Here is a 967,073-nt window from a genome sequence, read left to right on the forward strand (position 1 = left end):
GTGGTTGTGAATCCGTGCTGCTTTGAGGTAGGAGCTGCTGGAAGAATAGAAACTTGCAGGAAAAAAAAGGGGTGGGGTGGAGGGAGGGGCAGTGAAGCGAACTCCTTGACTTCCTATGTTACCTTTGTCGTTTATACTGTCTCAAACCAGGAGCGTAAGGATTACCTCTGTTACACTGTCTCAAACCAGGAGGGTAAGGGTTACCTTTGTCGTTACACTGTCTTAAGCCGGGAGCATAAACTGGGATGTGTGACTTGGTCACCATGTTTTCCAGTCTATAGGAAAAAGTAGGGGAATGCATGCTGTTCCCATTATATAGAAACAGACACTGAAGCCCAGAAGAACACGGAACTGGGTATAGGTCCTCCGGATTCTCTGTTGTGCCAGAAAGAGATAAGATGATGAACCTCCCTGAGAGGAAGGCGGGCAGTCTCCACTCATATGTTACTACCCCATTTCCCCAAACTCACATCTCTGGGTCTCACATCTTCCCCAACAGTCTGGGCCTTATCCCAACTCTTCACTGAGGAAAAAGGCCATTTTCAGTTGTGCAGCATTTTAGAGTTAGAGGTTCACACACAGTTCCTTATTTTTCAACAGCACCGTGAGATAAGAAAATGTGTACTCTTATTCCAATTTTTACAGATGCAGAGCCTGAGAAACTGGGCTCAGGCTGGCGAAGGCAGCTTCAGGGCACAACATTTCAGTGTTGCATCCGGGATTCTGACTCAGGCTCTTTATCATCCCGGACTTCAGGATCTGAGAGAGGTTTAAAATGCAGATGATGTCTACCTCCCTGGATTCTTTTTTATTGAAGTGAAATTCACATGATACACAATTAATCATTTTAAATGGAACAATTTGCGGCCTTTAGTACATTCACGATGTTGTGCAACCATCACTTCTATTTTCAAAGATTTTCCCTTTACCCCCACCCTGGGCTTTTGTGCAGAATAAAAGAGACCATCTGTGGAAGGCCTCCAGCGCGGGGCCTCGCCCCTAGCAGGGGCTCAGTGAATGCAGCCTATATTTTCAGACTCTCTCTAGCTTTCTCTCAGAAACCTGGGCATATAGAAATAGGAATTTTTTCCTAAATTTAGAATCTTGAGAAAATCAGGTTGAGAATATAGGAGGTATTTGTGTCCCAATCATTTTTTTTTTCCTTTTCCCAAAATGACATGTGAAGGTTGCTCTCCCCCGAGAAACTTTCCCCGAAGAACCCTTTCTATTCTTTAAAACAATCAGACACATTTACCTACTGATGCCCTAGTAGTTACACATCATCACGTGGCTTCTTGGTTGTTGAAGGAGTTTGACCTCTCGGCCAGGCTGTGACATGCACAGCCTAGGAGGCACCGCAGTGCTCCTCATTGTCCTGGATACAAAACAGTTGCTTAATAGGTATGCGTTGGATTGGACTGAATGGCAGCCAGCCAGCTCCAAAATTCCAGCCACCACCTGGTGACCAGCATTTTTTCTGCCTTTGAAATAGTGGGTTTGGTGACTTGAGGATATGCTCCTGGAGGCAGGCAGTTTGGGCTCTGGTTGGCCGTGGCTTGGGCAGCCCTGCCTGAGGCAGGCCACGAAAAGCGGCAGCTCCCACACCTGGGCTGCACAAGAGCTGGAAGATGAGTGCTTCACGCAGGCAAACCAAGGAATAAAACAGCTTTGGACTTTATTTAAATGTATCCATTCCAGGAGCATAGGCCTGGAAGAAGCCCAGGCCCCGAGAAGTTGTGACTGTCCCCTGGGCTTCCTGTGGCACCAGGCAGTGAAGCGCATGTCTTGGTGGCCGTGAGTGGCTGGGGCGGAGGGCAGTGAGGAGAGTGGCTATAGGGAGTTTAGGGTGAGGACCCACCCCCGGGCCTAGAGGGCCACAGTGCGCAGGTTCATTGGAGGATCTTCCCTCCGGCCACCTCTCCTGCACCTCCAGACCACTGTCCCGATGACGCCCACCACAAGGCCGACTCCCGCCGCCACTGGCACAGCCCAGTAGAGCACCTCGGGGGCTTCTTCAGCCTGGTCTGGGAGCAGTCGGCTATTCCGCAGGGTGTAGAGGTAAGGGCTCTCCTGTGGAGGAGGAGCAGGGGTCAGCGGAAAGGATCTCCGTGAACCATCCATAACCAAGCCAAGACTTGCCTAGTCCCCATTCCTGAGACGCTGTGATAACCCTGCACGTTTTCACCTCTGCTTCCCTTTTGTAAAGCTCCCTCACTTAGGTTGTGCCCAAACCCTCTTTAGCACGATGGGCCTCTAAAGAGGTCAACACCCAGCTAGAACCTTCTTTTGGTTTCTCACCAGCGTTTCCTTGGCCGTCAAACCTGATTTTGAAAGATTGGGAACTGATAGGTGACCAATGGCAGAGAGCCCTGGGGGGCCTGTAGAACTCCCACCTCTGCTTCCTCGTGGACACAAGTGTCCCCATTCTCCCATCCCAGGAGTAGGCAGAAATCAGGGAAGGGCAGCATGGAAGGACAGCTGGTTTTGTAGTAGATGAAAGATCCGCAAATCAGAAGGGTCGGGAGGGGAGGCATGTGGGTAGATCGTGTGCATCCTTGCCTTCCTACACCCCTCTCCACTCTCCTTTCTCTCAGTGAATGTGAATTGGGCACCTGCTGTGTTGAGCCCCCTTGCTGGAAGCTGTGATGAGACCGGAGGGTTAAGATGTGACATCTTTTCTTGTGGCCCAGGAGGAAGGTGAGACGTGCAGAAACAATCACACCATAAAGGAGACTGGGTCAGTGTCTTATGAGAGCTACACATAGAAAAGGAGACCCACACGGGTGAGTGTCTGGAGACAGGAATGGTAGGCAAGAGAAGGTGAAACCGTCGCTTCGCGAAGGCAACATCTGGGCCTGGAGGGAGGTGGATGTTCTCATAGCAGATGGAAGATGAAACTCCAGAAGCAGATGGCAAAAGGAAAGGCCTGGATGCGGGCAGTCGTGGGGCTTCCTGGGAGATGGATCCACCGGCCAAGAGTGCAGTGTGTGTATAATGGAGGGAGGTGACCCTTCCTCCGGACTCTGGTCAATGGGCAGTAGGGATCAGGCAAGGATTTCAAGCAGCCTTGATGGGGCAAGTTATTTCCAGGAAGGTCTATCTGTGTCTGGCAGCAAGTGTAGGGTGGATGGAGAAGAGGGAGAAGAGAGCTGGGGAGACAAGTCATAGGCTTCGATGGTGGGTCAGGCGAGGGCAGTGGGTGTGGCGAGGGAGGAAGACCATTGCAGGCTCCAGGAACAGACACTGAGTCTATTTTATCTTTGCCTCCCGATCCCCAGATCCTAGTATACTGCCTGGCATGGGACAGCTGCTTGATGCACTTTATTTTTGAGACAGTCTCACTCTGTCACTCAGTCTGGAGTGCAGTGGCACGATCTCAGCTCACTGCAACCTCTGCCTCCCGGGGTCAAGTGATTCTCCTGCCTCAGCCTCCCGAGTAGCGGGGATTACAGGCATCCGCCACCATGCCCGGCTAACTTTTATATTTTTAGTAGAGACAGGGTTTCACTATGTTGGCCAGGCTGGTCTTGTACTCCAGACCTCAGGTGATCTGCCCGCCTCGGCCTCCCAAAGTGCTGGGATTATAGGCGTGAGCCACCACGCCTAGCCTTGATGCACTTTTAAGACTGAGGATACATCAGAGCTTTCGGAAGGAATGGGTAACCCGAGACACCCGCCAGTGCTCATCTGCCTCCCTGAGTGACTGTCCTCACTTCAGTTGGAGTTGTTGAATGTTCTCTCCCCTCACTCACTCCATGGCTGCCCACACACTGAGAAGTTTGCATGGCATTGGGGACAGGTAGGATTTGAGAAGATGGCAGTGAGTGAAGCCACATTTGAGGGAGCCTCCCCAGGGACTCCTCTGTGCTTCCAGGGGACAGGACAACCCCCACCCCAGGCATCTGTTCTACCTGGGGCAGGCAGGATGTTTACTCACAGGAGAGGGGCACTTGAGTTTGGCTCGGCTGTGGGTGAAGTTGTTGGAGGTAGTCTTGCGGCCCACTGGTTCCAGCTGGAGAGAGAGAAAGGACACGTTGATTCTCTCCAAAGCTGGGAGACACTTTCCTCTCTGAGGGGGTGTCTCACACCAGAGCCCCTCCCTCGGGAAGTGGGTGGGGGATAGAAACCAGCAAAGTGGCTGGCTTTTGGCCCACAGCAGACACCCAGCAACCTGGGGCTGAGCGGGAGCTGACTTATGACGCACAGAAGGACTAGGCAGCATCTGTCAGCAGGGCAGGACCCTGAGTCCGTGCCGCTGGATTTGCCGGGTACAGCAAGGCCCAGGAGAGACCACCGGTCCTGAGTCCACAGGAAGTCTGTGGAGGGGCTGGGACCATCTCTGGCTTCCTTTGTGAGTGGCTGTGATTGCAAGACACTGTGTTTTCAATTTTATAAAACAATGACAATCCTATTTACCAATTTCTCAAAGTGCATGGGGCTAGTCAACCTCAGGAATCTTTGGAAACATATGGGTTACCATGACATCATTACTGCACTTGACTTGTCAACCTTAGGAAATCGGAGTTTCTCACTTGTGCCACTTTGTATGTTTTCCACATCGATGAAAAGATTTATCTGAAATATCCCTGGGTGTAAATACCTTTGATCCCAGGACCCTCTGAGGATGAGCTGGGAGCTGCTGTATTCCCCTCCCCAGCATCTTTTAGCCAGTAGCCAGGCCCAACTTGTGGCCAGCACTGAGCAGAATGAGGCCCTGGCACTGTCACCTATTCAGAGTCTGTTTGGAACATCTAGCCTCCACTCTTTGTGTAATCTGCCTGCTCCTGACCGCAGGGTATTGCCAGGGAGGGGGGTGAAAGTCCACTATCTGAGCTCATGACCACACCTGGCCCATCATCGCACTTTCTGTTGTCTGAAGGCCTTTTACACCTGCTCCTTAGTAACACAATTGGAGGAGGGAGGGCAGTTCTGTTCCTGGGAGAGATGCCAGGGTGACTAGACTGAGCATGATGGGCAGATGGCTGGGATCCAGGCTCTGCTGGTAACGAGCTGTGCAGTGCTGGGCTGGCTACTTCTCTGAGGTTAGGGACAGGCATGACATCCTGTCCTGACACCTTGGTTTGTTGTGAGCATCAAATGAGAAGATGGCATGAAAGCACATGTGATTGGGGTGGCTTACATACATAAGGTAGTATTATTTCCACTTTCTTAAGAACTGAGGAGACTCAAGCCTATCGTAACAGTGACAGAATAAATGCTAAAGGTCAGGGCGGCTGATTCTCGATGCTATTCCAGGAACCCAGAACTAATTCACACAGAAGATGATCGTGATTACAAGGGTTTGATGAGTACGTCAATTTCTCCCTTTCTACTGGTTCCTTCTTGTCAGTACACAACCTGCTCCGACATCTCCCCCCCTTCACCTGCCCTTTCTTTGATCCATGTCCCCTCCGGTGACCGTGGCTGTTACTTCTCATAACTTCTGGAAAGAGCTGTCTATAGGTGCTGGCAGCACTTCCTAACCTCTCCTTCTCTCTGCTGCTCACTCCAGCCAGTCTGCAGTCTCCATCGCTGGATGGAAGCTCTGGCCCTGGCCACCAATGATCTCCATATGGGCAGAGCCAAAGGTCTTTTTTTTTTTTTGTCTTCATCTTTCTTGGCTTCTCAGGAGCATTCATCAAAGTTGACAGCTCTCTCTCTCTTGAAACACTGACTTCTTTTGGCTCTCTGGACACAGCATTGTTCTCATTTCCCGTCTACCTCCACACACTCCTTCTCGTCTCTCACTGGAGTTGAAAGCAGGAATGAATGCCCAGGACTGGGTAGTTGGCCTTACACTCTTTTCTACCTTTTCTTTCTCTAGGAGCTCTTAGTTGATCCTGTAGTGGCTTTTTTTTTTTTTTTTTTAAAGACAGAATCTTGCCCTGTCACCCAGGCTGGAGTGCAATGGCACGATCTCAGCTTACTGCAACCTCTGCCCCATCTCTGGGTTCAAGCAATTCTCCTGCCTCAGCCTTCCTGAGTAGCTGGGATTACAGGTGCATGCCACCACGCCTGGATAATTTTTGTATTTTCAGTAGAGACAGGGTTGCACCATATTGGCCCTCTATGCTAATAACCCCACTTTTTTTTTTTTTTTCAATCTCCAGCCTTGACTTCCTCTGTGAGTTCCAGACTTCTGTATCCCGATACCTCTATGTGGATGTCTGGAAGGCAGTTCACACCATGTCCAAAACAGAAGTCTTGATTTTTTTTCCTCCCACGCTGATTTTTCTCTACCTGCTCAACCATCCACCCAGTTTCTTAGACCCCAAACCAAAAAGTCATCCTTTGTTCCTCTTCCCCATCATGCATCCGCCAGCCCACGACAGCTTCTCTCCTCCTCTGCCCTGACCCTAGTCTCAGCCCCCTTCCTCTCTCACCCATCACCAGCAGCCTCCTAGTGGTCTTTCCAGGTCCACCCTTGCTTTCTTCCAGTCCAGGGTACACGGACCCAGGGGTAAGCCAGAGCATATCACTCTCCTGCTTAGAAGCATCTAGGGACCTGGCCCCTGCCCAACTCTTTGACCTTGTTCACTTCCCTCTGGTCACATTGGCCTTTAAGTTCCTCAGACACTTCAAGCTCATTCCTGACTCTAGGCCCATGTGGGTCCTATTTCCTCTGCCTGGCAACCTCTTGACATGCGCTTCTCAATTCACTGTCACTTCTTCAGGGAGGCCTCCCTCTCCCCCACCATTACTCTGTATCACATCACTCTGCTTGACTTTTTCTTAAGACACAGATGTGGTCGGAAAGTACCTTGTTGATTATCTGTCTTTTCCCTACTATACTGTATGTCCCATGAGACCAGGAGTCATCTTTTTTTCACTGCTGAGTCCTCAGCACCTAGAGCAGTACCTAGCACATAGCAGTGCTCAGTAAATACTTGTTGGATGGATGGATGAATTATTTAAAGTCACAGAGACCTGAATGGAGAAGCTTGGTGGGGGAAGGCTTGGAGCTGGCCACAGGGAATGAAATTGTTTTTCCTAGAACCAATCTTTCCTAAGCCAGGCGCTGTGGCTACCAACCACGTAGCAAATGACAGGACTGGGCAGGGTGTGATGGACCTGGGTGGGCCACTGGCCTGTCCTGGAGATTCAGAGGTAGCTTCCCACAGGAGGTGGCACCTCAGTTGAGTGGTGGAGTAGGCAAGGAGGTGAGAAGGGCAATCCAGGAGAAGGAGGAGAGCAAGAGTGAGCAGAGGTGTGGAACACCATGGGTGGTGCAGGACGCTGCTGGAGTCACCAGACTGCAACATGCGAGGCAGATGCTGGTGGAAATGGTAGCCAGAGAGGTTAATCAGGTGAACCAGGCCAAGCCCCAGAGGCCTAGTGTGCTGTGCTATGGGGCCTGGCCTGCCTCCTTCAGAGGTGGGAGGCTTTGGAAGTTTGAAAGCAGGGGAGTGACTGGGTCAGGTTTTCTTTTATACAGATTACTTGATTTCTCTGTGGGGACCAGATCTAAGGCAGTGGTTCATAAACCCTGCACATTAAAATAATCTCAGGAGTTTTCACAAAGTACTGAATCCAGCTCGCACTCCAGACCAATTAAGTCAGAATCTCTGGGGATAAGCCCGGTCAGGCACTGATATTGTTTTTCAAGTAAACTTTTTTTTTTTTTTTTTAATTTGAGACAGAGTTTTTCTCTTGTCACCCAGGCTGGAGTGCAATGATGTGATCTTGGCTCACTGCAACCCCCGCCTCCTGGGTTCAAGCGATTTTCCTGTCTCAGCCTCCCAAGTAGCTGGAATTATGGGTGTGTGCCAGCACGCTTGGCTAATTTTGTATTTTTAGTAGAGATGGGGTTTCACCATGTTGGCTAGGTTGGTCTTGAACTCCTGACCTCAGATGATCTGCCTGCCTCAGCCTCCCAAAGTGCTGGGATTACAGGTGTGAACCACTGCACCGGGCCTCAAGTAAACTTTTAATTGAAGCTAGCATACACATAGAAACTAGTACAAATCGTAAGTGAGCAACAGATAAGTTTTGATAAAATGAACATACCAGCATCTAGTCAGGCAAATAGACTATTACAGTCCTCAGAAGCCCCTTTCCACCTTCTTCCAGGACTATTCATCCTCCAGTAAGTCTCTACACCATCACGCTGACTTCTAACCCCATATGCCAAGCTGCTTGCTTTTGAACTTTATAGATATTGTTGGATGTTGTTGAAGTTTGTTCAAGCCTTCAGTGAGGCTTCCCTCTTCCCGGCCATTACTCTGTGTCACATCACCCTGCTTGATTTTTTTTTAAAGCTGCAGATGCGGTCAAACCTGTATGGTATTCCTTAGTATGAATGTGCCACAGTTGATTCATCCATCCTACTGTCAGTGGACATTTGGGGAGTTTCTAGTTTGGGGCTGTTTATAAATAGTGCTGCTGTGAATATTCTTGTGTGTATCTTTTGGTGGACACACGTATACCTTTCTTTTGGGGATATACCTAGGAGTGAAATCCTTGGATCACAGGAAATACATGTGTTCAGCATTATTAAATATACCAAAGAATTTTCCAAAGTGGCTGTAGGCACTAATTGTTTTAAAAGTCCCTGGATGGCCCAGCATTGTGGCTCACACCTATAATCCCAGCACTTTGGGAGGCCGAGGTGGGTGGATCTCCTGAGGTCACGAGTTAAAGACCAGCCTGGCCAACATGGTGAAACCTTGTCTCTACTAAAAATACAAAAATTAGCTGGGTACGGTGGCATGCACCTGTAATCCCAGCTACTTGGGAGACTGAGGCAGGAGAATCACTTGAATCCAGGAGACGGAGGTTGCAGTGAGCTGAGATTGCGCCATTGCTCTCCAACCTGGGCAACAGAGTGAGACTCTGTCATACATACATACAGACATGTCCCTGAATGATTCTAATATGCAGCCAGAGCTGAGAGTCGCGATTCTAAGAGCTCTAAGTCTGAAGACAGGGATGTCAGTTAGAAGGCTGGAGCTGTCACCCAGCACCTGGGGAGATACAAACACTGGCTGAGAGCAGGATTTCCACAGAAGAGGGTGCAGGCAGCAGTAGAGGACTAGGCCTCAGGAAAGAGAAACTCTTGAGATAAGACAAAAGAAGGCAGAGGAAGAGGAAAACATCCCCTGGTGCTGCTGGAGCTTCTGGCTTTGCCTTTGCAAAAGTCTCGAGCAGGACGTGAGAGGAGGGGTGGGAGATGAAATAGTTTAAGGTGCTTTTTGTTTCCTAGTAGGGAACCCTGGGAACATCAGCCAAAGCCTGCAGACACTATGTCACAGGACTCTAACTGTGAGACATGAATTCACCGGGTATATATGTGCTTATCAGGTTGGGAGCAGTGGGGAGGGTGGTGGCGTGGCCAGGTCACCAGGAAAGGACTAGAAAAACCTGTGCTCTAATCCCCCTTGTGCCATGAACAGTCTGTGTTATGTTGGGCAAACTGCTTCATGTCTCTATGCTTTAGTTACAGAATGTTCTGGCTAGATGACCTCTCAGTCTGTTCCAGCTCTAATGGTCTATTATTTATTTTTTGTTACTCCAGGGGTGAAATTCCAGCCAGAAGCCGATCTGAAAAGTTGGCATGATGCTACAGCTTTATGTCTAAGATTGGCTTTCGATGAAAACATTAGACTGTATAATTATTTCCCCAAATTATAGAGCCTAGGATAAGAAACCCCTGGATGGCTTTAGTTTTGTTTTTGTTATTTTGAAATTCGGGGTATGGCTGAGATAATAATGGCTGGGGAACCATGGACAGTCTTGTTTTGTTTCCACAATAGCTCCAGTGCAGTGTTTACATTTTGTTTTCATATCTAAACTCCTCCCACTTATCTTTATGAAATAAAGGCCTCTTACCTGAGTGAATGGGAAGAGCTACTGAACTGCTTTGGAAGAGAAGGCCAGAGCTACATAGATTTTTTTTTTTTTTTCGAGATAGGGTCTCGGTCTATTGCCCAGGCTGGAGTGCAGTGGTGCCATCTCGGCTCACTGCAGCCTTGACCTCCCATGCTCAACTGATCTTCTCACGTCAGCCTTCTGAGCAGCTGGGACTACAGGCATGCACCACCACACCTGGCTAATATTTTGATTGTTTTTGTAGAGACAGGATCTCCCCTGTGTTGCCCAGGTTGGTGTTTAATTCCTGGGCTCCAGCGATCCACCTGCCTCGGCCTCCCAAAGTGCTGGGATTACAGGCATGAGCCACTGTGCCTAGCCAGAGCTACATTGTTAATTCACAAGAAAAGAAACCAATGGACTCTTCTTCATGTTCCAGCTGTCACTATGGCTATCCAGCCCCAGGAGATTCCTGGAGGGTCCCAGATTTAAGCAGACTTGGAGTGCCACCTGGTAGGAAGGCCATACCTTGATGAAAAAACTGGGAAGGAAGGGCCAAGGGCATCTGTGGATTCCCCTGAGGTCTCAGGGGAAAAGGAACAGGGAATAGGTACCCTTTCTTTGGGAGGATTTTTACAAAGGAATAAAGTCACATGATTCAGCCACTGAAGGACAACTGCCTTCAAAACAAAATCCACAAAAGAAACAGGAATTATACCATATAAACTGATCTAAAAATTGTGGGGCAAACTCAAAGATATTTTGGTTACAATCCAGAGTCTTGGGCTGAAAGAGTACAACAGAAGTTCTTGGAGTGGGCAGGTACGTGATGTCCACAGCAGGAAAACCCCCTGACAATGGAAGTCGACATTAGCTGAGTCTGTCATTAACTAGGCCAAGGATAAAGCCAGTTTACATGCTGTTCTTAAAAGAAGAGGTTGTTAGAGAGGAAGAGATGATATAGCTAAGGAGAAAGTCAATATTGTGAGTCAGCTGAGTGAGATGCTGGACATACTGGATGAGCTGACAGGGGTGGGAATGTTTGCACAGCGGTGGTAGGCAGAGACACTATGGGCCTGAAACTGTGATAAAAGGAGCTGGAATGTAGCTTGTTTAGTTGTCATAGGACAAAGAAGGGAACATACAGGTTGGGGTGGGGATTGTGTTACCCACTGAGCCTGGATTAAAAGAAACCATTGGGTTGGGAAGGCATTTCATTTGCTCCGTGCAAGAGGATCCAGTTGTTGGGGGTGACAGGTCAAGTGCTGTGCAGAAACCGTTCAGTTGTTGGTGGCCAGCCACAGAAGGCAGAGTGGAAGCACCAGCCAGGTGTCCCTGAAAGACCCCTGGACTGTATGTTCATTTCATAAGGTCCCTTCTCCCCAACAGAAAGGACTGGAATAGGTATCAGCTTGGGAAAACAGGCTGTGTGGATCTCCACTTTTCGATGTTTAAAGAAATGAGTTGGGTATGAGTTGAGCCCGGAGTGCTTGGAAGGCTGATGGTGCTGACATTTGCTGAGTGATAACTATTGTGCTGGGTGCCATGTACACATGATCTCAATGCATTTTCTGAGACCTGTCTTGTTTTCACTGTTTTATAGATGTTGCTACAGGTGGCCGGAGAGATCGTTTGCCCAAGGTCACACAGTAAGAGGTAGAAGTTGGTATTTTCATCCAGCCAACCTATCTGATTACAAAGGGATGCCCTCGCAGTACCTGGGCATTGCTGAAGGAACAAAGAATAAAGTTGTGTGTGTGTGTGTGTGTGTGTGTGTGTGTTTGTATAACTTTCAAAGGGTGTTGGATAAATATAGGGTATTTTCCCTTTGGAATTAATCTATCAGGACCAATAAGGTGTGCTGCCATTTTGGGCTTTGGGGAGAAAGGAGCCATGTCTCCAGTAGGTTTGCCATTGTGAGACGGAGAGTCAATATCCTTGGATTCCCGCTTGACAAGGCCCACCAGGCCCTTGGCTGCTCACCATGTTGTTCCAGAGTGCGATGGCCATCTCGGCATGCCCACGGTCTGAGAAGTGAAAACAGTCCTCAGAGAAGAAGGTGAGGTCAGTGTCCCCTCTCTGCAACCAAAGGCAAGGAGGTTATCATCCTGGGAAAGGGCTCTGCTACCTGAGCCCTGCTCCCTCTCCCAGCAGGTGCCCTGGGCATGTCTCCTTTCATTCTTTCAACTTTCCTGCCAACTGGCTCAGATACTGATGGAAAAACTCCCAGAATTTGGAATTTTCTTTTTTTCTTGAGACGGAGTTTCACACTGTCAGCCAGGCTGGAGTGCAGTGGCACAATCTCAGCTCACTGCAACTTCTGCCTCCCGAGTACCTGGGATTACAGGTGCCTGCCACCACGCCCAACTAACTTTTTGTATTTTTAGTAGAAACGGGGTTTCATCATGTTGGCCAGACTGGTCTCAAACTCCTAACCTCGTGATTCAACCACCTTGGCCTCCCAAAGGCTGAGATTACAGGCGTGAGCCACTGCACCTGGCCGGAATTTTCTTTTTAAACAGACATGAATTGGACCCACCCATGGTCTCTCCCTTTTCTTTCAGCACCCCTATCCTAAGAGTTGAAAAGAGTAACATTTTTAGGAAGCTTTTCATTCTATCCCAATCCAGAAAACATCGGGGCCAGGCCTGGGAGCTTAGTCACTATTGATTTCCTTTCCAAGTACATCTGAGTTCCAATCACAGCCCAGCCCCCACAAAAAGGAGGTAATGTGGAAAAAGCCACCCTCAGGAGCCCTCTTGGAGAGAGATGGTTAAAAAAAAAATGCCCACTTAGAGAAGGAAATACATCCGTCGTCTGTGATAAGGCCCCCATATGTGAGCCTCCCTAAAATACCCGCAGCTCACCTCGTTCAGTGGGGTGAGTGTGTTTTGGAAGAAAGGCTGCACCACAACTGCAAAGTCCTCACGCTGTGTGTATTGGTGCCAGTAGGAGAAACTGGAGATGCCATTCTGGGGATGGAGAGAGAAGCTACTCAACCCTCCTGGCAAGGCTGCACAGACAGGGTCCAGTCCTGCTGCCTTGGATTGGTTGTGATGGGAGTCAACTCACCCTAAAGGACAGTGACTTTAAGGGGCGACTCTAGTGGGATGCAAACCTGCTTTTATTCTCCACCCATTCATGGGCACGGACAATTCAAAGCCCTATGCTGGTTCTCAGGATCAGAGATGAGTTGAACCCAGTGGCTCCTGGTGGGAGAAGCTCCCTATCTGCACAGCTCCACCCAGTCCCATTCCAAAGCCTCTGCCTGAAAGGCTGGATCTGAGCCACTGACCACATTGCCTAGGCCAAAGGCCTCCCCTCCTCTCACTGCATGAAGAGGTCAATTACAACATGGGGCTGCAGGTCAGATGGTGAGCATCTCAACACCAGCTCCCTTGCGGGAGGAAGAGTCCATGGTGGCTGGATTTAAGTACCCAGGCATGGAATGTAAAAGGAACAGACTAGATGTACTTATCTTCAAGGAGTTTATCATCCATCTGGGAAAATGAACCAAGATGTGAAAACATGAGAACCCTTTGGGGCTTTTAGGGCCCATCAAGTACAGACTGAATGTGATATGGGGAGATGTCCGCGGGTGAAGTTCAGGCAGGGGAAGCTCCTTAGAGGAGGGAAGCAGACTTGCCTTGTGAATGAAGGGGGGTCAGTTTGCAGAATGGAAATGCTACCTGGGCCAGAGAGGGAACAATAGAGGCAGAGACATAAGCAGGAGTGGAGGTGGGGAGATGGAAGGGGGCAGAGAGAAGGCAAGGAGAATTTCAGGTAGAGGTAAATAGGGCAGGGCTAAGCCTTTTTCTTTCTTTTTTTTTTTTGAGATAGGGTCTCACGCTGTTGTCTAGGCAGAGTACAACAGCATGATCATAGCTAACGGCAGCCTCCAACTCCTGGGCTCAAGCTGTCCTCCCATCTCAGCCTCCTGAGTAGCTGGGACACCAGACGTGAGCCATTGTGCCGGGCCTAAGCCTTTTGTTTTTAATGAAGGGAGGGGAGGAAGTGAGTAGTAATTATTACACATGGTTCTGGGTGGGGAATGGGCCCTACCGCAAGGAGTCTACTCCGGGAGTCTCTTGCTGCCTACCTGCTGGGAGGAGGGGATTTTCTCAGCTTCCACTTTGGGGTCTCTCACTCCCTTCCCCGGCCTTGGTGTTCAGTTTGCAGGGATAAGTATTTCAGGGGCTGCGATCTGCTTTTAGGGAGTGGCTTGCTCTTGGCCATATCCTGCTGAGCATTCAATTTTCGAGTCCTTGGAGTACAGGGGGCACCCCAACTGGGTCAGTAAGAGAAGGGCTGCAGGGCTTACCTGGAGGTTCCAGTTCACTTTCTTCAGTTCTTGCTTCTCCAGGGAGCTTTGCGAGTGTCTGAGGCAAGTGCAGTTGTTCCTGTGAGACAGGGAGTCTTGTATTGAGGCTCCCTGGGGCACTGTGGCTCTGTCCTCCTGGGAGGCTGGCTCTGACACACAGAGCAGGCCACTACCCCAGGGGCCTGCAGCCTGTGCTGCCTTACCTAGGGCAGGGGGTGACACACAAGTATCCCCAAGATACACCTTTGGCTGACTCTTGGACCCAGGTTACAGAATGCTAACTCAGGAGCCCTGAGGTCCAGAGGATGCTTGTTCATAGAGAAAGAGGGAGAGGTGGCCCCTGGCGCCTGGACCTTCCTGTGGACAGAACGCCTATTCCCCTTCCTCCTTCCCGAGCCTGTGGTCCCTGGGATTTCTCCAGAGCAGGACTGGGTAGACAGGAGACTGGAGTTTAGGCAACCAGCCATGATGGCTCTGTCCCTGGGTTTGGAATTGCTCCTCAAGTTCCTGGGGCCTCTCAGCTCTTCCTGCAACTGCTTAGGACCCTCCCTCGGGGCTCCAGTGTGGGAAGTCTGTGGGAAAGCTGGGGAGGGCCAACCGGCTGGAAGCAACCCTGACAACACGGAACACGATACAGACAGACTCTGGAGGAGCCGTTCCCTGCAAGAGAGCAGCGTTCCCTGCAAGAATGGGAACCAGCTGGTCACCTTTGCAGCAAATCCATTTGAGCTCAGGTGTAGGACTCCTCAGCTCCCTGGAGAACCTCCTCTCTCATAGCAATGATCACTCAAGCTGTGGGAGGCCCTCTGCCCTCAGAACATGGCAACTTCCTACCAGGGTTCAAGAGCTTTAATGACTTCCAGCCCCTGACAGGAGTGCTTGTCTTGCCCATCAGCGCCTTGCCTCCAAGCCCAGCTTTCAAGGACAGGCCCCATCAAGGATGGAATAAGAGCTATTTCCTAAGACCCTGCTCTCAGTAGGCCAAGTACCTTGTTTCCTCTTGACCTCACATCTACCTTGCAGGGAAGGTGTCATCACCCCCACTTTACAGATGAGGAGCATAGAGGCTCATAGAGATTATGTGGTTTGTTCAAGGTCCCACAGCTCCTAAATGGCAGAACAGTCAAGGCTGGATGTAGCAGCCTTGAAAGCTCATGGCCCCATGCTGCTTCTCAACAGGGAGTAGCGTGCCAAGGTTTGCCTTGGCAATCACTGACAATGTCAGGGAGCCTTAAGGATCATTTGGTCTGTCTCCTTTTACAGAAAAGCAAAAAGGGGGTCCAGAGAAATGAGGCACCTTGCATACAGTAGGCATTCACAAATGTAGAGGTACTTCCTGATGTTGTCCAAGCCCCTGAGCCATGTCTAACCTCTGGCAGGCCTGCCTGGCTCTGCCTCAGCTGGTCTCCTCCTTTGGCACCTGCAAGCCCTCCTCACCCCAGGTGCCCTTGCCTTGGGACAGTGACCTGTCCACTTACTGAGCTGCCAGCATGGCACATTTCCCGCCTTGGCCCTGGTACAGGCTGGCCAGTTCCATGACCTCCACCAAGTTGACGAAAGCCCTTGGGAGCTGCAGGGAGTGGAGGGTGGCTTCGTTAGGGCACTGGCTACTGCTGGGAGGAACCTGGGGGTCATCTACAATCCAATTCCCACTCCCCCCAGTTTTACCAATGAAGAAACTGAGGCCCAGAGAGGGGATACGACTTGTACTATCTCACGGAATCTTCTTGAGTGGCCCCGCTTTATAGGTTGAGAAACTGAGACACAGAGAAGTCACTTGCCCGAAGCCACAGTGCTGGGTGCAAACCTGGGCCAGCTGGTTCAGAGGCAAGCTCATTGCTACCACGCAACCCTGTCTCTGGCCAAGTGAGAATTTTCCCTGCAGAGGAGCTTGACAGCCACCTCCCTCCCTGCCATCCAGGTGCCCACTCATGGCAGGTCTCTGCTCAGTGAGCATCTCACTGAACACAGCCTGCCTAGATGTATCCCAGGGAGGCAGCTGGTGGGACCCAGGAACACGCAACCCCTCTCCTACCTCCTCAGAGAGGATGTCCAGGGCCTGTTCGATGTGCTGAACATACTCCGTGGCCAAGTGGGCCTCCTGTAAGGAAAAAAGGGTACTCTCTTTAGCCCCTGGTGCCCGCTCTGAGAGAGTGGCAAGAGCATAGGAGGGCTCTGGGGCCTGGGCTAATGACTGAGTGGGTACAGAGGGGCTTCGGTGGTCCTGGTGAGACTGAGCAGCCCAGTTCTTGTTGCTGCTGAGTCTCTGTAAGAAATCATCCCTTGTCCCCTACTAGACACAATGAACAATCCCAACCCCCACCCTGCTCTACATAATCTCAGACCCAATAGTGGACTCTGCCAGTGCTGGGTCCTGCCACTTTTCAGCCTTGGCTCTTGGCAGTCCCATCCGTCATCTGACCTCAGCCTTCTCCAGCCCCTTGTCGTGCCCTGGGTGGCCACACTTCCTTTGACCTCAGCCTTCTCCAGCCCCTTGCCATGCCCTGGGTGGCCACACTTCCTTTTTCCTTTGGGCTTTGGTCCATGCTGGTCCCACTGCCTGAAATGTTTTGCTCTCCTGTGAGCCCCTAACTTCTATCCCCTGTGACTCAGTGTAAGGTTCTCTTCCTCTGAACCATCTCCCCAGTAGGAGGCTGATTTAGAGGTGTGCCCACAGCATCCTGGGTGATGCATACGAGGTACATAGTAGGTGCTCAGTAAGTCCTTGCAGGCTGAATCTCAGGGCTTTGCTTTATAGCAGAGGGAGATGGGCCTATATTTTTAGATGTGGCTCTGGGCTCCTTAGAAGGTGTCACAGGCTGATACCAGTGGGGGTGTGGGTGGTGACTTGAAGCTCTTATACTCATGGAAGAAAGCATGTCTGCAGGAAGTGGGAGTTGAGGCACCCACGAAGCAGCACCACTCAGGCAGGAGGGGAGAGGTCAGGCAGCCCATTAGTTTTTCTGGAGACAAAGAGCTGAGGCCAGGTGAGATACCGTGCACTCAATTCCAGCACACTGATGGGCACAGAACAAGTGCTGTTCGCTGAGTTCCCGCCCACAGCTACCAGAAGGGGTACTGGGGAGTTGGGAAGAAGGGGAAAGGAACCAGAAGATAGACAATCCACGCCGAAGAGTTAAAATAGAGGAGGGGGGACCTTGTGTCTCACAGAGTTTCTGCCTTTCCCCCTTTCCTTCTTTTTAAAACAGTCTGAGTTAATCCTAGTGGTGGCATCCCAGCCCTTTCAAGTAAACTACACTCTCAGGAGTATAAACCCGACTGTTCCCATGAAGAACACACATTCTGGGACTAGTAGAGGGCATTTCCCTACGCCAGCATCCACAGTGTCCACGCAGCTCTGGGGTCCAGGTATCCCCGGAGTCTAGGACACAGCAATACTTAAATCCCTATGAGGTAGGGTCACTTCTGCCTCTAGAGTGTGGGCGGTCAGGGAGAGAACTGAGGGGAAGAGGTTTGGAAAACCAACTCCTGTGTGTGGGAGGATACTTCTCATCAAGCCTCTGGTAGTTGGCCTCTGTGAGCCATAAGGAGTGATAAATGCCTTTTCCCCCCCCTCCACCATCTTTGACTGTCAAACATTCGACCACAACCTCTGAGGCTGGGCAGCTGCCTTTTCCCGGCCAAATAAAATACAGAATGTCCCCAACTTAGAACAAGATGTATTCCAAAATAAAAACTTTTGGAAGTTACAACTTCCAGAAGTTTGTGAGTCTGGACATATTTCCCCATGGAAACATCAGGAACAGGTTTGGGCTCCCAGGGCCACCGCTGAGGTTTGGTTAACTCGTGATGGCCCATCCAACCCCATCTAGAACATTGTTTTGCCCTTCCTCAAAATGAAACAGGGCAGGGATGGGGTGAGGGTGGCTAGTCTGCTATCTGGTACCAGAGGTCATATTTGTGTGGATAAGAGAGGCCTCGCCTCAGCAGTGCCTACAGTGGGTCCACCTAGACCTTACTTCTGGAATTGGGGAACCAATGTACCTGCTCTTCCAGGGGCCACTCAGGCAGTAGAAAAGGCTGGGCCTCGCCCGGCATGTGTAAACCAGGGAGGGCCTGGGGCAGCAGGCAAATGTGGCTCCCATCAGCGAGGAGCTTGGGGCAGGCCAGGGATGGATGGGCAAGGATGTTGCCAGAGGTCAGCAACTTCCTTCTCAGGTCCCCACGGGGTTGGTCGGGGGCCTACCGGATTCTCACAGTAATGACACAAGTCGTTGCCCCCAATGAAGAGTGTGACCAGCTTCCAGTCTTTTTCCAGGTTGATGTCCTGAGGGGACAGAAGATCCTGCGTTGAGGCCTTGGTGAGAGGCACATGAAAATGTTGCTACTGGGCCAGCCCGACCGCCCTCCAAGTGACTTTTGTCTTCTTTATATTGTAACAGAGAAAAGCAGCAAAGTGGGCCAGGCACGGTGGCTCATACCTGTAATCCCAGCACTTCGGGAGGCTGAGGCAGGTGGATCACCTGAGGTCAGGAGTTCGAGACCAGCCTGGCCAACATGGTGAAACCCCGTCTCCACTAAAAATACAAAAATTAGCTGGGCCTGGTGGCAGATGCCTGTAATCCCAGCTACTTGGGAGGCTGAGGCAGGAGAATCACTTGAACCCGGGAGGCGGATGCTGCAGTGAGCTGAGATTGCGCCACTGCACTCCAGCCTGGGTGACAGAGCGAGACTCCGTCTAAAAAAAAAAAAAAAAAAAGAAAAGCAACAAACTGGGGCTCCCCAGCCCTCAGTTGGTGCTGGGATAAGGTGCTCCACAGACAGGATTTTTTTTTTTCGGCGGTGGGGGGTGGAGAGGGGCGGGGTTCTGCTTACACAAGGGAGGGCTATTTTCCCCTTGAAATCTTAAGAAAGTTGTATACCTGGAGAAGTAGAATGTGGATGTGTCCCACATATCCTTGGCCCATTAAATGCCGAGGGGATTACCACATCCCCCCAAATGAAGGCCTTCCAGGGAGCTGCGGGCAAAGGATGCAGCTAGAAGCAAAGGCCCTGAGTTGCCCCTGGGATGAGTTCTTAGAGTCGGGGAAAGGAGACTGGAGGAAGAGCCCAGTGTGGACTGAGAAGCGGGGCTGGGGCTGGGAGGCCCTCTAAGGAGTTGGCTTTCCACTTGGCCATAATAGGAATCCCACCGGGAGCTGAATTCCTAGGCATAAACACTGAACAGCAAAAAAAAAAAAGTGCTAGTGAGAGGTTTCAGAGGGCAGGGTGAGGGGAAGGAGGCAGAACTGGATTGGAATGAGAAGCCTATTTTTAGAACCTTGCATTTACATAATAGGGCTCTGGGAAGCCACCTCTTGGTTAAAGCAGGAAGCTGTCAGAGGCCAAGGCCACCACCTCAGCCAACTCACTGTTCCACCTTGCCCTCCCGCAGCCGGCCCTGGGGTGAGGGGTGCCAGAGCCTGCGTCTAGGAGTGTGGCCAGAGCAGGCGCCTCCTTGGTAAGGTCTGCTTCTGCGGGGATCTTTTGGCCAGCCCAGAGCAGGAAGTGCTGTGGTGAGAGGGACCCTTATGGGGCTGTCCCCTCCCCAGCCAGCAGGAGATGGGCACCTTTCAGGGGTGGCCTGGGGGCCTGTACTCACGGGGCTGTTTTTCATTCGCTCTACCAGGTCCCGGGCCTGGGCTGGCATGTCCCTAGGTAGGGGGTGGAGAGAGGGCCGTTAGTGCTGGCTCAGGGTCAAGGACTCAAGACATGGGATTCTGGCCTAGGAAGAGAGGTGTTTCAAGAAGAATGATGTTACCTGTACAAAGCTCATTCCATTCTCAAGAAATCTCAGCTTAGTGACAATCACAGGGCTGCCATGGACCCTGGAGCCACATTGATCTAGCCCCTGCCACCCAATAGTCTCATCGGCCACTCGGGTTGGGATCCTGTCAATCCTCCCCTCAGGGAATTCCCCTTATATTTCCTCAAGCTCTTTCTTTGTCAGCCAAATCTGTTCATTTCTTCTTCAGTTGCCTGTTTTAAAAATAACCTTTTGTATATTTGAGAAAAGTCACAGCTCTCAATTATCCCTCAGTTTTCTCCTTTCCAGGCTTAATGACTCCTCTAACCTTTACTTCTAAGCCTTGCTCTCTGCTCCTGTAATCCTTTTGTTTTTCTTTTCTGTGGTTACTTAGATTTCCGCACCATTCCCCATCTCCTCACTTTTTTTTTTCCTCCCTCTCCAATAAACCAGGATGGACAGGATTAGTTCTCCCTTCATCCCCTGATGTCTGCCATAAATAAAACAATGCCATTTGGTGTTCTGGATGAGCGATATGAATGCCAATGGAACACTACTCAGCCATAAAAAGGGATGAACTATTGGTATACCCAATAACATGGATGCATCGCAAAATCATTTTGCTAAATAAGTCAGATAAAAAGTACATACTCTTTGATCCCATTTATATAAAATTTTTTAAAATGCAAACTAATCTATTGTGATGGAAAGAAGGTTAGTGGTTGCCTGGGGTGTGAGGTAGGGACAGGAAGGAGCAGGAGGGAGAGAGAGATTACCAAGGGGCCTGAGAAAACTCCTGTGGGTGATGGACACGTTTTTCATCTTGATTGTGGTGATGATTTCACAGGTACAAAAATTGTATCCTTTTCGAGACAGGGTCTTGCTCTGTTGCCCAGGCTGGAGTGTAGTGGTGTGATCATGGCTCACTGCAGCCTCAACGCCTCTGAGCTCAAGTGATCCTCCCATCTCAGCCTTCCGAGTAGCTGGGACTACAGGTACATGCCACTATGCCCGGCTAATTTTTTGTATTTTTGGTAGAGACAGGGTTTCACCATGTTGCTCAGGCTGGTCTCCAACTCCTGGGCAATCCGCCTACCTTGGCCTCCCAAAGTGCTGGGATTAGACGCGTGAGCCACCACACCCAGCCAGATTGTATCCTTTTAACATGTGATGTTTATTGCATGTCATTTATACCTCAATAAAGCTGTGTTTAAAGAAATGTCTGTGAGAAGTTAGGTCAGCAAAGGGGATATAGGCAATGAAAGCGTCCATGGAAGAAGCCATAAAAGCAGCAACCAGTGCGAGCTGGCCACTGAAAATCTTTGGGTGTCCACGGTAAGCTAGGTATGTGGCCAAACACACATGGTACCATCCCTACCCTTGTTTCTCATTAAGGAGAATTTACAGATCTAGGATTGTATTCCATACATTATTGCTATTGATGAGTATACCAGAAAGCTATAAAGAAAGACTTTTCTGGTCAAAGGTGACCACAGAAGTGCCTTTAACCTTTTAACAGGTTCAAGATGTGAGTAAGAGAATCCATGGGCAATAAGCCCTCGTGGGTAGGAGGGGAAGTTACAAATGCCGCTTCTTCCCCTCTTCCTAGCCATCTTCTTCCCATCCTTCAGGCCCAGACCAAGTCCTGCTTTCCCTTGAGCCTCCCCTCTGGGCTCACTGATCCACACATCTTGCATTTCCTTTTTTACCCCAGGGACCAGTGGTTCTACTTTCAGCTCTGCTACCGACTTGCTGTGTGAGCTTGTACAAATTGCTGAATCTTGCTAGAATTGACTTTTTCCATCTTTTAAAGGAAGAGGTTGGACTGGATGATTTCAGGGGTCCCTTCTGGGTCTGCATCTGTCTTTAAACAGTGCAGTTCATACTGTGTGCTCTCCTGTTCTCTTAATTGCACTCCATGATGAAGCACCGCATTGTTGCCATACCCAGCATTGTCTTTTTCGGGAAGTTATTTCCCATTTGTTTAGCCTCCTTACCTAGAGTGCAAGCTCTTTGTGGGCAGGGAGTTCATCTTTTGATTCCTTTGTGTCTTTATTTTTAATTATTATTATTTTTGGAGATGGAGATTCATTCTTGTCATCCAGGCTGGAGTGCAATGGCACGATCTTGGCTCACTGCAGCCTCCACTTCCTGGGTTTAAGTGATTCTCCTGCCTTAGCCTCCCGAGTAGCTGGGATTACAGGCATGTACCATCATACCCAACTAATTTTTGATTTTAGTGGAGACGGGGTTTCACCATGTTGGCCGAGCTGGTCTTGAACTCCTGACCTCAGGTGATCCACCCACCTTGGCCCTCAATGTGCTGGGATTACAGGTGTGAGCCACCATGCCTGGCCCTTTGTATCTTTTAGTAACCACCTTAGGGTTCAGTCTTTTGCAGGTGTTGAATGAATTCTTATTGATTGATGGAAGGAAAGTTAGACGAAAAAAACTTTGAAACTGAAGATCCATTATTAAATGGCAAACTTTTGGTACACTTGTACTGTACTGCTTTTTTGGTGGGTATTATGTGTGGTACTACATTCTTTTCATGGAATGTATCTCATTTAATTCTTATGACAGCCCTGATGAGTACTATTATTATCCCTATTTATTGCTGAAGAAACTAAGACTCAGAGATGCTAGGCAACTTGCCCAAGGTCACACAGCTAGCAAGTCTTGGAGCTGGAATGTAGACACGAATGATCTGACCCCACACCCTATGATATTAGGTGTTCTGCTATGGTGTGTATGTTTCTCTTTAGGTGAACTCATCTGTATCTATGCTAATAACAGAATAGAAATAAAGGAAAGTTATAGAGCAATTATCCAACCTTCCTTTCTTAAGTCAATGGATTACTTTCCTTTCCCCTAACATTGGACATCAGAGATACCCACAAGGAGCCACATGTTCTCAACTACTTCCCTGGCCACTGACTTCATCTGGCAGAGGGGCTGAGCAGTGGTAAAATAGAAAAGGCAATAAGAGAAGTGAAGTGAGAAAGGAAGAAGGGGCTTGATTGTCAACAGAGTGAGAAATCAACCCCTGGAAAATGAAGCCTGTACTGTACAAGAACAATAAAATGATGATAATAACAATGATGATAGCAATCATAATAACAGTAATTAGATGTTGCTATAATGACCTCATGAAGCCCAATTTTTGCGGAAAAATAAGTTCTTCCTGCTCGTGACGTTGAGGAACTGACATCGCTTCCTGTGGCTTAGAGACTCAGAGCATGGGGCCCACGTTACCACTTCTGAAAGGAACATTCCCTGTAAACAGAGTGAGTCAAGCCAGTGTCGTTTCCCTGGTGATCGGAGCATAGTGATCCTTCTACAAAGCATACACCCAGCACGCTCCATGCAGAAAATCAATGAGCCTGGTCAGGCATTTCAGCTTTAATTATCTGAGTTGTTGTCAACAACAGAAATCCCAGTGAAAACAAACAGCCACCATGCTGTTTTGGGGGCCCTGACATCTAACTCCCTAGTGTCAGAATATAGCTTTTTCAGAGCCAAAGACTGAAGTGAGGTGGGGAGAGAGAAAGGGCAGCTATCCCCCGGGTCATGCACTCAGTTCTCAGGTGCTGAGAGCCACCCTGCACGTTTGACCTGCTGGGCAGGAGGTGGAGCTGGAGCCAGCAGGGACAGCACCCAGCTCCAGGGCAGATGTGCGCCTCCTGCTGCCCTGGAGAGGCGGTAATAGCACAGTGGTCAGAGCAAAGGCTCCTGATTCAGGCACGTCTGATCCTGCCTCCTCTGATAACTTGCTGGATAATCTTGGTGGTTCTGGAAAGCGTATAAGCCTCAGTGCCCCTGTCCGAGGGTGTGAGGATCTCAGGAGATAATTCACATAGAAAGTCCTGCACAGCTGCTATTGCCCCTGGGACCAGGCTTCTGGACACCACCCTCCTTTCCTCCGGTTTCCCACCCTGATGTCTCAGCCTTGCCTTCCATTCGCCCTCCTGTACGGCATCTACTCACCTAGCTCTGGCCCCTTCCGCTGCCACATTTAGTCCTGCTGTCCCCTTCCAGGTGCTGGTAGAGAAGCCAAGGAGGTAAGGGTTGAACTTCTTCAGAATGTCTAGAGGAGGAGGAGGAGGAGAGCACAGGTGAGAGCCTGCAGGACCCTCACAGTAACTGAGATGAGCATGCACGGTGGGGACATGGGTGGGACACAGGAGTTCTGGGGCTTTTCAGGGCTGGCTGACTTCCCTTCTTGCAGATAACCTCCTCTTCCCCTCCTCCAGCAGGAAGGCCCTGGCCCCAGGGAGGATGGCCACAGTGATGGTGCCTCTCCCGGCTGCTACTTACTGGGCAGCGTGGTGTGAGTCTCCAAGTTCCCATCCCCTCCGATGCTGGGGAGGAGAAAGCATATTTGTTAAAATCACACCAACGTGCTGCTCCCTGTGTCAACATATGCATAAGTCAGAACCAGAACCGGGTTCTGGGCCCCTGGGCCGCTGGGGCATCTCTCCCATCACCCTCAGGGGTAACGCAAGCATCATCGAGTCTCCTGTCTCAGCGCTGGGCCCTGGGGACCCAACTGCATCCCTGAAGGGGTGACAGGGGAAACACACTACTCACACCTCTCTGAGAGAGCATCATCAATAGAGCACGCATCAAGAACATCCTCACCTCCAAGAGAGTCCCCTCCAAGATGTGGGTAGGTCACTGGAGTTGTTTGGTCGAGCTCCCACTGCTGTCTGTAAAAAGCAAAAAGCAAGTTCAGGGCTGGGCTGGGGTATAGGCTGAGGGCATTGGAAGAGACAGCCTCCTCTGGCCCTGGGGTAGCAGCTAGGACCTGGATTTGCCTTTTCTAAAAATAGTACCGGCTTTTCTCCAGGCCACCTTAAACTTGGAGTGGTCTCGATACATTCTTCTCCCCAGTTCTTTACCTACAACCAGTAACCAAGCCCTGTTGGTTCCTCCTTTCCACCCTCCCTAGTACCCGCCCCTTTCTTTTTGTCCCCTTTGCCGTGTTCCTAATTGAGACCCTCACTTCCTTGCCACTGGCAATACTCTGACCTCCTGCCTGAGCGAACTGACTCCAGTTTCTGTTACTCCTGCACATGCCTCTTTCTTCATGTTCCCCAACCCCAGCCCTGACCCTTCAATAAGTCTCCCTTACCTTCAAGATTAAAGCCAAATCGCATCAATCTTCTGAGGTCACCATAATCTGGTTTCTACTTTCCTTCCTCTTGTTTGCTGCCTCCTTCCCAGTCCACACAAATCTTCAGGGCTAAGCTAATTACCTGCCATTATTTTGGAAGCCTGAGGGCCTTGAGCTGGTCTACCCCATTACCACCCACTCCCGTCCCCTCCTAGAATGCTGAACTCCCTCCTTTCCAGCAGCTTACATTTCCAAATTCGTTCTCTAAGACCCTCATCAGTTCCTATCTCCTCTATAAAGCCTTCTCTAAATGCCCTGTCTTAAAAAAATTAAATAAATAAATAAATAAATAAAACCCTTGAAATGTACAAAAGTAACAGATGTGAAATGATACAAATATTTAAACAAATGAATAATCTACCCCTACCTTAAGAATCCTGCCCCTTGCCACAGATTCCACACTGCCTCCTCACCCACATGAAAATACCACCAGCGCTCATTAGTGGTGAACAGACTAGTATGTGCCTTTCCACATCTTTTTCCATGTTCATGCAAAAATGGAAACACATTCACACACATGTGGGGCTGGTGTTTGTTTCTACCGAAATAAATACCCTATTTTAAAAGTTCTACGTGGAGGGGAACAACGCACACGGGGGCCTATCAGACAGTGGAGGGTGGGAGGAGGGAGAGGATGAGGAAACATAACTCATGGGTACCAGGCTTAATACCTGGATGATTAAATAATCTGTGCAACAAACCCCGTGCCACAAGTTTACCTGTGTAACAAACCTGCACATGCACCCCGAACTTAGAAGTTAGAAAATAAAAATAAAACATCCAAGTCCTATATGTCATCTATGTGATTATGCATTTCTTTCTGTGTACGTTTCTTGTTTTTCTAGCCAGACAGGTTGCTGGGGGGCTATGACTGTGTTTCATACCTCATTTCCCTTAGAATTGCTAATAGAATGTTGGTGTACACAACAATGGCTAAGTAATTGGCGAACACAATTCACTTAGCAAGACTGTGCTATGTGTGAGGAACTGGGCTCCCTCTGCTCCAAAGCACATGTCCTTAAATGGACTAGGGAGCACGGTGCAGTGTGTGTGTAAGATCTGCCACTCTGATTCTGGGTAGATGGAGATGAGTCCCCAGATGAAGTCAGGCAGACTTGAATGAGTGCCATCACATACCAACAAAACGCCTGTGAACAGTGGGGAAGGCGGGGATTGCTTCTCCCTGGGGAGTTGAGGGGAGGCCTCATGGACAACGGGGCTTTGAGCAGAACTGGGAAGGTGGCGAGACAGGGCATTCTACATCTCCTGGCTGTGTTTCAGTGCCTGACGTGGGTAGGCCCTCAGTAACATGGGCTCAGCACTGAAAGCAGAGCCAATGCTGGGGAAGAAGGGATTCTGCACGGGGCCTGGCTGGACTCTGAGCTGCCCATCCTGGTTCACGGCTCACTACTTACAGTCAGAGAGTCACCCAGGGCGGCCACCACTTTGATGTCTGCTGGTCGGAGCTGGTGGACTAGGCAAGACAAGCAGAGAGGTGGTTGTGGGGGCTGGGAGTGTCTACCTCTCAAAGTACACATTTTACCAGAAGTCTATAACTCTGTCCCAGTGCTCCCCATTGTACTTATTTTCAGCTTAAGGCTTTAGCAGTTTTGCCCCTTCCATTCATTCAGACCAGCCAAGGCACTGAAGGGAATGGGTTTCATGGCTATCGTCCACCCTCAGAAGAGCCTGATTGACACTGGGGTGGTCCAGGAAAGTTCCAGCTGCAGGGTCATATAGCACAGGCAGGTAGAATCCCAATCCCTGACTCTACCTGCCTCACTGGGCAGGGAGGCCTAAGGGACTGCCACTGGGACTATAAGGAGACAAGAAGTAGCATTCAGTGGAGAGCTCTGTGCACCTCCACATGGAAGCCCAGCTGTGGCAGCAGGCAGGATCTAGGTCTGCACTGCATGGGAATTAGCAAGTCCTGCTTAAAGCTCCAGGGTATGTTTGCAGGGTCTCCCCCCAACCTGATATTCGGCAAGGCCCTTAATTCAAGGGGATGATGATGTTTTCACTCACCAGAGGTTGGAACGCTATTGGAAGCCTTCCACTCCGTACACAGGAAGTCACTGCCCCAGTTCTAAATCAACAGGAGAAAAGATTCAGTGCCCAACACTCATTGTGCAGGGAGATAAGCTTCAGACCAAGAAGAACCAGCTAAGGGATTTTTGATGGAGGCTAGAAATGACTCACCATACAGGACCATGTGAGGGAAAGAACTGTGAGTTATAGGTGGGCTAGGAGGGAAATTAGAGGGGGAGAAATGGGTGTGTCTAGCTACCCCTATGCACAACCCATAGTGCATGTCTCCACATGTGCACCCACACACAACCTTTCTTATCCCAACATATCTATGCTTTGAATGGAGCCAGTGGCTGCCCCAAAGCAGGGAAGAAAACCATGAAGTCCTATACAAGTGGGTCTCCCAAAGGAACACAGCATTTGGATGCCTACCATGAGATTACAGGTGTGTGTGTTTTATAAAATTAAGCTAATTGACACTAATTATAATGCTAGAACCTAGACAATAATTTAAATATTTTTAGAATAATAACAGAAAATATTTTAAAATTGTAAAGCTCCTGGTTTCTGCCTGTCTTTTCTGGATACCTGTATGTCTTTTTGCATATTTAACTTAACAGCCTTATTCCTTATATGTTTTTAAATTAATGTAAGCAACCCTGGATGCTTTTAGTCAATTTTCTTTGTCTCTAATACAGAGCATATTTTCCAGGTGCTGGGGGAAGGAGTGGGATGGGAAGCAGAGGGCACAGAAATGATTAGTACCAGAAATCTGGGGGATAATTGAGTATCTTCCCAAAGTCTCAAATATATGCATGCTGAGCACGGAGTAGGGCTTGACCAGCAGGTTGACTGATTGTCCAGGAGTCTGACTGCCAGATGCTATGAAAGCTTATCTCATCTGTTCAGTCAGATGATGAAGACAAGACTTGTTGAAATATTCCTATCATGAGGGTGCAAAAATGGAACTTCTTTTAAATCTTATTTGCTTAATCCAATGGAATTTAGCTTTTTTCCAAGGGATTGCTCAATTCATCATACTGATGGATTTCTTCTGTTTAAAGGTTTAATGAAATCAAGAACATGCTTATGTGCAGATGACAAACAGAGAAAATGCAACATAAAAAGTTATTCAGCCATCAGCACATGAGATATATCTCAGATAGTTGGTGAACCAGAGATAAGCATATTCCATGTAGATTAACAGACCCTGGTTGGAATTGAAACGTGCTCATCCGTCACAAGGGAAGAACCATGCACCACATCCAAAATCAGTGCATCCAAATCCCCTGAAGATCTTAAGCTGCAGATTCTGATTCAGCCGGTTTGGGGTGGTGCCCAGGACTCTGCATTTCTAAAAAACTCCCAGGTAAAGCCTCTTTGTGACTACTTTATTAGTTTTGCTTTTATTATTTTTAATTGACATGTAAGTGTACATATTTATGAGGCATAGTGTGATATTTTGATACATCTCTACAATGTGCAATGATCAAATCAGGGTAATTAGCATATCCCTCACTTCAAATATTTATCATTTCTTTGTATTGGGAACATTCAAAATCAGCTGTTTTAGCTATTTGAAAATATATGGTAAACTGTTAACTATACTCACCCTACTGTGCTATAGAACACTAGAAATTCTCCTTCCTATCTAGCTGTAATTTTCTGTTAATCAATCTCTGCTATCCCTACTCCCCAACCACCATCCACCCTTCCCAGCCTCTAATAACCACTATTTATACTCTACTTCTGTGAAGTCAACTTCTTAAGCTTCTGCATATGGTGAGAACATGTAGTATTTGTCTTTCTGTGCCTGACTTATTTCACTTAACGTAATGTCCTCTAGGCTCATCCACGTTACCTCAGATGACAGAATTTTGTTTCTGTGGTTACTTTGAGTAGAAAGCTGTTAAAACAAACACACGCCCTTCTAGCTCTGGGATTTTTAGCTCTTCCAGCAGCAAAAGCAAAGATGCATGAGACTGAAGAACCAAGAGGGCAGATCCAGACCGATTCGGCTCACCATTGTCTACCCAGCACTTAGTGCAGTGCCCACTCTACGTAGGCATCCAATAGGTAAGTGTTGAATAGATGAAGAAATGCCTGATTCACAAGATGCAGCTGACGTTTCAATTCTCAGGGAATTTGGTCACTGGTTCAATGAGGACAAGCCTCCACTGGGCTAACATGAGCCTGAGAAAATTCAGAGAGTCTGGACACAGCATAACCCGCAGCCAGCAATCTGGTATTGCTTGCACCCCAGAGCTTAGCATCCAATAGTTCTTAATAATTTCATATGGGTTAGTTTCTTCAGCTGGCTTATAAAATGTCTTTCCCCAATCACTCCTGCTGATGGCCAACCCCTTCTACACATAGCAGTCAGGGAGATCTTTGAAAGACGTGAACCAGATCATGTCACTCTCTCCTGAGACCGCCAATGGCTTCCCATCTTTCTCCACTTGAAATCCAATGTTTTTACTCAGTAATTCAGGCTTTGTGTGATCTGGCTCCTTGTCACTCCTGATCTCATTTCCCCCACTTTCCACCTCATTCTCGTGCCCCCAGCCACTCTGACCTTCTTTCTCTTCCCCAAATACACCCAACACAGCCCCACTTCTGAGCCTGTGTGGTCCATGGTCCTTCTGCCTGGGACTGTGTTCCTGGCTCCCTGTATAGCAAGTATCTCTTCATTATGCATGTCTCAGTTCAAATCTCACCTCAGGAAGGCCTGGCCTGCATGGTGCACCTGAATTTGCCTCCCTTGCCCCAGCCCCATCACCCTCCTCAGAGCTGTCATCACTATCTGAAATGACCATGCCTAGCCATGTATGTAAGACATCTTTCTCAGTAGATTGTAAGCTACGTGAGGGCCGGGATCCATCTGTCTGGTTAACACTTCTATCTTCCTGGAATAGTGTCTGGCACATAGTATGTGCTCAATAATTGTGAAATTCTACTGGGCTCTCACTTCCCTTGGTCCGGACCATGTTCGATACTTCTCTGCATGCCTTCTAGCCCCTAACATGAGACTGGATATAATATAGGTGTGAAACTGAAACTGCTGGTCGAACTCCATCCTGGTGACCAACAGACCTGATCCGGACCAGGCCTGACTGCCAGTCATGGTGTAGTCCGGGGTCCTCCAGGCCGTCTTTGCAGTGGCCGTCCTACGCTCACAGACATGGTTAATCCAATGGAATTAACCATGGGCTCTGAATTCTCAGCACTAGAATGATTGACTTGAACAAAACAAGGCCTAGGGGCCCACAGGAACATGAACATGAACATGCCTCCACTTCCTTTTGGGCCCCATCCCCGGAATTGTAGTTCCCTCCCACTCAGCCTCCACCTTCCAAGAAGTCAACGCCACATCACACCCGCTGCCTCTCCCTCTTGAGAGGCTGAGCTGCCTAAGCAAGTAATCATGTCTGTGAGCCCAGGATTGCCAAGGTCAACGAAAATCGATCCACAGGCACTTCCTCTGCTTGGGGGCTGACGTCAGGTAAGCAACTTGAGAACATGTTAGGGCAATCCTGGGGCTTCGTGGTCCGGGAGCCTTTTCTGTACATTCCAATTCCCAGTATGTAAGAAGTACATTTCTGCTTCAGTGAATACTCTGAAACCTGTACCACACCCGAGCCCCTGGCAGGTGGAAACGGTTTGTGTCTGAGAGAGGCAGATGTGAGTCAGAGGTTACCTCAATGGCTGGCTTGGTGGGGTACGTGTAGTTACTATTCCGAGGGGTTCTCAGGAAGGGCTCATTCTAAGAGAAAAGAAACCACATGGAGAGGTTTTCTGGCAGCATTGAAGTTTGCTTGAGGAGGAGAAAAACTAACAATCCTGCCCTGTAGATTTATTTAACATGATTCTTCTGCACTTATATAGAAAGAACTGTATAAACATAATTTCATTAATTCCCCCGGAGGGCTTTACATAACAGCTTTGGCAAGGGATGGACAACAAAAGGCGTGCAGAGGGTTTCATACCCATTGTAGTCTGGGGTCTGCGCTTTTGTGTTCCTCCTAGCAACTGAACAGCTCCCTAATCCTCAGACCTATCTATTTTCTTGGCTTTGTAATTTCTCTAGCAAGGGATTCATATTTCAGCATTTTTTTTAATCTTCCAAAAAGTGTTATGATTATCAACATATTTGAATATCTGTTATGTTTTTCTTTCTGCCTCCTTTGAACTATATGTCTTACCCTCTTTAGGTTGGGTTCCTGTATCTTGGTCATTTTTTTTTCTTGTAAAACATCCTCCTCATTCCCTACTTACCTGTTTCACAATCAGTTTTCACACAAGCCCAGTCAAGAATCCAAGTCCCCCCAGTTGCAGGTGAGGAGTTAATTAAAGAAGGAAGAAGGAAGCAGACAAAGGAGAAATGGGGAGAAAGCTAATGAGAAAATGTACACATGACAGCGAAGCAAGATCAAGTTGATAAGACAGAGATCAGGAAACAGCAACTGGGCCCAGGGCTGTGAACACTCTCACAAAATGTGCTCAGTGGAGTAGTAAGCCCATGGTCTGAAAATGTGAGAATAAAATGGGAACAAGAAGAAAAAACCAGGCTGGCACAGTGGCCCATGCCTGTATTCCCAGCGTTTTGGGAGGCCAGGGTAGGAGGACTGCTTGGGGCCAAGAGTTTAATACCAGCTTGGGAAGCATAGCAAGACCCCGTCTCTACAACAAATTAAAAAAATAAATTAGCTCAACATGGTGGCATGTGCCTGTAGTCCTAGCTACTCAAGAGGCTGAGGCAGAAGGATTGCTTGAACCCAGGAGTTTGTGGTTACAGTGAGCTATAATTGTGCCAGTGCACTCCAGCCTGGGCAACAGAGTGAGACTCTGTTTCAATAAAAAAAAAAAAATTAATCTGGGCTCAGTGGCTCACACCTGTAACCCCAGCACTTTGGAAGGCCAAGGGGGGTTGATCACATGAGGCCAGGAGTTCAAGACCAGCCTGTACAACATGGTGAAACCCTGTCTCTACTAAAAATACAAAAAAAAAAAAAATTATCCAGGTATAGTGGTACACATCTGTAATCCCAGCTACTTGAGAGGTTGAGGCATGAGAATTGTTTGAACCTGGGAGGCAGGGGTTGCAGTAAGATGAGATCGTGCCAGTGCACTCCAGTCTGGGTAATAGAGCAAGACTCTGTTTCAAAAAAAAAAAAAAAAAAAAAAAAACAGGGAAAACCAGGATGTTGGAAAAGTGATCTTGTCTCATACCTGACCACATGTACACAACCATGTTCTTGCCTGGCATTGTAGATGACCGACTTTGCAACCCCCAAATGTCCCACTTTATAGATGAGCAGCTGCTGAGCCCCAGAATGAGGAAGGGACTGGTTCCAGGTTAGGGAACAAGTGATGAATGCCGAACTGGGGCCAGAGCTGACCAGACAGGCCTCTTGCCTGGTTCTATTCCGCACACTGGAGGTCAGGCCAACAAAAACCCTGTTGGTCAGACAGCAGAAAAGGAAGAGAGGGACTCAGCAGCGACTGGGAGGACAGAGTCCACCCACACAGAGCTCTCAGCCCCTAGCTCAGATCCTGGTTCCCTGAGGCACCTGACAAGTCTCCCCTTTCCTCTGGTCTCAGCATTCCTGTCTGAAACAGGGGCTGGTAACCAATATCCTTTCTTTCTTTCTTTCTTTCTTTTTTGAGACAGAGTCTTGCTCTGTCGCCTAGGCTGGAGTGCAGTGGCGCGATCTCGGCTCACTGCAAGCTCTGCCTCCTGGGTTCACATCATTCTCCTGTCTCACCCTCCCAAGTAGCTGGGACTACAGGCACCCGCCACCACACCTGGCTATTTTTTTGGGTTTTTTTTGTATTTTTAGTAGAGACGGGGGTTTCGCCGTGTTAGCCAGGATGGTCTCGATCTCCTGACTTCGTGATCCGCCCGCCTCAGCCTCCCAAAGTGCTGGGATTACAGATGTGAACCACCGCGCCCAGCCCCTGACATCCTTTCAAGGAGAGGTACTCAGGGCCAAGTGGGAGAAGTGAGCCCTGGACCCTCTACAACAGCGTAAGACAGAAGAGGGCTGATGGTGGCAGGTCCATGTAGCTACTTGGGCTTGTCTCGGGTTAACAGTAAGCATTCCCTGAGCATTCACCAACAGAGAGGGCGATCTGGGAGCATTCTATAAATAAGTGACCCACGCTGGTTGAGCATCTGAAGCGTTAGAGAGCATTTCTAGGTGCCAGGATGAGGGGAGGAGAGAAAGAAACTCACAATTGGCTCAGGTAGGGAGACAGACTTGAGAAGCTGAGGCAGTGAAGCATCAGAGAATGGCGTGGCCAGTCAGTGCAGCACCTGCTGAGGAACTGAGGCAAGATTTGGAGATGGAGGGTCCTCAGAGACAAGACTCAGTGGCATTCTTCCTGCACTTCAAAGAAGCCCAGACTAGGCTTAGGGTCCAGGGGCTGGAGCCAGTCCTACCGTGACCAGCATGGGAGGCACTGAGGGAAGGACAAACCTGACCTTTTTGGAAGTGCTGCGAGTGCAACTGGACAATGTGTTTCATTGAATCTATTTGATCACAAGATCTACAGGTTGGGGAAAGGGAGGCAGAGCTAAAGGGCCAGAGGTCAAGGAGACACTAGAATGTGTTGCAGACTGAGGCCACGGCAAGAACAATTACAGCCCAGGGTTGTGGCAGACAGGCAGCCGGGGTGCCTCAGCGCTTTCTCCCCCACTTCCCCTTCTTTACTTTTTTTTCCCCCAACTTCTATGTTCTTGTCTAATGGGCTTTTATTGGGTTTTACTGGGCTTGTTTTTAGCTGGGTTTATTGACCATTCACCATTTGGTGCATGCATGAGTCAGAGTGGTTTAAAGGCCTGGAGCCAAGCAGATGACATGAAAGAGGGGTCGATTGAGCCTGACTGGCTCTTGAAAGCTAGGTTGGGAGCCCCCGTGAGTAGAAAGGGGGGGCCGACTGAATGGTAGAACAAGGAACCGGTCTAGTAGTTCCAGCCATGCAAAGACGGTGTGGGCTGCCTGGGGAGGCAGAGCCCAGACAGCCTCCTGATGTGAGTCAGCAACGTGAGTCAGTGGCTGTGGGACAAGGCCATCAATATTCTGGTTGCATTACCAGGTGTAGTTTCACGGGGAAGGAGGAGTGATTTTCTTCTCTGGTTGTGCTGGTTGGATCAAACCAGATGTACAGTCACCACCTTACAAGGGGCCACATTCCAAGGAGAAACACCCATATGAGGCAGGGGTTGGCAGCCATGTGTGCAATGAGTGGCTGGAACTGAGAAGACTCTCAGCTGGGTGGTGGCAGTCAGAGGCAGGAGGACATAATGGTATTTCACGGGATGTCCTATGAGGTTTTCTATCCCATTCCATTCAAAAAGTGCTAGTTCCAGCCGAGTGTGGTGGTTCACACCTGTAATCCCAGCACTTTGGGAGGCCAATGTGGGAAGATTGCTTGAGCTCAGGAGTTTGAGACCAGCCTGGGCAATAGAGTGAGACCCCATCACTATTAATTTAAAAAAAAAAAAGTGCTGGTTCTTTACCTACACTGATTTCAGGTGGTAAGAAAGTGTGAACATTTGGGGACAGAGAGCATTAGGACAAATACCTAATGCATGCACGGCTTAAAATCTAGATGACTGGTTGATAGGTACAGCAAACCACCATGGCACATGTATACCTTGTAACAAACCTGCACCTTCTGCACATGTATCCTGGCACTTAAAGTAAAATAAATAAATAAATAAATAAATAAATAAAGTGTGAACATTTAAGCAGAGGCCATAGGGTGTCTTGGGAGGGATGTGGTAGAAGAATTCCATTATTCTATGAGAGACTGCATCCACAGAAGTCTAAGGCCCTCCCCACTGAGAACCTAAGATTACATAAGTCTATTGTTTCACGGTGGGAAGGTGGGACTAGTTAGTTTTTAACGTACAAAGTGATGAGGATCTGAGCCCCTGCAGTGGCAGTGGGAATGGGAAGAGGGACAGGTGGGAAGAATCCTATTAGATTCTGGAGGACTGGTAAGAATCCGATTAGATAGGGTCCCTGACATTTCATGCCTGTAGAGCTTGAAAACCCCAATGACATTGACAGAAATAGAGAACTCCTAAGGAACAGAGAGTTTGGGAAGACAAAGAATTAGGTCCTATTTAGACATTCCTTGCTCAGAAAATTATTTTTTGAATGAATGTTAAGCTTGAGATGGTGGTGGGGTCATGGCAGGATTGGATTTAGAAGCTCTGAGCATCAAAAAGATAACAATGTCACTTATATGTAATTCAATATAGAAACACTGCTAAACAACAAACTAAGTTTAAGGGAATTTGATAAACTTCGGCTTTTTCTCATAAGAAAAGATAGGATACAATACATGAACTGATTTCAGCCCGCTTCCTGCTTGATCATACATTAATCTGCCTTTTGGGTAACCTTATACCAGATAGAGCATCCAAGGGGAAATGTATTTTAAAGGTCAGAAATAGAGGATTGGGGTTCGGGAAAGGAGAAATGAAGACACAGATTGAGAGACTGAGGAATCCAGCACAAAGAAATTTTACAGGAAATTCTGGAAATGGATGAGTCTCAGAGTGAGAGGATGTGGAGAGAGAGAAAAGAAAACAGAGGCCGGGCACAGCTGCTCACACTTGTAATCCCAGCTCTTTGGAAGGCCGAGGCTGGTGGATCACTTGAGTCCAGAGTTCAAAACCAGCCTGAGCAACATGGCAAGACCCCACCTCTACCAAAACAAATAAACCAAAATTAGCTGGGCATGGTGGTGCATGCCTGCAGTCCCAGCTACTCAGGAGGCTGAGGTGGGAGGATGGCTTGAGCCCAGGAGTTGAAGGCTGCAGACAGCTGTGATTGCGCCACTGCACTTCCAGCCTGGGAGACAGAGCAAGACTCTGTTTCAAAAAGCGAGTGAAAAAGGAAAGAAAATAGAATGGAGACATGAAAATTGGAGAATATCTACATTTTCAAGACTGGGGAAAGGGAGGAAGAGGGTCATTAAAGGCAAGCAAACAGAAGACCAGAAAAATCAAGGCAATTTAGTGTCCACAAACCCAGGAAGGAGTGAATTTCAAGGGGGAGGTGGTGACCTTTGACAAGGGCTTCAGAGAGGTCAAAAAGAACGAAAGCTAAAAAAAGGACCAGGCATTCAGCCAGCTGCCCTGGGGTTAGGAAAGGAGTGGGCAGAGAGCCCATTAGGCAGAGTATAGGCTCAGTCCACAGAATGGCTAGTCAAAAGTTGTCTGTAAAAAAATTTGTCCAACTTGAAAGTACAACAGAAATCCACGGTGTGCTGTTAAGTCACCCTACCTGGCACGCAGAATGTATGAGCAGTTAGACTGCGGATGGGAGGAGAAGGGAGGAGGCTGAGAAAGCTCATGCTCACAGCCATCTCGGCCTCCTGCCTCCCGCCCCCCACTGCGTCTTGCCTGTCGCCTGTTGCCTCTATGTTTAGACACATCTAGGACAAAAATACATGCTGCCTGGCCCCTGTCAGCTCACACTGAGATGCTGGTGGACTTTTATATCACTCCAAGGCACATGGGAGGGAGCAGATGGGACCCGAGGAATGCAGAATGCTCAGAACACAGTGAAGTTGGGCTGGCCAACAGATGGACCCTTTCAGAATGGGCTCCAAGGTTGCTTAGCAACAGCTTCACCCGGGCTGGGCTTCTACTGGTTCCACGAGGCTGGATATGCTCACCTCTGCAAATCAGTGCAGTGGCTCCATCGGGCTCTGTCTAGAAGGGAGGCACTGAGCCCACTCAGCTTAAGATGCTGCTGGGTGGGGCAGCCTCCTTTTGGGGGTCTCTGCCTGATCTGGGGTAGAGCCTGGAAGTGGTTGCCTCGAAGCCCAGGGTGACAGGGCTCTCCCTGACCCAGTGCTTAGGTTCCAACTCAGTACTCAATACATGTTTGAGCAAAGGATGGCTGCTTTGTTATGTAATGGAAGGGGAGTAGACAGTTTGGAAAGGGCCCTCCATGGCTGATATTCAGTATGGCTATAGGGTTGGTAAAATATTGAAATATCTACAGTATGGCTTATTGTGGGTATTTTCTGAGTCCACAAATGCCCCCACTATCCACGTTCCCTGGCTTCTCCCCTAGAAACTGCAGGCATCCTTAGGAAAGCAGTTAAAGAGTTTACACTTGGCACAGTAGGGGCCTCTAAGGTTTTGCTCCAGGCCTTTGGCCAGCATCTGACCATCTGGACTGGAGGCACCTGTGTTGCACTAGCTGTTGCAGAATCTGACAGTCTCCTTAGCTCCAAGCACAAGACCCAGCAACTGAGCCCTCTGCTACGACTATCTTCACTTTCCATCCCTTCTTCCTGCCACTCTTGCTCTCCTGATGGGGGTGATGGCACACAAGACTGAGCCTGAGCCCAGACTGGGGTGGGGCAGGCAGCAGACAGGGAGCAGGCATGTGAACAGGGGCGCCCACTCTCTCAGGATTCCCAGCAGACACATGGGGGAGCTGCAGGTCCATTCCCCAGCAGGGAGCGTGGGAGAGGGTGGTGTGGCCGACCTAGGAGGGAAACCCAGCCTCCCAGATTGGGTCAGGCCTTCTTGCTTTTATTGCTGCTGAGGGCTTTCTGGCCTTGGCCTTATTTGGTTAAAAAGCCATAAGACAGGGCTTAGAAACAGGAGCTGAAGACAATGAGAACCTGCCCCCACCCCAGGCCTGAAGTCAAGCTTAACAACCACTTACGGATTCCTCCTTAAAAGGAGCCTGGAGCTGCTGTGTCCTTGTAGGCCCATCCTCGTCCCTCCTCCATACAGCTCTGGGCTCTGCCCTTTGCTGCTGTCCTCTGTGATCCTTTCCTTGTGGAATCTCCCCAATCCAGGCTCTCCTGTCTCCAACCACAGCTCCTGAGCCTGCCTGGCTCCTGCCTCGGCTGTCTAACCTGCAGTCAGACTTTTTCATCTGCCCCAAACACCACTGCTAAAAGAAGCCTTCCTGCCATTTTCCTGGCATCCTGATTTCCTCTCTCAGGAGCCCACTTTTCTCACCAGGATCCTCTCCCTGTGCTGGGGCCCAGGCCTCCTCTCCCTGCTGCATCTCCCATTCCCAATGGCAGCTGCACTCTTGTCTCCCCTCTCACCTCCCCTGTCCATTCTCATGGACTCCCCTCCATCCTCCAAATCTCTCAGGCCTCAGTAAGGGGGCGAGATGGGTACTGAGGAAGCTGTGGTGGAGGACGAAGTGGGTAGGGCGAGCTGTGTGCCCTGGTTTGTGGAGAGGAGCCAGGCAGGTCCTCCCCTATTACCTGAGTGGGACAGGTGATGGGCATCTCTGCTCTCAGGTCCAGGGTCTCTGTTTTGCTTCCAAGTGGTTCAAGCTGATCAGGGAAGAAAAGAGAGACACGGGTGTAGTAGTTTGTTTCATTGGAAGTGAACATTCCCTGGCAGAATCCTGCAGTGGGGAAAGCTCAGAACTCGATTTCAGGGGGCTTGGCTCCCACTTCTGGCTCTGCTTGTTGCCAGCCGTGGGGTTTTGGGCCAGTCGCTTTGCTTCTCTGGGAGTAGCTTCCTTGGAGACTCGTCATGCTTCTCTAGCAGGGATATGCAGAGCCTTAAATGAGATAACATGGCTTAAACTGCCTAACATGGTGGCTGGCACATAGGGAAAGTTGAATGAATGTGGGGTTTTTGGCTTGCATTTCTGTAGAGAGGTCCCTCCTCAGAGTTCAAAGCTCTGAGGAGAGGGTGCAGTCGAGCTCAGGCTGAGCCGACTCTTAAGGACTCCACATTTCCAACTGCATAGATGTTTACAGATGTGCCAGCCACTGCCCCCTCAGCCTCACTTGCAAGGCTCCATTCTATAGGGGCTGGTGCTCTGCCCTAGACTAGAACCCCAGAGAACAAGGGACACCCCACTTATTTTACCATATTGGTCCAAAGGGCTCTGGCCAGCTGGGAGTGGAATTTCTGATTTGGGTGGATGCAGTCTGGGGCGAAGAAGGACGTATCTGGGAGCCCATCCTGAAAGAGACCAATATACCCCCTCAAGATCCTATTGGTTCAGAGGGAGCCACCACCAGCGGACCTGGCCCCTGGGACCGTCCACTCAACACCTTCCTTCCCCTGGAGTGCTCCAGGTCACCAGCCCCCACAGGGCCCACTCACCTTGAGAGATCAGAGCGATCCCACAAAGAATAGTTTTGGGTGACCCCAACCCCCAACCTTCCTTTTGGACCCTACAAGTGCCCCTTATTCAATTAGAAAAGTGTCGTATTTATTTTTGGGCATATTCATGTAATGCCCAAGGCCACGCCATGGATGACGGAGTGGGATCCTGGTCCCACGGAGAGTCTTAGCCAGCCAGCTGGGAAAAGCTACTTCCCAGCTTTTGGTCTGCTGGTCCTGGCGGTTTTGGTGGGGAGAATGGAACAAAGCCTTGGGGAAGGCCTGGGTAGCTGGGTCCCCTGACTCCAGCCTCTTCATTTGGAGGTGCTGGGGGTGCATGGAGCTGCTCTCCTTCCTGCTTCCCTCCGGTTAGGCGAGGCTCTTGGGATGGCAGCCCAGGGGGACAGACCTCATTCCTCACCTGGTCCACTCACAGATCTCTTCTGTTCAGAGTGGAAGTGCCAGGCAAAGGGCATGGCCTGGGTGGAAACACAGAACCCCCAGAATGCTCCCTTACAACCGCAGTGTTGCACACGAGAGACACCACGTGCGTGGCAGAAAGCTAGTCATCTGGAGCTGGCTGTGTTCATGTTGGCCTCCCTGTCCCTTATTTCCTAAATGATCTTAGGAAGGACGCTTCACATCTCTGCACCTGTGTTCCATGCGGATGATCACACTCATTTCCAAAGGCAGATGTGACAGTTTTATCTTGGGAAGCACAGTGCCTGGCACTAGTAGGTGCTCAACACAATGGAGGCTGTTACAGGGGTCATGGGAGCCTCGCACATACGGATGCAGCTCAGGCGTTCAGGGAGCCTGCACCTGCCAGCACAGTGTCTGGAGAGCTGTGTCTTTCCCATTTTATGCACATGCTCATGGAAGCAACTGGCATTTCTGCCTTGAATTTCTTCCTCTAAAAGAGCACCATGGGTGAGGGCAGGGGACATACCGCCAGGACAGGGAGCTGGATGTTCTGGAAGAAGGGCTGCAGCACCACAGAGAAGTCCTCCCGCGTGTCATAGCGGCCTGACTCCACCAGCTCGCGCATGCTGCTCTGGGGACACAGGCACAGGGTCTTCAGCACAGGCTCTGGGTGGGCCCAGGACCCAGTGAGGCAAGAGCAGGGGTGGTGGGCAGCCCATCTCCCTGGATGGAGGGGCCGACTCAGCCTTTCCCGTGAGAACACAAACGCACCTGATGGCAAGTCCCTTTCCAGAGAATTTGGAAACTGGTTGGGTCACCTTTTTGTTTTAATTGTAAGTAGACTACTCTCTCTGAAGGGCTAGGCAGGAAGTCCCAAAAGGGATAAAAACCTGGGAAGAACCTCCAGAGGCTCAGCAACTGCCTTTGGAGTGGGAGTGTGTGGGAGGGAAAGGTGGTCTCATGAGGCATCCAGGGCTACGGGCCAGGAGTTGGGGTTAAGCCCTCAAGGGTAGCCGGGCCATGAGGGCTTTTCCACCTGGATCCTACTGGGATGATTCCAACCAGAGCACCTGAGACACCACAGTCACGTGAGACAGACGAAGGGACCCAGGCTGCTCCCTGTCTCCCTGCAAGCCCTGACCAGCTCTTCCTTCCCTGCGTGCCTCCTCTAGGGGCTCTGGGCTGTGTGTTAGAGTGAACGTAGGGCAGAGGACACAGGATGGTGCCCTTCTTGGTCTTACCTGGTAGGCTCGGCTGAAGGCCTCCAGCCTGGCTAGCTCTTGGGAGTTCTCCCGCAGGGTCAGAACGCAGTTACACAAAACGCTGCACAAAGAGGGGGAGGCAGGAGACCCCAGAGCTCAGGCTTCCATCAGGGGCTGGTTCTGATTGCCCAGGTTCAGGGGAGGGGTGGAGAGGCTCCCTCCCGCCCTGGTTTAGGAGCACTCAAGCCTTGAGGCTCTGGCGCACACGCTCAGGGGCAGGCTTCAGGCCCGGCAGGGGCACTGGAGAAAGACCAAGGGAGGGAGCCGGTGTGGGAATGAGCACCCTCTCATACCAACAGAGCACACGTGTTGGACTGCAGGTGCTGGGCCTGCAACCGACTATTCAGCTGAGAAAATGAATTAGGGCAGTGAAAATTTAGTGTTTAATTAAAAAGAAAATGCATCCTCTGGTATTGGAGCTGATATTTTGAGGCCTCTGATGCTATGCCTTAGACCTCTCCTTCTTTTACATGAGTGCCCTACTGTGTCCCCTTTGGTGTCATCATGAATTATTTCACACCCATCACATCTACTTAAAAGAGAGGTTTCTAAAGCACGTGAAACAATGCCTGGTACACAGGAAATTCTGTAAGATTTGCTGAGTAAATAGATGTGTAAGATATAAAGAACAATAAAACACACACCCATGTACTTATGGCCCAGTTTAAGAAACAAAACATTCCCAGTTTGAAGCTCCCTGTGTCCCTCCTAATTCTCTTATTCCCCTGAAGGTAACTGAGTTGCTAGTACCTTTTCCTTGCTTTCTGTTACAGTTTGACCACATATGTTTACATCCCTAACCACTGCCCATGTTCACAGTCTAGGCTATCCTGTCTCTCAAACACAAGCCTCTGTCCCAACTTCGATCCCTCCCCTCTGTGGCTGCCTGGTATCATAGAAGTTCCTGCCAGGCACCTTGAAGTTGGGTAACAGGGGAGTCATGGCTCCAGCCTCCGGAAGGGGACATTCTGGCAGAAGTCCTCCTTTACAGACTTGGACACATGGATAGACCAAGTCACAAAGACCCTGAGGCATCGCCGCTGCATGTGGGCCAGACCAGGAGGTGAGGGCATCTCCAGTGTGGGGACAGCCAGGACCTGCCTACCTGGCCTGCTGCACTGGGCACTTGTCCGGGTTTCCCAGGAACACCTGCCGCATGACACTGGGGTTCAGGAAGTCCACGAGGTTGACCAGGACTCTGGGCACCTAAGGGAAAAGCTGCAGATGAGAGGGGGGCTCCGGGCGCTTCTTCCTGGGGCTGTCTCAGGGCCCCGAGGAATGGGTTCCTTTAGCAATCCAGCTTGGTCTTTCTGCAGTTGAGTTCTGGGGAGGAGTCTATACAGGGCTACCTCGTAGGGCCTTACAGGCCGTACATCACACAACTCCATGGGTGCCACCCAAAGGGGCTGCAGCGGCAATGGCACCTCCTGGATGGGACAATAAAGACTAAAAGATCATCTCTGTTTAGCCATCACGTAGTGAGCCCAGATACATTAGAATTACCTTCGGTGAGATAGGCGACCTGTTCCCTCCAGCCCAACCTGGCCTAACTCTGCTGAGTAGGCACGCGGACTCAACCCCCCAGGGGAGCATCTGGTGGTCAGACCGCCCTGTCTCAGGCAGCCAGGGCAGCTTGTCCTTGCCAGAAGATGGTGGTGGTGGAGGGGGAATGTGCTGCTGGGTGCAGGACCAGACAGGGGCTTGCTCTAGACACATCCTGTGGCTCAGAAGGCAGTGCCCAGCCTGCGGGCCACCTGGCTGCTACCACCAAAAAATGTCCCAGATAGTAGTGGGGAGACATTAGACAATTCCACCAAGGAGTGTCTCAGGTAGTGGTGGGGGAACAGCCTTCCCTTCTTCAGACCTGAGACCCTTCTGGGCTGATTCCATATAAAATAAGGTTCCCTTGGGGTTAGACCCCAACCTCTGAAAAGGGAAGGAGCCCATGCCCCTGGCTGTCTCCTTGAGAGAAGGGGGTTCTTCTCCCATTCTTTCCCCCCATCCACCTTCACCCTCACCATGCTTGAGCTGTTACCAGCTTGTGGAAGCCCCTCACCCACCTCTCCATGCAGGACGTCCAAGGCATTGCGGAGATGGTCAACAAAGTTGGCTGCAGAATACAGATTCTAGAAAGAGACAGGAAGGAGGAAAAGGAGGAATTGGTTAGGGTGGGAGGGCAGTGGGGCAGTTCTCAACTTCCCTTCTGGCTCCAGCCCTGAGGACTTGTTCCCCCTCTAGCCTCCAGCTGTGGCCAGCTCACCATGTCAAAATCTGAGATGAACAGTTGACTACTTGCTGTTGTCAAAGATGGGCCAGTGGGAAGACTGGAACCTTCAGCCAGAGCTTTGGTTCAGGAGCAGAAAGTGGAGACTCCTCCTTCCAATTGCTTGCTACAGTTTCCTCTTTCTGAATTCTCAGGAGTTATGAGAGAGAGGAGTAGAAATACCATACATCTGCCACCTGCTACCTCACCACCTAGGACATGGAGATGGTGCCAAGAACCTGGAGGGTGGTGGGGTAAGAAGTGTGTGTGTGTGTGTGTGTGTGTGTGTGTGTTGTATGTGTATATGTGCAGAAATAGGTGTAGTTGGATAATTCTAGGATTGGTTTTAGGAACTGTTCTCAGGGAAGATCTCCAATGCCTACTGGGCAAAGTTAGGAACAACAAGTAGGCCTGGACCTGGCCCCATTTACCGAATCCGTGCAGTAGTCACATAAATCGCTGCCTCCAATCAGCACTGTGATGACCTTCCAGTCTTCATGGAAATTTACTCTCTATATGGAGGGAGGAAAATGCTTGATAATTTCCAACAAGGAAATGAAAATATCCCTGCCCTAGGAAATTCATTCAACCCTCTATAACATCCTTGCCCACTTGAAATAATGGAATCAGCATCTCTGAACTGAAGGAATTTTAGAGGTTTATTTATAGACTGCAAAATCTTAGCATCAAGAGGGATTTTCAGTGTCACTGTACCCAGCAGCAAAGCTCTACCCATTGACATAACCTCCTCCATAGGACCTCTGTCAGGGGGCTGTCCGACCACTGCTTGAATGCCTCTAATAACATGGGGCTCACTGCTTTTCAGGGCAGACCACTCCGTTTGGAGACAACTTTAGTGGGTTAGAAAATTTAGAAATAAAGGTAAATCTGACTCACATGATCATCTTTCATCTTCTGCACCAGAGTTTGGACTTGGCTTATAAGATCCCTGAGAAAAAGAGAAAACCCATCCTTCTGTTGAGGAACAGTGCCCATAGTTTTCCTCCTAGAGGGCCTGAACCAGAGGCTTCTACAGTATCATCCCCACTGCATGAGCTGGCAGAGATCCCGAGGCTCAGAGACCAGGAGCGACTTGCCTCTTCTGGAAAGTTATTACAACAGATAATCGTTTGAAAAGCCAATGATGTGTTTGTCCTACAGCTGTAGTCAAAGTACTGCCAATTATATCTGTTGCTCATGGTCTCCTTTCTGGGACTCCACATGCAAAAGGGCCTTTAGGATTCCATGCTAAGAGACCATTCATCTCTTTTGGAAGACTAGTTTAGATCCTAAAATTAGACCTATGAAACTTTTAGCATGCTTCTTCTTTTCACTCTGGCTGCCAGGAAGCTGAGTTTGATGCTCAAACATAATAACCATAAAAATGTCCATATCGACACACATGCTTCCTCTTTATTTCCTCCAATGGCTGTGATTTTTCTCTTACATATATGTTATTTTTTTTTGTAAACTTATCTAAATGCTTCTTTCAGAAAGAGGTAGGGAATCATATGTGCTCTACACATGCTTGGGTTTATAATTTATGGAAGGTGGCAGGCCTGGTGGCTCACGCCTGTAATCCCAGCATTTTGGGAGGCTGAGGTGGGTGGATTGCTTGAGTCCAGGAGGTTGAGATCAACCTGGGCAACATGGTAAAACCCCATCTCTACAAAAATTACCAAAAAATTAGCCAGGTATAGTGGTACATGCCTGTAGTCCCAGCTACCAGGGAGGCTGAGGTGGGATGATTGCTTGAGCCTGGGAGGTGAAGGTTGCAGTGAACTGAGATCATGCCACGGCACTCAGCCTAGGTGACAGAGTGAAACCCCATCTTAAAAAAAAAAAAGTAGGCCAGGTGCAGTGGCTCATGCCTGTAATCCAAGTACTTTGGGAGGCAAGGTGGGTGGATCACTTGAGGTCAGGAGTTTGAGACCAGCCTGGCCAACATGGTGAAATCCTATCTCTACTAAAAATACAAAAATTAGCCAGGCGTGATGGTAGAAGCCTGTAATCCCAGCTACTCAGGAGGCTGAGGCACAAGAATCACTTGAACCTGGGAGGTGGAGGTTACACTGAGCAGAGATTGTGCCACTGCACTCCAGTCTGAGTGATGGAATGAGACTCTATCTAAAAAAAAGCCAAAATTATAATTTATGGAAGGAATAGATTTCAGGCATCTGAGCTCCCTACTTCCACTTGTTCAGGGCCCTGTTATAGACCTGGGTGGGATGGATCCATAGCAAGGTGATCTTCCAGGACATGGTGATGGGACCATCTGTCCTCAGCTGTTTCTATTACCAAGAGTCTTTCCAGGCTGAGGGAGTGGGTCTGGGGGCCACACCCCTCAACCAGAAGGTGTGGGCCTGAGCAAGAAGATGACATGTGACAGAGGCTCAGATGGCTGAACCAGGAGCTGCACAGAGCAAGAAGACCTAGGCTGCTGGGGCCTCTAGGAGCAGGGTGGGGGCCCCTTTGGAGCCCACCCCAGGAGGCTGGGCAGTTGCTCTTCTTTGGGTACCTCTGGGCTTCTCCATTCCATTTCTTGTTAGCTCCATAATGGGGCTAGGGAGGGGACATGACTCTTTGCTCCAGACGCCTCTAGGGCCAGAAGGCTTGCCCCATCCATTTGGTTGGCCCTCTCTGATCTTTTTGGGAAATTGCCACTTGTGAGGTTCTGGGGGGAGTGGATCTCTCTAGCACTGTTGTGCCTTGGTGAGTTGTAAACATTGGATAAGGTTAGTCGATTCGTCCAATTACGAGAACAGGCTGCACATGAAGGCAAGGTCAGGCGTTGAACCTGCAGGGGCATCACATCTCTCCAAGGCCACAGCCTCTCTGGCCTGTTACAACCTTCATCACAGGAGCAGCAGGGAAGAGGGCGGCCTGAGCCTCACAAGTGGCTAAGTGCCCCTTTGCACATAGAGGCCAGCACCATGATCTTAAAGGGTACTATCCACATTCCACTCCCTACTCTGCAGGCTCCCTCCCTCCCCAAATGCCATACTCAGCCTTTGCTCCAGGAACAGCTTGATTGAGGAATGCATTCGTGTCATTGGCGTCACCCGTGCCCACGGCGTAGCCTGTGAGGTTTCTGTTAAACTCCCGAAGGATATCTGGAAGAGAAGGTGAACGGGATGCAGATGGCTCAGAACAAAAAGCCAGAATAGCTTCTCTGGTACCATGGGACCTAGGTCCCCAAAGTGGACTGTGTTGTCATCCTCATGCTTCCTGGACAGAGGCAGGGAGGCAGTGTGTGTCCTGGACATAAGCTGGGGCCACCCTAAGTTGAAATGACCTGATGACTAGGTGGGCCACGGTGGCAAGAGCCTCTCACTCTTGTATTAAATTGTATTAATACAATTCACAATGCATTGAAGGGTCACTACCTAATTTGTCTCCGTACCTCCTGGGCCTGTTGGAAAAGCCTGAGACTAAGAATAGAGGGTAACTTGCCCTAGGTCACCTGACAAGCACATCAGAGATTGAACCCAGCACCAGGGACTGAAGCACCAGGGATTGAACTCAGATCTTCAGGCTCTAAATCCGGTGTTTATTTTACTTGCCTCGGCTCCTTTTTGATAGCCTCCTGTCTCCTACTTAAATGCTGGGCCATAAGGCAGATGTCATTTGTTCCTTAGCTGGGAGGCACTCTCGGGAAGCCAAGGGGCCAGATGGATGGAACAGTAGACAGATTCAAGCCCCTGATGGTTACTTACTAGGTAAGGTGGTCACATTCTCCAGGGAGCCGTCCCCTCCTGCACTGTAGGGAGTGAGCAAGCCAGTGAATGAGAGGGAGAGACAGATTGGTTGAATCAGTCTAGAAACTTCACACAAGAGCAGCCCCCACCCTTCTTAGTGCCCATCGGCACCTTTGAGATGGGCCAGACTCATCTCTTTGCGTTTGAGGAATTCTGAGAAAATTTTGAATCCCCTAACATATTGGTTCCCTACCGAATCCAGGATTTGAAGATGAGAGAGCTGTTTCTTTACCAAATCAGGAGGGAGAATGCTTAGCTGAGTATATACTATGGGCCCAGACATGCACTAGATTCTATCTGTTATTTCACATCTCCCAGCAAGCCAATGATGTAGATGTGACTATGTCCATTTTACAGAGTAAGAAAATGAGGTGCACAGAGGTTAATTAACTTGCTAAAGGTCATTGAAACCCAATTTGAGCTGGAAGCCTTTGGAAAATAGATAAGCTCTTCTCTGCTCAGTAGTCAGGTAAATTCCAATAGAAGGTTCAGAAGTGTGGCCGCTCACTACCTTTCAATGCCCCATCTAATTTTCATTTAATCTAACTTCAAGGTACACCCTATTTTGTTTCCTTTTATGCATTTATTAATAAATTGAGTAGGACACACAGAAGACAAGTAGTATTTCTATTTTAACAAAATCTGATGTTCATATATATGGTATTTACTGTTCTTTTCCTTCTGTGTCTCTTTTTTGAATCCTAGCATGTTATTCCAGGCCAATGGGATTTTTTTTTTTTTTTTTAGATGGAGTCTCGCTCTGTCGCCCAGGCTGGAGTGCAGTGGCGTGATCTCTGCTCAATGCAAGCTCCGCCTCCCAGGTTCACGCCATTCTCCTGCCTCAGCCTCCCGAGTAGCTGGGACTACGGGCACCCGCCACCACGCCCAGCTAATTTTTTCTGTTTTTTAGTAGAGACAGGGTTTCACCGTGTTAGCCAGGATGGTCTCGATCTCCTGACCTCGTGATCCGCCCGCTTTGGCCTCCCAAAGTGCTGGGATTACAGGCGTGAGCCACCACGCCCGGCCCAGGCCAATGGATTTTAAGAACATGGCCTTAGCTTCCAGCCCACCAGCAAAGACTTCTAAGGGGCAGGCCATGAGTCATAGTTGTTCTTCATTCAAGGAATGCTTGGAATGAAGTGGACTATTGCATGCCAGAGTGGTCAAGGACTTAAGTCAGAGGCTCTGCAAGCAATTCAGGTGGTAGAGAGAAGGCAGATGCCGTAAATCTTTCCCTTCTCCTTCACTCAGTTCTCGCTCCCCACCTTTCCATTAGATGTCTGAGCTTAACTTGCTCAGTGGATGGGCGTTTGTTTAAGCATCTGATTCTTTTCCAGCTCTGCATGAGGCTGTTGCTTTCTGATCCTTCTTTTTCTGGACTAAAGGCACCCAATCAGAATGTTTTACATTTGAAAAGAAGTATAATTTATATACCTCTGCCAATCACTTGTGTTCTAATTCTGCCTCCTTTTCTCCTTCAATAAAGATATAAACAGACATACAAACACAAATGCATCAAGTATTTCCTACTGTAATTTCTTGTTTAAAGGTATCTTCGTTTTAAAACAAGTATGGTGGCTAATCAAGACCAACAGGCTATGAAAATCTCTCCCTGACTTCATTTTAAAGTGAAAACTTCCAGAAGAAAAGGATTATGACAAATAAACACAAAAGCGCAAAAATATTCAAACTCTCATTTTGATCAGAACTATGTGAAACGTGAAAGGAAGTAGACCCATATCAAACAGCTAGTCCACCTTAGACCCTTCAGATGGATATCATTTATGTTACACTAAGCTCAATGGCTGGGCTCTGGTCATCTGTTGTCACCTAAAGTGTACAGATAAATAGAGTAGGTGCTCAATAACATTTGTTGAAGGAGTTTCAGTCATGTGAGATTGAACCCCTAGTTAATAAAACAAAGGCAATTTTTTTGGTAAGTAAATTTTATTTTGATCCTTTGAATGGTCCCAAACAAGCAAACTTATTTCAATGGAAGAAAAGGCAATGCTCTCAAGACCTTGGGGCCCGGCACATTGTTAAGCTGGCCAAAGCTAGAACCGTTCACTACAGAATCTCACAGGTCAAGGGGCCTTGGAAATATTCACAGCCAAGCCTCTTCTGCAGGTCCTGTTCACGGCCACCCACCCCCCATGAATTCTGGGTCTACTTCTCCTCTAATTCCATGAGATCCACTCTTTTCACTTTGTTTCCTAGGGGGAAGAGGCTCAAATTGCATTCCGAATTGATCTAGTATCAATTCCTAGTTTTTCCAATCTAGAAGCTTTAATGGCTCAAAAATTGCTTTTCTCAGATGAGTCTACTACATGAATACTTTCAGGAGGTGTTAACAGGTGTTATGAACAAAGAAAATGTTCTAGAATTAAGGGAGACATTGGGTTAAACAGATAAAACTTAAACAGATTTCTGCACTGCAGGCCTTATGAGAGCCTTAATATGCTAATACACACATGAATTCCCCAAAGGAAGGTTATAGTAATGTTTCCCCTCAAATACAAAGGTTTTTCTCTTCTCCAGGAACAGGTCTGGAGTTAATGTTCCATGGAACACACTTTGAGACACAGTAGTCTATGTATTCTACCAAGTGTCAAGCTGTCTCTCAGACCCTGACCTAGAGCTTCCATCTTTAACACACGTGCATTTGGGAGCAGCTATTTGAAACATTTAGGACAAATGAAGGGTTTAAAGGGATAGCAGACATTGAACCTGAGGCCTTGGAGCTAGAACTAGAAGATTGAGACATTAGGCTGTAATGGATTTCACTTGCTGGAAGAAACACAGCAATGGCTGAATTTTCCCATTGCTGCAGAAAGAAACTTTTAGTAGAGGATTGCTGGTTCATATCTGAATCCCAAGAGCCCAGCTGGTCGATCTGTTTGTCAAGTTGGGCACATCACCTCACTTCCCCAGGTTGCCCCACCAGGTGCACATCGCGTATCTATCACCTGCAATGTGGTTTGTCTACTTGATTTTTTTTTCCCCATGCTATCGTATGAGGTCATTGCCTTCTTTAGCTGAGACCAAGTGCAGCTGCCACAACCTCATGCTCTTTCCTGATTGTAATAAGCTCTGCTTTCTCTCCTCTGTTTTTTTTTCTTGTAGCCTCATTAGGAGCAGAGTGGTGAGTCAGTGAGGCTCTGATTTGTTCCATGGCAGCCTGTTAGGACCAGGTACCTGACCAAGGACTTGTGGAAACACAGGGACCTTGGCACAGGAAGGCACTGACCTCTGTTCTTGAGAGGTTGATATCCTCGTGCTAAGGACACCCTAGGTCCTCATTGTGGGTGGTACAGGCTGAGTGATGGCGCCTCCCTCTCGCCCTGGAAACCCATCCTCTCTGGGACTCTGCTCAGGTCTGGCCAGAGAACCGTCACAGTCCTGATCACCCCCTCCCTGCTCCCTGTCACTTCCCCAGGAAGCAAACTGACTCAGAAGAAAAGGGAGGCGGCAGCAAAGGTGTCCTGACTCCGCCACTCATTAGCACGCTGCCCCCTTGTGGCCAGCTTCGTTCTAGTTGTTTTCCCAGGTAAATTCTGAGCTACTCGCCGCTTACTTTGAAGCCTACAGGAGAACTTTATTAGGAAAGAAAGAAACTTGAGAATATCCACACGCAACCGCTCGCCTGAGCTTCTCCACTTCCGTGTTCGGGATGCCCTTTCTCACCCTTTCCTCTTGTCGAATTGCTAATCTTTCAAGACATGGCTGATTGTGATTGTGTCTTGGTTATGCCCTCTCGAAGTGTGCGGTGGGTTTCAGAGGTTTTCTGTGCAGATGCGTACATATATGTAAAGGCAGCTGTGTGACTACAAGACAACATGAATAAACACATAAAGACAGTAAACAGAGACGTAGGTACACCACGTGAACACGTATACATGCAAGCAGGGAGGTGAAGATTCAGGGATTTGGTGCTTTTCTGGTGCATTTCCTGTTGGATTTGCTGACCCAGGAGTCTGATAAGAACCCTGGTTTACTTTCTCTGCACAATCAAAAAAAAAAAAAAAGATTATCAACAGTAAAATATCCTCTCCACTCACCAAATGTTCACATTTTGCAGAAATATATAGCTTTTTCTTTCTGAAAGCCCCTTCCAGACCAAGTCTTCGACCTCTGGGATTTACATATTTACAGGAGACAAAGCCACACCCAATCTCTGTTGTAGGGGGAGCCTTGGGAGAGGTCAAAGGTTAACATTACCTGTATGACAGTCCCCGATACTGTGTGGTGACATCGGGGAGGTCGTCTGGTTTGGAGCCAATTCCATTGCCAGCCTTTGAAAATATACCAGTGTCCATAGGAAAATTAGCAAGTCAGAGAACAGGGAGGCTGTGAATGTGCAGGGCTTCCAAAGAGGGGGTTCCCAATGCACTCGTGGTGGCAGGAGCAGACATGGGACCAGGAGTCCCTGGCTCTAAGTCTGCCATCCTCCTCTCCAGCTGTGTGCCTTCCCCAACTCTTAGCTGCCTCCTCGCTGAGCTGAGGACATGCCCTGCTCATCTCACAGGGAGGGTTTTGGGGATCAAATTGGATTACAGTTGTAAAAACCGCTTTGAAAACTCTCAAGTGCTTTACAAACGTGAGAGAGTGTTAATAATGTTGTTCCCAGCGTTATGCCCCTAAGTTCTTTATGAGCATGAAGAGAGAGCTCATTGGCTTAAGTGACTGCAGTGGACAGATTTCTCCTAAGTCTCGCATTTCTCCTCTTTCCCTCTGGGGCATTCTGTAAGGTATTCTCAAGTCCCTGGATATGCTCCTGGAAAGTGATGATCTGGGATAGTAAAATAGCCCCATTTCTTGGAAGTTAGGAGCAGAGCTTCATCCACAACTAAGGAGTCCTTGCTCCTTTTCCATGCAGATGCAAAGAAGAAACAGATGTGAGGGTCTCAGCTGATTATAAAGCATAATCCAAAGGAACCCGCACAGGGAGGTTTAGGAGAATTTTGAGTCAGAATGACATATTTTTACATATATTAAAAAAGTGTTATTGGGTGTTCAAAATCTCTGCCCTCTGAGACAATTCAGTTCACTCCCGAAAAAGATTTCCTCTGCGTATCTGTTCGAGAAAGCGGCCACAAATCAAATAATCGGCATGCTCTTGGATTGACAGAGCCAGGTAGAGGGGCAACATAAGGCAGAGGACAGGCACGCAGGCCCTTAAGTTAAGAGGACTGGGATCTGGAGCTGGCCTAGTTATCCCCAAACCACCCAGGGCCCAAGAGTCCTTACGGTCAGAGAATCCCCCAGAGCAGCCACAACTTGGATGTCTGCAGGTCTCAGGGCATGCACTGGAAAGACAAGTGGACACACTTAGGGCTGCAGGAGGGAAGCCACAGTCACACTCTAGTGCCTCTGGCTTCAAGCAAGATCCAAAACACAATCTGCATGAGCACTGGGCCATGCAGGGCTGGGGGTGCACAGTGCCACAGAGGCAAAGTTAGATGAGGACAGTTTTCCCGTAAGACACAACTAATCCTGGACCTACAGGGAAAGAGAGGTGCAGAGAGGGAGAAAGAGGGAAAAGAAGAAAAGTGGGGAAAGGGAGAAGGAGAGGTGGAGGGAAGGGAGAAGGAGAGGTGGAGGGAAGGGAGAAGGAGAGGTGGAGGGAAGGGAGAAGGAGAGGTGGAGGGAAGGGAGAAGGAGAGGTGGAGGGAAGGGAGAAGGAGAGGTGGAGGGAAGGGAGAAGGAGAGGTGGAGGGAAGGGAGAAGGAGAGGTGGAGGGAAGGGAGAAGGAGAGGTGGAGGGAAGGGAGAAGGAGAGGTGGAGGGAAGGGAGAAGGAGAGGTGGAGGGAAGGGAGAAGGAGAGGTGGAGGGAAGGGAGAAGGAGAGGTGGAGGGAAGGGAGAAGGAGAGGTGGAGGGAAGGGAGAAGGAGAGGTGGAGGGAAGGGAGAAGGAGAGGTGGAGGGAAGGGAGAAGGAGAGGTGGAGGGAAGGGAGAAGGGAAAGGTGGGAGGGAGGGCAGGGCAGAGTAGGAGCCCATTTTAGTGCCAGTGGTCATGGGAGATGCCAGCCATGGCCTGAGTGCACAACTAGATGGGCATCAAACCACATTAAGACGAGGTACAGGACCTGACATGCAGCCCATTTAAAGGTAGGTTCTGAATTTCCACTAAGAGTCTGAGAATAGTCATGTTGGGCCTTTCCCTGCCCCCACATCTCTTCTGAACAGCTCAGGGAAACTTCCAGGCCCTACTGTAGGCGGCAGTGATTGCAGAGCCTAGGGCCACGGAGCCAGCTTCCTCTTGGGACTGGGGCCCACCTCTGGGCTGAGCCACCAAGGGTGTGCTCACAGGGCTCCTCTGCTTGGGCTCCCTCTAAGAGGCGCAGGTGGGCAGGAGACAGCTCCTGGTCCTAGGTGCCTTGGTGCCTGCCGGGCATGGTGTCACCACCAGCCAGAGTGGTGCGAAACAGGGACTCGTCCCAGGTGACCACCCAGGCAGACAGCAGGCACTGGCTGTCACTGTGCCATTTAGTGAGTGTGAAAGTCAGGTCAGAGGACTCACTGGCATAGCAGCCCCTGTGGAGGGGCCCTGGGTCCTGCTGTGCCATAGGGGGCTTACCTGAGGTAGGGGGCAAGGCAGAAGGGGCTCTTTCCCTGCATGGCAGCCAGGTCCCATGACCCTAAGGGCATAGAACAAATCCCAGAATCTCAGGGTTGAAAGGGACCAGAAAAACTGGCTATCAGATGTACCCCAAGAGCTTTGAAAAATACAGATTCCTGGGGAGGGGCCTCAAAAGGGCCTTTAAAGAAGGCTCCCTAGGTGATTTTGCATATCGGCCACAGGTAAGGTCCACTCATCTAGTTCAGACCCCTCCACCATCCAATGCAAGAATCAGGGCAGCAACAAATGACCCCACCCCACACCTGCCCCTGCTTCTGCACCAGCTCTACAAGGAAGGGGATTTCTCTTCACTTATGTCTCAGTGAAGCTGTGATTGGGTTGGCTGGATGCCTTCCAGCTGTTATCCACGGCGTTTACTCTGCCCACTACCCCAGCTGAAGGTCGGGTGGGTGGCCCTTATGCCCATCTAGAACTCTTGCCCGCTTTCCCACCCTGTCCTGTTGGGCCTGTCTCAGCCCAGGGGTTGCCCATTGCATTGCCTGGTGAGTCAAGAGGAGGCAAGAGGCAGGTACCTGCACGCTGTTCTTGTAGGTCCTGAGAAATGGCTGGACCTGTGAGGAGAAGGGGGTGAGCAATGGCAGCAAATTCTGCTCACTTCTCTGCTTATCAGCACTCAATAAGTGTTGGCCTGGCACAAACAGCTGCAGCCTCCCTGCCCTGTGTCCCAAGCCCAGCCTCTACCAGGCTGACTCCCTCCCAAGATGCAGGGGGCCATCTCTGCAACCTGAACCCAGCACAAAGAATGAGCATCAATTCATGCTTCACGGGAACGCGCCTGTCTTCCTTCAACCTCCCGCGCAGCTGGCTGAGGATGGCTGTGCTGCCTCTCTTTCTCCACCCTCCTCTCTTCCAACCATGCACCTCTTTCTGCTGGAAAAAGCCCTTGTCTCCACTCCCCAGGCTCCTTTACCACTCCATGTCTACCCCACCCTGCAGTGACCAGGGCCCCTTCCTGCCCAGGCAAGATAAGTCAGATGATTTTGGTCCTGCCTCACATAAACCCCATACAGTGGTTCCCAGTGTCAGCCTAGGAGCCCTCTGGGTATACAGAGGGATTCTTGGGGATGAGGGCAGCTGCTGCAGAGCTCCAAGAATCTTTCTGAGAACTTGTGAGTAAAAATGGGGGCTTGTTCTGCTTTTCTTTCCCTAGCTCCAGCTTCCAATTTACTCCCCCCCACCCAACTAGAGATCCTTCTAGGTCTTGATTCCTCGCTCTACCCATATTGTCATGGAGGCAGGGGCTATATGAAGACAAGGGATCCTTCTGCCCCATCTGCCCTTGAAGTTCTCTGCTGCCCTCAGCTTTCAGAATGACAGGTAGATGTGGCTGCCATGCTCATCTTGCCTGCCCCAAAGAGTTGTCTCCAGCCCAGACATGTGTGAGGGCTCCCAGCCATGCAGGGATCAAGCGCTCCCAGGCCTCTGGGTCACTGGGGGTGGCTGTCCCTCTCAGTACAACCAGATGGGGCATTTGGGGCAGTTAACCCTGGAGCATAAAATGGGGTGGGTGGGCATGCAGAGCTGGGGTGAGGGTGAGGGCCTAGGATGAAATGAACCAAGAAGCCCAATGGAGCCGGAGCCTGGAAGGACGTGCTTTCCACTCTACCTGGTTCGGACATGTGATATTGATCTCGTTTTCAAACTTATGACGTGTCATCTTCTGGCCAACAGGCTCCAGCTAAACAAAGAAGCAGGGAGATGGGGAGTGAGGAAGAGGTGGCCAGAATGGAAAGCTCAGGACGCAGGTCAGGGGTGCGGGAGGCAGGGAGGGATGAAGGAGATGGGGTTTATCATTGCCGTGCATAGAATCACACAGCCTGCACGTGGGCCTCCGACTTCCTCCAAAGGCTTTGTGGAGTCTTTTTCTTACCAGAGGGAGGATGCATTTTCCTACCGCAGCCACCTTACCATATTGTTCCAGAGGGCGCTGGCTGCTCGGGAGTGAGACTTGCTGCTGAAGTGGAAACAGTCAGGAGCGAAGAAAGAGTTGTCAGGCAATCCTTCCTGGTCCCCGGGCAGAAAAAGAGAGGCAGTTATAGACACACTGGATCATATAAGTGACACTCAGAAACAGCCACACACTATCTGTGGATTCTATTTATCTACGATGCTTGCTTTCTTTACCGAGGTCTTTGGCATGTCCACGTTTTCAAAGAACGGCTGCACAACCACTGTAAAATCTTCCCTTGTGTCATATTGCCCACTCTCAATCAGTTGGTGGGTCTTCTCCTGCAGGAGGAAAAGGGGACAGATGTCAGGCAGCCCTCTCTTCATCTGCTCGGTCCTTGATCGATCTCTTTCTCCAACACAGAATTAAACAGAATCTGACTGTTGAGTGAAATCAACCTGGTGCAAAATCTCAACTGAGATTTTACATTTTAGATCATTTACATTTTAGATCAGCCTTTATCTCAACCCCTGGCCCCAAACTCTACTGCAATTGCATATGTTTGAGCTAGTCTGTGAAAAGGGAAAGGTAAGAAAAGTCTATCAGCTTGACTTTTTTTTTTTTTTTTTTTTTTGAGACAGAGTCTCACTCTGTCGCCTAGGCTGGAGTGCAATGGCATGATCTTGGCTCACTGCAACCTCCGCCTCCCAGGTTCAAGCGATTCCCTTGCCTCAGCCCCTGGAGTAGCTGGGATTACAGGCACCTGCCACCACGCCTGGCTAATTTTTTGTATTTTTAGCAGAGACGGGTTTTCACTATGTTGGCCAGGCTGGTCTTGAACTCCTGACCTCATGATCCGCCTGCCTCGGCCTCCCAAAGTGCTGGGATTACAGGCACGAGCCACTGCGCCTGGCCATCTTGACTTCTTTTAAAGCTATTCTAGTTAAAGACGTGAGGGGTGGTTTTTGGTTAAATGACATTTTGAATAATCCTAACAATTTATTTCTGTCCTACATTTGTTCAGAAAAATCAAAGGTGAATCAAAATTTAATGTATATTTATATTGCCTGTGCATGGTGTGTGTGCACTTCTTTGAAGCTCTCAGATCTGTGTAACCCTCACAGCTTTTGCTTGGGGTCACTGCTAGGAAAATCTGTTACCCCAGTTCCAGCTCCCACTCTAGCCTGACTCAGCCATTCCACTGCTCACCAGGGTTTCTGCCACCTCGGGGTTACTGGCTGGAGAGGGAAGTCAGGCTTACATACCTGGGAATGTGAATGGGGTCACTTCAGAAGATACCACACACTGTCTTTTCCCAGGGTCAATTCCCAGGCCAGGAATGTCTCATGTTTGACCTCCCAAGCCAGTGTCAGCCTTGAGTAAGGCATGAGGGAAGGAGAGAAGGTCGTCTCTCAGAAGAGGGGACGGAAGTGAGGTGCTGCGATCTAGCAGGGTGACTTCCAGCATGCTGCTTCCCTTTTAGTAAATGGAGGATGTTGGCTGAGTCCTGGGCCATCTCTTAAGTCCCTTCCAATGCTACTGGTTACTCGGGGGATAGCCAGATGGGCTCACAGTGGAAACATACACCTTTTGGCAGTGGAAACAAATAGTGTGTAGAGTCCCTGGCACATGGCAAGTGGTAAGTGAGTGACTGTGGTTATTAATAGGAATGATCATCTCCAGGGAGAGTGATGAGAGCCGTAGCTTTTGTGGGAAGTAGGGTGTGAGATGATTCTGAGAGAGGGCGTGATGGCCACACACAGCTGACACATGGGCATCTCCAAAACACTAGATCAGGGCCTCAGTGACAACCAGGATCAGCCCTGGGAACATCTGGCCTGTCTGCAGAGGCCAGGAGGGCAATGTTGGTGAATCTTTCTACTGCTTTGCAGCTGCTCAGCATCTGAACCCACTTCCAAGTTTGAAGACCCCACTGCATAGAGAGCAGCTTGCCTCCCACTGTGGAGACTAAAAAAGACGAGAGAATGCCTGCTTTCCTAACCCCTCTTGTAGCCAGGCGTGGGTATGTGACTGAGGCTTCAGCAATCATTGCCTGTGTCAGGGATGGCAAAACATCCATTCTACTGAAGGTGGCAGCTGCATCCAGTTCCTAGAAGCAGCAGTGACAGTGGAGTCTGTGATGTCTTCCCTGAACCAGGTCTGTGGCCTGATTTTGATTTTTTTTTTTTTTTTGAGGCAGTCTCACTGTATCACCCAGGCTGGAGTGCAATGGTGCAATCTCAGCTCACTGCAACCTCCGCCTCCTGGGCTCAAGTGATCCTCCCACCTCAGCCTCCCGAGTAGCTGAGGCTACAGGCGTGTGCTACCACGTCCGGCTAATTTTGGTATTTTTTGCAGGGTTTCACTATGTTGGCCAGGCTGGTCTTGAACTCCTAAACTCAAGTGATCCTCCCGCCTTGGTCTCCCAAAGTGCTGGGATTATAGGCGTGAGTCACCGCACCCAGCCCTGATTTTGATTCTTATGGCTTGGCCCCTAGAATTCCATGATTCCATGATTCCTGATGGCTTAGCTCCTGACCCTAGCTCTCTAGCTCTGTCAGAGATTCTGTGTAAATATTAAATCTGCTTAAATTAGCCAGAAACTGCATGAACTTTAGTTGCGTGCACCCAGTAACCCCAATTGAAACAGGGTTGCTCTCACGGCCATAACCTCAGCTGCCTTCCTTCTTCTGATGTGGGCCAGGGACTTCCTCCCCAGAGTCACAGGTGCCTGCTCACAGCAGAAGGAAGTATGGCTTGGCGCGGTGGCTCATGCCTGCAATCCCAGCACTTTGGGAGGCTGAGGCGGGTGGATTGCTTGTGTGCAGGAGTCCAAGACCAGCCTGGGCAACATAGTGAAACCCAATCTCTACTAAAAATACAAAAAGTAGCCGGGTGTGGTGGCACAAACCCGTAGTCCCAGCTACTTGGGGGACTGAGGCGGGAGGATCACTTGAGGCTTGGAGGTCAAGGCTGCAGTGAGCCGAGATTGTGCCACTGTGATCCAGCCTGGATGACAAAGTGAGATCCTGTCTCATAAATACATAAATAAATAAATAAATAAATAAATAAATAAATAAATATAAATACATAAAATAAAGGAAGTCCAGCTGGGGAGTCATCCCGAGTGCTAGGTAGTGGTCACAAAGGATAAGAAATACAGGTTCATTTCCCTGAGCCCTGATATACCTGGCAGGTCTAGCTGCCCCCAAAATGGGCTGCAGGGAAGTGGTGCTGCCCCCAAGGAGTCCATGGACTCCTGGAAGGATGGATCCACTCTGGCAGCTGTTTGCAGCCTAGTCTAGAAGAAAGGCCTACGATTGTCCTCTTCAAGTTTGTTGGGGAGAAACTTTTTGTTGGGGAGAAACTTGACTGTTAAGGGAGTCAGCTGTTCTGGTCAAAGATGTGGTAGAGAAAGAACTAAAACGAACAGCTCACAAGATGGAGATCATCTCCTGACTTTCTTTCTCCTTGTGCTCCCCCAAGAACATCCATTCTATAGGAGCGGAGGGCAGAGGGAATGCACCCTATCTCACTGAACCCTGGAGAGCCTCAAGGGAGGGAAGACTTTCAGCCTCCATTTCCCACCCAGGAGCTGGAAGTTCAGGGAACTTTCATTGCCCATGTGTCTAATGTTCCACAACCAGTGAGCAGAGTCGAGGTTTGGATCTGGATAGATCCACTCGGAAACTTCTTTCCATGATCCATGCTTGCCCATGGACAAGTGGAAACGTTCGTTTCATGTAACGACCGGGAACTGAGATTCAGTGGCTCATGTTCAGGGACTTGGTTCTGTGGTGCAATTCAAACAAACCAAATAGCAGGCCCTGCTGTGTCTCAGGGTGTTTTAAAATCAGTAAACTAGTCAGTGGTCATCACCCACACGGGGTCAAAATTACCTAAGCACTGACTTGTTCTCTAGACAGAGCAATCAAATCACATAGCAGTTCTGGGAAGTCTTAGAACTCCTTCCCGGCTTACCTGAAACTTCTTGTTGAATTCGATGAGGGTGGCAAGTTCTGTTGAGTTATCATCAAACTTCAGGACACAGGGACACAGAGACCTGCAGACCAAACCAAACAGAAACCCTCATCCCACCAAGATCACCATCCTGAATAAGTGATGCAGAAACGTTGGCTTGAGACTCAATGTCTTTCTTTTAACTTAGAGTTCAGAGATCTGTGCTAATGAGGAGCCTGGCTGGCTGACCTGCTGACCATACCAAACGAAGCTAAAGAAGATTTCCAGGCCAGGCGCAGCGGCTCACGCCTGTAATCCCAGCACTTTGGTGGGCCGAGGTGGGTGGATCACTTGAGGTCAGGAGTTCGAGACCAGGCTGGCTGACATGGCAAAACTCCGTCTCTACTAAAAATACAAAATATTAGCCGGGGGTGGTGCTGCATGCCTGTGGTCCCAGCTACTCGGGAGGCTGAGGCATGAGAATCGCTTGAATCCGGGAGGTGGAGGTTGCAGTGAGCTGAGATTGTGCCACTGCACTCCAGCCTGGGCGACAGAGTGAGACTGTCTCAAAAGAAAAAAAAAAAGAAAAAAGAAAAATTGCCTAACCTGGATTTGCTCTTGAAAATGAAATAGACTTCTTCCGATTTCTGTAGGAGTGACTTTTACAGAGACGAGTCACCTTGGGGCTGTCTGAGGAAAGTGCTGTGCCATTGAGGCATACTGCAGCGACAACAATAATAATTGCTAAGATACATTGACTTGAGTGTATCTTAGCAATTATTATTGAATAATTAACATTGAACACTGTACCAAGCACTGCAATAATAACTTTATGGGTATTAACCTGTTTAATCCTCCCAGCCATTCTAGAAGTGGTATTCTCATTATCCCTGTTTTAGAGATGAGGAAACCCAGGCTCAGCGTGGTTGAGTAACTTTCTCAAGGCTGCATGGGTGCTGAGTGTGGGAGCTAGGACTTGAACTCAAGTCTGCCTGGCTCTGAACCTGAGCTCTGAATCTCTATATTAAACTGCTTCCATCCAGTCTGCAGCTCTGACCTGGCCAGCTATCTGGCACATCTGGGCTTTTGGTCCAGGGGGATGAGGTGATAACAGCAGGGATGGCTCTGTGTAGACTCAGCACTGCAGAGGAAAGCACAGCCACCTAATGAAACAATGGAGAGGTGGGGAGTGCCGGGCACTGCAGAGGTGGCAGGAGAAGGTGACCTGAGTCTATCCAACCTTGACATTCAGTGACTTGGCCATCTCAGATCTGTGAATGTGCCTGGCAAATGCCTATTCTGAACTTTTAGTTTGAATGGTCTAAAAAACCCTGCCAAGATGGGTAGCAAGAGGCTTTCTGGTAAGCTGCTCTCAAATGGAGTGAAGACACTGATCCCCTGTGTGGCCCAGTGACTGGAGAAAGTGGGAGCCAGGGGATGAGTCAGCAGTTGGAAATAGCATGCCTGACACCAGCTGTGTTCATAGGCACATGTCACCCAGCAGCCATCCTGTCTCTGCTCACAGCACCGTGAGGCCTTCTCCAGGGGACCTGTGCAGTTTGGGTCCCCCAGGTGAGGCATGGCATGGATCTACAGAGGAGCAGGAAAGGTACCCCTTAACTTCCAAGAGCAAGTCTGGCCCTTGTGAATTATTCATTCAGCAAACAGCAGCTGAGCCCCTACACCACGCTAGCAGTGACTCAGGCTGAGTTCGCAGGCTGTGGGGGAGGGAGGCACATGAGTAATTACCATGTGATGTGCTCAGGGCTGGGGTGGGGATCTGTACCGAGTAACAGAGCTGGGGGCAGGGTAGGGGAGCACAGTCTCAGTGACCTTGGCTAACAGTACAGAGGAGAACCTGCAGGAAGGAAGGCTGCGGAAAACGTTCATGCTTCACTTAGAGCAACGTCTTATTCCTGACGGTCCTGGAGATGTGTGATACAGGCTGGGTCTCCCTTATCTGAAATGCTTTGAGCCAGAAGCATTTCAGATTTCAGATTTTTCTTTTTTTTTTTTGGAATATTTGCATTACCCTATGGCTATTGTTTTAAGCCACATCTTTACAACACAGAGAATGAGCAAAAACTAGGTGAGTAATGCACGCAGGTCTTAGCCCCACATGAGCTATTATGGGGAACCTGTTGTTGGAGCATCCGGCCTGCACATGTGCCATTTTGCTACCCTTTGTGGGCATGCTTGAGCCGCAGGATCTGGGCATGCCCAGAGAAGATAGTGTATCGCAGCTGAAGGGGGCTTTTTGGGGATGCTGAATAAACTGCGTGCTGTGCACCTGTGTTTTGACTACAACCTGTCACATGAGGTCAGGTGTGGAATCTTCCCCTTGTGGTGTCATGTCAGCACTTTAAAAGTTTTGGATTCTGGGCCAGGCATGGTGGCTCACGCCTGTAATCCCAGCACTTTGGGAGGCCGAGGAGGGTGGATCACCTGAGGTCAGCAGTTCAGGACCAGCTTGGCCAACATGGTAAAACCCTGTCTCTCCTAAAAATACAAAAATTAGCTGGGTGTGGTGGTGTGCCTGTAATCCCAGCTACTCAGGAGGCTGAGGTGGGAGAATTGCTTGAACCTGGGAGGTGGAGGCTGCAGTGAGCCGAGATCATGCCATTGCACTCCAGCCTAGGCAACAGAGCGAGACCCCGTCTCAAAAAAAAAAAAAAAAAAAAAAAAAAAAGTTTTGGATTTTGGAGCATTTCAGATTTCAGATTTTCAGATGAGGGATGCTCAGCCTGTATTAGAGGGGGAAGCCAGCTCTGTCTGGCTCTGGAGGCTGAGGGGTGAAGACGTCCTCTCAGGCACCTTCTCGACCAGGGCTCTCTACTCTCTGGGGAGGACTCTGTCCTCTGGACCCTGCTGATTCTGGTTTGACTTCCTTCTCTGGCAGGTGACAGTGGCCCTATATCTGTGAAGGCTTTACATGGAACACCCATACCAACCAGAGGCACCCATGTCCTAGAGATGGGCCTCTAGGAGGGGGCAGATCAGCTCTGGACACACTTGGAAGCAGGTCCTGGCAGTGGCCTGGGTGGTCCCCAGGCCTCAGCCACACAGCTTGACTCCATTCCTAGTGTTTTACTCTTCCCTCTGGAGGCCTGAAGGGTGCCTTGTGGTTGCCATGGCAACAGAGGCGGGGTGCAGGGGTAGTTCCCCATGCACACCCTGAGGTGGGCTGAGGCCTACACCAGGGTGGAAAAATCCTGGGATATCCTCCCCTTAGGCCTTTCCAGGTTAGAAGATGGGGTGGTCGCAGCCCTTTCACGCTTCGGCCCTTGGTTTTTCTAAGGAATTTGCTAAGGGTGCCACTGCCCTTAGCAGTGAGGATTCTTAGCAGAATCAGGGAGAAGCATCTGTCTGACCTGAGGATCATCCTTGGGCAGTAGACTTTTTTCTCCTGGTACAGCTCCCTCAGGTTGACGATCTCAAGCACCGTCACCAGGTTCACAAATGCCCGAGGAACCTGAGAAAAGGCAAAATCAGTCACCAAGAGGATGAGGCTGGGCAGCTCCAGGCTTTCACCTGGGTTTGGGGCCTGCTCTTCCTGCTGAAGTTTCAGATCTAGGGACTTCCATCTGCCCCCATCCACTTCCTCCACCCGTCCCTGCTCCCCATCTAAGCATTTGGGCTAGGATCCACAACAAAGGTGACCTGTGGGGAGGTCTCAGCAGGATGCTAGAGCTTCCTCTAGGCTAGGTCTGAGGTCTAAGATACAGGCCTCATGGCCTAGCCTCCGTACCTCGGCATGGAGGATGTCCAGGGCCTTCCCAATGTTGTCTGTGAAGTTCTGGGGAGAATAGTGAACCTGCCGGAAGAGGAAGTGTCCCTTGAACACCATTTGTCACCTCATCTCTCTACAGAACAGGGCTACTTTCTCTCTTGGGTCCCCTTCTTTTTTTTTTTTTGAGACAGGATCTCACTCTGTCTCCTGGGCTGGAGTGCAGTGGCGTGATCACGGCTCACTGCAACCTTCGCCTCCTGGGCTCAAGCAATCCTCCCACCTCAGCCTCCCAAGTAGCTGGGACCACAGGTGCATGCCACCACACCTAGCCATTTTTGTATTTTTTGGTAGAGATGGGGTTTCACCGTGTTGCCCAGGCTGGTCCTGGGCTCAAATGATCCATCCACCTCAGCCTCCCAAAGTGCTGGGATTACAGCTGGCCGGAGTCCCCTTCTTTCTGTATTCAGTCACAGCAGGCAATATTGAAATATAGTGTTTGTCTTTGGGGCCCCAGCCTCGACACCAGCCCCATGATCCTCAGGTTTGTCATGGCTGTGGCCCTCAGGGAAATGCCTTTTTTTTTTTTTTTTTTTTTTTTTTTTTTTTTGCATGAGCTCTGGATCTACTCCGTATCCACTAACTGTAGAGCCAGAGCATCACATCTCTGGGCCCCTCTAACATGGGGATGTCCAAGCAGATGACTTCTAAGATCTCCTGCAACCTGAGCAGCCTCTGTCCTATGGCCCGATCTCTTTTGCTTGGAGCCTCAGTGTCTGGGGCTACTGAGCACACCCTACATAAATCAAGGCAATAATGGGAGGGGAAGAGGGAAGAGGGTCTTGTGAAACACCTGCCACACCAAGCCTAAACACATTTTAACTGTTTCTCCTGATATCGATATTTGTGGTTTTAAAGCTTTCTCAGCAGTGGAACTCTTTCTCTGATTGAAATCTAACCAAAAGCCCTGCTGTACGGAACATATCAAAGCTGTGTCACTTAACATGAGCAAGAGAGGGGCCCAGGGTCCCACCTCCTCATGGGCTGCCAGCAGCCCCAAGGCTCCCCTCTGGGCCCTTCAGATCACAGCTTGAAAACTCCTGACTCCTGGTGACTTTGATGCCAGGAAAGTGGGGTTGTGAGGGGCCTGGGGGCCGGGGCATCCCTCTAGGTAGGTGCTCACAGGCCAGAACAAGACCACTACTTCCTAAATCTCACTCTGCTGGTCCCCTTTCTGCCTGACAAACCTCCTCATCTTCAAGCCTGAGCTGGAAAGTCTCCTGCTCTGTGTAAATCTCTCCAACAACCCTCTTTCCCACACACCAGGGTCCCACAGTAACTTTGCTTTTTTTTTTTTTGAGACGGAGTCTTGCTTTGTCACCCAGGCTGGAGTGCAGTGGTGTGATCTCAGCTCACTGCAACCTCTGCCACCTGGGTTCAAGCGATTCTTCCACCTCAGCCTCCCAAGTAGCTGGGACTACAGGCACTCGCCATCATGACGGGCTAATTTTTGTATTTTTGTAGAGACAGGGTTTCACCATGTTGGCCACGCTGATCTCGAACTCCTGACCTCAGGTAATCTGCCTGCCTTGGCTTCCCAAAGTGCTGGGATTACTGGTGTGAGCCACCACACCCAGCCAACTTTGCTTTTAGACCTCCCTTCTGCATGTATCCCTACAACCACATCCTGATGTCTGCATTGTGCTGTGATGAATTGCCTGTGTCTCTCTCCACTGGCAGTGCAAGTTCCTGAGGACAGGGCCTGTGTTTCCTTCACCACTGCTTTGCTCCTAGTACATTTCTGGCATAGGTGTGGGTGGGAGACTAGTGGGTATGCCCTGTCAGGCTTCTATCAGCTCAGAGACTGAGGCTCCAGGAGGATATGCAGCATCCATGGAGCAGTAGTCTTGATCTTGGGTTCCCCACCAGCCCAGAATGACTTGGCTCTGAAGCTTGCCCAAATGCCTGCAGGAAATCGACCTTCCCACACAAGTGACAGCACAAAGGTGGAAAGGGCAAGGCTGCTGGAGACTGGGGAAGGGAGCTAACCTGTGACTCTCTGTGAACATGGGAAAGATTTTTCTAGTCATTGGGTGTTATCTTGCTTTCTAGAATGATATGATCAAGCTCCCTTGATAGGAAACTTAATCAGGATCAATCTTATAACTAATCCTGCTTGCCCAGGTGAATGGCTCCCTGGAAGTGAATGCCTTCTCAGTCTCAGGGTTCATCCCAGGCTGGATCCAAGACAAACCACAAGCCTGAGTCCCAACTTAGCTCTACTGCTCCCGGGCAGAGCAAGTGACCGGGCTGTGAAAATCCTTCTCTGGGCACCGTGAGTCTTGAGTAAAGGGCCTGGAGACCTACCAGATCATTGCAGAAATCACAGAGGTCATTGCCACCTATAAACAGGGTTATTATCTTCCAGTCTTCCTGAAAGTGTATCCTCTGAAATGAATAAGAAACACACAAGTAAGCACCTTGTCCCAGAGTCAAGTCAAGGAAAACACAAAATGCTTGACACTAGAAGAGATGAGTCCTCACACACCAGAGTGTCTCACGGACTTTTGAATGTTTTGTTCCTTGGTTTTAGGGTCCTGAGACTATACGTGCTAAATGGTTCATTTATTTTAGGTGGAATCGCTGAACTTCGATGTGGCTCTGTCCACACACAAAAGCACACACATCAGTTTCCACGTGTCCTGGTGGGAGTGGATACAGATGCCCTCTGAGCTCTGTTCCTCCATCTCCAGCATAGCAAGGAAGTGGGGAAGGGATAAGGAAGCTGGTCTTGGCCATGGGAAAGGAATGTTTGTTCCAGAATCTTCTAGAAATCCTGAATTCTAATTGTGCCTTAAGGGAGAAAGGACCACCTTTCATTACGAGGGAGCTCTCCAAATTTGGAATACTCACACTGGTGACTAGTTCTGCCCATGAACTAGTCAAGCCAGAGAGGCTGAGTAGGGTAAGGTGGCAGCTCTAAGCACAAGCTCTGAAAAGATTTTGCCACCTCTGGGATCTGTCTCCTCCAAGGAGGACCTGGAGAAGTATATGAAGTCACAGGGCTGTGTGGAGAGGGTGCAGCCATACACATTCCATAAACTGTGGCCCCAGGGCAGCCCCGGCCGTGCAAGCCTCTTATATTGCCCCAGGCCTACATAGCTTTGCTTCTCTGATCTACACCTTCCAAAAGAGGGTGGAAAGAGGAAGGTGAGAACAAGATCCAGGAAAGTTTGACATTAAGGGTAGAAATACCTTGAGAACCTCCCAATAATAGACTTTGGTGTACATTAAATTATATATAACATAACTCATCCTAATCTTCCTTTTTATTTTCCACCTAGAAACCCCTGCAAAAAGCCTCTGAATTGAGACCCTGCTTTCATTTGAGGGAGAGCCTCATATTCATCTTTCAGAACCCGGCTCAAACATCTCCTCTACTTTTATTTTTTGGTACTGCTCCTTGCAGACCAGGGCTCTCCCATAAGCCATGTGCCCAGAATAACAGCCAAAATCTCCTTTTCAAGCCTTCCCTGACTGTCCTAAGCAGAGGCACCGGTCCCTTCTGCACCCCACCCTGTCTTATACAGAGTCCTTTCGATGGAGCATGTGGCAACTGTTTTATAATTTGATTCTTCACATTGATCTCCCCTTCCAAGCTCCTTGAGGACAGGACTGTGTTGTATTCTTTTGTGCATCTCCAGCCCCAGCCTGATGCCTGACTCACAGTAGATGTTTAATTTCAACAGCCAGCTGACGGAACAAATAGGAATCCCCTTTCCAGAGGAGCAGTGTTTTAGGCTTCAGATGTGTCTGCTAGAAACCCAAGCCGGGCTCCCAACCACCCCTCAATCCACAGCTGATTTTCTGTGTCCAGGGATTTTTCCTGCCTACTTCCCATCCCAGGGACCCACCGTGTCATTCTTCATCAGGTCCACCAGCCTCCTGGCCTGGACAGGTAAATCCCTGCGGAAACATACCAGAGGAAGTGCTGTGAGGAGTGGGGACTGGCAGGGGCCCTTAGCAGAGAGAACAGCAATCAAATGTACGGTGGAGGAAGGCCCAGGGTGGGCCTCCTGCAGGAAAATGGACTGAAGGCCGTGTCACAGAGCTTCTTCCCCATTCAGGCTCCACTGCGGGGGTATGGGGTGGTGACTGTGCTTGGGAAGGCCAGAGCACTGCATGTAGGAGGGGGTGACTCTCAGTGTGACTATTTTCCTTTTTTTTTTTTTTTTCCCTGAGATGGAGTCTTTCTCTGCCACCCAGGCTGGAGTGCAGTGGCACGATCTCAGCTTACTGCAACCTCTGCCTCCTGGGTTCAAGCAATTCTCCTGATTCAGCCTCCCAAGTAGCTGAAATTATAGCTGTGTGTCACCACACCCAGCTAATTTTTGTATTTTTAGTAGAGATGGGGTTTCACCATGTTGGCCAGGCTGGTCTCAAACTCCTGACCTCACGATCCATCTGCCTCAGCCTCCCAAAGTGCTGGGATTACAGGCGTGAGCCACCATGCCCGGCCAGTGTGACTATTTTCTGATTGGCATATTTGATGGTGTACTTTTCTTTTCCTTCCAAGCCAGGCTTGTTCAGGGCAAACAGAAGGTTTGCCTGTGAGTATTTCACATCATGCACATGTCATGGCACCTCCCATTTTGGCAGGTGCACCTGGGTTGGACACTTAGGTGCCTCTTGCTAACTGTGTGAACGTGACTTAAATTCTCAGTTCAAAAAGACTGCAAAATGGAAACAAGCTCACTGATCTTGGAGGGTCATTGGGAGCAGTAGATGGGAGCCACTGCTGGTGCCAGACAGCCAGGGTTTGAATCCTGGTTCTACAAATGACCAGCTCTGAGACCTTGGCCGACTACTTGATCCTGCAAACTCTCAATTTTTCCCTTTGGGAAATGGGGATGGTAACATACCTTCTTTACAGAGTTGTTGGGGAAATTAAATAAGGTGCCATATAAAGAATTTACAACAGTGCTTGGCATGTAATATGCAACCACTGAATTATTTCTGCCATCATTACCACCATCATCATTGACAAAGTCCCTGGCACAGGGCTTAGCAGGAAACATTAGTGGTCATCCTCTTCCCCTCTTATCTATTAGCCCTACTGGCCTGATGTGAGTCATAGTACACTAGGTATTCGATTACCTGGATGGGGACTTCAGGTAAGTCACTTAACCTTTTAGAGCCTTGATTTCCTCATCTGTAAATCTGAAGTTATCAGAGTAGCTGCTCTGTTGATGGAACAGAGTTTGAGGATGATTACTCAACCACTCTGAAACTCTTTTTTTTTTTTTTTTGAGACTGAGTCTCGCGCTGTTGCCCAGGTTGTAGTGCAATGGCATGATCTCAGTTCACTGCAACCACCACCTCCCAGGTTCAAGCGATTCTCGTGCCTCAGCCTCCCAAGTAACTGGAATTACAGGCACCCGCCACCACACCCGGCTAATTTTTGTACTTTTAGTAGAGATAGGATTTCACCATGTTGGCCAGGCTGATCTCGAACTCCTGACCTCAAGTAATCTGCCAATCTTGGCCTCCCAAAGTGCTGGGATTACAGACGTGAGCCACTGTGCCTGGCCTAAGCTCAATTTTATCATCGGTAAAACATGGGAGTCTGACGTTTTGCTCTGTTCATCTCATGGTTATTGTGCAGACTACAGGGATGATAAATGTGAGGGTGCCTTGTAAATGGCGCACTACTATATCTGCACGACAGCTATTGTAGACCTGGAATAAAGCTTGCAGGGCACAAGGCCAGACTATGTGGTCAAGTCAATGCATCTGTTCAGGCCATGTGGCCTCTTTGTGCCATAGTTTCCTCGACTGTAATACAGGAATAATAACCCTCAACTTTTCCCTGCCACCCAGGATGTGCTTGGATTGCTTGCATGAAAGAGCCCCAAGGCCTCTGGCAATGCAAGGACAGAAACCCAGGGCCATATGAATCACACTCATTTTCGTTACTTGTATGCTCTTGACTCTAAGGTTTCATTCTTGGATGCCTCCCTGACCTAATCATGCTTACAACTGTCTTTCCTCTTATACTACCAGCCCACATATGCTTGGAAAAAGCAAGATTATGGTACTATTAAAGCAGTAAACCTGTAGCCTTTTAACCCTATCCCCATCAAAAGGAAAAGAAAGCCCCAGAATTCATCATAAAACCTATTGGGCCTGCTGGGCACGGTGGCTCACACCTGTAATCCCAGCAGTTTGGGAGGCCGAGGCAGGCAGATCATGAGGTCAGGAGCTCGAGACCATCCTGGCTAACACAGTGAAACCCTGTCTCTACTAAAATACAAAAAAAATGCTCTCGTAGTCCCAGCTACTCAGGAGGGTGAGGCAGGAGAATCTCTTGAATCTGGGAGGCGGAGGTTGCAGGGAGCCGAGATTGCGCCACTGCACTCCAGCCTGGGCAACAGAATGAGACTCTGTCTCAAACAAACAAACAAAACCTATTGGGGTTTGTGTTAGCCATTACTTTGGATACTCTGTCACCTTTCCCACTGGCAATGAATAAGCAAGCTACTTAGGTGGCTCATGGTCTCAGGATGGTGCTGAGAGCTGGAAGGATGTCAGGAAATCTAGGAACCAAACCACATGAGTCCTAGGAACCACATGGTAGTGTGATGTTTGTGATTAAAAATAGGATCTAAAAAATCCAAATAATCCCATCAAAAAGTGGGCAAAGGGCATGAATGGTCAATTCTCAAAAGAAGATATACAACCAGCCAACAAACATTAAAAAATGCTCAACATAACCAAAAGTGCCAGGGAAATGCAAATTAAAACAATGAGATACCACTTTACTCCTGCAAGAACAGCCATAATTAAAAAGTCAAAAAATAATAGATGTTGGCCTGGATATGGTGAAAGGGAACACTTTTACACTGCTGGCGGGAATGTAAACTAGCACAACCACCATGGAAAACAGTGTGGAGATTCCTTAAAGACTGAAAGTAGAATTACCCTTCGATCCAGCCATTCCACTTCTGGGTATCTACCCAAAGGAAAATAAGTCATTACATGAAAAAGACACATGCACATGCATGTTTATTGCAGCACAATTTGCAATTGCAAAGATATGGAACCAACCTAAGTGCTCATCAACCAATAAGTGGATAAAAAAATGTGGTATATATACACATGGAATACTACTCAGCCATAAAAAGGAATGAAATAATGTCATTTGCAGTAACTTGGATGGAGCTGGAAGCCATTATTCTAAGTGAAGTAACTCAGGAATGGAAAACCACATATTGTATGTTCTCACTTCTAAGTGGGAGGGCAAAGCTATGAGGACGCAAAGGCATAAGAATGATATAATGGGCCAGGCATGGTGGCTCACGCCTGTAATCCCAACACTTTGGGAGGCCTAGGCGGGCAGATCACTCGAGGTCAGGAGTTCAAGACCAGCCTGGCCAACATGGTGAAACCCTGTCTCTACCGAAAAATACAACAACAACAAAAAAAATTAGCCGGGAATGGTGATGTGTGCCTGTGATCCCAGCTACTTGGGAGGCTGAGATGGGAAAATCCCTTGAACCTGGGAGGTGGAGGTTGCAGTGAGCTGAGATCACACTACTGTACTCCAGCCTGGGCAACAGAGCAAGACTCTGTCTCAAAAAAAAAAAAAAAAAAAAGAATGATATAATGGACTTTGGGGACTCAGAGAGGAAGGGTGGGGGGGTGGTGAGGGATTAAAGATTACATATTGAGTACAGTGTACACTGCTCAGGTGACAGGTACACCAAAATCTCAGAAATCACCACTAAACAACTTACTCATGTAACCAAAAACTACCTGTACCCCAAAAAGTGTTGAAATAAAAATTAAAAATAAATACAAATAGTACAGGAAAGAAAGGATCATCCAATTTTATTTTTCATTGATTAGGTATGGCATTCACTTGCTCTCTGACCAGGCAGCAAACCTCAAGCAGCACTCAAGGCCCTGGAATCTTGGAATGCAGTGGAGGGATGGGACCTAGGAAAGCTGACCTGCCCACTCTTGAGGACCGGCCTGGCCGTGCCCAGGGACTATGACAGTGATGGCTGTGCTCACTGATGTTTCCCCTAGGTGGGCCTGCCACCTTGCTGCATTACTGCCAGGACCACCATTTTGACCAACATGTGTCACATGTACACTATTTACAGCTCACCAGAACTTTCATATCCAATAGGCATTTGAGCTTCATGACCGCCCTGTGGGACAGGTTCCTAACCAGCCCCACCTCTCAGAGTCTGAGGCTTAGAGAGGCCAGGGAGGAAACCGGGCTCGTACTCAGGTCCTCCCCTCCCAGGGCTGGTGCTCTTCCCAGGACACTGGAAGGATGCAGAGTTTAGAGCCCGAAAGGCACAGCTGAGGAAGGGAGGGAGAGCAGGACTCTGAAACAGCAGTGACATAGCAGTGACAACTGGGACGCAGAGTGAGCCTGCTTATAACCTATGTCTTAAGTGAGATTAACAGACAGGCAAAGTAATCTGCGCAGAGCATATGCCTGGCATCAGAGTCCATTGTGACTAGTTTCTGGAGGTGGGTGTTAGGGTAGGCTCACAGATTTCTTGACACCTCCAAGAGAGCTCTGTCCAGGCTTTGGCCCTGAAACCCTTTCCCCTGACAAAGCCCTTCAACCTTCAGCCATAAAGCCAGTTTAGGCCAAGCCCACCCCTGGTCCCTAGAGGACCTGTGCTGTTCACCGCCCCGGTCACCCCCGCTTACTCAGCTCGGCCTCCTGCCACAGCCTGGTTTAAGAAGGCATTAGGACTGGTTTCTTTCCCAGTGCCAACAGAGAAGCCCTTCAGGGAAGGGTTGAATTCCCGGAGGATGTCTGCAAATACAAGGAAAAGACACGCTTAGTGACTACCGCAAAGCAATCTTCAAATTCCTTTGATAAGCACCAGTGGGTGTTAGGGAGCAGAGTCCCCACTCCACAGCCCCTACTCTTACCCCAACCTTCACTCAGCGTGGGAAGAAAATGTTCAGCAGGATGGCGCTTAACGACAGGGCAGCACACGACAGATGTTTCAATTATTGTTGAAGAAATGTGAGTCTGGGTTACAGGCTTTTCTCATGTATTTTTCTTTTTTTCTAACCATAGACTAACTTTACTGAGATATAACTCACTTACCATAAAATTTACCAATTGAAAGTATACAGTTCAATAACTTTTAGCATATTCACACAGTTGTACAATCATCACCATGTAATCAACTTTAGAACATTTTTATCACCCCAGAAAGAAACCCAGTACCCACTAGCAGTCACTCCCCATTCCCTGCAACCTTGTGGCAATCATGGATCTACTCTGTCTCTGTAGTTTTGCTTATTCAGGCCATTTCATATGAATGAAATCATATACCCCAACATACCTTTTGTGACTGGCCTCTTTCCCTTAGCGTACGGTTGTCAACATTCACCCATATTGTAGCATGCAACTGTACTGCATTCATTTTTATTGTTGAATGATATTCCACTGGATGGATACACCACATTTTATTTATCCATTCTTCAGTTGATGGGGCTTTGGAGTTACTTCCACATTTTGGGTATTATGAAAAATGCTGCTATGAACATTTGTGTATAAGTTTTTGTGTGGATTTCTCTTGGATATATATCTAAGAGTGGAAAAGGTTAAACTCTGTTTAACCCTAACCCTAACCCTGTTTAACCTTTTGAGGAACTGCCAGGACTTTTCCCAAAGCAGCTGCACCATTTTTACATTCCCACCAGCAGTTTATGAGGGCTTCCATTTTTCCACCTCCTTGTCAACACTTATCATGTCTTCCTATTATAACCATGCTAGTGGATGTGAACTGGTATCTCATGGTGGTTTTGATTTGCACTGATGGCTACTGATGTTGAGCATATTTTCAAGTGTTTGCTAGCCATTTGCATATCTTCTGTGCAAAAATGTCTATTCAGATCCTTTGCCCAATTTTAACTGGGTTATCTTTTTATTATTGAGTTCTAAGAGTTATTTATAATTTCTAGACATAAGTTTCTTATTAGATATAGGATTGGCAAGTGTTTTCTTCCACTCTTTGGGTTGTCTTTACTTTCTTTGATATACGATATGATATCCTTTGAAGCGCAAAATATCGATTTTTTTTTCTTTTTTCACTTGTGCTCTTAGTGGCATATCTAAGAAGACTTTGTTTAGCTCAAGATCATAAAGATTTGCTCCTATATTTTCTTCCTAGAGTTAGTTTTAGCTCTTACATTTAGGTCTATGATTCATTTTGAGTGAATTTTTGCATAAAGTGTGAGGTAGGAGTTCAACCTCATTTTTCTGTGTGTAACTATCTAGTTGTCTCAGCACAGTTTATTGAAGACTATTCTTTCCCCCATTGGTTCTGGCATCCTTGCTGAAAATGAGTTAACCACGAATATGAGAGTTTAATTTCTGACTCTCAATCTTAGTCCATTGTTCGATATGTCTATCCTTATGCTAGTACCACATGTCTTGATTACTATAGCTTTATAGTAAGTTTTGAAATTGGTAAGTATGAATCCTATGAATTTGTTCTTTTCTAGATTTCTTGGGATATTCTGGGTCCCTTGAATTTCCACGTGAATTTTAGGGTCAGCCTGCAAATATCTGCAAAGGAGCTAGCCGGAATTTTGATAGGGATCACATTGAATCCGTAGATTGATTTGGGGAGTATTATCAAGAATATTAAATCTTCTCATCCATGAGTGTCAGATGTTTTTCTACTTATTTAGGTCTTTAATTTCTTTCAGCAATGTTTTGTGATCTTAAGAGTAAAAGAGATGCTCTTTTTTGGTTAAATTTGGTTAAATTTATTCCTTTTATTATTTTTGATGCTATTGTAAATAGAATTAATTTCATTTTCACATTAATTGCTAGTATAAAGAATTATACTTGATTTTTGTATATTGGTTTGTACCTTGCAATCACTGAACTCATTTATTAGCTCTAATAATTTTTAGTGGATTTCTTGGGATAGTCTCTATATAATATCATGTCACCTTTAAATAGAAGTGGTTTTATTTCTTTATTTCCAATCTTGGTACTTGTTCTGTCATTTTCTTGCCTCACTGCCATGGGCAGTGTGATGTTGAATAAAAGTGGCAAGAGCATGCATCCTTGTCTTACTCCTGATATCAGAGAGAGGGGGCAGCATTCCATCTGTCACCATTGCCTATGATGTCAGCTGTGGGCTCTTAAAAGATACCCTTTATCAGAGTGAGGAATTTTCCTTCTATCCCTAATTTGTTCAGTGTTCTTTTTACTTTATTTATTTAGAGACAGTCTTACTCTGTCACTCAGGCTGGAGTGAAGTGGCACAATATCAGCTCACTGCAACCTCTGCCTCCCAGGCTCAAGCTATTCTTATGCCTCAGCCTACCAAGCAGCTGGGATTACAGGCACCCGCCACCACACCCAACTAATTTTCGTGTTTTTAGTGGAGACAGGGTTTCACCATGTTGGCCAGGCTAGTCTCTAACTCCTGACTTCAAGCGATCCACCTACCTAGGCCTCCCAAAGTGCTGGTAGTACAGGCGTGAGCCACTGCGCCCGGCCTTTATTGAGTGTTTCTATCATGAAGTGGTGTTAGATTTTTGTTAAACGCTTTTTCTGATCCATTGAGATGATCATCATGTGTGGTTTTGGTCTTTTATCCTATTGACATAGAATATTACATTAATTGATTTTGAGGTTGAAAACTAACCTTGTATTCCTGGGCTAATTCCACTTAGTCATGAGGTATACTCTTCTTTTTTTATATTGCTGGATTTTGTTTGCTAGCATTTTGCATAGGATTTCTGGGTCTACATTCATAATACTTACTGGTCATACTTTTCTTCCCTTGTGATGTCCTTGTCTTATTTTGCTATCAGGGTAAAACTCATAGAATGAGTTGTGAAGCATTCCTTCCTCCTCTGTTTTTGGGAGGAGTTTGTGAAGAACTGGTAATTGATACTAATGTTTGATAGAATTCACCAGCGAAGTCAGAGACAGTCTGGGCTTTTTTTGGTGGGAAGTTTTAAAATTATTAATTCAATCTCTTTGCTTATTATAAATCTATTCAGATTTTCTATTATTATTATTTTTTTTGAGATGGAGTCTCTCTCTGTTGCCTGGGCTGGAGTGCAGTGGCGCGATCTCGGCTCACTGCAAGCTCTGCCTCCAGGGTTCATGCCATTCTCCTGCCTCAGCCTCCCGAGTAGCTGGGACTACAGGCGCCCGCCACCATGCCTGGCTAATTTTTTATATTTTTAGTAGAGACAGGGTTTCGCCATGTTAGCTAGGATGGTCTCGATCTCCTGACCTCGTGATCTGCCTGCCTCAGCCTCCCAAAGTGCTGGGATTACAGGCGTGAGCCACCGCGCCCAGCCTCAGATTTTCTACTTTTTATGGAGTCAATTTCAGTAGTTTGTGCCTTTCTAGGAATTTGTCCATTTCATCCAAGTTTTCTGATTTATTGGCATACAATTTGTTCATGGTATTCTCTAAGAATCCTTTTTATTTCTGTAAGGTTGGTAGTATCTCCTCTTTCATTCTTGATTTTCATTCCCCCTTCCTTTTGCCAGTCTAAAGTTTTGTCAGTTTTGTTGAACTCTGCAATCTCATGCATTCTAATTGCCTTTACTAATATGGATCCACACTTTTCACTTTTTCATCTTTCCAACTTGGCTGAGCATCCTGAGAGCAGGGTCTATATATACCCTAGGGCCTCACATAATGCTTAATACATGATTATGGACTGAATTAGAAATAAAACGAAGTTCAGACAAGCTTGGAGATTTGTTCAAAGACATGTAGCTGCTGAGAATGGCTGGTCTCTCAGCTCCAACACAAGGGCACTTGCCCCCGCTGTCTCACAATCTGTTAGGATGTGAGAAAGAAACTGGCCGGGTAGCAGCCAGGACTTTAGGGCCCCATTCAGCAGAGTGCTTGCTAGAACCCAGCACTGCTGCAGGTTTACTCAGCACAGATGGACTGGACTCATTCCTTGAGGTTTGGGGATATTACACTAATAAATGGAAATTGCTCTGATTTCTATTCAAGAGAAGAAAGGACTATGAAATCACCTGAGCGATTTGAAAGTGGAATGGTTTGTCCTAGGAGGTGGCAGGTTCCCTAGGAGGTAGAAGTAACTCAGCCCAGCCTACCCAGCTACTTAGCAAGCATATCATAGGGAGGAACCGCACATTGGATAGGGCAACGACTTGCTGGTGCAGGCAGTTCTCTCTGCCAGGAACATTGTCTCCCCTTTCCTTACCTGACGAATTCTAATTTTTGACGCTCCTTTTCAGAAGACAGGGTTAACAGCCTCTATGTTTATTTTCCCCTAAGCTTTGTACACATCTATAAATATTAGTCATGTGTCTGTCTTTAGGAAGACATGCTGCCAAAGAGACTTCGGTGATGTCATCGGAGCACTGTTCTCCTATTTTCCAAGCCCTCAGCACTGGAATATTTGCTGGATTAAATTGAACAGGGGGTTGAACGGGGATTCTGTTCTACCCTTACATTCTTATGAGTTTTCTAACACATTTCCATATAGTTACTTCCCCCTGGATTATCTAGCCCCTACAATCAAATAGTCTTCACATCTGTAGCAAGAAGAGTCTAAATAGCGGATAATCCATTTCTGGGCTAAGTGTGTCAGGGGAGTCATCCACCTGCGGGGTGACATTGTCTCAATCCTTTGTAAATTACTTTGGTGAAAGAGGTGAAGCCAAATATTATCCAATTATCTTGTCCATAATACGAGGATGGGAAGTAGAGAGCCCAGAAAGCTTTTGCATACATTGGGCCATCCCACAGCCAAGTTCATCACACTCACAAAAGCACCCTGAACCATCTCCTAGCAATAGAGGAACTGATTTATAGCTCATGTGTGTAGACCTAGATATAAAGAAGGCAGGGAGTGCTTGTGGCACAGAACCCTGTCTACCTAAATTCAACAGGATTTACAAATAACCAAAACAGATAACGCGAAGTCTGCTCAGCTCTGCTCTGCCTATGTAGAGATTAAGCTACGATGTCCTCCTCATCCAAGTCTTGGTGGCTTCAAGTTGTTAGCTTCTAAAGATATATTACAAAAGGCTATGTACCAGGAAAGTAAACGAGAATGGGACCAATTAAATTCCTCCCAGGCAAAATTATCAGCCAGAAGATTCCAGGGGAAGAATTCAATTTAAACATGTATCGCCTGCATACTTTAAGAACAAGCAGGGAGATGTGTATGCACTGGGGAGAATTTTAAAAAGATAAGATCAGACCCTTCAGAGAATATAATCAGGCTTTAAAAAAATCATTCCGCCTGTAATCCCAGCACCTTGGGAGGCCGAGGCGGGCGGATCACGAAGTCAGGAGATCAAGACCATCCTGGCCAACATGATGAAACCCTGTCTCTACTAAAAATACAAAAATTAGCTGGATGTGGTGGCGGGGGCCAGTAGTCCCAGCTACTCAGGAGGCTGAGGCTGGAGAAACGTTTGAACCCGGGAGGCGGAGGTTGCAGTGAGCCGAGATGGCGCCACTGCACTCCAGCCTGGCAACAGAGGGAGACTCCATCTCAAAAAAAAAAAAAAAAAAAAAAGAAAGAAAGAAATCATTCCGAGAAGGTTGGTGGGAAGTAAATTAAGGAAAGTGTTGAGTCCCAAAATGGCTGTGTCTGCACAGCCTGCACAAGGTAACTTCATCTCCTCCTGCGGCAATAGCAGCGGTTCCTACAGCAACCCCGCAATTCAATATCTGTGCGCAGCTGTGCCTGCGCCCCAGGTGCCTGGATCGATGCCTCTCGCGGGGGTGATTTGCTTGGAAAGGCACACCCGGGTTTCCTTTTCTTCTTTCTTGAATCACTTTTCTTTATTCTCTCTAATCTCATGCCAGGTTATTGAATCACTTTTTAATGACTTGCACTAAGATGTGATCTTTTTCCCCGCTTTACTTTCTTCCTTCCTTGGTCAAAGACAATTTCTTTTTGACACCTCCCCGCTCCCGGCCCCCAAGCCCCGAACCCCGCTCCACCAACTCTAAGGCTTTCGTCACTGTCGGAAGCGGAGCTAGGCGGCAGTCTCGGGAGGCAGCGCCCCCTGGTGAATTTAGCGGGCTCCTGCAGCCGGGGCTCCTCCCGAGGCTCGCGCCATCTGCAGGGGGAGCGGGAAGCGTGCAGGGGCCGCCCCAAACCAAACAGCCCGGCCGCCGCCGCGTACTCACTCGCCAGGGTGGTAACGGTGCCGATGCTCTCATCTCCGCCGACGCTGTATCGTGGGTCCAAGAAAGAAAATGAAGGGTTAAAATGCCAGCCACGCCGAGACCCTTCAGACACTAGCCAGAAACGCCCGTCTCCCGAGAAACAGCCCGGGGGCTTGGAGCTTGCCCTTTCCCCATCACTTCAGTAGAAAAACGGAAAAAGCAAACCAGAATACGACTCCTCTCCCCATAGGCCAGCACATGCAAACAAAACGCCAGCTTTAAACTGGCGGCTGATTTTCGCTGATGTTGGGGCAGGGGAGGTAAGTTGGTTCCTTGCACCCCTGCTTTCAAAGGGGACGTAGTCCCTCGTCTGCCAGCCCCTTTCCAACTAGCCACTGCAGCGTGCGTTAATATTATTGGTGTAAACGTAGTTTTTAAAAAGTTGGCCCTATTTTTTCTCTTTTCTCTTCCTGCTTGGCTTGGAAAAGCCGTTTTTAAAAGGTGTCTTCTAGAGAGTCAGCCATCTTCCAAGCCAATAATAAAATTCCAAGGTGATCAAAGTTAGAAGGGTTTCTAGGCATGCAAATATGCAGCATTCCAGAGTGGATTGGATTCCCTGCTTTTCCACACCCCGCACCCCATTCTGTGCCAAGGGTGTCTAGGAGCATCTAAAAGGTTCCCCAAATGTTTGGGTTTAACTGTGCTGCAACGTGAGGAAGGATGCCAGAGACTCGGCACTCAGGTTAAAGCAGGTGTCAGATAGAGATGCCAGATTCCAGCTGAGGAAACACCAAACCTGCCCGGGCTTGCAGCAGAGGTTTGATCACATACAGAGCAGAAATAAGCCTGCCCAAAGTGATACATGATAAGGGAATGCACTGGTAGGGGCCAGGAAGCATCTGCTCTGCTTCCTGATCTTTTACCTTCTGGCTGTGTGATCTTGGTCAGGTTACTTGCCCTCTCTGAGCCTTGTTTCCTCATCTGCAAAATAAAGGCCCTATAATAACAATGCCAACTACCAGATACTTAGCGTCAAGCACTGTGCTGGACACTTAAATTCTTTCTAGTCCTCAGACAGTGCTCAGGTAGTAGCATTATTTCCACATCAGAGATGAGGAGAGAAGCTCAGAGAGGTTAGGGAACTTGCCCAAGGTTACATCCAACTGGGCAGCTAGGGCTCAGCTACAAATCTGGTTCCAAAGGCAATGATCTGTGCATCACTCAGGCCACTGCCTCCTTCTGAGATCATATCACAGAGGGAGAAATGGAAGCCAGAGAAGCATTTCCAACCCAAACATTTATGTAGTTTCTCTTCTAGACTCCTGGCTCAAGGCTCAGCTACTGTTTTGGGCAATGTAGTGGTTTGAGGAGGCTGGTGAATACCTTTTTCAAATTAAACCTAGAAGTTGGTCATAGAAAAGAACAAAGTGGCCCACCCTTCGCTTAAGGCGTTGTTTTCTAGAACGCTCAGGGCGTTTTCCTTGCTCTGCAATGAAGGGGTTTTTGGGGCCTTGCCACACCCTCACTCACCTCCAGGACAGGCCTCGGTACTGAGTCAAGACGTCCAAGACATTCCCAGGTGTGGACCCGGCCCCATTGCCTGCCTGAGAGGAAACAATGAAGGGGTGAGTTTCTCTGCTTTCCCCAGTGGTCCTCCTCTGCCTGCCTGCCAAAAGGTCTATGTTCTTATGCTGGCCAGGACCACCTGGGCACTCTCTGGGATCTAGGGTCTAGATGGCACCATGTCTCCATATGCGCCCTGCCTTTTCAGAGATGAGTGAGAGCGCCCACTGGGAATGCCTGGTGCTGTTCACAGCTCTGCTTCATTCTAAGAAACCCAGCCTAGGCCAAGACCAAGTGAAACTTGTCTAGCAAAAGTGCTCTTGAAATTAGACTGTACCTTTTCAAAAGGATACATTTCAGGGTCCTGGTTTTCTCATTTTTTTAAAGTTGTGAAGTATATTATAAAAGGAAATATAGCATTATCCTTTTATACCAATATATCTCACCTATGCACAGTTTAAAATGTAGTAATAAAATGAAATCCCACATAGCCATCGTCAGCTGAAGAAAGCACAACGTGGACACTCTCCAGGTGCATGTCCCTTGCCTAAAGCACGTTGTTTCTGAGCATTTTGAAGGGCATGCTGAGACTGGCCTCCCAGGCAGTTGGGGGTGAAGGCTGGCCTCCACGAGAGGCCCCCCCACGTGTCATCCCTGCTCTCTGGTGCCCAGTTCCTTTGCTACCTGCCAGGCAGGTTCACACCCAAAGTGCTGCCTCCCTAGGAACCCCTGATCAGCTGTGCCAAGATGTGATGACCCCTTGTCCTAAGAGTATCTTCAAGGAGACCAAGGAATTGGGAGCAGGTGATGTCAGGCCCTGCCGGGCAGGAAGAGGTTGGGATAAGCAGTGTATGAAGCTGCTAAGGCCCAGCCTGCCAGTCCTTCCTGGGAGGTTATGAGCAGTCAGGCCTTTGGGGTAAAGAGTGGCTGAGGGGCCATGGAGGAGGCTGCCACAGCACAGGGATAGGGCCCTGGACTTAGGGTCAGGATCCTTGAATTTTGATCCTGGCTCGAGCACTTACAAGCTGTGTGACCTTAGGCACTTCACCTTGCCCAGCTTCATTCACCTTCTTATTGATTTAGAGGCAGGGCCTTGCTCTGTTGTCTAGCCTGGAGTGTAGTTGCACCATTGTAGCTCATTGCAGCCTTGAAATCCTGAGCTCAAGTGATCTTCCAGCCCCAGCCTTTCAAGTAGCTGGGACTATAGGCATGTGCCACCATGCTTAATTTTTTTTCTTTTTTTTTTTTTGTAGAGATTGGGTCTTGCTTTGTTGCCCAGGCTCACCTTGACCCCCTGGCCTCAAGTGATCCTTCTGCCCTGGCCTCCTAAAGTGCTGGGATTACAGATGTAAGCCACTGTGCCCAGCTATTTCTTTTTTTTTTTTTTTTTTTTTTTCCATTTTTGTAGAGATGGAGTCTTGCTGTGTTGCCCAGGCTGGTCTCAACCTCTTGGCCTCAAGTGATCCTCCCACCCTGGCCTCCTAAAGTGCTGGGATTATAGATGTGAGCCACTGGGCCCAGCCTTTATTGGTTGAATCTAAAGAAAGTCATACCTCGCAGGCTTTTGTCATGAAGATACATCCCACTGAGTGGAATGATATCACCGTGATAGACCATAGACATGAGAGGTGTCTGCTTGTTCTTGGGGAGGATTCAGCTGGAGACCCTGTATTCTATTGGCCCAGAGAATAGCAGCTGGACTCTGATGAGAGGCTGCTGAATGGAAGCTGTGTCTAGGACCCCCAGCCCCCAGGCTCTCAAGGGCCTGATTCTGCTTTTCATGGATAGTGCTTTGCAGGGTCTGGGGTGTCACCCGGGGGTAGATGCAGAAGTGGGTTTGGAACATCTCTGGCCTATCTGCCTCTTCCACAGACTCCCGTCTTCCCACCCTCCCCCACCTCCCTGCCCCCATTAGCACTTGCCCTGTCTCATCATCTCTTCACCCCTCTTTCTGGTACCTTCCCTTAGCTTTTCTACATGGACAAAACAAAGCACTGGATCCTTGGAGGAGTTCTACACCATGGTCTGGAGATCTTGTCCAATCCTGCCCCACCGCTGACCAGCTGTGTGACTTGGGGTAGGTCACTCCTGTCACCCACAATCCCTCTGGCATCCCTCCACTTCCTGCTCTCTCCTTCATCTCAGCATTGGGGGAGGAAGATGAGACCAGAATGGAGGTGGGAAACCATGATGGGAAGGGAATGCTGTTGAATGCCAGGGTGGGTTGGACAATGGAGAGATGGAGATCAGGACCCGAGATGGCAGCATCTAAGAGCCAGGCGTGAGACCTTCTCTCTCCATTTTCCTCTCCAGGTTCTCATATTAGTCAAAATCTTTTCCTCTCCTGCCCCCTTCTGCATCAGGGTCACTTACTGTGAGAGAGTCACCCAGGGCTCCAATTACGTTGATGTCAGCCGGCTTCAGCCTATGAACTAAGAATATAAGCAGGAGTGAGTGGAAAATGGGGCTTCCAGGAAAGCACTGGACCCATCTACTCTGAAACAAAGGAACAACTTCCATTATAACAAAGAAAAAACTCAGTTTTTACCACCAAGACACCTTGGATAAAAGATAGGAAAAACCCATGCTTGTCAATGGGCTCTGCAATGCCAGCTGTGGAGTCTGAGTGCTGGCTTCCTCTCTGGGGCACCTGGACACAGGAACAGGAAGCTGAAAAGTGGATCCTGCTTTAAGTGGGGAGCTGTGCTCGCATTTGGTGAGACCAGATGCTACAAGGCGAGTGGTGGCAGGCCCTTGGCAAGGTGATTTGGGAGGAGGGAAGAAATTGCCATGGAAATGCAACCAATACTTAATCTATTCTAGGATCTGATATTTGGGATAAAATATTACATCATCCTATAAAAATCAGTTCAGTTTCTCTAAAGTGAAAAAGGAATACTTTTATGCCACTGACTTTTTTTTTTTTTTTTTTTTTTTAAGACAGAGTCTCGCTCTGTCGCCAGGCTGGAGTGCAGTGGCGCAATTTTGGCTCACTACAACCTCCACCTCCCAGGTTCAAGCTGTTCTCCTGCCTCAGCCTCCTGGGTAGCTGGGAATACAGGTGCACATCACCACACCTGGCTAATTTTTGTATTTTTAGTAGAGACAGGGTTTCACCACATTGGCCAGGATGGTCTCGATCTCCTGACCTCGTGATCCACTCGGCTTGGCCTCCCAAAGTGCTGGGATTACAGGCGAGAGCCAATGCGCCCGGCGGACTGTTTTTTAATTGAGATGAAATTCATATAACTAAAATTAACCATTTAAAGGTGAACAGTTCAGTGGCATTTAGTATATTCACAATGTTGTGCAACTATCACCTCTATCTAGCTTTGAAACATTTTCATTACCCCAAAATGAGACCCTATAACCCATTAAGTGGTCACTCCCATTTCTCCCTCCTCCCAGTCCCTAGTAACCAATAACCTGCTTTCTGCCTCTATGGATTTATCTATTCTGGAAATTTCATGTACATAGAATCATATAATATGTGACTTTTTATGTTTGGCTTTTATTTTGCATAATGTTTTCAAGGTTCAATTATGTTATAGCATGTATCAATGCATTCGTTTTATTTTTATCTTTTGAGACAAAGTCTCACTGTGCCATCTGGGCTGGAGTGCAGTGGCTCGTGATCATGGCTCACTGCAGCCTCGACCTCCTGGGCTCAAGTGATCCTCCCACCTCAGCCTCCAGAGTAGCTGGGATTATAGGTGTGTACCACCATGCCCAGCCAATTTTTTATTTTTTTGCAGAGAGAGAGTCTTCCTATGTTGCCAGGCTGGTCTTGAACTCCTGGCCTCAAGTGATGCTCCCACCTCAGCCTCCCAAAATGCTGGGATTACAGGCATGAGCTACAAAGCCCAGCCACTTCATTCCTTTTTATTGTTGAATGATATTACATTGTATGGATATACCATACTTTTGTTTATCCATTCATCCATTGATAGGCATTTGGGTTATTTCCACTTTTGGGCTATTGTGACTAGTATTGCTATAAATATCTGTGTACAAGTGTTTGTTTGAATGCCTGTTTTCAATTATTTTGGTATACACCTGAGAGTGGAATTGGTGGGTTATATGGTAATCCTATGCTTATCTTTTTGAGGAAGCATCAAGCTGTTTTCCACAGCTTGACTATACATATTTTTTTATCTTTTGAGTTTGAGCATTCCATGTGATGTGGCAGCTATTAACTCACAGGATAAACATGTTGAACACCAAGCAGTGGCTGGGTGCTTTGGAGACCACACAGTGATCAGAAACAGAGAATGCCCTCAAAAAGCTCACAAGCTAAGGAGAAAATGAGAAATAGCCATACTTATTATAGTGTAAGACTGATAAACACTAAGAGAGGTGTGAAGTGATGTGAGGCTATAGAGCTGGAGGGATGATCTCCCCCTGGGGGGGCCTGAGGAGGGGGTCACAGCAGGCTTCATGGAGAAGGTCGCATTTGAATTAAGCCTCAGGAATAACAGGAGGTTGAGGGAGAGCGAGATCGGGTGATGGAGGTGAGAGCGAGATCGGGTGATGGAGGGAAAAGCGTGATGGATGGATGTGGTAGGGTCGAGCTTGGATGTCTCGAAAGCCCAGCTAGTCACAGTTTGGCTTGCATGAAGCATATATGAAAGAGCAAAGAGAAAACCACCTTGGAAAGGTAGGTTAGGGCCACAGAGCCTAACCAATATCTGGTAACCAATAATCTGCTTTCTGCCTCTATGAATTTATCTATTCTGGATATTTCATGTAAATAGAATAATATAATATGTGACTCTTTGTGTCTGGCTTCTTCTACTTTGCATAATGTTTTCAAGGTTCAATTATGTTATAGCATCTATCAATATATTCGTTTTATTTTTTGAGACAAGGTCTCACTCTGTCACCTAGGCTGTGGCGTGTGATCATGGCTCACTGCAGCCTCGACCTCCTGGGCTCAAGTGATCCTCCCACCTCAGCCTCCTGAGTAGCTGGGATTATAGGCTTTTATGCCTGGCTAACAAGTTAGGAGTTTAACATAGATATTGCTATATATGTAATTACTCACATACACACACAGGTACCACATCTACCTACCCCTTTACCTTATACACATAAGAATGTGAATCCTAGTGTATTGGGGGACCACCCCTAGAATTTCTTAAGCCATATATAGCTTGGTCTCTCAGGTCACAAGCTCACCTCCCACTCCCCCAATTACCTCACCCCCAAGGTCACCCTGACTTGGCCACAGCTCTACCTTTGCTGATGTGCTTCTGTTGTGTCTAGTGGTGCAATGCTGCACTAAATTATTGAAATAGCTCTTGTGGTTTGGAAGAAGCCTAGTACAGAGTTTGTACCAGGGAGTGGCCCACCCTGGTACATTTCAGTGGGCCATTGCTTAAGAAGGATAAACTGAAAGTTGTCTGCAGGAGGCTTTCTCAACAGCCTTCTTTGCCAAAGACAGCTTATAAAGCCTGTAGCGTGACCAGATTACAATCCCAGCACTTTGGGAGGCTGACACGGGCAGATCACCTGAGGTCAGGAGTTTCAGACCAGCCTGTCCAAAATGATGAAATTCCGTCTCTACTAAAAATACAAAAATTAGCCAGGCTTGGAGGTGTGTGTTTGTAGTCCCAGCTACTTGGGAGGCTGAGGCATGAGAATTGCTTGAACCTGGAAGGAGGAGGCTGCAGTGAGCCGAGATCGCGCCACTGCAATCCAGCCTGAGATAGAGCAAGACTCTGTCTCAAAAAAAAAAAAAAAAAAGGCTTGCAGGCCTGCAGTGAAACACAGGATGACATGATTTTGACACAGCTGTTCTATATACAACCCACAGCACCCATCAACATCCAAATCACAGCTGTGGAATTATACCTGTGCAGGAAGCCGGATTAACATTGAGTGGAAAACATACTCAAGGGACTTCCAGGTCTCATCTCCTTCCATGGAGACATCTTGTCTACCTTCTTTCATGCTGTCTGCCAATGGGGACAGCCACTCCCAATGAGGATTTGCTCTCATTGGAAAAGTAAAAGTTCTTGCCTCTTCCTATGAAAGGATACAAACTCACACATACATAGTTGTAAATATATGTGTGCAAAATATATAGAGCAGCAGTCCTCCAACTTGAGCCTACATGGGAATCACCTGGAGAGTCTGTGAAAACACAGATGGCTGGGCCCTGCCTTCAGAATTTTTGACTCAATAGGTCTGGGGTGGGCCCAAGGATTTGCATTTCCAACAAGTTTCAAGGTAATGCTGACGCTGCCAGTCCAGTCTGGGTACCACATTTTCAGAACCACTGATAGAGACACTTGATTATCAAAGCCATTGACTGCAGTCAAGTACTGTGCTTGGACCTGAAAAACCTGGAATCAAGCCCAGGAGGCAGAGGCTGCAGTGAGCTACTGCACTCCAGCCTGGGCAACAAAGTGAGCCCATCTGCAAAAAAATAAATAAATATTTGGCTGCGTGTGATGGCTCATGCCTATAATCCCAGCACTTAGGGAGGCCAAGTTGGGAGGATCACTTGAGCCCAGAAGTTTGAGACCAGCCTGGGCAATATAGTGAGACCCCTTCACTAAAAAAGAAAAAAAGACTACAGTTGTTTCTCCTGTGTGTATGTATAAATTGTCTTGTGGCCCTCACAACTGTAGCTGCCATCGCACAGCCTGATGACAGCTCTGCCGCTTAGATTCAAGAGCTGCTGAGTATCTTTCTTCAGTGTTCTTTCTCCTCCCCTCTGCCATGCCTTGAATCCACCCTTATACGCACACACACACACACCATGCACACACACACCAGGCACACATGCACCCTTCCACATGATTACAGCCTGCTTGGCTCTTCCCAGCCATCCACAGCTACACCATGTGGTTAGAAAAGCAATATCAAATCACAAAGCCAGCTGCACACATTAGCGCATGTCCACCAGGCTGTGCAGGAGAACTTTAAAATGACCTCTTCTCAAAGAATCAGGCAATGGGGTTAAAAAGGCAACAAAACAAAAAATAAGACCTTTTCCTTCCAACTCTAGAGTGGTTTATTTTAGCTTCTGGTGATAACAGTCAAACACTGTATTCTTACTGCCATAATGCATCATACAGTGAATCCTGTGAACACTAGCTAGTATGCAAATGTTAGGGGAAATCCTTGGGGCTGGGTAAAATATGGCAGAGATAGATAAATTTGCTTCAAAAATATTATCATTACAGTTTGCTAAAGAGGCAGCTGAAACCTACCATTCCTGTCCCCTAAATTTGTAGCAGGCAGAAAACACATAGACACAGACACCCCCCTATATTTATGTCTATGTGTACGTACATATGTATAGATAGACTGATTGGTCTACGGCCATACCACCCTGAACGTGCCTGATGTCATCTGATAGATTGGTTGATTGTGGTGGGGGTGGTTCTCCAGTTGGCCATTCTGAAGGAGTCTCAGCAAGAGATACAGTAATAAACCAGATGAAGCAAACCTGGGTGGGAGGAGTTGACTTAATCTGTGATCTTATTGTTAAGATAGAGCACATCACATTTCACTGGCCTAATTTTCCGTAGACCTTGATTTGAGGTTTGTTAATGTCATCATTAATGACAAACACAGCTTAGAAATACAGTAAAGCACTTTAGCAGTTGCTCTCCCTGGAAAAAGAACTATTTAGTGATAAGATTAAATTTGTGTGGGCTGATTAGCTAAACATTATCTGGTACAAATTGTCCACCACCTTGAGAGAAGCTGATAAACACATCATTAACTCATCACGATTTCTACAGAGGGGGCCTCTTATCAGAAGGCCATCCAAGCCATGATGAAGCATGACAAATAGCAAGGAAATTGCACACTAGACTGTAGAACGGGGACACTGCCCACTGTACACGGAAGGTTATACCCAGGAGAAAGGCTTGGCATGATGGGGCTTTGTCTTGTGTAACCCAGCAACTTAAACCACCTGGGGCCCTAATCTGAAAAACATGCTTTCTCTCAATTGTCACCAAGCATTGCCCAACCTATTTGCCGTCTGATTTTAGGGACTTACATTAAGACTTCCACAATGGCAGTAAGCAGCTGCCTCAAGATTGGAACCATGTGTTGCCTTTGGAGTCTTCGGTGTGAGTTTCCATGAACCAATGCATGCCTTCCACAGGAGAGCTCAAGAAATGTGTTAACTGGAATTAAAGGCTAAGTGACTCTGTGACAGGGGCTTTACAGATCTCGAAGTTTTAGATGATGAAAACCATAGGGCAGGGAAACACTTACTCCTCTACGTGTCTTGGGGGAGTTTGAACTCGCTCAGTAGGCTGGTTGTTCAGGGACAAGCAGGCTGTTATTTCCCACAGGGCATCATTCCTTCCTGATGACAGGGTAGGTCAAGTCACAAGACCCTTGAGTAGATGGTGACCACAGAAATGGCCTTGTGACCTACACTGAACATTGCACTGCTGGCTCACGATGAGATGATGCCCGTGGTGAATGACCACCCAGTGCTGTAACCTGGCCATTTTTCATATTGGCTTTTGAAGAGCTAATTTTAGCCAAATGGGTCAAATCAATGACATCAGGGACTTAGCAAGGAATTGATGGCTTAAAATAAATGAATGAACTGTTCTGGTTTATACTATTGGTGACAGCAGCATGTAATTAGCTTTGTGGATCCCTATTTGCAAAAGCTCTGAATTTTTCCCACTGTGTGGAATTTGCCATCAAGATAGCCACCTTCATCAGAAAGTCAATAAGCCATGTCCCCTATGACTCCTCATTGTCACTCTTTTATTTTCAAAAAGTGACTCCTTTTCTCGCTGGGAAAATCCTAAGCCCACTAGTAGGCCCAATATGTTTTTCTTGGTTATGCTAACTATGTTAGGGAGAGGGTCATCTAGCAATGGAGCATGATGTGAGTGTTTACAAAGTTATAAAGTCCATAGGAGAGAGCACTTGGCAAATTGCATCTATGTGCTGACTAGGAGGAAAAAGTTGCAAGTTTTTAGTTTTTACTGGCTACCCAATACCAACTGGTTATAAAAAATCACTTACATTAACTCTATGTATCTCATCCTAGGGCCCCGTAAGTCAGTGGATAAAGCGCATCACTCATGAGCTCTGAAGTGTACTCAGAATGAGGCACCCAAGTTGCCAGGGCCATGGCCTGTTGATGACAGGTTACATCTCATTTTGAAACATCACTTTTAATGATGTTTAGATGCATGTATCTGTGGTCAGTTTGGAGAAGCACTAGAAAATGGGACTATAAAGAAGGTTTTTGAAAATAACTTTGGATCAGCATGGTAGCTTATGCCTATAATCCCAGCACTTTGAGAGGCTGAGGTAGGAGGATCATTTGAGCCCAGGAGTTGGAGCCCAGCCTGGGCAACAGAGTGAGACCTTGTCTGTACAAAAAATAAAATTAGCTGGACATGGTGGCATGGACCTATAGTACCAGCTACTTGGGAGGCTAAAGTGGGAGGATCTCGAGCCAGGGAGGTCAAAGCTGCAGTGAGGTGAGATCGCACCACACCACACTACACTCCAGCCTGGGTGTGACAGACTGAGACCATCTCAAAAAAGAAAAAAAAAAAAAAAAAAAAAAAAAGGAAAGTAACTTTGAAGGCAAAATTCAAAACAGTTATTTTAAAAGATATTCTTAGGGAAAAATTGTTTTAATGAAAGGCATTTTGGTCTAGTTGATTTTTCAATACCTTTTTCAATCCTAGGGATTGTTGATCTGATGATTTAGAAATGCTCATTCAGATTAGTTCAGCAAACATTTATTGGGCTCCTACCATGTGCTTGAGTCACTGGAGGTATAAAGATAAGATGGTCTCCTAAGACATATATCACATTATTTTGATTAGAAATTGCAAACATGATCTCCAGAAGAGTGTGTGACCTCAGCAGAAATATATGATTAATATCAAAGGAAAATAATAATATGCACCTGTGCTGTCTTTTTACCTACCCCATAAGTCGCAAGAACGTTCAGTCAAGATCACTGGCACATGGCTGGATGCAGTAACTCATGCCTGTAATCCCAGCACTTTGGGAGGCCAAAGCGGGTGGATCACCTGAGGTCAGGAGTTCAAGACCAGCCTGGCCAACATGGCAAAACCCTGTCTCTACTAAAAATACAAAAATTAGCCGGGCATGGCGGCAGGCACTTATAATCCCAGCTACTTGGGAGGCTGAGGCAGAAGAATCGCTTGAACCTGGCGGGTGGAGGTTGCAGTGAGCAGAAATCACGCCACTTCACTCCAGCCTGGGTGACAGAATGAAACTGTCTCAAAAAAAAAAAAAAAAAAAAAAAAAAAAGATCATTGGCACAACAACAAAATGTATTTTTCATTATTGGCCAGTTAACTGTGACCATTTTTCTGAATGACACTTTCCAGGTGAGACTCAGAAGTGCAGGCCCAACACTCATCTATGAGTGCTGATTCCAGGTGGAGAGCGAGTGTTTGGGTCCCATGCTCACCTTGGTCCGATTGGGGAGCCTAAATCTACCCATCTTGTTATTATATAAATGGCTCCTGTCACCAGAGGATCTCAGATCTTAAGGCCTTGAGATTTCTTGATCTTTAATCTTCAAGTGCTGATAAACACACTAATCTTCAGGGTCAGGGAATAAGGAAGAGGTTTACATTTTACCCAGCTTTTAGATGTTGAGATATGCTCTAGTGAGACTGGCTGGTTATCACTTTCATGACAGAAACATCATCTAGACAGATTACAAAATGCTTGAGAGAGCATTCTTTCAGAGTAAGATTAAAAAGGGAATGGATATTACTTTGCTGTAAATGTGTGTGGCTATTAAAACATTCAGATGTTCTCTCTAGACCAGGTGAGCTGGTTTATGCCTGTAATCCCAGCGCTGGAGGATCGCCTGAGCCTGGGAGTTCAAGACCAGCCCTGGCAACAGTAAGACCCCATCTCTTAAAATAAAAAAAAAAAAAGGCAGGTGTGGTGGTAATGCCTATAGTCCTAGCTACTTGGAGGCTGAGGCAGGAGGATCACTTGACCCCAGGAGGTTGAGGCTGCAGTGAGCTACAATCATGCCACTGTACTCCACCCTGGGCAACAGAGTGAGACCCTGTCTCAAAAAAAATTTCTCTCTATATATATATATTATAGACATATATATACACACATCTATCTATCTATATAGACACACATCTATCTATCTGTATCTATAGCTAATCTATCTATTTTTGAGTAAGGGTGTTTATTATAGGAGGGTCTACATATGAAGCTGATAATTTATTTCTGCTAATAAAGTCCTGCTAGTTAACTAATACGAATGAGTTGGCACCATGTATGAGGGGAAATAAAGACTAAATGTGTATATGTAAGATCTATATCCCCTATTCCATTCTTCTGCAACTTAGAACAAGAGTCAGTTATGTACCGAGGTTTTGGTTAGAATATTTTTAACTTCCCTGCCAGCCATGTGGCTTAGTTGGAGTGTGGAGGGCTACGGCATGTGTGAAGGGCAGCCAAGCATTTATTTGCTCTCCTGATGCTCAGCACAAGGAGACAATCTGACTACAAAGATTTGCATCCCCGGAAGATTCTTGCTAGGCACTGTGACATCTCCAAACTTAACTTTCTGTTTTTTTATAATCCTGAGGCCATGAGAAGCAATAGATCAATTAGAATGTAAACTCCTGAAGGCAAGGAGGCACTCAACAATCCTCTAACACAAAAATGAGTAAATAAACGAACAAATAAATGGACACGTGAGTCCCCCGCCTTTAGGACCAAGCATGGGAATCTATAACACTGCTACAGATGCTCCTAGGCTGATGTTTTGAGTCACTCAGGTCACCAGATGGCCATGACTTCCCAAGGTTACATGCCCATAGCTATCACCCCCAGGCTGCCTTGCCTGGAGGCAAAGGTACAACAGCCCTCAGGCAGATCGTCTTTGGGAAGATTGCTGATGACTGCCTAGAACACCCCATTTTATGGCCCAGCAACAGACATTTTAGAAATACTGAGAGGCAGTGAAGATGGCGTGTTCATAAGATGACGTGCTTTCCTGCTCTGCGTGGTGTTTTAGTGCACTGTGTGTGTGAGTGAATCTGCACGCAACTCAGACAGGGACTACGGACTGGCTATTTTTGCTTTCTGCTTAAAGGTAGTTTTGCTCTTTTGGAGAACAAATCCACCCATCAAGGTGTCAAGGCAGGGACGATGACAACCCACACAACTAACATTGGGTTCTTTGCAGAACATGGCCTGGTACAGGGTTACTGCTCAATAAATGCTTTCTGATAATGATATCACATTTTAGTTAAAGAATAGTCAGACGCAGACATGGCCTTACAAATATACATACAGAGTTATTTCCGTTGTCCCTGAGAAACCACTTGGGAGTATTTCAGGTTATGTGGAAAGCCCTTACTTGGATGATTTCAGGTCTCGAATGAATTTAAAAATCACTGGGTGCAAGCTGTGTACCTGAGGTGGGAACCGTATCGGAGGGGTCTTTGTCAGGACATCTGATTTCTGCTCCTTCTCTTACCTGAAATGAGACACACAGGGAAATAAGGAAAATGGATTTTGCTAAATTAGAAATGGGTGAGAAGTGGGGCCTCTATTTTGGAAAACATCATTTAAGATAAAGTAAAACTTTGATGTCGTTTAAGATTTCTCCCTCTCCTTCAACACTCATATTCAATTGTCCACATCTTTTCCAAGTGCTCCCAAATCTGTTCCCTCTGCTCCAGTGCCTCTGCCTCCACCTAAGTTCAGGCCTTTGTTATTTCTTGCCAGGATATTGCAATGATTCACCAGCATCATGGCCGTCTGTCCCACAGACTTGCTCCTCACCCTCTGAATCTATCCAGAGTGGTTGTTCTCAACGTGATCTGATGTGTCACTCCTCTGCCCAAGTTCTCAATGAAGGCAGGGATTTTTATCCATGTTGTTGATTATTGTGTCCCCAGAGCCTAGAACAGTGCCTGGCATAGTAGATGCTCAACAAATATTTGATAGTTGAACAAATAAATTACTACTCTGTATTAACTTCAGCAAAGAGTCCAATCTCCCTGGCATGGCCTAAGGGGCCTCTAAATGTTCTAAACCACCAGCCCTTGACCTGAGTCTCCATATTTCCCTGCATCCAGGCCTTTGCCCAAGTAGTTACCCTCTCCCCTTTCCCTTTCCTTCCTTCTATTTGCTCACCCTCCCATCGATCTGCCTCAGCCTTAGTCACCCTTCAAGACTGAGGTCACGGGTATCCTTTGGAAAGCCTTCTTCAACTTTCTCCTGTCTGGTTTAGTTTCTCTTCCTCTGTGTTCCCAGAATACCCCATGAAAACATGCATTACAGTACCTATTATAGTACCATTGTGCTATAATTGCCTAGTTGTCTATTTCTCTACCAGACTGAGTTCCTTGGGACAAGTCCTATTTTTTACTTACATTTTAACCTCTCATACCTGGTATCCATCCATCCACCTATCCATCCATGTTTTCATTCAACAAATAGTTATTGCTACCTACCCTGAGTTCCTGCCTCACTGAGCTTGCATTCTAGTGGTACACAGCAGATAGTCAATAAATGTGTCCTGAAGAAATGTATCACTGCTTTTATCCAATGATAATGATAGCAATACTTATACAGAACTCATGGTATGCTAGATTCTAAGTGCTTTATACTTATTGACTTATGACATTAATAACTCCGCAAGTTATGACTATTACTGTCCTTATTTCCCAGGTTAAAAAACTAAGGCACAGAGAGGTTAAGTATCTTGCTCATTGACACAGAGCCCATAAGTGAAAGAGTCTGGATTTGAACCCAGAGCTGGTTACTTTACCTCATTGTGCCATGCTGCGTCTCAGGTGTATACTCATTGCTATACTGATTAGTGTGAGTCAAGTTGATAAATCGAGTCTCTCACACTGTGTCTGTTGGGGTGGAAGCCCAGGCCATCAACTCTGCCTCCACTATTTGGAGTAAATCTCACCCTTTTCCATAAAATAGGGAGGGAAGGATGTCACTAGGACCAAATTTGTCTCAGCCCACCTCAGTCCCCGCTTCTCTGGGAAAAAAGACATCAACCCTTGAGTGTTCCTTGCTTTCCCAGAGGAGTGCAGGGTGCCCTGCCTAATCTCCACAGGAAGTCTCAGGGGGAGACTCCTGAGAAAAGCAGTGAGCAAAGCATGAGCGCCCGTCAGGGGCCCCCTACCAGTGTGGACCCACTCAAGGGCTTTTGAGTTCCACACGATCTGGGTTCAGACCTCACCACAATTCTCTGCTCCTTCTTAATTTTCTCTTCAGATGAAGTTCTCAGATGATTTTAGAATTTGTCAGAGATTTGGGAAGGGTCAGAAGAATCTGTCTTACATCAAAACAGATTGGGAACAGGAGGTGCTGGGCAGTGCGGACACTCTGTCAAGCCCCCCATGCTGGTTGTGGAGGCAGCTCTGAAGATGAACTGTGGGGGAGACCTGCTTCCAGGCACCCAGGGGACGGCCACATGCTGGATCCTTCTCCCTCCCCCAACCTGTCCTGACTGAACATCAGCAGTCAGTGGCAGACCTCCATGTGCCTAGAGGCAGCGGGAGTTCCAGGATGTTAAAAGAACCACATGGAATGGCTGGGCGTAGTGGCTCACATCTGTCATCTCAGCACTTTGGGAGGCTGAGTTGGGTGGATCATGAGGTCAGGAGTTCGAGACCAGCCTGGCCAACATGATGAAACCCTGTCTCTACTAAAAATACAAAAATTAGCTGGACGTGGTGCTGCGCGCCTATAATCCCAGCTACTCAGGAGGCTGAGGCAGGAGAATCACTTGAACCTAGGAGGCTAAGGTTACAGTGAGCTGAGATCATACCATTGCACTCCAGCCTGGATGACATAGCAAGATTCTGTCCTCGCCCTCCTCCCGCCAAAAAAAAAAAAATTGTATTGAGGTTGCAAATCTGGCCAGTTGATCTGCTTTAAAATAATCCAGGCTGGGCGCAGGGGCTCACATCTGTAATCCCAGCACTTTGGGAGGCTGAGGCAGGCAGATTGCTTGAGGTCAGGATTTCAAGACCAGCCTGGCTAACATGGTGAAACCCCGTCTCTACTAAAAAAATACAAAAATTAGCCAGGCGTGGTGGTGCGCGCCTATAGCCCCAGCTACTCAGGAGGCTGAGGCAGGAGAACTGCTTGAACCCAGGAGGTGAAAGTGGCAGTGAGCCGAGATGGCACCACTGAACTCCAGCCTGGGCAACAGAGCGAGACTCCATCTCAAAAAACAAACAAACAAAAAACCAGGTGGAAGGTTCCAAAGATTCAGCAAGAAATACAGCCCCTGGTTCATCTGCATGTTTGTCAATTACAGAAAACCTTTCCTTACCTCAGGCTTATCTCGGGGTTTCTGCAGTCTGGTCAGGTAGTTGCTGTTCCTGTAGCTGAACAGATAGGGGCTCTCCTGCAGGGAAAGGTGACATGTCGGAATCGTGACCCAGAAGTCTGTATCCCTTAATCATCAGGCTTGAGCATCCAGTGATGCTTTTGGCCAACCAGGAACATTCACATCACGCTTCCAGTGAGGACCAAACCATTCTCTGCCTCTTCTCTCTGGTCCCTGAAGGACTCATGAATGCGTTGACATTTCCCATTTGTGATAGTAAGTCTCTCTTGCTCTTTACCCTGGGGGTTCATGCTACCAGGCTAAGTATATATATTTTGATGAGAAGGGAATCTAATTTTAAGCTTCTTGGCAGCCAAAGCAAAAAGGGAAACAAGGTGAATTGTATACTTCTTATTGCATAGTAACAAAAAACTTACCAATTCATCAAGAAAGCCAAATACTTGACTAGCATTAAATGATAGAAAGACTAAAAATACAAAAAAATTAGCTAGGTGTGGTGGCACGTGCCTGTAGTCCCAGCCACTTGGGAGGCTGAGGCAGGAGAATCGCTTGAACCTGGGAGGTGGAGGTTGCAGTGAGCCAAGATTGTGCCACTGCACTCCAGCCTGGCAACAGGGCGAGACTCCGTCTCAAAAAAAAAAGAAAAAAAAAGATAGAATCTCATTCATTTATGTCCAGTTATTTTCTCATCCACTTATTTGGAAACATTAATTATAAGCCTAATACATACTAGACACATATTTAAGATGTAGTCAAAATGATCCACCTTTCAGGCACTTAGATGCTCAGCATCCCTCCCTTCTTTGCCACTCTGTGGTAGAAGAAGGTCTGGAAATGGCATCTGGGGCAGAGGGCCCGGATCCAGAGGAGATATGTGGGGGCAGCATTTGGGGCCAGGTGAGCTGTGGTGTTTCACAGGCATGGAGGGGGCTGCAGTTTTGCTAAAACAGCTTTCAGGGCCCACAGCTGTAAACATTAGGGCTGCTATGTATGCAAAACTGTGTGCAGGCCCAGAAGAACAGAGCCAGGACTCATATCTCAGTTAAGACCCACTTCACAGCAAAGCCCACTTGCCCACCCTACCTGTGCCCTCAATTCAATAAGAGTCCCTCCTCTGCCCAGTCCCTCCTACCTGAGAGGGACACTTCATTGGCCTCCTGTGTTTTGCACTCAATGGCTCATCTTTCTCTCCTGCTGGCTCCATCTAGAAAGGAACGTGGGCTTTAGAACAGGGAAGTTTTGTGCAGGTAGCAGCCTGCCAAGTCACCAGTGAGAAAGAGTCATTAGTCCAGCAGCAGCACCAGGGAACGCATTAGAAATGCACGTGTCCAGCCCCCATCCCCAGCCTACTGAGTCTGAGACTCTGGGGCTGGGGCAGCAGTCTGTGTTGTAAGCAGCTCTCCAGGCGATTCTGATGCACACCCGAGTCTGAGAACCACAGCATGAGAAGCAGCATCAGTTTTATATATATATATATATATATCTATCTCGAAGGGACTTCCTAGTCTACCTCTCCTAGAAGGAGAAGCTGCACAGCAGAGGTTGAGGTGGGGCCCAGCCAGCCAGGGCAGAGCTGGGACTCCAACATTGGTGTCCTGCATCCAACCAAACATCTCGCAATGGGTCATGCAGCTTTCTGATCACGTGGGGGCCGGTTATCCAGCTTGGCTTCTTGTCCCCTCCTTGCTGCCCAGCTACTTTCTGGCTCATTGATTCAAGTTCCCTTAGACAGGAGAGCCGGTATGGGAAGGAAGGGCAAATGCATTGCTTTTGCATAAAGCATGTATTCTTTCCCAAGTCCTCCCTGCAGCCTGTGTCCACAACCCAAATGTAGGTAAATCTGCACACAATACAGAATGGAAACCCTCCGTTCCTCGAGAACTGCTTTCACAGCTTTGAGTGAAGCAAGTTATGGGGCCTGGGTCAAGTCTCCTGTCTTTCACGGGGTCACAAATACAGTGACATGGAACACAGCACAGCCAACACTCACAAACCGCTAGAGTATCTAGTGAGCCAGGAGTGGGTGGTGTGGTATCCGCCCTGAAATAGGCAGCTACTTAAATGACAACCACGAAGGCCATCAAATGACATCTAATAACATAGATAAAACATTTATGGTATAACAGCAGGAGAAAGCAGCAGATTATCAACTTAGTAAAAGCATTAGACATAGGGAAGCAAAGGCCGTTTAAGAATTAGAGGGAGGGAGGGATTTTTTAAAAAAGTTGTTTTTGTTATTTTTAAATGTTCATTATACACATATAAACACTTACAAAGAGAAATGCAATGGCTTGGAGGGACTGCAGATTTTCTTCTGCATGTGCTATTTCCTACTGTTTGAGAACCAGTTTTACTGTCATCTGGCTTCCCACAGCTGCTGGGCTCTGGTGGTAACTCTGGCCCTCACCTCCTCTTCCAATGACTCTGCTAAGGGACGTGGGAAGCTACTGGATGGGGCAGCCTGTCTGATTCAGTCACAGCTTCTACCAACCTCCATGAGGATTTCAGATTCCTCAGCAGTATCTTACCCCAGCATCTATGCCCCAGTAAGCAAGAAACAAGAAAAGAACTTTACCCTTAGTGGAACTGGCTCTTCAGCCAGACCGAAAGAGAATCAGATAAGGAGGTACAATTAGCTGAACATTTGGAAAAGGAGTGGCAACTCTCTAGTTCAAGGCCTAGGGGAGGAAATGGACTCCACACTTCTTTCTGTTTTATTCTGATGGTGGCTGCTCCTAGAAACAAGGTCCCACCTGAAACATTCAAGACGGCTGTCAAAGGAAGTACTGAGCAGGCCTGGGTGAGGGCCAGGTGCTGATCTGTCTTGCCACCTTCTCTTCCCCAATATTTTTTTTTTTTTTTTTTTTTTTGGAGACAGGGTCTCACTCTCATTGCTCAGACTGGAGTGCAGTGGTGCGATCACAGTTCACTGCAGCCTCGACTTCCTGAGCTCCAGTGATTCTCCCACCTCAGCTTCCTTAGTAGCTGGGACTATAGGTGTGTGCCACCATACCCAGCTAATTTCTTGTATTGTAGTAGAGGCGGGGTTTTTGCCATGTTGCCCAGGCTGTTCTCAAACTCCTGGGTTTAAGCATTCCTCCTGCCTCGGACTCCCAAAGTGCTGGGATTACAAGCATGAGCCACCACGCCCACCTTTCCCCAACCTTTCAAGAATTTAATCCGTAATGGAATCTGGAAAGAAACCTTGAAAGAGCCATATCTAAATGATTCTGATAAAGTGAATAAAGCAGAGTCTATTTTTTTTTTAAAGGGCCTCAAAGAAGGAAAATTCATCGGTTTTCCCAAGAAACCCATTTCCGTTGAGAACTTTGTCCTAAATGTCTCTTTAGGAGTCCCCTCCATCCTCCTTGCTTCCGTTCATTCCCTTTACAATGGCTCTGACCCTTTCTTCTCCTGCATCCCCAATCCCCAGAGAGGATGGAAACGACACAATTACTTCAAATAATTCCTCGTGTGTGCCTCTTTCTCCTGCCACGCTGTGGGGCCCATAAATGCACATGCGCTGCTATTTACTCCAGGGACAACCAGGGCCAGTCTGGGCTTCCACTCCACTCTGCACATCTCCCCAGCACGGCTTCCCTGCCACCGAGGAATGAACTGCAGTGTGGGAGGGGTGAGGGTGATGACCTTAAAAATCCTCTCCGAGCAGCAGAACCCTTCCTGGACTGTGAGCAATCCCCAAGTTCCTTATTCTGCCCGTGGCTTGGGCACCTGGTGTAGACTTGGCATAAGGTGGGGTCAGTGATTACTGAGAGGGCCAGGGACATCAGTTCCCTAAAGGTGGGTCCCTTCAAAATGACTGATGTACAAGCATTACCAGAAATTATTGAGGCAGCAGCAGAAAGGGCCTAGGGAATGAACTGTGTCCCAGACACAAAATCCTCCTCGGCTTGGCACCAGGAGTGCAAGCTTCAGCCTGGAGGCCTCACTCAGCCAGGACGGTTCCAGGCATGTTTAGATGGGGCTGCTGTCACCTCCCATGCTGGTGTGTGGAGCTTTTCCTTTGCTGGTCCTCAATGCTCACCTATGCGAGGGCTTGGAGGATGAGGGAGGGAGAGAGGATGCTGATGTGGTCTGGGTATGCAGCTTTGTGGGCGGCAGAGCTGAGAGCTATCCTCCTTCCCTACAGCTGTGTCCGGGGGTGGTTGAGGACAGAGTAATGGACCTGGACTCCCTGTGGTCATGGGGATTCTGCCAGTCCCTCTCTGCTCCCCACACAGAGGGCAGCCCTCACCTGGGCTCTGTGTCTGCAAGGGTAGACACAGAACAGGCACACCTGCCTTTCACCTTGATGTCCCAGTCCAGCCCAGCAAAGAATGACAGATGTGGTGGCAGAGACTCCTGCCCTCCCCACACCTGGAGGACGCAATTAGCGAAACCAAGGGTAGGAAGGAGCCCAATTCCCTCCCATATTTTCACAAACCCTCGGGTGCTGGCTAAGGGTGCTTAGACCTTTTTGGCAGGTAGAGAAAATGGATACCCCGAAAGACCATGTGACTTGCCTCAAGAAACCACCGAAAGTGGGACTGAAATCAGAGCCCGGGTTTTCTGGCTCCCGTCCAGTGCCCTTTGCCCTAACCTGTTAAACCCGTCACTTCTCATGGCTGAATTCGGGTCTGCAGGAGCTTCTGATGTGTTCCAGCAGCTGTGCTGGATCCGGGAACTGTGGGATGGTCTGGCATTTTGCTTGTGAGGAAACTAGGGACTGGGGATGCTTGGAGAACCCCCTCCAAGCACTGGGTTTGCACTGGGAAACTGGACTTGTTGTATGGGTGTGGAGAGAGTGAGGTCACTGCTTACCTAGGAAAGCCACATCCTCCTCCTCTTCTAAGCCCTTGTGACACTCTCTGTGTCGCAGGCCTTTGGCCTTGAGGGTGAGACCTTCCATTCCTGTGTACATGCTCATCCTGACCCTCGAGTAGTTTTAAGAGACCGTACGTAAGGTGTACCTTATTTTTATGCATGGGACCACCACCCGGCAGCTCTGTAAAGGTGGTTACTATTGCTATTGCCACAAACATCAAGGACAAATAGCATGATGAAAGGAGAAAGGGATAGGAATCCAGCCCTCTCCCTGGACCTGCCCTCCCCAGCTTCTCTGTCTGGTGCTCAAGGGCTCCTTTCACGCTCGGAGCCTTATCTCCGTATCTCTTCTCTTATCAGACAGGCCTCTTCCTGCCCTTGCTGCTGCATCTGACGCATTCTTCTCTCCATGCCCTTTGCTCACAAAGGTCCCTTTGCCTGGGAACGCCCTCCCTGACCTCCTCCAACACATTTCACAAAGCCCATTCAAATCTCTTCATGGGCTCTCCTGGCCTCATTGCTTCTTGGTGCATGGCCCAGCACATCACTGCTGGCTGAGTCCCTGTTGACTCTTGTTCCTCTGGGCTGTCTGGCCCTTCCCAGCTACACCTGAAGCCTGGTGAGCACAGAAGCCACATTCGGTGGGTCTCTTGTATCCCCCTTGGAACCATGGAGGGTACAAGGGCAGGGTACAAGGTGGTATGGCACCTCCAAGGGCAAGCCATGTCACAAGTGTCCTTTTGTTGGTTGGGAGAAAGATGGCAGGAGAGGAGAGGTTTGGCTGAGCTAGAATCATCAGCCCTCCTCTCCCTGAGAGAGAGCTTGGGAGAGCAGTCCCTGCTGGAGGGGCCAGGTTCCTCTTCTCTGCCCATCACAGGAGATCAGCAGCAAAGTGGATTTCTGGGGACATATTCCCTGCAAGTGCCAGGCACACGGAGAAACGTCCCTGTTCAGAGAACTCAAATGCCTTCTTCAAAGGACAAACAGTACGTTTCCAGTGTCAGGGACTGTCGGAGGCTGTGCCCCTTCCCTCCCTACACTCTGTTTCACACTGGCTCATGTGTGCTGAAATGCAGCTGTCCCTGGTACTCAACACAGTATGTCAGTTGTGGAGATGGATCCACAAAAGAAGAAAAATGAATTTCCGTCACTAGAATTCTAAAAATAAGGCAGCTTGGGTGGGAAGAAAATAAATGGCAAATTCAGGTCTCTCTGTCTGATGCCCTGAAAAGATTCAAAGCCTTGACATCACACTCCATCCCCTGACTAATCCCAGATATCCCTGGGAGCCCTTTGGCATCTGGGGAAATCCTGTTACAGTTACAGTAAAAAGGCCAACCCATGTGGAGTGCTTACTACAGGCCAGGAGCGAGCTGCACACTAGATATGTTGGGCCAGGGGCTGACCTGGATTTTGCAGAAAGAGCATTGAGACCTGAGTTCACAGAGCTTGTGAGTGGTGGGCCACTCACATTCCAACCCAGGCCTTCATCACGCTGAAGTCCACGCTTGTCCCAGGCACCACCTTGGGCCTTGACAACCGCACAACACTGCCCAAGTGTGAGGGCAGGCTGGACAGGAATGGTGAGGGGAGCAGATTCCCCAGTGCTTGACTCAAGCAGGTCTTCCACACAGACTCTGAGAAATGGCCCTGCCTCTGGGAAACCAGGGCTGAGGCTCCTGTGAGACCCTTGCTGCTCACTGGCCTGGCTGCAGCGCAGCACCTGTGGCGAGGCAAACTCTCAGGCAGTCAGAGAGGGGCATCACCGGGAGATAGAAGCATCCCTGGTGGCCCAGAACCATTGTCCTGGGATCCTGGGGCGCCCTGCAGCCCCTCCTCAGCACGGTGGGCTCAGTGGTGGTGGAGACCCTGCCCCTTCTCTGTGGGCCCCACCCCAGGCCCCATCTACTCACCATCCTATTCCAGAGATGCCAGGCCAATGTGGTAGAATCCTGGAGTGGGGGGTCCTCCTAAAAAAGAACCGGTTGACAGCGGGACCTTTTGTCTCCCCAGGAATGCAACGGACCTGCTGCACACTTTGAAGCTCTCTCTGGCATAGAGTTGGGGTGGCCTGATCTGTCTAGGCCCTTTCTCTCAGCCGCTCGTCAATAACAGGGGCACTTATGAGACCACCATCTGGGGTCAGGGCCTTGAGGTCAGGGCCTGCAGGAGCAGGTGGCGCGTCAGGCAGCTCCATGTCATCATGGGGTTCTCTGTCACTGAACTAAACAGTGGAAGGAGGGGGTGGCAGGGAAATGATTCAGGTGTGATCTGAGTAGGAGGATGAAGGAAGGGAACGTGAGCTAATATTTCTCCTCACCCTCTTAAACCATCACTTTAAACACTGTTTATGGCGTGGAGATGGCACAAGGATTCCAACAGGCAGGAGCCAGGAGCCTGGAGGGAGGGACTGTTCCCAGACACAGGACTGAGGCTGCGGAGACCTCGGTCAGCAAGTGTGGACCAAGTGCTACATGGTCTGGGTGGCCCCTTGCCCAGTGTCCTGGGGGAGGGGGCAAGGGCAAGGGCAACTCAGATTCCCCTCCCTTCCAGAGATGGATGGAGAGGAGCATGCTGGGGGAGGGACAAGAGTTGGCATCCCTGGAGATTCTCTTTGGAATAACCACAATGGCCAAGAGGTGCACTTCCCCAGCACTGGATGCCACTCTACATCCCCCCAAGTATTAACTCATGTGGCCCTGATGGCCACCGAGAGGGAGAACATGTTACTAAATGGCCCTGATTTTACGGAACAGAGTTCAACACCTTGTCCAAGATCACACAGCTGGTCACCCCAGAGCCAGGAGGGGAAGCTAGGGCATTCACCCTGGGCTGCCCTGTCTCTAACAGTCCATTTCATGGGGGCTATTCAACCCTGTGAGGAAATTGTACAGGAAAGTATAATATGGGGGTATTTCCCCTAAGACTATGCATCCTGGGGTCAGGAGAGCTGAATTGGGCTGAGGCTTATTGGGGTAAGGGTGGGAGGGGGGCAGGAACAGATGTATGGCCCGGGCCTCCTCCCCACCACACTCTTCACACTTTTTTTTTTTTTTGAGACTGAGTCTCGTTCTATTGCCCAGGCTGGAGTGCAGTGGCAGGATCTCAGCTCACTGAAGCCTCTGCCTCCCAGGTTCAAGCGATTCTCATGCCTCAGCCTCCCGAGTAGCTGGGATTACAGGCGCCCACCATCATGCCTGGCTAATTTTTGTATTTTTAGTAGAGACAGGGTTTCACCATGTTGGCCAGGTTGGTCTTCAACTCCTGATCTCAAGTAATCCACCCACCTCGGCCTCCCAAAGTGCTGGGATTACAGGAGTGAGCCACCATGCCCGGCCCCTACCACACTCTTGATACGCCATGCAGCCCCCACTTACCGAGGGTAGAGACGGGGTGGTCTCATAGAAGAAAGGCTGGAAAACCACGGTGAAGGACTCCTGCTCACTGTACCTGCTGGAGGCCAGGAGGCTGTTCCAGGCTTCCTGGAGAAGGGAGCAGAGAGGTGCCCATCCAGGAACATGAGCGAGGCAGAGCCATCCCCAGCCCTGACCAAATCATTCTCGGCAGCCCTGGGACAGGATCTGCCCCTTGCGTTGTTCTCAAGTGCTATTCTGAAGCTCCCTCTTGTCTCACCCTTCAGGGCTCTTTGATAGCTAAGCTGAGTTTTCATTTGTCTCTGAAGTACCAGCATTAGGTAATACCAGAGACAGACCTAAAATATATTCTCTGGAAGCTTAGGAACGACAAGACAGCCCAGCGTGTGGCAGGGCCCCCTGCTCTCTTCAAGAGCTAAGTTCGGTAGAGTCAGGTGCCTTAACCACTCAAAAAATGTTGTCATTTCCAGAGCGAGAGAGGTGCCATGCAAATTCAAATGCAATTTTCTTCTTAAGCAAAAGTCATCATGTTAACACATGCTAACAGAAACTGTGCTTTGAGCTGTTTGCTAAGAGGGATGGTGGCTTTCATTGAGCCCTTCACCCTTATTTATTTATTTATTTATTTATTTATTTATTTATTTATTTATGAGACGGAGTCTTGCTTCTTGCCCAGGCTGGAGTGCAGTGGTGCGATCTCGGCTCACTGCAACCTCTACCTCCCAAGCTCAAACGACTTCTCCTGCCTCAGCCTCCCAAGTAGCTGGGACTATAGGCACATGCTACCATGCCTAGCTAATTTTTGTATTTTTAGTAGAGATGAGGTTTCACCATGTTGCCCAGAACTCCTGACCTCAAGTGATCTGCCCGCCTCAGCCTTCCAAAATACTGGGATTACAGGTGTGAGCCACCACGCCCAACTCCTTCACCCTCTCTTGGTGTCTCTTCTGTGAACTGGAATGTGTATCTTCAGGAGCCCTGGTTTGCCTTTGGGCTGTAAGCTAGGGACAGGCACACTGGGCAAAACCAGCTCACCCGCTCCAGATGTGGTACTACAAGTGGATGACCAAAAGCATTCCAGAATGAATCTTCGAAGTTCCTCACTATCTTTTGCCTCAAGTACCCCCACTGTCCCCCAACTCACACCCCTATGAGTACTGCAGGCCCCATTTTACATGCAGGAATACTGAAATCACCACCACGACGTGAAGCAAGAGTAGCTCTCTTTGCTCTTGACTTAGTCCTGAATTCAGCTGGAGAAGTCCTAACATTAGCAAACTCAACTAATTGTCCCTATCATTCCTGTTCTCCTTGGTTACCACCCCACCCCGGTGAGCCAGCAGCCTGGGATCCCAGAGTGGGCTCACCTGATAAGACCACTGCATCACCACCTTGGCCAGCCGGGAGGTCTCCTCTGAGCAATTACAGGGCTCGGGTGCAGGGCTGCAGGTTAAAACACACCAGGAATGAGAGAGGGGAGGCAGTGTGGGGGAAGGGGGTGCATCCAGCCCGCCTCTTATGGAAGAAGGGGCCTGGGAGTTGCTTAAAGAGTAGGGACGAAGAAGCTTAAGTCTTAGAGGACACAAATGTTGAGAAGAATAGAGGGTGGGTGATCCCTTCTTGGGGGGTGGGTATGGGATGGAGGGAAGCTGTTCCTGGGGAGTGGGTATTGGATGGAGGGACATTCTTCCTAGGGGGTCGATATGGGATGGAGGGAAGCTCTCCCTAGGGGGTGGGTATGGGTTACAGGGTGAGTATGGGATGGAGGGGAGCTCTCCCTGGGGGGTGGATATGGGATGGAGGAGAGCTCTTCCTGGGCGGTGAGTATGGGATAGAGGGAAGCTCTTTCTCCCCCTTCATCTCTCAGTCCTCCTCCTCCCGGCTCATTGCTCTTCAAACCAGACACCCACATCCCATTCTCCTTTCCCTCCCCTGTACCTTCTCTGTCTTGCGTCCTCTTCAGAGCCCTCCTTTCCCTCGGCAACCCCCTTCTCTCCCTTCCAGCACCCTCTTTTCTCCACCGCCCGTGCCCTGACTTTTTCCACATGAACTTCTTTTCTAGGTCCAGAGCCAGAATTCTTAGGATTTGGCTCCAAAAAGTTTAAAGTCTACGAACATTTTCAGAAATATATAGGAATCAAGTTCTGTGAAGTTAAACTACATTTAGGCTACGTTTTTCTATCCAATTTCCAGAAGTAACACTTCTTAGCTTATGGATGTTTTGCCAAGGCGAACTCTCAGATCACTCTGGCACGGAGGAGAGCCTCTGGCACGACATCAACCAGACCGAGTATTTTATTCTTTGACTCAGTCCCCAAAACAATGCTTGGCAGAGGGCCCGCCCCACCCCGACTCTGCCACTCGCTCGGGTGTGAGCTCGCACGTGTTTCTCGGCCTCCGTTGGCCTCTGTTCTTTAGGGCTCCCTCATAGATTAAGGCACATGAAGGACCCCCACAGGCCACACACGTGACAGCCATGTCACGGATGCGAGTCTCATTCCACTTCCCCTTTTACCTGAGCCAAGTGCCGTGATACTGACGAGAGACCTCTGCAACCTCAGAGAGGTCCACCAGGTTTACAAACGCTCTGGGGACCTAGGAGGACACACAGAGAGGGAGGTGAGTATTTGCCAAGTCGCCATGGCTGCCGGGCTTTCTGGAACTCCTGCTTGGGCCCCGTTGGGGTGTGGTTGAGTGTGATGGGCCTCCCCTTGGTTAATTGGGCATGATCCTTTGGGAGATGTTTGGGGTCAGTCCGCGCTGCCAGTCCTGCATCTGTGCCATCCAGAAACAGGACTCTGTCCCTCACGGTGGGCGGGGCACCTCCCACCAGTGTCCACAGGGGAGGGAGACCACTGGGGCTATGGGCCTGCAGCCTCCTCCAGCAGAAAGCTGCCCTCCAGGGGAGCAAAGCGGAAGGCAGAGCCACAGCAACCCCCAGCCGATTCTCAGACCCTGCAGCAGCATCACGGTCACTGAGCAGAAAGGTCTTGAAGGTCCTCAGGCTCCCTCCATCTCATCCTCGCCCCAGACTCAGGTAGAGAGAGGCCTTAGGGAAGAGCAGGGCCACCGAGGACTCAAGGAAGAGCCGAGTTTCTCTCAGAAGTTTCCTTTGCAGGAGTGGAGTGTGCTCTCCTGGGCCATGTTCTCATTTGAAAGGATGGGAAGATGGGGTTCTCTAAAGTTTCCCCTTTCCCGAGGGTCCCAGTCTCCCTCACAGGGGTCCATTTCCCCACCCCGGTGGAGGCCACATGAGGGTAAATTGGCCCCACCGCCCTTGGGGAAGCCCTAGGCCCGCGGCCTCACCTCCTGCTGCAGGTAGTCCAGCACCCCCATCAGCTTGTCCACACCGCCCGCCGCAAGCCCGTTCTGTGAGAGAAGAACCGTGCTAAGTGAGGGTGCCTGCAGGAGGACCACGAGGTGAGGCCACCCAGACTCACAACAGGCCCATCCCTGCCAGGCAAGACCACAGGCAAAGGTACCATCTAGACCTGGCATTCCACAAACGAGGATAGAGTTCCCAGAGCTTCCTAGTTTTGTTGTCATTTTGTTCATCCATTTTCTCCCCAACCCATCATCCACCTGGGAAAAACCAAACTCCCCATAGGTGACAAGTTCCATCAGGAAAGGGCAAACTCAAAGTCAGAGCAAGATCAGAAATACCTAGTGTGATTCTGAAGCTCACACTGAGGGAGGGGAGACTTACTCCCAAAGACTTGAGGAATCGCTTTTCCCCAAAGAAAATCAGGTCCAACAGGGAAATACAATTAACCCTGTATTTAAGGCCCCAGATGGGCCTCGGAACTTTCATGTGATCCTATTTTATCAGCCTTTCTCTTGCTGTGTTTGCCCTAAGATAAGGGTTCCTAGAGAAAGAGTATGAGTGGGTCCTGCCACCTGAGTATTTAAAGACATCTCCCACCCACCCAACACACACACCACTCCCCTTCCTGCAGGTCATGAAAATCAACAAATGAAGGACCTCAAAAATGGACCCTGCTTTTTTTTTTTTTTTTTTTTTGAGATGGAGTCTCACTCTTTTGCCCAGGTTGGAGTGCAGTGGTGTGATTTCGGCTCAGTGCAACCTCCACCTCCTGAGTAGCTGGGATTACAGGTGCCCGCCACCATGCCCAGCTAATTTTTGTATTTTTAGTAGAGACAGGGTTTCACCATGTTGGCCAGGCTGGTCTCAAACTCCTGACCTCAAATGATCCACCTATCTCGGCCTCCCAAAGTGCTGGATTACAGGCTGGGTGCAGTGGCTCATGCCTGCTTTACCTTTTCAATGTGAAAAATAATAAAAATTACAAGACAAACTTCTAAGTTGCCTGTAGACTGGCTGTCCCCTAAGGCAACTTGGCTCAGACAGGAGGACAAGGAAGGCCAAGGAGCTGTTCTGTTTCCCGGAGGGGACACAGGCAGTGACTCTGGAGACAGCTGTCAATCACCCGGGCTGGCACCGCACAGGAGGAAATGCAGTGTCCCTATCTCTCTGCCCCTTCACCGGCTGTCCCTGCTTTGGTGTGAGGCTGGCTTCTGGGAGGCCAGGTCAGCCAGGTTTGTTACCGTAAAGCCTTCTGTCTAGTTTTCTCCTAAGTGAGCTGCTCCCTGACCGTGACATCAAACATCACTCTCTCTTTCCTGAAGAGCCCAGGGGAACTCTGTCTAGAGGCATCTGAACCATACCCACTGTCCCTGGAGAGGCGGGGGACCCTGCGTGGCTCTCCCTAAAGTGTGAATCTTGCTGTAGAAACCCCTGGTCAAGGTGTTCACTTGCAGCTGCAGAGGGAATCGGGGCCCACCCAGTCATTCCAGGCACTGCATAGTTGTCGCTCGGGACACCAACTGTCCCCGTTTCTCAGTAAAAGATATTATGCTCGTATAAGATGTCCCTCCTCTATAAGGCCATACATAATAAACTCCTAGAACCCAAAGTCAGGAAAAAGCTGATTTCTTCAAATGAACTTGTACATTTCCATTTGTATCATTTGCCCCCTGGTTTGGAAGAATGTCTATTATCAAACATGTGCCTGAGACCCGACTTAACTCTTTCTAATAAATTATTTTCTTGGGATTTATACCCAGAAATGGGATATTATTCAGTCAAAAACTAGAAACACGTTTAGGTTTCTTGAATCACACACCAGTGTACCCTCCAAAAGGCTGCCACCTGTAGCTAGAGACATTTACAAGGGATAAATGTGTCTGTTTTCTTGTAATCAGCAATTTTTTTTTCATTTTTTTCTTCTGATTTTTAAAATCTTACTCATTAATAAAGCAAATTTAACTAGAGAGCAGTAAGCAAGTGTCCAGATCCAAAAAGCATCCACAGGTCACTGCTGTGAGCCAGCTCATCATTTACCTCTGAAGCACCTGCCTTCAGAGTCATTGTCACACCTAATGGATAGTTGCTGACTTGACTCTCTGACTTTGGTCATAAGAAACTCCTAAAGAACAACTGTGGACACAGGCCCTTGTTTATTTCCCATTAAATGAGCCCAAAGGTCTCCACAGGGGAAGAGAATTCAGGTCCTAAGTTGGGGCAGGACAGTAGCTCAACATTTCCTCTTAAGGGTAAAACATGTTTTTCTTGTGTGAACTTTTAGGAAACCCTTGACACTTGCTCTGTAAGGTCAGGTGGCAGCTGGTGCCCACCTTCTCAACATTTGCCCACAGAGGGATCTCCAGTGGCCCCTGGGTCTCTACAGAGCATTTGTTTTGTCTTGTTTTGTTTTTAAAGACAGAGTCTCACTCTGTTGCTCAGGCTAGAGTGCAGTGACATGATCTCGGCTCACTGCAGCTTCCACTTCCTGGGTTCAGTGATTCTCCTGCCTCAGCCTCCCGAGTAGCTGGGACTACAGGCATGCACCACCACACCCAGCTAATTTTTGTATTTTTGGTAGAGATGGGGTTTCCCCACGTTGGCCAGGCTGGTCTCGAACTCCTAACCTCAAGTGATCCACCTGCCTTGGCCTCCCAAAGTTCTGAGATTACAGGCATGAGCCACCATGCCCGGCCATCTACAGAGCACATTTTTACAACCACCGAGGGAGAGCTTATACCTGAGATGTGCTTTCAGAAAAATAAAAATGCCACGTAAGAACTTCTCAAATGAGGATGCTAAGCTACACCACAGGATTAGCTTAAACAGGGAGGTGTGGCCAGAGGTACCACTAGGAGGTGAGTGTGGGTCTGGGCTGTGAGAAGGGCAACACCAGCGGGCCTGGCCAGGAGGCCAAAGGAGCCAGGCCTAGGAGCCACAGGGCCTCTGGGGTAAGTGGAAGTGGAGGTTAGATTTATTCCAGGCATCAAAGCCTTGGTGGTTTTTGTGCAACAGGAAAAATCAAGATGGAAGAAGAAATAAAATAAAGAGGGAATTTGAGTGGATGCTAGCGGGTGTTGCTATAATTAGCTAAATTTATGGACATCATCTTATTGGTTTACAGCTGTTTAAAAATGAGGGGGCATGATTACTTTTGTCATATGTTTTGAACCAATTAATAGTGTGAGCTTCTAAGTGTGAATAAACTCAATTCATACGTCATCAACATGACTAGATCTTGCAGGAATTTCTCATGTTGACAAAAATCATTAAGTCTGAGAACAAGTGTTGGGAAGGTTGTAGAAAATAGGTGCTCACTGCCACTGGTGGAAATATGAGAGTTCAGCCACTTTGGAGGGCAATTAGGAGGCAGAGCCTATTAAAACCCAAAGTGTGCACACCTAAAGACTGGTATAGGAATCTACTCCAGGCGCTTTTCTTGAGACTGTTTTTTTCTTTTCTTTTTATTTTCTTTTGAGACAGAGTCTCTCTCTGTCGCCCAGGCTGGAGTGCAGTGGCATGATCTTGGCTCACTGCAACCTCTGCCTCCTGGGTTCAAGTGATTCTCCTGCCTCAGCCTCCTGAGTAGCTGGGACTACAGGTGCCTGCCACCAAGCCCGGCTAATTTTTGTATTTTTAGTAGAGACGGGGTTTCACCATATTGGCCAGACTGGTCTCAAACTCCTAACCTTGTGATCCACCCGCCTCGGCCTCCTAAAGTGCTGGGATTACAGGCGTGAGCCACCGCGCCCAGCTCTTGAGACTGTTTTTATCTTGACCCACAGTGTGAGATGTGTTTCACATCCCAATCCAATACAAGTATCCATATAGAAATGATGCAAAAATCTCATGAACCAATACTTACCTTACTACATGCAATGAACTCCAAGATATTAGAATTTATTCTGTTCTCTTTATTTTTTTTTACAATGTTGGTTGCAATCCTTTAAACTGATTTTTTGACTCAACTAATGTACTTCAGTCCACAATTTGAAAATCACTGTATCTAGGAAAACTCTCCCACATAGTCAAGTAAATGAGCAAGACTGTTCATTGTAGCATTGTTTATAATAGTGAAAAACTAGAAATACCTACATGGCCATCAGTATAGGAAAATGGTGAAATAAAATGTAGTAAATTTACACAGCAAAATACTCATGGAAGAGAAATAAACTCATTCCATATGTATCAACATGACTAGATCTCAACAACACTTGGTTAGTGTAAAAAACTTTTCAGTAGTACACACAATATAACACCATATTAAATCTCTCATGCATACAAGCACGCAAAATAAGGCTTGGATTTACAGATATGTAAGAGGTTTGCAAAGAAAAAGAGACAGAGGATTAGGGAGGTGGCCAAAAGGATACATATTTTAGCTTTAACTGATGTTTTAGTTTTTAGAAGGAAAATATTTGTGTATTGCTTGCATAACTAAAAATACAAATAATATGTAGATGAATACATGTGCACAATACAACATGTATTCAAGAACGCTTGAAGGCATAAATACATGAAAGCATGCAAGAATTTATGTAGGAATGTTTAAATACAAGACAAAGTATATGGAAAAATCATCAATGAGTCTAAGTATTCATAAATGCATTCATACATTTTAAAAAATCATATGCTATCATGAACAAACTGATCACAAATACAATAGCATATGTCTGCATGTAAAATTAGAAAATGAATTTATACATGAATATAACTTATGGATGAATGATTCTATTAGTGAATACATAGAAGAATGCAGCAATGTCTAAATGCTTGAACACTTCAGTGTGTGACTGCATAAATGCATGGGTTAATGTCATGGATTAATGAGTATAGAGAGGAATGAACCAATGTCTAAATGCTTGAGCATGTCAATGCATGAATGCATACATTCATGAAGTAATGCATAATGACCAAAAAGGGGGGCTGTGCAGAGAACAAACGAGGCATGTAAATTTCACTGGGCACTGGAGAAAACAGAGGGTAAACTGGAACAATAAATCTTCATTATCTATATGCTAAAAACCCAGGAAGGCTACAGGAATATTAGCCAATGAGAGCTAGTCAGGAAGGTGGATTTCCATCAATGTTCTCCCAAGGCTTGACATCACTAAAGGAAGGGGAGTTTTGGTGGTGAGCCTGGAGTCAGTGGGAGTGTGGGGCACTTGAAGGAAGGCAAGAGTATCTATTGTAGGAGAGGGGCACAGAAAAGAAACCACTACCTCCAGAAGCTCCACCATGCCTGTGCCCTGGCCTGGAGGGTGGCGAAGAGGACAAGCTGGTCCCACAGGTGGCAGGGCCAGCGTGGTAGCAGCCAGTCTTCAGGGTCCTGAAGAAGAGTCCAGGTGCCATTTATTTCACCATGGCTTAGATTTCTAAACCACCCCTTACACTTTCAACTTATCCTAATCTGAATGATCTTCAGTAAAGACTTAAGTCATAGATATTCACCTACATAAATAATAAATGAGACCACATGCTTCATGTCCTGTTTCCAGAAAAGCCAAAGCACTTGGAAGATACAGTCTACTTCAATAAACAGCAGCTTTCCCACTACAAATAGAATTCATGGGCCAAGGGGTGAGGATGGTATGCACCTTGCTGTATTTCCTAAATTCAGAACTTACATGAAATCAGAATTAAGAGGCAAGATAGTTTTTAACCAACTAGGATGCTAATTTTCTCAGTTGCGGAATGACTGTTGACTCAGCTTATCTATGCCTCTATTTCCTTTTCCTGATATGAGGGATGGTAAGTAAAAAACACCTGTTCCTTGTGACAGTGATGAATGCATGTCATATGTACAACATTATGAATTATCTAATGTCACTGAACTGTACACTTAAAATGATGAAGATGGCCAAGTTTATGTGTATTTTATCACAATAAAAAAACTGAAGCAATAAAACCCACAAAACGCCTGTTCAAGTGTATGTTTCTTTGAGTATGTGACTGTCTGTCTGTCTGCCCATCCATCCATCCATCCATCCACCCATCCATCCATGTTCTAAAATCAGTGGCATCAGCCCCATCCTGACAGCTGGGGATCGGGTAATCAGGCAGGTTTAGTTCTCCCTCTCCACCCCAGCATCTATAATCCCTTGGTCCCCGAGGCTGCCATTTACCTGTTGAGCAGAGGGGCACAGGTAACACTGGCTTGCGTTACTGAAGAATACATTGATGAGCTTCCAGTCAAATTGAAAGTCAAGTTGCTGAAGAAAAGGGCAAGAGCATGAGAAGGAGATTGTGGTAAGACCTTGAGCCAAAATTATGTCTTTGTTTTCACGTCTTTGCATTTCATACACCCATCCCTGAAAAACTCATGTATGAATTTTTTTCAATAGTAGTATATGGCAGGAGTTTAAAGTGGTATAACTGCTCTGGATTGACAAAATATATCCAAAACTTTTTTTTTAATTAAAAGACACACATTTTGATCTAATTATTTCATTTCCCCAAATATAGTTTAAGGAAACAAGGATACGTGAATGATTCAGCTACAATGATGAAGCCTTATGCATAAGAAGGAAAAACTGGAAACAACATAAATGTCCAAAACAGGGGATTGCTGTGTAAACTGTGGAATACTCATGAGATGAAACACTACGTAGCTTTTAAAATGATGCTGAAAAATGTAATTATCATGGGAACTAATCTGTTGAGAAAATCTGTTTGAGGTTATAAAAAGTATCTCTGGCTGGGTGCAGTGGTTCACGCCTGTAATCCCAGCACTTTGGGAGGCCGAGTTGGGCGGATCACCTGAGGTTGGGAGTTCGAGACCAGCCTGACCAACATGGAGAAACCCCATCTCTATTAAAAATACAAAATTAGCCGGGCATGGTGGCACATGCCTGTAATCCCAGCCACTTGGGAGGCTAAGGCAGGACAATCGCTTGAACCCGGGAGGTGGAAGTTGCGGTGAGCCGAGATCGCACCATTGCACTCCAGCCTGGGCAATAAGAGCGAAACTCTGTCTCAAAAAAACAAAACAAAACAAAACAAAAAACAACATCTTTATCCAGTAACATCCCTGTTTTATAAAATATATAAAGATATATATGCTAGGAAAAAATATGGAAGGTAATGTACGCCAAGTTATTAACCATAATTATCTTTGGGTTATTAGGATTAAGGATGATTTTACTTTTTGCTCATCTGTGTTTTCTGACTTTTTCAGTTATGAACATGCATTTCTTGTGTAACCAGAAAACAAACTTTGGTTTTTTAAGAGGCAGCACGATGTAGTTGAGGAACACTGGACTGTGAAGCAGGCACTTTAGATTTTGGCTCTAACTAGCTGTCTGAACTTGCACAGGTCACATGACTTCTGGGAACTTCAGTTTCCACATCTGGAAAATTACAGGGTTAGACGCAGGATCTCTTCTCTATTTTATAGAATAATCATTATTTCAGAAATTCTGGAATTCTCCCGTTCAAGGAAAACAAACTTTATGGTGTAGCTGCTGCTCTAGTCCCTGTCCTTATATGCCTTAGAATGACCTTCACTTCACTTCCTGAACTCTTTAATGTATGCATGGCTGGCTGAAACAGCAGCTTCCCTTGGTTCCAGCAGTCCAGGCTCAGTGCTTAGTTAGACACAGTTTGCTAGTAAGGCTTGCCTCGGTTTGATACTTGCCCATAAGGGCAGCACAAAAGATCGAAGGATGCTTATTACAAACTTATATAGGTTATCGAGTAAATAGTATACGAACTGTTAGGAGAGTGGCACCAAGGCACCCAGCATGTATGTGACAGAGGCCTCCACACTCATAACTAAAATTAATATGGTAATTATTAATAACAGCAATTGCCACTACAATAACAATGCAAGCTACAGGCTTTTATATTATGTATTGAGTCTGTGCCAGGCATATCCAATACCTCATTTAATGCTCCCAAAACCCTTTGCTGCAGCTCTTTTATCACCCCATTTCATAAAAAGAAAAACTGAGGTTTAGGGAGGTAAGTGCCTTACCCAACATCATATAGCTAATAGATGGAGAATTCAAGATTCAAACTCAAACCAGTCTCACCTGGAACTGAAGCTCTCCACCACCTCCCTTTGGGAGAAGTCATTTAGTCCATCTGTTGACTTTCAGCAGGACCACACGGAAAACCATTCTGAAGAGGATGGGTCCTTTTGGCTGAGCATTATGACTCATCCTGCAATTTCAGCAGTTTAGGAGGCCGAGGCGGGCAGATTGCTTGAGCCCAGGAGTTTGAGACCAGCCTGGGCAACATGGCAAAACCCCGTCTCTACCAAAAATTAGCCAGTCTCATAACTGGTCTCAAAATAAATAAATAAATAAATCTATAAAAATTAACAACAACAAAAAAGAATTGGTCCTTTCCTTTAATGACCACCAGAGAATGGCAAAGACATTTTTTAAAGAACCCAGGCCACACTAGTTGCCAAGTTCATGGTAAAATGGTACCAGGGCCATCATCACTTTGGTCTGCCCGCCTTGCAGCAAAGCCAGGCAGCCCAGCCATGCCAGAGCTGGATGGATGCTTACCGGGTTCTCTTTCATGTTTCTCACCAGTTCTTGAGCCTGAATCCACAAGTCTCTGTGCAGAGGGAGGGAAACAGAGAAAAATCAGCTAAATGCTATTTTGTCAAGAGCTGGAAGCTTGCCCCTTGTCATAGCTCAGATGCCAGTCTCTGAGCTTTACCCATCCCTGGCTTCTGAAGGGTGGGCATTGACCAGCTTTTCAAAATGAGGCTCATCAGGCAGACTGAAATCAGCTTGAGGGGGCATTTGGGCTTTGACTTAAATACTTCTATTTTTAAGCCTCTTTGACTTTGCCAGCCCCCCAGATCCTCCTACCTATATGTTGAGGACCAGTAGGAACACATAACCCCAGAGAGAGAGAAAGGGAACTTACTCAGCACCGTCACGGGGTATGACTCTCTTTCCAGTGTGGCACACAGGCATTGGAACAGAAGGACTGAAATGTCTGATGATGTCTGAAAGGACTAAAGAGAGAACTGGTTTGAGGCCCTGGCCTTCACCAGCTGAAGGTCACCTCTAAAGACTGACCTACCTACTGCCGGGAGTGGTGGCTCATGCCTATAATCTCAGTACCTTGGGAGGCTGAGGCGGGAGGATCACTTGAGCCCAAGAGTTTGAGACCAGTCAGGGCAACATAGCAAAACCCTATCTCCATGAAAACAAAAATTAGCTGGGTGTGGTGGTGCTCACTTGTGGTCATAGCTACTTGGGTGGCTGAGGCAGGAGGATGGCTTGAGCCCAGGAGGTCAAGACTGCAGTGAGCTGTGTTTGTGCCACTGCACGCCAGCCTGGGCAACAGAGCAAGACCCCGTTTCAAAAAAAAAGACTGACTCCCTTCCTCTAGGGTGAGCTGCCGGGGTCGCCGCCCCTATTCCAAGGCACGGTCCTTCCTCACACCCTGCCTGGGGTTGTGAGGTCACCCCTGTAGCCTCTGTGAGGCTATCTGTACCTCTGGAGCAGGACTCTGGAAGTGAAGGAGCTAAAAATGAACATCTGTGAAGTGCTAGGCCAGGCCCAGTGCTAAGCACTTTACATGCGTTATCTCACTTAATCCTCAGTAACAAACACATGGCAATATGATCTCCAAGTTAGAGAAAGGGAAACTGAGACTGAGAAAAATCAAGCGAGCTGCCCAGGGTCTCACAGCTAACTGAGGTTTCTGGGGTTTGAACCAGAGTTCTAGGACACCAAGGCTTTTCATTGTCAAGTGCTACTGCCTCATTAGAGAAAGTGATGCTGGGACAGGGACTTGGGCTGCCTTCCAGCCCCCCTCCCTCCTCCTGAGAGTGACAGCAGGGTGGGAAAGCTCCAGGGAACATGCAGAGAACATGTCCCAGAGCTGACAGCCAGAGGACCGCTAAAAATAGTGCTGTCAGGAGCAGTTAAGTTGTGTCTTGCTCCTGAGAGGGAAGAGGGCAGAGCGGGGAGAGAGTGTCATGGGAGGGAGATGCCTCCACTCCTCCCATCAACTCCCTTTTCTTTTTGTCCCATCCAGAAGTGCCTCAGGGCTTCATGGGAGGAGGATCCAGAAGGTGGCTTTAAAGGGGCTCCCTGTGAAGGAGGCTGACACTGTGCAGGCAGCAGGCAGCAGGCAGGGTGCGGGTGGGAGAGCTGGCCTGGAAGTCAGGGGACTGGTCACTTGGCTTTGCAACCTTGGGCAGCCTCCTAACTCATGTGTGATTGCATTTTCCCCATCCTTAACCCAAAATAATGAACTTCATTCTCTAACCCCTGATTGGCTTGCAAAGAAACCCATTTCCACCTGTAGTGGGAAAGCAGGGAAAGTTCTGAGCTGGGTTCAGGTTTATCGGGACAGCATGAACGTGTGCATGGGTGAGGGGTACTCTTGCTCCCTCATCTGAAGATAGTCTGTAAGGATCAATGACAAAATACAAATATTTGGTGATAGGTCTGAAAGAGATTGCTTTCTGAATGAAAGGTACCTGTGTCAGTGCTTTGTGATCAAACATTACGTTGGATCTTTTCACGTAAATTTGCCAGTCATTTTGTTTTAAGTCTGCTGTGTACTTGGTCTGTCCTCACGGCCTCCAAGTTCCCTGGCAGCAGTGGGGTGAGAACAAAGGGCACAGCCTGTGGGGCTGGACACCTGGGTTCACAGGGACCGTGCCACTTACTGAGCACATAGCCTCAGGAAAGTCCATTTACCTCCCTGACACTCGGCTTTGCCACCCGCAAAATGGCCATGGTGGGCGAGGGCATGGCTACGTTTGGAGATCTCAAAGATCAGGACGCCTCTAAAGTTCTGAGATTGATGGTCAGGTGGGCTGAGCCCAAGCCAGCCCCATCCCATGCTGCACAGCACAGGCCTGGATGTCCCTAGAGTACTTTCTTCTGGGAAGACCTGCTCCTCCTGCTGGCTCAGCTACCCAGCTGAGCTTGCAGCTGTGGTCTCCGCTCCTCCCTCCTTCCCCATTGGGTATGCTGGAGTAACGCCTGCCTCGGAGGGCTTCAGAAGCGAGATCTGCCCTCACACCTGCTTTCTGCGGGACCTCTGGCCAGCTGGGACTCCTGGCCGCTCTGCTTAGAGAGGAGCACTCAGACTTGTAACAGGGCAAATTGGGAGGAAAAATTGAGATGAATTGAGAAATTAGGCAAAGAGGCATCTGCATTTGTGGCTTCAGGGTCTAAACTATATCCCGTCTTCCCAGACACCCCCCAAACAAGCCGCTTCTTTCTTCCTACCACGTCAAGACAAACAGGGCCAGCCAAGCCTAGGCACAGCTGCCACGGAGTTGGTGATGGGCCTCCCCTTTCAGAACCCTTTGATTCTCTCCAAGGGGACCCTCCTGCCTACCGCTTTGGCCACCGACATCCTCTCACCTGTCAATCAGATCGAGGAGGGCTGAACTGCCAGGCTCAACCTTCCCTGCTAGACCATGAGTTCTGAAGGCAGGGCCAGCATCCTGTTCATTCCTGTGCTTTCCAGGGAACCTAACAATTCATGAGCCCCTCCTTTCAATTCACTGGCTGAATTGACAGGGCACTAGCTGCCTCACTTGTTCATTACTCCCGGGGAGCATCAGCTCAGCAGAGCGCTTGCACTGTAATCTACGTCTTCTCGCTCTAATATGGACGGCAAAGTGGTTTCCCTTCTTCTTGATTTATGAGCACCAAGCATAGGAGACTAACATCCCGCTAGGCTGACCCAGCTGCCGTTAAGGGACTTAACTTCAGGGTGACTTAATAGAATTATAAGGAATCTCTGATATTACATTTAAAAAAAACTAAATTATGCTAGTATATTTGCAAGCACATTTGTAAATCAAAAGGCCAAAATGCTAACAATAATTATCTCTAGATAGTGGGATTATAGTTGACTTTTATTTTTTTCATTTCATTTGCCTGAACCCAATTAATGCCTTGTATTTTACAAGCAAGGGCAATATTACAGGATAAAATAGACTGAAAATTCGGCTGGGTCCTCCACTTGGGTGGGAGGAGTGAACCACGGGCATTTTCCCTGGATGAAGTCTAGCCCTGGGTCTGGGTGGGTAGGAAACTCAGGACTCTGGCCCAGACACCCATTCCACCTGGCCCCTAACCCCTCTCCCAGGTTCCCCAATCTTAACCCAATGCCCACTGGCTTCTGTTTGCCCAGAGACCCTGGATACATTTCGCACACCCCCATTCAGGGTTTGTGATTTTTCATATCCTGGCTTCCTTATCTGTCCTCTCAGAACACCGTCCCCTACCTCCTGGGCTCCAGTGATAAAGTGGCTGGTGGAGTCCATTCTCTTTATTAGAGAGGATGCTGCTGTGTTGGGAGGGAGAGGGACACTCTGAAATCTGGCTGTGAAAACCAGAACTCACCTGTCATCACTCCCATGCACACCTGCTGTGGCCTTTCTTCAGTCCTGCAGGTAGAAGCAGGCATGAGTGTCAGGCTGCATTTGTCACCTGCCAATAGCCCTTCCCCGTGGCTGTGGTCTATTTCATAGTAGTCTTTGGCCTAGCCTTGCTCTGGTTCTGGGATTATCCTCCCAGGGGTTATAGGCATACCTCAAGTGGCCATGGAGTAGCCAAAATGGGGAAAACAGCTCTCTCTGGACCCCCCTCCGCTCCTCCAACCCGCTCTCATCTGGCCCAAAGCTGGAAGGGGAAGCTGACCCCAGGGTAGAATGAGACTGAGCCTGGCCCCAGCCCTGCATGGTTCGCCAAGAGCAGAGCAAGGAGAGCTTGTGGGGAGAAACAAGAACTCCCTCTATTAGCCTTTCCCACTTCTCCTCATTCACCCCAAGGACCACCGGGGTTCTCAGGCAGAGGAAGGGTTTGACGAGGAGGCAGGAGGCTGGGTTCTGGGAGCTTCTCTGCCACCTTCTCAGAGGGTAGCCTTGAGCAAGGCACTGAGCCTCCCTGACCTCCAGTCTTTCCCATCAATAAGGCAAGAAGATTAGATGGGAGCATCTCCGGGCTCCTTTCTGTTTTCTGTGTTTTCAGGATAGTTACCATTCTTGCTTCTCCGGATCGCCCATCCCTGGGTCTGGAGGCTGGAATAGATACTCAGTGTTAACACCCAGCCAGGGGAGGCAGCAGAGCCTCTTCTAGTTAGACCGCAAGCTGCCTGTCAGAACTCCCTCCCTCCTGCCAGTAAGAGGGAACCTACAAACCCAGGCTCGGTGGCTCACACCTGTAATCCCAGCACTTTGGGAGGCTGAGCACAAGGAGGATCACGTGAGATCAGGAGTTCAAGACCAGCCTGGCCAATATGACAAAACCCCATCTCTATTAAAAAATGCAAAAATTAGCCAGGTGTGGTGGCACATGCCTGTAATCCCAGCTACTTGGGAGGCTGAGGCAGGAGAATCGCTTGAACCCAGGAGGCAGAGGTTGCAGCGAGCCAAGATGGTGCCACTGCACTCCAGCCTGGGCCATAGAATGAGACCCTGTCTCAAAAAAAAGAAAAAAAGAAAAGAGAGAGAGAGCCTAAGGAGAAAGATGAAGCCTCCTTCTGCAGGGAGGAAAAATTCTTGACTTCCTCTGCAGCATGTTTGTCAGACCTTGGAGCGATAGAAGGTGTGGGATGTTTTCCTCCACATAGATTTCAATGCCCCCTAAAGTCATTAACTTTCTCCATAGAAACAAAGGATTGTTCTATTATGACCCTCCAAAATCTAGAATGTATTTAACTCTCCCCCCTACTAGACATAAGAGGCATGAAGGCAGGAATGTGTCCATTTTGTACTTGACTATGTTCCTTGGACCTAGAACAGTGCCTGGGCATGTTATAAGTATTCAACAAATATATGTTGAATCCATATTTTTGGAATGAACAAGATAAGTTTCTGATTTCCCCCTTGGTAAAATGCTGGGCAACACAGCACTTGAGCTCTCTGCTGAAGTTCCTAAGTCTAGGACTAGACTTGAGACCACGGTAACTTGCCTGGGAATCACGTCCTTTTGCAAGCTCCCAGAAAACTTGGAATTGTGCCCAGGACATATAAAATACTCAGCAAATCTTAGCTCTCCTTGGTTGTATTATTTTCAGTTTCTGATGTGAATTTTCTCTCTCAAAATTCCTAGAAGACAGTATCTCCGGGTGTGGTGGTGACAGGCAGACAGCTACACTGCATCACCTACTCCAGCCTGCACCATTTCCCCTTTAAAGGGCCCATCTGTCCTGACCACCCAGCCACAACGAGCACCCGCCTATAGACCTGGGTCACGTCTCTGCAGCTCTCCAGGTAGGACAGGCTGACTGGGAAATCTCACTAATTGGAGACAGCGTCCTTTGCTCCTCAATAAGAGACAGAAGCTAAATCTCCCAGGGAGACAAACAAAAATCACACTAAGATGCAAGTCAGGGATTATTTAAAAAGACACCCGACAGGCTAGATAATGAGGGGAGCAGGCCTCCTGGGGCTGTGGCAAATTGGACAGCCTGGGCCCAAGCAAAGGGGGTACCCCCCACAGTCATTTTTCAAGAGGAGCTGGAAATGTGAACACTTACTTGAAGTCTGATTTCAATGTTGGCAGCTGATTCAATTAAAGACAAAGCGTCACTTAGGACCATCAATTTGCTTCTGGTAATTAATTGATAGATCACCCCTCCCCGCCAAATGAACTTGATTGGAGGAGAGGGTGGTAAAGAGAGAAGTTGGGAGGAAAGAGGAGAGAATAAGAGGAACGAGGCCAGGAAAGGGGGATGGGGGAAGGGCTCAGAGGGCAGCCACAGAGAGGAGAGGCTGCAGCTAACCCAGCAAACTCCACATCCCCATTGTGCCCACTCCCAGCCACTTTCCCTTCACACTCTCTGCTTGCTGAATGCCTGCCTTATGGCAGATACTGTGACCGTGGGGCTGCAAAGCTAAGTAAGACACAGGCTCTACCCTCAAGGAATTTGATAGAGTGAACTGTAACCTCCTTGGCAAGGAAAAATATCTATGACACTTAGAAAAAAAAAAAAAAAACCTCACAGATAGGATATTGCAGTATGATCCTATTTAGGTTTTATATATACACCCTGTTTCCCTATGTATTGCTATACATTGGAGAATGAATGAGAATGTATATATATGTGTGCACATGTGTGTATGTTTGTTGAGGTAGAGGAATAAAAGATGTGAATAGGGTCTTCTATTGTGCATACATCTGTTTTTTCTTATATTGAACATGTGTCACAAGTGTTATTTGCAGAACTTCTACAAACATTTACATAACTGATTTTTGAAGTTCTACAAGGAAAAGGGGGTCTATAGCAATTAAACAAATGCTAGTTGTAGTTCCAAAGAAGTGCTTATACCTTGGTTACAGAACGCTCCAGGCACGAGGCAGAGGTGTCAGCACTATGGACTTTTTTCTTTTTAAATTCACTGTCTTCCATTATTTTGCCCTGGTCTAGCTTTTAAAATACACACCCCAGGTAAGTTCATGGTGGCCCTCTCTCTCTTAGGACAGACAGCGGAAGAAGGCTTGCAAGTAATTGTGCTTTCAGGTTTTTATCCTGAAGATACAGGTACCTGTCGGTGCACAGACAATGATCTTGGGGCTGGGAGGTCATCCTGATGGAGTCGTGTTCCCGAGAAGGGGGAGACGAGCGACAGCAGGAACTGTCAGCCCTGAATAATTCATGAACAAAGAGCTCTTTCCAAGATGAGACCAATGAGTGCAAGTCGCTGATGGGCTTAAAGTTAGAGACCGATGCTGGGCGGAGATTTCCCCGCCCCAGGCAGAAGGACCCAAGAGTCCTGCAGCAAGTGTGTCCCACATCCTGGGCTCTGGGATGTAAATATCGGTGTGCACAGACACACAGGTGTAGCAAAGTCAGCCTGCTATCTGGGACACGAAACCTCTTTTCTCACTTATTTCCATCCAATTTCACCTCTCTTATCACGGGTAACCCTCCACCCTCACCCTGACCAATACCACAGTCACAAGTGCAATTTAAAAACCATCAGCATCAATAAGAGAGAACGCAGGTGGGGAGCTCTGCCTGCTTTCAGTGGGCCTAAGGTTGGTTTCCTAAGGTTCAATCTATACCTCTACACACCACCATCTCCTCACCCTTCTTTCTGTTATACCCATTTCCCCCATTTACAATTGTGATCAGGGTAAAGTTCTGGGTCTGGCCAGCTTCATCCAGTGCTCAAGCAGAGGTGGCATTGATAAATGTGGTAAGGCCAACACTGTCTAGGCAGGGAGTCCAAGCCAAGTTCCAGAGAGGTAGAAACTGGTTATTTGAGACGAGGAGCAGGTAGAAGACGGGTCCAGGGTCTCTGGGACATTGAGTGGACTGGCATTGTGCATGGAGTGGTGGGCTGGGGCTTGCAGCTGCAAGAGGAAGGGGCTGAGGTTGCAGGGAGTGCAGGCTGCTGCAGGGATGGGGGAGGATTCTGGGAAGGAATCATGGGAGGTAGAGTGGGGAGGGAGACTCTGGGGGAGCAAGGAGAGTATCCTGGTTCAGGCATGGGAGGTGCAGTAGGGCTCTGGACAGGCTGGAGACTGATAAGGAAGTGTTCTATCCAGCTGGGGCTGCTGAGATTGGGGGCAGCAAGGCTGTGGAGCTTTGCTAAGACCAGGAGAGGGGCTGTGGGGAAATGCTGACATTCTCCTTTGCTCTCCAACCTTCTTCTCTCCAGATCCCTCTTTCTCTGTTCGTCCCTTTCTCTTTTTGTCTTTTTCTTTCTTTCTCTCTTATTTGACCATATAAAATATACCACTTAGAATTTATTAACAAGCATATGAAAAGATGCTCAACATACTAATCATCAGGGAAATGCAAATCAAAACCACCATGAGACATCACCTCATACCCATTAGGATGCCTACTATTAAAAACCAACCAACCACAACCAACCAACCCCAGAAAACAGGCATTGGTGAGGATGTGGAGAAATTAGAACGCTTGTGCACTGTTGGTGGGAATGTAAAATAGTGCAGTCACTATGGAAAATAGTGTGGTGATTTCTCAAAGAGTTTTAAAAATAGAATTACTATATGGTCCAGCAATCCCACGTCTGGGTCTGCGTTTCGGATATATCCAAAAGAAATGAAAGCAGGGACTTGAACAGATATTTGTACACCCAAGTTCATGGCAGCATTGTTTGCAATAGCCAAGAGGTGGAGGCAACCCAAGTGTCCATTGACGGGTGAATGAATAAATGAAATCTGATATAGATATACAAGGAAAGAGCATTCATCCTGAAGAAAGGAAGGGAAATCTGGCATATGGATGAACCCTGAGGACATTATGCTAAGTGAAGTCAGTCACAAAAAGACAAATACTGTATGATTTCACTTATATGAAACATTAAGTGTATGATTTCTTTTTTGTTTTTGTTTTTTTAAGATGGAGTTTTGCTCTTGTTGCCCAGGCTGGAGTGCAATGGCATGATCTCAGCTCGCTGCAACCTCTGCCTCCTGGGTTCAAGTGATTCTCCTGCCTCAGCCTCCTGAGTAGCTGGGATTACAGGTGCCCACCACCATGCCCAGCTAATTTGTTTGTATTTTTAGTAAAGATGGGGTTTCACCATGTTGGCCAGGCTGTTCCCAAACTCCTGACCTCAAGTGATCTTCCCACTTCAGCCTCCCAAAGTGCTGGGATTACAGGTGTGAGCCACCACACCTGGCCAATTTCACTTATATGAGGTACCTAGAGCTGCCAAAACAGAGAGGGAAAGTAGAATGGTAGTTGCCAGGGGCTGTGAGAAGAGGAGAATGAGATGTTATTTCATGGGTAGAGTGTTTCAGTTTTGCTAAATGAAAAAGTTCTGGAGATCAGTTGCACAATAACGTGAATATATTTAACACTAGTGAACTATACACTTACAGATGGTAAATTTTGTGTTCTATGTATTTACCACAATTGCAAACAAAATTTAAAAAGTTATTTACAAAGATCGGCATATTTTTAGAAATTTACAAAGCAGGTAAGAAAATTTATCTTAAAAAATTTTAAAGATTACTTTTAAAATTCTGTGTGATCTTTGATTTAATGTATTACTGGATTTAATTTATTAATGGGAAACTCCAAAAGTTTCCTCACCTTGATGTAAAGAGAGGCATTCATTTGATTTAAAAATAAAAATAAAAAGATTCGGCTGGGCACAGTGGCTCACATGTGTAATCCCAGCACTTTGGGAGGCCAAGGCAGGCAGATTACCTGAGGTCGGGAGTTTTAGACCAGCCTGACCAACATGGAGAAACCCCGTCTCTACTAAAAATACAAAACTAGCCAGGCATGGTGGCGCATGCCTGTAATCCCAGCTACTCGGGAGGCTGAGGCAGGAGAATCACTTGAACCCGGGAGACAGAGGTTGTGGTCAGCCAAGGTTGCGCCATTACACTCCAGCCTGGGTGACAGAGTGAGACTGTCTCAAAAAATAAATAAATAAATAAATAAATAATAAAATAAAATAAAAATAAAACAATTCAACCTCCTGGATTTATCTAGTTCACATGATGTTCTCTCCCAAAATGAAACGTTCTGCCCAGTTACCAGGAGCCCATTCAGAGGATCATCAGTACCAAACTCTGTCTCCTGCCCCAAGCTACTTCAAATACTCACAATTTCCAGATTGCCAATGGCTGCCACAAATTTAATATCAGAAGGCTTCAGAGAGTGAACTGTGGAGACAAGAACCCATATAGGAAAGTCAGATCTACATTCCCCATGATGTCGGCCAAGGATACCGTATGAGAGAGGAGACTCACATTCCCCAGCCCCTGGACAGCTGCGGAGGTCCAGTCTGTTGGCCGTGGAAGTGGAATGCCAAAGACCAGGCAGTGCCTGGGAACCCTAGGAATCCTGCCAGAAAGACACTCGCTCCCCTCTGGGAGCCACACTGTTAACTGGACTTGAGCTGTCCAAACAGGTGACCCATGGAAGGTCACTCATGGCCCTCATTTTCCCCTTACCTGGACCCCATTCTGCCTCTCACTTCCTTCTGTCCCATAGTCCTGCATTTCTGGGCCACCATGAATGAGAGGACAACACATTAAGATTAAAACCAACTGGTTACCAAAAGGATCACTTTAGCTTGAAGATTGCCAGAGAATAGCATTCAAAGCCTGTGAACACATATCCACACCAGATGCAAGCCGTATGCAAATGCCACACAAGCAGGTCTCCTGGACCCACTTGAGTCATTGGCATTTTTAGCAACGAAGTCTCCCTAGAAATCACTGATCATACTCCCTGGTCATGTTATGGATCATTTACATGTAAGCCACCTAAAGAAGACATTTCCTTAAAAGTGCATCGATTTCTTTTTCAACCTAAAGTCCTTATATAACAGTAAGAATAGCATGCTTAACTGGAAACCCCAGTCAAGTCAGAATAGTACAAACATAAATCTATTAAATACGGTCTAGTCTGCAATGCAGCCTCTCAATATGAGAAAGTCAGGGAAGAAGGCCCACTCAAGAGAATTCGTAGCATCCGGGTCATTAGACAAACCCAGCCCATTGTGGGGAAAAAGGTCCAGAGCTGCCATTGTGCTACATTACAAGAATGGGGAAGCCACATGAGTGGCCAAGCTCTAACTCACAGTTCCCACAACACCATCCACCCACAGGAAGGCAAGATCCTGGAGATTACCCTCATCCAAGCACGCCACTGTGGAAATATGACAGATGACTGGGAAATCATCTGTCACACTGAGGGACTGAGGATAAGGAAGAGGAGGACTCGAAGGGGCAACAGGTCCAAGAGGAACAGGGTTAGAGCCTCTGCTGGCCACTTCAGAGAGAAGACGCCAGGCTTTTCCTGCTCATGGCCAAGGGTCACATACCTGATTTGGAAGGCATATTCACTCCTAATTTATTTGGGTTGCAAGGGAATGGAGAATTCTTCAGGGTCTGCAACTGAAAACGAACATCAGAAACATCAACTGCCTTGCATAGAAATATTGCAGGTCCTGAAAATTTGGTGTAGAAATGATCATGTATTCATTCTATCTAGGCTCAAAATCTAGAAACAACAATTGCCCATAGTCATTTTCTCCTAACCCCATACCCGGTTCATCTGGTAAAAGCGGACATAAGTCTATTGACAATGACTTTAACAGGTGGCAAGAATGCCTCAGAACAGTGGAGTAGAGAGGGAAGAAAGATGAAGAAGAATGAGAAAGTTCTAGAAATGGGGCTGGCACGGTGGCTCATGCCTATAATCCCAACAGTTTGGCAGGCTGAGGTAGGAGGGTCACTTGAGATCAGGAGTTTGAGACCAGCCTGGCTAACATGGCGAAATCTTATCTCTACTAAAAATACAAAATACAAAAATACAGAAATTAGTGGTGGCATGTGCCTGTAATCCCAGTTACTTGGGAGGCTGAGGCACGAGAATCACTTGAACCCGGGAGGCGAAGGCTGCCGTGAGCTGAGATCATGCCACTGCCCTGCAGCCTGGGCAACAAACAGAGCAAGACTCTCTCTCAAAAAAAAAAAAAAAAAAAGAGAAAGTTCTAGAAATGGATGGCAGTGATGGTTGCACAGTAATGTAAAGTACTTAATGCTACTGAATTGTGCACTCAAACATGGTTAAAATGATAACTTTTGTGTATATTTACCAGTGAAAAGAAGTAATTAAGACTCAGGAAAAGAAGTAATTAAGACTCAAGATACCTTGACTAAAACAAGAAAAAATAATCAATCGCATGCTATATTTATTTTATATTCCATGCTATATTTACCTACTTTCCATCTTTTAATTTGATAACTTATACAAAATTAAGTATATGAGGCATTATGTTTATTTGTTGCCAAAAACTGGGTACACTTGAAACTGAGAGACTCTCATGTCCCCCCTACCAGAGTGTCCTGAGCCTGGAGGAAGGACTTGGTGACTAGTACTCAGGTCCTCAAGACCACTTGGACCTCCTCAGTTGCTGGTACTGAGTCCGGGGCAGCTTCTGCTTTTGTGAATACCATGGAAGGCTCTGGGAAGGGAGATTGTGTCTTTTCCCCCAAAAATTGAGAGTGGAAGGGGGGAAATACTCCAATAGGGAAAAACATGCAGTAAATGAGGTGATTGAAGACATCTCACATCACAAGAAGACACAGTTTCTCTTGAAGTACTGATTATAGTAAGAAACCACAGCATTTACTCTCAGCTCTTATCTTATGGATGTTCTGGGAAGACCTCACCCAGATTCCTTCAGATAACTCCCAACATCTGCTTCAAGGTTCACGGAGATAACAAGCCCATTTATAACTCCTTCTGGACACTTCTGGGAACCGCCCGTTCAGTCTGCAGGGATGATGAGCTCCAAATTCCAGGACACACACTCTGCCGGACAGCCCGGCTGTCCATGGGGGAAGCAGTTCATCCAGCCCATTCCCTCAAGGCCTCAGGAAGGGGCCTGTCAACTTGCACCAAAACTTGGGTTTACCCACTACAAGGAAAATCCTCCCTCTCCCCTCCACACATACGCACCTCTCACGAGGCAAAGCCCTTACCTCTGGCCATAGCTGCCCTTCCAATGTATTCTTTCTAGGAGAGGTATGGATCTGAGGGGTCCCTGAAAGAAAGCAGAAATAGTTCAAGTTATTTAGCTGGAATTAACTCCCACCCAAATTTGTAGCTTTCATGCCCTTCCTCCCAGCCATATCTATGTGCCCAGCTCAGTAATGTCCGCTGTGTTTGGGAAGACCAGATTCTATTTGTCCAGCTATCCCCTCCATTGTGTGGGACACTGTGCTTCCATTAACACAACCCATTAGGGCAGAATCCCCAGGTTAAAAAGCAAAAGTGTTATCTGGGAGGGGTCAGCAATAACCTTATATCATGCACAAGCACATTATCACAGATTGCTTTTTGGGCTCCTTGGCAAAGGGCAGAACCCACAAAGAAGGTAATGTCAGACAAACAGTTACTGTTGTTGCAGATCCAAGACAAAGCAGGGAAGGCAAAGGACATTATAAAATAGTTTGAAGGGTAATGTGATCTTAGGAGAAGAGCTAATCACAGGATTCCTAGCAGCCATGACTGTACTAAGTACCTGGACAGGGGCTGTATCAAGGGGTCTTGCTGAACGTGAGGAGTAAGGGGAAGAAAAGGCAGGTAGGGAGATGGCAAAGACACTGTCCTTGTCCCAGCTTACTTTTGGTCAGTCTTTAAAAACATTTATTATTTTTTACTTTTTAAAAGTATAATTGACTTACAATAAATTAAATTCATTTTAAGTGTACACGTAGATAAGTTTTTCCATGTTTTTTATCTACACAAATTATAGTATTTTTAAATTAACAGCACCCTAAATTTAAAAAGCGGAAAAAAACACCCACAATGCTATGCCTCTTACAATCAAAAGTGATTTCGTTTGTTCATTTTTTCATGACCATAATCAGGCACATGTTTTATTCAGTTATAATCTGTATGCATGCAAATTTGTATCCTGCAAACTTCCTTTGACGTATCATAAGCATTTTAAATGTTGTTACATAATTTTGATGTTTATTTCAATAGCTACATGATACATTAATGATACTGAGATTTAATCAGAGGTCAGGGTACCTTACTTCCTCTGACTTCTCCCCACCCAATGCCTGCCCAGGGTACATCCTCCTTATAAGTGCATGCGATACAAGAACCCCCAAACAACATTAGCAATGCCAAAAGGAAGCCTGACTTGGGCGAGAGGGCTTGATTTCTTTTCCACCACAGCCTTCTTCTGCAGCTTTACTTTTCGACCCTGAAAATAATTTATCTAGAGTTTCATGAGGAACAACAGTATATTTCCATTTTATGCCCACTGTGAGATCGGGCACTGATTTCCACATTAGAGCTTGCACAAGGAATGATGACTGGAATCCACCTCCAGATCGCAGCGATTCCTTTGAAATTCCCAGAAGCAAGCTTTCTGGGCAGAAAGGGCCACATGACGGGAAGGCATGGGGTGTGGACAAGCACAAAGTGCTGGAAAAGGCTGGCATAGGGGTTTGTAACTGGAGGCCAGGGAAATGGTGGGCAGGGGGGATGAGGCTGCACAGACAGATGGTAGCTGGGCTGGGGAGCCACAAATGCCAGGCTAGTCCATGAGCAACAGAGAGCTGTGACCAGTCTCTGAAGAGATGATTTTAAGGTGATCATCACTCCAGGGGGAGTGGAATAGAGGAGTTAGCAGGGCAGAGATTTGAGACTATTTTGGTAATTTTCTTTCTAAGCCAGGATAAAAATGTAAATGGTAGCCAACACAAATACAGCTTCTATGTGCCAGGCACTGTTCTAAGCACTTATGTGAACTAATTCATTTAATCCTCATGACAACTTTATGAGATAAATATCATCATCCCCACTTTACAGACAGAAAACTGAGGCCCCAAAAGGTTAAATGGCCTTTTAAAGGTGGCAAGGCATGGTGGCTCATGCCTGTAATCCCAGCACTTTGGGAAGTGGAGATGGAATGATTGCTTGATCTCAGGAATTTGAGACCAGCCTGGGCAACATAATGAGAACCTGTCTCTAAGAAAATAAAAAAATAAAAATAGAAAAAGATGACATTGTTAGCAAATGGTGATGGTGGTGTTTGAAAACAGGCAGTCTGGCTCATCTGACTCCATGAGCCATGCTTGTAACCAAGAAGCTAAGTGTAAGCCACATGCCCAAGGTCTAGACCAGGGCCAGCAGACTTTTTCTGTATAGGGCCAGATAGTCAATATTTTAGATTTTACTCACCATATGGTCTCTATTGAAACTACTCAACTCTGCTGCTATAGTGTGAAAGCAGCCACTGACAATAGGTAAATGAATTAAATTTATTTATAGTGACTGAAGTTTGAATTCCATATAATTTTCATGCATCACAAAATATTCTTTTTATTTTTTTGGAACCATTAAAAAATGTAGAAACCTTTGTGGATATCAAGAAACTGATTCTAAAATTTATATTAAGAGGGAAACGACCTAGAAGAGCCAACACAATATTGAAGAAGAACAAAGTTAGAAGACTGATACTATCTGACTCCAGGATTGAAGATAAAGCTACTGTGATCAAGACAATGTGACTGGCAAAAGAATAAACAACTAGATCAATGAGACAGAATACAGAGCCCAGAAATAAACCCATATAAATAGAGTCAACAGATCTTTAACTAAGGAGCAAAGGCAATATTACAGAAAAGAGACAGTCTTTTCAACAAATGGTGCTGGAACAACAATTTTTTAATTAAAAGAAAACCACTCCTCAAAAGCTTTTGGACCCCTTCTTTAAATAGTAGCATTCTAAAACAAATTTTATGACAGCTAATATACTCAGCACTCTATTGTACAGTTTTAAAAAATGAATTAAATAAGCAGAAGATCTAACCCAGTGCCTGTACAAAGTATATGTTGAAATACGTTAATTATAATGAAAGATGCTCTCATTTGATTATCAAAACAATCCAGGGAAATAGATGGCATTATTAGTATAATTTTATAGCAGCAAGAGTTTTAAATGTTGTTTAGAGGGTTGGGGCTGGGTCCAGAGTTTACTGCTGACTCCGGAATTCAAAGATTTTAATGGGGCTCAAAAGAGGATGTTTCTGAAGACAACAGGTGGAGCCCCACATCTTTTCCTAAAACTGTAATGGAATCTTCTAGGTCTTTTATTTTTTCTGCTGCACTCTCGCATTCTGTTAGGCACTCCCACACTCTCTGTGTGGTGTGTGTGTGTGTGCCTGCGTGCGAGTGTCTGTTCAAAATTATAAAAGTAGCAAGAATTTGAAAAGTCAGGACCCCAAGGAGAAAATAAGTACAGAGAGTGGGCTCAGCATTTGATACCAGTTTTATCCTTGAAGGATTTGTCAAATCATGAGCAACAGAAATCAGCAGCCGAGAGGCTAAGATACTGCACAGAGCTTCAGGCAGTTTAATGGAACTGGGGGAAAACACTGAGTTCGGCACCCATTGAGGAGGGGAGACCCTGATGAATATCCCAGGCTTTCAAGTGGGCCTTAAAACAGACCTTTGGAGTAGGGATAAACTAGAAATGCACTGATCTGTAAAAAGTCTAAAGACCAGACTTGAATAAGTTTGATTCCTGATTAGATAAAAGTGATCTGTTCCTCCCTAACTGCCTACCAAAAGCAAAAGGAAAACCTTTATGGATGAAAATACTACCAGCCAGAGCATGAAAATTATCTAATTTTTTATATACAATGCCTGGCTTTCCATTAAAAAATTACCAGGAGACAACATTAAATAAACCAAAGCCAAGAGAAAATTTAAAAACACAACAGACAACAGATTAGTGAAAAGCAGTGGACTAATATGGAAATAAATAAAGGAAATCCATAATCTTTCCAGCTCATGTTTTGTACCCAGTTACAGCAAGAGGTGGTCCAATCAGAAATTTAATGGGGCAATCTAGGAAATAAGAAGTACTGAGATATGCTCCTCACATATCCCTGAGTAACTGGAAATTGATGTATGTGCCAGAAAGACTGGAAGAGCCACATGTAAATCTAAAACCAAGAGAGACTTAAGAATTGGCTACAACTTCATGCTCTTTCCCTAACATGCATACACAGCAAGCAACAGAACCTTATGGTCTCAAGGTGTTTGAGCACAACCTCTGTGCAAATCATTGACTGACCACTAAACCATGCAGACTCAAGCGTGACTCCTAGGATGCCAGGCCAAAAAAAAAAAAAAAAAAAGAGAAAGAAAAAAGAAAGAAAGAAAAAAAAAACTGAGCAAAGACATCAGTGGTTAGCTGCACACAATTAGAGACAGATTTCACAGTTTAAGTCCAGGCAAGTTATTAAAAAACAAATTGACGACCCTCAGAAAAATAAAACAGAATCCAGAATTGCTACGTTTGATCAAACATGTCTAGTCTTCAAACAAAACTTACCAGGCATGGCTTGACATGAAACACCAGTCCCAGATGAAGAAAAAAAGCAATCAATGGAAACTAAGTTGACACAGATGTTGGATTTCACAGGCAAAGTCTTCAAAGCAGCTATTATATGTATTTGAAGAATTAAATACAGCCATGAAGACAATGGCAACAAATAGAAGTGATATAAAATGGAAATTCTGGAGTTGAGAAGTACACTAACTGAAATGAAAGATTCACTAGGTGGGCTCAGTAGCAGGCTTGAGATGACAGAATAAAAGATCAGTAAATTACCTTGGGCAGTATGGCCATTTTCACGATATTGATTCTTCCTACCCATGAGCATGGAATGTTCTTCCACTTGTTTGTATCCTCTTTTATTTCCTTGAGCAGTGGTTTGTAGTTCTCCTTGAAGAAGTCCTTCACGTCCCTTGTAAGTTGGATTCCTAGGTATTTTATTCTCTTTGAAGCAATTGTGAATGGGAGTTCACTCATGATTTGGCTCTCTATTTGTCTGTTATTGGTGTATAAGAATGCTTGTGATTTTTGTACATTGATTTTGTATCCTGAGACTTTGCTAAAGTTGCGTATCAGCTTAAGGAGATTTTTGGGCTGAGACAATGGGGTTTTCTAGATATACAATCATGTCGTCTGCAAACAGGGACAATTTGACTTCCTCTTTTCCTAATTGAATACCCTTTATTTCCTTCTCCTGCCTAACTGCCCTGGCCAGAACTTCCAACACTATGTTGAATAGGAGTGGTGAGAGAGGGCATCCCTGTCTTGTGCCAGTTTTCAAAGGGAATGCTTCCAGTTTTTGCCCATTCAGTATGATATTGGCTGTGGGTTTGTCATAGGTAGCTCTTATTATTTTGAGATACGTCCCATCAATACCTAATTTATTGAGAGTTTTTAGCATGAAGGGTTGTTGAATTTTGTCAAAGGCCTTTTCTGCATCTATTGAGATAATCATGCCCAAGGTAATTTACAGATTCGATGCCATCCCCATCAAGCTACCAATGACTTTCCTCACAGAATTGGAAAAAACTACTTAAAAGTTCATATGGAACCAAAAAAGAGCCCACATTGCCAAGTCAATCCTAAGCCAAAAGAACAAAGCTGGAGGCATCACACTACCTGACTTCAAACTATACTACAAGGCTACAGTAACCAAAACAGCATAGTACTGGTACCAAAACAGAGATATAGATCAATGGAACAGAACAGAGTCCTCAGAAATAATGCCGCATATCCACAACTATCTGATCTTTGACAAACCTGAGAAAAACAAGCAATGGGGAAAGGATTCCCTATTTAATAAATGGTGCTGGGAAAACTGGCTAGCCATATGTAGAAAGCTGAAACTGGATCCCTTCCTTACACCTTATACAAAAATCAATTCAAGATGGATTAAAGACTTAAACGTTAGACCTAAACCCATAAAAACCCTAGAAGAAAACCTAGGCATTACCATTCAGGACATAGGCATGGGCAAGGACTTCATGTCTAAAACACCAAAAGCAATGGTAACAAAAGCCAAAATTGACAAATGGGATCTAATTAAACTAAAGAGCTTCTGCACAGCAAAAGAAACTACCATCAGAGTGAATAGGCAACCTACAAAATTGGAGAAAATTTTCACAATCTACTCATCTGACAAAGGGCTAATATCCAGAATCTACAATCAACTCAAACAAATTTACAAGAAAAAAACAAACAACCCCATCAAAAAGTGGGCAAAGGATATGAACAGACACTTCTCAAAAGAAGACATTTATGCAGCCAAAAAACACATGAAAAAATGCTCACCATCACTGGCCATCAGAGAAATGCAAATCAAAACCACAATGAGATACCATCTCACACCAGTTAGAATGGTGATCATTAAAAAGTCAGGAAACAACAGGTGCTGGAGAGGATGTGGAGAAATAGGAACACTTTTACACTGTTGGTGGGACTGTAAACTAGTTCAACCATTGTGGAAGTCAGTGTGGCGATTCCTCAGGGATCTAGAACTAGAAATTCCATTTGACCCAGCCATCCCATTACTGGGTATATGCCCAAAGGACTATAAATCATGCTGCTATAAAGACACATGCGCACGTATGTTTATTGCGGCAGTATTCACAATAGCAAAGACTTGAAACCAACCCAAATGTCCAACAATGACAGACTGGATTAAGAAAATGTGGCACATATACACCATGGAATACTATGCAGCCATAAAAAAGGATGAGTTCATGTCCTTTGTAGGGACATGGATGAAATTGGAAATCATCATTCTCAGTAAACTATCTCAAGAACAAAAAACCAAACACCGCATATTCTCACTCATAGGTGGGAATTGAACAGTGAGAACACATGGACACAGGAAGGGGAACATCACACTCTGGGGACTGTTGTGGGGTTGGGGGAGGGGGGAGGGATAGCATTGGGAGATATACTTAATGCTAGATGACGAGTTAGTGGGTGCAGTGCACCAGCATGGCACATGTATACATATGTAACTAACCTGCACATTGCGCACATGTACCCTAAAACCTAATGTATAATAATGATAAATAAATAAATTAATTAATTAAAAAAAAAGATCAGTAAACTTAAAGATAGTAAGTATATTTCTAAAAAATACAGAGGAAAAAAGATTGAAGAAGAACAGAACCTCAGAGATCTGTGGACAGTTTCAAACATAAAAACATACATGTAATATGAGCCCCAGAAGAAGAAGAAAGAGAGAGATGGGGGGGGTGCAGGAAATGATTTAAAGATAAAATGGCTAGGCTGAGGTGGGTGGATCACCTGAGGTAAGGAGTTTGAGACAGCCTGGCCAACGTGGTGAAACCTCATCTCTACTAAAAAAAAAAAAAAAAAAAAAAAAGTTAGCCAGGCATGGTGGTAGGTGCCTGTAATCCCAGCTACTTGGGAGGCTGAAGCAGGAGAATTACTTGAACCCAGGAGGCAGAGATTGCAGTGAGCCAAGATCACGCCATTGCACTCCAGCCTGAGCAACAGAGCAAAACTCCATCTCAAAAAAAAAAAAAAAAAAGATAAAATGGCTGACAACTTCCCAAACCTCCCACATTTGATGAAAAATATTAAACCACAGATTCAACAAGCTGAAAGAAGGTTAAGTAGGATAAGCACAGGGAATCTTACTTAGACACATCAACTATAATAGTCTATGTATCTAGGTGTAGGTCTAAAACCAAAGAAAAAATTTTGAAAGCAGCAGGAGTAAAACTCTTCGAGTACAGGAGACCAATATTAAGATCAGCCTGACTTCTCATCAGAAACAATGGAAGCCAAAAGGCAGTGGAAAAGGAAAATGATCCCAGTTGGGACGTTGGTGATGTAAAAAGGAATGAAGTACAGAAAGAATAAATATGTAGGTAAACCTAAAATAATATTTACTGTACAAACTGGAGACCAGCCAACTATGGCCCAAAAGTCAAATCTGCCCACAGCCTATTTTTATATGTCCCTCTAGATAAGAATCATTCTTAAATTTTTAAAGTGTCATTAGAAAAAAAACACAAAGAATGTGATAGAAAATATATGTGACTCATAAAATCTCAAATATTTACAACCTTTTCAGAAAAAGTTTGCCAACCCTAATATAAATAAAAATAATATATTTTGGAGTTTAAAAGACATGAAACAAATTGCTTTGTGGGCAGATTTGGATGGAATAAATGGAGTTAAACTGTTATAAGATTTTCCCCTTATCAAGTGGTAAAAGTACTGATTTATATTAGACTTTAATAAGTCAAGGGTGCATGTTATCACTTTAAACACCAAAATAATGATAAAAATTGTATAATCCACAAGCTAGTGTTGGGCAGGATGGGGTGGTGAAACCTAAACAATAAAAATACTTAATCCTAAAGGAGGAAAGATATCAGGGGAAGGCCAGGCACAGTGGCTTATGCTTGTAATCTCAATGCTTTGGGAGACCGAGGTGGAAGGATTACTTCAGCCCAGGAATTCAAGACCAGCCTAAGCAACATGGTGAAACCCTTTCTCTACCAAAACAACAACAACAACAACAACAACAAAATACACACACACACACACACACAATTATCTGAGTGTGGTGGTGCATGCCTGTAGTCCCAGCTACTCAGGAAGATCACTTGAGCCCAGGAGTTTGAGGTTTCAGTGAGCTGTGATCACATCACTGCACTCTAGCCTGGGTGATAAAGTGAAACTCCATCTCAAAAAACAAACAAACAAACAAACAAACAAAAAACAGAGAAAAGGAAAAAAAAATCAGGAGTAAATAACACAAAACAGGTAGGGTGCATTGAAACATAGATATTTTATTTAAACAGAAGCTGAGGAGGGTGTATGAGAACTTCCTTCAGGATCTGACAGGTCGGATGCCAAGTGGGTTGGCCTTGTTCCATGTGGCTCTCAAACCAGGACTAGACCAGTGGAAGCAAGTTGCCCCTTGGCAGAATAGCTGGAGCTACCCAAACAAGAATGGGCTGCCAGGGCACTGGTCCAAGAAGAGAGTGGTGATCGTGAACATGTGGCACATACACCAAGCAGAGGTTAAGAGCTTGGAAATCCTTAGTCTGATCAACTTCTCCAAGCCTTACTTTCCTCACCTATAAGGTAAGGTTGATAATACCTGCCCCATGGAGTTGCGTGAGGATTAAATGCATGTAAACATCCAGCACAGTGTCTGACTCATGGAAAGAACTCAGTAATTGTTAGTTATAATTTCAGCATCTGAGAGGTGGTTGGCATAGACCATCTTTTAGATCCTTTCAGCCTCAATGTTCTGGGATTTCTTCACATAACTAAATGCTCAGGAGTTCATGTTTTTACCTTGATGATGTGAGTCATCCATGATAACTGCTCTGGGGTGTCACAATAAACCGTTCCTGGGATCTAAATGTTAAGCGTCCAGACCTGAAGATTCAAAGGGAAACTTGGTGCCTCTCAGTTCTGGCCCCACTAAACCTTGGAGCAACATGGGCCCTCACTCTACTTCTCTGCTTTCACCAGGTACAGTGCCTGTTCCCACAGTACCCCAAGGCACTGTGGAAGAAATTACTGAAGCACTGTGGCATCATCAAACCCCAATCATGGAATCCCAAGGGAACTTTCCCTTTTGAAAGGTTGTTTTGACATCAAGCCCATGGATATATGAAGGGCTTTGAGCTCTTTGAAAAATTCCCACTGGAGTCAGGGCAGTCAGGGGAAGAAAACAAGTACTTTTCCATCCTGATGGGAATGCAAGAGAAAAACACTTGTGTATGCTCTGAGAAACAGGTTTGGCCGAGATCAGTCATCCAAGTTGGACAGAGCTGTGACCACTGGGGTCTGGAACCAACAAAGCACCATGGAGACATCAGGCCTTGGCAAGGTAAAACCACATGTGCTTGTCCCTTAGCGGGGTACCTTCTAAAGCAGTGGCTCTCAGCCCATCACCTGCTGCCTAGCCCCCAAATGCAGAGACTCAGATTTGACCAGCCTGGTGGGGCATGGGTATGCTGGGCACCACAGTTTTTAAAAGCCCCTCCAGTAATGTTCACGTGCTTCCAAGGTTAACAGCCTGACTCTACAAGGAAACCCAACGTGTGTTAGTCCAACAGCTGGCCACATATGGGTGGGGTGATTTCAAAAGCAAAATTAAAGCAGGGCATGCTCTCTTAATTTACAGATTTCCTTGATGTTTGTATACTTATGATGTGTCTGGAGTGCAATTTTCTAGCCCCTGTCCCTTCCTTGAGGGAGTACAGCCATTTCATGACCTTGATTAAGCATGTAATCTATCTGAACATTGACTTCCTCATCTATAAAATGCGAATAGGACTAGCTTCCCTGTCTTCTTCAGGAGGTTGTTATGAGGATCAAAGAACTGGAAAGGGTTGTGTAAGTGAGAGAGGGCCATACACAGAGGAGAGGTGACTTGTCTCCCTGGATGAAAGGAAGAAGCATCTCCTAGGCATCAGGGAGGACTTTCAAGGCCAACTCACGTGGCACTGAGGTCACTCTTCGGTGCACATTAAATTCTTGGGCTCTTTGAAAAGTTGTAATGCTCTCACTGTGACCTTAGGGGCAGGGTTTATGACCCTTTTGGCATTTTTACAGGCTCAGAGGGCCATAAGTGCATACAGACCACACCAGCGAGGGTGTGGACAACACTGCTCTCCACTAAGCACTGAGCTGTGCTGGTGAGCCTGGAAGGGGAGGGCCCAAGTCAGCCAGTGTCATCCCCTGCGTGGTTTTGAATGATAAGCAGGTCCTGTGGGTGACTATGTGCTGCACTGCACAAGGTGGCTGTAAGCTGTCACCCTACGTGACCTATAGGGACTGTAGGATGCTGCATGGACCTGTGAGCAGGTGCCGCATGTGACTAGCTGTGGGTGCTGAGTCAGAAAACCATGAGTCATGCCTGGCTGACTGCTCCATTAAAATTCCAGGTGCTCTAAGGCGTATAGGATGTTAGCACAGCGTCCTGTCAGTGTGGTACTTGGCCAGTCACATGCTACCACCAGTGGAAGGTGAGAATGAGGACCAGAGAACCCTTGTGAGGTAGCTGGGTTGACCTCTGAATGTATGTCGCAGAATTCTAGAGTAGATGAAGTGAGCAGACCTTCAAGATCATCTTGTTTACTAGATCCAGAGAGGCTAGCAAACCTGCCAAAGGCTATTCAGCAAGGTACTAACAGAGCCATGTGTAGAACTGGATTCTCCTTAACCTAGTCAAGTATGCTTTTCCTGAGACCAAAGTCTTTTTGAAACAAGGTTATAGAAAGACTTGTTACATGTGTTGTCTTCTATCCCGAATTTCCAGAAGAAATCTATTGTTTTGCCCTGTCTGTAGATCAGTATTTCCAGCTGTCCTTATTACCATTAGTCACTCTAGATTTACCATCAGGAATGCTGGCCAAAGAATGATTTAGGATCAACAATGTCACAACCTTTGGGTAGACACAACCTCTAGTCTGATTACAAAAAACATTCGAGATGGCTTGAAAAGTCTCAAACCATAATTAAATACTCTGTCCTGTACTGATGGTCCCAGAGAGACCTCACCACCAATTACAGACCTCATTCCAGGCAGAGACCAGTGCACCCTCCTGTCTCCATCCCCTGATGCCCACAGATATCCAATATCATACACCCTGTGCCCCAAGGCAGGAAAGCAGTCCCAAAAGGAAATTACATATTCAAAGTTTACTTGTAGTTTTGCCCTTGGCCTCAGACAAGGGGATGCCTTACTTTTGCATAACATTTGCTTCAACTTCCTCATGGGATTGCTATGGTTTGGATGTGTCCTCCAAAGTTCATATGTTGGAAACTTGATCCCCAATGTAGCAGTGGTAGGAGGTGTGACCTATAACAGGTGACTAGGTTCTGCCCTCACAGATGGATTAATGTCATTATTGTGGGAGTGGATTTGTTATAAAAGGATGAGTTTGGCCCCTTTTGTCTCTCTCGTACCCTCATTTGCCCTTTTGCCTTCTGCCATGGGATGGCACAGCAAGAAGGCCCTCAACAGATGCCAGCCCCTCAATCTTGGACTTCCCAGCCTCCAGAACCATGAGACTATAAATTTCTGTTCATTATAAATGACCCAGTCTGTGGTATTATAGCAGCACACTACAGACTAAGACAGGGACAGCTGAGGCCAACCCAGAGCCAGGAAGGAGCAACCTGTAGAAGACAGTCCCATGGTGAAGACGAACAAGCAGACCTTGACAATGGCAGTTTCCAGAGCCCTGACTCCTCCTATACTAATATCTTCCACAATCAGCAGCAGCTCTAGCTTCACCTCAGCCACCATTGGCCAGAACTTTAAACGGGACCAGGGATTCCTCAAAGCTGGATGGCGGCAGGTGTGTTGATCAGTGAGCTCCAACAGGAAGGCAGTCTCAGGAAGGGAGACCATCAGGAAGGTCTCCTCCCAGAGACAACTGGGAAGTTGTAGTGTGAAGGAAGGGAGGCTTAGGACCCCTCATTCTCAGAGATGCAATAATGCAAGAGGAAATGGTGGCCTAAGGCATGAAGAAAAGCACTTACCCTTCCCAGAGCCCAGCCGAAACCCTGCTGGGCCCCTTCCTATGATCCAGGGTTCTGTTCACCAAGGTGGTGCCTCTTTTGACTCATGACCTTTTATGTCTGAAGCTGGAGGACTCATCTTGCCCAAAATACCACTTGCATCATGCCACTCCCCTGCTAAAGAACTTTCTATAGTTCCCCATTTCCTACTACAGCAAATTAAAATTCCAGGCTTGCTGCATGACCTTAGGCTGGTCACTCCACCAGTTTAGTTTTTGTAAATGTAAAATAAAAGATTTGGATTCAATCATTTTAGAAGTCTCTTTAAGCTAAAAGGCACTCTGAAAAATCTCCACTCTCCTTGCACTGGGGTTTAATTGTCCTACCTTAACTCCTCATTTTGCCCCACACCAACCCCACACTCCAGTTCAGCCAGCCTGCTCCTGTTCCTCAAACCCATCATTGCCATGCCCTCCCCTCGCCTGCCCTCTCTGCTCCTTGGTGTTTATCTCAGTCCCACTCACCCTTCAGTGAGCAATTGAGTTTCACCTCCCACATGAGATTCCTCCAGCCCACATTCATCTCTCAGCTCTCTGAATCCTGTTGCTTTTATTACAGCTGCTTGCACCTATTTTGGTGCTTAATTCTTCTCCAGTGATTTTATGCGGCTCCTTTCTCTCTCCCCAGAGGGTTCCTTAACATTTGATTTAGTAACTACCAGCCAGGCACAGCCCAACTTGGGTTTTTAGAAGGGTGCTCAGTTAATTGACAGCAACAAAAATGCAACTTGATGAAAATGATGATTGACAGTAAAGTCCTAGAAATCTACAAGGCACAGATGACATCCCAGGAAAGTAGAACTTCTGAGCCTCTAGAGAAAACCCCATACCTGTGCTCAGTGTCCAAAGCAGACATTTGGAGACAAGTGTGTAAATTGAAGTGAGGGGTGGGATAGGGATGGAGGCATTGGGATGTAGAGTCTAACACCAGAGATTCGGGGATGGCTATGCCACCAACTAGGTGTGTGACCCAAGCAGGTTCTCCCTGATCTTGCATCGATAATTTGAAGGACTTGGGCCACCAAAAGTTCTCAAATATCCCTTTCTACTCTTATTTAGAAAGACTGTATTTCTAGAAGGCTTGGGAAAACTTCCTGCAGGAAGGGAAGGAAAGCTAACCTTCAGGAAGAGCCCTGGGCTCTTGCAAAACAAATGTTACCTAGCTTGTTTTAGTAATGAAAAGGTATCCTTTTCTCACTCAATGAGTTCACCCAGCTCCCACCGTTGGTTTTGCATTGACAGGCCTGTCATGGATACGTTACCAAGGCAACAAGTTTTTCCCACAGGCATGACAATCTTCTGGGAACTTCTGACCCATTCGAGGAAAATAAAATTCTAGCAAAAATGGTATTTTATTAGATACAATGATTTCTTGCCAACTTGCTTTTGCCAACTGTAGTTAATGATATTTCAGTTTTATAAGCCGAAACATCCAAAGCAGGAATCTGTTTTCATATGTATTGCTTGTTGAGTCCATTTAAAAGTTTAAATAAAAGTCTAATTTTGGTTCTTCCCTCGAGCTCTATTATATTGTAAGGTAGCGAAAGGTGCTGGCCCTGGATCCAAGCTCAGGACTGACCTCAGCTTCCTGTACTAATTAGCTGGATGATTTTGGACAAGTTACCTAGCTTCTCAGTTTTCTCATCTGTAAAATGGGAAAAATAGCACAGGCCATCTTAAAGGATGACTGTTATACATGAACTGTGCTTATCATAGAGCCTGGTTTTTCTAGGGAGCCTCACACCATGAATTTAGTTTGAAGTGATCCTCAAATGATAACATTCCCAGTGCCCAGTAGAATGAACACTTATGTGTTCCCTGAAGACATTCACCTTCATCCTAGGCCTCAAAGAATCTCATAAGTACATTTTCAAGGAGTCTGAGCAGCATGCAATAAAAGATAACCAGGTACAATACATAAAGAAATTAGGTACATATGAGCAAGAATCAGCAGGAAAACAAAACAAAAGAAACAGATCACAAAGACTTTGGATACTAAAATCATCAAAATTGTAAAATTACAAAATGAATTTTTGTTGTTGTTGTTGTTTGTTTGTTTTTTGAGACCGAGTCTCGCTCTGTTGCCCAGGCTGGAATGTAGTGGCCCAATCTCGGCTCACTGCAACCTCCACCTCCCAGGTTCAAGTAATTCTCCTGCCTCAACCTCCTGAGTACTGGGACTACAGGCACACACCACCATACCCAGCTAATTTTTGTATTTTTAGTAGAGACGGGGTTTCACCATGTTGGCCAGGCTGGTCTCAAACTCCTGACCTCAAGTGATCTGCCTGCCTCAGCCTCCCAAACTGCTGGGATAACAGACGTGAGCCACTGCGTCTGGCCCTTAAAATGACTATGTTTTTTAAAATAAGACAAACTTGAAGTTTTTATGGGAATCCAAAGTTATTTAATTACCAATTTGGTAAGAAACTAAATGTAAGTTAAATTTGAAAAATAAAATCACCAATTTTTAAAATCTTCAATGATCAGGTTTAACAGAACATTAGACGCAACTGAAGGAGACTGAATAAGCTAGAAGATGTATCATAATAAATTACTTAGAATGCAGTGTAGAAAGACAAGAAGATGGTAAAGTTGAGAGAGAGGTTAAGAGACATGGTACATGGAGTGAGCAGGCCAAACATTGTGCTGGCATTCCAGAAGAAAAAGCAGAAATAATCAAGTAGGGGCAACATTTCAAGAGACACTGGTTGACAATTTTTCAAAACTGATGGAAGTAATCAAGCCACAGATTCAGGATGTGCTAGAAAGGCCAGGCAAGATAAATTTACATAAATGAATGAACTGGAAAACAAACATACAATATAAACGATGGTATATTTTTCCAAAAATGGCCACAGCATTTTGTCTCATCCTGTATGCCCTTTTGCACTGTGACTTAGGCCATTCTTCCCATCAAGAGGTGGTGTCTATTTCCTTCACCTTGAATCTAGGCTACTACAGAAACTTGCATTGACTCATAGAAGCAACAGAAATGACTTTGGGGAGCGGACATTAGAAGGCTTTGTGGCTTCTATTTGTGCTCTTTTGGGACCTTGGGTCCCCATGTAAAGAAGTCCAGACTGCGCATACAGAAACAAAGGCCAAGTAGGGGAACAAGAAGACACCCAGGTCCCAGTACGAAGTCCCCAGACATCTCATTTGGGACCCACCAAGTCAATCCCAGATGATACTATGTGGAACAAGGATGAGATGTTTCTGCTGAAGTCTTCCCAAGCTGCAGGTTCACAGAACTGTGAGTAAATAAAATGGTTGCTACTGTAAGTCACTGAGATTTGGGGTACTTTGCTATGCCTCAATAGAGAATGGTGACATAGAAGATCAATAAAAGCCAGGTATGGTGGCTCATGCCTGTAATCCCAACACTTTGAGAGGCTGTTGGAGGATAGCTTGAGCCTAGGAGTTCAAGACCAGCCTGGGAAAGATAGTGAGACTCCCTCCCTACAAATTTTTTTTCTTTTAATTAACAGGTGTGGTAGTATGCACCTGTGGTCCCAGCTACTTGGGAGCCTGAAGAGAAAGGAACTCTTGAGGCCCAGAGGTCGAGGCAGCAGTGAGCTGTGATCCGGCCACTGCACTCCAGCCTGGACAGCAGAGTTAGACCTTTATCAAAAAAAAAAAAATTGGTTTGAAAAAAATAATAAAGTAGACAAACCTCTGGTAAGATAAATCATAAATAATCAGTACCAGAAACAAAAAGAAGGACATGACTTCAGAAGCTACAGGTATTGAAGGGATAACAGAAAACCATACACAAATTTTATGCCAAACCACTTGCAAATTTACTCGAAATAGACACATTCCTAGAAAAAAAATACTTTCCAAAGTGGATTTAAGAAAAATAAAATATGACTAATTCTATAAGTGCTAAAGAAATTGAAGCGGTAGTCAGAAATCTACCAAAAAATAATATTCCAGGCCCAGATGGCTTCATTGGCAAGTTCTACCAAACATTAAAAGGAAAAAATCCATTATTATTACAAACTATTCCAGCAAACAGAAAAATAGGAACACTCCCAAATTCATTTTATGAGACTGTAAAACATTGGTACCCAAATCCAGCAAGGGCACAGAGAAAGAAGAAACTTATAACTCACTCTCATTCATGGGCATATAAGAAAAATAACCTGAAACAATTGTTAGCAAACTAAGCCTAGCAATATAATAAAAAAGATACACCATGATCAACTTGATTTTATGCCAGCAATGGGCATACAATCCCAATGGATCATTCAGTATTAGCAAGTCTATTAATATAACTCAACATAATAGATCTAAGAGTAAATAATCATATGATTCTTTCTATACATGCTGAAAAGGCCTTTAACAAAATTTAATATGATTTCTGATGAATTAAAACTCAAGGATGTAGAAATTTATGGTTATTTCCTTAATATGAACACACACATATACATATGTTATATATGTATGTATGATTCCCAAAGGCTGTCATCTAAATGAATAGGAAAATATTCATTTCCCATTGCTTTTTGTAACCTTGAGACCACCTGGTCCTTAAAAATATGAAAACATAATCAAATTACATTCTAATAAGATAGATTAAAATGTTTCTTACCTGTGACATTTGCAAAAATTCTAAGTCTTGACTGCATGCTTTATTGTCAATATAGCTTTATTATCAAGCTATGAAAAAATAAGCAATTTCATATATATTGCTGGTAGGAATGCAAATTGGTACAATCCTTATGGAGGGAAATTTGGTAATACCTAACAAATCTATATGTGTGTTCACCCTCTGACCCAGAAATCCCAGTTCCAGGAATTTATCCTAAGTTAGATGTATAGCCTAGCATAAGCTGAACTTGAAAAAGATACATCCATGTGACTGTTCATGACAGTAGCATTTGTAACAGCAAAATATTGGAAACAACCTAATGGCCATGTTGGGAGGCTGGTGGAATATACGGTACATACTGGAATATTCTGCAGTTGGAAAAAAATAAAGATCTCTGAACCAATATAGTACAATTTTCAGGACACATAATTAAGTAAAAAAATCAAAATGCAAAAAACATATATAGTAGGTTATCTTGTGCAAGAATAAAGGAAAATAAGAATATATTTTCTCAAAAAGAAACAAAGGATATTAAACTAATAAAATTGGTTACCTACGGGAATGACAGAAATGGGATAGAAAGGGTAGGGGAAGGGGATGGGACCTCTCTGAGTACATCTTTTCATATAGTTTCGACTTCTGAACCATGTTAATGTTTTATATATTGAAAAAACTTAGTAAAAAGCAAGAACGGAAGAAACACAAAATTAAATACAGACACACTTAACTGTATGCCAACTAGGTTATATAATTACACAGAGAGAACCAAAAAAAATTCAAGTGATTTTGAACACAATATTTTGATTATACACCCTGAGTGGAATATATTCTAAAGGACGGAAGAATGGCAAAGGAATTTTGAACTTCATTTGTTGTTGGTGGTATTGTCATAGCAATTCCAGTACTGTGTTGTATGTATTGTAGGATTCAGTAAGTGAATAAATTCATTGATGTGTCTGTAACCCAGCTTTGCACTGTGGGTGAAGGACAATACAAATATGGAATGAAAGAAGGAGACGAAAAAGTGTAATTCTACCTAAATTAAAGATAACTTTATAAATTTATTGGGTGTTTTTAAAAAAGAAAACTACATTTCTTAGTTTTGTCACTGAAAGGGCCTAGACAATAACACTTCAGCAGCAACAAACATTCCTAGCACCTGGACCTTGGTTTCCAAATAACGCTCCCCTATCAATGGAAGCCTTGAAGAAACAGCTGATTCCAGGTTTGGGATAGAGGAAATACAAGGTTAGCTGGGAAAATCTTGTACCATGAAGTTTAAAAGTGCTTAAATATTGATAGGGCCACAGAAGTCACCTTGAAGAGGCTCTCACTGGCCAAATCTGTAATAACTTGGGCATCAAAAAATAACAGGCCTGGATTACAACACACAGATTAATAAGAGTCCATAAGTGAATTTCTTTTCTTTTCTTTTTTTTTTGAGACAGGGTCTCACTATATTGTCCAAGCTGGTCTCCAACTCCTGGGTTCAAGCTATCCTCCCTGCTTAGCCTCCCATAGATGAATTTCATATGAAAAAGATAAGACAAAAAGGAGTGGGGAGTTCAGTTAAATATTTTTTTAAGTGGGGGAAAAAAGGGAATCTCTTTTTTATGGAGGAAACCCAACTGACAATAGCAGAAGGAAGAAGGAATGATAGAAAAATCACCATCTTACAATCACCATGGTAAAAATTTAGGCAAGAAATATCAATGGATGCTAAAAACCACTGGGGAAAAGGGTGATCACACAGTCTCACAGTATCTCCCTATGGATAATTTATAAACCACATGGAGAAGGTACCTTCACAAGGGAAAAAAGTCAGGCAGCCACCACCTTCACCAAATTATCAAATTTGGCATCACCAACTAGGGGATTCATGGACATCAGTGTTTGTTGCTCACACACAAAAACCAGCTGAAGATGTTCATTGACACAAAAGAAACAAACAAAAAGCTGAGAGAACTATTCTTGATGAAAAGAGATTAAAGAGACAGGACAAATAAATGCAATGTGTGGTCTCTGATAAATCTAATAAGCAATGACTGAAGAAATGAACAAAATAATAAAAAGTCAACTTATTTAATTCACGACATTAGCAGATGAACGGAGTAAGTCACACAATCATCTCAATAAATACAGAAAAAGCATTAGATGAATTTCAACATCCACTTCTCATTTTAAAAAATCTCTTAGCAAATTTGGAATAAAGGTTTCTTAATCTCATAGAGCTTATCTACAAAAAAAAGCCATTAGCAAACAGCACAATTACTGATGAGAAGTTAAACATTTTCCTTTTTTTTATTTTCGAGACAGAGTCTGGCTCTGTCACTCAGGCTGGAGTACGGTGGTGCAATCTCGGCTTACTGCAACCTCCACCTCCCAGGTTCAAGCAATTCTCCTGCCTCAACCTCCCGAACAGCTGGGATTACAGGCAACCACCATCACATCTGGCTAATTTTTGTATTTTTGTAGAGATAGGGTTTCACCATGTTGGCAAGGCTGGTCTCAAACTCCTGACCTCGGGTGATGCACCCACCTCGGCCTCCCAAAGTGCTAGGATTACAGGTGTGAGCCACCACGTCCAGCCTAACATTTTCCTTTTGAACTCGGGAATAACATAAGAATACCATCTTTGGTATCATCACCTCTGAAAAAAAAAATTGTTGTGCAGGCACCAACCGGCACAATAAGATAAGAAAAAGAAATAAAAGGTATACAGATTGAAGAGGAAGTAACAACACCATTATTATCGGCAGGATTATGTGTGTTAGGTTGGTGCAAAAGTGAGTGCTATTTTGCCACTGCTTTGTTACAAAGCAATAGAGCACTAATCCAGACTTGAGCCTGGATTCTCTATTTTATTTTTTAAAAGGTCAGTTGGAAAAATGCTGTGTGCATTAGCTCTTCTGGTGGGAGCATTAAACAGCATTAAAAGTAATGGCAAAAACAGCAATCACTTTTGCACCAACCTAATAGAAAACCCAAAAGAATATATAAATAATTAAAATTTTTAAGTTTAGTTGAGTTCAAAAACAACACAAAATTCATTTTATTTCTATATATCAATAACAAACATTTTCAAAATAAAAATTTTAAAACCCACTTGCCACACAACAAAGATATCTAAACCTAGGAATAAATTTAACAAAATATGTCCATGCCTGCAACAGAGAAAACTTTGAGAGGCGTTAAAGATCTAAATACATGGTTATGACTTGAAAGACTCAATATTGTAAAGATGTCTGTTTTCCCCAACTTGATTCATAGAATTCAAAGCAATCTCTATCAAAATCCCAACAGGTTTTCTGCAGTGGAAATTTCCAAGCTGATAGTACAATTTACACGGAAATTCAAAGCCAAGGCACTTCTGAAGAAGAAAAAATAGGAAGACTTCTTTTCTCAAAAACAGAAGTTAATATAAAGCTACAGAATTAAGACAATGGGTTATTGGCCCTGAGACAGATAAATGGACTAATAGAGCAAAAAAGAGAACTGACACAGATAGAAACATGCATGAATCCTTAATGGACAAACAGAGGTAGCTCTTCACAGTGGTAGGGAAACAACCGATTTTTCAATAAATGGTACTGAGACAACTGGGTATCTGCATTTAAAAAAATGAGGGGCTGGATGTGGTAGCTCATACCTGTAATCCCAATGCTTTAGAAGGCCAAGACAGGAGGACTGCTTGAGCCCAGGAGTTCAAGACTAGCCTGGGCAACATGGTGAAACTCCTTCTCTACAAAAAATACTAAAATTAGCCAGGCGTGGTGGCATGTGCCTGAACACAATATTTTGATTATATAACCTGAGTGGGTGTGTGGTCCTAGCTACTTGGGAGGCTGAGGTGGGAGGATTACTTGAGCCTGGGAGGTTGAGGCTACAATGAGCCATAATTGCACCACTGCCCTCCAGCCTAGGTGACAGAGTGAGACTCTATCTCAAAAAGAAATAATAATGACAGCATTGGGTTCCTCTCATATACTATTCATAAAAGTCAATCCCAGATGTAGGGTGATTGACTTAAATGAGAAAAGTAAATTTATAAAGCTTTTAGAAGGAAATATAGGATATCTTCATGACCTCGAGGTAGGAGAGGAGTTCTTTAAGATACAAAGAGCACAAACCATAAAGGAAGATTTAAAATACATATACTTAAGAATAAAAGCCGGACACGGTGGCTCACACCTGTAATCCCAGCTCTTTGGGAGGCCGAGGTAGGCAGATCACTTAAGATCAGGAGTTTGAGACCAGCCTGGCCAACATGGTGAAACCCCGTCTCTACTAAAAATACAAAAATTAGCCAGGCATGGCAGCAGGCACCTGTAATCCCAGCTACTCAGGAGGCTGAGGCAAGAGAATCGCTTGAACCTGGGGGGCAGAGGTTGCGGTGAGCTGAGACCAAGCCACTGCACTCCAGCCTGGGTGACACAGCCAGACTCTGTCTCAAAAAAAAAAAAAAAAAATAGAGAATATACAAATAGACAATGGTGAGACCACATATGATAACAGAACTCTGAGCCACAATCTGCAATCGGCCAGGCCAGAGAACCAAACTGCAGCAATCAGCCCAGAATGGTCAGGTTTGGTTAATGACTGCCATCTTCTCTGTTTTTTGCTCTGCTTGCAACTCAGGACCACTCAGAGAAAGCCAGATACACTCCCAATTGGATAACTTCAGATGCCCTGCCTCTAGTCAGCTGGTCCCTGATATCAACAACCTCCAACCAGAGCAGATCTGAAGATTTCCCTTTTTTCCACTGTGAAGCTTTCCCACTCCCCTGCCTGCCTTTGAATCTTGGCCAAACATAAGTTATGTCTCGCTACAGCAAGCTCTGAATAAATAGCCTCTGTTTGTCCTCATTTGGGTGGTCTACATTTATTTACACAAAATTAAGAATTTTGCTCATCAAAAGTCCCCATAGAGTAGGAGGACAAGCTTCAGAGTGGAAGAAGATATTTGTCATATATGTAACCTCCAAAGAGCTAGTACACAGCATATATGGAGAACTCCTAAAAAATCAATAGGAAAAAGACTTGAACAGGCACTTCACAAAAGAGAAACTCAAACGATCTCTTTGAAAACACTCCTTGGCCTCATTAGTAATCAAATACAATCATCCTGTGCAGAAGGCATAGCAAGCATTGTCATTCTCCTCCACAGCTCAGAGCGGTAACTGACTTGCCCCAGAGAAGCCTCAAGCGTGGGCTCAGACCCTAGGCAGGCCCAGGACTCTGTCCCATGCTTCCTCCTCTCTCTCTGGGGAGTCAAGGGCAAGTGCCTTCTCACTCCAGACCCCGTCCTCTCATCTGGAGAAGATGAAAGACCTTTAAGGCCCTTTTCAGTTTAAAAGGTTCTACCTTCCTAAGCAAAGGGAGAGCCAATGATGGGAAGAAGAGAGGCAGAGAGGGATTATGGCAGAGGCACAATCTACCCACAGTCATTAATGTTGTGGGGAATGGAAAGCCCTGGCTGGTTGCCCACTCAGTTCAACAAAAGCTCAGCACTCTGTTTAGCAGCACGAAAGAATGTAGGCAATCTTTTAGAATTTATCATCTGGAAATCTGTCTTCCTTTGTCCTTCAAAAACAAAACAAAGCTCATAAATGGTAATAGTAATGATCAAAATGTGCATAGTAGTAGTATTTCCATTTTAAGGATGAAAAAAATCGAGGTCCAGGGAGGTGGAAGAACTTGCCCAAAGCCACAAAGCACAAACAAATAGAATCCAGGTTTTTTTTGTACCATGGTGCTGCTGCCCGACCGTACTCGTCTCCTATCCCAAGATCTGCCTCACTCCCGGCAGCCTTTGAGACATGTAACCCTGTGTAGGTATCCTCTGCATCCCATTCCACAGGAGGCAAACCAGCCTTCTTATTCTTGAACTGTATGATTTGTGCTTTATCTCATCAAAAGCACACACTCCTCTTGCACACCCCTTGCCTAAGCAACATGGGACACCAGCGGGGCTAAACCATTGGTTGTCCTCTGAGCAAAAGGCATGCTTACCTTGCCCCAGAAGCAGCAGCAGCTCCAGGAGGAAAAGGCCTGGCCGCAGCCCCATGCCAGAATGCTCCAGGTGACTCGGGCCTCTGGAAGAGCTGCTCCAGCAGATGGATGGACTATCACACCTCCTCCTGTTTTATGCTCCTCTGTGTTCTGATAGAGCACCTGTCATAAATTTTACTGTGTTCGCCTTTGAAAGGGGGTAGTGGCGGGCTGTAAATGATAAATATTAACATTTAGGCGGAAGAGTTCTTAAGGCAGATGAGTCAATGATGGGTAGCATGTTCTAGTCATAGACACTGACAGACCAGGGCCGCATAGCTGCTTCCATACAGCCTTCCATGATAGTGGGTGCCCGGAAATTACCGGTGTTCGGGTCTGCTGGGAAGAACGTGGGCCTGGGAATCCCAGGTGCTGGTCGGAATTCCAAATCAGCCACAGCTGTGGGAACTTGGGTGTCTCCCTTAATGTGGCCTCAGCTTTCTCAGCTGTAAGCCAGGAGATCAAAAGTACCTTGTAACAACTGTAAACCATAAACCTACCTCCAAATGTGAAACGTGTTCCCACCGTGTCTCAGAAGCTCTGCTAGGTTCCCTGGTTTGCATGACACAGAGAGGTTTGTTTCTGTTCCCCCCATCTCCAAACCCATGGGTGGCCAGTTGTGTTGGGTGGATGTGCACACCATAGATTTGTTGTCTGCATGTTGAATTCAGAGATACAAGCCAGAAAGGGGGAACCAAGTTTGACAAAATCAGCCGTTTCCTTTGGGTAAACTAAGTCAGGAATGCTGGGCTGGGTCTAAACTGGGCAGACAAAGCTGGCATTTAAAGCCTGAGTGACAAATACCCTTGAGAGTAGAATTTAAATTTTTTACACAAATATCAAGAAACAATTGCCTTGGTTGATAGGAACAAATATATTTAAATTATCCTTGCTTTCTGGCCGTGCTTGTGGGTGTTAGGCTGGGATCCTGACTTCTGAGGTCTAGCTAAGACTCTGGGGCTTGTTCCCATGGCCAGCCTCAGATCCTGATCTCCTGGCTGACCCACTTTTCTCATATTTAAGAATCACAGCCAGGCACAGTGGCTCACATCTGTGATCTCAGCACTTTGGGAGGCTAAAGGAGGATCACTTGAACCCAGGAGTTTGAAAACCAGCCTGGGCAACCCCATCTCTATAAAAAATGAAAATAAATTAGCCAGGCGTGGTGGCATGCACCTGTAGTCCCAGCTACTTGGGAGGCTGAGGCAAGAGGACTGCTTGAGCCCGAGAGTTCAAGGTTGCAGTGAGCTATGATTGCACCACTGCACTCCAGCCTGGATAAGAGCAAGATTCCATCTCAATTAAAAAAAAAATTTTTAATTACAGTTATAACCTCTATTGTCTTGAGTAGAAAGTGAAGATGAAGTGGGTGGCCCTTTGTTCCTGAATCTCTGGTTTCAGGATGTTGTCTCCCTTTCTAAACTGCTCAGAAAATATGTGACTTGTGGGTCACCACTGATTTAGCCAATGCCAAAGGCTTAGCCTAAGCCTCAGGACTGTAGGAGGGTATTGGGACATGCCAGAGGTGTGTGGACACTGACACACTTAGTCCAGCTGGCCATCAGCTGGTTCTAGAGCCTAGAAGAGAGCAGCACACACAGACACACAGAAAAGGAAGAAGAAAATACACCCAAGGCCAAGGTCTGTGGGGGACAAGTGAGCATAGATGCCCCTGGACATGTAGACACTTGTCAACTTCACCAAACTGCCCCCAAGTTCAATGAGAAGCCAGAGCTGCTGTCCCACTAAGGATGTCAGGAGTTTACCCAGCTCCATGCCACCAGCAGCTTTGAGGAGCATCACTGAACTTGCCTGGGCTGAATAGGCCAAGGTCGCCACTCGTGTAGGCCAGCTGAAGGTGGGGTGGAAAAGACATGGGGCATGGGCAAAAGTAAGTTGGTTCCACACTCCAGGTACTCGCTCCATCTCTAACTGCTTCTCTCCAGGACTACCACAGCCCAACTGGGTTACCATCCTTCCTCTAACCCCTTTCACATTTAGAAAAATTGAGAAATGCCTTAAAAGCATTTATAATTTTGGGAAGGCGTTTTGGTATGGGATAGACTGGATGTCCTTTTAGGTAGAATAAATCTCTGAGTTCCATCCATGCATCAAGGAATCCTCACCAACTGTGAGGCTGCAGGGGAAGCAACATTTCTTAGACACTGTTTTTAAAATTTTTTTTGAAAAATAGAGATTAGGTCTCACTATACTGCCCAGGCTGGTCTTGAACTCTTGGGCTCAATCAATCCTCCCACCTTGGCATCCCAAAGTGCTGCGTTTACAGGCATGAGCCACCTCGGCCAGCCTCTTGGCACCCTTACAGCATCGCAGCTTAACTGGCACCTACTATCTATGTGGTCTAGTAGCAGCTATGAAAACAAGGGGAAAGTCGTCTGAAGTCAAAGCCTCCATCACTTGTCCATAAACTTTTGTTCTCTGACTTTTGCTAGGAAATGTCCTAAGAGGACATGTCCTATAAAAGGGGATGAGAAATATTCTCCATTTCAGATTTTAGCGATAATCACCCAGGTGCTCCTTTCGGGAAAGGCACAGGCCCCTGAAGTAGCATCTTTCAGGGAAGGTAGCACATGCCTTGCTCAGAGGGTTCTTGGCCACTGAAAAAGCTAAGCATTCAGGCCAGGCGCGGTGGCTCACACCTGTAATCCCAGCACTTTGGGAGGCCGAGGCGGGCAGATCACAAGGTCAGGAGATCAACACCATCCTGGCTAACATGGTGAAACCCCATCTCTACTAAAAATACAAAAAATTAGCCAGGCATGGTGGCTGGCGCCTGCAGTCCGAGCTACTTGGGAGGCTGAGGCAGGAGAATGGCGTGAACCCAGGAGGTAGAGCTTGCAGTGAGCCGAGATTGCGCCACTGTACTCCAGCCCGGACGACAGAGCAAGACTCTGTTTCAAAAAAACAAAACAAAACAAAACAAAACAAAAAAACACAGCTGAGCATTCGCTGTTGTCTAAGAATCCACAGGGAGGTGCTAGACTAAGCTCCTGGCACAGAGCCCACGTGGATTAACGCAGTGCAGGCCTTCCAAGAGTATTTTTCCAAACTGGGGGTTTACAACCCATTATTATCCCATCAATTTGATTTGGTTAATGATCAGCTCATTTAAAAAAATGAAATCAAATGTAAAATATCTGAGGACATAGCACTATAATAAGGGTAAGTAACATATCAGGAAAACTTGTTTCAGCTACATGTAGTGATGCAATATGTTTTTCTTAATGTCGGTCACAGTCAAAAAAAAATTGAAAACCACCACAACTTTAGAGAGTAATAGATCCACAACAAAATCTCTAGACTTTGAGAAAAATAAAACAGGTTTGTTTTTCCTTCTGGTTAAAGATGTAGCTAGACCCAATTCCCTTGTGTTAGGAGCTAGAAGCAATGTCTACAAAGGGCCCTGAGTCTTAGGAAGAAGCAAGCTTTTTTTTTTTTTTTTTTTTTTTTAAGAGACAGGGTCTTGTTCTGTTGCCCAGACTGGACTGCAGTAGTTATTCACATGCATTATCATTGCACGCTATAGCCTTAAACTTCTGGCCTCAAGCAATCCTCCTGCCTCAGCTTCCTGAGTAGCTGGAATTATAGGTGCATGCCACCACACCCAGCTTCGGATCAAGCTTTTTAATGACTGTAAACAGAGAGTAAATCAACTTGTCTTCTTCTTTCAACAAGGAAAATTTAGTCCCTGGCACCTGACTGAGCTCTGCCAATGTGATGGGAAGTGTGCACCAGCAGCCTGCCATCTTGGACAAGGACCCCTTGATGCCTGTTTTAGGAAGATACCCCACTGGAAGAAGGAGGGTACACACCAGAACTGTGGGAGGGGTGGAAGCAGAGTACCTTATCTCTCAGGGTAATCTGCATTATGGCAGTAATGCCCTGGGGATTTTCTGCCCCAAGTTTCAGCTTTTCTGAAGTTCCTACTGAACCTCACCATGATGGCTTTGCATTGTTCATGCCTTCTGCATGGAGATGGGCCTATGTTCCCAGCAAGAGAGGGGCTGGACCTTTCTGTTCCTACCGTCTTAGCACCCTCAAAACTCTTCCCCCAGGAGCACCTAGCCCAGTGTTCTGCACATACCAGGCCCCCCACAAATCTTTGTTCACTGGCTGAGTATTCTCCAGGGGCAAAGAAACTGGTTTAACTGGCCTGTGTTCTCCATCACCCCTGCCAGTCACAGAAGTAAAAGGAACCTTGGATTAGGACTCTCCAAACCTGGCATATTATCTAGATGCCAGGGCTCCTGTGTATTTCCAATAAGACCTGGGTACATGCATGCAAAACATTGTCTAATGCAAGTAACTGGGCTGACTTAGCTTTCCTTGGGCAGAGGCTTTGCTTATAAACAAGATACTAAAGACAAGAAGAGCTTAATTAAGGGATGAAAAAGGAAGAGATAAAATGAAGAAGGTACTAGTAATATATTTCTAGAAAAAAATATAGTTTTCAAATATCACAGACTTATTAATAAAAAGAGAAACACTGACAGGGCAAATCCCAGCAGAATGCACACTCCATGAGGGAAGGGACCTGGCCTGTCTTGTTCTTTGCTATGTCCCCAGCACACAGCATATGCCTGCCATAGCAGGCATTTGTTGGATGTTGGATGAATAAATGAATAAATGAAACTCAGAATAAAAGGAAAGAGATCAAGACCACTATAAAAAGATCAGATCAGCAGAGTAGGATGTAAAAAGGAATAAAAGCATATTTTAGGATAGAAAGCTGGGGAAAAAGAGAGGTACACTGCCCAATACCATGAAGCATGATGGGAACAGACAATGGAGAAGTAACATGGGGATTCACGGGTCACGCTCTTCCCCAAGGCCACAGCATTATTCTTCCACATAGCGGTTCTCAATCCTGGCTGCACACTGGAACCACCTGGGGAACGTTTTAAAAGAATACTCATGCCCAGGCTTCACTCTCGGAGATTCGGATTTATTTGGTCCAGGGTGGGACATGGGCATTGATCCTTTTTAAAGTTCATCAATAGATTCTGATGTGCTGCCAGGGCTAGAACTGCTGCTCCAGTGGAGCCAGAGCTCTCAGGGACCTGCCCAGTGCCTAGCACTGACGGACAAGAGGGCTCCATCTCTGCTGCCTCAGACAAGGCAAAGGTTCACCAGACATAGCAGGATGCCAGGACAAGCTACTCAGTGCTGACAAAATCAGGCTGACCTGGCAGCCTCTCCAGATGGGAAACCCAGGGAAGAGACACTGGGTAAAGTGCTGGGACTTCTCTCTGAGAGGTCAGGGAGTAGGCGGGAAAGGGCTGGTTTCTGGTGCCTGAGGAAGGCCCGTCACTGAGCACCAGGACGTGTGGGCTGGAGTCCCAGATCCACGGTGATGCCTATGATCACCCGCAGTCATTTCGTCTTCCTTATGCCTCTGTTTCCACAGCTGTGAGGTTGGCAGCATGGATTCCATTCTTTTGCATGCGGTGTAAGCTCATCTCATCCCTTCCCCACCGTGGCAGTGGCAATGTGATGGGAAGCCCGGGCATCCTCCAAGCCACACAGCTACTCTGCCTTTTGGTCCCTTTCTCTCTCCTCTCCCTCTTGCCATTTCAGACTCAGGGCCTCTTAGACCCCCAAAGCCCTTTTAGCATTGACTGGGAACGTTATTAGTACTTTGCTTCCCAATCTGCACTCCTCCCAGCTCACGGAAGATGGTGATCTTTGAACAGCACAGAAGGAAACCAGAAAAGGCAGTCTTTGGCCTGAGATGATCAGCTAGAGGTCCTAAACAGCCCCAAGCCCCTCCGACAATCCTGAAGGGCTCAGAGGGTCAACATCTTTGGCCATCTGTAACCCACGGGAGCTCCTACAATCCAGGTCCAGATTTAAATACCATTTGTTGAGCACCTAGTAGGTGCCAGGCATCTTGTTATTCGAATTTATAAATGTTGTCTCATTTAATACCAGCTACATTCCTCAGGGGGTTAAGAGTCTCAACTAAGATCACCCAACTAGTAAGTTTAAAAGGAGGCTCTGATCCAAGTCTTCTACCTGCATCCATTAGTGTGTCCCCAGCGTGACTGCGAGCTGCACCTGTGAAATGTCCTAAACACCCACAGGATGAAGCTGGGAAGGCTCTTGATTCTGAGCCAGCAAGGAGCAGCCCTCAGCTCATGCACCCACTTTTTAGGAGAGTCTGGCAATAGGACCTTCTCTCCTAGACTCTGAGTCTGAGTTGAGCATCCACCGCAATCATCATACAGCCTGGGCCCCAGGGACCCCACTACCCTGTGGAGGAAGCACCATTTGTCCTAGCAGAAGACACCTGAAGAGTGTCCCCCTTAGTACCATCTCAGAAGGACCAGAGACCCAAACGGGATTCTCCCATCCATCCGAGCTGGTGGATGCCCGAGTGTGCCCCTTCCTTCTCCCCTTCTTGGGGAGAATTCCACCCAGTGGCAGGAAAGCAACAGGGACTAGGTCAGAACTGGTCAGTGAGCACCTGGACCTTAACAGCCACCTAGTCCAGTCCTCTTCCCATCATACAGAAGAGGACACTGAGGCAAGGAAAGAGGCAGGCAAGGGTCTGAAATGGGTTTTGGGTTCCCTGATCCAAGCCCAGTGTCCTTTCCCACTCATGATGTAAGACTGGATCACCATGGCCATGAGCAGCAGTGGTATTTCTACTCCAGTTTTACTGAAAAGACAACTCCAAGAGAATTAGTAAGTTGCCTAAGGCTGCCCTGCGACTAAAGCAGAGGCCAGAGCCCTTTCCTCTCTACCACAGCCAACGAGTGGCCAAGTTCAAGCCATGGAGACTCAATACAGACCCTGTGCTAGCAGATACCGCATAAAACCCGTGTTCACCCCATCTCCATTCTGGGGAGTGGGGTCCCATGGAGACAGGCTAGTATGGCTGCTGGGTCCTGGCACATGGGAGAAACTTCCCGGGATCTTTTAGAGCTGAAATCCCCTGTGTCCTGGTCCCATGTGGCAGGGCCAGGAGATGGCTCTGGGGAGAGAAGTGTTGTGAAATTTGATGCTCTGCCCACCAGGGGGATCCTGTAGGACCACCTGCTATGGGGCTAATCTTTCCCTCACTTAATTCCCTTTGCATTCTGTCCATGGGAGCTATAATCTGTCCTTCAAATCCAAAAGAAATAACCAAAGGCTCCTGGTCTTTCCCTGGGAATCTCATGTGCTCCAGACCACAATGGGAGGCTCCTGGCTCCAACAGCCCCAAGCATCAGGCACTGACCCCATATATCCCCCTGGCCTGTGTTCAGAGGAGATCATCTGCCCAGAAAAGCTTCCACTGGACAGGGGGTCCAGGGAGGAAAGAGAGCCTTTCTAGCCCCAGCCATGGCAACTTACCAGCTGGGGAAATCTCTTTATCCTCACTGCAGTCACTCCGGAATGGGCTCTGAGCCTTTGGCTGTGTAGCAGGGGATTGAGGTGGCGTGGCATGGGATGGCATGGCATGGTGTCATCAGCTTGCTGGGGCTGAGCTGTCAACATCGTCAGACACTGGCACGTGGGTGTTAATAGCTTTGGCAATGATGTGCAAGCTTACTTGCTCTCCCAGCTATGCAATCCCACTATTTACCTTGATGGCACTCCCTGGGGAGAGGGTGGTAGTATAAGAGTAGGCAGGAGAAGATGAGGTGAGACTGGGTCTGGTGTCTGTCCCCAGGGCCCTGATGCAGACTGGCCACTAGGCCTGGCTAGGCAGAGAGATCTGTGCTGACCTCCAGCCACAGGGACATCGAGCTGGACTGGGCACCGCCCTGAGTTTACCATCTCAGCTGGCTCCATCCTGAGGGACTGCCTACCACCTCTGCCTCTGGGCACCACTAGCTGACATTGCAGCCTCCTGTTCCTTCCCCTCCTCCCCCTCCCCTCTCCCTCCTTCTCCTCCTTCTCCTCCTCCTTCTCGTTCTTCTTTTTGAGACAGGGTCTCACTCTGTCACCCAGGCTAGAGTGCAGTGGCTCAATCTTGGCTCACTTGGCTTACTGCAACCTCTGCCTCCTGGGTTCAATCCATCCTCCCACCTCAACCTCCCAAGTAGCTGGGACCACAGGTGTGTGCTACCATGCCAGGCTAATTTTTGTATTTTTTATAGAGACGGGGTTTCACCATGTTGCCCAGACTGATCTCGAACTCCTGTGCTCAAACCATCCGCCCACCTCAGCCTCCCAAAGTGTTAGGATTACAGGCATGAGCCGCCATGCCCTGTTCCTTTTTTCCTTCATGGATTCGGTAAGGGCCTTGTTTGTAACTGCAAGGTTAGCACCCGAAGAGAAAACTTGAGGAAACAGAATTTTCAAACTCCACATCTTCTCCATTCTAATTCCTGCATATTTTCATAGCACAATCTTTCTGAAACAGACTCTGTCTTATAATCCACAAAAATGTTTAGAAACTTGCCACACAGAGAGCGGGCGGGAAAGCCAGATTTTCAATCCAGTTTTTGTGCAGCAAAAACTTGTGTCTCTTAACCCAAGACACAACACCACATCACTTTTGTTCAGTTAGGTATGGTTCTTAACTGACTCTCAGAGGCCTTCTAGGAGTGTGTGGGAGGAGGAGCATCCAGGGACACGGCTCTCCAGAGTGTGGCTGGAATCTCAGCGTGGTCTCTGTGGGAAGCCTGGATGCCTCCTTCTACCTCCTACTCACTTTCTTCTTTGCTTCTGAGACAGAGCTGCTCAGACCAAGTTTCCAATTGTTCCTCTCTGTTGACCTTGAGATCCATGTTTCCTTAGTCATCCTGAGACTCTGAGTTCTGCGCACCTTAACATCTCTTACCTGAATTTGTGTAGAATCCCTTCCGGGTCAGCATCCATCACCAGGGTGACCTTTCTAAAACACCTTCTCCTCACTTGTCCCTACCCTTCAATGTGGCTTCTTCTCCCAGCACACTGCTAGAATTGCTTGAAGGTCAATAATTTGTTCAATCCAATAAACAATGAGGTCCTCAGACCTCACCTTACTTGCCATCTCAGCAGCATTTCACAGCCAACCTCGGCCCCTACTCTTGGACAACTTGCCCTTGACCTCCAGGCTTCCAGTTTCCTGGTTTCTTCTCTCCAGCAGTTCCTTCTTGGCCTCCTTTGCCAGCTCCTTCTCTGCTGCTGAAGTTCATCTGGAACCTCCTCTTTCTACCTGTCTCTCAAGGCAACCACATGGTTTCATTAAAAATCTATGTGTTGACCATTCCCCCATTTCAATTTCCAATCGGACCTCTCTTTTAGCTTCAAAACCCATAAACTCATTCATGGACTAAGTCTTCACTTTGATGTTTCAGAGGCACCTCAAACTCAAGGAGTTAAGAACCAAACATATGATCTTCCCCGACTCATTTGTAGCCCCATCGGATATGGCAACAGTGGCTCATGAAACCACTCACTGTTCTCCATCTCCACTGCCCCCAGCTGGGCCCAGGCCTCTGTCCCTGGTCCCCTGAACAGCTGCCCAGCTGCTCCATGTCTACACATGCTTGTTCCAGTCTTTTCGTTTTCACACACAGCAGCCTGAACAATCTTGTCAAAGGGCAAACCTGATGTCACACCCTTGTATAAAACCCTCACCAGCTTCCCACTGCCCTGCAGATCAAGTCCAGCCATTGCAGTGTCACTTACAAGGCCCTGTGCTCCCTCCTCTCGCCAGCTTCAAGTCTCATTTGGCCCATCTTCTCTGACCTCAGGCTCACTGAGGCTCCATCACATCCTTAAAAATGTCATCCTTTTTGCATCCTGGCAACCTTAATGTGTGCTGGTCCCTCTGGCCAGAACTCTCAGACTGTGTCAGTATCCTTCCCACCTCTTGACCTCCCTAATTCTCCTTCTGGTCTCAGTTGAAATATTTCTTCCTACAATGGGACTTCTTTGGCCTAGTGAAAGAGATGCCCCGACCTCATGCTCCTCTGGCCCCCTGCAATTCTCCTCCAATACTTAGTGTGCTTTTAATTGCTTCTGTAAAGTCTATCCTGCCAGGTGTGGTGGCTCACACCTGTAATCCCAGCACTTTGGGAGGCCAAGGTGGAGGATCGCTTGAGCCCAAGAGTCCAAGATCAGCCCAGGCAACATAGCAAGACCCCATCTCTACAAAAAATACAAAAATTAGCCAGGAGTTGTGTTGTGTGCCTGAGGTCGCAGCTACTTAGGAGGCTGAGGCAGGAGGATTGCTTGAGCCCAGGAGTTCTGGGCTACAGTGAGCTATGATCGTGTTGCTTCACTCCAGCCTGGGACAGAGTAAGACCCCCATCTTTTAAAATAAATATATAAGATAAATAAATAAAAATAAAGTCTATCCTGTCTGTCCAATGGTAAATTCCAGGAGGGCAAGGACCATGTAGTTCACTGCTGTGTCCCCAGCACTTAGCACAGAGCCTGGTATCCGTAAGTGCTCGATAATTGCTGCATAGATGAATAAAATCCAGACCCGCTTCAGTCAACTCCCCCAGGGCCCTGGTGAACTGAATTAAGTTTTGTGTCACAGTGGCTTAACTCCTTTTCTCTCTGGCAGTTTGCTTATAGCTTCATTACATAACTTACTTCACCTTGTTGGGGATCCAAAAATTAGCCAACTGGGGCTGCATCCTCTGCTGGAACGGGTATAGCCCATGTTTTATTCATCTCTAACTGCCTGCACAGTCCCCAGTATGGTGGCTTTGCACAGTCCCCAGTATGGCGGCTTTCCACATGGTAGGAAACTGTGTCCCAAAAACTGCACTCTTGGGACTAAGAACAATATATTGCTGCACAAAGGGAGACCTACTTGGCCTCTCCATGGCCAGAATTCTGCCCCTCATTCTTACCTCCCATCCTGCAGAGTTAATAAATCTCTTTAAATCGTCCTCCTAAAAACTAAGAAAATCTGAAATTTTCCCAGTCATGTAAATAAGGCTAGTGAACCAATCAAGGACTGTCAAATGTTTTGAAAGGTCAATTAGGGTCTCCCTCACTTTCAAAACTCCATCCCAATAGAACACCTGCCAGTCAGAGACTGCCTTAGTATTTCCTCTTTTTTCTCTAAGAAACTTACTCTTCTTTCAGATACCTTTGAACCCCTGCTGAAACCAAAATGACTGCAGATGTTTCTTTGCGGATGCAAGTTTATAAATAAGTAGGCTTTGCTAATTTTGCCTTGGGTTTAGTTTTATTTTTGACTGTAATCTTGGTGCCATGACTCGGATCCCACCTGACCTGCTCATCACTGTGGACCTTGGCTCTTAATCAGGTGGGAGCCCACCAAGGCCCCTTGAACCACACACTGACAAGTAAACCTGCCCTGGGCCTCAGCTCCGTTCTCTCTCTGGTTTTTTGTTTTTTGGTTTTTTTGGTTTTGTTTTTTTTTTTTTTTTTTGAGACAGGGCCTTGCTCTGTCGCAGAGGCTGGAGTCCAGTGGCACAATCATGGCTCACTGCAGCCCTCACCTCCGAGGCTCAAGTGATCCTCCCACCTCAGCCTCCCTAGTAGCTGGGACTACAGGCACATGCCACCATACCTGGCTTTTTTCTTTTTTTGGTAGAGACAGCTTTCCACCATATTGCCCAGGCTAGTCTTGAACTCCTGGGCTCAAGCTATCTGCCTGCCTCAGCCTCCCAAAGTGCTAGGATTGCAGGTTGGCCACTGTGCCTGGCCAACTCCAAGCTCTTTGTGCTGAGTTCCGTGGCTGTTTCATTCACTTGTCAAATCCAGTTATTTATATTTGGTTAATGTTTCCCTTTGGAGCTGCATCCTTGGTGATTTGCTTCCACCTGTCCCTTGTTTTTTCCTGTGTCCTTAAGTGTTATTTATTTATTTATTTAAAAAAAATTTTTTTTTGAGACAGAATCTCACTCTTGCCCAGGCTGGAGTACAATGGCACGGTCTCAGCTCACTGCAACCTCCACCTCCTGGGTTCAAGCAATTCTCCTGCCTCAGCCTCCTGAGTAGCTGGGATTATAGCTTCCTGCTACCATATCTGGCTAATTTTTTGTATTTTTAGTAGAGACGGGGTTTCACCATGTTGACCAGACTGGTCTTGAATTCGTGATCTCAGCTGATCCACCCGCCTCAGCCTCCAAAAGTGCTGGATTACAGGCGTGAGCCACGGTGCCCAGTCCGTAAGTGTTATTTAATTATGAGAAGGAAGAATTTAGAGTAGAACGCAGGCATAGTTCCTATAATTTGGCTGTTTGAGACAGCCTTACAGACTAGAAAGTTTGCAGTTCTTTCCAGACCAACATCCTCTAAGAACAAACTTTGCTGTGGGTGACCAATAACACCTGATGAGATTATTTTCCCATCTTGGCTATTTGTCCTGAGAGCCTTGTTTGGATTCAGAGAGCATATTCCTTCTGATACATTCCACCTGCTAGGGACTCAAGACTGTTGGGTCTAAACGCTGAGGGGCTGACCATTAGGTCAGGGGCCCAAGACACTAAGTTGTCTAAACACCTTCAGCTGACTGTAACTTTCAACTGCAGTAACCAGGACTTCCCAATCTAACCTCCCCCTCTGCAAAAAACTCTGCTTCTTACAGGTATCCACAGGACCGCCATAACTTCTATCTCTCTAAATGGCAGAATTCCACCAAGGATGTTTTGGCATTCAATGTGACACTTTGGGGAACATTTAATTTCATTCAAACTGCTCGTTTGAGAGGTGCCTTAAAACAAAAAGAATAAAATTTCCCTGGCCCAAGAAGCACAGTTTTTTTTTTTTTTTTTTTTTTTTGAGACGGAGTCTCACTCATTCTGTCACCCAGGCTGGAGTGCAGTGGTGCAATCTCCACTCACTGCAACCACCATTTCCTGGGTTCAAGCGACTCTCCTGCTTCAGCCTCCCAAATAGCTGGGATAACAGGTGCGCACCACCACACCTGGCTAATTTTGTATTTTAGATAGAGGTGGGGTTTCGCCATGTTGGCCAGGCTGGTCTTGTCTAAATATTACATCTTATTTGATGACCCTGAATAACCAAAACAATGTTGGAAATAAAGAACAAAGCTAGAGAACTCACACTTACTGATTTCAAAACTTACTACAAAGCTATAGTAGTCAGAACACTGTGGTACTGGCATAAAGACAGACACATAGACCAATAGAATAGGATATACAGGCCAGAAACAAACTCTCTCATATATAGTTAAATGGTTTTCAGCAAGGGTGCAAGACCATTCAATGGAGGAAAGGATAGTCTTTTCAACAAATAATGCTGGGAAAACTGAATATCTCATGCAAAAGAATGAAGCTGGGCCCTTACCTAATGCCATATACAAAAATGAACTCAAAATGGATCAAAGACCTAAATGTAAGACCTGAAACTCTAAAACTTTTAGGAGAAAGCACAGGGCAAAAGTTTTATGACATTGGATTTGGCAGTGATTTCTTGAATATGACACTAACAGACAGGAAATTAGGAAAAAATAGACAAATTGGATTCCATGAAAATTTAAAAGTTTTGTGCGTCAAAAGACACTATCAATAGAATGAAAAGGCAATCTATCCAATGGGAGAAAATATTTGCAAATCATATATCTGATAAGGGATTGATATCCAGAATATACACAGGATTCCTAAGACTCAACAACAACAAAACAACCCAACTCAATAATGGGCTAAGGACTTGGATAAATATTTCTCCAAAGAAGATATGCAAATGGTCAATAAGCACGTGAAAAGATGCTTAACACCACTTAACACTAGAAAAATGTGCATCAAAACTACAATGAGATACTACCTCACACCCAGTTGATGGCTACTCTTTTTAAAAAAAAAACAAACAGAAAATAGATGTTGGTGAGGGTGTGGAGAAATTGGAACCCTTGTACATTATTGATAGGCATATAAAATGGCACAGCTATTGTGGAAAACAGTACGGTGGTTCCTCAAAACATTAAAAATAGAATTATCCTGTCAACCAGCAATTCTAGCTCTGTGTATTTATCCAAAGGAATTGAAAGCACAGTGTTGAAGAGATATGTGCACTCCTACATTCATAGCGGCATTATTCACAATGACTAAAACATGGAAGCAACCCAAGTGTCTACTGACTGATGACTAGATAAGCAAAATGTGGTATAGACATGTAATTGAATATTATTCAGCCTTTAAAAGGAAGGAAATTCTGACATATGCTACAATATGGATGAATCTTTTTTTTATCTTTATTTTTAACAGGATATGGCTCTGTTGCCTAGGCTGAAGTGCAGTGGTGCAATCACTGCTCACTATAGCCTTGACTTCTCAGGCTTAAGCGATCCTCCTACCTCAACCACCCAAGTAGCTGGGACTACAAGCACAAACCACGGTCAGGCCTCTGAGCCCAAGCTAAGCCATCATATCCCCTGTGACCTGCACGTATATATCCAGATGGCCTGAAGCAACTGAAGATGCACAAAAGTGAAAATAGCCTTAACTGATGACATTCCACCATTGTGATTTGTTTCTGCCCCACCCTAACTGATCAATGTACTTTGTAATCTCCCCCATCCTTAAGAAGGTTCTTTGTCATTCTCCCCACCCTTGAGAATGTACTTTGTGAGATCCACCCCCTGCTCGCAAAACATTGCTCCTAACTTCACTGCCTATCCCAAAACCTGTAAGAACTAATGATAATCCCACCACCCTTTGCTGACTCTCTTTTTGGACTCATCCCGCCTGCACCCAGGTGAAATAAACAGCCTTGTTGCTCACACAAAGCCTGTTTGGTGGTCTCTTCACACGGACATGCATGACATTTGGTGCCAAAGACCCGGGACAGGAGGACTCCTTCAGGAGACTGGTCCCCTGTCCTCACCCTCACTCCGTGAGGAGATCCACCTAACAACCTTGGGTCCTCAGACCAACCAGCCCAAGGAACATCTCACCAATTTCAAATCAGGTAAGCAGTCTTTTCACTCTTCTCCAATCTCTCTCGCTACCCTTCAGTCTTCCTCTCTCACTACCCTTCAATCTCCCTGTCCTTCCAATTCCAGTTCTTTTTCCTCTCTAGTAGAGACAAGGAGACACATTTTATCCATGGACCCAAAACTCTGGCACTGGTCACGGACTCGGGAAGACAGTCTTCCCTCGGTGTTTAATCACTGTGGGGATGCCTGCCTGATTATTCACCCACATTTCATTGGTGTCTGATCACCGTGGGGATGCCTGCCTTGGTCATTCACCCACATTCCCTTGGTGGCAAGTCAATTGCAGGGATGCCTGCTTTGGCTGCTTACCCACATTGCAGCCCAGGGCTGCTCCCCACCCCCCTCTCCATGTCTCTACCCTTCTCTTTAAACTTACTGCCTTCACTATGGGCAACCTTCTGCCCTCCATTCCCCCTTCTTCTCCCTTAGCCTGTGTTCCCAAGAACTTAAAACCTCTTCAACTCATACCTGATCTAAAACTTAAAAGCCTTATTTTCTTCTGCAATACTGCTTGGCCCCAATACAAACTCGACAGTAGTTCCAAGTGGCCAGAGAATGGCACTTTCGATTTTTCTATCCTACAAGATCTAGATAATTTTTGTCGAAAAATGGGCAAATGGTCTGAGGTGTCTGACGTCCAGGCATTCTTTTGTGTAAAAGAGACCCTCCCTAGTCTCTGATCTCAATGCAACTTGTCCCAAATCTTTCTTCTTTCTCTCCTGTCTGTTCCTTTAGTCTCCACCCCAAGCTCTGAGTCCTTTGAATCCTTCTTTTCTATGGACTCATCTGACCTCTCTCCTTCTCCCCAGGCTGCTCCTTGCCAGGCTGAGCCAGGTCCCAATTCTTCCTCAGCCTCTGCTCCCCCACCCTATAATCTTTCTATTACCTCCCCTCCCCACATCCGGTCTGGTTTATAGTTTCATTCTGTAACTAGCTCTCCCCAACCTGCCCAACAATTTCCTCCTAGAGAGGTGGCTGGAGCTGAAGGCATAGTCAGGGTACTATGGCTTTTTCTCTAGCAGACCTTTCCCAAATCAGCCAGTGTTTAGGCTCTTTCTCATCAGACCCCACTAAATATATACAGGAATTCTGATGTCTAACTCTGTCCTACAATTTAACCTGGAATGACTTAAATGTCATCCTAACTTCTACCCTCTCCCCAGATGAAAGGGAAAGTGTTTTTTGTCTAGCCCAATCTCACGCTGATAACCACGGGCTTCATGAGCCAGACCTCCAGGAAGGCATTAGAGCAGTTCCCTGAGAAGATCCCCAATGGAACTATCAGGCAGATTCCCCATGTACAGCTAGGCAAGATTACATGGTTTCCTGCCTCATTGAAGGGCTTAAAAAGGCAGCTTACAAAGCTGTTAATTATGATAAACTTAAAGAAATTACCCAAGGTAAAGACAAAAACCCAGCCCAGTTCATGTTCCACTTAGCAGCAACCCTTAGATGCTTTACCGCCCTAGACCCAGAGGGGCCAGAAGGCCACCTTATTCTTAATATGCATTTTATCACCCCGTCAGCTCCTGACATTAGAAAAAAGCTTCAAAAATTGGAATCTGGCCCTCAAACCCCACAACAGGAATTAATCAACCTCACCTTCAAGGTGTACAATAATAGAGAGGAGGTAGCCAGACAGCAACACATTTCTGAGTTACAGCTACTTGCCTCCGCTGTAAGACAACCCATAACCATGTCTCCAGCATACAAGAACTTCAGAACATCCAAGCCAAGGCTCCCAGGGGCTCCTTCAAAACATCCTCATGGACCTTGCTTCAAATGCCAAAAGCCTGGCCACTGGGCCTCAGAATGCCCACAGCCCGGGATTCCTCCTAAGCTGTGCCCTGTCTGTGTGGGCCCCCATTGGACGTCGGACTGTCTGACTCACATCGCTGCTGCTCCTAAAGCTCCTGAAGCCCAAGCCCAACGTTCCTTGGCTGACTCCTTCCCAGAGCTCCTTGGCTTAGCAGCTGAAGACTGATGCTGCCTGATCGCCTCGGAAGCCCCCTGAATCATCACAGACGCCAAGCTTCAGGTAACTCTTACAGTGCAGGGTAAGTCTGTCCCCTGTTTAATCGATACAGGGGCTACCCACTCCACATTACCTTCTTTTCAAGGGCCTGTTTCCCTTGCCCCCATAACTGTTGTGGGTATTGACGGCCAAGCTTCAAAGCCCCTTAAAACTCCCCCACTCTGGTGCCAACTTGGACAATATTCTTTTAAGCACTCTTTTTTAGTTATCCCAACCTTCCCAGTTCCTTTATTAGGCTGACATTTTAACCAAATTATCTGCTTCCCTGATTATTCCTGGACTACAGCCACATCTCATTGCCACCCTTCTTCCCAACCCAAAGTCTCCTTCATGTCTTCCTCTCGTATCCCCTCACCTTAACCCACAAGTATGGGACACCTCGACGCCCTCCATGGCAACTGATCACACACCCATTACTATCCCATTAAAACCTAATCACCCTTACCCTGCTCAGTGCCTATATCCCATCCCACAACAGGCTTTAAATGGATTAAACCTGTTATCACTCGCCTGCTACAGCATGGGCTTCTAAAACCTATAAACTCTCCTTACAATTCTCCCATTTTACCTGTTCAAAAACCGGACAAGTCTTACAGGTTAGTTCAGGATCTGCACCTTATCAACCAAATTGTTTTGCCTATCCATCCTGTGGTGCCTAACCCATACACCCTTTTGTCCTCAATACCTCCCTCCACAACTCACTATTCCGTTCTCCATCTTAAAGATGCTTTTTTCACTATTCCCCTACACCCCTCGTCCCAGCCTCTCTTTGCTTTTACCTGGACTGACCTTGACACCCATCAGTCCCAGCAGCTTACCTGAGCTGTACTGCTGCAATGCTTCAGGGACAGCCCTCATTACTTCAGCCAAGCTCTTTCTCATGATTTACTTTCTTTCCACCCCTCCGCTTCTCACCTTATTCAATATATTGATGACCTTCCACTTTGTAGCCCCTCCTTTGAATCTTCTCAACAAGACACCCTCCTGCTCCTTCAACATTTATTCTCCAAGGGATATTGGGTTTCCCCTTCCAAAGCTCAAATTTCTTCTCCATCCGTTACCTACCTCAGCATAATTCTTCATAAAAACACTGATCGTGTCCGACTGATCTCTCAAACCCCAACCCCTTCTACAAAACAACAACTCCTTTCCTTCCTGGGTGTGGTTGGATACTTTCACCTTTGGATACCTGGTTTTGCCATCCTAACAAAACCATTATATAAACTCACAAAAGGAAACCTAGCTGACCCCATAGATCCTAAATCCTTTCCCCACTCCTCTTTACGTTCCTTGAAGACAGCTTTAGAGACTGTTCCCACACTAGCTCTCCCTGACCATCTCAACCCTTTTCATTACACACAGCCAAAGTGCAGGGCTGTGCGGTCAGAATTCTTACACAAGGACCAGGACCGCGCCCTGTAGCCTTTTTGTCCAAACAGCTTGACCTTACTGTTTTAGGCTGGCCATCATGTCTCCGTACGGTGGCCGCCACTGCCCTAATACTTTTAGAGGCCCTCAAAATCACAAACTATGCTCATCTCACTCTCTACAGTTCTCATAACTTCCAAAATCTATTTTCTTTCTCACACCTGACACATATACTTTCTGCTCCTGGCTCCTTCAGCTGTACTCTCTCTTTGTTGAGTCTCCCACAGTTACCATTGTTCCTGGCCTGGACTTCAATCCGGCCTCCCACATCATTCCTGATACCACACCTGACCCCCATGACTGTATCTCTCTGATACACCTGGCATTCACTCCATTTCCCCATATTTCCTTCTTTCCTTTTCCTCACCCTGATCACACCTGGTTTATTGATGGCAGTTCCACCAGGCCTAATCGCCACACACCAGCAAAGGCAGGCTATGCTGTAGTATCTTCCACATCTATCATTGAGGCTACTGCTCTACCCCCCTCCACTACCTCTCAGCAAGCCGAACTCATTGCCTTAACTCGAGCCCTCACTCTTGCAAAGGAATTACACGTCAATATTTATACTAACTCTAAATATGCCTTCCATATCCTGCACCACCATGCTGTTATATGGGCTGAAAGAGGTTTCCTCACTACGCAAGGGTCCTCCATCATTAATGCCTCTTTAATAAAAACTCTTCTCAAGGCTGCTTTACTTCCAAAGGAAGCTGGAGTCCTACACTGCAAGGGCCACCAAAAGGCATCAGATCCCATTGCTCAGGGCTACGCTTATGCCAATAAGGTAGCTAAAGAAGCAGCTAGCATTCCAACTTCTGTCCCTCACAGCCAGTTTCTCCCCTTCTCATCGATCATTCCCACCTACTCTCCCACTGAAACTTCCACCTATCCATCTCTTTCCACACAAGGCAAATGGTACTTGGACCAAGGAAAATATCTCCTTCCAGCCTCACAGGCCCATTCTATTCTATCGTCATTTCATAACCTCTTCCATGTAGGTTACAAGCCGCTAGCCCACCTCTTAGAAACTCTCATTTCCTTTCCATCATGGAAATCTATCCTTAAGGAAATCACTTCTCAGTGTCCCATCTGCTATTCTACTACTCCTCAGGGATTGTTCAGGCCCCCTCCCTTCCCTACATATCCAGCTCGGGGATTTGCCCCTGCCAAGGACGGGCAAATTGACTTTACTCACATGCCCCGAGTTAGGAAACTAAAATACCTCTTGGTCTAGGTAGATACTTTCACTGGACGGGTAGAGGCCTTTCTCACAAGGTCTGAGAAGGCCACCACGGTCATTTCTTCCCTTCTGTCAGACATAATTCCTCAGTTTGGCCTTCTCACCACTATACAGCACGATAACAGACCGGCCTTTACAAGGCAAATGACCTAAGCAGTTACTCAGGCTCTTGGTATATTCAGTGAAACCTTCATACCCCTTACTGTCCTCAATCTTCAGGAAAGGTAGAATGGACTAATGGTCTTTTTAAAGCACACCTCACCAAGCTCAGCCTCCAACTTAACAAAAAGGACTCTGTCAAGAATAGAGCCCAAAAACTCACCAGCCAAGCAAATAATTATGCTGAACCCCCTTGGACACTCTCTAATTGGATGTCTTGGGTACTCCCAATTCTTAGTCCTTTAATATGTATTTTTCTCCTTCTTTTATTCAGACCTTGTGTCTTACGTTTAGTTTCTCAATTCATATAAAACTGAATCCAGGCCATCACCAATCATTCTATACAACAAATGCTCCTTCTAACAACCCCACAATATCACCCCTTACCCCAAAATCTTTCTTCAGTTTAACCTCTCCCACTCTAGGTTCCCATGTTGCCCCAATCCTGCTTGAAGCAGCCTTGAGAAACATTGCCCATTATCTCTCCATACCACCCCCAAAAATTTTTGCCGCCTCAACACTTCACCACCATTTTGGGTTTTTTTCTTATTAATATAAGAAGACAGGAATGTCAGGCCTCTGAGCCCAAGCTAAGCCATCATATCCCCTGTGACCTGCACGTATACATCCAGATCCACAAAAGAAGTGAAAATAGCCTTAACTGATGACATTCCACCATTGTGATTTGTTTCTGCCCCACCCTAACTGATCAATGTACTTTGTAATCTCCCCTACCCTTAAAGAAGGTTCTTTGTCATTCTCCCCACCCTTGAGAATGTACTTTGTGAGATCCACCCCCTGCCCGCAAAACAGTGCTCCTAACTCCACCGCCTATCCCAAAACCTGTAAGAACTAATGATAATCCCACCACCCTTTGCTGACTCTCTTTTTGGACTCATCCTGCCTGCACCCAGGTGAAATAAACAGCCTTGTTGCTCACACAAAGCCTGTTTGGTGGTCTCTTCACATGGACACACATGACAACCACTATACTCAGCTAATTCTTATTTTTTTAATTTTTTATGGAGAGAGAGTCTCACTATATTCAAGTCCAGGCTGGTCTCAAATTCCTGGGCTCAAGCAATCCTCCTGCCCTGGACTCCAAAAGTGCTGGGATTACAGGCATGAGCCACTGTGCCTGGCCAACGTGGATGAATCTTGAGGACATTATGCTGAGTGAAATGATCTGGTCACAAAAGGACAAATCCTATATGATTCCACTTACATGAGGCACTCAGAATAGTCAAAATTGTAGTGACAGAAAGTAGAATGGTGGTGGCCAGGGACTGGAGGGAGGCAGGAAAGGAGAGTTATTGTTTAATGGCTGTAGAGTGTCATTTTTACAAGATGAAAAGAGTTACAGAGATGAACGCTAGTGGTGTTTGCACAACATTTTGAATGCATTAAATGCCACTGAACTGTACATGTAAAATTGGTTAAGATGGTAACTTTCATGTTATGTGTATTTACCACAGTAATAATGTTTAAAACCACCATTTATGAATCAAACATGCCTTCTAACATAGAGCCCTAATCTAAGAGCTATTGTCAAAGATTTCCCTGAATACTGACAAGGCAGACACACCCCTTGAATTCAGAATCTCCCAGAGGCCTATAATCCAGGCTTGCCAAATGATATGGTTTACCTGTGTCCCCACCCACATCTCATCTTGAATTGTAGCTCCCATAATTCCCATGTGTTGTGGGAGGGGCCTGGTGGGAGATAACTGAATCATGGGGCAGTTTCCCCCATACTGTTCTCATGATAGTGAACAAGTTTCACGAGATCTGATGGTTTCATACAAGGAAACCCCTTTCACTTGGTTCTCATTCTCTCTTGCCAGCTGCCGTGCAAGACTTGCCTTTCACCTTCCACCATGATTATGAAGCCCTCCCCAGCCACGTGGAACTGTGAGTCCATTAAACCTCTTTTTCTTTCTAAATCACCCAGTCTTGGGTATGTCTTTATCAGCAGCATGAAGACTGACTAAAACACCAGATTTCTGCCAATGAATTCACACATTGATCAGAACATCATGTAGGGCCACCCAGTTCCCATTGCTTTCTTTCCATGTCCTGGCCAAAAATCACAGCCACACCTTGACCGCTCTGTGACACAGCCAGCTGCAGGTTTTCCCAGCAGGCTTGAACCCAAACTTTAGCCTTGAACATTTCCAGGCACTGATGACGGTATCTAGCTTGTTGCCTAAAACACTGAAAGAAACTGGCCCCAGCCTTAAGCCAAATTCCTTAAATCCTCGTATAAACTCCCGTACTCAGACTGCCTGGCTAGTGCTTCTTTCTTGGGAATTCCAGCCAGCCCCATCTTGGGATGGTTTGGGGGCATTCCCCGCCCTCCCACCTTTGGTCGCTTCTCATTATCAGGCAGGACTCATCTAAGCCCCTCTTGAGCAATGAGACAGGCACACAGGATTCTGCAACGTTCCTGCTTTTTGGTTTTTTGTTTGTTTGTTTTTGAGATGGAGTCTCTTTCTGTTGTCACCAGGCTGGAGTGCAGTGGCGTGATCTCGGCTCACTGCAACCTCCGCCTCCTGGGTTCAAGCGATTCTCCTGCCTCAGCCTCCTGAGTAGCTGGGATTACAGGTGCACATCACCATGGCTCAGTTAATTTTTGTATTTTTAGTAGAGTTGGGGTTTTGTCATGTTGGCCATGTTGGTCTTGAACTCCTGACCTCAGGTGATCCACCCACCTCAGCCTCCCAAAGAGCTGGGATTACAGGCATGAGCCACTGTACCCAGCCAATGTTTCTGTTCTTTAAACAATACATTGTGGTTTGAAATACTGGAAACTATTTCATTGTCCATCATCAGAGAGTGTCCTAATAAGCTGTGGAATATCCAAACTATAGGATACACGGGAATGAAGAAGAATGAGGTGGGGCCACACAGAGTCACAAAGCTTTTCAGGATATTAGGTTGGTGCATAAGTAATTGCAGCATTACTTTAATGGCAAAAACTGCAGTTACTTTTGCACCAACCTAATATAATGTTGAGTGAAGAAACTAAGAAGCTGACAGGTAAGAACAGTAAGATACCAATCAAATACTATATTTTTCTATGGGAAACTACATATGCATGTGTGTATGTGTGTGTGCATATGTAACATATATAGAAGAAAAGGCTTATAAGGATATTAAAAAGTCATATAAGTGGTTACCAAGTTACCTCTGTTTGGGGATTGGCAGTCTAAAGGTCTTTAGCCTTATTAAAGTTGTCTATACAGGCCAGGCTCAGTGGCTTACGCCTGTAATCCCAGCACTTTGGGAGGTCGAGGCGGGTGGATCACCTGAGGTCAGGAGTTCAAGACAAGCCTGGCCAACATGGTGAAATCCCGCCTCTACTAAAAATACAAAAATTAGCCGAGCGTGGTGGCGGGCACCTGTAATCCCAGCTACTCGGGAGGCTGAGGCATGAGAATTGCTTGAACCTGAGAGGCGGAGGTTGCAGTGAGCCAAGATCGTGCCACTGCACTCCAGCCTGGGCAACAAGAGTGGGATTCCATCTCAAAAAAAAAAAAAAGTTATCTATACATATTTTACTTCAAGGATGTATTCCAGTACTGCTTGTATAACTAGACATCTTTTAAGGAGGAAAGAGAACAGTTGGAACTTTCTAGGTGATTGGGTGATATATTGACTTGGCTGACATCCCAATTCTGCTATTTATACTATGAATCATTTGCCCTGTGGGGGGCTTCAGTTTTCTCATTGCTAAAATGGGAATAATATCCTTCCCCCAGTATTTTTGAATATCTCAATGAGATGATGTGAGACCCTTAGCAGGGCCAAAGTGCCATGTAAATATCAGCTCAGTGTACTCTCTACGGCTCCCATCGGCCCCCCTTCCTTCTCAACAACTTCTATTGACTCCTCTCCTGCTCTGAACTGTCTCCTGGACTTGCCTAACTCTCCTGCCCTCACTTTTTTATACCTCCTTGCCTTTTATGATGTTCATGAAATAGAAGGATAAAAGTAACTCTTCCTGTTGTCTGGGCAGAGCCCCTAAAGGCCTAGAGCAATTCAGAAGGTGCCAAACACACTGCTTCCTAAGTTGGGATGTAGGACCACTGTGCTGCTTGAGTAAGGGTCTGTGAAATCAATCATGCCATCCTCAGTCTATCACCCACCTCCAACTCTTTGGGAGACTGAAGGGGCATGGGGCACACGGTGAGGATTTCTCTGAAGGGAAGTGATCAATGGGCTGTAGGGGATCTCAAAGAATGTGTCAGGCACCCCCTGAAATTTGAGGAACACAGGAACGGATTGACCGACCCACCCTTGGAAAGCCCCTGTGTGAGAGGGAATGGCTGGGTAAAGAGGGGCTGTCTTAGAAGAGCCTGTGCCTCCAGGGTTTAGGGGAGCAGGGATGGGCGTGGGGGCCAGATACAGAACCTGCAGAGGCAGACTCAGAAGGGGTGAGGTGAGGGCTGATGGGAGCCAGAGAGATCTTATGTGGCCAGGCCAAGGAGGCAGCCAAGTACCTCAGCAACCCGAGAGGCCTCAGAGCAACCACAGACTCCTAGGGCAGAACTAACTCTGCAATCTGCCATGACCAAGGGTACTAATGCCAGATACAGCTGCAAAAGGTCCAGCTAGCCCTTCCTGGCCTCCCTCTCGTTTCTTCCTGTCTCCTCCACCCCCGGAGCAGCCTGGGGAGAAGAGGTGAACAGAGAAGTAAGAGAAGGAGACAGTTCTCTGCCCTTGCAGCTTCCCCAGCCTGAACGGGCTTGGCAGAGACATTTTCAATAGAACAGAGCTTGGGGTCTGACATCACATGGGGCTAGATATTTTATTACATGGGAGTGGTCAGAAAAGGATGGGAGCTTCCTGGGGTTCTTCTGCAGGGCAGAATGGATCCGAAGAATGGTTTGCTGGAGAGGATAAGGTGCTTTCTGCTTCTGTCATGTGCCCAGCTTGTTTGGGAAGGTGGTCACCTGTGTTTCCTATCTGCCCACATAGATGAATATCCTAGGTTTCAACAGACACCACTGAGCCTCCACCAGGCATTAAGCCTGGGGCCTCTATCTCGTTTGGTTTCATGCTGCAGCCCAGCTTGTCTGATCTGAAACTTTCCCTTGCCCCATTTTAAGATTTGAGAATGCATGTGTCATGAAAGCTTCTCATCAGAGGCCTGGATCCTCCAGGTACCAGACCCCATGTATCCAGGGGGATCCCACTTAGGAACCCAGGCAGCCCAAGGGCTTCTGAAATAGCAACACCTGATAGCATGTCCACTGGGGGCTCAGGGACCCTGTCCCAGCCATGCTGGGCACAGCCCAGAGGAGAAGCCTGCTCCTCTCCTTGAGCCTCTCTCAGCTGCTTCTGCCAGTTAGACCCCACCTGCTAAAAGACCTCAAGGCTCCCTATAATTCTCCAAGTCAGCAGGTGTCTTAAAAACGATGTGCCTCAGTCCCAAGTGTGTAGTACTGATTTACAGAGAACATAGGGCCGCTCACCTTGCAATAAATGCTCAAGGTGGACTCTCCTTTCCTGCAGGCCTCTCCCCTCCTCCTTTCTCATATGGGCGGCAAATAAAACAATTCTTTCCCCAATTCAAGGCCCAGTCCTCAATCAGCATTTCTTCCCTTCCCCTGTGGCCATCACTTCCCTGGAGCCTTGTGTTCCAGGCCCTCTCGCCTCCCTCTCACTGACCCCTGGTGCTCCAGGTGCCCAAACCTTACCCGGCACTCAAGGACAATGTGCACCTCCCCTGCAAAACTCGGTGACCTGAACCCAGAGGCATCCTCCCTGAGAGGAGCCTGAGGTCAACACATGTTTACTCTGCCACTTCCATATGCCAGGTGTGCCCACTGACCTCAAAGAACTTATATTCTATATGCCAGGCGTGGCCACTGACCTCATGGCTGGGGCAGGGTCTCTGAGCCTCAAAGGGACATGCTATCAGGTGTTGCTATTTCTGTTTGGTTTGTGTTGTTTTGTTTTTTTGTTTTTGTTTTGTATTTATTTATTTATTTGTTTGTTTATTTTTGAGATGAATTCTCGCTCTTGTCCCCCAGGCTGGAGTGCAATGGCATGATCTCGGCTCACTGCAACCTCCGCCTCCTGGATTGGAGCAATTCTCCTGTCTCAGCTTCCCAAGTAGCTGGGATTACAGGCGCCTACCACCACGCCTGGCTAATTTTTTTTGGTATTTTTAGTAGAGACAGGGTTTCACCATGTTGGTCAGGCTGGTCTCGAACTCCTGACCTCAGGTGATCCACCCACCTCAGCCTCCCAAAGTGCTGGGATTACAGGCGTGAGCCACCATGCCAGGCCAGGTGTTGCTATTTCAGAAGCCCTGGGCTGCCTGGGCTCCCAGGTGGGATCCGCCTGGATACATGGGGTCTGGTACCTGAAGGATCTGGGCCTCTGATGAGAAGCTTTCATGACACATGCATTCTCAAATCTTAAAATGGAGCAAAGGAAAGTTTCTATATTCTAAGCACCGTAGAGAGGCAATCATCAAAGAATTTCACAAATGAATATAAAATGATAACATGGAAACATACCAGCAGGGGCCTCTCCTAGGCTCTTTGCACAGCTCTGATTAGTAGGATCTTGGGGAATTCCAGGAAAGGCCAGGTGGCTGTAATGCAGAATGAAGGGAGCTTGAGGCAGGAGAGGTCGGCAGGAGCCCCCTAGGCCTTGGTAACATCTGGGCCTTTATTCTAAGAGGAAGAAGAGGCTGGTAAAGGGTTGTAAGTGGGAAAGTGACAGGACCTGCTTCATGTTTTCAAAAGCTGACAGATAGCTGCATGGAGAAGAGAAGGCAGGGAGACAAGGACAGAGCCAGGAGCCCAGTGAGGAGGCTGTTGCCCTCCAAGCCAGAGCTGAAGGAGGCTCATGGTGGTAGAGAAGGAGGAAGGTGGTGGGAGGTGAGGCCAGCTGGACTTCCTGAGTTAAGCAGGGACTTAGGGAACTTTCTTGTCTCACAAGAGGATTGTAAAACGCACCAATCAGCACTCCATAAAATGCACCAATCAGTGCTCTGTAAAACACACCAATCAGCACTTTGCAGCTAAAGCACCAGTTTGGGGCCAATAAGGGAAAGGATTCTAAAAGTAGCCAATCACGGGGAGGATTGAAAAAAGGGCACTCTGATAGGACAGAAACGGAACATAGGAGGGGAAAATAAGGGAATAAAAGCTGGCCACCCCAGCCAGCAGCAGCAACCCGCTTGGGTCCCCTTCCACGCTGTGGAAGCTTTGTTCTTTCACTCTTCACAATAAACCTTGCTACCGCTCACTCTTTGGGCCCGTGCCATCTTTAAGAGCTGTAACACTCATTGCGAAGGTCCCCGGCTTCATTCTTGAAGTCAGCAAGACCACGACCCCACCGGCAGGAACAAATTCCGGACACAGTGGGTAAGGAGATGTTCAGGAAGTGAAACTGATGGATGATGTGTGTAGGTAAGGAAACATCTCTGGCCTTTGCACTGGAATGAATGCACTTCATTCCCTGCATAGGGATCACTGGGCATGAGAATTTTGGAAGAATGCAGAGGGAAATCATCAATGCAGATGTGGACACAAGCAGCATGCAGTGCCTTTAGGACACACACTCAAGAGATGCCGGAGGGGCAGGTAGACCCATGGATCAGAAACTCAGATGAGAACTCTGGGCCAGAGTGGCTCAGAGTCAGATGCAGTCACTCAAGCTGTGGCAGCAGAGCCTGCTAGGGAGAGAGAACAAGGGGGAAGGGAAGGGCCTGGGGAACTCTTAATGATATTTAATGGCTGGGCAGATAAGAAAAAATCCTACAGTGCAGACAGAGGAAAAACTGATTGGAGAAGTAGAAGGTTTGTGTCAGGGAGAGAAGTATGTTTTTAAAATAGAGAATACTGCTGAGAAGTCAAGGATCTGAGGGCTGGAAAATTGGGTTTTCTCAATAAATAAAAATAAAATAAAAAATTACTGACCTTAGTGGGATCCCTGAGAGCCTTGGCTCAGTGTCCCTGGGCACCTATTTCCAATCTGGAATTTTTTTTTTTTTTTTTAAGAGACAGGGTCTCACTCTGTCATCCAGGCTGGAGTGCAGTGGCACCATCATTGCACTGCAGCCTTCAGCCTGGGCTCAAGTGATCCTCCCACCTCAGCCTCCAGAGTAGCTGGTACTACAGGCACACACCATCATGCCTGGCTAATTAAAAAAAAATTTTTTTTTAGAGATGGGGTCTTGCTATGTCTTGCTCAAGCTGGTCTTGAACTCCTGGTCTCATGTGACCCTCCCACCTTGGCCTCCCAAAGTGCTGGGATTATAGGCATGAGCCAACGTGCCCAGCCACCACTCTGGTGTGTCTGGAATTGGTGGGTTCTTGGTCTCACTGACTTCAAGAATGAAGCCGCGGACCTCGTGGTGAGTGTTACAGTTCTTAAAGGCAGCATGTCCGGAGTTTGTTCCTTCTGATGTTCAGATGTGTTCAGAGTTTCTTCCTTCTGGTGGGTTCGTGGTCTCGCTGGCTCAGGAGTGAAGCTGCAGACCTTCGCGGTGAGTGTTACAGCTCTTAAGGCAGCACGTCTGGAGTTGTTCATTCCTCCCGGTGGGTTCGTGGTCTCGCTGGCTTCAGGAGTGAAGCTGCAGACCTTCGTGGTGTTACAGCTCATAAAGGCAGTGCGGACCCAAAGAGTGAGCAGTAGCAAGATTTATTGCAAAGAGCAAAAGATCAAAACTTCCACAGTGTGGAAGGGGACCCGAGCAGGTTGCCACTGCTGGCTTGGGCAGCATGCTTTTATTCTCTTATCTGGCCCCACCCACATCCTGCTGATTGGTCCATTTTACTGACAGCCGATTGGTCTGTTTTATAGAGAGCTGATTGGTCTGTTTTGACAGGGTGCTGATTGGTGCATTTACAATCCCTGAGCTAGACACAAAAGTTCTCCGCGTCCCCACTAGATTAGCTAGATACAGAATGTCAATTGGTGTATTTACAAACCCTGAGCTAGACACAGAGTGCTGACTGGTGCATTTACAAACCTTGAGCTAGATACAGAGTGCCAATTGGTGCATTCACAATCCCTTAGCTAGACATAAAGGTTCTCTAAGTCCCCACCAGATTAACTAGACACAGAGTGCCGACTGGTGCATTCACAAACCCTGAGCTAGACACAGGGTGCTGATTGGTGTGTTTACAAACCTTGAGCTAGATACGGAGTGCTGATTGGTGTATTTACAATCCCTTAGCTAGACTTAAAGATTCTTCAAGTCCCCACCAGACTCAGGAGCCCAGCTGGCTTCACCCAGTGGATCCTGCACCAGGGCCGCAGGTAGAGCTGCCTGCCAGGTCCGTGCCGTGCGCCCGCACTCCTCAGCCCTTGGGCGGTCAATGGGACTGGGTGCCATGGAGCAGGGGGCGGCACTCGTCGGGGAGGCTTGGGCCACACAGGAGCCCACGGTGGGGGGGTGGTGAGGCTCAGGCATGGCGGGCTGCAGGTCCTGAGCCCTGCCCCGCAGGGAGGCAGCTAAGGCCTAGCGAGAAATTGAGCACAGCAGCTGCTGGCCCAGGTGCTAAGCCCCTCACTGCCCGGGGCCAGCAAGGCCCGCCGAGCCCATGCCCAACCGGAATTCTAGCTGACCTGCCAGCGCTGCGCAGCCCCAGTTCCTGCCTGTGCCTCTCTCTCCACACCTCCCTGCAGGCTGAAGGAGCCAGCTCTGGCCTCGGCCATCCCAGGAAGGGGCTCTCACAGTGCAGCTGCAGGCTGAAGGGCTCCTCAAGCATGGCCAGAGTGGGCTCAGAGGCCAAGGAGGCGCCAAGAGCGAGCAAGGGCTGCAAGGGCTGCCAGCACGCTGTCACCTCTCACTGGGACTTTTATTTGTCCAGCAGTAAAGAGGAAGAGATCATCACCAAGTTCCCTCCCCTGCTGAGCATCATTCCAGAGCACCATCATGGAGGAGACGTCCCTGCCCGTCTTCACTTATATCCTCCCTACCCTGGTCCTCCCTGGGCCCCTGTCTTCACTTATATCTCATCCACATCCCCTGGGCATGTTTTGGGGTCACACCCCCAAAGCCACAGGGCCCATGTGTGGGTGGAAGGAAATTCCTATTCATTCAACAGTCTGTGAGTGTTGGGCCTTCAGTGAGCCAAACCCATTTTAGGTGTTATGTGGAAGACAAAAAAGAGACAAGATGTGGTCCCTACCCTCAAGGATCTCATCATCTCTGGAGAGATAAGATGAACATACTCAGAAAATAATGAAGTCTAGAAACATAAGAGGAAAGTGCATGAAAATGTACACAGAGGCACCAAGTGCAAGTGGGACTCTGGGGGCAGCTGCCTGGGGAGGGGAGATTGGAGGAGGCCTTGAAGGGGTGATGTGCCCTTGCTGGAGGACCTGAGTGGCATGGAGCTCAGGTATGACAAGATGGGTATGGGGTTGGCCTGGCAGGTCTGACCAGGTGGGGTGGGGCTTCCCAGAGATGGGGTGACACAGGTGTGGCTGCTTCATTCCATCCAGGCCCACAGACCTGGGCCCAGGACCAGCCAGCACCACAGGTCCAAAGCCACATTGGACAAATGTCACCCTGTAGGAACATGTTCCCTGAGGAGGGTCCCTTCAGCCCTGACTAGGATGCCTGGATACACAAACATGCAGCACATCCTGGCCAGGGCTGGGGCTATGGGAAGGATCCAAGCATTGCACTGCAGCTCTTATCACACCTCACCCTTCTCCATCACTGCAACCAAATCGATAAAGGGTCATCTCCTACCTGAATCGTTCACAAGCTCCTTTCTCCCTCTTCCCGTCACCCTCACAGCTGGCCTCTTGCTCTCCTCACTGGCATGGTGGGTGCCGTTGGGCTTCTCCCTGGGCTCTGCCAGCTGGACCTTCAGCCTGGGACAAGCCTTTCTGGGCAGCTCATCCCTGAGAACACTGTGGTGGCCACATGAGGGAGGCGGATCCTCCCCTGCCCTGGCTCCCGCCCACATCCCAGCATGTTCCTCCTCCTGCAGAGTCTTCATTGACTTCTTCCCTTCCTCCCCTCATCACCGGGCTTCTCCTCAGTGCTGTCAGCTTGGGCCTCTTCCCTTCATCCATGATGCCTGTGGCCTTCTGGAAGGACCACATGCCCCTCTCCCAGACCCTCAGGGCCCTCCATCCTGAGCCCAAGCCCTCCCTCTGGCCTTAACCTGAAAGATTCCCTCAGAGCCCACCACATAGTTCTAGCGCCACGCTGCCTCTGTGTCTTCGTTCCGGCTATACCTTCAGCCTGGAAGGCCTTCCTCCTGCCTTCACCTGACAAGTCCCTTCCTGCCCTCCAGATTCACCTCAAACCCCACCTGTCTCAGAGCAAAATGCACATAAGGGTGCACTTTGGAGTCAGAGACCTTGGCCCTTAATTCCTGCTTGGCCACTTTCCAGCCATGTGGCCCTGGGCAAGTCACTTCACATCCTTCTGAGTCTGTTCAATGAATAATAAACTTTCCCAGTTCATGAGAGGAGGGGACGATCCCTAGCTCAGAGGTGAGAATGGAATGAATCAGGTATATGGAGTGCTCAGCGCAGCATCTGCTCCTGGTCTGTCCTCAGGAGTGCCTGCCATTGGGGTGTGTTTCTGGTCCCCTCTCACCAACTGTGGAGTTCCAGAACATTCTGAGTCTCTCTGACAGTGCCCAAATTGGACATTCTTTAGAGGTGGCAAACTCCTCTCAATTAGAACTCTTCTTTGCACCCCTTTTGGTCTTATACAAAATGTTTTTGTTGAATGGAAATAAGGATTCACCTGTCCTGAAAAGAACAAACACTTCCTGTGGCTGGAAGTGCCTAAAACCAACAAAAGCCTCTCCACCAGCACCTGCCTTCTGACCCCGAGGCCAGCCCAGCACCTCACCTCACACCTCACCCCTGTGTGTTAGACCACTTTGGCCTTTTTCTGGTTCCTCCTGTGCCTCCAGAACGGTGACCTTGGACAGGGAAAAGCCTGGCTGAGCAGAGATGACCCCCGATAACGGCGAGAGAAGAAGCTGTGCTCGTGCAACTGACAGATCCTGCCCAGCAGCCAGGCTGCTCCTCACGGACCTTCTTCTCGTGCTGTGCAAACAGAATGAATGGTGCCAAAGGCCAGGTGGAGTTACACTATTGGCATGAGAAGAGGCCTAAGGTATTCGTATTTTTGTATGCACAGAACAAAAACTTTGAAAGGATATCCTCCCACTTCCTCCTCCTCCTCTTCCTCTCCTTCTCTCTTCCTCTTTCTTCTCCCCCCTCCTCCCCCTCCCCCTCCTCCCTCTTCTCCTCTCCTTCCTCCTCCTCTTTCTCTCCCTCCTCCCCTTCCCCCCTCCTCTTCATCCCACTTCCCCTTCTCCCTCCTCCTCCTCTTTCTTCTTCTCCTCCTCCTCCTTCTTCTTCTTCCTCTTCTTCTTCTTCTATTTTCCTGCTTTAGCTCCATTTTTCAGGAAATTACATTTCCCATTCTATTTGTGAGCAGGGTGTGTAACTCACCCTCCCAGCAAGGGGGAACATTTTTCTGGCTTTGTTGATTTCTGTATTATTTCTATTTTTTTAAAGAGATGAAGTGTTTTTTTGAAAACAAGTAAAGAAAAAACAAAACGTTGAATGAATAAATAAGTAAATAAATACATGGCTTTAGCCCACGCTCTCTCTTTTAAGGAATTTGCTCTTCCATAAATCCACCTTCCCCGGGGATTTACTCAGTCCCCTTGGGATAGAAAACTGAAGAATTGAGGCCCTGTGGGGGTGGCTGTGGAAATCACACAGCCAGGGCTGTCCCAGTCCCCTGCCATCACTATGACTAAGGCAATGCCTGCCGGCCAGTACCCAGCCAAAATCCCTCCAAGGACAGGGAGAGAAGAGAAGCCTCTCTTTCCAGCACGCTCAGAGTGGCCCTGATTGGCTAGGCCAGGGGCACTGGATCAGCATCTCCCAGGCTCAGAGAGTTTCCTTCCTAAGGCCCCAGGGTTCTCTCCCACCAGCTGACCTCAGAGGATCTGCCTTCATCTCTTAGAGATGTGAGAAATCATGGTCCCCAGCAAGCAGGAGGCAGGTTCCTGAGGCTGCTCAGGGCCACTGCACAGCTGACACCTCCTTCCCAGCAGCCTTCCAGCTCTACCCGCAAAGGAACGTGTGTGAACGGGGTCCAAACTGTCCCATCATGCCTGTCCTTCCCCCAGGACAGTAGGTGTCTACTCACAGAAGTCCACACAACTCAAAGCTAAGAGAACGTACTCAGGGTGGTGAGCAGAGTCTCTCCTTATCCAGCCCTCTTCCTAAGAGAAGAACTAAATGATCAGGCAAATCAGAGGTATCACCACACACAGAGACAAGGGGAGCTCTTGTCCAACTGGATTGGGCCTCACTTGAAGGCTTATTGGGGAATTAGTTAATCAGCAGTCCAGCAGCCTCCCAGAGCCCCCAGACAAATGGAAAGGACATTTCTGGGGTTCATCTCCCAGCCCCCTTTCCTGCCCTCTACCCAACCATGCCCTTATGCCTCATACTCCAGTTAGACTAAATGCACCCAGCACTCATCATTTCTGAGCCTTTGCATACGGTATTTTCTCAGCAGAGACCACCCCCTTCCCTCCCTCCTCCCCCACCTGGATAACTCTTACTTCAAATGCAATCCGTGCCCTTGGAAAACCACCCTGCCATTTCCCCTAATCTCCTTGGTGTCCTCTGGCCAGGCCCACTGGCACCCTGTGCCCCCAGAATAGCCCTGATCCTCAGTCTTTTGTGGATCATAGGTCTGTCTTTGTATAGATGCAGGAGTCCTTGAGAACTTTGCCTTTCTGTAGCCCCAGTTGCCAGCACATAGCAGCACAGCACTGAGTAGCTGCTCAATAAAAATGTGTCGAAATGAATAAAGCCATGAATTAGAATGCAGATTAAGACCTAGAGGCCAGGAGAGGTGACTCACACTTAGAATCCCAATATTCTGGGAGGCCGACGCAGGAGAATTGCTTGAGACCAGGAGTCCAAGACTAGCCTGGGCAATATTGCGAGACCCCATCTCTCCAAAAAAAAAAAAAAAAATAGTCGGACTGTGTGCCTGTGGTCCCATCTACTTAGGAGGCTGAAGTGGAAGGATCCCTTGAGCCTGGGAGGTAGTGAGCTGTGATCCTGCCACCGCACTCCAGCCTGGGTGACAGAGAAAGACTCTGTCTCAAAAAATGTTTAAAATTTAAAAAATTTAAGAAGACCTAGAATTTAAACTTCTCCCATTGGTGCAAGGAAGGAGTAAAATGAAGGCTCCTTCTCCTGACATCCCAAACTACATCTGAGAGTCTGTTCTGCCTGTTGGCCAGGCCCCAGACCTCCACCATCTGACTCTGTCCTCTCCTTGCCCTTCGCCTCCATGAAGCTCCTTCTAACCACCCTGGTGTCTGAACCCCCAAGCCCTTGCTGCCTGAGCTCTTCACCTGCCACTCGATTGGTCCTGCTTTGGTTCCTAATTAGACGTGGGCCTGATTCTTCTCCCTACCCACGGCTGAAAGCTCTAAAAAGGCAGCCAGCCTGGCTTCTGCTCCTTTGCCTCTCTCAAAGGAGAGGTGCGGGGTATGGCCCAAAGTCAGCATTTCATAAATTAGCAAAATGGCTTAGTGAATTGATGAATGGCTTAATTTCCAAGGAGGGTTTCACATTATTACACAGCTCCCTACATCCCTGTGGGACTCGGTGAATCTCTTGTGCCTTCTCCAGAGAACATGTGCTATGGCACATGGCACATGTAGGCATATTCACACACTCCTCTCAGTGTGCACAAGACCCTTTGGGTCCCCTACGACTCCACACCTTCCGAGTGCCCACTGCTCCCACCCCAGGTTCACATGTTTCTTTCCCAGCCCTACTGTAGAAGAAAGAGCTCAGGGGCTGAGGGCAGGAGCCTGATGTCACCCCAGCTTTGGTCCTGACTTGCTGGGAGGTTTGCCCTCTATATGCCTCACCTTTCTGTATCTATGTATTTTCTTTCTTTTTTTTTTTTTTGAGACAGGGTCTTGCTCTGTCACCCAGGCTACAGTGCAGTGGCACGATCATGGCTCACTGCAGTCTTGACCTTCTGGGCTCAAGTGATCTATCATCTTGCTTCAGCTTCCTATGCAGCTGGGACCACTACCACAGTTGGTTAATTTTTTTGTAGAGGCAGGGTTTCACCACGTTGCCCAGGCTGGTCTCGAACTCCTCAGCTCAAGCGATCCACTCGCCTTGGCCTCTGAAAGTGCTGGGATTATAGGTGTGAGCCACCACACCTGGCCCAGCATCAAAATGTTAGGCAAATTACTCCCTGCATTTGTTTACCTCATTTGGCCAGCTAGCTGGTTGAAAGGCCCATTCTTGCTCCAAAAGTCTATAATTCTTTTATGATACTTTTAAAATTTTGTGATAAGCAACTACATTTTTACCCTGTCATTGTATGTTTTGTATCTGAAAGTACACAAAAAGATTTTTATGTTCACTACTTTGCAAATAGATAAGCAAACAGAGTCATTGAGAAGGAAAGTTGGAAGTTACTCGGGAAGCTAGAGGCTAAGGAAAGACTGAAGCAAGTAGGTAAGTACCCTGGCCGGGGTAGGGGATCGGATTCCATCCAAAGCCTTCTTTGACACAGTATTCCAGGTTCATTTGCTTTCTCCACTTGCCAAAAACAAACAAACAAACAAAAACCCACTAGTGCGAGACTCAGGCCAGCTCCCTCTGGCTCTTCAGATAATGTAGTTGTTTTCTTGAATTTGGCCCTGGCTACAGCAGTGACTTGAGAACTGTCTGGAGAGACCTGGGTAAAAGCTGGGTGAGTAAGTTACCAGGCTCCGCCCAGACTCAGTCTCCCAGCACTACGGGCGCAGAACTGGGCTCTGAAGGGAGATGCGAGTGTCACGGTGTCTTCAGTGAGCCTGGGCTGTCAGCTCATGAAAAATTTAAAAAAGATTTTGAATTAGTTGACATTTTTTAATGGGATGATTTTATATTTTAAAATGCAGCTTTCTGGCATATTTTGAAAATATGAGGCTGGGTGCCATGGGTCATGCCTGCCACCCCAGCACTTTGGCAGGCAGAGACAGGAGAATTGCTGGAGTCTAGGAGTTCCAGATCAGCCTGGGCAACAAAGCAAGGCCCTGTATCTGCCCAAAAGGAAAGAAAGAAAGAGAGAGAGAGAGAGAGAGGAAGGGAGGGAGAGAGGGAAGGAAGGAAGGAAGGAAAAGGAAGAAAGAAAGAAAGAAAAGAAAGAAAGAAAGAAAGAAAGAAAGAAAAAAGAAAAGAAAGAAAAAGAAAGAGAAAGAAAGAAGAAAGGAAAGAAACTACCTTGCTAAGTAGTGAGCCCTCTGTCACTGGAGAAATGCAAGCAGAGACTGGAGATCACTGAAATACACCAAAGGGATAACTGTATCAAACACTTCTTAGGTCTCTTTCACCTGTGATATTCTATGATTCAAATAGTTTAACTTCAAGGGCTTCCAGGGGGACTGAGTGGGGAAAGATGGAATGTGAGGTGCAGTGGATGAGATAAGGAGAGAACAAAGGAATGAAGTGGTGAGCTCAGCACTGTAGCTCTCAGTGTGCAGAAAAGTAAGTCAGGTTTGAGGTCAGGTCAAGGGAAACCAACAGTACATTTACATAAATGTGCTCTAAAGTTCACATTTGCTAATCTATGGGAATAGATAGATACACCGAGATAATCAACTCAGTTTGAGGCTTCTTGGAATCTTTATGCTGCTCATCACCCTGAAAGAATGAGACAGACCAGAGCAAAGTCATCTATGTGGTTACAGTGGTATTTTCCCAACTACAGGTTAGAAGTCATGAAATCAGTTTCGTTGGTTGTAACTAGCATTAAAAAAATGGAAAATACAAGAGCTCATCACAAGTGATTAAATGACCAATTGTTTCATTAAAGTTTTTTTTCAATACTATGGAAGTCTATATATCATATATGTGTGTGCACCAAATTATGATGTAAAATTGGTGAAAAAGAGTTTGAAAGCCACTAGGTCAGAGACAGAGTGGGGGCAACCCTGCTCTGTGAGCCAAATCCTGTCTCAGATTAATTTTATCTGTCCAGGGGTGGAGCAAGATGACAACCAAGTGCAATCCTGATGGGAGCAAGGTGACAATCAGGCCTGGGACCAAGCTCTGATGGGCGTCATCCCTGAGTCGAGGAGGCCACAGCAGAGTGAACAGGCAGATTCCAGACTTTCCTCGGGAAGCTGCTATCCATCTTCTCAAATGAGGTCTGTGTGTCCCGCCATTCGCAGACATACCTCCCCACCGTGACCACCACCATCCTGACACTTGCATATTGGCCACACTCCTCACCCTACCCCAGGAGGAAGCCAGGAACTTCTGCATGCATCATGTCTTTGGAGTCCACCCCATGGCCAGTCCTGTTCCCTCCATCCCTCCATCTCAGCCCCTTAGTGCCTCTCCCATAAGATCGCCTGGGATATGGCAATGAATTAGTGGCATAGTCTGTATTCCCTGTCTCCATATTCCTGAATTGCTTAACTTATTGAATAGGTTTCTTTAGTATCATCTGCAGACTGAAGGAACTGACAAAAAAAATGATGGTGTGGCTTTTGACAGTTGTTATGAATGAGCTGCCTACAATTCTCTCTAAGGCTGGCTCTCCATTGGAGCACAGGATTTTGTACTCTCACTTTCTTTTTTTCCTTTAAATTAGAGATGGGGTCTCTCTGTGCTGCCCAAGCTGGTCTTGAACTCCTGAGCTCAAATGATCCTCCCACCTTGGCCTCCCAAAGTGCTGGGATCACAGGTGTGAGCCTCCACACCCAGTCCAATTCTCACTTTCCTGACACATCAATGATCCCCTCTCAATTACACCCTCTGGCATAATTTTTCCCAATGTCAAAAATCAAAACACAACTTCTCTTGACCTCATAGCCCCCTCCAGCTTCAATCCTATTTTTCTGTTCTCTTGGCTGTTAAAATTTCTTGAAAGCTTTCTCCAAACTCATGGACTCAATTCTTCATTTCAGTGAGTTCTGAGTCTTCCACTGGAACAAAACAATTGTCAGTTCACTAAGGACCTTCTTCATGTTGCTAAACCCAGTAGTGAACTTTTCATCTTTATCTTACTTAAGCCATTAGCAGCATTTGATACAGTTGGTCGCTCTGTCTTTTTTTGAAATACTTTCTTCATTTTGACTTCAAGACAACGCTCTTGTGGTTTTCCTCTTTCGACATTGCCCACTCTTTCTCATCTGCATTCTTACTTCTTCCTCATTATGCTGATGTGTAAATACTGGAGTGCACTGATCTGGGTTCTGGACCTGTTTCTCTTCACGGCCTAGGTGATTTTACCCACACGCATGACTCTTCATACCTTCTATACCCTGTCAAATGTTAAATGATTTATCTCCAGAGCTCCGGGTGCATATATCCAACTGGCTAGTGCACATCTTCACTTGCATATCTTGTGACCATCTGAAACGTAATGTGTCCAAAACAAAACTTCTGGCAGTTCTGTTTCCAGGGTAGCATAGTGAGCTCCTACTGTATAAACCCCTACAGGTAACTACCATAAACTCTGAACAAAATAGGAAAAACAACGACCTGAAGGCCCTGGAGTGTGAACAAAAGCAGGCAGTTTCTGGAGAGGAGTTACTACTTGGAAAATGAAAATGCATATGGGATGAGTTTCACGGTTTTTATGGCTTTTATCCAAAAGGCAGGCCATGGCAGAGTCACACAGGGCAGATAAAATGATGATAGAAAGTCTGCAGTCCTTCTGGCCTAAAGAATCAAAGGATAGAGTTCGAGGCAACCACAGCCATTGGAAAGTGAGAGGGAGAATCCATAAATAGAGAGACGCAGAGAAGAAGAACCACAAATTCTGTGTATAAACTGTCCAAATCTCTGGCCAATTCCTAGTCCATGCATGCATGAGGCAGGCTCAAGCAGCCCAGATAAGAATGCACAAACTAAACTGAGATTTAAACTGGTGCTCAAGAGATAGTTTACAGCTTGATCCAACCAAGTTAATAGCTTGCTTAAAACAAAACAAAATTTCAAAATCAGCATTTGGCCAGACGTAGTGGCTCAATCCTTTAATCCCAGTGCTTTGGGAGGCTGGAGCCAGAGGAGCACTTGAAGCCAGGAGTGTGAGACCAGACTAGGCAACACAGCGAGACACCTCTCTACAAAAAATAAAATTTAAATAAAAATTTTTAAAAAGTAGCCAGGCATGGTGGCTACTTGGGAGGCTTGAGGTGGGAAGATCACTTAAGCCCAGAAGTTTGAGACTGCAGTGAGCTATGATTGTGCCACTACACTCCAGCCTGAGTGACAAAGTAAGAATCTATTTAAAAAAAAAAAAAATCAGCAGTTAGGGGAAATAACAGAATCTAGAGTCTCCACAGCTTAACAATCGTAATGTTCAGAATATCCAAATTATTTCGTATATGAAGAACATGGAAAATGTGATCCATTTTTAAGAGACAAGATAATCAACAGAGACTGACCCTGAGATGACCTAGATATTGGAATTAACAAAATCATAATTCTCAAGTAGCTATTATAACTATGCTTTGCAAGGTGAGGATGATACATGCACAACAAATAAAAAGATAGGAAACCTCAGCAGAGAAATAAACTTGATTTAGAGGAAAACTAAATAGAAATTCTAGAACTGGAAAAGATAATGTTTGAAATAAAAGATTCGCCAGTTTGTCTTAACAACAGTGTTCAGATAATAACGGAGTCAACAACCTTGAAATTAGATCAGTACAAAAAGTATCCAATCACAACAAAGAGAACAAAGATTGAAAACAAACAACAACAACAAAAACACAGAGCCTCAAAAGCCTGTAAAAACAGAATCAAAATGTTTAACATGTGAAATGAAACCCCAGAAGGAAAAAAGAAAGACTACAGGATAAAAGAACAGAAAATATTTGAAGAAACAGTGGCTAAAATTTCCCCTTATTTGGTAAAAGACATACATTTACAGACTCAAGAAACCCAGTATACCTCAAGTAGGATAAATACAAAGAAAATCTCCCTTAGGCACATCGTAGCCCAACTGCTAAAAATCAAAGATAAAGAGGAAATCTTGACACAGCCCAAGAAAAAAGATATGTTACACACGGGGTGGAAAAAAAATCAAATCACTGGTGACTTCTCATCAGAAACCATAGAGGGCAGAAGCCAGTTTTTCAACCCCAGATTTATGAAATATCCTTCAAAAATGAAGGTAAAACAAAGATATTTCCCCCCAAAAAAAGAAAACTAAAAGAATTCACCATTAGCATCTTCACTACAAGAAATGCTAAAGAAAGTTCTCAGGCTGAAAGGAAACAATACAGAAGACAAATGTGGATCATTAGAAACAAAGGAAGAGCGTGGGAAACAGTAAAAAGCTAGGTCAATACAAAAATCCTGATTCCCACTCTGCCCCACCTAAACCTGCTTTCTCCCATAGACTTACCTGTCTTCGTGATGGAAACACCGGCTTAATGGTTCCCAGGCAAAAACCATGGCATTCATTCTTTCTCTCATACCCCAGCAAAGATTCTTGTTTCTATCTTCAAATTAAAATGTACTCAGAATCTGACCATTTTTTCTGCCTGTCTTTGTCTTCCTGGTCCAAGCCACTGTTTTTTGTTTTTTTTTTTTTTCTTATTTCTAGAAGAGTTTTGAATACGCCTGGATTGCTGCAATAGCCTACTCATTGATCTCCTATTTATTTTATTTTGTAGAGGTGGGGTCTCAGTATGTTGCCCAGTCTGGTCTCCTGACTCGCCCTCCCAAAGTGCTGGGATTACAGGTGTGAGCTGCCACACTCAGCCCTGATCTCCTATTTCTACTCCTGGTACTATACAGGTGATTTTTCCACATAGCAGCCAAGGAAACCTTTTAACACCTATGCCAGTTTTTCACTCCTTGCTCAACACTCTCCACTGGCCTTCTATCTCATCAAGGAAAAGAAACGAGTACTTACCACAGTCTACAAAGGCCCCGGGTGATGTGCACCCAGATACTTCTCTGATCTTCCCCTCTTTATACACTTCCTCCCTCTCTTGCTGTGATCTGGCCACATTGGCTTCCTTGCTGTTCCTCAAAGACACCATGTACCTGCCTCAGGGACTTTACATTTGTCCTGGTATCTTCTCTGGTAACTACAGGGCTCACTCCCTCAGTCCTCTGCTCAAATGATGCCTCATCAATGAAATGTTTCCTAGCCACTCAAAATAAAATAGCAATAGAGCACACATTTCCTATCTTGCTCTGTTTTTCTTCTTAACACTTACTGCCTTCATATTCAATTAAACAATTGTTGAACGAATGAATGAATGAAACTATTATCTATAATGCAAGACTGAAAGTTCAGATAACGGGCTATGAGAGTTCAAAGGAAAGAAACCATTATTTATTAAGCATCCTCCACATTCTAGCCCTGTTGATTATGTTATATTATTTAATCTTCATTATCATTCTGTTAGGTAGTTTATTGCCATTACTTTACAGGGAGATGTTGAGGCCCAAGAAGGTTGTGTTTTACCAAGGTCACGTGAATAGTAAACAATGGCAGCAGAACTCAAACCTATGTCTTTATGATCTCATTACATACTCATTGCGTTACACAGGTCCCAAGACTTCATCTGGCTCAGGTGAGGGGAGAGGGAGGGAGTATCTAGGAAGGCTTTCTGGAGGAGGTAGCATCTTAGTCCCCAAGGCATAAGATCTAAGCAGGAGGCTAAGATACAGGCACTGCTCAGGATAACAAGGGTTGGGATGGAGCATGAAGTTGCTAAAAGAAGAGAGACATACCAAGATATATATAGTAAGAGGTGAGGTAATAGTAAGAACAACCTTTGCTACTTCACAACTCTGCCAGAACTTCCCAACAATCAAAACGATCCCCTAATGGAGCCGATGACCTACGTGGGCAATTATAATAATGCTAATAATCCCTTATCTGTTCAGAGCACTTTAGGATTTAATAGTATTTTCCCTCATATTACCTCATTGATCCTCATGGCGGCTCTGTGATGTAGGACTGCGCAAGTGCTACTTCTCCCATCTGAGGTGTGAGGAAGCTGAGGCTTAGCGCCCAGGTGCCAGCGCAGGTTTTCCCACTTGAGATTCAAAGCTCTCCAGGTAGTGAGATCTCTATCTGTGAAGGAGTCAGACTGTTGTAGAGAGGATCGCGTGAACAGTGGTAAAATGATGGCATAGGCTCTCTGCACTTCGTAATCCTGCTTCAGTCTTTTTTTTTTTTTTTTTTTTTTTTGAGACAGGGTCTCACTTTGTGACCCAGACTGGAGTACAGTGGCATGATCTTAGTTTACAAGGCATAAAATATAGGCAGGTGGAGGTCCCTGCAGCCTTGACCTCCCAGGTTTAAGCAATCCTCATGCCTCAACCCCCAAGTAGCTGGGACCACAAGCATACTCCACCACACCTGGCTAATTTATTTTTTTTAATTTTTTTTTTTATTTTTGAGACAGAGTCTCACTCTTTCACCCAGGCTGGAGTGCAGTGGAGCAATCTCTGCTCACTGCAACCTCCGCCCCCCGGGTTCAATGATTCTCCTGCCTCAGCCTCCCAAGTACCGGAAATTACAGTTATGCGCCACCATGCCTAGCTAATTTTTGTATTTTTAGTAGAGATGGGGTTTCACCATGTTGGCCAGGCTGGTCTCGACTCCTGACCTCAGGTGATCCACCCACCTCAGCATCCCAAAATGCTAGGATTACAGGCATGAGGCACACTGCCCCGGCCTAAAAACTTTTTTTTATTGTAGTAAAATATATGAGAAAGAAGAGAACCTTTTTATCTGCATGCTCTTTAGTTATCAGGCCCAGAGAGGCAGTGAAAAGTAACGACATCACATTCCATTTCAAGGCATCTGTAAGACTGCAGAACAGGTGGAAAAGCTCACCCTCACGAGCTGAAAAAAATTATGGACAAGAAGTTATCATTGAAATTAAACAGTGGCAGACATGTCCAAGGAATGCTGTGAGGATTTATCTCTTTGTGAATCTTGTGATAGACGAATGTGTGGAGATGGTAACTAGTGAGCAACAGAACAATATTGCAATGCTGGTAAGATGAGGAAATAGTATCATCACGTTAGAAGCCTTGGAACAAGTGTAAATAGTGCCTGTTCAACAGAGACGTTCATGTCCCCTCTCCAAAGGGCCCGTTTCACTATGATGTAAGAATTAGGTCATGAACATTTTCATATTAGACTTTTGTTAAATAAACTTTTATAATAGTTAAAAATATAAGAAAAGTGACAGCATGCCACATCTCATCCTCTCCACCATCTTGAGCTAAATAATTATGTCTTACAGCCCCTTGCTATGTGGGCTCTAAGACTAACTGACACCAAGTAGCTATAAAATGCCACACACTCTGGACGCCATAACTCTTACCCTGTAGTTCAACAATGTATAGCCAATTACTAATCAATGTTATTGTTAACCAATGAGAATTCCTGACAAACAACTTTTTATCAGCCCACTCATTGTCCCCTTTTGCCTTTTTAACTAAAATTTTTAAGCAATTAAAAAAGTTTTTTAAGAGACAAGGTCTTGCTATGTCACCCAGGCTAGACTCAAACTCCTGGGCTCAAGCTGCCTCAGCCTCCTGAGCACCCGCCCCCTTTAACTTTGAAAAACCTGCTTGTGGCCAGGCGCGGTGGCTCACACCTGTAATCCCAGCACTTTGGAAAGCCAAGGCGGGCGGATCACCTGAAGTCAGGAATTCAAGACGAGCCTGGTCAACATAGTGAAACCCCATCTCTACTAAAGATACAAAAATTAGCCAGGCGTGATGGTGCACACCTGTAGTCCCAGCTACCCGAGAGGCTGAGGCAGGAGAATCACTTGAACCCGGGAGGCAGGGGTTGCAGTGAACCGAAATCGTGCCACTGTACTCCAGCCTGAGCGACAGAGCGAGACTCCGTCTCAAAAAGCAAAAAACAAAAAAACCAAAATAACCTGCTTGTAGCAGAGGCCAAACAGAGCATTCCCAAGGCAACTTGGAATTGTATCCTGAGCTATAGTCCTTAACCTTGGCCCAAATAAACTCTTTATATTGATTTTGCCTCCATTTCTTTCTTTAGATTGACATATCCATAACATAAAATTTACTATTTTAACCATTTTTAAGTGTACAGTTCAGTGGTGTTAACTACACCCACAATGTTGGGCAACCAACACCATCATCCATTTCCAGAACTCTTTTTTTTTTTTAACTTTTATTTTAATTACGGGTACATGTGCAGGTTTGTAACTTAGGTCAACATGTGTCATGGGGGTTTGTTGTACAGATTATGTTATCAACCAGGTATTAAGCCTAGGACCCATTCGTTATTTTTCCTGATCCTCTCCCTCCTCCCACCCTCCACCCTCTGAGAGGCCCCAGTGTGTGTTGTCCCCCTCTCTGTGTCCATGTGTTCTCATTATTCAGCTCCTACTTACAAGTGAGAACACATGGTATTTGGTTTTCTGTTCCTACCTCAGTTTGCTTAGGACAATGATCTCCAGCTCCATCCATGTTGCTGCAAAGGCAGAACTCGTTTTATCATCCAAAACTGAAACCTGCACCTGTTGGACACTGATTCCCCATTTCTCCCTCCCTCAGGCTCCTGGCAATCACCCTTCTACTTCATGTCTCTATGAATTTGACTACTCATATCAGTAGAATCAGACAATATTTGCCATTTCGTGACTGGTTTATTTTACTTAACAGATGTCCTCAAGGCTCATCCATGCTATAGCAGGTGTCAGAATTTCCTTACTTCTTCAGGCTGAATCATCTCCACTGTGTGGATAGAACACATTTTGTTTACCCATCCCTCTGTTGCTAGGGTTCAATCTCGATGACAAAAGGGAGCAGACTCCTTCACCAGAAATGTTTTTGCCTTTAGGCTGCCAGCCCCAAGGGCAAAACATACCAGCATCTTTCTCCTGACCCCATGAGGCTCTCTCCAGGCAAATGGAACCTTTGCGCTGGGAGCCACCTACTTGAGATTAGATTCTATGATGAGGAACAGATTTCCCGGAACTTTCCAGTCTTCCAGGAGACAATACTGAGTGAGGGCCAGGCGAGCAAATGGCAGAATGCCCCAGGTCTTCCCCCTTCCCAAACCAAGAAATGCAACTGAGCTGCCCACCTGGCCCAAGGGAGCCCGAGGGAGAAGAGGCCTGGGGGGAGCAGCCCCCATTTCCATCTTGGTCCTGCACACAATGCCCCAATAACTCTATGCCCCACGCAGTCATGACCTGTTTAAAGCAGAACAGGGTGGTGTGGCTGCCTGTTGGGCGCTGGAGGTGGCGCAGCCTCAGGGCCCAGAATGGCCTTGCCTTTCCGAGCCTGGAGAACACAGCACCCGCAACAGCATGGCCCTGCCCCACCCCATCCCTGGGAGATGAAAGGGCTTGCAGGCTGAAACCACTGCAGGAAAGTGAGGAAAAAGCCAAATATCAAACAAAACAAGAAAGCAGCCTGTATTAGTCCATTTTCACGCTGCTGATAAAGACATACTGGAGACTGGGCAATTTACAAAAGAACGAGACTGATGTGGACTCACAGATCTGCGTGGCTGGGGAGGCCTCACAATCATGGCGGAAGGCGAAAGGTACTACTTACATGGCGGCAGCAAGAGAAAAATGAGGCAGAAGCGAAAGCAGAAACTTCTTATTTAAAAAACAAAAAAATCAGATCTCATGAGACTTACTCACTACCACGAGGAAAGTATGAGAGAAGGCGCCCCCATGATTCAATGATCTCCCACCGGGTCCCTTCCACAACACGTGGGAGTTACAGGAGTATCATTCAAGATGAGATTTGGGTGGGGACACAGAGCCAAACCATATCAAGCCCCTGCATCCAGCAAATGCAAATTTCATTCAGCGCTAAAAAGAAATGTGCTGCCAAGCCATGAAAAGACATGGAGAAAACTTAAATGTATATTACTAAGTGGAAGAAGCCGGTGTGAACAGGGTGCATACTGTAGGATTCCAACTATATGACACTCTGCGAAAGGCAAGACTATGGAGACAGCAAAAAGACCAGTGGGTGCCAGGGGTTGTGGGGAGGGAGGGATGAACAGGAGGAGCACAGAGGATTTTTAGGGCCGTGAAAGTACTCTAAGATGCTGTGACAGTGGATAAAGTCATCACACTTTGGTTAGAACTCATAGGACATCAACACCAAGAGTGAACCCCAATGTAAATATAGACTTTGGGTGATGGTGCATCCATGTGGATTCTCGATTTAATGAATGTACTACTTATGTAGGGGCAGGGGTATATGGGGACTTTCTATACTTTGTTTTCAAATTTGCTATGAACCTAAAAAATAAAGTCTATTAGGAAACAAAACAAAAGGATCCCCAGATGCCCTGAGCTCTGTTTTACAAGGAGGGCCACCTGGCTCCTCAGGCCACAGCTCAGAAACCCCTGCTCTCCCTAGGAGGACTCACAGCCACATTTTCTCCTTTGCCTTTTAAGTGAGCTGTAGGGAATCCTTTGAGTCTCTTATCTGGGTCACCATTTAGGATAACTTCCACTGGAAGTGTCCTCTGCTTGGTTCCCCGGCTTCAGTGTCACCTCCCCAGAGGCCTTCCCCGACTACGCCATCCCTAAGTCACTGTCCCTCCCATTATCTTGTATGATTTTCCACCTAGCACTCATCATGTCTGAAATGAGCTCACCTGTTTACATATTTATTTTAAGTCACCCCTTTGGAGAATGTAAGCTCCACTAAGGCACTGACTGTGCCCTAGTGCCCAAAGCAGTGGCTGGCACAAAATAGGAGCTCAGCAAATATTTGTTGACTAAGTTATTTTGTTACTGAGCAGCAGCATAACCTAGGGCAAGGCAGTTAAACTTTTCTGGGCCCCAATGTCCTCATCTGTAAAATGGGCAACTACTCTTAATGATTGTGCTCCCTTTTCACGACGATGCTCTGAGTGTTGTCTCAAAGTGACCTTGTTTTCCCACGAAAGGACTTCTGCAGTGAAACAGGAGAGGTCCCCGATCCCCTCCACAGGATGTGCCGCTTGCCTTTTCGGTCACCCCTGCTGCTCAAACCCCTTTCAGGAGGGGGAGCATGCAGACGGGCAGGTGCAGAGGCCAGGGTGAGCACTTTGGGCTCTGGCTCTACTGTAGTGTCTAAAGGTGGGTGCCTGCAACCCCAGTGTTACAAAGCTCTTTCAGCTGTGCTGTCCGCAGACAGCATGTGTTAACGAGCTCAACGGACCCTCTGCCTTTTTGCAAGGGCAGAGGGCCAGTGTGACAGCTCTCTGTATCACAAGCTCTTGTCCAGCATCCCGGAAAAACTGGGTCACACATGGGCTTGAAGGATGAATGCGAGGTTTTATTGAATGGTGGAGGTAGCTTTCAGCAGGATGGATGAGGAGCCAGAAGGGGGGTATGGAGTAGGAAGGTGATCTTCCCCTGGAGTCAGGCGCCCAGCAGCCGGACTCCTCTCCGACCGTCCCCAGTCAAACTCCTCTCCGCGTTCAGATGTTCCTCCTCCTCTCTCTTTCTCTACTGCATCGTTCCACCGTCCGTCTGCTGGTCTGCTGACTTGCTCGTCTGTTTCTGAAGTCTGGGGTTCAGGGTTTATATGGGTGCAGGATAGGGGGCGTGGCAGGCCAAAAGGCAACTTTTTCCACTCAAAAACAGGAATGCCTGTCCTCATTTAGGGCCGTGGGCCTTCAGGCTTGAGGGTGGGGCCTTTGCCAGGGAACCACCCTCTTCTACCCAGTATTTCCCTGTCTCCTGTCCGTATCACCAGGCCATCTGGATGAGTACTTATGGAGAGAGTTCCTAGCAGCTTAGGATGTTGCTTAACCTTGCAGACTTGAGTTTGCAGATGCCAGAGAGAGGTTGGAATGTGTGCTAAGTAGGTTGGGGTATGTGGAAGTGTCTCCACTAGAAGGTCAGCCGTAAGGAGGCAGGGATCTTGTGTTTTATTGATTTTTATGGTCCAAGAGTCTAGAATAGTGCCTGGCAGCAAGGAGGCTCAACAAATAGTTATGAAATGAGCACGGGAGGAATGCCGGACACGTCATTGGCACTCAGAACATGAACTTCCATTCTTGGGTAAGTGTCGTGTGGTATGGAAACAGCAATAATAATGCCTTCCATTAGTGGAGCCCTCTGTAAGGTATTTGCACACACATCATCTCATTTGATCCTCATGACAACCCCATGAGATAAGTACCATTAAGTGTTATTATCCCTAGTTTACAGATGAGATAACTGAGGCTCAAAGAGTTCAACCTGCCTGAGGCCACATAGCTGGTAAATGGCAGAGCCTGATCTTGAACCTAGGATTTTCTCACCCTGGATCCAATGCTTGTATCTGTCTGTGTGTTGCTGGTCATGCAAAGCTCTGAGTGTGAGCAGCAGCTGGAAGCCTCACATGAGAGCCAAGGCCCTGAGGAGGGCCACCGTGGAGCAGACAGAAGAGCTGCCCGTGACTGAGCCCAGGCCTGCTGTGCACACGGAGGCTGTCAGAGCTCTCAGCAGCAGGGGCTGGGTGAGAAGCAGGAGAGGCAGGCGAGCTGGGCCAGGCCCCTCTCAGTTCCAACAGTGGCCAGGTGCCCCTCTTGGGGAGCTCCTGAAGAGACCGCAGGGCCTCACGTAGGCACCGCCACCCTCAGGCCCAGATATGCATGGCTCCAAGCAGGCCCTTCACAGGGCACAGATGATGCCAAGATGTGGGCAAACTGGTTTGAGGAACACAAAAACCAACTCAGAGTTTTCTTCCTTTCCTCAACAAGGCACCAGACCTGGCTTGTCACCCCATGCCAAAGAGAAGTCTTCAAAGTGGTGTTTGCTTAGCCCCCACATCCCCTGACTTTGCCAAAGTCCCTTATGTCTCCCTGAATCTTACGTATGCACACACGCATACACACACACACACACACACACACACACACACACGGTGCCCTGGCCATCCCAGGCTCCTTTTCCTGGGAGCCCTCGAGCTGAGCCCTGGCCCACCTCTGCCCACAGCAATCCTTCGCACTCATCCTGCAGGCTCTTCTCTCTGCTGTCTGTTCCGAAGGCGCCTTCCCTCTTCTACACTCCAGAGCCTGCCCCAGGCCCTCCACCCTGGTTCTGGCCATGGGGGCTTTCCACTAGATTTATCTGTACAGGTGACTGCTCCCCGTGTAGCCGCCAGCTCCCTGAGGGTGGGGCTCAGGTCCCTGTGCTGGGACCCACCTGGTCTAGGGGTCACAACCACTGGCCACCCTGCATCAGACCCTGTCAGGGAGCCCTGGGGAGTCAGCAGTTTAGCAAACCTGTCTGGGGCCTTCCCCCTAGAAGCCATGGGGGCAGTCATGAGGAAATGGAGGGTGAAGGTGGGTGAGGCCAGGACAGGTGGCGGTCCACACACTTGCTGTGTTAGTCATCAAGGGCGCCCAGCAGGGCAGAAGTCATCTTTAAAGCTGTGGTGAAGGGGATGGGTAGGGAGAAGGAGACTTAATGCATGCTGGGGAAAAGGCATCGTGTCAAAACATCTTCTTGCTGGAAAGGCAGTTTTCCTTCCAAACTCCCCAACGAGACCCAAAATGGTAAGCGGAAGGATGTCTTGATTAATCTCAGGCTGACGTTTTGCATTTGTTCTTGCAGCCAACACACACCGAGCCACCCAACCACCCTCCTGCTCTGTGCCAGACTCCGAACATGGAGTCCTCATTCCTGCCTCAGCAGCGCTGGACGGAGCTTCTCTGTCCTCCCGCCTGGAAATGAGCCCCCAGCACAGGACCAAACAGACCATCGCTTCTACCTAGTGGAGCTAATAGCTGTTTATTGACCACATAGTCACTGATCCCCTACTCTCCCAGCCCCTTGCTAAGCATGTCACATGCATTATCTCATTTACAAATGGGGTGGTTCCCAGAGACGGTTCTGGGGGCCACAGTGGAATGGGGAGGGGGCACTTCTGACCTGAGTGGGGTGAAAAGACAGCTGGCCCAGTCTCTTTTTGTGTCTGATGTCCAGCATCATTGTCAACAGAGTTCACCTCATGCTTAGGAATGGCCCTGTTTGGAAGGTCAATTCCAGGTTCAGAGATTGGCCGAAGGCACCCTGTACCTGAGAGGGGCAGACACTAGAGGGCGCCAGGGAGCTGTGCGTGGTGGCCCAGGCTCAGGGATGTCAACTGGGCTGCAGCCTTGGGGCAAGGGCTATCTGCAGAGAGTGGAGGTGGGAGGCAGGTCGGGGGGAGCAGGGGAGAGTGCCTAACTCTGCTCCCTCACAGAACCCTTGCCCAGACCCAGCCCTAGCCCACATCCTCTCACCTCCCCCAGTCGCCCAGCAGAAGGAGCCTGACTGGTCTGGGAACACAAGAGGGAAAAAGAGGTTCTGGGCCTGGCTTCTCCCTTCTGCACCACTTCAGCCCTGCCAGGCCCCAGCAAGCCTCTCCCCTGGGCTAGAGCCCTCAGACTCCCAGGCTGCTCTCCCGATGGGCTGGGACTGCAAATGAACCACGTTCTGGAAAAACAGCCAGGCCGCGTATCAAGGAAATGCCATGGCCCTCCAGGGGGTAGGCGTGGGGAGGGCCGGAAGCAGGAGGTGGAAGGACTGACAGAGCCCTTGGTTAGGAGTTCCGGTTCGGAACACCTTCTCCTCCTTAACCCACCCTCAGGAGCCACAAGGGCTCAGTTACAAGGCTCAGGTGGCAGCATCCTGGCCTGTGAATCAGGCTGACCAGGGTCCGTGCCCCGCCTGCTCCCACGGCCACAGGGCTTGTAACCTATGAAAAGCCCACTTCTCATGGTCCTAGCCTGCCAGAGGTTCTGAATGTGCCACTGCCCCATCCAAGACTGCCCGCAATCAGACGCGGGGCGGAGGGGGCGCCTCCAGGAGGCAAACTTTCCATTCCCACTGTGACAATGCCATGACCCCAGCCCCTGCTGACTCCTCTCCAGCTAATGGATCAGGCCACAGGAGGCCCTGCCTGCCTCCAGAAACTGGATGCCCCAAGCCTCTAAGTCCTCTTCTTGAGAGAAGGCCACACAAAAGGCAAGGTGGTGACGTCTTAGAGGCACGTACTTTGGTGTCCCACAGACTTGGGTATAGGTTGTATCTCTGATATTAGCGCCTTGGGCACAATACTTCACTTCTCTAAGCCTGGGTTGATTCACCTGTAAAAGGTAATAAGAACATCTACTTCACAAGGCTGGCGTAAGGATTAAACGCTACAAAGAACAGAAAACGCAGAGCCGAGTTCCTGGTGCCCAAGCCAGCAGGAAGGTGGAGGAAGATGCTCTGAGCAGCACCTGCAGGGCCCTTCTGGCTCAGCCCGGTTTCTCTCTGCAGTGGAGTCCCAGTCTGCAAGCTAAGAACGGAGATGGACTTTCAATCCCAGTGTGGTATACGTGGTATACACGGGTGAATTTTCTATTAGACAGTGGCACCAATGGATGTAGGAAGTCATGAATGCCTCAGTGCCAGCAGCCTCAGCCTGTTAAAGAATCATTCATTCATTCTTTTATTCATTCATTCACTTATTCAACAGACACCTTTCTGTCCAGACAGTCCCAGATTATAACTGTTGTCCAGATGTAGTTATTAATAGCCTCCTATTAATAGTGTCCCAGTTTGGATGATAAATTATATGGTCACTCTGCCTACCGAGTACCTACTATGTGTCAGGTCCCAGGCTAGGCCCCGGGGATTGAGAGAAAGATAACATACATGGCCCTGCCCTCTAGGGCTCCAGAGACAAGGAGGTGATTGCAAGGCAGAGGCAGTGTGAGAAGGCGGGGATGGACATGCTGCCACGGGACCCCTGTATCCCTCGACAAACCTGTCAAGAAACAACCTTTGACTTACCTGCCCTTCTTGTGTTTATTTACTTTTACTTGTTTACAAAACACCTTTTTTGGGTTAACTCATGTCATGCTTTTCCCACCTGATACAGGAAGCAGCAGTCCTTTTATTCATTATGTTTTCCTCTGGCCTCAGAAGTTGTCTTTTACTGAGATATTTGTGATCCTTTTTCAAGAATCTCAAATATCCCATCTGTTCCCTTCATGATGTCACGAACATCAGTTTTCCAGAAGCAGGGTCCTAATTTATTTCTTCATGGAAAAGGATATGACATAAAAATGGCAGTGACCCCAGGGCATGCTCTGGTTGGCCAGCTCCTCACTACTTGTGCCAGAAACACCTCCATGACATTTAGGGGAAAAGACAGGAGGAGTCACAGGAGAGAAGATGAGATGAGACGCAGGGATGTTCCCCAGGTGGACTCCTTCCTGATCATCTGAGTTGGATGTGGGGAGGATGGTTACCCCCCGCAAAGGACCTTAGGCAGCCAAGTGTATGGGACAGGGCAGTGGCCTCTCCCTTCCTGCCAGACCAGGGATGCCTTGGCCTGTGCAGTCTGTAAGGGGCCCAGCCCCGCCAGTTTCCCACACCCCATACCCATTCTCCTCGGCTCAAGCCTCCTTCTTCCCTACCTAGGTCCTCCCAGTCTCCTACTCAGTTAACTCCAAAGTACCAGGGGCCAATTGGCATCGCATCTCCTTGTCCAGCACTTGGAGATCGACTTCCTGATTCTGTCTCACAATTTCCCGAGTCACTAGATGAAAATCCTGATAATTCACAGCCCGGAAGGAACACTACCTTATTTAGATGTGCTGCCCCCAGAAGAGGGGGAAAGAAGGAGGAGGAGGGGGATGAGAACAGGTAGAGTAAAAGGAGAAGATGGAAGGCACCGGTGATTCTGAGAATTCAAGGTAATGATGATGTCATCACGGGGAAGGTTTCACTGGGGTCAGTGGGTGGGGGCAGGGCAAGGTGGCTCAGACTTGTGACTCATTTGTAGAAGTGGGCCCTGTATTCAGAAGTCATTCACTGAGTAAGCCAGTAATTGTTTTGACACTCATTTATTGAGCTGTTATTATGTTTCAGACCCTGGACTAGGCCCCTGAGAGGGAAGATCAGGGCAAGGGCCAGGCCCCGGGAGCTCATGGTCCAGAGGGGAAATAGAGTTCCACTGCAGGGTGTGGGTGGGCCCCAGGAGAGCAGGGCGTGGCAGGAGGCCAGGGGCATGGCTGACAGACGGTTGGACAGATGGACAGACAGACACAGACAGCCAGGCTCCATGCAGAGGGAGTGGTCAGGAAAGACTCCCTGGGAGAAGACAAGGGGTGGGGAGAGATATCTGAGATAATCGTGTGGGAAGAGTAGGCAGAAGCCAGACATGGGAGGGGAAGGGAGTTTCAGGCCGCGGGAAGAGCATCGTGCAGGAAGGCATGGAGGTGGGGGCTTGGGAAGGTTTGGGGAAGTGCAAGAAGTTCCTGAGACGGTGAAGGGAGAGAAATGGGTTTGAAGAGGGAGGGGCAGCCACTTCCTAAAGAATCTGAGCTGCTGCCCTGCAGGCCCTGAGGATCCTGAAGGCGCCAACCCTGGGGCTCCTGGCCACATTCCCCCTTATTGGGAGAGGAGCCCCTAAGCGTGCGATGGCCAAGTCCCACACTGACAGACCTGTGCCTGGCTCCAGCCCTTACCAGGGTCCTGCCTGGGCTGGAGGTTTTTTCGCACATTATCCCATGCCACTCCTTTTCCCCAGAACCCCATTGATCCTCGAAGGTGGCCCGATGTCCCCTGACGATGGAGAGATTGAGGTTCTCTAGAGAACAGAGCTCGCCAGGCCCCTTGACCAGCAGGTGGCAGAGCCAGAATCAGAAGCCAGGGCTGTCTGGGCTCTTCCCACTCACTTCCAAGCCCTCCCTTGCACCACAAGGCCTCCCTAGGAGATCCTGCTCGAACTCCACTTTCCAAAGTGTTTTACAGCCCCTGCCCGAACGCTGCCTGTTTCAGGCGATGCCCCTAAAACCAGCCCGGCTTCATGGTGACCTGACACCACCTCAGCCTCAACCCTCTCACCCATGCCCTGTGTGATCCCATTGCAGGACCCTGGCTTGTAGCTGTGTGGACCCCCTGCTCTCTTCCTATCCCAAACCTTCCTATTCCACCAGGGTGCCCTTCTACAAGGGCCAGGACCTCCTCCAGGCCACAGCAGTCACCTGGATAATGAGGGTTCCAGGAGGCACCCACAACCCTGGAATTCTCTTTTTTAAATAAGAGATCCAGGTGAGAACCATGAGGATGGGCACTTGGACGCGAAGAGGTTGCTTTGGCCCGAGCAGCAACAACATTGGTCACTCAAGCCTTCACCAGGTTCTGCTCCACGCAGAAGGAAGGAAAGCCCATCTCATCAGGCCTTGGGCACCAGCAACACAAATAGTTCCTTGCTAGCAATACATTTTCCAATATGTTTTTGCTTCTTCCTCTAACGTTTAACCTTGGGTATATTTCAAAAGAAACGCAAGTCTGCTTGCTTCTGATTCATACTCACTGAGATCATCAAAACCAGAATTATTTGGTAATAGCTGCTGGGTTTACTGGATGCCCTCTGGGATCTGTAAAATCTCTATTCCTCAGAAACAGGAAGTTTCAACAAGAGGAAGGAGGCTGGTTGCAAAAATCAAAATTTGAATCTTCTCCGCCTATTGGAGAGCCCAGCGTTCATGGCACTTCCTTCAGTCAGTTAACAAATGTGGATTCGGTGCCTACTGTGTGCAGGAACTGGGGACAGAGATGATTTTTTTAAGGGGCTCTGAATGAGTTTGCTGAGGCTGTCAGAAGAGAATACCGTACACCAGGTGGCTTCAACAACAGAAATTTATACTTTCACAATTCTGGAGGCTGGAAGACTGAAAGGTGCCAGCAGGGGTCCTTTCTTTTAAGTCCTCTCTCTTTGGCTTGGAGATGGCTGCCATCTTGCTATGTCTGCCCATGGTCTTCCCCCTGTGTCTGTTTGGTTCTAATCACTTCTTGTAAGGACACCAGTTACATTTAATTTAGTTCCCCCCAATGACATGTTAACTTAATTACCTCTTTAAAGACCCTGTCTCCAAATACAGTTGCATTCTGAGGTTCTGGGGGGTTAGGACTTCAACATATACATTTGGAGGAGTGGGGCACACAATACAGCTCATTGTAGCCTTTGATCTCAAGAAGTCATTTTCCCATGTCAGGTCTTTCTCTTTGGTCACCATCTGAGGTTAGCGTCTGCAGTGAGGTGCCTGTTCTGGGCTGTTGCAGGTTTTCTAAGGCAGGAGGATTTGGTGAAATGGCCACCACGCCATGAGATCTGAATTCTTGTTCTGCCCCCTTCACTAGCTGGGTGGTATAGCCTGAGTTATGTAACCTCTGAAGCCTCAGTTTCCTCATCAGTATACTGAGAATAATCATTTCTGCCTCGAAATGGGAGTTATTTTCCCAGGTGTGTTTCCTGCAGGGTTTCCTCCTCCAGTGAACCAAGGATGCCTTCTCATGGCTCTATGGGAAGAAGTGGGCTGGGAAACGCAAGAAAGGAAGACACAGGGTTAAAGGTCGGGTCCCTTAGCCAATCCATAGCCAAAATGCCTGACTGCTAGTACTTAACTCCTTAGGCTTGGGCCTCTTGGGAGCTGATGCGTGGTCAACTCCCACTGTCTGGGCAGACCCACCCACTGACTCTCCATCCTACCGGGGTTCCCCTGGCTCTCTCCCCTGTGACTGCCTTGGAAAAGGTTCTCCTCTAAAGGCAGCCAGCTCTCCTGGGTCAAGTCCCAGGCTACGAGGAGGGGAAAGTGACCTGGAACTGAGCATCCCCCAGGAGTACCCACGGCCAGGACCTCTGTGAGAGTGTGGTCTAGGAAGGCAGGGACAATTGTTGGGTCCAGGCTGAGCCCACTTGCTGAAAGATGATCTTGGATAGAAAACAAGTCCAAAGGCTAATAGAGCCCTCTGTTTAGAGGAAGCCCTCACAGTCCAGGGGTGTAGGGGCTGGACTAGTCATTAAGGGACCTGGTTTCAAATCCCAGCTCCAATAGTTGCCTGTGATAGGACACTAGCAGCTTATATGACTGCCCTGAGCTTCAGTTCCTTGGCTATAAAATGGAGATAACAATACCTAACCTGTTCCCCTCAAAGGCTCAAAATGGAATAAAGTGCTGGACAAATATGAGTACATACTTTATTGTATTGCATTGTATTTGAGACAGAGTCTCACTGTGTCACCCAGGCTGGAGTGCAGTGGCACGATCATGGCTCACTGCAGCCTTGACCAGCTGGGCTCAAGCGATCCTCCCACCTCAGCCTCCCGAGTAGCTGGGACCACAGTTGTGTGCCACCACCCCCAGCTAATTTTTCAAATTTTTTTAGGGCTAGGGTCTCACTATGTTGCCCAGACTAGTCTCAAACTCCTGGGCTCAAGCGATCCTTCCGCTTCGGCCTCCCTAAGTGCTGGGATTACAGGATCGAGCTACTGTGCCCTGCCTGAATGCATATTTGATTAATAAGTAAAAAAAGTGCCTGCTTGACCTCCATCCTCTGAGCCAGCACACCTTCTCAGCTCCTAGGAATGAAGGGAGAAGTCCTTGTTGCTTTGGTTTCCAGTTTCTTTAAGCTGCCAGTATTCTACACACACACACACACACACACACACACACACACACACACGCACACACACACCCCATTCGGGAGCAGATTAAGGAGGCATCTCTTCTCAAAAAGAAGAGCATTTCCAGCTTTGGAGTAAGAGGAATTAGGGCTCCTTCTGGGCCACATCACCTCTTCAGCATCATCCCACCCCCAGCTGGAGCCCTCTCTCCCTCCCTCCCTGAATTACTCACACTGTTGGAAACATGACTGATGACTTTGGGATGAGTAAGAGGCTCTTGCGCGTCATGGTTTGACTGTTGGGAGGGTGAATGAGTTCAGTGCTCCCTTGAGCAAGGCCACCGCGGACCTGCACCAGGAGTCCAGGCCACAGGACCCCAGAGGGGAGTTAGGCTTCATTTAGCAATGAACTAAAAGTCCTGACCCATTCCCCCTTCTTCCAAGCTCCTGAGTGGTGATGCCCTCTCAGTGTGGAGTGACAGCCCCAACACCTTTCTGGGCTGCCCAGGTAGAGGGTGCAGGGGCTCCTCCTGAGCTCCAGGTGAATGCATTCCTCAGACCTAGGCACTCCTGGCCTCACTCCAGCAGAGCCAGGCCCAGGGGCAGCTCTGAAATAGGCAGCCAGACTTGGTCGCTGTGGAAGGTCCCTAATCCTGGGGCCCACCCTGCAGGGTGCGTGTGTGTAGTGGGTGTGTGTGTTTATACTCTCGTGGACACCCTAATCCACAGTGTCAGTCAAGCAAATATTTTTGGTCTGTTTTCCATTTTCCATGTGTCTCATTTCAGAACATTTGGTGGACATGGGATCACAGCAAAGGAATGTATTTATTCAATGCATTTTAAAGTGTCTTTTTTACATTCTTGGAGTTACGGTGCAAGGTGGACATGCTAACATAAGCAAAACAACATGCAAACTAGACTGTCCTGGCATGCAATAAATAGGGCTGAAGCACCAGTTTCCCCGTACCTAAAGTGGGTTTAGTCAGAACACAGATGGCATGGAAAATAACGCCAGGACTGTGAAGCATGAGGCAGCCCCACCTCAATGTCCTCTGCACCCGGTACAAGACAGCATCCTCACTTGGAGCCTTAGCTTCCCAAATAGTCACTGCAGTGCAAGAGTTGGGGCTCACCCTCAAACTTTGCTCCATGCAGATCTTGAGGACTGAATGTCCATTGAGTTGCTCAAGATGAAAGTGACGCATTAAGAGGCAGGACTTTATTAAAGCATTGCAGGACAGAGGAATAGAACTCAGAGGAACCCATTATGAAGCTGAGTTGCTTGATGGCACTGTGATATCCCAAACACAGGGCTGAGAATAAGTGAGGCAGGGAAGCCTACTGGCCCAGGCTCTCCTAATTCCTCCCCACCAGCTCCTCTCCCAGCGGAATGGGTGGTTCCCTCCTCACCACCACTCTGTATTAACATTAGGCTTAGTCCTTAAAATGTAGGGTGTTAGAAGTTCCATATAAAGCTGGAATAAACCTTAAGTAACTAACTCAGGTGTTCAAAAAATATTACCTTCTTTCCCTTCCTATAACTCAGCTGAGATACCTCACCACCAGAATGGCAGAAAATTATCCAGTTAATGCAGGGTTTCCTGCTCACTCTTCTCAGTGTTGGGTGTGATTTTCTAGGAGGTTCACCAGGAGCTAAGGAACTGGGGAGACTTTCCTCATGCAGGCCTCTGCTGGGATGGCTGCTGTTCTGATCTTACAGATCCTTCAGGGTGCACCTCTCTCCGGGTCATGCTAAGGGTCTAGAATTTGTGCTGCTGCTCTAGCACTGATCAGAGCCAGGGGAGGCTCTACAAGCCTTGTCTGTCCCCTCTGTGAGATCTGGCTGGCTCCTGAGACCCTAACCCAAGATATAGGGGCACATAGCTGCTCTCTAATTCCCTCCTGTTCTTCTCTCTCCTCTCCACCTAGGGGATTTTTCGCTAGTCTTAGAAGGGTGGTTGGCTGGAAGCGGGAGTGGGAGCTGCTGTCTGTCATCTGTTTTCTCCAAACTTTGTGACTCTGTTCCTCTTAGAACTTGGGCTTTGAAACCAAAGCCAGAAGGGCACCCCTTTTTTTCTGCCTTGTATCCTGTTATATCCACTTCCCCCTTGGTAATCAGCACAGAACTGGTGGTGAAAAGGACAAAGAATAAATACTGGGAGGAATGGGCTGATATTTCCAAAATATGCTGCATAGGCTGGGCACAGTGGCTCATGCCTGTAATCCCAGCACTTTGGGAGGCCAAAGCGGGTAGATTGCTAGAGCCTGGAAATTCAAGACCAGCCTGGCAACATGGTGAAACCTCATCTCTACAAAAAATACAAAAATTAGCCAGCTACGGTGGTGCGCATCTGTAGTTCCAGCTATTTGGGGGGCTGAGGCAGGAGGATTATTTGAGCCTTGGAGGTCAAGGCTGCAGTGAGCTATGATCACCCCACTGCACTCCAGCCTGGGCAACAGAGTGGGACCCTGTCTCAACAAAACAAAACAAAACAACAAGAACAAAATATGTATATGCAGTACCCCATGGAGCATCTTCGCTACCTGAGTTAGAACTTGCTGTAAAGCTATTGTAATCATGACAGTAAGATATTGGTATCAGAATAGACAAGGAGATCAAGGAAACAGAATGGAAAGCCTAGGAGTGAGACCATGTGTATGTGCTCAACTGACTCCCAACAAAGGCACCAATGTGATTCAATGGGGGAAAGGAAAGTCTTTTTAATTTTAAATGATGCTAGAACATCTGCATATTTAAAAAATGAGCATTGACCCCTACCTCACATCATACTCAAAAATTATTTTGCACCAGGCACAGTGGCTCACGCCTATCATCCCAGCATTTGGGGAAGCCAAGGCAGGTGGACCACTTGAGATCAGGAGTTTCAGACCAGCCTGGCCAACATGGTGAGACCCTGCCTCTACAAAAAAATACAAAAAATTAGCTGGGCCTGGTGGCATGTGCCTGTAGTCCCAGCTACTTGGGAGGCTGAGGTGGGAGGATGGCTTGAGCCCAGGAGGAGAAGGTTGCAGTGAGGCAGAGATTGCAGTGAGCCCAGAATGCGCCATTGCACTCCAGCCTAGGTAACAGAGACAGACCCTGTCTAAAAAAAAAAAATGAGATGGATTATAGACCTAAAGAAAAAATCTAAAACTATAAAGCTTCTAAAAAAGAACAGAGGAGAGAATTTTCATGACTTTTTGGAAGGCAAAGCTTTCTTAAACAGGTCACACACAAAGACAAACAATCACAAACTATTAAAAAAAATTGTAGATTGGACGTCATCAATTTTTTGTTGTTTTAACCCATTTAGTTGGTTTTTATTTGATTTTTTTTAGAGACGGGGTCTCCCAGTGTTTCTCAGGCTGGCCTGGAACTAACTCCTGGCCTCAAGCTATCTTCCCACCTCAGCCTCCCATAGTGTTGGGATTACAGGTGTGAGCCACTGCACCTGGCCATTTTTGTTTTCTTTTTCTTGGAAAGACATTGTTAAGAAAATGGGCAAGTCAGTCTGTGAAAAAAATATTCACACAAAACATATATCTGACAAAGTTCTGGTATCTAGAATATATAAATACTCACAAATCAAGAATAAAATGATTTTTTAAAGCCTAATAAATAAAAGAGAGCAAAGGACATGAACAGACACGTCACAAAAGAACATTACAAAGGGCGAGTAAACAAATGAAAATTGCTCAACCTCATTGTGCTTAATCAGGAGATGCAAATTAAAACCACAGCAGTAACATCTCACACCCACTCGAATGGCTAAGCTGAAAATTACCAACAATACCAAATGCTGGTGAGGACGTGAAGCAACTGTAACACACACTGGTGAGGGCACAAAATGGTACAACCATTTTGGAAAACAGTTTGGCAGATTCTTAGAAAGTTACACATACACCAACCCTATGATTCACCAATTCCACAACCAAGTATTGCCCCAAGAGAAATAAAAACAGATTTTCACCAAAAAACAACTTGTCCAAAAATGTCCATAGCGGTTTTATTCCTTTACTAGCAAAAATTGGAAATTACCCACATGACCATGAACAGGTAGATAAATAGATAAATACATTGTGGTTTCTTCTTACAATGGAACACTACTGAACAATAAAAATGAACAAACGATAAATCAATGCAACATGGATAAATCTCAACATTGTGTGGAAGAAAGAAGCCAACACAAAAGAGTGCATATGGGATGATTCCAAAAATGATCTGTGATGATAGAAATCAGAACGTTGGTTGCCTCAAGGGTGGGGTTGGAGATTGAAGGAAGAAGGTAAAAAGGCAACGTAGTGGAGTGAAGCAAATATGCTGTATCTTGATTGGAACTGTGGTTGCATGGGTGTACGCATCTGTCAAAATTCAGTGAGTTTTACACTTAAGATCGATGCATCTCACTGTCTCTAGAGTACACCTCAAAAAAACAAAACAAAACAAAACAAAACACAAAAACAGTTGCCAGGGGCAGAAGAGAGGGGAAAATGGGGAGTTTTTGTTTAATGGGTACAGAGTTTCAGTTTCCTAAGACGAAAAAGCGATTGGTTGCATACAATGTGAATATACTTAATGTGGCTGAACTGTACTCTTAAGATGGAAGAGATGGTACATTTTATGTTATGTGTATTTTATTACATTTTAAAAATAAAAAATTTAAAAAAAATGCTAGCACCTAAAACCTAACAAACCTTACTCATGAGTATTTAAACACAAACAACTTGATTTATTTATTTTTTTCTTTTTTTGAGACAGTTTCCCTCTGTCGCCCAGGCTAGATTGCAGTGGTACGATCTCGGCTCACTGCAACCTCCGCCTCCTGGGTTCAAGCGATTCTCCTGCCTCAGCCTCCTGAGTAGCTGGGATTACAAGTGTGCACCACCACACCCAGCTAATTTTTGTACTTTTAGTAGAGACAGGGTTTCACCATGTTGGCCAGGCTGGTCTCGAACTCCTGACCTCAGGTGATCCGCCCGCCTGGGCCTCCCAAAGTGTTGGGATTACAGGTGTGAGCCACTGCACCCAGCCAACAACTTGATTTCTTAATACAATATTTATCTAGTTTACTAAAATAAAAGAGGCAAGATAAATCTTATGTATAGTTAACCAGAGTAAAATAAAATAAATAAAATAAAATAAAAAACAGGCTGGTGCTCTTGCTCTCAAGACACCACGGTGTCCTGTCCGGTGGCAGTTGGTACCTTCCAGTGGCATCATCACTTTCCGTATGGCACCATCATGGGTTTGGAGGGCAGAAGTTCTCCCCTCCAAATGCCTGCATGGCTTGTACTGCTAACTGGGAGAAAGACGTTCCAGAACTACTTCCTGATGAATTTCTTCCCAAAGAGCCTGGTTTCTTGTGTTTCCATATTGGATCTTTGTCACTTTTTCCCTCCCCCATCCCCACCCCACACCCTGAGCTCAGGCACCTTAGGGAGTCAACAGGTGCCTTTCAAGGTGACTGTGTTCCTCCTGCATCATGCTGTCTTCCTGCAAACCTGCTCAGTGGAGGGGCCAGCCGGTGGGGACGCTGAACCCTGAAGCTGTTCGGTCCCACTTGCCCTGAGTCTCCCTGACAAGGATGTTGGTTCTGGCCCATCCTTCCCTCTGTCCCAGGCAGAGGACAAGGTCTTTCTGGCTGCAGTGCCCAACACCTCACTCTCCTTGCAGATAATTCAGAAAATAAAAGGTGGCATTGGAGGAAGGCACATGGAGGAACTATCTTTGGATTGTCCAGAGGTTGAGCTTACTCTCCACCAGAATTGCCGCTAGACCTCTATCCCCCTCAGCTTGCCCCTGCTCCACTCTACAGCACCCCCAGCTCAGGCCCAAGTTGGTGACTTATTAAACAGTGGGTATGGAAGGTGGCGTTGAAGAAGTGAGTGAATGCTGAGCCCTGGCCTCTCCACAGGACTGCCTGGTTCTCAGACTGATGAACATGTGGACCCTTTTAAACTTTAAAGTCTCTGCCCTCCCTGGTCTCCCAGTAGAAGCTAGAAGTTTCAGGAGACCTCACCCATGAGCCCCTTTTCTGAGAACCTGGCCCCACAAAAGCATGGCAAGTCCGCTAGAGGTTTGTACGGATGGGAAGGAGAGGCCCTGCCCACTGCGCCCAGGGCTCAGTCCCGCTTCAGGCGTGTGTTGTCTGTAGGGGGCAGAGCGAAGGGGGCAGGTGGGGGAAGCGTCATGAGTCTGGCTCCCGACACCTGTCCAGGGCCTCAGCCCGCTGGCCTGGATTCTGTTGCTAACACCCGTGTGGCTGTTGCCAGCCCTGCCACCTGTGAAAGTAAAGCGGGGCTCAGGGGAGGGCCTAGCTCAGGGTGTTCTACGCTGAGTTCCTCAGCCCTGATGGGGGCTCTCCAATGTCCCCTCCGGCTCTGCCAGTCCAGGAACCCCGATGGAGCAGGGCTGGGGGCCCAAGACTGAGGATGGCCACCCCCTCCGGCAGGTGGGCTGACTCCAAGGCCTGCTGTGTGGCAGAGGAGTACGGAGGGTGGTTGCGTGGGGGTGGCAGCTGTCAGGCCCAGGTGAGAGGAAGGCAAACAGAAAGGGATGTATCCTCCAAAGCAGTGAATCACGAGCCACGACATTCATTAACTCGGCCTGATTAAGAAACAAACATGACGGCCACTGGTGCTGGGCAATTTGTGAACACCCAGTCCTCCTGGTCCCCCTGCCCCTGCTGATGAGGCCCTCTGCCTCCTCCTCAGTCCGAAGAGTGCCCTGGAGAGTCAGCACTGGGGCACTGACAGATGCTTCTGGCCTGTGGGATGGGGAAGGAGGGCTGATGCTCATGATGTATCTCCCACGTGTCAGGTCCAGGTCCAAACTTTCATGAGGGTCACATCAGTGGGTCCTCACAAGCCCCTGAGAGGTGGGATTCATGGTTCCCAATTTGGAGATGGGGAATTTGAGGCTCAGAAAGAGGGGTGAACTTGCCCAAGGTCTCACACTAAGTGACATCACTCTTTTCATCACAATAGATAGTTGTCTTACTTGCAAGACTGAAAATACTTTTAGATTTTCTATTCTGACCTCCCAACTCATGGCTGTCCCCTCCCTAACAATATAACTTCCAGCTCCTTCCAGCAGCCCCCTCCACTTCCTCAGACTTGAAGGGCATGGTGCAAGAATGCTTTCCAGAACAGAGAAGGTAGGATTTTAATTTTTCTGAAACAAATAGGAAAAATAGGGATAAGAATAGCAATGACAGTGTATTGCAGAGGCAGACGGAAGGGAAGGCTTAGCATAGCATGCCCAACAGCCCGCAGGAAGCCGTTTTGTCTGGAGCACAGCGAATGGCTTGGATGGGAGCGGTGAGGGAGGGAGGGGTTGGGGGCACTGAAGAGGTGTACATTTCATTCCAAGGGCATTTTCAGCAGAAGAGATGGTGGCCACCTGCTGCCCTGTGAAGGCTGGATGAGTGATGGCCGGGGGGGCAGGTCCACAGCGTCAGGGGCTCAGATAAGAGATCTGAACTCGAGCTAGAAGGGATGTTGTGTTGACAAGAGATCTTTCAAGAATGGCTTGACCTTTCTGTATCCCACGAGTCAACCACAGTGATCTGCAAAGCTATCTCATGAAGGAAATGACTGCGTGAATTTTAGCCCATGCTCTCACTGCGGCCTGGGCGATTATGATATTGGACAGAGATACTAGAGGAACACCCTCCACGCTGGGTCCCACTCAACTCTGAAGTCTGGTGTTTCCAGATTCTCCCTCTGTGCTGTTAGACCTATGCGGCATCCATCTGGAATGCGAGAACACATCCTTCCAACCTCTTTTCTTCTCAGGCCCACCTGCCCTTTCCTCTCTACAGCTTTCCCATTAAGGCCTCTGATGACCACAATGTTTCTAAGCTGGAAACCTCCCAACTAACAGCAGGACCCAGAATGCAAGGCTCCAGGGGCACAAACAGGTACTTCAACAACAGGACGACCCACCCCCAACTACCAACCAAACTACGCTCTGCTGCAAGACCGGCTTCTCTCAAATACAGCAAAGGCTGCCCCAGATACACAGTGACACACAGACAGTGACTTGAGTTCACCTGGTCATTACTTGGAGGATTGATTTGGTCCAAAACTCCTTGAGCTGCCAGAGATCCTAGTTAACAGCCCCATGCATTAAAACCAAGCAGGCCTGGAATTCCACCCTCCTGTCAACAAGCCCAGGAGAGGAAACCAGTGGCTGGGAAGCACTTGTGTTTGCCCTGAGAGCAGGGAGCTCCTCCTCCACAGACCAGGCATGGAGGACGGCCCTGGTGGGGCCACCTGCCCATAATCCCCAAGTGACTGACTCTGGAAGATTCCTCCTTTTGAAAATCATGGGGAAGGGGTTACCTGTTATGATTTTGTCATTCTACTTTCTTTGTGACTGGTGGAAATCCTACAGACTTGCACCAACTTTCCTAAGACAATAGACTTCGGGGTTTAAAACGTGTTAACACAATGTCTTTGAAACATTTAGAAATATCTTCACCACTCCCACCAACGTTGAGCATTTGTTTTTAAAAAATAAACACATGGCAAGAATGCCGTGCAGCACGCCAGCGCACAGGCGGCTGTTGTGCAAGCCACCCGCCCACCCGGTGGGTAGGAACCTGCCCACAGCTGTCACCCTGTTCCTAACAACTCCTCCGGGCACACCCTGCTTATTAGGCCCAGGCCACGCCTGGCCGCCCAGACTCCTGGTTTAACCAGAATGCCAGGGGCGGGCGGGCGGGCAGCTCCTTGAACCCTGAACAATGGGCTATGAAAGAATGAATCTAGGCCCAGGCCTCGGGCCCAAGAGCTGGGCGCTGGCCCTCGGGATCCTCCCTCAGCCAAGCCAAGGTTGGGCCTGTGGATCCTGCAGAAGGGGCCAGGGAGCAGCAAGGGGCCCCCAGAGGGAGCTGGCTGAGCTCTAGGCAGTAAAAATAGACTCCGTCTAGAGACTGCCTCGTTCAGTGGAGGACTGAGCTGCAGCAGACATTATCTCACTCCTGCTCAATGTCCCCTCAGGCAGGTAAGGGATGAGGCTTGTTCCTGCTTTAGAGCTGGGAGCCTAGGCAGAGAGGACAGGGCAGATGTAGATGGAGAGAGAGGAGGCTGCCAGGCATAGCCCAGCACCTTCCCCATACCTGGGCAGAGGCCCCTGCCAGCCTGTGCGGCTGCCCGCCTCCCCTCACCCCCACTCTGGGATCCGCACTGCCACCTCGGGGTGGGCATGTGCCCTGCCTGAAACAAGTTGCCTGCCCCCCACCTCAGCTCATACCATCCACCCCCAGAAAATCCAGACCTCGCTCTCCTTCCTCCTCAGGGGCTGCCGCACTACCTGCCCGCTCCAAGGCCCTTTGGCAGGATGCCCTTTGTTTGCAGCACTGCCACCCTCGGGGCACCGTGTGGCATGAGGAAGCACAGGCTGCCTGGCCCATCCCCACCTGGGAGGACATCTCATGAGTGCTTCTGCTAAGTCAGGATGAACCGGATTGGGGTTGGGCAGGTGGCAACACGCTGCTATTTGTGGAGGCTCCTGCCCTTCCTGCTCCCGTGATTCCAGGAGGGCGAGGGCTGCGGCCATCCCTGCGGGGTCACGGGACTCGACCCGTCCAGAGAGCCAGGCTAGAGCCACGACCGCAGGCTTGAAGGCCGGGAGTCTGCCCAGAGAGCCCACGAGAAGCAGCAGGCTGCAGGGGAGAGCCCTGGCTCAGACAGGAGACTCCAGGGGAACCAGCTAGCCTGGCCTCTGCCCACTCCTGGGGCCTCATCTGTTCAATGAGGGGGTTGGATTAAAAGAGATCCTCTCACTTCAGAACTCCTCCACTGTCATTAGTCTGGGTTCCCCGACTCCCGATCCCTCCATTGCTCCTCTCATTAAAGTCCATTCTAATTAGGGGATTAGAATTCATCTCTGTCTAAATTAAAGGCTGGGCAGGGAGTGATGGCGGGCCGCAATGAACAGAGGCTGTGCAGGTGCAGATCTGGGCTGGCAGCCGTGGGGCACCTGAGAGGGGAGGAGAACAGGAGGCCCTGTCTGGCTCCACCTGCCTGACCTCCACCCCAAACTTGATCTTGTGAGTTTGGACCCAGAGTCCCCTCACAGAGAGGTCTTATGTGGGCCGGGGGTCACGCAGGATGAACGGGTCTGAGCCCTGCACTGGGGAGCCCCAGGGTACCAGGAAACATCCACAAGGCTTGAAGAAGAGTCCAAAGTCCTCCTAAAACTGACTCTGCTCCAGATATTCACCCACCAGCAAGACTTGGGACAAAGAAATTCCAAGCTCCAAACTCCACAAGCTCCTTCACTTACCATTTAGACTGGTTAATCATTTGTAGACTGTGTTTTGGTTTATAAGGTATTTTCCCATAAGTGATGTCATCCAATCCTCGTAAAAAGACAATAGATATTTCTCCATTTTATAGATGAGAAAACTAAAGCTCAGGGAGTTTCAGCAACTTGCTTACAGGATCCCAACTGGGAAGTAGAAAGAAACAGGCCTGCTAGCCTGGAGGTCAGATTCCAAGTACAGCATTCTCTTCAGAACATGCAGTCCCCCTCTCCAGGCCCTAGGGACCCAGAAAAGCTCCACCAGCACCCAGACAGTGGGCTGAGTCCCTCCCAGCTAGCAAGGCTATATGGTCTACAGTCAAAAGGGCCCAGAGATCCATTCCACTGTTGTCCTGGGCCCATGTGTGGGCCCACAGAGAAGGATGGCCTCTCTGTAGTGGGTCAGAAACTCAGGGCAAACCTTCCCTAAAGTGTGAAATGACTGAATTTATTTCCTCCTGCTAAACCCCGCACTGTTTCCTCATAAAGAAACAGAGCTGTTAGCTGTCTTCAAATACGGTCACCTGTGGCGACCAAGCAGGAAACAGATGGGATGGCATAAAGAAGGACCAGGATAAGAACGAACCCTCCCACCTCAAGAATTGCCAGGGATGTTACTTTGGAAGGTGGTAAGCTCCCCATCACTGGGGGAGTTCAAGCAAAGCCTGGGTAACCATTCTGTCCTAGGAATGTTATAGAGGAAATTCAACCACTGGATAGTTGAGTGGGAAGAATGGGGTGAAAGATACTCACACTTCTTTAAGCCAGGGGTGCCACTCATTTGCCAAGAGCCCATGATCTGAAACAGGAACTATTTCAGCTTCTATTCAGACTCCTGATGCCCTTCTATGGGGCATGTTTAATCAAGATAGAGTTGTCAGAGTGTCTCTACCTTCTGCTGTTAACGACTGGAATGGAGTTGGGGGAAGGAGTCAAGAAGCAGGGTGCATGCATGTGTGTGTGTGTGTGTGTATGTGTGTATGTGTGTGTGTTAGTCCTTGGGCCACAGCAAGCCAAAAGGCTGACACAGGAAGGAACTTCTGGAGCTCCACGCTCTGAGGGCTGGGTGCTTTGAAGCCTTCACTCTCTGCTCTCCCTGAAAAACAACTGGGACATTCCCATTGATTTGGGCGGCCAGCCAGCGACCTGCCTGGGCCCCATCGGCAGCTGTCCTCTTCACCACAGTAAACAAAATGAGTTGTGAGGTGGGTGGAGGCAAGCCCTGTCTTGGCCATGGGTTCTGGCCGGCCACCTGCATCCAGGAGACAGTTGGCAGGTCATTGGGCATCTCTCCTTTGCAGCTGGACTGGACAGATCTTTCATGCTGGGAGGAGTTCTCTTGGGACATCTGAGTACCCAGAATCCGGAACCTGGAATTTCAGGTGCAGGGATTTGATAGTAGCATCCCAGCAATGTAATAGGCACACCCCAAGCTTTCTAGGATCCCCCAGGCAGTGAGGGGCTCCTGCCCCAGTGGCAACAGTGCTCTGTGCATACTTCTCAGAATACTGAGAGCTTTTTGTGGCTTGGACACCCCAAGCTACTAAAGTTGGCCACAGTTTCCTGAGGGTTAGAAAATGGACCAGAACATCCCCTACCTCCAGAAAGCCTCCCAGGGCTGTGCTCGGTTAGTGAACTGAGAGTGACACCTTCCCTTTCCCCAGCCCTCTGCATGCCCCCACCTCCTGCTTGGTTTTCAGTTTTCCTCTGGAGGCATTCAGTGCCAGTCGGGGTTGCAGAGGGAGCATGACCGAACTCCAGGCTCGGCCCAGCCTCACCCATGTTCTTCTAGGACTAGTAACTCTTCCCACTCATTCCTTCCTTCAATAAATGCTGACTCATGCACCTGCAAACCAAAAAGAATAGAAAACTACCTCATAGAAAAATGGGCAAAGGATACGAACAGGCAACTCCCAGACTTGGCGTGACCACTTACTTGCTGTGTAAATTTCAGCAACTAACTCAAACACTCTGTGCTTCAGTTTTATTATCTATTCTATTTTAGTGGGTTATTGTGGAGACTGAATGATGTAATCCACATGTGGGCTGAATTGTGGATGCTCCTGCTCCAAATTCATATGTTGAAATCCTAACACCCAGTACTTCAGAATGTGATAGTATTTAGAGACACAACCTTTAACAAGGTGAATATGTTAAACTGTATTAGGGTGGGCCCTAATACAGCCTAACTGGTGTCCATATAAAAGGAGAGGAAGAGACATTAGGGGTGCCCCCACACAGAGGGACGACTATGGGAAGAGGCAGCAAGAAAGCTGCCATCTGCAAGCCAAGGAGCGGGGCCCCAGGATCAACCAACCCTGACAGCACCTTGATCTTGGACTTCCATCCTCCAGCACTCTGCGTGGATAAATTTTTGTTGTTTAAGCCTCTGGTCTATGGTGTTTTGTTGTGGCAGCCCTAGTAGATTAATACACCACATAAAGCACTAGAACAGTATCTGGCATACAATACACAATAAATGCTAACTACTACCATCAACATTCTTTCCCTCCATTGTATACTCACACTGTATTAGTTTCTGATTGCTGCTATAACAAGTTACCACAGCTGTACCAGCTTAAACACAAGTTTATTACCTTATGGTTCTAGGAGGTCCTAGAACCATAAATGTGTGTTGTTTACATAAGTCAAGAGTCTCCTTGGGCTAAAATAAAGGTATCTTCAGGGCTGCATTTCTTCTGGAGGCTCCAGGGGTGGGTCCATTTCTTGCCTTTTTCAGCTTCCGGAGGCTGCCTGCATTCCTTGGCTTATGGGCGCTTCCTCCATCTTCAAAGCCAACAGTGTAGCATCTTCAAATTTTTCTCTGGCCCTCCTGCCTCTCTCTTATAAGGATCCATAGGATTATATCAGACCCTCCCTGATAATCAGGGTAACTTTCCCATCTTACGAGCCTTAATTCAATGACATCTGCGAGGGTCCTTTTGTCATTTAGGATAACATATTCAAAGATTTGGGGGATTAGGATGTGTACATATTTGGGGAAGCATTACTCTGTCACACACACAATGTATTATTAAGTGAGAAAAGCAAGCTGTAGGACAAATGCATATAGATTGATCTTGTTTATGTAAAAAAAAAATCAAATAAATTTCTACAGAGAAAATAAATACAGACAGAATGAAACCAACAAAACTATTAACCATGGCATTTTCTGGGGAAGGGGTTGGGACTTCACGCTGTGCATTTAAAAACATTTTTTATAACATGCATCTTATTCATTATTTTTATAATTTTTAAAAATTTTTGTTAAGTAATCCAAAGAAAAAAAGAAGACACATGTATTCATCTTTGTGGAGCCCCGGCTAGAGACATCAAATAAATCGCCAGTACCAAAAGCTCTCAGTAAGTATTCTAGGCAGTGTGGGCAGAGCACTGTGGCCACTGGGGCAGGAGCCGCCCACTGCCTGGGGCACCCTGGAAGGCTTTGGAGGAAGTGACACTTCTGCTGAGTTCTTCTGGAGAAGAAGGAGTTCTCCAGGTAGAGGGAAGGGAGAAAACTATTGCAGATGACCATGGCCCAAAAGGAGTCTGCCCTTTATCCGGCAGTGTAGGTGATGTGGAGTAGAGGCTGGAGGTAGGAATCTGCCATTTGACTGTGGCCAGCCACGTGGAGAGATGAAGGCAAAGGGAAGGGAAGCTCCTACATGGAGCCGCAGCCTGCCAGGCCCCAAGCTGAGCGGTTTTGTAGGCATTTCCTCACTGGGTGTAAAGGAACCTTGGCTGTATGATTTATGGGAGGAGAGAGGGTCCGGAGTGGATGAGAAGAAGCATGAGAAAAGGAGGCAGGGGCTTGGGGCAGGGTCTGCCGTTAGAGCAGCAGATGCAGGCGGGGAGGGGTAGGGCCAGAGCTGGAGGAACACCCTCCCCACACTATCCCCAGACTCTTCTGGGCTTCTTATGGCCCCATCCACCAGTTCTGCCCCAAGGCAGGTCTAAGTTCCAGAAAAGACTTAGGCAGCCTAGTAGGACTTGGGGCCAAGGGAGCTTCCCAGGGACCCTGACCCTGGACCTCGTGCCTAAGGGTCGACAAGTGATCTCCAAGAGGTGCCCCAGGCAAGTGGCCACAGACCTGGCCCAGGTCATCCTGGCAGCAAGGTGCTCTGCATAAAATCCTTGAAGGGTATGGTATCCAAGCCAGGGCCAGGCGTGGGTTTGGTGGGGTTGCTGGGCCTGCAGGTGGGGAAAGCAGGCTGAGGGACTTCAACCAGTGGCCATCCACCTCATGAGCTTGTCCTGACTTGGGGAGACAGCACATGTCTTGAGGATGCAGCTGCAGATATAACAGACCTGTCTGTGGCAGAGAGAGATGGTGGGGTGAGCGGGATTGGATTAGGGGGTACCATCTGCAGGGTGCCAATGGCATGCTGGCTCCCATGATGGGCTCAGATCTCTGTTCTGCCAGTCTCAAGCTGTGTGGCCTTGGACCAGCTGTTTAGCCCTTGCCTCGATTTTCCCATCTCTAAAGTGAGGGTAATGATAGTGTCTACTACATAGGCTGCTGTGTGTTAAGTGCATAGAACAGCTGGCGCATGGTGAGGCTGCTTCGGTGCTAGTGACAATTCCTTGTGTTCCCTTCAGGGATCTCCCAGCTGGGTCTGGCAGGCAAAGGCCCCTTCAGGATGTCCACACTACCTAGTGCCACTCTCAACCAGTCACCCCCTTACACCTGCTCCTAGTGCCCATGTGTGGCCTACTGCCCAGGGAGGAAAGGAGTGCTGGTCCTGGGGTGGTGGTTATGAGGCTGGGGGCTCTGAAATGCCAGGAGCATGGCCCCTGGTGTGAGAGGAGAGGACAGGAGGAGGTGGGGTTCCAGAGTAGCAGAAACACTAAACAGGGAGATCCTCCCAGGGCTGAGCCGAGCACACCCACTGGTCACCAAATGCCCAGGGTTGGGCATCAGAGACAGCCTCATAAGGGCCAGAGCTCCTTAGCTGTGTGTCACAGTGCTGAGGTGTCTTTCATGATCTCAGGGGCCATTGTGAAAACATCTGTGTGCCAGGAAGCCCTGTTGAGAAGGTGGAAGTAGGCATCACAAAGTCAGAAATACTGATGGGTTTGATTCCACTCTGGAGAGGCAGGTTGCGGGGGATGGATCTGGATACTGATTCTGGCTGCAGGACCAGCATGCCAGGGCCTTCAGAATCCTCCAATGGCTCATGGAGATGGACAGGTATGCTGACCCACTCAGGAGCACAGCTACCTCCCACAGGAAGGACTCCCAGGAAGCGGGCAGGGGATCAGTGCAGAGCAGCTCAACAAAACCTCCACAGTTTGCCTGGCAAGTGGTGCATCAGTGGCTGAGCTGGAAGCAGTGGCAGCCTGTGGTGTTCTAATGCCATTGTCAAAAGGTGTAGAGAGGCAGCACTTAGGGCGCGAGGTGCAGACTATCAGTTCATCTGACCTGTTAAGGATTCTCAGAAAAGCCCCGACTCAGGAAGGGGTGGAAATCATGACCCCAGAGGAAGCCCAGGCCTGCAGCTAGCTACTGTGTGGCCTTGGACAAATTGCTTCAACTCTCTGGGTTCCCCCTCCCTCTTGTTATAATAAGGACAAAGACTACGTAATGATAGCGTTAACCACTCTGCAGCACTTACTATATTTGAGTGACTTTAGCACATTATCTCATGTAATCCTTATGACAACCCTATGAAATAGATATTATTATCCTCATTTTGCAGATGAGAAAATGAAAGTTCAAGGAGGTTAAGTAACGTGTTCAAGGTCACTCAACAAATAAGGACTTTAAACCCTGGAATGGCCAGTTCCAAAGCACCTGCTAAAACTCCCAGCTGGGATCCCTCTGGGCCAGTTCTGTGCTCCATCCTCAGCATGAAAAATTGAGAGAGGCTGCCTAGGTTCCTTTGCGCTCCACCTCACCGCCGCTTGAGGGCTTGGGCTCTCAGCTTGGTGCACAGGGGATGGGCAGGGATGGCCCTAGTCCACCACCAGGCCCTGCATGACATGGAGCAGTAGGAGCCCTGTGGCCTCCACAGCCCACACTGTTGCTTGCTGTTGCAGGCTCCAGAGGTCTTTTGACTTGTCTAAGAAGGGCTACTGATTGTCATCTATTTCTCACATCCCAGCAATAGCATGCTGGCTTGAGTTTAAACTGAGCCCTCTTTTGCAAGAGCTTAGTCCATACATTCTTTACACAGCAACTTCCTAATCATCCATTTAATAAAACAATAACTCCCATGAAAACCTCTACAAAGGACCTATTTGTCCAAGGCTCATTTAATGCTCACAGCCACCCAGCAGGGGATATTACTATTTTCATCATTTTGGTGGTCAATCGAGGCAGAAAGATGACTAACAGCAGGCACTGCAGAGTCCTTTGTGGCTCCTTGATGACCAGATGGGTAGCCTTGGACAAGTCACCCATTTGTCGGAGCCTGTTTTTTTTTTCTCATGTATAACCTGGAGGTAATTGTGGGGACTAAAAACAGAGTGGATGTGCAATGCTTTGCACTGCTGCAGAGTAAGCACTCAAAACCAATAGCTTTAATTTTCTCTTTTTCAGGTCCGATTTTTTTTTTTTGAGACAGGGTCACACTCTGTTGCCCAGGCTGGGTGCAGTGGTGCAAAATCTCAGCTCACAGCAGCCTTGATCTCTCAGGCTCAAGTGATCATCCTGCCTCAGCCTCCTGAGTAGCTAGTATTACAAGTGGCACATCACCATACCTGGCTAACTTTTTTTTATTTTTTATAAAGATGGGGTCCCACTATGTTGCCCAGGCTGGTCTCAAACCAATTTTTAAAAATAGCCTTTATTTTTTAGAGTGGTTTTAGGTTCACAGCAAAATTAAGCAGAAAGTACAGAGTGATCCCAGATACTCCCTGCCCATACACATGCATACGGTCCTCCACTGTCAACAGCTCCAACCAGAGTGGTGCATTTCTTTCCATCAATGACCCTGCACTGACTTATCATTATCACCTGGATTCCATAGTTTACACTAGGATTCCCTCTTACAGTTGTGATTCTGTGGGTTTTGACAAGTGCATAATGACACGTATGTACCATTGTAGTATGAGATGGTTTCAATGCCCTAAAATCCTCTGTTTTCTGGATAGTCATCCCTCCCTCTCCTTCTGATAACCACACTGATCATTTTCCTGTCTCCATAGTTTTGCCTTTTCCAGAATGTTATATCTTTGGACTCATATAGTATTTACTTTTCAGATTGGCTTCTTTCACTTACAGACATGCAGTTAAGTTTTTTTCCATGTCTTTTTGTGGTTTCATGGCTCATATTTTTTTTTTTAGCACTGAATAGTATTCCATTGTCTGGATATACCCCAGTTTATTTATTCAGCATCTACTGAGGGTCATCCTGGTAGCATCCAAGTTTTAGCCATTGTGAATAAAGCTGCTATAAAATTGGTGTGCAGGTTTTTGTGTGGATGTACATTTTCAGTTCCTTTGGGTAAATACCAAGGAGCATAATTGCTGAGTCGCCTGGTAACAATATGTTTAATTTTGTAAAAAAACCACCAAACTGTCTTCCAAAGTATTTGTTCTGTTTTGCATTCCCACTGGCAATGAATGAAACTTTATTTTATTTTATTTTTTTGAGACAGGATTTTGCTTTGTCATCCAGACTGGGGTGCAGTGGCCCAAACATGGCTCACGGCAGCCTCAATCTCCTGGGCCCAAGTGATCCTCCTGCCTCTGTCTCCCAAGTAGCTGGGACTACAGGCACATATCACCATGCCCTGCTATTTTTTGTATTTTTTGTAGAGATGGGTTTTTGCCATGTTGCCCAGGCTGCTCTCAAACTCCTGAGCTCAACGATCTGGCAGCCTTGGCCTTCCAAAATGCTAGGATTACAGGTGTGAGCCACTGCACCCGGCCAAGACTTTTATTTTAAATCAGAGATGAAAGTGACTTGCTTAAGATTACACAACTACTAGTTGGTAGAGCAGCACTTCTGGTTCCATACTCTGGGTAGTTTCTGTTTGACCACACTGTCCCCTTAGCTAGACAAGCCAATCCCATGCCCTTACAAACACTCCCACATTTCCTCACCCTTGCTTTTGAGGCCTCATTCTTGGTGCAGAAGCTTCCTGAGGCATCCTTCTTCTGCTCCATGAAGGAAAGACTGTCATCCATCCAGGTCCTGTGTCTGAGAAGCTTGCGATGCTCTTGCAGTGCCCTGGCATGTGCAGGGGCCAATGTCCAGTTGTCCAAGCTTACCTGTGCCCAGAGAGGACCCGGGTGGCTCTGCAAGGCCCTCTTTCTAGTCAGAAGAGACCCGGCCAGCCCCAGAATCTGAGGAGTCACTGGAACGTCATCAGGGACGAGGAGAAGAAAAGGCCCCCATGGCACTCCCCTCTCTCCAGATCCAAGCTCTTTCTTTCTTTGTCTCTTTTTGATGCGAAATTCACATAACATACAAATTAACCATTTTAGGCCAGGCATGGTGGCTCATGCCTGTAATCCCAGCACTTTGGGAGACCAAGGTGGGTGAATTAAATGAGGCCAGGAGTTCGAGACCAGCCTGGCCAACATGGAGAAACCCCGTCTCTATAAAATAAATAAAAAACAACAAAATTAACCATTTTAAAGTGAACAATTCAGTGGCATTTAGCACATTCACAATGTTGTGCAGCTACCACTTTTATCTAGTTCCAAAACACTCTCATCACTCCAAAGAGAAACCCAATCCCCGTTAAGCAGCCAGTGTCGCTTTTTGCCCTCTTCCTAGCCCCGGACAGCCACCAATCTGTGTTCTGTCTCTTTGGGTTTACCTAGTCTGGTAATAGAATAAATGGTATCATACAACATGTGGCCTTTTGTGTCTGGGTCCAAGTTATTTTCCATTACTCCCCGAGGAAGGAGGAAGAGAAGGGACCTCTTCTGCCTTTGTCTCCTTCCCCGTCCCTTGTCCACCTTGCCCTGTGCGCCCACCAGCAGCACCTGTGGCTCAGCTCCTCCATTCTATGCTATTTCCTATTTCTCTTTTTTATTTTTTGAAAAAGGGACTCACTCTGTTGCCCAGGCTGGAGTGCAGTGACGTGACCGTAGCTCACTGCAGCCTCAACCTCCCAGGCTCAAGAGACACTCCCACCTCAGCCTCCTGAGTAGCTGGGACTACAGGCATGCACCACTATGACCAACTAATTTTTAAAACTTTTTTTTTGTAGAGACAGAGTTTCGCCATGTTGCCCAGGTTGGTCTCGAATTCTTGGCCTCAAGTGATCCTCCTGCCTCTGCCTCCCAATGTGTTGGGATCACAGGCGTGAGCCACCATACTCAGCCTCCTATTCCTTTTAATTACCCTTAGCAGAGTACTTTGAGGAGTCATAGATGCATTCAACAAATAGCCCATAGGCTAGCAGTGGGGAGAGACAGGTTAAGTGTCATTAAAACTGTGATAAGGCAACACTAGCAGCTTTACAGAGAGCCAGGGACCCAGAGGAGAGACAACTAATTCAGCCTGGAGGTGAGGCTGTGAGGGAAGACAACACGGAGGAGACAGATGCGGGGTGGAGCGGGGGCCGGGTCTGTCTTTCTCACTGTTCCTCAGCACTCAGGGTAGTTCCTGGCAACTAGAATGGGGATGAGTGAACAAGTTAATGAATCAAGCAGGCAATCTATCAGCCAAGAGCTGAAGAATGAATAGGAGTTGTCTCTACCAGAAAAAATGGGTAGAGCACATCTGGAGACTTGCAGGCAAGAGGGTCAGCCCTTTTATTACACTGAGTGATATTTCGGTCTAGATGAAGGTTGAAGAAGATGGGAGGTAAGGGCAGAAGAAGTTGGGGCCAGATCATGCAGGGCCTTGGAAGTGACATAAAGGAGTTTGACTGAGTAAAAAGAGCCACCTGAGTAAAAAGAGGGACCACTGAAGGGTTTTGCACAGATGTGCGTTTTAGAAACACATCTGTCTAATCCAGACTAGGGATAATGATGACCTAACGAGGCTCCCAGCAGACAGAACATCATTCTTGTGCTCCTGCCATTGGTGTTCTACTGGAAAACAGAGGTGTTTAATCAAAAATAACCATAAAAAAATTAATGAATTAATCACAAGGATGTAAGGTGCTCTGAGGGATGCTATGAGTCAAGAAAATCCTTCTCAAGACCAGGAGGGACTTTGAAATCAAAACTTGGGAGATGAACAGGAGTTGACCAACACTAAAGCTTTTGGGAACGTCCTGAGCAACCTGTGGTGAAGGAAGTGAGAAAAGTCCAGGGTAGTTGCGGTGAAGAGTGTGAGGCTGGGAGACTGATTGGATGAGGCTGGGGCGATAAGCAGGGCTCAGACCAGAACGACCCTATTACACATTTTGGACTTACCCTAAGCAAAATAGGAAGTCCTTGATGATGTAAACAGGATCCTATTTTGAAAAATAGGATTAATTGCATCTCTCTTTTGCATTTCTGTGCATATGACCTTCTTCCTGCTCAGCTCAAACATCTGCTTCCTTGGTGAAAGGGACTAGGATTATCAAGAAAAAAATGGAGAGAAAGATACTGAATAGCTTCTGACATCCAAAGTAAGATTTTTCAGCCAGACAATAGTCTCAAAAGACATTCTTTTTGAAAGAAAAAAGATGTTCTGGTGTCTTTAGCTCCCTCCTTAAGATATCAAGAAGCCCTGACAAAATTAATCATGGGGCTTTACCTAAAGAAAAGAATAGAAGAGAAACCCCTGACCTTTAGTCCAAAGGATGGCAAGGAGGAGGCCAGAGAGAAAGCAGGTGGGGAAGGAAGTCAGATGTGCATCCTAATCTTCTATCTTCCATTGGAAGTCCCAGAGGGTGAAGATGCCTTAGAAGAGAGAGGAACAGGCGGTCCTTTTAGGTCCCTGGGAAGAGATTTCCTTGAATATCTATCCAGAGGTCTTCACATCAAAGTAAACTTGGTGGTTTGGTGTGGTTAGTCACAGAGAGGGTTTGAACTTAACCTTCTCAAGCCACCCTGGGTTCCCATGTGGTGTGAAAATGATGTCTACGCTAGATCTTTAGCTGTGGTTTTTGCTTAAGAAACTGACTAGAAGCAAATAGATTGAAAACCTACCAAGCTTTTAAAGAAAATGTATAAAACTTTTTTTAAAAAGCAGTGAGTATGGTCTGTCATAACCTTAACAGTTAAATCCTAAAACAATCCAGGGGCCCCATAACCTGCAGCAGCAAGAAGTAGGCTGTGAATACCCGGGGAGCCCACTCACCAATGCCCATATCAAGGGTGGCCATGGAGATTAGTGAACCAAGAAGAACCTCCCAGAAGGAAGAGCCCAGAGACACAGACAACGAACAAAATAATTCTTCCCAGAGAGCAAATTTTTCCCCCAACCTCTGGCTCCAGACTTTCAGATAAGAGAAGAAAACCTTGTATGCTCAAGGTTCTGTTGATTTGGGTTTTCAGGCACAGGCAGCTGGATGGAATCCTAATGGAAGTACCTCTCCAATAGGCTTGGAGCAGGAGTCTGAAATAATCAGTTTGGTTTTAGGGACCCAGAACCTGCAGCAGCAGCAGCAGGAAATAGCAGGCTGTGAACACTCATATCAGTTTGTTTTGGCTGCAAAGTGGGGACTAGAGATGACTGTGGTTGTCTGGATGAGAGACGAGAGGGGCTTACACTAGGACGGAGGCAGTGGGGCAGGATAGAACATTCACACGGGGAGCAGACAGGACTTGGGGGTGTTTGCATTGATATAAGGATTGAGCAAGAGATGAGAGTCAAGGACAGGGAGAGGAAAGTTAAAAACAAAAAAAGGCATTTCACAGAAAAAGTAGTTAGCAGTGTCAAATGCTGGGCAGTAATCAAAGATGATAAGGGCTGAGATGTGTCTGTGTAAGATTTTGTCACAAGGAAGTACAGAGTCTCAGGGCAGAGAGGGGAAGCCAGACTTCAGTGGGCTGACAGAAGAGTGGCAGTGAGGAAGTGGATGCAGTAAGTAAAGGTAACTTCACAAGATTCTCGGCTGTGAAGCTGAAATGCGAGTGGGGCCAAGGTCGGTTTTTGTCATGTTTAAGATGGATGATACTTGATCACATTTAATGCTGATGGGAAAGGGCCCTTGAAAAGACAGACGTCAACCACAAAATAAGAATAGGAGGAAGCTGATGGAAGAGGGTCCCTGAGAAGAAGGAGCACGGCAGGGACCCAGAGCTGGGCGAAGGAAGGGGCTTGGGGGCAGGAGGGGTCCTTCTCTGTCAAATCAGGAGAAGAAGGGAAGGTGGGAGACAGATGGCAGCGATGGGAGATGGAGGAGATGCCCTCTGATGGCCTCCATTTTCTGTGAGGTGGAAGGTGACATCGTCTGTAGAAAGTGAGGGGGCTGGGGGGCCTGAGAAGAGGGGAGCCCCTCTGGGGAACAAGAGAACACTGGCTGGGAAAACACAGAGGGCTCAGGCCCAGGGCAGGGTGGAAACATGACGTGATGGTGGCACCCACCTGCACGTCCTCCAGCTCCTGGCATTAAATGCCTAAAACCGAATTCAGGACCTGGGCCTCCCACCCCCGACCCAGCTCCTCCTCTTGCCTCCCAGTTTTTATTCCTGGAACCAGACCTCTCAGACTCGGCTTCCCCAGGAACGTCCTTCTGACATCACTGCTAGTGCGGACTTTTGCGGGGCCTCCTTCCTCCCGCCGCCCACCTTTCCTGCACACCTGCTGCAATAACCTCTCTAGAGTGGGACTGCGGCTGTGTCATCACCTCCCCCCCCATGCAGCTGCCCCTTTTGCAGCTCCCAATACCTAGAAATAAAGCTCTCATTTATTCTTACTTTTGGGGTCTGTTTAAATGCCACTGATTCTGGAAAGCCCTTTCTTACCATCCCCAGACTAGGGAAAGTCCCCTTGGTACCTGCCCCCATGGTGACTTATACATCTCTCTCAGACACTCGTGAACCTGTAATTACTTATTCTACAATGGCTGGTGGCCAGGACAATGGCCTGCAGTGGGGGTGGGGGCCCTAAGGCTTCCTTGTCCCCTCTGTCTTCCTGGAGCCGAGAACAGGGCCTAGCACAAATAGACACTCAATAAAAGGCATTGATAGACTGACTACAGAAAGGTTCAAGCCTGCCTCAGGTTGGCAGCTTAAATTTCCAACATCCCCAATCAGCCCATGCTCAGGACATCCAGGCCTCCTGCGCAGCCCCCAAAGCCAACCCATGTTCTCTTCCCCTTGTGTTAGATCGTTCCCTTGGCCAGGCACGCTTGCTCTCTTCTTTATCCATTTTTTTTTTTTTTTTTTGAGGCAGGGTCTCACTTTGCTGTCCAGGCTGGAATGCAGTGGCATTATCACAATTCACTGCAGCCTCCACCTCCTGGGCTCAAGTGATCCTCCCACCTCAGCCTCCTGAATAGCTGGGATCACAGGTGTATGCAACCATGCCCAGCTAATTTTTGAAGTTTTTATAGAGACGAGGTCTTGTCGTGTTACCCAGGCTGGTCTTCAACTCCTGGCCTCAAGTGATCCACCTGCCTTGGGCCTCCTGCAGTGCTGGGATTACAGGTGTGAGCCACCGTGCCCAGCTCCACTCCATCTTACCCATAGCCGTCCCACTTTCATGCTCCAATTTAGGATTCTCTCCTCCATGGAATCGTCTCTGAAATCCCCCCACCTGCCACAGGCCAAAATGTCTGTGCTCCTTCTCCTTCCACTCCAACCAGATTGTAACCTCCTTGAGGGCAGCTTCTAGTTTTTAGTTCATTGCTATTTCCAATGAAAACATTTGACTGTGAAATAGAGACACCTCATTTCTAACACTGGCATCAACAGTGTCTTATAGAACTGTGTCCCAAGAGTGCCTTTGGCAGTGTCATGCACTTAGTAGGAACACAAAAATATTTGTTAATGAATATTTTCTCCCTCATCCCTGTAAGAATATAATGGTGACAGTCTCCAACTGCACACTAATTTTTTAAAATGTGATTCTCTTATGTTTACAACACAAGGTGTCTGTTTTTATCAGTGAATGAAGTCTGTCTTTTCAGATTTATTCCATCTTTGAGAAACAAATGCATGCCATTTGCACTGGCTCAAGGTAGTAACTGTACTTGTCAGTGGAACAGACACACCACTGTGTAAGAAAAAAGGAATTTCTGGCCAGGTGCAGTAGCTAATCCCTGTAATCCCAGCACTTTGGGAGGCCGAGGCAGGTGGATCACTTGAGGTCAGGAGTTTGAGACCAGCCTGGCCAACATGGCAAAACCCCATCTTTACTAAAAATACAAAAATTAGCTGGGCATGGTGGTGCGTGCCTGTAGTCCCAGCTACTCAGGAGGCTGAGGCAGAAGAATCGCATGAACCTGGGAGGCAGAGGTTGCAGTGAGCCAAGATTGTGCCACTGCACTCTAGCCCAAGCAAATAGAGCGAGACTCCATCTCAAAAATAAATAAAATAAATAGAGAAAAAAGAATTTCTAATGGAGTTGAGATTTTCCAACACATCCAGCAACACTTGTCTCTTGGGTTACTGAATGAGACCATTTATATAAAGGTTATGAAAAGGTTATGAAGTATGGAAATAAAGGGGAAACAGTACCACTAGTCTCTATTAGTTTATTTTCCGTGCTAATGTTTCATGATTCTTTTTTAGTTCAGAAAATAGAGTCACTGGGATTCTCAGAAATACTACCTAAATATAAATCCATAGAGACAGAAAGCAGACTGGTGGTTGCCAGGGGTGGGGGAGGGAGGATTGGGGAGTAGTAGCTTAATGGGTTGGGGGTTTTCTTTCTTGGTGATGAAAATATTTTGCAACTAGATAGAGGTGGTAGTTGTATTATACAACATCATGAAGGTAATAAATGCCACTGAATTGTTCACTCTAAAATGGTTCATTTTTTTCTATATTAATTCCACCACAAAACAAAGATATGTCACCTATATAATACTGAATAGTTTCCAAAGGTCCTGAGGGACAATGCAGCGTTATGCTCTGAAACAGCAGCAGATCTGAAGGACCCACAGCAGCCTGTACTTTGCCTTTGGAGAAAGAAGGGGGTCCCCTGTGTCTAACCAGGGCCCTATCCTCACAGTGCCCTCAGAGACATTCAGCCGAATGCCACTGCAGTCCAGGCCACTGTGGTGTGTTTGTGTTTTGATTTGTTTTCCCCTTGAGCTTACAGAAGGACTTGTGAAGGTGTTTAGTTTGATTAAGGACTTCCCACTTCCAGAGGTGGATCCTGAAGAAGGTTCTATTTTTTTTCTTCAAGTGAGTGGAACTTTCCAGGGACAACAACTCACAGGCTATGGATAGACTACGGATGCACTTCGCTGTGGCCTCTACCCATGAGGAGCCTAATGGAGGAGGAAGAGGAGGAGGAGGAGGAGGAGGATCTGCCCAATGGGCAGTCATGGGGTATAGTCCCTCTCCACTCCAGGAAGGTTTGACAAAAGGCAGAAGCTGACTGCAAAGACTGGATGGGCTGGGTGCAATGGCTCACGCCTGTAATCCCAGCACTTTGGGAGGCCGAGACAAGTGGATCACCTGAGGTCAGGAGTTCGAGACCAGCCTGGACAACATGATGAAACTCCGTCTCTACTAAAAATACAAAAAATTAGCTGGGTGTGGTGGTGGGTGCCTGTAATTCCAGCTACTTGGGAGGCTGAGGCAGGAGAATTGCTTGAACCCGGGAGGCAGAGGTTGCAATAAGCCGAGATCACACCACGGCACGCTAGCCTAGGCAACAAGAGCAAAACTCTGTCTCAAAAAAAACCCCAAAAAAACAAAAAAACAAAGAAGGCTGGATGGACTTGTCCTAACAGCTCACAGCGTCTCAGGAAACAGTCCTTTAGTTGTCTCATCAGGTGTAAGAACAGCATCCTAGACCAGGTGCACAGTTGGCCCTGAAGGCCATCAGACCTGTGTGAGGGCCTGGCAGGGCCCTGTGGCCAGCAGGGGCTGAGCTACCCATGTACAAGTATCCCATTCACCCTTTAAACACACAGGCCAAAAGGAAAATCGCATTCTTCATTTCAAACATGGCACTGGAGCCCAGAGCCCAGTGGCTTCACCTTAATCAAGTTGCCTCCATCAACACTGTCACAAAGGTCTATGATTTCAACTACTTAAGTTTCCCTCTGACTTGAGCCCTTCACTTCTTTTCATATGCCCTCACATGGTCTCATTGCTCAACATGTTGGAAAATATCAGCTCCAGGAGAAATTCTTTTTCCCTTACATAGTGGCGGGCCTAATGAACACAGAAAGCCCGGAGACTAGGTTTTGTTCACTTGGGGAACTCTAGGTCCAGCAAAAGGGGATGGTCCCAGGGATCCCTCACCAAGACAGCTTTCCTGGGGAAGCAGATTGTGCTTAATCCTCAAAACTGCAAATTTGTTGGAAATGTCATCAAGAGTTAACCATTACCCCAGGTCACTGAACTGGTTTGGGCCGAGGCAGCCTAGAATGATAGGTGACTGCAACATTCCCCCAACAGACCGTCTTAGGTTGAGAACCCAGTAGAGGTCACCCCTTTTTTTCTCCATAAGAGACTGAAAAACTGTCTGGATGCTTTGAAAGCATTTACAGGTGCTCAGAGAAGCTTCTGACTCCATCTAATAAGCCCCTGGCAGCCATCAACCTCTCTAATTGCCATATGAGTGAAGAGGTAGGAATTTAAATAAACAGTGGATTTTGAAGATGAACAATGTTATGGAAGGGCCTAGGCATGACAGCCAAGCATCAAAGCATGAGCACGTGTCTCTCTTGACAACATAATCCCCAAAGCTCAGAGAAGCTGGATGTGAACCTCCCGAGCATCTGCCTCCTTGGCATTTATACCACAAGGAAACACACCAGTTACTCAAGAAAGTACAGGTAGCACTGAAACCCTCCAGATTCCTTCTGGTTCCTTGTCTACTCAGGCAGAAATGGTCATTACAAGGCCCAATGCTACGACTCTGAGTGGCCCTGTTCCCTAATGCCCCTGGCTCACATAAAAGGAAAACGAGGCCATGTGTGGTGGCTCACGCCTGTAATCCCAGCACTTTGGGAGGCTGAGGCGGGTGGATCACTTCAGGTCAGGAGTTCGAGACCAGACTGGCCAACATGGGGAAACCCCGTCTCTACTAAAATTACAAAAATTACCCAGGTGTGGTGGTGCACACCTGTAATCCCAGCTACTCGGGAGGCTGAGGCAGGAGAATCAGTTGAACCCAAGTGGCAGAGGTTGCAGTGAGCCAAGATCATGTCACAGCACTCCAGCCTGGGCAATAGAGTGAAACTCCATCTTAAAAAAAAACCAAAAAAACAAAAAAACGGGAAAAGGAAGGCATATTGTTATTCCTAAGTGGGTACTCTATATATAAAATGAAAGAGGAAAAGGCATATTGTTATTCCTCCTGAGTGTTTACTTATATACTTTACATATATAATATAATATGATCATGACCCTGCTCCTTTACTGATGAGGAAACTAAGGGTCAGAGAGGTTAAATGGCTCTCTCTAAACCTCAATAGCCAGTGAGTACTGGGGGCAGGCCTAGGATTTAGGGTCCCTGTGACTCCCAGTTCAGTGCTCTTGGTGTCTCCAGAGAATGAGGCCTATACACTAAGCTTGTCTAAAGCATGTGGGAGGCCAGGCATGGTGGCTGATGCCTGTGATCCCAGCACTTTGAGAGACTGAGGCGGGAGGGCTGCTTGAGTCCAGGAGTTCAAGAACCACCTGGGCAACATGGTGAAACCCTATCTCTACAAAAAATACAAAAAAATACAAAAATTAGCCAGGCATGGTGGCAGATGCCTGTAGTCCCAGTTACTTGGAAGGCTGACGTGGGAGGATCACCTGAGCCCGAGAGATCAAGGCTGCAGTGAGCCATGGCTGTGCCACTGCATGCCACCCTGGGTGATAGAATGAAACCTTATCTCAAAATAAAATAAAATAAAATAATAAAGCATATTGGAGCAAGTGGTATAATTTCTAGGGCTAAGTCTCAGCCAGCTGTCAGCCACCATGGGCCTTAACTCATGACAGGGTTTCATCCCTATCATTCACACTACAAGGAAAGAGTACCCCAGAGCAGATGTTCCCCAATCACCCTGGGATTCCTGGTCTACAGGATAATGGGAGCCTGAGCTGACACTTTTAAGTGCTCAACACCTAACAACCTGTGACTTTTCAAAAACAGAAGTCTAGAGATGTGATCACCCCACATATTTGCCTGGTTTTCCGAGCCCTTTCCTGCTCATGATCTCATCCAACCACCCTGACAACCTTAGCCATACATTTAATTGGTTCTTTGAAGATCTCTGGGTTTCCAGAGTCAACCTGTTCAAACAAAATACCCCAAGGAAGGGACAGCACCTTATACTTTTATTGGCTCACAGCTTGGCAAGAGTTGGCAGCTGGCTGAGAATTAGGCCCTGAGAAGGAAACAGGATCAGGAGGGATTGGGAAGGGGTCAAAAGGGAAAAGAAGAATGAGACGGGGAAGTAGACATGCCCCGATGCTCTCCTAGAAGCCCACCTCACAGTTTTGCAGAAAGAGGTTCTAAGCAAGCAGAAAGAAGTTCCCAGCTCCCCCAGCCCCCCTGCCACCCCCACCAGCAGAAAAACCAACTTTACCCATGAGGGCCAAAGGTAGACAGGAATAGAAGAAAAAGGACAGATGGCAAGACAGAATAAACCAACCATCAGAGGCTCTTCAATCTTAATTCATTTTATTCTACAAAATGCTACTCAACTGAAAGTGGAAATGCTAACCCCCCTCCCCCAAAAAAATCGCAAGGGAAAGAAGTTTTAATATGTTCTTTCTTCCATAGCAGCAAGCTTTTTCTAACAAGCTTTCTTTAGTGCAAATACTGTAGGCTTGTATTACATACAGTAAAACAACAAAACAACAACAACAACAACAACAAAAAAACACCACCAGAAAGGCTTCCAAACAAAGCTACTCCTCAATTTTCAAAACTATACAAAGATTTTGAGCTTGCGGTTCTGCCTGGAAGGTCCATTTAGGAGACTCTCCAATGGGACCATTTCACCAGTACTTTAAAAAAAAAAAAAAAAAAAGTGCCCAGAAAGGTAATTAAATTCCCCATAGAGCCATATGAACCATATACAACTTGTTTGCCTCCAGAGTCTTACAGCTGACTTTACTCCACGTCATTAACATATCTCAAATACAGATGCACAAAGCTTATTTTCTACTATACACCAAAATACTATATATATACACATCTCCCACGGCAGAAAAAACACCCTGATACCCTACTCTTTATACAAAGTCAAATATTTTCTTCCTCAAAATCAAGTAAACACAAACTAAAATAAATGGAATAAACTTTTAATCATACAGAGAAAATAATTTTTGAGAATCAGGACAGGATCTTCCACTGCGTTCTCTTACAATGTAGATGTCTTGGCGACCACTGTCCCCAGAGGAATGAAAATCCACCTTTAAAAACAGAACCTTTTTATACAGTTTATACAGCACAAATCACAAACCACTTTAGAAACAAAAATGCGTTATCCCAAATTTAAAAAAAAAAAAAAAAAAGGAAGCGAGAAGAGAGAGAGGAACGGAGTATTTTAATGCTATCAGTTTCTATTCAGGCTTGATACAACATAAAGAAGATGTAAACATTTAAAATAAATAATAAAATAAATGTCAATTTCTTCTCCCCTTCCCTTTCCCATAACTCTCTCAAAATTTGATCCAGCCCCTCCTGAACATGTCGTCAAGCATTGGATAAATTAAACCCCTTGGTTGATGTATGGCCAAAACACTAGAAGCATAAGAAGATGCCAGATTCATAGTGGGATGACTGGGTTTCCTTTTAAAAAGCTACAGGACACAGGCACGCCTGGAAATGTATACACACATGCGCACACACACAGCCCAACCTGTCAATAAATAGTGAGATGCTGGCTTTTAAGATGAATGCCAAAACAACTCAACAAGCAGAAGGTAGCAAAGACCCCTTAAGTTTTTTAAAGAAAGTTCACATATCACATATCCTATTGGTCCCCAAATTCTCTAAGGACTTGGGTTACCCCTCTGACCATCTGAGGAGCGCACAGGAGCACATGGTGGGGTAGAAGGAGAGGTATGGAGTGGGAGAATATTGTAGGGGATAAGTCCTTGAGAACAAACATCAGACTGAAGGCAATCTTACCTTGGATCTTGACGACAGACCTCACCTCTAAGTGTTTCTGCTTATCCATTACTTAGGGGCCTTTTATAAAGAGATGTCCTCATCCCTTAGTCTCATCCTAACGAGGATCTATATAAAAGCGCCTAACACAGTGCCTGGCACATAGTAGGTGTATTCTTTTCCTTCCTAAAGGGGGCACAAAGATGTCCGATCAGGAAAGGAAATCGACCTGAAAGTTAAATGGCGAGATTGCATTTGCACTGTTGGTCCATCAAGAAAAAGAGAAAAAAAGTCCCAGTGCTCCAGACAATTCAACCACACTTGGAATCAAGTGAGAGCAGAGGGAGATTCCTTTCCCCAAAGCCTGAGAAAGAGAAGCAGCAGCCCCAGATGGCTTTTGACTTTGAGATGCTTGTGTGACACACCTGGCCCCCAACACAGGCAGAATGATGTTTGACTCTGAAAACCTCCCCAGTCAATTCTCTGCTTGGAGCCGGCTCCAGCAATTTCCTAAGCCTCAGCCGGTATCTCCTCTCCTTCCTGTGCCAGCAGCTTCCTCATTCAACTGGCCAGGGAGAGGACTATTCGCAGAAAGGCTGCCCAGGAGGCCAAGAAGACGGTGTGTTTTACACAAGCTGATCACAGTGCCTGCCCTGTGCCGTCCCAGAGCTGCCTGCAGCCCAATCAGAGTCCACACCTCCGAGCTGCCTTGCAAGTGGAGCCATGAGAAGCACAGAAGTTCCTAAGCCAAACACAAAGGCAGCCCCAATGCAGCTGTTCCCATAGCTGGAGCCATGGAGGTGTCTGGTGATTCTGGAGCAAGGGTGTGTGTGTGTATGAGAGAGAGAACTTGGAGGGCAAGCCATAAGGAAGTAAAACTCAGGATATGCTCACGACTTAGGTGTGAATATTCAGTCTTCCCCAAATCAAATCACCTCTGACTTCGGGGAAGCTGAACAACCTCCTATGACAAAGCCTGGGGGTCTTCACAGGGAACGTAGCTCAGAGTCCTCTTACAGTCCTGTGTGTTGGCTGAACGTTTGCCTTCTGCTGGTCCCAACACCAACACAGCTTGAAATCTGAACTGAAGCCAAGTTGTGCCTCAGGAATTTGTCCAGCCTGGCCACAAATCAGGCTGTGACCTGCACGGGGATCTTTGCTGCACAAAGTGGGGTATAAGGGGGCTTTCAGAAATAAAAGACAAGAAAGCAGCTTCATTTAAGAAATACCTATATGCACAAAAAAGAAAATAGCTCCCACTTGGCTACAAATACCACTTGAGATGATTACCCCTGTGAGAGCTGAGTGCACCCCAGTTTTCTCTGCCCATCTCCTGCTACTCCTGGCTCATTCTGCTGCTTGGATTCATCTCAAGCCAGAAACCCAACTGCCCAATCTTCTTAGAAGGGTCCCTCCCAGAGCCCCTGGGAAGCCGGGAGGGTGGCATCACAGCCAACGGATGCAGGACATAACATTTTTAAAGTATTTTAAACAAAATCCTTTCTCTTTGAAACTCTCCTTTCTGCATCACTTGTACATGTCCCTTCCAGTCCCACTGGCCCATGTACTTTAAGCTACGGCTGTTCCACTCTGTGTGTCTAGTGCACGAAAGCGGTCATGTTCATGAAATAACATGCGAGAGAACAGCTGTGTGAATGTGTCACTGCTTTCTCCACGGGGGATCTTAATTGATCTTTCAAACGAGGATACCGTGACCTCTAGAGCTGAATCCCCAGCAGCAGAGTCTTTTCAGAGCACAAGCCCCGCAGAGGCTGGTTCTGGCCAGGAGCTACTCCCTGGATTCCTGTCAAGGCCCTGCTGGACAAGAACCTCGGCAGGAGCCATACCCGGGGGAGAAAAGGCTCAGAGGGGTAGGCAGCAGGGACCCTGCTGAGCTGTGCTCCTGCTGGAGGTCAGGGGGACCCTTCCCCAACCCCGTGAAAGGGGGCAGCTCTCCTGCAGTGGGAAGCAAAACATCCTATCTCCAATTCCAGCAGCCAGAAAGATTCAACAGACAACCAGGAATGGCGCATGAGCCACAAGCCACAGCGACAACTCAGGCCAGCTGCTCACAGCTTGCTTGCTGCCCGGGCCAGAAGAGCGCACTGGGGTGGGGACAGGGGAGTGTAAAAGAGAAAGCACTTGATCCAGCAGGTGGCAGATGACCACAGAGGGCAGGAAAGGCCCGGCGCCCTGCGGGGAGGTGAGCAGCCAGGACAGGCTGAGCAGGTGCTGGGGCAGCAGCTGCTGCAGACGCCACTCTAGTGACGGCCTCCCGCCTCCCTCCCCTGCCTCTCCATCCTCGGCAAATGCTTCTTTGAGGCTTGGGGAGGGGCTGCCTGGCAGCAATCTGGGGAAGGTCCAGGCCCATGCTCATTAAATCTCTGTGGGTGGTGTCACCCTGAAAGCCAGGGTGGGGGAAAGGCGGAGCCCGGCAGGGACTTGGAGTATAATGTGTGGCTCCTAGGGAGGGACGCCTCCCTGGTCTGGAGAGAAGGGTCCAGGGGCAGAATGGCAAGGCAGTAATTACAGGAGACGCCCTACTCAAGACACCAGGTGAAGGGAAGCTGGCTAGGACACCCGTGTGGCTTTGTTGGCATGATTCCTGGCCTGGTAATTGGGCGTTTGGCAAACCCAACCTGTGCCCCACTGTCTCACTCACACCCTGTCTTCTGGCCAAGCCGCTCCTCCAGAAGCCGTCTCCGAAGGTGGGCAGGAAGGGTCCTCTGAGCCTCCCAGTGATGGCAGCATCTCCTTGAGAGCTCAGGGAGCCCCGCTGGGAGTTCTGGAGATGATGACTGGGAGGCGTCAGGGTAGGGAAGGCTCTGTATTGCACTTTGTCCCCTTCTGGACAAGTCAGCCCCTGCAGAAGAGTCACCTGCTGCCCCATCTCCAGAAATGAAGAGCTTTAATATTCAGACCACCCAGATGAAATGTCATGGCAAATTTGATAAAAACCAAGAGGGAGTGAAACTGACGCTGGGGGAGGGAAGGGGCAAGTCGAGGGAAGGTGAAACCAAAAGGCACTGAGCATGCGTGGCGGGGCAGGGAGGGACACCATCACTCCAGAGACAGTATGGTAACAAAGGGACAGGGATGGTCCAGGCCAGCTTCAGGCTCTTCAGAAGCCAGAGAGATGTCCAAGTCTACCAAACCGAGTTCTCCAAGGCTTTTCAAGAAATGGGATTTGCTTGCAAGATGAATGAGGGAGGAGGTCCCATGGCTTCCAAGAGATCAACCCAAGTCTTCCAATACTCACTGCCAAGTCCCACCTGGGTCCCCCAGAGCCAGGAAGCTCCCTGGCAGGTCCCCCTCTTGCCCTCACGGCCCTGGAGCGCTTGAAGGTGCTGGTCCCTGGGAAGGGGGAGCGAGGAGGACCCCCTCCAGAGCTGGGGAGGAAGGTGCGCTGGGTTACAGAGCCAGCAGAGTCGGGGAGTTCAAGGAGTCTGATGACTGGTCCCCGCTGCTACTGCTTCTGCGGTGAGCCTTGGAGCAGGACTCGGAGGGAGATGCGGGTGACTCCTGCTCCAGGACGCTAGGATAGGTGAAGACGAGGTTCGAGGTGCCCGGAGTGACAGCAGGTGTGGAGGTCACAACGATGGGGGTGTGCAGGGGCTCCTCGCCATAGAAGCCCCCAGCAATGCTGATGGGCTTGATGACAGAGCGCTGGGCCTTGTCCAGCCCCGCCGACGAGGACGAGGGGCTGTCCTCTTCCAGGGGCTCCTGTTTCACCACTACAGCGCCCACCGCGCCACCCCCACTGCGCATGGGCTGTAGCCCAGGGGCTGGGGGCGATCGGCGCTCCTCGGGGCTAATCTTGCACACTGGGCCGTGAGCCACCAACATGAACTCCAGCTTCTCCTTCTCCTTCTGCAGCTCAGCAATCTCCTTCTGCAGGCCTGACTTCTCCTCCTCCAGCTCCTCTGTCTCCTGCCATGGAAAGAGAGGGATGTGAGGGACAGCAACCTGCCAGGGATCAATCTAGGCAGGAAAGAGAAAACCAGTAATGTCCTCAGACACTGTGAGAGGAGAGGCTCACACACCTAACCACAGACCCCGCTGGTCTGAGTCTCTCAGTCACCTGGAGGCTCAATATTCCTTTCATTTCCAAAGAAGGAAAGTCAGCTTGGAGACGGGCTAAGACAGCAACTGCAGCTGCCATAACCTAGCACCTACTTTGTGCAGGGCACTGTGTTAAGCACTTCAGAGATGATCTCATTCAATCTTCCAGGAGTTTTTGGAAGCAGATGTTATCATCATCCCATTTTGCTGATGAGGAAACTGAGGTTCAGAGGGGTTCTGTTAATTTTCCAAAGTCACCGAGCTAGCAGGTGGGGTAGCCCAGATTTGATTCCCAATGTATCTGACTCCAGAGTCTATGTTCTATGGCCTTGGTGCCAGGACTGCCCCCTCGGTACCCCTGAGGGATGAGTACTGCAGAGATCTGCACGGAGAAGGGGTCACGGAACACAGCTCTACCCACCTTTCTCCTTCTCTTACTCCCCAACCCCATGCCAGCCCACCTGTGGATGGATAAACGCTAAGCCCTAGGCTGCTAGAGAGTGGAGACTTTGTCATGCACACTCCTGTATCCCTAGCACCTAGAACAGTGCCTGGCTTCTCAGAAGTGCTCAGCAAATCCCTGTGGGATTATCACAGCCTCTCCTCCTCCCTTTTTTTGCTCCAATTTCTTTTTTTTTCCTTTCTTTTTTTTTTTTTTTTTGAGATGGAGTCTCGCTCTGTCTTACCCAGGCTGGAGTGCAGTGGCATGATCTTGGCTTACTGCAGCCTCTGCCTCCCGGGTTCAAGCTATTCTCCTGTCTCAGCCTCCCGAGTAGCTGGGACTACAGGCACCTGCCACCACACCCAGCTAATTCTGTAATTTTTCGTAGAGATGGGGTTTCACCACATCGGCCAGGCTGGTCTCGAACTTCTGACCTCAGGTGATCCACCCACCTCGGCCTCCCAAAGTGCTGGGATTACAGGCATGAGCCACAGCGCCTGGCCTTTTGCTCCAATTTCTTAAGCACATATTTCAGGACTCCCAGAACCCTCAGAGAACATTTGGTTCAGCCACCATGCTTGACACAGAAGTAATGTGACAGCCTGAGAGGGTCTGTGAGGATGCCAGGGTCACCCCGCGAAGACCTCAGCCCCCTTCTTTCATCCCCAGGCAGAGAAGCAGAAGCGAGCAAGTGCACGTGGAGGGGCCGTTGTGGGAGGGGAAGAGGTGTGTGTCACCAGCCTCCTCCTCACGTTTTCCCTAACATGGATTCCTGTTCATCAGTGAGGACATACGGGCAAGGGCTTCGTTCAGCAGAGTACAGCATATTCCGGAGTGAAAAACAGTTTCCGTCTGTCTCAAGGGTCTGACGAACGTCATGAGCTTCTGAGAGGCTTCCTGTGGAGGATGTGGCTCAGGGGCCTGGGTGGCTGGGTCAGAGGGCGGGGGAGGCGGGGGAGATGGGTGTGAGGCCTCTGGGAGGAGGGGAGGAAAGTAGAGGAGCCTCAGGGGGCAGGGCTATTCTGGGGAGGGTGGTGAGGAGCGCCACATGGGGCACAGCTCCTTGAAGTGCCAATCAGAGAAAGGTTAGTGGTGGGATGGCCCGCTGAGGAAGTGGATTGTGGATCTGCCTCACCTGGGAATGAAGAATTCCCACTCATCCTCCCCGGCTCTAACACCTCCGAGGGACATTACTACAGGCATCACAGAATTCACGCAATTCAATTCATTCAACACCCCAGAGTGAGGGCTGCAGGACAGAGAAAGACAAGCCTAAGCGGGTAGATGGTACCTGGGAACATTAACTCAAGTGAGAGGATGGGCCGGACGCGGTGGCTCACGCCAGTAATCCCAGCACTCTGGGAGGCCAAGGCAGGCAGATCACCCAAGGTCAGGAGTTCGAGACCAGCCTGGCCAACATGTTGAAACCCTGTCTCTACTAAAAATGCAAAAATTAGCCGGGCATGGTGGCAGGCACCTGTAATCCCCACTAGTTGGGAGGCTGAGGCAGGAGAATCGCTTGAACCCAAGAGGCAGAGGTTGCAGTGAGCTGAGATCGTGCCACTGCACTCCAGCCTGGGCGACAAGAGCGAAACTCTATCTCAAAAAAATTATAAGAACAAAAAAAAAGTGAGGGGATGTTTTCTAAAGCCCCATCCTGGGCAGTCACTGTGAGGACCACTGACAGAGTCTCTCTCATCTCCTCACTCTGAAAGCATTCCACTGGGAGAGTCAACCCTGGCTCGGGGCTTCCTCCATACAGCACACGGCCCTTCCTGCAGGGCTAGGCTCTGAAGGGAGTTACGTGACGTTGGTCAGGTCAAGCTTAACAGAGGGAAGGGCAGGGCTGTGGGTCCCCAGGTCTGGGCAATTAGGCGGCACGGGAGAGTGACTCACAAGAGCAGCATGCGGTACCATGGCCACAGCTCTGAGTTCATGATAGAGGTGGGGAACCCGCCTGCCCATAAAGGAAATGAGAAAACCCCAAGAAAATACAACCCGGCTGCCACGTGACCCATCTCCAACAAGACCTCTCCCTGGCCCAACCCAGAGTGCTTAGGCCAGGCTGGGCCACTCCTGATGGCTGCAGGCATGGGAGTGGCTGGAACCTTGGGAAGCAGCCCTGGATGGGGCAGGTCTGGACCTGCCCTGGCTCCCACCCTCCACCATCCCTCACCCAGGAGCCCCCACAGTTCTGTGAGCAGAGAACACTCAGGTGCTGTGTAAAAAACGTGGCTAGCACCCCCACAGAAGGTTGTTCATTTCTTCCCTCTGGGCCCTGGCTGGTGCTAAACGCCACCTCCCTCTCTCTTTTTTCAATCAACACAATGCTGACCCATGTGTCCAAAGGAAGGAAAGCTCTATCTCCACTGACTCATCTGTAGGGCACTTGTGGGTAAGGAGACAGCTGTGGGAGAGAGGATCAGGACCCCTGGGGCTCTCACTCCAGCCCACCCAGAGGTGCTCCCACCCTACGCAGAGTTCCTCACCGCCTGCAGCTTCTCTGTCAGCTCCCGGCGTCGGTTCCGGCACTTGGCTGCAGCCAGCTTGTTCCTCTCCCGCCGGATGCGACGCTTCTCCTCCTCTTCAGGAGACAGCTAGAGGCCAAAGCCAAGGATCATGATTAGAACAGAGACAATGGTTCACAGCATTTTTGAAAAACTGTATTTTAAGTAACGCAAGAAGCCCTTCTGGAAATGGAGAAAGGAGGAGAAAGGGCGAGAGGAGCATGGCTGGACTCAGAGGCCCCAGAACATGTGGATCCCTGATGTCTGGCTGCCTGGGAGGGCTCTTTGAGCTGAATCTGCCCCGGAAGGTGATGTCCAAGTTTAAAGTCCATGTTTAAACAGGACAGCAATGGGTCAGAGATTCACCGGCCCAGGCATGATGGCAGCACCTGTCACATCAGCCCTGATTCAGTGCCCAGGCCAGAGAGAAGGAGCTGGGGATGCTTCTCCAAGAGTCCCCTCCTGCCAGCCAGGCGTGGCCCCACCCACTTAAGCAGCTTCTTCCAAACCCTGGCTAATTATTCCTCCCATCACTCTGCCTGCTCTGCAAGCCTCATTATCCCCATTTTGTTAAGTAGCTGGGCCTGGAGTCCCCACATAGGTAAGAACCACCCAGGGGGGAATGTTATCTTGCTGATGGGCGGGCCAAGAGTGCCACTCCACTCCCAATTTCCTCTGCCAATCCCAGGGTGCCAGCTGCTCACGGTTCAACCCCAGGTACTCCCCCACATGCCTGGTACAGTGCTAAGTTGGACAGGACAAGCAAAAGGAAGAGGAGCCCCCGGCAGGTAAAATCCTGCTGCCCACTCAACAAGTGAGTACCTGGTTCCATGTGCAAGATGCAGTTCTAGGGGCTTGGGATTTATCTGCGAACCAAACAAAGGAAGATTCCCCTGCAAAGAGCGTAGGATCTAGCTTCTTCCAGTGAGACAGTTAGGAACTTGTCACTCACACCAGAGAGCATGAACTCTGCTCTACTGAGCAGGGCAAATGCTCTGGTTCCACAGAGCCCTGCAGAGCTGTGACCCCAATGCCTCTCTCAGGCAGAGATGACACAAGGAGATGGCTGTGGGCCAAAGCAGAAAGCAACGCAAAGGGAAAGACCACCCATTCAGTTATCAAACATTGACTGCACACCTACTAAGTGCCCGGTGCTACACTAGGAGCTTAGAAGATCTCAAGGGGAGTAAGACCTGGGTCAGCTCTCACAGGACACCTGGGGGCAAAATCAAAGCTACTTTTGGAGGAGCAGGGAGAAGCTACCCCAAGGAGGGATACTGCCTGGACTTCAGGTCACCCCATGAAGGAAAGAGCCACTGTCCTGGTTGGGTCCAAGTCAGAGTCCCACAGTGCTCCCTTTAGCCCTTGAGGTCTGTTGCTGTGATGTTTTGAACAGCAAAGAGAGGACAATCATCACAGCACCAGAGAGGACAATCCCATGCCTGTCACACAGAAGGAGGGCCACAGCCCGGCTGAGGTCATGAGGCCATTTGACCAAAGCCCTGAATACTTGCTGCTCCTAAACCTGTCTTGTCTTGAGCCTGGCAGAATTGCCAAGAAAGCCTTATGGCCCTGCTGCAGGCCTGGGTTTAGGGCTCACCACTGAAAGGGCCACCAGGGCTCCTCTTAAGGCCCAGGAAGCCCCCTAGATCCCTTGCTAATGAGGGGCAGAAAAGAAGGAGGCTGGCCTTGACCCACTTCAAGCCCTCCTTCCCCCTTGGCTGCTTCTGGACAACTTTTGGCCTCCTGACTGACCTAGAAGTCTCTCCCCTGACTGGTGAGGTGTGGGGCAACTTGTGGGAGCTGTCGACATAGGAAGTGTTCAGGGGCGGTGAGATCAACATGGTTCCAGCTTGAGTGTGTCAGCAGCACCATGTACCCACCCACAAGCCACACACACCCTCCACTCCCCACCTCCTCAGAGTCGCTGCCACAGGGCACAGAGGGAACCTCCCAGGCGGGCTCCAGAGGAGGCCTATGAGGCACCAGGCCGGCTCCAGAGGCAGGCTCCTCCCTAGCAGGGAGGCTCGGGGAGGCTGAGAACGGCCGGAGTAAGCTTCAGAGCAAAGCCCTGAGGGCTGGGAACCTGAACAGCCAAAGTTCTAGGCTGCCACTGCCCAGGCTTCCTCAAAGCTGCTGGGAGATGTGTGAATTCCCAACTAACGTGGGATAAAATGCTCCTTGTTCTCTCCCTCCCTCTCAAAAAAGGAAGGAAACTCTCCAGACAGATTGTATGAGGCACGCCTAGGTGGTGTGGTGGGAAAACCACAGGGCTAAAGGTCAGGAGAAGCGGGTTCCAGTGTTGGCTCTGCTACTAATTCACTGTGAGACTCTAACAGGGCCCTTCGCCTTTCTGGGTCTCTGTCTCCTTGTCTATAAAATGGGTACAAAGGGAAAATGAGAAAAGATGGTCTCCAAAGTCCCTTCTGGATATAAACTTCTAAATTTGGTGTGAGGTAGGCCCAGAAGAGAATGGAGAGCGTGGCCGGGCACGGTGGCTCACGCCTGTAATCCCAACACTTTGAGAAGCTGAGGCGGGCGGATCACCTGAGGTCAGGAGTTCGAGACCAGCCTGGCCAACATAGCAAAATCCCATCTCTACTAAAAGTACAAAAAAAATTAGCCAGGCATGGTGGTGCGTGCCTGTAATCCCAGCTACTCAGGAGGCTGAGGCAGGAGAATTGCTCGAACTGGGGAGGCGGAGGAGGTTGCAGCGAGCCGAGATCGTGCCACTGCACTCTAGCCTGGGCGACAGAGCAGGACTCCATCTCAAAAAAAAAAAAAAAAAAAAAACAGAGAGAATGAAGAGCATTCAGCACATCCTCGGGCTTTGTGGTCCTGCTAGCCCCAAAGAGTCCCTGGCAAGCCTGGCTCTCACTCAGGATCACTTATATCCCAGAAGAGTCCAGCTCATCAATGAGTATAAGGCTTTGCACCTTGGATTCCGTGAAGGAAGCATATTTATAAAGGTCATTATAAGCTTGGCCACTGCAATATTTACAACTGCAATTATAGAAAACAACTGTGAGGAGGATACTGGCCACTTGCTCCAGCAGCAGAGGCCCAACATGCAGCTGCGAATCCATTACAGTGTCTAGCAGACACACCTCCCCAAGTGGCTCTGCACCGTGGTTCCGCCATTAACAGAACAAACCAGCAAGTAGTGGATACAAGACCCAGCTTTGTCCTCGGAGGAGCAGAGCTCCCGAGAAAACTTCCAGTTTCTTGGTGTGGTGATCCCTGTAATTCCAAGTATCCTGAGGTCTGGATCTACCCTGACCTGTTTGAAAGGTCCGTATATTGGAACATTGTGGCCCTGGGGATCACAGAGTGAAGATGGACAGTGGCTGAAATGAGGAAGGGTTCCAAGGCTGTCACTGGAATAGTTTTCCAGGATAACAATTCATTTGAAAAAGGGATTCCACTGCTAAAGTATTTTTCCCTTCCCTGGGCTCAGGGTGGCATAGCCTTGGGGAAAGAACACTGCATAGGGGGTCCAGGGAACTGGGATCTAGCCCAGACTTCCCCACTCACTGGCCGAGTGGCCACACACAGGTTATGTCTGGCCCTTGCTTGTATCATCTGACATGGGGGAGAGATGGGGCACTCTGAGGCTTTATCCCATTCTTTCTGGAATTATGCATGATTCTGATTTCCCTTTCCAAGACCAGGGGACTTGGCACTGCCCTGGCTCACTGCTGATCCAGGCAATGAGCCTCTTGAGTACTAGGTAGGTGCTGCCTAAATAGCAGAGCCCCCCTTCCCCATTTTCTGGCCTCCCTCCCCAGCCAAGTTAATTCTTTCTCAAAGCTGAGCTCCTTGAAGAGAAAAGGGCTGATGTCTGGCCTCCCCTGCCTCATCCTCCTGTCTGTTCATGCCGCTGAACAGACTCCTAAGGCCCCAGAGTTACTGCACCGCTGGAACATGCATTCCAGGCCCCTGAAATGGGCTCCTGCTCCGAGTTGGAGGCCTAGAAGACTGAGGAGGAATGGGAAGTCGTGGGTAGTACCAACCCAAAGCTTGACCCCGTAGGTCTGCTGGGTGCCTGGCCTGCACTAGACCGTGGGAGACAGCTAAGGGATAATCCTAAAAAGCTCACAGCCAGGGTTCATTGGCTGCTTGTCCCATGGCCCTTTTGCCAAGGATCAGAGAAGGATCCTGCTGTGGGCAGGTCGTAATGGTCCTTCCCATCTGTAGCCAAGTCCTGGCTTGCAGGGACCATGATCTCCATTTTGTGGCGAGATGACAGAGCCAGCCTGAGTCTTGGCTCTCCAGTGAGGGGGATGACGTGCTCTTCAACCCCTAGTTCCCTTGTCTCCCCTGCTCTCAGAACATTAACCCTACCAGTCTGCAGAAAAACGTTCTGTGTTTCTGGGGCTCTGAAAGCCACTGACGTGGCTCCTTCCCACTGGTCTGAGCTGTACCTGCTCATCTCTCCTCCTGCGGCCCACGGTGGTGCCAATGGTCTTGATCACACCGGGTCTTGGGAGGGCCATGTGTCCAGGGACAGAGGCCAGGCCCGGCAGGGGGCTGTAGGGGTGCGAGCGAGGGTACGGGTTGGACATGGAGGTGATCACTGTGGGCTGCACCATCCACTGCAGGTCCTGGCTGGTCGTGATGGCGTTGATGGTGGGGATGAAGGCACTGCCTGAGCCAGGCATATCTACCCGGAATTTCTGAAATGAGGAAAAAAAATACAAATGAGCCAATAAATACTAAGCTGAACAGGATACTTAATAATAATTAAACAGAGCTGAGGCAAAAACCAGCACAGAGCAGGGTCAGTGTTTGGAGGGCAATGTCAGGACCCCAGGTGGGCCTGGACAAGTCCTGTGCATCCAAGAATCAAGGGGGGAATCTTAACTATGACTGGGGCTTCACGTCGGATCTGCTCCCTGACTGGGGTCCTGAGAACTCCATCCCCAGGTGGCTCAGTGAGGATACTGTCATATTCCAAATGACTTCCAAGACAGACGTGGTCCCCAGCACTCACACTCGGTAGGCCCTCTTGGCAGCTCTCCAGGATACACATCTGCAGGATGTGGCACCTGGGTCTCTTAAGCCTCTGAGTTGCCTGCCAACTGTTTGTCAGGGTACCGGCTCAGGACACCTTGAAGGGATTTGCACACCAGTAGCTTTGGACCAACAAAGATCACCAAGGGAGCATACTGTGTCTGCCTTTGTCACTTTCCAAAGAGGTTCAGGACAGAGCTATGACTCCATCAGGGCACAGCCAGGTCCATGAAAAGATGTCCTCTAACCCATGAGACTAACAAGTAGTGGCATTTGCAGCCAGACATCCCTTGCTGTCCTTGTCCCTCCTCCCTTCCCATCATCAGCAACTTGCTTGGGGCAGATTGGCTGAGTGTGTCTCTCTACCCAGCTACATAGGCATTGATCTATGTTCACAGATGTTTCTGTGGGAAACTCTGGTGCTGCTAGTGCAGTTTTCTCCCCGCTTCTTAATTTATGCCCAGACCACATTGCAGAGCTCTCTGGAACATGCTGCAGGAAGCATTCTATTTAAAATATAAGATGATGACAGAGTATAGAAACTAAAATGGGCTGTGCTCCCTAGCAGCTGGTCTTGACCTTTCTCCAAGGCAGCTACTGGAAACTGGAAGAAGCAGGGAGGAGAGAAGAGCCCCCTACTTCCAGCTTTTCAGAGGCAAGTCCCCCTAATGGAACCCAGGTGAACCTTCATCTTCAGATGACTCCTGTGTCCACATAAAGCTTCTCCAAGTAGTTTCTTCCCCACTTAAAAACTGGGTGAGATGATGACAATAGCTAACACTTCCTGGGCACTTACTAAATGTCAGACACCATGTCTTACCTAGATTATCTCACTAATTCTCCCTCTGAGTGAAGAATGACCATTAGCTCCATTTTAGGGACAGATATTTAGGCTTAGTGAGATTAAGTAACTTATCCAAGGCCACATTGCTAATAAGCAGCAGTCAGGATTCAAACCCAGTCCAGCCTGACAAAGAGGCCAGAGCCCCTGAACACAGTGGTATACAAGCTCCTTTGCCATTGCTTCTTTATTCCTCAAAATCCAGCCCTAAGTGCTGGTTATCCACCCCTACTGCCCTCAGACAGAGTGTCAGGTCATCCCCTATAGACCTCCCCTCTCACCGAGAAGGTCCCACAGGTCTGTCTGGCCCCGAATGGAACCCCACTATCATTAGCATGGATGCTGTAGAACCCTCCCTATGCTAGTCCAATCAGACCAACTAGGATAGAAGCATTCGCAGCAATGGAAGCTGGCACCACCATTGTCTTTGCCTTGTCACAACATCAGGGTTCCTGCTGTGTAAATAACGCATAGAGTACCTCACTACAGCTGACAGAGCTGGGGACCCCTTCTTGCTCAATTCCCTGCTATCTGCCTGACCCCAGTCTGTACGGTAGAACGGCTGTGTCACTCCCAGACCACCTCGGGGGCCCAGGCCAAGGGCTTCAGTGAAGAGAGCTGCCCAGCACAATGGATACTGGGATTCTGGAGGAAAGTTACCCAGTGCAATGGATTCTGGGGTTTGGGAGGAGAGCTGCCTAAAGCAATTGGTTCTAGGATTCTGGAGGAAAGTTACCCAGTGCAATGCATTCTGGGATTCGGGAGGAGAGCTGCCTAGAGCAATGGGTTCTGGGATTCTGGAGGAAAGTTACCCAGTACAATGCATTATGGGATTCGAGAGGACAGCTGCCTAGAGCAATGGGTTCCAGGATTCTAGAGAAAAGTTACCCAGTACAATGGATTCTGGGATCCCGTGAAGAGAGCTGCCCAGGGTGATAGATTCCGAGTTGCATTTCTGAAGGCAAAGAAAAGTGGGCTTTTTATCAGGTGCTGACTGAAAGGCAGCAGGTGTGTGCATGTGAAGGAGGGAAGAGTGCAGTGAACAGGAAAGCATCCAAGTGGGAAATGATCTTCAAGGAGGAAAAATGGCCAATTGGGGCTGGGCTGTGAGTAGGCAGAGTCGTGAGAACAGCAGGCATGGCTGAGTGTGTGTAGAAGCACCAAGTCCCAGACAGCTATTTTTTTCCTGAGCTGCTGGATGGGAGGGGCGGGGAGTCAGCACTGCACTCGGGGTCAGGAGGCATGGGGTTGAGGCCTGGCTTAGCCACTGAGTGCCTTGCCCTGGGCTCAAAGACTCAATTCCATGGATGTAAAGGGGAATACTCATCAAACTCACTGCACTGTCATGAGGATTAAATGAGTAGCTACTTGTAATCACAGGCTACAAAAGCACGCCAGTGGTTCTCAACCCTGGCTACACATTAGAATATTCCAAGGAGCTTGTAAAAAACACACTAATGTCAGAGCCTCGCCATTAGACCTCTAAAATAATTGGTTTGGGGCAGGGCTCTGATAAGCTTTTTTTTTTTTTTTTTAAACTCCCAAGGAGATTGTGTTGTGCAGCCAGGGTTGAGAAACATTGCTCCAAACCAATGGAAGGTCACCATCACCACCACCATCATCATTAGATGTGCCTGTGTACTCTGCACAGGAGGCTCCGGGGAGAAGTGCCAGCTTCCCACTCCTGGGAAGCACCCAACTTTTAAATTCCATTTCTTTCCCCAAGCCAGGTTCTGGGTTTGAAATGCACCTGAGGCATTCAGCACAATGGTTTGATATGACCCCCTCCTCCATGGGGAAGCTGTCAGCTTTCCTTTTAGGAAAGCACCTAAGAAAGTCACTCCTCAATTCCAACAAATTAAAGTGCTCCCGTTTTAGGCTTGGGGAACCCAGCAGAAAATCTGAAGCAAAGCTGAGGGACAAAGACCCCTTCAGAATAAGTGGATGCCTATTAGCCCCTCTGAGGCCCTCCAGTCCACCCGCTCTGGAGGGCAGGTCCGTGGTGTGTGCTCCCGGTATACATCAGGCAGATTCCTCGCAGCAATGGCTTGGTCTAGACAAAACAAGACAGCAATAAAAACCAGCCAGGAGGTAATGACTGCCTCTGAAACGCATGTACACCTTGTTTCAGACAGGAGGCAAAGCCATCTGGATAATACACTGGCTTTAAACTGCAAGGAAAACAATGTCCCATCCCCAGAGGGGCCCGGGGCTCTGATAAAGAAGGCTTTTGTCTCCAAGAGGAGCTTCTCTGGGAGACACACAAAAGTTTCAATTAGATCTGGCAGATGGGTCTTGTCTCAACTCCCAACATGTTATTCAGAAACGTGTTATTCAGAAACGTGTTATTCAGACACTGGGGTAGGAGAGAAGAGGTGAAGTTAGGAGTTTGTGGTCCCAGAAGCTAGCCTAGCATTCTTCTATGCCAATAGACCCGAGAATCAGCCAAATGTCACACTGGAGATAAATCGTGGTTCTCTATGGACGAGTTAACACTAAACACAAACCAAGATAGAGCTGCTCAGCTGGGGGGCTACAGGGCAGTTTCAGACCTGCTGCAGTGCCAGGAGTGTGCTGGGAGTGATGGGATCGGGAGAGGTAACCCAAAACCTCACTCGGCTGCCTGGGGCTCTGTAGCCAACATGTCCTCCTCGAGGACACTTTGAAGATGCTGGATGCCTGTGTAGCATTCCAGCCTGGCAAAGCCTCCAAATATTTCACTGTGTCACCCTGTCAACTGCGGGGTGGGCAAGAATGCCTATAAAAGGATATAGTGGTCCCCATCCACCTCCTAGAGCAGAGTTTAGCAAACTTTTGCTGTGAAGGGTCAGACAGCAAATATTTTAGGCTTGGTGGGCTATACGGTCTTGGCTGCAACTCAGTTTTGCCACTGCAGTGTGAAAGCAGCCCTAGATAACATGTAAACAAATAGGCAAGACTGTGCCACTGAATTTTATTTAGAAAAATACTCAAGCCATGGTTTGCCAACCCCTGTCCCAGAGGTTCATTCTCATCTCCCATGCTCAGGTTGGAGGGAAACGAATACAGAGGAAATAAGAAGCAAAAAGTCAGAACTGAGATGTTCCTCCAACCCAGGTAGCCGAGGAGATGGGCTCTCACTCATCAGCTTGAACCTCCAGACCCTGAGCCGATGTTCAAACCCTTACAAGCCTTGTGGTCTTTGGGCATGGAAACTCCCATCACCCTGCTCTACCCTGTTGCGAGGGTGCCACGGGGCTGCTTAGGAAGGATGCGTGTGCTCCTTCCACTGCCAACGAGAAAGACAGCCAAAAACTCGGACTCTCTAGGGCCACCAAACCTCAGCAGGTCAGAGAAGTTCCCCCCACAACAGTTGCTGATTTGTGAAAACTGCCTCCTGAGACTCTATACTGGAGCCTTGGCTTCAGCTATGAACCCATGGCTTTTTGCTGACAGGTATTGGAACTAGGGTTTGGGCCCCTACAGGCCCGGATGGGGCCGAGGGCTTATCCCAGAGACTCGTGAGTGGGCAGAACTGGTATGTGAGATGGAAGTCAGGGTTGGGGTTCTTGGCCCAGCCCCTTGGCCAGGCAATTCTCCATCAGATAGATTTTTGTCTGGGTTATCAAGCATTCAAGCCATGAAGCCCCCTGTGGACTCTGTAACCTGCCTTGCCAGGCAAGCAGGTATGATTGAGTGTATCTAGGAAAGGACTGGGTTCTTTCCCTTTAAGAACCCTTTCTTTAGATTCCCAGGATGGAAAATGGACGATTCCAACATCCTAGAAGATTGGCTCCCGAGAAAAGGAAAGGATAAGGGCACAATCTGTCTCATACTTCCCATCACATCCCCACTGAGGTCCAGTTTAATGCAAATGCTCTGTATTTTTACTGAACCTGGGATGTTCCCCAAAGCCTTCCATAAGGAATTTAACCAGTCTTCACAGGTTCTGCGTTGAACATCACTTTGACCTCTGACCTTTCATTCCTCTCTGAAGAAATACCACTATGTCACAATGGAAACTGTTGCTAGTAAGTTGTGATTTCCCAAAGCGTTACAGGTTACAGTTTATAAACGCTCTCTTAGGTGACTCGCCTCCCTTCAGCCTCCACGCTTTCCTGGGTTCCCTTGAAAGAGTTACTCTATCCTCCTCCACCTGGCTGCCTGCCGGGGGAAGAGAAGCAGGGAAGGAAAGAAACAGAAAGAGAAGGCCTTAGCCCTCGTCCAGGTTCCCCAGCTGCTTCCCTGCCAGGGCCCTTTTGGCCAGAAGCGCCACTCCAAAGCACTGGGGAATTCACTCCACTATTCTGTGGGCCCCTTTGGAACCCCCACAGCTCCCCGGCGGCTCTGTACTCCATGGGAATGACATGTCCTCTCAACCTCCCTTAAAGCCACAGGAAGGTGAGCCTAGGAAAGTCTCACTGCCACGGGACAGGGCCGAGAGACCAGGTGGGCCGGGAGAAATCTTATACCTTCCCTCTCTGGCCCAGGGAGCGGAGATGGGATAGAATTACCAGATGGGGTTTGGAACAGATATATTTGCCTCAATCAGGGCAGCTGCTGTCATTTTGAAATACTGTGGCCACCAAAAGACACCACATACAACATAGATGAGACATATCCACAAAGTAATGATGCTATTTTTTTCTTTGTTTCAACAAATAGAACAGAACGTTCGTCTCCTTAATTCTCACAACCAGTATCTTTATTCCTATCTAACAAATGAGAAAAAAAATCCAAGTTATTGACGGCAAAGGTGCCTGCTTTGGTGTCCTTTGTCGTGGGCGTGCTCTCCCAGGTAGACTCCAGAGGCCTGCAGGACACGGGGTCACACCCTACTCTGGCCTCAGCCTGATCATCCAGATTTGTATGTCAGACTCGGCTCCAAAGAGGCTTTTGGTAATTTCCAAATTCACCCTTCAAAGGACAAAGATTTGTTAGCAGGGAGGATTTTCAAAAGAATACACTGAAAGCAACTGCAAAAGAGGGGGTACTGCAAAACCTTACTGAGTCTAAGCATAGCCGCAGCATTCAGATAAGCATTTAGTCTCCTCAAGGAAAAAACAAGGAAGGGGATGACAGTGATAAGGATGAATAAGTTCTGCTGTGTTTGTATTAAGACAGAGAAGAAAAAAACAAGTCTCCCAATTTTACCCTCACCTTGAATAATAAGACAGGCAGAAGCAGAAACAGGTAGTGGAAATGCACACAGCGTTTTGGATAGGAAAATTCAAATGCCATTCAGACAATACATGACTGCTATTTCACCCCATTCCCTTTGATGAAAAAGTGAAGCTGACTTCCACCATCAAGAATCAGCGGAACAGACAAATTCCTGGGATAACATTTTGTTTGATCCTAATCTACAACATCTGTAAGATCAAGGGGAAAAAAAAAGCACCCAGACCCTTAATCTATGCCTCCCACATTCCCACCAACCGAACAAGCCCCCTCCTAATATAAGCACATAGGAAAACATGCCTTGGGAATTTGAACAAACTGTGAAGGCAACCTAATGAATAGACAGACATCAAAATAGGAAAAGAAAAAAGCACTCCTTTTTTTAAATTTTTTTTTATTATACTTTAAGTTCTAGGGTACTTGTGTACAACGAAAAAGCACTCTTTTTTTAACCAGGTTTTATTTAGAACAAAACAAAAAAGAAGCTCAAAGTCAAGCAGTTCCTAGTTAACCACGGTTAAATATGTGGCATTTATTTGTCCCTCATTAAAAAGAAAAAGCATCCTAAGAATTCCAAACTCACCAATTTAACACTCTCTGGGACTGGAAAAATACATTCCCAAGATAGTTTTCCTAAAAATTTCCCGTAGAGGGCACTAGAGAGGTATGATTGAGGCTAGCTTGGGAATCACAGTCATTTCTGGTAAAAGTTCTTTGATGTGAGGAATGTCCCAGTCTGGTACAGTTGGCGAAAGTTCACTCTGGGGAATTTTGTGTGTGTGTCTGTGTGTGTGTGTGTGTGTGTGTGTGTGTGTGTGTGTGTGTGTGTGTGTGTGTGTGTATCTTGGGAAGGGGTGGTTGAGGAAGAAGAGTGCTAGTCTGGTATTCCTTAACTCCAAAAAGGAAATACTGCCCTTGATTTATTTTCACAAGTTATCTGAGAAACAAATAGCAGCCTTGGAAAAGTTCTAGGTCTTGTTTTTGTTTTGTTTTTTCATTAAAAGGGGGCCCAGCTGATGAAAACAAGTTATGAAATGACCTATGTTTGTGTAACTGGCTGGATTGCGTAATGCTCAGGCCCTGAAACCGTAATAGTCAAGCAGCCAGGCAGGGCATATATCTGGGAGATGTTTTCCTAGGAAAGTTAGGAGAGAAAAAACAGCAAAAGGAAAAATCCAAGAAGGGGAGGTGTGTGCAACGGTTACTGACAAAACAAAATCACCAATGACCAACCTTTGAGATTAAAACTATAACTGGAACAGGAAATATTTTTCATGCCTCAAGTTCCTGCCATATATAAGAACAGAGGCTGTAACAAAGACTAGTCTGCTCCCCCCACCCCCAAAGTCACTGGAGCTCATGGCCATGTGTTAAGATCCAGCTTCATGAAGCTAGAGGGGACGGGAAAGCTCTGGGTTGAAGAACTGGCAACAAACTGATCAGGAATATTGGACCCCCAAAAGAGAGACCTGAAAAAAATAAAATTCACTTCCCCAAAGAAAAACCAGAGAACTGTCTCATATGGATCGGTCCACTGAGATGCCATAAAAGAGAAAGGCCCATCCACTAACTGCCAGGAAAGTCTTCCAGTACAGGAAGCTGAGAGAAATAAAATGATTACAGGTTTTATCTGGTATGTAGTAAAGTTACCTTGAGCCCAAGATCGGGCAAGGTCATAGCACAGACTTGTGAAGGAACAAAAGCCTCTGAGGTCAGACCTTAGGACCACAGAACAATTTTGTTCACAGTTGGAGCAATGACAGAAAAATCCACCCCGTTCCTCCTCGTCTCCCACCCAACCACCACCACACCAAGGAGGGGACAGGCCAAGAAACTTGTCTCAAGTGGCATTACCTTGCCAATCCCTCCGGTTTGAAAGGCGCCTCACACACTGCGGGGCCGAATGGGCAGGCGTCTATGCGAGAACCCCGTGCACTGGTTATTGCTAATTGCAAAATCCTCATGTGTTACAGCATGCTAGGAATTAGCCAACAGCTGCTTTTTGCTTCGGTAATGAGGCCCTATTACACTCTGCTGGACTGAATTCTCTTCCTTCTTCCTAGCACTGGTTTCCTGTCTGATTTTCTTCCAAAACCGGGAATTGCCTCCGCTCACATCCTGGGCTCAAAGCCCTAGTGACACAGATTATTCAGTTGGGGCACTGATGTCCGGTCTGACTTCCCTCCAGGCCCCAGGGTCTATGCTAAACCAGGCAGTGAGATTGTAATACTCCAACGATCACTGCCAAAGACACATTAGGGAAAAGAACAGAGAAGAAATCAAAAGATCCCTTCCTGATTTCAGGGAGGAGGAGACAGACAGGCGTTTGGGGTTTGTTGAACGGGAGAGGGAGGGAGTGGGTACAGACTTCAACCTATTCCCTCATGATGTTTACATTCAATACAAACCACTAGCGGGGCTGGGAAGCAAACATAATCAACAACTTTTCGGATTTCAAACTCATCACCTTGGTGCTCACTACGAAGGGTGCATTGACTGTACCCTCAATGAACAGACTTGGCTGTCTCTACTGTGGGCGCTTACAGGAGCACCATGGGAGGCAGAGGGAAGACAGAAAAGCCATTTTGGGGACTCACCAGGTATAGGGAATCACTTTGGAACAAGGGACCCCCTATCAGATCCAAAAGAGAGCCACGTTCCAAAATTCTTTCCAGCTGAGTCCCCCCCTCCCTGGAAGCCCACCCCAGCCCCTTCTAGAGGCCAAGGCCACCGCCTTATGGAGCATCCCTTGCCGCAGCCAGCTGTGCTAGACTCCACAGATGCTGACCACGGTGGGCTTCATGTTGTATTGGGCCTGCGTTAACCCAGCTCTCTCTCGAGACAGAGCGGGTGGGGGAGCTGCAGCAGAGGGCAGGCACGCCATCAGCACCCCCCGCCAACAGCACCTTCCTGGTATTTATAAACACAGAGATCACACGCACAATCCCTCCAGTGCAAACCAGTCCGGCTGCTTTAGAAACAAGTTGTTTTCTGCTTCCAGAACCACCCAGGGGCCTGCGTGATGTCTCTTCCCCCACCCGACCCCCTCTTCTCTCTGCGGGTCTCCTTGCTCCAGGTACCCCCAGACCCTCAAGGTGCTCCTTCGTTCCTGGGGGGCAGTGCAGCCTCCTGTCCCTGACCCTTACAGAAGACGGGTCGGCGGGGGGGCGGGCGGGCAGGCAGGCAGGGGGCACACAGGCGGCATGGGCCAACCAAGGCTGGCTTCTTGCTTCCTGGCCTTCGCACCTGATTCCCAGAGCGGCAGCCCTCGCCCTCGCTCCAGATTACTTGAAGGAGTCCAACCATGTTTCTGGGTCCCCAACCCCTTTCAGAAAGGAGCTAAGACTGATGGAGAACGGGGAGGAGAGAGAGAGGGCTTTCCTGAAGGAATAGGGTCCCAGGATGTCGAGAGGTGCCAGTGGGTGCAAAGATTTTGTCTGTCCACCACCCAGAGAGAAGACCCGGGGCGGGGGTGGGGGGGGGGGCGGACACCGGAGAGGGGGAGTAGTTCTTGGAAGGAGGTAACAGGCTCCTGGTAGGGGGCCTACAATTCCAGGAGTTTATCTGAGTAAAATATAATGTGAGAGGAAAAGGGCACGTTGTCTCTTCAAGCCCACTCCCCAATCCCCTAGTTTAAAAGAGGGTGAGGGGGAAGGGAAGGACGAAAATCCAGAACTTACAACGGTGGCCCGTAGGTATTTTCTCGCCAAGAAAACGAAAAGAAAGCAAAAGAGGCAGTGGCGGCGAGAGGAGGGCAGGGGTCCGCCCGCGCCGCCAGGTGCACCGGGGCCCGCACCTACCTGCTGGCCGCCGCCGCCGCCGCTGGAGTAGGACTCGGCGTGCGCAGGAGAGCCGCTGCTGCCCCGGGACGAGGTGTCAAAGTTCCCGGGATAATCCTGGTACATGATCCGCGGTGGGGGCCGGAGAGGAAACAGGGTGTTTTTCTTCCCCCGCCCTCGCCGCGGCCGCGCACCGGCTGCTGCGCGCTCGTTTGTCCGCCGGCCGCGCCGCGGGCTCTGGGCTTCGCTCCTGGGTTTCTCCCCCACCGCGGCGGGCGAGGACAGGGAGGCGGCGACACCTCAGGAACAGCGTCCCCCTAGCGTCTCTTACAGCACTTCTTTCCGGCTCTGCGAGCGCCGCGGGACCAGTTGTCCACCCGATCCCTCCCTCTAAAAAGTCGGCGCGGCTCTCGGTCCCTCCCCTGCGCGCGCCCTCCCGCCCCCGCGCGCAGCCGGAGCTCAGCGGGGACCCACGGCCCAATCAAAAATTGGAAATTAAAAAAGACTAGGAGCCCAGTGAGCCTGGCCTGCCAGCCCCGGGGACCCCCGATTTCAGACAGGGCCAAAAAGGCGGAAAGAAAAGCTGTCCGCTGGGAGAAACTTCTGTTTCTTCCTTTTAGAAAAGGAGCCAGAGAATAAACTTCCCGTGGCCGACTCGCCGCGGGAGTTTCAGGGCGGCTCGGATACTTGACTAGGAGAAGGCGGCGTGCGCCCGTCCCGCGGCCCCGAGCGCGCCAGGGGGACAGCGGCTCGTGGGGCTCAAGCAGAGCTGGCGCTGAGAGGGACGCGGCCCCGCTCCCCGCTCCGGCGCCCAGACCTGCACCCCTTCCCCGGCGCCCGCTCCCGGACGGGCCCGCCTCGCCCGACCGCGCCTCTCCCTCTTTCTGTCCCCGCCGAGCGCCGCTCGTTCGCTCGCTCGCTGGTTCGCTCGGAGCCCTAGAGCTCTGCCCGAGATGAGTCACTACAATGGCACGAGTTCAACTCACACTCTTTATTCTCCAGCCCTGTACCATGTGGATTCACTCACGTCAACCCCAGACTCCACCTTGCAGGGAGGAGCGCACGAGGAGGCGGGGGGAGGAGGCCGCGGAGGAGGAAGAGGCGCGGGAGGGGAGGAGGCGGGCGCAGCTCTCCCCTCCCAGCCTCGGCTCCCGGCCGCGCTGACGCCAACCGCGCACCCCGCGCGAGGAAGCCAGGCGGTGGCCCGGGTGGGAGCGGGCGGCACGCACAGTTCGGGGGCGCCGAGGCAGCCCCGGCCCTTCCCAGTCCCCCGCTCACCCCCCGGGCCCAGCGCCCTTGGTCTGTTCCATTGGCGCACGTTGCCAAAGATGGTCATTTGCGTTAGAGGACGCGAGTGCGGGTTTCCTCGTTTTCGGGTGACGTGGAGGGAGAGGGATTCCCTCGCCCGCTCCCGAGTGCGCTGCGGCCTCTCCCCCGCCCTGGGAAGGGGCGCGGGGCGGGGCCCCGAGAGCGGCCGCGCGGGTCTCGGCTCCGGATTTTAGAAAATAATCACAGCCCTGACGGCGAGACGGGCGGTTCGGTGCGGCGCCACCGGGAGGCCGGGAGCCGGGCGCGCAGAGCCGCTCGCAGGGAGGGCGCGGCCGCGCGCGGTCGTAGGCGCCCTCCGCGGCGCCGCCGAGTGCAGCGGGCGCCCCGGGCGCGCAGGGTGCCCGCGCCGCCCTGCGGCTGGGTCTTGGCGGGGCACGGCGCCGGGCGGGGCTGGCCTGCCTATTTTTCCCTCCGTGGCGGGCTGCCTACAGCTTCCCTTTTTGTTTTTTTGTTTTTCATGTTTTCGGTCTTAACAGTTAATTCGTTAGGAGTAGCCTTGAAGATGAAATTAACCAGTCAAGACATTCCGGCCGCCCTGTACGCCGGGCAGTTAGGACGCATCTAATAAGAGTAATCGGGCGTTTATAAGCAAACTCTAGACTGTTACGAATTAAAAAAAAAAAAAAATACCCAGCGAGAGGGTGTGCCCCAACGTTGTCGTCTTCAGCTGTTTTGGAGCGAAGTTCAGGGCGCGGGTTGCCGGACACTTGGGTCCTCCCTCGCTGGGCGGGGCTGGGAGGGGCGCGGCGCAGGGTACAGAGCACAGACCTTGGAGCAGGAACGCCCGGCTACGCTATTTATGAGCTGTTAGATCTTGGAAGAATTCCTTAACCTCTCTGGGCCTCAGTTTCCTCCTATAAAGTGAAGGAGTTTGGAGACATGACCTTAGGCCCTTCTCTGCGGACCTCCAATCCTTCCGCTGAGATGATGGTGTGTGTGAATGGAGAAGTACTGTAGCGGAAGTCAGGGAACTTAGGTTCTGGTCCAGGGTCTGTGTTAGCCTCAGTTTACCCAATTCTTAAGTAGCGCCAGCCATCTGTACCCCACAGGGTCCTTATGAGGACCCAATGTTAAGAGGTGTTGAGAGTCCATTGCTGACAACTCGCTGTGCACCGTCACACAACTTCTGTCCTCAGTTTCCTTATCTGTAAAGTGGGGGTGTTGGTAGCAAAGAAAAATAGAGCCGGGAACGCGAAGCTTTCCTGGGGCTCTATATAAAGCGCTGGCATTTCCGGGACGGCTGGCGGCATCTGGCCGCCCCAAGGGCCCCAAGATACGGTAATCCCAAACAATACTCGGGGTCATTGTTTACAGCTATAAAACACATTCTGTCCTGAACGCTATCCCCAAGGACGCGCGCGCGTGCGCGACGAGGCGAGGCTAGCCAGAATCCTCGCACCTCCGCTGCTGCCCGCTGGACAGAGTCCCCAACTCCGCAGGCCCAGGAGAGGGGTGTGGGGCAGGCGGACGCGCGCGCCGGCCGTGGGTGCTTTGCTTTTTTCTTCCCCCTCCCCATCCCTGCGTCCTGGCCAGCCTGGGTGTTTACGCGCCTCTCCCAGCAGGACTGAGTAAATGCAGTCCTTTGACGCAAAACGAATCAGTCCTTCCCCGGCGGCAGCAGCAAAACCCAGAAAACTGGGGGTGGGGGTAGGGACGGGAGGGGCACAGAAGAAATCGTGACACTTTCCCACTCTCTTCTCAGCCCCTCCCCGCGCCACGCGGGCCTCAGGCCGCCCTAGCCAAGTCTTGGGGGCTGCAAAGGGAGGCGCGGCCAAAGCGCCCTGAGCCCTCCCAGTAGCAACCGCGTGTCGGAGCGGCGCTAACAGACGCACTTTTGGTTTTCCTTTGAGCAGTAGAGGCTGCCCCGCCCTCCCCCACCTGGCGTTCGAAAATCCGGGTGCTTCTGGGTTTCTCCCACACAGTCCTTCCAGTAACGCGGGGGGAAAGAGGCGGGGGATGGGGAGCGGGAGCTTCCTCCGCGGCCTCCGCAGTCCCGGGCGCGCCCAGCCCCGGCCAGGCGCCGCCGGGAGCGCGCGGACGAGCGCACCCTCGCGCCCTCGCCCGCCCTCGCCCGCCCTCGCCCTGCCAGCTCCCCGGTCCTTTCCTTTCTTGTGGGTTCCCGTAAAGCCCAGCAGCCTGGAGACGTCTGCAGAGCATCACGGAATCTGTGCTGATGCAATTCACTAGCCTCCCTTTGGTGCGCCCTGGCCTGCCTCAGAGCGCTTTGATCCCGGCCCTCTCCTACTCCAGAACTCGTGCTGGCTCCCTCTGCCCGCCGGGAGGCCTGCGTTCCGCAGCCCGCTCACCCCTTTTCAGTCCTCCCAGCGCCGGACACACAGCGCTGTGCCCTGGTGCTGCTGCGGGACTGACCTCCCCCGGTTCAGCGAGTGCCTCAGCGAACTGTGCCTGCCATACAGAGAATTCAGCCTCCAAGTGCCCTCTCCTTGGGAAATCATTCCAGAATCATCCAGTTAGAAAGGGTCCTCTGGCTCCCTGGAATGCTAAAAATAGAGGTGACCCTTTATTGAGTGCTAAAATCAGAGCCAGGCACCATGCTGAATACAGGGCTTGTTCCGTGGAATTCTCACAGCAAACGCTGGAGGTGGGTATTATTCCCTGGTTGCAGAAGAAGACGGTGAGATTGAATAACTTGTCCAGGGGAACTGGTTAGTGAGTTAGCGATCTGTTAGGAGTGCAGCTGAGATTCTCCGACACCAGGGTCTTCTTTTTCCCCAGGACACGGCATGACCTGCCTCCTGTTGGAATGTCTTTGTCTCTCTCTTACTGATCTTGGAAGGCATGGTCTTTATCTGGTGCATGACTTTATCCTACACTTAGAGGTGCGCCTTAGTTCTCCACTGAACAAATAGCTTCAGCACCATCCCTCAGCTTAGAGAAGAGGCTATCATGTCAAGTGAGGGAAGGGAAGGGGAAGAGGGAAGCTGGGGTGGGAAGAAAAGGGTAGGTGAGCTGTCTTCTCATTGCCTCTCTGGGTCTCTGAGACCTCTCTTGCCCTACTTTTGCCGGTCTCCTTGTTTGTCCATCCTGGCCAGTGTTTGGCCCCTGAGAGATGAGGAATCCCAGAATAGCTGCCCCCTCAGAGCTGTGCTGGCCCGCACATCTCAGCACGGGATACATGAAGCCCTTTCACACACATCGCGTCACTTGTCCTTACACATGACATCTCTGAAAGGGATATAGACAGCAGAGTGACTCTGGATTGCCAGAGAGGAGGCCGAGGTGCAGAGTGTCACAGCAGCCTACTCAAAATTTTCCAGCTGTAAGTGTCAGAGCCTGAGTTCAACGCCATCTCACCTGACTTTAAACCCAGCGCTTTGCTGTTTGCCATGCTTCCAGCCTTGTAAGTTTAGGAGCAAACTTCATCTCTTTTTTTTTTTTTTTTTTTTTTATGGAGACAGTGTCTTTCTCTGTCCCCCAGGCTGGAGTGCAGTGTCTTGATCTCGGCCCACTGCAACCTCTGCCTCCCAAGTTCAAGTGATTCTCCTGCCTTAGCCTCCCAAGTAGCTGGGATTACAGGCACATGTCGCCGCACCTGGCTAATTTTTGTGTTTTTTGTAGAGATGGAGTTTCACCGTGTTGGCCAGGCTGGTCTCAAACTCCTGGCCTCAAGTGATCAGCCCGCCTTGGCCTCCCAAAATGCTGGGTTTACAGGCATGAGCCACTGCGCCCAGCTTACATATCTTAATGATACACTGCCCTCTATAACCATCATGCCTGAATGAACCTGCCATCGTTTCTTTATAGTAAGCCATACTTTTTGATGATGTCGTAACATTTCTGAAAGCCAGATGTATCTTATAATCGATGACTATTGAATATGCAAGTGTTCCCGTTTTTGTCCAAAGACCTGTGAATCAGTCATGGGTCCATTAGGAAACAGACTTTAACCCAGATGGCTCAAAGGATGATGCTTTAATGGAGAAATTCCTTATAGAGGTATAGGCAGAGTTAAGAGGGAACTTGAGGCACCTAGAGCCTAGTAACAGCAGGAAATGATGACCATCCCTAGGGTTGAAAAGAGGAGGCAATCATGTTATTGGAGCCTAGTGAGCTTGGGACCACAAAAGAGGGCCCATCCAGCAGGTAGAGGGAAGGAGCCACTGCCAGAGATAGCCCACTGAAAGGGAGGGAGGAGTTGGGGTCAAGAAATACCAGATCATCTCTCCCACCTCCTGCCTTCTTCTCTGGCCAAATGGCAGGGGGCTGCTGATCCATGCAGTCCACTAAGGTTGGCCTCCCAGGGCACAGAGAAGGGCAAAAAAGGGTAGAGAGTGGATCTAGTGGAGCACTCGGCAAATGGGGAATAACCAGTATAGATCTCATTAAGTGCATGAGGGATCTAACGAGGGATGGTGTTTCAGAATGAAGGAAATAAGGTAAATCAGTGAGCCTTACACCTCACCTACTGTGGAAGTGAACACTGGAATAGCCTGAACAGCTTTTTCAAACCACATCGCCCCTCTTTACTGATACACGAAGCCACTCACACTGATACACGAGCAACTGGGGCATGTATTGTATCTCTCAGGTGTGGGGCAGAGAAAAGGCTATACCCACTGATGAACAGGGATCCATACCTGGGGAAGAAGCAAGTATGACTTTCTCTCCTGTGGCTTTACACAACCTCCTTGAAATTCCAAGAGCAACCCTCCCAGCTAAAGTCTTCTCAGATGTGACACATAAGCCTTCACCCAACATGATTCCCATTTCATGAATGGGCTATACGCCAATGGAGAAGAAATGAAGACAAGAAATATCACTCTAGAGGCAATCATAATCATAGTTTTAAAACAACAATCTCTATCTGGGTGGGGTATTACACATCTGTGGGTACGTAAAAGTTCATCCACAGGCTCTGCCCTTAGGATTACAGCATTTTCTTCATTTTACTTTATGTATGTTACCCTCAATTTAACAAAAAACAAGAAGCAAACAATGACAACAAAACCTTTTTATTTCCTTAGAACACATTTAGAGTTATACTGAAGTGTGGGCAAGACTTTTGAGAAAGCATATGCAAATGAGGCCTTTCTGGCCACCCCCACAAGGCCCCTAGGAGACTGAGTGGAATCAGTGCCCTGGGGGTGGGGGAGGGAGGGCAGGAAGAGGGTACTTCCCTGCCACCAGTTTTTTGGTTTTTTGTTTTTTTAAAAGCCGGATACATTCCAGAGATAAAGTGACCAGTGCTATTATTCAGAAGTATCTTTATGAGTCAGAACAGAAGTCATCCCTGGTAGGAATGTTTGTCAGGTTGGGAGAAGAGAAACAGGACAACTTGCCCCGCTTCTTCTCTGGTTCTAGGATCTGCACAAGCTGAGGTGGCACAGGGTTTGGCTTCCAGTTGGGAAATGAAGCTCCAAGGGCAGCCCTACTATGGCGGGCTGTGTGACCTGGGCCAAGCCCCTTGACATCTCCAGACCTCGGCTTCCTCATCCGCCACCAAGACACTGGATTGAATGTTGGGTACGTTGTAAGGCAAGGGAGACACAGAAGTCCTAAAGGAGATAAAGCTTTTCCCCACTGCCCCTCCATCTGGACTAGTCTCCTGCCAAGCATCTTCAAGTCCCACTTTGAAACACGATTCTGCCACCTTCCTGTTCTGAGGATCTGGGAAAGCAAGGGGGAAGGGGCTATTGGGAGCCCCGCTTGCTCCAGGCCCAGACCAGGAGGCTCAGGCAGGCTTATCTACTTCTGATGTGGTGGGGGGCCCAGGATGCTGCCAGGGTCCCACAGCCATGGTCTCACAGCCACTATCAGCCTGTCCTCAAGGGTATAAGAGAAGCTGGAAGCCTAGATGGGCACTGCCCTCAGGCAACTTCCAATCCAGCCAAGAAGAATAAAGAGTAACACACAAAATATTGGGGGCATGAGGCAATAACTGTGGGTACACCTATAAAAACCTTTAATTGGGCTTACCTGGTACCAGACAGTATTTTAATTGGATCATATATACTGCATTAACTCAGTTAATATTCCCAACACCCCTATGAGGTAGCTACAATTATTATCCCCATTCAATGATGGGGAAAACTGACGTCAGAAGTGGTCAACTTGCCCAAGTTTCAAGAGCTGAAAAGCAACAGAGCTGAGATTTCACTACAGGTATTCTGGCCCCAGAGTCTTGGTACAAATGGTGTTAATGAACTCTTCTTTTGGTAAGCGCACCCTGATTTTCCTTTGGAGAACCTCCACTTCCTCATTTCATGTGCCATGGGTGACCCTACTCTTGAGTTCTTGGAGTGAACACATGGACACACGATCCAGTCCTGACCAAACAGAATATCTCGCTTCCCTGGCTACAGTTAGTGATAGGTTCAGGATTGTAGCAATGACCCAAGACTGACTTCTGAGAGTCACATTTGAGACTATGGCTTAAACTCTTAGAGAAGCACTCTTTCTTCAACTGAGACACTACAGTCTTTACTACTCCTTGAAGACGGACTACCAGGAAGAAAGCCAACCTAGAGGGTTGCAAAGCTGAGCAGTGGAGAACAGCAAGTTCTTGATGACATTGTTTGATGGCCTAAACCCCACTGTACTTCCAATGGTTATCTCCCTGGACTTTCCTGTTACACAGAAATTATCCCTTTTGTGTTGAAGCCAATTTGAGTTGGATATCTGTCACTTACAACCAAAAAGGTCCTAATGTACTAGTGAACACAGAGCACATACTGTGAGCACCTACTCTTTTTCTTCTTTCTTTCTTTTTTTTTTCCGAGACAGAGTCTTTCTCTGTCACCCAGGCTGGAGTGCAGTGGTGCAATCTCGGCTCACTGCAACCTCTGCCTCCCGGGTTCAAGTGATTCTCCTGCCTCAGCCTCCCGAGTAGCTGGGATTACAGACACGTGCCACCACGCCTGGCTAATTTTTGTATTCTTAGTAGAGACGGGGTTTCGCCATGTTGGCCAGGCTGGTCTCGAACTCCTGACCTTGTGATCCGCCCACCTCGGCCTCCTAAAGTGCTGGGATTACAGGTGTGAGCCACCGCGCCCAGCCTGAGCACCTATGCTTTTCAAGACATTTCCAGAAAAACAAATGCAGGTAAGAAAGGATCAGTCTTCAAAGAACTTGGAAGCTGGTAAGGGATTACAAAGATTCTCAAATAACTTTAAAACAAGTCAGAACACAATTGACAGCACAAGGCAGCTACCCGGGTTCTCTGGTTAATGCAAAGGGTGAGAATTTTCTATATGGGATGGAACACATCAGAAAAGTTCTCACGAAGGTGGTAGCAGTGAAATTGGCCTCAGAAGTCTGATAGGATGTTGGCAGGTGAAGGCAGGGAAGCTACAGGGCAGACAGCATGAGGAAGGCCCAGGTTCAGGGAAGTATGCACATGCAGGGGCAAGTGTAAATTGATGGATTGCCTGGGACCAGAGGAAAGGTCTAAAACGTACAGTCTGAGGCGGGGGCAGGGTGGGGAAAGGATGGTTCTGAGGTATCTGAAGTATCTCCAAATATCTGAAGATATTCCCCATGGAAAAGAAACTAGGCTTATTTGGAGTGACCCCAGAGGACAAGGCTAGGACTAAAAATGGATGCTCGCAAATGGAGGAAGTAGACCTGACCCCTGGCTAGGGAAGATGGTGCTACCTGTTTGGGGCAAATGTTCAAAAAGAGGCTGGGTCTGTATGGTGGATGCTGTTAAAAGGGGCTCAGAAACCAAATGAGAGTCTGAATTAGCTGAGTTTAACATTCTGTGAGTTTTGTGCCAGACTTGGGACTGCTGCAGAAGACCCTGGGGGAGTTGGGATTGAATTCCAAAGGCAGTGCTGATGGACACTGACTTGAGGAGCCAGGAAAGAAGGCAGGAACAGTGGTGGGGATCACAGCCTCACTTGTATCTGTGCACTTCTATAAATGCACAGACTGGGAATTTTTAATATAAACTGGATATTAGATGATGCCCAGGAATTGTTTTTAATTCTGTTAGGTGGGATAATAACATTCATTGTGCTGTGTAAGATAATGTCCGTATTGTTTAGAGATGCATACTGAAGAATATCGGATGAAATGACATAATGTTTGGATTTTTTATTTTAAATATTTCAGCAAAATGTGGGGACAAATTTTGTATACATTATTTTTTCACACATATGTGATATTCATATATACACAAATGTATATATTACACACATGTGTATGTACATACATATATGGGTGTATATCTATGTGGGTATGTGTATATGCTACATGCATGTACATAGCTGGTTAGCAAATAGAATAGTAAACAAAATAAGCCAGACACAAGATAATACATATTGTTCCATTATATACTTTTTTTTTTTTTTTTTGAGACAGAGTCTAGCTCTGTCACCCAGCTGGAGTACAGTGGCATGATCTTGTCTCACTGCAACCTCCACCTCCCGGATTCACAAGCGATTCTCCTGCCTCAGCCTCCCGAGTAGCTGGGATTACAGAACCCCGCCGCCACACCCAGCTAATTTTTGTATTTTTAGTAGAGACAGAGTTTCACTGTGTTGGCCAGACTGGTCTCAAACTCCTGACCTCGTGATCCTCCCGCCTTGGCCTCCCAAAGTGCTGGAATTAGAAGCATGAGCCACCGTGCCTGGCCTATATACATTTTTTAAGGCAAATGAATCTATGATGGTAGAAGTCAGGACATGGTTGTCCTTGTAGGGTCAGGGGAAGGCAGAGATGAGAGGGGTCCAAGGGCCACTGGTGCTGGCCGAGTGCTGTTTCTTGGCTGAGTAATGTGTGCACAGGCCTGCTGGCTCTGTGCAAACTCATTGAGCTGTGCACATGATTTGTGTACCTTATGTATGTTTTAGACATCAATAAATTCACTCCAAAATACCACCCCCTACACACACACACACACACACACACACACACACGGGGAGAGATCTGAAGTAAGTAGGATTCCTCCATTGATCATTTCTTGAGAAGCGGGAAGCAGACATGCTCTGGGCTATGCTTTAAGCAAGAGCTTTCCAAACAAATTTGCTACTTTCCAGAGTGAGATGTTTTTTTCCCATGACCCATGGAACACATGTCATGGGCTGCAGCCTGAAGTTGAAAAGTCTGGTTTTAAGCTGATCTGTCTGGTGGCAGGGTAAAGAATGGAAGGCAACAGGAAGAGCCCAGAGAGGAGGCTGGCAGCTTGTGTCTTCTGCCATGGTTCAGGAGAGAGGTAGGGAGACTCTGTAGCAGGGGAGGTGACAGGAAGGCAAGTACGCTTCAGAGAAAGAGGTCAACTTCATTGTGTGGGCAGGCCCTGACACTCCAACTGCCTGGGGTATGCTCAGAGGGACAGAGGAGACCTGCACAGACTCAGCTAGACACCCCAAGGACAACACACACAGAGTGGGACCAGGTGCTGCCAGAATCCCTGTGAGTGTCCCCCTGGGTGTCAGCACACCCACCCCTCACCCCATGGACCAGCTGCTGTGGGTCACTGAGCACGTGCACTGCTGCCTGGGGCCCGCACTCCCCCACGCCCCTAAAGACACACAGAGCCTGGGGAGTGGTGGCTCTGTTATCTGCGCCAAGGAGCAGATCATGCGATTTCCTGCTCAGGACACGTGAGAGGAGAGGGGGTGTTCCTGGAAAGACAGAAGCAAGGGAGGAATGAAGAAAGGGAGAGAAGGTGGAAGGGACTCCACTGGTTTTTCTTTTGAGGCAACTATGATGTTTCCAGAAACAGCCTTACGTTTGTAGGCAAAAAATGGGGGTTTGATTCCTGGCTCTGCCAGTTGGAGCTTCGGTAACCTTGACAAAGTCACCTCATCTCTATATACCCAATTCATCTGGAGCAAAGAATGTTGATTGTGTCCTTAGCACACAGCAGAAAGGGCCATGAACTTAGGCCACAGAGGCCTGGGTTCAAATCTTGGTTTTTCTGCCTGATAGCCAGGGGACCCTGGGTAGGTACTGAACCCCTCTGTGCCTCACTTTCCTTCCTTGTGATGTGGTGATGATAATAACACCAAGATTTCCAGGCCACGGTGAGAATTACACATGTATGTATTTATCTAACTATCCACCCACCGTCTATTTATACTCTGCCTTATTCCCAAAAGGATTTCTCTAGCTATAGGAAGATTCACTGAAACAGCCCAGAAGGGGCATGGCACATGGGTGATGCCCACAGTGTTACATTCCTTTCTCTGCCCATCTCACAGGGTTGTGGTGAGGCTCCAGTGGGATAATGTTTCTGAAAATGTCTCACAAAGTGGGAAATTTCATACACATGAAAGTGGGGAAGAAAGGAAGGGTCTGGGGAAGCTGAGGCAGGAAAGCGTGTCCAGCAGCTCACAGAAAAAAGAGTTCGGGCTGCTGAAGCTCTGAGGTCTTCCACCTACCAGCTGGGGGCCCCTGTGCTGTGGCATCCGGAATAAAGCAGATCTGGGAGAAGCTGCGTCTACAGGATCCTGTAATGTCAGAACTAGAAGGAACCTGAGAGTGTATTTGGTGCAACCCCCCACCATTATACAAATGTGGGAACTGTGGTTCAGAGAGGGAAACAGGCTTGCCTCATGTCACCCAGGGCGCCAGAGGCAGAGCTAGGCCAAGACCCCCATTTCCTGATGCCAGGCGCAGGGCGCCATTTCCACTGCCCCATGCACCTGGGAGCCCAAGGCACCTCCCTCACTCTGGCCTGGGGCACCTGGAAGCAGGTCTGCAGGAACTTCACTTCCCAGGAGGAATTCTGGGAGCTTAGGGCAGAAAGGCTCAGTCCGCTCACCTGTAAGTGTGCCTGGGGCCCTACCCTGTTGACATGCTCAGGGGCTCCTGAGTAGTGACGTTAGCCAATGAATAGAACCCGCAGCCAACACCAAACACAGAGCCTTATTGTTAGGGACACTGATTACTGCACTGGGTTGGGCATTTATTTATTATCACATCTTTCTTTTCATTAACAGAAAGCAAACATTCCCCACCCCAGTAGCTAGAAGGTGACTTACCTGCAGGAGAAGACAGGTGATGTCTCTCAAGGCTGGGTTAGGAGCAGATCCGACCTACTTACACAGTACTTCCATCAGATCCAACTCAGGCGAGGGGAGGAGAGATTCAAGTCACACCTAGGGAGAGCACCCTCAGGATGCAGAGGCTGTTACTAAATAATGTCGAAAGCTGTGGTGTGGGGTCAGGAGCCAGACAGATCTGGCACTGCTCCGCGCTTTTCTTCTTGACATTTGACATGATACTAAACCTCCCTGAGCCTCGGTGTCTTCACCTGTAAGATTTTAGAGGTTAAAAGGATTAAATAATATATATGTGTCAGCAGCTAGCATGGTATCTGGTACGGGGCACTCAGTAAACAGCTGTATCTCAGGACACAGCGAACCTTGTTTCTGCGGATGAAACTGTTGGGTAACAGACACTCCATAAAGGTTGATCCTCTGAGGCTGAGTGTCGTCTTCTAGGAGTCTTAAAGACAGAAAAGGATAGGAGAGGATAATAGCCCACATGTCATCTCACGCTGGGCAGGGGGAGAAACATGGTAGCCTTTTCAAGACACTCCATTCTCCTAGTTCAGCTTTCCTGTCAACGTTTCCGTCTCTCTCAGAGCTCCCAGCCCCACCGATTCCATCAGTGAGTGATCTTCAGTCTCTCTCCTTCTTCCATTAGAACAAATCACTCAGATCCTTCTTTCTCCCCACTAGAAGCACCTTTCATTTGGGAGGTCCAGGTATTCTTCTTGCTACCACTTCATAAGCTTCAACTCCTTTGAGATTGTGTGTGTGTGTGTGTGTGTGTGTGTGTGTGTGTGTGTTTTTCCCGCCCCCCACAGCCAAGGTAGAAGTTAATTGAGACCTTCAAATAAAGCTTCCAGAAGACCTGATTCAGAGACAGCATTACCTAACGAGGATGGCTGAGCAGCGCCGAGTCTGAAGTTGAGACAAGGTGTGGATCTCCAGGGGACAGAGCAACAGAAATACTTACTTCCCTGGCTTCCTCCCACAGGGGCCCTCAGCTTCCTGTGGTGCCAGGTAGGGGCTAGAGAGGCCCAGGGCCCCTAGGCAGAGGCCATCGCCCACAGCCTCGCCCTGGCTGTCTGTGGCTTGGGGCAGGGGCCTCTAATTTTCCAGATTATTTGTTACCTCCAGCAAAATGCTTAACAACAGCGCTAGGGATGGGCATCTGAGCACATGAACTATTAGGTTTGACCTAAACAGATTGTGAAAGCTGGAAAAGACCCCGAGGCATCACTGAAAGCATTTCCCCAAACAGTGAGGAGGTTTTGCAAGGTGATAAAAGAAGATGGTAGTGGATAAAAGCACTGTATTTTCAAATAAGTTTGGAAAATATTGGGGTTAAGTGGATTTCTTTACTTAGGACTTCTCAGAGCCTTTAATGTACCGGTGCAAACTGTGAATCTCCAGGATGCATTTCTCAAAAGCATCCCATGAAACGGTGATTCGGCCACTCTCTGGTGTTACGGCGAGGAAACAGGCACAAAGTCCTAGGGACAGGGCCACAAGGGAGACCGGGGTCTCTGCATTTTCCCTGGTATCAAAACTAAGCCCACTCATCCTTTTTCTCATTTTGTTTTTGCCTTGTAATCAGGGGCGGAGGTGGTGGGATTGGAGGGTTTATTTATTTAGATGTATGTACTCTGAAGACCAGAACTAAGGCCAGTGGGTAAAAGTTCCTGTTGAGCACAATTTCAGCTCCACCCAAGTAAGAACTTTAAAATAATTAGACCTGTTTGGACATAGATGGAGCCAACTCATGCAGTAGTGAGCCGCCCATCACTAGAGGGGTCTAAGTCACAACCTACAAACCACTGAATGGTATAGCAGGTTGAATGGTGGTCTCCCAAAAACATAGGTCTGTGTCCAGATCCTGGGAACTTGTGAATGTGAGCTTATTTGGAAAAAGGGTCTTTGCAGATGTAAGGAAGTTAAGAATCTTGAGAGAAGGAGATCATCTTGGATTCTTGGATTATCTGGGCAGACCCTAAATTCAACAGGAAGTATCCTTATAAGAGTGGGGTAGAGGGAGATGACGCACACAGAGAAGGCCTCGCAGAGACAGATGCAGGGACAAGCTAAAGAATGCCAACAGCTCCAGAAGCTGGAAGTGACGAGGAATGGGTCCCCCCAGGGCCTCCAGAGGGAGCGAGGCCCTGCCGACACCTTGATTTCCGACTTCTGGCCTCCAGAACTGTGAAAGAGGAAGAGTCTGTTGTTTTAAACCACCAAGTTTGTGGTCATCTGTTATAGCAGCCACAGAAAACCAAGAGAGGTGGGGGTGAGGAAGAAGGCGGCGAAGGAGTCTGCGCTGAGTGATCCCAGGGCCTCTTCTGACCCCCTGCCAACTGGTCATCACCCCCAATGAGACCTTTGATTCAGTGATGAGATAACTGTGGTAGGATTCCCCGACTGTCCCGGGAAGGGGGAAAGCAAATGGACTCAGCTTCAAGGCAGAACTTGAGCTGCTGCTTCCGCAGCTCTGCCAGATCCACCAGCAAAGGTGCCTACTTTGGCCTCTTTAGAAGATAGTCCCTTAAAGTCAAAGAACCTACAACCAGCTTCTAGCCCCCAGGGTGTCAGACCATCTCCACTAAGTGGTCAGTGGGCTGCCAGACAGGTGCCAGTCAAGACTGGCTGAGAAGCTAGGAGTTGGGCTATGAGACCAGCTTCGGTCAATGTCAGTCAGCGCAGGGAGGCTGAGCCGCTCAGGCACCCGCTGCAGCTACAGAGGCCTTGCTGGGTTCTGTGTCCTGGGGTCCCCTGCCTCAGTGACAGAAATCAGCCCAGTGACCCTCCCCCTGCCATAGGCACACACAAGGGAGGAAAGCTGGCAATCATCCTCCACCCCATGTGCAGCCTGTTCCCTTCCTCTGCTACACACATGCACTTTTACACGCACTCAGGAGCTCTGTTGCAACAGCCTCTGTGCCCGGAGACAAGCGATAACACGCCCTCCTGCCCGTCTCTTCTTGCCTTTAGTGCCTGGCAAATTAAGACCAAACCCAAGTTGCAGGGCAAAAGAGGATCAATTACCAGGTAAAGGAGGAGGCTGCGGTTTGAATGTCTCAGCAGCATTTTGGGGAGACCTGGGAACAGGATAGAGAGGGGCTGAGGCCAGTGCTCCCTTCAACGCTGCCAGTTGTCCAGATGCCTGCAACCATTGGTAAAAGCAAGTCTCAGTTGCTTTGTCCCTAAAGCCAGGAGCCCAGTTGGTTGTGTCAATCAGGGCTGGCCGCTCCCTTCCTCCTTGGGGAGCAGAATGAGCTTTGCCCACCTGGTAGAGCGGTGCTGGGTGTCCTGGGCAGGAGTCCCAGCCCTGGCACACCTGTGTGTGCAGTCTGACTGGCTTACCTAGAGCCCAGCAGCCCTCAGTGTCCTCCCTCCTTCCCTCCCTCTCAGGGTGGGGAGGGTTCCCACCTGCCCAGCTTCAGTCCGAGCAGACCCATGCTTCCCCCTACACCCTCAGAGACGCAGGCATCCACCTTCAGAGGTGGCCTCTCTTTACCTCTTGGTTCCCCCTTTCCAAATTAACCCCAAACCCCAATACCACTCCCCAAACCTGAGTCTGGGGGGAAGGGAACATGGCATTCTCCCCTTTCTAGGTCAGAAATATTTTGTAACCAAGCCCTCGGGCTCTGCAAATGTTTGCTTGCAGGTTGCTTTGCTCAGCTGGGGCAGGGCTGGGCTGAAGCCCCCCTGTCCTCAACTGCCTTCTCCCCCTCCCTTCACCACCCTAATTTCAGGCTCAACTGTGCGCGTTTAGGGCTTCATTAAACTCTTGTCTTGCTTTCAGAAGAGACACTTTCTGCCCCAGGGAGTTGCTACCATGCTTTGTGGAGAGGGCAGGTCTGAGCAGGCTCCAGGTGAGGGCCTGTTGGGAGGGAGAAGGAACATCCTTGCTGGAAGCTGCCTAGAGGTGGCCAAGGGGGAGCTAGCAGGGTGGGAGGCTCAGAGGGTGCCCACCTTGGTGAGGGTCCCCCCAGGCACAGAGGGTCTCCCTATCTCCACCACCACCGCTGCGTGCCTCATTCAATGATCGCAGGTCACGGTGTCCAGGTCACCCTGTTCCTGGTGCCTGCCCCGCCCTGCCCCACCCTGCCCAGCCAGCGAGCAGGAGCCTCCCGCACCTCCCACCTACTGCTGGCCGCACCCTGCCCTCACCGTCAGGAGGGCCAGGCCTCCCACCCCAAGGGACCTCGCCCACCCTGCCCTCACCTCGCACGTGGGGCCAGGTCCCCCATTCTAAGGGACCTTGCCCACCTCCTGGGGCCCTCGAGAGGAGGAAAAGGACCCAGAAAGTGGACTCTGTGATCCAGACCCTCAACGCAGGCACGTGGTGACCACACTCCCAACCACTAGGACGGACCTGCCTTGTACTGGTCCCAGGAAGGACTCCGTGGTGTGAAACTTTCTAGAGAAGCATGTCTCAAAGGGCCTGCTGGCTTCGAGGCCTGGGTTTGCCCCTTACTACCTGTGTGTCCTCCAGCAGATTACTGCATCTTTCTGAGCCTCAGTCTCCTTGTCCGTAAATTGAGGGTACTATACCTGTTCCCCAAGGTGTCCAGGGGAATGGAAAGACATAACATAGGAGAGAAAGCCTGTTGCTCACTTAGGTAAAAGGCTACACAGACATGAGATATTATTTCTATCAAGGCTGGGCAGGTTGTGAGCAAAACTGTAATAGAGCTTTTAGCATTGTCCCCAAAAGAAAATGCTACGTGCACCGCCCCCATTTCGTTCTGTAAGTGCTGTGTTCCCTGCGTGCTCTCTCCCTGGCCAAGGAAAGCTCATCTTGCCACCCCCTGCATATCTTTCCTTGGGCTTCACAAGCCCCCTCAGGATTACTCCATTGGTATTCTCCATTGCTGTTTTTACCAACAGGGAAACTGAGGCAAGGAGCAGGAAGGCCCTTGTGCAGATCACACAGTGTGTCTGTGAGATGGCCAGGAGCCCGAGCCGGGGCTCCCGACACCCTGCTGGATCCTCAAGGTCCTGCCACTGTCTCTGGGATGAATCTGCTTTCTAACATTCTTTAAGCTTATGCAGGGGCAATCATGAAAAATAGACAGTGTTCTGAAGAGTGTAGCTCTAAGTTAAGGAACTGGGGACTGTCAGAGCTGGCAGGGACCTCAGAGGTCTCCTAGGTTAACCCCTTGGAGCACTGGGCCTGGGGGAAGGGGAGTAGCTGCCCCATCACACGGCTCTGGTCTCAGAGCCTTTCTGCCCCAAACAGAGATGGGCTCACCCCTCTGTCCCGGGAAGCATGGTCCTCCCTCAGAGAAGCTCAGAGGCAGGACATGTCCCCAGGTGATCCCCGGTCAGCCCAGGTGACCCTGCTGTTTCCATTCTTCTGTGAGATGACACTGAGCCCAGGACCCCAGGCTTTTCATCTTCCCCTGGGAGGCCCCAGAGCTGCAGTCTCCACGCACTTCAAAGGCCTTCTGGACATGATCTCATTCAGCCTCACCTGCTCACTTGGGGTTGGGAGGGGGAGGGGAGAGGTCATTGAAGAACAGTGGCTTGTCACAGTCACACCCTTGAGCAAGTCAGTGTTCCTCTGTGTACCTCAGTTTCCCCATCTCTAAAATGATGGTTAATAGGGCCTAGTGCTAACAGTACCTAGACAGCCTGTGGTTGTATTAGGGCCAATGAAAGCAACAGCAAGTTGCCTCATGGGAGCACTATGCCCTTCCTCACAGGTAGGAGGAGACCACAACACAAAAGTTCCTCTTATGGGATCTGGTGTATGTTGGAGGTTGAAGGTCATTAGCCCTACTAGCCACAGAGGCCTGGGGGTGGGGATGCCAGGCTGCCGACCCCATCAAGGGCTCAGTGGACAAATGAGTCTGTAGTCTATCTTTTTTGGAGGAGGCCCATTTACTTCCTGAAGACATTCAGGAACAACCCTATAAATGCTACTTCTCTTCCCAAATCGCCAGGCCGGGCCAGCAAAGCCCATGCTTATGGCCCTCCTCCTGTTTTCCCAAGTATCCCCTCTGCAGCCACTCCAACGGCCTTGGCAGGCTGGGAGGCTCTACTACTGCCCTGCTGGGCTCCTGCCCCCTGCCGGGCTGGGTGGAAGCCCCCATTGTCTGAGCCCTTCCCAAGGGCCGGGGGGCTGTGAGTTCCAACCTTCATAAGATTTCTAACTTACTGTGTGGCCTCAAGCAAGTCTCCTGGCTTCTCTCAGTTTCCCCACCAGTAAAATAGGGCTAATGACCATCAGCCTCCTGCGCTGGGGTGTTGTGAGAATAATTAAGGTTTGTGAAAGGCTTTGAGATCCGTGGATGAAAGGCCCTGGAGAAGGAGAGTGTTATTATCCATTATTAGTACTGTTATTTTCCATGCAAGGATCTCAAAGCCTTTCAAAGACAGTAATTAGTACCTTGCAGGGGTGTTTTGAGGGTGATTAGTTCCATTTCACATATGGGAAAACTAAGGCACAGAAAGAAATCAAAACAGGGCAGAAGGGTAAGTGCTCACCTAGTATACCTAGAATTTGATGCTGCCCAAGCCTGGGTGCCTCCGACCCCCAGGGTCCACTTAGGGCACCTTCCTTTGGACCAGTCAGAGTCCACAAGGGGCCAGTGAGAGGCTCAGAGCAGGCACCTCATGACCTGCTTCCCTGATTCTTCCCTCCGCCTCGTGCTGCCCCAGGAAGAGTGCACCGGGCAGCCCATCTTCAGTCTGGTTGGGCAGCAGAAGCTGGCATTGAAGGCACTGGAAAGAGGGCAGCTGCAGGAGATGGAAGCATAGGGCACGAAAGGGCAGAGAGAGTCAAGACCCCGGGCAACCTCTTTGCTCCAGGGCTTTGAGAACAGACTCCCTCTTTTTCTCTGCACTCCCCAAACTCCTCTGGTCACCTTGTATGTGGGATCACATTGAGGCTTCGGTGAACCAAGGGCAGCCCAGCCTTTCAAGCTATCTTTACAGGAGCAGCTAAGAGAGTTGGAAACAGGAGGTTACAAGACTGATGAGGTGGGGTGTGTGCCAGGCTGCCCACCACGTTGAGGGGACAAGAGAGTCCTTGGTTTACCTTTTCAGGAAGATATGCATTTGCTTCCTGGGCACAGTCAGGATCCCCTGGTGCTTGTGGTTGGTTCTATGGCGCCCTGCCATGTGGATACGGTGACTATTAAAAAAAAAAAGTGTCCCAGAGCTAGTAATTTGAAGATAAGTTGCACTTGTTTGCATAAGAAGTCATAATTCCAAGCACGTAAAGTAAAATCAATTCATTAATGCAGCAAGCTGCAGAGGCATTCAACAGAGGTATTCAACAGCAAGCCCAGCCTCAGAGCATCAATCCCTACTAGGGTTGCCCTGTTACACAACTCCACGCAATCGTCCTGCAACCCACTCCCTAGGACAAGAGCAAGAGATGAGAGACACTGATACTCAGTGATGTATTGGTAAATGTTTAATATCCAGTTCTTAAAAAAAAAAACCCAAGTAACCCCCAAAACACAAATCAACAATAACTTGATGTATAGCATTTGCAAATTGTCATGTTAGGGGAATTCAGGAAAGACTCTTCAGGTTGGCCTATGTTTGCTCTGAAAAGTAGGGGTTAGGTCATCTGACAAAAAGGGATGGGGAGAGAGACAGGTGGGGGCTTGAGGACAGAGGTAAAAGTTTGGAAACTGTCTCAGGAACGAAAGGGGTTGTTGACCACAGGTAAAAGCACTCCTGGGCACTGGGCACCACACATTTGCAGTGGCACCTGTTGGCAGAGCTGTGCAAAAGCTAGTTGCAGGGTAACCTGGGGTGGTGTTAGGTTTATTCACTAGTAATTTATTTTGAAATAACTTTAAACTTACAGAAACATTTCAAGAACAGTACAAGGAACTGCTATATCCCCTTCACCCAGTTTCTCTGATTAACATTTTACCATATTCATGCTTTCTCTCTCTCTCTCTGTGCCTCCCTATTCCTGTCTCTCTCTCTTTCTATGTATATATGTATAGAGAGTTGCATCTTTTTTTTTTTTTTTTGCTGAACCATTTGAGAATTTCAGAACAATTTATAGACTTGATGCCTCATTACCCCTAAGCACTCCAGTTTATATTTCCCCAACACAACATCTTCTTGTTACTATCATTAAATCCTCCAAATTAGGAAGTCATAATTAATTTAACACCATCCTCCAACCCATGGACCCCATCCAGATTTCTCCAACTGTCCCAGTGATGCCTCATTTGCCTTTCCGGTCCAGGTTCCAAGTCAGGGTTCTGAGCTGCGTTGAGTTGTCATGCCTCATTAGTTTCCTTGAATAGGAAACAGATCTTCAGTCTCTCCTTGTCTTTTGTGACCTTGACAGTCTTCAAAAGTTTGGGCCATTTATTTGGTAGAATATGGCTCCCCAAATGAGTCTGTCAATTGCCACTCTCAGGCTGGGCATTCTTGGCAAGGATGCGACAGAAGAGATGCCATATTCTCCTCAGGGCATCACATATCGGGCTTATGATTCTGACCTGTCCCACCATTAGTGACGTTAACCTTGACACCAGGTCAGGTTGGTGCCTGAAAGATTTCTCCACCATAAACTCACCGTCTTTCCCTTTGCATTTGATAGGTATGTGGTGAGGAGATGCCAAGACTATAAAGCCTGTTCCTCATCAAATCTCGCCCACCAGCCTTAGCATCGTTTGATGACTCTGACCTTAATCAATCACCATTATGATGGTTGCCAAACAGTGACTATTTCTGTCACTCACTCTACATTTATCAGCTGGCATTCCACTGTAAGAGTTTTCATTTCTCCCTCATTTATTTATTCATTCATTCACTTATATCCATCTGGACCCATGGATCTCCACTGTAGTCAAAGCATTGTGATCTGTTACTGTAATTATTTATTTTGATGCTCAAATTCTCTCAATTTTAGTCAGTAGGAGCCCCTTCAGGCAGACTCCTGTGTCATTTTGACATGCCCACATTACTCTTTGAACACTTCCTTACTTTCTGACACAAAAAGATGTTCCAATCTCATCTTGCATTATCTCTGTTCCAGTCCTGGGATCACCCCTTTCTCCAAGGATCTCTGGTTCTGTTTAGTGGAGAAAGGCATTTATTTATTTATTTATTTATTTATTATACTTTTAAGTTCTAGGGTACATGTGCACAACGTGCAGGTTTGTTACATATGTATACCTGTGCCACGTTGGTGTGCTGCACCCGTTAATTCGTCATTTACATTAGGTATATCTCCTAATGCTATCCCTCCCCCCTCCCCCTACCCCACCACAGGCCTCTGTGTGTGATGGTCCCCTTCCTGTGTCCAAGTGTTCTCGTTGTTCATTTCCCACCTGTGACTGAGAACATGCAGTGTTTGGTTTTCTGTCCTTGTGACAGTTTGCTCAGAATGATGATTTCTAGCTTCATCCATGTCCCTACAAAGGACATGAACTCATCCTTTTTTATGGCTGCATAGTATTCCATGGTGTATATGTGCCACATTTTCTTAATCCAGTCTATCATTGATGGACATCTGGGTTGGTTCCAAGTCTTTGCTATTGTGAATAATGCCGCTATAAACATACGAGTGCATGTGTCTTTATAGCAGCATGATTTATAATCCTTTGGGTATATACCCAGTAATGGGATGGCTTGGACAAATGGAATTTCTAGTTTTAGATCCTTGAGGAATTGCCACACTGTCTTCCACAATGGTTGAACTAGTTTACAGTCCCACCAACAGTGTAAAAGCATTCCTATTTCTCCACGTCCTCTCCAGCACCTGTTGTTTCCTGACTTTTTAATGATCGCCATTCTAACTGGTGTGAGATGGTATCTCATTGTGGTTTTGATTTACATTTCTCTGATGGCCAGTGATGATGAGCATTTTTTCATGTGTCTGTTGGCTGCATAAATGTCTTCTTTTGAGAAGTGTCTGTTCGTATCCTTCGCCCACTTTTTCATGGGGTTGTTTGATTTTTTCTTGTAAATTTGTTTAAGGAGAATGGCATTTAAAAATTGAGATCTGGGGCTTTCTAGCTTACTGCTACTGGGGTATCATTGCCTCGTGGTAATTGCCTCTAATCAACAGCATCGGTTGTCAGTTCCAGAATGGTGTTAAACAACAGTGGCAAATCCTGGCATCCTCTTCTTGTGCCTGACTCGAACAGCAATATCCCTCGTGTTTCAGCATCATGCATGGTTTTGCCTATTGGTCTGACACAGGTATTTTTTCATCACATCAAAGAAGCATACTTCTATTTCAGTTTTACTAAGAGGTTTTTTTTAAAGCAGCTATGTTGGATGTTATAAAATATGTTTTTTGGCATCTATCTAGACAGTCAAATTGTTTTTCCTCTTTTGACCTATTAATGGGAATTATAGTACAAAGTTCAACAGTATTAATCATGCTTGCTTTCCCTGAATAAACTCTATTTGAGCAGGATGTATTTTTATAATATAATGTTTGATTCATCGTGCTAATATTTCACTTAGAAATTGTGCACTTAACAGTCCCAAGTGAAAAGAACCTAGCATTCCCTTTTTTATCATTGTGTTCAGATGCCGGCATTGGAGGTGAGGTGGAAATAGAATAGAAGTGAATGTGTAACAGAACTGAGAGACTGGGGGCCCTGGAGGGAGGGAAGGAGGGGCAGTGGGGAGAAAGGAGGGGGTAGTCCCTGCAGGCCTAAGGGAGAGTTGGGTGCACAGGAAGGTACAGTCTGAAGGGGGATTTTAAGAATGGAGCCCTTCCAGGTGGGGACAAGGCTCAGATTTTGGCCAGGGAGTGGCTTGCTGAGAGAAAGCTGAAAGTCCACGGGATTGCAGAGGTCAAGAAGCTGTAGGCAAGGGTACTGGATGGGTTGCATGCCAGGGTGTCGAAATCTTCCCAGGTGGCTGCCCAGAGGCTGGCTGAGTCAGTGCCATGGCGAGTGGGGTCATGACTTGGAGGCCAGTTGGGGGATTACAACTTGGAAAGGAGAAGGGAAGAGTCCCCAAAGTGGGAGGCAGCTTGTTTTTCTTTTTCTTTTTCTTTTCTTTCTTTTTTTTGAGACAGAGTCCCATTCTGTTGCCCAGGCTGGAGTGTAGTGGCACGATCTCTGCTCACTGCAACCTTGGCCTCCCGGGTTCAAGCGATTCTCCTGCCTCAGTTTCCCAAGTAGCTGGGATTACAGCCCCGCACCACCACGCCCAACTAATTTTTGTATTTTTAGTAGAGATGGGTTTTTGCCATGTTGGCCAGGCTGGTCTCAAACTCCTGGCCTCAAGTGATCCACCCACCTCAGCCTCCCAAAGTGCTGGGATTACAGGCGTGAGCCACCTTGCTGGCCTATTTTGTTTTTTCTTTAAATGAGGGTGAAATAGACTGATACAGACTAGTGTGGAGCTGGAGAGAGCCCCCTGTCCTCTCCTCAGCTCAGGTGAGGACATGAGAGCCAGGGGAGCTGAGAGCCCTGCTCCTGGAGGTCAGGGATTGGGGAAAACAAAGTGGCCAGGCCGCAGAGCTAGGACGGCTGGAACCGCTGCTGAAGGAGGGGCAGCTGTTCTATCCCAACCCTGGGACCAATTCAGTTAAATGAGTTCACAGATGTAAAGCACTTAGTGCCTGGCACTGAGCAAATCTAGTAGCACTATTATTATTAATTTGTACAAAGTAATTAAATGTTTTTCAAGTAATGCTAAAAGGCAGTTCCAGAGACTGCCCATGAAATGTGATTGACACATTCTGCTACAGGCAGGCAAGATGATCTTTCCCCCACTTTCCCCATTCCCGTTCTCATTTACAGATCCTTCTGGCAGCCTTTCATATCAGCCAGGCCCTGGCTCAAAGCTCAGAGGCCGCACTGACAAGTGGCATGGATTCAGGCAAACTTGGGCCTCATCTGTAAAATGGGTAACGATGCCTCCTGGAGTTGTAAAGGGCATCTGTGCTATGGTCCCCTGAGCTACGGTCCAGCCGGCACCCTGAGCCCAGGATCACCAGTGCCACAGGACTGGTTGCTGCTCAGAGGCTGAGCAGATCCCAGGAGCAGAAAAAGGAAGAGAGAGGGGGAGCCCCAGCCAGGTTCTGGAATCCCACAGCCCTGGCAGAGGAGCAGGAAGGAAAGGAGATGGGGAGAGGGCTTTTCATTCCACAGAGGCGGTAATTCATCATGTCTTAAGATCCAGGAATATAATCCAGACACTGGGAACTCCAAGGCTCAGGAGCAGAGAAAGGCTAAGTTCCTTCACCTGTGGTTAGGTGGGTGGTCTCTGCAGTTCCCCATTTAAACTGGGAACTAAGCAACCAGCCACTACCACGTGCCTCTATCTGGCCCATTTCCGGCCATGATCTTAGTCCCAAAGGCCCTTCTAGGGAACTTGGGTGGTCACTGACCCTTCCCAGGTTCCCTGCCGGGGTTCCCCCTCCCCCGAGTAGACTGCTCACACCTCAAGGGATGGAGCTGGCAGGAAAAGCTGGGGTGAACTTGGGGGCTTGTCCTAAAAACGCCTCATCACAGAGCTGGAAGGGACAGAAAGGAGGGCCAGGTTGGAGCTTCTTGCACTTACTGTGAGGCTCTCCCGGGGGCCTTCATCCTGGTGCACTGCTGGGCAGGTAATGATGAAGATAGGAACATTCATTCACACCTGTCCCAGGTCTCATTTCACAGGTGAGAAAACTGAAGCTTGCAGAGTTAAATGTACCAAACCTAACAGAGGCGGTGAGTGTCAGAGCAGGATTCGAACCCACATCTTCAGAGTCCCGATGCCTGTGCACTGGCCCCCTCCACGTGCAGTGCACAAGTATTCAGTGAGTGGGGTGAGCCCAGCTCTGGCCAGGTGTTGGGGAGGGGTCAGGCAGGGCCAGAGGGTACATGGCGTAGAACGAAGAGGCTGGATTTCAGGGGACACACTGGACTCTCAGTCCCAGCTCAACCACACCATCAGGGGCCTCAGCGAGTTACTTAATCTCTCTGGCCTCGGGTGTCCATGGTGGAAAACGGGGATAACAGTTCTGGCAGAGAGATGCGGAAAGGAATAAGTCAGAAAATGTAGGTGTAACCCAGATATCAGCGGGGGACTCCCAGCTTCCTGAGGTCTAAGCATGATGAATGTGAACCCCTATGCCAGGGGCAGAGGAACCCAGGGCCCTCCCCTGGATTTCTTCTGGTCCCCTAGAATGGCAGTGCGGTGGGGCTTAGGTTCCGGGGGTCCTCAGCCTCTAGGCCCTGCTTCTGCATTTCTCTCTGTGCCACCCTGTGATAACCCAGGTGCAGCATCTGTCCCTCCCTCTCTTCCCATTCTGGAGCGGGGAGCAGGTGGGGGCCTTCACTGCACAGTGGATAGGGAAACAGCTTCTCCTGGAACACAGCACGTTCACGTTCTTCACATGCCCTTCAGTCGCTTCACTGCGGACTTTGGCCTCCCCACTGCACAGTGCCAAAGTCTCAGCCGCCGCCTCTCACAGCCCTGGCCCTGCCACACCTCTCTCCCTCTCACCCCTGCTCTCCCTGCTGTGTTCTCCAGACTCCTCTCCCTTTGTTCAGGCAGCCCATGGGGCCTCCCATCTCCTCTGCTGACTCCTCTAGACCTCTCTCTGCACATCCAACCCAGCTGGGTGCTCGCAGGGCAAAATGATCTTCATGGAAGCCACCTTCTTAGACAGCAGTCTTGGTTATAAAAAATAAAGGCAGGGGCTGCGTGTGGTGTCCCACGCCTGTAATCCCAGCTACTCGGGAGGCTGAGGCAGGAGAATTGCTTGAATCCGGGAGGCAGAGATTGCAGTGAGCCAAGATCGCGCCACTGCACTCCAGCCTGGGCAACAGAGAGAGACTCTGTCTCAATGGAGAAATAAATAAAGGCAAGGAGGGCACACGTGGAGTGAGCTGCCTCCCCATCCCTGCCTTCGATCCTTACTGGCAGCCTGCCCTTAAGAAGTGCACGCGGGCCGTGTGGTAAAACCAATTCTTGTGTTGTGCTCTACGAAGACCATTTGGGAAAAAATATTGCTCTGAGGGGCTCGATGCAAACTCAGGGAGAGGAGCAATTTAGGGAAAACAAGCAACTCAGGTTTTGCCCCTACTGACAACTCACTATGTGACCTCCTTACCTCAGGGACCTGGACTTTCCAGTCACCTGTGATATGGGAAAGGGGGGTGGGATTGAACCAAGTGGCCTCCCAGGGCCCTTCTGGCTGTCACTTCCTGGAGAAGCCCTGGGAGGAATGAAAAGCCCCACATCCCCCTCAGCCAAGTCACTGCCCTACCCCTGCAGCCTGTAGCAGCCGGGCAGCCCCTGCCCTCGGAAAGTGTGTGCGAAGCCAGATGCAGGCAGAGGGGCTGGGACCCTCGCTAGGCAGAAGAGCGTGGCCTGAGCTGGGGGCCTGCATTGCACATGAGGAAGGCCTGGGAGGGAGAAGTGGGTCCCGTTTCCTGGCCCAACCACCGACTGTGACTTTGAACAGCTAGCTTCCTCTCTCTGAGTCGTGGTTTCTTATCTGATAAGAGGGAGTGCCTGGCTTCGAGATAGGGGCTGGGCCATGGGTTGGCCTGGCCAAGACTCAAAAAAGGAGTCTTTAAAGGCTTAGCCAGCCTCTGAACTCTACCCTACACACAACGAAATCAACATTAAGAAAGGAAGAGAAATATTACAGCGCAGGAGCCTAACAGCCTAGAGGGAAGCGATGGGAATTGCTCACAGCACCCTGGTCAGCAGCCTGGTTCATTCAGCGGACACCGCCTTGGATCTTGTCAGTGCAAGCCCTGGACAAGGCCACACAACCAATCCTGGTCACACCCGACCTGGCCACACCCCCTCCTACCCCCTGTGGTGTTTCCATCAGGCTCTGATCCCACCCCTACCCTCCACCAGGGCAGCACCCCCAAAGCACTCCATCATCTCAGACTGCGCAGCCGCCTGACTACCCCATGACCTTGGGTTTTGAGTGAGCAAATGACTGCTGTCAATAATGAGTGTTTATCGGGTGCCAGCCCAAAGTTATGCACTGAGTGTGGTGGGCGCTGTGATGCCCATCCCAGGTCACCCTTTGGTGAAAGACTTGCTGCCCCAGCTGCTGGGAGGGTGGCCGTTTAGCCGCGTGCCCTTTCAGGGGTGGCCTCAGTGGCAGGGAGTCACCTCTCCCAGGATCTCACCTCTTCCCAGGCAGCCAGCTTCAGTAACTGAAGGATGCAACAGCAGAAAGGTCTGACACCGTTGGTCCAAGGGGGAGGACTCTGAAGAGCAGTTCTGGCTCCAGAACCCCCGTGGGGCTGGCTGAGGCTGCCCTCGGGCCCATATCCCAGCCTGGCCTCACCCTGCGCAGTCCTGCTTCCTGTCCCCCTATCCACAGGAGGCCCCACCCCCTCAGAGCCTGCTTCCCACGCACAATAGAGACTCGGCCCTTATGCCACTCACGAGCGCTCAGCCTAGCTGGAAATAGAAACAACAGCAATAGCAGTAATAATAAATACCATTTACTCTACTAACTACTTCCTACATTCACTCTACTGTCTCCCATTGGCCAGGCAGCATGCAATGCATTTTATGTTTTCTTTTTAAAATGGTTTAATGTATTTTTTTGTAGACACGGAGTTTCGTTTTGCCATGTCTCCCAGGCTGGTCTCGTACTCCTGGGCTCAAGCCATTCTTCCGCCTTGGCTTTCCAAAGTGTTGGGATTACAGGCGCGAGCCACTATGCCTGGCCTTCAACGCATTTTACATTCATTGTCCCTGTATAACTGAGAGTCAGGCCTCTCTCAGTTGAAATAGCCAGAAATCCAATTGAAACAGCTTAAGTAAAACAGAGAATATATTGGTCCAGGTAACTGGAAAGTCTAGTAAGTCCAGTAGACTTCGTGCTTCAGCTGCTGGGGGAGCCAAGTGTGGCCACAGGGTCGAGAGTCCACGTCTCCCTCCTGGCAGCTCTGATTCCACGGTGCTGGCTTCAGTCTCAGACACAGTCTCTCCATTTGGTGTCTGTGTTCATTTCCTGCAGCTGCTGTAACAAATCACCATGAACTTGCGTAGCTTAACACAACAGAAAGTGATTCTCTCCCAGTTGTGGAAGCTGGAAGTCTGAAGCCAGGGTGTGGGTAGGGTGTTTCGAGGCTCTAAGGAGTAGGCTGTCCCCTGCCTCTCTCCAGGCTCCTGGGCAGTGCCAGCCATGCTTGGTATCCCTCAGCTTGTAGCTGCCGGGCTCCCATCTCTGCTGCTGTCATCACTCGGCCTTTTCCCTGTGTGTGTCTGTGTCTCGATTTCTCTCTTCTTAGAAGGACACAAGGCATTGGACACAAGCCATAAGCCACCCTGATCCAGGATGGCTTCATCTTCACTTGCCTACATCTGCAAAGACCCTTTTTCCAAATAAGGCCACCTCCAAAGGTGCAGGGGATTAGAACTTGAACATATCTTTTTGGGGTACTCACTTCAACCCACAGCAGTGGCTAAAGGCTTCAGCTTTCCTTCCATCTGCCTAGTGACTCCAGTGGGAAAGAAAGCTTCAATAACTCCAGCTAACACCCCAAGTGTGTTCCCACCAGCCTGTTTGGAGTCACAAGTTCATCCCCAGGAATCTGACTCTGTGGCTGGGGCGAGGGAATATTCTCATTGGCCGGGCCTCAGTCATGATCTTACGCTGGAACCAGGAAGTGAGGTCAGCCACCCCTGGACCACATACCCAACAGAAAATCCAGGGGACATCACCAAAAGAAAGGAGAAAGGATGCTGGGAAGGGGAAAGGATGCTGGGAAGGTCAAAAGAACAGATTCCACTCAACCATCAGCACCCCCAGGCACCTACAGTGTGGGCCTGATTTCCATTTACTGAAGGTTGACAAAGTTAATGACTTGCAACCAGCTAATGGGATTGGAACTGAGCTGAGACTCTAACTCAGGCCTATCTGGCTGCAAAACTAGGCTCTTTCCCCAACAGGAGTTCAGAGGGTGGTGTCCCTTGCAATGGAGGACGTGGGACTTGGGCTGTGCCTTAAGTGTAGGGAAAGGGAAGACCGCCCTGGGAAGGAGAGGCCTGGAGTCTGCAAAGCCCACGGCCTTTGGCTCGAGGCAGAGGATTCTCTTGAGGGAGGGATGAGAATGAGGTCCACTGTGCAAGGCCTCAGGTGTCTTCTGTTTTCCATGGACAATGGGGAGTCACTGAAGACTCATGAGCTGGAGAGACTCTGCCATCGATCAGCTCACAGTGCTTGCTGTAAGTGGTCCTCCGGGAATCAGCAGCTGTAAAGGTGTGAAGCGTTGATTGGGCGGGGAGATGCTGACAGGGAGGAGGCTGTGGCCAGTCAGGTGAGCGATGATAAGGCCTGAGTGGGGCAGGAGAGGAAGGCCCTGGCACCTCCACCCACCCCCACCCAACAAGCCCCAGGTCCCGATCTAACTCCACCCACCCCACCCCAGTGATACCCAGGGTCCAAGACTAGCTGGGACTTTCCTCACACTCAAAAACCCCTCTCAGCAAACTGTTCTCATGATCAGTGTATGAGCCAGCCTTGAGTGGCAGGTCATCACGTCCTGGCTAGTCACATTCTGCTACCACCAAAAGAAATTTCCCCAGCCAAGAGGGCAAGTGAGGCCAGACGTGGGGCCAGCTTCTCTGCTGCCTGTGATTCAGGGAACAGGGACAGGGACCGGGAGAGGGGCTGCCGTGCCCCAGGGACCCAGCGGGTGGGCTCCTCTGCGTGCTGTCTGCAGTGATGAATGCCCACCCACTGGAAGGCCCACAAGTGAGGATGGAAGCCCACGGGCTGCTGGGGAAACATCCCGGAGGCTGGAAAGGGTCTGGGAAAGGGAGGGGGTGAGGGGCCACTCCCTTCAGAGCCCAGATTGGAATTTCCCACCTAACAGGTGGGTAAGAACTGGGGGCTCCGTGAGTCTTTCAAAGATGAGGCAGAGGCTCGCAGGACAGGAAGGAGATTCCCATCGTCCCCTGAGCGGAGCCAGGCAGCGGTGCCCTGGTGAAGTGTGTGTGTCTGCACACGCATACACATATGGGGGGTGAGGGCTCAGGGCACCATTCTCTGGTGATACCTATGTCCGTGAAGAGGGCCTCAGGCCACAGAACCATGCTACTCCCCCTGGGTCCTGGAGGAGATAGAATGAGACCTTTCCCTGCTGGGCACCCAGATCTTTCGGGCGACTCAGCGTGGAGGGCTCTGCTCACCCTTCCCGTGCCTGTGGCTGCTGAGAGAAGGGGAAGCCGGTGAGAGGAAGTGCGGGCAGCTCTGGGATTTCTCAGTGAGCATTCCCGGCCCCGCCCCTGGGGCGCTTGCTGCTGTAGCTGTGGGGAAGCGCCTGAAAGGGGCTTGCTGTCTGCAGCGGAGGGAAGGCCCTCATTGACTCAGTGGCTTGGCTTTTTCCTAGTTTTCTCCTGGTGCTGAAAGCAAAGAGTGTCCTCCTGGGACAGCTGAAGGTATCACTCTGAGGGCTCTCAGGCTCTCCAAGACCCCAGGCTTCCGCAGGGTCTGGAGATGGGGAGTGGGATGGGATGAAGAGCAGACCCCATTTCTCAGAAGTTGATTAAAAAGGCGGACAGGGTGAGGTGATGGGGAGGCTACCCATTGCATTGTTTAATGTCATTCATAAAGTTTGAACCAGAAAAAAATCTTCTATTCCACTGGAAAGCTGTTACGCTTCCTTTTATCCAAAAAGGAGAATTGATACCAGCAGCCTTTATGTTTTGGACGAGACGCCGGGAGGTTGTGTTCAGGTGAGGCTTGCTTGGCCCAGGTTCTGGGACACTCTGTCCTCTGCAGCCTAGGCTTGTGTTCTTTTAACCTGAATTTAAAGGCCTATTATCATTGCATTTCCATTGTGAGTCATCTCAACTCTTTCAGAAACAGGCAGGATAGAATACAGGAATGAATGAATGAATGAATGAATGAATGATAGCAATTACGGAGTACTTACTATATGGCAGGCCCTGTTCTAAGCACTTTACAGTATGGGCTTATTTAAGCCTCTCAGTGACCTGAAGACAAAGATATTATTTGTATCCCCATTTTACAGCCAGGGAACTACAGCAGGCAGGGAATAAAAGCAGCTGGTGGGTGGTGGAGCCGGGCAGTCTGGCTCCCACATCCTCCTTCCTACTGGCCACGCTATGCTGCCCCTGAGAATGATTGAATGAGAAAAGCTCATTCATCACGCGTGGAAGAGGAGGATGGATGAGGGGCAGGGTGGTGACCTGGTGCTGGAGCTGGAGGGTCAGTGTCAATGCCAGCAGTGACGGCAGCCAGGGGGATGGAGACGGGGCTGGTGAAGAGTCCTTCCTGCCTGGCTGCGTCCAGCTGTCCCATGAGAGGGTTCCTTCAGGGAAGACATGAGACAGCTGCTTGCCCTCTCTTGGCCTCCCTCTACTCACTTGGGAGATGGTTAGTGGGATTCGGGGATTTGGGAGTCCTTGCAGCTTAGACACCCATGGCTTTTTTTTTTTTTTCCTCTCTTAGAGACACGGTCTTGCTCTGTTACCCAGGCCAGAATGCAGTGTTGTGATCTTAGCTCATGGCAACCTCGACCTCCTGGCCTCAAGTGATCCTCCCACCTCAGCCTCCTGAGTAGCTGGGACTACAGCCGCACATCACCACACCTGGCTAATTTTTGTATTTTTTGTAGAGACAGGGTTTCGCAACATTACCCAGGCTGGTCCCGAACTCCTGGGCTCAAGCAGTCCATCCTCTTTGGCCTCCCAAAGTGCTGGGATTACAGGCATGAGCTACCGCCCAGCCAGACTCACGGCTCTTCTTTCTGATCAGAGTTGGGCAGCTGAGCCCCAGCAGGACCTGAAAGGATGGGAAGTCCTTGGGGCTAGGAGAGGGGCACAAGCCTCAAGCCCATGCCCAGCCCAGACCACCCTGTCCTTTCTGAGAACAGCTGAGGTAGAACCTGGTTCTCAGAACTGGGAAGGGACCCAGAGACCGTCTGAACTGAACTTCCATTGTACAGACAAGAACACTGAGGCTCGGGGAAGGGAAGAGACACTCCCAGGGCCCCAGGACTGACCCTGCCTCACAGCCAGCCCTTCCTACTGTCCATTGCTCTTTCCTGAAAGCCCCAGTAACCAGGCAAGAGGGTGGGCCAGTTCTGGGTTACAGGCAAAAGGAATCTTAGAGCATCTGGCTGGGCCAGTGGGATCTCTGGCTTGTCCCTCGGGGCTTTGTGTCATCCTGGGCCACGAGTCAGAAAAGCATCACTGGGACACCAACCCAGGGCACCATGGCTTTTGGGGTCAGTTGTTGATGACAAATCCTCACGCGTAAGGTGCTGAGTCAGCCCTGGGAAAGGGGCAGGAGAGGCTGTCTCTTTTTGGCAGCTTTCCCTGGCCCCTGACTCCCGTGACCCTCTCCCAGCTCCACCCCTCCTCCCCACAGTGCTTCTCAGCCCCAGGCTTGCCCTCTGCTTGTAGCTGGTGGTGTCTTGAAAAAGGACCTGATGGGTCTGTATTAGGATGATAACGGTAGAGACAGGCGAGAGAAAACCCCACAGCGAGGGACCAAGCTTCGAGCGCCCATGCTGCCACCTGCTCCCCGCTGTGTGGTCTTGGACCAGTCCTTTCAGCTTCCTCCTCTGTAAAGCACAGGCCTGGTGGTGGCTGTCTGGAAGACCCTCTGCCTTCTAACACTTGGGGATTGTGAAGTACGGCCTCTCTCAGGGTGTCTTTGTGTTATAAAGAAAAAGAACTGAAAAGGGGGAGCCATAGCCCAAAAAGCTGTGACTCCGCTGAAGAAATGCGGGTTTCAGGAGGCCTGTGGGAGGAATTGGGCTGAGGGTGTTTTGGTTGGGCAACTCTGCCTGCATTGCGTCCTCCCACCTCCTGCCTGAAACAGCAGTTCCGGCAGGCAGGCCCCCAGGGGCATCAAAGCTGAGCTGCGGCCCCACCCTGAGGCAGAGGGCCTGGGGCCTGGGACGGGTGAGGACATATGGACAGTGTGGGCACCACACCTGCCCCTACACTGCCACCCAGGCACACCCAGACACACAGGGGACTTCCTTTAGGAACCGCCCAAACTCATGCAGCCCTAGAGTGGGGGCTTGGAGACTCTGAGATTCCTGAGAAAAGTGAAGCCCCATCGGACCTCCCTAGACAGCTCTCTCTGCCCTCGTTTAAGCTGCCCACTGGCCCCCGCTCCACAGAAGGTGCCACCCACCCGCCTGCCACTCCCACCCACTCTCATGAGACGGAGCTCCCGCCTCAGCCAGCCCATCAACACCAGTGTCTGGGCCCACGCTTTGAGGCCAGTTTCTCCAGGGAACCCTGCTCAAAGCATTGACAGAGTAAGAGAACGGTATTGAAGAATAAGCTTTACCTTACTTAACGTAATCTCTCACCTCGAAGGCAGGGAGTTTGGCAGGTGAAGAAACTGAGGGCTGCGGAGGGGAGGGGGCTTCCTGGGTCGCAGTTAGCAGGAGGGAATCGGGGCTTGAAACCAGGACCTTGCACACAGGCCTCAGGCTGGACGGCACCCAGCATGTGGGCAAAGAAGCTCCGTGGTCTGGAGGCGAAAGCACAGGCCGGAGCCCCAGCAGCCTCCCCTCCCTCCTCTGTGTGCAGGCTGCGTCTGCCTCACAGGGTCCCGTCTTATGGGACGGTGGTGAGGAGGTGACAGGGCTACAGAGACACATGGTCAGGGTGCGTTATCGATATTATTATTCTTGCCACTATTATTATGCCCGCCATGGCAAACGTGACTTTGCGTGCCTCAGGTGCCAAGCCCGAGACCTCGTGAGACGCCAGCAGAGACCGCCCCGCCCACCAGGTGACAAGTCTCCCACAGCACCCCAGGAAGCCGCCCTCTGTCCTCTGACGTCCGTCGTCTCCGGGGGCCTCTCCTTCCTTGTGGTTCCGTGTTGAAAATCTCCCTCTGTCTTCCCCTGACCCTCTGGCCACACTGGCCCGGGCTCCCTGTCGCTCTGTGTGCATGGTGACTTTTGCTGAAAAGCAAACATCACTGGGGCACCCAGCCTCGTGGTTTCAGGCTGTGCGGTTTACCTCATGACGTCATTTTCCTTCCTCCAGATAAACCAGAAGAAACTTTACTGCTCAGCTGGTCCTGGGGAAATGGTGCCTGCCCTGACTCGTGGAAGGTTCAGGGTGGGCATCTGGGCCGTAGCCAGGGCCGAGAAGAAGTCCCCAGGCTTAGCCAAGGCTCACAGTGACCTGTGTCTAAAGGAAGGTTTCTGGCTCCTACTTTGTTAGCATAGACTCAGACAGCCCAGGGGCTGGGGCTCCCAAGGTGCAGAGGAAGGGTAGGGGGCCACAGCAGCCAGAGGCTTGTCCTGAAGCCCCCGACTGCCACTCCCAGCCACCAGAAAGGGTGGGCCTTCTGGGCCTTTGTGGCAGACCACCAGGCCCTGAGCCACCACTCACAACTCACACAGGGAAGGAAGAGAGTGGCAGCCCAGCCTGGGGAAACCGCCCCGTCCCCAGACCGGGTTGTCCCTTCTCCACGTCTCCTGTGCTGCCAGCCAGGTAGGGGACAGGGTTTCCCAGGGGCAGGCACAGGGGAAGGGGCCACCACCTCTCCTGAATGCCCACCCCTGCCCAAGCTCTGTGCTTTATGCTCTCTTTGACTGTCCTCACAGCCCTTTGAAGTCAATCTTTTATAGAGTGCTCTGTTTCCAGATGACAGGCCCAAGGCTCAGAGAGGTTTGGGACTCGCCCAAGGTTGCAGCTAGCAATGGGCCTGGCACGCAGTTGGTATTCGGGAATGTTTGTTTCCCAGAAAGGAAGGGAGATGCTACCTTTCCTCCGAGAAGCAACCAGAAGTCTCCAGGCTCGCAAGACAGTTTCCCTCCTGAGGACAGCTGGACCCGTGACAACGTGGGGCCCTGACTGGGCTGCGCCTCCTCTCTGAGGCGGCTGATGCATTCTGCTCCCTCGGGAGCTTGGATATCAGGCTGCGGTCTGGGGTCTGGAGTGGCCACAGCAACACAGAGTCATCTCCGTTCAGATCTGGCCACTGCTGGGGAAAGCCCTGGCCCTTCGACCTTCCCCGTGGGGTCCCCTTTCCTTCCACTGGCACCAGGTTCTCATGGGCTCTCTACCTATGCCCAGCAGGCTCCCTCTGCAGGGCACTGGGGCGGGGGGAGGGGGAAGCAGGAGTGGGTGGGAGAGCAAAGAAGACTGAGACAGAAGACACGTTCCTGTCTTCAGAAAATCAACGCTCTTTTCAGGACTCACCATAGGAACAATGACCCCTGCCACCACACCACGGTGTGGAATAATCACTGCACATCCTGAGCCCCAGCCTAAGCAGGTCCCACATATGTCTCATTTTAATCCTCCTCCACTTTAATCCTTGTTAAAAAACAACCCGTGAGCTGGGTGCCGTGGCTCACACCTGTGATCTCAGCACTCTGGGAGGCCGAAGCAGGTGGATCACTTGAGGTCAGGAGTTCAAAACCAGCCTGGCCAACATGGTGAAACCCTGTCTCTACTGAAAATACAAAAATTAGCTGGGTGTGATGACATGCATGTGTAATCCCAACTACTCTGGAAGATGAGGCAGGAGAATCACTTGAACCCAGAAGGCAGAGGTTACAGTGAGCCGAGATCACACCAAGAGCGAAACTCTGTCTCAAAAAAAAGTGGGGCACGGTGGCTCACGCTGTAAACCCAGCACTTTGAGAGGCAAAGTCAGTTAGATCACAAGGTCAGGAGATCGAGACCATCCTGGCCAACATGGTGAAACTCTATCTCTACTCAATTACAAAAAATTAGCCGGGCATGGTGGTGGGTGCCTGTAATCCCAGCTACTTGGGAGGCTGAGGCAGGGGAATTGATTGAACCTGGGAGGCGGAGGTTGCAGTAAGCCAAGATCGCACCACTGCACTCCAGCCTGGGTGACAGAGTGAGACTCCATCTCAAAAAAAAAAAAAAAAAGCCCAATAAAACAACAAGAAAAACAACTTGTGAAGTGGCTATTATTTTTCCCATTCTATAGATGAGCAACTGAGCTTCAGTTTCCTGTCCAAGATCACCCAGCTAGGAAGTCGCGGAGCTGGGAGTGGACACTGGGATGCTCAGGCTGCAGGACCTGTGGTCCACAGTGTGCACTGTGCCTCAGACCTGAGGCAGAAGGATGCGCATTCCAGAAAGATGTGCTGTGCACGTGAAGAACATGAGATGCTGGGAGCCAGGGCCCTGTGAAGGGCCTGAACCTTGAGGGCAGGCAGGAACTAGACTGGCAGGGGGAGGCACGGGCACTCCCAAGACATGGACCGGCCTGAGCCCAGTTTCAAGGGAAGGAGCCATGGTGCCTGTGTGAGGGCAGCAAACTCTTCTATGGGGCCAGAGCCCAGGGCCTGGGGAGGGAGATCAAAGCCAGACGAGAGCAAAGCTGGTGCTAGGTGATAGTCTGCTGCCCACCCTCCCTTCCCGCTGTTCAGGCCTGGGCCCCACTCAGAAGCCTGTGTCCTCAGGGTCAAAGGCCCGTCCAGGGTGGTGCCACCCTCCTCCACTTGAAGCCACTCTCCCGCATCTCTCCCTGTGGCCCAGATGCCTGCCAGGGTCAGCTGTTGGGACTTAGCCGTTCCAGGGAGGGAGGCCTGGGCAGCTTGGAGCCAGTGGGTTTGTGGGCTGAGCCAGAGGGCTGGAGAATGATCCCAGCTGATAGGGCCCACGTGGGTGGTCTCTGGGAGAGCCTGGGAGGGAACCAGGCAGGGTGGCTCTGTCCTTGGCCTGGGCTCCCAGAGCTCAGCTGGACTGTTCCTGGACAGGCTGTGCTGGCTGCAGGGCCTCCAGACCCCAGACTCTATCCCCGAGTCATCCATCGACACCAGGAGTCACTCCTAGGTAGACACAGCTGCCTGCTCGGAGCCCTGTGTAGCTCCTTCTGCCCCCAGTCCCCAGCCACCCTCTCCTCTCAGCAGCCTGTCCTCTGCTCCTCCATCCTCAGGAGCTGAGCCTCAGTCAAGTGGCTGCTAGGTGCTCCAGAGTGGAGGCAGGACAGGACTCCGAACTGGACTGCCAGGCCCAAGGTGACTTGGAGGTGGGGAAGAGGCAGGGCCACAGGCAGTGAGCCCTGAGCCAGAGGCGGCAGGGACAGTGTCTGAACCCAGCACTCCCTTCCTCACGCCCCTGGCAGGAGGCCTAGGCGCAGAGCCAGCCTCACAGGCTGATTCGTGACTGAGAAGCTGCCTTGTGGGCCCTGCTCTGGGTGGGAGGGGCCTGGGAAAGTCAAGTCTCTGGGCCTTCACTGCTCTGTGGGGCCTGCTCAGGCTGTGTGTGGCTGCTGGGAGGCACTGAAAAGCCATTTTCTTCATTAAGCATCTGTGTGGAGATGGAAGGAACCAACAGGGATGCCTCTCCAATCGTACAGACTTGGGCCAGCTGCCGCCTCCTCAGTTCTTCACAGTTCTCCTTGCTCTCCCTCCTGTTGTGGTCATTAATTTGGGAGGCTCTGGAGGGGGTGGGTGGCATTGTTCCCTGCCATCCTGCTGTCCAGGGCCCAGTTCCATCCCTGGCTCTGGAACCCTAGAAGATGCGAGGCCCCCAGGACACCATTGCCATCCTCAGTGGGCTGGGTGAGGCCTGCTCTGGGCCCACTCACAGGCCAAGCTTTAGTGATACAGGAGCCAGAGATGGGGCTACTGCAGTCCCCAGGCAACCTTATCTACAGTGGCAGCTGTGGCCACAGTAACCTCTCCAGCTGGGCAGGACAGTGAGGTCAGCCATCAACAGCCAGCCTGACCTTTCTGGAAGCCAGCCAGCCACGTCTGCTGCATCCAGGCAGGACTGCAGCTTAAGCTCTGCTCTTGGAGAGCCGGTTTTCCAGGCGGACCCATTCCTAGACACAGCTCTCTGCGTCGATGTCCCAGCCTGGGAGTCCGAGAAGGGGGCCTGGTCTATGCCTCTCATCAGCCTCCCGAGCACCAAGCTCACAACCGGCCAAGTGTCCATTTTTAAGTGTTCCCACCTGTAAATGAGGGCCTGGGATGGACTAGCGCAGAGTGGGCAGTGCAAGGAGAACTGATGGGGACAAAAGGGTGGCCTGGCCTCCAGCCAGGGCTACTGGAGTGGGCAGGGCAGGAGATGATGGCAGCTTGAAGGAGGGGGGTGTGGGCAGAGGGAATGGGGCAAGGTAGGCGGATCTGAGAGAGATTTTGGAGCGAGAATAAATAGGACCAGTGACTGGATGTGAGGATTAGACAGTGCGGAGTTCTCTGCTGCACAACCTGGGGCGCCATGGCCTGAGCTGGAGGCCTGAGGCTCCCGACCTGCTGAGCGACTTGCCACAGGCTGATGCACCCTGGGCCCGTGCTCTCATCCCTCAACTTCCAAGTGATCACTGATCCCATTGACTTCCAAGGTGGGAACGAGTGAGGTCTCATCCTCTCTGCTCCAACCACCCCACAGGGTTGGTACTCTGGGAACTCATGCGTTCCTGTCTCCACTTGTAACTAAAACTATGAAAACTTGAAACACACTAAAGAAGAAGGGACAATCATGGCCCTGAGAGCCCATCACTCAGCTTCAAGGCTCATCGTCATCTTATCTTTTTTATATCTTTTTTTTTCTTTTTTCTTTTTGAGACAGAGTCTCACTCTGTTGCCCAGGCTGGAGTGCAGTGGCGTGATCATGACTCACTGCAACCTTCACCTTCTGGGCTCAAGCGATCCTCCCACTTCAGCCTCCCGAGTAACTGGGCCTAAGAATGCGTGCCTCCACGCTTGGCTTTTTTTTTATTTTTTGTAGAGATGAGGTCTCCATATGTTGCCCTGGCTGGTCTTGAATTCCTGAACCCAAGCAATCCTCCTGCCTCGGCCTCCCAAAATGCCGGGATTACAGGTATAAGCCACCACGACTGGCCCTTCTTTACTTCTTAGCGCACTTAAAAAAAAAAATTTGGTATTTTTTAACAGTGCCAGACACTATATTATTTTATCCATAAATACTTTAGTTTTTATGTCCAACAGAATGAGGGATTCTTTTTTTTTTTTAACATAACTATAATGCCAAGTCTTAGCAATTGTTAATGAAGTTAACAATTTCTTTTTTAAAAATTTTCAACTTTTGGCCATGCGTGGTGGCTCACACCTGTCATCCCAGCACTTTGGGAGGCTGACGGGGTGTGGATCACTTGAGGTCAGGAGTTCGAGACCAGCCTAGCCAACATAGCAAAAACCCATCTCTACTAAATATATATATATGTGTGTGTGTGTATATATATATATATATTAGCTGGGTGTGGTGGCGCATGCCTGTAATCCCAGCTACTCAGGAGGCTGAGGCAGGAAAATTGCTTGAACCCAAGAGGTGGAAGTTGCAGTGAGCTGAGATCATGCCACTGCACTCCAGCCTGGGTGACAGAGCAAGACTCCGTCTCAGAAAAAAGAAAAAAAATCAACTTTTATTATAAAGGGTACAGCTGCACATTTGTTACATGGGCAAATTGCATGACACTGAGGTTTGGGGTCCCAGGGATCCTGTCACCCAGACCATAAGCATAGTACCCAACAGGTGATTCTTCAGCCCACACCCCCCTCCCTCCCTTCCCAGACCACTGATCTCCAGAGTCTACTGTTCCCATCTTTATGATCATATGTATTTAATATTTAGCTTCCACTTATAAGTGAGAACATGTGGTATTTGGTTTTCTGTTCTCGCATTAGGTTGCTTGGGATTATGGCCTCTAGCTTTATCTATATTGTTGCAAAGGACATGATTTCATTCTTTTTATGGCTGCATAGTATTCCATGGTTCAACAATTTCTTAATATCATATAAAACCCAGTTCAGGCCAGGCGCGGTGGCTCACACCTGTAATCCCAGCACTTTGGGAGGCCTAGGCAGGTGGATCATTTGAGGTCAGGAGTTCAAGACCAGCCTGGCCAACATGGTGAAACCCCGTCTCTACTAAAAATACAAAAATTAGCCGGGTGATAGTGGTGTGAGCCTGTAATCCCAGGAGGCTGTGGCAAGAGAATCGCTTGAACCCAGGAGGCGAGGTCGTGGTGAGCTGAGGTCAGGCCACTGCACTCCGTTCTGGGCAACGGAGTGAGACCCTGTCCTCCCGGCACCCCCTCCAAAAACAAAAAAAAACCCAGTTCAGGTTCCCTCTTCCCTGGTGGTCTCATCCTTCTAGGAGCAGCAGGGACTTGGTTTCTAGGCATGGGGAGATCGAGCAATCTATTCCTACAGTGCTCAGCCGTGTGCCAGAGGCTGGGCTGAATAGGTGACGGGGACAGACCCTGCCTCAGAGGAGTGCTCAGGTCACTACCACTGGCCACTGCACGGAGAAGAGTCTTCCTCCACCAACCTGGAGTCCAGGAAGACATAAAATCTCCTGCCTCCCCAGCCTTCCCAGGAGAAACTCAATGGGGCATGAGGCCCTCTAATGGGGCCCGCACCTCCCTCCAGCCCCTTTTTCTGTTTGCCTTTCTCCACACACCCTGTGTGCCAGCCAGATGGGGTGACCAGGCTTGACCGCTGGCCCAGAACACCCCTTCTTCTCCCTCCCTTCTGGGTCCGGCTCCAAACCCTTTCTGTGCAGCTCCCCCTGACCGGCCAGGGTTATTCTGGTGTCCCCAGCCTACCCCTACCCCCCGCCATCCTGCTGTGACGACTGCTCAGTGTGTCTGGGAGTTTCCAAAGAGCAGGACAGTGTCTGCTGCATCCTTGCGTCCCTAGAGGTTCACACATAGCCCTCCGTGTCAAGGAGGTGCTGTGTGTTTGCCGTATGACGGTGGTGTGCAAGTAAAGGCAAGAATAAGTGGGGGAACAGGGAGATGATTGGCAGGGTGGGAGAACGGGTGAATGCCGTCTCCAAGTTCTCTGTCCATCTTCAGAAGCTGGGAAACAGATGGAGCCAGTGAAAGTGTTGGGGACACTTCTCTGCCTTGGGGAAGACGTCTCCCACCCCTTCCCTACAGCAAAGGCCTGCCCCTCTGGTGTCCCCTGTCCCTGGGCTCCCTTGCCTGCTGGCCTCTCTGCACCCCCAGGGCAGTTTCCCTCCCCAAGGCAGGCTGGGAACAGCCGTAGGGAGCACAGCTCACGCCCAGACCCTGTGCCTGCTGGTGGGGTCTGTTTGCACAGGGTCATCTGGTTTCAATCCAGTGAAGTCTTAAAACTTTTCCATGGGAACTTCTATTTTAAGCTCCTCCCGGATGGGCCGGACAAACTCAGCCTGAGGAGGCTGTGAGTTCCTGGGCTGCTGCTGGTGGCCTCACCACCCCCAACTGGTCCCCAACAGACAGGAGCAGACAAGGCTTGGGGCTCAAGGACTCTGGCCCAGCTCCAACTCTTACCCATCAGAAGATCTTGAGCAAGTTTCTGCTTTCTGGGCCTTGGTTTCCTCACCTGTACAGCCTAGGGTTAGTAACAGGGAGCCAAACTGCCAGAGTTCAAATCTGGTACCACCCCTGGGTTAACTGTGTGACTTGGGCAAGGCTACTTAACCTCCCTGGGCTACAGTGTCTTCATCTATAACATGAAATAAGTTGAGTTGCTGGGATTACAGGAACTGGTGCCTGTGAGTGCACAGCACAGTGCTGGGGATATGTTGAAGCCTATATACTCGGTGCTGGTTGTTACAGATCTATTTCTTAGTGGAAATCCATGGTCGTCTGTGTTTCAGAATGTCCGTGCTTCTGGAGTTTTAAAAAGGTAATATGCATATTCCAATATCATGTGTAACCCAGTGAGATCTGGGGAAACACCCCATGGTCAAACACATTACTGTTTCCTCATTGAAATGTGAATCTTTACTCAGAGTGAGAGAAAAAAAGGACTTAGGTTAGGCCAGGTTTTGCTAAATAAGGTATGGAAAAGCCGGCCGGGCACGGTGGCTCACGCCAGTAATCCCAGCACTTTGGAAGGCCGAGGCGGGCGGATCACGAGGTCAGGAGTTCAAGATCAGCCTGACCAACGTAGTGAAACCCTGTCTCTACTAAAAATACACCAAATTAGCCAGGCGTGGTGACGGGTACCTGTAATCCCAGCTACTCAGGAGGCTGAGGCAGGAGAATCGTTTTAACCCGGGAGGCAGAAGTTGCAGTGATTCGAGATTGTGCCACTGCGCTCCAGCCTGGGCGACAGTGCGAGACTCCATCTCAAAAAAAAGAAAAAGAAAAGAAAAAGGCTTTGCATTTTCAGAGCTTTGGGAGTTTGGAATTGTGAACAAGGGATTGGGGACTGTATCGTTATCGTAATTATGTGTTTAGGAAAAAGGGGTGGTCCCTCCTGCCAGAGGGGGCAGGGTAAGCCTGCTGGGAAGAGGGCGGCCCCTCCCTGCAGGCTCAGCAACCAATGGGTAAGACTTGGCGATGTAGATGGAAACCTTGTATGCAACAAAAGGCATCCCTTCCTCTGGGCAGGCAGTACCACACCGGCAAACCACAAAGCCTAACAGGGCGGCCCTGCAGGCTGACGGGTCCTGGTGAGCTGACGTCACCCTTGCCCGTGTGGACACCGAAGGCCCACCTGCATCTGAGCGATCATGGGTAACGTAGCTGGCCCATCACATAGCTCTGAAAGGAGCTCCTTCAGGTCAGGACATCTGTGGCTCCCTGAGCGATGCCTCCTGACCCATCTCCCTCCCCAGCCTTCCACTCTGGTCACTTGGGCCAAGGGACGTAGGCCCAGGGCTGTGTGGGAGGAGGGAATGAATTCGTTTCATCTTAGAATCCGAGTCACAGTGACAAGTCTGGGCTGGATGTCCCCATGGGGTCATTTTATCTCACCCACCCCTCATCCTGTGGAGAGGGGTACAGTGCCCTGAACATTAGCACAGAGCCTTAGCGTTTACAAAGCCCTTCCACAGGCTGTGATATGATATTAATAAGAGTCTCATCCCCGCTGTCCTATGTTCCATTAAAAGCAGGACTCGGAGTGAAGTGAGCTGCTCGGGGTCACACAGCAGTGCGTGGTGGGGCCCAGGTCCCCTACCTCGCTGTTGAGTGCCCTCCTCCGCAGACCTCGCCGCCTCTGGGTCCACTACAGCTCCACGGTGGCCTCCCAGGGACGCCTTCCCTGCCGGCCGCTGAGGATGCCGGGAGCAAATACCGGGCCAGAGGCAGGGAGGGGAGAAGACGAGCTGGGCACAAGCCCAGGAGGGACCCGGCCCTTGGGTCCCAGGAGCTTGCGGGGATTGCGTCCTCCGCCTCCGCTGCGTCTGGCTTGGGGAATTCCCTCTTGCTGAATGCCTGAGGATTAAACACAACACCTCAGCTCATAATAAAATATAAAGAGCAAACAGGACAACAGCTGAGGTGGATGAAGGAAATTAATACTTATAAAGTGCTTTGAGCCCCTGGAAGAAAAGACAGACCAAACTCAGAGCCTCCCTCCCCAGCTCCCGTCAGCCTATCAGGCAGCCAGGGTGGCTCTGAGCCTCCTCATGGAGGAAGAGAAGGAAGAAGTGGAGGAAGCTCAGGCCCAGTATGGGTGTTGGGATCAGCCTTGGGACTATCTGGTGGCCTGGGGCTGCTCAGCCCTGGAAACCCAACATGGGCACCTGTCCATGGTCTGAGCTACTCAGGAAAACACTCCCCTCCCTCTGGGGGCTTTCTGGGCTGGCTGAGGTGACGCAGGGGGTGGGCACGACTTTGGAGGCCGGTGAGTCCACCTCAAGGCTTGCCCAGGGGTCAGTCCTTGGTACGGGCAGAGGACAGTCACTTCCGCCATGTCCACAGCTCATGGCATCAGCGAGGAAGGTGGGCTGGACACTGGCACAGGGACTCCCATGGACAGCCTTGTCCTGTCCCTCCCCTGCTGTGTCCTCCTGCAGCTGGCTGGTCACCTCAGCTTGGCTGGGAAGGCCTCAGAAGCCAACTCTTTCAACCATGGCCTCTCTTCTCCTCACTCCCGCCCTAGGCGCAGCCTGGAGGCTCAACACGCTTCTCGCTGTCTCACGGAAGGCACCCACCTCGGCCCTTCCTCCACTGCCCTGCCAGAATATTCCAGCACATTCACTTCTCTCTCCCAGCTCTGCAGTCTTTGAGGCATGAACTGACGCCATCACCACGTTCATTTCTCCCTGTTACTTGCTGACCAATCTTATGTGACTCTGACCAGGTGCCTTTCCTACAGACAGGTACAAGTGATTATTGATGGGATAGATATATAATAGGGAAAAATCAAGAAATAATTCAAATGGCCAAAAAATAACGGAAAGGGGTAAGTGAACTATGGAGAAATATGAGATGGGTTCACCAAAGATGGCAAGATGGTAAACACTTGGGAAACAAAAGAGAAAAACAAAACAAGATCCACAATTGTTTTCCGTTGTTTTTAAGCATGTTAAAAATGAATAGGAAAAAGACTGGAAGGAAACCCCTTTAGTCCTCAGACCTCAGCTGGGATATCATTTCCTGCCTCAGAATAAATACGTACAAAATATTTGTTGAATGCTGTTAAATACCTACATGCTGAGCGTGGTTCTGTCTGGAGGAGGGAGCCTGTGTGGTTTCTGGTGTCTGCTCCTTTAATAAGAGAAAAAGGTCAGGCGCAGTGGCTGACGCCTGTAATCCCAGCACTTTGGGAGGCCGAGATGGGTAGATCACCTGAGGTCAGGAGTTCTAGACCAGCCTGGCCAACATGGTGAAACCCCATCTCTACTAAAAATACAAAAAATTAGCCGAGTGTGGTGGTGGGTGCCTATAATCCCAGCTACTCTGGAGGCTGAGGTGAGAGAATCACTTGAATCCGGGAGGCGGAGGTTGCAGTGAGCTGAGATTGCACCACTGCTCTTTAGCCTGGGCAACAGAGAAAGACTCCATCTCAAAACAGACAAACAAACAAACAAAAAACAGAGGAAAAGTCTCTCGTGCTAGCCATTTTGATGGGAGTGGCATGGGCGGGTTGGAAGACTGCTGCCCGCTGTGACACCTGCCTGGGAGCCCACCTTCCAGGTCACACCCACCTCTGTTGACCCAGGCCCTGGGCGGCAGAGCTTTTGAGCAGGACATGGCTGGCCCTTCTCAGGCCCTCCGGGGGCCCTGTTCTCCCGCTTCAGGCAGCTGGGTTCTCTGGGGCTGAGTGAAAGGGGAAGGCAGCCTGGCATGGGGTACCTCCTCCCACTCTCCCCTCCGTCTAGTGGGTGGGTGCCAGGGCAGGTCCCAGAGGCTGGCTGAGGCCGGGGAAGGCAGGCAGGATGGGCGTCACTCCCGTTTCCTTTGCAGTTCGTGGTATTGTCACCACCTCCTCAGGGCACCACCACCAGGCCCCTAACCTGACCTGGCAGCAGCGGGGGCTGTGTGTTAGGTGGTGGCAGTGGCAACCTGCTTACGTTTTCACGCAGCCATGACCTTTTACTGTCCCCAGAGCCTCCCCTCACTGTATCTGCCTTGTTCTTAGCACCAGCCTGTGAAACAGGCTTGGTATTTTACAAATGAGGAGGTCTAGGTCAGGGAAGCCACCGTCAGTGTGGTCAGGGACGGCCAGCCAGGACTCAGGTCACCGTGATCTCCTTAACCCCACTGCTCCTTGCCTGTCACCTCAGACGTTCTGGATGCAGAGACAAGCTCCGCTGGGCAGGTTCTGGAGGGACCCAAGGCAACGCCCCCGGGGCCGGGGCCTGGGGCCGGGGCCTGGGGCAGGCTTCGGGAGGAGAGCTGGGGACTACCGCTTTCACTTGCCTCTTCCAGGCCTTGGCTCAGACGCCACCTCCTCAGCCAGGCCAGCCCTGCCTCTCTGGCCAAAAATGCACTCCCACCCCTCCCTTCTTTCTCTTCCCTATGCTTGGCTCCTAACATTCCCTCTGTACATCTTGTTCATACCCCCTCTCCCCTGATGGGAATGGAAGCCCCACGAGGGCAGGGGTTGTGGTGCTGTATTTACTGCTATACTGCTATAGAATGGTGCCTGGCACGGAGTAGGTTCTCAACACGACTGCATGCATGAGAACCAGACCTTGTGTGCACCTCGGCCCCATGGGAGAGTTCACCAGAAACCGAACCACCACAATGAAGCAAAGAAACCAAGAGGCTAATACCCTGCCCAGCTGGCCCCTCCTCCAGGAAGCCCTCCAGGATTTGCTTCAGCTGAATGCCAGCAGTGTGGATCTGCAGCTCTGTTATGTGGCTTACCCCAGCCTCTCCCATCAGTGGCAGGGGTGTGCACTAGCCCCAGCTTCCTGGCCTTTCAGGCGCAGGGCTAGGCTTATCCATACAGTCCCAGTGCCAGGAACAGAGAGGATGCTCGACAGATGTCTGTCAAGTGCATAAATGGGATGCAAGTCCTGTTGCTCCCGGAAGAGCTCCCACTGCTGACACACAGAAAGAGCTTAGCCAATGTGTGTGGAATGGATGAATGGCTGCCTGGCCCAGTGCTGCTTTTCTGTTCCATTTTACATCAATGCTTTGCCCGTCCTGACCTGTCAGAGCCCAGACTTGTGTGCTCACCTGTGTCCTGGTCACACTAGGCCCATCTTGGTCAAGGCCTTTTGGCTCCAGGATGACCCAACACCTCTTCCTGCAGCCTCTGCAGGCCTGGCCACCCCACCCTGGGTGTGGGACACTCCTCAGGGCCTCTGGACCACAGAAGACAATACCCTCTCCAGCCCTGGAAACCCTGCTTCTGGCTTTGGGCTGCCGGCCAGGGCGGCTCACATGTGAGCAAGCGGGCACTGCTCCAGGGGACGGACAGGTGCTGGAGAGGGAGCATCTCATCTTTCAGCCGACAGCTGTGGATGGTCACACTGTGTGTTTATCCTGATTCTCCAGATAGATCATGGACAGCCCCCCGCGCAGGGGCTGGTCTGCAGCAGATCAGCAATGGGGCTGTGCCTGGCAGTCAAGACTTAAAAGAAGTCTAATGTTCATTGTATGTTTTCCAGACAGGAGAACCCCCTGGCTAATCCTGTGTTCTAGATTTGACAGAAAACATGCCCACTCCATGGGGTAACTGGCCCTTAGTGCTCACTGGAATCCGTAGAAGGCAAGTACATGAGTTATTGGTTAAAAGGGGGGAAATAAATTATTATTTAATAAATGTAACTTGGCCAAGGATGGTGGCTCATGCCTGTAATCCCAGCACTTTGGGAGGCTGAGGTGGGAGAATCGCATAGCTGAGGAGTTTAAGCCTAGCCTGGGTAACATGACAAGACCTCCGTCTATACAAAAATACAAAAATTAGCCAGGCATGGTGGTACGCACCTGTAGTCCCAGCTACTTGGGAGGTTGAGGTGGGAGGATCATTTGAGCTCAGGAGATGGAGGCTGCTGCGAACTGAGATTGTGCCACTGCACTCCAGCCTGGGTGACAGAGTGAGACCCTGTCTCAAAAAACTATATAATATTTTTAAAAAGTAACTTAATAGACACAACCTCTGGAAACAAGGGAATCTAGGAGCTTGACAGTAGTGACGAGTCAGGGCCCCCAGGTCGCGCTGCTTAGCACAGGCTTACCTGGGAGCTGTGGGAGGAGAGGAGGAGGGGAGGCGGCAGGCGGGTAGCCTTGGGCAGAGGGCCTGGGAGCTCATAGAGGTGGACAGCTGGCAGAGACACTCGAAGTGGGAGTGGCTCCAGCAAGAGGACTGGACTATCGTATGGGAGACGCCAAAAAAGATTTTGTTGTTTTTGGTCAGTTAACGCTTAAAGACAGGGATATGGAATGGAAAGGAAGGAGTGAGAAGAGGGACCAGGAGCAACTTGTGCCAAACCTAAAAGGCAATAATAATAAAGACAGGCTTTTCTGAGCACCCACTGAGTGCCAGGCACTGGTGTAAGTGTTGCAATGCTTATAACTCAGTGCCCTCATCATGGGGTCCTCCTGCCAGCACCTTGTGGTGAAGTCCCATTTTGCAGAGGAGGAAACTGAGATCAACTGGCTTGTTCAAGTTCACGCACCTAGGAAGTGGTGGAGCCAGGTTTGACTCAGGCCGGCTGGTTCCAGAGCCCACGGGCCTCAACTCACCAAACGAGCCCATTCGCCTTGCCAGGGCTTGGTTTCGCTGAAGCGGGGCTCCAGGCTGGAGTTAGTTTTGTAAAGAGGATTAGCCTGGTGGCCGCTGGCTGCTGACTGCTGGCCGTTGGAGTGGGCGAGGCTGAGGGGGCCACTGGGCCTGGGTAGCTTGGGCAGGAGCCGGCGAGGAAGGGGAGGTGCCTCAGGGGGCCGCCTGGGTGTCGGTGCGGGCAGAAAGGTGGGTGAGACAGGCAGAGGCAGCCGTCTGGGTTGTGCAACCTGCAGCCCACACACTCGAGAGCCACCGGCGTGGAGCCGGGATGAGGGGTCCTCCTCCCACCTGGTGTGGGCTGGAGTCCCAAGAGCTGGCGCTGGGGTGGGATAGCGGGGGATCAGCTCATCTGAGCCCTGGTTGTGGGTGAGTGCGTGCACACGGGTGTGCGTGCCTGCGCATGTGCGTGGCGAGGGAATGCGCCCTTGTGGAATCTCCCCTAGGGCAACCTGGCAGTGTGAGGCCGACCCTTGCCCCAAACCTCCTGTCCTCGGGCATGACATCAGTCCCCAGCTGGGCTGTGAAATGAGTCCAGGTCGAATCCTTCCCTACACCTACTTGAACTTACGTCCCTCATTGACACTTTCAGAGCTGACCCTGGGTAAGCGGCCCACTTATTCGGCAGACCTCACCTTATTCATATGATTTTTGGCCTCCCCAGGATTTGCCCTGATACATTCCTTCGGCTGCCTGCAGGGGTGGGCTCTCCTAGTTCCCTGAAGGGTCAGAGGATCGAGAAGGCGCCGTGTGGGAACCACCTGGAACAGGGCCTGGACTGTCACACATGGTGCTTGAGAAGGGAGAGGGCAGCTGTCACCTTTAACACCCACCCACCACCCTATTTCCAGATGGCACCCGGCACCCTTCTACCTACTGCTCTACTGGCACCTGCGCAGAGAGCCAGAAGTCACCGGGAGCTGCAGAGTTCCATTTTGGAGCAAAAGTAAGATCATGGGGTTGAAAGGGACTGATTTTCACTTTCTTGCCTGGTTCCTAGGCTCACTCAAAGGGCACGTTTCAAAGAGGCTCTCTGGAACAAGGAGACTTCTGTGGAGGGACCTGCTCCATGGGACTTTAAGAAGGGGGTGGTGGGCTGTTTTGGGGGAACATGAGTGTGTGCCACACCCTCCACACGCCATCTGGCTGGCTCATCCCAACGTGTTGCAGAGGCGGCTGGCCCGGGGCAGGGAGGCTCATTCTGGCCATCCCTGGGTTGCTTGTGGGGCTACTTTTCTGGCCATGATGACCCACAATTTATTATGACCCCAAGCACAACCTCTTAGACTTGGGAAGTGTGGTTCCTCCAAAGGGATCAGAGAATAGTGACAGAGTAAATCCAAGAACCCTATAGAAGGAAGACACGTCTTCAGGCCTCTTAGAGTTAACTGCTTCCTATTCAACCTGGAATTAGTTCACGGATCCTGCTGTCTTTGGTAATACCTCAGTAATTTTCCTTAATAATTGTAACAACTGTTTCACCTTGTTTTCCTCAAATATTAGGTTGTTATTTCAACCAAGTGTGTTTTGGACTTTAACCAGAGACTATGGCACAAATTTTGAAGTCAGGTTTATTTATTTTTTATTTTTTAACTTTTTCCAGCTGTGGGCTGGCTCTGGCTCAGCCACCTGAAACTAAGTTATTTATATATATGTATGTAGCCATATAGATATACTCATCCACATATACAAAGACCACTTACAAGTCTTTTTTAGTTTGTTGCATGTGACCCCACAGAATTCCTTGGACCCAGCTGACCAGGGTTTGACACCCACTGTGTGTGATCTGGCCAGACCCAGCTACTCCAAGCCCCTCTCCTCACAGGGAAAATGGCAAAAACTAGTGTGTAAATGTCTTATCAGGGCTTTGTATACATTAGATGCTCAATAAAGCTCTCATTTGGGGAAGCTGGATAACAGAAGTGGAAAGAAACAGAGGGACCTGGTTCACTTCCTTGTGAAATAAAAAAAGAGGAAGGGAGGGAAGGAAAGAAAGGAGAGGGGAAGGCGGAGAAGGTAGGATGGGTGGATGAGTGAATTATACCAGCTTCCTGTCCTTGGGTAAGTTATTTATTTAACATCTTTGAGGCTCCATGTTTTTATCTATAAAATGAAGACAATAACCCCTATTTCATTTAGTTGTTTCGAGGATTACACAAGGTGCACCCCACACCCGATTTCTAGTTAGTGTTTGTACTGGCCCTGCACGTAAGCACCGTAGATGCATAAAAAAAGGTAAAGGTTATATTTTCATTTTTTCGAGCACCAATGAATTAGCTATGATGCCATTAATAGAATTGGATGTCCTATTACCATTAGATGATGTTCTTAACATTCACATTAGGAACTGTGGGACAGGCTGGTCCCCATGAACTGGGGCAGGCTCTGGGATAGTTTTATTTATAGGCCTGAGCAAGAGGCAAACCAAACGCAGTCGTCCCTCCGGCAAGTCAGCCGCATCTCCAAGAGCGTGGAGCTGTCAGGAACTGAAACCCAGTCAGAGGCAAAAGTGAACCACGCTGCTCTGATTTCCTTGCCTGTGGGAAAGCAGGGGCCGGGGCGAATAAACAGGTCAGTGGGTTGTTTCTTCTCCAGCACTGCTCGGAGCCTGAAGTCCTGCCGAGAGTTTAAGCAAGACCAGCGTGGGGGGTGGGGAACCCCCACAAATACATCGCATCTCTTATCCGTTAAAATTCAAGATGACTCATCATTTTGTCTTCCTGGTAATCCAGACAGGGTCACTTTTCCAAAGGCCAAATTCATTGGCAGGACTTTTTAACAGGGGCATTCTGACTTTTTAGAAAAAGGCCAAAGTCAACATCAGAAAATCTTTTTTCTGGTCTGCGGTAATAATAGCCACTGTTTGTCAAATGTTACTGTGTGCCAAGCACTGCACATGGTGCTTTAGGTACTTTTCTTATTTAATTCTCACAACCCCGGGAGGCAGATATATATTCCCATTTTATAGATGAGGATAACAAAACTCAGATTAAGTAACGACAGACACTGGGGCCAGCTCACTCCAGCAGAGGCTCCCACGATGACCCTCCCTGCTCCCCCCCACTCTGCGTCCAGTGACCTCACATTGGCGGCCTGCAGCCTGTCATGGGGGGAGTATTTACACCATAGAAATTGGCAAATTGTACAAACCAAGGTCCTTCTCTATTTTTCCTGTCTCATCCTCAACCTCATATTCTTTCTAGTTCACGTCTCCACAAGAAAATGAGTTTTATAGAGCATCATTTAAGGCTGGGCGTGGTGGCTCCTGCCTGTAATCCCAGCACTTTGGGAGGCCGAGGTGGGCGGATCGTCTGAGGTCAGGAGTTCAAGACCAGCCCAGCCAACATGGTGAAACCTCGTCTCTACTAAAAATACAAAAATTAGCCGGGCATGGTGGATTACAGCCGTGTGCCTGTAATCCCAGCTACTTGGGAGGGTGAGGCAGGAGAATCCCTTGAACCTGGGAGACGGAGGTTGCAGTGAGCCTAGACCGTGCCACTGCATTCCAGCCTGGGCGACAGAGCCAGAGTCCCTCTTAAAAAAAAAAAAAAGAGCGTCGTTTGGCTGTAGGCAATGGGTCCTCAGGAAGCCGGGCTGCTGGAAGAAGCTGAGCATTGGCTGACCAGGGTCCTTTGCCCCTCCTTCTCGGGGCCTCACAGATGCCTGATCATATCTAAGTATTACTGGTAAACACGTGTGAGTCCTTTTCCTCATCAGTGCTAAGCAAGAGAGATTCAACTGAAATTATAAGGGCTGAGTAAGCTGGATACAGGATTTACTAAGTAGTAATAATACGCTCTCACATATGGTTCTTTTCATCTTCAAAGCATTTTATAGCCATTTACTAATTAGTCTTGGGCTGCCCTCTGTGTACAGGTACAATGCTCGATGACAGGCTGAACTGGCAAGAAGTATTTACAAATATACAGGTGACCTTCACTCGTTTACCGGCGCCACTGACTTCTGTTGCTGTTGCGGGGTAAAGATAAAATCACGTAAACCCTGGTGTTTGAGTCCCTGGTTCTGGAAACATACAGTGGTGACTGTCACCCTGTGCTGAGTTCCCTCTAAGAAAACCAGCCCAAATCCTCCCCTGTGGCAAGGAAGCTGAAAGTCTTTTAAAAATAATCATACATCTCCATCCTCACAAACCTATATAACGTCCATCATCCTTCACCGGGAAAGAAAAAAATAAGCTTCAGTTTGTTCACGAGAGTATGGACACACGTGAGAATTGGTGCTGGAGGGGAGCCAGGAGCCTGGGTTGGGTCTTGGCTCCGGCCCTGACCGGCTGGTGATCGTGGGTAACTCACTTAACTTCTCTCATCTTCTGTTTCCTCATCTGTGGAACAAAAGCAACCCTATTCAGTTGCTCACAGCCCAGGTCTGCTGTAAAGCTGTGCTGAGCTAATGTGTGTGGCAAAACTTCTGAGTTAGACTGTGTGCTTCGCTGATGGGCAGGGTCTCATTCGTTATCTGGGTCTGTGGGCCCCCAGGGGCTGGCAGGGGCAGGAGGATGACATTCCCAGACCACACTGCCCACTACTGGCTGCTGTCACTGCTGAATGCTTATTTGAAATGCTGAGGGGACGACCAGTCCACAGGACCTCACCCCCTCCCACAGTGCCAACCACCATCTGCTAGAACTGGAACCAGAAAGAGTTGACTGAGCCTGGGCTTGCTTCACACCCAGTTGCAGCTCAGAAGCAAGCCCGGGCTCACTCAACTCTTGGTGCTGTGCACAGTAGAGCCCAATCCACACCCCTCCATCAGGGGAGGGTGACCCTAGCAATCCTAAGTGACCGTGCCATGGCGCCTTAGTGGGGGATGGAGGGGCCATGGGGCATGGCACACAGCTGCCCTGAGTAGAGGGGCACCTTCTTGTGGGCACTCAGCGGGTCAGGGTCAGAAGCAGTGCCGGTGTGGTCAGCTGGCTTAGTGGGTCATGATCACTTGCTCAGTAGAATCGCTGGGGGAGTTTTATCAAAATCTAGAAGGCTAAGCTCCAGCTAGTGAGATTCCAAGTCAACAGGCCTGCAGTGGGAACTACCAGAGCAGTAGTTCCTAAAAAAAGCTCCCTGGGTGATCTGATGAGCCGAGCCCACAATCCAGTCCAGCCCCCTCCTAGTATTAATATTATGGAGAGGAAGGGACTTACTCAAGGCCACATAGCCAGTTAATGGCAGGGCTGGGATATGGACATAGGACACTGGACTGTTGTTCTTGTCCTGGGAATTCCCAGAGTTTCAGGGTAGGGGGCATAGTACCCACACAGTGAACAAAACCAGAGTTGGGCAGGCCTCCAGCTGACAGGCAAGATGGGAGGTCTGTTCCAGCTGATCTCCAGCCTCCTGAGAACATTCCTGGGTGCCAGAGAACACAGGAAGGAGAGGCACGACTTCTCCTCACCAGTCTTCACAAGGGCCCAGGGATGGTTCTCTTTTGGGCTCACCTGGTAAAAGTGGGCTCCAACAGCCACAAAGGGAACTAAGGGACCAGGTGAGAGGCCCCGTGAAATCATGTGTGTGTCCTGCAGGAGGGGCCGGTGGCTTCGCCTTGGAATGGGAAGGCCAGAGGGTGTCAGCGCGAGCACCCAGGCCAGCTCTTGCCCTCACCTCTGTGGGTGGTGCGTGGGCCCTGCTTCCCTGTGTGTAAGGCCATCGGGACAGGACCATGCTAAACCAAACTGTAAACCTGGTGATGTGGTCAAGTTGACGGTAGCCATCTTGTGTTTCAGCTAAGCGAGTGTGTGATGGTACAAGGAGGCCTGGCTCCAAGTTCCCAGATTTGCTCCTAATTTGCTGTTTCTAATTTGCATGTTTCCTTAACTCTTGGGCCTTAGTTCTGTTCTCTGTACACTGAAGGGAGTAATGGGGTAGAAACGAGATGACTTCTGAAGACCCTTCTGGCTGTGATGATCAGTAAGTTCAGGAAAGATGTCGCCTGCTCAGGGTATCTTCCCCAGCTCTGTTCCTGGCTGGCTGCACAACTGCCAGGCCCCAAGCCCAGAAAGCAGACACATTCCTGTGATAACCCATGACACCCAAGCTTTGTCTTTGTGTATAATTCACACAGTGCTGCAGAGGCCCAGAGGGGATGGAGAGGGGAGAGCCGGAAGGACAGAGCCGTTGGTGCACTTACCAAACTTTAATGACTGCCTATTGTGTGGGGCTGGCCTGGGCACAAGATGCCCACACAGGGGGCTGGAGGGGTATGGATGGCAGGGGGTGGGGCTGTGTGTGCTAGAGGCCATTTGTTATTGAGCAACAGCCTTAGGCCAGGCTGGATGAGTGGCTGAAACCCAGCGGGTTGGTCACATTGACTCAGGTAACTCCTTCTCGCCGTGAAGGACTGCCCCAGATAGGAAATGCTGGGGTATGAAACACACACATGCACACACAGAGGGAAGACACTAGTTTCAGAGGAAAAACAGCGAGGGGCATTTAATCTTAGAACTTAAGAGGTCTCAGAGACAAAGGCTTTGGAAGAAAGGCGTGGGCATTCCTGAGGCTTTACTTTCCCCGGAAAATTACTGCACCATAATTTGTGAGTTTATTTCTTCCAACTAAGAAATAGAGGCAAGAAAGAGGGAGTAACCCGAAGTGAAGGGCTCTAGGATCCTGGGACCACCAGCCAGCTTAAGTTGGATTTCAGCAGTTGGGGCTGCCTGGGGCGTGCAAAGCTGCTGTGTGAGCAAAACGCTGCCGTGAAGACATTCCAGGCGGCTTCCAGGAAGCGGCTGTATGTGCTGACACGCATGTGGACAGGCAGGCTGGCTGGCCACCTCTCAAGACTGGTGTTTCCTAGAGCTTTCCATTGGCAAATGCTGCCTCCTGGAACTGAGGGACAAAGGTTTTGAAATAAGCCCTGGTGGGAAAGAAGGGGAGAAAAAAAATTGTGGTTAGCACAAACAACTTGAAAAAAAGTGCAACTCGGAGCTTTCAAGCTAACTCAGAACAGTTGTTATTTATTGTTCATGCATCTTCGGTTGGATTTGCCTTCTCTGCTGAGGCAAAGCCCTCCGGATTTTTCCGAGGAGGTGCATGCAGTTCACTACTGTGATATCTCTCAGGAATATTCAAAGGGCCTGTACGTGCGCCCTCCTGGCTGCCAATTCCTATGATATCTGCACTCAGGTCCTGCTGCCTTTTTTCAGGACAAAGACAAGGGGCTGGTCCAAGCTACAAGACAGTATGTGTGCAATTGAACCACACAGTCATTTAGTGATCTAGAGTCTCAGGAAGGTTGCATTTTCACTCAGTTGGACCTTTGACTTCATAAAGACAAAGAGGGTCTAATAAGTTTTTTAACACATTTTATTTTTTTAGAGACAGGACCTCACTCTGTGAGCCAGGCTGGAGTTCAGTGGTCCAACCACAGCACACTGTAACTTTGACCTCCTGGACTCAAGTGATCCTACTGCCTCAGCCACCCAAGTAGTTAGGACTATAGGCGTGTGCTACCATGTCAGCAATTTTTTTTTTCATTTTTTCATAGAGACAGGGTCTTGCTACATTACCCAGACTGGTCTCAAACTCCCGGCCTCAAGGGATCCTCCTGCCTCGGCCTCCCGAAGTGCTGGGATTATAGGCCTGAGCCACCACACACAGCCCTAATAATTTCTAAATGATTCATGGGCTCCATTTATTTCCAAAGGCATACGCAGTCTGGTCTACTGGAAAGAAAGCTAGGCTGGGTGTTAAGAGAACATTTCCCAGTCAGTGAAAGAGAGGTGGCAGGACCGGGGACAGCCCATTTGGCCTTTCCGGCATCCAGGTTTCTAATCTGTGGAAGCAGGGCCACGTTCTACCTCAGATGTGCACCCGCCGAGCCCACACCGTGTCAGGCACTGTACAAGGCATCAGGGGTGGCGGGATGACCCAGCCATGGGACCACGCCGTGTGGGAGAATGCAGTGTGGAGGAGACGGACACATAGGTAACCCCACATCAGGGCACCAATGGCAGTCCCGTGGGCCGCAGTCCGTGCAGCAGGGAAGGGGCAGTGGAGGGGCATCTCCAGCAGCAACTTGCTGTCAGCTGAGAGGTGAGGGAGAAAAGTGAGGGGAGGAGAAGGGAGAGGCTGCAGAGGAAGGAGGTGGGCACCCGTGCTCCTGGTCACCAGGTTTGCCTTCTAGTCCTGCCCCACCAACACCCACACAATCACAGTGACACCTTACGTGTCCAGATATCTCACCTCAGAGCAGTGGCAAGAACCAGGCAGGGCCACCAAGACCTGTCACCCTCAGCACTGCAAAAGTCTCATCGCCTCACCTACAGGGAGCCTCCCACAGTCCATTTCATTTAGGATCTGGTCCTACTGAGCCTGGCTCTACCAGCTCCCAGCTCCCAGGAGATCAGAAGCAGCAAATCTGGAGTGGAGGAGCTAACCCAAGGGTTGGAGGCAGATTCACAGCAGCAGTGAGAAGAGAACACAAAACTGCTCAGGAAGCATAAGCACTCACCGGGGATCCTGTGCCGTAGGGCAAAGAGCCCCCACGCAACCCGACAGGCCCTGGAGTTGTCTCTGGAGCAGAGCAAATGCAGCGGCTGGTGCCACTGACTGCCCGCCCCCTTCAAGTCAACTGCAGCCCTCTTTCCAATCTGGCCTTGGAATACTCCGGCTCTTTCTCAGTGCTAGCCTCCACCACGGCCTCTGCAGCACTGAAATGTCAGCTCCTCTCTCTGGAAGCTCTCTTTCCCTGTGACTTCTGTGACATGTGGTGCCACAGCTGTCCTGCCTCTCTCTACCTCTCCCTGCACCTCCTTCAGCACTCCCAGGCGCCATCGTCCTTGGGGTCACACAGAGCAAGGTGGGAACTCCTGGGCCTGCAGCACCACTAGCCCAGCCCTCCCTCCCCTCAAACTTCCAGTCCCACGTCTCCAGCCACCTGTGGGACACCCTACCTGTCACTCTGTAACTCAAACCAGTGTTCCAAATGGATGTTTTCATCACTTTTATGTATCTGAAAATGCTCTGACCAATTTGATTTTCTGTAACAGAACCTTCAGTTTCCTTCTGAACCAGTTTCCATTCTCCCTAAACCCCTACAGTGAATTCATCCTCAAGGTTCCCGCTGCTAAGTCCCTCCATCCATAGTGACTCCCATAGCTCCTGTCTTATCTTTCAATGGCACTGCTGCAGAAGCTGCTTCTCCCCTGGACATGAGGCCTCCTTTGCCTTTGTTTGCAGCTACACTGATTCTCTTACAGTGTGAGTCTCTGTCCCTTTCCTGACCAAGACCTTAATGTCCTCCAAACTCTCAGCCTGGCATTCAATGACTCACTATCTGGTTCCAAGTCATTAAGAAGAAAATCTATTCTGTTCCTCTATCACATTTTTTGAGATCATGCAACCCTTTGAGAAGCTAAGAAAGTTAAGGATCCTCTCCTCAGAGAAACTGCAGGTAAGACCCCCCACTGCAACCTGGGGATGTCACAGACCCCCCTGAGCTGGCCACGGTCCAGGATACGAGCCCTGGATCTACTGCCTCTCCCTTCTTCTCATTTGACTACTTGCTCTTCCTCACACATGCCATTTGCCACCTCTGGGCTTATTCATGCTCAGGACAAATACTCTTGCTTCCATCAAGTCTTCCCTGGTCCCCAGGAGGTCGTCTCCCTGCATGCTGTCCGTGCTTCTTCTGGGGCACTTGTCCCATGTGCACAGGTCTTATCTGCCAGCCCCTGGAAAGCAGAAGCACATCCTGCTCCCAGTGACCACCAGGCCTGGCTCAGCGTAGAAAGCACTCGGTGATGGGCTGTGGCTTTAATGTAACTAATGATGACCACCAGCTTGCAAGAAGCAATTACAGTATGTCCATTACAAGCTGTTTAAGAAGGCGGGAGAGGCTGGGCGCAGTGGCTCATGCCTGTAATCCCAGCACTTTTGGAGGCCGAGGCGGGTATATCACCCGAGGTCAGGAGTTCAAGACCAGCCTGGCCAACATGGTGAAACCCCGTCTCTACTAAAAATACAAAAATTAGCCGGGTGTGGTGGTGGGCGCTTGTAGTCCCAGCTAGTTGGGAAGCTGAGGCAGGAGAATCGCTTGAACCCAGGAGGCGGAGGTTGCAGTGAGCCAAGATCACATCCGCGCCATGGCACGCCAGCCTGGGCGGCAGAGCCAGACTCTGTATCAAAAAAAAAGGTGGGAGACAGAGCAGCCCCAGAAAGAAAACAGGTATAATATTTAGGTACTGAGGAAGAACACTTTAGTCCATTCTCAAATTTCAAACTTTGCCAACAGTTAGTAAGAAAAAACACCCTCTTCCATCCACTTGTGATCAGCACAGCCCTGAGCCAGCCAAACCGCCACCTTCTCTGGCACTCAGGACCTCAAAGCCCTTATCCATTAACAGCACCATGCCACAGTCACCCTTAATGCAAAAGGGGAGCTGTGATGTGGCGGAAAGAGCTCTAGACCTAGGCAAGGCCGGGCAGGGCAGGAGAAGCCCTGGGCTCTGTTCCCTTATGGAGAGTAGGGGTGATAAGGCCACCTGATGCCACATTCGCAGGGGACAATGTGCGGGAGTAGACAGTCAACTGTTGGCTGCCACCCAGACGTGAGGGCCACTTATTCCTTCCATATGTTTCACCTGCTGCTATTTCCCCAGCAACATGGAAGTGCGGTGGAGAGAGCCTTGTGGCCCCACTTCTCCAGAGGGTCTGAGATCGACAGGCTGCCACCAACCTCTGCTGCATGGACTCTGGCCTGATGTGCACTGTGGAGTCTGGCCCATCCCAGTACCACTTCCAGGGAGGGCTGAATGTTCCCTAAGTTAGAGGTGAGGACGTCACCTTCCCTGACCTTACAGCTACGAACATCAAGGGGAGAGGCTGCAGCTGAGCTGCTCTGTAGCTCCCACAGGTGCCTGACGAGCAGATGGTGCTAGAGCCACTGCTGCCCTGGACGCTGGCCTGAGCTGGGCAGGGGTCGGGTCCGGGGAGTCCTCCACCTACCTCCCCAGGCCCAGAGTCACACTGGGTCCCCAGGCAAGCCTCATCAGCTCAGTTTTTCCTTGGAAACTTCTAGGGGAAGGGGCTACAACATTGCAAGCTCCTTACACAAAAAGGTCTTGGCAACAGGGAGCACGTTTTAAAGGCAAGCTTTTTTCTTTTCAGAAAGTTCTAAAGTTTCCTGTTCTGTCCTGGGCTTTCCCTGCCAGGGCCAACTGCGTGCTGCCAAGGGGAAGCGTGGCGAGGGCTATTTAAAGGCATGATGCTACCAGCTGTTTTCGGCGAGTGCTTCTCAACTTGGATCCTCATTAAGTCAGTTAAGGGAGGGGGAGGAGGGGGAAAGGGAAAATGACAACTGGCTCCCACCCATTTATAGATTTTTTAAAACACTGTTTTCATTTATTTCACTTTTTATCAGAGAAAATGGAGAGCTGCCCAGAGTACAGATTGCTAATGGCAAGAGGTATCTGTCATCTTTGAAAAAAACCTTTGACCCAGAGACAAAGTATGTAGTAAGCTTTAAAAGTGTAAGCGTGTTCTAGGAAATAGTGAGGTCTTCTTACCTCCCCATTAACTGGCCAAATGGGGCTCACAGGAGAGGGCCCTGAGTGTCAAGCTCCTCACTGAATGCACACTGTAAGGGAATCTATTTTTAGATGGCATTAGAGCTCAATATGCTTGAGGGCAAAATGAGGTTCGGGCCCTCTTCACTGATTTCAGTCTCTCTGCTCAGGGTTTCATAAAATTACAACTCAGTCCAACCCAGGAGTCTCAGTTAGGAGAAGAAAACGTAAGGACTGGCTAGGTTTTCCATGAATTCAGAGCAGAAGCAGGGCTGGCCCAGGCTTCAGCTCACAGGCATGGCAAGATGGAGGGAACTGAATCAGGAGTCAGGGGGTAAATCTCTTCTGGGCTTCAGCTCCCTCACCTACAAAGCAGGGTGCCGTAACTGAGGGTCCTAAGGCCGGTGGGCTGTAGAAGGTGAGGGTAGCCTATGTGGGGCAGGCTCTGGAGCCAGGCAGACTGGGCTCGAGTCCTGGCCACACTCCTTACTCGTTGATCACGAGGGCAAGTGACTGCAGCTTTAGTTTCTTCATCTAAAAGGTGGGAGTAACTGCCTACCTTAAAGAGTTCTTGTGAGGAGTGAATGAGATGGTCTGGGTAAGCGCTTGGCATGGTACCTGGCGTAAGAGATGATCAATAGATGTCAACTATTATTATGGGTACCTGCTGGGGCCAAGGGGAAGAGGCTCTGAGTCTGTGGAAACAGCCAGAAGAACATGTGTGTGCAGAAGCGGGAAACCTGTGAGAGGTCTAGGGTCCTTGTCCTCAGTTCAGCCTTTCCCGAGGCTCCTTGGATCAGGCCCTCCCTTCTCACTGATCACACTGAGCTGGCAATCGCAGGCAGAGATGGCCAATCTCAGGCTTGGATACTCAGCCAAAGTCATGGGACACTGTGTGTCTTTTGCAATCCAGTCTAGAGCTGCTCGTGGCATCAGAGGACAAACTCTGTAGCCAGAGGCACCTCCAGCCCTTGCCTGTCTTCTGCCCCCAAACCTGCCAGGTGTACTCCTTGTGTGTGGTGTGCAGTTTTGGTCAGGGCTTGATCAGGGATGACGCTGCAGCTCTTCCTAGAAGGGTATTTAGGAATCACATGGCTCCGGCTGCCAAGAGCAGGGTGTTGGTTGGCCTGGTCCTCAAACAGCTCTCCTTCTGTCCAGGACAACATGCATCGTCAAGGGGAGGCAGTGGGGGAAGTGGAAAGAGCACTGCACTAGGAGGCACAGGACTCACAGCTCTAGCCCGGGCCCTGGCTCATTGTGTCATCCAGAACTGGGACTCCATTTCCTCACCTGTAACAGGATGATTTCTACTTAATGATCTTATGACCACCCAGTTATGGTCTGAGATATCATCCATGTGATCTTGAGCAAGCCACTTAACCCTTTTGTGTCTTGTTTCTTCATCTATTAAATTCAGACACTAGCACCTCTTTTTTCTCTTTTTTTAAAAAAGTTCCGGGATCCATGTGCAGGACATTAGGTTTGCTACATAATAAAAGTGTGCCACGGTGGTTTGCTGCACCTCTCAACCCAGTGCTTAGGTATTAAGCCCCGCAGGCATTAGCTATTTATCCTGATGCTCTCCGCGCTCTGCCCCCCCACCAACAGGCCCCAGTGTGTGATTTTCCCTCCTTGTGTCCATGTGTTCTCATTGTTCAGCTCCCACTTATAAGTGAGAACATGTGTTTGGTTTTCTGTTCCTGTGTTAGTTTGCTGAGGATAATGGCTTCTAGCTCCATCCATGTCCCTGCAAAAGACATGATCTCCTTCCTTTTTATGGCTGCATAGTATTCCATGGTGTATATGCACCACATTTTCTTTATCCAGTCTATCATTGATGGACTGGGTTGATTCCATGTCTTTGCTATTGTGAATAGTGCTGCAATGAACAAATGCGTGCATGTATCTTTATAACAGAATGATTTATATTCCTTTGGGTATATGCCCAATAATGGGATTGCTGGGTCAAATGATATTTCTGGTTCTAGGTCTTTGAGGAATTGCCACACTGTCTTCCACAATGGCCAAACTAATTTACATTCCCACCAACAGTGTAAAAGCGTTCCTATTTCTCCACAGCCTTGCTGGCACCTGTTGTTTCTTGACGTTTTAATAATCGCCATTCTGACTGGCATGAGATGGTATCTCATTGTGGTTTTGATTTGGGTTTTCTCTAATGATCAGTGATGTTGAGATTTTTTCATATATTTCTTGGCTGCATAAATGTCTTCTTTTGAGAAGTGTCTGTTCATGTCCTTTGCCCACTTTTTAATGGAGTTGTTTTTTTCCTATAAATTTGTTTAAGTTCCTTGTAGATTTTGGATATTAGACCTTTGTCAGATGGATAGATTGCAAAATTTTTCTCCCATTGTGTGGGTTGTCTGTTCATCTTGAAGACAGTTTCTTTTGCTGTGCAGAAGCTCTTTAGTTTAATTAGATCCCATTTGTCAATTTTTGCTTTTGTTGCAATTGCTTTTGACGTTTTTGTCATGAAATCTTTGCCTGTGCCTATTTCCTGAGTGGTATTGCCTAGATTTTCTTCTAGGGTTTTTATAGTTGTGGGTTTTATATTTAAGTCTTGAATCCATCTTGAGTTAATTTTTGTATAAGGTGTAAGGAAAGGGTCCAGTTTCAAATTTCTGCATATGGCTAGCCAGTTTTCCCAGCACCATTTATTGAATAGGGAATCCTTTCCCCACTGCTTGTTTTTGTCAGGTTTGTTGAAAATCAGATGGTTGTAGATGTGCGGTCTCATTTCTGAGATGTCTATCCTGTTCCACTGGTTTATGTGTCTGTTTTTGTACCAGTACCATGCTGTTTTGGTTACTGTAGCAAAGTTTGAAGTCACGTGATGCCTCCAACTTTGTTCTTTTTGCTTAGGATTGTCTTGGCTATATGGGCTCTTTTTTAGTTCCACATGAATTTTAATGTAGAATTTTTTAAAAAAAATCTGTGAAGAATGTCAATGGTAGTTTAATGGGAAAAGCATTGAATCTATAAATTGCTTTGGGCAGTATGGCTATTTTCATGATACTGATTCTTCCTATCCATGAGCTTGGAATGTTTTTCCATTAGTTTGTGTCCTCTCTGACTTCCTTGAGCAGTGGTTTGTAGTTCTCCTTGAAGAGGTCCTTCACATACCTTGTAAGTTGTATTCCTAGGTATTTCATTCTCTTTGTAGCAACTGTGAATGGGAGTTCATTCTTGATTTGGCTCTCTGCTTGTCTACTGTTGGTGCATAAGAATGCTTGTGATTTTTGCACACTGATTTTGTATCCTGAGACTTTGCTGAAGTTGCTTGTCAGCTTAAGAAGCTTTTGGGCTGAGACAATGGGGTTTTCTAGATATAAGATCATGGCATCTGCAAACAGAGACCATTTGATTAACTCTTTTCCTATTGAATACCCTTTATTTCTTTCTCTTGCCTTATTTCTCTGGCCAGAACTTCCAATACTATGTTGAATAGGAGTGGTGAGAGAGGGCATCCTTGTCTTGTGCTGGTTTTCAAGGGGAATGCTTCCAGCTTTTGCCTGTTCGGTATGATATTGGCTGTGGGTTTGTCATAAATGGCTCTTATTATTTTGAGGTATGTTCCACCAATACCTAGTTTATTGAGAATTTTTAACATGAAGGGATGTTGAATTTTATTGAAGGCCTTTTCTGCATCTATTGAGATAATCATGTGGTTTTTGTCTTTAGTTCTGTTTATGTGATGAATTACATTTACTGATTTGCATATGTTGAACCAGCCTTGCATCCTGGGGATGAAGCTGACTTGATTGTGGTGGATAAGCTTTTTGATGTGCTGCTGGATTCAGTTTGCCAGCATTTTATTGACGATTTTTACACTGATGTTCATCAGGGGTATTGGCCTGAAATTTTCTTTTTTTGTTGTATCTCTGCCAGGTTTTGGTATCAGGATAATGCTGGCCTCATAAAGTGAGTTAGGGAGAAGTCCCTCCTTTTTCAATTGTTTGGAATAGTTTCAGAAGGAATGGTACCAGCTCCTCTTTGTACCTCTGGTAGAATTCAGCTGTAAATCCATCTGGTCCTGGGCTTTTTTTGGTTTGTAGGCTATTTATTACTGCCTCAATTTCAGAACTTGTTATTGGTCTATTCAGGGATTCAACTTCTTCCTGGTTCAGTCTTGGGAGGGTGTATGTGTCCAGGAATTTATCCACTTCATCTAGATTTTCTAGCTTATTTGCACAGAGGTGTTTATAGTATTCTCTGATGGTTGTTTGTATTTCTGTGGGGTCAGTGGTGATAGCCCCTTTATCATTTTTTATTGACTAGCACCTCTTTTCAAGGAGGTTGTGAGGAGAATGGAAATGTGTATCAAGTACCAAGCCCAGGGCCCCACACATGGCAAGTTTCAGTAGGAGGTGGTAATGCTGCAAAGGTGGTGGGAGTAGTTGGGTTATTATTGGATAGTTTCCATCTGCATAGTTTTATACAAATGGGGCAGGGTTAGTGAACACTGCAAAGCCCCGAGCAAAAAGTGCCATAGACAGTTTTGTTGGGGGACATGAAGGCCTGTTCCTCTCGGCCACCCCTCTGCCCTCTAGCTCAGGAAGCATAAGTTATCAGGGGTAATGCCTGGAAAATGACACAATGGTTGGGTTCTAGAGAAGGGGATCTCAGGAGACTGAAGAAAGTTAAGACAGGGAGCCATCAGGGAAATGCTCAGAGGCCTTGGGGTTGAGGCCAGTAGGAAACTTTGTTCAACGAAGTCTCATCAAAAGGGTTCTTTCCTACTGGAATTGCAGTGCTTTATTGATTCAATAGATCTTTTCAAAAGAATAAAAATCCATAAAATAGACATCTGACAAACTGAATCAATATAGCTTGAAATAAATGAAAACAAAACACAGAATATACAACCCAAAGAGGTTGGGGACTGGCAGCGGGGAGAGAGCACCTAAGGCAGTTAAGCTTTGCAGAGCTGGTGCTCACAACACTACTGGGTGTGGCAGGGGTCATGCTCCCCATTTTGCAGGCGAGAAAACAGAAGCTTAGCGAGTTTAGTTAAGATACCTGCCAATGTCACTCCAACCCCAGTGCCACTAGAGCCCGGCCCTGTGGACGAGACCCTGTGGTCTTGTTGCTGTTAGCCTCCTTGACTTGGAACTTTTTATTTTGCAAGAGCCTAACAGTTGCCTTCTTCCAAAACAGGACTTGAATTCTGGAATTCAAAAATGCTTTTCTTTGGGTAATTGTAAGATGAGCCTCATGATGTTTGCTAGAGTCAGGCCAATGTGGTGGTAGGGTGGGGTGTGGTAGGAGAAGTGGTTCAGGGACACAGCCCTCACTGTCAGGAAATGAAGGGCATAAATCAAGTCAGAGGTCATTTTTGCAAATAGAGGCAAGTTCCAACATCTAAGGCTCACTGCTTTTTCCAGTTTTCTTCTGCAGCTGTGACTTCAACTGGCACATGTTTTTAATCAGTCATATGAAAACCGATTGTGGTCTGAAAATCAAAGCAGTCCTGTAAATAGTGTAAGACAAGTCCTGCTAATCATGCCTCGTGGTCTTGCCCTGTCCTCATTGTCCTGAACCGCCACTGTAAATTCTGACTCACTTGGGGTTACTCGCCTCGTGTCAAAGGGCCTTGTGTCAAAGGCTCATCCTCACAACAGGATGGCTACGAAGAGGCCTGCTTCTGTTTCAATGCCCTCCGCCCCAAACCTTCCAAAGGCCCCTGTGACAACTGCCATCCAACTCTGGGTGCCTTGGTGAGTGAGTGACTGGCACGATGGGAGCTTGTTTTGTAATTATGCCCTGGGCGATGGCAGCCTGGCTCTCGAGTGTGGGCTTTAGAAACAAACAAGTGCTTGTAACTGGTTCATGTACACAGTCAATCTTGCTAAATGCGCCAACCCCTGAGCATGCCTGGTTTGTTTTCAGGGGGTCTAAGCTTGCAAAACAAGGAAATTAACAAACTTGAGATGCAAAGGCTTGATATCGCAGTGGGAACACAGTATCACATGCTCACAGCTTCAGGCAGAGGCCCTTGCCCTCAGCTGGAATCAATCTCCCCTCTACTCGATTCCACAGCATGCCGGGACTCCAACCTCGGGCTGGGCTATGTCTGCCTTGCGTTTGAGATATTTAGATTGGTGTCTAGACTACAATTTATACAGCTCGGCCTCCTCGCCTGCAAGAAGGCTGACTGTGGTCTCAGTATGTGTTGAATTAAATCAAATGCCGTTTTAGGAGGACTTCAACAACAACTGACTGAGATCCATTTCTAGACATCAAAGTATTGGGATGAATTCTGGTTCCTGCTAAATCACGGGGTATTTTTAAATACTTACCAAAGTGATCAAAATTACTGAGCAGTTCTCTCTCCCTCTGAGGCCCTCCAAGGAGGCCCTCTGGAGCTTGGCCAGTTCCTCTGGGGCTGGAGCAGCTTGCAGCCAGTTTTTGCAACTGCAAAGGCCAGGACTTGCTCCCACGGGCTACAGGCATCTCTGCTCCCTTGGCATCCCCTGGTGCAGCAGATGAGAAGGAGGAGGAGAAGGGAGGGCCAGCTGGCTAAATGGAGGGAGGGACAGGGTAGTCCTAACGGGCTCCTGAGCCTCCACCGGCCAAGGGACCAGCTTCCTTCTCTGGCGTTCATCACAGATGTATGCACGCATCTACACATACCAACCATTCTCTCACACCCTGGGAGAAGCTCCCTGAGGGCAAAGCCCATGGGTCGTATTCATTCATCTTTGCATCCCCAGCCTGGAGTATATAGTGTCCAACACACACCAGCTCAATAAATATTTCTCAAATGCAAGCATTTGGCTTACTTAAGATATACTTTAGAATGACAGAATGTTGTAATAGAAGGAAAAAGGAAACCGCCGAGGTCAAACATTACAGGGAAGGGGAAGGGGAGACTAAGGGCGGGAGGTTAGGATGGTTCCTGTGACACTGCATATCCTAATGATACATTAGCATAGGTCATCCCTGTAAGTGCCTAGAGGGCAGAATTTGGGGATGGTTCACCCTTAGTGCCCTTGGTGCTCACCCTGTCAGAAGCTCCCAGAAGGTGAATGTCAATTTGGTGCTAAATGAATGCCTGCCTGCCCAGGGGGTTGACCTGAGGCCCCAGAGCTAGTAGGCGGAGTGTGAGTCAGTCCTCTCCGTCCCCCTCCCTCTCGGACTGCTGTGCCCATCATAACCTTCTTGATGAGAGGCAGGAATGGCTGTGCGGCACTGAGAAAGGCTGGGAGGATGGGTGCACCTGGCTGGGTTGGGGCTGGGAACGAGGCCAGGTGCTGGGTGTGGGGGGCTAAGGAATGTGTTGCTGCCCGGGGCCTGGTAACCCAGAGAAGAGCCCCAGCCCTGGGTTTACCTTGTCTCCCCATCTGCACCTGCCTGGTGTGCCCAGATGGTGAGTCCTCTGCTCACTCTGCCCAGGGCTGCAAGAGCAGGCGCTCAGCACAGGCCATGATGTGCTGATGGCCACGTGGCTGCCTGGGGTGGGGTGCAGGGAGCTCACCACAGTCCCGGCCAGGAGGAGGACTACTCACGCAGCTCACCTGCTGGGAAAAGTGGGTCGCCTGTCGGATGGTGGTGAGTCACCACCGAGCTCACAGATTACCCTCCACTTTTTAGTCATTGAAAGGGGAAAAACCAAAGGGTGACCCTCAAAGAGGAAGTGCCCAGGGACCCAGCAGAGCTGACCCTGGAATGTGGGTCCAGGCCCCAAGTCACACCCCAGCTGGGACAGTGCTCCAAGGTTTGTGCGCAGCACTGCCAGGCATCAGCCTCCACAGCAAAGTGCAAGACTCCCAAAGGAGGGCCTAAGGAACACTTAGGAGATCAACTTCTTGAGGCCTCTAACCTTCCCCTCACCTGAGTCTCTCTAGGGCTTTGAAGTGTTATTTGCCTGGTTGTAAGTTCAGTTTCTTTCACCAGATCTCAGCATCCAGAGGCCAGAGCTTATGGCTTCCACAGGTGCTCAGGCCCCTGCATGCTGGCTTTTGGGCACAGCTTTTGGTCACCTAACACTCTGGGACATTCACCCCGCTGGCTGGGTGTTTGAGGATGTGGGAGAGGGGCAGCAAGATGGCCATGGTCCCTCCTCGCTTCACCCTTATCCGCCCGACAGCTGAAATCACACCCCAGACACCTGGCTCTCTGGGCTTTCAGACAGAAAAACAGCAATTCCCAAAGAAGAAACTACTCAATGGGAGAGGGTGTCCAAGCTCCACCCTCCCTGCTGGGGTACAGTGGCCTTCTGGAGACAATGGCCTTTGGTAACAAGAGTAATTCTCACGACACGAACATCAGGTGGGCTCTGCTGGGGTAGGGTGTGGGGAAGTTCCATGCAGGCTGGCAGGTGACAGAATGTCTGGCTGGAGGGGGCCTTAGGAGTCTTCTGCAATCATGCAGTACAGAGGCTGGGGGCAAGCACAGGAGGAGGAAATGCACCTGCTCTGCTAGGCTGCAGGGCTCACTCCACACTGCACCAGTGCGGGCCCTGCACATGCTGACAGCAGGTAGCTCTGCGGCCCCAGGCTTCCGTTACAGAGAGGGAGAGAGGGAAGGAAAGGAAGGGCATATATGCAATGTGGATGAATGATATCCACACGTGGTGTAAAGTAGGCTTGTTCAAACAGTGGATCACAAAATCCATTTAGTGGGTTCTGAGCAGCATTAAAATAAAGTGAAATAAAATCAGAGTGCACTGTATGTGGCACTTTTGTTTTAGTTATGTTTACTGGATTCAAATGTAAAATACCTTGTGGATTGTGGTTAAAAAAAAAAAAGTCTGGAAGCCATGAGTATAAGGAAAGGGAGGTGCCTCCTACATGCCAGATATCATGCTACTTGTTTTCATGTGTATTATTTTATATTTACTCCTTCTAACAGGCCTACTACCAGGCAGGTGATTCTATTTTTGCCAAAAATAAATCTATGATCAGAGATCGAAAGTAAGTTTTCTTTTCTTTTCTTTTTTGAGACAAGGTCTCTCTCTCTGCACTCTGTCACCCAGGCTGACAGAGTGTGGTGGTGCGATCTTGGCTCACTGCAGCCTCGACCTCCAAGGTTCAAGTGATCCTCCTGCCTCAGCCTCCCGAGTAGCTAGGACTACAGGAGTGCACTACCACACCCAGCTAATTAATTTTTTTTCTTTTTTGTAGAGATGGGGTCTTGCTATGTTACGGGTCTCACTGTGTTGCCCAGGCTGGTCTCAAACTCCTGAGCTCAAGTGATCCTCCTGCCTCAGCCTCCCAAAGTTCTGAAATTATAGGTGTGAGCCACCATGGCTGGCCCAAAGTAACTTTTCTAAGATCACACAGCTAATAGGTGGCAATGCTAGTTATGAATCCAGAGCTGCTTGACTCCAAAGGGCACATTCTTTCCATGCCACCATGATTTCCAGTGGCAAGTGTACTGTCCACTGAGTCGGGAGCCTTGGGTTCTGTCCCTGGCTCTGCTGTATCATGGTGAATCACTGCTCTGTTTTCTCATCTATGCAGTAAGGGAGTAAGATAAATAATTTCTAAAATTTTTTGATTTTGTGCTCTCTCCCATTCCAAACCTCATTGTGGCTATATTTTAGTCTCCTCCATTAAACTTTTCCTAGAGCTGCCAACAGCTCAGTAATGAATTTCTAGGGCTACTTACTGCCAACCCCCATTGTACCCACATTTGTTCTACAAAACCCCCTAAATGGCCCTCCCTCTGGTAGCTCTGTGTGTTTACAGGTATTGACTGGTGCTGTTCGCTCTCATCTTGGGATCTGCATCGTGTAGCTTTTCAGCAGAATTATGACTGTGATAACAAGAGACAAAAGGGATGACCTTGACCTCCCTCTCACAGGCCCACGTGGTTCTTGGAAGTGCCGGGGCACCCTAATGAAGGATGCAGGCTACTCTGAGTGTCTGGGGGAAGGAAAATAAGTTCAAGAAGGAGGGTGCATGCAGTCCAGCCAGGTGACATGTGAGGGACCACAAATGTTCTCTAAATAACGAGCCCCAGAAGAGCAAAGGAAGCCCAGAAGGCTCCTGTAACATAAAGGTCATCTTAAAACTCCCTAGGGTTGATGAGGAGCAATATCTCTGTGAAGTGCTGTCACAGGGGAGGTATCATCATCCCGCAAAGTCAAACTGTGGACTTGGCGTGGGGAGCTTGAGCTGTGATTCTAGCTCTGCTTTTCTCTGCTACGCCACTTTGGAGAAGCCACTTCACCTCTCTGTACCCCAGAGATGCCTCATCTGCAAAGTGAGGGGATGGTTTCTGAGGTCACTGCTCAGTCTAATATACTATTATCCATTATTATTATTTCTGGTATTAATCCAACCACTTTAGCCAGAGACAGTTTCTTAAGTGGAAGCAGTAATGTAACAAATGACCTCTCCCGGCGCTTTGCTAGAGGGGTTCCCTCGAGAGCCTTCACAAGCATCATCAGAGGTGCTGCACGGGTCTGAGCCGTCTATCTCCCCTTTGTCTCCAGATCTGACTTAGGACCCCAAGAATGCTGGCCAGTATCCATCCTGCTCATGTTCCTTCCACCCTTCAAATCAGCAGACAACTAAACATTCACACATTCATGGGCCACTCCTGTGCTAGTAATGGGCTGGTTCCTGCAGGGGTAAGGGACCGCATTTGGGCAGGGCCCTGGCCCTCAGGGGACACACAGTCACTTGACTCCCAGAGCAGAGACAGCTGCGTGCTCACCCTGGATGAGAGTGGGGGGCTCTGCTTTCACAGCCACGGACGGAGCCCTCCTTGGCCTGCCCCTTCTTACTGCTATTGCTTTGGAAGAGCAGGAGCAAACTTCCTGCCTTGGGCTGGCTTTCTTTTCTGCTCAGAGGTATGTGGGGATATTATCCAGCAGGCCAGACGTCTAGCCCCTTTAATGACAATAATGATAATTTACATTTATACAAGGCCTTTCATTGGGGGATTTTAATTGTATCACAAACAATAATTAATTCCCCTTTGCAAGTCTGTTAGTCAGCTAAGCAGGAGCCCCTTTACTCTGCAGGTGAAGGGTGCTTTCCTGGGCCTGCAACATGCTGGGGGTCTCCCACCTACCTGACACCTACCCACCCTCAAGTCCTGGCCTAAGCATCGGGGCCTGCGGCCACCAACCACAGCTCACGACTGCTTGTCCTGCCTCTGAAGCTCCACAACACGAATTGTTGAGACACTCATTTGGTGCTAATCAGAGAACCTCGCTGTTGGGCGAGACCTTAGGATCTTGTCCAAGGCAGGGCTTGGCCCAGCAGCACTTCTGGGGGGTGATCCTCACCCCGTCGGAACACCTTTTGTGATGGAGAGAGCGTTGCTCAAAGGCGTCTCTAAGAATTACAGGTTTCTTCTCTCTCCCGAACTGGAATCTGTCCCCTCGAAACTTCTGCCCATGGATCCCAGTTCTGCTCTCTGGAATGAAGCAATCCTACATAAACTGTCTGGGGTTGCTGGTTGATGTTTCTGGTTCGCAAGTTGTCTACTTCTGTGGTCACCCTTGGGCGGAGCTTGGTGGCTTATACTTCACCGAAGTTCAGGGACACTTGTGAACTGAATGGTAGGGGCAGCTGGAAGCTCCATCACTGGGGAGTGCCTAGCTTTAAATGCAGCACTCCAGACTACTCTGCCCCAGTCTCAGTGGTATAAACACTGGAGGCTTCTGAGTTCATTTCACTGGGGCTGCACCTCAGTGACACAGAAGTACCCCAATTTTCTGTTGAATGACTGAATGAACAGCCTTCCTTCCTAAGGGTCTATTATTCTTAAGTTCATGCAACCACTGTCAATTGAGGGACTGGTTTTTGGAGACCAAGCCAGACAATAATCGATTTGGTTTTTTTTTTTTTAAACTCACTTTATCAGAATAAATATTTGGTGCTAAACTTGAGAAGCAGATGCATCAATGCTGAGCTGGGAACTGACCCAGGACAAGGAACTCCACAATCCTCCTCCTCTCCAAGGAGTGAGAGGCAAAGGTGGAGCAGAGGGGCAAATGAAATCCTTTGCTAAGTTTATTTTTAAAAAGCTAGATCTTCTGGGGAAACCAACACTCCCTAGAGTGATTTCTGGGTCCCTGCTGGTTTGCTTTTTGCCTGAAAAGACACCGGCCCTCCCTCTGCCAAGAGCACATTGTTTGGGTGAGATTTTTCTCACAGTGGCTTACCATGGAAGGTATTTCGAGCACGCATTAAAGGCTGTTGTTTTCCTAAAACCTGCGCACTATGAACAAGAGGTTTGGCTAGTGGTGACACAGCCTCATTCTGCTTAGATTTCACACGATTCCTATTTTCTGGCCTAGAATCAGGGGTGATCATTTTTGGCTTGGGTTTGGCCTGGGTCATAGGTTTGACGGATGCTTGGGAAAAGAAACATGGGTCAGAGATGGAACCTCCTGGTGTCATTCTGTGGCAAGAGGAACACGTGGCAATCATTCCCTATCTGATTAAGTGGGAAGAACACTGATTTTGGAGTAAGAGAAAACTGAATTTAAATGTGGATCTATTACTTACTAGCTGTGTGTCTGGAAAAGCCCCCGAGTCTCTGTTTCTCTCCAGTGACCCCACAGTAGTTGTTATGAGGCAACAGTGCCAGGCACATGGTAAGAACTCAAACCTTGGTTTGCCTCCCGCCCACCCCTCCACTGCCATCATACAGCTACGGACACACACACACTGAACACCTCCTGTTTCACGTTAACTCAACAAACAGTTATTGAACAGCTCTTATTGACAAGGGCCGGGACCTCCTGGGAACACTGTCCAACTAGTGTCTGGTACCAATAGGTATGTATATAACATTTGTTGAATAAGTGAATTAACTAACTTGATACTTGCTATTTTATAGTTTATAATGTGCTTTCAAAATAATCTCATTTTAATCCAAGCAACAATCATGTGTATGAAATCGATCCCATTACTCTACTCCCCCCATATACATGAAGGAGCAGGCTTGGAGAGGAGTAAGTTGCCAAAAGCCAGGCACATGATAAAGGCAGAGCAGGACTTGGAAGCTGCAAGCCCGTGTCCTGCTGACAGCACACTGCCAGCCCTGGAGGGTCTTCCTGCCTTCTGCAGCCACTGAGGGCTAAGGCTGAGCAGGAAGGGCACGGCTCTGGGTGCACCCATGTTCCACTAGAAGGCGCCCCACTGAGTGATGCTGCCAACCTATGCCTGGCCACGGCAGGCTGCAGCTAAATGTGAGGACATCACCATGGGCCTGGCGACGTGGAGTAGTAAGTTTCTGAGATTGGAGACATCTGCCAGCAGTCAGGGTTCTTTCTCTCAGGCCCTGGGCCCCGGTCCTGCCCTGATGTGCACAGATGTTTCCAGGTTGACTTCACCGGGCTCCCACTGCCCTTCTCAGAGTGCGTGACAGCGCTTACACGCAGGTACTGTCCTTTACCTTCCTGTCACATCCTTCTAGGTCACAGAGAAGTGCGACGGGCGCAGGACTCTAACTGTTCCTTAGCATGGTGCTCTGCACATTTCAGGGGCTCACGACAGGGACAAACTGCATTCCTTCTTGTTCCCAGTAGGCTCTTAAAACCAAGTAAGGGGACAGGAAGCAGATACTGGGTCCTGGGCTGCTGTCAGCTCGCTGCCTCTTTCTTCCCACTCCTCTAGCCTCTGAGCTGCTGGGAACCGCTGATAGATGCAGAATTAAAAGGGTAGGACAGGAGTCTTTCAAAGTTTGCCCATATGGCTGGCCCAAATACAATTTCCAGCATGAATTGAGCGGTGGAAATCGGATCTGACCACAATGCTGCAGCACCCACAGAGTTCATCACAGTCTTCTCCAAGCCATTCTGACAACACTCCCTGCCGAGGGTGGGTGTCCCGGCGGAATGCCTCCACGGCACACACTGCGCAGAGGGGAACCCAGTGCCTCGGGAGTGAGGTCACTTCCCCCACCGTGAGCCTGTCTATTCTGGACCTCTGAGCACATTTCTCTGTGCTGCAAGTGTATTGCCTTTGAGGTTGAACCGTGTGGAAAATCATGTGCACTCCTTGAGCTGAGCTGAAACTGGCAGGAGGAGCCAGGGCTTGGGCTCTCCTGCATAAGCACCTGGCCTAGAGCAGGGCCTACGGCGTCTGCGGCCAGAGGACCAACTCTCTGTTCCCAGCATGGGGCACCGATCCTTCAGCCCTGACACCAGCCACACTTGCCTTGCAGTGCTGCTGAAGGGGACAGGGATGAAGAGGTGTGCTGGTGGCTGGCCTAGTCCGCTGTGTCCTCAAAGACCAAGGCCAAGCAGAGTTAACTTGTTGTTGTCCAGCTAGAACCCTGAGGGGACCCCACAGACTTCTAACATGCCAGGTACAAGGGGCGCAGGGAGCTGTGCATTTGGAAGTGCAGCTTCTGCCCCGTACAAAGGCATCAGGCCAAGAGAGCAAGTGGGGGCTGAAATTGAGCCTGTGCTCTGCATGCTAAGCTGTGTGCTCACCCAGGGACAGAGGCCCAGACAAAGGGACAGCTTCTTCTTTACCTAAAGCTAACTGTGCACCAACTCAAAGGGGGAGCCTTTTCTTTGTTTGCACAAAGGTTCTTACAGGCCAAGGTGACCCTGAGAAGCCCATTCAGTTCTGTGTGTTGGGTTCCCTATTACACATCTGGTGCACTAACATGGGCATGGGGAACTTCACTAGGATGCAATTCTGTAAATTAGAACCTTGTTTGGATGAGCTTTGAGTAAGAAAGTGATTTCTTCCTTCCTATTTTGCATTTTTAAAGGCATCTTCAGAACCCATTCTTGTTCTCCTGGCCACAGCCTACTGCACTGCCCCACCGCTTAATCTTTTCCATCCCACTGCTTAGGCTCAGAAACGAAGGCAAACACAGACAGCCCAGGGGTGAGGTGGAGTTTGGGCAGCCCTACAGGTTCTCCAGGACCGCATTTGGCTCCCTTTCCTGCTGTGTTTATCAAGCAGACGAATCAGCATTCTCTTCCAGGTGGGCAGAAATGGGTGTCCCACCTCAAACCATGCCACTGAAGACAGTCAGACCTATACAGCTGGGATATCTTTTCTCCAAAACTGGTAGACACCATGCATACCAGAGCCATTAGACCAATAAACAAACACAGACACACAGCAAAATCAACGCCGTAAAAACACAGCAAAATAAGCCCCGCCCTTTGTAAAGTTCAACAATCTCAAAGCATGCTTTGTTTTGCTAACTACTACAGGATGGAAAGAGGCCCTTTCCAGTTAGCCCCTATTCCAGGAGCTCTTCCTATTCAAGAATTGCCTCAAGTTCAAAAGCCACAGAACGCTGGATTTGAAAACCCTAGAGATCATCTAGTTCAGGGATCAGCAAACTCTTTCTGTAAAGGACCAGATAATCAATATTTGCAGCTTCGCAGGCCATACCTGTATTCTAACAATTCAACTCTGGCCTTGGAGTGATAACAGCCATAGATGATATGTAAATCAATAGGTATGGCTGTGTTCCAATAAAACTTTATTTATAAAAACAGGCAGGCAGCTGGCTAGCTTTGCCCTCAGGCTGTTGTTTGCCCAACCCTCATCTAGTCCAGCCCTTCCTTGTACAGAGGAGAAGAGATGAGGTCGCTCCTTCACAGTCAGGGTCATTTGGAGGTCCACCCAAGACCGAGACCTGACTTGCAAGGCTTGGTGGAAGGAACAGAGATACTACTGCCGGCCTGAGGGCCAACCAAGGCAGAGGCCAAAATGGCTGCTTGGATAACTAGAGATTGACTAACATGTCCAATTTCACCAGAGAGGACCAAAAAGCAGGTGGAAAATCACGAGTTAAAATCTATCCACAGATTAAATCTACAGGTTAAAATCAAATGGGATTGGAAAGACAACCTACATATCAAGCTCAGCCTGCAAAGATATAACCATTGGTTACAGCCTCTTAAGCGTACGCTGCTAGTGTTCATTCATCAGTTAGACTCAGGCACAATCTTAAAACGTCTCTGGTGAAGAAAAGTCTGGGAAAAGGGGGGAAACAGGAACTGGAAAGCCACTGGCACTTGTCTGTGAACAATATGAGAAGAAAACAGCAAATTCATGTTTTCCAGTCAGCAGCTAGTCAAACCTCTAGCAGTACGTAAGTGGTCAGAGAGGACAAACCCTCTCATCCAGGGCTGAGAACAGGTTGTTTTGGCTGTCAAGCATTTTCAAAACAAGTTTTCTTGGTCTCATGACAGGTTGTGGCAAGAATAAGAAAATAAAAAGAGTGGAAGATCCCATGATCGCTGCCCTGGGCTTCCATGTGGGCTGGTCCTGCCTGCACAGTCAGGTTTGCCTTCAGTGTTCAGATGAAGCTGGTCTTAGGGTTAATACCACCTTGCCAGTGACACCATTGAACAAAGTGATTCCTCTAAGAACTCTCTGGCAGCCAGATAATTTTTCTAGTCTGGGAGGAATAGGTCAAAGTCACTCTTAAGCCCAAGGGTGCTATTCTGCTTGAACCTACGCCCTGCTTTGTTTTAATTTTTACCTCACGTTACATGGATGAATTATTCCCCTGAAACCAAGGTGAAAAGCTATCTGCTCTGAGTTGGATTTTTCCATCTCAACCGCAGGACGCTTGGTCAGGGTGGGGCAAAGAAAGCAGTGAGGAGGCACTAATGGGGACGGCCATGAGCCGGCTGGTAGAGAAAGTGCCATTAGCTCCTAGCATCAGTGGTCCTGCTCGCTCTTAGGAGAGAAGGGTCAAAGCATAAAGCTGAGCATGGCAGTGCCGAAGGACACGCAGCCAAGTGGGGGTCTGGAGGATACTCATCAGGTAATCCAGTGAAAATACCCAGAAACCAACCAACAAGGGTGCCGAGAATACTCAGATCCCCTGAGCTATTACTGGAGAGCCCAAAGTAGTAGACAGACACCTAGACCTGAGTTCAGACTCAGGATTGCCAGGGCACAGCGCACTGAGTCTGTTCCCATCACGTGTGGATGGCTGTGTCAAGTCACTCACACACGCATCTCCCCACAAGGGACAACTCAAGTTCCCTCTGTGAGCAATGTTCCTGGAAGAAACTTGAAGAGGACGCTCTGCCCTGAGATGTGCTTGTATTCTATGAGACACGTTATCAGACCACAAGGGCTGTCTTCATTCTACCAATTGACTGTGGGAATGTTCTGAAGAAAGCAAAGAAAATCCCCCATAAGGCCTTTAAGTTGGAGGAGGGAAAGGCTGATATGTGTTCTTGCCCAGACAGAGGGGGCTGAGGATATGTGAAGGCTGGGGCAAGACATTCTTCCTTGCTTCACCCCCACTCCCACCTCCACCCCCACCCCCACTCCCACCCCCATTTCCACTCCCACTCCCACTCCCACTCCCAAACATGCACAGTGGGACCCATTAGATTTGATGTCTCTACCCAGGAAGTGATTTGAAGGCCCTGCTCAAAGCCTGCTGCGTGGAGCCTTTATCACCCAAGAGACAAGGCTAGTAGGCAGGTGAGCCTCCTTCCCCAAATATGGGGAACAGGTTTGTTCTGGCTGATTCCTGACTTGCCCCTCAATACAGGATGCCTGGTTAAATCTGAAAGTCAGATAAACGACTTTTTAGTATAAGTATATCCTAAATACTGCATGGGACATACCTATACTAAATTATTTGTTGTTTATTTGAAATTTAAGTGTAACTGGACATGTTGCATTTTTAATTGCTAAATCTGGCAATGCTAACTCTGAGGATCCAGAGTGGGGTCTCTAAAAGCCCTGGGCATGGAGGTGGCAAAGAAGGGGTGAAAGAACCCAAGCCAAACATTCCTTTATAGTGTTCCATGAGCGTGACCCTTAGTTTTTAACTGTGTTTATTAATATTTCCAAGGCCAAGAAGGATCTATTATGATTTACATATCAATACCAAAGCAGATCATTATACCAATATGTAATTTGTAAACTTACAAAAAACCTGGCTGGGTGAGGCAGCTTATGCCTGTAATCCCTGCACTTTGCGAGGTCGAGATGGGAGGATTGATTGAACCCAGGAGTTAAAGACCAGCCTGCGCAACATGGCGAGACTCCACCTCTAAAAAAAAAATAAAAATCAGCCCAGTGCTGTTGCATGGACCTGTAATCCTGGTTACTTGGGAGGCTGAGGTGGGAGGATTGCTTGAGCCCAGGAGTTCAAGTCTGCAGTGAGCTATGATTGCACCACTGTACTCCAGCCTGGCAAGAGAGTGAGACCCTGTCTCTAAAAAGAAAAGAAAAGAGAAAAAAAAAAAAACAACACCACCACACACCCAAAGAAATACCTTACCGCCTACAGAAAAAAAAAAAAAAAGATCAAATGTTTCAGCATGGTGAACACCAACAATGTGCCAGGCATTTTACAATCATTTCAGCATTTAACACTCACAATCCTCTGTGAGAAAGCCAAGGCCCACAGAGATTTAAAAACAAACAAACAAACAAACAAACCAAAAAACCCTACTAGACAGTGGTTGAACAAGGACTTGAATTCCAGCTGGTCTGATTCCAGAGGGCATGTTCTCTGTACCCTGCATATCTCCTCTCTTCTTCTTCTCTCCCTTCCCTTCCCCCTTTCCCCTCCCCTCCCCTCCCCTCTCCTCCCCTCCCCTCCCCTCTCCTCCCCTCTCCTCTCCTTCCTTCCTTCCCTTCCCCCTTTTCCCTCCCCTCCCCTCCCCTTCTCTTTCTTTCTTCTCTCTCTCTCCTCTCTTTCCTTTCTTTCTTTTCCCTCCCTCCCCCCCTTCCTTCTTTTCTCTTTTCTTTTCTTTCCTGCCTTATCTACTGCTCTTGTCTTCAGTGGACACTGGCATACCTCCTGGAACCCCCATGCTTCCCATCTTCTGGGCCTTTGTGCACTCTGTTTCCTCTGGAGGAGTGTCCTCCCCTCTCTGCACATCAAATCCTACTCAGCCTCCAATTTCAGCTTCCTGGGTCTCAGTAAACAGACATAATCTTCTTACCTTGACTCCTAGTGCTCTTTCTCTGCACGCTGCCACCTTAAAGAGAAGAATCTATGTGCAATTCTCATCCCTCCTCTAGTTCACTCAAAGCAGGGACTGTATCTTACACATCACTTAACATCGTACCTAACACCTAGTTTGAATTCAATAAACACTTGCTGAATGAATGAATGGGAAAAGTGATCTAGGCTAGCGATCTGGGCAAAATCTAATTAAATGTTAGCCACTACAAATCCACACTGGGGCACGCCAAACCTGAGTGTCAACCAAGGCAAACAGCCTAGACCCTGCAGTTCTAAACAGAGAGCTGAGCTCAGCTGCCTGGTGAATTTGGGATAACTCAGACCGTTAATCTGAGGAAAAGAGGTGGTGCAGTACGGAACCAATCTAAAAGTTGGGAAAGCCAAAGTATATGCTCAGTTCCTACACTAAGTGACTCTGTGACCTTCAACACGTCACTTCCTTTTGCAGGGCCTCAGTTTCGTAATCCGTAAAATAGGTGGAACAGCAGGACCTAGCTCATAAGGTTGTTACGAGAATTACAGAAACTAAAAAACATAAAGCACTTAGAGCTACGCTGGTGTGTTGTAATTATTCAATACATTTTAAAATTATTATTGTCTGTAAGGTGATTAGAAGGCACTGGGTGACCCATTGTTTATTCTGAGAAAATATGTGGTCTTGCCTTTATATGCATGTTCCCGTAATGCTCACTTTTCTGGATACCTGGAATAATGACAGTTTAAGGATTATCCAGTCCCCCAAATGATCAATAATGCAAAACTGGGGTTTTCTACGTTTTGATTTTGATTGTTAGAAGAACTACATAGCTTCCTGCTTTGCAATTCGGACTGTACTCAGTCTACTGAGTAGTTAATGCCGTGGACGGCTTCACTGTCAGAATGTAATCTCAAGCAGCGATGGACCATTCCAGAAATCAATCAGTAGGCTTTGAGTTGGTGCTCTTCAAAATGTGTGTTAGTCTTCAGTGCTTTGTACATATTCTGTATATAGTGAGCTCTTACACGTTTCCTGAAGAGATTTAGCAGTAACTTAACTGCAGCTACACACAGACTGTAGGCTTACTAGCTGCTTCTGGATCAACTAGGAAACCACTGTTCTGCCCAATTCTCACAATCATGGCTGCTCTAAAGCCTGTTTTTCCGAGTGCCAAGGCCCCGCTACCTGGCAACTCAGCCCTGCCCACCCATGGCACACAAGGAGACAAACAAACTACTTTTTTTCCTCAGAAGTGACTTCGGATTACAGACTACCCTAGCTCACCCCCACCCCACTTCTGCTTTCTTGGCTTCGATTTTCCATTAGGCATGACTAAGTGCCAGAGGTTCTGTCTGTCTGGGAAAATAGGAGTCACTGGAATTTTCTATCCTCTTCTCAATGTGCAGCCTCCCTGCTGCTCTGGAGGCAGCAGTAAAGTGATGTCTTTCCTTTGGCGCATTCCATTACAATACTCCTGCTTCTCTTTTGCCCATAGACGCTAGCAATAAGTTTGGCCACAGGAGCATGTTACCTTCTCTTAAAACTACTTGGTTTTTAGACTCTCAGCAGAGCTATTTCTGCTCACAAACACCCTGGGTTTTCCCCATGGGCACAGAGGCCTTCAGCCTCCTGGGTGAGCCACTAGGAAGAAGGCACCCATGCCAGGCCACTCCACAGGTAGGTGGATGTGTACATGGTGCAGGCTAAACTCCTGTCCTTGATGACTCTGTGCTGCTCCTGTGAGCAAGGGAGCAGGAAAGAGGGGAAAGGTAGGAGGTCAGAGGTGGCTTGGGCTGGGCTTTGGACCAGTAATCAGGGGAATAGGGTTCTAATCTTGATACCGTATGCCTTGCACAAATTCTTCTAAGAAATGAAAACGATGAACTGAAAGTCAACTCTATGCCAATCACTGTGCTTAAAGGTCTATATCGATTATTTCATTGAATGTCTATCACAATGGTTAATGCTCACCATATTTAGACCTGCCAGTACTAGATGATCTCTAAAGTTTCTTCCATGTTCCATGTTCTGTGACTGGCCCCCACTGTCACACTTAACTTCCTAGGATGCATTCCTACTTAGTCACCCAACTTATCTCTGCTGTTGGTTGTGGATTTTGCAGGACAGTGGAGTAGAGGTAACTGCCCCAGTGAGTTTTCTAAATTTTGGTTTTGATTTTTAGAAGAACTACATAACTTCCTGCTTTGTAATTCTGAGTGGTACTCAGTCTTCTGAGTAGTTAATGCCATAGATAGCCTCATTGTCAGAATGGAATCTCAAGGAGTGATAGACCATTCCAGAAATCAATCAGCAGGCTTTGAGTTGGGGCTCTTAAAAATACGTGTGTGTGGTAGTCTCCAGTGCTTTGTACATATTCTGTATATAATGAGCTGGAAGGTACCTGCTTCCCATTTTTGCTCACCTCTGTAAATTCTCTACTTTAATAAGGCATGAATCTAGTTCATTTTCACAGGTAGCCCTTGTGCTGAATGATCTGACAAAAGACAAGACAGAATCTTGTTTCTGCAGAAGCAAGGCCTCTGCTTGTCATTATGATATGCACACAATGGACAATCCTGATTGTTCTTTGATGCTTCCCTTTTTTCTAGAATTCATGCCTTAATGATAAGTGACAGAAACAAGCGGCTTGGCCCTCCTGCCTTGGCTGGACTCCACATCACACATGACAGCCCTGAGCAGCCCTGGCGGTACCTGTCAGAAACTAACACACACATCTGAACAGTCAAGCCTAATTCCTAAGAAGCTGTTTTAACTTGACATCTGAAAATGTATTGCATCTAGAATTATTTTATTGGGTGTGTGTTCAGGGCATATGTGTGCATGTTCTGAAACTGAAGTGTTCTATAAATATCAGATACGAGCTGTACAAAAAAGCATCACGTACATGGTGTACTTAATTCCATTTAGTAATGTTTTCAATTTGTGTCTGACCTCTGGCAACAGAGATGGAAGTTTCTCAACATGAATAAAAAAGTATGCTCAGCTACCTTAAACAATTTTCACTTAAAATTCCAGAAATATATTAGAGCTTAGTGATTACCAGGTGGGTACTAGCCCAGTACTTTCAGAGGAGGGTACTGAAGTCCAGAAAGGTGACGTGTCTTTTCCATGATCACAAAGGAAATTAATAACGGTCCCTAGATGAGACCCAGGTCACTTGACTCCCAGGCCATTATCCTTTGCTTTTTCTTGACTTACTGTAAGTTTCTTCCCCCCAACTGTTCAAAAGGAACTCTGATTCCATTAATAGCGTATGTTCCTTCTATGGTTTATTATAAAAATCCCAAACCAGCTCCTCTACCCTTTCCTTTCTAACTCTATAGGGCATCTGTCTGTTTTTCCAGAAAAGAGAATACGTGACCCTAACTCACAAGCAAGGAAGTTGCTCTCCTTGGTGATCCCAAACACTTTCCCAATGGCTGGCAGGTTAATTGGAACCCAAGCCTGAACACTCAATTGTTCTTTTTTTTTTTTTTTTTTTTTTTGAGACAGGGTCTCATTCTGTCACCTAGGCTGGAGCATGGTGGCGTGATCTCGGCTCACTGCAAGCTCCGCCTCCCAGGTTCACGCTATTCTCCTGCCTCAGCCTCCCAAGTAGCTGGGACTACAGGCGCCCGCTACCACCCTCGGCTAATTTTTTGTATTTTTAGTAGAGACGGGATTTCACCATGTTAGCCAGGATGGTCTCGATCTCCTGACCTTGTGATCCGCCTGCCTGGGCCTCCCAAAGTGCTGGGATTACAGGCGTGAGCCACTGCACCCAGCCCACTCAATTGTTCTTGAAAGGGCACACCTAAGTTAATTTTCCTGACAAAGATGTACAGACCTTCCAGTTACTTTTTTTCTTTATTTTTATTTTTGAGACGGGGTCTTGCTTTGTCACCCTGGCAGGAGTGCAGTGGCACGATCTTGGCTCACTGCAACCTCTGCCTCCCCGGTTCAAGTGATCCTCCTGCCTCAGTCTCCTGAGTAGCTGGGATTACAGGCGCCCGCCATCATGCCTGGCTAATTTTTGTATTTTTAGTAGAGACAGGGTTTCACCATGTTGCCCAGGTTGGTTTTGAATTCCTGACCTCAGGTGATCCACCTGCCTCGGCCTCCCAAAGTGCTGGGATTACCGGCGTGAGCCACCACGCCCAGCCCAGTTACTCTTTCTGTGTGACTATCCTGATAAGCTGAGTTCAGTGCAGCTTCTTCTGGCTTGTGTGACTGAGGCCAGAACAAAAGCCCTAACTGTTTTCCACTGAGAAAGCAGGATAAACAGGGGGTGCAGTCTTTAAAACAGCTCTCAGAGAAGCTTCCAGCGGAACCTAAGGAATACAGATGGAGGGCCTGGGGAGAGATGGCCTGAGGGGACTTGCAGAAGGGATTTACCTGCTGCCCCTCCCCCAGTGGAGCCAGGAGGCTGAGCTGGGCTGTAAACACTCCGTGCCTGGTGCAGCCTGGTCTGCACAGGCTGAGAGGATGGTGAGTGGCTTCCTCTGGGATGAGGGCTGTATTCACAGTAATTGATGGCCAGGCTTTTTAATGGAGCTTATCATTTCACTGCAACAGATGTCAGGTTCTAATAAATAACACGTTCTCACTGACCTACGCAATTTGGAGAGGATGCCTGGATGTCAGGCAGAGCTGGATTCCTCCCCATCTCTGTTGCTTTCTCTTCTGTAAGGAAAAACAAACCAAATCCCTTTAAGATACTTTTCAAAAGGATTCTCTTTGAGAGTTCAAGGATCCAATAATTCCACGTTATTTATATGATTTGCTTTTCTCTTCACAGCTCTACTTCTAAACCCCACGAGGAAAAGGCCCAGGAGGGACGGGTGAGCTTGCTTGTGCGGAATGGAAGGCCTTGGTGACATCAGTCCCCAATTCCTGTGTCACTCACCAGCACTGACTTTATTGTCTTCTCAGGGGCTCTGATCACCTGAGCTATGTTGGCCTGGGCCTGGAAAACTCCCTCATCTCTCTTGTGGGGAGTTCAGCTGAGATGAGGTTGGTTCAGCTGGTTGTGCTGGTACCAAGAAGATACAACCACAGGGGATGACAGTCCATTAATGGGGTGGCCTTAAACTTTGGGAACTCTAGCCAAATCACCGAGGTTAAGGGACTGTTTACTGGGGTACAGATGATGGTATCAATATTGACTCTGCTTTTAATTTAAAAATCTCCTTTTTTTCTCTAGGGATGTTGCTGCCGATAGCTAAAAATGATCAAATTCTTACCATATGCCAGACCTTATGCTGGACAATTCACTGACATTATCCCACGTAGTAGGCAGAATTCTAATGTGACCCCCAAGATTCTCCACCTTCTGCGTAATCCCCAGGATTGTGAATATGATGGATTTCATCCTGGTAAACAGGTTTTGTTATATTGCACAGATGACTTTAAGACAGAGAGGCTTTAAATCTGTGACTAGCAGAAGACATATGGAAGGCAGAGATTCAAAATATAAGAGGGATCTGATGCACCACTACTGGCTTGAAAATGGAGGGGACCACATGGCAGAGGACGCACGCAGCCTCTAGTTGCTGAGGGTGGTCTCCAGTTGACAGCGGCAAGGTAATAGGGGCCTCAGTCCTACAACCACAAGGAACTGAACTCTGCCGACATACTGAAAGAGCTTGAAGGAGGAGCGTAAGCCTCAGGGTGAGATCGCAGCCCCAGACAAAGCCTTGATTTTAGTTGCCTAAAACCCCGAACTGAGAACCCAGGCATCTTGTATGGGACTCCTAACCCACAGAAACTGTGAGATTAATAATTAGTGGTGTTTTAAAAGGGTTAATTTATGATCTTTTTAAAATTAGCAACACAGAAAATCATACACCCCATGTGATACCCATTATAACCCTCTGAAGTAGGCTTCACCATTTTATAGACAAGGAAACAAAGACTCAGGGAAATTAGGAATTTGCCCAAAGTCACATAGCCTGTGAGTGGCAGAGACAGGTTTAAACCCAGCTATGTCTTGACTTTATGGTCAGTGCTCTTCATTGCCTCATGCATTTCCTCTCTGTATGAGGAGAGAGCCTCAGACACATGGTAAAAAGAGTATGGAACTGTTTCTGTCTGCCTGGGTGTGGATGTGCAGAAGGGTCAGAGGACCTATGCTTTTGTTTTGGTTTTAAATGGTGAAAAGATATATATTTAGAATTAACTAGCTGGATTCAGTTTAGATGATCCCAGTATGCCTTCTTCTCTCCATCAGGCCTGATCAGGGTGTTGGCTTTGGCCACAGCAGTGTCACTGAGCTTCTTCACGGCCTGTTTGATCTGGTGCTTGTTGGCTTTGACATCCACAATGGACACAAGTTGTGTTGTTGTCTTCTATCTTCTTCATGGCTGACTCAGTGGTTGGGGGAACCTGATGATGAATTATTGGTCAAGCTTGTTTCTCCTGGGAGTGCTCTTCCAAGGATATTTCTGTTGCCTCCAGAGCCACACTGTCTTGGGCCACCGGAAGGTGGGTGATGTGTGGATTGGATCTTCTTTTTGTGGTTGTGGACACCTTTAAGCACTGCCTTCCTGGCCTTCAAAGCGTTTGCTTTGGCTTCAGCTTTGGGAGGTGCAAGAACGTTTTTCACTTTTGGTGCCATAATGTGAAAATGAGGACCTATGTTCAGCCCTCACTCCTCTAGAAGCCAGCTGTGTGCCCTCGGGAAAGTCAATTAATCACTCTGAGCCTCAGTTTTTATAATCTGTATGAGGCATACTAAGAATTTCTGCATTATAACCCTTGAAGGGCTGCAGATGATGATCCCATAAAAGTGTGTGAGGGGCCACTGCGAATGAAGTCCACAGGGCAGACAGAGGCACCTGGATGTCATGTAGGTATCATTTTCTTTTCTTGATGACTGCCAGTTTCAGTGTCCTCTGCCTATAGGCTGGATATGATCACTCTGACAGCTTGTTTGGAGGAAGTCATTTTAAATAGGTTTTTTTTTTTTGAGAGGAAATGATTATTACATTTATTGAAAAGCTACAGAATAAGATGGAATGTAATTTTTCTTTTTTTTCTTGAATTCTTTAAAAGTTAGTAGACTATTAAAAGCCAAAGTAATAACAATGTATTGTGGAATTCATAAAATACGAAGACTGAAAGTGTGTGAATATGATAGCACAAAGGTAAATAGAAGGTACACAGATAATTACACTGTTTATACAGGAAGCATTATAATATTAATTCATGGTAGGCTGTGATAAGTTAAGGGTGTATTTTTAGTGTATAAATGACTAAAATATACAAAGAAATATAGCTAACACTCCAACAGAAGAGAAAATGGTAAACTAAAAAATACTTGAATAAACTGAAAGAATACAGGAAGAAAAGAACAAACGAATAAAAAAAGCCCCAAACCGAAAATATGAATAGCAAGACTGTAGGGCTTAAACCCAGTAAGATTATTATTTATATTAAATGTATAAATAAATGAAATACTCCAATTAAGGCCAGGTGTGGTGGCTCATACCTGTAAGCCCAGCACTTTGGGAGGCCAAGGCAGGCGGATCACTTGAGGTCAGGAGTTTGAGACCAGCCTGGCCAATATGGCAAAACCCCGTCTCTACTAAAAATATAAAAAATAGCCAGGTGTGATGGTGTGCGCCTATAGTCCCAGCTATTTGGGAGGCTGAGGCAGGAGAATCACTTGAACCCGGGAGGCGGAGGTTGCAGTGAGCCGAGATCACGCCACTGCACTCCGGCCTGGGTGACAGAAAAAGACTCTGCCTCAAAAAAAAAAAAAAAAAAAAAAAAAAAGGCCAGGTGTGGTGGCTCATGCCTGTAATCCCAGCACTTTGGGGGGCTGAGGCAGGTGGATCATGAGGTCAGGAGTTCGAGACCAGCCTGGCCAACATGGTGAAACCCCGTCTCTATTAAAAATACAAAAATTAGCCAGGCAATAGTGGCGCAAGCCTGTAGTCCCAGCTACTCGGGAGGCTGAGGCAGGAGAATTGCTTGAACCCAGGAGGTGGAGGTTGCCGTAAGCCAAGGTCACGCCACTGCACTCCAATCTGGGCGAAAGAGTGAGACTCTGTCTCAAAAAAAAAAAAAATACTCCAATTAAAAGGTAGACACGTTAAGACTACATTAAAAAACCCAAGGTCTACAAAAGGTTTCTTTCAAATATAAAGACACAGATAGGATAAAGAAAGGATGAAAAAAATATATACCATGCAAAAAATACACAGAAGAAAGCTGGTGTAACAATTTTAATATCAAATGGAGCAGATTTCAAGTCAAAGAATATTGCCAGAAATAAAGAGAGTCATCTCATAATGATAGAAGGACCAGTTTATTGAGAAGACCTAACAATTCTAAATATGTATCTAAAAATAAAGCTTTAAGATATAAAAAGTAAAAATTAGCAGAACTAAGGGGAGAAACAGACAAATCCAAAACCCCACAGGTGAAAATGTTAATACCTCCTTTCAATAACTGATATAATAGACATAAAAAACCAGTAAAGAGCTAAAAGATTTGAATAACACTAACAAGTAATTTAACTTAGTTAATGTATATATAAGAACACTATACCCCAAAACTGCGGGACACACATTCTTTTCAGGTTTACATGGAATATTTATCAAGATAGACCACATGCTGGTCTACAAAACAATTCTCAACAAATTCCAAAGGCTTGAAATCATACAGGTTATGATCTCTGACCAAAACCGAATTAAATTATAAATCAATAAGATATTTAGAAAAATCTTTCTAAACACTTGAAATTCAAGAAGCACAATTATAAATAACCCATGGTTCAGGAAGAAATCACAAGGGAAATCAGAAAATATTTCTAATAAAATAATAATGAAAAACAACATACAAAACTTTGTGGAATGCAGCTTAAGCAATCCGTAGAAAGTAATTTTATATTAAAAAAGAAAAAAGGATTAAAATCGTGACCTAAGCTTCTACTCTAAGAAGCCTGAAAAGGAAGACATTAGAAACAATGTACTGCCAATCACTTTGACAACTTAGACATGATGGATCAATTTCTTATTAAAAAATCTAGCTTGCTAAAATGAACACAAGAAGAAATACAACAATCTGAATATCCCTACATTTACTAAAGACACTAAATATTTTTTGCACAAAGGAAACCCTACCAAACATTTGGAAAGAAATAATACTAAATCTGCACAAACTCTTTCAGAAAACAAGGGAAGAAGGAATACTTTCCAGTTTATTTAATGAAGCCAGCATAGTACTGATACCAAAGACCTGACAAACACAAGAAAAGAAATTTTAGACCAATATCATTCATAAATGTAGATGTAAAAATCTTAAAATCTTAGCAAATCAAATTTAATAATATAAAAAAGGATAAAATCATGACTGAGAAGGGTTTATCTTTGGAATGCAAGGTTGGTTCAACATGCAAAAACTAAATAATGTAATTCACATTAACAGAATAAAGAAAAACCACACGATTATGTCAATGTCAAAAGATGCAGAAAAAGCAATCTATGGAATTCAACACCCATTCATGATAAAAAAAGAAAAAAAGAAAACCTCTTAGCAAAGTAGTAATACAAGAATTTCTTCAATCTGATAAAAACATCTATGTAAAACCTCAACATCAACCTTAATAGAGAAACATACAGCTAGATTCTGCTCTTATCACTTATGTAAAAAATTGTACTGGAGGGTCCTATTCAGTGCAAGTAGGTGGAAAAAGAAATAGAAAAACATAAAGATTGGAAGGAAAGAAGTAAAGCTGTTAGCATAAGGCGTGACTGTTTATGTAAGAAATTACAGGCTGGGCGTGGTGGCTCATGCCTGTAATCCTAGCGCTTTGGGAGGCCAAGGCAGGTGGATCACCTGAGCTCAGGAGTTTGAGACCAGCCTGGGCCACATGGTGAAATCCCGTCACGCCTGTAATCCTAGCACTTTGGGAGGCCAAGACAGGTGGATTGCCTGTGCTCAGGAGTTCGAGACCAGTCTGGGCAACATGGTAAAACTCCGTCTCTACTAAAAAAAAAAGAAAATAGAAAAAATTAGCCTGGCTTGGCAGTGTGTGCCTGTAGTCCCAGCTACTGGGGAGGCTGAGGCAGGAGAATTGCTAGAACCTGGGAGGTGAGGTTGCAGTGAGCCAAGATCACGCCACTGCATTCCAGCCTGGGTGACAGAGTGAGACTCCATCTCCAAAAACAAGAAAAAAGAAATTATAAGAAGTCTATTTAAAAAATCTGTTAGATTTTAGTAGTAATAAGTGAATTTGGCAATGTCACAGGACGCCATGTCAATATAGAAAAATCATTTGTATTCCTGTATACCAGCAAGAAACAACTAGAAAATAAATTTTTTAAAATTTTGTTTATATTATATTTTTATATATTTATAAATATTTTATATTTATATTTTTATATAATTTACAATAAAAGCAAAAACAGGTGGAATGCAGTGGCTTATGCCTGTAATGCCAGCACTTTGGAAGGCCGAGGCAGGTGGATTGCTTGAGGCCAGGAGTTTGAAACCAGACTGGCCAACGTGCCGAAACCCTGTCTGTACTAAAAATACAAAAATTGGCCGGGCATAGTGGCTCATGCCTGTAATCCCAGCACTTTGGGATGCTGAGGCGGGTGGATCACCTGAAGTCAGGAGTTTGAAACCAGCCTGGCCAACATGGTGAAACCCTATCTCTACTAAAAATACAAAAACTAGACTGGCGTGGTGGCAGGCACCTGTAATCCCAGCTACTAGGAAGGCTGAGACAGGACAATCACTTGAACCTGAGAGGTGGAGGTTGCGGTGAGCCAAGATCATGCCATTGCACTCCAGCCTGGGTGACAAAAGCAAAACTCTGTCTCAAAAAAATAAATAAATAAAAATACAAAAATTAGCTGGGCATGGTGGCACACGTCTGTAGTCCTGGGTACTCAGGAGGCTGAGGCACAAGAATCTCATGAATCTGGGAGGCAGAGTTTGCAGTGAGTCAAGATTGTACCATGGCACTCTACCCTGAGCAACAGAGCAAGATTCTGTCTCAAAAAAAAAAAAAAAGCAAAACATTGAAAAATACTTCAAGACTTCTACATTGAAATATTTAAAAAATTTCTGAGAAACTAAAGACCTAAATAAAACCATGTTCATTGATTCAGTATTATAAAAGATTCACTATTGTAAAAATGTCAATTCTTCCCTTGTTGATCAGCAGGCTTTTATGGGGAGGGGGGTTGGAGTGGGGAGAGGTGGGAATTGGCAAGCTGATTCTAAAATATACATAAAAATGCAAAGGACCTAGAATAGCCAAAACAATCTTTAAAAAGAACAAGCTTGGATACCTTTCCTGATTTCAAGAAATATTGGTATACCTTTCTTGATTTCAAGAAATATTGGTATACAAACCTATCAATGGAACAGAATAGAGTATCCAGAAATAGATCTACTCACATGTGGTCAACTGACTTTTGACAAAGATGTAAAGGTAACTCAATAGGGAAAGAAAAGTATTTTCAACAAATGGTGTTGTAATATCTGGATACATATGAACAAAAAATTAACCTTGGCATCTACCTCATATCATATACAAAAATTAATTTGAGATGGGTCATAGGCCTATGTATCAAAACAAAAGCTTCTAGAAGAAAACACAGGATAATTTCTTCATGACCTTCTAGTAGGCTAATAATTTTGAGTACACAAAGAGCATTAACGTAAAAAACAGATTTCATTTAAAAAATGAAGATTTTCTGCTCATCAAAAGACACTCTTAAGAAAATGAAAAGGGCCAGGAATAGTGGCTCACACCTGTAATCCCAAGACTCTGGGAGATTGCGGCAGGAGGATCAAGGATCACTTGAGCCCAGGGGTTCAAGACCAGCCTAGGTAACATAGCGAAACCTTGTCTCTATTAAAAAAAGGAAAAAGAAAATAAAATGGCAAGCCACAGATTGAGAGACAATACTCATAATAAATATATCTGACAAATATATAAAGAAACTCGCATATACAACTCATTAATAAAAAGACTAACAACCAAATTAAAAATAGGCAAGATTTGAACAGACATTTCATGAAAGAAGATAAACCAATAAGCACATGCCAAGATGCTCAACATCATTTATCACCAGGAAATGTAAATTAAAAACATGAGATCTTACTTTATCCTCTCTAGAATGGTTCAATTTAAAAAGACTAACAATAGGAAGTGTTGGTGAGAATGTGAAGCAACTGGAACCCTGGCATATTGCTGATGGGAGGGTAAACTGATACCACTTTAAAAAAGCTTGTCACCTTCTCATAAAGTTAATCACATATGTACTCCCACTCCCAAGTATTTACCTGAAGAAAGGAAAACACATGTCTACAAAAAGGCTTGGTCATAGCAGCTCTATTAATAAAATCCCCAACCTGGAAACAACACAAGTATCTACACACAGGTGAATGGATTAATACATTATGCTATATTCATATAATAGAATATTACTCAGCAGTAAAAAAGAAATGCCATAACAGATACTTTATTTTTATTTTTATTTTTATTTTTGAGATGGAGTCTCACTCTGTCACCCAGGCTGGAGTGCAGTGGCGTGATCTTGGCTCACTGCAACCTCCGCCTCCTGGGTTCAACAGATTCTCCTGCCTCAGCCTCTGGAGTAGCTTGGATTATAGGCGTGTGCCACCATGCCCTGCTAATTTTTGTATTTTTAGTAGAGATGGGGTTTTGCCATGTTGGCCAGACTGTTCTGGAACTTCCTACTTCAGGTGATCTGCCCGCTTCAGTCCCCCAAAATGCTGGGAGAACAGACGTGAGCTACCGCTCCCGGCCACCATAACAGCTAAATCTTAAACAATTATGTTGAATGAAATGAAGATAAATTTCATTGTGTCAGACACAAAAGAGTATGATCTGTATTATTCCATTTAGAAGTATCTAAAAGGAAAAACTAAGACAGGGTGATACAGAACAATAGTTGCCTTGAGAGTAAAGAGACTATTTGGAAAGAGGCTATAAGGTAACTTTGTCAAAACTTTTCAAAAGATATACTTAAAATCTGTCCATTCCATTGTATGTAGATTATACTGCAATTTAAAAAAAAAGATATATATGCAAAGCCATTTCCTTCAAAGTACTCATGGTTTGGTTAAGGAAACAAAACATATATGAAGATGTGAAGAACTAAAGGAAAATACCAAAGAGATTCCGAAGCAGTATGTGATTAGAGTCAAAGGAGACTGGGAGGGGAGAGAGCTGCTGGCAAAGTAGAGTGGATGGGAAGACCCATATGGGGGAAGGTTGAAGGATGTGTCTGTTTGAGGGGGCAGAAAGAGGGTGGGAGGAAAGGCGTGAGCAAAGGCACTGAGGTACGCAGCAGAAGCTAAAACCCATGGTCTTCCACGTGTTAACTTGCTGGCCTCTCATAGCAAGTCCATCCAATAGGGAGGAGTAGTCCTGTTTTAGGAATGAGGTTCAGAGAGGTTAAGAGCTCTGCCCAAGACCACAGAGCTTGCAGGATTAGACTTTGCAATAGCAACTGGGGCACGCATGACCCCAAAGCCTGTGCTCACCCTGTAAATGCTGTTTCACTTGCGAGGGACAGAATCTGCTGGACAGCCATGAGAAAGAAAGAAGCATGTGTGGTAGGAGAAGCCCTGGTCAGTGCCAGGAAGTGTCCTTTCTGAGGTTACATTGTTCAGAATTTTGCTCTACAGGAGGGAATAAACAGCTGATTCCACTCAAAAGGCTCCACTGCTGTTCATAAACCATGAGAGTGTTTATGTCATGGGCAGAGCTCCCCAAGTGAATTATAGCCTTTTACGCACTGTGTACGTACAGTATTTTCACAGGACAAAGAAACAGGGTGTGGAAGGAATGCTACAGTTGACCTTCCTCTCTTTCCATCCTTTGTCTTCAACCTTCTCCACCAATCTCAAGACTATACTGCAGGACAGTTCTTTCACGGTGTTTATCTGGCTTTCTGACATAGCCCAGGGTAGTTACTTAATTCAGCTGAAGAATAGAAACTTTAAACTATTTCTTCTTGCTAGCACGAGCTGCTGGCTTTCTCTTTTATTACATTTAAAATGGATCCATCTTCACTACAGTAGAAAGCAGATTTTTTAAACATTACTTCAGATGTTTTCTTTAGACTGGTGTTAACATAAAGCAAATGTCTCTTGAAACTCTGAACCAATCCGTTAAGATAAACAGGCTTCACTTACGATATTCCTATACTGAAATCACGGGCTTGTGGTCTGCAACTTCTTAAAGACTCAATTCATACTTGCTAAAATGTCTACTTAGGAAACACACACACACACACACACACACACACACACACACACACACACACACACACCAAGATAGCTTTGCCATGGAAACCACAAAGACACATCTGGTTCAGACTCCACAGCACGTACCACAAATAATGCCCATCTTCTAAGGGCAGATCCTATGTATACACAGGGAAAACCCAGAAAATTAAATGATATCAATACGTCAAGCATAAAACATACTTTATAATTCCTTTTTTCCATTGTATTTCAAGATGTGTAAGTCTTAATCATTGTTACTTGTTATATTTGCATATGCTTGTTTTTGTCCTGAATGGGATTCCAGACTTGGGTGTCATGGATAAAAAGAGAAAATAAAGGGAAAGAAGAAGGCACATTAAAGTCTCAGATAACAACTCTGGATTCTGCATAAAAATCTGAGGCAGTCTGGTTTCTAGAAGAAGACACCCTGACATTATTTAAGAATCTCAGGCTGGGCACGGTGGCTCACACCTGTAATCCTAGCACTTTGGGAGGCTGAGGTGGGTGGATCACCTGAGGTCAGGAGTTCAAGACCAGCCTGGCCAACATAGCAAAACCCCATCTCTACTAAAAATACAAAAATTAGTCAGGCGTGGTGGCACATGCCTGTAGTCCCAGCTACTCAGAAGGCTGAGGCAGGAGAATTGCTTGATCCTGGGAGGTGGAGGTTGCAGTGAGCCAAGATTGCACTGCTGTACTCCAGCCTAGGCAACAGAGCAAGATTCTGTCTCAAAATAAAATAAAATAAAATAAAAAGTTCTCAAGCCTGCTATAAGTGAAGGTCTTGTACTACAGAAAAATATAGGCGAGGTCAGGAGGCCCCATGGAAGGGAATGGGGTCTCTCTGGGAGGGGGAGGGTAGAACAGGAAGTCCTACTAAGTTCTTGATTAGTCATGGCTAATCAAGAACATTCCAGATCTGGAGGTCCAGGTTTTGTTAGTGGGTACTTTGAAATTGTCAGAAGTTTCGTATGATAAAGGCTTTATCTCCTTTGCTGGGCTATGAATTCCATGAAGACAGGGACAATTTCTAATTTTTTATCATTATATTCCTAGCATGGAGCACAATGCTTGGAACATGGTAGATGCTTAATAAGTACTGGATGAGCAGATGAAGAGGATGCTTAATAGATAGTCTATATTTGTGTGATACTTTGGATCTGATCATCCTTCAGCTGGGATCACAGGTGTGAAGCATATGACTGTTCCAAGCGATAAAGTTATAACCACATGCCACTCTATGATTTATTTTTGGAAACTATGATTTTGATCCACTGCTTCTTCAATCTAGGAGGTCATGGTTTATGAAGACTAATGTTCCAGACACCAAAGTCTTAAATATAAAAAACACTTAGCATATTTCTATATTTACCTATTCTGTATGACTGAAGTGAGGCCTTCCACACTGAGAGGTTCATGAGCAATAGTTGTACCTCTAAACTCCAAACTTTAGCTAACTTCAACCTCTATGAAATCCTACTTCCATATCTATTCTAATAGCCCTAAGCTATTTGTATAGCTGTTTATTTGACCAAGAAATACACAGGTCCTACTTTGGGCAACGGCTGTGGTATACACTGCAGAAACGCAATGAGGTATAGAATTCAGAGATTCATTTCCATATGAAAGAGTAGCTACCGGCTCCAGGTGTTGACTACTAAGCAAAAATCCTGTTTGTTTACTGCCACCTGAAATTTTCCATTTTTTAAAAAACTATAAAAAGTAGCTGCCAACATTTTCATCATTTATGCCATTTACCCACAACTCGAATTCCTATTTAGTACTTATCCTCTACTCTAAATAGAGAGGTAGTTTTCTGATAAATTCTACATTCCATGAAAAAAAAAAAAAAAAGCTGTCATGGCTAATTTTAGAGACCAACAGAAACAGTAGAAAAAGGAAACACTTTCAGATGTAGATCAGCTTCTTCCTGACGAAGCTACAAAGGGCCAAACAGTAAATATTTTTGGTTTTCTAGGCCATCCAGTCTCTGTTGCAACTCACTCTGCCACTGTAGCATTAAAGCAGCCACAGATAATAAGTAAAGAAATGGGTGTTGCTGTGTTTCTATAAAACTTTATTACAAAAATATGCACAAGGCAGGATCTAGCCTGCAAGCAGTAGCTTGCCAACCCCTGGAGTAGATAAACAAAATGCTCTTATCTGTGGGAAATAACGACAGATTCACTTACTTTGCTCTTTTGGCCATTTCATTTCCATCCCATCTGGGGCTGTACGGATAATTTTTTTGGGCCTGGGAGTAAAGCTGTCCACTGTTGGTAAAGTGATAGACGGACTGAAATGTGAGAGTTGGCTGGTCTCGAGGGAAAAACAGAGGCAGGTCAACTGCGAAGACAGAAGACAGAAAAAGAAAGTTAGAGCATAAACACATCTTTTTTTTTTTTTTTTTTTTTTGACTAAATCCTAATGTTAGGTACAAAACTCTATTTGAACCACAAATACTGCTTGCAGTTTGGATGAAAGGTGTGGTGTATAGAGAGGGACCAAGAAATACAAAGTGACTTCCCCATCTTCGAGGAGTTTATAATCTAGAGAGGCAAATCACACGTGGGTGAAAATGTCACTAATAGAAGGCATGATGTGTAGGTGCTGTAAGAATGCTTTGAAATGGTCACAGAAGCTTAGGGAAGGATGCTTGGGTGGCTGCAACCATCTGACATTCCTCTCTAGCACTTCCCTGGATCAATATTCCATAGCAGAGTTCTCTTTCTATCTGTTTTAAGTGTCTATTATAGCATAAACTCTTCAAGGGTTGGGCAATGTCTTCCACATCTATAATTTGATGGAGGAAGTAGGACAGAGGCTGTTTTTCAAGAATGCATTTGGAGAAGGGGTAAAGAGTGCAGGTGATAATCTTTCTACTTTATAGGATATGGCAACCAGACTACCAGGAAAAATGAAGTTATCACTCTACTTCCAATCAAGCAGTGAATTTTGATACTCAGCAGTTTCAATTTTTTCCATATGCATTACCACATATATTTATATCTCCTAAATCAGTGGGAGTTCCTTAATGGAACGCATAAGGGACTACTCTGAGCACTAAATATGTCTGCTGTGATAGTACAGGCTAATTCCAATCCTTGCTGTTAACATGTGTTATATGCTTTATCTTTTCATTTTGGGGTTCTTTAACTCAATTTTTAAAAGTAAACTGACTTGTTATTAGTTGAGGCAAATCATCATTAAAAACACAGACTGTTTCAATAGCACATTCTTAAAGGTATATAACGTATATGTATGAGAATGTTATCCACTTCTAGGACAAAGAATAGGAACAGCATAAAAATAATAAGAAAAACAAGCATAGAATTTTCTAGATTTACAGGGTATCTTTATACACGTTACCTAATTTGTTACTTAGAACTCCATGACAGAGACATTATCTTCAACATTTGCATTTAACAGGTGAGCAAACCAGAGACTCTAAGAGGTATATTAACTTGCTCATGTCACAGCCAGGCAGGGGCAAGACTCAAATCTAGTCCCATGATTCAAACATTGGGCTCCTACTATGCCCCACATTGCCTTCTCCTACTCCAAAGGACACTGGCATAACCTGCTTACGACTCATTCACTATGTCACAATTTAGGAAGCTAAAGTTGTCATTGTGAAGGATGTATAAGGTTCGTCTTTTTAGCTACATGAGGAAGATATATTTAAAAATACATACCAGATAATTAGGCCAGGCACAGTGGCTCAGGCCTGTAATCTCAGCACTTTGGGAGGCAGAGGTAGGTGGATTACCTGAGGTCAGGAGTTCAAGACCAGCCTGGCCAACATGGTGAAACCTCATCTCTACTAAAAATACAAAAATTAGCTGGGCGTGGTGGCAAGCACCTATAATCCCAGCTACTCGGGAGGCTGAGGCAGAAGAATCGCTTGAATCTGGGAGGCGGATGTTGCAGTGAGCTGTGATTGCGCCACTGCACTCCAGCCTGGGCAACAGAGTGAGACTCCATCTTAAAAAATAAATAAATAAATAAACAAAAATACATGCTAGATAATTATACATCTATCACTATTGTAGTCTGGGGTGACATTCAACTTGGACTAGGTACTCTCAGCACTCAATATGATTTCTTGAAGGAAAACTTAGGTCCGCAGCAGACTTTTAAGGAGAAGCCAAAAAACTCCCAAGAATCAAAAAACCATCCAGTTGGGAGGGCCTCTTAGACCTCAGAGTGCACTTGACTCTGATGATGACTGACTCAGTGCTGCAGGGGGTTTCTACAGATGAATCACACGACAGTCAGAGAAAAGGGCATGATTTTGAATGTCCACTCTTTAGTCACATTTTTCAAGTACCACAATAGGGCAGTCTGAATACATGTCTGTTGGTGCCAAAGCAGAGAGTTCATAGTATAGAGGAACAATACGAAAGACTGAGTCAAATCAATAATTCAATTCAGAAATTGCTTTTGAGTCCCTGCATATTGCAAAGCATGATCTGTAACGTTTTCAGTCACTCTGCACAAATATTGCTTTCTAAAATTAACTTTGTATCTTTTCTCATTACTACTTCCATTTCTTCTGATTAATATTTATTTATTTATTTATTTTTGAGACAGAGTCTCGCTCTGTTGCCCAGGCTGTATGGAGTGCAATGGCACGATCTCAGCTCACTGCAACCTCTGCCTCCTGGGTTCAGGCAATTCTCGTGCCTCAGTGTCCCAGGTAGCCGGGATTACAGGCGCCTGCCACCACGTTCGGTTAATTTTTTGTATTTTTAGTAGAGATCAAATTTCACCATGTTGGTCAGGCTGGTCTTGAACTCCTGACCTCAGATGATCCACCCACCTTGGCCTCCCAAAGTGCTGGGATTACAGGTGTGAACCACCGTGCCTCTTCTGATTAATTTTTTAAAAAGGCCTATTCGTGGCTGGGTGCGGTGGCTTACTCCTGTAATCCCAGTACTTTGGGAGGCTGAGGCGGCAGATCACCTGAGGTGAGGAGTTCGAGACCAGCCCGGCCAACATGGTGAAACCCCGTCTCTACTAAAAATACAAAAAATTAGCTGGGCATGGTGGTGCGCACCTGTAATCCCAGCTACTTAGGAGGCTGAGACAGGAGAATCTCTTGAACTCTGGAGGGAGAGGGTGCAGTGAGCCGAGATAGCACCATTGGACTCTGGCTTGAGCAACAAGAGAAAAACTCCGTCTCAAAAAAAAAAAAAAAAAAAAAAAAAAAAGCCTATTCACATATACTTTGACTTCAGTTGTTTTATACTATGTACACTTTTGCAAATATAAAACAAGGTTGAGATTAACCTCCAAAGCAATCATTATCACAGAAAAGTACCATGAGAGCTTCCCTACAAGAAAGCAACAATTTTAAACAGTAGAACTCAATTGCAATAATTTATAAATTTAAAGCAAATACAGTCCTCACTCAGTATCCAAAGCAATGCAGATAATACCACAGGCTATGTGATTTTCAAGCTACTGGCTTTTTTGGGTTTTGGAATGCCTTCTATTTTTGTTCTTATTATTTTTTTTGGAGAAAATTAGTTGCTGGTATTAATATTTTAATATGCTAAAAAATGATTTTTTCCCACCTATTTTGGAACCATCTTCTTTGACCCCCTAAATGCCCAGTTAGCATCAGAAATAATTCAAAATGTGAAGAAAATGTATCTACCTGGGCAAGTGAGTTGTTCTGATTTTTAAAAAACAGCAGCAAGGTAATGTTGATACGCACCACAGTTCCCAAAAAGCATCGATTACATGATTATTTCTCCATGGAGATTTGTCTAACAAAGTGTAATTGAAGCCAATATTAAAATTTGAATACTTTCTCAGTGCACAGAGTAAATGTATTATTAGGGGAGCAGGAACAGTCAGAGTACTTCAGAGATAAAACTGGTAATTCACATATGGGAAAATAAAATTTTAAAAATACAGTATCTTGCTCAACTTAACTAAGTTGTATCCTGTCTATATCAGTCAATGGTCAATAAAATGATGGCTTATTTTAAAATGTTCTATGCATAAGAATGAGTTAATAACTAAAATATTTATGAGAAATACTTCACATTTTTCTGACAAGAATGATTTGAATGGTACAACTTAGTCAAGATTAAAAAAATTAAAACTTGCTTTCCTTATTCCCAAATGTTTCTGTCACTTAACTTTTGCCTATAGGTTAACTCATGATTTTCTGATGCATAGTAAAATAATTACTTCAGGACTTCCAACAGCTAACTTGCTCTGAAGGAACCACCCAGATTCCAAGGATTTGAGGCTCATAGTTTCAGCTATATCAAAATTGAACACTTTAACCATTTGCTTTCTTTCTTTTTTTTTTTTTGAGATGGAGTCTCACGCTGTCGCCCAGGCTGGAGGGCAGTGGTGCGATCTTGGCTCACTGCAACCTCCACTTCCCAGGTTCAAGTGATTCTCTTGCCTCAGCCTCCCAAGTAGCTAGGATTACAGATGCCTGCCATTATGCCCAGCTAATTTTTTGTATTTTTAGTACAGACGGGGTTTCACCATGTTGGTCAGGCTGGTCTTGAACTCCTGACCTTGTGACTTGCCCGCCTCAGCCTCCCAAAGTGCTGGGATTACAGGCATGAGCCACCATGCCTGGCCAGCCATTTGCTTTCTTAGAACCTACTGGGTCAGGTTTGATTCGTAGAGCAGAATCATCCCATTTGATTCAGTTACTTAGTGTCAGTATTATTTTGACAACTGCTTCCTATTTCCTTCTTCCCATATACAGAGACTAAATCTTGGTTGGCTCTTCATCCACAGAGGGGATGGTCTGCACTTGTTTAGTAGAATTTCAGTAACCATTTCTTTCTTCTCCTTTTTAAAAATTTTTAAATTTTTTATTTTTTATTTTTAGAGATGAGGGTCTTGCCATATTGTCCAGGCTGCTCTCAAACTGCTGGCCTCAAGTGATCCTCCTTCTTTGGCTTACCAAAATGTTGGGATTACAGGCATGAGCCCCTATACTCGGTCTCAATAACTATTTCTGAAGCATTACTTTCTTCAAGAACTTGCTGAAACAAGTCACACCAAATGCTTCCTAATTCTGCACAAACCAGGCAGTTCACAGGATGCATTCACAAGGCTCTGAAGCCCTGGGGGAAGGGAGGAAGAATTAAGCTCTGCACCAGTTGCCTCACTCTGGACAGTCATTGCAGTGATAGGTTCCGCGGGTTGCAGTCCCAGAGCTTGTGGTGCTCTCCAGACAACAGCCAACCATGCAGCTTTGGGGGAAAGCCGAATACACTGATAAACTATGCTGCCTCTCTGTGAACTCTGGTGAGGTTCAAGTAGTGGCTGCATTTCTACCTTCCCAAGCAAACATGCTTATCTGCCCCTAAATGCTCATCTTTTCACTAGAAGACGACTCTAGTAAGGTGGTATCTCAATTCATAAGACTTTCTAGAAATTTCTCACTTCTCCAAACACCTCAATAATGGAAAAATGAATAGCCAAAAGAAATGCCATACCATGCATCTGATTCCCAGGATAGCCTATCAGACACTCAACATTTCAGCCATAGTTCAACAAGTTTGATTATACGATTTCTCCAGAAAAAAAAAAAGTATCTAATTACGGCAAAATGAGGACAAGGAACATTAACGGCAAGTAGTCACAATTCGCAGTCTAGCACAAAGGAAGAATAGAATAAATACAAGCAGGGTTAGGAGAGCTGAAAGAATCCCAGTCTGGCCATTCAGCGTAGGAACAAAAAGCTCTGTACGTCCCAGCTGTCACTTAAGCTATCACCATATAGTGATATTCACTCCCAATCTTGGCAGCGGTGGCGGATAGCTGGGGTTGCCTACCTAACAGCCATTCTCCATCCTTCTTTCTTATGGGCAGAGCCTTCCTCTCACCCCAGAGTCTGACAGTGCTGGATATCACTCAGCCTTCAATAAACCAAGACATGAAAATGTGACTCAGTCCTGCCAATAGCCCCTGAAGGGAAGTGGGTCTTTTGAGAAATATTTTCCTCTCTGATTAAACACACGTGTAAGGAGAAGCCCCCATCTCATTCTTGCCTTAGAGCTGATCACGTGAGGTCTTGAGGCTTGGAGTTGAGGCCCCATCTTATGACCACGAGGGAAAGTCAGCCTGTCATCATTGTGTGGCTGGATTCATCATCCCTGAAGTACCCAGCTCTGGATTTCTTGTTATGTGAGACAATCTTTACTATTAAACCTCTTCTAATAGGGTCTTCTGATACTTGCAGTCAAAGGCATCTAAGGAACCATTATTTTCTGAAGCTTCTGTTCAAGAAGGCAAGATAACTGTATAATCTATTTACATATAATTGTATAATCTATTTCAGAAATATTTCCACCAAGCATGGTTAAGAAAGCATTCAAGGCATATAAATAGGAAAGTTTTAGTTGTCCGGAAAGTTCAGTTTTGCGGGACAGTTCGATCCTTGAAAATGCCAAACAAATGAGGGGTTAACCATAATTGCTTCCCTGGGAGTCACATCATCAAATATTTTCATCATTATTCACAAGTTGGCCATTATTTCATTTCTTCAAACCTTCCAAACCATATATGTTTGTGCTTTCCCCCATATCTTGGGTCGGCAGGGAAGATACTCATAGATTCGCTTTGTGGTGATTATGGTTATATTCCCATTGCCAGTCCTCTCAGGACGCTCCAGTTCCTCAAAGCCTCGTTAGGAAATGTTTTAACCCCTTGTTGAATTGCTGTAAAGTCACTCTCCAGTGAGGATTCCATTTGAGGCTGATTCTTCCTGAGAGTAATCTGTACACTTTTCATTCCCAGGCTTTCCCCACTATGTGGGAAGACCGCCATATATTTACCGACCAACCCTGATCTTACTACCTACACACTAAACCTTTGAGACATGTGGATTCCAACCACTGGAAAATTAACACTACATATCCAAAATACTCACCTACAAGACATATAAAAGTAACATTTTCCAATTCAGAAGTATCTATTTAAGGTATCTCCATTTATTATCACTACCTTTCATTTAAGTGACAAGAAAGACTAAATAGTAACCAGATTTTGTTAAATGTGTTCTACTTTTCACTGGTTTAAGCTGGTTATGATATGATCATGTAAACAAATTATCTTTGTGTTTTTTTTTTTTTGGAGACGGAGTTTCACTCTTGTTGCCCAGGCTGGAGTGCAGTGGTGTGATCTTGGCTCACTACAACCTCCACCTCCCAGATTCAAGTGATTCTCCTGCCTCAGCCTCCCGAGTAGCTAGGATTACAGGCGTCCACCACCACGCCTGACTAATTTTTTGTATTTTAAGTAGAGACTGGGTTTCACCATGTTGCCCAGGCTGGTCTCGAACTCCTGACCTCAGGTGATCCATCCACCTCGGCCTCCCAAAGTGCTGGGATTATAGATGTGAACCACCGTGCCCAGCCTATCTTTGAAGTTTCAATATTGTTAAACTGAAGCTTGAAGTTTCTTAGATTTTTCCACATATGCTAAAAAATCCTATTATGGAAAGAGACAGCATGGTATGCCCTTGAGGTTAGATAAAGTGAGTTCAAATATTGGCTACACCATTAATTAGTGATGATATCATAGGCAAAATATTTCACCTCTTTGAATCCTGATTTTCTCATCTGTAAAATGAGGATAATAATTTCTATCTCATAGTGTTTGTTGAAAGAACTAAATAAAAACCGAACAGGTACTCAGTATGTGTTCATTTCTTTTCCTTACCACCCTTTCTATAAGTGGTTTTTTTCTTCTGTCTAACTTTATACACTGTTTTGTATATGTGAAATTTCTGATAACTGTAGCATACGTTTCAGGTTCTTAAATTTTAACTATTTTGATGAAAATCTTTCTAAACTTCATGTCTCAGTAAATATGATATGCTGAAAATAAATTAGCCTTTTTTGGATGACAGAGAACACATTAACAAGTTATACACGATGGCCCAAGTGTTAAGGAAGATTTTGCTTTTACTATTTCACAACTGCCTGCTACCTAAGAGCCCGCATTCCCTAAACCTCATTTCTGAAAATGCACCTCTAGTGATTTTAATTCGCCTCCCCAGGTAGGAATCACTGCAGAGAACCATGAAGTCCTTAAGCACAGGGGCTGTGAATTAGTTATTTTAGTATTTCTAGCACTTAGTACAGCGCATGACACATGAGAAACACTCAGTAAAGGCTCATATAAAGCACATGCAAATTAAAACCTCAATGAACTTCCACTTCATGCCCATTTGATTGACAAACATTTGAAAACTGGAAAATACCCAAGTGTTGTCAAGGCTGTGGAACACTGGGAATTCCCATTCCCTGATGATGATGATATAAATTGCTAAAACCTTGTATAGTAAAAGTGAAGGTGTATGTACTCCACGACACAGCAATTCCACTCCTAAGAAACTACCGCAAGTGTGTAAAAAGATCGCAGGAGAAGGCCTCATGTAACCCCACTTGTGATAACAAAAACTGGAAACATCTTAAATGTCCATCAACAGGAGACTGGATAAATACATTGTGCCTATTCTTTCACAGGAATACCTTACAGCAGTTTAAGTGAGTGAGCTAGGGCTACATGTGTCAACCTAGATGAATCTCAAGGACCAAATGTTCAGTGAAAAAAGCAAGCTGCAGATGAACACTGTTCAGTATATACTTACAAGGATCAAAAACGTGCACACATTACTTACTATTTAGGAGTGTCTATGTAATTAAAGTATAAAAACATGCATGGGAAAGATATACACCAAATTAAGGGTAGTGGTTACCTCTGTGGGTGGGGAAAAGGGAGTGAGTGAAGTATGGGGGTGCATTTTGGAGGGGCACTCAGGGGGCTTCAACTGAATTGACAGTGTGCTATTTTTCTTTCCTTTCCTTTCCTTTCTCCTTTCCTTTCTCCTATTCCTTTCTCCTTTCCTTTCTCCTATTCCTTTCTCCTTTCATTTCTCCTGTTCCTTTCTCCTGTTCCTTTCTCCTTTCCTTTCTCCTGTTCCTTTCTCCTTTCCTTTCTCCTATTCCTTTCTCCTTTCCTTTCCTTTCTTTTTTTTCTTTTTTGAGACAGAGTCTCTCTGTCACACAGGGTGGAGTGTAGTAGCGTGATCTCAGCTCACTGCAACCTCCGCCTTCCAGGTTCAAGCCATTCTCCTGCCTCAGACTCCCAAGTAGCTGGGACTACAGGTGTGTGCCACCATGCCCAGCTAATTTTTGTATTTTTTTATAGAGATGGGGTTTCACTATGTTGGCCAGGCTGGTCTTGAACTTCTGACCTCAAGTGATCTGCTCACCTTGGCCTCCCAAAGTGTTGGGATTACAGGCATGAGCCACTGTGCCCAGCCTGACAGTATGCTATTTCTTTTTAAAAAAACTCAGAAGCAATTACAGCAAATTATGAAGATTTGATTAAAGTGGGTACATGGGTATTTGTTTTCATAGTCTTTATACACGTGTGTATGCTTTAAATATTTATAATTTTAAAAAGTTTAAAAAAGCGGCACTAATATTCACAGAAGCAGAAATCGGTATAATTCCATTTATATAAAATTCAACAATAGAAAAAATAAATGATATATTTTTATGGATATATACTAGGTGGTAAAGCTATTGAGAAAATCAAGGGGGCAGTTAACATCAAATTTAGGGTAGTGGTTCCTTCTGGGAGAGACACCCACAGGACATCTATGATACTGGCACTATTCTATTTCTTAAGTTGAGTAGTGTTTATGAATCTTTAAAGTGTGTGGATACGTTTTACATAATCGTGTGTGTGTGTGTGTGTGTGTGTGTGTGTGTATAAACAGATAAATATTACTTTTAAAATGGGGGCATTTATTAAAAAAACTAAGAGGGTCAGGAAAACTGAATAGTCTTCAGAAAAAAAAAAAAAAAACAACAACCCACAGTGGGTAGAGTGCCAGGAAGAATGAGGGTGTTCATGCCCTTGAGCTCATGGTCTGGAAAAGGAGACCTGGCAAGGTCAAGAAGCAACTTCAGTTGAGCATGCTAAGACAACGGCAGAGGCACACACGCGGTGTCATGCAGGGAGAAGGGCAGCTGCCTGAGGTTACAGCTCTGCAGAAGAGATGGACTTTGAGTTGGTTCTAGAAGGTTACAAGTTGAATCAGAATTGGAGACTGGGGAATATCTCATAGAAAGGAAAAGACTCAATAAAGCATTTGATATTTGTAAACATAATTCTCCACTTTTTATTTTGCTCTTTTGGTATCTCATATTCGATGTAGAAAAGCCATAATCTATCCCAGCATTTTGGGAGGCTGAGGTGGGTGGATCACCTGAGGTCAGGAGTTTGAGACCAGCCTGATGAACATGGTAAAATCCCGTCTGTACTAAAAATACAAAAATTAGCCTGGCTTGGTGGTGGGTGCCTGAAATCCTAGCTCCTCGGGAGGCTGAGGCACGAGAATTGCTTGAACCGGGGAGGGGGAGGTTGCAATGAGGTAAGATCACGCCATTGCACTCCAGCCTGGGTGACAGAGCGAGACTGTCTAAAAAAAAAAAAAAAAGAAAGAAAGAAAAGCCATAACCTGTCCTATCTTACCAACGTTTCCCACCACTCTCCTGCCCTTTGCATCTGTGAAAGGAAATAGGTGACACAAAGATGAAGGAAGCAGACACTGGTGTCAGGAAGCTCACAGGCCAAGTCCTTCTCCCTGTCTGGAGGGCGCCCATTGCTTTTCTGGGTTTATCTGGTTTTACTCTCATCAAAGTTCAGATGATCAGAAATACCTCTTTTCTAGAACTCTGCCTGCTTCCAACCTGTGCTCCCAAGCAGGGCTCACTCAGGGTGAGTCCTCATGAGGACAAAGCATATCAGTGACTGAGGCCGGGATGAAGGGGTCCCCAGTGTAGGAACCTCTCCTGTCCCAAGTGCTTCTCTGCCCCTCTGCTTCATCCACTCCCTCATCCATCACATACTGAGTGTGATGATGAAAGGATTCTCTGTTCCAGGCTGCCTGCTGGAACTGAGGGTCCACATTTCCTGGAGAGGGGCCGGGTGTGAACTCTGCACCTCCTGCCTGCTATGCCATCTGGGTTCTGTGCCCTCTGGATATACCGCCTACTTGGATCCTGGCCCCTTTGCTGCTCTGACATTCTCATTTCCTCGGGCCTGGCTCTGTGTTCATTCCCTTCAACCTGTTATCACTTCCAACTCTGTGATGCTGTCCAAGCCCCGCCTTCTTCCAGGAAGCCTTCCTTGCATGCTCCATCGCTCAGTGATTTCTCCAGCCTCCATGTCCACATAATCCACTTCTCAGGGGGACTGTTGACAATTTCAGTGTACTTATCTTTATGTTAGATCCCTACATGTGTGCCACTGGGTTAGACACACGGTAGGTAGTGGATGCATATTTAGTGACCAACTGGCATTGATTAGTGAGGAAATGGGGACTGCACTAGACATGTACAAAGAAACATGCTTTTATGAGATGCAGAAAGAAATTGAGCAAGAGAGAACACCGTAAATAGCATTTAGTACTGTTTTAACTTCTATTTTTAAAAGAATTGAGTCACAATAAATAAACTCCTGGCCTGGGAGGATTAAAAAAGAATTCTGGTTAAATTAAGGAAGAGTTTGATTAAAAGAATCCTTAAATAAATTACAATATATTCAAATGCAAAATCCTTAGCATTTAAAAATTGGGCAAAGTCTTTAAAAAGTCATAAGCTTTTAATTTCAAAGAATTCATAGACAATGTACCAAATGTAAATGATTAGAAGAAAAAGGACAAATGAGGTGTCTGTGGTTAAAGGGTCAGTTTAAATTCTTGTCTTGAAAAATTACAACAAAGCAGTTAGATACAAATTTGGGAATATTGTGACTACCCCAATGTGAACTATGACTAATGTGGCTTTAGGAAGAAAAAAAAAAGTTCCTCAAATGACTCTAACTTTTTTCTCTAAAGGATCTAGTTATGACCTTTATATTCTAGAGAAAACAACATGTATCCAAACTGACAAACATTCCCTGAGCACATACCATGGCCGGCTCTAGGGAAACCCAGCTGAGTAAGGCCAACTCCTTCCCACAGTGTCAGCATGCCCTCAACTCACTGTTCTCAGGAAAGGAGACGAGGACGAAGCATATAACAGAGGTGTCAACCACCATGCAGTATGGGTGCAATGATACTCCATCGAAGGGCTTCTAGGAGGCTTATTAGATGAGACTGCTTTGAGCAGGGCCTTGAAAAACAACTAGGATTTGGACAGGCAGTGGCAGTGGGAGGACTATGACTGGGAAGGGAGGGAGAGAAGCAGGAGAATCCAGGCAGAAGGAAAAGTATTAAGCAGTCACTGTAGAGGCCCAGCGAGGGAATGTGGGGGATCTGGGTAGACGGAATACAGGCTGGAGGACAGAAGCTGGAGCAGAGGGGCTCTGGACAAAGCTGTCAAACTGTGGAGTGTTCTGAACACAGAGCGAAGGACTGTGAACGTCTTCCTATGAGCAGCGTTACCCTTGAACATTTCTAGGGAAAAAAGCCCACACCACTCATTCCAGTGTGGCAGACACTTTCCTATAATGCCCCCAGCATGGTACAATCCTCTAGAATGGAGAATGCTTTGGAAAGTATCATGTACAAATCAACAATAAGGCTGGGCGTGGTGGCTCACGCCTGTAATCCCAACACTTTGGGAGGCCGAGGTGGGCGGATAACGAGGTCAGGAGTTCGAGACCAGTCTGGCCAACCTGGTGAAACCCCATCTCTAATAAAAATACAAAAATTAGCTGGGCGTGGTGGTGCCTGCCTGTAATCCCAGCTAATCAAGAGGCTGTTAGGCAGGAGAATTGCTTGAACCCGGGAGGCAGAGGTTGCAGTGAGCCGAGACTGTACCACTGCACTCCAGCCTGGGTGACAGAATGAGACTCTGTCTCAAAAAAAAAAAAAAAAGTTATTATTCATTAGTAGAAGGGGGTGACTATTTACTTCTCAGTATAGGAACCAATTCCTCTTTACAAAACATCGCTTAAGACTTATCAGCCGGTGTGGTGGCTCATGCTTGTAATCCTAGCACTTTGGGAGCCTAGGCAGGAGGATCGCTTGAGCCCAGGAGTTTGAGATAAGCCTGGGCAACACAGCAAGATCCCATTTCTACTAAAAAAAAAAAAGACTTATTTGCATGTCTCTTACGTTCAAGGGAGACACTGAGTGGAAGGCTTGATAATACTATGTGAAAAATCCAGAGAGTCAGGCCTGAAGTTTGGGATTGGGTATAAGGCTGGCATAGGACATAGTTTAAATCAAATATCTGGCAGAAGGATTACGTTTCCTCGTAAGACTCGGTTAGAAGCACTGCTCACCATTTCATTCCCCCATGCAGAAACCTTCATTAACCTATTTTTATTTCTACATTATCCTTTCCAAGCAGTTTCCATGCTGGATTTATACCGTGCAGGGATATTACAATTATAGGACAATGTCTGACCCACTAGAATGTGTGGAATGGGGATATTTTCCCTAGAAATGTTAAAAAATCAGCCACTCAGTCTGCGAGATGGGTGGGGAACAGCTTATCTGGGTGAAGCCGAGTGTTGAGTGAGGAAGGCATGTGTACTTGAGGTGGGCAAGCTTTGGCAGGTGAACTGACCTCTGTGCGCCTCTTTTCCCATTCCTAAGACTGGAAAAAACTCTAAGCTCAGGGTTGGAAATGAAGCAGGTAAAGCACGCCATAGAGTCTTGCACACAGAAAAGTGCTCGATAAATAAAGGCTGCAACCTAAAGGAACGTAAGGATGGGAGGGATGGTATACTGGGAAGAAAACGGTGTTTGGAATTTGACAGATCTGGGCTTGATTCCTCCTTTGCCAGTTGCTACCTGGGTGACCTCAGGCAACTGACTATACTCTCTAAGTCTAGGTTTTCTCATCTTTAAAATGGGATAATACCTACCTTGCAAGGCTGCTGGATGGTTTACATGGTATAATGAATATATGTGCAGAATACTTGGCACATAGCAGGTCTTCATAAATGATACCTATTATTACTCACTTTTCTCTTAGAAGCAATTAAAACAGACAAACAAACCTGAGTCTATATAATTTCTTTTCCTAGCCTGATTTCCAGCTGAGAAAACATAAACCAAGCTTTCAAAACAACTTTCAAAACAAGTTGAAAACTAAGCTTTCAACTTAGTTTTGTCCACCTATTTATTTGAGGTAAATTCAGAGTCCTTTGGAACTCTTCACTTTTAATTCTACAATCTTCTTCCATCAAATAAAAAATCATAGCTCTAGCGAATCTATGGTCAAATGGGGCCCTGCAGCCAAACCGGACCACAGATCAGAAAAAGATCTGAACAGAGAGGAAGCCTGATGAAACCTCGGTCAGACAGTTTTTCTTTTGTGCTTTGAGCATGCAATATTCTCCCCATTCTCATAGGTGCTTTCTTTAAGATAATGGCTCTTTCTTTTTTTGCTAACCAATTTATTTGTGAGTGGTTTTGTTTGTTTTTTAAAAAGACCCGCAATATAATCAATCTTTGTATATTTAGGATTACCTCTTTGGCCTGTGAATTGTCCAGGTTTTTGTTTTGTTTTGTTGCTATTGTTTTCTGACTAGCTCCTTGGTCATTACTTCTTCTATGAGCATGGGTGGGACAGGCAGCAGGGGAATGGAAATTAATGTTCCTCTTTGCTGGCAATTCTGATTAGAAATTTCATTTGGGATAAAGGTATGATTGCTGCCTAAAATACTGTTTTTAAATTGTCATATTATTCTGAAATTTAACTAACTCAAAGAGAATAAACTGTGCAAACGTAAGGTGATCATGTTGAGGCAAGCCCTTGACTTGAGTGAGTTGCCTGACTTGTACATCCAAATTTAAAGGAATAAGATACTTTTCAATCAAAGGTATTGAATCATTGTTAATCCTAAGAAAAGCATGCATATTCACACTCAGTAAACCATTTCTGACAGCTGTGCTTTCCAGATAACTGGGGTTTGTTTTTGAAAGCTCTAAAACTTTTATTTTTCATTGTTTTTGATAAAAATCTCTATAAAATGGACTTTACATTTACTTCTCCCCTATCCCTTTCTAAATGACTCAAAGTCAAACTTAAGAATATCAATACTGATAGTGGGCCATACAATTGTGACATCAAGGCCTAATCAGACATGCCAGTCCCTAAGCTAAGTATGGCCTGTATCGGCAGTTTCCTGGTTCCCTCCACACCTACCTCCTGGGCCCAGGCTATTAGGTTACTCTTCTTGTATTCTTACAACGTTAGTGTGTCTATGTACCACAGACCTTCTCTGGGTAGTTAAACTGCAAGGGACTTGAAACAAACTAACAAATAAACAAACAAACAAAACACAGAATGTTCCAAGGGACTTGGGAACCAGCCACCAAGTTTACTAGAAGGCGAGAGTCAGGCCTGAGAGTGAAAGACAGAGAAGTGGTGACCCTCTTGAGTTACTTCCTCTGGCTACCTTTTGACAAGTGTACTTACAGGATGTACTGTAGCTAGGTGAGACATTTACTTAAAAATCTCTGAGTCTTGTCACAACAGAGGATATACTTGCTAAAGCACAGTTCAGAAAGGAGCCCAGGAAATCAACTCTCCATTTTACAAATGAGATTATGCTATAGAGTGGTGAACTGCCTCAACTGCTTCAGCAGCCACAGAGAGAAGCCCAGGGTCTTGACTCCAAGTCCAGGGAGGTACATACACAGTACAAGGCCACTGTATTTAACACAGTACATCTCCCTGCAGGAACACAGTAACTGCCACTACAATAGCTGTACGACTTTGGGTTACTGATTCATCTATGCTTGAAAGATCTCTTACTACAGATAATAGTTAGGCATGGGGTTTTTTGTTTTGTTTTCATTCTAATAAATACTTTCTTTCTTTTTCTTTTTTTTTTTTTGGGACGGAGTCTCGCTCTGCTGCCCAGGCTGGAATGTAGTGGTGTGATCTTGGCTCACTGCAACCTCTGCCTCCTGGGTTCAAGTGATTCTCCTGCCTCAGCCTCCCGAGTAGCTGACATTACAGGTGCCCACCACCATGCCCAGCTAATTTTTTGTATTTTTAGTAGAGATGGGGTTTCACCATGTTGGCGAGGCTGGTCTTGAACTCCTGATCTTGTGATTCGCCCGCCTCGGCCTCCCAAAGTACTGGGATTACAGGCATGAGCCACTGTGCTCAGCTATAAATACTTTCTTAATGCTAAGAAAAAGGAGGAAAATCAGCATTTATTGAATACCTACAATGTGCTGGATGCTTTCTGCCATATGATTCCCCCTCACCCCTTTCAACTAGGAGTAAACCTGCCTTTGGGCAAGCCACAGAACTTGAAGCTATGAGGAGATGGGGCCAGGATTCGACCCTGCCTGCTGTGTCTGGAGCCCATGCTCTATCTACAAGTGCTATAAATGTGATTTACCGCTTGTTTCTGACATTGTGGAAAGAGCTTCTGCTTGGGCATTTTGGCTGATCTACCATTTCAGCCAGGGGTTGCTATAGGCAAGCACATCTCTGGCTGTTGATCAAGAAAGCACAAAAGTCTGAGAGACTGATAAACACAGTCGTTTTGGACCGGAGGAGGAGTATGATGTCCGTCTTTCAGACCAAGTTAAGCTCAAGGGCATGATGATCTCAGACTTTTAAGAATTTTTATTTTTGATGTTTCCATGTCCTTGTTTTCTTCCTTTTGGTTGGGAAAACATCTTACGGTTATATCTACGGGGCTTTAATGGCATCTGACACTGTTGCTCACTTCTGTTCTTCTCCCATGGTTTCCATAACACTGTATTGATCTGCTACTTTTCTTCCTTTTAAATTTTTTACTGCCTTTTTTTCTCCATCTGCTTAACATGCCCTCACTCCCAAAGCTCAGCTGAGGGACCTGTTAAGCCTGAAGGCTTGGCACTTCAGTGCTTCCTTTTCAGAAAGTCTCATCTGTCAGTAACCTTTGAAGACTTCAAAATCTCCATATCCTTCCCTGACTGCTCACCTCTGCTCCAGTCTGATAATTTCAGAGGCCTGGAGGATGTCCTCATATAAACTTTACAGGTCAAATGTGTATTGTCTCATTTGTATCTTCAAGATGGGCATGCCACCCCATTCACAGACAAGAATGCTGAAACTCAGGAACACAAAGTAGCTTGTTTAGAATTAGTTAGGTGACAGAGCTGGCCTGAATTCAAGTCTTCAGATGTTAAATCCAGTGGCTCTGATGCCACTAGAATGTTCTGGTACTAACTGGAGAAGAACTATACTACATGTCTGAAATAAAAGTTACAACCTGCTCCCCATTCACCATCAGATTGGGTCTAATATTCTGCCAAATGCAAAACCTTTGAGTCACTTTGAGTACTCTTCATTCTGCTGCTTCCATCTCTGGAAAGGCTCCCATTCTGAAGAGGACAGGACAATATCCTGCTGGGAGGAGACTGGTGGGGCTGGGGGGGTCACATTTACTTCCACCGTGGATAAACAGAATGGGAATGTATATTTTTAAAAGTATTGACCTATTTCATACAGCAAAATATACTTTTGGTTAATCCTAAATACCAATCATTCACACCAATTCAGTAAGCTTTGTCTACCTCCAAGAATTGTCCTTCTATCTGTCCTACACGTGGAGGCCAGTTTAATTAGCTTAATTGTGCCCCTTGTCCTCTTCCATACGGACTAGCCCAGGTCTCCTGGATAAAAATACAATCCTTGAATGCTAGTGGGGGCAGCCCAGGGGAGGCCTAGGTAGCCTTTCCTTCTAAGGTGTGGTATAGCCCATCAAGCTCAGGTTAAAAGACTGGGGATTGAATAAAGAAGTTGAAGTTCATATACACAGAGCATTTAAGGACAGATGAAAAAAATCAGATTAGAAATAAAAGAGAAAGGAAAGTTCCAAAGGGCTTTAAAATAAAGTACCTTAACCCTGGTCACACTGCAGCAGAGCCTGATGTGGACTCAACAGCTAACCCCTTCTCATTCAGCCTGCCTGCTGCTCTTACAATAAAACAGCTACTCTCACTGCCTGCCCCCGGCCTTACTCATGACCCCTCACCAACACTCTGTGATGGAAATCTCTTTGCTTCTGGAGGCCAAATGGCTCATTCTAGATAAATTATTATTGGTTCCATGGAAAAACAGGTTTGGTTCATTACACGTTCAACTTGCTAAGTCACTGCTTGACCTTAGCTCAGAAAAACCTTAGCTCATAGAAGTGAAATCTGCAAAGTAGTGCCTGAGTAGGCACCAGCACGGATCAAGAGGAGGGATGTGTTAACCCCAGGTCTAGAGGAATATTTTACTAAAGAGTGTCATATTTTTATATGCACACACATCTGTATCTAACTATATCTGTGTATGTGTATATGTATTTGGTTTAAAGAGCAGAGCAGTTTAAGACTTGTACAAAAAGAGAGTTGTTTTTCTGAAACTCAAAGAAGGTGACCACGAGCATTCTTGACCATGGGACTCTAGACCACTGAGAGTTAGAGCAACTTTTAGCATATTAAAGAATGACCTGTGGGACTTTTAAATACTTAAAAATCAGTTATGAGACTGGGCACAGTGGCTCACACCTGTAATCCCAGCACTTTGGGAGGCTAAAGCAGGAGGATTGCTTGAGCCCAGGGAATTTGAGACTAGCCTGGGCAACATGGCAAGATCCCATCTCTACAAAAAATAAAAAAAAAATGTGCTGAGTGCGGTGGCCTGTGCCTGTAGTCCCAGCTACTTGAGAGGCTGAGATGGGAGGATTGCTTGAGCCCACGAGGTCAAGGCTGCAGTGAGCTGTGTTCAAACCATTGCATTCTAGCCTGGGCAACAGATCAAGACACCGTCTCAAAAAAAAAAAAAAAATTAGTTATGATTTGATATGAGAGTAGGACCAAATGCATTCTTATAAGTCAAATAAGAAAAGGTATGTGAGTTTTTACATTTACTTAAAAAGCCTCTGCCGGATGTGGTGGCTCATGCCTGTAATCCCAGCACTTTGGGAGAAGCCAAGGCAGGCAGATCACCTGAGGTTAGGAGTTTGAGATCAGCCTAACCAACATGGAGAAACCCCATCTCTACTGAAAATACAAAATTAGCCAGGCATGGTGGCACATGCCTATAAATCCCAGCTACTCGGGAGGCTGAAGCAGGAGAATCGCTTGAATCCGGGAGGCAGAGGTAGCGGTGAGCTGAGATCGTGCCATTGCACTCCAGCCTGGGCAACAAGAGTGAAACTCCATCTCAAAAAAAAAAAAAAAAAGCCTTTGAGTTGCCCTGTCTGCACTAACCCTTATGGTAAGGGTAAGGAGTTTGAACACAGAAGTTGGGGATTTTGAGATGAAGCAAAAATGAACTCTGCCTCAGAGGGCTCATCATTTGGGAAAGTCAGTAAACAAAATAATCCCAATGTAGTATGAGAAGTGCTAAAACAGGAGGCTGCACGAAAGGCTGCTGGGGTTTGGAGGAAGGACTGACTGGCTCCTATTCAGGCTTTATTTTGTTTCATACTGTGCCATTTTTATTTAGGAGATAATCAAAGTGGAGACAACAAAAAGCAGCTCGCAAGATGGATGGCCCTGCTTTGCTGATGTGCATCACTGCTGAACTGCCTGGAGGTTTCCGGCCGACGAAACCTCAGGTCCAAGGGTAACTCTAGGCTTCACCTCCCAAGCTGCCTATTCACCTGGTGGTGGCAGAGAAAGCAAAAGGCAAACTCCTCAGTGGCCCCAAGGGGCCACTCAGGCAGCGGAACCTCTGCTCAGAGGAAGCCGAACTCCATACCAAGGAATTCCAACCTCTCTTCCACTGGCTCCTTCTCGTCATTCTGAAGATTCTCTCATTCTGTAAAGCAGCCTCTTGACTATCACCCCTACTAGCTATTGCCCATTTACTCTTCTTTTAATTCCCCAAATTTTCAAAAGAGGACGGGCTCACCTTCACTGTGAATGAATCCTGGGGCCCATTCACACCTGGCTTCCACCTACCCTAAAGCATGGGCGTTTCTTTTTCTACACCATCAATGGGCACCATCATTACCGAAGCAAATGCTTTTCATGCTCCTCTCCCTTGTCACCTGTACCTCCCTAGATCCGGTCCTCTGCTGCCTTCGTGGTGCCCTCTCTCCTGGTTCTCATCTCACCCTTCTGCTGCTGATTGGTCTCCATCAGGAATCTTCTGCCCATCGCCAGCCGCTGGCCTTTCCCAGATCTGTTTTCAGTTCCCTCATATCACAGATTCATCCTGTGGGAATTTCACCAGCTCTGTGGCTTCCACTGCCACCACTATGTGGGTCATGAAGCTTTAGTCTCATCATTTTGGCTACTTACTGAATATCTCCATCTGCTTATCACATAAACACCTCAACTCAATATATTCAAACGCACTCACTTTCCTCCAGATTCTGGTACTCTTAAAATTTCCACTCTTTCCTTAGCTACCCTAGCTAGGAGTTATAAGTAATCTGCAATTCCTCCCTCTCCCTCACCTCCAAAATCCGAGTGTTCACCAAGTCCTTTTGATTCTACTCTGAAGTATCTCTAGAATCTCTCCTTTCCTCTTCCTCCCTATTCCCACTGTTTCAGTACCTCATATTATCTTTCCTGAACCAGTTTCCCAAGTGGTTTATCAAACCCCAGCTTCTTCCCACTTGAATTCATCCTCCCCTCTGCCATTGGACTTACAGTATAATAGAGATAATGCCACATCCCTGTTCAAAATACTCCCAAAGCTCTCCATCAGTAATAGGATATATTTTGAACAACGTATATAAAAGGGTCTTTATAACTAGGTGCATTTCTTTCCTGTCTCATCTCCTCATTACTTCCTTAACTCACTTATCCTAAAAATCAGATTTTATGAATTATTCCCAATATTTGGAATGGATTGCATCAGCCCACGAATACACTGTTCTCTCTGCCTTGGACATCCTTTCCTCTTTATCTACCTACCAGATTTCTAATTGCACTTCAAGACTGAGCTCTAGGACATATGTGTAAAACCCCTCTGAGGGGGTTTCTACGCATGTATTATGGCATTTTCCACGCAGTGTTTGCATGCCTGTCTCCCTTACCCGAGTACAAACTCCTTAGTGTAGCTATCCATTTCTGTGACCACACGGCTTAACCCAGGGGTTGGTCCATAGTAGATACTCAAATGCTTGCTGAGTTGACTTGAAGGTACACAAGGCTTTTCTCCTTAACAATAGGACCAGACTTTAACCTCTGCATGCCCGAATGCTCTTGGTAATAGTGCTACAGACATAGCAGGTGAGGAACAAAGCAGTCAGCTGGTTACAGAGGCAACCGCGAAGCACCAGAAGTGGTTAAAAGCGGCTGTGAAAGGGCAGGCATGGGGCAGGGTACTCTTGTTTTTCATTATACATCTTTGTGAAGTATTTGCTTTTGCAACCATGTCCATGTTTCTTTGGCAAATATAATAAACAAAATCCTTTGTTGGTTATGAATAATATATTGATGTGTCTGCAAACTACAAGGGACCACTTTCTGTATATTTAAAAGGACAGGTTATGGGCCGGGTATGGTGGCTCACGTCTGTAATCCCAGCACTTTGGGAGGATGAGGCGGGAGGATCACTTGAGGTCAGGAGTTTGAGACCAGCCTGGCCAACATGGTGAAACCTGTCTGCACTAAAAATACAAAAATTAGCCAGGCATGGTGGCAGGCACCTGTAGTCCCAGCTACTCAGGAAGCTGAGGCAGGAGAATCACTTGAACCCAGGAGGCAGAGGTTGCAGTGAGCCGAGATCACCCCACTGCACTCCAGCCTGGGTGATAGAGCCAGACTCTGTCTAAAAATAAATAAATAAATGGACAGGTTACATTCTGAGGGCTTAACTCCAAACAGGCTATGTCATCAGTGTGTGTCAGTGATGAGGGAGATATCCAAGCATGAGGCTGCACGGGGGGAGGGTCACTAGGCCAGCAGAGCCCTGCGCCTCAGAACAAAGCAATGGCCCTGCACAGAAAACATGCGCTCACTCCGTGGTCTGCTAATGTGTAAAGATAATGCTCATCATCTGTATGTGTGTTTTGTGCAGAGATTACCAAAAATATGAGAATACTGTAGAAAAACATGATTTTATTCCTTCTAACCCCTAACATAGGTAAAGAGTGAAGGAGATGAAGCCTTTGCAAGCTATTTCTGCCAGCTTATGAAAACTAGAATTTTAATATTTTAGGCTGAAGATTTTCATATATACAAACACATATATGTACATGTATTTGGTTAAAGGAAGTGGGCCTTAGTGCTGGGGCATCTAAGTGTAGAAAGGGTGAGGCTGAGATTTCTACTGAGGACAATTTAGTACTTGGGTTGTGAGCCAAACATGAAGAAGGTGAGTACTGTGATGTGTACCAGCAGGCTGAATGGGCATGTTACCCAGCGTGGATCACAGATCGATTCTTTCAAAGGCCAGAGATGAAGATAAATCAGTCTTTGCTAAAAACATCCCATGGCTGCGCGTTACAAAGGCATATTTTGCTTCAGTATGTAATTTCCTCACTACTTAACTATAAAAGTGTATCAGAATTGAATTCTAGGGCTTTTTCTAAAGGAGAGCTGACTCACAGGTATCTCGGTGCTGTGTCTGCAGACTAAAGTGGATGACTCACATCTGTAAAATTCTGAGAGAAAGTACCAACCGACCCCTTGCTTAGTCATCTTTTGCATGGATGCTGGGTTCATGAGCTCTGTAAACTATAATGAGCGATCTAGCCTTTTACCATCTCTTTATTCTTTTCTAAACAGTACAAATTACATCTCTAAAAATAACTTCATCTACGCAAGTGAGTCACTTCAACCTAACAAGCTTCCACAAGTTACTCAGCTAAATTGTACTATTTACTGTGAAGGTACAAATCTTGTTGTCATATTAGTCCCATTTTTTTCTTTTTTTTTTTTTGGAGATAAAAATTTGGTAGACTTGGAAAAGGGAGGAGGTTTCAGCAAATGTTTTAAAAAACATATGATTTACTCCTAACCTCTCACATGGGCAGGGGTTGTGATGGGGCTGGAGGAAGGAATTCTTTGAAACCTATTTCTAACAGCACATGAAAATCAGAATTTTAATATTTCAGGCTGTAGCTTAAGCAAAGACTCTGCACTTTTCTTTGTGTGAGCCCATGCATAAGCTGTCCTCTCTGTGGGATGTTTATTGGCTGTTGGAAGAGATATATCAATAATTCTATTTGCTTTAAAATCCTGATCTGTGAATTTATGACATTTTTGATGAGAGACCCAGCCACGCTAATAAATGTATATGTATTAAATACTAATCTTTGCTCTTCCAGGAGCTGATCACTCACCACGCCCTGAATTCTCTAGACACACAACTAAGCTTTGGTACTCCACCCGTTTACTGTGTAGCTTTCCAACCCCGAGGCCTGCCTGCTGGTCTTTAGCTTGCCTTTCCGGGCCTGGCATTGTCAGCTTTCAGCAGCTCCACCCCAGGCCTGTCCCAGTTAGGCAATAGGTACAATGGAGGCAAGAGCAGGTTACCTGCATGAGGCTTATACCTTCATAACCTGGGCAGCAATACTGAAATATCAAAGCACTGTTAATCTACACTCTGGCTTCAATCAAAGTGGACCAGAAGGATTTCTCATTCATGTTTGGCCAGGAATGAAATTACTAATACCAACAGGCTTAGAAAGTTTCCACTGCTGTTTCAGCTTCTCCTTTAAGAGATCAGATCCGTTGGCTTCATCCAAATGGCCATGTGAACAACCCTTCCCTGTGCATGGGGGTGCTTTAGAAGAGGAAAATGAAATCACTGGTCCATCTGAAAATTCCCCAGGAAATGGACTGCAAAGCCTACTTCCTGACTCCAACGAAGGCAGAGGCTGAGTCATCTAATCCCTCCCAACTAGTATTCACTTGACTTGCACCAAGTAGGTCAGCTGGAGTCGTCTGAATTCTGCTCTCCATCCTCGTGAGCAGCCACCCCCTGCAGTGGAGCTACTGGAGCATGCTGGGTCTGGTCTCTTCTGCGAGGTCTTCACTCAGCCTCAGCCCACAAAGTTGATGTTACATAACATCTCCTAAGCTTCTCTTTTCTCATTTGCAAAATGGGGAGAGTCACACCATTTACCTCTTAGGGCTGTGACGATGAAAAGGGACACTGTAAATGCAAGTGCTATACAGACTTCAAGGTGCTCTGACCACTCAGCTCTCCCATTTCAGCAAGTGGTTACTGAACTCTTGTCTAGTGCCTAACACCGGGCCAGGCACTGTACCTAATAAAGAGTTAAAACATGGTTTAAAAGCCTGGGCAATATGGCAAAACCCTGTCACTACTAAAAATACAAAAAATTAGCTGGGCATGGTGGGTGCACCTGTAGTCCCAGCTACCGGCATGGGGGGTTGAGATGGGAGGATTGTCTGAGTCCAGGAGGTTAAGGCTGCAGTGAGCCAAGATCGCACCACTGCATTCTGGTCCTGCCAACAGAATGAGATTGTCTCAAAAAACAAAACAAAACATGGTTTAGACGTAGTCTTGGACCTCAGTAAGCAAATTAAGCAGAATAATGAAGCAAATACATATGACAATTAAGGAACCATTCAAGATAATAGATCTCATAATTACGTTATTTGGATCAAGTGTTATTCAGGTGGGAGTGCTCAGGTTAGAGAGTGAAGCTGAAGACAGCTTTAAGAAATGGTGCAAGAAAGATGAGGAGGTCAAGGAGAGAAAGCAAGAAGGGTCAACAAAGAGGCCAAGGCTGAGTGGGAGAGAAAGCCGGATGGGGAAGGTGAGCCTGTCTACTGGGGAAGGCCGCCAGATAAAGGTGATGTCTTGAAATGATTAACGTGGTGGCAAGGCACAAGAGCCACAGACAAACCAGCTGGCCAGTGAGCTAGTCCTGGAGGTGACAGGTTATAAGCAAGGGTGAAGGCACGGGAGTGGCAAACACAGGAATGAGTAACACCTTGCATTTCTATAGCACATGATGCCTTCCCCTCTGCTTTCATGTGATTTAATCCTCACAAACCTCCGTGAGCTAGGCAGGGTGTCAATCCCATTTCACAGATGAGAAAGCTGAATCTCGGAGCCACTGCGTGGTGAGGCTGAGAAGTTAACCCAGTTTCCTGACTGAGATGGGTGCTCCTTTGACTGCCTGTGTAGCCTCTACACTTGCTGGGTATCAGATTAACCCATGAAGCTGTTTTATTGTATTTTATTTTTTTGGAGATAGTCTTGCTCTGTTGCCCAGGCTGGAGTGCAGTGGTATAATCTCGGCTCACTGCAACCTCTGCCTCCCAGGTTCAAGCAATTCTTGTACGTCATCCTCCCAAGAAGCTGGGACTACAAGTCCATGCCACTACATGCAGCTAATTTTTGTATTTTTAGTTAAGATGGGGTTTCACTATGTTGGCCAGCCTGGTCTTGAACTCCTGACCTCAAGTGATCCTCCCACCTCGGCCTCCCAAAGTGCTGGGATTACAGGCGTGAGCCTGGCCTGAAGCTATTTTATTAAAACCACACAAGTTCAGCAACCAATCCTCCCTAACCCCTTTCAGACTGAACAGTGGAGTGAGGAGAGGAGAGAAGAGAAGAAAGGCAGGAGGTACTCAGGCCTCAGAATCTGCCAAGGCTCTCAGGGGTTCTGATGTAGTCAGGGCAGGAACCACCTGTACGACACTGCACTGTACAATGTGGTGCCTAAGTGGTTAAGAAGGAGAAAAGAGAAGGGCAAATGAGACATTATTCCAAGGGTTGAAGCCTCAGTTCACAGAACCTGGTCCTACCATTAAAAGCTGGATGGAGCAGAAGATGTTCGGTCCGTGGAATTGGGTAAGAACTGTGCCCTAAACAGGGATGTCATATCAGCTCCATGTGCCTGTGCTAGCTCTTATTTTTACCCTTCACGGCCAGAGTAATAAAGTTCCATGGCATTCCAGAAGACTGGCTGCAAGCAGCGTGGCCATGGATGACTTCCTGCACTTGCCCTCCTCCAGTGAGACAGATTCCAGCCTCTCCATTTCCCAAACTCGTATCCCTCCACATGCCATCCCAGCCACGTCAGTCCCCAGTTCAATGGCCTCTCTGTCAAGCCTTCCCCAGCTCCCTCAGGCAGAGGCAGCTGCTCCCTTCTGATTCCCACAGAACCCTCGGAAGTCCCTATCCCACTGTGGGCTTTCTTGGTCTCAGAAACTTCCTTGCCAGGCAATGAGCAGCTTGACAGCAGGCACCATCTTGCATTATCCCGTACTTCCGGGATGGGACAGGCTCAATAACTGTTGGTTTATGTGGAGCCCCGCTGAGTCTTCAGTCAAACTGAAAAAGTTCTGTCCAATTCTCGACTTTCTGCTATGCTCCCGCCATTCTTTGGAGCAAAAGTGAGCTTCACAGAAGTCTGAAGTCACCTTCATTTCACTGTCCTGAATTACACCAAGGTCTGCATCCTTGAGTTGAGCCAGTTTGCGTTCCTCTTATCTTGCAGCCTTTGCCTAAGCAACAGGCTGTCCCTTTTGTCATGTGGGGTTCCATCACTACTCTACTTTCCTCCTCAAAGCTACAAGTTTTAAAGGATTTTGCCTAAAGGATTATTTTCCCATGACATGTCCAAATTATTAAACCCAGCAACCACATTTCTAAACCTAAAACAAAAAACTTGATATTTAATTTAGCTTTTACAACTTTTTCATGGATAAGTGTTTGATTTCTATCTGTCCTTTGAATTGAAGTTCTGAACATATTATGGTCATAGACCTTCATTGCTGCTTTTTGAACAGTAAGCTGGTCTAAATCCCAGAAGGAATCTTTTGTCTCCTGTTCATCATTCCCAGCCTCCAAAGTGGAATCTTAAAACCACCTCCTCTTGGATGCTTTCCCAAAAGAATTCTCCCAATTCTCTACCAGCCAACATAACTCTCCTTCCCCTCCCCTTTCAAAATATATTTGTATCTACCACATCTCTCCACACATGCCAACTGAAAGTTAATGCCCTTGAAGGTAGCAACCACCTCTACATTCCACCATGTGCCTAGAACTGACGGAGTAATCATCTGGGATAATTAAACATTACTGATTGGTATAAATGTCATGAGCTGAGGGTAATTACCAAGCTTGAGCATAAATGCATACACAAAATGAAACTGAAACTTGAGAACTTGTTTTAAATGTACAATTTTGAAACTGATATGCAGTGTCTTTCAGTATTACATCATATTGTTAACCTGCCTGGTTGGCCCTTTCCCTTTTAACTAATGACTCCATAAAGGATGGATTTGGGGTGATACATGCCTTCTATATTTATTCAAAACCCTTTTCAAGATCATGAGACTGCCTCTGGTTTAATATGTCAATGGAATATTCACTGTAAAGGGCATGGATATTTAAGAGGGTTGTTTCCTTTACAATGTGTGGACAGAGCTCTCAAAATTTCTTTCTTTGAAAAAGAAAACTAGAAATTATTTGAAGACTGTGACAGAGTCATGTCACTGGAACTGGAAGCACAGCTGTCCCTGTGAGGGCCCAGGCCACAAGGAGAGGAAATCATGTTGGTTCACTGACTGGCCGGGGAATCCTTGAAGGAACAAATCCAGAGTGTAGCAGGAAGTTGCCCGAGTGGGAAGTAGTGGCTCTTGTCCAGGCTGAGGCCTAATCAAATCAAACACACTCGACCACCTTGCATTTACAAAAATCTCCTCTATTTGGGATGCTGGGTGAAAATCCTAAGACCTTAGGCCTGTGTGCTTCTGAAGAAGTCCATATATGCAAAGCAGCTGCCTCCTTTTATTTCAAACACTGCCAAACACATTAGGCATCCCACTGAGATCTAGCTATGTGCTTATGGACAGCTATCTTCCAAACTGGGAAGAACCAAATAAGATACACTATATCCTTTTGTTTCTCCAAGGCTCTGGAACATAGTCTGTACACATTAACTCAGTGTGCCTGCATCTCATGTAGACCTGCCTCCTGAATCCCAGGGAAGAGGGCAAGATCTATCAGTATAAGGATCAAGAAACACTAGCATTACATCATTGTGTGAGTAAGATAAAGCAAGGCAGAAAAGAAAGAGCTGCATTTGAATTTGGACATTTGAGACCTGGTTTAAATTTGGTTCTGCAATTACCACCTGTGGGATCTTAGGCAAGTTACTAACCTCTCTGCTATAGAATGGCAATCATGACTTTTATGTTGCAGTGTTTCATAAATAACAACTATTAGTGTGATCTGGATTCAGGGCTGAGGCTTTTCTGTAGAAACAGCAGAAGATAGCAACAGACTGAAGGAATACTCATGCCATCTGGGTGAACAGCAGGTCGACTCTTGGTTCAGGAAAGACGAAGGTGGTATGTGGTTCAGGTACAGTCAAATACACGACCAATAGCAGCAGCAGCCATAACTCTCTCCAAAACATAAAGACCACACAGAGTGTGCACATAGGTGCCAGACACCACTACTTAAAGAGCTTGTTCCTAGGCCTGCTCCTTTTTAAAGAGATAATTTAATTTTAAGTTTCATGAGGGGCCAGGCAAAGTGGCTCATGCCTATAATCCCAGCACTTTGGGAGGCTGTGGCAGGATGAATGCTTGAAGCCAGGAGTTTGAGACCAGTCTGGACAACAAAGCAAAACCCTGTCTCTACAAAAAATAAAAAATCAGCTAGGTGTGCTGGCACGTGCCTGTAACCACAGCTACTCAGGAGACTGAGGCAGGAGGATGGCTTGAGCCTAGGAGTTTGAGGCAGCAGTGAGCTATGATCGCACCACTATACTCCAACCTGTGTCAAAGAGCAAGACCCTGTCTCTTAAAAAAAAAATTTCATGAGGGAGGGACCATATCTTATTCAAGTACCTGATACAGTAGTGCTTGGCCCAACAGGTGTTCAATAAAATAATTTCTAATAAAATTATAATAATAGGCTTAACCCTGTTTCTCAGCATAGAGTAAAGGAAATAGAACACAGGCTATAAATAATGTCAAGACAATATCCCTTCCAGCATTTTCCTAATATGTATAGTTGGCCAAGTACTACTAAGTACTATCAGTCAAATACTATTAGAGCCCCTGATGTCATTGTCAATGTAAAAAAAAAAAGACAAGAAAAAATCCAAAATATCTCAAGATTATTTCTATTGAATAGCCTCAGTTTGTTTTTAATCTTTCCACAGCCCATGTTCACATCTGTGGCCTCCCTTTTATGGGCTCTGGAGCTGTAAATCTGAAAGAAGACAGATAAGGCAGAAACCTTGTTAAACAAAATCCCCATCAAAATGACAAACATTCAAACAGGAGTGGCCTGCCTTTATCTCCAGTTACCACCCAGTTTGGACGGAGCCTGTTTCCCTTTTACAAAAGGTTTGCTGTATGAGAAGGGAACATTTTACCCAGGAGACCGAAAGTCACTCCCAGCTAGGTATTTCCCAAAGGAGTTGTACTGTATGTTCCAGAGTGCGGCTGCTGAGCTAACTATCTGGGTTGCAATAAAATGTCTTGATTTTTATCCATGGTTGGACAGATTGAGTTTTCTGATAACCCCAGTCCATTTCCCTAGAAATGCAGGTATGTATCCATATGCTGACTCATTCCGGGTGCAGAGAGCACAGAGTCTCTACAGAGGGTGGAGACTGCAAAGGCGAATACTTCCAAGATGGAGAGGAGAAGGGGGAAGGGAGAGAGCCAGAAAAAACAACCTAGAGGAGTGTTCTGGATTGATTATTTACAGACAGTTTGCCAGCAACAGATAAGGGATGGATCAGGGCTGGCAACCATTACTGGGGTGGTTTCTTTGGGTCTTTCATTTTAAGATAAAAGAGATTTGATATGTTTATTAAGTAATGTGGTTACCCTGGAAGCTGGGCATGTACTTCTGGTGATAACTGTATAGCAATTACTTCTGTTGGTTACAAGCCTCAGCTTTTGTTTGCTGAAATGTTAGATTTGGTTATATCTTTGTAGGTATGAGATACTTTTAAAGGGATAGTGTTTAGTAAATTTAGATATGTAAAATTTGCCTTTCATTGGCAAGGATCACAATAACAGCTTTGTAGGATTTCTCCGCAGGCAAATAATCTCTACAGTGGACATCAAGACTTCACACTAAGATTCTGAAGATGATTGAGTCAATGGATGAGTGTAACTAACTTTTGGAAACTTCAAGGCAATTTAAGGAAACTGCAGGAGGACCAGAAAGGATCAAGACCAGGGCACGAGGGCTGATCCAAACAATGGGGGCCGGCATTTGTGATCTTGGGTAGAGCCACCCCAGTGTGGGTCAACTCCACAGCATTAGGAAAACCAATTTATCAGAATTACCTTTTCAAGCAATAGATCTGTTCTTTGTCACATTCTTAGAACTAATAAAGACTTATCTTTATTACCACTAATTATAATGTTTTGGTTCATTCTTTTAAAAATTATGCAATATGTGATACATACCAAAGAATACTTGTAATACACACTTAAGGTCTGAAACACAGCAGAAAAACAGAACATGACTCAATCTATGCTCCCTCTCAGAACAAAGACATGAGCCTCAAGCTGAAGCGACCTTGCCATCCCTCTCTCTCCATTGTCTCCCTGCCTCTCTCTCCAGAGATAATCACTGTCCTAAAATGCCTGTTTATCACTCCTTCATTTTTGTTTGTTTGTTTTTTACAGACTGAGTCTTGATAGGCTAGACTCAATTTCAAGGCTCAAGGTATCCTCTTGTCTCAGCCTCCCAAGTAGCTGGGACTATAGGCATGTGCCACTGCGGCCAGGACACCTTCACATTTTTAGAAACATGGCTTTAATGCAGATTTCTATATTCCTAATAAATAAATGGACAGATTGTCTGGGTTTGCTTGTTTTTGAGCTCTTTATATAAAAATTCTGTCGTGTGTCTCCTGGAACTTGCTTCTTTCAGTCAATATTAGGGTTCTAAGATTTCATCTTTATTGTGTATAGATACAGTTTGTCATTTTCACAGCTGTATAATAATGTAAATTTGACACTATTTATCCATTCGTCTGTCAGTGAACATTTGGGTTTTTGGGTTTCTTCTAGTTTCAGCCACAACTAGAGATACTGCCATGATTATTCTTGAACATGTGCTCATCAACAATTCTTCCTTTTCCTCCTAGGCATAGCCAAACAAATTTCCCAGCCTTCCTGCAGTGAGGTGGAGCCAAATGACTAAATTCTGTGTGTTGGAGAGATACATGCCACTTCTGGGCCTGACCCCTATGGCCCCTGCCATGCTGGCCTGAAGAAGAGGGTACAGTGGAGGATGCTGAGGCCATAGGGAATGGTGGAGCCACTAGACAGAGAAGCTGGTCCCAGAACGTCTGCAAGAAGCAGAGTCCTCCTTTCATCCATAATAACCACCACTGAACTGACAGCACAGGGAATAAACCTTTACTGTGTTAGCCACAGAGACTGGGGGTTGCTTGTTATAGGTGTTAGACTTTCCTGATAAAACCTCCATTTCAAAATACATTAAAAGTGTGTGTGTGTGTGTGTGTGTGTGTCTAGTCAGTGTAAATGAAGCAACAGCTGGGCCTGGGGGTGGGCTCTGCCTCATGCATTTATGGGGGAGTGAGGGAGTTGTGGAGATAAAAGGCACCAGGAGGGATCCTCCTAGTAGAGTTTGCTGCCTCTTGATTGTGTCAATGTCAGTATCCTATCCTGGTTGTTGATATTGTACTACAGTTGTTCAAGATGATACCATTGGGAGAAAGTGGGTGAAGGGTACACAGGATCTTTGTATTCTTTCTTTCTTTCTTTTTTTTTTTGGAGACAGAGTTTCACTCTTGTCACCCAGGCTGGAGTGCAGTGGCACAATCTGGGCTCACTGCAACCTCCGTCTCCTGGATTCAAGCAATTCTCCTGCCTCAGCCTCCCAAGTAGCTGGGATTACAGGTGCCTGCCACCACGCCCAGCTAGTTTTTGTATTTTTAGTAGAAATGGGGTTTCACCATGTTGATCAGGCTGGTCTCAAACTCCTGATCTCAGGTGATCCACACGCCTTGGCCTCCCAAAGTGCTGGGATTACAGGCATGAGCCACTGCACCCAGCCTTTTGTATTATTTCTTACACCTACACGTGAATCCACAATTATCCCAAAATAAAAAGTTTCAACAACCATGAAAGACTTATATGGTAAATACGGAGAAGTATTAACAGAACTATGGAAGGCAGTTCCTCCTTTGTTTTTGGAAAACAGAAATAAAGTGGCATCAGGTACAGAGGACAGTCCTTAGACCCAGGTGTGTGACAATGCCAACCTTTTACCCTTGGTTTCCTCACCTTAAAAACAAGGACAATACCTGTCCTACCAACTTCATGGGGCTTGGGGAAGATCAAATTAAATAAGATGATAAATGGGAAAGTACTTTGAAATACTATAAGATCTTATCACTAACATTGAAGACACATTTCTAATAACACTTTGGGAATGACAGAGGATACTATCAATCCACTTACATTTATGAATGAAGAGCTGCAAAGCTGCAGGTGCTGAGCCTTTGTATTAACTCAGTGACCAAGATGGATGGGAGGTTAAGAACTACACATCCATGGCAATAAAATAGCAAAAGCACTTGCTGCAGGTGCAGATAGGGTATGTAATATGCTACTTTTCAAGTCAGAAAGAAGAAAGGTGGCTGGGTACGGTGGCTCATGCCTGTAATCCCAACACTTTGGGAGGCCCAGGCAAGTGGATAATCTGAGGTCAGGTGTTCAAGACCAGCCTGGCCAACATGGCGAAACCCCGTCTCTACTAAAAATACAAAAAAATTAGCCGAGCGTGGTGGTGTGTGCCTGTAATCCCAGTTACCTGGGAGGCTGAGGCATGAGAATCGCTTGAATCCAGGAGGTGAAGGTTGCAGTGGGCCAAGATAATGCCATTGCTCTCTGGCCTGGGCAACAGAGTGAGTCCCCATCTCAAGAAAAAAAAAAAGAAGAAGAAAACTAAGAATATGTACTTATATTTATTTTATTTACATAAAGAAACTCTGAAAGGCCTAATTAAAAAAACTAACACAAGTGACGAGAAGAACAAGCCAGACTGGGAATGGTTTGGGATGGGACTTTGCCTATTATGCATTTAAAAAATTAGGTGAATATATTGCAGATTCAAACAATAAAATTAAAAAATTGTTAAAGGTATATTCTTAGGGAGAGTCCCTATGTTTTGTATGTGGGGTGGGGAGGGGCAACTACTTTTTGTTTTTCTCAAAGGCTTAGTTCCAAGAGTAGGGAAGTTAGCTGAGTGTTGTCACTAGAGTGTACGTGTGTTATGAGTATGTGTGTGCACATACGTGCATGCATGTGTATGAATAGGACTGTACATGCTGGAGAATTCTGGTCAAGTCCTACCTCCTTCCCATCCCCCAAAGCTGGCAATGCCCAGGAGTCACGGAGAGGGGACCACTGGAGCAGCTATGCCTGCTTTTCAGTTTTCTGCCCCTTAGGCCATTTTGTTTGAGAACACCAATTGATTTAATTGTGTCTTATTTATTTATTTTTTTTGAGACAGAGTCTCACTCTGTCACCCAGGCTGGAGTGCAATGGCCTGATCTCAGCTCACTGCAACCTCCGCCTCCCGTGTTCAAGTGATTCTTCTGCCTCAGCTGCCCGAGTAGCTGGGATTACGGGCGTGTGCCACCATGCCCAGCTAATTTATGTAGAGACAGGGTTTTGCCATGTTAGCCAGGCTGGTCTTGAACTCCTGACCTCAGGTGATCCTCCCGCCTCGGCCTCCCAAAATGCTGGGATTACAGACATGAGCCACCGCGCCCGGCCTACTTGTGTCTTATATAGGGAGACTGAGGCTGATCTAACACACTTTATAGGGCAAAACAAGACCAGAATTAGAAGCCACAGTCCTTACTCCCACTCCTTCCCTGTGCCCACTGGTCAGTACATCCTTGGGTCAAATGTGGATTGAAAAACTAATGCTATCTCTGAGTAACAAAGTCAAGTCTGGGTTGTTTCAAATGACTTTCTAGTTGTTAAAACAATCAAACTTGAAAAGCTGAAATCAAGAAGCCATTCTTTCAGATTGTGTTGGTTTTCTGTAGCCCCCATGACCTCTGGAATAATGGAAACAATGAATGATGTTGGGGTAAACTGTCTTTGAACATTAGCATGTAAAGTCTTTGTGTTTACTCTCTGTGGAGTCCACTGAGTCTGCAATCTTGGGCTGTTCACCTCCCAGAAAAATGGGTCTTTTGAAGTATTTTGTCCCCTTGGTTGGAGGCCAACTCAGCATGTTTTCATCTTCTTGTAAATACAGTGTTGAAGCACCATCCCATCCAAATGGGCTCTACCTTCTCATTGACTGGTTGTGGTGGAACAGTATGAACTGAGGGTTTTGGCCCACTCCATTCTTCCAACATAAAACAAAGACTATGCCATTTGGAGATGCTTTTGTTGCGACCACAATTCATTTCTGAGGTCTCAATCAAACAAAAGCTCAAGGATAAACTTTGTAAATTCTTTTTAATTTGTCTGACATAGGAGACAGTTTAGAATACATATGAGGTTTCCAAGCATATAGCCAAATAAAAAATGAGAAATATTAGCTTAGCCAAAGAGATTTTTTTCTTTTTTAAATACAGGGAATCTATGTATATAAGACTATGAGTTCCTCTAGAAAAGGAATGTCCCATTCAGTCCTATATCTTTAGTATCCAGTACGGTATCTGGCATAAAGAATATGCTTACATTCAGCTCTTACCTGAGAGTATAAAAAAGGCAAACCCCATCTCTGCAAATGTTAAGTCCTATAAACTAAATAAGATTCCATGTTTAACCTGAAAGCCTAGCTGGAAAGACTAGTATGGAACTAAACTTGTATCTTTATTGGAAAACAAAGCTGAAACGAGACAATGGTGTAGAGCAGAAATTGATGGGTGGTTGGCATTTAAAAATTTGAATGTAATTGCTAGTTCTCTGGCCTCAATCACACTGACGGATTCCTTTTGGCAATTATCTTCACTAGGCTTGCCTGTATGCAAAGTTTCTGATTACTGGCAGGTACTGTGGTTTCCCTGGAGACGGGGGAATTGTTAATCCACCTTTTCAACACTGGGAGAGTTCAAAAGACTCATAGTACAAAGAGAAAGTTCCACAGTTGGGAGCATCAGAGGTAACACTGGGGAGCCCCGTAGCACCTCATTTGCAGAAAGGAACTAGAAATTAGGATCCCTACCCACCACGTGCTCTGAGGTTGGAATTCTGACCATATACATGTGTAGGGTCTGATAGCTGTTACAGAAGAGACAGTACAGTTGTACTGTGCCCCCCAACTCCTTTCAAATCATGGCACTTACCCAGAAAATGGTACTATTTTATGGCACACTAGGAAAATGGGTAAGGCTGGCAGAGGTCACTCACTGGGCTCCGGCTCCCCCAAGGACTGAAGAGGTCAGTAGCCTATCTGTAACCTATCCCTAACCCATCAGTGTGCCCCAGCACATGGATTGGGAAGCTTTAGTAAACTGCTAGGAACAAGAGATCTGGAATCAGATGGTCTTGGTTCAAACGCTCTGTTCTTCAGCTACTAGCTATGGGACTTCTGGCAAGTTACACTATCTGTAGGTGCTTTTTGTAAAATGGGGATAATAAGTAGCCCAACCTCACAGGGCTGTTGAGAGAATTATATGGAATTATTGTAAAGTATTTAGCACAGTACTTTGCATATAGTGAATACTCAATAAATTATATTATTTATGCATAACAATGGTATTATTATTATTAATAATAATAATCCCCTCCCCTCTCCTCCTCTCCTTCCTTTCTTTTCTTTTTTTTTTGAGGCAGTGTCTTGCTGTTATCTCAAATAAGTGGAATCATACCATATTTTTTCTTTCGAGAGATAAATTGCTTCACCTTTCATCTACTGGAGGGCAAGGGTTCAAGTTTAGCCACAGGTCATTCTCAGTTTAGAAGTTACTCCCCAAAGCCTCTTTCAGTACATCCTAGGTCAGGCCATCTCAGGAATTTGGATCACCTCTTTGGGAGGAAAAGTGTATCAACAAGGTTTCGAGTTCCAAGCCACTTCCTGTCCAGTGTGACACGTGACTGGACAAAAGAGTTCAGCCAGGCCAAAGAGTTCGGCATCATCTGGACTGGGGACAAACAGCAGTTTGCAGGTTGGAATGGACTCTAGGTTAAGCTGGTGAGAGCCTCCACCACACCTTTGTTCTATGTGAATGTTCTCTCATTTATTCTTTAACTGGACGTCCACAAGCTCCTAAAACTCATTATATCCCTAATGGAACTCAACATCTCCAAATCTGTTCCTCCTAAAGTAATCCTTGCCTCAGATGATGGCATCATCAGCTACTTAGACGCCTAAAAAAGAAACCTGGGAATCATCCTATTTCTTCTCTGTCCCTCATCTTCTACTTGGGATCAATCACAAAGTTTTTCCAGTTCTACCTCCAATATGTTTCTTAAACATTTTTCTTCCCCTCTATCCCTACTATGACTCCCCTAGTTCAGGTCTAATCTTCTTTTGCCTGGACTGTCTTTTTAGGTCCCTGGTCTCCATCCCAAATCATCTTTTACATAATACCAGAAAAGTCTATTTTTATAAAAGCAAATATATGCCACTTTTCTACTGAGCACTCTTCAATAACTCCTTGCTATCCTCAGGATAAAGTCACATTTTTCAGCCTCCTAGGCAATGTTATATCTGTGTTCTGCCCTCTGACTGCCTCTTTAGCTTAATCTCTTACTACTTCTTGGGATCCTCTAAACATTTAGGAAACTGGAAACCACTTTCAGTTCCTCACCTCCACTCTAAGATTTCTTCCCTCCGTGCCTTTGTTTACACCAGGCCCTCAGCTTGGAATGATCTTACGGCCCTCCTCCCTTACTGTGTTGGGTTACGCTTCACTGTATTCTCATAACATCTAGTGTATGCCTAGAAATGCACTTTAAGTAATATTTCATTGTTATTTTCATATGTTCATTTTCCCCACTAGATTATGAGCTATTTCAGAGCAGGTATCATTCATCCTGGTATCCCTGAGTCTTGACAGTACCGGACCAAAGCAGGTGCTCAATACATGATGACCGAAGGGATAAATCAATATATAAATGAATAAAGTATTGCATAGGTCAGGTCTGGAGGCCACTGGAAGGGAGGGAAGGGAAGGGGAGGGGAGGGGAAAGGAGGGGAGGGGAGGGGAGAGAAAGGAAGGGAAGAAGGAAGGAAGGATAAAACTCACACTGGAAAGGAAAAAGTAAAACTGTCATCTGCAGATGACATGATCATATACATAAAAATTCTAAGGAATTGGCCGGGCGCGGTGGCTTACACCTGTAATCCTAGCACTTTGGGAGGCCAAGGCAGGCAGATCACGAGGTCAGGAGATCGACACCATCCTGGCTAACAGGGTGAAACACTGTCTCTACTAAAAATACAAAAAAATAAATTAACCGGGTGTGGTGGCGGGCGCCTGTAGTCCCAGCTACTCGGGAGGCTGAGGCAGGAGAATGGCGTGAACCCGGGAGGTGGAGCTTGCAGTAAGCCAAGATCCTCGTGCCACTGCACTCCAGCCTGGGCGACAGAGCGAGACTCCGTCTCCAAAAAAAAAAAAAAAAAAAATTCTAAGTAATTTACTAAAGGTCATACACAAAAATCAATTATATTTCTATATATTAACAATGAGCAACTTGAAAATGAAAATTTTTAGTCTGGGTGCAGTGGCTCATGCCTGTAATCCCAGCACTTTAGGAGACTGAGGTGGGTGGATCACTTGAGGTCAGGAGTTTGAGATCAGTCTGACCAATGTGGTGAAACCCCGTCTCTACTAAAAATACAAAAATTGGCTGGGCATGGTGGTGTGTGCCTGTAATACCAGGTATTTGGGAGGCTGAGGCAGGAGAATCGCTTGAATCCAGGAGGTGGAGGTTGAAGTGAGCCAAGACTGTGCCACTGCACTCCTGCCTGGGCAACAGAGTGAGACACCATCTCAAAAACAAAAAGAAAGAAAATGAAAAATTTTGAAAACTTCATTCACGATAGCTTAAAAATATACTTTGAAATAAATGAAAACATATACCATGTTCATGAAGGGGAAAACACAATTATTTCCAAGATGGCAATTTTCCTCAAATTGAGGTACAATAGATTCAATGCAATCCCAATCATGCTTTTTGTGAAGCAACTGACAAGCTGATTCTAGAACGCACAGGGAAAGGCAAAGGATGTAAAAGTCTAAATGATTTTGAATACAGAAATACAAAGTTGGCTGGATGCAGTGCCTCACACCTGTAATTCCAGCCCTTTGGGAGGCCGAGGTGGGTGGATCACCTGAGGTTAGGAGTTCAAGACTAGCCTGGCTAACATGGCATAACCCTGTCTCTACTAAAAATACAAAAATTAGCTGGGCGTTGTGGTGGGCACCTGTAATCCCAGCTACTCAGGAGGTTAAGGCAGGAGAATCACTTGAACCTGGGAGGCAGAGGTTGCAGTGAACCAAGATTGTGCCACTGCACTCCAGCCTGGATGACAGAGCCAAGACTCCATATCAAAAAAAAGAAAGAAAACAAATAAAAGTTTAAAAACTTATACTACACGATTTCAAGACCTACTCTAAAGGGAAAGCACAGACACACAGATCAATGGAACAGAATAAGAATTCAGAAGGCTGGGTGTGGTGGCTCACGCCTGTAATCTCAGCACTTTGGGAGGCCGAGGTGGGCGGATCATGAGGAAAGGAGATTGAGATCATCCTGGCAATGGTGAAACCCCGTCTCTACTAAAAATACAAAAATTAGCCAGGCGTGGTGGCATTTGCCTGTAATCCCAGCTACTCAAGAGGCTGAGGCAGAGGAATTGCTTGAATACAGGAGGAAGAGGTTGCAGTGAGCCGAGATTGCGCCACTGCACTCCAGCCTGGGTGACAAAGCGAGACTCCATCTCAAAAAAAAAAAAAAAAAAGAATTCAGAAGTAGATTTACACTTATATGGTCAAATGACTTTTGAGAAAGGTGCTAAGGTAATTTAATGGGGAAAGACTAGACTTTTCAACAAACTGGATATTAGTACAGAAAAAAAAAAACCATGTCCCTTACCTTATACCATACGCAAAATTAACTTGAAGTGGAACACAGACCTACATTTTAGAGCTAAAACTAGAAACTTTCTAAAAGAAAACATTTTAAAAATTATTTGTGAACTCAGTTAGGCAAGAATTTCTTAAGCAGGACATAAAAAGCATGGCTCATAAAATTTAAAAATGATAAAATTGACTTCATCAGAATTAAAATTTTTTGCTCTTTGAAAGACACAATTAAATATTCTCAACTAATATTTGCAGAACACGGAACTGAAAAAGGGTTTGTATCCCAATGTATAAAAAACTCAACTCAAAAGTAAAAACATAACAGCCCAATTAAAAACAAGAAAAACTGCCTGGGCAGCATAGCAAGACCTCATCTCTACAAAACATAATAAATAGCCAGCTGGGTGCAGTGGCTCACCTGTAATCCCAGCACTTTGGGAGGCCGAGGTGGGTGGGTTACGAGGTCAGGAGATCGAGACCATCCTGGCCAACATGGTGAAACTCTGTCTCTACCAAAAATACAAAAATTAGCTGGGTGTGGTGGCAGGCACCTGTAGTCCCAGCTACTTGGGAGGCTGAGGCAGGCGAATCGCTTGAACCCGGGAGGTGGAGATTGCAGTGAGCCCAAATCGTACCACTACACTCCAGCCTGGCAGCAGGGCAAGACTCAGTCTGGGGAAAAAAAAAAAAAAAAAAAAAAGGCCAGGAGCAGTGGCTGAAGCCTGTAATCCTAGCACTTTGGGAGGCCAAGGTGGGTGGATCACGAAGACAAGAGATCGAGACCATCCTGGCCAACATGGTGAAACCCTGTCTCTACTAAAAATACAAAAATTAGCTGGGGGTGGTGGCGTGTGCCTGTAGTCCCAGCTACTTGGGAGGCTGAGGCAGGAGAACTGCTTGAACCTGGGAGGTGGAGGTTGCAGTGAGCCGAGATCGCACCACTGCACTCCAGCCTGGGCGACAGAGTGAGACTCCATCTCAAAAAAAGAAAAAAAAAAAAAAGGAAAGAAAAAAAATAGCCAGGCATAGTGGTGCATGCCTGCAGTTCCAGCTGCTCAGGAGGCTGAAATGGGAGGAACACTTGAGCCTGGGAGGTAGAGGTTGCAATGAGCCTGAAGGCACCACTGCACTCCAGCCTGGGCGACAGAGACTGTCTCAAAAAGAAAAAAAAATTAGCCAGGCATGGCGGTGCATGTTTGCAGTCCCCGCTGCTCAGGAGGCTGAAGTGGGAGGAACACTTGAGCCTGGGAGGTAGAGGCTGCAAGAGCCTCTACATCAGGCTGCAGAGCCTGGTGGCGCCACTGCACTCCAGCCTGGGTGACAGAGCAAGATCCTGTCTCAAAAAAAAAAAAAAGAAAAGAAAAAAGAAAAACACTTAAGCAGATGCTTCCCAAATTAACTTACCTGAATGGCAGATAAGCATAGGAAAAGATGCTCAACATCACTAGTCATTAGGGAATTGCAAATTGAAGCCACAATAAGGTACTATTATATATCCTATAATGGCTAAACTTAAAAAGAATGACAATATCTAGAGTTGGAAAGAATGTGGAAAAATTAAACTCTCACACACTGTCAGTGAAAATGTAAAAAGTGACAGTCATTTGGAAAATAGTATGGCAGCACATTACTGAGTTAAAATACATTTACCATAGGACCCAGCATTTCCACTTCTACATTTTTACCCAAGAGAATTAAAAACATATGTCCATACAAAGACTTGCGCTTGAATTACGTTCAAGAAGAACTATTCTTTCTTTCCTTTTCTTTTTATTTATTTATTATTTATTTTTGAGACGCAGTCTCGCTCTGCTGCCCAGGCTGGAGTGCAGTGGTGTGATCTCAGCTCACTGCAACCTCCACCTCCCGGGTTCAAGCGCTTCTCCTGCCTCAGCCTCCCAAGTAGCTGGGATTACAAGTGCCTGCTGCCATGCCAGACTAATTTTTGTATTTTTAGTAGAGATGGGGTTTCACCATGTTGGCTAGGCTGGTCTCGAATTCCTGACCTCAAGTGATCTGCCCGCCTCAGCCTCCCAAAGTGCTGGGATTACAGGCGTGAGCCACCACGCCCGGCTTCTTTTCTTTCTTTTTTTTTTTTTTTTTTTTCACTCTGTAACCCAGGCTGGAGTGCAGAGGTATGAACATGGCTTACTGCAGCCCTGACCTCCTGAGCTCAACCAATCCTCCCACTTCAGCCTTCTCAATAGCTGAGACTACAGGTGCATGTCACCACACTGGGCTAATTTTTAAATTTTTTTGCAGAGAAAGGGTCTTGCAATGTTGCTCAGGCTTGTCTTGAACTCCTGGCCTCAAGTAATCCTCCCACCTCAGCTTCCCAAAGCACTGGGATTACAGGCCTGAGCCACCGAGTCTGGCCTAGCATTATTCTTAATAACTAAAACTTGGAAACAAATAAATGTTCAGCATCTGGTAAATGCATAAACAATGGAATGAAAAAAATGAAATACTACTCAGCAATAAATAAGAACAAAACATTGACACACACAACACCATGGATGGATCTCAAAAATGTTATGCTAAGTAAAAGAAATTGAATACAAGACAGAATCAACTAGAGAAACAGAAAGTGGTCAGTGGCTACCTGGGGCTGGAAGTCAGGGGAGGAGACCAACTGCAGAGGCTTAAAAGGACACTTTTTAATGTAATAGAAAATGTTATTTGTCTTGATTGTGGGGCTAGATCTATGCCTGTATGTGGCTGCCAAAATTAAATGTTCACTTAAAATGGTGAATTTTACCATATGTAAATTATACCTCAAAAAAGATGGGAAAATGTACTCTATGAACTCATGAAAGTTGAATCTGTGCAGTTGGTGAGTATACAACATGCAAATGGAAAAGTCATTAAACCTCAAATCAGGGCATTATTTTCTGTTATTTTCCTTATGCTAAACATCAGGCCAGTACTGAGATGCCAACAGTACGATACTGGACATGTATTGCTGTAAAGTACTTACCTGTCCAGACCAGGTATGGTGTCTCATGCCTGTAATCCCAGCACTTTGGGAGGCCGAGATGGGTGGATCACCTGAGGTCAGGATTTTGAGACCAGCCCGACCAACATGGTGAAACCCCGTCTCTACTAAAAATACAAAAATTAGCCGGGTGTGTTGGTGCGCACCTGTAATCCCAGCTATTTGGGAGGCTGAGGCAAAAGAATTGCTTGAGCCCAGGAGACGGAGGCTGCAGTGAGCCGAGATCGTACCATTGCACTCCAGCCTGGGCGACACAGTGAGACTCCATCTCAAAAAAAAAAAGAAGTGAGCCATCCAAACATATGAAAAATACTTCATTGAATTTTAAGAAACTTCGTTTCTAGTCCTACTCTTCCACTAATATCATGCATGACCTTGGGCCAGGTACTCAGCCAATACCTCAGTAAATGATAAAGAGTTTTCAGAGATTCTCAGTCTGAGGTCCATGTATCTCTCCTCATTGCCCCTGAAAGCGTCCTTGGATTCAGGGCATCTGGGAATTTGGATGGGAAAATGTGTATCTTTATGCATTTTCTTTACATAAATGTATATCTTTGTTTTTACAACCTTTAACTGAAATTTAGCATTTCCTTCAATTATGAATATAGGCAACAATCTGCAGTGGCTTTAGCAGTAATAACTTTGGTACTAATAGAAATCACAGGTATTTTTATTTCAAATTTTAAGTGTTGCCTATATCTCAAAATATTATTTACATTTATCACTATTTCAAAATTATGGTGGTTATTAGATGTGCCACTGGATATTATTATTTAATGTGTTAACAAAGAAGCTATGTATCTGCTAAAGAAATGATATATCTGATTATAGATACATCTCTATATCATAACTTTTTAAAGATTTGATAACAGGTTCCACATAATCAGTTTCCTTTTTAGCACAGTATATTTTATTTTACGCAAAATACACTGTTCTACAGAATGGATCCATGGAATTCACCAAAGGAATCTTTGGCACACAAAAAAAAAAACTGTTAAAAACTTCTGAGCTAGGCCAGGCATTGTGGCACACACCTGTAATCTCAGCACTTTGGGAGGCTGAGGTGGGCGGATCACTTTGGCTCAGAAATTTAAGACCAGCCTGGGGAACATGGTGAAACTCTGTCTCTACAAAAAATACAAAAATTAGCTGAGTGTGGTGGTGTACACCTGTAATCCCAGCTACTCTGGAGGCTGAGGTGGGAGGATTACTTGAGCCTGGGAGGCTGAGGCTGCAGTGAGCCAAGATCACGCCACTACACTCCAGCCTGGGTGAGCGAGTGACACCATGTCTCAAAAATATAAAAACAAACAAAGAAAAACTTCTAAGTTAGATGGCCTCTAACCGTTCATTCTAGTGCTAAGAATTCTATTAAAAACTGGCATAAAGACTGGATGGCAGCTGGGCGCCGTGGCTTATGCCTGTAATCCCAGCATTTTGGGAGGCTAAGGTGGGCGGATCACTTGAGGTCAGGAGTTCAAGACCAGCTTGGCCAACATGGTGAAACCCCATCTCTGCTAAAAATACAAAAATTAGCCGGGCATGACGGTGCACGTCTGTAATCCCAGCTACTTGAGAGGCTGAGTCAGGAGAATCGCTTGAACCCAGAAGGCGGAAGTTGCAGTGAGCCGAGATTACACCACTGCACTCCAGCCTGGGCAACAAAGCGAGACTCCAATCTAAAAAAAAAGACGGAATGGCTCAGATTCTAAATGAAATAACTAAAAACACTTTTTCTCCTATTTTCTAAAGAAAGGCTTTCAAGATTCACAGATTCTTACTTGTTCGGATCCTGATTTGAACAAAGCAAGTGCTAAAAAAACCCACATTTGAGACAAATGGGGAAATCTGAACACAAACTGGGTATTAGGTGATATTAATTAATTAGATATCATAATATTATCGTCATATTTTTTATATATATATAATATTATAATAATATCGTCAATATATCATTTTAAAAAAATCCTTATCTGGGCGGGGTGCAGTGGCTCATTAGAGGCCAGAAATTTGAGACCAGCCTAGGCAACATATGTCTCTATGGAAAAATTTTTAAAAAATTAGCTGGCATGGTGGTGTGTGTCTACAGTCCCAGCTACTCTGGAGGCTGAGGTGGGAGGTTCCCTTGAGTCCAGGAGTTTCAGGCTGCAATGAGCTAGATGATCACTCTACTGCATGTTGGCCTGGTCTACAGAGCAAGACCCTGTCTCCAAAAAAAAAAAAAAAAAAAAAAAAAATTGAAAAAAAATCCTTATGTGTTAGAGATACATAGTGAGGTATTTATAGGTAAAACGACATTTCCCTTGCATCAAAATATTCAGGAAATTAAAAAGGAGGCAGGATAGAAGAAACAAGGTATTCAAACTGCGATATGGGTGATAGCAGTTCACTATATTTTTCTTTCTACTTTCACGTTTGTTTGAAATTTCTACAATAAAATCTTTTTTTTTTTTTTTTTTTTTTTAATGAATAGGTTCTCAGGACAGATCCAACCCACAGAAATGCCTGGATTTATTCAGTTAAAAAAAACAACAATGGGCTGGGCGTGGGCATGGTGGCTCATGCCTGTAATCCCAGCACTTTGGGAGATCGAGGCTGGAGGATCACCTGAGGTCAGGAGTTTGAGACCAGCCTGGCCAACATGGTGAAACACTGTCTCTACTAAAAACACAAAAATTATTTGGGCATGGTGGCACATGCCTGTAGTCCCAGCTACTTGGGAGGCTGAGGCAAGAGAATTGCTTGAACCTGGGAGGCAGGGCTGGAGTGAGCCGAGATCAACAATGAAGAGGATAGGAAGGAGTGTGCAGTTTGCCACAGTTCCTACTCCTCCAACTGTCTTAGAACCTGGGCTACTCCCACATCTAAATCACCTCTTAGGAGGCATTTGACTTTGTAGGTTAATATGAACTTTGTATGACAAACCATTATAACTTACCACATTCACTATGTCTAAACAGGTTAAATCACGTTTTTGGTAATCAGTAGCTCTTTCATTCCTTAATAAGCTGCTTAGTTTTGTTCTTTCAATGGCCAAAAGTGAATCCCAACCTTGAGCCAGTAGATGTGCCACAGGACAGGGGATTATAAGTGAACAACCTGTCACCTCCACTGAGGAACAACTCCAGCTTCATGCCCCGTTGCCTTCAGAACAGTAATGTCTTTGCTGAGACATCCACTCCGTTCCTGAGATGAGATAGTCTCTACATCTCTCCGACCTGTGCATGGCTGCAGACTCTGACCCTCTGCTCTTGTCCTTGGGGCTTACAGGGTCTCTGTGAAGCTCTAAAGGCTTTTGAAATTTATCACACATACCTGGGGATACTGTCAAACAATTATCTGAAACAGTATAGTAATGCAGTTTAGCACATGGGATCTAGAGTCTGTTCCTGGATTTAAACACTAGCTCTGTCATTTAATCTTGCTGTGCCAGTTTTATTTGTAAAATGGGTTATTCCGGTAATTAACCTCAGAAAGATGTTCTGCAGATTAAATAACATAACATATGCAAAGTACTGAGAACAGTGTCTAGATCATGGTATACACTCCATACTTTTTTTTTTTTTTTTTTTTTGAGACAAAGTCTTGCTCTGTCACACAGGCCTGAGTGCAGTGGTGCCATCTTGGCTCACTGCAACCTCCACTTCCTGGGTTCAAGCGATTCTCATGCCTCAACCTCCCGAGTAGCTGGGATTACAGGCGCACGCCACCACACCTGGCTAATTTTTTTTTTTTTTTTTTTAGTAGAGGCAGGGTTTCACCATGTTGGCCAAGTCTTGAACTCCTGATCTCAGGTGATCCATCTGCCTTGGCCACCTAAAGTGCTAGGATTACAGACATGAGCCACCACACTCAGCCTTCACTCCATACCTATGAACTGTTATTACTATTATTTTCAACAACAGCAGAAGCTCTGCACCAAAACAAAATAATGCCCATGCTTCACCAATGTCAACAGTACTTTAATATTAATTCTAAGAAAAGGTTATACTGAACTATATCAATAACATAAGAGTTACCCTGTAAACAGCTTCCTTTCTTTCACTGGGTAAGATGACTTCTTGAGTTATAGTTGTTAATTTGATAGCATGTCAAAAATCACTGAGAAGTCAAAATTGCTAATTTTTCAAGACCTTTCTTTGATCAGAAACACTTGCTTTAGCAATTACTTAATCCAATAATTACAACTGAAAAGATTCATACAACGTATATAAGAGGGTACAGGGGAAAAATTCATTGCATGATTGTGCAAGTGATTTACAACCTTCTTCCTTAAAAGAAATCCTTTAAGGTCACTAAAAAGGGGTCATGTAATTCTAAGGTATTATAATGAAGACAATATTCCCAGTGAAGATTAATCCAGTAAGTTCTCAAACTAGTGTCAGAAATTATAAAACAGGCTTTCTGGAAGTAAACTCTAAAGATGAAACAGAAGTTTCAACTTGAGTCAAAATAGTGACAGTGGTTGCTGAAGGACTGGAGCTCTCTGAACTGTAAACCGGGCGAAGGGTGTGCTTGTGTGTATAATCAAAAGATGAAAACCACTTTGCCTAGTAGAGCTAACCACTTTCAAGGAAGTCTCAGTATAAAAATTAACCAAAATGTAAAAGTATCTAAAGGACTCAATAGTTCTCATAATTAAAGCAAAAAGGCATTTAGTAAATTATCTTTTATCTTTTTCTATATTCTTTTATCATTTGGAACAATATTAGAGAACTGATTGGTTTGATATTTTGTTGATAATTAATTTTCATTCCTGTTGCTTTGATAGTTTTTTTGCTTTTTTTTTTGAGATGGAATTTCGCTCCTCTTGCCTAGGGTGGAGTGCAATGGCACATTCTCGGCTCACTGCAACCTCCACCTCCCAGGTTCAAGCGATTCTCCTATCTCAGCCTCTCCCAAGAAGCTGAGATTACAGTTGCCACCACGCTTGGCTAATTTTTGTATTTTTAGTAGAGACAGGGTTTCACCATGTTTCGGCTGATCTCGAACTCCTGACCTCAGGTGATCTACTCGCCTTGGCCTCCCCAAGTGCTGGGATTACAGGCGTGAGCTATTGCACCTGGCCTGATAGTTATTAATACTAGAAATGATAAAATTAAACTAAGAATCTTTATGTCTGATACGAGGTAAACATGGTAATTCTAAAATAATATTACACTTTCTATAGATTTGGCTTGAAACAAATTCTAACACAGCATTGTGGTTCTTAATTTTAATTATTTTACTGATTCTGATTTGCTTTTCAAATATATTCCTTTATATAAAGATGTGATCTATATCCAAAAAAGTAAGCAGGTTTTGAGCAATATCACAGTTTTGGTTTTACAGATTTATGTAGTAGCCATCTTGTTTGTTGAGTGCTAAATATTCTACAACGGAACACTGTTTCTATAGCGGGGAGATGAAAGTCTACCTTGCTTAGCTCAGGAACTGAGTGGCTGCTACTACGACAGCTTTGTGTTTTAGTGGTGAGGTGACAGTGCGACATCAATGCAAATAATTTCCTTGGTTATACTAGGAACTGGAGAGCCTGACAAAATCAGAGCTTGGCAGAAGCATTTGTAGCAATAAACAGAAGCTTCTGATTTTTACTTAAAATTTCAAAAGCTGTCCTGATTTCTAATTTATTGGCCTTGATTACAGGCCTATAAGGAAAGAATTATTTAAATGACTACCCGAATTAGTCTGAAGTTGTTGATTTCCTCTGGCTTAAAAAAAAAAAAAAAGTCTTACCAGAAACTGTGTTCTCTGAAAAACAAAATAACTGCTTTCCTTTTACTTAATGTCAACTTAAAACCAATGAATGAACAAATGAACAAACAGATAGTTAAAGACAAATACAGAAAGAATAATACTAAGACATCTGTGTGAACATTAGTCATTTAAAATAAAGAAAAAAATCAGAGTAAGAACCTTATCATTCATTAGACTGAATAAACACTGCCACCCTGGCCCCAATCCTACAGCTCTGAAATGGAGGAACACAGCAATCAAAGTCTTGCAAAGATACACTGGAAATAATGCGCATGGCAAAATCCAAAGATAACTTTTTTTCTCTTTTAAAAACATAAGACTGTGGCTGGGCGTGGTGGCTCACGCCTGTAATCCTAGCACTTTGGGAAGCCACGGCGGGTAGATCACGAGGTCAGGAGATCGAGACCATCCTGGCTAACACGGCAAAACCCTGTCTCTACTAAAAACACAAAAAACTAGCCGGGAGTGGTGGCACATGCCTGTAATCCTAGCTACTCGGGAGGCTGAGGCAGGAGAATCGCTTGAACCCGGGAGGCAGAGGTTGCCGTGAGCTGAGATCACACCACTGCACTCCAGCCTGGGCGACAGAGTGAGACCCCGTCTCAAAAACAAAACAAAACAAACAAACAAACAAAGAAAAAAATATATATGATTGTTTATAGTAATGACAGAAAAAGCTATATTGTTGTGTTTATATTATAACATATATAGATGTAATATATATGACAATTAATAGAACAAATAAGCGGGAGGACAAGGAGCAATGTTGTTATATTTTACCAGAATGAAGGCATTATTAATCTTAAGGTAATTACGTTAAAGATGCGTATTGTAATCTCTAGAATAAACCACTAAGAAAGTAACTCAACATTAGATAGCTAAAAAAAAAAAAAAAAGTTCAACAAATGCCCTTCCCCTTACTCACTGTGCTCCAGCCACGCCTGCTTCAGCAGAGCTCTTTGCTGCCTCAGGGCTCAGGGCTCAGGGTTTTGCACAGGGACTCCTTTCCCTGGAATCGCCTTCCTTTGGCTGTCTGAATCACCGCTAAGGTCTCAGCTGAAATGTCACCTTCTATAGGAGGTCTTCCCTACCATCCTCACAGCATCTCCTTCTTATTCTCTATTCATAGCCTTTTACTTTGTTCCATCACGCTATTTGTCACCTTTTGAATTTATATATTTGTTAAGTTTATGTCTTTATTGTCTGTTTTTCTCATTAGACTTCATTAAGAAAGAAAAGAAGCTGGGTGTGGTGGCTCATGCCTGTAATCCCAACACTTTGGGAGGCTGAGGCAGGTGGATCCCTTGAGCCCAAGGTGTTTTGAGACCAGCCTGGGAAACAGCAAAACCTCGTCCCTACATAAAATTAGCTAGGCGTGGTGGTGCATATGTGTAGTTCCAGGTACTTGGGAGGCTAAGGTGGGAGGATCACCTGAGCCCAGGAAGTTGAGGCTACAGTGAGCCATGACTGTACCACTGCACCCCAGTCTGGAGAGAGAGAAAGAAGACCTCCCCCAGACCAAGACATATAACATATGAGGCTCTCTCATATAACTGTGTTTTGCGTAAAGTAGACAAGTCATAAAATATTTGTTTTAAAAATGCATACCATTGTACTTCACCTTGACCTAATCTTTTTTCTCATCAACTAGACAAGAAGTTGGCAAACTTCTGTGAAGGGTCAAATATTTTAGGCCTTGCAAACCATATACTGTCTCTGCTGCATATTCTTCTGCTTCTTTGTGTTTTCTAACAATCCTTTTAAAATATAAAAGCTGTTTTGGTTACTGTAGCCTTATAGTATAGTTTGAAGTCAGGTAGTGTGATGCCTCCAGCTTTGTTCTTTTGGCTTAGGATTGACTTGGCGATGTGGGCTCTTTTTTGGTTCCATATGAACTTTAAAGTAGTTTTTTCCAATTCTGTGAAGAAAGTCATTGGTAGCTTGATGGGGATGGCATTGAATCTGTAAATTACCTTGGGAAGGATGGCCATTTTCATGATATTGATTCTTCCTACCCATGAGCATGGAATGTTCTTCCATTTGTTTGTATCCTCTTTTATTTCCTTGAGCAGTGGTTTGTAGTTCTCCTTGAAGAGGTCCTTCACATCCCTTGTAAGTTGGATTCCTAGGTATTTTATTCTCTTTGAAGCAATTGTGAATGGGAGTTCACTCATGATTTGGCTCTCTGTTTGTCTGTTATTGATGTATAAGAATGCTTGTGATTTTTGCACATTGATTTTGTATCCTGAGACTTTGCTGAAGTTGCTTATCAGCTTAAGGAGATTTTGGGCTGAGACAATGGGGTTTTCTAGATATACTATCATGTCATCTGCAAACAGGGACAATTTGACTTCCTCTTTTCCTAATTGAATACCCTTGATTTCCTTCTCCTGCCTAATTGCCCTGGCCAGAACTTCCAACACTATGTTGAATAGAAGTGGTGAGAGAGGGCATCCCTGTCTTGTGCCAGTTTTCAAAGTGAATGCTTCCAGTTTTTGCCCATTCAGTATGATATTGGCTGTGGGTTTGTCATAAATAGCTCTTATTATTTTGAGATACGTCCCATCAATTCCTAATTTATTGAGAGTTTTTAGCATGAAGGGTTGTTGAATTTTGTCAACAAAAACAGAGATATAGATCAATGGAACAGAACAGAGCCGTCAGAAATAATGCCACATATCTACAAGTATCTGATCTTTGACAAACCTGACAAAAACAAGAAATGGGGAAAGGATTCCCTATTTAATAAATGGTGCTGGGAAAACTGGCTAGCCATATGTAGAAAGCTGAAACTGGATCCCTTCCTTACACCTTATACAAAAATCAATTCAAGATGGATTAAAGACTTAAATGTTAGACCTAAAACCATAAAAACTCTAGAAGAAAACCTAGGCATTACCATTCGGGACATAGGCATGGGCAAGGACTTCATGTCTAAAACACCAAAAGCAATGGCAACAAAAGCCAAAATTGACAAATGGGATCTAATTAAACTCAAGAGCTTCTGCACAGCAAAAGAAACTACCATCAGAGTGAACAGGCAACCTACAAAATGGGAGAAAATTTTCGCAACCTACTCATCTGACAAAGGGCTAATATCCAGAATCTACAATGAACTCCAACAAATTTACAAGAAAAAAACAAACAACCCCATCAAAAAGTGGGCGAAGGACATGAACAGACACTTCTCAAAAGAAGATATTTATGCAGCCAAAAAACACATGAAAAAATGCTCACCATCACTGGCCATCAGAGAAATGCAAATCAAAACCACAATGAGATACCATCTCACACCAGTTAGAATGGTGATCATTCAAAAGTCAGGAAACAACAGGTGCTGGAGAGGATGTGGAGAAATAGGAACACTTTTACACTGTTGGTGGGACTGTAAACTAGTTCAACCCTTGTGGAAGTCAGTGTGGCGATTCCTCAGGGATCTAGAACTAGAAATTCCATTCGACCCAGCCATCCCATTACTGGGTATATACCCAAAGGACTATAAATCATGCTGCTATAAAGACACATGCACACGTATGTTTATTGCGGCATTATTCACAATAGCAAAGACTTGGAACCAACCCAAATGTCCAACAATGATAGACTGGATTAAGAAAATGTGGCACATATACACCATGGAATACTATGCAGCCATAAAAAATGATGAGTTCATGTCCTTTGTAGGGACATGGATGAAATTGGAAATCATCATTCTCAGTAAACTATCGCAAGAACTAAAAACCAAACACCGCATATTCTCACTCATAGGTGGGAATTGAACAATGAGAACACATGGACACAGGAAGGGGAACATCACACTTCGGGGACTGTTGTGGGGTGGGGGGAGGGGGGAGGGATAGCATTGGGAGATATACCTAATGCTAGATGACGAGTTGGTGGGTGCAGCGCACCAGCATGGCACATGTATACATATGTAACTTACCTGCACATTGCGCACATGTACCATAAAACCTAAAGTATAATAATAATAATAAAAGAAAAAATATATATATATATAAAAGCTACCCTTAGGGCAGGACGCGGTGGCTCACGCCTATAATCCCAGCACTTTGGGAGGCCTAGGCGGGTGGATTGCTTGAGGCCAGGAGTTCAAGATCAGTCTGGGTAACATGGTGAAACCCGGTCTCTACTAAAAATACAAAAATTAGCTGGGCATGGTGGCACATGCCTGTAGTCCCAGCTACTCGGGAGGCTGAGGCAGAAGAATCGCTTGAACTCAGATGGCGGAGGCTGCAGTGAGCCAAGATCACACTACCACATTCCAGCCTGGGTGACAGAGTGACACACTTTCAAAAAACAAACAAACAAACAAACAAAAAGCTATACTTAGCTCAAGGGCCCTATAAAAACAGGCTGACATGGGATTTGGCCCACAGGCTGTAGTTTTCCAATTTCTGTGCTATGTTACTGTAAGTATCTTAAGGTCAACTCTGAGTTATATACTTACATCCCCTAATACCTCGCATAGTACTGAGCATGCAGTAGGTTCTTAGTAAACTCAGAACTCATTTAAGTTGGAGGTAGAGGAAAACAAGAGAAAAAAGTGGTCAGATTTGGTCCAACAGGAATTTTACCAGGGAGACAAGGCCTACAGTCCAGGCTGAATGACTCAAAGGGTCATTTACCAAAGATTTATAGGTAATGGAAAAAGACAGCTTGTCATACAGTCACAAATCTCAATACTCAATTGTCTCCCCTTCCAAGCAGCAACTCTGCTCCTGTAGACAGCTGCCTCGTTGTGTGTCTACTTATAGTGCAGTTGTCTGGGACCCACGAAAAAAGCACGTAGCTTTCCCCCAGAGGATTTTTTTTGTTCTGTTACTTCGCCTTGCTATCTGGTTCTCTTGCCACGTTGCATTCTGAAAAGCTACTAGTGGACCAGGCACGGTGGCTCACGCCTGTAATCCCAGCACTTTGGGAAGCCAAGGCAAGTGGATCACCTGAGGTCAGGAGTTTGAGACCAGCCTGACCAACATGGAGAAATCCCGTTTTTACTAAAATTATAAAATTAGCCAGGCATGGTGGCGCATGCCTGTAATCCCAGCTACTCGAGAGGCTGAGGCAGGAGAATTGCTTGAACCCGGGAGGCAGAGGTTGCAGTGAGCCGAGATCCCGCCGTTCCACTCCAACCTGGGCAACAAGAGCAAAACTCCGTCTCCAAAAAAAAAAAAAGAAAAGAAAAGAAAGAAAAGCTACTAGCTTAAAGGTAACATCTACCTCCAGAGGTAAGCATAATTTGGCAAATATGGAATTGCCTATACAACAGCTATGAATAATTCTTAGATGATGGCCAGGAAAGTTTCCTAAAAATAGTTTCTGGATGGGAGCAAGTTTCTGATCCTGCTACAGTTCCAAGATTTGAGACATCCTGAAAATGAATGATGTGAGGATGGAATAAGTGGATGGAAATGCTCCATGGCCACAATCATGGCCACAGTCCCCACTCCTGGAACTGCCAGAATGCCAGGATGTTGCAGTACCTCCTGAGAGATCCCAGAATCTGTGCAATGCTTTTCCTTAAGGCAATCTGCTTTTTCAAAGTCTGGCAAAGTCTGAGGTCAGAGCTGTCTGTCTCAAGAAGAGTGCCTCTTTCCTCTAGCATCCAAAATGCACATAATTATTGCCAGGAGCTGTCCTATCAATAGCAATTATCCTGGGCCCGGGGAGAATAGGGAGGAAGGGGAGAACAGAGATGCTATTTCACGTCCTGCTAGGTCTTCAACCTCCATGAAGTAGCAGAGGCAGCCACAGGGGAATGGCTCTATTTCCAGGCACTTCCTTCCTCCTTTTCACCTCTTGAGATCTCAGAATAATTCACTGCAATGTTCTTTGTTAAGTCTCTGCCACCTCATATTCTCCTCCCCATCTTCATGGAAGGGAGAAAAAGGAACAAGTGGTCCCTTGGGCATTGTAACCAAGCCAGCAGATGCTTCCAAAGGAAGGTAAGTGTCAGATGCTTAACTGCATGACTAAGTAAAACACATTATCTAACCAAGCTTCACTCTGAGGTAGCAAGTCCTATATTTTAGATAAGAAAAAAGGAAATGGGTGAAAATAATTTATTTATTAAGAGAGGCTGTGAGTTAGTGAGGGAGCAGGAAACAGCATCAAAGTCCTTTGATTCACAGGCAGGGTCTTATCTGCCAGAAGAGCCAAGAGTGTGGCAGTGATGCTAAGAGACAGGGACCAAACAGCCAGGAGAGTACAGGAATAAGAGCTCGGGGAAACACTAGAAAAAGTCAATTAAACAACTCCCAAGGTCCTGGGTAGCTGTTCTAATGAGTGCCTGGGGGTTCTATGTTTCTGAAGAAGGTAATTCAAAATGAAATGAAAAGATGACTTTGGGACTCAATTCTGCATGTCTGATTTGGAAAAGCTAAGATAGAAAGGCGGAGAAGGAGCTGTAAGAAATACTGAACACATGGTACCAAGGAGAAAATATTCTGTGGGGAATAAACCTTCAAAAGCAACAGCAATAGCTACATTACTGAATGTACTGACAAACGAGTTGGCAGGAGCTGAGAGGTGAATGTTCTTTTATCTCTGACCATCATTGCAAGTGACAATTTCTTCTTGCTAGCAACCACCAGAACAGTCATCTTTGAGTTGCATGTGGAAAACACAGGTTATAATTGAGCAATGCCATGAAATATATTTTCCCCCTTATTCTGATATGATCTGACATCAACAGAAAGTAGAACCACGGCTAGGAGACTAAAGATTCAGGAAAAAGACGGGCTATTATGTCACTTTGAGATGCAGGAACTGGTTGAAGCATTCATCTTAGTGTTTGCAATTGTCCTGCTGTGATGGTGTTGTCCACAGCCACTCAGGAGGCATGAGACCGTCACCACCATCATTTGAGGTAAGGCCCAGGTCCCTCTTGAGCTGGGTTAGGATAATCACACCAGACAACTTTCCCAAGTCACAGGAGATATTAATAAATTAAGGAAGCAATCAAGATCTGCCGTTGGGTCATCAGGTTACAGAAAGAACCACTGGGACCAAGGTCGTAAGGTAAAGTGAATACAGCAAATAGGAAGTGAGATTTCACAAAGGAATTAAGCCTCAGAATGCCAAACCAAAGCAAGGATATATAAGGTCAGAATCAAAAGTGGTGGCTGCAGTACCAGTGTTAGGCTCAGATTAGTAGGGCCATCGAAGACAGTGAGCAAAGAGGAGATTGCCAGGAGGCCTTGACTGTGGGGCTTCCTCCTTGCCTGGCCCCACACTGTAGGTTATGGTGGTGACAAGGTGCATGACACCTTGAAAAGTGGAGATTGCTGGGCAACACCTCAAGGCAGAGAGGCCCATCTCCTTAAAACTGTGGCCTGCGCTCAATCATCTCTATATGAATTTTACCATGATAAGGTTTTACTTAGATGTTTTATTTTTTCTGCCACTATGGATGTTTTTTTTGGTTTCTTCCCTTACTATCTATTGGTGTGTAATCAGATAGAAAAATGAACTTAAGAACTATTTTAACCAAAGCAAATCATAACGAAGAAGGTAAATCTGCTGCAGAAGAAAAATCCCTTAAAGTCAGTATCTTTATACATACTGTCTGATGCCTTGGCTAAATACAGCCAAAGTTATTCCTCCTGCAGTAGTTTATTAAGGCACAGGGTAAGTTCTAAAAGCCATGGGTTTGAGTGAAGTCAATTCAAACACACTGCTTTTCTCTAACTCAAGCTGGGAAAGTTGGCTCCTTTGCCTTGGCCTGAAGACCGAACATTGTACGTACCAAATTACCACAGAATGAAGGTCTCAGTTGACATGCAACTTGAACCTGACTCCATGGGTCACTGGTTCTTACATAATCAGGAAATAAAAAGACTCTGAATTATCTATCAAGAGAAAGCAGGGTCGATGTTTACGGACTGACAGATTAGTATGTGACAACCACCATTAAGTATGCCTACTATGCAGAAGAACATGAAGAAATGATGTTGGGGATACATTAAAACATTGCCCCATCTTTAAGTTATGTATTACATTTTATTAAAGTTGTAGACTTTTCATTGAATAAGGATGATAACCAAATGATCACAGCAGGTATGTTTCCAATAATCCCAAAAGTCTTGAGGCCTGATACTGAAAAGATAATTTGAAACAGAAATCTGTTTAGGGTAAGGTTTCTCTAGCTTGGCAATACTGACATTTTGTGTTCAATAATTTTTTTGTGTGTGTGTGAGGGGCTGTCCTGTGCATTGTAGGATGTTTAGCTGCATCACTGACCTCTACCCATTAGATGCCAGTAGCAAATCCCCACCCCCTCAGTCATAACAATCAAAAATGTCTCCAGGCATTGCCAAACGTCCCCTGAGGCGCAAAATTGCTCCAGTGGTTGAGAACCACTGGCCTAGAGATATTTTCTCTTTAATATCCCACAATAAATATATATATATACGCTACAGTAAAAGGAACCGAGACAGGACAGAAAAGTTTCTAGTACTGATTATTACATGTGGTTTAGGACATTTAAAAATGTATGCTGACATGCTGACAGCAAAAGTATACTCACTGTGTACAAGAAAACAAAAATCTTTCCACATCAGCAGCAGAGTGAGTTTTGTAAAGCCTTCTGCATCATATTCCACGACACCTCTAAGTAATAAAAACATACACACACAAACAAAAAAAACCCTCATAAAAATAAGGTATAAAAGCAATAAAACCAAGTAAAGAATATATTCGTGAAGTCAGGGTTATTGACTCTGAGACGGGTTTAAGGCAAGTGAGGATTAATGCAGGAAGGGCCTGGGGTTTGGAATGACAGTATCTAGGTTTAAGTCACAGCTTTGCCATTGACTATCTACTACGACCTCAGGCAAATCACTTAACCTTTGCAGCCTCAGTTTCCTTACCTGCAAAACAAGTATAAAAATATTTGCAAAATTCATCACAGGGTTGTGAAAAACAAGATAAATCATAAAATACTATACAAATGTGAGTTATTACATTAATTATGAGTAGAAGGACATATTAAGAAATCAAGTCAGCAATGACACTATAATGCCAAATGTCAGCATACTACCTGTACAGTGACTGTTAAGTCTGACTTTCACTGGGCACTACATAGTAATATGCAATGACAGTATTACTAAATTTAGTATTATATATTACTTTTCTTCTTGAGCTGGGTTAGGACAATCACACCAGACAACTGTGTCCCCTTTCACTGTGTCCCCCGTCCTTCCCACTGGGCTTAAGGCAAAGTAGCAACATTAGATGGGTGGATGCTGGGTTCAGGAAGGGAGATGCATATTTCATGTGTCAAAAGAGAACATCCCCTGACCTCTGAAGGGGCCAGGCGCAATTCTGTAGGCTCACCTCATCCATTTCCCTCAAGAGCTGAGTGCCTGGAGGATGTTGCCATAATGTGACAATAGTAACCACACTGAGGACAGATATAATTTTCTTTCTCATCCATACAAGGAGGACTCTGATGTCCTTAGAGATGCCTTATCCCTGACCAAACCAGGCCAATCAGACCACTGATATTGATGCCTGCCCAGTTTAAGTTGGAAGGAACAGTTATACCCCTTGTAAAGGTAAAAGAACTAAGATACTAAAGGGTAAGTGATCTGCTAAAAAATGGTTGGTATATCATTCAGATCTTAAGTAGACAATTCTTTAGTTTATATTTCTATGAATTTATTTATTTATTTTTTGAGACAGAGTCTCACCCTATTGCCCAGGCTGGAGTGCAGTGGTGCAATCTTAGCTTACTGCAACCTCTGCCTCCTAGGTTCAGGCAATTCTGCTGCCTCAGCCTCCCAAATAGCTGGGATTACAGGCACCTGCCACTATGCCCGGCTAATATTTTTTTAATTTTTTAATTTTTTTGAGATGGAGTCTAGCTCTGTCGCCCAGGCTAGAGTACAGTGGCATGATCTCGGCTCACTGCAACCTCCACCTCCCGGGTTCAAGGGATTCTCCTGCCTCAGCCTCCCAAGTAGCTGGGATTACAGGCACTCGCCACCACGCCCAGCTAATTTTTGTATTTTCAGTAGAGACGGGGTTTCACTGTGTTGGCCAGGCTGGTCTCGAACTCCTGACCTCATGATCCACCCGCCTCGGCCTCCCAAAGTGCTGGGATTACAAGTGTGAGCCACCGTGCCCGGCCTAATTTTTGTATTTTTTTAGTAGAGACAGGGTTTTACCATGTTGGCCAGGCTAGTCTCGAACTCCTGAGCTCAGGTGATCCACCCACCTTGGCCTCCCAAAGTGCTGGGATTACAGGTGTGAGCCACTGTGCCTGGCCTCTCTATGAATTTATAATTAGCCCAATAATGTTATAGTGCTGACATCAATACTTTTCAGATCCTGCATCCCATAGGCAAAGACAAGTATGTAATCCTTTTTAGTATACTACTGTACTACATGCATAATAAAACGTACACAAAAAAGTACATTAAAAAAGTGAGATTTGAAAGCAAATGTAAATGCAGTTTTCATATATTTCTTGTACTTCAATAGAGTGAGCTGTGTAACTTCTGGGGTGTGTGTACTACATTTTGGAGGCCACTGTGCTAGCTTCTTCATGTTTAATTATATATACTAAAGATAATCTTACTTAAAAATAAGAAGATCAATGGTATTATTTATTAACCACTATTTGTATCAAAAGTACCTTCTCAAAATGTTCACAAACAAAGCTGAAAAAAATCTTAAGTATTAAAGACATGTGACAGGCAGTCATACTGTTTGGTTATTGACACTTCTATTTTGGAGAAATGAAAAATTCCATTATGGGAATGAGAAAAATGTCTTAAAATTGAGGAGTCAGAAATTTTCTTATAATTGTGCCATGGTTTGAAAATTATATCCCAGAGGGTGACAAATCATTTTCTTGGTTTCATCTTCTCTCCCTATTCCTAATTTCCTTATTTAAAATTTTAATTTTGTACTACTAGATATATTTATATATTTATAAGCCTTCTGTGGAATAAGGTGGGCTATCATCAGACCTCTAAAATCCTTAGTGCCTCGTTAACAACAATGGGTAGAATGTTCCACCTTCTAAAGATCGTGAGGAAAACGCATTCCCTGTCTCACTGAGCAAAGCCTGAGGAGAAGCTTCATCAGGCCTCTGACTTACTTAAGGAAACAGGGCTGCAGCGCAGCGCAGCCACAGGCAGCCAGAAGGAAAGGGCAAAGGCACAGGGATGGAGCAGCCAGAGGCACCCATGGTGTCACAGGCTTCCCTCTCCCCTATCGGTGCTTGCTTTCAACTCTTAACCTCAAGTGCGAGCCACCGCTTTTGCATCGAATGCTGGATTTCCTCCCCAGATCTGTGTGGCACTGTTGGCAGTGGAGTCCTAGCAGGAGACTTGAGTCCTGGGGAAATGGGGTTCCTGCCCTGGCTCCACTTCTTCTAGGGGCGCGACTTCCGTTGGGTTACTGAACTTACCTCAATTTCAGAGCTTCTTCAACAAAATGTGTCAGTGATGCCTGCCTGGTTCACCCCATGGCTACTGTGAGGGCATGGAGGTGAAAAGTGCTATGCAAATTGTAGAGAGTTCTACAAGTGACTGTTACCACCATTACTACTGTTGAGTTCAGGGTTGTGCAGGCTGCTGCTCTAGGGAAGATATTTGATTCTACTATTTGCCAAAGAATACCAAAAAAAAAAAAAAAAAAAAAAAGGGATCCTGGGAGCTTTGGTATAAACAGCATACCAAAAAGGATCAAAGTAGCATTAAAAAGGTATTATGTGGGGCTGGGTGTGGTGGCTCATGCCTGTAATCCCAGCACTTTGGGAGGCCAAGGTGGGCGGATCATGAGGTCAGGAGTTTGAGACCAGCCTGGACAACATGGTGAAACCCCGTCTCTACTAAAAATACAAAAATTTGCTGGGTGTGGTGGTCCATGCCTATAATCCCAGCTACTCAGGAGACTGAGGCAGGAGAATCGCTTGAACTCGGGCAGTGGAGGTTGCAGTGAGCCAAGATCATGTCATGACACTCCAACCTGGGTGACAGAGCAAGACTCTGTCTCAAAAAAAAAAAGAAAAGGTATCATGTGTAAGAACTAAGTGCTATTTTCTTAATCAAGCCCCTATGTTGAGGTCATCAGCAAGCGAGGGCATCACCAGTATATCGTTCAAACAGGGCAGAACTTACGTGCCAAAGTGACTGAGAAAAGCAGCAATATACTCTCTTCTTTTGTGATACCCTTGAATCACGTACTGCACCTGGAATAGAAACCCAAAGCTGAGAAGTGGAGTGGGAAGCTTTTAAATGCTTTATTATAAGAAATTTCAAAGATTCAGAGAAGCAGAAAGAATAGTAAAGTGAACACCGGTATTCCCACTACCTACATTCAACAACTATGACTATTGTGCCTACTTGCTTCCTCCAGCCATCCATCTAGCTATCAACCTATCAATCAGCACTTCAAAGGAAATGAGAGACATCATGACAGTTCACTCCTAAATATTTCAGTATGCATCTCTAAAACATAAAACTGTCTTCTACATAACCACAATACCATTATTGTACCCAACAAATTTAGCAATTGGTCTCTGAATTCATCTAGTACCCTGTCCATTTTCAAAATTTCCTAATTGTCCCCAAAATGTTTATTTTTATTTTTTAATTCAAAAGAATTAAAATAATTTTTTTTTTTTTTGAGACAGAGTCTCGCTCTTGTTGCCCAGGCTGGAGTGCAATGGCGCGATCTTAGCTCACTGCAACCTCCACCTCCTGGGTTCAAGTGATTCTCCTCCGTCAGCCTCCCAAGTAGCTGGGATTATAGGAGTCCACCACTATGCCCTGCTAATTTTTGTATTTTTAGTAGAGACGAGGTTTCACCATGTTGTGCAGGCTAGTCTCGAACTCCTGACTTCAGGTGATCAGCCTGCCTCAGCCTCCCAAAGTGCTAGGATTACAGGTGTGAGCCACTGAGCCTGGCCTAAAATGTTTTTTAAAAAGCAATGTATGATTAAGGATCAGCCATTTGTTTTTAATGCCTTTTAAGTTTCTAAATCTATAATAAATAGTACCTCCTTGAGTGTGTGTATGTGCGTGTGCCTGCATGATTTTTCAAATAAATTGGGCTATGTCCAGATGTGGAATCTCACTCATATAATCCCAGTATTTTGGGAGTCTGAGGCAGGAGGATTACTTTAGGCCAGGAATTCAAGACTGGCCTCAGCAACACAGCCAGACCTCATCTCTACAAAAAATAAAAGAAATTAGCTGGGTATGGTGATATGCACCTATAGCCCTAGCTACTCAGGAGGCTGAGGCAGGAGGAATGCTTGAGCCCAGGAGTTCAAGGCTGCAATGAGCTTAGATGGCATCACTGCACCCCAGCCTGGGCGACCTCATCTCTTCAAAAGAGCAAGAACTTATCTCTTAAAAAAAAAAAAAAAAAAAAAAGAAAGAAAAAAGAAAAGAAATTGGGCTAGTGGTCTTGTAGAACATCTCAATTCTGTTTTCTTCCTTTTTCCTTTACTCTCTGTATTTCCAATAAATTAGAAATTAGAGCTAAAAGGTGATTAGGTCCAGGCTGAACATTTTTGGCAAGAAAACTTCCTAGATGATACTGGGCCTGATCACTTGGCTAAGGTGATGACAGCCAGACCCCTCCATTGGAAGGGAATGCTCCCTCTGCCACAGTGAATAGTCTATGGACACACCCTCTGAAGCATGGGAAGACCTAGTTTCCCATCAACTTTTCACCTAATGGTTTTAGTATTTATTGGAGATCCTTGTCTGAATTAATGATTTCATTAGGGACTGCAAAATGATGATTTTTGAATCCCATCATTCCTTTTGCATACATCAGCTGACATTCTCTGTAAAGAGCTTTCTCTCATCAAATGGGGTTATTTGGTTATCTTCAGCTCCTATTAAAAAAGGCAGAATAATGCTTCTCTCATTTTAAAATTCTGATATTCAGAATAAGGAGTATTACAATAGGAGATTTTATTTTGCTTTGCCTTTTTATATTTCCTCATTATCACCAAATGACAGTTTCTATAAAAAAACTGCGAACTCATTAAGTTAGGCATCTGAAAGTTAGTCATTTACTCACCAGCTTCTAACACGAAAACACATTCCTTATAATGTTCTCATGATGGCTGGAAGAAACAGTGGGAAGGAGAGACCCCCAAAATTGTTTATATTGGCTATAGCCACACTGAGTTTCCATGGCTAACAAAAGCTCAAGACAAAGTGCTTGAAATAACCTTGACACAATTGGTACTGATAGCCATGTTGAACCCTTTAAATGTAAAACAATTCTATTTATATAATAGGAGTTTATGTCAATTTATAAAAACAGTGCTTACTTTGCAGGCTTAATGCGGGATTAGAAATGTTATTTTGAGAAAAGAAAAACAGATGATAAGTTTGCTTAAGTGGCTTTGTTTAAAAAGGGGATGAAAACAGTTCTGTATACTTGATTTTAAAAACAGAAAACCATTTTAACAGAAATCCACAACAAAACTGGCTATAAAGATAGATTCCAATATAATTATGGAAATTCATTTGAAGAGATTGTTTCTAAAAGCAGCCCATACTGTCCTCATTTGTAGCAAACAGAAGAACACCAATTTCAAAAGACAAGTAAAATTAATGAAAGGAAACCAGATAAGAAAAATTGACTGATTCTTATATTTCTGCGAAAACGGTGTTATAATTTTTTTTTGAGGAAAATGTATGACTAGAAATTAATCTCAATTGGAGAGCTTTAAAAAGGCTTTTCTTCTCCGTTCTAGAAGACCAAATTTGCATGTTTCTCTATAATTCTGGGACACACATTTGAAGGCAGTGCAAAGCCCCAGAATGTAAATAAGAATTCTGTCCTCTGATCAGTTTTGCAGGAGGGCAGAGGCTGGGGAAATTTGGTCTGATGAGAAGCAACCCCTGCATGAGGGTTAAAGCCTGGAATCTGTGCCGGGCCCACAGACAGCGGAGTTGCTAGATTTTAGTTTCTCTGACATTTGAAAAATAATACCGAAGCTCCTGAAATATTATTGCACTTTTAAACTATTTTCTATATAGAAATGAGCTATCTTCTGAGTGAAAGAGACAAACAAAAGATCTATTTTTCCAAGCCAATGTGAACAAGTCAACATGAGCAAAGAAAATTGCACTCTGGCAACTAAACAAACTGAGTCACAGTCCATGTGGGAGAAGAAAGAGAGTCAGCATTGTTTGTTCATCAGTATCACTAGTTTTCAGCTAAATGTACTAGCTGGACATTAACAAGTATATTCTTACACTTTTTGGAAATATCTAACAATAATCGTTAGACTTAGCTACTTGCTAATGAAATGGCTCATTAATGTAGCTAAGAGAAGCTTTAGATCATCTGACTGAGTATAAGACCAGCTGACTGGCTGGGCGCGGTGGCTCACGCCTGTAATCCCAGCACTTTGGGAGGCTGAGGTAGGCAGATCACCTGAAGTCAGGAGTTTGAGATCAGCCTGGCCAACATGGTGAACCCTCATCTCTACTAAAAATATAAAAATTAGCCAGGCGTGGTGGCGGGTGTCTGTAATCCCAGCTACTCAGGAGGCTGAGGCAGGAGAATCGCTTGAACCCGGGAGGAGGTTGCCGTCAGCCGAGATCACGCCACTACATTCCAGCCCAGGCGACAGAGTGAGACTCTGTCTCAAAAAATAAAATAAAATAAAATAAAAAGACCAGCTGACTTGGGAATCTTACCCCTAGGCACAGGACTCTAGTGAACTGCTCCCAGATATGACGGGAAGAATCAAAGGCTGACTATTAAAAAGTAAGGTACAGAAACGCAGAGAGGGATGAAGGTAGTTTTAAACAATTACTCTGATATCAACTACTGCCAAACACATGCACACACGCGTGCATGCACTGGATAATTGGGAAGCAATGGGGTTCCAAAGTTTTAAAGTGTAAGAAGGTGCAAGATCTGGCAAAAACTGGGTAAAGGAAATTCAAGAAAGACGTGACTTAAATCCCAGACATAAAGTTAAGAGATGAAGATAAGACTGGAACAGGAGGTCAGAATCCTTAGAAAAGGAAGAAGGAGGGCAAAGAAATAGGGAGGGAAACAGATTAACTGTAATTCACAGCAGGAAGGGCAAGTGTCAGATGGAGGCTGAAACTGAGCGGTCGGTCCGAGAAGGATGGAGCATGCACGATGATTTTGGGTATGTGGTGGACTGGAGGAAGAAATCTCACAAGAGCGATGAGTTGGGGACTTGCTTTTACCTTGTTGGTGAGCAGGTGGCATACTTGAGGAACGTAATCAATGAGACATCCTCCTCCTGGAAAAGCTGGGATATGAAGAGCTGAGGAGCCTCCAAGTGCACTGAAAGGACAAGAGTACAATGGACACTTCTCTTAGGGCTCAAGCAACTTAAGAAGTGACACCCCCAAGCAGACTTGGCTTCTCTCATCAAAGTCTGGCCACCAACTGCCTAGGTTAATGATGATGGGTATATGGGCTTCACTTTATGATTACATTTCTGTATTTTAATTCATTTAAATAAATTAGCATGCTTGCATTATACATCATTGATAACACACAACAGTACAAATTAGAAAATTTTGATTGGCATGGGTAAATGTCTTACCAACATTAATGGGCTGTAAGTATTACTGAAACATACATTTGTATACTCGTCATTATGCCCAATTCTTTGCTGGGCACAGATAAGTTATTCATTAAACACTGAAACTGAACTAAAATGAATTGCTGCAACATTCTAGTTCTACAGCTTATCAGCCATTATCTTGTATTTCAAAAGGTATACAACAAGGTGCAGTCAATAATCACTGATCCAAGCACTAAGATACAATGTTGATTCAGAAATAATTTCCACAACTTTCAGAAATTCCTTCTTTCAGGCCAGGCGTGGTGGCTCACGCCCGTAATCCCAGCACTTTGGGAGGCCGAGGCAGGAGGATCACTTGAGGTCAGGAGTTTGAGACCAGCCTGGCTAACATGATGCAACCCTGTCTCTACTAAAAACACAAAGATTAGCTGGGCGTATGGTGGTGGGTACCTGTAATCCCAGCTACTCGTGAGGCTGAGGCGTGAGAATTGCTTGAACCTGGGAGGCGGAGATTGCAGTGAGCCAAGATCACACCACTGCACTCCAGCATGGGCGATACAGTGAGACTCAGTCTCAAAAAAAAAAAAAGAAAAAAAAAAGAAATTCTTTTTTTCAGTTTAAATGAACCAGCACACAATTATTAAAAGAAATTGTTCAGAACTTTAAGGCATACATTTCATTTATCACCCTTAATCTTGACTTCATCTTCTTTCCTATGCTCACTTTCCTTTTGCCTTAGTTTATTTTTCTTTTCTTAATTTCATTTTAATGCATACACTTCTATAAGCCCCCTAAACTCTCTCTGTAATATGATGGGATATTTTTTAAAATCCCTAAAATCCCTTAATGTTGTGATTACTTCTTAATGTTGTGATTATTTATTTATAACGTTGGATTATTATCCAAGACCCTGCACTTACAAGGTTGTAAGTGGAAGAAAAACGTGTGACAATAACTGCCTAGAAAATCATTTCTAAAGAGTTCAGGGCAGCCAGGTGCAGTGGCTCATGACTATAATCCCAGCACTTTGGGAGGCTGAGGTTGGCAAATCACTTGAGTCCAGGAGTTCAAGACCAGCTTGGGCAACATAGGAAGACTTCGTCTCTACAAAAAAAATTAAAAACTTAGCCAGGCATGGTAGTGCACACCTGTAGCCTTAGCTACTCAGGAAACTGAGGTGGGAGGATCACTTGAGCCTGGAGGCAGAGGTTGCAGTGAGCCGAGATCGTGCCTCTGTACCCTAGCCTGGGGGACAGAGTGAGACCCTGTCTCAAAACAAACAAACAAACAAAAAAAGAGTTTAGGGCACTTTGACTCAGTCTAGGGTTTGTGATACAGGGAGTATGTATGTGAATGTGCATATATATGTATAAAACACTACTAAAAGGACTCCAAACCCATCCTGTCTCCCTATTGACTACAGATTTCTGAAATTAATTTTCCTGGTAAAAATTTATTTTGTGGGGCTGGGCGTGGTGGCTCACACCTGTAATCCCAGCACTTTGGGAGGCCAAGGGGGGCAGATCACAAGGTCAAGAGACAGAGACCATTCTGGCCAACATGGTGAAACCCTGTCTCTACTAAAAATAGAAAAATTAGCTGGGCGTGGTGGCATGTGCCTGTAATCCCAGCTACTTGGGAGGCTGAGGCAGGAAAATTGCTTGAACCGAAGGAGGTAGAGGTTGCAGTGAGTGGAGATCATGCCGCTGCACTCCAGCCCGGGCAACAAAAGTGAGACTCCAACTCAAAATACATAAATAAATAAATTTTGTGTTTGCTCATGCAAATAAAAAGTCTAAATGAACAAAATCTCGAGTGACACAAGGAAGTCAATGTGTAGTGGAAATATTCAGTATTGACTTTTTCTACTCAGATGTTATCTAAAAGCACAACTCTGACAGCTGAGAAAATTATAAGACAGTGTTTGACTAAGTATGACATTAATGAATCATCTGCATTCTGCAACTGCACAGAATCAGCAAGGCCATCATTTCCTTTTGCTTTGCTTAGAGTAGGCATTAGATTAGATTTAGCCTAAACTCTGAAGACGGCTAGGAAAATTCCTGCGACTTCCTATAAACCAGAGGAAGGCTTTTTGTCTCCTCTTTGGGTATGCACAAATAACACAGAAGGCACACGTCTAACCAGAAGGTTCTAATGATTTCATTAGGATAGAAAGCTGATTAAGAAAAAAATAATCCACAGTGCAAGAAAAATAAATATAATATTTAAGTCCTGTAGCTACAGGTTGAATATCTGTATAACATACAGAATGGCAAGATCCAAGCTACTCATAGCTCACTTAGAGGAACAATCCTTGGCATAATAAAATTCCGAAAAAGAAAATAAGTTGGATGCATCCCTGGAGTTGATAGTAATAGGCTTTGACTTATATAAAATATTACAAGAGAAGTCTTTAATCAGTCATTAAATTATATACAAGGAAGGAAAACAGTCTGAGTAATCCTTTAAACTTGAAACTCTCTCCCTCTCTCTGCTTGGATTGTGTCATTCTGAAATACAGCCGTTAGACAAAAATTATCTGTAATGATGGAGAAAAGCAGAGGTGTGAAGAGCTCCAAAGGCCAGGTGTTCCGCTGCCAGGCCCATGTTCCCGCACCCTGCTTCGGTCACTACCAAGAACTAACACATGTTGCTAGGTGCTTTATCACATTATCTAATTAAATGCTCTCCATAGTTCAAAGAGGTGGGAAGTATCACTGTAATTTTACATGTGAAAAAATCGAGGCTCAGAGAACAGAAAATACTGCCTAGGTTCACACAACTAGACATAGGTAAAACCAAGATCTGAACATAGGTTTGCCTGTCACCAGAGTCCAGGCTGTTTCTGCTGAAATATGTTACCTCCCTGAGAGGAGGGGGATTTTAATCATGAAAGACTACAGGGATGGGAAGAAACAGTAGGTCTGGCTATCACGGAGCCAGGCCAGCATCCCAACATGATGAGGGGTTCCTAGAGGCTTCAGATCGTCACCAAAGTAGACACTGTGATGTACGGCTCATCTCCGTTTACAATTTCCCACACAGCAGCAAGCAGGAACTCCTCTTAATTTTGTTCATACCTCAGTACTCTCCCACCCCAACCATCAAACAATCAGATTCATTTGATCTCAAATGTGACGGACCAGCCACTCTGGCAGGTCTGATTCTGAATGACTTGGTTGGCTGTCCGGGGTGAGCCTCAACAGGTGCAAAGCACTTTAGGCACTACGAAAGATCGTTTTAACTGAGAGTTTATTTTTTAAAGGACGTCATTTCACCCTTTATTTAATCCGGTAGTTTCTTAGCTTGTAAGCGTCCAAAATCTACATCCAGTGTCACACACTGATAAGTGCTGCTGATTCATATATAAATATCCGCCTCATGGGTAAATATTTAACAGGCTTGCTATAGCCTGAATGCTGCCTGGATCATGCTGAATAAACTAAGTCAAGTGCCATGAAATAGAAGAGTCATTATGTTTTTAGAGGGTGCAAGATGGTGGTAAGGCCTCGTGATCTCTAATTCTTTAATATTCATGAATCAAAAAATATTGGGCTGAGCATGTACAACAGGAAACTCACCCTGTGCAGAGATTCCAGGGCTCACTCGAGACATTCCCGGGACTGCAAGGCTGGCTGAAGAGGAGGCAGGGCCTGACTAACCCACTAAGTGGCTGGGGAAGAATTATGAGGAGATGAAAGGGACCACTTGGCATTGATACTTCTGATCCACAGAGTGGTGCGGGGAGGAAGCGGGTGAGAAGGAAAGCAGTGTGGCAGGGGCTCAGGCTTAACTTGGGAGGAGAAAAGGGTGATAGGGCTGTTCTGATGAGAAGGTACCTTCTATCTCTTCATGGAATAAAATAAAACATGAAATTGGTTGATCATTCTTAGAACTGAAACTTAATCTGTGGATATAAATTAGAAGGATGAGGCCAGAGTTTTAAAAACTTTTCCAGGGGTAGGGGTAATTAAATAGATGAAAATGAAACCAGAAAAGCATTTCCAGGTCAGTCTTGTTGGCTCTAAAACCCAAATGTAAGAACTGTCTATACTGAATGTATTAATACTAGTCTTTTCCATGCAAATGAAACTAATAGAGTCCTTTGTGAACTTCGGTCTGTCTGCAAATTATCACATCTCTCATGTAGTCATGAGCCACATACAACATTTCAGTTAATGATGGACCCCATATATGACGGTGGTCCCATAAGATTACAATACCGTATGTTTACTGTCCTTTTCCTATGTTTAGATATGTTTAGGCACACAAGTACTTACCATTGTGTTACAATTGCCTATAGTATTCAGTATAGTAACATGCTGTGTATGTTTGTAGCCTAGGAGCAATAGGCTCACCAGATAGCCTAGGCGTGTAGTAGACTATACTATCTATCTAGGTTTGGGTCGGTACATTCTATGATATTTGCACAACGACAATACTGCTTAATGACACATTTCTCAGAACGTGTCCTGGCCATTAAGCAATGCATGACTGTATTGAAGACTTAACTTGGCTGCAACGTGACGGCATAAAGGAATTGTTTTTATTTTGACACAGAAAAATGCAGGGAGTCAGCCTGTCTGAAAGCTTGACTTGGGACAATGGGGTTTTGATTCTGATCCATTATGAAACAGCAACTCCCCTTCCTCCCACGTGGGGTTTACCTTACTGGTCAAGTAAAATGAGCAAAACATAATTTAGACTGGAGAAAATCAGAAGGGCTAGTGATTCGCAATCATAATTCTTGCTTCTATCAAGTTTTCTTTCTTTGGTTCTACTCAACTTTCTCATCAGTTCAGTGGGATAGCACCACTCTCAAAGACACCTGGCCAGGCACAGTGGCTTGGGCCTGTAATCCTAGCACTTTGGGAGGCTGAGGCAGGATGACCGCTCCGGGCCAGGAGTTTGAGACCAGCCTGGGCAACATAGCAAGATCCCATCTCTAAAAAAATTAAAAATTAGCCAGGCATGATCGTATGTGCCTATAGTCCCAGCTACTCAGGAGCCTGAGGCAAGAGGATCAGTTGAGGCCAGGAGTTGGAGGTTGCAATGTGCCATGCTTACACCACTGCAGTCTAGACTGGGTGACTGATTGGCACTCTGTCTCTTAAAAAAAAAAAAAAAAAAAAAAAGACATCTCTCTCAAAGCATTAGAATGGTTAGAGTACCAATTAGAGTTACATCAACACAAAAATAGCACCAAGCACTCCAAGAGAGACAATACTCTAAAAGTCTTCTCTGTTCAAGGGTCATGACAAGGCATTGTCAGACACATTTGGGTCAGCCTTAGCATCCTGCTTTTGCCCCTGAATTGGGTTCTGAGGGAGAGGAAGTTGACCTGGCTGCCTCCTCCACAGTATCATTCAGGGGCTGTTGGAAGTTGAAGCATGGAAAGGGGAACATCCAGGATGTAGAAACAAGCAGCCTGCAGACTCCAAGCTAAGAGAAATCCTAAAACAATGTGTGCTGCCTTCAATCCAATTCAACAAACACTAACGGTATGCCTAACTATGTCTAAGGACTTGAGTTTCCCATTCTGAACACATGACTAGGGTACCAACGATAAGTCCTTCCAAAGTAGAGGAATGCCAGGGACCTCAAGAATCTGGGGCACTCTCTAATACTAGATTATGTTTCCTGGTGGCCTGCCAGAAGACCCATTACCATGAAACAACTCACTGTTATTTATTGAGCTCCCACTTTTACCAGACACTCTACTGGGCACTTCGTGATCTCTAAACCTCACAACAACCCTGCCAAGTAGACCTAATTAGCCCCATTTACAGATGAGAAAACTGATGTTCTAAGAGTCTAAGCATCTTATCCAAGATAACCCAGCAAGTAAGTTGCAGAGGTGGGCTTGAATCCAGGTCTTTCTGGTTCCAAAGCCTATGTCCTTTTTCATTAGGAATTCTTTCACAGAAAGATGAAGTAGAATTTTAAAAAGTCTAATCCCTACCAATATACTGAAATAGTAGAATAAGTGATTAAAAATCGTCTTCAAAGCTTTTATACATAAAATTAATCACCTTGTCATCTCACGTTTTATCATCTTAAAGATACCATATGTCACAACAAAGTAACCTGGTGGGACTAAAAAAAAATCATTCATAGTTCTGAAAACCCAGAAGAACATAAATATTAAATTAAGGAGAGGTTCCAGTTTTGTTTTCTTACTTTCTTTTCTTCTTCCTTTTTTTTTTTTTTTTTTTTCCCTGAGACAGGGTCTTGCTCTGTTGTCCGTGTGGTGGCGTGATCACGGCTCACTGCAGCCTCAACTTCCCAGGCTCAGGTGATCCTCCCAGCTCAGCCTGCTGAGTAGCTGGAACCACAGATGTGCGCCACCATGCCTGGCTAATTTTTTTTTTGTATTTTTAGTAGGGAAGGAGTTTCACCATGTTGTCCAGGCTGGTCTCGAACTCCTAGGCTCAAGTGATCTGCTGCCTTGGGCTCCCAAAGTGCTGGGATTACAGGCGTGAGCCATCACGCCCGGACTTGTTCTGTTTTCTAGCTAAATTTTTTTTTTTTCTAGCAAAGCATTTTCCAGACCTGTTGTTAGCTCTCAACTCATTTTATAGATTCAACTTTGAGCCATCTCAAGAGTGTCAGTCCTTCAGTTAAACAAAATCAGGGTGTAATTCAATATGGAGAAAATTTAAGTGAGTACAATAGGACAAGAAAATAAAAGACAGGAGATCAGAAAGACGAGTTAAGTATACCAGTGGAAGAAAATCTGGGTATTCACATGGAATCAGAGGCTCATGGAAGCATCAATTCAGGCCTGGCTGTATTACATTTGTGACTAATCTAATATTTCTACTAAACACACTTTATAGCTGTAAGTAAGGACTCTGTGAGAGTACTGTATTCCACTTTTTGTTTCTCACTTTTAAAGGGACATATAAAAATGGAAATGGTGAGACAATGACAACTATGATTAAGCACTCAGAAAACATTCCTCCTTGGAGCAAAGTCTAAAAAAGTTGAAACTGCTAAGTTAAATAACTTTAAAAATACAGCATTATTAAATGGAGTAATTAAAAATATGGGCCGGGTGCAGTGGCTCACACCTGTAATCCCAGCACTTTGGGAGGCCAAGGCAGGTGGACCACTTGAGATCAGGAGTTTGAGACCAGCCTGGTCAACATGGTGAAACCCCGTCTCTACCAAAAATACAAAAACTAGCCAGGTGTGTGGTGGTGCACACCTGTAGTTCCAGCTACTTGGGAGGCTGAGGCAGAAGAATCGCTTGAACCTGGGAGGCAGAGGTTGCAGTGAGATGAGATTGTGCCACTGTACTCCAGCTTGGGTGACAGAGCAAGACTCTGTCTCAAAAAAAAAAAAAAAAAAAAAAAAAAGGCATACTACTATATGGATAATTTTGATCAGCTGTTCTCTGATCAGGCACAGCATAAACGAGAAGAGTTTAAAAGGCATTAAGAGGAATTTAGTTGGTAAATGAATTCTCCACAGAACAGAGTAGTGAATAATAACTCCATTTACTAAGCACTAATGCATCATGTCCTGTATCAAGTGCTTTTCCTCTAAGATATCATCTATTCTTCACATCAACCTATGAGAGAAGTGTTATCCCATCTTACAGATGAGAGCACGGGAACTTCAGAGAAGCTATAGAACCTCTCTAAGGTCATATAGGTGGTGAATGACAAAGAGGCATCAAACTCCAGGTCTCTCTCACTTAAATCTACCCCACTCTTAGGTCTCTGGTTATCACTTTTGTGACTTCTATGTCCTTATCTGCATACTTGACATCTGGTTCCACATGTGACTTGGGTGTTTTAGTAGATGCCTTGGCTGACCAAGTCCTTGAGGGTGTTTCCAGGAATATTTATTAAACTTATTTTGGTACCTGAACTGAAGTGATTAGTTCAGGGCCAGAGGACTTGATGGACACCTTCCAGTAGAAAGAAGGTGGAATGCAAGCAAATAACTTTACATTTAAAAAATATGAAAGATGAGACTATTGTAATTGCAAACAGAGTATGTCTAATGGCATGAACACTAACCAAGTCTTTGTTCAGAAATGTGTTTTGTAAGTTTGTTAACATCTCAAACAAGCCTTTAAGAGGGCAGTAATCTTAACAGATGTCCACCATCAGGATTTTCTTAGCATGTGGAAAAGTATTTTAAGTAAGCCCCCCAAAACAATAACGGACTTAGCAGATGTTGTTCTACTAAGAGTTGGTATGAACTACTTCTAATGATGCCCAGTCACTCAAGACGCGAAAAGCGTAAGGGGAAGGAAAGTTTTTTTTCTCTTGTTGCATCTTGATTCCAGGCCTACTACCTGCTGTTGATTGCATTACAGTTTCTTTAAGAAGTGAAACTATTTTCAAAAACCAGAGGTCAGGAGTGAGTGAATTTACTATGAGTTTGTTATAAATGTACAACTTTGAAACTCCAATGAATGGCTTTACTGCTCTTAAATAGGTACAGATCACTTTCCCTATGAATTACCTTTAAAATATTTTCCCTGGGAAAAAAAACAGTGCATACAATAGTTATCCTAGACTAACCTACAAACAGTTTTCTAACTCCTTCTTTCTCACTGCACACATGTTTTAATGATGGTCCAAGAAAGATGTAGAGAATAAGAAAAAAAGCCTTCTGCCTTTCCAGGACACAGAAGGGTATCTACCTGATTTCTATTAACTGGTATTTACTAAAAGTTCAGGCACATAAATAGCACTAGGTAACTTCACGCGCACATCACTGGTCTCTGTGTTCAAGAAGTCAGTCTGTAGGTAGCTAAAGCTTGACCTCCACACGAAAATGAAAAGATACCAGAAGATGAGATTAGCACAGGTTTCCAAAGTGCTCCTTGCTTGAGTTTTTACAACAGCTTTACAAAGTAGGTAGCAAGTGTCAACATACTCATTGTAGAGAGAAGAAAGAAACCTGAGGCTTGAGATGGATGATTTGTCCAAGCTGGAAACAGTGAAACTGGAATTGTAATCTTTCTTTGTACCTGGAGTTTTCATGTTTGCTTAAGAATAATCTGGAGGGGGTGGGAGGGCTTGTTAAAAACTCAGATACCCAGATCCCACCCCAAAGAAGGCAATTTACTAGTTTTATTCAGCAGGTCGGAGGTGAGACCTGGGAATGTGCATGCTAACCTGTTCCTTAGTGGATGCAGGTGGTCCTCACACCACAGTTTGAAAAAGTACTGCTCTAGACCTCATGCAACGACGCACAGCCAGGGCTGGAATAGGAAGGGGTGTGGTCAATGCAAATGTGCCTCCCATCCCCGTGGCATCAGGTCACTGACTACTTGAAAGGCACTGTGGACAACAGGAAGGTAAGGAAAACACAGATCTGCTCTTAAGGCCTAGTATGGGAGATAAGACATTTATGGAAACAACCAGAAAAAAGGTGGTTTCTGCCAGATGTATACATGGGTAAAATGAGTGTGGTTATATTCAGGTAAACAGAAGGCAAGGCAAGGAAGCAGTCAAATCAAAACTGAGGCTGGAAGTAAGGAGGACACAGACACTACTTAACAAGGCAGGGCAATGGATCCGAGGCCAGGATCTCAATGTGGACAGCAGACCATGCGTCCTGCACCACACCGAGCAGCTTTTTGCCCATTAAGAAAGGCATATTTCATATTTCAGGCTGCCCGGGGTTGCCTACTGGTAAGGGGTATCTACCTAGAGAGGATGCAAGAACAGGGATAGATCCTGATGCGACACCAATGGTGAACTGCAAAGGAAAGAAAATGTGAGGTTAAAAAAATAAAAAGTTCTGTTTAGTCGTAAAGTGAGAGATGTTCTGGAGATTAAAAAAAAAAAAATCTGGGCTTTGAGATTGAATCTCAGCCAGGTTCACTGCTGAAATTTCTCCTTTAAACTAACAAATTCTAAATGTATCTGTCTGGCTCAGGCCTTTCTTGAACTCAGAACTTGTATAGCCAACTGCCCTCTCACCACGGCCACTGGTTGTCAAAAATGCACCTCAAACTTAACCTGCTCACAAGCAAACCTGCCCCCGAAACCTACTGCTCCCATATCCATCTCATCTCAGAAAATGGCAGCTTCTATCTCTTGGTTCCAGACCAAAAACCTTCGTCATCGCTGACTCCTTTCTCTCACACCCCATAGTCAATTGGCCTGGTTGGCCTAAGAGGCGCCCACTGAGAGCAGGGCTCAGAACCTACTTAACTTCTCACTGGGGCTAAAACCTCCCTGGATAAGCTGGGGCAATTTCACCTCAGGGCACTGGCCCAGTTCTCCTGCTGTTCTCTCTGCCTGGAACTCTTTTCCCAGCCATTTGCGGGGCGGGCTTCTTCACCTGCTTCAGGTCTTACTCAAATGTCAGCTTCTGAGTGAGGCTTCCTGAACCATCTATTTAAGATAACCCCCTTCCATCTCTGGTACTTGGTCTTCTGTGTTGTCGTTTTCTCCGTTGCATAAGACATTTTACATGTATTCACTCATCATCTCCCCCCATGACTCCTCACTAGAATAGAAGCTCCTCCAGAATGAGGATCTGCCTCTGTTTTGTTCACTTTTATAACCTCATCATTCTTAGCAAGAATAATGCCAAGCATATTAGACACTTAAAAAATATTTGTAGTATTAAAGTCCAATGAATATAAAAAAGATATGGAAGTCAAATTTCTAAATGAACATTAAAAGCCAATAAATGTATATATCGTTATGGAAATAGTCATTATGGAAAAGAAGAGTTTAATGGTCTTGGAAAGGGATTGGCAAACTTTTTCAGTAAAAGGCCAGGTAGTAAATATTGTCATCTTTGCATCCATAATGCTTGTATTGCAGCTACTTAGCTCTCCTGCTGAAGTGCAAAGGCAGCCGCAGGTAATATGTAAATGTATGAGCATGGCTGTGTTCCAATAAAATTTTGTTTATGGATACTAAAATTCAAGTTTCATGTAATTTTTACGAGTCATGAAACATTATTATTTAAATATTTTTCTAACCATTTAAAAAATGTAAAAGTCATTCTTAGCTGTGGGCTGGATTTGGCCAGGAGGTTTTAGTTTGCTGACTCTTGATCTAGGATTATAGAAATATTTGACAGTTCTATAGATGCTGAAAGTAGGAAAAGTATCCAGGAAGAAATATAGGCAAACCCCACCCCCCTAGATTAGGTTACTAGTAAAAATGAAAAGAGGCCCTTTGGTCAAACTTCTTAGAAGCTATATTCCATCAGCAGGTAAACCACAAGAATTAGCTTTTTTCAGGCAAGGGTGAGGTGAGCATTAGGCAACTTGTGGACTGTGGGAGTTCTCACAACCATACTAGATTGTAACTGTGCAAGAGGGAGCTATTTATATGATTTTGCACGAAGCTTGAGGCATATTCTGGTGCTTTTTAACTTCTATGTTAGGTGAAAAAGCTGCCTACAAAAGCCTTCCTCCCACCCAAAATACTAGCTGTTAGGTGGTGACTGATCCTCAGAAATATTAACATGAATCATATATGCTCTTTTCACAGTGCAAAAAGAGATAATTTTAACACTCAGAAAATGTCATAAACCACACAATAGAGAAGCTATCCAGCCTTCAAATTGTAAATAAATAAAATCCTGTTCTTGCATGGAAGCCTCTTCCTCCTTTTGATTCTGATGCTTCCTCCTTTGGATTCCGATGCCTGCAGGGCTGGCTGGTGTTAACCGTGTTCAGTCTGATGCTGAAGGCAGCCTTTGCTCTCCAGCCTTCTTCCCTGGGGCCCACCCTTGTTAGCCCGACTGTCTTTGGGAACCCGTAGCACTCAGCCTTGCCCTTTCTCTAGTTGCTGCTCTTCTCACCTACAGGCAGCTTGTGGCTTCCCCGTCTCTACTGCCATCAGCCTGGGTTGGCCTAAGCAGCACCAGCTGAGAGCAGGGCTCAGCCTTTACCCAGGCTTCAGGAAAGAACCCCTGAGTTAATTTTCTTCTTCCTGCTTGGAGAAGCAGGTATTTTTGTCTTTGATCCCTAAGCTCTGTTTTCTTTCTCTTGTTACTAAACGGTTCACTCCCTATCCACCCTCCTTTTCTTGCAGCTTCATCGTTTTTCCACATTGCACCGTTTGGCACAGGAGAAGGAAAGAACCACATCAAATAAAGGAACGCAACCACAAAAGCTGCCTTGAGAAACAGGGCCCCGGATTTTTTTTTTTTTTTTTTTTTTTGTCAATTTACCGTTTTTGGACTTGTTCTCCCATAATCAAATCCTCCCTATCATGCTAACAATGTGGTGGTGTGTCAAAACATTGGAATTCTGCTTCAATCAGCAACCCAGAGCTTAATAGGAAAATGAAGCAACAAAATGTTGCTCTTACTGTTAACCTTAGGCTAGGCCTGTCCTTAGGATGGGGACTGTCTGCTTCTTTATGGCAAATGGGCCAAACATTCAGTTTTGTGAGAGCTTGCATTGTCAGCAGAGGCCCACAGCGGTGTCTTGAGCACCATTCAGGCACGCTTCTAAAGCAAGAGGGACAGTCACTTCAAGTACCGCAAACTGAAGCACGAAGCATCCCACAATTTAGTAAGCCAGAGAAGAGTTAAGACTAAATTTGTTTGCAAAAGTTTTAAAGACACATTCATTTTACTGGCAGCAAGTCAGGGGTCTGGCTCTATGCCACTCATGTCTGCAGTTATCACAAAAGGGCTTGCGTGAAATTAAAGTGGTTGTTTTGTTTCTTGTTTTTAAATTAAAAATGTGTGCAATATGTAAACCATTTAGGGACAACAATAAGGTGCCACAATTCCAAACCAAAACATTTGCAAGTCACTACTCTACGTCCTCAGGGAGTATGTGATATAGTTAATGTTTCTAATATTCATCATCAATGAAAACATCAGTTACATGTAGAGAATTTCTGATTTAGTGATTTTTTAATCTTTTGTGATTAACTGGGTAAATTAAACTGTTTGAAGGTAAGTATTTTTGTTGTTTTGGTTTGGTTCACATGGAGTCACGTGCCACTTTGGTTAATGTGGGAAACAGCCTCTTCTTCAACATCATCTGTTGCATATACAAGCAGTGAGTAGAAGTGTATCTGTCCCTGAACACCAAAGTAGTGTGACCTCCCTTCAGAGATTTCTCTTGGGGAGAGAGGAAGGGGTGGGAGGGGACATACCTTTTCTCCCACCCTTGTTCTAGCATAGCATATTGGAATCTCAGGGTGGAGAAATGTGTTATTTGAAAAGAAAGAAAAAAGCTCATAGCTGGTTCTGATATGGACTGAAAGGACAGACTGACTGCCCCATCCCTGAGAAATGCTGTTTCAACCATGCAGAAGGAATCTTCTATCCTCAGAAATTAAAGACCTCAGTTAATAGGTAAAGTTGCTGCTCTTCTAATTTTGGCAACATTCAGCCTGTCCCCTTGAAGAGCCGAGTTATTGGTGTCATTCCAGTTGCCCACTGATCTTCCTGTCCCCTCTTGAGCCCTCTACTCTCACTCCCACCACAGCTGCCCAATAAGCAGAGAGTACGATCAAGTCAAGGCGGTGAACAATGAAGGGAAGAAGGGCGGAGCCAGTTTAAGGGGCTGCAGGCAGGTGCTTGCTTATAAGGACCCTCTCTCCTCCCCATTCTGCCGATGCAGCTCAGGTGCCAAGCCCGGGTGCCTGGCCCTGGTGCCAGCTACTGCCCCAGGAAATGTCCACAAAGGTGAGCATGGGGAGCAGGACACAGACACTGGATGGGGGCACTGTCCCCCTCTGCAGTGTGCTCCCCAAACCAGATGGAAAGCAGGAGGAGCCATTTTCTGGAGCAGACTGGGAAGAGGGAATTGAGGAGGCTATAGGTGTGGTTAGTGTTTTAACAAAAATAAGATATATTCAGTAGATTGCTATCATTTCAAAAACATTTGATCTTACTAAATATACTGTTTACTTAATAACAGGGAAGTGGGGAGTTCAGTTCTGTTAATATCCATCTGTGCAAAACTAGGAATCTATTTCTAAATAACATAATATATTTACCTGCATCTTTTACTTTTAAAAAATATCCACTAATTTCAATACTATTTTTAGCCAATTCTCTAAAATAGATGATTCAAAACAGCCACAATAGTAACAAGGGCCCACACTTCCCCAGACAGAGTGCGGGGCGGGCCTGCGGGGAAGCAGGGCCAGGGCGCCTCATGGTCCAGGCTACCTAGAACTCAGGGGAACCTCTACTGAGGCGCCTGATAACTCCAGAAGGTGGATGTGTTTGCTTTCTTTAAACCAGTGACACAAGACACAACAGAAAGGGAAAGGTTTAGTCAGGAAGAGAAGGGGTTCTGGGAACTGTAGACAAGGACAATGCCAATTTAATTGGCCAAATATAATTGAGGTTGGCCTAATAACTTTTTTGGAAACCACTTTCTTGGTTGCTTGAGAATTTGGATTGCTACTGTTTTCTTAAGGCTTCAAAACCAAAACACTAAACATGTACTAATAGAGCAGTATTAACAGCACAGAGGGCAATGCAAACATGACTTATGAGAAAAGTTGTATGGCTGGCCCACAGCTATTATCTCCTGCCCCTGCAGCCTGTGAAGGTATCAATACTGCATCCATGGCATCAATGGGCCCAAAGTAGTTTCACTCAGACTCACGTGAAATCACATGTTGAATATTCATAGCTTCATTTCTGGAAGCTATGACTGTTTTACCCTGTATGGCAAATGGCACTTCAATGAGATGTGATAAAGGTTAAGGACCCTGACATGAGGAGATTATCTTGAATTCTCTGGTTGGGCTCTCCATCAATCTAGGCCTCTTGGTGTAAGGATTCAGGTCGAGACACTCTTAACTCTCAGGATTCCTGGTACTCTCCAGAAATAACACTTCCCACAGAACCCTGTGTAGGCATTTAGAGTCTTAGAGGAGAGGGCAGGGAAAGATTCACAACTTCTGGGCCATCCGGCAAGCGCTGAGCATGAGAATACGCAAGGTCTACCACAGAGCTTCCGGCCATTCAATAGGGCCCCAGGCTCACATCAGCACCTCCCTTTCCCAACAAGACCGAGATTGCTTCTCAATACAGTCTGGGGCTAACTCAGGACAACTTGCTTTTCTGGATGCTTTCTCATTTCATTAGGAACCAACTTGGGATCAGGGTCACTCTGGAGCAAGGCGAGCCCTTAAGTTCGCTCCCATCCCATTCTGAAACTGTTAAGCTGCAGGCATGCTCATTGCCTGAACAACAAACACACCAACCCAACTCTAGCCTCGAAACAGAGATTGGGCATATTCTGAGAGACTTCTGCCTCCTAGGAAAGGGAAGGACTGAAGACAAACATTGGAGAGAATAAATGACAAGTTCATATGAGTAGAACCAAATCACAAATGTAAACGACAAATTTCAATCAACAACAGGGGAGCTGAACACATTATAGTAAAGTCTTCCAGTGGAGTACCATACAGACACCAGGAAGATAGCAGCCTTCAGGTTCTGATGGCCACTGAAAAAATACATTCATCATTTCCATCCAGACAAATGGCCATGATATATTGGACAAGAAAAATGCAAGTTGCAGAATAGTATGTAATATGTCATACATTTTTTTGTGGCTAAATTAAAGCAACAACAACAACAACTAAATAAATAAATACCCCAAACTGATTTAATAGGGCAACATTGCAAACATACTAAATTGACGTACTTCGTGTTTCTCAGTAAATCATGTTTCCCCCCTGCACTTTCACTGAGGCTAAGACTTGAGGCCCACTCTCCCAAGGAAGAGGGTGGCACCACCCAAGTCAGAGAAATGCCAGCACAGGGAAGAAGAAGGATGTGGCACCGGATGAGCACATCCCTCGGACAGGAATGGAAAGAAACAAAAGCAGAAAGGGGAGAAATTTAGAGGGAACAGGGACTGCCTGGTGTCCCAGAGGTTTTCCTTGGGTCTCAGTAGAGAGAGAGAGGAAAAAAGGGAAAGAGAGAGAGAAGCAGCGGTGGTGAAAGGAGAGACACCTAGGTTAACTGAGGGAAATCCAAGTGAAGAGTTTTTTACTTCACTTCCCACTTGGGAATCGACGAGATCATCTTGCAGGCGAAGGGAGGATGACAGTAAGACACATGATCACACTGCACTTTGTATAGTTGTTCTTTTTTTTTTTTTGACAGAGTCTTCCTCTGTCACCCAGACTGGAGTGCAGTGGCACCATCACAGCTCACTGCAGCCTTGACCTCTGGGGCTCAAGGGATCCTCCTGCCTCAGCCTCCTAAGTAGCTGGGACTACAAGCATCACACCTGGCTAATTTTTGTATTTTTTGTTGAAGCAAGGTCTTCCTATGTTGCCCAGGCTGGTCTCAAACTCCTGGGATTAAGCAGACTGCCTGCCTTGGCCTCCCAAAGTACTGTGATTACAGGTGTGACCCACCACACCCAGTCGTATCCTTGTTTTATTTATTTATTTTTTTGGTTGGTATTGGAAAGCTATAACTGACACATATTACTTTTGTAATATGAGAGACAGAGATAGAGACAGACGTAGAGGTGGAGAGAGAGAGAGAGAGAGAGAGAGGCACTAAGGTATATAAGAACACAGTTTGATTGTGAAGTTGAGCTTTTTTAATTCCCAAAGACTATGGAACTCTATGTTATTGATCTAAAATCTACTACTATTTAGAAGAACATCAATAGCAGCTAACACATAATGAACATTTTCCATGAGCCAGGCATTATATTAAGAGCTTCTTTTATTTATCTTTATTTAACCCTTACAAAAGCCCTGTAAGGTTGATATATTGTACAAATAGCAGTAAGGCTTGGGAGGTTAAGTAACTGACTCAAAAGAACTCATCCAGTAAATGATGGACACAGGACTGAACCAGGCCATCCAATTTCTGAACCCACACATTCCGCCACTGCGCTACACACTGCCTCCCACCACAGACCAGCTGGGCTTCAACAATCAGTTCATTTTGCTGGTGTGTATAACATCAAAAGATCCAATCTTACCACACAAACTTGTTTGGTACAAAATGAAGAAATAGTGACTAGCTAGTGAAAGCACATCGTCAGAAACAGGCCCAGGTGCTGAGACAAGTGAGGGACAAAATTCAGGAAAAAGGAGCACTGAGCCACAACTCATCCAGTATCATTTTTTCTCACCAGCCCTGATTTTTCTCACCAAAGTCCCTGCAGCCAGCAGCAGCACAGTTTCATTTTGCAGCAGGGACACTTGAGCATTAAACCCTATGTGCTTGCTTGGCTCCGCAATGGCTCAAGCAACCTTCAAGCACTGTTTTTGAGGCTCTCTTACTACAACATCATCTCTTCAGCCCCCACTCTTGATTACAAGCCTGTTTCTTTTAACTAAACATAAAGCAATTTCTCACTGAAGCTTCTTTGCTTGTAATCCTCTACCCGATTTTTTTTTTTTTTTTCTGATTAAACAGAAAGAAGTAAGCTCCTAGCACAAGCCTTGAACACAGGTAGGCATTTGTGGTAGGCAGAATGATGGCTCCCCAAAGCTGCCAAACCCTCATTTCTGGAAGCTATGAATTTTTTACCCTACATGGCTAAAGGGACTTTGGTGAGATGTAATAAAGGTTAAGGACCCCAACACGAGGAGATTATCATGAATTATCTGGTTGGGCTCTCAATCCATCTAGACACATGAGTCCTTAAAAGTAGAAGAGGAAAACAGAGGAGTGGGTCAGAGAAATATGATGACAGAAGAAGAGGCAGGAAAAACTTGAAGCATGAGAGGGACTGGACTTGCCATTGCTGGCTTGAAGGAGGAAGGGGGCTATGAGCCAAATAAGGACAGCAGCCTCTAGAAGCTCAACTGACCTCCGCAAAGGACCAGATCTCAGTTCCGTGACTGCAAGGGACTGAACTCTCTGAACAACCTGAAAGAGTAAGGAAACAGATTCTCCACTAGAGTCTCCAGAAAGGAATGCTGCCCACTAGCACCTTGACTGTAGCTGCAGGAGCTCTGCACTGGACTTCTGTTCTAGAGAAGTGTAAGATAATCAATTGGCATGGGTTTAAGCTGCTAAATTTGTCGTAATTTGTTACAGCAACAGTAGAAATCTAATATAGCATTCAAAATACAACTGTTTTTTGATGGAAACATGATGAAATGAGGCTTTGTTTATGCAGCAAAATAAATAATGACAGTAATGGTGTGTGTCCCATTGAATAAAACAGAATCAATAAATCCCCTCTGAAATACATACGTTAATGGATAAATAAATAAATGAGGAAAGCTCTTCTTTACAGTAGAAAGCCAACTAATAAACGTAGAAAGAAAGATGCAGCTGAAGAATCATCAATGGCTGTCAAAACTAGTGGGTGAAAGTCTGAGGAAGACATTTACATAGTCTCAACACATCACTCCACAGAGTTCTTATTAAAGAGAAAACTAGTAACATTAGAGTGCAGAAACACCACCTTAACCAGGTGATCAAAGTCAGCATCACCAATCCTGGGACAAACTGACATCATGTGACTTTTGATATGTTATACTCAGGACAGACACATCATGTCACACATATAAATCCGATTATGAGACAGCATCAAATGAACCCAAATTAAGGAACAAAATGACTGATATGTACTCTTCAAAAATGTCAAGGTCAAGAAAGATAAAGATTAGGAAACTATTCCGGATTTAAAAAATAAAGAGATATAACAGCTAAAGACAATGTGTGATCTGGCTTGGATCCTGGTCCAGGGTAAAAAATAGCTAACAGGGTTATTACTGAAACAACTGACAAAATTAGAATATGGACTGTGGATTAGATAATAGTACTGCGTCAATGATACACTGCCTGATTTGATAACTGCACTGTGGTTATGTAAGAGAGTGTCCATGTTCTTAGGAAATACATTCTGAAACATTTAGGGGTGAAGTACAATGTGGCCCCAATTTACTCTCAAATAGGAAAAAAATGAACAGATACAAAAATATAAGTACATACAGAATAAATACATAAGGCAAATGGGGCAAAATGTAAACAATTAGGGAATCTGTGTAAAAGGAATAAGACAGTTCCTTGTTCTATTCTTGCAACGTTTTCTCTTTTAAGTTTAAATATCAACATAAAAAGTTACACAAAAATCCCTGTAAACTACCCTTTAAATTTTTATGTTTATATTAGATCCACTGTTATATGATACAGAAAAACTTTAAGAAAGAAAATATGAGATCAATGAGTTTAGTTTTCTCGAACACAGTATGTAACTGGCTGGGTGATTTTTTTCAATTAATGCTGTTAATATGCGATAATATCTTGCACACAGTAGGCAAGCAATAAATACCTATAGACTGAACATCAAGCAATTTACTTCTAGTAGGAAAGTCAGCATCCCAAGTAAAAGCATGGAGATATATGGCATGATATGACATAAAAACTTAAAAAAAATTAAGCTGAAGTGTGAATGAACCAGAAAAATGAGGTGGTTAAGCACCCTTGCTCTGAAATTGGACTGGCAATGTAGAGTTGAAATTCAGTTTCATCACTTAGTATACTGCCCCTGGGGCAATTTGTTTAAAACATCCCTAAGCCTCAGTTTGCTTATCTATGAAATGGGGATAATAATTAGGTTCGCAGGGCTACTGTAAAAATTAAAGAATCACTCTCCAAGTGGTCCCTTCCTTACAGTTCAACTGGATGCTCAGAAATGCTCTTGTTGAACAAACTGACCCATATAGTACTTTTTAGTATAGATTGTTCCTCACACATAAAATGCCTCTGAGCATTATTTCTGCCCAGCCATATCCACTGTCTTCCAAAGCACTTAAATCAGTGCCAATTTATGAAACCTTTCTTGACCATTATGATATTCAATCACTCTATGACTCATTCATTCAACAAATATTAATAGATATGACAGTAAACAAGACACTGCCATATCCTACTCTCATAGAAAGTATATGCTAATAAGAGACAATGCAATAATAATATAAGAAAGAAACAGAAATATCATAATGTCAAAGAGCATGACAATGGATGAGGGCAGACGGCAGGTGGCAACTTTAGGGCAATCGGGGAAAGCCTCTCTGTGGAAATAAATTTAAACTGAGACTCAAATGATAAATTGGAGCCAAACATGTAAAGAGGTGGAGAAATGACCTTCTGGCAGAGGGAATGTGAAGTACAAAAGCCCTGAGGTGGAAATGAGGCTGAAGTGTTTGAAACACAGAAAGGGGCCAGTGTGGCCAAAGTGGTGGGTATCGGGGAGGTGGGAGAAGAAAGAGTCAAATGTCCAGGAAAAGGCCAGATTATGAAGGAAAGGGTAAGTTACTGGGGTTTTATTCTACATCCATGATAGGGTTTTATAACTGTTTCTTTCTTCTTATGGTGAATATTTCATGGGCTTCTATGAGCTCTCTACACAATAGGTGCTTAATAAATACTTGTGAGTGCATAAGGTAGAAAATAAGCTAGGAGGGAAATGGAGCCAACACTCTGTACGATATTGGATGTTGGCTTCTTTCACTAACACGTACACATGCTCCATCAACCTGAACTTCAGATCAATAGGTCTGTTATACTGCATGAAAACAGAGTTGTCATGGCAACTCTAATTAGATGGTTTTCATTCCAAGGAAGATGAACTAAATACTGCAATTACAGGCTGGTTTGGTTCTCTAAAATACCTGCAAAAATTGCAATCCTCTACAAGTTGGAACATTTAGTACAAGGAGTACCCAATTTACCAACAAAAGGAGTCACTAGAGTTGGCTTATTTGTTAGGAGTTTGCAGAATGCATTTTCCTCTAGAAATAATATTGTAAAGGAGGCTAGGTTCTTAGGACAACACACGAAAGCTTCTTAAAAATTCATAAAGTGGCAGAAATACTGTATATTTGTACTGAGAAAATAATAGAAATAAGTTTTTAAAATATGGCAATTAAACAAAAATTAAGTCAAAGCTTTTAACTTATCATGATGCTGTTATTTGAAGAAAATAAAGTTTAATTAGAAGAAAATTAAGAGAGAAGTGGAAAATTTAGTGAAGATTCTATTAAATAATTCTGGGCACCATCGAGGCTTTTAGAGGTTAATGTCATTGATTTCAAAATTAGTATTACTTTGGATTCAGGTGTCTCTGAGAGAGCTTAGTCAAGATCATGGTCCTTTTGGCTCAGAAACAGGAGAGTAAAACATGAGGAGGGGCTACCCTGAGGTTCCTCAGGGAAATGGAAAACATTAAGGGGAAAGCTGGCTTGAAATACAGTTACAGGGTAACTATGAAAACCTGAAGAAGTAAAATGAGGGAGAAAGGAAAGGAGGAACTCTCATGAGAGCAGAAAGAAGCAGAGGGGCAGAAACTGGTTCACCTATGAAAGCTTGATTATTACCTAAAAAACAGGGAGTGAGAAAGAGAGAGGGAAATGAGTAGGAGAGAGAAAGAGAAAATAAATGACAAAGGAAAGGAGTGGAAGGGTAAAAACCAAAGACTGATGGTCTTGGATGGATGCAAGATAAAAAAGTTTTCATTCATTTATTCAAACAATGAGATGTTTAAAAATTAAATAGCACATTCTTCTAAAATGAATTATGTACTTCATATAACCCTGTGTCATCCCAAATGCCCAGCAGAATGCTTTGAATGTAAGAGAGTTTAATAAATTGTTAAACATATCAGTGCTGTATCAACAACAGCTAACACATATTAAATGCCCATTATGTACGAAGCCTCTTACATACATTATCTCATTTAATCTTGCCAACATTAGATGGTTCTTAGCCCTATTTTAAAGTTAAGGAAACTGAGGCTTAGACAAATTCAAGAGTTTGCTTAAGGTCCCACATAACTAGTAAATGATAAAGGCCACATTAGAACAAAGTCTGGTTCCAAAGTGCACACTCCTAATCCCTTGCTCTCTACCTACCTCAATAAATATTACTATGAAAGGAAAAAAACTACAAAATCCAGAACCTTACATGAATCTATATATTGGATTAAATTGTACAAAGCTACACACAAACACACATGCACAAGTAAATGCAGTGAAAAAGATGGTGAAAACTGAATCAGGTCTAGTCTAGTTAGCAGTATATAATAAATTCTGCTTGACATTCATTGATGTAGAATTAACAATAATATGAATTCATATCCCAAATTGCTTTCTCTGGAATCTTTCTCCTTTTATCATATTTAAGCATGGCAATATGGCTGCAAGGAGTGCTTGGGGAGGGCAACAGTCACAGGAAAAATTTCACTTGCCAAATTGCATAAGCATTATCAGAAGAAGCATCTCACAAAATCCAACACAATTTGTGATTAAAAAAAAAAACAACTTCAGCAAACTAGGAGTAGAGAGGAACTTACTCAAGCTGATAAAGAACATCAACAAAAATCTTACAGCAAACATAATACTTAATGAGAAAAACTAAATGTTTCCCTACCTAGGATTGGGAACAAGGCAAGAATGTCTGCTGTCACCACTCTTACTCAAAATGGTATTGGAAGTCCTAGCCAATGCAATGAAGCAAGAAAAAAGGCATACGTATATCAGAAAGGAAAAAATAAAACGGCCCTTATTTGCGTAAGATATGATTGTCTACAAAGAAAAGTCCAAGGAATCTATAAAAACACTCACAGAACTATTCTCATGAACACAAGGTCAACAAGATTGTTGGACACAAAATGAACACACAAAAGTTAATCGTATTACTATATACCAGCAATGAACACATGGAAATCAAAATTAAAAACGTAATATCATTTTTATTTGCTCTCAAAAAATAAAAAGAAATACCTAAATATAATGCAAATACAAAGAGGCAGCACAAGAGACTTCTTTTGTGGTGATAGTTCTGTATCATGATTGTGGTGGTGTTTACATGAATCTATATATCAGATTAAATTGCACTAAGCTACACACACACGCACACACATATACATACACACATGTGAATGCAGATTAAAAAGATGATGAAAACTGACTAAGGTCTAGTCTAGTTGGCAGTAACATGCCAATGTCAATTTCCTGATTCTGATTATTGCACGGCAGCCATATAAAATATCACCAATGAGGGAGCCAGGTGAAGGATGCATAAGACTCTGCACCATTTCTGCTAACTTCCTGTCTTTATTTCAAAATAAAAAGTGCTGTTTTTTTTTTTTTTTAAAGCAAGTTAAAGTTCTAGTAATGGATCTTCTCCATTTCTAGAGTACTTTTAAAAAACATAGAAAACCAAGTAAATTTCATCTCCTTGTTTCCTTTTACAGATAAAAATAGTGGCTTTTTATATCCAAGCAATTAATGATAGAACCAAGCATGAGTTCCAATAAAGGAAGAAAGAAACAACAATAATAAAAACTTAGAGTGCTTACATTAGACATATAAATAAACCAAAAATGTACTTTAATTCTGATGTTCCATGTCTATTACTATTTTTTAATCCTATAGTATACATCTTAAGTTCAATTTTTTAAAAAGAAATGGGATATAAGCATATTTTAATAAAGTAAAGCAAAATTTAAATAATTAGTAGAAGTTAATTAGGTCTGATCTGGCAAGAAATTAATAATATTCCTTATTAATATTATATACTCCCCCTTTTCTCAATATAATACAGCATTCCCCCCCTTGGTCTCACTAAATGCTCTATGTTACTCATATATTAAGTTATTGAAATTCCATTACTTCTAACAATTTGCATGTATGTCTCAAAAACGGTAGGCAAACGCCTCTATTTCTTATGCAAACTACCGCTGTAGATCAAGAAAGCTCCTATATAGTATCCACTGAGTTCTTGGTAGCTTCTTTCGTGTTCAGTTTCTTACCAGGTCCCCAGATAGACATCTCCATATAAAAGCTTAACAATTTTTTAATTTTTTTTTTTTTTGAGACAGGGTCTCGTTCTGTCACCCAGGTGGAGTGCAGTAGCATCATCTGGGCTCACAGCAACCTCCATGTCCTGGGCTCAAGTGATCCTCATACCTCAGCCTCCTGAGTAGCTGGAACCACAGGTGCATGCCACCACACCCAGCTAATATTTGTATTTTTTGTTTGTAGAAACAGGGTCTCACTATGTTGCCCAGGCTGGTCTCAAACTCCTGGCTGGGCTCAAATGATCCACCCACCCTGGCCTCCCAAAGTGCTGGGATTACAGGTGTGAGCCACTGTACCCAGCTATAAAAGATTAATAGTTGCCTAGCACCTTTTGGTAAGCCTCTTGGGCTGTAGCTCAAATTAAAAGATCTAAGAATTACAATCCTCAGTAAGATTTTATGATTTCAGGAACACAGTTCTAATACTTCTCATTTTAACAGCATTGTCAATAACATTGTTAAGTGTCACCTGATACTGGACAATGTTTCCTAGAATAAAAATCTCTACTATTTTACATTAAAAATTGAACTACTATCATTTGCCCAAAAATGATAGGGTCGGGAGCAGGAGATAAGGAAGGATTAGTTTCAAGGATAAAAAGAATATATACTTATCAAGTGACTCTGGCCTAAAAAACTACTTTTAATGTTGATGCTAAAGATAAACTAGAAATATTATATTTTTAGAATACACGCTCATATTATCTGATAAATGTAGGAAAAAAAATTCCAAAGGATATAAGAAACTTAAAATGTAATTACCTGGGACTTGGTCTGATGAGGGAGAGGGTAAAAGAGAGACTTCCCGATATCTCTTTTATAATTACTAAGGTTTGAACCATGAGAATGTATTATGGATGAAAAAACCTAAATTAAACAACAAGTGTGCAGTTCCTCTAGAACAAAAGAATTGCTAGGAAAACAAAGCATAGCCCAATGAACCTAGAACCTAGAACAGTGCCTGGTGCATAGGAGGCACTCAAATGTTGAGTAAATGAATGGCTGAAATGAAATTTGTAAAATGTTTATATTTCCTTAAAAAACGGCCAAAATGATTTGCAAATATCTCAAGCTATTCCAACTAACAGGAAATACAGAGGATAGAATAAGTTAAATACCACCATGAGAAAGTAGGCAGGAACTTCTAGAATATAGGACATTCTGCTGGACAACTCATCTGGTTTTGTCAACAAGTCAATTTTACAGGGAAGAAAAATAGCAAGAGGGTGAGGACTGTCCTAGATTAAGAGACTTACGGGAAAAAAAAATCTAATGCTATAGACTATTTGAATCCTGATTTGAACAAACCAACCACTATAAAAAGACACTTGAGACAAATGAGGAAATCTAAATGTAGACTGAGTTAAATGGCAGTAAAGAATTACTGGTAACTTTGTTATATATAATATCAGTATTGTGATACAAAATTTTTCTATATTTTTTAAAGATATATGGGAATATTTTAAGTGAAATGACAATGTCTGTGATTGGATTTAATATAACATTATAGGCCCCCTTCCAAAGAAAAAGAAAGGAAGAAAGAAAAGAAGGCAGAGTCCGGGCGCAATGGCTCATGCCTGTAATCCCAGCACTTTGTTTGGGAGGCCAAGATGAGCGGATCACCTGAGGTCAGGAGTTCGAGACCAGCCTGGCGAACATGGTGAAACCCCATCTCTACTAAAAATACAAAAAATTAGCTGGGCGTGGTGGCAGACACCTGTAATCCCAGCTACTCGGGAGGCTGAGGCAGGAGAACTGCTTGAACCTGGGAGGCGGAAGTTGCAGTGAGCCGAGATCACGCCACTGTACTCCAGCCTGGGCAACAAGAGCGAAACTCTTTCTCAAAAAAAAAAAAAAAAAAAAAAAGATAATAAGGAAGGAACTATACATGGATAAGTATGACCAAATGTTATTAAATACTAAGAATGACTATCTGGGGTCCATTATACTATGTTCTCTTGTTCTATGTATGCTTGAAAACTCTAAATCAAAAAAATATTTTTAAGTCCCAACTAACTCAACATGAAGACAGCAGTTGATCTCTTGGAGTCTAGAGTTTTCAAAACCTAACTGACAGCTCTCTTTTTTGGGAACCAATGGGAAATCAGGATGACAGATGAAATTCTGTGTCCCCTCTGTTTTTGGCAACTATTTGCTCAGGGAATACAAACTCATTTTAATGATCCAAGAAAAAGTATATGATACACTTAAAGAACCAAATCATATAGATTACATTCTGAAATCAGATTTCAAATATTTGAATTGTCTTTACCACTGGCCTTTACTTGCATAAGGAATTAAGAGTTAACACTGGGATGAAATAACTTTATTTTTCTGTTCCAAAATTTCTGTTAAGTGTTCTCCTCAAATGTTTAAAACGTTTTGTTTAGAAGAAATATAATCATTTCAAGAAATCTGCCCTGAGGAAGCACTCTTACCCACTATTCTTTTGGAGATTCATTTTTAAGGGACTGGCCAAAAGTATTTCATGACAGCTTTGCTACTGTACTTCAGTTTCATGGAACACCTAATCCAGGACCTTCCACTGGCACTATTTGGATGAGGGAGGCTTGTTTGCCCTCGCTTTTCCTTTCTCTTGCATTTTATAATGCTTTCTCTCTGAAGGGGAAAAACAGAAAATGATTCTTTTTTCATTGAAAACTAGAATCCCTGGAGCACATGCTTTTGGCATCCTTCTCTTGAGTTGTGAAGGTGAAATACTATCTCCTGGTACCACCTTTGCCAAATGAAAGACTCTAAGGCCTTCTTTAATACTTAGCTCAACCATCACCATACCTCGATGAAAACTCTACACCCTAGCCTTTCAGGAAGTTACAAGCACTCTCTTCTATTCTTCTGGTACACCACATTCAAAACTTGCAGTAGTGTAGCATAATTTAGCACTTCATATGTTGTTTTCCCTCCCTAGATTGTGAGCAGCTCACGGCACAAACGTGTCTTTCCTATTTATTCTCCAAGTTATAGGACCAGGCTCCATCCCAGGCACATAATAGGCACTGAATACCTTATAAATTAATAAAAGGCAGGAAAGCAGGGAGGAGAACCAGGGAGGACAGGCCTTCCCTTGCAGGCTGTTCTTTTTCAAGAGGCCAAGTATTGAAAAGATGAAAAGATTTAAGGGAAGCCACAGTGCCAGTGAGCCATATATAAGCCTAGGGACTTCTACATTCAAGGAAGGAAGTGCAAAAAGAATGGAGAGTTCCTCTTTTACACACAATGGGAATGGAATCACAGGTTAACAATTAGAACAGTTAAGGGTATGTGAGTAAGGTACCTAATTATACCTAGACTTTCGCTTTCTTTTAGATTTCTCTCTATATTAATTATTTAAAATATTAATATCTAACCTTACAGTTTAAGATTATTTTACTAATTAATTTTATTTCCAAAAAGGAAAATCTCCCTCCCAGGTAAAACATGTCTATATCTCAATCCCTAGGATTGAATTCTATAGCATGATCAACAAAATCACTGTCTCCTAATGGCAGGAAACTAACTGCAGGCCAAATATCTAAGACAAAACATAGTCTTCAGCCCTGAGGAATAAAGAACTCTCAATGGCTGGACGAGTGTCTGACACATGGGTGTCCAGTGAATGCATGTTGAATGGATGAGTAACATGACAACAAAACCGTACACTTAGACCATATACGTCACAGTCTACTGATCTGGCAGGCCTCCCCTCCTCCCTCTCAGTTGGCAATGCTTATAATTCAGTGTCCAGAAATATAAAAATTATTACTGTTCCTTATCAAGGTAATCCTTTTTCCTCAGGCCACACCTTCCACAGGGAATCTGAAGATCAGGCTAAAGTCCAAAGTCTCTATTATCGTCAAAGTCCCCACCTCCAATTTGTGAGATGATAATCCTAGCAGATTGCTAATAGGTAATCATAACCTTCTCCACCCAGTGCAGCTACTATAGAAAACATGACCTCAGAGGTAAACCAAATAATCATCATTCCCACTCCCCCCCACTCTAAGGAAGAATCAGGGGACTGAGAGAGATGTTGCCTTCTGCTATGGACACATACTCCTAGCTTGACCACCTTTAGCCAGTAAAGGGTCTCTAAGCTGTGGAAATGAGGAATGACAGCAACTGTGAATAAGTGAGCTGGCCATGAATATCAAAAGTTGTATTGTTGCAAATAATTTGCTAGGGACCCTCAGACCTAATTTAGCCTCACTGTACTTTTCAGGCAACTGAGGCCCAGCCACATTCAGAGTTGCCTGAGAACACCAAGCCTGAAGGCAGAGTTGGGACTAGAACAACTTGCCCATGCTTCCAATTTCCAAGGAGAAAGGGCGCCAAGGAAGAAAGAGGGGTGAAACCTACAATTGTTCACCAGGGACTGGGGCATTTAGATACATGTCATAGGTTACCATTTCATCTCCCCACCTGGCAACTCCAGAACCCCTGCTCACCTAGGAAGATTTGTGAAATCCTATGTATGTACTCAGAGGCTACAACTGTTAGTAAGCTAGAACTGTTCAGGAACTTACATGATGATCTGAAAAATACGAGAAAAGGGTGAGAACTCATGCAGATGTGCAAGAGAAAGGAAAGAAAGAAAGAGGAAGGGAGGGAGGGAGGGAAGGGGGAAATGAAGGAGGAAAGGAGGGAAGGAAGAAAGGAAAACAACAAATTCTAGGAAAGGTACAATAAAGGAAGAATTTGCCTAGAGGCAGTGCCTCAGGGGACCCCTTCTGGAGGTGGGAAAGACTGGGTCAGCAGGCAGTCCCATCAGGCTGGGTTCTGATTCTAAGTTGTGCAAACTAGGGTTAGAATCTTTCTGCAAATAAACAACAATACAAAATTTAAAGGTCTCAAAACCACTGTCCTACAGAGCTTACAAATTAAACTCAATAATCTAGCTTTCTTTTTCCTTTTATAGCAATATCCAGTTAGGAAACATTTCATAAACATAAACAGCCTGATACAGACACATCTTGAGCTGGGATCCCTCTGTCCCACTCCAGGTCACTCTGACTGCAGCCAGGCTGTCCTGTACCTGCATTAACCCTAGAAAGCAGTACCAGGAGCTAACGACCTGCCTGAAAGTATCTTCCTATCACAGCTCAGTGAAATCTGCTGCAGGTGATCAACCCCATTCTCAAAAGTGTGTGTGCACATGTATACACACACACACACACACACAGACTTTAACACCCTCCTCCCTCACAATTCTTGATGAAATGCTTAGGAAATATGTATTCTCTCTTTGTATGTATGTATTCTCTCTCTTTTTTCTATTTGTGAAGGAAAGAAACAAAATGAAACAAAAATAAAAACAACAAAAAAATTTAGGGTCCTAAGTTACAGAGAAGCACACCAGTAATTAACAGTGAACTAGACATACCTGTATTTTAAAAAAAGAACTGAAATTAGATCTGATCAACAGGCTATCCAATCAAACTTAAAATCCTTTGGAAGTATCCAGAAATAACCATCAAAATGTTCATAAAAATATTTATTTTAATCATATTCTCTGATTTAGCCTTATTTTTTTTGCCCTCAAGTACCAACGTTCAAAATGTTTATCTGCGCAAATCAAGTTAAACATTTTTTGAGCACCTGCTATGACAAGGTACTGGATTGATGCTATTCCTTGCTCAAGTTGGATGCTTTATTTTTATTTATTTTTTGAGACAGGGTCTTGCTGTCATCCAGGCTGGTGGGCAGTGGTGCAATCAAGAATCACTGTAGCCTCCACTTGCCTGGATTCAGGTGATTTTCCCACCTCAGTCATCACTCCTAGCTAATGTTGTTGTTGTTGTTGTTGTTTTTCCTAGAAGCATCATCCTAGGATTTTTTTTTTTTTTAAACTAGAGATGTGGTCTTGCTATGTTGCCCAGGCTGGTCTTGAACTCCTGAGCTCAAGCAATTCTCCCACCTTGGCCTCCCAAAGTGCTGGGATTACAGGTGTGAGCCACTGCGCCTGGCCTCAAGTTTGTTGCTTTAAATAATTTTTGTAGTTTTATGTGACTTCTAATAGAGCAGCAGTTTTGTTTTCTAAGATATTTCATCCTTAAGTATTCAGGGAAGATACTAGTGTAGTGGTTAAGTCCTCAGACTTGGAGTCTGAACGACTGGCTTCAATTCCTATTCTGTCACTTGGCAAGATAGTAACAGTACCTACCTCACAGGGAGATTGTGATGATTAAATGAAATAATGCATGTAAATAACTGAATACTGTGCTTGGCACACAGCCAGCACTCAAAGAATGTCAGATGCTATTCTTTCCCTCTCCTCCTTCATAATAGCAGCAGCAATAGTAGGGGGAGTAGTTGTAATGGTACTAAACACTGGCAAGGACTTGTAAGAGTAGTGGCAAATAATGTTGTAAGAGTAGTAAACACTGGCAAAATCACACAGCGTTTGTATTAGGTAGGACTGGGGTCAAATTCTAGCACTGCCATTTAATCAGGGCTGCTGCAGGCACATAAAGAATCTTTGTGCAAATTATGAAAGATGTCACCCCTGGAAGATAGGTGACAAACAGATGCCCCTTCCTCTGGATAGAGGAACGTGCCAAAGGAAAGACACAAGACTTGGCCAGAAGAGCAGCTGGGCAAGTGGAGCACTGGTCGGGTTTCAGCCTCCGCTCACCACCTCATCAATCAGTATCATCATCGTCACCATCAAGAACCCAGAAGAAAAACTAAGGCTCAGAAAAGGTATGGACAATTGTGGTCGATATTTAATTCTCCATTCCTGATCACTCTAATATTCCTGAATTCTGTTTGTCTAATGGAGAGTCTTAGGCCGCAGCTCAGATCATGGTACCTCCCCTCTTTGCAGAAGTCTCCTGGCTCTCTATTTCTTGCTGAATTACACACAAATTCCTCAGGCTGGCATTCAGGTTCCCAAGGGTACCTATTTATCTTTGAGCTTTGTTTCCTCTATGGCAACTTGGCAGCTTTGCAAATAACTGTCCTATCCTTTCCTACCTTTGCTAGAATATAGGTACCATGAAAACATAGATTCTTGTCTATATTGTTCAAATACATATTCCAAGCACCCAGAAAAGTGATTGGTATATAGTGGGTGCTCAACAAATACTGGAAAATAAATGCATTTGCTCATTGTAGGCCCCTTTACCTGGAAACCCCTCCAGCCTTCAAGATTTTATCCTTCTTTCAATGTCAGTCTTACATGAAAGCCTTCCTAATTCCTACTTGATTTTTCCATGGAAAAATTTAAACAAATGGAATAATTTGAACAAACTAATTTGAAAAGCAAGCCAGCAACAGAATTTTTAATATTTTAAAAGCTGAAGTATTGATAAAAGCATTTACTCCTCTAGAACTAGCCAAATTATTCTAGTGCTCTTTAGGAGAAATAAATTTCTACTCATCCATTATTGCTGTAAGTGAGATATATATAAACATCATAGATTGCTAATGATTATTTAATTAAAACAAGCAAAGTTACTCAGCTTCACTCCATACTCTACAGAAGGTTTGGGACCTAACTGAGCTTAGACTTAAGACCATATTAATTTCACAGGAAGAGCTGCACTGAAGCTCAAATGGTGGGCTCTGGTATCAGACATACGTTGTAAGGAATTTGGGCAAGTTATTCTCCCTGTGCTTTCTTCATCTGTAAAGTAGTGGTAATAATAGTACTTAAATTATTTTTTATTTTATTTTTATTTTTGAGACGGAGTCTTGCTCTGTTGCCAGGCTGGAGCGCAGTGGCACGATCTCGGCTCACTGCAACCTCCACCTCTCAGGTTCAAGCGATTCTTCTGCCTCAGCCTCCCAAGTAGCTAGGACCACAGGCACGTGCCACCATGCCCAGCTAATTTTTTTTTGTATTTTTAGTAGAGACGGGGTTTTACCATGTTGGCCAGGATGGTCTTGATCTCTTTACCTCATGATCCACCCACCTCAGCCTCCCAATGTGCTGGGATTACAGGCGTGAGCCACCCTTCCCGGCCATACTTACTTACTTTATTAGTTAGGCTAGGTTAGGCAATGCTGTAGTAACAAATGCCCCTCTTTCCCAATATCAATGGGAGAGTGTCTTATTACAACAATAAATCATGGAAAGTCAGCTACGTGCATGAATGACCATCTAGGACAGTTGTTTTCAATGACCCAGTGATCCAGGTTGGCCAAAAAAAATAGAAAAGAATGACAGCAGAATCTGATTTTAATAAGAAGGTTTTTTCTTTTTTTTTTAACCAAAGTTAAAAAAAAACCTTTTTTACTGAAAGTGACACTGTCAACTCTGCTCGTGTATCACTGACAAGAATTAGTTACATGCAAGGTCCAGGCCCACATGGGGGGCTGGGAGGTATTGTTTTCTATGTGTCCAGAATGGAGGAATATGAAATGGGATTTGGTGAATTCAAAATACTACTTCTGTCATAACTACCAGATAAGGTTGATGCATAGACTGAATGAGATAATAAATGTACAGCTCTTAGAACATACCTGATACATAGTAAGCATTCAATAAAGGTTGGCTAAAACTATAAGTCACTACTATTATATGGTAACACAAGACATTTATATTCAAAAATTTCCCACCGAATGAAACTTCAGGGTGAGTTAGAATTTAATGACTGATTTCTCTGCACTTATCTGGGCATTTGAAATGACCTTGTCCTAAGTATGTTGAAAAAAAAAAATAGGCCAAAGAGCCAGGAGGGTCCCCACAAATGACTCCAGCCCTGGCACATACTGTGGGTAACTGCTGAGTCCCCTGTGCTTACACTTCTCCCGAAGGTTTGCAGAAAATTCACTCTGCAACAATGCTTGTTTCAGAGATCAGAACGGTTCTAGAATTCTCTGAGGTCTTGGCCTAAACATCACATTTCCATACCATCTACTGCCAGCCTCTAGCTTAATGCAAATACAAAATTACATTTTTCTCTAGAAAGGTACAAAAATTTAAGTAGGATAAATAATAAGGATTTCTGTTCAAAGACAGACATTACAGACAAAATGAACAGACTGGTAACTTATAGGGAAAAGATAATAACAAAGACTCAAATAAAAGATTAGTATCAGAATATGTAACTCCAACAAATAAGAAACAAATGTAAAAATAGGTTAAAAAAATAGATGGGGAAGCTTAAATGGATAAAAGCAAATAAACAATGATCAGCCTACCAGTAATCAGAGAAGCACAAATTAAAGCAAGATATCGTAATGATGGGCAAAAATGATAAATTTGGGTAATACAAAGTATTGGCAAGGATGTAGGAGGACAAGCATTGGCAAGTGCTGCTGGTGGGATTCTAAACTGGCGCAGCCGTTCCGGAAGGGCAATCTGGCAGTGCTCTAAGGATGTTCACCCCGGCAAGCTAAGACAACTGGGCTGCTTATTACCATGGGAATGGAAAGAAGAGTGTGGTGGATGCCTGCTATGGAACCCCACATGGCAATCAAGTTCAACAACCTAAATGTAAAAGGAAAGCTCTTAAAAGCATACAGCCAAGTGAATATAAGAAACAGAATGAGAACCTTAGTATATCACCTATGTAAATGAAAAACATCTCTTATGTAAAGGCCACAAAACAACCCACTATATTTTTAAGGGCATATAAATAAATAAGAACATTGTTAACGGGAATGGGAAGAGTGGAGATGGAAGATGAAAAAGTAAAAAGATGAAAACAAAAGCAAAGCCATGCACCGACTGGTGGTGAGGACAATGTGCTATCAACTAACCGGTATGATGAATTCAACTCTCTAACCCAAGGTGCCAGAGACACCCACCCTCACACAAGAAAGTAGAAAACCATTTGAAGGAATTATTTGGTACTCATCCATGAGGGTCTTCCAAAAATGCATGACTGACATATGTAGCTAAATGGAATAAAATAGGCTGTGGGATGATGGTGATCTGAATTGAGTTTTCTAACTACTAGAGAAGATCGCAACTGTTTCTCAGCAGTAAAGTGAGTCCTTTTCTTATAGAATTAATTGACAAATGCTTTGAAATGAGAAACCCAGATCCTAAAATACAAGGCCGAACATATTCGGAGAGGCCAAAAAGAAGTAAATTAAGTGAATTCATTATAAAGGTCAAGGTACAACCTGTCACCTTAGCTCACCGTGACACTTCATTTTGGCTTTCTTAATTCTAGTACGTCTTAATTTTGGCACATTCTTACCCTACACACAAGACAGGATGTGCTCCCATAATGATTCATCAATGGGAAGGCATTCTTTCTGTGGGGGGGTGTGAGGACACAGGTGAGGTTAAGGTACAAAATCCATGCTGGTGCTCTGCCATAATCAACTGCAGTAAAACATGGGAGGAATATTCCCCGTGATTGAAGCACTCAAGGCATATATCCTTGTGGCAATGTTTTACAGGCTTTTTACACTGTACTACCTGTTGAAGATGTTTATTTAAGTCTTTGTTTTCTCTCTTTTTAAGGCTAAAGAAAGGATGAGAGTCCTGATTATTTGTATTCATAGGTTCCATCTCTTTTTCATATTTAAAGATACACTATGGACAAGTTAAATAATGCCATTTCCTCCCCCAGCTGCATGTGCTGAATGAACAAAAGCCCCAACTAAAATGTTCCCATTGCATAAACTAGAGCAACATTACTAAGTCCAACTTGGGTGAGTCCAATTTACCCAGCTGTTTCTGAAGCAACTAGATGTTGGAATTAAAGTACATTTTTCTATTCTGTGGGGAACTTCTTACTCAACATTATAGGAAAGTAGTCCTTGATAAAGCTATTGAGAAAAAGTAACATTTTAAATGGAAGGAAGAGAGAGAAGACAGGGAAGGGGCAGGGGCATGGGAGGGAAACAGGAGGGGGAAGCTCCAGGAAAGGGGGGACTCAATGGGATGTGGGAAGAGACAGGAAGGGAGAGAGGCTGGGGTCAAAGTTGAGGACTACTAATAGAGCAAGGCTAAAGTAATCCAACATTAGGAACACAGTAAGTACCCCGGTCACGAATTTTATTCCATTAAGTAGTGCTTAGCCAAATCTTTCTGGCATCTTCTCTAGGATTTATTTTCACTCTCTGACCCAGTAGTGCTTTTCCATCTGGTCTCACACTCCTTATCAGAGTAGAGGTGTGAATTACATCTAGAGATTGTTCTGGGATCTCTGAGCACTCCCAGTTCTAAAAGCTTTTAACTTCCTCTGGCAAAGGATGCTCCTGACCTGCAATTCCCAATTGTTCCTCTGGCCAACTGGGCCCCATGGCTCATCCCATATGATTTCCCAAATGACCAAACACCTGGTTCTATATCTGTACCGTGACTTCAGTGATCTTTCACCATTCGGGGCTTCATCTCTGTTTCATGGCCTGGCCTCTATTAATCCTCCTGTGTCTTGCCAGAGGCTTTGTCTTCATTTTGCAACCTGTTCCTGCTGATGCACTGCAGTTTCTTGCCAGCGTCTTTATAAGTCTTAAGACTTAAGAAATCTCTGGCAAGAGGCTGTGGAGGATTAGTTGAGGCTACGAAGTGGAGATGAGACTCCTGATAGAGCCAAATGTTAAGAGTTTGGCCAAACTTGTTCTTCATTTTTTTCTTTCCTTTATGTTAAAAAGCCACCTAAACACAACAGAAGAGCTTTTAAGCAAAATTAACAATGGTCTCTTGGTGACAACTAAGGCCACAAACAAAAGGTTTCTTCTTATGCAAGCAGAATATTAGGGCACCATGTAACACCTAGACTGGGTTCATATCCTCTTTGAGTGCACACTGACTTCCTCAAAAATATCATCTCTCTTGGCATCCCACTTGAAGATCCATATATAAAAAAAGAAATATAAATAAAAATGTGTGTGTAAGGCAGCAAACAAATGTTGAGGAGATTGGGTCCACATTAGCCATATGGTATTTTTGTATAAAAACAATCATTATGTGATATTAGGACCAAAGAAAATGAAATTCATATTCATTTCCAAAATCTGACAGCTTGTTTATTTCTGCTATCATGTTGCACACTAGAATTTCTTTCCTTATAGTCAAATCCTAAAAAAATTAAAAAACACTTTAATACCACACAATAATGTACTACTTTTTAAAAAATGGAACACAGGACACGGATCCTTGGTTATTAACAAAATTTCCTCCCCTCGCTCTCCCCATTAAAAAACCCACAGAGGCCGGGCATGGTGGCTCACGCCTGTAAACTCACCACTTTGGGAGGCCGAGGCGGGAGGATCACTTGAGGTCAGGAGTTTGAGACTAGCCTGGCCAACATGGCAAAACCCTGTCTTTCCCAAAAATACAAAAAACGTAGCCAGGTGTGGTGGCGCGCACCTGTAGTCGCAGCTATGCAGGAGGGTGAGGCAGGAGAATCACCTGAACCCAGGAGGCAGAGGTTGCAGTGAGCCAAGATTGCATCACTGCACTCCAACCTGGGTGACAGAGCAAGACTCTGTCTCAAAACAAACAAACAAACAAACAAACAAAAAACCCCACAGAAACCTGGTAAACCAGTAAATAGCATAGAGCTTTTAATAAGAAAAGACAAACATTGTAGTGTTAAGTCTATTTTTGGGAAGGTTAAGGATGCTATCTATTGCTTGAATCTGATTGGCTGTTTCAGTCAAGTGAGCAAGAGGAAGTTATTTAAACTATTACTTATAGGCGACAAAGCCAATTAATTGCTCCAGCAAACTCCCAGGCTGCCTACTAATATGCACTTTACCCCTCTGGCTAATTGAATGTGTGCACAATATGATTACAAATGGATAGGTCCTGGTCTTTTCTTCTCTCTGAAATGATATACTGCTTTTATTAACAGGGAGTGAAGAAGAGAGCTAATATTTATAGATGACATTATATTTCATTCACTTCTCTAACAGATTAGCTTTTGTAGCCTTCCATTAGTAGAGGGTAATAAGGGACAAACATGTATGGAGAGACACTTGGACTCAGTGAGGTGGAAATGGTGAATGATGATCAGTGAAAAATGAATACAGGAGACTCAGCAATGACTAATGAGAGGAAAGGAATTTAGTGAAGAAATACAATGTCCTGTCCTGGCTTCTCCTTCTTTTAGTGTTGTTCACTGTCAATCACTGTCAACAGCCTAGAAGATAGGAAGGGTTGTTTTGGAAAGTTGATTCTAAACCAGCTACATATGAAGAAGGTAAACAAGAATGAAAATGTGTATTATATTTCCCTAAAAGGCACATTTCACACATTTAGTAGAAGAGATGCAAGTGCTAACTGTGTGATTAGCAGTTCACTTTCATTAACACATTCAAAATGAATAGGGGTTTCCTAATATTTACTTTATAAAATAACAGGTGTTAGGAACCGTCCAGCTCCACCCACTGCCTTGGTGCCAATCCTAGATAAGGAACACTTGTTTAGGTCTTAGGGTCCAGGATGTTTCGTTCCATACCTGTCAACAATGGCTCCTACATTTTGGCCAGAAACTAATCAATCTGCAGGTCCTTCAAACTCCTGACTGCTGCCCACCGCTGCCTTCCTAGAACCCAATCTATTGGCCCTGGACCACCGCACGAGTTCGTTCTCTGTTCCTCACTTGCCTTACTGCCAACTAAAGGGTCAACACGACTCCTGAACTCTTCTTCAGCCTTAGCTTAGGACACTAGTGTCTAGTCAACCTCATCTCCTTAAGCTAATACCTAGTTTCATTCATATCTTCCGGGCCCTAATTATAGTCTAAACAAAATAATAATCATTCAAAAAATTTGAGTGCTTAGTATTTGCCAAGCACAATTCTAGGAGTTTGGTGGATAGTAATGAACAAAGTCATTTATGAATTTTTAAAATTTCGAAACAAAGACTGTCATATGCTAGAAAACCCCACAGCCACTCAAACAGCAAATGCAGGCTGGGAACAGGAAGAGCTAGGTGGCACTTACTTGTGCCAGCCTAGCCAAGAATATGCACATAAAACATGCAACTTGCTACAAGCACGTAACAAAAGAGCAAAGGATGTGTGTCGGCTAAGACGTCAACTCAGCATGCAATGTCACACACGCCACCCTGCTTCTGGGATTACACTAACTGGCACAGCGCTTCTAAAATCAATTGTTTGCCCTCGATGCTGACCCAGCAAAGGGATTAGCACTGCATTATAAAAAGGAATCCAAGAAGTGCAAAAACAAGGCACTTAAAGATAGGCTGGGATAGAACCATGGTAACAGGTACACAAATTCAAGCCGACAAACCAAAAATTCTAATAGTCTTAGGTAAATTACCATACTCTTCATCCACATTGCCTGGCCTTCCTCCCTAAAGTTCAGAGTGGACCTGCTTTAGGTTTTTTATAGGTTTTGTGAGGACAGGTGGGGGCAGGGGAGGTGTTATCATTAGAATAGATTCTAAATACAGGTAAGGCATTAAAAAGTTCTCTTCTTTTTCCTTTGCTTTTTATTTTCCCCTCCCACTTGTATCCTGCAAGTTAAGACCAAAGACTGTTGATATCACAGTGGGTCTCTGTTTACTTAAAGGGCTGAAGTAATACTGATATTAGTGAAAAATGTTTTGGCCAACTATACGATCTAATCTCTCAAGGGCAACACAGGCCCAGGCTCAGGCTTCCCTGGTATTTAGTCACTGGAGCTAAAGGCAATGGGGAGAAGGAAGGACAGGTACTTTGGATACACAGCAGGAAGGTACCTCAGGTACCAACAGTTGAAGATGACGCTAAAGAACACTCTTTGGTTGATGGTTTTCAGGCCATTCTGATCATTGTAAATCCAGGCTGCAAATTTCCTTTAAAGCTGTCCTGGCCAGGCGCGGTGGCTCACACCTGTAATCCCAGCACTTTGGGAGGCCGAGGTGGGCGGATCACGAGGTCAGCAGATTGAGACCGTCCTGGCTAACATGGTGAAACCCCGTCTCTACTAAACAAATACAAAAAATTAGCCAGGCATGGTAGCGGGCGCCTGTAATCTCAGCTACTCGGGAGGCTGAGGCAGGAGAATGGCGTGAACCCAGGAGGCAGAGCTTGCAGTGAGCCGAGATTGCACCATTGCACTCCATCCAGCCTGGGTGACAGAGTGAGACTCTGTCTCAAAAAAAAAAAAAAAAAAAAAGGCTGTCCTGTGGTAGTGAATTTTCAGGGGAGAGCTTTTTCTCTCTTCTACCCCAAACCAAATCAACATAAGCATATTTCCTTGCATTCTCCCTCTGTAGCACATATTACATTCTAATTTATCCTTACATGGAGGCTATTGCAATTTGGGGGTCTCAATTTCATATGGAGTTACTGGGTTCCCGCCTTGGACAAAATCTTGGATTTAACTCCTGTCTCCTACACCTAATTAGGTTATCAGAATTTAAGTTAAAGGACATGGTGGCTAGGTAGATGTCTGGGTTTTCTGAAAGCTGTCTTTAGTGCTGATCTACTCTTCTGGATCTTGCTTAAACATTATTTCTGGCCTCTGAGGCTATGTTACTTTCAGTTTTTATTTTATCTTATTTCATTTCCAGATTTTTAGCTAGAGGGTTGCTCAGGAAGAGTCATACATACTGGGAGAAACAGAAGTTGGAACATGTATTTTTGTAAAAGTTCTCCAAATGATTCTGACACGGAATGGGGCTTTGTTACCAGTGCTCTCTACTATGGCTGTAATAGACACAATTCTTTGATTCCTTCTAACAAAAACAGCAATTTATCTATCTCATCCCTTTTACTCCATTTCCATTTTTCATTTAGGTTTAAGGGTAGGACATCTAGATCATTGTAAAGAGGAAATGTTTTAAATCAATCTGCCACGCCCATTTTTTAGCAAGTGTTTTTGGTACTTTTAAAAGGTAGAAAACATTGTTGAGCACTTGCAAAGCACAAAGTCCTCTGTTTTATGATTTCATAAACACTGTTTCTTTTATAAACTTAGTAAGTTAAATACTATTAGCTGCACATTTACAAATAAAAGAACAAGCTCAGAGAGGCTAGAGAAATTGGTCAGGATATGTATCAGCCGGCGCTCAAGCAAGGCTTTGAACCAAGAGTCAATGTGACTCAAAAGAAAGTCTTTCTATACCTGATGTTGTTTCTCAGAAGAATAAAATAGTCTCCTGCCCTGCTTTTAAGAGGCAGGGTCTTGGCCGGGTGTGGTGGCTCATGCCTGTAATCCCAGTACTTCAGGAGGTGTAGGTTGGGTGGATTATGTGAGCCCAGGAGTTTGAGACCAGCCTGGGCATACACACATAGCGAGATCCCGTCTCTACAAAAAATACCAAAAAAATTAACTAGGTGGGTGGCAAACACCTGTAGTCCCATCTACTCGGGAGGCCAAGGTGGGAGGATCCCTTAAGCCAGGCATGTGGAGGTTGCAGTGAGCTGAGATCCTGCCACTGCACTCCAGCCTGAGTGACAGAGTGAGACCCTCCTCAAAAAAAAAAAAAAAAAAAAAAAGACAGGGTCTTACTCTGTCACCCAGGCTGGAGTGTGATCATAGTTCACTATAGGCTTGAATTTCTGGGCTCCAGCAATCCTCCTACCTCAGCCTCCTGAGTAGCTAGGACTACAGGCACAAGCCATCATGCCAAGCTAATTAAAAACAATTTTTTGTGTGTGGAGATAGGGTCTTGCTATGTTGCCAAGGCTGGTCTCAAACTCCTGGCCTCAAGTGATTCTTCTGTCTTGGCCTCCCAAAGTGCTGGGCTTACAGGCATTGAGCTATCATGTCTGACCTACAGCTTACCTTTTCATTGATAAACTGGTGTATCAATTCAAAGATGAAGAAACTGAGGTGAGAAAAAAATGAGTCAGTGACAAGCTCACAGATACATGTCACGTTAATGGCAGAGTGAGTACTTTAACCAGAGTCCTTGGTTCCAAATGCCATGCTTAATCAAATCATATACACACAGACACATACACGCATATGTTAATGTTTTTTTGTAAAAAATTCATTTTTTTTTTTGATACGGAGTCTTGCTCTGTCACCCAGGCTGGAGTGCAGCGGCGCAATCTCGGCTTACTGCAAGCTCCGCCTCCTGGGTTCACACCATTCTCCTACCTCAGCTTCCCGAGTAGCTGGGACTACAGGCACCCGCCAGCACACCTGGCTAATTTTTTGTATTTTTAGTACAGACGGGGTTTCACCATGTTAGCCAGGATGGTCTCGATCTCCTGACCTCGTGATCCACCTGCCTTGGCCTCCCAAAGCGCTGGGATTACAGGCGTGAGCCACCACGCCCAGCCAAAAATTCTTAACTTTGAGTTCATTGTACGCTATTGTAAGAAACAAAATGCTCACCATGTAGAGACTGATGCCAGCTTATAATTATGGCAGTGACAGCATACCATCTTCCACCTTGTTAGGCACTATTAACAGTATCCTTGAGATATTGCATGGGTGCTGTGTTTGGTTTGTTTGAACTAATATTTTATATGTGCATTAGACTTGCTCAAAACTAGTTTTGAATTAGATAGACTTGAATTTTCACTATTTTATGAGAAAATTGTGCTATGTCCAACTTGGCACTCTCATTTCTGCTGATGGCCTGTGTCAAATACACTTACTGTCCTATGACAGTCACTTTTATAAAGACAGGCTGTCTATATCCGAACTGTATATATATTGCAGCTACATATCTATGATAAAAATAGACACTGATATTTTGTTCAACAACAATTCACTGCTGTACCTGGAGACCCTGGCCCTCTTGACAGACTTCTCCACCCAAAAGGATGGAAACTATTCCCTCAGTTGCCACAGTATGAATCTGTGAGTTTGTTACACTGTCCTCATGTCCTTTAAACCTTGGAATTCTCATGTCATAGAGATTTTTTTTCCAGACAGATATCTGAATGTCAAAACAAAAAGACAATAAACTGTCTTGACACCTGGGGGAAATTCTGTAAAGATTTTATGTTGTTATTATCTATAAGAGAGCAAGGCATTTGAAAAGTATAGTAAGAGACCCTGTTCAAAGAAACTTTAAGCTGTAAAATAAAAAAATAAAGGAAAGATCAACACAAGCACAAATAAGCACAAATTGCAGACACATTCTTAATAGTATTCTTGTGGACTGCAGAAGTTAGCACACCTTCCCGAGGGTATATTTTTTATCCCCCAATGCCAATGTAGCATTGGGGAAAATGAAAACAGAAGTTAATTATCCTACTGTGAAAAAAAATCTCATTGCATTTAAGCTCAGAGAGGTTCCTCTCTATTCAAGTATTTCTGGTCTTCTTGCTAGAGCACAATTTTCTCTCTGGTATATGATCCCCATTTAAAATGTCTATGGTGGCTGGGCGTGGTAGCTCACGCCTGTAATCCCAGCACTTTGGGAGGCGGAGGCGGGTGGATCACGTGATGCCAGGAATTCAAGACCAGGCTGGCCAACATGGCAAAACCCTGTCTCTATTAAGACTGCAAAAATTCGGTGAGTCACAGTGGCTCACACCTGTAATCTCCACACTTTGAGAGGCCGAGACAGGCGGATCACCTGAGGTTAGGAGTTCGAGACCAGCCTGGCCAACATGGCAAACCCCATCTCTACTAAAAATACAAAACTTAGCCAGGCATGGTGGTACGTGCCTGTAATTCCAGCTAAATCACTTGAACCTGGGAGGCGGAGGCTGCAATGAGCCGAGATTGTGCCACCGTACTCCAGCCTGGGTAGAAGTGGAGCAAGACTCCTTCTCAAAAAAAAAAAAAAAAAAAAGTCTACATTGTAACCATACAACAAATTGTGAGGGAAACACTGAAAATTACAGTTTCACTAGCCTATTTATAAGTAATAGTCACTGTTTATTTGGAGAGGTTTCTGTTTTCTTGGCAGAAAACAAATGTAAACAAAGTCAGTTTGGTTGCCATAAGCTAAGTTCTATCCAAGAAAATCTTGCCTAGAAAGAGGTCAGCAACCTTCTTAATCTTGAGGACCACCAACAAGGCTTCACAAGGAACTCTGGGAGCTGAGAGCAGGAAGCCTTACCACAGACAGTAAACTGGCAAGTCAGTCATGTCGATTTCCTGCTTAAAACTATAGGCAGGGAACCAGATGGCTCCCTGACGCTCTCACCATGGCTTACAAGGCCCCAACACCATCTGTCCTGGGAAACTTCCCCACTTCCCTCTCACTGACCAGCCTTCACACTCTGACTCCAGCCACATGAAGCTCTCCTCCATGCGTTCTGCACATGCTGTTCCCTTTGACTGGAACACTCCTGCCCGCTCTCTGAGTGGCTAACCCTTACTTATCCTCAAGTGTCCTTCCCCTGACCCCCCAAATTTGGTTACGGGGTCTTCCCAGGTGTTCTCGAGCCCCTCATGCTTTTCCTCTCATAGCACCTGTCAAACTGCACCACAGCCTCCCACAGATATCTCAGCTTCTCAGAGGCAGTGACTCATCTGTCTTCTTCCTTGTTTTATTTCTATTGCCTACAGGACCTGACACTTGCCAGGTACTTAGCAAGTATCTGTTGACTAAATGAATGGAATAAAATGAGAAAGCAAAGGAGGGAAAAGAGGAAGAGAGAAAAAACTGCTTTTGAAGGAGCAGGATGGTGTGTTCATGGCCATAGTGTGATCAGTTTTAGTGACATCATCTGTTACTGAAGTTACATCATGACATAACTTCTTTTCCTTCTTGTAAATTGAAAAGATTATATACCTTTGGTTTTCTTGAGCAATGGATAAGCATTTTGGGATCCAGAGCAGGAGAACAACAGAAATAACAACTCCTTGTATTTTCATGCCACTTTACAGCTTTTAAATAGCAGTATGCTCTTGTATCAATTCTGAGGCAAGTGAGATAGGTACTATTATTACTGTCATTTTACACATGAGGAAACTGAGGCTCAGTGACACATGATTTGCCGAGGTCACATGTTTATTAAGCATCAGAGCCAGAGCCCTAGACCAGGCCTTCAGATCCCTTAGTGAAGGCAGAGTTGGGCCCACTTAGCACGGTGCATAAATCCAGCACCTTGCCTACCACCTGGGGCTCAAGAATGCAGAGGTTCAAGAGTGCAGAGATATTAGCCTCTATCTTGAACAAACTAAAATCTAATCAATCTAATTTTTTAATGTGCCTAATTTATTCTCCATAGGTACCACAAACAGAACTATTTCTTTTTTTCTTTTTTGAGACAGAGTTTTGCTCATGTCACCCAGGTTGGAGTGCAATGGCATGATCTCGGCTCACTGCAACCTCTGCCTCCCGGGTTCAAGTGATTCTCCTGCCCCAGCCTCCTGAGTAGCTGGGATTACAGGTGCGTGCCACCACGCCCAGCTACTTTTTTTGTATTTTTAGTAGAGACAGGGTTTACCATGTTGGCCAGGCTGGTCTCGAACTCCTGACCTCAGGCGATCCACCCATCTTGGCCTCCCAAAGTGCTGGGATTACAGGTGTCAGCCACCGCACCCAGCCAACAGAACTATTTTTTAAGAGCAATTTTCATGAAACAAATGCAAACTTAAGCTATAAAAAGGAGTTATAGGCTGGGCGTGGTGGCTCACGCCTGTAATCGCAGCACTTTGGGAGGCCTAGGTGGGCGGATCACGAGGTCAGGAGATGGAGATCATCCTGGCCAACATGGTGAAACCCCATCTCTACTAAAATTACAAAAAAATTATCTGGGCATGGTGGCATGTGCCTGTAGTCCCAGCTACTCAGGAGGCTGAGGCAGGAGAATCACTTGAACCCAGGAGGCAGAGGTTGCAGTGAGCCAAGATCGCGCCATTGCACTCCAGCCTGGGTGACAGAATGAGACTCTGTTTCAGAAAAAAAAAAAAAAAAAAAAAAAAAAAAGAGCTATAAACCCAGTCAAATGAATAAAGACCCATAAATTGTGACTGCATTAGCTTCTCTATTTTTTTTTATTATACTTTAAGTTCTAGGGTACATGTGCACAACGTGCAGGTTTGTTACATATGTATAAATGTGCCATGTTGGTGTGCAGCTTCTCTATTAAACGTAATATACAATCTCCTGCCTACATCAATGGGACACTGAGCTCATGTTGAAAATCGCTCTTTGATTTCTGTCATCACGCAAATGAAAAATGGCCATGTAGGCAATAAATTCTTTTTTCTTTTTTTTTTATAGTTTTGAGAAATAATTGATGTACAATTGCACATTTCAAATTTTAATGACTTTTGACACCTGAGAAACCACAATAAGGAAAATGGACGTATATAGCATCTTCCTAAGTTTCCTCTTACTCTGGTAATCTCTCCCTTCCACAACTACACTGCTCCTGTCCCCAGGCAACCACTGTTCTGCTGTCATTATAATTTGCATTCACTAGAATTTTATATAAATGTATACTTATAATTATATAAATAGTACATCATGCAGCATGTACTCTTCTTTGCCTGGTTTCTTTCACTCAGCATAACTATTTTGAGATTCATCCATTTTGTCGTGCGTACCAATAGTATACTCATTTTTATTGCTGAGTAGTATTCCATTGTAATGGATATCCCACTATTTGTTTATTCATTCCCTGTTGATGGACATTTGGGTTGTTTCTACCTTTTGGCTATTATAAATAAAGCTGTTATGAACATTCATCTGCAAGTCTTTGTGTAGATGTATGCTTTCATTTCTCTTGACTAAGTACCTGCAGTAGAATGGCTGGGTCATCTGGCAGTTGTATGCTTAACTTTGTAAGAAACTGACCAACTGTTTTTCAAAGTCAATGTATCATTTTATATTTCCATAAAAGTTCCAGTTCTACATCCTTGCCAATGCTTGTTTTGGTCAAACTTTTAAATTTTACCCATTTTAGTAGGTGTATAGTATTAATCTCATTGTGGCTTTAATTTGCATTTCCCCAATGACTACGTATTTGTTCAAATCTTTTGCCTAAATTTTATTGAGCTGTTTGTCTTCTTATTCCTAAGTTGTAACAGTTCTTTGTATACTCTGGATAACAGTTCTTTGTCATATATATGTTTTGCAATTTTCTCCTCTTTGGGTCTGTTGGCTGGCTGTTTTATTTTGTAACCGTACCTTGAAGAGCAAATATTTTGATTTTGGTGAAGTGTAATGTATTGATTTTTCTTTTATATTTAATGTTGTTTTATGTATCATACTTAAGAAATTTTTGCTAAGCCCAAATTCACTAAGATTATTTTCCTGTGTTCTCTTCTAGATGTTTGTCATGGTTTGAATGTTTGTGTCTCTCCCAAATTCATATGTTGAAATCCTAACCCTCAGGTGATGGTATTAATGGTATTAGTAAGTAGAACCTTTGGAAGGTGATTAGATCATGAGGGCTCTGCCCTTATGGGATTACAGCCCCCCCACCCCCGCCTTGTTTTTTGAGACAGAGTTTTGCCTTGTTGCCCAGGCTGGAGTGCAATGGCGCCATCTCGGCTCACCACAAACTCTGCCTCCCAGGTTCAAGTGATTCTTCTGCCTTACATTCCTGAGTAGCTAAGATTACAGGCATGCACCACCACGCCCAGCTAATTTTTGTATTTTTAGTAGGGACAGGGTTTCTCCATGTTGGTCAGGCTGGTCTCGAACTCCCAACCTCAGGTGATCTGCCTGCCTTGGCCTCCCAAAGTGCTAGAATTACAGGTGTGAGCCACTGTACCTGGCCTAGAGCCCTTTTAAAAGAGACTACAGGGAGCTAGCCTCTCCTGCCATGTGAGAAGATGGCCATCTATGAAAGAAGTGAGTCCTCATCAGACACTCAATACGCCGGTGCTTGATTTTGGACTTCCCAGTCTCCAAAACTGTAGGAAATAAAGTTCTGTTTTTTATAAGCTACTCAATCTATAGTATTTTGTTATAATAGCCTGAATGAACTAAGACAATATCTATAATTTTAACTCTTACATTTAGGTCTATAAATCCATTTTGAGTTAATGCTGTACATGCTATGGGGTAAGGATTAAGGCTCAACTTTTTGGTTATGGCTACCAGTTGTTCCAGCATCATTTGTTGAAATGATTATCCTTTCTCTATTGAATTACCTGGGCAACTTTGTCTAAAACTGAATGTCTATAGATGTGTGGGTCTATTTCTGGACTCATTATCAAATTCAGTTTCATTTATCTATTTTTCTCTCTTTATGCCAATACCATATTGCTTTGATTATTGTAGCTTTATAGTAAGTATTGAAATCAGGTATTGCAAGTCCTTCCTCCAACTTTGCTCTTCTTTTCAAAAGTTGTTTTGGCTATTCTTGGTCCTTGGCATTTATATATACATTTTAGAATCAGCTTGTCAATCCCCCCAAAAAAAAGTCTGCTGAGATTTTTGACTACTTAATCTGTAGATCTATAGATCAATGATTACTCTGGAAAGAACTGACATCTTAATACTGAGCCTTCTGGCCCACTGACAATATATTTCTCCACTTATTTAGGTCTTCTTTAATCTATCTTTTACGGTTTTTGGTATATAGGTTTTTTACATCATTTGTCAAATGTATACCTGAGTACTTCATATTTTTGATGCTATTTTAAATGGTGTTTAATGGCCATTCTGTTCAACAAATATTTTCTGTGCAACTACCATGTGCCAGGATCCAAAGATTCTAGTCCATGCTGATGTTTTCTCTTTTGCTCTGACCGCCTATAATACTTAATCAGTACCATTTATTCTAATTAGACCACAAAACTTAAATAATTTTTTATATGCTGCTGTATTCTTTAATTCTTTCTTGTACATGTCTTATCTACCCAACTAAATTGCAAGCCCTTTGGGAATGAAAACTACAATTTATATTTATTTGTAAATCCATAATGCTTAGAGTATTCATAAGCAAACAGAAGAGAAATCCTTTTTTTTTTGAGAGGGAGTCTCGCTCTGTCGCCAGACTGGAGTGCAGTGGCACAATCTTGACTCGCTGCAACCTCCAACTACCAGGTTCAAGTGATTCTCCTGCCTCAGACTCCTGAGTAGCTGGGATTACAGGCACGCACCACCATGCCCAGCTAATTTTTGTATTTTTAGTGGAGACGGGGTTTCACCATTTTGGCCAGGCTGGTCTCGAACTCCTGACCTCAGGTGATCCTCCTGCCTCGGCCTCCCAAAGTGTTGGGATTACAGTAGTGAGCCATTGCGCCCGGCCAGAGAAATCCTTTTTTTAATGAAAGGACTCATAAAGTTAAGCAAATAAAACTTTGAAATTAGTCTGTGTTCAATACTAACTTACAATTAAGCAGATAAAAACAATATTAAATATGTGTTTGCTGTGTTCAACTGTAGCTTAGGGACTAAGGGGTTTCAAGGAGCTGTGGATTTGCTTCCTTGTCCTTTGGGAGCTCATGAGGAGGGAAAACACTGAATAAACCATCCCCTGTGTATCTAGGTGGCAGAACCTAAACAGCCCCGAGGCCTGTTGTTGGGAAAGCCTAACTCCAAAATGGCTTATGTCCATTTTCTGTTTCAATCTCTGGCATGTGCAATTTTGACAAATATCTGTTAGCATCTGACTGAGTCTGTTTACGGGATACAGGCAGCTGTTTACAAGACATAGGCCAAATTTTACCCTTCAATATCCAAGAATTATTTTCAGTGATTTCAGGTCCATTACTGGGTTCTGACCCTATCCCCTTCTCAGTATAGTTTAAAAATACAACCAACTTGTTTTCAAGTCCTTAAAATGTAGGGTTCCCTCCCAAACCTTCCCTCCTCCCACCCCAGAGTAAATCAGTTTCAAATGTATTTATCACAAAGAATAGAAGGCTGTTTAAGGAAGTAGTCAACAGTGCTCTTTAAGTGGTGAGCCAATTAGAGGGTTGGGACTTTATGCCAATGTGTAGGTAGAATGGAGAAGGTGATACATGCTCAGAAATGACGGCATGGGAGCCTTCTAGAGCAAATGAACGAGGCGGGCATTGTGGTATGGATCATGCAGTGGCACATACCTCAGAGGCTACCTAGTCTACAGATTAAAATTTCAAACTTGAGTTCAACCGCAAAGAATTCATATATATCTACTGCCTGCGCCCAGGGAAAAATAGTTGAGTCCTTTTAAATGACGAAAGTAATAGAAAAGTATCTTTAAAAAATAATTCCAGGCCAGGTGCAGTGGCTCACACCTGCAATCCCAGCACTTTGGGAGGCCAAGGTGGGCAGATCGCCTGAAGTCAGGAGTTCCAGACTAGTCTGGCCAACATGGTGAAACTCAGTCTCTACTAAAAACAAAAAATAAGCCGGGCGTGGTGGTGTGACCCTGTAATCTCAGCTACTTGGACAGCTGAGGCAGGATAATCGCTTGAACCCGGGAGGCAGAGGTTGCAGTGAGTCAAGATCGCACCACTGCACTCCAGTCTGGGCCACAGGAGTGAGACTCCGTCTCAAAAAAAAAAAAAAAATTCCAAAGTTCTGCTTTAGAAGAATGGTAATGACTATATTGTGTATGTGAGTGTGTTTCAATTCTTTTGGTAAAAGCCAGAGGGCATTGCCAAGTTTTTTAAGATTTCAGATAGATATATAAATTTTACACTGAAAGACTCAAAGCACAAAGAATCCCATGAACTGTTCCTGGGACTCTGCTTTGTCTTTACAGCACTCTGGTTGGGGGAACTGTATGTGGAAAGAGCTATACAACTCCTCCTGCACTCACTCAAGTGACGGTTCTGTGGATGTTAGAATCCACTCATGCAACAAATACGTGCCAGGCACCGTGCAAGCCACTATAGTGCTACCCCAAACCGACATGGCTCCTGCCCTCAAGATGCTCTAGTGGCCATTCTCTATGGGTCTCTAGGAGCTTAATAGCTTCGCTTCTGCCACTTTCATAGGCAAGATTCAGGCTGAGTTGCAGAGGTGCTCATGAGAGATAGAAAATAGGAATCAAGACTCACATACCATAGTTGCAGTAGCATGCACAATCAAAAACCTATGCCCCCATTATTAAAAATGTTGAATTCCAGCTGGGTGCGGTGGCTCACGCCTGCAATCCCAGGACTTTGGGAGGCCGAGGTGGGCAGATCATGAGGTCAGGAGATTGAGACCATCCTGGCTAACACGGTGAAACCCCGTCTGTACTAAAAATACAAAAAATTAGTCGGGCGTGGTGGCAGGCGCCTCTAGTCCCAGCTACTCCAGAGGCTGAGGTAGGAGAACGGCGTGAACCTGGGAGGCGGAGCTTGCAGTGAGCTGAGATCGTGCCACTGCACTCCAGACTGGGCGACAGAGCAAGACTCTGTCTCAAAAAAAAAAAAAAAAATGTTGAATTCCTTGTGATCCATGATGTTACAATAGATAGTACAGGCTAACGGGATATACTACCACTCTTCTTCACTACTGTTTCAATTGCCTTGCCTTGCTTTGCTTCGCTTCTCTTCTCCATTTTCTCCTTCTTTCTTTCCTTTTCCTTTCCCTCTCTCTCACACACTCTCTCTTTCTCCCCTCTCTCTGTCTCTCTCTGTCTCTGTCTCTGTGTCTTTTTTGAGACAGGGTCTCGCTTTGTTGCCTGAACTCCTGGGCTCAAGCAATGCTCCTGCCTCAGCCTCCCAAAGTGCTGGGATTATAGGGGTGAGCCACCACGCCCAGCCTTCTTTAGAATGTACTTCTCATCTTTCTTTTGCTCTCCATGTGGGTGATACCCTCTAAAGTGTAACATCCTCTAAAATGTTCCCATAAAGACAAAAATTCTTACCACATACTTGTGAATTTGCTTTGAAACAATCCAGTGAAGGACATGGGGACTATGAAGTGAGTGGAGTACAGGACTAACCACAGATAGAAGTGGGATGATGGGTATCGAAGGTTCATTACACTATTTCTACTTTTTACATATTTTTGGTATTACCCATAATAATTAGAATAAAATAAATACATTAGAAAAAAATTTACCACATCAACATTTTGCCCTGAAAATATGGTGGTTAAGCTAAGGTCGGAATTAACCATGAATCTGCAAACATAACAGAAATGCATTAATTTGCATTCATGAGTCACTGTATTTTGAAATAAGGAAGCCATGTCTTCAACTCTGCTTCATTCCTCTTTACCCATTCCCACACTAAATCCTACTTTGGTACTTTACAAGTTGGGTATCCACTAGCTTTTAAAGAAAGAAATCAGTGATCTTACAGGTAAGATCAACACTTTTAGCAGGCATTTTAAACTGTCACATTTTAAAATAACTTTTATGAAAAAGATATATTTAAAAGAGCACAGATTCCTGGGCTCAAGTGATCTTTAGCCTCCCAGTGGTCTTTGTAGATGGCCTGATGGAGTCTCGTGGCACAAGAAGATTAAACAATGTCTCTAATTTTCATAAATTTCTGCAATTCAAAAAAAAAAGAGCAAAAAAAAATTCTTCAAATATTTGTGCAATGACAGAAATGTGGTGATCCAGGTAACTTGCTTTACTTTCTAAATAGTTCATCTCAATCTCTTTTAATGATAATTAAGACCTCATGCACTGACGCTGGCCAAGGGGATTACTTATACAAAAAAATGCATCAAGATAAAAGTCTCAGTGAAAGGAACAGAACCCAGGGCCTAGTATATTTTCAGTATGACTCAAGTTTAGTATTGCAGGAATCCAAGTCAGCTCCAAAACTGTGCCCAAGGATGTTTCTGGCAGACGTGCAATCTGGATCATCCATGAAGCTATTTAAAATTACTTGAGATGTTACCACGACAGATTTTAAAGATCAAAACACAGGTGTGTATCAGTGTTGCACAATTTTGCGGTAAGGGAGAACATGAGATCATTCCACCTAGAAACAGACCCAAACACAAACATCCACCTGGAGTTCAGGTGTATGGCTGTCTGCAGGCAGATGAATTTATCTCTGGAGTTTTATTCTGCTATAAATATGCTCAGATAAGAAATGGGGTTTTAATATATTAATGTTACTTTAAACTGGGTGGGTCTTTTTAGCTGACAAGCATCTTATGTACCTGCCTTTATGCTATTTTTAACCTCTTCAAAGGCTTATTTCTCAATATAAATGGGTTATAGTCACCATAGTTTAAATAGCCTTATTTATTCTTTGCAGCTTCAATAAACTTGTGAGAGTAACATAAAAGTTTCAGGATAGTCAAGGCACAAATCTTTTCCATTTCATTATGAACCAAGAAAAAAATTATCAAGATAAAGTCTTAAGATAATAAGTGACTTAATTAAAGCCATCTCATGAAGTAGTATATGCACTTTATCTAATGATTCATTTAACATTAAATAGTTCCTACATACAAGGCAAAACACACTAATTGTTTCATGAGTTTTAAAACTACCTGGGGAAAGGATTATAAATCATGCTGCTATAAAGACACATGCACATGTATGTTTATTGTGGCACTATTCACAATAGCAAGACTTGGAACCAACACAAATGTCCATCAATGACAGACTGGATTAAGAAAATATGGCACATATACACCATGGAATACTATGCAGCCATAAAAAAGGATGAGTTCATGTCCTTTGTAGGGACATGGATGAAGCTGGAAACCATCATTCTCAGCAAACTATCACAAGCATTCTCAGCAAACTATCGCAAGGACAAAAAACCAAACACTGCATGTTCTTACTCATAGGTGGGAATTGAACAATGAGAACACTTGGACACAGGAAGGGGAACATCACACACCGGGGCCTGTCATGGGGTGGGGGGAGGGGGGAGGGGGGAGGGATAGCATTAGGAGAGATACCTAATGTAAATGACAAGTTAATGGGTGCAGCACACCAACATGGCACACGTATACATATGTAACAAACCTACACTTTGTGCACATGTACCCTAGAACTTAAAAGTAGTAAAAAAAAAAAAAAAAGTATCTGGAGAGAGAGAGATAGAGAGAGAGGGAGAGAGGGAGGGAGAGAGAGAGAGAGAGAGAGGGAGGGAGAGAGAGAGACAGAGAGAGAGAGGGAGAGAGGGAGGGAGAGGAAGAGAGAGAGAGGAAGGGAGGGAGGGAGGGAGGGAGAGAGAGAGAGACACAGAGACAGAGACAGAGAGAAAGACAGACATGCATCTGGAAAACTGAACAATAGGAGGCAGTCCTAGTTCTTGATGCCACAATGGTCCTGGATCTGTAAAGTTTTCACGGTAAGCCAGAGATTTATTTTACTTACAAAAGAAGGCTAACAATAGTCAAAGTGTTACTGATCCATGTGAGCAAGTGTGTACTTATCTCCTATGCCCAAATGCAAACTTTCATTATTCAACAAACTAGGAGTTAGTTTTGTGTGAATACAAGCATGAAGAAAAGAGTTGTGTGTGTCTCTATGAGCAAATAACAACACTCTGACTCCCCGATGCTAGGTCTACCCAAAGGAAACGAAAAACAACTATGGAAAGGAAAAGCACATACACAAACATAAACAGGACATGTATGTTGTATACCACCATTTGGTTAACAGATGTTGGTGTCTGCCCTCAGCTCTCACAAACAAATCAATGTACGTGTGTGTGTGTGTGTGTGTGTGTGTGATCTTCAATCCAAAAGTAACATAAAATTCTGTGTGGCTGGTTTGACAGTGTGTCTGCAAAATCTATGTAAGAATTCTAACGGAGCAAACACCTGCCGAGCCTGTTTGGATGCTGTCTGAACCAGTGATGGGGTCTATGATAAGGTGGCTGAGCTGGAGAATGTTGTCTCTTGTAAAGTAAGCCCAGGCACCATCATCTGTCCCACTGGGCAGCTATTGCTTGCTTACTTCAGGCCTCACTATTATATGACCTTCATTTACATTGAGGGAAGAAATATATTTTGTAAATTTTTTTTTGGAGATAGAGTCTTGCTCTGTTGCCGAGGCTGGAGTACAATGGCACGATCTCAGCTCACTGCAACCTCTGCCTCCCAGGTTCAAGCGATTCTCCTGCTTCAGCCTCCCAAGTAGCTGGGATTACAGGCACCCGCCACCATGCCCAGCTAATTTTTTTGTATTTGTAGTAGAGATGGGGTTTCACCATGTTGGCCAGGCTGGTCTTGAACTTCTGACCTCAGGTGATCCACCCCACTCAGCCTCCCAAAGTGCTGGGATTACAGGTGTGAGCCACCACGCCCGGCCATATTTTGTGAATTTTTCTAATTCATAGGGATGTTCTGGATTAATGGGAACCATTAATAAGATATACTTAAGAAAAAAACAAAGCACTCACTTTTGGGTCCTAAAGAATCAGGATCTGGTCCCTACTTTATTACTGACAATCTTCCCAACCCTAAGGCAGTAAAGGGAACCCTCATGGGCTTTGGTCTATCTTGTAAAGTAAGTGGAAGGGTTGGACTAGATGTGTGCTTCCCAATCTTTTCAAGCATGAGGGACACTTCACACATCAAAACCTCTCTCAGACTAATCAAACAACAGCAGATATACTTTAAGAATCTGTGCAGTGAGAAAATATAATGACGAAAAGATTCTTTGGATGCAGTAACAGTTGAAAATAAACTTCCAATTTATTAATCACAGCAGAATCAACATTCGTTTTTAAAGTAATGGTATACAGATGTTAAATGTTATTTATTTATTCTACAAACAACAGTTGGTGTACATATGAATTTGCAGTCCACAGTAACTGCATAGCAGGTTCCCTTCTCAAGGCTGGGAACCCTGAATGACATACAGACACTCTAAAGCCTTTCTAACACTGACCTGCCATAATTGTAGTCCTACCACTGCCACTATCTAGGCTGTGTGACTCTGAACACGGGAGGATGTCTCTGTTCCACAGTTTCCTAACTGTATGGGGAGTGGAGGTACCCTAGTGATGTTTCATCACAGCACTGTGCAGCTATGATTCTCTGTGTGATATGTTTCAGCAGAAACCGTGAGATCCCCGGGAGAGTGGCTCTACCAAAATGTAACATAATCGCCCAACCCTTTTTGGCATCTTGGAAATGTTTCTATACAGACCCTGTAATATCTTCTTGCAGAAGAACTCCTGTCCCTGAGTGGGAGATCATCAGCTCTGACACATTCCTGCACATGCTATTCTCCCCCAAATAGAGAGATTCCTGGGGACAATCTCCTTAAGCCTGCTTAAGACACTCCAGTGAGTCTCTCAGAGTATAAGCCAGTGTCCTTAAAGTGGTCTGTAAGGCCCTACATGATCAGCACTACTGCTACCTCATCTTTCTCCCTGGCTCCATGGCCACCTCCTTGCTTCACTCCACTCCAGCCACATTGGGATACTGATCCTTGATCACTCTCAGTAAGCTCCCACCCCAGGCCTTTGTGCTCACAGATTCTCCGCCCTGGAGAACTCTGCCCCCAGAAATCCTCATGGCTCACTCTGACACCTCCTTCTGCTCAAATGTCACTTTCTCAGTGAAGCTTTTCCCTTGCCACCCTATCCAAAATAGCTACCTCATCCTGCACTCCCACCCCAACCCCTACTCCCTCTCTTCCCTGCTTTATTTTTTCAAAAATTTTTATTGGTGCATATTTTTCTTTTTTTAAAATAAAATTTTTATTTGCCATTACTTTCAATGGCAAAAACTGAAATTACTTCTGTACCAACCTAAATCTGTACTTTTTAAATGGGGTGTATGTAATATTTTGTTACATGCACAGAATGTGTAGTGATCAAAATCAGGGTGCTTAGGGTATCTATCACCTTGAGTATTTACCATTTCTATGTACTGGGACATTTTAAATCTTTTCTTCTAGCTATTTTGAAATATACAACACATTGTTAACAATAGTACCCTACTCTGCTATCAAACATTAGAATTTATTCCTTCTAACTATATGTTTGTACCCATTATTCTACTCTCTACCTCCATGAGATTAACCTTTTTAGCTCCCACATATAAATGAGAACACGTGATATTTGTCTCTGTGCCTAGCTTGTTTCACTTAACACAGTGACCTGCAGTTCCATGTTGCTGCGTATGACAGAATTTCACTCTTTATGGCCAAGTAGTATTCTATTGTATATAAATACCACATTTTCTCTATCTAGTCATCCTTCAATAGACGCTTAGGTTGATTCTATATCTTTGTTACTGTAAATAGTACTGCAATTGTTTTTTCTGCTGCCATAAATATGGGGGTTCAGGTATCTCCTTAGATATACTTATTTCCTTTCCTTTGGATAAATACCCAGTAGTAGGACAGCTGGATCATGTGGAAGTTCTGTTTCCAGTTTTGCAAGAAACCTCCATACTGTTTTCCATAATGGCTGTACTAATTTACATTCCTACTGACAGTGCATAAGGGTTCCCTTTTCTCTGCATCTTCACTAGACATCTGTTGTTTTTTGTCTTTTTAATAATTGCCATCCTACCTGGGATAAGATGCTATCTCATTGTAGTTTTGATTTTCATTTTCCTGATGATTAGTAACATCGAGCATTTTTTGTATACCTGTTGACAATTTGTGTATCTTCTTCTGAAAAATGTACATTCATGTCTTTGCCCACTTTTTAATGTGATTTTTTTTCTTTTTACTGTTGTTTGAGTTCCTTGTATATTTTGGATATTAGTCCTTGGCAGATGAATAGTTTGTAAATGTTTTCTTCCATTCAACAGATTGTCTCTTTAATCTGTTGATTTGTTTCCTTTGTTGTGCAGAAGCTTTTTTATTTAATATAGTCCCATTTGTCTATTTTTGTTTTTGTTACCTGTGCTTTTGAGGTCATAGACTTAAAATCTTTGCCTAAACCAATGTCCTGTAGTGTTTGCTCTATGTTTTCTTCTAGTTGTTTTATAGCTTCAGGTCTTATGTTTAGTCTTCAATCCATTTTGAGTTGATTTTTGTATGTGACAAGAGATAGGGGTCTAGTTTCATTCCGTGGCATATGGAGATCCAGTTTTCCATGCACCATTTATTGAAGAGAATGTCCTTTCTGCAATGTATGTTCTTGGTGGCATTGTCAAAAACCAGTTGGCTGTAAATACAAGGATTTATTTCTAGATTCTTTATATTGTTCCATTGGTCTATGTGTCTGTTTCATACCAATATCGTGCTGTTTTGATTACCATAGTCTTGTAATATATTTTGCAGTTAGGTAGTGTGATGCCTTCAGCTTTGTTCTTTTTGCTCAGGATTCCTTTGGTTATTCAGCCTATTTTTTGGTTCCACGTGAATTTTAGGATAGTTTTTTCTAATTCTGTGAAAAATGACATTGGTATTTTGATACAGATTACATTGAACCTGTAGATTGCTTTGAGTAGTATAGTCATTTTAACAATATTAATTCTTTTGATTCATGAGTGTAGGCTGTTTTTCGATTTGCTTGTATCCTTTTCAATTTCTTTCATCAATGTTTTGTAGTTTTCATTGTAGAGGTCTTTCACCTCCTTGTTTAAATTTATTCCTAGGTATATTTTTGAAGTGATTATGAATGAGATTGTCTTATTCTTTTCCTCAGCTACTTCATTATTGGTGTATAAAAACACTATTTATTTTGTATGTTGATTTTGCATTCTGCAATGTTACTGAATTTGCTTACCATAGCTAAGATTTTTTGGTGGAGTCTTTAGATTTTTCTAGATATAAGATCATATTATCTGCAAAAAGGGACAATTTGACTTCCTCTTTTCTGATTGTTATGCCTTTATTTCTTTCTCTTGACTGACTGCTCTGGCTAGGACTTCCAGTACCATGTTGACTAGGACTGGTGAAAGTGTGCATCGTTGTCTTGTTTCAGTTCTTTTAAAGGAAAGGCTTTCAGCTTTTCCCCATTTGGTATGATATTAGCTATGGGTCATATATGGCCTTTATTATATTAAGATATGTTCTTGCAATGCCTGGTTGGTTGAGCTTTTTATCACCAAGGAATGTCGAGTTTTATCCAATGCTTTTTCTGCATCTATTTAGAGGATGATATGGCTATTGTCCTTCACTCTGATGATGGCTATATCGTATCTATTGATTTGTGTATGTTGAACCATCCTTGCATCTCTGGGATAAATCCCACTTAATGATGCTACATTACCTTTTTTGATGTGCTGTTGGGTTTGATTTGCTAGTGTTATGTCAGTGATTTTTATGTCTGTGTTCATCACTGGCCTGCCATTTCCTTTTTTTGTTACATTCTTGTCTGGTTTTGGTATCAGGGTAATGCTGGCCTCATAGAATGAGTTAAGGGGAATTGCTTCCTCTTTAGTTTCTTGGAACAGTTTGAGAAGAAGTAATGTTATTTCTCCTTTATAAGTTTGGTAGAATTTGGCAGTAAAGCTATTTTGTCCTAAACTTCTTTGTTGGGAGAGTTTTTATTACGGATTCAATCTTGTAGTTCATTATTCATCTGTTCAGGTTTTCTGTTTTTTCCTGATTCAATCTTGGTAGGTATGTATGTGTCCAGGAATTTATCTATTTCCTCTAGGTTTTCCAGTGTATTAGTGTATAGTTGCTCATAACAGAATCTGATGATCTTTTGTATTTCTGTTGTATCAGTTGTAATGTCCTCTTTTTTTGTTTCTGATTTTGTTTATTTGGGTCTTCTCTCTTTTTTCTTGTATAGTCTAGCTAGGGTTTTTTTTTTGCTGCTGTTCATCTTTTCAAAAAAAAAAAAACCTTTGTTTTATTGATCCTTTGTATTTTTGTAGCCTCTTTTTATTTAGATCTTTATTATCTCTTTCCTTCTACTAATTTTGGTTTGGTGGTTTGTTCTTGCTTTTCTAGTTCCTTGAGGTACATCATTAGATTGTTTATTTGAAATCTTTCTACTTTTTGATGTAAGCATTTATTGCTATACACTTTCCTCTTAGCACTGCTTTTGCTGTATCTCATAGGCTGTGGTGTGCTATGTTTTGATTTTTATTTGTTTCAAGAAATTCTGTGATTTCCTCCTTAATTTCTTCCTTGACCCAGTGGTTGTTCAGGAGCATGTTATTTAATTTCCATGCATTTGTACAGTTTCTGAAGTTCTTCTTGTTTTTGATTTCTAGTTTTATTCCACTATAGTCTGAGAAGATACTTGGTATAATTTCAATTTTTAGAAATTTGTTGAGACTTATTTTGTGGCTTAACATATGGTCTATCCTGGAAAATGTTCCATGTGCTGTTGAGAAGAATGTGTGTATTTTCTGCAGCTGTCGGGTAGAATATACTGTAGATGTCTGTTAGGTCCATTTGGTCTAAAGTGCAGTTTAAATTCAATATTTCTTTGTTAATTTCTGTCTAGATAATATGTCTAATGCTGAGAGTGGGATGTTGAAGTCTCCAACTATTATTGTATTGGAGTCTATCTCTCCCTTTAGATCTAATACTATTTGCTTTATAACTCTGGGTGCTCCAGTGTTGTCTGCATATATATCTAGAACTGTAATATTCTCTTGTGGAACTGATCCTTTTATTATTATATAATGACCTTCTTTATCTCTTCTTACTGTTTCTCACTTAAAGTCTGTTTTATCTGATATTAAGATAAGTACTTCTGCTTGCTTGCTATTGGCTTCCATTTGTGTGGAATATCTTTTTCCATCCCTTTATTTTCAGTCTATATATGTCTTACTGGTGAAGTGAGTTTTTTTAGGCAGCATATAATTGGGTCATTTTTTTTTTTGTCCATTCAGCCAATCTGTATCTTTTCAATGGAAAATTTAATCCACTTACATTTAAGATTATTATTGATATGAGGGGACTTATTCCTGTCATTTTGTTAAATCGTTTTCTGGCTATTTTGTATATCCTTTGTTTCTTTATTATTGTTTATCATTGCAGTTTGGTAATCTTCTGTAGTGGTAACACTTGAGTCCTTTCTCTTCCTCATTTGTGTGTTTGTTTTACCAGTGAGTTTTGTACTTTTGGGTGTTTTCATGATGATAGATATTGTCCTTTCACTTTCAGGTGTAGAGCCCTGGTAAGCATTTACTGTAGGGCTGGACTACTGGTGATGAATTTCCTCAGTTTCTGCATGTCTAGGAAAGACTTTATTTCTCCTTCATTTGTGAAAGATAACTTTGCTGAGCATAGTATACTTGGCTGACAGTTTTTTTTTTCTTTCAGTACTTTGAATAGGCCATTTTCTCCTGGCCTGTAAAGTTTCTGCTGAGAAATCTCTTGTTAGTCTGATGGGGGTTTCCTTACATGTGACTAGACACTTTTCTCTTGCTGTTTGTAGAATTTTCTGTCTTTGGCTTTTGATGGTTTGACTATAATGTGCTGCAGGGAAGAACCTTTTTGGATTTTATCTATTTGAGAATCTCTGAACTTCTTGTTATTTGAATGTCTAAATTTCTTGCTATACTTAGAAAGATTTCAGCTATTATTTCATTAAACAGGCTTTTCTATGCCTTTTGGGCTTCTCTTCACCTTCTGGAACACTCAAAATTTGAATTAGTCACTTTATGGTGTCCCATATGTCATATACACTTTGTTAATTTTTAAAAATTTCTTCTCCTTCTTCTTTTTTTTTTTTGTTCTGACTGAGTTATTTCAAAAGAGCTATCTTCAAGTTCTGAATTTTCTTCTGCTTGATCTAGTCTAATGTTGAAGCTCATGAATAAATATTTTATTTCATTCATTGAATTCTTCAGTTTCAGGATTTCCATTTGGTTCTTTTTAAGGATATCTACCTCTTTGGTAAATTTCACATTCACATCCTGAATTGTTTCTCCGATTTCTTTGTACGGTTTATCTGTGTTCTCTTATATCTCAGTGAGGTTTTTTTTTTTTTTTTTTTTTTTTTTTTTTTGAGATAGAGTCTCACTGTGTTGCCCAGACTGGAGTGCAGTGGTGCAATCTCGGCTCACTGCAACCTCTGCCTCCTGGGTTCAAGTGATTCTTGGGCCTCAGCCTCCCAAGTAGCTGGGACTACAGGTATGCACCACCATGCTCAGCTAATTTTTGTATTTTTAGTAGAGATAAAGTTTTGCCATGTTGGCCAGGCTGGTTTCAAACTCCTGACCTCAGGTGATCCACCCACTGCACCCTCCCAATGTTCTGGGATTACAGGCATGAGTCACCATGCCTGGCCAGTGAGCTTCTTTAGTATCGTTACTTTTATATTTTTCTGGCATTTCATCAATTTCTTTTCCATTAGTATCTGTTGCTGGAGAATTACTCTACTCCCTTAGAGGTGTCATATTTCCTTGTTTTTTCACATTTCATGTGTCTTTACGTTGATATCTGCACATTTGGTGCAAAAGTCACTTCTAACTTTTTGGATTGACTTTCATAAGGGAAGACTTTTTCCTGAAGATGTATGTATGGTGTTAGTTGGTCAGAAAACCTTAACTTTGATTCTGGGTGCATGCAGGAGTGTAGTTTCTGTATTATTTCTTCAGCCGTAAACAGTGTCAGTGGTATTTGTGATCTTCTCAATGGCTTAGGCTGCAGTTGTTAGTAGAGGCTGTGGTGAGGTTTTGCTGGGGATGGGGACACCAAATGAGCCAGTTCTCTGGCAGCAGTGGGCCAGGGGTATCTATCCTTGGGCCCCTGGACAGTGTATGAGAGCACTGGTGTTAGTGAGTCCAAGTGGGCCAATTCTTGGGTTTCCAGGTGGCTTGCTCAGGTGCCAGCAGTGGCAGTGGTAGGCTGGAGTGTGGACAAAATCTCACACTCTTAGGCAGCATGCATAGCATGGATGATGGCCACAGCAGTGGTGGGACAACCCTGAGGCTCCCCAGTGGCACATACTTGTGTTAGCAGTGGCTGTGACAAGCTGGGTGGTCCAATCCCCAGGACTCCAGGTAGAACATGCTGGCTGTGATGGTGGCAACAGGCTGGTGGGGGGCATCTTCAGGTCCCTGGCAGGAGTGCACAAATGCTGGCAGTGGGGACAGGGTGGGATAATCCCCAAGACACTGGAAGGCATGCTTGGGTACTGGGAGGGGGTAGCAGTGCCAGGCTGGTTGGGCTTGTACTCAGGGCCTCCTGTGCAGGCTATGGTGCGCAAGGTGGGGTGATCCTCAGGCCCCCAGGTGGAGTGCTCCGTGTGGTGGCAGCAGTGGTAGTTATAAGCAGGCAAAGCCTGTCTTCAGGGCGTGTGCAAGTGCTCTGTAGCCCTGTAGGAGGTGGACAGAGTTTCTGTCAGTAGCAGCAGGTGCAGGTAGGTGGCTCTCAGGCTCTGGGGAGCATGAGCTTCGGTTCCTAATGGTGACAGCTGTGGCAGTAGCCACAGCAGCAGTGGGAAGAGCCAGTCCTCAGGGTACATGCAATTGCACTACAGTTCTGCTGCTAGTTGGGATGGTGGTTGCTGTCAGTGGCAATAGTTTTAGGCAGACAGGTTTTGGGCTCTGGGAAGCATGCATTTTGGCTTCCTTTGTCCTGAAGCAGATCTCCCTGGTGCACTGCACTGCCTGTTTCCTGGGATACAGGATACTGTGTGCTGTAGTGCTGGGGCATCGCACCACAGTAGCCCTCTAGGTAGATGCAGTGGGATATCAGTGGGGCTTGAGAGATGTGGAGACGCAGGTGCTGTTAGGCCCTAGGAAAGGATGCTGTCTGGTGGGGGCTGGGCTCTCAAAATTGTACCATGCTACAGCTGCTTAGGACTCAGGGGATGCATGTGGGACCCAGTGTGAGTTCCCTCCTTGGAGCAATTCCCTAGCATGGTCTCAAGGCAGCTCCCCATGTTAGTCTGAGAGCCTCTGAGGGTCAAGAGGCCCTCCTATGGCTAGGATTGCAGGACTCTGTGTTGGAAATGTGGACCCCTGGGGATCTCTCCCCCTTTCCCCACACTGAGGAGCCTCTCAGGGCTTCTAGCTGATCCCGGCTGTGCTTCCCTCTCCTTCCTTGCCTTGGGTGTTTCCTGCCACTTTTCTGTTGAATCCCAGTGTTCTCTCTTAGATTCTCTATTCAAAGTATGATTATCTACTTGCTATTTTGGTTCCTCTTTGTGGAGGAGGCAAGTGCCGGATGAGTCTAGTCAGCCCTCTTGAAGCCTTGCTTTATTTTTCACCATATTTCTTTTATATATATATACATACATTGCCTGCCTCCATAAGAATGGAATCTCCACGAGGACAGGTATTTTTGTCTGCTCTGTTCACTGCTATATCACCTTTGTTTAATTAGTGAATCAGTGGCCTTCCCAAAGGTTTAGAACACAGTCCTACAGAAAGCTACATTTATGATTTTGTTATGAAGACTAAGAGGAAAATTAAAACTATTCAGAGAAATGTGCTTCACAGACAGATAAACTAGCTTGAGCTATTTTATTTGAATTCGCTGGAAGGTACCATTCTAGTCAAAAGCAAGGGATCTCATCCCTCAATAACTTTTTGTTGTTGTTTTTCACCTGAATACCTGTATATTTAGGGAATGTATGGTTAATCTTTATCTTACCCTTCATCCTCCTAGTTCTGTCAACCCTTATAAATCCTATTTATCAGTCTTGTCTTTATTTTTTGTTTTCTCATGGATTACATCCAAGGGTTGAAAACTCAAAGGTCATGTACCAACCTGTACTATTGAATGCTTTAAGCTGTCAGGACTTTTCACTGGCAATACAGAGCTGTCACTGATTTCTTGACAGTATACTATCAAACAATGAATCGATAAATCAAACAGAAAGGACAATATCACGTCAATCCAACATCTAGACCTAAGCTGAATTAAAAGTCTAAAAACAGCAAGGAAAGATCAGGGATGCTGTGGTCCCAGCATGAAGTCAGTCTGTGCACATTAAAGCCACATGCAGTGTGATCCTGAAGTCTTGCTCCCTGCTGCACTCAACGGCCTGGGAGCCAGATTACTAGCACTATGCTGGGTCACTGCAGTTGCTTTTTAATGACTACAAGTACACCTTCCAGTGCTCTGAACCATAGGACATCCCAGGTTTCTCATTTTAAAAATTCCCTCCCTTCTCTCTCCCAGGGCTGTTTGGATATAGGGGAAGACCTGGCAGTCTACCTGGTCCTGAGCTGAAGTCTTGTGGGGCCTAAAGGCTTGGACTACGTGGTAAATTGTATGCACCAAATGGGGGAAAAGGTAAATAAAATCACTTATTTATATGTGGTTAGTCAGTTTTTGCCAAAAGTAAATTAGAGTCTTATCAGAAGTAAACGGTAATCTGTACCAGGGCAACCCCCACAAGGCCAACTCAAGGGAGGTGTTATGAAATGAATGTTTGTGTCGCCCTAAAATTCAAATGTTAAAACCCTAATCCTCAGTGTGATAATATTTAGAGATAGTATCTCTGGGATGTAATTAACATTAGATAATGTTATGAGGGTAGGGCCCTGGTTCAATGGGATTAGTGTCTTTCTAAGACCAGAAACCAGACAGTTCACAAACTTTCTCTGCCATAAGAGGACATGGCGAGAAGGCTGCCATCTGCAAGCCAGGAAGAGAGGCTGCACCAGAAACCAACCAGGCTGGCACAGTGATTTTGGATTTCTTAGCCTCTGGAACTGTGAGAAATACATTTCTATTGTTTAAGCCACTCAGTCTATGGCACTTTGTTATGGCAGCCTGAGCTGACTAATACACAAGGTTATAGATTTTTAAGGCTGCTTTAAATTGTAAACTCCCGGAAAGCATATTTGGAATGCTCTGCTGGTGATACTTTGAACTTGATTTTTTTCTTCTACTCAACAAGAGGGTACAAGAATACTCGTTCATCCCCATTACACATATATGCACACCCACACCCACCCACATGCATATACACACAGTACTCTGAGAACAGCCACACCTTGCTGAGACAAGGTTTTCTTCACAGGGAAACATAAGTTGATAGAAAGTGCAGCTCTAGGATACTTTGGGGAAAACAGACATGCCTGAGCAGAGTCCTGCAGCCCTGGACTTCTGACCCAGTCACTGTGTAGTGTGCTTCTTGTCTGAAGAAGCCACAGAAATCGGACAAGAAAGTAGATACATGCAGGATGGGATGTACTAGGGCCACACGGGGTGGGTAGGGAGCCATGAAACACACATGCATCTTCCCTGCTCTGTAACCCTTCAGAGGAGATCCTCCATACTCTCCTAAGAACCTGTCCTTGTTGTTTTGATGAGAAAAATTAACACGGTGAATATGGAACAATTAAAGGGAGGACAAAACTGTATATTATTGCAAGTGATGTTCTTCAAAGTCCTAAATGAATGCACACATCTGATGATGCTACAGATCCAGGAAAAAAGGAATGATCAATTCTATTAAGGATAGTTATGCTGGATTATGCACACACACCACACACACACACACACATTTCAAACAAAACAAAACAAAACACAGAAGACACAGGTAATGTTTAGCAGGGTTCCATTTCCTGAGTTCCTCTGGCTTCCATTCCCTTTTAATCACATCCCTGAAGTAAACTCTGAATAGCATATAACATATTAAGAAAGTCCTTTGTTCTAAAATTATACATACAAAGAAATTGAGTAGCCATTGCTTCTAAGCTGAGGGGAAGAAAATGAAATTAATTTTAAAATCTGAAGAACAAAAGGTTTCAATCTATAAACTTCACTGACATGCCTCTTAACAATCACTAAAAATGTTCCAGGTGCTACACATACCTAGGAGAGCCAGCCCACATATCCATGACATAATTTATTAATTAATATAGAGGTGGAAGGTACTCCAAGCAAGAGGTAAATGAAAATCTCAACCACAAAAGTCCAATTAAAAACAGGCATAAAGCACTAAACATGGAAAACAATCAGAACACAATGGATTTCCCTCCTTTCCCATGTCTTCAAGATAGTAAGAAAACAGGCTGCTTAAAAAATGCCTTTATTACGGGAAGATCTACTAGACAGGAAAGTAGGAAAGGACAGCCCGTCCCCTCCACTCCCTAACCAGAAGGCACCATTCAGGGACTGATCCTCTCTTCATAGCAACCTTGTAAATGCACGCAGTGGTTGACTACCTCCAGTAGTGGGTCGCTAACCATTCCTGAAGGTAGATCATTCCAAAACAAAAAACGTATAGGAAGTGCTTTGAAAGCTATCAAGTATTATCGGGATGTGAGAATCCCATCATCATCTTTCATCATTTGACAGACACAACTGTTAGAACAGTAGTCTTCAATGTATGTACAAAGATATTCATCATTAATTGTAGTAAGACAGAAAGTAAACTCAGGTCCATCAGTAAGGATGATTAAACAACTGTTATAACCAACTAGTGAATCTATATGGACTGATATGGTACAATCTCCAAGATGTATCTATCTATCTATCTATCTATCTATCTATCTATAAATAGATATATATATCTATTTATACATATAGATATATCTATTTATATATATCCATATATCTATTTATATATATAGATATATATTTATATATATCTATATATAAATTTAGCTATTTATATTTATATTATTTATATATATATCTATATGTGTATATATATATTTTAAAAAGCAGACTGCAACATAGTATGTACAGCATGCTACCATCCAAATGGTACCATGCTACCATCCAAATGACAGAAAGGATATGTTCACATACCTTTGTATATTCATGGAAGGACACGCATACATAACCGACTGCCTCTGTGAAGGGGAACTAGAAGACGAGGGGACTCGGGTTGGAGGAAATGTACTCTGAAGCATATATCCTTTTATACCGTGTTCTTTACTTAAACATATTTTTTAAGAATCTGTAGTCCTTTTATCCTTTTATCCTATTTGATTTTTCTCTACTGTAAAAAATGTTATAAGATGTAAGGGAGAAATTAATTTCTTACAAAGTTAAATTCTTTTCCATTCTAGCTTCTATTCATGAATCTTTGTTTAATCTCTTAGAATGACAAAATACAAAATAATAACAACAAAAAGCCCTCTAATCCCCCTTTACAGCTATTCCTTTTATATGATTCTCTTATAGTTCATAAACATCTAAAAATAACTTCTTAAAAATGTGATACTATCAATCAAACATAAAGATATGGAGCATAGCTTTTAGCTATTTTAGGAGGAAATACTTCTTATATTTAATTTTTCTTTATTTTCAGTATTAATAGCTAAATTAATTACTTTAATGGCAATTGGTAGATGAAGTTAATATTCCTAGCTTTTTATATACACTAATTGTGATACTTTGACTCAGAGTAAGTCAAAATATTGGCTCTATTCTTTAAATTATTTAAATGACATTTTTCTAAATAGAAATTAGTAGACATTCATTGCAGAAAACTTGAAAAGTAGACAAAGCAAAGAGAAAAATTAAAACAATACATAATCACACCATTCCAGAGAAAACCACTATTAATTTTGATACGCAGATTTCCTTTTTAATTTCCAGCACATGCATGTATATATTATTTATATAATCAGAATCAAACTGTACATATTGTTTTTAAAGTCTGTTTTAATAAATTATCACCCTCACTTATCTTTTGTTTGTGATTAAGATTATAAAACACATTATTTATAAAATTTCAAATTTTAATTTTAATTTTTTCTGTTAATCTCTGACAAATGTTAACTGAAACAAAAAAATTAAAAATTTATTGTCCGAAATTCACGAATGGAAATAAATCTTAAAGAAACTTAAATAAACTTTCAAATAAATGTTTTTTGAAAGTTTAAAGCATTTATATTTCTTAAGTTATTAAAGCTTAAAACTGTACTCGGACTTTTGGAATGCCCTGTATTATAAACATGATCCCAGGCTATGGTTTTCGTTTTTGCTTTTTTTTTCAATGACTAACAGGATTCTGTTATGCTGCTATACTGTAATATCTAATCCCTTATTACTGGATAATTTTTTTTTTTTTGAGACAGAGTCTTGCTTTGTTGCCCAAGCTGGTGTACATTGGTACAATCACAGCTCATAGCAGCCTTGACTTCTTGGACTCAAGTGATCCTCCTGCCTCAGCCTCCCAGGGACTACAGGCACGCCCTACTAAGCCTAGCTATTGTTTTTGTTTGTTTGTTTTAGTACAGATAAGCCTTGTTATGTTGCCCAGGCTGGTCTTGAACTCCTGGGCTCAAGTGATCCTCCCAGCTCGGCTGCCCAAAGTACTGGGATTACAGGTGTGAGCCACCCCACCTGGCCTGGATATTTATATTGTCTCTTTTAAGAGGTCACAAAGAACATAAAAATTGGGGAATAAATGCTTGTCAGGTAAAAACACTCCACTCAGGTTAGAATTACAATAATATACTGAAATCCTAGAGCAACAGGTATGAAAGTATTAAAGGTTTTTAACACATATTGTTAAATTATCTTCCAGAATGGCTAAACATTGCCATTATTCTACTTAGAGTAAAATAAAAATATCTTTAAAAATAAAAGTGATTTTTTTCCTCTTAACCAAAGACATTTACAATAATTAAAGTAGTATGTTTCAGGATTACTCTGTTACCACAGCTTGAAATAAATCTCCATGGTGTGGTTCAGAAGAGCTCTTTTACAAACTGACCCACAATCCTTACTGGAGTTTGAAGGAGGTAAAGTTTTAAATAAGCCCATAATAGAACACAGTTAACCAAGTCTTTAACATGAGTAGTGGGATAACACATACTGGAGCTAAGCTAAGTCTTTCATCAGCTTGCTGAGAAGCTGATCACAGGAGAAGAGGGTACAGGGGGCCAATGAGGGAATAAGTAGTAGGACTCAGCCCTCACCTACAGTGTTGCTATCTTTCTGGAAGTTGGGTTGAATTAATTAATTGGGGAGCAGGGGTGAGACTAACTATCCTGCTCCTTGGGTAAGTTGCTGGATCTGTGCCCAGATGGAACATGAAGGGAAAAAAACTGTGAAGACACTAATTAATCTTCCTGATGTTTTCAAGTCTGACTCGAAATCTTTCAACTAAGGGCAGGGCCTTCAAATCCATTTAAAATAGAAGTTTCAGCGATTAGAAACCTGATCAGAATGAAGCTTTTGGCCCTCTAAGAATGATAAGTAAACTGCTGTCAACAATGCATTGGACAAAAAAGGCAATAAAGGACCTTGGGCCATAACCACTTCCTTTTTATATGCCCCTTGCCTTTCAAACCTCAAAAGGGAGGAGAATTTGGCATAAATGAAAGGAAAAAATTCATAGCCACTAGGAGTGATCACAGCCCATACAAAGCAGACCGGGCAGGCTCCTATGATGCCACACCATGTCACACACAGACCTCCAGAAGAAGTAGGCTACGGCTTTCGAAAGTGCCAAATGTCCTCTGATTATACTACGTGAGTGAGCCTATGAGAGATGGGCCTTCCAAGAAAATCAGATTCTGGCTGAATTATTCAATTTGGACAACAGATATAACTTTTATACTAGCCAAAGAATAGAAAGAATATATTTTATGCATTCGACACAGGCAATTCTGGCCATTTTAATAAAATGGTTCCACTGTGTGCTGGTGGACCCTTGTTAAAGGCAGCTTCTACGTCTAGACCACGGGAACACCTTTTAGTTGGAAGTGCTTTCCACCGGGCTCCTTGAGTTCCTCTGTAACAAAAAGCCCTTGGATGAGGAAGGTCCAAGAAAGTCTTTCCAGGTATTAGCGAAAACTCTCTTATTCAGATAAATAGAACTTGGCTCTGACATTTACTAGCTGTGTGGTCTTGAGAAAATTATTAACTTCTCTAAGCCTGTTTCTTCATCAGTAGTGAGGAAGATATTAATGGTACTCACCTTATAGGAGTAGAAATACAGATTAAATGAGAGTGCAGGAAAAACACTTATCTGAACATCATGATTCTCTCAATTTTATAGGGAATATAGGTTAACTATTTTAGAATATATAGAGTAACCAAATCTTAGCCATCAAAGTGTTGCCTACCAAACAGACTTAGCAAACTGCACTATTTATTTATTTTTATTTATTTATTTATTTTTTTGAGATGGAGTCTCGCTCTGTTGCCCAGGCTGGAGTGCAGTGGTGTGATCTCGGCTCACTGCAACTTCTGCTTTCTGGGTTCAAGCGATTCTCCTGCCTCAGACTCCCTAGTAGCTGGAATTACAGGCACCCACCACAATGCCTGGCTAATTTTTGTATTTTTGGTAGAGACGGGGTTCCACCTTGTTGGCCAGGCTGGTCTGGAACTCCTGACCTCAGGTGATCCACCCGCCTTGGCCTCCCAAAGTGCTGGGATTACAGGCGTGAGCCACTGCTCCCAGCGCAAACGGCACCATTTAAAAATAACCCGTTATTAATACAGATTTAGAAATAAATACATTTATGAAATCCTTAAGGATGCTCAAAAATGTTTTCCTTGATTATGCTACTTATATATTTTCTCTGAAATTGTTTCACTATTCATTGGTCACCAAGTCCCTTCTTGAAGACAAAGGCAAACTTCAGTACCTATCTATATAACTAGTGACGGTGCAAGTATTCAGTCTGAATGATTCATATGGAATTAGTCACACAATCAGAATGAAGAACATATGCATAAGTGAGATTCTATTAGCTGCAGAAAACTGTCAATTCCTGAAAAGTTTATCTTCTCCAGCATTCCAATCAAGAACCTTTTTCTCTTTTCACACTATATTATCGGCAACTCATGGTTTCCACACCCACCAACATGTTAACACTAAAGCTATATCCAGTCTCAACCTATTTCCAAGCCCCTAATCCTAAATTTCTAACTGTCTCTTGGATATCTCCCCCTAGATGTCCAGTAGGCATTTAAAACTCATCAGGGTCATGGCATGAAATAGATGGCACACTGAAAGGGGAGATGGAAGCAAATCTGATGAAGGCATTTGTTATGAGGTTGTAAACAGGGTAAGAGAAATCAAGAAGAGATAGAGAAGAGATAGAGAAGCACCCTAGGGCTGGCAACAAAGGAAAGGCATTACTTATCACCAAAGATAACTGTAATGTCAGGAGCGGGGCTCCCAATGGAGTTGTGGCCATAGGTAGAAGACTCAAACACAGCCACGCCAGTGCAAAGAAGGGAGGATGTCAGGGGTAGGAGACATATCCCTCCTTACTCTCCTTCCACCCTCAAATCTCTAGTTGCTGAACCCAATCAAAGGTCAGAAGGTAAGAAAGTTCATTTTGATGCAGCCATCCAGGGCACATACCAAAGTGAAGCGGTCCAAATCCAGATTTACTAGTTTGGCATCCACCCCTCCCCCTACTCCCCCAAAATGTGTCCTTCCTGTGGTATTCACTATTTTGGTTGATAGGATAACTCACTAGAGTAGTTTTTGGTCACTCAACCTTATTATCATGAAATAGACCTCTGCAGCTCCTACTCTCCTACTGCAGCTCCTCCTACTTCAAGTTACTCTTCTCTCCAAGCCAGCATCCTCCATGGACTCTAGTTATCTTTACAAAACTTAAACCTTGGTGTATTCACCTCCTAGGGCTGCCATAACAAAGTACTACAGACTGGGTGGCCTCAACACAGAAACTGATTTTTCTCACAACTGTAGAGGCTGGAAGTCTAAGGAGTTAGCAGGGCTGGATTCTCTTGAGGCCTGCTTGGTTTGTAGATGGTTGTCTTCTCCCTGTGTCTTCCCTCTTGTGTGTATCTGTGTCCTAATTTCCTCTTATTATAAGGATATTGGTCATACTGGGTTAGGGCCCATTCTGATGACCTCATTCTAATTTAATTACCTCTTAAAGGCCTTATCTCCAAAAATAGTTATATTCTGAGGTACTAGAGGGTTAAGGCTTCAACATATGAATTTTGAGCAAACACAATTTACTTCCAAAGCATTTTCTCTGCTTAAAAGCCTTCAGTGTGGCCGGGTGCAGCAGCTCATGCCTGTAATCACAGCATTATGGGAGGCTGAGGCGGGTGGATCACTTTGAGGCCAGGAGTTCAAGACCATCCTGGCCAACATGGTGAAACCCCATCTCTACTAAACATACAAAAATTAACTGGGTGTGGTGGCACATGCCTGTAATCCCAGCTACTCAGGAGGCTGAGGCAGGAGAATCCCTTGAACCCAGGAGGCGGAGGTTGCAGTGAGACAATATCATACCACTGCACTCCAGCCTGGGTGACAGAGCAAGGCTCTGTCTCAAAAAAAAAAAAAAAAAAAGCAAGGAAAAAAAAAAAGCTTCAGTGCCCCTTCCCCCACCATTTTCTCTAAGACATACTCCAGATTTTTAAACCTGGCATGCAAAATGACCTTAACAGCTTGGCTACCCAACTTACTTTTCCAGCTTCACCTCTTGCATCTGCTGTTTTTGCATTCAGATATCAAGCTCCCCGAACCAATGATCATTTTCCAACCATACTTTATACCTCCTCACCTCTGTATGTGCTTTCCTCTCTGTGTAGAATACTCTCACATGTCCAGTAATCTGTAAAGTTATTTTTGATGCCTGAGGCAGAGCCATTTACACCCTTCCCATTCCTCAAAGAAACTTGAACACCCTACTATTATAGTATGTATCACCCTGAATTGCAATTAATTCTTTACGTCTTTCTCCCGCAGTACACTGGCAATTCCTTGAAGGCAAAGATGATGTCTGTTTTTGCTTATCACTGATTCCTCTGCACCCAGAGCCGTACCTGGGACACAGTAGGAGCTAAACAAATATTTCTTGAATGAAGGAAATGAAAAAATAAGTGAAAACATGAACAAACCAATAAAAGGGGAAAGGGTTTAATTTCTCTTTTGATACCTAGTACAGTGGTATGGTACTCACCAAACTTAAGAATGTACTTAATAAATGATTGCTGAATAAAATCCTGACTGAAGCATACGGGAAAATCTGAAACCATGAAGGGATCTGGAGTTATTTACTTTAAGAAAAGTTATGGAAGCTGATTATCTTTGGGGTAAAAAGGAAATGGATTTTTAAAAGCCTATAAACTTCAGGGAAGAAGCGCCAAGATACATGTGACAAGGCAATCTGCGCTCCACTCAGATCCAAGAACAAAGGGTTCCTGGTTTAAGCTATGGAAGTATCTGTTCCAGAAAGCAGCTGGGCAGAATTTCCTCACACGAATAGCTCTTAATGTATGGGAAAAAGAAAAGAGCAAAACAAAACAAGCAAAGGCAGCAAAAGGGAATAATTAGTGTAAACAGTTTAGTTTTTTTTTTTTAATGCATTGGACAAACTCCAAGAAGGAAAAAGAAAAATGTTGTGGGATAAACATCTGTTCACTCGGAACATGACAGAGCCCTTGACAGGCTCTGCGGCCTGTGTGTGTCCTTATGTGCCCGAGGTTTATATTTATGCTTCCACTGCTCAGAGAGCCCACAAAGTGGCCCAGAAAGAGACCTATTCCAGGCCAGGACGCACTCCTCTAACTCCACGTGGGGGTGTAGGGGCAACTCTCATTCGGTTGTGTTTGACACAACAAAAAACACACTGAAGGGAAGAAGAGCAAATACCAATTGCACATGTGGAACTGCCCTGCTCCACCTGCACTGGGTTCCATCGACACCGTATTTTATTGACTGCACGGAATGCACGGAAGTGACCAGACACCACACGTTTACGGGGATTAGCACTGTCTTTCCATCCCTATAATCCTTGGTATCAAGATGTTAAGTGCAACAAGTTGTAGGAGTCTGTTTTCTTGTGCCAGATGTGCCTTTTGCAATCAGTCACTGAGTCTAGGAGTTTCTAAGAAGAAAACTCCATGAGAAAATTCATCTTCAGTTTTCAGTACCACCTGATAGTTTCTAAGAGGTGCATAGCGGTGGGCCTAGAGATAAAGCCAGACAGAAATGATCTAGCAATTTGCAATGGGCAGTGCCCTGAGGGAAACACCCACAAGGGGTGGATGGCCTCAATTCTCATCTCCATGATGACAGATCACATCACCTTAGAGCCTTGGGCCACGTGAGTCCAATTCTGAGGCCTCTGACCCAGCTCCATCAGCCCAGCCGATGTTACACAAGTCTCACCCTTAGGAGTACATTGTGTTAAGATGGGGACAGACTGCCTCACCCTTATCTTTCTTTCTGGCTGGGTTCACAACTTTTCTTGCTCTATCATCCGATTTACTCCATTTTCTCTTCCTAAGGCCCACGGCTCTTAGTTTTTCATTATTCTTATGGCATTCATGTCTAACTCTGGCATTCTATTAGATATCTGGCAGGGGTGACTGACTTTTGCTTTTTTCCTAGACCTTTGTCCCCAGCACCATGTGCACATTTTCTGTGACCTGCCTCAAGACAAGAAAAATGTTCTTTTTCTCCCCTTAGGCATAAAGCTCTCTGGGTCTCTAAAGTCTCCCTGAGAGCCAGCTACTGACTTACTCCACATAACACAAGAGGTCACATTTAACAGAATTATTCTGAGAGTGGTCAGTTGGGGCTGTTAAGAAAACTAATTCTCAAGTTGATCCTGGCCCACCTGCTGACTTGGCTGGAAGAAACGCTGGCACCCAGAGCTTCACACTCAGAAGAAGGTCATGGGGGAAGCAGAGTGGCTGCCGGCTGGGAGGCATCTGGGGAGAGTGAGGATTTCACTAGGCTGGCCACAAAAGATGACATCACCATCTTTTTTTGGGGGGCACCTCATTCTATCTGTCTACACACAGATATGTCTACACCCACAATAAAAATGTTTATAAATAAAAATATTTGGTACTAGTTTTGATTTTCTACAGAATTGGGACTAAAAAACCAATTTATTCTTACACATGTGGATTAAATGGTAACTCCACAGTTTAATTTTATCTGAAAGGGGAAAAAAAACTCACATCTAGCAGTTAAACATGTCTTTGTCACTAGAGGCCTATGACACAAATCTCGATGATATTTTATGAGAACATGTATAGCTTTTCTCCACTTGTGGCTATAATTGCTGTTGGAGAAGCCCCAACATGTAAAGGTTGATGCTTCTGAATGTGCTGAAAGATGCTGGAACTAAACCATGCAGTGACAGCTATCAAAATGTCACCAATGCAGTGTCATATTCAGTCAAGATGCTTAAAAATTCAAATGTTCAACTAACACTGCTCTAGCTGTGTGAGGAAGAGGATTACCTGGCTGGTTGGTAGGGAAATGAAATGAGGTTATGTGCATAACAGCACTTAGGAAGAAGCCCGGTGCAGGGTTGGCTGAGCTAGGAAGAGCTATCATTCACTGGGCACTGACTCCATAGAGTAGTGTATGCCAGACAGTAGTCTCATTACACATGTTTTAATTCAATTAATCCTCAAAACTGTGAAGTGGATACTATCCTCATGCCTGGGTAAAAGGTGACAAAAAGGAGGCTAAGAGAATACCCAGCTACTCAGTATTGGAGGCTGGATTCAAATCCAGGTCTGTCTGACTTTGGAGTCTCTACTTTAACCATTACTTAAGTTCTGGTTTCTCAAAGCATCCTGCAGAAAGCCATGTACATTCCAGGTGCCCTTTGTCTTTACTGTCCAGGTGTGAGGTATGCGCTGCAGGGCCCAGCAATGTACTCTCTTTACGTGGGCCTAAACACCCATTGGTATTTTTAAAAAGACAAAATACGTCATTTCAAGTTTCTAAATAATTTTTATTTAAACAATTACAACTCCTTGCCACTTGCCCATAAATTTAAAAGGTTTCATTTGAAATCACTAGTATTTATTCTAGGAATTAGTAGTTAGTTTGAAGAGAAGGTTGCAGTAGCTAAAATTTAAATTTATACTAATTTAGGGAACAGGAAGCAGTATATAATATAGTGAATTATGTTTCAAATGGAAAGCAAACAAAAGAATGTCCAAATGTTTCATCCTATATCTATCAGAGTCCATTTCTGGTGCTAAATAAAATAATTAAATATCTCTACCCTCAGTTTACCTCAACTGCAAAATGAAAATAGTACCTCACTCAACAGACGAGTGATTAAATTAGCTGCAGCTGGGCCAGCTTGGCATTAAGTAACTGCTGTGCAAGACTTTTTGACCGCAAAAGAGCAAAGTGGAGGGGAACAAGTGCCAAAAAGGACACACCCACCCATTTGTGCTCCTTTTTGTATTAGGAATGCAGGGCCTCAGCATTGCCCAAGGGGTTTCAGGGTAAGATGCTGGACAGGTCTGTTAGACAGCTCTGGCTAACCCTTGCTTGAAAAGTGGAAGAGTTTGGGTTCTAAGTAGCTCCAGAATAAAAGGAAGAAGGGTCTTTGAGACACTTTGGGAGTTTGAGCCAAACCAGAGACTCTGAAAATGGGGAAAGCAAATTGGAATTTCCTTGAAGGCCTATCTCTAATTTCTACTTTCTGCCTACTCCCAACCCAACTCTTGCTCCCATCCCCATTCCTATTCCCTGGAGTCATCTGACTGGAAACTGGCTCAAGCTCTGAGTGAGTCACTGGTTGACCCCAGCACCTTGACTCCCGGAGCCCCCCAGGAACCCTAGGAGCCACAGTGAAGCCCGTTGGTACAGGCAACTCAAAACAAGAATGTGCCAACTTCCCAAAAAAAGGCAATGGTTGGGCATGTGCTCTCTGCTCCACAATGGCATTCTTCAAATGCTTTATAAGCCACTTAAAAAGAAAACTGCCTACCCATAATTCCCTGAAGACGTCTGGCTGGTTTATGCAATTTCCCAGTTATGTATCTTTCCTGTAAAGGGAATCTGTTGGAAAGCTGGCCCTGCACAATTGGGAAACTTGGGACCATCATGATTAATCATTAATAAATTCACAGAGAACCTCGTCTCATGGTTTAACTCTGCGGTAGTCTCCAGAAAATTTGAATAAATGATTCTAAATATTTTTTAAAAGCATAGATAGTAGAAATCTTCCATGTACTTTCTGACAACTCTTATACAGACTACAAATTTCTGTACTTTCCAAACTCTCCCAGGAATCCATTGTCTCTAACACCTACCAGACTGCATCCTTTGCCCATTTGCCCTCACTCACTATTTCATCCCACCTACCTACTCTTTATTTAAAAAAAAAAAAACAACACAATTTATATGTTCCTTTCTATGTTCATTTAATTTAGTTTTCTGGATCCATGTGTATGCAGTATTTGCACATGCTAGATGCTAATGCTAAAAAAAAAAAAAAACCATTAAATATTTAGGAAGTACCGCCCATGGGTTCAACTTTTTATTAGGAATAATGAAAGATAATACAAAAAAAGCCATATTTGTGTGATCGTGTGCATTGCACAAGTATGTGACTGTGTGGGTGGTAACCGTGCATATGTGCACTTCTGGGGGCTCCCTTAAATTACTGCCTCTGTAGCCTAATGCTGTGGCTGACTGAACAGAAGAAAATGTTCTCAACACAATGTATGATAAGATAAATTAATACATACCTGGATAGGTGTCTGAGGAGCCCGAGGGGGATTAGCTATCACATAACCATACACTAAGCTCCATGCAGGGGCCCAGCTAAAAAGAATATACTAAAAACCAATCATGGCCAGGTGCAGTGGCTAGTCCTGGAATCCCAGGTTTTTGGGAGACCGAGGTGGGAGGATCCCCTGAGGCCAGGAGTTCAAGACTAGCCTGAGCAACTTAGTGAGGCCCCCAACTCTACAAAAATAAAAATACTTAGCTGGGCATGGTGGTGCAATACCTGTAGTCCCAGCTACTTGGAAGGCTCATGGAGGAGGATCACTTGAGCCCAGGAGTTTGTGGTTACAGTGAGCTATGATTGGCCCATTGCACTCTAGCCTGGGTGACCGAATTAGACTCTTTCTCTTAAAACAAACAAACAAACAAAAACCCAATCATTTTCTGGGTTTCTTTCAGGATGTAAAACCCTTCCAGATTATTACCTTTTACCTAACTAAATTCTGGCAATTTTTTTTTTTTTTTTTTTCCGGCGGGGATGGAGTTTTGCTCTGTCGCTCAGGCTGGAGTATAGTGGTGCAATCTCGACTCACTGCAACCTCTGCCTCCTGATTCAAGCAATTCTCCTGCCTTAGCCTCCTGAGTCGCTGAGATTACAGGTGCTTGCCACCACGCCCAGCTAATTTTTGTATTTTTAGTAGAGATGGGGTTTTGCCATGTTGGCCAGGCTGGTATTGAACTCCTGACCTCAGTTGATCCATGCACCTTGGCCTCCCAAAGTGCTGGCATTGCAGGTGTGAGCCACTGCATTCGGCCAATTCTGGCAATTTTAAAAATATTCATATTGGTCTACTCACAGTGCCCTAAAAATGCCAGGCACACTCTTGCATTCATGCCTAGTTCACATGTCCCTTCTGTCTGGAATGCCCATTCTCTCCTTTACCTCCTGGAAAACTTTTATTCTTCCTTCAATGTCTTATTCAGATGTCACCCTTTCTTTGAGTCCTTCTTGGACTCCATAGTAGACAGAGCTCACAGCTCTTTCCACTGGGCTGCTATGGTTCTACGTGCACACCGCTATTACAAAATTCATCATGCTGTCTAAGTTAGTTACTTCTGTGCCTGACTCTGCCAGTAGACTCTACTTTTCTTGAGTGTCGGACATCTTCAATCTTATTCCATAACCTCCCACCCTGACTTAAAAAGTGTCAGTAGACTGTCTGACATGTCATAGGCACTCAAATAAATGTTGGTTGAATGAATGAATAATGACATATTACACTAGTTCTTTAGAAACAAACAGAAACTCCTGAAATTGAAATAAGTGAATTCCCTCAGAATGCAGGAATTTGAGATAAAATGTTTTATCCTTCAGCCATTTAAGTGAAAAGAGAACTTGTTGATGATGTTAAAGTTCCAAAAAATGCTTTTCATACCAGTAAAATTTCCAGACATGCACTAAAGCAGAATCAAGGCCGCCAGACAGCTTAAACCACTGGCGATAACTTCAGACAGAGAAAGAAAGGGCAAAAGCATTAATGAGAATGAACAAAAATTTCCTACTCTGCCAACTTAAAATCTCTTTTCAATTTAGAAAACCTCCCACAATTCCTATGTAAAAATTCAAAGTGTAAATCATGCAATAATTAACAATAATGCAGGCAAAAGCTGCATTAGATAAGTAAGATTAATAAGTGTAGTAGAAGTCTCAAGCTATATTACATAGCCTTATTATAATGCTGAAAGAAGGAATTTGACTTCCAAACAATGAAAGAGACAAACAGCAGAATGGTCCAAGAAATGGAGAATACAAATTCAAGCATGGATATTGCCAATCCTAACAGATGAACATTCCAAGGAGCTCATACTGGTACTGAGATTTAGAATGGTGGCAGATAGTCCCACTCTGAAACCACTTTTGCTGCTGGTAGTTTTAGGGCAGCCATGAGGCATAAACTGAGGAGATACCTTATTACTACAACAGTGTGTATTTCAGTACTTTGTAACTTTCTTGTGTTGATGAAGTTATTCAAGTGGTCATTTATGTTTTCCCTTTGGCTCTGTCCTTTCTCCCTACGTGGGCCTCTTCATTTAGAGTTTATTGGTATAGTTTTACTATCTTGCTGATTTAAACCTGATATAAATATTTTGTTGTTTTTATTTTTGAATTTTTTATTATTAGGTGAGGGTGAACATTGTTCTATGTTCATTAGTTGTTTCATTTCTTTTTCTGTAAACTGAACGACATTGCTCTTTTACCTATTGAGATTTTAAGTGTTCTGATCAATTTAAATAGAAACGCTGTTAACTTTTTATTATATTTGTGATCTATATCGTTCCAGTTTTTAAAATAGTTTTCATGTTATTTCTGACACATAGAAGAAAAGCTCAGCTTGCATGCTTGGATAACTACTCATGATTATATCATTAGTAGGTGGGATATCAGAGATTAGAACCCAGGCCTGCCTGACCCCACAGATCAGGTCCTTAAATAATTTGTTGGCTGGGCACGGTAGCTCATGCCTGTAATCCCAGGACTTTGGGAGGCCGAGGCTGGCGGATCACGAGGTCAGGAGGTTGAGACCATCCTGGTCAACATGGTGAAACCCCATCTCTACTAAAAATATAAAAATTAGCTGGGCATGGTGGCGCATGCCTGTAATCCCAGCTACTCAGGAGGCTGAGGCAAAAGAATAGCTTGAACCAAGGAGTTGGAGGTTGCAGTGAGCTGAGATCGCGCCACTGCACTCCACTCCAGCCTGGTGACAGAGAGAGACTCCATCTCAAAAAAGTAATAATAATTTGCTGAACAGGATTAATACATTTGGGTCCAAACTTGATTGATGATATGTGGCCATCATTGAGGATTATCAGTTAATATATTTTGTATTTGACTTTGTTGTAGCTGTCTATTTTTGCTGCTATCAAAGCTTGTTTATCCATAGCAGCCTGTCTACCTTGAATCTGCTGTCTCATATATGCTAGGAGTGTAAAAATAAGCTAACTAAGTTTGCCAGGGCAGTATAAAACAAAACGGCTGACTCCATTTTAAAAATGGGGTGTTTGGCTCTTCAGACTTCCTTTCTTTAAGTTTAGGGATCAAGGCCCTTTTCCAGGGTGTTGCTAGGAGTCTCACCTTTGGATAACTGAGGTTTTTCCAGGACTGGTAATCTGACCTTCCTATAGTAGGCACTTGATAAATGTTTTTTGAAGATAATGATACTTTTCTTTAGTTTTCTAAATTGCCCAGGAAAAGCTTTCCCAGTCAAGATTAGAGACACAGAAATTTTCCACACACAGGGAAATAACTGGGAAATTATTTTCATAAGGAAAAAAGTCTTACAGTTTTCTGTAAATAAAAGAGCATCCTATTTTCATTCTCACAGAAGTCTAAAAATTATAGACCAATACATTTGTTTTCTAAAGAGAAATATGTAATTCACTTTAAAGAAAAGTTGGCTGTGAAAGAGATTTCTATCAATTAAATTGAACGGTGAATCGTATTTTCCCATTAAGTTCCATTTAAAAATTTGTAATACAGAATCAAACTTGGCCTTCTCCTCAAAGATGTCCCTAGACTACGTATATTCATTTAAGGAAAAAGGCAATTTTTTTCAATTCAACCAATTAAAAATGTAAATAAGTCACAAAATCAAAATTCCAAATAAGCCTTAAAATTCCATATGTCTGCTTCATTGAGAGTAGACTCTACTGTAAAATAAGATAAGCCTTTTATGCTCTTTGCAATTAATTCTATAATCCTTTCTCTCTTAAGGTAAATATTCCTTTCTAAAAGTCTTCTAAAATTAATTGTTTTGTAGGATAACTCCTGATAGCTTATTTATAATGCTGGGGACAACTGCTCAGGAACTATTAATAACTTAGTATTCTTTAAATAGACTATGAAAAACTATAATTTACAAATATTTATAACTTGCTTATTCTGTGACTAATACCTGCCAGTCTTTGTAGTCAGCAGTGTAGAAATATAAATAATATATAATATTATAGACATTATTTTTATATATATAAATAATATATAATATATATTATAGAAATATAAATAATATATAATATATATTATAGAAATATAAATAATATATAATATATATTATAGAAATATAAATAATATATAAATAATACATGGTCTCAAGAATCTCCCAATTAGTAGCAGAGAAAGGCAGAAAATTAATTTAAATTCATATCATAACAATTATTATTGAGCACAGACAGCCATGTAGAAATACAAAAAGGGGCATTCTTAACTGTCTGGTAGAAGGGTGCTAAGAAATGCTTCAGAGAGGAGGTGACATTTCTGATGAATCTTGTGGGAGGAGTAGAAATTAACTAGGAAGATAAGATTACAAGCAGAGAAAAGCAAAATAACCTTCCCACACTAACTCTCTTAACTCTGGGCACACAAAATCAGAAAAATATATCTGTTCTCACCTCAAAAATAAATTTGCAAGTATTGGAAAAAAGAAGCATTACTAATAACCAGCATAATTTTATTAACAAATCTAATCAAATTACTCTATTTTTCTTCTCAGACAGAGGAGGTGATCTAGTGAATGGAGGTAAATATTCTTCCTAAAATGTAGGTACCTCATGTTATGAATTATCCGTGTATGCAACAACTAATTTCACACTTCCTACTAATTTCCACCTCCTAGAATCCAAAAGGAAGCCCTCTGGACCGGCAACTGAGCTGCCTGTGGCTGATAGCTCCATCTGGTGGTTGGTATGGGGAACTGTGTGGTATAGGGTTTCCATCCTACTTTTCTTCCCAGAAGGAAAGAAAATGCTGTTTTTTCTCACTGTCTCTCCTTTTCTCCTTATAGCTCGTTATCTCCAGCACCTGGCCCTCAGCACACAAATATTTGTTTTTAGATTCCCTATAAATATTTATAGAACTGAGCTGTTTTGAATAAGAAATAATTAACACAAGGCTTTTCCATTTTTCCTAAGCACTTTTACATTTATTACCTCAGCACTTTTAGCTCAGTCACCTTAGTATGAAGATGAAGAACAGTATTGTATAAATCATCAGGATTCTCATCTGCTTGCATTAAAATACGGTGTACGCCATAAGGAGACAACCCCTCTCTATCGATCAATTATTTATGAATAAATGAATAAATTCCCTATCCTTTTCTCTCCAAATTCTTAATCTGGTACCTTAAGAACTGTTCTTCATTTTATTTGTAAGGCAAAAGCCACCATAAATCATCCATTTGAGTTGTGCTAGTTAAACATATACTTGCAGCTGAGCAAATGGAGCAAAGATTGTGATAATAAAGAACTATCTACTTCTACAGCTGTTGAAGTAGTTTTTAAAAAGAACTCAAATATTCTAGAAGTCTCCAAGTACTTTCTTCTTTATCTTTTAATTTAGCCTGCCTTTTCTAAGGTGTTGCCCTTCAAGATTTTTAAAAACTTCAATTTTATTTTTCTGTAATGTTAAGTTACTTAGGTTGCAAAGGTATTAGTTTACAGAAGCAAAAGAGAGAGAAGAGAGATACAGGAAGAATACAGATAAAGCAAATGGAATAAAATTTAAAAGGTAGGAATAGCACGGAGATACAAAACAGGGTCTGTGAAAGACTGATTGATTCTCAACTATAAAGTGTATTCATATACTTGTTTACTTAAGAAAAGACAAAAAGAACACAAATATACAAACTCTGTTAATAGTTACACTGTTGACATACCTCCCATACCCACATTTTCTGAGCCATTTTGAAGAAATCTTTTATTAAACCTTTTCTATTCTCAAGTATCTTGTCCTGTGAAACAAAAGGACCTGACTATATGATTTTTAAGCCCTCTTCTAGCTAGAAGTTTGCTGTTGTTGCTGCTGTTTTGAACATTCTCTAAGTCTATGAATGATTAAAAAAAATACATAAAGAAGGGCAAGGAGCGGAAAGGAAAATGAAGGCACCAGAAGGAGTATAAGATTTCATACACAGAAATGTAAGAAAAATAATGTTTTCCAGCCTAACACCTCTACTTATTAAAGGCATTAATTAAAGTAACCAAATGTGGCTGTTTTCACTCAGGATATACCCTGCAATGCCAAAATAGCAACCACCTTACCACCACCACTCCCCTGTTCCCCTAAAATCAGAAATGTTTCCTTTGAAATATTCCTGTTTCTCCAAGTTGAATGTGTCATTATCCAAAAGAAGTCTCTAAGCTAAACTTCCATATTCAGCTTCAGGTTTTGAATTCATAAAATGAGGAACTTAAAACTGACCTCTCTTGCCAAGGTGTTGCATATTTTGTTTAATATGGCACTTTAAGGCCTTCAGTTTTAAGACACTTGAGAGGTACAAAGTATCATTATGTTAATTACTATTATTATAAGGCTCCAGAGCTTAGGTGAGCCATATGCTAATGTCTAATGTACTCAGTAGTGATCTACGACCCAGGACGGTGATTTCCAAGCATCACATGTCAGTCTGTTGTCCTTGTGTAATTCCAAAGAGCCACACACAATAGGCAGAAGCAGGCACAGTGACTTGGGCTTTGATAATATTGCTGGAGTCTAACTTTCTGTGCAACTCTGCTGAATACTAAGAAAAATATGACCCTACTCTTTCCCCTAAGGGTATTCTTTACAGAATTCAAATCAAGATAGACCACAGAAAAACCAAAAACTCAATCGTGCATGTCCTGGAGAAAATTAGGTAGTAACTCCTAAATAAATCAGTACTTAACCAACTTCATGGCAGATATTCTTAAAGTTTAGTGTGTGTTCAACTACCTATGAAGCTGGTGAAAATGCAGATTTCTGAGCCCCTAAAATTCTGATTTGGTAGGTCTGGCATGGGTTCAAGGAGTCTACACTGTTAACAAGTTCCCAAGGCCGATGCATGTGGTCCACTGACAACATTCTTGAGAAGCACTGCTTTGGGGTTCCAGGAAGCCTACTAATAAAATAGCAAAATTCTGATTCAACACATTCAACAAAAATTTAGAGGTCTCAAAGACAGCAATACCAAGTGTAATGTATTAATTTTTACCACAGTTTCTATAAAGCAGCAACTTAAGAGGCTAAGATTTGGACTTAAGAGGCTAAGTTTTGACCAAAGACAAGTTGAATTGAGAAACTGTTTCAAAAATGCAATGTCAAGAAATCTACATGTATATGAACAAAATAAGGCAGAAGAAAAGACTTTAGATAGCAAAAGTGGTTGTTATACATTTTGTATTTTCAAATACACCAACTAGCAGCTTAGAAAACAGATGTGGCAAACAATGGACCAATTTAAGGCCTATTAAGTAAAATACATAAGCAAAAATAAGCCATTTATGAATAAGCCTCTGTAAGCAGGAACATCCAAGGAACAGGATCCGAAATCCTAATATGTCTTTGCATTCTTAAATGCTAAAGTCATGGGGGAGAAAAAAACAACTCCAAGTGAAATGCTATGAGGTGTTCATGTATCAAAGTGTTACTCACTAAGAATAACACACAAAACTGCTCAAGTGATTACCACAGGGTTTTATTACAAAGACAAACAGGGATACAAGAGATATAGCTAAATGAAGAGGATGGCTTTGCAGAACAACAGAAGAACTATCTACCCACCCCCTAGCCCCCAACTAAATTAAAGACTGAACCATTGGCAAGAAATAGCATATAAACTTCCTATAAAACTCCTGGTATAATCACCAGCCAAATGAACAGGATCTGTACTTAGGGCTCAATGTCTAGTAGCCGACGACCATCCTTTAAGACTCAGTTCAAATCACACCTCTTCTGTGAAGCCTTCCCTTCCTTAACTCAGCAGGAGAAATTTGCTAGTGACTACAACATTGGCTTTGGTATTCAGGTATTGTACTATTTTTATAACCAAAATACCAGGATTTCTGCTGGTGTAGTAGCATGATTTCAGAACGGGTGAGCAGCATCATTCATCCTGAGCTCGCTCCAGTTCATCCCCTGTGCCCATTCCTGTCTCCCCAGTCACTTACCCCAGACACCTTCACAGTAAAACCGAGGAAGACTCTCAGCTCCTCCTTCCCATTATCAGCTCCTGCAATTTCCCCTCCCTGCGCCAAACCCAAAAAAGCCTGAGGTTAGACTTGGAGGAAGAGAAAGATCCCTTGAAGTTGAGGGAACTCTTCCTGGGAAAGGGTTGGCCTAGAGAGAAATCAAAGCTGGTATTGAGGCCACCAGCAAGAGCTGAGAAGCTGCCAGAGGATAGCAGTGGCCCTGAAACCTCCACAGCTCTGTTGATCTGGTGTGGAAATTCTGGGAGGCCCAGGGCAGAGGGGCTGTGGTCAAAGCTCTTAGAGGCACATGGCTCTTCATTCTCAATTGTTTAAGGCAAGTTTGAAATCTTGAAGAAATGGATTGCTAAATTTCAGATGTGGCTCTTTGGGGGATAGAAAAGGGGTGCTATAGACAGAATGTTATAGCTTAAAGGCCTCAGGAAAGCATCTCCACCTGAGTTTATTCTTACATATTCTAACATGGTAGATTTAAATCATCCTTTGAAATAAAAACAGCCCCCTGCAGAACTAGGCTTATCACTTATTCACAGCGTCATGTAAATAATCCAGTCGTCACCCCATGCAAACCTGCCCAGTCTCTGGTGAGGTGTCAGTGCCCACGAACAGTGGGGGAAAATCTGTGTGTGAAGACTACCAAAAGGGGTTGGATATCTCAAGAAAGACCTGGAAACTCTTCTCTCTAAGAAAAGATTTGAATTGAATTTTCTATTTAGGGAAATCCAGAGGTAGATAGGTAGCAAATGCTAAAAGTTTTAATTTTAAGAAAGGGACCAAATGTTATCAAAGCATTTCTAACTGTCTTGCTCTAATTTATTGTTATTCTCATGCTTGTAAGTATTAGTAATTAGTTTTAACTCACTATTGAAGAATTATTGTAGAAAAACTTCACTGTAGAGAGGGAAGGGATGCTTTTTTCTTTTCTTTTCTTTTCTTTTTTTTTGAGATGGAGTTTTGCTCTTGTCGCCAATGCCTGAGTGCAATGGCGCGATCTCAGCTCACTGCAACTTCTGCCTCCTGGTTGGTTTTAAGTGATTCTTCTGCCTCAGGCTTCTGGACAGCTGGGATTACAGGTGCCTGCCACCACACCTGGCTAATTTTTTGTATTTTTAGTAGAGATGGGGTTGCACGTTGGTCAGGCTGCTCTTGAACTCCTGACCTCAGGCGATCCACCTGCCTTGGCCTCCCAAAGTGCTGGGATTACAGGCATAAGCCACCACATCCAGCCTCCTTTGTTCTTTTTTCCTAGGTATTCAATGCCTCAAGAGGAGCTGGTCTGGCTGGAGCATGTAGGCATAAAACAGGTACCAAAAATCATCTTGAGTCAGCAAAAAGAGCTGCAGGTATAGTATCTGAGAATTTAAAAACCTCATACATGTTTACTTTAGAACCTACAGAGTAAAGTCAAAAATCCTAAGTATCTTTTAAGAGCCTCAGTGCACTTCACCCATCATTAACTACTATCGATAACCATCTTACCCACAAATCTGATTAGAACGCTGCCTTCTGGCCTCTTAATTTCCTTAAAGAGTCAGAGCTGTGGGAGCTATTAACTCTAGGTTCCCTATCAAACTATCATTGGCAAGGACGTTGAGTAGCGAGAAGCTTTTCATCATTCTCACATTGTTTTTTTAAAAAAATAAATACATTTCTTTAAAGATAAAGAATGAAACTGCAGTTGCTGGGAGGACCATCCAGTTCACTTCTCATGTTTTACAAGTGGAGGAATCCAGAGAAGTGAGGTGACTTACCAGCCTCGGGTCACCTGGCTAGAGTAAGAGGTAGAAACCAGCGCCAGAACACAGAATTCCTGACTTCACCGGCTGGCGCTCTTCCCCGGTCTCACGGTCTTTCCAAGAGAGAAGCACAGCTCTTTCCAAGCAGCTTTCTAACTGCTCAGGAGAGGGTGATGTCTATGAACTGGTCCTCCTTCAAGAGCCACTAAAATACTTACAGATTGCCCCATTTGGTTTACCTTAGTTCCACGTAGTTACAAGTTCAAACTTCTATCAGAACATGTGTCAACAGTTCCATGATCTTTAGAGGAAAGACAAGGGAGTGAGTTCTCTCCTTTCTGGCTGTTGTCAGGAAAAGGAGATGGCAGTACTCCAACTTTTTCCCCCTCCCCTCTGTATCGCCATGTATCCAAGGCATTCTTTTCTTCATTACTGTAAGATACCCTGCTAAGGGCAAGAGGAAGCCATGTGGGACAGCAGATAGAACATGAGACTTGGAATCAGAGAAGGCTAGATTGTAATATTCCCTCTACTTTTCACTTGCAGGGTAGCTTGTCCGAACTATAGACAGACTTAGCTTGTCTGAACTAGAGTTGTCTTCACTTGTAAAATGTAAAACATCACCTACTCCACAAGGTTTTTGCAAGAATGAAATGAGATTCTATATGCAAAGCACCTAGTACAGTGTCTGGTTTGCATGAGCTCCTCAAAGAAATTAGTTTCCTTCTCTCTTCTGCTGTTATGGTTAAGATTTGAGACAAGTAATTTAACCAGTTAGCCTCCCCTATATAATGGAAGATAATATATACTTCTGATGAAAAGACACTATATAAAACAAAATATGATTTTAACCATCAAGGTGAATACCTGGAGGCATTAATTCAATGTATAAAATATGCAAAGGTACCAATTCACTAATAAATACACTATGGCAGGAGCTTGTCCCAAGATGCCAATTTGCTGAAGCGAGAGGTACATGCTAGGGCCAAAGTGCCAGGGACACTGACTAAAGCAGCCAGAGAGGGAAGGCTACTGCCCTACTAGAGATGTTCAGCACTGAGTAAAATCCCAAGACAGCTAACAACCACCCATCAAGAAATAAGCAGAGCTAAAGGAAGTGGCAACTATACAGATGTGTGGAATGATACGGTGGAAAGAGCACAGGAAAACTGGGCCCTGGAAACCCTGTGTTCTACCTCCAGATCTGCTGCCAGTGGATGTGAGAGTTTGGCAAGTCCTTTAAAATGCCTGAGTATTCATTTTAACTCTGGAAAACAGAGATGACAATGCCGGCCCTATCTAGCTTGCAAAGAGAATGTGCCTTGTAAAGTAGAAAGCACAATACAAATGTAAAGTTAAACTACTGTGATTGTGCAAATACACAAAGATAGGAAACAAAAGACTAAACTAAGGAAGCCCCAAAGGGTGACGACAAGACGGGGGAATGAAGCCCATCACTCTGATTAGGACACCAGGTGAAGGTTCCAAGGAAGTAACACCGAGGAGCTGAGTCTTCGTACCCAGTACTCACTGTGTAGACTACCATCCATTATACCAAGGGAACAGGGCAGCACTGGTTATAAACAGGAACAAGAAATATTTAAGTTATACTTGGCTTAATTTTTTAAAAAATACAATCAAAACACTACAATAATAATGCTGTTACCATTTCCATTCCTTGTCTTTGGAACAGTACAATGGGCTTAGCATTCTCTCTTTACTGTGATGAGTGACATATTCTGTAACAGGAAAATGCATTGCTATTAATAAAGAACCTAGATCATGGGGCCATAAGCTTTTGTGGACAGGCCCCACACCCAGTTTGAGCTGGTCGGCTTATCCTGCATGATACTGGGTCCACACAGACTACTTGGAGAGATGATCATTTATTGCAAGGACATTTGAAAACACGAGGAACAAAGGCAAGCACTTTGTGTGCACTGTGTTCACTCTGGCTCCAGCTCTCCTGGCTCTGGGATGTGGACTGGGTTTCATAAGCAAGGAAGAAAAGTGGCTTAGCGCTGTTCCAGGTAACGATCCAGAAGTGAGTGACAGTACAGCTCTTGTTTGCCCTGCATGTCTGTTACAGAGAGATCTGACTTGACTTTTGGGCCCTCCTGGTATACGGACTTGTATTGGGTGAACTGAGCAGGTCCAATCTGCTACAGCTGGATCACTGCTAGCTCCTGGCCTATCCTCCAACAAGGCGAGCTGCCCAACTGACAGCTACAAAAAAAGAAAGAAAAAGGGTTGGGTTCTGTCCCCCAAAATGTGGTTATGCATGTAGCAGGCACTATGGCTTGATGGACTCCTTCAGTACATCCAGTTTCCTTGGTAACCCAACTATGTACTAAATGGTTTCCATGGCAAAACACGTTCCAGAGTCCAAATAACCAACCTACACATACAATTTGGAATGGAACTTATTAGTGGGGGGCTGCCTGCACTTGAAAAAATGCATAAGCTTAAAAACCAGTCCTGGTAACCTTATTGTGGCACCAAAGCACATGCCTCTGTGGAGCCCATTCAAAGGGCATCATGTCAGGGAAGGGGCCAGGGAGTGGGAGAGTCAGACCTAAAGTGTGCCAGACTGAGCAATGCGATACTGTTTCTGTGGTACACAGTATTCCAAGAGATGAGATCTTGATCTGAAAGTAATGGGCCAGACAACCACAGAATAACAGTAAAGTATTTCTGGTATTCCTAGAAATCTCTTCTAAGAACTGAAATAAGATTCTCAACCTTGAACAAGGTGTTCAGCCTACAATTTGGAACTCAAAGGAAAAGAAGGTATTACCTTCCTTTTCAGTTGGAGTGATAATATCCCATTAGGGGGTGTATGAAATGTAGGGAGGTATATTAAGTGGTCTCAATCACTAAGGGGTCATTCATCCAGCAGGCAAGGACCATGGATGCCAGATGTCCTAGACTGCACTGGACCATATCACAAAACAAAATGAGTACAACATCCACGTTGAAACATGTGTCCTATTACTAAAAGAATTTCCTAAAGGGAGGCCAGGCACGGTGACTCACGCCTGTAATCCCAGCACTTTGGGAGGCCGAGACGGGTGGATCACGAGGTCAGGAGATCGAGACCATCCTGGCTAACACGGTGAAACCCCGTCTCTACTAAAAATACAAAAAATTAGCTGGGCGTGGTGGCAGGCGCCTGTAGTCCCAGCTAGTAGGGAGGCTGAGGCAGGAGAACGGCATGAACCCGAGAGGCGGAGCTTGCAGTGAGCCGAGATTGGGCCACTGCATTCCAGCCTGGGGGACAGAGTGAGACTCCGTCTCAAAAAAAAAAAAAAAAAAAGAATTTCTTAAAAGGAAAAATTATAAATTTTTAATGTATTTCTTGCTACTTGTCCTTTCTTCTTTAAAACAAAAAATTAAGGGGAGGAAAAAAAAATCTAAATAATATTTTTAAAAGTTCTTAATCTGTTTAATGAGAGTTCTATCACAAAGATGTGAACTTAAGCAAATGATGTAAAAGAACATTAAAAATGATTTGCCAAAATGAAGAAGGAAGCAACTTGACTTTCTAAGACAGAACAGCACAGTGTGAACAGAGGCTCCATTCTTGGGCTTGGGAGAGTAAACCTGTCATGGCACCTACTGTAACCTTCAAGTTCAGAACCCCGTGGCCCAAAGTCAGGGACTACGCAGGCCTGCTTTTCACTCTGCAACTAACTTAGATTTTCTGTCTTACATGCCAGTAGTCAGTGATTATGTAGAGGGAACTCATTAAGTGCAAAAATCACTCATTTCAGATCTCCAGAAAGGCTACGGAATTTTAGGTCTGGGATGGGCAGATCCTCCAGACCCTACTCTGTTCTGCTCCTAGTCCAATTTCAGGTTTAGGTTATTCAGAAAACTTCCTTAGTTTCAGTACTCCCTTCAGGGGTCCTGAACACTTTAAAATCTGAACTGAACTGAAAAGTCCCATGTTAGCTTTTCTTAAAATTCCTAGAAATGGCTGAAAATTTTATACATGAGAGTTCTAGAGATTAAAATCCAAGTCAGGATCAGAATGGATTCGCTAGGGGGCTGAAGACCCCCTAGGCCTCCAGTTCTGACCAAAAGCCCAGTTCGGCCTTAAGATCCAAGAGACTGGGCACCATCCAGAGTCACTCAATAGTTGCAGCCACTCAACATTCTACAGTGGCTCCACTGATGGTGCATCCTTTCATATTTTATTCGCCACTCACGTTTCCTTGTCTGTGAATCATGTTCATGGTTTTTTGCTCACTGTCTATCAGATTTTTTGCCATTTTCTTAATTTTAAAGAGTTCTTTATTTTGGATATGAATCCTGTGCCAATTATTTTAGGCTGGTAATTTGTATTTTTAAATGCAATGAGACTAAGAAATGGCAATTTGGATCTGCTATCGGGGACATAAATGATCTAATGTAGGAAATGCTAATATGCACATGGAAAAACTTTAAAATATGAGGGTAGGAAGTAGACAAGAATTCTAGCCAAGAGGAACTTCAACAAGTGAGCTTAAGAATGGTCTGCTGATTTCAAAGGATATCATCAAGAAGATGAAAAGACAACACACAGAATGGGAGAAAATATTTGCAAATTATTTATCTAATAAAGGTCTAGTGTCCAGAATATATAAAGAACTCTTACAACTCAATAAGAAGAAAAATAAAGCAACTTAAAAATGGGCAAAAGGTCTGAATTGACATTTCTTCTAAGGGATTTGAAAATATGTGTTTACACAAAAACTTATTAACATGAATATTCAGAGCAACATTATTCACAATAGGCAAAAAGTGGTAACAATCCAAATGTCTACTACCTAATGAATGGATAAATCAAATGTGGTATACTGATATACTGGAGTATTATTCCACAATGAAAAGGAATGAAGTATTGATACATGCTAAAACATGGATGAACCTTGAAAACATTATGCTAAAAAAAAGAAGTCAGTCACAAAAGACCACATATTGTATGATTCCACTTACATAAAATGTCCAGAACAGGCAAATCCATAGAGACAGAAAGTAAATTAGTAATTGTCAGAGGCTGGAGGGTTGGGGAAAACTGCAAAGGGTGTGGGATATCTTTTCCGGGGTGAGGAAAGTGTTCTAAAATTGATTGTGGTGATGGCTGCACAACTCTGTGAATATACTGAAAACCACTGAACTGTACACTTTAAATGGGTGAGCGGTACAGGAATTATAGCTCAATAAAACTGCTACTAACAAATAAGAGAATAGGCTGAGGCAAAAAGTAGTGAAGGAAAGGGAAAGAATGACAGAATGCCTTAAACCCAGGGTGACAATTAATTTCAGGTTTCTGCTACAGTGTATTTTCCTTTGGCCCTTAGTAGGTATCACTAAAAATGAGCAGAAAACGCAACTTGTAAAACGCAGTGAAAGTCAGGAAAGAGAGGTAATATACAAAGCCAGGAGTCAGGCAAGGGGAGGCTGGAGCCAAACAGCTGAAAAATAGAAGGGTCTAGATTTAAACAGCAAGGGCTGAGACAAAGGAGAAGAGATGCGTATTTACAGATATGAGCACATGCAGGGCATCCTCCCAGCTCTTTCTGTCTGTGCTTCATCTTTCTCCTTTGTTTCAGTTCTGTCCAACACTGTCTATAAGTCACACCACACTGGAAAGATCAGTGATTCTCAAGTGTTTAGTAAGTATATAAATCACTAAGGTACTTGTTAAAAGCACAGGTTCCTAAACCCACACCCAGAACTTTAGATTCAGAATGTGGGTGGCCCCAGAAATCCAATTTTAATCAAATCCCAACCTCATGTTGATGCAGGTGCTGTGAGGACCACACTTGGAGCACTGGTATGTGATCTCCATGGTCCGGAGCCCCCTCCAGGGAAGTAGTGGCTAGCATGTAAGACCAAGGACTTTGGAAGCTAACAGATCTGGGTTTGAATCCTGTTATTGCCACATACTCATTGTTGACCTCTGACAGTTACTTAACATCTGTGTGCCTTAATATCTCCATGTGTCTTCAGACCCAAAGGTCTATTGTGCAGACTGAATAAAATAATGTTTGTAACAGGTTCAGCACAGTGTCTTCAGTGTCATGGCTTCTGGATTGCTCTTATCTGTGATTCTTGTCCCTGGCCAGCGTATCACTGTCATGGCTGGTGGACATCTCACTGCTATCTCAATAAAAACTTTAGAGGAGTCTTAATTCAGAGTCAGTGGATCCCTAAAGCATTTGGGTTTATATACAAGGAAGTCCATGCATGTTCTGAAGAATATGCAAGATTATCTGGGGGTAGAGGGAGTTGTGGATGGTTACAGCTATCATGAGATTCTCAGATTTGAAGTGGGGTTGTGACTCAAGCAAAGTCTAGAGCTGACCCCTGAGAGAAATATTTAGTCCCTCACTTCAGATGTCTGTTTTTACATTTTCCTCACTAGTTTATCCTAAATGAATTCAGGTGACTGGTATTACCTAAGGTCCTTGTGCACAGTATCTAGAGGGAATTTCAAAAATTGGGGTCCCCGAACATTTTGAAAGAAGGATTCAGAAGAAGATGTTGATGTTGATGATGATGACAGTAATAGCAAGAACAGCAACTTATAATACATCAGGTATCTACAATGTGCCTGGCACTATGCTAAACACTTAAACACATTCTCTCATCTAATCCTGGCAAAGATTCTATAAGGGTTCTAGACAAAGAAACTGAGTTATACAGAAATTATGTAACGTCCAGTAGTTCACACGACTACAAAGTGGCAACCAGGGCTCAAACCCAAATGTTACCGCAAAGCAGTGGTCTTAACCAGTTGTGTGCCTTTGCATTTCACTAAAGACTTTATCATGATGGGAGGGGCAGGTGGGTCAAGATAGAAGGTAAAGAGGCTGTTGAGGGTAGAGATGAAGTTCTATTTCTGAATGAACTTCAGAACTCAGGTAAGTTTCTGATCCTTTCTCTGTTTTGTCACCATAAAATGGGGACAACAGTGGCAACCCACCTCATAGGGTTGTTGTGAGAACTGAATGAGCTAACAGGTATAGAGCGCTTAACACATGTGGCATGAGTGTTCATTGGTATTAGCCATTAGTAGTATCCAGCATCAGTATCCACATACATATATTTTCCTATAGAAATAGTTAATATGGTTTTGATGTTTAGTTTTTTTCATTTTTTCAATTGTATATATTTAAGGTATACAACATGATGTTTTTGCTATACATACACATAGTAAAATGATTATTATAGTAAAACAAATAATATATTCATCACTTTCCATAGTTACTTGTGTATGTGTTAAAAGCACCTAAAATCTACTCTCTTAGCAAATTTTCAGTATACAATATAACATTATTAATTATAGTCCTCATGCTGTATATCTGATCTCTAGATTTATTCATCCTATATAACTGCAAGTTTGTATTCTTGGACCTACTTCTCCCTATTTTCCTACCTCTTCCCCACCCCTGGTAACCACTGTTGTACTCTCTGTTTCTGTGTATTTGACATTTTGTTTAGATTCCACATATAAGTGAGATCAGGCAGTATTTTTCTTCCTATGCTTGGCTTATTTCACTTAGCATAATGTCTTCCAGGTTCATCCACATTGCCTTTATTAAGGCTGAATACTAGTCCATTGTTTTTTATATATATATATATATATATAAATTTCTTTATCCAATAATCTGTCAGTGGACAATTAGGTTGTTTCCCTACTGATGACCATTTCAGTTGTTTCCACCATTTTCACCCTTAACATTAAATTACAGGGCCAAGTTAATCTATACTTTTAAGAAAGAGTTTGAAAAAAGTAAATGAACAATCTCTGGTGAACAACTCTACCAGGGTGGAAATAATAAAGACCAATCACCAAAATATCTATCTACACACAAATACTCTGAAGGGTTTTCATATTGAATGAACACAAAAATCTAAAATTTTAAAATATCATGCTCCATAATGTGTTTTTTTCAAGGAATAATATATGATGATATTATAGTTAATGAATCCTTAAAAGCTCTCAAAATAATTTCCTTTAGCTTTGAAACACATTAAATTGGTTGTGCTAAACTCCGACAAAGTTAAAGTTAGGAAAAAAGTACTAGGTCAGAGGAGGAAATGAAAACATGGAAGTGTTATCACCATTTGGTCATAAACTCCTTTTCTCAGAGAAACATGGCTATAAAAATCTGTTCCAGGATAAAAACTTGGCACAAAGAAACCCAATCTGACATCATACTTTTTAAAGATTGGGGTGGAGTAGGGAGAGGAGGTATTAAAAAGTGGGAGGGAAAATTCTTTGCATGTAGGGAAAAAAAGGTTGTCAGTAAAGTACATTTTCCACTGATACATATAACTTCTTCAAATTAATGGTTTGGTTCAGCTGAAATTTGCCAAGGTAGATTTCAGGCTTTTTCAAAAATGACCTCTATTTTGTTGAAGCTGTCTATAAAAGAGAATGTTCATGGACGGGAGGTTCATTCCCTGTTATGGTCCTATTTACAATATTATGTTAACCCATCATTTGTTTTGTTTTAAACTAAAGGCTTCCCCATTCATTAAGTCATTAGTGTTGCTAATGAAAGACAGCGTGTCTGAATTTTAACAAGTCTAGAAACACTCCAGTATGATCATTAGTCCCTCTATTACGGGACTCAAAATCAGACATACCAGGATCAAATTATATGCTCTTTAATAAAACTTCACACAGTAAAATCTGAAAACATTGATGTTAGACCGTTCCTCCAACAACAGTGTACAGAGCTCCACTTTATATATGAATTTTACCATTTAAGAGCCTTAGTCACTGCCTACTTACACCAAACTTGTAATCAAGAACCATACCATTACTTTAGATACTAAATAATTACCTTTTAAAACAATGCTGTGGACATAACATACCTTCTACAGCAAAGATGAAGTAGAACAACTTTATTTTTAAAATCCACCTGACATACCCCCCATCCACACTGATATTCTGCCCTGAAAACTAAGTAATTGATGCTTTATTAATATAACAGACCAATCATTGATCATTGTCTAGGCAGAAACATACTGATATGAGAAAATCGTGGAAAATCTGAGAGCTAGGGGCCCTGGAAGAACCAGTGCTGTGAACAACATGAGCTTAATGAGGTCACGGTCCTAACACAAGAGGAAAGCTCTGAAGTGCTGGTTTTAATATCCTAGAGCCTTGCTCCTTCTGGAGTTCTTCTGTCCCCATCATGAACTAAATTAGGAAACCTAGGTGTTTATGTTGGGTGGGGAGGCATCAGAGTAGGAGAGGTCTTCATGAATCTCTCATTCTGCAATAATCTCTCATTCTGCATAAATATGATGCTTCCTAACATCATAATTATGTTAGCTATCGAGAGCAAGAAAAAAGTTAAAAGTGTGTTCTTATTTAAGCAAATATCAATAAGTATGAATAACAGAATTCTTGGAAAAATGATCATCCATTATATATCCTTTATAACAAATGTTCCCAATCTGTTGGCCTCATGGCATCACAGGGGTTTAGGGTTGCTAGAACAAGTTTACTAAATGATCACACACCAAGCATTATTTGAAGACTGAATAAATGCTGTGTGTGTGTGTATGTGTGTGATATATACACACATATACATATATGTGTAGGTTATGAACTGAATATTTATGCCCCCAAAATCCACATGTTGAAGCCCTAAACCCCAATGCGATAGTATTAGGAAGTGGGGCCTTTGGAACGTAATTTGGTTTAGATAAGGTCATGAGGGTAGAGTCCCCATGATGGAATAAGTACTTTTACAAGAAAAAGAAGAGATATGAGGGCTTCCACTCTGCTGTGTGAGGATACAGCAAGAAGGTGGCCATTTGCAAGCTAGGAAGAGGGTCATCACCAGACACCAAATATATTAGCACCTTGATCTGGAATGTTTTAGCAATCACATTGTGAGAAATAAACTTCTACCATTTAAGCCATCCAGTCTATGGTATTTTGCTATGGCAGGACAAGCTAAGACAATGCATACGTATACATATGTATATATACACACACATAGCTACATGTATCTTTTATACACACGTGTTAGGTGTATATGTATGCACATATACATACAGCACATATACAATATGTGCATATATACATGTATATATGTAGTCATCTTTCAAATATATACTCATATTGTTGGGATTAAAAAATACAAGTATATTTAAAAGGCATTTTGAATTCATTCATTAATATGAAATGCTAAAAATATTACTTCTATCTCTAGGGATCTATGAAATGTTTTTGAAATTTATTTTTTACCCATAGTAAAATTTACTCTTTGTGATATACAGTTCTATGGGTTTTGACAAATGTGTAGAGTTGTATATTCACCATAACAACAGAGAATAATTCCATCATTCTAAAAAAATTGCCTTGTCCTGCCACTTTGTAGTCAAGCCCTTCTCCTATGCCCATATAAAAGGTTTTGACATTAATAAAAGGTCCTCACACTTGGAAGCTATTGGAATAATGGTCTCACAGTGTTGATGACCATCTGTTTTATAACCTTAAGCTACCTTTTTTATACATTGGTTTCTACTTCCATCAAGTGTCTGACATAAAGGATTGAAGGGGAAAGTCACTGAAACAACAGGATAGGAGGAATTAGAGACTTAGAGCTCAGACTTCAAGATAGTACAAAGAAATAAATGCTAGAACTTGATGATGGAAGAGATATAGGTAGAAAAAAAGAAATATGCCTGAGACCTGCAGGAAAAGCATTGAGTTGGATAAAGCTGATGAGTGATCATTTACGAGGAAAATAAACTCTGTTTATTACAAGGAAAAGTAATAAACTCTGTTTTTAAGCAAGAGAATGATAGATCAGATTTGTGTTTTCAGAAGACTACTCTGTCTGTAATGTGGCAACTAGACTGAAGTGGGGAAAAAGGAGATGCAGGGAGACCAGTTACTAGTCCTGTTTAGAGATGCTAGTAGCTCAGATAAGTCATCACAAAGGATAGAAGTTTAATATAAAACCACAAGAAGTAAAGAAAAACAGGAAAGTATTTCAACAGCTACACAGCTAGAATATCTCTAGTATGTCATTCAGAGCACATCTGCAATCCCAGTCAATCCTTGTAGAAAACTGGAATCATCAAGACACAATACAGAAAGACATCTAGCAATATGGCTAACTGGATAACCTAGAGTCCTCCTGCAACAAAACACTAAGAGGTGTTGAATAAATTTTTATTTATTTTTTATTTATTTACTTTTTTTGAGATGGAGTCTCACTCTGTCACCAGGCTGGAGTGCAGTGGTGCAATCTAAGCTCACTGCAACCTCCATCTCCCAGGTTCAAGCAATTCTCCTGCCTCAGCCTCCCAAGTAGCTGGGACTAGAGGCACATGCCACCACGCTCAGCTAATCTTTGCATTTTTAGTAGAGGCAGAGTTTCACCATGTTGGCCAGGATGGTCTCCATCTCTTTTTTTTCTTTTTCTTTTTCTTTTTTTTTTTTTTTGAGATGGAGTTTCACTCTTGTCGCCCAGGCTGGAGTGCAATGGTGCGTTCTTGGCTTACTGCAACCTCCACCTGTCGGTTCAAGCGATTCTCCTGCCTCAGCCTCCCAGCTAGTGATCCCCCTGCCTCGGACTCTCAGAGTGCTGGGATTACAGATGTGAGCCGTTGCGCCCAGCTGAAAAAAAATTTTTAAACATAGTTACGCTTCCTCCAAATTAAGAATAATTCCCAGGAGTACCTATCCCTGGTCCTACTACCTATGGCTCGGGTATCTGGGGCACATGGTCCACAGCAGGCTGTGAGTGTGGTGGGCGCTGAGGCTTCTCAGAGAGAACAATGTCGTATGCAGTTTTCCTGCATGGTCTGTCCTGTAAAGAGGCATAAAGGCTGTTGTACCAAGGAAGTGACAGGGATCAAGCTCTGTTTTATTAAGATTAATCTAGCAAAGAATAAGATACTTAGAGGCTTGAAACAGGATGGGGCAAGGGTGAGGAGACGAACATGAGAGACGACATGCAAGCAAAATGAACTGGCAATTGATTAGATATGGGAAGCAATAGCAAGAGGTCAAAAATAGGATGCCTGGGTTTCATGGCTAGGGTCATTAGAAGGAGGGTAAAACCATTAACGAAAATAAAGAACATGGGAGAAGTACAGATTTGGGGGACGGGAAGACAGGAAGTGTTAGATGATAATTCACACTTTAAATATTACATATGAAGACATAGTGGCTATTCTAGCATGAGACGATATAGAAGACATTAAAAATGCAGAACTGAACTATAGAATATAGATCCTTAAATGAGGTTTAGGAATTGGCTTTAGGGGAAGGTGTGTTACTCTCCAAAATATATTTAAACTTTTTATGCATATATGTTTTTCTAGGGTGAAGTCTATGGCTCTCATTAGATTTTCAAAGAGGTCTGTGTCAATCTGCTATTCCTTTAAACATACTGTGTCAGCTTTGGTTACTGTTCATCTCTGGTGTTGTACAGTTTCCTTACGATATGTCTAGGTGTCAATTTCTTTTTATTTGGCCTGTTTGAGATTCACTGGACTTTCTCAATCTGAGGGTTGATATCTTCCATCAGTTCTGGGACATCCTGGGGGCATTTTCCCGTCTACTTTCTGATTTCTTTGCTCAATGTTTTTGTTAACTAGCACTTTGCATCTCAGACCTTCCACTGAGGAATGTTTTCCTACTTGTGAATAAATATAAATGAACAGCAACTGCATAAAACAGTAATGATCGGTGTGAAAAGCTTTGCTGTTAAGAAATAGTGTTAAACTGGAAATCATGAATTTCTCATCTTCACGGCAGAAAAAAAAATCTGCACAAAACCCTTGAGATGTTTTGCAGAAAGGTGCTAGGCCTGATTTTTTAAATTAAGATATAGTATATCTTATAGCTTTAGACTAATTATTATGCTGTAGAGAGGAGTATAGCATTTAAGAGAAATAAGGCACAGAACTTCCCCAAGACTCAAAATAAATTTAAGACAGAACTTAAGGGTCAAACAAGTTTAAGAAACATGTACCAGTGAGATTTGAGTTATCACAGATTTATATACATCTTCTTTCTAAATGTGTATTTTCTGCCTAAAAAGGAAGCTAGATAAAAACACTGAGATATCACTAACTTAAGTGGCTAGGGAGGTGGGAGTTCTACACCAGAATGTTTCCAAAAATATGATATTTTGGGGCTGATTGATTTTCTCCCCCAACTAAATTCTGTTCTGGTTCTTTTTTATAATATTTCAAAGCAAAGGCTGAGCTCTTGATCTTTTGGGAGGCACAGGCAAGACAAAAGGCCAAACTCACTAATGAAAACTTGCTGAACTTACTTTTCAGAATTCCATTCTAAGTCACGAAGAACCCTTTTGGCCCTGCTCCCAGACTAGTAAAACGAACATCTCAAGTCCCTAGAGGATAAGACAGCTCTCTCTACCAAAATCAAATACATATCTTCTCCTGAGAGCTGGCTGTCTTAGCATACTCAGGACCGTCTATTTATCAAAGGAGTAAAGAAAAAAACTCTCCAGGAGCACAATATTTATTATAGGATTATCTCAGTGACTCAAGAAAACATGAGTAAGGCTAAATTAAACCATGTTTACTATTACGTTCTATTACTTAAATCCCGACACAAAATCAGCCTAAGAGATCTGGAAGGTCTCTTTTTTGAGATGACTGATACGGATTTTTTTTCAAGGCAAGAATTTTTTTCTTTAAAATCTGTATCTGTTAGTTATACAATTTTTCTCATTGTTCTAAAAATATTTTAAGCATCTAAAACAAAAATTTTCCATTCTGTTAAGATATCAAATTTGGTGGTAAATAAAATCACATACACCAATGCATTGAACTTGCTTATTGCTTTTAAAAAACGTATTTGATCCAATTTATCTGAATTTAATATCCTTACTCATCCATAATTTTAAGTAGTATCATTTTAATTTTCAGTTCCCCTCACCCTTTCCCTAGGTCCTTTAGCCAAGTTTCACTTTATCCCAGCCCTTGTAGATCCCAGGCTATCCAAATGTTCCAAGAGACCATGTTTGCTGCCAGGCATGCTGTGGGGTAAAGGCAGGGAAGGGGAGGCTGGAGACGCCAACAGGACTATATTAGGTCACATAGGTCACAGAAGATCAAAGTCATATTCCACCTCCAGGATTCAGTTGATAAACCACTCTTATGAAATAGGGCTCCACCTCTCAGAAACACGAACAGGGGACCATAAAGGAAAGTATCCTCCTGGCTAGCCACAAGGCACAGCAATAAGAAATGACTGTGAAAACCCACCGCCTTAACATGCACATAGTGTCACAGCTTTCTGCCTCTCCAGCCAGACCTGTCAATGGAGACTGTGGTTGAGCCTGGGCAGGGGCCTGGCTAGGGCCAGCTTGGCCAGAGGGGCTGTGGCTCACCAGCCTCAACTGATGGAAAAGAGGCCCAGGCCTTAAAGAGTTTAGAGTCCAGGGAGGCAATATGACAAAGGAGGCACAAACACAGAGGGAAAAAGTGTGGTGCCATTGTGGAGGCAGGCAGTGGTGGTCAGGAAAAGTTCCATGGAGGAGGTGATGATTGAGAAGATCTAAGGACATGGGCAGGACTTTAACAGACCCTGTGGGAGAGGTAAATAAACTCAATGTTCTGGTCTAAGGAGTAGCCTGAGCAAGATATGGAAGTGAAAAAAATACAAGGTATATTCAGGAAATCACAAAATTCTGTTTGGCTGGACAACAGGATACATGTAGAGTCCAGCCTAGGGTGGAAAGGTGAACAGGACTGTAACACGGACTCTGAATGCCAGATGGAGAGCTGTGCATTTACTTCACTTGGCAACAGAGAGGCACTGAAGCTTCTCAGCAAGGACATTACAGGACTGGAATTTACTTCAAAGGACAGTGACAGTTCCGTATGAATAATCTGAAATAGGAAGGAACTAGAAGTTAAGAGTCCCTCAGGACCCATGGCAACTGAAAGACTGAACTAGGTAACGATAGTAGGAATGACAAGACTCAGAGACATTGTGGAGAGTGGGTTTTTAGTCCAAAACAACTGGCTGGCTAATAGGGGCATGAGGTATGGTCAATGCTTTTAAGATGTACCACCTGGGCACCAAGAAGACAAGAGTGTCATGAATAAAAACAGGCTGTAAAGAAGAAACATTAGCTTATTGGGGGAATGATGAGTTTAGTTTCAGGCCCTTTGAATTTGAGGTGTCAACTGAACACACAGATAGACATGCCTATCTAGTGGTTAGAGAAGCAGATCTGTAAGCAGGGAGAAATGCTGAGATTAGAAATGGGGATCTGGGTGTCATCCACAAACAGGCAAAGCCACAAAAGTGTCTAGAGATGTTATCACAGGAAGCACAATTTAGCATAATTTAATGGGTTGAAAAAAGGAAGGAGTAGCAGTGAAGGAGACAAGGAAGGATCTAAAAACTCCAAGTTATAGAAGAAAAAAGCTATATTATAAAACACACGATAGGCATACTATCATGAGGATCAGATGGGATGGTAAAGTGAAAAGCAGTTTGAATATTTTAAAGTACTGAACAAATACATATCTGTTATTGTTACAGTATTGCATATTTAATCTCTAGAAAAGCCAGGCTTTCCATAATCTTCCAAAGCTCCTTCTCCACCAAGTCAAATGGAAATGTGATCTCCCACTGTCTTGAACTGTTATAGCACTTAATAAGTATTTTCTCAAGGAGCACTAACTAAGCATCAACCATGGGCCAAGCACTACAGTAGGGCCTTTCTCATCTACCTCCCCACTTGGAGTAGATGAAACTGAAACTTAGATTTATTCCTCTTCACAGAAGATGAAATGAAGCTCAAAAACGTTAACTTAAGCCAAGGTTGTCAGCCAATAAGTGAAGGAACAGGGGGCTTCTGATGCCATGTATTAATATGCCTTTTCTATTAATCCACAAATCACAACTTGCCATATTTGTTCTGATCCCTCTTACTTTAAGGAAATTAAGGGGATGAGCCATATTTCATTTATGCTGACAGCCTCTGAAGCACCTAGCAAAGGGCCTCACATGTGGTCAATTCTCATTGGGTTTCTGTTGCCTGAAAGAACAAACATGCATATTGCAGGTACACAGGCCTCAATAATAGTGAGCGTTTGTGGGCTGGGAAGTTTTGAGTACTCATTTCCAAGGCAGATGTAACTTAACAAAAAGTTCTAAAAACAAACTCTGTACTTGTGAAAGATGCCACCTGGTCTGCCTCAGGGCTGAAGTCCTCTTTTATGCACAGAGTGGGAACAGCACAGGGAATGAGGAAGCTGGTTGTCTTTAAACCACTCCCACAAAGTGGCTCAAGCCAAGAAAAGGGCCCACACCTTTCGGGGAAGAGTGCTATGCAGACTCTCATGCCCATTTAACCTTTGGTTTCACTACTACAACTGCCAACAGTCTGGGGAAGAGGGAAAGGTAGAGCATGTTTCACGCCAGCTCTGATGATGTAACCTTAAAACTCACAGCTTTTCTGCCAGGGGAAAAAAAAAGCAACTGGTTTAGAAACTATTTTTTCCCCTTTTCTAATATTCAACCAAAATCTAATTTGCATCACTGACTACTGACTACCAGCTTTTTTTTTTTTTGCATAACTCACCACTGACTTTTTTTTTTTTTTTAAATTAACAGAACTTACTCGTGTCTAATTCAACGGATTGGTTTTGGTTCCTTGGAAAACAAATGTATAAGGCCAGAAATATGTTTATTTCATAAATGTCCCTAGTGCAAGAACACAAAGTTCTTCTCAGAAGCATTTACTCTGCAAGCCATAGAAATGCGCAGTGGGAGACCGGTAAACAATATGCATCTAAGCATCGTAAGGGCATGCAGCCATGTGTGGCAGGGCTACCAGAGACACCAGACAACTATTCCACGACCCTGGGCAAACAGACTTTAGAAGTGGGATCACATTTCAGAGCTTCATCAAATTAGAATACATTTTGGAGTCTTCTACCAAAGAATTTGACCAATGTTCCCTTTTGTCAGGATTGTCTAATTTGTAGTCTTTTTAGGGTACAACAAATCAATACTTTTTCCTACATATGATGACAAGACCCAAAAGTAGCCCTTTTCTTTTCCAATTGCTGAGAGTAGTTAACGTGAGTATAATATCTTTGCCTCCTGCATGGACACGCTGGGACAGAGGAACAGTCAGACTGGAATGCGGTTCCTTCTAGGCCCACGATATTTCTCTATATCCATGGAGGAGATGGTGGGAATGCAAACCTTCTCTTGGTAATTTTTACCCAGTGTGGATGGGGCTATTGGTCTCCCCTGAGCCTCTCCCTGCCAAATGCACCGCATGGGGCTTGGGACTTCCTAGAAAGAGCTATAGCAGAAGCCAAAAGGAGTACAAGCCTCAGCTAGGGCAAGAGTTTGACATCGGCTTTGGGCGGGTCCACGTGGGATGCTTTTCCCATGACTCCTGAAAGAACTCTCCAAGTCTGAGTTGATAGTCAATGCTTGGATAGCTACCTAAGAGTTGACAAGATAGTATAAAACACAGAAAACAAATGAGAGCTTAGCACATTCAGTTCTCAAAACCCATCCCATGACTACGGCCTTCTTGAAATGGCATTATGTCTGTCCTATGCTCTGAACTCTGGAAGAATTAACCAAAAGTATTAATAACTTTAGCAAATATCTAAGCCCTTATAGAAGTCATACTCCAAGTTAACTTCTTTTATGTTAATCTTTCTCTAAAACCTCATTTTGAAAACTTCTACTTAAAGATATAAGAATGTTTGGTAGTTTGTTTTGGTATTATAAACGTAGTTCTACCAAGTGAATTTGTAGCAACCAGGAAAAGTATAAGACCTTTCAGTGAGGCATTTTCCAATATTTTGGTGAGAACTACTTATTCACCTAGAAGACTGCCAATTAGGCAATTGATAACTGTGTATTGCATTTATGCATGGCATTAAAAAAAAGACTTGTTCCTCACCTCAACGAGTAGCTTGCAATTCAGCAAAAGATTTTTAAAAATCCTTATCACCAATTAAAGCTATGATGGGTAGATTATAATATAAATATAGATTATAAGATTAATATAAATTCAGTGTTACAAAGAGCTCTGGGGAAGGCTAGACTAATTGTCCTCAGGGAAAATGGTTGGTAGAGACGGCATTTGAACAAGGCCTTAGAAAAAGTATAGTATTTCAACAGGAAGAGGGGGTTAGAGAAGGGCCTTGTACATGGAAGGAGCAGCTTTAGCAAAGGCACAGAGGCAAGAGAGTGCTGGCAATGTAAGAAAACTTCAAGTGCTCAGGTCTGGCTGAAGGAAACAGTATATGAAGGGAAGTAACCGAAAAATGATCTAAAAGGGTATGCTGTGGAGAGCTCTTAACATAAAAAAGAAGAGGCTGGGCGCGGTGGCTCACACCTGTAATCTCAACACTTTGGGAGGCCGAGACGGGTGGATCACGAGGTCAGGAGTTTGAGACCATCCTGGCTAACACAGTGAAACCCTGTCTCTACTAAAAACACAAAAAATTAGCCAGGCGTGGTGGCGGGCGTCTGTAGTCCCAGCTACTCGGGAGGCTGAGGCAGGAGAATGGCGTGAACCCGGGAGGCGGAGCTTGCAGTGAGCAGAGATGGCGCCACTGCACTCCAGCCTGGGGGACGGAGCGAGATTCTGTCTCAAAAAAAAAAAAAGAAGAAAGAAAAAAAAGGGAGGAAGGACATGAGAGAGCTGGACTTTGGAGATATGAAAAATGACTTTTAAAATATACCCTTCCCTAATCATTTCCCACACATCTTAGATTTTTAGAGTGAGACTATTTCATTAGCAAGTTTATTTGCAAATTAGGTGTAGTAACTTCCAAGAAAAACAACCTAGCTGCTGGAACAAATGTTTTTCTGAGCTGGCAAATTATTGCCTGCAGCTTAACTAATATATTCATATTGCCAACATCTTGCGATTGTTTCATTAACTCTTTTCTCATCACCGAAGCACCTTTGTAATTTAACTCATTAGTTACACAATGAGTGGCTACGCTAGAACTGGTACTTGCTCCCTTATTTACCCATCCTCTCCTTTTCTGCCCCAACTCATCCCTGCTAAACACTCACTCGTTCTTCTCCTATGAACTGTATCAATAATAATAACATTCATGGCTATTACTTGCTGAGTGTTTGCTATAGTGCCAGGCACTGTGATTAATGCTTTATGAACAGTATTAATATAATCCTGAAAACAACACTAAGAAATAGGTATTATTATGTCTATTTTATGACTGAGGAAACAAGCTCAGAGAAGTTACATTTTGTGCCAGCTGGTGAGTGGCAGAAACCAGGTTTAAACCAGATCTGCTTGACTCAGAGCCCTTGCCTTATGCCACGTCATTCTACTGTCTCTGGTATCCACCGATCGCTTACTAATACGGGTCAGTATTTTCAATTAAAAAAATAATAAAACACTCTTTGGGGCCAGGCACTGTGGCTCATGCCTGTAATCCTAGCACTTTGGGAGGCCGAAGCGGGCGAATCACCTGAGGTCAGGAGTTCGAGACCAGCTTGGCCAATATGGCGAAACTCTGTCTCTACTGAAAATACAAAAAATTAGCTGGGCATGGTGGCTTGTGCCTGTAGTCCCAGCTACTCAGGAGGCTGAAACCCGAGAATCACTTGAACCCAGAAGGTGGAGGTTGCAGTGAGCCAAGGTTGCACTACTGCACTGCAGCCTGGATGACAGAGTGAGACTCTGTCTCAAAATAAACAAACAAACAAAAAACAAAAAACAGAAACATTCTTTGGGAGGCCGAGGCAGGAGAATCACTTGGGCCCAGGAATTTGAGACTAGCCTGGGCAACAGAGCGAGACTACAAAAATAAAAACATTAAGCATGCATGGGGGCACCTGGAGTCCTAGCCAGCTGGGAGGCTTGAGGTGGGAGGATCACTTGAGCCCAGGAGGTCAAGGCTGCAGTGAGCCATAAGCATGCCACTACGCTCCAGCCTGGGTGACAGAGTGAGACGCTGTCTCAAAACAAAAATTAAACATTCATTGAGTGCCTGCTACTGTAAAATCCTGTTCTAGGTGCTGTGTCAGATATATAAAAAGACAAGAGAATGCCTACAGATTATTGATGTTCATAAGCTCCCATATTTGACTATAAACAGCTGTGTCATATTGGATTTAAAATGATGTGTCCATGATTTATAAATTAGAGCAACTAAGGTCAGAAGGGGTAAAAATGGCTCAGTATTTTTACTGAGAATGCTAGATAGTGACCACATCTACTCATAGACAGAAATCAGCCAACCGTGACTAAATGACTCACAGAGAATTTTAATAATACATTTCAATCAGAGTCTGTAAAAACTCTCTCTGCTGATGAAAAATCTGTCCTGTCAGAAGTTCCCAACCAAATCTGCTTATAATCCATTTTCAATGAACCTCAGCTTCCTTTGAAGTAGAATAAGCTACTAAAGCATTTCACCCACAATAAGCACACTGTGAATTCAGCCCTTACAAAATTCATTACTGATGAATAATGTTACTTGGTTAGAACACAAATGTGATATCAAACTACTTCTGCCATGTAGCCTGAATGTTGTGTAAAATTATACACAGCTATTTCGATGCAGCAAAATAAAACATGTTATCTTTTTAAGCTATCTACTTTTAATATCAGCTTTACTAACTTCTGAGTCAGTTTTTGCTAAATATTTTAAAGAGGCTAGTTATGTTTTACAAATAACATTAATAGTTACAAATAAGTAAGAAATTGGGCCAGATGTTTAGCAGCCCACTGTAGGCTACAACCATTCGAACTCCAGGGAACATCTGGAAGGAGTCTCAATTTTGGACTCAGTCTGCCTATTCTTTTCTCTCTACAAAGGTACAGTATTCATGTCACTAAATGCACAATAACACTCGCCAAAAGGGTGTAGTGGCAAGTACTAACTGCATTTACTTTGCAATGGAAACTCTTAATATGATGAATTTTTTAAGGAAACAAAAGTCAATGAAGAGAAATAAATGTAAGAGTTCAAGAGTGGCAAAAGAAAGAATAAGACATATTGGTTAGCAAGAAGTAGCACCAGGCTACCTCATGTTAATGACACTTACTGCTCAATTCGAGGTGACAAGTACAGCTTGGGGTACACCTGGGTGGCTTCAGTGTCCTCAAAACTAACAGAGAGGAGGGCCACATCTTCTCCAGGGTCTTCATTTACATCCTTAAACAAGAAGTGAAAACACAACATCAGCACATGTTCTCCTAACATCTTATTAGTGACAAGCTCACAGTCCACTGGCATTGAAGCCATGACTGTGAGTTACCCTAATTCCACTTTAGCTTAGCTGCCTAGCACATCCTTTCCACACACCTACCCACTCCTCTAGAGGGATGGATTTTAAACTTTCTGAGCAAAGCCCACCCCAGCAAAGCGAAAGACCTCCACCTATCTCACTTGTTCCCACATTCAAGGGGTAGGGGGCAGGTAGTGAACCTGGTGGTAACAAAGAATTCAGCAAAAATATAATTAAGTTGCAGTAAACATATTACTATAAACATAATTTATATCACAAAACATTAAAATATCCAGTAATTTTCTTACACCTACCTTGACAGTATGTTGTAAGTTATTTAAATAGTAAAAATTCCCAGGAAACATATCACCATTAAGAGTGTCACCATACAAGCAAATGACAAGGGGGTTAGATACACATCTACTTTGGCAAAATGATAATGGATGATTCACATGTGAATCACAAGACATACATATCTTAAAAGTTTAGTTACAAGAACACTATAAGACAAAACGTTGTTGATCCAAATATGTACCAATAAACATTGTGAGGTTAACCAAATAACACACAATAAACTAAACTGATAATGATAAAACTAAGCTTACTGTAATTTATAATTAAAAAGCAAGAATAGCAGGAACTGAATATTGTAACCAACTCAAGCCAACACTGATGATACACTGATGAAGTGTCCTGAATCAAAATTGTGGAATTTACAACTACGTGCACGTGCTTTATGATTATTGCCAAGCACCAAGTGTCTGCCAGACTTCTGAATAAAATACTGAATTAAAATAAATCTCGTAGCACACATTGATTTTAATTTGTGAATACCAAATTTTAATAACCCTTAATTTATTTTTGGTTGGTAGTGGCTCCAAGTCAAATATAAAAATTTTAAACACTTAATTACTAAACACTTAATATGTGTTAAACACTTAACATCTTTCACTCATAGAGACTGGTAAGAACAGACCTATATTTCTGGATCAGTTCACAGGTCCTTAGGAAGGTTCAGCAGCCACACCAGCAGCAAGAGAGGGAGGGGTCACACCTAGACTTTAAGACTCATTACTCGGCTGGGCGCGGTGGCTCATGCCTGTAATCCCAGCACTTTGGGAGGCTGAGGCGGGCGGATCACAAGGTCAGGAAATCGAGACCATCCTGGCTAACATGGTGAAACCCAGTCTCTACTAAATATACAAAAAAAAAAAATTAGCCGGGCGTGGTGGTGGGCACCTGTAGTCCCAGCTGCTTGGGAAGCTGAGGCAGGAGAATGGCGTGAACCCAGGAGGCAGAGCTTGCAGTGAGCCAAGATCACACCACTGCACTCCAGCCTGGGCGACAGAGCGAGACTCTGCCTCAAAAAAAAAAAAAAAAAAAGACTCACTACTCATGAGCTTGACATTGTATCTTCAACCTCAAATACAATGTCTTTTGTCTGTCACACCACCCTTTCTTTTCCCTCATCCTGGGAAGCTGGCCATCACTCATCCTGCTCAACTCCGGAATCTTCAGTCTCCTTGCTCTGCATTCTCTTGTGTGTATAAGATGGATGAGTGTGACATGTATACACAGGGACAAGAACCACAAGTCTCTCCCATCCTAAAAAAGAAACGTTTTTAAAGGGAAGGAAAGAATCTTGCTGAACTCTACAGAGCTCCTTGGATTCTCTCTCCTCTCGCTCCTCCCCTTCACAGACTGCTTGGAAGAGTTATCTACGTACTCTTTATTCCCTTCTCTTCCACTTATCCCTTAGCCCACAACAATAGCCTACTACTGACCCCACAAGTTTATGAAGACCGTTCCCACCAAGGATAACCACTAAACACACCAAATGCTTCTCTGTCCTTCTCTTACTTGATGTCTAAACAGTATTTGACATGGGTGTCCACTTGCCTCTCGAAACTCTTTTCTTGATGATCTTTTCCTGTCTCTTTGGCCACTTCCCTTTCCATTTTCTTTCTTTTTAAAAAAATTTCAGATTACAAAATTTAGGCTTGTCTTAACAAGTCAAGCCATACAGAAGTTTATAAAGTAAAAGCTCTTCCACCCTTCCCTCGCCCCCACTTTTCAAGGTAACCAATATTAACTATGTATGTAGGTAGCTTCAAACTACTTTCTTTATGCTCATAAAAACATATACACATTCGCATATAAACAGCTCTTTAACCTTCTGTTTTGTTTTCCCTAAAGGAATCATATCACTCTATCAACTGCTTTTTAAATAGCCACATAATATTCCATGGCATGGATTTATATTTTATTAAACCATTTCCTTAGCAACAAACTTCAGGTTGTTCACAATTCTTGGCCACTTGATAGTGCTGCAATAAATATTCTTTTGTGTGTGTATGTTTGTGTCAGTGTATGTACATTTGTGTGTGCGCATTTGTTAGTAGTGTTAATTCTCTTTAAATAGAGAATTAAAACAGAGCTTGTTGGGTCAAAGGTTATGAACATTTTACATTTCAAAAGAATTTGACAGATTATTTTCTAAAAATTTTGCAACAGGCCGGGCGCGGTGGCTAACACCTGTAATCCCAGCACTTTGGGAGGCCGAGGTGGGTGGATTACCTGAGGTCAGGAGTTCGAGACCAGCCTGGCCAACAGGGTAAACCCCGTCTCTACTAAAAATACAAAAATTAGCCAGGCGTGGTGGCATATGCCTGTAATCCCAGCTACTTGGGAGGCTGAGGCAGGAGAATTGCTTGAACCCAGGAGGCGGAGGTTGCAGTGAGCTGAGATGGTGCCACTGCGCTCCAGCTTGGCTGACAGAGTGAGACTCTCTGTCTCAAAAAATAAAATAAAATAAAATATAATAAAATACTGACTTCCACAATGGTTGAACTAGTTTACAGTCCCACCAACAGTGTAAAAGTGTTCCTATTTCTCCACATCCTCTCCAGCACCTGTTGTTTCCTGACTTTTGAATGATTGCCATTCTAACTGGTGTGAGATGGTATCTCATTGTGGTTTTGATTTGCATTTCTCTGATGGCCAGTGATGGTGAGCATTTTTTCATGTGTTTTTTGGCTGCATAAATGTCTTCTTTTGAGAAGTGTCTATTCATGTCCTTCGCCCACTTTTTGATGGGGTTGTTTGTTTTTTTCTTGTAAATTTGTTGGAGTTCATCGTAGATTCTGGATATTAGCCCTTTGTCAGATGAGTAGGTTGCGAAAATTTTCTCAGGGATCTAGAACTAGAAATTCCATTTGATCCAGCCATCCCATTACTGGGTATATACCCAAAGGACTATAAATCATGCTGCTATAAAGACACATGCACACGTATGTTTATTGCAGCATTATTCACAATAGCAAAGACTTGGAACCAACCCAAATGTCCAACAATGATAGACTGGATTAAGAAAATGTGGCAATATACACCATGGAATACTATGCAGCCATAAAAAATGATGAGTTCATGTCCTTTGTAGGGACATGGATGAAATTGGAAATCATCATTCTCAGTAAACTATCACAAGAACAAAAAACCAAACACTGCATATTCTCACTCATAGGTGGGAATTGAACAATGAGAACACGTGGACACAGGAAGGGGAACATCACACTTCGGGGACTGTTGTGGGGTGGGGGGAGGGGGGAGGGATAGCACTGGGAGATACACCTAATGCTAGATGACGAGTTGGTGGGTGCAGCGCACCAGCATGGCACATGTATACATATGCAACTTACCTGCACGTTGCACACATGTACCATAGAGCCTAAAGTATAATAATAATAATAATAATAATAAATAAATAAATATATATATATAAAATAAAATTAAAAAAAATTTTTGCAACAATTCACATTTGGACCTGTGAGTTTGTATGAGTATAAGCCTGCTTCCCCTCATCCTGAATCACTGGATAACACTGGCTGTTACCACTCTTTTTAAAATCTGGAAAATGGTATCTCCATTTAGATTCAATGAATGAGGCTGAGTAACTTTTTACTTATTTACTGGTCATCTACATTTCTTTTGTAAATTTCCTGATCAAATCCATTATCCATCTTGCTTTAAGGTTCTTAGTCTTTGTTGTTGTTGTTCATTGAGTTTCTTAATCTTTTTCTGTCACATGTGCTAAAGTTATTTTCTCTTTTTGATTTTTTACTTCATTTGAGGGCTCTTCTGCCATCACAGAAAATTTAGATTTTTGCAGAGTTAAATCCGGTCAATAACTCTGAGGTTCTATAACTGCTTCTCTAGTTTTTCATCTTATATTGTTATAATTTTATTTGTACATTGTAGATTTGCAATACCTCTGGAATATATTTTTAGGTGGCATGATATAAGAAGTATAGCTTTGTTTTGTCTTTTTCTGTTTCTAACTGGGTGAGGAGGGGGATAAGTGGGTAAGAGCAGGATCTTAGCACAGTATCTGGCATATGGAAACCACTCAATCTTAGCTGAATGAATAAATTAGTGAACAAATAGAATGTTCATCCCTAATTTTTATTCTCTACATCTAGAGATTTTTCAGGAACCTACTTTACAAATTTTTTTTGTTACCAATAATGTCTAGAAACTAAATGCTGGCTCCCTGCTCCTGGCCTTGTTAATACACCAAGTTCTCCAGAACTAGTGACTTTAAAAGGAGAGCCCAGGTCAGGAGTCTGAGCTTACTGATCACTTCTTGTTCTTTCATAGATGATAGAGTATTCAACCTTGAACTTTCCTTTCTGTAAAATGAGAATGAAAATTGTAAAAAATACTTAGGGTCTGCAACAAACAGAAACTACTCAACTGTATAATATGACTTTAAAACTCATCAAACATCTAAAACTAAGGTTAAAGCTGAGCTTGAAGACATTCATAGGAACAAATTCATTTTATGATCTAAGTGTAGAAGTAGCCCTATGTGAGTTAGATCGGTCAAAAAAGACAATTAAAAAAGAAATAACGTTTACTTTCAGAAACCTTTCCCCAATGACTAAGTTTTCTTATGTAAGGTCAAGGCTAGAGGCTATGATTACAAATCACATAACCTTGCAAAAACACACTGCGAAGAACCAGGGGCCACCGAAATCCTTTATAATTGGGGGCTTTATTCCATATGCCTACGGGTAATTTATAATTATTTCCCTTTCTGACTTTTAAACTTTCAATTTCACTACTATTTCAATAAAGAGCGGAAATGCTTAGAGACAATCCTCCAAACAAACGGAATGACCCTGGTTTATATAATCAACATTTATCATCTGGCATCCTGAAAAAAGTACATAAAACATGAGTCTGAATATGAAACTAGTTATTTCCAGGAGTTCGTTTTATATGTTTTATTCCTGTTGGTGTGGCACATGAGATTTCCCCGAAATGGTATTTGATTCCTAATGGATATCTAAGTTTGAATTTGAGTGCTTAAACAAGCCCATAGAATTCCAAAAATACAAATCCACACAGTGCTGTTTCTAGTTTCTGCAACTCTAACAAGCATGTACATGTGTTCCCTCCCATCTGGGAAATTAGAAAAGAAGCTCTTGTACCATGGTTCTGAGAAGCTAACATTACAGATGATTACTGTAACCACTAATGGCAGCATTTGGAAAACAGGGGGTGGTTACAGCATAGTAGGGGACATTTAAAAACGTACAAGTATACATTTTCAGGGCTCTCTATCTGCACCATTTGAAACTGCAAAAGGCTAAAATGGGAGGAAAGATACCGAATCTGATAAAGCTAAAGAAGAATATTGTCTCCCACCTTTATAAAAGTCTGCCAGGCACTGACACACATACGGTGAAGCAATAATTGCCATGATATTCTGGTGAGATGTAACAGTGGATCTGGCTCAGCCCTTGATTAAAGGAGTTCCTATGGTGTATAATGAATATTCACTATAGGTGAGTTCCTGGCAGGCTGGGAGATTTTCGTGTTCATTTTTGCACCCCCAGTGTCTGGAACATAGTACATACAGAGCAACTGGTGGAAAAAATGGAATTAATGCAGAGGTAACTAAAAGAATGAGTAAATGAATGAAATAAACCACTGAACTAGCCTTTCTAAACAGAGGAATATTTGGGTTTCAGGACCGACAGTATAAATGATGGAATTAAGTGGAAAATGCTTTCAATAGGGAAGATTCTCAGTATTTATCTCTTTAATTCCTTAAGTCTATGCTTACTTAAGATTTTATTTAAAAAAAAAAAAAAAACTCAAGTCTGAACTATGTATTGCCAAGGATACACCTATTAATAAGAGAAAATACTTCTGGTTAGATCATAATGGTTCATTTATATAACTATTCTCAATTGAGGCTCTTTGCAAATATCAAAAGAGTGTAGAAAACAACAACAATTAGCCTTGGAAATGAAAGTAAACCAAGTACAATTTATCATTATGCTCTACTCCTTTGATATGCTAATTATCCCAAGTAAAGATAGCAGTCATTAAACAAGTCCCTATATGTTGAGAACATTAGTGTCAATATAGGTACAAACTACCAATTAACTAATTGCTGAAAGACATTAGCTGAACCAGAAATACTGCAAATCACAGGTCACGTAACAGGACGGTAAAAAAGCCATTGTATTTCTCAATTCAAAAAGGCTTACAATAAAGTTATAACTGTTACTAGCAAAACCACTCAGTTGGGTATATATGGCTATACAGGCGCTATTACATAGTATGTCAAAAATCAAGTAAGTGCTTCTGTGTTTGTTTGTTTGCTGGCCTTGAACTCCTGGGCTCAAGTGATCCTCCTGCCTCAGCCTCCCAAGTAGCTGAGACTACAAGCATGAAGTACACCCACCTAAGTAAGCACCATTTTAAAATGGTATTAAGCTAGACTCAGAATTAAGTGTGATTCCTTGAGTAACCAAAAACTAGGTCTAGGTAAGTACTTCATCATACAAAAGTTATGAGTTTTGCTGCCTACCCTGTCGCCCAGGCTGGAGTGCAGTGGTGCGATCTCGGCTCACTGCAAGCTCCGCCTCCCAGGTTCATGCCATTCTCGTGCCTCAGCCTCCCGAGTAGCTGGGACTACAGGCGCCCGCCACCATGCCCAGCTAATTTTTTTTGTATATTTAGTAGAGACGGGTTTCATCGTGTTAGCCAGGATGGTCTCGATCTCCTGACCTCGTGATCCACCCACCTCAGCCTCCCAAAGTGCTGGGATTACAGGCATGAGCCACTGCACCCGACCAAGTTATGAGTTTTTGACAAACTATATGCAAATTTGCAAAACAGAATCCTATTTTAAAATATACAAAGTGAGGTTAGTATTTTAGAGGCTCCAATATCCATCAAATTATATACATTTAGATTTTTTAAATCAAGTTTTTTCAAGTGGGAGAGAACAAGACTCTCTTAGGGTACTACCATTCATTCAAGCATTTAACAAAATAAATAAAATATATAGTATGTTACAAATGTTATAGAGAAAAATTAAAGCAGAGAAAGAAGATAAGGAATGAGGAGGAAATGAAAGTTTAAAAGGGTGCTCAAAATTGGCTTTATGGAGAATCAGCAGTGGCCTTTCATTACTTCACAGAGATTGAAGATAAAAAGTGCTCTTGACTTGCTATGTTACATATTAGCATATACAGCCCCAATCAAAAATTGAATTTGGGTTCTACTGGCATAAAGACATCACAATGTGTTATGGTAGGAATATGGTAGGAATGAAATAAAATCTAAGCAGAAGAGATAGTCAAGAACAAGGAAAGTGATATATGTAAGACCTTGGTCTCACTGCTAAGAGGTCTGTCTCATAATGACACTGGTCATTTCAGTAATTAGGTTATTTCCTCTTCATAAACATACTGGGAAATGTACACGTGCCAGGGAAAGCAGTATAGTCAGAAAGCAAAACAAATCCAAAAGTAAGGGAATGAAGTTGATCCAAACAGATGAGGAAGAGCAATAAATGGGTCCCCTGTGGCTAAACCCGGGGCTTTACTCCATGAAGGAGGATGTTGCAGCACTGGATTGGGGGTTCCAAAAGCCTAGTTACAGCCTATCTCCAACATATACTGAGTTCTTGCTTAAAAATTATCTTGATATTTTGATATCCCTTATGAAGGCAGCATTTAGTAGAGTTACTTCTGATTTGCTTCCTCCAAATGGAAATGGGAGTAAAAATATTCTCCCCACCTAGTCCAGACAAAATGGGCCACTCTTTATACATTAGCAGAACTTGACTAACATCTTTGCATTTGCCATTCCCCTTCTTAAAAAGTTCTTTCTCTCCTTCTTTTCTTAATTGGTGTGGCTTTAAGTTTAACTCTGATTGTAAATTCACTTGCTCCATTAAGATTCCTTTCAATTACAATCTGATCTATGTCCTCCCTCGGTAGTTTTCCCCATGTTGCTTCATGAGTTCCCCATGCTGTTTCAGCAATATATATTCTACATTCCAAATAGATTGTGAATTTCTTGAGGGCAGGGTAGAGATCTCCTTCTTCCTACTACGCCCAGTAATATCAGCTAACATTTGTTCCGTGTTTACTCAATAGTCATTAGCTTCCAGCTGTATATGCATTATCTCTAATCTTCGTAACAACTGTGTAAGGTAGAAACTAATTATTCTCACTTGCAGATAAAGAAACTGAGGCTCAGAGAGATTAAATGGTGAAGATGACTTTTGAACTCATGTATGCTGACTCAGACCCTAGCCTCTTAATCATGATACTATATCCTCTAGGATGCTATTGGGCACAAAGAAGAGACTCAGCACCAGTGCTCAAAGAAATGTATAAAAAACTTGGAAACTCACATGCAGGAAAGATTTACTATACATTTACTTGTTCTACATTTAGTTTCTAAATACTGTATGGCCCAAAGATCATGAGCAACTTAAGGAACCATTTCTTCTTCCCTTATTATCCAAGAATAAATGACATTGTCTGCGCCAGGCACACAGTGGATATTCAAAATAGGTTAAAAGTATATGCTTTATGTGTTTTAATGTCTACTTTTAGAAAGTACAGGGCAAGAAATTAAAATTAACAAATGTGTAAAGACTAAAGGCTATAGAAGTCACTGTGCCAAATTAAATGTATTCACCTGACATCTTTACATGGACTCAGTTAATTAAGGAAGGAGAATGGCTTCTCTGAGGACATCAATGAGGACCATGGCATTCTAAGGTGGTAATATCAACCTTCCTGTAATAATGTACAGTTAGGGCCATTCTATGATTAACTAACTATATTCAGTGAAAATAAGAAGCACTGATTGTCAGGTCAGGAAAGGATAACTGCAATGTTCTTGAAATAGCTAGTTCCTACAGGGTGAGCCCAGGACACCAGGACAGAGCTGCTGCCACCTGCCCATGTCTTCCAAAAGTGACATCTTGAGCTCATTACTACTAGATGTCACAATACAGAATAGGGTAAGTTTTTTTTTAATTCTATCTTGCTTATTATTTTCATAAACAAAGATGATTTGACTGCTCTTATTTATGCAGGAATATGCTTGTGAAGCTGTACTTATCCTTAATATATTGGTTATAGCTACTGTTTATAAAACTAAATTGAAACACATGTCATACAAACAAACTTTAGGGAGGAAAATCCTGGCTTTTTGAAAATAATGACGATCAAGACTTTGTTGGCCAAATACTGTCCAATCAGTTATTATACCCAACAGACACAGCCTTGAGAATCACCAGCTTTTGAATAGTCACACATTAATCTAAAAGGTGTGTGAAATGGAGCCCCTACTCTGGAGGCCAGAGAGGTTGGGTGAGGGAAATCCTTTGTAGTACAGCCAGGGTCCTCACTGGAAGCAAATGATGCTTCCTGGCTTCTGCCAACTTCTCTACTCATAAAAGTTTTTAGAGAAAGAATCTGGAGTGTGGAGTTTCCCCTACTGCCCTAAGTGTGCTCTTAATACATTTGATAAGCTTTCTCTGGGCTTAAAGTATCAATTTTTGCCAAGACAATCCTAAGCAAAAAAAACAAAGCTGGAGGCATCACGCTACTTGACTTCAAACTATACTACAAGGCTACAGTAACCAAAACAGCATAGTACTGGTACCAAAACAGACATACAGACCAATGGAGCAGAACAGACACCTCAGAAATAACACCACACATCTACAACCATCTGATCTTCGACAAACCTGACAAAAACATGTAATGGGGAAAGGATCTCCTATTCAGTATGGTGCTGGGAAAACAGGCTAGCCATATGCACAAAACTGAAACTGGACCCCTTCCTTACACCTTGTACAAAAATTAACTCAAGATGGATTAACAACTTAAATGTAAAACCCAAAACCATAAAAACCCTAGAAGAAAACCTAGGCAATACCACTCAGGACATATGGGCAAAAGCTTCATGACAAAAATGCCAAAAGCAATTGCGACAAAAGCCAAAATTGACAAATGGGATCTAATTAAACTAAAGAGCTTCTACACAGCAAAAGAAAGTATCATCGGAGTGCACAGGCAACCTACAGAATGGGAGAAAATTTTTGAAATCTACCTATCTGACAAAGGGCTAATACCCAGAATTTACAAGGAACTTAAACATATTTACAAGAAAAAAAAACAAACAACCCTATCAAAAAGTGGGCAAAGGATATGAACAGACACTTCTCAAAAGAAGGCATTTATTTGGCCAAAAAACATACGAAAAAGCTCAACATCACTGGTCATCAGAGAAATGCAAATCAAAACCACAGTGAGATACCACCTCATGCCAGTCAGAATGGCAATTACTAAGAAGTCAGGAAACAACAGATGCTGGTGAGGTTGTGGAGAAACAGGAACGCTTTACACTGTTGATGGGAATGTAAACTAGTTCAACCACTGTGGAAGACAGCGTGGCAATTCCTCAAGGATGTGGAACCAGAGACACCATTTGACCCAGCAATCCCATTACTGGGTATATACCCAAAGGAATATAAATCATTCTACTATAAAGACACATGCATACGTAGGTTTATTGCAGCACTATTTACAATTTTTGCAACTGTTTTACAAATCATATTGAACTACATCTTTGAGTTTCTCTGAGTTGTGATGTTATGCATTCCTGCTGAAAAAAACCTTGTGCCAGACTTTAATCCAAGAGCCCAACAAAACAAGTTTAAACAATAGTGAGTTTTTATTTAAGCACATATGAAACAGACATGAATACCATTTACCACATCCTTAATACGTCTCCATAACTTAAAGAAAAGGTAGAAGATGTATTCACCTAAATCGTTTAGGTGGCTCTTTCAATGGATAGGAAGATTTAAAGTGGCAGTTGATATAGTGGACATATGTGATATTGCTTGCCTGATACCCTCTCCTCTCTCAGGAAGCTTCTCTCTCTTCTAGACCCCACCCCTAGGCCCCAATCCATACAGCCCCTCAAAGAGCTGCCTGTCCTAATCCCTGGGAACAGCTGATGGGTGTAGGAAAAGTCTGGTCCTTTCTTCAAGATTTGTGACTAAATGTAGGCCAGTCTCTGCAGATGCAGAAGAAATGGTGAGCTGCCATATTTCCCATACAAGAGACCAGGCTGTGGTGGGAGAGAATAAAGCCAACCTGCTGGGAGAAGTGCAGGCAAGAGAAGAAAGAGTCCAGGCAGCGTCCACACCCTTAGTTCCTTTGGGTCTTGGTGCAGCTGTGTCCCTGCTCTTACTGTGGTTTGACTATTCAATCTGCTCCTAGCTTTGGAAAGCTAATAAATTGCACTATATGCCTAAGCTGGTTTGAAGTGGTTTTCCTTCACTTAAAACCAACATTTTCTCTGGTAAATTATTAAACGAACACAGATGACACCACAGTAAATCAAACTCTACAGAATTAAGTGCTAAAAAGGGCTTTCATCTCTGGGTTATTTGAATGCTTACTACACACTATGGAATGCTGGGCCTTCATCAGAACCTCAAAGGGCTCTGAGGACACAGATAAGCTGCATGCCTCCTTACCTGCCAGAGGAAAGCTTTGCTAGAGCAATCTGCCTGCAGTACCAGGCTCTGGCTATAGCTAGGCTAGTTCTCTGGACTTGCTGCCTCTCATCTTGGTGGACTTAAAACAGCACCGTAACACATCCCGGGCCTTAGAACACCTTGCACGCACTGCTCCTCTTCAATCAATGAAGGAAAAGGTATCAGAGGTGCCAATGCTAAAGGCAGAAAATCCACAGGAGTATGCCATTTGAATACATGAAATGTTTTGCAAGTTTATCATGCAACTTAACAACTACACAAATATGATGATCTTCTAGCTATAGACAAAATTTTTGTCAAAGAGATTACATGCTTTCATTTTTTTCCATATGACATGCTAAATGTGGGCATTTGGAGAAGCAAAAAGGTTTACACAGCTTTTGCAAATGTACGTGGAAGTGCCCAGCAAGATCCAGGCATGAGGAAGGTGCTCAATAAGTTAGTTTCACTTCCCTTATTTCTTTCAGACTCTTGGTCTGATATCCTTTTCAAAACCATGCTATTCTTCCTGCTATTAAAGCTACACCCTGTCCTCTCCTCTCCAGGTTGCTTTGAATTCTGGAGTTCAGCGATTCTTCCCAGGTGGCTCTGTGAGTGAAGACAGAAGGGAAAGCCACCCTAGAAGCTAATAACACCTTTGTTCCCACCCACCCAGCCAGCAGGTCACTTGGCTCAGACTGTGCCCATGGCAACTAAGCAATTGGTTATTTCCAAGTTATTTCAGATACCTGACACCACATGCTCATTAACTGGAGACCATCACAAACCACAAGTGTTAGAGAATGGAGCCCACTAGAGATTCTCCCCTTGACATGATCAGAGGTCTTTTGATTTGCATATTGTTATCTGCAGAACCTAAAGGGCAGCTTAGAGTTGAAAAAGAGAGGCCTGGAGCCATATCCCTCTGGAACTGTCTATGGGAAGGCCCTGTATAGAAAATGAGCTCTGAGAACCAGTGTAAATACCATATCTTTCTCCCAGCCTCAAAAGCCGTCCTCCATCTACATTAGCCTGACATTTAAGCTCCTCCAAGGTGTCTTCCCAATTTCTTTTTTTTTTTTTTTTGAGACGGAGTTTCGCTCTTGTTGCCCAGGCTGGAGTGCAATGTTGTGATCTTGGTTCACTGCAAGCTCCGCCTCCCAGGTTCAAGCGATTCTCCTGCCTCAGCCTCCCGAGTAGCTGGGATTACAGGCATACACCACCATGCCCAGCTAATTTTTGTATTTTTAGTAGAGAGGGGGTTTCTCCGTGTTGGTCAGGCTGGTCTCGAACTCCCGACCTCAGGTGATCCACACACCTTGGCATCCCAAAGTGCTGGGATTACAGGCATGAGCCACCATGCCCGGCCTCCCAATTTCATTTTTCTACCACCCTGCTGATACATCCTAACTACTGCAGGTTCCCACACTCCATGTCGTCACTCCATCAGGTCTCTGCTCTGCCACTCAATCCTGGATGCCTTCTCCCAGATCTACATCCCCCAACCCCAAATCTCCAAATTGGACCTACTCTTTTTTTTACTTATCTATTTATTTATTTTTATTTGTTTATTTTTTGAGACAATTCTTGCTCTGTCCACCAGGCTGGAGTGCAGTGGCATGATCTTGGCTCACTGCAAGCTCCGCCTCCCGGGTTCACGCCATTCTCCTGCCTCAGCCTCCCAAGTAGCTGGGACTACAGGCGCCCGCCACCATGCCCAGATAATTTTTTGTATTTTTAGTAGAGACAGGGTTTCATCGTGTTAGCCAGGATGGTCTCGATCTCCTGACCTCGTGATCCGCCCGTCTCGGCCTCCCAAAGTGCTGGGATTACAGTGAACCTACTCTTTTAAGTTCAATTTAGAAGTCATATCCTCTCATGAGACTTCCTTTATCCTACCAGCTCATGTAATGGTCTCTCCTCTAAAATCCTACAGGTTTTTAGGTACACCAGATATGATAGTATTTGATTGGTTTGTGTGTGTGTGTGTGTGTGTGTGTGTGTGTTTTAAAGTTATTTACATATGTGTTATCATTTATCTGATTGGGTTCCTTAAGAGCAATGACTATGTTTCATTCATTTTTGTATACAAAATGAATTAATATATTCATTTTGTATTTATTTCATAATTTGTATTCAGTGTCCAGTATGGTGCTTACCACAAAAATAGGCACCCAATAAATATCTGATAAACAAATGTATGAATGTGTATATGAATGACTACATATGTTTGCCAGTAAATTACTGTTTCAAAACTGGGTTTCAAAAGCAGACTTCCTTAGTAGACACAACAGAAATCTATTGAAATTATTACCTTGACTTTCCAATGTAAATCAGTTGGTATAAGTTTGGGCAGAATAGGCCATTTCTCCCCAGGTTTAGATCATACCTTCGAATAGGAGGAAAATTTGGATCTGTACACTTAACTGAATGAGCAAATCCTAGAGTGCAGAAAAACAAGAGCAATCTTTTTGCCATGTCTAACCATAATCGGATCTCCTAAAACTAAAGCTAATAAACTTCTAAACAACGCATTATATGGTGTTCACTGAGTCAACACTCATGATTTGCCAACCACGTGTAAGGCATTGTGACAAGCATAACAAAGAAAAACAGAAGGATTGTAAGAATCAGTCCCATCCCTCAAAGAGGTCAATATAAACACATGAAAATGAGAGAAGTTTCTTCCTTCTTCTTCAATAGGAGATCCTACAAGGTAATACATGATTAATTATCAAGAGCCCTATGAGGAAAGGATGAAGAACTCCTCAGTTGTTTCTATGTATCGAGAATGAATTCGTTAGACTCTTTTCTGACATTATGCTTTTAAAAGAAAAGAGATAAAGAAAGCAAGAGAGTATGCTGAGACTTTGCTAGAGTTGCTTATCAGCTTAAGGAGTTTTGGGGCTGAGACGATGGGGTTTCCTAAATATCCAATCCTGTTATCTGCAAACAGAGGTAATTTGACTTCCTCTCTTCCTGTTTGAATACCCTTTATTTCTTTCTCTTGCCTGATTGCCCTGGCCAGAACTTCCAATACTATGTTGAACAGAAGTGGTGAGAGAGTGCATCCTTGTCTTGTGCTAGTTTTCAAAGGGAATGCTTCCAGCTTTTGCCCATTCAGTGTGATATTGGCTGTGTGTTTATCATAAATAGCTCTTATTATTTTGAGATACATTCCATCAATACCCAGTTTATTGCATGCAAAAATCACAAGCATTCCTATACACACCAATAATAAGCAAACAGGGAGCCAAATCATGAGTGTACTCCCATTCACAACTGCTACAAAGAGAATAAAATACCTAGGAATACAACTTACAAGGAATGTGAAGGATCTCTTCAAGAACTAAAAACCATTGCTCAAGGAAATAAGAGAAGACACAAACAAATGGAAAAATATTCCATGCTCATGGATAGGAAGAATCAATATCGTAAAAATGGCCCTACTGCCCAAAGTAATTCATAGATTCAATGCTATTCCCATCAAGCTACAATTGACTTTCTTCACAGAATTAGAAAAAACTACTTTAAATTTCATATGGAACCAAAAAAGAGCCCATATAGCCAAGACAATTCTAAGCAAAAAGAACAGAGCTGGAGGCATCATGCTACCTGACTTCAAACTACACTACAAGGCTACAGTAACCAAAACAGCATGGTACTGGTACCAAAATAGATATACAGACCAATGGAACAGAACAGAGACCTCAGAAATAATACCACACATCTACAATCATCTGATATTTGACAAACCTGACAAAAACAAGCAATGGGGAAAAGATTCCCTATTGCATAGCGTTAGGAAAACTGGCTATCCTTATGCAGAAAACTGAAATTGAACCCTTCCTTACACCTTATACAAAAATCAACTCAAGATGGATTAAAGATTTAATCCATCAGGACACAGGCATGGGCAAAGACTTCATGACTAAAACACCAAAAGCAATGGCAACAAAAGACAAATTTGACAAATGGGATCTAATTAAACTAAAGAGCTTCTGCACAGCAAAAGAAACTATCATCAGAGTGAACAGGCAATCTACAGAATGGGAGAAAATTTTTGCAATCTCTCCATCTGACAAAGAGCTAATATCCAGAATCTACAAGGAACTCAAACAAATTTACAGGAAAAAAAAAAACCATCAAAAAGTGGGCAAAGGATATGAACAGACACTTTTCAAAAGAAGACATTTATGTGGCCAACAAACATACGAAAAATGCTCATCATCACTGGTCATTAGAGAAATGCAAATCAAAGCCACAATGAGATACCATCTCACGCCAGTTAGAATGGCAATCATTAAAAAGTCAGGAAACAACAGATGCTGGCAAGGATGTGGAGAAATACGAACACTTTTACACTGTTGGGAGTGTAAATTAGTTCAATCATTGTGGAAGACAGCGTGGCGATTCCTCAAGGATCTAGAACTAGAAATACCATTTGACCCAGCAATCCCATTACTGGGTATATACCCAAAGGATTATAAATCATTTTACTATGAAGACACATGCACACATATGTTTATTGCAGCACTATTCACAATAGCAAAGACTTGGAGCCAACCCAAATGCCCATCAATGATAGACTGGAAAAAGAAAATATGGCATATATACATCATAGAATACTATCCAGTCACAAAAAAGGATGAGTTCACGTCCTTTGCAGGGCCATGGATGATGCTGGAAACCACCATTCTCAGCAAACTAACACAAGAACAGAAAACCAAGCACCACATGTTCTCACTCATAAGTGGGAGTTGAACAATGAGAACACATGGACAATAAGAAGGGGAACATCACACACCAGGGCCTGTCAGGGGATATGGGACTAGGGGAGGGATAGCATTAGGAGACATACCTAATGTAGATGACAGGTTGGCGGGTACAGCAAACCAGCACAGCACATGTATACCTATGTAATAAACCTGCACATTCTGCATATGAATCCCAGAACTTAAAGGAAAGGAAAGGAAAGGAAAGGAAGGAAGGAAGGAAGGAAGGAAGGAAGGAAGGAAGGAAGAAGGAAGGAAGGAAAGAAGGAAGGAAGGAAGAAGGAAGGAAGGAAGGAAGGAAGAAAGAAAGAAAGAAAGAAAGAAAGAAAGAAAGAAAGAAAGAAAGAAAGAAAGAAAGAAAGAAAGAAAGAAAGAAAGAAAGAAAGAAAGAGAAAGAAAGAAAGGAGAGTAATGGGTATCCCAAGAAAAAGTATGAACATCTTCTAGAAGTGGTAAAAGGTGAGGAAAGAAGCTCTGGCTTTCCCAGACTGTGTAATGCTAAATAGTAAGCTATGGATGTTTTTCAGTGGAGATCATTCTACCTCTTCCGGTTTTCAGAACATCTAGTTCAAAATGCCTAGAGACAGGAGGACCAGTATCAGCACCCAAATGAGGGTGTGGCATGAATTTGTCAACAGTAGGCAGCTGAAGCCTGGATGAGTGGATGACTTCATTTAGAGCCTTGCTACCCAAAGCAACAGCATCAGCTACACCTGGGGGATATTTTGACAAATTCCTAGGTTATTTGTATGTGCATTGAAGTTTAAGAAACACTGGCTTAGAGGACCGGCAATTAAGAAAAAGAAAACGGGTGCAAAGATGAAAAAAAGAACTGAAAAGCAACACACTGAAGTATTATCCTATGATTAAACAGGAGAACACAGATGAACTGTGATGTTTCACTGGTCTAGGAGAGTGGAAGATATTTTACACAAAGTTTAGGATTTAAGAATAAGTATACAAGTGACAAAAAAGTAGACAAATTGAACTTCATGAAAATTTTAAAACTATTTGCATAAAAAGACAAATACCAATAAGGCAAACTATGAAATGGGAGAAAATATTGCCAAATTATATATCTGATAAGGGATTAATATCCAGAATATACAGAGAATTACTAAACTCAGTAACAAAAAAACCAAACAACCTCAATTCAAAAATGGGCAAAGAACTTGAATAGACATTTCTCCAAAGAAGATATAGAAATAGCTGGCTGGGAGTGATGGCTCATGCCTGTAATCCCAGAATTTTGGGAGGCCAAGGTGGGTGGATCACAAGGTCAGGAGTTCGAGACCAGCCTGGCCAATATGGTGAAACCCCATCTCTACTAAAAAAAATACAAAAAAAATAGCCAGGCGTGGTGGTGCAGGACTGTAATCCCAGCTACTTGGGAGGCTGAGGCAGGAGAATTGCTTGAACCCAGGAGGCGGAGGTTGCAGTGAGCCGAGATTGCCCTGCTGCACTCCAGCCTGGCTGATAAATCGAGATTCCATCTCAAAAAAAAAAAAAGAAAGAAAGAAATAGCCAATAAGCATATGAAAAGATGTTCAACATAAATCAAAACTACAGTAAGATATCGCCTCAAATCCATTAGGATGGCTATTATCCAAAATAATAGCAAGTGTTGGAGAGAATGTCGAGAAACTGGAGCACTTGTGCACTGTTGGGGGTAGTGTAAAATGGGATCACTGCTATGGAAAACAGTACAGCAGTTTCTCAAAAAGTTAAAAACGGAATCACCATACTATCCAGCAATACTACTTCTGAATATATACTCCAAAAAAACTGAAAACAGGATCTTAAAGAGCTATCTGCACACCTGTGTTTATTTATTTTATTTTATTTTATTTTATTTTACTTTTTTGAGACAGAGTCTCGCTCTGTCACCCAGGCTGGAGTGCAATGGCACAGTCTCGTCTCACTGCAACCTCCACCTCCCGGGTTCAAGTGATTGATCAGATGAATCAGATGTCTAATTCTTTTTACCTTCAACATTTTCTGATTTTCTTTACTCCTCATCCCTGGTTATACCATCATACCAATGGCATAGCTTCACTGATATCACTGACCCAAATGGGATAGTCTCGCCCACACCAGCTCTCTCCACCTGACCCCTTTCTCTGGCTCATCCAGGGTATATGGATGTGACCAGTATGAAAAGTATTTGAGAAGTACCTTACTGTACTTTTCAGTTTCTACTATGATTCTTCCTCCCTTTTATCTGAGTTTTTGGAATATGCCATAGATGCTTATTCTCTTTTAATTTTTTTTATTGTGGTAAAATACATATAACATAAAAGCCATCTTAACCATTTTTTAGTTACAGTTCAGTGATATTAGGTACATTGATAATAATGTCGTGCGATCATCATAACATCCATCTCTGTAACTTTCTCATTTTATAAAACTAAAACTCTAAACCTGTTAAACAAATCATCCCCCTGGAAACCACCATTCCACTTTCTGTCACTGTGATTTTGACTACTCTCATACCTCAGATAAGTGGAATTGTGCAGTACTGTTTGTCGTTTTTGTGACTGGCTAATTTAGTTAGTATAATGTCCTCGAAGTTCATCCACGTGGTAGGATGTCAGAATTTTCTTTTTTTGTAAGGCTGAATAATATTCCATATATGTGTACATATATACCACGTTTTGCTTTTCCATTCATCTGTTGATGGACATTTGGGTTGCTTCTACTTTGTAGCTAATGTGAATAATGCTATTATAAACACAGGTGTGGCCGGGTGCGGTGGCAGATGCCTGTAATCCCAGCACTTTGGGAGGCCGAGGTGGGCAGATTACCTGAGGTCAGGAGATCGAGACCATCCTGGCTAAAATGGTGAAACCCCGTCTCTACTAAAAATACAAAAAATTAGCTGGGCATGGTGGCAGGCGCCTGTAGTCCCAGCTACTTGGGAGGCTGAGGCAGGAGAATGGCGTGAACCTGGGAGGCGGAGCTTGCAGTGAGCCGAGATGGTGTCACTGCACTCCAGCCTGGGCGACAGAGTGAGACTCCGTCTCGAAAAAAAAAAAAAAAAAAAAGAGTATGTGTCTTTAGAGCAGCCAAGGGGAAACCAAATGGTCCCTGTGTAAGCCCTTGGTCCCCATGTCAGCCCCTTCCTCCCCTGGTCAGCTGTAGTGGCTACTATTCTGTTTTATATAATCATTGCAGGAGAAAGATTCATTTGTAAAAATATTTCTAGTATATTAAAAAGTAAAGTTTGTAACTCTTGATTCCAACATTAAAATTTCACAAATTTACAAATGGAGAAACTGAGATAACTTCCGAAACCGAGATAACTTCCGAAACCAAGATAACAGAAGTGGTCTGTCCAATATGTAGAGCTAATTAGATACAGAGATGAAACCAAAACCCATGACTGCTGATTCCTGCATCAATGCTTTTTTTTTCACGACATCATTCTGCTATATCCAAATTTGCTTTGAAAATTCTTTGTCACTTACTAAATGAGGTCTGTGTGAATAAAAAAGGAAATGCAACATCCCAAAGAGGAAGAGAGATCAAAAGTGTCTCTACACTGAGTTATGAAGAATAGAAATATTCATAAAAGGAAGAACATATTATATTAATAGCTCCATATATGAAAAACTATAAATGTTGGACTTAGCATAACTATTGAGTAGGTGGCTTTGTTAGAACTTTACTAATTATAGAAGTGCTGATGAACAGATTTAGAAGAACCATAAATTCAGTCAGACTTTATCACTGGCTTGGGTTAGTAAGAATATTTCTTTAATTTCTAAACTAATAACAGGTTTAAGATAGACCAATTGATGAACATTTATAGTTTCGTGCTTATGAACAGAAATTGTGACATTTCACGATGCATAAATGATGATGAAAGTATTGAAGCATCCTAGCAAGTTGCAATTCTCGAGGGAAGCTATTAACAGCTTAACATTTCTAGTTCACATTGGAATGATTCAACTTGAACGAGACAAGTTCTCAAAAAATTTTATACTAAATAGGCAAGAAAGAATGCAATTAAGATAGCAGACTAGGCTGGGCCCTTAAGCTAGGTTTCTTGGGTCTATTGCTGAATCAAATGTTGCTATATATATATATAAGAAAACCTGTAAAACGGTACAAAGCAGGCTTCACAAACTACGTTAAAAAATAAACAAACATAAAAACAAACAAAAATATGTTAAAAACAACAACAACAACAACAGAACAGCAAAATAATCCTTCCTAATGCTCCAATAAAATAAACTGGACTTTCCCCTCAGATAAACCAAGGCTGGACCCACTACTGCCTATGCAGCGTGGGCAATGGATGTTGCTGATTCTTTTTCTTTTCTCCTGTCTTCAATTCCAGTCTCCTGCTATACTAAGGGTAAGTTTGGGGCCAGCCTCAGGATTCATTAATACAGAATTCATTCAACAAACATGTATTAATGCCCCACTATGTGTTGGGCAACACCTAAAGGCACTAAGGATCTACGCCCTCAAAACCTTCACAGTCTAGTGGGAAAAATAAACAACTAAACTATTCATTAGGCTGAAATTGTTACAATAAAGGCATATTATAAGAGAGATGTGCACCTGCGGCCGGACAAACGAAGGATGCAAGAGAGCACAAGACTGGGCATCACATGAGGCTTTTCAAGGAAGAGGTAATGGTCCTAGTTGGAAGGAATCCAAATGATCCAAGGGAATAAAAAGGATAAGGGGGTGGATGGAAGAGATGACAGCACATGGAAAGTCACTGAAGTAGAAGGGCACATGGTACATTCAAGGGACTGTTCAGGAAGGATGAAATACTGGTGAGAAGGGTGAAAGACAAAGCTGAACACATTTAAGGGCCAGAGCATAAACAGCCTTAATGCATTTTAGTTAAGGAACTTGTTTTATTTTAAGGGCAATGTGGAGAGGGATTACAAAGTGAGTAATGACATAATCAGACTGTTTTACAGTATTCTAAGAGCTTTGGAAGGCTGGATTCAAGGAGGACAAGGGTGAATACATGGTGGAAGAGGGAGCTCTAGAGTGGTCCAGAAGAGAGCAAGAAGGATGTCCACATAGAGGAGCAACTTGGTGCAGGGTGTCAGAGCCCAGGCAGAGTGAAGGGAGTGCACACCCAGGGGAGGGGGCAGCAGCAACAGTAGCAAGTTGGTTACATAAAGGGGGATGGATATAATATATATGTGTGTAACCTATATATTATAATAATATATTAAGGATAATGCGAACCAGATTTATCCCTTTCAGAAAAGGAAGTTACAAATATGCATAAAGAGAAAAACAGAATGAACCCAGTGTGTTTAATTGGAATTGGAGGTATCAGTATGAAAATGGTTGTTTAACATATTTGGGTAGATATACAGAAGTAATATTGAGCATCAAAATAATGACAGTAACTGACTATAATCCATTAAATGAACTAGAAATTAATGAGTCCATGCTAAATAAATTGAAAGCTTGATAAAAAACAGCATATTTGGGTGGTTTCAAAGGACCTTCCCAAAATACCAGTGACAAAGGGGGAAAAAGTAACTTTACAGTGGAAACCCCAATAGACACTGCCTTTAAAGTGATCAATGTGAATACATCAACAGTAATGAGTCAAACAGATATCCTCTGCCACTTGAGAGAAGGCATGAAAAAATATAACATCACCTCTGTGATATTCCTGCCACAGATGCATAAATGGATCTAATCATGAGTGAACATCAGACAAATCCAAATTGAGAGAAATTATATAACATAACTGGCCTATAATCTTCAAAAATGTTGTAAATGTCAAGGAAAAACTGAGGAACTATTACACACTAGCAAAACAACTAAAATCACACATGATTCTAAACTGAATTCTGAACCAGGCATGGTAGGTCATGCCAGGGGAGGCTGAGGTGGGAGGAGCGCTTGAGCTCAGGAGTTCAAGACCAGCCTGGGCTATAGCAACACCTCATCTCTTACAAAAAATAACAATGATGATAAATGATTTAAAACTAAACTGAATTCTTCTGCTACAAAGAAATCATTGGGACATTATAAGTGAAATTTGAATGGAATCTTAGAATTGGATGGTAGTAGTATGCCATGTTAATTTCCTGATTTTTTTTTTACCATATTGCAATTATTAATATTTAAGAGAATGCCTTTATTTCTAAGAAATGCATACTAAAGTATTTGCAGGTGAAGGCCATCACATCAGCAACTTACTCTCAAATGGTTTTTTAAAAGTGCTTGTATTGTTCTTACATTTCTATTATAAATTTGAGACTGTTTGAAATTTTCTTTTAAAGGGAAGAATTAAAAGAGGACCAAAAAAAAAGACAGAAGCTGGAATTTTAAATTAGAAACCCATTCACCTGCTTTCAAGTTTTATGGTACATATTTATACTTAGTTGCATGATAAATTATGTATAATGCCCCCAAATATAACTATTTTTCCCAAATTAAAGAATCTCACCACGCTTGGTCAAAGAAGTCTACCTGGAATAATCTCCATTGGATCCTGGAGTCAAGATTTGAGGCCCAAAGCAGTCAAACCTAAGTCAGCAATGCTTCTTACTGAAATTGCTTAATAAGGCTTATTTCTGTCTGGGTGCCATGCATCGTACCTTAACATACATCGCCAACAACCCTTGAAGATAAATACTGTTATTATTTCTATTTTGCAGATTTGAACTTTTCTCAAGGAGATAAAGCAAAATGTTCAGGATCTTCCTCTAGTAAACAGAGCACTAGAAAAAAAACTTAAGTCTTTTAACTCATGGCCCGTGCTTTTCCCACTGCAATCCAGTAGCTCCCTAGGTCCATGGCACCACGCTCTTCATTGTGGGAGAGACAAAGATGAATGAGGCAAGTTCTCAGAGAAGTATTTCTGCCTTCTCTTCTTCATACCACCACAGTCAGTATCTTCTGCCTCTTCCCTCTTACTAGGACTCTCTCACATACTAGTTTTCATCAGTGGGTAAGTCCAGGGACATTATTTAATCTACCTTTTTCCTCAATGAAGAGATGCTAAAGCAATATTCTTTTTTGACATCACAAACTGAATTTACTTTATTATTATTATGTTTTATTACACTTTAAGTTCTAGGGTACATGCGCACAACGCAAGGTTTGTTACATATGTATACATGTGCCATGTTGGTGTGCTGCACCCATTAACTCGTCATTTACATTAGGTATATCCCCTAATGCTATCCCTCCCACATCCCCCTACCCCATGACAGGCCCCAGTGTGTGATGTTCCCCATCCTGTGTCCAAGCGTTCTCATTGTTCAATTCCCACCTATGAGTGAGAACATGCAGTGTTTGATTTTTTGTCCTTGTGATAGTTTGCTGAGAATGATGGTTTCCAGCTTCATCCATGTCCCTACAAAGGACATGAACTCATCCTTTTTTATGGCTGCATAGTATTCCACGGTGTGTAAGTGCCACATTTTCTTAATCCAGTCTATCATTGATGGACATTTGTGTTGGTTCCAAGTCTTTGCTATTGTGAATAGTGCTGCAATAAACATACGTGTGCATGTGTCTTTATAGCAGCATGATTTATAATCCTTTGGGTATATACCCAGTGATGGGATGGCTGGGTCAAATGGTATTTCTAGTTCTAGATCCCTAAAGAATTGCCACACTGTCTTCCACAACGGTTGAACTAGTTTACAGTCCCACCAACAGTGCAAAAGTGTTCCTATTTCTCCACATCCTCTCCAGCACCTGTTGTTTCCTGACTTTTTAATGATCACCATTCTAACTGGTGTGAGATGGTATCTCATTGTGGTTTTGATTTACATTTCTCTGATGGCCAGTGATGGTGAGCATTTTTTCATGTGTCTGTTGACTGCATAAATGTCTTCTTTTGAGAAGCGTCTGTTCATATCCTTTGCCCACTTTTTGATGGGGTTGTTCATTTTTTTCTTGTAAATTTGAGTTCTTTGTAGATTCTGGATATTAGCCCTTTGTCAGAAGAGTAGATTGCAAAAATTTTCTCCCATTCTGTAGGTTGCCTGTTCACTCTGATGGTAGTTTCTTTTGCTGTGCAGAAGCTCTTTAGTTTAATTAGATCCCATTTGTCAATTTTTGCTTTTGTTGCCATTGTTTTTGGTGTTTTAGACATGAAGTCCTTGCCCATGCCTATGTCCTGAATGGTATTGCCTAGGTTTTCTTTCAGGGTTTTTATGGTTTTAGATCTAACATTTAAGTCTTTAATCCATCTTGAATTAATTAGCAATTCTAAAGATTTACAAATGTGCCTCAGAATATAAGGGTTAAAAAAATGCTTTCTTAATGCACTGTGTTAAATGAGTTTATTGAGTTTACGATAACCACTTAGCTAAAACTGGAAAGAAAAAATGACATAAGAGGAGTATAAAGATAAACAGTACGATCTGTGAATAATTTGATGTTGGATAAGAAAAGCCAAAGGCCAACCTAGGAACTATTAGGAGTTCTGGACAACTGAACTGCTGACTCCCAAATTTCTAATGTCTCACTTGGTAGAAGAGATCACCTAAGCAGCTCCCATAAATTAGAGCAGAAATGGGACTGTTGCTCTCTGGAGAAACAATGGGGCCTTTTCATCTCTGTGGGGAGTACACTATTCTTCCCACTTCAGTGATGGCTGAAGAAACTGACTGCTCGATAAAAACACAGCGGGGAGAATAAGACACCACTTTATGCCGGGGGCAGTGGCTCACGCCTGTCATCCCAACACTTTGGGAGGCTGAGATGGGAGGATGGATTGAACCCTGGAGTTTGAGGCCAGCCTAGGCAACGTGGCAAAACCCCATCTCCACAAAAAATACAAAAATTAGCTGAGCATGGTGGCATCTGTCTATAGTGTCAGCTACTAGGGAGGCTAAGGTGGCAGGATCAATTGAACCCAGGAGGTTGTGGCTGTAGTGATACATGATCACACCACTGTACTCCAGCCTGAGCCAGGATCAAGAACCTGTCTAAAACACAAAACAAAAATACTAAGTAAATAATGAATTCTCTCAACTCAGCTCACAATACAAAGTAGGACACATTGAATATCACTTTCATAATTCTGCTTCATCCATCTGGAACACTGGCTATAAGGCCTTACTAGAACTTTGAGAAGCTTATTGAGTAAATTTTTTTTTTTTTACTCAATAAGTTCAAGTATTGAGTAAATTGTCCCAAAAAACAAATACTCTAAAATGAAAGATATCACATCAGGACCATATAATTACTTTCAGCATTTTATGAAAAGGATAAAGGAAACCCTCCTCATAAAACAAAACAAAAAACTATAGGCCGTTTATAGATTATTCAAACTGACATAATTCAGTTTGTAAAATCATTATTTTATTACATCATTCCCATGTAAAATCATTATTTTAACATAGGAACTTATAAGAAAACTCAATGCAGTTATGTTTCTTGTTGTTAGTACTGTGTCAGAGAGGGCAGTGGCTTTGGTTTACCTCCAATGGTCTCTCTCAAAAACACCAACTGACTGAGTCTATTCCTGGAATTGCTCTAACCTCCCCTAGTATTTTGTCTGTTCACACATTGTAATGCACAAGGAACAGTGGTAACATGTGAAATAAGTTCAAAGACCCCAAAGTGGAAGACACTGTTTTCCTGCATCCTACCTACTGTAACTGAAAACTGGGAATTTACTGGAATTGAGAATTTATTATGAGTCAGATGGCTGACAGCCTTTCCAACCAAAACATCTGCTCTACAAAGGCACAACTGCTCCAATCCATTTCCTCTTGGATCTGGAGAATGACCAAGTTGTAGCTTAGCCCTTTCCTTAAAGACACAGGGGCTTGAAATGAAAATGAAATAAAAGTGGATCTCTATGTCACCTTCCAAATTCTACTACTCTTAAATGGTATTAAAAATATAACAAAATATGAAAATAAATATGTTTTAGACATTAAAAAAATCGCAGTTGGTTCAGTGGAATAACCAAGGATTTTTATCAGATCATTCAAATTTACAACGGCACAGCTGAAACCAATTCTTTCTCTGGTATTGAGGGAAAAAGGGACATGTATTGCCCAAGCACAGTGAAAAAGGGTTTCATTATTCATTCATTTATTCAAAAAATATTCACTGTGCACTTCTATGTGTCAGGCACTATTCTAGGAACAACTGGTGAACAAGCTAGATAATGGCCCTCCTCTTGCAGCCTACCTTTCAGCAGGGATGACAAAGAATAAACAAGTCAGCCAATTCATAAATAGCCTTCAAAACACTATAGGAGTTATCTTGTTTCCAATGGCTTATTTGCAACAATTGATACCAAGATTTTTTTTCTAGCAACTACAGAGAGCTACTGCAGTGGTTCAAGTTCTAGCATTTGTTAAAAAACACACATTCCTGAACCCTGCCCTGGGGATTATGATTCAGTAAGTGTGGGTAAGTCAAGGAAATATGATTTTTTAACTTACAAGGGGATTGAACTGCCCACCCAGGTTTGGGGTCTATTGCCTTAGAGCAATAAAAAAATGTTTGAGCTTCCTATCAATATGTTTATATGTATTTATTTATAAGCTATATAGATGAACCTATGTACTAATACATTATGAACATCATAAAACATGCACAAACAGTAGAAATTCTAAAAGGGTGAGATAAAAATCAACACAACTGCATGGCTTACTATATGGGGCATGTTAGGAGGTCTGCAGGTTCCCCACATGGACTGGGGATAGGACAACCACAGGTGAGGACCTGTAATTCACAGCTTGGAAAGACAGACTCTATCTCAGCCCTCACTCTGCTCCATAAACTTACATGGGTGCAGAGAACTAGGCAGAGGAGCATTAAAATTATCATCATCTCAGTGACAGGAATTTGGGAGGCCCTGTGTCTCACTTCACATGCCAATATATACCTGCCCATTCTTGTTAACACACACTAAATAAGGTAAAACCAGATCTAAAAAAAGACAAACTCTGTCATAGGTTCAGCAGCCATAACCCTGTTGTGTCGGCTGTTTGAAGCACGTGTGAATGAGTCCATGCATGCTAGATATCAGGCAATATGGTAGAGTAGAAAGATCACAGACTTTGGAGTTAGACAGACTAGTGAGAATCATGGCTTCATCGCTTACCGGCTATGTCAACCTGGCTGGGTAAGTTATTTAAAACCTGGATGAGTCTACTTCCTAAACTGTAAAACGAGAAGTTATAAAACTGCTGTATCAGTAATAGTAGCCACCATTATTGGCACTGTTATCCCAGATCATCTTGGGACTATCTGACCCACCTGTTCCCTGCTATCTGTGGACACTTGGCTTTGCCTGCTTCCCTGGAAATGATACCTATCTGTTGCCTTCTCTGTATGTAAACTCTGTTGTCAAATCCTGGCCTGTCTGTACAAAACCAATTTCTTCCTCCTGACCATGATGAATGAGTACCTCCACAACAGCTGCCCCCTTAGAACCTACTCGCTCCTGGCCAGGCCCACATACATGCCCTTGACTTTGAATTCAGCATTACGCCTCATGGACCAACAGCCCACACTTGCCCCTTCATTTGGCATCGAGCTTTCTAGTTGTTATGCTTCTGCAGGCACAAAATCTCAACAAGTAGCAACTTCTCTCTTCTAGTCGTGGTCTCCTTTCCAGTGTCTCTTGTTTGTGCTTCCTGATATTATTATTTGAATAGTTACATGTACTGAAATCATTTATTGAGTTTGGAGATTAGAAGGCGATACACGAAAGAATCTGCTCACAATGGCAGGAACGGGCATACACATATACACAAAAGCATAGTTTTTCAACTAGGTGACTTTTAGAAGTCAGGCAGCCACCTTTTTTTTTTTTTTTTGGAGACAGAGTCTCTCGCTCTGTCACCCAGGCTGGAGTGCAGTGGCACAGTCTCGTCTCACTGCAACCTCCGCCTCCCAGGTTCAAGCGATTCTCCTGCTTCAGCCTCCCAAGGAGCTGGGATTACAGGCACGCGCCACTATACCTGGTTAATTTTTTATGTTTTTGGTAGAGATGGGGTTTTACTGTTGGCCAGGCTGGTCTCGAACTCCTGACCTCAAGTGATTGGCATCCCCACCCACCCCCAGCCTCCCAAAGTGCTGGGATTACAAGTGTAAGCCACTGTGCCTGGCCCAGGCAGCCATCTTAAGAAAAATCAGGCCTCTTAAAGAAAAAATCAAAACAATTAAAAATCTATCTAAAATAATTTAGAAAAAGAGAAAATAATCAATATCAAACCAAAATTAGAAAAGACAAAAAACAAAATGAAGAGCAAAAATAAAAATAAGCTAAGTACATGCAGCAATACAAAAGACAGAAAAATTCACATTAAATCAAGACTATAGGTTAGAAATTTTTTTTTAATTAGGGCATTATAAATCCTGATTATATGCTAGTAAATTTGGTAGTTAAATGTAAATAGATAAAAATTCAAGACCACAAGAGGAGAAAAGAGAGGTATCAGGAAATAGCAAAGCTGAATGGACAACTTACGACAACAGAGTGAAATGTTATTAGGATTACTGTTTTCAAAGATGCCTATAGCCAATGAGTTTGTTGGAGAATGTTTTGGAACTTTCCAAAAATAGGTAAGAATGTTATGCTTTTCAATCTACCTCATAAGGCAAATATAGTCTTATTTTCCAAAAACAGATAAGATATGCACAATGATTTTTTATGAGTATGGCTATAATAACTAAATAAAAACCCTAGTAAATAGAATAAAAGATCACATTAAAATAATTTTCCTATGAACAAGCAGAGTTTTATTCTTGTACTGCATAACTAGACACAAGGAAAACAATATAATTCATCACACAAAGAGGGACAGTATAGAAATCATACCATTAATGCAACAAGTGCTTATAGAAAACTGCAACACCCATTCTGAGCCCTTTGGCAAAGCAAACACACTAAAACCAGGTTGTCAGGTTCTCCCCAAGAGGCCTCGGGGGGTGCAGTTTATGTTCTTGGTGGACAGAGTTTGGCCTTCTGGGCACAGAAACTCAATTCTGTCTGCACGTCAATTGCACAGCCATGGCTCAAGGGAAGGTGGCGTTATACAGCCAGAATGCTAACTCATTAGTTTACTATCAAAATTAATTTGGTACTAAAATTCTCTATGTTTGTATGGTTACTGCATTCTTTCCCTGTAAGAAGTCAATTTATTACTTTGTAATAATAAATCAGTCACAAGGATGGAATGAATACTCCAAACCCCTAAGATCAGTGTATTATCTTCCTATGAGGAAGGCTTATGTGGGTTTCTGAGTGAACAAGAGATCAAAACAAGGGGAGTTAGAGGAACTGCCTTTTAATAGAGTCTGATATCCTAACCTTGTGAGTATATCCAAAGGGAATACCAAGACAGTTTAAAGTCTGTGATCTACATTCATCCTTCTGCATTTACCTCCACTTTCACATTATTCAAAATTCACTGGCAAAACCATCCTTTATTTTGGATAATGCTGGAATAGTTACTGCCAAATTCTCTAACATTATTTTTTCTTATTCTTTCCCTAGCTTTGGTTTGATACATTCTTTTTTCACATATGTGAACACATTCCAACAAGTCCAATATTGCTCACTTGGGATCCATTTCATCTCCCAAAGAGAATATCACGTTTACACCTTAATCCATTTATGTGCTGGCTGCAACTTTCACAGAGTAAGCTGATTCCTTTATTTCCTAGTTCATAGGGAAGCAAGGGTAGTTACTTGACTGAATAGGCAATTAGACATTGGAGAGGAAAAAGAATTAAAAATATAAACATGGGGAAAAAGGACAAAATACATTTGATATATGTATAGCTCTATATCATCAAGTTATAAAGTTATATGATTACAGAACTCAATAAAATCAACTTAAAATAACTAGTGTTAGCTAAATGGCTTCAGCAAAGTTGCAGTATAAAAATCCATCTAAAACTACTACAAGCCTATATACTATGGGCTGTAGCCAGAAAACACAGTAGAAAAGACCCCATTTATAATTCTGACAAAAATTCAATAAATGGGTATTCATTTAAATCAGAAAATTAGAGACTTATTCAAAGATGACATAAAGTCTGACAGCAGAATTAAAGACAGACAGATAAATGAAGAAATATTATTTGCTCCATGCTGGGAAAACTAAATATAGTAAAGATGACAACATTCCCTAAATTATTATGTAGATTTAATAAAACACTGATTTTACAGAACTTGATATTGGTACTAAAACATGTGTTGGAAAAATAGGCAAAATGCCAAAGGAAAAACACCAAAGTTATGATAGTGGTTTCAAACTACGAAATTTTAAAATGTTACAGAAGAAGAATTATTTTAAAAGAAGATATGGTATTAGTTGGAATAGAAAAAACCCAAAATAGAATTCAGAAATAAAGATGAAAGGGAGGACACGACAAGCCAGAAGCAATCCGATTACAGAGGGGAAAGTGCTAGTGAGCAACTGGAGAGTAAACAGTAAGACAACGAGTAAGTTAGAGCCTTAAGCTCACACCATACGTGCAGGCTAGAGAGTGAAAATATATGTAGAAGAAAACAGAATAGCATATTCACTCCAACTGTGGAAGAGAGAGAACTTTATAACTGCCAAAAAAGTAGAATATTATCACAGACATTTTCAAATATAAAAAAAGAAAATTTCTATACTCAAAAATATAGCAAATATAATACAAAATATCAAAAGGACAGAGCGCACAGAAGAGCTCAATGTGACAAATGTAAGTGATATAAGGTTATCATCCACTGCATATAATTAAAAAGAGTCAATAACCAGATTTACTTGAAAAAGCAGTCCAAACAGATGAAACTGGAAAAAATGTACAACTTGATAAAGGTAATTAAAGATCATTTTAAGGTATCATTATATAACTACTAACTTAGCAAAAATAAATAAAAATGATAAAAACCCAATTAGGCCAGGGTTAGAGTACACAAAGCTCTGCTTCCTAGTCCCACACGCCCGCCACCTTCCAGCTAGTTCTAGATTTTGGTACTGGTTATATTTCCAGGGTCCTGTATGGTTACTTATGGTCAAGAACTCACTTTCTACACATTCTGGTAAATGAATCTGCATTTCATTTTCCTGTCCCCAGGTCCTTTGCTGCCAGGCATCAACGGTTTCCCTACAGCTATGGTTCCCCATGGCTCTTATTCATGTTCTCAGTCAATTACCCATCTCTCTTTCTGCCAGCTTGAACCCCTTGCCATTATCCAGTACTGTTACCTTCCTAGATTGACCATCCTACTTAACAGACTGGTTTATTTCCCAAGGCAGAGTTTTTGGCCTAACTCAACCCACAGAAAACAGAGTCTTGATTAAGCATGGAGATACATTTTCATATTGTTGGGAATCCTGTAAGTTGGTCTAATCTTTCCCGAATGAAATCTAAAATATGTAACAAGCTCTCCTTATCCTTTGGCCCAATAATTCTACTCTGGGGAATTAGTTCAAAGAAATAATCCAAAGAAAGAAAGAAATTAGTGCAGGATGTTCTCAGCAGCCCTATTAAAAAATAAAAAAAAGAGAAAATGAAGGAGTAAGGGAGGAAGGGAAGAAGGAAGGGAGTGGGGGAGGGTAAGAGAGGAAAGGAAGAAGAATGTAAATAGCTAATAGTATGAGAATGGCTGACAAAACTATGACATGTTAACATAATAGAATGTTCTACACTACTGAAAAAATGGCAACTATGTAAACCACAGATACATGGAAATGGTTATGAAGAGCACTGGAGAGCTGGTTTAGTGACATTCGAAGTGAAAGGATTTGGTAATTATTTGCTTCAACCCCATGCTCACACCAAAGCCTAGGCCATCTCATATTCTTTCTGTACCTTCCCTCAACCTCACTCCCACTAAGATGAGAAAGCTGTCCTTTATTTTCTCCACCATAGCTTAATATTTTTTTGTTTGTTTTTTGTTTTTTGTTTTTTTTTTCTGATCAACAATACCTAAAATTGTTGTAACTTTCCTATTTCTAAATGAGGGTCTAAATGTATGACAATAGGTTTCCAAGCTTTGCACAACTCGTGCACAATTCACTTTTTAAAACAATGGCATTTTAGACAGATGTCAGCCATTCAAACTTTGCTTTGTCTGAAGACTTTCCTGTTAGGCCCCATCTATCCCTGCTCACTCGGTTGTGAGGACTACTAGATTCAAACCAATCTAGCCCTGAACCAACAGGAGCCTGGCCAGACCTATCAAGAGTCCCTTTCCCATTGTGAACAATGTAGGGAAAGACAATGAGTACAGGGAGTAAGAGGACAGACTATGGTTTGAAGCTAATCCGGATTTGAATCCAAATTCAACTACTTAATGTTTGACTCTTAGAAATATTTAAGTTCCCTGGTCCTCAGATTTCTCATCTATAAAGAGAGGCCACTAATGTCTATTTTGGACTACAGAGAGCACTAAATGCCAAGCACATAGCAAGTGTTCAGTAGGTGATTACATCACCTCTTTTCCTACATAAACAGCCCGGTTCTAGAACTGTACTTGGTAGAAATTCAGATTGCTCACAAGCCTGATCACCTTACATTGTTGGTTCTCTTCTTCACCTCCAAGCCTCTTAGGATGCAACACCCAGGATTATACTACTTAAAACCTCAGAGAGAGCTGTCAGAACTATTACGTCCTTTGTTCTTGAAAAGCATTTCCATTAATGAAACCTTGTTTTACATGAGATTTTTGGACAACTGAGTCCCAAATCTTTTCATAAGAACCCTAAATACCCCAAATCTTTTTCACATGAACAGCGCTAAATAGATATCTCTCCATAGCCTACATTTATTTGGCTGGCTGGTATGTTTTTGTTTGTTTGTTTGTTTGTTTGTTTACGTTGAGTGTAAAGGTGTGAGATGGAATATAATGAGTACTGGACTATGAACAGAAGGCTTCGCTTGTCTCCATTTATTCAACAAATGTTTATCAAGCACCAACTCTGTACGAGCCCCTGTGCTAGGTATTAGAGCTACAATGGTGAGCATGTAGACATGGGCCCTGCCCTCACTCAGAGAACTTATAGTGTAGAAGAAAGACAGGAAAGTAAGCCAACAGTTACAAAACCTATGATGAAGGCTCTGCCAGGGAAGGTATAGGCTAGTGTGGGGGCATGGAGGAAAGGCACCTGACCCAGACTTGGTCTAGAAATGCCTCCTGGAGATATGTCCTGGCTTTGCCACTCCCAATGGTTGACTTAACTACCAACGCCTCAGTTTCCTCACCTATCAAATGACGGGACTGCTATGGAGGAAATTTGCCATCAAAATTACAAATGCATTTCCGTTGACCTGGCAATCCTCCCACTGGGAATTGGTCCTATAAATAATATCAGCATACAGAGGAAACAATGCATTTACAAGGTTATTCACTTGCAGCACTGTTTATGATAGCCAAAGACTGGCTATCATAAATCATTCCCCTACAGAGGGTTATTTAAGAAGCTATGATACAGCACATAATAGACTAATAGGCATTGTGGAAAAAAAAAAAAAAGAAGAGGGAGCTACATAGTGATATGAAAAGATTGTCAAGATGCATTGTTAAGTAAAAACACTGAGATGCAGAGTAGTGTATATAGTATGCCACCTTCTGTGGAAGGAAGAGAATAAATGAGAACATATACTCGCATTTGCATAAAGAAATCCTAGAAAGATACAAAAGAAACTAATAAAAGTGACTGTCTATAGAGAACTGGAAAGGGAATGGAGTAGAAAGAGATGGGATGGGAGTGAGATTTTTTTCAATGTATATCTTTTTAAACATTTTTGAGTCATATAAAAATATTATCTAACTATTTATATTAATTTTAGGGTGGGACTAGATAATTTGTAAAGCTATTCCATTCTTAACATTCTATAATTATATAACAATCCACATTTAACTTGTAATAATACAGTCAAATATTCATCAGCTTCTTTGTCTATTTGAAAAATGCTTAGTTTATAATTTTTAAAAATAGGATACTTAGGTCAGAACAATATGAATATATTAAAAACACTTATGTGGCAAACTCAATCATTGCCATCTATCTATATTTAATTTTTAAATCCCTCTAAATGTATTAAAACCCAATAAAGATGTATTGAGTACCTACTCTGGGCCAGACACAGCCATGAACAAGACCAAAAACATCTCTGAATAAAGCATTTATTGTAGTGACCATAAATCATCCTTATTACAGATGTTAATAATGAATTTAAACACAATCATCTCTCTCTACATATAGATATTTGTGTTATTTTTAATTTTTTATTAATTTTTAATAGAAACTTTGTATAAAATCTGATTTAAATGTTTTAAATTAAATTTGGGGAGGGGTCAGTCCATTGCTCTGATAATCCAACCTAGGCCTGCCCTGAACAGGCTACAAGACACTCCTGGCTATTTCAATGTGTCCTTCAACCTGGCTCAGGACAGAGAACAATTTGGTTATCATTTCCTGTATCAGCCCCCTAGCCTGGCTTCCCGTACACTATTGTACTCCCAATCTCTCAGCAGCATTAATGTTTGATTCTTACGTTTGGTCCAAATATTTCACGACGAAGTCTGTACTTTTGTCTTAACTATTATAACAATTAATTTCTTCTCTGTTTCCCTCACTAACTGTGAATACTGTGATGGCTCAGTCCCAATCTTATTCAAAGCCTGAGATGTACATAGGAGATGTTCAATAATCATTTGCTTAATAGATTTTTAAAAATGAACAAGTGAATGAACAATGGAATAATTAATTCATAACAAAACTAAATTCAAGCTAAATTTAAAAAGTTGTAAAGGAACCAAGAAACCTATAAGGAAATTAATGTTCTATCTGTATTCCTATTACAGGTATACGTCGTAGCCGGCTCTCAGTCCCAAATGCAGGGTATGGCCACGCAGGAAATAAAGGTTACAGAGTGCTGACATTATGCTGATGACATGCTGTCTTCGCCCAAAAAAGGCAAGTGTCTCAGCTAAGATGGTAGTGACTGGTGTGCTACAGTAAAGAAAACTGAATTTGAAATAAAAAGACACAAGTTCAGATCCCACTTTCCTATTTACTAGCTATGAGACTCTGAGCAAGAGTTTAACCTTTCTCAGCCTCCCGAGCTTTTCCTTCTCTTAAAATGCCAAAACAAAACAAAACAAAACAACCCAAAACAGAAAATAAAACAACCTAAAACCAAAACAGTACAAATCTGTCCTGCCTACCACATGGAATTGTTGGGATGAGCATAAAAAATACTCTTTGTGAAAGAGTTTTGTGATAGTAAAGTGGCATACAAATTTAAAGAACAGAAATGATTACTCTTCAAAGCTGGATCAAGATAATTCAAAATAATGATTAAAATTCAATGAGACCAATGTAATAGGGGAAAATTACATTTTACCTAAAGTGTAAGTTCCTCAAAAGCTACCTTTTAATAATTTGATGGTAATCATAAAGAACGATCTGAAGACAACACCAGCAAAAGGGCAGTGATCCTATATAGACAGTACACTCAGTGCTATGTGCCCAGGGATGGATGCTGAGAAGATGAAGACAAAGAAAACACGATCCTATGTTCTTGACCCTGTAAGAGCTCACAGTCCAGTGAGGATGGCAAGAATAAGTACAAATGATCAGGGCAGAGAGAGAGAGAGAGAGAGAGAGTGTGTGTGTGAGAGAGAGAGAGAGGCAAAGACGAGGGGAGAGAGGACTTGGATATATTAAGATTAATTGGTTAGGTACAAAATACCGTCAAAGAATTAAGAATCATGCTAACCTATTCTTAAACCATGCTTCTGTTTCAAAGCATCCTGGGGTGCTGTAAAGATTCCTGGGCCAACCCCATGGTATACCTCTCTCTTAAGACTTCTATAATCTCTCTCAGCAATATTTTACAAATTTCACTGTAGAGCTCCTTTATATCTTTAAATAAATTTGTTCATATTTTATGCTTTTTGATGCTATTTTAAATGGTATTGTTTTTCTGTTTATATATAGATACTTTTCCAGTTTTTCTGTTAGTATACAGAAATACCATAAATTATTTTTACTACTACCCTTGTATCCTGTCCCTTGCTAAATTCACTCTTTGTCCTAGCAATCTTTTTGTATATTCATTAGATCTTGTACATACATAATTACAGTGTCTGCAAACAAAGGCAGTTGTACTTCTTCCTTTCCAATCATTATGTCTTTTATTTATTTTTTCTTGTCTTATGGCATTGATTACAAAGTTGAATAGAAAAGTCATAAGGTGTACATCCTTGCCTTTTTCCTGATTTACTTGGTCATAATGCATTATTATTACCTTTTTAAAAATAATATTCAGTTCTGTTTTCTAGTGTTTTGCTAAAGCTTTCTGTATCTATGTGCTCATTCATGAGGGATAATGGTTTGTAATTTTCTATTCTTGCAACATCCTAACATCTTAGATAGATTTTGGCATGAAGAGTTATTCTTACCTCATAACAACTATTGAGGTTCTATTGGACTACCTTGATAGACTGAAATTTATAGCTGATTTTAGCAACATGCAGACTAAAAACACCAAGCCCAGGGAATGGCTGTGACATTTTATGTGTAAGGTAATTCAAGAAATTATTATATACACATATTACATGCAAAGTGTTTATTGACAAAATATTATTTTCCCAAGTATGCATAAGGAAAAAACTAAGCCATATTTCACTTTAGTTTCATAGTTCCTAGTTCTAATCACTTACCCACATAGACAAGGAAGAAAGGATTGTGTTTATTTACCTTTTATATCTTTATAGTTCTCTAAGACTCAGAAAGAAAACTTCTCCAAGTTTATTATTATTTTCAGTTCAAGTACATTTCTCCTGTATTCTCTTGATATTCATTTCAGATGCAGCAAAGTTTAAAGCTGGAAAGAGCTTTGGAGATCACCAACTTAACATCTTCGGTATTTTAAAGACGGATGAATAGGTCAAGGTGAGAAATGAGTTGTCCAATGTCATCCAGCCCTTTGATATCACAGGCAGAGATGGAACTACTCCTTCCCAACCCTATAATAAAAATAGTCTACTCTCCTCATCCCACACCCTTTCCTGATATATCCTATGCAAATGCAACAAAAGATACTTTGCAACTGTGAGATGCTAATACCTATGTATCACCTATCCACCTGGTTAAAAGACTCTCTATTAAAGGAGTTTGTATTTTTTTTGCATCATTTAAAATCAAGGACAGTACTGATTGGCATAAGGCCCCATTTTTATTGTTTTAGAACTAGAAAACAAAAGGTTTAATGGATATTAAAGCTAACATGAAAACAAATTGACTTATCTTTATAGAAAATATGAAATTAAAAACTTCAATTTATAAGGGTAGTATAAATGGAAAATATATTGTTAAGGCTCAGGTATTAGGAAAATAACATAATCATTATGGTAGATGGAAAAACGCTGATATCCAATATTTCTATAGCACTTGGCAGTTAAGAAAATATTTTTTTAGATCTCATTTGATTCTCCCAAAATGCAGGAAAATAGAAAAAATAAATAATGTATCCTAATTTGCAGGGTGAGAAAACAGGTTCAGAAAGTTAATTTACTCAAGTTTACATTAACAGCAAATGGCAGATCTGGAGCTTGAACCCTTGTCCTCTAAACCAGAGAACAAAATAACGCTACTAACCCCTGGGCCCTTTGGTTGGCTAAACATAAAATTTACACACGAATATGTCCAGAGGTAAACCAGAAGACATCTCTATCTTAAAGAATAGAGATCTTAAAGAAGTATAATAATCCCCGGGGAATTACCCTAAGCTAGAAGCATACCTACGTATTTCAACTTCAAAATTAAAGATTCCGATAGGTGCTATCTACAGGAAAGAAAATATGGATATGAAAACAACAGCTAGAAACTGCTGGGTGCAGTGGCTCACGCCTGTAATCCCAGCACTTTGGGAGGCCAAGGTGGGCAGATTACGAGGTCAGGAGATGGAGACTATCCTGGCCAACACGGTGAAACCCACCTCTACTAAAAATACAAAAATTAGCTGGGTGTGGTGGCGCACACCTGTACTCTCAGCTACTCGGGAGGCTAAGGCAGGAGAATCACCTGAACCCAGGAGGGGGAGGTTGCAGTGAGCCAAGATCATGCCACTGCCCTCCAGCCTGGTGATGGAGCGAGACTCCATCTCCAAAAAAAAAAAAAAAAAGAGAGATAATTTACCTTTCCCAAGGATTTACAAGGATCTACATGCTTTGTGCCAAATACAAGCACTCTGTCATTTGGCTATGTCATGATTACTACCTTTTACTTATGTACTAGGAGTTAAGAAGTTAAAAGCATAATACCTGTTAACAAAGACAGGTAAAAATTATTCTAAGATTAATCTGAACACTGGAAATGGAAAAATTCTGACTCATGTATTATATCTGTGCTCTGCTAACTTGTCTGAGGACACAGAAGACTGTCAGAATAATCTAAATAATAGTAATATAAATAATATAAATAATAAATCCCTAAATCTTTCTATAAAATAATGCTAAGTCATAAAACACACACAAAGAAAAAAAAATACCACAGAGTTTAACAATGATAACTGCTAGGTAATTTCAAAACAAACATTAATCGCATTGAAGGTAATTTGTGGAGACTAAATTTTTTAACAGCATATTTAACTTTACTGCACTGAATACAAAATCAGAACCATTCTGCCATTATGTAACTAGTGGAATATTAAGCCTTCTTACTTATAAGATTTGAAATCAGAGGACCTTTATTGAAGTGGCTGAGCTAACAACGCTGGTTTATGAGCCTGGGCAAGTTACTTAAAATGCACAAAGTGTTTCCTCATCTGTAAGATGTAGATAATAAAAATATCCATTTTTTTCTTGTCAGGTTATCATAACTTCAAAAGTAATAATGTATTTCGTCATCTATTACAATGCCTAGAAATCTATCACTTGGGTTCTGGCCCAAAATCTGACTGTGAAGAAAAGAAACAAAATCAGGTGCTAAAGTTGTATTTTAAAATCACTTAGCAAACTGTCCTCAAGACCTCCAGCATCTAGACTAGTGCTGGCAGAGAAAGAGGTGGCCAAGACATAGTTGTTAAATGGAAAAATGAAGCTAGTTCACAGTGATTTTCACTTTTGAATTGCAATATTTGTTATTCTTCCATACGTTTGGCTTTCCGCGCTTTATTTCTCTAGGTACAATGTCTGTGGATGTTGGTTTGATCACAGCCATCCCAGCCTTATGTAAACAATGGGTAGTCAATATATTCATGTCACAGGAATGAAGGAGAGATCTTTTCCTCACTGAATCACAGACACTTGGGGCCAGGAGAGTTCATAAAAATCAAGTATTATAAAATGACGTTTTGACCACTTGTCTTTGTCCCTTTTCAATAAAAAGGGAAAAAAAACTCTAAATGCACTACTTTTACAATATCTTTTGGTAAGTTACTAGGCCGGGCACTGATTTAGAGACTTAGGATACAATGGTAAATAAAAGAGGTTGCCTCTCCTCTTAGTGCTTATGATTTGTCACATCAAGGCAGGTACACACACAGAGATGAACATGGCCTGCTAGTGGCTACAGAATCCCCACAAGATATGCATCGACATGAACAGACACTTCTCAAAAGAAGACATTTATGCAGCCAAAAAACACATGAAAAAATGCTCACCATCACTGGCCATCAGAGAAATGCAAATCAAAACCACAATGAGATACCATCTCACACCAGTTAGAATGGCAATCATTAAAAAGTCAGGAAACAACAGGTGCTGGAGAGGATGTGGAGAAATAGGAACACTTTGACACTGTTGGTGGGACTGTAAACTAGTTCAACCCTTGTGGAAGTCAGTGTGGCGATTCCTCAGGGATCTAGAATTAGAAATTCCATTTGACCCAGCCATCCCATTACTGGGTATATACCCAAAGGACTATAAATCATGCTGCTATAAAGACACATGCACATGTATGTTTATTGCAGCATTATTCACAATAGCAAAGACTTGGAACCAACCCAAATATCCAACAATGATAGACTGGATTAAGAAAATGTGGCACATATACACCATGGAATACTATGCAGCCATAAAAAATGATGAGTTCATGTCCTTTGTAGGGACATGGATGAAATTGGAAATCATCATTCTCAGTAAACTATTGCAAGAACAAAAAACCAAACACCGCATATTCTCACTCATAGGTGGGAATTGAACAGTGAGAACACACGGACACAGGAAGGGGAACATCACACTTCGGGGACTGTTGTGGGGTGGGGGGAGGGGGGAGGGATAGCATTGGGAGATATACCTAATGCTAGATGACGAGTTGGTGGGTGCAGCGCACCAGCATGGCACATGTATACATATGTAACTTACCTGCACGTTGTGCACATGTACCATAGAGCCTAAAGTATAATAATAATAATAATAATAATAATAATAATAATAATAAAAAGAAAAAAAAAAGATATGCATTGAGATGACAGTGGGTACAGAGACTGCTTTTCCAGATTGGCCCTCAAGATCCAAATGGATTAGGAATAAACATACTTGTTTCCTTTAAAGCAGCAGCTCACAACCTTAGCAATACGTTGAAATCACCCTGGAGAGCTTTAAAAACTACAGATGCCTTGGTCCCCTTCCCAGAGATTCTGATTTAATTGGTCTGGGGTGCAGCCTAGATTGGGAGTTTTTAAAGCTCCCCAGGTATGGTCAAGGTTGGGCAACACTGGCTTAGAGCAGCTCAGAATTGCCTAAATAACCACCCTGTCCTATAAAAGTCTCCTCACCTGGGAGAACAGAATAATTGCAGAAGCCCAAGGGCCATCTTCGTCCACACCTGCAGCTCCAGAGCAGTCACCTTTAAGCCCTAGGGTTAGGCAAGGGATCCTAAGAGCAAGTTTTAAGACAATCACTGGAGTTGTAAAGAACTATGATAGTCACCACCTTATGCACCCCAATGGCAAATGTCAGGAGAAAACAGTCATTTAGGATTCTAAACATCTGGATGAGAACAAGATGAAAGAAAACAAACTAAAAAGAGAATATTGTAAGTACTAGTGATTAATTATAGATACACACTTGTTTTCTGAGTATTCTTAAACCCTTTTTACTGTAGAATTGTTTAAAAAATAAGAAAATACAAATAGAGGGAAAATATCACCATAATCTATGACATCTATGTAAGTCAGACTTCTTTCCCGTGTGTGTCTATGTGTTCACATAAACAAAATTTAGAGATTTATGCTACAAATTCTGTTTTGTAGTGGACTATTTTCAGTTAACAAGATATTGTGATGAAGACTTCTGGTTGAGATGACAGATTAAACTACCAAAAGCATTACTGATTTATTGGAAACAAAACCTCGGCCAGGCGTGGTGGCTCATGCCTGTAATCCCAGCACTTTGGGAGGCCAAGATGGGCAGATCACCTGACGTCAGAAGTTTGAGACCAGCCTGGCCAACATGGTGAAACCCTGTCTCTACTAAAAATACAAAAACTAGACAGGCATAGTGGCGCACGCCTGTAATCCCAGCTACTCAGGAGGCTGAGGAGGGAGAATCGCTTGAACCCGGGAGGCAGAGGTTGCAGTGGGCCAAGATCACGCCACTGCACTCCAACCTGAGCGACAGAGTGAGACTCTGTCAAAACAAAAAAACACCTCATATTGAGGAAGCCCCCAAAGGTAAAATAGAGGTACTGGCAGTTGCAGTGAGAGGCAAGGCTAAAAAGAGGAGTAAAAATCTGTGTAAGCTTGCAAAATGGTGAGAACCCCTCCTACGACAGAGGGCCCAAAAGCTTCATGTTCTCATTAGCTTCAGCCTCCAGCAATTCATCAAAATCTCTAGTTTTCCTACAAGGATCTAGTGGCTTCTGCCTCAGGTAAGCAAATGCTGACATCCTAGGACTCACTGACAGCTCCTGTCTCTATCCACATTTCAGGATAGCTGTTTGTTCTGTTGCCTTAGTTCTCTGATGAGTCCATGAAAATCTGTCTGTCCAGCTTTTTTCTTGTGGTAAAAATGGGACCTACATCATTCTAGCTCTTCAGATCACAGAGCTGAAACCAGAAATTCATTCCTTGGCCACCAGGAGCCAAGCCTTATATGTTCTTACACTCCACATCCATCCCCAGGTATGAGACCAAAAATTTATTTTCTGGAGAAACTGAAAACTCCTCCAGAAATGGCCAACTGATGCTGGCATTTGAAGATCTCTCAGTGAAGACGACAGCTCACTCCTGGTCTTCTCGTAGTTAAGCCCTCAATTAACAAGGATGCTTCTCTGCTAATTAAGAACTGCTTAAACTGATATTAAAATTAATTTTGCATTCCCGGAACAAAAATAGATTAGGAGACTGCTCAAGTATGGTGGCAAATCAGAGGAAAACCAAGATGAGATAAATGTTTCTTTTTTCCTAAGTTAGAAAGTAAGCAATTAGAAGTGGACTCTATACAGATATTTTGAAGATACATGAAGCTATGGGAAACAATTCAAGAAACTAAATTAGAAACAGAAGATGTGCTGGCGATTTTTAAGAGCACTGTCGTGCTTATGTGAAGAATTTTTGAAATTATTAACTTGAAGGGAAGGAAAAGTGCATCTTAAATAAGTTCTTATATTGTTATTTCTGTCTAAGTACAGTTTTACAGTAGTTAAATAAAAGAATCATAAGACTAGAAAAATAGATAAGGCCCTTGAAAACATATTTCAATATTCTCCTTCCTTCAGGCAAAAGAAGACCTCAGTCAGCTCACAAAAGCTACTATTTGCCAGGTTAGATGTAAAAAAACTTTTTTCAACCCTCAAACAGGTATTCACATGCATTGAACAGGTATTTATGCATAAACTTGTCCATCTGTAAAGTAAAAACTGTAAATTCCCCCAAGATGGGAGCATGTTTACATTGAGGTCTAAATTAATTCATTGTGGTTAATAAACAAGTAATAAAATAAAATTAATTTAATTAGGAAGAAAAAAAGACTGTTCTACAAACTCAAAGACAAATTACTTATATTTTAAAGCCCAAGGTACATTTTCTCTGTACTTGGAAATTGTGTAAATGTGTTAGTACACTGGGTCATATACAAATCAGCATATTCTTGGCTATGAGATTTTCACAGATAGATTCAAATTCTTCCGTCTATTTGTCTAAGCTTTAAATTCTATTTTTTCTGCACTTGGGCATATCCTGTCTACAAATTACAGACGGACAAGTTCATTTGAAAATTGACTAATTAAAATATATTGATCATAAAATATGTACTGTTATCTTTTTTCCTTAACACATCCTAAAGCTAATCTTAGCTGAAAATGTGTAAGTACTTATCCCTGTACGGCATAAGACAAGAATATAATTCAATGAAACCTTTACAAAATGTCAGATTAATTACATTTTTTCAGTGCAGATGGATTTAAGGAAATCATCTCTGAAAACAGTACTTCATTTAAAGTAAAATAAAGACATAATCTTCTCTGATAAGTCAATGTGTAGGAGATGCCAAAATATTAAAACTGCCATATATTAAAATGCTTTGGTATGAGTTTTTCAAATAATTACAAGTAGTGTATGATGATCCTGAGGCAATACCCTAGAAACACTAAAGTTTTTATGGGTAGCACAAGAAGAAGAACCAATTGCATGACACACAAGAAATAAACTGAATCATGTATGGCTAAAAATCTTAAATTTTAGAAAGGTCATTAGTCTATAAGTCAAGTAGTACGTTAAATATTCATTCCTTTGACAAGCATTTATCATCTACAATATATAAGTATTCAAATATTTCTGTAACTCTGAACATCAAGTTAATATGAAGTTGACTACATAGGCAAATTTTACGTCTCCCTCTACACAGGTCAGCATGACATTTCTCTAAAATGACTTCTTTATGAGGTTTTGAAATTCAGTGCCATAAAAGTCAGATGCATAAATCATTCCTGCAGAATACATTTATAATGTACCATTCATTGTGCAATGACTTCATGTTTTGGTGGACTTAAAAGATTTACTGTTACTTGAGTAAAACATTTACAGAGACAAAATATTTATCTCTTTGTTTAATAAAGTTTAATATGCACCTTAAAACAATTTACATTTATGTATTTGTTAACACAATACAAGTAATGCTCTATTCATCCCCAAGTGAAATTTGTTACTTAAAACATTTCCTATGTCATGTCTAACTAAAAATGGCATTTTAAAGCTGCATTCAAGTTAGAAAATACACAAAATAGAGAAGTTAAAAAGTATAAAACTGGATGGTAATGTTTTCCTTTCATTGTTTCTAGTACTGTTAGCCTTCATTCTGTAAGAGCTATCTTCTTTTCGTTTCTTTAAAATGCAAATAAAGAAGTTAATTTTGTTGACTTCTAATACTTCACTAAGTAAAATGACACTGGGAGTGCCTGAATACACAGTCTATCTTTTAAAATAAATCACACAGGTCTGGCAAAGTGTCAAAAATGTAGACAGTTAAGGTTACCTTAAGTTCCTCTCTTTTTCATGGTTTCTTAATAGACTATGAGAAGGCAGAAGGGCTCCTCAGGCCAAGTTTTCAGGTCTCACGGCCCCTAAACTACTGTCTAGAACTGTCAGAGTCTACACTTGGCCCCCTGGATTCATTCCATGGATCAAAGCTCCAGGATTACCCTTTCCAGCAACAGATGACAATGCTAACAGCACAAAAGGCATCAACACTATCTCTTCGGGAAACTACCCAAAATGAAGACACCCAAGGATACTTGAATGACACACATTTTTTTTCTTCCAATGCCCCTGGCCTCCCTCAATACCCATAACCCTAGAAAAGAGGAAAGTAATTGATCCATAGATTCCATCCAAGTTCTGCTTTCAAACACAACTCCATACACACACACAAAGTGGTGAGCAAATTCTATCTATAAGCTTCTATAATAACTGACATTCATATTTTCTTCTGGAAAAATGCCCTATCTGCTTTTACCACTCACATCCCTGAGGTATCCTATGCACACTGCCTCACCAAATGACACCTCTCCCTTCCAAGGCCAGCTATGATTTCTCTCTTAATGCACTCTTCAGAGGCCTTTCCAGGCCCGTTATTCTAATCAACTTGGTAGTTCCTACTACTTTCCTACCTTTAGACCCTCTCCAAGTCCTTAGTACAAGTATAAAAATCCTGTATGGTTGCTGCTGTGTCTCTATCATCCATGTGTACAACAGGAACTATCATAACCCTGGAGTGAGAAGGAAAAGAAAGCCACGCTACCCGTCAAGCGCATCTTACTCTGCTGTGCATCACAAGAGAGGGCAGGACACCTTTAAAGTAACCAAATTCATGGTTAGAACCAAGTGTATAATAACAAAATGTTATTAAAATTAGGTAGGTTTGTCTTCATTATTAATTCACAGAAAGGGAAGGTGGGCTATGTGTTTTATTCTCTTTCTAATTGTCCTTACTACCTACTTAACACAGGTCACTGTGCTCAATAAATACAGATCACAAAATGACCAAATATATAGATACACAAGTAAAGAAACATCATCTATTTCAAAGATGGCCACTCGCTGGGACAAAGATAAGAGTCAGATATCTAGTTACCCACAGGCCAAATCAGACCTCAGGAACACAAATACTGCTAGGTAACATTTTATTCACCAATCTCCCAGGGACAATGATAGTACATACACAGCAGCAATAACATCAATCGGTTCAGTAAAAATAAGAGGCAAGATCATGTCCCAAGAGGAAGGGAGGGCTGGTTAGGACTGGAAGCATAAGGAGACTAGAAAATAGGAAATATTTAATAGTTATTAAAGCAAATGTGCTAAAGAATTGATAACTACTGTTAAGCCATACAAAGGGCCCAAAATAAAATTAGAATCACAAATTCGTAGTGGGCCAAATCAGTATGGTTCTCAGATCACTTCTAAAATATTCCAACAGCAGATTGCAAAAAGCAGGAAAGCATGCAGTGACTATCACAGTGGACAAAGAACATGATTAGGAGGGCTGAGGAGGTGGTACTGAAGTAGCAGGTCTTTGAGACAAGGCTAAGCATGCAATCAGCAGAGTCTAAGAATGAATGACTGAAGGCACAGATCTAGCTCCACAGATGTGTAAGAGTGGAAGAGGCAGCAGTTCAGGGCTTGGTAAGCAGAGAAAGAGAGTACTGATATTTTAGAAACAGAGCAGTGATGATGAAGTACAAGGTGCAGCAAAAAGGAAAGGTGGGGAGCAGAAGTGGAGCTGGAAAGACTCTAACAGGCTGAAGAAGGATGAATGGATCATCATTTTACATGCCAGAATTGGGGAGGATGATGGCAGAGGATGGACAGAAGATAAGACCCAGGTACTGAGGTTGTCTAGCAAAGTGGGAACGAGTCTAGGGTTGACAGAGTCAGCAATGATTACTGAAAAGAGTGGTGCATGTGGGCAAGTTATTAGGTTTTAATATTTTCACGATGTATCAGGAGAAGTGAGAAAGGTGAGGCCTCCTCGGCAATGAACAGAATCAATTTTCAATAAAGACAAGAGGCAGCAGAAAAATTACTTACAAGTGAGGGAATTGTAACTCCAGATGAAAGAACACTACTTCTGGTTACTATTAAGTTGAAGGAATTAATTAAGCATAGAGTCTACTAGTAAAATACTTTGAAAACCTTTAAACTAAAGAACCATGAAAATAGCAACCATCCAATTCCTGAACTGTGATCATTATCTGAGGACTTACATGTCAAGCACTATAGGAAGTGCTTTACAGGCATTATTTTATTTCATCCTTACAACTTAACACTGGGAGATAGGTATTAGATTCATTTTGAGAAGAGGATACAAAGGCATAAATAAGTTAAATAACTTGCCTAAGGTCAGAGTCAGTGACAAAACTGGGACTGGAACTCAAGAGTAACTGATAGCCCTTGCTGTTCTTAAGCACCAAGAGAATTCAGATGACATATTGCCTTTTCCAGTATTTCTGCTCTTCTTTTTATCTTTAAAATGTTTCTTTGAAAGCTATGAAATACCAGTGCTCAACCACATCAGACAACCAATACCACAAAACTATTTGCTTTATACTGAGAATGCACTGTAGTGCCTTCCTTGGAATGCAACTTTTAACCTAAAACTGAAAAATATATCACGCTAAAAAATAATTGCTCTTTACTTTCAAATCACTGATATCAGGGTGAATGGCTTGTTCTTCTGTGCATGGTTGTTTTTTTTTCCCCCATAGCAATATGCCATTGTCACATCATGAAATCTTAGGCAGCTACTATTGTTTAGTTTCAGTATGTTTCCTTACCTCCAAAGAAAACAATCAACTCTAAGTTGTCTCCACTTCATTCCTAATAATTTATTATTGAAAAGCACAAAATGCACTGCACATTATTACTTTAGTTCTTATGCATAGTAGATAATTGTTTTTTATTTAAAACTGCATGTAAAAACATCTTTAGAACATTTGATAAAACATATCCCCATGCCTTTTTGTTATCCGTATCATGTCCACACCTAGAGAATGAGGCAGGTTTGACCTTCTGAAAGGTAATGGGTCTGAAACAAACTAAAGAAATCATGGGCCTCTTTTCATTTGGCTTAAAAAGGGATTTATGGTCATTTCTGTTCAACAACCTAAATTCATTTAGGGCTGAAGTGAGGGAAACAGAGGAAAGGAAGTGGGAGTAGCGTAGCATTAAGAAATGCTGAGAGGGGCCCAATGTGAATTAGGCTAGTGGAAATGCAGACTCTTAAGATGTGCTAAAGCCTGATAACCACTTTTAGTGTTTTCAAATCCACAATTCCCACGCATTCATCTTATTCAGTGGTGATGTCTACAATGTTAAAGTTGCCACAAGATACACTGAAAGCAACATCTTCTGTACTAAGTAATTTGATTCACAGAAAGCATCTTCTCAACACAGTGGACCTTGCCTGGTCTTAGGTACAAATTGGGAATCAGGTAAGTGTGGCTCTAGTCTGCCTACAACAATTGTCTGCACCACAGACTTGGATAAGATCTTCTAGGAAAGAAGCAGCTCCTACTTGCCCTGTATATCTTAAAGGGTGGTGAGAAGAAGCACATGCAGGTGCTTTGCCCTGGGAAGAGTTCCATGTAGAAGGGACTCTGGATGGAAGCAGGCGCTCTGTGACCAGCCTGCCAGTCTGCGAGTCTATGTGGCTGGCAGCACTACATTTTCCTGCCCTCCTCTTCCCAACTATAGGAAGATTGTTTTGTAGGCTCATTATTGCTTCACCAACTGCTAGGAAGGAAATATTTCTATGCAATAAAAATTCTTTTGGTGTTTTTTACTCCCTTCTCATCCATGCAAAACAGGAAAGCACGATACATTGCCTTTTATGGTAACAAAAGATCCAGACGAAGGTTCTTAATGTTCTTAGACAATTGTGCTCACATTATTACCACAACACTTTCCTAACCTCACTGTTTGAATAGGAAAAAAGATGCCTTACATGCTCCAAGCTTAATATATCTCCAGGGAAGATATATCCTGACAAATGTTTACTAAATCAGGTCATGGATTAATCAAATAGGGAGTTCACTGAAATAATAAAAGTAATATGCTTGCAGATGGCTACTTAAAACGAGAATGCCAAAGTAATTGTAAGTGGTTTTAAGAGCAGTTTTCTTTTCTCTTTCAAATATTTGAACCATGCTCTTAACAATGTAGTCTACAGAACACAGGCACAGACTGGTCTCTTCTAACATGATTACTGCTTTAATTTACATGTTGTTCAACAGCCATCACCAAAAAAAGCCATCATCAGACTAGTATCTCATCTCAAGGAGTACCTACCATCTCTCTCATTACATCTAGAGATTTTTGAGGCAGGTAGTCTATAGATTCTTTTGCCTCATCCGGGTAGTCTACCCTATAGACAAATTTTGGTACTGAAATCACCTCTCTCTCCTTCTCTTTTCAATGCTCTGATTACATACACTATAATCTGTTTTCATTTAAGGAAATGAAACACATGTCCTTAATGCTTTTTCTAAAATGCTGGATGGTACAGTTATTTTTAAATGAGTATCACAGAATTTTAAGGCTGAACCTCAGAGATTATCTAGTTCACTTTTGAAATTAAAGATAAGACTGAAGCTCACAGAGGTTTCTTTACTTTCCCCAGAGTCACACCATTAATTAAAGACAAATATGATAAAGGGTGCCCAATTTAACTACTTTTAAAAATCTAATCTAAAAATCTGAATGTACAAATATTATTCTTTGTATGGAAGGACTGGCTGAAGGGTTTCTTAAATGGTGAGCTCCTATAGTTTCTTTTTAAGAATTCACTGTGCAAAACAGTGTATACTAACCCTGCAGAAATATATCTACAGTATAATGTTAACTATGAGCCTAGATTTGTAATTTATTTTTTAGGTAACATATTTTTTAAATAGTATAAAATAACTTTTATTGTTAATGCCACTACAAATAAAACATTAAGATAATTCTGGCTTTTTCAAAGAGTTTATGTGAAAACATAAACCCTAACAGTTTATTTTCTAATGTCTATGACACTGTCTCAATCAGTAAAATGAAATCCACCCACCTTTACTTCAAATTAAAGGCAATGCTTACATTTACAGAGAATTATGTTCCTTAATGAGCACTGTAAATCCAAACAATGTAATTAGGCTGGATTTCCCATGAAAATAAGTATGAAGGTGAGGTACCTGACCAAAGACCTAGAGCTCAATTTAATTTAAAAAATATACAACGATCAGACCATTGTATTTGAACAGTGAAATAATATGCTTATTTACTGCAATTCAAAAATTAGTCATAAAACTTTTCTTTAGTAAGCTATATTTACTAATAAAGGAAGCAAAGAGCTTTTATTTTACCTCTAATTCCTGCCTCTCTTATACTACAACAAAAAGAAAACAAATAAACACTGTCACTGGAGTAATCAAATTCTGAAGACTTTCTCTAGGAATATGTGCAAGAGTTTGGCTTTTTTCCCTTAGATGACATAGTCTAATCACTGATATAATGAATGCCAATCTAGCCACCATGCAGATAAAGAAACATAACATGAAATACAAAGGAAGGGCCTGACCCTTACCTTTCTCATTCCCTTACCTACTACCCCTGCCAGGTATACACTATTCTGAAATTTCTGTTTTGAGGAAACTCTAGCACACTTAATAGTTCTTGACAAATGATTTTATTGCCATTTTTTCTTTCTGTAATTTTTTCTATATAAATTTAGAAAATAAGTTGCTAAAGAAGTAGAATCAGTATTTCCCAATTTCTTGGAGAATATGTGTTAATTTGTGTGTTCAGCTGACATAACAATGAGAGGTGAAAAATTAGTTCATGCTGGAAATACGATTAACTGTTAATAAATCTAAATTAGAACCACTTGTTTGATGATTAACGAAGGAAGGATGGAAGGACAGAGGAAGGGAGGAAGGGAAGAAGGAAGGGTAACCATTCCAATGGATATAAGAAATGCCTTCATGCTAAACCCTTTCAAGTTTATAGTTCCACCTCAGTTTCTCTTCTGAATGCCAGACTTGCATATCCTAGCTACTGGACATCTCTACCTAGATGTCTGAAAGGCAATTCCAAATCAACACTGCCAAATTATTATAGAAATCTTGATCAACACCTCAATGTGCTCACCCCCACCCAACCCTATACCCCACTCTAATCCCCATTCTCTCATCTAAATACAATAGTCCTTCCTTATCCATGGGAAACATGTTCCAAGACCTGCTAGTGGATGCCTAAAATCATGGATAGCATCAAACCCCCTATATACTATGCAAAAAATTCATTTTCCTTCTTCATAATTTCATGGATAGATGACTCATTCTTACTGTAAAGCGTAGCAACCTCAGCATAGGGTTTTTGTCTTTCATTGTTAATTCTAGAACTTTCACCTTTTCATTTAAAGCACTTTACGGCTTCTGTTTGGCATGTCTGAATTGCCAGCATCCCTACTCTTGCACTTTGGGGCCATAATTAAGTAAAATAAGGGTCAACTTAATTCAAGCATTGTGGTACCAGCAACAGCAGATCTGATATTGGTTATATCAGATATCCATAAAGAGATATGATATAACCAATATCAGATCTGCTAATTGGCTACTAAGTGATGGAAGGGCACACAGTGTACACAGCTAGAGCAAAGTGGCTTGTACATTGTGAAGATGCTGGACAAAAGGACAATTTCACATCTTGGGTGGGACAGAGCCAGATGTCATGAGATTTCATCACGCTACTCAGAAGAGTACAAAGTTTAAAATGTATAAATTATTAATTTCTGGAATTTTCCATTTAATTTCTTTGTACTATAGTTGACTCAGGTAACTGAAATCCCAGAAAGTGGAAAAGAGGATGGAGGTACTACTGTAAATGGCACAAACATCTACCCAGTTACTCAAGCCAGAAATCAAGTGGCCATCCTTGATTTCTCTCTGTTGATATTTAATTTTCTTGATATAATCATGAATTTTGTGAAAACTATGTTCAACATTGTCCTGTCTTTCCAAGATATTGTCACTCTAGAGAATTAAGAAAAGGAAGTCTGATAACATGATATAGTGTTTTTGATGTAATTCCTGAGAATTTTCTTTGGGGTGGAGTTGAGGGAGTGAGAGGGAGGTTAGGAAACAAATTAAAGAGATGGGATCAAACATGGTATTGCTAGAAATTCTGGGTGTCACAACAACCCACAATGAAGAATATTTGTTCTTCAAAACAGAAGATAGCTGTCCCCTCCCCTCAAAAAAACCCTAACTGTAATCTTCCTCTAAAATAATATTTATTTGGGTTTAAATTATCTCAAAAATAACAGCCCTTATCCTTAGAAGTTCTAGAATCCTATGTAAAGTTTTTTGTGAAATAAACAGCTCCTTTGTATACTACCTCTTCTGGAGTCTGTAATCAAGGATAATTATACTATGGAATAAAAGCCAAAAGTTAATACAATTTTAATAGCAGCTTATACACTCCATAAAAATATTTTAAATTCATAAAACATATAGGAACAAAATACAATGGTCTTATCTTAAAACTTTAGTTCTTAAAAAGGAAAAACTTAATTTAAATATGCTGTAAGAAGATACTCAAATATAGCAGGTTGTGCTTATTGCCACAAACATTTATGTACTTTTATAACTAACTCGTCTCTCCATTCCTACTAATTATTAATTACATTTAATACTATTGTTAGAAAGTAGGCAAAGCTTTGGGTAATTTTAGTGTTTGTCTCTAAAACCTAAAGGCTGAAAAGGCCTGTAAGCCTCTAAAAATGAAAGACAGTGGCATGTGAGAGAATATTTACAGATTTTCTAAGTCATTTACCCCTACTGCCAATTTCTAATTAATGAAAGAATATATTATATCAAGTTGATAAAACCTTGCTTATCACCTAAATTAGGCAATGATATACAGATGAATAAGGCATGGAGCCTGTCCTTAAAGAGTGCATGGTACAGAAATATCTTCATACAAAGTAAAAAGAGAAAATTGAGATGATAAAACTTTCTATCAAAAATGTTCAATGGGCTGGGCGCGGTGGCTCACGTCTGTAATCTCACTTTGGGAGGCTGAGGCGGGTGGATCATGAGGTCAGGAGATCAAGACCATCCTGGCTAACACGGTGAAACCCCACCTCTACTAAAAATACAAAAAAAAAAAAAAAATTAGCCAGGCATGGTGGTGGGCACCTATAGTCCCACCTACTCAGGAGGCTGAGGCAGGAGAATGGCATGAACCCAGGAGGCGGAGCTTGCAGTGAGTGGAGACGGCACCACTGCACTCCAGCCTGGGTGACAGCGCAAGACTCCATCTCAAAAATAAATAAATAAATAAATAAATAAATAGATAAATATAAAATAAAAATGTTCAATGGTAATCTAGGATTTAAATGATCTCAAATACAGTATATGTTGAATTACTGAAAGAGTTGTTGCCATAAAAAATTTTTATCTAAAATGTTTTATCTAAAAATATTTTATCTAAAATTTCATTTAAAAACAGGGATTTTCTTTTCTCTTCTCTTCTCTTCTCTTTTTGAGAAAGGGTTTTGCTCTGCCACCCAGGCTGGAGTACAGTGGTGCCATCACAGCTCACTGCAGCCTTGACCTCCCAGGCTCAAGCAATCCTCCCACCTTAGCCCCCTAGTATGCTGAGAATACAGGTGCGTGCCGCCACGCTCAGTTAATTTTTACATATTTTTATTTTTTATTGTAGAGACAGGGTCTCCTTATGTTGCACAGGCTGCTCTCTAACTCCTGGGCTCAAGTGCTCCACCCACCTTAGCCTTCCAAAGTGTTGGGATTATAGGCATGAGCCGCCACACCTGGCCCGAAATTTTCCACCTCAAAAAATGTTAATTAAATCTAATAAACTACAATATATAACATATTTAGTATACTGTATATAACATATACAATATAAAATAGGCTATACAAAGGAAAGAAAAAATACATGAGACAATGTAGAAGTACAGAGTCTCTCATTCAAATGAAGTGAAAATAATAGTTCTATTATAGTTTCAGGAATCATACATTCTAAAAAACATTTGAATTAGCTGCCTATTTGCAGTGACTTCTGACATACAAGTAGCAAATACTGCATACTGCATTTAAGCAATTAATCAGAATGATCTTCCATTATCTATCAAAACTGTGAAACATGAGAATTTATATAATCAGCAAAAGCAGGTGACGGCCCCTAAAAAGACACATTGCATGCACACACACACATGCACACACATGCACACAGAGAGAGAGAGAGAGAGAAACATGACGTTTTTGTTTTTATAGAGCCTATACTTTTAAATTTAACCTTACTTTTATTCTTTCTTACCTAAACACAAATATTCTTTGCTTAGAAGGGAACAGCATTATGTATTGGGAGACACTGTTTACTAAAGGAGTAGGGCCTCAAAGTTATACAGCTCTATTACTAATTTGTTAGGAGCCTGAAGGCCCAGTTAATCTGCACTTAAAAGAAAAAACAACAACAAAAAACCTAAACAGCCTTCTCAGCTTTTACAGAGGTGCAGTCCAATCCAGACAGTTGTGTGTCCCAGCAGTTAAGTCCAAAGTTTCCATTGTCATCAAGGAAAAAGGCTTGCTTGTTAGAACTTGTATTAGCTAAATTGGGTGCACTCGGTATTAAAAACGGAGGCAGGCAAGGGCAACAGCTGCCTTCTTAAGACTTTGTAGTATGGAAAATCTTCAGGCATCAATGCAGATGTGTCCCCAAGGGTCTGTGAACTGAAAAAAATCTGTGACTACTCTAGGCATGTCCTAGGGGAGCTCCATCAACTTGCCCTCCTTTTTGTTGGTCTATATCAAACCTCCCACTTCCAAAAATCTTGGAAGAAGAATGAACTTCTTTAATGAATATCAATTTAGTGAGACGTACACTAAAAGTACAAATAAAGCCTATTATTCTCAAGGAAAATTTACATCTCAAACAAAAGCTTGAAAATCTAAATTCACCTAAATAAATGGAGAGTCTCCAGGTGGTGAACAGGCACCCTCCACTGGTCCTGGTCAGCTTGGCTGACCATTCTGTCCCTTATGTACTTCACACTTTTCACCTCCCCTCACCCCAACTAATGCCATGGAGGTCAGTAAAGAAAAAAAGACAGTGAGAAAGTCCACAGAAAGGGAAATCAGTCCACTGAAGATTTATCAATAGTATAATATGGCATGACTTCTCATATAGGGGTTAGGGAAGTAAAAACCCTGTTTTATTCACAAACATACAAACACATAAAAGGCTAAATTTGAATTTTGCTTCGTAAGTCCTGGTCCTAGACCCCCTTCTCAGAATTAAGGCACTCTGTATCTGTTGAATGAATATTCAGTGGTTTTCAACCAGGGGTAATTTTGCCCTCCCGGGGACATTTGGCAACATCTATAGATATTTTTGGCTGTCACAACTTGGGGGCAGGAGGGGAATTATACTAGCATCTAGCAGGCAGATGCCAGGAATGCGGCTAAACATTCTGTAACACACAAGATAGCCCCCCGCAAAAATGAATTATCTGGCCAAAAATGTCAATAGTGCTGAGGCTGAAAACACTGGGTAAGAGAATAGCAATTTGTCACAAATAAATTCATGTCTACTTTCTGAATTGTCCACTACCCCAATTCCTAACGGCCCCAGCAATTTCTTCCAAGTATGACCAGATCTTTGAGCAACAGTCATAAAAATTATAGGAAATGTAAACTGACAGAATCTTCTGGGAGTTACAGATATGTATATATATGTGTGTGTATATATATGTGTAAATATGTATATATGTGTGTGTATATATGTGTAAATATATATGCATCTATGTATATGTAAATATATTTATATATAAAAAACTGGATATTGCTTGACCCAGGAATACTACTCATAAGACTTTATCCTAATTAGCAATTAGATATATATGTCTGTGTGTTCATGAATATTCACTGTAGCACTCTTGTAAGAGTACCTCCCCCACCCCCCAAAAAGTTAAAAACAATCTTACTATCTAGCACCATTAATTAAATTATGACACATTCATTTAATGGAATCCAGAATCCTATACAACCTTTTTTCCCACCCAAAGGATGTGGTGAGTCCACAATACACAGTTAACTCAAAGAAGCCAATTAAGAAAATTACCAAGAGAGCCTCAACTGATGGATATTATATTATTATTAATGTTCATTTCTTGGGGGGTAGAATTTCATGACTTTTTCCTTTTCTACTTTACATGCATTCGTACATTTTTTACAATGAACATGTATTTATAAAAAACAAAAAAGTAAACAGATTTCTTATTGATTATTTAGAGACAGGGTCTTGCTCTGTCGTCCAGGCTGGAGTGCACTGGCGGGATCATGGTTTACTTCAACCTTAAATTTTGGGGCTCTAATGGTCCTCCTGCCTCAGCCTCTTGAGTAGCTGGGACTACAGAAGCACACCACGACAACTGGCTAATTAAAATAATTTTTGTAAAGACAAGGTCTCATTATGTTGCCCAGGCTGGTCTCAAACCCCTGGCCTTAAGCAATCCTCCTGCCTCAGCCTCCCAAAGTGCTGGGATTACAAGTGTGAGCCACCACACCCAGCAATTTCTATGTTTTAAAAAATAAAAAAGGACAACGGTTAAGGGTGTAAGAAAGCTTGGAAATCATCTAGAACAATACCTTACTCAAAAGATGAGAAGGGGAGGATTAGAGAGCTTAAGTCCTACTGATAAATGGCAGAGCCAGCTCAATATCAGAGAACTCAATCTAGCAAAGAAAGAGAAGGAAAGGCAGGATGGCATTAAAAACTGAACAGGAGCTAAAGCATTTACCAGTTAATTTAAATGTATGGAATTTGTTTCAAAATAATCCAGTTTGGGAGACAGGAGAGGAGATACAGCTCAAATAGATTAACCTTGTGATAATTATTGGAACTAGGTAATGGGTTACAGGACAGTAGTCATTCTATCTTTGTATATGTTCAAAGTTTTCTACATTTAACAGGTCAAATATATATTTTCCAGCTCTGTACCATGAAAAGACCGAGAAACCATAATCAATCTGGTAGCAATGAGCATACCAAGAGCCTAAACTGTGATAGCGAAATATTTCCCATTAAAAGAATCCAGGCTGCCAACATGGTGAAACCCCGTCTCTATTAAAAATACAAAAATTAGCTGGGCGTGGTGGTGTGTGCCTATAATCCCAGCTACTCGGGAGGCTGAGGCAGGAGAACTGCTTGAATCCGGGAGGCGAAGGTTGCAGTGAGCCAAGATGGTGCCACCGCCCTCCAGCCTGGTGACAGAGTGAGACTTCATCTCAAAAAAAAAAAAAAAAAGAAGAATCCAGGCTCACATCTGTAATCCCAGTGCTTTGGAAGGCCAAGGCGGAAGATCGCTTAAGGCCAAGAGTTTGAGGTTATAGTGAGCTATGATAGTGCCACTGCACTCCAGCCTGAGCAGCAGAGTGAGACCCTGTTTCAAAACAAAACAAACAGAATCCAGGTTTAAAAAAAATGTTTAGTTTCAGATTTGGGTCACGAAATATACAAAATGAATTTCAAACATCTTGGCACAACAGATAGCAAAGACTACTAGGGCCATGTCAAAAGGATTCAGGAGCTAACCTGAAGAGGCTACAGCTGGCCAAAGATGAGAATGAATTTCAATAAGGGTAAGAATTGCAGTAAGTTGAAACCCAAATATATTTAAAGTCATAAGTTCAAATTAATTTAATATATAAATAGTCAACTTTGAAGGATGATAGGCCAATTCATTATCTTGAAAACGGAATAAATAAAAGAAGCATTTATCCTGCCTTTCCTATATGAACTGTAACACTGGATAACCAAATAGTAGAGAAGCATCTCCTTACAAAATCATTCCAGTTAATAAATGAAAAGAGAATGATAAAATTATAGTATCACCATTTTGTAACCCCCAGTGAATTAATGGATCTAGGTACTATGTACCAATAGCTACTACCACCACAATAAACAAGCGACAATCACACAATATGTGCCTTCGGATAAAAGAACACATCACCACCAATAACACTGCCAAAGGAATTGAACTCAGATCTAATTAAGCCTTTCCATCCAGCTGCCAACTGGCAGTAAATACATAGGAACATGCTGAACTGCACAATAAGCCTGCAATCAGCAAAATCTAGACTGTGGGAAACTACAAGTAAATGACCAGAGTTCTTCAACAACAACAATAACAAAACGATAAGAAAAAGAAAGGAATAGAGGAGGAATCTATAAATGAAAAGAGACTTTAAAGACATCGAATTTAAAACAATGGGTAAGACTCAACCATAGTTGAGGGACAGCTCGGTGATGAAGACAAACAATGTCAAGGGTTTCTTCCTAACAGTCAGAATGGTGGCTACTTTTAGAGAGAGGAAGAAAGTTGTCATTGGGATGGGGCACATGGAGAGAAGGAAGAATTCTCTAATAAGGTGACATTTGGGGCAGATCTTATTCTCATTTAATAATTAAGAAAACTGAGGCTAGGGGCGGGGGCATTGAGTAACTTGCCAAGGTTACACAGTAAGTTGTGGTGTGCTATGATCTCACTAAGAGCTTGAGCTCTTGCTCAGGCTCTTAACTGTGATTTAACACCTTTTTCTCTAAAGGTATATAAAAACTAAAGTGCACAAATCTTGAGTGTAACTTTACTTGAGAGTAAAGTTCAATGAACTTTACAAATTAAATAGTTTTGTTCTCAAGGTTTTAAATGTCCATATAAAGAGAGGAATGCTTAACCTCTTTTTGAAAATATCTTTCAGTGCAAAGCCAACTTGTTGACAAGTTAAGATTGATAAGAAAAGTATTTCAAAGACTGCAGCAGTAAGCAAGCTTTACCTGGAGCTGGGGGATAGGAGAGTCAGAAATGATGCTTTTTTCTTTACTGAATAAAATAAAAACCTCCCTGGGGATTTTTTAAGAGAGCCAGCGTATGGCCATTGGAGGTGAGACATGACAAAGTAGCTTCAATCCACAGAAAAAGAGACATGCATGGGGCATTATAGTAGGAACGCTCAAAGATAAAAACTTTCAGGTTACCTAACAGAGGGGGTAGTTTTCATAGCACCCTGAAGCAGGCAGAAACAGACACTAGAAAGCTGTTGTGCAAATTAAAAGATTTTCTTAGAGCAATAAGGAAAACTAGAGTGAAAAAGTAATTTGAGTATAGTTAGGTTTAATGAAGCTATTTGAAACTGTGCCTGACTAGGTCTAATTCTTTTAAGTTGATTCCATGCAATATCTCAAATTGGATTTGACATATAAATCATAGTAATTAGTAAATATTTGTCCTGTTACTTTAAGAATGAATTTTTAGCATGGTGGCATGCGCCTGTAGTCCCAGCTATTCTGGAAGCTAAGATGGAAGGATCAATTGAGCCCAGCAGTTAGAGGCTGCAGTGAGCTATGAATTAAACCACTGTGCTCCAACCTGCGCAACACAGGGAGACCCTATCTCAAAAAAGAAACATACTTGAATTTTTATAACAATCATAGTAACAAGAATGATAATAAATAACATTCATCAAGAGCTCTGTGGTAGTCTGAACTAACCAGTTACATGTATTAACTCATTTAGCCTTCACAGATACTCTTGGAAGTAAGTAGTTGTAGCCTCATTATTTTTTTCAGATGAGGAAGCCAAGGCATGCAACCAATAAGCAACAGAGATGGAATACTGACATTATTGTGTGTCTGCATTTATCCACTGCTTGCATTTACTCGGCAGTCAATCTTCCCATTGGGCCAATCCTGCTCTAAAGTAGCACCACAATTCTCGTGGTGGCAGGGCAATCTTAATGGAATTTAGGAAGAACTAAGCTCTCTAGAAAGAAGGCACATCTGAAACAGTTCCATTTCAGGGAAGGAAGTGTTAGAAGCAGGCTTAACCTGTAAGCTTAACTTCTGCAACTCTTTAATCCATTATATTCCAAGGATATCTGGAAGTACATTAGATAGGGTATGGCCTGTAAACTATAGATTTCTCTAGTGCAGTGCTTGGCATGTAGTCGGTACTCAACAAATATTTATTGAATGAAAGTGAAAATGAATACATGAGTAACAATCACAGAACATTCCGACATATTGTATAATTTCCCAATACCAAGTAAGTAAACCAGATAATTGCCAGTGGACCCTTTAATTTTAAGCAGTTGTTGAAAAGGCTAACTGAAGAAGGAGATGTAAGAGAAATGCCTGGAGAAAACGGAGACGAAGAGAACAAATGCAGAGGTATGAGATAGCTGAGAGAACCAATAGGCTAATAGATGATGATGAAGAAGCTTTTCTCACTGATATGTAAATGTACATGGATAGCTATCTTTATTCAGTTTGCCAGGAGTCTCCATTATCCTGAAAAGTGAAAATGTAATTAAGCTGTACCCCTTCACACTCTCATACATAGACACATGCACACTTATTTTCCATTAAAACACCCTTTGAAATAAAAGCGGGGAAAAAGTCAAAGCAGAATTTTTTAAATTCACGCACTCATTTTTTTTAGTTTTTATCAACCTAGTTATTTTGGGTTGCTATTCACTAAAAACTATAAGATATGTCGGTGTCGGGGCCATATGTTGAAAGTCAACGGGATTCTTTTTCTTCTAGCATTCTCTATCTTTCATTGGCAGGTTTTCTTAGTAAGATCTGTCATCTGGAAGAGCTCATTCTGCACAGTTGATGATTTTCCATAGGTTATGTTTTCGGGCTGAATCATAATCTTTTGTAGTTATAATCTGCTGAAATTCTCATTACACATACAATATTTAAAACATTTTGTGTTTTTATTTTTCCAAAATGGAATATAAGAGTTTTTCACCATCTTCACAATTAAACTAATATCAAATTGTCTTGACAGAATCTTTAATTATGGGGTAGAGAATAATTAAGTTTTAGAACTTAAAATCCCAAATCTACCACAGAGTTGTAAACTCAGTATTTTATGTATTCTTAACAAAGGCTGTCTGCAGCAGCCAAGGGAGGCCACAGATGTTATACTGCATGCTTTGATTCTGATTTATGGTTAGGATTGTTAGAACTTGTATTTTGTGCCCTCGCTACATATGTATGTTGTAAATATTGCATAAGAAGATTGGAATGCAATAGCCATAAAAATAATTGCAGGCTATTACATAATCAGAAGTCTGTTCCTATTCTTTATTACGGTAGTCTCATCATACTAAGTAATATATATGTATTGAATAAAAATAGAATGAGCTCTAGCATTATATTCCCTTTTATGTTTCCTTTAGATTTAATATTTTAATTGCTACCATTGTGGATCATGGTGTTTCTTTTAAAAAAAAAAAATAGAAAAAGCAAGGTCCACTCAAATAATGTAAGAACTCATCTACATTATCATTAAATCATTTTACATACACACATATATTATTTTTTCTTTAAAAAGAAATTTTTAAAAAAAGGAAAAAAGAAAATTCTTACTGAGTACACTGTGTTCAGGGCACTGTGCTATAAAGCAAGAAAATACAAAGGTGAATTACACCAATTCTGCCATAAGGAGCTTCAACTCTTACCAGCATCTGCCCTTCCTTCTTGTTCGTACTGCTACCTGTGGATCCCTTCATTTCTAGTTCCAGTAGCCTCCTTTAACCTATGCTCCTTCCCTCCATGTGCCTTCCCCAGTGAAGTCTTAAGGTGCCACTTTGTACCTTGATTGTTTTAAAACCTGACATGACTCTTTAATGTGTACTGATGAAATCCAAATCCTATAATCTGGCATTCCACACTCAACAATCTTGTTTGTCCTTGAACAGAATTCAAACTCATCCACCTCTGGGCCTTTCCTCAAACTTTCACTCTTCCTGGAGGTGACCATTGTATAATGCCATATCTGATGGGTAAGATTTCAACAGATAGAAATTGTAATGTGGAGTATTACAGACTGAGGAAGACACAAAATCAAGAAAGTATAAGATGTGTTCAGGTTAACTGTTCAGTATGGCTGCGGTATAAAATTGATGTAAGTAAGCAGAAGGGACAGGGACAATATATTAATAACACTCAAGAGCTGTTATTATAGATTTGAGTACCTAACTATCTTTCTATCTCTCTGCCTACCTACCTAATACCTGTGTGGTTTTAAAATATGTCCACAAGGGCCACATGCAGTGGCTCACGCCTATAATCCCAGTACTTTGGGAGGCACAGGCAGGTAGATCACCTGAGGTCAGGAGTTTGAGACCAGCCTGGCCAACGTGGTGAAACACCACCTCTACTAAAAATACAAAAATTAGCTGGGTGTGGTGGCACATACCTGTAATCTCAGCTACTCAGGAGGCTGAGGCAGGAGAATCATTTGAACCCAGGAGGAGGAGGTTGCAGTGAGCTGAGATTGTGCCATTGCACTCCAGCCTGGGTGCCAAGAGCGAAACTCCGCCTCAAAAATAAATTAATTAATAAAATAAAATTAAATTAAAATGTCCACAAACTCTTCAATATTCCTACCTTCAAACAGTGGAGATAATTGCCTTTATCTTAAGTGTGGGCTAGACTTAAATAACTTCCAGTGAAGTGAGTAAAAGGAAGTGGCAATGTAAGACTTCACACTAGGTCAAAAAAGGCCCTGTGGCATCCTCACTCTTCCTTGGATTGCTTGTTCTGGAAGAAGTCAAGCCCCATGTTGTGAAGACACTCAAGCAGCCTTTGGAGAAGCCAATGTGATGAGGCATCAAGCCTTCCTAATAACAGCCATGTGAGTGAACCATCTTGGAAGTGCATCATTCAGCCCTAGTTCATCTTTCAGATGGCTACTGCAGCCACTTGAGAGACACTGAGCTGGAACTTCTTAGCTAACTCAATCCCAAATTCCTAACCCAGAAAAATTGTGAGATAATGAATGTTTATTGTCTTAAGCCACTAAATGTCGAGTAACGTATTATGCAGCAATAGATAACTAATATAACCTATCAATACATGTCTCCAAAAGAGGCTATCAGTGACTTCAAATATAAATATTTATAATAATATTCCCAAACAATATACTAAAGAATAAAAAGCCTTTTAACCTGTCATATTACTGATATGACTAATAAGTACAGTGAGGAACACTGACCACATTTATCATATTTACCAACATATATACCTCAGCATTGAATACAATGCCTGACTCAGAGTCACAATTTAATAAATTATCGTGGCTCTTTTTTTTTTTTTTTTGAGATGGAGTCTTGTTCTGTCACCTAGGCTGGAGCGCAGTGGTGCAATCTCGGCTCACTACAACTTCCACCTTCCAGGTTCAAGTGGTTCTCCTGCCTCGGCCTCCCGAGTAGCTGGGACTACAGGCATGTGTCACCACACCCAGCTAATTTTTGTAATTTTTTTTTTTTTTTTTTTTAGTAGAGACAGGGTTTCACCACGTTGGCCAGGCTGGTCTCAAACTCCAGACCACAAGTGATCCGCCTGCCTCGGCCTCCCAAACTGCTGGGATTACAGGCTTGAGCTACCGCACCCAGCCACAATTCAATAAATATTGTTGAATAAATTGGTGGATCCTTTTCCAAGAATGGCTCTGAAGGAGATTTTCTTACATTATGATAGATTTCATGTCCTGGGTTTCTTAACAAAAGGCAAGACCAGGCAGGGCAAATGGAGAGAAAATATAATTCCTTAAAACTTTCTGTATTCAATATATTGCTTTTTAAAATTATGTTTTTATTGCAAAATAAAATACAAATATGGAAAACTACACAAAACCTATCTATAGCTTAGCAAATTACTAAAAGACAAAACCACCCAGGTAGAGAAACAGAACTTTGTCAGCTATCCTAGAAGCCCCTCCAAGCTGTGTGTGTGTGGATGGATGTAGTTTCCTTTCCCTCATCCCAGACTATTCAGGCTTAGAATAACAGAGGCAATATTAAGGAGAACCACAACCCAAGGAGTGGCTCCTGTCACGACCAGGACCTCGTGAGCACAGTTCTTTATGGCATGATAATTCGCTGCTAGCCATAGTACCTGTGAGTGAGAAGCCAGAGGAGTCTGACCGGATCATGAATAGGAAGACTCTCAATGTAAACTTAGTATCTTTTTTTATGTTTAATACGTGGCATAAAAGAGACACCAATGGAATTTTCAAGTGAGAAAAGGTGATAGTGGTAACAGGTGTAGACCTCACACTTATGAACAAGTCAGGATTCTTGCTTTGTAGATTTTAATTTGGGATAGCTTTATATTACAGTGTTGACTAAAGTTAAACTGCATTGATTTGTTATGATTGTCTAATAAAGAAACTTCTGATGGTGTGCTAAATAAATGAAGTTGAACTTTTAGCTGTGTGCCCTCAAGTAAATGGTTCTTTCTTTTTTTTTTTTTGAGACGGAGTCTCACTCTGTCGCCCTGGCTGGAGTGCAGTGGCACAATCTCGGCTCACTGCAACCTCCGCCTCTCAGGTTCAAGCAATTCTCCTGCCTCGGCCTCCCGAGTAGCTGGGATTACAGGCGCCCGTCACCACATCCAGCTAATTTTTGTATTTTTTAGTAGAGAAGAGGTTTCACCATGTTGGCCAGGCTGATCTTGAACTCCTGACCTCCGTCTCCCAAAATGCTGGGAATACAGGCGTGAGCCACCGCACCCAGCCAAGTATATGTTTCTTTACTGCAATTATGGATTGCCTGGGTGCGCTAGCATAAAACTTCAGCCTCACACATGCCAATTCTCAAGTATATGGGTCTATGACAATTTTCTAAAATGAATCAAGTATCAATTGAACATTAGAGTATAGGAATCATTCAAAAGGCTGATTCTGAAAAATGAAAAAGAATAGCTTCATGTTGATTTCCAGCTTTTTGCAGTATCATTTACGGTAACTAGAAAACACTGAATCATTCTAAAATTATTATGGGAATTTGCTTAACTTCATTTAAGTTAGAAAACAGATCTTACACAGCCTTAACAAGGCTTCTAAGTCTTGCCCTTTAATGATGTAATTGTTTAGAGGTGCTAATAAAGTTTCCTGGACAGGCCAATATACTTCAAATGAAACAAGATTAGATTACTCCACCATTTTACAAGACAGCGTGCAGATGCCCACAAGATATGTAGTAGCAAACTAGGTTCCATTCAGTGCCAAGTAACTTGCTAATGTCACTTTTTTAGAAAGAAAGGGAGGTGAGATTTGTTGACAGGACTACTATGGGTCTCCACCAACAAGTTCCTGTCAAAAAATAAGCATTTTCACAGTTCCACTGTATCAGAGGCTACAAAGAATATGTGAAGCATTGAAATCCCAACCCTTCATCCAGTGAAAAGGGCTTGCTCTACAGGAAGCCTCCATGGCAGTCTCTTGAGGTAAAAAGAGCGTGGGCTTTTGAGTGAGACAGACCTGAATTGAAATCCAGGCCCTGCCACATACAGTTAGGATAACCCTGGGTAACCCATTCAACTTCTCTCAGCTTAGGTTTCCTCATCTTAAAAAAATGAAGATAATAATGCCTTACTGGCTTACTGGATGAGTCAAGATATTTTTGATCATAAGTGACAGGAACCCAAATCATACTCACATAAAAAAAAGTTACTTATTGGAAAACTATGGGAGGGGCTCAAAGATTCCAAAGAAGAGCTGGTTATAGGAGCTGGAGCCAAAATAGTTTCTCAAACCTCAAGGACCAAAACCAAAAATCTCACCACTGACAGTACTCTTTCTCTCTAAATCTTTATCACTCATCATTTTCCATGTTGGCTTCCTTTCATTCTCACTGTGTAGAGCTGCACTGTCCAATATGGCAGTTACCAGCCAAATGTGGTTACTGAGTACCTAGAATGTGACTAGTCTGAACTGAGAGGTGGTAAAGGGTAAACATACTGGATTTTAAAGACTTGGCACAAAATATGTAATCATACAATGAGTCATCAACAATTTTTATTTTGATTATATGTTGAAATGATATTTTGAGTACAATGGGTTAAGTAAAACATTATTAAAAGGAATTTCACCTACTTCATTTTAGTTCTTTCAATGTGGCTACTAGAAAATGTTAAGTTGCATATGCGGCTTGCATTATATTGGTACCGGACAGTGCTGTCTAGAGTCTTTTCCCACGTGATGAGAAACACAGCTTCTTATAGTTCTGGACTCAATTCAAGCTTACAAACATCTCAGAAAAGGATTTTCCCTTCCTACTTCAGTTTGTAAATGTCCTAGGAAGGACTCTGACTGGGCAAGCTTAGATCATATATCCAGTTCTTAAACTAACCCCTGCCAGGCAGAAGGGGAACTGTGCTAGACAGTCCTAGCAGAATCACATGGATGAAGGAGGGAAAAGAACATGGGCACGGGATACTACTACAAGAAGAAGGGGAAAAGACGTGCTAGGCAGACAAAACAACATACATCCACTGTGCCACCTTACAGGGTGGCTGTGAGATGTCTTTTATTCTGACCAATGTCTGTCTCTAAATGCTAGTGGTGACATTAAGTGGCTGTAAGTCATAACACAGAATGGCACACATTAGAAACCCCGGGGATAAACACTTCAGATTTCTACACCTGAGTGTTCATCAAATGTACCTAAACCAATGATACCAAGCCCTAGATGCTGGCAGCTTATAAGAAGGATTGATTTCAAAGAGCAATTGGTGAAGATCTCAGCTTTACTCTACATTGATGTGAGCTGATAATGCCTTTTTAATACAAGTATCATTGCTGATAATGCAGAAGAAGTTTTATGAAGCAGGTAACAATCCTGGAAATATGTTTTTTTTGGTTTTTGGTTTTTTTGAGATGGAGTCTTGCTCTGTCACCAGGCTGGAGTGCAGTGACGCGATCTTGGCTCACTGCAACCTCCACCTCCCAGGTTCAAGCGATTCCCTTGCCTCAGCCTCCCAAGTAGCTGGGACTACAGGCACGCACCACCACACCAGGCTAATTTTTTGTATTTTAGTAGAGACCGGGTTTCACCATGTTGGCCAGGATGGTCTCTATCTCCTGACCTCATGATCCGCCTGCCTCAGCCCGCAAAATGCTGGTATTACAGGTGTGAGCTACCATGCCCGGCCAAGTGTTTTTTTTTTTTTTTTGAGATGGACTCCTGCTCTGTCACCCAGGCTGGCCTGCAGTGGCACAATCTCAGCTCACTGCAACCTCCATCTCCTGGGTTCAAGCAATTCTCCTGCCTCAGCCTGCCAAGTAGCTGGGATTACAGGCACCTGCCAGCATGCCCAGCTAATTTTTGTATTTTTAGTAGAGAAAGGGTTTTGCCATGTTGGCCAGGCTGGTCTCGAACTCCTGACCTCAGGTGATCCCCTGACTTGGCCTCCCAAAGTGCTGAGATTACAGGCGTGAGCCACCGCACCTGGCCAACAATCCTGGAAATGTTTATATGCTGTTTTGAATCTACTGCCAAATACAACAGGCCATAAAGTCTACAGCAGCAGTTCTCAAAGTGTTTGGGACTCCCTTTTACAAGTAATGAGAATCATGAAGTGCTCCTATTTATGTGTGCTATCTCTGTTGACATTTAGCATATCTGAAATTAGAACACAGGTTTTTAAAAAAAAAAAAAAGTTATTGAGATTTTATCACACGTTTTCTTCTAGAAGTTGTATAGTTTCAGGTTTTACTTTTAGGTCTATAATCCATTTTGAGTTAAACTTTACATGGAAATATATATATTTCAACAAATATATATATATTTCAACAAATACATACATATATATGCCTTTTCAAGGCATGGATTGAAGTTTCTTTTCTTTTCTCTTTTTTTTTTTTTTTTTTTTGAGACAGAGTCTCACTCTGTTGCTCAGGCTGGAGTGCAGTGGCACAATCTCAGCTCAGTGCAAGAAAGCTCCGCCTCCCAGGTTCACGTCATTCTCCTGCCTCAGCCTCCTGAGTAGCTGGGACTACAGGCGCCTGCCACGACGCCCCAGCTAATTTTTTGTATTTTTAGTAGAGATGAGGTTTCACCATGTTAGCCAGGATGGTCTCAATCTCCTGACCTGGTGATCCGCCTGCCTCAGCCTCTCAAAGTGCTGGGATTACAGGCATGAGCCACCGCGCCAGGGCTTTTCTCTCTCTTTTTTTTTTAATATAGATATCCAATTGTTCTAGCATCATGTGTTGAAAAGATTATCTGTTCTTCTCTGAATTGCCTTTGCACCTTGGTCAAAAATCAATTGTCCACGTATGTGTGGATCTATTTCTGAATATTCTATTCTGTTCCAATGATCTATACTGGTATATTTTTTTCTAGACCATCATCACACTGTCTTGATTACTGTAGCTTTATAATAAGTCTTTGAAATCAGGGAATGTGGGTCCTCCAATTTTGTTCTTCTTTTTCAAAATTGTTTAGGCTATTCTAGGTCCTTGGTATTTCAAAATAAATTTTAGAATCAGATTGTCAATTTTTACAATTTCTGCTGAGATTTCAACTTGCTAGAATTGTGCCAGATCTATATGCCAATTTAGGAAGAACTGATATCTTACAAGATTAAGTCTTCCAGCATATGAACATGACATATCCATTTGTTTAGATCTTCATTAGTTTCTCTCAGCAACATTTTGTAGTTTTCAGGATAAAAGTCTTTCATATCTTTTCTTAGATTTATCTCTAAATATTCCATAATTTTGATGTTATAAATGATATCTTTAAAATATCAAATTTTAATTACTTGTTAGCCTATAGAAATATAATTGATTTTATATATTGACCTTGTATCCTGCAACATTACAAAATTCACTTATTAGTTCTAGAAGCTTTTTTGTAATTTCCTTAGGCTTTTTGACACAGACAACAATATCATCTGTGAAAAGATAGTTTTACTTCTTCCTTTCTACTCTAAATGTTATTCCTTTTTCTTGCTTTATTGCTCTGGCCAGGCCCCCCAGTACTGAATAGAATTGGTGAGAGTAAACATCTTTGCCTTCTTAATCTTAGAGAGAAAGTATTTGGTCTTTTACAACATCAAGTATGATACTAGCTACAGGATTTTCATAGATGTACTTTTATCAGGTTGAGGAAGTTCCTTTCCATTCCTAGATTCCTGAGAGTTTTTTTTAATCAGGAATAGATGTTCGATTTTGTCAAATGTTTTTTCTATGTCTATTGAGATAATCACATGATTTTTCTTTCTTAGTTTGTTAATATGATTAGTTATATTGTTGATTTTTGAATATTCAGCCTACCTTACATCTCTGGGATAAACTCCACTTATTCATAATGTATCATCCTTTTTATGTATCATTCTTTTGAGTTTGTTAAAATTTTATTTCAAATATTGCACCTGTGTTTATGAGACAGATGCATCTGGACTTTTCTTTTCTTGTAATATCTTTGCCTGATTTTTGTTATCAAGTAGTGCTGTCCTCACAGAACAAGTTAGAAATCATTCCCCCTTTTTCAATTTTCCAAAAGATTTTCTGTACTATTTCTTCCTTAAATGATTGGTGGAATTTACCAGGGAGGTCATCTGTGCCTCAAGTTTTCATGGTGGGAACATATTTAACTATAATAGACACAAGGCTATTCAAATTATCTACTTCTTCTTGAATAAACTTCGGTAAAATCCGAGAAAATTTCTAAAATGCAAGAACACACAAGCAAATATGGCCTTGGCTATCAGAGTGATGACATAACACACCACGTAGCCTCTGGAAAACTCCACTATTCACTCATGAGGTATGGAAATTCTTAATTTTATTTTGAAAATAGTTTTTACCTCATGTACTCTCTGAAAGAGTCCTGGAAATACCAGCAGTCCTTGGACCATACTTGTGAGTTGCTGGTCTATAGAAAAGAGACTAAGAACGCCAACACTATCAATATTCCAGGATCTTCTGCTAAAGAGTATTTTCATGAAGTACTCACATGACTTTCTAGGGTTAACACAAAGTTTGACAAATCTAAATCATATCCCATCCTGCTTCAAGAGAGTCAAACTGCTTATGGGCAATCCCGGAACAAGGAGAAACACCAACTTTATTTCTGGGTTTCACACATCCCAACTATATAATATGATCATAATATGAAAACAAATCGGCAACAAACAGATACAAGGAAGAAAATGGATCTTCAGAAAAATGAAGGAAAGAGGGTAGATCCCTTTGTGACATTATTTTGTCATTAAACTAGATCAAGGTATGTGTGTACTGTTAAAATATGTTTTAAAATATTTTATAAAATAAAAAATCCCTCTCTTCTAGTTCTGTATTAAATGTCAATCAAGTCAAGGGCTTCTCCTATGCTAAATCCTGGAAATGTATTTATAAATAAAAATAAAAAGGAGGGGCATGCTGGGTGACAAGGATTGTAAAACTCAGCTAGGCAAAAAGAATAAAACCAAAAAACCTCAGAGACACCTCAGACTGCTGTATCTCAGGATAAGGGAGGCAATGGTAACCAGCAGCCACAGAAGGCACAGGGCGGGCTCGAATAATGCTTCTCAAACCATCCACAGTGAAGGAGCCGTTGTTGTTTGTTTCTCTCTAATCCATCACCAACTGATAGATTTGTAAAATACATTCAAAGTGAATTACTAGAAAAAGAAATCTTTTAAAACACATACAAAATACAAACCCAACATTTCTATCATTAGATTCAACAGATATATGATTATTCTGTCAACTGCTTTTAATGTTTCTAAATGCTCTCAATGCTGTGTTTGTTTCATCAAGAACCAAAACTGATGCACTTTGGGTAGCACTGGCTAGAAGGTTCTGGCACGTTTCCTCTCCCCTGCTTTCCCAGGTTAATCACTGAGTTAAGTGACCATGCACCCCAGCTGGTATATAAAATTATACAATGTTTATATATATACATATATATATATTTTTTATATACACTTCAGCAAATCTAAAACATGCGTCACCTGAAGCCTTGATATTAAGTTTTCTATCACCTTGAGCCCTGACTATGATAACAGGTCTGGATCCAGGGTCCAGCCTCATTTCCTCCTTCCTCCTCTCCATCATTTTATATTATGTTTCTGGCAGATTTCTATTCCTAAATACAATCCCAATTGCAGTACTACCCTGCTCAAAAATAATGACTAAAATTTGAGTCAAGTATTTAAGGCTGTATCACTATGTCTTTAAAATGCCTTTCCTTTCTAATCTCCCAGTACTTTGTACTCAAGTTTTACGTTTCAGCCAAACTGGACTGTTCAACTGTTTTCCAACTGTGCTACTGTTGCCACCTGAAAAAACGCTTGTTCTTTCTGTCTAGCTTCTTCTTTTTTTTTTTTTTTTTTTTTGAGACAGTCTCACTCTGTCACCCAGGCTGGAGTGCAGTGGCGCGATCTTGGCTCACTGCAAGCTCGGCCTCCCAGGTTCACACCATTTTCCTGCCTCAGCCTCCTGAGTAGCTGGGACTACAGGCACCCGCCACCACGCCTGGTTAATTTTTTTGTATTTTCAGTAGAGACAGGGTTTCACCGTGTTAGCCAGGATGGTCTCGATCCCTCGACCTTGTGATCCTCCCGCCTCGGCCTCCCAAAGTGCTGGAATCACAGGCGTGAGCCACCGTGCCTAGCCTGTCTAGCTTTTCTTTATCAAAACCAAGTCTTTCAAGGCCATTCCAAATGTCGCCTCCTTTATAAAGGTTTTTTTCCCAGCCAGGTGTAATCCTCTCTCACCAACCTACTAAATTTTGTACTTTTCTTAATAATTAAGTATTATCCTAACAGGCATTACACTATTATCTGTGTAATCACCTTACACCATTAATCAGCTTTTACCTTTATTTGAGTTGTAGATCTGCTGATTGATGAAAATGGAGTAATGAGAACAGATGACAGAAACAAACCGGCACAACCTCTGTCAGGTGCCAGGTGGCACCTTTAAGATGTGGGTGAAGAAAGCTCTACCATAGAGAAAAGTAGTTCCAGATTGAAAAAAAAAAAAAAAAAAAAAAAGGTCACCTGTAGTGATCACATCCCATAATTCCTGTTAATCTCACTGTGCTACCTGGTTCCAATCCCCACTTCCCTTTCTGGATCATAGGTTGCAAGGCTTCCCTCATAAACGGACTGAAAAAAAATAGGGCAAATCCAAAAAGCTGTTATGAAGGGATTAAGTCTACACATTGGCTTAGAAGAACCAACTGCTTAAAACTGGATTAGTAAGACAAGGAAGTATGGTCTTTTACAAACTCAAGAAGTACTAATTAATGCTGATGCTCAGAGTCGTAATAAACACTGACCTGATCAACCCTCCCTGGAGTTTTGTGCTTATTTTTGAGCACCATAGTTTAAGAGAGATGCTGGCAATCTGGAACACTCCCTAAAGAGAAGTATGAAGATGGAGAAGGATTTAAAAACCTGCAACATATTTGGAAAGTGTAAAGGACTAAGAATGCCTAGTCTATAAGTTTTAAAATACAAGTGTTGCTGCTATATGATATATGCATTCCTTAAAAAATTGCATTCTAGTAAATTACATACTAAAAATAAGAGACTTATGAGGAAAATATAGACCACTTAAGGCCTGCACAACTTTGTAAGCACAGCACTGACAAAAACCAAAGTAATTTCAGTAAAATATTAATGTATTTAAGATGCTATATTCCCAATAATAAGTGATACAATAAATAATACAATATGCCTCCAAAGCTTGCTATGTTCATCTGTATTAATGTACTTTGCATTTAGCTGCTGTTATTTAGTGGTCAAAATAATTAATGTGCTAGAGAAAAAGTCAACTGTAAGCCATAGCTGCTTTTGCATTATACTGACAGGCTTCTACTATTTACCAATTGTGAATGAACTAATTCATGTTACTAAAGCATGTCCTGTAGCAGAACAGACTGTACTTAAATGACGATCACTATAAATGGGGACAGGGTAGTAAAGCAGGTCAACTGATAATCATTTGAGATACACCTACATTCTAAAATTGAAATTTTGAAAAAAAGAAAGAAGTACATCATTAAAAAAAATTTAAAATAAACTGTATAACAATAAAAGAAAGCCAAAAGAGGAAGGCTCTCTTTTTTAAAAAATAAATTTTATTGTGTATATTTAAGGCATACAACCTGATGTTATGGGATACATACAGACAATAAAAAGGTTACTACAGTGAAGGAAATTAATACATCCATCATCTCACATAGTTACCCATTTTTTGGTAGTTGTTTTTATGGCCAGAGCAGCTGAAATCTACTCATTTAGCATGAATTCCATATGTGGTACAATTTTATAACCTGTAGTCCTGTTGTACATTAGAGTGCTAGACTTGTTCATCCTACACAGGTGCTCTTCGTACCCTCTGATGCACACAGAAGATGTATCCTACATCCCCCCATTTGCCACTCACCACCACCCCCAACCCATGGTAACCTCTGTATTGTTCTCCGCATATATTTGAAATTTTTTTTAAGATTCTACATACAAGCGAGATCATGCAATATTTTTCTTTCTGTGTCTGGCATATTCCACTTAGCATCATATCCTCCAGGCTCGCCCATGTCGTGGCAAATGGCACATTCTTTTTTAGGACTGAATAATATTTCAAAATGTATATGTACCACAGTTTCCTTATCCATTCAACCACTGATGAACAATTAGGTTGTTTCCATATGTTGGCTATTGTGACTAAAGCTGCAATGAACATGGGTGTGCAGAGATCTTTATGAGGTGGTGATTTTATTTCCTTTGGTTATATGCCCAGAAGAGGCATTACTGGTAGTTCTATTTTTAATTTCTTTAGAAACCTCCGTTGTGTTTTCCATAATGGGTTACCCCAATCTACATTCCAAGAAACTACCTGTAACTTCTTTTTTCCAAGAAACTACCTGTGACTTCTTCATTTTTAGTAAGAAAATATATATACCATTGTCAGAATTACCATAAATCATATTTGGAAACTTAAGGCAAGTAAAAATTTAAGTTTTGAATTCTACATAAGGGAAATCAGAAGAGAGGAAAAATTAAGTAGTAAACAACTCTGTCATAATTTCAATGAAATTTTTTCTTCTTTTTTTAACTTTTATTTTAGGTTCAGGGGTACATGTGCAGGTTTGTTATACAGGTGTATTGCATGCCACAGGGTTTGGTATACAGATTATTTTGTTACCCAGGTAATAACCACAATACTTAACAGGTAGTTTTTTGATCCTCACCCTCCTCTCACCCTCCACCCTAGGGTAGGCCTTGGTGGCTATTGTTCCCTTTTTTGTATCCACATATACTCAAAGTTCAACTTCCACTTATGAGTAAGAACATGCAGTATTTGGTATTCTGTTCCTGTGTTAGTTTCCTTAGGATAATGACCTCCAGCTCCATCGCTGTTGTTGCAAAGGACATGATCTCATTGTTTTAATGGCTGTACAGTGTTCCCTTGTGCATATGTACCACATTTTTTTCATCCAGTCTACCACTGATGGGCATTTAGGTTGATTCCATGTTTTTGCTATTGTGAATAGTGCTTAGTTCCAGAGTAAATTCAATACTTTGAAATACAAATTAAATGACTTAATGAAATCAAAACTATTTGTATTCTGCACCTGCACCAAGCTCAGAAGTGTATTAAGTACCATCATATTTATTATCTCATTAATAGTCCCAACAATCCTGTGTGGTATGCATAGCTATCTTAGTCAGTTCCAGTTGCCATAACAAAATACTATAAACTGTGTAAAAAACAGAGAGTTGTTTCTTACGGTACTGGAAGCTAGAAAGTCCATGATCAAGGTAGCAGCAACTGTGGTGTCTGGTGAGGGCCTGTCTCCTAGTTCACAGATGGTGCCTTCTCACTGTGTCCTCAGGCCTGTTAGCCCTCTAGGGCTTCTTTCATACGGGTATTAATCCCATTCACCAGGGCTCCACCCTCATAACTGAATCACCTCTAAAGGTCCTAACTCCTAACACCATCACCTTGGGGATTAGGATTTCAATATATAAATTTGGGGGAAGGTGGGTACAAAATTTCAGATCATAATAATAGCTAACCTCATTTGAACGGTTTGGGAAACTAAGACTTGGAAGATAATTCAGTAAATTTTATGTTACTAACAGATGATTTAAAATAAGAGAGAAGATGGAATAAAAGAAGGAAGGTTTAAAAAAAGGGTAGGGGGAGAAAGAGAAGAAGGGAGACTTCAACAGAGTTGAAGGTACTAATCAAACATAAACAGAGACCATGGTATAAAAACCACGGACACTCACTGAGCCAAATCCCTTTACTTATCTATTTATGATGCATCAGGTGTCTTTGTGAAGAAACACTCCCCTCCATCATCTAGAAAAGGGATTGGCAAACTACTGCCTATGGGCCAGATCCAGCCCAATGCCTGGGCTGGATAAAAAAAAAGGTTTATCCTTTACTTTAAAAATAAATGTTGTTTTGTTTTTGTTTTTAGAAATTCATCTTTTAATTGACAAATAATAACTGTACATATTCATGAAAAACATAGTGATGTTTCTATACACATAATGTATAGTGATCAGATCAGGGTAATTAGCATATCCATCATCTCAAACATGAAAATAAAGTTTTATTGGAACTCAGCCACACTCATTCATTTACATATTGTCTGTAGCTGCTTTCATGCTATGAAAGCAGAGTTGAGTAGTTGTGACAGAGACCATATGGCACACAAGTCTAAAATTTTACTATCTTGCCCTTTAGAGGAGCCTGCTGGACCCTGAACTAGAGTGTATTTTTCCGTAAGTCCTGTCTGCTCTCTAGAGAAGGGAGGTGGAACAAGGACGAGGTACTGAGAGCAGCCATGGGTCCACTGCTTAGTAAAGAAAGAGACAGATTCCCTGCAGAGTGAGTGTTCAGACCATCTCACTGCTTTCTTTGTGATTAAGTCTCAAATGCAAATTTTGGCTCAAATTTAGCAAGGATAAATCAGTCTTATTATAGGAGTAAACAGCACCCTACTTTTACGGCACTATCTTCCCGGTACTCCTTCCTACTTTTAGAAAAGTATGCCCACTCCTATTTGATTAGACAGAAATTATTTCCTTTAAGATAAGAAGATGAGGGTTCTATGTGAATTCTTTATGGTCCTTCAAGTACTAGACGACTATTTTGCTTTAAAGCTAGATTTTACAAGAGTGTGTTAAAGCAGTCTTTCTCTCTAAAAGCTGATTATTAAGTGTGACTTTACTGAATCAAAAAAATTCCCTGAACTAAAAAGTCTCAAATTCAGAGGAGTTATTTAATCTGTGGTTTACAGAAAAACTTGTAAGGTCAGCCTTTGAATTTATATATTCTTATCAGAATCAGAGGCTTTTCAATATTTCTATCTTACATGTGCTGAAAAAGAATTATAATCAATACATACCACCCTAACAAGCTTGCTGGATTTTAAATAAAGAGAATATCTGGGGGGAAATTACCAGTTTCCTTTCTAGCAAACATGTAATGCTAAATGGGCTTCAAGCATTTCCAAATAGTAAAAGACAATGCAAGAATTCATCCACAAAAAAATTCCAGTAACATTAATCAGTCTAATGTTCTTCTGGGTACAGAGAATGCAAAATCTTCCCCTGTTCCTAAGGGCAGATGAGAAGAATGAGAAATTTCAAAACTGTGCCAACTTATTCAATCTTTAATGGCAAGTCACAAAATGTGACTGTCATACACACACTTTGTTTTTTAACACTCATGCCATTACCTATTTCTCCTAACTATATAAAAGAATGACAGCACCACTTGAAATGGGCTTTTCCAGGCAAAATTTCCTTTACACTTTCCCAGGAGAGAACATTGATATAATGATCATATTTAAGCATATCACTAATTAAAACAACTTCTTAAGAAACCTTCTCTATGATTACGGCCGGGTGTGGTGGCTCACACCTATAATCTCAGCACTTTGGGAGACCCAGGCAGGCAGATCATTTGAGGTCAGGAGTTCGAGACCAGCCTGGCCAACATGACGAAACCCCATCTCTACTAAAAATACAAAAATTAGCCAGGCATGGTGGCACGTGCCTGTAATTCCAGCTACTGGGGAAACTGAGGTATGAGAATTGCCTGAATCCCAGAGGTGGAGGTGGCAGTGAGCCGAGATTGTGCCACTACGCTCCAGCCTGGGTGACAAAGCAAGACTCTGTCTACTGAAAAAAAAAAAAAAAAAAAAAACAACCTTCTCTATGATTAGTTTGGCTAGTATGCTATCATTTCAGTTGTTTCTTCTTAATAGTTTCACTTGATCATTTCAGTTCAAGTTTCCATACCATTTCCAAAATTCATTTTGTCAGATACCCACTGAGTATATTTTCTAATCATTCATATCCTCATGAACACCAACAATCTGGCCTCTATTCTGGTCATCCTACTGAAAGTGTTCTCTCTACTCTCACCATCCCTATCATCCTCACAAATTCAAATGCTTTTTTTCTTGGTTCTAATTCTTTCAATGGCATTTGAGTATTTCCTTCATCATGAACATTTTAAAACCCTGATTTGGCCAGGCACGGTGGCTCATGCCTGTAATCCCAACACCTTGAGAGGCCAAGGTGGGTGGATCACCTGAGGTCAGAAGTTCAAGACCAGCCTGCCCAATGTGGCAAAATCCGCTCTCTATTAAAAACACAAAAAATTAGCCGGGCCTGGTGGTGGGAGCCTGTAATCCCAGCTAGTCGGAAGGCTGAGGCAAAGGAATTGCTTGAACCTGGGAGGCGGAGGTTGCAGTGAGCCGAGATGGAGCCACTATACTCCAGCCTGGGTGACAAGAGCGAAACTCCATCTCAAAAAAAAAAAAAAACCACACCTTGACCTTTATGACTCTGAGCTCCTGTTGTCCTTCTACATATACGACAATTCTCTTCCATTGGATTCTCCAAATTCAGGCTTCTCCACAGTTGTGTGCAAAACTTCCTCCTTCATAAGGTTCTCTTTGGTTTCAATATCCTGCTTCTTTTCCACCTTGACCTTTTAGCACCTCTCTCATTCTAGCTGCCAATAATCAAAATGAGATATTCTGTCAATATCTTCAAATAAACACAGTCTTGGGCAAGTAATTGAATTTCTTTGGACTTCTCCTTATTTCTATGTCAATTAAGTGAATTATCCAGAAAAAGATGAAAGAGTAGGAATTTCAGAGCCAGAAAGAAGAGCGTGAGCAAAATGACAGCACTGGGAATTCTCACAGCACTGGTAGGACACTGCGGATGGCTGCCTTTCTGAGACTAAATGCACATTTTGGGAAGCTGTGTAAAACAGCACTGCACGGGAGAATGGGCTCTAGAAGCAGCATCCAACAAGTAAGTACTACTCGTTTTGAGAAACGTTACAGGAGACTAACAGTAATACTGCAGGAAGATTGGGTACTGAAGAGAATGGGGCCAAGGAAATAGCTCCCACCATGATAACCCAGTTATAAGGGGATTAAGACTACCTGCTAAATGAAGCCTAAAATCAATCTCCCAGCATTCAGTATCTTTCCAACTTTTTTTTCTGGTTTTATCTCCCAGTAGTCTCTTGCAGGAAATTTCTCTTGCAACCTAGATTACTACTTACTCCCCAAATCAAGTATGTCCTCACAGTCCTACCACTGACTGCATGATCATCCATCCCTGATCTGTTCCTCCTCTCCCTCCAGCCTTGAAAAGCTATGCTGCTTAGAGATCTAGCTAATGCCAAAACTTGGTCATAAAGATTTTATGACCTAATCATTCCAATCCATAACAATCTTACTCTTTTTAAAAGCTTACTGGGCAGGTAGCGTACAAGTTAACACTTAGCTATTTATCAGTAAATGTTAACTTATCAATTATAAGATCTCTGAGGACAATGAATATGCTTGAATTTCTTTTTTGTTGTTTGTCTAATCCCAGTATCATTTTATGGCAAAATCAGTACTTAGGTGTTCTGCACAGTACCACACTCAAAAACCAAGCCAAACTCATTCTGGCCACTCTGTTGCAGTTGTGATAAGTGGCTCAGGATATTGAGTGGCACTCCAGTTCAGGGTTCTCCTGTTACCCACTGGGTCATAGTAAGATCTCCCTGAATACCACACTGTATAGTATAAATCAAGGAAAGTGAAGAAAAGCCTTCTGCCACCCACCTGGTACAAGACGGTTAGATTTTAGAGCAAGGGTCACAAATTAACCCACAGGCCATGGCTACGACATAGAAGTGTTCTTGCAGTGTTTGTAAACAATATTTATCATTGCTATTACTTAAAAGATAGTAGTTTTTCATATTAACAACAACAACAATAATCCCTGAGATTCTGGGCTCCTTTTAATAACATCTGGATATCTGGCAACACCAGTCCCAAACTATCAAATGGAAAACAACTCTGTAGCTGTATAGTAGCTGCTGCCTTTAGATGAAGCACGTACATGCCAGTTCACTCCAGTCCCTACCATTTCCTATTGTATTGTATCAAGTCAGATTCACTCCTTTTCAGTACTTGCCTGGCTCTGTGAATATCTGCATTTACTACTAGGTTTGGTTAGAAAGCAGACTGACTATAAGTAGGTAACCGGCTGGCCAATGTCAGGCTGAGGAGATTGCTCCTACATCAGATAATCTCAGCACACCTAGATGCTCTCTTCCATGTTAGTGATCTGCTTAGACCATTGTATAGTTACATATTCACAACTCTCTGCCTATCCTAGGCTCCTGAACAAGTCTAGACACCCTGAACTGAATTCCTGCTTTCTGCTTCTGTTTGGCAAAGTGACCTGGGCTCTGCATTGATTGTGCCCTGACTGATCAGTACAGCCACAGTGACTTCAAAAGAAGGATGAGAGCTTCATCTCTTGTATAAATAACCTATTTTAGCTTTTTCACACTCAATTAATTTCGCTGTAGTGTCATGATTCGGATTCCACAGTGGAACTAAATTTCTACATGCAATCCATCAGGATGAATGGGCTCAGTGTGTGATATTAAATAATGCCAGTAAAAGTCCAAGTACTTCAGTCATAGTCAATTGGTTATAGCCCTACTTCTAACCTGGGCTAGGGCTCAATGATTTCTAGTTTAGAGATACTCCAACAACAATTTAGCCTACATAAACAATACGGTCTTTTCTTACCCAACAAAAAAAAGTTAATGTTGATTTTCTTTGCACGGTTATATTTGCCATATCCACTATCAGCAGGAAATAGTTGCTATTTAACCCTCCAGTTCAGTGGGATAAAACAATTTGCCTCCATATTTTTGTATGATGCTACTGAAGGGATTCCTAGCTCTAGGATTTAACTTCACTGTATTCTGTATAAAACTGGCTTATTATTTTAAGTGACCAATTCAAACACACATCATATTTACAAGTAAGCCTCTCCTCCCCGCCAAAATACTGTATTCTTAGTTTCTAAGCTTCTTGTTCAGAGAATAAAAATTTTAGTAGACAATTCAAACCTTTTCTTTAGCTACTTTTCTATGGAGTATGGTTTTACAGAAAACAGAAGCAAAAACAAAAACACAGCCTTCTTAGCATCATATTGTTAGGTTCACTAATTCTCAGGACAAAAATAAAGACAGGAATACACATACAGCACTTTTCACCACACTCTAAGAAAATTAAGAGCAGCAGCATCTAATGACTAGCTGTTCGTTAAGAGAAAGTATGTAATTATAAAACCATCTTTCTTTGGTTCAGTAACTGTAGAGAATACTTGCACTTTGATCATTTCTGTAATCTCCTCTTTATGCTGGGGACCACAATTTCTCCCCATAAACACACCAGTTGAGAAGTTCAGGGGTACACAACTGAGCCCAGTGGAATAACATAAGACAGTTGGTCTACGCCTGATCTGTAAAGTACTAAGTATGGACTGTTTCCTGCTATACAGACCACAGAAGAAGAGGATTTGTATGAAATTTCTCATCTGGTCTACATGAGCTCATGCTGGATTTCTACCACCTGCAAAATGAGAATCCTAACAAATACAGAAATATTTTTCGTGTTTATGTTAGTGATTCATCTGACCCTTTGATTAACCTCAACCAAAAGTGAAATTCAGACTCTGAAATCAGACTTCATCTTCAGAATAAATTCACTCTATCCCCTGTAAGAACCACATATGTTTACAATACAATATTAAGGGAAATCATATCACTGAATATTGAATGGCTTTTTCATTTTAACATAAAATAATTCTATTAGTGGGTAAAACAGGCACACCTGCTAATATGAACTTATGAGTGAATGATGGCCTCATCATAGTGTAATGAAATGTCATTGTAGCAAATCAATAGGGTATGCAGTCAAACTCCATACTACTCAATATTTTCAAGTTCTACCTTCCCTTTTATTTGTTTGAAATGATAAGGTAAAACTATATTGATGCTGGTGAAGAGTATCCTAACCCTAGGAATTCAGGAAGTTTATTTTTGTAGTTAGACTATCAATTATAGGCCTAGTAATTAGATGAGGAGCATCCAAATGCAAATAATATGTAAAGCAGCTCCTAAGGCAAACTTCCTTTGAAGAGCATAACCACATGTTACAACAACTTTAGGAATGTAGATATTAAAACCCTCAACAAGTATTCTGGATTGTTTCTGGTGTGCTGGTAGGTTTCTGTTTTTGTTTTTTTTGGCTGTTGCTTTGTGTTATACAAGAGTTTCTCCTTTTTGGTCGTTGTTGTTTTACTCTTTTTGTATGAACTTTAAAGATCCAGAAGGACATTAGTGTTACAATGTAGATATTTTATCTACAGAAGAGACATCATTTCACAGTAATGCAGGGATTAAACAGCATTACAGTTTTGGCAAATAGATTCCACCTTTCTCTTAACTGACTGGCAAGGAAAATAAGAACAGCATACAAAGTTAGAATTCTTAAAATAAAAATATGATAATTTGATGCTGAAGAGATAAATATGAGACTATGAGCCAACAAACTTTATTTTTCCTTTGACCCTTCAAGAATATGAGCAGAGGCAACATCAATTTCAAATAAACAGGAAGACTGCTGAAACTGATAAGGCACAATAAATTAAAACAAAGCACTGTAACTGTAAATTGTGGATTATATAAATCATGTACTTTCATATGCTGTTTAACTTGCCTCTAAATGAGCTGAAAGAGAGTTTTAACTGGAATACATGGAGGAGGTCCTGAGTATATGCTATAACGGTTTCTTAGAAGACTGCTTACTAGTCTAATAGAGCACAGTAATTGCCAAAATCAAATTAATTATGCTTGGTTATCACAAATCTAATATATATATTTTCCACAACAGGATTGTAGAGAAACTGATAGAAATTGATGATTTCCATTCTTACTTGGACTTTACAACCCTTGGGTACAGAATGGAGAACTAGTCAACTGGAAACTAAAAACGAAAGTTTAATGAAGTACAAAAATCCTGTGTTTTACTTAGAGAAAAAGAAAATAATTTTCTTCTTTAGATGGGCTGTATAGACCAGGAACAGTGGCTCACACCTGTAATCCCAACATTTTGGGAGGTTGAGGTGGGAGGACCACTGAGACCCTTTCTCTACAAAAAATAAAAAATTAGCTTGGCACAGTGGTGCACGCCTGTAGTCCCAGTTACTCAGAAGGCTGAGGTGGGAGGATCACTTGAGCTTGGGGTGAGCTATGGTCACACCACTGCACTCCAGCTTGGGTGACAGAGCAAGACCATGTTTCCAAAAAAAAAAAGGATGGAATGTATTAAAAAAAAATTCCCTAACCTTTTCTATGGTTTATAGTTTATATTCTACTAAGTCATACTTATAACCATTATCAAAATTAATATCTAATATTATTTATTGATTAGTACAATATGCAAGCAAACTTGTACAAAGATTCTGTCTTTTCTCTAGGCAGTTATGAATACCATTAATTCTCTGAACAACATCAAATTAGGAAGGTAGAAATTTTTCTTACACTAGATTGCAATTAAAGAACCACAAGTACAAATACAGCACAGAGGGAGGCCAGCCAAATCTTTGTTTTTGTTTGTTTTTTATCTGTTGTTTTTTGTTTTTTGAGATGGAGTCTCACTCTATCACCCAGGCTGGAGTGCACTGGTTCGATCTTGGGTCACTGCAACTTCTGCCTCCCAGGTTCAAGCGATTCTCCTGCCTCAGTCTCCCGAGTAGCTGGGATTACAGGAGCCTGCCACCATGCCCGGCTAATTTTTGTATTTTTTTTAGTAGAGACAGGGTTTCACCATGTTGGCCAGGCTGGTCTCAAACTCCTGACCTCAGGCGATCCGCCCGCTTCAGCCTCCCAAAAAGCTGGGATTACAGGCATGAGCCACTGCGCCTGGCCAAGGGCCAGAACCTCGAAGGCACTTGCTAGGGTGTTTGTAGAATGGAGTGGCGACTAATATTGCATATTAGGTAATTTATATGAGAGTCTTTCATTCCAGTAACATTATTAAATAAAAGCGATTTTTCCCAAAGTTTAATTCACTTATAATAATTTTATTTTAATATGGAAAACTCACTTCTAAATGACTTTCACAGTTACTATTTTAGCTTTTAGGTAACAAAACAGCTCAATGGAACTTCATGTAAGAAATATTTTTAATAGAATTCGTCATCTGAACAAAATGCTGACAAACAAGTCATACAAATATTGAGTTAAACAATTACTTAAAAAGCTCACTTATATTCTCATACTGATAATCATATATTTTTACCTTGAGAAGGTATGTGGGGATATTGCTGAAATCCACGGGCAACTTCAAAAGGAAACGAGCTGAAAATTCACCAGTCTGTAAAAAGAAAGTTGTAATCGTAAGATTAAAATCAAAAATAGATTATGAAGTGACAATTATAGCCAAGGCCACAAGTTCAACCTGTTCAAAATGCAGGCATCTTCAATTTGGTTTTCCTAACATTAGGCAAGAAAAAAAGGTTGGAAAAGTAGGGGAGGATCAGAAAGAGTTCTTAAATTATTAGTTACTAAAAAGCACAATTTGAATTTTTAAAATCTGCATTTTAAATGTACAATAAAATTATAATGTAGCAGTATTGCCTTTTTGTTTCTTAAAAGTATGAAAAGAATATATGAATGTATGATTATTATTTTTTTAATCCCAAACAATAAAGACAGACCTACCCCTTTGATTCATTTGTTTTTATTAAAGCATTGAGACCACATCACTAATATTTATAAAACACAAGGCTGATGGCATACACCACCATCCTTTCTGTAGTATGTCTGGAAGTACATGCAACGGTCAAACTTCTACCTAGCAGTGGGTATTCAAAATAAGTTTCTCATCTCCTGAAAGTCCACTATATCATTATCATTAACTGATGTTTTTTCATAACTCCCTCCATGAACTAATCTCTATAGGAAAGAGGTACAGAGGTTTGGCGATTTCAAACATTTAACTAAGCTATAAATAATAGCTTCTATTTGCTAAAACAGAAAACTCATTTAAAAGAAAAACGTTTGCCTCCCAATTTTTATGATAGGAAAGCCTAGGGAATCACTTTTTTTTTTAACTTTGTCATAGTCTAGAGGAGGAGTTTTCCAACTAGATCATGCAGAGATCTAGAGGTGCTAGAGAACCTCTGCAAAGGTAACAAAGATGTGTCCTGACCTGGTGGAATCCTCGGTCTTCCATCCTGTCTCACTGCAAGTGTGCAGCTCAGCCTGGTATTTTGACATGGTGCGTTTTACTTAGACATATTTGAAAAAAGAACTCCAGAAATGATCCAGAACTACTCATTAAAAGGATGTCTATCCTTTTAATATTGTAACTACCAAAGAGTTCCCGCTCTTTAAAAAATGAGTAGCACAAACTCCCCTAAACACATCTTAAAACATAGCAAGCGTTTACAAATATTTGTATGAGTAGGTGGATGAATGTACCTAGGCACACATGCATAGCACTTTAGAAAATTTCACCACAGTCGCCACTCCATTCTACAAACACCCTAGCAAGTGGCTTCAAGGTTCTGGCCCTTGCCCGGGCATGGTGGCTCATGCCTGTAATCCCAGCACTTCAGGAGGCCAAGGCAGGCAGATCACCCGCGGTCAGGACATCGAGACCAGCCTGGCCAACATGGTAAAACCCCATCTCCACTAAAGAATACAAAAATTAGCCGGGCGTGGTGGCACGTGTCTGTAGTCCCAGCTACTCAAGAGGCTGAGGCAGGAGAATCACTTGAACCTGGGAGGCAGAGTTTGCAGTGAGCCAATATTGTACCATTGCACTCCAGCCTGGGCAACAACAGCGAAATTCTGTCTCAAAAAAACAAAAAAGGTTATGGCCCTAATTTTAAAACTCTGATCTAAAACCTTGAAAATACAGACAGAAATATAAACCTTGAGCTCTGAAGATAATAATAATAACTAATACCTGCCTAAATGTTGTTTGTTTTACTGCTCACAACATCTTTTAACTTACACCGACTTCCGGCTAAGGACAGAGCATTTCTTCATTACCATAAGCCTAACCCTGTGCCAGACAAGGCGGAAATGAGAATTGAATGGACAGAATCAAATATGAGGCAAGCCAGAGAGAGTGATAGAAGCCACTGTGCCACCAGGAATGCCAATGGTGAGAAACAGGATGGATGCTCAGAGCTGAGTAGCTATTCTCAGTATTGAATGCCATAATGTGCAGGCTACTCACAACTCAACATTTGGGAGAATACTTAAGAGCCACTAAGGATCTACAAATAACTCATCATGGTGGGTGGGAGAAGGTTTGTGAGATCCTATTATAATTCTTGCCTTCTGTTACAGTCCAAGATTACCAAAAGGTGTGGTTTTGGTATTATGTTAAGCTCCTAGATGACTCTAAAACTAACATACTCTGGTAAGTGTGGTTCTTTGGATCAAGACACAGCTAAACCTAAAAATGTCTGTTTTTAAGTACAAGGGGTCATACTTTGAAAGGGGTAAGTGTAGAGGCAACAATAACAGCATAGAGTTAAATGGGAGCTTATAAGAGGGACACCTAGCCCAGTGAGAGTTTGGGGGTGTAGAAGGAAAGACAGAAAAGTCTTCCCTTAGCACTGTGTACAGTGCCACAGAAGAAGGACCACTCATAAAAGAACACATGCTACAGGCCGGGCACAGTGGCTCACGCCTGTAATACCAGCACTTTGTGAGGCCAAGGCAGGCAGATCACAAGGTCAGGAGTTCGAGACCAGCCTGGCCAATATGGTGAAACCCCATCTCTACTAAAACTACAAAAATTAGCCAGGTGTGGTGGCATGTGCCTGTAATCCCAGCTACTGGGGTGGCTGAGGCAGAAGAATCATTTGAACCCGGGGGAGGTGGAGGTTGCAGTGAGCCAAGATCACACCACTGCACTCCAGCCTGGGTGACAGAGCAAGACTCCTTCTACCAAAAAAAAAAAAAAAAAAAAAAAAAAAATCATGCTCCCAACAACTGTCCACATTCTCTTTCTCCTATATAATTAATTTTTCCCTTCTTTACTCAATCACTTTCATCAGCATATAAACATATTTTTTTTTTTTTTTGAGACAGAGTCTCACTCTGTCCCCCAGGCTGGATGAAGTGCAGTGGCGCAATCTCAGCTCACTGCAAGCTCCGCCTCCTGGGTTCATGCCATTCTCCTGCCTCAGCCTCCCAAGTAGCTGGGACTACAGGCGCCCGCCACCACGCCTGGCTAATTTTTTGTATTTTTAGTAGAGACAGGGTTTCACCATGTTAGCCAGGATGGTCTTGATCTCCTGACCTTGTGATCCGCCCGTCTCAGCCTTATAAACATCATTTTTAAAATGTCTCCATTCACTTCATATCCTTCTTCAGCTCCCATTTCATTTCTCTGTTTTACTTTAAAAAATAATCCCCTGTAAAAAGTTAATCTATATTTGAGGTCTACATTTCCTCTTTTATTATTTTCTCTTAAGCCCTCACCAGTCAGCCTTTCCCTACCACCACTCCACCAAAACAGTTCCTCAAGGTCACCAATGACCTCCCCATTGCCAAATTGAATGATCATTTCTTGGTCTTCATCTTAGTGTTCTACCAGCAGCATTTGACACAGCTGATCACTCCTTTCCTGGAACATTCTTTACTTGGTTTCAAGAGTTCCAGTTTCTCTACTTCACTGGCTCTCCCTCTGGTCTCCTCAATCCTTGAACATTGGAGATTGGGGTATTCCTGGGCTTCACTCTAAGACCGCTTTTCTTCATTTACATGCCCAGATGATCTCATCCAGGCTCATGACTTTAAATCATGTATACACTGATGACTCCCAACTTGTGTATCTCCATCCCAGACCTTTTTTTAAATTCAAATTTCATATATCCAACTCCTATAAACAAAACTAAATTCCTGATTTTGTGCTCTTCTCTTGATATTTATTCCTCATTTCAGTAAATGGCAATTCCATTCTTTCGGTCACGCAGGCCAAAAACCTAGAATCATTTTTGACTTCTATCTTTCCCTCTCACCTCACATTCAAAGTGGCGGCAAAATCTTGTTAACTCTCCCGTTCAAAATATATCCTGAGTCTCCCTTCAAAATATTGACTTTTGGACTCTCCCTTCAAAATATATCCTGAGTCCAACCACTTTTCACCACCTCTCTAACCACCTGATCTGAACCACCTTTATCTCTACACCTGGACAACTGCAATTGCCCCTAACTGTGTCAGCCCTTGTTGGCCTGCAGTTTATTCTCATGACAATAGGCAGAGTGATTCTTTCAACACATCACTTGGATTCTAATCCTCGTTTGCTCAAAACTACCAAATGGTCAGGATTTAGCTCCTTTACAGAGTAATTTGACAAGTTAACAATTGAGCAAAGGTGGAAAGAGGGTAAGAAACAAACCATGTGGAACTGAAGGAAAAACACTCCAGGCAAAGAGAACAAGTATAAAAAGGGTTGATGCAGGCATGTGCCTCTGTGTTCAGGGGATGGCAAAAAGGTCAGGGTTACAGGAGCAAATAAGCACTAACACGGATCAAAGTCACCCAGAAACTCTCTCCTCCGTGGTATGAGCAATTTCTAAACCCCTGAAAGATGTGCAACAATCATTCATAAAATTAGTGAGTAAGAAAATGGCTACTACATCTATGTGGAACAACTGTGAAGTTATTCCTGGGGATATTGAGGCAAGCTTTTAAAAAGTACCATGGGATTCAAAGTTTGGGGAAGGGAATTGGAGGGATGATGATAAACCAAACTCAAGTCATTTCTTCATTTTCAGTTTATAAAGCAAACCACCTACCAATAAATAAATAACCACTTCTGCCTACTAGTGTAAAATGTCAACCTGTAACCTGTAAATTAAAATGCAATTTTAAAACTTTTAAACTCAGAGGTGTGTGTGTGTATATATATATGCCTGTTTTTTACATATACATACATATATAAACAACAACAAAAGTGAAATGTAGGATTTTAAAAGTTAAAATAACTCTTGTACATATAAGGTAATAGGAAAGATAATTACATATTTAGCACTTGGACTCATTTGAACTGCTAGTTATTTTAGTCCATGCACTGCATTTTAGCTCTTTTGCCCTATTTTAGTTTGTACAATATATTTTTATTCTACCAGCTATTTTAGAACAACATTCTTTTAAAAACTCTCAGATGATCCCTACTTTATTCCTTCTCAAAATGTTGATCCTAGAATTAATATAAATTTGTGTTTATTGGCAACAGGCTGATTTACACAACTAATGTCATACTGAAAGAAATGTTGGTCCCAGGACTGATATAAATTTTTGTTTATCAGCAACAGGCTGATTTACACAACTAAATTCATAATAAAAGAAACAATACTATGAAGGGAATTTGGGAAACCATAAAAAGCACTTTATGATTGCCAACTTTCAAGCCTATCATACATTCCTTATTTTGCCATTGGAAGAACAAAGAAAACTCAGCACTTGTTTCTGACAGCACTGGAAATGTTGAACACTAAGACTCAAGAATTCAGTTTTCCATTCTGGCACTGATTTTCCTTATGACCTATAAGCTAATCATCTTCTGTGAAACTGAGTATATGATAATTTTCAAACAATCTTAATGTAAAATTAAGTTATAAACTGTAAATGAAGAGCAAAACAAGTGAAAAATCCTTGTTCTACCTCAGATAATGACTTTTCATGTGGTTTTATATTTGAATTTCCAACAGCTATTCGAGCAATTTATGGTCACTCAGCTGTAATGTCAAAGATTGCTTTCACAGCAATCTCTCCTGTAAGCTGAAAATGAGACATTTAGATGCCGCCAAGTGAACAGAATAATTTGATTTTTTTTTTTTTTTTTTGTCAGTCTTTGGTCAAAATCTTCTCTTGGATAGATGCAGAAAATTATCTAACCTATGACTGTTAAAATGTCAGCCTTTCTGCCAACTGTCTTAATGGCAATTTCCCCAGCATTAGCAATAAATATGTGCATATTTCCTTTTTTCAAGTTATAGCACGTTGGCAAGTAACTTAAACCAACAAGACTCTGAGTTTTGGCAATTTATTAGGTCTAAGCTTTTCTTTTGGTAATCACAGCTGTGACAGTTTTCTTCTCCTTTTAGAAGTGACAGGTAGACATTTTGTGCAGAATGGAGTCCAAGTTCAGGTTGCTCTGTAAGGGAAAATTTTACTTCCTTTCTTAGAGACACTTCCCTTGTCAACAAACAAGCTTTTATCTGAAATTGACTGCTCTTACCACTTAGACAGCTAAAAGCTAAGAAACACTCGAGTGATTATAACTTTAGCTGGGTGACAAACTGGTAAGGCTGATTCTTCAAATGGACTCTGAAAACCAGTGAGCCTAAATCTGGAGATTGTTCCTTAGCACATGCATAAATATACACTAAATGTGAAAAGGAAAGTCAAAGTTAGCCCAACTAGAATTTTATAATTTACAAAATGTTTTCTAAGATATGTCATTTAATTATCCCAAAACCCTGCTTGGTAGATACAATTCATTTATACTTAGAAATGAAAAAACTGAGGCCTAGAACAGTCAAGAAACTTGCCTACAGTTATTGAGAGAGTAACAAAGAGTCACAGAGCTCAACCTCAAGACTCAAGGTGTATTCATCCATTCACGAGTATGTATTAACGGCCTAAAATGTGTCAGGCACTCCACTAGGCATTGCAAACTAGTGAGTAAAAGAGACAGGACCACTGCCCTCATGGAGCTTATAGTCTAGTAGGTGAGTCAGATATTAATCAAAATAATCACTCCCATCAATTATAACCTGTGTGGAGAAATGGGAACACTTAAACACTGTTAGTGGGAATGTAAGTTAGTTCAGGCAGGTGGAAAGCAGTTTGAAGATTTCTCATAGAACTAAAAATAGAACTACCATTTGATCCAGCAATTCTACTACTGGGTACATACCCAAAGGAAAATAAATCGCTCTACCAAAAGGACACCTCCACTTATATGTTTATTATAGCACTGTTCACAATAGCAAAGACATGGAAACTACCTAGGTGCCCATCCATGGTGAACTGGATTTTTAAAATGTGGTACATATACACCATAGAATACAACACAGAAATTAAAAAAGAACAAAATCATGTCCTCTGCAGCAACATGGATGTAGCTGGAGGTCATTATCCTAAGGAAATTAATGCAGAAACAGAAAACCATATACCACATGTTCTCACTTATAAGTGGGAGCTAAACACTGAGTACACACACACATAATGATGGGAACAACAGACACTGGGGACTCCAAAAGGAGGGAGGAAAGAAAGGGGACGAGTTGAAAAACTTCCTATTGAGTACTATGTTCACTATTTGGGTGGCAGGATCAATAGAAACCAAAACCTTAACATCACACAAGTTAACCCTGTAATAACCCTGTACATGTACCCCCAAATGTAAAACAAAAAATAAATAAAATAAATTATAACCTGTGATAAATGCTATCAAAGGGCACAGTGCTCTGAGAGCAAATTCCAGGAGGAAATGAACCATCTAGGGTTGGGGGCTCATTACTTGGAGGGAATTTTTTTTAAAGCTAAGTCAAAAGACCACATGGAAAAATAAATAACACCAGGCAGGAAAAGTCTAAAGAAGAAAAGCAATGAGAGGGAACTGTACATAAAGCATAATTTTTCTCTGGTCACTTAAGATTTTCTCTTTATGTCTGGTTATCAGTATTTTTACTATAATGTTTTGTTTTAGTTTTTCCTTGCATTTATCCCAGATGGGGTTTGTTGAGCTTCTTGAATCTGTACATTTCTGTCTTTCACCATATTTGGAAATGTGTTATTTCGTCAAATACTTTCCTGCCTTCTCCCTTTATCTTCCCCTTCTAGGACTCCCGTTTCTTATATATTAAACATTTTGATACTATCCCATAATATCAAGGCTCTGCTTTCCCTTCTTCCAAGTATCAATGTCCATCCAGTATCTGCCTGCTTTGATCACTCTCTAGTGTTTTCAGGCAAATGGCTCTATATTTTGCTCGGAGCGCTGAGCTGTTGTGAAGAGTTAGGTCAACAGGAGCTACTTGGCCATTACAAAAAGTGCAACTTGACAGAAATCTACAAATATTTTAATATACTGTTGACAATACTGTGGAGAAACAACCACTTTCATATATTGCTGCTGGGTTAATAAACCTGTATAAACTTTATGGAAGTTACTTTGACAATAAAATTATGAACACATAATCTTTGATCCAGTAATTCCACTTCTAATTATTTATCTTACAGACATACCTGAACACATGCAAAGTGAAATATATACAAGATTATTTATTACAGTATTGTTTGTAATAGCAAAAGATTAGAAGCAAACTTAATATCCAATAATAGAGTTCAGATGTAATAATAATTCAATTATACAATGTAATAATATACAATTGTAAAAAAAGAATGAGAGAGTTCTATATATGTTTATACCGAAAAAATCTCTGAGCTATATTAAGTTAAAAGGAAGACCCAAAACAGTGCATAATATACATTACCATTTGCATAAAAAGGGGGAATATATATTAGTATTTGCTTATATATGTACAAACTAACTCTGAAAATCTATACTAGAAAAAATTTATGTTAGTGCTTACCTGGATAGGAGGAAAGTGGTATGATTTGGGTGGACAAAGGACAAAGATGGGAGGGAGACTTTTCACTATATTACTTTACATAGACTTTGATTTTTGAACAATATGAATACATTATCCATTCGAAAAAATTTTAAGGAATTAAAAAAATAAAACTAAAAGCGTATATAATGAAATGTCCACAATTCATGCATTATTCATTCATTCATTCATTGAACAAATATTTACTGAGCACATACTGTGCCAAGTACTAGGCTAGATAATGGAGAACTTAAGACAAAACAGTTTATGTGTCCTCAAGGAACTTAAAGTCTATTTTGACTAGACTGGCAATTAAACAAAATAGTACAACATGGTAAGTGTTTTGACAGATATTCACAGGATGCTTTGGAAGTAATTTAATCGGGACACTCAGTTTCCAGTGACAGAACTCCAATCAAACTAACTTGAACAAATAAAAGAGAATTTATTGAAAGGATATGAGGGATCTCGTGAAACTTAAGGATAAAAACATAGCATGGCCTCAGTTCCAAGGATTCTAATACCCACAGAATTTTCTCTTAGTCTCTTGTCTCTGCTGTCTCTGTACTTCATTTTCCTTTCTACTTGCCAGCTTCTAATTCTTTTGACCAGATGTTACTAGAAAAAAGTTCCCAGATTTACATGTTACAGACAAATTACTCATACAGAGACCAACCTCACTCCCTCAGTACTAACTCCAAATTCCCAGGGAAGAATTCTGTTTGGCTTAGGTTGAGCCTCCCTGATCTAATCAACACATTTCCAGAGTTCTTTGAAGTAAATAAGTTAATGGTATCATAAATTCTTGAAAATAATTGAAAAACTAGGAAACTCTTTTCTGAGGAAGGAAACAGACTGCATCATTTGTACATTTCCGAAAACAATTTTTTAAACACCTTAAGAGTTTTCGTACAGAATACTTGAAATGTAGGATTCTTTTTGCCTTTTGCCTTTTAGTACATGAAAAAAAGGCATTAAAACCCTCCTCAGCTGGTCCTTGGACAACACTTGTCCATTTCCTTCGTGGTGAGAACACTGTGCAAGGAGTGCACCCTACATCTAAATGGCCACCAAAGAGATGGAGCAATGCACCCATCAGTTCAGAACAAATGAGTGGCCTCACAAAGATAAGTAAGATGGTGCAGTTAGAGTCCTTCCTCACATGCTGTTCTGAAAAGTATAGGCAAAGGAAATGGAAAGGATTTCCTTTGTGTTTCGTATGCTTCCTGAAAATAAGGTCTTTTCCACTTGACGCATCCTGCTGCTGAAAGTAACTTGAATTTCCTACTGATACCTCTACTATTTAAAAAACAATAACAGAGTTCCTTTGGAATATCAGTATGATTTTAAAAGTTATAATCTACACCTTTAATATTCTGAGGTATAAAGTAATTTAGGTATCCACACACTACTTTTTATTAATAAGGTTAAAAACCAGAGATATAAGCTATTGTAAGCAAGATCTTAAGTATTTCCATTGACATGCAAGTCAAAATTCAGTACAACAAATTCCATTACAAAGACAATTAAAAAGGGAGCCACTGTCATGGTTCATTTATTTTAAATAATGTCCAACTCCTAACAGTTCCGTGTGGTTAAAAACAAAACTAAACAAATATGGTCAATTCCTTGGAGTATACTGTAGCATATCTGACCACCACACTACACCCTTTTCAAAGGAGCCACCACATGTTAATCCCCATGTGAAATGCCATCAGGACATAACTCCCAAGCAGCAAAAATTAAAGGGAGATTATAGGTGAAGGTCCCTGCATGCCCTGCTATATATGGCTGACTGGCATGACCACAGCACCTACTACATCCTCATGCCAGTAGGGGAAAGGCCATCCACTTCCAGCCTCCCCAGATATTTTGATCTTTCTCTTAGCAACTCTTGCCCTCCTCTCCTATCACGCTAGACCAGTGCTGTCTGAAAGAAAAATAATGCAAAGCATAAATGTGTGCCATATATATAATTTAAGATTATTTAACATTTTCCGACAGTCACATTTTAAAAGGCAAAAAAAGACAGGTGAAAAGCTAATAATACATCCCACTATATCCAAAATATTAGCATTTCCACATGCAATCAACATAAAAATTATTAATGAGTTTTTTTGTACTAATTCTTCAAACTCTGGTGTGTATTTCACATGTGCACACATCTCAGTTCAGACTAGCCACATTTCAAATGCTCGATAGTCACATGTTTGACTAGAAGCTCCTGTATTGGACAGCATAGTTCTAGAAATTTTCCCATTAACATTAATCCCTACATTAAGGTAAACACTCCCTGCCACAAATACCTAAAGACTTACGTAAGCTACCAAATACCATAAACCTGAAAGATTCCTCACAAGCAGATTGACAAATGTCAGTGAGTTAATGGGAATGACCATGAGACAGCCTCTTTTAGCCAATATCTTTTTTCTTTTTCCTCCAGAAACTGTCTAAACCTATTGCCTTTCCTTCCTCTTCTCCACCTCTCTGCCTAATTCTCTGAAATCTGTTTTCCCATCCTCAGAAGTCCATCAGAACTGCTCCTGGTAAGATAAGCAACACTCTCTTTTTCTAATTTTCACTTTTACCTTCCTCTCTACACTTTATCTGCACCTTGGAGGTCACAGCCTCTATTGGTCACATACGGTAACTTTATGATTAACAGCATTTTGAGAGATCCTACAGGAACAATCACTGAAGCGGCACTTATTGAGCACCTGTTATAATAACTTACAAGGATATACCAAACAAAGCTAATAGTAATAATAACACTTTGTATTACTTGACTCCATATTTATTTAACTCTCTGTGTCCCACACAAGATCTAATTTAATCTTTGTGTCAAGGTCCAGACAACAATGTAGTTATCTCCAGGAAAGTGACACATGGAAAAACCTATAGTCACACAAAAAGAACTGGTGGCAGAATGAAAACCCAAAGCTCCTGTCCCCTAGATCACTCTCCCTCTCCAACACATCTTCAAATGGCCTCTGCGTAGAGGAGCTCACACTCAAACATTGCTCAGATACTTTCCCTTTGCACATGATAATGCAGCACGATGACATGATGGAAACATAAGACATTAACTCAAGTGAGGAGATACCATAAAATGGCTCCTTTCTTTTCTCCACAATATTTTTAATGTTGCCAGAGCTTAATGGATAAGCCAAAGATTTTTAAAACCTTACTAGGATTTGGGTCAGATACAAGCAAAAAAGGTAATTGTCTCACATCCCCATTATAAAAGCATAAATCATTATTAAGGAAAAAATATGTTGCTTAAAAAACTGTTTTCTCTCACAGGTCACCCATTGATGATTTTTATATGTAAACTATATGGTTTTGGAATACCTCAAAACTTACATTTCATATCTCAAAAAAAAACACTTTAATCAAAATGTTAGGTATGATAAGCCAACTTTAAGTTCTGGAAATCAAAACAAATCAAAATAAAATTCACAAATTTGCTTATTGGGCTTTGTTGCAATTAATAAACACTGTGTTTGAATATTTGTCCTCTCCAAAACTCATGCAGAAATTTAACCCCCAATGTGGCAGTATTAAGAGGTGGGGCCTTTCATGGGTTACTGGGTTAATGGATTCATGGGTTGTCATAAGAGGGGACCTAGTAGCTTTACAAGAAGAGAGAGATTGACCTAAGCGAGCATGCTAGCATGCTTAGCCCTCTCACCATGTGATGCCTTGCACCATCTCAGGACTCTGCACAGAGTCCCCAATATCAAGAAGGCTCTCATCAGATGCAGCCTCTCAATTTAGGACTTCTCAACTTCCATAACTGTAAGGAATAAATTCCTTTTCTTTATAAGTTATTAGTTTCAGGTATTCTGTTGCAACCAACAGAAAATGGACTAAGACACACTGGTTCTTCTGATACACACATCCATGACAAAAATGTTAACAAGGCAATATAAAATAGAGATAATCATAAATAATAATAATAGAGGCAATATAAAATGAAACCTTAGGATTTACCCATTGAGAAAATGTATGATGTATCTTTTTTTGATATATTATATCAAAACAGGATATATACTTTTAATAGTAGTTCTTACATTATGGGAATTCATCACTTTAAAATTATGATCTTAAAAATAGCTCTGCTCAAACGGGTAGCAGTAGAGATCTTTGTGGTAATGGAATATCTGCATCTTGATTTCAATAGTGATTACAGGAAATTACGTGTGTGATGAAATGGCACAGAACTATACACATACATTGTACCAATGTCAATTTCCTGGTTTCTGTATTTTTTTATAGTTACAGAAAATTGAACCACTGTGGGAAACTGAGTGAAGGATACTCAGGATCTCTACTTTGCAACTTCCTATAAATCTATAATTATTTCAAAATGAAAATGTTTACAAAATATAAAATAAATACACTTTTAAAAAATGACTCCGAGCATGCAGGCAGAAAAGTCTTCTTCATTCTTAACATTAAGCTTGCATCCCAATATGCATCTGTTTTCACCTGTTTAGAAAAACAGGGGTTTCCTAAACATTATAGTTTTATAATTATTATTACTATTTCTTAAACATTATAAAACCAGCATAGACAAGGACTACAATGTCTAAAAATCATTAAAAGAGATGAGCAAAGCAATAAGGAGAAACAATTTGATAAAAATACAAAGTTAAAGAATTAGACAATAAAGAATGGGTATTTTTTATTAATGTTTACTTTCAAATGTGTGCTTGCTAAAACTTCTAAATGGAGGTTCACGGGGCAGGGAGAAGAGTGTCTGCATAGGGTGAGGAGAATAGTGTATTTCAAATTCGCAGGCTTGTCAGAAGACTGATAGTAAATCAGAGCCCTTTTCCTCTTCTACATGATAACATTTTCCTCATGCCAGCTGATAGTAAAAGGAAGAAGCATATCAGGTTTTTCAAAGCCTCATACTTTCAGAGCAGAAATGTTTTTAAGAATATAAATGTATGTGGCAGAAAGAAAAATTCAGTGATGACAACAGCAAAGACCATCCTCTCTAACAGATACAGAACTGCATAATGCAAAGGGATTAAATAATCATTCCTAGTCTTAGATTCTTTATAGCAAGCATTTATCAGATGGACTACTTGGACCAGAAAAAACTAAAATACTTGAATTTCCATTCAGATCAGGAAGAACCTATTGATTCTTATAATGTTTCATTTAGAGAATATACTATTTTCATGTTTTAATTAAAAAATATCCATTTATTTCACATAAAAATGTCCTCATGTTGCAAAATGCCACTAAGACATAATAGATGTGTTTTACTGATCAGTATGCCAGTTGAATATATGCTTACAATTCTTATTCCCCATATATGTCATGTCCCTAAGTTTTCCCCAGTCATACAACCCACTGACCATCTCTCTTGAGAGAGCCATCTATGTCCACCTTCCTTCAGGGTCTAGCTCAGTTGACCAGTAAAGGCTTTCCTTGGTCACTCCCTTCCTCAGTGATTGTCTCTTCTGCTGAACGCTCACACAGCCTGTATATTCCATTTGAGATGTAATCTATCCAGTATTGTTCAAATTCCTCTTTTACAGATATAGATTAAACCTTCTAAATTGGATTTTAACAGTCTCAGGAGCCAAAGGCATATCTGATCTACTTTATTTTTTTTTAACCCAAAACCTAGCATAGTAGACTTTCCATAAATCTATTAGTCCCATACTGGCTGAGCCCTACTAAAGTGCATCTTGTTAGTTTGGTGCAGCATTCCAGCACACAAAAATAATTTTTAATGTTGATTCTGTAATCTTGCACAATAGCTATCTTTTTAAGCTCTGTGCTAGCAGAAAAAAGAAATGCATACTTTGTATGGGTTCATTCAAGTCCCTAACAAAACCCTTAACAAGACACGATCAAAGGAAAAGCCCTGTGACATTCCACGAAACACCTGAGGCTGGTAAGAGTTATACCCAAACTTTTAGGTGGAACGCTTCCACAGATCCCAACAACTAAGAAAGGAGCATAAGTCAGTGGAATCCTAAGAGAGAAAGACCAAGTGCCTCCCTGAAAATGAGATCATCTAAGTTTATGATATTACCCTTCCTTAAAGAAGTAAACTAAGTTTGTCATGACAGTTTCCCAGTTACCCAACTATTTTTCCAATAGACTACTGCATTTTTATTTTAATGTTTGCAAATCATCTACTTAAATATCTGAGCTTAATTTCTTTAAAAATCTCCAGGATGTTGTTATTTATCACAGTCTTCTAGGATCTTTCTGCTTCTCTAAAATTTCTCAAAGATAATGTCCCAGAGAGCATATCTGCAAGTTTCTTTAGTACCCTGAAACGGTTTCCTTTAGAGCTTCCAGAAGGCATGCAACCTTGCCAACCCCTTGATTTTGGCCCAGGGAGACCCATTTCGGACTTCTGCCCTCCAGAACTATGACATAATATATCTGTGTTGTCTTAAGCCACCAAGTTTGTGGTAATTTTTACAGCAGCAATAGGAAACTAATACAGTCCCTGATTCAAAAAAATCTTGGCTCAAAATCAAGCTCCTTTCTTTCTGCCAGGGTCCAGTGTTTATCTCCAGACTCTTGGTCTATATTTTTCCTCCATTAGCAGGCTGTCCTTTAATATTCCTGAACCCTCATGCCAAGCTCTAATTTGTTCATCCCTCAAGACGCACTTTTATACCCTGTTTCTTGATATACTCCCTGATTCCAACTCATAGTTTTACTTCTACGGACTCAGCTACCATTTCTACTAGGCCTTCCCTAGGCCTGATCTGCTGTAAGCTTTGCCTTGTTACAGGATTCTCAGTTTCTTTACTTCACTTGAATCCATAACCATTGCCCTAATGTTTACAAACTACTTAACATCAAATCAAAATAAACTGAGATAAGTGTAGCAGTAGTAGCTTTTGTAAGTAAAGAAAGGAATATTGGTAACATTAAACAGAAAGTTTAAAAAATACTATAAATACAAACTATCTGCTTGAAATGAATTTAAACTTCTACACCTAGATGAACTACATCTCAAGTATTAGCTGAGCCACTGAATAACATTTTGAAAATTATTAGGTAACAAAGGGTGCCATAAAACTGGATTATATTCTAATTCACTATTAATATTAAAAAAGGGGGAATGAGACAGGAAGGCAAATCCTAAAAACTAAAGACTGGTTAGTTTGACAGCGATTCCTGTTTTCAGATGAGCTGTCAGCACTAAAGACAACACATGTTCACCAAGAATTAACCTAACACCCATTTATGTAAGGACAATTAAGGTGATTATTTAATAGGAAAATGCTGGGGATAGAGGATAAACTAAGTTCAACAAAGTTTTCCTTATGAGCCATATAAACATATTAACATTTTAAAACAATCAATAGTTTAAGTCTGAACCATGCACTGTTGGTGGGAATGTAAAATAGTGCAGCCATTAAGGAAACAGTATGGAAATTCCTCAAAAAATTAAAAATAGGATTATATATAATCTAGCAATCCCACTTGTAGGTATATATCCCAAAGAACTCAAAGCAGAATCTCAAAGAGATAGTTGCACACCTATGTTCAATGTAGCATGATTCACAATAGCCAACAGGTAGAAGCAACCCAAATGTTCACTGATGGATGAATGGATAAGTAAAATATGGTAAATACACTCAATTGAATACTATGCAGCCTCAAAAAGGAAGGAAATCCTATCACATGCTACAACATTGATGAACCTCAGACATTATGCTAAGTGAAATAAGCAGTCACAAAAAAACAAATACTATACAATTCTACCCATATGAAGTATCTAAAGGAGTCAAAACCATAGGAACATAAAATAGTAAAGTGACTGCCAAGCGCTGGGGGGAGGAAGAATTAGTGTTTAATGGCTTCCTTTGCAAGATGAAAAAGTTCTGGAGATCTGTTGCACAAAAATGTGAATATACTTAACACTACGGAACTGTACACTTAAAAATAGTAAAGATGGCAAATGTAGTGTTATGTGACTTTTACTGAAATATAAATTCAAGACTTTACAAAAGGAAAAAACCTTGAACTGAACAAACAACATGATTTGTAATAAGAAAAATTTTAGTCATGCTGATTTGAAGGCATTAATCATATGTAAAACCTTAAAATCACAACCTTTAAGAAAAAGCCGAAGAGGCCAGGCACGGTGGCTCACATCTATAATCCCAGCACTTTGGGAGGCCAAGGTGGGTAGATCACCTGAGGTCAGGAATTCAAGACCAGCCTGACCACTATAGTGTAATCCCGTCTCTACTAAAAATACAAAAATTAGCCAGGCGTGGTGGCATGCACTTGTAGTCCCAGCTACTCAGGAGGCTGAGAGAGGAGAATTGCTTGAACCCAGGAGGCGGAGGTTGCAGTGAGCCGAGATTATGCCACTGCACCCCAGCCTGGGCCACAGAGCGAGACTTCGTCTCAAAAAAAGAAAAAGAAAAAGCTGAAGAATAAAAGCGGGAGTGTTATTTAGCCTAAGAAAGACAGTGAAACCTAAAAGAATTAGCAGAGAAGAGCACCTAAACTTTTTCTGCGCTTAATGAGAGTTTATTCATTCATTCATTCAAAAACGTTTATGGAATACCAATGAGGTGGAAGACACTGTTCAGGTGTTTGTGATTTACCAGTGAACAAAACAAAGATCCCTGCCCTCATGAGATTTTACATTCCAATGAGGACAGACACACAATAAATATAATCAATAAGTATGGTAGGCTACCTCTAAGTGGCTCCCAGTGGTCTCTGGTATTTACACTCCTATGTAATTCTGCGTGTGGGCGGGGGGTGTAGGTGTGTTGGGAGGGTGGGATATTGGACCTAACAAATAGAATACAGCAAAAATGATGGGCTGTCACTTTCAAGATTAGGTTATAAAAGACCATAACTTCTATCTTGCTCACACACTCCCTCTTGTTCTCCCCTACTTGCTTGCTCTGTATCTTGTGTACTGCCCTGTAGAGAGGCAAGGAGTTGAAGGTGGCCTCCAGACAACAGCCAGCACTGAACTGAGGCCCTCCATTCGATGGCCCATGAGGAACTGAACTATGCCAACTACTACATGCATGCATTTATAATGATTCCATCTCCAGTCAAGCCTTGAGATGACCAGAGCCCTAGCCAACACTTCAAGCACAGCCTGTGAGAGACCCTGAGATTGCTGCCAAAAACTATGATATCTGCCTACACAGATTGCTGCCAAAAACTATGATAATAAATGTTATTGTTTGAAGCCACTAAGTTTTGGAATGATTATTTTACATAGCAACATATAACTAATATATTAATTATATGGCATGCCAAAAGGAAATGTAAAAAAACCACATGGAGCAAACTAAAAAACAGAGGAGAGGTGCAAGTCACAATGTTTAAAAGGGGTATTACCAATACTTACACACGAATGCTTACAGCAGCATTATTTATAAGAGTCAAAAAGTGGAAACAACCCAAGTGTCCATTAATTGGTAAATGGATAAACAAAATGTGGTATGTCTATTCAATGGAATATTATTCAGCCATAAAAAGAAATGAAGTACTGATACATGCTACAACATGGATGAACCTCAAACATAGGCTAAGTGAAAGAAGTCAGTCACAAAAACCACATACTGTATGATTCCACCATAAGAAATGTTCAGAAAAGAAAATTTATAGAAACAGAAAGTAGTTTAGTGATTGACTAGGCCTGGAGGTGGGAACAAGATTAACTGTAACTGGACATGAGGGATCTCACTGGGGTGATGGAACCATTCTAAAACTGGATAATGGTGGTGGTTGCTCAAATCAGCCAACTTATTAAAAATCATTTAACTGTACACTTAAAACAGGTAAATTTATGATATGTAAATTATACCTCAAAACGGCTACTGGGGGTGTTAACAGGGCGTCATTGAGAACATAACATTAGTGGAAGTTTGAAGGAAGAAGAGTATTAGCCATGTGCATATCTGGGGGAAACATCGCTGACAACAGAGAGCCTATGCAAAGACCCTTGGGCAGGAGAATATCTGGTGTACTTGCTGCACAGCAGGGTGCCAGTGTGGCTGGAGCTGAATTTGAAAGAGGAAGGTAGGAGATGAACACACAAAATTAATGATGGATGGAAGATGGTGGTGATGGGAATCATACAGAGTTTTTTTTTCTTTTTTTGGGGTTTCTTCTTTATATATATAAATATATATTTATATATTATATATATTTAAATATATATTTATATGTTTATATAAATATATATATTTATATATATTTATATATATATAAATATATATTTATATGTTTATATAAATATATATATTTATATAAATATATATTTATATGTTTATATAAATATATATATTTATATGTTTATATATGTTTATATAAATATATATTTATGTTTATATTTATATAAATACATATTTATATATTATATTTATATAAATATATATATTATATATTATATATTTATATATTTATATATTATATATTTTTATATATATTTATATAAATATATATTTATATATATAGTTTATATATATCATATATAATTTATATAAATAAATATGTTATATATTTATATAAATAAATATATATTTATATATAATATACATTTGTATAAATAAATATATATTTATATATAATATACATTTGTATAAATAAATATATTTATAAATATTATATACATTTATATAAATATAAATATTATATACATTTATATAAATATAAATATTATATACATTTATATAAATATTATATATTATATATTTCTATAAATAAATATATATTTATTTATATAATATATTTATATAAATATATATTTTTATATAAATATATTTTTATATATATAAATATGTTTATATATCTATATATTTATATATTTATATATTTATATATATTTTTATATATTTATATATTATATATTATATATTTTATATATTTATATATTTATATATTTATATATTATATTTATATATATTTTTATATATTATATATTATATATTAATATATTATATATAATATATTAATATATTATATATTATATAAATATATATTATATATTATATATATTTATTTATATATTATATATATTATATAAATATATATTATATATTTATTTATATATTATATATATTATATAAATATATATTATATATTTATTTATATATTATATATATTATATAAATATATATTATATATTTATTTATATATAATATATATTTATTTATTTATATATTATATATTATATAATACATTATATAAATATATAATATTATATAAATATATATTTATATAATGTATTATATAAATTATAATATAATATATAATATACAATATATAAATATTATATATTATATATTATATTTATATAATATATATTACATATTTATATATTATATATAATATATAATATATATTTATATATTATATATTATATATTATATATATTATATATATTATATATTTATATATTATATATATTATATATTTATATATTATATATATTATATATTTATATATTATATATATTATATATTTATATATTATATATATTATATATTTATATATTATATATATTATATATTTATATATTCTATATATATATAATTTAAGTTCTGGGATACATGTGAAGAACGTGCAGGTTTGTTTCATAGGTATACACATGCCATGGTGGTTTGCTGCACCCATCAACCCATCATCTACATCAGGTATGTCTCCTAATGGTATCCCTCCCCTAGCCTCCTCCCCACCAACAGGCACCGGTGTGTGACGTTCCCCTCCCTGTGTCCATGTGTTCTCACTGTTCAGCTCCCACTTATGAGTGAGAATATGCCATGTTTGGTTTTCTGTTCCTGTGTTAGTTTGCTGAGAATCATGGCTTCCTGCTTCATCCATGTCCCTGCAAGGGACATGAACTCAACCTTTTTTATGGCTGCATAGTATTCCAGGGTGTATATGTGCCACATTTTCTTAATCCAGTCTATCACTGACGGGCATTTGGGTTGGTTCCAAGTCTTTGCTATTGTGAAGAGTGCTGCAATAAACATACGTGTACATGTGTCTTTATAGTAAAATGATTTATAATCCTTTGGGTATATATCCAGTAATGGGATTGCTGGGTCAAATGGTATTCTGGTTCTAGATTCTTGAGGAATCACCACGCTGTCTTCCACAATGGTTGAACTAATTTACACTCCCACCAACAGTGTAAAGGCATTCCTATTTCTCCACATCCTCTCCAGCATCTGTTGTTTCCTGACTTTTTAATTATCACCACTCTAACTGGTGTGAGATGGTATCTCATTGTAATTTTGATTTGCATTTCTCCACATAGAGTTTTTTATACCACTGGAAAGACTGGCTTTTACCATGAGAGAAAAAAAGAGAAGTACATAAGGTTCTGGGAAGAGAAGCGATAAGGACTGACTTGAATTTTTGAAGGATCATATAATTATAAGTTGCAAAAAGAAAATATAAAAGGCACCATGTAAGCTAGCTGCTTCCAGAGTTACTGACCTCTCTTACCTGACTGGGATATTGGAGAAGTTTTCCATTCAAAGGAGGAGGAAACTTGTTAGTGTCTCAAAATGTGGCCTGCAAGCCACATACATCAGAACAACATGGAGGCTGGTAGCACGTGCAGGCCCTCAGGCTCCACCTCTGACTGCTGAATATCTGGAGCTGGGGATGAGACTCTGAATCTTACAAACTTCCCAGGTAATATCTTTGAGAAACACAATGAACTAGACAAACATTAAGGTCTCTTTAAACTCTAAATTATGAGAAACATATAGGCTACCTGGACCATGTTTATCTAAAGAAATGACTAGGATTTACAAATGGACATCTGAATTGATTATTTCATTATGGATGAAGTCATCTTTTTTTTCCATTCTCAAAAATCCTTACCCAGTTGTTTTTTTTCCCAGCATAAATTTCCATGTTCTCTCCATACTGTGGCTCTTCCAGTAATGTCTGGTATTCAAACATGAGGCGGGAGCTCTCCCGGAGGCGGCTACATTGGAATTGGTGATATTGTTGCACAAGTTCCTTCACCACAAGTAAGAGACATTCAGGATTTGAAGGATTCCAGGAGGCAAGATTCTGTAGAAGTCGTAACAAATAAAAGACCAGTTAAAACTGAAATTTCATACAAATCCAGTATCACATTCACACATCAATGTAGAGGAAAAGAGTAATAGAAATCTAAGAGGAACAGACTACTCCTCCTTAGCCATATACCCAGAGATGAAGTTAGAGAAATCTTTTGATATTGGCAATTTCTCCTGCCTTCTAAAAAAATCCTTGCAGAAAAATTGAGGAGGAATTCCATCATGAATAGGCAGAAAAAGTGAAGTGTAAAGCCGGGTAGTAACAAAACAAGAAACCTAAATATCCTAGAAGACCATAATTTTAGCCCTGGAAGACTTAATTTGTTTCTTATTCTTTTATAATTTTAATTTTTTTCGATCTCTACCTAAATTCAGCATTATATGCTAAAGTAATTCAACTCAGATCCACAGACCATCTGTATCTGTAATACCAGATATAAATAAACGCTCTGTAAACACTAGAGCCTCACAGAAATATAAGCACAATGGTGACGGTTAGGCCTGAAAAAGATAGGCATAAAATAGAGACATGGGAAAATGTCTGCCAAATGCGCAAATCTGAATAACCACAGTTCATCCGTCAGTCACTCCTCCAAGTGAAAAAGGATGGTTCCAAGAAAAAAGCAGCTAGTTCAGCTTGGAACTCAATCACACTCAGGATTTTCCTTGAGACAACGTACTTAGGTATGCAGTAGTCCTCCATGTGTACTCTCATTATGTCGCACAGAATATTGAAAGCATGTGTACTCAAGGGTTATGACTTTATAAAATTCATAGTTTTTATTACTTCATCAAAGACATTTCTTTTTTTTTTTTTTTTTTGAGAAGGAGTCTCACTGTCGCCCAGGCTGGAGTGCAGTGGCGCGATCTCGGCTCACTGCAAGCTCCGCCTCCCAGGTTCACGCCATTCTCCTGCCTCAGCCTCCCGAGTAGCTGGGACTACAGGCGCCCGCCACCACGCCCGGCTAATATTTTTTCTATTTTCAGTAGAGACGGGGTTTCATCGTGTTAGCCAGGATGGTCTCGATCTCCTGAGCTCATGATCCACCCGCCTCGGCCTCCCAAAGTGCTGGGATTAGAGGCGTGAGCCACCGCGCCCGGCCAAAGACATTCTTAAGTGAACTGCTGTTTTTTTTTTAACTGAGTATGTGTGACAACAGAGAATAAAATAACCATGAGTATAGCTTGATGTCTGCTGTGGTTAATGCCAAGTCATCAGTTTTGCCCACCACTGCTTCTGCAATGTAAATGCAAACATTAACACTGTAAAAAAGATGTCATAATATCTTAATATGATTATGAAAACAGTTTTGACTTTGCAGACCCCTGAAATGGTCTCAGGGATCTTCAGAGGTCTGCAGACCACACTTTGAGAACCATCAACACTACTTTATATTGACTTAAGGACAAACCAAGCATAGCTTCTACCAAAAGAAAACAAAGAAAAAGTAAAGGAATGCATTTTTTAAAGGAATTATTTGCTCTACTGAGTGGGTTGATTTATAGGAACTAAATGACAACGGGGAAATGCGTAAGTGTTCTTTCATTTATAGGAAAAACAGGTCTTAGGATGTTCAGATAAAGACGATGAACAGAGGAAAAGGTAAGAGCTTCAGCATCATACAGTGAATAAGAGGGGTATCTTGATATGAAAGTGATTTGATAAGTAAAGTACAAAGTTCTCTCTGGCAAATCTGTTGACCTCAATAGCCGGAAACTCCTTCTGAGCTGTTCAAGACTAAATTCAAAGTATCAATAGGATATAACAGCATTGTATAGAACTTAAAATGATCTTAACATAGCTTGCTATGCATTTCCTTCAGAGAGCATTGCTAAACATTTATAAGCAAGAATAAAATACAATATTCCATTTCTTGGTCAAGTATTCCTTACCAGTCCTCATTCCCTACTAGAGCAAAAAGAAAAGTTAGTTGTCTTGATTTATATTTTTTAAATTCTGTCATTTCTCCTTAGTTATTTGGCAAGTTACAGGCCTATATCCAAAGAATTTTTAAAAATTATAAAAACATGTAAGTTGGCAACATACCTTACCAGCTTGAATTCATTTCAAGTGATTCAAACAAATTGTTAAAGACATACCAACCAGTCTCCTTCCATTAAAATATAATTTCTTTATTGATCTCCTTAGCCATTCAAGGCAAACTCACTGGAAAACACTCCTAATCAAGGATGGTTTAGCTATACTAAACAAGATAAAAATTCCTCTAGTATTGCTACATGACAACTTTTACTTGTTAGGTAATTTGTGGTTTGAACCACTTTGCCTAGAAGGGGAGAAAACAGAAGATATATAAAGTTTTAGTTACTCCCTAAGAATAGGGCATATTTTAAAAACAGGTCTGGCAATACAAGGCATTGGAGCTTTCCATTCTCTTGAGTAGGAGATACAGAAAAATGCCCAAAGCTCCTTCAGGGAAAGAGGGGGGGAGGAGGCATAAGTTAGCAGGCGTCTATGAAAAAGAGAAAAATAAGTGTTTCTCTCTCTATTCACAAAGTTCTTCTTCTACTTCTTTTTGGTAATGCTTGAAGGAAGAAATCTGAAATGAGGATGGTCACGAAGAGTAGGCACAGGACACATCACATATTAACAGAGAAAACAGCATACAAAAAAGGATTCCAAAAATGAGGAATGAAAAATGCATTCAGAGAAAGTGATAAAACATGGGTATTCATTATTCATTAAGCTATTCTGTTTTCTTTGCATATTTAAAAAAATTCCCATATTGAAAAGTAAAACATGTATATAAAACAACAGTGCATGAATATGTGTTTTACAAGAGCACATATAAAGAAAAGTATAGATATCAAGTGTATTCTTTCACTCAGCCTAATAATGTCTGAGATTTAGCCACATTGCATATTTCAGTGGTTTATTCTTTTATGGATGAAAAGCATTTCATTTATGGATACTACAATTTGTTTAGCCATTCTCCAGTTATTGAACATTTGGGTTGCTTCCAGTTTTTTGCTATTGTGAGTAAACCTGCTATGTTCATTCTTGAAAAAAAAAAAAACATAGTCAAAGAAAATAAACAAAAGCAAAAGAAAATTCACTACTATTTTATAATAGAAACTTCATTCATTCTCACAAAAACACCTATGAAACAGTTCAGGGAAGGTATCACACCAATTCTTTTTAAAGACTAGTTAACTAGAGAGATTAAATAACTGCTCACATTCAAGTGTAAACAGTAATTGAGACTGTGTAGAATGTAAATCTTCCTACTCTTCCTCCAATCAGTTAACTAAAATATCAGTTTTGAACCAACGAACTGGCACTTGCCTCTTTGTGGTCATGAGCGAACTCATGCACAGTGGTAATTTTGAATTGTTTACTTTGGCTCCCCTGTCTGGGCTGCCTGACAGGAGGAGTGCTCCGAGTTCATGTGACCCTTCACCTTCCCACATTTCTCTCTCGTAAATACACTCCATCACGTACCTATGGGCTCCCATATCAATGGCCCCGCAGACTTGAACAAGCCCAACCAATCCTCAGAGCTCCTCCTTATCAGAGCTTCCTTCTTCAGAAAGACAGTGAGGAATAGTAGTTTCAAGGCCTAGCTCACCCTCAATTCCAGTTCCACTTATCAAAACCCATAGTTTTTTGGCCACAGTGCCACAAATTTAGACATGCACGAGGATACCAATAAACGGAAAACACTGAGAAACAATGTAGTCTGTCCATGTCTTTGGGGAGATAAAGGAGGAAACTAAGCAAATGAAGAAATGAGACTTGGAACCATCTCTGCTTAAAAAGGGAGGGAAAAAAATCTTCCGGGGGAAAAATTATTTAATGAAATTAATCTTATGATAAAAATGTTCAACTAATAAAAGGATAAGGTACAGGAATACATTAGAAATATAACAAGAAAATTATCTAAAACTTCTTACTACAAACTTTTGCCCAACTCTCTAGCATATTGATAAAATAAAAGGAAATTAAAAGAGACTGACAATATATGAAAAGTATGCAAGCTCATTAGTGTTAAGGAAGTATAATTTTCCTAATTTCTCCTTTTTAATAAACTAATTTTTCATTGAAAAAGTAATATATGCACACGGTAAAACAAATATTTTTTAAATGGCATAAAAGAATGTAAAGAACAATATTAAGTCTCCCTCCAGCCTGTATTATGAGATCTTCTCCCTAGAGAAGATACTTTCCCCCACACAGGGCCTGCACATGACACCAATGTCTGACCATTCCTAAGTTCCTCCACATGACCCATGGCTCTGCCACTCTATGCTGCCTCTCCCACTCTTTGAAGCTCCAAACACTGCTTCCATGGTGCATGCTTCCCTCAGATCAGTGTCTTACTTTCAACTTATTATCCTGATAGTGCTTCAGCTCCACAAATTGTTTCTGGCTCCCATGGGACCCTCTGATTTGGCCTGTCCCTCACCCAACATTTCCCACAAGAGAAGAAATTTGGGCAAAAATTATGAGAAACAATGTTTATATCTTAAATTAGTCAAGTTCTTTTTTCAGCAAACAGCAAATGTTGGTGAAGATATAATTTCATGGACCTTTTTACACAAGGAATTGTAAACTCATACAAGTAGTTTAACTGTGTGTGTGTGTGTGTGTGTGTGTGTGTGTGTGTGTGTGTGTCACAGAGAGAGAGAGTCTTAGAAATGCTTATTCTCAATGCCTCTAGAAATCTTATTTCTGGGAATCTAGCTAATCTGCAAATAACTAAAAATAAGGGGGGGGACTTTATAGACAGAAATACACAGAGAGTCATTTGTAATATCATGAAACTGCAAACAATCTAAACACCTGATAATAAGAATTCTTTTAAAAACTGTTAAAGTAATTCAAATAAATTCAAATAAATTCAAGTAAATTCAAATAAATAATCTGCAACTATGTTTCTATACTATTACAGTATGTTTGTACAATTATATATATAATTGTATAAACATATATATAATTGTACAATTATATATATAATTGTATAAACATATATATAATTGTACAATTATATATAATTGTATAAACATATATATAATTGTATATATATAACAATTACAATAGCACAGAAACAACTGCAATAGCACAGAAAATACTTTTGTTAAAATACTAAATGAGGAGAGATATAAATCTGTATACACATTATGATTACAACTTGGCTATCCCCATCCCCTCCCAACCTTCCACAGCAAAAACCATCTTAACATGGAAAATTTATTGGGAGAAATGTTAATAACTGATACCCATAGTTGGAAGCTATTTAAAAGAGTTTTTTCTTCTTCCTGTTTTTCTGTATTTTCCAAATTTTCTGAGTGTATATACATGTATATGTATGTATGTATACGTATGTATGTATACATAAGACATGCACATACTTTCATAATGTAAATATGACTTTTAAGAAAACATAATAGCATACTTCACGTATTTTATTTCACACTTCACATATTTCATTTCTGTTTTTCAATCTCAAAGTTTAAGAAATTCCATTTGTCATTTATACATTTTATGAGGTCAGACTCCAATTGTCTCTTCTACACAACTAAAAAAGTTAGCCAGTGCCATAACCATCTGGAAAACAAATCTTGCATCATTTAGCCCTAAATACGTATGCTTCAAGTAACTTTGAATTTACTATTTCTTAAATTCTGAGCCTTGCAGAACATTTCCAGAAAGCTAATGCAACATGCTAAAGTGTAGTGGTCACAGTTGAAGCAGTTTATTGTGCTTTCCTTAGCCAAAACTCTTTTGTGTTGCATTCATCTAAATGCAGTCTTACTAAGCAAAAAGAACAAATCTGGAGGCATCACATTACCTGACTTCAAACTATACTATAAGGCCATAGTCACCAAAACAGCATGTTACTGGTATAAAAATAGGCACATAGGCTAATGGAACAGAATAGAGAACTCAGAAATAAAGCCAAATTCTTACAGCCATTTGATCTTCAACACAGCCAACAAAAACATAAAGTGGGGAAAGGACACGCTATTCAACAAATGGTGCTGAAATAATTGGCAAGCCACCTGTAGAACAATGAAACTGGATCCTCAGCTCTCACCTTATATGAAAATCTACTCAAGGTGGATGAAAGACTTAAATCTAAGACCTGAAACCATAAAGATTCTATAAGATAACATAGGAAAAACCCTTCTAGACATTGGCTTAGGCAAAGACTTCATGACCAAGAATCCAAAAGCAAATGCAACAAAAACAAAGATAAATAGATAGGACTTAATTAAACTAAAAAGCTTCTGCACAGCAAAAGAAACTATCAGCAGAGTAAACAGACAACCCACAGAGTGGGAGAAAATCTTCACAATCTCTACATCTGACAAACGACTAATATCCAGAATCTACAAAGAACTCAAACATATCAGCAAGAAAAAAAAAATCTCATTAAGAAGTGAGACACATACACACCTATGTTTATTCCAGCACTATTTACAATAGCAGAGACTTGGAACCAATCCAAATGCCCATCAATGACAGACTGGATAAAGAAAATGCGGCATATATACACCATGGAATACTATGCAGCCATAAAAAAGAATGAGTTCATGTCCTTTTCAGGGACATGGGTGAATCTGGAAGCTATCATTCTCAGAAAGCTAACAGAGGAACAGAAAATCAAATACAGCATGCTCTCCCTCATAAGTGGGAGTTGAACAATGAGAACATATGGACACAGGGAGGGCAACATCACACACTGGGGCCTGTCAAGGGTTGGGGGGTAAGGGGAGGGAGAGCGTTAGGACAAATATGTAATGCATGTGGGGCTTAAAACCTAGATGATGGGTTGATAGATGCAGCAAACCACCCTGGCTCATATATACCTATGTAACAAACCTGCACGTCCTGCACACGTATCCCAGAACTTAAAGTAAAATGTTTTAAAAAGTGGACTAAGGATATGAATAGACAATTCTCAAAAGAAGATATACAAATGGCCAACAAGCATTTGGAAAAATGCTAACATCAGAGAAATGCAAATCAAAACCATAACGCAATACCGCTTCACTCCTGCAAGAATGACCAAAATCAAAAAATAACAGATGGCGTGGATGTGGTGAAAAGGGAACACTTTTACATTATAAAAGTAAAAAAAGGGAATGTAAACTAGTACAACCACTATGGAAAACAGTGTGGAGATTCCTTAAAGAACTGAAAGTAGATTTACCTTTTGATCCAGCAATCCTATTACTAGGTATCCACCCAGAGGAAAAAAAGTCATTATATGAAAAAGATACTTGCACACACATGTTCACAGCAGCACAATTTGCAATTACAAAAGTGGGGAACCAGCCCAAATATTCATCAATCAATGAGTGGATAAAGAAAATGTGACATATATCATGGAATACTACTCAGCCATAAAAAGTAATGAAATAACGGCATGCGCAACAACCTGGATGGAATTGGAGACTATTATTCTAAGTGAAGTAACTCAGGAATAAAAAAACAAACATCATATGTTCTCAGTCACATGTGGGAGCTAAGCTACGAGGACACAAATGTATAAGAATGAGGACACAAAGGTATAAGAATGACACATTGGACTTTGGGGACTCAGGAAAGGGTGAGGGTAGCAAGAAATAAAAGACTACACATTGGGCACAGTGTACACTGCTTGTGTGATGGATGCACCAATCTCAGAAATTGCCACTAAAGAATTTATTCATATAACCAAACACCACCTGTTTCCCAAAACCTACTGAAATACGAAAATCAAAAAATTTTTAAAAACCTGTACACAAATGTTCATAGTAGCATTATTCCTTATAGCTAAAAAGTACAAACAACCCAAATGTCCATCAACCAATGATGAATAAATACAACGTGTACACACATACAATGGAATATCACTCCACAATAAAAATACTGATTCATGCTATGACAGGGATTAACCTTGAAACATTAAGCTGTGCAAGAAGCCAGACCTAAAGGCCACACATTGTATGAATCCATTTATACAAAATGTCTAGAAAAGCCAAATCTATAGGGACAGACTGTAAATTAGTGGTTGCCTAGGGCTGGAGACTTGGGGGAAAATGAGGACTGCTAATGGGTACACTGTTTCTTTTTGGGAATGATTAGAATGTTCTAAATTCACTATGGTAATTGATGACTGCACGACTCTGTGGATATACTAAAAACAACTGAATTTTATACTTCAAATGGATGAGTTACATATCAATTAGATCTCAATAAAGCTATTAAAAAAGAAAAAAGTAAAAATCTTTCTACGACATAGAAAGTAATAGTGCATTAGGTAATTTCTAATTTTAAACTTCTAATGTCTATAATCATGAATAAATTATACAGAATATGCAGAAAAAATAAAATAAATGGGAAGTCTTAGGAAATCACCAACAACATTTTACATTTCTAACAAAACTGGAACTGAACAAGCATGATTTTTTAAAATGTCACTCCATCTGGAGAATACCAAGGATAACAACAAAAATAAATTTGCTATTGACCTATTTGTAAGAGGACCAAGTATTATCAGCCATAAGTGTTTACACCATAGATTTTGTTAAGTATGTATAATTCCTCTAATATATCATCTAAAACAATTGAAATGAAATCATTTTAAACATATTTTCCTTATTTCTTCAAATATAACAATTTCCAAATTTTGTAAAGTCGAGTGGACATAACATGAATTTGAAGATGGGAGAAAGAGAAGCTGGATTAAGAAAAACTAACTTTGGGACTATTCAGAGAAAGTCTACTCCTTCTTCCATGTAAATACCCTTCAAATATTTATAGTCATGTGGCTAACAAAAAAAGGTAACACAGCACTGCCAATCATATCCCTTATGGTTTTAACTTGCAGATTATATTTTGGGATTTTGTTCTTGTGAAATTTCAACTATTAAGAACAAAATGAAGTGGAGACAAGAAAGAATATCATAGTAGTACCCTTCACCACTACAAATTGTAGCACACTCATAGAAATAAATATTGGTACAGCAAAAAAATTAAACAGGGTAGTTCTGTGATCCTCCATGGCTTTGTTTTCAAATATCCTAATAATTCTCTTCCCCCTTGTAAGCAGAGCCTATAGAGTCTGATGAGATTGTTGCTATGATGTTTGAAGTTGTTCATTACAGTCTAAAACACAGTGGATTCTGGGATGCACAGAAGTTAATTAGAAAGACATGCACCTGCAGCGGGCCCGCTTCGGCCATCTCTCCAGCCCGGTTTCCCTCGGCGTGCGACTGTGTGCTCAGCCCAGCACCATGGAGAAGTGGGACAAATGGGTGGCCTACATGAACCCAACAGCAATGGTGAGATCAAGGGGTCCAATCCAGTCTTCAGGGCCAAAAATACAGGATTATCTGAATCGATCAAGGCCTACCTGGGAAGAAGTAAAAGAGCAACTAGAAAAGAAAAAAGAAAGCCTCCAAGGCTTTGGCTGAATGTGAAGAAAAAATGAATGAGAACTGGAAGAAAGAACTAGGAAAACACAGGGGGAAATTGTTAAGTGGAAGTGAGAGCTCATCCAAAAAAAGACAGAGAAAGAAAAAAGAAGACATCTGGTAAGTATTCATCTTCTTCTTCATCAAGCTCTGATTCTTCCAGCAGTTCTTCTGATTCTGAAGATAAGGATAAGAAACACAGAAAACCAAGAAAGAAAAAGAAGAACCGTTCATATAAATCTTCTGAAAGGTCCATGTCAGAAACTGAATCAGACAGTAAGGATAATTTAGAAAAGAAAAAGAAGTCAAAAGATGCAACTGAGAAAGAAAAGGACATTAAAGGACTCAGAAAAAAAGAGAAAGATATATTCTGAAGATAAACCTTTATCATCGGAGTCCTTATCAGAATCAGAGTATATTGAGGAGGTACGAGCAAAAAAGATGAAAAGCAGTGAAGAATGAGAAAAAGCAACAGAAAAAAACAAAACAGAAAAAGAAGCATAAGAAACACAGTAAGAAGAAAAAGAAGCCTGCTAGTTCATTCAAGTCTTGATTCACCATAACATTAATAAAAATCAGGATTCCCTTATAAAGAAAGCACAATGTCTGAGGAAATTTCAACTGTGAAAACTACAACATATTTACTAAAATGCATGAATTTTCTTGTTTTTAGAATTATTCCTGGACTATTCAGTAGCCACTCAGATGCCACTGTGTGAAAGGGCCATAAATGTTGCCTGCTGCTTGAACATCTATTTTTTTCTCTTCCAGGGCTTGATAACTCTGGGAGATAATACACTGCAGTCATACTAGTGGTTAAGATATTTGGGAATAAAATTAATACTTCTGACTAGAAGTGTCTAAAGATAAACCAACAGAAATTGAATCTGGATACATCTTTAAGATGTGATCAGAAATGACCAGATGACTCTAGTTAAAATTTTTGAAGGAGGGATTAAATTAATATTTCAAAACCCTTACTCTGTAGATAAATGTATTTTAATTTTTCCCCTTGTATACTTTTATTTACCTGGGGAAGGAGCTTTTAGGGTTAGGGGGTGGTTTGCTATCACTTTAGCTAGCAGAATAGTGTGCCTTTGATCCTCACACATCTGTATTGTGCACACAGCAGCCATGCTTCACAGGAAGGTCAGAGCTGGCTACCAGCAGTCTTGCCCTTTACTGAGCTTAGTGTCATCCTTGGATGCTGTCATATGCTGCTTTGAGTGAACCAGAGAAACAGCCATTTGCAGCATGAGAAAGCCCCAAAAGCTCTGGGATTTACTTCCACTTCAATAATAATGAATATTTTTTAGCATTAGAATGTGTTATGTCATTTGAATTAATTTTGATTACACTTTGGCTTGGGAAAAGAATTATTTTAAATAGACACTGGTCCTTTCTGAACTTGATAGCTAAGGATTCTAAAACGCACATTTTATACTAAGTTTTAACCAGTCAGGAAAATTTTATGTAACCAGTGATAGTTTATTTTTTGTATGAATTTTGTTTAGGCTGCAATGTTTAGCTTTTGTTAACTCCTCACTCTTGCTGTTTTAACTTCATTACTATGTTTAACAACCTACTTGCCAAGATATTTAGCATGTAAAACGCAGAGTTTCGATTAAAAAAAAAAAAAAAACGGCTTCATATTGAAGCTGAGACTTACCATAAACAAGTTGAGTGACAAAAAAAAAAAAAAAAGAAAAAGAAAGAAAGAAATGCAAATATCTGCCATCCAAATGAATAGCTAAGTAGACACCAATAAATGGCCACTTCTGGGATTAATTTGGGCTAGTAAAAGTATTCCTAGAAACACAGTTAAGGTTAAGTCCTCACACTTACTTAGGAACTGTGTCTGTCAAGTAAATTGAATGTATGCAGGTAAAACATGGTAATTTGCGACTTGTGTTTAGGGGCTTCTGGTGGAGCCAGAATTAGTCTGAACAGAAGGCACTTCAGGCTTTCTAAACCCTGTTTTAACCAGAACACCTCTGTTCGTCTCGTTTTTGTTTGTTTTAGTTTGGCTTGGTTGGAGTGTTATCAAAGATGTTGTGATTTGAAAAGAATCTTTTTTTGGAAAAATTGATCTAGTCTAATACACAGTGAATAGTTCAGTGAAATCTTAATGTTACCTCCCCCCGTCCTGTATGTGACCCTCATCTCAATACCAGAAGCCCTGCTAAGCGGAATCCGTAATCATAACATGGCCATGGAGGAATGGCATAGGATCTTCACAAAAACGTGCTGAAGAAAAGTATGTCCCTTTGTTTTTTTCCTTTCAGTTTTTGTTTTTAAGACTTTAGCCACGAATTATCAAATTAGTCAACAAAAATGCAGCTCATGCTCGGAGTAAAAAGAATTTATCTTCTTAAATCCTACATATCTCAACAATAAGCAGAGTGGAGCTGACAGTTGCTCCAGAAAAACTCATCCGTTTTGGGGAGTTTTTGGGAGCAGCCATGGAAGCCACGGAAGCTTCTGATTGTGGTTCTGCCCCACCTTTATCTTGAGCTCTCCAAGGTTCTGACCTGCCTCTCAACCAACAACCAACTTCGCTGTGAGCCACGTGTAAGAGCTATTTTTTTTTTTTTTTTTTTGACTTGCAGGACAAAATCAATCAGACCATTCCCTGGCTTACAACCAATGAAATCTTCTAGCTACTTGTGGTAATGTGATCCTGATTCTCATGTCAATACAGAACATGACAGTTATATATTCTTGAGGAGGACATATGTCTTGGGCAAAATGCACAAATACCTTTGTAGCTGAAAAACCACTTTCCCATAAAAGTTTGTGACAGGACTGGTAAGACTCATAATGGAGAAAAAGCAAAATAGGAAATTTTAAGTCTGAACTTTTCAAAATGCCATTCAGTAGGCAGCCTCACCCAGTTGCTAGGTAAGCCAAACTTCCAACTAACAGAGTAATTCTAGGGCATGTTCAAATATCTATCAAGAGAAGACCTACTGGTGGAATTTTATCAGAATTTATCATCTCAATTTTGTGCCAGGGTGTCAGAATCTTTGGAGGTGGCATACTTCACATGTCTAGTTTCCTCCATAGGCAAGTAAGCTTTAAACCTAAAACATGTAAAAGTATCCCAAAATGATACCTAATTATAATTATGGCTCCATTTATAAAATTCAAAAGCCTGTGATGTCCCTTCTTGCCCATCAGAAATTGCTATGTAGATTACCTTTCAGTTCCTCTTAAAAGAAGGTGACCAGTATGCAGCCCCACTCCATCTTGAATTTCCACTTCAAATGCGTCTCTAGGATCACCCAGCTTAATTCCAACTTGTGTTTCTTTCTTAAGAATTGGGGATGGATAAATGGGAGGAAACAAAGGTGGGAGAGAAGTGGAGAGGGAAGAAATTTTAAACCACATCTCTTGATCCAATCTTCCTCATTTATTAAAAGAAAGAAAGTAGGCAGATTCCTTTCTATCTTGGAAAATCCCTCAAATGGGACAGGAATGAAAAGAATACCCTCCAAAGGAAAAGAATCTTAATTAGCCATTTTTCTCTTAAAACTGTAACCACGCAGAGAATAAAAATAATGTATTTTCCAAAACACACATTAGAGAACTAAGGCCAAGAACACTAAAATTATTGAATATAAGCACCGTGAAGAGTACTAGAGTGACTAATAACTAAATACACTCTATTTCTTCCATAGGTGTTGTCTTTATCCTCACAATTTTAAGGTAATATCTTTTAAATACAAAATCAAATATATTTGGGGCCAAAATGCTCAAGTTTTAAACCAGTGGTTTCTCAAAAATACATGAATTAATGTTATTAGGACAAAATGTCAATGTAGGCTAAAATTTGACTCATGAATCCTAAACATTAAAACTATTTTTGTGGCCCCAGGTTGGCTGTGGTTCTGAAATGAATATCACCATTTACCTTAGCTATTGATGCCACACACCTTCTCAATTAATGCTACTCAGACCCAGAGAATGAAAGGCGATGGCAGAAAGGGAATTAGCAAATATGATTTCTAACTTAATTCAAATTGTTTTTCCTGGGGATGTATTTAAATTTTCCAGGTTGCTCGAATATCATCCAGGGATGTGATTTTGAAGGAGACAGCTTGTTACTGTTTTTCCTGGCTGTACTACAAGAAACAACAGTGTGAGCTTATTTTAAGTTAATGTGTGCTTCTGTGTTTCTTTACAAGAAATTAACTGCAATCATTTAGTTAAAGCAAACACTTTGTTAGTGTTACACTTTTCATTAGAAAATGTCTCCAGGAATCTTTCAAACTTAAGAGAGTTAAGAATCCCAATTCCGTCCAAAGATTTTAAACTTGGAGCAAATTATTTAAATCACAATGAAAGATCATTTAAGCTTAGTGACCCTTTGCTGGCACTGAATATTTTATAGCCATAGGGAACTCCTATCCATTCTCCCAGATCAAGATAGTAACTTTTTTCCTGTCTCAGTTGGCACCAGACCCCACGGTAGATTCTGATTTCCTTCTGACTATGATAATCACAAAGAAACCCACAGGAATGGGAAGTATGGAACAAGAAGAGCAAAGAGTTTCAACCAATTTGTTATTTACAACTGGAGAAACATCTGCAGGCTCTGACACCTAGTTTCTGACCTCTGCCCTAGATGACTTCCCTAGTGAGACCAGGCCCCTGGGCTACAATGATTTATATTATGTAACTGTTTCTCCCCACCTTAGCTGAGCTCCCTGGACTTTAGACCTGCAATATTTGCCAGACCCTCTTCCTCTTAGTCAAAATCCCAGCTATAGGCTTTCCTGGCCAGTGGTCTTAAAACCACTAATGTCCTAGTAACACAACTTATGTGTAAATGGGCAGATAAAACTCCGAATGAAAAGGAGACTACCCCAGGCTCTTCGGGTTGTAACAGCCACATGCAGCTATAAGAGCAAGAAAGAAAAAGCAAAGCAAAATAGACACTCAACTGAAGGAAAGGATATCCACAAAGCACAATACACGGGATACTAAAGAGCTTTCAATGTCTTTACTCTTCTCCCTAAAAACTCTACCTCTTATCCCCAGATCCACATAATATCCTTGGTCTAAACATTTAGTAAACATCCATTGTTTCATGTCCAACATCCATTCCCCTCTTGCTGATAACACCAACCCAAATTTTGTGGGGGAGACTTCCCTTCCCCATTCTCAGGCATAAGTTTTGAGTGAGAACCTCCAGTTCTCTATAAGCTCTATAGGTCCTCACTATCTAACGCCATCAACATTGCCTGTACACTTAGCTCAATGTTTGATTCAGCCATTGGACACATATCCAATCAAACCCAATGAGATAAATAAAGGCTGGGACTGCTGAGAAATAAAGGCTTTCTTTCTTCCTATGAAAGGAGAATATAAAGGAGAATATAAAGTCTGAATTGGAGTAACAATTTTTTATTCACAAGGGCAAAGACTTGTGAACCTGTGTGGATATGGGGACTAAAAGTTAACACAATGGGAGGCAGAGCAGAGAAGAAAAGAAATGGGAAGAAACCAGGTCCTTAAATAACATTATTTCAGCCACTGGACCAAGCTTTGTCTGATGTTCAATTCTGGAATGTTAAGTTCTCTAAGTCAATTAATTCTCTTTATAGTTAAAGCCAGTTTGAATCAGGTTCCTGTCACTTAAAAAAAAAAGGAAAAAAAGAAAAATAAGAAAAGAAAAGAGTGCTGACACACCACAACACCATTACCACCATTTTACCTCTTTAGGGGAAAGATCAGAGGAAGAGGCACATGAGCTCTTACTAGGCCATATAACTATTCAAGAGCACTTCAACCAAAAGTATAGATTTGGTCTGGGTTTTCTGCCAGAGACAAAAGTTGAGTAGCTTCCTACATTTATCTGCAGAAAAATCTACATAGAGGATTAATCTATTTTTACTAACCCAACAATGATTATAACGATTTTTCTTAAGGAAAAAATAAATAATAAGGAAAAGAGTAAAAACAGAATCTATATTTTTGTATATTACAACTCAATCAATAAATTTAAGTTAAAATGGATCTGAAATAGGTATCTGAGATGTTCCCCATCCTAGATCTTTTCAAACACCAATAAGGTATTTGATTCAGTGGGTAATCAAGTGAAACTTATAAAAAAGCCAACAGTCCCATTGAAGGACATAAAGGAGAAAAATGAAGAACTGTTCCAGACTAAATAAGGACCCTTTGATTACTGACACGTGTCTTTGATTACTGACATGCACACAATGAGCAGTACCCCAGCCCTTCTTTAGCACTGAGCTTAGACAGGAGGCCTTCACTGGCTTCATGGTCCCTTAAACAGGAGATATTTTTACCTTTCCTCCACTTGACTGGAACATATTCAGTACGTACAAGCTGTCCTGTGGTATCATATGAATGCTGGCTCCATGCCACACTGGAAATGTGTGCCTCTGGCCAGTAAACCTTTACATCTTTTGCACACATTCTCTCTCCAGGAGACTTAAAATGGGTCCCCAGAAGGCAGCCATGGTGACTGCCTTCAAACCATTTATCATCTTAGCAATACACAATAATTATTGTTTCATTAAGTGTCACTTCCTTAAACTACTGCCATCCGTCTCTAGCCCCTAAACCCATTCCTCACCAGTTCTTTCGAAACTGTGGTGCCTCTCAAAGTAAACTAAATAAAAGCATCTGTTTCAAATAGTACCATCCAAACAGCCTTCCCTGGGTCTCAGGATAGATAATCATGAAGACATACTCTCTCCAATGAAGTGCTTCACGAACCTTAACAAAGCATTAACATCCCAAGCTACCAATTTTGACTGCTATCAACTCATCGTCAAACAGACTAGGTTTCTTTTTATTAATAAAGAGCATTTATTAATAATTAATATTTTAAAAATCCCTTAATAGAAGGCTGTCAATATGCAATCTTCATTAACCAGGAAAGCCTGATCTTTCCCTACAAGTATATGAACCTTTTCTACCTACTACCCTAGCTTCCACACTGGCTATCGTCAGAATAATTGTGGAAGCATCTCAAAAAGACAGAGTATCAGATCCAACCCTCTGATACACTGATTAAGTACGCCTGGGGTGAGACCTGCTCCTTGGCCCTATACAATCTTTTCATGATTTTGGAGTCAGGTTCAGGCACCCACATAGCAGACAAAACCCAGAACACATAATTATTTTTCCGATGAATTTTCTCATTGTGATTAAAGGCCCAAGTAATTTCATATAAACTCTCTAGACCTTCACATACAATCCATTGACTAAACGATGGCTAAAAGCTCCACCCACTAGAGCTTTCCACTAGTTGCCCCACACGTATCCCAGGAAGTTACAGATTGTGTCTCCAGACCTCTGGTCTACTTCTAACAATGAATATCACCTGGAATCCAGAGCTGCCCATATCCAGGGGGGAAAAACATCTTCAACAATGGAGAGCCAACATCACTCTTGCTCCTTTCTGCTTCTCCTATAGTAAAGAATTTTACTAAACTTGATCCTTTCATCTGCCTAGATCTGTAATATCATCCAGACTCCCTGTGAGATCCCATCACCCCTGATTTAATGTCACTGGTGCCCTGGGGGGAAAGTGCCAAATAGCTTACTCAATGGTGTGATCATTCTCAAATTGGACATATTTATTTGTGTTTAATTTTAAATCATCATCTTTTCTCTCAAATGTTTTTGTGATGGTTTCATTAAGATTAAGGAATTACGGAGCATTTGCAAATTGACTGCCTCAGCCTGCAGACATGCTTTCTTTGACCCACACAAATTTTTATTTGAAAATCTTTAAACAAAGCATACACACTTCAGCAGGTCACAATCCCCACCAATTCCAACTGTTTTATACCTACTTTTTCATTCGTGTTACTGGGGTACACTTGACTGGCTCCTTCAGACATTTGAGTTCGTAGCCCCTGCTACAAATAAGATTATTGAGATTTTAGGGCATCTCCTAAAAAGACTGTTTATTTCCTCCCATGGTCTCTTCATTTATGATAGATGCATCAGGTGTTTATTGGTGTCATGTAAGCAAAAGAATAGCTGAAGTTTCTCAGTCATTGAAAATTAAAGATGAAAAGAAACCTCTCCTATTATTGCACCCACTAATGTTCATAAGAAATCACTGATGGGGTAATATAGTTACTTCATATCACTGTCTTTCTATGAGATTATAAACTATGGGAGAACAGGAACAGTATCTTATTCATCTCTATGCAAATACTGTGTTAGACATTATGGGTTATTCAAAGTGGGCACTCAAATTATTTTTCAAGTGAATGATCACTACTATTCAATTCATTATAAACAAAATTAGGTATATTAAAGGATCCAAAATATTTTCCAGGCTCAACAAAGATACTGGCTACTGGGAGCAAGTTGATCTGTGGTTATTAGCAGAAGTAGACAAAAGAAAATTGGAAAGCAGTTCTGAAAATACAATATTGCAATATGACTAATTACAGTCATCAATCACAAAAAGTTTGAACAATCTGAAAAATAGTATCTTAAAAGCATTCTAAGACATAATTTCTTTCCAAAGGCTATCACACTTAAAATAAGAATGTAAAAATAGTTATAAAAATGAAATGAAATTATTATGGCTCAATAGACAAGGTCTAAGGGATACAAAACAGCACATTAAATCAGTTCCCAGTTCATAAAACCTGTATGTGATGTTGATCTTCCTGTTTTTCATAAACCTTATAATTGTGCTTCCAGAAAGCTACCAAGCATCTGCCTCTATGTAGCTAATTCTTTTAATCTTGGAGCTCTAACAAGGAAATAGAGAGTATACTGTGCCAGGATCACTATCTTCTCCAGCCAAAAGCATTATGTCTTGGAGCCAATTTCCTCTTGGTAAATTTTGATCAAATTTCTTCCATTTGCAGCTTCCTTAGTACTGGTAATGGCTGCATATGTCACAGGTTGATATATATGTATATATGTTTAACAATATACATTATAAATTTAACGATAATATGTACACCTGTGCACATGAGTAAATACAAGTCTATGTATGCAGCCACACATACGTATGCATCCAGAGCAGTTCCTGTCTCTTCATGTGATTCTCTGTGACTACCATTCAGGCTTTCTGAATCCAGTGAAAATTCTCTGGTAACAAACATTACTTTGGAACTCTGCATTAATCAACTCTGCTATACAGCTACAATATAATGATAATTAAGGCTAATAATAATTCTGATACTATAAAGTCTCTTAAATGCTCCCAAACCATCAAAAAAAAAGATCAAATTATGTTCTACTTTTAGTGGGAGGGCTATTTTATTTAAAAAATCAATTATTTTAAAAGACTGGTGGCCCATATATAGCTTATATAGTATATTTTTATGAGTTTGAATACTGGATTAATCCATCTACCTTATTTCCCCACTATCCTCAATACAGAAGAATTTCTGTAATTTTTATATATGTCACCTAACATTAATATACACACATTAAATATATCATATACAGAGGTTACAGATTAACCAGATCACCATATTTTTCAACTACAATATATAATTCCTTAATCCTTCAAGTGCTAAACTAAACTAAACTCTCTAGTTGCTCCTGTTATTATTTAAAATAAAGCATACTTAGTATAATTCACCTTACTTGATGAACAGGGGTCATTCTTATAAGAACAGATAGCCACTTTTTAAAAAGAGTGATATAGTTAGGGACGTTTTAGGTGAATAGGCTACCTGTCCTTAAAATAAATGACACTAGGATACTGTACCTTTAGAATCTTTGTTGCTTTTGATAGTTCTTTTCTACTTGCTATACACTTGCCTCATTTTGCTAAAACTAATGTTACTGCAAATTCTAATCTTCAGTCGAGCATTATATACAATTAAATAAAATCTAACGATGCCTCTATATGTCGTGTATAAAATAAAGCACATAGTCCCTATTTCAGCTATTTCACAAAATTTAGAAACCAGGATGGTAGGGGAAACCAGGGTTACTTTCGGTTTGTGATTATGTACCAAGTAATTTAAGGTACAAGAAATTTGGGACATATATCCAACTACCAATTTATATGAACTGCAGAGGAAGACAGGAACATGTTAAACTATACCACAGAGATACAATCAGCAAAATCTAGCCTGTGGTAATTTTCTAGGACAATGGCCTGTTTCTGCAGCTATGAATTGCAAAAAAGGGGGAAAAAAAGATGGAGAAAACCAGTAAGTTAAAAAGACTTGATATAACAATCACAATGCATAGATCTTAATTCAAACAATTAGGAATTTGAATAATGACTGGTTATTTGATGATGCTAGGGAATTACTGTCAATTTGTTTAGATAAGATAATGGTATTTTGGTTATGCTTTTTAAAAGATTTATGTTTTTGCATATTATACTGAAATATTTACAGATAAAATGTCATAATACGTGGGGTTTGCTTCAAACTACAATGCTACTAGGCAGTAAGTGAATAAGAGTATAGATGAAACAAGATTATGATGCGGCAATTATTGAAACGCGATCCATGGAGATTCATTATACAATACCCCAAAATAGAAAGTTTTTCAAATAAGGAAATTCTATAGTTGCAATTAATTTTGTTGTTTTGATTTCTGAAAATTATACCTAAGAATTATAATTGGATTTCTAAAATGGCTACTTACAAATTTATAGCCATGACATGATGCTAAAAGTTAAAGAAGGTGTGCAATTAATCTTAATTGTTTAATCTGGCTTAAAAATTTATCAATTTTCAAAACTTCCTTAGTCCTTTATTCTAAATGTTACAAACATTTTAAAATGCATTGTTTCCTTGAAAAAGAAAATTTTCACAGGGCATGCTACAAAACAGCACAAAAATTTTTATCTCAAATTTAATAATTACAAATTAAAAAGTCCAAAAAATACTAACAAAACATAAGAAATGGACTTAAAGCTCGCTTCAGAAAGTCAAAATCCTTAGATTAACAGGACAGTATTTCAATTATTTATGTTTAGTATTAAAAGGTTGGCAATTACTATTACAGATTTTCTAATTCAGTAAAACACAGCTAAGGTTGTCTATGATGTATTCACTATGAACTAGACGAGATACATACATAAAATAAATCTATAGCTCATTCCAAAAGTATTTCTATTCAATTCTATTCATATATCAATAAAAATACATAAACTCAAAAGTTTGAAATAGTTATCTCTTTTCCTAACTTGAAAATGCTTTTAATTTAATCTGTATAGATTTACTGAATTTGGAGTAGAACCTAGATAGTAGTTGAAAGTAAAATAAATGGCTAACTAGTATATTAAATTAGTTTTAAATTAAAGTCAAATCTCATTGAGACACATTTTGCTTTTTAAAAATAATTCCCAGAGGTGCTAACTAGGCTAAAGTTCATGTTAACCTTTAGTAATTTGAAGAAACATCTTCAAATTACTAAAATAAATAAGTCTTTTTAAAATGTATCTTTAAGCCAGGCATGGAAGTGTGGTCCCAGCTACTCAGGAGGCTGAGGTGGGATCACCTAAGCCCAGGAAGTCGAGGCAGCAGTGAGCTGTGATTGTACCGCCACACTTCCAGCCTAGGCAACAGAGTGAGACCCCATATCTTAACCAAAAAAAAAAAAAAAAAAGTATCTTTAAACACACAAATTATATATAATTGTTACGTCAATTAGTGTTTGTGCAAGTTAATTTTTTAACCTCCTAAAGAACCACCCCCTTTGATTTTAAAAAGTGACTGATAACCTCTGGTAGACTATTTTAGATACTATAAGTAATTAGCTGTCCTTCTTTTAAAAATTCTATAATAATCCAGACTTTATTTTTCAATCTGGTTTCTTCATAAATGTTCTTGAAACATATTCAAGAAACTGTATTCAATGTGTTGAATGTTTTGTTTATAATAATGTTGTACTTCTATTTTTATAATCCTACCTACTTAAAAACATTCTTAAAATGTATACAAGGTCTACTGAGTCATTGTCAATTCAAGGCTAGAAATCATTCTGTGGTTAAAGGATTACATCAAACCAGTGTAAGGGCTGAGCTGGCGTTTTCCTTTACAGGTTTAAATATCTTGGCTCTCCAAAGCTTGTGTGGGGGCTGCAGTTTGGCATAAAATTCTCAGCAGGATGCAGATAATTTCTCTGAAAAATGTTTTTTAATGGCTAAGTGTTTTTTTTTTTTTTTTGCTTTTTAAAAATGTTGGAGAAAACATATATTAGAACCAGTTTCAAAATTTATGAGACTCTTCCTCTGTAATGTGCCCATTCCTGTAGATAACCCAAGTACAGCAGAGCAATCCCAATCCTAAAGACTTCAGTAAGCACAAAACCTCATTGCTATATCAGTTGAAAGATAAGTACAAAAATCAAAACAAACTGCTTCAGTTATAAAGGTAAACTTAGGGCTTCTTTGAAAATACATCCATGTGCTAAGCTCTCTCTGGTAATGATTATATGTTGCCCTTGGTCATTTTGGCCTCCGCACCTCTGGTTTTCTTTCCATTTTTACATTCAAATATTACCGTCTTTATTTCCTAAAATGGCCTTGTGAGATAAGTACTTATCAGTTTTATCAATAAATAAATACATAGATCCTGCATAATCCACCTAGTAATCAATAAAACTAAATCTAGAGTTCAGATCTGTCTCGCCCATATTCATTTTCAATACCTGTAGTTCTCGACTCTGGCTATAACACTAGAATTGGCTTTGTTTTTTGTTGTTTTTGAGACAGGGTCCCACTCTGTCGCTCAAGCTGGAGTGCTGTGGTACAATCTCAGCTCACTGCAGCCTCAACCTCCCAGGCTCAAACGATTCTCCCACTTCAGCCTCCCAGGTAGTGCAATTACAGGTGCGCACCATCATGCCTAGCTAATTTTTGTTTTTTGTAGTGACAAGGTTTTGCCATGTTGCCCAGCCTTAGAATTGGCTTTCTAAAACCACTGATGCCCAGGTTCTACCCCAGACTAAGTAAATAAATTGAAATCTTTGGGAGCTGGGATCCAGCAATCAATACATTCCTGATTTCCCCATGAAATAATCACAGCACCACACAGCAATACAAGAAGAGAAATGTAGAAAGCAGGATGGCAGACATGGTCAACATTAAATTATCTACTTGCAAAACGAAGCTTTGATGTCATTTTCTTTTTTCACCCTACAGTCACCCACTTCCTCACTCCCAAATCAGTAAACACCAAGAAGTCACATAATTTTAGTATTTGCCTACATGAAGTATATTGGGAACATAAATCCTAATAATCACCAAAATGTATAAAACAATTCTAGCTAAAACACCCTCTAGATGATTTATAATTCTATACCCTCTTTAGCTACTGGCTCCCTTTATTATATTTTGTGACCATTTACTCCTTTCTGCATCTCTATCTTCCAACTGAGATTTTTGTCTTTCATCTCCCTGAAGAATTAGTAATGGTTTGCTAATGATGAAGTCTCCGCTTTTGTTTACTTGAAAATGGATTTATTTCACTTAAATTAGTCAATAATCTTTTTGCTAGGTATAGGATTTTAAAGAGTTGTTTAGTTTATCACATTAAATATATCACTAAACTGTATTCTCTCTTCCATTAATGCTATTAAGAAGTCAGCTAACAATCTAATGGTTGCTCTCTTGTTCTCTCTGGTTTCTTTTTTTAGATTTTTCTCCTTGTCTTTGGTTTTCTGTAATTTGCCATGATGTGTCTAGGAGTAAATTTCTTTGTAGGTAGCCATCTTAGGATTAAGTGGACTACCTGAATCTGAGTAATTACATTGATTAATATATATATACTGAATATATTTAGCTCTTTTTTAAAAAAACTTTATTGTAAAATATAACAAATATATGGGACAAGTTCACAAAACAAAAATGAATACCTTAATTAATAACAATCACAAAACCAACATCTGTGAAATAGATGGAGCATATGTACAAAGCTAAGCTCATCAGCACATTCTATTCCCCAGAGCAATAATGTTCATAGATACAATGACCTATATGAGGAAAGTCAAGACAAGTCTCAATTCCAAGACTTTGTGATACAAGACTTTCTTTTCTTTGGAACTTGGTGTTGTGATGTTCACCTAGAAGTACTAGGAGATACTAGGAAGAGCCTAAGAATAATATCAGCATGAGCGTAAGGCAGAGCAAAGCCCTGATAACATTGTTTAAGCCCTAAAACTATTCACACTGCAAGCTAGTTCTACCCCTGGTCTTCACTGTTATATGAATCAATAAATTCCTTTTTTTTTTTTTATCTGTTCGATTGTATTTTCTGTCACTTGCATGTCATCAGGTTCTAACCGCTACAATTTATCATGCGATTGCCTTTCCTGAACTAATTTCTTCCTCATTTGAATTTTGTTATTACCTTTCTGATATAGTTTGGACATTTGTCCCCTCCAAATCTCATGTTGAAATCTAACTCCCAATGTTGGAGGTGGGAGGTGTCTGGTGCATAGGGGTGGTGCATAGGGGTGGGTCTATCCTCATGGTAATGAGTGAGTTCTCACCCTGAATTCACATGAGATCTGATTGTTTGAAAAATTGTAGCACCCCCTCCTCTCTCTCTTGCTCCTGCTCTCACCGCATGATATGCCTACTTCCCCTTTGCCTTCTGCCATGATTGTAAGATCCCTGAGGCTCTTTCCAGAAGCAGATGCCAGCACCATGTTTCCTGTACAGCCTGCAGAACTGTGAGCCCAAATAGACTACTTTTCTTTATAAATTACTCAGTCTTACATACTATTTAATAGCAACACAAGAACACACTTTCTTTTCTACCTTGTATCACAGTTCCATCCTGCCTTATAGCATAACTGTCTGTAGCCATATTTTCTCCACCACCAAAGTGTGAGCATGGAGCACAGTGCCTAAATATGAGGTATTCAATAAACAGGTATTGAAGAAACTGTGAATGCATCAATGAATCATTCATTTTTGTATCCCTTGCACCTAGTGCAAGCCTTAAATATAATACAGGCTCAATACGTTTGTAGAAGGAATTAACTAACAAAAAGATAGGAATAATATCACAGGAAGGCAGACGTCAGTACATAAACAAATGGGATCTTAAAATAATCCTTCCTGGTGACTAGAATGATCCATGTGGAAGTAGATAAGAGTTGAAGACATCAGTAAAATCATGTTTCCCTTAATACAGGTACAGATGGCTACACAGACCAATATTTATAGATATGCACATTTCCTTGCTCTGTGAGCTAAAAGACCTAAATAAAAGCAATAACATCCCAGTAGCAACAAGCACATCTAGCACTAAGATCTTGGTTTCTAAGACCTTTCTCCAATAAAAAGGACAAGGGATCCTTGGAGAAATGGCTGATACTAAGACTGGAGCAGGAAACTGACAAGATGAACTAAGATCATCTCATAGTGCCAGAAAGTAAGGAAATGCCACAAAAAAAACAAACAAATAAAAACATCTATAATGATGGGGGCATATCAAAGGAATATAGGAACCAAGTGGAAAAACTTCCAATGGCCAAAGCTGGAAGAATTTGAAGAACAAAATAAATAACATAGTATTGGACTGTAACCCAAAGTATAAAATAAATATCTATAAGTCCACACTGATACAAATAAATGATTGAATACATTAATAAATGGAGAGAATAGACAAATCTTCCAGGCAGTAGAATTCCAAATAATTTATGTAGACACTGCCCTCAAAGAGGGCATAACTCCCCTCTTCTGTGGGTTGCACACAGTGAGACCCTTCCATAGTAAAGGATAAAAGGGGGAAAGAAAGAGTAGCTTTACAGGGTGGCAAACACTCCCTCAAGCCAAGTGATTAAGGTCAACAATAGTGAAAAGTCATATCAATAGTATGTGACTATCAATATGACTTGATATGTGATGAAAATGGCTTTGTACCTCCGAGGTCTTTCTACCAAAAGCCTATAACATGAAAAAAACATCAGACAAATCCCAACTGAGTGACATTCTATAAAATACCTGGCCATTACTCTGCAAAACCATCAAAGTTATCAAAAACAAGGAAAATATGAGAAACTGTCACAAAAGGAACCCAAACAGACATGAGGACTAAATGCATTGTAGAATCCTAGATGGTATCCTAGAATAGAAAAAGGACATTAAGAAAAAATTTTTTAAATCTGAATAAAGTATGGACTTTAGTTAATAATAATATATCAATACTGGTTTGTCGACAAATTGTCACAAATGTACCATAGTAATATAAGATATTAACAATAGGGGAAGCTGAATGTGGGGCACTTAGGAACTCTCTGCTCTCTGTACTGTCTTGGCAACAATTCTATAAATCTAAAACAAAAATTCTAAAATTAAAACTTTATTAAAAGATAAATAGCCCTTCCCTCAAAAGATCCTGTATACCAAAAGCACACAAAGCAAGCTAGTTTTAAGAACAGCCTTTGAAACGAGTGAAGAATACGAAATAATTAATCAACAATCAACTGTACATTCTTTTTAAATGTATAATAAAAGTCTGACTCCTCTGAAAAACTAATGTATACACATGAAGTTCGTAACTATTTCAGGGAGCATGCTTAACAGCAAGTGGCTAAAAAGGCATTAAAAATTTCTGAAATCCTTAGTACCATAAAGGAAAAAATATTATCCTCAAATCATGAACATCTCACAAAAGTTTCGATGTCTTGGTTAAACCATACTAGGAAGAAGGAAAACAAAACCTAAGGCTGTGGAAGTTTTTTAAAATCACAGTATAGACTGACAATGAATAATCCTTAGCATTGTATTCTAAACCCCTTACAATTCTACTTCAACCTACTTTTGTAACCGTATTTTCTACTATTTGCCCATGCAAACTACTCCAAGCAAACTGGCTTGCTCAGTGCTTCCAATATGCCATCCTTGGTATATGATGCTTCTCTGTACTTTTGTCCCCTGTTTAAATCCTACTCCTGCTTGAAAAGCAGCTAGAACCCTTCTTCCATAAAGTCTCAGATCACCTTAGGTACAATAAGCACTACGTTCTACTTTATCAGACTTCTTGTCCCATTAATGTGGTACTCAGCATATTCATTCATTAAAACAAAAACAAAATATTAGTGTGCCTGATACCACAAATAGACGTTAGGAAAACTAAAGACAAGTAAGATAATAGTCTCTGCCTTCAAGGTGTTCTCACAAATGTATAGAAGACAAAAAGGTAAACAAGCAATTACTAGACAGAATACAATGCTACAAAGGTGTATATAATGTGCTATGATAATATACTGTACTATAATTTGCTACAATATTTCCCTTTTAATGTCTAAGTCCTGATTCTCCAATTAAACCAAAGTCCTCTTGAAAGGTTGGTTCTCTATCTTCTACTCAATGCTATACATATATTAGCTAAAAACAATTTTGATGATACTAAAACCTTCATTTCTCCCTTATTTTCTTAAGACAAACAAAGGTAAAAGCCCTGTTCACAGACAGTAGTCTTAAAATAATGAATTAATAGATTTTTTTAGTAAGTTATCAACCATAACCAACTATTAGTTATTCAGGGTGAGGGGAAAGATAGTTAAGAATTCACAAGTAATCACCATTTCATTTAGATTCAAGCGGAACTCTCTATGAGTAACAAACAAAAATAAAGAAAAAGGACTGGTTTGAGATACATCTTTTATCTTCCTGCAGAGCTACTAGCAATCAGGAACAGATCAAAAGAACAGAAACCAATTTTAAAAGGTGCTTAAGATAAATCTGTAATGTCTTAGGAAAAATGCTTATGATAATATATAAAGTAAAAAAAAATTGAAAAATGTAGACAAACATACGTCCATGTGGCATAGGCAGAAAAACACCAGAAATAAAAATCTACTAAAATGTGAATATTCATCTTTAACTCATCTAGGGTTACAGACTGGTTTTTCTTGGTACTTACTTGTATTTCGAATGTTAATAATAATTATTATTATTATCATTTTAAAATCCAGCTCTTTGAAGGGAATGATGGAGAGAATAGGAGGCGACAAAGAGCGGATGGATGACGAGAGATGACCAACAAAAGACAATGGGTAATCTTCAAAACTGATTAAATAACTCCTCTGGATAAGCATTTTTTTTTTTCTTGAGACTGAGTCTCACTCTGTTGCCCAGGCTGGAGTGCAGTGGCATGATCTTGGATCACTGCAACCTCCACCTCCCGGGTTCAAACGATTCTCCTGCCTCAGCCTCCTGAGTAGCTGGGATTACAGGTGTGCACCACCACGCCCAGCTAATTTTTTTATTTTTAGTAGAGACAGGGTTTCACCATGTTGGTCATGCTTGTCTCAAACTCCTGACCTCGTGATCCACCCACCTCAGCCACCCAACGTGCTCGGATTACAGGCGTGAGCCACCATGCCTGGCCCTGGATAAGCATATTCTTGAACTGCAATGGTTAATACTCAACTCAGTACCTCATTTTCCCAATAGCTGTTTTACAAATTCAATAGAGTAAATCAAAAGTGGCAACATCTGCTAAATGTTATATTTACCATTGGATTTCAAAAAATAACTTAGTTTGCCTTTTTTTCATTTGTCTTAGGAGAGTGAATGTTTTTAATACACCTTGTTTGTGCTTTCAAGGGGCTCTGTTTTTCTACAACTATGCTTTTAAAGCCTTGTTTATAACACGTGCTTTCAAATTATATGTGTATGCATATGTGTATATATTAATACTCTTCTTAATCTATAATTGGCTATAATAGCAACGCCTTTGGAAAACAGATGAAATCATAAAACTTAATTTTGAACCAGGGTTCTTCTACTGTCTTCCTTTAGGAAGTATATATTTTTAAAAATAACATCAACTTTCTTCCTACTTCATCAAATGTTTCTCTGGCTGATGAAACAGACACGGTAGAAATACAGTAGTTTTTAGTTCATCAACACATAAACCAGTTCTCCACCAAAATTTCTAGTAATTTTCTCATATTCTCTTGGGTCATTTACTGATGATGCATCCTTTGATTACAAGCTGCATTCAACTCAAGAGAACCAGAGATGCCATGCTAAATAGTGTTTTATTTCTACCTTAGGAATATATATATTGGAAGTTAACATCTAGGTTTTCATATAAAAGGAAGAAGTACAGTTATCTTCATTTTATTAATTTGTTATTGAACATTTTATTAATATCAAACATTTTTATTAATTATTAATTTTATTAATTCTGTATTCCTACCAAGGTGTAATACATGTACATTGTATTTTATGATCTGCTGAAGTCTTTTGTACTTTTGCTTTGAAAGTAAATTTTAAAATTATATGTTCTCAAAATATAATGGAGAGGACTTCCAGGTGGGATGAAGTAGCTCTGTACAGATCAGCACTCTCAATAAGAACAACTAGAAAGCTAAATAAAATATAGAAATCTATTTGAAGGCATTTGCTATCTATGGAAGCAATGAGAACTGGGAGGCTGAGAATCGAGAGGAGAAAACCTCAGGGAGAGGAGCTGATGTCTGCAGCTGCTTTTACCCTGGGGACATTTGCAAATTTAGGGTACAGGAGGGAGGCTGAGAATCCAGGCTATGCACAGTCACAAAACTGCTGCTGAGGCTAGAGAAACCATTGGAACTTTTGGCAGAGTGTTGAGAGACCTCAAACATGCAGCCAGCTCCCCTCAAGACTTTGATGAATTCTGGGGTAGCCCAGGTCAAGAAGCTAAAAATTAAGAAAACGCCTGTGAAAAGCAGAGCAAAGCAATCAGCAGTCTTGTAAGACATTTAGAATTTGAGATCCACACTGCTTGTGTGTTTAAATATTTGACAAATGACAGAGAATTCTATTCTGAAGTATGTTGTGGGCCAAGGCACTCAGAATTGTTTAGGAACACTGGCCACTCCAGTCTCCCAAGTAAAACCCTGAAGAGCACTATCCCAGAACAGAAGTGAACTAGAAGTAAACAGACTCTTACCAAAGCCAGAAACTAGCTTCGACTCGGCAAAATCCCTGATTAAAGTGACCATCCAATCACATCAGCCTATGTCCCTATCAGAGGGGACAGTAAACCCTCTCTCTGGAAGAAGACTGCGTTATCTGGAGCCTCTGTAGTTTTTTAACTGGAATGTCTGACATTCACTCAAAACTACCAGAAACACCAAAAACAGAACCACATGATGGATAACCAAGAAAAAAGCAAACAAAACACACACAGAAAAATCAAAGGATATTCCAGATATTAAAATTAGCTCACATGGACTGGAAAATAAATATGATTAACACAAGCAAGAAAGTGGAGAAAGCCATTTAGATATAGATGAAAAGATAAGTTAACCAGATAATTGGAATTTATAGAAAATAATCAAATAGAATTGTAAAACTGAAGAACATATTCTCTAAAATTAAGAACTCATGAGGGGCCAGGCGCGGTGGCTCACGCCTGCAATCCCAGCACTTTGGGAGGCCGAGGTGGGCAGATCATGAGGTCAGGACATGGAGACCATCCTGGCTAACACGGTGAAACCCCATCTCTACTAAAAATATAAAAAAAATTAGCCGGGTGTGGTGGCAGGCGCCTGTAGTCCCAGCTACTTGGGAGGCTGAGGCAGGAGAATGGCGTGAACCCGGGAGGCGGAGCTTGCAGTAAGCTGAGATCGTGCCACTCCACTCCAGCCTGGGCGACAGAGCAAGACTCCATCTAAGAAAAACAAATAAACAAACAAAAAAGAACTCACGAGGATGGGTTTAATAGTAAAAATAATAAACTGGAAGATAAGTTTGCCATTATCTAGTTGTGCTATTCATTCATTTATTGCCTCTCATCTCCCAGAGCCATTCTGCTTTACCCTGTTTATGAAGCGGGCGCCAGACCCTGTAAACATTTTTCTTCTGCCAGTGGGTGCAGTGTTCAGCTTGTCAACAGAGAGTGATGGAGGAACAGTGCAAGGCACAGCAGAGGGAGGAGCTTCTTATCCTGGTTCTGTGTACTTTCCTCCCTGCTCCCATGGTGCAGCTGCCAGAGCCATGCAGGAGACCTATTAGTGCTCATCCTCCAGCCTGTTTCACTGAAACCAGCCCATTTCCACTTTGCCAGCTCTGGCTTACCAGCACCCAGTAGGCCACCTGCACCAATTCTGGCTCACAGCATCCCCAGTGAAGGTCTTCATCTTCCCGTAGCCTGCAGCCACACCCTCTCCAACAAGGAGGTGGGAATCTCAGCTGTGACGGGGTGTGATGGGGGAAAGGGTCTTCAAAGTTTGTCCCTCTCCCTTAGCTCTAGAATAGCTGCTCCCTACAACTGCTAGTCTTGCATTCTTTAGAGATCTCCTTTACCCCTTTAGGTAAATAATTCTTTATATTAAATTTTCCCTGTTCAAATTACTGCTATGGTTTCTGTCTCCTGACTGGACCCTAACTCATAAACTAATAAAGTTGAGAAACTTCAAACTGTCCTATCATCTATACTATATGACCCAGCAAGTCCACCCTTCGATACATATCCATCAGGAATGGATATATGTGCATTAACCAAGACATGTACAAGAATGTTCATAGTGGCAATATTCACAACAGCAAAAAAACTGAAAATAACCTAAGTGTCAATCAATAGTAGAATGGATAAACTGTGGTATGCTCATACAATAGAATACTATCAGCAATGAGCATGAACATCAACCAAAGTAACTACATGGATGACACTCACAAATAAATACTGAGTGAAAGAAGACAAGCACATAGTTTGACTCCATTTGTATGAAGATCAAAAAGAGGCAAAAATAATGATGACATCATAAGTCAGCATAGTGTTTACTCTGAGACAAAGTGGTCATAGTGATGGAATAGGACATGAGTGAGGCTTCTGGATGTTGGAAATATCATTTCTTGATATTTCTTGATATCTAGGTGCTACTTGATCTAGGTCTTGATCTAGGTGCTACTTGATCTAGGTCTTGATCTAGATCTTGATCTAGGTGCTACAGGTGTGTTTGATCTAGGTGTGTTTGATCTAGGTGTGTTGATCTAGGTGCTACAGATGTGTTTACCTTTTGGAAATTCACCATGCTAGACACATGATTTATACTCTTCTGTATAAATGTTATTTGGTAATAATAGTTACCTAAGAGATATATATTATTCATAAAAAATCAAATAATATGTTTCCAAGTCCCTGGTACTTACCACACATACGTGGATATGGTAAAGTGCCCCTCTCCATGTTCCCACAGTACTCTGTACATATACCTCTATCTCCACACTTGTCACCCTGTGCTATAATTCTGCTTATCTGTCTTGAGCACTATGTTCAGCTTCAGGGCTAAGGACTAGTGCTTTATAGGTCTCAAATGAGGCATCAAATGGAGATTTGAAAAATGAGAGAACATTCCATTTTAAAATGTGTTGTAGGCCAAGGCACTTAAAAGTGTCTAGGCATCAAGCACCATCCATCTGGATAGCGTTTTTCAAGTGTGTGACATGCAGTCCATTTCAGCTTAGTGCACTCTTTGTATATATTTTGTGTATACTGGGGATGGGAACTATTTTGCAAGGACACATTCAGAAGATGTCCTTCTGCAGGTAGCACAGTGAAGAGCACAGGAGGAAAAGTGACAAGGTGTTGGTACTCTTACATTCAACGCAAGCAGAACAGTCACTGAAGGACTCATACAACCAGTGACTAATACCTGCAGTAGCATTAGGTTCACTACCCTGAAGATGCTTGTCCCAAACACTAAATTACCCTCAGCTTCCTCAAACCAGGAAGTCAGATAGCAGTGGTTTCCAATCCACTATAATTGCAACATGCTTTTCTCATTTAAATTTATGATCCACCCTTCCTCCTTCATGCAACTTTAAGTTAAAGTGAATTATCATTATTACCTTGGGGGTAAAGAATTTCATAATATCCTTTGAGGGAGCTGAACATACCACAGGGTGTTGCAAAACAAAGGCTGAAAATCATTGTTTCAGAGGTTCTGTTAACTGATTTTATTTTTATCCCTCCAAATTTCTCTAAAACTAAATTTTTTTCCACTTTTTAAAATTTTAATCTAAAGTGTATTTTCTAGTCCTGGAAAGCTGCAAGTCCCTTAAGGGATGCAGAACCTTAAAAGAAATCTGTTCATCTAACAAACATGTATTGTATACCCCTACATACCAGGCACTCTTCAAATTACCAGGATACAGCAGTGAACAAATTCCACTCTCTCCTGAAGCTGCCAATCCAGTGAAAAGACAAGGATGACTTATTATCCCAGTTTGCCTGGGACTGCCCTTTTTTAACTCTGAATGTCCTGCATCCCAGAAAACCCTTCAGTCCAGGGCAAACCAAGGCAGTTGGTCACCCTGGCAGAGACAGACACCAAACAAGCAACCAAAAATCATCAAATAACGATAAGTGCTTTGAAGAAAATCGACAATGACAAAGATGAGAGTGTAGTGAAGAGAGTATTGCTATTTTGCATAGGGATAACAGGGAAAGCCTCTCTGATATAATGACACTTCAAGAAAGGAGAGAACAAGCCATTCAGGTAAGTGGAGGAGGGGTTACAGGTAGAGTGAATAAAAAATGGTCAATAGCAAATGAAAAGGCCCTAGGGTGGGAGTGTGTTTAGAATGTCTAACAGAGGCAAGGATGCCTCTGTGGCTGGAAACGGCTGAGCAAGGAGCAAAAGAGCAAAAGAGAAGAAGTTTAAGTTAAAGAAGCAACTGGGTGACAGCTATAGCATAACCTACCCATCACTTAAGTTCTTCTAGATTATTTTAATCCCACAATTCCAACCTACAATAATTTTCCTTTTTTATTATAATGGAGACTCTGTCTTAATTTATTGAACATCCTCTCTTCTCACATCATATATTGTATGTGAAAAACAGTATTTAACTACCCCATAGCATTGCTTTTGTTTCAATTACTCCAACATTTAATTATATACTACCTGTATTTGCTTTTAGATATCTGTATCTTACCTCCCTAAAATTCACTGATGGATTGATTGAGAGACAGGGTACTAGGATTACAAGGCATGAGCCACTGCACCCAGCCACCTCCGTAAAATTTAGACTTCTTGAGGTCAAGTTCCATATTGAACAGTGTTCAACGCACAGTATGCAAGCAATAAATACTAATGGATATGACTCTTTGTCTTTTGTTTATTTTTATGCTCAAAATAAAGAACTCTTACAACTGAACCATAAAAGACAATCCAATTTTTAAATGGGTAAAGGATGTGAATAGACATTTCTCCAAAGAATATATACAAATAGCCAATAGGCACATGAAAAGATGCTCAGTATCATTAGCCATCAAAAAAGCACAAATCAAAACCACAGTGCGATACCACTTCATTTGTGGGTATGAGATACCACTTCATACCCACTAGAATGGCTATAATAAAAAAGACATAATAGCAAGTGCTGCTGAAAATGTGGAGAAACTGAAACACTCATACGCTGCTGGTAAGAATGTAAAATGCCACAGCCACTTTTGAAAACAGTTTGGTATTTCCTCAAGAAGTTAAACATACAGTTACCATTTGACCCTGAAATTCCATTCCTAGATATATATCCAAGAGAAATAAAAATATCCACACAACAGTAGTTACAATAGCTAAAACATGGCAACAACCTGTAAGTCTATCAACTGATGAATGGATAAATAAAATGCAGTATATGCACACGATGTAATCGTATTTGGCAATAAGAAAATAAAACAGTAATACATGCTTCATTGAAAACAATACGCTAAGTCAAAGAGGTCAGTAACAAAGGACAACATATTATATGATTCCATTTATATGTAATGTCCAGAATAGGCAAATCCATAGAGACAAAATGCAGATAAGTTGCTACTTCGGGTGGTGGTGGATCAGGGTGGGAATATAGGGAAGTGACTACTAATAAGTTTAAGGTTTCTTTTTGGGATTATGACAAGGTTCTAAATTTGTGGTGATAGATGCAAGTTGCACAATTCTGTGAACATACTAAAAACCATTGAATTACACACTTTAGGTGAATTGTATGGCATGTAAATTGTCTCAATAAAGCTGTTACTTAAAAAAACTTTTGAACTGTCTCCAGAATGGAAAACAATACTTCACTAGAAATAATGTTAAGCAAAGGCAAACAGCCTTCTGTTGGAAACATTACTATAAAAGATGGATTCAATCAGTGGTTCCCAGTAACAGTTCAGAGTAATCATAAAAATAGCCCAGAGACTTTAATAAGTTCTTGGGCTCCCCAAAGGATACAATTCAGTAGGTCCAGTAATCTGTATTTTTAAAAGGCTTTTCAATTTATTTTAATGTATATCTAGAATTGGGAACCAGTGAACCATTAATGTCCTAACTCAATGATTTTATGAGAGTTTACCTTTGCTATCTATGAGATACCTCTCTATCTAGTATTTTCCATTTATCTGAAAATCTCAAGTTCCTTAATGGAACTCACCTCCCTAAATGAAGAGTCTGAGTTTAGAAAGAGGTGGCCTCATTGGATGGATCACAGCACTTCACACATTCCTATTAACCTCATGTGTGTCCTTTACTTAAGCTATCTCAAATCCTTTTTTTTTTTTTCCAGAAACAATTTGATTTAAATAAATTGAATAAGTAAAAGATTACATATATTACATATATTCTCTAAAACCAGATTTCTCAAACTGAGACACATTGAAGAGTCATTTTTTTCTCAAATATTTATAATTTAATACATTTTTGTTTTAAAAATACAGGTATATTATAGAATCAAATATAAAATTTTCATGAATTTTTAAGATAAAACCCAGAAACTTCAAAGAAATTCCACACTTGCCACAGGAACTACTTTAGACTACACTCCCAGGTTCTAAGGGTATATACTCATGCCCTTCTGCAAGGCACACTTTAGGAAAAATCCAAGAAATCTAGGCATTCTGTTTTCCACTCCATGGGTGATGAAATTTGTATTCCCCCTTCATTCAGAACCATATGTAGACTAGTCAGGTTATTAATGATTGTGCTCTGAGCACTTCAGGAAGGAGAAAAATATCTGAACTGAATCCAAGAATTAAACCAAAATCTGTTAACAAGTGAGTGAAAAATCTTTCAGAGACAAGCTACACTCAGAGAAATGTCTGCTGGGGGATCAGGCCTTGTAGTTAACCTGTCTGGTGTTTTAATCAGACAACAATAACCATCAAGAGCAACCTCCAGAACCATTTGGACATCGCCCAGCTAGTGCAGGGTACGCTCTGGTTGCTTATCTGGGCTTGCTCAGCCCACTGATCCATGAAGAAGCCCTGGGTAGTCTACCCAAGGCCGTAGATGAACTATCACTAAAGAGAAGGTGTTCCCCTAGATTTGCAATCTTTCACTTAGATCTAGTGCTTTGATTTTTTTGGGTATTCTTTTTCAGCTATTTTCTCAAAACATTTGTGATAACTTCACTCAGGGACTAAACTTCTTAAGAGTGGTGTTATAATATCAGGTCTGATACAGAATTATATAAATCTAGGTCAATTTCCTCAATATTAAAATGGAAGAGTAGAATAAAATGAATCTTAAGATCCTTTCTAGCGTTTAAATTCTACACTTACACAATACTTGCCAAATATTAAAGATATGTGCTATGAATTTTAAATGCAATTTCAAAAAAAAGAAGTTGTAAACATGACTTTTTTATTCTTTCCATTATACTGCTTCTTCTTGCATCATCCTAGCTCAAAGCCCCTTCTCCCTCCACTGAATTTTTACAACCATCCTCAATTCTGGTCTTCGATCTCTCCTTATTCCATTATATTGACCACACTGCTATTAGATGATTCTCCCTTCATCATTTCCTTCAATGGCTCCTAGCCCAGCATTCAATGTGCTCCACAGTCTTCTCCCAATTTACCTTTCTAACCTTGTCGATCCCTTCCTTACATTGACTTACATTTCAGCAAACCTGTCAGTGCCTTCTGAAATACATTAGACAAATCCCAGCTTCTTCCAATGTGCTTATGTCATTCCCCCAATGTGCTTATGTCATTCCCCCACCTGAAATACTCTTTGTCATACCCTCCACTTTTGTTCCATTCTTCAAGAATGAGTACAAGTCTCACCTCAACTACAAAGTTTTTCTGACCACCTTCTTTAAAATTCCTGAGGCACTTAGGCTGGAATACATCTTTGGCATCCGGCATATGCTACCCTCCTCTGGGCAGATTTAATACAGAAGAAGTCTGTGGTGAAATCTCTGTGTCACTTTTTTTTCCAGGTTTGAGACTCTGAGCTTTAATACAGGGTGAATACGTAACACACAGCATCTAAAGGGGCCATATTGAACTCAGATTTTTTTAACTAAAAAAATTACAGCTTATGTTCAATTATTAGAAACTTCACCACAAATCCACCTTACTTTTGCCAACAATATTTTTACAGCTATGTTCTAATGTTTAAGTCAATACTTTAGGTTTGGGTTACTACTTCCTGTTTAATACCTTTAAAGGGTGGAAGCGGGGCAACAGTTCAAAGTAAGTCATCAAAACTTTCAATTATAAAACTTGAACAAGACAAAAAATTTCCAGGAAACAAAACTAAGAGTATAGTTTTGAACAACAATAAAACCTCTTCTAGTATAGGTATCATACCAAACTCAAATTTGAGAAGAAATAAAAAGAGACATTTTGTCTGGTCAGAACCATTTAAACAAAATGGCACATGTTTTTCCCCATCCACCATGCAAAACACACAACTTTTTTAGTAAGTACGTATGCTTACTAAAGCATATGTGCTCCAACAAGTACCACCACCCTTTCCCTAATGGTGAATATTTCTGCTTTAATTCCAGAAACATTTTATTTCAACTACAAAGTTTCTGGTGTTGCTTGATAAAGAACACTTAATCTGGTCTTTACCCTTCTGATAACAATACTGAGATACTGAGATAATGCGGATGCAAGTCCAAATTTGCCACTTTCACTACTATATAAAAACGGCTTCTTGAAGAGCCAAAAAACACTCTCCTAACGAGCCCTGTAATGAAGTGCTAGTAAACACTAGAAAATTGATTGCAGGCATGAAATATTACATTAAAACAAAGAAAATGTTTTCAACATGTCTCTTTAAACTGAAGTAAAAATATTTCAACCAATATGCTAGAGACTTTCATTAATTCAAAATACCCTGAAACTAAACAGCAATGAAAAAAACCTCTTATTTAACTACTATGGCACATAAAGAGTTCCATCAGTTTCACAGGACAGAGAAAAGAGGGGTGGGGAAAAAAATGCAGATGTGTGACAAATCTATCTGTTAAGCAACTGCTGAAAGCCAATTTTGTTTTCCTTTCACCAAAGAAAGATCATTCAAGCAAGTCTGCAGTACTCACCTGCAAAGCTGAGGGGTCTGGCAGGAATTCAGCATCTTCTCCAAAGATAAAATCAGGAGGCAGTTCTGGGTATTGGGCATTGAAAATGATATCCCCTGAAATAAAAGAAAATGACAGGTCCTTTTTATTTCCTTTCTAAGTATGAATATTCTGAAGACTGTATCAGAAAAACTTCTAAAAGAAATTTACATTAGTTTAAGAAAAACATTTGAAAAGCACTTTCCAGATGATTAATTCTTCAAATAAACTGATTTTTTTTTTTTTTTTTTTGAGACAGGATCTCACTTTGTCATCCAGACTGGAGTGCAATGGTGTCTTCTTGACTCACTGCAGCCTCAACCTCCCAGGCTCAAGCAATTCTCCCATCTCAGCCCCTCGAGGAGCTGAGACTACAGGAACATGCCACCATGCCCAGCTAATTTTTGTATTTTTATTAGAGATGGGGTTTCGCCATGTTGTGCAGGCTGGTCTCGAACTCCTGAGCTCGAGTGATCAACCCACCTCAGCCTCCCAAAGTGCTGGGATTATAGGTGTGAGCCACTATCCCAGGCCTGCTATCCTTTTTTAATTTAACATCCACAACAAGCAATCAAAAAAGCTTTATCTCCAAGTACACTATGAATGTAAATACCCAAGGAGAAAAGTAGAAGCAGCCACATCCAAAATATGTGCTGATTATTTTTACAGGAAACATTACTGTCCAATCACTGCCTGCTAATTAATTAGTAAGCCTTTATGAAGACTGATTCTGTATAGACACAGTCCTTGCCTTGCAGAAATTAAACATATATACCTTTCGTATAATGGAAAGAACATCTGGCTTATAGTTCACAAAAACTTAGATTTATATCCACAAGGTCTCATTATTTATTAGCTCAAGTGACCTTGAGCAAGTTTTAACTTCTTTAGACTTCAGTTTCTTCATCAGTAAGAGGTAGATATAATAGTACTAATGTCACAGATTTATTGTGACGATAAAAAGAGATGGCATGCCTAGCAGTGTCCAGCATATAGTAAGTTCTCAACATGTGATAATGGAAGTATTACTGTTGTTTTGAAACATAAGACAAATTTACAAAGTCTCATTAGCAAATTTACATTGCAAGTTCTTCTACCCGTTTCTTTTCTGTATCCTTCTGTAGCTCCCTCTTTTTCCTCTGCTCATCCCAAGAATCAGCTCTTATCATTATGCTAATACTAACAAGTAGATTAGTTTATCGACAATCTAACACACATATTGAGTTGTAATGTATAAAAATATGTATACTTGTGTACATGTATACCACCTCTGTACACATACATACATAGCAGTTTTATCAATCCAATCATTTTTACTGCTCAAACAGTATCTATAAAATTTTATCCATATGTAAACATTTAAACTTCAGTTCTCATTTGAGTCCTTAAATATCTATGTACTAGGCATTTCAATATCAAACTCAGCAAGACTAAAACATGATGATGACTCTCCCTTTTCTCACTCCTCTCGTTCCCTGATTCCATGCTAAAACTTCAGTGTCATCTTCAACCTTTCGTACACCCTGTATACTCTTAGAAAACAAGTCATCTCAATTTTTCCTCCAAAATGTCACTCATATGAATTTTTCCTACTGTTAACAGCCCCTTCCAGGCCCAGATTACCTAGTGCATACATTCACTCATCCACCGAATAAATATTTGAACTTTGCCATAAGCACTATGATAGGCATTAAAGAGCAAACAAACAAACAAACAAAAAAACCCTGCTATTAAAAGCTGACAGACTAAAGAAACTCAATCATTATCATACCTTTTAAAATGGTCTCGTAATACTAGCTGCCCTCCAGTTCATAATACATATTATCACCAAGTAAATATTCTTAATGTGCTATTTTGTCCGAAAACTTCCTAACTCAAGAAACTTAAATGAGTCTCTAAGATCAAATGGAGTAAAAGCAAACTTTTCAAACTGATATCCACCCTTCTCTTTATCTACAAGCCTGTCTTTTCTTCCAGTCAATAGGGATCTGCTCAATGCCCTCCAAATACTATGACACCAAATACTATATCTCTCTCCTTGCTCAGTTCTTACCATCCTTTATGAGCCCACTAAATTGTCTCTTGTATGAAGCCTACCCTAATAAATCCAGAATACACAGATCATTGTTACTTCTGAAATTAAAATCCTGACTAGTTACGCCATTCACCTGAGTATTTAGTTCTAAGTAGTCATATATTGTTTTATTGCTCTATTAATTTTAAAAAATCATAATAAACACAAGCTACCTGTGAGATACTGTGACACGCTGTGTCAATACAAAGATATTTATTCTCAAGGAGCTCATGTTTAGTGAGGGATATAAGACATAGACCCAGAGCCACATATACACAGCGGTACAAGGTGAGTACATATAATTGATCTTCCTAATTAAATTGTAAGCATCCAGAGAACAGACATGTTTTTATACTTATTTAATGTTTCTGACAGGGCAGAGTACAGCACAAATAGAATATATTCAATAAACATTCAACAAATTAAAGAAATTCTATTCTCTGAACTGAATGTCTAAGTGCTGAAAAAAATCTTCAGTGAAGAATAAGGCATAGCAACAAACATGAAAAAATGTTCAACATCACTCATTATCAGGAAAATGCAAATCAAAACCACAATACGATTACCACCTTACTCATGCAAGAATGGCCATAATCAAAAAAATATTAATGATAGATGTTGGCGGGGATGTGGTGAAAGGGGACACTTTTACACTGCTGGTGGGAATGTAAACTCGTACAACCACTATGGAAAACAGTGTGGAGATTCCTTAAAGAACTAAAAGTAGAAATACCATTTGATCCACAATCCCACCACTGGGTATCTACCTGGAGGAAAAGGAGTCATTATACAAAAAAGATACTTGCACACGCATGTTTATAGCAGCGCAATTCACAATTGCAAAACTATGGAACCAGCCCAAATGCCCATCAGTCAACAAGTGGATAAAGAAATTGTAGTTACACACACACACACACACACATACACACACATCATGGAATACTACTCAGCCATAAAAAGAAACAAAATAATGGCATTTGCAGCAACCTGGATGGAATCGGAGACCATTATTCTAAGTGAAGTAACTCAGGAATGGAAAACCAAACATTGTATGTTCTCACACATAAGTGGGAGCTAAGCTTTGAAGATGCAAAGGCATAAGAATGACATAATGGAATTTGGGGACTCGAGGGAAAAGGTGGGAGGAGGTGAGGGATAAAAGACTACACACTGAGTACAGTCTACACTGCTCCGGTAATGGGTGCACCTAAATCTCAGAAATCACTGCTAAAGAACTTATTCATGTAACTAAACACCACCTGTTCCCCAAAAACCTACTGGAATAAAAAATAAAAATAAAATAAAATGTGAGAAATGCAACATACACAAAAAAACTAAAAATAAAATACATTTTTATTTAAAAAAAGAAGAAGAAGGCATAGCAAAGTCACTCCTGGAGCTTTCTGTAGGGAAGAAATTTAAACAAGAAAATGTATCCTTCAGAGGACAGGTATAAAATTAAATTATCAAAAGTAGTACAACCACCACCTCTCACCCTACCCACTATCATCATCTCAGATGATCAACTGTATCTGTGATAAATTATAAAATTCAAAAGGGCTAACTATAAGGCATTAACTCAAGCCTTGGCTAAAAAGCACAAGTAGAGATAATATGAATGTCCTGATTACTCATTCTTTCAAATATACGCAGCAAGCATATTCTTTAGGACGGAACATATTTTAGAGATGTGTTTTTAAAAGTCCTATAGTTGGCTTACTTTAGTTACTTTAGGAAAAAAAATTAAAAAGTTAACAGAGCAAAGATATCAAAGTTTTGAAAAATACCAATCTAGGATCTATTGTCCCTTGACATTCTAAAAACAAATAACATGCGAAATTCCATAAAAGAAATTTTATCCCTTTGCTACTATAGAAGAATGGCTGCATTTTCAAGTTCACAAAGGAACACTGCTAGTAATAAATATTTCCAAACTGGTAAACATTGAAAAAATCTACTTAAAGGAATATCCATTCTGGTTGATTCTATTCAACATTATACTGGAGGCTCTAGCAAGAACAATTTGGCAAAAAAAAAAAAAAAAAAGATACAAAATGTATCTACGCTGGAAAAAAGCAAAACTATCTCTACCCACAGATGACATAAATCTTGCATGTAAAAAATCCCAATGAATCCACACAAACAATGAGAACTAATAAACAGCTTCAGCAAGGTTGCAAGATACAAGATAAATGTACAAAAATCAACCGCATTTCTGTACAGCAGTAATTAACGATCCAAAAATAATTTTTTTAAATTCCATTTACAATGAGATCAAAAAGAACAAAATACTAAGGAATAAACTTAACAAAAGAAGTATAAGAAATGTACACTAACAACTACACAACATTGTTGGAAGAAATTAAAGAAGGCCTAAATAAATGGAAAGACATCTCACGTTTGTCAACTAGAAGACTTACTATTGTTAAAATGGCAACACAACCCAAGTTGATCTGTAGATCCCATGCAATCCCTACCAAAGCCCTAGCTGGACTCTTTGCAGAAATTGACAAGCCAATCCTAAAAATTATATGAAAATGCAAGGGATGCAAATAGCCAAAGAAATATTTAAAAATAATTTGCAGGCCTTCTCAATTATAAAAGTTGTTACAAAGCTACAGTAATGAAGACAATGTGGTGCTGGAATATGGATAGGAATACAGATCAGTGGAATAGAATTCAGAGTCCATAAATAAACCTTCAAATTTATGGCCAACTGATTTTTGACAAGGGTGCCAAGACAATTCAATGGGGCAAAAAAGTATTTTCATCATCTCACACTCATTAGAAGAGCTACTCTCAAACAAAAAAATAACAAGGGTGGGTGAGAACATGAAGAAATTGGAACCCTTTGGAAGTGCTGGTGGGAATGTAAAATGGTACAGCCACTATAGAAAACACAGTGGTGATTCCACACAAAAAAATTAAAAATTAACATATGATCCAGAAATCTACTTCTGGGAATATATCCTAAGTAACTCAAAGCAGATTATCAGAGATATTTGCACACATCTGTTCACAGCAACATGATTCACAATAGCCAAAGAGTAGAAGCAACCCAATTGTCCACAAACAGATGAATGGATAAACCAATGTGACATATATATATATATATGTGTGTGTGTGTGTGTGTGTGTGTGTGTGTGTGTGTGTGTGTACACATAATGAAATATTATTCAGCCTTAAAAGGAGAAAAATTTTAAAACATGCTACTACATGAATGAATATTGACGACATCAAGTAAAATAGTCACAAAAAGACAAATACTATAATGACTCCACTTATACGAAACACCTGAAGTAGTGTGTTTCATAAAAGTACACTACTGAAGTGTACACTTAAAAAATGGTTAATATGGTAAATTTTGTTAAGTATATTTTATCCCAATTAAATGGGATTTTTAAGCATCTTTTCAACAAATGGTGATGGGACAACTGGAAAGCCACAGGCAAAAGAATGAAGTTGGGCCCCTACCTCATATCATGCAAAAATTAACTCAAAATGAATCAAAGACCTAAGTGTAACAGCAAAAAACTACAAGATTCTTCAAGGAAACATAAGAATAAATCTTTATAACTTTGGGCTGGGCAATGCTTTCTCAGACATGAAACCAAGATCAAGCAACAACAACAAAAACAGATAAATTAAACTTCATCAAAATTAAAAATTTTGGCCTTCAAATGAGACTATCTAGAAAGTGAAGACAATCCACAGGGAGATAATTTTGCAAATCACATAGCTAATAAAGGACTTCTACCCAGAACAAAGAAATCTCACAATTCAATAGAAAGGCAAACACCCCAATTTTAAAATGGGCAAAGGGTCTGAACAGATATTTCTCCAAGAAGATACACAAATGTCAAGTAAGTACATAGAAAGATGTTCAAGATCATTAGCCAACAGGGAAGTGCAATCAAAATCACAGTAAGATAGCTCTTAATTACCCACTTGGATGGCTATAATCAAAAAGACATATAATAATAAGTGTTTATGAGAATATGAAGAAACTGGAACACTTATACACTGCTGGTGTGAATGCAAAATGGTGCAGTCAGTTTTGAAAACAGTCTGGCAGTTCCTCAAGAGGTTAAACATAGAGCTACCATCTGACCCTACAAATCCACTCGTAGGTGTACATATACCCAACAGAAGTGAAGACATGTCCACACAAAACTTGCACATTGTTTGTACCAGCATTATGCACAATAGCCAAAAAGTGGAAACAACTAATGTCCGTCAACTGATGAATGAATAAATTGTGGCATTATACATGTAATGGAATATTATTCAAATTTGAAAGAAAGTACTGATATAATGGTCCAATGTGGATAAACCTTGAAAACATTAAGCTAAGTGAAAAGAGCCAGACACAAAAGGCTACTTATTGTATTATTATTGTATGAATCTATTTATATGATATGTCTAGAATATGAAAATTCATAGAGACAGAAAGTAGATTAATGGTTGCCAGACAATGGGGAACGGGAGAATGGGAAGCGACTGGAACTGGTACAAGCTTTCTTTTTGTGATGATAAATATTTTCTGAAATTAGTGTTGATGGTTGTACAACTTTGTGACTATATTTGTAAAAAGCCACTGAATTGTACACTTTAGAGGGTAAACTGCACGGTATGTAATCATATCTCAATAAAGCTGTTTTTATTTTTAATCTCATGCAAAAAATTGTCCCACTTTAAAGAAACCTGATCTTAAATAAATTACAAAGTGTTTACTGAATAGTTGTGGCACAGTTACTTTTTATAAATAAAATCGTATTAAAAATGCAATGTGAAGAGTTTCTGCATTTAAAAGAACTCTGCAATGAGCCCTTTATAAAAGTAACGAATGCTTTTTAAGATAAATACTTGCAAAGATCTTTATTTTTAAGGAACTTTACAAAATGTGTCTTTTTAATGGACACGACTGGATAATGTTAAAGACAGACTTTTTAAATTTTTAACTATTATAGATATATAATGCTGTACTTATTTATGGGGTACATGTGATATTTTGATACAAGCACATAATGTATAAAAATCAAATTAAGGAAACTGAGATATCCATCACCCCAAGCACTTATCATTTCTTTGTGTTAAGAAAATTCCAATTCCACTCTTTATTTTGAAATACACAATAAATTATTATTAACTATACTCACCCTATTGTGCTACCAAACACTAGATCTTATTACTTGTATAGCTGATTTTTCAATAAATTTTAAGGCAACCAACCAGTATTTGAATATACAATAAAGTTGTTTTTTTTTTTAAGGAAGAGATATGTACTAAAAGGAGAGGAAGTTTACTACATTATATGTAATGAAAACATTATATAAATATTTTTCAAAACAAAGAAGTAACTTAAAATAGCTTTCAGAATCTCACATAGTTATGTTCCAGAATTTCTCAGGCTCCTACCTTCAACCTCAGAGAACTCTGAAACACTTTGCCTCAATACTGTACAGCCTCTTTGAAATAAACTGTGGCATTGTTCTCTTGCTATGGAGAAGTCAGTAAATCAGTCAAGAACATTTATTAAAAACCCACAACGCACAGATGTGCATACTGGACACCTGGGGAGTTATACAGGAAGTAGAAAACATAGTACCTGACCTCAAGGCAGAGACAGTAGAGAAAAGACCAACACAAATCATATAGAAGAGCAATAACATCACATTTCCTTTATTTCACCCTGGAGCAGATGATATGAACACAGAGTACAGATTACCTGGACACTGCTTACTCCAACTTTTCATAAAATGGAAGAGTATGCAGGAGAACAAAGAAATAAAAGCAGGATCAGAGGTGCTATAAGGCGAGGTTTAAAAAAAAGGAAGAAGTGTTACAACCACCTAACAACAAAATAATAGTTTCAAGTCTTATTTTTCATTACTCCCTGAAACTTGCCAGGCTATAATAGTGGGAGCAATGGGGGCAGAAGTTCCTTCCTTTCAAAATGCACATCAACAGTGCTTCATAATATGACACATACATGAAATCACAGAAATGTTAAATACAAAGTAGATTTTATTTACATGCTTGTGCCTTAGCAGCCGACAATTTTTAGAAGGTATCAGCACCATCTCAGGAAGGCCCACTTACCAGATATGCAGAGTGGACCATATGTCCTACTCCCTAATTACAGAAGGAACACAGCCTGTCCACAGGCTCCTTGCCTTATTCTTCACCAGTGAAATATTATCATACCATTTTGTCTATCAGTTTCAATAACTGCCAGGAAAACATAGTTTCTAAGAAACAATTCAATACTAATACAACTAATACAATCACTAATCATTAGAGAAATACATATCAAAACCACAATGAGATACCATCTCACATCAGTCAGAACGGCTATTATTAAAAAGTCAAAAAATAACAAATGCTGGTGAGGCTGCACAGAAAAGGAAATGCTTACACACTGTTGGTGGGAACATAAACTAGCTCAGCCACTGTGGAAAGCAGTTTGGAGATTTCTCAAAGAACTTAAAATAGAGCTACCATTCAACCCTGCAATCCCATTACTGTGTATATACCCAAAAGAATATAAATCATTCTATGAAAAAAACACATATACTCATATGTTCATCGCAGCACTATTCACAATAGCAAACACTTGGAATCATCCTAGATGCCCATCAAGAGTGAATCTGATAAAGAAAATGTACATAGGCCAGGCACAGTGGCTCACACCTGTAATCTCAGCACTTTGGGAGGCTGAGGCAGGTGGATCACCTGAGGTGAGGAGTTCGAGACCAGCCTGGTTAACATGGCAAAACCACGTCTCTACTAAACAAAAAATACCTAAATTGGCTGGGCATGGTGGCACATGCCTGTAGTCTCAGCTACTTGGGAGGCCGAGGCAGGAGAATTGCTCGAATCCAGGGGGTGGAGGTTGCAGTGAGTTGAGATTGTGCCACTGCACTCCAGCCTGGGCAACAAGCAAGACTCCATCTCAAAAAAAAAAGAGAAAAAAAGAAAATGTGGTACATATACACCATGGAATACTACACAGCCATAAAAAAGAATGAGATCATGTCCTTTGCAGCAATATGGATGTAGCTGGAGGCTATTATTCTACCAAACTAACCAGGAACAGAAAACCAAATACCACATGTTCTCACTTGTAAGTGGAAGCTAAACGTTGGAGTATACATGGACACAAAGAGGAGAATAATAGACACTGGGGCCTACTTGAGGGCGGAGGGTGAAAGGAGGGTGATGGTCAAAAACCTACCAATCGGGTACTTTGCTCACTATCTAGGTGACTACATCTTTTGTACACCAAACGCCAGTGATATGCAACTTACCCACATAACAAACCTGCACATGTACCCCTAGAACCTAAAATGAAAGTTGAAAAAGAAAAAAAGAAAAAGAAAGGTAAATGACTGGTTTTCTGCCAATGATAGATTATTCTTATCAGTTGCTGCATTAAATGATTACTTACTGAAACTCCAAGTATGGAAGTGAGAGTCAGACAAGAACTTTGTGGAAATGCCAGTTTGAAGGAGATAGTCTCAATAAAAGTAAGTTCAAACAATAGAGTTTGTGTCCGTCCATTTCTGCATCACTATAAAGAAATAACTGAGGACTGGATAACTTATAAAAAGAGGTTTAATCGGCTCACAGTTCTGCAGGCTGTACAGGAAGCATGGTGCCAGCATCTGCTTCTGGCAAAGACCTCAGCAAGCTTACAATCATGGCAGGAGGTGAAGGGAGAGCAGGCACATCACATGGTGAGAGTGGCAGTGAGAGCAAGAGGAGGTGCCACACTCTTTTAAACAACCAGCTCTCACATGAAGTCAGAGCAAGAACTCATTCAATATCACAAGGACAGCACCACACCATTCATGAGGGATCCACCCCCATGACCCAAACACTTCCCACTAGGCCCACCTCCAACACTGGAGGTCATATTTCAACATGATATTTGGAGGTGACACACATCCAAACCATTTCAGAGCTTTACGAAAGACTTTGGAGAGGTGACTCATTTCCAAGAGTTAGCTCTAACCCTTAGTGTGTCCTTACACTGAAATTTAATATCTCTCTGAAAATTCCATTTGCTGGTTCTGAGAACTTTATGGGACAAGTTTAATTTCTCTGTAATATCACAGCCCTTCAATTATTTGAAGGCAGTTCTCGTGACGTATCTTTCAACCCCACTAGGAGTCACCTCTTAGACAGGCTTACTATCCCAGTCTCCTTCACTATTCCTCATCTGACTTGTTTCAATTTCCTTATCATTTGGCTCTCTCCTCTCTGAATATGTACCAGTTTGTCTATAGCTCTCTTAGAGGATAACACTCAGATCTCAAGATAAGATTCTAGGTGTGTTATAAAGAGCATAGAAACAAATAAGAAAATCCATGCCTTAATTTATGTATTAAACTTCTATTGAAAAATGGCATTGCAAGTTAAAATAGCTTTTTTGGCAGCCTCATCAGTAGTGACTCCTATTATGCTTCTCATTAACTAAAAGCCCTAACATTTTTATGTATTTACCACTGGTAAGCTACATATCTCTCTTCTAAACTGGGACAACTAAATTTTAGAATCCATTTTGAAACTTTAAATTTATCTGTATTATATTTCAATATCGCTAGATTTACCTATTTAAAGTCCATCATGATATTCTTAGATTCTACTCCAATTTTGGGTTGGCACTCCTAACTTCAAATTATAAACATACTGGCTAGGCATCCTCCTGGAAACCTCCCTTTATGGCAATTTATAAACAATAAACAACCTTGGGTACAATAATTTAAACAATAATGTCTAACCAATAATAATATGAACTTAAACATTCATCACAAGTTTGTCAAGGAACCTGTCAACTGCCTCAGCAATGTAGGCTGTTGTGCCTACAAATGCAAGGATGCCACTAATTATTCCATTGCACAGCATTCTTTTCATCTTGAGTGGTAGAGTTTAATTTCCAATATCAAGGAAAAAGACTCTAAGGAATTATTACATCTGAGAGTTGGCATATTTACATGAATTAGGCTCTCAAAAAAAAATCTGTAGAACAAAGGATGGAAGTAGGGGGTAGAGGCTAAACTTAGGTCATTTAAATTTTCCTCCTCTTCTTAGAAGACTTCCTTCTGCCATATCCCTCTCCTAGACTTCAGACCACACCTAATCCTTCTTTGCACTTCTAATATCTGAAGCAGTGCTATGTAATAGAAATAATAATGCAAGCCACATACGTAATTTTAAATTTACCAGTAGCCACATTCAAACAGTAAAAAGAAAAAAGGTGACATAAAAATGATAAACTATTTTTTAACTTTATACACAGTAAAATTCATCTTTTTCTGTATAGCTATAAGAGTTGTATAACATGCAGAGATCTGTGTAAACACCACCAAAATTAGGATACAGAACAATTCTATCACTCTCCAATACGTCTTCATGCTATCCCTGTGTATTTAAATGTTCCGACCATTCCTTATTCCTGGAAACCTCTGACCTGCTCTTGGCCCCTTCAGTTTTGCATTTTGCAGAATGCCATACAAATGGAATCATGTAGTATGTAACCTTTTGAGAACAGCTTCTTCTTTCACTTAGCATAAGGCATTTGAGACTCAAATTGCTGCATGTTCAATAGCTTGCTCCTTTTTATAGCCTACTAGTATATTCCATTGTACAGATGTACCATAGTTTGTATATCCGTCTACCCAATGAAAGACATGTAGGTGATTTCCAGTTTGTGATGATTATGAATGATGCTGCTACAAACATATATGTACATGTTTTGCGTGAATGTACATTTATCATTTCTAGATAAATGTTTAAGACTGGATTGCTAGGTCATATGATGAAGTCTATCTTTAACCATAAAACAAACTGCCAACCTTTTTTCCTGAGTGACTATTACATTTAGCATTCAAACCAACAATGCATGAGAGTTCCAGTTTCTACACATTCGTGCCAATATTTAATATTGTCAATTTTGTTATTATTGTCATTGATTTTAGTCATTCTAACAGGTACATCATGGCATCTCATAATGATTTTAATCTGCATTTTCCTAATGACTAATAAAGTTGAGCATCTTTTCATGTGTTTATTTGCTATCTGTATATATTCTTTGGTGGAGTATCTGTTCAAATCTGTTCCCCATTTTTTTATTGTTGTTGGTTTTCTTAATGTTGGCTTTTGAAAGCTACATATTCTTGAAATTTGTTCTCTGTTAGATACATGATTTGCAAATATTTTCTCTTACTGCTTCTTGTCCTCTTCTCCTAACAGTCTCTTCAGCAGAGCAAAAGTCTTAAGCTTCAGTGAAATCCAATTTATCAACTTTTTTCTTTTATGGATTATGTTTCTAATGTTGTATCTAACTCAATGCCCAGCCCAAGTCACAAAGCCTTCCTTCTATGGTTACTTCTTGGATTTTTATGGTTTGAAATTTTCCGTTTAAGAATGTGATTCACCAATTTTTGAACGTGGTTTGAAGTATAAGTCAAGGTCCTTTTTATTGCATGTAGATGTCTACTTGCTGAGAAAAATCCTTTTGCCATTGAAGTGCCTTTGCATTTTTGTGGAAAATCATTGACCATATTTATGTGGATCTATTATTGGACTCTCTAATTTGTTCTGTTGATCTATGGCTCTTCTTTTGCCAATATCACACTGCCTTGATAGTAAGCCTTCAAACTGAGTAGTCTGACTCCTCCATTTTTACTGTTCTTTTTCAAAATTGTTTTGGCTATTTTAATTCTTTGCCTTCCCATGTAAATTTTAAAATCATCTTGTCAATATCTACCCAATCCTGCTGGGATTTTGATGGGGATTACACTAAATACTGTACATTAATTTAGGGAAAGTTGACTTAGGAAACTAATTAAAACTATTTAGGGAAAACATCTTAACTATGTTGAGTCTTCCCATCCATGAATATATTATATATCTCTGCATTTATTGAGTTCTTCTTCAATTCCTTTATCTACATATAGATACTGAACATACTTTATTAGATTTATAACTAAGCATTTTTTTGGCAGGAAGGTATTATAATTGGTACTATTTTTTAACTTTCTGTTTCTGATTGTTCATTGCTAGTATAAAGAAATATGATTGATTTTCCTATGCTGATCTTACATCCCGTAACCTTAAAAAACTCATAAGTTCTAGGATTTTTTGAATATGCCTTGGGATTTTCTACATAGACAATCATATTATACGCAAATTAGGTGGATTTATCTCTTCCTTTCCAATCCATATGCCTTTTATTTCTTTTTCTTGACTTCCTGCAACTTCCAGTACTATGTTATATAGGATTTGGGAAAGTGAACATCTTTGCTTCATTCTCAGTCTTAGAAGAAAAGCATTCAGTCTTTCACCATGTATGATATTAAGGTGTAGGTTCTGTGTAGATGTCCTTTATAAGTTTGAGGCTGAGGAAATTCCCTTTTATTCCTATTCAGCTAAGAGTTTTTATCACGAACAGATTTTAAATTTTAGTTTTTTCTGCATCCATTGATATGATCATACGTGGTTTATCTTGTATTAGTCTGTTAATATGGAGACTTGCATAGACTGATTTTCAAATGTTGAACTTGGCTTTCATTCCCAGAATAAAACCTGCTTGATTATGATACATTATTTTACTTGCATACATATATAGAGAACGTGTGTTGTATACATATATATGTATACATTTTATATATGTTGCTAAATACAATTTGCTAATTTTTTTCAAAAGTTTTACTTCTTTGTTCAAATGAGGGATACTGGCCTATAGTTTGTTTGTTTGTTTGTTTTCTTCTACTTTCTTTGACTGATTTTGATATCAGAAAAATGACAGCCTCATAAAATAAGATAGAAACTGTTGTATCCTTTTCAATTTCTGGATGATACTGCATAAAACTGGTGATTTTTTGTCTTAAATGTTTGGTAGAATTCACTCGAGATAATCCGGGTCTGGCATTTCATTTGTGAAAGATTTTTTTTTAACTATAAATTCAATTTCTTTAACAGATATAGGATTAATCAGATAATCTATTTCTTTCTGAGTGAATTTTGATAGTTTATTTCTTTCAAGGAATGTGTTCATTTCACTTAATTGCCAAATGAATTGGCATAAAGTTAGGTTCAGAGTGAAAGCACTAAACAATCTTCTGTGGACTTGATTCATCAGAACAGTTTTCAAAGCCTTTAAATGCTACTCTGGTTTTCCCAAAGTACACACCACCCAGAGGCTAGTCTGGGCACTGTTCTATGCTGTAGCTCAGTTCTCAAAGACTTTGCTACATTGAGTCTGTCTGGTTCCATGTGTGAAGCTCAAGGATAAGCCTGAGACTTCATACACAGATTAAAGGATCCTTTTCTCCAGCCCCTCTTCTCTGTGATTTCCCCCGTACTCTGCCTCCCGGGGCACCTTTTCCTGGTACTCTGGATTGAAACTGGGAGTTTTTCCCTCCCCATGTTTTTATGTACCTTCCATTACTGTGTCAATCTGGAGAAGAAACCCCAAAAGAAAAGAGTCTAAGAGGCTACTGCAAGAGTCCTGTTTCATCACTAGAGCTTGCCTGCCTTAGGGACAGAAGAGTTGGTGGGGAAAAAAAAAAAAAGATTACATCCTGAAGGGTCCCCCTTTCTATGTCTTTGACCTGGGAGAGGGTTTTCATTGGAGAATTTTCTGTCCTTGCCCAGTGTGTAGTGTCACGGTCCAGGATGTCCTAGGATCCAAACCAGGAGATATGGAAAGAAAAGATAAACAAATTTTTTAAAACACAAGAAAATGACCTCCATATGGGTTAATCTTTGAGTTTTTATTTCTTCTTAGTATGTCTGATAATTACTTTTCAGAGTTCTCAAGCAGTTCCTATATGTATTCTTTAGGTACTATAGTTTTAAATTATAACCAATGAGAGAGATAGGGTGCAGTGTTTACTAATTTTTACCAAGAACTGGTAATTAAAGCTAGTAATTACGACCAGGCGCGGTGGCTCATGACTGTAATCCTAGCACTTTGGGAGGCCGAGGCAGGCGGATCATCTGAGGTCAGGAGTTCAAAACCAGCCTGGCCAACATGATGAAATCCCATCTCTACTAAAAAATACAAAAATCATCCAGGCGTGGGGGCGTGCACCTGTAGTCCCAGCTACTCGGAAGGCTGAGACAGGAGAATCACTTGAACCTGGGAGGTGGAGGTTACAGTGAGTCAAGATCGAGCCACTGCACTCCAGCCTGGCGACAGCACAAGACTCCATCAAAAAAAAAAAAAGCTAATAATTAAAATAATAATTCATAAATTAAAGTTATGTAACCTTTATATTTTATTTAGCCAAGATATACAAAATAATACCATTTCAACATGTCATCAATATAAAAGTTATCAGTGAGATATTTTATATTTTTAAATATAACACTTTAGCATCTGATGTGTATTTCACACTTAACAGCACATCTCAATTCAGACTAGCCACATTTCAAAGACTCCATCACCACATGTGGCTAGCAGCAACTATATTGGACAGAACAGATCTACAGGAAACACTGATTAGGAAAGAAGGAAACAAAGGGAATGAAGGGAAGGTAAGAAAGGTCACTTAATTTTCCATGACTATCTCCATGTAAAATGTCCTCCCTGCCTCATTAGATACCACATTCTGTTCCTTGGCAGTTATTACCCGTTGAAAAAAGTTCTTTCTTATATTGAAACAGAAAATATAGCTACAAATCACTTTTACCCACTAACACTAGTTCTACCCTAAGCATTATTCTACATGATAGTCCCCAAACCATCTGCAGATGACTGTCAGGTCTTCTTTTAATCTTCTCTTCTCCACGTTAAATATGCCTAGTTCTTTCAGTGGTTTATAATAAGACAATTTTCAGGAAATTAAGCTACATGATTCTTATGTATATCAGAGAGAATATACATGTTGTTGATTCTTAGAAAATTAGACTAATTCAGAAAGGGGTACTGTCCATCTTCAGATGTAATATGTTTTAAATGAACTTTTAACCTTGTATTTTTGTATACTTATTTCTGTGCATAAAATAACAATATTTTAAGCCAAATGCTATAAATTAGCATTACTTTATTGAGCAATAAATATTCTACCACAGAAAATTTTAGTCTTAGTAATCTTCTAATGCATATTCACAAACTGTTTCATTACTGCAATTTGTTATCAACTCTTTTTTAATAACTACAATGCAAGTGACACTATAAAAAAGAAAGTAAGCTTTTTCAACTTTTCTATGATTGTTGTAGTTTTAAAAAGTAGTTCAGAATTAAATATAATTTTAAAACAAATCAGTAATGATCCTTGTCATCAAATAGTAAAACGTTGAAAAAAAAATGGGAAAATTTAGCAAGTAAGCTTGATTTTTACATACCCATATACACGCTCACACACCCTTGATTTAGGTGTAGCTCCTAGAACACTATGTATTTACATTTATTTTTCTTTTAACGAAATATCGTAGCGAGATGGATGTTGTAAAGTTGGTTTAAACATACAGAATAAGTAGCTTTGTATTTACTGATAAGAAAAAGAGACATTGCCATTTGGAGGAAACGATGAAAAACCCTGAGATGTGAAGCAATAGAAAAAAAAAACAGTAATTAATTCTTCTATACTTGAACAAGCTTAAGAAAAAGAGCATGTGACTATAAAGATTTTGGTTAAACTGGCAGGATAAATCAAGATGTTTTCTCATTCTCTAAAGATAAAATTTTCATTTATTAATTCATTCAATCCCTCAACAAATATTAAACATATACATTATGTTAAGTACTGTCACTGACAGAAAAAGAGTTAGGAGATTCTGCCCCAATAAAGCTTGTAGTATTGATTCAAGATACTAAAAACACTGGCCAAAATGTTTTTCGGAACAGGATACAGTCCCAAAGTGTCACCTCACAGATCACTAATTCATCATAACTGAGAAAAGGTATCTTTATAAAGAGAAAAACTGGTAGACACCAACTTAATTTAACCAAGTGGTCAAGCAGCAGCAACAATGGAAGAAACAAATCATGGGCCTTGTGGTAACTGCACTGAGAAGTACATAACATCACTTATTTTAAAAGCTTGACAAATATGTTTAAACTGAATACAGCCACGAAAAGAAAATCAGATAAACCAAATTGTGGGATATGTTACAAAACAACAGCCCCAGACTCTTCAAAATCATTAATCATTAATGTCATGAATAACCAAAAAAAAAAGAAAAAGAAAAAGGTTAAGAGAATTGTTCTAGATTAAAGAAAAAAATTTAAAACATTTTTTAAGTGTGAGCAGTAAATATAATGAATGATCTTTCACTGGATCACAGATCTGGGGGAAAAAAGCTAAAAGGATATTAATGGACAACTGGGTATATAAATATGGACCACACATAAGATGCTACTGTAACCATGTTACATTTCTTGAGTATGATAGCGGCATTGAGATTCTATAGGAGAAAAATGTTCTTTTCTTGGGAGACACGTAGTGAAGTACTTAGGGGTGAAGTATGAAAATATTTTCAACTTAATTTAAAATGACTCAAAGATTTAGAGATAGATACTGTAAACTATATATCTATATCAGCATACACATATACATGTGAGTAGAGAGAGACTTTTAAAACATGACAAAATGTTAACAACTGATAGATTAAATAAAGGGTTTACAGATGCTCATAGTACAATTTGTTCCAATTTTTAAAAGGCAGATGTTATTCTTTAAAATAACAATTTTAAGGAAAAATATAACACAAAGTAAAAATGTATTAGCATCACAAGAAATGAACAAATAACACACCATGCAAATTCTGAAAATACAGGAATTAGTAAGGATCTAACAGATGACTTCATTGAAGAAGTGGCACTTGGACTGGGAATTAGACAATAAAACTCTAAAAAAGTTAAAAATACATTAATATATTCCTTTATAAAAAGTGAAAAAACATAGCATATAGACTATATACCAAAAAAATTAAAGAATAAAAAGGATTTGGAAATGAGAATACAAAGGGAACATCATGAGCAAAAGCAGAGTAGCAAGAAACTCAGGGTGTACCTGAGAAGTGTAGCAGATGCCATGGTGACCCACTATACTCCCTTCGTCCTCCCACCCAGAGGTCACCTGCAGCTCTGAATTCCTATAAAACAAGAGTTTCTAAGCCATGGGACTATTGACATTTGGGGATGGATAACTCTTTGCTGTAGGGGGCAACCATATCAACTGCGGTATATTTAGCAGCATCCCTGGTCTCTACCCACTAGATGCCAGCCAGTAGCACTTTTTCCCCTAGCCAGTGACTTTTTTTTTTGTCACTACCAAAAATGTCCACAGAATTTACCAAATGCTCCTTGGAGAGCAAAATAACCTCCTCTCCTCCCCTGAGCCCCAACCTCAGTTTGAGAAAAAACCACTGCCAGAAATCGTGGCCATCCAGCTCCAGTAACCGCATCTGTCTGCATAAGGGCATTCTCTGGCCTAGAAGGTAGCTTGGCCAGTATATAAAAAGGCTGGACTACTTGGAAGTGAATGACACTAAGAATGAAGGATGAGGGTGGATGTGTAAACAACTTCCTTGCCCTTCCCTGGCACAATACTGAGTGAGTTTCACATAGCTGGGAGGTTGTGAGTGAAATTTAACCCCACTTAACAACAGCAATAACCTACTCTTCAATGCACCCTATTTTGGCTTTTCTCCCTCTCTTTCTCTGCTTTTCTCCCTCTCCCTCTCTTTCCCACCCCCTCACTGTGCTTCCAGAGATCACCTCCTATATTAGTCCATTTTCATGCTGCTGATAAAGACATACCCAAGATTGGGCAATATACAAAGCAAAGAGGTTTAAAGGAGAACTCACAGTTTCATGTGGCTGGGGAAGCCTCACAATCATGGCAGAAGGCAAGGAGAAGCAAGTCACATCTTACATGGATGGCAGCAGGCAAAGAGAGAGCTTGTGCAGGGAAACTCCCCCTTATAGAACCATCAGATCTCATGAGACTTATTCACTATCACGAGAACAGCATGGGAAAGACCTACCCCCACAATTCAATTACCTCCCACTGTGTCCCTCCCACAACATGTGGGAATTCAAGATAAGATTTGGGTGGGAACACAGACAAGCCATATCATTCCACCCCTCCCAAATCTCATGTCCTCACATTTCAAAACCAGTCATGCCTTCCCAACAGTTCCCCAAAGGTTTAACTCATTTTGGCATCCAAAGTCTCATGTGAGACAAGGCAAGTCCCTTCTACCTATGAGCCTGTAAAATCAAAAGCAACTTAGTTACTTCCTAGATAAAATGAGGGTACAGGCATTGGGTAAATACATCCAGGTCATGCTGATGCAAGAGGTGGATTCCCATGGTCTTGGCCAGCTCCACCCCTGTGGCTTTGCAGGATACAGCTGTCCTCCCAGCTGCCTTCACGGGCTGGTGTTGAATGTCTGTGGCTTTTCTAGGCACATGGTGCAAGCTGTCAGTGGATCTATCATTCTGGGGTCTGGAGGATGGTAGCCCTCTTCTCACAGCTCCACTAGGCAGTGCCCCAGTAGGAACTCCGTGTGGGGGCTCCAACCCCACATTTCCCTTCTGCACTGCCCTAGCAGAGGTTCTCCATGAGGGCCCCACTCCTGCAGGAAACTTCTGCCTGGGCATCCAGGCATTGCCATACAACTTCTGAAATCTAGGCAGAGATTCCCAAACCCCAATTCTTGACTTCTGTGCACTCGCAGCCTCAACACCACATGGAAGCTGCCAAGGCTTGGGGCTTGCACCCTCTGAAGCCATGGCCCAAGCTCTGTGTTGTTCCCTTTCAGCCACAGCTGAAGCAGCTGGGGCACAGGGCATCAAGTCCCTAGGCTGCACAAAGCACAGGGACCCTGGGCCCAGCCCATGAGACCACATTTTACCCCTACGCCTCTGGGCCTGTAATGGGAGGGGCTGCTGTAAAGACCTCTGACCTGCCCTGGAGACATTTTCCCTACTGTCTTGAGGATTAACATTCGGCTCCTCATTACTTATGTAAATTTCTGCAGCCAGCTTGAATTTCCTCTTCAGAATTTGGGATTTTTTTCTATCACATTGTCAGGCTGCAAATTTTCCACACTTTTATGCTCTGCTTCCCTTATAAAACTGAATGCTTTCAAAAGCTCCCAAGTCACCTTTTGAATGCTTTGCTGCTTAGAAATTTCTTCCACTGGAAACCTAAATCATCTCTCTCAAGTTCAAAGTTCCACTAATCTCAAGGGCAGGGGCAAAATGCCACCAATCTCTTTGCTAAAACATAACAACAGTCACCTTTGCTCCAGTTCCCAATGAGTTCCTCATCTCCATCTGAAACCACCTCAGCATGGCTTTTATTGTCCATATCATTATGAGTATTTTGGTCAAAGCCATTCAACAAGTCTCTAGGAAGTTCCAAAGTGTCCCACATTTTCCTGTCTTCTGAGCACTCCAAACTGTTCCAATCTCTGCCTGTTACCCAGTTCCAAAGTCACTTCCACATTTTCAAGTATCTTTTCAGCAGCACCCGACTCTACTGGTACCAATTTACTGTATTAGTCCATTTTCAGGCTGCCGATAAAGACATACCTGAGACCAGGCAATTTACATAGGAAAGAGGTTTGAAGGAGAACTCACAGCGACACGTGGCTGGGGAAGCCTCACACAATCATGGCAGAAGGCAAGGGGGAGCAAGTCACATCTTACAATGGATAGCAGCAGGAAAAGAGAGAGCTTGTGCAGGGAAATTCCCCCTTATAGAACCATCAGATCTCATGAGACTTATTCACTATCACGAGAACAGCATGGCAAAGACCTACCCCCATGATTCAATTACCTCCCACAAGTCCTTCCCACAACACGTGGGAATTCAAGATGAGATCTGGGATGGGGACACAGCCAAACCATATCATCTCCCATTGAAGTATATGTACTCAAATTTTTGTCTCAGGGTCTTCTGTTTCAGGAACCAAACAAAGGCAGGAAGCTTGGCTATTCAATGAAGAAATATATGTTTCTCCTGGAGAAATGAAATTTTTGATATCTATTCATGACCCCATGTGATTTTATAAAATCATATCTCTGACAGTTCTGCCTGTTAAATGACAACCCCACAAGAAGATAGCACTTAGCCTGGGCCACTAAAGATCAATGCCATAAGACAAGTCTTTGGTATTTCTATTTCTATCCTACAACTATTGAGGAAGGCAGCAGGTCTGTGCCCAAAAGGCAAATAAAGGAACAAAACAAACAAACGAAGCTACTTAATATAGAGGAGAATGGTTCAAGCTATTAAAGCTGCTTGATGTACCAAATTAATCAAACAAAAAGCATAGCTTGAACCCTGGGAGAGTCTGGTTTGGCAACTCACTATGGCCAGCCAGACATTTTCACAGAGTACAGCAATTTCTTACAAGAGTTATAGCAGATGAGGGGTGAGGGGACAAAGACTGAAAAGACTGGCCTGGGGCCCAGAGTTTAAAAAGTACAAGATGAGCGTGAAACATCTGGTCATGCCAGAAAGCAAGAAACTATCAAAGGCTTTGGGGGTCATATCAACAAGACTTGAAGAGCCATCATGCAGAGACTCCTGGTCAAAGACGAATGAATTTAAGCATCAGTAACAATAACCGTAATGAATTAAAACACACCACATTATTTTAAACCCAGGAGTTAATGATATATTAACAAATCAAGTTGTCTTCAGAAGATGTGAAAGATCTACGCATTATTTTGAAAACTGGAAAATAAAGAAAAAGAAAGAATTTATCCTATCCTTCCTAAAGGAAACTGTACTCAAGATTACCAAATAGTTGATCAGGAAAAACTCTTTACACAAGCATTCCAACTAATAAATGAAGAAGAAATGACAGAATATCACCATTTTGAAACACTTAACAAATTAACGGATCTAAGCAAAGACCATTGAAGGCTGCCATATTATATGCCTCTAATGAAAGAATATGTTACCTGTGACATAGTCTTGCCAGAAACCAAAAGCAAAACAAAACAAAACCTGAACCTGAGTAAGCCTCTACATCAAACTACCACATCAAATGACACCACAGAAATGAAATCATCAAAATCAAACTGTGGAAAACTAGAGAACAAATGGCCCAGCTTCTTTACAAATAAATATAAAACAAAGAAGAAAAAGAAGAGAGAAAAAAATAATGAAGAGAAGGCAAAGAAATGAGAACCAAGTGAAGAAGAATATGAAGAAAACAAGGAGGAGGAAAAGAAAAAAAGACAAAGAAAAAAAGGAGGAATAAGGGAACAAGATAACTGCAAATAAGAGACCTAAATGACATATCAACCTATTGCAATGTGCACACAATCAGTATCCACACAACTGTAAAGCACACACACATTTTACATATGTATGTTTGTATATGTATGTACATATGTATACGTGTGTGTATATATATAGCAACCAAAAACATTGAATAATGACTAGTAATAAAAGATTTAAGAATTAGCATTGTTTTTTTAAAGTGTGTCAATGATATTAAAGTTGTTTACAAAGACAGTCCATAGCTTATAAAGACACATACTGAATACTTATGGAGGATATGATATGACGCTCGGAATTTGCTTCAAAATTATTTGGGAAAAAGCTGATGGAGGACATATGAAATAGAATTGGCTATGAGTTGATAGCTGTGAAACTGTGTGATAGGTACATAAGAGTTCATTATACCATTCTCTTTACATTTCTAAGTGTTTGAAATTTTCCATTTCAAAAATATTTTTAAGTGATTTTCTCCAAGACTCCACATATTGCCACCAAGATTTGATTTCATATGGTAAACCAATATAATTTACGTTGAAATAATTTTCATTCAGCATACTTACAGAGTTGGAAAAAACCCTATAATGAAGGCAGCCAGAAATTTTATCACCAAAAATGGGACACCCAGAGTGGGAAAAAAGGGCATTTTAATAATTAACCAGGACAACAGACATAGAGGGGGATATGGTTAATTGCCCTCCATATGTTATTCAGCTCAGTTTCTGACATAGTTGAACTCACAATTATCCCTTAAAACATACCCCATCTCCAATAAGGCAGTTATACTATGTCTATTTCAATTTCTCCTGTAACAAAAACCTCATTATTTCCCAAAGCAGTTCCTTATATTAGAGGACAACACCAATTATTAAAAACTCTCTGCGGAGTCAAAATCTGTTTCCTAATAACTTCTACTTGGTAGCATTGGTTTTATTTTCTAGAAGAACAGAATGTGATGAGTAGAAAGAATCCAGAACTGAGAACAGAGAACAGGATCTGCTAAGAACTAATAAAATCATCTTGGACAATTTATAAAACCTAAAACCTATCTAAGCCTCCATTTCCAGCCCTTTCTATCTTTAAAAATCAGCACTCTTAGCTTCTTCAAGCAGTGTGTAATGTGTCATGATTTCTGTCGAACACACCCTAATATTGTTCCTACACTGTGCTACCCAAAAGTCAATACAACACTCATGTATGGCCTACCATATTACAGGCACAGCACAACAACCTCATTCCATACTGTAGCCTCAAAGTTTTGTTAATCCAGCACAAGACTGGGTTAGCTTTTGCAGTAATTGCACCACATTATTGGTTCATACTATATATCACAGATAATTTTTTCATGTAACTGCTTTCCTCTACTTATACAACTAATTTTTGAAACCTAAATAATGGATGTCTTCATCTGTTTTGTGTTACTATCACAGAATACCTGAGACTGGGCAATTTATATAAAGAAAAAGATTTATTTAGTGCACAGTTCCACAGGCTGGGAAGTTCAAGTTTGAGCGGTCAAGTGTGGTAGCTTCTAGTGAGGGCCTCATGCTGCATCGAAACATGGCAGAGAAATGGAAGGGAACGCAGGTACATGAGAAGGGAAAAGGGCAACACATGAGAGGTTCATTTTATAACAACCCACTCTCTTGGGAACTAATCCATTCTCATGAGAACTAATCCAGTATCGAGAGACATACACTAATCCATCTATCTTCATGATCTAATCACCTCTTAAAGGTACCACCTCTCAACAGCATTACATTGAAGACAAAGCCTCAATATGGCAAACCATATTCAAACCATAGCAATGGACTTTACTCTTATTACATCCTGCTGCTTCCAAATCAACATACTAACCTACTGGGATAGAATGAAATTTTGTCATATGTCACAGTAGCTGTCTCTTTAAACTTGAGTCCTCCACAAGTTGAACAAGTATGTTATATCACTCAGAAAAATGTTGAATAAAACAGTCAAAAATACAACCCTAGAGTATTTCATCTGAGATTTTCCAATGATTATTCCATTTACTGCTAATCTACTTAACTATTTTTCGGTATAATAACATATGAAACATCTAGAAAGACATCAGAGGGAAATTGTTAAATTTTCTGCTGAAATGATTTGCTATGTCAGCTGATCTACCATTAAAAAACCATAAGACTAGTTTGGTATAACTTGCTTCTATGTAAACCCATGTTGGCTACTAAAGATATAACAGGTTTTAAATGCTCTCAAACAATTTATTGAACCCTTTAAGAATATATCCTTCCTTCTTTTCTTTTTTTTTTTTGAGACAGAGTCTTTCTCTGTCACCCAGGCTGGAGTGCAGTGGTACAATCTCAGCTCACTGCAACCTCCACCTCCCAGGTTCAAGCAATTCTCCTGCCTCAGCCTCTGGAGTAGCTGGGATTACAAGCATGCGCCAACAAGCCCAGGTAATTTTTGTATTTTTAGTAGACATGGGGTTTTGCCATGTTGGCCAGGCTGGTCTCGAACTCCTGACTTCAGGTGATCCACCCACCTCGGCCTCCCAAAGTGCTGGGATTACAGGCGTGAGCCACCTTGCCTGGCCTCTCCTTCTTTTCTTTAAATATTGGGACGATGATTTCCTTTATCTATAGTCTGCTGCCATTATCCACAATTTCTTCAACCAGATGATTACTGTCGTAATTCTAGTAATTCCACTCGTCAAAAAGATCACCACTATAAAAGGAATTTTGGTACGGTTAATTAGTTCAAATAAGAATTCTGCTGAGAGCTCCCTTCAGTACCATAAAACTGTCACGCAGATAAGAAAATAAAGTTGTTTTGTTCCTAGGACAAAAATATTTTTTGAATGAGCACTGTATTGTTGTCTCGTGGATAATATTCTTTTTAATGATAGTAGCTATATATGCACTTACCGAGAACACTACTAAAGCAATTGCTACAATAGGTAGTGATGACATCAAACGGTCTTTAGCTCTAAAAACATATGCAGTTCTTTCAGTTCAGTTAATTATTAAGATGACATAAATTCTGACAAACCCATGTTTCTTAAGAGGTACTATGGCAAAATAGTAGCTTGAAGAGCTACTATTCTATTTTAATTAAATTTGCTTTTGACCATATCAAATTTCTTTCCGATCCCTTCTGTTTCATAAAATAAAACTGGGTACTTATTTAAATCAAAAGCTAAAGTTAAAATCTTTTGATAACTTCATTTCTAAATACATTTTAAGTACATTTGAAAATGAAAACCCAATTTTTTCACTCACAAATGCTCAAAGAGTTTAGCTATACGTATCTGGTCCACTTTATTATCTTGACCTTTAAGTTTCCTTCCCTCATATTTCCCACATTAAAGAAAAACCACCAGGCACAGTGGCTCACACCTGTAATCCCACCACTTTGGGAGGCCAGGAGGATCCCTTGAAGCTAGGAGTTAGAGACCACCCTAGGCAATAAAGCAATGCCCTGTCTCCATAAAAAATTAAAACATTAGCCAGATGCAGTGGCATGCACCAGTAATCTCAGAAACTTGAGAGGCTGAGGCAGGAGGATTGCTTTAGCCCAGGAGTTAGAGGCTGCAGCGAGCTATGATTCAGTACATTCCAACCTGGGTGACAGAGTGAGATCTTATCTCTTAAAAAAAGAAACAAACAAAAATTTCCAAATGATTTTAGAAAGTAGTTCAAAACTGTTGTTTAACTTATGAATCAAAAAGATATAATTAAGGGGGGCCGGGCATGGTGGCACACGGCTGTAATCTCACTATTTTGGGAGGCTGAGGCAGGATAATCATTTGAGCCCAGGAGTTTGCGATCAGCCTGGACAACGTAGTGAGACCGCATCTCTACAAAAAAAATTTAAAAATCAGCCAGATGCGGTGGTGCATGCCTGTAGTCCCAGCTACTCAGGAGGCTGAGATGGGAGGATCACTTGAGCCAAGGTTACAGTGAGCTATGATTGCACCACTGCACTCCAGCCTGGGTGACAGAGTGAGACCCTCTCTCTCCAAAAAAAAAAAAAAAAAAAGATAATTAAGGGAATTAGAGATGTATTAGGCAGGTAATAGAAGTGAATCACAAATCTACGCTACTGGGTCAGGGCATAGAAGATACAATCACATGCTAACTACAGATACTCCTCAACTTACAATGGGGTTACCTCCCAGTAAGCCCATCATAAGCTGAAACCGTTGTTAAGTAAAAAATGCATTTAATAACCTACTGAACATCATAGCTTAACCTAGCCTACCTTAAATGTGCTCAGAACACTTACATTAGCTTATAGTTAGGCAAAATCATCTAACACAAAGTCTATTTTATAATAAAGTATTGACTATCTCATGTAATTGATTGACTACTATACTGGAAGTGAAAAGCAGAATGGTTGCATGGGTACTCAAAGCATAGTTTCTACTGAATGTGTACCACTTTCGCACCATCGCAAAGGTAAAAAAAATCCTAAGTTGAACGATTATAAGTTTGGGGATCGGACCGTCTGTTGTCTTAAAAACACATATAGCAAAATAAAGCACTTAGGACTATTCTCTACATCTCAAAGCTGAAACTGAGCCTTTATCTCACGTAAGCCTGATTAACTTCTCACCCTATCTTCAGCAATTTCTGCAGGTGATTTCTGTCCTCAGAAACAACACAAAAATAACCAGCCACAAGTTGTTACTCCTAAAGTGTCTAAGAGATGCCCACGCAATAATGGAAGTTTTTCAGTTAACTTCCCAATGCCAACTGACCACCACCTTACCCAGCTGATGTATGGCAGAAGGCATTAGCATCTGATAGTGTGTTTACTTCCTATTCAGCAAAGCCATTGCTTATCCTTATTTCTCATCATAAGCAGTTGATTTGCTCTTATCTACTAATACTGAGAAGCAGGTTATTATTGTATGATAATAAAGATGATATTTATTTCCTAACATGTTAAGTAGAAAAAGCATTGGGCTTGGGACTCAGAAGTCCCGGACTTGAGTTCCAGGTCCCTGATCTCCCAGTTATTTGACCTCAGGCTAGTCACCTAGGCTCCGTGGTCCTGTCTTATATGTAAAGCAAGACAGCCAGCCCTCAGAAAGTTGTTGGAAGATTAAAATGAGATCATTTTAAGTAAAACTACTTTGGAAAATACGAAATGTTATATGACTGTAAATCTTCTTTCTAATTCCTAGCTGAGCTATGCAAAGTAGAAACTTAAGGCTGATGTGGCACAGCTCAACACAGACAAGTAACACTTGCCAAAAAATCAGTAGAAATAACCACAGAATGCTAGCTGGGGAGAAAAAAAAACCACACCAATCTTTCTTTGAATTCTGAGTTCATTGTTTAACAATGAGTCTTTTGCTGACTGCACACACAGGCACAAACCAGAGCACAAGCAGCAGAATCAAACTTGCACACAAAGGGCAATGTTGGACTATGCCTTATACTTTAGCTCCCACAAAATAGTGCTTGGAAGTCTGTGCAAAACTCCACCCGCCTTCACAAACTTTGTGAAAATCAAGCATTAGCCTGTGGAATTCATGAAAAAAACTGAATACTTTCTACTGTCAAATAACTCTGAAATGCCCAGTAACTGGATAAGAAAGATGTAAAAAAAATGGTATGAAGGATCCTTTGAGTTCACACACGACAGATCTAAACAATAAGTCTAACAATGAACAAAAGCAAGTCCAGTAATCCACAGAAGATGAAGTGGGGAAAAAAAAATCTATTGAAATGAATGAAAAATTAAGATGCTGAAAAATTAGGATGAAGCAATCAGAATTCTTCAAAAGTAGATATAAAAAATGCTTTTCAGAAGCAATGAATGAAAAGACTAAAAAATAAAAATAAAACTATAACCAGAGTAAAAACGGTTAAAGACACACAAGCTCTAGCCAACATTCACTGAAAGTACGAAAAAAAAAATCAAGCAAAAGAAAATGAGCAGTTTTTCAAAAGCAATAGCATCACAATGGCAATTTTTTCTGATAGTTTAAATGTAAGTTGATGATAACAAAGGACAAAGACAGTTGTGCCTCTGCCAGGAAAATTACGCAAGTCAGACAGAAGGAAATCAAGCAGTGTCTGTGACAGCGAGTTATCTACACGTATTGCAGTTTTCAGGGAAGCAGTAGAGAAAGAAGCAAACACAAGTCACAACATCTCAGAAGTGCCAAGGTCACTTCAACACAGCAGAAAAAAAAAAAATAGAACATTAAGAAATATTGAAATAGAAGCATGTGACAGAGATTAAAAGTGAAATATATTAGACTCCTGATAACCTAGGAGCAAATTCTATCTTCTGGCTAGACTACATAAAGATTGGATATATCACAGTTATCCTGTCATGAAAGTACTGTTCTTTTATCCAGTAATAGTATTTTAATGAGGCTCTCCAGGATCTCTCTTCATAAAACATTAATTAAAAGATTCCAACAATTAATTAAGTATCTTATTTCACTAAATGGAAAACTGTCTGTCTAAAACTTGCAGGATTCCTAGGCTCTTAGGACCATATTTAAACAAGGAGCATGTAATCCTTCACAGAAACAATACATTGACTCGCATGTGGCTGGTGACCAGATTGCTGGATGCTACAGAAAACAATTCTTACTTTTATAGAAGCAACTCTGCCACTCAATTAGCAACTCTTGCTGAGTCCTCAATTTGGACAAAAGCTCTCTAAAGCTTCATAGTTAGAACTGGAGATTTGTTGCCTTCTCTCAAGAAAGCTGCTACTTAAAATCTAAGTACCCACTCTAAAGGTGGTGTCCTTCCATTTCACAAAACTACAAGTGGCTTTGGGTTATTCATATTCCTCAAGTCATCTTGAGATTCAGAACTCACGAACACAGAGCCACGTTGAGCCCAAGGCACTCCTGGAAAAAACCATCTCTCCTTCTTCTGCAGGGCTCAAAGTACTTCACACTGATAGTGTATACTGTGTGCGAATTCTCCCAAGGAAGGCAGACCACTCACACTTAATGACAAAATGCCAAGCCTCTGTCTGTCTTTCCTCACAAGAGTATTTGTTAGGCAAGGAGCTAAAGGTCAGTCATCTGTACTGTCTTCAATACTGTCCACCAAGCAGCCAGGCCTTTGTAGACCTTCGACCTCTTGGCAGGTAAGCTCTATTTCAACTTCATAAAAAATAAAAATTAAAAAAAAACTAAATATACATAATATGTGTGTGTGTGTATATACATATATGTTTATACATATATGTATATATGTTATATATATACACATTTATATTATATATATAATATATATACATTTATATTATATATAAATTATATATAATATATATACATTTATATTATATATAATTTATATATAATATATATAATTTATATATATATATATATAAAGCAGCCAGTGAAATTCTTAAAAAAACTAAATGCTGTTTACTGTCATCAGATGTGAATTCCTCACCCTTTCTCCTCAATATTCACCCATTTCTTTCCTAATCCTTTCGTCTTTTCCTTCTCCCTCTGGAGACTTAACCTCTATATCTCTGCTCTTCTCCCCATCTCTTCCACCCTCCTACAGGCTCTTGTCCACTCCTATTCTTCAGGGTCTACATTCCAATTACTACTGTCACCTACAAAACTACCCCAAACTCAGTGCTTAAAACAACCATTTTCTTACGCTCATAGATTCTGTGGGTTAGAAATATAGGCAGAATGTAGTCGGGTGATTCTTCTGCTCCTCATAGCACTGACTGAGATCACTCAATGGTGTTCAGCTGGTAGTGCTCAGTTTGAAAGGCCCAACACAATTTCACTGACATTTCTGATGCCTGGGCTGAGAAAACTCCAAGATAAAAACTGACAACTGCAGCACCTACATGTGGCCTCTTCATGTAGTTTGGCTACCTGACAGCATGGCAACCTCAATATAGACAGACTTCTTATGCAGTGGTGCAGGGCTCCAAGCAAAAGCATTCCTGCTAGAGTAAGATGAAAGCCTCATTGCCTTTTATGACCCAGCCTTGAAAGTCATACGGCATAATAAGCATCATATTCTATTGGCCAAAATAATCACAAGCCCACCCAGATTCAAGGGGAGGAAAATTATACTTGGAGGAGTGGTAAGGTCATGGTATAGAAGAGCATGTGGAATGGGAAATGCTGTTGTGGTCATCTTTGGAAAACACAGTCTGCTACAGTCTCTTACTTAACTTACTACTTCCTTTTCATCTAAAATCATGCTCTACCGAATTCTTTTTTAAAATGTCTACTCTTAGTGCTGTCTAGAGTAGGCTTAGATAAAGAAATAATGAGATGGTAATTCTAGGCAGAGATAAAAGAAGCAATACTTAGAGGGTAGAAAGCAAATTATGTGCTCAAGGAATGTTGAAGAATAGCAGATAGTGTTGAAAAGTGAGGTTAAGGACAGGCTATCAAGGCAATCTGGTTTAGTAGAAAATGGGGTAAAGAGAATGCTGGAAAGATTATGATGGTGCCAAAAAAAATGGAGGCCATCAAATACTGTACTTCAAAATTTGGACTGAGTAGGTCCTCAATAGTAACTGGTGCATAGATGAATGAATTAAAGTACTTTGAAAATTGTGGATCCTTTTCTTTCTACAGGAGATTGTCATCCCTGCAATTGCCTGGCACTTGTTTTACCCAAATGTAGTGAGATAATGTTGCAGAAAACAGAAAAAGAAGAAACAGGAAGACAATAACCAAAATTTTTTTAGCCAGAGAAGAAACAGTTTTGCAATTTGTTCTACACTGGGATGACCAAATTGTCTGATTTCAACATTAAGTAGCATTCATTCCTTAGTCATGACACACTTTAGGCATACTGTCAAGCAACACATCTTGTGTCTAAATAATCATTCATGATTTGCTTATCAGATTCATCCCAAGGACAGAATCAAAAGCTCTACTAAAATTGGGATAAATTAAATTTATCCTTTGCTTCCAATGTACTATACTCATCATTCTGTAATAAGAATTGATCTATTAAGAATTGTTTTTTACAAAGCAAAATTGGTTAGTCCTATACTAGCCCAAATGTTGGCAAACTACTTTTGTGATTCTTTTTCTGAGTTCTTTCTAAATATGCATGTCAACCTGCTAGATCTATATAACCTTCGTAATTATCTTTTACTTTCTTTAATGCAGAAACTATGCTGCTGCTTTTCAAATCTTTAGATACTTCCTTATCCCACTGGAAGATTCCCAAAATTACTTAGTGTCCTTCCAATTAAGAATTTCCACATAAGACATCATCTTTTAGTGCCTTTGTATCACTCATTTAATAAACGTTTCCTGATTGTCTACTGTGTGGGTCATCTGCAACAGACCTTAGAAATCACAGAGGATTCTTGCTCCTAGAATTTAACAATATATTATTTTAGAGACTAAAGATTTGGTTTGATAGAAATAATCTGGACATCAAATTCTTTCATATCTCAAATCCAAAAATTTCTTCGTCGTGCCATCCTTAGTACACTATCAGGATTTGGGGTGTTTCTATGACGCTATTGCTTGATACCCATAAATCTGACATAAATTTGGCCTTCAAAAAGTTTACTATTTTTCTATAAAGCAGCACAATTTATCTTTCCTTTCCCTTCATTTATGTTGGGAACCAGAACATAAAAGAAACCAAGAGCTACATTAATAATCTTGTTTAACTCTACAGAAGATATGATTTTCGTAAAGATGAAAAGAAGACAACTCAGAAGTATAAAAGATCTGTGCCATCATAGATTATTAAGAATACCATTTAAAATAATTCATGCACGAGGTTGTATCCTCTTTATAAACAGGTTCCTCTCTTAGGTGAACTGGGGTAAAGGTAATCACCATCCTACAGGAAAAAAAAATCAGGTTGCCAAAATGTGACCTGTGAGTCATAAGAAAGGAGGAAAATTGCTCATTTTTCTACATCTCACAACATAGGTCACCCATTACGGAATGAGAAATCAGAAAAACTAAAATGATACTTTTATTTTAACATTAAATAGTCCAAAAAAAGTGCTTTAACTATCTCTGTTCGTATAGTTTGAAAATCCAATGCAAATATTCAAGTCATACCCAAGGTAAATAGTCTTACCCGATGCTGACATTAGGAATAGAAAAATCTCAATGTTAAGGGAATAAAACACAGAGAAGAAATTAGGCCATGTTACTGTCCTTGACAAAGCCTAAAACAAAATAAAACTAAAAATTCCCATGTGACTCTGAAGACAAGCATAACTTCATTTGCAATGGGGAGGAAACTTCCACTAATGCACATATCTGTGTTATGGAAAAACCAGACAAGATTTACAAATGACATAAAAGATCACTCAAGTTTTTGCCCTAGACCAACAAAACGATCAGAGTAATTTCAAATTGCTACCTAGTAACTTTAGAATTTGCCAAAGTTTGAAGTTTTTTGTTCTTTAAAGGAAGAAAGCAGCAATGAGTAACAATAGTGTGCTTCCTGGCCTTAGGAAGAGTGAGACAGGAGCTCTCCAGCTGCACTTCCTAGCAAAGTATGCCAGCTGCCTTCTGCAAACAGAGATCAAATTGCCAAGAACTTACAGGAGAGCAGTTATGATGGATGACCTAAAATACTGATCTGTTGCAAAGAGGATGTAGTGCAAACCACACAGGAACTGACAGGAAATCAGCCCTTGGGCTGGCAACTACAGATTCAAGAAGGCTAGGAATCCTGGACCTTTGACAGCCAAATTTCATCATCTTCCTTTGTAGGAAGAGTTACATTTCTGAGAGAGCAGTCTGAAAAATCTTGTACAAAGCTTTTTGGTGTCTATTACTATTTAATAATACTGCCCCCTGCTTGAACCATTGGTTTCCTCACATGTGTTAAAAGCCCATCGAAGGTCCCAGAGCACTACTTGACCAAAAATCACATGTTTGCTGGCACACACCTTCATTCTCTCAGCCACGAGCCCACTGAATGCCATAAATGATTCACAGGCTGTCATGGTGGTAAGAAGAAAAACTAATATTTGGAGTTCACCAAATAGTGAGTCATACTTCTGGAAGAAAAGAAAGCCTTACAATTGGCAGCCCTTTGGCATGAAATTTTAAAAATTGTTTTTAACATTAATATTAATTCGACAAAAGTTGGCAAAAATAAATTGATTGAGAAACGTGATATTTGGTTGGCTTATGCCACATAAAAGTCCAGTTCATGCTCCAAGAAAAAGGATGAGTAGGATATCTATTACCTATTTCTAGACTTGCCTTCTGTACTCACTGCTGCCAAGTTACTCATTCTCCCACACAACACTTTCCATACTAATTTTGACCCTTAAGAATCAAAAAGAAGTCTTGCCTTCTTTGCTCCCAAATGCCAAAATGGAATCTTTTAGTATTTCACCTTTATAAAGGGAATGTTTGAAAACAGCCCTCTTTGGCTGTGACATCAGTGAGTTGCTGAGGCCTCCAAGGGCCGGAGGAAGCATTCCCAGTCCCTCACAGTGCTGCTGCACTCCTACGGTGCAATCTGGCAATGGCCAGCGACCAAATCTTTAAAGCTGTTTTATGGTATTTAACATATGGTCATAAATTGCTCAGTGCTCTAAAGAGGGGCTAAATTTGCCGCCCCTATTGATGAGACATGTTCTTATTTATTTAAATTTAGTGGCAAGCTGGCATTTCTCCAGATGGAGAGGTTTAGGCATAAGTACAAAGGAAGAACTAACTAGAAATGAGTTGCAACTTTTCTATACACTGAATGCAATCCCACAAACTCAGGCTTCTGTGCCCAAGTTTGTGCACCGCTATCAAACACAGCTTACCAAATAGACAATAATATGAAAAGACTCTAATTTCTAAGGGCCAAGAAGAGATGAAACAAATTTTATTCAGACTGGATACAAATATTTTTTTTAATCTCCTTCTCTTTCTCCTCAGGCTAGCTCTATTCCCACCCATCTCTCTTACCTGTCTCTTTATTTCCCTCACAAATTAGATATATGTGGTCTTCATCTGAAATCCCACATCTGCAAAACTCTCTACAACTTCCTTAATCTTCTGGCATTCACCTTCTTATTTTGCCATATTTTTCATTGTTTATTTTTTAATGGTTTTAATTTTCCATCACTAAAAACATGATCATACTGAAACATTTTGTTCCCTTCCTTTTAGGAGCTAGCCCTGTAGCCAAAGGCAGAAAAAAAAAAGATTTTTTTTTTTTTTTTTTTTTTTTTGGTGAGATCGTTTGTAATGATATTAATGTAGATGGTATCAAAAGAGAAGTGTGGGCCCAGTGTGGTGGTTCATGCCTGTAATCCCAGCTCTTTGGGAAGCCGAGGAGGGAGGATCACTTGAGCCCAGGAATTCGAGACCAGCCTGGGCAACATATAGAGACTCTGTCACTACGGTGGTTCATGCCTGTAATCCCAGCACTTTGGGAGGCCAAGGCAGGAGGATCACTTGAGCCCAAGAATTCAAGACCACCCTGGGCAACACAGATAGACCCTGTCTCTACAAAAAGTAAAAAAATTAGCCAGGCAAGGAGCTCAGGCTCCTCTCACCCCAGCTACTTGGGAGGCTGGGGTAGGAGGATCTGCTTGAGCCCAGGAGTTCAAGGCTGCAGTAAGCCATGATTGCACCACTGCACTCCAGCCTGGGCAACAGAGCAAGACTCTGTCTCAAAAAAATTTTTAAAATAAAAAATTAGCCAAGCATAGTGGCACACACCTGTAGTCCCAGCTACTCAGGAGGATCACCTGAACTCAGGAGTTCGAGTCTGCAGTGAGCCAAGATTATACCACTGCACTCCAGCCTGAGCGACACAGCAGGACCTTGTTTCAAAAAAAGAGAGAGAGAGAAGTGTGAAGGGTAGAGCCACTACTGGTTTTCTTTTTCATGTGCCAATATAGAACTGGCTAAAGAATCAAAAGTTAATTATCTTGCATAACTCTGGAATGTGAAGAAAGATTTCAATAAATTGGAGGTTTGACAGTAGCCTGGGAACAGTATTAAAAGAATTATTCTATGAAGAATTAGACTGTTTATATCAGACAGAAGTCTTGCTTTTTAATTTCAATACACAATTGTTTCCCCTGAAGCAGACTTAGTGAAAATCAACAGAGATCAGTGGTCGGATAATGCTACATAAAGCCTGCCATGCATCCCAAACTGGTCTGGAGTACCTGTAACATTTGGAGCACCCATAATATGTCCCAAAAGGTCTTATGCCAACTTCTGTCTCAAATATCCCAGAGATGAGAACAGTTCAATGCCCTTAAGAGCCAGAATAACAAAGAAAAAGAATAGTTCAAAACAAACATAAGTACATTGGTGCCCTCTGGATACTTCCATTAAGCACCTAGTTTCTTAACACCCTTCATTATGAGGCCAGACCAGAATTTTTAAATCTCTGCTTTACCAACTCTGAAAAAGTATGTGTCCTGTCTTTTCTGATATGAAGACAGCATTACCAGTGCCATAAACTTGCAAAAAGGGAATCACTCTGAAATACAAAGATAACTAATAGAAATGTAAGCATTTCTTGACACTATGTAGCCTCATCAATCCAGCACACGATAATGCCATTAAATGTAAATGGTCTAAACACCCCAATTAACAGGCAAAGACTGTCAGATTTAAAAGTAAAATCCAATTATATGCTACTCAAAAGAAATCTAAATACAAAGACACAAATAGGTTAAAAATAAAACAATGGAAAAGATGTACCACGTAAAATTAATTTCAAAGCAAACAACATTTCCAAGGACAAAGAGTGTCAATTCAAGAGGACATAACATTCTTAAATGTTTACAAATTTAATAACAGAGCTTCAAAATAAATGAAGCAAAAAATGACAGAACAGCAAGAACAAGTAGACAAATCCACAATTATAGTCTGTGATTTCCATATCTTCCTTCCAATAATTGATAGAAGAATGATGCAGAAGCTCAATAAAGATATGGTACACATTTAAACATAAACCCATAATTATAGTCAGAGATTTCAGTATCTCTCTTTAAAAAACTAAAATAGGGCGAGGGATAAAAGACTACAAATAGGGTGCAGTGTATACTGCTCCGGTGATGGGTGCACCAAAATCTCACAAATCACCACTAAAGAACTTACTCATGTAAACAAACACCACCTGTTCCCCAATAACCTATGGAAAAATAAAAAATTTAAAAAATTAAAAACTAAAATAACAAAAAGAAAATTAGTAACAATATATCACATTTGAACAACTCTATTAACCAACTTGACCTAATTGCTACTATAGAACACTCCGCCAAAGAAAAGTAGAACACATTCTTTTCAGTGTACATTGAACATGTACTAAAATAATCTATATCCTGGGCCAGAAAACAAATCTCAATACATTTAAAAGGATGTAAGTCATATAAAGTATGTTCTCTGATCATAATAAACTTAAATTCAAATTCAATAAAAGATCCAGAAAATTTTGTAAACCAAATAACATATTTCTAAATAACTCACAGGTCAAAAAAAATCTAAGGGAAATTCAGAACATGTGATGAGTGAAAATAAAAACACAACACAGCAAAATTTGTAAGATACATCTAAAACACTAATTAGCTGGAAATTTATAGCATTAAACACCAATATTAGGAAAAAAGAAAGATCTCAAATCAATGACCATGTTAACAAACTAGGAAAAGAAGAGCAAGTGAAAGTAAAAGAAGAAAGAAATATTTAAAATCTGAACGGAAATCAATAAAATAGAAAACAGAAATACAACAGAAAAGATGGATGAAACCAAAAGCTGGTTCTTTCACAACATGAGTAATGTTTACCACTTTTTTCTTTACCACTAGCCAGACTGGCAAAGGAAACAGTTGCGGGAGAGAAAGGAATGGTCAAGATCAGGAAACACAGAGGTGACATCACTACAAATTTTACACATTTTTTAAAAATAATTTTAAAAAATTATGAAAAACCTTATGCCAATCAATTCAGCAACTTAGATGAAATGGACAAATTCCTTTAAAGACACAAATCAGCAACACTCATTCAAGATGAAGTAGATAATCTGGATAGATCTAAATCTATTAAGCAAATTTAATTTGTACTTTAAAACCTTCCCACAAAGAAAACTCCAGGCCCAGATGGTTTCACTGGCAAATTCTACCAAACATTTAAGGAAGAAATAATATGAATTCTTCACAAACCTTTGAAAAAAATGAAGAAAAGGGTTCACTTAGCAACTCATTCTATTCTGAAGCCAGCTTTACTATGAGGAAAAAAAAATAGTAAAAAGCATTCAAATAAAACTACAAACCAATATCATTCATGAATATAAATGAAAAACTCTAAAAAAACTTTAGCAAATTAAATCCAACAATATAGAGAAAGGACACTATATCAAAACAATCAGTTTATCCCAGGAATGCAAGGTAGACTGAATATTCAAAACTCAATGACTGAAAACCACCATATTAATAACATTAAAAGAGAAAAAGCACATGATCATCTCAATAGATGAAGATAAGTATCTGCCAAAATCTAACATCCATTGTTGTTTTTTTCTGTTGTAGTCATTTCTACATTAATAACTTTATTAATTGCTAATGAAAATTAGAACTGTTATGGGTTCTTCTGACAAGACATTTTAAAATCTTAAAATGCCTTTTCTTCACTGAAGCCATCTTTAGAGTTAGTTATTGCTTTCATGTTACCTGTCATCTTGACTTCAACCTGACATTTTTTGTTCCCAACCCTCAAATTTTAAAAGTAGCTTCAAGTTAAGGAAAGGTCATTTTTCCACAGTTGATTTCTCTGAAAAACATCCGTCTCCTGCTGGAAGTCTAGGAGTCAATCTAGAACTTCAGGGCCAACTGGAAATTCATTACGAACACTTGCATTGGTTAATCTTATTTATCTCCACAAGCCAGAAAATGTACAGTCCTGAAAAAGGTGGTCTCTCTGTGCACACAAACAATTTTTAAAAAGGAGAGGGCAACAGGAAGGGGACTGAGGCTTGATCACCAAAAAACAGCACAATGAAAACAAACAATACAGAATAATGAGCACTAGAATTCAAATTACCAGATGTTTTAAAGAGATGGGTGCCAGTTTTCAATTCCCTTTTCAACACCACACTACAAAAGAACTATTTTTAAAAGTAAAAAAGGGTTGAGGGAAAAGAAAAAAATTAAAAGAATATCTAAACAGTTGAATGACCTTCTGTTTGTTCCTGATAAACTTAAATCACATCTTCTTCTTCCATCCCCAGTTATTTTTGAGTATGATTATCAGCAATTATCTGACCTTCAAAGAGAAACCTCAGTGAATTCATTGGATGCCCTGTCTTCGACAATATGATTCTTTCTTTTTTTTTTTTGAGACGGAATCTCACTCTGTCGCCTAGGTTGGAGCGCAGTGGTGCGATCTCGGCTCACTGCAATCTCCGCCTTCCGGGCTCACGCGATTCTCCTGCCTCAGCCTCCTGAGTACCTGGAATCACAGGCACCCATCACCACACCCGGCTAATTTTTTGTATTTTCAGTAGAGACAGGGTTTCACCACGTTGGCCGGCCTGGTTTCAAACTCCTGACCTCAGATGATCCGCCTGTCTCGGCCTCCCAAAGTGCTGGGATTACAGGCGTGAGCCACCGCACCCGGCCAACAATATGATTCTTTGAGTCTCTTAAGATGTGCTGTCATTTTCACTGAAGTAAATCTCACTGCTATCCTGTCCAGTGACTTTTGAGTTCAATGTACTCGCCTTCCTTCTTATCCCCCAAGTCGTAAGTTGAAGGTTCTGGCCGCTGGTCAGACATGGTGACAGTGGCTTCCCCCGAGAGTCTTCGCACAGCAGCAGGCTGGGGTAGGCAGACCTTAGCTCCTGGTTTTACAAATCTGTCTCCCTTCCCCACAGGACCACACTGTGGCTGACCATTCCTGATTTTGAAAAACTAAACAAAACAAAAAATCCCCAACTAACTAGGTATAAAAGGGGACTTCATCAGTCTGATACAGGGCATCTCTGAAAAATACATAGCCAACATAATATTAATACTTAATGGTGAAAGACAGAATTATTTTCCCCTAAAATCTGGAACAAGGCAAGAATATCTAATCTTAAAACTTTTTTTTTTTTTTTTTGAGGTGGAGTCTCGCTCTGTCATACAGGCTGGAGTGCAGTGGCGTGATTTCAGCTCACTGCAACCTCCACCTCCTGGGCTCAAGCGATTCTCCTGCCTCAGCCTCCCAAGTAGCTGGGATTACAGGCATGTGCCATTATGCCTGGGTGATTTTTGTATTTTTAGTAGAGACAGGGTTTTGCCATGTTGGCCAGGCTGGTCTCTAACTTCTGACCTCAGGTGATCCACCAACCTCGGCCTCCCAAAGTACTGTGATTACAGGCGTGAACCACCACACCCAGCCTTGACACTTTCCTACCAACAAAATATTGGAGATTCTAGTCAGTGCACTAAGGCAGTAAAGAAAGAAAAGGCATTCAGATTAGACAGGAAGGACTAAAACTGTCATTCACAGATGGCATAATTTTCTATGTAGGAAATCTTATGGAGTCTACAGACAAACTTCTGTAACTCATACCTGAGTTTACCAAGGATCTAACATCAATAGACCAAAAAAAAAAAAAAATCAACTGTCTCTATATACCGGCAATAAACAATCAGAAATTGAGAATTTAAAAAATATAATTTACAACAGCATCAAAATATATTAAATAATAAACAAAAAGAAGTGCAAAACCTATATATGGAATACTAATAACATAGAAAACTAAAAAATTGACAAGATGATTCCAAATTTTATAGAGAAATGAAAAAAATCTAACATTTCCAAACCACTTTGGAAAAAAAAGGAATAAAAATTGGAGGATATATACCACCTGATTTCCAAACTTACTATCAAACTACAGCAATCAAAACTGTGGTTTCAATACAAAGTTAGACATATAGACCTACAGGACAGACTAGAAAGTTCAGAAAAATGCTCACACATATGTGGGCAATTAATTTTTGACAAAAGTGCAAGGGCAATTTAAAAGAGAAAGAGCATTCTTTTCATCAAATGATACTAGAATATGTGGATGTCCACACTTTTTAAAAACCTGTATCATATACAAAAATAAACTCAAAATGGATCACAAACCTGAACATAAAACCTAAAGCTATAAAACATTTAAAAGAAAACATAGTACAAAAATCTCTGTGGCATGGAATTAGGCAGTTTCGTTAAGACAATAAAAAGACAAGCCACAGTTGGGGAGAAAATATTTGCAAATCATACATCTGATAAAAAACTTGTAACCTAAATATATGAAGAATTCTCAAAACTCAATGATAAGAAAAGAATCCATTTTTTAAAAAGGCAAAAGGTTTGAACATTTTGCTAAAGACAATTTATCACATATAAAGAAATGAAATGTGTAATAGTAGCAGAAAAGGATGGCCAGAGGAGTTGAGTAGGGGAAAAAGAAGTATATAATATTATTAGGTTCTTACATGATAAATGAAGTATTATACTATTTTTAATGATAGACTGTGAAAAGTTAAAGATATGTATTCTGAACACTAGAACAGCCATGGGGGAAAAAAAATCAAACAATGACATATAGCTCAGAAGCCAACAGTAGAGAGAAAATAAAACCCTAAAATATTAATTAATCCAAAAGAAGGCAGTAAAAGAAATGAAAAACAGATGATATAACAATTAGAAAATAAACAGCAAGATCCAGCCATAGTGGTAATCAGATTAAAGATTAAATCACCTAAACACTCCATTTAAAAGGTAGAGATTCTCAAGCATAAACAAAGAGCAGAAAACAATGAAATATACAGGAGAATAATAAACAAAAATCTATGAAATAAAAAGCTGGTTATTTAAAAAAACAATAAAATTGTTAATCGTCTAGCTAGATTCATCAAGGAAAGCAGAGAAAAGACACAATGTACCAATGTCAGAAACGAAAGGGGAAATGAGTACAGGTCACACAGGTAGTAAAAGAATAACAAGGAAATAGATGAATAACGATATGCCAATAATTTCAACAACTTGGATGAAATGAACAAATTCCTTAAAAGACAAGGCTGTAAAAACTCACTTAAGAATAATTTAAAAACCTGTTAGCCCTATATCTGTTAAAGAAATTGCATTTATAGTTAAAAACCTTCCCTCTCTCTCTCCTCTCTTCTCCTCTCCTCTCTTCTCCTCTCCTCTCTTCTTTCTTCTCTCCTCTCTCCTCTCTCTCTCTCCTCTCTTTCTCTCTCTATCTCGCTCCAGGTCCAGATGGCTTCACTGGTGAATTCTAACCTTCTAACCTTTCAGGAAGAAATAAAATCAATCCTTCACAAACTCAGAAAACAGAGGACTGACTACTTCCCAACTTATTTTATAAACACAGCATTACTCTGGTGCCAAAACCAAGCAAAGAACTAAAAGTAAAGAAAAGAAATACAGCATCAAATAGAGATGCAAAGTTCTTTAAAAAGACATGAGTGAATCAACTCCAGTAATACATCAGAAGGATCATACATAATAATCAAGCAGAATTAATCTGCAGAATGTAAGTGGTTCAACATTTGAAAATCAGTTTATTTATCATATTAACAGAATAAAAGAAATAAACCAAGTAGACAGAGAAAAAACATTTAACATATATTAACATTCTTTTCATAATAAAAACTCTCAGCAAACTAAAATAGATGGGAACTTCCTTAGATTGCTAAAAAGGCACCTAGAACTGACAATTACACTTGATGAAAGACTATCTTCTTAAGACTGGGAATAAGGCAAGGAGGTCTGACTTCACCACTTCTACCTGCCACTGGCTATTAGGTATTGTCTATTGCACTAGATAGTACAATAAAACAAGAATGAGAAATATAAATTATATAGATTGGAAAGGAAGATACAAAACTATCTTTTTCACAAGCAAATGTGTTGAAGAAAATACCTAAGGAATCTACAAAAAAATTATTAGAATTAATAAATAAATTTAGGGACAAAGCAGCATCAGCATACAAGGTTAAATATACCAAAATCAATTACATTTCAATGAGTTCAGGAAAAGAAAGTTCAAAAAAAAAAAACACACTACTATAAATCGGCATCAGAAAGTATAATATATTTAGAGGTAAATTTAACAAAATTGGATTAAGATATATTCACTGAAAACTATAAAATACTGCTCAGAGCAATTAAAAATGACCTAAATAAATGGAGATGTCAGCATTTTTATCTCTTGGAAGACTCAATGTTAAGATGTTAATTCTCCACAAACTGATCTACAGATTCCCAGCAGGATTTCTGTAAACAATTACAAGCTGATTCTAAAACTTCTATGGAAATACAAAGGACTTAGAATATCCAAAACAGCTTTGAAAAAGAAGTTACAGGACTTATACTACCTTATTTAAAGACTTCCTATAAAGCTACAGTAGTCAGGATCGTGTTGTTTTCACTTAAGGATAGACATATTAAGGGAATACAACATAAAGCCCAGAAATAGACCCACACTCAAATTGTTAATTAACAAATATATGATCAAAAGTAGCTCAAGGCCAGGCACGGTAGCTCATGCCTGTAATGTCAGCACCTTGGGAGGCCAACGTGGAAAGATCACTTGAGGCCAGGAGTTCGAGACCAGCCTGGGCAACACAGTGAAACCCCGTCTCTACAAAAATAAAATAAAAAATAAAAATTAGCCAGGTATGTAGTATGTGCCTGTAGTCCCAGCTATTTGGGAGGCTTAGGTAGGAGAGGTTGCTTGAGCCCAGGAGGTCAAGGTTGCAGTGAGCTATGATTGCTATGATTGTGCCACTACACTACACCACAGGCTTTTTATTACTGGGTAATAAAGTGAGACCCTGTCTTTAAAAAACAAAAAAAGGTAGCTCAAAATGGATCAACAATACCAATGTTGGCAAGAATATAGAAAAACTAATGGATCAACAATACCAAATGTTGGCAAGACTGTAAAAGAACTAGAACATCATAAATTGTTAGCAGGAATGTAAAGTAGTGCAACTACTTTGGAAAACAGTTTAGCACTTAAAAGTTAAGTATACACTCAGCTTACAACACAGTAATACTACTCCTAGGTATTTACCCAATAAAAATTAAAACATATCTCCAGAAAAAGACAAGTACAAAAATATAATGGCAAGTTTATTCATAATAGCCAAAAAATAGAAAAAAAAATCCAAATGTCCTTCAATGGATGAATAAATAAAAAACTATGGTACAGCCGTACGATGTAATGCTATACAGCAATAAAAGGAACAGAGTACTGATGTAACATGGATGAATCTCAAAAACATAATGCTGAATGAAAGAGGCCATATACCAAAAACTACATAATATATTATTCCATTTATATAAAATTCTAAACAGGCAAAACTGTTTCAGTTTTAGAGAAATGATAAGGCTCAGGGTTAAGAGGAAGATGGTGGAGAGGACCAATTTGTGTGGGGAAAGAAATGTTCTATACCTTTAGGGAATGGAAAAGTTCTTTATCTTGACTATGGTGTGGTTTTAAGTGTTTACAATTGCCAAAACACACAGAACTGTACACTTAAAGTGGGTACATTTTATTATATGTAAATTATACTACCTCAATAAAGTTGATATTAAAGAGTGGGATATAAATTTTGACCTCAGAGTTATTGTGTCAATAAAATAAAATAATGTATATAAATAAGCCTAACCATAAAATGCCCAATAAGTTAATTTAGTAATCATATCAGTCATTTTTAATAAACTATAATCAGCACCAAAGACAGATTATATATAATACATAGCTATAATTAAACTGACTTTATAAATTTAAATTAATAATATTAGTTGCTATTCCTAATATATTTCTTCTAACCCATGAATTCCAAGAAAATAAAATATTCTAAAACTCCAAAACAAAGGAATCCTGAATATCTAAGGAGAGAGAATGTCTAATCCAGAAAATTAGCACTCTTTACTTGCCTTTCAATGAGCATTTTGTAGAACATTCACTAAATCAAAGGTGACCTGCCTCCACAATTGGCCTCTAAAAATACCTTAAATGCTAGATAATAACAATCTTTAAGTAAATGAATCTTTTTAAAAGACAAAAATAAAAGTAAAATTATGCCTCTCAGCGTGATGCAAAATACTAAGTCCCTAGACAGCGTCCAACATTTTACTTAGCTCAACTGTTGCAAGTCATAGTAAAAATGGTTAACTCCTACTCTCCTTGCAAGCATTCTTGCAGACTAGAAGAGAACTGGTCTAGGGAGCCTCCTAAATAAGAGCATTTCCACTAGAGTGGCAGGTTTGTGAGCACGAATGAAAAACCAAATACATCACAAGACAGGCTATTTTATTATTCCTTGGTTTGTCCTGCCAAAGCCAAAACAGTGTGGCAAAAGCAGAAGCAGGAAAGGAAGGGAGGGTATTTGGGAAGTATAATGGGCAAATCAGTCTTGCAGAGCAGCTTTCTGACTTGGCTTGTTGTTAGCTGAGCTCCAACTGGGAGGCTGGAATGTCACACTGTGACTGGCCTTGAATGCCAGGCTGAGAGATTCAGTCCACTAAAATACTGAACGGGAAGTGGAAGCAGAAAGATTACTTGGTTAACATTTTCCAAACAGATTATTTTAAATAGTACAAGAAATTTTAAAAAAAATAACATTGTCATCCCGACAAAAATGTCAACAGCTACAGTCACAACGGCCAGCGTTTGGACCTAGTGGCTAAGGTTCAAAATGTATGGTATGGGCAAGGTGCAGTGGCTCACGCCTGCAATCCCAACACTTTGGGAGGCCACAGTGGAAGGATAGCTTGAGCCCAGGAGTTCAAGATCACGTGGGCAATGAAGTGAAACCGAAACCCCGTCTCTACAAAAAAATGGTGATGCACACCTATAGTCCCAGCTACTCGGGAGGCTGAGGGTGGAGGATCACTTGAGCCAGTGAGGTCAGAGCTGCAGTGAGCTATAATGCACTCCAGGCTGGGCCACAAAGCAAGACCCTGTCTTAATAAATAAATAAATAAATAAATAAATATATAATAATTTTTTTAAGAAAGAATAAGTAAAACAGTTATTATCAGGTGCCCTGCCAACAATATTTCACTTAGATGGGGTTGGTAGGCAGGCTATGAAACAATTAAAGAACAGCCTATTACATTAAGAAACCAAGGCCAGGTGCAATGGCTCATGCCTGTAATCCTAGCACTTCAGGAGGCTGAGGCAGGTGGACTGCTTGATCCCAGGAGTTCAGACCAGCCTGGGTAACGTGGCATAAACCCATCCCTACAAAAAAAAAAAAATGCAGAAATTAGCGGGTGTGGTGGTGTGCACCTGTAGTACCAGATATCTGGGAGGCTGAGGTGGAAGGATTGCTTGAGCCAGGGAGGCAGAGGTTGCTGTGAGTTATGATCGCGCCACTGTGCTCCAGGCTGGGTGACATGGTGAGACCCTGTCTCAAAAAAATAAATAAAATAAAATAATAGCACAGTATAACAAAGCAAAGAAAGTGCAAAATTCTTATAGATGAGATAAATCAATAAAGTCTCAATATCTATTTCAGCTGATGCAACAACAAACTTCGCAACACCACTGGGTCCTCCAGGCGCCATCAGTTTGGTTATCAGTTTCTGTTTGACAGTCATCCATGCCAAGCCCCACAGTGTCTCTGCATTGTGCTACATAAGTAATGAGCAGCATTCTCAGTTTACTAAGCTGACTAGCTAGAACAAATTAATATGTAATAGATCTGAGATGGGGAAGCATTGTGTTAAAACATACACAAGCACACACACACACAAAAGCAGCAGCCAAAGCACTCAAGGAGACATAGATCAAAAATGAAGTTGAATTTCAGGTAGATTCATTAAAGTAGAAGCTCCAGAACATTATGTGCAATGTTTCTGTAAAAATCTACGCATCTGTTTGGCCACTATTTAATTAAATGGTACATTCCATTTAAGTAACAGTTCTGAAACTGTTCTAATTTTGTTTTAATCATTCTCAAAAAACATATATTTAAATTTAGTGATATAGTATGGAATCCTTAAAAATGAACAGTAATTTTACACTGCTTCTCTGAGGACATGGAAGATAATGTATTATCCATATCATAATTGATTTTTTTCTGACTTTTTCCTCTGAAAGGAAAAGTGTATCAACTTCAAAACCTTTGGGTATTTCTTGACATGACTTCTTCACTCTGTCACAAACAGCTTTGAAATATCCATCATTCTTCTCAGATGATAAACAACTATACTGCACTTTTTTTTTTTGAGACGGAGCCTTGCACTGTCACCCGGGCTGGTGTGCAGTGCCGTGATCTCAGCTAGCTGCAACCTCCGCCTCCCAGGTTCAAGCGATTCTCCTGACTCAGCCTCCTGAGCAGCTAGGATTACAGGCACCTGCCACCACGCCCAGCTAATCTTTTGTATTTTTAGTAGAGACAGGGTTTCACTATGTTAGCCAGGCAACACCTGACCTTGTGATCTGCCCGCCTCGACCTCCCAAAGTGCTGGGATTACAGGCGTGAGCCACCGCGCCTGGCTGCTCTATTGTTAAAGACAAAAAAATATGTCTACATTTTCATTTGGAAATTCTTTAGAAAGAATTCCTGAAACAGGGTAATAGATACCTTTCTGGGTATCTGCCAGCCTATGCTTATCTTATCTTGTGTTAAAACTGACCTCTAGTAATCAGGTTGATAATACATGACCCAGAAATCCTGGCCATATAACTTGATCACAAGTGGTCACTTGGCCCAAGCTGCCAATCAGATCCTCTCTCCCAGGAATTTAAACTCAATGACAACCTCTCTGGTGGCCTTGAATTGAGTCTTCATGTAGGGGCTCAGGAAGTCATTTCTACCCAATGTGGGGAGAAACAGAAGTTGGGGGTTGGTCGGGGTGGAGGGGCGGTTAGAATACAGTGACAATAGAATATGTTGCAGAAGAAAGACACAAACATGGACACAGATGCTGACTGGCTACTATGTCTACCAGCCTTCCAGTTCCCAGTTCTAGTCCCTGAGAACCTGGCTGTCCTTTCTGCCCTCGGGCATCATAGGCTTTACTTGATTCCTTACAAAGACAAATAAATTCTTCAATTTATGTTAGTTCCAATGGGTTTCTTATAACAAAACAGCCCCTGATTAAAATAAACTGTTTAAACCACAGATAATTTCAAATGTAAAATCAATGTTAGCAAACTACCAATGTTAGCAAACTGTTTGATTTACTAGCCACAGACTTGCTCAACATAACTTACAATATTTCAATAATCTCTCTTCAAAGTTACATAAACAGCATTATTCAAAGAACTGGCAGAATTAAGTTCTGTCACTTCCTATCAAACCTCATTGTTGTCAGATCCAAAGAATGAACACGGCTCATTCTTTCCACAAACATTTATTAAACCTTTCTAAATGCCAAATACTCAAATAGAGATTGGGAATAAAGTATGAGCAAACAGCCTCACTCTTTGCCCTATTTAAATACAGTACACAAAAATACAAATGCAATAATTTCTTCCAGAGTTAATTGCTACAGAGTATGACCAGGATGGCTATTTTTACAAATAGGTGTTTATATGACACTCGTGGCTCTTTTTATGTGAATAGCTGCTATAGCTGGAAAATTTTCAATCACTTCAGTTGCACCATCCTAGACCTTAACATGTATTTCATTCAAATAAATCTTGATCACTGAAGATTCACATTTCCAATATCATTTAAGTAATAGAATATGTTGCAGGAGGAGTTGTGTCTTCTGCAATTGTGAGATTCAAGGACTTCTCTTTACTTAAGATATCCTTTGACATTTTTCAATAGAATCTTATACAAATTGGCAACTCTTTTACTGGCCAACAATTGTCTCTTCACAGTAAAAGACCTGAGGAAACAATAATATCATTCCTAATGTACTATAATCTTCTGATCTTTTTTATTTCAATTATTTAACTTTGAATGGGGATAATTCTGTAAGAATCAATTAGTGAGTAGAAATACGCCCTCTCTCATCTCTCATTCTCATTCTCATTAACTGCACAGTTCCCTTTATTTACAATGAAACAGATTTACAGAAGTATTATTTTCCAATACATAAAATACTTTGAAATATAAGTTTAGTTACATGCTATTTTCATTAATCTGATTGCAGAGGGCAGAGTAAAATATATAAAGATAAAATTGATTCAGACTCCAAATCTGCAAATAACTGTACATTCTTCCTGTTTTCTGAATTGTTAAGAGCAATGTTCCAATTACAAATTCCTTGTATAATAAATAACTTCTAAAGATCAAATTTCTGTTGGCAAAAGGCTGATACAAGTAACAGAATGCCACATTCTTTATAACACATACTTCAACCAACGAAAATCTGAACACTAAAGCTTCATTAATTTATGCATGCACGCATTCATTCTATTTCTTCAACAAATATTTAATTGAATATCTTTACTGTGCTAGAGACTAAAGATTTAATTTAATAAACACAACAGTCTCCATCTCTAACTTTATTGAGCTTAAGTTATGAAATAAAATTACTGTAAGTTCTAGTAAATTACTGAATACTTTGATTCAGCGTTGGTTAGAACTATAGTTTAAACTGGCCAAGCGCGGTGGCTCACACCTGTAATCCCAGCACTTTGGGAGGCCGAGGTGGGTGGATCACTAGGTCAAGAGATCGGGACCATCTTAGCCAACATGGTGAAACCCTGTCTCTACTAAAAATACAAAAATTAGCTGGGCATGGTGGCCAGTGCCTGCAGTCCCAGCTACTCAGGAGGCTGAGACAGGAGAAACACTTGAACCCAGGAGGTGGAGGTTGAAGTGAGCCGAGACCGCTCCATTGCACTTCAGCCTGGTGCTAGAGCAAGACTTGGTCTCAAATAAATAAATAAATAAATAAATAAATAAATAAACAAACAAATAAATAACTATAGTTTAAACCATACACCACAAGTTTTCAATGAGATTTAATGAGAAACTTTAGATTTAAAAAATTGTTTATATAAAAATGTTAAGACTGCAAAGCACTGAGTTAACCATTACCCTTTGCTTGGAAAGAAAAAGGAGAAGGTTAGAGAATATTTATCTATTATTTACCATAGAAGATAATTTAAACCTATACTTACTCATTTTCCTCTTACAATATAATTAGGTTTCCTTAGAGGTCTGTTTCTTTAAAAAGGCAAAGAGCTGGCTGAGCACGGTGGCTCACATCTGTAATCCCAGCACTTTGGGAGGCTGAGGTGGGCGGATCACAAGGTCAGGAGTTCGAGACCAGCCTGGCCAATATGGTGAAACCCTGTCTCTCCTAAAAATACAAAAATTAGCTGGGTGTGGTGGCACGTGCCTGTAGTCCCAGCTACTCGGGAGGCTGAGGCAGGAGAATCACTTGAACCTGGGAGGCGGGGGTTGCAGTGAGCCGAGACCGTGCCACTGCATTCCAGCCTGGGGTACAGAGTGAGACTCTGTCTCAAAAAAAAAGGCAAAGAGCTTTTCTGTTTGCTGTGATAGTTATCTTCCAAGAGTTCGTAAAACTATATAACCTTTCAATTAAGTGTGTTTGTATTAGAAAACTACATTTGTTAAAATGTGTGTTGCTGAGAATTGTGTTTGTTCATCTAAAGATGAATATTATGTTGGTTGTAGGAGGCTGAATTCTATCACAAATATTGTGGTAATTAAACACTATGACCTTACTGATCTTGTATACAATAGATTTAAGGTTGCTAAAATTAATGGAAAGCCCAGAAATAAAACCACACTTCTACAGCCAACTGATTTTTGACAAAGGTGCCAAGAACACACATTGGAGAAAGGACAGTCTCTTCAATAAATAGTGTTGGGAAAACTGCATATCCACATGAAGAGGAGTAACACTAGCCCTTACCTTTCATCATATACAAAAATCAACTCAAAAAGGATTAAAGAGTTAAATGTAAGATCGGAAACTATGAAACTACTAGAAGAAAACATAGGAGAAGTGCCTCGTCACAATTGGTCTCAGTAAGAATTTTTTGGATAAGCTCCCAAAAATACAGAAAACAAAAGCAAAAATATATAGATTACATCAAACTAAAAAGCTTCTGCACATCAAAGGAAACAATCAACAGACTGAAGAGACAACCTACAGAACGGGAGAAAATATTTGCAAATTATACATCTAACAAGAGGTTAATATGTGGAATATATAAAGAATTCAAGCCACTAAATAGAAAAAGAAAATAATCCAATTAAAAATGAGTAAAAGACCTAAAGAGACATTTTTCAAAAGACATACAAATGGTCAACCAGTATATGAAAAAATGTTCAACATCGCTAATTATCAGGGAAATGCAAATCAAAACCACAATGAGATATCATCTCACTCCAGTTAGACAACGACTACAGTCAGCTCTCTGTCCATGGGTTCCACATCCATGCATTCAACAAACCAGTTGATCAAAAATATTCAAAAAACAGGCTGGGTGCGGTGGCTCATGCCTGTAATCCCAGCACTTTGGGAGGCCAAGGCAGGCAGATCTCTTGAGGTCAGGAGTTTGAGACCAGCCTGGCCAACATGGTGAAACCCTGTCTCTATAAACAAAAATTCAAAAAACAAACTGCATCTGAACTGAACATTTACAGACTTTTGTCATTATTCCCTGAACAATACCATATCACAGCTATCTACATAGAATTTACATTGTATTAGGCATTATAAGGAATCTAAAGATGATTTAAAGTACAAACATAAGGCAAAGATATTCTGGGTTTGGTTCCAGACCAATGCAATAAAGCGAGTATCACAATAAAGCAAAGTCATATAAACTTTTTGGTTTCCCAGTGCATATAAGAGTTACGTTTACTATACTATAGTCTATTAAGTGTGTAATAGCATTATGTGTAAAATAAAATGATAATACCTGATTTTAAAATACTGTATTGCAGCCGGACACGGTGGCTCACTCCTGTAATCCCAGCACTTTGGGAGGCCAAGGTGGGTGGATCACCTGAGGTCAGGAGTTCAAGACCAGCCTGGCTAATATGGTGAAGCCCCATCTCTACTAAAAATATAAAAATTAACCAGGTCATGGTGGCATGTACCTGTAATCCCAGCTACTCAGGAGGCTGAGGCAGAAGAATCGCCTGAACCTGGGAGACAGAAGTTGTAGTGAGCTAAGATCGCACCACTGCACTCCCGCCTGGGAGACAGAGCGAGACCCTGTCTCAAAACAAAAATACAAAAACATAAAAATACGAATAAGAATAAAATACTGAATTGCTAAAAAATGCTAACAATGATCTCAGCCTCCAGCAAGTCACAATCTCTTTGCTACTGCAGGGTCCTGCCTCGATGCTGATGGCTCCTGACTGATCAGAGTGGTAGTTGCTGAAGGGTGGCATGGCTATGGCAATTTCTTAAAATAAGACAACAATGAAGTCTGCCACATTAATCGACTTTTCCCTTCAGGAAAAATTTCTCTATAGCACAGGATACTGTCCGATAGAATTGTACTCACAGTAGAACTTCTTTCAAAACTGGAGTCAATCCTCTCAAACCCTGGCAAACCTTTATCAACTAAGTTTATGAAATATTCTAAAGCCTTTGTTGTCATTTCAACAATGTTCACAGCATCTTAATCAGAAGTAGATTCCATCTCAAGAAACCACTTTCTTTACTCATCTGCAAGAAGCAACCTTCTTCATCGGTACAAGTTTTACCATGGTATTGTAGCAATTCAGTCACATTCTCAGGATCCACTTCTAATTCTAGTTCTCTTGCTATTTCCAACACATCTCAAGTGACAAGGTGCATTGTCAATGAGCAATAATATTTTGAAAGGAATCATTTTTTCTGAGCAGTAGTTCTCAACAGTGGCTTTCAGTAAACCGTGCTGTAAACAGATGATTGTTATTCTACTGTAGAACACAGGCAGAGTTATATTTAGCATAATTCTTATGGGCCTTAGGATTTTCAGAATGATAAATGATCCTTGGCTTCAAATTAGTCACTAGCTGCCTTTGTCCCTAACCAGAAAGTCAGTCTATCCTTTGAGGCCAGGCATTGCCTTCTTAACTATGACAGTCTTAGATGGCATCTTCTTCCAACATAAGGCTGTTCCATCTACACTAAAAATCTGTTGCTAAGTATAGCACTTCATCAATGATCTTAGCTAGATCTGGATTACTTACTGCATCTTCTATATGAGCACTTGCTGCTTCACCTTGCACTTCAGTGTGATAGAAATGGCCTCTTTTCTTAAATCTCATGAACCAACCTCTGCTAGCTTCAAATTTTCTTCTGCAGCTTCTTCACTTATCTCAATCTTAGTATTGAAGAGAATTAGGACTTGTTCTTGATTAGGCTTTGGCTTAAGGGAATGTTGTGGCTGGTTTGATCTTTCATTCAAACACTAAAACCTTCTCCATATCAGCAATAATTTTTTCACTGTCTTATAATTCATGTGTTTACTAGAGTAGCACTTCTAATTTCCTACAAGAAATTTTTCTTTGCATTCACAACGTGGTTAACTGTTTGGCCAAGAGGCCTAGCTTTGAGCCTGTCTCAGCTTCCAACGTGCCTTCCTCACTAAACTTCATCATTTCTAGCTTTTGATTTAAAGTGAGAGGTGTGGGACTCTTCACTTGAACACTTAAAGGACACTGCAAGGTTACTAACTGGCCTAATTTCAGTACTGCTGTGTCTCAGGGAATAAGGAGGCCCAAGAAGAGGGAGAAAGGAAAAAGGACAATCAGTACAGCAATCAGAACATACACATTTATTGATTAAATTCACTATCTTATATGGGTATGTATGTTATGGCATCTCAACACAATGACAATAGTAACATTCAAGATTCAACAATCACAGATCACCATAACAGAATAAAAATGAAAAAGTATGTGGAAATGCTTCATGATTTAGAAAGCAAAAATTTTTAAGTTTAAAAAAATAATAATTAAAAAGTTTGAAATGGTACAAAAATTACCAAAATGTGACACAAAGCCATGAAATAAGCACACACTTCGGGGAAATGGCCCTGATAAACTTGCTCAACACAGGATTGCCACAAACCATCAATCAATTTAAAAAAAAAAAAAAAATCCTTGTTGAAGCACAATAAAATGAGGTTTGCCTGTACACAGGAAGATGGGCGTAGGTTATATGTGAATACTATGCCCTTTTATATCAGGGACTTGCACAGGACATCTTGGAACCAATCCCCCATGGATATTGACGGATAACTGTATTATTAAAAGGACAAAAGATCTGGGCATGGTGGTGTGTGCCTGAAGTCTCAGCTACTTAGCAAGCTGATGCAGGAAGAACACTTGAGCCCAGGAGTTCAAGTCCAGCCTGGGCAATATAGCAAGACTCTGTCTCAAAAAAAAAAAAAAAACAACAACAAGCCAGGCGCAGTGGTTCACGCCTGTAATCCCAGCACTTTGGGAGGCTGAAGCAGGCAGATGACGAGGTCAAGAGATCGAGACCATCCTGGCCAACATGGTGAAACCCTGTCTCTAAAATACAAAAATTATCCGGGCGTGGTGGTGGGCACCTGTAGTTCCAGCTACTCTGGAGGCTGAGGCAGGAGAATTGCTTGAACCCTGGAGGTGGAGGTTGCAGTGAGCCAAGATCACATGTGTGTGTATATATATATATATATGTATGTATATATATACATATATACATACATATATATGTGTTTTCTAAAAAAAAAAAACCTCATCTTTCTAATTCTATGAACTTTTATAAATATAGTTTCCATGATCAATTACCTTTTCCTTTTATTTGGCTGTGAGCTGCTTAACACTAGAATCTTGACTCATTTTAGCATAAGAATCGCCATTATACAATGTTCACTTATTATTTATTTATTATAGAGCATACTGTGGGCTAAATTAAGTCCCCAATGTATAATGATGATATCCAACAATAATTTGCTAGAATGTAATTATGTTATATGATGAGTGACAGTCCTAATACACTAATCACAAATGTTATTAAAGGTTTCCCATGAAGAGCTTATAGTAATGAGAGGATATAGGGTAACAGCAAATGCTTCTTAACATAAACCCATGCTACTAGAAAGATGCCTGTGAAGTCACATTATTTTTGTCTCAAGACTGTGGACTGACCACACACACTTATTTCTTCTCTAAGACCCACCCTCCAATCCCATTAAATGATAGTGAATACAGAAAGATAAAATCCCAAATAACAGGAAGATGAAGAGGAAGGGAGGAGAGTAGTTAATCAGTAGATGAGAAAGTTTAGCAAATTGCTAGAGACAGAATGCAGATGGAAGTGTAGTACTTGACAAGATAGGGCAGAGGAAAGCTTTGACCTGTAATAATGTGAGGAAGAGGCTACTGATGAGGAGGAAGCCATTTGTCCTAGTAAACCCATAAGAGTTTCTAGTTATCCAGTGTAAGGGGAGGCAAGAATGAGACACAGGGCTAAGAACAGGAAGAGTAAGCAAAAGCTCCTCACGGAAAAGTCTATATACCTACCCCCTGAAAATGACAGGGTGACCAGGTATGTATCCCCAGGTATTCAATGAAGAAATAGAACAAACTATGTGAGGAGAGCTAGAACAGGTGACTCACATCTGGCCCATCATTCATCCACACATTCCATAAGCCTTGCTCACCTACTCAGAAGTCCCAATCACTAGTTTATTGTCTATCTTAAACAGAAATGAATACCTTTTATTTGAAGAAAATTTATAGCATAATAGAGGGAAAAAATATGATAAACAAAAATTTAATCCCTAGGAAAAATTAAAATAATTCAGATAACAGAAGAAAACATTTTTTTAAAAAATCTCTAAATTTTATTCTTTGAAGGATTTTAAAGGACCTATATTCATAAAATAAGAACAAGATGCTGAGAATGAGAAACAGTGCAAGAAAGAGTTCTTAGAAATTAAGATACCTAATTGTGACTGTAGTAATAAAAAATTATCAGATGGGCTAAAGGAAAGCAGAAGGGTAGAAAGAGGAATAGAATCTGAGCAAGTTATTTGAGAATGGGTGCCAGCAAGATAAGCAGGTAACCTGTTTATCAAGAAATCATTCTACAAAACATAGAATCTACAATACATAGATTCTACAAAATAAGGTCAAATTCAAAAGAGTAATAAAGGCAAATCTCACAGTGATAATTATGCAGGAACAGCCCTCCAGGAAACAATCATTCAAGCAATTTATAGACAAGGCACAGAAGACAACTACAGATTTAGAACGGACAGTAAGTTATCAATCTTGAAAATGCAAAAGGAAAATAACCAAAGACAAAAGCTGGGAGGTGAAGAAAGAGGAATTGAAGGAAGGGCAGGGGCTAATATATTCATCTCATAAAATGCAGAGGCAAAAGACACAGTATCTATGGTTAATGTAAAACTAAAGAGTATACTACCCTAAGTATTCACCATTCTTGCTTAGAGATTGTCCTTAAGTAATAACAAAGCTAACTGTATACCAGGTACTTATTAAGAATTCTTAAGGGTTATTCATTAACTGTGTAATACAATGTCTAAAGTGATCCATTAAAAAAAGTAAGTAAAAATTTTTAAGCTACAGCGTAACCAACACAGGAACCAATAATGGTGATATAACTACATTAAGAAGGAAAAGAAAAAAGAGTTAAGGGGTATAGGGAAAATAGGCTGAAGCTTCATGTATCAGCGCAGGAAGTCAAAAGATAACAATGTCTAAAACTGATAAGGCAAGAAACAGAGGCAAAAGTATATTATTTAAAGATATGGAGATCATCCTCAGAGAGCTAAACCGAAAATTTTTAGAATCTGCAGGTGATTCTCTCAGGAAACTGGACTGGAAGAGAAGACTACTGGTTTCATGTATCAAAAAATTCCAGTACTTTTACATTTTTAACCACATGAATTATTTACTCTGATCATTTCTTTTAAATTTAGTTAATAATTTTTTCAAAAAAAAAAGTAGCAGTCGAATCTGTTCTACTACTTCAGACCGGTAAAATTATTTTATATTTTAATGGTTTCCAGAAAATGGTCTAATAATGCAAGGCTGACAAGTCAGCATGTCCAACATTTCTCATTTAATCTTGCATTTGATAAATTAGTATCAAGTGATTCTACGGAATATAGTACTAAGAATACAGAGACATGGCCCCTCCTGGCATGTAATGGTAAAAATACACTGGTCCAATGGCCAAAAAGTGGTTTACCCATCTGTTTCATGTTTAATATCCATGTTCTTTATTTTGCTTTTTAGGAATAGAAAAACTTTAATAGGCTGTTCACCACAAGAATAGGTTCAAGAGAGAAAATTCCTGGTGAGATTACCAACACTAACCAACCAAAGCCACTGTGATTTCCACACTAGGCTAGAGGTTCAGTATTGGTAATAGTGACAGAGAAAAGCTGATACAGCCTAGACAGCTGCTGTAGCTGATGGGCTAAGTCCAATGACAGATCTTCCATACTATCCATCCAAGATCAAAAACTTGTGGTCCAGGAACTCAAGCCAGCCCACAGACACATTCAGTTTAGCCTACATAATATTGGCCGACACTATGTTTTTAATTTTGAAAAAGTAGCAACATCTAAAACTGACAGAATTCAGGTAAAACTTCAGACGTCCACCTTCTCTCAATAAATCAGTAAAGGTAACTCCCCTTAAGTGACAGGGTGTCCCAATTTGCCACACCTAGCCTGTTTCCCTCGCTATATTACCAATCTAGCCCTTGTAGACTGTTTGTATCTCTGATCCTTGCTATAAAGGAGATAACATGTTGATATGCCTAGGCCATGCCAAGAGTTTTTGAGGTAGGACTCTTACACTTCGGTAACAACAGGAGATACATCAGCGACAAGTCGTGGCACAGCGGTTCCACAGGGGGGTTAGCAGCAGTAATGGACAGCAGCCACTCCTACCTAAAAACTGTTTCTAAATGGCCAGGTATTCTAAAGCAGTGGACTCTTTATTGAGTATTACGCAAAAGCCGCCTATAGAGAAAAAAACACATAAAAATTACCAGGCATGCCTAAATATCAGGAATTTCTGTGCATGCCTATTTAACCACAACTTATTCCCTGTCAACTGCCTTACTTTTAATCAAACTAGAATTGAATGGCAGATAAGAAAAGTGGTAAATGCTAGTGAACAATATCTTAGGAGATAACAACTAACAGCCGGAAATGAAAACTAAAGCACAAAGTCCAGTAGCTGACACTGTAACCTACATTTTGAGTAAAACAGTCATCATTTACTTACACTTTAATGTCTCTCCAGCATATGGTATGTGCAGTTTAAATCGGTCACAGTTGGGCCCAGGAGTCAATGATGTGCAGCTTTAAAAAATGCAGAAACAGAAGAAAAAAAAGATTTTTTAAAAACAAACTTTAAAAACCCACATGTTTATGATACTAAACAAAACAGGATCTTTATACAGAACAGATTAAAACACTGGCTTACAGAACAAAATAAAAGCCTTTAATAGTCACGGAAGCCAAGACATGAAGACTCGTCCTAAAACAAATAATTCATTTATTTCACAATAAAACTTACATGTGTTCTAACGACAAACATCAACAGTGTGCTTCAACTACTTTTCTCAGAGGCATATCTTGACTTTTAAAATTAGGTATATTATCCAAAACACATGTCTATTCTTACGCCAAGAACTGTAAAATAAGAATAGTTTTATGATCATATTTTAAATATGGACTCTTAGCTTTCATTCTGTTAGTACAAAAAAGAGCCCACTTTTAGCCTTTTTCTGGTACCAGATGGTTTTCTTTCCTTCCACAAAGGTACAGTGCTTCCTTTAGATTTGGCACACCATAACTTTCATCTGCAGGAAAGCACAATGCACACTCAATTTCAAGTAAAATGCAAATTTAAAAGGTGGGGGGTAGTTACCCAAGTCTCAACAGTTTGGTATTTTCTTTTTGTTTTGTTTTTCAAGACAAGGTCTCACTCTGTAGCCCAGGCTGGAGTGCAGAGGTGCAATCTCTGCTCACTGCAGCCTCAATCTCTCAGGCTCAAGCTCCTCCCACTTCAGCTTCCCAAGCAGCTGGGATCACAGGTGCACACCACCACACCTGGCTTTTTTTTAAGAGAGGAGGTCTCACTATGTTACCCAGGGTGGTCTCGAACTCCTGGGCTCAAGTGATCCTCCTCCCACCTAGCCTCCCAAAGTGTCAGGATCATAGGCGTGAGCCACTGCACCTGGCCTGGTTTTTTTTTTTTAATCTATTATTTCACAAAGTTATACAATGTTTCTTGCTCTTCACAGATTTGCTGTACAAGATAATATATTATCTTAGAAGTCATAAGTTCAACTGTGTAACAGCTGCATAGGCTTCATAAGTTAATAAAATATTAATATGAAGTCAATTGAGAAAGTAATATGTCTTCATTTTGTTTTAAAAAGATGAGGGTTTTAATTTACAAATGAAAGCAAGGAGGCTAATTTTCTTTCATAATTCCAAAACTGGCTGTGAAGCAATTGTAAAAAAGAACCTATAAAAGTAATTTAACGGATGTATGCAGAGTTGAAATAAATGTACAACTTCCCTACATGGCAACTTGGAAGGGCAAGAGTCATTTAAAAATAAATTCAAAAAATTTTGGCTTTAAGTAACTCAGATCCCACGTTAGAGATTTACTATTACTTTTTCCCAAAACGATTTGAATGTGAAAGAGAAAAGAACCAGACAGTGGCCAGGCATGGTGGCTCACACCTGTAATCCCAGCACTTTGGGAGGCCAAGGCAGGCAAATCACTGGAGGTCAGGAGTTCAAGACCAGCCTGGCCAACATGGTGAAACCCCATCTTTACTAAAAATTCAAAAATTAGGCCAGGCGCAGGGTGGCTCACACCTGTAATCCCAGCCCTTTTGGAAGCTGAGGCAGGCAGATCACGAGGTCACAAGATGGAGACCATCCTGGCCAACATGGTGAAACCCTGTCTCTACTAAAAATACAAAAATTAGCTGGGCATGGTGGCACACACCTGTAGTCCCAGCTACTCACTCAGGAGGCTAACTCAGGTGAATAGCTTGAACCCGGGAGGCGGAGGTTGCAGTGAGCCGAGATCCCGCCACTGCACTCCAGCCTGGGCAGAGAGCAAGACTCCATCTCAAAAAAAAAAAAAATAGCCAGGCATGGTGGCGGGCACCTGTAATCCCAGCTACTCGGAAGGCTGAGGCAGGAGAATCGCTTGAACCTGGGAGGTGGAGGCTGCAGTGAGCCAAGACTGCACCACTGTGCTCCAGCCTGGGTGACAGAGTGAGACTCTGTATCAAAAAAGACAAAAAAAAAAAAAAAAAAAAAAAAAAAACAGAAACTTTAACAAGGATATGTTTAACATAAATCACTAAGTTGATTATTCCTCATTATCTTCAGGGGGCAATAAAAATACCAGTTTATAAACTAAACAACTAAGTTGCACCAGCAATTGAATGGTAACAAATTTTTATATTTCACAGGTTTTAAGAATACTTTCTCGTTTTCCTTTCAATATAAAAAAAATTCCTCCGAGTACATTTTAGAGGCATCATATTTCCCTTTTAGTATAATCTTTTCTACCCCACAACACAGTAGTTATTTTAAAAGACTACAGAAAACACATAAACTCTAGCATTATGAAGTATAATCTAATGATGGTAATGAGCATCATGTCATTATGAGCATGCTGTTATGAGCCCTATAAGCAACACTAAGATTTTTCCTTTTCTATTGCATTCAACTGCAATGCTTTAAATTTATGAAAAACACCATTCACAATCAAGGATCTTTTTGGGGCTTCGGGATCAAATTATCTAACTACGTAGCTTAAAGACTGAAGTTATTAGTAGTACAGGAAATCCTCAGGATTAACCTGGTTCCAGTTTGTTTGAATAACTCACTCCTTCGTCAATGAAAAATTGTTTTTTTCCCGAATGGTTACACTCATTGTTGGGCCACACTTTTTATTATACGCTTTAACCAGAACTGGTTAAGTGTTTTTGTGCCCTGCCACGTCACCTTCCTCCCTTACTACATCAACAGCTGGTTCCAGCAACCTCAGTGTATTAAAAGGTACATTTCTAAGGGGGATAGGAAGAGATTTGTTAAAGGATACAAAATTATAGCAAGATAAGAGGAATATGTTCTGGTGTACTATACCACTGTAGATGACTAGAGTTAACAATAATAAATAGTTTCAAATAGCTAGAAAGAGGATATTGACTGTTTCCATCACAAATAAATGATAAATGTTTGAGATGAGGATATGCTAATTACCCTGACCTTATTACTATGCACTATATGTATCAAAACATCATTATATACCCCATAAATATGTACAATTCCTATGTGTTGACTAACAAATTATAATTTTATGAAGAAAAAAGTATATTTCTCTATCTCTGTGTTTCATTCACTGATTTTTTTCATTTAGATAAGATTTATCAAGCATTGCTCTAGGTGTTAGGATTATAGGACGGACGAGACAGAGAAGATCTACCGTCTCATGGTACTTAAATTCTAGTGAGGGAAGAAGAAAATGATAAACAAGGGACAAACACATAAAGATGGTTTAGGATTGCCAAATGCTATAAGGAAAATAAAACAGGGTGCTGCACTGAAGCAAGAGCTACTTTACACTGGAAGATCAAAGAGGACCTCTGGAGGAGGTGAAATCCGAAAACTGAATAATACAAAGGGGCCCACCATGCCAAGTTCTGGGAAAGAGCATTCCAGGCAGAGGAAACAGCTGGTGCAAAGGTGTGAGGGCAGGAAAAAGCTTGGTACATCTGGGGAAGAAATCTTGATATATCTGGGCAATAAGGCTGGAGCACAGTAAATGAGGGAGAGAAGAGCAAAAGATTAGGACACAGTAAATGAGGGAGAGAGGGGCAAAAGCAAGGGACAGATCACACTGGACCTGCAAGTGGTTGCAATTCATTCAGCTTTTATGCGAAGCACAAAGGAGGGTTTTGAGCAGAAGAGTAAAAACATCTATGTTTTTAAAAGATCATTTTGTCTACTGTATAGAAAAAAAAAAAAAGACCACAAGAGATAAAATGAACACAGCCAGACCAGGGAGGAGACCATTTTAGTCAAGAAAGATGATGGAGCAAAACCAACATGCATTTGTAGATGGTATCACCTACTTCTCTGCTATCTACAGAGATCCTTGCCTGTCCATTTTCTAGCTCTGGTGCAGTGATAATGCTGCTGCTTCAGTAAACATCCACTTCACAGTCTTCAGTGAGGAGACAGTGTTCTGTGATGTGGGGGTTGAGCAGAGTGTAGCCCACCTGGCAGATAAGGCCCACACTCAGGTGCATGAGAGCAAGAATGGTGCTGGAAAGGAACGAACAGGGTCACAGAGGGCAGAGACCATTCCCCTCAGCCTCTCACCTTCAGTCATGGAGAGGAGTGTTTCAGGGTGTGGTTATCCACCTGGAATGGGATGAGGAGCTCTGCTGCTCAAAGTCTCTACTATTTAAGGAAAGACATCGCTACACAGCTGGCTATAAGGAACAAGGACTGCAAACCTCTAAGGGTTGTAGGAAGGCCAGGGCAGCTGGGAGCAATGTGGATGAGTCTTGTGTTTACCCCCTAGAGATGCTACTGGTCTCACCAGGTTTCTCAGTCTTCACTGGGACTGAAAACCCAATGCAGGTAGGATAATAATAATAATAATAATAATAACCACTTTAGATCTGAAAAAAGAAAGAAAGACGATGGATCCTTGGACTAGGGTAACAGCAGTGGAGACGAGACAAATGGATTTATTGAATAAGACTTCTAGGAAAGGAGCATGTTTAGGGAAAAGGAAATGGAGAGTTTAAAGTGTGAGATGATAGCCAAATCTTCTATGGAAACAGTCAGGCTAATGGGTGGGCTAGCCAATCTATAAGGGCCACTAAAACGTCACAGAAAAGATAGAAAAATTTACAAAACCTCACCTTAGTGTTTTATGATATTGGAAAGATCACTTACTTTCCAATATCATAAGTGGGAATGGGGGACAGGGGTATGAAGGGTAGTACTTCCCAAAAGCACACTCAAGTCAAAATTATAATCTCCAGTTAGCTGCAGGGATTCTGCTTTGCTGAGAGGAATCTACAAATGTGGGGCCAAGAGCCAAAGTGCTCAGGCAACAGAGGAAAGCTGCCAAGTAGGTCTCTTTCTCCTAAGTGGCACTCAGCTTGTCTTCCAATGAAATGTTGGGCAAATCATTTAAGATATGTTACATTCTATCTTCCTTATATTACCTAGGATAAATAGGTTTATAGGAAACAAACCAATGCCATGTACCTCAAGTTTCTTCTAAGATTAAATTAAAATGTTTCCTCTTCTTAAGTTACCTCTGTCTAAAATTGGTTTGGTCATGTTCTTTAATTTACTGTGAAAATTCAAGTTGCACAAGAGGAGGGTGCTCATTTTTCCGTTAATCAAAAAAGAGCATAGGGGCAGGGTGCGGTGGCTCACGCCTGTAATCCCAACAACTTTGGGAGGCTGAGGCAGGCAGATCACCTGAGGTCAGGAGTTCAAGACCAGCCTGGCCAACATGGTGAAACCCCATCTTTACTAAAAATACAAAAATTAGCCGGGTGTGGTGGTGCATGCCTGTAGTCCCAGCTACTAGGGAGGCTGAGGAAGCAGAATCGCTTGAACCCAGGATACAGAGGTTGCAGTGAGCTGAGATCATGCCTCTGCACTCCAGCCTGGGCAACAGAGCGAGACTCCGTCTAAAAAAAAAAAAAAAAAAAAAAAAAAAAGAACATGGGTTTAAAAGAGCTTTCCTCTGTTGCCTTGAGGAGTTTGACTCTTGGCCCCAAATCTGTATATTCCTCTCAGCAAAACAGAAGGCCTGCAGCTAACTGGAGATTACCATTTTGACTTGATTGTGCTTTTGGGGAGTATTACCCACTCCCGTCCCCACTTCAAGCAAGTGATCTTTCCAATGTCATATAGCACTAACGGGAGTTTTGGTAAATTCTAAACCCATGGTAATGCTTAAAAAGCTTTAAAAATACATGGAAATAGTATGATTCCACTTATGGAAAAAGGATACTTGTAAGTATGTATATCTACACATATAGACAGATTTCAGAAGGAGAGTAACCAAAATGTGGCCGGATTTGAAATGATTTTTACAACATTCTTCTAATTACCTTTCTGCATTTTTTTTTCTTTTTTGAAACAAGGTCTTGCTGTCACCCAAGCTGGAGTACAGTGGTGCAATCACAGCTCACTGAAGCTTCAAACTCCCGAGCTCAGGTGATCCTCCCACATCAGCCTCCCAGGTAGCTGGGATCACAGGCACATGCCACCACACTTGGCTAATTTTTTGTATTTTTAATAGAGGCAAGGTTTCACCATGTTGCCCAGGCTGGTCTCAAACTCCTGGAATTAAGCGATCCTCCTGCCTCAGCCTCCCAAAGAGCTGGGATTATAGGTAAGAGCCACTGCACCCGTCTGCTTTCTGCATTGTTTTGATTTTTATAATGAATATGAACTATGAACCATTTTACTATTATAATTTTTTTAGGAGACAGTGTCTTGCTCTAGAGCCCAGGCTGGAGTGCAGTGGCACAATTATAACTCACTGCAGCCTTGAACATCTGGGCTCAAGGAATCCTCCCACCTCAGTCTCCCAAGTAGCTGGGACTACAGGTACACCACCACACTCAGCTAAAATTTTTTTTTTTTTTTTGAGACAGGGTCTCAGGGCTTTGCCCAGGCTGGTCTCGAATTCCTGACCTCAAGCAATCTTCCCGCCTCAGCCTCCCAAAGTCTGGGATTGTAGGCATGAGCCATGGTTCTTGGACACAATTATAAAATATTTTAAGGCTAAATACGACCCTTTTCTATTTGACTAGGAAAACTTGGCCATGATGGCCTGATTTTATCTTTTTCTTTTAAAGTAATTCACTCCTTCTCAGAAGGAAAGAATTCAGGGTGATATACTGATGAACAGACTTCAAGTAAAGCATATGAAAGTCTTTATACTGTGATATCACGAAACTTCACATTTCTAACATTTATTATCTTTCACAGTTTCTTTGGGTCAGAATTTGGGAATGGCTTGGCTAGGCAGTTCTAGCTTAAGGTCTCCCATGAAGCTGCTGTCATAAATCAGTAACAGATAACTAATACAGCAGGGAAATTCACTCATCTAGAAAGCCATTTCCTTATACAAGTATGAAAAAGCTAGCAAAGAAAAAGCTACTGGCTACATTAAAATTATATTTATAGAATGGCAACTTGTCCTCACATGTAGTTAGAGCCAAGGTTGAAAAAGCCAGTATTCCAAATTGAATCACTTTTAATTTAAAAATTATTTTTAAATGATTTTAAAATTGCTGACAGTTAAGTATAATTTCAAATTTGTCTCTCAACTATATTTCATCAGTGTTCACTGTGTGTCTGGCACTAAGTGCTAGGAATATAGCAGTAACAGGAACAAAAAACATATCTTGGTGTTAGAGTACAGAAAGGATTTTGGATAAAAACTATGCTGTAAAAATGTATCTTTTACCAATTTCAAATTACCTAAATATACCGGGAATGCACTATTTTAAAGTTCAACATGTGGGTGAGCAAAGGGAGTTAAACTCACGTTATACAGATCATGAAAGTGGGAATTATCAAGCGGGAATTCTTGATAGCATCAAAGGAGGTAGTTTAATCTAGTACTTTATTACAGAAATGGCAGTTAATCATTGACGCAATAAAATGCTGAGCGTAAGAACCTTCGCACATTCTCATCTGTTGAGTCTCTTATTTTACATTTAATCACATGACTCCCAGTATTATTTGTCTATTTTTCTCATTGTGGCTTGTTTTCCCAACCAGATCATAAGATTCTAGTGTCAAGCGCTATGTTATACTCCTTTTTAAGTAAGTCCTAGTATAGCACCTAGCACAGTGCTAAGTATCCAGCACTGATGAAATTTTAGCATATTACTAACACTCATAAACTAAGCTCAAGAACTGTCATTTTACAGATGATGACATCAAAGAGCAAAGGGTCTCACTGGCACTCTGGGATTGGAAACCACTTACAGGACACTCTAACCATATCTTAGTCTCCATGGCCTAGGCATCTTTAAATCTCCAGTGTCTAGCACTGATATCCAGGAGGTGAATACTCCAACAACTATGTATGAGGATAAAGGTTTGCTGAATGAATGCATATATCTTGACTCCTAGCGTTGTACTCTTTTCATGATTAAAAACAACAACAACAAAAAAAGACTGTTGATTTAACTGGAATTGGGATGATGTGCTCATCCTCACCTCCAAGAAAGGCAAAAGTGTGATATTTGTGGAAGGTCTTCCCTTTGAAGAACTGTACACACAATTCAGAATTTAAACTTTAAGTTATTACCTATAATTATTATATTTCCACAATAAACAAATAACAGCAGCTAATATTTGTCGGGCATTTACTAACGTGGCAGGCACTATTCTAAGTTATTTAATTATATTAAACTATCTAAACTTACAGCAACCTTCCAAGATAGGTGCTGTTATTACCTCCAATTTACAGATGAGGGCACTGAGGCACGTAGACGCTTATGTAACTTGCTAGTGAGTGACAGAGCTGGGATCCAAACCCAGGATGTCTGCCTCCACGGCCCACTTTCTTAATTACTACATTAAACCATCTCTCAATAATTTAAGAGAAAACCATCAGATTAATGAGATATATCATGATTAGTGAATTCTAAATCATAATTAGTGACTTACAAAGATTTATAACTATAAATCTTATAACTGGTGAACTATAAATGTTTTTAACAAATGATATTTTATTAAGTACCTAGAAAAATGCGAAGTAAAAGATGACAAAACATTGCCAAAAAGAAGTTCTATTACATGTGTTCTAATGAAAAGAAAATTATTTATCAGTAATAAGTATAAAAACTGTAAACACATAAATCAAGGCTACAAGAGACGGAACAAGCCCCCTGTAACTTGATGACACAGACTCTACAATGATGACACTGTTCATTGATTTAGCAAACTCTTTATATAAATAAACTTTAAGTAAATAATGAAAGGTAAATTTGGATTTGACTACTCTTTAAATTACCATTTGTTCCTGGTTACTGAGATCCAACTCAAATGTTAAGGTTTCACTACAAAAAATAAAAGTAGGCAAATTTTACTATACTTTATAGGCTTTTTAGTGACAGCCAAGAACTAATCTAGATTAACAAAGCTATAGGAAGATATTCTACAACCTTTAAAACATTAGCAGTTTTAAAATAATGCAAAATATAAGAAAATATACTCTTTCTGGCTTAATAGGGCTAACCCTGTTTTTTGATACACTGTCTGGAAAAAATAATGACTTAGACCATTTCTATTCTTCAAGCCACCTAAAAAGAACAAAGTAGATGAGTCCAGGGTTCCTTCCCTGAGTCTACGTCAGTTTCCTTTACCCTGACTATTAATTTACCATTTGGCATGTGTCCTACATAACTTCCTGTTTTCTTGATAGTGACGTTTGTGCTAAACCAACAATATTTAACATCAGCTGAGAAGGAAGTCTTCAACTTTGGCAACCTAAAATAACAAGTGACTCTCAAATAAAATATGCTCAAAGATCAATAACTGCCTTTTAAAAAAAAAGTCACATATTACAGTAAATTACTGTTAACTAATATTAACTACATTTTCATCTTTTAGAATTTATTTTCTCTGAATTAAATCTAACATCGATTACTCAGTTTCAAAAATTATCATGGTTTCTAGACTGGATGCAGCAGTAAAGAAGCTGGAAGACTGACAAAGGGTATCTTAACATCTATCTAAATAATCTAAAACATGGGCATTTTATCTGCAAAGGCATCTGAACTGGTTCATGGAATCTTACATATTCAGCCTTGAAAGGGCTATAATTATACCCCATCTAACTGGCCAGATCAAATCCACAAGGTCAAGTCTTAGACCTTTTTACAAGCAAAAAAGACAAATTAAAATTGGTAAAAGAAGACAAAATTGCATTCAGATAGATTTTCTATGTTGATTTTCAGGGGAATGGGGCTATTCTTGGTACATCAAGTACATTCTATCTCTAAAGCCTAAAAACTATGGCTAGACCCTACTAGAAAAAATGATACATTTAATTCCTAGCATAGGATTCCAAAATGCCATCACCAAAATAAGTGACTCAGCCCAGAATGTTTTAAAAATTACAAAATTAAAATATTCAAGAAAATGTGTTTGCCAGTTCATGTGGCGTCAACTGTTATTCTCAGCTTCTATGCCATATCTCCATTTATAAATGATAAACTTCAACTCTACTTTAGAGTAGGAAGTATTTTTAAATGTTGGTAGGTGTCCCTATAACAAAAATGTGGTTTAAATTACAACATGGTTTCAGTAGGAATGATGGGCTCACATACTGTTTTTAACAGCTAACTAGGAGCGGGGAAAAAAATCCTTTAACTTTTTCAGATAGATGCTTAGCTTATTAATTTTCAACCTTTCTTCTTTTCTAATATGTGCATTTAATTAACTCTGCTAAGAGAATAAGAGGAAATTGATAGGATTACCTCAATAAGTACAAGTGTTTGATAAAATTAAACATCCATTCATAATTTTAAAAGCGCTCTATAAACTGGGATAAAAGGGAACTTCCTTAATCTGATCAATGCTATCTACAAAAAACTTAAAGCAACATCATACTTAAAAACAAAACATTAAAATTTTTTTCTTTGAGACAGAGGATGAGGCAAGAATACCAACTCTCATCACTTTAATTCAACATTGTACTGGAGGTCCTAGCCAGGATGGAGGAAATAAGGAGTATAAAAATTGGAAAAGAAGAAACAGAACTTACTTTTTTGCAGAAAATGTGACTGTGAACATAGAAAATTTTGCAAATGTTCATAGGCACTATTGGAATTAATATGTGGGTTTAGCAAAGTTGTTAGAGCATACATAGAAGTCAACTGTATTTCCATATACCATCAACTGTCAGAAAATAAAACTTTAGAAAGATGCCATCTAAAATAATATCAAATGATCAAATATATAGAAATAAATGTTACAATAGATGTGCAAGATCTCTATGCAGAAAGCTATTATTAAGAAGAAAATAAGTAAACAAATAAATGAACAGAGATATCACGTTCATGGATTAAAAGACTCATAATGAGGCCGGGCACAGTGGCTCACGCCTGTAATCTTAGCATGTCAGGAGGCTGAGTCAGGTGGATCACTTGAGCTCAAAAGTTTAAGACCACCGGGGACTGTTGTGGGGTGGGGGGAGGGGGGAGGGATAGCATTAGGAGATATACCTAATGCTAAATGATGAGTTAATGGGTGCAGCACACCAAAATGGCACATGTATACATATGTAACAAACCTGCACACTGTGCACATGTACCCTAAAACTTAAAGTATAATAATAATAAAATAAAAATAAAAATAAAAAATAAAAAATAAAAACAAAGTTTAAGACCAGCCTGGGCAACATGGAGAAACCCTGTCTCTACAAAAAATACCAAAAGTTAGTGGGCGTGGTGGCATGTGCCTGTAGTACCAGCTACTTGGGAGTCTGAGGTGGGAGGATCACCCGAGCCAGGGAGGTCAAGGCTGCAGTGAGCCATGATCAGGTCACTGCACTCCAGCCTGAGCCATGGAGTGAGAAAAAAAAAGACTCATATTGAAAAGTTGTCAGTTCTCCCTAAATTGATCTGCAATCTGAAAGGCAGATTCTAAAATACAAATAGAATGCCAAGAACCTAGAACAGACTGGATTATCTTGAAGAAGAAAAACTTGATAGGATTATTTACAATAAACAAAAGGTAGAAGCAATCCAAGTGTCCATCCATGGATGAATGGATAAACAAAATGTAGTACTATACAAAATTATATATATATATATATATATTATACTATACATATATATACACACACACACACACACACACACAATGGAATGGAATATTATCCAGCCTTAAAAAGGAAGGAAATTTTGACACATGCTACAACATGGATACATCTTGAGGACCTTATGCTAAGTGAAATAAGCTAGTCAAAAAAGGACAAAGACTATATGATTCCACTTACATGAGGTATCTAAAGTAGTCAAATTCATAGTCAGAGAAAGTAGAACGGTAGTTGTAAGGGGCTGAGGGGAGAGGGAAATAGGAAGCTACAGTTTAATGGGTACAGAGTTTCCGATGGATAGTTGTAATGATTGTACTACAATGTGAATATACTTAATGCCACAGAACTGTATGCTTAAAAATGATTAAAATAGTAAATTTATGTTATATGTATTTTACCACAGTAAGAAAAACTTTGGTAGGAAATTTGCACTACTGGATTTAAAAATTTACTATAAATGTTAGTAATTAAAATACCGATGTTGGTACAAAAATAGACAAACCAGTAAAACAGAATAAAGAGTCCAGAGACAGACCCTCACATTTCTGGACACTTAATTTATGACAAAAGCATTTCTTCCATTAGTATCTACATATTTTTTCAGATTTCTTTTTCAGGTATGGCAGGTGAAAATACCACAATATAAGTAATATAAATTATTTTTACAGTGTTGCTTATTTTATCTTTATATCATTTTTAGCTTATATTTTATGTATGTTTTATAATCGATAAATATATTTTTATAAGTAAATACGCATGTAGCAGAGGTACACAATAAAATGATTTGGGGTGTGCTATAGTCTGAATGTTTGTGGCCCCTCAAAATTCCTATTGGTATCTAATCCCCAATGTGTTGGTATTAAGAGGTAGGGCCTTTGGGAGCTGACTAGCTCATAAAACGGAGGTCTCATAAATAGGATTAGTGTCCTTATAAAAGAGGCCTGAGGGAGCTTGTCTGCCCCTTTGCCCTTCTGCCATGGAAGGACACACAGAAGGCACCATCTATGAGGAATGGGCCCTCACCACACACAATCTACCAGAGCCATGATCCTGGACTTTATAGCCTCCAGAACTGTGAGCAATAAACTTCTGCTGTTTATAAATTACCAAGTCTAAGGTATTTTGTTACGGCAACCCAAACTGACGAAGACAGGGTGCATAATGAAAAAAAAAAGTCTGGGCTGGGTGTGGTGGCTCACGCCTATAATCCCAGCACTTTGGGAGGCTGAGGCGGGCAGATCATGAGGTCAAGAGATCAAGACCATCCTGGCCAACATGGTGAAACCCCATCTCTGCTAAAAATACAAAAATTAGCTGGGCGTGGTGGCACGTGCCTGTAGTCCCAGCTACTTGGGAGGCTGAGGCAGGAGAATCACTTGAACCCAGGAGACGGAGGTTGCAGTGAGCCAAGATCACACCACTGCACTCCAGCCTGGAAACAGAGCAAGACTCTGTCTCAAAAAAAAAAAAAAAAAAAAAAAGTTTGGAGTGATCATTGCTATAAGAGTTATACAAAGGAGTCTCTATTCTCAAGAACTTGTAATCAGAAGACAAAAATCAAACTATGAAAGTCACACAACACAATTCAAATAACAAGTCAAGACAACAATAGATACAAGTCACAAAGCAATTAACATGATTAATTGCCAAATTAGTGGTTAAAGAAAATAAACACAATAGGAGCGAAGAGAGCAGAGAAACCACTTTTAGCTTGGGTAACCAAGGAAGGTTCACTGGAATACAACTGGCCTCTAAGAATGCATAGGATCTGGCCAAGTGAGGGGAAGGAGAAATAGTTATGAGCAATTGTCTTTAAGTAAGGGCAAAACCTAAGAGACAGGCACTGCTAGACTGAAAACTCTAAGAAGAAAGAGAATGCATTAAAGCCTGGATCCCTCAGTGTCCAGCAGCATACCTGCTAACACATAGGAAGTACCTGAAAGCTATTCATAAATACTGCAAGTGAGCAAGGTAGAGCTGGAGCGGACAAGGTCAAACAAGTTACAGAAATGTCCCGGACTGTTTGCTATTTCAACTGTGGGAATGCTGGTAATTATTACTCATATTAGTAAATGTTATATAAGAGATCCCCAGGGCCAAGGCCAACTTAAATACCATTTTCATACATTCAATGTACAGTGTTATTTTATAAGAAGTAATTTTTATACTAAACACTAGTAATTTTCCAATGAAAATATTCCTGTAAACTTTTTAGGCCACTGTTTTTATGCCTTGATCCAAAACATGTCCTAAATGCTGCCTATTCTCTGAACTCTGGGGCTCATATTTTATATTATTTGCATACTATTTATCTAAATCCCATAGAAATTCCTGATCCATATAGGGAAGGCCTAAGGAGTATTTACCTTGGCATGCTCCAATAGCTCAGATTCCCAAGGGAATGTACCAGCAGAGCTTTGATCTCACCCTGATTAGCTCTCATGCTACATGCTTTATTTATGTTTGTATCTCAACAATGCCTCACACTTACTTGGTGCTCAGTATATGCTTAACTTATACAAAAAAATAAATTTGAATGAATATGGAAAGCACAAAAGCAGAGTAAAGGAAAGAATAGATGGAAAACCAGTGGGGATGGGGAGATAGGGAGATGGGGAGAAGAAAAAAAAAGAAAACGAAAAAGTAGAGGGAAAGAATTGTAGTAGGAAACTGATGACAGGGTAGAGCCAAAAATAGAGAATGAGATAAAGAAGAGTGGGGAAGAAAGGAAAAGGAAGAATTAATAGATTCTGAAGTGTCATTAAAGGATTCCCTTTCCTGTTACTGAAAAGTGCTTTCTAAAGATAGAAAAAAAAAACGTTTTTTATATCTTCAAATTCTTATATTTAAATGATTATGAAAAGACTTAGCATCTGCTATATGAGCATATCTGGAACTACAGGGTAATGGGATAAGTGTGCCATTCACGTATTTTTGGTTATTAGGTAGTTTGAAAGGATTTCGTTCTTAGATTGCTGCTTGAGATGCTACTGTTATACACTATAAATTCTAAAGCCTTGTGAAAGTTAAATAATCTCTCTCATCTTCAGTGTTCTCATTTGTAAAATAAGGATAACAGTCATGCTCCAGAGAGCTGTTATGAGGATCCACTGACTTGGTGCACATCAATAAAGTATTTAGAACGGTTCCTGGCACACAGAGAGCACTCGCTGTCACGAGTATTCAAAAGTACAAATTGCAAAACCAAAAAATAAGGAGGAGGAGAGTCTATCTCAAACACTATTTTCCTTAAACCCTTTACTTCACTGGGGCAATAATTTTCTGAGCTAAAAACCTCAATTGACCTCCTCGCCTCTTCACCGGGCTACTTCATTTCTTCATTCCACAGACAAAAATTCTCACGGGGGTCCAACCATGAAAAGACTTAATCAGAGCAGTAAAATAATTTTCCAGTGTCCTTAAGCAAATCTAATGGAGCCCATCATGCCTCTCATGTTACACAGCAGGAAATTTACGGGGAAACAAAGAGAAGAATATCAAGATGGGGCATGTAAATTGGCTGCAGAGCAGGCAGAGACTAGACGGAGCCGTCAGAGAAACAAGGACGGAAAGCATCTAGTCTGGGCCAGAGGCTTTCAAACTTTTTTGACACATAATAAGAAATTTTTATATCACCATTTTATATCACCATCAGTAGAGATATCTGTACGGAGCAATATGTATATATGCATATGTGTGTACATACATGTGTGTACGTGTTCATATATAAATTGAAAACAAAATTGTTAAGCAATGATACTTAGCTTTATTACATGACGTGTACTTTTGTTCCATTCTCTTCTTTTTTTTATGTAAATCAAGACCCTCTAAAATGATTTCATAACACACCTAAGGGCCACAGCTATCAATGGTTTGTAACCCACAGCTCTGTCCAATACAATCTCACAGAAGGTAGCTTCCTGGAAAATGAAGATAAAAATACTCAACCCTACACTTGGTCAAAACTATTCCTTGAACACCTCATTCAGTTCTAGGTGTTACACTTTAAGAAGTATAGAGACTAACTGGATCACATTCCGAAGAAGCCAAAAAAGACAGGGAAGGACACAAATCACATGATAGAAGCAAAGACTACATGTTAGCCTACAGAAGAGAGAAATATCAAACATGATAGCTATCTTCACTCACATGCAGGATCAATTAAGCTTCTTCTATATTGTGACAAGAGGTAGAAGTGGCAAGGAAAAGGGTTTCAGGTCAATGTAGAAAAGCACTATGTAACTGTATTAGCTGCCCAGGGAGCTGTGTTGGGACTCATGGAGCTTCCACATGACTGGAGATACTTACAGACAGCCTGAACAGTCACTTGGCAGAGAAGCATTAGAAGGGGTTCATAGGTCATATGGTTAACATTAGAGTGTAATGCTTTCCAATCCTGAAATTCTATAATTCTGGTGTAGATTAAAACAATATTATACTTTAATATGACTACTAAAGCTAACACTAGTTCTTTATTAAGTTTTTCATAAGAAATGAATTCTACCATGGACCACATGAAACAAAGCTGAAATGGCAAATGATATTTTCTTGTAACAAGAGAATGTAACAAAAATTGGCAATGTGCCTATCATAGTCATTAAAAATCTTCATCAGTTACAATTAGAGAAAAACTGAAATGTTACCCAGATCACTGGCATAGTGTTTAAGATGTTCAACTTAGAAAATATAACTACATTACAGCTTTAATAAGCAAACATCAAAAAAAGGTGATCTTTAAAATGTACAGAAATAAGAGTGTTTACAAAAGAAGATTGTATCATAAACATTCTCTCCTTGCCCAAAAGCCATTCTTTGGTGTGTGTAGATTTTATGTGTATTTTATACGTATAAAATATATGTATAAATTCTCTCCCTACCCAAAAGCCATTCTTTGGTGTGTGTATATATACGTAAAGCATGGACAAAGTAACAATGTCCTCTCTGATTTTTTACTGATCCAACTAACTGAAAATTTGAGTTATCTTCAGAAAAGTTTTTATTTATATAACCATCTACCATATTTGTTTTAAAAAACAGTATCTCCAATTATCTAATATGTAGTTAGGAATTACTTATCAATAACATACTACTGTCGCCCCTCTGAGAGAGAATTCTTAAGAAGGCCAACTCCTGGACTGTTAGAATACAGAAACCTTTCTAGAATCGTGCTATTCAAAGAGAGCAGGTCCATGGACCAGTTCTGGTCTGTAAATTATTACTAATCCATAATAAGAAAAGTACAGAAAATGAGATAAGAATTTTAAAACTTTTACAGCAATGTGTAAGAATAACTTTAAATCTGATGAATCTACTAATAAAAGAGTCAAGCCTTGTATTTCATGTCTTTTTCATTTCACTCTTCTAGCAATTCATTTTTATATTTTACAAAAGTATCAGTTGGTGACCAGCTAGATTTTTTTTAATCTGTTCTTCCATCAAAGAGTTTGAAAAACACTTTTCTAAAGAATCTTTAGATGCTGAACGTCCTTGGATATGAAGATAAGCTGCTTTACTTTGATGTCTTCTAATCTCCCTATTCATCTTGGTTTTCCCACAACAGTAACAAACATTAATTTATTTCTTTCCAAGTGTTCTTTTGATATCTCTACTAAGTTGACAGCAACATCAATATAGTTCACTGCCCAAAATTTATCATCAGGTTATCTGTCTGACTGCTCAGAATCTGTAACACTATTTCATTTCCATCCAGATGTAGCTCTTGGATTCATTCCTTGCAAGAAGATATTAATAAATTTGACAAGCCAGTTTGAAGGGGTCACCCAATCTTGCAACATGACTGCTGGCACAATCTGTGGCAGTCTATCCTTTGGAACTTCTAAAGGTAGTACGGCTCAATTTTAAATCCCAGGCCTTCTAAAGAGACCATCTAAAGTAATGGTCTCTTGCGTCCTGAATTCCTGCCAATCTACCTATAATTCCAATCTTCCATTTGAACTATATTGTTTCTCAGAATCCTTTTCTGACTTACATACTCTTTTAATTTCTTAAGTAAATATACACAAAGATAGATATAATAAACATATTTATAAAAACCTGCCAATGACAATTCCAAAAGATACTTTTATGATGCAAAAACATGATAAATACTATTCTTTAAAAATTAAATACATTGTGCTGTGCTGTAAGAAACTATTCCACAATGCCAATAATTATATCATTAGTTTTAGTTAAAATTTGCAAAGTCATTCAAGCTTCCAAATCCTCAGTAACTTTAATAATGGAAAAAAAAAAAAGAATAAGGAGTCTGCAAATGTAGGTCAAAAAGCAAATCAGTGACAGACTTAAAATAACTATATATGTTTAATTTCTGCCCCAGTTCCAACAATGAAATTGTATTCCCTTTCCATACCCTAGTAATTGTTCAGCATTCTTTCCCAAGGTGGGAGACTGAGACTCCACAACCTTGGTTCAATGTTTAGATCTCCTAAGGCCAGTTTCTGGAATTAGGCATGGTTAAACATTATGACAGCACAGAAGAATGGCTCTTTTCTTTGAGTGGCTAAAAGCTTGGGGGTTAGTGGGTATAGTGTAGGCAAAGTAGTGGTGTAGGTTTTGTGAAAAGAAGAAGAAAAAGAAAAATACATGGAGGAGGCACATCCTATTCCTATTCTATCTCAACATGATCTGGTTTTTATTTTTTATTAGATTTGTTTAAAATAATATAAATGGCTGCTAGTGGAAAATACATCAGATCTAGAACAGTTATGAAGAGTCTGGTTAGGACTGGTTAGGAAAAGAGATGGAGTGCTGACAGTACTGAGAGAGAGAAATGGATGAACTAGAGGTCAAACAGCTTCTGAGAGGAACTGATGAGGCTTGAAGAGAGATTTGCATTTGAAGAAGTAATGATACCTTGAAGTCCATGCTCAAGATTGTGATAACGATTTAGTTTCAGTATCTCATTTTATTTAGGAGCCCACAGCTGCATGCTTGCCTCCATTTTTCTCTACCCTTTCTTGTCTATAATCTTTTCTTCTCCCCTGATTTCCTCTTTCTATCTTATTGTCCTTCCTCTGTCTTCCTTCTTTCCCTTCAAATCTACCCCTTTCTTTCTTCCCTCCCTAACCTTCTCCTTTGCTTACATACAATATGGAACTGAAAGAATTTTAAAATATTTATTCTATTTATGAATAGTTCTTAACTTAAAATCCAGAGGGTTCAAACATGTATATATATTATACATTTGCAAAAAGACATGTAATAGAATGTTCACAATGGCACTATTCAAAATGGCACTATTCATAATACTAGTGTATTAGTCTGTTCCCACACTGCTAATAAAGACATGTCCAAGACTGGGTAGTTTATAAAGGAAAGAGGTTTAATTGACTCACAGTTCAGCATAGCTGGGGAGGCCTCGAGGAACTTACAATCATAGCAGAAGGGGAAACAAACACATCCTTCTTCACGTGGTGGCAGCAAGGAGAAGTACTGAGCAAAAGGGGGAAAAGCCCCTTATAAAATCATCAGATTGCATGATAACTCACTCTCTATCACAAGAACAGCAGCATGGGGGTAACCACCCCCAGGATTCAACTACCTTCCACCGGGTCCCTCCCATGACAGGTAGGGATTGTGGAAACTACAATTCAAGAAGAGATTTGGGTGGAAACACACCCAAACCATATCAATTAGGAACTACCCAAATGCCCTTCAAAAGTACAGTAGATAAACCGTGGCATGTTACACAATGGAACATTCATTGCTCAGCCAGAAAAATGGGTGATCTACAACTACCTGCAACAATATAGAATATCACAAACGTAACACTGAACAAATGAAGCCTCACACAACATGCCATTTTGTGCAGTATAAATTCCATTTATATATTTTTTTTAGAAGTATATTAACCTATTTTGTTAGAAGTCAGGATAGCAGTTATCCATTCATGGGAAGAGGGGTCAGTGACTAGATGGGAGCACAAAGAGGACATACAAGGTGCTGATAATGTTCTGGATTTTGGGTGCTAGTTATACAAGTCTGTTCAGCTTGTGAAAATTCAAGGAATTACATACTGACTTATGATTCAGTGTACTTTTCTGAATATATACTATACCTCAATAAAAAGTTTTTAAATTTAAAAATCAATTAGTTTAAACCTTTAATGTTTAGGGGAGGGAAGTAGCAACAACCAACCGTTTTTGTTTCTCTGATGCTTTCTAATGACTTTTTCCAACCTAGGAGACAACTGTGATACACCCCTGAACCTAGAACCATGACATTACTGTCAGATCCACAGCTTTATACTTATTGTGCCAGGTCCTATGCTAGGTAGTGGAGACACAGCTGTTATGCCAGATAATGGCCTTGTCTCCTCTACTAAGGGAGACAGGCCTAACAAACAAACAATGAATAAAAGCTTGAAATGGCAATAGGACAGATTCTGGTACAGAAAATAACAAGGGAGAACTGTTATAGATGGAATGGCTTAGCTATGCAACCCTGAACAAGTCACGTAACTTATTTGAGTTTCAGTTACCTCATCTGCCTTAAGAGATTATTAGAAGGATTATACGCAACAAAACGTTTCAAAGCACTTACATTACAACGAAAAATTATTAATGATAACAGCTATTGTTATATTACTGTCCTTCCTGTCAATATAGAGCTGCTTATGTTAACCAGTGTCATAGCATGTTCTATACACTACTACCATAATCATAACAATGAGTAATATTTTATAAGTCACTAATTCTCAGTCAAAAGGCTTCTACTATGGGAGAAGCAGGTGCATTGGTAAATGGGTGTCCTTTGCCACAGAAGGAGATACTAGTGATACAAAGGTCTGGCTCAATTTCACCAGAGCCTTCTCTGACCTTTCTAGGGAAGAAAGCACAGAAAGATGATGCTAACAGAGGGGCGGGCTAGAGAAACTTAACCAACTGGAGAACATATATGAAGTGCCTCAAATTTTGTCAAAATGAAACTTTTGTGCATTAAAAGACATTATCAACAGAGAAAAAAGGCAACCTATGGAATGGGATGGGATACTTGCAAATCATATGTCTATCTGAGAAGGAACTGATATTCAGAATCCACAAAGAAATCATACAATGAATACCAACAAAAACTTTTTTAATGGGCAAAAGACTTGAATAGACATTTCTCCAAAGAAGATATATAAATGGCCAAGAAGTACATGAAAAGATGCTCAAGCCTGTAATCCCAGCACTTTAAGAGGCCAAAGTGGGAGGACTGCTTGAGCCTAGGAGTTCGAGACCAATCTGGGTGACATAGCAAGACCCTATCTCTACAAAAAATAAACAAATTACCCAGGTATGGTGGCACATGCCTGTGGTCCCAGCTACTCGGAAGGCTGAGGTGGGAGGATTGCTTGAGCCCAGGAGGTGGAGGCTGCACAGTGAGCTGTGATCGCACCACTGCACTCCAGCCTGGGTGACAGAGTGAGACTCTGTCTCAAAAAAAATAATAACGATAATAATAAAGAAAAGATGCTGAACATCAGTAAACATTAGGAAAATAGAAACCAAAACCACTGTGAGATACCATTACACACCCATTAGGATTACTACTATCAAAACAAAACAAAGAAAAACAGAAAGTAACAAGTGTTGGTGTCGATGAGGATGTGGAGAAATTAAAACCCTTGTGTCTTGCTGGTGGGAATGTAAAACAGTGCAGCCTCTGTGGAAAACAGTATAGCACACAGCCATAAAAAAAGAAGGAAATCACATCCTTTGCAGCAACATAGATGCAGCTAGAGGCCATTATCCTAAGTGAATTAACACAGAAACAAAAAATCAAATACTGCATGTTCTCTATAAGTGGAAGCTAAACACTGGGTAGACATGGACCTAAACATGGGAACAATAGACACTAGGGACTCCAAGAGAGGGGAGGAAAGGAGGCAGGAAAGGGATGAAAAACTACCTATTGGGGCTGAGCACAGAGGCTCACGCCTGAAATCCAGCACTTTGAGAGGCCAAGGTGGGTGGATGGCTTGAGTCTAAGAGTTCGAGACCAGCCTGGGCAACATGGCGCAACCCCATTTCGAAAAAAAATACAAAAAATTAGCCAGGTGTGGTAGTATGTGCTGTAGTTCCAGCTACTCAGGAGACTGAGGTGAGAGGATTGCTTGAGCCCAGGAGGTGGAGGCTGCAGTGAGCTGTGGTCATATCACTGTACTCCAAACTGGGTGACAGAGTGAGACCCTGAGACCCTACCTCAAAAAAAAAAAAAAAAATTGTTTTTAAAAAAAGAGAACCTATCTATTGAGTACTATACTCACTACCTATGTGACAGTTCTACCCCAAACCTCAGCATCACACAATATACCCTTGTAACAAACTTGCATATGTATCCACTGAATCTAAAATAAAAGCTGAAATTATTTTTAAAAACAGAAAGAAAACAGTATAGCGGTTCCTCAAAAAATTAAACAGAATTATCATACGATCTAGCAATTCTACTTCTGGGTATATACCCAAAAAAACTGAAAACAGAGACTTAAACAGGTATTTGTACACCCATATTAACAGCATTATTCACAATAGCCAAAGACAGAAGCAACCCAAGTGTCTATCAATAGATGAATGGATAAACAAAGTGTGATATATACATACATTGAAATACTATCTAGCCTTTAAAAGGACATTCTGACACTACAATACGGATGAACCTTGAAGACATTATGCTAAGTGAAGAAAGCCACTCACAAAAGGGTAAATACTGCATGATTCACTTACATCAAGTGAGGTACCTAAAGTAGTCACATTCAGAGGCAGATACCAGAATGGTGGCTGCCAGTAGCTGGGGGAAAAGAGAAATGGACGTTGTTGTTTAATGGCACAGAGCTTCAGCTTGCAAGATGAAAAAAGTTTTGGAGATACATGTCTCCAAATGTCACATTCGTGATGTACTTAATGCCAAAGATGTGTACACTTAAAAATAATGAAAATTGTAAATTTATGTTATGTATATTTTACCACCTTATAAAACATAATGTGCCAAGCCCAAAATTGACCCTACATGTTAATTACTAAACCATAAAAAATTTAAAATAATGTTTTTTAAATGAAAAATTCTGGAGTCCACAGATGAAAAAAAATCATTCTGAGGGCATTACACCTACTTAAAAGTGGAACATCAAAATGTTCTCCAAAACTTCCACTTGATTCAAGGTTTGTTATCAATAAATTGGCAAGAGCAAAGGTTGAGATAAAAAAACCTTCTCAGAAAACAAAAAAAAAAAAGATGTATTTTTCAAAAAGTCAAGAGAAGCAAGGTCAGTGGGATAAACTTAACTTTCATAACATGCCATAAGAAAGATAACCAAATTACTGAGGAAATGTGGCCCTGAGATGGAAGATTACAAAATTAATTCTCAAGCAACACGGCACCAAAAAGTAAAACTATTCACGTAACATGGAAGCTGAAAAAGAGGCTGTTCTACATTTCTATGTAAGCATAAGGAGACTTTTAACATATGAGTGATGGTATAAGAATAATTAATTTGGAGCCCTAAAACAAATGTATATGCATATTAACCTGTACTAAAAAAAACCCTCACCTATCTTCCAAACTCAAAGCACTTTGTAAATTTGTCATCCTAATAAAACAAAAATTAATCCAAAAATACTATCTAAAAATTGTACACAATAGAGGGGACAAAAGACAACAGTGGGAGTGATTTTTTTTTTCCTTTGAACAATGTAAAGTGGAGCCAGGAATAGACTAGATGAATTTTCTACCCACTTTTCTTTACACATTAGACTGGCTACCTCCCTTCACTTCTTTCCCTACATCAACCTCCACACCAAATGAAGTCACCCTAAAATGAAGTCACCCTAAAATGAAGTCATTGGAGGGCATGAAAAGCCCAAGATCAGAACCACCTAAAATCCCAGACCCAAATTTATCCTGGCACTTACTACCCCAGACTCTGGAAGCCTAGCCAAAGTTCCCAAAGTGATTTCAGACTTCACTGGGTTAAGGCCAACACCACCACTTACAATCTTAAGCACAAAATATAAAAGGCCATAAAACACCACATGCAAGAGCACTTTGTAATGTTAAAAGGCTCATAAACTGTTTAATTAAAATTATTTATATTACTGTATTATACTATTATGATCACAAAAAGTCTAGACAGGCAGCTAACTACCCAGGGTAGAAAAGAATATGGGCTGGGATATGAGGAGTAAGAGGAACCTGTGTTTCCTTCTGGTTAGCAATCTCAAGGAATACTTCCTGATGGACATCCTGCCCTCAGTAAAACACTTAAAATATCAACACCATGCACTGTTCACTGAGTTTCCAGATGTTCTGGTACCTAGATAAACACCCTAAATTCCAGCCAAACTTCTTGCACATCTATGACCCCACACACTGCCCACACTAGCAGAGTTCAACAGCCCACCGCTTATGCCCTTCATCCTCAGACAGAACTCCCTGCACTATCTATCTTAAGAGGCTTCTTCACCCCTCTGTTAACAACTGTTGCATGTATCTGCTCAAGACAATCAGTGTTCAATCTCTAATGACTGTAAAAAACTCTTAAGTTCTGTCTGCTAAAACAGCTGGCATCTTCATGCCCATTCATTTTTCAACCTAATCAAATATTCTAAGTTTCATCCACCTGCAGGGTCAGAGTAAGCCATGGTGATTTTTCTCCTGCCTCCGTAGATTTGCAAAAAGCAATTAACAAGGAAAGAAGGCTGTCTCAGAATCAAAAATCTCTGGATCTCTCATCCATTTCTGCTACATGATTTCTCTGAGTTTTGTTAGATGAGAGCGAGCTCCTGTTTTGCTCTGCTTGCCTGGGTCTTATTCAATAGTTCCTGTTATACTGCTTGCATGGACACTCTTTACAGACTCCCTGATTCTAAAATAACAATGTGACAACAATAACACAGTGAAATAATGATATATCATACCACATATTTATTATATATAACAACATACAATAATATCACCCACCATAATGTGAACATTATGACCAAGCACTACTGTAAGTGCTTTATATGAATTATGTCATTTCACCCCCATAACTACTTAATAAAGTCATTAATGCCATCTCCATTTAAGAGAAAACTGAAGCACCAAAAGGTTATGAGACCTATCAAAGGTCATTAAGCTGTAAGCACAATTAGGATACAAACTCAGACCTCACTGACTGAAAAACCCACATGCTTACCATCACATTATTCTGCCACACAACCCCTCTAAAGATGGCTCCATGTTCCAACCCCTGTCCAATCTGACTTCCAGCTTCTGCCCACACCCGACCCTCCCCAGACAAATCTTGCTTTATTTCTTCTGGTCCTGGCTATTTTTATTTTCTCCAAAGTCATCTTAAGTGTTCTGATAAAAGATTGTTGAACTATTGAGTAAATTTTCCCATGTATCTTCTGATTCTACCTCAATCTAACTTCTGTGTTTGCTTTCATATATGCCAATAAACAACTGAATTCCTACACAATAGCAGCTAAATGATAAAACATCTAGTAATAAAGTTAACACTAAGCGTGCAGTATGGAAGAACTGCTTTAATTGTATTGATTGCTCTCTAGGTCTGCCATACAGCTATTATTTTAGGTCTTCCCTTCCTGTATTGAATCACTTATTTTCTTGTTTTACCTTCTTGCTTTGTTGGAGCATATATCCCACTGGCATCCTAAGAAAGGGAGAAAAGGAGATAAATTTTTTGAGTTCTTGAAAGTCTGAAAATGTCTAGTTTTAAATTTGATTGATAATTTGGGCAGGTACAGAAGTTGGCCCAACAGACATATTGTCATAGTTTCATGAATGCAGTATTTTCTCTTATTTTTATAAGGATATTAATTATAGCTTTAAAAAAAATTCTTCTGTACCTTGCATTGTCTCTGTTTTGCTCTCTGTCTTTCATGTTGATGGCTTTCCTCAGACTGATGATTCCTGGCTGTGCATTTCTGTTAAAGAATGCATCTCTAACATGTAAATTTGAAGCCCTTTATACATGGGTGGAGTTGTCAACGACTGAGCTTCACTGTAGTGTTAATCAGGCAGCATCCTGGCCTTTTTATTGGAGGACTGCCAGATTGATTATCTGGAGGTCTTTCTCTGGGACCATAAATAAAATGTGCCCATATGCATGCATATATTCCTACGCATCAGCAAAATTTTAATTACTGGGCCAAGAAGTATGCAAATTTAAGACTTTTGATATATAGTAGTCCCCCCTTATCTATGGTTTTGCTTTCTGTGATTTCAGTTACCCTTGGCCAACCCTGACCCTTGGTCAAGAAAACGCAATGTTTGGTCTGAAAATATTAAATGGAAAATTCCAGAAACAATTCATAAGTTTTAAATTGCATGCTGTTCTGAGATTGTTCTCACACCTTCCAGCTCTGTCCCGCCTAGGACATGACTCATCCCTCTGTCCAGCATAGCTGTCTACACTACCCACCCATTAGTCACTTAGTCACTGTCTTGGTGATCAGATCAACTGCCATAGTACAGCAGTGTTTGACTTCAAGTAATCCTTATTTTACTTAATAAAGTGCTTCGGGAAAGCACAAGAGTAGTGATGCTGGCAATTTAGATACACTAACGACAAGCCATGAAGTGCTTCCTTTAAGGAAAAAGGTAAGTGTTCTTGACTTAATAAGGAATGAAAAAAAAACATATGCTGATGTAGCTAAGACCTACCATAAGAACAAATCTTCTATCTATGAAATTGTGAAGAAGGAAAAAGAAATTTGTGCTAGTTTTGCTTTGCACCTCAAATTGCAAAAATAACAGCTACAGAGTGTGCTACGTGCTCAGTTGAAATAGAAAACGCATTAAATTTGTGGGTGGAAGACACCAACATAAACGTGTTCTGACTGACGGCAACAGAGTTCCATGAGAGGTTTCAGGCATCTACTGGGGGAGGTCTTGGAACATATCCCCTAATGAGAAGGGGGTACTACTATATTCATCTATTTCATGATTCAACTTAAATCTCAGTTCCTCAGAGAGAGCTTCTCTAACCTTCAATTCTCAATTTGCCTCTCATCAGGGTAATCTCCCTTCATTTCTCTTTCTCAATTAATTAAAAAGAAGATTTTTTTGTTAACTAAATTATGGTATGTTTCCTAATGAAACAGTATACAACTATTTAAATGAGGTTACAAAAAGGTATGTAGAACACAGGGTTAAGCAAGACAATTTTTAAGAATTAGAACAAGATGGAAGGGGGGAATTTGTCTTACTGGCTATCATGACATTTCACAAGACTGTAATAGTTAAGAAAGTATGGAACTGGCACAAGAATAATGAGGCTGACTGACCAAAACAGAAAGCCTGGCAACAGGCCCATGTGTGATATAAACTTGACATCCATGGGCAAGGATGGCCTTCTCAATAAATGAGGCTAGGTCAACCAATTATCCATATGGTGGGGGGGTAGGGGAGACAATATCTCTATCTCACTCCACATTACAGAAAAAATAAATTCCCATTTAAAGAACAAAAAAGGAAACAGGAAAACTTTAAAATTCTTAAAGAAAGATGTGTGACTTTTGGATAGGCCCAGATTTCTTAAAACTCTCTTTCTCTCTCTCTCTCTCTCTCTCTCTCTCACACACACACACACACACACACACACACGTGCACACAGGCACATATATTCAAATCTAAAAAAGAAAATACTGTAGAATATAACTTCATCAAAATCAAAACTCTTGGATGTCAGGAGCACTAAAATAAGAATATATGCCACAGACTTTCTGCAGATATTTGTAATACATGTAATTACCAAAAGATCAGTATACAAAATACATAAATAATGCTTTAAAATCTATAGAAATATACAAACAATCCACTTAAAAGATGAACAAAGGATATCCCAAAGGAAGAAATCTGAATTGCCAATAAGCATATTAAAAGACTTTTCACCACAATAGCAATCAGAGAAATGCAAATTAAAACCATAATGAGATACCAGGTCGACCTCACCAGCTTGGCAAAAATGTAAGTTTGACAATATCAAGTACTGGTGAGGCTACAGAATAGTAGAAACTCATTTCTGATAGAAGGAAAATGATTCAATCTGGCAATATCTAATAAAATAGAAGATGCATACATCTTAAGAGCTAGTAATTCTATTTCTAGGAATATACCTTTGATGGGTAGCTTTCAAAGTTTTGATCATCACACATATTTTCATTATGACCCAGTATACACATACTTACTTATTTAACTGAAAAGAAAATTAACAAAACAGTGCTTATTCTTACTGTGACACATTTTGAGAGTTTCCATTTTGTTCTCATTCATTTTTTAATGTTGAGTGACTCACTCAATTGATTTTACAACCACTAATGGGTAAACACTCAGTTCAAAAAACTGTCCCAGAAAATATTCTCATACATATTTTCTTGTGCACATGTGAGAGAATGTTTACTGTGGCACTCTTTGTCAAAAAAATAATTTAAACAGTGTAACAGTCAATCAGCAGAAGAATGAATTTAAAATTAAGGGCATATTCACACAATGGAATACAAAATATCAGCACAAAGGAAAGAACCAAAGCTGTAAATACTAACACAGATAAATCTCATTAACTTTATACTAAGTAAAATGGGCAAGATATAGATGAATATATATAGTATATCTTTTGTACAAACTTTTTAAACATGCAAAATAATACTGTTGAGGAATATATTTATGTATAATGAATACATAAAGTATGAAGACAGGCGTGGGGAAAAAGGGGAATGAGATCAGGGAAAAGTACAGAAAAGTTAAGTGAACAACTAAATCTAAATTATTAAAAACTGCCCATCTTCAGATGAGATTGGGTGCAATCAAGGTGGTATGGCCATAGACAAAAATTAAACTATTGCCTCCCAGGGCAGCAGCTTCCTTCCAGACACAAGGCTAATAAAGATTCAGATTGCCAGCTAGAGAGACTCACGCAGCCAAACTGAGATCAGTCTTCAAAGCTTACAGCACTCATCCTTTAAAAGTGTTCTGTCTATTTAGTAATCAAGTACTTACACTGAGTATCTATTTTTAACTAAGTAACGAAATTCAGAACATGGACAAAAAAATGCAATAGGTAGTTGTGGGCGGATAAGATGTCACAGCAGATGCCCCAAACACAGCCATGTGCCAGTAAGGTTGAGTCACTACAATATGCTGAAAAAAGATACTGAGGCTCAACTGCCACAGGTTGCAGCGAGCCCTCTCTGCTTTCCTCACTGTTGTATTTGCCAGGCATCATTCCAGAATGCTGAACAGACACTTAGACATTTTCAAGATTAGAAAAATCACTAAAAATGACAAAATATGGCATCTTACAAATAGCACATGCTTGTGATCAAATTAACACAGAGCAAAGAACTAATAAACATTCAGTAAGCTCATGGAATAATTCTCTAAAATTAATAATTTGGTCCTTTCAGATCTCAGTCTGTATTTTACCTGCAAGAGTAGATAATACATTTTACTATAATTTCTTTTTTTTTTTTTTTTTGAGACAGAGTCTCGCTCTGTCACCCAGGGTGGAGGGCAGTGGTGCGATCTTGGCTCACTGCAAGCTCCGCCTCCTGGGTTCACGCCATTCTCCTGTCTCAGCCTCCCAAGTAGCTGGGACTATAGGCACCCGCCACCATGCCCGGCTAATTTTTTGTATTTTTAGTACAGACTGGGTTTCACCGTGTTAGCCCAGATGACCTCGATCTCCTGACCTTGTGATATGCCGGCCTTGGCCTCCCAAAGTGCTGGGATTGCAGGCATGAGCCACCACACCCGGCCTACTATAATTTCAAAAATGTCAACTCATTTCAAAGAATGTCATGAAAAAGAATTATGCATAACAGAATGTAAGCAATACACTATCAGGCCAATAAAAATCCTTCCAAACCACAAGAACAAACCACTTTGATACCCAAAACAAGTAGTTTCTCAAGGAAAACATCTAACTCATTCATTCATCCATTCAAATCCTACTTACTACATTACATGTGAAAAGTACCAAGATAGATCTTAAGGAGGTATAAACATAAATTAAACAAGAACTTGGCCCTTAAGATACTGATGGTCTAGCAATGGAGTTTAGACACATACACAGTCTTATTAAGTAAGGTAGAAAAATCTAGGTACCATAAGAGAAATATATATGAATTGCTACTTTAAAAAAAAAAAAAAAGAAATCTTGCTTCGATTAGGTTCTTGCCTATTTCTCCTATGAACCAGATCTAGAATATAGATACTTAGACCTTATCTCTTCAAGGCGAAGTGGCTACATGTAATAAGACTGGTTCTTGTGACCTTTAAAAATTGTCTCCTTGTTTTATACTTTTATTTACACTGTGTCCTATAGGGTATACCTCTTCAAGTTAATAGAAATTAGACATGTAGATCCTACCACTCATAACTGTGTCTGCTGAAGATCTAAAAGAAAGGAAAACGCCAAAAGTGACACACCAAAAAGAAGCCATTCTTTTCCCTAACTCTGCCACTGTTTTGTTACAGAAACAGGAAATTCACACTTCGGCTGATGGAAGGATTGAAGAAGGAATTGTTAATGAACTTCTAAAGAACTTCCCTGAATCTTTCAGACAAGTACTATGTAAAAGGCATCAATAATGTTCCAGATTAACAAGGTCTTTCACATCATTTTATGAATGTGGGTAGAGGTATTTTTATTTCTTTTTTGAAGCTAATGAAAGTAAATTCCATACATATTAAATGTCATTAAATGCCATGTCACATATTTTTCAGGCAGTTAATCTAGAAAAAGCTAGGACTAGGCCAGGCACTGTGGCTCATGCCTGTAATCCCAGCACTTTGAGAGGCCAAGGTGGGTGGATCACCTGAGGTCAGGAGTTTGAGACCAGCCTAGCCAACATGATGAAACCCTATCTCTACTAAAAATACAAAAAATTAGCCAGGCATGGTGGCGGACGCTGTAGCTACTCAGGAGGCTGAGGCAGGAGAATCGCTTGAACCCAGAAGGCAGAGGTTGCGGTGAGCCAAGATCGCGCCATTGCACTCCAGCCTGGGCAACAAGAGCGAAACTCTGTCACGAAAAAAAAAAAAAAAAATGCTAGGACTAGTGGATTCATTTCAAATTTGTCATCAGATCCCACTATTTGCACTTAAATCTTCAACTAAACATTCAGGAATTTGAGAACACCCAAAAGGGAATCTGTGAAAAAGAAGCAACAAGACTTTATGCTGAAAAACGTAACTGGTTTCTCAGGATACTGATATAAAGAGTAAGAATTTCAGGTTTATATCACTTTACATATACCAGTCACCAGTCACCAGTCCACTAGCCATCAGGCCCCTGTCAGGTCTTCATTACCTCTGAAAAGAATGTCTGTGACATGCTAAAAAAGAAAGATTTATTTCTACGTCCTATATATTCAGGTCAATGAACATTCCTGGTTGATGGGTTGGTTTTATTTTTTTCTCTATTTTTGTTTAGAGAAGGGGTCTAGCTATGTTGCCTAGGCTGGTCTCAAACTCCTGGGCTCAAGTGATCCACCTGTCTCAGCCTCCCGAGTAGCTGGGACTACAAACATGTACCACCGTGCCCAGCTGAGGTTGTTTGGTTTTTGTTTTTTTTTTTTTAATGACAGCTTTACTGAGATGTAATTTACATACCATAAAATCACTGTAAAGTGTGCAATTTGATCATTCTCCATATATTCCCAAAGCTATGCAACCTTCACCACTATCTAATTTTACAACATTATTGTTACTCCAGAAAGAAATCCCTCACTCAAGCAGTCACTTCTGATTCCCCCAGCCTCTGGCACCCACTAATTTACTTTCTGTCTCTATGAATTAGCCTATTCTAGACACGTCACATAAATGGAATCATATACTATGTGACCTTTTGTAATGAGCTTCTCTCACTTAGCACAATGTTTTCAAGGTTCATCATGTTGTACTATGAATCAGTACTTCACTACTTTTTATGGTTAAATAATATTCTATTTTTGATATGCCAGATTTGTTTACCCATTCATCACTTGATGGACATTTGAGTTGTTTTTGCAGGACTTTTGACCTGCAAAAACCTTAGTCATCTAATCTGATTGTTCATTTTATGGATAAAAAATTGAGATCCAGTGACAAAATGGGAACTGCCTCTGGCTACACAGACTTAAGAAATGGACATCTGAAATGCCTTCTTTTCTCCAAGCTCACCCCATTCCAATAAAAGAAGAAAATCCTTAATGTGTTTGTTCCTCGCAGTAAAATGCAAGATAGGCTAGGTCCAGAAGACCTGAGGTGGGAAGGAAAAGAAAATAGGATTAGGCACAATCTTGTTGAACCAAAGGAACTTATGAAAAGACCAACAGTTTTAAACCTTCAAAAACACAGAAAAAAAGAGATGAGCACAATGCAGACATAAAGATGTTATTTTTAATCAAAGAAGGAAAGAAACATGAAAGTGTGGAAATCCTGAAGAGTTACTCTGAAATACCCAGTGATCCATTTGAAAATCTTTTTATTCTCAGACCCAGAAGAAAAATATACTGATTTAAAGATCCCAGAAAGAGGAAATCAAAGTCAAAACCACAAACTGAGAAGAAATGAGCACAGTAAAGGAAGTACATCACTCTACTTTCTGCAGGCCAAAAATTACAGTGAGGGAAACTGGAAAATACCCTCTTGAGATCTGATCTTGATGACTTCAGTTACAGATGGAGTCCATCTAAAGAAAGCATTTTGTAATTTAGGAGGCTCCAATCTGTATCTAGATTGTCTATAATAATGTGGAAATCCAGACTGAATGAATCCTATATACAGTCTCTATTTCAGAATCCCACTTCCTACCACCATTTATAAGCTGGGGAAGTCTGTCTGAGCACCAGGCCTGCTGCTTGACTAAATGGCAAAAATTCTAAACCAGTAAAAAAACAAACAAAAAAAACCTAAAAAGTCACTTTCCAATCCCTGGCTTATCTAAGGATGAGAGTTAATTTATAAATCCTCTAATGTATATAGTTAACTTTTAGAAGAAAAAAAAAAAAGTTAAAACTTTCTTCTTATCAACTCCACCAGAGTTCTTTCTACCAAATCCTCTTGCCTCAACAAAAAAGCAGCTAACCTAACACTAGCAAAATGGCTAGCAAATAGTAAATGCTCCATAAGTATTTGATTAATGAAATTGAAGATAATATCACATGTTTTCAAAAGCATCCTACTATTCCAAAGAAGTGTCTTAGTTTTTTATCTTACCACTAAAGAACGTAAGTCAGTATTCTCATACCCAAGTCTTTAGCTTAGTCAAACAACAGCAAGGTGTGTAGATGGCAAAAGGCAAAAGAGTCTAACAAGGAGAAAGCAGAAAGAGAATCAAGAATACAACATTTCTGCTTTTACTGCTGCTGCCGCCATTGCTAACACCCCTCCAAACCCAGTACTGCATGCTTGTCTCAGAGTCCATCCTGTTACCCAAATGATCCCACAGCAACCTCATGGCACCGCCATGAATGGAGACACACAAGGGCACCATTCACTGTGACAAGATACTGACATGCACATTGCTTTGCCTCCTGCCAGACTACGGGATGCAGAGAGGGTGCAGACCGAGGACCTTGAAAAATCAGTTTCATGTGACATCATGGTAGACATGTGTGAAAAGTACTACCCACAGAGACACTGATATGACCATCACCAGAGATCTTTCACAGAGACCACAACCTCCCTGTCACCTGGGAAGCAATGGCGGACCCAGCTGAGCAACGTGGACCCAGTTGGACACAAGCTGCTGCAGACCCAACTGGGCACAAGCTGCTGGCCCAGTTGCTGGAGCCTAATGAAGAGGACAATATGGTGTGCATCCTCTATGACAAGATGTACGAGAATTTCATGGAGGAGGTGGACACAATAGATAATGAGACCTACCAGTGGAAGAAGGGGAAACTTTGACATACACTAGCCACTAGCCTGAACGCTGGCTCAACTTAATCCCACCTGGAACCAGCCCAACCGCGGTAGGGTTCAAGTGTGTGATGGATCTAACTCTTAGAGAAGAGTTTCTGCAGAGACTAGGCTTCTATCAGCACGTCTGGCTGCCAGACTGGGGCCTGGGGCCCTGGCCCAGTGATTCCAGGTGCACCTAAGCGGAAAGAGATGGGAAATGGCAAAAGGTGGATGCCCTTCCTTGAAAGGAACAACTCTATTACCTGGAATCTAGGCTGCCCCTACCCCAGCCATCATCTTTGTTATCTATACTGACCAGACTAGACAATAGTAGTACAGTGTGTGCCCGAGGAGCCCCACTCATTCTAAAGCTAGCTGCCCCTGCCCAAACCACGGCGGCTTCTTCAGGAGGAGGCCCTGTACCAGGTCAGTGAGATTCCTGGCTGCATCTTTGTCCATATCAACAGCTTCATTTGTGGATGCCATATCCAAGAAGGTACCTTGAGCATGGCCTGTGCAAACGTGCCCTAGTGCCCAATGCCTATGCTTCCCACAAATCTCAGAGTCCAGTGAAATTTCCTCCATCTTAAAAAAAAAAAGGCAACATTTCTAGTAAGAAAGTACTCAAAAATGATGGGGTATGTCAAAAGGACCCAAAGCCACCTGATAGAGCTCCCAATGACAAAAAGCTGGAGCAACTGACCAACAAATTAAATGATAATAATATTTAATTTATAACCCACAGAGGAAAATAAATACCTAAAAATTCATACTGGTATAAGTAAATAACTGAATAAATAAATAACTGAAGGAGAAGGAAGAGTGTTTCTTTATAGTAGAATTCAAATTAATAAATGGGGAGGAATGAGAAAAAGAGAAAAAGCACGCTTAGACAAGCACCAGAGTAGTAAGAGTTATAGGCAAGAATCATCCATGGATGCTGAAATTAATGGACAAAAGGATGATGAGAAACCGGATATTTGCAGTCTCAAAGCATCACTCAGCAAAATACAGTACTTAACTAATTACAAGGAGAAAAATCAGTGAACTTTACAGTGATCACTTAACCAAGTTATCAAAGTTAACTTAGTAGTAAAAAGACATATGGATATCATATATTCCCCGATCTGATGCATTGAGGATGGTACAACAACACATCTGTACTACACTTGGGAAAAAAACATATTTTTCACTCTAATGAAAAGAAAACATTAGATAAACCCATGTGGGTGCACATTTTACAAAATAAGTAGCCAGTACTCTTTAAAAGTGTCAAGGTCATGACAGGCAAAGAAAAATTGAGGAACTGTCACTGTTGGGGAGACTAAGAAGACATTATAATTGGATCCTGGAACAAAAAAAGGCATTAATGGAAAGACTGGCAAAATTCAAATAAGACCTGTAGAACAATTAACAATATTATAACACTGCTAATTTCCTGTAGTATTTTTGTAGCTTTTTTGTAAATCTAAATTTGTTTCAGGAAAAAAAAAATCTGTTTTTTAATGCAACATTTCTAGGTGTGAGATCTTGCTGTTTCAACCCCATTGTGAGAAATGACCCATTTTGGCTAGCTATTATAATTTTCATATTAAGAGAGTTTACCAAATGGTATCAGATTCAGAATATGTTTGTTGCTGGACTGCAGCAAACACAATAAGAAAACAAGCCAATGAATGAAAAACACACTTTTAAAACTCTGACGGCATGCTCTTCACAAAGAAAAAACAGAAAAAAAGACATGAACATTCTAGTCATAAAACAATGGCCCACAACACAAATAAAATAACCTGAAACATAAAATGTCAAGAACTGAACAAAACCAACTGAATCAACATATGATGAGATGATGACTTGGTGGGTTTCTGTGGCAGTCAATTTTTATGAGTCTGGTAAGGAAGGGCTGTCATTAGGTAAAGGTTGAATTGGTTCTGGTACATTGACTGAATTCATTCTGGTACATACCCAGATTTCAAGTCAGTTATCCTCAAACAGTTTGTAGCATCCAGTCCCACTTTTCCATTCCGGACCACGCTAGATATGAAAGGGGAAAGCATTGGAGATATTCGGTTCAAGGCCACTTCTGGGGACATTTTAACTTGACTTGTAAATCACCACTGAAAGCAGAAGGAAAGAATAATGATCAGGGCTTACAAATGGACTAGCTACAACACGCTGCCTAAAAACTGGACAGCATACAGCAGTTCCTCTTGCATAAATAAATAATTCATTTCCTATCTCTAGCGCAGCCTCTTCCAGTGATCCTCCAGAAGAAACCACCTCACTGCTGCTCAGCTACTCAGGACTGGGACTACATCACTGCTTTTCAGGAACAGAAGGAACTCCTGAAATACAATTCCCTCTTCCTTCCCAAAGCTGATTTCTACACTGCCACACTCTACTCAAAGTGGTCCCACTCTCACAACTGACTCGTTCTACTTTAGTTGAGTCCAAGGAGCCCTTGCTAACAATCCTCTATCCCAACACAAAAACACACACATCACTCAGTTAGCAATCTCTCCCTATGTGTCCCCACAAGGAGTAAAAACTTGATGGATAATACCATATAAAACTCTACAACAGGCTGACCTGCTTGAAGCTATTACTTACTAGAAATTATTTACTGCTGATATATCTTTCTTTTTTTTCTTTTTTTGAGACAGAGTCTCACTCTGTTGCCAGGCTGGAGTGCAGTGGCGCAATCTCGGCTCACTGCAAACTCCGCCTCCCGGGTTCAAGTGATTCTCCTGCTTCAGCCTTCCGAGTAGCTGGGACTACAGGCACATGCCACCACGCCCAGCTAATTTTTGTTATTTTTAGTAGAGACGAGGTTTCACCAGGTTGGCCAGGATGGTCTCGATCTCTTGACCTCGTGATCCACCCGCCATGGCCTCCCAAAGTGCTGGGATTACAGGCGTGAGCCACCGCGCCCGGCCTACTGCTGATACACCTTTCTTAATACCTTTCTGTCCACAGTGTAGTATAACTACCTGCTTACATGATCTCTTCCCTGCAGGGTCTATGTTTTGAATCCCCAGGGTTTAACAGAAATACCTGGCACATGCTAAACACTCAATAAACATTTTTTAATAAATAAATGAGTAAGGGGACAAAAGTTAGAGAAATATTTCAGTATGGAGAGAAGATAATGTGCCCCCTCCCCAAAATTTGGTAGGGGAATAGATATAACAAAATCCAAGGGATAGATATAACAAAAATCTACTTGACAATTAAATTATGAAAACATACACCTATGCAGCTATCAAGCAACACAGACTAACATGGATCTTAAGGTATTTGACTTTAAGGCACTAAGTCCTTACACTTAAAACCACAAAAGTAGAACCAATACATCATATCTAAATTATCTGGAAACTCATAGGGCTGGGGGAGGGAGTACACGAATTCTTCTTAATAGATTTCTAAATGAAAGCCTCTTCCTTCAGAGGAATAAGTCGATTCAAATGATCGTTTCCTTCCTCAATTTTAAAGAATAATGCCACATCAAAAGAAAATTAATTTCCAGCAAGTTACCAGTAAATGATGCTCTGGTTCTAGTTTTCATACATTATACCACATGAAAACTTACAAGTCCTTGCTAAAATAAATGTTGAAAAGTAGAACCTGTTTATTATTTCAGATAGTAAAAATAAATTTATTTCCTAATTTGATAGCTCAAAAAATAATAACACTTTGACCCCATATAGTGATGACAACCAGAAGTATCTTCGAGATTAACACCTTTATATTCATAATTCAGTTCTAAAATCATCCTTTTTGTAAATATAAAACAAGCTCTTCTTCTGACCACTTAACAGATGACCGCCCCCCGGCTATTCTCTCATTTCAAAGTAAGACTAAACTTCTAACACTGTACTACCAATCATAAAAATCATGTACTTTTTTAAACATTTTATCACTTACAAGGAGTGTCCATATATATTACTGCAGTTGATCTTCACAAGCCTGAGGTAGTAAAGAATTTTAATTCCCAGTTTGCAGATAATATGGGTAATTATTATAATGTGATTCTCAACAGTATACTAATCCACATCATAATTTTGAAGCCTATTTTTTTCTATTCGCCAACATTTCCACCTTCATGTCTATGTCACAATTCTTGAAGGGATGCTTATCAAAGTCATATGCTAAGTACAAATATACCTGTCTTATAAAAAAGCAAAAGGGTCTCACCTATATTACAGAATTGTTCTTCTGTGTTTTTCCCCACAGTACCTATTATTACTTTATCTCTTGCTTCCACAAAAGAAGGAAACAGAACCAACATATTCTAGACATCTATCTACCCATTATCAGGCATTATATTACTCATCTCTATCTGTAATTTCATTTACATCCCCCCAACTCTTCCCTGAGAACAATAATTGTTCCCATTTGACAAGTGGAAGCTAAAGAAACTTGACAAATAGAAAATTAAAGCTCAGCAAAATAAAGTAACTTGTTGAATGTTGGAAGCTGGAGGATCAGAATCCGAATCCGGATTCTCCAAGTCCACTATACGCATCTTTCTCTCAAATAAACATTGATAACTTCTATCACCAAAGAGAAAAGCATCAAGGTGATTTTGTAAAGCGTATATCTTATAAAATGTGAACAGACAAAAAGTAACAAATTTAAACAAATGATTGCTTTACCACTAGAAACAAACTGGACTATTGCTGGCCTACTGCTGAACCTGGTCTGAGTGATTCACTAGTCAAATGTTAAAGGGAACAACCTTGCTCTAGAAGCCAAACCATACTAAGTGACAACGATACATTCTAATTCAGCAACGGTCGAGACTTTAGGATGACACCTTAGGGAATGAATTCTCTTTATTTCCAGGGCAGCCATAATACTATTTTTTGACAGTGCAAGGTTTCACGCAGTATTAAAATCTATTTCAACCACGAGGAGGTGTGACTTCTCTAAAAAAAAAAAAAAGGCGGGGGGTGGGGAGTGGAATACAATGACTCCAAAATCAGAGGTCACTTAGCCAAAAACACTGGTCCTTTGGTGCAGTGAACCGGGTACATGGACAGGGAGTCACCACCGGTAGTAACTCTTACGCATGGCAGCACTATAATACACCCCAGATATACAAATATTTACGGTGGTCAGAGTCCCCTGAATGCTACTCCTGCAATTTGTATTTCCTGATTTTGACGTATTGCAAAAGGAAAATGCAAAATTACAATTTTTGCAAGGGTCTGCTACCCCAAAATAAAGTTACAAAAGGTCCTTTGATGAGAGGACTGGGGATTACAAAGACGTCTAAAGCACCATCCAGGTTCTTGCAATTAAAATGAGATGACAAACACGGAAACATGTGCCCTGCTGACGTCATGGAACGGAAAGGGGTGGCATCCTGCTGCGTCACGTCGACGTCATACAGCGCACGAGGGAAGTTACACTGGGGAAGCAATTTCCCCCAAGGGGCAACATTCGAGAAAAACAAGTTAGCTCAGACCCGAAGAATGACCACCCCACTCTAGGGGACGTCTTAAAAAGGGACACTCTCCCCTCTTCCAAACTGTATGATTCCCCTCATCAGGCAACAAGGAACTAATACTCGGGGTTTACAGGGACCAGGGGATGGGCCAGATATGGAGAAAGAGACGTCTCTGGCCTTGGGGCTCGTTCTTGAGGGAATCAGCGTGATGGGGATGAGAAGGGCATCTTTGGAACGGGGGCCTTCCCCATAGGAAGAGGAGGCGAGTCCCCTGGCCATATTTAAACCACAGTTCTCCACGCCACCTGTGCGATTCGGGATCCAACCTCCCCGCACCAGCCCCAGTCCAGGTACCTGGAACTTAGTCCGATCGGTAACCGGCGACTACGTGGGGTACAGGTACCCGAGCGCGCCCCCGACCGACGCACCGACCTGCGCGCGCGCCGCGGGCAGGATGCGTGCGCACTCCCCGGACGTCCCGCCCCGCCCCCTCTGCGGCCCCGGAGCCGGGCAGCGTGCGCGCCCCCGCGCCGCGCCGAGCCGGGCGCTCGGAAAGGCGTCCCCGTGGTGCCTGACAGTTCCTTCCTCAGCGCCTGCCCTGTGAGTGGGGAGGAGCGCGGAGTCTCGCCATATCAGGAGGGCCCTGTTACGTGAGGCTGTGCACGGAGACTATTCCAGGAAGAAGAGGGGACACTTGGTGGGCGGGGTGATTTCGGGCAGTCAGGTGGGCGACCCGCGTAGGCGTCTGAAAGGCCCGCGTCGTTAGGGAGGGCAGGAGTGGCGTCTCTGGTTACGGGGTCGGGCAAAGGGCAGAGGTCACCGTCCAGGTTGGACAGCAGCACCTTTGAGCGATGGCGGCGTCTGGGGAACCCCGGCGGCAGTGGCAAGAGGAGGTGGTGGCGGTGGTAGTGGTGGGCTCCTGCATGACCGACCTGGTCAGGTTAGTCCGGGGCCAGTTACTCAGTCTGCGGCTCGGGGGAGGAGGGGTGCCGTGCGCTGTGCGCCCAGTGGAGCTCTTGGGCGCTGGGTCTCCAGGGATAGACAGTGCTAGCTTTGGGTATGAGCTGCAGGTTTTCGAAGCCCTCAGCCTGTCTTCCTGGCATGAAAGAATTTGAGTCTGTAAAGGTAAATCTCAGGGGAGGGGACGTAAGAGGCCAGGGTTTAGTGAAAGCTCTAATATTACTCAAAGCGCTCCCCAAAGACCTGCCCTCCAAAGACTTGCGCCTCCAAAGACCTTTCTTGGCCCGGCTGCTGAGCCTTTCCCCAAACGAGCCAGGGAACTTTGCCCACGTCATTTTACCTCCGAGAATGTGCCTACCTCACAGGGTTGTTGTGAGGACTAAATGAAGTAAAGTGTTTTGTCAAGCGTAACATTATCCAAATTGGGTATTATTCGTCTGAGGTTATTGTATAAAATAATGAGTTGAGCAGAAATCAAAAAGACTGTCACCTTCCACCGTGTTGATTGTCGGCATTACTGCAGTATTTTATATTTACAGCGTATTTTTCAGCAAGCCAAGTATGAATCAAAATAAAAACATAAACACAGTATTTACAACCTCTAAAAACTATGATCAAATTATGATAGAAAATATGCCAAATGAAAATTGTTGAGTTAGGTCAGTAAGATTGAGTAGACAGGTCCTTCTGATTTTTCTTTTTTTTTAATTAAGGTAGCTTTTCTGATTATAAAAGTAATGTACGTTCATTGTAAAAGTAGTAATAAATTCAGATATTCCAAGAAAATCCTACCACTCCAATTACTGCAGTTCAGTCTTTTGATGAATATCTTTTCAGATGTAATGCTACTTTATGTTATAAAAATGATCAGGTATACTACAATAACACCTCATTCGTCCTGAAATGTTGCTTTTCCAAAGGGTAATAGAGAACGTGGAACTAAACAAAAAGGCTTTGGGGCAATCAAAATAAGTCACCAAATTGCTGCACCAAACCACCTGTATTGTACTCAGAAAATAGGTCTAGGGTCTTCATGTAACCAATTTAACCTTACCTTAAAATATTTATAAGCTGTGTTACCAAATTTCCACTGAGATTAGAAAGGTGGGAGTTAGAGGAGAGACTGCTAGAGGCAGTTATAGTGACTGACGAAAACTTGAGGGTGAGTAGGAGACTGTGTAACAAGAAGCAGCAACAAAAGAATTTTAAATACCAGTGACCTTTATTTTTCCACAAATATTAGAACTATTCTGTCAGACACTGTGCCAAGATAAAAATACTTTCCTTTGGTGACAGAGCATAAAATTGAATCTAGTTGGAGACATTTGTTGAAGAGGCCTGTACATCTTTTTCTAGAGCAAGAGTAAGTAAACTTTTCTGTAAAGGGCCAGATAGTAAATATTTTAGGCTTTGCAAGCCATATATGGTCAAGGTCACATTTTTTTTAACAACATTTTTTAAATGTAAAAACCATTCTTACCTCCCAAGCCTTACAAGAACATCCTGCAGGCCATAGTTTGCAGACACCTGTGTAGAAAGAACATCACTGTGTTTGCAACACAATATAGCAATTGATTTTACTGGTGATGACTCTTCAAGAAAAGGTTATATGGTACTTATTAAATTTTGTATAAAAATAGAGCATGTATTTCACTTTAGAAAAAGTTTCATCAAAAATTCATAAAGTTGAGTTACATAAAGGAATAAACCTTCAGTAAACCTTCATCTAAAATGATTCATTCCATGGGAAATCCACCTAGCTAAATGTTTACCATGATTTTATGTGTGAAGTGGCAGAAGAGTAAGAAAACTAAAGTGGACCGGGCGCAGTGGCTCATACCTGTAATCCCAGCACTTTGGGAGGCCAAGGTGGGCAGATACCTGAGGTGAGGAGTTTGAGACCAGCCCAGCAAACATGGTGAAACCCCATCTCTACTAAAAATACAAGAATTAGCTGGGCATGGTAGCTGGCGCCTGTGATTCCAGCTACTCAGGAGGCTGAGGCAGGAGAATTGCTTGAACCTGGGAGGTGGAGGTAGCAGTGAGCCGAGATCGCACCATTGCACTCCGGCTATGGTGACAAGAGCAAAACTCCGTCTCAAAAAAAAAAAAAAAAGAAAGAAAATTAAATTTTCTCATACATCCTACCTGAATAAAAATGTCAGGGTTAAAATTCAGAGCTACTTCCTTGTTACCAAACTGAGAGCTTTCTGTGAAGCTTGACCATCAGATACTAAAAATAACTATAGTACTTTGTGGGGTGGGGTAGGGGAGTGGTGTCAAAGGCCCATTTTAGTGTCCGTCAGGGTTTTAAAATCTTACTTCAGAGCTAGAAAAATTTGGAAATTATTTATTCTAGTCCTTCAGTTTTTAGATAAATAAACTGAAGCCCAGAGAAGACTTTCTCCTCTTGGCCATATTCTTTCCTTCATAAAATATCCAAGTTTCTTCTCTTCACATGAATCAGTAAAAATTTTACTAACGATTAGCAAAATCATTAGTAAAAAATTTACTAATGATTAGTAAAATAGTTAGTAAAATCATCAGTAAAAAATCATTAGTAAAATCATTAGTAAAAATTTTATTCCCGTATAGACTCTCTCTGCTAATTCCCACAGGTTTTCAACAAACTTTTCATGATCTCTCATTACTTATGACACTGAAGATCTTTACAGAAATCTGAGTATAGGATTTTCATTTAAAACCCTGCATCTGTGATAAACTTGGGTGCAACTTTTCTAGTTACAGTTAGTATCATGATTATATTAGTTATCTACTGCTGCTGTAACAAATTACCAAACTTAATAATTAAGTAACGCAAGTTTATTTTTTTACAGTTCTGGAGGTCAGAAGTCTGATACAGGTCTCACTGGGCTAAAATCAAGGTGTCAGCAGGGCTGAGCTCCATTCTGGAGACTCTAGAGGAGGATCTGTTTTCTTTCCTTTTCCACCTTCCAGAGGCTGCCCACATCCTTGGCTCATCGTGGCCCCTTCCTCCATCTTCAAAGCCAGCAATGGTTGTTCAGGTCTTTCTCACATCACCTCACTCTGACCCCCAGTCTTCTGGCTCCCTCTTCTACATTATAAGAACTCTTTTGATTACATTAGGCACAACCAGATAATTCAAAATAATCTCTTTATTTTATGGTGGCTTATTAGGAACCTTAATTTCCCCTTGCCATGTAACAACATATTCACAAATTCTGGGGATTTGGATGTGGACATCCTTTGGGAGAGGAGAGCAGAGAGTATGTTATTTTTGCTACCACAGTGGTTAAACTTGAAGTAAAAAATCCTACAATACTTAGTTCTCAGAGACTCTTTGAAGCCTATCATTCTGTCCTCACATTTCACAAGTGAGATAAGGAAGAGAGCTTCAATGACTTACTCCAAATCACACAGCCAGTAAGTGGCATAGTAAAGGCTACTACCCAGGTCTCCCAATCCTTACCTTTCTTTTTTATTTTTTTAAATATATATTTTCTATTTTTTATTTTGTTAAAGATGGGTTCTCGCTATATTACCCAGGCTGGTCTCGAACTCCTGGGCTCAAGCAATCCTCCTACTTGGTGTCCCAAAGTGCTGGGGTTACAGGCGTGAGCCACCGTGCCTGGCCCCAATTCTTACATTTCCACTATATTATTCTACCTCTAACTCTGACTAGTGTTTATTGCCCTTTTCATCTACGGTACATTTGATAGCTTGTAGTCTGTACATTCATTGTTAACTTTATAAACTGATAAGGAATAACAACTAAGGATTTATAATTTTCAAGTCTAAAGATAGTATCTTTATTACTGTGCCTCATTCCTAAATTTAACTGTAACTAGCCTGGACACCCATGCCTATTCTTTAGTATCACTTCAGAAATAAAACTGCTTCAATAACTAAGCCCTTTTGGATGGCATCCAAGCCCAACTTACTTTATATATTACATTACTGTGTGCCAGACACTGCTAATTCAATCAATGAATAACCTTTTTTTTCATTTCTAATTTCAGTCAGCTATGAATAGTAAGTCCTATGTAGTAATAATTTTTAAAAATCATTAGCTCATACAGCATGGCAAACAATTGAAATTATTTAATACTCACATATTTTTCTCATTATCCTCTTCCTTCTTGAACACTCATCTCTAAAGTTACACATTACAAAGATACAAGAAATCAACCCTGGTCTTATGGGGTATAAAGTCAAAAGATTTTCCAAAGACAGATTTCCACAAAAAAAACAACAATGTGTGAATATTTTTAGATGTTAGGCTTATAGGCCTTTGTTAATCATGTTTTCATTAGTAATCCTTATTTTTTATGACCTGTATCACCCATTTTTTTAATTATTCATTCAAGAAATATTTATTGAATTTATACTATGTGCCAGGCACTTCCTGATGTGCAGAGGATACAGCAGTGAAAACACAGACAAAAATCCCTGCCTCATGAAGTTTACATTCTAGTAAGACAGTATCAGTAGAAATAAGTTAATTACATAGTATGTTAGATAAAAGCTAAGGAGAAAAATTAAACATGTAAGGAGGGATGGGAATAGGAAGTTTAGATTACTGGCTTCAGAAAGCCTCACTGAAAAGGTCATTTAGAGTAAAGACCTAAAGGAGCAAAGAAAACAAGTCATAATCTGAGGGAAGAGCATTCCAGGCAGAAGGAATAGCATACTCAAAGGCCCTATTCAGTGAAGAACATGGAGTCCAGTATGGATGAAGAAGAAAAAAAGAGTCAGGAGACAGCAATCAGTGATTAAAGGACATTGAGTCATACTCTGGATGAGATGAAAAGCTAGTGGAGGATTTGAGCAGGGGAGTGACATAATCTTATTTTGATTATAATAGGATCTCTCCAAGGGCTATATGAGAATAAATAGCATGAAGGAGAAGGCAAATACAGAAGTAGGGAGACAAATTCAGAGTCAATCCCAACAATCTAGGCAAGAAATGATGGTAGCTTGAAAGCAGTGCAAGTGGAGAGAAAGCATCTTTCGATTATATTTTTGGGGTAGAGTTGACAGGATTAGAGGAAGTTGACCTCTACAAAAATGCAGAAGATTGTATGCAGAGAAAGTTGGGTGGGAGAGGGCAGTATCAGGAGCACAGAGTAGACATGGGAGGGTTGAGGTACCTACTAGACATCCAATTGAGGAGGTCAAGAAGATAGATACAAGAGTTTAGAGTTCAAAGAAGAGGTCCAACCCAGAGATATAAATTTCAGAGTCATCAGTGTATCGATGGTATTTAAAGCCATGAGGCTGGATGAGATCACTGAGGGTCTGATCTCCTAGGGCACTACAACATTTAAAGGATAAATTTTTAATAAAATTGACTTCGTGTCTCTCTTCAAGTCTCTCTGCAGTCCTAAAACTTGCTTTGAGACAAGCTTAACACAAACCTATGTTTATATTTCCATGGCAATAGACTCTGATGTCAACTAAAATTCTGTGTTATCTGTTTACATGCTGCCAATTAAAAGTGATGGCTTGAGAGATAAGACTCGTGTTCACCCAAGCATCTAAACTTAATCCTGCCAAATCAGGAAATGAGTGCCTAATTTTCAAAAGGTTTAATTGGATAGTGGAATAAGTGAATTTAGAAGCTTTTAGATCCAAAGCGGATGAAGCATTGGACCTAGATTACTTAAAAAAAAAAAAAAAAAAAGTTATGGTCAGGCACAGTGGTGGCTCAAGCCTATAATCCCAGCACTTTGGGAAGCCAAGGCGGGTGGATCGCTTGAGCTCAGGAGTTAAGACCAGCCTGGGCAACATGGCAAAACCCCATCTCTGCAAAAAATACACAAATTAGCTGGGCATAGTGGTGTGATCCTGTAGTCAGTCCCAGCTACTGGGGGGCTGAGGTGGGAGGATCGCTGAAGACCTGGAGTTTGAGGCTGCAGTGAGCCTTGATTGTACACTATACTCCAGCCTGGACAACAGAGTGAGACCCTGTTAAACATAAAAAAAAAAAAGAGAGAATTTTTTTTTATGTTTTTTTTGATAGGTTTTACAAACCTATCAAAGTTTGTATTTGTTTGACATAATACAGTACTTTCTAACTGGGACACAGGTTAGAGAGTCAAGAAGCCTCTTGGCTTGTCATATTTAGAACAGAGAAATCTCTTTTATAGTCACATTTTCAGAAACTAAAAAAGGAATATTGATCCAAAAAGTATCATGCTTTCCCAGTATTCAAGGAATATAATATCCTTCATTATTCTTTCTGCTTCTTAAATTGGTCTGAAAAGTTGCTTATCAGTTACCAATCATGTATTAAATTAGTATTTTGTTAAACATAGTTGTGTCAACTGTATTCCCTAATATCAAAAGTAATCATTCATGGGAAATTTGCTATGTCCCTTTAATGAAAATATTCATTAAAAAATTATGGCTGGGTGCATTGGCTCATGCCTGTAATCCCAGCACTTTGGGAGGCAGATGTGGGAGGATTGTATGAACCCAGGAGTTTGAGACCAGCCTAGGTAACAGGGTGATGAGACTGTATCTCTTAAAAAAAAAAAAAAATCCATATGACAAAGAAAGAGCACCTACTGTGTACTATTACAAAGCAGTCCCTTTAGCAATCCATTCCTTTGCCAGCTCTCTGTGCCTTAGGCTTTTCATGTCTGTAATCTAAGGAGAAGAAAGTAAGGTGGACTTTGTGATGAGTTTTGCTCTCGTATTTTGATGACTTGTTTATAATATTGAAATACTTATAGTGTGCTAAACACTAAGAATACTGCAGTTAGGAGGCCGGGCACGGTGGTTCACACCTGTAATTCCAACACTTTGGGAGGCCGAGGCGGGCAGATCACGAGGTCAGGAGATCAAGACCATCCTGGCTAATACGGTGAAACCCCATCTCTACTAAAAATGCAAACAACTAGCTGGGCGTGGTGGCGGACGCCTATAGTCCCAGCTACTCGGGAGGCTGAGGCAGGAGAATGGCGTGAACTGGGGAGGCGGAGCTTGCAGTGAGCTGAGATCGTGCCACTGCACTCCAGCCTGGGTGACAGAGCCAGACTCCGTCTCAAAAAAAAAAAAAAAAAAGAATACTGCAGTTAGGAAAACATGGTTACTGCTTGTCTTGTCTTAGTCCGTTTTGTGCTGCCATAACAGAATACCTAAGACTGGGTAATTTATCTTTTTTCACTTTTATTTTAAGTTCAGAGGTACATGTGCAGGTTTGTTATATAGGTAAACTCATGTCATGCGGGTTTGTTGTACCCAGGCATTATTTTTTTTTTTGTCACCCAGGTATTAAGCCTAGTTCTCATTAGTTATTTTTCCTGATCCTCTTCCCTCCTTTCACCCTCCACCCTCAGGTAGACCCCAGTGTGTGTTGTTCACTTCTGTGTGTCCAGGTGTTCTCATCATTTAGCTCCCACTTATAAGTAAGAACATGCAGTATTTAGCTTTCTATACCTGTGTTAGTGTGCTAAGGATAATGGCCTCCAGCTCCATCCATGTTCTGGCAAAGTACATGATCTCGTTCTTTTTAACAACTGTGTAGTATTCCATAGTGTATATGTACCACGTTTTCTTTATCCAGTCTACCATTGATGGGCATTTAGGTTGATTCCATGTCTTTGCTATTGTGAATAGTGCTGTAATGAACATACACATGCATGTGTCTTTGTTACAGAATGATTTGTATTCCTGTGAGTATATACCCAGTAATGGGATTGCTGGGTCGAATGGTAATTCTGTTTTTAGCTTCTGAAGGAATTGCAACCCTGATTTCCACAATGGTTGAACTAATTTACACTCCCACCAACAGTGTATAAGCATTCCTTTTTCTCCACAGCCTTGCCAGCATCTGTTAATTTTTGACTGTTTAGTAATAGTCATTCTGACTGGTATGAGATGGTATCTCATTGTGGTTTTGATTTGTATTTCTCTAATGATCAGTGATGTTGAGCTTTTTTTGATATGCTTATTGCAAATAAAATAAAATGTATGTCTTCTTTTGAAAAGTGTTTGTTCATGTTCTTTGCCCACTTTTTAATGGGGTTGTCTTTTTCTTGTAGATTTAAGTTCCTTTTAGGTGCTGGATATTAGACCTTTGTCAGATGCATAGTTTGCAAAAATTTTCTCCCATTCTGTAGGTTGTCTGTTTACTCAATAGTTTCTTCTACTGTACAGAAGCTTTTAGTTTTCTTCAGTTTAATTAGACCTCATTTGTCAATTTTTGCTTTGGTTGCAATTGCTTTTGGCATTTTGCCATGAAATTTTTGCCTGTGCTATGTCCAGAGTGGTATTGCCTAGGTTGTCTTCCAGGGTTTTTATAGTTTTAGGTTTTACATTCGTCTTTAATTCATCTTGAGTCGATTTTTGTAAATGGTGTAAGAAAGGGGTCCAGTTTCAGTCTTCTGCACGTGGCTAGCCAGTTATTCCAGCACCATTTATTGAATAGGGAGTCCTTTTTCCATTGCTTGTTTTTATCCGTTTTGTCAAAGATCAGATGGTTGTAGGTATGTGGCCTTATTTTGGGGGCTCTTTATTCTGTTCTATTGGTCTATATGTCTGTGTTTGTACCAGTACCATGCTGTTTTGGTTACTGTAGCCCTGAAGTATAGTTTGAAGTCAGGTAGTGTGATGCCTCCAGCTTTCTTTTTCCTTAGGATTGCCTTGGCTATTCAGGCTCTTTTTTGGTTCCATATGAATTTTTATTTTATTTTATTTTATTTATTTATTTATTTTGAGACAGAGTCTCACTCTGTCACCCAGGCTGGAGTGTAGTGGCACAGTCTTGGCTCACTGCAACCTCTGCCTCCCAGATTCAAGCAATTCTCCTGCCTCAGCCTCCCAAGTAACTGGGACTACAGGCCCACACTGCCACGGCTGGCTAACTTTTGTATTTTTAGTAGAGATGGGGTATCTCCATGTTGACCAGGCTGGTCTCAAACTCTTGACCTCAGGTGATTTGCCAGTCTCGACCTCCCAAAGTGCTGGGATTGCAGAGGTGAGCCACTGCGCCCGGCCTTATTTTTCTTGAGACAGGATCTTGTTCTTTCCCCCAGGCTGGAGTGCAGCAGTGTGATCATGGCTTACTGTAGCCTCAACTTCCAGGCTCCAGCAATCCCATGACCTTAACCTCCCAAGTAGCTGGAACTGCAGGCACACACCAGCATGCCCAGCCAATTTCTGTTTTTTGTTTGTTTGTTTGTTTGTTTGCAGAGACGGGGTTTTGCCATGTTGCTCAGGCTGGTCTCGAACTCCTGGGCTGAAGCAACCCACCCACCTCAGCCTCCCAAAGTGCTGGGATTACAGGTGTGAGCCATCGTGTGCAGCCCCATCTGAATTTTAAAATTCTTTTTTCTAGTTCTGTGATGAATGTCATGGTAGCTTAATAAGAATAGCATTGAATCTGTAAATTGCTTTGGGCAATATGGCCATTTTAATGATATTGATTCTTCCTGTCCATGAGCATGGAATGTTTTTTCTGTTTGTGTCACCTCTGATTTCTTCAATCAATATTTTGTAGTTTTCATTGTAGAGATTTTTCATCTCCCTGGATAACTGTATTTCTAGGTATTTTATTTTGTGTATGTGGTAATTGTGGATGGGATTGTGTCCTTAATTAGGCTTTTGGCTTGACTCTTGGTGTATAGGAATGCTGGTGATTTTTTGTATCTTGATTTTGTATCCTGAGACTTTGCTGAAGTTGTTTATCAGCTTAAGGAGCTTTTGGGCCAAGATTATGGGGTTTCCTAGGTATAGAATCATACAAAGAGGGATAGTTTGACTTCCTCTCTTCCTACTTGGATGCCTTTTATTTCTTTCTCTTGCCTGGTTACTCTGGCAAGGACTTCCAATACTATGTTGAATAGGAGTGGTGAGAGGAGGCATTCTTGTCTTGTGCTGGTTTTCAAGGGAAATGCTTCCAGCTTTTTCTCATTCAGTGTGATGTTGGCTGTGGGTTTGTCATAGATGGTTCTTATTATTTTGACATATGGTCCTTCAATACCTAGTTTATTGAGAGTTTTTAACATGAAGGAGTGTTCATTTTATGGAAAGCCTTTTCTACAACTATTGAGATAATCATGTGGTTTTTGCCTTTAGGTCTGTTTATGTGATGAATCACAGTTATTGATTTGCATATGTCAAACCAACCTTGCATCCCAGGGAAAAGTCTACTTGATCATGGTGGATTAGCTTTTTGATGTGCTGCTGGATTCAATTTTCTTTTTTTCTTGTGCCAGGTTTTGGTATCAGGATGATGTTGGCCTCATAGAACGAGTTAGGGAGGAGTCCCTCCTCCTCAGTTTTTTGAAATAGTTTCAGTAGCAGTGGTACTAGCTCTTCTTTGTACATCTGATAGAATTCAGCTGTGAATTCATCTGCTTCTGGCCTGTTTTTTAGTTGGTAGGCTATTTATTACTGATTCAATTTCGGAGCTCATTGTTGGTCTGTTCAAGGATTCAGTTTCTTCCTGGTTCTGTCTTGGGAGGGTGTATGTGTCCCGGAATTTATCCATTTCTTCTAAATTTTCTAGTTTGTGTGCATAGAGATGTTTATAATATTCTCTGATGGTTATTTGTATTTCTGTGGAGTCAGTGGTAATATCCCCTTTAAGACTGGATAATTTGTAATGAGCAGAAATGTATTGGCTCATGGTTCTCTCCAGAATGGAGAGTCCAAGATCAAGGGCATCTGTTGAGATTGCTCTATCATTCCATGGTAGAAGAATAAAGCAGGTGGGGGGGAAGAGAGAGAGGTGAAAGGGGGCTAAACTTGTCCTTTTATTAGGAACTCACTCCCTTGATAACAAACCCACTCCCATGATAATGGCATTAATCCATTCATGAAGACAGAGCTCTCATGACCTAAACTCCACTTAAAAGTCTCACCTCCCAGTGCCATTTCATTGACAATTAAATTTCAACATGTGTTTAGGAGGGAACAAACATTTGAACCACAGCACTGCTCTTGGGGAATTTACAGTCCAAAGAAGAAGGCAGACACAAAAAGAGATTATTATAGTATGACATGGTAAGTGCCTGCAGGTTATGCGAGAGAACAGGGAAAACTTCCTGGAAGAGATGCCCCCTGAGCCAAATTTTTTAAAATAAGCAGGTGCTAACCCAGAAAAAATGGGGAAGGAAGGCATTCCACCACCTGGGGTTACACACAGAAGCAAAATGATGGATGTGCTTGTGTGGTATGTGCTGAGGCACATATGTGCTTGCGTGGTATCTGCTGAGGCAGCAACCCTTGGGTCTTAGAACATCAGGATATACAGTGGTGATGAAAGGCCTAATCAGCCATGCTGAGGTGCTTAGGTTTTATTCTGTAGGCCCTGAAAGCCAGTGAAGGGCTCAAAGTACAAGAATGACAGCCAGATTAATATTTCACATAGTTCACTTAGTGCTAAAGTCAGATTTAAAAGAAGCCAATGTTTTGAAGGCATCAAAGGCATTCTTCTTGAAGACAGGAAGACCCATTTGAAAGGTAAAGCAGTAGTACTCACAAATATTGATGATGGTACGAACTAGGACAGTAGTGCTGGGAATCAAAAAGAGGAAAAAAATTAAAGAAATATTTAGGGGCTAAAATAGTTGGAAACAACTGTTTAGTAAAGTGGGCATGAATCAAGCATTCACTCTCTGATCTTTTATAAGGAAACACTAATGTTGAAACTTTACTTTCCCACATTGACAAGACCTAGAAGGTAGAGTCCTTGGAAAGAATGCCATCTTATGGAACAAAAGCATTCCATGCTTACTACTTTTACTGGGGGTGGGGATTATATTCTTTAAAAATCAAAATAGATGGTATCAAATAATTAAGAGATAGTTAAATTCTCTCTGGGGAAAAAAATCCTAATTTTGTTTTGAGATTTAAGAAAAAATACAGGTATTCTTTCATAATTGTAATGGAGACGCTAATGACAAATTTAGCTCAAAAAATTTACAAATATTAACTGGAGACAATGAAATGACAGAAGATATAAACATAAAAAAGAATGTTAAAATACAAAATAGAATCTTCCATATACCAATACAACATTCTTAAGGGAAGAAAAAAACTACACAAAGCTGAACCACCCATGTAACAAAGATATTTATAATGTGTAAAGTGTTGTTGGGGAACTTAGGGACAGTGGAACTAGAGAATATCAGAGTAGCAAAGAAACTTGAGTTCATTTTTGTGTTGAAATGACCACCCTGTTCATGTTAAATATAGGAAGCACAAGTCTAGAAAGAATTAACTGATTTTCCCCCAGCTAATACCTAATTAAGATTGGAGCCAGGATTAAAGTTTTGGAGCCAGGATTAAAGTTTTGGAGCCAGGATTAAAGTTTTTATCTTTTGGCTCTCAAATACTAACACATTGGGTTATTGTGAAGTTTTTTTTTTGTTTTTTTTTATTTTATTATTATTATACTTTAAGTTTTAGGGTACATGTGCACAATGTGCAGGTTAGTTACATATGTATACATGTGCCATGCTGGTGTGCTGCACCCATTAACTCGTCATTTAGCATTAGGTATATCTCCTAAAGCTATCTCTCCCCCCTCCCCTCCACCCCACAACAGTCCCCAGAGTGTGATGTTCCCCTTCCTATGTCCATGTGTTCTCATTGTTCAATACTCACCTATGAGTGAGAATATGCAGTGTTTGGTTTTTTGTTCTTGAGATAGTTTACTGAGAATGATGATTTCCAATTTCATCCATGTCCCTACAAAGGACATGAACTCATCATTTTCTATGGCTGCATAGTATTCCATGGTGTATATGTGCCACATTTTCTTAATCCAGTCTATCATTGTTGGACATTTGGGTTGGTTCCAAGTCTTTGCTATTGTGAATACTACCGCAATAAACATACGTGTGCATGTGTCTTTATAGCAGCATGATTTATAGTCCTTTGGGTATATACCCAGTAATGGGATGGCTGGGTCAAATGGTATTTCGAGTTCTAGATCCCTGAGGAATCGCCACACTGACTTCCACAGTGGTTGAACTAGTTTACAGTCCCACCAACAGTGTAAAAGTGTTCCTATTTCTCCACATCCTCTCCAGCACCTGTTGTTTCCTGACATTTTAATGATTGCCATTCTAACTGGTGTGAGATGGTATCTCATTGTAGTTTTGATTTGCATTTCTCTGATGGCCAGTGATGGTGAGCATTTTTTCATGTGTTTTTTGGCTGCATAAATGTCTTCTTTTGAGAAGTGTCTGTTCATGTCCTTCGCCCACTTTTTGATGGGTTTGTTTTTTTCTTGTAAATTTGTTTGAGTTCATTGTAGATTCTGGATATTAGCCCTTTGTCAGATGAGTAGGTTGTGAAAATTTTCTCCCATTTTGTAGGTTGCCTGTTCACTCTGATGGTAGTTTCTTTTGCTGTGCAGAAGCTTTTTAGTTTAATTAGATCCCATTTGTCAATTTTGGCTTTTGTTGCCATTGCTTTTGGTGTTTTAGACATGAAGTCCTTGCCCATGCCTATGTCCTGAATGGTAATGCCTAGGTTTTCTAGGGTTTTTATGGGTTTTGGTCTAACGTTTAAGTCTTTAATCCATCTTGAATTAATTTTTGTATAAGGTGTAAGGAAGGGATCCAGTTTCAGCTTTCTACATATGGCTAGCCAGTTTTCCCAACACCATTTATTAAATAGAGAATCCTTTCTCCATTGCTTGTTTTTCTCAGGTTTGTCAAAGATCAGATAGTTGTAGATATGCGGCATTATTTCTGAGGGCTCTGTTCTGTTCCATTGATCTATATCTCTGTTTTGGTACCAGTACCGTGCTGTTTTGGTTACTGTAGCCTTGTAGTATATTTTGAAGTCACGTAGCATGATGCCTCCAGCTTTGTTCTTTTGGCTTAGGATTGACTTGGCGATGCGGGCTCTTTTTTGGTTCCATATGAACTTTAAAATAGTTTTTTCCAATTCTGTGAAGAAAGTCATTGGTAGCTTGATGGGGATGGCACTGAATCTATAAATTACCTTGGGCAGTATGGCCATTTTCACGATATTGATTCTTCCTACCCATGAGCATGGAATGTTCTTCCATTTCTTTGTATCCTCTTTTATTTCATTGAGCAGTGGTTTGTAGTTCTCCTGGAAGAGGCCCTTCACGTCCCTTGTAAGTTGGATTCCTAGGTATTTTATTCTCTTTGAAGCAATTGTGAATGGGAGTTCACTCATGATTTGGCTCTCTGTTTGTCTGTTATTGGTGTATAAGAATGCTTGTGATTTTTGTACATTGATTATGTATCCTGAGACTTTGCTGAAGTTGCTTATCAGCTTAAGGAGATTTTGGGCTGAGACAATGGGGTTTTCTAGATATACAATCATGTCATCTGCAAACGGACAATTTGACTTCCTCTTTTCCTAATTGAATACCCTTGATTTCCTTCTCCTGCCTAATTGCCCTGGCCAGAACTTCCAACACTATGTTGAATAGGAGTGGTGAGAGAGGGCATCCCTGTCTTGTGCCAGTTTTCAAAGGGAATGCTTCCAGTTTTTGCCCATTCAGTATGATATTGGCTGTGGGTTTGTCATAGATAGCTCTTATTATTTTGAGATACGTCCCATCAATACCTAATTTATTGAGAGTTTTTAGCATGAAGGTTGTTGAATTTTGTCAAAGGCCTTTTCTGCATCTATTGAGATAATCATGTGGTTTTTGTCTTTGGTTCTGTTTATATGCTGGATTACATTTATTGATTTGCATATATTGAACCAGCCTTGCATCCCAGGGATGAAGCCCACTTGATCATGGTGGATAAGCTTTGCCAGTGCTGCTGGATTCGGTTTGCCAGTATTTTATTGAGGATTTTTGCATCAATGTTCATCAAGGGTATTGGTCCAAAATTCTCTTTTTTGGTTGTGTCTCTGCCCAGCTTTGGTATCAGGATGATGCTGGCCTCAAAAAATGAGTTAGGGAGGATTCCCTCTTTTTCTATTGATTGGAATAGTTTCAGAAGGAATGGTACCAGTTCCTCCTTGTACCTCTGGTAGAATTCGGCTGTGAATCCATCTGGTCCTGGACCCTTTTTGGTTGGTAAGCTATTGATTATTGCCACAATTTCAGAGCCTGTTATTGGTCTATTCAGAGATTCAACTTCTTCCTGGTTTAGTCTTGGGAGAGTGTATGTGTCGAGGAATTTATCCACTTCTAGATTTTCTAGTTTATTTGCGTAGAGGTGTTTGTAGTATTCTCTGATGGTAGTTTGTATTTCTGTGGGATCAGTGGTGATATCCCCTTTATCATTTTTTATTGCATCTATTTGATTCTTCTCTCTTTTCTTCTTTATTAGTCTTGCTAGCGGTCTATCAATTTTGTTTATCCTTTCAAAAAACCAGCTCCTGGATTCATTAATTTTTTGAAGGGTTTTTTGTGTCTCTATTTCCTTCAGTTCTGCTCTGATTTTAGTTATTTCTTGCCTTCTGCTAGCTTTTGAATGTGTTTGCTCTTGCTTTTCTTGTTCTTTTAATTGTGATGTTAGGGTGTCAATTTTGGATCTTTCCTGCTTTCTCTTGTGGGCATTTAGTGCTATAAATTTCCCTCTACACACTGCTTTGAATGTGTCCCAGAGATTCTGGTATGTTGTGTCTTTGTTCTCGTTGGTTTCAAAGAACATCTTTATTTCTGCCTTCATTTTGTCATGTACCCAGTAGTCATTCAGGAGCAGGTTGTTCAGTTTCCATGTAGTTGAGCGGTTTTGAGTGAGTTTCTTAATCCTGAGTTCTAGTTTGATTGCACTGTGGTCTGAGAGACAGTTTGTTATAATTTCTGATCTTTTACATTTGCTGAGGAGAGCTTTACTTCCAACTATGTGGTCAATTTTGGAATAGGTGTGGCATGGTGCTGAAAAAAAAAAATATATTCTGTTGATTTGGGGTGGAGAGTTCTGTAGATGTCTATTAGGTCCGCTTGGTGCAGAGCTGAGTTCAATTCCTGGGTATCTTGTTAACTTTCTGTCTCGTTGATTTGTCTAATGTTGACAGTGGGGTGTTAAAGTCTCCCATTATTATTGTGTGGGAGTCTAAGTCTCTTTGGAGGTCACTCAGGACTTGCTTTATGAATCTGGGTGCTCCTGTATTGGGTGCATATATATTTAGGATAGTTAGCTCTTCTTGTTTAATTGATCCCTTTACCATTATGTAATGGCCTTCTTTGTCTCTTTTGATCTTTGTTGGTTTAAAGTCTGTTTTATCAGAGACTAGGATTGCAACCCCTGCCTTTTTTTGTTTTCCGTTTGCTTGGTAGATGTTCCTCCATCCTTTTCTTTTGAGCCTATGTGTGTCTCTGCACGTGAGATGGGTTTCCTGAATACAGCACACTGATGGATCTTGACTCTTTATCCAATTTGCCAGTCTGTGTCTTTTAATTGGAGCATTTAGTCCATTTACATTTAAAGTTAATATTGTTATGTGTGAATTTGATCCTGTCATTATGATGTTAGCTGGTTATTTTGCTCATTAGTTGATGCAGTTTCTTCCTAGCCTCAATGGTCTTTACAACTTGGCATGATTTTGCAGTGGCTGGTACTGGTTGTTCCTTTCCATGTTTAGTGCTTCCTTCAGGAGCTCTTTTAGGGCAGGCCTGGTAGTGACAAAATCTCTCAGCATTTGCTTGTCTGTAAAGTATTTTATTTCTCCTTCACTTATGAAGCCTAGTTTGGCTGGATATGAAATTCTGGGTTGAAAATTCTTTTCTTTAAGAATGTTGAATATTGGCCCCCACTCTCTTCTGGCTTGTAGGGTTTCTGCTGAGAGATCCGCTGTTAGTCCGATGGGCTTCCCTTTGAGGGTAACCCGACCTTTCTCTCTGGCTGCCTTAACATTTTTTCCTTCGTTTCAACTTTGGTGAATCTGACAATTATGTGTCTTGGAGTTGCTCTTCTCGAGGACTATCTTTGTGGCGTTCTCTGTATTTCCTGAATCTGAATGTTGGCCTGCCTTGCTAGATTGGGGAAGTTCTCCTGGATAATATCCTGCAGAGTGTTTTCCAACTTGGTTCCATTCTCCCCGTCACTTTCAGGTACATTAATCAGATGTAGATTTGGTCTTTTCACATAGTCCCATATTTTTTGGAGGCTTTGTTCGTTTCTTTTTATTCTTTTTTCTCTAAACTTCCCTTCTTGCTTCATTTCATTCATTTCATCTTCCATCACTGATACCCTTTCTTCCAGTTGATCGCATCAGCTCCTGAGGCTTCTGCATTCTTCACGTAGTTCTCGAGTCTTGGCTTTCAGCTCCATCAGCTCCTTTAAGCACTTCTCTGTATTGGTTATTCTAGTTATACGTTCATCTAAATTTTTTTCAAAGTTTTCGACTTCTTTGCCTTTGGTTTGAATTTCCTCCTGTAGCTTGGAGTACTTTGATCGTCTGAAGCCTTCTTCTCTCAGCTCGTCAAAGTCATTCTCCGTCCAGCTTTGTTCCATTGCTGGTGAGGAGCTGCGTTCCTTTGGAGGAGGAGAGGCACTCTGCTTTTTAGAGTTTCCAGTTTTTCTGCTCTGTTTTTTCCCCATCTTTGTGGTTTTATCTACTTTTGGTCTTTGATGATGGTGATGTACAGATGGGTTTTTGGTGTGGATGTCCTTTCTGTTTGTTAGTTTTCCTTCTAACAGACAGGACCCTCAGCTGCAGGTCTGTTGGAGTTTGCTAGAGGTCCACTCCAGACACTGTTTGCCTGGGTAGCAGCAGTGGTGGCTGCAGAACAGCAGATTTTTGTGAACCGTGAATGCTGCTGTCTGATCATTCCTCTGGAAGTTTTGTCTCAGAGGAGTACCCGGCCGTGTGAGGTGTCAGTCTGCCCCTACTGGGGGGTGCCTCCCAGTTAGGCTGCTCGGGGGTCAGGGGTCAGGGACCCACTTGAGGAGGCAGTCTGCCCGTTCTCAGATCTCCAACTGCATGGTGGGAGAACCACTCCTCTCTTCAAAGCTGTCAGACAGGGACATTTAAGTCTGCAGAGGTTACTGCTGTCTTTTAGTTTGTCTGTGCCCTGCCCCCAGAGGTGGAGCCTACAGAGGCAGGCAGGCCTCCTTGAGCTGTGGTGGGCTCCACCCAGTTCGAGCTTCCTGGCTGCTTTGTTTACCTAAGCAAGCCTGGGCAATGGCGGGCGCCCCTCCCCCAGCCTCGCGGCAGCCTTGCAGTTTGATCTCAGACTGCTGTGCTAGCCATCAGCGAGATTCCGTGGGCGTAGGACCCTCCAAGCCAGGTGCGGGATATAATCTCCTGGTGCGCCGTTTTTTAAGCCCGTTGGAAAAGCACAGTATTGGGGTGGGAGTGACCCGATTTTCCAGGTGCCATCTGTCACCCCTTTCTTTGACTAGGAAAGGGAACTCCCTGACCCCTTGCGCTTCCCGAGTGAGGCAATGCCTCGCCCTGCTTCGGCTGGCACACGGTGCGCTGCACCCACTGTCCTGTGCCCACTGTCTGGCACTCCCTAGTGAGATGAACCCGGTACCTCAGATGGATATGCAGAAATCACCCGTCTTCTGTGTCGCTCATGCTGGGAGCTGTAGACTGGAGCTGTTGCTATTCGGCTATCTTGGCTCAAGCTCCTCAATACCTATTGTGAAGTTTTGAGTAGCATTTCAGAAGTTTGACATGTACTGGATTTGCAAGAGACAAAGTGTTCAAAAGTGCTAATAAGGACCGATTTCCTTGAAAAAGAAAACAAAGCTAATATTGCAATTATCAGTATCAGAGTACTTAGTATTATTGTCCTTTATTTTTTTCAGACCTGTGATTTTTATTATATATGCATAATATAACCTTTACCATTTTTAATTTACAATTCATTGGCATTAAGTACATCCACATTTTTTTACAAACATCACCACTAATCATCTCCAAAACTTTTTTCATCTTCCTAAACGGAAATGATGTTCTTATTAAACATTAACTCCCTATCCCCTCCTCCCCTCAGCCCCCAGCAACTACTATTCTACTTTCTATCCCTATGAATTTGACTACTTTAGGTACATTATATAAGTGGAATTATGCAGTGTTTGCCCTTATGTGACTTACTTATTTCACTTAGCATAACGTCCTCAAGAAAGGGCAAGTGAACTTGAAGACATAGTAATAGAGATTATCTAAATTTAAGCACAAAGAAAAAATGCACAGAGCCTCTGTAACCTGTGGAACAGTCTACCATATGTATAATTGGAGTCAAAGTATCTCATATAGGTAGAGTCTTTGTAACTGGCTTACTTCACTTAGCATAATATTTTCAAAGTTTATCCATGTTGTAGTATGTTTCAGAATTTTCTTTTAAGGCTGAAAAATACTCCATTTATGTACATTACACATTTTGTTTATTCATCTATCAGTGGACATTTGGGTTGCTTCTACCTTTGGGCTGTTGTGAACAATGCTGCTATTAACATGGGTATACAAATACCTGTTTGAGCCCCTGTTTTCTGTTCTTTTGAGTATATACCCAAAAGTGGGATTGCTGGATCATATGGTAATTCTATATTTAATTTTTTTGAGGACTCACCATATTGTTTTCCATAACAGCAACACTGCTTTTCCTTTTAGTTTCTTGCATCTTCTTTGTAAAGTCCCTATTCTTCATCTTACTCACCAAGCCTCCTTTTCCTAATTCAGTTTAGACTATTTTTTTGTTTTGTCTCCCATTTGTAATCCCTCTTTTATCTCCTCTTATGCAATTTTGCATCCCCATATGCATGTATATCTGTCATGTCTAAGTATACGTTTGTGCAAGAGGAAAAATGTGTCTGTACAGGCAAGGAGCTCAGTAAACCTCATACCTTCTCTGCCACCCTCAATCTCAGCCCCAGCATTTTTGTGGCCATTTAATACTCTGTTACGTAGAGATACAAAAATTTGTTGATTCAGTGCCCTAAATAAATACTTTTAAGTTGTTTCTGTTTGCTATGATGAACTGCTTTGAACACTTATCTTTTAGACTCATGTCTGTTTCCTTAGGTAAATTCCTAGAGATGGAATTTCTAGGTCAAAGGAAATAACAGTCTTGTTTCTGTTCTGTTTTCTTTTGAGTCAAGGTCTAGTTCTGTCACCCAGGCCAGAATGCAGTGTCACGATCGCAGCTCATTGCAGCCTTGACCTTCCAGGGTCAATCAATCCTCCCACCTCAGCCTTTTGAGTAGCTGGGACTACAGGTGCATACCACCATGCCCGGCTAATTTTTATATTTTATTTTTGGTTGAGACAAGGTCTTGCCATGTTGCCCAGGCTGCTCTCGAACTCCTAGCCTAAAGCTATCTGCCCGCCTTGGCGTCCCAAAGTGCAGTGATTACAGACGTGAGACACCATACCTGGCTGGAAATAACATTTTTTAAACTTTTGAAATATATTGCCAATTTGCCTTCATAAAAGTTCTTCTGAAATACACTCCTACTCACAGTGTATGAAAAGGCCTATTTCCTGGATTTTTAACGAACACATTACTAGTTGAGAGATGTTAAATGTTTTCATGTTTGATTACAAGAGGAGATGTTGAATGTTTTCCAGATGTTTGTTAGTTATTTGTGTTTCTTTTGTGAGTTGCCAACCACGGGTCCTTTGTTCATTTTTCTGTTGGACACTCCTTAAGATTTTAAACAAAAGAGTTCAAAGAAAAGAAAATGTAAAGATGCTGGTTAAGAGTTCTGCAGCAAAGAAACTAATAGTGTAAGAGTGAAAGGAGAATTTTAAGACTCTGGCTAGCATAAAATATTGTGGAAATATGGAAGAGAGAGATTCTCAACCCTGGTTGCCCTTTAGAGTCAGTTAGACCAGACTCTCCAGGGAAGGAATCCAGGCATCAATTTTTGTTTTTTAAATTCCCCATAAATTTTAATGTGCCACAGGGGTAGAGAAAAAGTGGCTTACTGATAAAAGCAGGAACTATGAAGTAGAGTGAATGTGACAAAATACTGTAGCGATTTGGAGAAATGAACCTTTAAGAGAAAGGGGTTGCAGTTATTCCTGACCAAGGGGAATCATGATTGGTACAGATAAACACATCAATGGATAAGTGGCATTATACCTGGTTATCCAGTCTCTCTGCTGTGGTAATACAGTGTTCACTCTTGACATGTTGTGTCACATGATGCTGTCCAGTGATACCAGTTCTTGAATGATGTGTGAGTTCCGCCCAGGACAGTTGCCTCCTAGTTGAGTGGCTGCATCTTCCTCCATTCTGACAGTGATTGTACAATGTTAAAACTAAACTATAAGCTAAGTAAGGACGGGGTCTGAATATCTCCAGAACTTCACACAGAGTCTGGAATGTAGTAATTGTAACAAATATATGCGGAGAATGGACTGAGTATCAAAAAGGATCTGAGATTATTCCAGTTTCTTCCATGGTTATACTAAATCAAGATTTGCTTCATTTAATACAATTTTAATCACTTTTTAGTACTTTCTACACAGTGATGAACTACCTTTTTGTCATATGATCCTCAAGGACAAGGTTTCTTTGAATTGTATAAGGTTCCTCTTATGACGACTGATTGAAGGCACTTTTTTGACGCCTTAAATTCTTCATATGAGCATTTAAGATATTTCCATCTGCCTTGCTTTACCTTCTTTACGATTTTTATATCACTAGTTTGACTTGGAGTGTTTCTTGTATACATGCAGAAGGCTGCTATAAATTATCTCTGTTTGTATATGGTTGATGTGTTTTCTAAATAAAAGCTGAGAGTTTTGTTTTTGCTTTGGGTTTGGGGTTTTTTGTTTCATAGTGTTTTGGTTTGTTTTTTTTGTTTGTTTGTTTCCCAAATACATCACATATTAGATACTGGCTTGTCTCTCATGGTCAAAAATATCTTCTGTATTATTGCAGAAAATAATTTGTGCAACAGTTTTTTAAGTACCCTTTACAAATTATATTTTACATCTGGATTTTTACCACCAGTTTAAAAAGTTACAATTCATACACTGTTATAGCAACAATATTGGTTTTTTCTGAGTTAGAAGTCTTCATTTTGAAGTGAGAAATACAAATCTACGTTTTTAGTTACCTAAATTTTCAACCAAATACTCTGCCAAAAATCTTTTAGAAACTCAGTTTTAAAGTTCTTCAGGCTGTCTCAGTGAAAATCATAAGCAGTTCTTTGGTATTCTGTCAAGACCATAAAGAAAATAGAGTATTATCTAAAATGTTTCTTTTAAGCCATTTCAAACCATCACAGTACCTTGCTCAAAGTAGTTATTCAGTGAACATTTGTGGAGGGAAGGAGGGAATGCTTGCATGCCACAGTTGCCCAAGAATAGCAGCTGTGTAGAATGTGTGTGTGGGGACCCTGGTTCCAGCAGAACTTTAACCCTACTGACAGCTGCAACAAGGAAACTGCATTATTTAACTGGTTAGTTCTTTGGGTTGTAATGAGCAGAGGATCATTTCAGTTACTTCAAGAATGGGTACTTGTTTGCAAGGTGACCCAGAATTAGCTTAACAGCCAGGTCTCAGGAAGAGCAGGAACCAGGGAAGGTTCCTAGGAAATGGATTGTTGTTGAATTTTTACCCCAGTGCTCCATCATTACCCTGGCCCCACTGCCCTCCTCATGTGTGTTCCATACCCTCACTCCTCTCTCCATTTGCAGGCTTTCTCTGCGAGTATAGCACCTGCTCATTCCCAACCCTGCCAGTGTTTTGCCTTTATTGGCCTCCTTTACCCCCCTGCATCCATTCAAGCTTCTGCTTCCACCACAGATTGCTTCCTTCTTGCCATGTTTCTTATTTGATGGGTGTTCAGCTGTGGTGTTTCATATACATTCATTAAGCTAGGCTGACTTTCTGTCTGCTTGACATGTCGCTTACTTAGGGAATTGTATTAACATCACCTACCGTGATGGTGGATTTGACAATTTCTTGTTGTTGTTATATATTTTTTTGGTTTTATGTATTTTACAGCTATTTTATTGGTTATACTTAGACTTGAATTATTACATTTTCCTGCCGAGTTTAACCATTTTTCTCCCTTTCCTGTGGTGCTGATGAATTTAACCTTTTGATTAAAGTGAGTTACCATATTTTATCTGTCTTTGCCCTAAGCTTTTTTATTTTTTAATTTTTGGCTGATACTGATAAAGCTTTCCAGGTTTGTTTTAGTTGCTATTTGCCTTGTATATCTTTTCCTGTCTTTTTTTCTTTTCACCCTTCAATGTGTCTCATAAACAGCGCATACCTGGATTTTAGTCTTTTGTTGGCTTGTTTTATTTATTAATTTTTTTATAACTGCGATACTTTTTTCTTTTTACTAGAGAATGTAATCCAGTCACATTTGTTGGGAGTTCTGATTTATTTGAATTTATTTTAAATGTGTTACATTACAATAAACCGCTCTTTAGAACACTATTTTTCAAACTCATTAAGGCTGTAGAGCAGGGGTCCCCAACCCCTGGGCCACAGACCAGTACTGATCCGTGGCCTGTTAGGAACCAGGCTGCAAAGCAGGAGGTGAGTGGCAGGAAAGTGAGCAAAGCTTAATCTGTATTTACAGCCACTCCCCATTGCTCACATTACCTCCTGAGCTCCACCTCCTATCAGATCAGCAGTAGCATTAGTTTCTCATAGGAGCGCGAACCCTATTGTGAACTGCACATGCAAGCGATCTAGGTTGTGCACTGTTTTTGAGAATCTAATGCCTGAAGATCTAAGGTGGAGCTGAGGCACTGATGCTAGCATTGAGGAGCAGCTGCAAATACAGATTAACATTAGCAGAGAGGTTTGACTGCACAGAGACCATAATAAATCAACCGCTTGCAGACTCATATCAAAGCCCTATCAGTGAGTGGCAAATGACAATTAAGCTGTATCTGGTGGCAGGCTTAACTTTATAGTGGCAAGTGAGTTGATGTACTTCAGTTGTACAGCTGCATCTGGTAGCAAGCTTTAAGTCAGAATCCAACAGTTATTTTAGCCCACACATGGCCCACCCATTATTTTATTTACCATGCCTCTTTCTCACACTGCACACTTGTCTCAGTCACAGTTTTGGTAAACCCATGAGCTAATCCTAGCCAAAATTAGTAAAAAATAAACGTCACTGGAGAGCTTCTTTGAAAAGGGGAGAAAGACCCAATGATGAGACAGCAGAAGACTTTAAGACTGGCAACAAAATGAAAGCTGCATTTAAAAGAAAATACCAAGAGTCCTATTTAAATTACAGGTGCATTGCAATAGGTGATTTCACATTCTCCAAACCTGCTTTGTATAATATGTGGTAACTGACTATCCAACGAAGCCATGAAACCTTCAAAACTGCTTTGCTACATGGAGACCAAGCACCTCGCATTAAAAGACAAGCCTTTGGGTTTTTTTTTTTTTTCTTTTAAAGTGAACGCGAAGAACAGAAGCAATCATTGAAGGCCACAGCTTCATCAAATGTGTCTGTACTGAGAGTATCATTGTTAGTGGCTAAATGCATTGCTTAAGCTAGGAAGTCCTTTACTGTTGGTGAAGAGTTGACCCTGCCTGCTGCTAAGGACATTTGTCATGAACTTTTAGGAGAGCCTGCAGTTCAAAAGGTGGCACAAGTTCCTCATTCAGCTGGCACCATAACTAGACAAATTGATGAAATAGCAGAGGACATTGAGGCACAATTGTTAGAGTGGATTAATGAGCCACTGTGGTACGCAGTCCAGGTTGATGAGTCTACCGACGTTGACAAGGCAACAATGCTTGTTTTGTGTAATGTATTTTTCAGGAGGATGTGCATGAGGATATGTTATGTGCACTTTTGTTGCCAGCCCACACCACAGCTGCAGAACTGTTCAAGTCTTTGAATGATTACATGTCAGGAAAACTGAACTGGTCATTTTGTGTGAGTATAAGCATGGACAGAGTGGCTGCCATGGCTTGACAGCTTTCTGGTTTCACTACTCAGATCAAAGAGGTTGCTTCTGAATGCGAGTCTACACACCATGTCATCCATAGAGAAATGCTGGCTAGCCAAAAAATGTCACCTGAACTTAACAGCATTTTGCAGGATGTAATTAAAATTATCAACCACGTTAAAGTACATGCCCTTAACTCACGTCTCTTCACACAGCTCTGTGAGGAGGTGGGCACAGTGCACACACGTCTTCTCTTATACACAGAAGTGAGATGGCTTTCTAAAGGTAGATCACTGATCAGAGTTTTTGAGTTACAAGAGCCACTCCAGAGATTTCTTTTAGAAAAACATTCACCACTGGCAGCACATTTCAGTGACACAGAATGGGTTCCTTGCTTCCTTGTGTGACATATTCAACCTGCTCAACGAATTCGATCTGTCACTTCAGGGGAGAATGACAACTGTGTTCAACTTGTCAGATAAAGGGACTGCATTCAAAGCCAAACTGGAATTATGGGGGTGACAAGCGAACATGGGGATTTCTGACATGTTTCAAACGTTAGCAGATATTTTGAAAGAGACTGAACCAGGGCCTTCTTTCCCCCAGCTGGTGCATGATCACCTATCTCAGCTTTCAAAGGAGTTTGAGCATTACTTCCCAACCACAAAAGACCCCCCAAACTGGGAAGGAATGGATCTGCAACCCATTTGTGGATAAGCCAAGGTGAATCGACTTTGTCCATGGCTGGAAAAAGACCAACTGCTTGAGAGCGCAAATGACGGTGGCCTTAAAAGTATGCGGAAACAGCTTCAAATCTTCATACAGTCCAGACTGAAGTCAAGGCATAATATCGAGAGATTGCCCCAAAAGCACTGAAAAGCTTGCTTCCATTTCCAACACCCTGTCTTTGTGAAGCAGGGTTTTCTGCAGTAACAGCAACCAAAATGAGATTATGGAGTAGACTGGACATAAACAACACACTTCAGGTATCACTGTCTCCCATCACCCCCAGATAGGACCATCTAGTTGCGGGAAAACAAGCTCAGGGCTCCTACTGATTCAACATTATGGTGAGTTGTATAATTATTCCATTATATGTTACATTGTAATAATAATAGAAATAAAGTGCACAATAAATGGAATGTGCTTGGATCATCCCGAAACCATTTCCTCCCCCTGGTCCATGGAAAAATTGTCTTCCACAAAACCAGTCCCTGGTACCAAAAAGGTTGGGGACCACTGCTGTAGAGCACAAGTAAGTCAGGCTTTTTGTGGAATACCACAGAACATTAAGCTTGAGTTAACTATATTCATACTTCTCATGAAATTGTATGCTCTCTTCTGCTAGACTATAGGTTACATAAAGAATACTGCACTCGGGTTTAAGAAGAAAAGTTAAATTTGATAACATAGTGTCCATTCACTTAATGCCTTCTGAATTAAGTAGGAAAGGAGCACCATTATTTGGCCTTGCCGTCTCAGCATCTTGGTTCAGCTTGAAGAACACCAGTGTTCTTCAGAAGTATAATTACTATTAAATAAAAATTACACAATAAATTATAAAATCCTAAAATATAAATACGTCCAAGGAGCTTTAGGTACATTTCTGGATAATATTTTGTAAGTTTTGGAGTCAGATCAACCTTGCTTTGAATCCTGGCCCTGCCATCTTCTACTGGGTGAACACGGATATGTTTTGTAATCTCTCTGATTTTCCTTCTCCTTATCTGTGAAATAGGATCAAAATAATAATAACTTTCTCATGGGATTATTGTATTGATTAAGTGAATTGATAGTTATAAAGTGTTAAGTGCAGTATTTATCATATAATAAGTCCTCTAGAAATATCTGCCATTATTAATGTATTAGTTATTTCAATTGGACTTACTATATTAGGACTCCCAAAGGAGATGATTGTCTGAGTTGAATTTTAAAGGATTTGAATGGATTAGCTCAGCTGAGAAGCAAAGGAAAGAACTTTCAGGCATCAAGAATAGGCTATGCAAAGATATTTGAAATACAAGTAAGATTTTAAGAATGAACAGTGTCAAGAAACCACGAGGAAAGCCGCCATTCTTTCCTCTGTAACATCACCTAGTGACACACTCAAAACAAGAAGTGGTGGAAAGGGATGAAATATAGGTCGTTTTTAGTATAGAATTATTGTTTCTTATGCTCTTATATAAATGACTGTTAAGTAAATATTTATGTGTTTTATCTATTGAATATCTAACATTATAGTCAAAATTGAAAGAATACCAATTGTCAAAGAAAGTGACATAGTGTGGTTAAAAACTATAGCAATGGAGTCAGAAGAGCTGAATTAAAAATTAGCTCAACCCCTAACGTGTTTAAAATTAGCTCAACCTCTAATGTGTTTTTTTGATAAGCCAATACCTTTTGAATTCTCACTTTCTCCCTAAAACAGATGATGATAATGCCTACCCTAGATCATCTTACAAATATATTGTTAAGCTCAAAATAACATGAGTTCTTGATTATATATGATCACCAAAAATAGTAGATAAATTAAAATTTAATAATTGATTCCAGATTACATTATTTTTTCTTATGCTGATTTATCCTTCTAATTATATTTTGCTTAGGATAAAATTAAAATCTGTTTTTATTTCTTTAAACTACACCAGCAGATGGCAAAAAGATGTAACCCAGATAATTATAATGTAGTGACAGAAGTCATTCTGGAATTTAAAATTTACTATAATTAATTGGCAAAATAGAAAATAAAATATTGGTTTTGTAGTTATTTGTCACTGTCATTTTTATTATTTTACAAATGCATACTTTTCTTGTCTTCAGTGAATTTAAAAGCAATTCATCAGGAACTTTTGACAAATGACTTTGTTCCACCAAACCCTTTCTGCTCTGTTTTTCAGCATTCTGATTTTCCCACTTTCCGGTTCTTGTACACATACCTTTGCCATCCAAAATAGTTGTCCAGTCCCCACTTCCTAATCCCCTATACATACATATACATTTTGCCTGTCCTCGCCTCTTGCAATCTCTAATTCCAAAATTAGCTCATTCCCCACCTCCCTATCCAACCCTTTTTCTTCCTCTAGGACTGTTCTCAGCTGGAAGCAAGGAGGTATACATATAATTATCCAAAAAGATTTGCTGAGCTTAGGTAGTATTTTAATTTTTATGTGTATGTTTAATATTTTGAGTGATAAGCCTCTCCCGACACCTTGTATACTCAGCCCTCCATGCCATACTGGAAGAATAAAAAGGATGTGCCCCTTTTTGTCCCCATTTTTCTGACCATATTCCCAACTAAGTTTATAAAGACTCCCGTCACATAACTTCATTTTCAATTTGGAAATTTCATAACTGGCTTACTTTTTCCCTTGGGCCTCTGTCATACATAGCACTTTTGCCCTGTTCTCACCCCATTGTTTTATTTATTATGTACCTAGGCATCTGTCATCTCAACTTTCTATAATATAATGTCTTTTAATCTGTAGACCGTTCATTCAAAAATATTTACTTCTGCCCATGTTGGAGTAACTAGTGCGCATCCAGAGATCACTAGACATGCAAAGATTCAGGAAAATGTGATCTATAACCAAGAGTGGGGAGAAAACCACTCAGTCAAAATAAACACAGAAAAACAGGGATGGTGGAATTAGCAAAAAGGCTTTTTTTTTTTTTTTTTTTGAGACAGGGTCTTACTCTGTCACTCAGGCTGGAGTGCAGTGGTACAATCAGAGCTCACTGCAGCCTCAACCTCCTAGGCACAAGCAATCCTCCTGCCCCAGCCTCCCAAGTAGCTGTGACCACAGGTGCACACCACCATACCCAGCTAATTTTTAAATTATTTGTAGAGACAAGGTCTCACTATGTTGCCCAGGCTGGTCTCAAACTCTTGAGCTCAAACAATCCTCCCACCTCAGCCTCTTAAAATGTTGGGATTACAGGCATGAGCAACAGCGCCCAGCCAGAAAGGGATTTTAAAAGACCTGTTACAAATATGCTCAGTGATTTAAAGAAAAAGATGAACAGAAGAAAAATGGAAGATATATAGATGAACCAAATTCGAGGTCTAAAAAATGAAAAATGCAATATCTGAAATAAAAAATCCACTGGATGAGCCTAATAGCAGAGTGAACATGACAGAAGAAAGGATAAGTGAACTTGAAAAACTAGTAAAAGAGATTATCTAAACTGAAGCACAGAGAAAAAAAATGCACAGAGTGTCTGTGACCTGTGGAACAGTCTACCATATATGTCATTGGAGTCTAAGAATAAAAGGAGAGAGAAGCAGAGAGGCACTAAAAGCATTTGAAGAAATAATGGCTGAAATTTTTTAAACTTGATGCAAACTATGCAAACAATGAACATCCAGCAAGATGAGCACGATATAAACTACAGCAGAGCACATTGTGATCAAATTCCTGCAAATCAGTTATAAACAGAAACTCTTAAAAGCATCCAGAGGTTAAGAAAAAAAAGGCACACATTACATATAGAGGAACAAAGATTGATTGCAGACTTCCTGTCAGAAACAAGATGCAAGTCAGAAGAAAATAAAATCTTTAAAGTGCTTGAAAACTAAACTGTCAACATGGAATTCTATATTTTTCTAATATAAAGGGGAAAGATAAAGACTTCCTGAAGACTTTTTAGGAAAATAAAAGAATTTATCACCAGAAAACTCACACTATAATAAATGTTAAAGGGAAGTTCCTTTAGGTGGAACCAAAATGATTCCAGATGGAAACCCAGATCCACCCAAAGGAAGGAAGACCCCCAGAAAGGTAAATATATGGGTAAATACAAAGACTTTTTCTTCACTTCTCAATTTCTTTAAAAGGCAATTGACATTTAAAATTAATAAAGTAATAACATAGTATTGTGACGTTTACATCATGTGGAAGTAAAATGTATGACAATAGCACAAAGGTTAGGAAGGGGAAATGGAAGAATATGTAAAGTAGATTACATTTTTAAGTAAAGTGGTATGGTACTGTTTGAAAATAAAGTGTGATCAGTTTAAGATGCATATTGTAAACCCTAGATCAACCACTTTTAAAATAATAGGTGAAAAAATCAGCCAGGCATGGTGACTTATGCCTGTAATCCCAACACTTTGAGAGGCCAAGGTAGGAGGCCCACTTTAGGCCAGGAGTTCAAGACCAGCCCTGAGCAACTTACTGAGATTTGTCTCTACCAAAAAAAAAAAAAAAAAAAAAGGAGGAGGAGAAGGGAAGGTAGAATATAACACACAAACAGGGAACGTAAAATGGAATACAGTTAATCCAAAAGAAAGCAGGGAAAGAAGGAAATGAGTATTGTAATGTCATATAGTGATATTGCTATGAAGGAAGTTGTTGGGAAGCAATGCTTCATGAATGTTTTCATGTTTCTGCATGATCAGGACTTTCTGAGCAAAGATTTCTGGCACCGGATTAAAGAATTTTTGTTTGTTTGTTTGTTTGAGAAGGAGTCGCCCAGGCTGCAGTGCAGTAGCGCGATCTTGGCTCACTGCAACCTCCGCCTCCTGGGTTCACGCCATTCTCCTGCCTCAGCCTCCCAAGTAACTGGGACTACAGGTGCCCGCCACCACACCTGGCTACTTTTTTGTATTTTTAGTAGAGACGAGGTTTCACCATGTTAGCCAGGATGGTCTTAATCTCCTGACCTCGTGATCCACCCACCTCAGCCTCCCAAAGTGCTGGGATTACAGGCGTGAGCCATCGTGCCCAGCCTAAAGAATGTTTGAATGGCAAACAAGCCTTAGAAGTTAAAGACCTGTGGAGAGATTCAGAGACTTCTTCCCAAGATAATTTGTTTTCCTTCTAGAGGTTGTAAACCTAGAGACCCTCCCCTTCTCTCCCTGAGAGGATTTGTTTACAAAGCAAAGGTCAGTAGGTCATGTGCAGGTGATGCACTCTGCTTCTTCCCCCACCCCAGAGGGGAGGAGCAGCAGCTGTGTGTGAAATGTCCTATATAGGCTCCAAAATTTATTATTGGGGAGTTATTCTTATCATATAACCTTGTGGGGGACTGGAGAACTAAAGTACAAGTATTTAAATGCTGTCTCTGATTCAAAAACCTGGTTGTTTTTTTTTTTGTCAGAATGAATGAGTCAATACTTAAAAATTATATTAAGAAGGGAGTGTCTCCTATAAGGTGGTCTGGGAAGTCCTCTCTAAAGAGGTAACATTTGAGCAGAGATGTGAATGAAGTCAGCCCTGTAAGACTGTAACATGGGAGAAGACCATAATGTACTAATCTTTATTGTCTCTCATTGCCTGGTACACTTTTTCATACATAAGTAAATTTTAAATAAATAGGGGTCAAGGATATGACACTCTGAAAGGCTGGTCACTTCTGGCTAGAGTGTTGTTTGTCCACTCTACAAATTCCAGAGTAGCTGCATCTTCAGACAAAATGACATTTTAGTCGCAGACATTTTAGCTAGGAAAAGATATGAGTTTCATGCCTGTAATCTCAGTGCTTTGGGAGGCCAAGGCGGGAGGATTGCTTGAGGCCAGGAGTTCAAGAGTAGCCTGGGCAAAATAGCGAGACCCCATTTCTACAAAAAAAAATTAGTTGGGCATGGTTGTGTGCCCCCGTAGTCCCAGCTAATCAGAAGGCCAAGGCAGTAGGATCACTTGAGCCCCAGGAGTTCGAGGTTACAGTGAGCTGTGATTGTACCACTGCACTCCAGCCTGGGAAACAGAGCAAGACCCTGTCTCTTAAAAAAAAAGATATGGGTTAGTAATCAAAATCAGTTAAAAACTGCATAAAGCATAATTTATGTTTCATTACCTTAAATAAATAACATATATGTCTGCAAATGAAGGGTTAGGGAACATAGAATGAATTTTTAGTTGGGAGATTTTTTTACAGAGGTAGAAATAGATGTCACTTGATTTTGAAATTACTCTCAGCCTTTTAAACGTGGCATATACAAATGCTGAGAAGAACAAATATGGTTGAAGAATACAGGCAGTAAGAATAACAAATTAGCGTAACGAATTTTAATTGGGTAATAACTAATAGTACAATCTCCTGTTATAGAGGCTTCTGTTGTCAGAAGCTTGCAGCCAAAAGGAGAAAAGATCAATGCAAAAGCCAAAAAGCAACACATTTGGTGACTTTTGGCTGAAGCCAATATTAGCGTGACCTCTTTGGTTGAAAGACTTTTCATCCCCATATTACCGGGTCATTCCTTCCTTTGGTTTGAATAATCTCTGAGAATCTGTAAAAACCACATCATTGTCAAGAAGTTAAAAGCAATTGATAAGTTGTTCTGGTAACACCTGTCAGTGAATTAACTCAGAGCACAAAACCCAGGCATTTAAGGAGTTGACAAGTATTATTAAACCTGTTTTGCAAGAGAAGAAGCTGGTTCAAAGAGGGAAAAGCTGTCAAAAGTAATACAATCAGTAAGTGGCTCAGGCCTCCTGCCTGGCACACCCAGGCTCTAACCACGTGGCCTCTCATGGCAGGGAAGACTGGGGCCATGTATGAACATTTATCACTGTTCCTTTCAGTCCAACCTGAAGACATTGTGGCATTTTAAAAGCTATGAATTTGTTTTAAATTCAAATATATTTCTTAGGCATGGTTTTCTCTGTTCAGGTTTTCTCCCTCATTCAGAAATTTACACTATTTTTACCTTTAAATGGTAGTAACAATGTATTTCTACTAATACTGTTTCCTTTTCTTTTTAATTTGAGCAATTTAATTTTTCTGTCTTTTGACACTCTGTTAAACCTTTTTTTTTTTTTAATTAGAACAAATCATAGTAATGCTTTCATCCCAGGAGATGGTGCTTTGTGCAGATGCTTTCTTGAACCTGAACATAATTTCATGATTTCAATAAGGAAGAAAGATAGGAAAGTCTAATTCAAAGTAAATTAGGATTTATAATTCAGAAATGCTTCTGCCTGTTTGTAACTAACTTCCTAGTTCCTCTCTCCACTCTTCAGTTTATTTACTTTAAAAAAAATTAAATCTGCCATAAACTGTCTTAGTCTGGGTTTAGGAGAAACCAGAGCCTAAGACAGAGGCTTAAGTGCAAATACTTAGTTAGCACTATAACCCAGGAGTCAAGAGCAGGGGACAGGGAAGAGGGAAGAGCGTATTCGAAGGTATTTGACATTTGCAAGTTGACCACTGGCTGCTCAGTTCTTTAGGACAGTCTGAAGAGACAGAAGCCCCAGGGGTGGGATGAGAGCACCATTCAGTAAGGCTCTGTTAGGTGACACCTGCAAGAAGCCAGCTGGTGCCCACGAAGAACTGGTGGCTAGTAAATGAGGCAGAGGCCACGTGAATCTGAAGTAGTGACAAGTGGTATCATATAATACACTAAAATTCTTGTCGTATGTATTTATGTGCATAAGAATATAAAGTAACACACAAACTTTTAGTCCCCACCTTTGTGAATACCTGTCATTTAACTTTTCACTTTTTATGCATGCTTTCATCATGGGAGAACATATACATATATCTTTTTCCTTTTAAAAAAACATAAATCAGCCCAGGCACGGTGGCTCACGCATGCAATCCCTACACTTTGGGAGGCCGAGGCAGGAGGATCGCCTAAGTCCAAAAGTTTGAGACCAGCCTGAGCAACATGGCAAAACCCCGTCTCTACAAAAAAATACAAAAAATTAGCTGGGAGTGGTGGTGTGCACCTGTGGTCCCAGCTATCTGGGAGGCTGAGGTGGGAGGATCATCTGAGCCCGGGAAGTTGAGGCTCCAGTGAGCCATTTTTGCATTGCATTCCAGCCTCAGCAACTGAGCAGACTCTGTCTCAAAAAAAAAAAAAAAAAAAACAGGCCAGGCGCCATGGGTCACACCTGTAATCCCAGCTCTTTGGAGGCTGAAGCAGGGGGATCAGGAGTTCAAGACCAGCCTGGCCAATAAAGTGAAACCCTATCTCTACTAAAAATACAAAAAAATTAGCTGGCCATGGTGGTGCATGCCTGTAATTTCAGCTACTTGGGAGGCTGAGGCAGGGGAATCGTTTGAACCCAGGAGGCAGAGGTTACAGTGAGCCGAGATAACACCACTGCACTCCAGCCTGGAAGACAGAGTGAGACTCCACCCCCCCCCCAAAAAATAAAATAAAATCGAACATACTAATCTCCTTATTCTGTGACATATTTTCTTCACTCGTGTATTACTTGTATCCGGGTTAGGTTTAATGCCATTGTCCATAAGTTGATTTTGCCTTATAGGAGATACATCAGGACACAATGATTAACATTTGTTGAATTAGTGCATGAATGAAGGAATATACAACTTCTAGTTACAGTTCTTGCTTGTGGAAGAGGAATGCTGCTGATACTGGGAATGCAGTGGGCAAGATCTGGTAAAATATGGAGTTGTCATTGTCGGATAGTTGCCCAGTCATCCCTGCCAGTCTCCCCCTGCTTACCTAATCAACACCTCCACATCCTCATTTCAGAACAGGAATAGATGCTATACAGGGGAGACACAGAAAAGAGACAAAGGGAGGCTGGGTGCAGTGGCTCATGCCTGTAACCCCAGCACTTTGGGAGGCTAAGGCAGGCGGATCACTTGAGGCCAAAAGTTCAAGACCAGCCTGGCCAACATGGTGAAACCCCCTCTCTACCAAAAATACAAAAATTAGCCTTGCCTGGTGGCGCATCCCTGTAATCCCAGCTACTTGGGAGGCTGAGGCAGGAGAATCACTTGAACCGAGGAGGTGGAGGTTGCAGTGAGCCGAGATCGTGCCACTGTACTCCAGCCTTGGTGACAGAGACTCCATTTAAAATAAAAAAAAGAGAGAGACAGAGACAGAGACAAAGGGAGACTCTTACAAAAATCTGTTCAATCAGCAAATACCTGTTAACCTCCTGTCAGGTGACAGACACATTGCATAAAATGGAGAACATGACAGACTTGGTCCCTGTCCTCAAGCAGGGAAAGTCTACAGTTGAGGGAAGAAAGAGACAAGAAAGAAAGAGACAAGAGTAGGGGAAGGATGCAGAAGAAAAAGAGGAGAAATTAGTAAAATACAAAAAGAGTGAAGAATTTCAGTGATCACTGAATTAGTTAATAGAATTAGTTAATAGAATTAACTAGTTAATAGAATTAGTGCTTGTGTTAATAGAAGTTGTTTAGAAATGAGTTTAAATCCCAGCCATCGGCTCCCACATCAAACACACCTACTGTACCCATGATTTTGCCCTTCCCCCACATACATATACATCCCAGTAATAATCTGGTGATTTTTAAATGAATTCTCACAGTCAGTAATAAAAATTACACTTGATTCAAACCAGTGAATTGTAACCCAGATCTAAGTATAAATATAGTGGAAATCATAAGTTTCTTTAGTGACAGTCTTACTAATCAAGTTATTTGGCCTGTTTTTAGCCACATGGGATATTTTTTCTTTTTCAGGTTGCTGTGAGTGTTGTTTGTAGCAGCATCAGTAAGCCAAGAATTCACATAGTTACTCAATCACACAGATTACTCATCATTGCCTGTTCATAACAGAATCCTAAAATGTTTAAGATTTCTAATGCAAATCAAAATCTCATCATCACTTGTCATTGCTAAATTAAATGACAGGATAATAACATTACATTAAAACCATTTTTCTCTTGATTGAGTACCTTTTTCAGAAGTGAACCTTCTAGATGTATATTTTTTTCATCAGTACTATAAATGCATTTAGAATCCAAGATAAAAATAGAATTTAAAGGGGAGGAGTGGGATGTTTTCAAATTATTGATGAGGCTCTTTTGAATTTCAACCATATTTGACAGTGTACTGCAAGGGAATGGAGTAGTTCAGCTCAATTTACTGACACTTTTAGAGCCATATAAAGGAGGTTAACAGGTTGAGCTTGGTCTTTATTGAAGCAATCGTGTGTTCTTAGCATCAGTTATATGTCATCCCGTTGCAAACTGGCTGTTAGGAATTGGCATTGCTCTGTTCTAATATAAGATACTGACTTCAGATAGATCACAACCTATGTGGGAAATTAATATAAATTTCTAACCTGTAAAAGCAGTGTAGGTTCTCAGTGGCCTTACCATTGTGAACTTACCTCTTTACCTTTCTTTCCTATCTAAAGCTAATTAACCTTTTTTGGTCACACCTACCCTCTTTTTATCTGCTCCCTCTGGCCCTTGGCCCACTTCTTTGTGGCCAGCTAGCCAGTGTTTGTGCCGCCTGAGCCCATCTTCTTCACTTGCCCTAGAACTCCCCAGAATGCCTCTTTCATTTTAAAGTCAATCATTTCCTTCCATCCTTCAAATATTTTATTTCCTCACACCTTCCATCTTTAATAATATGAAATATAAAAATCTTACCCTGGATCAAACCTTTTATTCTTTTTGTCTCACTTATTGCTATCATCATTAGGCAATAATAGCATTATAGTAAAAATTCTTACCTCTTGGAGAAGCTGATGAAGGTATTAACTCAAACAAGATTGGCTATGAGACGATAATTATTAAATTATTAAATCTGGATGATAGGTGAATGAGGGTAAGGGAAGCCAGTATGCTGTTTTCTCTACTTTTATAGGTTTGTAATCTTCCATAATAAAAATTTAAAAATAACTTAGCTCTTTAGGGTTCCTTTTTTAAAATAGATGCTCTTTTTGAGTGAGCGCGTGAAATGATGTGGTATGCAGGATGGACTAAGACTAAAACCTGATCCTGCTCTCTGAACACCCCACTCTTACTCTACCCCTTAGTAAACAAAAAAGATTCTTTAGTACCTGGAATTGTAACTTCCATCTTCTCCTTAGGTCCTGTACTTGATTGTCAGAATCCTGGTCTGGTTTAACACTTTCTGCTTCTTGGTTTAACACTTCCTGCTTCTTGTTAAAGTGACCAGATAAACCCATATAGAAATATACATTAATTTCATCCCATTTATTAAATCCCACTGTGAATAAAGTTCTGTGCTGGCATTTGGAAAGAGAATATGAAGGAAAGGTATTCATGAATAACCCTGATGCAGTACAACACTAGCCACAGTAGTGGTCTCTAGGAGAGAGAGAGGAATTCTGTCAAGGAGACTCATTCTTGATAATGATGCAGACTACTAAATGTCATCCTAAAGGAAGAGATAATCTTCCTTGCTTCTGCTTATAGTTCTAATTGTTAAGACTATTTAGAGCTCTACCATATAGCCTTCCCTCTCTTCTAAAGAACTTAAATTGATTACAGTTACCAATATGCCTTTTTTCTTCTCTTTTTAAATTACAATAGTCTTACTTCTCGTTTGCCAAAAACTGGAGAAACCATCCATGGACATAAGTTTTTTATTGGCTTTGGAGGGAAAGGTGCCAACCAGTGTGTCCAAGCTGCTCGGCTTGGAGCAATGACGTCCATGGTGTGTAAGGTAAGTATAAAGTATAGTGGAGAGGATTCTAGTGGTAAGAATCTGGTTTTAAGACTGGAGTTTATTGTTTTTATTTTTTTCAACCATTTTAAAGTGAACAATTCAGTGGCATATAATACATAGAGTGGCATTTAATGCATTCAACCACCACTTCTGTCTTGTTCCAGAACTTTACCATCATTCCAAAACAAAATCCCTTACCCTTTAAGCAGTTCCTCCTCATTCCATCTTCCCTTTAAGGCCCTGGGAACCACCAGTCTTCATTCTGTCTCTATGGATTTATCTATTCTGGACATTTCATATAAATGGAATATATATTATATGACATTTTGTACCTGGCTTCTTTCACTTAGCATACTGTTTTTGAGGTACAACGTTGTAGCGTATATCAGTATTTCCTTCCTTTTTATGGTTGAATAATATTCCATTGTATGGATATACCACAATTTTTTTATTCATTAATGAATGGATTGATGGACACTTGGGCTGTTTCCACCTTTTTGGCTCTTACAAATAGCATTGCTACTAACATGCATATACATCTACTTGAGTACCTGCTTTCAATTCTTGTGGAAGTTTATTGTTTTTAAAGATCTAAATAACAGAGAGTAGTCTCCCTTGTCCTTTATATTAATTTCTACGTCATTGAATCCTCTGGGAAGTAGCAGTTCTCAAATAACTTAATGCTGCATTCCCTGAATGTAATGAGTTTGTAACTGGGGTGTGAGAAGTGAGGGAAATTAGCCTACTCCAATGGGTTTCTGTCATCCAGCTTCTAAACAACAGCATGAGTCATCTTGTTTTTAGCAGGTTTCACTGCAGCAACACAGCTTTTGGAAACTTCGTGTAATAACCGGTGATTTACTCATATCTAAGTCATTTTCTTCTAATGCTGTATCTTAGATCTGAAAAGAATCTGGGCCTTAATGAACTACATATAACTGATCTTTTGGCATAGTTTTGTTTTCATGTATGTAGAGATATGATATTGTAACATACAGTATTCCTATTTTTATCCATGCTACTGAAATAATTTGAAAATAAATGGGCTGCCAAAAAGTTTTCATTTTTCATTTTTCATGAAATTTTAAGGTGCTAGCATTATAGCATTAGTATAACAGGAAAGGTAGATGATTGTGTTTGTTTGATTTTTAGGGAAAGCCAGGCTGGGTCTGCACATTATTAAAGGGCAAGAAAAATACAAGGAAGTTGAAAGAATGAGCTTTCTCCTGTGAACTATGTAGATTTTACCAAAAATTCTCGAAATGTCATTTTTCATTGCAGTCAGCACTTTTCTCTCCACAGGAGTTTTAAATGATGTATAAACTATACAATTATTACTTCATCTGTTAGTGAACTGTAATTTTATTTCTAACCTATGATTAACATAATTTTCACACGGCTATTTGGTCAAAAACATCACATGAAGCATAAGATTCAAAGTAAGAAACCCTCTTTTGCTAAGATTGAGCTCTTGATAGATTTAAAATATCAGTGTAATTAATCAGCAATTAATTATGTTCCAGGAATTATGGGTCTGTGAGAGGGGGCTGATTAAAAACTTAGGCCTGACCCATCTCATACCTGATTAGCTATGGAGCATTTGGAGAGTAATCAGATGGTGCTGACTTAATTAAGAGGACCTGGGAACTGGAAAGAGGATGATATAATTTCCTGTATGGGAAAACTTGGACATAGAATTGGCATTGGAAGCTATGTACCCAAAATGGCTTCGCTGGGAAGAGGGGAGTTCCTAGAGCTGGAGACATTAAAGGAGAGATTAGAGAACCCCTCTCTTGGAAGCTTTATAGAAGCTATTTATGTAGCCATTAAAGTCAAGATTGGATGTCCCCTGGGATCTCTTCCAACCCTAAGATTATGAAATTGATTTTATTTTAGGTCTGTTGAATTTGAGGAAAAGAAAGAAATGACAAAGAGAAATATTTGAGTTATGGAACTGAACTTGGGAAATGAATCCTAAAACCCTATGTGGATAGCAGAGGAATAGAAGCAGGGGGCTGTATTTTGGGAAATGTTCCAGTTAGGAGGTTGATTAAAGCAAAGGTACCATTTGTGTGTGATGGTTTATGTTAGCATCTGTACAATTTTGAAAGTTATACATCTGCCATGCCCCTGATTTAGTCATCTAATGTTTAGCACCACAGTGGATTTTAGCCTGTGTGTCTGCATAGCAGAGGATCAAAAAACATGACTGCAGCTAAAACCTATCCAGGGTAACTTTGGTTAGATAACCTGGGACCTTTAGACATGGAATTATTTAAAAGCTTAAGCAAATTGCATAATATTCTTGGACTTCTTAAAAAGAAAATCATATATTTTTATAAAAGAAGTTATCTGTCCATTAATTATATTTTATCCATTGTGAAATACATTTTTATTAAGCAAATTAGCCAAACTTGCTTTATAGCAGTTTTTTAAAGATGACAAGTTCTAAGTAGAAACCAAAACCATGAAATTTATCAAGATAAAAATGAACAGATGGAGCAAAAGAGAAACAGGTAAAAATTTTCTACGGCTTTCTCAGCAAGATTTATTTACTTCTTGCTACCTATAACAAACTAAAATTCAAACTCTTAGTAAGTAAGATTGATGACCCAAACAAACTTCTTACATTGAGCTAGGGAGAAATATTTGTTAAGATATTGTGACAAAGAATATTAAATGAGTTACCTCAATATTTATACAGTGATACATGTATAATGAAACACTTCAAGTACTTAAGAGTTAGTATTTAGCTGAGTCATGGACCAAAGCTACAGTCTAGTGATAATTGGAGATGGTATTTTCAGATTTAAAATCCTGGCAGATATTGTATAAAATGAAAGTCTTCCTCCCAGGGCAAAGAGCCTATTAGGACATCTTTCTTAAAACTTCACCTGAGTTAAGTGTTTCCTGCTCCATTCCATTGAAGCCAAATGTTAAGAAGAGGAAGTTATTCCTAAACATCAAAAGTTGGCAGTTCAGGAGAGGACCATGGTCAAGTAAGAAACTCAAGATGCACTGGCCCAATATGAGCACAGAAACCATGAGCAGGTATGAACCCAAATGACCCAGGTCAGGAATCAGCAAACTGGAAACACCTTCAAGAAATTACCCTGTCTTGCTTCCTTCAAATATGAGACTATCAAACTCTCTAATACAGGTAACTATCTGTTTTCCCTTCAGAACCATCACACATGAAGTTTTGTGACAGAGGTGATACTGATGCAGGCTGCCCTAAGGGGCTTAGCCAGAGAGGGTTCTTGGCTTTGCCCAGGCAAGAATTTAAGAGTCAGCCAAGGATAAGAAAAAGCAACTTTGTGTGGTGGGTGGGGGTAGTAAGAACACTTAACTTGATATCTACCTTCTTAAGAGCATTTTAAGCATACAATAAAGTATTATGAACTATAGGCACAATGTGGTACAGCAGATCTCTGGATCTTATTTTATCTTGCCAAATGGGCAGGAGGAAACTTGGAGGTGATGGATGTTTATTACACTGATTGTGGTAATGGTTCCACAGATGTATGCATGTATTCAAACCCATCAAAATGTATACATTAAATATATGCAGAGTTTTTATTATAATTACATCTCAATAAAGCTGTTACATATAAAAAAAAAAAAAGAAAAAGCAACTTTGATTGAACCAGTGCTACACGGCTAACCGATAGGCTGTGTGCCCAGAGGGTAGTGTATGGGCTGTTAGCAACTATATTTACATGTACTTTAAATTATATGCTAATTAAGAGGCGGGTTATTCAGAACTTTTTGGAAAAAGGGTGGGGAATTTCCAGAACTATATAAGGTAACTTCTGGGCCATTGCCATGGCATTTGTAAACTATCTTGGGTCCAGTAGGAGTGTCTTGTGCTAATGAGCAGTGAGAGCAACTAGAGGTCGCTTTCCTCATTTCAGCCAGCTTCTTCATTGCACCATGTTTTGACCAGATCCTGCTTCCACCAGCAGGGTCCAACCGGAAAATAAGACCTGCTGGCCTCCTAACTCGTACATTAAGGCGGTGCTGTTCAAAGTCCAGTCCTCAGGCTGGTGCCAGGCTGCATGCAGATTGTCACTGGTCCAAACAGTACAGGAATTGAGAGTAAGCAGTTAGGATCATTTATAGCAATTTGACAGAATAACTTTATAGCCATTGAATATAATAGTAATAATAAATTAGGCCTTGTAGTTTGTATGACTCTTTTTTGTTTTCATCTCCTTGTTATTGTATTTTATAAAATTGTTAGTCCACAATGGATTGAAAGCAAGAAAAGGAAAACAAGGCCAGTGCTTCTCCACAGATAGCTTGAAAAGCAGTGCATTAGAGTATCCATCACCTTAACCAAAAAGTACCTTCTGTGCTAGATTACTGTGGGAGAATCATCTGATCATGCATTGAGATTTTCATTTTCAGAGATCAAAAATTAGTCACCAGGTCTTTCCAGGTAATATATAATGAGGTGAAATCTGTCCTTTCCTGAACTCTGTTGAAAGACAGCTAGCTATAATTAGTTGGCTATGTTGATTGGAATGCTTAGCCATATGTTCAAACAAATGATCCTATAACCAAGTGAATAATATACACCTTGTATAAGAAGAAAGGGTAGAAATGAGAGAAAATAACTGGATTATCTCAAACCTATCACCACTCTCAGATAATCAGGCCTAATAATGGTGATTGTAGCATTAACTTTGTATATTAAAGGTCTTTATTTTTTTCTGAGACAGGATCTCACTCTGTTGCCCAGGCTAGAGTGCAGTGGTACAATCTGGGCTCACTGCAGCCTCAACCTCCCCGGGCTCAGGTGATCCTCCTACCTCAGCCTCCCAAGTAGCTGTGACTACAGGCACATTCCACCATACCCAGCTAATTTTTGTATTTTTTGTAGAGACAAGGTTTCGCCATGTTGCCCAGGCTGGTCTCAAACTCCTGAGCTCAAGCAATCTACCTGCCTTGGCCTCCCAAAGTGCTGGGATTACAGGTGTGCACCACCATGCCCGAAGGCCTTTTTTTTTTTTTTTTCAGAGACAGGTTACCTAGGCTATAGTACTGTGGTGCTACAGCTCACTGCAGCCTCAAACTCCTGAGCTCAAGCAATCCTCCCACCTCAGCCTCCAAAGTAGCTGAGACTACAGGCATGCAGCACCACACCCAGCTAATTTTTTAATTTTTTGTAGAGATGGGGGTCTTGCTGTGTTGCTGAGGCTGGTCTCGAACTCCTGTCCTCAAGCAGTCCTACTACCTCAGTCTCCCAAAATGCTAGGATTACGGCATAAGCCACCATGCCTAGCCTAAAGGCCATTATTAAGGTAAACACCCCTTTATCTAGGATTTAAACCACCAGCAAGCTTTAATAACTGAGATTTTATATATTCTTCTTATGTATTTTGTTATAAGGCCACAAATGACAAGTTAAAAGTTAATATGAAAGATTTATTCAAAAAAGCAACAGCTGGGTTTTGTATGACAACAAATGCAACTTAGTCTCCTCAACCAGCTGTTCACTGTAACCCTCAGGTCACTGAAAAGTGACAAAATGTCTTCAGTTGCAAGAATTAAATTATATTCATCTTAGTTTTAGTGTTAAACATATTTTCTGTATTCTAATGCTTTGAAATCGGTACCCTGTTTTAATATATGTGATAACTTCTTGAGCAGAGTATTCAATTTCATGTGGCCTTGGGTAGGATATTTTGATATCCTATGTTTTATTTACCCCAAATATATGTTGAGGAGTAGAATTACTAGATGGTTTCTGCCATTTGAGGATTCCAAGCAGCCTAAACAACCATTCCTCAATCATTTTGCAAAATAGAAGTTATGGTTCTGACTGAAGTTGCCCTCCTTAGCTTCAGATCATAGTTCTGGACTCTGGAAGCCCTCCCAAAGCTCTCCTCCAATGCAGAAGGAGCCCTCCCAGTGATAAGAGTGAAGGAAGCACCTCAGCACCCTTAGCTGAAGAAATGCTCTTGTTCCTCATACACCCAGCCCTTTTGCTTTCCATGACCCTTGCTGCATTGTCAAATACAGAAGCCACTAGCCACATGTGGATATTTAGATTTAAATGTAATCAAAGCTAAAAAATTGAATTCCTCAGTCACACAGTCTGTATTTTGAGTGTCTGTATTGGGCAGAACAAATAGAAAACATTTTCTGTATTGGACAGCACAGATATAGAACATTTCATCATTGCAGAAAGTTCTATTGGATGGCACTACTCTACAATATTCAGGGCAGAACTGAGCCTGGGATTTCCAAAGAGCATGTTGAGTTCTGAGAGTTCCCTTTTGGCTTATGTGTAAGTGCTTGTCCATAGTTGCTCTTGACCTGGCTTCCTTCACGTGGAACAAGTTAACACAGTCAGGTTATCTCAGACTATGCGGGTTTCCAAGAATCTTTCTGCCCAAAAGTATTTCACTGCTATAGTCAAAAGAGTGTGAGGGTGCCTTCAAGGAGGCTGTTGGAAACAAAACCTTGTATGGAACCATTCTAGAATAGTTTGGGTGCTTGTAGTCATGTTCCTTCAAGAATGGAACATGACAGCCAGGTGTGGTGGCTCACGCCTGTAATCCCAGCACTTTGGGAGGCGGAGATGGGCAGATCACCTGAGGTCAGGAGTTCGAGACCACCCTGGCTAACATGGTGAAACCCCATTTCTACTAAAAATACAAAAATTAGCCAGGTGTGATGGTGCACGCCTGTAATCCCAGCTACTCGGGAGGCTGAGGCAGGAGAATCACCTGAACCCAAGAGGCAGAGGTTGCAGTGAGTGGAGATCGCACCATTGCACTCCAGCTTGGGCAGCAAGAGCGAAACTCCTTTGCAAAAATAAAAAAATAAAAAATTGTAGAAAAAAAGAATGGAACATGACTACAAGATGGGTCCAAGAAAAATGAACAGAAGGACAACTAATGTGATCAAATCCTAAAGAATCTCCAGTAAGCTTTTAAGAAGACTAGACTAACAAATACGAAATCACCAACAATATAAGATGGTATTGAACTATGGGCTTGATTAGGAATGTCATAGGAGGTCTGGAGATGAGAGATTGACAAGGGCCAGAGTAGGGAAGGTAGACCTTAAGTTGATACTTGAAAAACAGGTGAGGTTTGATTTAGTGGAGGAGAGAGGGCAAAGGACTTCTAAGTTCTCAGAAATGATGGTAAGGGAACAGACAGGTTTCTTTCTATTGATATATCCAGAAAGGAACAATTTTCTGTGGAAGAATAGAACACACCAGGAGTGACTGAAACCTGGATTGAGACATAGTCCATTGAAGTAATGCTCACCTGCATGACAGAAAAATAGAAGTTCAGTTCAGAAGTATAGTTCAGAGGTAGCAAGCCTAAAGGCCTACAGGAGCCAAGCAGGTAATGGAAATTGCAGTAGGCTAGGTGAAGCCAAGAGTCTATGCGCACTTTAAGGCACTCACCTCTCAGTTCCAGGTGGTTTGCCTTGCAGGAATGTGGACCCAGTGTTACCAGAACCTCTGAATTTTCAGAACCTCCTGGACATCTGTCTGTTTTTGTGAAGTCTTCTAATATTTAAGTATTGAGAACTGATAAAAATAGCAGGGTATTTACACCAAAACCTGCACACAGATATTTATAGCAGCTTTATTCATAATTTCCCAAACTTGGAAGACATCCTTTAGTAGATAAATGGATAAATAAACTCTGGTACATCCAGACAATGGAATATTATTCAGCCCTAAAAAGAAATTAGCTATCAAGGCACAGAAAGACACAGAGGAACTTTAGTTGCATATTACTAAGTAAAAGAAGTCAATCTGAAAAGGCTACATACTGTGTAATTACAACTGTATGATATTCTGGAAAAGGCAAAACTATGGAGACAAAAGATTACTGGTTGCTAGAGGCTAGTGGGGAGAGAAGGATGAATATACAGAGCACAGAGGATTTTTAGGGTAGTGAAACTATTGTATATAGTACTATAATGGTGGGTATATGACATTTTACATTTGTCAAACCCTATAGAATATTCAACACCAAGGGTGAACCCTAATGTAAAGTATGGAGTTTGAGTGATAAAGATATGTCATGTAGGTTTATCAGTTGTAACAAAGTACCACTTAGTTGCAGGATGTTAATAGTGGGGGATACTAGTTGCCGGAGGAGACACAGAGTATATGGGAACTCTGTACTTTCTACTCTCTTATGCTGAGAACCTAAAACTGTTTTTAAAATAAAGTCTATTTTTTAGAAAACAGTAGTAGGGCAAACAAAACATATCTAGCAGTCAGATTCAACTTTCAGCCCACCAATTTACAACCTCTGCTGTAGATTCAACTGTAGAGTTCAAGCCGAGGTCCAGCCAAGGTAGCAGTCAGACAAGTGGTTAGCATTAGAAAGGTATGGGAGAAGATAACAAGAGTGTCCTGACTAGCACAGTGATTGCAGCACCACAGAGGCCAGAAACGGACAGTAGGGAGATGTCGATAAGATGCCAGCATTGGTATCAAAGGCCTTGCAATCATAGTTTTCTGGCTTTGAGCCACAGACCTAAAGGCCTGGCCCCTGCAAATGGCTGGCCAGGCAGAGAAGAGTGCCTGTTCTGAAAGAGCTAGAGGGCTCACCAGATGATGAGGATACACACTCATGCTGACAGAAACAGAGAGAGATCCAGTTACCAAAGTGGACCGCAAAGCAAGGATGTGGTCACAGGATCCAGGCACAGACACAGCTACTTAAATTATGGTTCAGTGGTTCAGGGTTACACTAGGCACTAGGCTAACTAGCTTTTTCTTTTTTTTCTTTTTCTTTTTTTTTTTTTTTTGAGACGGAATCTCACTCTGTCGCCCTGGCTGGAGTGCAGTGGCACAATCTCAGCTTACTGCAACCTCCCCCTCCTGGGTTTAAGCAGTTCTACCTCAGCCTCCCAAGTAGCTGGGACTACAGGCGTGTGCCACCACACCCGGCTGATTTTTGTATTTTTAGTAGAGATGGGGTTTTACCATGTTGACCAGGCTGGCCTCAAACTCCTGACCTCAGGTGATCCATCCGCCTTGACCTCCCAAAGTGTTGGGATTACAGGCATGAGCCACCGCACACAGCCTGAAGCTAGTCAGGACTTTGTTAATAACAGACAATAGACACCCAATTCAAAATAGCTTAAGCAAAAAAATAAAAATAAATAAAATTTTTAAAAAGAATGTATTGCCTCATGTAACTGAAAAGCCCAGTGGTAGAGCTGGCTTCAGATGACTTAGGGGTCCATTAGGCTATTAGGAGTCTGTGTCTGTTTATGTCTGTCACCCTCCTGCTTTCTGTTATGTTTCTCTGTTTTCTTTCTAGCTGTCTCCACATGGTGAGCCCCAGTGGCTGCAGGCTTACATTCTCATATAGCCAGCAATCTTACTGGGAAGAAAACTTGTCTTCCCTAGTAGTTTCAATAAAAGTCCCAGGATTGAGTCTTATTGTGCTAGTTTAGGTCACATGCTCATTCATGAACCCATCACTGTGACCAGGGTGGTGGAACACACTTTTTTTTTTTTTTTTTTTGAGACAGAGTCTCGCTCTGTCACCCAGGCTGTAGTGCAGTGGTGTGACCTCAGCTCACTGCAACCTCTGCCTCCGGGTTCAAGCAATTCTCCTGCTTCAGCCCCCCGAGTAGCTGGGACTACAAGGAACATGCTTTTTAATCAGGCCTGGGTCCCTTGGCCAACCTAATCTTGTTGTCTACAGAATGGGACAGAAATAGGTGTCCAAAGGAAAAACTGAAATACCTTTAACAGAATAGATGCTAGGATGCAAAAACACAATTCCATTATACCAAGTTACCCAAGTTATCTAGGGCCTTTAAAATTTCCTTCTCTTTGCCTCAACGTGTCAGTGTCAAGGGAGAAGATAAAAAGATTCTGGAACATCAGGCAAGTCATGACAAAGATGCCCATATTTACAGTGAAGTACAAACAGCTGAGATTCTTCATAAATATTGAGGATTGATGATGGTAGATAACTCTGTCTCAGTGGGAATTATCACATGAACAGCTCAAAATGAGAATGACTTAATGAGTGATGTTCATTAAATACTTCACATTTTAAGTAGGATATAAGTGAAACATTGTTATATAACAATTCTTTCGGCTGCAATCAAGTCTAGCATCTTATATTAAGAAGATTAGTTAATGTTTATAAAGTACTGTGCAGATATGCCCTTTTAAAATGCTAAGTATTCTAAAAACTAAGTATTCTAAAAACATTGTAGCATTTTACTAACTCTAATTCATTATAATAAATAATAAATATTCATTATTTCTTTGGTACAGGTTGGCAAAGATTCTTTTGGCAATGATTATATAGAAAACCTAAAACAGAATGATATTTCTACAGGTAAAATTCCTATCTTTTTTAAAGTTAGTGTTTATAGCTTTTTTCTGTGATTTTGTTATGAGAAAAATTGAATCTAGAGGAGAATTATTAGACCTTCCCCTGGTGGCCAGAGAATTGTTATGCACAGCTTTGTCCATTCTTGCTTAAATGTCCTTGGGTTGATTCTTCCATGTACATTCCTCCAGATGGGAATAAAATGATAGGAGGTTACAAACCTTCATCTCATGAATATGTGACAAATGACAAGGAGAAAAAGGTGCTGCATTCACAAAAGATGTTTTAAGAATATTATAGCTGGCAACAATCATTAGAAGCCATAGAGGCTGAAACCATTATTTCACAGAAGAGAAAACCAAAGGTCAGAGATGTTCTGTGATTTCTCCAAGAGCACACAGTTGGTTGGAGCTAGAGCCAGGACTAGAATGAAGATCTTCTGATTCCAGTTCAGGGCTCTTTGCTGCTACCAAAGGCTGCCTGGTCAACATTTCTGTTTATATGCCAGACCTTGATTCTTGGTGAAATAACAAGCTTATGAGAATGAAAATAATCACACAAGTTCATTTTATAGATTTGACCTTTACTTTTTATCTCAACTCTGACATTCCTTTCAATGAAGAACATAAGTGTGTTGGTCTAGAAAAATGCATATGTATAAAATTATGAATAATTGGGGGGAATTGAAAGTAGGAGCGGATTGGTGGGTTGTTACTAATGCAGAGAAAAGGTGCAACTAAATGTAAAGCTGTCTGTTTTTCTTGTTGCATAGATGGTGGGTATAAATTAGCACTAATTACTTTTTTTTTTATCATTCCAGATGGTTAAAGGTTAAAAAGTTTTTCCAAGGATTAGTGTTGTATTGAAATTGTTAAAATAAATTATCCATGCCAGTCTGTATACATGTGATTGTAATTTTCTTTTTTCTTTCAGAATTTACATATCAGACTAAAGATGCTGCTACAGGAACTGCTTCTATAATTGTCAATAATGAAGGTAAGTGTTTTGCATATTGGAGTGTCATTTCATAAGACAGTGTATTTCCAGAGTTAGATCAGACGCATCAATTTTTACCATAATCCTATGGACCTCTTGCTATACCCACCACTCCAAGGCCTAAAACATAGTTTTTCCAATTCAAATATAAATGTGTTTCCCTTTATTTATACTTCTCACATGGATCGTTCAGATCAATTTTCGGACAATTTTCAAAATTGTCTATTCAATATATGTGAAGTTGCCTCAAAATAATATGTATATGCTGTAATGTCCCCATTACCCTTCATGTGAACTTATAATTGACATTTGTCTCTAAAAGCAGTCAAGCATTCATCTGTCATTTCAGTTACACTAGGTAAGTAAATGTAAATAGGTGCAAAGAAAAGTTTGATGAGTCATATTTATAGAATATGTTCTGAGCAAATGGCAGTAACTAATTACATCCAACTTATCGTTAGTGTTCAATTTTGTCTTTCAACAGCAATCAAATCTCAAAAGTCTATATATACAACTAAGTCTGCCACAAGGCTTTGCCATAGCTGATACATTTATCTTTTAAAATAGTAATTGGGCCTGGCACAGTGGCTCACACCTGTAATGCCCATGCTTTCAGAGGCTAAAGTGGGAGGATCACTTGAGGCCAGGAGTTCAAGGCTGCAGTGAGCCACAGTCCTACCACTGCACTTCAGCCTGCATGATAGAATGAGACCCTGACTCTAAATAAATAAATGAATGAGTGAATGAATGAATGAATGAATTAAAACAGAGGCTGAGCATAGTGGCTCATGCCTATAATCTCAGCATTTTGGGAGGCCAAGGCAGGTGGATCATTTGAGGTCAGGAGTTCAAGACCAGCCTGACCAACATAGTAAAACCCCATCTCTACTAAAAATGCAAAAACAATTAGCCAGGCCTGGTGGCACATGCCTGTAATCTCAGCTACTCAGGAGGCTGAGGCAGGAGAATCACTTGAACTCACAAGGCGGAGGTTGCAGTGAGCCAAGATCAGGTGACTACACTCCAGCCTGGGCGACAAAGCAAGACTCTCTCTCAAAAAAAAAAATGGTAACAACCTTCAAGTCAAGTTTTCATAATTTCTGCCACCTGTTTTAATTATAAAAACACCTACAGAAGATTTTTAAAAATCAGAATCAATATTCAGAAGGACCAAGCATTTCATGGGGCACCTAGGACAGAACCTCATGTGTTGTGGACAGTGTGCTTGTGTTAAATTAGGATTTGTCACAATGTGTCTTTTATTTATAATGCAGCTTTGCAGGATCATTTCTTATAGAAAATATGGTATTTTAAACTCGACTTTAGTGATTCCAAGTTGCAATAATAAGATATATTTCACCTAAAGGTGGTAGATAAAAGTTTTCATTCTAACTATAGAAAGCCTGTGTTCATTTAAGCTACATTTTAAGTAATTATTCCTACCAACAGCAGCTCATTCCTTGTCTTAAACCTCTTTTTTTTTTGTTGTTGTTGTTGTTGTTGTTGTTGTTGTTCTAGGACTATCCTCAAGTTCTCTTTCTTATTTATGAACAAAATCTGCATTTTCCATGCAAAGATATAATGTAATAGTGTGTGTCAAGGGCCTATTTGGTAGATCTTGCCTGGTTTATAGTGTACGATAATGCCCTCAAAAGTATAGGTGGTAATAGAAGAATTAGGACAAATACACAGAGATGGGACAATCAGCTCCTTTAAATAAAGGAGTGAGTTTGCAAGATAAAGTAATGAGTTTAGTTTTGACTAGTTAAATTTGAGGCATGAATAAGCTAGCCATATGGCATTGTCCATCAGACAGCTATAGTCTTGGGCTTGCTGCTTAGCAGCTAAGGCCAGGCCAAAAATTTGGATCTGGGAGACAGCAACATGGAAGCAGCAGCTGACTCCAACAGAGAAAATGAGGTCACTGAAGAAAAGGAAGGAGAGATGCTGTCTTTCAGCAAGTGGGAACTTTGAATTTTTCCAGGACTGAGGTTAGGTTTATGCTGAACCATCCCCATTTTATTAAGTCTTCCTCGTGGCCAACAAACACATCTGTGGTAAGATGATAGGATAGAATTTGTTCTGTGTTGAGAGGTGATTTTAGGTCATGTCTGTACAAGATCAGCACGAGCAGCCTGGAGCACAGAAAATGCCTGCTACAACTCATTCCTCCAGATCCGTGTTGTCCAATAAAAATAAAATGCAAGCCTCATGTGGAATTTTAAATTGTCTAGTAGCCACATTTTATTTTTTTTTTTTTTTTTTTCTTTTATTATTATTATTATTATACTTTAGGTTTTATGGTACATGTGCGCAATGTGCAGGTAAGTTACATATGTATACATGTGCCATGCTGGTGCGCTGCACCCACCAACTCGTCATCTAGCATTAGGTATATCTCCCAATGCTATCCCTCCCCCCTCCCCCCACCCCACAACAGTCCCCGAAGTGTGATGTTCCCCTTCCCGTGTCCATGTGTTCTCATTGTTCAATTCCCACCTATGAGTGAGAATATGCGGTGTTTGGTTTTTTGTTCTTGCGATAGTTTACTGAGAATGATGATTTCCAATTTCATCCATGTCCCTACAAAGGACGTGAACTCATCATTTTTTATGGCTGCATAGTATTCCATGGTGTATATGTGCCACATTTTCTTAATCCAGTCTATCATTGTTGGACATTTGGGTTGGTTCCAAGTCTTTGCTATTGTGAATAATGCCGCAATAAACATACGTGTGCATGTGTCTTTATAGCAGCATGATTTATAGTCCTTTGGGTATATACCCAGTAATGGGATGGCTGGGTCGAATGGAATTTCTAGCTCTAGATCCCTGAGGAATCGCCACACTGACTTCCACAAGGGTTGAACTAGTTTACAGTCCCACCAACAGTGTAAAAGTGTTCCTATTTCTCCACATCCTCTCCAGCACCTGTTGTTTCCTGACTTTTTAATGATTGCCATTCTAACTGGTGTGAGATGGTATCTCATTGTGGTTTTGATTTGCATTTCTCTGATGGCCAGTGATGATGAGCATTTTTTCATGTGTTTTTTGGCTGCATAAATGTCTTCTTTTGAGAAGTGTCTGTTCATGTCCTTCGCCCACTTTTTGATGGGGTTGTTTGTTTTTTTCTTGTAAATTTGTTGGAGTTCATTGTAGATTCTGGATATTAGCCCTTTGTCAGATGAGTAGGTTGCGAAAATTTTCTCCCATTTTGTAGGTTGCCTGTTCACTCTGATGGTAGTTTCTTTTGCTGTGCAGAAGCTCTTGAGTTTAATTAGATCCCATTTGTCAATTTTGGCTTTTGTTGCCATTGCTTTTGGTGTTTTAGACATGAAGTCCTTGCCCATGCCTATGTCCTGAATGGTAATGCCTAGGTTTTCTTCTAGAGTTTTAATGGTTTTAGGTCTAACATTTAAGTCTTTAATCCATCTTGAATTGATTTTTGTATAAGGTGTAAGGAAGGGATCCAGTTTCAGCTTTCTACATATGGCTAGCCAGTTTTCCCAGCACCATTTATTAAATAGGGAATCCTTTCCCCATTTCTTGTTTTTGTCAGGTTTGTCAAAGATCAGATACTTGTAGATATGTGGCATTATTTCTGACGGCTCTGTTCTGTTCCATTGATCTATATCTCTGTTTTGGTACCAGTACCATGCTGTTTTGGTTACTGTAGCCTTGTAGTATAGTTTGAAGTCAGGTAGTGTGATGCCTCCAGCTTTGTTCTTTTGGCCTAGGATTGACTTGGCGATGCGGGCTCTTTTTTGGTTCCATATGAACTTTAAAGTAGTTTTTTCCAATTCTGTGAAGAAAGTCATTGGTAGCTTGATGGGGATGGCATTGAATCTGTAAATTACCTTGGGAAGGATGGCCATTTTCATGATATTGATTCTTCCTACCCATGAGCATGGAATGTTCTTCCATTTGTTTGTATCCTCTTTTATTTCCTTGAGCAGTGGTTTGTAGTTCTCCGTGAAGAGGTCTTTCACATCCCTTGTAAGTTGGATTCCTAGGTATTTTATTCTCTTTGAACCACATTTTAAAAAGTGAAAAGGAACAGGTAAATTTAACTTAGGCCATATATTTAACCCAATATGTCCAAAATATTATCATTACAGTGTGTAATCAAAAATTTATCTTGGCTGGGTGCAGTGGTCCACACCTGTAATCCCAGCACTTTGGGAGGCCAAGGCGGGTGGATCACATGAGGTCAGGAGTTCGAGACTAGCCTGGCCAACATAGTGAAACCCCATCTCTACTAAAAATGCAAAAAAAAATTAGCCAGGTGTGGTGGCACACCCGTGCAATACCAGCTACTTGGGAGGCTTAGGTGGGAGAGTTGATTGAACCCGGGAGGTGGAGGCTGCAGTGAGCCAAGATCACACGACTGCACTCCAGCCTGGGCAACAGAGTGAGACCCCAAAATTTATCCTAATTTTTAAAATGGTAAGAATGAATGGATATTTTACCTTATTTCCTTTGTACTATCTTTGAAATCTGCTTGTATTTTACTTGAAGCACACCTCAGTGGACTAGCCACCTTTCTTTTTTTTTTTTTTTTTTTTCTGAGACAGAGTCTCACTCATTCTTGCCCAGGCTGGAATGCAATGACACAATCTCAGGTCACTGCTACCTCCGCCTCCCAAGTTCAAGCGATTCTCACGCCTCAGGCTCCTGAGTAGCTGGGCCTGCAGGCACATACCACCACGCCCAGCTAATTTTTGTAATTTTAGTAGAGATGGGTTTTCACCATTTGACCAGGCTGATCTTGAACTCCTGACCTCAAGTGATCTGCCCACCTCAGCCTCCCAAAGTGCTAGAAATTAATAGGTATGAGCCACTCTGCCCAGCCAGGACTAGCCACATTTCAAATGTTCAATGGCCATGTGTGGCTCGTGCTCATGACTACCATATTGGATAGCACAGCTCTTAAGGGTTCACCTTACAGATGAAATGCACCACCACTCCTCCCTCATTCAGGTGGGATTATAGACAGCAGGTCCAAGTAATAAGAATATATCAGATTCCTTAGTTCTGTTTCTGTTTGATCCATTATAGTATAAGCCAGGTATCCCTCTCTCCTCTATATCTGATACAATTTTCTATCTGTTAGATATTTAAAATGTGTTTTGATTGACAGAATCACTTTTTAGAATACCATAAGGTACACACATGAACTGCTTGCATACTACAGTGTCATACAAGTTTATTCCTATTTATATTCATCTCTATGGCATCTGTCATTTAGGATTCAGAACCTTTACCGCATACATATACTAGCTATTTTCTATAAAAGAAATGTTTAAAGTATGTTATATGTCATTTCTCAACTAATATTCTTTATATATAAGAATATTGGGAAAATCTTTTTAAGATTTTGCTTAAGGTGATCAGAATAATGTGAATCTTACAGAGATATTATGAAAGATATATTTGGAACTCAAAATTCAAGCTGAATAACCTAGAAATGCTAAAATTAATACTTAGAACACATTTTGTATAATGACTTTACAAGGGCGATTGTATTCATAACACTGCAGAATATCATTTGCTTGGCTTTGTTTAGTTTTAATATAATAGGTGGAATTTCTTTATAGGCCAGAATATCATTGTCATAGTGGCTGGAGCAAATTTACTTTTGAATACGGAGGATCTAAGGGCAGCAGCCAATGTCATTAGCAGAGCCAAAGTCATGGTCTGCCAGCTCGAAATAACTCCAGCAACTTCTTTGGAAGCCCTAACAATGGCCCGCAGGAGTGGAGGTAATTATACATATTTGTCATTCTTTCTATAAAAGCTTTTATCACTGTCTTAATTAAAGTTAACCTTTTAAGTTAAGCAAAGCAATACTCTTTCTGTCGTAAAATATTCTTTCTTCCATCTGTGAGATTCACAGTCTTGTGGCTCTTGATAATGTTAGAAAACCTTGCAAACAGGGTAAAAAAAAAAACGAGTAGCATTTCCGAGATCCCGCAATATAAATCTTCAATGTAGTTGGCAGAAATGGTACAAGTAGAATTAGAATTCCTGTAATCCCAGCTACTCAGGAGGCTGAGGCAGGAGAATCGCTTGAACCCGAGAGGTGGAGGTTGCAGTGAGCCGAGATCACTCCGCTGCACTCTAGCCTGGGTGACAAGAGTGAGACTCTGTCTCAGAAAAAAAAAAAAAAAAAAGAATCCCTGAATCAGCCCCTTGTCCAAGGGGTACACTCTAGGTGGTGAAATGTTTTCTACTCTGAGAAGCAGAGGTTAAGCTGCATGCCATACATACAAATACACACATACATACAAAAGTAACTGAGGCAGCCCAGTTACTTTTTGACAAACATCTCTAGGAATTGAAAATTAGGTTTTTTCTCCTTTTTGTAAAACTTTATCATCTTTCAATAAACAACAAAAGATTATTTATATGTAATATTTTCTATGTTATCAATGTCCATTGACATTGCCTCTTTTGTTTTTGATTTTGGAAATTTTCAAACCTACAAAAGCAGCAGAATTGTACAGTGAAATCCATCACCCAGCTTCCAGTTATCAACCTGTAGCTAATCTTGATTTATCTTTTCTCCCACTCACTCCTCTTTTCTCGCCTCCAGCAAATAACAGACTTTTTAAAAATCCAGATAATTTCTTTGTTTGCTTCTTTTTCACCACTGACTAGTGGGGAAAGCATCTTCTGAATTAGAATCCCATTTCTGTCCCTTGTCAGCTTCGTGGTCCTAGCAGAATTACCTGATTTGTCTGAGCCTTGTCAGTAAAATGCATATAGAAATACTCCATCTGCAGGATTGTTCTAAGGATGGAATAAAATAAAATAGGATGCCAAGCATGGTGTAGTACATGGTGGTAAATCCCAATTTTTTTCTCTTCAATCCAGTTCTCTCTTTAAAGTTAGGATAATACCCTGATCAAGCATCATTTGGTGAAAAAAATCAAAATAAATAGTAGCCACTCTAACATGATGTCTTCTTGATATTGTGGCAATAGTTCTGTGATTTTTTTAAAGAATAAAATAGAGAACCACTCTGACTATTTCTCAAGATACAAAACTAAAAAGAAAAAAGAAAAAGAACAGTGTATATGTGTGTGTGTGTTTATATAAGTGATTTCTCCCAAAGTGTATAGTGTTCTACATAGAAATAAATGGAAAATAAGTCACTGAAATGATTTTGTGGAGAATTTTAAAATGTTCGTCCTGATTTAACAAATTTTCCTCTTGGCAAAACAACATGCTGTGGTAAATTTTCACTGACATTTAGTGTATTTTTAATGGACATGAAGCTGTCAGAAAGAATTCTAAGCCAAAACCCATTTGGTTCCATTTTCTCAGAGTGTCACAGTAAAGTCTAATGCTTATGGTTACGCATTCTCTGCACCGTGCCCATCTCAGCAGAGTGATGTGAATACAGGGTGCCACCCTGCTCCTGCTCTTGTCTTTCTTTGTATAGATCAAAGCACATTCTCGTGTAACTTCTCTTTTTTTCCTACTATCCCTTGCTGCTCAGAGATCACTGTTTCCTCTGTCCTAGTCTAGTTGCCTGTTACATACCCTGCTTGTGAAGGAGAGAAAGATACAGCAGCCACAGTTGAGGAGCTAACCTTTCACAGGTGAGAATAGAGTAATCCGGATGGGCAGGCAGCCTACTCTGGGGCTGTCATTGGGTGGGGTCCAGAAAGGCTTCCTCCGTCACCTTCCATGTAGCTCTTCCAGTTGGGAGCTGGAGGACCCAGGACAGCAGGAAGCGGGGTAGGTGACAGTGGGCCACAGACCACTTGGCCTACTTCATACTTTTATTAAGAGCCAGCATGCCTCGGTATTAATTCTACGTGAACTTCCTTATATAATAATATCAGAAATAGTAATACCATGCATTTATATGTACTTTACAGCTTATAAAGTACTTTCTTACACATTTTACCCTCAGAAAAACCTTATGACAAAGATATGGCAGGCATTGTTCTCTCAGATTAAAGGTGAGAAGACTGAGACTGAGAGGTTAAGTCATTTGTTCAAACAGTGTCGCACTTTAAGTTGAGGAAACCATGATTTCAGACTCTAAGACCCAAGTTCTGTCTCCTAGTTTAAACCACACTTTAAACTGCCACAACCCATTGATTCCAACAAACTGAGCCTTTATGAAGAGTATCTCTAGAAAAGTCAAGTCCATAAATTTTAACACTGTCCAGCATGTGGCCTAAGCTTTATGTGTTTTTGCTGCTCAAGAAACAGAGAAGAGGCTCTAAAGTGTTTTCAGCACTGTAACCCCAATAGAACACACACACGCACACACACACACACACACACGAACACACATGCACACAAGCACACACAGTCATCTGTCCATTACTCCTCCAGTCAGATGGCTTTCTCTGGCCAAGTCTGCTGGTCCCTATTTGGTAGATACTGGCCAGATGCAGCTTAGATTCTATTCCATGAGGAGGGGGTGTGTGTGTGTGTGTGTGTGTGTGTGTGTGTGTGTGTGTGTGTGTGTGTGTGTGTGTAATGCATCATCATTCTTATATGTGTGTGTGTGTGTGTGTGTAATGCATCATCATTCTCATATGCAAGAAGAGCGGTATCCCAGCACTTTGGGAGGCCAAGGTGGGTGGATCATGAGGTCAGGAGATCGAGACCATCCTGGCTAACACGGTGAAACCCCATCTCTACTCAAAATACAAAAAAATTAGCCGGGCATGGTGGTGGGTGCCTGTAGTCCCAGCTACTCGGGAGGCTGAGGCAGGAGAATGGTGTGAACCCGGGCGGCGGAACTTGCAGTGAGCCGAGATCACGCCACCCCACTCCAGCCTGGGTGACAGAGCGAGACTCTATCTCAAAAAAAAAAAGAAGAAGAAGAAGAGTGGTATAATGAAAGGAGAGCATTGGTTTGGGAATCATGAATATGGCTTTAAATTTATAATCAATCAGCAAATGGGGGATCTCAGTCAAGTAAGTCAGTTCCTCACTCTGGACGTCATTTTCTTCTTCTGTGAAACTAGAATTGGGCTGACAGCTCTCACAGTTCTTTCATGTCACCTTGGACTGATCCTAGAGCAGAGTGGGCTTAATGATCTCTTGAGCACTGAGCACCCTACCCATTGCCCCAGGAAGCTGCCTATGTGCTGAACAGAATTATTCCGTCTTCAAGAAGGATGATAAAGTCTTCGTCGTCATCATCATCTATGGGTTTTATTATCACAGTTCCATTATCTTTACTGCTTACAGGTAGTGAATTTTGAATTAAGCACATTGCATAACTAGATTATGCTAATATATCAGTTATGAAAATCCAGAGGAGAAGATCCCTACATCTTTGAATATACTATCTCAAAACTCTCTGTCTCTATCAAAATGAAAGCATTGATTTTAAAGACATAGCAGCTACAACACCAAAAATCGGTAGCCCTGTATAGCCCCCATCCTCACCAGGCCACAATGCTATGAGGTAGGCCCACTGAAGAGCCAATGCTGCAGCTGCCTGTGATGAAATTATGCATGTTGGTTCTGGTCTTTATATTCATTTCCAAGCAAATGGAACAGTACATGAACAATTATAAATAATTGAGATTATAAAATTGCCAAAGTTAAATTATCAGTATGATACAAAGTATCTTTTAATGCCACTTCAGTCCTTTTGCCTTTGGCAAACAAAACTTCTTATCTGGCCATCCAGACTTTCACAATGACATTGTCCAGCACATAGCCCAAGCTTTGAGTGTTTTTGCTGCTCAAGTCACAGAAAAGAGCCTCTAGAGTAATGGACAGCAAAGCCAGTATTTTGAGTATCCCAACATGCTCACAGTGTCTTCACTTAGGGTGATTTTCTTCCCTGGTTTCTCTGAGCTAATAATTAGGGCCTTCCTAACTGTCCAGCCCCTGCCCTCCATGACAACACCACAAAGAGTTTCTGCCTCATCTTCCTGCATTCTAGCCTATACTACTGCTCCTCCAGACCTCACCAGTTCCTTATTGACATTATTGTGCTATCCATTAACATGCAGTTAAGATAACTAGGAGTTTAGTTCATCTGACACTGTAATTAATTATAATTACTGTTGGGTGCTGCCAATCACCTCTGCAACTCCAAGTTACTCCATGGTACATTTTGTGTTCTCTAGCTCTGCCTGGTCCCAGGATGACATCATGGCTTCCACCTTGTCTATTACAGATTTGCATTCTTCTTTGATTAACTGCATCTACTAATTTATGTTTCTTTCATCATGGTAGAGTATGCTCATTTGTGGTAGCACAAGCCAAGAAGAATCCTTTCTTTATGGCATTTACACTTTTCCCCTAAATTTAGTTACCAGTCAGACTCTAAGCCTATGTATCCAGTTACTATTGAAGAATGCTGTCCCTCAGTAAAGTACAGGCAAATAAGATTGATTTTTTACAGTATTTACAGTAAAGTTATAGAATTCCTTGTTCTAGCAATTGATACTTAAATTTCAATGTAATTTTTTCCTTAAAATTTGTTTTTATTGTGAAAAATTTCAAATATATATAGACATACAGAGAATAGTATGGTAAACCTATATATACTATCATTTAGCTTCAACAGTTACCAACATGTGGCCAGTCTTTTTTTCTACTTTTAAATTCCATCTTTTATTTTAGACACAGGGGGGTACATGTGCAGACTTGTTTTTGTTTTGTTTTTGTTTGTTTGAGATAGAGTCTCACTCTGCCCGCCCAGGCTGGAGTGCAGTGGCATGATCTCGGCTCACTGCAGCCTCCACCTCCCAGATTCAAGTGATTCTTATGCCTCAGCCTCCCAAGTAGCTGGGATTACAAGCATGCACCACCACACCCAGCTAATTTTTGTAGTTTTAATAGAGATGGGGCTTCATCATGTTGGCCAGGCTGGTCTTGAACTCCTTACCTCAGGTGATCCACCTGCCTCAACTTCCCAAAGTACTGGGATTACAGGCATGAGCCACCGCACCAGGCCTTCATATGCAGATTTGTTACATGGGAGTATTGCGCCCAGGTAGGGAGCATGGTACCCAATAGGTAGCTTTTCAACCTGTGCCCCTCCCTGCTCCAGTACTCTGTAGTGTCTGTTGTTCCCATCTTTCTGTCCATGCGTACTCGATATTTAGCTCCCACTTATAAGTGAATACATGTGGTATTTGGTTTTCTGTTCCTATTTTAATTTGATTAGGATTATGGCCTCCAGCTCCATCCATGTTGCTGCCAAGGACATTATTTCATTCTTTTTTATGGCTATATAGTATTCCATGGTATATATGTACCACATTTTCTTTATCCAGTCCACCATTGATGGGCATCTAGGTTGATTCCATGTCTTTGCTATTGTGACTAGCATGATGATAAACATACAAGTACATGTTTCCTTTAGGTATAATGATCTGTTTTCCTTTGGGTGTGTACCCAGGCATAGGATTGCTGGGTCAAATGGTCGCTCTATTTTAAGTTCTTTGAGAGTCAATCTCCAAACTGCTTTCTACATGACTGCACTAAGTTACATTCCTGCCAACAGTGTATAAGTGTTTCCTTCTCTCTGCAGCCTCACCAGCATCTGTTGTGTTTAGACTTTTTTTTTTTTTTTTTGAGACGGAGTCTCGTTCTATCGCCCAGGCTGGAGTGCAGTGGCACGATCTTGGCTGACTGCAAGCTCCACCTCCCAGATTCACGCCATTCTCCTGCCTCAGCCTCCCGAGTAGCTGGGACTACAGGCACCTGCCACCATGCCCAGCTAATTTTTTTTTTTTTTATACTTTAAGTTTTAGGGTAAATGTGCACGACATGCAGGTTTGTTACATATGTATACATGTGCCATGCTGGTATGCTGCACCCATTAACTCGTCATTTAGCATTAGGTATATCTCCTAATGCTATCCCTCCCCACTCCCCCCACCCCACAACAGTCCCCAGTGTGTGATGTTCCCCTTCCTGTGCCCATGTGTTCTCATTGTTCAATTCCCACCTATGAGTGAGAACATGAATATTTTTGTATTTTTAGTAGAGACAGGGTTTCACCGTGTTAGCCAGGATGGTCTCAATCTCCCGATCCTCGTGATCTGCCCACCTCAGCCTCCCAAAGTGCTGGGATTACAGGTGTGAGCCACCTCAGCTAGCCCTTGACTTTTTAATAATAGCTGTTTTGACTAGTGTGAGATGGTATCTCATTATAGTTTGATTTGCATTTCTCTGATGATAAGTGAAATGATGAGTAGTTTTTCATATGTTTGTTGGCCCACTCGTGTGTCTTCTTTTGAGAAATGTCTGTTCATGTCCTTTGCCCATTTTTTAATGGAGTTGTTTTTTGCTTGTTGATTTATGTAAGTTCCTTATAGATTCTGCATATTAGACCTTTGTCAGATGCATAGTTTGCAAATATTTTCTCCCATTCTATAGGTTTTCTGTTTACTCTATTGACCATTTCTTTTGCTATGCAGAAGCTATTTAGTTTAATTAAGTCCCACTTGTTAATTTTTGTTTTTGTTACAGTTGCTTTGGGGGACTTAGCCAAAAATTCTTTGCCAATGCCAGTGTCAAAAAGGGTATTTTCTAAGCTTTCTTCTAGGATTTTTATAGTTTGAGGTCTTACATTTAAAATATTTAATCCATCTTGAGTTAATTTTTGTATATGGTGAAAGATAAGGGTCTAGTTTCATTCTTCTGCCTATGGCTAGCCAGGTATTCCAGCATCATTTATTGAATAGGGAGTCTTTTCCCCATTGCTTGTTTTTGTCGTACATGGCCAATCTTGTTTTATCTGTATCCTGCCTCATGGTTCCCTACGCCACACTGCCACCTTGGATTATGTTGAAGCAAAACCCAGATGTTATATCATTTCATTTATAGTATACCTATTTTTTGATGTAAGATACTATTATTATTTTTTTTTTTTTTTTTTTTTTTGAGACAGAATCTCACTCTGTCACCAGGCTGGAGTGCAATGGTGTGATCTCGGCTCACCACACCCTCCATCTCCCAGGTTCAAGCGATTGTCCTGCCTCAGCCTCCCAAGTAGCTGGGACTACAGGCGCGTGCCACCACACCTGGCTAATTTTTGTATTTTTAGTAGAGACGGGGTTTCACCATGTTGGCCAGGATGGCCTCGATCTCTTGACTTTTTGATCGGCCCCCCTCAACCTCCCAAAGTGCTGGGATTACAGGCATGAGCCACCGTGCCCGGCCAGATACTATGTGTTTTAAGAGTGATGTCTTTACTGCATACAGCACTTAACCTGTAGTCAAATTTAGTCCCATCAGCTTTTTATAACTAATGGCTCATTAGTTTAGTGAGAAACCTCTCCGACATTTTTTTCTTCTATGTAAGTGTATAAATGTAAATACACATATAGTTATGTGTGCTTGTTATTTGTTCTATTAAAAAGGGAAGGTAGGCCAGGCATGGTGGCTCACACCTGTAATCTTAGCATTTTGGGAGGCCAAGGTGTGAGGATTGCTTGAGCCCAGGAATTCAAGAACAGCCTAGGCAACATGGCAAAACCTCATCTCTACCAAAAAAAAAAAAAATTGCCCAGGCATGGTGATGGGCACATTAGTCCCAGCTACTTGGGAGGCTGAGGTGGGAGGATCACTTGAGTCTGGGAGGTGGAGGTTGCAGTGAGCCAAGATTGCGCCACTATACTCCAGCCTGGGTGACAGAGCCATCTCAAAAAAGGGGGGGTGGGGTGGGTGGGTAGTACAAAACTGCCTTGTTCACTTATAAATAAATTATAGAAATCTTTCTTTGACAAACGGAGATCTACTTTACTCTTTTTAACAGCTGTAGTGATTTATGTCAGACATGTCATAATTCTTTTTTTTTTTTTTTGAGACGGAGTTTCACTCTTGTTGCCAAGGCTGGAGTGCAATGATGCGATCTCGGCTCACTGCAGCCTCCGCCTCCCGGGTTCAAGCGATTCTCCTGCCCCAGCCTCTGGAGTAGCTGAGATTACAGGCACGCACCACCATGCCCGGCTAATTTTTGTACTTTTAGTGAAGACAGAGTTTCACCATGTTGGTCAGGCTGGTCTCAAACTCCTGACCTCAGTTGATCCACCCACCTCAGCTTCCCAAATTGCTGGGATTACAGACATGAGCTACCAAGCCCAGCCTATGTCATAATTTTTTAAACCAATCCCCTTTAATAAATGTGTAGGTTTCTTTTTGTGTTTTCTATTGCAAACAGAGCTGTACAAACAACATTGTATATCATCTTTGCATGCTTATGGATTTCTGTAGGATGGGTTTAGAAAAGGAATTACAGGACCATGCATCTTTTGAGGGAAAAAATTGATCTTTTAAGAATGGCTCTACCGTGTTGTTCCACACTTGTAGCTTGCTCTAATCTGTGCTCAAATGCTGATGAATGTAGATTTGTGGATTACACTAGGTGAGCAGTTGTTTCCATTTAATGCTTGAGGAAAACTGGGAACAGTATATTGTTCTGAAAACCTAAAAAGTTTAAGTGAGTGTGTTAGAATACTGGACAGTGAGAGCCTTTATGTATAATTGACATCTCTAAGACCTCTCAGAAGTGAGAGAACCAATGAGAGAGACTGTTGCCAGGCTACAAACTCCAGCAGAAGGCAGAAGAGATGGGTGGACAGGTGGGGGTGTTGGGCTATCTGTAAAGGACAATATAATAACAGTAATAATCCTTTACATTTGTACAGCAGGTTAGATTTTACACTGGGCTTTTACATCCGTTTTCTAATTTAAGCTACACAATAACTCTATACAAAAATCTGAGCAGCCAAAAATATACCATAGAATTTCTGTGGGTGGACATTCTGGATTCTGAAATAACAAAAATGTGGGAATAGTGTTAGCCTATACTGGACAAGACCCACTGACTGAATCAAAATGCTAGGTAAGACCAAGCAAGGTGCAGAAGTAGACTAGATGTCCTCACCAGGCTGAAGTAGTAGACAGTTTCCATTAGCCATGTGCTGATTAGCATCTCCCCAAGAATGTGGAATGCATTAGTGCCAAGCTTGCTATGTGAGAGCCTCCTGGAGAACTTGTGAACATGCAGATTCCCTGATCTTACCCCCAGAGATTCTGATTCAGTGGGTTTGAGGTCGGTCCTAGAAATTATGCATTTTAACAAGCTTTCCTAGTGATGCTGATATGCAACTAAGTTTGCAAACCACTGTTCTTGAAGTCTCTGAGAACTGCAGCTAGAGATTTTTACACTATGGGTCTATAGTCAAATGAGACTACCTTAACACACAAGTCAGTGGACCTGGGTTGAGAAAAAGAAGACTAACCAATCTAGTACTCAAGTGAATAAGTGCTTTGACAAAGAAGGAGCTTCCTATGAATGTAATTTCTAAAGGCTTGAAATATATATATCTACATTTACAAAGTCCCAAACCAAAGGGTGTTTTAAAATATTGTGAATTGGCATTGAGGTATGTGTTGGTGCGGACAGAGTCCTGGCCTAGAGAGGCCACTTTTTTTAGAGTGGACCAAACCTTGAACTTAAAGCCAGAGGACCCTGAGTAGGGGTCCACCTTAATTGTGTCCGAGTGTATGACCTGAGACATAGGACCTCATCTTTCTGAGCCTCACTTTCCTCCCTCTGAAAAATGGCCATGATATTCTCATTTCCCTGTGTCTGCTATTCCCATCTATCCTTCTCTTGTAGCCTCTCCGTCTGAGCTAGCACCAGCCTCTGATTGAATTCCTCCTCCTTTCTCAATCTTTTTTTTAATATTCCCAGCTTGCTCACAGAAGCCAAGAATGTAAGCTTTTGTGTAAGTGCATATGTTTGCAGGAGTAATTGTGATATATTTGGGAGGCATACATAGGTGTACAAAATATGCATATGCACGTGAGCTTCCTGCTTAAAATTCTGAACCTTTCATTGTTTATTTTCTATCATCTCTTTTTCTTCCCTGGAAAATGGGTTTATGAACTAGCCTTGAAACCAAGCACTTAAAGTAACCCACAAAAATGTCCACCAGCCTGTTCACATTCACACATGCCCTTTCATGCCACAGCATTTTTACTTTTCTCCAATGTTCTTGTTGCCTTTGCCTTAACTCTGTAATCATGTTGACTGTAATATTGCTCTTTTCCCTGGAAGCTGAAATGTTGTAAAGTACAAAGTAGAGAAAATGGAAATAGGGAATTGGTACCCAGCTGTCGTGGAGATTGAGATTTCAGACTTTTCTCTACATCCGTAACTAAGTGGATATTTAACCAGATGAAGACAAAAACGAACTTGGGGATTTTCCCTACTGAATGTCTGTAAATGCACCGTGTTAAAAATGAAAACTAATAATAACCCCCTTTTCCATTCCTTTGTAGTGAAAACCTTGTTCAATCCAGCCCCTGCCATTGCTGACCTGGATCCCCGGTTCTACACCCTCTCAGATGTGTTCTGCTGCAATGAAAGTGAGGTAAGGGTGAATTGCTTTGCTCATTCTATGAGAAACCAAAAGTTTGTACAAGTGGATAAAGCAAAGGGGCAGAACTAACCACATCAATTTGATGACGTGAATTCTCAGGCATGGTGAAAACGGATTTTTTCAGTTTACTGGGGTGTGGAGAAAAGGAAATTAGTAAATCCTAGGGGGAAAAAGAAGGACTCTCTGAGTCACTTCCATATTCTGGCACTTATCAAACCTCAGTTAATTTTAGTCCTTTCCTTGCCCTCACACTGTTGGTGTTTTGTTTTCTTTTCTAATTATTTCATTCTGAGGACTACATTAAAGTTGCCAGGTTTAGCAAGTAAAAATGCAGGATGCCCAGTTAAATTTAAATTTCAGATAGATAATAAATAACATACCTAACAAATTTATACTGTAAAATTACCTGTCATTTGTCTTAAATTCAAATTTAACTGAGCTTCCTGTATTTTGTCTGCCAACCCTAATTAGTATACAACTCCTGGAGGATCTGCTACATTCTGTAGTGAAGACCCTGTGTCATGATATATCATCTGAACAGACTATCTATCAACTGGTACAATAAGAAAGGATATTGTACCACCCTTTCTTAAATATTGTCAGGAAGAAAATTTCAGTATTTCTCCCATTTTATAAGCCAGACAGCATTAGAACAGAGCTCTCGCCCGTCAGTGGGATGCAGGTATACACACTGGTAAATGCAACATGGAGAGAAAGAAATTAATGAACCATAATAGTTAAATTTCCACTTCTTGTTTTTGAGACAGGAACTCACTGTTTCACCCAGGTTGGAATGCAGCGGTGTCATCATGGCTCACTGCAGCCTCCACCTCCCAGGTTTAAGCAATCCTCCCACCTCAACCTCCCAAGTAGCTGGGACCACCACGCTTGGCTAATTTTTTTATTTTGTGTAGAGATGGGATTTCACCATATTGCCTAGGCTAATCTCGAACTCCTGGGCTAAATCAATCCTCCTGCCTCAACCTCCCAAAGTAGTGGGATTACAAGCATGAGCCATTGTACCCAGCCTAATTTTCCATTTGGTTTAAAGACTGAATGAAGGCTTCTAGGATTTCTTGACCTGCTTTCTTGATAATTTCATCTCTCAAAACATAGAGGAAACAAGAAAGAAGACTGCTACAAAGAAACTAATTTTAACAAACCACAATAAGTTATGCAATATTTTTGAGCAACCACCATGCTAGGAAGAAGGAATTGTGGGAAATAGCGACCATTTCACAATAAGAGGTTAGAGTACCCTCAACTGCCAAACTGGCCTAAATTTTCCTGCTAGATACTTGAAGAGCACTCTATTTATTCCTCAAATGTTCATCACAGCTCAAATTACTTATTCAATTCTTCTGTCTTCTCCATTAAATTACAAGTTCCATGAGGTCAGAGACATCTGTCTTATTCACTGTTGTATCCCTGATGGCTATCCCTGTGTATATAGTTATCTATTGCTGCATAATAAAATACCTCCAAAATGTAGTGGCTTACCACAGCAATAATTATTTATTGTCACTCCCAGTTTTTGCATGTCAGGAATTCACATAGGGGATAGCATCGTTTGACTCTCCTGCACGATGCCCGGGGCTTCAGTTGGAAGACGCAAAAGCTGAGAGCTGGAAGTTTTCTTCACTCACATGCTTGACAGTTGATGCTGGCTTTCAGCTGGGGGCATAATGAGGTTGTTGGCCAGAACACGTAAACATGGCCTCTACGTGTGACTTGGGCTTCCTCATAATATAGTAGCTGGGTTTCAAGATCCAGCTTCCTGAGAGAAGGAGACACTGACAGAAGCCATGTTGGCTTTTATGAGTTGGCTTCGGAAGTAACACGGCATCACTTCTGACTCATTCTATTGATTTAAGCAGGAAGGTCCACCCTAGTACCCCACCCCTTACTAGAAGATTGTCATTGGCACAGTGTAAAACCAGGATGTGTGATATGATATAGGTTAATACAGTTATCTTTGGAAAATAACATCTGCTACACTGTACCTGCACATAGCTGGCACTTAGTAAATGCTTATGAAATAAATAAATGAAAGAACTCTGGTCTTTAAGGAAATTGGTCTCAGAAACTTAATGGAAGAAAGAAAAACATTAGAAGCTTAATGTTCTGGAGCCAGGCGCGGTGGCTCACGCCTGTAATCCCAGCACTTTGGGAGGCCGAGGCGGGCAGATCATGAGGTCAGGAGTTCAAGACCAGCCTGGCCAACATGGTGAAACCCCGTCTCTACTAAAAATACAAAAATTAGCTGGGCATGGTGGCACGTGCCTGTAAGCCCAGCTACTCAGGAGGCTGAGGCAGGAGAATTGCTTGAACCAGGACCTGGGAGGTGGAGGTTGCAGTGAGCCAAGATCGCACCACTGCACTCCAGCCTGGGCTACAGAAAAAAAAAAAAAAAGCTTAATGTTCTTATAGATGAACTCTAATCACAGCAATAATGTAAATTCATGCTTATGATACTTACTCTGCTCCAAACACAAACTACTGATATGTAAATACTAATGGACACAATGAAAAGATACTTACAAGCTCTAAAACAAGATAAATAACTCCACAGATCAGAAATGGAACAGCCCTCACAGAGCATTCAGCCCTTGATATGCTGGCTGTACCTTAGACCCAGAAACAGGCAGAAGTGGTAGGAAGTTCACTCGCTGTGGGTCATGGACACTAAAAGTGTGCCATTTATAGCGGACTGGAGCCGAGCCCACAGATGGAAACCATACATGCTAGGCTGTGGCTCCCCTGCTAACCGTAAAAGGTGGAGGAACCTGCTACCCCTGCTGCCTGAAGCATATTTAAGGCTCCCAACCTGAGGAGTTAGCAGGACAGAGACACAGCCTCTGACCAAGAAGTAAACCAAGCCAACCACTGACTTAGTGACTGAACTGGCAGTAGCCCCAGAAACAGCAGAGCAAGAACTCCCTATTGCCAATATAATACCTGGTTTTGGTTTAGAGACTCTTGTGTACCTGGGGGAAGCTACTGTAAAACCACTGAGGGCTGGGCACGGTGGCTCACGCCTGTAATCCCAGCACTTTGGGAGGCCAAGGCGGGTGGATCATGAGGTCAGGAGATTGAGACCATCCTGGCCAACATGGTGAAAACCCATCTCTACTAAAAATACAAAAATTAGCCAGGTGTGGTGGCATGCACCTGTAGTCCCAGCTACTCAAGAGGCTGAAGCAGGAGAATCGTGTGAACCTGGGAGGCACAGGTTGCAGTGAGCCGAGATCTCCCCACTGTACTTCAGCCTGGGTGACAGAGTGAGACTCTTGCCTCAAAAAAAAAAAAAAAAAAAACACTGAAAAGCAGGGATCAACCAGGTGGGAGCTGATGTGTGATAGCTTTCCAACTCACAGTAAGTAAAGTGAGCCTGCAAATGAAAAACATAATGCTACAAAATTCACCCAACACAATCAACAACCTACAGATGAATTTGCCCAAGATGAAATTCATATAATAAAATTCAGCCAGGCATGGTGACTCATACCTGTAATCCCAGCACTTTGGGAGGCCAAAGCAGTTGAATCACATGAACCCAGGAGTTTGAGACCAGCCTGCAGAACATAATGAGACTTCATCCTGTCTCTACAGAAATAAAAGATTAGCTGTATGTGGTGGTACATGCCTGGAGTCCCAGTATTTGGGAGGCTGAGGCAAAAGGATTGCTTGAGCTCAAGAGTTTGAGGCTGTAGTGAGCTATGATCATGCCACAGCACTCCAGCTGGAGTAATAGAGCAAGATACTATCTCTAAATAAATAAACAATGCAAAAAATACTTTAAATAGTATAATTAAGATTAACATTCATTATGAAAGAAGAAAAAATTTTGTGAAAGGAAAACAGAATCGAAGCAACAACATGTGAATATGAAAAACAACCAATTAGAAGTCTTGAAAACCTAAATAGTCATGGAAATGTTTTTAAATCACTCAGTAGAAAAATAAACATTAGAATGGAATGAAAAAATAGTATATTGAAAGAGAAATTGGGAGAAAAATATGGATCTTGTTGAAAGCCCCCTGATTTTACAGATTGTAATTGATGTGGGGAAGGTCACAGACTGAGTGAGTAGGAGAGGCCTCCTGAATGCCAGGGCATTGCTTTTTCTGCTACCTCTCACTACCTCTCCTAATCTGCATCCATCTTCTCTGGCAAAAACAAACAAAAGAAATGAGTAGTCTGCAAACATGGAAAGCAAAAACTGGAAATTTGAGAAGAGGCGTTATGGCCCAAGAGAGGCTTGGAAGAATTATGTCCTTAGGTGCCAAACTTACAGGTGCAATTTATGCTAAAATTATTGGCAGTGGCCCTTTCCTTTCTCCTTTCCTGCCTCCCCTCCAACCTTCCTTTTTTTTTTTTTTTTTTTTTGGTAGACTTCTCTTTGTTGCCCCTAACTCTATGTTAAATTATTATATGTGCAGAAAAGCTGAATGAACACTCTACATTTCACCTAAACATTTGCTAACATTTTGCTGTATTTGCTTTTCCTCTTCCCTGTATGTATTTAGTTTTGTTTTTGTTGAAAAGTAAGTGAAAAAAAAGTATTTTGTTTTTGAGAATAATTTGCAGACAACATGGTACCTCACCCCAAATACTTTGGCATACATCTCCTAAGAGGAACCACAATACCATTATCACACCTAGGAAGATTGTCAGTAATTCCATGCTATCGTCTAATATCCAAGCCACATTCAAATTTCCCCAGTTGTCCCGAGAATGTCTTTCATTGATGGTTTTTGTCGTCACTGTTATTGCTTTATTTATTTTCCTGTACCAGTATCTATTAAGGTTCCCATTGCATTGGTTGTTATAAAAAAGAAGGGAGACATTTTCTAGAAAAAAAAAATCTGGAAGTGGATTCAGGTTACTTATTTTCACCACTGTTTCTGTTGACTTTTGTGTATTCCAGGCTGAGATTTTAACTGGCCTCACTGTGGGCAGCGCTGCAGATGCTGGGGAGGCTGCATTAGTGCTCTTGAAAAGGGGCTGCCAGGTGGTAATCATTACCTTAGGGGCTGAGGGATGTGTGGTGCTGTCACAGACAGAACCTGAACCAAAGCACATTCCCACAGAGAAAGTCAAGGCTGTGGATACCACGGTAAGTTTTAAAATTTAAGAATCATGTTTAGCCTTTGAAAATTGTTACTTAGTAACTAATTACATGCTGTACCTGAATTTTTGGATAATGAAATAAAGGCCTAGTAAGTGATATGGTAAAAGAGAAGAACAACCAGGCAGGGGAACTGTATTTTAATCCCTCTGTAACTCTCTGTGGGACTTTATGCAAGCAACTTGACCTCTCTGAGACGTAGTTTCCTCATTCATAAAATCAGAATAGCAGTAAAATTATACCTGTGTTACCTATATTCATTCATTTATTCAGTCATTCATCAACAAATAGGGATTTGTGGAATACCTATTATGTCCCAGTCATATGATAGTTGCTGGGGATATAGCAATAAATAAGGCAAAGTCTCTGCCCTCGTGGGGCTTAGATTCTAGACAGTGAACAAGTAGCTGTGTCTTACAAGCTTCTCAAGTGAAATGAACAGCAAGGAGCACTGGTTAGCAGAGATCATTCTTTTAACCAACAAATTCTAGCAGCTAACATTTACTGCATGCTTGCTGTGTCTCTTTTGCATACATCTCATTTAATCTTTTTTTTTTTTCATTTAATCTTTAAACAGTTCTATGAGACAGGTATTATTTCCATTTTACAGAAGAAGAAATTTGTACAGGATCACATTGCTGGTAGGTAACAGAGCTGGAGAATCGAAACTAGGCATATGGACTCCACACAGACATTTTTTGTGTAAGGTACTGTGCTAACGACAAGTGTGCTAAGTGAACAAGCCATGGCTACAGAGTAGCAATGAAAAGGAAACAAGTTAGAAAAAAGACTCATGGTTCCCCTAAAGCTAGGGAAACACAAATTATTTGTTTATAGTTAGAATTCAGAAGAGCTTGCCGGGTGCCACTTCACACCTGTAATCCCAGCACTTTGGGAGGCTGAGGTGGGCGGATCATGAGGTCAAGAGATTGAGAACCTCGTGGCCAACATGGTGAAACCCCATCTCTACTAAAGATACAAAACTTAGCTGGGCATTGTGGTGCACACCTGTAGTCCCAGCTACTTGGGAGGCTGAGGCAGGAAAATCACTTGAACCTGGGAGGCGGAGGTTGCAGTGAGCCAAGATTGCACCACTGCACTCTAGCCTGGCGACAGAGCGAGACTCCATCTCAAAAAAAAAGAAGAAAAACAGAATTCAGGAGAGCTGACTAGAAAAGTAAGTAAACTAGACTTGAGGAAGAATAAACATTTTAGGGTTTTTATTTAGAAGAAACTAATAGATAATTATTCATAAAATATGTTTTGGTTTGTTTTTGTACTTAGAAGCGACTTTAAAATGTGGGTCATTATGAAAAAAGAAGGCTGAGGGGATCTGATGAAGTTTTGGATGTGACTATACTTTGAAAAATATTCAAGTGCAAGAAATGGTTATGTGACATGAAATTAACATCCTGGTTGCCTTTCAAAATGTGCTTTACCAGGTATTTGATAAAGTATGCTTAGTGTTGCTATTCTCTTCATATTTAGTCATTTCTGAAACTATTAGTTTATTTTCTGTTTTGTCAAGGACAAGAACCTGAATTTGAGGGGATCCTTAGTTCTGAAATCGATCCTCCATTAGACTAACACTACTTTAAGTCCTGACCTAAAGTGAAAAGACTCTATGCATCTCCTGCTAAGAGTGAAATGAGGGTTCCTCAAAGACCTACATGGATGCACAGAAGTGGCTTAGCCCCTATTCTCAGTGTCCATGTTAGTTACTACCCCTTTGGGTTGTAAGCACCAGAAGCACAACTCAGGCTTATGCAGGAAAAAGGATTTATTTGGTGCATATAATTGCAAAGTGTAAAGATATGGCAGAATGCAGAGGCTGAACGGTGTCATCCAGGCAAGTCAGGTCACTTGCTCACTGGCTCCCTCCCTGTCAGCTCTGCCTTCCTCATAGTGGGCTATGAGCTCAGGTGGGTCCACTCCCTGCCCACACTGTGCCTCATGTCATGTCCCTGTCCCTGGTTTCAGATACAAATCACTCTTATCAGAGGATAGGGAAGTGGATGCTGACAAGAAAACAGTAGAATGTCCAGTGTGTTTTAATATATGTAGAGATTTTTCATTTTCTTGCAGAATTTGAAGATGAACTATTAATTGGTACATAGGAAACTGAGGAAAATGTTTAAGTAAAGCAAATTTTCCCTTCTAGGTCAAATAGAACCTAAGGGTAAAAAGTATGATTAAGTGAATATAATCTTTGTACATGACGTGGCTATAAATGCTATAAATGCATAGTCATAACAATGTAAATGCTAATTCTAGATTTAACCAGAAATGGAGATTAGAATAATATTGTGAAGATGGGAGGATAAAGTGAGTGTGCATTTGCACATGGGGGGACATAAGAAAACTAAATGCTCATCTTCCAAAATTGGAACTCAAGAGATAATATCTAAAATTGACTTTTTTTTTTTTTTTTTTTTTTTTTGAGACAGGTTCTCACTCTGTTGCCTAGGCCGGAGTGCAGTGGCTCCATCTTGGCTCACTGCAACCTCTGCCTCCCAGGGTCAGGTGAGCCTCCTGCCTCAGTCTCCCAAGTGTCTGGGACTACAGGTACACGCCACCATGGCTGGCTAATTTTTATATTTTTAGTAGAGATAGGGTTTGGCCACATTGCCCAAGATGGTCTCAAACTTCTGGGCTCAAGCAATCCACCCACCTCAGCCTCCTAGAGTCCTGGGATTATAGGCAATGAGCCACCATGCCCAATCCTAAAACTGGTTTTCTAAAAGCAGTATAAGTGTACTGCCAGAAACATCAGATAATTACCAGAAGAAACCACTAAAAGAATTTGAAGTATTTGCCTCATGAAAATGGGAATGGAGAGGGATTGGGCATTTATACTTAAACCTTACATGTGTCCACAAAAACTTGTATGTGAATGTTCATAGCAGCATTATTCATAATAGCCAAAAATTGGAAAGAACCCAATGTTTATCTGCAGATGATGGATAAACAAATTGTGGTCTATCCATACAATGGAATATTATTCAGCCATTAAAAAGAATACTGATACATACAACAACATGGATGAACCTCCAAAGCATTATGCTAAGTGAAAGAAGCCAGACACAAAGTGTTACATACTATATGATTCCATTTAAATGAAATACTCAGAATAGATCAATCCATAGATACAGAGCATAGATGGGTGGTTGCCAGGGACTAGGGGGAGGAGGAATGGGGAGAAACTGCCTAATAGGTAAGGAGTTTTACTTTAGAGTAATGGAAATGTTTTGAAACTAGATAAGAGGTTGGTGATTGTACAACATTGTGACAATACTAAATGCACTGAGTTATTTATGTTAAAATAGGTGAATTATTAAATAATTCTTTTTTAAAAGGAATGAAGTACTGATTCATGCTATGACATGGATGCACCTTGAAAACATACTACTGAGTAAAAGAAGCCAGGCATAAGAGGTCATATATTATGATTTTATTTCTATGAAATATCCAGAATAGGTATTATAAATCCATAGAGACAGGAAGTCAACTGATGGTTGCTGAAAGGGGATGGAGAGTGACTACTAATGAGTATGGAATTCCTCTTTGGGGTGATGAAAATGTTCTGGAATCAGTGCTAATGGTCGGACAAGCTTGTGGGTAATACTAAAGATCACTAAAGCATACCCCTTTAAAGAGTGAATTTTATGATGCATGAATTATATTTCAATCAACAACAAAAAAGCTCTGCCTAAGCCATTCATTCATGAATGGATATTCGCGATAAAGACTCTCCACTGAATTGCCCTGCTGAATATACGTGAATGGACTCTCAGCATCCCCCAGGTGGAGCAGCAGTGACACTGACAGGAACCAGGGTAGTAATTTTCTGGGTCTAGAATCTTCCTCATCTTTTTTATGCTGTCTTCAGCCTCTCATCCAGCACTTTCATTATTAAAATTCTTACCTGTTCTGCACACAGCTGTGCAGCCTCTTTGTAAATCTGATAAAGAGAAGATAATTCACGTGGCGGGTGAGGAGCTCCCAGGGAGGCATTTTCTTCTGAACAAATGGGCTCCTTCACTTTTCTGTCAGGAGGGTATTGCTTGCTCTCAGTCGGTTTGTAACCTTCTTGCTTTTCTCTTCCTCCTAATCCCTTATTAAAAAGTCAGGGATGACATGGATGGTGGAAACATCTTTAGTTGGCATGTTGTCCACTCGAGGCAGACAGCCTGCCTAGAAGAAGCCATTTCCCGTTCTACGTCAGTGCTTCTGCAGACTGCTATATTCAGTTTTGCCTCACTGTTAATAGTTGAATATATCACTTCTATTTTTACATCTGTTTTTCCCGTTGTACTAGAGTGAGATGGTGGCAGTAGCTGCAGATGTCCTCAGCTTAGTTTGGAAGACATGACAGATGTGTCTCTTCTCCCATTTCTATATGTTATCTGAATCTCAGCCTCCAAATGACAGAGCATGCATGTCCGCCCTCTGTTCTTCCAACCTGAATGTTAGGGGGTTTGCCTGCTTGCATTTAGGATTGCACTGAGTAAGCACTCCGTAGTCAGAGACACACACCTAAGCATGGTATATTTTAGGATTATTGTGCTACTGTGATATATTATAACATTAGTTATCCCTGGCTTATAAGCACTGAAATTCTTGACATATAAATTGCTTTTCTTTATGTAAATGGTTAAGTCCTGGAATCTACAATAACACTCTCAAGAATTTAGTCCATAGGCTACATCTGTCTTCTCAAGAATCACTCACTCTGTAATAATGCATGGGTATGTAAGTAAGCTGAGAACAAACAAAAGCCAGGGGCACAGGGAATTTATCTTTCCTATTCTTTATTCTCCTTTCTTTCTATCCTTCACATTTGAGTCCTATAGCGTTCAGAGTTGCTGATGAGGCGCTAGGCAGCCGCAGCCAGCTGCATGGGTGTCCCATAACTACTCAGGGCTTGAGAGTTAACTCCAAATTAGGATTGCACCAGTAAGAAGTAGAGATAATTTCTGTTAAAGTTTGCACGGAAGCACTCTCTTAGGATGAGGTGATTGCTGGGGCTGGCAGGTTACTCGCAGGTTTCCCAGGTGGCCTCTTGTATTCCCCTCATCCTGGGGTCTGGCCCGCAGCCATCCTGGCTGTCTCAAGGATGGGGTTAATGGACCCACCTTTTAGGCCCCATCCAGACTGACAGTTCAATCTTTGAAAACCTAGCATCTGAGGGGCCATCATTCCCAACTTGGTGTGACCTTTCCTCCACACTACATTCTCCTCTCCCCACCCTTGTCACTGCCACCAGTGGAAAGTCAAACTAATATTGCAAAATGTACTCAGAACTAATGAATTGAGGTGATCTCAAGAGGTGTTTCTCAACCCAGGCAACCTGAGGCCCTGTTCCCTGCTTAGCCATAGTCCTGCTGGGAAGACTGAATACTCAGCAGTTCTTGCATGGGTACTGCCAGTACTAGTCTCCGTGACTTTCCTTGAACTGTGTTTCCCCAGCAGACTATTCTTCTTCTTCTCATCTCCTTCTTTCTGATCAACATATACTTTCTTTGTATGTGGTAATTAGTTGAGTTTCTGAGGGGATTTATGGCTCAGAAGCCATTTTGTCCTTGAATAGAGCCTTTGCACATTTCTGTCCAGAAGCTTCTGTTATAGCCAAGATGTTTCGGTGTCCCTTACTGTTGACTGGCAACACTTGAGAAAGGGCTGGGTGGGTAAAATAATATGGTTTTAAAAATGGTCAAATCTTGGGTGCTGAAGAGGTAAAGTAATAAGGCTAATTTTGAACTGCACTGTCACTTTTTTTATCCAAGAAGTGACTGTTGTTTCCTTCAAACCCTGACTTTAGGAGACTTACTCTATTGACACAGCTACTACTCAAAGTGCCTTTGGAAATCCTCTGTTAGAATTGCCTTGAGAGCCTTCATTATCACCTTTATTCCACTAATCACTTTATTGGGGCTTTTCTTACTTGTGAAATTAATACATACTTTAGTGTTCAAGGAGGGAAGGAGACCAGCAACACAGAAAGGTATAAAGAAGAAAGTCAAGTATCCATGACCCATCCACTTAAAAGTAATTGTTAACCTTTTGGTGTAAATCCTTCCAGATTTTTTTCTATGCATAGTCATACACTTTTGAATATCTACTTACAGCTAATTTGAATATTTGCAATATTATAGGATTAATATGTGTAATTGCACATATTACAACAAAAAATTACAACAAAAAACAGTGTAATTACAACTTAAAAAATCAAGTATTTCCCTAGAATAATATAAATAGGCAAGTCACTGAATAAGAAATATGAAAAAAATAAAGAAATGAGACAATGCTTAACCTCATTAGAAGTCAGGAATATACACATTAAAATAACAGTGAGGTCCTCTTTATTGCCCATAAGTTTGGCCAAAATTAAAATTTGAGAATGTTTAAGTCCAAATAGGTCACAAAACAAATATTATACAATCATGTAATTCTGGTGGGAATGTAAATTTGTACAGTGTTTCCAGAGGGGAAATTTGACAGTACTAATCCTTTTTTTTTTTTTTTTTTTTTTTTTTTTGAGACGGAGTTTTGCTCTGGTTGCCCAGGCTGGAGTACAGTGGTGCAATCTCAGCTCACCACAACCTCTGCCTCCCCAGTTCAAGCGATTCGCCTGCCTCAGCCTCCCAAGTAGCTGGGATTACAGGCATGCGCCACCACTCCCAGCTAATTTTTTGTATTTAATAGAGACAGGGTTTCACCATGTTGGTCAGGCTGGTCTTGAACTCCTGACCTCAGATGATCCACCCGCCTTGGCCTCCCAAAGTGCTGGAATTATAGGCGTGAGCCATCATGCCCAGCTGACAGTACTAATCTTTAAAATATACTTTCCCTTTGAAAATAGCAAATCTTGGCTGAGCATGCTGGCTCACACCTGTAATCCAAGCACTTTGGGAGGCCGAGGCAGGAGGATTGCTTGAGGCCCAGAGTTCAAGACCAGCCTGGGCAACATAGCAAGACCCTGCCTCAAGAAAAAGAAAGACAGACAGACAGACAGAAAGAGGAAGGAAGGAAGGAAGGAAGGAAGGAAGGAAGGAAAGAAGGAAGGAAGGAAGGGAGAGAAAGAAAGAGAGAAAGAAAATAGTAAATCTCTTTCTAAGAGTCTATCCTACAAAAATGCTCACATACACAAATATTTGTACAAGAATGTTTAATTCAACTTTGTTTGCAATAACCAAAAATTGAGAAGGGGTGTCTTCCTAATCATCAATAGGAGAAGGGCAAATATTAATAATAATGTAGTGCCATTTACTTGAAAGTAACTCTCTAGCTATCTCTAAGTAAATGCATATTTTTAAATCTGGAAAATACCTCACCAGCTGTTATGATCATTATTCATAGGAAGGGGTATAGGCTGGGGAGAAGATGTTATAAAGGGGGTCTTCTGTCTACTCCATACTCTACTGAATTGAGTTTTTCCATAAGCCTGTATTTTTCATGTATTACTTTGTAATTTGAAATAAATATGACTTTGGGACATGGCTGAAAGCTATTTGGAGCCACATCTAGCAAATAAGATTGGTGATATCATTTCTCTGAGGGTGTACTGGGCATTATCCTCACAAAGAACCTCTCAAGCAGTTCATAATCTTCATATAACTGGGCCGAGGAGCCCCTTGACGTAGGATAACCTCTGAATAGATAGACTCCTGGTGCCAAAAACGTAGATCTCTATTACCTTCCTATTGAGGGCACTTGAGGCTCCTTCAGTCTGGTTAGTTTATTATATACTTTGACAGGTTTTTTTCCTTAATCTTTTTAAAGAAGCCATTCCTCAGAAAACATGTTATTTTATACACTTCTTCTTGGAAATACCAGAATAAATGTCAAAGCATCACTGTTTCTGTTCGTCATTCAAATGTACAGCAGATCTTCAGACAAATTTTCCTCATGTTCAGGTTTTCTGAATGAATGAATCTGCTTATAGATTTCCATTTAACTCTTCAACCCTCAGTTTCACAATTAATTATAGCTTGAGTGATCTTAACTCTGGCTTTTGCCACATTGCTTGGTCTTCAGTTGATGGATTATCTGGAGTTGTAAAAGGGACCAGCCAATAGGTGACGCCTCATGTTTAGGTATTTGGTAGTTCACGTACTTCATCTCCCGTTTGAAACAGTCCTGGATGGAATGGCCCATGAGAGATGGAGGAACATGTAACACCATGCTGTGGACTGAATTGTGTTCCCACCAAAATTCATACGTTGAAGCCTTAACCCCCAATGTGACTGTATTTGGAGATAGGAAAAGAAAGTAATTATGGTTAAATGAGGTCATAAGGGTAGGGTCCTGGTTCGATGGGATTAGTGTCCTTATAAGGAAAGACACCAGAGAGCTCGCTCTCTCGCTCTCTCCCTTTTTCTCTCTCTCTCTGCTTGCACACAAAGAGTCATGTGAGCACACAGCAAGATGGTGGCCACCTACAGGCCAAGAGAAGAGGCCTCAGAATGAAACCTACTTTGCCAGTACCTTGATCTTGGACTTCCCAGCCTCCAGAACTGTGAGAAATAAATTTCTATTATTTAAGCTATTCAGTCCATGGTATTTTGTTATAGCAGCCCTAGCAGCCTAATACACACAAGGAATCAAGTGAATGTGCTTCAGAAGTGACCTGAAGTGAATGCTAGAAAATTGGCTGTTCTGTAAGGAGAAAGTAATCCAAAGCAAACTAAGAGGACTGGCCTAAATCATCTTTTTGGTGAAATATCTCAAGGGTTTTTGCATCTGGTTTAGCTGTAGTCATCAGTCCCAGTGGCTAAGAGCAGATGATGGCCTGAGTTCTAACCCTGATTTAGCCATTAACTAGCGGTGCTGCTTTGGGCAAATGATGTCTTATGTTTGGGGCTCAGGTTGTTTATCCAAGCATGATGTGTCTGGTGTCGCTGATCTCTGAGGCACCTCTGACCTCTGAAATTTCCTTGGTTCATTAGCCTCTGAAATTAGATTCTTTGGGGGCATGAGGATTCTTTAGGCTATAATAAAAGCTGGGCACCACTCTGTGCCAGGCATCATGCTGGACTCTATGCATTACTTCACATTCTCAGAACAACCTGCAAGATGGGTTTTTGACTGTTTGAGGGAGGAGGCAACTATGGTTCTCAAAGGTTACATGACCTGTCCAGGGGCCTACAGCTGGTAAGTTGGCAGAGCCAGGATTGATTTTAAGTTGGTCGGTCTGCCTATCTGTCTGTCTGTCTGTCTCCAACACCCATGTACTTGCTACCTCACTCACCACCCTGCCTCTTGATTTGGTGACGGTCTGCCTAGCCTTCACTCTCTCTTATTTGACATTCCAGCACTGACTTTCCTTGTCACTTGTCATGATACAGGCTCCTTTTCTGTAGATCTTCAGAAGCGGCCAGATCTTGAAAAGGCCTTGCTTACTTTGTACAGTACACTGCAGCCTCATTTAAATGAAATAATCCATGTATACCCTGAGAACAGTGCCTGGCACATGTAAGCCCTTAGTATGTGTTAGTTATCACTAGTACATCCCTATATATCTGATTGTTCACTTTACCACTTTATGGATCATTTGGGTACCAGGTAGTGTAGACCAGGAGCTTGTATCACCCACCATTAAGCAGAATGGATATTCTCTTGGCTCTGTATATTAGTACAATGTACCATGATGCAACTCCAGCTTCTTCCTACCATGGTAAGGAGCAGGACCATGTGGTGATATAGTTTGGCTCTGTGTCCCCACCCAAATCTCATCTTGAATTGTAATCCCCAGGTGTTGAGGGAGGGACCTGGTGGGAAGTGATTGGATTATGGGGGCACTTTTCCCCATGCTATTCTTGTGATAGTGAGTTCTCACAAGATCTGATGATTTTATAAGGGGCTCTTCTCCCTTCCCTTCACATGCTCCATCTCACCTGCCGCCATGGAAGATGTGCCTACTTGTGACTTGTCATGATATAGGCATCTATAGTTGCTCCTTTTCTGTAGACCTTCAGAAGCTGCCAGATCTTGAAAAGGCCTTGCTTACTTTGCACAGTATACTACAGCCTCATTTAAATGAAATAATCCATGTATACCCTGAGAACAGTGCTTCCTTCCACCATGATTGTAAGTTTCCTGAGGCCTCCCCAGCCATGTGGAACTGTGAGTCAGTTAAACCTCCTTTCTTTATAAATTACCCAGTCTTGGGTATTTCTTTATAGCAGTGTGAAAATGGACTAATACACATGGACAGTGATGTTGCAGGATCATGCCCATTCCAGACAGCAAAGGTTCTGGAACAACTCTTGTTCATTCATTCTCATCATTGAATGATCAAACCTGGAGGAGAGGTGCACCACTCTCAGAGACTATAACCAAATCATTTTTTCATTATATTTCTTTAAGTAGGAGCTAAACTATAAACTGCTAAACTATAAAGTTAGTGAAAATGTGATTCTTCTTTTTTAACATTCACAAACTAGCTTTTTAGTTGAGGCAAACTCCTGCCCATCCTTAAGGTCCATCTCAGAGAGTTCTCTTGGGGCAACCCCCCTGCTTAATACAATGCTTGGTATATAATAACAGGCCCTCTGCAAATAATAAAAGAGTTCTGGTTCCTTCTGGGAAAGTAACTAGTTTGAGTGTTGAGTCACTTACCCTCCCTGAGCCTTAGTTTTCTCAGGGGACTAGGGGATCAACTGGATTTCTTACATTCCTTAAGTTCTACATTTAAGATGCCCAGGGAAACAATAAATCTTAGATATAAATGCTTCCTGTAAATGATTTGAAAACAGAATAATTACCCAGTTTTCCATTTCCTTAGGCCGGGTGTGGTGACTCACACCTGTAATCCCAGCACTTTGGGAGGCCGAGGCAGGTGGATCACGAGGTCAGGAGATCGAAACCATCCTGGCTAACATGGTGAAACTCCATCTCTACTAAAAATACAAAAAATTAGCTGGGCATGGTGGTGGGTGCCTGTAGTCCCAGCTACTCATGAGGCTGAGGCAGGAAAATGGCTGAACCCGGGAGGCGGAGCTTGCAGTGAGCCAAAATCACGCCACTGCACTCCAGCCTGGGCGACAGAGCGAGACTCCTTCCCAAAAAAAAAAAAAAAAAAAAAAAAAAAATCCTTAGATTGTTTTACCTACAGTCATACAAAGACCAGGCCAAAAAAACTAAGTTACAGAGAGTGCACGACATCTCTGAAATCAGCATCATAGAATAAAGAAAACCCAAATGAGGTTCCAAAACAGCCCTCTTAAGCTTAGAAATGATATTAGTAAAACTCTGCAGACTCTGGTGACTAGAAAAAAATGAAGAAGACAAAAAGAAGTTCACTGACGGTAAGGAAAGGACAGAGGACAAGGTAATTGCAGAAGAGATGGATAGACAAGGCACAAGACATCTGTCATGCCCAGGGGGCAATATTAGCCCTATTACATTACTTCCACATCAACAGATCACCTCATTTATTAGCTAATCAGGCAGAATTCAATATTTTAAATTATCTTTCTTAATCCTGCATGTGATCAGTTGAATACCCAGGGCTCTAGAAATCTAATTGTAACTGCTTACCAGAAATGTCATCTTCACTTTGAGGAATTGAACCAGAGCCAAATCTAAGGCTGTTTTCTCCCATTTTCCCAAGGTACTGTCCCACAGTCAGACCTGGACATGTGTGTACATGTGACTACCGCCTGACCACTTAGGGGCTCCCTGAGGGAATCTGGGCCCCTGGCCCTGCTTCAGAACTCAAATACGGCCAGGGACTGAAAGAGGAATATGGTAGTAGAGAAGCGCGGTATGGAAGTGGATGTAGAGTACAGAAAAGGAACCATTGTTTCAGCCTTGGAAAAAGTCAAGAGAGAAAGAACTAAATCTAGATTTAGAATATTCTGTGGACCTAGACATGAAATAGTCCCTCTGCCCCATGAGAGGGCATTGTATAAGGTTATGGGAGCTTGCTTACCCATCTACAATTAGGATTTTGCTTCCTCTTAGCTTCCTACATCTAAGCCCCACCTGTCCACCCTCCTTAAGCTTCTAAGACATTGGTGTGATAATATGGCAGTGAACCTGTGGTCTACTCCTCGCCCATCTTCCTAGGATGTTGTAATGTTCTCAGGAGCAAATCTGCCAAGACAACACAATAGATTTTCTAAGTGGTTTCCATTGAGTGACAACGTTTCTAGGGTAGACCTGAAATTATGAGGAGGTGAAAAAAAACACCTAGAGCCAGGCGCGATGGTGCATGCCTGTAATCCCAGCACTTTGGGAGGCAGATGTGGGCAGATTGAGCTCAGGAGTACAAGAACAGTCTGGACAACATGGCGAAACCCCATTTCGACAAAAAAAGTTAGCCAGCATGGTGGCACACGTCTGTAGTCCCCACTACTTGGGAGGCTGAGGCAAGAGGATCACTTGAGCCTGGGAGACCAAGGCTGCAGTTAGCTGAGATCGTGCCAGTGTACTCCAGCCTGGGCAACAGAGCAAGACCCTGTCTCAAAAAGAGGAAAAAAAAAAAAAAAAAACGCCTAGAGCCAAACCATAGAGCCCATGGAAGTGGGAGCCATGCCCACTGCCATCAATGCCCATTGCTGCTGATGGAGTTGGACAAGGAAATAGAAAAAGAGGTGTGTGGTTCATAGCTTGCTGAACTCTGCCGTTTGTATAAAAGTGTGTGCACGTGTGTTTGTGTTGCAGGTTAATGGTGTGTATACTTTGCGTGTCTATGTTGATGGCATGTACTGTGAATAAACAGTTAATTGCATGAATATCATGTGCTTATGTGTACGTGTGTGTGTGAACAGAATGTACTGCAGTGGGACAGAGTTTAAAGCAGCTATGAAGCAATTCGTTCTTGCTTTCCTCTTCCTATTTCAGTTCCTTTAAGAACAAATACAGAAGTGTTCTGTACTGTGGTACAACTCCTGATAAAGCTATGGATTTGGAGATCAAAGGGATCCAGAGGTTAGGTGAAGTACATCTCCCCAAGAGATGCTCTAAAAACTGAAAATGTTACATTGTTTTCTTTCCTTGGTCAAGCAAACAAAAATTAGAAAAAGAAAGATTATAGCGACATCTGCTAGGTGCCTTCCCTGTGACTCTCCTGTTCCCAATTAGGAAAATCTTTTTCCTTCATTTAGTATTCTCTTTAACTTTTAGTTTTAATATGTAGGGATCTAATTGTTTAGATCAAGTTGTATGTGACTATAATTTGCATTAAATACATACATTTATTTCTCCCCTCACTAGTCCAAGGCAAATCAGATTGCCTCACTTTCCTTACTTCCTTTCCTCCTTTTATCCTTTCTTCCTTCAAATGAAATATTTCAACCACACTAAACAGTATAGAGAATAATATCATGAACATCCATTGACTCACCACTTAGCTTTATTGATTTTTAACATTTTGCTGTTTTTGCTTCTGATAGTTTTTAAGAAGTAAAATATTGCAAACACACTATGACTCCTGTGTTTAAGATGCTTAATGTTATGAAGAGGTTAGCTTTTTTTCTTTTAAGAGATTGGGTCTCACTCTGCCACCCATGCTGGAGTGCAGTGGCACCATCATAGTTCACCGTAGCCTCAAACTCCTGGGCTCAAGCCATCCTCCCACCTTAGCCTCCTGAGTAGCTGGGACCACAGGCGTACACCATTATGTCCAGCTGATTTTTTTTTTCTAGAGCTGGAGTCTCACTTTGTTGCACAGCCTTGTCTTATACTCCTTCCTGGCTTCAAGCAATCCTCCCACCTCAGCCTCCCAAAGTGCTGGAATTATAGGCATGAGCCACCACACTGAGCCAGAACTTAGCTATTAATAATACATTTGAAGACAGTATTAGCGTATTAAAATGTCTCTTGTTCTTTGTCATTCTGCAGTTTTACTACAGGGAATCTAAATCTGAATTTATTTATACTGCTCGTGACTCTTCTTCCTGAATCTCAGTATTTATGTTTTCCATCAATTCTGAAAAACTCATAACGATTTTCTCTTATTGTTGCCTTTCCCCTGTTTTCTCTGGGAACCCTATTAGATATTCTCTCTCTCTCTCTCCATACATATATAGATATAGATATAGATATATAGATATAGATCTATGTAGACCTTCTCTTTCTATTCTTCATGTCTTTTAAATTTTGTCTCTTTCATAATTTCTGTATCCTGGACTCTCAGTGCTATATTCTGGGTTATTTCTTCAGGTCTTTTGCCCAGTTCATTAATTGTCTTCTTAGCCATGTCTAATTTGTTTAGAAACCTGTTTTTGTGTTTAGAAACCATATTTTTCATTTCTACAATTTCCATTTGATTCTATCTCAAACCTGTCCATTCTTTCATATGGTAGATTCTTATTTTAAAATTTCTTATTTTGTCTTTAATCATTTTAAACATGTGTCTGTAGTTTCTTTTAGCTGACTCTATTATCTGAAATTGCTGAGGACTAATTTCGTGTCTAACTGCTTACTCTCTTTCATGGTAGATTGTTTTGTCACATGTTTTATAATTGCGGACTGTGAGCTTATCTTCAGTGGTACTTTATCTGTGAGAATCCTATGTAGTCTAGGTTGAAGGTATTTCTTGCCAGAGAAATTTGCCTTTGCTTCTGCCTGCTGCCCCAGGAGTATCCCTAGCTGAGGAATACTTTTATTTTGATCTCTTGGCTTGTGAATTTCTGGCCACACAGGTAGTATAAATTTCTTTTTTTTTAATGGCTTCTTTTTGTCTGTTTATTTCTGCTTTATATTATGAAAACTTTGTTAAAATGTACTACAGCATATAAAACTACATATTTTAGATGATCTGTTCTTCAGGTCTATCTCTATACCTTAATCCTAACTTTAACCCTTTTTTTTTTCCTAAGCACTTTTCTAAGTACTTTTTTTTTTTTTATTATTATACTTTAAGTTCTAGGGTACATGTGCACAACATGCAGGTTTGTTACGTATGTATACATATGCCATGTTGGTGTGCTGCACCCATTAACTCATCATTTACATTAGATATATCTCCTAATGCTGTCCCTCCCCTGTTCCCCCACCCCACAACAGACTCTGGTGTGTGATGTTCCCCTTCCTGTGTCCAAGTGTTCCCATTGTTCAGTTCCCACCTATGAATGAGAACATGCGGTGTTTGGTTTTTTGTCCTTGCGATAGTTTGCTGAGAATAATGGTTTCCAGCTTCATCCATGTCCCTACAAAGGACATGAACTCATCCTTTTATGGCTGCATAGTATTCCATGGTATATATGTGCCACATTTTCTTAATCCAGTCTATCATTGATGGACATTTGGGTTGGTTCCACGTCTTTGCTATTGTGAGTAGTGCCGCAATAAACATACGTGTGCATGTGTCTTTATAGCAGCATGATTTATAATCCTTTGGGTATGTACCCAGTAATGGGATGGCTGGGTCAAATGGTATTTCTAGTTCTAGATCCTTGAGGAATCGCCACACTGTCTTCCACGATGGTTGAACTAGTTTACAGTCCCATCAACAGTGTAAAAGCTTTCCTATTTCTCCACATCCTCTCCAGCACCTGTTGATTCCTGACTTTTTAACTGGTGTGAGATGGTATCTCATTGTGGTTTTGATTTGCATTTCTCTGGAGGCCAGTGATGATGAGCATTTTTTTCCTGTGTCTGTTGGCTGCATAAATGTCTTTCAAATTTACAAGAAAAAAACAACCCCATCAAAAAGTGGGCGAAGGATATGAACAAACACTTCTCAAAAGGTAGTATAAATTTCACAACCCAAACTGCTTAGGAACAGGATCATGTTACAAAGTCTCAGCGACAGGATTTGTTGCTGTTTCTCTGAGCCTGTGGTGGAATTTTTTTTTTCCTGGTTCATCTTTTCTGTAGGAGTCTTAGTTCCAGCACTCCACTTTGCTTGAAACCCACCTTTTGTCCAAACATGGCCATTAAAACCCAAGCCCCAAGATTACCCGGACCAGCAAACCGCTTGGATGGCCATAGTTTATGCTCTTGCCATGCTAGTTTTTAGAACTCTCTTTGTTTTTGGACTCTGGGAAAATCTTATTTCTATTTTTTAGATAATATTAATAGTAATAAGGCTTCTGTTTTATCCCAGAGTTCTGAGTATCTTGTAGAAGGAGAGTTTTCAGATCTCTAGGCTACAACATTGCTACAAAGAGAAGCCTAAATTGGGTTTCTTCACAGGCAGTGATTACAGTCAGGGTCCTCAGGCTGCCTTTCATCTTATTCTCAGAGCATCGTGGGAGTTCCAAGACTAATGATACAAAAGCAGCCTCTAGAACTGAAAACAGTTCCTTAAGAAATAGGAAATACCCTATTGGAAAGAATGGCAAAATGGAATAAGGCACATCCCACTGTGCACTTTCTTATTCAGCACACTTTGAATTTTCCACATGCCACACAGTGGATATACACTGGTATGCCAGAGACACACTGGGCATAATAAGACAGTCCCTGGCCACAAAGAGCTTGGAATCTAGAAGAGTGCATGGTCCATACAGCCAGAATGAGAAGTCCCATGGTGATGCAGTGGAGAGGGCCCACCTAGCCTGAGGAGCCCAGGGAAGCTGTTTGAGAGGGTAAGGGAAGGAGCTGAGCTTAAGGATAAGGCAGAGGCAGCTTGGTAAAGTGGCACTCAGGCAGAGGCAGCAGCAGCTCATGAAGCAGCTAAAGGGAGCATGGCATATTTGTGCTGCTTCAAATAGTTCCATTTGGAAAGACCTGAGTACAAAGGAGAGTGGGAAAGGATGAGGTGGAGAGGTGGCAGGGTTGGGTTGTAAAGGGCTTCCTTTGCCACTTCTGAGAATTCACACTTCTGAGGGCACTGGGGAGCCATTTAAGCAAGGGATACAGTTGATCAGATTTATACTTTATAAAAAGATTAATATGGCTGCTGTGTGAAGAATAAATTGGAGTTTACAAGACTGGAGTCAGGGAGAACAGTCCAGAGACTGTCGTATTGATCTGGGTGAGAGATGGTGGCAGCCTGGACTAGGGAAGTGGAAATGGTGATGCTGAGAAGTGGGTTTGAGAGCTCATGGGAATTCAGATGACATAAAGATAGTTCATTTCCTTAAAAAAAGTGGGGGCAGGGGGGAGATAACTAAGATGGTTATTTCATAGTTGAAACGAACAGATCATTGTGTCAGTCTGAGTGGTTTTCAGCATATTTTTTACTCTGACTCACATAAAGGCTAAAACCTACTCCCACTAGAAAGAGTTCCTGTCATCAGTGATTCTCTGCAGATAGCACAGAAAGATGCCTATATAACTTACAAAAAATAAAATTAAAATCTCAGGTGATCCATAAATGCTGTTCCATCTGGTAAATGCCCTTCCATCCAGTATGCCTGCCTTCTAGGGAATCACTGATCTGTGTAACAGGCAAGCATTTGGAGCAGAAATCAATCCTTCATTTAAAGTAACTGACATTTGAAGGTAACTCTTTTGCAACATAATGCTAGTTCAGATACTTGCCCTACCACCTGTGCCTTAGACACTAGCTTATTCCTGGTAGAAACACAGCCTTCACATAACTATGTATCCTTCCCTGATAAAGTGACAAATCAGCCAGTATATGACGAATTTGGGTTGTGTAGACAAATATACCAGGTGCACCAGCCAAGACATACACAGTTGGTTGTGAATCATCCACACCAGCTTTCAATGCAGTTACATTCACAGAACAATTGCTCAGTTCCTTCCTTCATTTTCACAGTGTAGACCTGGCTCAAGACCCAAAAGTGAAGCAGCAAGTGTGAAGAAGCAGAAACATTATAAATAACCCAGAGAATCCTTTTATAACAGCAACTGCCTACTGATTTTGTGGCCTAACAGCTCGAGCAAAAATGAATATAAATACAACATTGTGCAATGACTAATTACTCAAAATTTTGTGCATCAGCAGAAGTGGAACCTGTGGTTGGTGCTAATATTATGAAATGCCTTTGCTGTTTAATAATCTGGTAGCTCTATATTATTTAGCATGCATTTTTCTTGGAGAACAATGATTTTATTTCAAGTACCTCTCACTGAAATAAAAAAGCAGCTGTTAGAAGATGAACATTTAGCAAAAAATATTTCAGCGAATCTTTTGTAAGATACTAAGTCCTATTGGATTAACTGTTTTCTGTCTAGAATAGTGGAGTCACAAAAAAAAAGGGGATTGCTGACCACAAAAGGCAAAAGGCCAACCTTTAGAACTCAGTGAATCACTAACAGACATTTTAGTTTTAATTGCCATTTACTCACCAATATATATACAAAGCTCTCATTAATGTTGCCTGAAGAATGGGCCCTTTTTAATTCCATTTTTAGCTCGCTCTCAGGATTCCACTTCTCTTTCATTAACATGGAATTCTTTAAATTATAGAATAAATTAACCCACCGCAGACATTTTGGGCAGAATGGGGTTTTCAGCAATTTTCAGCCTCCACAGGCCATTCTTCTCTGCAGCTTGCCAGCCAGCAGAGCGGTGAGGGCCATGGCTGGGAGCAGCACCTGCCCCTGAACTTGAAGAGAGGCTAGGGCAGCCCACTGGGCTCCTGGCCCAAGCCCATTCTCAGGATGACAGTGTCCTTCACATGTTCCTCAGGCTGGCCAAACAAGGAGTGTGCCAGTGGGTAAGCCACATCACTTTAAGGCTGCTGGGCACAGCCAGTTTCAGCCAAAGAACATTATAGTTGAGCTGCATTAATGTAGGCATATTGACTCAGGGACAATTTTTACATTATTAGAAGCAAAACAGAAAATGTTCTTTTTTAAATTAGCAAGAAATGTGAAAAATAAAGAGTTTCATCTTCTCTCCACTTCCCATTCCTGAGGTGAAGTGGGTGATAGGTAAAGATTAAAAATGGAAGAGTTTTCAGAGATGGCTAATTACCTATAGGGTGAGGCTCAGGCTTGGGCCGAGGGTGGAATGAGGTATAGAAAAGGGAAAGGATCAGGCATGTCTGTTCTGTATATTATTTGGCAATACAAGACAGTATATCTGCATTTTTTACAAATGTTATCTCAAAACAGCTTCGTCAAAATGCTCTACTTCAGTCCTGGTCTGACCAGCCAGCCCAGAGCCCATCACAAATTAACAAAGCTGAGAATGGACCCTGAGACACGGTCAGGCCCCAGATGGAGCCAGCCAGTGGCCTCTGTCAATATGAACTAATGGCTGACTTGGACTGGGAGCCATTTGTCAACAATAGTGGGGCCACATCTGTCCATGGCACCAAACTGTGAGGTAGGTTGAGCACCACAACCAAGCACCTCAACCTGTGTGAAGACTGAGATGGCTGAGACACACTGCATCAGGCAGGGGATTTCTTTTGTCTTTGACTCAGTTTTAGATGGAATCCAAGTGATGCAGTTATTATGATTATCTGTACTCTTTCTTAAAAATGGTTACTAAATACTTGTAGGGTACCAATAAAGGAAGAATCTGGCAGTTCTGGGATGAAGGTTAATAGAGTTTTTCTTGTTCTATAGTAGTTGAAATTTAATCAGTGTATTGAAATTCAGAAGATCAGTGTCATTTGTAATACCACTTACAGTCACTTTGGGCAGTGAAGTGCTGCCCTGAGCATATCTTAGCCCCACCTTACTTTGATTTTGTACTCAACCCCTTATTGATCCTTCTCTGTTCTCACCTATCTTAATGAAAGAAGGCTTTAGCCTCATAAACCTCATTCCAGATAGAAATACATAATTCAAGAGAAACACTGATGTCAAAGAAGAGAAGGCATACCAATTTGTGTCAGCATTTGCTGTAAATTAGAGAGGAGTACAGGGAGAGTTTAATGTAATGTAGAATTGGAATTAAAATAGAACCAATATTTAGGCAGTCCTCCTCCTCTTTTTTTCCCTGCTGTGACATGAAGGATTGACTTTCTCCCAACTTAAGTACCTAATGTAGTTCATTTTTTTTCGTTTCTGCTGGGATTCCCCCCCACAAAATACTACATGTTTATTTCTGGCATCCAAAATTAAATATTTTCACCTTTTCCATTCCAATCACAACCAAAAACTCAGGGTATGAAGAGTTGGAGTTTCCCCCTCATCTTCCACACCTTTGCAGCATAGAAAGGACCTCTGGTGGCGGGGCACAGTACCTCATTCCTGGAATCCCAGTACTTTGTGAGGCCAAGACAAGAGGATCGCTTGAGCCCAGGAGTTGCTGGAGACCAGCCTGGGCAACATAGAGAGACCCCATCTCTACAAAAAAAAAATTGTATAGCCAGGTGCGGTGGCAAATGCCTGTAGTCCCAGCTACTCAGGAGGCTGAGTTGGGAGGATCGTTTGAATCCAGGGAGGTCAAAGCTGCAGTGAGCCGTGATTGCACCACTGCACTCCAGCCTGGGTGACACAGCGAGACCCTGTCTCAAAAAAAGAAAAAAAAGACCTCTGCCATGCCAGTGTAATCAGTTCAGCTGTTGTAAATAACTATTAATCCCTCCTTAATACAGTACTAATGTGGGTGTTACCTCCATGGTTTCTTTTGTCCTAAGCTGAGAATAAAAGGTTGATAGTGAACATCTCACAATGTAAATTTGTGCAAGGTGTTCCTGTACACTTGTGAGAATTCTTTAGCACACATGCAAGAGTGTTCTTCCTTTTAAAGTGGTCACATTGGGAAGCTTCACATTCAGACCACATGTTGTTTTCAGAACCTTTTTTGGAGCTCTTTATTTGAATTTCTGCCAGAGCCGATCTTGTTCTTTACAGTTGCCCATTGGTTTTGGCCAACGGTGGAGTTCCCTAGCTTGATCCCTCACCTTAATCATTAGACTTGGCTTTAAACAATTCACTCTTTCCAGAAATAAATTCCTTAGGATATGGTTCTCAAAATATGGCCCTAAAGCCAGCAGTATCGGCATCACCTGGGAAGTTATTAGAAACACAAATCCGAGGCCCCACCTTAGATTTAATGGATCAGAAACTTTGGGGATGGAGCCCAGCAGTCGGTGTTTTAACAAGCCCTCCAGGCGATTCCAGTGCACGCTCAAGTTTAAGAACCACTGACTGAGATGAAATGTGCCTCCATTGAGGATATTCAAAGATATGCTACAGATTTTGAAGGTACTGAAAGAGAAGTTTCAAAATATTTTTGAGCAAAGTTAGAATACATTTATGGCCTCCCCAGAGGACTGCTTTAATGGGGACTGGGCTTTAACCAAGGTGTTCCAGTTCTATCACCTAGCCATTTGACCTTGAGCAAGTTCTTACACTTGGTTTCTCATCCAGAAAATCAAAGACCCACCCTACCTACCTCACAGCATCGCAATGAAATTCAAATTTAATCACATCTGCAAACATGCCCTGTAAACCAGAAAGTGCTGTGGAAAAGTGAAAGTCATGTCACTCTGCAGGCAGAATTCTGGTAGCCTGAGCATTATGTCAGGGAAATGAGTGGGGCAAAGGCTTATATTTATCATTTCCCTGGCCACATATACCTTTTTGTCTATATAATGGCCTTATGGATGTGTCTCAGATTCTGCCATTTCAGCCTACCAATTCATCTGATATTAAGAGAGGAAAACCATTGCCTGACTAGTAGCTACAAAATGCTAGAAAAATATAGATATATCCATTTTCAGGTCGGTCCTGGTGGCTCACACCTTTAATCCCAGCACTTTGGGAGGCCGAGGCGGGCAAATCGTTTGAGACCGGCATGGGCAACATGGCAAAACCCTGACTCTACCAAAAAAAACGAAAAAATTAACCACTCACCTGTAGTCCCAGCTACTTGGGATACTGAGATAGGAGGATCACTTGAGCCCAGGAGGTTGAGCCTACAGTGAGCTGAGATCACGCCATTGCACTCCAGCCTGGGAAACAGAGTGAAACCCTGTCTCAAAAAAAAAAAAAGAAAAGAAAAATATATCCATTTTTTGGCTGGGCACGGTGGCTCATGCCTGTAATCCCAGCACTTTGAGAGGCCAATGTGGGTGGATTACTTGAGGTCAGGAGTTTGAGACTAGCCTGACCTGTATGGTGAAACCCCCTCTCTACTAAAAATACAAAAATTTCCCAGGCATGGTGGTGCACGCTTGTAATCCCAGCTACTCAGGAGGCTGAGGCAGGAGAATCACTTGAACCCGGGAGGTAGAGGTTGCAGTGAGCTGAGATCGCACCACTGCACTCCAGCCTGGGCGACAGAGTGAGACTCAGTCTCAAAAAAATACAAAAGAAAAATATATCAATTTTCAAACTTGCTGTTTCCTACAAGGACCCAGGAAAGCTAGGAAATGAGCCATCAGGGCCAACTATGTTGTGTGGATACTGAAGCTCTCATGCCTGGAACATGGCACACACCAGCAGTGCAAGGGTCTGTCCTAAAAACATCATTTTATCCCTGTGCAGGGGTGTCTGGACCTTCAAGGAGGAAGCTCAGTGCTCATTGCCACACATTAATCACTGCAGAGAGACCGAAAAGAAAAGCCCTCAAGAAAATCAGATCTATGGAAACCAAGATTTACAGACCAAACCAGTTAATGCAAGTTTGTCCAACACAAATTTGCAAACTTTCTTAAAACATTATGAGAATTTTTCTGTGATTTTTTTAACCTCATCAGCTATCGTTAGCGTATTTTATGGCCCAAGACAGTTCTTCCAGTGTGGCCCAGGGAAGCCAAAAGATTAGACACCCCTGAAAAGATTATCTGTGTTTGAGAAGAATGTGGATGGATTTTTACTTTAGAGATTAGCCTTTACAAACAACATCATAGTATTCTTTTTTTTTTTTTTTTTTTTTTAAGACAAGGTCTCACTGTCACCCAGGCTAGAGTGCACAGCTCACTGCAGCCTCGACTTCCTGGGCTTCAACAATCCTCCCACCTCAGCCTCCAGAGTACCTGGGACCACAGGTGTGCACCACCACACCTGGCTAAAGTTTTGCATTTTTTTGTAGAGGAGTTTTGCCGTCTTCCCCAGGCTGATCTCAAACTCCTGAGCTCAAGTAATCCGCCGTCCTTGGCCTCCCAAAGTGCTGAGTTTACAGGCTTGAGCCACCGTGCCTGGCCAGGAATTCTTAAACAGCAAGCTCCTGGTACATTTATAATTTAATTTGAAAACTTTACAAACTCTTTAATGAACACTTCTGGGCAGGAAGAAAGCTAAACCTGTTGCCTCAGTGCTTATTGGGAATGAAGTTTCAATAACACAGAACCACCTGGTCAACACCAACTTCACTTTTCACACAAAGTGCCAGCTAAAATCGAGATGAGGTGTGAATATATGAATAATTGGTTTATTATGTTACATTATTGGATAATTATGGAACAATAAGCTATTGTTTAATTATAGAATTAGAATATGAAATGATTTTGCTCAAAAATGTGTCCCCACTTAACAAATCTCTAGAGACAAAGTAGATAAGGGGTTCCTCGGCCTGCGGGTGGTTGGGAGGAATGGGGAATGACTGTTGATGAGTATGAGGTTTCTTTCAAGGGAGATGAAGATTTCTAAAATTAGATGGTGGTGATGGTTGCTCAATTCTGTAACTATATTGAAGAACATTGGATTGTACACTTTAAATGGGTGTATTATATGTATATTAATTATATCTCAAAGTTGTTTTTTAAATCCAATAGCTAATGAATTGTAGGGCCAAGACAAAAAAATTGTACCTATTTAAAAGACAGAAGCAAAAATAATATCAAAACTTTGCTGCATGCAGTTTCAGACTTGATTCATATGAAAGTGGTCATTTGAAATACATTAAGCCAGAAAATATTTGCTCTTTTTTTTGAGAGTCTTGCTCTGTCACCCAGGCTGAAGTGCAGTGGCGCAATCTGAGCTTACAACAACCTCCACCTCCCGGGTTCAAGTGATTCTCCTGCCTCAGCCTCCCAAGTAGCTGGGATTACAGGTGTGCACCACCATGCCCAGCTAATTTTTGTACTTTTTTTATGTGTAGATGGGGTTTTGCCATGTCAGTTAGGCTGGTCTCAAAACTCCTGACCTCAAGTGATCTGCCCACCTTGGCCTCCCAAAGTGCTGGGATTACAGGCATGAGTCACCGCACCTGGCCCCTGCTCTGTCTTTTAATTGCAGAGTAATTAAAAAGTGGATTATCTCAGACTTTTTTTTTTTTGAGACAGAGTCTTGCTCTGTCACCCAGGATGGAGTGGCACAATCCAACAGGGGCACAATCTTGTCTCACTGTGACTTCCACCCCCTGACTCAATAAATCCTCCCACCTCTGCCTCCCAAGTAGGCGGGACTATAAGTACATGCCACCAAACCCAGCTAATTTTTGTATTTTCTGTAGACAGAGGGTCTCACCATGTTGCCCAGGCTTGCCTTGAACTCCTGGCCTCAACTGATCCTCCCGCCTCAGCCTCCCAAAGTGCTGGGATTACAGGCATGAGCCACCACACCTGGCTAATAATTGAAACTTAAATGTCAATATCAAGGTGGCTGGTAGGAGAAGGCAAAGTCACGGACATTTGCAACATAATGGTTTGTCATGTTCCCTACAGATTTCTTTAGAAAAAAAATCAGCACTTACACAATAATGATAAGAAAACTGAACTCTCACTGTCCTTCATGATGCTCATAAACTGACCTGGTTAGGGGAGGCTGCAAGGTTGAGGTTCAGGAAAGGATGTGATCTCATCCTTATGATAGAAATATGCACCGATATGAGAAGTTAGAAAAATTCAGATTTTGGCTGGGTACAGTGGCACGTGCTTGTAATGCCAACACTTTGGGAGGCCAAGGCGGGAGGATCACTTGAGGCCAGGAGTTTGAGACCAGCCTGGGCAACAAAGAGAGACTCTGTCTCTATAAAAATATTTTTTAAAGAGAAAATAAAGAAAAATAAAAATTCAGATTTGAGCTGTGGAACTGGGCTCTTGTGTAAGCGGCATTGTGCCTAATGGCATGTTCACAAACAGACCGCTCGGTCCTGTCTGCATAGGGGAGAACCTTTTTCACTTTCCCACCTTGAGAAAGCTAGGCCATGCCATGTGGGTTCTCATCTTCTTGTTAAATTCCTCACTCCAGGGGTTGAGTTTCCCCAGGACTCACTGGTGGCCATGGAGACTGTAAATGGAGGTAAACAGGAGAGGAACTGGCTGACAGAGGTAGGGATTTCTGGCTCAGTGAGGAAAGCAGGGAGGTATTAGCGTGCATTGAACTTAGAGTTGCTGTGCAGGGCTTCTTAACTCACTAGAAGTCCCTGACTGAGCCACTGGTAGTTCTTTGGGACAAGAGGTCCTGCTTCATTTTTTCTCAAACTTTGTTTTTCATCATCACCCCACGCCAAGGAAACTTTTGGGACTTTTTTCCTAATCACCCTCCCTCTTCCCCCATGAAATTTTTATATCACGTACACACATACACACACACACACACACACACACACATATACACACATACATATGTTCCTTGACCTACAATGGGATTACATTCAGATAAACCAACTGTAAACTGAAAATATAATTAATAGAAAATGCATTTAATACAGCTAACCTACTGCTATACTTGAGAGCTGTCCCTGCTAAATCTCATGTTGAATTGTAATCCCCAGTGTTGGGGCTGGGGTCTTGTGGGAGGTGACTGGATCATGGGGGTGGATTTCTCATGAATGGTTTAGCACCATCCCCTTGCCACTGTCCTCAAAATAGTGAGTTCTCTCGAGATCTGGTTGTTTAAAAGTATGGCGGTGAGGCACAGTGGCTCACACCTGTAATCCCAACACTTTGGGAGGCAAAGCCAGGTGTATCACCTGAGTTCAGAAGTTCAAGACCAGCATGGGCAAATAGCAAGACTCTGTCTCTAAAAAATATATATATTTTATATATGTATATATATTTTTATATATGTATATATATTTTATATATGTATATATATTTTATATATATATATATTTTATACATATATTTAAATATGTATATATGTATATATATTTTATATATATATTTTAAATATATATATGTATATATATATTAAATATGTATATATATTTACATACATATTATATATGTATATATATTATATATTTTATATATGTATATATATTTTATATATACATATATATATACGTATATATAAAATATATTTCCCACCTACTCAGGAAACTGAGACAGGAGGCTGGCTTGTGCTCCGGAGGTTGAGGCTGCAGTAAGCCATGGGTGACAGAGTGAGACGCCGTGTCAAAAACAAAAGTGCGTGGCATCTTCCCCGTCACTCTCTTTTGCTCCTGCTTTCCCCATGTACCATGCCTGCTCCTGCTTCGCCCTCCACCATGAGTGAAAGCTCCCTGAGGCCTCCTCAGAAACCACGCAGATGCCAGCACCATGCTTGTACAGCTGCAAAACCATGAGCCAGTTAAATCTCTTTTCTTTATAAATTAGTCAGCCTCAGGTATTTCTTTATAGCAATGCGAGAACTGCCTAACACACCTACCAAACATTATATTACACTTTGTACTGAATGTGTATCACTTCCACACTGTCATAAACTTGAAAAAATTATAAGTCAAACCATCATAAGTTGGGATCGCATGTGTCTGTGTGTATGTGTGTGTGTATATATACTGTGGCCCTTTGGAGAGCATTTGTGTAATAGCTAAGATTTTTTTCACGCACCCCCACCAAGAATGGATTTTGACCCCTTTTGGGGAGATATAGCCCCAGTTGGGAACGCATGCCCTGGACGAAATGAAGGCTTTAGGCAGGGCCCTTCTGTTCACTCTGAATGGCAAGGTTGATGGCATGGAGTAAGTAGATCAGGTGGCCCTATATCCATCATTAATCAGGATAGGCCCTGACCTCAGGTTCCAGCACTGCCCTGCTAGAGGAACGTCCTCCAAAATCACATTGTTCCTCCACCATCTGTTCAGCCTGCCTGCCCCGTCCTCCAGCCTCTGCTACATCTCCTCTCCATGGGTGGCAGCCCTCTACCCAGTGGCCGGCTAGCTGTGGTAGACAGTGGAATGTTCCATCAAGTTGGCATTGCTGAGGATGTGCAGGCTGTCCCTGCCAGCAGTAACCCTGTTCCCACCCTGTCCTGCAGCCTTACCCACCCCAGCTCTAGGCCTCTGTCCAGACGCCTCTCTCAGTGTTCTCCTTCTGCACGTCCTCCCCAAATGAAAGCAAGGGGAATGGATTTCAGAGACCCCAGCACATAATGTTGACCATGGCTGGAACTCTCTGGAGCCTGGCATCCCTCATAAACAAGGGCCACAGGACACTGGCCTTCACCTCTTCCTGGCTCCAAGTGCGTTCCTGGACGCCCTTATCCTTCTACTCTGAGCTGGAAACATAAAGCCAGTCACAGCATAAACCCCTTGTCTCAGAATCCTATGGATTGTGCCCTAGGATGGTGACCTTCTTTGTTTCTTAGAAGCCTTGTCTGGCCCCCTCTGACCTAGGTCATGGGCTTTCACTGCCAAAAACTTGAGCAACTTAAGGGGCCACTGAGATAATACCATCTTTGTCTGCCTCACCTTTGTTGAACACCTGCTCTGTGCCAAGCACTGTGCTAAGCCTTTTCACATACATTACTTAATTCAGTCTTCACAATGGCCCTATGAGGTAAGTTCCCATTGTACAGATAAATAAACCCACAGAAAAGCTGAGTAACTTGCCAGAGGTCACACAGCTAGTAACTGGTGAAAACAGGACTTAAACCCAGGTCTGTCTGAAATCCAAACAATTTACTGCATTGTCCCAGTTGAAAAAAACATCTTCCAGTTGTAAGAATAGAAATAAAAATGACACAAGACCTTTATTGCCCGTGAAAAGGCAGTGAATTTACCATTCTTAAAAGATGACAGAGCTGGCCAGGAGTGGTGGCTTGTACCTGTAGTCCCAGCTACTCAGGAGGCTGAAGTGGGAGGATTGCTTGGGCCCAGGAGGTTGAGGCTGCAGTGAGCCGTGATCGCGCCACTGTAACCCAACCTGGGTGACAGAGAAAGAGCCTGTCTCAAAAAAAAAGAAAAAAGAAAAAAAAAAGATACAGCTAACAAAAAGGGGCAGAGGCAGGTTAAAACCAGGTACATATGACACCCATATCTCCTGCCTGTCAGTGATTAACCCTTGGAGGACAAAGAATGACTTTTACGTTCTTAGGCCCAGTCAGCTGGATACTCACACCTCAGCCTCCTGCAGACAAGAACAAGGCAGAAGCCCTATTTTTAGAACTTGGAAGTGAGCGCAGAGCAAGCCTGGCCCCCGGGCCAGCCTAAGTATGAGCCATCTCAGCAGCTGGCGCAGCCCTCCTTGAAACACTCTCCCTTGAAGAAATTCTGACCTAAACCCAGTGTAGCCAGCAAGGCTGACCCTGTTGGTGGAATCTGGTGGCCCCAGTATGGTGGGGGGAGGTAGCAGAGACCCTGGTGGTTTACATTTGCCCTCTCTCCCTTTCCTGAACCCCTGGCAATATTCTTTTTTAAGAAATAATGCATTGACTTATGATTTAGTCATGTTTCATCCCATTTGCTTTTCCCTGGCCTCTAAAACCACAAGCATGGCTGAGGAATTCATGTCCACAGTGTAGGCTCTGAATAGCTTTGTGTAGGGAGAGGTTTTGAAAAGAGAAGAAAGTGGCATCTACTTGTGAGATGGAATGCATGAAGACATCGGGGAGGAATGCACGCACTGTAACTGTTAGGGTCCCTCGGCAGTTTGGGTAGTGACTCATTCAGCGTGGGTACGGATTCCTAACAAGTGAAGCTTGGTAGTGACGTCATTCTTGCAAGATTGTCTGGGATCTGTTAGAGCTGCCTGACAAGATCTTACCTTGGAGACTTTCATCACTTGGGGGTTTTTCCCAGCTACACTTCATACCCATCATTTCCTCCAATTTGTCCCCTTTTCTATCAACTGGAATTTGGCAAACCAGAACTTTCATGCATCTGTTCCATTGTCATCCTCCTACAGGGCGTTCCTGGGACACTGTGTGCTCCTCACCTCATCGCTCAGTACCCATCCTCCTGACAATTATTGGCTCAGTCAGTGCCTACCTCGGCTACGGTCCAGGCCTCGCACTAGGTCTCAGGACACAGAGGTGATGAAGACAGGTGTCCTACCCTCAAGGGGACGGCAGGGGGCAGCCAGAGGGCCTGAGACTGGTGGTTTCAGGGACAGCACTGTGCTTTGAACATAGTGCTAGGCAATAAATATGTGATGACCAAGTTAATACCTAAGCTGAGTCTCCAAAAATGAGTATAGGAGTTAGTCTAGGGAAAAGTCCAAGCGGAGGTGTCTCCATGTACTGAGACCCGTAAGTGAACAGGAAGAAGAAAGTTCCTTAAGTGAACAGGAGGAAGTAAGCGATGAAACTGGAAAAGTGGTTTAGGGAACCTCGTGTGCCGTGTTAAGAAGTTGACGCCACGGAGGCCACATGGACAGATTTGCAGTAGTGTAGAGGATGGGCTGGAAGGGTCCAGACCAGAGGCAAGGAGACTGGCTAGGAAGTTAATGTGACCCTCTGAGGTGATGTGAACATTATTGGGGCAGTGGGGGTAGGGGTGGAGACGAGAGGACAGATTTGAGAAACATTTAGGATTTAAACTCGACAACTGGTGATTGATGAAGTATATGGGAAGGAGATGCCCAGGAGACCCCCAGGTTTTCAGTGTGGAGGTGCCACAAGCTGAAAAGATAAGAAGAGGCCCATGTTAAGGCAGAGTTTTGAGTTCATTTTGGCCGTGTTGAGTTAGAGCTTCCTGCAAGAGCCTGAAGCAGGCTTACAGGTGGTTAGATACACAAATCCAAAGACAGAGGAGAGTCTGAGCTAAAGATACTGATTTAGGACCCATTATATTCATAGCAGCCGAAACTGTATGGCTACATACACCCCAACTTCCTTTCCTGATCCATGTCTGTTTATCTAGGACTTTGGCGCCTACATGACCATTTTTCTCTCTGTCCCAATGTTGTCATGATGTGGGATGACTTCAGTGCCATGAGGATGAACCATTACCAAGTCTCATAGCTCCTAGATGCCCTCTACTCCGGTGACTCTTCACCTCCACTCCACTGCAGCCTCCCACTCCCTTGACAACCTCCAGGACATTGCTAGTACCTCCTTGGAACCACTTCACTTCTCCAGTAAAACCTCACATCCTCCTCTCTGAGCAACCCCGGCTTTCAACTCTACTACGCCGTTCCCACTTGTCTTAGTTCCTTGTACTTTCTCCTTGCCTGTTGACCTCCTCCTGACCTCTCTTCTTTCCTGATCCAGGTCAGACTCTCTGATCGTTCATCTGAAATACTCTTTCCCGAAACCTTTGATTCTTTTGTACCCCTGCTCCTCTCCCACACCTGCCCAGGACAATGCTAGTTCATGTTCTCTGCTCCTGCCACAAGCACACAGAGGAAAATGGACCCCCCATGCAGTGGAGCCTCACTGGAGCTTCACGGCCTTCCCTCTTCCATCCCTGTATTTCTTCATCACTATGGAAAACATAAGCCTTCCCATGGGGAAATGGGAAAATGTGGGCAGTCTCTTTCCCCCAAAATAGCTTCTCCATCTGCTCTGCTGCTGAATTCCTGCACAGATGACCTTGGTACAAATCTCAACTGCCATTTACCACCTTTTCTTTACACTGGGCAAGAGATTTAACCTCCCTGAATCCCAGTTTCCTCAGCGTAAAATAAGGGTGGCCCAAGGTTGCTGCTGGCGTCTGTGACACTGTGTGCAAATTATTATAGAAGAAGCTGCCCCTCTCAATAGGCACACAGCTTGGTGAGCTGGCCATGGCCCACAGCCCACTCTCAGCCCTCAGCTGGGCACCCTTGCGCAATGCCACTTTGCCTAATCGTACACCGCAGCCCCAAATAAGCCTACCTCCCCTGGATTCTAATGAAAACAAAGGCCATAACCTGGAAAGCACTCAGCAGAGAGCCTGACTCTGAGCAGAGCCTCAAAACAAAAGCTATCGCAGACCAGCAGACTCAGATTAACATGGAAGTGTGCTCTGCTGCGGATGTCACACATTTATGCCAGCTCCACAGCGTTTATTAGAGAGCAGAGCCTTAAGAAGCAGGGACATGAGTCGGGTACCTTCAATGAAGGAACTAACCCATGGCCATAGTCAAGGGCCCAGGCAGGCAAGGGACAATGGGAGGGAGAGGGGAGTGAGGCAGCTGTGGACAGACAGGATTGTCTGAAACAGAGGGGAAGGGAAATAAGAAACCAGCCTCCCTATGGCAACATTGCCTCGAGCCCTAGCAGCAGAGGCTGCCCACCCAGACCCACACCCAGCTCCAGGCGCTGCCTCAGGGGCTCCTGCCTCTCAGATTCTCCCCTTGGGGTCATCTCACCAGCTGCTCATGAGTGTCATCTCTCACCAGCCCTGCTAAGTCCTCAACCCTCCCCATCGGCACCCCTCCCACCCCCACTAGAAGGCTCAGGTATTCCATGGGGCCAGTTCTCCTGTCCTTGCGCTTCCCTGATTCCCCAGCTTCCTCCATGGGCACCACTAGAACTCAGAACCCAGAAGTGTCAAGGACCTCAGGAAGGCAGGGGTTTCAGATGCCACACCCATTCTATAAGAGCAGCTCTTCCTTAAGAGGAAATCACTGTGAGAAGGCAAAGGGTAGTAGCCACATGGGTATTATATTGAAGGAAGATGAATTATGCCATCACCCCTTTTGGCACAAAAATGATTTTCAGTAAAAGGTTAAAACCATCATGTTGTATCAATGAGAACTATTTCATTATTCCAAGAATGATTGATTGGAAAGTACTTGACTTACAGGAAAATCACAGTGATACAATACAGCTCCTACTTTTAAAGCACTTTCCATTTAAAAAAAAAAAATCATACCAGTGTATAAAAATAGTTATACTGAAGATGTGAATCAACAGCCAAGTAATTTATTGGCACTTGAAAGCTTTGTGGTATAAATAGATTCAACAATGAGAATATCAAGTAACTCTGGGCCATGGCAACCTAACCTTCATTTTCACTAACACAAAAGAAAGTCACATGTAGTTCAGCAAGGGCCATCTGGTCACCTTAGAAGCGATCATGGGAAGAGAAGAACATGATAGATCCAACACCAATAAGTCAGGTCAACTCAAAGCAAGGGACAAGGCAGCAGGAGAAACAGAGGGGAAGAGAAGTAGTCCCTGCCCTAAAGAGAGTTCAGATTGTCCCAGAGCGAAGGCTTGTACAGAAAACGTTCAGCACAATGAACTTAGAGTCCTAAGAGAAATACAAAGGGATTACAGGATGTCAAAAGGGAGGGAGACTCTTTTCAGCTTAATTTCCTTCCTTTTTCCCTCCCTCTTTGCCTGCTTGCCCCAAACCTTCACTGGGTGGTGGAACAGGATGACAGCAGGAATCACTGGGTCTGGGTACAAAGTGCAGCTCTGCCATTTACCAGCTCTGTGACTCTGGACAAATGACTGGATGTTTCTGAGACTCAATTCCCTCAAGTTTCAATGGCGGCGGAGTGCAGGGTCAGTGTGAAGATGAAATGAGGTCAATGTTGCGTGTGTGTGTGTGTGTGTGTGTGTGTATAAATACCCAGCTTTTGCTGCCTCTTGATGAGGAGCAAACAGTAAAAGTTCACTCTCTTCCTTACCCTTCCACTCCTCTGTAAAGAGTACAAGGCCTTTTCTGCCCCTTTTATGTTTAAATTTCAAAGAGTTTTTCCATTGTTGGATGTAATGTGACTTTTCAGATCAGCCTTCTTGTCTTTGACCCGAAGGCCCCTGTCAGCCAGGAGCCTCCCTGCTTCTTTGTGGTTTGGGGCTCAGTAGTCCAACTGCTGCCCTCTTTGTGCAGAAAAACACAGAACCCCTGCATCTCACATCTGGTGAGAAGGTGGAGACTGGGGCAACTGAGAGACGGCCCATCAGCAAGCATTAATTGAACACACAGTACTTTTAAGGGATGGTAAAACTCTAAGGAGTCAGCAGGGAAAGACATGGACGAGATTTCCGACCTCTCATAAGAGTTTAACACATGGAGATTGCCTCTGTCATGGTTCTTGGTTGAAAACAGAAGAAACCAGTGGTGGTCTTGGCACAGGGCGCTGGATACCATCACAACAGGGCTGCCACTAACATCCCAGGCCTCAGTTTTTTGTTTTTTGGCAATCACTGTCACAGCTAAAAAGTGTTCCTCCAGGGCTGGGCACAGTGGCTCACACCTGTAATCCCAGCACTTTGGGAGACCGAGGCAGGCGGATCACCCAAGGTCAGGAGTTTGAGACCAGCCTGGCCAACATGTTGAAACCCTGTGGCTACTACAAATACAAAAATTAGCCGGGCATGGTGACACATGCTTGTAATCCCAGCTACATGGGAGACTGAGGCAGGAGAATTGCTTGAACCCGGGAGGCGGAGGTTGCAGTGAGCCGAGATCGCACTATTCTACTCCAGCCTGGGCAACAAGAGCGAAAACTCCAGCTCAAAAAAAAGAAAGAAAGTGTTCCTCCCAGTCCTCTCATTGTTTCATGGGGGTGTCATTTTCTAGTTCATGGTTACAACAGAAACTGCCTCAATGAGGTGGGTATTCCCAAGTGTGGGAAAGAGCTTCACTTCAGTCTACCCCGACTTATAGCAGATGTCCACTTAATTAAAAAGAGAGAGAAATCATTCAGGGGTAGAAATTGGCCCATTTGCAAATTCACAAAGAGTGACTGATGTTGATTTCTTTCTCACATTTGGGATTTTTAAAACTTCTTTATTATTATTATTTTTTTTAATATTTTTTTGGGGGACAGAGTTTCACTCTTGTTGCCCAGGCTGGAGTGCAGTGGCGTAATCTCAGCTTACCACAACCTCCGCCTCCCAGGTTCAAGCGATTCTCCTGCCTCAGCCTCCCAAGTAGCTAGGATTACAGGCATGCACCACCACACCCGACTAATTTTGTATTTAGTAGGGATGGGGTTTCTCCATGTTGGTCAGGCTGGTCTTGAACTCTCAATCTCAGGCGATCCGCCAGCCTTGGCCTCCCAAAGTGCTGGGATTACAGGCGTGAGCTACCGCGCCCAGCCCCCAAAACTTCTTTAATAAAATTTTTCATTTTTAAAAAGTAAAACTTACAGAAAAGTTGCAGTAGCCCCATATATTCTTCACCTAGTTTCCCCAATATTAGCATTTTGCCACATTTGTTTTATTGCTTTCTCTCAAAATACATCAATATCATCCTTTTTTCTATTTGAGAGTAAGTCACAGACATCATGATTCTACCTCTTAATACTTCAGGATATGTCTCCTGAAAAAAAGGACATAACAAAAATACAATATAATTATCAAATTCAAAAAGTTTTACATGGAGATAATCTTATATGTACAGTCCTGTAATGTCCCAATAGTGGTTTTTTATCATTTTTGGTTCAGGATCCAATCCAAGACTATGTGTTGCTTTAGTCTCCTTGAATATGGAACAGATTCTTAAACTATGTTGTCTTTCATGACACTGATATTTTTTGAACAGCACAAGCTCATTGTTTTGTAGAATGTATGTCAATTTAGGTCTCTCTTATGCATTTGAGGCAGGAATACTACATCCGTGACCTTGTGTCCTTCTCCAGGGCCACATCAGGGAGCAGTGGTGTCAGTTTGTCTTCTTATTGGTGATGCTACTGTTGGTCACTTGGTTAAGGTGGCGCCTACCAGGTTTCTCAAGTGTACAATTACTCTTTTTGCCTCTGTAATTAATACATAATCTGTGGGGGGATTATTTATAACTTGTAAATATCCTACCCTCATCCTACCTTTACCCAGCAGTGTTAATGCCTCCATTGATGATTCCTCCCTGAATCAGACAGCACTATGATAGTTGCAGAATAGTGACTTTTTAAAGGTTTTTACTAGCTGGCATTCTACTGTAAGGAAGAATTTTTCTTTCTCCAGTATATTTATTTATTTTATATCAGTATAGACTTGTGGATTCTTAATAACATTTAATGCGACTGTTGACAATTTATCTATTTTCAGAATCCTTTAAGTAAATTGCTTTGCATTTTGTGGATGAGTCAACCTAATTGCAGCCAGAGCTCTTTCTGGATGTGGATTTGGCCATTTAATCTATACTCCACTCTATACCAAGGCAAACAGGAAATAGAATGCTGACCTTTTATAGGAATTGTTGGGTTAAGCCATAGGTTGTTGAAGTGTTTCGAGTAACTCTGGCAAAATGAGGTACTCTGGGAAGATATCATAAAGGAGCAGGGCCTTCTAAAGAAAGACAGCAAAGGGTTTTGAATGAAGGCCCAAAAAGGTAAAGAAGACTGGCAGGATCAATGGCTTCCAAACTAGACACAGAGAAAGGGGACTTGGCAGGGCAAGAAGGAAGGGAGAAGGGCAGAGCGTGAACCAGCAGTGAAGTGAATATGCCCGGTCTGCGTGGAGGGTGTGCAAAAGAGCAAGGGAGGTCAAGGGAGGAAGTGAAAAAATAATGAAGAAATGACATGTGTTAAGAGTTCTGTTCATTGATTTTAGGTAAAAAGATTGAGCACTAAGGGATGATAGATTCAGTGGAAACAAAGCCATCAACTTTTAATTAGGGAAAAGACTAGAAATGCTTTTGGTCAGAAAGGAAAGAACTAACAGTTGTTTAGCTTTTATTTTTTAATTTCTCTTTTCTATTGAAAGTTGAGCTGTTTTTTAATGTTCACAAAATCCTTATGAGAGAGATGTTAATAACTTCATTTTATATATAAGAAAACAAAGAGAATTTACATTAATTTCCCCAATGTCATAAAGCTAGTAAGTGGTGAGGCCAAGATTCACATACAGGTCTATCTTACTCCAAAGCCCACGCTGCCAGAAGAAAGAAATCTTTAGACTGGAAGAGCAGAGGTGGAATTGGAGCTCTCAATATAAGGACAAATAACTTCTCATATGCCAATCAAAACACTTAAGCATGGCCCACAGTAAATCTCAATAATTATCTCAACCACGCACTTTGGAGTAAATCAATAGTAAACCCAGGAAATAACTGTCAAGGTTTTCAAACCTGACACTCCTGTATAACTCAATACACATACCCACCCCTCTGCCTTTTTAAAAAATCAGTTGTATTAGATAGAATTTTTATACAATAAGATTTTACCCATTTTCAGTGCATGATTCAATGAGTTTTGATGAATATATACAGTCATTTAATCACCACTATAATCATAACCTAGAGTATTTTCATCACCCCAGAAAGTTCCTGTGCAGTCCCTTTGCAGTCAGTACTCCCCAGCCCCTCGCCTGCTTTCTTTTGCCACATTTTTACCTTTTCTAGGATTTCATATAAATGAATTGATATTAGTTGGGGTTCACCAGAGAAATCAGACCAAGAAGAGAGATGTATATGTATATGTATATGTATATGTATATGTATATGTATATGTATATGTATATGTAGTGTATGTGTGTGTGTAGATTTATTATGGGAATTGACACGTGCAGTTATGGAAGCCATGAAGGCCCACGATCTGCAAGATGGAGAACTAGGAAAGCCAGGGGTACAATTTAGTCTGAGGTCAAAGGCCTGAGATCCCAGTTAGTGTGCTGAGGGAGAGGGGAGAACATAGATGTCCTAGCTCAAGGAGAGAGAAAAAGAATTTGCCTTCTGCCTTTTAGTTCCATCCACGCCCTCAACAGATTAGAAGATGCCTGCCCACATTGGTGAGGACCAATCTTCTTTACTCAGTCTACAAATTAAAATGACAGTCTCTTCCAGAAACACTGTCACAGACACAGAAACATTATTTCTATTAAACAGAAATAATGTTTAACCAGCTATGTGGGCATCATTCAACCTAGTCAAGTTAACACATAAAATTCACCATCACAAAAATCATACAATACGACATGTAGTCTTTTGTGCCTGGTTTCTCCCACTTAGCATAATTCTTTTGAGATTCATCCATGCTGTTTTATCAGCAGTTCCTTCCATTTTATTGCTAAGTAGTATTGCCTTGTCTGGATGTGCCACAGTTTGTTTATCCATTCATCAGTTCTACAACATCTGGATTGTTTCCAGTTTGGAGTGATTATAAATAATGCTGCTGTAAACATTCACATATAGGTCTTTATGTGGATATATACTTTCATTTCTTTTGGATAAATAGCTAGGAATAGAATTGCTGGGTTTTATAAATATATGTTTAACATTATTAGGAAACTGCCAAACTATTTTCCAAAGTGTCTGTATCATTTTGCATTCCCACAAGCAATGAATAAGACTTCTCGTATCTCCACATTTACACCAACCATTGGTACTTTCAGCTTCAAACATTTTAGTCTTTGTACTAGGTATATAATGCCATCTCACTGTGTTTTGAATTTGCATTTCCCTAGTGTCTGATGATATTGAGCATCTTTTCATATACTTATTTGGCATATGCATGATGAAGCTTCTTTGATGAAGCTTCTGTTCAAATCTCTTGCCCATTTTTATTGGGTTGTTGGTCTTATTGGGTTGTATTATTGAGTTATAACAGTACTTTACCAGATACATGTTTTGCAAATATTTTATCCCACTCCATGGCTTATCTTTTGATATTCTTTTGAAGGGCAAAGGCTTTAAATTTTGATAAATTTCAGTTTATCAGGTTTTTTAATCTTTGTGCTTTTGGTGTCCTAAGAAATCTGCCTAGCACAAGGTTACAGCTTTTCTCCTGTCTTCTTCTAGAAGTTTGTTGTTTCAACTCTTACATTTAAGTTTGTGACCCATTTTGAGTTAATTGTTGTCTATGGTGTGAAGTAAGGGTTTGTGTTCTTGCATATGGATAACCATTTGTCCCAGAACTATTTGTTTACAAGACTGCCCTTTCCTCCATTGAATTACTGGGTACAGGTTGAGTTTCCCTAATCCAAAATCCGCAATCCAAAATGCTTCAAAATCATGGGCCAGGTGCAGTGTCATCCCTGTAATCACACTTGTAATCTCAGCACTTCAAGAGGCCAAGGCAGGTAGATCCCTTGAGCCTAGGAGTTCAAGACCAGCCTGGGCAACATGGTGAAACCCCATCTCTGTCTCTCTCTTTCTCTCTCTCTCTATACACACACACACACACACACACACACTCATACATAAAAAAATTAGCTGGCCAGGCATGGTGGTTCACGCCTGTAATCCCAGCACTTTGGGAGGGCGTGGCGGGTTGATCACGAGGTCAGGAGCTCGAGACCAGCCTGGCCAATATGGTGAAATCTTGTCTCTACTAAAAATACAAAAATTAGCCAGGCGTGGTGGCAGATGCCTGTAATCCCAGCTACTTGGGAGGCTGAGGCAGGAGAATTGCTTGAACCCAGGAGGCAGAAGTTACAGTGAGTCAAGATAGCACCATTGCACTCCAGCCTGGGCTACAGAGTGAGACTCTGACTCAAAAAAAAAAAAAAAAAAAAAAAAAAAGGCCAGGTGTGGTGGCACACATCTATACTCCCAGCTACTTGGGAGGCTGAAGTGGGAGGATTGCTTGAACCCAGGAGGCGGAGGTTACAGTGAGCCAAGATCATGCCAGCACACTCCAGTCTGGGCAACAGAGTGAGACCCTGTCTCAAAAAAAAAAAAAAGCTTCAAAATCTAAAATTTTTTCAGTGCCAACCTGATCCTCGAAAGAAATGTTCATTGGAGTATATTGGATTTCAAATTTTTGGATAAGAGATACTCAACCAGTGAGTATAATGCAAATATTACAAAAATCCAAAAAAAAAATCTGAAATCCAAAACATCTCTGGTCCCATGTATTTCAGATAAGGGATACTCAACCTATACCTTTGTTGGAAATAAGTTGACCATATATTTGTGGGTCTGTATCTGGACTCTTCTATCAAGTTATCAAGTGAGCTATGTGTCTATCCTTATGTCAGTATCTCTCTGTCTAATTACTGTAGCTTATGGTAAGCCTGGAAAAAGTTTGTTCTTTTTCAAAACTGTTTTGGCTATTATAGGTCATTTCCATTTACATATACATTTTAAAATCAGTTTATTAATTTACAATAATTGCCAGCTGGGATTTTTATTGGAATTGCATTAATCTATAGATCAATTTGGGGAGAATTGGTATCTTAAGAATATTGAGTTTTCCAATCCTTGAAACTCTCACCATTTATTTTTCTTTAATTTTTCTTTTACTTTCCATAGCAAGAGTGGATAGATCTTACATATATTCAGTTAAATTTAGCCTTAAATACTTCATTTTTAAAATGCTGTTGCAAATGTTTTGATAACTTTGAGTTCTTGTTCATTGCTAATAGATAGAAATACAATTGGTTTTTTTCACTCTGTTACCCAGGCTGGAGTACAGTGATGCGATCTTGGCTCACTGCAAGCTTCACCTCCCGGGTTCACACCACTCACCTGCCTCAGCCTCCCAAGTAGCTGGGACTACAGGTGCCTGCCACCATGCCCGGCTAATTTTTTTTGTATTTTTAGTAGAGACGGGGTTTCACTATGTTAGCCAGGATGGTCTCGATCTCCTGACCTTGTTATCCACCCATCTCGGCCTCTGAAAGTGCTGGGATTACAGGCGTGAGCCACCGCGCCCGGCCACAGTTGGTTTTTTATAGTGACCTTGTGTCCTGTTACCTTGCTAAACCTATTTCTAGTAGCTTTTTGGCTGGACTTCTTAGGATTTTCTACATAGGTCACTATGTCATCTACAAAGAAAAAGTGTTTTACTTCTTCCTTTTCAATCTGTATGCCTTTTCTTTCTTTTTTTTCCCCTGTCCTTTTGCACTGGCTAGGCAATCCAGTACAATGTTGAGTAGAAGTAGTGAGAACAGACATCTTTGATTGTTCCCAATATTAGGGAGGAAGCATTCAGTCTTTCTGGTTGAGTATGATGTTAGCTGTAGATTTTTCATAAATGCTCTTTATCAAGAAGATCAAGTTACACCTTCTTTCTAAATTTGCTGAACTTTTATCATGAATGAATGTAGAATTTTGTCATATGCTTTTTCAGCTCCTGTTGATATAATCATAAGGTTTTTAATATTACTCAATTACATTGATTTTTTAAAATGTTAAACCAATCTTGCATTCCTGGGATAAATTCTACTTGGTCACGATGCATTATCATATATTTTATATATATATATACACACACATATATTTATTTAATTTGCTTTAAAAAGTTAAGGTTTTTACATCTATATTCACAAAGGGTATTGATCTTTTTTGTTTTCTTGCAATGTCATTGTCTGGTTTTGGTATCATGGCGACACTAGCATTATATAGTGTTTCCTTGGCTCTTCTATTTTCTTAAAGAATTTGTGTAGAATTAGGATTACTTCTTACTTAAATGTTTGCAAGGATTTTATCCAGCGAAGCCATCTAGTCTAGAGTTTTCTTTGTTGGGAACCCCTTATTTTTAATATAGGAAGGACTTATCTTCTATTCTCTACCAACACAGTGTGTAGGCCAGGCACAGTGGCTCGTAGCTGTAATCCCAGCACTTTGGGAGGCCAAGGCGGGAGGATCCCTTGAGCCCAGGAGTTTGAGACCAGCCTGGGCGACATGGGAAGACCCTGGCTACTTATTTGTTTTATTTGTTTGTTTGGACAGGATCTCACTCTTTCGCCCAGGCTGGAGTGCAGTGACATGATCACGGCTCACTGCAGGCTTGACATCCCTGGGCTCAGGTGATCCTCCTGCCTCAGCCTCCCAGGTAGCTAGGACTACAGGCACACACCACAATGCCCAGCTAATTTTTATGTTCTTTGTAGATACTGGGCTTCGCAACGTTGCCCAGGCTGGTCTTGCTCCCAGTGTGCTGGGATTACAGACGTGAGCCACCGTGCCTGGCCAACCTCATCTCTACAAAAAATAAAAAGATTAGCTGGGTATGGTGGTGCACACCTGTGGTCCCAGCTACTCAGGAGGCTGAGGTGGAAGGATTGCTTGAGCCTGGGAGATCAAGGCATCAGTGAGCTACGATTATGCTACTGCACTCCATCCTGGGTGACAGAGCGAGACCGTATCTCAAAAGAAAGAAAGAAAAAAGCAACACATGATGTAACCCTGAGAATGAAGGGTAATCAAGTTGTGAGAATTGTTGCTGCCTAAATAATGCTTCCAGCACACACAGTTCCACCAAGCCCTGTGTTTCCCTGGCCTTGGCTGCAGTGGAAAGGAATTTAAGTGATTTTAAGAGTGTTTCAGGTGTGGGTACAATATTTTTTAAACTTTCTTCTTTTCTTTTTTTTTTTTTTTTGAGGCAGAGTTTCACTCTGTCACCCAGGTGGGAGTGCAGTGGCATGGTCTTGGCTCACTGCAACCTCCACCTCGCGGGTTCAAGCAGTTCTCTGCCTCAGCCTCCCGAGTAGCTGAGATTACAGACACCCACCACCACGCCCAGCTAATTTTTTGTATTTTTAGTAGAGACGGGGTTTCACCGTCTTGGCCAGGCTGGTCTTGAACTGACCTCGTGATCCACCCGCCCTGGCCTCCCAAAGTGCTGGGATTACAGGCATGAGCCACCGCACCCCGCCATATTTTTTAAACTTTCTAAAAAACCTTGTCTGCAGCCAAAAAATACCTTGCTAGCTAACAGAGGGGTAGGTAGACCTGATTTCTATCGGCAATGCCAGAATGTCTCCTTTCCACCTTGTGCCTCCACTCTGGTCAGGGTGCAAGGTAGGGAGGCACAGAGGCGTGGCTAACCTATTCATACTTTTATTATCTGAAACTTTTTTGGAAAAATATTATAAGCTTATAGCAAATCAAACAATATGAAAGTATATAAAGAAAAAAAGACCACTGTCCCTGTACCTTGCACATAAGAAAACCAAATATTCACAATTCGATACATATCCTTCATTTTTCTCTATATTCTTTAAAAAAATACACATATGCTCATATAGATAGGTATTTGTCTTTTTTCATTCTTTTATTTCTTTTCCCCCAAATGGGATCATGGATGCTGAAACCTCCTTTTTTGACTTAACTAATGGACATTTCTCCAAGTATGTGCTTCTGTTGCTAGACTTTTCTCGTTAATAGCTGCATACTTTTCCATAATAAGAATGTACCAGTTTATTCATCCTATTTGATAGACAATCAGACGGTTTCCACTGTTTTGCCTTTGAAAATAATGCAGCAATAAGCATCTTTGTACCTATATTTCTATATTACAGGAGCTTTTCCTTCTGTAGGAGATTCCCAGGAGCAGGATTGAAATTGTTGAATCAAAGAGCGTTACACATTTTCTTTCTTTTTTTTTTTTTTTTTTTTTGAGATGGAGTCTCACTCTGTCGTCCAGGCTGGAGTGCAGTGGTGTGATCTCGGCTCACTGCAACCTCTGTCTCCCAGGTTTAAGCAGTTCTCTGCCTCAGCCTCCCAAGTGGCTGGGATTACAGACAAGTGCCATCACGCCCGGCTAATTTTTGTATTTTTAGTAGAGACAGGGTTTCACCATCTTGGCCAGGCTGGTCTTGAACTCCTGACCTCGTGATCCACCCGCCTCAGCCTCCCAAAGTGCTGGGATTACTAGCATGAGCCATTGCGCCCGTCTGAGCGTTACACATTTTCTAGTCATTGACCATCTTTTCATATGTTGATTACTTACTGACCATATACATTTCCTTTTCTGAAATTGCAGGCCTATATCTTTATTCACTTTTATCCCACATTTGTCTTTTTCCTAGCAGTTTGAAGATATTCTTTGAATACTGAGGATATGTTACATGTATTGCAAGGATTTTCACCAAATCTGTACTTTTTCACTTGGCTTTATTTATAGTATCTTTGGACATATAATTTTTAAAATACGTTTATAAAATTAAAAACCTGTTATTTTTTTCATTATGTCTTTTTGTGTTTACTGACTTGCTTATATTTTCCCTGTCTGGGGTTATACAAAAATATTCATCAAAATTTTCATCTTATTATTTTACTGTTTTGTTTTTTACATTCAAGACTTTAGCTGGAATTTAATTTTGTATGTAATGTAAGGAGGAGTCAAGACTTGGCATCGGAGAGTTTGCCATAACTCTTCATATCTTGTGGCATTTTCCATGTTTTCATAATAACCCTCCAGTCAGCTCATAGTTCCTCAGGTTTCAGGCCTTTCTCATGTCGGCTGCTGTGCTGTAAACTGAGAGTGGGAAGGAACCACGTCTGTTTCTTTCTCCGTTGCATCCTCCAGGAAAGACCAGTAAACGTTGCAAAGCACCTAGCATAGGGCCTAACACATTTTAGGCACTCAGACAGCATTCATGGGGGGAATGAAAGTTGCATTCACACCTGCATTACTATCACCCCTTGGCAAGTTTAATATTGATGGCTTTGTCTGCGTAAACAAGGGGAAATGTCATTCTCCTTAAAGCCACTCATGGTCTCATGAGCTCACTCTGGTCCTTCCTCCTCCTGTGTCTTTATTCTTTGAGGTCTGCCTTCTCTTTATAAATCTGGCTCATTCTATAAGGACTCCCTTCCGACGGGGGCTGGGGGGGGGGGCGCTTTCTTCAAACCCCTTCTTAAAATCTAACAGTACTTATAAATTCTGCAATACTATTTAGCATTTAATCCACAATGGATTTTAGTCCTTTTCTAGCACCCATCACTGTGCTGGGCACAGAGCCCATTAAATACATCAACTGTGACTGAAACAATCTTGCATGCCAAGGTGTTTAAAAAGCCTGAGGTATAGCTTCAGGATTTGTTATGAAAGCCCTTACTTAGGTCTAAGGAACAGCAAACTGGGAAGAGGTAGAAAATGACCCTGAGAGCTGTTGAATACAAGAATGGTTTTTCTTTTCTTTTTTTTTTTTTCTGAGACGGAGTCTTGCTCTGTCGCCCAGTCTGGAGTGCAGTGGCACAATCTCAGCTCACTGCAAGCTCCACCTCCCGGGTTCATGTCATTCTCCTGCCTCAGCCTCCCGAGTAGCTGGGATTACAGGCGTCCGCCACCTCGCCCGGCTAATTTTTTGTATTTTTAGTAGAGGCGTAGTTTCACTGTGTTAGCCAGGATGATCTCCTGACCTGGTGATCCGCCCGCCTCACCCTCCCAAAGTGCTGGGATTACAGGCGTGAGCCACCACGCCCGGCCTAAGAATGGTTTTTCAAGTGAGACTGTGTAGTCACATTTAAATTGTCCTGAACACAACTGTTAGACAAACACGAGCAGGTATTGCTCTGTCCAAAGGCACAGGTCCACAGACTTTCTCAGGATGTTTTCTGTTTCCATGGCCTTCACCAGCTTGGATCTTTGGAGCTTCAGAGAAAATGGAAAGAAACTTGATGTGTCCCTATATTTGATTTAGAAATAATATCAAATGGCTCTCAGCTCTTTCTGCATGCATTTTTAATGAAGAAATGGCTAATTCTAGGGCTAGGGCAGGGACTATAGAAGATGACCCTGGAGCATCTTCGGGGATTTTGTTTGTTTTGTTTTTGTAGAGGCGAGGTTTTGCCATGTTGCCCAGTCTGGTCTCAAACTCCTGGGCTCAAGCCATCTGCCCACCTCAGCCTCCCAAAGTGCTAGGATTACAGGTGTGAGCCACCACACCCGGCCCCCTGGGGCATCTTGTAATGCCAGAAAGTACTCAAAACCAAAAGGATGGGTGTATGTCAAAGGGACACAGGAGCCAACTGGAAAAGTTCCCAATGGCCAAAGCTGGAACAATTTGGACAACAAAATATAGCATTGAATTATAGCCCAGAGAATAAAACAAATAACCATGAGTTCATACTGATATAAATGACTGAATAAATAAATGGAAGAGACCAACCTCCCATACAGAAGAATTCCAAATAATTCTCCTTAAGGAGATAGAGCATAGAAACTCCACCCTTAAGGAGACAGAGCATAGAAACTCCACCCTTAAGGAGATAGAGCATAACTTCAGAGAATAATTCCCCAACGCTTAAGAGTAGAATACACGTAATGACTTGCTTTCCAACATGAAAAAAAAATTAAAATTAAAAAAACAAAGAGTGCAACATGAAAAAAGGGAGCAAAGTAACTTTACAGTGGAGAAACTTGGCAAAGACTACCTTAGCCAGGTGATCAAGGTTAACACCATCAGTAAGAAGTCATGTTGATGATTTGTGCCCTTAATATGATGTGATGAAAATGACATTTCACCTCTGTGGTCTTCCAAAAACCATAACCACAGCCTGTGAGAAAAACGGACATATCTCAATTAAGGTATGTGCTACAAAATACGCGACCAGTTCTCCTCAAAACTATCAAAGTTATCAACAACAGCCAGGTGCAGTGGCTGACACCTGTAATCCCACCATTTGGGATGCTGAGGCAGGAGGATTGCTTGAGGCCAGCAGTTCAAGAACAGGCAGGTCAACATAGTGAGACCCTTTTTTTTTTTTTTTTAATTAAAATTTTTAAAAATTAGCTAGGTATTGCACATGCCTGTAGTCCCAGCTACTTGGGATGCTGAAGCAGGAGGATTGCTTGTGCCCAGCCAGGAGTTCACTCAGGAGTTGAGCCCAGGCTTCAGTGAGCTATGATTGTGCCACTGCACTTCAGCCTGGGCAACAGAGTGAGACCATGTCTCTTTAAAAAACAGGAAAAAAAATCATCAAAAACAAAGAATGTCTAAGAAACTATCACAGCCTACAGGAGTCTATGGAAATATGACAATTAAATGTAATATGGTATGTTGGATGGGATCCTGGAACAGAAAAAGGACATTAAGCAAAACTAGTAAACTCCGAAAAAAGTATGACATTCAGTTAATGATATATTATTTCTTTAGTGGTGATAAATGTACCACAGTAAGATGTTAACAGAACTCGGTATGATATGAGTACGTGGAAACTCTGTATTATCCTTGTACCTTTTCTGTAAATCTAAAACTAAAATTAAGTTTACTTAAATATTTTTAAAATATGCAGTTTGGGCAACAGATTGACTACATGCTTATCTTCAAAACTGTGCTTTTAATTACAGGGTGCTGGTGACAGCTTTGTGGGAGCTCTGGCCTTCTACCTGGCTTACTATCCAGATCTGTCCTTGGAAGACATGCTCAAGAGATCCAATTTCATTGCAGCAGTCAGTGTCCAGGCTGCAGGAACACAGTCATCTTACCCTTACAAAAAAGACCTTCCACTTACTCTGTTTTGATTGCTATTTATTAGTCCCAAAATAAATATACCTGGGAATAAAATGTACTTGGGGGTGGCTGCTCCTGGCTAATGCTTATTAGAAAATGTCCTCGTCCCCTTTCTTTGCAAATATTAGTTCTTTTACGAAGTCATCCTCAAGCTTCAATTTATTTATAACGATGATTCTTTTGTTTTCCATGCATTTGCACAAACCAACCAGAATTAAAGATTCCACAACCAAGATCTGTACAAACATAAAGACAAGTAACCTCAATTGTCAACAGATTGTTAATGCCCCATGTGCACCATATGGCAGGGGTTGTGTACAACAGTGTCTAGAGTCAGAGCAGACTCTTCTTAAATAAGGGAAGGGGCACTTTCTAAGAGGGGCAGCTGATACTCAACTTCAGCTTAGTGCTGTCAACGCCTCTGGTTTTGTAAGGGAAGGCAGAAGTTTGGATATTTATTGAAACCCTTTAATGTTTATGTATCAGCAACTAATTTTTTTTTAAATGTAAACACCACAGGGGCGTGGTGGCTCACGCCTGTAATCCCACCACTTTGGGAAGTGAGGCGGAAGAACTGCTTGAGCCCAACATGGCAAAACCTCATCTCTACTAAAAATCAAAAAATTAGCCAGGTGTGGTGGCACACACCTGTAGTCCCAGCTACTCAGGAGGCTGAGGTGGGAGGATAACTTGAGCCTGGGAGTTCAAGGCTGCAGTGAGCCATGATCACGCCACTACACTCCAGCCTGGGTGACAAAGCAGACCCTCTATCAAAAAAAAAAAAAAAAGTAGTAACCACCACCTATGGGCCACATTCAACCCATGGGCTGAATAAGTGAGTCATTTGTTAAACCAGGGAAGTTTTTTTCTTTTAAAGCAATTCATGCAGGTCACAGACCCTTTACATCAGCTTAGCTAGGATCAGGTGAAAGATTTTTCTTGTAACTCAACACTATGTACAGTTTCAGCCTAAAAAGAGCCAAGATCTCACCTATTATTGCTTTGAACCAGAGCTTTATCAAAAGATGTCATAAAATAGCTGACTGACCATGAGGCCACAAGCCCTAAGATTCATCAACTATCTGCCTCTAATTCCACCGCCAGAGAGCTGCTCTTACATTTCTCTCGGAGCCAGGTTTGGGCCATGGAGAAGGAACTTCTTATTCTGTAGTCAGGGTGGGCACTGTATCATTCTCCCACACAAATGCTTTAAATGGGGTAGGATGTGAACCAACAGATCTTAAAATGAGCAGATCCTTTTCAACCAGGAACTTGACAAAGGAGAAAACTGGACAATTTTCAAAACTTGTGGGAAACAACAGCCTGAGTGAGAAAGTGTATGGCTCTGGGCAGGACAGAGGTCCATATCTGAACATTAGGGATTGCTCCCAGAATTCCATGCTAGTTAGCTGTGTGGTACCACCATGTCCCAGAAGTCTTAGCAGTGGCTTTATTGAAACACACTATACCTTCTTTTATTTTAAAAGGAAAGAAAAATCTAGGGAATAAAGGAATCCAAAGCTGTCCCAGAAAATCCTAGATACTGCTTTGGTGATCTGGGTTTGAAAATATAGGCCTGTGGCATTTTTCCTAATTATATAAGCACAAATCAGAAATAGAGGTTCTCTTGGTTTGTGTTACAAGGCTCCTCTTTTTGTCATTCCTGGTCCTCCTTGCCATCTCTGTTATTACATGGGAGTTTCTTCAAGATCACTCTGGAATGTTACTCTGCCTTTTCTCTGAGTACAGAGGGAGCAGGCTGGAAACTCTTACATTAGTGTTGTTATGGAAACATTTATTACATGAAACAATGGTTATTTTTTAGTAATGTGGTTGATTTTTAAAACCTCAAATAGTGGGGAAAAACATCACTAAGACACAATAGCATAGGCTATTTTAATATTTTTTATTAAGGGCTATAAAAATACCCAGAAAGATAAATAAATGTGACGCAATGATATCTGTCCTAATATGAAGAACTTTCTTTCACTGCATTGTTTTCCTTCACAATGGCCTTCAAATCACAGGAGGCAGTGATTCCATGCCATTTCCTCTTCTTTTATTACACGCTACAGGATTTCTGAATCAGTATCCCCGCCCTCAGTCTTCTCTTTATAAATCAAAGTCATTTTCAATCCACCATTTAAAGGGAGCGTATTTTTTTCTCTTCCACGAAGAGGACTCTTTGTTTCACTGTGGAGGGAGAAAAAAGAATTGTAGCAGAAAATTATTATAAAGTATCATCGCCATTTTTATTAAAAATACATATCAGACCATAAGCCCTCACCTTTCTCTTATTTTACTATTCCTTGATATGAAGATGGAGCTGATTTGCAAACTCAGTTCCTCCATCCCAGGAGCCAGGGCAGACTGGAGAAAATGGCTATAGGGCCACTAGCTAATCAGCAGCATCCTTGGTATGCCACAAGTCATACTTCAACCAATGAAGAAATATTCTCATTAAGAAAGAAAACTAGGGACAAAAATGGAAAACAATGTTTTCACCCAATTAATGTCCACTCTTGTAGGAGGTAAGCAAGGACAGACTGGGAGCTGGACTCCAGAAAGAGAGCAGCAAGAACCAAGTGGACCACGCTGTCTGGAAGAGTAATAGACACTAAACCTCTACTTCCCAGAGATGGGTTAATACATCCAAATACGGAGTTTTTAGTTTGGTACTATAATTAATATCATAACCAAAATCTCATTATTGTAAATATTAGAGTACAGTTCTCTGAAACAAAGTGCTACCGGCCTGGATGAAATACTGAAGGCTAGCTGGGCGCAGTGGCTCACACTTGTAATCCCATCACTTTGGGAGACCGAGGTGGGCAGATCACCTGAGGTTGGGAGTTCAAGACCAGCCTGGCTAACATGGAGAAACCCCATCTCTACTAGAAATACAAAATTAGCCAGGCATGGTGGTGCATGCCTCTAATCCCAGCTACTCGGGAGGCTGGCGCAGGAGAATCACTTGAACCCGGGAGGCAGAGGTTACAGTGAGCCGAGATCACACCATTGCACTGCAGCCTGGGCAACAAGAGTGAAACTCCGTCTCAAAAAAAAAAAAAAAAGATTGAAGACTAAATGCTGAGCAGTAAGGCTTTCATAGTTCTATAATGCCTTATGGCACTCCATTAACTTCCATCTCTCTCTCTCTCTCACACACACACACACACACCCACACACACACACATCCCTACCTATTTCCTCTTTGCTAAAACAAAAACAAAAAAACACCAGAAATGGAATAATCACCCAAGGAAGATCCAGGAACTTAAACAACTATGACCTAACAATTCCTCACTTTTCCCTATCATACAGACATTTTAGCTTTTTTTCTTCTACACTCAATATGGATACTCTGTATATGAGATTCCCAAGCTATCTACGATTAAGAATGAGCTTATCTAAGTAAGTCCATTCTCACCTCCACTCCTACCTTAATTCTGGTTCAGTAGGGCTAGAGTTGGACTGAAGTCTACATTTTTTAAAACTCCTCAATTGATGGGCAGCTGAATTTAAGAACCATTAACCTGTCAACAGAATTTATCTATGATATTAATACACTGTACATAAGGGATCTTTTTAACATACTTCAAATCATGTGAAATGTAAGTAGGATTGATCCTCCTAAAACTCCAAGGAGGACTAAAATGCATTAATGCATTACAAGATGGTAGTAAAGAACCAAAACAGTTTCTCATCAATGTTATGACAAGAAATATTTCCCCCATGGTTTTCTACAGGGAACTAAAAACTTGGTTTTAAAAAAAGGCGGGGGATAGGGGGGTTGTCTCACTGAAAAGCAATCTGGAGACTATTTAAATGACCCTGACTAGGAGTAACTGATTAAGGTTAGTAGAGGCAAGGCTATATTGAATAGAATTCTTTGATTCATTCACTGCACCTATTCCTTTAACTCAAAGAATAAATATTTAATCCATAGAACTGTGCTAGGCAGTGGAGAGTTTACAAAAGTGTAAGAAGACTCCCTGATTTAATACATCAGTACATCATGAGGTGCCCACACAAATGTCCAGTAAACCCCAGAGGAACCTAAAGGTCAGAAAGGGACAGGAGTGGTGACAGAAGTCCTCATGGGAAGTGTCAAGTTTGGTCCCTGAAGACAGATCAGCATTTGGATTAAATGAACCAGGAATGGGCATCTGGTTTAGTAGAGGGATTGGTGGTAGGAGTCTCAGTGGGGACCCATGGCCTGACCACAGGGATAGGTCTTGATTTAAAAAAAAAAAAAAAAAAAAGTTTTAGATTAATTTGGCTCCATGTAAGAGACAGAACAGTGACTTGGCCAGGAATGGTGGCTCATGCCCATAATCCCAGCACTTGGGAGACTGAAGTAGGAGGATCTCTCAAGGCCAGGAGTTCCAGACCAGCATGGGCAACATAGAAGACACTGTACAAAAAAAAAAAAAAAAAAAACCTATTTTTAAATTAGAAGGGCTAAGCACAATGGCTCAGGCCTGTAATCCCAACACTTTGGGCAGCCAAGGTGGCAGACTGCTTGAGCTCAGGAGTTCGAGACCAGTCTGGACAACATAGTGAGACCCCATCTCTATTAAAAATAAATAAATAAATAAATAGAAGAACAGGGACTTGAGTGAAAAAGGCTGGGTTCCAACTCTGGCTCCACCATTTATCAGCTATGAATCCCTGGGAAAATTTTTCAAAATACTCTATCCTGCTTTCTTCCCTGTGGAAGAGATAACTATCCCCCTCACAAGGTTATTGCTGGACACACAGTGCGCACTCAACACTGTGAGTTGAAATGACACACTGCTACCCACAATTGTAAACATGAATTAATTCTGTCAAAATATTTGCTGCTTAATTCATAGAAGAATGAATCCGTCAAGTTCTCTCCCTACATCTAACCAAAATGGATTCTGCTTCAATTACACTCTGTATTGTCTTGTTTAGTCATCCAAGGAATTAAAACTGACAAGTTTTCATTCTCTTTATGATAAACCTTCAATATATTTAAGAAAGTTTAATAAGCTCATGCCTCAGCCTTTAATCCTTCCTCTTCGGAAATTAGCATCTAGTTTATACGTGGAAAAGGAATTCGAAAGGATAGGCACATGCAGCTGCTTCTTGCCACAGACTATATTATGAAATGCTCAAATAATTGGGAATTTTTTCACATTTCCTTACCTATTTCCTTCATAAAGCAGACCAACAATCATCGTCCTCAAACTTAACAATTTATTCATCACAGTAAAACATGCTGGGAGAACTGCCAAGCTATTTAGTACCCTGGGCAATGGGGGCAGGCCCCGAGGCAAACATCTTCATCACGAACACGTGCAGGGATTCAGCAGGTGGGCAGAAAGCCAGGCAGTCTGCTATCCCAGAACATTCTTTTCTTCAGAAAAGACAAAGTTGTGCTGTCAAAGCTAAGGCCGTTCCTTAGGAGAAAAGTTCTAAGCATCTGTTTGAAATTTATATGTGAATCTTTTCTCCCACTTTGAACTATGATCAGAACTGTTTATGGCTGTATCCTTTCCCAATCTCAAAACTTAAAATCAAACTGACAATTATTAAGTTCCTAATACCTCCATACTAAGGATGAAAAGCCCAATACATTTTTTCATACTTAAAATATCACAGAATGTTATTCAATCATCCCTTTGACTTTTCACCAGCTGACACAAAGAACTCAGAGGGAGAAAAACATACCAATCCAATTCTAAACCTTATCAATCCAACAGCAAACCTCATCATTTTTCCACCATATGAGGAATCATCCTGAAATTCAGACTCCTTATCATCAGGTACAAACCTAGAATTCCCTTTTTACTCTGATAATGAATAAACAGAAATTTGAACACCACAAAAACAGCAAGGAATTTTATTTCTGTTAAAGGATGGAACACAAGAAACTTTAAGCTGACAACTGTGCTTCTTAGAGCCTTTAAAAAATGTCTGCTCATGTTATTATAGCCATTATCTTGTTAAGAAGCAATGGCCGGGCGCGGTGGCTCACACCTGTAATCCCAGCACTTTGGGAGGCTGAGGCGGGTGGATCACCTGAGGTCAGGAGCTCAAGACCAGCCTGGCTAACATGGTGAAACCCTATCTCTACTAAAAATATAAAAGTTAGCCGGGTATGGTGGCACACACCTGTAGTCCCAGCTACTTGGGAGGCTGAAGCAGGAGAATCACTTGAACCCAGGAGGCAGAGGTTGCAGTGAGCCGAGATTGTACCACTGCACTCTAGCCTGGGCGACAGTGAGACTCCGTCGCAAAAAAAAAAAAAATTAATTATAAAGAGCACAAAAATGAACAGCCAGAGCTCTAAAATTAAAAAACACGTTTGCTATTTTTACATAAATCTGCACATAAAATCCAGAAACAGGATAGGCATCCACCAACAGCAATCAGGTGCTGACTCTATTTTTGTTTGTGAGCAGATAATATGGCCTTAGGAACACTTGTCTCTTCTAGATAAATACTTCCATCTAATGAGACCATTTAAAGTTACCATATAGTACAGCATTTTAGTGGATGGCACAAAATGGAAAAATCAAATTTCCTACCCCCACTGCACTAATATATAGAAACCATATTCCTTTAACTTCTATCAGGACTCAAAAACTAGCCACTGTTGAACAGATGATGCCAGGACACCATACCGTCCCCTTCTCAAGACACTTGTCTGTTTCCAGAACACTACCACCTATTCTCTTTACATAGCTGGTTTCTCACCTTCAGGTCTCGGTTAACTATCTCCTCCTGGAGAGACCTTCCCTGATTTAGCCATCTAATGTGACTTTCCCTACCACTCCCCAACTTCATCCTACACCTCAGCATCCTGATTGTTTCTCTCATAGCACTTATAATTTGTCATTTTTTTCTCCTCCTCTCAGACTAGACTAAGTGCCAAGAGTACAGGGATTTAACTTGTCTTGTGTCCTGGTGTATCCCAGCACCTGGGATGTTAAATAGCATCATCATAATCATTCAATACCTATTTACTAAATGAATGCTAGTGTCAGAGGCTAAAAAAACTTCCAGAGATGTTCAGATGTTCAGCCTACAAAGGGGGCAACAGGCCTTGGAAGCATTAACCTCCCCAGATCTTACCAACTGGATCATAATGCAAAAGAGTCAGTTTTTCCCGCAGTCGGTTTCTCTTGGTGTTGAAGCAGAAACCTGTCCCAGCTTGGCTCACCATTCTCACCAGAATGTTTCTAAGATTAAAAAGTACGCTGTTATGCACGAGCTGACGAAATAAACTAAAATCAGTCATGGGGGGATGGCATATTTTGAGAACTCTGTAGGGTAATATTAGTTGTGAGGTATCACTTGGCCCTAAGAAGGTTCAGTTGTAAGACAGCCTAAGTTTTCCATGAAACAGTTTCAATGGTTTCAAATCTCTAGGATTTGCTTCACTACACAGAGTTACTTCGCAATGACCTAACCAAAGCAATAGGAACAATCAAGCCACATTGCGGGACTAGCCTCAGACATCCACCTTTCACGAGGAGCAGAAGTCAGGAAGGGGAAAATATCAAAGTACTGGTAACCAGACCTGGCTAGTGAGGAAATTGTAAAGATCACTGTCTCAGAACAGCCCTCTCTTCCAGGGCATAAATGATTATATTCAGGAAGGGACAAAATAAAGAGACTAAAGCTTTTAGGTTGCTAATGTGCAAAACCTTGTGCCCCTTCATATTTCCTTTAAGTTCCAGTCATCCAAAGCAGAAAGTCCATATTTGCCTCACCAGATCTTTTAATACCTGTACTGCTTGTTATTTTTTCATGTGTCTTGTCTCCCCATGTAGACCATGTTATTTTATTTCTCATGTAATTCCAAAACAATCTGGAAGCATCTAAGTCTATATTACACATCACTGCATTGCTTTCAACATTCAGCGCAGTGCCTCATAAGAGGCATACAGTATTTGTTTGTAATTAAGATAGACAATAATTATTCATTCAACACAGATCCAACAAATATTAAGCACTTACTCTGTGGAAGGCACTCTGGGAAATACAAAGCTCTGTAAGTCTATGTCTATGTCCTCTAGGAGCTAACAGTACTGTATGGAAGGTGAGTTGGTACATGAGGTCAATCAGCCAAGACATATATGAAATATGTCACAAAGGCAGAAAGAACGAGAGTCAGAATATACCCCTACAGAAACCAAAGGCAAGGGATTCCTATAGATCCTGGGGGGCAGAGAATTCTGACATAAATAACTGGACTGTGGGGAAAGCTACATGAATCACTGAAAGATACTGGGAGGGAAAGCGCTAACATACATGTTTTTCATTAACTTTAATCCAAAAGACTAGCTTTAAGGATTTTCAATGTCTTGAGCTGCAAGGAAAAGCTGCTTTAGAACTTCTCTATTTTTACCACAAAATCTTCAGTTATTGTCTACAACATTTATTTTGAAATAGAAGTTTGGTAGTTCTAGTCTCTCTGGTACAGCATGGAATCTTTAATCTTGGCTATTTTTGAAATGCTTATACCATGAATGCAAAGGATTACAAAACTCATTAAAACAGACTCTATGATTTAATCAAAGCAGAGTTTGTTCTTCTGGATTCCTGTAGTGAGCTCCAGACAGATGGCCCCTGGTCCTCGATTTGAGGAAATGGAAATATGGTGGTAGTCCAAATACAGCACAGCCCAATGGTTTGTTTAGAAACAGACAGTGAGCTCACAAATCCCGGGACTGGAAAAGCAGCAAAGGTTCCTTTAAGTATTTCAATGCTCACAGACGCAGCTCAGTTCAGCAGGAGGGAAAACATTTTTTGAAAGAGTTCACAGAGAAAAAATAATCAACTAAGTAATCCACAAACCAGCTCTTAGGAAATCAAGACCCAATGCTTAATTTCATATAAGGATGTATTGGGAGCAGCTAGACTAACAAATGTAACATAAACAAGTGACGTTTAAAAAAGGAAAAATCTTTACTTACTTTGACTTGCTCTTGGCAACTTTTTTGTAGACAGGAAGGGTTGGAAAAGAAAATAAAAATATAAATGTATTATCTTTCTTATGCAAAGTTCATATAAATATCAATAATAACCAAAAATATTTAACTTACGAAATATGCCATGAGGTGTCACTCAAGTAACTATTCCCTATCTATTAGGGATCCCCTTAGGATTTTATAGAAGGAAGGTTAAAAGATACAATAAGACCAACACAATTCTAGGTTTAATATTTTGCAAAATTTCATGACTGTTGGACTGGCTACCTTTTAAATATTTCTAAAGTAATACCTGCTCCATTTTTTCCCTCTTCTAAGGTGCAAGTATTCGCGCTGCAGCAAGCTTCTTGTTTGACAAGTTTAACCTTTGCAAATTGCAACAACCATCACATGTGGTGAAAACCAGATACAAAATCTAACTGGGAAGTCAGCCGGGGTAAAGAAGAGCACTGACTCGGGAGCCCGAGGACTTCTTTCACTGCCCTGCCGCGTTACTCAGGCAATTCATTGCCCCTCTCGGGAGCGGTTTCCTTATTTTTAGAGTTCGAAATGGGTGGGCTACAGATTCTGAGGTCCTTCGGACATCCAGAGATTCTCCTAACACGGGCTGGAGAAAAACGCCCCACAGCCAGACTCAACAGTCCGTGAGGACGGCAATTGAATCCAGACACCGCAAACCCCTTCTCAGGCACCCACAGGTCCGCGCAGGGAGGCGCGCCGCGGGGCATGCCGGACGCTGTGGTCCTGAAGGCCTGGAAAAGTCCGCAGCTGCAGCTTCCCGTCCTGTTCGCACATCCTTCCCCGCATCATTCTGGGGCCCTGCCTGTCACGGCCCCCTAACCCTCGCTATAACCCCTACCGGCGCCTCCAGCCCCACTTACAGAAGACCGCGGAGAGGAACATGGTGACCACACCTGGGCAGTCTCCGTCACCGGCCAAAAGGCCCCCAACAAACAACAACTGCTTCCGGGGCACGGGCCGGTTCCGGAAGAGGACATCCGGCAGTCGCCCGAGGCCACGCCCCCCGCCTGGAACCTGCCCCCAGTCGTCTGGCTTATTCCTCGGTTCCTCAGAGCGAGTGTGTTTTGCTTTTGTCGTGGTAGAGGTTGGAATCCTCATCATTCTGGAAAGGGATTTACAGCTCAGGGTTCGCGCCCGGCCCTGACTCCTATTTCTGGGTCAAGTGCTTTCAGCGTTAGGTGCTTTCCATATTTGTTTCACGAAATAATCGCAACCACCTGCATTAGACCCACAAGAACAACTGTGTATTGTACCTCGGCCGCTCCAGCCTATCAGCCCCTCGCATATTTTCTCAAAATGTTGCCTCCCCCGACCCAACTCCCTCTCCGCCTGGTTAAGCCTTACTCTCACTACTCTGAGTCCCTTCGGCATTAAGAACCCCACCTTTCCTTAATTATCCCAATCTCTAGGAGGGCAGGACCCTTTGCATCTCAAACTTCTGTATCCAAACACCTAGCACGGTTCCTGACATAGAGGCCGAATAACAGATTGAGAGCATTCACATCATGTGCCTAATATCACAGAACTACCAGGTGGCAGAGTAAGAATTTAAACCTAGATTTAATCTGACTCCAAAGACTCATGCCTTTCCCAGTAGACATTGGGACCTACCAGTTTACAATCATTAATTTTTCATGGCTCTGTAAGGAACCTGGGCTCCTCTAACACCAAGGACCTCGTCAGTAACCTCATTTCGCAACTAATAATCAGGACTTTTGAAATTTTTTCCTAATCTGTGATTTGTATCTACATATTAAGTCTTACAGATGTGAATAAGATTTAATCGCATGGCTCACGCCTGTAATCCCAGCCCTTTGGGAGGCTGAGGCAGGCAGATCACTTGAGGTCGGGAGTTTGAGACCAGCCTGGCCAACGTCCGGAATCCCGTCTCTGCTAAAAATACAAAAATTAGCTGAACCCGGGAGGCGGAGCTTGCAGTGAGCCGGGATAGCGCCACTGCACTCTAGCCTGGGCGACAAAGCGAGACTCCGTCTCAAAAAAAAAAAAAAAAAAAAAAGGTAATAAAACTGTTTTAAAGAAAATTCAGCTCTCTGTGCCATCACAAAGAAGATGAGGAGGAAAAAAATCAGCTCTCCATACAATACAATTCAATTTTTTAAATTAAGACCGTCCTTCTCCTTAGTACCTATAATACTTTTTTTCCTTTTAACCATTCTTGTTATTTACCTTCCCATAACCTGACTCCAGCTACTGAGTACCTTCCAGGTGCCGAAATCCTTCCTTACCTTGCATTGGCAAAAAAGAGCTTCAGATGTTCAAGACGATAAGGTTTCTTATATGAGAAATTCCTTTAGAGGATTTATAAGAAAAGAACATAAGACTGGAAGCCAAGGAACATGATTTCTAGTCCTTGTTCTGTCCCTTAGAAAGTCACTTTAACTTTAGCCCAGCCAAACAGCAGTTCTTAAACTCCATGCCCTGCCCCCAACTCTATTCTCCTTACTCTTCTTTATGTTTTCCTACAGCACTTATTGCCATTTAGTATTACTTGTGTACTTGTTGATTTCCCTATTGTCTTTGGCTACCAGAATGCTGGGCAACAGCAAAACCCTGTCTCTAAAAAAATTTTTTTAATTAAAAAAAAGAACTTCAGCTTATTCCCTCACTGCTGTATCCCTGGTTCCTACAACAATGCCTGCTACATCTATTAAATACCTATTGAATGAATGAATCTGAGGTGAGAGGCACCATACAAACGTTTTCATTAATATTTATGTTTAAATGGCAAAAAAACACTAACTTTAAGTATTGTCAGTAGTTTCAGGATCCAGGAGAATGTATAAGCTTGCTTTTGAAAAGAGCCAGGTGCAGTGGGTCACTCCTGTAATCCCAATATTTTGGGAGGCCGAGGAGGGTAGATCACCTGAGGAGTTTGAGACCAGCCTGGCCAACATGGCGAAACCCCATCTCTACTAAAAAATAACACAATTGGCCAGGCGCGGTGGCTCACACCTATAATTCCAGCACTTTGGGAGGCTGAGGCGGGTGAATCACGAGGTCAGGAGATCGAGACCATCCTGGCTAACATGGTGAAACCCCGTCTCTACTAAAAATACAAAAAAAAAAAAAAAAAAATTAGCCAGGCGTGGTGGCGGGCGCCTGTAGTCCCAGCTACTCGGGAGGCTTAGGCAGGAGAATGGCGTGAACCCAGGAGGCAGAGCTTGCAGTGAGCCAAGATCGCGTCACTGCACTCCAGCCTGGGCGACTGAGCAAGACTCTGTCTCAAAAATAAAAAAAATTAGCCAGATGTGGACGCCTGTAATTCCAGCTACTCAGGACACAAAGGCAGGAGAACTGCTTGAACCTGGGAGGTAGAGGTTGCATTGAGCCAAGGTAGCAGCACTGCACCCCAGCCTGGGCAACAGAGGGAGTCTCAGTGTCAAGAGGGGAGAGGGGAGAGGGGAGAGGAAGAAAAGAGATAGCATATGAACTGTTTCTTGAAATTCTTGAAGGAGTAGGCTGGAGGCAGTGACTCTGTAGCCTCAGGAGTTCATGTTGCATCCACCTGTTATTTACAACTAATATAGCTGGCAGTTGGTAAGTGTTAATTAAAATGTTTATTATTATAATACAGATGTAATTCATGATTTGGGGCTTTTTTTTCCTTGAATTTACATAATGGGCCCTCTATGCCTTATTAGAGGAAAGTGCATGACAATTAGAGCATCCTGGCAGCCCAAATGGAAAAAGTGTAGTCTTTAGAGAAGGGGCACCCTCTTTGGGAGGTGGGGGTGCTACAGGGAGGAGAAGATTAAGCTGTTTAACCTAGATTCTCAGCCCAGAGAAGCAGAAAGAGGAAGAGAACATCTACTCTGGGTCAGGGCTCCATACACAGCATCTGTATTGGGTTGGTAGACACTGTATTCCCAGCACTTAGTGATGGGATTCAAACCCGAGGATCTAGAAGCTGTACCCCTCCTCTTCTGCTGTGCTGGCAGACCCCTGGCTGCCCATCGTCCAGCCCATTGTCACACCTATATCCTGCCTGACTTGTGATTGGGAAGTACAGCCACTGTTCTTGCCTACAGAATCAGTGATCCTGGCTCCCTGACCTGTCCCAGGGGCCTGGGAACATGGGCAGTGGCAGGAGAAAGACGCTACAGGAGAAAGCTGGAGCTTCCTGAAAAGAGCTGGTACCTTTACAAGCTCAGACACCACAGGCAGATGGGACAGCTTCAAAATCAGGCCCTCAGACTCAATGGCTTAGCATTATAGCAAAGACTACTTGAGGGAGCAAGACGAGTGAAGCTGGGGCCACAAACTGGGTTCAATCTGTGTGTAGTGGGTGTCCTCCAGTTGGCATTCAATGGCCTCTATCATCTGGCCTCACCCTACTAATTCAGTCCCATCTCTCTTCACTGAGGCTGCTGGGTGCCAGTCTCTTTAGGGATGAAGCCTTTCCTGACCCTGCATTCCCCAATCCACCCCACATCTTGCCTCCACAGATTCCTCTCAGAGCATCCATTGAGCTTCCCTGCATGCCTTGGATCACAGGTCTGCCTCCTACTATGGGACCTAAGTCCCTCAAGGACCGGGTCTTCTGAATCTCCCCCACCCCCCCAAGCAGGAGCACCTAACGGAAGATTGCTATCCCACTCACATTTTTGACAAATAACAGACCGAACCTTCTCTACTAAGGGACTCTGCCTTGAGTTATTCTCTCTCCCTTCAGTCCCACTTCCTCCCAGGTCCACCTGAGACAGGCAGAGTGGAAGGAACTGGGAGAAGGCACCTAAAAAAAAGGCATCTAAAAAATGCACAATGAGCATCCTCTTGGGGCTAGAGTGTGGGGTGACGTGAGGGAGTGAGCTAGAAAGGATGGCTGGGGCTAGGCAATGAAAGAACCACAGTGTTATAGCTGGGAGTCAGGCTTAGTTCTGTGGGCAGCGGGAAGGCTCAAGAGTTAAGTAATCAGATTTCTGCAGTGGCAGCACCTGAAATCAGCCATTTTCCCACTTAGTTGGGAGAGTGGCAGTGACTTTCCCATCCCACCCAAAGGTCCCCTTGAGAACAATAGACACTTTCCTTGCTCTGCATGCTCATGCCTATTTATTTAGTTAACACATGTATTTGGTGTTTCCTTAACAATTGGCAAGTTCTTCTTCCTTATGTATTGTCACTGCGCCTTTTTTAAAGAAGAGAGGAGGAGGGTGTTGTACACCTCTTGAGAATCTGCTGAGAGGTATGGCTTAGCTTTTCCACAAGAAAATGCACTTATGCCCATCCACATACAATTTTACCTGCACTTTCTGGGGGGCCTCAACGTTGGCTGTACAATGGGATCACCTAGGGAATTTTATAAACTTTTTTTTTTGAGACAGAGTTTTACTCTGTCAGGTGGGAGTGCAGTGGCGCATCTCAGCTCACTGTAACCTCCGCCTCCTGAGTCCAAGCGATTCTTCTGCCTCAGACTCCCGAGTAGCTGGGATTACAGGTACATGCCACTATGCCTGGCTAATTTTTTTTTTTTGGTAATTTTAGTAGAGACGGGGTTTCACCATGGCCAGGCTGGTCTCAAACTCCTGACCTCAAGTGATCTGCCTGCTTCGGCCTCCCAAAGTGCTGGGATTACAGGCACGCATCACCACACCCAGCTCATTTTTGTATTTTTTAGTAGAGATGGGGGTTTTGCCATGTTGTCCAGGCTAGTCTCAAACTCCTGACCTCAAGTGATCCACCCACCTCAGCCTCCCAAAGTGCTGGGATCATAGGCATGAGCCAGTGCACCCGGCCATAAACTCTTTATGCCTGTTTCTTACCCCCAGAGTTTCTGATTTAATTTATCTGGGTGCAGGCCAGGTGCAGCAGCTCATGCCTCTAATCCCAGCACTTTGGGAGGCTGAGGTGGGAGGATCTCTAGAGACCAGGTGTTCAAGAGCAGCCTGGGCAACATAGTGAGACCCCACCTCTATTTTTGTTAAAGAAAAAAAACAAAATAATTTATCTGAGTGTAGTCTGCACTTTGGGTTTCTAAACTCCCCAGGAGATGCTAACGTATGCCAAGATTGTAAAATACTGGGATTCACGGACAGGTTAAACTCCCTGTCAAACACTCTTAAGTTCCAGGTGTGCTCAACTCCACTTGGTGAGCAGCACCTATCTGGGTAGGGAGGGGAGAGGACAAAGTGGCCACTTTGAAAGAATGAGGAAGTCTTGAAGTTGTAAGCCCAGAAAGGAGGTGTTTACATACATTCCAGAAAGCTGTAGAACCCACCAAAAGAAGAGGTTCTGAAATAGAAGACCCAAAGCAGGAAACTTAATTGCCTTCCTGAAAGATGAATGGAAGTCCAGCAGACAACACCCTTCCCACCCACATACCTCACCTGCCCCAAGAAGAGCCGCAAACAGCATCAAAAGGCTGACAGCATCGGTCTTTGGGGGAGAGTCAACCTGTTAAACGTGTGGCTTGATTGGTCAGTGACAGGGGTGGGGAGAGGATGGCATTTGTGGGAGTCCAGCACCTGTAAGGGTGTGGAGCTTTAGAGGTAATGGGCTGAAACTGTTGGCTGGAGGAGGAAAAGGTTTGTGTCTTGGTCAAGGAAAGGCATTCCTGCGGTGGGTGGGAGCGGGGCTGCAAGGCGGCCGTTCAGAGAGGAACTGCGCATGCGCCTGAGGCCGCCGCGGATTGCCAGCCACGTGACACTGACCAAGCCCCCTCCTCAGTTTCTGATCTGGGACTTGTGTGGTAACTTCGGAGGAGCCCACAATCTCAGATGATGATCGTCAGATCATTCCTAAGGCTTTTTCCTTTGCGATGTCACAGGAACCTGGGAGGATTTTAGTCCTCCTAAAACTCTGATATTTTCAAATCTGATACCCGTAAGAATCACCCGGGGTGCCCCATGGCCAGATAACGTGATTCAGTGGGTGGAGAATGGGGGCGGCTAGGGGCACTTTATAACGCTCACCGGTGCTCCTGATGTTCCGTGTGCCTTGAGAGTCATTGTTCTAGATCACTGTTCTCAGCACCTGGGGATCGAGTTGAAGGGCAGACTCTGAGCCAGTGGGTCTGAAGTGAGGCCTGAGATTCTGCACTTCTAACAAGCTCTCTGATGCTGCTAGCTGTACATCCTGACTACTAAACTGTAATCCAGGCCAGGCATGGTGGCTCACGCCTGTAATACCGCACTTTGGGAGGTCGAGGCGGGCGGATCACTTGAGGTCAGGAGTTGAAGACCAGCCTGGCCAACATAGTGAAACCCTGTCTCTACTAAAAATACAAAAATTAGCCGGATGTGGTGGCATGCGCCCATACTCCCAGCTACTCGGGAGGCTAAGGCAGGAGAATCGCTTGAACCCAGGAGCCCGAGGCTGCAGTGAGCCAAGATTGCACCACTGCACTCCAGGCCCCGCAACACAGCCAGATTCCATCCCCAAAATAAAATGAAGTGTAATCCAGGCAGCATCGCTAGCAGCAACACTATATTATTTGGGAGCTTGTTAGGAATGTCGAATTTCAGGTCCCACCCCAGACCTACTGAATGAGAATCTGCTTTTTTTTTTTTCCAGACAGGGTCTCACTCTGTCACCCAAACTGCAGTGCAGTGGTGCAATCTTAGCTCACTGCTGCCTTGAACTCCTGTGCTCAGGCAATCCTCCTGTCTCAGCCTCCTGAGTGCCTGGGACCACAGGCATTTGCCGCCATGCCCAGCTAATTTTTGTATTTTTTGTAGAGATGGGCTCTTGCTATATTGCCCAGGCTGGTCTCCAACTCCTGGGGGCTCAAGCAATCCTCCCACCTTGGCCTCCCAAAGTGATGGAATTACAGGCATGAGTCACTGTCCCCAGCCAGAATCTGCATTTTAACAAGATCCCCAGATGATTTGTATTCACATTAAAGTTTGAGAAACATCGTTATGGAAGAAGTGACTTATGATTGGAGAACCAAGACTGAAACTTGGGAATGAGAGAAAAAGATTCAGTTCCTTAAAATAGAGTAGAATTTAAAAACATCTTTTTTTTTTTTTTTTTTTTTTTTTTCTTGAGACGGAGTCTTGCTCTGTCGCCAGGCTGAAGTGCAGTGGTGCAATCTCAGCTCACTGCAACCTCCACCTCCCGGGTTCAAGCGATTCCCCTGCCTCAGCCTCCCAAGTAGCTGGGACTGCAGACACACACCACCACACGCACCCGGCTAATTTTGTTTTCTCTTTTTCTTTTTGAGACGGATTTTCACTCTTGTTGCCCAGGCTGGAGTGCAATGGCGTGATCTCGGCTCACCACAACCTCCGCCTCCCAGGTTCAAGCAATTCTCCTGTCTCAGCCTCCCGAGTAGCTGAGATTACAGGCATGCGCCACCACACCTGGCTGATTTTGTATTTTTAGCAGAGACGGGGTTTCACCATGTTGGTCAGGCTGTTCTCAAACTCCCGACCTCAGGTGATCCGCCCGCCTCAGCCTCCTGAAGTGCTGGGATTATAGGCGTGAGCCCCCGCAGGTGGCAATTTTTTGTATTTTAGTAGAGATGAGATTTCACCATGTTGGTCAAGATGGTCTCAATCTCCTGACCTCATGATCCACCCGCCTTGGCCTCCCAAAGTGCTGGGATTACAGGCGTGAGCCACTGCTCCCGGCCAGGCAGACATCTTTATCTCTTTTAGTTAGTGCTCTATTTGTAGGCCTAGTACAGTGTCTGATGCTCAATAAATGTTTCTCAAATGAATGGACGAGAGAAGAGTCCAGTTTCTGGAGCCAGAGCATAAGGCCAGCCTGGGGCTGGCCACTACCATGACTTGATGCTAACTACTAGGGCAAAAGTCTTTCTAGCCCCCCTGTCCAAGACAAGATTGGTCCTAATGCTGGCACAGAACAGAACTCATGGCCATGTGAGGCAGCAGTGTGTTAAGTTGTCTCATGTGTGAATGTTAAAAGGCTGCAGAGAAATGTAGCCAAGAAGATACACTGGCCTCTCAGGAAGGTCTCCTAAGGACCAGGGGCTGAGCCAACCAGTGGGGAGGCGGGCAGCCAAAGAAGCCCCAGGCCCAGAAATAACTCATGTGGTCTATAAGAGTGATCCCATGAGCTGCTTCAAACACGATTTATAATGGGTAGAATTTAATTCACCCAGCATCAATTCTAGTACTCCACTCTTCCCTCCATTCAAAATAGATGTCAGTAAGCCCTGTCCCAGGGTCAAAGGCAACCAGTGTGTATCTTGTGGGTTCAGTCCAAATTCCATGTGCTATAAGTAGATTGGGCAAATGTTAGATACTAACAGTGTTTGTTATTAACTAGCCTTAGAGGAATTGATTATTATTCCTAAGCCTCAGGGGTGCCAGTCTAGGAAAGAAAAAAAACCTGTTTGTTTTTCCTATATGTAGCATTAGCCACATATAGGGCTACTCTGAGTAGCCCTGAGAGTAGAAGTTAGAATTTCAGCCAAAATATATCCATTTTCATCATACCCTAGGAAGAAATTGGGCTGAAGAATTCCAACATTCTTCACATTGCCAGGCCCTCTTTCCTAATAATTATTTTAAATTCACTGTGAACATGACAGAGTGCTTCTTACAGCAGTGTTGTTTTTTTCATCGGGCAATTTCATTTTCTTGATTCCCACAGTGAACTGAGTGAATAGTAATTGTGCATTCCCAAGGATTCATCTACTTCTGCCTTGGGCTGGATCCCATGTTTAAGGAAAAATGACCACATTCAGAGCCACACCAGCCATGGCAAAGTTCCCAAGAATTATTATTTCAGAGGAGTAGTAATTTTCCATTACTCTTTCCTCTGCACTGATCCTGATCCTCAACCTCATTTCTTTTTTCTTTTTTCTTTTTTTTTTTTTTTTTGAGAGGGAGTCTCACTGTGTCACCCAGGCTGGAGTGCAGTGGCATGATCTCAGCTCACTGCAACCTCCACCTCCCAGATTCAAGCGATTCTCCTGCCTCAGCCTCCTGAGTAGCTAGGACTACAGGCGTGTGCCACCATGCCCGGCTAATTTTTTGTATTTTTAGTAAAGACGGTGCTTCACCATGCTGGCCAGACTGGTCTCGAACTCCTGACCTCAAGCAATCCACCCACCTCAGCCTCCCAAAGTGCTGGGATTACAGGCGTGAGTCACTGCCCCCCCCGGCACCTCAACCTCATTTCTAACTGTCTCAGAGAGCCTGTCCCAGAGAGGGATGATCCTGCAAGTGCCTCTGCAGCTTCTCCAGGGGCTTTGAAAGATGGTTCCTGCCCAGTGTGCAGTTCCCCCAAAGATGCCAGCTGCATGTGAATAGGGAACAAGAATCTGACATTGTACTCACTGGCTGTTGGATAAGTGATTTAAACTCCTTGTACTCAACATTCCTGCTATAGAGAGTACAAATGTCCTCTAGCACCTCTGTTGGCTTGTGTAAAGGAACAGCTAATTAACTTTCTCGGTTGCTTTGGAATGGCACTCAGTGGCAATAATAATCATGCACGTTCTTAGGTTTTTTGTTTGTTTGTTGTTTGTTTTTGTTTTTGAGACGGAGTTTCACTCTTGTTGCCCAGGCTGGAGTGCAATGGTGTGATCTCGGCTCACTGCAACCTCTGCCTCCCGGGTTCAAGAGATTCTCCTGCCTCAGCCTCCCGAGTAGCTGGAATTACAGGCGTCCATCACCACGCCTGGCTAAATTTTTTTATTTTTAGTAGAGACGGGGTTTCACCATGTTGGCTAGGCTGGTCTCAAACTCCTGACCTCAGGTGATCCACCCCCCTCGGCCTCCCAGGGTGCTGGGATTACAAGCATGAGCCACTGCACCTGGCCACGTTGTTAGTCTTTTAAGTCCATTTTCAAATGGATCTATGTCTCTTTTTGTTGACCTAGAGAGACAGCGAGTTGTCATGTTCACAAGAATGACCTAACTTGAGCTTCTGTGGTTTGGGATCCTGCCTGCCTGTATTTCACCCTGTTTTTCCTCCAAGGCAGGAGCCAGGTCTCATAGCCAGGAGATTGTGGTTAGTTTCCTGGCCTCCAATCCGAGGTGGGGACACACCTGCACCCCTGAGGGAGGGAGAGCCTGTGGAGGGTCCATGAGGCCAAGGCTGAGTCACTCTGCAGGAGACATGTCAAAAGGCATTAGAACATCAGTTTGGCATTTAAGGAGCAAGAACCCACACAAAAATTCTTCTGTATGTTAACAATCTAGTCCATTTTCAAACTAAATCCAAGAAAGAAATTAAAGTTTGGTGTCCCCTGACACTGGGACTTGTTCTTCACGTGAAATCAGGCCCAAAAGAAACCTCAGCTTTACCCATGTGTCCAGTGGAAGTGAAGGCCCCCCATCCGATAAGACCGCACCCCACAGGCCTCTGCTTCCTACACTTCACAGTCCTGTTCTAAGAACATGAGAATTCAGAAAACCCCACTGTAAGTCATCATCTTAGGGGTTTCTACCCAAATCCCTTTCCTCTATCAGGAAATTATTTGAAATGTAAGTTGAATAAGCCTGAGCCTTCTTCCTCCCTTATGAAGGTTCATCTTGTTTGGTGTCCTATTCAAAAGAAATATAATTTGAACTCCAAATGCCCTAAAAACTATGTAAGTCTTTACTAAGCGTCTTGGAGAGTGGACTTTCTTACCCAAAGTCCACTCAACAACTGCACCCAGCCCATTATCCATCCAGAAAGTAGCTTTATCTTATGTAAATTAATTAGCCTGTTAGATTTCTGTCATCATATCATCCTAGTCATTACTTTTTTTTTTTTTTTTTGAGAAATAGTCTCGCTCTGTTGCCCAGGATAGAGTGCAATGGCGCACTCTCGGGCTCACTGCAACCTCCACCTCCCAAGTCCAAACAATTCTCCTGCCTCAGCCTCCCTAGTAGCTGGGATTACAGGTGTGTGCCACCACATCTGACTCATTTTTGTATTTTTAGTAGAGACAAGGTTTCATCATGTTGGACAGGCTGGTCTGGAAGTCCCGACCTCAAGTGATCCGCCCGTCTCGGCCTCCCAAAGTTCTGGGATAACAGGCATAAGCCACCGTGCCTGGCCCTAGCCATTACTTTAATTCAGCCACAAGAAACAGGGAGCCAAGAAGTTCAAAATCCTCCCATCAGAAGGCTAGAAAGAGAAGAAAGGCTGTATCTACTCAGGCTTCAGGGTCTGGGTCTTTGTCACAGTTTTGTGAGGGCTTCTAACCCAGAAATGAGAACAGGGAAGTGAAAACAAAAGGATGTCTATAGGTCTATTAGTGCCAAGGGACCATCTCCCTTTTCAAGATGGCAGCCTCCTGAACAATCTGGGTCCCAGCATGGCTGCCCTGATCCCGAGCTGCAGGTGGAAGGTCAGCAGTGCTATCCTCAGGGTGACACCCTCCATAGGGTCCTGGGACAACTTTACCCAAAAAGGAATAATCACACCAATCTGCATATATGTGTCTCTTTGTGAAGCAAGAACTTTTGAAGAATTCAGATGGTTTTAACACAATATGGCATGCAGCTAGAAGAGGAAATCTGGGTTCTCATCAAGTATGATATTCATCCCAGTGAGCCATTTGAAATGAAGGAGGCAAAGTCTTTCAAAAGATGTCTTCCATGATTTGGAATAATTGGGTCCAGTTTAATTTGGTGCATGGCGAAGTTAAAGAGCTACGTGATTGCTTCAAGTGTGTTTTGCAGTTCCCAGAGCCACTAATTAGCTCTGTGACTTAAAGGTTAATGAGATAAAACATCTATAAATCAAGTTGATGGCTGATGCAAGAAGAATGCCCCCAACTCCTGCTCTACCACGCTAACACTATAATCTCATTTTTCAGGCTGTCCATTTGATTCAATTTGATTATGCATGAATATATACAAACAAATGTGTAATTAGAAGATTCATACATAAATTATAAACCACCTTGCCTAGGCTCCTTTCTAAATGTGGTTATTCAAAACCAATAAGAAAATAAGTCAATCGTTCATTATTAACAGAATTAATCATATCAGAATTAACTGACTAGGTGAAAGGTTTAGGTGTGTGCCTTCCCACAAAGCAAAAATCTATATGTTGCATTAAAAATGTATGTTCCTTAAGACAAATTTCAGAAAATAAAATTATGGGCTGGGCACAGTGGCTCAGGCCTGTAATCTCAGCACTTTAGGAGGCCAAGGTGGGTGGATCACTTGAGGTCAGGAGTTTAAGACCAGCCTGGCCAACATGGTGAAACCCCATCGCTACTAAAAATACCAAAACTAGCCGGGCATGGTGGCACATGCCTTTAATCCCAGCTGCTTGAGAGGCTGTGGCAGGAGAATTGCTTGAACCCAGGAGGCAGAGGTTGCAGTGAGCCAAGATGGCACCACTGCACTCCCACCTGGGCAACAGAGCAAGACTCCATCTCAAAATAAATTTAAAAAAAAAAAGAAAATTATGGTGGTTTGTTTGTTTGTTTGTTTGAGACAAGGTCCCACTCTGCTGTCCAGGCTGGAGTGCAGTGGTGCCATCTTGGCACACTGCAGACTTGAACTCCTGGGCTCAAGCTATCCTCCTATCTCAGCCTCCCAAGGAGCTGGGACTGCAGGCATGTGCCACCACACCCAGCTAATTTTTAAAAATTTTTTTGTAGAGACAGGGCCTAACTATGTTGCCTAGACTGGTCTCGAACTCCTGGGCTCAAGTGATCCTCCCAGCTTGGCCTCCCAAAGTGTTAAAATTACAGCCGTGAGCCACACCGCGCCTGGCCATAGGTCTTATTTACTGAAATTATGGGGGAATTTGGGGTTTAGAGAACATTCTAGCGAATCTATTGTATTTTTAAGGATTCTATCCCCCTAAATTCTCTATTTGTGTATGTGAAGTTTTCAGCTGGTTATGAGCACAGGCTCCAAAGTCAGGGAAACCAGCTTAATACCATGGCTCTATCACTTACTAGCTCTGTGTCCTTGCACAAGTTGTTTTTGTTTTGTTTTGTTTTGTTTTGTTCTGTTCTGCTTTGTTTTGAGATGGAGTCTCGCTCTGTCACCAGGCTGGAGTACAGTTGCACAATCCCGGCTCACTGCAACCTCTGCCTCCCTGATTCAAGCAATTCTCCTGCCTCAACCTCCCGAGTAGCTGGGATTATAGGTGCGCACCACCACACCCGGCTAATTTTTGTATTTTTAGTAGAGATGGGGTTTCCCCATGTTGACCAGGCTGGTCTCCATCTCTTGACCTCGTGATCTGCCGGCTTCGGCCTCCTAAACTGCTGGGATTACCATGCCCTGCCTGCACAAGTTATTTAAACCTCTGTGCCTCAGACAATCACTTGGTCCAGGGAGGCAGAGGTTGCAGTGAGCTGAGATCATGCCACTGCACTCCAGCCTGGGCAATGGAGCAAGACTCTGTCTCAAAAAAAAAAAAACAAACAAGCAAACAAAAAGAAACCTCTGTGCCTCAGTGTCTCTATCTATAAAATTGGGATAATAATAGATTCAGTCTCATAGCGTTCTTGTGAGGATGAAATATGATCATTCATTTAAGTCACCTAGTACAGGGCCTGGCACATGATAAGTATTCAGTAAATTATGATGATTATGACTGATGTGGGGGTCTTACTATATTTGGACTTTCTTTATAAAGCCTTTTGAGTGAATATACAATGTCGAAGTATGAATTTAGTATGACAAAGTTCTTTGCAACTTATGATGAAGGTATAGTTGTTCATTATTAAGCTAGTTTGAGTGCAATATTTAGCAATTTTCCTGTTGTCAAGGACTTGATGTGCCTTCTCTTTATTCCCCTTATAGAATCTTTTTTTTTTTTTTTGACTGGGTCTCACTCTGTTGTCCAGGCTGGAGTGCAGTGGTGTAATGATGGCTCACTGCAGCCTCGATCTCCCTGGGCTCAGATGATCCTCCCACCTCAGCCTCCCAAGTAACCGGGACTACAGGCATGAAACACCACACCCAACTGTTGTGTTTTTGTTTTTGTTTTTGTTTTTGTTTTTGTTTTGAGAGATAGGGTCTTACTATTTTGCCCAGGCTAGTCTTCAACTCCTAGCCTCAAGTGATCTGCCCACCTCAGCCTCCCAAACTGCTGGGATTACAAGAGTGAACCACTGTACCTGTCCCAGAATTTTTTTTTTTTTTTAACTTAGAAGATTAAAAGAATTGTTGTGTTCTAGGCATCCAAATTCCTGGGAGACGGGAAAGTAGCCTAGAGTCCCATTTCCATTTGATGGATGGAGCCCTGAATAGAAATGGCATTCCCCAGAATAGAATGGCATATTTTGAGGCTTTGGCCCTACAGAGGAAGTTTCCAGATCTTCTGACACTCTCTGATCCTTCTGGCTGGATCCATTTCCTCCTGGAAGAGCACACAGAAAGTATGGTCTGGTGGGAGCAGAGTCTCAGAACAATCATCCCACTCCTGGGTGCCCTCACTGTACACATTCCCAGCAGCCAAGGACATTCTCTTTGGCTGCAGGTTAAAGAGCAACACAAGTGGATAGTTGTGGGTCAATTCTAACACAAAGTATCAACCATTGGCTCTGGTGCTCTGAGAACGAACCCCATTTAAATTATTAGGAGAGAGTCAAGAAGAGGAAGCTGAAACTCTGCAAAGAGCAGGGCCTGCAGCTGCAGCCCAAGTTGGCCCAGCTCTGTTGACCTTGGCTTTGTCTTTGAGCAACACACGCTTGTGTCTGCCTATTTCATCAGCTGTCCCCCGTCTGCCCTTCCCTTTCCCACCCTGGGAAGTGGTGAGAAGGGTTAAGTGACAGCCTGTGAGGCAACCACTCAAGCATAGAGGGAGTCTGAGGGAGGCTGTTTCACTCTTTCCAGCCAGGACCCACCCAACAGGCTCTCCTCAAATCCAAGTCCATGAAGGAAAAGTATTCATCTGCCCCAGGGTCTTCCCCACCGTCCTGACACTACATGGACTCTCTCCTATGTCCTCATGGCTATGTGTGGGGTGATGTGCAGCACCTCTGAACCTGTTTTGGCCAGGGTGGCCCCCAGAATCTCAGAATGTTAGAGTTGGAAGATCTCAGAGGGCACCTAAAGCAACATTCTCATTTTACAGATGATAAAACTGAGGCACAGAGAAGTAAAGTGACCTGCTGAAGGGCCCACAGCTAGATTGCATCAGCATGCTGAGACTACAGCCCGTGTCTCCTCACTCCTGCGCAACAGAGAGCTAAAGGACCAGCATGTTCAGATGTGGCCACTCTTTGGGTAGGAGACGGCACAAGAGATGGGTGCTCAGTGTCTGTGAAGTCATAGGGGCTAGGCAATGGGAGGCTTAGGAGACTCTAAGGAGTTGAAATACATTTTGAACATATGCAGAAGAATCTTTCGATCCAAGTCTTGGAGGAAAGCGGGCCAATTTCAGGCTGAGATGGGACAGGCGCTGACTGTGGGGAGGGAGAGGGGCCCATTCTGGAGCAGTCCGGGAATCCTAATCCACGCCTGGGTGGTCCCCAGGCTTTCAATTCCCCTGGGATCCTGGGAAGTTCCAAGACTGCTGAGGCAGGTCAGCAGGTTCCCGGTTGAACTCAATTACCAGGCCCACTTTGGGGTGCTCAGAATGGGTCAAGAAAGCAGCTATCAGCAGAAGGTGTTGACATGGGACTCCAGGGTACTAGGTTGAGGCAATGCGTATTGATTTAAAAGGCATAGAAACCGTAACTGCACACAACTTTACACACATATTCTTATTAACATGTTGTTCCACTGATCACCTAAGGGGTGGCCAGCTTCCCTGGGTCACTTGCAGCTAAGAAATGCAGCCTCGGTGACCTTCAACTGAGGAGGAGTCGACATTGGCTTCCAGTCTTCCCAGAGCCCTTGTTTTTGGTTTTTTGAGATGGAGTCTCGCTCTGTCACCCAGGCTGGAGTGCAGTGGTGCAATCTCGGCTCACTGCAGCTTCCGCCTCCTGGGTTCACACCATTCTCCTGCCTCAGCCTCCTGAGTAGCTGGGACTACAGGTGCCCGCCACCACACCCACCTAATTTTTTGTATTTTTAGTAGAGATGGGGTTTCACCGTTTTAGCCAGGATGGTCTCGATCTCATGACCTCATGATCCGCCCGTCTCGGCCTCCCAAAGTGCTGGGATTACAGGCATGAGCCACCGCGCCCGGCTGAGCCCTTGTCTAAGAACCACCTTCTTTGGCTTTTCACCCCAGGGTTGCTGGGGACACCTGATGTCCTACATTTTTAGGCTTTTCCTGGCTTCTGAAAACCTTGTGCTGAAAGCCTCTCTGAGAGCGATACAGATTGAATAGACACTCGGATTGTTTGACACGTGTGGTTTTGCCAAAGGCAACATGTTCTTTCACCAACTTCTGAAACTCCCCAGTTCTCCTAGTCCCTCTGGACTTGAGTATCAGCCATGTTCTTATGTTGATACCAAGCTCCTGGGTGATTAAAATTCTTCTAACCACCTTTCTGATTCAGGGCTGTACTTTGACAACACAATTGCTTTTCTGGGATTTTTGCAAACATCTCAAAAGGGCAAGAAACATTCTTCCTCCCTTTTAGCCCAATGTAGACCCGAGGTTTTTTCAGCTGTCAGCTGAATGCTGGGCCCCACCAGTGCCCAGTAGGTACAGTCCCATCCACTGTGAGACGGGCTCCAGGGAGGGCCGCTGGGTCCATGTGAAGACTGTAGGAGGGACCGTGTGAAGCCAGCATCTGAGGGGCTCCCCATGAGGCCACCAAGCCCCTGTCAAACCTAGTAAGTCACCCTGACACCGGCCCCACCCTTCCCCAGAAGAACAGTGAATAAACAAGAGCATGTGAATTGGGCAACCCCAGGTGGGGGTGCAGGGAACGTGCTCAGGCTCACAGAGGGGATAGAGAGGGGCTGGTAGAGTTACAGTGGGGAAGCAGGTGAAGGAGACGGATCGGTGAAGGAGCCCGTGTGGAGGGGCCCCAGACAGTGAAGGAGGGTCCAAACCAACATTTTCTATTCTTTGCCCAGTAAAGTTTCATGAGTCAACTCAAATGTTTGCTTGCTCTCACCTTCTGCCCCTAAGGAGGAAGATGGGGGATAGCTGGTCCAAGGATTTGGACTTTGGGGCTCTCCATTTCTAAGTAAGGAAAAAGTCAAGATGAGCCATCATACTCTGTCTTCATTCCATCCTTGGCACAGACAACATATTACTCCAAAAGAGAGCTGAATAACAGAATTTAAAGGGAAATTAGAGATGAGAATATTTAGTCATCATCCTCATTTTACAGATGAGAAAACTGAGGCCCAGGGAGGTTAAACATTAAATAATATGCTCCAAATCACTCAACCAATAACTGCAGAACTGGCAGGACTAGAACTCTGCCGCCTAATTCCCAATTCATGCATTTTCTTGCCTTCTGCTGTGCCTGACAGGTTCCCAGTGGTGAAAGTTGGCCTTGGAGCGCCCTCCCATGGCTGTGGACAGCTACTGGAGCAGCTGTGGCACAGGCCAGGGTTCTCAAACTTGAGGACAGAATGAGCTGCAGTGCTGGTTGAAACAGATTGCTGGGCCCCACCCTTGGAGTTTTGGGTTGTCTAACAAGTCCCCAGGGGATGCTGACCTACTGATTCAAAGACCACTTACTGAGAATCTCAGATGTAGATAAAAGATTTTGCAGCCAGAATGCCTGGTTTCAGGTCCCAGCTCCACCATCCAAGTGCTGATACCTTGAACATGGTACTTAATCTCTTAGCATCTCGATCTCTTTATTTTATGATGGTAACAATAACAACCACCCATAGGGTTAATGTGTAAAATAAATAAATCAGATGTAAAATACCTGAGAAGTGACATGCTGATGCTGTGTGAATATACAGACTCACAAATATGTGACCTTTGTCTAGAGAGATGCCACTGGAGGCCAGGGAATGTCCACAGTGACAAAAGCATTCTCTTACTGCTACTCAAAAATACTATAAATCCAGAAGAAATTGTGTTTATCCTGCCACAAATACTGGCTGAGGAATTACTAGGGCCTGGCACTGTGCTGTACACCACATTTGCAAAGGTGAATGACAGTCCCTGCCCTGGAGGAACAACTAGAAGGAAGATAAACATGCAAATTCGAATAATTACCCTAATCCCAGATGAGCCAGGGAAGGAACTCTGTGCCTAGAGCACAGAGCATCCAACCCTGTCTGGGAAGTCAAGCAAGGCTTTGAAAAAGAACCTGACTTTTGAATAGGGTCTTGAAGGATGAATAGGAGTTCTTTAAGAAGAGAAGTGGTAGGGGGCACTCCAGGCAAAGGAAACAGCATATGCAAAGTAGTCACAGAAGCATGAAAATGCATAACATTTTCAAGGAAATCGCACGTGGTTCTATGTAACTGGAGCTCAGTGGGTCTGGGAAAAGGACTGGCAAAAAAAAGCTAAGAAGTTTGGGCCATGCCGGGCACGCGGGAGGCTGAGGCAGGAGAATGGCGTGAACCTGGGAGGCGGAGCTTGCAGTGAGCCGAGATCGCGCCACTGCACTCCAGCCTGGGCGACAGAGCGAGACTCTATCTCAAAAAAAAAAAAAAAAAAAAGAAGTTTGGGCCTGATTGTAACCTGGTGGGAAGCCATTGGAAGACACCCGACAAGGATTCCTTGGAAAAAATTCTTAATGAGTCCCTAAGGCAAAGATTTCCAAGCCAAGGGCTTCACCACATACCCTCAGCGGCCCCAGTGCCTGAGAGCGAGCCTCCCCTGCCAGGAAGCCTAGCCCAGAAATGCCTCCTGAAATGGGTAGTGGCCCTGGGGAAGAAGCTTCCCTGGAAGACACAAGCAGTAAACGGGCAGCCTCTTACCTCTTACCTCTTACCTTCATCAGATACTGGCGGGAGGCACCCTCCTGGCAGGTTTCTTCATCCCCCTCTCCTTCTGTGGGTGTGGAGTCACTGGGAGAACAAAGGGATGTTATCTGTAGCTAATAAGTTATGGGAGGGGGAGGGAGCTGTAGGCGCCTGTGGGGGTGGGGAAATGTGTCCTGAGCAGCTCTGATGCAATCCAGGAAGAGGCAGGTGGAAGCCTGCACCCGGGGAGCAAACCCCCTGCCTCCCCAAAGTACACAGAGATTTGAAGCTGGAAGAGGCACCTCCAAGACTTGCCCATGATCCCACAGCTAGCTGACGCCTGGCCCCCTCTCCCCACATCTGACTCCACAATAAAAGGTCTCAGTCTTGGAAAAATGGGCGGTTGCTGTGTTCATTGACCTCACTCCCTCTTCCTGAGTCTCTCCTGCAGCCTTCCCTTCCCAGTCCAGTCCCTGACCCTCTTTCAGACTCAGCCTTTGGTTTCCAAACAGGTATAGAATGTGGTGTGCAAAAAATGGCCTCCGCTATTTTTGAAAAAAGCAATGGCAAGAAAAAAAGAGCAAACTGCTATTCTGAGCCACATGGGCTTGGGGTTTTGATTCCAATTTCTTTGTCTCCGGTGGAGGTGGAAGCAACTTGCTCTTGTGGGAATAATCCCTTTTGTTTTTAGGAAAAGATTTTAATAGGTCTTTGGGTTATGCAAGGATAAAACGTGAACCTTTTCTGGAAAGGAGACAGTGCAATGCAGGACAACGTGAGGCCATAGGCTCCTCTTAGTCGCTGTAAAAGGTGGCTTTCTTTGAGAGAGAATGGCATCTCTGCAGGGGTTATGGGGAGTTTTGTTAAAGCTGTGCTTGGAGAATTTAAGAGAGGGGCTTGTGCTGGGCGTGGTGGCTCACACCTATAATCCCAACAATTTGGGAGGCCAAGGCGGGCAGATCGCTTGAGGTCAGGAGTTCGAGACCAGCCTGGCCAACATGGTGAAACCCTGTCTCTACTAAAAATACAAAAAATTAGCTGAGTGTGGTGGCAGGAGCCTGTAATCCTAGCTACTCGGGAGACTGAGGCAGAAGAATCGCTTTAACCCAGGAGGTGGAGGTGGCAGTGAGCTGAGATGGCGCCACTGCACTCCAGCCTAGGTGACAGAGTAAGACTTCATCTCAAAAAAAAAAACAAAACAAAACAGAGAGGGGTCTGTTTCTGCAGGGTGCGCCAGCAGGATTGAGCTGGTGACTGGCAGGGAGGACACCCAGGATGTGTGTGAATTCTCAGGAGTCCTTACAAACAAGGGGAGAGGAAACCCAGGCAGGGCAGAGCTGTGCTGTTCCTGTTTGGTGACTGAAGGGACTGTGACTGTGAAGGCAGGTGACAGCAGGATGGGTGGGGGTTGTGTCCTATTCCTCTCTCTGGCAGGGCTACCAAGGGCATCCATGCCAGTTCAACAACCCACTGAGCTCTTCCTAAAAGGACTACAAAGTCAGGTCAAACAGGCACGGCCACCCCTGGTCCCCCTGCCGCAGCTGGCCTGGAGTCAGAGCCCATCCTGAGAACAGAGCCCCACCCATCTTTCCACCCTCTGTGCTGAGAGGAGGCCTGAGGTCTAATGGGGTGCCAGTGTAACCTCTTAGTTCCTAAACGTTTTACTTTGAAATGTCTCTTTTTGCTAAATACCTGACTTTGAAAAGGTAAAATGCTTTCTTTTGAAAAAGTTATTATAGGAAACTGGATTAACCTGGGATTCAGGATGCAGGTCCTGCCAGGTTTCAGGAGTTGGGTTTAAAACTGGAACCAAGGGAAGGAGTAAATGGGCATTTGGGGCTTAAAGCACTTCTGTTCTATATTAATGTAAAAATTACATGAATCTATTATTTATATAATAATATAAACATAAACATATATTATGGTACATATTTATATCGTTTTATAATGTATTATAACTTTTTTTTCTGAGACTAAGTTTTGCTCTTATTGCCCAGGCTGGAGTGCAATGGCGCCATCTTCGTTCACCGCAACCTCCGCCTCCCGGATTCAAGTGATTCTCCTGCCTCAGCCTCCCAAGTAGCTGGAATTACAGGCATGCGCCACCACGCCTGGCTAATTTTGTATTTTTAGTAGAGATGGGGTTTCACTATGTTGGTCAGGCTGGTCTCGAACACCTGACCTCAGGTGATCCACCCACCTTGGCCTCCCAGAGTGCTGGGATTACAGGCGTGAGCCGCAGCGCCCAGCCTAAAATAGTTTTAAAATAATAATTTATAACATCAAAATCCATTTTGGGCAGTGGCTCACGCCTGTAATCCCAGCACTCTGGGAGGCCAAGGTGGGTGGATCACATGAGGCCAGGAGTTCGAGACCAGACTAGCTAATGTGGTGAAACCCCGTCTCTACTAAAAATGCAAAATTTAGCCAGGAGTGGTGGCACATGCTTGTAATCCCCACTACTTGGGAGGCTGAGGCAGGAGAATCACTTGAACCCAGGAGGTGGAGGCTGCAGTGACCTGAGATCACACCACGTCACTCCAGCTTGGGTAACAGTGAGACTCTGTCTCAAAAAAAAAAAAAAATCTGGCAGGGCTCGGTGGCTCATGCCTGTCATCCCAGCACTTTGGGAGGCTTAGGCGGGCAGATCACTTGAGGCCAGGAGTTAGAGACCAGCCTGGCCAACATGGCAAAACCCCATCTCTATTAAAAACACACAAAAAATAGCCAAGTGTGGAGGTGCACACTTGTAATCCCAGCTACTCCGGAGGCTGAGGCATGAGAATCGCTTGAACCTGGGAGGCAGAGGCTGCAGTGAGCTGAGATCGCACCACTGTACTCCAGCCTGGGTGACAGAATGAGACTCTGTCTCAGAAAAATAAAATAAAGAAAAAAATATATTTTAATATAAATATATTTGTAGAAAATATAAATAATATGTAAATGTACAAAAACCATAAATGTCATCATTATCCCACCACCAAAAATTCATTGATGTCAATATTTTAAGATACTTCTTTCTGATCTTACTCAATGCATATAAACAAACAGGCAAACAAACAAATAATCTAATATACTGAACATCCACCTACACTTATTCTACAATCCTGACAGAGAAAGAACATGCTTCTTTTCCAAGAGTTCTAGCAAAAATCTCAGGACCCACTCTCATTGGCCTAGAATGGGTAACATGCCAATTTCTGAGTAAATCTCTCTGATGAATTGTCAGGCTGAGTGATATACCCAGTCCCATCCAATCACGGGGACTGAAAGTTGGGTGTGGAGAAATAGTTCCCCTGAGGAAATCAGTGAATTAATACTCAAAGAAGGAGGATTCTTTGTTGGGTGGTAACAATTCCCATGTCTGCTACAGGGATGCCACCCTTGGTTTGTCCATATTAAATTATTAACTGTGCCTTCATGTGTTTGTCCATCACATTCTCTGCAAAAATGCCCTACCCTACCTTTTCTGCTGGACAGACCCCATGTCAAAGTTCTGGTCTATGAATCCTTCCTTTGCAATCCCTCAGTGAATCCTTCCTTTGCAATCCCTCAATGAACCCTTCCTTTGCAATCCCTCAGTGAATCCTTCCTTTGCAATCCCTCACTGAATCCTTCATCTGCAATCCCTTGGTGAATCCTTTCTTTGAAACCCCTCAGTGAATCCTTCGCAATCCCTCAGTGAATCCTTTTGCAATCACTCGGTGAACCCTTCCTTTGCAGTCTCTCAGTTAACCCTTCCTTTGCAATCCCTCACTGAACCCTTCCTTTGCAATCCCTCACTGAACCCTTCCTTTGCAATCCCTCACTGAACCCTTCCTTTGCAATCCCTCACTGAACCCTTCCTTTGCAATCCCTCACTGAACCCTTCCTTTGCAATCCCTCACTGAATCTTTCCTTTGCAATCCCTCGGCAGCATCAGGTACTCTCTTCTTAGATCCACTCGCCGTGGGCAGGAGCATCCATGCACTACTCATCTTTACCTTCACCTTGGCACTCAGCACCACAGCTGGCTCAGAGGAGACTCACCATAAACCCCTGTGGAATGAGTCCCCCTTTTTCAGAGAAATCAAGCTGTGCCTTCATCTACTCAGGCAGCCCTGAACTTCCACACGGTGTATGTTTCCATTTATAAATCATTGTTTGAAACTTGGAGCAAATTTCTCCGAAAGAAAGTCATAGATGATCATTATAATTAAGTTCTAGAATTGAACCCATAGATTGAACCCATAAGGTAGTTTATAGGAACTAAGTGTGTACTTTTTTGTGTTGTTACACATAGTGAATGAAACCATGCACGTGGAAATGCTTTGCAAATGCAAGTAATTATTATAATCATTAATTACGAACCTTATTATGAATATCATCACCACCCTTTCCCCATCATCCTTCTTCCCCTCTTCTTCTTGTTTTGTCTGTCTTTTTGGCTTTCTCCTCTTTTCCACCAAGTCTCCCTTACATCTGGGTTTACTAGAATGTGATGGACTGGTGAGGAGCTCACGTGCTAATTATAGCAGTGTTCCCTTGGGCAATGTGGTGCGTGGTGATGTGTGAACACACCATTTAAGGGATACCTCCTTGAAGCCAAAGTGGCTTCTGAGAACTTCGTCCACAGTGAGGAAGAATGTGGAGAACATGCTGTCCCACCAAAGGCAAGCCCTGTCTTTTACCCTGCCTAGGCAACCGCTTAGGGCAGAGATATTTGTAGAAGAGGATTTTGTCATCCAGGGAGTGTCTGGGATGCCTGCATCTCTTTTCAGTGGACCTCCAGAAGGACAACTGCAGGGAGGCCAGAGAAAAAGAACCAGAGAATTCGGAGCCTGGCGAGAACATCAGCATGAGAACTGAGGTTTCAGTTTGGCAAAGTAAAGGCCAGGAATAGATCAAGACCTGTAAGAAGAGGCTGACATAAAGATTTTTATGAAATCTTCCATGCTTTAAATAAATGTTTAGGGAACATTAAAAATAAATTCCTACTTCAGAGAGTAGAATGGTGGTTACTAGAGGCTGGGAAGGTGAGGAAGGAGGAGATGTTGATCAAAGGCTACAAAGTTTCAGTTAGACAGAGAAAGAAGTTTTCCAGTTCTGTTTCACAGCATGATGACCACAGTTCATAATCATGTAGTATATATTTTGAAATTGCTAAAATAATTGATTGTAAATGTTCTCACTACAGAAAATAAGGGTGTGAGGTGATGAATGTGTTAATCAGCTTGATATAATCATTCCACAATGTGTGGGTATGTGTATAGTACTTGTATATACATGTATTGTACTATATATATATATATATATACATATATATATACACATATATATACATATATATATACACACACACATATTGTACTTAAGGGGTACAATGTGATATATATATATACACATATATAAACATATATATACGCGTATATATATAAGTCACATTGTACCCCTTAAGTATATACAATTATGTGTCAATTTAAAAATAAAAATTTAAATTAAAAAAATAAATTCTAGTTTTAAAAGTGGGTGGCTCACAACACGTGATGTCAGAGATACTGGAAATAACAAATTGACCATACATCTTTATCTCCTTTTTCTCCAAAGACCCACAAAAGTTTTTAAAGCATAAACCCATGAGAATTCTGAGAATGGGAGTGAGGACCTCAGTGGACAGAAGAACTTAGCAAATTTGGGGATGATAAAAAGTGGCTGCCATGGGGTAATTGACTTGAAAGGGCCCAAAGATGGCACTGATGATGAGGACTGAGCAGATCCTCCCAGAGAGCCCCGAGAGCTGGGAACTTGGAGGCAGCAGGTTCTGCAGGAAGTGAGTTTGAAGCATAGGCTAAACCCTAGGGAAGCAGTTGAAAGACATATATGAAGAAATTACAATTCCAGATCCCCTCCCAATCCCAAATAGTCAGGCAACGATGTCCCTGCACTTGATTGGAGGTTTTTTCTTTACAGAAGTAGAACCAGAGCACCCCCAAGTTCAGAGATCCCAGCCACAGTAGGGCAGGTGTCTGGCTGAGACCAGAGGATTATGTTTAAGTCTACATGTTAATAGTGGACCCCAATGGCAGGCTCCTTCCCTTACCCCATTCCCAGAAAAGGACTATCAGGTATATGTTCCCTGGCTAGAAGATTGGAGGATTCTTCACTGGAAAAAAACTGTTAGCCACAGAGAAAAGTCCCCTTAGGATGGACTTTGTGTGTATGTGTACACATTGGGTTTTATTGTAACAAAGCAACTTGTGCACCATTAAGTTTAAAACTGAGCAACATCTTTATTTTCCAGTGAAACACAAAGAAAATTTAAAAATAAACAGGAATGAAATTACAATAGAGAATGTCAATTCCAAATAAAATCCTACAGGCTCTGCTAATTCTCCCATTGAGTGACAGGGCCCAAGTCATCATTGGGGGATAATTTATTTTAAAAGTGTCGTCTTTGACTACAAGGATGTCTGTCAAACATCACAATTAAACATGCCAAAGGAGAAGCCATGCTGTCAAAATGCTCCTCCCACCCAAACATTTCAAACCTACCCTTTGCTGACCTTAACAGTAGACTTTTATGGTCTCCCAATGAAATAGCCTGAGATTGAGACCTGCCAGTCAAATATCTGTCCATATAACAGAGTCACCAATCATTGTGATGCCTCACTATTCCATATGACTGGATAGCCCAGGATCACCAGAAATTTGCAAAAAGTATCCCACATGAAAGAGAGAGAGAGAGACCAAAACAAACAAACAGAAAAAAATGAACTCAAAGGAAATAGAGATGATGTAAAAAGAAACTTTAAAAAAAATTTATGTGTATTTTTAACTGATAGTCTCAGATATTTAAAAGAAGATACATAGCCATGAAAAAGGGCAGGATGATGTGAAGTAGAAATAATCAGAGGATGATAAAGAGCTCTTACAAATTAAAAATGTGGTCACTGCTGGGTGCAGTGGCTTATACCTGTAATCCCAGCACTTTGGGAGGCTGAGGCAGGAGGATCACTTCAGCCCAGGAGTTTGAGGCTATAATGAGCTATGATCATGCCACTGCACTCCAGCCTAGGTGACAGAATGAGACTCTGTCTCTAAAAAGAAAAAAAAAGTGGTCAAAAGAGTAGGAAAATAAAGTTGAAGAAATCTCCCAGAAAGTAGAATAACACAAATGAAATCTAGGAGAAGAAAAGAGTGTTAAAAGTATATTCAAAAAGTTTCAAAAGTTTTATTCAGCTTTGAAACAGAGAAAACAAAGGATAGAATGAATAGATGATTGATAGATAGATAGATAGATAGATAGATAGACAGATAGATAGATAAATTTTCCTGGAAGTGAAGGACATAAATCTCCAAATTGAGTGTCCACTAATGTGTCCATTAGAATGGGGAAAAATTCCATGGCAATAATTTTAAATTTCAGAATTCCAGGAGAATGGGAATAAGCTAATAACCTCTAAGAGAAAATCATATCATGTATGAAGGAGTACAACAGCAGTGCAGGAGGAGAGTAGTGTTGGGCACCCAAAGTTCTGAGTGAAAATTATTTTTATCCTGGCATTCTATACTTAGCCAAATAAAGGATAACTGTGGAATAAAGACATTTTCAGATATGTAAGAACTCAAAATTTTTACCTCCTACACACCTTTTCTTAGGAAGATAGTGAAGGATATGATTCAGTGAAATGAAAGACTAAGCCAAGAACAAGGAACAAAGGGATTTCAGAAAACAGAGAAGCAATGCAAAGGAGAAGACTGATGATAAGAAGTCCTAAGATGACACCTGAGCCCCAGCTGTAGAGAGTAATATGTCCAAATTGTAGCAAGATGACAGGGCTAAGAAGGGAGATCTCTGGCAGTAGAGGAAGGGATAGTGACCAGTTATTTCATACACTTGGACATTTGGGAAAAAAAAAATTGCTAGATGTTTAACAGATATACATAGAACATTTGGAAAATACTAGCAATACATATTTTTTAAAACTAAGCAAAAGAAAAACTATGGCAACTCTTAACTGCAGGAAAAACACAAAGCTGGAGGGAATGTCATTATGCAATACCATGTTCAGCAGAGCCATAATAATATAAACATTGACTACTGACTTAATTTTTAAAAAAATCATACTACGTTTATATGAGGGAGGGAAAATGTAAGAAAACTAAAACCTTAATTATCACACAAGAAATCAATAGATGGTGTCTGTCAAGCTTGTGCCTACAGGACAAGGCAAGGCCAAGACCTGACTGATTCAGTCAGCAAAGATACAAAGAACCACTTCAGATTTAGACAATTTATTACTTATAGAGAGAGAAAAAAAATAAGAATAAGCCAAAAGGGCTAGCTCCCTGTGATCCTTTTCTCACACATCAAAAAGAATGACACAAAAGGGGCCGATGACTGAAACGTGAGTTGTTGGATACCCATTGCTGAGGAATCAATCTTAGACTGTGGCTAAGTAGTTATATTCTTCAGCTCTATTTTGAGGTATGGGGCTTTAGTGATTTGATTCTTTTTGGGTTTTTTCCTTTTTTTCTTTTTTCTTTTGTATTTAGTGATCTGAAAAATCAAAGTGAGGAAGTCTCCTAGATCATAGCCAGAAAGATAAAGGAGACAAGATTTTTTTAAATGTGTCAAGATTCCTATAATAAGAATTCTGAGACAAAGTGGACTGGATGACAAAAAGTCATTTTCTTTTTTTTTTTTTTGAGACACAGTCTTGCTCTGTCACCAGGCTGGAGTGCAGTGGCGCGATCCCGGCTCACTGCAACCTCCACCTCCCAGGTTCAAGTGACTCTCCTGTCAGCCTCCCAATTAGCTGGGACTACAGGCACGCGCCACCACACCCAGCTAATTTTTGTATTTTTAGTAGAGATGGGGTTTTACCATGTTGGCCAGGGTGGTCTCGATCTCTTGAACTCATGATCCACCCGCCTTGGCCTCCCAAAGTGCTGCGATTACAGGCATGAGCCACCACATCCAGCCAAAAAGTCATTTTCTTTTTCTTTTTCTTTTTTTTTTTGAGACGGGGTCTCACTCTGTTGCCCAGGCTGGAGTGCAGTGACACAATCTCGGCTCACTGCAACCTCCGCCTCCCAGGTTCAAGCAATTCTCCTGCCTCGGCCTCCCGAGTAGCTGGGATTACAGGTGCCCGCCACCACACCTATCTAATTTTTTTTTTATTTTTAGTAGATATGGGGTTTCACCATCTTGGCCAGGCTGGTCTTGAACTCCTGACCTCAGGTGATCCACTTGCCTTGGCCTCCCAAAGTGCTGGGATTACAGGTGTGAGCCACCGTGACCGGCCTTTTTTTTTTTTTTTTTTTGAGACAGGGTCCTACTCTGTCACCCAGGCTGGAGTGCAGTGGCACCACCTTAGCCCACTGCAACCTCCGCCTCCCGGGTTCAAGCGATTCTCCTGCCTCAACCTCCTGAGTAGCTGGGATTACAGGCATCTGCCACCATGCCCAGCTAATTTTTGTATTTTTAGTAGAGACGGGGTTTCACCATGTTGGCCGGGCTGGTCTTGAACTCCTGACCTCAGGTGATCCACCTGCCTTGGCCTCCCAAAGTGCTGGGATTACAGGCTTGAGCCACTGCCCCTGGCCCAAAAAGTCATTTTCTCAAAGAGATCATGGTTGAAAATTTTCCAGAAATGAGGAAATATAAAAACATTATTGTGAAACTAGAGAACATCAAAAATAAATGGGAGGGGGGAAAGAGAAGCTATTAATGGGTATAAGTACACAGTTTGGTAGAAGAAATAAGACCTAGTGTTAGATCAGAAGTGTAACTATAGTTGATGATAATCTGTTGTACACCTCAAAACAGCTAGGAGAGGCCGGGCACAGTGGCTCACGCCTGTCATCCCAGCACTTGGGAGGTGGGTGGATCACCTGAGGTCAGGAGTTCGGGACCAGCCCAGTCAACATGGTGAAACCCCGTCTCTACCAAAAAACACAAACAATGGCCAGGCACAGTGGCTCATGCCTGTAATCCCAACACTTTGGGAGGCCGAGACGGGTGGATCACAAGGTCAGGAGATAGAGACCATCCTGGCTAACACAGTGAAACCCCATCTCTACTAAAAAATACAAAAAAAAATTAGCCAGGCGTGGTGGTGGGGGCCTGTAGTCCCAGCTACTCAGGAAGCTGAGGCAGGAGAATGGTGTGAACCCAGGAGGCGGAGCTTGCAGTTAGCTGAGATTGCACAACTGCACTCCAGCCTGGGCGACAAAGTGAGACTCTGTCTCAAAAAAAACAAAAAACAAAACAAAACACACACACACACACACACACACACACACAAAGTTCGCTGAGCATGGTGGTATGCATCTGTAGTCCCAGCTACTCAGCAGGCTGAGGCATGAGAATTGCTCAAACCCAGGAGGTGGAGGTTGCAGTGAGCTGAGATCGCACCACTGCACTCCAGCCTGGGAGACAAAGTGAGACTCTGTCTCAAAAACAAACAAACAAAACAGCCAGGACAGAATAATTCAAATGTTTCTAAAATGAAGAAATGATAAACATGTAAACTGATCGATGCCCCAAGTACACTCATTGGATATTTACAAATTATGTGAGTGTATTAAGTATTAAGTGAGTGTACCCCAAAACTATGTATATCTATTACGCATCAATTAAAAATTGTTTTAGAAAAGAATAAATTAAAAATTTTCAAAGCCAAGAAAGAGAAAGAACAGATGAGCTAAAGTGGGGAGGGGACAGGGCAGAAAGCCACATACCTCCTCAGAACCCAGAAGGTAATAAATAACTGTCTTATGACAGCCTCCCAGGGGAGCTAAGAGGTGGATGGAAAATGGTTTCTTAGCAGCTCTTTACAAGTCTCCCGTACTGTCTTGAGCTCTGAGAGGACCACAGGCATTCTGCCAAGACTCATATTCATTGTGGTTCAAGCCTTTGCCTTGGTGCCATATATGCAATGTCACCAGGTGCCATGGCAGAGCTGTGTCTCTACAGTATCAAGAAATAATAGTATAAGCGTATCACTTAAAAACAAGGAGAGGCTAGGCACGGTGGCTCTTGCCTGTAATCCCAGCACTTTGGGAGGCCCAGGTGGGTGGATTGCTTGAGCCCAGGAGTTTGAGACTAGCCTGGGCAACATGGCTAAACCCTATCTCCCAAAAAAAAAAAAAAAAAAGTCAGGAATGGTGGCACGTGCTTGTGCTCCCATCTAATGGAGAGGCTGAGGTGAGAGGACTGCTTGAGTTGAGCCTGGAAGGTGGAGGCTGCAGTGAGCCGAGCTCGTGCCACTGCACTCCAGCCTGAGCGACAGAGCAAGACTCCATCTCAAAAAAAAAAAAGTGCTTTCCCATTTTAATTTTGTTTTATAACTATGTATAATATTTACATTCCAAAATCAAATCTAGCAAGTTGTCTATTCAGAGAAGCCTTGCTTCTATTTCTGACCCGTCTGCCCAGTCTCTCCCTCTCCCAAAGGGAATATTTTTATTTGTTTATTTTTAGTTTATTTTATTTTTTATGAGGATTTTTTCTTTTTTGTTTCCCAAGACTTTTTTTGACATATAATTGACAAATAAAAATTGTATGTGTTTAAGGTGTACAATGTGATGATTTGATAAATGTATACATTATGAAATGATTACCACAATCAAATTAACACGTTACCTCATATCATTGTCATTTGTGTGTGTGTGACAAAAGCATTTAAGATCTACTCTCTTAGCAAATTTTAAATATATAATACAGTGATATTAATTATAGTCACCATGCTGTACATTAGATCTCCAGAACTTTTTCATCTTATGACTGAAAGTTTGCACCCTTTGACAAACATCTCTCCCTTTCTACCCCATTTTATTAATTTATTTACTTTTGATGTAATGATTTCTTTTTCTGCATTTTTTTTTTTTTTTTTTGAAATGGAGTCTTGCTCTGTCGCCCAGGCTGGAGTGCAGTGGTGTGATCTCAGCTCACTGCAAGCTCCGCCTCCCAGGTTCACGCCATTCTCCTGCATCAGTCTCCTGAGTAGCTGGGACTAAAAGCGCCCACCACCATGCCTAGCTAATTTTTTGTATTTTTTAGTAGAGATGGGGTTTCACCATGTTAGCCAGGATGGTCTCGATGTCCTGACCTCATGATCCACCTGCCTCGGCCCCCCAAAGTGCTGGGATTACAGGCGTGAGCCACCACACCTGGCCATATTTTTCTGCATTTTAATATATAAGCAAACACACGCACACACAGATGAATACTTCTCTTTCTTAAACAGTAGCATACAATACATATTTTTTCCTTCCTACTTTTCCATCTTAACAATATATCCTGGAAATCACTCCACAACAGCACGTAAAGATGGCCCTCATTATTTTTCACAACTGCGTAGTACTCCATTGTGAGGATATACCATAACTGATTCAACTAGTCACCTAGCAATGGGCAGAATAAAATAGAATTTAAGGTAAAAAGCATTACAAGGGTCAAAGTGGGAAGGACATTCCATACTGATAAAATCAACAATTCATTAAGAAGATATAATAACTGGGAAATTCAATATAGTTAAAAACACAGCCTTGAAATAGATGAAGCAGATCAGAGAGAGCCCTGCTGGCCTCAGGCATTTTCTTTCTCCCTCTAGACTGAGTTCCTGAAAGGCCAGGATTGCAGCAGTTTTTTACCCCTGCCCCGCTAGGGCCTACCACATGCCTGGCATGGAGAGAGCCCCAATAAATGTTGATTAAATAATGCATAGGTGCCAGAGGTCAGAATTATACAAGCTTTCTGTTACTGGGAAAGAACAGAAGCCCAAAGATGGTCAAGAAGCAAGCGAGTATCAGATGGAGATAGGCTCCCTAAACTTCTGGCCTTTCAGCCAGGACTCTGACCTCATGGACCCATAATGAGCTGTCAAAAGCAAACAAAACTGACCATGTTCATCACACATAAAAATCAGGTGATCCCTGGGAGTTCGCTGAGGAAAACAGTATGAATGGGGGGCTGCTTGGAGTTCTTCATCGGAGGCGTCGGTCAGACCAGAGCTGGTGGCCGGAGCATGTGGGGTGGTGTGAGATAACTGTACCACTGGCTCTTCCCTCCTGGGCTTCCACCTGATACGCCACACTCAGCTTGTGTTCAGGTGACCCTGCTAAGGGGTCTAGGCTTTCCATCCCTCTCCACGTTGCCCTGCAGAGTGAAAGCTGGCTTTTGGCGCAGAATGCTCCATCATGGGATGGGGAGAAGGGAGGGAAAAAAAAGAGGGTGCTGGGGAGAGAGAGGACAGTGCAGAAGGGCAGGGGGATAACAGATGAGGCTAAATTAATTTTGGAAACCATTAAATCTTTGAAAAGAGAGCGTGTTTTCAACAGGGACAGTGAATCACTGTGATTTGCAGAAACAGGCACAAAGCAATTAGCCATCTGGATGCTGTGGCTTCCAGCCCCCCAGCGGAAACTTGAAGCAAGCGGAAGGCTGGTCATTACACAGCCCAGGCCCAGCACTCCAGGCCCCACAGATAACTCTGTGCCTCCAGCCGGCTGGGAGCCCAGAGGCCTAGGACAAAGGGCAACTTGGCAAGAGATACAAAAAAAAAATCGGCAGGAAAGGCAACACCAGCCACAGGGGGCTGGTACAACTTCCTTCTTCCTATAAGCTTCCTTCAGAATTCATCATGACCAAGTGAGTAGTTCACTCACTTGATAAGCATTTATTAATCACCTACTATCTCCCAGGACTTGTGCTAGTACATAAATGATGTCATTTCATCCTCACAACATGCATATGAGGAGTTCTGCCCATTGCACAATCCCAAGAGGACCCATCACGTGGCATTCAATGTGAATAGCACTCCCAGGAGTTAGAAAGCAGAGTAGTTTTGCCTGAAAATACCTTAAAAAGAGAGTATTATCTTGTTTTTTCATCAATGAGGAAATCAAAACAGAAAAAGAGGAAAGGAATTTGCTCAAGGTAAGTTTGCAAATTGCTCCTCTGTACAGCTCTAAAGTTGTGTGAACCAAAGGAATACACAAGAGTGTGAAAGGGTTTTATAAACCGTAGAGTACCATATACAGCTGAACTATACTTAGAAGGCAGTTACCTTAGCTTCCTCCGACCCTCTGTGACCGTAAGGTACTGCCCTTTGATTCATTTCTAGAAATTGCTAGAAGTATTGGACAAGCCCAATCAGGAAAAGGGTTAGCAAACCTTTCCAGGAGGAGAATGCACAACTGAGCAGAAGGAGCTTTGCTCAGGGAAGCCTGACTGTAATGTACTGTGATTTATGCACTAAGAAAGTCTTGACACTATTCTCCATCAATTGCCCCCATGTGGGGCAAGAAAGCCATATGGAGCAAAACACTGGCAGAGGGAGCCCACTTCCAGCAAAGAGAGAGAAGCAACGAAGAAAGAGCACCCCCTAATTGACTAGAGGCCAACACCCCCACACAGAGGTGCCCATGTCCTTTCGCCTGCCTGAGTTTACTGTGGGACCATGGACCGACCCTTCTTGCTCCACACTTCGGTGGCACCACTCCAGAGCCTCAGCCAAGAGCTGTGTAGCCCAGCTCAGGACTCTGTGGTGGCCTAGAAGGCCCCAGACTACAATAGCCAAGGGCTTTCCATTTGCTGTCTACATCTGCTGTCCACCCAGCTGCTGCTGAAGACACCGGATCTCCCACAAGGAAACAGAACAGCAGAGTGAAGAGAGCATCAACCAGGGAGCAGATAACCTGGGGGAGAATCCCAGTCCTACCTCTCTCTGGCTGTGACCTTGGGCGAGGTGGTTGACCTCTCACCTTGCTTTCTTCCTGTACAAAATGGAATCAGGTTCCTGGCCTCACAGGGTGTGGTGAGGATTGAGTCAGCTCACAGGTGCCCTTGGGGAAGAGGCAAGTAATGGAGCTAGTGCAGAAAGTTTAAACAATAAGAAGGGGTGTGTGTGGCCACTGCCAGGTCCAGGGAAGGTTCCTGATTCAGCCCTGGCTGCCACAGGAATGCAAGCTCGGTGTGGACAGATCTTTTCATTTGTCAAGAAAAATCAGATATCTGGATTTTTATGTGAACTTTTCCAATTTTCAAAAGCCTGTGAGGACAGAACAACGCATATCTGCACATTGTCAGGGTGCAAACTCGGATGACTATGACGTTCCTGCAGCGCTCTTGGCCTGGTCCCTGCCTGGTGCCTTCCTCCTCTCCCCGTTCAACCTCTTCCTGGCTAGCCCTGCCTTTCCCCCTGGTGTCTGTCTCCCTCATTGTAAAGTGGGCAGAGGCCAGCTCAGTCCTGGGGTGGCCAGAATTCAAGGCCCTGGGGCTGCGGGAGGGCAGGTCGGGTCGCACTATGAGGACAGGTGTTCTCAGCAGAAGCAAGTTAGGTACAGGACTGTTACCCGGAAGCCCTACTGAGCCTCTTCCCCAACAGGGAGGGGGAAAGGTGAGGAGCAGGCAGATACCCGCAACCACAAAATGAATGAATGAATGAACAACGAACAGCCCAACCACCGCTGCCTCAGGTGGAAGTTGGCAGCTGTGCGGTAGGATGGCAGATTCTCTGGGGATCTTCTCAATCAATCTGAGGGAGCACCCAGAAAAGTCTTCTTGCAAAAGTTGGTGGGGCCTTTGGGAGGCCCAGCCCAGCAAACCGGCTCAGGGCCAGGGCCCAGTGAAGCCAGCCGCCTCCCGGCGCCCAATCTCCATCTTGGGCCTCGGATTAGAATCAGCCGCCCCCGCCCCACGCCTTCCCGAGAGCCCCGCCGGGGCTGCCGGAAGCGGGGGTGCAGGGCGCGGGCATGGGGGTGTGCCCTTGCATCAAGGCCTTTCCCAGAAGGGGCAGCGCCTTCCCAGCACCGGCCTGCTGGTCTCCCCCGCGCCCGCCCTTCCCGGATATCCCGGCGACGCGCGCTGCAGCCTTTCCCGGGCGTCTTGGGTTGGCGAGGTCCGGGAGCCCTCGGTGCCGCAATGGGAAGTGCCTGCCCACGGCCCGGCCTGGGGACACACTCCCGCGCCCTCCAGGCCCCTGAGCTGTTCCTGGGAAAGGGCGTGGACGAAGCTCCCGCACAACCCCTTTCTTTCTCTTGGCACTTCCCAGTAAACCCTCCAGGTGTCCAAGTGGGGCACTTTCCACTGCCGGGCCCCGCCCTGGGTCCGGGTCTGCGGCCCGTCCCTTCGCTGCAGAGCGCGGTGCAATCGCGGTGGGGTTGGAAGGGGTCAGGGCTCCTGCCGAGCCAAGTCTCCTCCTCTGCCTGGGCAGCTACACGACTGGATCTCAGTGCCCACTACATGGACAAGCCTTGAAACTCATCCATCCAAACATCAGATAAACCTAAACTGAGAGACATTTCACAAAACTACACAAAGATGAAGAAGGGCTGAGGAACTGCACCAGATCGAAGGAAAAGAAAGAGACAGAAAAACTAGATGCAGTGCGTGATCCCAGCTTGCATCTTGGATGGGGGGAAAATTGCTGTTAAGGACATAATTGGCAAAATTTGCATGTGGATTATATAACAGTAATATTGTATCAATGTTAAATTTCCTGAATTGGATCATTGAAACGTGGTTATGAAAAAGAATGTCCTTGGTTTGGCTTCTCTGAAGTATTTAGGGATAAAGGGACATGTCTGCAACTTCACATCAAAATGGTTCAGAAATAAAATATAAGTACATTATTATTCCCCAAACAATTAAGCATATGGCTATTGTATGGCCCAGAAATTCCACTCCTAGGTGTATGTCCCAGAGAAATGAAACATATGTCCACACGAAAACTTATACGGGAATGTTCACAACAGCATTAATCATAATAGTCAAAATACAGAAACAACCCAATGTCCATCAAGTGATGAATGGATAGCCACAATGATGCATCCATATATTGGACTGTAATAAAGCCATAAAAACGAATGAAGGGCTGATACATGCTACAAATGGACGAATCTTGAAAACATTATGCTAAGTGAAAAACGTGACTCACCAAAGACTACAGATTATATGACTGTTTATATGCAATGTCCAGTATAGACATTGTAGTGTATTCTGTCTATATAGAGACTACATATTATAGTCTATAAAGACGGAGAGTAGGTTAGTGGTTGCTTAGGGCCGAGGTGAATTTGGTTTAGGGAGGTGATAGCTAAAAGAGGTACAGGGTTTTGTATTTTGGTTTGTTTTTCGGTTTGTTTTTCTTTTTTTGAGACAGGGTCTCACTCTGTCACCCAGGCTGGAGTGCAGTGGTGCAATTATGGCTCACTGCAGCCTCAACCTCCTGGGATTCTCCTGCCTCAGCCTCCCCAGGAGATGGGACCAAAGGCACATGCCACCACACTTAGCTAATTTATTTTTTATAAAGATAGGGTCTTGCCTTGTTGCCCAGGCTGATCTCGAACTCCTGGGCTCAAGCAATTCCCCCCACCTTGGCCTCCCAAGGTGCTGGGATGATTACAGGTATAAGCCACCATGCCTGGCCCAGAGTTTCTTTTTTAGGTGATGAAAATATTCTAAAATTGGCTGTGTGGTAATGGTTGCATATATGGTATATGACTTGTATCTCAACAAAGCTGTTATAATAATAATAATATGTATTTATGTAGACAGACAAAAAGAGAAAGTGATTGATAAAGCAAATGTGGCAAAACATTAATGACTATTGAAACTGCAGGAAGGATATTCAGAAATTAATTGTACCATTCTTGTATCTGTCCTGAGTGATATGGTTTGTCCCCAACCAAATCTCATCTTGAATTGTAGTTCCCATAATCCCCACATATCATGGGAGAGACCCAGTGGGAGGCAATTTAATCATGGGGGCGGTTACCCTCATGCTGTTCTCATGATAGTGAGTGAGTTCTCATAAGATCTGCTGGTTTTATAAGGGACTTTTCCCCCCTTTTGGTTGGCACTTCTCCTTGCTGTCGCCACATGAAGAAGGACATGTTTGCTTCCCCTTCCGCCATGATTATAAGTTTCCTGAGGCCTCCCCAGCCATGCTGAACTGTGAGTCAATTAAACCTCTTTCCTTTATAAATTTCCTACTCTCAGTTATGTCTTCATTAGAAGCATGAGAATGGACTAATATACTGAGACTGAAATTACTTCAAAATTTTAAAAGTTTATTTTATTTATTTTTTGAGATGGAATCTTACTCTATTGCCCAGGCTGGAGTGCAGTGGCGAGATCTCAGCTCACTGCCACCTCTGCCTCCTGGGTTCAAGTGATTCTCTTGCCTCAGCCTCCTGAATATCTGAGATTACAGGCATGCACCATGATGCCCGGCTATTTTTTTTTTTTTTTTTTTTTTTGAGATGAAGTCTCACTCTTGTTCCCCAGGCTGGGGTGCAATGGCGTGATCTCGGCTCACAGCAACCTCCACCTCCCAGGTTCAAGTGATTCTCTTGCCTCAGCCTCCCGAATAGCTGGGATTACAGGTGCCCGCCACCACGCCCGGCTAATTTTTATATTTTTAGTGGAGACAGGGTTTCACCATGTTGGCCAGGCTGGTCTCAAACTCCTGATCTCAGGTGATCCGCCCACCTCGGCCTCCCAAAGTGCCTCCCAAAGGTGTGAGCCTCCGTGCCTGGCCTAAAAGTTGATTTTTTTAAAAAGAGAGAAATTTACCTATCTACCCACCTTCCATCTAGAGGCTGGTCATGGAAAGATTGCAGTACAGGTTCAGGAGCATGACAATCTGGACTCGAAGCTCAACTCCACTGTTTTCTAAATTGCATTACCTTGAGTGAGTTACCTGACTGCCCTAGGCCTCAGTTTCCTAGTCTGTAAAATGGTAATGACACCAACAGTACCTATGACAGAGAACTTACAGAGGATTAGAGATAGTACACACGAAGCTGTTAAATTTTTTCATGTGGTAAGTGCTCAATAAATGTTAGCTATTATTGTTCATTTGAAGCAATTTTAAGGCTGGGAGCAGTGGCTCATGCCTGTAATCCCAGTGCTTTGGGAGACTGAAGCAGGAGGATCACTGGAGGCCAGGAGTTCAAGACTGGCCTGAGCAACATCTCCACAAAAAAATTGAAAAATTAGCCAGCCATGGTGGTGTGTGCCTTTAGCCTCAGCTACACAGGAGGATCTCTTGAGCCCAGGGGTTTGAGGCTACAGTGAGTGAGCTATGATCATACGACTGCACTCCAGCCTGGGTGACAGAGTGAGACCCTGTTTAAAAAAAAAGAAAAAAAACACAAAAAACACACACACACAAACGCAAACAATTTTAAAATAATTTATCATTTCCTTTCTTATTACAAAAGTAATACTTTTTGTTTGAGACAGAGTCTCGCTCTGTTGCCAGGCTGGAGTGCAATAGCATGATCTCAGCTCATTGCAACCTTCGCCTCCCAGGTTCAAGTGATTCTCCTGCCTCAGCCTCCCGAGTAGCTGAGACTACAGACATACACCACGACACTGAGCTGATTTTTATATTTTTAGTAGAGACGGGGTTTCACCAGGTTGACCAGGATGGTCTCGATCTCCTGACCTCGTGATCTGCCTGCCTTGGCTTCCCAAAGTGCTGGGATTATAGGCATAAGCCACCGTGCCTGGCCCTACAAAAGTAATACATGTTCATTATGGAAATTTTGGAAAATGCAGATATACAAACAAGGAAATAAAAATCACTGTACCCCCAAATTCTGTGAAAATTGCTGTTAACACTTTGGCATATATCCTTCTGAGCTGTGATATATTTACAGTATATGTAATACAATGTTTAGCATATTATACATATTATTTTATAACTTGCTTTGTGCACTGTACATGACAGACATTTACTATTTACCACTTCAGGTGCTCAGCTTAGTGCTAAGGGTTCCGACATGACTAGGACAGTCACCTAGCTCTTGGGCGTGAGTAAAGCCTAGAAGTAGGAGAGACTTATTAGCCAATAATTACAGGAGACAATTTGATAGAAACCACTTTGATAAAAAGAAGGGCTTGCTCAACTCAGCCTTCAGATGTTGAAATGGCTTTTCAGAGGTTCTCAGTGGGTAAAGAGACGTTTCAGACAGAGAAATGGGGAAGTCCTACCTGGGCAGAGGAAATGCTGTGCAGACCAGCTGGGGCATGTTTACGCCCTGTTTCAGTAAGTGGATCATAGCAGGAGGCAGGATGGAATAGCAGCATAGCTAGGACCAGATCCTAAGGGGCCTTAAATGGCATGCCAATGTTTCTGAGTACTGTGCAGTCTTCAAGGGTTACAACAGATCACCAACCTTCCAGTGTTTCCTCTCATAACACAGTATTTAGATTCCCAGACTTTGGAGCCAGATCGGCTGAGTTCAAACCCTGTCTGTGCAACTACCAGCTGTCCAGCTGTGTGACCTTGGGCAAGTTACTTAGCCTCTCTGAACCTTGATTCCTCCTGCAAATGATGGGAAAAATAATAGAACCAATCTCTCTGGATTGCTGTAAGGATTAAATTAATTTACAGTGCATGTAACATGCTTACAGCAATGTCTGGCACACAGTAAGCATTAAGTATTTGTTGTTATTTGTCATCTATCATCACCTCAACTCTCTCTTCTAGCAGCTGAATCTTCTGTAATTTAACCCCAAGGAAGTTTAAGAGCAAGGTGGGCTGCCTAGAGCCCTGGTTCGCAGGAGCGGGTTGTTTGTCAGAGCTGGAGCTGGGGAGCTTCCAGCCAAACCCTGAGACTTGGGGAGGGGTCAAGAAAGGAGCCTGCTTACCAACCACTTCTGGGGAGACCCTAACTAACATCCCGTCCTTCCTCCCCACTGTCAGGAAGGCATCCCCAGGACTGGGACCAGGCCCATACAGTTGCCTTCTCTCTTGAGGAGAAAGCTGTGATGGAAACCCTTTTCTCTAGGGAGGAAATGGGCAGGGAATGACATTTGTGTCCCCACCAGTATGCAAATCATCTTATGAGACAAATGATTTTGCAGGACAACACATCCTGTTTCCTCTAGAACATTTCCCTTGATGTCTGGGGGGGGACTGGTTGGGATAGTCAAGGTCACAGCAAGTGTTCAGAAAGCTCCTGACCACTGGCCCCTGTCCCGGAGAAACCAGGGGGTGGTAGAGAAGGGACTAGGCTTGGCAGCCCTAGGCTTGGCAGCTGACAAGGAAACTGGCCCTGGGCACACAAGCTCCCTCGCCAGGTTTTCCCAGATGACAAGGGTGCAGGGAGGCCTGGTGGAGCAGCGTCTGGGGAGCCAGGGGTCCTGGCTTCTAGGGCTAGCTCAGCGCCTCACAGGGAGGCCTGGTGGAGCAGCATCTGGGAAGCCAGGGGTCCTGGCTTCTACGACTAGCTCAGCTCCTCACCCACAGCATGACGTTCGACAAGCCATTTCCCTCTGTAGGCCTGAGTTTCCTTATCTGTAATATGAGAGGGTTAAATGAAATCAAGTGTTTGTAACTTAGGGTACATAGATCCTTAAATCATCAATGGGCTTCAGGGGATTGCTGCCACCCCTCAAGTGTATGCAAATATACAATTGTGCATGTGTATATTTTTCTGCAGAGGTGCGCAAAGCTGGCATCAGTTCACAGAGGGATCTATTATCCAGACAAATTTTAGGTGGTCTCTGGGCTCCCTTGAGCTGGGTGCTGGGCTGATGGAAGTTTCTCAAGGCCAAGGATATGCCTTTAACACCAGCAAGGCATAGTTCTGGCACACTGTAGAGGCTCAATGTTTGTTGAATGAATCAATGACACTCATCAAATGCTGGGTCATGAGCACAGCAAAGGGCGGAGATGGATATTGGCGCAGGGTCTCAGCTGTGGGAGTGAAGTGGGCCAGCGAGAGGGCTGAGGGGTCAGGGTTTGGGGAGAACAGGAGAGGTGTCTGAGAATGTAACCTGAATCTGCTCAGTCCAGGGGCTGTCTGGCTTGGGTTTTTAGTCACTACCAGGCATGCACACCTCTCATTCCCCTTTGTTCTTTATGGAAGACTCGGCCAAGCCAAACCCAGCCCCACGTTCAGCAACTAAATTGGTTTGGTTGCAGCAATTAAAATTCTCAAGCTTCTCCAACCAGAAAATCCATCGAACTTGAAGAATGTAGCCTGGTCTCCAGGGGTCAATGGAACTGGTATGGAAGTGAAAGTAAAAGCAGGGGTCAGCCTGTCTCCCTGCCAAGGATACCTCCAGCCTTAATGGCCCCGTACACCCTTCATTCGGGCACTGCCCCTACTTGGACTTTTGGCTGAACTCTGTCACCCTCTAGTACCTTTGAGCTTTTCCTGTCCTCTCATACCTTCTTGTTGGCCTACAAATATGCACTGGTTTCTACACTGGTCTCTCTTGTCCTTAAAATGCCTTCACCAGTTTTTTTATGATCTGGGAAAACGCTTGTGATTTGATGATTAGGATACACACACACACTCACACACACACATGCACAATTGTGTATCTATAGTAGTCTCAACCCCAAAATATAAAACATGTAGAAATTCATATACACAAGCATAATGTTTTGATGTTTGCGCTGTCTTAAGACCATTCTGTTTCTCCCCTTCTGTTATAAAGGAAATGTGCTCAGATGAAAGGGATTCTGTGAACTCAATAGCAGAGGAGACACAGGGGCTGAGGGCATCTGTATGGCAGGCGAGACACCCAGGGAGGATAATTGCATGGTCCAAGACCCAGAGGCCCCTGGGCAGGTACAGGCCTGGCTAAAGGAAGCTCATGTAGTTCCCTGGGAAGGCCAAGCTTGGGAAAAATGGTTTCAGCTGGTCAGGCCCTTTGAGGTAGGACCTCAGCCCATTGGAAGGAGTAGGGGGATGGGGTGGGTACATGACCCAGCAGAATCCATTCCCTTGGAGAGGGGTGGCAAGGTCTGGGGCCAGGGCCTGCAGTTGATGACTGAGCTCACTCTGCCTGGAGAACTGGAGCAGACCAGCTTTCCCCCAGGCAGAGGCCAGTACAGGGGAGGTGGGTGAGAGATGGTAGGGATTCCCAGTTAGTCTCCCCAGGCCTCACCTCAGCAGGCTAGATACAGTCGGGGAAGTCAAGCGTGGCGGAAATGCCTCCTCTCATTTCTCAAGGGAGAACTGGAAGCTGTTTCCCCCTTTGCACTTTTCAGTCTGGCTTCCAGCCTCATCTGTTTTCTGGATCCATTCTCTTTCCAGAGCCCCAGAGGCCTCCATCCAATAGCACTTGTGTTAACACCGCCGGTGCCCGCTTCCTGGAACCCTCTGCATCCTTGGCCTTCCTGGCCTCAAGTTCCCCATTGTTCTTCCCCTCAGGTCACTCCTTCCTCCTTTACTGTGCCCTTTACAAGCCCTTCCTTCCCTGCTGTGGGAACCCCCAATGCTCAGGCCTTGGGATTCTGCTCTTCCTTCTCTATGGTGGGCTCCCTTAGAAAAGTTAGCTCTCTCCGGGTTTCGACTGATGCTTCCACGTCAACGACATAATGGATAGTAGAGAGACATGGTCACTGGGGGATAGATTTTTTAAAAAATAATATCCTCCACTTTGGGAGGCCATAGGCAGATCACCTGAGTTCAGGAGTTCGAGACCAGCCTGGACAACATGGCAAAACCCCATCTCTACTAAAAATACAAAAATTAGCCAGGCATGGTGGCATACGCCTCCCAGCTACTCAGGAGGTTAAGGCAGGAGAATTGCTTGAACCCAGGAAGCAGAGGCTGCAATGAGCTGAGATCATGCCACTGCACTCCAGCCTGTGCAACAGAGCAAGACTCTGTCTCAAAATAATAATAATGATAATAATAATAATAATAATAATAATATCCTCACTTTGCAGAGAGGAAAGGATTCAGATGAGTTAGGAGACCCACCCAAGAGTCACTCACCTTAGGCAACTTGCCCTTTTTACCACCTTCTCTTCCGTCGTGGCCCCATCCCCCACAGTGACCTATGAGGCTGTAACACCACAGAAGGAAGCCCCACTTAATCAAGAGTAATTGGGCCAACTCCTCCTGCCCAACCCCATGCCACGGCCAGATCATTGTCAAGCTGTCCCAGGCGTGCGTCATGGCCACTCCCTGATCTGACTTGAACATTGGCCTTGGGAAGAAAATGGAGCTGTCAATCTGACTTCCTCTTCCTTTCTCCCCTCTGCCTCTGCTGAGAGCATTGAGGGAGGAGTCATAATTCTCTTCATTTCCAGAATAAGGCATTTCCATAGGCAGCCGGGTGCGGTGGCTCACGCCTGTAGTCCTAGCGCTTTGGGAGGCAGAGGCAGGCAGATCACCTGAGGTCAGGAGTTCCAGACCAGCCTGGCCAACATGGCGAAACCTTGTCTCTACTAAAAATAGAAAAATTAGCCAGGCATGGTGGGGCATGCCTATAATCCCAGCTACTCGGGAGGCTGAGGCAGGAGAATCACTTGAACCCAGGAAGCTGAGGTGGCAGTGAGCTGAGATTGTGCCATCGCACTCAGCCTGAGCAACAGAGCGAGACTCCATCTCAAAAAACAAAAACAAAAACAAAAAAATCATAGGCTATAGTAGTGCTGTTGCCATTTGACCAGTGTCTATTACACTGAGCATCTACTATATACCCAGAACTTTCCTGGGTTCTAGGGATATAGCAATGAGCAGAACAAATTCTTTTTTTTTTTTTCTTTGAGGTAGAGTCTCACTCTGTCACCTAGACTGGAGTACAGGGGTGCAATCTCAGCTCACTGCAACCTCTACCTCCCAGGTTCAAGTGATTTTCGTGCCTCAGCCACCCGAGTAGCTGGGATTACAGCCATGAGCCACCACACACAGCTAATTTTTTTGTATTTTTTAGTAGAGATGGGGTTCGCCATGTTGGCTAGGCTGGTCTCAAACTCCTGGCCTTAAGTGATCCACCCACCTCAGCCTCCCAAATTGCTGGGATTGCAGGCATGAGCCATCGCACCTGGTGCAGAACAAATTTTTATCCTATATATTGTAATAGAACTGTATTGAACGAAGTATTTCAGCCTTGGATGACACATACTTAAACCCATGAAGATGATAAAGCCCACTATCGAGGAGACTTATTGTTTTGTCTGCCCAGAACATCACCTCCCTTCTTTGGGGGAACTCCTCCTTCACCAATTCAGCTGTAATTATGGAAGGAGCTGCCAATTATTGTGCTAATTATTATTTATTGCTCCAGTGTTCACAGGAATGAGTGTGAAACCCAGGTTGGGCCAGTCACCGAACCCTAGGAGCCCCTTGGCCATAGTGATTGGTCTAGGAAGAGTCACATGATCTGGGTTGAACAAATCAGAATGCCTTTCCTTCCATAGCTTTTTCCTTTAAAATTTTTAAAATTAATTTTAAATACATAAATTATACATGAATATGTTATCACTGAAAAAGTTTAAACCTGACAGTCTCCTTCAATCTCAACACCTAATCTTAGCTTCACCAGAGATAACCAAGGTAATTTAGTGAATCTAGACCTTTTTCTATGCATTTTCATACATTTAGAAATGTTATAAACATATATAAATATATATTATTATTTCAAGGTTTTGTTTTGGTTTTGGTTTATGCTTGAGTGATACCATATTGTATCTATATACTGCAAATTACATTTTTCATTTACCAAGATGTCTTAGGGGTTTATGTCAGTACATACTTCATTCTTTTTAATAGTTTCCAGGTTTTCAGAGTATAAAATATATCATGGTTTAAAGATGGACACTTACGTTATTCCTAATTTTGCGTTACAAATAATTCATCAAATAACACCCTGGCCTGTGTTTCCTTGTGCACATATATGAGAGTTACTGGTCTGGATTTTGAGACATGGCATCATGAGATCCATGGTAACCACATTTCAAATTATAATAGATACTGCCAAATTTCCCTCCAAAGGGACTGGGGCAATTTATGTTCCCTCCAATAGTGTATCACAGCATTAGGGTCTCCATTTTCCATTCCTTCATCAGTACTGGAAAAGAACAAAGTGTAACATTTTTGAACTGTGACGACTGCACACTGGTATGCTGCTGTTTGCTGTCCTCTAGCTGGAGCTGGTGTGGAAGACTGCCTTCCTCTCTGGCCATGGGGCTGTGAGGATGGGTACACAGAGCCTCACAGCCTTGAGAGCAGGTGGATAAACCAACATCCTGAGGGGAGAGGACGTCCCAAGGATGTCCACTCCTTGAAGCCATTTGTTTTATCCCTGTCTCCACAGTAGTTTATGTAAGCCAACACCTTCACCTTTGGGGCTCAAGCTAATTAGAATTTTGTTTCTGTTACTTTCAGCCACAAGACTGAACTCATGATTAAAATGTATAAATGACCATTGTTTCTCTCATCCCTGGCCCTAAGATCACAAAGTTTACGCTGATTATTCTCCTTTCTCCTCTCCTCCTCGTTCCTTACTTTCCTCATGCCCACATTCCTCTCCCCAGGCACCATATTCAGGGGGTTCAGATCACCTGTGGGGTCCTTTTCAGAGAGGGCAGAGGAGAGCAGGAAACAAAGCCCCTGGGAACAGGAGACGGGAGGGGCATGGGCCTGATTCCCCTGTGGAATCTTTCCAGAGTGAACACAGGCACTCTTAGTTTCTGTGCCTAGGCCTTAGGCCAATGTCTCTGTTTTAACAAAAAAAAAGAAAGAAAGAAAAAGGAAAAGAGCAAGAAAGCAAGAACTAAAAGACACAGTGGAAGAATCTGCCCTCCCTTTTTGTTTTGAATTATCATACCCCCCACACTGAGTGAAAACTCATTTTGTAAAAATCAACATAGCAGTTGCAGCTTCTTAGACACAGACACAACATAAACACATAAACACAGGCTGTCAGTGTTCTTTTGATGGTAGTATGTGTTTATTATTTTATTAATAAAAGAGTGAGAACAGGGTACTAAATTATACCCAATCCAAAATAAAAAGAGAGTAGCTCAATATTTACTCCTAATGACACCAGGTCCCCCATTTGCAGGATGCTGGGGCCTGGTTCAGAGAAAGATGCTGTCTCCAGTTGCCATGACCCCAGGTGCTAGAGAGTTCTGAGTGTAACCCTTCTCAGACAGGAGCTCATCTCACCCTGGAATGATTCTGAGAAGTAGGAATGGGATAGGGACAACATCCCCATTTCAGAAAGGAAGGGCCCTGGGGAAAGAGGCTGTGTCCTTCAGGGCCAAACAGTGAGAGAGGAATGGGACAAAAGCCTCCCCTCCCAAGACTTTCAATGTCTGTGAGAAAACTGCTGGAGAAAGGCTAGCCAGGCAGGGAGCCTGGGTGCGGGAGGTGGAGGGAGGGCGGTGAGCCCCCAGCTTGGCTGCATGGCCAGGAGAGCTGGGAGAAGGGTCATGTACCCTGATATTCACAGAGGGGGTGGCACAAGAGGAGCAACTGCAGCCTCTCATTATGACCCAGTAAATCTTCAGTAAAACCCTCTGCCCCGCCATGTTTGGTGGGAAAAAACCATTTTCTGGAAGCTGCTAAGGGGGCTGAATTTTGCATTACATTGCCTGGGGTCAAAAGAATCAACTTACAAATGAGTTGACTCACAAGCGAGTTGTCTATGAGACACCTGTATGCGCATATTTGCTTTATTCACTGCTGTATCCCTGATGTCTACAACAGTGTCTGGCACACAGTGGATGCTCAGAAAATATTTGTGGAATAAACACATAGAACTCTTTACATCTGCAATCTCTGTCACACCCACCTCTGTGTCTCCCTTCTCCAAAGTCTGGCTTAACATTCACAGAGACTCTGCTGTGGCTGACCCACTCCGTGCCCAGCACTAAAGCCTTGGTTCCCTCCGGGGAATTGAGAGGTCCCTGAGCTTCTGGAGCCGCCTTCTCGGTTATTGCAGGTTTCTTCCCCACCCAGAGTATGTGCAGCGCCCTGACCTGCTGCCCCAGCAGGTCCTCATCAGGACTCCACAGCCCACTCCATGTGTGGGCCGGGGTAGAGTGAGGAAGCTCTCCCAGCGCCACGGTGAGAGCTGCCAGCCTTGTCTTTTGCCTGTGGCCAGGGCAGGACTGTAGACTTTTCATCCCAGTTCTTCAAGCAAGGCTTCAGGCTCGCCCCCTACTGTGGGAGTGGAGGAACTTCATCTGGAGCACAACTCCCGGGCTCCTTGGAGTTCAGCATCCTTGATCACTTTTCTCTGAGCTAGGGTTGAAGCCTCAGCATTCACATGGGTGAGGATATGTGACTACAAGCAAAGCTTCACCTCTCTCAGCCTCAGTTCACTCATCATAAAGGGGGTAGGAAACAGCTGAAAACGCCATCCCTGTTCACCTGACAACAATATGGTGAGGATTAAATGAGGGCAGATGGCCCGTGGTGGCTCACACCTGTAATCTCAGCACTTTGGGAGGCAGAGGCGGGCAGATCAGTTGAGGTCAGGAGTTCAAGACCAGCCTGGTCAACAGGGTAAAACCCTGTCTCTACCACAATACAAAAATTAGCCAGGCGTGGTGGTGGACACCTGTAATCCCAGCTACTTGGGAGGCTGAGGCAGGAGAATCACTTGAACCTGGGATGCAGAGGTTGAAGGGGCTAAGATCATGCCACTGCACTCCAGTCTGGGCAACAGAGCGAGACTCCATCTCCACAATAATAATAATAATAATAATAATAATAATATAAATACAAAAATTAGCTGGGCACAGTGGCTCAGACCTGTAATCCCAGCACTTTGAGAGGCTGAGGCAGGTAGATCACTTGAGGCCAGGAGTTCAAGACCAGCCTGGCCAAAATGGTGAAGCCCTATCTCTACTAAAAATACAAAAATTAGCCGGGCATGGTGGTGCACACCTGTAATCCCAGCTATTTGGGAGGCTGAGGCAGAAGAATCATTTGAACCCAGGAAGTGGAGGTTGCAGTGAGCCGAGATCATGCCACTGCACTCCAGCCTGGGTGACAGAGTGAGTGAGACTCCTTCTCAAAACAACAGCAACAACAAGAAAAAACTACAAATTAGGGCAGATGTGACAGTTTCTTGCTTTTGTCAGGCTCTGCAAAGCTGGGGCTACTGTTTCCTAACAATAGGCCACTGAACAAACAACAAATATCCACACCTTCATTGCCTAGACCCAAGGCAGAGCAGGTGCCTTTTCCTCCATACCCCTTAGCCCAGGCTGCTCTGTGTAAGCTCTTGCTGACTGAGGGCTGCAGGCTCCTGGGCTATCTAAAGGGCCTGGATGTGACACCCTGGCAGATGCTGCTGGCTAGAGAAGGGGAGCCCTGGTCCCCTCCATTCTTGGGTCACATCATCAGAGGCAGCAACTATTCATCTATCCAGGTGGGGAGCCATTGGCATGTGGAAGGCCATAGAAACTCGGGTTAGACGCCTGCTGGGCTGAGACAGAAGCTGGAAGGCCATCAGGGACAGAGCTTGTCTCCCCACACAACCCTGAGCCCCACACAAGGACCCAGGGCAAGTGTGGGGTACAGAGGCTGTTTCTCACCATGGTCTCAGACAAAGGAAAATCCCCAAGGCCCTGGTGTGCAGGAGTAGTGAGGCACCCCTTGTGGGTTGCCAAATTTAGCAAACAAAAATACAAGACAGACATGCCATTTAGATGTGAATTTCAGATAAACATCAAGTACTTTTAAAATATAAGTATGTCCCATGGAATATTTGAGATATACCAAACATTATTTGTAATTTATCTGAAATTCAAATTTAACTGGACATCTCATATTTTATCTGGAGACCCTCCAGACCCTCCAGGGCCAAAAGGGCTCGGGGGACCCAGCCCCTTCCCACAGCCCGCAGCCACACCCAACTGGAGGTTCTGGGCACTCTCACAAGAGGACGCTTCCTGCTGCAGGTGGTGCCAGGTGGTGACCCCAGCAGCCCAGCATGGGTGGAAAGAGGAAAGGGAATGCGGCAGAGGGAAAAGCCAGCAGTCCCCTTAGATTTTACCCTTGACTCTCTGTGAGGTGAGTCACCTGTCACCTTCACAGGGCCTTGTCCACATCAAAGGAGGTCATGGTGGCGAAGTGCTTTCACATTACAAATGCCCTTCCCCTGAGCGGGGTGTTGTGGCAGAGCCTGCACTTGCCTTTGCTCAGCTCTTAAGGGTTGGCGTCCCTGGTGACCCTCCCTTTTCCCTGAGTCATCTCACCCACTGCCTGGCTCCAGTCACATCTATAAGTGGATGGCAACCCACTTAGCACTCCGTCCCCCTTTACAGTAGAATAAATATACACCACTTCTTCAGGGGAAACAGCCTCAGACCCCTATTTTCATGTGCCTACTGGACACCCTCCCAGGAGTCTTTCTGTCCCTGTCCCGCCCCCTCTACCACTGCCCACAGGCGGACTCTGCCAGTTCTTCTCTGAATAACAGAGGCGGCCCCCAGCTTGCCCTGCCCCAGTTCCCTGCCCACATCACACCCAGGGGTGAGTTTCTAAAATCCAGTCTGACTGTGGCGTTCCACTGCATAAGACCCTTCCACGGCTTCCTCTTGGTCTTGGGATAAAGTCAAAACACCTTGTCTGTCTTCTGCTCTCATACAGACATATTTCTTGTCGTGTCACCAACTGGCCAGCGCTGTCCCTCTTCTCCAGCCCACTGTCCCACTAAATGCCCCCAGCCCACTGTCCCACTGTCCCTGCCCAGCCTGCCCTTCCCAACATTCCTTGGCCCCTCACTTCCTTTCCTTTACTAGTGAAAGTATTAGTGGAGCTCCCACGTCCATCCCTGAAGAATGGGGATATTTGCCTTCCTACCAGGATTCCTAGGGTCTGGGAGAGAATCAAATGAGAAAGGGGATGTAAAACTATTTTGTAAACTGAAAAAGGTTTGTAAGAGATGAAGAAGAATAAAATAGCCAATGGTCTGGGACAGCCTTGTAAGCTTCCTTATCAGCTGACCTCAGAGGCCCACAAGAAGCACAGGGGACAACCATGTGAGGGGACTGGGGAAACTGTGGCATTTGAGCCGGGAAGCATGATTGGTGGGTAATGCTTTGGGTTGGGATGGAGAGCGTCATTCATTACCGGAGCAGCCATAACCTACTTGTGAAGTCTGTGTCTGCACGAGAACCCCTAGGGAGACAGGGGTGGTGACGAGGGGGTGCAGGATGGTGGGGCTTCGGCCCCTTCCTTCCAGCTTAGCCAGGTGAGTCATCCGGAGGTACCGGCCCAAATCTCACCTCCTCCACTTGAGGCTGAGCTGAAATGGTCCAGAGGATGTGCCCAGAGGATGGAGACAGCAATACAGTGAATGAGTCATAGAGCTGAGTCAGAGCCCACTCAGCCCCTTTCAGGGCTCTGACGAAGGCTGTGCCAGCACAGCGGCATTCTTCCAGCCTTGCCCCTTCCCTGCACACACAAACACACACACACACACACACACCTACAGACCAGTGACCTCACAACATGCTTCTGACTGCTAGCCTTACTTCACAGGTTCAGTGAAATCCTACTGAGTCTCCCATGTAACAGGCTTTCTTTATGCTCACACTCATTCATTCATTTATTCACTGTTCAGGTACTGGAATAAAAACCCAGTCCTTGCCTTCAAAGAGCTCTCCACCCAGCAAAGAAAACACAGTCTCCAACCATGCCTTGTCACTGCAGAGGGAGCAAGGCATGGCCGTGGGAGAGCCTCACACACCATCAGTGTCCGGGCTGATAGAGGGGGGAATGAGGGACACAGCCCCTCAAAGTGGGATGGGTCAAGAAATCACTGCTCTAAACATCTGGTCCCAGGACACCCAAGCCTGGTACCCTCTACTTCCCACTGGGAACACCAAGCCTAAAGGCCCATCTACACAGATTCAAACAACATTGTTTCCTTTTTCTTCCAATTAATGTGGCTACTTTGACATATGTAGGAATAGCCTAAGCTAATGGTCACAGAACAGGTTCCCGTCTGATCTGTTTTCAATGTGAAGACTGAATTTTGGCTTTGAATCAGCAGCAGAGCCACCTGATTACATAAGAAAATTTGCAATATCAAAACTGGGATAACTTAGAAGTTATCTAATTCCAGGCTCAGTGCTTCATTTCTTAGGAGTAGAAACTCAAATCCAGACAGGAAAAATGAAGCAGAGTCTTCTGATAATTTCCATCAATTTTCTAGTCCTTAAGTAAATATAATTTTTACTACAAAAATAAACCACATTAGAGGCTGGGCGTGGTGGCTCATACCTGTAATCCCAGCACTTTGGGAGGCCAAGGTGGGCAGATCATGAGGTCAGGAGTTCTAGACCAGCCTGGCCAAGATAGTGAAATCCTGTCTCTACTAAAAATACAAAAAAGTAGCTGGGCGTGGTGGCGGGTGCCTGTAATCCCAGCTACTCGGGAGGCTGAGACAGGAGAATCACTTGAACCCGGGAGGCGGAGGTTGCAGTGAGCCAAGATCGCACCACTGCACTCCAGCCTGGGCAACAGAGTGAGACTCCATCTCAAAAATAAAAATAAATAAATAAATAAGCAAACAAATAAACAAACCACATTAGAGAATAAAAAAGAAAAACCAGCCGGGCACTATGGCTCATGCCTGTAATCCCAGCACTTTTGGAGGCCAAGGCAGGTGGATCACCTGAGGTCAGGAGTTCGAGACCAGACTGGCCAACATGGTGAAACCCTGTCTCTACTAAAAATACAAAAATTAGCTGGGCGTGGTGGCATGCAGCTGTAGTCCAAGCTACTCAGGAGGCTGAGGCCGTTGAATCTCTTGAACCCAGGAGGTGGAGGTTGCAGTGAGCCAATATTGCACCAATGCACTCCAGCCTGGGTGATAGAGCGAGACTGTCTCAGAAAAAAAAAAAAAAGAAAAGAAAAACCACATTAATCTCAATACACTAACATAACCATTGATATCATTTTGCTACTATTTCTTTACAATTTCTGTTCACACAGCTGTAATCATACAATATATATAATTTTGTATATTACTTTTTAAATTGGACTTTATGTTCTAAGAACTTCCACCACATTTTTGCACTTTATAACAATCATTTTAATCACTATATAATATTCCAGCAAGAAAATGTTCTTAATTTTTTTCATGACTTACTTAACCATTTCCTTATTGGAGGACATTTAAGTGATACCCCAAATATGGCTATCATAATGCTAAATATTGCTGTTTTCACTTATTTATTTCCCTGGGGTAGAGAGATTTCCATAAATGGAATTGCTATGAGGTAAAAGGTGTGAACATTTTAAAGTCTCTTGGTACATGTTAACAAATTGCTTTAAGACTGTACTAATTAAGCCAAGTACAGTGGCTCACGCCTGTAATCCCAGCACTTTGGGAGGCCAAGGTGGGCAGATCGCTTGAGATCAGGAGTTTGAGACCATCCTGGCCAACATGGTGAAACCCTGTCTCTATTAAAAATACAAAAATTAGGTGACATGTGCCTGTAATCCCAGCTAGTCAGGAGGCTGAGGCAGGAGAATTGCTTGAACCCAGGAGGGGGAGGTTGCAGTGAGTTGAGATCACGCCACTGCAGTCCAATCTGGGCAACAGTATATGATGGCTTTAAATAAAACAATAACGTCTCCATTTCAACATGTGACCAAAATGTTTATACCTTCTGACCCACCAATTCCATTGCTAGAATTCTGGAAATAATCATCAGGTGTGCCCTGACATGTCAGGATATCCACTGAAGAATATGATGGTATGATATCAGGTATCTTAAAATGTATATATGTATTAAAGTCTATGAAGAGGGGGCTTATCGGAGAAAGACTTCTATATTTTACTATATATACTTCTGCGTTGTTTTCATCTTTCACAATGCACACCCATTACTTTTATAGTTTGCCAAATGACAAAGATATTTCCATTTTGGAGACAAACACAGAAACCAGCACACCAGTTTTCGTTTGCAGTGAACATGCTGGTTAAGTGCATCAGAATCTCAGCTCTAAACCTTACATGACCCTGAGTTTTCTGTCAAATGCTGATGATATCAATGTCATAGGGTTATTATGTCACTTAAGTGAAATAATTCCTGGAAAATACTTAGTACAAAGCCTTGCATTTAGTAAGTATTCATGAATATTAGCTACATTATTATTTTATTCTGACATTTCTTTTAGTCTGTGGAGGCCTTTACTCCCCTACTCACAATCTCAGCCACTATTTCTTACTGCTTATCCCAATAACAAGTGGCCTTTCCAAGCCTGCGTGATGCCACATCAGCCACACACCTCTCCTTATGATTCTGTTTGGCAAGTCATAAGCTGTTAGCCCCAGGGCAACACAGAGGCAGGAGGCAGGAGGGAAGGAGTGCAGCACATATGTGCGTGGGCAGGGCCCTGGAGCACGAACCAATGCGATAAGGACGCACAGCACTGTGAACTGGCAAAAATGAGCGAGACGGTTTTCAGGAGAGCAACAGCTGGCAGGGGAAACACCCAGAGAAGTAAAAATAAGAATATCAGATTTTTAAAAACTGAAAATCTCCAAGCACCTGTAATGCTTCATGCTTGCTTTCAGAAAAAAACAAAAACAAAAACAAACAAAAAACAGAAAACAAAGACGAAACTCACTTTTTAGAAAGAAAAGCCGGGTGGAAGAGCACTAAGCTTGAGAGGCAGTGGCTGGTTAGGGGTAAGAGCCGGGACGCTGCAGGCCGGGTCTGGGTCTGGATTCTGGCTTTTCCACACGCTGGCTGTGTGAACACTGCCAAGCTGATTCATCTTTTGTGTCTCAGTTTTGTCATCTGTAATATGGGGATAATAAAAGTGCCTAGCTTACGGAGCTGTGAGGCTTGAAGGAGCTAACATGCACATATACACGCTCTGTAAGGGCCGCCCGTTATCATTTAAGTACATGCCTGTTTGCCCTTGACTGGGCTGTGTAGCAGAGCGCCCAGCGGGACGAATCTCCCAGCCAGTTGGGGAGCCCCTCTGAGGGTCATCCCTGCGGATGTGGCCGTCGGGAGGACCAGCCCGTTTGCAGACCAAGATTTTGCTTCCTCTCATCCCTCCTGAGGAAGACCCTGGGAAAGGAATGCCCTTCCTGCGGGCCCTTCCTCAGACACCAGGCAAACGGGTGAAGGTGCAGAGGTGGGCGGTGAGGAGGGGCCCCTGCGGTCAGCCAGGGCGAGGCTGACCTCCAGGGCTGCAGCTGCTGGGGGTGGGGGGGTCTTTGGCCGGGTTGCCCAGGAAGGCAGTGAGGGCTCCCAGGCAGCTTACTGTGTGGGGCCGACCCCAGCGAGGAGCAGGGCCTGGTCAGGGGCTGGAATGGGATAAAACAGAGGGGCCCTTGGGGAGGAAAGGGCCCAAGGAGGGAGGCAGTAGGGTAAGGAGGAGGCAGGGGCAGGAGGCTGTAGGGGAGGTAGGAGACTAAAGGCGGGGGGCGGGGGGGGGCGGAGGAGAAAGAGAAGAGGTGGGATGTGGGGAAGAGGAGGAAGGAAGACTGGGGGCAGGGGGTGGGGACACGGGAGGGGTGTAGGAGGAAAGGGGGTGAAGGTGAGATAAAGGGGAGGGGAGGAGGGGAAGGGGGCAGGGAGGGAGCAGAGAGGGGTGGAAGGGGCAGGAGCAGCCCAGGTATGTGGGGCGTGGGCAGGGGGAGGGAGGGGGGAGGTGAGGGAGTGTGGGAGAGGAGTGGATGGCGGAGGACCAGCCCAGGTGTCGGGGGAGCGGGTCGGGGTGGGGGGAGGTGGGGGGCGTAGGAGAGGGAAAGAGAGGAGGAGGGAAGGGGTGTGGGGAGGGGGGAGGGGGCGGAGGGACGGCGCCCTGCTCTCAACCTCCTCTCGCCCCGGGCCGCCCCGGCCTCTGGGCCCCTCTGGCCGGGCGCCACCCACGCGCCTCCGATGCAGCGTCAGGCAGCCGCTGGGGAGGACGCGGCGGGAGCCTCAGATGCCACCTACTCCCCGGCCTCTCTCCCAGTTGATGCTTCTATTTTAGGCAGCACGTTATTTCCTGCTGTGATTTTTTCAGCCTTCTAATTTGGGCTCTGAGGTAAGCCGTGACATCCGCCGCGCGCCCGCAGCCCCCTCCCGGTCCGGCGGCGGCGCGATCCTGCCCGAGCCCCGCGCCCTCCGGCCGCGCCTGCGTCTTCGCGGAGCCACTCGGCCAGGCCTGCCCCCAAACAGGCTCCCGGGAGGAGGGCTTCTCCCCCGTGCAGGGTGAAAGAGTCCAGCACGAGAGATTTCTAGGCAAGGATTTAGAAAAAGTGACGGGGACGGGGATACATTGCACCATGGTGTCCCCGATCCGGGCAGGGGACTGCAGATGCTTCCATATCGGAGGTTTAACACGGTTTTTTTCTGGACACGGGCCCCTTTGAGAATCTGATGACGGCCTTGCATCCTGTCCCCAGAGTGTCCAGAGCAAGCCCAGGCCCACACAGACACTGGGATTCTGCCTGTAGCTTCAGGCCCTCACCTCCTGACACCCTAGGGGCGCCAGGACCCCAAGCTAAAAGCCCAGCTCCGAGGTCGAATACTGTATCTGCCTGCTCCTGCCAGTTTCATCCCAAACCGACTCACTGCTCCCTACGTCTCGGTCCCCTCTCCCTCCATCGGCCTCATTACTTTTTTTTTTTTTTTTTTTTTTTTGAGACAGAGTCTTGCTCTGTCGCCCAGTCTGGAGTGCAGTGGCGCAATCTCGGCTCACTGCAACCTCCGCCTCCCAGGTTCAAGCGATTCTCCTGCCTCAGCCTCCCGAGTAGCTGGGACTACAGGCCTGCGCCAACACACCCAGCTAATTTTTACATTTTTAGTAGAGATGGGATTTCACCATGTTGGCCAAGCTGGTCTCAAAACTCCTGACCTCAAGCTATCCGCCCTCCTCCGCCTCCCAAAGTGCTGGGATTACAGGCGTGAGCCAGCCTGCCCCAGCCCCGGCCTCATTACGTTTAATCAATTTTAAAACTGTCTTTGTATGCGTAAGGATCTCACCCCCAAGTGGGCAGATAGAGGTCACATTGGTGGCTGGCCTGCTCTTCAGGTCTCTGGCCTAGTTCATTACCTGGGTCCTGCTGGCATCTGGTAGTGGAAAGGACACTGCATTTGGATTCCAGGAGACTTGGGTTCCAATTACATACTTAGTAGTTTCATTCCCTTGGCCTCCCTGAGCCCCAACTTCATCTGTGCAGTGGGGAATTGTAATAAAGCTTCCCTCACAAGACTAAGTGAGTCAGTGCACAGGGAGGCACCTTTCAAATGCACCTCCCTGTCAAAGGAGAAGGCCTAGTTTACTTCTTTTGAGTAACTCACACTTGTCTGTTGCCCCTCAGGGTGGGCAGCATTCAATAAAGTTTTGTGGTCGTTATTTATTTATTTATTTATTTATTTTTATTTTGTTTTGTTTTTTTTTTTTTTGAGACCGAAGTCTCACTCTGTTGCCCATGCTGGAGTGCAGTGGCTTGATCTCGGCTCACTGCAAGCTCCGCCTCCCGGGTCCACACCATTCTCCTGCCTCAGCCTTTGGAGTAGCTGGGACTACAAGCGCCCGCCACCACGCCTGGCTAATTTTTATATTTTTAGTAGAAAAATTGGGTTTCACTGTGTTAGCCAGGATGGTCTCGATCTCCTGACTTTGTGATCCACCCACCTCGGCCTCCCAAAAGTGCTGGGATTACAGGCTGGGATTACAGACCACCGCGCCCGGCTTGTGGTCGTTTTTTAAACTAAAGATGGGTAAACTGTGACTGGGCACAGTGGCTCACACCTGTAATCCCAGCACTTTGGGAGGCCAAGGCGAGTGGATCACTTGAGGTCAGGAGTTCAAGAACAGCCTGGCCAACATGGTGAAACCCCGTCTCTACTAAAAATACAAAAATTAGCCAGGCGTGATGGCACATGCCTGTAATACCAGCTACTCAGGAGGCTGAGACATGAGAACTGCTTGAAGCCAGGAGATGGAGGTTGCAGTGAGCCAAGAAGGCACCACTGCAGTCCAGCCTGGGTGACACAGCGAGACTTATCTCAAAAAAATAAATAAAAAAGATGGGTAAACTGAGTCCAAAATAAGGAAGTGATGTGAGATGAGCCATCCTATCTCCAGAATAATGAGTGAGCAGTCAAGAGCCCATCCCCAGGCAAATGCAGAGCAGCTAGCTTGGGAGTCAGTCTTGGAGGCCAGCCTGGTCTTCAGTCCGCAGCCCCTTTTCCCACAGGTGTTAAAAAGGGTTCCACAGTCTCATCCACCCCACGGACTCTGTCCCTACCACCTGCAAACTCGCCTTCCTCCGTCTTCATTAGAGCTTCCATTTTCTCTGGCATGTCCCCTGGTTACTGTCCTAATGCCTTCTGCCTGCCTTGGGAGATGTCTGCAGTTTTACTCCAGCTTGGTTCTCTTCCTGCCCCTCTGATTGCTCCTTCTCTAGTGCTGGCTCCTCTTCCTTTCCTGAGCTTTTTTTTTTTTTTTTTTTTTTTAAGACGGAGTCCTGCTCTGTCTCCCAGGCTGAAGAGCAGTGGCACAGCTAGCTCACTGCAGCCTCCACCTCCCATGTTCAAGTGATTCTCCTGCCCCTCAGCCTCCCAAGTAGCTGGGATTACAAGCATGCGCCACCACTCCCGGCTAATTTTTGTATTTTTAGTAGAGACGGGGTTTTGCCATGTTAGCCAGGCTGGTCTCGAACTCCTGACCTCAAGTGATCTGCCCGCCTTGGCCTCCCAAAGTGCTGGGATTACAGGTGTGAGCCATCATGCCCAGCTCTGAGTTTTTTTTTTTTCAAGGGTGCCTATTATCCAGCGTTTATCATGCTGCCCTCAGTTCCCTGTTCCTGGCCTTCTGCCTCTGGGAGAGGGACCTCATTGCTTTTGGTGGTTCCAGTTGTCTCCTCTAGGTTACCAGCTCTGATCTCTTGACTCCCAGTCCCAATTTCAGCTGCCCATTGGACAACTCTAAACTTAAGCCCTGTTGTCATCTCAAACTCAACATATCTAAAAATGAGTTCCTCATCTTCTCCCAAAGCAGCTTTCCCAGCTGGTTTCCCTTTTCTGTTTGGTACATGACCATTCTCACCCAGGCACAAAGCTTTCATCAACTTTGACTCTTCTCCTTTCCTCTTCTACCTGCATGTAGGCACCAAACCCTGTGCATGCCTCCCTTGGGGTCTTGCTCTGGTATCCAACTCTTCCTTCCTTTTCCCATCTCTAGTCATCTATTGCTAGCCCTCAGCTCCAACGTTCCCAGTAGCTCTGTGGCTTTCTCTGCCCATAGTCTCTCCATCCTCTAAAGTGGGTTGACATCCGAACCAAGACCCACCTCCATTAGAGACTTCCTTTGAACATAGACCCTTTGAGCAGCGTTAGCACATCTTGCCTGTTCCATTCACTCTGCCAATTCCTCCAATCTTGCCAAGTGACATCCCTCCTATGGTTATTTAACTTTTCACATTTTTTACCCAAATGAGAAGCTCCTAGAGGTCTTTCCCAGCCCCTGATCTGAGCTTGCTCAGGGCCAGCTGGGACCCCTGGTGCTACAACCTGGCACTTAACACAAGTGCTTCTGATTCCTCATGGTCTCCACTATTTTTCAATCTGGCTCACTTGAGCTCTTTTAAATTAACCAAGGAGTGCCCTTCACCCAGAAGCAGAGAGCCCAAATTCCAATGCCTGCAGGGGCCAGGCAGGTCATGACATGGGTGAGGCAGGGCAGGTGCACAATGATAGGGAGTGGCAGGACATGGCGTCTAGACCCCAGGTCCCCAGTCTAGAGGAGTTGTTACTACTTAGGCCCCCTTTATGGATATCAGGCCTGGTGTGTCCAGAGTTTCCTTTTTTTTTTTTTAAAGAAATACCAAATTTGGATTTTAGATTAAATTTCCCAACTTCTAAAATACTGTGCAAACCAAACAAAATACTGCTTCAGGCTAAGTTCAGCCTGCAGGTAACCCTGGATATGAAGATTTCCTGCTTTGTAATAATTCTTAGGTGGCAGAAAGCAGTTTGGATTGGGAGTTTCTAGTTCTGGTTATACCAGTAATGAGCTAAATAATCTTCAATAAGTTATATCCCTTCTCTGGGACCTCAGTTTCCTCATCTCTACAATGACGGATCCCATTAAATGATCCCCAAGGCCTTTTTTTTTAAACTTGGTAATTCTGTGGTCTGTGGCTTATTCTAAATGGTGGGGAAATCCTGTTGAATTGAATTTTCTGGTGAATGAGAATGACCATAAATACACACTGTATGTGGATTACTACATTTCAGAGAACTAGAATACAATAAGTCTTTGGTTAACTGAAATTCTCCAGAGTTAACTGGAAAATCCCCTTTTAATCAAGGTTATTGTTGAGAGGCTTTCTAAAATACCAGAGTTCAGTTTCCTGCCTTTCTAAGCACAGGAGATGTAGCAATACTGGACAAGGGGAACCGATGAGTCAATGTCTGGGGATGGCTCTGCCACCTGAGCTGAAGGAGTCAACAGCAGGGTGACCCAAGAGGATCTCCCAGCCAGGGCACTGCTCACAGAGCAGAGTTATCTATAAGTTAAGGACCACCTGGCTGGTGCCATAGATAACTATACTGAGGACCTCATCAGCCTTTTGCAAGACTCGGACACCCAGGTTTAACATCCACTTTTGGAGCATACCTCATTTCTAAAATGATGAATAGTTCAAAACTGGCATTGCCTGGAATGTGTATCAAGGCTGACCGCCACCCAGAGCTCCTTCCCACTGAAAACACTGAAAGCGCTTTGGAACCCAGCAGATCTTGATTTGAATTGAGTCTTACAGTTCCCAGCTGTGCGACTTTAGGCGCGTGCCTTAACCTTTCTGAGTCTTAGTTTCCTCATGTATAAATTGGAGACAATACGCTCTCATAGAGTTGTTATGAGGACTAAGTAAAATCATGTGCACTAAATGGCTGATGTGATGTTTGAGATTTAGTAAGTGCTGGGTAGGTAAATGGAAATCATTCCATTAGAAATTAATACCTTTTATCATGTAAAATCCCATCTGATTCTCCAGATTTTTACTTAGTAAGTAAGGTCAGAAAGTCAATAGCAGTCACCTTCCACCTCAATAACCATTTGAGAAACAAATTGTGCATAATTAGATCTCCTGCTCCATCCACCCTTCCATTCCACCCTATCATCTTGGAATAGAGACACCAGCCTGAAAATCAGAACCAAGATCTTGATTTAGGGCCAGGTGTGGTGGCTTACACCTATAATCCCAGTGCTTTGGGAGGATGAGGCGGGAGGATCATTTGGGCCCGGGAGTTTTGAGGTTACAGTGAGCTATGATCGCGCCACTCCAGCCTGAGCAACAGAGTGAGGTCCTCTCTCTCTATAAAAACAAAACAAAACAAAAACTCTATTTTGCAACTGTCATAGTAATAATTGATTCAGTCAAGAATCATCAAAGGATGCAAGTTTGATAAGGACAAGATAGTCACAGGCTTAAATATTTACCCTCCCCCCTAATTACTTATTAATTACAAAAGAAAAAAATAATAACTTTTCAGTGGAGAAACTTGGCAAGTATCTCCTTAACCACGAGATCAAAGTTAACATCACCAGGCCTGGGACAAACAGACATCGCGTGGCTCCTGATATGACGTACTGAGGCCCCAGCATCACTTCTGTGAGATTCCTGCCAGTAAATGCCTAACCTGGGTCTAATTATGAGGACACATCAGACTAGCCCAAATTGAAGGGCATTCTATAAAACAACTGGCCTATACTCTTGAAAAATATCAATGTCATGAAAGACAAAGGCTGAGAAACTCTTCTAAATTAAAAATTAAAGAGACACAATGACTATGTGGAATGTATGATCTGGATTGGATTCTGGGCGAGAAACAAATCTCTATTAAGGACATTATTTGAAGAATTCGATAAATTTTAATATTGAGTATATATTAAAAAATAGTTTTAAACAGGGTTCATGCTTGTAATCCCAGCACTTTGGGAGGTCAAGGTGGGTGGATTGCTTGAAGCCAGGAGTTTGAGACCAGCCTGGGCAACAAAGCATGACCCTGTCTCCACAAAAAAATTTTTTTAAATTAGCCAGGCACGGTGGTGTGCACCTACAGTTCCAGCTACTCCGGAGGCTGAGGCAGGAGAATTGCTTGATTGCCCAGGAGGAGTTTGAGGCCACAGTGAGCTATGATCACACCACTGCACTCCTGCCTGGGTGACAGAGCAAGACCCTGTCTCTAAAAATAAAATAAAATAAGTATTATATCGATATTAAATTCCCTGATTATGTAATAGAATGTCTGTGTTCTTGGGAAAGTATTTAAGGGTAAAAGATATAGTGTCTGCAACTTACTCTCAAAAGGTTCAACAAAAGAAAATAAGTATAAACAGGTATGTACACACTCAGAGAGAATGTTAAAATATAGCAAAGTGTTAACATTTGGTGAACCTGAGTGAAGGAGTTCTATGCGCCAGCCTTGCAGTTTTTCAGTAAATTAACATTATTTCAAAGTAAAAAAGAAAAACAGAGCCAAGGCGCCATGCCCAGAGCCTGGCGTCCTCTGCCCCCACACCATGGCGAAGTAGAAAGAGCCCTGACCTAGACACAGGTTCAAATCCAGGCTCCCAGCTGCAAGATATTTCATCCCTAGGCTTCTGTCTCCTCACCCTAAAAGGAAGATAATAATACAATATCTCTCTCTTAGGGACTTAAATGAGGTAGTCTATGTAAAAACCCTGGCACCTGCCAAAAAATTATTCACATACTCTCCAAGTATATGCTGCCAATTGCCCAGAAGTGATAAATACAAACAGAATTCTTACTTTCACATAGCTTATCTTCTAGTCAGAAGATGGAAAATAAATGACTAAATAAGCAGGCAGGCATAATTCCAAACAGTATAAATTCTGTGAGGGGAATGGAGTGTGGTGGTGGAGATGGGGAGAGATGGGGGGCCCTGCCCTAGACAGGGTGATCAGGGAAAGGCTTCCAAGGAAATAACATTTAAGCTGACCCTGAAGAACAAGAAGGAGGGAGAGGCTGACAATCTAGGTGGCAGAACAGCAGGAACAAAGGCCCCGGGGTGGGCAAGGGCTCGGTGTATGCAAGGAACTGTCCGTCCCTTCTCTCCTTTGCTAGACCACCTCATAACTCAGCGTGTGTGTTCCTTGAGGGAAGGGGCAGCAGAGCACCCAGCACTGGATACTCAGTGTCAGATGAGTGAACAAGCAAATGGCTGATGTCTGGTTTCAATGTTTGCCTACGAGGAGATGTACCCCGCTCCCAGCTCTTAGCCTCACCATGCAGTGGAAGGGAAGGAAGCTTCTGAACTGGCAGCTCTACATTCTTCCCCTCTCTGTGCAACTTGTTTAGATCACAGAACTGGAAGGGACCCCAAAAATCCCATTCTCCCACCCCTCCGATTAGAGAGGAAGAAACAGAGGCCCAGACTCAACAGACTTGCCAAAACCCATGGACCTGGTTGGGGGCCCACATCTAGCGCTTTCCCCAGCCTCACAGCCTGCCTTGTTTATTTGTTCAGCAGTTTTTGTTTCGCCATGGCACAGCTTGTTCTGACTCTGGAACATTTATGAGATGAGCCAATTTTTAAAAATCATAGAAAATAAATGGTTTGCTCTTGGAGCTGAAGGGTGGGGCAGCCAGGGTGGGAGACAGGTTCCAGGCCAGTTCTGGGGCAGAATTCTGGCTTATCCTTTGCTGTGTTTTTTTCTTCTCCTGCCTTGGGAACCAAAAGGATTTCAGTGGGATTTCCTGCCTCGATTTCTCCAGGACTATGATATGGAAAGACTAGAACATTCAACCATACACTTTCTGGTTCTCACCTCCACCATCATTAGTTCCATTCCAAACTCTGTCTCCTACCCATTGAATTCAAGATACAGCCTGATTCAACTGATCAACCTGGGGATGGAGGTGTCAGGACTAGCACCTGGACCATTCTGCCTCCTCTGCCTGCAACGTCCTCTCTCTCTGCTTGTGAACTCTTCTCCTTCAAAACCCAGCCATTACATCACCACTTCTAAAACCTTGAACTGATCCCCCACGTAGTCGGCCAGCTACTTTTTAAATTTAAAAAAGCCCACCCAGAATAAACAGGATAGCTAAAATGCTGAATTTCTTTGCTTTTTTTTGACTGGATATTAACTCAGTGTACTAATGTTAGCTATTATCTTGTGTTACTTGATCATAATTTACTTGCAGATATGTAAATATGTGATTACCAAAAACTTGTAAATGAATCCTTGCTAAATTCAATTTTTTTAGCCAACAAAATAATTTATTTAAACCTTAATTATGTCCAGGATGGTAGAGGGAGTGGGATAAGGATGACAGAAGGACTCCTGGTGGTAAAAAGATGACTCTAAGGTCCTATCTACCCTTTTGATACAACATGGCTGCCTCATTTCCCCAAAAGGCCTGGAACATAGTAGGTGCTCCAAAAGTATGCATTATATGTATGAGTGCGTGAGGACGATTACACTGTCTGACCCTGGGGTCAATGAAGACTCTGTCAACCCCAGTTGAATGTCCCATGAGGGGCCAGGCTAAGAATCCATTCAAGAGCTATCCTAGGCCAGATGCAGTGGCTCACACCTGTAATCCCAGCACTTTGGGAGGCCAAGGCAAGCAGATCACCTGAGGTCAGGAGTTTAAGACCAGTCTGGCCAACATGGTGAAACCCTGTCTCTACTAAAAATACAAAAATTAGCCAGGCATGGTGGCGGGCGCCTGTAATCCTAGCTACTTGGGAGGCTGAGGCATGAGAATCCCTTGAACCAGGAGGTGGAGATTGCAGTGAGCCAAAATCACTCCACTGCACTCAATCCTGGGCAACAGAGCAAGACTCTTTCTCAAAAAAAAAAAAAAAAAAAAAAAAGAGCTGTCCTAGCCTCAGGCTTTTTCTCCCTAACTGGGCAACATGCCCATTCTTAGCATTAGTACTAAGCATTCTTAGCATACTTAGTACTAAGATTGGTGAGATCCTGGGGATGGATAGGGCAGTGTGTTCTGAAACCCTTTCAAGGAGCAGGGGCAGCAGCCTGGGTTCAGTTGCCCATTCCAGCTCCCTCTGCCCCTTCGCTCAAGGCAGTTCCCCAAGCAGCAGTCTGGCCAGCTGTTCACCACTTCCAAGATTAGCTCAGACCTTAAAAATCACAGCCCAGCTCCTGCTCTTCTCGTGCCAAGGAAAACAGTAGATGTCAGAAGCCTCCTTAGGTATCTGGGAGGGAACAGCTCCTTCTGCTCCCTCCCTTCCTTGTATGAGGTCATTGAATCAGGATGACAAAGCAAACAGTGACATGTGTTGGGACTTGTTCCCAGACTGATTCCAGGATTTCTCCAGCCCCTCCCGCCTCCCCACCCTCAGAATGGCAGACCCAGGTGTGGACAACAAACTGAGCAGAACTTGGTCCTTGGGATCCTGGGAAATAGGGGCTAGTTGTGAGGCACTTTCTGGGGTGGTGAAGAGGAAGCCCTGGATAGACCTTGGTAAAAGAGGAAATTGGGATATCAGCCCCACGGGCTATTTGCACGGTGTGTTCCGGGCTTCAGCATGTTTCTACATATTTTAATGTGAGTTTAGGAGGGTAGGAGTTCTTTTTCAACTTCACAGATGAGGAAACAGCCTCATTTAAGGTCAGCAGTTTAATCAGGGTTACATGGCTTAAGTGTTACAGAGCCAGACTTGAAGTGAGTTTTGTGACTAATGAGTTTTGTTACATTTTCCCACCTCACCACAGTTCCTTGAACTTGTCATTGGTATACCTGTTTCAGGCTTTCTGCCTTGTTGCATACCGCCATACTATTGTTTACGTAATATTTTTCTTAAATAAACACAATTTAAAAGTTAACCTCATTCTGACCATTATTCTAAGTTAGGTAACTCAGGAATGGAAAACCAAACATTGTATGTTCTTACTTATAAGTAGGAGCTAAGCCATGAGGATGCAAAGCCATGATTTATATAATGGATTTTGGGGACTCGGCTGGGGAAGGTTGGGAGGATGGTGAAGGATAAAAGACTAAGTATTGGGTACAGTGTACACTGCTCAGGTGATGGATACACTAAAATCTCTTTAGAAATTACCACTAAAGAACTTACCCATGTGACGGGTGTGGTGGCTCACACCTGTAATCCCAGCACTTTGGGAGGCTAAGGTGGGTGGTTCTCAAGCCCAGGAGTTCAAGGCCAGCTTGGGCAACATATTGAGACCCCATCTCTATTAAAAAAAAAAAATTTACCCATGTAACCAAAAACTTACCTGTACCCTAAAATCTGTTGACATAAAAAAGTTAACTTTATTCTAAGCTACAACACATATGTGTGTATATATGTGTACATATATATTAAAATGTACATATATATTTTAATATGTATATGTAATGTGACATATTACATTTATACTGTTTATATGTATTTATATGTGTAGCTACTAAAATTAAACATTTTCATCCTCATCCCCTAAAGTCGACTCTCGTGACACCAGGGACACTCGTGTACACTTTGGAAAACTGTCTCACACCCTCCCTGTATTACGAAGGATGCAGCCAAGTGGCTGCCCTTGTTGAAATGCTCAGCCAGTAAGATCACTCATAGCCACCACTGTCTTTGTTAGGCCCGTGCCTCAAAATCACAGAATTATTGAATCATGGAGGATAAGAGATAGAGCATGGACTCTAACTCTGGAGAAGGTGTTATACAACACACCCAGCCGTAGCCCTAAAGATTAAGGGGCACCATTCAGGGATATAAAGATGAATCAGATACAGCCCTTGCTCTTAAAAACTCACTAAGCTTACAGACATAAACAATTGAAAACTAGGAGGAATAAGCAAAGGAACAGAAATGAAAGAAACTCACATCTAGATTTAGTTCCACCACAAACTCGGTGTGACTTTGAGCAAGTCACTTCATGTGTCTAGCCTCAGTTTTTTGTTTTTTGTTCTTTTTGAGACGGAGTCTCGCTGCAATGCCCAGGCTGGAGTGCAATGATGCAATCTGGGCTCACTGCAACCTCCACTTCCCGGGTTCAAGTGATTCTCCTGCTTCAGCCTGAGTAGCTGGGACTACAGGCAGGGGTCACCATGCCTGGCTAATTTTTGTATTTCTAGTAGAGACGGGGTTTCACCATATTGGCCAGGCTAGTCTCGAACTCCTGACCTCAGGCGATCCACCTGCCTCAGCCTCCCAAAATGCTGGAATTACAGGCATTAGCCACTGTGCCCAGTGCTTCAGTTTCTTTAAACAGAGGTAATTAACATCTGTTTTTACCTTTTAAGTCTAATAGGGAATTCCGATTTTTTTAACAAGTGTGAAAAAAATCCTCTGTAAACTGTAAAGCTGAAATATAGTGTGTAAGGAATAAATAGGCAATGCCCAAAGTCCTCCATAGAATATTGGCATTATAAATGGAGAGCGACTTTCTCTAAGTGAAACTAAGCACTGGAAAAGGCAGTTTGGGAGGAGAGTTGGGAGCACCATTTGGGCCCGACCAGTGTCCCTGGCTAACTTCCTGCTGCCAGGACTTGGGCCCAGGAATGTCTGTGAGCGAAACTAGCTTGCTGCTCCTAACTTTTTCACAATCCTCCTTTTTTTCTGATTCTTACTCTTTTCTTCTGCTTTGAAACCTTTATCTTCTTTCAGCCCCTTGTGCAAGTTGACCGCATTGTAATGGGTCTATACTGCCCCCTTGTGGTCACTCCCTGCCGTGGTTGCATTAACTTCTGACGGGGTGTGCCTGATAAAGGCAGACCTGAGGAAACCCAACCAACCCCGGCTAAATGCAGCTGGTCCTGGAAAATCCAAATTAAAGGCAGCTGCTGGAGTGCAGAGCTCCTTGATGGGAAGGAGTAGTTCATGCCTGGTTTTGCCCCAAGTAGGACATAAATCCAGCCCTCTGTCTGGATTAAACTTGCTAAAATGGTCAGTTCCTAGACTGTCCAGCTTGTCTGGAGCAAGGTCCTGGAACTGAAAGTGGCTAGAAGGTATCCCTTCTCTGACAGAAAAACCCAAGGATAGGAAGGGCTGGGGCTAGGACCTGCCCTTCAGCCCTCCACCCATTGAAACCAACAGTTAACTAACTGAGCACCAATTTGTGAACTGCTAGGTGCCATGGATGGGGTACAAGATAGTTCCTGTCCTCAAGAACTCGTAAGTGACAAACGTAAGTAACCCAAACACACATATCAGTAATGAATATCAAGCCGTTGGAGTAAGTGCTATAATAGAAGGAGAAATAAAGTGCTGTAGCGCTAGTGGGGAAGGAGGGATTAGTGATAGACTCCACAATCAGGGAGGCCTCCTGAAGGTAGTTCGGGGCAAGCTGATTGTGTTAAAAATGAGTCGGGCCTGGGGGAGGGAGGGAGGAATGGGTGGAGCACAGAGAAAGATTTTTAGGGCAATGAAACCATGTTTGTCTGTATACTATAATGGATACATGACATTACACATCTCTCCAAACCCAGAGAATGTACAATATCAAGAGTGAGCCCTAATGTAAACTGTGGACTTCAGGTGATATCGATGTGTCAATATAAGTTCATCAGTTGTAACAAATTTACCACTCTGGTGGGGAATGTTGATAATGGGGAAGGCTGTGTATGAGAGGAGTGGGGACAATGGCAAATCTCTGTATCTTCTGCTCAATTTTGCTGTGAACCTAAAACTGCTCTAAAAAATAAAGTCTTAAAAAAAAAAGTAGTACCTTACTTACCAAAGATGAGCAAGGAAGACCACAATGATACTCATAATAACTACATGGGGTGGGAGGAGGTGATTATGTGTTGGACATGGCTAAAAGTTTATATTTGTTACTTAATCTCTGCAACAATACTGTTGGGTAGGTATTATTTTCTCTATTTAATAGACAAGGAAACTGAGGCCTATGCAGAAAGGCTTGATAGAAAATATAGGGAGAGGAAAAAGCAAAGGTGTGTTTGGGGCAAATAACCTGTTATTTCTAGAGTAGCAGGTATGCCTCATCCGGTGGAAGAAAGGGAGGGAGAAGGGCAGGTGTGGGGTCATGATAATGGAAAAGCACAGGAACCCTATGATAAGGCTTTTAAAGCCTCAAAGGAATTTGGACCCTCATGCTTTGGACACTGGAAAACCTTCTGAGATTTCAGAGCAAGGGACTCTTCTCAGGGATGTGTTTGACATATGTGGAGGAGAGTTGATAAGGCAGAGATGACAGGAAGACCTGTGGAGTCATGACGTAAAGGGAGCTTAGATTAGGGCAGTGGGCAATGCAAAGGCATAGATCCTAAAACCTCCACATGGAGAAATTAAAATGGGCTAGGAGAATAAAGAAGGCAGAGGTACCCTTGATGGAAAACACTACAATCACATGCTGAGCCCTCCAACCTGCCTCACCAATGCCAGGTCCTATGGTGGGGGTGGGGGCAGATTTCCAGAATCCTACTGAATAGAAGACTTGGTTCCATCCTGGACTATGATGTGCCAAACCTCTAAAACCAAAGCAGGGCAAAGTCTTCTCAGAGACCAGCGGTGAAATTCTGAAAATTGTTCTCAACGCCCACATTAAGAGAGGAATCTCAGAATCAGAGTGGCCTGTCACAAGAAGACTATACCAGTTTGATGCTGGACCCACTCCTCAAAGGTCAAGGAGTTTTATCATTTCCCAGCAGTCAAGAATCTGGTTGGATCAAACCCTGTATGGGAACGCGGCTCCCGCTCCCCTGCAGAGGCTTTGATTCTGGCTTTTGATTGCCACAGGGCTGGCAGGCTTCCCTCTGGCTCCCACTCTCTCAGGAAGCCATCCACAGCTGCTGGCCACTTGTCACACCCTGTCTGGGAGGTGGCAGCACTTCAGTGGTAGAGCAACAGATCCTCAGGCTGTGGCTAAGGGCTTCAATGTTTGTTGGGAATTGTGTCATATTTCCCGAAAGGGCTAACTCCATCTAGTCCTGGTAGAATAGTGTTCTTTCCTGTACAATACAATGAACCCTCAATGCCCAACTGAAATAAACAGAATCTTAACAGTGGTCATGTTATGGTGATGCTGAGATGCTTAGGCATTTAATTTTTTTATTTTTATTTGTTTTTGAGACAGGGGATTGTTCTGTCTTCTAGGCTGGGTGCAGTGACGTGATCATGGCTCACTGCAGCCTCAACTTCCCAGGCTCAAGCGATCCTCCTACCTCAGCCTCCCAAGTAGCTGGGACTACAGGTGCTGCCACTACACCTAGTTAATTTTTTTATTTTTTTGTAGAGATGGGGTCTCACTATGTTACACAGGCTGGTCTTGAACTCCTGGCCTCAAGTGATCATCCTGCCTCGGCCTCTCAAAGTGCTGGGATTACAGGCATGAGCCACAACACCCAGCTGGCATTTAATTTTTTTACCCATGCTTCATTTCTTCCCTTTTCTCTAAATATCTTTAAAATTACTATACTGCTTTAAATATTTTCCTCTTCTCAAAATATCCTTCATTTCAGAAATAAAAGAGTTTTAGCAGTAAAAACTTAGGCTAGGTGAGGTGGCTCATGCTTGTAATCCTAGCACTTTTGGAGGCCAAGCCAGGGGAAGATCCCTAAGGCTAGGAGTTCAAGATCAGCCTGGGCAACATAGTGAGACCCCCATCTATACAAAAAATTTAAAACTTAGCTGGGCATGGTGATCTACATCTGTAGTCCCAGCTACTTGGAACCTGAGGTGGAAGGATCCCTTGAACCCATGAATTCAAGGCTGCAGTGAGCTATGATGGTGCCACTACACTCCAGCCTGGGCAACAGAGCAAGACTTTGTATCAAAAGAAAAAAAGGCAATATCCAACCATATGACATTCTGGAAAATATACAATATGGAGACAGTAAAAAGGTCAGTGGCTCCTGGGGCTGAGGTGGGAGAGAAGGATGAATACGCAGAGCACACAAGACTTTTGGGGCAGTGAAACTACTCTGTATGATACTATAATGGTGAATACATGTCATTATACATTTGTCAAAACCCACAGAATGTACACTAAGAGTAAATCCTAATGTACACTGTACTTTGTTTGATAATGTGTCAATTCAGGTTTAATTGTAAAAAATGTACCACTCTGGTACAGGACTTTGCTAGTACAAGAGATTGTATGTGGGGGGGTGGGGGACAGGTAAATGGGAACTCTTTGTATTACACTTTTTGTTCAATTTTGCTGTAAATCTAAAACTGCCCTTAAAAAGTCTATTTTTAAAATTAAAGCAATATACTGGGGGTTAAAAGTTAGACTCAGAAATTGGATTGCTTATGCTCCAGTCCAGTTCATTGGCTAAGTGGCCTTAAACTAGGGTTTTAACCTTCAAGTCTTCAGTTTCCTCAGCTGTATAACTGAAGGAAGTAATAGTACCTACCTCACTGAACTATTTTGAAGATTAAATGAGAATCCATACAAAGCAGTTAGCGTAGTGCCTGGCACATTGAGGGCACTAAATAAATCTTAGCTACTATTATTATTATTATTATTTTTTAGACAGTCTCACTCTGTCGCCCAGGTTGGAGTGCAGTGGCGCAATCTTGGCTCACTGCAACCTCTGCCCCTGCCCCGGTTCAGGTGATTCTCCGCCTCGGCCTCCTGAGTAGCTGGGACTACAGGCGCCTGCCACCACACCCGACTAATTTTTGTCTCTACTAAAAGTAGAGACGGAGTTTCACCACGTTGACCAGGCTGGTCTCGGGACTCCTGACCTCAGGTGATCCACCCACCTTGGCCTGCCAAAGTGCTGGGATTACAGGCGTGAGCCACTGTGCCCAGCCTATTTTTTCTTTTCTTTTTTTTTCTTTTTCTTTTTTTTTGAGACGAAGTCTTGGCTCTTGTACCCCAGGCTGGAGTGCAATGGCGCAATATTGGCTCACTGCAACCTCTGCCTCCCAGGTTCAAGTGATTCTCCTGCCTCAGCCTCCCGAGTAGCTGGGATTACAGGCGCCTACTACCACACCCGGCTAATTTTTGTATTTTCAGTAGAGATGAGGTTTCACCATGTTGGCCAGGCTGATCTGCCCGCCTCAGCCTCCCAAAGTGCTGGGATTACAGGCATGAGCCACCACGCCCGGCCTATTTTTTCTTTTTCTTAGTAGAGATGGGGTCCCACTCTATTATCCAGGCTGGTCTCAAACTCCTGGCTCAAGCGATCCTCCCACCTCAGCCTTCCAAAGTGTTGAGATTACAGGCGTGAGCCACCACATCTGGCCTTAGTTATTATTATTATTGGAAATTTTTAATACAAAATAGTTAATAAAGTTTTGGCTTTCTAGACATGTTTTTAGGTCCCTTGAAAATTCTTAAAGTGGTTGGGTGCAGTGGCTCACGCTTGTAATCCCAGCACTTTGGGAGGCCAAGGCAGGAGGATCACTTGAGGTCAGGAGTTCGAGGCCAGCCTGGCCAACATGGTAAAACCCTGTTTCTACCAAAAATGTAAAAAATTAGCTGGGTGTGGTGGTGCGCACCTATAATCCCAGCTACTCAGGAGGTGGAGGCAGGAGAATCACTTGAAGCCGGGAGGCGGAGGTTGCAGTGAGCCGAGATTATGCCACTACACTCCAGCCTGGGCGACAGAGCAAGACTCTGTTTCAAAAAAAGAAAATTTTTAAAGGGGACAGAGACTTGTTTTAATGTTAAATACATATGCCTGACTTTTTCTCTCCAAAACGCTGCTTACTCTGATACACACATTTCACCTTTTTCCCCCAATAAATGAGTACCCATAACCAGGAAAAATTTTGTTCCTTGTACCAAAGATAGGGAGATCCAGCTGTCTAAGACTGAAGTCTGCTTTCAAAACTCCTGTCACCTAGTCTTTAACCTCACCTACTAGTACCTGCCACCCAACCCCACCCGCCCACAACTGTTCTTCAGCCCTCTCTTCTGAGATCCAGACGTATATATCCAACCAACTGCTTTCTTGACATCTTTACTTGGGTGTCTCAAAGGAACATCAAGCTCAACTTGTTGCCCTTACCTCAATGAATGACCTATCACCCATTCAGATGTACAAGCCAGCAATGTGAGAACCATGCTCAATTCCTTCCCTTTTACCCCCAGACAATCCCATCACTCAGTCTTAGCCATATTCTACTTTTAAAAATATTGTTGGGCCCTATTTACCTCTTTCCACCTCAGTCTCCACTTAATTTAGGCCACCATTATCTTTCACCTGGACTTCTGCTGCAGACTTCTAACTGGTTTTTCCTGTATCCTCCTGACTTCGTCCATCCTTCTTCCACACTGTAGCTTCAAGTCTTCTTTTAAAAATCCAAACCCAGCTGGGAGTGGTGGCTCACGCCTGTAATCCCAGCACTTTAGGAGGCCAAGGCGGGCGGATCACGAGGTCAGGAGTTCGAGACCAGCCTGATCAACATGGTGAAACCCCGTCTCTACTAAAAATATAAAAGTTAGCCAGACATGGTGGCAGTCACCTGTAATCCCAGCTACTCAGGAGACTGAGGCAGGAGAATCACTTGAACCCAGGAGGCAGAGGTTGCAGTTAGCTGAGATCGTGCCACTGCATTCCAGCCTGGGCGACAGAGTGAGACTCCAGCTCAAGAAAAAAAAAAAATCTAAACCCAATCATTTCACCATCACTAACAGCCCAATGGCTTCCCATTGCTCTTTAAATATACAGGCAGATATAATACAAAACTCCCAGGGAGGCCAGGACGGCAGACCAGGGACAGCAGACCAGGGACAGCTTGCTTACAGTTAACTCTTGTGTTCCTGCTGTAACAGCATATTTTATTACTTTTGTTTCTGAGAAAAGGAGACAGGATGACTTTGAATTCTAGTACCCATAAAACTGCAACCATATAGTTCAGAGATAATTAGCCTTCTGAATAGAAACTTTCAAATATCCATGAACTGAGATATACATTTTTAAAGATGTCATAAAGAAAATTTTTAGCCAGGTAAGACCTTAAAGATGTAGAGCAGGGGTTGGCCAACTGCAGCCTGTGGGCCAAATCCAGCCTGCCATTTGTTTTGATAAACAAACACTTATTGGAACACAGCCACACTCATTCATTTGTGTATTGCCAATGCTGTCTGCACAAAGCAGTAGAGTGTTTACGACAGACTATATGGCTTGCAAAGCCTAAAATGTCTGACCCTAAACAGAAAAAGATTGTTATAGAAAAAAGTGCTCTAGAAGTTTCCCACTATGGGCTCCACATTAGAGTCACCTGGAGTACTTATAAAAGGGATCACCTCACCAGATGCGGTGGCTCACACCTGTCATCCTAGCACTTTGGGAAGCTGAGGTGGGCAGACTGCTTGAGCCCCGGAGTTTGAGACCACGTGGGCAACATAGTGAAACCTCATCTCTATAAAAAAATATAAAAATTAGCTGGGCATGGTGGCGTGTACCTGTAGTCCCAGCTATTTGAGAGGCTAAGGTGGAAGGATCGCTTGAGGACAAGAGGCAGAGGCTGCAGTGAGCCATGATAACACCACTGTATTCCAGCCTGAGTGACAGAGCAAGACTCTGCCTCAAGAAAAAAAAAAAAAGATCACCTCAGAGATTCTGATTAAATCTGTCTGAGGTGGGATCCAAGTACTGCAATTAAAAAATTTTACATTTCTCCAGGTGATTCTAGTATGTAGCCACAGTTGAGAATCACATCTAATCCTATCTCCTCTTTCACTGATGAGGAAAGTCAGGCCCAGATGTTAGGATCTATCCCCTTTTTGTAATAACAACTATTAACATCTATAAAGCCCTGTAAATTATATTCATCTACATTATCTCATTTGATCCTTAGAACAATCTGAGGTTCCAAGAGCAGGAAGCATTACTGTCCCTGCTTCACAGACTTGAGACTTGAAGAATTTAAGACATGTGCCTAGGATTCCTCAGGGTCATTGTGAGGATAGAGGGAGGAGTGGTGTGGTGTGGTGTGGGGGTGTGTGTGTGTGTGTGTGTGTGTGTGTGTGTGTGTGTGTGTGTGTGTGTGTGTCTCTAATCCCTTTGCCTTCACTTCAACCAGAGCAGATATATTTTTACTTGTTCAAGTATTGGGTCCCACAAACAATTTTGTTTGAATAGCGTTTCACCTCTGAAGATCATTGATCTAGCTCAAGACTTTTGTTCACTGTTTTAATCCAAGATGGCATAGTCATTCTGTACCCAAATTCCTGTCACTTCACTTCTTACATCATCAACCAGTTTTTCCTTGTTGGTCTATATGAAGTCCAAAATAATAGTTTCTCATAATACCAACATTCCTTTTTGAGAGATGAAGAACTTATCACTTTTAGCAGACCAGACTTCCCACATCTGTCAGGATAACTGAAGTTGCTCATTACTGCTTCCTGCCTACCTCCGTGCATACTGTGTAATCCATTTTAGGAAAGCATCAGCCTCATCCACTCTCTAGCTCAGCCACAGCATTTTTCTTCCCTGCTGCTTATGTCTGCCTCAGCCTACTCCAAATGCTCTCCACTTTGCTTCACTCTTGGGCTTTCCTTTCTATGGAAGTGAAGCACTAATGATGGGGAGGGTGAGGGGAGGAAATAAGACATCTTCCTGCATTTCTTCCTGTTCCCAGAGAAATTCTTCCTATTCCCCTCTCCACAGAGGTAAGAAGCCCCACACTGGGCAAAACACATGCAGCTTTTCATTCCATGGCCTTATTTGCACCCTTCCACAAGAGGAGGAATGACTGATTGGTCAGAGTTCTGGACATTCAGCAGGCTAAGTTTTCATCAGGACTAGTGCCTGAATGCACAAGGTGGTGCCATAGTTAACTCTGTCCTGGTAAGTCAGGGTCTATTCTCAAACCTGGTAGGAAGATTATAGTTGAAGGTTGTAGGAAGCCCCCACTGTGAACATACTTTTAGTACCAAGAATGACAGGGACACCCAGAGTCACACCTATAGCATAACCTCATATTTCAACAGTTATTTGAGGAGGCAATATCAGTGAGTTCTGCAACCCAACCACCAGAAGCACCCTATTGCTCAGGAAAAGCATAGTCCTTAAGTCTTAATAAAAGAGGCTGTGACCTTTAATCAACATAAGGTCCCACCATTAGGTCCCAGATGCAGTGGCCTGTAATCCTAGCACTTTAGGAGGCTGAGGAGAGCAGGATTGCTTGAGCCCAGGAGTTCGAGACCAGCCTGGGCAACATGACGAGACCCCATCTCTATAAATATAAAAATTAGCCAGGCACAGTGGCATGTACCTGTAGTACCAGCTACTCAGGAGGCTGAGGCAGGAGAATCACTTGAGCCTGGGAAGTTGAGACTGCAGTAAG

The 967,073-nt window shown here is 42.9% G+C and overlaps 5 protein-coding genes, 1 long non-coding RNA gene and 4 pseudogenes across 17 annotated transcripts; 4 read left to right on the plus strand and 6 right to left on the minus strand.

The window, feature by feature from the left end:
* Positions 1–1,173: 1,173 nt before the first annotated feature.
* PLB1 (phospholipase B1) lies at positions 1,174–120,317 on the minus strand. Its single transcript, XM_054476049.2, has 55 exons — positions 120,268–120,317; positions 119,717–119,757; positions 119,081–119,124; positions 115,623–115,713; positions 115,253–115,304; positions 112,862–112,948; positions 106,721–106,783; positions 105,930–106,009; positions 104,782–104,857; positions 103,418–103,522; positions 101,954–102,010; positions 96,349–96,420; positions 95,199–95,273; positions 92,306–92,369; positions 82,244–82,302; positions 79,838–79,911; positions 78,329–78,372; positions 71,854–71,962; positions 67,035–67,086; positions 65,488–65,568; positions 63,142–63,207; positions 62,765–62,865; positions 59,415–59,496; positions 55,670–55,774; positions 55,454–55,549; positions 55,152–55,223; positions 54,058–54,096; positions 53,483–53,543; positions 52,153–52,211; positions 51,124–51,197; positions 46,864–46,907; positions 46,152–46,260; positions 44,045–44,096; positions 43,579–43,659; positions 42,945–43,010; positions 41,990–42,090; positions 40,864–40,945; positions 40,149–40,253; positions 38,960–39,055; positions 38,341–38,412; positions 30,776–30,841; positions 27,076–27,136; positions 26,466–26,524; positions 24,516–24,583; positions 24,192–24,235; positions 23,862–23,961; positions 19,731–19,782; positions 18,336–18,416; positions 16,164–16,229; positions 15,607–15,698; positions 14,129–14,207; positions 12,675–12,779; positions 11,791–11,886; positions 3,938–4,012; positions 1,174–2,070 (listed from the first exon to the last, which is right to left on the minus strand). Exons 1-55 carry the CDS (start codon positions 120,304–120,306, stop codon positions 1,867–1,869), a joined length of 4,176 nt encoding a protein of 1,391 aa, XP_054332024.1. The 5' UTR covers positions 120,307–120,317; the 3' UTR covers positions 1,174–1,866.
* A 73,556-nt stretch (positions 120,318–193,873) lies between these two features.
* Positions 193,874–194,091, plus strand: LOC129030722 (small nuclear ribonucleoprotein G-like; annotated as a pseudogene).
* Positions 194,092–236,364: 42,273 nt separating this feature from the next.
* Positions 236,365–240,708, minus strand: LOC129030116 (uncharacterized; annotated as a pseudogene).
* Positions 236,365–260,588, minus strand: FOSL2 (FOS like 2, AP-1 transcription factor subunit). Its single transcript, XM_054475024.2, has 4 exons — positions 259,644–260,588; positions 249,254–249,505; positions 244,812–244,919; positions 236,365–241,748 (listed from the first exon to the last, which is right to left on the minus strand). The coding sequence occupies exons 1-4, from the start codon at positions 259,746–259,748 to the stop codon at positions 241,230–241,232; spliced, it is 984 nt and encodes a 327-aa protein (XP_054330999.1). The 5' UTR covers positions 259,749–260,588; the 3' UTR covers positions 236,365–241,229.
* A 53,574-nt stretch (positions 260,589–314,162) lies between these two features.
* BABAM2 (BRISC and BRCA1 A complex member 2) lies at positions 314,163–858,309 on the minus strand. 6 transcript variants are annotated; one of them, XM_063649424.1, is made up of 13 exons: positions 858,192–858,309; positions 767,979–768,025; positions 762,052–762,203; positions 726,556–726,632; positions 669,034–669,128; positions 631,156–631,350; positions 609,938–610,012; positions 526,158–526,267; positions 418,386–418,485; positions 414,306–414,376; positions 410,702–410,784; positions 354,623–354,776; positions 314,163–314,613 (listed from the first exon to the last, which is right to left on the minus strand). In XM_063649424.1, exons 3-13 carry the CDS (start codon positions 762,177–762,179, stop codon positions 314,550–314,552), a joined length of 1,152 nt encoding a protein of 383 aa, XP_063505494.1. In that variant the 5' UTR covers positions 762,180–762,203; positions 767,979–768,025; positions 858,192–858,309; the 3' UTR covers positions 314,163–314,549. The 6 variants fall into 6 exon arrangements, with proteins under 6 accessions (XP_063505494.1, XP_063505495.1, XP_054330843.1 ...); XM_063649425.1 differs by lacking the exon at positions 858,192–858,309 and adding an exon at positions 770,593–770,711; XM_063649426.1 differs by lacking the exons at positions 767,979–768,025; positions 858,192–858,309 and adding exons at positions 342,762–342,833; positions 765,893–766,020 and having other exon boundaries at positions 314,513–314,613.
* On the plus strand, positions 448,731–507,315 carry LOC129030060 (uncharacterized). The gene is made up of 3 exons (XR_008500539.1): positions 448,731–449,204; positions 504,595–504,688; positions 505,628–507,315. It is a non-coding gene; the product is annotated as an uncharacterized LOC129030060 (long non-coding RNA).
* LOC129030057 (protein FAM133B-like) lies at positions 640,563–641,334 on the plus strand (annotated as a pseudogene).
* LOC129030058 (small ubiquitin-related modifier 1-like) lies at positions 707,133–708,413 on the minus strand (annotated as a pseudogene).
* On the plus strand, positions 766,061–882,507 carry RBKS (ribokinase). 6 transcript variants are annotated; one of them, XR_008500535.2, is made up of 11 exons: positions 766,150–766,478; positions 803,509–803,641; positions 813,930–813,993; positions 814,921–814,983; positions 820,580–820,744; positions 831,276–831,367; positions 836,307–836,495; positions 837,085–837,148; positions 837,792–837,949; positions 838,955–839,072; positions 882,287–882,394. XR_008500535.2 is itself a non-coding variant. In XM_054474872.2 (9 exons), the coding sequence occupies exons 1-9, from the start codon at positions 766,390–766,392 to the stop codon at positions 882,295–882,297; spliced, it is 870 nt and encodes a 289-aa protein (XP_054330847.1). In that variant the 5' UTR covers positions 766,061–766,389; the 3' UTR covers positions 882,298–882,507. The 6 variants fall into 6 exon arrangements, 3 of the variants coding, with proteins under 3 accessions (XP_054330847.1, XP_054330846.1, XP_054330848.1); XR_008500536.2 differs by lacking the exon at positions 838,955–839,072 and having other exon boundaries at positions 882,287–882,356; XM_054474872.2 differs by lacking the exons at positions 837,792–837,949; positions 838,955–839,072 and having other exon boundaries at positions 766,061–766,478; positions 882,287–882,507.
* A 1,829-nt stretch (positions 882,508–884,336) lies between these two features.
* On the minus strand, positions 884,337–892,394 carry MRPL33 (mitochondrial ribosomal protein L33). Of its 2 annotated transcripts, XM_054476328.1 has the most exons (4): positions 892,300–892,394; positions 891,404–891,422; positions 889,557–889,663; positions 884,337–884,642 (listed from the first exon to the last, which is right to left on the minus strand). In XM_054476328.1, exons 1-4 carry the CDS (start codon positions 892,319–892,321, stop codon positions 884,593–884,595), a joined length of 198 nt encoding a protein of 65 aa, XP_054332303.1. In that variant the 5' UTR covers positions 892,322–892,394; the 3' UTR covers positions 884,337–884,592. The 2 variants fall into 2 exon arrangements, with proteins under 2 accessions (XP_054332303.1, XP_054332304.1); XM_054476329.1 differs by lacking the exon at positions 889,557–889,663.
* Between the last annotated feature and the right edge of the window lie 74,679 nt (positions 892,395–967,073).

The sequence above is a fragment of the Pongo pygmaeus genome, chromosome 12 (genome assembly GCF_028885625.2).
Source record: "Pongo pygmaeus isolate AG05252 chromosome 12, NHGRI_mPonPyg2-v2.0_pri, whole genome shotgun sequence".
In the NCBI taxonomy this organism is placed as follows: Eukaryota; Metazoa; Chordata; class Mammalia; order Primates; family Hominidae; genus Pongo; species Pongo pygmaeus.

Bases quoted from the DNA above. Each gene is read 5' to 3' on its own strand.
- FOSL2 (XM_054475024.2), bottom strand. From the start codon at position 259,748: ATGTACCAGGATTATCCCGGGAACTTTGACACCTCGTCCCGGGGCAGC. The intron at 249,506-259,643 runs GTAGGTGCGGGC...TCCTCATTTCAG, and splicing joins GCGGCGGCGGCGGCCAGCAG to AAATTCCGGGTAGATATGCC. The intron at 244,920-249,253 runs GTACAGCTCAGA...TTTGGCCTCTAG, and splicing joins GCAGGAGGAGAGATGAGCAG to CTGTCTCCTGAAGAGGAGGA.
- MRPL33 (XM_054476328.1), bottom strand. From the start codon at position 892,321: ATGTTCCTCTCCGCGGTCTTCT. The intron at 884,643-889,556 runs GTAAGATCTGGG...CTCCCTCCACAG, and splicing joins TTTGCATTATGATCCAGTTG to TGAAACAAAGAGTCCTCTTC.
- BABAM2 (XM_054474867.2), bottom strand. From the start codon at position 762,179: ATGTCCCCAGAAGTGGCCTTGAACCGAATATCTCCAATGCTTTCCCCT. The intron at 631,351-669,033 runs GTGAGTACTGCA...CGACTTCTACAG, and splicing joins CAGACCCCTCAGCTTTGCAG to AATCTTGCCTCCTGGAATCC. The intron at 354,777-410,701 runs GTGAGTATACTT...CTGTCTTCGCAG, and splicing joins TTTTTGTTTTCTTGTACACA to TTGACCTGCCTCTGTTTTTC.
- PLB1 (XM_054476049.2), bottom strand. From the start codon at position 120,306: ATGTGGAGGAAAACATCCCACACCTTCTATCGCTCCAAG. The intron at 112,949-115,252 runs GTAAGCATCCAT...CCTTTTCTTCAG, and splicing joins GAAACATGAAAGAGAACCCG to CAACTTGACTTTCAATTTGA. The intron at 12,780-14,128 runs GTAAGCCCTGCA...CTCCATCCCCAG, and splicing joins AAGTGAACTGGAACCTCCAG to AATGGCATCTCCAGTTTCTC.
- RBKS (XM_054474871.2), top strand. From the start codon at position 766,390: ATGGCGGCGTCTGGGGAACCCCGGCGGCAGTGGCAAGAGGAGGTGGTG. The intron at 803,642-813,929 runs GTAAGTATAAAG...TCTTTGGTACAG, and splicing joins TGACGTCCATGGTGTGTAAG to GTTGGCAAAGATTCTTTTGG. The intron at 813,994-814,920 runs GTAAAATTCCTA...TTTTTCTTTCAG, and splicing joins ACAGAATGATATTTCTACAG to AATTTACATATCAGACTAAA.